This window comes from Mixophyes fleayi, chromosome 4, assembly GCF_038048845.1.
Source record: "Mixophyes fleayi isolate aMixFle1 chromosome 4, aMixFle1.hap1, whole genome shotgun sequence".
In the NCBI taxonomy this organism is placed as follows: domain Eukaryota; kingdom Metazoa; phylum Chordata; class Amphibia; order Anura; family Limnodynastidae; genus Mixophyes; species Mixophyes fleayi.
The window spans coordinates 230,121,545-231,249,044 of record NC_134405.1 but is presented as its reverse complement, the minus strand read 5'-3'; the positions used below and the strand labels follow the sequence as shown (position 1 = coordinate 231,249,044).

Below are 1,127,500 nucleotides of genomic sequence, written 5' to 3'. Positions count from 1 at the left end.
ATATACAGTCAGTTTTATTCTTCGGAATGCTTAACACATGTTATCATTGCATAATCTATATGTTGGAACGAACAGACACTATTGAATTTAAAGTTATGCTTAGCTTGGGAAGTTGTAATACAACAATAAAAAGATATATATATATATATATATATATATATATATATATCTATCTATATATATATCTATATATATATATATATCTATATATCTATCTATCTATATATATATATATATATATATATATATATATATACACACACACATTACATACTGTGGTCGAAGTGGAAATTTTGAAGTGCTGGTATGAAACTTTCACTTTGAAGTGAACGACAAAGGGACTGGGGGGCCCCCAAAGGTTTAGGGGTTTTGATAGAGTAAGATTAATTTTAGATTAGTTTTAACAATATAATATAAAACATATTAAATTATGCAAGGCTATGGACCCAATGTTCCCCACCTTTCCTCTGTGTCCCTCCACCTCTCACTCATGTCTCCTTGGTGTACTTACATTTTCCTTCATAATATTATAATAAAACTTTCCAAAATATCTCATTATATCTTCCATGTTACCCTTTATCTTTCCCTTATCTGTTTCCTTTCTCTGTTCCTATGTGCCTCTATCTTCATTGCAGATATCCTCCCTCCCCAGTACCTTACATTCTCCTTCTCTCACTCCTCCCTTACTCCTTGATCCTCTCTATCTATCCATCCCTGTTTTTGCTCCTATTATTCCATTTCACTAGTGAATTCTAAATGGGGAATGTTTGATACATGTTTTAGTTTTTCCCATATATTTTATATAAGTAACCGTGGGATGTGTGTTGGGAAGGAGGTCGTTTTCCTTTTCTTTTAATCCAAAAGGCATATAATTAAATATAGGGATATGTCACCAGCTGAGACAAAGTTGAATGTTAGGCAACTTAAAGGGGGGAATTCAATTCCCCCCGAAGTATCACCGCATTATAGATATTACCGTTATTACGGTAATATTAACTCGGCTTTTTGCTCACAGCTCAGGGAGCTGCGAGCAAAAAGCCGGCGTCAGAACTACTGTAATAACAGTAATTATGCGCACTATTACCGTAATAACAGTAATAGTTTTAGAGTGGCGGTACTTCAGGGGGAAGCAGTAATAGTGTGAAGAAGGGGGGTTCTTCACACTGTTACCGCTTCATCAAACTGCACCCTCCTTCATCACACTGTACCCTCCATCACATTGCACCCTCCTTCATCACAATGCACCCTCTTTCACACTGTGTCCTCTCCCCTCCTTCATAACACTGTGCCCCCCCTTCATCAAACTATTACCGCTTTTTCACACTGTGCCACCTCCTTCACACTTTTGTCCCTTCATCACATTGTACCCCCTCATTATCACACTGTATACTCCTTCATCACACTGTTTCCACTTTATTACACTGTGCCCCTTTATCATACTGTTGCTTCTTTCTATGAGCTTATTTTCTTCTGTCTTCTTCTCTTCATCTCCTGTCTTTTCTTCAGCGTTCTGGTTCATCTCTGCGCCGCTCCTCACCGACAGTGACATGACATGATGGTGTCACGCCTGACAATCAGCGAGAAGGGAGGAGGGTGCCGGCGCCGGATGTGGCACCAAGTAACTTTTTTACTAGGCCAGTTGACAAGCGGGAAAGGCTGGTGCAGGGGAGCGCCTCTCAGGCATGGTGCTCCTACCTTGCTTACCCCGCTTACTGCATTCCGTTAGCCCTGTCTATTTGTAAGGAAGTGGGGGCATGCACATGCGCGGGTGGCAGCATCGCCGTTATTTATAAATGATTTAGAATAGCCAAATTATAATATGTGATAAGCAGCTGGCCGGCTGCTACGATAATTGAGAGGCTGGTTAAACCTGCCCCCTTAGGTTTAACAAGCCCCATGCTAATAGCACTTGGAATCTTCCCACATCCCTGGGACGGTGGGTGTGGGGTAATAATAATGATTTCAATGATAAATTCCATTTTGGCCATATTGCACTACAGGTCCCAGTGTGCCCATGCTGCCATTAAGTGTTTAGTTATGCTGGTGCTTGTAGTAATAGATTTGGTGATTAGCAAATTAATCTGATTGATCTGAACTTCACAATGAAACACTATTTCTAAAAATCGATTTTTAATAGAATCCTGCTCCTTACAACACTGAGAACAGTAAGGCCTTATTCAGCGTGAGACATATAGCTGTTTGAGTAGCATATCTGCATTTTTTCTCACTGCGCATGCTCATAAAGTGAATGTACGCAACTGCAGCTATTCAAGCATGCAACTTTTTGTACTTACGACTCCACAGGGAGGGAATGGGTGTTCTAATGTAGGCAATGTATGGTAAGGCATGTTCAAGCAACCAAAAGCCTGTCCACATTTTACCTGTCAACATTTTAACTGTGTTGACATTATGAATCTATAGGCATTTTGACTGTCGATGATATGGCATCGGCATTAATGATGTCGACATTCTGATTGTCGACATTTCAACTACATCCCAAATGACTGTGGATATCGCCAAAATTGTATTCACTTTTTTTTTTAGACACTTAAGATTGCTTCAAAACTAGTGAGATGGGGAAAAATAGGACCAGTCCTGTAAAAATGTGCAGATGTTTTCCCATTCATTTCAGTGGGTCCATTCATTTCAATACATTTGCTGTTTTAAAGGTAATAAATAAATAAATAGTCTCCCTCTCCAGATGCTGCCAACACTGGGCAGTGGGGCTGGGGTTATAAACAAGTAAAGTTGCCAGTGATTCCAGGATAATGGATATAAGTCCCTAATACTCCTGCTCATTATATGAAAAGAGTGAAAGTAAACACGCACACACAATTTTAAAATACACTAGAATAAGACGTCCCAATCACTCATTAGCCACAATTTAAATATTAAAAATAACTTTGTTATTTATCCAGCGTAGTTGGGAGCGCTGGCCATTTATTTTTTACCTTAAACAATGCTGCTCTGTAGCCTTTCCCAATCACTTTAATGGGCCCATCCATTTTAATCAGCGTTTTCATGTAGTGTACATACTAGAAACACCATTGAAATGAATGTGCCATTGAAACATATCGGAAGAACTCTGAGATTTTTAAAAGCCGCTTTTCCAATTGGATGGAATTTGCTACAAATTGCATGAATTTGTAGGAAAATTGCTGTTTAGCAGATTAAAGAGTTGAGTAAATTAATTCCTGTGATTATTTTGGGCAATGTATAGCAATTTAAGAAACAGTTTGTGTGGGGGGGGTCTGCCGAAATTAGTTTATGTCTAGTAGAAGGAATTAATTCATATATGCTTACTATAAATACCTCATTTAAAGTACTGTATGTAGTAGGTTACCAAGATAACAATCCATAAATGCTGGCACAAATCAAGAAACGAAAACTGACAAAAAAGATGCATAGAAAAAAAATATTTCACTTTGGAAAATATAGTTGGCACAAATCAACGATTCCCTGGAATTATAGTATGTAGATTGCATTTCAGCTCTGCTGCCTTTCATGAGTCATGTATCCTAGTCTCTTCCTGTGTATTCATTGAGGAAACAGGACACTTTTTATTCATCCACCAGTGAGATCTACATGAGTATCTCACTTTGCACTCCTTAGATAGCTTCTTCAGTTCCAACAGAAACAATTGATTCCTCCTTCTTCAGACTCAGAAACCAATACTAATTTTGGACAATAGATGGCAGTAATAGTACTCTTAAACAAAGAATACAAAATGAGAAGTGTAAAGGGCACTAAAGTTCCCCCAAAAATGAAAAAAACAGAAGAAAAAAGTTCCACAATTCAAAAAACCTGCAAGAGTCCTTGTATTGCAAGTTCTTTGTAGTGTGTCAATGTTCGTTATTTATCTTTCCTTTGATTCAATATTTCTCATAGCAAAAGAAAACCAAAATTAATAACACAGCCAAAATGAAAATGAATAATGTTCACACCCAAGTGAAAAAAACAGGTGACAAAAATCAGCATGCAACTGCAATAGTAACTTACACTGATATATCTTTTTAAGAATACACCAAGTATCACCATCATCATGATCATCAACATTTATTTATATAGCGCCAGCAAATTGTGTGGCGCTTTACAATTGGGAACAAACACAGTATTAAAACAATACTGGAAGAGAAGGCCCTGCTCGCAAGCTTATAAATTATGGGACAATGGAATTTGATGCATGAGGTTAAGTGCTAAATATTGAATATTGATCCAGCCAGAATGCAAAGGTAAAAAGTGCTTAGTGGGCTATATGATCCAGTCACTTAGCAATGTTGATCAAATAGTTTCTGTCTTGTGTGGACTGTGTAAAAAATGGTAATAGGGTAACCTAGGGATTTTAAGCAATTTTATAAACTTGCCTGAAGAGGTGGTGTTTTAGAGTATGCTTGAAGGTTTGAAGACAAGAGGAAAGTCTTATGGTGCGAGGGAAGGCATTCCAGAAAGAAAGAAAGAAAGAAACAAGTCTTGTAACCATGGGGAATGGGAGGATGTAATGTGAGATGCAGATCTTGTGCAGAACAGAGGTATCTAGTTGGTAGATATTTTGAGACAAGTGAGAAGATTTATATTGGTTCAGTTTTGTTGATGGCTTTCGATGTTATTAGAAGTATTTAATATTGGATTCGGTGAAAAACAGGCAACCAATGTAGAGACTGTCAGAGTGGCTCAGCAGAGGAAGAAAGATTTGCAAGGAAATTCAATCTAGCCACTGCGTGCAAAATAGATTGTAGAGGTGATTCAGGGAAGACCATTAATGAGGAAAATGCAATAGTCAATGCGGGAGATGATGAGTGCATGAATTAAAGTTCTTGTAGTGTCTTGTGTGATGTATGTGCGTATTCTGGAAATGTTTTTTAATGTATGTAACACGATTCAGATATCGATGTGGGGAACAACTGATAGTTCTGAATTAATGATCACACCTAGGCAGCACTCCTGGGGGTAAACGTATCAAGCTGAGCAGGTTTAAAAAGTGGAGATGTAGCCTATAGCAACCAATCAGATCATAGCATTAATTTTGTAGAATGTACTAAATAAATGATAGCTAGAATCTGGTTGGTTTTTCAAACCCGCCGGGAAACTCTCAGCTTGATATATTTACCCCCTGGAGTGCAGGTATGGCATTTCCAGGAGGAGGCTGTTTGGCAAGGGCAGCTGGCAGAAACACATTTTATTGGCTGAGGAGCTTGTCCTGGGATGGATAATTCTGTGGTCAAGGGAGAGGAGATTGGAGAATGAAGGTGGTATGCCAACCTTTGTGTCTATGGTGTGTGTAGTGCTGCCACCTGTTGAGAATCACTGTTATGGAAAAACTCCTTTACAAAACTTAACTTTTTCATACCTGCAGGTGTTTTGTCCTTTCAAATTCAAGCCATTTTTCACAGGAATGACTTGCTTCAATTACACAGGAAAAACTATGCTATTAGTCTACTCAAGTTAATTTTATATTGTTTTTCAAGACATGTAGTTCTTTCTTTTGATAGCAGATTGGAATAAATGAATATGTTTTATATTTGGCCGCTTATATAGGTGAATAAACTAGTAGAATTGGGAAAAAACTGAACTTGGCAATTATTATATCCTTTAATACAGATGTGATCCACGTATGTGGGCTTAAGTAATAGTATGTGTGTGTGTGTATATATATATATATATATATATATAAAATGTGTGTGTGTGTTGCCACCCATGTGTTTTTTTTGTTTTCTTCATATCTGAATCATTTTATCGAGATTTTATAACACAAAACAAAATACAGTGGTTTACAACAATAACGGTATTATCAATAGCTTTTAAAAACCATAATACAATACAAAATATTATACCTACATTAACCAGAAAGCGATAGAGAAAGAAAAAGAGGGGAAAATTGAGTGGGAAGAAAGGGGAGGGATAGGGAAGAATGGAGCAGGAGGAAACAACTTCAGTAGTCAAGTATTTAGACAGAGGCTGAAACTCAGAGCTACGTTTCTATTGGACCTTAGGAGCAGACAGCTGAATCCATTGAATCTGGTGGAGTCCGGTGGTTCATCTATTACTCGTACCAGAGGGACCATTTAATCAAGGGGGAGGATGCTAAGGCAGAGTATTTGGAACCTATGGTCTCCATCACATAGCTGCGTTGGAGTTTAGCAACAATTTTATGGAGAAGTGGAACATCAGGGCACTTACACTGCTGAGCAATCGCTGCCCTAGTGCAATAAGTATGTACCCAGTAACATAGCGGTTTTGGTGTTGAAGTTGGGAAGCAAGAATGGAAGATAAAGATGGGGTTGGAGTATAGAAAAGAAGAACAGGGGGAAATACCAAAATAGTACACATTAGGGAACTAACACTTATGCCGCTATAGGAGAAAAATAAAGCAGCAGAATATAGTAATTATGTGGGGGCGAGAGCCCAGGCCTAGGACACTCAGACCTATCTGAACAGAAACATAACGTTCGAGGAGATGTAAAAAGTATGAATACCTCACATGAAGTTATACAGACAAAGTACATGTCCTACTATACTTACATAATAGAACCACATGTGAGTAAAACAATTGCAAACATTGGTAAATCTTCACATGCCAAAACCTAAACAAATGGAAAACAGCAATAATCAAAACCGTAGCAGTCACTATATATTGATGCAACCACAGAAGGGAGGGATGGGGTATTCGAGGGCAGGAGAATGTCTTACCAGCCGATAGTCACGAGAGCCAAAGCAAATCAAGAACCTATGAATTAGGTCGCAAAACCATCAGCAGACAGGTATCTCATTGGTGACAACAGAGTATCAGCGGGAGAGGGAAAGGCTCAGGTGGGAGCCACTGACCATTCCTTTGTAATACGGTTAGCCTTTGAAGAAGAGGGCTATTCCACTACCTTGAGATCCCAATCCTTCAGCAGCTCCAAACCTTTGGTTTGAGTTGGTATGACAATCAAGGCACCCTTCCTATGAATGAGAAATTCGTTGGGAAGCCCCATTTATATTGAATGTTAGCTGAGCATAGGGCAGCAGTGACTTGCTGGAACAATCTACGTTTGGCCAAGGTAGCAGCGGATATGTCCGAGTAGAGTTGTAGATCCCCCAGAGCCTCTCTTGTGGGGGAATAAGGCAATTATGCTCCCAGGATCTGTTCCTTAATTCGAAAGAAATGCACCCTAAGCAGAGTGTCTTTCGATGCAGAGTCAAGGGCATTTCTGGACTTGGGCAGGCGGTGTACTCTGTCCATAAGAAGGTGATTGGACGAGGCCGATGGCAGCAATTTGTGAAAAAGATCAGTAACGTCAGGTCAGGGATATCCCGTATTTTAATGTTATTGCGCCGTGACCTGTGTTGAAGATCGATGAGTTTGTTATTGATCCCAGAGACTCAGTCACGCAATAAATCATGAACAGAGATCAGGTCATTTTGGGAAGAAACAAGCTCTTCTGTCTTATTCTCAAGATGATCTGTTCGCCCGCCCTGAATTTAGAAGTGATGTCCGCTTTAAGGACTGTTAATAGGGAGTGAATAGACCATAGAGTGATAGGGCCATCTATTTCAAGAGTCTGGGAGTCCTCTGGAGAGTCGGTGAGCTCCTGTTGTGACCTGGGAGGAGAGGCCTGTGATGGTTGCCTTACTGTCTTTGCTGTCTGATGGGATTGGGGTATAGTGGAAGAGGTAAAGGTGGAGCTTGCACCAAAAAAGTTTACTGGAGGAGCTGATTTATTCAGCTTAACTTTTTTAGTTGACATGTTCTCAACAGGAGATGGGGGAGCCAGACTGGATACTGAGATCACTAGAGATATAGACAGTCCTGAGAACAGATGCCCAGATAGGCTATGGCATGTGGGCATGCAAGGTCATAGTGTAGGCCCAGAGAGGGTAGTTATTCATACATCCTTTATAGTGGATCCTTCCCAAAGAAGAACCAGCCCCAGTTAAGGATGCCAGTGGACCGACAGGGAGCCATGGAGACAGACACCAGACCACCGGAGCTGCCCAAGTGGCACACCATTTGTAATGTAGTAGCGAAGATTGCGCTAGAGGTAATTATTTGCTTGTCAGGTGGTATAGGTAGGAGCGGTATAGCAGAGCGGGTATATTTATGCAGGTCTGTCACAGATCTAAGGTAGGAAAGCTCCACTACCAAGGCAACCCGTATTACATCTAGTACAAAGGGATGGTGTAGAGATTGCTCTAGTAAAGTCAGTGTGAGCTCATTAAGCACAGGATGTAATAAATAGAGAATATAATAATCACCTGGTGGCAGCAGTGATCCTCAACTGAAGCAAGGTCTGGTGTGAGCATGCCCAGTAACGACCAGAAGAGTAGTTGAGTTTAGTTGCTCAGCCACTTCAACAATGTTAGGAGAAGGAGTGGCACTGTAGAGCTTCTCCAGCTGCAGCACCACTAGTAACAGGAGGAATATGGAGAACTGTAGAGCGGCGTGTCAAGATTTCCATTTAGGCCAGAGGGCCGGAAGTGAAGCCAGTTATGGCGTCGGGTACTTCTGGTCACACGTTGCGGCTTTGCTGCAGGCCAAATAGAAGAGCCGTCTGGAGGGAGATCGGGTGACCGTGAAGGCTGGCAACTGGAGCACACACTCACTGGGGTCGCCGCCACTCGGGGAACACCAACGGGTCTCCGGTCACAATGCCGCACAGCCACCAGCAGAGATGCCATGAGATGTAGGGAAGATCCACCGGCAATAAGAGGCACGCCGCCAGTGAGCTGCAGGGAGGCAATTGGGTACTGTACCTCAGAGGGAGCCGTTCCAAGGATGCTGGTATGATGAGGGTTATCCATGCAGGGTTCACAGGTAGTTAGGTCCTAGATCTGCAGCGTCCCACACCAAAGGCAATATTGAGGCAGCCAGGCAGGTGGATAGTGGTCCCCTTTACAAGATCTGCAAATATGAGCTCTCATGTAACTTAATAACTGCTCTACAGAAATGCGTCCGACCTTGATGGCTGTTAGGCCACGCCCCCCCCGGATGTGGTTTTTTTTTACAATTACTTGTTTCATCTATTTTGTTGAGTTTTGTTTTTTGTTGGGGAGTCATTTTTGCCCCTAGGAGGGCCAGAACTTGTTTATTTTTTAATATTATTAATATGCGTTAAAACATGCATAAATTATGTCAGTGACATCTAAGCTAGTTTTAGAGTATGTTAACGAATAACAGGAACTGGCTAGGCAGGGGGCATTGGGCTGCTGATTCAAGACTAAAATCTAAAGTCAATGCTAAAATTTGCCAGCCAGCCCCTGACTAATACTAACAATAGGGTTTTGTGTGGAGAGGCAGTTAGATCTTACTAGACCCAGGGTCTTTCTCTCCTATATCTAAAGATTTCACCATGATATCCATATAGTGCGGATGTTCTTACCTCACACATTCTTTATGGAGCATTACACTGCTTGGGACCTCTTCATATGGTCACTGGCCATTGCACAGGATAGGGGGCTGTCACTCCCACCCATGTTCCCGTGATGAGATCACCGTACTCAACACCCAGAGAGACTGAACATATACATGTGTTCTGTGTATGCTAATGGTTTGCTCAATAGAACATATATATATACATATGTGTGGAGGTTAACAATGCACTAAAAATTAAAATTAGCCTTATTCTGGACAAAAAGTACTCCAATATTGTTCAACTAGGTTGTGATTTACTAAATAATGATTTGTGTACACATAGGTTTTTTTGTTTAGTGGTACTTTTATTAAAAATACTAAATATATGTAATACATTTATATGTCAGTTTTCTCAGTAGTTTTTATGATTAGAATTTAGAGTTCCAGAATCTAGTGTTGTCCTAAAATCAATTACTATGGGGACTTCTGTGTTCAGTAAGATTTTAATACTGCCTCAATTTCAGAAAACATATTTATTGCCATGGATTGACAATGTAAAATGTAAATTACTGTCTAACATCAATACTACTAAATGCAAAACTGTATTGTTGATAAACTAATTTTAATGTCAATTCTGTTAAATTTTTTAGCTCTTTTGCTCCATCTAATGGACTTTTTTCTCGCTCTATGTTTATATTTCAGTGTCTTATTTTTTTGTTTGTTAAGTTTACAATTAGAAAATAATATTTATAAATAATGCATTGTACTTATAATTTGACCATTAATGTAACCATGTGGATTGGATAATTTCTGACCTGACTGTAATTATTCCTTTGGCATTATTCCTGTTGAAAGTTGTATTACTCTGTCCATTCACCATCACCCTTAATGTTGTACAGTCTGTCTGTCTAATACTCAATATAGCAATCATGTCAGCTAATGTGAAAAAATATCACATTATGATCAAAATTACACTTTAGGAAAGACATATTTTGCATCGAAGGGCTGTGGCAACACAGTGAACTAGGAAACAACTGCATAAAAAAATACCCTCTCTTTGAATGGAGAATGCTGCTCCCCTGCTACATAAGGGGCTTTCATTGTGCCTCAACTGAAACCAATGGTGGCCACAAAGCACCCACATGCTTCATGGGAAAAGTGTTTTCCACTAAGAGTAAGGAGTGAATATGGTCCACTTTTTGATACATTTAGAGTGCTGTGGTTTCCTAACGAAGCCATGCGGACCTTTAAAGTGCATGCGTGTGGCTTTAAATGTACACATAATTAAGCTTCAATATTAATTAAATCAAAAGTAATGTTTCTATATATTGCATAAAGTTTTTAAACCCAAAAGTTTTAATTTTAAAATAAGCATCTCTTTATTTATAACAATTGGTTAGTAGTGCTGCCTCATTGTGTTGTGTGTATTTGTGTGTGTGTGTGTGTGTGCGTGTAAGCTCCAGTAAAGCATGAGTATTTAAGGAAATATTGCACCTTTATATCTTTGGCTAAAATCTTTAGAGGAAATGCTCAATAGTCACAACAAAATACTTCAACTCTACATTTCTTCTCCCGATCTCTCCCCCTCCTGTCTCTCTCGTGTATCTGACTGCCTTTTTCGCCATATCCTCTTGGATGTTTTCACGTTTTCTCAAAATCAACATTGCCAAAATTGAATTCATCGTCTTCCCTCCTTCTAGAGCTTCATCCCATCTCAATCTCTCTATCACTGTCAACAACACCACCAACTCATCTATTTCCCAACTCCGGTGCCTGGACATAACCCTCGACTCCTCCCTCGCTTTTACCCCCCACATACAATCTCACCCAATTCTTTCGCTTTCAACTTCGTACTATCGCCTGCATCTGACACTTGCTTTCCCAGGATGCCACCAAAACCATCATCCATGCTCCCATCATCTCCCGTATTGACTACTGTAACCTTATCACTGGCTTTCCCCTCTCCCATCTTGCCCCCCTCAGGTCTATACTCAGCGTGGCTGCGAGACTCATCTTTCTCTCCCGCCACTCTTCTGCCTCCCCTCTCTGCCTCGCCCTTCACTGGCTTCCCTTCCCCTACAGAATAATTTTCAAACTCCTCACACTCACCTACAAGGCCCTCTCCCACTCCACTGCTCCTTACATTTCTAACCTCCATTCACACTCTATCCCGTTCCCTATGGTCAGCCAATGACCTTCGTCTCTCCTCCACCCTGATGACCTCATCCCACTTGTCACGAACAGCACTCACCTGAGTCTGCGTGACGCTTACGTGACACAGGGTCAACCACAAAGACAACCACCTGGTCTGTCTAAAATGATTAAATCCTTCCCTATCTATGCCACACACTAGCTTTGCGATACTAATTACCACCACCAAGGTTGTTTCGGATAAGAGCTGACACTCTTATTTAGGAAGCCTTCGGTTCTCCCTAGCATTAATCCAACACAATTTACTTTAATCAGAGTTCACTTAAACCACAAGGTTTGCACCGTTTCAATTAGGTAGCGTCTGGACCAAACTGTCGCGTGAATTCATAAGAACACAGAGACTAGAACTTATTAAGTGTAATTTAATATGGAAAATACATCCACAATGCTTAAGATAAAAAGATAATAAAATGACATACAAATAGAGTGCAATTGTTTCTTATAAAATAAAAAGGATAAAACACAGAATTGATACCTCACTTAGAATCAAGTTTGTGGTGCCGGGAGGAGCAGGGAAAAATGGAACCTCTTCAATTAAACTCCCTCAGAAGAAGAACCCAGGGTTACATTTCCAATACAGTTTTAAAGTCAAGCTACAGGGCCCCCCAGCCCCCTTCCCTGTGAGGTCAGAACCAACAGGAGGGGAGAATGCAAATTAGGGTCTTATGACTTTGCTGTTTGAATACCTCTAAGTCAAGTTTTCTTTACACCGTCCTAACTTTTCAACAGTATGGTTTACGAACATGATTTTACCTTCACACAACAGGTCCTAAGTTTCCCTTCATCTGCATACCACACATGCCTCTGGTATGTATGATATTGGAGAAAATGATATGATCTTTTCCTGTGCCCTTATTCAGCTTGAATCTGTCATTAACATACAACCCAGTCTCTGCAGTCGGCCTGTCTGGGGCCTCCCAAACATGTGTGAGATTTCATTGTCTTGCAAGAGATCTCCTCAAAGGCATTCACATTTGCCATCCTGCCATAAATGGTATAAGGTGCTATCCTTATCTACCAGCCCCCCTGGGTGGTTTAACATCCACAAAACCCATTGATCTAACAGCTTCTAAGAGCACCAGGTCACACTATTTCTAGGAAGTAATACACAAACATATATTTGCAGATTTATGCCTAAACATTAGCTTGCACATGACACCTTCCCTTTTTAAGAGATGGCATGGGAATTGACTGACAGGTCATAGCCCAAGCCATCTCCCACAGATCCCACCTGGTTCAAATGGAATAGCTGTTAGCCGGGTCTCAATAGGTTCTCTGGGGAGAAGGGTTAAAAAGGGGTTACATATCTCAGACTGCTGGGAATTCTGGTCTGGCAATATCTGTGGGCTAACCTCTGTATTCTTAAAGGGTCCTATCCCTTGCGCTGCAGCTACTAGATCCAATGGCAAGTCCTTCTTCCCCTCATCTGGCAATCTACAGACTGTCAGGGCACACGCATCATTGTCATTAGGAGCCTTCAACAGATTATCATGAAAATTTCTCTCTATCATCCTGGCAGGGGGATCATACCACTGCTTCTGGCTTGTCTGGGCCTGCGTCATGTTCTCATGTACCAACCCTGTTGCAGTGTGCACTTTGTCTCTAATTCTCATGTCCTCTAAGTTAAAGCCTGAGGGAACAATGGCCTGGGATTCCTGACACTGCACTTCTAGGTGGGGACACACTATGCAATTCTTATCTTGGGGGCTACGGAACAGGATGCTCCCCTCCCTCTTGGACTCATCTATCTGGGGGTGTAGAGTAACAGGGAGTTTGGGCCCCTCATCTACCTCCTCTAAGCTGTTAGACGGCTGGCTAAGTGAGAGTGGGCTAGCCACTGACCCCCCTGTCTCTATAGAAAACTCAGATGAATGGTCAGAACTCAGATGTAGATCTGAGTGGTGAACATTCGAACTACAGGTCCCAGCAGCAAGGTAAGGATTGCTGTCACTCGCTATTTCCCGTTGGTCAGGACTAGGTGTCTCCCCCCCATGCTCACCAGCTCTGTGTGCAGCTGGTTTAGGCACAGAATATACATCTTCACTCTGCCCGCCCTCCCAGTTACCTTGTACAGCATCTTCTGGGCATATTACCTGGGTAGAAACATTGTCTTTCTCTAGCACAACAGAAGTAATCACATGGGCATCTGACCCATTTCTAGTAAGCATAATATTTACACCAGTATTAATGCCAATTTCTGCAATAACAATGTCCGCTGTCCCTATCCCATGACAAGATGTCAGTGTGAAGACAGGTTTGGATTCTAACACAATACTGTTATTGGCATTATCCTCATTATTCGCATTAGGTACAATAATACATTCTCTTTCCTTGTCACCTCCTGGTGCCTGGGAAAAAACATGGTTACTCTCAGCAGGTTCTGGTACTGTAACATGGGCGGCATTAAAATCATTACACACTTCAGGTATAATATGGCATTTCCGTTCCCTGTCACACCCTGCTGCCTGGGAACAAACGTTGGTATTCTTAGCTGATTCTAACACAGTGACATTAGCATCATTACCTACATAAGGTATAATAAGACATTCCCTGTCCCTGTCACATCCTGGTTTACACCTTTCAGGTGCAATTGAACAGACCTTTTCCTTGTCACCTCCTGCTACCTGGGAACAAACTTTGGTACTTTCAGTTGATTCTGACACAGTAACAGGGGTGGCATTGACATCGTCATTACAGACATACTGAGACAACATTCTTCCTAAATCTGTCCCCAGTAACACATCTATAGGCATATTATCCGAGACCCCGACATCCCTTATACCTCTTCCAGCACCCCAATCAAGGTAGACTTTGGCTACAGGTACAGTTAGGTGAATTCCTCCAGCCCCTTTCACAGAAATACATTTTCCTGGAATGAAGTCCTCTAACCCTATCAGTTCTGAATGAACTAATGTAACATCCGCACCAGTGTCTCTTAACCCCACAGTTACCTTGTCACCCACAGTGACTGTTTGTAGGTTGTCCTTCCGGCCCCCTTCTGGTCCCGCAACACACAGGACAGCTGGTGAAGATTGCAGGGAAGGTACCCCCCCAGCGGAGGGTGAACTGGTCTTCTTCTCTGGACAAGCGGTACTAATGTGCCCCACCTGGTTGCACACAAAACACCTGCGGGTGTCTCCCACAGCAGGCTTTACCCCAACCCTCCCAAAAGATGAAGAAACAGTGGGTGATGGCGTTGAGGGGGGTGGCGTTGATCCTCCTGGCCGGCCCCCTTTCCAGGCCGACTGCCCTGGCACAAAAGTTCCTCTTTTAGCTGCAGGTGCCCGGGTGACAGTGTACTTGTCAGCCAGTCTAGCTGCTTCCGCAGATGATGTAGGGTCACGATCCACTACCCATTCCTTCACATCAGCTGGGCACAAAGTCAGAAACTGCTCCTGGATCATCAAATCTTGCAGAGCATCAAATGTGGTGATCTGTAGTCCTCCAACCCACTGTTTGAAGGAAGCACCCAGCTGGGCCACAAGTCCTGAATATGTGTCAGAGGCACTGCGTTTTAAATCTCTGAATTTCTGCCTATGCGCCTCTGGGGTGATGTTAAAACGTTGCAACAGGGCACTTTTGATTGCCTCATAATTTCCGTCCATCTCAGGTGGAAGATCTGCAAAGGCCTCTAATGCTTTACCTCGCAAACCAGGGGTTAAATATTGTGCCCACTGATCTTTGGCCAGTCCATACTGTCGGCAAGTCTTTTCAAATCCTCGCAAAAAGCATCTACATCCCCGTCTTTTTCCAATACAGGGAAATTCTCAGGACGGGGTCTGCTAATACCAGTGTCTTTCGCTTCTGACTGGCGTTTGAGCTTGGCAAGCTCCAGCTCATATCTCCTATCTGCCTCTCGCTCGGCAGATTCTCTTTCTGCTTGGCGCTCCGCTGCCTCCATAGCAGCGCGCCTCTCTGCTGCCTCCATAGCAGCGTGCCTCTCTGCTGCCTCCATAGCAGCGTGTCTCTCTCTCTCCTGACGGTCAGCAGCTTCCTTCTCCTGGAACTGCTGTATGAGTTGCATTTTAGTTGTAATGTCCGCTGGGCCCAAATATTTCAGGGCGGTTTGCATATAAACGTCCATAGCAGTGTCCACACATGCACCATTAGAATCATCCGAAATTAACCGTCCCTGGTTTTGAGGAATATCCACAGTCAGGTCCGCTCCTGAGTCCTGGCTATGCTCTTCCTCCGACACAACTGTGAGTTGATGTTCATCCCTCTGTACAAGAGCTTCAATCAATTGCTCCTTACTTTTGCCACTGGTGGGAATTCCTGCATCCTCACAATCTGAAATCAGCGCCTCCTTTGTCAAACGTTTATATGCAGCAGCCATTTCCTCAGTTTAATGCCAAATAAAAAAAGATAAGAAAAAAAAGAGAAGGGGAGGGAAAGAAACAATTGCTGTATGTCTTATAAATGTTTTAAGCATTGAGTTCAGTCTCTGGTGAATTAGTCTGTATTTCCTCTCTCAGGGATCACACAACCCTAATTCACTTAAGTTCTTAAAAAAAAAAATTAAAAATATATCCCACAAGCTTGCCACCAATTTGTCACGAACAGCACTCACCTGAGTCTGCGTGACGCTTACGTGACACAGGGTCAACCACAAAGACAACCACCTGGTCTGTCTAAAATGATTAAATCCTTCCCTATCTATGCCACACACTAGCTTTGCGATACTAATTACCACCACCAAGGTTGTTTCGGATAAGAGCTGACACTCTTATTTAGGAAGCCTTCGGTTCTCCCTAGCATTAATCCAACACAATTTACTTTAATCAGAGTTCACTTAAACCACAAGGTTTGCACCGTTTCAATTAGGTAGCGTCTGGACCAAACTGTCGCGTGAATTCATAAGAACACAGAGACTAGAACTTATTAAGTGTAATTTAATATGGAAAATACATCCACAATGCTTAAGATAAAAAGATAATAAAATGACATACAAATAGAGTGCAATTGTTTCTTATAAAATAAAAAGGATAAAACACAGAATTGATACCTCACTTAGAATCAAGTTTGTGGTGCCGGGAGGAGCAGGAAAAAATGGAACCTCTTCAATTAAACTCCCTCAGAAGAAGAACCCAGGGTTACATTTCCAATACAGTTTTAAAGTCAAGCTACAGGGCCCCCCAGCCCCCTTCCCTGTGAGGTCAGAACCAACAGGAGGGGAGAATGCAAATTAGGGTCTTATGACTTTGCTGTTTGAATACCTCTAAGTCAAGTTTTCTTTACACCGTCCTAACTTTTCAACAGTATGGTTTACGAACATGATTTTACCTTCACACAACAGGTCCTAAGTTTCCCTTCATCTGCATACCACACATGCCTCTGGTATGTATGATATTGGAGAAAATGATATGATCTTTTCCTGTGCCCTTATTCAGCTTGAATCTGTCATTAACATACAACCCAGTCTCTGCAGTCGGCCTGTCTGGGGCCTCCCAAACATGTGTGAGATTTCATTGTCTTGCAAGAGATCTCCTCAAAGGCATTCACATTTGCCATCCTGCCATAAATGGTATAAGGTGCTATCCTTATCTACCAGCCCCCCTGGGTGGTTTAACATCCACAAAACCCATTGATCTAACAGCTTCTAAGAGCACCAGGTCACACTATTTCTAGGAAGTAATACACAAACATATATTTGCAGATTTATGCCTAAACATTAGCTTGCACATGACACCACTCCAGAATCCAAAACTTCTAACGGGCTGGCCCTCTTCATTGGAACGACCTCCCTCGCTCCATCCGACTGTCCCCTAATTTGGGCTCCTTCAAACGGGCACTCAAAACTAATCTTTTCCTCAAAGCCTAACAGCCATCCGTCTAATCTTCTAACCATACTTAATTACCTTACCCTCTCTCTCCGCCCTCGTTTGCGCTTGATCCCCTTCTCTAACTCCCTTTGTGCCTCCTGTCTGTTTACCCTCCCTCTAGGATGTAAGCTCTTATGAGCAGGGCTCTCTTCCCTCTTGCTTCTCTACCTTCTGCTCCTACTTACTATGCAAGCTATGTTTGGAGTGTTTGAAGTCCTGGTACTGTTTGTTTAATGTTCGGTACTGTATCTACCCGTTATGGTCTTATGTCTGTCTCTGCACGGCACAACGGAAATTTTGTGGCGCCCTATAAATAAAGGCTAATAATAATAATAATACTGTTGTAAGTAAATCAACCTTCATTTAGCTTGCCCACATCATTGCATTTAACATTAACAATTCTTTTTTTATCTTATTTTTATTTTTTGTGTAGGTTGGCCTTCATTTTATGATGTTGTCAATCCAGAAGCATTAACACTTATTGACGACTTCTCATATGGGATGCACAGAGTGGAAACAAGCTGCAGTCAGGTCAGTAAGTTTCCATGGCTCAGTTTAGGTTGTAGTAAATTAGGGTGGCACTGATCATTAGGGATGTAGACATCCTCCACTCTGTAAGTCTCCTAGTGTTATAACTGTCCAGTCTCCTCCCAAAGACTGACAGATCGTTCAGGGTGCAGCTTCCTGGATCCCCACCATACTATGGTGTCTGCTTCGTGATAAAGATGCAATAGTCTTGTATTGCTTATATTGTAACAAAGGGAGGCATTTAGCTGGCAATATGCAGAGAAAGCATGGAAGTAGAGTAAAACATTTGTGCAGTGATTCACCTAGATTGATAACTTATGTGTAACAAACAATAGTTTAAGTTTGGTTAACTTACATGATTTCCTCTCAGCAAACAGACAGGGTGGGTCTGTTAGTGCAAACAGAACCAGTGATGGGCGTTTCCTTTAAAGAGAAGGTGGGTGTGTCATCTACCCATCAAGCTAGGGCTGGGGAGGAGTATCATGCATAAAAGCTTGTTTGTGTCATTTGTGCAGGGAGACCAACGCTGGGGAAGCTGGCTGGTCTTGAGAGAGCTGAGCTATGTCTAGCTAGCGTTTAGGGTCTCCAAGAATTGCTGTGAAATCTGTACGGTGTCAAAACATTTACCATCCTGACAATAAAACTACATAAAAAGGAAGAAGTTGTTTGCATGTGCTTCTGCAGTAGCGGGCTCTTGCCACAATATATATATATAAATAACAATATATATATTAAAAACCAAAGGGAAAAAAATGTGCATGTTTGTTAGTGTGGAAACACTATCCACCAAATGGACCATCATGTATACTGGCACATATTATTTTGACATGCAACGTTTGAAAGTTTTGGGAGTTGCTATTCTTTTTTAATTAGAATACTTATAGTGAATTAATCAAAATGTCACTTATTAAGACCCAGAAACAGCATTATGTTTTATTCTTTGATACAAACCTTGTTTAAATAAGATTTCTTCGTATTCTAGGTTGACCATTATTGCTGGAAACCAGAATACTAGTGTTAAATACTGCTACAGGAATGAAGGCAGTAAGAGAAGTGGCGGTATGGCATACCACGGTGTCCTGGCCCACTTTGACCATTGATAATTAGAATATGTGTGTATGTACCGTAAAACACATCTATAGGGATTAAGTTGCTGCTAATGAACTAGCCAAATTTCTTTCATTTTTTTTATTTATCAACATTTATATAGAACCTACCTTGGAGTGTGGGAGGACACCGGAGCACCCAGCGGGAACCCATGCAAACACAGGGAAAATATACAATTTACACGCAGATTAATTCTTTGCTCGGAATTGAACCCATGAGAGCTATGCCATTAAATTTCACTACTTTATGAGCATGAATAAACCCTATGGAGGTCATGTATGGTGTTAATGACTGCTATTATATCTACCTTCATAAGTAAACTTGTAATATACTAACTGGTATACTGGAGCTGTTAAATCACAGTCATTTTCCTCCCCCTTGAAGTAATGGGCAGCTTCACAAGGAGTACCAAACACTGTGGAATATTCTCACACAAAAAATGGAGCTTCGAGGAATCAATGATATTCAAACTCTATTTTTTCTAGTGAACATCGGATTGCTAGTGGGTGGTGACAGTCTCCAAAAGAACATGCTGACATGAAAACATTTTATGAAACATAATTTTGATTAATGTGGCACAGAGTTCTAAGCACAGGGTCATGTGATCAGCAGAACCGATTGTCAATGTCCCTCGTGCTTAGCCTGTCAGATTTTCTGGAAGACTGAAGATGGTAATCGATCTAGAACAGATATAAGATGCAGTTAAGCGGATACAGAAATTTGATTTCTGTGAATGTTAAATCACACAAATTGCTTCCACGGGGAAAGGTAGCACACTTAATAACAACATTAACAGTACTTTCTGCAGTGAGTGCTAACAATGTAAGGAAGAACATTGTAATGGTATGTTAACTTATGGAACTAGGAAGCAAACTGGTAACTGCGTATAAGTTCAAAGGAGCACCTGGCAAGGGGAGTAATGAAATGATGACAACTGGATAAAGCCAATTAAGTCAGGAGCTTCATATTAAGTCAGGAGCTTCAACCTGAGGGTGCCAGTTCCAGCTGATTATAGCACTTATCCTTTTGCAAGGTCGGACTTGACTTTGTGGAGAACCTTGAAGAGGTGGTACAGAAGAGGAAATGCATAAGGAAGAGAAAAGCCCATCTATGGGAATGACAATGGTTTCATCCCCCATGCTCTTTGGGATCACATTATAAACAAGAAATTTGGTGCTTGAGCATTTTAGGTGAATTTTCATGGACCTGCACAATTTTCTGGAAGATCTTGACAGTGAGAGAGGCAAAACTCAGAAATAGTCTCTGGGACAAGGAATCCGCTAACTTGTTCTGCTCTCGTAATAAGTATTTGATTATTTTAATTGGATGTCTTGGCAATGCTCATTTCCAGATCTTTTAAACTGCAAAGGGTTCTGGACTTACGTTTATGTAAGACAAAGCTATATTGTTGTCTAATTGAAATAGGGCTGAGACTTCCCAAAGCTGAGTAGGGACTGAAGCATGGAGAGCCAACCTGGCAGCTCTTAGTTCTAATTCATTTATATGGTGAAGGGAAAGCGGCCCCTTAGTAATGGAAGGGGAAGGGTAAAGGTCAGCCAACTGCTGAGTTCCTCCCTTATCTGTTAAAGTTATATGTGCTGACCAAGGACATTTCAGCCTGAAAAGGCTTCCTTACATTCCCTTGTAGTAAATTGGTACAAGAAGGAAGCGTGTGGACAAGGCTAGGTACTTCCCCATTGTCTTAGCCAGACTTGGAAGTATGACCTGAGAACTTTGAAGAAAGCATTTGACCACCAATCTGACACTCTCCAGCTTTCTATGGGGAACAGATAGAGGGAGGTAGCGTCCAGGATGAACCCTAGGAATATAAGGAACAGGAGTTTACTTTTCCCTGTTTATGTGAGCCCTAGGTTTTGTAGTAGGGACATAGAACCTGTGAGTACTGAGGCACTGATGGTCTGGCCAGACTAATAGGATACCCTCTCTATTGTAGGTAAGTGATGATAACCTTCATTACTCTTGTGCACATGCAAGGGTCGATTGACAAACCAAAAGTCTTTGCCCATTGATATGTCTGGTCCTGCCATCTGAATTTTAGGAACAGTCTGTGGTTTGGGTAAATGGAAATGGTGTGAAAGACACCTTTCAGGTCTATGTAAGAATAATCTCTAAGAGGTTGTCTGATAGATTCTTCGTACATAAACATCTGTGGAAAAAATAATTAGTTAGCTTTTTTATATTGAGAATTGATCACATAGAGCCATATGGATTTTTATGTGAAAGATATAATTAAGCCAACCCTTGACTGAGGAATCTGGCAACTCTATCATCCCTTGGAGGAGTGCTGATTCCCTTGAAGGCATGCTGATTCCAATGCCTCGTTTAGGAAGGGACTGACACTTATGACAGTGCGGCCTGGGCTACACCTGTCCAAAACTGCAAAAATCTCATTAGTGTATAATAAATTAATGCGCTCAAATTGCCTAGAACATACCTATAATATAAATGGAAACTATTTGTAGAATTAGATAGTTAACATGAAATAGTGCAGAATGGTAAAAACAGTGAATTTAATTAGCATAAATAAACAATTCCAGAAAAAAAGGGGGAATGAATATTTCCAACGATAATTGGATTTTGATACATGAGTACATACATAAAATGAAAATAGAAATAACAATAAGATTAAAATAAAATAAAAATTAAAAATTAAAAAATATATAAAAAAATAAAATAAAATAAAATAAAATTAAAATAAAAGTGAAAAAATCCGGAAGATGCAAAACTACCACATCCCCTGAAGAAATCTGCTCCTGCAGATGAAACGCGTTGGGACACGCCCACTTTCGTGACGTCACAGGATATCCGGTCCATGCGTTCCACTGTGGAACGCACGCCAGGCTCTCCATCATCATACTGCAGCATCGCTAGGGACACAGTCAATATCGGTTCCCGTGAGCTCCACCGCTAGCCTTCCTGTTTTCATCCTGTCTACCATAGTGATATTTGCCGGATGACCGCAGCACACATCAGGTATCTGGACAGTTTTTGTATCCCCATTTGGGATTATTGCTGTTTGCTTTATTAGGTCATTTTTTTAGTCATTTTTCACCAGGACTTTCATGAGTGCTTCTATTTGGACTGCATTTTTGCATTTTCCGGATTTTTTCACTTTTATTTTAATTTTATTTTATTTTATTTTATTTTATTTTTTTATATATTTTTTCATTTTTTATTTTTAATTTTTATTTTATTTTAATCTTATTGTTATTTCTATTTTCATTTTATGTATGTACTCATGTATCAAAATCCAATTATCGTTGGAAATATTCATTCCCCCTTTTTTTCTGGAATTGTTTATTTATGCTAATTAAATTCACTGTTTTTACCATTCTGCACTATTTCATGTTAACTATCTAATTCTACAAATAGTTTCCATTTATATTATAGGTATGTTCTAGGCAATTTGAGCGCATTAATTTATTATACATTGCTTGGTACACAGGAAGGGATTCCTGAATTATTGCTGCTCTTGCCGTTTGGAGTTGAGCGCAGGTCCTTTTTTGATTTGAAAAATCTCATTAGTACCCACTTTTTTGAAGTTATTGATTTCCAGACTGCTAAACAGGTCTCCTTTGTGTGAGGAGATATGTTATACTTACCGTGATATTGACCTCTCTTCCCAGAGCTTATTATTGGTACCACCTCCTGTACTGGTGGTGGAAGCTGTGTATACAGCTTCTCCACACCTGGAATCAAAAGAACCTCTGGAGTCTAAAATTGCACCACTGGTTCTGGGAACAACCCTCCTTTATGAAAGGGCTACCTTGGGTGAGAAGTGCATTTAGATCTGCAAATTATTTTCTATGCTTGTGTATAATTTGATATCATCTGCAAAATCTGGACCAAAAACTTCATCGACATCTCTTAACATTAGATATCTCTTTAAAGGATTTGACAATTAAAAGCATTGCCCTGCTTATGGACTTGATATATGCCATTTTTGAAGCCATTAGCCTTTCCCTAGAGACATTAGCCTGTACCCCCCTGTTGCGCCTTGTCGAGCATTAGGAATAAGGGAATGGCCGCAATCTGGAACTGGATCTTCCTGAATGACTTATCAAAAAAAAAGAATCTGTAGACACTGGCTCTATAATGAAAATGAAAGCAGGGTCAAGGTCTATGGCTACTAAGGCTGGGTTATCTTTAAGGATGCTGATGATTCCTGAGGACTAGTACATCCTACTTTGTAAGGATGCCGATGATCCGGCCACCATTTCTGACTTCCAGTCCACCAACTGACTAGGTTTAACATCTTCCTCCTGAGAGGAGCACCTATCATTTCTTTCTTGGCTGACGCCCAACAGAGAGAAAATGATACTAGAAGAGGAGGACTGGTCCTTTTCCTCTGCTACAACTGGGTAGATGTATCAAGCTCCCTGAGGGCAAACTCAGCATGTTTGTTATGAGCCATGTCAGGGAATAGTAATTAGTTTGAACATGTTTTTTTTCTTTCTTTTTTTTGACACACACCATTACTTACTGGAACCTGCTGTGGGTACCTTTTAAATTTATCTTTTATTAAATTTAATAGAGCTGAGGTACTATGGTATTTCTTGATTTCTTGAGTCAGATGAAAGTGAGAACTCTTATGGTAATGTGTGCCTTACATTTTTACATAGAAGTGGGAAGAGGAGATAAAATGCTATTAGATTAGTAGCAGCTACTGACGTAGCGTCCTCCATCTTTCCGGCTGACAGAAAATCTGAAAGGCTAAGCACAAGAGATCTTGGCAGTTGGTTCGGCTGATTACATGACCCTGTGCTTAGAACCTTTTATTTTTCAAATAATTTTTTATGTCAGATTATTCATTTGGAGGCTGTCACCACCCACTAGCTGTTGCTAGCTGGCAAGCTAGAATTATGGACCATCTACTATCAAGGCACTGTCTGTTCCTCGTATGGCAACACCAAATTGTGATTGGAGAATGTTGCAAAGGGTATTGAAGTCTACTGGATAACTTCACTCTTGGATTATGAATGGGTGTTGAAAAGATGCAAAGTTGAGGTTACCATGGAGAGGAATATAAGAAGCTATATTTTGCTACATATATGTGATAGTGCACCCCTACTGTAAATGATAAGGATATTATATGTTCTGTTCCCTTATAAAGGCCTGATACAGGTTAGGGATTTCCAAAATTAATTCTGATATCCATAATAATGTGGGTTGTGTTATTCATTTACAACACACATGGTTTCCTAATGAATGCAAAAGACATCAGAACTTACCATTTATACAAATAATATTTACAAGGAGTTTAGATATATAGTACAATTGCTTGTGGATTATAGAATTTTACAGTATATTAGACCGCAGATAGCATATCTAGTCTGTTAATTGCTATATGTGCTATAAGTGAAGTTAAATGACAAGAAAATAACAAATTTACAACTTGTTCTATTGTAGTGTGGCGCACATCTTGGTCACGTCTTTGATGATGGTCCGCGTCCAACTGGTAAAAGATACTGTATAAACTCTGCATCATTGAACTTCATACCAGAGGAGACAGGTGGTGCTGAAGAAAGAAGTACTTCAGACCCACCCGGAAAGACTGAATTGTAATAATACAGTAAAGTGTTCTTATCATCAAAATCTACAGTTTAATAGCCATTCTCTGGACTGTGCGCTCTTGCTAACTAAAATAATACTTATAATACATTTTCCGTACAACATAGACTATTTTTCTGCTTTTGCATATAATGTTCAATTAAAGGACAACTCCACCTTTAGTAGAATTGTTGATATATGCCTCCCCCATGTATACAAAATAAGGGGTCCACCCTCTTAGCAGCCCACCTGTACCTGAAGCCGATAGCCAGATTGCCCAAATGTTGCTTGTTTTCCCTGCAGCAAGACTGCAAAGCTGTCCATAGTTCTTTATAGAGCTCTATTGAACAGCATGCATGTGGAGCTTTGGGAGATGCTGAGGACATATTTAATTAGAGTCAGCTCCACTAAAGCTTGAATTCTCCTTTAACAGTTACTTGTTTTCAGCGCTGTCATTGATATTTACAAAAAATGCAGGTAACTTAGTGTGTAAATTATATCAAAAATGTATAATTTGTTATTATTATTCAATGAAATGCAGTGGGCCAAAGTTTGTTCTTGCTAAGAAAAATAAACTACTTATTCTGTTAGATCGTCACCTAAAAAAACAACAAACATGTATTGTTTTTGCACTGTCTTTAACTTTCTTTCCTGAGTGATAGCGATAACGCACAATGACATGCTGTGTTGCACGATATTACTCCTGTGGGTACATTAGTATCCTTATATTCAAAATACTCAAAGAAAAGACCAAAGAAACAGTGGTAGGAAGTAAAGCAAAGCAATTGTACTGGCAAAGCTAAGTCCACACAATACATTCATGGGGTTTACAAGGAAAAAATAGTAATCTACAAAATGTAAAAGTTTAATAAATGGGTGGGTAACAAGATATGATCTTATATATAACACTGTTAAAGAGCACTATTCTGCGCTAACAATAATAAATTCATGAAATGTGCTGAACACTTTTGATGCTATATAATAAACAAAGCTTATTTGTTCAAATATTTGTTTTCTGTAAATTCTAGAATATATTATATTACAGTAAACTTGATCTCAGAACCCTTTCAAAAATCAAAAAGTGTTATTTAGCAGATGTTCTGGTGCTATATATATGCGTGATGAATTTGTGGATGGGCTAATGCACATATGTAAATCGGTATGTGTCTTTATTAAATCCGTCATAGCAAATGCCGAAATCCTACTTTTATCAGGACACAACTTGAAAAGCTAAGGTTTTTTTTGCTAATTCTTATCATTTACAATGCACATATTTAAAATACAAACTGTTATGCATTTGTGAAAGGACTCTCAGAGTAGTCATCAGGACTGGGGGTATATTTACTAAACTGCGGGTTTGAAAAAGTGGAGATGTTGCCTATAGCAACCAATCAGATTCTAGTTATCATTAATTTTGTACATTCTACAAAATGACAGCTAGAATCTGGTTGTTATAGGCAACATCTACACTTTTTCAAACCTGCAGTTTACTAAATATACCCCCTACGACTTTAAACAGGAACACCAGAATTAGTCAGATATACTATGAGCATTTTATGTATTTATATATTGCTTTTAAGGTTTCTTCTCTGAACACTGATGGATACAATTACTGCATGTGGACAATACTTTTTGCTGAGCATTTTCTTGAAAACTTTGATAACTTTTAACAGTCTTTCAGTGTACAGTGACAACTAGCACAGTATGACTTGATACAAATAGATATGGTAATGACAACCTTTTTCTTTTCTTAATTAAAAATTAAGTTTGTACTCCCGTCATCTGCAGTGTATGTTTATGTGCAGAATAAAAAGTTAATACCTGCATAGTCATTACACTTACTGGCATGTGTAAAAACACTTCTGGTGATCTGATATTGAGATAATGTGTGGACTGTTATAGTTATTGGATTTGCACTCTCTTCTAACTGGTAATTAACCATATTTTCTGCAAATAATAGGAGAGGAAAAGAGAACACTAACTAGGAAATATAATAACATTATATTAGGTTTATTTTGAAGATCTATACACAATCATAAGCCATGTAAAACAATGTGGCTCCATTGGTATCTCCGCCATCTCCTCAGCCTCCATACTTCTGCTGGGGATTTTATTGTACGCATTCTAGATATCTGGTAATTGCCCCTGAGAGGCTGATAGAAAACATATTTGAGCGCTCTGCTAGTAAGGCTACTAAGGAATTTAATTTCATGGGTTATAAAATAAAGTATTATTTATAATTAGGGTTTCCAGTGTTTATTTTTTTCACATGTAAAATCTGTGTTTTTCAGTGTTGATAAAATACATGTACTAAATAAACCAAAATAATTTAGTGTTTAACCTGTTTGTACTTTAAGCAAGTCTTGTTACAATCAAATAAGAGACTAACCTAATTTCTCATCAGAGGAGAGGGTCCTAGGAGAGAGGAGTGGGTGCCAAGAAACAGGATCCCAGTTGAAGGGAACAGGGTCACTGGACAGATCCCAGGTGAAGGAGATAGAGAAAATAGGAGATGAAACCTGGGACTGGGTGCTAGAGGAAACAGTGTTAGGGGAGAAGGTAAAATAAATTTAGGATCAATGAATCTGTACCATTGTAATATCTTTCCTTATTTTCTCCCTAGTTTTCTTACTCTATCTGTCTGTCTCACTCATTCATCAGGTGGGTGGACAAAGAGATGTACCTTCTTACAGTCACTATGTAAATAAATATATTCAGTTAACACTTGTATATTAAATGTCATCAGATAACCGACATACATAGCCTTATGTTTCAGCTTCCTGGGAGAATCCTATACTGTTATACATACTCCCAGCGTTAAGAGGGCTGTCTTTCTTATGAGGAAATGAATTAAACTGTGCCTGATCTAAAGTAACATTCAAAGGTAAAGCTGTGTGTACAGCCACATGGAAGGTAGCCTTATCTTGGGAGAATACCCGACAACAATAGGCTGTGATATCTGGGAGGTGTGAAAAAGGGAGCACAGGGATTTGAAGGGACTAATGGGGGTAAATGTATCAAGCTGAGAGTTTTCCGGCGGGTTTGAAAAACCAATCAAATTCTAGCTATCATTTATTTAGTACATTCTACAAAATGATAGCTAGAATCTGATTGGTTGCCATAGGCAACATCTCCGCTTTTCAAACCCGCCGGCAAACTCTCAGCTTGATACATTTACCCCATGGTCTTTTTTATAAAAGCAGAGCAAGTATAGGACATTTGACATCTAGGGGTCCTGGGGGTATAGCACTAGGAACAAAAGTAGCATATTAAGGCACTTGGGGTGCATTGATCTATGCATCTCTAGCAGCATCCAGGGCTCCAAATCTAAAAACAAAAAGATCTTTATCAGAGGTGAAACATCTTTATCATCAGTTATTTTATATAGCGCCACTAATTTTCTTGCACTGATGTATAATCAGTAATGAAATATGTATTAACCTCCATGTAGCCAAAGTTAATTGGCATAAGTATGCAAAAACATTTGATAGAATCATCTAATAGTTCAATTAATCTATTTGTCTTGGCAAAATTATGAATGTGAAGGTGTCCAGGATGACTCATGGAAACAGGACCTGTACAAGCCCTAGGTGGTATCCCCCCGATCCCCCGCCTCTTACCTTCTCCGACTGGGAATTTGGAGCTCCTCAGACTAGGAGTGGGACACTGATGTTGGGAAGCAGCAGCCGACAGTTTCACATGTAAGAAGCTGCTTTACAGCACTGTGGGTGCCACAGTGGATTGTCTTTATTTTATTACATTGGTATTTGTGCAGTATACATATGCTTTCCCATATAAATATTCCATCTTATAACCAAATTTCTAATTTGTTGCATTTGGCACAGTGCAATGAGCATTACTGCAGTTATCCCACATTCAGCAAGGAATGCCCTAATGTTTTGATCTCCCAACAGCAGCACAGTGACAGAAACACCACAATGGTAGGGGGAGCAGCAGATGCTAGAGTGGCATCGCTGGCCTCATACACAAATTTTGCTATTGTGTGCCCAGCTGTGCACTCTTCTGCCAGTGCAGCAGAAGGTGCAAAATTTAGTATGCCCCACGGTCACTGCCATCTTGATGTACTAAGTATTTTGCTCATTCGTACATGGGCACAATGGCACAGAAACAGGAACATGTAATAAAAAGGGAAGAAACCACATTGGTGCTGGGCAATTTTTCAGAAATGTAAAAAATACTTTTTTGAGTTCCATTGAAGAAAAATGCTACTGAAGTATTATTCCACATTCCAAAGTATTACTTACTATATACATAGACCAGGGATATGACAGCACGACTCTAAATTATTAAAAGACATTTCAGTAAAAGATACAGTGTATGATACCATGTCAGCAAATACAGATATTTGCTTTTGCAATACATTTTAAAGCCTTTTGTTCCTAAATAAAACTGAATAAAATCAAGTGTACACATGGGGTGTTTTGATGATATTTCCTGCATATGGCAAATTATACACAAGTTCTGTGTTTTTATTATTTTTAGTGAGCACAAATAAAAATGTGAACTACTAAATTAGAATAGATGTACGTTGTACCATTACAAACAGGCTACTGATTTCCACAGCTAGCACATGTCACTACACAGACAACTTCCTCTACCTGTTGTGTTGGTGTTATTTTTCCAGGTTTTCAAACTCTTCTGAAGGTCAGAAGCACTGTAACCATTGTAAATTCCTCATATGTGCCATTTCCTGAGACAGCCTATTTGCTATGAAATTGAAGGCATCTTATTTGAAAATTTTGGCCTGGGATTTTAACTGTTTTTATTGCATGTAATATAGAACATAAAGGCATAAAACAATTCATAAAGCTTATATACAGTGTCTTGTGAGTATTTATCTTTGGTGTTCCCTCTTTCCTCTACTGTAACATAATATAGTATAATTAGGACATTTTGTGAAGGAGCCAGGTATAATTAACAAGCTTGACTAAAGAGCTTACATATAGAATTAATAAAAATAAAATAAGTAAGAAGTAAAATAAATACAAACAGAAACTAAACTACTTTGGCCACTTTGAATCAGGACTATCCAATGATGAAAAATTGGACTCCAGTGGAATTTTGATGAAGCTGGTTGAAAAATCTGGTTGGCAATGACTACATACACATGTTTCTCTGCAGTCAGCACCCAACTACACTGCATGGGGCCCAACTTTAATCTTGTCAGGTGCTGGACAGGTTGTGTTTGTTGTTATCAAGTATAGAATGACCATATCTATCTTTTTGTGCCCTGCAAAACTCAATCTGCAATTAAACCCTTGTCTTCAACAATACTTAAAAACTAACTAACAATATCAATTTTACTTCTCTCCCATGACTTGTTCCTTATTTAGCAGAACCCACATCCACCAAGACTCCATCGTATCCACTGAAAACCATCTGTGTGTCTATCACAGTACTATTTGCATTTAATGTCACCCAGGTTGTCGTTGTCAGTAAAAGCATTGTTGTATGTAGCACTGTAGGCTATCTAGCATAGGACCAAACAGATTTGCTAGTTTGGAAAAAAACAGGCATGTTTATTAAATAATTTTAGGTTAAAATTATTGTTTAAATAGTAGATGAAGAAACACCAGACAATGATGAGTTACACAACACTAGTAGGGTGTATTATGCTTACCAACTGACCTAACAAATTTACTCTTACCTCAGTCAGCAGGCACAATGAATGAACAAACCAGTGCTACTGTCATAAAAACCCTGCACATAATCCGTGATTACTAATAGTTAGAGTGAGTCCCATCCTGTTTTGAGAACTGAAATCTCACAACAGATTATGAGACAGGAGACCAGCTCAACCAACTCTCTTGCCGTGAGAGTGCAGAGAATCAAGAAAATGTTCCAGATAAAAAACACAGCAGTGTAAAATAAAGGTGTGATCTATTGAGTTACTCATAGTCCAGTTTGGCCACTCACATGTTTGGATAAAACATCTGAAACTCTTCTAGCTTTCACTGCAGCATCACACTTGTTTTAGAGAAAGTCTGATTTGTTGTTGACTTTCAGCTCAAGTCTGGACTCCTGGAAAGGCCATCTAAGCCTTTGTCTGGGGTCACACAGTTTCAGGGGCACTAGGGTACACACTATTTTTCTTATTTTCTGACTTCTGTTGGGGCTGGGAAGAGGTTGTGTTAAGGTAGACATACCTACCATTTATATAGCTAGCATGTTGTGGCTCTTGGTGCTATAGGGGGGACATTGCAAACATGACTTATAGGTGGCAAACAATGCTAATATGCACCTGTCTGATCTGCATTGAAAACAGATCCAAACGTAATGTATTCTATATTATCTAATGCAAACCAGAGATGGATTAGAATTGTATGCTGAAAATACCATTTGTTAAGCACTATGTATCATATTTCCGAGTACAACTTGTCCATGTTTGCATTATTTACCTGCTGTACAGTGTAATAAAAGTTCTATTCAGTCCAAACAACATGCCCTGGCTCCTCCCAAAGCAAGAAGAGTTTTGTGAAAAAAGATGTTCTCCATGTGTGATCGTAAATAGTTTGGATAAAATGTGCCACTTACACCATCATATTAGAGTGCAGCTGTTGCACAGGAAATTCTGAATATAATAGTAAAGAACCATATTTGTTTCTAACTACATATTTTAGCAGCTGCACAATGGCATAACAGGAAAGCTGTTTCCAGTCATTGCATAGGTTACTCGTCTGCTCATTCACAAAGGCTGACTGGGTTTGCACCCTGGATGTAGAGACGCTTTTGCGAGGAAGCTGAAGTGGCATTAATTCTTATTCATATATTGGCTTTGGTTCGGTACTTTACACACACACCTGCTGGCTCCAGCTCAGCTGTGGACTTTAATTCCTGTTGAATCACCAAATAAGCCCTGAGAAAATGCAACATCTGTTTTTCTTAGTATCACACATCTTGAATTTTTTTGCCATAAATTATTATAGCCTGTGAGAGAAAAGCACATATTACAAATGAGTAAAAATGAATTCTAGGGAATACAGTGAACGGCCATGCTGACAAAATTCTGATTCCCATTGTTTGGTGTGAATGGTTGAAATATAGATATAATAAATGTCTTCTAGTTTTAAGTTCTTGGTGGTGCCATTGTGAGTTCCATAATCATCTTCATGCCCTACTTAGTACATGCTAGCTTTGTAAAACAAATATTTTGTTAGTTTTCATAGTATTTAAATAAACATTATACTGAAACATAACTTATTTTTAAATAAATATAGATTGCGGGACAAGTATCTGTAAAAAAAAAGTATCAATTACATTTTATCATTTCTCTAGTGATTGGCTCTCACTAACTCAGTGGGCGAAGTCCATCCATGGTATTCACCAGGGCCTCTGATAAGAAACTTGGGGCTAGATTTACTAAGCTGCGGGTTTGAAAAAGTGGGGATGTTGCCTATAGCAACCAATCAGATTCTAGCTTTCATTTATTTAGTACCTTCTACAAAATGACAGCTAGAATCTGATTGGTTGCTATAGGCAACATCTCCGCTTTTTCAAACCCACAGCTTAGTAAATTTAGCCCCTGGACTTGCTGCAAATGCCTACAGTTTGTGGGCCACAGACTAACACCATGAAATAATGTCAACGCAAGGTCAAGAAAAGACAATAGCCAGGGAAGATGACTCTTACATAATTAGAAAAAAATTTGTCATGTTAACTAGAGTTGACTAATAGTCAAGAGAATAGCTGGTCAAGTAAAGTACTAAACAAAAATGTAAGATTATGTAGCCAATGCTGATAATATCACTGAGGATGGACCAAAGCAAGTGCTGATACAAAGGTTAACAAGCTTATTAAGGACTACTATGACAAACACACACTTGCATCACCGCAGATAGGAACTCACCATATCAGTGGGCCCAAGAGGTGAGGAAAGCATTAAAATTAAGAGATTTAAGTAAATGTCTGTTTGGTTACTATTTGTTAAAGTATTCTATTTGCACAGATGTGCGCCACTTCTAATAAATGTCTACCATTTTATATTTTACTTAGTAATTATAACATGGATTCTTCCATATCTGGAAAAATGTTTTGAACAAATATTCTGAAGTTTGCTTTGGTTTGGTAAAGCCCAACAAGTATTACACCATATGGCATGGCAATCTGGTCACTAGGAGCATTATTGTGCAAATGTGTTATTACATTTTACAATTTCACATCTCTCTCTAATGTTAGTAGGTGCAAGTATGCAGACAAACGAGATTATCTTATGTAAATAACTTGTGTCAATCGCTTTGCTGAACATCTTTTTAGAAAAATGAAGTGAAAATAAACCCTGCCTAGGTATATAAGCAAAGCTAATAGTAGGTATTGAATACCCCTAAAATTGGTGCTTAGTGGAGTAAAAACTTTTAAATGGGTATATATCTTTATCTATATATATATATATATATATATATATATATAATTTGCTAGCTGAAGTACCTGGCGTTGCCTGGGTTTAAATTTTTTAAGTTATTAAGTTATCAATGAGTTGGATGTAACTGTCAGCCTTTTAAAATTAATTACCAGCGAAGCAGCTCTTCCAATGCACCCATGAGGTGGAGTTTTTGATTTTATACTAAATGTCATCCAAATCCATCCAGTGGAAGATCTAAAACAGGCTCCCTGGGTCAAAGTTCTGCCCAGCATACACCAATGGCAGGTCCAACTGGGACCTGAACCTGCTAGTATGTCTTCTGGGATCCAATGTTACCAGTCTGTGAAGTTTTCATCCAAATCCATCCAGAAGAAGGATCAGAACAGGCTCCCCTGGTCAAAGTTCTTCCCAGCATACAACACCAGCGGGAGTCCAACCAGGACCCTAACCCCTCCCCTTAAACTTGTCCAGCATCCAACTGGACCACCTTGCGTTGGTTTCATCCCAATCGTTGCAGGGGTGTCCGAATGCAGGCTCAGAACATTCTCCCGGGTCAAGGTTCTGCCCAACATACACCAACGGGAGATCCGACGGGACAGGCTAAGAACTTTTGTTTATATTTTGATTGTTTTGAACATGGTGAATAAAACTAGCTGTGACTAGTTAAACTAATAAAACAATTGACAGATGTGATATCCCTGCTGATCTGTCTGAAATGCAGCTGTCTACCCCCAGAAGACAGTAACCTTAATATGATCTTATGGAAATATATTTATATATCCAATATACATATTGGTTTCTGGTGATATGCTAAACATTAGAGAACATACAGTCATGGGCAAAAATAATTGGGATATACTAGACATTAGTAGACATAAAGTCATTGCCATAAATATTGGCATCCTTGCAGTTTTTTCTAATAATGTCAGAAAACTGTTGAGATTAAAAATATTTTGGTGTCCACGTATGTATTTCTTTAATTATCATTGGAATGAAACATAGACAGCAGAAACATTTACTAAGTCGTAACTTATTCCAATCAGAAATGCCTAAGTGGGCCTGACAAAATTATTGGCACCTTTTAGAAGTAGTTAGAAATAATTTCAATCAGATTATACTTCTACACCTACGGTGAGTAGCAGGTGCCTGAAATCTAAAAAATCACTCATTAAATGAGCTCGAATATCGAAAAGGACTCATTATTCTGTTTTATGTCACAAAGTGTACAAGGAGCATGGAGAAAAGAAAGAAAAGCAGAGAATTGTCTGACACAAGATTGTAACCAAGCGTGGTCAATATCAAAGCTACAAATCCATAGCCAGAGACATTCAAGTCAAACCTCCATGGACATGGCTGCAAAAAAAACTTGATTGAAGATTGTAACGCATTATTGTTGAAATGGAGTGGAGAAAGTACTGTTAACTGTTGATTGAAGCTAACCTTCAGACACAAAATATGACAGTATTCACCTGACATCATCTGTTGCCAAATCAATGTAATGGGGTTATATTATAGAAGGCCCAGAGGGAGAGAGATAAGAAAGCCGACTGGAGTTTGGCACAACACACCTGAATAGGCCAAATTCATTTTGATAGAATGTCCTATGAGATGAGACATAATTAGAGCTTTTTGGTAAAGCACATGATCCCTATGTTTACAGAAAGAAAAATGGAGTTTTAAAAGAACAAAACACCTTCTCTACACTTAAACATGGATGAGGTTTAGTGAGACTTTGGGGTCGCTGTGCTGCATATGGTACTGACTGCCTTGAACATGTGCATGGCTACATGAAATCTGGAGATTACCGGGCAATTTTGAAGCACAATGTTAAACCCAGTGTCAGAAAATGGGTTTCGTTCAAAGGTGATGAGTCACTTCAAAAAGCAATTGGCTAGCAATGAGAGCAAGGGGTAAATGTATTAAACTGTGGGCTTTGCAAGTCGTTGATTTTCTGCGACTTTGCAGAGGAAATTTAAAATAGCATTGTTAAGTTTTGCCTTTAAAGATATTGCCATTTTAAATTCTCCCTGCAAAGTCGCATTTACCCCCAGATCTAAATCCCATAGAACACCTGTGGAGACATCTGAAAACAGCAGCTGGGAGAAGGCACCCTTAAAATCCACTGGAGCAATTTGCATATTAAGAGTGGGCCGAACTGCAAGTACAGAGATGAATGAAGCTCATCTATGCTTTTATGACATACCAGTAGTTAATGGTCATACATAGTTATATACCCACACATATTGGTTTCAGTACTCACCTGAGCCTGCATGATGTGTGTGTGATAAAGGGTTAACCAAAAGTTACCACCTGGGGTATATTTACTGAACTGCAAGTTTTAAAAAGTGGAGATGTTGCCTATAGCAACCAATCAGGTTCTAGCTGTCATTTATTTAGTACATTATACAAAATGATAGCTAGAATCTGATTAGTTGCTGTAGGCAACATCTCCACTTTTTCAAACCCACAGTTTAGTAAATATATCCCCTGGTTTGTTTAAAAAATATTAAAACTCTTGTTGTCTGTCCTACACACTGATCTTGCATTACCGATTTAGCCACCACAAAGGTTTTTTTGTGAAGAGCTGACACCCTTACTCAGGAAGCCTTCGGTTCTTCTTTTAATCTAATCTATCACAATTTACTTTCATCACAGTTATCATAAAGCAAATGATCTCCGTTGACCCAGAGTTATAATAATTCAAATGATCTCCTCTGTTTCAACTATATAGCATTCTAATACTAAGCCTGACACATAGATTTATAAGAACAAAGACACATGAACTTATCAAGTGCAAAACAAAATTCACAATGCTTAACATGAAAAGCAATTAACAAATTGACAAACAGAGATATAATACAATAGTTTCTGGTAATATTAAAAGGAATAAACAACGGAAATCTTAAACTCAAGAGTGATCTGTTTTCGCTTTCTGGGAGAATCAGGAATAAAGGACTATTTTTCAATGTGAATTTGACTCCCAAAAGTGAACAAAACTGCTAGATTTACAGGGCATATTAACCATGCTGCAGATACCCCTTTGTGGTGTCAGGACTAGTAAGTCTGTGTAAATGCAAATTAGTTGTTTATGACATCTCTTTTCAAGTCAGGGTTAAGTTACACTGATCTAACTTCCTACAAGAATGTCCTACAAACACGATGCCTCCATACACCAGGTCATAAGTTTCCCTTCATTTACATACTAGACATGACTCCTGAGATATCATAGAATCAACCAGAGTGTGAAGGATCTGTTTGTTGGATATATTGATATAGCCTTAATGAGAACTTTTAAGAGCTTTTAGGACCTGCATCATAAATTGATATTGGGCACTCATCTGTAACCTACGCGTCTGGAACTCTATCCATAACTACCTCCTGGGTAGAACAGAAAAGTTTAGCACAATCAAAGAGATACATTCATTTAGTCTTCCCTGTTTAGGTTTTAACCCATGGCAGGACTCAGAGTTCATCTGAGCCACATCAAGCTAATACTATGAATTTATTCACAAACACTTATTTGCAGTTTTACATGCCTAGTAATTAGCTTGTATATAACAGTGATATACCAGAAGTTAGTGGGCATGTACACTCAGTGGCTACTTTATTATGTACACCTGTATGCCTGCTCAATAATATAAATATTTAGTCAGCCAATCATGTTGCAGCAACTCAATGTATTAAAATACGCTGACATGGTTAAGAGGTTCAGTTGTTGTTCAGCCCAAAAACCAGAATGGGAAAGAAATGTGACTTAGACTGTGAAAGGACTGTGGAATGATTGTTGGTGCAAGGCAAGGTGGTTTATATTCCCCAGAAACTGCTGATCTTCTGTGATTTTCATGCAGTTTATAGAGTTTATGGAGAATGCTGCGCACACCAAACAATATCCACTGAGCGGCAGTTCTGTGGGCAAAAACTCTTTGTTAATGAAAGGAGTCAGAGAAGATCAAACTAGTTCATGCTGACAGGGATGTGACAGTAACTCTAATAACCATGCGTTACAACAGTGGTATATACAGAAGAGCACCACTGAATGCCAAGCATGTTAAACCTTGAATTGTGTGGGCTATAGCAGCAGAAGACCACAGGGGTTTCACTCCTGCCAATTAAGAACAAGCAACCTAGGCTACAGTAAGTACAGGATTACCAAAACTGCACAGTTGAAGATGTGAAAAATGTTGCCTGATGAATCTCAATTTCTGCTGCAAAATGCAGCTGGCCCCTTAATACTAATTGAGCAGCCAGAGGATATACACATTTATACACCCACACATATTAAGCATTATTGAAATGTCGTAGCTTACCTGAGTACTGTTGCTCACCATGTGCTTACATGGGACCTAATAGTGAGAAAATTATTGTGCATACTGGCCAATAGAATTAATCTTCCAACTACATTTTTCAACAGGTCCAATAATGATCAATTTCAATCGATTTGTCATTGGATCGTTTTTGGGCAACTCTATAATTTGGTGCTTGGGTTGTGTGTCTGCATCACTTCTGGACCACATGCAGGGCCGTCTTTCCCATTGGGCACAATGGGCAGGTGCCCAGGGGCCCTGCAGCCCAGGGGGGCCCGTCGGAGGCAGCAAAAAAAAAAAAAAAATGAAAAAAAAGAAGAAAATACTTACCTTGCAGTCAGCTGGCGATCCGGCTCCCTCCATGGTCTCCTCTTCCTTGCGGCTCTCGCAGTGCATGTCGGGCGTGACGTCATCACGCCCGCCCGACATCCATTGCAGAGCGCGACGGAGGCAGAGTCCATGGAGGGAGCCGGATCGTCAGCTGACCGCAAGGTAAGTATTTTCTTCTTTTTTTTCAGGTTTTTTTTATTTTTGCTGCCACCGACGGGCCCCCCTGGGCTGCAGGGCCCATATATATAATCATTTATTTTTTTTGCATATATAGGGGCCCCGGTGCACTGCTGTGCCCGGGGGCCCAAGATGTTCTTAAGAGGGCCCTGACCACATGGGGACTTTATGGCCACAGTATAATGGCTACTTTGAGTAGCATAATGTACAATGTCAAAAAGCCCCTTTCATCTGAAACTGGTTCCACGAAAACAAAGAGGTTAGTGTGCTCCAATAGCCTTCACAGTCATCAGATCTCAATCAAATAGAGCACCTATGGGGTTAGGTGGAATGGGAGATTTGCAGCATGAATGTGCAGCCAGAAATCTGCAGCAACTTTTTCATGCTGAATACATGAGCTCAAGTTAAGGGCAAAAGTTACATTTTACACTTGTTTGTTAAAAATTATTAAACAAAATTGGCTGTTATTAGACAACTGGTCAGCTTTTTTTGCAATAATTCCAAATTCTAATAGTTCAGCACATTGAGGACCTGTCTGTATAAAAACGAAACTCAACTCACTAATTAGTCCATTGGTTTAGCTAATGAAAGTAATATATTTTAATTGAAAAATTACTTTCAATTACTGAATACCAGCATTAATTAATTGACTATGATATTTTTACTTTTAAGGATAAGTACTAATTAGTTTTCAATTTTTTTTTTAAGTTTTTCAGTTAAGCATTGATCCGTGCCTCCAAATAAACAAAAACTAAAAGTCTGAAACAGAACTTAATCTGTCCTAGTTGAATTTGAACTATGCCCGTGTATAAAATACATTGAAGTAGATTACCATTGTATTTGTCTTGGTTCTGTCAGAATACATTGTGTTTAAATAGCCCATGCAATGTTGTAGCTGGGATAGAAACATGCCTTTAATAGAATATGCCTTTTATAGAATTTCTCCTGACATTTGAATATTTCTGATGTGTGGAGACAAGATAGGTTAGAACAGTTTGTTGTTTCAGCCAGGACCAGACCACTAAAGAATTTTCTAGCCCCTACATACATCATACCATCAAAGGATTGTGTTTTCAGGGACATTGTGAGTGTGGGGCTGTGAGGACTGAAACCCACCCATGTTAAGATGAAGTGAAATGTGTCTTTAGGAGCATTCTTTAGATTCTTTAGGGGCATGTATAAGCAATCTTTTTTAGGCATGGATTGTGTAAATCCTAAGTAAATCTTCTCTCCTATAACTGAAGTATTTAAGAATTAGGAATGTGTCTTTGTTATTTTTAGCTATATCAGTCTGTGTGAACTAATTCATTCCAAATGTTTAGAGTTTACCTGATATACTCCTGTGTTATTATTAAATAGTAGCAATAGAGAAAATGAACACTTAAACTGTGCCTAGCTATACATCACCTATAAAAAAAAGATATCTTTAGTCTAAATTTATATAACTCTATAGAGATTTATATATATACACCCATGTACAGGTGACAAATTTGGGAAAACTTTGCAAAAATTGGAAGAATGGAGACATATTTTGTAAGGGCCCCTTCACCCGATCCCTATGTATAGGGATTATAATAGCTTCCAATATCTTCAGTTTGCACAGAGATTAAACCCTCAGATGAGTGTTACGAGGTTAAACCAAGCAGATGGGCGGTTTTCTTTTCTCAATGTTCTATATTAAGCCTAACGTATTACAGAGGATACAAATGAAAATGTGAAATCTGATGATCTCCCACAAACTTTTCATTCACTGGACACAAAATATCCACTGGAATTTTACTTTTCATTTATTCTTACCACATTTTTGCTGTTAGCTCCATCAATACTAATAAAACATTTGTTGCCACTGATTGTCGCACCAATCTCTTATCTTAGGCTCAAAACTCCATATTTTCAGGTCACACCAGCATTAAAAAGACCATGGAATTAATCACCAGGACCTAGTTGTGGACCAGTATGAAGAAGGAGGTGGCAGATTTGGTTTCAGGTTGCTGTGGACCAGTATGAAGAAGGAAGTGGTAGATTTAGTTTCAGGTTTCTGTAGACCAGTGTGAAGAAGGAAATGGTAGATTTAGGTTCGGTTGCTGTGGACCAGTATCATTATCATCATCATCATTTATTTATATAGCACCACTAATTCCGCAGCGCTGTACAGAGAACTCACTCACATCAGTCCCTGCCCCATTGGGGATTACAGTCTAAATTCCCTAACATACACACACACACACACACACACACACACACACTAGGGTCAATTTGTTTAGCAGCCAATTAACCTACCAGTATGTTTTTTGTATGAAGAAGGAAGTGGCAGATTTAGTTTCAGGCTGCTGTAGACCAGTGTGAAGAAGGAAATGGTAGATTTAGGTTCAGTTTGCTGTGGACCAATATAAAGAAGGAAGTGGTAGATTTAGTTTCAGGTTGCTGTGGACCAGTATGAAGAAGGAAGTGGTAATTTTAGTTTCAGGTTGCTCATTGCTGTAGACCAGTGTGAAGAAGGAAATGGTAGATTTATTTATTTAGATCTGCTCTACCAGTGACCGCCGCCTCACTACTTCACTGATCACCTCTTCCCACTCCTACCTCCAGGCAGAGCCGGATTTAGACCTCATGGTGCCCTAGGCAAGATATTGGTTTGCGCCCCCCCCTCCCAGCTCCCCCTACGCCCTCCAGCCCCCCTATGTCCCCCACACCCCCCCGCCTCCCTGAAACAATCCATAGCATTATATTTTTTTTTAGCATAGCATATACTCCTATAGTAAGAAGAAGGGTAAACTATGTGCCGCCGCACATCACGCTGCTCCTCCTGCATCACCATGCGGCCCCTCATTATTCTCCCTCTCATCACACTGTGCTCTCCTTTATCATTACACTGCATCACACTGTGGTCCCAGCAGTTAAAGAATAATGTCCATGGACCACATATTTTGGAAGTTTAGAAGTGGCGGTATGAAAAATGTAATGAGAATGTAAACAAGTGAATGGAATTTTATTATTTTACAATGAAGGCAGTACGAGAAGCAGCGGTATGGCCTACTACCATATACACCCCACTTCCACCACAGCTTACCTTTCAATTCACACAAATTGTACTTTATCTTTAACTAAACTTAGGTATTAATCATAATTAACATGTCAAGAAACTGCAGTTGATGGTTAGCAAGCCCAGTAATAAAAAAACAGCAGTCTCCTATCACTACCACGTCACAGACCGTCCGCCACTACAGTTACTGACTGCAGCCCTCTACCTACAGAAACATGAAAAAGCGCTGGAATGCAATAATCATGTTAATATGTCAGTCTTCTGCATGAATCCCATAGTGCAACATTTAAACAAGTCAGACCTCCTCATAATATAAATACCACCAGATTCAGGATAGTTGCAGACTGCCCTGCTCTCTCCTACCTGTTCTCGTCACTTTTACGGTTTGTGGCTGCTGGTGTCTTTAGATCAGCTGCTGCTTGTTTGGATCCTGGAATGTTGGAGGCCCTATTTGGAAAAAAAATGGGTACAAGAAATTTAGTAAACTACAACCAGCCCCAGTGTTAAATCAATATAGCACCTACATTTTATAAGTAGACCTCCGTCCAACCACAACATTAAATTAATAGCATACACATTTAATAAATAGACCTATGTCCCTCCAACCAGCTCCAACATTAAATTAATAGTGTTACCATTTAAAAAATAAACCTATTTCCCTCCCACAAACAGCCCCTTATACACACACATAATATAAATACACTGGCTCCTCACACACACATATTATATTAATATAAAGGGTGCCTCTTTTCATTTTGAGGTAAGAGGTGTCAGGATTGAGGCAGCGGGCCATGTGAGGGAATAGATAATGAGCACGTGTCATGGGGAATATCAAAGAAAAGATAGTGAGTGTTGAAAGGGTATTGGCTGAGGAGGGGCCGTGTGGGAAACAGACTTCTAACTCACATGCCCCCCCTCTGTCCAGCAACTTCACACATGCCCCCTCTGCCCAGCACCTTTAGCCACACATGCCCCCCCTATGCCCTGCAGCTTCCATCACACATGCCCCCTGTGCCAGAGCAGCTTCCATCACACATGCCCCTTGTGCCAGCGCAGCTTCCATCACACATGCCCCCTGTGCCAGAGCAGCTTCCATCACACATGCCCCCTGTGCCAGCACTGCTTCCATCACACATGCCCCCTGTGCCAGAGCAGCTTCCATCACACATGCACCCTGTGCCAGCACTGCTTCCATCACACATGCCCCCTGTGCCAACACTGCTTCCTTCACACATGCCCCCTGTGCCAACACTGCTTCCTTCACACATGTCCCCTGTGCATCACACATGTCCCCTGTGCATCACACATGCCCCCTGTGCCAACGCTGCTTGCTTCACACATGTCCCCTGTGCATCACACATGCCCCCTGTGCCAACGCTGCTTCCTTCACACATGTGCCCTGTGCATCACACATGCCCCCTGTGCATCGCACATGCCCCCTGTGCCAGCGCTGCTTCCTTCACACATGTCCCCTGTGCCAGCGCTAATTCCATCACACACACTCCCATTTTTCCTAACTTTTTCTACACAAATGCAGCCAGGAACTGAAAGAAATCATGGAGCTCCAGAACCGACTACCATAGACTTTCAGCAGCCCACCTAACATTATGTACCATGTGACCACTGCGATCACATGACCCTGTGATGTCATATTGATGTGCCAGGGTACCTACGCTGAAGGAGATCTAGCCACTACCCAGCCTCTACCACTGTGCCCCTCACCCGATTCGCAGAAAACCCCCCCACCCCGCGAGCCGCTAGGCCCTAGGTTGCTTAGCGGTAAATCCGGCCCTGCCTCCAGAACTTTGCCCAGGCTGCTCCCCAGATGTGGAATGATCTATCACATTTCATCAGGTTATCCTCTACTGTCAAAGGCTTTAAGCATGCCATTAAGAAACATTTCTTTATTCAAGTCTATCAGCCCTCCTCCTAACTCCCTTGTTCCAGCTTTCACTCCCAGTTAGTACCACCCTACTTGTGTCTCGCCCTTACCTTTAGGATGTAAGCTATCAGGAGCAGGGTCCTCTTTCCTTGTGTTCTCCTTCTACTATTCCATCACACTCTGTACCTCTTGGTCTGCTTTCCTAGCCCCGTTTTCTTAAGATTAGGCCTACTTTTTGCTGATTGCTTCCATCACTCTCACTCACTGTCTCACAAATAATTTGATCTGCATTACCATGTTACCTGTATTTTTCAATTTTTTTTAGTTTTTCTTCATTCAGTACATCTGGTCTTTGTATTTTGTTCTTCATGTATCATGTTGTGTCATGGATCACTTTTCTGTATATGTCATGTACGGCGCTGTGGACCCTTTGTGGTGCCTTATAAATAAAATATAATAATAATAATGTTTCACAAAGAGAGATGCCTTGGCAAGGCACATTTCCATAATTGACCGTTAAGAAATATGGTGATAACTGCAGCACATTGAATCAGTTGCCTAGCAGCTGTAGCCAGTGTCCTTTCTCTGTCAAGCAACAGAGAATTGCATCCTGATGTACAAAGTGTATGGTGATCACCACCACATTCCAGATCTGTTACTAGTGTCCTTTCCCTGTCAGGTGACAGTGGATTGTGCTCTCAGGTGTTTAGGATTTGATGATCACCGCTACATGTGAGATCTATATCTGGAATCTTTTCCCTGCAAGCTAGCAGTATATTGTGCCCTGATGTGTCTGAGCATCGCAATGTTACTTGTTTTTCTGCTGTATATTTTGCACCAGCTATAGGGCTAGTTTAAGTCCTGAGTCCTAGTGATGTCAGTATCGTATGCATGCTATGTGTCTGCAATCAGGAGCAACTGTAAAAATGTCAGTTATGTACTGTCGAAGTCGTATAATTGGATGAACGAAAGTATATTGGTTAATATTGTTTTGCCGTGCGATTGCGATCCGTACACCACGTAACACGTGGCATGGTGCGATCGCACGGTAAAATACGCACGCACACACTCGCATTACAACATTTAGTTATTTATATAATTCATAGTCATATTGGTTCCGTTACACTGTAATTTATGAGCAGATAGTATTTGGTTTATTATTAGTCTATATATATATATATATATATATATATATATATATATATATATATATAAAATGATTATATGTACATTTTAGTGTTATTAAAGGTTAAGGTTATAGGAAAGGTGTCATGTCTGATATCATATTGATCCCCTATTCATCAGCAGCTGTCCGGTGCAGTCGGCGAGGTGATCACACATTGCATACTTTAGTTATTGATATTAGGGAATAAACCTTTGTATGATGCTATGACCTGTTTACCCTGGAGCCACCCTTTGTCTGGACCTATAGAAACAATCTACGTCATCTCTATTGTTCTCTGTAATACTGAATGTGAATATATGATCATAGTCGGGCACCCAGTCTGCAGTCAACTCTGACACAGTATTCTAAGCAGATATACTGTCCATTGGGTCCCGTGGATGCACAGCGAATGCATGCAATAAGAGCACGGTATGTATGTATCTTTTGGTATTGGCTGTGCTGTACTGTACTGTATCATAATATAATAATGTATTGAATTGTTGACTATTTACATCTGCTAAAATAAATCACTTTGTGCGTTAGAAACACAATACAATTGTCTATGTAATGCTTATTTGAAAACGATAGAATTACTTTAATAGTACAGTAGACGTTAAGGACAGCCTAATACATATCTTTCCTAGGTAAAAAAAAATATATTAAAAGAAACACTTTTTTAAAAAAAACAAAAAAAAGACAGGTTACATTAGTTGCTTATTTTTTTTTTCTGTGCTTTCTTTTGAAATTGTATATTCCACATAGGTATCTTCCACATACATATCCTGCAGTGTCTGGTCTAGTAGAGCAGAATAAAACTACACCTGTAGTCAACACCACACGTATCTTTAAATCCTTTTCTTGTTGACTATGGGAGAATGCCGATTTATGTGCAGTTAATAGCAAACGCACAATGCGCTCAGCATGCATGCCTTAATGACAGGCCCTCTAGGTCTAACTGATTCTTCTGCCTGCCAGGTATCTTCTAGCTATCTTGTACCCATATGTTTTATTTACAGTTATTTGAGTTCAATTCCCCACCATGGCCTTATCTGTTTGGAGTTTGTATGTTCTCCTCGTGTTTGCGTGGGTTTCCTCTGGGTGCTCCGGTTTCCTTTCACACTCCAAAAATATACTAGTAGGTTAATTGGGTGCTATCAAAATTGACCCTAGTCTCTCTCTCTCTTTCTCTGTCTGTCTGTGTGTGTGTGTGTGTGTTAGGGAATTTAGACTGTAAGCTCCAATAGGGCAGGGACTGATGTGAGTGTGTTTTCTGTACAGCGCTGCGGAATCAGTGGCACTGTATAAATAAATGGTGATGATGATGATGTAAGAAATATCTTGTCATTCCTCTGCAACAACCTGCTCTTTTTTCCTCTTTATCATTTACACATGTACTCTATGTACCAGCCAGAACCATCTTATAACACATTCAACTTAATCATACAGTTGACTGGGCACTTACCACCTAGTGTTATAGCCAGGCTTATATGGAAATGTATGGGTACATAGTTTATTAATGTTTTAATTATTAATATTCACCCCCTTTTTTATCACACCAAACTATTACATTTCAATATACCTAGATGGGATCTGCTTGTAAATAAATGTTTTTTTAAAAAATAATGAATACAATAAAGATTTGCTCATTTTATTTTCTGTTTACATTAGTGGATTGTAGTCCCTTTGTCTCTAAATATTTCCGATCTTTTAGTTGTGAATTGGCCTAGAGCTAATATTTAAGATCACCCTCTCTTGTAACCAATAAATACTAGAATAGTACATGGATGGTAACATGCATAACTAAATGGTGGATTATTGATTATAGAGGTTAGTCCATTTCTAATACAGATAAATCGAATACCATATCAAAATCTGCTTAATGGTTGTCAGACAACGTAGCAAACCAATGGGGAAGGCCTGTTGGACAATGCGTTGAATAGGAAGATGAATGAATAATAGAGAGCTGGTGATGTCATTGGTGAGATCACTTCCAGAAACCTATGTAAATAAATTAGAGATTGTGCAAAGAAGGGATACTAAACTGGTACATAGTCTACATCAGAAAACTTACTAGGGAGGCCACAGGGTCTCAATATATATTTTTGGATCAGAGAAGGATGAGAGGGGAAATGATAGAAGCTTTCAGATATATCGAAGGTTTAACAAGGCACTGGATGAAAGCAGTCTTCAGAGGGATAGAAGTATTAGAACAAGATGACACTAAAAATGGAGGGTAACAGGTTTAGTAGAAATTTGAGGAAGTACTTTACCAAAAGGGCAGTAGAGGTGGCAGAGACTAATATAGTAGGGACATTTAAACATGTTTAAAATAGACATAAGGCAATCCTAAATTGGAAATCATATATTATATACGATCTGATGATTTTACAAATAAAATGGACATACTAGATGGGCCATGTGGTTTTATCTGCCATCAAATTCTATGGGCCTGAGTCATTGAGGAGAGCAAAGAATAAAATAGAAGTAACTTTGCACCTGGGCAAAACCATGTTGCATTGGAGAGGGGGTTACATTTAAAATGTGGGGACAGACTTATAGTTGGGTTAGGGCATGTCCAAGATCAGCTTTAAATTTCAGTGTAAAAATAAAGCTATCAAGAATTTGTGTGCTACATGAACAAAACTGCCTGTGTTTGACTTAAAATAATAATACATTAATTTGCACCCCTTGCATTGTAACATGGTTTGTCCTGGCGAACACTTACTCCTTTTTTTCCCTTACTTTCCTTAATGACTTTGGCCCCATAGGTTCCAACTCTATTATACAAAGCTAATAGCATATTTCAGTTAGTGCTTTTTATGTCAGTTAGTGCTTTTTTAAACAGTATTATTTTACAAATTTTACTGTCCACTACAAAGTTGTCTCATTCGTTATTTCAAGTCGACCACTACCTATAGTTCTGCCATTATTGGTTGGACATGATTTACAGTTACAACTAATAAAAAAAAATACATGAAAAATACATTTAAAGTTATAGGAAATAATATTAAGTTAACATGTCTGCAGTTCTCATGATGCAATCTACCTTACGAAGACACTGCTGTCTCACACAGTATGACACTACAGGCATTTAAAAATAGCAATAAAGCTATTACTGCCATTTTATTAAGCTTTGCACTTATGCATATTATTATGAAGAAATAAAATTACATGTTTGCAGATGAGTAAAAAATCAACCAACACAGTTTACGTATAGATAAACAACACGACAAGCTTCAAATTCAAAAATGTTAAATAAGTTTCCCTTTGGGTCACAAGTGTGCCATACAAGAATATTTAATATTAGTCAGCCCACTTTTCGAATGCCTTCAGGTAACAGTTTGACATTTTTTTAGAATAACTTTTTACATGCGTCTAACATTACATTTCATTCATAACACTGTTGCAGTAGTATGCAATTTTCATGAAACATTTCTGTGAGTTTGTAATCATGAATGAAGACTATTGTTAACGATCTGCAGGAATGTTTGAAATTCAGTGAAATGGAAAGAAAATCCTTCCAACTGGACTTTTAACCACCAAGGAATAACAATAATATCTTTGAAGTTTATGTAAACATTTCTGGGAAAATACTATTGCAATAAAAAGGCTGTAGTGTGGATTTGTGCTGTATGTAATCTGACCTCGGGTTTGAGGTCTTGGTACAATTACACACTAGTACTATGGAATTCTTGTGTATGTAGTTATTTTAGAAGAGTAATAGTTTTAAAATCGTGTTTTTGCTTATCCTTAGTTTCTGACAGGTGCAATATAGGCTTCAAGGAATCCTAAAGCTATTGTACATTACAAAATTATTATGACTACTGCTAATGTATATTATTATTATTGTTAAATTGTATTTATAAAATGGCAGCATATTCTAAAGATGCTCTGGTTTCCTCCCATAGTCCAAAAACATACTTGTAGTTTAATTGACTTCTGACAAAATCGACCCTAGTATTTATGTATGTATGTGTATGTTTATGTGTCTGTGATATGGAATTTAGATTGTAAGCTCCAATTGGTCAGGGACTGATGCAAATAACTACATATTCTCTGTACAGCATGGCACTATATGATTGGCGCTTTATAAATAAATTATAATAATTATAATAAGGTGAGGAGTTGGACTAGAGTTGGGCAGGCGGGCCTCTTTTGGTGTGGGCTAGCATCTGGCGGGCCATGAGGCTGACCTGGTAGTATTAATTGCGGCCTATATGGCCACGTCATTCACCCCCAAAGCACCCCAGGTACCTACTAGTGTACTAGGCTTCCTCCACCAAGAGGCCACTTCAAACAGAAAGAAAAGTAGGAGAGTGTGTTTCACTGCACCCAATCTCCATTCCACGGTGGCCATCTTGGATTCAAAATCACAATACAGCAGACAGCATACAAACGGTGCATACCTCTGCACAGAAACAATCTGCTTTTCTTAGAGCAATCTAAACTGCATACAGTGTGCTCTTACAGGGCTTTGAGCCACAACATTCTTGAGCTTAAACATGTGAACATATACTTATTGCATTAACAACCCTAAGCAATCAGGTTTGTCCACAGATCTATACTACCAGACCTATATATGTGCTCCTTTCTTTCCAAACTATCTACCTTCTATAGCCATAAACATTCCTAACCTCTCTCTCTCTCTGTACTCTGTCACACTGAGCTATTAACCTACCAGAACTATAAACACACCAGAGCTATACCAAACCTCACCCCAAGGATTACCCTCTTGCCCTTCCCCTACACCCTTTTCCTTCTCTCCCGACCCCTCCCCCCTTTTTTTTTAAAAAAAGACACATATTTGAAGACTGGGTGAACCACAATGACAACAGGTACACACTGCGTGGGTAATGGACACATTGCTACAAGGAAAATTGATGCACCCATCGTATGTAACCCACACCATGTACCCGCACTCTCACCCAGACCAAACCTGGGTGGTTTGCTACACACAGGTAAGATTCCCCCTCCTCCTCCCCAATAACACCCTTCTTCTTACTGTATACAAACACTGCCAACAAGAACACAGCCCTGCGCCATGGAACCCCTGAGCACGTCATTCACTGTTACAACATTGGTCATACATGAGTCCCATAAGTCAAATGTTGCTATGGTGAATTATGTGGTCCCATAGGCTGTGATCACTATTACCTGCCCAGTTGCATGGAAGCTTTTTTCAGTAGCAGTGAAAACTAGCCCTTTCGCCAGCAATAAGCACACTTTTTCTTCAATATAAATTATACCTAAAACTATTTTGGTAATGGGCCGCAGCTGTGTGATGCACTTGTTCCCCCCCCCCCCCCCCACCACCACCACCACAGGCTAAAAGATGCTGGCCAGCCTATGATGTCCGGCCTTGCCAACCGGGACTTACAACTGAAGACATTTATAGAGCACTAGCTGAAGTACCCGGTGTTGCCCAAATTTCAATATTCTACTTATTAATTTACCAATGAGTTGGATGTAATGGTCAACCTTTTAAAAATAGCAGCTTAGCTGCTCTTCCAATACACCCATGAGGTGGCTGCCCAGTGTTGTTTTTGTTTTTATATTAAATGTCATCCAAATCCTTCCCGTGGAAGGCCCAGGACAGGCTCACCGGGTCAAAGATCTGCCCAGCATCCATTAATGTAATGTCCGACCGGGACCTCAACCTGGGATCCGATGTTACCAGTCTGTGAAGTTTTCATCCAAATTCATTAAGTGGAAGGCTCAGAACAGGCTCCCCGGGTCAAAGTTCTGCCCACCGTTCACCAATGGGAGGTCCTACCAGGAACCTAACCCTCCTTAAACCAGGCCAGGATCTAACTGGACCACCTCTCTTTGGTTTCATCTCAATTGGTGCAGGGGTGTCCGAATGCATAACCAAACAGACAGACAAACAGACCAAGTATTTTTTATATATAAGATAGTATGAATAGGGCTTTCATAGTATGTCTGGAGTTCTTAGGTCAGTTCAAAAATACTTAGTTTAAAATAAATCCCATTTCTAACGAACCCTATGGAAACATGCTGCTTTAACTGTTTAGCCTATTTAGGATCTAAATGTATTCTGGGTATCCCAGTATTTAATTTCAAAATTATAGCAGTACAGAGTATTAAATAAAAAATAATATTGGAGTAAACAAGAAGTAATATTGTTGTGTAGTGTAACATTGCTAATTTTGACACTGACATACTCATGGATGAAGATAAGATGCTGTTCTACTTACTTTAATTAAATATATAGTGTTGCACAATCTAGAACCTCATATGTTTTGTTTGACATGTCTAAATACAGTAAAGTATACAGGTGTAGTCTATCAATTTCTCTAGTGATTTGCAAAACATTGTTTTAGCCACAACCACTGTCAGTTAAAAATATGAGTATATCATACACAGAAATCAGGAAAACCTCCCAAAACGTACTGTTGAAATAGAGTATGTGTACTTCTTGATGGCCTATTGTAATTTAGATACTACAGAGGAGCTACACTAAAAAGCATAGCCTCTGAGTTTGAAAAGGCTACATGGACGTCTTTTGGCAATGTGTTGCAAATTGGGAACTTCTGCAAATCTCCAGTCTCCTGGTAGTTTCAAAGGTCTTCCTCCAGCAGTCTCCTTCCATGCACCATGGGATGAAACACATGTGCAAATGATGGATCATTTCTGCTGTAAACTAGGTTTGTTTTGTACAGGGATTGACCTGAAATGTCCCATATGTCAGACCTACAATCTTAGTAAGTCTCAAAAGACACTGGGACACATTTGTAAATCTGTAAATTCATTGTATATATGAAAAAATGTTGTACCTTTGATAATGTTTGGCAATTGTTTGTATTTAATATACATATTCAGGCTGGGTCGAGTCCTACATATACCAAAGCAGACACTACCACAGTCAGCAAAAAGATACTCAGAGCTTATACCTATGTTTGGGATACCATTAGGGATAAATTCATATAGGATGCACATTTCAAATGACGGGTAACATGTGAAATATATAAAGCTGTAGGAATGAAACAGAAATTTCACCGTCCATACTACTGTAAAGCTTTGGCAAAAGTATAAAGACAAACTGGTGATTAAAAAGAAATTAGCTGGTTTAAAATGAATTGCCTAATACATTGCCTGTAACCTTAATGTGCATATTAATCACTAACCAAAATACTGGGGTAATCTCTCATTACATTTTGATGAGACCTATGAGATCTCCTCTGCTTGTATCTTTGTGTGTTCCTGGCTGATTAACTTATTCTGACCTCTGTAATGCACTATTAACATGCTAGTTTGTTTACTAGAGTTTGACTTCTGCTCAGGGGTCTAGATTCACAAGAATATTTAATAAAGTTCCATTCTACCTCCACCAGTCCCTGTGATCCCAGAGATAAGGCAATTACAGAGTTAACCATGTGGAAGTATCAGAAGTAGCATGTAGAAGGATTTTCACATATAAAGTATATTATGTCAACACCCATATGCTCATGTGCTAGGAAAATAATGCAGCATTAAACATAACAGTCTGACAATTTTACACTATATTGTTCTATTATAATCATGTTTGATTATACTCTCTATTGCAATAAAACCAGCACTAACAATGTCTGAATACTGGTAAGAGGATGTTCTTATAATTTCCTTAGCACAAAGAACCAGGAAACGTGGAAAGGATTACCATGTATGTTTGCACTCTTATGGTAAAATCATCAGGTAATACTTATACTCTAAATTGTTTTATGACCACTATATTTCAATATACAAAATACTTATTCCAGACTAGTTGTTAGATTCACATGTACCTTAACAAGAGGTGTGGAAAAGAAAGTTTGGATAAATGCAAAAGACTTTAACAAAGCAAGATATCTTCACCTGGCTCAGGTGGTTCCATCATCAGTCTTCAAGACCCCTTAACAGTTCAGGTTTCAGGGATATCCATGATTGAGCAGAGGTGTTTGAATCAAGCCCAGATATCCTTAAAACCTGGACTGTTAGAGGGGCTTGAAAAGTGGACTTGGAAACATAATGGCTAGTATTGCTGCCTCACAGCACTGGGGTCATGAGTTCAATTCCAACCAGAGCCCTATTTGCTTGAAGTTTGTATGTTCTCCCCATGTTTCTGTAGGTTTTGTCCTGGAACTCTGATTTCCTACTGAACTCCAAAGACATACTGGTAGGTTAACTGGCATCTGAAGAAATTAACCATAGTGAGTCTGTGTGGTGAGGAATATAGCCACTGCTGATCCAATCAGCAGTGGCATTTGTGCTAAGGTTGCTGGAGTTGGCTCTATGTGTTTAATAGAGGTTTCCCCTATATGTATCACATTGTACATTTTTTGTTCTATTTGTTAAAGTGATAATGGTCTTTTTATGGTAATTGATAAAAATAAAGTAGCCATACATTATGTATCATCAGTGTGGAGCAGTACCTGGTAGTCACTGGGGATATACTGGTCATAATGGAGTAAATAAACAGAGTAAATCCTGGTATTTTGATAAAAGTAATGTAACACACTCATTGAAATGTTCTGCAGGAACTAATCTGAATGATACACTTTACAATAAAACAATATAAATAAAAAAGCAGTAGCACATGGGGTAAGCACTTACTAAGGGTATTATTTTATTTGTGGAGAAAGGCATATTGATCCATAGACAAGCCAGGGAGCTTTTATTTTGAATAAATCCTTCCTGCCATCAGACTCGAACCTTTATCTTTGGGAAATAACCTACTGGGAAATAGGCTTGTCTTCTCTATATCCAGTTTATCTTTAATTGCATGATTTGGAACATTAGGTTCACAAATATTATATGGTATTATGATGTTTGTATGTGTTACTGTGTCACAAAACTCAAAGGAACAATTTGGATTCCTGCAGTCTGTGTAGTTTGACTCCACCCACCTTGGAGGTGCAGAGTCTAACAAGATGAAGGTGGATCAGACGAGACCGACAAGAGACCGACAAGAGAGGATGTATTGGCAACAAGAAGAGTTCAGGATATAAAGGAGTCCAGAATACAAGGGTCTGCTGGATGTTAGGCTAACTTGCAGAACAAATGACAGAGGTCTTCACCTATAGCAGCCGCCTTTCCCATAGAGCTTTATGTGCTCACAGGTACTCGGATGCTCCCAGGACTTAACTCTTAGCGTAGTGCAAGTTCGTTATTCAATATCACAGCGGCAGGCCCCAGAAGGTTGAGTGGATGGTAACGTATGGTCAAACGTAGGCTGAGGTCAGGGTTAACATGCAAGGTAGAATGGTCAGATAACACGCCAAGGGTCAGGGTCACAGGCAAAACAGCGGAGTTCAAGATACAGGCCAAAGGGTCAGGGTCACAGGCAAAAGGGCAAAGTCCAAGGCACAGTAACTGGGACAAGCAGGAACAGGACAAGAGCAGGTCAACAACAGGGTAATTCCACGCTATAACCGGCAGGGTGTCATGGGCACTAGGAGTCTTTACCCAGGGATCACCAGATGGTAGGCTTACCAGAGCAATGTAGATGGTAATAGGGTACTCTGGTAGCTGGGTGATCACGGAACATGAAATGATGGCCGATGAGATGCTCAGGAAAGTCTATGACTAGCAACACTGGTAATAATGAGGTAATGATACACAAGGAACTGTATGGACAAGGACACGTGAAGGTAGTCAGTGGTCTGCGATAGCAAGTTGTACCACTGCTATAGTGAGGTGGAATGTCCAACAGAAACAAGGAGGTGATGAAAGTCAGCGGTCTGCGGGTAGCAAGTTGTACCGCTGTCTGAGTGAAGGAATGGAATCCAAGTGGAGGTATCCAGGTAGTCAGTGGTCTGCGGTAGCAAGTTGTACCACTGCTCTGTGAGAGGATAATGGAACAGGTGATACCGGAAACAGGGATCAGTGGTCTGACATCAGCAAGTTGTACCACTGCATATATATGAGAGGAGGTGCACGGGGGAAGACTGCAACACAGGATCTACACAGGCACCTTATACACGATCCACTGAAATATGCACAATATAGATATACATATAGATATAAATGACTGAGCAGGTCTGCAATCTAGAAAGTCTCTTGAAGTAGTCCAGCACAATAATAACACAGTCAATGATGGCAATAGACTCAGCGGATAGCAGACTCCAGAGAGAACCAAACACAGTCCAGCAAGATATGCAATACACAGCACAGTCAATGAGAAGTATGCATACCGTGGTTCAGCAGTAGCAGTCAGATGGGATTGCAGCGGTACCTGAGCGGCTGGAGACCGACTGGATAGGAAGTCCCTGGATAGGAGAAGCAGCGGTCTAGCAGGTGCAGCGCACAGGTGAGTAGACCGACAGGGACACGAATCCACAGGAGTCAGCAACACGTGGAACTGGACTCATAGGAAACCCAGGAGAATGGAGATGATCCAGCAGAGGGTAGTAGAAGAGATACAAATCCAATGCTGACAGGAGGGTAGAGGCCAGTGGAACACGTGAAGGCGTGGAGAGTGGATCAGCAGGAGATGGACGATAGCGCTGACCACAGCGGCAGGACTCAGCGGCACACGGAGGTAACCAGTAGCAACCACAGGAACCAACAGCGATGGGAAACAGGAGTGCAGCGCAGGGCCGGAGCTGTAGATCACGAAGTGTAGCAGATGGTAATGAAAAGCGGCAGTCTCGAGGAAGTCACAGCAAAGATGAGATGAGAGTGTAGTGCACGGAGGCAGCGGATAGTAATCAGCTGGCAGTCACGATGTTGAACACAGGCGAGTTGCAAGCAGGAGACTGTAGTGCACAGAGGCAGCGGATAGTAGTCAGCTGGCAGTCACGATGTTAAACACAGGCGAGTTGCAAGCAGGAGACTGTAGTGCACAGAGGCAGCGGATAGTAGTCAGCTGGCAGTCACGATGTTGAACACAGGCGAGTTGCAAGCAGGAGACTGTAGTGCACAGAGGCAGCGGATAGAAATCAGCAAACAGACTTGATGAGAAGCAGGTGAGTGAGGTAAAAGCTGGAGTGCACGGAGGCAGCGGATAGCAATGAGCAAACAGTCACATTGATATAAAATAACGTTGAAGTGGTGTAGAAGACTGTAGTGCACGGAGGCAGCGGATAGGAATCAGCAAACAGTCATGATGATAAAGTTGATGGTAGAAGTGGTATGAAACCACAGTAGTAGAAGTGGTTTGGAAACCACAGGAATCAGCAGCACTGAATACACAAGTAATACAGGAACACCTTCAGAGACTCATGAGGAATGAGACTCCAAGATCAGGCAACGTGGTAGTGACCACAGGTGCTTAATATAGGGAGGTTGCCTGATCTGCCAATTAAGTTAAAGGGGTATACACTGAAGTATAGAAAAGGGCTGCGCATGCGCAGACCCTCAGGATGGTGGACGGCCACGGTTCCTAAATGTCCGGGAAGAGGCACTCACGGTCCGGTGAGTGACAGTACCCCCCCTTTTAAAGGTGGGCACAGAACGCCTGGAACCGGGCTTGTCCGGATTTTTGGAGTAAAACTTCTTCAAAAGGGCAGGAGCATTAAGATCTTCAGCTTTGATCCAAGAGCGCTCCTCAGGACCAAAGCCCTTCCAATGAACGAGGAAGTGGAGGACTCCTCGCGAAATTTTTGCATCTAGTACCTCGGTAATCTCAAAATCCTCCTCCTGATGGACTTGAACTGGCTGCGGAGCTGAGGGAGGAGTTGAAAAACGGTTGATAATAAGAGGTTTGAGCAAAGATACATGGAAGGCATTAGAAATCCGAAGACTCTTAGGAAGAAGGAGTTTCACACATACTGGATTGATAACTTGAATGATCCTATATGGACCAATAAAACGAGGGGCGAATTTCATGGATGGAACCTTCAAACGAATATTTTTTGTGGATAACCAGACACGATCTCCAATTTTTAGTGGTGGAATAGCCCGCCTCTTCTTATCAGCGAAAGATTTATATTTGACAGATGTCTTCTTCAAACAGGTTCTAACCTGAGACCAGATATTTTTAAAGGTCTGACAAACAGTCTCCACCGCAGGAACTTGGGTGGGCGGGAGGGCAGGAAATTCCGGAAAAGACGGATGGTGACCATAGACCACAAAGAATGGAGTTTTGGATGATGACTCATGGTACATGTTGTTATGGGCGAACTCAGCCCAAGGGAGTAACTCTACCCAGTTGTCTTGATTGGCTGATGAAAATATCCTTATAAAAGTCTCAAGATCTTGATTGACACGTTCGGTTTGTCCATTGGATTGTGGATGGTAAGAAGATGAGAGTGCTAATCGTATGCCCAAGGTTTTACAAAGGGCTCGCCAGAATCTGGACACGAATTGTACTCCTCTATCAGACACAATCTCAGATGGACATCCATGGATACGGAAGATCTCTTTAATGAAATGTTCAGCCAGGATAGACGAGGAAGGCAAACCAGACAGAGGGATGAAATGAGCCATCTTCGAAAATCTGTCCACTACGACCCAAATAGTGTTATGGTTCTTACTAGGTGGTAAGTCAGTAACGAAATCCATACTAATATGGGTCCATGGTTTGGACGGAATGGGTAGTGGTCGCAGCAACCCTGCTGGGGTTCTGCGGGAGGATTTGAATTGCGAACATAATTCACAGGAAGCAATGAACTCTTTGACGTCTCTCCTCATTGAAGGCCACCAGTAACTTCGAGAGAGGATCTCAAAAGTCTTGTGTTCACCGGCGTGTCCAGAAAAACGAGAGGCATGGAACCACGAAAGGATTTTCCTCCTTAGAGTAGGAGGCACGAGGGTCTTCCCAAATGGTAGCGTTTTGGTGGATGAAGCAGCCAGTGAGATACATTTGGGGTCTAGAATGGTATGGTTGGAAACCTCTTCTATATCAGAGGACGTAGCAAAGGCTCTAGATAAGGCATCAGCTTTTTTGTTCTTGGCAGCTGGTTTGAAGGTAATTATTAATTCAAAACGGGAAAAGAAAAGAGACCATCTTGCTTGACGAGGGTTCAAGCATTGGGCAGACTGGAGATATGACAAGTTCTTATGATCCGTGAAGATCGTCACCGGATGGCGAGCTCCCTCCAACAAGTATCTCCATTCCTCTAATGCGGCTTTGATAGCCAGTAATTCCTTGTCTCCGATGGTATAATTCTTCTCTGCGGGTAGGAGACCCCGAGAATAGAAGGCACAAGGGTGGAATTTTTGCTGTTCCGAGCGTTGGGAGAGAATAGCTCCTAAGCCCACATTAGAGGCATCTACTTCTAGGAAAAAAGGGAGTGTCACATCAGGCTGACGAAGGATTGGAGCCGAAGAGAAGGACTCTTTTAATGTTTGAAAGGCTTGAATAGCCTCAGTAGACCATTGCTTAGGATTAGCCCCTTTACGAGTCAGGGCCACAATAGGAGATGCAATGGAAGAAAAGTCTTGAATGAAGCGTCTATAGTAATTGGCAAAACCTAAAAAACGCTGGATGGCACGAAGAGTAGTTGGCTGGGGCCAATGTAGTACAGCATTTACTTTGTCAGGATCCATCTTCAGACCAACTCCGGAAACAATATACCCCAAGAATGGAATCTGGGGTAATTCGAATGAACATTTTTCTAATTTACAGAACAATGAATTTTTCCGTAGCCTGGAGAGGACTTCTGCCACATGTTGGTGGTGAGAAGGCAGGTCCTGTGAAAAAATCAATATGTCGTCCAGGTAGACGACGACACATACATATAATAAGTCCCGAAAAATCTCATTGATGAAGCCCTGAAAAACAGCGGGGGCATTACATAGCCCGAAAGGCATTACCAGATATTCGTAATGCCCGTCTCTGGTGTTAAACGCCGTCTTCCATTCGTCACCGGAACGGATTCTGATTAAATTGTAAGCACCACGAAGATCCAACTTAGTAAAAATACGGGCTCCCTTAATGCGGTCAAATAGCTCAGTGATCAACGGAATGGGATACCGGTTCTTGATAGTAATGGCATTGAGTCCACGAAAATCTATACAAGGGCGTAATGATCCATCCTTCTTTTTGACAAAGAAGAACCCAGCTCCAGCGGGCGAGGTGGAAGGTCGAATGAACCCACGCTGGAGGTTCTCCCGTATATATTCAGATGTAGCTTGAGTTTCAGGTAACGAGAGTGGATAGACCCGGCCTCTGGGAGGAGTCTTGCCAGGAAGAAGATCAATCGGACAATCCCAAGAACGATGAGGAGGAAGACGTTCAGACTGAGCTTTATCAAAAACATCGGTAAATGAAGCATATTGAGGAGGGAGTCCCGGTGAAATAGCTGAAATGGAAGCTTGCTGTACCTTGAGAGGAATGACTTGGGAAAGGCAATGATGGTGACATTCAGGCCCCCAAGACGTGACTTGAGGGGTGCGCCAGTCAATCTGGGGAGAATGACACTGAAGCCATGGAAGGCCTAGGACAATCGGACTTGTCGTAACAGGAAGAATTAAAAACGATATCTCTTCATGATGCAGAGCACCAATCTGAAGGGTTACTGGAGACGTACTCTGGGTGATGAGACCGTTGATGAGACGTGATCCATCGATAGCCGTCACAGTAATGGGAGTTTTTAAGGTAATCATTGGTAGAGACCATTGATTAACTAACGATTTGGAAATAAAATTTCCTGCTGCTCCGGAATCAATCAATGCCTGTGACTCAAAGGTCTTGGTAGCAAAGGAAATAGTCACATCAAAAGCGCAGACTTTAGATTTCATAGACGATGGAGAGGACTCCAGGGACCCTAACTTCACCTCTCCAGAACTAGTTAGGGCCTGGCATTTCCCGATCTCTTAGGGCAGGAGCTGAGGACATGAGTGGAATCAGCACAATAGATACAGAGTCTATTCTTGACTCTTCGTTTCCTCTCCTCAGAAGATAACTTGGAACGTCCAATCTCCATGGGAATCACAGCGGGTGACACTGGACGAAATTGAGGGTTAGAGCGAAAAGGTGCTTTAGCAGAAGTCGTTTTCTCAGCCTCTCTTTCACGAAATCTCATATCAACACGATGGCATAGAGAGATCAAATCTTCAAGTGACGAAGGAAGCTCTTGGGTAGTCAGTGCATCTTTAATTTTATCGGAAAGCCCCTGCCAGAAGGCGGCAACTAGGGCTTCAGTGTTCCACTGAAGTTCAGAGGCTAAGATCCTAAATTGAATGACGTACTGGCCTACAGTATGAGATCCTTGTCGCAGACGGAGGATGCTGGAAGCAGCGGAGGTCACACGACCTGGTTCATCGAACACACTTCGGAATGTAGAAATGAATTTGGCACTATCTTGTAATATTGGATCGTTCCTCTCCCACAGAGGGGAGGCCCAAGCCAGGGCTTGTCCTGAAAACAAAGAGATAAGATAGGCCACTCTGGAACGATGGGTAGAAAAATTTTGAGGTTGGAGCTCAAAATGGACTGAACATTGGTTAAGGAAACCCCTACAAGTTTTGGGGTCTCCATCGTACTTTGACGGAGTAGGCAGGTGAAGCGTGGAAGCTATAGACACCTGGGATGGCAATGGGGAAACGGAGGAAAGCACAGGAGCTTCAGTAGTAGCTGTCACAGTCTGTCCAGATGTACCTTGGGAGGTTAATGACTGATAACACTGAAGTAACAGCTGTTGGCGGGCATCCTGTTGCTCCACACGGCTAACCAGATGTTGCAGCATCTCTTTGGCGGTAGGTTCCACATCTGGGTCTGTCATGGCCTGATCTTACTGTCATGGGCACTAGGAGTCTTTACCCAGGGATCACCAGATGGTAGGCTTACCAGAGCAATGTAGATGGTAATAGGGTACTCTGGTAGCTGGGTGATCACGGAACATGAAATGATGGCCGATGAGATGCTCAGGAAAGTCTATGACTAGCAACACTGGTAATAATGAGGTAATGATACACAAGGAACTGTATGGACAAGGACACGTGAAGGTAGTCAGTGGTCTGCGATAGCAAGTTGTACCACTGCTATAGTGAGGTGGAATGTCCAACAGAAACAAGGAGGTGATGAAAGTCAGCGGTCTGCGGGTAGCAAGTTGTACCGCTGTCTGAGTGAAGGAATGGAATCCAAGTGGAGGTATCCAGGTAGTCAGTGGTCTGCGGTAGCAAGTTGTACCACTGCTCTGTGAGAGGATAATGGAACAGGTGATACCGGAAACAGGGATCAGTGGTCTGACATCAGCAAGTTGTACCACTGCATATATATGAGAGGAGGTGCACGGGGGAAGACTGCAACACAGGATCTACACAGGCACCTTATACACGATCCACTGAAATATGCACAATATAGATATACATATAGATATAAATGACTGAGCAGGTCTGCAATCTAGAAAGTCTCTTGAAGTAGTCCAGCACAATAATAACACAGTCAATGATGGCAATAGACTCAGCGGATAGCAGACTCCAGAGAGAACCAAACACAGTCCAGCAAGATATGCAATACACAGCACAGTCAATGAGAAGTATGCATACCGTGGTTCAGCAGTAGCAGTCAGATGGGATTGCAGCGGTACCTGAGCGGCTGGAGACCGACTGGATAGGAAGTCCCTGGATAGGAGAAGCAGCGGTCTAGCAGGTGCAGCGCACAGGTGAGTAGACCGACAGGGACACGAATCCACAGGAGTCAGCAACACGTGGAACTGGACTCATAGGAAACCCAGGAGAATGGAGATGATCCAGCAGAGGGTAGTAGAAGAGATACAAATCCAATGCTGACAGGAGGGTAGAGGCCAGTGGAACACGTGAAGGCGTGGAGAGTGGATCAGCAGGAGATGGACGATAGCGCTGACCACAGCGGCAGGACTCAGCGGCACACGGAGGTAACCAGTAGCAACCACAGGAACCAACAGCGATGGGAAACAGGAGTGCAGCGCAGGGCCGGAGCTGTAGATCACGAAGTGTAGCAGATGGTAATGAAAAGCGGCAGTCTCGAGGAAGTCACAGCAAAGATGAGATGAGAGTGTAGTGCACGGAGGCAGCGGATAGTAATCAGCTGGCAGTCACGATGTTGAACACAGGCGAGTTGCAAGCAGGAGACTGTAGTGCACAGAGGCAGCGGATAGTAGTCAGCTGGCAGTCACGATGTTAAACACAGGCGAGTTGCAAGCAGGAGACTGTAGTGCACAGAGGCAGCGGATAGTAGTCAGCTGGCAGTCACGATGTTGAACACAGGCGAGTTGCAAGCAGGAGACTGTAGTGCACAGAGGCAGCGGATAGAAATCAGCAAACAGACTTGATGAGAAGCAGGTGAGTGAGGTAAAAGCTGGAGTGCACGGAGGCAGCGGATAGCAATGAGCAAACAGTCACATTGATATAAAATAACGTTGAAGTGGTGTAGAAGACTGTAGTGCACGGAGGCAGCGGATAGGAATCAGCAAACAGTCATGATGATAAAGTTGATGGTAGAAGTGGTATGAAACCACAGTAGTAGAAGTGGTTTGGAAACCACAGGAATCAGCAGCACTGAATACACAAGTAATACAGGAACACCTTCAGAGACTCATGAGGAATGAGACTCCAAGATCAGGCAACGTGGTAGTGACCACAGGTGCTTAATATAGGGAGGTTGCCTGATCTGCCAATTAAGTTAAAGGGGTATACACTGAAGTATAGAAAAGGGCTGCGCATGCGCAGACCCTCAGGATGGTGGACGGCCACGGTTCCTAAATGTCCGGGAAGAGGCACTCACGGTCCGGTGAGTGACACAGGGAGGCTAAGCACTCTCCCTGTTTTTGCATGGGTTTGCCCTGGGTGCTTCCTTTTCCTCCCACACTCCTAACACTGGATAGAAGAGATTACTCGATACCAGGGTACAGGATTAGCTGAGAAGCAAATGGAGCTGGATACCCCTTCTGGAAAAATATGAAGGTGATCCCAAGAAATGATGCAGCTTCTTGAACCAATGTGCCATTCAGTTCAAATTGGCTTCAGAAACCTTCTTGTCTGAGAGGTCCAAGGTGGCATATATTTATTCACTTCTTACCAGACAGGGTCTTGCCTGAGCATCACCCCTTTTTGAATGCAACAACTTAATCCTGCCAAATTCTGCTTTACCAAAACCTTCCAGAAGGTTTTTGATGAGCCAGGACTTGTATACTCTGCTGCTTCCAGTATGCTGATATTACGTCAATGGTCTTTCACCGTATGTCAGTATGTGGACCAATTTCGAACTCTGGTGTCTGAGCTTAATTGTAATAATGACTCTCTAGTGCCCATCTTTTGGAAAGGTTTCACTGACTGCATAATGAATGAATTAGCCTCTCGAGAACTTCAAATTTGAACGATCTAATTTCTCACTGCATCAAGGTGGATATTTATTTTCAGGAATGTACACAAGAGAGGGAATAGTCCCAGTGCTTTACACGACGCCTTGCACCTTGCTTTCAGAATTCCGCTGTGACACCTTATGCAGATTGGCCGCTCCCACCTTACACAGGAGGAATGTGAGCAAAGGTTCAAGAATAATGTCTGCTTATATGGTGGGGACGCAGCCCATCTGTTATCCACTGACCCCAACGAACTGAGAAACACCCTATCCTAGGTGGTCCAAAGGAGGACAGCTTAGGATTTACAGTACCCACACATAGGCAAACGAGGGGGGTTCCTAGTGCCTGGAAACCCCCCTCCAGGCCTGGGGCACTGTATAATTGAGGTGGCTGGACCCTGCCCCGCTTCACATGGCTCTGCTTGAAAAGGGAGAGCTGTGTGCACCTAACAGTAGTGCATGCAGCATTGCCCATGTATGTATATTATAGGGATAGGAAGAGTTGGAGAGCAGCCAAGCACTGTTTAATATTATAGCCATGCCCCCATGCATGCTTGTCACGCCCACTGGTGGCGTGGTGTGGAAACCCCCCTCTACAAATCCTGCGTTTACCCCTGCCACTCCCTGTTCTCAGAAAAACCCAGACTTCCTTATGTCATTCCCCTTGAAATCTCAGCCTCTGTGGATTCTGGGTCTCCTGTAAATTTCTTCTCTTCTATTTTAGCTCCACCCACCTGTGCAGTCCTTGCCGCCGCCATTGTCGTTAACTGCAATGGCAATCGTGTCAACAATAGTTCCATCACAAGCATTACCATCCCAGTCCGGCTGCTGATAGGAGTTCTTCCCTCTGAGTGGATCAGGTTTCTTTTTTTTTTTTTCCTCTTTAAATAAGTTTTTATTGAGATTTAAGAACATAAAGAGGTTATACAAGTATTTCCAACATTATTTGTTTTGGTTGGGAAGTGATAAAGAAAGTACAACATCATTGCACCAGACTAAAGAAGAATAGATGTATCAAAAAGAACAAACATTCCCAATTACATATGATAGCTGTTGATAACCTAGTACATAAAACACAAAGACAGATACGGAGGGGGGAAAGGGTAAAGACATAAGGAAAAGTATGGAGCCTAGTCCAGTCCATCAACCATATGGGTCTAGTATATTCATGCACTTACATGTATATAGTTCATGTGGGATTGTCTAAGGTCGCAAACTCTGGAGAATCAATAAAGTCTAACCAAGGGCTCCAAATAGTATATCCAAATAGTATAATATGTTTCAAGAGAGTCCGTAGCTGACAGATGTAGCTCCTCCATAGACCTATAACATTCTAATCTATTAACCCAGTCTCTAATCTTTGGTGGTGTGGTTGTTCTCCATTTCACAGGTATAACTGTCTTGGCAGCCGATATCACAAATTTTAACAAGGATTTTTTAAAGCAGGATATAGGCATATCTATTTTATTGAGGAGCCAAAACACTGGGGTATCGGGAATAGTTTGGCCAAGCAACTTACATGTGTTGTCCATAACCTGCGAACAAAAAGGTTGTAATATAGGGCAGTCCCACCAGATGTGTAGTAGAGAACCTGGTCCTAGAGTGCATCTCCAGAAGGTACTAGACAGCTCGCTAAAATTTTTCGCAAGATGTGTCGGGCATCTATGCCACTTGGTAAGAACCTTAAAATTAGTCTCTAATATTGAGACATTAGGTGAGCAAGCATGGATTGCTTGAAAGATTTTAGACCAATCAGCTTCTTGTAATTCTATTCCCAAATCCTTTTCCCATTCTAAAATACATTTCGGAGGAAGCCTAAAGAGATACTGAACTAAAAGCTTATAGATAGTCGATAAAGAATGTGAAGGGTAGTGTGAACTACTGCAAAGGGACTCAAAAACCGTTAAATTTCTAATTATGTCTTGTTTTGGGAGACCTAACGAGAGGAAGTGTTTAAGCTAGAGGTATCACCAGATCTCTATATCAGGTAATTTCTATTTAGATTGTATCTCTGTAAATGAGAGAACTCCGGTAACTCCCACCAACAGGCCGACACAATGAATTCCCGCCCGCGACCATAGTCTAAATGCTGATGGAGTGGTTCCTGGAAGAAACATTGGGTTATTGAACAATGGGGTTAATGGGGATATTAATGAGGATATGTCAGAAATATATTCGTCCAGAGCAGCTGTCAAATGGTCTTTACAATATGTGTTTTGGAGAAGTAGTTCATTGAGACACCAAATGCATTTTCTAGTCATTAAATGAGAAATTTGAAAAGTCAATGATATGGGGGCATAATCTGACCATGTTATTTGACTAATTGAAGTTGTTAAAATTTTAGGAAGAAACCTATGTGAAAGGAATAGATAATCAATTTGTCAATATACACCATGAGGGTGAGAGAAAAAGGAGTAATTTCTCTCCCCTGGATGTTGCAGGCGCCATGTGTCGACCAGTTGGTGTTCATGGAGAGGACCTCCCAGTGTTGTGATCTGTGTATATTCGTCCGACCGCTGGAAGTGTCCAATTCTGGTTTCTGATACTACCACAGACCATCAACCCCATCATTCTGGAGCTAACTTATTTGAGAACTCATTCCCTCCAGTTTGACTGGCAGCTCACACAAGTAACTTTCTGGGGGAATCTCTGCAGCAAGCAATACCTATCTCCGGTATGCCCGTCCTAGCCTCAGATATCGTGTCATACACTCTCATTGAAGCCTGTCCTTCACTTGCCCTGCTCTTCCTTTTGAGATGTGTTCAGCAAGTCCACCTCTGACAGGTTACCCCCTCATCATCCATGGGACTGCCCTATCAACCTCATTCCAGGTAAGACCATTGATAGAGGAAGAATGTATCCATTATCGTTGTCTGAATCTCAAGCCACGTTGGAATGTATCACTAAAAAAACCTTCAACAAGGTGTTTTTTGAGAATCTTCCTCACTTGTTGGAGAAGGGTTCTTGTTTGTAAAGAATAAAGATGGTTCCTTGAGGTCTTGCATTGAATACCAATAACTGAAGGCTATTAAGGTCAAGGACCGATACCGTTACCCCTCATCTTAGAGCTGTTCAATCGGATCAAAGGGACCAAGATCATCATCCAAACTCGACTGCCAGGGTGATGAGTGGAAAACTGACTTTAATACCCAAGATAGGCATTATGAGTACTTGGTGATGCCCTTCAGTTTGTGTAATGCCCCAGCAGTCTTTAAAGGCTTCATCCATGAAATCTTTTGAGATTTACTCTACCACTATGTAGTAGTATACCTTGATGAAATCTTAATCTTTTCTTGAGATATACCTTCTCATCAGACAAATGTGAAGAAGGTGCTCACCCGCTTACATCAGAACCATTTCAACTGCAAGCTGGAGTAATGCCTCTTTGAACGTCCCAAGGTGCCTCTTCTGGGGTACTTGAAATTGGGCTTCGCCAGCTATTATCACCAGTTTGTTAAAGGTATCTCCACCTTCAAAGCACCTATCACTTCCCTGACACAAAAAGGAGCTCAGTCAAATTCTTGATCCCCAGTGGCAATAACTGCTTATAGCGCTCTAGAAAAAGCTTTCTTCTCGGCTTCAGTACTTATATAACCTGATCAGCTCAAGCCATTCTTTCTGGAGGTTGATGTCTCCTTGGTGAGAAAAGGAGCGGTCTTATCTCAAAAGTCTTTCTCCGGAACTTTCCTCCCGTGTGGCTTCTTCTCTAAAAAGTTTTCCCCAAGCGAGAGGATTTATGGCATCGGGGACAAGGAGCATCTTGAGTGAAGACAGCCCTGGAGGAGTGGCATCACCTGCTGCAGGGAGATAAACATCTAGTCATGGTTTTCACTGATCACAAGACTCCTATTTACCACCAAACAGCTCAGTGTCTCAATCCACAACGCCTTAAGTTGATCTGGACCTTCCGACCAGGAACCAGGAACTTCAGGGCTGATGCCCTTTCTCGGTCATTTGATAACTCAGACCTCTTGTCCTCTCCTGAGCACAAACTTATAATCAATCCCATACAAAAGTGGAAGCTGCTCAAATCAATTTATAGGCCATAACAGGTGCTGAAAGGGTGGGGTTATCCTGCAAGGAACATACACACAACATTTTTTCCCCCAGCACACTGCTATAGCCAGCAACAGATCTGCCATTTCTACTGTAGATAAAAATGCAAAAGTCTTTGTTGCACACATTTGCAAATGTATGTTTAAGCCATCCGCCACGCCAAGGCGCTTTTGCTAATAGGATGGTCCTACTCTAAACAATGAGAGTCCCTATATTTGGGCCATACATATGTGTTTTTAAATTGAGAGCTAACTTACCAAAGAGGTACCCCAGAAGCCTCCAAATAGCAATCCAATGTCAGCACTCCCCCTCAGCTACTGACACCAACATGCCTCTCAGACAAATACAAAAGTGGAAGCTGCTCAAATCAATTTATAGGCCATAACAGGTGCTGAAAGGGTGGGGTTATCCTGCAAGGAACATACACACAACATTTTTTCCCCCAGCACACTGCTATAGCCAGCAACAGATCTGCCATTTCTACTGTAGATAAAAATGCAAAAGTCTTTGTTGCACACATTTGCAAATGTATGTTTAAGCCATCCGCCACGCCAAGGCGCTTTTGCTAATAGGATGGTCCTACTCTAAACAATGAGAGTCCCTATATTTGGGCCATACATATGTGTTTTTAAATTGAGAGCTAACTTACCAAAGAGGTACCCCAGAAGCCTCCAAATAGCAATCCAATGTCAGCACTCCCCCTCAGCTACTGACACCAACATGCCTCTATAATCAATCCCACCAATATAGTGGCTTTGGCTGGAGCATCAGTGAAGATGCCTCCTCCTCATCACTCTTTTGTGGTCTCTCATTTTTGCAGTAAAGTGCACTCATAATTCCAAATTTGCAGGCCATGTTGGGATCAAAAAGACAGTCACATTTCTATTCTGGTGGCCCACTTTCCGCTCAAATGTATTGAAATATATCCAAGCCTGTGACATCTGCGCCCATCGCAAGTTACCATAAAAATCATTTTCGGATTTGCTTCTTCCTCTACCCATTCATAGTGGCTTAATGTTTAGCACTTCTCCCTCATAGCACTGGGGTCATGAGTTTGATTTCTGACCATGAGGCTATCTGTATTGAGTTTATATGCTCTCCCTGTCTTTGCATGGGTTTCCTTTGGGTGCTTCCGTTTCCTCCCACACTCCAAAAACATACTAGTAGGTTAATTGGCTGCCATCAAATTGACCTTAGTCTCTCTCGGTCTGTGTGTGTATGTGTATGTTAGGGATTTTAGACTGCAAGCTCCAATGGGGCAGGGGCTGATGTGAGCAAGTTCTCTGTACAACACTGCAGAATTAGTGGCAATATATAAATAGCTGATTATGATAAATAGCTAATGATGCTTCTCCCTGGTCCAGTATCTCAATGGGCTTTATTTCTGAACTGCCGATGAGTCATGGTTTCAACACAATTGGGGTCATGGTAGACCGGTTCTCAATGATGGCTCACTTTGTGCCCCTAAAAGGATTACCACCCACCTCCTAACTTGCCTCCCTTTTCATTAAAGATATCTTCTATTTTCACGGGTGTCCTTGGGAGATCATCGCCTATCGGGGAGCTCAGTTGACCTCCAAGTTCTGGAGGGCTTTCTGTAAGACCCTAGGGATCAATCTAAAGTTCTACTTGGGAAACCATCCCCAAACCAATGGCCAAACCAAGCGAGTCAACCAAGACCTGGAACTGTTCATACGATGTTACTCCTCAGTGAACCAGACCTCTTGGAGCGACCTTCTTCCGTGGGCAGAATCCCCCCATATCAATCATCTCCATATGTCCACCGGAACCACACCATTCTTTACTACCTATGGAATGTATTTTTTTTTGCCTGACTTCACCTTGATCCATTGATCCTTGATCCACTCGTAACATTCGGTCACTTGCGATTTTTCCCATATTTTCACAGACCAAAATCAAGCTTACTGAAACCTCACTGCAGTAGAAGCAATCTACAGATCAGTGGAGAAGAGACATTCTACTACCCATAACTTGAAACTCTGAGCACTCTCTATGAAATTCACTCCCCACTTTATCGGTCCCTTACGCATTTCCCGGTCATCAACCCTGTCTCTTGAAACCTTAATTTGCCCACATCTCTCAAAATCCATAAATCTTTCCATCTCTCTCTTTTGAAACTTCTGGTCCTCAACAGGTTCTTCTAAAAAACCCTTCCTTTCTTTCTCCTTGTAGGATGGATACTGGACACGAGTACGAGGTTGAGCAAATTCTGAACTTTCAAATCCTTCAGAGCAAACCTCAATATTTGGTCCACTGGAGAGGGTATTGTCCTGAGGAGAGATCCTGCGTTGATGTGGAAGACCTTCATGCTCCTTGTCTGCTGACCAGGTTTAAGACAAAATTCCCTTCAGAGGAGGGGGAAGGAGAGGAGTACTGTAAGGCACCTTCCTGGCAGAGCAGGAACGGATGCTTCTCCCTGTTGGACAGGCATTCCCGGCACCTTTGCACATGTGCGGCCCATTGTCTTGATGTGCAGAAGATGAATGAGATATGTAAAAGGGAAGCAATTGAATTAATAAATGTAGAGTGTAACTGAATATAGTGCTATAAAAAGTACAATAGGAAGAATTGTGAGTGTTAATGTGAACAAAGACTCTTTTCTTCTTAGGGTAGAATAAAAAGAGATTGTGAAGATATGTAACAAAGATAGCATTATACTTGGTTTTCAATCAACATTTGTGTTATCTATGCTAAAAAATAACACATTTGTCCTCTATATGTCTATTTTTTCTATAACAAAATTCAAGAATGAAAAATGAAGATCACATGCACAATATATACCGTCTTTATAGTGAAGTGTTAATATTCCATTCTTTCCATGGGGATCAATGCTCCTCTTGCAGTTGCTGTGGTGGTGACCATATTTTGGATAGTGCTACAGTTTCAAGAGTAACAGTTTCTGTTGTGAAGTATGAAATAGCAAGGAAAGACTAAAGTAAAATAATGACTACACACTCCGATGACTACACCTCAATGGTGTGTAGTTATTATTATATAAATGGTTTAAGGTAAACTCATTGTACACCAGTGCCCTCAGTGGGTAGCTAGGAAACATATCCATGAAAGGCCTTGAATATAAATATTTGGAGACATTTGGTGTCACATATAGTGTCTGTGTCTTGTCCCATAGTGGAGTAAGGGTATTTCATATAAATGGGACCTGATTCACTAAGGAACGTAAATGCCGATACGTGCCATATTTCGCACAAAAATGGTTTGGGCATGGCCAGAACTGGACCGTACTCCAGTGAACGCAACAATGTCCGATTCATCTTCAAACGCAAAGTACCCTTACTACAGCCTACACTTTAATGGGTAGAATGGGAAGGGAAATAGGCATATATCTTGTAGTCAATGTCCAGTAAGGGAGAGAGCATGCAGCAGTGTTCGATTTAAGCTTTGGGCATCTCAAAGCTACGTGTTTTTTGTCGTATCACATGCAACAGCTACAGGTTGGTGTAAGTGCCGATTACTATTGATGATGGTCACGTAAGCATGCTAGAACATGTGTTTGCAATCAGGAACAACTGTAAAAATATATTATGTACAGTAGACATTCATAACATCCTAATAAATGTATTGTATAGAAAAACAAAATAAAAAACCCTCTCCTCCTTTTTTTTTTTAATGATTTGTTATTAATGACTATATTAATAACAGGTGACATTACTAGAATATATTTTTTTCCGTGCATTCTTTTGGAACTTTATATTTGACATATGCATTGGACATATCCTGCAGTGTATTTTCTGTTAAAACAGAGCGCACCTAGACCTATATACAACAAGAGACGTTTTTTTACATCTACTCCTTGTTGAATATGGAAGCACGTATGCCTGTTTTACATGCATTTTAAAAACATGCACAATGCATTAGTTTTGCTCGCCTTAATGAATCAGGCCCGGCATGTCCAGATAAGGGACATAGGCATCACCAAATGGGTGCTTCAAACAGGACAATAGCTGTGATCACTCCAAGTCAAGTACTCATTAACCACATAGGAACTGTATACATCAAAGGAATATTGATCATAGTTCAAAATTACATTGGATTCTGTATACATTTAGACACAGTACAAATAGGCATATAATATGTTCCAACTTAAGAGATCAGCTTAATAGCAAATGTATAGGAATTAAGTTTTGCTTCAAATTATTAAAATGTCATATTCATATTGGGTATGTATTTTTGTGTAAATTTATGCTTTGTTAGTTGAAGGTGATGTTTCTGTGATGCTCTGAAGAAGAGATATTTAAATTCTAAAAAGTTCCTGACTATAGTGTATAGAACAAAAAAGGCACCCCGGGGTCATACACTAATTCAGCCTTCCATATCACCCCTTCCAGGGAGGTCACAAAGAAAGGGGTAATAATTTTTAGACAGATCAGGTGGTATTATGGTGATTAACTTATTGTCACATACATGTAGCGCAGACTCAGGTGAGTGCTGGTTTATGACAGTTGTTTCAAATAATAGAGAGGTCACTATTAGTGTTACATCCCCCAATGAATGGTCTGAAAATGCCTGTGTATTAAAAACTAGTGGTATTCCCATTACTGGTAATGTTATGTATAGTACTTTCAAAACTTTAATAAAAATCTTTGAAACAAACAAAAATATCTAATTAGAAAGTTGGAACGTCATTGTGACAAAGTTTAACTCTATGGGCTAGATTTACTAACAGGCGTGTTTGTAAACCCGCCGACTTTCGGCGGGTTTGCCGGCGGTCTAGCCATCGCCGGATTTACTAACGCTAAACCCGCCATCCAAACGGCCAGAAATGATGTTTCCAAACCCGCCTCTGTATAAAGCGCCATGACGGTTTCAACAATGTTCAACATACAAACAGCCGGATTTATTATTAGGGGGTTTATAAAGCCGCCGGAAAACCGCCATTCAATAGACCAAAATGAAAGCGCTGCTTGTGAGCGGCGAGATTGTTCAAACAGTGTGTTGTTTCAGGTATTTGGTCAATCAGAACAGAAGGGAAAGGGCCATTTCATGTACAAAGTTTTTTCCTTTGGGATTGTATATGTTAAAAGGCCAGTGTCTTGTAATTGCAGTGTTGTTTTGGTTTCTTTTTCTCTTGTGTCTTCCCACCATGCAATTTATTTACTGATTTACACATTTGTTTTTTTTTTTTTAATATTGCAACAAAACCCTTAACAGAGTGTAAAAGCAATTCTAATGTACTCAATAAAGAATGGGTTTCTGGCTGATGACTCCTCTGCTGCGTCCTCACACATCTGCACAGCACAAATTCAATGAGGCACATACCCACTAGTAGAGGTGTGTTATAGTGTACCTTTGTACTTTGGTAAACTAGGTTCAGGTTACTAGAATAATCTGGTTGGGTGGCTATGTATGCACCTGAAAAGGGGTCTGATATTATCCTGGCTGGCTGTTTGATACATAATCTAGCAATACATCAACTTACCCCACCGATTATTGCAGTAGACAGTGAAGAAGAAGGGGTCCATGTCACATCTGGTGATGTGCAGAGCACAGAGGGCGGAAGGGAATTGCAAACTACTTTACGTGTAAGTACATAGTATGAAAAACATTTTTTGCTCAAAAATGTGTTTTATGTGAGTGCAATTTTTTTTTTTTTTTAAATGTTTTGTAAATTGGAACCTTTAAAAACAGGATAGTGTGTACTCCTCATGTGGTAAATATGAACATCCCTGGAATGTGACAGTCAGAGGTCAATGTTTAAGTGAAATTAGTGCATAGTTTTTAAAACATCAGTATACTCTTGTTTAATTAGCAGAGAAGAAACACTGACACCATAGAAATTTAACAGCATTTATTGCAGAACACAATAAATAATAACGTATAATGCTTACGCAAACTTGTGAAAACATTAAGCAATAATAATTATTGCACTAGCGACGCCTTTTTGCAGGCATATCACAATGCTTGGTGCCACTCTCTCCCCTCCCTCGCCCACCCCTGGTGCGAGCACCTCTCCTTGGAGGAGTACTCTGTACAGATGTGCTAGGCGTACTAGTGGTACTGGTGGTGGCTGAAGACATAGGTGCCGGTAAACGGGCTACAATTTCTGAATGTAGTTGCCCTGCCAGCCGGGTCACATTGGCATTCCCCTCACGTACTGTGGAATGTAAGGCCTCCACAGCCCCAGTCATTTGGGCCAGCTGCACATTGGTCTGTTCTAAAGCTGTTGCCAGATGGTTGATTCCAGCAGGGAGTTGACTATTGGAGCGGTGTATCCGCCTCAACTGGGCCGCAATTTGGGACATGTGGCGAGTTTGCCTGTCCATGAACATTGTTTGCTGCTGCTGGAATGCGCCAATAGACAGCGCCATTTCTCTGGCTGGGTCCATACTTTCAGGTGCAGGTTGGTGGTGTGATGGTTCAGCAGGGCCAGGTGAAACTTCCTGGAGGCCAGACACAGGGGCATCCACTGTTACCAGGGTGATGGTCGTTTGATCCTCTGGCTCAGGGGACATTTCCAGGGACTCCGCCCTAGGTGCCTGGTATGAAGAGGGCCCTGTGTATGAAAAATGACAGTAAGTATATAGTATATAATATGTTTGTATATTGCATTCTGAACACTGGATAGGAAAGAATATTCTTTAGCAACTACAGATTCTTTCACAATGTTTGCATTCCTGATTTCTTGTCCTATGCTACCTGCTTAAGGATGCACTTATTATCCTTTTAATACCCATTATCATTTGGACTATGTATGGCTGAGGGGGATAAAAAAGCAAAGTCTTTTTAACCTACAAATATAAGCATTTAGTCAGCCAAATGCTGCTAGACTGTGCTTTGGGGTAAACTACTACTATTTTAGTACTCCCTCTGTGTAGTACATGCTGGGTTATTTTGACGAAACTGCATGCTATAAAAAGTGGAGATGTTGCCTATAGCAACCAATCAGATTTTAGCTGTCATTTTGTTGAATGCAATAAATAAAGTAAAGGTATATTCTGATGGGTTTCTATAGGCAACATATCAGTTTAGTAAAATGTAGCCCTAAGTTCTCATTGCAAACAATTAAAATAAAATAAAAAAAACATTGACAGCAACATTTGCACAGAAAATCAATTAACTCCATTATTTCTCTCCTAAACAGAAATCACGCACCTGCTTGCTCGTCTGTGCCCGAATCTCTCGCTGAAGGTGGAGGTGTAGGTCTAGGACTGGGACTGAACTGCGGTCCTGGCGATTCTGGATGTATTAGAAAAAGCATACAATGTATTTCCAGAAAAAAAACCATTTCCAAATATACTGTTTATTGCACAAATGTGCACAAAAAAACCCTTTACAAACTATTAGAGTCAAAAATACACTTTGAAAAACAAAAAAAAATGCCAAACAAATAAAAAGAAAAAGTTTGCAAAGAAAAAAGCAGTTTTAAAAAGAGAAAAGCAGTTTTAAAAAGAGAAAAGCAGCTTAAAAAAACTTTTAGGGTAAAAAAACCAAATAACTCACCAACTACTTGGCCAAAAGAGGGCGAATCTGTGTCCTGCACATTTATGCCCTCTACAATTTCAGCCGGCATTATCTGGCGCAGCTCCTCCTCATACGTGGTGTACTCCATACGAAGTGGGGGGCCACCACCCGTGCGCCTTGTAGACCTCCTTTCCTGGGTCATCTTCTCTTTAAGCCTCCTCTTAATATCAGAGAAGCGCTTGCGGCAGTGCGCCACTGTCCGCTTCAGTGGGCCCACCGCGTTCACGGCCTCACAGACTCTCCCCCACAGTTGGTGACGCCGCCTTAGAGGAGTCCGGGCTGCCAGGTTCCCTAGGATGACCTCGTAGCAGGGAATGATGTTGTGCACCAACACACAATTCTCATCATGTGAGAAGCGCACATTCCTCCCTGTCTTGGTCTTCCTGCCCTGTCCTGTCTCCTCAACCTCTCCCTCTCCCTCCTCTGACCCCTCAACCTCCATCTCCCTCTCCTCAGCCTGTTCTCCCCTCCTATCTCTGGACATTTTTACCCAGAAGACAGAAAAACACAAAACACTGAAGGACTTACAAACACAAAGAACAAACTACACTAACTACAGACACACTCTCCACACAGTCACACACAGGTAACACAGACAAAGGACAAGTCAAATACAAAAAATACAAGACAGAAAATAAATGAGAAAATAAATGTACAAAACAGGAAAAAACCACAGGACTACCCACACTTCAATCAGATATCCCTCTACCAATCCACCAAACTCCAACTCTCACCAACTCTCAGCAAACCACTATCCTCCAAACTCCTCTCACAAAACTCCTCTAAACCCTATCAGAGAAAAAAGTGTCAGGCCAGTGGTTTATATAGGGCTTGTGATGTCAAATCTCCTGAGTTTGAAAATAGCCAATAGTAACAGGCCAGGAGACAGGTGTAATTTTCAAAATAATCGCCTTTACACAAAAGCGCCGTCATTTAAATCAAAAGCGCCATGTTCTATTCAAAGCCTCCGGCGGCTTTGAGCATTACATCCCGCCGTTACATCGCCGGCGGCTTCAAATTGAAGCTGAAATGCGCCCATTAGTAAATCCGGCTGTTTGCAATGCAAACCCGCCGGAAAACCGCCGCGATGCATGGCGGCTTGAAGCCGCCATGCATCACGCCTGATCGTAAATCTAGCCCTATGTCTCTAAATGTCTGACCCAATATTTGCTATGTGATTGTGATTTTGCTGTGACCCCATAACAAAAATAAGCTCCTGCCTTCAGACGTTACGCAATTGTTTGACCACTGATTTTGGCCTGTCAGATTCTGAAGAAACAAGGATCACTACAGTTGTGTAAAGGTACAAGCTGAAGTCAAAATGGCCCAGTCAGTAGGTAAATGGTGCAAAACCTTTTTTAGGTATATAAGTGAAAGGAGAAAAACAAAAGGAGGAATAATAAGACTAAAGACAGAGACTGAGGGGTATATTTACTAAACTGCGGGTTTGAAAAAGTGGAGATGTTGCCTATAGCAACCAATCAGATTCTAGCTGTCATTTATTTAGTGCATTCTACAAAATGACAGCTAGAATCTGATTGGTTGCTATAGGCAACATCTCCACTTCTTCAAACCCGCAGTTCAGTAAATCTAGCCCTGAGAGTCTTGTTGAGGTAGACAAGGTATCATCTTAATAATTATTTTCCCCCACCGCTCATAACAGAAAGAGAGGGGAAGGGGCCAAAGTTAAGTTGAAAGCATATTCATAAAAATAAGGCAGATAAAGTATATAAATGTAGAAGAAGGTCCTAGCAGAAATCTCAAAACTGAAAGTGGATAAATCAGTAGTTCAGATGATTCTATAAGAACTTAAAAGGTGCTGGTAACATCATTAACAGAATTATTCAGCCAGTCACTAGCTACAGGGGTAATTCCAGAGGACTGGAAAAGAGCAAATGTAATCCCACTGCACAAAAGTGTAAGCAAGGAAGAGGCGATCAACTACAGACCAGTGAGCCTTACATCATTAGTAGGGAAATTGATGAAGACCCTCTTAAATGAGATTGTAGTATATCTCTAATCTAGTAACTTGCAGGATCTCAAACAGCATAGATTTACTGGAGGAAGATCATGTCAAACAAATCTTATTGACCTTTTTGACTAGGGGACTAAAGTAATCGATCAAGGGGGGGGGCATAGATGTACCTTATCTAGACTTAAGTAAGAATTTTGACACTGTCCCACATTACAGACTGTTAAATAGCAAAGTTTGGGATTGGATTCTATGATGGTTGAATGGATAAGATCTTGGTTGCAGGATAGAGAACAGAGAGTCATAGTAAATGGAGTGCATTCACAGGAGGGAAAGGCTACCAGTGAAGTACACCAAGCATCTGTACTTGGACCAGTGCTTTTTAGTATCTTTATTGGTGATATTGCGAATGCTAATGGAGGGACAGTATGCCTTTTTGCAGAAGTTATGCAACAGGGTAGACACACCAGGAGGGGTAAAACAAATGACTGATGATCTAGGTAGACTAGAGGAATGGTCATGAGAGTGGCAACTACAGTTTAATGCCAAAAAATGCAAATTCATGCACTTGGGTCTCAAAAACCCAACGGCTAAATGTAGTGTTAATGGCGCTATAATGGAAACTACTGAGCAGTAAATGGATCTAGGAGTCACTATTTCAGGTGACTTACAGGCAGGTAAGCAATGTAGAAAATCATTGAGAAAGGTAAGATAGATGCTTGGGTGCCTAGTGAGAGGAATCAGTAGCAGAAAGAAAAAGTAATAATGCCACTGTATAGGTCATTAGTACGGCCTCATCTAGAATATGTGTTCAGTTCTAGAGGCCATATCTCCAGAAGGATATAAATACATTAGAGACTGTAAAAAAGGACAACTAAAATGGTGCATGGCGTACAGCACAAAACTTACCAAGAAAGACTAAAAGATCTTAATACAGTATGTATAGTTTGAAGGAACTTTCAAATATATCAAGGGTTTTAACAAGGTACAGGAGGGAAACATTCTTTAAAGGAAGAGAAATATTAGAACTCAACGACATGTACTGGAGGGAAGTAGGTTAAGAGGAAATTTGAGGAAAAATTACTTAACAGAAAGGGTAGTGGATGAGTGGAATAGACTCCACTCAGAGATGGTAGAGGCTAATACAGTACAGCAATTTAAACATGCTTAGGATATACTTAAGGGTATTTTTACAAATAATAAATGATCAAATAGGGTTTAAAGTTACCATAGATTAAAAAATGTGCAGACTTGATGGTGGTTCATATCTGCTGTCAAATTCTAAGTTTCTATGTTTCTATGTATTGATATGGTTGAAAGAGGTGCCCGGCAGACATATCATTTAAGATAAATTACAAACAAGGACAAAAATGATTGAATCTTGCTCTTGGGAAACAAAAACTGCTGTGTTTCATCTGGTTCCCAAGAGCAAGATTCAATCATCTTTGCAAAGTTTTATTGACTGCCTTATCTTACCAGAAGGATCCGTATAGTCTGGTGGCCACAGTGGAGTTATATAATCATCTGTATTGCAGTGTATGGTTTCACCCAGCATTAATTTATAATCAGTGAATGTTCCTTTGGAACTTAGTCGAGTCGTTTACAGATGCCTTATCGAGTGCCTGGGAGAGCAAGTATTGGTACATTTGCCAAGGAATCAATAGATATGTAGCACTGCTATATTGAATTGATTTCCATGCTTAGGGTTATTCATATTATCAAAAACAAAACCCTGGTTCATATTATATTGAATAAGGCAGTTCATAGACATCTTCTAGCATTTTGAATTACACTCCTTAATAATAATAACTGAATCCCATTCATTGACTTTGCTCTATTGAGTTTGATTTACATTGAGTGTGGTTTTTTGTGATCGCATGTAGGTATTTTAAATAGTATTTTTGTTTTAGCTGGCTCTTATTACTTGTTTTCTGCCCTGCAAGAAACTGTTTAAAAAAAATTCAATCAATTATACACTAGTTAGCGCTGTTCACTATTTATCTTTTACTTTTTGTTCATGGGATTTGGCATTGCCCTTATTTTACATAGATTTTAATAGGTGAAGCTCAGCGCCAGAATTGGAACATGGAAGAGATAATTTTCAGCTTTTTGTTTCATTATAATAGATATGAAAATAAAATGCGGTAATAGAAAACAGCATACTTCAAATTCACACAAAAATAAATATCTAAAACCTCTTTAAATGTTCAAGACATGAGTGAATCACTAGGATGATAAAATAGGAAGTTAAATTCTACTGACATTATTTTACTCACTTTTATTTTTGCTTTTAACTCTAAGCATGATTTGTTAAAACTGGCATATAAGGTATTTGTATTGAAAGTGGTGGCATTCAGTATGTTTCATTTATGAATGGATTCCTATGTCAGCTCTATAGACAGTGGGTCCCAGTGCAGCTGGTAGCTGCTGTAGAATGGCTTTCCTAAAACCTGCTTTCCCACCAGCTAATGTACTGTATGGGAAAAGATTTCCAGCTAATATACTAGGTTTCAAAGCTTTTTGATGTATAAATTGTATTTCACAGTTGTACTGAGTCAAAACACAATATCTACATGGATTTCTGATGCCCCAGCTTGTAAGCCAACATTTTTGTGACTTTGTAAAAACAATTTGAAACTTTTTAAAAAGTGTAATAATCTTTGATACTCTTATTTATGCAAAATTATGTTTGCTCACTATGGGCCTGATTCATGTTCAGACGTAAGTCCATTTGCGTAGTTTATCTTGCATGAAATAGCTCTGCTGAGAAACAGACTTTACTCCAATGAATTCAATTGCATGCAATTCATGTCCCAATGCCAAATGCCACTTACGACTGCCTACATCTTGAAAGGTGGAATGAAGGAGGGAAGGGGCAGACTAATGCAGACTATGTACAGTAAGGGCATGCCGACGGCGTTCCAATACAAATGCAGCCTATTCAAGTCCTGGATTTCCAGTAAGTATACTTGGTTTTAGCCGAATCATTTGCACCAGCTCAAGGGCAGGTGCAAGTGCCAAATGATAGTGATAGCTGACACAGCATAGTCTTTGTTTTAAAAACTATGAGCCTGCTTCATCAAGGCACGCATAATGACTGCAACATGTGTTTGTTTTAATAACCACGCAAATAGGCTCTGCTTACTCCTTAATTCAACAAAGAATGGATCTATATTTTTTTTCCATTAAATAAATTTATTAGGATGATCTTAATGTCTGCTGGACAACAATACATTTTTACAGTTGCTCCTGATTGCAAACACGTGTTATAGCATTTATACAAGACTGTTATCAATAGTACTCAGGACTTAGACTAGCCCATTAGCTGGAGCAAGAGACACAGCAGAAAATCAAGTACCTTTGCAATGCCCAATGCTAGATTCTAACTTGGCTGTGTGCCCCTTCCCCGTCCTGTAGGGTGTAGTAAGTGTCCTTTGCGCTCAAAGACAGAGCGGACAGGGCTGCGCTTACTGGTGTATGGTCCTGTTCTGTCATGAACAGAGTGACTTTGTGTACAATACGCTCAAAATTAGCAGATATGTGCCTTGATGAATCAGACCCATTGTGTTTATGCTTTGTTTACAATACAGCAGTCCCAACATGGCATTAATATTAGTGTGCAGTCTACATGCTTTGTTTAAGTTTTGTGCAGTAATTGTAATTGTACGTCTATTCATCTTTTACTTGTACATTGTACAGCACTACGCAATATGTTGCCGCTTTATACATGTTATATAATAATAACAGCAACATCAATAATAACATATATTCATGTTTGTGTTAAAGATAACATGGTCTGTAACATTATTTTAATAACAACCAGTTTTAATAATACTTATTCTAAACAATTTTGGTGACTATTGACTATTGAGATAAGTGTTCTGCAGATATTTTTGTGTTGACTGACAAAACTTATTCACACTTTTAATTTTTACACTATTTACAATAGAGAATTACTTTGTCATACAGGTCAAATTTCCTTTGGTTTTATGTGGACTTTACATATCCCAAACCTAACCATGTTTACCGAGTGAGTTACTGTCTAGCCAGGAGGCATCCAATAAATTATTATAGAACTAAACACTGTGTAGAAGTAGAAGCTACTTAAAGTGGCCTGTTCTCTTTCTGTTTTATAGATATGTGACTGATGCACATGTAAACAATTCACGTAAACAATACAAAGCAGTAAATTATCACTGCGTTACGTTCACACTTTAGAGAAATGTACTTATAGAGATGTATATCAGAGTCAGAATAATTTACTGTAGGACATAAGTGACCCTTATTGATTGGCTATTCTTGAATTTTATGTTGGTGTGTTCCTTTAGATTGAAATCTCTCGTGAGCAGGGCCCTCCTTCCCCTTTTTTTCTATTTGCTTCTTACCTTCCCTTTTCACCTTCGGTTACTCTTGCCATTGTAATTACCTGAGCATTGCTATTTGTAATATGACCTGATGTATTTTAACCTTCTTGTATTTGTTACCCACGCTTCTCAGTTCTACTTATGCTATGTACATTTTTGTGCACTTTTATTTGTTTATGTGAACTATGTCTACCTTATTTGTACTACTGCCATGTACAGCGCTGCAGAACTTTCTGGTTCCTTATAAAGAAAAGCTAATAATAATTATTATGCGAATGATCAGAGCTGGATGGAGATCCCATTGGTCCATAGGTATAGTAGCACTTCTGGCACTTTAAACATATAGGATCTGATTCATTAAGGAAAGCAAAGCAGAAAAATGAGTAACTTTCCACCTGAGAAAAACCATGTGGTATTAGAGGGTGAGGTAAATTTAAAATGTGGGGACAGATTAATAGTTGAGGTAGGTCATGTCCTAGATCAAATTTAAATTTCAGTGTACAAATGAAGCTATCAAGTATTTGTGTGCTACATGACAAAACAGCCAGTGTGTAACTTATGTGTAAAATAATAAACTATTTTGCACCCCTTGCATTGTAACATGGTTTTGTCCAGGAGAAAGCTTACTCAATTTTTTTCCCTTACTTTCCTTAATGAATCAGGCCCATAATTTCCCACAAGGATCCTCATCGTAAGTGTATGATGAATATAATGTTGCATAGATTAAATTAATATAAAAGGCAGGAGAGCAACTAAAGTTCATATTTGGCTTCTTTCTTTCTAAAAATAGAAAACAGCATATCCTTAGATGCTTTACAATCTGAAACTTTCTATTGCAATATAATGTCAACCTTTGCAAAAAGAATTCTGCTTTACTTGAACCTGCCGTAGTAAAATAAGCATGGTGGCTATGTGGTTAGCACTTCTGCCTCACAGCGGTCATGAGTTCAATTCCCGACCATGGCCTTGTCTGCGTGGAGTTTGTATGTTCTCCCCGTGTTTGCGTGGGTTTCCTCCGGGTGCTCCGGTTTCCTCCCACACTCCAAAAACATAATAGTAGGTTAATTGGCTGCTATCAAAATTGACCCTAGTCTCTCTCTCTCTCTTTCTGTGTGTGTGTGTTAGGGAATTTAGACTGTAAGCTCCAATGGGCAGGGACTGATGTGAGTGAGTTCTCTGTACAGCGCTGTGGAATTAGTGGCGCTATATAAATAAATGGTGATGATGATGATGATGATGATTCATTAATTACGTTTGTAGACAATGGCATACATGTAATAGCAGAAGCTAAAGACAGTAAAAACACAGAGCACTGTGCAATAAGCTCAGAGATTGTGCTATTTTGTCTACCTTATATTTCAATGCCAGACCCTGATAATTTCCAGATAAGACAACGCACCGACATTAAAATATGCCAATTATTGACTTCCTTATTAGCCCAGTTATTATAAATCTACACTGTGAATCAGTGCAGTATCAAAAAGATTGCAGTGATAAAAGTGAGCCCATTAACAACAAAGGCAAGACAGCTGCACCTTATCACCATAAAAGTTATAGGCTCTATCCAGTTTCCTAGTTTGCTTTCTGAGTAATCTAGTCTCCAGGATCATGTGTCTAGATATAATTAGAAAGCAAGTAAAATGTGTCTGTGGTTGCTTAAAAGGTAGTCAGGAAGTTTACATGATAAATAACAATACAAAACATCCATGTTGGTGCCATGTCTCCAATATATATATATATATATATATATATATATATATATTCATAATGTTTGTACAGTGTACAAAAGTTAGGTCATTATAACAGCTGGAATTTCTAGCAGACACCATAATACATTTTTTTCCTAATTTCCCATGAAAAAAACCCATAATTGTACATATGATGTAATATATTTAAGTAACGACAGAAAATGTATCACTACTTGACTTTAATGGGTACATTGTAAATTGTTATTGGTGGTCCGTCTCCAAATTCTAATGCAGTCTTACTGCCATTTCATATTGTGGTAACAACATCCCCTCCTTCCTTTAAATCAGCTTTTATTGCCCCTATAAGATGACATGAATAATGTATCTCCTTCGCATACATTGGATCACAGAGCATGGGAATAGTACATAAAAACACAGAATAGAGATTTGCTGACAAGGTCATATAAAAGGCAGTGGATTAGATGAGCAGGAATGCCTGTTCACCTCCATTCCACACTTAAATGTTATCCTCAGTCTGACAGATCTCATCCACATTTATCCTACACACCACTCGCTGGCTCCCATATTCTCTCAGCACCTACAGATTTCATGAACTGACAACATCAGTTGATCTTAGAGTGGGAACCATGGCTTTTACACTTTGATGAATTTTAGTATCTGGGGGGCGGGAGATAGAGATGCCATTCTACTACACAGAGACCAAATTGAAAGGGAGAGGGCTATTACCGGGTGAGTTCGAGAAAGGGCTGGTCGCTGTGTGGCTGAAAGCCAGAGGATAGAACAAATCGGTGGGCCTATATCAACCCAGACCCTGGTCCCAGGCGGGGAGTGCCATTGGACACATTGAGCTAAGCGTGCCGCATAGTAATAATTGCGAAGATTGGGTATGCTGAGGCCGACTGCTATGGGAGAGCATTGTAGAATACGAGCAGAGATCCTGGATTTTTTATTTGACCAAATTAAGCACTTTGATGAATTTTAAACTTATTTTAGGTAATATATTTGATCAAATATGCAGTATTGTATTTACTGGAGGATCCATTTTATTGTGGGGGGGGGGGGTTCACATTAAATAAGAGCTCACATTGTAAATGGAAATTGTCACAAAACAGTGTAAATATTTAAAATGCATTGTTATGATATGCATGTACTGTACTAAACATATTTTAAGATGATTATTATTATATCCAGCATACACTGCAGGAGAAGTTGAACTGTACAGCTATCCATACTGTTTACCGAGAAAATAACAACTCAGATACTAAGAATTGCACACAAGAAATGTCACATTTCAAATGCCCACACACACAGAATAAAAAGATACTGAGAATTGCAGAATTGGTACTTTGCATTTGTCCATACACGCAGATTAAGGGCAAATAAGGAAATAGAATTACATCAACATACAGAACAAGAGAAGTGACATTCTGCAGGGTAAGATGATATAGGGAGAATTATATCCAGCCATCAGAACCACAGAAATGGTACTGTGCATTTATGGATACTGAGAATTACACCATGGGATATATTTACTATGCGGCAGTTCTGTAGAACCGTCGATTCCCGGTGCTTTGAAATTATTTTTTAAAACGACAATTTTATTAAAGACAATGCCCATCTTTGCCCTTAATAAAATTGGCGTTTGAAGAAAATAACTTCAAAGCTCAAAGAATCAGCGCTTATATGGAACCGTGTAAAAATACAGTGTACAGAACAAGAAATGTGCAGTTGCCTATACTTACAGAATAAGGAAAGATGCTAGGAATTACACATGGCATACAAAACAAGTGGCATACAGCTCCCTTGTTGGCTAAGTGTGGAGGAAGTAATAGTGCATAGCGCTCTCTGAAGCTCTACTCAGAAGACAGGTTGGGAACTTGGCATACAGAGCATGTTAAATCACAGACTCTCATGGTGTTCTATTTAAACAGCAGATATCCAATGCATAAAGCACTATATATAAAATGTGTCAATCTCTTAACCCGGTAAAAGATTATTTTTAACATGGAACATTAAAAACTAATATTCAGGCTCAACATTTAAAAAATTGCATAAGTAATATAAGCCCCCTAATAATTGCAACAAACAAATGTTACTCACACTAAATACAGGTGATGCTCACATCCAATCCTGGGGTGCCCTCTTATAACAGGTACTCTCTGCAGCTTGCAGAACCCTAGAGCAATCATGCTAAATATTGTGATGCAAGTGAGAGTTCCAATCCCCTGTAAAATAATATGAGCAGGGATAAGTGGGTGCACAAAAACATTCTTGTTCTAGGATCTAGTATAACTAGTTTTAATGATGGCGCTATAGTCTGTTTGTAGAGGTCTTCACTTAGTACACTTACACTGCTTTGTTTTCACTTTCTTATAATACCTTTTCTCCTCTCATAAACCAATGTATTTTAAAAAAAGGAAACTAAAATATTTGACATTTAAATCAACAGGCCCAACGATTCTTAATTATACAGAATTATTTAACAGTTTAATGATGGTCAAATGAACAGTTTATTTGTAGAGAAATGGAAATGTGTTAATTAATGAGGGAGCTGATCAAATGCAACTGTAGTTTTTGAGTATTGGTAACATTTTCACTGAGCAGCAGATGTCCCAGATGAGTTGCTCAATCAAGCAGAAGCCTAGATTTCAGCACTGGAGTTCTTCCTAGGATAAAAGCAAAATGATCAACCCTCTCCACTGACTCTGACTCTATCCTCTATACCAGTGTTTTCCAAACCCAGTCCTCAGGGACAGTGTCGTACTGGGGCATGAAGGGCCCACCAGGGAACTGCAAAGCTAGGGGTCCACCAGAAGGGGTGTGGCCAGCCATCATAGAGGCGGGACCAGACGCTAGAGGGGGAGTGGTCAGCCTACGAAGGACAGCTAGCACCATAGTGTAGTATGTAAAAAATGCAGTGTCTATATAAAGAGTACACAGTCTTGACCTGCCCCTTAGATTGGGCAGAATAGTCACCAAAAATCGGGATTGTCCCACTAGGCTCAAAACATTTGACAGACTGTCCTACCTGTTCTTGTCACCACCTGTGGCTGCTGGTTTTGAGGACCCTATTTGGAAAAATGAATCATTACATTTAGAAAATTCCAACCAGCCCCGGCATTAAATCAATAGGACCCACAATTAATACTTAGGCCTTCCTGCAGCCCCAACATTAAATTAATAGTATTCCTATTTAATAAACCTATTTCCCTCCCTCCAGACAGCCCCTGCAATAAATGAATCGCATTTACATATAATAAATATACCTATTTCCCGCAACCGCCACTGCCATTAAATAATTCATATTCAAAATTAATAAATAGACCTCATGCTCCTCAAACTCAGCCCCACATTCAATGAATAGCCCCCAAACCACCCCATCTACAATGAATAGTCCCCACTATAAAATTAAATTGTCCTACCTTCACCCTACAAACAAAATAGCACCCATTATTTAGCCACCACCTACCACACACACATTACATTACCACAAGCCCGTTGTGCCATCACACACACATTACTGTGCCTCCTTATGATCACACTGAGCCCTCCATGCTGCTTTTGCCCCCCCCCCCTTCTCCTGGCCCCCTTTTATCACCCTGTGCCATGCTGCTTTGGCCTCCCTTCACACACTGCCATGCTGCTTTGGCCTCCCTTTACACACTGCCATGCTGCCTTGGCACCCCTTTACTCTCTGTCATGCTGCTTTGGCCCCCCTTCACACACTGCCATGCTGCTTTGGCTCCCCCTTCACTCTCTGCCATGCTGCTTTGGCTCCCCCTTCACTCTCTGTCATGCTGCTTTGGCCCCTCTTCACACTGCCATGCTGCTTTGACCCCCCTTCACTTTCTGCCATGCTGCCTTGGACCCTTCTCAATCTTTGCCATGCTGCCTTTACTCCCCCTTGCCTCATGCCTCTCCCCATTTCATCCCTCATTTTTCCATAATTTCCCCTTCACTCTTCTCTGCTCATTGATCTGTCTGTAAATAAAAAAAAATGACAGGCTGGCTTGGGAGCGCACTTACTTACCTGTGCAAAGCTCCGGCCGGTGTCCTTTCTTCATGCTCCTCTGGCGGACAAGAACTCCTCCTCCCCTGCTCACAGTGAAAAACACTCTACTGCGCCTGCGCGGTAGTGTGGTTACCTGAAGTGCTGGAGCAATAAATGGGCAAGTTGCTAAACTGGTAAAGTAAAACTGCAATGTTAACTGAACTATAAGATGCTTTGTCTTATGCAGTTTTGAGGAGAGCCCCTGCTGAAAAACAAACTTCCCCTTTTTCTCGCTCAGTATATTGATGGCAGATTTTAGCTGCATCCTCCAGTAGGGATTTTTCAGAGGTAGTACCAGTGCTTTTTTTGTAAAAAAAAAAAAGTGGTGGAACTCTCATCTTACTAATATTTTATGGAAAAAAACTATATAATTAGGTCTTGACATACCTTTAATGTATTGTATTTCCTCCCCCTATAGTATTCATCCTGTGCCAGTGCCCTTAATTTCCCCCCCCCACCCCCCTCATGCTGGCATTTTTCTTTTTCTTTTTTTGTGCACCATTTATTTTTTTGGCCATTTTATTTAAAACGGCGCCCCTTTCTTAGTTTTTCACTAACTTACCTTGCTTTCTTCTCTTCACTCTTATTATCCAGGGTCCGGTCGGCGGTGTTCCTCTTAAAATGCTGACTGCTCCTCACTGCTCCGTCTGTAATGAATGGCGGGCGCAAAGTCCGTGATGACGTCACGCCCAACAGTCATTGCAAGTGGAGAAGGGAGGAGGGCGCAGCCGCGCCGGACAGAGGGTATTTGTTAACTTTTTTATCTTTTGTTAAAGCCCGGCGGAGAAGTCGCCGCAAACCAGCGTACTATGGGAAAAAAAAGCACTGGGTAGTACCATGGTCAATTGGCTTTGGAGTTAGCCCATCAAGGTGTCCGTTCACAACGGTGAACACTATGAAGTGGAAATGTTCCTCATCGTTTACCCGATTGGGTTAAAGTCTGAAGTCTAAGTCTGGACGATTAGTGTAATTGGGAATGTCTCTGGGAACTTCTGTCAGCTGGGCATTGCTGCAGCGCAGAGTCTTGTAACAATTCTCCTGAAAGGAATGACAGCCTATTGAAAAACTAGTTGCCGACTGGAAACAGAGGGACATGGGGACCAAGCTGTGTAAAAGCAGCCATGTTCTGTAAACCCCGCCCTAACAAAGGAGGGGGCAGAGCTTCAACCCGGCGGGGCCTACCGGTGATTAGCCCGGCTGCCCGGCAGGCCAGTCTGAGGCTGCTCAGGGACCCCTAACAGTTCATCTTTTACACATCTCCTTGCAGGAGCACAGGTGTAATCATTACTGACTGACACATTGTAACAGATCCACAGGTGGTGCTAATTATTTCACTTATCACACAGGAAACTAGGGGGTAAATGTATGATGCTGCGATTTTTTTCAACTCGCTGGAAATCGGCGAATTTAAAGCGGCGATGGCTTGTAAAGGCAAGTTTGCCTTTACAAGCCATCGCCACTTTAAATTTTCAATGCAAAGTCGCCGATTTCCGGCGAGTTGAAAAAATCGCAGCATCATACATTTACCCCCTGCACTGTTAGGGGTCTGTGAGGACTGGGTTTGGGAAACACTGCTCTATACCCTGTATTTTTCCCATGCTCCTCGGCCAGGGGTGGCCTTAGACAGTGGGATCCTCAAAAGTGAATGTTACTTGTCTCATCCCAATACATCCCTTGGTACCCTGCTGGACTTATACCAAGATGCCTGTATAGAGACAAAGAGGGTATAGTCAGGTTAAATAACGATCAAGGTCAAGATGATTTAACAACATTCCCAGTATCACATGCTTTTTCAGCCAGAACTAGCTCTCAGCTAACCAGGACTTCCTGTAGAGAAAGTGGGCAAGTTAATAAATGCAGCTACCTGTATCCTGGAATTGGACCTCACCTGATCCTTACCCATAACCCACCTGGCTTCAATTTAAGAACAATGTATAACTGTATAACTGCACTGATTTTGGTATTAAATAAATCAAATTATTTTTGGTAATTTGGTATTTGGTGGCGGATATCTACTTTTGGATCCAAGAGGTATGGTCTACAGGCTCTGGGGTTACCAGTAAAACCTGTACATCTTTCATGGTGAACAATAGACAGCTTTATAAAGAGGCCACTCTTCTAAAACAAACATTCAATTAATATTTGCAGGGCACTTATTCCTGTTTTTCCTCTTCCAGATTTTTCTTTGTAACAAATCTCAAACTGAATATAAAAAAGGAATGGATATCAATATTTTTAATGTTAAACAAACTGTCTACTGTAAGAAGCAGAGCATGCAGGGATAAATAATGTCTGCTCTGATTTCAAGAAATATCACTGTCACACGCCGCTCACCCACGGCTGCCACCCGGTAACCTGAGCATCATTCATTCCTCATTCCCTGCTTCTTCCCCGGCTGTCAGGCCGGCAATCGACTCTGCACATGCGCAGGTAATCATCTCACCTGTGTTCACCTGTCCCGTTCATCCATTGGTTACCTCTCGTTTAGTGCTGGTTCTTCTTGTTGCCTCCTTGCCTGGCAGCAGCTCATGCACTCTGCTGCTGCGTATCACCTATTACCTGCTCCACTCATTAGTGGTAATCCCTGCAGATCATCGCTATCATCTCTCTAAGTGTATTGCTGCAACTGACTTATTACCTGCTCCACTCGTTAGTGGTAGCTACTGCAGATCATCGCTACCCTTTCTCCAAGTGTGCTGCTGCAAATCACCTACTATCTCTCTGTGGACTATCACTGAGCATCACTCAGTACTCCTACTCATTTGTGGCTATCTAGTGCTTACATTTTTCTCCGTACTCGGTTCTCTATCACTGCTCACTGGGAACTCCCCTAGAGGGCCACGACCTGCAGGGTGGAAGCTGCCAAGCCCAAATTCCCTGCGCGGGAACCTCTGGTGTAAACCTTCCACTTCGTTAGATTCCGCGCCTCTGGGTTTCAAGGACAAGATTAGCAAAATACAATATATATTAGCAATATACAATATATATTACAAAATACAATCTTCTTCTTCTTCTTCTTCTTCTTCTTCTTATTATTATTATTATTATTATTAATAATAATAATAATAATAATAATAAAATCATTATTATTATCGTAGATTTGTAAGGCACCACAGTGCTCTGCAACACTGTACAATAGGGAAAACAGGACATACATAAAATCTCTTCTTCTGTTATCTTTCTATTACCTGTGCGCTTGATCCTATCCCCTCACAAATCAGTCAGGTGCTATCACCTTTGGTTATCCTAGCCTTAGCTAACATCTGTAATCGCCCTCTTTAGCCGCAGAATTTAGCACAGATTATGGAGTCGAAAGATGGGTGAAGGGAAGTCAAGATAATCGAAGGTTGCAATAGTGAAGGCAAGAGATAATGAGAGGAACTATGATGGTTTTGGTAATGTCCTGAGTGAGAAAGGAGAATTTTATTGCAATGTTTTGCAGGTGGAGCTGACAAGACAGCAGGAGGGACTGGATGTGTGAGGAGAAGCTTCAGGCAGAGGGTTTGGGGAACAGGGGAGATAGTGGTATTGTCAACTGTGCAAAACTAGACGCATATTATACATGGCAGCACATATGGCTCAACTTTTATACCTGGCAGCAGATGTGTGCTTGTTACCAGTTATGATCTAGCTTTGCATACTTGACAGAAGATATGGCTTAACATATTACACTTAGCAACAGATATGCCTCAGTATACAAAAGCTCATAAATTTTGGAACTGGCTCTTACAGTTTGGACATACCTTTATAGCCACTTCACAGTGTAAGTACTTCTGGAGCCTGCCCTGCTATTTGATTTACTGAGCCAGAGCAGAACCAAGAAGCTGTTGCATAGTCAGGTTAGGGTCAGTAAACATATAGCAAGGCAAGTTCTGTGAGGTACTGAGGGAAACGTGCAGGTATGAGCAGCAGCAGGATCTTTTTTGTACATTCAGCAACTCACCTCCTTTCCAGCTGAATTTGAAGAGGAGGCTTAATGGACAAAATATATAGTAAAAAAAAAAAACTGAAAAAAACTATATAAATAAGGGGCATCTTTGAAATGTATTTTTATGCTATGGGGTCTGTATAATGTAACTAGAAATGTGGTATGTGCCATGAGGTGAATACTGGGCTGTGCAATTTGGCTGTCAACAAAAAGCATGTGAAATTGCACTGGTCCATGGTCTATATAATGAGTCCATCTTTTTTTCTGATAAGTGTTCCATTTGGTCTAAAACCGGCCATGTATTAAGTAATTCAGATAGAAGTCACACATTTTCTGATTGAATGTCCGCATTAAAGTATATCCACACGCCACATTACAGGCTACTTGCAATAATAGTAAAAACAGATAGACATAGTTCCAAGTCTTCAATAATATGGTCCCATATTTAAATTTTTTATATATGTGGAGAAAGTAGAGGGGTCATGGTCTGTTGCACATAACGGGAAGTATTAACTCCACACTTAGTTCTTCCTTCTATAGCTGAGCCCATTTGGTGGAGATTATACCTATGCTGTATCCCCTGCCCTCCTGATATGTGTCTCACTGGATATTCCTAGGTATAGATCAAGGAAGGTGCCATTTTGAGCCTGAAGAATTGTATCTTGGTTCCATAAATGGTGACCCTCTCATTCATAATAATGTAATGTGCGCTGTAAAACACAAATACTGTCATCATCATAAGATGAAGCAAGATGTTAAAAATCACAAACATGCATTATGAAATGTAAGATTTTTAAATTAAGTCCATGCATTTTGCTCCCTCAAAGCCTGCTGCCTGACATCTGGCAGGCATGTATGTATGTATTTTATGTACCGTATGTGCAGTCTCTATTATACCCTTTGCTCTTTGGGATCAGTAAGTATCTCTGTTCTGTCATCGCTCAATTTTAAGATACTGATACTGAATACCGCTGGAGTACTGTTCTACATATTTCACATGAACCATATGTCTTTTAATGATACAGCGTTCTTCATTTTCTAGGATATTTCCCAATATCTTTACGCATTTACTCACTGTGTTTTTATCTACAATAAATACCAGAATAATTTATGATAACGCTGCACAAATCAAAGCTTAAATTTGCACTATTTGCTATAAACTGTCATCACAAGAAAGTACTGTTGTGGCATATACGTGTTTTGCTGGTCATTAAGAAAGAATACCTGACACTGTAAAGGTTTTATTCAAGGTTTGAAACATAAAACAACCCAACTACTGTACATAACTTTTCTTGTGCGTTGTGGCAGTACCTATTTATAACAGCACCACCATTGCTATCTGATATGTGTCTGTTCACTGACAATTTGTCTTCTTCATCGTCATTCTGGTGCACTTCTCTTTCTATGGTATTTTTACCTTCTCGTCTCCTCCATTATCTAGTACTCATTGGCAGTCCTGCTTTTCCTTTTCTCCCCACTACTGATTAAGAGCTCCAGCAGAAAAAAATATTTTCTGAAGAAAATGTACAAGCCTAATAGATCCTGACATATGTAACACCCACTTCAACACAACTCCAAGTTCTCACCTTCCTCAACTCAGTCTAATACCATCTCTTTCCTTCTCCCTTTGCACACATTAGGGTATATTTACTAAACTGTGGGTTTGAAAAATGTGGAGATGTTGCCTATAGCAACCAATCAGATTCTAGCTGTCATTTTGTAGAATGTACTAAATATATGCTAACTAGAATCTGATTGGTTGCTATACACAACATCTCCACTTTTTCAAACCCGCAGTTTAGTAAATATATCCCCTTTGCTTTCCCTTATTCCAAAGATAACCACAATAGACTGGGGCAGGTTATTCATTATATAGATAACTGCCCAATCTGCAGTAACTGCAAAACTTAAGGCTTTAATTTCAGAGCCTGCTTTAGATGTGCTCTGCAACATGGTTGACAAATATTGTTTGATGACACAAATTGTTTGTTCTTCCATTTTCCACTAATTATCGTTATAAGTGACATGTTGCCAAATCCTCTCAGTTGCCAATGAGGGACAGATCCATGCAAGGATGGTAATAAGAAAAATACATTTTTGGAGCATAATTTGGTTTACTTTTAGGTCAAGTTGGTATCCTTGCAAACCATGTTCAATTTACAACTTTCAATGTTTATGTACACTGTAACATTTACCAATTAATTACATTGGTTTGTCTTGTCTTTTACTCTCTAAAATGAATCTACAAGGCTGAGACTATTGATGATTAATAGCTTTGCTAAGCTGTGTGAGTTTAATCCTTTGCTTGATAGTAGTGTGTCAGACTGTTTAATACAATGTGATAAATTAGAAGAGAAGGCAACATGGGGATTGCCTCACATTGTAATGCTTTTTTTAATAGGCCAAATTCATAGGAATAATGGTCACGTCTGAGGTTGCCTGAGTGGCAACAAGCTGTTATGGTTATTATATTGGCTCCAGATATTATTTAAGAATATGTGTTGAGACCTGAGCAAACAATGGTCATCTAGTACTATTCTGAACTCTTCAGCTGTGGGTTCTTTGTACATAAGAGAAAGCAATGCATACAGAGGATGGAGTAGTGTGCCTATGAGTGTAGAGCAGTGTTGTGCAACAGGTGGTCTAAGGTCAGGAAGTCCTCCCCTCAACTCATCTCCTGATTCTCTATACATTACCCACTTATACTGACCAAGACAGTAAGTGTTGACCTTTATTTTAACACTCACATTTTCAAAAAGGCAATTAGATGGACATTCTTTTGCTTTTTTTATTTAATTCACTATATTTAATTTATATATATTCACATATTTTTACAGATAAGATTATAATTGTGTCCATTTTATTTGCATGCCTCTTACGCATTTAGATTTTTATTTAATTTTCGTGAATGGATTGATACTCTTTTAAAAAAAAAATTGTAAAAGTTCACATCTGATGAGATCTTTGTATGAACAATTTTAAGTATTTTAATACATTTAAATTGACTACAGTTTCTATCTCATTCTTTTAATTTTTTTCTCAGTCTAAAGCTTAAAAAAATAACAAAACTTTCTAATAAATATGTTGGATTTCTGATCAATTTGACAAAATACAAACTTTTTTGCATTGTTTATTTTCATAATTTAATTTAACATCATTTATAATAATACAATAGTGCTTTTTTTATTTTGATAAATATTCATGTTACTTAAACCCACCTTTAAAAGTTGGACCACTGCCTATTGGACAGTGGTGTGTGCTTGCTATTCAGGCTTAAATTTCCTAGTCAGCCCCTATACATAATTTTATAGGATTAGGCGTTGTTAGAAAAAGATAAGGCTTAACTCTCCATTTCATAGTTCACACATGTTCAGCAATTTCATAAAACGTTGTTCATGAAATAAATTAAAAGAAAATATAAAAAGTAAACTAAACTGTACTGTATAACAAAACTTAGCAGGAAAGCTTAAACAACTTATCATGTACAATTTAAAAGTGTGACAGATCAGTCATATTTTCTATTATGGAATCTTTAGAAGGATCATTAAATAATAGATACACTAAAATAATAGAACATAATGTAAGAAATAACATTATATACCATAAGGATGAAGAGAAAAGATGTACAATAAAGACCATAAGCATACATGGACTGATACTATAAGCCCTATAAGAAACTAAACAGTTGCAGCCACGATACCCCTTTAAGCAGTGCCGTAATTAGACATTTTAGAGCCCTGGGCGAGACAGGGCACCGGCGCCCCCCCATCTAAGTGGGAGTGTCAATCGTCGAAGGGGTCGTGGTCAACCTACTGTGGGGGCGTGGCTAGCGAGCGCTTTACAAGTTCTAGACCACACTGAAACCCCCTCCCTCCGCATTCCTCACGGTCTGGCTTTGTAAGGATCTTTATGTAATACGCCTCCATAGAATCAAAGTACTTTAAATGCAGCTATCACATGCTAGTTGTATAAAAAATTAATTGGTTATTGAAATAAAACTCACTGAAACAAATTAAAACATAATTGTAACGGTACCATCTGTATCACATTGCCCCTTCATCACACTGTGCCAACCATCACAGTTTCTCCTTTACCACACCGTGCCATGGAGCCATCTTTATCACATTGTGTCCCCTTATCACCCTCACACTAACTGAATATATATACACAGACACACGCGCACACACACACACACACACACACACAATATAAAGAGCCTCCTAGATTGTAAGCTTGTGAGCAGGGCCTTCTCACCTCTTTGTCTGTTTTACCCAGTTTGTTTATTAGTTTATTATGTCTGTCCCCAATTGTAAAGCGCTGCGGAATATGTTGGCGCTATATAAATAAATGATGATCATCATCATTCCTGTGACCTTTATACTATACAGAGAGCATTCCTGTGACCGCCATCAATACAGAGAGCATTCTTATGACCACCATACTATACAGAAAGCATTCCTATGACCGCCATACTATACAGAGAGCATTCCTGTGACCGCCATACAATACAGAGAGCATTCCTGTGACCGCCATACAATACAGAGAGCATTCCTATGACCACCATACAATACAGAGAGCATTTTTGTGACTGCAATACAGATACCATCCTAGTGACCCCATATAATACAAAGAGCATTTTTGTGACTGCCTCACAATACCAACCCCTAATCATGAATGAACCCCTCTTCAAAACTCCAGGATCATCATAAAACCCCTATCAACATTAACTCCCTCATCCAGTTTAATCATTAATCCCCACGTCATAAATTAATTTAATTCATATTCATTAAACCCCCTCATTATCTATTTCAGTCTCATCAAAAGACTGTAAATGTGTGTGCCCAGAGTGTCTGTCCCTGTATGTGTGCCCAGTGTATGTACCAGTGCATGTATGCCCAGTATCTGTACCCGTGTGTGCGTGCTCAGTGTGTGTAACTGTAGTTTCTGAAAAATTACTCACCAAATGATGTCCAGGGACAGCACAACATGGCCTCAGTGCAGAGGAAGTATCTGGATCCTGGAATGTTGGGGGCCCTAGTTTGAAAAAAATAATTGGTGCATGAAATTTAGAAAACTAACAATTAGCCCCAACATTAAAATAATAGTGTTCCTATTTAATAAATAAACATATTTCCCTCCCTCCAAGCCCTAGCAATAAATTAAATAGTATTTACATTTAATAAATATAACCATTTCCCACAACCATCCCCAGAATTAAATAATTTATATTCACATTTAATAAATAGCTCTCCTCACCAAACTCAGACCCACAGTTAATTAATAGCCCCAAACCACCCCAGTGTTAAATTAAAGGTCCGGTCACCTCACCTTAAATTAATAGACCCCACCATTAAATTAAAAAGCCCCATCAATAAATTAAATTGACCCACCAGCACACCACAAATAAAATAGTACCCATTAATTAGCCCCCACCTAAATGTCATCATTAAATTAATAGCCTACCTCCCACCCATGTACTAAGACACCCAACCTAACCTCCCTACCCTCATATCACACATTATATTAATACATCCCCCCTTCCCTCACACATTATGACAGCATACCCCCCCTTCCCTAATAAAGCATAGCAGCATGCAACACACATCCCCCCTCCATAATAGCAAGATGCAGCACACATCCCCCTCTATAATAGCAGCACACACCCCTCCCTCCATAATAGAAGCTCACATGCCCTCCTCCCCTCCCTCCAAAATAGCAGCTCACATGCCCCCCTCCCTCCATAATAGCAGCCCACATGCCCCCCTCCCCTCCCTCCATAATAGCAACTTACATCCCCTCCCTCCATAATTGCAGCTTACATTCCCTCCCCTCCCTCCATAATAGGAGCATACATCCCCCCTCCCCTCCCTCCATAATAGCAGCTTACATCCCCTTCCCTCCCTCCATAATAGCAGCTTACATCCCCCTCCCCTCCCTCTATAATAGCAGCTTACATACCCTCCCCTCCCTCCATAATAGCAGCATACATCCCCCTCCCCTCCCTCCATAATAGCAGCTTACATCCCCTTCCCTCCCTCCATAATAGCAGCTTACATTCCCCCTCCCCTCCCTCCATAATAGCAGCTTACATCCCACCTCCCCTCCCTCCATAATAGCAGTTTACATCCCCCTCCCCTCCCTCCATAATAGCAGCTTACATCCCCTTCCCTCCCTCCATAATATCAGCTTACATTCCCCCTCCCCTCCCTCCATAATAGCAGCTTACATCCCACCTCCCCTCCCTCCATAATAGCAGTTTACATCCCCCCTCCTCTCCCTCCATTATAAGCAGCTTACAATTCCCCCTCCCCTCCCTCCATAATATCAGCTTACATCCCCTCACCTCCCCTCCCTCCATAATAGCAGCTCACATCCTCCCCTCCCCTCCCTCCATAATAGCAGCTCACATGCCCCCCCTCCCCTCCCTCCATAATAGCAACACACATCCCCCTTCCCCTGTTTTGAATCTTACCTTTTATGTATTTCATCCTGTCCAGCCATCGCTGCCTGGCTCCTCTCTGCTTCTCTGCTCCTCTGCTGCCTAGCAACGTCATGTCATCAGACGCTGAGGGGCAGAGGGCAGAGTTCAGAAGGGGGTGGAGCCGGGTGCCGCCCGCCAATTTGGATGCGCCGGGCGGCCGGCAGTCTGTTTCTGAGGTCTGTAATTTTTTTTTTTTTTTTTTTAGTCTCCTCACAGAGGCAGGTGCGGGCGGCCACTGAGCCCCCTTGGGACTGCGCCCTGGACGAAGGCAACCGCCCGCACCTGCCTCGTTACGGCTCTGCCTTTAAGGACTGTCAAATCTGCCTCCAAAGCTAAGCCTTGGTTATTATTATTATTATTATTATTATTATTTATTTATAGGGTGCCACTAGGTATCCATGGCGCCGTACAGGGACAGACAGAAATACAGTACAGGGTGAGACATCACAGAACAGTTAACAAAAATCACAGTAACTCAGAAGCTCAAAGTACAGCTAGATGACAGGCGAGAGCCCCAGCAGGGTAGCTAGAGGGGTAGAAGGGCCTCACAGAAGAGACAAGGAGCTGGAGAGCAGAGTTAAGGTGGTGGAGAACAGGAGGAGAGGAGGCCCTGCTCAAAGGAGCGTACAATCTAAGGGGAGGGTAGGACGGACAGAGACGCAAGGGTAGGAGGAGGAGAGGGGGAGAGTGGAGGCAAAGACGGAGGGGAGGGGGGAGAGGAGAGCGACGAGGAGGAAGGTAGGTGGGAGACAGGAAGGAGGGCAGTTAAGTGGGGGACTGGAAGGCTATAAGGAAGAGGTGGGTTTTTAAGGCCCATTTGAAGCTGGACAAGTTGGGTGAAGTTCTGATGGAGCGGGGGAGCTGGTTCCAGTGGAGTGGGGCAGCACGGGAGAAGTCTTGGATGCGAGCATGGGAGGAGGTGACCAGGGGGGAAGAGAGGCGACGGTCATTGGCCGAACGCAGAGGGCGGGATGGAGCATGGATGGAGATGAGGCTGGAGATGTAGGGAGCGGTGGAGTTGGAGAGGGCCTTGAAGGTAAGTGTAAGGAGCTTGAACACGATTCTGTAGGGGAAGGGGAGCCAGTGAAGGGATTGGTAGAGGGGGGAGACAGAGGAGGAGCGGTGAGAAAGGAAAATAAGCCGAGCGGCAGCATTGAGAACGGAGCGAAGGGGGGCGAGATGAGAGCGGGGGATGCCAGTAAGGAGGAGGTTGCAGTAGTCTAAGCGGGAGATGATAAGAGAGTGGACAAGAGCTTTAGTGGCATCTTGGGAAAGGAAGGGCCGAATGCTCGCGATGTTGCGCAGCTGGAAGCGGCAAGATTTTGCAAGTGAGAGAATGTGAGGGGCAAAGGAGAGAGAGGAGTCGAGGATGACACCGAGGCAGCGAATTTGAGGAACAGGGGAAAGAGAGGAGTTGAGTACAGTGATAGAGAGGTCGGAAGGGCAGGGGGAATGAGCGGGAGGAAAGACAATTAGTTCGGTTTTCGTAAGATTAAGTTTGAGAAATTTAGAGGACATCCAGGAGGAGATGGCAGAGAGGCAGTCGGACACCCTGGAGAGGAGGGAGGGAGAGAGATCAGGAGAGGAAATGTAGAGTTGGGTGTCATCCGCATAAAGGTGGTACTTGAGACCAAAGGAGCTGATGAGTTTGCCCAGGGAAGAGGTGTAAAGAGAGAACAGTAGGGGTCCGAGAACAGAGCCTTGGGGGACCCCTACTGGAAGGGAGGAGGGGGGGGAGAGAGATCCAGAGGTGGTGACTGAGAAGGAACGGTCAGCAAGGTAAGAGGTGAACCAGGACAGGACAGAGCCAGAGAGGCCAAAGGATTGAAGGGTGTGGAGCAGGAGTGGATGGTCAACGGTGTCAAAGGCCGCTGAGAGATCCAAGAGAATGAGAAGGGAGAAGTGGCCCCTGGCCTTAGCAGAAAGGAGATCATTGGAGACTGTGGCCAGGGCAGTTTTGGTGGAGTGGAGAGGGCGGAAGCCAGATTGGAGAGGGTCAAGGAGGGAGTGCTCAGAGAGGAAGGTGGAGAGGCGGCTGCAGACGAGTCTCTCAAGTATTTTGGAGGCAAAGGGGAGAAGAGAGATGAGGCGATAGTTGGAGAGAGAGGTGGGGTCAAGATTAGGTTTCTTGAGAATGGGGGAAACAAGAGCATGTTTAAAGGAGGAGGGGAAGATACCGGTGGAGAGGGACAGATTAAAGAGGTGGGCGAGGTGGGAGCAGGTGGTGGGGGAGAGGGACGGAGGAGGTGGGAGGGGATGGGGTCAAGGGGAACTGGTTACCAGTTACTTCTCTCAAGGACCTTGGACAATGGCCTTAGAAGAGTGGACAGTAAGGCATCAGCAGGATAAGGAGTAACATAAACACCGAGATCTTTAGTTGCTGAGTGGATTGATTATTAATGCCAATCAGTTAGCCAGGCCAGCCAAGCAGAACTGTGAGCATGGTCTATATAAGAGAACACAGCACTGTGGCTTAGTGGTTAGCACTTCTGCCTCACAACACTGGGGTCATGAGTTCAATTCCCGACCATGGCCTTATCTGTGTGGAGGTTTGTATGTTCTCCCTGTGTTTGTTTCCTCCAGGTGCTCTGGTTGCCTTGGTCTGTTTGTGTGTCTGTTAGGTAATTTAGACTGTAAGCTCAAATAGGGCAGGGATTGATGTGAGTTCTCTGTATAGCGCAGCAAAATTAGTGGCACTATATAAATAGCTGATGATGACGTGTTGAATTCTGGTCATTGTGCAGTGTGGCTGAGAAGAAAGAAAGACTGGAGGAGAGGAAATAAAGAACATTCAAAGGATATATACTGTATGTATATATATATATATATATATATATGTTCTTATACTAAAGCAGGGTAACAATTTCAGAGGCAGGATACTTGTGTAAATCTAGATTGGCGCTGGCGACCAAGGGTCCGGAGTCTAACGGATTCCCAGGTTTTCACCTAGAACCGCCGCAAGGAGGGGTGGACTTAGCTGCCAAGAACCTAGAGGTCGCGGTCCTCTGACCTGCCACTAGGTGTACCATACGATACTGAACACAGTAGTAGAGGAAGAAACGGAATCTGAATAGGTACACGAATGGTTAATAATAGGTTCTGCTGTCAGGTGGAGTGTCAAAACAAGCTGTGGTCCGGTACACAGGCAGACAATGAGGTACAGAGTCAGGAGGCAGATGGATAGTCAGAATGGAGCAGGAGTCTGGTACAAATGGTCAAAAAACAGGATAGCAACTCGGGGAGCGAGAGCACAGGAACCAAACATGGACCAGGAGTCAGACAAGCTGAGACACTTGTTGCTCTGACACTGCTATAGTCTCAGAGTGAGGTTTATATACTCTGCAGAAAGACTATGCCGCCTCCCAGTCACGATCACGTTACTGCCCGAACCAGCAAGTGCTGAGTTCTACACAGAGGGAGAGGAAATCAGCAACACAGAAATGTGGAACAGGTAAGCTGTGACAAGCAGTGATGGGCAATAGGCCAGCTGATGGGCATCTGTCCTGCCAAACCTTCACCTATGGCACCTAGCTCCTTTCTGCATGTTGTTCTTTTTTTATACTTTATATTCCTCTAAGTTTCACCCATGGACCCATCTCTTAATGACGAGAAGTTAAAGCTCGACAGGTCATTCAGCTGAGAAAATAAGCCAAAACTTTATTGTGAGTCTTGTTTATTTCATCTAAGTAAGCTAAGGAAATTTTAGGTAGTTGTCTATTTTTGGTTCCACTTATCATGGACAATAAAAAAACACTAATTCACAGCACTTAATGGTCAATACATTACCCTCAATAAAAGTACATCTGTGAAAATTTCATAACTAAAAAGACACTTTATTATAAAATTTATAAATACCAAACATTAATCTACTGCTAATTAATCTGGTAAATTAACTAAACAAGACAAGCCTCCTAAGATAAATAAACTGGTACCAATTCCCTCTATGTTTCAAGATATATTCATAAAACCCGGTAGTATTATTCCAATGTATGGAGTACTTGTACTGCACAGGTAAAAGTCTCTCACATTTTGTTTGTTATGCCCAAAAAGAAAAATATAATATTTATACGTCACATGTAATATATCCTTCACGGTCTAGGCGACATTCAAAGAAACACGCACGCCGTCTGAACAATTTGGCAGCAGATATCAAATAGCGAAGATAAAATACAACTGGGATTCAGCAGTCACCACCAAGACATATAATCCACGTTTTAAAATAAGATTAAGAATAGACACTCGAGGCCTGATTCATCTTCAGATGTAAGTCTTTTTGTTTGGTATTTCTTGCATGAAAAAACATGCATACACATCATATCGGGACTTATGCCAGTAAACGCAATTGCATGCAATTCATGTTTGGCACTTTATGTTGCACATATGCATGTGCGTATCCTGCACTTTGTTCTTTATGTCTACATAAAACAAGTAACATATAGTTAGAACATTCTTGCACCAAGATTCAAATGGAAACGTATCTTGAGATCCAGTTGTATTTGAATACTAGCGTACGTGTGTAAATTATACATATTTTTTTTAAGTTGCACTCACATTGCCTTTGAAGGTGAGGCCCTCATCCTATCCAAAAATGTATCCTGCGCTTATTAAGTGATATTGCTGCTGTGATTCACTAGTTACCTGTATCAGTCACCATTTAAACATTTAAACATAAAGTCCAGTTTCAAGGATAAGATGAAAGACAGGCACAAATTAGCAGATTTGCACTTAGATTGAGTGTCCTTCTGCTTCTCTCAATTGGACTCTGGGTCGGGGACCAGCCTTTCAAAAGCCCTGTGACAGACTTCTCCAGGTGCCGTATATATAATAGTCATTCATCATCATCATCATCATTTATTTATTTATATAGCGCCAGCAAATTCCGTAGCGCTTTGCAATTGGAAAAGTCATTCCCAAAGATCCAATCCTGCTTCCTGGAATCCAGTTTATGAGGAAACAACTAATCACATAAATAATAGAATAGATCACTGCCTCTTCTTGTGTGTCAATCAAACCAGTCATAAAACTTCCTAATGCTTTTCATCATATTCAACATGATTTCTTCAGTGGGAAAATAGATAAAGTACAGTGTTCATATTTAATTTTCTATCATGGGGCACATAAAAAACAACATGCACAACAGTTTGACTGATGGCAACCTCTCTGCAGAATTGTTTTGTGTTGTTTCAGTCTCACACCTAATTTTCAAAAGCTCCAAGAGCTTAAAAATGTGGTTGCCTAGAAGTCACATTGAATTGTTTGTTTAGCATAGTAACACTTTTTTTTATTGTACAATGCTTACTTAAATTATATTAAAGACAAGTTAACCCGTGCATGATACTCATGCATTCTAGTCAAATCAAGCTACTTAAGGTGTTAAAAAGGTTCTTGTCATGCATTTGGGCCATAGCCCAGGCCTCAACCACCAACCACTCCCCACTGTCACCCCCGGCAACCACCAACCACTCCCAACTGTCACTTCTCCTTCAAGAAATATATATATATTTTTTTTAAATCTTTATAAACACTTTTAACAATTAACAAATTAAATTAACAACTTGAAAACATCTTAGTATACCAAATTTCAGCCCTTTCTGAATTTTTTCCCCACACACACTAAGAATTTAGTAGGTCAGTGTATAACTCCGCCCAGCAGGTGGCGCTGCAGCTTGGTTTTATTTTTTCCACACACACACAGACAGACTAACACACGCCACTAGACATTTATATTATAGATAAGTTAACCCGTGCATGATACTCATGCATTCTAGTCAAATCAAGCTACTTAAGGTTCTTGTCATGCATTTGGACCTAGCCCAGGCCTCCTCAGGGGAAGAGCGTTACTTCCCGACGCAAGCGGCCTTTTTAATGTGTGTTCATGAGGTAAAATTACCTCACGAAAATGAGTTTGACCCCTCAACTCGTAAATTTAGCCTTTACTACCCCTCTAACGGGGGGAAGGGGGGATGATGGAAGTTAACTGACTTGACTATTCTAATTTTTTGGTCAAATAATGGCAGTATACCAAATTTCAGGTCAATTGGATGAGCCCTTTCTGAGAAAATAGTTTTTTCCACACACACACACTAACGCACGCCTCTACACATGTGTGTTCATGAGGTAAAATTACCTCACGAAAATGAGTTTGAGCCCTACCAAATTTCAGCCCTTTTTGAAAAAATTTTCCCACACACACTAAGAATTTAGTAGGTCAGTGTATAACTCTGCCCAGCAGGTGGCGCTGCAACTTGGTTTTTTTTTTCCACACACACACAGACAGACAGACGCCACTAAGCATTTATATATTAGATTGCTATCTCTTACTTTCATTAAATGTACTTTGAACTTGTGTATGTATGTATATTAGGGAATTTAGACTGTAAGCTCCAATGGGGCAGGACTGATGTGAATGAGTTCTCTGTACAGTGAATCAGTGGCGCTATATAAATAAATGGTGATGATGATGATAAACTTAGTACTGAGTTTAACATGCAGCACTTTTGAAGGTTAGAAGGCCTGATGTACAACCCTTTAATTTGTCAGGTTGCCCATCACTGTATGTATACACAATTTCAAGATGTATTTCTCAACAGCAGTTACAAAAGACATAATTTCTCCAAATAATTGGATAAAGCTAGGCAGGCCGAGTATGAGGGAGACTCAGGGGCGGATCTAGGCAACTGCTCTACCCGGGGCGATTTTAGGGGGGGGCATTTAGGCCCCACCCCCTTTCTAATTTCTAAGGCTGCTGACGGCTGCACAGTATGTGCAGGTCTGTTCAGCATTGGCAGTGTGCTGTCCCGCTGCTCTGATTGTGTTTAAAACACATTCAGAGCAGCCGGGCAGCACACTGACAATGCTGAACGGACCTGCACAGTGTGCAGCCGTCAGCAGCAAGCCCCTGCTAGGGGGGGGATCCGCCACTGGGGAGACTACTAAGAGAAAGGAGTGTAGTATGTAAATTCACCTTTGGCTTTCAGGATAAATAGTGTTTATAATTTATAAAACCGCTTCACTCCCATCCTTCACTGTTTGGTGTTCAATGCTGCTGTTGAACTTTATATCTGTATCTAGGGCCCAGACGCTCCACATAATGGTGTAAGAAGTAGGATTGAGTCCTAACCCGTAGAGTTCAAGAGTTCATCATAGAGGCCCTAGTTTAACAGTTCATTTTGCTTCTGTATGAGTACTACTATCCAGGAAAGTGGTCACTAACATTAATTATCAGTTGTTAATAGATAACGCCTGACACTTTGTGAATAAGGGACAGTTTGTGATTAAACCAAACCAGCCTGTTACTATGCAAATAGACATATCTACAGAATACAAGAGCCATACTGGCCAAGGCAAATCATGTAAACAAAGATCCAAGCGCCTTGCAAGGTTTTTCATTCCCTGGTATTCAGAATTCAGGTCTCAACTGCCCCTCAAAAGGTTCCCCCCAGATGGATTGTTCCTGGTTGTCATTACTATTGTCTCCTATTATTCAGGGGAAAGTGTTAAGACATGTGGCAGACTGTGGTGAAATTAATATCCTGATTTTGGAGGGTTTGCTACCTTCCACGGAAGTTTCGCATAAACGTCTCACATGTATTGATCACAGAGGAACAGTGGTTCGCATTGCTGCCACAAAGCACTGGGGTTATGGGTTTGATTCTAACCAGGCCCTATCTGTGCGTCATTTGTATGTTCTCCCTGTGTTCATGTGGGCTTCCTAAGGGTACTCTGGTTTCTTCCCAGAGACCAAAGTATACTGGTAGGTTATTTGGCTTCTGATAAAAATGAACCCTAGTGTGCCTATGTGTGGTAGAGAATTTAGAATTTTAAGCTCCAATGGGGCAGATACTGAAGTGAATGATTAAACATTCTCAGTAAAGTGCTGCTTAATATGATTGGTACTATATAAATAAAAATACTAATAATAATTGTTGTACTTAAAATATTGTAAGAGATTACACTTTAATTATCTATAATATCATAAATTGCAGCTCTGAGGCGGATCACACAGATAATTTAGCAGACATTACAAACTACATTATAGTCAAGGCAGTAGGAAATTAAAAGTCATTATTTATCTATAATAAGCTTTTCTTTTTTACATTTCCCCAGTTGATAAATAGGACTATAAGAAAAAAAATGCCAGTTATATATTTTTTACATTTTAGTTTTGATAGATCATATATACCAGACTAGTATACTTAGCAAATATATTTAGTTGAAATATTAAAAATCGATTGGAAATATCCTGTAATGTTACTGAAAAAGGCTTATTGCATGACATTCTGAAAATAAAATTATTCATGTCCCTAACTGAAAAAAAATAAACCATATTTTCTTCATGTTCCGAAGGTGAATCCCATGCAAACATATAATGATATTTATTCAAAAATAAATGCCATGAATGTATTAATATATGGGAGGATGAGAAAGTCTATAACTAACATCAGCACTTTGAAATATATGTTCTACAGGACTATGCTTCAAATTTCCACAGGATTATCATAAATAATTCACATAAAAGCTTTTATCTGAACTGTGATGTCTGGTTACAATCTCTTCTTCAGAAATACTGGGGAAAATATTGTGTGGTTGGCCATCATGAGGACTCAGTAAATCTGGATACAAATATCCTGAATGAGGTAGATAACGTTCAGTCGGTGGTTTGATAATTCTGCTTTGATATATGATGAAGAGCTTGTTTTCAGTATGTATATGGCCAGGGCTGGCTGTCGGTGTGCCTGGGGGGCGAGCACACATCACTGGACCATAGTGCATGAGCAGCGTCCCATCTCTTAAGGCACTGTTTCCCAACCCTAGTCCTCAAGACCCCAAAGGTGCTTGTTTTCCACATCTCTTTGCTGGAGCACAGGTGTATTCATTACTAATTGACACATTTTGAAAGATCCACAGGTGGTTTAATTATGTCACTTGTTACCTTGAAAACCTGCACTGTTAGGAGTATTTGAGGACTAGGGTTGGGAAACACTGTCTTAAGGTAACTTTTAGGTACCATAAATATGATAACAGTTTCACTTTAAGGGCCTGATTAAGAGTGACACTTATGTACTCTTGAGCAGCATATATTTGCATTTTTCGCACTCCACATGCTCAGAAAGTGAATGTATGCAACTGTGGCTATTCAGACCTGCCACTTTTTGACACTTATAACTCCTTATGCCTGAAGAGGTGTGGCCAGGGAGTGAAAGGGTGTGCTAATGTAGAGTAAAGGCGTGTTTGAACATATTCGTACAGATTCAGACTGGTATTTATTCGCAGATACAGCCAATAAAACAGTTATTTGAGGGTGGTCAGGGGCAGGTGTAAGTAGAAGATGATGATGATGATGACGTACACTCGGACTAGCAAATCATTTGAAATGAGAGGTTTGCAAATAATTTTCAGATGCTTATTAAGACTTCAGTAGTCGCTTCACCATAGATTAGGATTTGCTGAGCGTGTTGCAGAAAAGGTAACAAAAGAATTTACATTATGTATGTCCGGGAGATGTTCCTGCTGCACTAGCCAAGCTATTCAAGTTTAAATGATGCTTTATGCCAACTGCGTTCATAACAAATAAAATAAAAGGTTTTTGTACATGTTGTACAAGTTGGATGTAAGTATCTGAGGGGGGTCTCCTATGTCAAGTGGGCGCATCTGATACTCATTCAGACCTGGACGCATTTTCAACTCAAGTTATAGCTCTCCAACTATTTTGGAACAACAGGTTTCAGTATGCACTCTGCAGGACATGCTGTGCTTTGTAGTTCCACAACACTGAAGACTCAAAGACGCTAATAAAAGTAGCTTTGATTGAAGACCCACCTACATTACAGCTTGTATTCTGGCTTATCTGCCAGATCTATGTAGCAGTGCAGGATAGCGAGGCCCTATTAATCATGAAAAGCCTCTTCATAGCAATATATAAGACTTTTTTCATTGCAATAGAAAAAAATATCTTATCACTGCAGTTTATTAGTGATACACAGCTGCCCTGGCAGTAAAAGCTGGGAGCAGTTAGGATTAATGTACCATTTCGTCAGACCAGACGTTGCAGGTGTGCACATACATGAGCCAGCTTTTCAGGTTTGTGCTTTCGGTTATATTACAGTGGAAAAAAATTTGAGTAAAAGTCTAAAAATAGATAAAATGTATTTGAAGAAATTCAAAATTATTTATAAACTTTTATATATTAAAATTGCTTTGTTCAGATAAAATTATTTTATCTGTTATCTCAATCCTGAGAAGGCAATATCAGAACCGTATTGCGATAGTTCACATGAGAAAGCTTTACTGCCATTAGGGTTATTATTGTAACGGATTTACTGGATTCACTACTAACCTTGATTAACGCTGGCTTACCTGAGGTGCGGAGTCTAACGATCTCCCCGGTATTCACCAAGAACCGCCGCAAGGCGAGATGGGCTTTCCTGCCAGGAGTCGCAGGTCGCGGTCCTCAGGTTTGCCCCAAGGTGTAGTACAGCAGAGTGGAGCGGAGGTTGCGGAGTCAGACAAGCCGGAGCAGGAGCGAGATGAGAGTAGTCGGACAGGCCGGGTCGGTACACAGGCAGGCAATGCAGACATAATCAGGAGGCGTCTCGGAGTCAATCAAACCGGGTCGGTACACGGGTCACAAGAACAGAAGCGAAGTCAGCTAGCCGGGTCGGTACACAGAGGACAACGGAATCCAGAAGAGTGAACAAGCCGGGTCGGTACACTGGGAGTCAATACAGATGAAGCAGGAACAAGGAAGGACACAGGAATCAGGAGCCAGGAACTGGTAAGTTGCTCTGACACTCACCAAGTGTCAGAGCTATGTTTTTATAGTGTGTCCCATTTGAATTCCCCGCCCTGGGATAGTAATCACGTGACCGCCGAACCGGGATGTGCGGCTTCCGGGTCCGACGGAGCGGCGGGGGAACGAGGAGAGGTGAGTATTCGTGACAATTATTAATGATAGCAGGGTTCTTGTTGTTGGTAAATTTTTTATATATAGTGGAAAACATAAAAAAGCCTTATTGCGAATGAAAACCCCCTTTTTTGCAGGTAATAAGGCTATTTGTCTTTTGGCAAATCTGCCTTTTAGTAAATGCATCTTCAATGAGGAATCCATGACATGATTCTGAGCTTCAATAGGACCCAAAATGTATTAAAAGTTTAATATTCAGTAACACAGCAAAAAATATACAAATTTAGAAGATTAAGGACCTGTGGGTGGCAGATGCTTACCTGACACCCATAGGTCCAGTTATGTGGTGTTGCACATGTTTTTGCCTATGTTCATACATGTCACTTCTTATTGGCAGCCAATAAGAAGTGACATGTATGAACATAGGCAAAAACATGTAGAAAAGGGGTGATGAGGTGAGAAGTGGAAAAGGGCAAGAGAGAAAGTAGGTTATGAGAGGTACAGGGGATAAGTGGAGACCGAGAGACTGCCTCTATAAGTAGTATGTGGCCAATTGCACAGAGGAATGGAGGCGGTGCTGCTGGCGTCCCCAGCATGCTGGCACCATGGAGTGCACCGTTCCAGAGTACACAAATGATGAGTTCATACAGGTAGTCCACTGACGCGGCGCTATATAGGAACGGTGTCACAAATTCCGAGGATGATCTAAGGATCCCCTGAATCTGCCAGGTTTGACACGGCTTACTCAAGGGTGCGGAGTCTAACAGGTAGGTGGTATTTACCAGGAATCCCCGCAAGGAGGTATGGTCTTAGCAGCCCCTATCCCGCAGGTCACGGTCCCCTGAGAGAGTACTGGGCAGAGTGGTAGGAGGAGCCAGAAGCAGAGGAAACAGGCAAGAGCTGGACACAAGGAGGTAAGTCAGGATAGTAGCAATAGAGCCACTGGAACAGCGGTAGTTCAATGTAGGCAGCGAAGTGGAGATGTAGAACTATAGCTGACACAATGATGGTAACTCAGGATAGTAGCAATGGAGTCACTGGAACAGTGGTAGTTCAATATAGGCTGTGGCGTGGAGATGTAGAACTGTAGCTGACAGGATGATGGTAACTCAGGATAGTAGCAATGAAGTCACAGGAACAGTCGAGGTTCAATATAGGCAGCGGAGAGCCAGGTCCTTACTGCTGCAGGAGTGAGCACGAAGAACAGGCATCTGACAGGAGAAACCAGGTGGTTTAAATACCCCTCCATGATTCTGTGGTCAATGAGGAGTAAGTGGGAGGTCTGAAGAAGGAAGAACTGTTTGCACCTTAACTGAAAAAACAAAACAGTATTCCATTCAATTTAAATGCATTTTAAGAAGTGGAGCTAGAGGAAACTTGTAGGCAATTCCTGATTTGTGAGGCATCGAAGAGAATATGAAAAATGCCTAGATTTTACTGCTCCCTTGGAAGTAACAGTATTCACATAAGTTAAGGTATATAGTTATGCACACCAAAACCAAAGTAATTGAAAACATAAAGCAATAAATATAGCACAAAAGGGCAGCCATCATGGCACCTCTCCGCTTATTGATTTGAACTTTAGCAGATTTTTTTCTCCAATGTACTATTCATTAAACGGTTGAATAAATAATTATAGTAGATGAACATCATGTTTATCTACTATAATTATTTATTCAACCGAAAAGCTATCTGACACTCTGTCCCACTAATCCACATCATAATGACACAAATAATAATTGACAAAAATCCAATTAGTGGAAAGAACACTTTTCTTCATAACCTTAATGGGGTAGGGGGGCATACCAGGAAATTAAGTGCCCCGAAGTGCTTGATAACCTAACAGCAACGGTCATGTATGCCGTGCCCATCCAACAATGGTGGCGTAGCTTAGATGGTTAAAGTTCCTGTATAGTAGACCAGACAATCTGAGTGTGAATCTCAGTAGTGCCTTTGTTTGACTCATTATGGAGCTTTCTGTAGTATAGTGATTAACATGTTTGTCTAACACATGAAAGATCCCCAAATTGACTTTCGCAGAAATATGGTTTAAGTAGGCTTTTATTCGGCTACACTGCAATGTAGTGCACATGAATGTGATAGATTTTACTCATTTATATGTATGCCAATATAGAAGCAATAACATGTCAATCTAATCCGCCACCTGACCGTCTGTGTCAGTGACGACCATAAATCCTGGGTGTAATAGCCCAATCCATGAGCCGAAAACTCTTCAGGAATGCACCCCAGCCAAGTTCTTGAGTTACAATTGTACAATCCTGCCTTTCTTGAGGGACAACCAACACCCCTCCCCTATATCCCATATTATTGAACTTTAAAATTGAAACAGTTGTCTTCGAGTTAGAACTATATTATGTTATAAAGTCTGTATAGAAGTAATACAAGTACAAAGTCAAAAGGTGGCAGTTTCTCATGTGTCTACCCACAATTCTCTGATGCAGATTTTTAATCCTGTGTCTGCTAGTTTTGTGTGGAAATGCTGGCTTTTTCCACACTGGAAACATTTGAATACTGTCATGAAATAATAATCTTTCTACTGATTTTTAAAAACATTTTTAAAAAGGCCAGTTTTTCAGAAGTCAATAAATTTAGTGATGATTAAGAACAGCCAATAAAATGACAATTTAAATGTTATCAGTTCAGGAGTGGTCTCTGATTTTATTTAAAGACATTCTCATCTGAGCTTTTAGTTTTATGGTTGGTTAACACACCAAGGGGTCTATTTACTAAACTGCGAGTTTGAAAAACTGGAGATGTTGCCTATAGCAACCAATCAGATTCCAGCTGTCAATTTGTAGAATGTACTAAATAAATGATAACTAGAATCTGATTGGTTGCTACAGGCAGCATCTCCACTTTTTTAAACCGGCAATATATACTAAATATACCCCAAGTCTCTTACTGCCCATCAGTAACCTTTTCCAAGGACTTACTTTCCCGACTAGTCAGGAATTTAATATATGATCAGAGTTCAATGGTAAAGCTGTCTTGTTGGAAGCAAGCCCAGTTCATTCACAAAATGAATTCCTTTAAAATAATAACTGAGAGGCAGGGAGAGTAAAAGAATGTGAGCACACACACTTATGCTAAGATGCAGCAAAACCATAGGATTTAACATTTCAAATTGCCGGTTATCTCTCGCGATTTGCCTTGATTTTAAATTGCCCAAAAAATGCAGCTTGATATATTTATCCCTAGAAGTGGGGTGGCAGGATATAGCAGGTTGAAGATTTTTTTTTGGTTGTTCTCAGATGTTGTTCCCTGTTTGTTCAAATATGTTGTTTAACTATAATTTTCCTGCACTTTGTGAGAAAATCAACAAAACATCTGCCCCACCTCAAACACATCTGCCCCCTCAAACCCACCCCCCAACACATCTGCCCCCTAGACCAACTGTTAAGATTTAGTAAGGTTAATATAAACACAAGCTACCTGTGAGCTAATTGGTCAGCTGATCAATGGGATGCAGCTGCTGGCTGAAAAGAATTCTAGGTAGTATAGTGTCATAAAATTTGCATCTCTGGTCAACAGTTTAACACAATTGCTGACAAATTGCAGATACAGGCATAGAAAAATCCAAACACTGCTGTTAGGTGATGTTCAGATGTAAAGGAAAAAAGAGAAACAGAATATTGCTAGTAGGAGGAACTCAAAATCCACATATTATTAAGTGTAGGCTAGTATGTGTGAAGATTGAAATTAGTGCTTAAAGTAAAATAAATGAGGGTTCCTTATACTCTAGTTAGAGAAAGTGTTGGCTGTTAGTATCTGTTAGTAGTTCAATAATTATTTTATGAGTATCTAAATATACAGATTGATTCTCGTATCAACAATAATATCTTTTAAATTTCCTATATAGGTCACATTCTTAGCAAGATCATTCAATTAGCTCCTTGTGTAGTAGTATCGAGAGTTAATACTTGCCTTTTATAATTTGATTTATATATCAACAATATTAGTTATCAGTATATAAGTTATAGTTATACAGCTATATCAGTTAACAGTATACAATATCAGTATATCACTTTGTCTACAATTCTCCAGAAAAGTGTAACTACTAAAAGACTATTTTCCCTGCTTTGTTTTATACATTCACATCATCCTGTATTGAGACATGGAATCTTGTCTTAATCCACAGGGTATGGTTTCATGTGTTATAACTAATATTTTTGTTATTATATATCTATCAATATAGAACTACTTTTCTCTTTAGTGTGTCCTCTTATACAGTATTTCTATTAGTGATTATGTATCATACACATATACTACTTTTATTGTGACTGCAAATCATTCTCCATTCTATTTTCTGTTGGATTACATCAAAATTCCAAAGCCGCAGTGATACTGTTTTATTTTAATGTGTCAAGAAAGCACGGTAGCCTCTTCATCATAGTATGACAGTCTTCACAGGTATAAATAATTCCTGTGACGTATCTTAATCACATACTAATCATACCGTGCTGCTCATTAATGTTAGATCTTCCTAAACATTTACATATCAATTGCCTACTTTAATCTAAATAGCACAATGTAGTGTATTTGTATCATTATAATTAGTCATTCATTTCTATATGTGAATTAAACATAAAGTTTTTGCAGTGTCTTGTGTGAGATATATGCATATTCTGGAAATATAGATTGTAAGCTTGTGAGCAAGGACCTCTTACCTCTCTGTATGTATTTCCCAGTATTGTTTTATTCCTTAGTTTGTTTCCAATTGTAAAGTGCTACGGAAGGGTGTGGTATGAATTAACGGGTGTGAGAAAGCTGACACACTTAACAGCTACAAATTAACCCTGAAAGCAATAATAGCGATAGTATGAAAATATGCACTCACCATATAGAAGGCACACATTCTGTCCGGTGCCTCTAATGATCTACAGATGTAAAATGCGAATGTCAGAAATATCTACATAAAGAAATTACGTCATTTTTATTGGACACAGTGCAAATGCCGCTTTAAAACCGGCAATGGGTGCCTGTTCTGGGCCTGCATTCGAACACTCCTGCATTGATTGGGATGAAACCAATGTAAGGTTGTTCAGTTTGATCCTTTCCAGGTTTTAGGGGGTTTAGGGTCCCAGTCAGACGTCCCGTTGGTGTACACTGAGCAGAATTTGACCCGGGGAGCCTGTTCTGCGCCTGCATTTGGATACCCCTGCACCGATTGAGATGAAACCAACGCGAGGTGGTCCAGTTAGATCCTGTCCAGGTTTTAGAGGGTTAGGGTCCCAGCCAGACCTCCTGTTGGTGTACGCTGGCCAGAACTTTGACCTTGGGAGTTTGTTCTGAATCTTCCACTGAATGGATTTGGACGAAAACTTTACAGACTTGTAACATTGGATCCCAAAAGACTTACTAGGGTTTGAGGTCCTGTTGGACCTCCTGTTGGAGTACGCTGGGCAGAACTTTGACCCAGAGAGACTGTTCTGGGGCTTCCACTTGATGGATTTGAATGATATTTAATATAAAGACACACTGGGCAGCCACCTCATGGGTGTGTTGAAAAACTGCTAAGCTGCTAATTATTTTTAAAAGGTTGAAAGTTGCATCCAAATCATTGATAACTTAATAACTTGAAGATTTAAACCCGGGTGACGCCGGGTGCTACAGCTAGTAGAATATAAAGCCAATATATGTCCACTATACAGAGTAGAGAGAGTCCTTTGATGAACTCTATGCAATGCAGAGCCCAATGGTATTCAATATTCAATGCAGAGCCAAATTGTAATCATTAAAACGCATTGCTGACCAATAAACAATGTGAATGTCTTCTCCATCATTATCATCAACATTTATTTACATAGCGCCAGCATATTCCGAAGAGTTTTACAATTGGGAACAAACATAGTAATAAAACAATACTGGGTAATACAGATAGCAGAGAGGGAAGAGAGCCCTGCTCACAAGCTTACAATCTAAAGGACAATTCTCCACTACTGAAGACGGTATTGCTCCTCCTCTGCTCCTCCATCTTGCTGGTTTCCATATGCCCCACAAGGGAGTGATAATTTCTGTAGCACTGCACCAATAGTGGGGAAGCACAGAACAATGAAAAGTTTAGTGGCTCTTCTACCTATTTGGTTGTTTTTTTTAAAGGGTTTCCCACCTTTGGTATATTGGTGGGAGATACTCCTCTATACCCAACAGTTTACTCAAGCAGTATTTTTGTATTTACTGTGACTAGGGACCTCTGTGGACAGCTTCTGATGTGTAACAGCTGCAGGATGGAGAGATACAACACATAAGTAGAAATGTGCCTTCTGATTGGATGAGAATCATAGCAATCCAATCAGGAACCAACCAGCATTTTACCCATGTGTAAAATCCTTAGGATCTCCTAAACCATTAGTGACAGAGTCCAGTGTTTCAATAGATAAATGGTAGTGATACTAGAGGCTGAATCCCAGAGATGTACTAGTATGGAGGACTGTGGATTGTGTAAACAGTGTTATTAGGATATCTGTCTTTATATTAAGCAAGGGCATAACTACCAGAGGTGTATAGAGTGCAGCTATTATGGGGCCTACAGCTGTTTCAAGTAACATGTGTATATGTGTATTTTTCACCATCGGGTGGTACATGCAGGCCCTTACAAAAGTTTACTATGGGGCCCACAAATATCTGGTCTAAAGTAAGTAAGGCCCTATATATATATATATATATATATATATATATATATATATATATATATCAGCATTAGTTCTTTTTCAGTATTCTGTACAAGCTGATGTGTCCTGAAAGTATTTAAATTGATAAATGCATAGACGCACCTGCCAGAATGATAATCATCCCCCAAATGTCCTTATAAAATATTTTTAAATGTGAGCAACTCCATTTTAAAACATTTTTTATAATAAAATAAAATGTTAAAAATACATAAATGCCTGCCTTTGCTTAGCAGAATTACATTAAGACATTTGGAAAACATTTCACCATGTGTGCATTTGCAAGCACTTTTTATGTTAAATATTAATTTTATTTGCAGAGGTTAATCTCAGAGCTACGTAATTTTAAATGTGCTTGGCTTTAAAGCAGGAACAAGTTGCTTTCCTATGTTTTCTATCTTAATCAGAAACAAGTTTTAAAAAAGATACATTACTCTTATATTCTGGGTTATCATAATAAAAATAACACAGCATGTGCACTAGTTAACATTTATAACTGGAATTCTTTATGCCCCAGTTTTGAAATATATGGTGCTCAAGAGGCTTAAACTGCACCAGCAGCCTTACTTAGAACAAACAATGGCTGGGTGGCTTTATGAGCTGTTGGTTAATAGAAATGTCTGCAGGAGAATTATGTAGTTCACCCATGTGTGGCATTGTGCAATCTTGAACCAATATAGCCTGTACATGCGGGTAATGGAAGTGGCCTTCGTCAATTTATTTTCTAGGATGACACATAATGTAAGGAGCACCTGTTGCTTAACCTTGAAGGAAGAGCATGACTGCCTGTTACATTGTCAATGAGCAGCAGTCAGGGGCCCCGAGAGGTGGGGGGGGGGGTACTGATTACTGGGGCCCATGTATGCCAGGGGGCCTGGAACCACACTGCAGACCACCAACATTTACCACCAACATTTATTTTGTTGTTTGTTAGTTTTTGCTTCTTTAATCTGTTTTGATGCTTTTTATTTTTTTTTTAGCTTTTCCCGGGAAGGGGTGGGAGGGTTCGGGCAGGCAGCCTATACAGTATGCAGTTTGTGCATAGGCTGTCACATCACATACTACTAAATGTGGCTGTGTCGTTCATTCATAGAATATTGTTCTACATATTGTAGTACAATATTCTATGAATGAATGATACGCCCGCAGCGAGAACTATGCAATGTGACAGCCTATGCATGGACCACATAAGCTGCTAAGTAGTAGCTAGGTCTCGTCAGAGTCACTGTGACATCACCAGGTCATGTGGCCGCAGCAGTCACATGGTACACAGTGCTGGAGGCTGCTGCTGGAAATCCTCCTGTCCCTGTGCTGTCACTGATGGAGAAAAAGGAAGAAGAAGAAAGGGTAATGTGACGGGGAGGGGTCATGTGTGTGTAAAGCTGCTGGGCAGAGTGGATATACTGTATGTGTGTAAAGCATGTGGGCAGAAGGGGTATGTATATGTAAAGCTTGTGGGCAGAGGGCGGCCATGTGTGAGTAGCTTGCGAGCAGGGCCCTCTTATCTCTCTGCATGTATGTATTAGCCAGTATTGTTCTATTACTGATTGTTCCCAATTGTAAAGCGCTACGGAATCTGCTGGCACTATATAAATAAATGATGATGAGTAAAACATGTGGGAGAGGAAGCATGTGGGAGTAAAACATGTGGGTATTTCTGTAATGACAGTGCTACCGGGCTCCAGATTGTATCCTCTAATGAGGATATATTAAATTATTCCTTGCCTTGCACTTTTCACCTCCTAAGCAAACCCCCAATGATGCACAGCCACGCCCATAATTGTATGGCCACACCCCTTTGACAGGGCGCCACCGCTACGCATCGGCAGATGTTTCTCTTATAGTCGACTATAGGGGGCCCCATGAAGTTGCTGTACCGGAGCCCAAAATTTCTCTTGGCGGCCCTGGCAGCAGTTGTCTCCGGCCATTGCCTCCTGTTCCGAGGTGCCAGTCTCTGCCTTCAGTCCTGAGTCCGCAGTGTCCAGTCCTGAGTCCGCTGTGTCCGGTCCTGAGTCCGCTGTGTCCGGTCCTGAGTCCGCTGTATCCGGTCCTGAGTCCGCTGTGTCCGGTCCTGAGTCCGCTGCCTCTACTCCCGGGTCTTCAGCCACTGCCTCTACTCCCGGGTCTTCACCCGCTGCCTCTACTCCCGAGTCTTCAGCTCCAGAGGGGGCGCTGCCTTTACAGTCTGCTCCAGAGGGGCCGCTGCCCTTACAGTCTGCTCCAGAGGGGGCACTGCCCTTACAGTCTGCTCCAGAGGGGGCGCTGCCCTTACAATCTGCTCCAGAGATGGTGCTGCCCTTACAGTCTGCTCCAAAGAGGGCCCTGTCCCTCCAGCCCGTTCCAGAGAGGGCCCTGTCCCTCCAGCCCGTTCCAGAGAGGGTCCTGTCCCTCCAGCCCGTTCCAGAGAGGACCCTGTCCCTCCAGCCCGTTCCAGAGAGGGCCCTGTCCCTCCAGCCCGTTCCAGAGAGGGCCCTGTCCCTCCAGCCCATTCCAGAGAGGGCCCTGTCCCTCCAGTCCCCTACCGAGTTGCCTGTCCTTGCGGTTCAGCCCGAGTTGCCTGTCCATGCGGTCCAGCCCAAGTTGCCTGTCCATGCAGTCCAGCCTGAGTTGCCTGTCCATGCGGTCCAGCCCGAGTTGCCTGTCCATGCGGTGCAGCCCGAGTTGCCTGTCCATGCGGTGCAGCCCGAGTTGCCTGTCCATGCGGTGCAGCCCGAGTTGCCTGTCCATGCGGTGCAGCCCGAGTTGCCTGTCCCTGCGGTCCAGCCCGAGTTGCCTGTCCATGCGGTCCAGCCCGAGTTGCCTGTCCATGCGGTCCAGCCCGAGTTGCCTGTCCATGCGGTTCAGCCCGAGTTACCACTTGGTACTGTCTGCATTGAGGCATCTCACAGTGCTGTCTGCTCTGAGGCATCTCACAGTGCTGTCTGCTCTGAGGCATCTCACAGTGCTGTCTGCTCTGAGGCATCTCACAGTGCTGTCTGCTCTGAGGCATCTCACAGTGCTGTCTGCTCTGAGGCATCTCACAGTGCTGTCTGCTCTGAGGCATCTCACAGTGCCGTCTGCTCTGAGGCATCTCACAGTGCAATCCAGTCTGAGTGCTGTGCCCAGTACGGGCTTCCCGTCAAGTGTGCCCAACTTGCCATCCCAGTCGGGGACTCCTGCTCTGCCGTTCCAGTTGAGGACTCTCCAGAGACTGCTGCACAAGCTGGGTACTCTCCAGAGACTGCTATTGAACCTGAATGCCCAAAAGCCTCTTCCGAGTCATCAGATCCTCCTCCAGTCTTCTTTGATGGAGACATCAAACAGTTTGTTACGGTACTCGAACTTTCCATGAAACAGTTTCAAGAATGCCCGGATTATTTTGTTGACCAATTTAACCAAGTGGGTTCAATTATTATGTGTTTTAGAGGGGAGCCACAAACCTGGGCCTTCTCATTACTAAATTCCGATGACCCCATTATTCATAATACCATGGACTTTGTTAATGCTGTTTGTCAGAAGTACACTCCATCCACAGTCAAGTCATCTGATCACGATTTTTCTGTGCCTGTTCCAGCCTGTGCGTCAGTTCCTGCACTTGTCCATAAGACCTCTGTGAATGTGTCTTCCATCAGACAGTCTAGGTCACCTAGGGAGAAGGTTAAAAAGAATGGAAAAACCTTTGCTTTGCCACTTCAGTCACAACAAACACCAACCTTGGTGACTGGCTTTTTGGGCATATCATCATCTGGTGATAAAATAAAAGGTCCTATCCCGACTCTAGGCTGGGACTCAGACTCTGAAAGTGAATTTGTGGAGGATACTAGAGAGTTAGTGGACGAACTTTACAATTCTTCTGCTTTTGAAGAAATGGGTCTTCTCTGTACTCCATTAGAGAAGAGCCCAATTGTGTCTCCAGGGAGATCTTATAAAAAGAAAAAGAAGAGGAGAAAAACCTGAAGGGAGCATGTATGGAGCGTCTGGAATCCGTTTCTTAAAGGGGGGGGCTATGTTATGACTGCCTTTGTTTTGTATCTGGCAGCAGTACCTATAATCCATCAGAGGTGCTGCTGCTGTCCTGCTCCTGAACTCTGCAACATGCCTGAAGGAGTTAATCTCCTTGTCTGATGCTAATTAGAACTGCACCTGTTGCACTGCTTTAAGTACCTGCCTCTAGCTGTGCTCTGAGCAGTTCATTCATTTGTTCCTGGCTGTTGCTAACCTGCTCCTGTGCTATTTGGTATTTACCTGCTGGACTGAACTTCTGTGTATGACCCCTACCTGTACCTTGGACCTTGCCTGCTTGCCTGAGACCCCGAATCATTTGCCTATACCTTGGACCACGCTGTTTTGCCTGTTGCCCTGACCTTTTGGACAGACTTCTGGACCTCGCCTATTTGCTTGATCTCTGCCTGGCTATTTGGATTTATTTGTCTGGTCTCTATTTGACCCTGGACTCTGTCTGCTTTCCTCGACATTTTTGTGCCTTCTGGAATGGGGTAAACTTATTATACTTGTTCCTGCCATTTTACTATACAGTCTCTTTTGGAACCTGTTATCCGTGGATTTGAGTTATCTTTGTTAATATATTTACCTGAATAAAGACACTTTGCCTTACACTTCCGTTGCACTTTGTGAATGCACTGGGATTCATAACATCCTGCTGACACCAGCATTGCAAGGTGCAATGGAACTTCTTATAGAGAAGCGTGAAGAATGTGGAGTGGCTACCTAAAATGTATATTTGTTTGCCAGACCAGCTGCCTTGTCATATTTCAGAGGCTCCGATTGCATATGCCTGGATTTTTAGCCCCACGCAGGGGGCTAAAAATCCCTAAACACTCTCTTCCATGAAGCTTCGAAAGCATGTTGACACTCTTTTATAGGTCCTTAACCTTAATGACACAGAGATGGATCAATTGGCAGACTTCCCTGGGCACAACATCAGGGTGCACCGGCAGTATTACCACCTCCAACTTGCTAAGATCTGCAAACTATTAATGGCTGTCGAGAGTGGTAGACTGGCTGAATACAAAGGCAAGAATTTGGAAGAGATGGGCATTGATCCAGACGGTAAGTTGTAAATCTTGTATCTGATGTATGGCTTTTACTTTTACCTCAGTCATTTGCATATCTGTTTCTTTTTAGAACTGGTCCAGCTACTCAGTGAAAGTTTGGATGATGATCAATGCCCTGTAACAGTGAGACAAGTAGTCAAGCATTCAGCTGACACTTCCCCATCAGAAAGGAAACGGTATAGGGACCCGGCAACAAAGGATCAGTGCCCAGCCAAGGCTTCCAAAGTTCGGAGCAGCACACAGTTTTGTTATGCAAAAGCATATTGCCTTCTCTGTTTTTTTGCAGATTCGTAATAGACCACACTGCGTCCTTTCAGGTTGTAAAGAAGTCCAGAGAAAAAACTGGGACAGAAATGAGATCCAAGCTGTGGAGAGTCACATGATCAAGTTTATCCAAACCTGCTGGGTGCCAGAAAAACATGCATCATGATTGAAACCTCAGCACTGAAAGATCAGAACTAGTTAATTGTAAAGTTCTACGTAAAGAACCTTATAGCAGCTACAAAGAGAAATAATATTTGTTGAAATTATCCGCAGTGGTTGACCATGACTGTAACCTCTATGGCTAGGTGTTAGTATATGTAGGTGTCTGGATATCTTCAGATGGAGGAAATACAAAAAACTTTCCCTGCAATGCAGTCAGTGTTTATACTTTGGTCAAAGTCAAACCGAAAATCTCAAGTGGTAACTCACTACATATACCCATATGATTGTCCTGTCAACAGGGCATTAGGAAAAGGGTTTCCCTTTGTGTCATGTTCCAGACATGGGTCCTCACGATGCAATACAAACGTGTGTGTGTGTTAGGAGCTGTGGCGGCCACGGGCATCGCCACGACTCAACTATTGCCCCGCTGAGCGTCCCGGCCGTCTCCTTAGTGACGGGACATCACTTCTGCTAGCTGGTCCGACCGTTGCCAGGACAACGGCCGGATGCCGATTCCCTGCACAGCGTGCCCCAGGAAAAAAGGACAGCCAGGCGCAGGTGCTGAAATTTCTCCAGCATGTGGGCTGATTAGTGTGGCTTTGATTAAATTAATCCAGGCATGTGTATTGTTACAGGGCTTAGCCCTGATTGTTTGCTCTATGTATTTAAGGCAGTGAGGACTGAGCCTCACTGCCGCTTATAGAGTTTCTGACCATGTCTTGCTAACCTGCACCTGTTTGCTGTACCCTGTCCTGTGGATACTCTGTTGGATTTCCTGTGTATGATCCCTGCCTGGACTTTGGACTCTGTCTGTTTGCTCGTGAGCCTGACTGTCACGGTTACATACAGGAGTACAGCTAGGAGCCACAAATATGGTGAAAACACTCTGTTTATTTGCAGAGAAGTATAAATAGCAGGTAATCAAGAGTAGTAATAAATACCAGGTGCAAGCTGATGCAGGAAGTAATATGAATGTCCAGAAGCCAGCAGGTACACAGCTAATGCAGGGAAGCAGGAGGTATGAACAGATTCTAAGCAGCATGTAACCAGAGGAGCAAGGCAGAAGGAAGAATCCACAGGGTGCAACAACAGGAAATTACATCAATAACCAGCAATGTGTGCTGGGAGTGACAGGTATAAATAAGGAAAAAGAAACCCCACCCAGGTGCATGGGATAATTAGTGAACAGAAAGGTTAACCCCTAAAGCACAAGAAATGCACAATAGCAGCACCTCTGGACATCAGAGGTACTGCTGCAAACACATAAAAAGAACAAATACAAATAATAAAGTCCAAAAGGTAGGAGCTGCCAGGCGGATCGTGACAGTACCCCCTCCCTTAAGGGCGGATTCCAGACGCCCAAATTACCACCAATGTCTGAATTCATCAAAATCATAGTCCACAATAGGGGCCCTGGCAGAAAAGTCCTCGTCCATGGGTGGAAAGGCAAAGGGGACCATGCCAGCTGCCAGTTCAAGCACTGCAGAACCACTTCTCTTCTTACGTCCTCCTCTCTTACGGGACTTCCTTGAAGTTGGGATCTGCGCCAACAGGGAGGAGCACAAAGGTATCACTTGGCCAGGTGAGATGGGTGGTACTGCTGATAATGTAGAGGCCCCGCAAGATGGCCTAGCGGGAGGTGTTGGTGAAAACTTGTTGATCACAGCCTCAACAAATAGTTGTAAGTCAGACAGGATGGGGTGATCAGACTCAATCAAAGGGTTTACCCATTCCAAAGCTTCTCCTCTAAAATGTGAAATAAGGAACAGTACCTGTCTCTTAGGGCTGTTAACAAGCTCTGGTATAAAGGGAACATAAGAAACAGCAAATCTCAGAAGGGCACTAAGTTGGGAAATGTGCCCCTCAAATAAAGGCAACGGGTCAGACTTGGTACCCTCAGCACAGGATGACTCGGACTTGGCAGCAGACCCGGACTGGGCAGCAGACTTGGCAGCAGGCTCGGACTGGGCAGCAGACTTGGCAGCAGGCCCGGACTGGGCAGAAGACTTGGCAGCAGGCCCGGACTGGGCAGAAAGCTTGGCAGCAGGCCCAGACTGGGCGGCAGGCTTGGCAGCAGGCACGGACTGGGCGGCAGGCTTGGCAGCAGGCCCAAACTGGGCGGCAGGCTTGACAGCAGGCCCGGACTGGACGGCAGGCTTGACAGCAGGCCCGGACTGGGCGGAAGGCTTGGCAGCAGGCCCGGACTGGGCGGCAGGTTTGGCAGCAGGCCCGGACTGGGCGGCAGGCTTGGCAGGGACAGCACTGTGAGAAGCCTTGGGGCAGACAGCACTGTGAGAAGCCTCGGGGCAGACAGCACTGTGAGAAGCCGCGGGGTAGACAGCACTGTGAGAAGCCGCGGGGCAGACAGCACTGTGAGAAGCCGCGGGGCAGACAGCACTGTGAGAAGCCGCGGGGCAGACAGCACTGTGAGAAGCTGCGGGGCAGACAGCACTGTGAGAAGCCTCAGAGCAGACAGCACCAAGTGGTAACTCGGGCTGAACCGCATAGAGTGGCAACTCGGGCTGAACCACATGGACAGGCAACTCGGGCTGAACCGCATGGACAGGCAACTCGGGCTGAACCACATGGACAGGCAACTCGGGCTGAACCGCATGAACAGGCAACTCGGGCTGAACCGCATGGACAGGCAACTCGGGCTGAGCCGCATGGACAGGCAACTCGGGCTGAACCGCATGGACAGGCAACTCGGGCAGAACCGCATGGACAGGTAACTCGGGCTGAACCACATGGACAGGCAACTCGGGCTGAACCATATGGACAGGCAACTCGGGCTGAACCGCATGGACAGGCAACTCGGGCTGAACCGCATGGACAGGCAACTCTTCTGGAGCACACTGGAGGGACAGGACCCCCTCTGGAGCAGACTGTAAGGGCAGCGTCCCCTCTGGAGCAGACTGTAAGGGCAGCTCCCCCTCTGGAGAAGACTGTAAGGGCAGCGCCCCCTCTGGAGAAGACTGTAAGGGCAGCGCCCCCTCTGGAGCAGACTGTAAGGGCAGCGCCCCCTCTGGAGCAGACTTTAAGGGCAGCGTCCCCTCTGGAGCAGACTTTAAGGGCAGCGCCCCCTCTGGAGCAGACTTTAAGGGCAGCGCCCCCTCTGGAGCAGGCTTTAAGGGCAGCACCCCCTCTGGAGCAGGCTGTAGCTCAGGAAGAGAGACAGCGGCAGGAGACTCAGGACTGGACACCGTGGCAGGAGACTCAGGACCGGACAACGTGGCGGAGAGACTCAGGACCGGACACCGTGGCAGGAGACTCAGGACCGGACACCGTGGCAGGAGACTCAGGACCGGACACCGTGGCAGGAGACTCAGGACCGGACACCGTGGCAGGAGACTCAGGACCGGACACAGTGGCAGGAGACTCAGGACCGGACACAGTGGCAGGAGACTCAGGACCGGACACAGTGGCAGGAGACTCAGGACTGGACACAGTGGCAGGAGACTCAGGACCGGACACAGTGGCAGGAGACTCAGGACCGGACAAAGTGGCAGAAGACTCAGGACCGGACACAGTGGCAGAAGACTGAGGACCGGACACAGTGGCAGGAGACTCAGGACCGGACACAGTGGCAGGAGACTCTGAGCAAGAGGCAGATGATGGCACCTTGGAGCAAGAGGCAGATGATGGCACCTCGGCACAGAAGACAGGCTGGCACCTCGCAACAGGAGACAGAGGCTGGCACCTCGCAACAGGAGACAGAGGCTGGCACCTCGCAACAGGAGACAGAGGCTGGCACCTCGCAACTGGAGACAGAGGCTGGTACCTCGCAACAGGAGACAGATGCTGGTACCTCGCAACAGGAGACAGATGCTGGGACCTCGCAACAGGAGACGGAGGGAGTTGGCGCCTCAGGACAGGCGGCTGGAGCTGGCACCTCAGGACAGGAGGCTGGAGCTGGTGCCTCAGGACAGGCGGCTGGAGCTGGTGCCTCAGGACAGGCGGCTGGAGCTGGCGCCTCAGGACAGGCGGCTGGAGCTGGCAGATTGGATCTCTTCCCAGAGAACAGGAATGGTGGAGCATAAACAGATTTGGAATGCAGAGAGAAAACAACAGGAGATGGTTCAGTAAGCTGACGTGGTCTACAGATAGGACAGTCCTGCAAGAAATGTGCTTTGCTGGCACAGTAGAGACACAACTTGTTTGTTATTCTGCGTTGTCGCTCCTCTTCGGTCAGTTGGGGGCGTGGACCACCTGTGAACTGGGAATTAGTTACCCCATAGTTCTTAGAAAACAGCAAATGTGTAGAAGCACTTTTAAGAGGTGCTATTTGCACAGGTTCATCAGCAGAGAAGGTGGATTGAGACAGATCAGCAGCTTCTGAATTAGGAGAGACAGAATCTGACAGTCTCCTGAGTGGGTTCGTAAGCAAAGTGGAAAATTTAGCCAGCTGGGAAACAGGATTATGTCCATTTGTAAAGTCTGTAGCTGTGGCAATTCAAAAGCTGGTAAAGCAGACATGTTCCAAAAGTAAACGAAAAATGAATTGCAGAACAAAAAGGTCCCAGAATAAAAAACTTTCACCTGACTCCTAAGCTGTTTTTTGGGCTGGTTATACTGTCACGGTTACATACAGGAGTACAGCTAGGAGCCACAAATATGGTGAAAACACTCTGTTTATTTGCAGAGAAGTATAAATAGCAGGTAATCAAGAGTAGTAATAAATACCAGGTGCAAGCTGATGCAGGAAGTAATGTGAATGTCCAGAAACCAGCAGGTACACAGCTAATGCAGGGAAGCAGGAGGTATGAACAGATTCCAAGCAGCATGTAACCAGAGGAGCAAGGCAGGAGGAAGAATCCACAGGGTGCAACAACAGGAAATTACATCAATAACCAGCAATGTGTGCTGGGAGTGAGAGGTATAAATAAGGAAAAAGAGACCACACCTAGGTGCATGGGATAATTAGTGAACAGAAAGGTTAACCCCTAAAGCACAAGAAATGCACAATAGCAGCACCTCTGGACATCAGAGGTACTGCTGCAAACACATAAAAAGAACAAATACAAATAATAAAGTCCAAAAGGTAGGAGCTGCCAGGCGGATCGTGACACTGACCCTTTTGGCCTGTACCTTGGACTCCGCTACCTTGCCTGTGACCCCGACCTTTGGCATGTTTATTGACTACCCTGCTTGCATGTGACCCTTGACCTTGACTATCGTTTGACTATCCGCTGCTTTCTACCCAGTCTCCTGGCCTGCCATTGTTGTCTGCATTACCAACCCACACTACATCTGGAGCTAAGTCCTGGGGGCATCTGAGTACCGGTGAACACAACTAGCTTTAAGGGAAAGGCGGCTGCTATAGGTGAAAACCTCCATCATCTAGTTTTGTGGGTTGGTGATCAGACCAGCAGCCTAACAGTGTGTTTATGTGTATGTATGACCCTTTGTGTTTGTCTTTTTCCCCTTGTGTTTGTGTGTGTCTGTCTCGTTGCTCCAATCACCCTCTCCTCATATCAGCAACTTTGCAGGTGCAGCGTAAATTATATATCCCTAATGATATTAATTTGTTACCACCATTCTGAGATAACGGTAACAGAACAATAATTTTTAAATAGGCTTCCCAATGCAATCATTTGGAACCCTGTCCCCTCTAGAAATCCTGCTTTTGCCCCTGATATAGGTACATACTTTTAGGTACCTGTAACAGATTCTGGATACTTCAACTACTAATCTTGATTAGCGCTGGCTTACCTGAGGTGCGGAGTCTAACGATCTCCCCGGTGTTCACCAAGAACCGCCGCAAGGCGGGGTGGGCTTCGCTGCCAGGAGTCGCAGGTCGAGGTCCTCAGGTTCGCTCCAAGATGTAGTACAGCGGAGTGGGGCGGAGGTTGCGGAGTCAACAAGCCAGGTTCGGTACACGGGTCACAAGAACAGAGGAATGGTCAGCAAGCCGGGTCGGTACACAGGGATAGGAGAGCCAGAGTAGTCAAACAGGCAGAGATCAGCATACAGGAAGACACAGGAGACTGGAAGACACAGCAATCCACGAAGCACAGGAGCCAGGAACAGGTAAGTGTTGCTCTGACACTCAGTGAGGTTTTTATCCTGACAGGGATTCAAAATCCCCGCCTCTAGGTTGCGGTCATGTGACCACCTCCGGGTGCGGTCACGTGGTGTTGGATGCGGAAGTGCGGCTTCCGGGACGGCGGAGAAGGTAAGTCCGTTACAGTACCTACCTCTGGAGATCCTCATATGGCTTAACTTAGTGCTCTATTTCCAATGTACAGTGGGAAGTTACACAGACAGCTGCCACTGCTAATGCAGGGTTAGTAACAGGAAAATTAGGTGTGAAGCTAACACAGACATGGTAATACGGTACTTTATTAAAGGGTATTCATCCTTTTAACCATTGTACGTTCTTATCAAGATACTCACAGTCCTACACTCTTGGCTCTCTGACAAGTAAGTGTGACAACAGCTGGCTTGGCAGTAACATCTGTTCTCTCATTGCTGTTCTCAGCAGTTTCACTAGCTTCTCTCTATCTGCCACTTCCTTTATTCCAGAGCCTCCTGTTTCTATCATTGGCACACCATGACATTACTGGATGCATTAAAGTCTGCACTATCTCTCTCGGAACTTGAGGCTTATTCTCATAACTCTGCAGCTGTCACTATCTTTAACCTCAATATCTGTCAACTATCTTTAGGTTTTGAGTTTAAAACCAAGAGTTATGCTAAGGGTAAAGCTTAGGGTTTAGGTCTGAAGGTGTAATGCCTGTTGAGATGAGGTGAGGTAGGAGGTAAACTTGAATTATTTCCCTGAGTATTAATGGCTTTATCTGTCAGAATTGACAGGAGCCTAAATTGGAGTTCTAAGCGGGCCTTGAAATCTACAGAGGTCCATCTCATTTCTGGCAAAAAATGCATTATGTGAAGTTCTCCTTGGGTTGTCCTTAGTTGTAAGCACCTCTTAGTGATACCTGCAGGCAAGGCAGGATTCCAGGGTGTTGAACAAGTAGGAAAAGGGAGGAGGTAATAAAGACTTGTGGGGCACTGTTCTGCATCATAGTCACTCTAGGGCCTCATGCCAGATTTTGGCATAATAAGACCTTCTTCCTATGTAAACAACACTCAGCTTTGTTTCATCTAGAATATCCTATTAATCATGGTGGTTAGTAGATTGGAACTACAATAAAGGTGGATATTGGATAGCCTTTCTGCTAAGGGGCAAATCCACTTGAGTCCTACCCATTTAAGAAGTATCTGGTCAGTATATCAAATAAGGCCTGATTGATGGAGGCATTCAAGGCCTCTGGTTTGTTTGAATTAATTTTGAAATGTGAAAGGGAAACATTTGACTTACATTCTTGCATAAGTCTTTTAGAGACGTGCATGGGGAAAAAATAAAGAAAAAGAGATTTTATGATAATGTGACTACTTTGTACTTGGCAGTGTCATACTGGGGCATAAAGAGCCCACCGAGGTACTGCAACATTAGGGGCCCACCAGCAGCGGTGTGGCCAGCCAACATTGAGGTATAACCAAACACTAGAGGGAATGTCGTCAGCCCATGAAGGACATGGCTAGCGGCATAGTGTAGCATGTAAAGTATGCAGTGTATATGTTACGGTGAAACACCGAAATTGGAGAATGTCGACTTTCACCAGTGAATGTCAACATTCACATAGTCGCTTGGTGTATGTCCGAAATATTTGTTAAATATCCTTATTTCTGACTTACACCGGTGAATGTCGACATTCACCATGCACTAATGGTGAATGTTGAACATGTTCGAGATTCATATTTCTTTCTCCGTAGTTCAGTCGCGATAAATTTTCGCCTCTCTTTTTGAGAGGAATGATTAGGAACTTTAATTCACAGTACATTTAAAATAAGATACGAAAATAATAGAAGGTAAAAACTTACTCAATTATACAGTACATTCAAAATGTTCAGAAAGTATTTTCGAGTACTTTTCTTCAGAAAAATAAAAACAATTGTCTTCTCGTTTACTCGCAATTAATGCATTTAACTTTTCAAGAAAAAGATCACAATCCACTCCAGTATCCATTCTGTATAAATTAGGGTATCGGAAAAAATGAAGAAAACGATGCTCTCCCCAATAAATCTTGCATAAGACTGACGAAGCTCACTCATTCCACCAGAACACGGGATTTGACAGGAAACAACCTGTCGCCTATATGTCGGCTCCTCCCTTTTCGTCCTTCACCAGAGCATGTCTGTGATTGTCGACATACACCAGTGAGGGTCCGAATGTACAAGAATGTAATGAAATATTCGATCTTTCACCGACGTATTTGGTGTTTGTTGACATTCACTGGTGAAAGTCGACATTCTCCAATTTCGGTCTTTCACGGTAACATATATAAAGAGTGCAAAGTATTGGCCCCACCCCTAGAATCAGAACAGTTGGCAGACTGTTCTGCTCTCCTGTCTGTTGCTGCTGATGTCTTAAGCACAGTTGCAGTCTGGATCCTGGAATATTGGGATCCTGTTTGGAAAAAGGGATAGGTACATTAAATATGGAAAGCCTAGCAATGAGAGCACACTATAGCCATCTTCACCAATTAGTTCCAATGTTAAATCAATAGCACCCACATTTAATATTTAGGTCTCCCTCCCTGCAACCAGCCCTGACAATAAATTACTAGTATTCACGTTTACTTAATAAACATATTCCCTCCAGACATTTAATTAATAGTATTTACAATTAATAAATACACATATTTTCCCCCCAAGCAATCCAGACATAAAATGATTAGTATTTGTATATAATAAACCTATTACCCTCCCTAAAAAGTTCAGTTTAAAATTTCTCATTTAGAGAATTCTTGAGTTGAAGATATAAAGAAAACTGAATTCACTAGATTGGCCCTGGTGAAATCTTGGAAAAAGTTATTAACTTCATATGTTTATTATTGCATTTTAGCAGGAATGCTTAAAATATCAAATTACACTAGGAATACTTTGAATATTTACATCTATTATATGAAATGATTGAATGGTGCTGAAAAATTGGTGCACAATACCTTAAGGTACTGCAGCCAACAATAACCAATCAGATTATGTAATTTGTCTAATTGTGTCTTGAAAAATACAGGAAATGTTTGTTTATTACCTATACAACAATTGTGATAAATGCTTCCATTGTATATAGAATAATTTCCCATTTCATGGACTCAGTGGTGAACATTTATGATGTCAGGAAAAAAAAGTGCTGTAGGAGATTGCTTTGCTGTACAGTTACTTATGCAATCATTTTAAGCATGGTGCTACATGAAATATAAGCAAGCTAAGCAGGAATGGAAGTGCAGGAATGTTCCACATATTCTCAGCTTCTGAGCACAGTTATTTTTTTTCACAGAGCTTGCAAATTTGGCTGAACCCAGTAGTTTCCTCATTTCTCCAAGTGACTTTTGATGACTTGCTGATTTTTGTTTTGTCTTTCATCACTTACATTGAACAAGATGTAAACACAAGATACACTAGCTGTAAAAGAAGAGATGTGATAAATATTATGTGTCATAACAGTTTTAGAGTCGAGGAATTTGAAATGAAAAATTTATATTTTTATATGGAACATTAGGACACATAAAAGTTGGCAGCTTATTTTGTTACTCGTTTACATGCGTTGTAATGGATATGTGGTCCATTTAGGTTCAGTAGTATCCTTAAAACTAAATCACAAAGGGGCATATATACTATATACCACTGTTTTGCCAAGATCATTTTCATTGCTAATTGCAATGATAAGGAATGAAATATTGTGAGCATTTACTAAAAGTGTTCAGCCCAGACAGCAGTCATTAAAAAACGTCTGTCCCAGCAAACACACATTTTAGATATTTCCTATCGCTTTCTATGGTGACCACTTTGCGATAGTGAGCGGAGGAGTGAGCAGGTAAGATGTGGTGAGGGATCCGAAGAATCGTCTACGGCAATGCTCTCCCCATAGGATTCAATGGCTAACTGTCACGCCTGAGGATCTGTCTGTACCCAGATTGGGTTGTGTCTCTAGAACTAAGCTGTGGCTATGTACACAAAGCTGGGTGGCCTCATTATGTTCCTTTGCATGTAAGTGAAAGGACTGGTACAGATGGTTATTAGACTAGCAAAGGAATCCAGCTAGGAAGTGGATTTCTGGACCGGACTGGAACCGAAACAGAATGAGAGTGGAATGCTGGAACTGGAATGCAAACTGCACTGTCTGAACAGGAATAAATCAGAAGACTGTTGAGAACCAGGTTGGCATCTGGAGAATCAACATTGCACTGACAACAGGTTAGGGCCTCAGGAAGTCCTTTTATACTAATTGTTATTACATGATTGGAGACTGCGGTCAGCTGGGCTGAAGCAGCACTCTGACTGGCTGAGATGGATCAGGTGACTAGATTCAAAATGGTAGTGCCTAGGAACTGGTTTTGGAGGGAACCCTGGAGTGAAGACTGCTATCCCCTGATTGGAAGCCGCAGTCAGCTGGGCTGAAACAGTACTTTGATTTACTGAGGAAGAGCAGGTGACTGAATCCAAGATGGCAACACCCATGTACTGATTTTGGAGGGATCTATGGAGTGGAGACAGACTGGGTAACATCCTGCAGAGAGATCTGAGACCAGTAGTGCCTGTGGACCCCACAGATAGCTTAGAAAGACAGTGAAGGGGGTACGTAACAGGACCTGAGAGCCTGGTGTGTGTCACTAAAGCCATCTTCATGTGTTGAATATTTTTATATTAAATATAAAATTTAATAAGTTCTGTCCGTAAACTTTTTTATGAAGAGAAATATTGCTTGTCCATGTTAATGCTGGTGTGTGAATTGTTCATCTTTTTGACTACCAAGGAGCATACTGTGTTCCATCAGGTACATTTGTGTGACAGAATGTGATGTTCTATTGCTCTAATACAGTAGATGGTGGCAGAGGTTAGGGGGTACATTTACTAAACTGCGGGTTTGAAAAAGTGGAGATGTTGCCTATAGCAACCAATCAGATTCTAGCTCTCATTTTGAAGAATGTACTAAATAATTAACTAGAATCTGATTGGTTGCTATAGGCAACATCTCCACTTTTTCAAACCTGCAGTCTAGTAAATCTAACCCCTTGTGTTATTTTCCATGTTGATTATGATGACAGTTTCTTCTTTGTAATGGACATATCTGTACCCTAGGTAAGTTGCACATATCTTTAGATAAGTGTAAGCTAAAATACAGCTATAGAGACATAAATTTACAGTTGCATTTTTGCGTGTATGTAACAGTCTCATTTTCAAAATCAGCACCCTAGTTGGAAATAACCAAACTGGACAATCTTTAACATTTATGGCCCCACAAACTGATCAAATAAATTCACATCTGATAAGATTTGGATAATGACCTAAATAACTGCACATGGAAAGTGTTAGGAAACTTCCCCACAGGGGGGCATGGTATTTAGGATAAAAGGCCGGTGAAGGTGATTTGCTAATATTTTATGTGTGCAGCTTCTGAACCATTTTGTTAGTATATTCAAACTGAGGTTTTGGAGAACAGCTTAGTTCATGGCTAGCTTCAGTTTAATATAGTGTTGGAGTGTTAGATGTTTCTGTCTATTCCAGCTGTCTAAAAGAGCAGCATTGTTCCAAAGAGATAGACTCACTTGTCAATGGACTAATGTCAGTAACACCAGTTCAAAGAGAAAGACAAATAAAATAGTTTAACCTGATAGTTTTGCTTCTAATTCTGACATATCTTTGACATCACCAAAAGTCCTAACTCTGAACTTACTGCAAATTTACATCATGTACATAATATTAAGCTAAGTTCTAGTTCAGTTTGTGTGTGCTCTGCGCACCCTAAAATATCGTAATCTGGTACTAGCAGGGGATAACACAAAATTACTCTAGCATCATTTGTGGGAAAGGGTGTGGTGATATGTGCCCATTCCCTCTGCAGGCCCAGCTCTGGTCTTCTGAGTATGGACCGATACCAGCACATGCACAATGAAGTCACTTTTGGGCTTTCAGTTCCAGAAGGTAGAGTTTGTAGGTAGGTAGGTAGCTAGACATCACTTTGACCGCTAGCACTTTTGCAGCTCGCGGTCAAAGTAGTGATGATGTAGTGTATATAGTCTTCAACTGTCACACAGGAGCGATTACACTCATAAAGGGTTGCATGCAGCACAATTATTCTATCTTCACTTCCACCTGTCACCATGGGAGCGATTACGCAATGTGAACGGGAAAAGTGCTAGAAATCAAAATGCCCTTATAAGACCCCTTACTTGGCTCTTAGCCATTAGCAAAAGAACCATTAGATGTTTATATAACAGTTGAAAAAGAGACATTATTCTTCACAAATTTCCCACAAAACTTACAGTAACTCCATTGACAATGCAATGTGTGAATCCACCAGAGCATTTCTGCTTACTAGATGAAAAAATGATGGCTTAAAAGTTCACTTACTGAATGTGAAAGTGCAATACACATAGGTCCACAATGATACCACTATTTTGATAGAACCCCAGAAACAATTAACATGTCATGTTTACATTGCCCCCCAAATTATCCTGTGTAACTATGCACTCTTTGAACATCTATTAAATTATTGAGCACTTATTTATTTGTGAAACATATTTTTATTTACAAAAGTTAGATATACTCCAATGTTCAGCTATCTGTCTGCTTCCAGCAGTTTAAATTCCATAGGTCAGGAGCAGCTTGGCACAATTCACAGCAACTCTTAGATGTGCTTTTTATCCCGGGCCTTAGGGGCAAACGGCAGTACAAATGAGCTTTTCCAGATGGGCCTAAAGGTCTTTCTTTCAGTAAGTTGAACTTTCTCCAACATAGCTCATTTAACCTATAATTAGATCCAGAAAGTAAGGACGCTATAGGTTTTAGTGAATTCAGGTGACATTTTTAAAGGATCTGAAATCTTTTTTGTAGAAAATATAAAAATGCTCCTGAAAAAAAGTAGAAATGCCAGAGCTATTGCGCTTACATAACTTCTTTTGTATTAATAATGTTATAAATGAAATAATACATTTCAGGTCTGGAGTATGGCTATACATACGTAATACATGCATGAATCATGTTGCTATGGCAAGAATTTGGAAAGAATTTCATAGGATGTCCTTTGCCCTAACTGACATTTATTAGAAAAAAAAGTTAAATTGGTCTATAAACATCTTCAAGCTATCTACTGTTTGGAAGGGCGTTTTATAAGGAATTTCCATCTATTGGATATGTATGATATCTTTTTTTAATAAAGTGATTTTGGTGCAAGCCTGAAGAAATTAGGAGTAAATGTTTGTCACTATTAGGAATGTATGTGTGTCTAATGGCGATTTTGGCTCCCCCGCAAAACCACCATTGCTAAAAGCCACTGTCATAAATCTCGACCAAAAAAGCTATCATTAAAAGTGTATTGGCCAGTTCAATAACATAACACATTTTATAAAGGAAAAGCTACTCTTAATTAAAATAAAATCTGATGAGGGCATACTAGACTAATGCCTCCCATTGGTTATATAATCTCTTTCTGATGACTTTATGAATTGGAAAGTGAAGGAACATATACACAAGGGACAGCATTGTGGCTTAGTGCTTAGCACTTCTGCTTCTCAACACTGGGGTCATGAGTTTGATTCCAGACTTTATCTGTGTGGAGTTTCTATGCTGTCCCCGTGTGGGTTTCCTCCGGGTGCTCCAGTTTCCTCCCAAACTCCAGAAACATACTAGTAGGTTAATTGTCTGCTATTAAAAATTGACCTTAGTCTCTCTCTGTCTGTGTGTATGTGTGTTAGGGAATTTAGACTGTAAGCTCCAATGGGGCAAGGACTGATGTGAGTGAGTTCTTTGTACAGTGCTGCGGAATTAGTGGTCGCTATATAAATAGCTGATGATGATGAGGCACATTAACTTAGTGGTCTACCTACTTATGAAGAGTTCCACATTTATTTCACTTTGCAGACAATCAGGAAAGTATAATAATTTTCCTTGCTCTTCAAAATACTAAGAAACAATCCACTTCACTTCATCATTGTTTGAAAACAGTACAAATATTTCTCTTGGTTTCAGAAGAGAAAGTAATTGGTGGCCAGGAATGAACCATAGGAGGGGTTGTTTAAATTTTCAAAGCCGCAGTCCCTCAATGAAAGTGATATTTTGCACTTTTCAGCAGTCATGAAGGAAGTTGTTAAATTGCCATATGATCTATTGTTTATTGCATCCTTTAAATGTGTCTATTATTACTAGTGTGTAACTTTTTTAACATTGCCACTGCATTACAAGCTGGTAATGGACTGTAGTCCTCCTCCATACACAACATACAGAGACATATCAGACCTTAACACACCATATAGTCGAGGCCAAAAATATTGGTACACCTGCACCTTTTTCAAACAACTCACAATTTCCTGGAAACATAAGTTGAAATTATCAACAGTATTTGGTCTCAACAAGTCTTTCTCTGTCAATATACCTGAATTTAATACTGTATATCCTTTAAATCAGAAAATAAAAAGAAATGGCATTGATACTCTTATAAACACTCTTGAGTTAATATTTGATAGCACAGCCTTTGGTCAAAATAATTGCAATCATCCACTTCCAATAGCCATGGATGAACATCTTCACCTTTCTATTGGTTTGGTCCACTCTTCTTGTGCTGGGAGAACTGCTCCATTTCTCCCAGATTTGACTCCTCCCAACTGCTGTTTTCAAATCTCTCCATGTGTTCTATAGATCTTGACTCACTTGGTCACTTCTGAACAGTACAACATCTTGTCTTGAACCATTCTTATGGTTGAAGAGTGTTTGGGGTCATTGTCCTGCTGGAAAACCCATGACCTTCTGCGGACTCAGCTTTTTGACACTGGGTTCAACATTGTGCTCCAAAATGGCCTGGTAATCTCCAGATTTCATGATGCCATGCACACGTTGAAGACCCGTAAACCTCACTGACCCTCCTCTATGATTGATTGTAGGGAAGGTGTTCTTTTAATTTTTCTTTCTTTAAACATAGAGATGATGTACTTTACCAAAAAGTTCTAATTTGGTCTCATCTGTCCACAGGAAATTCATTAAGATATACTCAATGTAGTACACATAGTGGCACAAAACAGGAGAATGAGTCCTTTTCTCTAGTGAAGCTCATTTAATGAGTGGATTTTATATTACAGGCATCTGCTATTCACCACAGGTGCATTCAGTTCCAAAGTGAAGGACAATCACCCACTTGAAATTTAATTATTTAAAACTACTTCTACTGCCAATAATTTTGTCCAGCTGATTTAAGGATTTCTGTGTGGGATAATCTACAACCTATTACATTTGTCTGCTTTTTGTGTTTTATGCCAATGAAAAACAAAGAAATAAATATGAGCATACCAAAATATTTTTTAATTTCAACAATTTTCTGGAACAAATTGTGCTTTATTATTAAAAACTGCAAGGGTGACAATATTTTTGGCCACGACTTTATATCATTCTATATAGACAATAACAACCGACATAGGCACATTACTTATCTAGTGCACTCTATACCTGTATCAAATTCAAACTATTTATTGTGAGATCCTTTCCTAAGCCTCAACATGTTATTTCAAATAATGATCTATTGTGTATTGCAGAAGAAGCGTTTACATCCCTCCATTACCAAGGTATAAATAGCTGCCAGTATTGCAGTGTGAAGAAATGGTACCCAAGAGAGATGTCAGGCACCGGACCCGCTGCCACTCGGTCGGGGTCTGGTGCTCCCACCTACCTCTTGCAGTTGCTCTCCTTTCCTCATCAGGCCCTTGCGGCTTGCACTGACGGGTGCCATCTTGTCAGTTTGAACTGAGCATGCACACACCTGGTCTTTTCAAAACTCTCATTCACTTGATTGGCTGATTGCCTGTCAGCCCTGTCTATTTAAAGCACCTGCCTCCTTTCCTGGATGCCAGATCTTCAGGTCTCCTCACCTGTCTAGACATGTTCTAGTCTGGCTCCAGTTCTCTTGCTGCTGCAGAGTGTTACTACCAGTCTCTGCTTCCTGTTCTCTGGTGCTGCAATTCATTATCCTGCTGCAGAGTGTTACTACCAGTCTCTGCTCAATGGTACTACAGTTCACTATCCTGCTGCAGAGGGTTGCTACCTGTGTCACACCAACCAGCAGATTATCGCACCTCATTGTGATCCTGACTCTAGGGGCTTGTATTGTCAATTCCACAGGAAACTGTTACTACCACCCATGAATATGTATACTCCACTCTGGCTTTGAAAGTCTGGAATTGCTGCAGGAGATCGGAGGTAGCTAGGACCACTTGGGTTTGGCTCATTGTGGCATAAAAACAACAGAGCTGCTGTTGCTATGTCACCCTAAAAGCCTACACTCACACATTCTGGTCATTTAGGCTCAATTAAAAATGAGAGTACTTGTTTACACCAACTGCTACAAGTCATTGTGATAGTTGGTGTAAAAAACAAAAATCTCTTGGATTCTACAGTTAAAGTGCTCTCTTGGACATCATCCATATTACAAATTCCAGGAGATCCCCAACTATTATGCTCTCTCTGGATGCTGAAAAAGCATTTGACAGGATCTCTTTATGAAAGCAGCTCTTGAGTCGTTCGGCTTCGCTGGCGACTTCCTCACTGGCGTCCTAGCATTATACACCACCCCTACTGCTAAAGTCCTGGTTAATGGCACTCCCTCAGAATCATTCTCCATTCGAAATGGAACACGACAGGGTTGCCCCCTTTCCCCTCTGATATTTGCTCTGATAATTGAACCTCTGGCTTCCCAAATTAGGTCTAATCCTAGCATACAGGGGGTCAAGGTGGGTAATACGAACTCCAAGATCTCACTCTTTGCAGACGATATCCTCCTATCACTTACCCAACCGGGGATCTCCTTGCCCAACCTATATGCCATCCTTCAGAACTACAGCGATGTTTCGGGCTATAAGATAAACTACACCAAGTCAGAGGCCATGCTGCTTCACGTTTCTCCTCGGGATACCGAGCTCCTCCGGGCTAACTTTAATTTCAAATGGCAGAACAGGAAGATCAAATACCTGGGGGTTTTCCTCACTTCTCGCTATGACCTCCTCTTTCGTGAGAATTTCCTACCCCTTTTCTCCAAGACGCAATCAGACCTGACCTCCTGGAACCGCCTTATTATTTCGTGGCTGGGCAGGATCATAGCTGTCAAAATGAACATACTCCCCAAATGGCTGTACCTCTTCCAAACCCTTCCGGTAGCTGTCCCTGCCTCTTTCCTTGCCAACATCCAGAAGGCCCTCACCTGCTTTATTTGGAACCATAGACCTCCTAGAGTCTCATCCAATATCTTAAAACGACCAATCCCTGGAGGAGGAAGAGGCCTTCCCGACATCAAATTATACTACTTGGCATCCCACCTTTCGCAAATCGTTGCCTCCTACACTCCCTCTGGCTCCACTGCATGGCTTGATATAGAATCGGCCCATCTAACCTTGCCCGATCTCTCCTCTCTCTGGGGCGTATCTCCCGCCCGTCGCCCCCCTGCTGTTAGAGCACTGCCTTCTATCAAATTTGATGCTATGCTCTGGGACTCCAACTCCTTCAAACTAAAACTTTCAACTGCAATATCTCCTTTAACCCCCATCTGGCATAACCCGGTGTTCCCTTCCGGATCTGCCTCTACAACCCACCGTAACTGGTCTCGTGCATGGCTTAAATTTCCAGTAGATTTTTCCAAACAGGGCCGCTGGCTTTCGCTAGCGGATCTCCAACCCCAATCCCCGTCCCAAATCCTCAGCCCCTTTGAATTCTTCCAAATTAATCATTTCTTGCGATCCCTGCCACCAACCTATGTTCTTAGGGACCTTACTCCATTTGAATCTCTTTGTAGAAAACATCCCTTGAACAAGGGCATGATTTCTCAAATATATAGCATTCTTCTCACTTCTGCCCTTCCCTCTCCAAACCCTCATGAAGACGAGTGGGAAAAGGACCTTGGTCCTCCCCCGGATGAAGAGGCTTGGGAGGACATGAGACTGGGGATAGCTAAATGCTCTATATCAACTAAACTCAAGGAAACCTCTTACAAAATTTATTACCGTTGGTATTACACTCCCACAAGACTCCATAGAATGTTTCCCTCTTCCTCGCCCTGCTGTTGGCGGGACTGTGGCCAAAGGGGTACGATGTTTCATATTTGGTGGTCTTGCCCGATTATCACCACCTTCTGGGATTCAGTCCATAGTTTCCTAAATACCCTTTTTGAAGCTCCTATCCCGAAAGATCCCTGGATATTTCTTTTATGTTACCCTCCCCAAGACCTGGACAAATTCTCCAAGAAATTAACTGCCCACATCCTGACAGCAGCCAAATCACTCATAGCCCTTAATTGGAAAAAGACCTCACCTCCATCCCTTTTGGCTCTCAAGAAGCAGATTTGGCACGTGGCCACTATGGAGGAGATTACGTACTACCTCCACGATAGAGGCCACGTCTTCAGTCAAGTCTGGGCTCCATGGCTAGCCGTGGAACACACCTTCCCCCCTCAACGCTCCACGTCCTCCGACCTGACCCATGTGCGATGACCCTAACTCTTCCCGACACATATCTCCCCCTCTGCTATAGGCTCAACACACCCTAGTTATCCTCTAAATACTTACAGTGCTTATCTTTGTGGTTCTACCCCCCTCACCCCTCCCCCACAATCCATTTTGTTCCTACACCCATTTTATATTACTCTTTAAAAATGTAAAAACCGTTCATTTTTGTCTAAAGGTTTCCTAATATGCGATACACCACAATAACTGTTGTGATTTTACTGTGCATGCTACACAGTGTTATCGTTTTGCTGTCTGTATTTTCTTGATTGACCACTGAAAATAAAAAAATTATAAAGTGCTCTCTTGTGACAGGTAAACAGTTTCCCATTGAATCCTATGTGTCAGTTCTTAGGCTTCAGAATACCACGCTCTTCTGTCTGCAAAAAATTCAAGTTTATTACTGCTCGCTTGACATCACCAAAGAATCCACTGTATATAGGTCAAGTATTTCCAATTTTTGCACTGGGTGTATTATGTCCCTCCACCATTTAAAATTACAGACAACTTTCTTACTTCTACTCAATTACTTCCTACCAACAATGTACTCTATATTATATCAGTGTTGCGTTAGAATTTACATTACATATGAATATATTATGTGTCAAATACATGATTTGTATATTATGTTCCTTTCTTGTCTACAATTAATACTTCCTGCATTAATATTATTATTATACTGTATGTTTTTATGTAATATTCAGTTTTTGGTATATAATCTGTTTTTGCTTCTGGAAGATTAATTATGTCCCCAAAGGAATAATCATACCAACTTCTTCCAAAGTCACTTGCATTGTTAGCTATTCACACTAATAAACTGTACACTAATTTTTTTAGTTTTGTTTCACATCTAAATATCTGACATGTAATTTCGGTTGGAATGTCCTTATCACCATATTTCCTTAAGCATGCTCTCTGCAGACAGTGATAAAAAGAAAAACTACAGGATGGAATATACAAAAGTTTAAGAGTAAATTAAAAGGTGATTTTTCATAAAGGACATTCATCTGTTTAATTGAATTATCATAAAGTTAGTTCGTTAAGCTGGAGGAATGGTGGTAAATTGATAATGAGAACACATACTGACCTCCATAACATGTTACCTTTTTAGCGAACATGTAATCCAGGAATGCTTAGAATTGTGTCTATTACAAACTGATAGTAAAACATTTTCAAATGTCACAAGTGCATGTTTATTTCCCAAGAATGTTACTGATAACATGATTTCTATATTTTAAATAGTAATTCATTTTTGCATGGCTTTCTTTACTTTCACAAAAAAGCTGCCTCGATAATAAGCTAGCATTATCATTGGTTATAAAGCACTAACAAATTCCTGGAAAGCAGGGTAGAAAAGTTATATTAAACTAATATGCAATCCAAAGATCAGAGACCATAACCAGATGGTATGATAGTTTTGCTCATATGAAGTTACCTGCTGTTTTTTATCATCAGTATTCACCAACAATTTTGTTAAATTGTTGGTGAATACCCCCCCATTTGTATTGTTGACTTTGCATATATGTACTCGGAGCCCTACACTGCTTCCACTTTTTTATGTGATTTTTTTTTCTCTTTCAAATGAGATGAGTACATTGTAAAGACTGCATAGACACACAAACAACAACATAGTGGAAAGGCATGCCATTTAGAAAACTAGACTGTTTACTGCATCAAATAAGGGGTCAAATATATTTCTAACCCAACTGTGGAATGCATATTGGTTTTCAGAAAGTGGCACAATACAGGACAACCTTTCACATTTTTTTATTTATTTTAAAGTTGGGCAAACAGTTGAAAAAGGAGGATTGTCATACCACTCTGAACAGCTTCTGGTCCCCTGATGTGGATGTGGCCATATTTCCGACAATGGAAATGTTGGCAGACTAAATGCAGACACTTCCAATCAAGTCACAGCTTCAAATTGTCGACATTCACAACGCCAACATTAAAAGAGCAATGACAGCTATACAGCCGCCAGACCCCCAATCAGCACAAGTTTCGATGTTTTTTGGGAGGGAGGGGGTGGGGGGGGTAGCTTTAAACTTTATACGTTTTTTTTCCCTTAAATGACTGTTTTGTGCTGGCAGGTGAGTGCCCTGTGTATTTCACAAATGGAGGTAGAAAATATTGTTTCTAAAAGGACCATTCTCTTATACTTACATAGAGTTTGTTTTTTTTCTTGTGTTTTGTGATCCCAATTGATCGCCCGACAAGGAATACAAAGGGGCACCTTAATTTGAATGAGATGGCTTCTTTCTTTCAAATAAAATGTACCAGCTCTAAAAGGGCCCCTCTCCCACTAATTAAAATGTTTTTTATTAGTTTAAAAAAATGTTTATTAAAACCAAAAAGAGAATGACACCCCTCTTTAAAATGGATGTACCCATTTATTTTAGAGCTATAATGGTGAGATCTGACTTCTTTTTAAGCCCTTTCCAATCTATTTTGATATTATTTATTTTCTGTTCATCAAAAATGATCAGCAGGTAATTATTAAACAGGGCTTACCTGGTTTAAAAAGGGTCTCCTCCTACCTTTGGTATTTTTACTGCTTGTTGTCTAGGGGACCCATGCACACGCACATTGTGGCCTGCTTGTTTGCATTGACATGTTTGTTCCAGTGTTCCACCAATTTGTTCCTTTTTCTTGCATCTCTTCAGATTCCTGAACCTGGTGGCCCACTATTTAACTGGATTATTTCATTGCACCTTCAAGCTTTCCACCTTTTAAGTCTGCCACTCCATATTATTATTTTAAGTTGAATTTACATGTACTTTAGTGGCTTTTGCTTCTATGTTATTGTGGCTGTTATTATTTGCTGTGCAATATGATTTGTTAATCTCCAGTATAAGGCCACTGCTATATTGCTAATACAGGTGAAAATCTTAATAAATCCTAATAAACTTTACTAATATTTCACCTAAGTTTGACTCTTGCTTCAACTGCTTCAGTAAAAAACACTGTGATTCATAACAAAAAGGATTTAGAAATATTTACAGGTCGTTTCAAGGTACACAATTATATCAAAAGTAAAATATTTTCAGGGCCAGGGTTGCTTATGTGTCTTTTTTAAGACTCTATTCAACTTAGTTTGTCACACCATTATTTTAATTTTGATTCAAAATGTTATTTACAGACACATGGCACTGCCATGGGAACTATGTTCGCCCTGAGGTTTGCTAATCTATACATGGGCCAATTTGAGAAGAGTTACTTTTGAAATGACTCATTCATGGTGAATCTGGTGCTCTATGGTATGTGTATAGGCAATTTGTTTTTTATATAAGGTGGGGACTGTAACACCATTTAGGATTTTATTGCACATATTACTAACAACATTTTTGGGTTGAAATTCACAAACACTTTTAGCATATCATAGATAAGTTTTCTGGATATCACCCTGTCTGTTGAGGGGAATATTGTTATTACTGAAATCTTTCAATAAAATATTGATTGCAATAATTACTTGAATTATTGGAGCAGTCATTGTAAAATCTGGAAAAAACAATAAAGGACAGTTTCTAAGCTTAAGGAGACACTGTTCTAAAGAAGGTGTTTCTTTTTAGACAGGCAGAAGGGTAAATGCAATCATTTAAGGATCAAGGTTACCAAAAAGCCCTCTTAAGAAAGGTTTTATAGATACATAACCAGTGAATAGAAAGACCATATTACAGCGTAAAGATGAATTTAACAATATCAAAAAGAAGAAAGAATGACAAATTTTTAGCTTTCATTATGTAAAATAGCTCATATTTGGACCACATAAAAATAAAAATTGTGAATTCTGAAATTAGACAAAATCTTAAAATCTGAAATGTCAGATGTTATATTTTGCATATCAGATAATTTAAAGAGTAAAATAGCTCCAAGTTAAAAATAAAATACAGAAGAAGATAAACTCTTCTTTGGATTCTAAAATAGATATGAAAGTGAAGTGGTGGTTTGATATTCCTAAAGGATGTGTCTGCTGTGAGAAGGATAAATGTATAACATGTTAATTTATTACACTTAGAAGTATGGTCTTTTGCTCATTAATTATCAAACAAAAATACTGTATTGAAAGTGTTATGAACCCCATAATCAGTGACTTATAACCCCTATACAGAACCTATGGAGCAGGATGTTTTCCACCATTAGCAGCTACCGAGAACCACACTATTCACTAGTACTCTGATGCCCCCTGGACTTGATCCCAGTAGTGTATAGTTACTAACAGTTGTGAGTGAGGTAGAATCAGGAAAACTTTCTGCTATGGAGCCACAAATAGACAGAACACTATAGAGAATAGCCAACTGGCAGGCTGGGTCAGAGGGCAGGAAAAGTACCTAAGGTCAATAAACAGGCAGAGAGTTCAAGGGCAGGAAGAGACGCAACAGCATGGTCCAGTAAAAATATCCAAGGTCAAATACACTGAATCCAGCAGCAGAAGATATACACCTAACACCAGCAAGGCAATAATGACTATAAGTGTATGCATGTAGGCCCTGGCCAATCATAGTGGGTAGAAATCATGTGAGCAGAAGTCTGGCTGATCAGTTGCTGGGTAGAAATCATGTGAGAGGAACTGTGACTGATAAGCTGCTGGGTAGAAATGATGTAAGCAGAGAGTGCTGACCTATTCAGCTGCTGGTTAAAAATCATGTGAGCAGAGAAAGTCTTGCAAGCGCTGATAAATTGGCTGCAATGTGAAATCCCTGTTCGCATCTCAGAAAGCAAGGTGAGTATGGTTGCTTAGCAACCTTCAGTACACAGAGACACAACTCTGACATACAGCAGAACCTGAAATAGATTCTGAGACAACAGAGCAGCAAAAACATAACATGAAGAGGGTAATCACTCATAGCCTTTCACAACGTGCGTCATGCTGTTATAAAGGGGATGTGAATGTACTTACGATTCAGGGTATAGACCAAATCTAACCTGCCCACAGAGGAGGAGACAGGTTTGTCCTATAATGTAAAAAAGAGGAATTTTGGATCCTTTCTTCAAGATCACTGTTTTTTTAGGGTTTAAAAGATGTAAACTTAACAAGGTATGACTATTATGATTATTAAAATAAAACTTTAAATAAAATCAAATATAATATTAAATGTAATACTTGGGTATTCTTTGGGTTAAATTTGAGGTCATTTTATATTAGAATTCTGAATAATTAAAAAAGTATTGATTTGTCTGTTAATCAGTTTGGCTTATCAGAGTAGCGATGAAGAGATGATATAAATTTCTCCTTCTTTTTTCTGTATATTTTGGAGGTGGTTAATATTTGCTAAAATTAACAAAATTGATTTTGTGTTAATAGTAATATTAAAATAAAATTAATCTGGAGATGTGAGAGAGTGGCTTGATTGAGGTGGTGGCTCTTAACATACGACCTACTTCCACTTGATATTTTTAAGGTTTCCACCATATACATTTTCCAGAGCATTCACCAGCCTGCCAAACTAGGCAGGGAATGCACTTACAGGTGGTGTTTCCATGAACCAAGAAGCGGCTAACATTATTACTGGAATATTTTTTTTTAGTAGGTGTGACGATTATGTAGTATATCTGATGACTAATTGTTATTTTCTGTTGAATTCATGTACAACAATGTATATTGTATGTAACTTTGTAATGTAATCTCAATGTGTGCTTTGCTAGATGACATGAGTCTGAACTGCAAGTGTCAATAATCTGTTGAATATAGCCAGACCAGGGAGAGATAGGCATCTCTGAGGAGTTTGAAGCCCCAAAGTTGTAAATTATCTAGCCAAGCAGAATGAGCAGAGGTGGGAACTCAATGCCCTGTGAACATTCCCGATCTCAGGACATCCCTAGCTCACTTTGAAAGCCCTGTGACATTTGGGAGATCAATCTGTCCTTATTGAGAGCTAAACTCCAAAGGTGGGGGGTGAGAGCTATTTGGCAAAAAGGTTTAAAATCTTCTGACTTAGACAATAACGTGTGCATTTTCATGAGGGGGTCTATCAAGACTGATATGTCACATATTTTTTCAATTGTGTTCCCTTACACACCAGGTCTTAACTAGTAAATAGTGACTTTTATTTCCAAGTTCTGTAACTTGGGATGCGTGGCATGGCTGCTTAAGATGGCGGACAAATATTGCAAATGCTCCATTTTGCAGTCACAGTAGTTAGCCTACATCGGAGCCCCAGCACTCTAAAAACCCTGTAAACACCATGCTGAACTACAATTTATTGACTGGGCTCTCTGGAAAGCCCTCTTACCTGACACCGGACACAGTATCTCCTCTCCAGAGGCCATCATTGCCTCCACTGTTTTCGGAGATTATTGAGCGATGTACTGCAGATTGTGGGATCCCTGCTGGGACTGGCTGGAGGACCATTTTACTTAAGAGTGCACACCCTTCAGCTCTCCTAGTGGCTCAGAGACAGTGCAGTTACCTATCACCTGCTTCTGCCTGTGTACAATGTGACTGAATAACATATTTCTTACACCAAGACTCTGTGGCACGCCTGTATATTGTTTTTTTTCCTTGCTGTGGACACAATCTTACTCAAAAACTGTGCTTTATTTGCTTAGCCAAATGTAAGCTTCTCACTGGCCCCGGGTCCTGAAGGGCTTGATTAGCTATTTGGAGTTTATTGTTTTTCATGCCTCACATTCCAATACATTTTTTTTCTTTCTGTCAAAAAAATAAAAGCCACAACGGGCCGAACAGCCCCTATATTTGCTGCTCAAAAAAGAAGGCAGCCTCTTCACAATTTTATGATCAAGCTCGCTCTTCTAGGTGGGTTTCACTATCTGCAGCTGAAATTGATTCTGCTGTTCAAGCAGCTATCACAAATCTAGGAAACGATATCAAACTCACCTTTCAAAATGAGCTTAAAAAAGCTATTGTCAAATTCAAATTAGAAGTAGCGGCTCTTGGCTCTAGGACTGATACTCTTGAATCCACAACTTATGATCTGTGTCATGCTCAAGTGTCTTGTCAAAGAGAGTAAGCAAGGTTCTGCTCCAAAATGGAATCCATCAAAGAGAGACAAGAGGTCTAAGAGAATAGGTTACGTTGGAACAAGCTATGGATTTCTCATGTTCCACAATCAATGATGAATTCTCTCTACCCAATTTCCTTAATGGCCACTTCAAACACCTACTCCTGGAACTCACTGCAGTTCTGATGGATCGAGCACACAGAGCGCTAAGAGCTTAACTGTCCCTTGATCAGAGACCAAGAGACATCATAGTCTGTCATCAATATTATCAGACAAAGCAAAAGCTGCTAAATGCTATCAGATCCATTGATATAATTGACTTTCAGGATATGCAACTTCCACCATCCAAAAGCGCAGAGACCTTCAACATAGATGCTTCGCCAGCATAATAACAGATACCGCTGGGAAGTACCCTTTAAATTACAAGTGTTTTCAGGGAACTCTGTTCTCCTGGCTAAATCCTTGGACCAGGGACAAGACATTCTCTCCAAGCTTGATATCCTACTGGAACACAACTTACCATCCACCTATCGTGGTTCTGCAAAACCACCTAGAGATAAACCGACTTCCCCAGAATGGACCTCAGTGAGATGTCGTTCTGCAAGGGACTCTACCGTTCCTGGATGATGTACATCTAACTGTCTGATATAGGTTTGTTCATCCCTGTCAGGTTCTCTATTCCCGTCACACTTGTGTCACTTTGTGCACATAACCAGAGTCAGAGCTCCTTTTTATTCAGAGGTGTTCAGCCGCTTTAAAACCGAAAATATCGCAGTTGCGTTTAAGTTATGTAAATTTCAACTTTCGTGCTTTTCTGTTGTTGCAGTTTATTGAAAGCCCGTTGGAAATGGTGTGTGTGTGTGTGTGTGTGTGTGTGTGTGTGTAATGGTAAGTCTGAATTTCTGCCATGTCTCACTATTAGGTTTCGGAATTTTTGTCGCACTAAACAGTGTCGGACATATCAATATAGGCTTAGTGAGTACCATTTGTATCCCACTCTCTCACATTGAAGGTTACGGAGGCCGGGATTTCTGGACTCATGTGGACAGATCATGCAGACGTTTATCTAATTTTCGACCTGATTAAATTAACCCCTCAGTCTTGTTGGTGGTGTCTTGACGACTTTCTGTTGTTGTCTTGGATGACGTACCATGAGATCAACGATGCAATCACAGAATATTTAGAACTCAATGCTTCACATGAAATCTCACCATGTGTCCTTTGGGAAGCCCATAAGGCTACTATTAGAGGCAGGCTGATAAGTAAAGCCTCAGCTGCCAGAAAGCTTGCTTTTCAGGATATTGTCTCCTTCTGCTTTCCCAACACAACCAAAATCCCTCTTTGGATCTCCTTGCTCAGATCAATACCCTTAAAGGCCAACTTAATACAAACCTTTCCTGTAGAGCAAAGACATATAGTGGACAGCCACTTTATGACCCTGTGCAGATCGCTCAAGAATTCCACGACTTTTATAAAGACCTATATAATCTGCCTGCTGCTTCACCCTCTGCCGACTCTCTGGAGGATGAGACCGACTCTTTTCTGTCCTCACTCTCATTACCGAGTCTTTCTGACACTGATCGCAATTTCCTGAATGCTGACATTACACAGGAAGAGACATTATCAAATCACTGAAATCGCCTTCAGCTCCGGGTCCTAATGGTCCTAACTCCTCAATATTACAAAAAAATGGCAATATTGTCAACCTGACTATGACAAACTTTTTTAAATAAAATTTAAACTGGAGTTTCTTTCGACGCTATGATGACCTTAACCAATATCGTTGTCATACCCAATCCAGACAGAGATCCCACTTCCTGCTCCAATTATAGGCCAATATCATTATTAAATGTAGACCTTAACATGTATGTAATACTATTAGCAAATAGACTAAATTCCATCCGTCCCTCCTTGATCCACCCGGATTAGGTTGGATTTATCCCTGGTCCTCAGGCGGGTCATTGACCTGGTCCACTCTATTCATGTGCTTAAACAACCCTTTTTGATTATCGCACTTGCTGATGAAAAAGCTTTTGATTCTATGTCATATACATTATGTCTAGGGTTTTGAGGCCAGTGGGTTTTGCTGGTAAATTCCTTGACTGGTTGTTCGCTTTATACCAATCCCCGAGGACAATGGTATTGGCCAATGGAGTCTCTTCCTCTTCTTTCTAATTTCCAATGGCACATGGCAAAGCTGTCCCCTCCTCTCACCCTTGATTTTTGCACTATTGAGCCCTTAGCTGCAAAAATATGCTCCCATAGAGCTATTTCAGGTATTAAAGTGGGGAAAATGGACCACAAAATCTCTTTGCATGTAGATGACATTCTCCTGACACTATTGAATTACTCACCATGACATTTACAGCCCTCTTTCAGGGTACAAAATTAATCCCCAAAAGACAGAAATACTTGACTTTTATCTCACGGGCCCCATTAGAACAAATCTAGCCCAACAATTCCCCTTCAAATGGCACCAAAAGAAAATTAAATGCTTAGGCATCCACATTACTACATTACTACACAATATAGCCAGCTCGTTCAAGCTAATTATCCTTATCTGTTATCCCACGTCAAAACCAATCTAGAGAACTGGAATCAACACCTTATTTCTTGGATAGGGCGTATAAACTCTGTTAAAAGTAATGTTTTACCAATTTGAATCCTGCATACATAATTAAGTTTTAACAACATTGCAATTCATATGGGGCAAGAGTTAAGCTTTGCATTCTGCAGGGAAGGGTACAGAGTGCGAGCCTGGGAGTCCCTAATTTCAAACACTATTATTTAGCAACACAACTCGCCCAATCTGTACTATGGAACACTCCTGGTTCCACTAGAGTCTGGACTTTGATTGAGGCAGAGAGTTTTGAAATTTCCTCCGTCTCCTCTATTCTGTGGCTATGTCGACTTGGCCGTCCACAGTCGGAATTTTATCATCCAGGTATTGCTCCCATATTGACACTGGACAGAACAAACACAACTTTTAAATTGGCTCTAACTCCTAGCGGCAAATGTATCAAGCTGAGAGTTTTCCGGCAGGTTTAAAAAATCAGATTCTAGCAATCATTTATTTAGTACATTCTACAAAATGATAGCTTGAATGTGATTGGTTGCTATAGGCAACATCTCTACTTTTCAAACCCACCGGAAAACTCTCATCTTGATACATTTACCCCCTAGTCTGGTTATTCCACTTTTTGCTAATCCCATATTTCCACCCGGCTGTATTTTAACATAATTTGAACCATGGAAGAAGATTGGCATTCAATACCTAAATTATATCACTAAGGACCTCTCTGTCCTCTCATTTGATGACCTAAAACTAGATTCAGTACCTCTAACAAATCTATATATCTCTAACAAATATTTATTTCAATACTTACAGCTGTGGAGTTTTCATTCCACCACCAAATCTTGCTTATCTTGCTTATGTGCCAGACCATTGACCATTTTTGAATCACTTTCCCTTAGACAATTCTCAGGTAATGGTCTCATTTTCCTTTTGTGTTGGAAACTTAAAAACTCAGATGTGACACACATGAACTGGTGTATAAGGCGGACCTGGGTGAGACTTCAGATGGTGAAAATTTGGAGGAACTCATCCAACAGATGCTAGAGGTGTTGCCCAACTGACGGTTCCTTCCTCCACATATGGTGGCAATGCCCCAAAGTAACGGCATTTTGGCTAGAGCTTAGAAACTTTGCGTCTCACTTATTGCATCTCAATGTCCCTATCTCCCCCAGATTCTTCCCCCTACCACTTGGGATCCCGTCTGCTACTTCTCACCAGAATAATATGTTCAGACACATTGTCACGGCTCTCTTGTGCCAAATATCCACTGATTGAAAACATCATAATGCTGTTTTCCACTCAGAAACACTACAGAGATCATTGGTAGAATTTGGTATACGTATAAAATGGAACACATGACTAGCATTCTTCACAATAATTTTAAATTGTTCACCAGAGTATGGGAATCATGGGCTTCCTACTGCCATATTCAAATGCCCTTCTCAATATAATTTTCCAATCCACATGGTTCTTACCCCACTTCACACCTCCTATTCCCCTCTCCTGTTCTCTTCCCCCTCCCCCTCTTCACCCACACTCTCTCTCTTCTCTTCCCCATCCTTTCATTCTTCCTTTACGACGGCAAGGCACACCACCTTCCTACTAAAATATTTTTTCTGAAAAATTGATTCAGTATTTATTATTTTCATCCTCTTAGGTGGGTGTCAGATGATATTTTTGTGTTCCTGCACTCTTATTTGTGCCAAATGCTGTTTTATATTTTTTTTCTTTGAGTGTTTACATGCTTAATGTTTTCTATGGCACTATCATCTGTTGTGTCATGCTGAACTTTGAATAAATAATGTTAAAAGAAAAATTATGTCACTTGGCCATCAAAATTCACAAACTTAATTGATACATAACCCTAAGGCCATTTGCTTAGAATTTCAAAAATGTTATACTAATCTGTATAGCCTTTTCAATCAACTTCCCCCTCCACATGCTCTACACAAATTCTAATAAACACATTTTTACAAGATGTTCACTTACCTAAACAATCTGTGCATTAAATAGAACAGTAGAGCAACGAGAATACTTTGGAGGAGATTGGTAGTCAGTAGTACTGGATGAGTTCTCTGCTGGGTACTAAGAAACTTTCAGCTTTACTATCCCCCACACCTGTATGGCTCTACTGAAATGCTGGAGGCAAGAATTGTTGTGATCCAAAAGGAGAGTAAGGACCCACTTAGCTATGCCTACTCTAAGCTTATATGTTAGTAAGATTTGTGCTAGGCATATTGCACTAGTGTTTGCACTTGCCAAAGCATGTGCTCTCCATACCTTCATTGGAAATCCCATTTTAAAACCACACACAGAATTAAGGCTAGCCCTAGATAATGGAAAACCCTTCTATGCTTTTAGAACAAGTTGATGGTTCATGACAGTTATAAGAGTGTGGATTTGTAACAGATTTGTTAATTTAGCTTTGCTGACATATCAACTGACCATTTGCCAAAGCCTGCTCCCCTCATGTTGGTTATGTTCTGGTTCATAGCAGGAGGACTAGTTAGTGGATTGAGTGTCTCTTCAGAACAGTTATCAGCTCACATGTCAGATAGAAATTTATGATTGTCCATAATGAATTCAGAGTACATGGTCAGATCTATAATTTCAAAAAAGAAATGCCCACATCAAAGCAATATCTTTCATCATTCCTATTTCCCTGTGAATATTCATACTCAGGAGAATGAACACCGCCAAATATGTCAAACAGAAAGGTCTCAATAGAATGTAGTAATTTCCAAGTAATCAATATGTTATAGTTTCATGTCTACACATGCATACATTGTTGATTACATGTATTATTATGATTCTGTGATGTTTGAGAGGAAACTGATGGTCTAAGAACTTCTCTCTACTCCTGAATGGTTCACACATAGGTGTGAGGTTCCCTCCTATTAGCATATATTCTGCCGTTCTGGGTGACTTCAGAGGGAGGTTGTGCTTAGGAGGGGAGCTGATCTGTTTAGTCCAACATGATGGCAGACCATCTTTGTTTATTTTACCTTGAAGACCAATTCTGATTGGGGTTACCATCCATATTTCTGCATTCTCCTGCAACAAAGATAAGAAATTAAGTTTTTCTAAGTCTGTATTTTCTTTATTTTATGAATCTGTTTTGCATAATATTGCTTGTACTTATGTAATTTTGTAATCTTATTTTATAGACCTTTAGCATTGTGGTTATTTTGTCATATTACTGTGCATTTAATAATGTTCTGTCTCTGTGTTCTGAACAAATTCATATGCTAATTAAGATTGGTCATATATAGCGCTACCTAAATTAATTACAGGGTATTATATGGTTAATGATAACTCTGAATTTAAGTTTTGGATTGTAGTTTGATATAGGGCAGGGAGTACGGTTCTTGAAACAAACCTAGTGATGGTAGAATTTTTAGAATTTATAGTGTGTGCTATAAAAAGGGGATTTTAATCATTGATAGAAAGACCAGGTGTCTTTGCTGTGATTAAACCTTTCTCACAATCACATCACGGAGGCTCATATGAGTGTGGTTCAAGAGAGGTGACATCACTATTTTTAATATGGCATACATTAGAAGTATGGTTGGAGGAAGTCCTCAAAGAATGAAGTATGAGTTCATCCTACATATATTGCAGTATTCTTAGGTTAAAATAATATTATTTTACTTCAACGTAAACAAATGAAAACTACTGTATAGAATATTTCATTATCTGCACCCATTTGCTCCTGCACCTTTTTCCAGAAACCTAATGCATCCCGTACTATTAAAAATTGTGTCATTATAATTTGTTAAAATAAAAGGGTAAACATCAGCAACAGAGAAATTCTCTCATTTATTAAAAGTTTTCTAAAATGAATGACAAGTATTTTTTTAAATTATGACAGATTAGTAAAATGAGCAATGCCAATATCAACAATTGAATTCTTTGTAATTAGGGAGTAAAATAATTCATAATTAAAATTAAAGCAATTATTAAGTTATCTCAAATGCATTTTAAGAATCTAACTACCAATTAACTACAGGTTAATGCCCTTATTATGAAATCATTATTTTTAACTATACAAATAGAAAATGAACCTATTTTACGAAGTTTCCGACAAAACCCACATTTATCAGAATTGTACCTTTAAAAGGAAAACAGACTCCTTTTAGTTAGTGAAAAAGTCTATAATTGTGTTTTATTTACATGGCTAAAACATTTTGGCTTTGATTTTTAAAAGTAGACCAGTAGTAGTAGTAGTAGTAGTAGTAGTAGTAGTAGTAGTAGTAGTAGTAGTAGTAGTAGTAGTAGTTGTAGTAGTAGTAGTAGTAGTAGTAGTAGTAGTAGTTGTTGTTAACAAACAATGACATATAACAATATGTTGTAATGAAAAGAATGTTATTTTGTTGAATTCTTCACGTTGAAATACAAATTAATTGTTTGGAAGACATTTTTTAAATTACTAAATAACTAATAGTTGTGTAGATATGACATTTTATTCATTAAAACAATGTTGTTTAATGTTTTAAAACAATAAAACCTTACACTTAATATTACACTAACTAGTCCATTGAGGACAGCGCCCTAAAATGCTTATCTAGATTAATAGTATCTGAATACAAATATTTGGCAGCACTGCGTTCTCCCACAACCAAAATCGGGAAATCTCTGTGTAAATATTAATTTTCCAACACCAAAGACACCCTTTAAATGCATGGTCAGAGGGGGAGAGAAAGACACCCTGCAAACTTTTGCAGAGAAAATAAAATATGTAATTAAAATGCAGATCTGCACTACGTTAATATTTGCTGATGCACCTGAAAATGTGTCTGGTGGAAAGTGTAAAAATTGTTTTAAAGTCCAAACTGCTACCATCTCCTCCTAAAACCAGATTGCTTCGGCTTCATTTATGTCTTTGACTTGACATCTTGGGGGGAATTCAATTGGCCGCGTTACTGTAAAGTAACACGGCCTCCGCACTATTACCATTATTACTGTAATAGTGTGCTTAAATACCGGCTTTTTGCTCGCAGCTCCCTGAGCCGCAATCAGAAAGCCGGGTTGATTTTACCGTAATAACGGTAATAGAGTTATCATAGAGGTAATCTGGGGGGAATTGAATTCACCCCCTTGTCACCTATGACAATGAAACATGACATCATGAATGTATTTATGCATGTGTCACTATTATACATTTGAATTGCATATTTTTTTTTTTGCCATGGATCAAGTAGACCTGAAAATACATGTTCATATATAAAGGAAGCTTGGAAAGTACATGTATGATGAGGCTTGATCTCTGCTATCCCAAAGGACATGGAAAAATCAAGTACATTTTTGTGGGGGAACCGAGAAGACCCCCTACAAGCCATGCCAATTTAATTTATCAAAAGCCATCTAGGCAAACTAGTATTAAAAGCATATAGGGACCCAATAATTTATCATTTTGGAGCAGATGTCAGAGGCCTGTCTGATCCACTCTTAAATAGCGACAATTAGCAAACAGTTTTACACATTGGTTTACATTATTTTAAAAGTAGTAAAATATTTCAATATTAAGTGTAATTACAGTGATAAAAAAAAACCAGTTAATTAGAGACTTTCAAATCTCTATTCATATGGGGGTAAATGTATCAAGCTGAGTGTTTTCCAGTGCCTATAGCAACCAATTAGAGTCTAGCTATCATTTTGTAGAATATACTAAATAAATGATAGCTAGAATCTGATTGGTTGTTTAAACCCGCCAGAAAACTCTTAGCTTGATACATTTACCCCATGATGTGTATTCTTATTCAAAATTGGAAAACTGTAAAGTGATTTATAAGTGGATTTGCTTTTGAGAGATTCCATGGATTAGGAAATCGATCTGTAAATCACTAAAACAAAATACAGATTTTAACACTATTTATTCTAAATGGCATTTAGTGGATTCTGTCCAAAGTAATCAGCTCAGTTTATAGGACTAACGTAACATAACTGCCAATTTAATTAAACTGAGCTGATTGAAATACAGTTATGGGATCTATTATCTGGAAACCCATTATTCAGATAGTTATGAAAAACAGAAAGAAAATAAGTAAATAATTTCTGCAGACCAGTAATATGTCATATACACAGACTGCCAGGGCAGTTTGGGAAAGACGAATCATTTTTAAATGAAATTTAGTATAGTTTAATAATTTGGTGCTCCAAATTAAATAAACCCCATTCTGTGGAAACCCCTAAGTACTAAGCATTTTGCATAATTAATCCAATACCTGAAATTGACCTGGAATCTATTAAAGGCAACATGTAGTAGTTTGTATCTTAATAACCAGAACAATTTCTGCATCTTTTTGCTCTGTTGGCTGCACCAGAACTAACTTATTAGATCCAACTAAGCAAATTTTAGATTTTCTTATTCAGAAAGTGAGCTTTCATTTGTTAGTATATTGGATTAAATATATTTTTATTTTATGGGGGTAAAATGGACAAAAATCCCAAAAAACACTTTTCCAGAATTCCAACCATAGTTGTTTTTATGCACATAGCTCAACCCCAGAAAATTCCTACAAAATTCTAATGCCTAATTCTCCTGAGTATGGGGATATCAGATATATCAGTACTTTGCTCAAGATTTGAAGTAGTTAAAATGTTAGAATAGTATACATTTGTTTTATATTTTTTACTTTTTCCTTGCCTCTTCTTTCCTTTTATTTTGATTTGGTTTTTACCATCGGAGACCTGTAGGAGAAATTGGACTTAAATGGGATTTAATATTAACTAGAAAGAAATTGCTATTAGGACCATTTAAAATAAATCTATTAGTAATGCTTTACATCGGAAGCCTGAATCAGTCATTCTACCCTATATGAAAATCCCTGTGATATCTCATGTTGACATCAAGGGGATTTCATTTTGCAAATAAGGAACTGTAGAGAATTGAAATATTTAAAACATTATGTTCACAGTGAGCACCATGTGTAATGTGGGACCAACCACTCTGTATTTTTCTTGGTCCCCTTCCAGGGGCAAACTCAGGGTGGGGTTTCTGGTTCTCCAGAAACTCCTCCCCACCGTGAAGAATGGGGGCTAAACAGTGCCCCTACATAGCGGCACTGTACTGTACAGCAGCCGCGGTGCTGTCAAAGAAGCGTCCGCAGCGGTGCAATACAGTACAATACAGCACCGCTGCGGATGCTTCTTTGACAGCGCCGCGGCTGCTGTACAATACAGTGCCCCCCTTAATGTGTGCGCCCCTGCCTTCACCAGACTTGTCATTGACTGTGGGGGGCTAGACTCACAGACAGTTGTGGCAGCTCCTATAGACATTTTGATGTGCTGCTTTTATAAAGAACCACAGAATCAGGCCCATGTCTGCCTACAAAACATACAGCAGGCAGACGCGAATGGATGAAAAAACACCTTTACCCTAATTGCTCAATCAGTCCATGTTTGTTAAATTAGTAATGTTGGCAGAATGTGTATATGTCATGAAGTAAACAGATTTAGTAGGCTTTAACATTAAACAGAAAGGTGGCTTATTCCACTGCATGACAAGTCCACTTAAAATCACTTATTCCCCGCATTAATTTTTCATGAAATCTACCATTGACATATCTCCCACCATTGTAAACTGGCAAAAAGGTCATTTGATTTTAAGCAGTATGCACTTTTGTATTTATTTCACAGAAATATGCTTATAGACTACAACAGTTTCTGATCCAAATGTTGATGGTGTTACAAAATTTAAGCCAACGGCTTAAAGGGTGAGCTACTAAAAGTTAATTAGAAATTAACAAACTGGAAAATGAATTCACAATTTCTATCTCTATAATTTGTAAAACAGCTATTTTCATTCAAAATCATGACATGTCTAGTGATTTCATTTGCTTCTCAGTGTTTTCAAAACATATGATTTTTATTTAAAGTATTTTTTATGCTAAATTCCAAGGAATTCCACTTCATGTCAAGTTGTGAGAGGAATTGCATTATAGGTAAGAAGAGCCAAATTTGCAATCAATCAATTTTTTATTTCTGCCTAATAACAAAAATGTATTTTGCAAACAAAACAAAAAGTTATAAACATGGGAGCAGTGCCGTAACTAGACATTTTGGTGCCCTGGGCGAGACTGGGCATCGGCGCCCCCCATCTAAGTGGGAGTGGCATTTGACAAGTGGGTGTGGCCAACCTAATGTGGGTGTGGCTAGCACTTTACTGAAAGAATTTGTATATTATAATATATATATATATATATATATATATATATATATGGTAATAATTGGTAGATGTTTTTCTATAAATAACGTGGTTTACTAGAGTCCCACTTTCCAACTGGGCGGGGGTGATGGAGGCCAGGTGGCTGCCATTGGGAGCTGTCTGTCACTGGCTCTTGTAATGGGACGGGGGTTGGGGGTGCAGCTATGAGACCCCCTCATACAATAACTCTGGACAGCTGTGAGGGGCAGCTAGGATTCTTCTCATACCGGCCAGCCAGCTCCTGTGACAGCTCAGCAACACCTGGGGACAGCCAGTAACAGCCCTGTAGGGCTAGAGGGGGACACTATCTCACTTCAAGGATTAGCCCAAGGGGGCATAGCGCTTGTATTAGACCAATTGACTAATATCTCTGACGGTATTGACATGTGTTTGCCTCTGGCTGTTTGTCTGGAGTCTGCTCTATATTATATCTTCCATAATGTCCCAATTATCAGTCACACCAGGGTTCTCTTACATGTTTAAAACTTATGTCCTGATTACAGTATTCTGCAATTAGAAAGTGAGTAGGAAGAAGGGGACAGATCTTTATGTTCAGGGTGAAATAGGTAATTTTTATAGATTGTAACTACACAGGACAAACACTATGACCAGGGTCCCTCCAAATACTACATACTTAACAAAGCAAAATGTACACTAAAATGTAATAAACCTAACTCTTGTTTTCAGCCCTGTAGGGCTAGAGGGGGACACTATCTCACTTCAAGGATTAGCCCAAGGAGGCGCAGCCGCCCGATACGTGCCTTCATGCCCAGAGGAATCGCCGCTCTAATTCAGCTTTCCTACAAGCAACAATCCATTCCCGGCAATGCAGTGGAACGCATGTGCGTTCCAACAACAGGAAGTTCGGCATTTGGAACGCAAATGCGTTCCAAATGCCGAACTTCCTGCTTTCACATGCGTTCCACTGCATTGCCGGGAATGGATTGATGCTTGTAGGAAAGCTGAATTAGAGCGGCGATTCCTCTGGGCATGAAGGCACGTATCGGGCGGCTGCGCCTCCTTGGGCTTGCGCCCGGGGCGGTCGCACCGCCCGCACCGCCGTCGTTACGGCTCTGCATGGGAGGAAGTGTATGTGCCATATGCCTAGCATAAACCGTGCACATATGCCACTTGTGCAGACACATTTTGCATATATCTCGCCGGTTTTGCATTTGCTCACCAGGGGCAGGCTGGGCTGGGGGGGCATCTGCTCCCCAGGCTGGTCCCATAGTGGGCTATCTAGGGCTGGGTAACTGGCCCACCTGCGTTTTTTTCTCCTTTAAAATAGGCTGCTGAATCGAATTTTGCCCCCCTGGATAAAATTTGCCAGCCGTCCCCTGTTGCCCACAAATGCACCTTTTTTAGTGAACACAAACTACAGCTGCGTTTTGGAGTGTTCAATTAGGTGTGTGATCAATGGAACTGAAAGTACAGATCTGTGCTTTCAGTATCTCCCATTAATGTAAAAAATATATATATAAAATAAACATGCATGCATATGCATACACCTTTATATAATATCATGTTTATATTATGTAAGGCTGCACTGTCCTTTTAATAAAATACAATGTTAATACAAGTTAATATAACACATTAGGTGATAACATGTATGCCCATATATAAATCCCATGAAATAAACTTTTCACTCACTGCAGTCTATCTGCCTGTATCACTCTCTGTCAGGTTTACTGTCTCTGCTCTGTTTAAAGGTGGAATTACTGAAACCGCCACCAGGACTGCTTCTAAATCAACCAGCACCAAGCTGCTGGAGTACTATTTTTTTAAACTCTGGAAACAGAGTTATACAAAATAGTGTATGGCTACGCAAACAGTAGCAAGTACAAACACAAAATTGCACCCTTCCCATCACATTATACCAGTAGGTGAAAAGTAATCTTGAACTGGCTGTGCCAACCATATTACACCACCTGTGAGCAATATCCCATTATACAAGCTTATGACCACTACCACATTACACTAGCCTGTATCCATCACCAAATTATATCAACTTCTGTGCTCTCATCACATTGCATCAGCCGGTGTTCAAAATGTAACATTAAACAAGACTTTTATGCCTCATTAAAACATTCTAGCAGCTTGTACCAATCTGGACTGACCCACCAAACTTGGGACAGTTGAAAGAACTATCAATACTTTCTCCTGCTTGTTCTTGTAGCTTTGACTACCTGATGCTGCTGCTGGATTCTTAAGCTCAGTGTTTCTTTGCTGGATCCTGGAATGCAGGGGGCCTGTATTGAGACCACCCTTCCCCTAACCAACCCTGACAAATCCAAAGGGTTTTAATGGATCTCCATCTTCCAATAGAATAGCAGTTTTGACGAAAAGCAGACTACTACAGTATCAACTTTAGGTACTGAGTCCCACTTAGTGGTTTCAGTCTCTTAAAAGGGATATATACTCCAATCTTTGAAAGTTGGATTGTCTCTTTTCCAATTGATCCCATTCTTTATCCAGCAGTTTTGTAATCACTAAGAATACTCTACATTTGTGATGCTTATCTCCAAAAAAAAGGCATCCTGTAAGATAGATGAAACTGGCATATCCTGTATTCCATAGTCGTATTCATATGTTTAATCAGTACATCCACTACCTCGGGGTTAAATGACCTGGGTTCCCTCTTCTTCTATGTCTGGTGAGCCTTCTATAGATCCACATGAAGAAATTTCTTGTATACAGTCCAAGACTATACAGATCTCAGATCTGGTCCTTTTAACCCCTTTGCATGTTTATAGCTATTCTTCAGATGCCAAATTTTTCATCTTCCATCTAATTAACTCTTTACATTGTCCTGGGGATTGTATTGGGTTTTGTATATGAGGAATACAGTCCACACATAAACCTCATTATAATCACTAGACAAATCCTTATCACATGCTCCACAGATGGGACCATGAATCTTGTTAGTCTTCTTTCCTGCAACAGGCTCTGAGAGAGGTGAAATAAGAAACTAACTAATTTAATATGCATGAAAAAACATTCCTAGCTAGGGGCTTACCTGGATTGGGTGAAATAATCTCTAATAGAATTTGGCTAATAATCTTAAAGTGTGTGTTTTTACCTGCTGAAGACTTTTTAAATTTCTCTGTCCGTGAACATAGAATTCTCCTGTCCGCATTTACTATTTAGATGTTGTAAAGAACGTCTCAGGGAGCCACCTCTATCCCGAGATTAATACATTAAGGTGAAATAAAGCAGCTTTACATGACATACATAATAAATATGTACCAATAACTAACATCACTAACACAATGTAACAGATTCTGGATACTTCAACTACTAATCTTGATTAGCGCTGGCTTACCTGAGGTGCGGAGTCTAACGATCTCCCCGGTGTTCACCAAGAACCGCTGCAAGGCGGGGTGGGCTTCGCTGCCAGGAGTCGCAGGTCGCGGTCTTCAGGTTCGCCCCAAGATGTAGTACAGCAGAGTGGAGCGGAGGTTGCGGAGTCAGACAAGCCGGTTCGGTACACAGGAATGCAGTCAGGCAGAATCAGAAGGCAACTCGGAGTCAACAAGCCAGGTTCGGTACACGGGTCACAAGAACAGAGGAATGGTCAGCAAGCCGGGTCGGTACACAGGGATAGGAGAGCCAGAGTAGTCAAACAGGCAGAGATCAGCACACAGGAAGACACAGGAGACTGGAAGACACAGCAATCCACGAAGCACAGGAGCCAGGAACAGGTAAGTGTTGCTCTGACACTCAGTGAGGTCTTTATCCTGACAGGGATTCAAAATCCCCGCCTCTAGGTTGCGGTCATGTGACCACCTCCGGGTGCGGTCACGTGGTGTTGGATGCGGAAGTGCGGCTTCCGGGACGGCGGAGAAGGTAAGTCCGTTACACACAACATGTTACAGTAAGCAGACCTGCTAGAATAATGAGACGCGCTGCTTATACCAGAGGCTTAAGCATTAATAAAGGGAGGAAAAAGTAACACTTGTATTATATACATTTTGACTAGATTGGCAGATTAATTTCAGTGTTAGGCGCTATTGAACATCGCCTTGATGTTCAGATGCGCATATTGCCCTACGGTAAGAAATATCTGCTCATTTTTCTGCGCTCCTCTATGGGACACAAGGAAAAATGAGTGGACATTTCTGTAAAAACTCTGATGCAATATGTCCTTGTGGATTGTTCTGGAGACATATCGCATCTGAATCCGCCCCATAATGTTTATAGATATTTATAATAAGTTCTAAATTATTTGTAATTACCAGCTTATTTCCATAAAAGTATGTTTGCATTTTAACAACTGAATAGTTATTCATATGCTACAGTACAACTTAGATAGCTTATAGACTTTTCACATGAAAAATTACTTCCAACTAGTTCAGTCGTGATATTTCTGATATTCTTGCTTTCTGTTGGCTTGATTACTATTATGTCGGTATCTTTCTCATTGATAGTGATGTCTTGTGTCAGGCCATATCCTATATTGTACAGTATATAGCATGCCAATATGATGTTGGACACCTTTCCAGCGCTATAGAAAAGAACACCTCCAGAATGATCCAGGCACCTGAATCGACTTTTGAGCAAGCTGCAGGTCCTCTCAATTACAAACAGGCTGTGGATGTGTGCTTTATTATACCCTTAGCCACATCTAATACAAGGATTGAAAAGAGGTGTCAAAAAACACAGTTGACATACATACCCTTCATCACCTAAAGAAAGTGGATGGACAAGCTGTCTACTAGTGATGACAGGAAACAAATCATCTGATCATCTGTCTTATTACTTTTGTAACAATGGACATGAATGCACATTTATATATTGTCCCTTGGGGATTACAAGATAACTATAGGATAAAGTAAAAGATTTTCAAAGTATAATTATATAATTTTCCATTCATTTCAATACTTATTAATGAACATTTTATTTTTTTATGCCTTCTATTATATTGCACAAAACCTGTCATATCCATCCTGGATAAGGACACCTGCCTGCTCGATTTCATCTTTTTTTTAATCTAGCTAGTTTTGAAGCAATCTTGCGTGTCTGAAGACAGTGAAAACATTTTTAGTGATTTCCATAGCGATTTACTAAAATTGATCTTTCATAAATTCTCCTGTTCTATACTCACCACTGAAAAAAGTCTAGTTTTTTGACTATTGTAACATCTTCCAATTTTTTCGGAAGTTTGAAAAACTGGCATTTTATAGGTTGCTTCACCTTTTACAGTTTCAACTGTTAAGACCTGTAAATGAGTTAAAAAAAAAAAAGCAATTTTTATCACTATTTCTGCAAATTGACCTTTAGAGGATGATGCTGTAATGGATAATACAGGAACATTCAAAAAGTAATGCAGATAAAAAAAAACAAAACAAAACAAAACAAAACAGCACAAAAGTGAAACCATTTACTTTTGTTTGGAAACCGTCATAGCTGATGTGCAGCAAAATCATATAAATGAATGCGGATGTCATCCAGACAGGATTCTACTAGCTTTCCTGTCACCTGACCACATTGCTTACAGCCTGTCTGCATACAACATTTTTTTTGACTGTATCTGTATCATTTATATTGACTAAAAATCACCTTGATTAATAATAGTTTTAAAATTGTAGACTTGATTCTGTATGATATATTAAGGTATCAATCATAAAAATATGCCCACAACTATAGGTTTTGAACTGTACTTATGGCCTCTTTGTGACCATAGTTGTATTAAATGACCATTTTTATGTTTGCTCCCTTCGAACTAGTAACTGATATTTGCCCAGTACTAAAGTTCAGGGTTGGATTAACAAGGGGCCTGGCAGATGTTGGTTTTATGGATCTGTGAGGTTTTTTTTTTTGTTCTCTATGTTCTTGACAAGACGACTTAACCAGAAGGAGACATCTGTTGAAGCAAAACAAGGTGGCCCACTTCCTAGAGAAAATAATATATCAATTGTTGAAAAGGGAAATTACTGCATGAGTTGCTTGAGATGGAAATGATATCAGCAATTTAGTAACATAGGAGAGTTTAATAATATTCAGCTCATTCATAAATGGGCCATAAAAATTTTCAAAAGGGTTAGCTTTACTAAAGGTTGGTTTTAAACCACTGCACATCCCCCGTGGTTTTAGTGCTCTATATCGCTGCATTTACTATACTGACCACTGGTGCAAGTGGGTCTGGGGTCATTCGAACCAATAGTTTCCATCCCCATACCCTTTTATATACTTTTACTAGTGTTAAAGAATGAGAAAAGAATTGTATAAGATTGCTAGTTAAGCAATTTTTAATGTCAGTGGGTAACTAAACTCAATAAGACAACATGTAGCACATTTATGCATTAAATTCTACCAACATATATATATGAAAACACTTGTCAACTGACATTGAGAAGACTAAGATGTTGGGATTCTCAGAGATGTCCGACTTTTTTGTAAATAAGCAAATTTCCGTCTTGATAACCATTTTCAGTGGCCCCTAGAAGAGGCTGCTGCTTGTCTAAATTTTACTCAGATCTTCTCCCCCTACTTTTTTTGTGACTTCTTGTTAGATAAAAATATATCTAAAACACTCACTTGTTTGCAATAGGTTATCACATTTGGTAATCTCTGCTCTGAAAGAAAGTTGTTCCCTGGTATAAACAGAGTTTGCATGTTATATGTGGCAATGTTTATCCTTGCCTGCAAATTCCAAGATAGCTCTGATACCTTGAGGTTAATCTCTGCATGCTTTGTTTCTCTGATTACTTAGAAACTGCATCAGGTCATCCAGACTCTTTGAAGAATGAAGGGTCTCATTCCAAGGGGAGGCCCACTGAATTTGTGAATGAATGCAAAGGTAATTGAGAAAAAGTAGAGCACTTTTGCTGATAATAAGAACAAGACTGGAAGGAAATCATAAGCATCTTATCACAAAGACACAAAAAGCTCTACAAGGAAATGTTCCTGTTTGAAGATATTTCTAATAAAATCCCTAACAACGTGTAATTGTACTATCTGTATTTTGTTGTGTATACTAATATGTTTGACAATTTATTGCTGTATATTTGTCAGTGGTGAAAACATTTTATGAATTGTGTAAAGGTTTCTCCAATATTTTATATTCTAAAATCACAAGTATGCAAAACTGCTAATCCTATATGAAATTGGCATTCTCTAAGTTATAAAATAGATATGCTGTGATTTTTTTTTTAATATTATTTGTATAATACAGTAAGTCAGTCCCTCTTATATAACTGCAAAATATAGTCTAAATAATGACGAACACATCTACTGGTAACCATAGTAATTCCAAAAAGGCCATTAATACGTTAAATAATACTGCATAAAATGCGTTTGTAAATACAATCCCTTTATTTATCCCTATATTTATTTATATTATCCTATTTTTCATATGTGGAATGTTTTCTCCCCATCATGAGCAAACCAATTTATACATTTTGGTGATCTGCCAGTTTCACCAGGAATACCTAATTAAAGGAAATTGTTAAATACTATTTTTAATCCTTAACAAACAAAAGTACATTTTATATTGTTTTTTTTGTGTGTTTTCTTTGCAGGACGTATATAGATTCCCTTGTTAGCATAGAATATATATTGTTCCATTTTATTGCAGCTTAATGAGGACAGCACGGTGGCTCAGCGGTTAGCACTTGTCCTTCACAGCACTGGGGTCATGAGTTCAATTCCCGACCATGGCCTTATCTGTGTCGAGTTTGTGTGTTTGCGTGGGTTTCCTCCTGGTGCTCTGGTTTCCTCCCACACTCCAAAAACATACTGGTCGGTTATTTGGCTGCTATCAAAAATTGACCCTAGTCTCTACCTGTATGTATATGTCTATGTGTGTGAGTGTGTGTCTATATTAGGGAATTGAGACTGTAAGCTCCAATGGGGCAGGGACTGATGTGAATGAGTTCTTTGTACAGTGCTGCAGAATTAGTGGCGCTATATAAATAAATGATGATGATGAATGCAAAAAAAATAAAAATATAGACTATGGCTCTTCCCAGTTACTTTTGTCCAATCAGTGCAATCACAAATATTTACACCAAAATGTAATCACCTAGTTCTCACAAGTATATCCATGCCAAATAATAGTACATAAAGGGCCATATTCAATTGTCCGTGTTACTTGAAAAAGTAACACAGCATTAAAACTATTACCGTTATTACGGTAATTCTAAGCCGGTGTTAAAGGTACCGTAATAACGGTAATAACACGCACTAATACCGTTATAACGCTAATAGTGCGCACACTGCGTTACTTTTCCGAGTAACACGGACAATTGAATATGCCCCAAAGTGTCATAGTAAAACTTGTGAACAAACTTGTTTTAAAATTCTATATTTAAGATGTATTTCTGACATTTGACATTTAAGATCATGTAAGCACATTTAATAATTAAAAATATTGTACCAAATGAGACCGTGTGTATTTGCGTTTGTATGTTTTATTTGCATTGTGCTATAGTGCTTTGTGTATCATTTCAGTGAATCTGACAGTCATCAACACAGTTGAAAACTTGCATTAATCTCATTGTAAATCCAATGAGCTGTTATTAAGATGTGTTTACAGATGCTTTTCCATGTGCTTTTGGCTTGAAGCAAGATAACAACGCATGTTTAAATGCATATAAACCAAAGGTTCTAAACTCTAGTCCTCAAGTACCCCCAACAGGTCATGTTTTCATAATTTCTGCCTGTGGAAACAGGTGGGACAATTACTGATCGAGCAAAATATATTAACTCACATGTGCATAATAATTAAAGAAACCCTGAAACTCTAACCTGGTGGTACTTGAGGATTTAAGTTGAGAACCCCTGATCTAATCGCATTTACAATGCATATTCAACACATTTATAAATCTACGTGGTTTACTTGCTTTTTAACATGAATAAAAAACGCATTGCAAACAGCAGTGTGCACATAGCTTTTTAAGGTCCAGGAAAAAGGTGGGCAATTGTAAAGCGCTAAGGACTTAGGCTGGGTACATACTACAGTGTTTTCAGCTTGCATAAAACTCTGCAGTGTCATTTTTCAAGAGGTGCAAACATTTAGGCTGGGTACACACTTTACAAAATTTGTACCGATGCGATATCCTTAACAATTTTACAAACGACTGGAAAAAAAAAAAAGACCCGATTCTTGTGAACACACTAAACACATTTTACATGATTTACCTTTAGATCTGTGCTCTTCATCTGTTATAACCATCAGCTGAAAAGATGGTGACTCTGCACACTCCACAGAGATATTTGGACACTGCTGGTCGTAAGTGCATACACACTGCAGAATTGGAACGACATTGTTCCACCGTTGAACGAGATTTTTAGTTCACTTTAAAAAATCAAATGAAATGATATGATGTGCTTTGGAACGATAATAGTTCATTGTTGGAGCATACAGACTAATGCAATATCGGACCGAATGGTTGTTTGTCATATAATTGGCCCAGTAATTAACTGAAAACCCTGTAGAGTGTACCCAGACTTAGAAATCTTCCATTAGGTAGGTGACATAATAGAAACTGAAAAACAAATGTAGAAAATTATTCCTCTGGATTGGGTAATCCTGATAGTTTAGCAATTAGCTGTATGCTAGGAAAGATCTAAAAACCCAGTTGCTCAGGAATCATTCACACATATGCAATGGGAAAATGGGTAAAAGCGTAAGAGAACAAAAATTTGGTTTAGTGATATGCTTCACATGTGTTGCACTTCTACCAATATATTTTTCACTAGTAGAGAGCATTAGCGCATGCAAAATAGGTTATGCTGCTTTCTAAAATTGTAAACATATAATTTCAACTTTAGAACGCAATGTTGGGAACAGCGGCATTTACTCTTAGCTATTCGACTTTAAATGCACTTTTCAAGCATATATTAATGTTTTTTTAAAATTCAATAAAGCTGGCACGTATGAACAACCCTCAGAGTCAGAGGAACCAATTCAGTTAGCCATGAAGTGCTGTACTAGCATTGTGCACTGTGTTTATGCACATAAAATGGTAAATAGAGGTGCAAACAAAAATTAAGCAATGCTTATTTACAGCTTACATTACCAAACATCACATGGAAACACACCAGCTACTGCTGCACTCTGTTAACTGAATTGGCCCCAGTCTCAGAGCTCTCAAGTATGAACTTTGTTCAGCCATGCACATGTGATATATGTTGCAATGTCTCAACAGAAAACAAGTTACTGAATCATAAAATTCACATGTGTGGACAAAATTAGAGGACTGCTTTTTAGGCACACAGGACCTGAACCATTAAGGAACATAAATGCTGAAACAAACCGCATTTTGTGTAAAATCCATCTGTGGATGCCCAGAACCGGACCATACGTGAATGTAGCAACATCCAATTCATCTCAGAGCGCAAAGGACCCTTATTATAGCCTAGGATGTCATGGGCGGAACAGGGAGGGGAAGGGGCGCATGTACATAGTCAGTGTCCACTAACAGTGTGACAAGTTCAAGCGCACGCAGCAGAGTCTGATTCAAGCCTTGAGCATCTCAAAAGTACGTGTTTTTCTGTCATATCAATTACGCCAGCTACAGGTCTGGTGTAAGTGCCTATTACTTGTGATGACGGTCGCATATACAAGCTAGAACATGTGTTTGCAATCAGAATACATTTTATGTACAGTAGACATTAACAACATTCTAATAAATGTAATTCATGTGGGGGGGGGGATTTTTTGTTATTTTTTAATGTTTTGTCATTAATGACTATATTATTAACAGGTGACATTAATTGAATCATTTTTTTTTCTGTGTGTTCCTTTGTGACTTGATATTCCACATATATATTGGATGTATCCTGCAGTGTATTGTCTGTTAGAGCAGAGCAGACCTAAACCCGTATTCATCATCAGATGAATACGGGTTACATCTCCTCCTTGTTTAATACAAACATGCGTCTGCTTGACTTAAGTACAATACATTCATTTTGCGTTCCTTGATGAATCAGGCACACAATATCTAGACAAAAAGAGCAAAAATAAACCAAATGATATTCCACAATAGAGCCTATGGGTGTTCAAGGACTATAAGTAAATAAACACAAGATGGCGCCAAAATATACATATACTGATGGACACAGCTTTAATATTGAAGGATCATTCAGGCAAGCAGTTAATGAGCATTTTGCAAGAATTTGTTCACGCGATGATCCACAAATAAATATAAGGTTGGTGAAACACAAAGTACAGCTGACCAACTGGATAACCAAGTTAATGCCAACTGCAGAACATTGCAAATAAGCACAGTGACACAAGTATGCAAAGGGAAGCTTCAAAAAAAAGACAATGTGTTTTCTGGAAATATTTTATGCGCTATCAGTGTAATTATTGATTTCCCAATCTATACAAAAGTATATATGTCTGTAGGTTTATGTGTATTATTTAATATCAAACAAAAGCATGGCATTTTGTATCGACTGTGCCGACTACCCAGTGCGGGATTTAACGTAGAACAGTGTTTGTGGGGTATAAGTGAAAACCAGAATTGCTGCAACACCTGAACGCCAAAATGATTTGACTCCATGCAGCGCCCTCTGCTGCTTGGTGTCTTGAGTGAAGCTTGCTGTATTTTCTTTCGATGTATAGTGCATTCTGTTCTGCTAACAGAAATGTTCTCTCTAATATGTGGAACAAAAATTCCACACACATATATATATATATATATACAAGTTAACCCGTGCATGATACTCATGCATTCTAGTCAAATCAAGCTACTTAAGGTGTTAAAAAGGTTCTTGTCATGCATTTGGGCCTAGCCCAGGCCTCCTCAGGGGAAGAGCGTTACTTCCCGACACAAGCACCCTTTTTTAACGTGGTTTTGTCCACATGTCACCACCTCATCATTTTTCTCCATCACCTCATCCTTCATCTTCATCGCCACATCCTTCATCAAGCTACTTAAGGTGTTAAAAACTCCCCACTGTCACCCCCGGCAACCACCAACCACTCCCAACTGTAACTTCTCCTTCAAGAAATATATAGGTCAGTGTATAACTCTGCCCAGCAGGTGGCGCTGCAGCTTGTTTTTGTTTTTTTTCACACACGCCACACAGGCATTTATATAGTAGATATATATATATATATATATATATATATATATATATATATATATATATATATATCAGCTATATAGTCTATACATTCTGCCTGCCTGAATGTATGTCTGAGTACTGTAACCTACCATCCATTCTGGGTTCCGGAATGGAGCGCTGAGTACTGTAGCTATTCCGGAATAGGTCTGCAAGTACCTTAGCCATACATTCTGGCTGCTGGAATGGGTCTGCGAATACCGTAGCTATCCATTCCGGGTACCAGAACAGGTATGCAAGTAACATAGCCATACATTCTGACTGCCAGAATGGGTCTGCGATTCACGTAGCTATCCTTTCTGGATACCGGAATGGGTCTGCAAGTACCGTAGCCATACATTCTGACTGCTGGAATGGGTCTGCGAGTACCGTTGCTATCCATTCTGGCTGCTGAAATGGAGCTCTGACCACCTTAACTAACCATTCTGGGTGCCGGATTGGGGCTTTGAGCACCTTAGTCATCCATCCTGGTGCCGGAATGGGTGACTAAGGTCCTCGCAGACCAATTGGGCACCCGGAATGGATGGTTAAGGCACTCAGAATGGATGGCTAAGGTTCTCAGAGCCTAGCAGCTGGAATGGATGTCTAAGGTTCTCGCAGATCCATACAGACAGCTGGAATAGAGGGATAATGTAGTAAGCGCACCATTCCAGCAGCTGGAATGGATGGCTAAGGTGCTCACAAACCAATTCTGGCAGCCGGAATGGATGGCTAAGGTACTCAGTGCTCTATTCCAGTAGTCAGAATGGATGGCTAAGGTGCTCGTAGACCCATTCCAGCAGCCGTTATCTCCACAGATAGTAATCTGTGACTAGCTCTTGTACCACTGCCATTGCACGGAGCTACGGACCCCTTGTGGTACTTTATAATTAAAGGATAATAATCATGGTACCCCATAGAATTTTAATAGTATTATAAATAAGTATAATAAATGTCATTTCCTCTCATAATTTACCATATTTTCGTTCACATTATATAAACAGAGCATGTGAACGCTTAGAAGTCTAATGTATTAAAGTAAGGATGGTTTGGAGTATGCAACACGTAAAAGGAAAATCATTGGAATTACTTATAAAACTGAGGTGTAATTTTAATAATCATCACTCTTAATTGTAGCAGAGGACTGTTCTGTCCTAGAGGCAGGGGACGCTGCAGGAAGGTGACTTATTACAGCATTCCGGCAGTTCCAGCTTGTACCTAATCCCGTGTTGTGGCCGAGGAGGGCTGCGGGCGGGATTTCTAGTGTCAGAGGAATCGATCCTGCCTTTGGTCCTGTTGCTCTGCTAACACTTCCTGCAGTCATCTGTGCCTATTGATTGCGTCCATCTCTTTTTCGTTCACAGCCCCTGACGCCGCTCAGTCTGGCAGGGTGGAGTCTAGCCATGAAAGGGATACTGGGGTGGGGGGATGTTAATAAACAAAACGCTGAGAAAGAGGGAAAGTTGAAGAAAAAAAAGAGGAGGAGGAGGGGGAATCCCCCCCGGGCAGCCACCTTCTTTGGGGGTCTAGGTGCTATTTTTTTATGAATGGACTGCATGCCAGTGACAAATTATTAAACGTTGTTAGTGTTGTGGGCAGTGGGGAGGGGGAGACTAAAAGCCGTTTGAGGTAAAATGCCTTTTTTTTTTAATTTAAAACACAGGATACACTTAGCTGTACTTATATGCACAAAGGTAAAAGTGTAAGAGAATGTAATGTAAACTTAGTTGCAGAGTGCTATCTATGGAGCAGTCTCCAGCGGCGCCATGCACAGCCCCCTCCTTCCCCAACACTGAGAGAGGTTAAATTAGGTAATGCAATTATATCCGCCTTCCTTTCACTCTTCGACCCCTCTCTGCTTCCCGACATGCAAGAGGCCAGGCCAGGCGTCTATGGCACAGATTGACTCCAGAATGTATAGGAAACATGTGCAACGTATACAGCTATGCACGTATTCTGTCTTAATGCAGAACCGTGTTTACATAACATACTGCTACTATTATTTCTCCTCACATATTGTGCACAGCCACAGAAGATGTACTGAGCAGGACTTTTGGAGAGTAATGGTTGTCTTTGATAAATGTAAAATGATCGGTACTAAAGCTATATAACTTTGCTTTAAAGAAACATTCATGGCAGCTATTAGTAGCATGTTTATCCTCAGAATGACCTCTTCCTCGCATACGGTGACAGCACCACCTCCTTTTCCCCATTTGTGTCTTTGTTTTTTCCCCCTGGTGTTTTTATTTAGTCACATTCCCTGTGCTGCCCCCCCTTGGTGTTTAGCTGTCAGGGAAGGAAGGTGAGAGGAATGTGGCTGTGTCTACTCTGGTGTGTTACTGGTGCTGAGCTGACTGCCCTGATCGTGGGAAAGTGCCTTCACGTAAAGCACCATTTCTTTGTCCCTGTTGTTCTTCTGTAATCGATCTCACTTCAAGTCGTAGGGCGGAAAACTTCAAAGGGAAGTCAGGCTGTTGGAGGTCGGAGCAGAAGCACAATCGGCTCACAAATGCACCCACTTTACCACCCCCCATATCCCCTCTTCTCCAGAGGAAGAAAATAAAGAGCCTTACACAACCTCTCTTTTTAAAAAAAAAAAAAAAAGCACACACACCCAATCAATAAATAAAATGCAGACTTTGTGGAGGAGAGCGGGGGTTGAAGCCAGTACAAAGGTAATCAAGCACACACAGGAAAAGGCAGGTTACAAACAAACTACAGAGCTTTTTCCTCTACTATGCTGGTGTGAAAATTGTTGTAACCAAACAGTATCCAAAAATGTAAAGAGACTTATTTATTTAAATAGCATCAGCATACTTTTTTTTTTTTTCCTAAAAAGGATGATCTATTTCTACAATATATACATATTAAGGACACATATGAAATTAAGATAAGACTTAAGTGGCACTTTCCCCAGAATGAACTGATCCAATTTAATTTACTATATTTTTATTGTTTGTTTATCCGCTATTTATAAGTATTACAGACTTATTTATTAAGGTCCCTGTAGCCTTAAATCTCCCCCGGAAGCTGCAGTTTTGGGGGGATAACTGCATTTTTAAGTATGGTAATTATTTATAACTATAGGATCGCATATCTGCTGCAGTCCCACTATTATTGTACGCAAAAGAAGTCCCCATGAACTGTTATTTTGTATAATTTAACAGGTTGTCTGCAATCACTAACTCCACCATTGAAGCCTATGGGGAGAGCATAGAAGTAGTGGGCTCTTCGTACCCCTCACCACAGCTTACCTGCTCTCCTCTCTGGCAAGTATGTCTCTGAGCATGCTGGTGTTACAGTGTGGGTTTCCTCCCACACTCCAAAAACATACTGATAGGTTAATTGGCTGCTATAAAATTGCCCTTAGTCTCTCTCAGTCTATGTGTGTGTGTGTATGTATGTATGTTAGGGAATTTAGATTGTAAGCTCCAATGGGGCAGGGACTGATGTGAATGAGTTTTCTGTACAGCGCTGCGGAATTAGTGGCGCTATATAAACAAATAGATGATGATGATGTTAGTTGTCATTTCTTATTGCATTGATAAGAAATTATTTAACGTGTCTATTTATTAACATTGTTCAGCTGGGACAGCGAATGGCGAATAGTTTATAGTAAAGTTTAAACTGCAGTTTTTGGGGTATTGTAGATTGACAAGAGGAACTTGTGTCTTAACATTTTGCATTAATATCCTTTTACTTTAAAAAAAAAATATGTTGCATTTGTGAAAATACTGTGAAGAAAATATTTTGCAATAACAGTGTCTAGTAGAGTGCGATGCCTATGACGCTGAGTACTAAAAACAGTAATTACATGCGCCATCAGTGACATGGTGCAGAATGGGGTAAGGGCTAATTAACAAGATCTATGCCACAACTAGTACAAAAGACAAGTAGTGCTTGAAGCGAAAAAAACCCCCCCACAAAATAAATACATTAATAAGTTACTTTAACTATTTCAAAACGGAGCTTTGGTGCTGTTCAAGGAACAAGTATAAAAACCATCAAGCCCAAGTCTACCCCATCCATTTTACAGAATTCATGAAGAGGTGCAGGTGTTGCATTTAGAGTAAAAATATATATTTTTTTCTTTAATAGATACATTTAGCATTATGCAATTGCATATTCACTTGAAGCTTGAGAGAAGCCATTGCCAAGCTTACAAAATGATATAATGCACTTATAAAGCTGCATATTGTTAAGGGCAGAGTAGCATGGAATCCTCAACTGCTAGAACCTATTCACGAGACGTTCAACCTTTAGCAGCCCCCTTTCTGAGGAACTTGTTAAGTTCCACAGTACTCATTTGCCCCCAGGTGTAATGCTTGGGTAGTAGCAGTTGTTGATCTAGCACCTGCCAGGTGAAGTGGACAGAACACATTAGGAGTTAAGGTAATGAGCAACCAGGATATATTATCAGAACTCTGAGACAGACAGGCAAGGGTTAATGTGGAGTAGTTTTACACTTGTTTTATGAATTGGACAGCACAAGCCAGCAAGTAGTGGGCAAGCCGACTGTAAATAGGAGAACTCTAAGCCAGACAGGCAAGGGTTAATGTGGAGTAGTCTGGCTTTTATCTAACGAAGTGGACAGCACATGGCAGCAGGTAGTGAACAACCAGAATGTATTTGGCAGAATTCAGAATCAGGCAGGGATCAGGAATAGAGAAGACCGCAGAATCTTTTAAACAAGCCACAGCAGGTAGAGATATGATAGCAAATCCGTTTAACAAAGCCAAGAGTCAGGAGTGGAGAAGACAGCAATTCCTTTAAACAATTCAGGTCAAACACTGATCGCACAACAGGTCAAGATGCAAGACACACTAGGTGAAACAGGAACTATCACCAGCATTGGTATGCTGCCAGGAAGTGGCTTATGAAGGCAGCAGCACCAATCAGAACTGAAGGATGATTAGCTGCATGAGTGTGGTAGGCGATTGCACACCTGAGGCTGCCAGACTGAGAGCTGAATGAAGTTTGTAACTGTTTACCTAGCAACCAGCTAAATCACTGAACTGCAGGAATGATCCTACACATAGTAGTAGCAGTAATTGCCCAGATGATAGATCAAACAAACAGGAGAGCTCCTATTTATTAACACATAAAGAGCCTGATTCATCAAGGCACGTATTTTGACCGCAACCCGTGCTCAGGATTATGTGCACCTATCTAGGGTTTGCATGCACCCAAATTCATCAACCCACAAATCTCAAGATCCTTGCACTGTTGAATTTGGGTGCAGGGCTGCTGTTCTCTACTATACAGGATGCTACAGGTACATATGTTACTGTCAGCGCCGGCGGATTGGGTGGCAATAGATCTTTCTGACCCGCCAGCTTTAGTACAGTGTAAATAAAAATAAAAATGTGTGAGGTCTCCCCCTGCCAGCCTAGTGCTGGTTGCTGCAAAATCGGGAAAAAAAGCACGGGGGCCCCCCATTTCAGGAAAACCAGCACTAGGCAATCTAGTTGGGGTTGGTGGCACTGTAGCAGGGGAACACACAGCAGGGGGTTCCCCTGCGATAATGGCAAACCAACCCCAGGCTGTTCAGCATGGGACTGAATTCCCTCGGGAGTGGAGTTTGCAAAAACAAAATGTGTGGGCCTCCTCTCTAGGGACCCCCAGTCCTGTGCTGAAAGCACTAGGGTGTGGGGTAATAAAATGATTCATGTAATCAACATTTTATTTTCTGGAGCCACAATTCCCAGCCAGCCCGGGCTGCCATTTACAGTATAGGCCTACTGTTGCATGTAGAACTACAAGTACCAGCATACCCAGGGCATGCTGGCACTTTGAGAGCCAGCATGCACTGACACCCAGGGCCAGCAGAGCCATGTAGTTCCACAAAGTAAAATTTAAATAAACCACAAACTTCGTTACAACCACATTAGTCTAATAAAAATAATAAAATAAAATAAAAAAAACAGTCACATCGTTAAAATCACATATATTTATTAAAATAATAAATCCCCATATGCTTACCGGGTGTAGTACCTATTAACGGTACTGACTACCCCGACACTGAAGAAGACGACATGAGGATTTCAATTCCATACTACAGCGACCTGAAAAAAAACCCCACTTACCAGGATGCAGATGACTTGTTCGGACGATTCGCTCTGTTGCCGACTCTACAAAATGACGTCATCAGAAACTGCGACTTGTGTTAAAGCGGCGAGCAACGGACCGCCTGTCATTAATGTCATGTAAGTATTATTGCCTAATATTCTCTCCCTGTTTAATGTCATCTTAAATGGCAAGATATTTGAAAGAGACACTACCAGAGCAGATATCATTGTCATTCACATAGACTGTACCTAGTCTCTGTGATAGATATCTCGACCTATATCACTTTTGAATGTTGTTTTCAAACTGTTTGCTAAGCTGTTGGCAAATAGACTGGCCACTCTAATCCCCACCAGGTCCACCTTGAGTGGGCTTTATCCTAGGTTACCAAGCCATGGACAGCACAAGGCGGCTGATAGATTTGATCTCTACAGCTAACAAACATCATCATGCTGGTGCTGTCTCTGAATGCTGAAAAGTCCTTTGGTAGGGTCTCCTGTCCCTTTATGAGAAGTACTCTCAAAGAAATAGGCTTTCAAGGTCGATTAATATGTGGAGTTGCTATATTATATTATAATCCTTCTGCCACTGTCCTTGCTAACAGTGCAACCTCGGTTACTTTGCGTATTGAGAATAGCACCAGACAAGGCAGCCCATTGTTCTTTTTTTCTCTCTTGATGGAGCTACTGCCATCCCAATCCACAATAACCCCAATATGGAGATGTAATCCTCTCGCTCCACTATCCTCCCTCCATCTGGAACTCCAAGCCTATGGAGATCTGTCTAATTTTATAATAAACACTCACAAGTCAGAATTTCTCCCGCTTAACTTATCATTTCAGCTCTTGCAATCAAACAACAACATGGTTTCAGGTGGAAGTCTGACAAAATTAAATACCTGGGGGTTTACTTGACCAGATATAATAATCTGCTCTATGATGTCAACTTCACCAGCTTGCCGAATTCCCTTAAACAAAATCTGATTGACCGGGATAAGCACTACATTTCCTAGTTGGGGAGGATTGCGGCTGTTAAAATGAACATCTTGCCTAGGTTCCTCTATTTGTTTCAAACTCTTTCCATACCTGGTTCTGAAGACACTGCAGAGGCAAATTGTCTGGTTAGATAAACGCTCCAGAGTGCGTGTCTGCACCCATTACTGACATGCCTTGGAGGGTGGATCAGGCCTTCTAAACTTTCAAAAATATTAAAGGATAGTGGGTATCTGCGCTAGGGTAAAAGTGTAAAAATACAAACGCAAAGTATATACAAAAAAATGCAAACAATATACAAAAACAGATGGAATAAAGTAGAACAGAAAAATAGAGAATTAAGAGAATCCCTTTAAACTTAGGAATTTGTCTAATGACCAAATCAATACACATAACAGATTTGGAAACTCGACCAAGAAGACCTTTTTTAAAGGAAAATACGATTAATTAATCAAAAAGCAAATAGAAGAAAAAGGGGTAAAAGAGTGGGATACAAAATTCACATTAAACAGAAAAAAAAAGAAGCTACAAAAAAATCAAACACTTATAACAGAAAAAGAGACTAAAGAACAAGAAAATAAAGATAAAGTGAAAGTTTTTAATGTGAGTCAACATGTATTAACTAAGAAGGAGAGGACAGTATTAGAAAGAGGTTTGAAGTTTGCTAATTCTTAGATCTACAAATATTTGTACACAAAATTACTTTACATTTTTTTTAAAAAGCAGAAGTCCAACGAGGTAGATTCACAGGAGTGTTCAGATAATAATATTATAGGAGATCCATTTAAAAGAGATCCAATTTTTTCCCTACACATTTTAAAGGTCCTATCATTGAGGCACGTGAAAAATTAGTTAAGGAAGATATACAGAAATAAAATTACAATAATAAAAGATACAATCTAAACAGATTAGAAAAAGAAGCTATTAAGTCATTAAAACGAAAAAAAAAAAAAGATAGTTATAAATCTGGCCAATAAAGGAGGGGGCGTGGTTATATTAGATTTTGGAACGTACCACCAAGAGGTTTTACGTCATTTGAGTGACAAAAATACATATAAAAAACTTAGGGGGAATCCTGTAGAAATTATTTTGAAAAATATATTAAAATTTTTAGCTAAATCAGAGAAAAAAGGTGCTATTTCGATTGATCAAAAGGAACACATGAAAATCCCTAATCCTTCCACGCCTGCTTTTTATATATTACCCAAAATTTGGAAAGACCATTTATGTCCCCCGGGTAGACCCATTGTAGCAGGGACCGAATCGCTGACCTCAAATCTCCCACATTTTATAGATTTTTACTTACAACCATTTATGAAAGAGATAAAAGCTTATTTAAGAGATACTATGCATATATTAAATATTTTACAAACATTTGATTGGAAAGAAGATTATTTTTTGGTCACAGTGGACAAAAGGAATTCTAAAGAGGTAGACATACATAAAGAACAGATTATCACCATGAAGAACCAGTTTTTGTCAAAAGGATACAAGGAAATAGATCTAGATAAGATCATCAGTAAAGTAGAAAGTATAGATAGAAGTTCCTTGTTGATTCCAAAATAAAAAAATAATACCAATCTGAATCTTATTCAAAATGTTCCTTGTATTGCACAATTTAACTCTGAATATAAGAAAATTGAAAGAGTTTAAAAAAAAATATTGGTCAGTCCTCACTAGACATCATCATTTAGACGGAATCATCACCAAACGGCCCAGATTCATATATAGGAAGGCACCTAATTTAATAAATCATAGTCCGAAGCTACATATCCAGACCAGTAGCAAATAGTGTTTCCTCAAAAGGTTTTTATAGATGGTACTATGTGTAAAAATGTTAAAAATAACCTAATGAAGATACAAGAAATTAAGGCTACAGTTACCGATTTTATATTGAAAATTAAAGATTTAATTACATACAATTCTAAACGCTGCATTTATGTCATCAAGTGTAGCTGTAAGAATCAGTACATAGAAAGGACTTTAAGAAAACTAAAAAAAAGGTGGGCAGAGCATGTAAGAAATAATAATAAAAGGTTACGCCCTGCATTCCCTATCGCTGCATTGTAAAGAAGAACACAAAATGCAATAAGGACTCTATCACTTCGTTTTGCAGTATTAAAAAAGTTGTTGGCGAATGGAGAAAAAAAGACACCAGTATCCCATTAGCACAGGAAGAAAGGCAATTAATTTATTCATTTGGTTCCTTATAGCCAAACGGTTTAAACAAAGATTTTGAGTTAAAGTGATTCATCTGAAAAGTCGGTTGAATTATGTTCAACTTAGACAAAGGGGTTCTCAGAGGGTCTATAGCTCATCTAGTTAACGGATGTTGGGAGTACGTGTATGGTCTGGTCCATATGTAATCTAAATATAAGCTTGTTATATGGTAGCTCCATTTATACTGTATGTGTTTTAGTTAGATTGTATTGTAGATTACTCATATGAGTCCAGGAGGTAAACGTATCAAGCTGAGAGTTTTCCGTCAGGTTTAGAAAGTGGAGATGTTGCCTATAGCAACCAATCAGATTCTAGCTATCATTTTGTAGAATGTACTAAATAAATGATAGCTAGGATCTGATTGGTTTATCAAACCCGCCATCAAACTCTCAGCTTGATACATTTATCCCCAGGTCTTTTTATGATTATACTAGAGACCACTTTTATAAGGCTTTTTACATGATGAAGTTTTATACATGATTTTTTTATATTAATTGTCCCATATGTAAGAAGATATAATAGAAACACTTCTGGGTTTGTTCAATTATTCATGCAATCAGATGCAATTTTACTTTCAGGATGCTTAGATATCACATTAAGTCCTAATAGAGTTTGTGGCTCTACATGTTGGTCTAAGGTTAGCATATGTAAATGACTGAGTTCAAATCCTAAGAGATCCAGAAAAATAATTTTCATTTGAATTTATTTAATTTTAAAAAATTATTTATTAGCATATAAATTATAAATGTGATGTTTACATAAATCAATATTTCTATTTTTTATCTACAATAGCCCAAGATAAATATACTTACTGTTATAACTCTGTGTGTAAGATATATGAAGTTTCGTTTTTCAGCTGCTAATCAGCATACAACCAACAGCTGAAGTAATGTTTAACTAGTCAACAGCTAAAGTAATGTTTAACTAGTTTTGTTTTTCTAGATGTTTTTTGGTATATTATGTATATTTAGACAGTGATTGTTCGGTGCTAAAGTATTAGATATAAATATGAATATATTTTAACTACAAAATGTATGCAAATTTGATGGGTTCTGGGGTATTTAAAACCGAACCCACACCTTGACAAAGAATTAAATTTGAAACGCGTTGGTGGAAGTGGGGATCCGTGTCCAGTTGCGCTGCCTATAACGGGTCTGGAAAAAGCTGTGGTTACCGGTCGTTTAACACCTCATCTGTACAGTTCAGTCAGTTATTATACATGCCCTTGTGTCATCTACTGTACTTGTGGTAAGCATACATCATCATTTATTTATATAGCGCCACTAATTCCGCATTGCTGTACAGAGAATGCACACACATAAATCCCTGCCCCAGTAGCGCTTACAGTCTAAATTCCATAACACGCAGAGCAAGAGAGACTAGGGTCAATTTGATAACAGCCAATTATCCTACTAGTTTGTTTTTAGAGTATGAGAGGAAACTGGAGTGCCTGTAGGAAACCCACGCAAACACAGGGAGAACATACAAACTCCACACAGATAAGGCCACGGTCAGGAATCGACCTCATGAGTTCCATTCCAGTGCTGTGAGGCAAAAGTGCTAACCACTAAGCCACCTTGCTGCCCCACTAAAACTGGACTTTACAAGGAACAATTTGTTTGTTATGTTTTTATCTTAATAGGAACATGTTCCAACATGTGTCTGGTAATAACAATGAATATTTTTTCATGTAAATGAGCTATTGATATTTATAAGACTCTTCTATTTTCCTGTTGGGGAGTAATTCAGAGTGAAAAACAACTATCCATAATATAAATATAAAACACAAAAAAATTGTGTTTGTTTATACATTGTTTTATATTATACACGCAGTTGGATGTAATTTCACCTTAAGTATGTCCAGATATCATATTAAGTATTAACAGAGCTTGTGGCTCAAAATGTTGGTCTAAGGTTAGCATATGTGAAGGACTGAGTTTGAACCCTAAGAGATCTAGAAAATACCTACTTGTTTTTATTTTATTTATTCTCTAATGTATTTATTACTAGTAGGATATCCACATATATCCTATTTTCTGTTCTACCATAATAGCTTCTTAGATGCATGCTTATTGTTATGATTGTGGTTGTATTCTATTTAAGGACTATTCTTATGGGCTTTGTGGGTTTTTTTTCTTACTCTTTTTGTATATTGTTTGTATTTTTTTGTATGTACTTTGCATGTTTTGTATTTTTACACTAGCGCATATATTCACTATCCTTTGGCTTCTATTATATGTCTTTGGTAAATGTGTTGGAGTGACATTTAGATAGTGAGGTCTGCTGCAGATGGAAGGGGCGTGGTTTTATTGAACATTCCATTTGTCTTGTTTCAAAAATATTATATCACCACCCAGCTGATTTAAACGTTCCTTTTTCATTCTCTCAGCCACACGAGACTCTGGGTAGACATTAAAGCTAATCTTTTAAATATGCTTTTTCCATACACTCTTCTGTGGATCTCTATTAAACATAGACTGCCTGCCCCATCCCTATCCCCCACTACATGCTTCCCACTCAGCATTTGAGACTACGGCACGCGTAACTACCAGCTTCTCTGCAATCTGCCAGTCAGAAGTCACAGCTTATGTCACGGGCATTAGGAGTTTTACCCAGAATTCACCAGGTGTAGCTACACTTACCAGAAGTGCGGACCTCTGGGTAGTGTGGTGAATCAGTGGAACCATACAGTAGAATAGAGGAAAGGAATGTCAATAGTATAAATGCTGAGTCTTGGCACCGTGGAACTGTGATGGTACAACAGTTTAGTAAACAGGATAAAATGAGGAAAGAGTCCAAGTGCCTTAGCACGCAGGTAGCATATAGCAGGCCAGTACTTGATAACTGGATAACGTTAGGCAAAGACCAATCAACAATATAGTAGAAGAGTCAGCAACTTGCAGCTACAATACAGAGGCACTTGTAGACTTTAGTCCAGCTAGTAGGTACCATACAGAGTAGTAGCTATATCACAAGGAAACATGAATGGTCTACAGCTGGTAAGTTTCACCATGGATATGTAGAGAAGACTTGTCCAGCGCAGATGTGTAACAGAATAGCGTGAGTGGTCTGCAATTGGCAAGTTGTACCACTGATGTGAAGGGAAGACTTGTCCAGGTGCAGGCGTGGAATGGAGTAACGTGAGTGGTCTGCAATAGGCAAGTTGTACCACTGATGTGAAGGGAAGACTTGTCCAGGTGCAGGCGTGGAACGGAGTAACGTGAGTGGTCTGCAATAGGCAAATTGTACCACTGATGTGAAGGGAAGACTTGTCCAGGTGCAGGCATGTAACGGAGCAACGTGAGTGGTCTGCAATAGGCAAGTTGTACCACTGATGTATAGAGGAGACTTGTCCAGAAGCAGGCAGGTAACGGAAGTAGTGAGAGTAGTCTGCAGCGGGTAAGTTCTACTACCGATGTGGAGAGAAGACTTGTCCAGAAGCAAGCAGGTAACGGAGGTAGCGAGAGTAGTCTACAGCGGGTAAGTTCTACTACCGATGTGGATAGAAGACTTGTCCAGAAGCAAGCATCTAACGGAGGTAGCGAGAGTAGTCTGCAGCGGGTAAGTTCTACTACCGATGTGGAGAGGAGACTTGTCCAGAGCAAACGGATAACACGAGCAGAAACAAGAAACACCTCAGAGTCTCAAGGAATGAGAACCAAGAACAGGCAAAGGTAATAGGGCAACAGGTGCCTTAAGTACTGAGAGGTGATTAATTAACCAATGAGACTAGAGGCGAGGTATTAACAGTTCAGGGTTTCTGCACATGCGCAATCTTAGTCAAGATGGCGGACGGCCGCGGCTCAGGAGAGGCGCCGGCAGGAGCGAGAGAGACCCATGTCCCAACCTAGAGGCACTAACAGTCCGATGAGTGACAGTACCCCCCTTTTAAAGGTGGGCACAGAACACTTGGAACCAGGTTTGCCCGGATATTTGGAATAAAACTTTTTCAGAAGAGCTGGAGCATTAAGATCAAAACCTTTACAATGCACTAGGAAGCGAATGACTCCCCTAGAGATTTTAGCATCAAGTATATGAGTAATCTCAAACTCCTCCTCTTGTTGAGCTTGAACTGGGCGAGATACTGAAGAAGGAACAGAAAATCGGTTGATGATGAGAGGTTTGAGTAATGAAACGTGGAAGGAATTGGAGATACGAAGGTTCTTCGGTAAAGACAGCTTAAAACAAACAGGATTTATCACTTGAACGATTTTATAAGGACCAATAAAACGTGGAGCAAACTTCATGGAAGGAACCTTCAGGCGAATATTCTTGGTAGAAAGCCATACACGATCTCCAATTTTAAGTGCTGGAATTGCTCGCCTCTTTTTATCAGCAAAAAATTTATATCTTGAAGATGCCTTTTTCAAAGAGAATTTAACCTGAGCCCAAATGGATTTAAACTTTTGACATAAACCCTCCACAGCAGGAACTTGGGTGGGAGGGAGGGCAGGAAATTCTGGGAGAGACGGATGGTGACCGTATACAACAAAAAATGGTGTTTTAGAAGATGACTCATGATACATATTATTATGGGCGAATTCGGCCCATGGAAGCAAATCTACCCAATTGTCCTGGTTGGCTGAAGAAAAAATTCTTATGAAAGTCTCTAGATCTTGATTGACTCTCTCGGTTTGTCCATTTGATTGAGGATGGTATGACGATGATAGTGACAGTTGGATACCCAAGGTTTTGCAAAGGGCTCGCCAAAATCTGGAGACAAACTGCACTCCTCTGTCCGAAACGATTTCAGATGGACATCCATGAATTCGAAATATTTCCTTGATGAAATGATCAGCCAATGTAGAAGAAGAAGGTAATCCTATCAAAGGGACGAAATGAGCCATCTTAGAGAATCTATCTACCACTACCCAAATGGTATTGCATTTCTTGCTGAGAGGAAGATCAGTTACAAAATCCTACTTATATGGGTCCATGGTTTAGAAGGAATGGGTAGTGGTTGAAGTAGACCCGCCGGTGTTCTACGGGAAACTTTAATTTGGGAACAAACATCACAAGCAGCCACTAACTCCTTGACATCTTTCCTAATAGAGGGCCACCAGTAACTTCGAGACAGAATCTATAATGTTTTTCGTTCTCCAGAATGCCCAGCAAAATGAGAGGAATGATACCATGACAAAATCTTTTTACGAAGAAGTGGTGGAACAAAGGTTTTCCCAAACGGTAGAACATTGGTGGAAGAAGCAGCTAAACTGACTCATTTAGGATCCAGTATGGGAGGATCAAAACAATCTTCAATATCAGAGGAAGAGGCCACCGCCCGAGACAATGCATCCGCTTTTTTATTCTTAGAAGCCGGTTTGAAGGTTATAATTAAGTCAAAGCGAGAGAAAAAAAGTGACCATCTTGCTTGTCGGGGGTTCATACATTGAGCTGACTGTAGATAGAAAAGATTTTTATGGTCAGTAAAAATAGTCACGGGGTGACGAGCACCCTCTAGTAGGTATCTCCACTCCTCCAAAGCCACCTTTATGGCTAATAGCTCCTTATCTCAGATAGTATAATTCTTCTCAGCAGGTAATAAACTTCGTGAGTAGAAAGCACAAGGATGGAATTTCTTTTGTTCAGATTTCTGAGATAGAATGGCTCCTAGTCCAACATTAGAGGCATCTACCTCAAGGAAAAAAGGAAGGGTAACATCAGGTTGTCAAAGAATAGGAGCAGTTGAAAACGCCCTCTTGAGGAACTGAAATGCTTGAAGAGCCTCAGGAGACCATTGCTTGGTATTAGCACCCTTACGGGTAAGCGCCACAATAGAAGAGACAATGGAGGAGAAACCTTGAATAAAACGTCGATAATAGTTTGCAAATCCTAAAAAGCGTTGAATAGCTCTGAGAGTTGTTGGCTGGGGCCAATGTAACACTGCATTCACTTTCTCCGCATCCATCTCCAGACCTACTCCAGACACAAAATATCCCAGGAAGGGAATCTGAGATAATTCAAAGGAACATTTCTCCAGTTTACAGAATAATGAATTTTCCCGGTGTCTAGAAAGGACCTCTGCCACATGTAATCGATGGGATGAAAGATGTTGAGAAAATATCAATATGTCGTCTAGATAGACAACGACACAAACATACAACAAGTCCCGGAAAATCTCATTCACAAACCCCTGGAAGACAGCTGGGGCATTACACAACCCAAAGGGCATGACAAGATATTCATAATGTCCATCCCTGGTGTTAAAAGCTGTCTTCCATTCGTCTCCGGCCTTGATCCGAATTAAATTATAAGCACCACGAAGATCCAGTTTAGTGAATATCCAAGCTCCCTTAATGCGATTAAAAAGTTCAGTAATTAACGGAATGGGGTAACGATTTTTGATGGTTATGGCATTAAGACCTCGATAATCTATACACGGTCTCAAAGACCCGTCCTTCTTCTTAACAAAAAAGAAACCCACTCCAGCGGGAGAAATGGACGGTCGAATAAACCCACGATGGAGATTTTCCTTGACATAGTCAGACATCGCCTGGGTCTCTGGTAACGCAAGGGGGTAAACACGACCCCTAGGAGGATTTTTGCCAGGTTGTAAATCTATTGGACAATCCCAAGCCTGATGAGGCGGAAGACATTCTGACTGGGCTTTATCAAATACATCAGCAAAGGAGTTGTACTGTGGAGGAAGACCAGGTGGACAAGGTGTTATAGATGATTTATTTATTTTCACTGGAACCACTTGAGTCAAACATCTGTGATGACAATCTGAACCCGAGGAAATAACTTGCGGAACATTCCAGTCAATCTGTGGAGAATGGAGTTGAAGCCATGGAAAGCCAAGTACAATAGGACTAGTAGTAACCGGAAGAACTAAAAACGAAATTTGCTCTTGATGTAAAGCCCCGATTTGAAGGTTTACAGGAATGGTACGTTGAGTAATAGTTCCATTGATAATTTGTGAACCATCTATGGCCGTAACAGCAATAGCTGTTTTTAAAGGAGTCACAGGTAAAGACCACTGACATACTAAGGAACTTGAAATAAAACTCCCAGCAGCTTCAGAGTCCAGAAGTGCTTGCGATGTAAAAGACTTAGTAGAAGTGGAAACAGTAACAGCAAACGAGCAAACTTTAAAAATTCAAAAGGTGTGGAGAGGATTCCAGGGACCCCAACCTTACCTCTCCAGAACAGGTTAGGGCCTCGCGTTTCCCGACTTTCTAGGGCATGAGTTCAGCAAGTGATTAGGATCAGCACAATAAATACAGAGCTTATTCTTCAACCGTTGTTCCCTCTCTTCTGAAGTCAATCTAGAATGTCCTACCTCCATGGGTTCCACTGAAGGTGAGGGATGACGGAATCGAGAAGGCAGGCGACCCGATACTTTAGGTGAAGACTCCTTTTCGGAATTTCTTTCTCGGAATCTCATGTCCACTCTGTTGCACAAAGATATCAAAGCATCCAAAGAAGATGGTAACTCTTGGGAAGCCAGCACATCTTTAATCTTGTCAGCAAGACCTTGCCAGAAGGCAACTATCAATGCCTCACTATTCCATTGGAGTTCAGAGGCAAGTGTGCGAAATTGAATTACATACTGTGCTACTGAACGGGATCCTTGGTGTAATCAAAGAATACTAGAGGCAGCAGAAATAACACGACCAGGTTCATCAAAAATTCTTCGGAAAGTTGAAATGAACATGGCACTATCCTCCAGCAGGGGGTCATTTCTTTCCCACAAAGGAGAGGCCCATGCCAGAGCCTGTCCAGAAAACAGAGAGATTAAATAGGCCACTTTAGAGCGATAAGTAGGGAAATTTTGAGGTTGGAGCTCAAAATGAATAGAGTACTGATTGAGAAAGCCCCTACAAGCTTTTGGATCTCCATCAAATTTTGAGGGGATGGCACTGGAAGAGAAGAAGACTCCGGGGGATTATTAGTAGAAGATCCATTTTGCACAGGATCTCCCCGAGAGACTAGAGACTGCAAACATTGAAATAATTGTTGCTGACGAGCATCTTGTTGTTCAACCCGAGTAACCAGGTACTGCAACATATCTTAAGCTGTTGGTTCCGATCCTGGGTCTGTCATGGCCTGTTCTTACTGTTACGGGCACTAGGAGTTTTACCCAGAATTCACCAGGTGTAGCTACATTTACCAGAAGTGCGGACCTCTGGGTAGTGTGATGAATCAGTGGAACCATACAGTAGAATAGAGGAAAGGAATGTCAATAGTATAAATGCTGAGTCTTGGCACCGTAAAACTGTGATGGTACAGCAGTTTAGTAAACAGGATAAAATGAGGAAAGAGTCCAAGTGCCTTAGCACGCAGGTAGCATATAGCAGGCCAGTACTTGATAACTGGATAACGTTAGGCAAAGACCAATCAACAATATAGTAGAAGAGTCAGCAACTTGCAGCTACAATACAGAGGCACTTGTAGACTTTAGTCCAGCTAGTAGGTACCATACAGAGTAGTAGCTATATCACAAGGAAACATGAATGGTCTACAGCTGGTAAGTTTCACCACGGATATGTAGAGAAGACTTGTCCAGCGCAGGTGTGTAACAGAATAGCGTGAGTGGTCTGCAATTGGCAAGTTGTACCACTGATGTGAAGGGAAGACTTGTCCAGGTGCAGGCATGGAACGGAGTAACGTGAGTGGTCTGCAATAGGCAAGTTTTACCACTGATGTGTAGAGAAGACTTGTCCAGGTGCAGGCGTGGAATGGAGTAATGTGAGTGGTCTGCAATAGGCAATTTGTACCACTGATGTGAAGGGAAGACTTGTCCAGGTGCAGGCGTGGAACGGAGTAACGTGAGTGGTCTGCAATAGGCAAGTTGTACCACTGATGTATAGAGGAGACTTGTCCAGAAGCAGGCAGGTAACGGAGGTAGCGAGAGTAGTCTGCAGCGCGTAAGTTCTACTACCGATGTGGAGAGAAGACTTGTCCAGAAGCAGGCAGGTAACGGAGGTAGCGAGAGTAGTCTGCAGCGGGTAAGTTCTACTACCGATGTGGAGAGGAGACTTGTCCAGAGCAAACGGATAACACGAGCAGAAACAGGAAACACCTCAGAGTCTCAAGGAATTGAAACCAAGAACAGGCAAAGGTAATAGGGCAACAGGTGCCTTAAGTACTGAGAGGTGATTAATTAACCAATGAGACTAGAGGCGAGGTATTAACAGTTCAGGGTTTCTGCACATGCGCAATCTTAGTCAAGATGGCGGACGGCCGCGGCTCAGGAGAGGCGCCGGCAGCAGCGAGAGAGACCCATGTCCCAACCTAGAGGCACTAACAGTCCGGTGAGTGACAGCTTATTTGCGGTTCAGTCTCAACACAATAGAAAATTCCTGCCTGGTATTGCCCCTTTATGGTTCTTCCGTGAGTTCGTGGACATTCAGTGTCAGTTCCATATCTCTGGCAACTGCTTTTTCCAATTTTCCGCAAATTAGACATCTTGTACCATGCTATCTTGGAGCTCAAATCACTCCCTTGGAGACATTCTGTAAATGTAAATCACACCCCAGTGGTCTTATCTCTAGCATATAATGACTCCTTATAGCTCACCACGAACCACAACGGGAGGAGAACATGGGTGGATATTCTCGAGGTAGAGGAATGGTCCAAAATTAGGGAATGAATTCCCAAGAGTTCTAATTGTGTTTGTACTAAAGAAAACGCTTATAAACTGCTTTATTGATGGTTAAACTTCAATAAATGATATATATATATTTTTTTAAAAAAATAGTAGCAGAAGATTGATAAAATAAAAAATATTGAAAATGTCAAGAAACCCGTTAAGCAGAGTTTATTTGGGCAACCCATGTAATAAACCCAGAGGTGTTGTGTAACGCAATAATTTTCTTATAGTACTTCATTGGTGATGTTTTGTATCTTAATGACCAAAGCAATTTTTTAATTTTTTGTTGAGTTCCCCAGGAATATTGTTTCAATCATCATCATCCTCTATTTATTTATCTAGCGCCACTAATTCCGCAGCACTGTACAGAGAACTCATTCACTTCAGTCCAAGCCCCATTGGAGCTTACAATCTAAATTCCCTAACATACACACACACTCACAGAGAGAGACTAAGGGCAATTTGATAGCAGCCAATTAACCTACTAGTATATTTTTGGAGTGTGGGAGGAAAGTTTCCTCAGGAAACCAACTCAGACACGGGGAGAACATAAAATCTCCACACAGATAAGGCCATGGTCGGGAATCAAACTCATGACCCCAGTGCTGTGAGGCAGAAGTGCTAACCATTAAGTCACTGTGTTTCAATCTCCTCCCATTATATTTTATATATTTTATTTTAAAAGAGATAATCTCTACTTTTGGTAACATATTGGAATAAATATCTTTATCTTCTAGATACAGGAAAAACAGGCAAATCGGGTAGGTAAACATTTTATTATGATGCCATTTTGTCAGCACATTGTTATATTGTACTAACAGTATAATAGTAGTAGTGCAAACAAGCATTAAATACTTGATCCAGATATATTTTGCACGTCAATTACATCTATTAACTATAGCAAATTAATATTTATTATTTGTAAAAATACCATAGTAATTCATAATACTGTACATACATGTCTGGAAAAATTAAAATATGTTCTTGTTTCAGATTTGTGTATTGCCAGGTGTAATAAATGAAAGCAATTGATATTACAAGTTATATTGGATATAGATTCATGTGATAATTCCTATCTTATAGTGATACCTTGTCTGTCTGAATTTCCCTATTTTGTTCTTTTCTCTATACTATGTATATAAACCAAGCACAGCTGTAATGTCTTTCCCACACACCAAGAACAGAACCAGTATGGTATATGTCTCAAAACACACCTGTTCATGAATATATTATGATTAGATGCACTAATTCTCTGTCATTTAGATCACAGAATATGGGAGATGACCTGCAGACATTTTGCTTACCAATACTCATTTTTTCCCTGCTCCCTGAATGCTTAATTTTCAAATTCAAATCACTTTTCTGTAAATATTATTGTGTCATTATTACTTAATATTCTGCAATGCCAACACTGCCACATACTGCTCTGTATATTTTGTAGAGATCTGCGTTCTTGTTTTGGCTTTGCTACCAGTTTTGCAAAATAAAGTGAAAGGTTTTGGTTTTGGATCTGTATTTAATTAAAAATAGGGGAAAATAGGTAAAATAATGTAATTTTGAGCTGTTTTTGCTCCAATACTACTATTTATAGCATGAACATTCATTTCCAGTCGTTTCCAGTCCATTTCCTAATGATCCCTTCACAACTGTCCCAATTTTGGCCAAAGCCTGCAGCAAACTGTCTTAATGAAGGATTTTGTCACTTTTTTTGTGCCATCTTTGCATTTGCTTTCTCGGATTCAGTTACAAAAATAACAAACTGCATAGTGTTGATATCTCCCTTTCATTGCACCCAAACCTCCTTTGCATGTTCAGACTTACTATTAACTGTAATTGAATAAATAAATAACCACACGGACACCAATGTAAATTTGGCAAATGGTCACAGTTTTTATTTAAAGGAAAAAGGTGGTGGAGAGAGCAATGCGAGTCAGATAACAACTAATACTAAAACCAAATAGTGGAAGGTCAAATTTCCATTACATCACTGGTCCCAGGATATAATCCTTGATGTTACGGGTTCCTAGTAACTTTCATAAGCTTTTAGAACTAACAGAAGTCTTCATCTATAGCCATCGCTTTTCCTGTAGAGTTGGACGCACTCACAGGTACTCGGATGTCCCCAAGACTTAACGCAACATAGTAAAAGCTTATGAGCAGGTGCCGGTAGCATGGAGAGAGGAGAAATTGGACTAAGAGTGTGCCCCCCATGTCCACTCAGGGCGCAGCAATAATTTAATTACAGCCATGCACCCCGGCTGCCTGTCACTAGCCAAGACGCAGCGGCAGTGTGAGGTGTCGCAGTTGCCCTGGCATCAGAGTGAGTACACACCCTCTTGGAGACCGTCTCTGCTGCAAGTCTTAGACAGTCCCCTTTACCCCGGGGTTGGACCAAGCTTACCCAAGAGGAATGATTTTTCAGCCCTCCCTCTTGATAAATATATACGAGTCCCCTGGTTTGGTTCAGAAGGGCAGCATTAAGGCACAGAGCATATAAGTAAAACAAGGTAAGGAAGGCCCTGCTCTTGGAAACCGATGAATACTCTGGCAATGTATGGTGTGCCTATTCTTTGAATTTTTGTAGTATGGGTGCAGGCCACCTTCATCTCGGCATCTACATTTATTTATATAGCAGCAAGATAAGGAAAACCCTGCTCCTGGCTACCAAATAATTCTCTGGCAATGTATTGGGTGCCTAATCTTTGAATTTTTGTAGTATGGGTGCAGGCCACCTTCATCTCTCAGCATCTTCATGTATTTATATAGTGACAGCAAATTGGGTATCTACATGTCTAAACATCTACTAATGCCTCTGTCCATCTAATGACACCTGATTGTTACTGTGTCTTCACTCTCCATGATGCATGCTGTGTAAAGTTCCAAATTTAGTGTAATTTTCCAAATCTTTTTCTTGCACCTTATACAAATTTTGTTTTGCTGTTTAATATATCTAATTGGCTTGCTTCAGTTAGTGGCATGGCAGATCTGAATCTCACACGCAAACACTCAGTTTTTTCAAAATTTTTTCAATTGTCACTGCCCACACAAGATTACTTTCACTAGAAAAACTATCAAATTTAAAATAAAGAAATCTGTTTGTTTTTTGGATTCTGCTGCTAATATTCAAACAGCAAAAGCACATTGTATTTCTCCAAAAAATAAATATATTAGTCAGTTCAGAATGTTTTCTATCTAACTCATTCTGTATATACTGTCTAGTATTATTATATATATATATGCAATGCATTAACAACAACAAATAGTCACTAGTCTGCGTAAAGTGTATTTAAGATTGAAATTAAAAGCAATTGATCAGTACACTATTCTAGCTGATTAATCTCTACAGAACTGCTTTCCAATAATGGCAAGATTCTGTTGCTTTCCTATGTCCCTCATTCACCCTGAACACTATTTTCTGAGCAGAGCACTGCAGGTAACCTCCCCTCTACACGCTGTCTGTTCTAAAATGGCACTTGAGAAAATGAGGGAGGACTATATATACAAAAGATGGCAATCCAAAACCTGAGAGTGTTTTGCAAAAAAATTCCCAATAATGTTGTTCTGCTTCTCTTTGAGATCCAACTTTGGCGTTTCACGCGAATCCCCAACTTCGGATTTCCCATAATCCGAACATCTCATCTCTAATATTTTGTGACATGAATTCCCTGCCCACAGTGAAATGTACTAATCTGTAGGTTCTAACTCACCATTACAATTGCCAGAGGATCCTCTAAATGGTCCCAAGCATAAGTAGGCTCCTATGCCATGTTTGATGCAAGGAACATTTCAAAAGGTCTTTATTACCCTCTGATATAACAGAATCATTTGGCAAATATGTCCATGATGTTCTACAGCTTTGACATATGTCCATGATATTCTACAGCTTTGGCAGAAGCACTGGGGGGCCCTAGGTGGTGCCACTCCCTTGCAATGCGGTCTCCTCCTTGGAGTTGGTGCCTAACCCCCCCCCATGCTTCTTTCCTTAGCAGACAGGAAGGAGAGGCAGTGACATCTCCTTCACCCTTTGGTCTGGGAGTGTCGCACTTGCCAGTGACATCATAGCCCAGTGTCACACTCCCATTTCCACACTAATATTGAGGAGTAGCAGTTGACAGCTTCTGTGGGGACATTAAAAACACTAGATGAGTGATAGTATTTTAGGCACCCTCTACCCTCTGGCACCCTAGATAACCATGTGTTCACCTAATGGTAGTACCGGCCCTGGTATATTAGATAATATATGATAATATATGTTAACAGAGAAATAGTATTACTAGGCGCAAATAAATCAAACACTTTTTGATTGAAAATAAATCAGAAACTGGCAGAAGTATAAATTTCCAAAATAGTCCATAAATATCACTCCAATTCACTATATAGGGTGGCAGCCATTCAAAATATCTATTGCTAATGGGGTGAAATTCAGTGTGATAAATAGAGAGAAACCTGGAGGTGCCCTATGGTGAAGTTGAAACAAAATATAGAAATACTACATACCAGAAAAGTGCTTATCAAATGCCCTGCTGTAGATAGGTATGTCTTACCAAATCTCTGGGCGAAAGTTGTAGCAGCCAGTTTCCAAACCACTTCTGTAATTGCACCCGGGTGCTAATGGAGGACTCTCACTATTTTTCAATTCCCAAAATTTGACATGTAGATTAGCACAAATTATCCCCAGATATATAAAATAGCACATGATAGCATAGTAATTTTGAATAAAAATAAGGTTTATTGAATACAGTATGAAAATGCATATGTAAAATACAAAAAAGCAAAGGCTTATCTTGCTACTTAACATCCTTCATAATAACCTACAAACACACAAGATTACTATATCTCTATTAATATTAAATATACTTCCTCCCTTTTTCCTCCCCCCCTTCTCCCCTCATTCAATTTTCATGTATCTTTATATTTCTGCATCCAATATGGAGGGCATGGTCTTTAATAGTGTAGTAAACAATAGTAATAGGCAATCAATGATTCCATCCATGTGGAAACAATTCAAATACATTCATTTATGTATTTTAATTGTTTACATATATGTTTGTACTCACTTGTTTATTTCCTATTGTCATTGTTTACTATACTATGATAGACCATTTAGTTGTGATAGAAGCACATACCCTGATGAAGTCTCAGGACGAAAGGGAGGTGTGCTACTTTCTCTCATCTGTGTTCACTAGTGGTCTAAGGCTGTTTAAAGCTGTTTTGGGGCATGAAAACTGTCACCCTTTAAGAGTATCTAAACTTGGACCTTGGAAGTGGTTTGAGAATTGCTACACCTTCCATAGTTTGGGAAGGTATTAGCCATTATCAAGTACTTTATCTGGTACATAGTTTGGCTATGTCTTGTTTCAACATCAGTAAAGGTCATCTCCAGGTCTCTCTACTTATCACATTTGTTTTCAAATCTACAGGGGTTCAATGTAGCTAACAGAATAATCATTGAGAATCAGTAGATTATTAGGAGGAACTGGGATGGACCTAGTTGGAAGTAGATAGAAGGTCCACAAAAATAATTTTATGGAATTAAGCTGTAAACTTAAAGCAAGGAACCCAAGGGAGATTTTTTAAAAAATTATTATCTATAACAGATTTTTTGATTGAAAAAGTAGCTTTATTTTGTATAAAGTACAAAAAACACAGTTCATACATTTCATTCAAGTGTACGCAGTACACTGTAAGACATGATCATGCATACGTTTTAGTACAATACAGGGCATAAAGTACAAGACATGACATCCTACACTATATACATCAAGTACTGCACTAACCATTCAAACTTTACAGTGTATTACAGTGCAATAAAATAACATTGGGTGTGGGGGGGAGGTAGGTGAGAGGGGTAGGGTGATGGAGTCACGAGCAAAAAGTTTTTATTGAGGACAGACACAAAGGGAAGGGTGCATAAATAGACATGACATTCAATAATACTTCATGCTGTGAAGGGGAATGGGTTGGAGGGGGAAAGGGAGGGGAGCACAAACCAAAGTTTTTTATTGAAAATAGACACAATGGGGAGGAGGAGAAGAGGAGACAACAATCAATCAATTACAATCAATCGTCGTCTTCATCTTCCTCAGGACTGTCAAGGGTGTTATAGTCTCTTAACAGGCTATGGATAAGCCTGCGACAGTCCTGGATGGTCATCTTCTCCCGCTTCAAGATGAGGCGGTTCCTGGCAAGCCACATAGCGTCCTTAAAACAGTTCATAAGGCGCCAGGCCTCCTGGATTGCCTCAACGGTGTGAGTCCCAGGAAATAATCCATAAAATACCGAATGGTATGAAAGGCAAGTCCTGGGCACACTGTCCTTAAGTTCATGTTCCAGGGCATCCAACAATGCCTGTGCAGTGGGACAGTCCCAAAAGATATGTTGAGCAGTCTCCCTCTTGGTAATACAAAAGGGGCAGTGAACATATCTGCACAGGTTCCGGGAGTGCATAAATGTCCTGAGAGGCAAACCCCCCTGAATGGCTATCCATGCAATGTCTTTATGTCCATTAGTCAGTCTCTTAGAGGCTACATTCTCCCAAACATGTTTGGCCGTGGCCACAGGGAGCCCTGGAACAGACTCCATAATGTCCTTAGCTCTGATGAGCTTGTGGATAGTTTTAGGTTTCCACAAGTCTGGTTTAAGTCCCTCCAGATGGTGCTCCCTCACAAATTGTCCAACATCCAGGTAAAACCAAGGTGTAGTCCAGTTGTAAGGGAAGGAGCTGTCCCACTTGTCCCAACCAAGTTTCCTCCAAAGAGGAAGAAGGAAAAAGCGTGACATGGACTTCCCAGCAGAGCAAACGTTCTTTTCAAGGAGTGTCCTGCGGATACAGTTGCAAACAAAGAAGGCACGCAGCATGGTGGGGATATCCGGGATCCCTTTCCCACCTTTGTGGGGCTCCTTGTACATAACTGACCGCTTCACTCTGTCCATTTTGGAGCCCCAGATGAAGTGAAAGACTGTCCTCGTGATGGTCTTACAGACGGCAGCAAGAGGTGGCCAGGCTTGGGCCGTGTACTGAAGAACGGGAAGAATCTCGTTGCGCAGTACCAGTGCTTTCCCTTCGATGGTAAGAAGTCTGAGGCTCCACAGTCCAATCTTTTGCCGGACTGTTGCCAGTCTCTCTTCCCAGCACTTCAGGGCCGCCTCCTCTCCACCGAACCAAACTCCAAGAATTTTGATGAAGTCCGGCTTGATTGTGAAGGGGAATGCAGCGGGGGATGACAGGTGCCACTGACCAAACAGCATTGCCTCTGACTTCCCGCAGTTGACTTTTGCCCCTGAAGCTTGGCCGAAGTTGTTGCAGGTCTGGACGAGTGCTGCCACCGAACGCTGATCAGCGCAGAAGACAGTGACGTCGTCCATGTAGAGCGAACACTTGGCCTCTAGTCGGTCTGGACCCGGTGCGGTGATCCCTCTGATCTCTGGGTTTCGCCTGATGGACATCGCAAAGAGCTCTATACAACAGACAAAAAGGAGAGGTGAAAGAGGGCAGCCTTGTCTGACCCCAGACAGTACAGAGAAGGGGTCAGTCTTCCAGCCGTTCACCAACACCGAGCTGTAGATATCAAGGTACATCAGGTTAACATAAGAACAAAACATATCACCCAATCCAAACCTGCACAGAACCTTACGCATAAAACCATGAGAGACACGATCAAAGGCCTTCTCCTGATCAAGACTGACCAGGGCCACATGTGCATGGCGGTCTTTGATATAATGAACCGTGTCCCTCAGCAGCGCAAGGCTGTCTGCAATCCTTCTACCAGGAATGCCACAAGTCTGATTAGGATGAACAATTCGCCCAATGACAACCTTTAGCCTGTTGGCTAGTACCTTGGCCAAAATCTTGTAGTCCATGTTCAGGAGGGAGATGGGCCTCCAATTTTTGAGGTCACATCTCTCTCCCTTGCGCTTGTACAAAATCGTGATCAAGCCCTCTCTCAGAGTAGGAGGCATCCTGCCCTCCACCACCATCTCCTCATACAGCTCTAGCAGGTCCGGGCCAATGAGGTCCCACAGCGCTACATAGAGCTCGGCTGGGAGGCCATCACTGCCCGGGGTCCTGCCCGGCCTAAAGGATTTAGCGGCAGAGTGCAGCTCCCCCAAGGTGAGGGGGGCATCCATAGCTGCCCTACCTGTAGGATCAATAGGGTTAGTGATACCTGACAGGAAAGATTCAGCTGCGTCGTCGTCTGTAGTCTTAGGGGAGTAGAGTTTGCCGTAGTAGTCTGAGACGACTCCCATGACGCCCTCCTTCCCCCTCCTGGGGGTGCCAGACTCGTCCCGCAGCTCAGTCAGGGGCGTGTGGCCGGAGTGGAGTTTTCTGAAAAAGAAAGAATTACATTTCTCACCCTTCTCCAGATTCTCCACCTTGGAACGGAAGATGATGCGATTGGCCTCTTCCTCGAAGTGCCTTTTCAGGCCCCCTTTGGCCTCAGCCAGATCATCCTTCACATCCCAGCCGCAGAGTTGGAGATCCAGCAGGGACTGCAGCTGACGCTGAAGTCTCCTGAAGTTTCTCTTCCTCTCGCACGCCTGTTGGCGGCCTTTAGCCTGAAAGAAACTGCGAAACTTGCCCTTGACATACTCCCACCAGTTAGACATACAGTCAAAATACATTTTGTCATTTTTCCACATTACATAGGCATCCCTCAGCTCAACCATCACCTCTTCCTTTCCCAGCAGAGCGCAGTTCAGCTTCCAAGAGCCAGGGCCGGGAGGGAACCCGTGACCCAGAACACCTTCAAAGAGAATGGCCCTATGATCAGAGAAAAAGCAGGGAACCATGACATGCCTGTTTTGTCTTACCGCTCTCGATGTAAACACAAAGTCAATCCGGGAACGCACTGAGCCATCGGGGCGGCTCCAAGTATAATTCACAGAGCCGGCCCCCATAGATCCCACTGCATCCCGCAAGGATGCTTCGGCTACCATCTCCTGCAACAACCTGGAAGAAACATCAAGTTTAGCATTAGTACAAGAACTCCTACCATCTTCCTCTATAGGACAGTTAAAGTCCCCAGCCATCACTACCGCCCTGGTGGTTGCGAGCTGGGCCCGCAGGGTCTGGAAAAGCTCCAAACGCTCATTCTTACCCGGGGATGCATACACACAGATAAGCCTGATAGGCTCACCCGCCCAGGAGCCATCTACGATAAGCAATCTGCCGCAGACAAACTCCTGAACGGAATCTAGTGTGAAGAGGCTTCCCCTGATAAGAATGGCGACCCCTGCAGACTTACAGTCACTCCCCCCAGACCAATAGGAGGGCCCGTGAGACCACTGCCTCCCCAGATGCCTGTAGGAACTAGAGAAAGGGAGAGAACATTCCTGCAACATGTAAACATCACATTTCTGACTGTCAAGAAAGGTAAACACAGACTGACGTCTAATCTTATCCTTCACACTCCTCACATTAATGGTAAAAAGAGAAAAGTTAGCCATTAGTTGGGAGAAAAAAGAGAGTTAGCACAGTCAATACATCAGTTACCCTCCTTGTCCGGTGGGACTTGGTCCGGTCTGCCCGTGTCCCCTTCGGGTGGGAGCAGACCTTTCTCCTCTAGCTGGTCGAATAGGCAGATTTGGGGCAGTTGCAGGAATTCTTCCTCCTCCTGCTCAGAATCCAGCAACTCATCCACCATCTCTACCAGGGCCCCCTCTGACGGGAGAGGGTCCTCTTCCAGTTCGATTGCCTTTTTCTTGGAAGGGTCAGAGTCGCCAGCTGGGCTGTCCAGCTCTTTCCGCTTCCTCCTTTGTTTGTTCTCATCACCTGCAGACACAAGAGGGAGGAGGGGGGGGGGGAAATCCTCCAGGGAAAGGGAGGGGGCTGCAGTAGCGGTGGAGGGGGTTAGTGCTACTGCAGGGGGGGGGTGTTGTGACAGCGGGGAGGGAGGGGGGTGCTGTCACAACAGGGGTGGGAGATATCTTACCAGCTCTTGGCTGCGGTGTGGGCTTCTGTTGCTTCCTCTAGGCTGGCTTGGGCTGCAGGGCAGGGGCAGGTCCGATCCCGGCAGCTGCAGCGTAGGATCTGGCCCTCTGGGGGCAGTCCCTGTAGATGTGGCTGGCCAGGCCGCAGAGGTTGCAGGACAATTTTCTTAGGCAATCCTTGGACTCGTGCCCCGCCACCTTGCAGTTCCTGCAGGCTGAGACCTTGCAGCTTCTCGCCATGTGGTCAGCTTCCCCGCATTTTCTGCAGTTCCTCGGCTGATCGGCATAGTGGAGGAGGCCGGCAGAGCCGCCCAGGGCAAAGCTTGATGGCAGGTGTTGGAGTCCGTCAGTTGCCGTGCTGTCTTTCCTCAGTCTGATGATAATGGACCACTTGCCTGTCCAGAAGCCGTTGACATCCAGGATCTTGGAGGGGTCCTTGACCACGGAGCAGAAGCGGCTCAGGAAGGTAGCGATGTCCTTACCAGGGGTGTGAGGATTTCTCATGGAGACCGTGACTCTTCTCTCCTCTCTCTGGATGGGGCAGTTCCCCACGAAGCGGGAGAAGGGAGACTCCGGTCTCGCAGTCTTCACTGCCTCCCAGTACCTCTTGCAGATGGCAGTGGAGGCGAAGGTGATGTACCAGATCCCTTTCAGGTAGTTCTGCACGCTGAGGGTTTCAGCCTTGGAGAAGCCCTGGTCCAGGATCATCTTCTTGCCGAAGGTCTCGGCCGTCATGTCTGGGACCCTTCCTTCCACTTCCTTCAGCTTCAGGACCACGGTCTGCCTCATCCAGGGTTCCAGAGTGGGGGTCTTCTGGGGGTTGTCCTGGCTGGGCTGGCCTTGTCCGGTAGCAGGAGGGGCAGTGGAGGCAGAGGTTCCGGCCACGGGGGGAGGCTTCGGGGCGGTCATCTTTCCTCCCTTCTTCCCAGGGGCAGGAGCAGGGGTGGAGGCAGGAGCTGGGGTAGCTGAGGCCATCGTCCTGGCTCTTCCTGGGGCAGAGAGGCTGTTCTTCCGGGGTGGAGGGAGCAGTGCAGATATCCTCCCGCTGGGTAGAGAGGAGCAGGGGCTTCCGCTGAAGAGGAGGCGCTTCTTCCGGTGGGGCAGGGCCCGAGGAGAGGAGGGCTTCTTCAGCCGGAGGTGCTCCCGGCGTCTTCTTCCCGGCAGGCAGGGGGGGTCGGCAGCGCTTCTTCCCCGGGGTCGGTCTTCTTGCTCCTGGCCGGCTTTGATCGGGTAACACAAGTCTCAAACAGTTCCTCACCAGGGTTAGAGTGTGCTATCGGATGAGCCACACTCAGGTATGTCCTCTGGGTTTTGGGCAGGAGAGAGACAAGTGCACCATGCAGCAGAGTCTACATCAGCCCCTCACCAATGTTAGAGTGCGCTATCGGATGAGCCACACTCAGCATAACCTCCACCGGGTAGTTGGTAAGCTGATAAGAACAGATACTACACTTGATCTTAGCCAAAAGGCCGAGAAGCGATCTATCTATAACAGATGCTACACCTGAAAGAGCAGCTTAGAGGTGTAAACAAGTAGCTGAGAATTTGGTGTGGGAAAGAAAGTTTTGGGTTTTTTTGAGAACTGGGGACATTTTTTCTCTCGGCTACAGGCTCTACACTACAGATAGGCTGTACCTCAATGTTGAGAGGGCAATGCTATGCTGGGTGAGAATATGGTTAGATGGCTGCAGGAGATGTGGAACTAGGAACTGAGGGTAGAGTGAAGATAGAAGCAGTGTGGAAGATAGCACTGACAAATAGCAGGGCTTAGTCAAGTAAAATCAGGGAGGAGTGGGGGCATGATTTGGAAGAGGTGATAAGCAGGTGCATAAAATAGAAATGGTGGTAACAATCTCAAATGTATGGTAAAAATTGCTAGGAGTCTTCCAAAAATATTAGGTGAACTAGAATGATGTTGAAAAAAATAATGACATATTGGGTATAAACGAGACTCTGGTGGATAAAAGTCATGGCATGAAAGTGAGCATATGAAAGGGGAGTAGTTTGCGTACATGTAAAAACATGTAAAATACCAGTAGGTGCAGTTACGCCTCAACACTACCATTACAAACTAAATTCAATAAATCATATACCGTTTTCTTAAACAGTATTGATATGCTCCCTTATAAATGTGTCAGTGGCTAAGGGTGATGGAAAGCAAATATTACAATAATATGACAATATAATTAACCACTGAATTCCAATAGCAGAAGTATATATAATTGAACAATAATTGAATCAACACACTTCTTTCCACCCATCTGCTCTATTAATGACCCTGCATCACTGCCACACTGAATACCTCATCTCTCTCCCACTTCCAGGACTTTGCCTGGGCTGATCCTAACCTCTATAAACAGGAGTAGATTCCAGTATTGATGTGGTATCAGACAAAAGAATAGTAGAATCATAAGCCAATGCCAGGGTGAAACACAAGTAATTAGTCCAACAGAGATATATAGGAATGCTATTTTAGAGAAACAAACACATTGGAAACTGCCAGCACCTTCTATAGATAGAGGTCTGGTCACTTGTTACTGATATATACAATTATTTCCCTGCCGGAAACATTGCATTCAGGGCAGTACAAACACTTACTTTGCGTGGAAAACATCACTGATATACAGATGTGAAAAGGTTGTTTCTGATGGTGTTAGTGGAAAGATTGCACAGGAAAACATTGCATCTATGGTCACTTGGAGAACTACTGGGAGTGGGGGATTCGGCCTACCCATGCATACCTATAAGACTCTTGGGGACAATGTTAAAGCAGGTAAGGACTTTGGAGAGGCATTAGTCAGAGATGGTCTTAGCAAAGATCCTGACATCAAATAGCAATCTCCTTGAACTTGTGTGTGCCTAGCTGTCTCCTAGGAAGAATACAATGAAAAATGTAACCTTTGTGGAATAAAATGGTGATGAGAGCCACAATCGAAGTAACATTTTGGATGAAGTTGCAGAAATAATTGGTGAAGCCAATAAAGCAGTTTGTATGTTCTCCCAATGGGGCAGGGACTGATGTGAGTGAGTTCTCTGTACAGCGCTGCGGAATTAGTAGCGCATTATAAATAGCTGATGATGATGATGATAAAGCATTCAAACCTTTTTACTTCTTTTGGAGTAGGCCATTCGTCAATAACTTTAGTCTTGGCAATATCCATTTGTAACCATTGAGGGTAAATGATATGACCAAGGAACTCCAACAACTCCTTCATAAGTACATTTTTCCAATTAAGCAAAGAGATTAGGGGGTAAGTGTATCATACTCCAGTTTCTTCAACTCGCGGGAGTTCGGCGAGATGACAGCTAAAATTTAAAACGTCGCTGCCTTGTAAAGGGAAACTTGCCTTTACAAGGCAGCGCCGCTTTAAATTTTAGCTGTCATCTCGCCGAACTCCCGGGAGTTGAAGAAACCGGAGTATGATACATTTACCCCTAGGTTGGCACAGGTATGCCATGACAATTTGGAAATGTTTTCTGTGTTCTGTGAATACACCAGCATGTCATCCAGGTAAATGTTAACAATTGGTCAAGTCAATCCCTGAACACATTATTATTGAAGTGCTGGAATATACCAGTGCATTACAGAAGCCAAAAGACATGACAATGTATTTGTAATGGTTTTATCTATTGCTAAATTATGTTTTCCATTTGTAACCTGGTCTGTCCCGAACAATATTTTAGCTCCTCTAAAGTTCAACTTCTTAAAACATTTGTAGTTGTTCCAATGGTTCAGGAGTTAATAATGTTGCTGTATTGTGATCAAATGTAAGGCATGGTAGTCAATGTAGGGATATAAAGACCCACCTCTTTTTTTCAACAAAAAAAATGGGATCCATCGCAATGGGAGTGGAATAACGCATGAAATTCCATTTAGGGTTATCATCTACAAAGTTCATATAAAGAATAACTCCAACCAAATTGAATTTGGGTCCCAGGTATGAGTTTAATGGGACAGTCATATGGCCTGTGAGTGGTAACTGTTCTGTCTGACATTTATTGAAAACATCTACAAAGTCATGGTAAATGGTCAGAAGCTCAAGGGAGCAGAGGTAATGTCAGCAGGAATAGAAGCAGTTAGGATGTCAGGAAATAGAGAAGCTTGCATTGAGTGCTTTGAAGTAAAAGCTATTGGCCTCCATAATGCCGGTGTTTTGAAGGGAATGTTGAGAACAATAGGAAAGTGTTTTAGAGCAATAACAACTCATAGTTGTCAGGTCTCCATAATGACTGGTCCAAAAGTGATTGGGAACCCATCAATAGTCTGTAGAGTAATTAGGGGAGTCCTTCCAGATGATAGGAATCCTGTGTCGGGTGGGGGGAAAAAACTTCATCCATGAAGTTGCCCACAAAGTCAATGAAGTTGGTATTGTCATTATATTGTTCCGAACTTTGACTTGGAGAAACACTCCATTTCAGAATGATAGATGGAGATAGTAGGCTAAACATGGTTAAAACAGATGATTTGACAGTGTCTAAGCCAGTGCATTTTCCCCTCAACAAATTTGGATATGAAAAAAATGCACTGCACTGCAGAGATTCTTACTCTGACACCGGCCCCATTCTTTTTTTTTGTTCTTTTGGATTATAGATTTTGGATTGCGCTAATCGGCATGAGTTATGATTAGTAAACTGATTGTGTCTAGCCACAATGAACTAGTGTGTGTGTCATCTATCCATCTTTAGAATTCCATTGTATAATGTATTATCGATCTGGAACTTTGTAGTAACTGACTTAAAGTGGCTTCAGCTGTAGCACAAGAGTGGAAATCATCAAAATCTGTGGGAAAGGCCTGTAGAAAATGTGGCAAACAATTAAGAATTGTATCTTCTTGTTCCAAATGTGTGGTTGCCCAAGCCATGGTATCTATTTCAGCAGTTTGAGCATCATGCCCACCTTCAGAGGATCCATGGAATAGAATATGGATTCATTATAATGAGACAGTGAAACAGTTGCAGTGGTATACTGCAATTTTTATATCACTTATTTTACGTAATGTCTAGCACTACACACACCACTTTTGCTTTTAACATTTAGCTACTTTCTGTCAAACTAGGTTGTAATTGTTTTTAATGTATACTAATAAAATTTGGTAATTTTATAATTTCAACACATCCCGGAGTGCCTTACACTTCTTTTTTCTGATCCTCTTGTAACTCAATATGAGTTCAGGTGCACCCTTTAGTTAATAAACAATACTAATTCCTTGAATATATTTGAACAATAATGTTCTAATAAGGGGATGTATCTAACTATCACCTAGTGCGGTTATATTTCTCTCTCTTGATGATCTCGGGACAGGCGACTGGAGCTGACACCTCGAGACAGGCGACTGGAAGTAGCGGATTCGACCTCATCTCAGGCAGCAGAACAGATTGAAATGTAGAAAGAGGAAGCAATGAGCAAACAAATCTGTAATGAGGAGGGGAGCAAACTGAAGACAGTCCTGCAGTCTGTCATTGTCTGCAGAGTGGACAGTCTTGTGAGAAATGTATATTACTGGCACAGTAGAGACATAATTTATTGGTATTTCTGCACCATTGCTCCTCTTCAGTCAGGTGGGGGCGTGGACCACCTACAAATCTGGAGTTTGTTACACAGTAGTTCTCAGTTAACTGCAATGTTGTAGAGGGATTATTAAGAGGTGCTGCTTGCACTGATTCAGAAGGTGACAAAGTTGAATGAGGTGAATCAACAGCGTTTGAACAAAGAGAACTGGGAGAAACAAAATCTGACAGTTTCTTGAGTGGACCCATAAGTAATGCAGTAAAACTGAGCCAGCTGTGAGGGTAACAAAATTATGTCTGCTTGTACGGTCTATAGCAAAGAGAGTTCAGCAATTTGTAAGGCAGACATATTGCAGGGAGAAAGCAAATGGAAACAACTGGCAGTTTGAGTCCCAGGAAATAATATCTAAAGCAGAAATCTTCAAAAGGCTCTAATGCTGTTTTTTGGGCTGGTCATACTGTCACACTTCTCTGCTAAAAGCTGGAAAAGACCGCTATCGAGCCCAAAGTATGGTGAAATTATAACAATTTATTGAGTAAACATAGTCCAGAAGAGAGCAGGAAAAGGTACAAACCAGATATTGCTGAAAATAAACAATGGATCTCTGAGTGTGGCTGAAAACAGGTAAATTAACAGAGAATACGGCTGGTAGAGGTGAACTGGTTGCGTGAAAGGAAACCAGGATGAGTTAGCAGATTGCAGTTGTCCAAGGGAACAAGAGCAGTAGTAGCGGCACCAACACAACAACAACAATGGCCAGCCAGGGTTAACTGTGGAAAGCAGACCTAAATAGGCAGATAACAGGTGCAGCTATTAACAGGAGCAGCGTGTTAACACCAGTTAGTGGGGAAAGAGGCAAGGGTACAGTAGCCGCACCTCTGGTGAATCAGAGGTACTGCAAGGCAAATAAAAATAATAGTAAGCCCAATATAGTCCAGGAGACAGGAGCTGCTGAGACAAAGCAGCATCCTAGGGTGATGCTGCAGTACAGGCGAGGCAGATCGTGACACAGGGTCATTCACAATTCTATGGACTCCACATATAGTTTCAAACAGCTGGAGATGTGTGTCAATGTCCATGGTAGCTTCATTGATACTGTGGATATCAGTTTCCATCATACACACTATCTCAGTTTAAGAACCATAGTGAACCTGCACCACCAGATGCTCCAAAAAGAGTGCAGCTGATTCACTTGAAGTGCTACTTCTTTGGTTCCCTCTTTCAGGCCCTAGATGACTGTATTTGCTCTTCATTCACATCAGATATATCTCCCACAACCTTTCTAGGGTGAGCTCATTCCCAACTAGCTAGCAGCTTGGTCAGAGTGTCTTTAGAATTCACTGGCTGTAATTCTATATCTCATAGTTGACACAACTGTCTGGATCTAGTACCGCTACGTGGGTAATTATTTCTGGCCCAGGTACATATCTGAAAAATGGTTCACCAGCAGAGCTATAACTCTAATATGAACAATTACACATACAAAGTTTATCATTTTAACAATCATTGTTAGTTTTAGCCAACCATGGTATCCTCCCTGAATTAACCCTTTGTTGTTGATCTTAAGCTTTATTATCAATGCCCGGTACCCAACTATCGCCACATGTACCGCTCACTCCAAAAAGTTGGTTTCTTACATCTTGCCTGTGACCAAATGTTGGATTGTTAGAAGTTGAAAGCAACCAGAACTCCTTTCCATGCCGTCTCTTAAAATATAATTTGGCACATCACATGCTTGAGGAAAATAACATACTTCCTTCATGATATGGAACACAAATTGAACTTAATTTGGACATCCTGGTTTTGAAATGAAAAGTGGTTTAAACCTTCAATATATAGGTAAATCTACCTTAAAAAGCTTGTATGATTTTGATATAAATCATTCTCAATCCCCTTTATCACAGATTCAGTTCCGATTTTGTAGCTAATACTTGATGTATTAGCTATGTTGAAATATAGCACATTAATACTATAATGTATCTAACACTGTTACTTGTAATATCCCCTCTAACCTCCTCCCTTGTCTTCTGTAACTTACCCCTTTATTATAACATGTTTAAATTTGCCAAATTTAATGTGATTGTAATAGAATAATGTTAAAGGGCCTGATTCATTAAGTAAAGTTAAGCAAAAATGAGTAAGTTTTCTTACTCAAGTTTTTTGGACAAAACCATGTTGCAATGCAAGGGGTGCAAATTAATTTAAAATACTGTCTGTTTTTCATGTAGCAAACAAATACTTGATATCTTATTTGTTCACTGAAATTTGATCTAGGACATGCCCATGCATTATGGTTTTGCCTTACTTGCTTACTTTTGCTTAACTTTCCTTAATGAATCAGCCCCAAAGTGAGTAGAGCACTCATTTGGTGTTGGTTCCCAAGCCAGAGAGTTAAACCAGAATCTGTTTTCATTTTAGAAAATTTCTTTTGCAATTTCTAAATTTAATGCCAAAGATATAATATTTTCTGGAGAGACTAGTAAAGGTAAATTACTTAAGTACATTGTTTAACAAAAGATTATTGGTGTAATGTTTTCAACCCAGTGAAAACAAAAATAGATGTATGTAGTGCAAGATTTTGCTCTTTATCCTTTTAGGATACTTTGGGGAGTATTTAATTGACGGCGGGATTGCCGAAAATCCCTCGTTCAAAGAATATTACCATTAATACGGTAATCCTGCGCGTAAATACCGTTAATACGGTAATTTACTCGCTGGATTTCAGCTCGTAGCTCAGGGAGCTGCGAGCTGAAATCCACGAGTAATTACTGTATTAACGGTAATATTCTTTGAGCGCGGGATTTTCGGCGATCCCGCCATCAATTGAATACCCCCGTTTGTGTCAAATCCCTAAAATGAAAACAAAATTTAGAACCTTCTTGGGTATTACAGCATACTGCATGAAATTCATTCCTTGGTTTCTATGATGGCATCTTCTTAAACAGACATGACTTGGAAACAACATTAGTTCAAGTTTGATGGACAAAGCAAAGTGAGATTTCTTTTTTAAATATTACAAAATGTAATACTTTTGATGTGGTTATATTAACAAAGCTGTCACAAGAGCCTCAGGGAATAGAGCATCCTTTCTTTTACACACAGTAATATCTTTATTCACCAACTGAGACAATTTTGGTGTAAAATAAACAATAGGCTCATTGAGTTATTTACACTAATAACTGAACATGCTCCCTTAAATGCATGCCATGGAAGAGAAAAGTACTCAATTAAAAAATAGTTTTTCTTTTTTTTTTTTTTAATATCTTTTTATTAAACAAAAATGTAAAAAAAATGTACAAGGTACAAAAGTAAATAAAAAGAAAAGCATACAGCTCGCATAAATGTACCATAATAATGTCATTGTACAAATAAATAAGTTATTGATTCTCAACTTGTATCTGTATGTTATTTTCAATTATACCTGCAGATATCTCAGTAAAATCTGCAAAGCAGTAAGTGTACAATAAGAGAGTAGCTCTGTAAACAAATCCTATATTATAAGATAAATAAAATAGAACATCAAACAATAGTCAAGGTACTGTCGAAGTCAGCAAATTGGATAAAGTCATTTCAATTAAAGTCGAGCAAACTTGGTTGTCTTTGTCTGAAAAGATGCGTACGGTACGCTACGACGTACAAGGGCACGCTACGGCGTGAAAGGGCGTACGCATCCACTACACGTGGCAGCAACAGTAACTGGTCTTTTACCATACATTCGCACAAACACGCATACTTATAAAATAGTACACATTAATGGTAGTTGCAACACATTGTCAGTTATGTCGAAATATAGTAGTATTTATATGTTATATTAGAGTTACATGCATATTAGTGAAATACACGGAACAGGTTGAAGGAATCACATCATGAGTGGTATCATAATGAACCTCGTTACATATCCTACTGTTTGGTTCACTCTGCGAGGGAATCGCAGAGTGCATACACAAGTTATGAATGATAAGGAATTATGAACTACTTAAGAGTAAGGAATCTTGGCGGGAAGAGCCGAGCATACCCCCTGGAAAGGTGACCCCCTCCTTTGGATGAACTAGCCAATGATTGACAACCCCTTGGACCTTCCTGAGACCTTGACCAATAGATGCAAGTTATACCATCTTCATTGTATTACTGTATTTCATTGTGTATATAAGCAGCAGCTTCTCATCCAGTGTTCAGACATCTTGTCCCCAGACTTCAGGATTGAATGACTGCACTGGATCCAGAGCGCCTGCGATAAGTAACGGCTGTATTTATTATTACTTCGCTTGAGCATATTATTCTACTTATTGCGAATAAATCTTTGTGCGTTGGAAACACAAATCGAGGTTCGACAATCGTTATTGGTTAGCGACAATACGCACATAACAATTTGGGGGCCCGTGAGCTTTGGAGGTTTCATTGCCGATGATACGCAAGACCAACGGATTTCGGTTCCGCAACAAAGGGTGGAGACGCGTCATATACGGGTAAGAACGCATTGTGTTCAAAACCTGAATTTTACTCTGTGTTGTGAAACCGAATGTCCGTTTTGCATTATCTAGGTCACGCTAACTAGAACCTAGAGACAAAAGAGAAAACTGTTTCTTTTTTTTCTGTCATTGTGCATTTTAACTGTATTGCATTGCTTAGCGTATGTGTATTTCCTGCTGTGCGTACGCGAACTTCCGGTAGATTTGCCACGTGGCTAAACAATCGATTTGATAGTTATATATGCATAGTAAAAAATCACTTGTGAAAGTCTCTGAAACATTATCACTATTGTTGGGAACATTGTTGATTTTCTGCGCAAAAAACTAAGGTGTATGTGTTTGGTGATTATATGATTTTGAAGTGAAAGTTGATTTACTGTCAAAAAGACAGGGATATCGGTTGCCGTTTGACGAGGCGGGCTTGCAACCGAGGTAGTATACAAGGCAGGTATACTGGCAACAAAAGCCCTGTTTGAAAAGAGAACAGTTAAAAAGCTTTTGGAAACTTTCTCCCCAAGGGCAATCGCAAGGTTTAGCGATAGTTAGTATTGCTAAGCGGTGCAATCGGACCGCATGGTTTTACAACCGTGCTTGTGACTTGGGTTGAACGGCTGGAGGAATTACGCTGGTACAAACAGGTAAACTCCTGTACTACCAGTTCAGTAATACTCAACAGAATTTTGTGGAGAGCCAGGATATCGAGGAGCTGATATTTCTGTTGTCCATAGTGATATTTCTGTGTTAGGAGGTGTGTGGGCGTAGCCTGTGAAACCGTCCACGGATAAAAAAAAATCTCTAGTAAGTTCTGTTTGAAAGGAGAACAGGTAAAAAGTCTTTTTGCGTAGCGTTGAGAAATAGGTTGTTTTCACAATGGGTGCGAAGCAAACGCTAGAGATGGTTGATGTTGTGCTGCTTAAGGAAGGACCGCTGGGGTCAGCTAGGTGCCTTATGTTTAAGAAATATGGTGCATACGCAACTACGTATTGCGACACGTGGGTCAAGATGAGCAAAGATTGTGATAGGCCTTTCCCAACAATAGGAAGTTTTTATTCAGAGGTACTAAATAATGTAAAAGATAAAGTATGGTTGATTAAATCAACAAAAGTGAGAAATAGACATAATGATTGTTTAAAATTGTGGCAAATGGAAGGTAACACGTGGCAGAGCAGTGAATGCACAGCGGAAGTAGGCGTGGCGAAAAGCGCGCGCACGGCGGAAGTAGCCGCTGAGAAGCGTGGCGAACTCAGCGCAAGCGCGCCCCCGCCACCTTATGTGGCGGGAGCGGTAAGTACAGCTGTTATTAAAACTGAAAAAAGGAAAATTGCTAAGTTGTATCCTGTTTTAAGCCAGTTTAAAACAAGTGTATCAGAAGATGAAGATGAACCCACTGTGATTTCGGCCCTTGCCCATGCTGTTAGTGTGCTAGAAGCTCAGCGCAAGTATGAGAAAATGGCTGAGATAGGTGAGAGTAGCGTGATCACTAGGAGTGAAAGCGTTCTAAATCTTGAACCAGCAAATCCTGTAGTGTCCCCTGAAGTCAGTGAACCAGAGGGTGCGTACCCAGTCCGCACAATATCAGTTCCCAATGGGAAACCGGATAAGGATGGTGTAGTTCCTTTAAGAAATGTTACAATGCATTGTCCCTGGACTAGATCAGAATTACATACCATTATGACTGAATTCCCAGATCCTAGAAAGGAGTTAGCTAAATGTCAGAAATTTGTTAAAGACTTAGGAAATGCCCACGAACCAACCAATAAGGATTGGCGTGTAGTGTTGAGGGCGTGTCTTCCTCCCAATACTAACATACAAAAATTTATTAAAGATTGTTTGTTGGAGGAAGATGACACCTTGACGGTTGAGATTAACCAAAAAAATATAGCACAAATTGTCAAACACTTAGCCATCTATTTTCCAGTAGTGGTAAATTGGAGTAAGATTTTCACCATTAAGCAAAAAGATAGTGAAACAGCAGCAGACTATTTTTCTAGGGCACTAGCATCAATAACACACTTTACCGGAGTAACTGACATAAGAGAGGATCCACATCACAGGGAAGTAGCTGTAGGAGTGTTAATGGATGGTCTTAGGGAAAATTTAAAAACCAGAGTACAAACCTCATTACCTAATTGGAGAGGTATCACAGTAGACTCTCTTAGGGAGTCTGCTGTGGAACATGACAAAAATATCTTTAGAAAGAAAGAAGAGAAAGGTGATAGGTTGATGACGGTGAGTATTCAGGCTTTAGAAGGAATACACACACAACCACAAACATACCAAGCATACAACTCAAGTAAAAAGGTAATGGTATGTTTTCGCTGTAAGGAAGAGGGACACATAAGGAGATTCTGTCCAGAAGGAAGGAAAGAAACATCAAGGGGGGAATCATATAGGTATCCTCCACGGAGAAACACACATAGGCAAGAGAACACACAGCTACCCGCGCATATTATAGCAGCAAATGCTGCGCGAGAAAATGATAGTCAGCGCTAGGGGTCAGGTCATACCTGTAGTCTACAGCCAGTGAGGTTAACTGAGAGTCAGAGTGAAGAACCAAAAATGATAGTTGACATAGCTGGTAGGAAACAAACTTTTCTTGTAGATACAGGGGCGGCCCGATCTGTGATAACCTCTCCTTTCAATCTACAGGTGACCAGTAAAACTATTCCAGCTATGGGGGTAACGGGAAAAGTGTTACATTATCCTCTAACTAAACCTGCTGAAGTTACTATCGGGCCTCTGCATACTAAGCATTCGTTTCTCTTGGCTGCAGCTGCTCCTACTAACTTGCTAGGGAGAGACTTGCTATGTAAAATGGGATGTGTCATATACTGTACTTCAGATGGTGTGTTCCTAGATATACCCGAGAAGGTTGCACATGAGGTACAGGATATATTGGACACCCTTCAAAGGTTAATGTTACACTCTACTGTTATAGAACAAAGTCCATCTCAAGTAAAGGGGATGTTGCTGGAAATACCAAGTTCCCTATGGACCAGAGATGGACAGGACACTGGACTGATGGCAAACGTAGCCCCTGTCATGGTCAATCTAAAAAGTGGTAGGATAGCTCCAAAAATCCCACAGTATCCATTAAAACCCGAGGTGGAACTAGGGGTATATCCTGTTATTGAGAGGCTGTTACAACAAGGGATTTTAATTCGTACAGCCAGTACAGCAAATAGTCCCATTTTCCCTGTGAAGAAGAATGGGGGGAGGGGCTATAGATTAGTCCAGGACTTAAGGGGAATTAATAAAGTTGTTGAGAGCCAATTCCCCGTAGTGCCGAATCCAGCTGTCATCCTCATGCAGATTCCACCGTCTGCCAGTCATTTTACTGTCATTGATCTATGTTCTGCTTTCTTCTCAGTCCCTCTTCACCCTGACTGCCGATACCTTTTTGCATTCTCCTACAGGGAAGTGCAATACACATGGACCAGACTACCCCAGGGGTTCATTGACAGCCCCAGTATTTTCTCCCAAGCCTTACATGACTGTTTGCAATCCTTTCAACCCCACAATGGGTCTGTTCTAATTCAATATGTGGACGATTTGTTGTTGTGCTCTGATTCTTTTATGTCATGTTTACCAGATACTAAATTGTTGTTGCTTCATCTTTCACAAACAGGGCACAAGGTGGCAAAGGATAAATTACAGCCATGTCAGACTAAGGTCAAATACTTAGGACACTGCCTCACTAAGGGGCTAAGACACCTGACAACCGACAGAATTGAGGCCATACAACACATGACTCTGCCGCAGAGCCAGAAACAGATTCGTACTTTCTTGGGGATGTGTGGTTACTGTAGATCCTGGATCCCAGGTTTTTCTATTCTGGCATTACTATTGCAGGAGCTAGTCTCTTCCTCAAAACCAGAACGTGTTGTACACACAGAAGAGTCAGAGCAAGCATTCTTTAATCTTAAAGATAGTCTGACTAGAGCACCTGCATTGGGAATACCTGATTATGAAAAGCCTTTTGAGCTATTTTGTACAGAAGCTGATGGTTGTGCAGCAGGTGTCCTTGAACAGAAACATGGTGACGCTAGCAGACCGGTAGCATACTACAGTGCACAATTAGACAATGTGGCAAGATCACTCCCAACATGTCTCAGAAGTGTAGCAGCAACGGCTCTTCTGGTAAGTAAGAGCGAGGACGTAGTATTAGGACATAATTCAACTATCTATACACCCCATGCTGTATCAGCTCTGTTAAATTCAGCCCAAACCAGACATGTTTCTTCAGCTAGATTCACAAAATGGGAACTAGCCCTGATGGCACCCTCAAACATCACCATCAAACGATGTAGCACCTTAAATCCAGCTCCATACCTTCCGTATGTGTCTCTAGAGACACAAAGGGTGGGAGTTGAGGAGACCCTGGTTGATGATGAGTTAGGCACGCATGACTGTATGGAACACCTGAATCAGACCTTTACTGCAAGGCCCGACATACGTGACACCCCCTTAGAAAATGTAGATTTTACGTTTTATACAGATGGAAGTTGCCATAGACAGACAGAGACAGGAGAGCTATGTACTGGTTACGCTGTTGTAGACGATCAGGATGTGGTAGAAGCTGAACCCCTTGGCCCACCTCACTCAGCCCAGGTGGCGGAACTAGTAGCACTAAGGAGAGCGTGTGAATTGGCAGAGGGTAAATCAGCCAATATATATACTGACTCTAGGTACGCCTTCAGGGTAGTGCACGATTTTGGGGCCCTTTGGCATCTTACAAACTTTACGACAGCAGCAGGTACACCAGTGGCACACTCACAACACATAAAAGGACTTCTGACAGCGATACAGTTACCCAGAACAGTAGCCGTCATAAAGTGCAAAGCCCATACCTTTGAAGAAGACCCAGTGTCATTGGGCAACAACAGGGCAGACGAAGCTGCTAAATGGGCAGCAGGGCAACCTATGACTGTATTGACCGAGACTATGATGGTTTTTCAGACATTAGACATGCAGAAATTAATTAAAATGCAAGATTTGTGTTCCCTGCAGGAAAAGGCGGTCTGGAAGGCGAAGGGATGTTGCCAATAGTCCTCAGGACTCTGGAGGGATGGACAAGGTAAGCCTGTAGCTCCCCGAACATACTATCCAAGCCTGGCTGAAGCAGCACACGGTCTGACTCACCTGGGTAAAGAAGGTATGTGCAAACTGGTGAGGGCATACTGGTGTGCTCCCGGATTTTCCTCTCAGGCTGGTAAGAAAGTAATGTCATGTCTTACTTGTTTGAGGAAAAATGTTGGTAAAACTATTCCAACTGAGCCATCCCACATCCCTCCTACAGACGGACCTTTTCAGGTAATACAAATTGACTATATCAAATTACCACCGTGCAGGAATTTAAAGTATGTGTTAGTGTGTATTGATGGGTTTTCCGGTTGGGTAGAAGCATATCCGGCAGCCACTAATACTGCTGTGTTCACTGCAAAGAAAATTGTACAAGACTTTGTGTGTAGGTTCGGTATCCCTAGAATCATTGAAAGTGATAGGGGTAGCCATTTTACTGGTGATATCTTCCAAAACATTTGCAAACTCATGGGAATCGGTAGCAGACTTCACACCCCTTACCGACCACAAGCCAGTGGTAAGGTGGAGAGAGTAAACGGTACTATAAAGAACAAGCTTGGTAAGATAATGGCTGAAACTGGGTTGGCATGGCCTGAGGCTTTGCCATTGGTCCTCCATAGCATTCAGACCACTCCTAGACCTCCTCTTAATCTGTCCTCCTTTGAGATACTGTTCGGACGACAACCTCATTTGATCGTGAGTCCACAAGACGACTTGAAGTGTAATAATGAAGTGACTGTACAATATCTTATAAGAATGAGTAGACAGCTAAAACAACAACAAAAACTAAAAATGCTGTCACCTGGTATGCCAGAAACGAACTGTCATGATGTTGGACCTGGAGACTATGTTATGATCCGCAATTTCTTACGTTCAGGTTGTTTAACAGACCGTTGGGAAGGCCCGTACCAAGTGCTGCTGACCAGTACTACATCACTGAATGTTGCAGAGAGAGACACATAGGTCCATTCCACCCACTGCAGGAGAGTCCATAATCCGGAGAAAGTGCAAGATAAAGCTAAGACCAACGACATAGATTTGTCACTCGTGAGTCTGTTCCGGGAGACCTAAAGCCTGCAGTCGAGACACCTGAACCAAAGACGTTGCCCCAGAACTATCTTTCCAGCGATGGAGTGGCGGTTTTTGTTTTTCTTTTGTTCCAGGATTTTCCTTGTTTTTATTTTTTTTAGGACATTCTATTTTTGTGAAGGAGGATGGAGGACGGAGGAAGGTTCTGGGAGTGATACGGATGAGATGGAGGCAGAAGAAAAGTTATTAGGATACTCAGAGCAGCCCATTATCAAACTTGGTCCGGGGGTTATGAAAAGGTCTGCTAGCTCAGGAACTCGGAGGCAGTGTGAGGGGCTATTGTCTGATGAGTATTGTATCTGCAAGTTCTGCGACTCCCTAGTTGAAGAGAGATGCATCCAATGATGCCAGTCCCCCAGTACTCTGAATATAGGCGGGCATCCTTTGGAGGATTATCACTCCCTGGTGGGTAAGGTACTAAACCAAACCGAGTGTTGGGTGTGCTCTCACGTGCCGCAAGGGCAGCATAATATAGGACTAGTGCCATTCCCTCTAAACATATCGGAAATACTCGAATTGAGGGGTGGGAGGACCATAGACGGGAGGTACAATAACACTAGGTCCCCCAGTCTGGTGCTTCGACAATACTCCATAGGCAGATCTTTGCTGTGCCTAAATATTTCTCATGCATAGCGCCTGGAGAATTGGGAGGCTGACCTATCAGATCAGACAATGGCTCGCCACACTCATTTTAGAGGGAGACTCACAAGGTCACTACTAGGCAGGAATTTTGATGGAAGTCACAAATTAGGGCGTATAACCAAACATAAGAAGGTATCCATTGGAAAAGTCTCTACAGATAAATGTAAAAATGTCATTAATGCCGACACGTGTCTAGAGCAAATGGAGACACTAGGCATGGGTAGTTTTATCAAAACTCTGTGTGATATAATTCATGGGCATACTGTTCCTTATGTTCTCCCTGATGATGTGTATTTTGTTTGTGGAAGGAAAGCTTATTCCTGGGTGACCCCGAGTTCCAAGGGCTTGTGTTTCTTAGCTAAACTGGTTCCTGAAATCATGACTATTACTCATGAAGAAATGGTTGGTATTCACAAGACTACATCACCACCATACATACACACACAGTATGAACACCGTGGCAAGAGAAATATGATTCCTGGTGAGGAACCCATAGCTACAAAATTGATTAGTGAAACTGCTGGTTTCCAAGCTATGGTTGCTCTAGATTTCACCAGGACCGCTCGGGGAACATTAAACTTTAAATATATCCAAGACCTAGCTAAATTATTAGATAATATCACCGAGATGTATGATGACACTTTCAGGTATACTGGAAGGAAGCTACAAGCGTACAAGAAGGAGTTGGTGCAATATAGACTGGTACTAAATTATCTCACCTCTATTACTGGTGGGTACTGCGTGACACTGGCCACCCAGTTCGGTGTCAAATGTTGCACGTACATTACTAATAATACGGATGACCCTAAAGAGGTTATAGACCGGAAGATGGATGAAATTTTGCAACTGAAATGGGAATTTCAAAAGAGCCATAATTCTTCGTTATATGAGGTCGGGGAAAAGGTGGCGGGTTGGTTCTCGTGGTTGAACCCTGTGAAATGGTTCTCCGGTCTGGGGGAGTGGGTACAGGAAATGGTTGCTAGTGTAGGTAAGCTCCTTCTCCTTATACTGGGTGTCATCTTAGCAATTGGTTTAGTTGTCAAATGTGTTCCTACTGTGTTGAAGTGTGGAAAACGGTCTCATAGGAGTAACACTGAGAAAGAGACTGAAAGGGTGGTACCAGATACCGAGATCATGGTCTGTGAAGAAGTATTGTATAATCCTGAACTTGAAACGGTGATTGGGTGATAGTTTAGTACACTATCAAAGGGTGGAGCTGTCGAAGTCAGCAAATTGGATAAAGTAATTTTAATTAAAGTCGAGCAAACTTGGTTGTCTTTGTCTGAAAAGATGAGTACGGTACGCTACGACGTACAAGGGCACGCTACGGCGTGAAAGGGCGTACGCATCCACTACACGTGGCAGCAACAGTAACTGGTCTTTTACCATACATTCGCACAATCACGCATACTTATAAAATAGTACACATTAATGGTAGTTGCAACACATAGTCAGTTATGTCGAAATATAGTAGTATTTATATGTTATATTAGAGTTACATGCATATTAGTGAAATACACGGAACAGGTTGAAGGAATCACATCATGAGTGGTATCATAATGAACCTCGTTACATATCCTACTGTTTGGTTCACTCTGCGAGGGAATCGCAGAGTGCATACACAAGTTATGAATGATAAGGAATTATGAACTACTTAAGAGTAAGGAATCTTGGCGGGAAGAGCCGAGCATACCCCCTGGAGAGGTGACCCCCTCCTTTGGATTCCTTGGGATAAACTAGCCAATGATTGACAACCCCTTGGACCTTCCTGAGACCTTGACCAATAGATGCAAGCTATACCATCTTCATTGTATTACTGTATTTCATTGTGTATATAAGCAGCAGCTTCTCATCCAGTGTTCAGACATCTTGTCCCCAGACTTCAGGATTGAATGACTGCACTGGATCCAGAGCGCCTGCGATAAGTAACGGCTGTATTTATTATTACTTCGCTTGAGCATATTATTCTACTTATTGCGAATAAATCTTTGTGCGTTGGAAACACAAATCGAGGTTCGACAATCGTTATTGGTTAGCGACAATACGCACATAACAGTACACCTCAGCTTCCAATCCTGAGAGCCATAATACTAAGCAAAAAAAAATCCAAGGTCAAATATTGCTGCCACCATCCATGCCCCTCTGTGCAACATTTCAGATCACAACCCAAAGTCGTGATAAGCACAATCACATATATCCCCATCCATATGGTGTACTAGCATCAGTCACACCATGTCAAAGAGTGAGCCATCATCTCACAGGAGTTACTAAGTTGTCTGTATAGAAACCAATCTGTAGATTCAAACAGTTTTAATATATGCCTTTGGATAGAGATAGACAGTTGTTCATTAAAGAGACACAATTTTTTTTATAATGCTGTTGAACCCCCTTCTCAATATCAGGCTGAGTTGCCCGTCTATCAACTTTTAAGTATTGCAATAATATATTTTTAACTGTTCCCAGGAATGATGAGGTAGATGTCATCCAATTGGTCAGGATAACTTTTTTGGCTACTGTGGTAATGACATTGAGTAACGGTATAATGGCTCTTCCTTGTTGGCCTAGTTATCAAAATTAGAGCATGCAGCATGGCGGAATATAGGGCTTTTATAGTACCTTCATAGTACCTAAGTAGGGTTTTAGAGAAATCAACTTCAGGTATGTCCATCTGCCAACTATTAATACATCTATGCTATATCTTATCTAAACCAGATTGCTGTAGATCTGTGTATACAAATCTAGTTCTATGTTGGTTAGTCATCCAAAAAATTAAGTAAGCTAGTCAATGCATCTGGATAAGTTGTTGTGTGCATAGCACCAGGAATAGAACGGGCTAGAGGGCCTACCTATAAATATATATATATAACAAAAATGAAGAGTATTGAAATGCTGTCCTAATTCTCTGATCCCTGTGTTCTGTGAATTGCTATCTAGAATGACATTGCTCCGCTAAGCCTAGCGGCTAGATGGAGTCTGTCTGACTGAACAAGACTGGTATTCTCTCTCAGTTAGAACCGCAAGTCCGGATATTCTGGAAGTATGACAGTGACACAGAAACATTTATTAGTCAGATAATTCTATATAAATAGACATTTCCAGATGTGACCTAATAAGGTAATAGTTATTTTTCAGTATTAACCTGAAATTCCATGGCAGCTCAGTTAGAAAGTATTGCCTTCCCACTCTACAGACAGCTGAAACTCCTCTCACAGTTACAAGCGTCATTTTCAACATTTTGGGGCTGATTCAATTCTGCCGCGAATAGCGCAGCGTTAACAGGTTTACCGTTAATACGGTAAAACTGCGCATAATTACCCTTAATACGGTAATTTCAACGGTGGATTTTTACTCACGGCTCCCTCAGCTGCGAGATGAAATCCAGGCTAAAATTACCATATTAACGTTAATACTGCTATTCGCAGCAGAATTGAATCGGCCCCTTTGTGTCAGTGTTAAAGTTGAGCACGAGTATTTCACACATTAATCAAATCAAGAATATAATAGTAACATAGTTGATGAGGTTGAAAAAAGACACCAGTCCATCAAGTTCAACCTATTTTGGATCTCCTGCGATCCCTCACTTATATTTGAAATTAATCCAGAGTAAGCAACCGCCAGTCTGTTTCAATTGTGAAAATCCCCCCAGACTCAATATTGCAGTCCTATTTTAACCCTATATCCACTACTATCCTTAATTTTAAATTAAAGGTCGTATCCCTGGATACACCTTTCCGCTAAAAAATTGTCTAACCCTTTCTTAAACATATCTATTGAATCTGCCATCACAACCTTCCCTGGCAATGAATTCCATATCTTGACTGCCCTTACTGTAAAGAATCCCTTCCTTTGCTGGTTGAGAAATTTCCTCTCCTCTAACCTTAGGGGATGACCACGTGTCCTGTGTATGGTCCTTGGGGTAAAAAGTTCCCATGAAAGCTCTCTATATTGACCCCTAATGTATTTGTACATAGTAATCATATCTCCCCTTAGACGCCTCTTTTCTAAAGTAAACATGCCTAAACTGGCTAACCTTTCCTCATAACTTAATGACTCCATATCCTTTATCAATTTTGTCGCCCTTCTCTGAACCCTTTCTAGTTCCAAATTATCTTTTTTATAGAGTGGTGCCCAGAACTGTACTGCATATTCAAGATGAGGTCTTACCAACGATTTATACAGTGGCAAAATTACACTGTCTTCCCTTGCATCTATGCCCCTTTTTATGCATGCCAATACTTTGTTTGCCCTTGCAGCTGCTGCTTGACATTGAGCACTATTGCTAAGTCTACTGTCTACGAGCACTCCCAAATCCTTTTCCATTATAGATTCTCCTAAATTAATTCCATTTAATGTATATATTGCGTTCTTGTTTTTGATCCCTGAATGCATAACCTTACATTTATCTGTGTTAAACCTCATATTCCATTTGGCCGCCCAATCCTCCAGTTTATTTAATTTTACTTTGATTATTATTTTAGACAAACATTTAGGACAAGTTGGAAGATACTGAAATCTGAAGTACAGTTAACTAAGCAAAAAAGTGGCGTGACCCATAACAACCAGCATGGGTGGATCCATATACTCTATAGCAGGGGTGCACCATATACTGCTCTCAGGGAGTAGGTTAACACTATATTGGTGGCTCACTGCTCATTTCTCTGTTCTAATTAGCTAGCACTGGTGCCCAGGGATTAAAGCTTGTTTTCAACCAAAACAGTTAAAAAATCATGGGCCAAAAAAAGGGGGTTTTGTTTTAAATTTACAAGAAAGAAAAAAAAAATCACACATTTTTAAAATAATTTAAAATACAAACTACTCTCTGAATACAAATAATTTTCAATGCATCCTTCACAGTTTCTCCATTGACTGTAATTACATTTATTTCCTCCTATCCTTCAATGATAACAGTTTCACCATAAAAAGTAATAAAAAGTAATGGATAACACCAGGGGGTAAATGTATCAAGCTGAGAGTTTTCCGGTGGGTTTGAAAAGTGGAGATGTTGCCTATAGAAACCAATCATATTCTAGCTTTCATTTTGTAGAATGTACTAAATAAATGATAGCTGGAATGTGATTGGTTTTTCAAACCCACCGGAAAACTCTCAGCTTGATACACTTACCCCCAGGACTAAGAAGGCAAAGTTTTTTGGTGGAAAAAAAAATGGTCAAAAAGTGTTAAAAATAACAGCAATGTTTTATAAGAAGGGCAAAATTGTCAAAGTATATCTGAGAATCTTTTCACATGTGCATAAAACCTTGTATTTTGTAAATATTCATTTCAAACCATGCTCATTCCCATGTTAGGTTTTATGGGAATCCGTCAATGCAATGTAACATAAAATGGGGGTTCTTTAGGACGTGTCCTTGTAAAAGCAGAATTTTTGATGCACTTGTGAAAGGGCTCTGAGTGATTGACTGTAATGCTGCATTTATGCAACATATTTTTACATAGGCAAATGATAGTGACATACTTTTTCCAGGCTGAGGTATAATAATAACACTTTGATCATTTAGAAAACTGTTATATGTCAAACAAATTACATGTATTGAGAGGTACACCATATGTATTAAAACACAAAGACACCATGGGGTAAATGTATCAAAGTGAGATTCTGTGAAATCTACGATTTTCTGCAATATTGCCAGTGTGGGGTTCCCCTGCCATAGTGACAACCAGCCCTAGGCAGGTCAGCGCAGGGCTGGATTCCCTAGGGTAATCAGGCCCACACAAAAACATGCGGCTAACCCCCAGGATTAACTAGTCCCATGCTGAATTTCTCTAGGGCTATTCCCACACTACTGGCTGGTGGGTGTGGGCTAATTAAGTCAAAAATAGATGAAAATAAACAGTCTGTCCATGGTGCACTACAGGCACCACCATGCCCAGGCTGCCATTAAGTGATTGAGCGTGCTGATGCTTGTAGCGCTTGTGTTCTGTCTGTTAGGTGCGTCAAAAAGTTCCCCCTGGATTGTAATAATACTTCATTTTAAATATTATTATTTTTATTATTTTAAACTCCAGAGCAAACTTTCATCAAGCATGTATTAATAATTTCCTAGGTACCATTAACCCTTCTATTTCCTTAGCATAAAAAATAAGCATAGAGTCCACTTGGATTAAAGCTATTTCTATTTGATAGGAAGACAGCTTGAATACATTTTCATATATTTGGAATGGAAAATGTAATACCAAATGAAATTGTAAAATTTTTTAAGATGTATTTCATGTAATATTCATCTGCACAAAAAGCCTTCTCAAAGTAAAATACAATATAATACATTTTTTAAAGGCATAGTCCCATCTTCGTCCTATCTTGGGCCAACGTAAGAAGAAGGTAATACTTATGGGAGAGGAACCCGATGAGTTAATCTCCAGAGAGTTACTAGCCAGACAATGTGGTCTCTTAAACGCTCATACATGGGATAGACCAAGACCAGCCACTGTATGTGGCAGCGGATTATCCTGATCCATTCTTTCCTTCCTTTCCTCTCTAAGTGCGCCCACCCCTTTCTTCCCTCATTGCCAGATGGAAAACTGTAGATGGTTAGGATGGAGGGTGCTCTTAATATAATGTGAGTGGGAACATGAGATACTAATTTAATGATAAGATTAGGGAGGGAGTTAATAATTTAAATGTGGCTAGGAGCTATTCTTTTATCAATGGAGGGTGTGTAATATAATCAGGGGCAGATTGGCCATTGAACCTACCGAGACTTTTCCCAATATGCCAATGACCTCACAAGGCCACCAAATGTACTCTTGGAGGTTTTTTTAAAAAAATAAATAAAATAAAACTTATTTATGTGTAGCAACCCCCCTCCTTCCGGGTCCAGCCACCTTCCTTAATGTGGTCGCGGGTCTAATGATCCCTCCCTCCCTCCTCCCCCTATCTGTGGCTGCCTGCAGTCTCCTTACAGGGAGTGGTCACATGGGACATGTACTACATGACAGGTGCCATCCAATGAGTTCAGAGAGAGGAGTCTGCAGCAGGAGTAACAAGGTAAGGGTGAGGGGACGGGGGTTGCTAAAGTGTGTGAAGGATAGGAGGGGGGCTGCTAAAGTGTGTGAAGGATAGGAGGGGGGCTGCTAAAGTGTGTGAAGGATAGGAGGGGGGATGTTAAAGTGTGTGGAGGATGGGAGAGGGGCTGCTAAAGTGTATGAGGGATAGGAAGGGGGGCTGCTAAAGTGTATGAGGGAAAGGAGTGAGCGACTGCTAAAATGTGTGAGGGAAAGGAGGGGGATGCTAAAAAGTGTGAGGGAAAGGAGGGGGGCTGCTAGAATGTGTGAGGGAAAGGAGGGGGGCTCTGCTAGAATGTATAAGGGGAGAGCGGCTGCTAAAATGTGTGAGGAAGTTGGGTGTAGGCTGCTAAAATGTGTGAGGAAAAAGGGGGTGTAGGCTGCTATAATATGTGAAGAAAGGGGGTGTATGCTGCTATAATGTGTGAGGGAATGGGTGGAATGTATGCTGCTATAATGTCTGAGGGAAGAGGGGCATGTTGCTATATTGTGTGAGGGAAAGAGGGGTCTCAATATATTGTGTAATATGAGGGAAGGGGGGGGTGCTGTCTTAATAGTACATGAGTGGGAGGTGGGCTATTCATTTAATGGTGGAGTAGGCTGATTATTAAATGGGTGCTATTTTATTTGTGGGGTGATGGTCTGTTAATGTATTGGTGGGACTATTTAATATAATACTGGGGCCTACTAAGATGGTTTGACAGGACCTTTAATTTAATTCTGGGTTGGTTTGGGGCTATTAATTGAATATGGGGCTATTAAATGTAAATATTAATTATTTAATGCCAGGAATGGTTGTGGGAAATGGTTATATTATATGTCAATGCTATTAATTTGTTTCTGGTACTGTTTTAGAGGGAGGGGAATAGGTTTATTTATTAAATGGACACCCAATAATTTGATATTGGTATTGATTGGAGGGAAGTAGGTATATTTATTAAATGTGATTACTATTATGTTAATGTTTGGGCTGGAGGGAGGCCTAATTATTATACAGTCAGGTCCATAAATATTAGGACATCAACACAATTCTCATATTTTGGGCTCTATACACCACCACAATGGATTTGAAATGAAACTATCAAGATCTGCTTTAACTGCAGACTTTCAGCTTTAATTTGAGGGTATTTACATCCAAATCAGGTGAACGGTGTAGGAATTACAACGGTTTCTATATGTGCCTCCCACTTTTTAAGGGACCAAAAGTAATGGGACAATCGACTCCAAAGCTATTTCATGGACATTTGTGGGCTATTCCCTCGTTATTTCATCATCAATTAAGCAGGTAAAAGGTCTGGAGTTGATTCTAGGTGTGACATTTGCATTTGGAATCTGTTGCTGTCGACTCTCAATATGAGATCCAAAGAGCTGTCACTATCAGTGAAGCAAGCCATCATTTGGCTGAAAAATCAAAACAAACCCATCAGAGAGATAGCAAAAACATTAGGTGTGGCCAAATCAACTGTTTGGAACATTCTTAAAAAGAAAGAACGTGCCGGAGAGCTCAGCAACACCAAAAGACCCGGTAGACCATGGAAAACAACTGTGGTGGATGGCAGAAGAATTTTTTCCCTGGTGAAGAAAAACCCCTTCACAACAGTTGGGAAAATCAAGAACACTCTCCAGGAGGTAGGTGTATATGTGTCAAAGTCAACAATCAAGAGAAGACTTCACAAGAGTGAATATAGAGGGTTCACCACAAGATGTAAACCATTTGTGAGCCACAAAAACAGGAAGGACAGATTGAGTTTGGCAAACAACATCTAAAAAAGCCATTACAGTTCTGGAGGAACATCGTATGGACAGATGAGACAAATATCAACTTGTACCAGAGTGATGGCAAGAGAAGAGTATGGAGAAGGAAAGGAACTGCTCATGATCCAAAACATACCACCTCATCAGTGAAGCATGGTGGTGGTAGTGTCATGGTGTGGGCATGTATGGCTGCCAATGGAAAGTGGTTCCCTTGTATTTATTGATGATGTGACTGCTGACAAAAGCAGCAGGATGAATTCTGAAGGGTTTTGGGCAATATTATCTGCTCATATTCAGTCAAATGCTTCAGAACTCATTGGACGGCGCTTCACAGTGCAGATGGACAATGACCTGAAGCATACTGCAGAAGCAACCAAAGAGTTTTTTAAGAATAGCAAGTGGAATGTAATGCAATGGCCAAGTCAATCACTTGACCTGAATCCGATTGAGCATGCATTTCACTTGATGAAGACAAAACTTAAGGGAAAATGCCCCAAGAACAAGCAGGAACTGAAGACATTTGCTGTAGAGGCCTGGCAGAGCATCACCAGGGATGAAACCCAGCATCTGGTGATGTCTATGCGTTCCAGACTTCAGGCTGTAATTGACTGAAAAAGATTTGCAACAAAGTATTAAAACATGAAAGTTTGATGTAGGATTGTTTAGTTTGTCCCATTACTTTTGGTCTCTTAAAAAGTGGGAGGCACATATAGAAACCATTGTAATTCCTACACCATTCACCTGATTTGGATGTAAACTCCCTCAAATTAAAGCTGAAAGTCTGCAGTTAAAGCACATCTTGTTTATTCCATTTCAAATCCATTGTGGTTGTGTATAGAGCCCAAAATATGAGAATTGTGTAGATGTCCCAATATTTATGGACCTGACTGTATATGGGTGCTATTTATTTAATGTTAGGAATGGTTGGAGTTTTCTAAATGTCATGCCTCTATTTTTTTTTCCAAATAGGTGCTCCAACATTCCAGGATCCAGACAAGAAGCAACTCATCAAAGAAACCAGCAGTGACAGGTGGTGAAAGTGACAAGAACAGGTAGGAGAGAGCATGACAGTCTGCCAACTGTCCTGAATCTGGTGGGGCAATCTCAAATTTGGGTGACAGTCTCGCTTGGATCTGACTGCATGGACAGTTGGAAGGTATGTCTTGCTTCACACTGTACTGCTTGTGAAGGCAGAGCTACATGCACCTAACAGTAGTGCACATAGTTTTGCCTGTGTATTTGTCTAAAATTGATCTAAAATGATACACCCCCTGTCTTAAGAACCCCAGGGTCCCCTGAGCCGTATTCCAGCTCTGGTGATACTTTAGTGGTTTTTGCATTGATTCCATTGGCTGCCTTCTACCTTGCACTGGTCCCATGCTCAGATCACTTTGTTGAACATATGGCCAGCCCCATTCCAATGACAATATAATTATTATTTTCTCCTATTCACTTACTATATCACCAGCAAACCCTTGGAATAGCTCTGCCCTTCACTTATGCCATTGCTTGCCAACCCTCCCTGCACTGTTATTATTTCAAACAACCACCAATCACTGGGCACAATTAGGGGTCATACACAGTTGTTACAAAATAAGTGTTTTCTTGTAGATGCTATTCACCTTTGTGGTGAATACACTGGATTGCCATTTATTATAAGGATTGTTTTTAATGATTTTTTTGAAACACACAGTACACATGATTAAATATTAAAGAGAAAGATTTGGCTGGTAGTTTGCATCTTATGACCTCAGGGGAAGATGCAACAGTGCTGTGAGGTGCTCATATGCTGCTCTGGCAGACTGATCAAATACGATTGTGCCAATATCATTCATGATAGTTAAAGTCAGATATGTTTCTATGAAGGGAATATTGGAAGGATGTGTTAGGCAACTAAACAAGTTTGAGCACAGAGACAAAAAACAGTTGCAGGATTCATGTATTTTTATAACACAGGACTTGCAGCTTTTTCCCTGCATTGCTTTAGAAATGACCTATGTATTAAGTCATCACATCTAGGTTTTCCTAAATTTTACTACATCCGAATTCCAGTAGTTCTAAATTCCGCCTACTTTTGTTTTGGCCCACCTACAGCTGATTTGGTCCCGCCCACATGAATTCACTTTAAGAGTTTTTTTCCAGGGCCACTGTAATTTCCCAATCCATCCCTAAATTTAATATTGGCATCATGGTGGTGCCTATTAATTTAAAGTGGGGAGATGGGACTATTCATTTTTTTGCTGGGGTGGTTTGGGGCCTATTAATTGAATTGAGTTTGCAAAGAAGTAGAGCTATTTATTAAATATGAATACTAGTTATCCAATGTTGAGGCTGTTGGGGGGGGGGGGGTAGGCTTATTTATTAGATGTGAATACTATTAATTTAATGTCAAGGAAGTTGGGGGAGGCCTATTTATTAAAAGTGAATACTATTAATGTCATGGCTAGTTGTGGGGGTGGGAATTTGCTTACTTATTAATTATTAATAGTATTAATTTAATATAAGGGCTGTTTTTGGGGGTAGGCGTATTTATTAAAAGTGAATGCTATTAATGTCAGGGCTGGTAGGGAGGAAATAGATCTATTAAGTTAATGTGAATACTATTAATTTAATGTCAGGGCTGGTTGGGGGTGATGATTATTTATTAAATGTAAATACTATCAATTTATTGTATGGGCTGTTGGAGGGGTAGGCCCATTTATTAAAAGTGAATGCTATTAATTTAATGTCACAGTTGGTTGTTGGGAAAAAGGTCTAATTATTAAATGTGAAAACTATTCATTTAGGGCTTCATTTAGAGTCGGACGCAATGTGCGTCTAAGACATACATGAGAGAGTAGAAGTGGGAGTGTGCCGCAGCTTGGTAGGGTATTACGAGTGGCATGCAACCCCTGTTGCGTCCCACTCATAATACCCTACCAAGCTGCAACCAGTTCCTGCAGCTAGCTAACTACTTGCGCCACCTAATTCCTGCCGCACTTTTTCAGTCTTGTTTGCCATGTGTTCTGTCTGTGTCTTGGGTAGTTTTTGCGGGTAGACGACCATAGTATCTGAATTATTCACAGTCACACCTATATAACTCCGTTTTCCACCCTATCCCTCGTACTGAGACGCAAGCTGTCGCAGTGTACACTTGCATCTGAAAACCAGACGGAACTGCAGAGAACTGTTGCTTACTGCTCATGCCCCATCAGTGGAAATGTGCAGGATGCGCCTGAAATGGACTTTGCGTCCGACTATAAATGAGGCTGGTTAGGAAAAGGTAGGTCTATTTGTTAAATGTGAGTACTATAAAGTTAATGTAATGACTCTTTGGAGAAAATAGGTTTATTTATTAAATTTGGGCAGCACGGTGGCTCAGTGGTTAGCACTTCTGCCTCACAGCGCTGGGGTCATGAGTTAAATTCCCGACCATGGCCTTATCTGTGTGGAGTTTGTATGTTCTCCCTGTGTTTGCGTGGGTTTCCCCCGAGTGCTCCGGTTTCCTCCCACACTCCAAAAACATACTGGTAGGTTAATTGGTTGCTATCAAAATTGACCCTAGTCTCTCTGTCTGTGTGTGCGTGTATGTTACCGAATTTAAACTGTAAGCTCCAATGGGGCAGGGACTGATGTGAATGAGTTCTCTGTACAGCGCTGCAGAATCAATGGCGCTATATAAATAAATGGTGATGATGATGATGATAAATTTGTATGCTATTAATTTAATTTTGGGCATGGTTATCGTGAGTCGTGGGCTGGTTAGTGAGAGGGAGGACTACAGTGTTCACTTATTGCTAGGCTTTCTATACTTCTTGTACTTATCCTATTAGGTTTTGTGTATACAGATTTCTGACTGGAACCCAAGATCTTTCATCATGACCATAAACTTTCTATACTATAATCTTTACTATAATCTCTGGTTGACCATTCGCCAGAATTGGAGAACACTTGGCTGAGTCTAGAACATCCTTGCCCGGTGCACCGTTTTGAATACTGAACAATGGAAGGTTATAGGAATCTTTAATGATTGAGGAAGATCCAGTTGGTAGCAGACATGGTTAATTTATCTGATAATTTTAAAAGATCCAGTAAATTTAGGTCCAAACTTAACAAAAGGTTGCAATACCTTCTTACCAACCTTGACATTCACCACCCTACAATGTCTATAAAAAAAGAGACAGGGGCTTAGATTTTCTTCCAAATAATGCTTAGACATGCCTTCTTATCCTTTGTGGTGTTTGTTTGATTGGATATCAAAGAACAGGCATTTGGATGTTGACCATATGTAAAAAAAGACAGAGGAACTCCAGATGATGTGTGAGGAGTATTGTTAGTTGGAGTAAGGAAATGACTCTGCCCAATTAATGTGAAGATGGGAGCTGTAACAAAATTTGATTAACTCTTTCCATTTGTCTGTTTGTTTGAGGGTGGTAGGCAGAGGATAAACTTAGACTGATCCCAAGCATCAAACAAAATGATCAACAAAACACACCACAAATCCACAAATTGCAAACCCCTGAGACAAAATTGGAAAGAATTCCATGTATTTCAAAAATATTCTAAGCAAACAAAGAAGCCAGGGCTTTGGAGGGTAGAAGACTGGAAAGAGGCATAAAATGTGCCATCGTCCTCCCCCGGAGGAGGATTGCTGGGAGACCATCAGATTGAGTGTGGCCTCAAGCTCTATATCTACACTAATTAAAAAGAATGCATACAAGCTCTACTATCGATGGTATCTTACACCCGATAGACTTGCACGGATGTATTCGTCTGCCTCCCCTACTTGCTGGAGGGATTGTGGCCATAGAGGAACTCTATTTCATATCTGGTGGTCGTTCCCGGTCATCTCCTCCTTCTGGGATAGGGTTGCTGGTATCCTTTCCTCTCTTCTCCATTGCTCTGTGCAAAAGAAATTATGATCTTTTTAATTAAGCAACATATAGCTTTCATAGAAATAGTTAATGTAGCCAATTAGTTAAAAATGATTAACTACAGAACTCATAGCTAAAGGAATTCCAATTAGATTAACTACTTCTGTTTTAAGGATGAGCGGGTTTTGCTTCAAAAACGTAGATATAACTCACTTTCAGTAAAGATAAGCAAGATAAGCTGTCTGTCCTGCTCTAAGTAAGAAAGATTTACAAATGTCTTTGTACAATTGATTGAAGTTCATAACTACAATGTAAAGGATTGTGTTAATTATAACACTATGTAACCACAGGGAATGCCATGTTTTTCTGTATAAATATTAGTTTCAGTAAAACAGAACTAATTATCCCAGATAACTGTGTGTGTCTCAGATCAATTCTCCAGTGTGAAATGTAAACCTGAATTAGAAGGGATTTTACAGGTGTCAAAAGGTCTACACCTGTTAGGAAAGATCTGTGGTCCTTCCTCCTTTGTTACCCTATACCAGACCTGGCGGCTGCTAGGTGTCTGATAGCTAGGTCATGGAAACGTAGAGAACCTCCCTGCATCTTTCTCTTAAGTCCTATAACTGGTGTCACGGAATTGCAGAGATGGCCGCTAACCGGTATTGGCGCAACTGAACAGGGAGGCGCGGAGTCTAACGTACCCCCGGTATTCACCAGGACCCCCGCAAGGGAGTTTGGGCTGCAGAGGGTGCGCAGGTCACGGTTCTCCAAGACAGTCACCAGTGTAGCGACAGTAGTAGACAGGCGTAGTCAGGCAATCCAGGTCAGAGCCAAACGAGCGGTACAGTACACAGGGAGGATTCAGAGAGAAGTCAGGTCAATCCAAATAGTCAAACCAGCCAGGCAGCGAGGTACCAAAACAAGACACAGGAGAATAGTAACAGGAAGCCAAGTCAGAACCTGAAGAACACTGGATCAGAAGTTCAGGAAGCGCCGGAGCAGGAGTGAACCAATACTCCGGCACTAGACATGTGTCAGAGGGTGCTTTATATACCATAAGGTGCATCCTGATTGGATTAGGTAGATTTTGGCGGTCAGACATGCTGACTGCTTTAAGGTGAGCGGAGATAGCGTCCCGCTGCTAGGCAACGGGAAGCGGCTGCTGAGAAGGTGCAGGCGTCTGTCTCCTGCACCAAGTGTCAGTGCCAAGACGGCGCATGACAACTGGTTTATTGCCAATATGGAGAAAATTAGCTCCCACATGCGAGATAAGGAAGCCAAGTTCCACTGAGTCTGGGCTCCCTGGCTATATTTCTAGTCCCCCCGCTCACTTCCTTTCGAGTAGCCTCTCCCCATGTGATTATGGGCCTACCAGTTATCCCACATTTCGTGACATAGCTCTGTCAGCTTCCCCTCCTGTGGGGTTCCTTCTTTCCCTGGCATGCAATAACTGACGACCAATCCCCCATCACCTCCCCTCCCACCTCTGCCTCCCTTAATTTACATTGCTATATTTTGATTTAGTTCCCTGGTATTATCGTTTACATGTTTTAATACAAATACCACTCTTACTGTGAAATGTGACACTGGTTGCTCTCTTTGTTATTACTATATCCTTTATGCTTGTTGTCACTTGTGTTTATGTAATAACATTTTCGAGTTAAAAAAATGTGCCACCTTACTGTACCACCCATATAGTGTCAAACTCTTTGGGTGGAAGAAGGTCAACAATAAAATCCATTGAGATGGACAACCATGGGTTGTTACTAGTAAGAAGGGACAGTTTTCCTCTGGATGACTTGCAACTGACACATGATTGACAAGCTTTTACAAAGTCTCTGATATCTTCTTTAAGAGATGGCCACCAGAGTGAATGTGATAATAAATTAATGGTCTTGGAAATGCCAGCATGACCTGCTTTCATGAGACCCTACAAGAACTATGAGAAGAGATTTGTCTGAACCCCCTAGGTACCAGTAGCAAATTATAAGTTCATCAACTGGAGCTTCACTTTGGGTTGCCTGAAGCTGTGATGGCATTTTCTTGTTAAGGACTGCCACAATATTGACAAAAGGAATTATGGGAGTGAGAGACTTCAATTTTGGATCTTGTCAAAAATTTTGGAGAGGGCATCTGCTTTAAAGTAGTGATGGGAAATCTAGTTCATTTTGAAGATTAGTTTATTCTGATCTAGTTCACACAAAAGATTAGTTCAAAAGATTAGTTCATTTCACTCAGTAGTTCATTTCACTCAGTAGTTCATTTAGTTCATTTAGCTCAGTTAGTTCAGTTAGATCACTGGCTCTGGAACACTGCTGAGAGAAGTGATTGGAGACATAGAATTAGTCTATTACACATACTGTAGATGAGTTATAGTCCTGTTAAAATGATCAGATAAGTTTAATATGTCAGATCATTTTTAATATTTTAAAAAGGGCAATCACTTATACAAAAACTAGTAGTGACACGTTGAGCTCTGCAAAGTTAATTACATTTTCATTATTATTTTTTATTTCCATATCATGCAAATAAGAAAGACCCAAATTCAAAGTATTATAAAGTGTCACTTTTTTGCTTTTAAAATTGAGATCAGTGCAATCAGGATATAGGGGAGATGTATCAAACCTTAGGGGGGAATTTTTACAGCTGTAAAAAGACCCAAAATAGGCATTACGTCACTGGGGGCGAGGCCAAAATGGCGCAATTCCTGAAGCCCCGCCCCCTATGCCCATACCCCGCTCCAGGAACTCCCAGACGTAACCAACATAATGTTGGCAATTATGACTAATCAGCTTCTGTCATTTATCTAGCAGAGTCTATAAAATGGCAGAAACTGATTAGTTGCTATGGGCAACGTTTCCACTTTATCTCTCTTGAAGGTTTAATACATCTCCCCTGTATATATGGTGCAGTAAACAGAACTACTACAGTATATAGCATGTAGCACTCAGCAGTGCAGTGTGTCTTGAGCTGACAGGGAAGGGAATGTAGCCTGTGACTCATGAGCTAAATGAATTATATGATTGAAATGATTTGAGGAGTGAAAAGGTTTAAAGAGTGAAATGACTTGAAGAGTGGAATGATTTGAAGAGTGGAAGGATTTGAAGAGTGGAATGATTTGAAGAGTGGAATGATTTGAAGAGTGAAAAGATTCAAAGAGTGAAATGATTTGAAGAGTGAAAAGATTCAGAGACTCGTATGAGTCAGTGTGAGTGAAATGAACTAGATGAACTAATGAACTCCAGCCAGGAGAATGACTCATTACTCATATTCAGTGATCAGCTCCAGAGTCTCACACAATGTCTGAGCACAGCAGTGCCACCTTTGGTAGTTTAGAGGTACTGACTCATGAGTATTAAATGAGAGAGCTGAATAGAAACAAAAGAGCCAGTGTGAATGAGACAGTGAGTGAGGCTGCTGGAGCTGCTCTGCTTTATCTCGAACTCCTCCCACGTGTTTTAGTTCCTGGTGAACTAATCTTTGCCAGAGCTGTGAACTAAATGATTTAGTTCACTTTGAAGATTTGTTCATTTGAACTAATCATTCGTGAACTATCCATCACTACTTTAAAGTTATTTGAGCCTGATCTGTAGGTGATTGTAAAAATTAATTGGGAGAATAACATTGCCCAACGATCTTGCCATGGATTCAACCTTTAAGCAGTTTCATATATTTTCCTCAAATGTCAATTTAACCACCAGAACTCCCCTAGTGCCTACATCATCATTTATTTCTGTACAGAATTTCCTGGAAAAGAATGAAGTATTGCAGTTTTTATCCTCTGGGCTAACTTATAACAAAATGGTTCCAACTTCCACATCAGAAATATCAACTTCTACTAGAAAGGGCAACTTAAAATTGGGATGGAAAAGGCGCATTACAAAAAACTACTGAAAAAGCTTCTATGGCATCAGTAGAGCAGTTTCCTGATTCAGGCAGAGATGACCGGAAAAGAGCAGATAAATCTGCAATAATAATAATGGTGCAGGACTAATGGAAGGAGGAGGGAAATCACCTTGTCTGCTCAACTCAATGTAGTTACAAGTGTTGGGTATGTAGTGAGTGAAGGACCATATAGTTATGGGGGATTATTAGTGGTGGATTTTTCACTGCAAATGGATCAGTGTGGGTGATCAACAGGAGAAGGTGGGTTGAAAACTGGTCTCAGCGATCAGCCTTGGAGCCCGTACCTGATTAAACACATGGAGGTAATAACTTATTTTCTCCATGCCGTAAATGACAAATTAGTTTGTATAGCACAAAAAAAGGACAATGGAAGCAAGGTTTTCAAATTTATGGCTGTTAGACATTTAGCTGCTGCTAAAATATGTGCAGCTAGTTTTCTAGAAAATTTGTTTAGATCTTTGGCAGGGTAACATAACATGAAAATCTAGAGGTCCTTTGTTACCGCAAAGAGGTTGTTGAGAAGTCTATGTACTTTTTCCAAAGAGGGAGTTATTACAAATCATGACCACCAAATATGAAGTATGGAGCCCCTTTGGCCACAATTTCTCCAACAGTCAAGTAGAGTGGATGGAAACATCTGGTTAAGCCTTGTTGGGGTATAATATTATTGGTAGCAAACTTTATAAGAAGTTTTCTTGATTTTAGTGGAGATAGAGCTTTTAGCGATTCCCTGTGTCATGTTTCCCGGGTATCCTTGTCCAATACGTCTCTCATTCAGCTTGCTGGTAGTTCTGTGGAGGTAAGGCAGCCTCAAGAACAATACATTTGGAAAATGAAACTTCTGCTTGTTGGGTGATGTCTGCAGATATTTTCAAATGGGGCCAGATCACAAAGAGTGTCTGCTGGGAATAAAGAGTGCAGGAAAGGGCAAAATTGGAAAAATTCAAATGAACTCAGATCTAGGTGGGTGAATCTGTTGAAGTTGTTCTTTGGATAGCCAACAATCATGCCCATAGAAATTAGTTGGAAATTCCAAAACTGATTCTTTATAACTGGATAATTCCATTTGAACCTCCTCTTAAGAGAACAATGCATAGATAATTCTTGCACCACTTTAGGACAGGGTTTGCTACTGAGACACCAAAACCTGCACTGGACTGGGTGATACTCATGGAGGTTGGGTCCAAGATTTATTTTGGGCTGGTGATAATATTATAATAACAATGGTGGTGATACTAGCCATCAGATAATTAGATAGCAGCCCCCTTTTCTGTAGAATGCTACATATTTGCAAATACTCAGTTGCCTTCAGGACTTATCAGTTAATAGTAGCATTTTAGTAGTAGCGTGTGTGGGGGGAAGGGGTTACATTTCTTTAACCCATATACACAAATAAAACTTAAGGCCTCACGATCAATCTGGGCATAATTACATTATACAACAGTCAAGGACCTTGAAGCAAATGAAGCACTCTCCTGTAGTAGCATGTTTAATGGATACAACACAGTCGACAAGTTGGGTAGAAATTTGTTATAATAATTCACCAGCTGTTATGGCAACCAGTGTGGCATAAACTTGTAGAACTTAGAACTTAGAACTTGTAGAACTTAGGTCCCGCTGTTCCTCCTCTGTCTGCTGTCTCACGGTCCCACTGCTCCGGCCTGCTGTCTGCTGCTCCGGTCTGACTGCTCCAGCCTGCTGTCTCCTGCTGCTACAGCCCCGAAGCCATCTCCGGTCTCCATGCGGTCTCCAGCCTCCACGCTGCCATCGCTCATCGCACGTGTCCTCCTGCTCCTGATAATGTCTCCAACCTTCATGCAGCCTTCCCTCACTGCCGGTGGCCTGCTCCTCCAGACGCCGTCTCCTGCTGTCTCCTGCTGTCTCCTGCTGCCCCATGGAAGCCGCTCTCCTCGCTACTCCGCTCCTGTCCTAAGGCCATCTCCAGCCACGGATCGGATGCCATCACGTTGCCTTCTCTCCGCTGGTTAGTCGGTAGTTAGTCGCCTCTGAGCCTTTCTCCCGCTGGGTCTCCTCTGCTCATTGCCCCACCATTAGCCCTCATAGCCTCCCTGGTTTCCTCTGTGCACTTCCCCCTCTCCCCCCCCTGACCTTGGTCCACTCACAGTCACTACCGCTGCCACTACCCTACCCTACCTTGTCCAATCGGCCCACCTGCTCTCTGGACCCACCTAGTCCCTTGGCCCACCTGAACTCTGGACCCTCCTAGTCCTTTTTGGCCCTCCTACACTCTAGACCCACCTAGTCCTTTTGGCCCACCTGTACTCTGGACCCACCTAGTCCTTTTGGCCCACCTGTACTCTGGACCCATCTAGTCCTTTTGGCCCACCTGTACTCTGGACCCACCTAGTCCTTTTGGCCCACCTGAACTCTAGACCCTCCTTGTCCTGTTGGCCCTCCTGATCTCTGGACCAACCTAGTCCGTCTCGCACTCCAGAACTGTTGACCCGCCTTTGTCCTTTTGGCTCTCCCGAACTCTGGACCACCTAGTCCTTTTGACTCTCCTAAAACCTGGACCCACCTAGCCCTTCTGGCCCTCCTGGACTTTGGCCCTCCTGAACCTTTGGTCTCCTGGACTCGGGACCTACATTTTCTCCGGATCTAACGTCTCGCCAGAACTCCTAATAACTTATTCTACTGTATTGCATTTTATCCTATTATATTTAATTTTACTTCATTTATATCTGAATGTCAACTTCACTCCATACTGTCTCTGCCACTGCCTTTCTGTTCTAATCGGTTCTATAGCCCCTACCGTCCTACTCACTGTTTACTCTGTTCGTTAGGGCTCTGTTCCACTTTGAACTCTCTATTGCTGCCCTCCCCTCTGCGCTTCTCCCTCACACCCCCCCTGCTTCCTCTGGCTGTTCTCTTGTTCCCCTGTCTCTCATCATGCCGCCTCGCTCCTTTCCTATACCCATCCTCTCCCCTAGCCCCCGTCAAGGGCCCAAATCTCTCTGTCCCATCTCTCATCCACCCCCTCGCTCCATCAACCCTGACAATCTCCTCCATATCTCCCATTCTCCATCCCTCCCTTTTTCGTGTGCCCTCTGGAACTCCAGGTCCGTCCGTAACAAACTGCCCTCCATCCACGACCTGTTCATCTCTAACTCTCTTAATCTTCTTGCCATAACTGAAACCTGGCTCACTTCCTCTGACACTGCCTCCCCTGCCGCTCTCTCCTATGGGGGCCTCTCTTTCACCCACTCCACCAGACCAGATGAGCGTCCAGGTGGGGGAGTGGGCCTCCTCCTATCCCTTAACTGCACTTTTTGGGTCATACCCACTTTACCTTCCCTCTCCTTCTCCTCCTTTGAAGTCCACTCCATTCGGCTCTTCTCCCCCATCCACCTCTGTGTCTCCGTCATCTATCGTCTCCCTGGCCCTACCTCTCTTTTTCTCGACAACTTCGCCGCCTGGCACCCCCACTATCTTTCCTCTGACCTGCCCTCCATTATACTGGGTGACTTTAACATCCCCATTGACAACTGTTCTGACCCTGCCACCATCAAACTTCTCACCCTTTCCTCCTCCCTTGGCCTCACTCAGTGGACCTCCTCCCCTACCCACTGTCTTGGTCACTCCCTCGACCTTGTCATCTCTCACCTCTGTGATCTTTCTGAGTTCTCTAACTCTCCCTTCCCTCTCTCTGACCACCATCTCCTCTCCTTTACTCTGTCCTCCTTCCCTGCTCCCACCTCGCCTAAAGCCACTCTGACTAGGCGTAACCTTGATGCTATTGACCCCATCTCCTTCTCCTCCTCTCTTGATACTCTCCTATCACCCCTTCCCTCTCTGGCCTGCCCTGATCAGGCGTCCTCTCTCTACAACCAATCCCTCACTACTGCCCTGGACACCGTTGCCCCAGCCTCTTCCATCCGCCGTCATCGCCTTATTCCCCAACCCTGGCACTCCAAACACACTCGCTCCCTCCAAATTGCTCTCGCACAGCCAAACGCCTCTGGAGGAAATCTCGTTCCCTGGCTGACTTCCTTCACTTCAAATTCATCCTCTCCGCTTTCTGCTCTGCCCTGTTTCTCGCTAAACAATCCTGTTTTAAGTCACTCATTTCCTCTCAGTCCTCCAATCCCCGCTGCCTCTTTGCCACTTTCAACTCCCTCCTCTCCCCCCCCTCCCAATGTCCCGCTTTCCCTCTCTGCTTCTGCCTTCGCCTCCTTTTTCTCTTCCAAAATTGAAGCCATCAGAAGCCATCAAACATCTCCTCCACCCACCCCTCTCCAGCCACCCTCATCGCTTCACCTCCCGCCATCAACCAGCTGTGGTGCTCCTTCATCCCCACATCAGGTGAAGAAGTTCGCTCCCTTATTCTTTCCTCTCCATCCTCTACCTGTCCTCTCGATCCCATCCCCTCCCACCTCCTTCGCTCTCTCTCTCCTACTGCCTGCTCTTACCTCGCACACCTCTTCAACCTATCACTCTCCTCTGGTGTTGTCCCATCCTCATTCAAACACGCTTTTATCTCCCCTATCCTCAAGAAACCCAATCTTGACCCCACCTCTCTTGCTAACTACCGCCCTATCTCTCTTCTCCCATATGCCTCCAAATTACTTGAGCGGATTGTCTGCAGCCGCCTCACCAGACACCTCTCTGACAACTCCCTCCTTGACCCTCTACAATCCGGCTACCGCCCCCTCCACTCCACCGAAACAGCCCTGGCAAAAGTTACTAATGATCTCCTATTAGCCAAATCCAAGGGTCACTACTCCATACTCATCCTCCTTGACCTCTCTGCGGCCTTCGACACTGTCGACCACCCCCTCCTGCTGCAAACTCTTCTCTTTCTTGGCCTCTCTGGCTCTGTCCATGCCGGGTTCACCTCATACCTTGCCAACCGCTACTTCTCTGTATCCACGTCTGGTTCTTCCTCCACCCCTTCCCCTCTCCCTGTTGGAGTCCCTCAGGGCTCTGTTCTTGGCTCTCTACTCTTTTTGCTTTATACTTCCTCCCTTGGAGCTCTCATCTCCTCGTTCGGTCTTCAGTATCACCTTTATGCTGATGATATTCAACTCTACATCTCTTCTCATGACCTTTCCTCCTCCCTCCTCTCTCGTGTAACTGACTGCCTCTCAGCCATCTCCTCCTGGATGTCCTCACGCTTTCTTAAAATGAACATCTCCAAAACTGAACTCATTGTCTTTCCCCCACCCAGACACTCTTCCCACCATAACCTCTCTATCGTTGTTAACAACTCCACTATCTCCTCTGTCACCCAACTCCGCTGCCTGGGAGTCACTCTCGACTCCTCTCTCTCTTTTGCCCCCACATTCAATCCCTTGCCCAAGCCTGTCGCTTCCAACTCCGTAACATTGCCCGCATCCGTCCCTTCCTCTCTCAAGATGCCACCAAAACTATCATCCATGCTCTCATCATCTCCCGCCTCGACTACTGCAACCTCCTCCTTACTGGCCTCCCCTGCTCCCACCTCTCCCCCCTACGCTCTATACTCAATGCAGCTGCGAGACTCATCTTCCTCTCACGCCGCTCCTCCTCTGCCTCCCCTCTCTGTCTTGCCTTACACTGGCTCCCCTTCCCCTTCAGAATCCTTTTCAAACTCCTTACCACCACCTACAAGGCTCTCTCCCAGTCTACTGCCCCTTACATCTCTAACCTTCTCTCCATTCACACTCCCGCCTGCTCCCTGCGCTCGGCCAATGATCGCCGCCTCTCCTCCACTCTGATCACCTCTTCCCACTCCAGAATCCAAGATTTCTCCCGCGCTGCCCCCCTTCACTGGAATGACCTCCCTCGCTCCATCTGTCTCTCACCCAATCTCTGCTCCTTCAAGCGGGCACTTAAAACTCACCTGTTCCTCAAGGCCTACCACCCATCCACTTAGCCTCTCATCTCCTGTTTCTCCCCTGGCCCCCTTTTTTTCTCCCGCCTTTGCTTCACTGGCTCCCTTCTGTGCCTGATTTGTTTACCCTCCCTTAGGATGTAAGCTTGTATGAGCAGGGCCCCCCCTTCCTTTCTGTCTCCATACCTGTTCTTCCGCTCCGTCTCTACTGTATTTGCTTGCCTGGAGTTTCTGGAGAACTGGTACTTTGTGTTTATTGTTCTGTACTGTTTTACCCTGTATAGTCTACTGTTCGTACTGTGTACGGCGCTGCGGAAACCTTGTGGCGCCTTACAAATAAACGATAATAATAATAATAATTAGCAGAAGAGATCTTCACCTATAGCAGCTGCTTTTCCCATAGAGACTGGTTATTCTCACAGGTACTTGGATGCCTCCAGGACTAATATTCAGTGTAGTACAAGTTTAGGGTCATATGATAGCGCTCAGGTACAGGAGGTAATACACGGAGTAGGGATAGGCCAGAGGTCTTCGGACTGGACAGAGATGATGTGTCTGACTGGCCTGACAGAGCACAGGTGGAGACATCTGGTACAAGCTGGGTCAGGGCCACAGGCAAGGTTCAGAGTCCGAGTACAGGCAAAAGGTCAGGGTCACAGGCACAGCTTCAGAGTCCGGGTACAGGCAGGAGGTCAGGGTCACAGGCAAAGGTTCAGAGTCCAAGGACAGGCAGAAGGACAGGGTCACAGGCAAAGGTTCAGAGTCCAGGGACAGGCAAACGCCATACACGGGAAAGCAATCCAAGGTTAAATACCAACACAGCATAGAAGCAGGTAGCAAACTGGAGCAGAACGCTATAACCGGCAGTGCCTTAAATAGTACCAAGAGCCAATCAGGGCAAAGCCCTGCAAGCATCCCCAGGAGTAGCCTAATATATTAGTAGTGCTGGTGGCCAATGAGGATACAAGGCACCCAGCAAATAATAATCAGCCAGGTGGCTACAATAACATGGGGAATTAATCAACCCTAGGAGGCTGATACTAAACAGCCCTGTGCACGCGCACCCTGCTGTTTAACAGCTGGGCGGGTGCGGCGGCAGGGAGTAGCAGGCGTCTCGGTTGTTGCCTAGGAAGTGGAGGCCGGAGGTGACATCCCAGTCATCATGGAGACAGCCAGGACGCCAGAGACATGGGTCAGTGAGTCGCGGAGGTGCCTGCGGCCGCGGTGGCTCCTGACATCAGCCATAGGTAGGATCTCAACTAGAACACCGACAGGGGCTGCAGTACTTGTAGCACTCTCTCAATTTTGTCTTCAGACTTGTGCATCACATGACCACAATAAGAAGTGTCACTGAAATCCTGTTAGGGTGCAGGTAACAATTCCGGACTAGGCTGAAGAGCTCTGCGAGGTATGGTTAGGCAAGAAGAAGAACACTCTGGACTCCAACTGACGATCTCCCCTTTTTCCAATCAATAAGGGGATTATGGCTTTGAAGCCGAGGATACCCCAGAATCAACGGAACAGAGGGACAGGTGATCAGGATGAGAGCTCCTCCGCATGGAGGGCTCCTACAGATAAGTGAACCAATCGAGTCTTAGCGAGTATTCTACCCCCAACCAAGGGGTTACCATCCAAGCCGCAGGCGGTAATGCTCGATCCCAACTTGATATCAGGAATACCAAGCGTCTGAGCCAAGTGGATACCCAGAAAGTTACCTGCTGCACCAATATCGAGGAAGGCCGACACATCTGTAGAATGATCTCTGAAGATTAAGCGTGCAGGGACTAACAAGGAGTTTTCTGAAGAGATTATTTGGAAACCTAAGCGCACCTCTTCACCAGCGCTTAGGTTTAGGCATTTCCTGACTTGATAGGGCAGGTACAAACTAGGTTGCCCGATTGACCACTATACATGCAGAGACGCAGGGATCGCCGTCTGGAGCGTTCTTCAGGAGTAGGATGGTAAGCGCCCAACTGCATGGGCTCAGAGTGTCCAGAAAGGTGGAACAAGACTTAGGTGGTGACTCTCTCTCAATTTTCCTTTCCTTGATTCGGCGATCAATTTTAATAGTTGCATCAAACTTTCAAGTGTGGTTGGCGTAGGCTACTGTACTAAGGAGTCCTTGATTTGTTCCGCAAGGCCTAAGCGGAACTGACTCCGAAGCACCGGATCGGTTGAACACCGTCTGAATTATGCACAATACTTTTCAGCAAAGCGACGTCCTTGCCTCAACGCCCGAAGATAGAAGAGGTCTTTCTTTGTCTCCTGTCTGTCAATGGAGTTCAACTCATTTCAGTCACCTTGTGTACATGGGGTGTTTTACGTTGGTCACAATGATTCGTTTACTTGCTATGGTCGTGAGTTTTGCTCGATCTGCAACCTCTCTATGTGATCTCTTCTGTGACATTTTCTACATTCCTTGTATTTGATCATGAGAGGACTGCACACAGTGAAAACAAGAGGATTTCTGTTTAAAAGACATTACATGTGTCGCGCATTAATGCAGTTTTTGATGCAACATCCCTCTTGCTATTTCCATGGAAATTGCAAAGTCCCTTAAGGCATCTGAGCACTCCAAACTGGCAATGTTTTGAGTGCTGCCTCATTTTAGCAATTTATTCTGAACTGCTTTCACCTTTGGACTGATTCCTTTTGTGAAACTTGAATTTTTCCACTTTTACCAATGGTTTTAGACTTAAATGATTTTGCAGAATATCAAAAATGTCTTTAAATGAATTGTCCACAGGTTCTTCTGCTGTTAGCAGGTTGTGTAATAAACTGTATGATTTTGCTCCCATTATACTACGCAGGACTCATACTCTCCTTTATCCACATTGTTTACATCACAGTATAGCTCCACTCTCTCAATATAGGTGGCCCAAGCTTCTACTGAGCTATCAAAAACTGCTATTGTGCTAAAATACAGTATATCCTGACATTTTCACTGTTTGAAGCACTCTCCCAACTTTTCTGAATAGTTCTAGTATCATTCACATGCTCTGAGTCTGCTTCCCACATTGCAGTTGTCAGCCATCATGTGCTTTCTGCATACAGTATGTCACATATCTGGGATTCCCTAATGTTAATTGTGTTGCCTTTGATCCTAGTCACCAGTTGTGGTGTCCAGGGACAGGAACAAAACACGTTACAATATGGTATGAGAGAGACAGCAGCCACTGCATGAACCTTTACTGAATCATCATCATCATCATCATCATCATTTATTTATATAGCGTCACTAATTCCGCAGTGCTGTACAGAGAACTCATTCACATCAGTCCCTGCCCCACTGGAGCTTACAGTCTATAAATTCCCTAATATAGACACACATTCACACACAGACAAACAGACAGAGAGGGAGACAAACAGACAGAGAGGGAGAGACTATTGTCAATTTTGATAGCAGCCAATTAACCTACTTGTATGTTTTTGGAGTGTGGGAGGAAACCAGAGCACCCGGAGGAAATCCACGCAAACACAGGGAGAACATACAAACTCCACACAGATAAGGCCATGGTCGGGAATTGAACTCATGACCCCAGTGCTGGGAGGCAGAGGTGCTAACTGTGCTGCAAAAAAGGAAACACATTACACAGCAAGATACCAATGTGCCTGCATACAAAGTATAGCTCAGGAACTCTACATTTACTGGGGTAGTATCTCGAGCAGTACCTCAAATACACTACACTAATTATAATCTAGGGCCTGTTTCATTAAGAATCTTAACTTGAGAAACTTCTTATTTCAGTCTCCTGGACAAAACCATGTTACAATGCAAGGGGTGCAAATTAGTATTTTGTTTTGCACATAAGTTAAATACTGACTGTTTTTTCATGTAGCACACAAATATCAACTTTAAATTTCAGTGTACAAATAAGCTATCAAATATTTGTGTGCTACATGAAAAAACAGTCAGTATTTAACTTATGTGCAAAACAAAATACTAATTTGCACCCCTTGCATTCATCCTTAATGAATCAGGCCCATAGTTCTTTAATGCTTGAGGAGTTTTTGTCTTGTGTCGTCTTGCATTGTAACAAAATAAATTGTTGATGAATACTTCCAAATACTAATTATATTAGGATGCTAGTATGCTTGAAAAGTATAGCAGAGACACAGCTAGGACACATAAAGAAAGAATTTCTTTGTGTTCCAAACCCTGCATCCTATAACTGTTTTTGTTGCTATTTATGTGGCAAACCTCAGTGAGTGATGTGAGCCAACTGCTGTAATGTGATTTCATCCCAAGTCTTAAAAGAGCACTTGCACTAGCAGCAGCTATACATTACACTTGTATCTAAACATAGGGGGCACTTGAGGCCATAACATTTTATGCCAAGGAACTACATACTGACTTGAGTGTACAATTTTATAGACTTTTTAATGTTTCCTAGAGGATTTAAGATGTATTTATGCTAAACTAGCAGAGCATATCAAGTAAGGGACTGGAGAAAATCCCTTTATGTGCAGCCATACAGTCATGCAGGGTTTCTGCTGGTTCAGAGATTTGACATGAATTAATACTGTAAAGCCCATGAGACTCACACTGACAACTGATCCATAAGGTTATATAAGCAGAAAATACCAGTCATGAGATTTCCCATTTAATGGAGACCACCAAAGTACAGTTTAGATCATTCATACTGAATAAATCAATTTACTTTTTTTTTAGTAATCTGTCTGCTTTTGCATCATTTCATACCTTTGAAATCAAGTTATTATAAGATTCATCAGCAGACGAATACAGGACAAAACAGAGTAGCTGACAACTTTTATGGAATTACAAAAAGAAGGGACAACGCTTGTTGGTTTGTTGTATAAAATAGTAACCAAGACTTAACAAAATAATTAATGTTAATTTTATACAACCCCTTGTCACTGTGTGTGTGGTTCTGGGGTGCATAGGTGGGTGATGCACCTCCTCACCTGTGCTTTCTTCTCTGCCATGGCTAGCTTAGTCATGGGCATAAGTGACCAGAGGGTCCCTGCACATGTGAGTTTTACAGCAATGTCTATACAGTGTAGACAGACGTGTTGTTGCGGGGTGGTGCAGAGCTCATACTGTGTGTGTTCCTATAAATGTTATATACTGAATATGGATGTAGAAAGCTGTAGTTAATTATTAACTTTCTGTAACAACTATGTTTTAATGCAAATCTTTTCTCATTCCAATTGTATCTCAGTCAGATATATTACCACTGAACTGTACTCTCCTCTCTATCATACAGCCACATTCTGAGTTATTTCAGTACATTTTCCCCTGACTAAGCTCACCTCTCTATTAAACAGTTGTACTCTGAGGTAATTCAGTATACCACCACCTCACTGAGCTCACCTCTGTATTATACAATTATATTCTGAGGTAATTTCTCCCTCACTCCTTTGTCAGTGTCCCTTATACCTGTGTCTAATACCCCATTCATACTACACCAAAAACCCGGGTTTTTGCCGAGGCAAGCCCAGATGACCCGGGTCGAGACACAGTATGAATCGTGTCAGGTCTATTGACCCAGGAATTAGATCCGGGACTTTTGGGGAGGTAATTCCAGGGTTGCCTGCGCTATGAATGGTGAGACCCGGGTTTTTCAACCTGGGTGGGTCTCACCAAACACAATTATAAAGTTGAAAAAAAAGCATATCACAAGAGGAGCCAATCACAACTCCTCTTGTGATGTTGCCATGCCTGTATGAACAGGGTCTACCCGGGAATTTCTCTCCATGGGAGCCTCTGTCCCCCGGCAATATCCCTGGTTCATATACCCGGGATATTGCCGGGGCGGCAGTATGAAAGCGATATAACTGACTCCTGGAGGTAAATGTATTAAGCTGCAAGTTTCTGGTAGGTTTGAAAAGTAGAGATGTTGCCTATAGCAACCAATCATATTCTAGTTATCATTTATTTAGTACATTCTACAAAATGATAGCTATAATGTGATTGGTTGCTATAGGCAACATCTCCACTATTCAAACCCGCCAGAAACTCGCAGCTTGATACATTTATTCCCTGCTTTCTATTCTGTCTCATTTCACTCATAGTTTCTCTGTCAAAATGTACTTTGGCCCTCGTGGCAAAAGGTCATTTTAAGCGGTGCTGAGGCACCACTTAAAATGTGACTGTCCTATTATGATAATCATGTCACACCTTTAGGTACTGTGCAGGAGGAGAAGGAGAAACATATTGTGTAAGTGATAGGTGTCAACCACATAAGAACTGTGCAGGAGCAGGCAGGCGATGTATATAGTAACCTATCTGCAGCCCAAGTATGCTGCTGGAGGAGGGGTGTAAATAAAGAGTTTATATTTAGCAATATAGAAATGGTCTGGTGCCCAGCTTACTGTAAATCTATTGCACAGCACCACCCCCCAACAATACCTGTGTCCACACCTAACAGACATTGCTGTGCGGGATCCTCTGGTCACTTATGCCCACAGCAAAGAGCTAGCCAGGGTAGAGAAGAGAGCAAGTGAGGAGGTGCATTACCCATTTATGCACCCCAGGACCACACACAGTGACAGGAGGTTACATAACCATGTATTATATAATAATTAGTAAACATAGAAATGTCTCACATTCAGATAATAATAAAACAATGTATCTTTATTTAACTAAAAATAAAGAAAAGAGATAAAGGCTATATCATTGGAAGATATCAACATGAGAGTAGCAGAGAGAAGTCTTGAAACAAATAAACCAGTAGTGTTATGTGCGTATTGTCGCTAACCAATAACGATTGTCGAACCTCGATTTGTGTTTCCAACGCACAAAGATTTATTCGCAATAAGTAGAATAATATGCTCAAGCGAAGTAATAGTAAATACAGCCGTTACTTATCGCAGGCGCTCTGGATCCAGTGCAGTCATTCAATCCTGAAGTCTGGGGACAAGATGTCTGCACTCTGGATCACAAGCTGCTGCTTATACACACAATCAAATACAGTAATACAATGAAGTTGGTATAGCTTGCATCTATTGGTCCAGATCTCAGGAATGTCCAAGGGGTTGTCAATCATTGGCTGGTTCATCCTAAGGAATCCAAAGGAGGGGGTCATCTCTGCAGGGGGTATGCTCTGCTCTTCCCACCAAGATTCCTTAGTCTTAAGTAGTTCATAATTCCCTATCATTCATAACTTGTGTATGCACTCTGCGATTCCCTCGCAGAGTGAACCAAACAGTAGGATATGTAACAAGGTTCATTATGATACCACTCATGATGTGATTCCTTCAACCCGTTCCGTGTATTTCACTAATATGCATGTAACTCTGATATAACATATAAATACTACTATATCCGACATAACTGACTATGTGTTGCAATTACCATTAATGTGTACTATTTTATAAGTATGCGTGTTTCTGCGAATGTATGGTAAAAGACCAATTACTGTTGCTGCCACGTGTAGTGGATGCGTACGCCCTTTCACGCCGTAGCATGCCCTTGTACGTAGATGCGTACCGTACGCATCTTTTCAGACAACGACAACCAAGTTTGCTAGACTTTAATTGAAATGACTTTATCCAATAAGCTGACTTCGACAGCTCCACCCTTTCATAGTGTACTAAACTATCACCCAATCACCGTTTCACGTTCAGGTTTATACAATACTTCTTCACAGACCAGGATCTCGGTATCTGGTACCACCCTTTCAGTCTCTTTCTCAGTGTTACTCCTATGAGACCGCTTCCCACACTTCAACACAGTAGGAACACATTTGACAACTAAACCAATTGCTAAGATGACACCCAGTATAAGGAGAAGGAGCTTACCTACGCTAGCAACCATTTTCTGTACCCCAGACCGGAGAACCATTTCACAGGGTTCAACCACGAGAACCAACCCGCCACCTTTTCCCCGACCTCATATAACAAAGAATTGTGGCTCTTTTGGAATTCCCATTTCAGCTGCAAAATTTCATCCATCTTCCGGTCTATAACCTCTTTAGGGTCATCCGTATTATTAGTAATGTACGTGCAGCATTTGACACCGAACTGGGTGGCCAGTGTCACACAGTACCCACCAGTAATAGAGGTGAGATAATTTAGTACCAGTCTATGTTGCACCAACTCCTTCTTGAACGCTTGTAGCTCCCTTCCAGTATACCTGAAAGTGTCATCATACATCTCGGTGATATTATCTATTAATTTAGCTAGGTCTTGGATATATTTAAAGTTTAATGTTCCCCGAGCGGTCCTGGTGAGTTCTAGAGCAACCATAACTTGGAAACCAGCAGTTTCACTAATCAATTTTGTAGCTATGGGTTCCTCACCAGGAATCATATTTCTCTTGCCACGGTGTTCATACTGTGTGTGTATGTATGGTGGTGATGTAGTCTTGTGAATATCAACCATTTCTTCATGAGTAATAGTCATGATTTCAGGAACCAGTTTAGCTAAGAAACACAAGCCCTTGGAACTCGGAGTCACCCAGGAATAAGCTTTCCTCCCACAAACAAAATACACATCATCAGGGAGAACATAAGGAGCAGTATGCCCATGAAATATATCACACAGAGTTTTGATAAAACTACCCATGCCCAGTGTCTCCATTTGTTCTAGACACGTGTCGGCATTAATGACATTTTTACATTTATCTGTAGAGACTTTTTCAATGGATACCTTCTTATGTTTGGTTATACGCCCTAATTTGTGACTTCCATCAACATTCCTGCCTAGTAGTGACCTTGTGAGTCTCCCTCTAAAATAAGTGTGATGAGCCATTGTCTGATCTGATAGGTCAGCCTCCCAATTCTCCAGGCGCTTTGCATGAGATATATTTAGGCACAGCAAAGATCTGCCTATGGAGTATTGTCGAAGCGTCAGACTAGGGGACCTAGTGTTATTGTACCTCCCGTCTATGGGCCTCCCACCCCTCAATTCGAGTACTTCAGATATGTTTAGAGGGAATGGCACTAGTCCTATATTATGCTGCCCTTGAGGCACGTGAGAGCACACCCAACACTCGGTTTGGTTTAGCACCTTACCCACCAGGGAGTGATAATCCTCCAAAGGATGCCCGCCTATATTCAGAGTACTGGGGGACTGGCATCGTTGGATGCATCTCTCTTCAACTAGGGAGTCGCAGAACTTGCAGATACAATACTCATCAGACAATAGCCCCTCACACTGCCTCCGAGTTCCTGAGCTAGCAGACCTTTTCATAACCCCTGGACCAAGTTTGATAATGGGCTGCTCTGAGTATCCTATTAACTTTTCTTCGGCCTCCATTTCATCCGTATCACTCCCAGAACTCTCCTCCGTCCTCCATCCTCCTTCACAAAAATAGAATGTCCAAGAAAGAGTAAAAACAAGGAAAATCCTGGAACAAAAGAAAAACAAAAACCGCCACTCCATTGCTGGAAAGATAATTCTGATGCAACGTCTCTGGTTCAGGTGTCTCGACTGCAGGCTTTAGGTCTCCCGGAACAGGCTTACAAGTGACAGCTCTGTGTCGTCGGTCTTAGTTTTATCTTGCACTTTCTCCGGATTATGGACTCTCCTGCAGTGGGTGGAATGGACCCAAGTGTCTCTCTCTCTGCAACCTTCAGTGATGTAGTACTGGTCAGCAGCACTTGGTACGGGCCTTCCCAACGGTCTGTTAAACAACCTGAACGTAAGAAATTGCGGATCATAACATAGTCTCCAGGTTCAACATCATGACAGTTCGTTTCTGGCATACCAGGTGACAGCATTTTTAGTTTTTGTTGTTGTTGTTTTCGCTGTCTACTCATTCTAATAAAATATTGTACATTCACTTCATTATTACACTTCAAGTTGTCTTGTGGACTCACGATCAAATGAGGTTGTCGTCCGAACAGTATCTCAAAGGGGGACAGATTAGGTGGAGGTCTAGGAGTGGTTCGAATGCTATGGAGGACCAATGGCAAAGCCTCATGCCATGCCAACCCAGTTTCAGCCATTATCTTACCCAGCTAGTTCTTTATAGTACCGTTTACTCTCTCCACCTTACCACTGGCTTGTGGTCGGTAAGGGGTGTGAAGTCTGCTACTGATTCCCATGAGTTTACACATATTTTGGAAGATATCACCAGTAAAATGGGTACCCCTATCACTTTCAATGATTCTAGGGATACCGAACCTACACACAAAGTCTTGTACAATTTTCTTTGCAGTGAACACAGCAGTATTAGTGGCTGCCGGATATGCTTCTACCCAACCGGAAAACACATCAATACACACTAACACAAACTTTAAATTCCTGCACGGTGGTAATTGGATATAGTCAATTTGTATTACCTGGAAAGGTCTGTCTGTAGGAGGGATGTGGCATGGCTCAGTTGGAATAGTTTTCCCAACATTTTTCCTCAAACAAGTAAGACATGACATTGCTTTCTTACCAGCCTGAGAGGAAAATCCGGGAGCACACCAGTATGCTCTCACCAGTTTGCACATACCTTCTTTACCCAGGTGAGTCAGACCGTGTGCTGCTTCAGCCAGGCTTGGATAGTATGTTCGGGGAGCTACAGGCTTACCTTGTCCATCCCTCCAGAGTCCTGAGGACTCTTGACCACATCCCTTCGCCTTCCAGACCGCCTTTTCCTGCAGGGAACACAAATCTTGCATTTCAATTAATTTCTGCATGTCTAATGTCTGAAAAACCATTATAGTCTCGGTCGATACAGTCATAGGTTGCCCTGCTGCCCATTTAGCAGCTTCGTCTGCCCTGTTGTTGCCCAATGACACTGGGTCTTCTTCAAAGCTTTGGGCTTTGCACTTTATGACGGCTACTGTTCTGGGTAACTGTATCGCTGTCAGAAGTCCTTTTATGTGTTGTGAGTGTGCCACTGGTGTACCTGCTGCTGTCGTAAAATTTCTAAGACGCCAAAGGGCTACCGGTCTGCTAGTGTCACCATGTTTCTGTGCGAGGACACCTGCTGCACAACCATCAGCTTCTGTACAAGATAGCTCAAAAGGCTTTTCATAATCAGGTATTCCCAATGCAGGTGCTCTAGTCAGACTATCTTTAAGATTAAAGAACGCTTGCTCTGACTCTTCTGTGTGTACAACACGTTCTGGTTTTGAGGAAGAGACTAGCTCCTGCAATGGTAATGCCAGAATAGAAAAACCTGGGATCCAGGATCTACAGTATCCACACATCCCTAAGAAAGTATGAATCTGCTTCTGGCTCTGCGGCAGAGTCATGTGTTGTATGGCCTCAATTCTGTCGGTTGTCAGGTGTCTTAGCCCCTATGATGAGGCAGTGTCTTCCACCCGGCCTTCACCTCAAAGTGAAATCGTAAGAAATAAATTCTTACCAGAAGATGTTTTTTGATGAGCATGTAGCGGGTTCTTTTATCACTCTTCTCCGTTTGATCCGATATCCAGCTAGTTCATATTAACCTCCGATCATTTTTCTTAAACATAAAAGTCAGAGGAATAGAAAAAATACACATCTAGCGTGATATTGTTTCAAACGGAGCAGTGTTTAATATTGTCCCATTAGACATATAGCCAACAGAAGCACATAAAATCCAGCAATGAATAAAAATTCTCAAACGCAGTAGGTATGTAAAAATACTCCTACCCTATAGCCAATATTTTGATGCAATTCATATATCCACTGGATACAATCTCACTTCCAATTATTGACAAAATGTTGAGATTCTTTTAAAATCAGTCTAAACTTCAACGCGTTTCAACCGTTAATACGGTCTTTGTCAAGAAGGTTTGACTGATCAACTAACAGGAACCCATTTATACCGGAAATAGCCAATCAGAAAATTTGGCAAAAATGGTTCATAAAGCAAAGGATAATACATATAATTAGTGCAACTTAGTATAATTTTGTGCCGCAGAAAAGATAATATAGCATACATAGTAAAATAACAATCTCCAGCGAAATTTCATTCGGACGTAATATATCACTATCAATAACAACCGAAACTAAGACACCGGATACGATGTCAGTCCTTCCTGGTTGCTAAGATACCAGGAATATCCGGAAATCATAAATCCTTACTAAAAACCTTTCACAATATATTCATATACATCTCTTTTGCATCATAAACAGATCTATTGATATATCTATCACCAAGTTATTAGAGGCTTAGCTATCAATCTCGAGCATAACATATCACTGTGAATCGCAATTCTATATAGCGTATATGACGTCTCGTTGTAATGTTGCTAGGATACCAAAGTATCACTCAAAAATATCGTCATTGTTTCAATTTATTATAATATCTCGATGTAATATATCCCTATCATTCTGCAGCATTTCTGAGTATGTATAGAGATTACATCAATCTCCACATTGACATAGTGTCGATCCTTCCTAGTTACTAAGATACCAGAAATGTCCGGAAATTATGGATCATTAATAGAAACCTTTTACAATACATTCATATATAACTCTTTCGCATTATGAACAAAACAAATCTGTTTATATATCTATCGCCAGGTTATTGGATGCATAGCTATCATAGCATATCGCTTGAATCACGATTCTATATGGCGGATATGACGTCTCGTTATAACGTTGCTGGGATACCAAAGTATCACTCGAAAATCCAGGTATAGCATGTCTAGATTTAATATATCTCTAGTCTTATGCAGCATTTCTAAGTATATATAGAGTACATTAATCTCCACCTTGAAAGAGGTCTTGGATGATGGTTTTTTCGATATGACAAAATTAATGTCAGCAAACAAGTGGTCACATAAATTAAATGTATTAAGCTTATATTATATATCATTATGGACATCTCTCTCAGATAAAAATATAAATATATATATATATATATATATATATATATATATATATATATATATCGATAGGGCAAGAATATTAAAGGAAACATTTGATCTCAAAATCTTTGTTTAAACCTTTAGGAATTAAACAATCCAAGGAATAAATCCATCTCATTTCCATTTGTGATAGCCTTTTATCGATATTTCCATATTTCCATGTTGGTTTAATGGAATCCATACCCAAGAAATTAACAATATCTTTCTCATTACATGAATGGTGTAATTTAAAATGGGCTGATACCGAATGTGTTTCCAAGCCTCTTTTAATGTTCCCTAGATGTTCACTTAGTCTTTTCTTTAACGCTCTGGTGGTTTTACCTACATAATATAACCCACATTTACATACTAACAAATAGACAACATTCGTAGAATTACAGGTAATAAAACTATTGATGGTATATTTTTGTCCATTCACTATAAATTCTGTAATCCTATTTTTGGGGTTATTTTTAGCAGTATTTTTACATGCCGAACAGGCACCACATCTGAAAAAACCTTTATTCTTATTGCCATTTACTTGTTGTTCCGGAAAGACTCCCTTGACAAGATGATCTTTCAAGTTAGATGATTTTTTATATATAAAACTAGGTTTATCAGGCAAAATTTCAGCCAAAATATGATCTTTCAGTAAAATACCCCAATGTTTATGAAACACTTTCTCAATTTGTTTATGATTGTGATTATACTTTGTAATAAAAGATATATTGTTTCGTTTATTCTGTATTTTCTTCTTATTGTCAGAGTATATTAAATCTTCTCTAGTAATTTTTGATACTCTTTCTTGGGCATTATTTAAGGTATTAATATCATATCCTCTATCTACAAAGTTGTGTTTCATATTCTCCAGTTGTTCCAAGAATACTTTTTGTTCAGTACAATTTCTCCTCAATCTCAGAAATTGACTGTATGGTATACTTTCCAACCACCTATTATGATGTTGGCTATCTCTAAAGATATAGGAATTTATATCCGTAGGTTTTCTAAAGCATTTGGTGTTGATCTTATTTTGATGTATATAGATTTCTAAATCCAAAAAATGGACTATAGAAGTGCTAACCTCAAAAGTATATTTGATATTCCAATCATTCCTATTTAATTCAGAGCAAAAAAGATTTAATGAATCTGGGTCTCCCTTCCATATAAAAAGGACGTCATCTATATATCTCTGCCAGGATACCAGGTCCGCCCCCAAGTCAATGTGATGGTGTTCCCAATAAGCCATAAATAAATTGGCATAAATTGGGGCAAACCTGGTAAGTGAGATTGTATCCAGTGGATATATGAATTACATCAAAATATTGGCTATAGGGTAGGAGTATTTTTACATACCTACTGCTTTTGAGAATTTTTATTCATTGCTGGATTTTATGTGCTTCTGTTGGCTATATGTCTAATGGGACAATATTAAACACTGCTCCGTTTGAAACAATATCACGCTAGATGTGTATTTTTTCTATTCCTCTGACTTTTATGTTTGAGAAAAATGATCGGAGGTTAATATGAACTAGCTGGATATCGGATCATTCAAGATCAAATGGAGAAGAGTGATAAAAGAACCCGCTACATGCTCATCAAAAAACATCTTCTGGTAAGAATTTATTTCTTACGATTTCACTTTGAGGTGACGGCCGGGTGGAAGTAGCAAGTACTATTCTTGCCCCATGAATGAACTATTTCTGCACATCCAGCACTGAAGCAATTGTATATGAAAAGTTGCAACTTGTGTATTTTGATTGAAACATTTACTATTTTTGTTATTTGTTATTTTATATTTGTTTTTTTACGTCTTTAAGAGATATTAGTGTACACTTGAGCAATCCACATCCTGTTGCCTAGCAGCAGAACTCTATCTCTACTCACCTGTCTGCAGCCAGCATGTCTAAACCGCCTAAATCTCCCTAACCCAATCAGGAGGCACCTAAGAGTACTTAAAGCAGCCTCTGACACCTGTCTAGTGCCAGAGTATTGGTTCTACCCTGCTCCAGCATTTAGTTTGCATTCCTGTTCCTGAACTCCTGTGTATAGACTCCTTGGCTTGTTTGACCTCTCTTCCGGATTTCCCTTGTACTACGCTGCCCGCACTGGTATTGACCTTTGGACCGTTCCTGACTACTCTTGCCTACTCTCCGTGGTACCTCGCTTCCTTGGTTTCAACTCGGCCTGTCTGACTACCCTATTCGCTGCACTGGTGACTTCCTGGGAGAACCGCGACCTGCACATCGCACGCAGCCAAGCCCAAACCTCCTTGCGGGGGTCCCTGGTGAACACCAGTGGTGTGTTAGACTCCGCACCTCTCAGGTTAGTAGCGCTAATACCAGTCGGTGATATTCTCTGTGTAAAAGTGTGACAGAATCCTTTCTGAAAATTCCTTTGAATGTAGTCATCAACATAATCATTTATATATCTAGCGCCAGCAAATTCTGTAGAGCTTTATAATTGGGAACAAACCCAGTAATAAAATAATACTGAGTGCTAATGGTGGAATAATGATTAGTCCTGCCTCACAGCACTTGGATCATGAGCTTGAGTCCCAAACAGGGCTTTATCTGTTTTTAGTTTATATGTTCTCTCTAAGTTTACGTGGGTTTCCTTCGGGTGCTCTGGTTTCCTCCCACGCTCCAAAAACATACTAGTAGGTTAATTGTCTGCTAACAAAATTAATCTTAGTCTGTGTATGCATTAATTTAGACTGTAATCTCCAATGGGCCAGGAACTGATGTGCATGACAAATATTCTCTGTACATCACTGATGAATTGGTGGCGCTATATAAATAAATGGTGATGATGATGATAATGATGATGAATACTGGGTCATACAGACAGACAGGGAGGTAAGAAGGCCCTGTCCACAAATTTACAATCTATGGGAGTCTGCCATAGCTTGAGTTTCAGATTTCAAGGAATAAATTTATCAAGCTGCGGATTTGAAAAAGTGGAGATGCTTCCTATAGCGACCAATCAGATTCTAGCGGTCATTTATTTAGTACATTCTACAAAATGATGGCTAGTATCATCTGATTGGTTGCTATAGGCAACATATCCACTTTTTCAAACCCTCAGCTTGATAAATTTACCCCCAAGAGTGGATAAACCCGGCCAAAGGGAGGCAGTTCCACAGGGAGCAAATCTGGGGGAAGTTCTTCAGACTGTTTTTTAGTAAAAACATCCCAAAAAACTGCATACTGAGAGGGGATAGCAGGAGAATCAGAAAGAGAAATGATTGAGGAAGAACTTTCGTCAGACATGTGTCCCATCAATCAGGACCCCAGGCTAAGACCTGTGTGGTTTATCAATCCAGAGTAGGTAAATGAAACTGAAGCCAAGCTAACCCCAAGATGACAGAATAAAAGGCATGTGGAATGACTAGGAAGGAAATAGTCTACACGTGTAAAGCCCCTACTTGTACAGTCAGAGGAGTCATTTAAAACTGAATCGTGGCACCAGGGATAAAAAATGGAGGGTTGATTTGAATCATTGGAAGTGCTAATTTGGAAACAAATCTTGAACAATAAAGTTCCCACCATCACCTAAATCCAGGAATGCAGGTAAAGATATTGAGCCAGAAGAATTTATAATAGATATTGGAATAGAAAAATCAGTCACGTTAGCTGCAGTAGAGAGTTTCATAACTCCTAACCTGGTTTCTTCCTCACCAGTTAGGATTTGGAGTTTCTCAGTTACTTGGGATATTTAGCTATAATTTGACAGGTTAATCACAATGGGCCTGATTCATTAAGGCACTTAGGCAAGTAATTGAGTATGTTTTCTTGCTTAAGTTTTCTGGACAAAAGCATTGCAAGGGGTATAAATTAGTTTATTATTTTGCACATAAGTTAAATACTGGATGTTTTTCCATGTAGCACACAAATATTCAATAGCTTAATTGTACACTGAAATGTAAAGTTAATATATGTGTGCTACTTAAAAAAACAGTCAGAATTTAACTTATGTGCAAAATAATAAACTAATTTACACCCCTTGCATTGCAACATGGTTTTGTCCAGAAAACTTAAGTAAGAAAACTTCAAATTGTTGCCTGAGTTCCTTAATGAATCAGGCCCAATGTAAGCACAATTGTGAAGTGAAGAAGGTAATTCACAAGAGGCAAGTTCATCTTTATTTCTGTTGAAAAGACCTTGTCAAAGGGTATTCACAGATTAAATGGCAACTAACACTTAAAATGCCAGCAGCTGCAGAAGATGCCCATCCGGGCTTATTGTTAATCTTCCAAAAACAAAGTGCTGTTGTGGAGCAGAGAATTACTGCGCTCCCGGAAGGCATAAGTAGTATAGGCCGACCAACCAGCATCCCCATACAATGCACTAATAAAGATTCTGAGACAAGTAATTGACAAAAATATTTGGCACAGCATTATTAAACACTTTCAAACTTGTATTTGGCAGGCAAGCGGTGTGCAAGGCTAATAAAATTTACCACATTTTTTCCAGTTCTATTTAGAAAAATAGGGCATGTTCCACCTACCATGTAGACCCCGCAACAACGTCCTCTTGAGATCAGCCCCTTGACATAAATCACCTTCCCCTTGCTGAAAACCTGGTGTGCCGCCCGTATTGTCCCAACCGTTGAAGCTGGAGCCAGGCGTGCAGCCGTCTAGCCAGGGTAATACTGCCTGGCGTTCTATCTAGAAAACAGGGCATGTTCTGCATACCATATAGGCACTGCAACAATGTCCTCTAAAGACCAGTCTTCTTTGCATCAATCACCCTTCAAATGCTGAAGCCTGGTATGCCACCCTTATTGGCTCAACCATTGAAGTTGGAACCAGGCATGCGGCCGTCTACAAACCTGGCATGCTCCGGGTATTGGCCCAACTGTTGAAGCTGGAACCAGGCATGTGGCTGAAAAAATATGCTTAATAAACTTCCTTCCCCCTTTAACTACTGTAACCTTGTTCTGCCTTCTGTCTCGCCCCCTCCATTCCCCGAGGTACTACTTGCACTGCTCAGGTGTAACAAAATAGGACGGACTTCATTGTCTAGCCCCATTTCATTATGCCACTTGCATCGGGCCGCCTAGCAACTATCCTCCCTTATCCCTCTTCATCGCCATTGCTGCGCTTGTGATTCCTTAAATCTCAGGCTATTTCTTATCCAGAGAGAAGTGAAATAATGTAAGTCACTTTAGTTTTCTCCAAAGAGAAATTAGTTGGAAACAATTCAAATTGAATAGCGCATTAATTTAAGAAACCACAACACAACTCAGAATCACAATCGAATTTGGCTGGTGTTGGAATCCCTAGTTGAGAGGATCCCACTGATGATGCTGGAGCTTGACATGCAGGAGTTAGGGAAGAAAAAGAAGCTGCTGGAAGCAGAGTGGTTAGTGTATTTTGTAATGAATCTAAATATGTAGACAAACCCTGCAGACATTGCAACAACTGATTCTAAAGAGACTCTTGATACTTAATCCATTTGAACAAATGCTGGCAGAGGTCTCAAGGAGTCAGATACTCTGCTACCCTCTACAGTTCCCTTTCCTCTGGTTCTCTCTCTTCTGCCCCTTTCTGTGGTTCTTTCTTCTCTGTCCTTCTCTTTGTTTATTTATTCTCTCTTGCTCTCTCTGGTGTCCTCTCCTATCTCCCTCTCTCTGCTTCTTTCTCCTTTCCATTCCTCTCACTAGCTCTCTAACCCAAAGACCTCAACCCCACAGACACACAATGCGCAAATTTTCTGGTTATTTCTCCTTTTTTTCCCAATTCACTTTCTAGTTCCATTTCCTCTGCCCATCCTCTCCTGTTCTCTATCCTGCTTTTCTTCAATTGTCGTGCCCGATGCAATGATGATGGTGTCATCCCTCAAATGCCGAGCCAGCAGAACCATCTTAGATATATGTAGGCACAGTAATACCTTATATCTGAAAAGACAGTAAAATAAGTGTTTATTATGATTAAAATTTCCAACCTTTTCATGTGGTGTAATATGCTGACCGCAGTCACAGTGTAAAACTGTCGCCAGTCTTTCTTCCCAACATTTCACGGCCATCTACTCTCCATCAAACCAAAAAACCCAGAATCTTGATGAAGTGTGAATTGATTGTGAAGGGGAATGCAGCAGGGGATGACAGATGGCACTGCCCGAAGAGCATCGCCTCTGACTTCCAGCAGTTGACTTTTGCTCCTTAAGCTCTGCTGAAGTTCTCGCAGGTCTGGATGAATACTGTCACTGAACACTGGTCAGCACAAAAGACAGTGATGTCATCTATGTAGAGTGAGCACATGTCTATCTGGACCTAGTGAGGTGATGCCTCTTATCGCTGGATTCTCTCTGATGCACCTCATGAAGAGCTCTTTAAAACAAACAAAAACAAGAGGTGTGTCACGGCTCTGAGGGTTTTTTGCAGATCCCTCGTCTCTACTATAGAGGATGGTGGAGGCAGAACACAATGATATTCTCAGGACAATTTCACGGTTTACAAGCATCAATAATAACACAGGAGAAAGTAGTAGTTCTGTAACATAGTGTATTGAATGTTGGTACAACAGGAATGGAAGGAATTAGATATATATATTGGCAGAGATGGATACACGGCAATTCATTGTAATGCAGACACAAATCACATATGCTACTTCATAGTCGGTAACCCTTGCCAACAGCATGAGATGAGATGATATACAGTTCAACGCAGTGATGATAAACAAGAACAGTAGGATCCAATAGAGAACCACACAGCAGATGAATGTGAATCACTGGTACAGCTTACAGTCCAAACAGAGTAGTATATAGAACTAGCTGATCAGAGAGTAGAGATGACTCAACATAGCAGGTGGTACTGGAATCACAGTGATTCTTATTAAGTAGAACAGCATGCGTTAAACATCACCCAAGGACTTGGATGAACACTGACACGTGCAGTAGAATGTTGCCTAGAAGTAGCAGAGACGTGAGTAGTATCTGAACCATGCGTGGAACTACAGGTAGCAGGATTCGTTGTAACTGCAATGGTAAGTTCGCTGTAGTATGAAGCAACTGAACAGAGACACGTAACTTGAGCCCAAGTACTAGCCACCGGCACAACAAGTAGTTCACAATAACAGTCCAGTAAACAGGTAACAGCAGAGTAAGGATAACCCGTGTCAGACGTGGAACTACAGGTGACAGGTAACTTGATAGTAGCCCTAACAGCGAGATGCAGCGATCTTAGCCAGCCAGATGTAAAGGTAAACCAATAGATAAGGCACAGGTTTAGCAAGAACTCACGATACTCGTTCAGCGTGCAGATGAATAGCGGAGAGGAGTTCCGGCTTGCAGGTGAACAGCGGTAAGGAGTTACAACTTGCAGGTGAACAGCGGTGAGGAGTTTGTAGCTTGCAGGTGAACAGCGGTAATGAGTTTGCAGCTTGCAGGTGAACAGCGGTAAGGAGTTTAGTCCAGCGAGCAGGTAACGGACACACGGAAGGAAAAGGTACACAGCCAGATCCAAATGCAACCAGAGTAACACGAAGAACAGGCAATGAGCCCATAACCATGGGAGGTTAATAAAGTGCTCCAGGACCAATGAGGTTCGGGAGGAGGTCCAGATCACAGTAGCCAGGAACACCTGTGAAAGTAATGTCTCTGAGGCAGAAGCAAGCAGACTCATGGTTCTTAAAGGGAAAGTCACAGCGCCGGCACCTAACTATGGGACCGGCGTGTGACAAGGTGAAAGAGGGCAGCCTTGTCTGACCCCAGGAATAACAGGAAAAGAGTCAGTCTTCCTGCCGTTCACCAACACTGAGCTGTAAATGTCAAGGTACATCAGGTTAACATATGAACAAAACATTTTTCCCAAACCAAATCTGCGCAAAGCCCTACACATAAACTCATGAGAAACACGATCAAAGACCTTCTGACCAAGACTGACAAGGGCCACATGTGTATGGCGATCTTTGATGTAATGGACCATGTCCCTCAGCAACGCAATGCTATCTGTAATCCTGCGACCAGTCTGATTTAGATGTACTATCTTCCCAATGACATCCATTAGCCTGTTGACTAGTACCTTGGCAAGGATCTTGTAGTCTGCATTCAGGAGAGAGATGGGCCTCCAATTTTTAAGGTCACACCACTCCCCCTTGTGTTTGTACAGTATTGAAATCATACACTCCTTCAGAGTAGGAGGCATTCTGCCCTCCAGCACCGTCTTCTCATACAGCTCTAGCAGGTCCAAACCAATGAGGTCCCACAGTGCTACATAGAGCTCCACTGGGAGACCCGGCTCTACCCAGCCTAAAGGATCTAGGGGTAGAGAGCAGTTCCTCCAGCGCCAGGGAGGACGTTCCTGGCTTCTTTACCTGCAGACTCAACAGTGTTAGTGATACCAGACAGGAATGAATCAGTTACTACTATGTCAGTAGTCTTAGGGGAGCATCATCATCATCATCATCATCATCATCAGAGGTTTCTGTAGTAGTCTGTGATGAAATGAACGGAATCTAGTGTGAAGAGGTTTCACACGAAAGGCAAAGAACATTCATTCAGCATGTAAACATCACAGTTTTGGCTGTCAAGAAAAGTAAACACAGATTGACAACTAAACTTATCCTTAATACTCCTCACATTAATGGTAATAAGGGAAATTAACCATTAGTTTGGTAAAAAGAGATAGTTATCCCATAAAGTACATTAGCTGCCAACCTTGTCAGCTGGGTCTGCCCGTGTCTCCATGTTGAGATGGAAGCAGACCTTTCTCGTTTATGTGGTCAAAACGGCAGATGTTTTGCCAGCTGCAGGAATTCTTCCACCTCCAATTACTCTGTCTGAAAATCCCACACTGTCGGGAGGTCATTTACTATCTCTGCCAGGGCCCCCTCCTGCGAAATTGAGTTCTTGGTGAGCTCAACCACTAGCTTCTTGGTTGATTCAGAGCCGACAGCTGGGCTGTTGAGTTTTTTTTTACTTTTTTTCCTCTTCCTCTTCTGTATTTTCCTTACCTGCATGGGGCACAAGAGGGGGAAAAATTTCCAGGGAAAGGGAGGGTGCTGCAGTAGCTTTGGAGATGGTTAGTGCTACTTCAGGGGGGTTCTTACCCACTTCTAGCTGCAGTTGAGTTTTCTGCTGCTTCCTCTAGACTGGTTTGGGATGCAGGACAGAAGCAGGTCCACTTTCCAGCTGCTGCAGCTTAGGTTTTTGCCCATCCTTGTGGTAGTCCCTGTAGATGTTGCTGGCCAGGTCACAAAGGTTGCAGGATGTCTTACTTGGGCAGTCTTTAGTCTTGTGACCTCCCACTCTGCAATTCCTGCAAGCTGAGACTTTGCAGCTTCTCCACATGTTTTCAGCTTCCCCACAGTTCCTACAGTTCCTTGGCTGATCGGCATAATGAAGTCCTGCAGAACCATCCAGGTTAATGCTCTGTAGCAGATGCTGGAGACCATATGTAGCTTTGTCTTGTTTCCTCAACCTGACAGTGATAGACCATTTGCCTGTGCAGAAGCCATTATCATCCAGGATCTTGGAGGGGTCTTTTACTATGGTGCAGAAGCGACTCATGAAAGTAACCAGGTGTATGAGGATTCCTCATGGAGATCATCACCCATCTTTCCTCACTCTGAATGGGACAGTTACCCACAAAGCAAGCAAATGGGGATTCTGGTCTTGCTGACTTCAACACCTCCCATTATCTCTTGCAGATCTCTATTGAGGCAAAAGTGAAAATACCCTTGATGTAGCTCTGGATGCTGAGAGTTTCAGCCTTCAAGAAGCCCTGTTCAAGGACTATTTTCCTGCTAAATGTCTCAGCCATCATGCCTGAGACTCTTCCAGGGTTCCTGGTTGGTTGTTCTCGGAGGGATCCTGATGGGGCTTTCCTTGTCCTTGATCTTAGCCAAAAGGCAGAGAAGCGATCAGGTAAGTATGCACACTTATTGCACCTGGTGTACACCTGGAGCGAATGCTAGTGATGTACAGTTTTTGAGATGCACATGTGACTGAACTTATTCCCGTAAATGCAATTTTTTTATATGTGTGCACCTTTTCTTGCTTATATTCAGGCAAAAATGCTTCCAACTTTGTATGAGCTATGATGCAGGGAAACTTCAAGGTACAGTTCTAACCCTCTGTCAATGCAAGGACAGAATGCAAGATTTTGCTTTTTATCTAGCACTCAAATGTAGCACATGAAGTCAGTCACATATAATTACTGTACCCACTCTTATGATTGTTAGCATTAAAAATACTCAAAGTTTCTTATAGATATAAGTTCCATAACTGCCATAATGTATGAATAATGTAAAATGGTTCATCACATAGCTTTGTAACATGTAAAAGTAAGTAACTATTTAATCACATATAGTTGCTATCAAAGTTTGCATAACATTAACACCTCTTAATATTACATTACTGTGAAGGCAACCCTGGCAAAGGTGACTACATGTTTGGAGAAAGAAGGTTTTGTTTAAGGTTTCATAATATCACACTTATTGAGTCTGTCTACTAGGTTACAACCTCTGTTGCTGGAGAAGAGTGTTCATTAAATCATTTCCGGTATGTTGTGTTTGACTGAATAATGGTTTGGTGTTTTTCAATAATCCTTTTAATCTGGACTGAGTTGCCACTAGGTATACTAACACAATGCATACTAGGTGATAAATCACCAGTGCTGCTTGGCATACTGACAAATAATTTCACTCATGGTAGCAAAAAACTGGACCTATCATTCCCTCATAAAACCACATTGACATCTTTACACATCATATAAAATAATAATAAAAGTACACTGATAAACTGAGAATTTCAACAAATGGCACACACAACATATAGTTACTCTCTGCATTTCTCTGTGCACATAAGAACATTTTGTTTCATGGTGAGAGGTATACTTTGAAGTTGATGCGCACCCTGGACAGATTTTGACAAAACCACCCTCCTTCCCATTTAGACATAGATGGGTGGTGTCCACCTACATAGGAATCATAACCGTTTGCTGAACCCTCCTAGCACCCATCTGTACCTAATTAATAATTCTTCAGATACACAGAAAGGTAGTACTTGATTGGATGAACCATTGCAGCGGCGCACGGAGGATTGTCGACCCAAAAAAAACAAAACAAGGAGAGAGCTGCTGCGCATGCGCAGCAGCTCCGTTTCGCCAGCGCTGTCCTATACAGCAGCCGCGGCGCTGTCTAAGAAGCGTCTGCGGCGGTGCTGTATACAATACAGCACCGCCGCGGACGCTTCTTTGACAGGGCTGCGGCTACTGTATAGGACAGTGGCCACTTAGTTAGCGCAGAGGGGGGGGGGGGTTTCTAGAGACTCAGAAACCCCCCCTGCGTGCGCCACTGCATTGTAATCATCCATTCAGGTGTTACCTTTTTTTCAAAATAAGATACAATTCATTAACATGGGTGTCTCTTTGAAACAAAAAACATCCTGTAAATGTTAGGAAACATGCTACACACACACAGGCACACACACACACTTTTAATAAGCCACAAAGTGTGGGTCATTTAAAAATGTCACATGATGCAGCTAGACGTTGTTTGAGAACCTTTTGCACCTATTTTTGCACCATTGCACCTATTTGCATTGCAAGTGAATGACTTAACAAGTCAATATGGAAGAGACTGCAGGGAGGCAACATTATGCTCCTTCTAGAAGCTCAGGGGAGCTGGAAGAACCTGAGCTTTCCTTACTGAATACAGGCAAGGTGCAGGACATTACATTAATCTGAGCTCACATGCCAAAACGTGACTTTGTGTTGCGAAAAGAGATGTTTAAATTAGCTCATGTTGTGGGTATTGCACATTGATGATGGTGTTCCCAGTCAGTGGATGTAGATCCTTTTATAACTTACAAAAAACCATTATGCTTTTTACATGTCTTCAGTGGGGGTATAGATAGAACTTTGCACCAACTAGGTGCATTTATGTAAGACAGATCATTTTTATGCACAAATGCCTATATATTAAAAACATAAAAATGTACAAAGTGACACACAATATATTTAGGATAAAAATGGAGCTGAAATGAAGGAAGCTGTCCAACAGTGATAGACTTTGAAGTGATGTTTTTTAATTTTTTGCCAATGTGTGTATTCCCATCTCAGCCTTGGAAGGCAGAGACACTCCTCAACAGTGTAATGAAGGCCAGCACCTAGATAAGCACTAGTGGGGAAACCCTTTCTGCATACAGAAAGGCATTATCGTAGCCTCCACCACATTCTCCTTTTTTGATTTTTACATGTGCCACAATATGCCATCTCTTTTTAAGCAGGAATCCCATGAAATAATGAAGTGTGTTTTTATTTTTACATAAATCACTGTGGCAGGCTATAAGTAGAATCCTGGTAATTACCAGTATTGCTTTGTTTCTTCAGGCTGCTATTATTTATTTATAATTCTGCAGGGCACAGTGTCATGTGACTAACATGGGAGCCACCATCCATGGCGCATGATGTAGTGTGCAGATTAGGATTTGGAACAACCCTGTGAGCTCAATCTGCTCTGTGCATTCTAAAATCCTCTCCCTCCTGCTAACCCTCTGCCGTCACATGTTAAGGGGTATATTTACTAAACTTCGGGTTTGAAAAAGTAGACATGTTGCTTATAGCAACCAATCAGATTAGGGTTATTTAGTACATTCTACAAAATGACAGTTGGAATCTGATTCTGCAGTTTTGTTGAGTCTGTGTGTGTGTGTGACAAACAGCCCTACTTGTCTGCCCTCCAGAGAAACTTTGAAAAGGAGTTATTTTCAATGTAAATTGGCCTGAATAAATTAATTGGGCAAAAGGAGGTCAATTTAAGAAAAATATGCATTTATTTTGCTGGCTTTTGACATAAATAGGTAAAACAAAAAATATTTCTTCCACCTCATGTTCAGGGATTTAAAAAAAACTAAAGGAATAATACTAACATGACCAGTACATTTAAACTAGAGTAGGAAATGTCCACTTTTTATCTCTCAGTTAGACATATTAGAGAATTTCCCACATATATCAGACATGTATGAATCAATTGTTTTCTTCATCACTGTATGACTCCCCCATGCAAGAGGACTTAATTAATTCCAGGCTTTGGCTGCTTCCTTAGACTATAAATCCATTTCTAAAGCTTGGGTCCAACTACGGTCCTCATTTAGAATTGTCTGTATGCGTCTTTTTCTTGTGTAAAATATGAATTTCCGGACCGCATATTCCAAAATGATTTTTGCTTCCATTTGTCGGTCGCATCTTACACTGGTGACTCCTTAAATTTAGAAGCAAACTGGGGAGGAAAGAGGTGTGCACAACTAGGGTGTATTCTTCTTCTTCTTCTTCTTCTTCTCCTTCTTCTCCTTCTTCTTCTTCTCCTTCCTCCTTCCTCCTCCTTTCTTCCTTCTTCTTCCTTCTTCTTTCTTCTTCTTCTTCCTTCTTCTTCCTTCTTCTTCTTCTTTTTATCACCAGTAATAGTATCCTTGTAAATGCAACTTGGACACAGACCCATATATGCCTGTCAGACGGTATCTCTCTTGTGGGTGCCCGACCCCTAGTGCAAAATATGCACCGACGATGATAATCAGCAGCATTTGCAAGAAGCTTTTCATTGGCTGCCTGCTGATTGCGGATTACCTTCTCCAATTGATTGTGCTTAATTCATTAATTCATGGCTATATTTACGACTGTTCACATTTCTTACATTTAAGCCTTACAACCATTGTGCCAAGAAGCAGAATTCCATTGCACTCAGACATGAAATGACAGCTGGTGAGGTGATTTTAATTAATTACTATATGATTGCTTGAATATAATTAGTAACACCGCAAGCACACACAATAAGAAAAATGCATTGGTCCTGGTTCATTAAGGAAAGTAAGCAAAAAGTTTTCTCCTGGACCAAACAATGTTACAGGGCAAGGGGTGCAAATGAGTTAATTATCATCAACATCAACAACATTTATTTATATAGTGCCAGCAAATTCCATAGCACTTTACAATTTGGAACAAACATTAATAAAACAATATTGGGTAATACAGACAGACAGGTAAGCACATAAGGAAAATACTGGCTATTTTTTCATGTAGCACACAAATACTTGATAGCTTTAATTTTACACTGACATTAAAAGTCGATCTAGGGAATGCCTTACCCCAACTATAAATCTGTCCCCACATTTTGAATTTAGCTCCCCCTCCAATGTAACATGGTTTTGCCAAGCTCTAAAGTTACTCTTTTTTTTGCTTTACTTTCCTTAATGAATCAGGCCCCTTATCTTAAAGATATACTTCACAAATTACCACACGGAGACCACCATTGTGGATTTTAGGGTACTGCAATATTCTAAACATTTTATTACTAACACTTCAAGCATACACTATAAGAAAAACCTGGCGTATATTAGACCATTGCAGACCTGCACGCATCTTGAGATACATCAGACAACATGTACACCTAATTGTGTCTTTGTTCGGGAGCATTTACATCTGTGGCTTTTACGTAAAATGCGTCCAACTCTACGTCAGTACCCGGGTCTTTGTTTTCTGAATTTATTTTATTTATTCTATGCATAGATTGGCAATTATCAGATTGTAGCGATCATTTTTTCTAGTACATTCTACAAAATGATAGCTACAATCTAATTGGTTGCTATGGGCAACAACTTCACCTTTCCTTTTAGAAGGTTTAGTAAATCTATGTCTTGTCTAAGTCTTATTCTTTCTAATGCTAAACTTCTCCATCTGCATTGCATATGATTTGATTTGAAATGTCCTTTTGCATCCTATTGCTTTTTGACCTTGGAGTGAGTTATGAATCAATGTCCACATTTGCTGCCATTTCCCGTTCCTTGGCTTCCTCCTTTGGCAGCTGGCTGATCTTTTACTAAGAAATAGATTCCAATATTTCTTCTGTGTACGCCTTGTATGAGAGACTGCTGGCTGATATCCCTTTTGTGATCTGGTTTGACCTTAGCTGTTTAGTTTTCTTTCTGATTCTAGTTGTTGAGGAGGGGGGGGCAGTTAAGATCACATGGTTAATAGATGAATCTCTTTACTGCTTATTGTTCTGCTCCTCGTGTCACAAATACTGGAAGTGTCTCTTCAGAGGTTGTTATTGTCATCGTTTTTGGTGAGGAAAACTAATCAAAACACATTTTGAAGGTTTTTGGATAAAAATTGGATAAAAATTTCTGCCGGTTTTGCATTTTCACTGTGTCCTGCCAAAATACCTTCCAATTTGTAGCGCTTTTAATTTAGGATGTGAATAGGCCTTGCAGCCAAATATACTTATTGGATTTCTTACCATTCCACAGCTCATAAGTTTTAGTTGTCATTGATTTTATAGGTAGGTTTTACTGCCACTACGACACCAGTTTCTTCCAATGTAATATGCGTTTATTCAATATTCTGTTCTTTAAAATAAGTTAGAGCTTTTCTGCTGTCTTTCATTATCAGTTTGTAGTATTGCAGGCTTAAGCTGGAATTAAATTATTGTGCTATATCCTCCCTGACTTGCTTTAGGTTACAGCACCCTTATAGTCATTGCTTTAATACAGGAGATGCAATTTATATGTGCATTTATTGCAACTGAATACCTGTCTCCTAGGTGCCTATGCTATGTGTGAACGCACTTCTGATAAGGGGACTGTGGGGCGACTTAAGCTTAACTGTTTCCACATTTTAATTTGTGCAGGTCATGTTCTGTTGTTCTCCATTCATTAAGTGTTTCATAGATGGTAGCTCCCTTCAGGAGCATATAGTACCTCTTTTCCAAGAATTTAGCATTTTTTTTCTCCAGTTATTGTGACACAGCTCAGGGAGCACTAACCGGTTTCTTTCACAGCAACAATTTCCCAAATCGGGGGAACAATGTTTTATTTATTTATTACTTAAGAGACATTTTACCAGTATTTATTATTTCCCTGGTACCCACTGTTCACACATACAAATGTATTTTCACCAAATTGCATAGGTGTATGGTGCAAGAAAGTGGCATTTGGGGAAGAGCATAAGTTTGAACCAATGGAAATGGAGAAGGTACGTCGGTGCACCTGGTTTTCCAGGGCAGTAAAAATTTAGATTTAATTTTTTGGATCAAATTATTGAAATTAGGCAAAGATTAAGAGCAACAGAGGGTAGGAGTGCACGAGCGGACCATCTAGGCGCATTGATGCAAATTCAAAGTGTTTTGCGTTGTGCATAAAGCGCATGCTGTAAAGTAGGCTCTAAGGGTCATATTCAATTACGTTTCCGGTACGCGGGATTGCGCCGGAAAGTTAATCCACTGTACTGCAATAACGTGGATTTTCGTTCGCACCCCATAGGGTTGCGTACGAAAATCCGTGTTATTGTGGTACCGTATTACTGGCAATACTACACACTTTCCGCGGTAATGCGCGTTACCGGGGACCGGAATCCTAATTGAATATGCCTGTATATGTTTTGACTGCTTGTGTAGTGTGTTTTTATTTTCATGGAGGTTTTAAAGCTTGAGCCAGTGGAGACCTTAGTGCATAACGGGTCTGAATCTTGATCCAAACCACTTATTTCACTGCAAGCAAATGACTGAAACATAGTGGTCCATTACTTGACCTCACAGCAAAGGGTTTGTACCCTGAACCATTTACATCTAATGATATGCTGTCCTTTACAGTATAGAATGTGTAAATTGTGGGGTTTATAGCTTGCCTTCTTTAATAAATGTTTCTAATCAGTCACCATGGTATTGTGCTCATTCTCTTTATTCAATAAATAACAATACTCTTACATTGTTATTAATCATGCAGTCATAAACATTTGACATTTTTATTATATGTTTGGGCTTTTACTTTCTGCATCTATTTTTTATACAATGACACAAAATGTGAGCAGAGCTTGTTCTTCCTCTGGCAAAGTTCCTAGAAAACAAATTGGCAGAGGATCCGTATTGTAAATCAGAACAGAAAATGTGCACTGGATACTAGTGTCATACATGTTTATTATGGTACTATTATTATTATTATTATTATTATTATTATTATTATTATTAGCAGCAGCCCATATTTATACAGCAATAACAATGTAAGCATATTATTTACTATTATAGATGCACATTTATTTGCAAAGTATATCAAATAAACATTAAATAATAGACTAAGCTGGCTAAGTGCTACCACATCATCTTACAGTAAGAATGCAAGCTGTGTATTTTATATATACATATTCTCTTTGAATTTATGTTTTTTAAATTGTTCTGGCCAGAACATGTGCATAGCACATCATTGAATAAAACAATTGTTCTTGATATTTACCCATCCATATGCGCCCAGGTACCTATTATACTTTTGTATTTATTATCATTATTCCCTCGGAGGGTGGGAACTCCCCCCGAACTTTAGGTCCAACTGTGGCAGCACCCACAAATACCAGGAAGCGCGGCCTCACTCACCTTCTTTAGTCTCATTGTATATTACAATAAGAATGCTTTTATTTTAGGCAAAGTTGGTAATATATTTTAAAAATATATTGCACAATGAAAAAAAAATGTATTTTCTTTATCTGTAATTGATTTGTTGAGCATGTGTAGTCTGTTTGCCCTACATTTTAGCAACCTTACATAAATGTAAAGCAACACAAATAATAAAATATGTAAACCAAAACAGAACTGTGACTAAGATCCCCTGATTAATAATAAAGGATATATCCTTGTCTCCTTTACCTGCAGTTCCTTGAAAATTTGTGTAAGCCCCAGCTGGTTTAAGCTCTGACACTATACTTAGTTTATAGTGTGGCAAGTGTAAGGGTAAGTGTTTGGTCACCTGTTTTATTTCTCTAGGGTGGAGACTAAATTGTCCAAGGAGTGCCGCTGGAACGGTGGCGGGGACACTCTGCGGCGATAACTCCATAATGGTGCACAGGAAAATCTGATATTAGGGTACCACAGTACCCGGAAATGTGGGCAATTGAATACCCCCTTAACTCTGATAATGTCCACAGTTATGCTCAACCATTTTGATGCCCATGGCTTCCTATCACTGTTAATGCCAAAACTAAATGTCATGTATAACACATATATTTTGTCCAGAGTCATATGAAAAAGGAGTAACTTAGTGACTAAGGGGCTGAATGTGTAATAATGACACTGAGAGACCACCAAAAACTAGTTGGGCAGGGTATAGTATCTGAAAAGAATACCATTACTTTGTAACCGTAATCCTGAGAAAGATAAAAATAAAGGCTGTGGACAGCCAGATTTTCTGTCTGTTTACTAACTAGACAGCATGTTTTTATTCCAAGAGTTATGAACCATCAGTCACGAGTGGCAAAAACATGACTCAGGGATTTAGTCATCCAAAACAAACAAAACAAAAACATGTGTATTTTTAAAGCGAAAACTTGCTTTATTCCCATGTGGAAATAGTACAGGAAGACATTTCAGGGCAATATAAAATCAGTTACAGTATATGATCAATTTAAAATAAGATTAAATATAGCCTCTTAGCTCGTTATAAAATGTAAACATTTTTTAATCTTACATAAAACAATGCAGATAACTAAAATGTTGTTTTCATTTTACAAGCAAATATATTCTTTGTTCTGAATCATTAGTTTTTATTTATTTCTGATAACCACCTATAAAGATTTATTACCCATTATGAATTTAAATATTTAAGCATATAAGATGGAACTACCTAGAGATTCACATTTACTAATATTTTTGGACCCATAGTGGCTGATTTCCTAAGCACTGTAAGGTTATAAATGTGAAGTAATTTTTGGCATCTATCAACCACCATATTTCCTGAAAAGCAATTGTTTATGAGTAAATCTTCCATTGCAGAATTTAGCTATTCACAAATTATTTGCACAGATTTGGCAAAGGATGACCAGGTTCCTTTTAATGTCCAAGTTCCAATTTTTGTCATCATCCAGTTTCTTTCTCCCTTATAAGTGGTGGATTACATACTCTTTATGTAAAAACATTGTTCTGCTCTATTCACATTTTCATTACAGTTATGTTTGCATAAATTAATTTAATGTAATTAATATAATTACATGTTAATATTATTATAATTAAGCATTCTTAACTTGCATTACATTTTTATGATAAATAAAATATTTTTAAATAAGGCATCTCTGTGAAATGTTCTCCGTGTAAATAGTGATCAATTTGGTTATTACTTGTGTTTACTTAGGTGGAAAAAAATATTAAACAAATAGTGATGAATAGGGACATTTGGGCAGTAGCCCTCAGCCAAGTGCAGTAATGGGGCCCAGAATATCCCCAGTGAATTTCAGCACTGCAAGTATCAATTTAAGGATATGCTGCAGTTGTTGATTTTTTGCAATATATATATATATATATATATATATATATTGGGGACAGGATCTTGCTGTATATTTTATTTAAATTTAAACTCACCAGTGTCATGTATGGGATAAAATAATTTGGTTGTTTCAGTGGATGATTAGACAAAAAAAGTACATGGAACGGAGGCGCTTGCATGAGCTACTACCATTATCAATGGGAATTTAAATCTGGTACTGAAAAATGTTTTAAATAATGATTTATTCACAAGTGTAGCCCCATGTTTGCCTTTTGGCTGGTGTAGGTGCATTTCTCAATAGATGCACCTTAGGGATCTCATTTGTTGCTTCTGTATGTGTAAATACTTGACTTCAGGAGCCATGTTTTCTAATGAAGGTCTATTTATATTTTTAAAGTTTTTTTTGTTGTAAGTGGAGGTTAAAAATAAATATAGAAGCCGGCAGTGGCTGGGACTACATATCCCAGAGTCCCTGGCGGCTAGAAAGATATTAAGCAATTGCACCAGAACTGACTAACACGTGTGTCAGTTACAGTGGAGAGAGGTGGATAGATTGATCTATTACAATTTGTAAATGTAAATGTAGGCTGTATTTGTGGAGATCAGCATTTATCAGAAAAAGCATCTGATAATAGAAATGTATGTAAAGAGAATTATTTATGAAGACAAAAGGTCTGTGAGGAGAAACAGTATTGGGGAAAGTAAACTCTCTGGGAGCAGAAAAAGATTCTTGTACCCTATTATTGTGAGTAAACCTGAGAAAATATAATATCTTTATATAACATAAACCTGAAGTGAAAGTGAAACAACTGTGCCAGGACATTTCAGAGACTGTGATATAAATCCATTCAATATATCATCTATTTCAGTATAAATACTTATTTTAGAGATTGTGTTATAAATCCATTAAATATATAATCTACAGTATAAATACTTATTTTAGAGATTGTTTTATAAACCCATTAAATATATAATCTACATCAGTATAAATACTTATTTCAGAGATTGTGATATAGATCCATTCTATATATCATCTGAGACATTATAAATATGTATTTCAGAGACTAATTAATCAGCTAATTAAATCATCTGCATCATTAGTGATAAGGCATTCAGATACACAACTGGAGAAAATAAAATCTACATACAGCTAAAGCTGGGTACACACTACAGAATTTTCCGAGCAATGTGTTATGTACAAAAATGTTACTGACGACTGGAAAAAAAGTCCCGATCAGCATGCAGATGCATGCATACACACTATACATGTTTTAAAGATTTACCCTCAGATCCCTGCTCTTCAACTATCGTAACCATTGGCTGAAAGACCATGACTCTGTAAACTGTATGGCGATCCTGGTCGTGTTACACATTACAGGATTGGAATTACATTGGAAGGAGATTTTTAGTTCTGCTGACCAATTAAATGAAACGACGATTGGTACTTTGGAATGACTGTCGTTCATCGTTTAAGTATACACACTAAAGCAATATTGGCTTGAATGGTTGTTTATTACTTGATTGACCCAGTAGTCATCTGAAAAGTCTGTAGTGTGTACCCAGCCTAAGTGAGAAGTAGCTACCAACGATATTATAAGTGCGCTAATGACAGCATGGCCTGGCTGGAAGTGGGGGATTTTGCAAGAATTCATACCGTGAACTGTTAATTGTTTAGTGCAGTGGATTCCAAACTTTTTCAGTTCAAGGCACCCTTAGGGCCTTCCTAATTTTTTCAAGGCACCCCTAAGCCAAAATAATTACCAAGTAGTCCCCCGCCTTGCTTACCACTTGCCCTGGCCGAGGCATCACTGTGAGATCGCCGAGGCACCCCAGGGAGCCTAGGCACACAGTTTGGGAACCACTGGTTTAGTGTATTATATTATCAGTTAGTATTTAATTGAGGAGAGTAATTTAGTATTACTTACAGTCTATTATAAAGTAATTTAGTGTGACATGATCTATATATAGGTGTTAGACGTGACATTTAATAGTAAGTTAGGATTAGTTTATAAACAGAATTTTGTAGTTTATTAAAAGTAGTTAGTATAAATATTATCTAGATGCTATCCAAATTTAATAATACATTTATAGTAAGTCTAGTACTCAAACTCATTAAAGGGTTTGTGATTTTAATTATTACTTATTCCTTAATTGTATATCTATTTAAAATACATATATTTTCAAAGTAAATATTTTTCTATAAATAAACAATATAATCAGGTGTCAGAGTTGTGTGAAGTGTGTTTTGTTACAGGGGGTCCCCAAGTTGCCCCTGGTGGTGATAACATCCACGTCCATACATAAGCAGACAAAGCAGACATGGTGGAGTCACTGCGCAAGAATAAGTAAGTAATACACACACAAAGAGTTTATATGTACACCCGTTAGCTGGAGTAAGGGGGTTTTACATGTATAAATAAAATGAAAGTCTTTGTCTAGTATTTTGATTCTCATAATGAGAAACATCCGGTTCTAGCTCAGTCTTTATTACCTCTGGTCCTTGTGGGTGAATTGGCAAATAGTAGCCCCTGCACAATCAGATTTAATAGTATTACAATATATCGATAGCAGATACAGCAGCAAGGTTAATGTACAACAAGTGCCAGTTGATGTCTGGGCGCCAAACCATGTCTCTCTTTTGATGGAAATAACTACATCACAGTTCTTTTGACACTTTGCATTAGAAAGCACCATATACTCCTGGATACAGGAGCTGGCATTCTCATTATATGTCTGCCATCCTGTCTCTTGCCATTGCCTTTTTTTTTTTCATGATTGTGGTCAAACCTTTTTTCTGGATCCTCCCTTTCAGACACTCTTAGTTACATAGCGACTGGGTTGTTCAATAACAGCAAGAGTCAGGAGGGTTAATATTTCAGACTGACCAGGTACTCATCCCAAAAGATCAGGTCTAATTCTTGGTATGTAAAATTAAGCCAAAGCTCTCCCAAAGTTGTGAGAGAGCACTTGAAATAATCAAGTTTGGGGGTAAGTAAAGAACAGAGATATGATTTAATTATTAAGATTAATAATAAGAATAATACTGGATTTTTTAAAAAAAAAAAACGTATAAAATTGAAAGCTTCATTAAATCTGTATGGATAAATCTGCATAAAGTATGTATCCAATATTTTTCCCTATCTAAAATGTTTGATTGTTTGTCAACCCTGCAAATGTTAGGTGCAGTCAATTCAATGCCAATACATTTCAGCTATGACGGATCACTATTGTGAAATGTTTCATAATGAACAAATAAATAAGTAAAGGCTTTGTTGGCCATTTTGGTTTTATAAATATTTTTAATAATACTTATCTGCTTTAACAGATGAACTTTCAATTTAAATCTGTTTTTCTACGTATTACAAACCACAATAACACATCAAGATACAAATAACATATTCACTTTGACAATTATTGTATAAATTGATATATAAGTGAGATTTTGCATGAGATTTTTTTTTCATTTTTGTCAATGAAGGTAAAGGCCTTGCAATGTATACAACTATAATTTCCCGTAGCATAATTAGATTTGTCAGTAATATCTGGTAGTATACTGGGAGAAAGGATCTGTTTTAGGGTAGAAGCCCTTTTTGTAGATGACCCTGGGATTGAATTGCAAAAGAGATTGCAAAATAGGCTCATGTAAAATAATTTTCCAAATATATTGAGATTTTTGTCAATACATGTTTTTGTGGATTATATTGGGAAATAAATAATCATATTTTTTTTTCACTATGAGCTGTCAATATTTTTGTTTTTCTTAATTACATCTAATTATTACTGGCTCTGAACGACCCTTACTGTGAAATGTGTTGGAAGCAGGAAAAATGGGCAAGTGTAAGGATCTGAGTGACCTTGACAAGTGCCAAATTGTGATGGCTATCAGGCGCTGTCCCCACACTTCCCTTGTGTATTGGGGATGACCACCAGCTTCTTCCGCCAGGTACGTCCCGTTTCCTAGCTCTCCTTCTCTCCCTGGTGAGACACCTTGCGGGTGCATGTGCAGAAATGTGATTTCTCTGGTTTTCACTCCTCGCTACCCTGACCATTCTCTGGACATCCCTTATAACTCACTGCCTGGCTGGTTCTGGCCCAGATTGTTTGATTAATTTAATGTTGCCTACCACTACGCTGGTGACTGTCTCGGAGAACCATGACCTGTGCATCCCTTGCAGCCAAGTCCATACTCCCTTGTGGGGGTCCCTCGTGAATACAAGGAGTGCGTTAGACTCTGCACCTCCTTGTTCAGTTGCACTAATAGTAGCAAATGGCCCCATCCGATTCTTCATTAGTGACACTATACTTTGCCACTATGGATGGAGGACAAGGTGAACCCTCTGCTCGTGATCTTCTGCTTCATTTGGCTCAATGTGTAGACCAGCAGGAGTCCAATCAGGCGCAATTTTTAAGTGTATTTAAACCAGTGTGCAATTCAAATTGAAAGTGCTTCAGAGAACTTTGTGAGTGAGAGGCCCAAAGTGGCTTATATCATCTCCCTTCTCACCGGCGAAGCCCTTGCCTGGGTCTCACCTCTGTGGGAACGAGATGATGCAGTTATTCAGAATTCCACAGTTTTCATCGAAGATTTTCAGAAGGTTTATGATGAACCTGGCCACATCTCTTCTGCTGCTTCCAATCTTCTGGCTATCCTCCAAGGGTCTCTCACAGCAGGGCAATACGAAGTTCATTCCGGACCTTGGCTTCTGAACTTAAATGGAACAATGAGGCTTTGGTAGCCACCTTCTGGCAGGGTCTATCCGACCGCATTAAGGACGATCTGGCTTCACTGAATCTGCCTGCCAGCCTTGATGTTTTGGTTTCCCTCTACATTAAGGTGGATATCCGCCATAGGGTATGCAATCAAGAGTGGGATTAGGTCCGTTGTCCCCCTCCTCGCTTGGCTGCACGCTTTCACTTTCCGACCTCTACTACTAAAGAACCAATGCAGATAGGCCACTCTTGTCTTACTCAAGAAGACCAGGATTGGTGCATTAAGAAACTTCTGTGCCTCTACTGCTGGGATTCTGGTCATCTGCTATCTTCATGCCCTTAGGAGGCCGGGAAATGCCCACACCCCCTAGGCGATTACATGTGGGGTCCTCCTAGGATCTAAGTCCCTTACTCCCTGTTTCTTGAAAGAATCAGACTTCCTCATGCTAGTCACCCTCTTTTCTCTGGATGGCCCTCTTCAGTTGGCAAAGCCATGAAACCTGAAACCAAAGCCATGTCAGAATACATTTCTGAAAACCTTTGTCAGTGCTTTATCCGAAAATACTTGTCCCCTGTTGATGCTAATTTATTCTTTGTTAAAAAGACAGATGGTACCTTAAAATCTTGCATAGATATATAAAGGTAGCCTGCAACACTGCGGTTGAGAATTAATAGAAAGCGATTTGGCACAACAGCGCAGCCTTGGGATTTGTAAGCCAAACCACTCCACTGCGACAATGGCTAAAATGGACAAAAAATGCTCGAAAAACCAATTCATCTCAGATCTCTAGGATGAATTCTTCACCGCCCCTTGTCTCTCAATCTTCCCCGCCTCCTGCGGAAGTGGAACCTGCAATGCAGACTGATCCCTCATCCATTCAACGGGTCCTATTGGCCATCACATCCTCAGAGAAGAGGATTATGGACAAGATTGGTGAGGTGCAGGCCGACCTCTCGTTAATACGTTATGACCTTCAAAAGATACGGGAGAGGGTGGAAGAGGTGGAACATAGACTCTCTAATCTTGAGTATTCTGCTGTCCCCCTTTGTGGTGAGATTTCTAATCTGACTGCCCAGATTGGCCAATGCAGAATTAAGTTGACAGATTGCCGGCTTTGTCGCAACAATCTTCGATTTGTTGAGCTGCCAGAAAGGGTGGAAGGCGCCAATCCTGAATTATTTCTAGAAAACTGGCTCAGAAAATAATTTGGCAGGGAGGCGTTCTCCCCACTCTTCGCTATGGAAAGGGCTCATAGGCTGCCACCTCAGCCTCCACAGCCAGGTGCCCCAGCTTGCACCTTCATTGCCAAGCTGATGCACTTTAAAGACCGAGATGTAATCCTTCAGATGACCAGACAGCAAGGTCCCCTACGGCTTGGAAATCAAACGATAATGGTGTTTACAGAGGTGGAGGTTCAAAAAGCTTGCTCACAGTTCACCTCAATCAAGAAAAAGCTGCGGGAACACCAGCTCTCTTATGCTATGCTATTTCCCTCCAGGCTCAGGATCACAGCGAGTTCCATTTATTTTCTACTCCGCAAGAAGCAGAGGACTGACTTGAAAGACGTTTACCTGCCAGGCAAAAAGATCATTGAATTGTACCCAGTGATGGGTTTGTATGTATATGGGATATTTCTATATTTTGCTACTGAAGTGGGAGAAAATTTACTAGCGGAGTTAGACTCTGTCTGTTATTTAAATAGTAGGGGTCTAGGTTTTCCTTGCTAAGATTTAGGGATATATTGATAGGATGTTTTGTTTTTTGAGGGGTTTAGAGGGATCTAGGTATGCCTTAGTTAGAATGGGTATACAGGGTGGGAAGGGAAAAGTTGTCATGTTATTTGCTGTTCACTATATCATGTTTTCTCATCTACTTAATCAAGTTGAACTGTCTTTTTAAACATACTCCAGAATAATATGCTGCTGCTGTACTATACTGGTTGCTGCACAGGGCTGCTTGAAGGTGAATATCCCTCGTCCAGACTTTCCAGGGTGGTCCCACCATGCATTTCATCCAGAAGATAGACTACTATGGCCACCCTAACTGTGACTAAACCTGCCCAGGGAGGACTCCATCTGCTTGCTTGGAATGATAGGGGATTAAATGATAAAATTAAGCATTCATTGGTGCTGCGTCAGGTTAGGAAATCCAATCCTGATGTGGTGTGTCTCCAGAAAACCCACAGTGACACCACACCTGGGGCACACCGAAGAGGTGCGCAGTCCCATCGCGTGCATCTTGGTTGGAGTTAAGTATTACTCTGTGTACAATGTAAAAATGGATCTGCTGAAACCTAAGACAAGATGTGGCATGTCTAGTACTTCCCAACACCATATTCCACTCATCAGAAAGAACCCCTAGATCGGTTTCCCATTTTATTCTGAACAGATCTAATCCTCTCGGGGACACCTGAGGTAAGAATAAGGCATAGAGCAGAGAAATAGTTTTATATGACACTACAGATCGTAATATATTTTTAATCGGAGAATCTGACATATGAAGCAAACCTTCAGGAAATTAGGCATTCAGTGCATGTCTCAGCTGTAAATACCAGAAGAATTGGTTGTTGGGTAATGGGAAGGTCACTCTCAATTGTTTATATGTAGCTTATATGTATAGAATATCTATATATATTTGACCAATGGTGTGAATTACCACATCCTTCCACATTATTGAACCCTCCAACTCCACCAACTTCCTGAAAACAGTATTGAACCACAAGGGAGTGTCCGGGTCTAACCCTTCACCACCCATAAGAGCATGTGATATTGCCCAAATCATTGATTCCTGTCGTATTATAGGAGCCACTTCACTAGGTCTGTGCTTAGATAACAAAACCTGCAAAGCTCCTAGGAAGGGGTCCATCTGCTCGCCCCAGAGTGTGCAGGGGGGCCAAAGCGGCATGGCAGAGTGTGAAGGGGACCAAAGCGGCATGGCAGAGGGTGAAGGGGGGCCAAAGCGGCATGGCAGAGAGTGAAGGGGGGGGCCAAAGCAGCGTAGCAGAGTGTGAAGGGGGGCCAAAGCAGCATGGCACAGGGTGATGAAGGGGTGCCTGGAGAAGGGGGGGAGCAAAAGCAGCATGGCACAGTGTGATAAACGAGGGGACAGGAGAAGGGGGGAGCAAAAGCAGCATGGAGGGCGCAGTGTGATCATAAGGAGGCACAGCATGGTGATGAAGCGGCACAGTAATGGGTAACACATTTTCAGACACAACAGGGGTGAATAACCGGCCTTTTCTGCAATTCTGTGCTGACTCATACACAGTCTCAGGTGCCAGTAGCTCTGGCAGACTATCAAAAGATGCTACATGGTACTGGTACTTACATGGTAGTTCTGTTCCACCCAAGTCACCAAATAGGAGGATCTCTGCTAGTACTTTCTGAGTACTCAGAGGTACAACATCCTCACCAAACAATTCTTCTCCAGCCTCCCCCAAGATAGTTGCTTGGGCAGCTGTGTATAAACCAGTGGGTTTGACCTCCCTCTGTTGGTTATGGTGGTCAGCGGGAGCAGAAGAGCAGTTGTAGGTTATGATACTCTTCCTTAAACAGGAGGGCAAAAACATTTCTCGATAAGTGCTTGTCCCAAGGGTGCTGTCTTGGGAGTACCCTTGATCACGCAGCATAAAATCACTGTCCTCCAAATCAGCAAAAGGAAACAGGTAGCACAAATTCTCGTGTGGCTTTGGACTAATGCCCCTCAATGTTTCTGTTCTTTGGTTGGCTTCCCCCTGATTACCAGATTGAGAAACCCTTTTTTTAGTATGTGACAAAATAGATTGTAATTGGCATTTCTCAGTATTTATTCGATAACACTGATCCTGCCACATTTCAGTGTCAGTGAGTCCTTGTAGCCATACCTGGTCCTCTGCTTCTTCAAAACTCTGTTGCAGACATTGCATTTGTCCCCAGAGAGGTATGTGGGGACCTAAAGTGAGCATCCATTTCCTATAGACACTAAAGGCATTGATGGGATTCTCCTGATCCTTTAAAAGACGTTGGAGGATATCCTTATGCGTGCAGTACAGGTACGGTACACCTCTAATCTGACATTCTACAATCAATTCCTCCATGCTCATTGTTTCCAGTGGGTCTGTGGAATCCTCTAATGGTGATGATTCAAGGATTAAATTTGTGGGGGGCTCCTCAAGCATCTGCCTAGGTTCCAGCAGCCTATTTTGGTCCTTGCTTCCATCTATCTTGGTTGCCAAGCACATATCATACAGGTACTGCTGATTATGGTTGTAACTAGATTTTCCCCTAGCCAGATCCTGCATAGTACAAATAACTTCATTTGTAAAATCATCCCATCCTGGTTCATCCCAAAATTTCCAAGCACTCGCTTCCTCTTTCAACATTAGGAACACATCCAACAGGTTCTCCAATTTCTCCTGTAGACTGGCTCCTTTCCACGTAATAATCTTTGGGCACTCCTCATCCCAATAATCCAAAATGTGCTGCATTGTAGTGGGGTGGTGCAACACATCCATATCTCCATCCTTCAGACACTCCCACAGTCCTTCATCCCAGTACTTTCTCCTGGTTGTACTGGACTGTATCATCCCTTCCTTTGGGAACTTTTTCAACAATGGGCTGTGATCTGCTCTCCTCTTCCCAGGGCTCACACCCATTTTACTTCCAGGGGTCACCTCACTGTGATTTCCCCTTCTTGAGACACGGTTCCATCTTCCGTTCTCCACTGGCTGGGTTTGCCTACCCTTATCAAATTGGCACTTAGGCAGCATCTTCCCTTGCCTCTTGCTTTTGGTACTTGCAACTGTATTTGGCAAGCTGGACATTATAGCAACTGGTTAACTACTGAGTTTTATATTGAAGGTGGTGTTGGTAAGCTATTGCACCTTTACTTTGCAAAGCCTTGGGTGTATCACGATACAACCCCCTGCACTCTACCTGAACATCAGGACTGTGTGATCCCACTGCTGCCACCAATTGTGATGATACCAGGATGTTAGGGTAGGAACCCAGAAGAAAGTCCTGGTATCAAGGGGTTCAGGATCACACAGGCAAAGAAAAGGTGTGGATACAACGGTATCTTTATTACAGCTAACTGCAAACAATAGCTTATATATATCAAACCATAATTCAAACAACACCCAGTATTCACCAAACTTCAACCATCACCCAGTAACACCCCAGTGTTCAATAACCCCAAATTGTTTATAACGAAAATAGGTTTTCTTTACCAGTCCAAGTTATAGGGGAAGGATGATGTCCGTGATTAATAGAATAAGCCAGGCAGAGCAAACAAGTCTGCAAGTCCAGGAAAAGCTTGTAATCCAATAGCCACAATACTCCCAGGTAAAATCCTCAGCACACGGGCAGCAGCCGAAACTCCAACGCCAGTAGCTTCTAGAAGCAAAAATCCCACACAGCCAGAAGTCTCTCCTGCAGGTCTTCTTAAAGGGACAACATTTCCCATGTGTGGAATCCCTCCCTGCAGGGTTATCCACAGGTCACAGATGCTGGGATTGGCTGGGAGGTATGAGTGGGATGGAGATGGGAGTGGAGAGCTGTCCTTCCCTCATGGCTTTCCCTTCTGCTGTTTTGGAGACTAGGAGTCTGACACAGTTCCAGGGGGAACAATAGCTGCTCCAACCAGTTGCTGATTGACTTATTCCTGGTTAAGTAAGAGAGCCTCCCTGTTTTAACCCCTTCCAGTCATTTGTGATGTCAGAGGGGCTCCAGCTACTCTCAGCTTCCTGTCTGTAAGAGGGAGGTGATGCCTTGGTCAGGAAACAGTACATCCACCATGTTGTAATCCGATATAATGTTCAGATGAATACATGTAACCCACCTGGCTTTATTTAAGAATAATGGGCCTGATTCATTAAGGTTCTTAAATGAAGAGGATTCTCATTTCAGTCTCCTGGACAAAACCATGTTACAATGGAAGGGGTGTAAATAAGTGTTCTGTTTTACACATAAGTTAAATACTGACTGTTTTTTCATGTAACACACAAATATCAACTTTAAATTTCAGTGTACAAATAAGCTATCAAATATTTGTGTGTTACATGAAAAAACAGGCAGTATTTAACTTATGTGTAAAACAGAACACTTATTTGCACCCCTTCCATTGTAACATGGTTTTGTCCAGGAGACTGAAATGAGTATCCTCTTCATTTGAGATCCTTAATGAATCGGGCCGAATATGTTTAACTTAAGTCCATCTCATAGGTTTTTATACACACTTAGATTATGTAACAAATGAGGTTTATAAATTAAAGCAACCCAATGTTCAACTAAGCACAAGCAACTTTCATTCTAAGTGTTTTAAATGACAGATGGGGAAAATGATGGCTGTCAGACCCACCGCGTCACAAATGGGAATACTATTACTTTAATGTTGGGACGGGAGGAAGGCCTAAGTATTAATTATGGGTCCTATTGATTTAACATCGGGGCTGGTTGGAATTTTCTAAATGTACCCATTTTTTTTTCCAAATAGGGCCCCCAACATTCCAGGATCCAGACAAGTTGCAACTAAAGAAATAAGCAGCCACATGTGGTGAAAGTGACCAGAACAGGTAGGACAGTCTATCAAATGTTCTGAGTGTAGTGTAACAATCCCGATTTTTGGTGACTGTTCTGCCCAATCTAAGGGGCAGGTCAAGACTGTGTATTCTTTATATACACAATGCATTCTTTATATACTACACTATGGTGCTAGCTGTCCTTCGTAGGCTGACCACTCCTCCTCTAGTGTCTGGTCTCGCCTCTTGATGGCTGGCCACACTCCCTCTGGTGGGCCCCTAGCATTGCAGTCTCCCGGTGGGCCCTTCATGCCCCAGTCCGACACTGGCCATGGGAGGTTAAGGTGTTTAATTGATACATTTTGAAACTTTGTAGCTATGAAAGCTTCTTCTGGATATTCCCACCCCTAGGGCCTAATTTCACCCTTTCAGTAGCTTTAAAAGTGATATATTATGTTTCATAAAAAATTGTTTAGACACTGAGGGCCTGATTCATCAAGACACGTATCTGCCAATTTTTTGCGTATTGTACGCAAAATCACTCTGCACATATCCATAACCGGGACATAAACCAGTGAAAACAGCAATGTTCACTGCAGTTACATTTACAGAGGACATTTATTACAGTCAGGGAAGGTGCGTTCGCCCATAGTCAATGTAAAGTAAGCGCATACTAAACTTGAGCACATGCAGCCATGTCCGAATGATGCTTTGGCCATCTCAAAGTTACTTGTTTTTTGCCGTATCTCTTGCTCCAGCTACAGGGCTAGTCTAAGTTCCCGAGTACTAGTGATGACATTCTCGTATGCATGCCAATGCCATAACATGTGTTTGCAATCAGCAGCAACTGTAAAAATGTACTTTATGTTCAGTAGACATCTTAACAAATGTATTTAATGGGGGTGAAGAATAGAAAAAAAAATTGTTTTTGTGTTTGACTCTATTGTCATTAATGCTTTTATTATTAACAGGTAACAGTAAGTCAATAATTTTTTTTTCTGTGTGTTCTTTTGCGAATGTGTATTCCACATAGGCATTAGATGTATCCTGCAGTTTTTTGTGTAGTAGAGCTCACCTATACATATAATTCATCAGTGCACATATCTTCAGATCCGTTCCTTGTTGAATTCAGGAATACACAGAGACAATTTATGTGTGTTTTTAGACAAATGCATGTTGTGCTCAGAATGCATGCCTTGATGAATCAGACCCTGAATGACTTTCAACCTTATTTTTAATATTATTTTAATGTTATATTATTTTAATATTGAAAAACTGTATGCCATTGATTGAAAGATTGCGAGCAGGGCTAACCTACCTCTCTGTCTATCTGTAGTACCCAGTATTGTTTTAGTACTGTGTTTGTTCTTAATTGTTAATCGCTAAGGAATTTTGTGGCGCTATATAAATAAATGTTCATGATTGTGAACCATTGGGTGGTGTCACCGTTCCAACGAGGGACAACTGGATCCTGGTGGTTCACTGGAATTGACGTGACTTCAGCTAGGGGCGCGGAGTCTAACAGGTGAAATGGTGTTCACCAGTAATTCCCGCAAGGGAATATGGACTTCGCGGCTTCCACTTGCAGGTCACGGCCCCCTATGAAGTTCCCAGCGCACCACGAGAGAGAGAGAGCGTAGACTGATGTAGGTAGTATGCGTTGCTACTGGCAACTGACGAGAAGATGAGCCAAGGGATGTTGCTAGGAGCGAATCTACCGGATAGCCTGCTGCGTTGCCACTGGAGATGGTAGCGATAATGACTCCAGGAGGGAATAGCGGAATATACTGTGGCGTAGGAGCCCGGAGGTGCAGGAACTTGGAAAGGCTGAGTAGGAATCCCCGGAAACTTGAGACGACACAGGAGCTGTATTCAGTACGGGTGTCAGAGACTGACTGAAAGAACCAGTACAGATTCCAGGTCAGGAAGGCATTAAATAGTGTAGTTCCAATTAGGCAGCCAATAGAGGGCAGTAGAAGCAGAGAAAAGGGTTAGGACGTTCTGCGCATGCGCAGAACAGTGAATGCCGATCCAGGAAGCAGAGAGACAGCGCTGGAACTAGGTAAGTGAAGCAGGGAATAGGAGTCAGGCAGGGGGAGCAGCGGAGACCAGGTTACACACGCCGGCTCCCGCGCTGGACAGCGGGAGTGCGATGTGTGACAGGTGGGTGAGAATTCCTACAATTTTTAATTCTGTTGGCGTCAGTCTTTTTTTATCCCTTATGAATGTCTTCTCTTTTTTTGTTTTGTTTCTGATAACGTCTGTTTCTGCTCTATCATGCTTTTTATGCATCAATCACAATTCCGACATTAAAAGACCAATGCCGACGGTTAGCCACCGGACCCAGCGGCATTGGTCTTTTAATGTCAGCATTGTGATTGTCAAAATTGTGAATGTCGACAATCACACTGTCAACATTTTCAAGCTGTACCCAAAACGGAAGTGTTGGCAATTAGTCTGCCAGCATTTTCATGTCAACACGTTAACTGCCGACATTTCCACTGTCAGAATTTAGCACCCTAACGCACTAAGGATATGATCAGATAAGCTATCAATTACATTTTCTTTTTGGTACACATTCACTATTTTTTACAACTAAGTGTTATATAATTGACAAAATTACTAGACTAAATCTGGTTCTTTTTTTCTTTCTCTTGCTGATAAATTTAAGGTATTGGGTAATTGAAACAGCTCTGACCTTGGACTAAGCACAAATAGATGTGCTTTGATACTTCATGGTATATATATTATATATTTGGTATAAATATAATAGAACACTGTAGCACGGCGCTTCCCAAAGTGTGCGCCGCGGAACCCCTGTGAGCCGCAGCTGGGGGAAGAGGAAAAAAACAAAAACACAAACTTACCAATCCGGTGGCGAGGAAGAAGAAAAAAAACCAACAAAAAAACTTACAAATCCGGCGGCGTCTGGGACCCATAAATGTCTGGGACCCTGAATGTCGGGCTGTGACATCATCACGCCCCACATTCAGTGACAAGCGGCAGGAGAGAGGAGGATGCTGGGTTCCGGACGCCGCCGGATTGGTAAGTTTTTTTGCTGTTTTTTTTTTTCTTCTTCCTGGTCAGCGGAGATGCAGAGGGGGCATAGTCAGCAGAGATGGAGAGGGGGCACAGTCAGCGGAGATGCAGAGGGGGCACAGAGTGAGGGGAGATGCAGAGGGGGCACAGAGTGAGGGGAGATGCAGAGGGGACACAGTCAGCGGAGATGCAGAGGGGGCACAGAGTGAGGGGAGATGCAGAGGGGGCACAGAGTGAGGGGAGATGCAGAGGGGGCACAGAGTGAGGGGAGATGCAGAGGGGGCACAATGTGAGAGGAGATGCAGAGGGGGCACAATGTGAGAGGAGATGCAGAGGGGGCACAATGTGAGCGGAGATGCAGAGGGGGCACAGTGTGAGTTAGCTGTAAATTATTCTTTGACAGAAATATAATTGAAAAAAATATATAAAAATATTATTTTTTCATATAACTAAATAAGTATTTCTGTCCTGAACTAAATACGTATCACGTTTTTTTGCCCCAACTGCTTATAAAATGGGACTGCTCAGTTATTATTTTGGAGGGGTGCCTTGAAAAAATTATGGAGACTCTAATGGGTGCAGCAAACTGCAAAAGTTTGTGAACCACTGCTGTAGCATATATTGTGCTCTGTTCACAAACTACTACACTATTAGATGCCTTGTTCTTTATTTTTATTTATAGATGTAACGTTTTCTAAGTGATGTACCTTCGGGCACCAAAGTACAGCACCCGCCTGTTATGCTCACCCACATGAAAAGGTTGGGTTGAGCACCATTTCTACTTGATTGTCTGTGTCCAATTTATTTATTTAATTATTGAGTTATTTGATTTTCTTTAACTGCACTGGCCAAGAACAAGCTATTTTCTATGCCTTCTTGTTCTTTGGGAAGGGTTGCCACCTACCAGTGGTTGATGGGTAGATGAGCAAGCCTCCCCAGAGAAGCGCTCCTCAGATTTTTCTTCAGGGCTGGGATGGAGGACACAATGGTGCTGATGCAGAGTAAGTACTATGCCAATGTATATGTGAATTGATGTAGAAATAGCTTTCTGCAGAAAATGGTCACATGCATATACGCTTAACTGTGTGCATGTTTAAACAAAACTTTTTTTTGTACATGAGATGGAGAGTTGTTTTTGCTTTATTATAGAGGGTTTTTTTTAAATTTTAGTGATGCTTTGTTGCACATGAAACTAACGGATAAAAACATGCCCATAAGTGTCTTGTATAAACTGGGTGCATACGCTACTGGTGCCAAACTGCAAGGATCTTAAGAAAGTTTAGCATATGGGCGTCAATATGTTATTTTCCTATCCTGCTTTTTTTGAGTGTAAATTATTCCCAATTTGCGACCAACTCTGCATCATGCCGCAGGTGTTTCATTTTTATTGAAGAATTAAAAGTCAGAATAAACCTGCCACTTCCTCTAAGTACTGTGATGCTTCAAGCACAGTTTCCTCATTCCCTCAACTCCTCGTAGCTGACATGATGAAGGTGGCCATACTTGGCACAAATGCCCTACCCATAACAGGCAAATCCAAGTTACTTATTGCAGGAAAATCTGATATGCAAATTGCAGGCAATATCTGCCTGTTGTACACTAATTGTAGTTATTCACCCTCTGATAGGGAACCACTAGAGGACTATGACACCTCACCTCCCCAGACATGGGCTGGGAATCCCTTTACAAGGTCTTCTGCTTCCACCAGCAGTGGAAAGAAGAGTGACCTGAAATATACCAGGGTGAGGGTCACGTGCACTAGGATTTGTTGTACCCTCGTGGACTGCTAGAGAGACTGGAATTGGTGGTGATCCACCAACATGAGAAGGGAATGCTGAACAGCTAGGAAGCTGCCGGGTACAAGATAGAGATAACCTGCGGCTCCTGTAATAACCATGGTGAGTAGCTGGTCAACTGCTGGATACAAAAGAGCGATAGTCTGCTGCAGCAGTAATAACCACTGTGACTAACAGGACAGCTCGGAGACTGCTGGGTACAAGGAGCAATAGTCTGCAGCATTAGTAGTAACCACTGTGAATGACTGTGGAGCTGTTGGATATAATGGAGCGATAATTTGTGGCAGCAGTAGTGGTTACTACTTTGAATGGCTGTGAAGCTGTTAGATTCAATGGAGCAATAGTCTGTGGCAGCAGTAGTAACCACTGCGAATAACTGTGAAGCTGTAGGACACAAGGGAGTGATAGTCTGCGGTCTGCAGTAGTAGAGAAGCACAAGGAGCCATGTCTGAGTAATTGAACAGGGTAACTGACTCAAAGAACAGGCACCATAAGGTTGAAGTATATATATCCTGCAGTAATGAATGGGCTTCCAATAGCTGGGAGGAGGTGATGCAAGCTCGGATCTGCACAGTGTAGACCTGGAATTCTGAATGGCGGCGCCAAAGAAGACCCACGGGTTCGGTGACACCGAACCCGTGAACAATTAATCCTAAAGCAGGAGTCTGGGATTTTTCTAAACTAGCCTTCCACTTCACCCTGATAAAGGAAGATGACCTAATATTAAGAAATCATACTAGTATCTCTGACATTCTTGCAATATTTTTCCTAGCTATTGATCCAGCCTTAAACTCTGTGCTTCTAACATTGATCATGCTGACAAATTGTTAAAAACGATTCAGTCCAAAGTGGCAGATGATGCTTGTCCTTTGTTTCTGTGGTTGGACAAGGCCAAAAGAGAAAGCCATAAGTTGTGGTACCCGTATCATAGGGCAAACCTCGGAGCTTAACACAAAACATAATTTAATTTAATTTACAGTATAGGAACACAAGATCTCCTTTCTTAACGAGAGCCAATCCTACTGCATAGGAGGGCCATCCTGAGATCCCTGCGATCAAGCCCAGTGTAAAAGAGCCAACCCCTCAAGGGTCTTTAACAAGAATAAGGGCGCCACTACTGGTCATTGCAGCTCCTGTAAAAGAAGAGTATATTCCAGTCATGTCTCCCTACACATACAAACTCTCACCCTAAGGGAAAAAGTCCAGTACTGGGAAAAGATCGCATTAGACCAGTGTTAAAAATGGTTCACTCTGATTTACACCTATTGTTAATATGTTTTCCCCACCACACATCACCTCATCAAAGAGATGCAACCCCCATTTAGACAGTGTCTTTTGCCTAGCACTAGAACAGGGAAAGATAGTGAGCAGATCCATCCACTGCGGGCTGGACCAGCCTTTTTTTTGTCCCATACATATTACTTCTACATAAAATTAGGCTAAAAGAATGCCTTCAAGTCTATTTTAACATGCCCCAATCACAGAGGGCTTTTACGTTTCCAATGGACTGTCATGATATTCAGTTTCTTCAATGCCCTCTGTACATTTTCAAGGGTAAGGAAGATGGTTGTCAGTCATCTGGGGGTAAATGTATCAAGCTGAGAGTTTTCCGGCGGGTTTGTAAAGTGGAGATGTTGCCTATAGCAACCAATCAGATTCTAGCTATCATTTTGTAGAATATACTAAATAAATGATAGCTAGAATCTGATTGGTTTTTCAAACCCGCTGGAAAACTCTCAGCTTGATACATTTCCCCCCCCTGGTGTTTAATGTTTTATATATTTGGACAATGCATGCAAAATAATCTCTACTTTTGGAACTTCACAGACCTCAGGTTTCTATTAAGTACAGTGAACTCTCTCGTACCCCCTTTCAGTCCCTTTCAGTTCTAGGGTTCATTCTAGAACCCTACTTTATCACTGGGAATTCTCACAGACAAAAATGACAAATGTACCACAAGTTATTCTTTAGCCTCTTTTTTTCTACCAAATATCTATGTCAGGAGATTAGCTCAAATAATAGGAAAACTGATAGCTTGATCCCTCCACACATGATTAAAGATATATGTCTACAGAGAGATATTTGTTTCAATCTCATGTTTAATCATACATTTCTACTGAAGAAGCACCATGGTTTTAGATTTTCGCGGTGTCATGTAATACAGATATATAGATACAATACAGATATATATATATTAATAAAGTAATTGGTTTACACCGCACCAGGTTGACCATTAATACTCCTATATATCATATAGTAGGTAATATTTCATATTGCTTATGATGGAGGGTGCACTCACACACAATATTGAAATCAATATTTATTAGGAAGAAGAAAGAAGAAGTGTGTCCTAACAAAGAGGCACTCTAATGGTCAAAAAGTTAAAACTTACATTGTATTAGTTTATTTTAATACAAATCCTCAATATTTTGGGTTCCATGAGGGCCCATAGCGAAATGTTTAAAATGTGAAAATTGGATGAGTGTCAAGAAAGTAATATTCTGTTAAGATAGGTAGTAACACGAGACTACCAAGCCGCCCCGCTGCTCAATTATTTCTATATATTGGTTCAATCATATGATAATTAATATTGTTGTATATCAGTCTGACCATTCAAAATTCATATGGATCAGCAAAGAGGTCTCCCAATACACATAGTGAGAAGAGATCCTTTATAAGTATATAGATTTTATATTTCCTATATGAGTCCTTGTTTCCCACTGTATTAAAGTAATGTTTATCATCTATCAAGGGAAAGTAAGCTGGCTCATAATTCAGTTAGTAAAACACACAGGTAGCAAGATTGTCTTATCAGAGTCCCACTGATATTTATTATATAGCTCCTATTTCACACTATGATATTATCACAGTAGTCATATATTAAGGTGAAATATACTGGCTTATGATTAGATCATTTATATATAAACAGAAAACACTTGCAACAAGATCATGTAGCCTGAACCATATAGATATCGTGGTGAGTGTGTGTGTAGTTAGATTAATTCATATTCTCTACCACTCATATTTATATAAAACTGGTTAAATATACCTAAAATCACAAGCAGTGGGCTCTGGAATTGGTATAGCAACAAGAGATATGCTGTTTTTTAATCCAATCATTCACATTAGAATTAAAATGTCTGCAGCAAAATCGTGTTGTCAGGGTCACGCTGATATCATCCTGTATATGAGCATGGTTTAATAAACTAATAACCTCTTCCACTTGTGTATATATGAAACTGATGTAGTGTGGCTAGGGTTGTTAGCAGCTGACTCTGTGACTAATTGTTTTTATATTTAATATGAGGATAGGGTATACATCCTAAGTTTCCTGCTATACATGGTGTTTAATATTGATATGACAGGGTCTCGCTATGCTCTGAGTATGAGCTGCAGGTGGTTTCTGATATTGAAGAGATTGCCAGATCCCGGCAGGTTTAAGTATAAACTGTCTGCCTAGGTTAGTAGTAATCTTTTTGACCATTAGAGTGCCTCTTTGTTAGGACACACTTCTTCTTTCTTCTTCCTAATAAATATTGATTGAGATATATATATATATATATATATATATATATATATATATAAAAACACACACAAACTATATGTGCGTGTGTGTGTGTAACAAAAAATAAGCCACGGGTGCTTAGTGACAATAAAGATAGAAATATGATACTTAATTCCCTCTAGTAATAGGCAGCTTCTTTATCATATGATACCTATCTGCAAGTATCCAACCTAAGATCAAAAACAAAAACAGAAAGAAGTGCCAAACATAGCATAATTCTTCTTTAGAACCAAGTTAAAAGTGAAGGAGTGTCAATTAAGACCCATTCCAAATGGTAAATAATAAATAGCTCATCTGGTCAATGTTGAGACCTACTTCTCCTCATCAGGGAGCGAATCCAGGTATACACTGAAACTCAGAAGGGTAGCCACAATAGTACAGTATGTCCTTATCATAAATTGACACAAATCTACAAGTGGTTCTCAAGCTCATAAATTTCTAAAAGATTTTAATACATAAGTTTAAAACATCAATAAGAGCAATATTATGCTCATACATTAAATATAAAAACATTCGCTTATCTGTACCGCTTCTAACCCTGGAGGCAGTTCAATCACACAGTCCCCGATGCGTTTCGTCTTCACAAAGACTTTTTCAAGGGGTCAAGTGTGTGTGTGTGTGTGTGCGTGTGTGCGTGTATATATATATTTTTATATATATATATATATATATATATATATATATATATATATATATATATATATATATAATGTAAAGCTGGCATACTTATTTTTCTTTAGATTTTAGCTGACAAAATAATAGAAGAAATTTGCCGACCCCTGCTCTATATCTACATCACAGTGATAAAAGCTTTACAGACTTTATTACTATTTTCAAAGATAAATACAAACATAGCACTAACACTAGTAGTTACAATTAATTACAAATACTGTTTTTTTTCTATTTATTTTCAAAAATGTGTATGAACCTATATAGAGTGACAAGATGAATATCCATTGCAAGTGCAGATGACAAGCTCTAATTCTTTGACACTAGCTCACAATTTAAGTAGCAAAGTATTTTTTCTTTAATTTTGTTAATTTAATATTTTTTTTAAAAAAAAATTTAATACATTTGAATGTTCAACGTTTATGTTCTTTAAAAAAAAATCTTATTATCTAACTATTGCATTATAATTATCCCCTTAAAAATTGAGCAAGATGGTTCAAGGGTTAAATAGCAGATATCTTTTTCCTATATAGTAAAACTAAGTATTTTTTAGTTTTACTAGTTCCTTTTTTTAAACTGTAAAAGATGCTTTTCAGTCGTAAAGTGTGCATTTTTCTTTTACTTTCCAAGACATGTAGTAAAATAGCAACAAAGACACTGCTAAAAAGATAAAGATCGCCAGTGTTCACAAGAGTCCTATAAAACACAGCTTTTAGTAAAGAGGGAAAAAAACACACATTAAAAAGTAGTTACATAACGGAAACAAAAATGTATCTCAACAAAAATAGAGGATATTCTGAGAAACATCTGCGAGGGTATCACCAGCTCTTCCTCATTATAGTAGGGGACCTCAACTCCGTTTGATCTGCCTGCAATCTTTGTAACATATACCATATATTTGCTCTGTATCCATCACTTTTAAAATAGTTTATTGGGAAATTAAGAAATTATTTTATATTATTTATTAAAAGCTGTACGCAAAGTTCTTTAGTTGAATACTTCTATATAGTCTGCTTCCACGCATTTATATTTATTTTTGTGTCGATTATTATTTAATATAACTTTCAAAAAATTTCTTAAGCAGTTTCACTCTTTTACTGGTGGAACCACCACTTATTATCTACATAAAGTCAGTACATAAAGTGGTGTCAATTTAATGTTTAACTTGTTTTGTTTAATAATCCAACACAAAAGGGATCAGGTTATATTAAGTCCCACAAAATGTTTAACTAGTTACCGTCCTTCCACACTATTGTGAACAATGGGAATAATTCCTTTAACATAGATTTAACTCATGCAAAAAAATTATAGATATGCACAAATCTCCCAATTCTTCCCAAATCAGACCCCTCATCATCATTTATTTATATGGCGCCAGCAGATTCCGTAGCGCTTTACAATCTGACATTTTTACATTTGACCAATATTTTACTGAAAGCTCAATTCATTCATGCATTCACAAGAGTACGGCAAGTAGTTAAAACAAATAGTAATAAATACACGCAATTAACTTTGTGACCTCATCTATCCTAGTGAGTTGTGGGGCCAAGTAGATCTTGTGTGCGGTTCGGTTTGTAACAATAAAATAACCCCAGACTAGCAGTAGCACTCTAACCAAGAGACGTGGTAAGGGAATGGGGTATAATACCATGTCTCACTAATTTCTGTAAAACTACAATAAAGGCAATAATTTGGAGGCAAGTGGCAATTTGGGATAAGATGATCATTGTAATATGGCTCTTGATGTAGTCATATTTACACTAATTTACCTCTGTCACGTCTCCTTAAATTTCTACGCTCCCATCAGTAGGTTATTATATCTTAATAAATACTTCAGACTCTACTGATATAAGCGTACAAATGCAGGGGCAAACGCAGGATTTTTAAGGGAGGGTTTCCTCCTATCCCCCCAAAAAAATATAGAGAGAGAGCGAGTACAAGTCTGTAAATACGCAGTATCCCACAGCAATCAATCAGACCTTTGCTTTCATTGACTAACTTCAGCTTGATCAATGAAAGCAAACTGCTGATTGGTTGCTAGGAGCTTTTGAATATTTCACAAAACAAACCTCTCCAAATGTTTGTATTAGAACAAAAATGTGTAATTATCTTTTTGCAGACATATACCAAGTGTCTGGTGACAATTCTTCAACTGATTAAAGGACCAGTAAAAATAAAGTTGATGCATTCTTATTTTACCCCGTACTAAATAGATACCATGGTCCATTTTCCCCATTCCCCCACTGTGCAGGGCTTCTCTGATGCATTAAGATACTCACATAATCCCTGTCCCCATCTTCAGCTGATCAGCCATGCAAGTGGTCCATGAATGGATGTCAGGGTGATTTGCCTGCCCCTCTTCTTGCTGTGGGACTGCAATGCTTCTGGACTCTGCTAATCAACTTCTGCAGAAGTACATTTCTTTTTCTGTACTTTTGTACAATGGTAAATCATTAGAAATTCATTACAAAATGTACTTATTTTTAGGTTTTTTTAACGTACAAGTATTACTGTTGTTCTTATTGTTGATAATTGTGACTTACAGTTATACATAAATAACAAGCAAAAAAGGACATGCATCAGAACAAAACACAAAATATTATACTATTTTCTACTAAAATAAATATGCAAAATTCATTTGTATCTAATTGTATGTAACATTTAGAAATATGAATTCTGATGATAGTATTCCTCCATGTAATTTCCATTTTGTACACTTCAGACATTGTTTTTACAATACACAAATTAAAAGAAGTAAGTAAATAAATACATACATACATACAAACTATTATTAAAATGAAGATAATCATTTTTATTTATAACATAAAATAATGAAAAGAGCATCATTTGTATTTGATGAGTAAAATAATCCACAATAAATAAAGCCAGACAGAAAATATGAAGGGGTTAATGTGACAAACATAGATTAATGTTTGTATAGACAGCCCCTGTAACTGCACACACCCGTGTTATGGCATCCTTTCCGTTGTCCTATTAAAGATATCAATCAAAGAAGTAAACATACAATTGGTTATGAATCACTCTTACTCACCAGCAGTTGTACAGAACAAAATCGTGAGTCACTGCTTACTCACTTATACATTACACAAAACACCAGCATACATAAAGAGTGAAATCCATCATCTATGAAGTGTGACTTGCTGGCATTGGATTCTTTAGTATCCGCTTCTCTACTACTATATAAATTTGTGTGTGTGTGTGTGTGTATATATATATATATATATATATATATATATATATATATATATATATTAGCAACAACATTAAAACCACTGCCTAATATTGTAATATTGTGCAGGTACCCCCTGTGCCACTAACACTAAGACAGCTCTGATCTGTCAAGGCATGGACTCCGCAAGAAGGTGTCCTGTGGTATCTGGCACCAAGATGTTAGTAGCGGATCCTTTAAGTCCTGTAAGTTGAATAGCATTGCCATGAAAGGGTGTACTTGGTCTGCAACAATGTTTAGGTAGATGGTATGTGTAAAAGTAACATTCATATGAATGCCAGGACCCAAGGTTTCCCAACAGAACATTGCTCAGAACATGCCATCCCTTCCCTAAGTAAACAACGCACACACCCGGCCGTCCACATGATATTAAAGAAAATGTGATTCATCAGACCAGGCCACCTTCTTTCATTTCTCCATGGTACAGTTCTGGTGCTTACGACGGTACACACCGGTCAGCATGGTTACTCTGACAGGTGTGCAGATAGGCAGCAAGCTGCGATGCACTGTGTGTGCTGACACCTTTCTATCATAGCCAACATTAACTTTTTCAGCAATTTGTGCTACAGTAGCCCTTTTGTGGGATTGGACTAGACGGACTAGCCTTCACTCACCACGTGCCTCAGTGATCCTTGGGCGCCCATGAACCTGTCGCCGGTTGTCCTTCTTTGCACCACTTTTAGTAGGTATTAACCACTGCATACCAGGAACACCCCACAAGACCTGCCGTTTTGGAGATGTTCTGACCTAGTCATGTAGCCATCACAATTTGGTAAAAGTTGCTCAGATACTTAAGCTTGCCCATTTTTCCTGCTTCCAACTCGTCGACTTCAAGAACTGACTGTTCACTTGCTGCCTGATATATCCCACCCTTGACAGGTGCCAGAAGAACTAGATAATCAATGTTATTCACTTCACTTATCAGTGGTTTTAATGTTGTGGCTGATCGGTGTAATATATATCATAGGAAGTGTCTCATAACATTATTTCTCCATACACATACAGTATTTCTATATACACATAATCAGCAGCAAAATATGGATGTGAGTCAGATGGTTTGGCAAGATGTACAAAGCAACTTGCCAGGTCACAATTCAAATCTTATGTTTTAAAAGCACAAATTTAAACAATAGAATCAAGTGTAAAATGGCAAAAATCCATTGAAATAAAATGCTTAAGAGCAAACTACTTAAAGTTTATGTGTAGGATACATTTTTTATACATTTTGCATATGATTTGCCCACATATCAGAGGAGGCTTAGTTTATGTTTCAGCTTTATTTTATTTCTAGTTTATATTTGTATTTTACAATGTATATGTGTTACAGACAGACACAGACATTTTAACCATTTTTTCACAGGGTGGCCTTCTGCAACCCATATCTTCTGACTGTACTTGTGCTGTCTTTTTTTTCTTCCCCCCTTCGCCCCTACTATTATTACTAATATGTTTCAGGTCTCGGTGTTAAAAGCAGCCTAAGTACCAACTGGCTATAGTGCTACAAGTTTTTCTCCTCCTGTGTATTATACTTAATTGCTGGAGTTCACAGAAAGATAGGTACCTTTAGTACTATAACCATTAAAGAATCCAGGGATGGCACAAGGTGAATTGATGAATGGACAATGACAGCAGGAGGTGAATGGACAGTGTCAGAGTCGGTGGAGGGCTCAGCACTCTGCACTGTACTATATATACCTGACAATGTGGGGCAATATATTGGTGAGCTGTAAAATATATATCAGACAATGAAGTTGAGGCAGCACGGTGACTAAGTGGTTAGCGCTTCAGTCTCTGAGCACTGGGGTCATGAGTTCAATTCCTAAGTATGGCCTTATCTGTGTGGAGTTTGTATGTTCTCCCTGTGTTTGCGTGGGTTTCCTCTGGGTGCTCCGGTTTCCTCCCACACTCCAAAAACATTCTGATAGGTTAATTGGCTGCTATCAAAATTGACCCTAGTCTTTTCCTCTGTGTGTGTGTATACGTTAGATAATTTAGACTGTAAGCTCCACGAAGCAGGGACTGATGTGAGTGAGTTCTCTGTAGAGCGCTGCGTAATTAGTGGCTCTATATAAATAAATGATGATGATGTACTGTAGCGTTAAGGGCTGATGCTAGCATTTGGCAACTTAAGGCGGTCATAGAGGCTGCTAAGGTTTAGGGGTTGTCTAAAGCAATGAATCAATGATACAATATCCCTCACTCAGTGTCTGGATTTTCAGTGTAGCGCCCCACAATGGTCCTCAGCTGCTATCATGGAGGTGGAGGAGTGTATCGCTGTGTTATGGTGTCACACTACCAGTCTGACACAGAGGAGCAGAAGGTGCCATACACACCCTGCTTGCTCCACACAAGGTAAGAAGTGTGCAGGGGATTTAGTGGTGCAGGACCTGAGGAAGGATGCCTAGGGTGCCCAGAACACTACTATTGGGCCTGGTAGAGTTATACTCTGTGATAATGGCTGTAGTGGACAGTGGTATTTACGGGACAACTGTATTATACACTAGACCAGTGAGTTCTATATAATAGAAGATTGTCCTGGATGTACTGGACAATGGTGTCTTCATTGTATGGTGGTCACTTGGTTTGTATAGTAAACAATATTGTTCGCCAGGGAGCATCTACCTACACACTGTTCCTGGTCCCATTATGACAGAGGGCACACAATTAGACTTCCATGTAATGGCAAATGGATAATAACAATTTATCCCCAGCAATGACTCTTGTGAATCCATTGTATTGTAAATTATATTGTAACAGTTTGTACCTGTTCTTGAAGGAAAAACACTATTTCAGTGTCTAGAAATGCAGAAATTTATATAGAAGATTAGGGTAGGGTAGGTACATTGGGAGCATTACTGAACCAGTATTTTGGATTAAAAAATGCTCCACATAATTACTGACACATGTAAATTATGAAAGTTCTGTAGCTAATTAAATCCAGGTCAAATGCTGACGTAAGAGAACAAAAAGGCAACACACAATTCATGTTTAGTTCATATAAATGTAATGTATTAATACATAAAGTTACAAAAATGCATAGAGAGATGGATATAAATGTTCCTGAGCGCACTCTCCATGACAAACCCCCAAAAAAGTGAACTCTTATATACTCTGAGATAGAAACACTGTTTTTGTGATTAGCATAATTAACAATCAGGTATGTTCACATTAAGTGGTCTATACCTATCAAACGTATACAGCAACAGAGTTCAGTTGTCATTGAACACACAAATTATCCAAGTAAAACTCGCTCTAGATAGAAAACTTGGAGGGGTTGGGTTCCTAAATGTCGAAGCTTTTTCAAGATCAGCTCTGTTCAGATATGTCTTGAACTGACTTCTAGATCGAGATTTATATACAAATAAAAGTCTAGAGGAGGAGGTTTGGCACCTTACTTGAGCGCTGCCTTGCTACACCTGCCGAAGACGTTGATCCCCCCTAATATACCAAGTAACATATTATTTACTAATACTTATAAAGCATAGTCTGCAATTACCAAATCCTACTGGCGCAATACGGTCTATACTAAATATATCACATTTTGGTGCAATCCAGATTTTCATCCTGGCCTAGATAATGCTACATTCCTTGCGTGGATAATGAAAGGAATTACATCTAGTAATGATATATTCGACCCTGGAGGCACCCTATATACAGTCCAGCAGCTTAAAGGAAAAAAATTGGGCAAACACCCGATTTTACATGTACTTACAGGCTAGATATTATGCTATGACCATCACCCAACACAAACCCCACCTTCCATCATCTGAAGAGTTTAAATCTCTCTTGCATTTCCTAACTAATAATAAATATAGAATTCAATATATCTACAAGGATTTAATAGCGGTTGATTCGAATGTTTTATGGTCAAAGATGTTGACGTCTTGGCAAAAAGATCTACCTGAGTTGTCTGAAACAGGATCCCTACTAAAACATCCAGGTCGCTTAATGAAGACACTGACTTCAGCAGACTTGCAGGAGGTATACTATAAAATTCTTAACAGGGCGTATATATCGCAACAACAGAGAAAACATATGGTACCGAATGAGACATGCAGGTGTCCCAAGTGTAGATGTGATGAAGTTACCCTGATACACAACCTATGGCATAGCAGAAAGATAACAAGGTTCTGGGATAAGGTCCTGATGTTTATAAATTCTAGTTTCCACACTACATTGAAAAAAGACTTTTAAGCTTTACTATTTGCTAATTTTCGTGAATGGCTACCAGATCTCCCAAAGACTAACATTAAACCTGTTTTGACAGTTCCGTGACTGTAGTGAAAAAAACTCATTCTAAGGAACTGGATTTCAGCTTCCTCACCCCTGCTTAGTGATGTGAAGTCAGGGTTGTTAGAGATTCTCTTTTTTGATAGGAGGGCAACTATTTCAGATAATGAAGACGGAGTAGAACGCTTTTATTTTAAATGGGGGCCATATATTGAATCCTTGTTAGGGGAAACGCAAAACACCATCATGAAGATATTTGACTCAACCTCATGGTCATTACTACGTTGTTTATAAGAAGTGTTGGTAGGGTCACTATGCTATATATATGCTGCAAGATAGTATGTTTAATAGGATGGAGCATTACTTAACCGGGTAACACCCCCCCCCCCCTCCTCTTTTCTTTCTCCCTACTCTCAATACCATAGCCTTTGTCAGTACCTTAACTATTAGGTTCAGTCTCCCCCCTTAAAGGGGACATATTTAGTAAAGTTCTCAATTACTTAATTTTTAAAATTTGCTGAGTGTACACAATAACTGATAACATTTGAGAATGATTACAAAAATATATCATTTCAATTTCATAAAACAAAATGTATTGTATGTCATCAATATTCTGTACTGAACAAACTTGTTTTGTACAATGATATTTGTATTTGTATCTGTGTTGTACCAATAAAAAAGAATTTAAAAAAAACCAAAAAACCCACAAATTATAATATGGTAATTTGCCTAACCATAAAGATAATAATTTCACAGCTGCAAATAGCAGTAACTCATATATAACAGAGGCTTCAGGAATGTATAGATGTCATTAGCCCTGTGTATGGTTACGCAATACAGGATAATTTAATTGTGGACCACTTATGCTCTTTCAGCCCATGAGTGTTTTTGTACTGTACAACTGTCCATTTGACCTGTGATATTTATGCACTATGACCTTTCAATGTTTGTAACTGCTATGAGTGGCTGAATCTATCTATGGATTTTGCATTGCATATATTTTGACTCTATCGCCCCATATAGGCTTATGTATTGTTTGTAAATGCTTGATTCAGAGCAAAGCAAAATAAAACACTTGCCAAAATAATAATAATGCTGAGACAGGTGAGCGCTAATGTGCCGTCTCCAATCTCTAAGTGCCTTACTTGCGGTGAGGTCCGGCTCTGTCAAGTGCCTACTGAGCATGCACAGAGGCTGTTGCAGGTTGTGTATGTGATATAGTAGTACTGCACGGACATACAGCATATAAACTCCTTGTGACACATATCCTGATTCCACAAGACTGTTTATTACACCTATTTACCTGTATCTTATGTTTAATAAACCCAACGTTCTGGTTAGGATTACAATGTGTGGGTTAACATCCTTACTCTCATCTGCTACCTATTACAGTCCAATAGGCATCTGCCAATAAATAAAATTAGAAAAATACAATGTACATAAATGTAATAACATATATTAAATATAAAAAAGAATGAGGCTTAAAGTAAGTGGTACATTTAAAATCCCACATTAATTTAAAATTCCTTTAAATAATTAATCTTGACCATTTTACTAAATTAATATACCTTGCAAATGAATACAACTCTACATAATTAATACTAATATCACCTCACATATAAATAATATAACGAAATAACAATTATGATGATAAATTAGTGTTACAGCTACTCAACAAGTGCATCACATCCCTTTTAGCAGTCAAGAAACTGCAGAAGAGCACAGGTAGCTTACTTTTACTGCATTTTCTTTTTTCCTAAAGTCATGGAAACACTAGAGCCAAAACACAAGTAAAAACCTTAACAGTGGCCATTTTGTTGAAGCCAAGTTTCATTAAAACATAAGCAGATTCCAGCAAACATGAGTCTTAGACTGTAGAGTGGCACAGATTTTTAACACATGCACGAACTAGGAGGTTCCAAGAAGCTGTTTCCTCCTGCTAAACCACAGAACTGTAGGGATTCAAGTGTGAAGGTTTCTGGGCAGCCTCCATTGACAACCTTATGCTGTACAAATCGCATTCAAATTTCACCTGAGGTGCCAAGACAAAATGAGAAGATGTCCAGAAATGGGACTTGTTTGGTTGTACTTGTTGGAGGAGGTGTTAAAAAGGTACAGGAGACTGAAATTGTTATTTAACATACAACAGCCATGAAAGTCTGGTCAACATTTTAATTTCTATAATTGCAAGTCAGGTGCTGTCTGCAAAAGCCAACCATATTTGAGACAAGATGAGTATCTCCAAGTAGGGGCAAGATTGATGGATTTTTTTGACTGTATCTGCTGACATCACATAGGACAGATATGCTCTAGAAACAGTTTAAAAAGGCTACTGTCTGGCATCCAAGCCTCTACCAAAAGTGAAAGTGTAAACCTAGGTAAATAAGGGTGGTGCAATTGTACGTTCCATCCCCATACATTGCGTTCATATCTTGACCCTTCTCTGTGTGGCTTTTGCAGCCACAACTAAGAATATGTAGTATATCATTACATTTCCCAAGGTATAAATCTGTAAGATAAATATTTGTAATGTTTTTCTAATGTGTTAAGCAAAGAATACCATTTAAAGAAAATGCAACTGGTAAACTGTTTCGCTAAACACATAAAGATTTTAAAAATATTAATAAGTTATTATTTGTAATAATGTAGGTATGGCTGTCTCTCTAGCTTATTGTTCTAAGTAGATTTTATTTTGGAACCTAAAGAAGCTTCTTGGTAATTTCTTGAAAATAATGTTATTAATACATGGTGTAATGGTTACCAGTAGGTTAGTCTTTATAGCCTGGCTAATCATAGGCTTTGTCTTTAACAGCACATTTCCTAGGTACTTAGTTGCCCCTAGGTCTCCTACAGGTAGCAATAGTCAATGACCAATGTGGCTACAACTATTGACCAACAAAAGAGCAAGAAAGGTCAAGTAAGCCAAATCATACACCAATGAACAGAAGTATTACAAAATCAGAGCCAAAAAAGGTCGGTAAGCAAAACCTACAATGGCGTCTAATTGATGCCAGCCTTGGAATTCTATAGGCTTTGTCATTTAGGTGTGTGCATGCACAAGGGCAAACACAGACAAAGCACAGAATAGTTTATAGGCACTGCTAAGAAGTCACTAGATAGGTGAGAATTTCACACCTCCTTCTCTCTCCTCCAGTCCTGCCCTTATCTTTAGCTTTTTAGGTATATTTTATATTTTAATGGAAATTTAGGGCATATAACAAGAGAATGTGTAACATTAATTGTTACATCAAGAATATTGTATGAACCAATGAATTTAGGACCTAACTTAGCTGAGGAGGAAAAGTTGAATGTTTTTTGTGAACAACCAAACTTTATCACCTATTTTAAATTTAGGTTCTTATCTCCAATGACTATCCGAAAAACTGTTTTTGTTTGGAAGAGTCATGGATAAAATTTCCTTGGACCTATTTCCAGATTTATGAGATGTACTCAACTAGAAAACTGGGCTCTGGTACTTCGAAAAAGAGATGGGAAAATAAACAAGATTTAGGATGTTTACCATACAAAACCAAAAATAGCAAAGTTTCAGTAGGAATGGGATGAATTACTTGATCCTCAAATATCATGGGCAGTTGTTTGGCAGAAGGTAAATGGATGGATGGGATATATTTTGCTGAAGTGGTTGAGACCATCTAATTGGTGGTGGGAAAAGGTAAATTGACAGTGGAATTTTTGGATATATCAATCCTTGATTCTTTAGTGATGGGCAAAGTTTGAAGCAGACAAAATTGTGCACAGCAAGTAGACTTCTTTCTAGTGCACATCAGACTATATACGCCTTAATAACTACCCTATAACTAGCCCATCAAACTATTCTAGAAAGTAACCAAACAGTCATATATTTCTCTTTGGATGAACAGACGTAGTTTGGATGAAACTTGGAATAATTTGGTTTCCACTTAGGTTGAACTTATGAAGTTTTTTAGATGGAATCTCTGTCTGTGCTTGATGAATTTGTAGGGATAGATCTGGGTTCACAGCAACAATTGTTTGATCAGTTGGAGGAATGAGAAGGATTTCAGATTAGCCTGTATGCATGCAAAAACTACAATACAGAGAATCATGATAATTTGTGTTCCTGGTCTACAGGTGATGTTAAAGTTATATTGTGAAAAAAAACAAGGACCATCTGGAATTCAATATTTTAGCTTATCCAAAATATACTAGATTTTCACTCTTTTAGCTGAATCCAATACATTCTAGGTTTTTATGATTAGTATATACCATGACAGGATGCAGAGCACCTTCTCAACATTTTATATTGGAAATTTTTTTAGAAAAGGAAAATGTTCTGAAGAAGAAAGCACAGGTCTCAAGATTCTAAGGAATCCAGAATACTGAGAGAGAACCAGCACCAACATCAGAGTCAACAACCTACACAATTAAAGGTTGCAAAGTGGCATGGTGACAGAGTGTGAGGAATCAGAATCAATCCATGGTCCCAACCCAAGCCAAAGTTAGTACATTTGTAATCAAACGGAGACATAGTCAAGGACAAGCCACATTGGTACACAAGTAACAGTAGTAGGAGTAGTAAGGCATACAAACCAAAATAATTGGTAAAGTGCTTCCTTTGCTTAGCAACTGATTAGGAACAGCTCATTGGGCAATTACAAATCTGTGTGCAATTGCGCAAATACAAATCTTCAACAACTAAAGTTCAAAGAATAACTGCCTCAGCAAAGTAATCTAACAACAGCATTAAATAAGATGCCCCATCATGGTCAGTTCCTGTCATTATCCCCACTTCTTGATGGATTTTCCCTGGAAGACGTTTTTCTAAGTTTGTTTGGGTTTAACATAGATGGAATTCTCAAGCTAATCATGAAGAATTGGATGAAACATGAGTTCTACAGGCTCCCAAGTTCTCTCTTCTGGGTTGAAACCCACTTATTTAGAAACAATCTTGAACCAACAGTTTCTTACACCATATACTCATCTCCCTTTTCAACTCTTACTGGATCAGGGGCAGAATATTTGGACCCAGGAAATGTATTTTCCCAGAAGGTTTTAAATGGAGCTGAGTGCAAAACTGTATGTACCTTTATGGAATCAGGGAGTTTTACACTATCAGAAAATGTTAATTTACTAATTTCAAAGGGACCAACAAACTTTAGACCCAATTTTGAAAATATTCACTGTGGACAGCCAAACGGTATCTCCCACATAGTAACCAGAGAAATGTTTGTGCTGTCTGTCAGCCGTCTTTTTATAGCAGGCCTGAGCTTTTTTCAACCAATTTGAATATCTCAATCAGAAACATCTCAACCTCAGAGACGAAACACTTATTGGATCACCAAATTATCTGTTTATTCAGCAGTAGGGAGACGGTTAGAGAGAATGAAATGAACCATTTTAGTGAGGTGATCTATAACCACTTGAATAGTGATATTTCCTGTGGAATTTGGAAGTTCAACAATAAAAGGAAGATAGACCCCCAACATTGTGATATAAGGGGCTGAAGCAGACTCATCAGAGAAGCAGAAAGAGCATGACCCAGGGGTTTACACAGTTGAGCATATCCTGTTGTAATTTAGCCACCAATAGCAACAGGATAGCAGTTTAGTCTTATGAATTCCAATAAGACTGAAAGTAGCCTGCAGATTTAGAATAATAAAGCACAGTAGCTATAATCTCACAGGTTCTGTGATGAAAATCCATTTTAATAGGTCTATTTACTATTATGATTGGTTAGGTGAATGTTTTTATTAGGAGGCTTTAGCAGTGAGTCATTTTCCCACAGCCTCTTTTAATACAAGAAAGGAAATTGGAAGGGTAAGTCAGTCCTAAAAAGTTATTTACTGGAAAAATAGTAGTAACAGACTGAGGAGCTTATGTAGAGTTGGAAGCATTTCCTCCCCAAATGTTAGCAGGTAAAGATGCATGCATAAAAAGGAGCATTTCATCATCATCATTTATTCATATAGCACCACTAATTCCGCAGCGCTGTACAGAGAACTCACTCACATCAGTCCCTGCCCCATTGGGGCTTACAGTCTAAATTCCATAACACAGACAGACAGACACACAATAGGATTAATTTGTTAGCAGCCAATTAACCTACCAGTATGTTTTTGGAGTGTAGGAGGAAACCAGAGCACCCAGAGGAAACCCACGCAAACATGGAGAGAACATACAAACTCCTCACAGATAAGGCCATGGGCGGGAATTGAACTCATGACCCCAGTGCTGTAAGGCAGAAGTGCTAACCACTTAGCCACCGTGAGCATTTACCTGCATATGGTCAGTTGGATGCATCTCACGATACGTTCAGCTCTACAACACTAGTATATGTGCCAGTTTGCATGAGGAGTATCAAGTGCAGCATAGATAAATATTTCTAATATAATAATGTAAAGACGTGTCATGCACACAATAATGAGAAAGCCCCGAAAAATATAATTAAATACTAACACAACCAGAAAATACAAATACAAAAATGAATAAATGAAATTAAGTGAAATAAAATTAAATACAAGCATCTAATATTTTCCCCATTAAAAACCGTTCCTGCCACAGGCCAGCTGGAAATATCAATTAAGTAAAATGAATAGAAGGCCGCAATTTTACACAATATAGCAGCAACACTAAATTAATTAAGTGCTATCTGGAGAGGTGAATCCAAAAACACCTAATCAGAGGAGACTAGTTAGTTCTGCCTATTGTCATTATCACCATTGTGTCTCATTGCACCAGAAGTCCAGCACCTGCAACATATACACCTTCTGGGATAGCCATAACATGGCATCAGCTTTTCCATTACTGGACCTAAGTCGATAAGAAAATAAGATTGTGGGGAAAAAAAGTTTGTACTGAAGTCTCCTGGCTGATCTCACAAACTCTAAGTTCCTCTGAACCTTAAGACATGTTACTGGAAGAAGTTCTCTTTCAAGAAGATGCTTCAATTCAGAGAATGCATATTTTATGGCGAATAATTATTGGTTTCCTATAACATAATTTATTTCTGCTTATGAAATGTCTTGGGAATAGTAGACACAAGGATGTAACTTCATTTTTGACCCAGTCCTGTGGGAAAGGACCGTTCATATACCAGAATCAGAGGCATTCAATTGATCACAAATGGCAATTCTACATTCTAATGGGCGAGAATAGATGCAGTGGTAAAAAGTTTTTTCAAATGCACAAATGTAGCTTCCAGTTATAAGAGACATCCAAGTAGGTCAGTTGACAGGGGCAATAATGCTACAGATGTTTTTAGTAAATCATCTGTAGAAGTTTGCAAACCCTACACACTTCTTTCTCATTTTGCAGAAATGACATTCCAGTAAATATTTAATTTTCTAGGATACTTACACCTTCTGGAGAGAAGAAATAGCCGTAAAATTGGATTTGTATCTTCTCAAATTCACACTGACCGAATTTAAGACATACTTGATATTAGTGGAGATGCTCTAAAAAATGTTTTTCTTGCTACTGGTGTTCTTGAAGATTGTCAGAAAATATCAGGATATTGTCAAGATAGACCACCAAAAACTGGTCCAAGAAATCCCAGACGACATTTTTAATAAAGTGTTGGAATGTTTTAGGGGTGTTACAGAGGCCAAAGAGCATCATTAGATATTCATAATCATCATCATCATTTATTTATATAGCGCCAACATATTCCGTAGCGCTTTACAATTCATAATGCCCATAATGGGTCCAGAAAAGGAATCCACTGGTGTAATGTGGATCAACTTGTAGCCCACTACCCCATTAAGATCCAGTTTTGTAAAGATATTTGCAGATCAACCTTTCTAGTAACTCAGGGTTCAGTGCGACAGGATAACATTTTCTAAGTTATTTTATTACATTCACTGTAGTTAACAGAGGAAAAATATCCTGTATTTTTTCTACAAACAATAGGTCACTCCAGCCAGATAGTTTCAAAGGTAGACATACCCCTTATTCAGGCATTACTTGAGAACAATTTAGCTTTCGTTCAGAGAGAGAATAAATACAACGAAAGGTGTCCCAGCTCCTGGCAGATGTTCAATGGATCTATCATAAGATTGATTGGGAGACAGTTTATCAGCATTTTTGTCATCACACACTATTAGTAGTAGTAGTATTATTATCATTTATTTATAGGGCTCCAAAAGATTTCCGCAGCGCCATACAGAGTATAAACAGTGGACCATACAGGGTAAAACAGTACAGAACAATAAACAAATAATACCAGGGGGTAAATGTATTAAACTTCGATCTCTGCAAATTGCCGATATTCGCCCGCTTTGACAGCTAAATTTAAAACGGCAGTTTAATACATTTACCCCCAGGACATCAAAACTCCAAACATAGCTAGTATAGTGAAGTTGGAGAAGAATAATATGTATAGAGACAGGAGGGAAGAGGGCCCTGCTTGTAAGAGCTTACATCCTAAGGGGGAGGGCAAACAGACAGCAGTCACAATAGAGAGTAGGTGAAGGGGATATAGCGCAAGAGGAGCGATTATCGGGCAGGGGAAGAGAGGTTAAGAGATCAAGCAGAGAGAGATGGTTAGGTGGATGGCTTTGGCTTTGAAGAACATTGTATGTATTATTATTATTATTATCTTTTATTTGTTAGGCGCCACAAGGTTTCCGCAGCGCCGCACATAGTACAAACAGTAGACTATACAGGGTATAACAGTACAGAACAATAAACAAAAAGTACCAATACTTCAGAAACTCCAGGCAGGCAGATGCAACAGACACGGAGCAGAAGAACGGGTAAGGAGACAGGAGGGAAGAGGGCCCTGCTCATACGAGCTTACATCCTAAGGGAGGGTAAAACAGACCAGGCACAAGAGGAGCCAGTTGAGGGAATGGGAGAGAGGGGAGAATGAGCGGAGGAGATGGGGGTTAAGTGGATGGTTGGTAGGCTTTGAGAAAGGTGAGTTTTGAGTGCACGTTTGAAGGAGCACAGAGTAGGAGAGAGGCGGATATTTATGTATGATATAAATATATGCATGTTCTTTTTAAAAATATATATAAACATGGAACGCATGTATATATATATATATATATATATATATCATCAACACTTATTTATATAGCGCCAGCAGATTACGTAGCGCTTTACAATGGGGAATAAACAGTAATAAAACAATACTGGGTAAAACATACATACGTAGAGGAAAATATATATATATATATATATATATATATATATATATATATATATATATATATATATTTAGTGGCTGAAGTGGACATTTAGAAATGGCGGTATGCAAAATGTTAGTGATTGGAATTTTGGAAGCATAATCTTCGTGCTGATTGCTGCATTGTGAGGGTGGAAGTGAGCACCTTGGTAGCCCCTCCCAAGTCCTGTAGCCCTATGCTTTAGGCTGTCTAATGGTAGAGCATGACCTGACTGAGGGGTTTATTTATTAAAAGTGGTGATAGGGCAGGTTTTCTATTGCGCTTTATTGCAACACGGGAAAGATTACACCGGAGAAACCTGGCAAATCTTTTTGACGACAGGGTCTACCACCAGCAATAGCACAGAAGTAGCTTTGGATAAACCTGGCAAAAACGCCCGGAGATATGGCTTTTTCCTGTTTAAAAGAGACCTGATTCATTCTGTATAAAGTAGGCAGTTTTCTACTTATATACAAATTAGTGCCTAAGATTTAGTACACTATTTTGCACACTTTCTGGGCCTGATTCATCAAGGCATGCATACTGAGCGCAACATGCTTTTGTTTCAGAACGCATATAATTCAGGTCTGCGCACGCCCGAAATTCAACAAGGAACGGATCTGAAGATAAGCTGATGAATACAGATGTAGGTCTGCTCTGCTCTACTAAACAGGACACTGCAGGATACGTCCAATACCTATGTGGAATCTAAATTCTCAAAAGAATGTACAAAAAAAATAAAATAATGTCACCTGGTAATAATTTAGGCATTAATGACAAAACTTTAAAAATAGTTTGTTTTTTAAATGTTTTTTTCCATGAAATACATTTATTAGGATGTTATTAATGTCTACTGTACATAAAATACATTTTTACAGTGGCTACTGATTGCATACACCTGTTATAGCATGCATACGGTGCTGTCATCATTAGTACGGGGCACTTAGACTAGCCCTGTAGCTGGAGATAGGGTTGAAAAAACAAGTACTTTTGAAATGTCCAAAGCTTGGCACACCTTTACTATATATTGACTATGGCCAAATTCCCCTTCCCTCCCTGCAATCGTAGGTTGTAGTGTCATTTGTGCTGGAGAATAAATAGAACATGGCTGCATCCTTTGTCAAAAGAGCTGGTTCTGGACATGCGCAGAGTGATTTTGCGGACTGTACGCACACAATCGCAGTTTACGCTTCTTGATGAATCAGGCCGTCTGCCTTTATCTCTCTCTCTCTACTAATATAAATATTGTAATAGTCTAACATTAAACTCCTACCTAAGGTTTTCTGAAATATTCAGATGCAAATTTTTACCAAATATGTCCCCAATATTTCAGAAGTGTATATTGATTTATAAACACATTAAAATACATTTTGGATAATCTATAGTATTAAATATTTCAGGAAAAAAATATGCAGCATTAGTGCTTCATTTATTTTTTTGTCATATTATGTTTTCAGCCATGCACAACAATGATCACACACCAATGATAGCATTGTTGATGTTCTACTAAGTTTGCAAAAAAAAACAAAAAACTACTAAGATTTGTTTCTGTGTCGGAAATATTTGTTAAAATGTTAATTACGAACAATTACCAGTAGATATATGTGTTTGCCTGTGTAGTTTTGCAAGCCTAGGCAGTGCATTGATGCAATGTTTCGCCTTAACCTCAGGGAATCCCTAGACTGTCCCTTTAAACTTGCTTGGAGCAGGGCCACTGTACTTTAACTCTTGTAGCCACGTGAGTTTGTCTCCGTGTATTCTCTCCCCAGTGCTGCTGTATTTCTGTTATATCTGGCTGTGCTCCAGCCTCTGGTCGCTGCCTCCTTCGCCCTGCCTCCTCCTATTTTTTCCACCCACGGGTAAAGGTGTTTTTTTTTACCCATCCCACTTTAATCCGTGGGCTGGATTTATATCACATGCCCTACTCACAAAAACACAAGACCTCCCTTACCCCCCAAATCACACACACGTGTGGGCATACAGCAATACTTATATGTGCTAACCTCTCGTAACTCTGAATCCCAGACCCATGTAGGAAAGTTGTGTCTCTAGTTACCTCTGGTGCCCTGTGACCTAAATTGTCCTAAGCAGATAACATACATTCTATTGATCCTCTATCAGTTCTTGCACATTTGGATCCCAGCAGCCGGGCTCCTCTCGCATTGCACTAATAGCGCACTAGTGTCTATTGTGGAAGCCCCCTCTTGAGTTGCTGGTCAGTACATTAGAGGAGATCCCCTCGCTCTCCTCCTCTTTCTCTTCTCTCGCTTTGGCAGCAGCAGGACGTCCGGTGCGGCGGCTCCTCGTGTGGATCCCTCAAGGTGCAGCAGATCGCTTGGGGTTGTGCAGTCACCATGAGCTCAAGGGAAAGTGCCCGCCAATCCACATCAGTGGAGCATCCTGCATCCCCCTCAGAATCGCCGAAGAGGGCACGAGGGAGACCCCGGAAACCGCAAAAAGTCAGTACCGCATCTTCCCTCACACCGCACTAACGCGCACACTTTACATCCCAGCGCGCTTACCGCACACAATGGATCGCGCACAGCGACTTTTGACTGTGTGATCCACGCATACACTGGCTCATGCACACGGCTACCGTGCACCGTGTGCACTCTCATTCATAAAAACACACACATCCAGTTCAGTGTGTGTCCACCTTCTCCATCGCGCTGTGGGAGTCAGTGCATGCAGGGGGTCTCCCAGTCCAGACCTCTACACAAACCTGGGGGGAGAAGGGGGATCGAGCAGCCAGACCTGATGTGTCCTTTACAACAGCTCCGGGGGCTTCTCACACCCGGTGTGAGGTCGCACTCTCTGGAAGGTCTTTCTCTTTCTAAAATATTTACCTTCCCTTATAATTCCCCTCTCCCACCAATGCTGTTACTTTAATATTACACCAGGCACAGCGCATCTCAAACAATGGGAATTCCCTTCTTTGTAACCGATTTCTTTTCGGGCAAAATCCTAATTCTTTTTGCAGTTCTCAATCTATAGTATTATCACACACATATACAACATGCTTTAATTCTTTGTTCTGCACGAATAAAAATAACTTTTTCAGTACATCTTCGCGTTAAACAGTAGCATAATTCTTTTTATGTGTGTAAAATGTGGAAACTCCGATTAATTGTGTTTATCAGCCCCGGGATGAACTGTGTGTGTGTGTGTGTGTGTGTGTGTGTGTGTGTGTGTGTTTTGCCTGCGGATGCAAATCATTATTTGGAACTGCTTTCATTCATGAGATATTTTTAGATCCAACTGCGTGTTTCAATATTGCTAATATGTGGTTTTACTAGGAGGAAAAACAGGTTTACACACTGGTGGTGTTTTCTGTAAGGCACATAAGAATACTTCTCTGGGCTTTGTTGACTGTTTATTTAAGATGCAAGTTCTATGCATGGAAGCAAAAGAGATAACTTTTTACATTTGTTTCTATAGAAAGGTTCATAAATATATGCTACAACCAAACCTACAGTATTCATCTTGATACTCATATTAGGCTGTAATCAAGTCACATGATGGAATATATGCAGACTTATTAGACAAAACAAAACAGAAACGTTCTGACTTGTCTCAAATAAGGATTATTTGTTTTGTTAAATATCACTCAGTTGTTTGATTTTTGTTCTATAATGCCAAGATCATCATGAAGTAATGCATAGTATTTTGAAAAACTTTCTGAAACAACTCCAGTTATTTAACTGGTGTCAGTCAGTCACAGAGTCCATAAATTGTTTATAGTTGTTTTGTCCCTTATTTTGTCCCTTTATTGGAAACTCTGTGTGTTTTGAGATTAAGCTGGACCACACATGTGTGTTTGGAAATGCTGCCCAGGATTACACTGAATAAAATGCAATTTATACATGTAATCCTAAATACATTAGGTCATGTTCTTTGTTTTTATACTTTAGAATATAAATTGTAATGAGCTGTATGTCATTGGTTCAAGAAAGTTACAGTCCTAAGTGCACAACTTAAAATTTTTATTACCTATCTCAGTGTGTAAATGTTTTTCTTTCCTGCAAATCACTGGATTTGTACGTTCGTTACATGTGTTTCCCTGTAAGGTTTTAATAGTACACTATATCATGGTAGAAAAAGGTCTAGCTGCATTTGGAGAGTGGAATATTTTCCCATGTTAAATTCTTTCCACTATATCAAGTTTATTTCTTTACTTAGGAACCAGCAGCTGGAGAACCCTCTCCTAAAAGACCCAGAGGAAGACCTAAGGGAAGCAAAAATAAAAGTCCTTCAAAATCAGCACAAAAGGTGAGCTTAGCAGCACATGCTTGCTCAGAAACCATTCATAATGTGTGGGCAGGGTTTGTTTTCTGTAACGTTTAGCCAGAGCTCTTCCATTTTTAATAATCAGTGTACCCTCATATACACAGCACATGCTAAGAATTAAGTTCTTTAAAACAGAAGAAAACAAATAGCCTTCTTGCCTTTAATCATTTTCTATTTCATCAGTGTCTCTCTAATATAACATATTTGGTTGCTGGACTTATATTGTACAGTAATATTCATTTTGATGAAATAAGATTTTTGTTAAAAGGTCTCATATCTTTTCATTAACTTAGTGTACTATTAGTGTTACCTATGTGATTGTTCATTAGCTGCCCCCCCTTAAATGGTCAATTGATCTGTTGCTGAAATAAGCCAAACTAAAGTCCTTTCGACTAAATCTATTTATCACCTTGAGAAGTGATCACCACGTCCTCATCTTTATTTAGCAACCTATTTGGTACAAAATAAGAAGTTCCAGTTGGCAAAGATTGTTTGATCTCTTCTACACTCTTGCAATTCCTAGTAGCAGAAAAATACACCATTTTACACCCTTGGGAAATAATGCATAGGTGTTGTTACAGACAACAGCCCTTCAGTTGTAACTTTTATTGTTTTGTCATATAGTCTGAATAATACACTATGTTCCAAAAAATGCATACTATAGCCAACCCTGTTAACAGGTCACTTGTTGCTAATTTGTCTTTCGATATTTGCATATATGTTGCTGGACTATGTTTATGACTAGTTAGATTGTTAACTATTGTAGAAATTAGATGATTCTCAATTGAAGCCTTGATAAACAGCAGAAGTGTGTTACTGGTATTTAAATTGTAATGTATATTATCTATATATTGTATGTAGAGTTAGGTGCAAGGAAAACTGTCAAAATAAAAGTTTAAATACGTTGCAATGTTTTCTGACTGTACAGAATTGTGTCTTTTGGGTGACGATTAGCAAGCATTGAGTGCTCATCAGTTTCTTAGCCTTCAAAGGGCATCTAAGGTTTCTCCAGCACTTTATAGTTAGTCATAGGATCTTTATTAGAATCTTAAGTCTCTTAATCTACTGTACTGGCAATTAGAGAATATCAAACCCCTAAAAGTATTTAAATGTGTTTCCAAATTAATTTTGTTTTGAATTAATTGGATGGTAGTTACTGTATTTTGAATGGCAAAGGAAATGGCACTTTTGCATGTACAATTGTTTTGTTGTATGATGCTCCTATCATCATCATCATTTTTATATGATTTACACTTTCCTTAAAAAGTTGAATTATAACCGTTTACTTGACAAAGTTTAAATAGATAGAACTGTAAAGAATGGTGTGCAGCATATGTCCATAAAGGAACTCCTTAGAATTTACTATTGTGTTCCCAACATGGAAGCTAAACATACAACCAAGCCAGCAGACACAAGAAGGCAACCATGATTAATTAATTGGGTGTTCTCTTGTGAACCATTACACGCAACAATTAAAAATGTATTACATGACCTGCTAGAATGCTAAAAATACTCAGGCAATCAATAAGATTATGTTTTGCTGAAACTTACACCAGTCTTCCCTAAATCACTTGTAAAATGACCAGAAAAGATGTGTAACAGCAATATTCCATGTGTAGTTATTTGTTGGATGTTTTCCTACTTCATTTTCACAACTCCTGTAATTGTCCTTGGGCCATTTCATAACAATTGTGTATGATTCCAGGTGCTATGTGAAAAAAGAGCGGTCATGTCATTGAAATTAGCTGCTAATTACAGTTTTAATGAAAGGCTAGAACACAGGTGATACATTTATATGATATGCAGTTATGAAACATCTAGCTTAGTTATCTTGAAGTAAAATTGATTGAATGTAACACTGTTATTGTGTCTCTCGCCTATGAGATTCCTATGCACTTAATGACCTTTAGATCATTGTATTGTTTGTAAACACTCTACATTTTCTTATGTAATTGGGTAGCTATTTCTGTAGTGATGGTATTCTACTGGAAACAAATATAAGACATCCAAATATTTTACTACTATTTGTAGTATGCCGGCTTATTCTTCCTTGTTTCACAAGTATAAATGTCATCTAAAACCAAGATTCCAAGATCCCCACTTCTTTCATATCTAAAGAAACTGTTTGGTGCCCTAATATTCAACTAAAAAAAGTTCATCTCTGTGTAAAAATATTTGTAAAAAAAAATATATTTCAGCTGTTCTAAAGGCAAAGGCACTCTCTTCATATATTACCTGATGTTTCCATAATTTGAACAATTTGGTGCATTTGGAAATGCCAAATGGTAACTCTTTACTGGGGTAACCAAAAGACCATTTGGCAGCACTAATATCTGGTTATGTTGTAATGATTGTTAGGTGCTCATGTTGAAATAGGTGCAGTTCCCCAGCTCAGGCAGTTTAAAATTTTATCCAGTCACTAACTGGAGACTCATCAGCTCAACCATCTTGTCCCCCCTCTGTGTCACTATTGCAGAAACTTTTGCCAGTTCTATCAATGCTTCTGCTACTTGGAAGATTCCCCAAACACACCTCAATCCGAATGTGTCAAACAATGTTGTGACTTATGCTCCCTGTCATTTCAGCATGTCTACATAATTTATCAAGTGCTTTATCCACTGAAGAAACAAGTAGATAACATATATTGATGAGATAATTAGTAATTGAATAAGGATAGCAAATATAGATCATGATGGCAAATAAATTTAGACCTTTTGGAATACCTTATAAGATAAAATGTCAATTCTAAATATAGTTTTCTAGTGGGTTGTTATATTTATAGACCAATATGCTAAGAGGTAGATGGATAAATAGATAGATCAATAGATAGTGTGGACGGTTCAGTGTTACTTGGATTTCTTTAGCCTTGGCATAGAATGTTTGTCGCTATGTGGATGCCATGTAGTACAGATGGTCAATGTGTGCACTGTTGGGACCGATCAAGATGCTGGAACTTCCTTTCAAGACAAGCAGAGTAGAAGCTGGTTCATTGGAGTAAACTAGAAGTTGGAAGTGTCAAAGTACAAGATCAAGAATTTGGGTTAAACCTGCTGGTGGTGAAAAAAATGGTGCTAACAGAAATATATAGAAATGGAATAAAAATGGATATGATAACAAATAATAAAAAAAACAAAAATGTCATAGGTTCATTTTCTGTTTTCGGAGTAAAAATAAACTTCGCTGCAACTGCTCAGATGTTTCTCCTGCGATAACAATTCAGCAGTAATGAAGATGATATACACTGTTGGTGAATGTGTGGGAGAGCGAACTCTATGACCCAAAAACAAATACGCCATGCATATCTATTGGCAGTGGTACCTTCTAGAAAGTACTTCAAAAGTCTAGTTTATTTTACTGTACCTTGAAGTTAGGAGTTCCTAAACTTTTTCTCAGCTGGGCACCAAGTTATGTCCATACATTTTGCGGAAACCAAGGTTACATTTTTAATTAAAGAAACGGGGGCCTCCACAATTTTCAGTGCTTAATTTTGCCTAGTGCAGGGAATTTTACCTGCTAGATGCCAAGCAGATAGATAAAATGTGTATGTGTAGTCTTCACAATATAGCAAAAAAAGGTCTATAAAGTTATTTACAATATGGAGCAGTGAGACATTAGCTGCAGCACCAAGCTGAATAGATCTAAGTATGAAGTCCATTTTAAGTGTGGAGGAATTGCAGATGCACAGTATGGGGGGTGCTGGATAAGGGGACAGGTGCCAAACGGTCAAGTGCTTATAGTTAATCATGGATAAATAGAAATAAAACAAATGCATAGCTGGACCTTTTGGTGTCTTTTCTTTTGCCATCCACTTCCCTCCATATTGTGTGCCTGCAGACATATTTTTCTGGTAACTTTCTGTGCAGGCTATGGGTTGTCTGTTCCTAGCCTGTACCTAGCTATGCTGTCTATGACATCATATCCCCAATGACATAACACTTGCCACTACCTGGAAATCAATTGTTGTTATGAAAAGATTATCATACTGCAACAATGCCAACAGGAGAGCTCTGACAACAGATAAAGAGATTACAAGGAAGCAAAACAATGGCATCTTTACTGGATGGTGAGCTCTGCAAACAATTTTACTTGCACCATAATAGAAACGAGGTAATGTAGTCTAAAAATAATATTTTATGCATTCATCTCTTAAACACTTAAACCTTTATTTCTTTCTTTTTCATTTGCATATGTCTAAAGTCCCTTTTAAATAGTGATCATCCCTTTTTTTACTTAGTCCACAAATGAAGGGGCATATTTATCAAGCTTTGAAATTAGCATTAGTTTCTTTACATGTAAAATACTTGCTTTAGTGAATAACTATTTTGTGTAAATAAGGTCAAATGTAAAAAGTGGCACAAAAACATCTACAATTTGGTGTAGATGCAAAATTCAGCATTATATCTGGGGACATTTAAAACGGGAATTGAAGCACAAGTGGTGTAATGGATCAGTTGAAACAATGCAAGCTCCAATGAAGGTCATGGTTTATGCCTGGTCTGAAAAGGCGTCACTTTTAAGCATAATTTTCAGTGAAATGGAAACTTCACACCATTATAAATATATGTAATATATCTTTTGCAGTAAATGCAATGTATTTTCCCATTGAAAATGAATAGGATGTGAAACATTACATGAATAGGCATATTAGTCAAAAATATAATATTGGTTTAAAAAACATCAGAAAACCACTTTATAGCTTATTGCCGTACGGATATGCATTTTAAAATATAATGAGTAGGAAATTGGTGGAAACAAATGTTTGTATATTTTTTATTTAATTATTTTTTCCCCATTATCAGGCCATTATTCACAGTATTGGAACACACTTCCCAACATATATTGTTTATTGCAGTAAAATTCTGGGTGATTCGATTTTATGGAAAAGGATGAAGATAATTGCAGTACTACCTAGTCAACAAGACATCCATAAGTTTATCCATGATGCGCTCATAAATTTTCTGTTAACTTAACGTTACTCTTCCATCAACCAGTGTTTCTCAAAGTAGTTGTTTAAGATGCTGCTATTGGTCAGTGTCACTGCCAGTTTGGTCAGAATGGCCTTAGCTGAAGCAACAGCCTGTTTTGACTGTGTCACTCACTGAGAAAATACATTAGAAGGTGCAGCATTAGTGAGTATGTGAGTCCTAGCACTCAAGAATTTTTTCTTTCATCTTTTCACCAAGTGATTCAATACATCATTTATCCAGAACCTCAGAATGCCTAAATGTGCCAGGCCAACAGTAGTTGTTGTTTTTAAATCAGCAAAATGAACACACACATTATATATTGTACTCAATATTGTTGGTAATATTTACATCATGATCTAAGTTAAGTCTAAAACATTATTTATAAAGAGATGTTGAATTGTAACATTTGAAAGTAGAGCATTATTTTATAATTGAGTAAAACAGTCACATTTTGTGCGCTCTGTGCAATGTTTTACATAGATGCAGAACATGTTGGACTTCTTTAAATTAATGATTTTCTAATGATACCATAGTTAAAATGTGTTGTTTGGGTAAAGCCAAGTAAGCGCCATTTGATGTTCAGGACACTTTGGCCACTTGGGTGTCTGTTTCAGTGGGGTCTGTTGAGTAACTTTCATTTGCCCTCTGAATGGCAGCACCCGCTCATTGATTAATACAAATATTCTGGTAAATTGTGAGTAATGGAACATTTATAGAAAATACAATTATATAATAGTAAAGCATTTTAAGTGTCTTTGTAAACTAAACCAGTTTGATAATATAACTTATATTTGCATGTGCCTTTGTTACCTAACTGAGAGCAAGCAACATTATTATTCTATATTGTAATTGTTGGAAACTAGCTCACACTGTTATGTCCTACAAAAGCATTACAGAATAATACATGTAATGTGTATAGAAAAATGCCCATGGCTCGCTTTATTTTTTTCAGAGACAGTTGCATATATACATGCAAATGAGAGTAGGCTGTACTTTAAAATAAGCGGTGTCTCAAACCAGTAGCCCAAAGCATGTGGTACCTTTCACCTTGACATCTTCCTATATCATCTTGCATGGTAGGTAAACCTTAGATTATATTGCATGGGGGTTCATGTTAACAATAGCAGGATGCATGACATGTATTATTTAAACTCCTGTCTGATTAATTGCTTTCAACTGTACAGGTTTAGTTTTGATCCCTTGGTAAAATCCCATGTGTAAGGGCAAAATAACATTACTCTGATCACAGTAGCTATAAAAGGTTATAGAACTATCATCCATTTCCTTGGTTCCTGAAAATATCCATTTAGTTGTGGATAATGTTCAGCATCGCACTGGGGCATGAATGGCCTATGAAACACTGCTGGAGGTGTGTGGCCAGCCACTAAGGGCACGTGGTCAGCCCATGGAATAAAGTTTATTTTTTTCCTTTGGCATTTAATTATATGTACAACACTTAACGATGTGCCGCTTCTTCGAGTTGAACCATGTTTTTCAAATCCCCCGCTGCTGGCCGTCGGTGAGTAAGTCAGCGAATAACTCGTCACAACAGCCAGGCGGCGGTTGATTTCAAAACAGCAAAATAAGTGGAAGTAGAAGCGCACGACCAAAAGACAAAAATTAATTAAATAGGTTTAAATAAAAAAAAAAACAACAACATTTTATATAATATAAGATTATCTATAGTTTTAAATATTTTGCACCTAAATGGCGATTTATTTATTTTTAAAACCTAAAAGATAAAAATATAATATATTAATTATAATAGTAATATATACTGTACTCGTTTACCCTCTCGCGCGCGCTCTGTTCTGTCACGTTCTCTCTGGCTTGTGCTCGCGTTCTCGCTCTCTGGCTTGCACTCACGTTCTCGCTCTCTGGCTTGCACTCACGTTCTCGCTCTCTGGCTTGCGTTTGTGCTCTCTGGCGTGCGCTTGCGTTTGTGCTCTCTGGCGTGCGCTCACGTTTGCGCTCTCTGCTCTCTTGCTCGCGCTCTCTCACTCTCTTCTCACTCTCTCGCTCTGCTCTCGGTTCTCGCTCTCTTTTCACTCTCTTGCTCTGTTCTCACTCTCTTGTCATCCTCTCACGCGCGCACTGTTCTCATGCGCGCTCTGTTTTCTCACGTTCCCTCTGTGCTTTCTGGCTTGCGCTCGCTTTCTCGCTTGCGCTCGCGTTACCGCTCTCTGGCTTGCGCTCACATTCGCGCTCTCGCTCACATTTGCGCTCTCTCGCTCTCTTCTCACTCTCGCTCTGCTTTCTTTTTACTCTGTTCTCGCTCTCTTCTCACTCTCTCTCTGTGCTCTCTGTATCTCGCTCTCTTCTCACTCTCTCGCTCTGCTCTCTTCTCACTCTCTCGTTCTGCTCTGTTTTCGTTCTCTGCTCTCACTCTCTGCTTTCGGGTCCTCGCTCGCGTCTCTATGGCTCGCGTCCTCGCTCTCTGCTCTCTCGCACGCTTCCTCACTCGCGTCGTCGCTCTCTCGCTCGCGTCCTCGCTCTCTGGCTCGCGTCCTCGCTCTCTGCTCTCTGGCTCGCGTCCTCACTCTCTGCTCTCTGGCTCGCGTCCTTGCTCTCTGGCTCGCGTCCTTGCTCTCTGGCTCGCGTCCTTGCTCTCTGGCTCGCGTCCTTGCTCTCTCGCTCGCGTCCTTGCTCTCTGCTCTTTTGCTCGCGTCCTTGCTCTCTGCTCTCTCGCGTCCTTGCTCTCTGCTCTCTCGCTCGCGTCCTTGCTCTCTGCTCTCTCGCTCGCGTCCTTGCTCTCTGCTCTCTCGCTCGCGTCCTTGCTCTCTGCTCTCTCGCTCGCGTCCTTGCTCTCTGCTCTCTCACTCGCGTCCTTGCTCTCTGCCCTCTCGCTCGCTCTCTGCTCTCTGTTGTCGCGCTCTGACCTCGCTCTCTGCTCTTTCTGTGCATTTGCTCTTCTCTCTCTCGTTGCGTTTGCTCTTGCTTCTCTCTCTTTTGATGACTCAAATGCAGCTAGGAAAGCAAAGCAAGGAGACAAGCCTAGAGTCTGGTAGGGGAATGGTGGCAGGCAATGTCTGGCAGAAAGGAGAAGAACTGTGTTCATGTGTGGTGACTGGAAGCGGTGGAGGCCAATGTTACAATACAAAGCAAAGAGCATCCAAGTGATGGTCATATAATGCAGGGATCAGTGCACAGTCACGTATGTAGCCTCTGCTCAGGCTGCACTTTTACATAGGGTTCATCCACCCACTCCAGGACACACCAAATACACACGAGAGGTCTACATATCCACACAACTACTTGCCTGCACCTCCTTCTTTATCCTGCTGCTTCATAATGATCCTTCATACTAATCCTTCTTTACCCTCTCCTCCTTCCAATACCTTCATTCTTCTTCTATCCTCCTCCTTCATCTTCCTTCCTCGTCGTCATACTCTTCATCCTCCTTCATTCTCTTCCTCCTTTCTTAGCCTCCACCTTCTTTCTCTGCCCTCTTCCTTCATGCCAATTAGCAGTGCAGTTGAGTGTCAGAAAAATTTGTGCTGATCTTAGATTGGAGTAGCTCAGCACATGTTGTTACCAGGGGAGGGCTGGCAATTTTTGGCCTGGGGGGCAAGACTCAACTCAGCAGCCAATTTTAAAGGAAAAAAAAATGCAGGTGACCCAGCCCAAGGTGGCCCACTATGGGACCGGCCCGGGGGAACAAATGCCCCCCAGCCCAGCTTGCTCCTGGTTGTTGCTGAGTGCCAGGGAGGTGCAGTGTATTTAAAGTCCCAGCTGCATTATGAAGGCATCAGTGGCAGGGGTGATTGTGACCCGCCCTCTATAGTAAGGGTAAATGGTAATATATAATGCCAACTAGGAATACCCAAAGGTTTGTAGTGTAAAGCTGGGTACACACCTATGTCATCATACTTCAGATGCAATTTCTCTAACGATTGAAAGTCCCGATGAGCATGCCAATTCATGTGTACACACCTACACAATTACCTTCAGATCTGTGGTCTTAATTTTTCATAACCAGCATTAATATGATGTCGTTCCATTGTTGACTGTGATTTTTAGGAAATTTATAAAACCAAAAGAATAGATGCAATGTGTATTGGTACACTAAAACATGATTGTGGGAGCTTACACACTCTTGCTATATCTGTCCACATGGTTGGGAATCGCGTGATCTGCATGGTAATTGCATAGGTGTGTCCCACCTTTACTGTCCCTCAGTACTTACTTTCAAATAGTTTGCATTTTTCTTCTGTATATTAAGGCCCACACTACTTGTCATGTTTTTGTTTTTTGTTTTTTTCGTGTTTTTTTTTTTTTTTTTTACAATTACATTCACTTGAATATTTAGTTGTTTCCTTTAAACTTTAAAAAAATAACCAATGTAACGTATTGCCTGTGGCACAGCATAGTGTTAGCCACACGCTTGGAAAGCAGGGACATTCTATGTCAAATGCCGGAAGAATTTCGACATATCACGTCACCACATGTTCATGTTTGTGCAAAGAACACTCCCAACTATCCCATACACATATCGTGAAACTACCAAGACATGACTGGTCTACAATCTATGACCGCTAATATATTATACATTCTTTCTAAAATTTTGAATAAGGTGACTGGAGATCAATTAATCCTTATGTCCTAGACTATGGAGATAGCAAAACAAATTATGTAACTGTGTTAGATGCTTTACTGTGTAATGTTACTATCCCATATACACTTGCAGACCATATGCTAGATTAGTACTTTTTGCTTTATACTTTGGATAATTGTTGTCTTTATCAGAAGTTGACCTGTAAGGGATATTAAATCTGCTGAAAGCAGGGAGTGCTAGCTTGAGGTTTTGTTCTCTTCCTGTTACATTTGGTGTTAAAGCAGAGTTATAGAGCATGTTATTGTAGGCTTAGTTCTTAAGACCATTAAGCGCTAATTCTGCCAGAGCCCAGGTGTTACATTATTTATTTATTATCATTTATTTGTATAGCGCCACCTTGTTACTCAGAGCTTTCCAGAGAATATTGAATCATTTACATCAGTCCTAACACACACACTTTGGTTGTCAGAAGCCAATCAACATACCAGTATGTGTTTGGACTGTGGGAAGAAACTGGAGCAAACTGAGGAAACCCATGCAACCATGGGGAGAACATACAAACGCCACACAAGTGGTGCAATGGTGTGAGGCTGCAATGCTAACCACTATGCTGTCATGACTATAATATGAAATTATATACTTGTAAATAGCTGAAGTGCTTTTCCAAAGTTCGAATTTCCTGATTTCTGGATTATGCTTTGTTAATCATTTAATATAACTAAATCTGAGACTGTGATGTTAAGGACTGTCATCATTTTGAAATTAAAATGCAGGACACCCATGTGACCTGACATTAGCTATGATGCTTTATAAATAATAATGATGATAGCAAATTTTGAGGGACAGTCTGGCCATGCTGCTCCAGGTTTCCTCTCTACTCTCAGAAGAATAGAGCTGGGGCTTAACTGCCAGTCCAGCACGTGTTCAGAAGAGACCTGCATTCTGCAAGGGCCTTGGGAGGGTGATCACCACTGTTTGTGGAAATAGGTGTCTATTTTTCTTGCTAAAAATGTAAACTACTTCAGTATGCCGTTTTTATTTAACGCTTCTACATAGCAAATTTCTGCTCTAGAACTGACGCAATTCTAGTTTGTTGAATCTTCTTTTATCTAGATAGTTTAGTTGTGTGTGTTTTTTCATTTTGCAGCTGGTTTGTTATTTTATAGTCCTGTTAAATTTTCAATTGTACAGCATTTATCCCCATGAGCGGTTGTGATTCATTAACACAGACCCAATATTATAAATTAATAGTAGTCTGTGCTTATGAGCTGTTCACATGGGTATTACACTATATCTCTCAACTAACACCCAGTTAGTTGCTGGAAAAACAAAACAATTAAGGCTACAATACCTTGTTTCCATTTAAAAGAGAGAGATCTTCGTTGCATCATTACTACAATAATTACCACTTACAAAATGGTAAGATGGTCCCAATGCAAGGGCCTGCAGTCGACCTCCTTTTCTTTTCAATTTGGTTTGCCTTTATACAAATGGAGAGATGAACACCATTCTCCAAAAACTAATTAGAGGTAGTATATGTTATAAAATATAATGTGCACGTATGAATGAGGCGATAAAGACAAAAACTCTTCCATCGATTGCCGGAGATCTTGCGGACCAAGGTACTCTCCTCTCGTATGAAAATATTCACTTCAAACACTCTGACCTCAGCCCAAAATTTTGTTTAATATTTGCAGCTCAGACACTGTATAAAAGTCTCTCTTCTGGAGGACCTACTTACCCAACAACCCCATATGATAAAATATGTCACTCTTCCCCTCTATGTAGATACATGATTTCCTCACTCTATAATATTCTCCTTGGCAGCATGCCAGTTCTTGGGAACAGGCACAAGTGGGAGAGACTACTTTAGATGGTTTCTCACTCCCGACAAATTTGCTCAAATATACCCTGCTTCCTCCTCTGCCTGCAGACGGGGTTGCAGTCAAACAGGAACATTCATATACATCTGGTGGTGCTACCCAAAGGTGTCTTCCTTCAGGGACAAAGCCAGGACTCTCCTACCTCTGCTCTGCTAGGAGGGACCTATGGTCCTTTCTCCTCTGCTACCATCTTGAAGATATGGACAATTACCTGGCAAAGCTGGCTTCTCATATCTTCACTGCTGCCCGATGCCTAATTGAAAAACCATGGAAACCTGACGATTCTACCCGCGTCTCTTCACTAAAATCCTACCTTTGGTTTATTGTTCATATTGCTTACTATCGGAATGATAAAGAAGATAAATTACACCATATCTGCCCCCCTGGCTATATATGTAGCGTACTCCCCTTCATCCACCACACCTGACTCTTGAGCAATATCCCCATCCTTCTCACCATCCAAGCATACCCCTGAGTTCTTTAGTAAGCATTACTCCCTATGCATGAAGACCACCCCTTCACTCCCAGGCCCCCAACCCACACACTTTTTTTAACATATAAAACCTGTATCATTACATGACTCAGTTTATCTGTATTAATGTTATATTTATCTGGTTTTCAATGTGAAACTTGTATTCACTCATGTAAACCATTTTAAAGAAAGTTTAAAAGTTTTTTTTAAAAAAAGCTCTTCCGTCGCCTCTTACTTAGTATGCCACACTTTCATATTACTACATTTGATTATTATGCAATGCAGAACCTATTTAACAAGTTAACTACTCATTTAACTAGAATATAATATGGCACTCATTTTTATCAGTAACCATCACCCATATTAGTAACAAGCAGAAATTTGGTCAATTATTTGTCCAGCACCAAGATGCTCCTGATTAATTTAACCTGTTGCCAGTTCAAGATACAACCCTCTCCTGAATCCACAAAACATTTGAAATTCAAGGAGTGCACACAGGTAGTGTCATCAACATGATTCTCTAAGGAGGGTTCTGTATTCAGGAAAGTGGGACAGTATGACATTTCACGCCCCTGACGCTGTCCCACTTTCCTGGATAAAGAACGCTCCTTAGAGAGTCCTGTTGATGACACTACCTGTGAGCACTCTTTGAATTTTCTTTTGAAACTACAGCGAGGTAACATAAAAAGATACATAGAATGTGTTACTTTTGTGCTAGGCACAATTAAGGAAACAGTTTGTATTAGATTAGAAAGCCCTGGGGACTCTTATTTCTTACATAACTAGTGAAGTAAAAATAACAAACCTTTTAAAATTGCATAACAATAACAGAGAAAGATTAGCTCACAAATATAACATTAGATTATAATTGTTTTGTATTAGACCTACTGTTATTGCCCATTGTTATATCACACATAATATAGAATAGTGAACTTTATAGAAACTTATTGCATGTTCTACACTGGGGACAGTTTAAGGTATACCTTCACTTTTCAATCTCTGGCAGTTTAGTATATACAGACAATGCTATTTGAAGCAGCTAGACAGGTACCAAGAGTTCTTGTGTGGGAAATCCAGTGAAAGAATAAGCAAGACAAAAATGTCAGACTTTAAACATGGCATTTGTAATGGCCACCAGGTGTGCTGCCATGTGTTTATCAAGAACAGCAATACTGTGTGCGTATTGAGAATGTATCATCTCCCAATTAGCATACAGCCATTGTTGCTTGAAAAAATAGTTGAAATCACTGGCGCTGAGTAGCGGCTGAGTACAACAATGCAAAAGACAAATAGCAGAATGCTTCCTACTTTGTCACAGAGGCCAGATGGGAGCCAGTGACTAAACAGAGTTCAGTTCTGGTCAGCAGATAACAAGGGGTGGATGCAGTGGGCTGAGAAACACAGCATTGGGCATTGAAGGATCAAATCACCTGGTCTGGTGGATTGTGGTTCTTGCTGTATCACACTGATGAAAGGACAGAGCAATTAACAGTAGCCAGGGCCGTCTTAACAACATTATGGGCCCGCGGGCAATGCAGTGCAGTGGGGCCCTATATATATATATATATATATATATATGTGTGTATATATATATATATATATATATATATATATATATATATATATCTATCACTTTATTTTTTTTCAAATCCCCCTTATCTTACCTTTCAATCGCCCTGTTCTCAGAGTCCGATCCCCTTTTCTTAGTTGCTGCTCCTCCATGCTGCGCTCGCGGTGAATGTCAGATTGACCGCAAAAGGAAAGTTATTTTTTGACAGGAGTCCTGCCTTGGGCCTCCTTGTCTGCTGGGCCCCCGGGCACCTGCCCATCGTGCCCAGTCGGACAGTGGGAAAGACGGCCCTGACAGTAGCATGAGCCCATAGATGAACAATGCTGGGTGCTGGTGGCTAAGTAAGCCTCCGTGTGCCACACTTTCAACATCTTGTTGAATGCTTTTAGTATTTTAGGTTGTTTTGCAGAAATTGTGGTTGTAACCTGCTATAATGTAGATGACTGATGTGAATGAGTTCTCTGTACAACGCTGCGGAATCAATGGCGCTATATAAATAATTGGTGATGATGATGATGATGTATACAATACACTAATACCAGTCCTGGAATAGACAACAACACATGCTTTCCAGCAAAGATGCACCATTTGTAACCATCCACTTGCTTCAAGTAACAGATACCTGAAAACACTACTAAATATAAACACAGATTTGCTGTGAACTGGCTTACTGATATAGTTGTAGCGGAAACCTCAAGAGACTGATATGTATTTTTCAGCCAGGTTAGTGTGTTGTGTAGCTTTTTATACACCTGTTCAACAATATTTAGTTCAACAGAGGACAAGCGTACATGGATAATTATTGCATTCCCTATTTTCCAGTCGTAAAATGTATTGTGACTGGCTGCTGTGTTTTCCAAACTGCAACAACGTTTGTTAAAATTATATTTAACTTTCAGTATTTTGTCATTTATATCTTATTTTAGGATAAGTATAAATAAATGCATGCTGTTTTTCTACTTTAACCAACCTAACCATGCAAATCCTGAACATAAACATGTATTTTGAATTATCCTGTGAAATTGTATTGAATATTATATTAACGGAGACTTATAAAACACTGATGCAGATTAATGTTTGGATGATAAGTCTACTTCAACAAGTTTGTTTTTCAAATAATATGATTTATTTTCACTAGTTTGCATGTCAGCTGTCTCTGGAGTGATCTCTTTACATGTATGTCACCATGATTTATAGTTTCCTCACTTGCAGGCCGCATACATGAGGCAGAGCAGGTTACAGTGTACATAGTTTTGCCGTGCTGAACATACACAAATATTAAATGAGTTGGTTAACGATATAAGTGTTACTTAGATTTATTTTGGAAATTCTCCTTGTTGCAAGGTAGCTATTTGTTAACAGATAACATTTTAAATTAACTGTCAGTGTTAACAACATAGTCCAAAAATATTTTGTTGTACAGAGTAAAATAAAATCACCTCTGTCAACACTTTCCGAGCAATATATTATTGAAAACCTTGAAAAATGATGTTACAAATTTAGTGACTGATACACCCATATGTGAAAAGTATATTTGTATTTTTTTTTATTTTAATCTCAGATATAATCTAAATGTATGGTCACTTGGTGCCCTCACTGTTGTTAAATACTGGAGTCTCAAACAAATAATTCTGGTGAATTTGATACATTTTTTTTGTTATAATTAAAAAAAATATTGTTTTGCAACCAGTGGTCGAAGTGGACATTTAGAAGTGGCAGTATGGTAAATGTGAGTGAATGGAATTGAATAGGTTTACCATAAAGGCGGTAGGAGAAGTGGCGGTATGGCACACCACCGTATTCTATACAGTTGGTTCTGTATTTGCAGTTCATTATAGCGAAATCTGTGATTATTTGTGCTTTACAGCAATAACAATGTTAAATGCACAGTAAAATTACAATGTAAGTTTTGTTGGACAGATTTATAAAATGCTGTATAATTCCTGATATATAATCATCTCAGTTTGGAATAGCTACTCTACTTTTCCGTAGTTGGAGATCTCAGTTACAAAGACCATTTATTCCCATGGGCCATTAGAAGGATATATCATTGCAAACACAATATATAATCATTTATAGAATCTTGTTTGTGTATTCATGTAATATAACAAATTTTAGAATCTTTACTGAAATATTCTGTAAGAAAAAAAAAATTTGGTAATTGAACACTATTATTTTTTTATCTTTCAGAAAGAAGAGGGCAGTGGCGAAAAACGTCCGAGGGGGCGTCCCAGAAAATGGGTAAGAGTTTGACAGTGTGGCTTTCTATTGCTATTTGGCTTTTAATTTGAAGGAAATCTGTTCCATTAAAAACCTTAAATTCTCTCTATTGATTAATCATGGACATATTGCTCTCTATGCAAGTGTATATTATGGTTTATTTAGTTTTTCCAGTAGTCGTACTAGAATGGGCAGCATTGATTACACTTATTTTCTACATAGATTTTTTAATTGTGTTTTGAGTATAAATTTACAACCAATAACGCAGTTGTCTGGGGCTTCAGCTAAGACGACTGTTCACTTACAGAAGTTACTTTGTAGTCATGATGGAAATAAAGTAGATTCTCATAGCTAGGCCTCCTACGTTTTCAAAGTCCTATATTGTGCTGAAATAAAGCTATTAATTAAGCTATCACTCTACTAAAAAAGTTTCATAAGGTACAAGAGGGGATAATTTAGTATTTGGCCAACAAAAGTGGGGTGGGTGGCAGTTATCCACTACTGCCAGAATGTTTCCGAATAGTAAGTTGGTATTATGCCCCTGGTGCCACAGTTTACAAAAAGTGATAATAGAATAATAATAGTATATTTATATAATGTATAACACGGTTTGGTATTATGATAAAATGTGTGCCTTAAATCAACCTTGTCAGTGTTGTTGGCTACATAATTAACATTTGTAATAAGTTGAATTTTATTTAATATTTTACAACAGTGCTATCTGGAATTAAATTTGTTACAAATGTTTATTATGTTGCCTTTAATAAAATTGCTGTTTTAAAATCAGCTGCCAAAATTTCCGAAATAAGCGATTTTACAAAACATCATAATATATTTGCCATTTCGCCTTTGTGTTCTTTCATTTCTAACGCTATGTTTCGGAATAAGGTGATTTGTAATCAATTGTAGGTAGAGTGCTTCTTAAAAGAAGCATACTTCTATCTAAAACTAAAATTGTAGTATAACTCTCCCTACTCCCAACTAGCAGAACTGTCAGATGACAAATTGTGAGATATGTACATTACCTCCCAGCACCTGATCAATAGCTGAACCACTTACTAGAGGAGGATGGAAAAGTTTGAAATTCATGTGCTCTGACATATTTTGTGTTGAGAGCGCTGATTGGACTGCTACCCAGCCCTCTTCTGAGCACCGTGGACACAAGAAAGCGCTGTTGAAGCACTCTCAAACTTCTCTTATCTCCTCTAACGGGAGAACTGATCATTGGCGGATTGGGAACTTAAACCTTAGAAAAGACATTAGGCGGCTTCCTGAGGCCACCGGCCTACCGGGAAAAGTCCCGGTAGGTTATATGGCCAATCCGCCCCTGGATATCTGTGACGTTTGTCAGCATCAAAACCATCCAGATGTACAGTATGTATAAAATCATTAATAAAATTGGTATTTAGTACAATCTAATTACATCATAGCAAGTCATCAAGCAAAGCATGGAATATTCATTCAATTGCATGGTTTCAAATGTAATGATATACTTTATCATGCATGTGCATCCATAATGAAAACTGGATGTAATCAATTTTACTGACTATTGAGAAATGTCAATTTCTACGGAAAAAGCATGTTCACTTTCTCAAAGATGCTGATAATTTTCATTGTGAGATGAATTATAGGTCAGTGAGATGAAAAGCTTAATCTTTTCTATGGTTATTTTGAAAACAAACTCCAAAGTAGACATTAGCAGAGAAACACCTACTGGTTAGCGCTATCAATACCAACTACTTGGCTTCCTTCTTGACTATAACATTTGTAAAATGTACTTTATAATGTACTGACATGTTTAATCTAATCTGTAGCACTCCTTCCCTAACCCATTCTTTAAAGGAAAACATGTTGAAACCTGGCAAAAAGCTTGTATTAAACAGAAACGAAATGGGAATAATGCATCGGTAGATGGTTGGACCCAATCATAATTCCAAATATGCATTTTAGGACAGTAGGTTGCGAGTGATAGATGACCCTATGTAAACCCCATGGTAAACATGCAGGGTGACTGGTGGCCATTCACACTCTGTCTGTATCCATTGTTTAGAATGTGGATAGACTCTCTAATCTATAGCTTGGTTTAAATGTGAAGTCTAATAATATATTAAAATATGGACGGCCTGGAATTCCACTCTCATTTACAAATTGAAATAGTGGCATATTTTAGTCTCAGTTTATAACCCGCCCAAATGTAATTTGTAATAATACTTGATTGCCAACACCTCGGTTGGCAGTTGAGTGAAAGTATTGGCACCATCCTAAGGAGGTAAACAGTCTTATATATTCATCTTTACTGCACTGAATATAACATTGAAAACATCTTGTCCAGGAAATATTAAGGCCTTTGCAGCCCTTCAAGTCCTGTTTGAGAATGTAAAATAATGGAGAGATTTAGCTCTTTCAAAACACCACCAACTGATGGACCCAAAATATCGGGACATGTAGGTATAGTCCGTGCCCACATCTCAATACAATGAGTTAGCAGAAGTGTAGACAAAGTGTACTCCTGTCAGGTGCTGTTAGTGATGGGAAAGACCTTCAATGAGCATGGTAAGGAGACATTACCCTAAAATTATTTTTTTTGCCACACCTAATTCATAAGGACAGCAGACAAAAGGGTCCAGTTAATCCAGTCAAACGCATCTAGCAATAAAAAACATTATCTCTTCTCCTCCTGATGTATCGCATTAGTCAACCTCATGGTGTTTAAAACAGAAACAAGATTCCCTAGAGAATCGCCCACGTCGCAGGCAGTCCAATACAATAATCTAGAAAAAATGGAGTATCAAACAAATAAAACCCTGCACCTCTGACAGCCATTCATCAAATCGCACAACAAATACAACAAGCAGGGGGTGTCGAGCGCTGGGAAAGACCTGTGATATTCACACCATCCAATTGGGAAGAGCAGATAAGGTCAAGCCAAGTGGATATATATCAATATTTAATATATTAAAAACAGAGTAAATTTTTGCAGATCCAATAATAAAAATAATGATATCATAAAATCAAGGATTACACAATATCCAACAACACACAATAATCTCATGGTGTTGTCTTTCCTCTCCTTCCTAGGGACAAATCCCACTTTTTCTGGATTGATCAGTTCTGGCAATAGTGGTTTTAATCAACATTTTAACATACAATTTGGTGGATAATTGACACTCTGTGATACTCTTCACACACTCTCTGGTTTATGTGCAGAGCATGTATGAAGAAATGGGTAGGAATTGTCCTTGGCAGAATTATTCATGTTAACAAAAGGTAGAGGCAGCATATCTTTAAATTCCTTAAAAAAGGCAACTGTGTACCCACCAAGACAAGGGCCATAAGGCTTTGCTTTAGGGCTTCTAGCCATTCCTTCTAATTTCTCTTTTAGCCTCTAGTAAAGTATATTCAATTTGAACAAGTAATTGGTAACAGCACACTTATGCTGAGGGTGGAAAAATTGCTGGTTATACTATAAAGACTTTGACAGTATTTCTGAAATACCTTAGCTATAACATGCCCTAAAGTGTGAGTGTGCCATTGCGATCTTTTCTAATCATTGAGTGACAAGAGAACTATTAAACTTTAAGGCCCATTCACTATTAACAGTTGTCTAAGACGTACTGTAAGTAACACCAGGGCATGGCCAGACCAATAAAGACTTCCAATACTAAATGTAACTGGTAATGCTCCAAAATACTAGCCAGTGATATTTCTGGCACAATTGCAACAAATGAGACCTGAGGCGTATGCTGCAGAGGAGTTCAATTCAAGTTCCAATATTAAATTAAAATCATCACCACAAATAAAAGTACCTTTCTGAAGTCCTTTCATTCTATTCTAAAGTTTGCACAAATACTGCGTTTGGAAATTCTTAAAGCATAGATGCTTATAAAGCTGAATGGAACATTTATAAGTAACCCCTCTAAGAAACAAATATCCTCCACCTTCATCTCTAGATATGTCTAAGAGCCTGACTGTGATAAGCTGTGCAAAAGTGATAATAATCCCAGGGGGATATAATTAGCTGTATGAAGTGGAAAATCAAATGTTTTCCAATTTTTAAAAAGGGATTCCTGTAAAAAGCAACATCCACCTGTGATTTATGTAAAAATGGGAAAGGATTTTTGGTTGACCAGCTTTCTAAATAGTTATCTATGTCCCATCCATTCCCCAGTATTCCGAATCGGAACATTGAAAGGGCCACATGCACGGCAAAAGAGGAAGGACGGAATAAGAATTTGTGACATACAGCTTAAACCCAGATAAATAAAGGGTATCCCATATCTAACACCCACATTTCAGGGTGGATACAGGAAAGACTGTGTCGGGGGAACTGCGTATCATAATTATAAACTGCCCTATTCTTATTACATTCCTCCTTTGCCATCTTAGCATGTTATCCCATGCCATGTAGAATATTATATATGACCCATCATTTCACATCAATAAATCAGAGGAAAAAGGGACAAAAAAATCCAAAACCTATTTGGAGAAATGCCTCACTTGTAATTCAGACTCTTTTTCAGGAGAGTGCCAGCGAATTATTTGTGACAGAAGAGGATATTGATACAGTTAAATTATGTTAAGTTGGGTACACACATATGCAAATATCATGTAAATCACACAATAAACAACGTTTGGTCAGATATTGCAAGAGTGTGTACACTCCCACAATCATGTTTTATCGTACCAAAGCACATCCCATCATTTGATTTAGTTTTATAAACTTCCTAAAAATCACGTTCAACGATGGCACAATGTCGTGCAAATTTGGAAGTGTGTACTCACAAAAGTCTGTCCAACAATTCTACAGATAGTTCCTCGATGTTTTTGTGGGCGTACATATTTAAATTGTAATGATGTCTCCTATGTGCTCTGCTGTGTAAACATAAAACGTAAGCACATGGAAACAGTAACATTTTCATAGCGAATCAATAGTAAACATTATTTTACTGTATGTCAACTATCTGTTCCTGCATGCAAGTCTATACAACATTAATTGCAAACACATGTGCAAATATATATCTACAATAAAGTCTCATGTACTTACTAACGTAAATAATATATATATATATATATATATATATATACATTTCCACTCTAAAACTAAATTATATCACCTGTTATGGCCAGTATTAAACCTATGGACAAATCCATAGGTTCAGTACACCTGTTTAGACCCTGCATCAGCACCACATCACATGTCAACTGTGTAGGCGTTTATTTCAGACTTATCAAGGCGTGCCATCAAATAAACCAGAGTGTTTTTGCATTGTCTTTGAAACTTTTTCTCAATGTAGCATGTAACAATATATACACATATGAACCTTTTAAAATGAAGAACCCAGTAATCAAAGCTATACAGCATCCAGATATAGTTATTTGTCATCTCAATATAATCATTTAACAAAAGACATACATATATGACCATTTCAAGTGCACATGCTGTACACAGGGTACAACATGTATTCTCTACTGTGGTCCTATAAGTATGCCTTAAATATATGTTTTGTTTTTTTTACATTATATTATATACATATAACCATACATATATGTTGAATAGCCATGAGTGATGTAGTGAGGTCATTAACAAATTACACACTCTTCAAACAGAGAAGAATCTATAAATCCACATGTTTGAACTGTATGATTTGACTATGATTGAATGCTATATACAATTTGACTATGATTGAGAATTTAACATTTGAGCTAGATAGTCTTCCAGCAGTATTTTCTCATCATACATGTTATATAAAGATATTTTTTGTTCAAATTGAACAAATTTTTTCCCCCCACATCATTAATGTTTCCCCTCAATGCGTTGAGATATTCTTGCAGCTTTGACATCTTTTCGGCTACACCGATTGCATCACCGGAAACCTGAGAACTTTTGATGTTTGACCCCTCCTTTTCTCCTTCTGAACGTTCGCCTGAAATGATGATGGTATCTATGTGAAGAATGGAGCCAAAAAGTAGTTAAGTTTCACAATTAAACGGGACACAACATTTATTTTTAACACTCAATGGACTACTGCTCACCTTGAACACTACTTGAAATCACTTTGTGCTGATGTCCCTCTTGGGTTTGTGGTGGTATGCTGTCGTGATTAGCCACACATAGTCTAATACTTTATATCCTAAAAGTGCCAAACATTCTAATGTATCTCTTGAAGGGCATTGTCTTGGCCTTCTCTTTAACTTCTGTCAAAGTTCTGCCAGGGAAAAGGCCAATGCGGAGGATTCAGTTCTGTTAGTGACCATTCAGGTAGTTTATTTATAGGTAAATAGAATATTGAAATAACCCAGGCTTGGTAGTCCAGGATGCCATCAGGAAGAAGTCCTAGCGCTAAGTTGTGTCTCTTTCTTAAAAGGGTGGTAAGGGGACACAAAGCCCTTGGTTATATATATCTATAATATAAATGTCTAGTGGCGTGTGTTAGTCTGTCTCTGTGTGGGAAAAAATAAAAGCAAGCTGTAGCGCCACCTGCTGGGTGGAGTTATACACTGACCTACTAAATTCTTAGTGTGTGTGCAAAAAAAATTCAGAAAGGGCTGAAATTTGGTATACTAAGATGTTTTTAATTTGTTAATTTAATTTGTTAATTGTTAAAAGTGTTTATAAAGATTTAAAATATATATATATATATATATTTCTTGAAGGAGAAGTGACAGTGGGGAGTGGTTGGTGGTTGAGGCCTGGGCTATGGCCCAAATGCATGACAAGAACCTTTTTAACACCTTAAGTAGCTTGATTTGACTAGAATGCATGAGTATCATGCACGGGTTAACTTGTGTGTGTGTGTATATATATATATATATATATATATATATATATATATATTATTGATCTTGATCTCTTCAGGGATCCTCCATTGTTCAGCTTCCTCCAGATCTAAGTCCTACTTTGTATGTAGCGAAATGGGGGTTTGGGCCTGCGTGTCCATTTTTGCAGGGCTAGGCCCTGGTAAGTGAGCATCTCCAGCATGTAAATACTTTGCTAAAGCATCTGAATATTTAGGTTTATCCATTTTAAGGAGTCTTTCCCTGTCCCTGGGACTCTCTTTGTCCATGGGTCTCTCTTTGTCCATGGTTCGGTTGTTTTGGGAGATTTTCTGGTGTAACTGATTGGGATTACAAGCACATAATTTATGCAGTCATACAGGAAACCTTTGGTGTCACAAAAAGCAGCTCTGTCAAAAAGGAAATTAAGATTGTGTCTAACACCATGTGCTTAAGAATAATAACTTATTGAATAGATATACTTCAATTATAGCCAAAATTTAGGAGCAAATCAACTATAAATGTTATTTACTAATAACACACAAGTGTGTCTCTATTATATATCATCTGTATTTGTTCTAGTTTGAAAACATATTAGATTTTTCTTCCAAAGATTCAAGTAAACTTTTAAAAATGCAGTCCTAATAGATCTGTCTATAGATATCAGATATCCATGGTAAAGTAAACACTGTTAGCAAAAAGGACTTGGTGCTGTCAAGTGGAATGTAGATATTTATAGTGAGTTTTGTTCAAATATAGAAGAAAAAATTACCAAGATTCACACACTTGCAAAGTCCAAGCCCTTGATCTTGGTGTTTACCTCTATTTTGTTGGACAAATGTTACAAATGTACAGGAGTTCCTATTTTACTGGAACGCCATATAGTACATACCTTAGATAAAAATCTCTGAACAAAATGTGTTTTATCATTAAAACTTCAAAGCATTCCTGTTGTCTACTGCAAGGTCAGGTCACCTAACATCCACTGTTGTGCTGCCATTAAACTCCAACTCAAATATTGTTGGTTTGGGTTTTTTTCGGTTTTTTTCGTTTCTTTTTTCTTTCTTCAATTTAGAATCAAAATGACCACAATGTACACAGTCTAGGAGGTGTATAATTCACAAATAGTTACTCTTCATCGTGGGGGTCATGTAGGATATATCAGTAAACCATAAATATCTATGCAGAGCTAGTACAGTCAGACAATTTACCATCTTTATGTTCTATTTAATTATTTTCCTGTCCCCAGACAAATAATTAAACGTGGGATCAGCCATCGATATAGAGATAGATAGATATATATATATATATATATATATATATATATATATATATATATATATATATATATATATATATATATATAATGTGTGTGTGTGTTTAAAAGAGCCATGAGTGACATTGACAAATATATATGAAGATATCAAGAACCACCAGAACTGTAGATATTGAGGATAAACTGATCATGTGGGTATTTTTTCCCCACTAGAGATACTTTCTTTAAACTACCTCTGTGCTTAATTAAGCCTTGCACATGGGAATGTATGTGCTAGACATAGTGTTATGTTATCCCTCTGTGAAATCAATGAGCAAATCATGCTAATTGGGCCTTATGTGAGGACCGTGTGTATGTGTGACCAAACAGAATGAACACAGATCTGGCCAAGTGACCCCATATGCCTGTGTATGAGCAGCTTTAGCCTGACATGCTCCTCAAAAAGGGGGATGTTCAGCCTGTGAGCATATAGTTCTACAATCTCAATGCATGGGCAGAAATTTGTGGTGCTCTTAAATATTGAGTCCTAAAACATTTGTTAACATCAGTAAATGCCCAGATGCTGCATAGGCATGAATCAATTTTATTCCTGAATGCAGTGACTATAAATAGGGCAGAATTTCATGTTGCCCAGAAATAAGTCTTAAATATTTATCTCTTAGGCATAATTCAGTCAATATGTCAGAATCAAACCCATGCCCCCAGTGCTGTGAGGAAACAATTACTTTAACCACACTTCCATTGTATTCCCCTAGGAAAAAATAAAGAGGAACAGATGTAACAAAGTATATCAGACAGGTAGGAATATAACCATAATGGGGAAGAGAAAGGTCCCATCACACAAGCCACTACTGGAGAGCCAAGTTCACAATCTCAACATAGTCATAGACTTATAGAAGCCAAACCTCCTCTGTCCCCCTTCCTCTACCCTACTCTATCACCTCCCTTGATAAATGTTTCTTTAAGCCAGGCCCTCTTTCCCCTCCATGCACCCTCTCTAAGTGCCCTATTTTGAGCTCATTCCTTCCCACCACAGCAGCTGAAGTCTATGACCCCACCCCTCCGTACCTGCCCCCTCTATCATATCCCCTCACCTTCTATACTCCATTTCTCCTAACATCTGTTCACAGCTTTCTCCATTCCATCAGCATCTTACACTTTTTCATCAATCACGGCCTCGTCTCTCCCATTCTCAAAAAACCCACACTTGGCCCCACCTCATTGTCAAACTACTGTACAATATCTCTCTGCCCCTTCACCTCAAAAATACTTGAAATGCTCATCTACTCCAGCTTTCCCACCTTCCTATCTGACAACTCCCTCGACCCTCTCCAATCTGGCTCCGTAGTTATCCTTCTGGACCACCCTGCAGCTTTGCCAAAAGGAATGGAGTACTGGCCAGCCTCGTGTCTCCAGATTGCCCGCACAGAGCCTGGTACGCCAATGTTGTAAGGATGGTGACCTCTGCGAAAAGATCTTCTGTTGCAAGGTACATTTCTCAACCAGGACCTTCATCATCTGGCTTTAACGACATGGCTGTTGATGCCAGGATCTTGAAACCAAAGGTTTGCCAGAGGGAGTCATTCAAACTAGGCTTAAAGCCATACAGCCAGTGTCTGCACGTAACTATCATAGGGTTTGGAAAACTTATGTGGTTTGGTATGAATGCAAATGTTCCACACTTGTTCCTTTATGCTTTCGCAACTTCTTTCTATTCACCAGGATGGTTTGGATGTCGGACTTAAATTTAGTTCCTTTTAGGTTCTTGTCCCAGCCTTGTTGGTGTATTTCAAGAGAAATTTGTCTCTGATCCCATAGGTACAGACTTTCTTACAAGTGGTTTTACATGTCCCTTCTACAGTTCAGTGGGATCTTAATTTGGTTCTTTTGGCTCTTCAGCTTCCTCTGTTTGAACCTTTGGGGTTAAATGTATCAAGCTGAGAGTTTTCCGTTGGGGTTGAAAAGTGGAGATGTTGCCTATAGCAACCAATTAGATTCTAGCTATCATTTTGTAGAATGTACTAAATAAATGAGCGCTAGAATCTGATTGGTCTTTTAAACTCGCCGGACAACTCTCAGCTTGATACATTTACATCTTGGAGTCTATTGACTTGAGGAACTTGACTTGATTTTTCATGAGTCAGGCAGTCTTGCGTACATCTGTTGTTCCATCCTATCATATATCGTCTTGATTACTGTAATCTTCTCCTCATCAGGATCCCCTGTTCCCACCTTGCCCCTCTTCATTCTATACTCAACGCGGCTGCCAGACTTATCTTTCTCTCACGCCGCTCTTCTTCTGCCTCCCCTCTCTGCCTTACCTTACACTGGCTCCCCTACCCCACAGAATTATTTTCAAAATCCTCGCCCTCACCTACACTCCTCTGCACCATTTATTTCTAACCTCCTCTCCATTCACACTCCCTCCCGTTCCCTGCGATCGGCCAATGACTGTCGCCTCTCCAGTCTGATCACCTCATCCGACTCCAGAAGCCAAGATTTCTGCCGGACTCCACTGGAACAACCTCCCACGCTCTATCAGACTGTCCACTAATCTGTGCACCTTCAAACAGGCACTTAAATCTCATCTGTTCCTCAAAGCCTACCAGCCATCTACTTAACCATCTTGTTCTCCTCACCTCCCCTGCTACCCAGTTACTCTCTGCTCTTGCACTTGATCCCCTCCACTGATTCCCCATTGTGCCTGCTGTTTGTTTGCTCTCCCTTTAGGATGTAAGTTCTTACGAGCAGGGCCCTCTTCCCTCCTGTCTATATAACTATTCTTTTTCTCCAACTTCACTGTATTACCTATGTTTGGAGCTTTTGGAGTGCTGGTATTTTTCATTTATTGTCCCGTACTGTTTTACCCAGTATGGTCTACTGTTTGTATTATGTACGGCGCTGCGGAAATCTTGTGGTGCCTTACAAATAAAGGATAATTCTAATAATAATTAGTATCTTGTTTAGTTTTAGAGGGCATTTATGGAAGTTGACGAGAAGTGTATTGTAGTATTTTATACTGTGTCCACACGTCATACTTGTCTTGTGAAAAATGTCAATCTTTTCAAGTTATTTTACAAGAAATGAAGAATGAAGTCACTGGAAACTATTCATTTAACTACAGGTAGAGCAAGATATATGAATGAACAACATTTTGTGTTACAAAGGTCTGTCTTTGTTTGATAGCATATCTGTTCTTAAAAGAACAAAACCTTTACATGGCCATATCCAAAATTTCTTCACATACACGTACAATACTTTTAGACACATTCAAATATTGTTTGTTTGTTGTTGGTTTTTTTTTTTGCTGGGCTTTGGCTGAATGCAAAGTAATTTATATAAATCCTAACCATATAAAAGCAAGCAAAGAAGAAGTACCATCATTTGTAGTCTGATTACTATAACATCCATTTATAAAACCACTGATTCTATATTATATTGCAAACATTGAGTATAATGTCACCTGACAGAGATCACCTGGCCTATTGTGCTGGGCATTTATCTAAAGTCTCCATATGAAAATAATTATGGTGAGAATTTCAGTTGCCAGCAGAACGTACATTATGTGTATATGAAACGCAAGTTATTGCCATGTAATACTGGTTTGTTTGATTTATTTGAGCTGTAGCCTATAGGCCATACATCACCTTCCTGGTTGGCTTTGTTGGCACCTTGTCACATTCTTGTGGACTAGAGGAATTCATTGTTCTTGTTTGAACTGATAAGAACAAAAAAGGGTTTTCTGCCTGAGACCTTGGGAAAGGCAGAGGGGGTGGAGTATTGACATGGAGCAGCAGGGCTTCACTTTCCCAAGCTTTGCACACTACATTCTTCTATAGCAGGGAGCAGCACTGACCTTAGGTGTACAGATCACAGCTTTATGCTGTCCAGAAGGAAGCCTGAAGAAAATCCTAGCTAGTCTGGTTATGGGGAAGTGATCTCAATCTTATCCGTTCCTTTGCATACATACAAGCTTTACCGTTGCTACTTGCAGCATTCTGTAAAGCCTCATTTTATCTGCCTGCCTTATCTAGCCGTCTTTTTGTGCTGTTATGGCTGAGCACTTACAGGGTTGGTATATTAAAAATATTGCTCCGCTTGGTTACTCAGTTAGTGTCGCACATGCTGATACCATATATTTAAATCTAAACACATTTTGAATGGTAAGCTCTAGAGAGCAGTCTTCTCTTGTATTCTGTATCATTGTATATTGCTGTGTTATAAATGTATGTTCATTTATTGTAAATAGCTGTGAATATGTTTGTAAATAAAGGATATTAATGATACCGAGTCAAAACAAGAGGTTGGACTAGTAACTCAATGTTTCTTTTCAGTTGTGTCATATGAACTTCGATAGCTTTGTATCATAAACACCTTGAATATCATTTACAGTCATACCTGTGCAAGACAAACATGCCTGAGAAATTTAACCATTTTGACCTTTTTTACATTCATGGAATCAAAATGCTTTTTTTATGTGTGTGAACTGATCAACAGAAATACTATATAAACAATTCTAAAGCTTTATTTAAGTACAAATAAAAACAAACAATAATGACATTAAGTATTCACTTACCTTGTTTTATTACTTGATAGAAGCACCTTTAACTTCACTTACAGCTGTGACACTGTTTGGGTAAGGCTGGGTACACACTACAGAAAATTTCTCCCAATGCTGTATCGTTAACAATTCTACCGACTGGAAAAAAAAAAGTCTCAATCAGCGCGCCGATTCATGTGTACACTTTAAACATGTTTTACAAGATTTACCTTCAGATCTGTGCTCTTCATCTGTCATAACCATCGGCTGAAACGATTTATACTCTGCACACTCTATAGAGATCTCTGGACCCTGCCGGTTCCGAGTGCATACAGACTGCAGATTGATACGATATGCTTTGGATCGATAATCGTTCATCGTTAATGCGATATCAGATTGAACGGTTGTTTATCATGTGATTGGCCCGATAATTGGCTGTAAAACCTGTAGTGTGTACCCAGCCTACGTCTCTACCAGGTTTGCATATCTGGGCACTGAAGTTTTTGGTCTATTCTTATTTGCAATATTGCCGGAGCTCCTCCAGGTCTGATGGGGAACAACCATTTTTAAATGATTATACAGATTTTCAATTTGATTGAGAGCTGGACTTTGACTGGGCCACTCAAGGGCATATCAGTTGATGGGAAGAGTACTTGGTATTATTATTTCCACAGAGCTGTACACTATTTGTCTACTTAACTCTGTAGTGGTCTCAAATGTTCCAGAAAGAAAAATTACCATGGAAAACTGTCAGAGTTGCAGTAGTCCTCTTGTTCACCTACCAAGTGCCCTTCTCACATAGATGCTCAGGTTTGGAGGACGGCCTGTTGTAGAGAAATTCAGTTGTGCCATAGTCTCTCCGTTTGTTTGAACTTGACCGTGATCTAGGAGATCCGAAACGTAAATCAAATCTTCTTATTTTCTTCTCCTGGTTAGCGTTTTACAATCTGTTTCTCATTGATATTCCTGATAAAGTTTTGTTTATAAATACATTAACCAATTTATGGACTTCTTACAGACATTTTTCAAATAAATTCAATGGGCGAAATGGGCCAGTATATGTTGATATGCTATGCCACTTCTACTGCTTTGATTGTAAAACTTTCATTTTTCATACAGCCACTTCTAAATTTCCATTTCGACAACTGAATAAATTTAAACACTTCACTTATATAGGTGGGTTCCAATCAATTATGTGGCCTCTAAAGTCTACTTTAGAACTTCAGCAAAGGGGGTGAATCTTTATGCAATCTTAAGTATTGCCTGTTATATATTTGTTCTTCAGAAAAAGCTTTCAGATTTTATTTGACATTCGTGTATTTGTAATACACAAAATGGTACGTACACTGGCGCTCCCGTCCTTGAAACACAGAGAACTTCTAAATCAGAGCGATACCTTCCCTCAATCCTCTCATCATGTGAGGTACATAATAAAAAAGAAAGAAAACCAACATGGCATAATAACGTAAAACATCAAGTATAATCCACCACCACTATGGGCATGTGTAGAGTGTTTTAAACTTGGTGATGATAATGAGTTTCAATACAGCACCCGTGATCCTTCCTCCAATTTCCTCCCCCTCAGGGTATGAGCTTACATTCAGGAAGTCAAATATAGGCCTGTAGAATAATTCTCCGTTTCCTTAAAGATGTCCCAGCACGTGTGTTGTCACACTTCACTCCAAACGTATTTGTGTATTTGTGTTGATCATTAGTAAGAATTCCTAAATAAATCCATTCATGATATAAAAAATGCAAATATGAAAAGCCAAAGGGAGAGAAATATTTTTATAAACATTATATTTCCTTCTCGACCAAAACAATGGCATCCATATAGCCAACTTAGTCATTCTCCAAGATGTTTTTATTTTATAATTATAATTTAAATGCCTTTTTTTTTTCTAGATGGTGCATTTTATATAATGTAGGAAGCCCAATGAAGCTATTACTGATGAAAAAAAACTCACCATATGCTCACCATTGATGCACACAAATCATTTTTTTTAAACGTTAATATGGAGCTTTCAGTTGCTGTTATGTAATTTAATAAAAATCATGATTAGACAAGCCTGCATTTCTCAAGGATGAATCGTCTAATTACCCGGAAGCTATTTTGGATATATATTAAGATTACAGGCTCCCAAATAATTTCATGTATGACTAACAACAGCAAAATGCTTAAAATGTACAAGAATAAAATGCTCATGATATTAATGTCTTAAATCTCATTACACAGGTCAGTGTTGCATTTCCTGTCTAAAATGCCTAAAAAACATTGCACAAATGTCTAATCACTCATCCCATTTTAGTCTATGGACGCATGTCATTGCTTGAAGTCAATGGACTCGTTTAAATTAGGGCAATCGGAAGCAATGATTGCTCTACAACGCTATTACATATCACCTCCTGCAAAATGTTCTACCTCTGGTAAACAGCTGTGATTGAGTAACTGGTAGAATCTCTCATGTGGTTTAGCCCTAATATTGTCCATTGACAATAAGTCTTGACTGGATAATTCTTATCATTATCATAACAAAATGCATTGTGGGTATTTCTGTTGTGTTAATCTTCATTTTTAGACAGGTTTGTTTTGCTTTGAATTGAAAGATCTAGGTAACACCTATAAAAAGTTCAAACGTGTTTTTAAAAGAAAAACTAGCATTCATTTGCTGACACAGATCATCATTAACACGTATAGCGTCAGCAAATTCAATAGCGCTTTATAGCTGGGAACCCACCCTGTAATAGAACAATACTGGGTTATACAGACAGTGAGGTAAGAAGGCCCCGCTCGCAAGCTTACACACTATGGGATGATTCGTGAAATCTCAGTATCTTCCTATTACTTAACACTATACTAATGTACTTACACAAATAGCCTTTTCTGGAAACCAGAGAGGTTTCTTGCACAGTTTATAAAACTTGACAAACAAACATTTTCCAAAAACATACAACAAATACTGTATCCAGGAATATTCTGGTGAATATTTCTAAATTGGGTATAGAGCAATGGAAAAAAAAAAGAAAAATCCTTTGCATGTTGGTGCAAATGCAGTGTTTTCAATTAAATTGTGATCTATTGGGTCCATATATGATGATGCAATGAGCCCAAAATGCTTATCACAGCTCTTCTCTCAATTCATCAAGGGGTTAAAGCAGGATAAATCAGATTTCTATTGTGCTGGTCACTGCAGTGCCCATAAACCTTCTTTTTTCTTAAAGTAATGAGTCTGTTTTACACTTACAACTGCCTACATGTCTTGAATTGTTGGTTGAGTACACTCTCTGGTACCCGATACTGATGAAAACCACCAGTCTTTCCTGTTAACGGATCAGTCATACAATGCAGATATGCATACATGCCCCACCTCTATGTCAAGTGGCCACCGGCAACGTTTTTAGAGTCATATTATGTAAATTGCTTTTTAGACCAGAGTTTTACATGGATTGATTTTAAAACTGTAAAGTTTAACATTTTTTGTAAATGTCCCCAATGGTGTATAAGGCTGGTGTAGGTTGTCAGAATGTGTTATCTTGGTTTCTTGTTTAGATATTCTTAGATATTTCAGTGGGTAAAAGATTGTGACATTAACACTCTGACTACCGCAGGGTTATGTAAAATGTAGTGGTCAGCTGAGGCTTAATAGTTTTTCCATGCAAGTCTGTTGAATGACGGTCATCATGCTGCATTGTAAAACACTAGACATTTATTTCCTCAGTCTTGGTGCCTAACAGTTTAGAATCAAGTGCTCACTGCATCTGTTTTCTCTCTCACTACATATACACACAATATGTATAGTTTTCAGGGTTTTAGGACGACTTTTTTGTATAACATCTGTTGCTGTAATACCAGCTGACGCTTACCGTATCACATCCCTAAGCCACACAGATCATTGGGGATGGGGGGGGGGGGGTGTCCCATGCTTGAATAAAGCCTTTGTTTCTCCTGTACAGCACACAGGCAGTGTTTCACTGCTCTCTGCTGGAGAAGCTATGAGGTAGTTCAGCAATTAGGACCTGGGTCCTCTAGCAGCTGCCAAAAGCACAGGTGTAGCTCCTGCACTGACCAGCTGAAGGCCCTTCTAAGAATAAGTCAGCATGAAGACTTGTAAACATTCGCTGCAGAAACAACCTTTTTCTTATTCAGCAAAAAAAACAATTACAGTTTAATTTAAACCATCTGCAGCCACAGTGAATGACTGTCTGGATATGAAAGGGTAAATTGAGTCTCATGGTACATCGTTATCTGTTCGGAAGGATAGGTTCCCCAGCACGGCCAATCAAATTATTGTAAAGCAAAATTCCATTCCTCTAGGCACATTCTACATGCACATGACACTCGGTTTGCACCTGAAAGGAAGAGCCTGTCCCTACTTATGACATTTTTAAATACCAATGAGTAGCCGCTAAAGACTATCTGATATTCTGAGTTACTTTTTGTGTATTATTGATAAAAGTGGGTTACTCCATTGTCATTTTGTTCTGATCAAAATCTGTTTTCTATATATATATATATATATATATATATTTTAAATATTAAACTATTTTCCACGTCCTCCTGTGTTTTTTGTTTGTGAATAAACACGTATCTACGTTCAGCTGTATTCACAGCAGCCTGAGGCTATGATCCTGACCGATTTTACAATATGTATTTCAGGTTCTGACATCTTTCTTTTGAATAACAACTTGATAGGTATAAGTCATGGGAAAGGTAGCCCTAGAACAACATGAAATTGCTATTATACCACACGCCTTTTTAAATGAGTTATTGCTCAGCTTTGGGAAAGTGTGTTTATTTTACAGTGGTTTACCAAAAGTATGCTAGTGGTTACAAAAATGTAGACTGCTAACGATGGGAGGTGCAACTTGTACATTTTGAAATTCATTCACAAATGTTGGACAGAGGTCTTTAGATCACTAGGAAGCAGTTATATAAAAAGAAAGGAAACATTTCAATGACTCCATTCAACACTTATTTCTCTTTATTCCACCTACACATATACTGGTTGTAAAATAATATAGCTTGTGATTGATTTGTACATTACGGGACAAATTGCTGTGATTCAAAGTACACGGGTCACTTTTTCCTATGAACTGCTGCGGGAAATGTGACAGAATTCCAAAAGACACCAAAATTCCAATGTGATACCTTTTATGGAGTAATTAACAGGTCTGTTAAATGTCGTTTGACCAGATCATATAGCAACATTGTAATGAAGGCTATGGAGTGTATCTGGAGGCTAAGAACATCCAAATGTATATGAAGGTCACAAAGAGGTCCGCATACAACTTGCATACTATGGGGTGAACACCTATAATACACATGTTATTGTTTAATATATATTTTAATTCTAGATGTGATTCCTGATAACATTGCCTTATTTTACTACACATGCATGCAGTATACTGAGGCAGTGATATGGCAGTTTCTTTGAATGCCAGAGAGAACCATGCCTAGATAAATACCGGAGATGATGCTAGAACAAGCAGCAGCAAGGCATGTATTGTTCCTTTCAGCTGCCTCTGCCAGTTGGCATTAGTCCATTGTTTGTATCTGCACAGCCAAGAACATTGTAAAGGTAGTGCCAGGTGAATCGCAGAGGATAGATGAAGTACACACTGGTCCATGTGCAAACTGGCCAGGACTGTATGAAGTGTGATGTATTTATTTGTATTATTTTTTCAATGGAAAACACAGAGACCAGTAAGATACGAGGTTTGATCAGTCCAAAATGATCTTTTCCTGTGCAGAATGCAAAGAACAGCTTTAACATATTTTATCTACTAATTTAGTTTATCTAGGTGTATTCAGAGTCTGGGGAAAAAAATAAAATGAAAGGCTTCCAGTACCATAATAACTGGCTCGGAGTCCTTATAATTTGTATTTATTGTTTATTTATATAGTGCCACCATATTAAGCTGCACTGGAAAGATAATATAGAGTATTTAATCAGCCACAATAGTCCCTGCCCCATTAGAGCATTGGCAACATACTGTAGCTGTATGATAAAACCTGATATGCAGCCAGCATGCCTCTGTTCTGGTCTATTGTCTGAACGTGTGCTGCTGGTGAAATTGTAACATGGAAGGGTAATGGCCATTTTCTACTGGGGATAAATGGCTCATATTGTAAGTCACGATGATGTAACACATTTAGGGGTATTTATCATTGGTGGTTAGTGGGCTGCGGTAACATCATTCTGTATCGCTGTATATTGCAGCTAAACAAAATGTAGAACCGCCGCTTTTAACTAACATGCCAGGGCTCATTGGCAAACCCTGGTGAAAGCTCCCCTCCTGTGCGATAGGACGCAGCCAGAACGCAGTCCCAATATAGGTAGGGGTGTGTGTGTGTGTGTGTATGTGTGTATATATCTCTCTATGTCTATATATGTTATACACACACAGTGGTAACCAGTATAAATAGGTTAAGGTGGGAGAATGACACCGCAATGGATAACCTCTAAATTCATGCCCAACATTCATAAGAACAATAAGTGTGCAAAGTACAACTTGTACTGTATTATGATAGGTTAGAATTACACTGATTTGGATTAAAGAGATATTCAGCAACCAGTAGAAACTAGTTTCCATAAGTTCTTACCCAACAAATACAAATTGTTTACAGGAATTGTTTAGTTTCTCAGAAGCACTCTTGAGATATGTTAACTTGAACCACAAGGAGCCCATTTATGATGTTCAGAGTTGCAGATCAAAATTGTCTTTTGTGAGATCACATGCTTCCATTTCCACAGGTACACCTAGTTTTCTGCCAACAGGCATGGTTTTACAGGGGAGGAACAAGCTGAGCAGAGCTACAACCTTTCTTGCTGAGTGTATGGACTACTGTACATGCATGCATAGGTGCTCCTTGTTTTGAGAGCTGCACCTTGTTTTGAGAGCTAATATAAATAATGGTTTCTTATTGCGGACTGAGACTGGCGGTGAAGTGATGTGACCACATTTTTAGGGGCGTTGCTTGCATTGTGGAAGCGCGCACACCATTTCCACGGCACAAAAACACTTGAAGTTTTAAAAAAAAAATTTGCAGCCATATTTGCCCACATTTTTGTAATTTCATATATCTACTGGATAAATTTAGATTTAGACTGTGTACCTCCAAAAAACAGGCAACTCTGATAATTGTGCTCTATCTATCCAACAAACTTGTATGCAAAAAAATATAAAGAAAAAGCAACACACCAGGGTATGTGTGTATGTGTGTGTGTGTGTGTGTGTGTGTGTATATATATATATATATATATATATATATATATATATATATATATATATATATATATATATATGTATATATGTATATATATAATATATATATATAATATATATATATATATATATATATACCAAGTCTCATGTAGCTAATGCTCTGTGACCATTATGAGGTAAGTGGCTAGTCCATCCCCCATTTTACATCAGTGCAGTGGTTTGATTTGATATATCACCAATGTCTACCCTTTCTCACTCAATGCCCAGGCACTCTAAATTATTTAAGCAGGATGCATGACCATCAGAGCACTGTGGAGGCTGTTAGAGACCTGGGGCTAGATTTACTAAGCTGCGGGTTTGAAAAAGTGGGGATGTTGCCTATAGCAACCAATCAGATCTCAGCTTTCATTTATTTAGTACTATCTACAAAATGACAGCTAGAATCTGGTTGGTTGCTATAGGCAACATCCCCACTTTTTCAAACCCGCAGCTTAGTAAATCTAGCCCCTGGGCTTCGGAAAATGGGGAGGGGGGGGGTAATTTGTGGAAATTACACACCCAAGTCCCAAGCAGTTGAGCAGTGGGTAAGGAGAAAGGTGTAGTTGTTATTGTGATGGCTGGATATGACATGTTCTTGTTCCTCTATCATTTAGTGACCTTCAATAAAGCTGTAAGTGTGTGTATTGTTCAAATACTGCTCCTGAGGTAGACCACCACAAGGCAGCAAGACATATTCTCTGTATTGTGTCAAATCTCATCTCACTTTACCTCAGACAACTGAAATTATCTGCACATATACACCATTATCTATAAAGGAATGATGGTTAAAGATGCTCAAACTATTTGAGCCAGTATTGAAATAATTTTTTGGTTTGACCACCATGGTGTATATTTTATAAACGCTAAGCTTTTAACTCATATTTGAAGTTCAAACTCAGTTAAACATTAAAATAAATTATAAAATCTTATTTAAGCTTTGTTTAAGAGGTTTTTTTTTTAATGTGAACATCATTATGTTTGTCTTTCAAATGCATTGTTTGCTTGGAAAAAATGTTACAAATACAATACAAAGTAGCCATTGCAGCGCAAACATGTTCAAACCAGCTCGAACATGTTTGTCTTGCTTGAACTAAACTCAGTTTTCTAGTCTATCTAAAGTTCAAGAATGTATTGTGAATTTTTAAACTTTAAAATTATAAAATCCACCTATGCCTTTTTTTTTTTTTATTAGAGACATGTCCACATTGTGCTCTTGGCAAAGTTGCACTGGGTAGTAGTAATGTGTATGCCATGTATATATGTTTATTGTGCTTGACCATTTAGTGTACCATTTTGTTTGCCTGTTAAAGCATATTCAGGCATGTTTCCTTATTTTAGCAATGTATGTGTCTACTGTAGAGTCACTGTAAGTTACTGCTGGGTATATAATTGTTTTCATGTTATTTTCAGTGTCTCTGCCGTACATACAATAATGTTTTTTTTATATTTTATTTTTATTGTTTTTCCTATACTACAGTGCTTATGTAATTTGAAATGTCATTTTCAACTCTTCAGTGTGAACGAAGTCTTATGGATGTGTTGCACTTAGCTGTAGCTTTTACTAAAACCTTAATGTGCAATGACCTTATAATACCTTTTCATGGTATTTTCTGTATTCATTCCTCAAATTCCACAACATTTTTTGTGCCACATAAAATATAAGACTGAGCTGCACATACATGCAGTTTGTACTGTCTAGTATTTGTTTGTAATGTGGTTTGAAACTGAAGTAAAACTAAACATGCCTTGCTATATCTTCATGGAACCGAGCCAAGATACATTTTCATTCAGACTTTAGGGATTTTTGTCCTCTGGATTTCTGTGTGCTACCCTGCTAATTTGTGATGTCAGCCTATACAGTGCTAGACACAACTTTTCTTGTATAAAATGCTAGGTTCTTTCAAGTGGTACAACTTAAGATTTTCTTTAATGAAACCCAACCAATTGTTTTTTTAAACTCAGGGTATATATACACAGGCATTGAAAAACTATACCTCTTAAAATTGTAGACAAAAGCTTGTACCTCGGCCTCGATAATTACCGAGGCCAAAGTTTTGTTTAAGGTTTAAAGGTATTTACATATTTTGTATTTTGTATATATTTTTTTAAAAACGTGTTTTTTGTTGATAAAACTTGAGCATGAGTGAGCTGACTTGCAGAATCACGCACAGGGCCGTAACCAGGGCTGTGCGATATGGGCAACCGCCCAGGACGCAATGCTGAAGGGGGGAGCAGTTTATAAATATTTTAGGTTCATTTGGTTAAATTGAGGGCTGGGGGGCGGCATATGTCTTTGTCACCCCAGGCGCTAGAATTCTAAGTTACGGCTCTGTTCACACATGCACATATCTATAGAGACTGGCCACCTGCAGCAGTACCTCAACATTTACTATTATGGGCCAGTATCACCACAGTTGCCTACTTTCCCTGAATATCTGTGAGGCTCCCGAATTTATGGGAGTTCTCCCGGACTCCCGGGAGAGCAGGGCAACCTCCGGGGTCTAGCTGTCTTTGTTGGTGAAGTGGGTGGGGATGGGGCTAAACGCATCATTTTGGTCGTGTTCCGTGCTTTGATAGGCTGAAATTGTCAAGGATTAGCAGGGGGCATGGTCTAGTGATGCGATTCACGTGCCCGCGCCCCTATGACGGAGCCCCCTCCCGGGCAGCTTGCTGCAGAAGTTGTCAGGTATGAGTATCTCTCTAAGTGGCATTTTAGAAACCCCAGCACTAAGGGATTTTTGCCCCAATAAAAAAAAAAATCATCCTTATCACCAAAGAAATGGTCTCATTGATAAATAGGCTGCTAAGTTAATCTTGCCACACAAATGCTGCAAGGACACATGATAATGATATAGCCCCCTATGGAGATTGTTCTTAGTTCAAATGGAGTATGATTTCCTGTGCATGGAATAACAAGTACGCTAAAAGTGGTTAAATGTGTCATACATTTTCAAACCTATGCCTTCACTTTCTGCATTTTATATGGTTTTCTTCCTGAATACAAAGGTACTTATATGAGAGTAGTGTTTAAACACGCTGCCTAAAAAAAAGAGAAAAAATTGCCTCCATCTCTGGCACTGAGCCAGTGGTCTTGGCAACCTAGAAGTGCTGTTGGCAGAGTTCAGAGAGACACTCATAGTGGTAGCAGCAAAGAGGAATTTGGCAGGGATCTCAGCCGCATGATTATGATTCATTTTGTACTCTTGAAACAAGGAAAGCTCGGAAAGGATTTCTCTGCCAGAGCACTGCTCAGACTCCTACTCAGACATCACATGCTTTTTATAGTACAGGCATGCCTCACATGCAAAATATTGAACTTCACCTTCCAGCCTTCTACAACTCAGCCCACCTCTGATCTCCCTGTGTGAGTCACCCACTTAATCAGTGGCCGGCTGCTTGTAGGAAACATTCTATTAAGCATTCTGAGACAATTTGTTCTACATTTACTGTCTTCTTTTTTGTATCTGCCTGGAAAAAAAGCTATGAAAGGGTTAATAAGCACAGCTTTGGGGAAAAAAATGTTGCAAATGTTTTGATTTTTTTTTCCCTTTGTGCTTTTGGTAGACTTGAATCCATCATTGGGATTTAGGTGACCTACTATACATTTCACCTTAAAGTGACGAAGTTCCCAATTCTGGCACACAGTCATGTCATTTAGGGAACTTCAAACATCTGCAAAGCAAGCTGTACTTATTAAGTCATAAATGCGGAAATGCTGGATGTGCCTCAGCCAAAGAATTTCTCGTAGGATAACAGGACAAAAGGAGTAAACAAGTTTAATTTCAATAAAAGTTGTAATTATAGTACAATGGTATAACAATGTCATATTCAATATTAGCATTATTAGATCTGTCAAAAGAGGTAACTTAATTGTGTAATTTAAGATATGTTGCTACCTTGAGATGAAATTATAATGGACCAATCATATTTCCTGTGTACCTGATGGCTATAATGTACCATCATCACCATGTGTTGTATTGGAAATAAGTTACCATATATTATAGTACATTGTAGCTGTCTACAAAACATTAACATTTCAGAAATTACTCTGGGGCTTGAAAAATAAATATGTGGAGATGTATATATCATACTTACCAACTTTTCATAATTGGCCTCTGTAGATCCCGGAGGGGAGGTGGGGTGTGATGATGGAGAGATGCAGGGTGCAGTGACTCATATCATTGTGGCCCCACCCCATGCAACGCAATGGCGGAAAGCGTCATTTTGCCATGGGGGTGGATCCAAAATGAAGCATTCCACCGCAGATCGCCCCCTCTATCACACCCCACCTCCCTTCCAGGGTCTCCAAGAGGCCAATTATGAAAAGGCTTCCATCATGCCCACTTCACTAGGAAGTGGGCAGGATGGCATGGGCAGATATTTATTTTCCTGCCCATGGAAAATGGGATTGTACAGAATAATTGAAGTATGTGATTTCTCTTATTTGTTTTTTATTTTATTATCTTTTTTCTAAACAAATTCACAAGCATTTTTTAAGAGAATAACTACTAACAATTTGACTGTAGGGGCGCAATGTGATTACCGATTCACTGCTGGGTAGTAGTGTACTAGTAATACGTGAGTGCTAAATTTCCTGGGGAGTCTTTTCAGATGCCCACTTTTTAGGTGGTGCATCATAAATTAGGGTATGTGCACTATTTTAGAGGGCCAGTTTACTTAATTGTGTAACCTGTGTAAAAAAGTGAATGGGCGATTAAGTGATGGTAAAACATTAACCCCTTGTAGCCACATTTAAGTCACACGTATAGAGTTTATATGTTCCTGCCAAACATTTGAATATTTTTAAAACTGCTCACTGTAAGTACTCGGTTGCATGGCACATAATTAGATGGGACTCTACTTGTCTCTCTTAGCTGGTTGGTTTTGAACAGTATTTTTATGTTTAATTTGGTGAGGTAGTGAATCATTTCTACAGCTGGTGTACACCTGTAGATATAATATGATGCATCTGTGTGAGTATACCTGGATAAAGCATATAGCTAGGTCTTTCACATGGCCAAGTTTTATCTGACAGTCCCACTTTCTGGATTGACACTGGTAGTGAGAATACATTCCTATAAATGTTTTGTTTCTTACGATACCCAAAAGTAGACATAAAGGAGTGACCTATCAATCATGGCATATAAGTGCCCAGACTGTGAGCCTCAATATTATAGGAAACCTATAAGGTCATTGCTCCAAATAGTTTGAATGTCTATCTTTGTTAGCCGGCATGAAATTTGACAACTTACATGTAAAATGTTTGTTATCTCTCCAGAACAATACCATACAATGATCCCTAACTTTAGACAGGGACACTGCTTACCCCTCTGTCTCGCAATCATAGAATAATCATTCATTTAATAATTTACATGACACCAAGTATTATTATTATTATTATTATCCTTTATTTGTTAGGTGCCACAAGAGTTCCGCAGCGCCGTACACAGCACAAACAGTAGACTATAGAAGTAGTGGATGGAATATGGCCACAGCCTTTTATTTAAAGTATTCCATCTTTATCTTAAGGGGAAGGATGTACCAGGACACCACTTACCCCCATGGGCCACAAATACCGTGTCCAATAACCAAAATCCAAGGTTCATGATCACAGTGCCCACTCCGTCTTGGTGGCAGTCAAGTGTAATCCCCAAAAAGTTGGATGAAAACCCCTCAATGACTTCCCCTCAAATATTACCATACCGAACCACCAGAGAAAAGTCATAAGCTCCCTCCCCTTAACCACAATATAGACTATGACAAACATCAAGAGCAATAATTTCCATCTTAATCATTTCCATGTATTCCTTTTTATTAAAAAAAAATGTATTAACATTTTGTTTTCTTTATTCCTTAGTTTTCTTGCTTGTTTATTAAATAATAAAAAAAAGGTTGTGTTTTTTTGTTTTTGTTTTGTTTTTTGAGAATTATAACATCATCAACACACAATATCCAAAGAAGCATAAAGATGAAGTGGGGGAAAATCCCACCTTTAAACCCCTTTCTAAGCCTAAAATTGGTGGGCTGGATGGGGTTATGAACAATACAACCTTTTCTACTTATTTTTTTTTTTCACTTTTATGTTGTTTCTTATCTGTATAAGTGGCTTTCTTTATAGCCAGCAAGAAGTAGATGAGTTCCCTCAAGTCCTACAGCTTCTGGTCTGGTAAGCAAACCAGCTGTTGTACTGCGTCAATCTCCATGCTCAAAAAAGTCAACACCGTCGTTGGGCCTACTCTGTCCTACTCTTCTTACAACATCTATTGGAAACCATCATAGGCCAAGCATTTGTGCCTATTATGGCTCTCTGTCGCTCTCTTACACTGGTCCTCAGTAAACTCCCAGCGGACACATTTTCCCATTGCCAGGTGGCTAGAAAGCCAATGGCTGATGCCTGAAAGGTATATGATGGCATACCCTACATCAGACAGCCATTGACCTGCTACACCTTGTTATTCCACTACAATATCATTCCTTATTCCTCACAGGCCTTTGTGTGCCTTCCTTATGAGTCTAGGCCCTCTGTGCCAATCCAGGCAGTGCATTCACAGTTACCTTTAGAAGGCTCCTTGGCTAAATGCACCAGGTTTTTCAGCAAAAGACCCACAATCATTTCCCCTTGAATGTCTGCTGAATTTCCAGCCCCAGCATAAGGTTAAATAACTGCAGATGAATGCACCTCCCTTTGTTGTCTTCATTCACTTTACACCCTGTGCTGCGTCAGCAATCCAAACAATACATCTAATAATGTGTCAGTACTGCTACCTGATGTGGGCCACCATCTTTCACCTGCACCGTGTGCTCCACGAGCTGAACGGACTATAAGTCAGCTGTTACTTTGAGCCCTCACTGTCCTATCTCCACTTCCTCTGTCTCCCAGCAAGCTCACTTCATTTCCTGCATTAATTAAAGTGGGCACTTTTGTTTGAAATACAGCTGGAGATGTCCTTGCTTGTAAACAGAAAAGAATACAGCCAACAACAACATGCCCACGGAGCAATTTTACTCTCTTCTCTTAACAATGCAAAACACACTTATTACCCATGATCTCTCTTATCTGTGAAACACAAAACACACTTATTACCCACAATCTCTTTTGCAACCTTGAAGGCTGCCTTTTGATAACTGTAGAAGAATTCCCTCAAGGCTCCAACGTGCTGGTGGCCTATCTGCTCTCTTCTGCTGGTTTCATAAACTGCCTCTGTGCCCTAGCCCCAAGACCTAATTTACCTTCATCTTCACTCCAGGCCTGCTATTTACCCTCCTTCTATATGGCGGAAACTGTCTGATGGCCTTCTGCCTCTTTACGATATCTGAGCCTCCAGGTGCCTCACTTGAGCCACACCCTTCACTTGGCGGCCACAGCCCTCTTCCACGGGCATCCTCCATCCTGTCACCCCAGAACTAGTTCAGAGGCGTTTTACACATGGCCCCAGCACTCAACTCATCAAGCAGCCATAATTTTTATGCTGGATTCCCAGCCACGATACCAGCCACTCCGGACCCTTGTCCTGTAATCCAACTGTCACTACCTCCATCGCTGTCTCACAAATCTCCTGTGCTCTTGCAGATGTTCCACTTTCTATTGAATATTGAATATACCGTTCACGCTGCTGCTCTCCTACTCACTCCGGCCGTGCCTAATCTCACAATTTTACTTATACTTTGCTCAAGAGAAATCCCACTGTTCCATGCTAGCCCAGCAAGATTTACCCTGGTCTCATAGCAGCAGTGGGACCCGTGGCAGGCTCCATGCTGTCTGCCAGCTGATTCTGTTTGCCACAAATGGAACCCATGGAAACATGACCTGTTAGCGGTAGTTGAGGACCAGAGTTGAAAAGCTCTGTTCTGTACCTTTATTCAATTGTATAGGCAAGATAAATTTAGTTAACAAGCAATGAAATATGCTCCATTAGCTGATTATGTCTGTAATGCTTTATTGAGAAAAATGAAAACTGCATAGTGAAAGAAGCCCCCTAAAAAGTGACATCGGATTCACTACAGACGTTTAAAAGCAAGTGTTTTGGTAGAAATGAAATAAGATATATATTTTGCTGCTTTAATCATACTCATTCATTGGTAACTTTTTACTGCTCGGTGGATCTGTGCTTGCCTCAATCCTATCCCATTAGGTTTGGGGGTAAAAAGAGAAAAAAAAAACTTTTTTTTTTTTTTTCCCTCACACCTCATCAGACAGAATTACTGTAAACGCAGATCTGGCAAACGCTCAAAAGCAGAGGTATTTTATTAAATTGCCCAGTGGTGGATTATAATACAAGTGTTTAGAGCGTGAGCCCGAGGTCCAGACTTTCCCTATTCAAACACTGAGGCGTGCTGTGTAGTCCAAAAACTTGGGGATATGTTTTTGCTGTTTATTGTAAAACAATTGCAGTATGAGGCTTGCATTGTACTGAAGTAAAAATACTTTTATGCCATTTTTTTTTTTAAAGACTTTTACTTTTGAGATTGCTTTGATGGTGATTTAATTCTAAAAGATCTAAACCTGTGCCTGCACAAAATCAAGAAAGTTTCAGTCTTGTGTCGCGCAGATGTTCCTCTTCCTTATTACTTGTGTCTTTGACAGATTTATATTGATGACTATGTTGCACTATAGTCACAGACTTCTATTATATTCTGGCTTCACTAAGCCAGCCCCTGCTTCCTGTTTAAGGTGAGAGAAGGTCTTGTATGAATGAGGGGTGAAATTACAGCTGAACTTTCTAATTGCTGTTAGTACAGGAGAACCTTTAGCAAATACAGTATAGCAACACTTGTGTCTTGATTTTCTCTGTTGAGCCTGCATATTTCAGAGTATGGTTTTTCAGTGTAGTGACGACCAGTTTACATATTTTTCATGCCAGTTTTATTTTTAGATGGTAAGGTAACCTGAGACGTAAATAAAAATCCACAAAGAGGTAACAATGAACAGTTGTTGAAGACATTTGTTTCCTCTTTAATGTTTTAAACATACTATTAGCAATTCTTTTTTTTATTCTTCTGTGTTCTATTTACTTAAAGCTCAAGCATATATTGGCGTCTGATTTAAGTTCTATGGTACAGCTCTGAAATGTAAATCTTTTGTACACAGAGGTTTGGGAATAGTACCTGTCCCCTTCTGGCCATATTCACATCTAGATCAGCGTTCTAAAAATTCAAAGCGTGATTAAAATATTTCCTTGAACAGTTCCAGCTGCTCCCTCCTTACCCACTGATTTGAAACTAGAGTAATGAATAGAATTAAACATGTTTTTAATACCTCATTTATTGAGAAAATAAAGATTAAAAGCTAGATTTTCATTAATATTTAGTTTTGATAAAAAGTCATAAAAATTGACTTTACACAGTTTGCACTGGAAAAATAGTGTAAATATGTATTAAAGCTAATGTGCTTTAGACACTATTTAGTTTTGAGTTTTAAATGCATGTTTCTTACATCGTGCTTTTATCAGTACAGTCTGTTGTTATTGGTAGCACACATTAATGCATGAGAAGTAAGTCATGCCGTGTTGTATATTTAAATTCAACATGCAAATTTTAAAATGCAATTCTGGCAATGGCCCCAATGGACTATTTTGTGTTTTCCCCATATTTATCAGTGTTTGAAAACGGCAAAAACAAAAGTGGATAGATTAATATCTGCCCACTATTTTTATACTTTTCAAGCCATCACAATTGAGAGGTTGCTGCACTTGCTAAAAATATTATTTAATTATAGATTTGTATTTTGTATAGAGCATTTACTCATACAAGTGAAGCCAACATTGTTGACATAGCAGCACAATATTATATTTATATGGGGAAATGTTTCCTGTTTTTTTTAATCATCTTCAAGTTCTTATTCATGAATTATGGGTAAAGATTTTTTTAATGCATTTTACTGACTGGACTTGGTACTTTTTCCGATGGAGAGGTGATAGTCCAGCATCTGTTAACCTGCTAGGGTGGGTATATAAAGGATATTGCTTAACATTTAAGAAAAACCTTTTACCATTTCCTTTAAAGAGGTACAGTAACTTTTTGACACCCATAACAACCACTCAACCAAAGGACTTAGGGTTAGATTTATGAAACCTTCTAAAAGGAAAAGTGTTGCTCATAATAAGCAATAAGATTCTAGATCTCATTTTTTATAATGTACTAGATAAATGATGGCTAGAATCTGATTGGTTGCTATAGGCCACACCCCCACTTTTCCTTTGAGAAGGTTTGATAAATCTCACCCCTTAGTCTTCCATAACACAAAATGTAGCTGGCACTGTGGGAAAACTTATTTATTTGAACCATTTATACAACTACCAAATTAAAAAACACCACCTTGCTACAGCAAAAAAAGGATGTGTTTTCTTCCAACTTCCCATTTGTGACACTCTAACATAGACCAAACTAAGGGGGGTATGAGGGGGAGTTCAGTTGCTGTGCCACTCAAAATGGCCGACCTAAGTAACTGCTAAAGGCACCCCACCCCTTTACACCACCCCAAGTTTGAAACTCCCTAAGATCCTATGTTTTTTTCCTTCTTACTGACTTCGCCCTGCCCTTGTTGTGTCCATCCTCCTTTCACCTGTCTCTGGGCATATAACAATTGCATAAGTATTGCATTAAAATTGTATTCTCCATTCACTTTTGGAAATACAGAACCCACAAGGCGTAAACATAAACAAATGCTGGATTTGTAGCATGTTTTACATTCACCAGTGATAGCAAATCCTGTTTTACCACAGCCTTAATCATAAGCTGAGGCTGCTATATCACTTGACTCTTCAGTAGTAAGCATGCATATCCTGCAGAAGCCCCAATCGGTGCTCATTTTTAAACAGAATAAAATTTGTGTTTATATTGTCTTAAACCATCCTTTTCTACCATATTCCTGTCCTAACTCCCTATAACTCTGATCCCTAACCCCTTTTTTAGTCAATGTTATTACCTGTTAAAATTACTTACATTCATTTCTACTCTTTTGTCAAAATTGTAATTTTGTATAAATTTATACATATTCTATGTTTTGTCACATATTTCCATGTTTATCAATATAAAAAGTTATTTCAAAAAATATTTTCTGCAAATGCGCCTGTATTTATATAGTTGCCCAAAAAAAATTATGTCATTAGCTGAGCATCTAAGTTTTGGTTCAGTAAGATGGGAGGACCTTGACTATATTATATTATATTATATTATATTATTTTATATTATTTCATATAGAACTGGGTGTTTTATAAGGAATGCACCAAATACACAGCAATGCACCTGTTTTTACACATAAATGCAAAAGCTAAATTTCATTTTATGTCACAAGGTATTTCGAAGAGCTTCATTTCATGATCACTGCACAAATTAGTCTATAGAGACTCTTTAGCTTGACATATGGACAGATTTTTGCACTATTTCAAACAGGCCTGATTTTGCCCCCATAATAATCAGATTGAAATCCATCAGATCATTTTTTTGTGTGTTAGTAAATGTGGTTGGACAATGACCATAGATCACAACTATCAGCCTATCCATTCATTTAACATACATCTATATGGATCCATATTACATATACATGATATCATTATGGACCAGCACATGCCTGTCCAAAAGTACATATGGCTTTTTACAGACTGTAAGTTAAAATTTTAGTACACTCCATAACTATTATGCAGAGTTCAGCGGTAGGTTTGTTCTGACTAGAAGGCGTTAGCTATCATTGTGCGGTTAAGTAAGCTCTTGGTGGTTTAAATAAACAAATGGGTCTAAAAAATCCTGTACACTTGTAATACTCATAGAACGTAATAAAATAAGGGGACAGTACTTTGCAAGCAGCACATAATGGTAATAGACAGAAAAATGGAAACACCAGTAAAAAGTCTCTGAATAAGGTATTGGGCCACCACAGTATATGATGTGATATTGAGTCTACCAATGTCTGGAATTGTAAAGGTAGGATGCAATACTTCTTCAACAAGAAAGTCACTCAAACGACATGTTGTAGAAAATTACATATAGCACAGTAAAAGGGAAAAATGAGTTATAAAACTAGCAATCACTGTTATGAGATGATTAATCTCTTGACGCTACTAAAAATCGCCCATCTAATCTATCCATTAGATATGCTTATGATGTATACAATTGATGAAACAAATTCAGACTCTTAACTTAAGATTAAATAAATAAAAATAATGTGCTCGCAATGTAAACAATACTATAATATAATACTGTGCACTTTAAAGCTGCACTATGACCTACACAGTATATTTTTTTTTATTAAACTACTCCCTCTCCTAAGTTGCAGCCATTTATCCCAGGGCTCAGCAGGTTTTATAATTCAGAAATTGCACACCGGTTCCATTTGCCACTTTAATATTTTTGTTGGAGGGGAGCGGTGACTGGAAGGACCAATCAAAAGGCAATATATCTTAATTGCAGCTTGTTACTGGTCCTCCCACTCACATGCCCCTGGTTGTCAATGGGTATGAGAGAAGAGATGGAGGAACCACGGATAAAAGGGCTGCACAGACCAGCTACTGGGGCTCAGGCTAGGGAAGGGAGGGAGTTGATAAAATGAAACAGAATATGCAGACAATGCTGAAGTGAAAGTTCTCATAGGACTTAAAAGGATTGTTTATTTTTGAGCAAACTTTCCAATATAAATTGCCTTCTGTGAGGCAAATAGGGGTGGTCCCCCAGGGATCCTTTACAAGAACCTGAAGCTAGTAGCCATTCAAGCTTGTGCTGCAGCTCACAACTCATTGTTCCAGTCCATCCAGTCTTCTATAATAGAGCTCTATTTCAAAGAGAACTGCATGGGTTGAGTCCTCCAGCACTGTGATCTGCAGTACTGCCCTCTACGTATTATACAGTGGAGGGAGGGGAACTGGTTATACTAAAAGGTTTATACAAAAGTGAATAACCCCCTTTAAGTGTGTTAAGTGTAGGTGACAGGCTATCTCTAATCAGAACATAGATCACATCAGCCCACAGGACAGCCCCTATGAAAGACTGATTTGCATTATGCGTAAGGCAAAACAGCCTCCCCATGTCATATAAGACATGGGGAGGCAGTTTTGCATATGTTTTTTCTGAAGCATAGTCTGTGTGTTGTCGATAGGTGTTATTTAAGTTATAGTGTTAATGAAGGTTTTTAAAACAGTACAATGTGTTCAAATTAAAGTTTACCCAATTACTAAAGTCGTTGCTATTCCTACATTAAGCCACATTTTTGTCTAAGAAAGTGTTTTAAAAACTGAAAATAACTTTGGTAATTACCTTTTTTATTTGTTCTACTAAAGTATAAGTCTTTTCTTTTTTAATTACTATTAGTTGTCCTCTGATAAATTGTTGCTCAGCACATTTTGAACTAAAGCACAAATATATATTGGTCTGTTCAATATAAAGGTAAAATATAAATGCCACAGGTGAGCTTAAAATGTGCCATCATTTCTAAAACAAAATATTAATAATAATCATTCACATTTCTGCAGTTATACAGTAAAATACAACATACGTTAATGTTTTGTTTTGGTTTTTTTGTTTTGTTTTTTAAGTCTAAAGGAGACAAAACGACATTAAACTGGCTTTCACATTATGTAACTCAAGAAATGATAGTTATACTGCCTGTATATTATCTAAACAGATTGATTCGGTTAAAAAAGCAAGGAATGTTTAAATGAAGCCTTTGAACATGTTTTTTCCAAATACTTATTGCCTCTCAGATCCCTTTTTGTGCCTTTATTTGCTCCAGAATACCACTAGACTTCCAACAAAGGAGGACCTGTGCTCCCAGGAATTCGCTGCATTCCAGTCTGGAGTAGGCATTTTTCTGAGCTACAAAGGGCCTTTGGCAAATTCTCTCTAATCACTGGATTTATTCTACACTGTGATAGGTGCCATTCATGGACATAGTCTGCTATGTGATGGGGCACAGGCATTAATGGGATCTTTTCATGGTACAAAAAACTGTGTAACATTACTGGAGGAATCACAAAGCTGCAATTGCATGGAAGGGAATTGCTTCCCCACCCATTTTCTTTCCCTTGCTTGTTCTCTGCCATCCCCCAGCATGCTTATTCCTTAGTCTCTTTCTGAACACTTTTTTTTCTTCCATCACTTGTAGATGTGGACCATGTGACCTGCTTTCAATCCAGCAAGTCAGTGGACCAGTTCAAAGCAGATTTCTAGATACTGGAAGAATCTATGAATTAATGGGCGGACATGCATAACCCACAGAAAGGTCCATGTTGGTCCTATTATGTTTATTACATTCAAAAATTAAATGAAAAAAATCAATACAGTTTGATGCAGTTTGGGTTATTAGTGTACTAATCCAGACTGACGCTGAATGTGGGGTTGTTTTTTGTTTTTTTTTCCGGATGGCTGGATTCTGGTTTGGAGAAATTACAGTGAGAACAGAGAACACATTCCTCATAGTGATTGATAGATCACAATTTCTTGGTCCACTTACACTGTATTCTCCTGGCTGAAGCATTGCATGCCAATGCACCATAGGCCAATGTCCAGCCGCCTGTGCCATGCATTGTGGTTTAAACATTACACTTCACATTTGTATATGTACAACACCTAAATAAGCTGGCAAAAGATAACAAGGCTTAAGGAGGCCCATGGGGTTTTTCGGACTTCAGTGTAATAAAATTACCTGTAATGGGGAGAAGTAACACATCCTGGTCTTTCTCTCCAGTGGAGGGCAGCTACACGTATAAGGTGCTATTTTGTGGCAAGGAATATTTAGAAAATGTTATAATATTTGAAACCACATACCATTCTTTATTATATTTTTATATGTGTAGCTCTCTGCAGCAGTGACCTTCGTGTATTGCTGTAGTGTATGTTCTAAAGTCACAAACTGGTTGATATTGACATTTTCCAGTATAATTTTAAACCTATATGAATTTTGTAAAATCACACAAAACATTAATTAGGACATTGATCATTTAAAACAGTGGGCCTGATTCATTAAGGATCTTAAATGAAGAAGTTTCTTATTTAAGTCTCCTGGACAAAACCATATTACAATGCAAGGGGTGCAAATGAGTTTTCTGTTTTGCACATAAGTTAAATACTGCCTGTTTTTTCATGTAACACACAAATACTTGATAGCTTATTTGTACACTGAAATTTAAAGTTGATATTTGTGTGCTACATGAAAAACAGTCAGTATTTAACTTATGTGCAAAACAGAAAACTCATTTGCACCCCTTGCATTGTAACATGGTTTTGTCCAGGAGAATTAAATAAGAAGTTTCTCAAGTTAAGATCCTTAATGAATCAGGCCCAGTATCTTTTAGATGTGATCTTAAATACATACAAATTTATTTAGACAAATGTTTCCCTTATATCAACCTTTTTTTTTTTCTTAAAAAGGATAATACAAACGTGAGCATCTTGTTTTTGATGTGTCCCCTTTTTTACCCAGCAAATCTGCACATTGTCAGTAAATATCATGTTGTCACTACAGAATAACTCATGTTGTGTTCTAAATACTATATGATATGTACAAATACCTAAAGACACAATGTACAAAAACCATATTGGTTACATTAGCGTAGTTGTTTTCGTAAAGCAGTCGTCTTCTCAAATTACTAGACATTGTTCGGGTTTTTCAGTCATCCTTAGTGAAGCAGATCCTAGTGTTTCTGCAAACTTATCATGTGACTCTCCTCTGGAGGGAAGTAATCAGGGATTATTATATACCTAACCAGTTAAGACTTGTCTTATCCAAAATAAAATCTATTACCTATGGAATGTAGGAGATTGTAAGGTGCTGCACACCCTCCAGGCAGGAAGCTGAAGCCATTGCTTGCCTTTTATATAACAAAATGTTATATCAGGATAAGTATGTGAAAGGAAGCCAAGTACAGCACTCTAATTACACTGTTAGCAGCTGGCCCAATCAATCCTGGAAAGGATGGGCAATTAAAATCTGTGATGGATGACATGAAACCCTGTATGTTGCACAGGTCTTCTGTATTTCTAATAGATAACCTGTTGGTACAGTCATTTCATGGTATGGATATGATTATACTCTTGGAATTAAGTTTTGTGTTTTTGTTTTTTAGAATCGACTATATCTTACATAAATATTCCTCAATTTAAGGTTAGGTAAACTCTTTTTCTCTGAGTATCCCAAACAAACCTAGTAGCAAGTATTAAATATGTTCTTAAAATAATACCATTTTATTGGTTCCAACATTAACCAGCTGTCTGTATATCTAACATCTGACATTTTTTGATCTAAATGAGGAAGACCTTTGGGAACTTTTTGTTTTATCTTCCTCTGTACTCCCTAACCAATAGTAAACAGCCACAATGTACTCCAGAACATACTCTGTGGGTTTCCACTGTTGAGTTATCACTCAAGGGACTGTACGTTAAGGCGATATTAAGCTGTTGTGAAGAGATAGAGGAGGAACAGCAGAATCAATTGACTGTGTAATGCAGAAAAAGAATACTGAGCATATCTAAGTGTATTGGTAAAAACACACGCACACCGAGCATATCTAAGTATGGTTTTAAACATACATACTGAGTTTATCTGATGTAAACCCATTATTTAATCAGTGCTGCAAACATAAGAACATGTTTACAGTCCTAATGAAAGAATATAGTTCCACTCTGAAATGTTGGTAATCTCTTTACTATTGCAAATGATTTAAATACAGCACTTTATATTCCATTATTTATGTTTTGTATGCTCAATTTATACAGGAAGGCACCAGGGTACTTATGTTATAAGTACTGTGAGGGCCAGTCCACCAGTAAATGTATGTGTGTGTGTGTGTGTGTACGTCCAAGTTTATTAATATGTTCTGCGTATGTTGGTTACACATGGTATTACATGCACTTACTATAGATCATTATAACTTACAGCAGTTACTAAAACAACTTCCCAGATAAACAATTAATCTATATAGTGTTCGATTCATTATTACTATAAAAGAGCAACCTAAAGTGAAAATACTATCATCTATGGCATATTTTCTATATATATATATATATATATATATATATGGGAATATTTTTGTGTTCTCTATCCTACTATCCTACAAGATTTTAAGCTTCTCTAGAAAACTTACATGTTTAATGTTGTCTTGCTTATTTGCCACCCATAAAATAATTGAGTAATGTTGTTTTGGTTTAAAACTGTTCTGTTGTTCTACTTCTGTCCACTAGGCGGTGTAAATATGAACATACTGTTCATATTCTCATTTGTTTAATATACAATAAATAACTATACATTAGCATATTTTAGTTTATGTTTAAATATGTGGGCTTGCGTCATAACGACAATTGCATGTATTCAATTTCAACATCTAGCTTTATATCCATAAAGACCAGTGAGCAATGCTACTACAAAGGTAACACTTGTATGGCTGCTAAACAGACTACTGCGAGGTAAATGGATTAATGCTGACTACAAATACTGCAATATCTGCTGTGATATTGGGTAACTTGCCTCATATTGCAGCATGTGTGGTTCCAAAATTACCATTATGCCTAATAATTCTTTTTAAATTGATCATTATTGGACATGTTGGTAAATGCTGTCAGAAGATGACCACAGGTTGGCCTGTGTGTGCTAACATCTTCCGCCCAAACGAATAGTCCCTACAGATGCCAGAAGCGATGCTGCTGCTGAGCGCCAAGGGGACGGATCTCATTCATTTTGGCCACTAAACTGTAGCAGCAGCATATACACTTATACTATAAAGCTGAGGTGAACAACACATGTACATCTCGTTGTGCATTAATTGTGTATGCGTAGGAAAATACTTTTTTTTTCATATATTGCTTGTCTCAGATCCCACCTGATTTAGAAGAGTTGTTTTGTTTTTCTTTTGTCTCAACAACAAAAAGCTGGTGGGGTTTCAAATCTCAAAGGCATTTTTTTGAATTGGTATTCCTATTCTTGATAGCTCCACAATTGTACCATGTCATACATTTCATGTCAAGGTATGGCAACTTTTACATGGACAATGTAGGAGCAAATGAAGCAAGTATCTCAATCTACCCCTCTGTCTCTTACACTGGGAGTGGTGGGTCCTAAGTTGATTGGTTGTCAGAAGCTTGACAACCCCTTAAACAGATCCTCCTTTTTTAATTAAAGTAATCACTATGGTAGCAAGCTACTCTGTTGAGTCTATTGAGAGATTTGGTTTGCTGAGCTGTTAACACTTTTATGCCACTGGGTTTTATATTTATATTTTAAGTGACCACTAAATCCCCAAATTTGTATTTTCAGATATGAACTACGAAAGTAAAATACATTGTTCAGTGCTAATATGACATTCCACTACATCCTTATTAAAAGGTAGAGTATTACCTCCCCACTCCATTAGACAGGGAAGTTCCTCCTACATCTTTAGGATAGTGTACTAGTGGAATATGATTCCATTAGACGATGAGACGACTGGATCTGCCCCATGTATGAATTCACATTGCATTTCTGCAGAGAAGGTCTGCAAGCCTATTAGTCAGTGCTCGAGAAGCACCTCCCCCCGCCTAACATGGGTATCTGTTGCATTATATATATATATATATATATATATATATATATATATATATATATATATATAATGTGTGTGTATTATATAATTATATACACACATTATATAATTATGTAATGTGTGTATATGTATGTATAGTCAGTGATGGCAAAAAAGCCTTTGATATTTTCCTGTGTGAAATAGTGGTTTTATTGTTCTTTAATTCCTATATTAACTGTTCTTACTTCTTTCAAACTTCCTATAACATAATATTCACCTACATGCCAATTGTCCCTATTTTGGATATACATTCATCCCTCTATTCATCTTTCCTCCTTAATTTGCCGGTTTGTGTTGGGCAGTATATTTTTTTTAGTTCCAGAAGGTATATCTGGCTCATAAATTTGATATTAGACAAATAAATGCACTATAAGTTTAAGTGTTATGGGTTTATTTTTTTTATTGGTATATTAAAAGCTACATACCTGCCAGTGTGTATGTGGCTGCTTACAAGCAAACATGTATGTTTATATTAAATGTAGGTATCTAGTATTTGGCCTTTTGAAATATCAATGACATGTGGAGGGCATACTAACTTATTGAGAACTAGAAAAACGAATGTATACATGGAAAAAAGGGCTTTTCTCAAGATCAAGCAACACCTGTACACAGTAGAAGATATAATATGCGTTGGATGATACCTGTGCACTGAGCAATTTAAATCACCCTTTAGGGCTTTCTACATGGAGGGCTCTGTGTCCTTGATGCACACGGAGTGTCCTATTTATTAGGCACATCTACTTAATAGCATGTTGCTCCCACATTTGCTCTCAGAACAGCATGCATTTGTCAGGGCATTGGCTTTACAAAAGTGCAGCACATGTTGGTCTATGACAATATCTCTCACAGTTGTTGCAAATGAGCAGGTGGTTGATCTCTACCATGAATACCTTGTTGCTATTCGTTGGCTGGCATACCCAATCCTTAATTGTTTGCTCTGATGTGCATCTTTCATCACCACTGTGCTAAGCGTTTGGCTGATGGACAGTCACTCATCTCTGCCTCTGTTGACCCATTTTATTAATGATGTGTTTCAGGTTACAGTAACTGTGGCTCGTTCTCTATATACTTGTGACACTGTGTGAAAACTCATCCTGTATCCTTAATACACTCATTCTATTGTGTTTGCACACTAAAATATTTTGTTTTCCCCTCTCTCTCTGAATTGTGCACACACATGAATGCTACTTAAGCTGGTAGCGTTGGTACCAACTTACTTAGCATTTTATGGACCCATGATGCAGTCACAAACTGAATAGTCATTACATGTAAAGGGCAGAGGTATCTAATGAACTCCCCACTCATTATATAACAACACTGGGCACGCATGTTGCAAATTAACTATATGTAATTTTCTGTCTAGTCAGACACAAAAGTAATATTACTTTATGCATTCAGGATAAAATCTTTTTGTGTTTGTTATAGAAGTTATTTGGTTTGTTTTGTTTTTCACCATCGGGGTGGAAAAACAAGCAACAAACGGGGAACATTGTAAACACTGCCCGTCTATGGTTTATGGCAAATCTCCCATGTTGGTTTAAACTTTGACAAACTGTTATAAAGGATTCCCAAGTATCACACTAATTTCACTGCGCTGCTTTCAAAGAAGGGTTTCTGATTATTTTGTTTTATGAAAGGATTTTGTTTTAAAAGAAAAGTCAATGTGTTGGAAAATTGTCCTAAAATGTGTCCTACATGTTGTAGACAGATAACAAAATATTTGTCTCCTTACAGTTAAACTAAGGTTCAGTTGTAGAGTGTGTTCAATGAGCTATACGTTCAGGAGCGTACCATTCATAAATCTAAGGACACATGAAAAAAAACCTCCATCTAGTGCATGTAGACAGTGGGTGCCACAAGCTGGAAAAACACATACACGGTTATAACCCTGACAAGCACTGAAACCTTTCAAGGGTCTGTTTGTATGGTGGTCTGAGAAATATGAAGTTCATTTTTTAGAAGGGCAGCTTTCAGAATGACTGTGACACATACTAGGCAGGATGCCAGAGCTGGCCTGGATTCAGACATTGTCTTTCCCCTCATTGAAGTGTCAGAAAGTAATTCATGGAACATTTGGTTGAGCAGGCAGCTTTTTCATTGACTTTCAGTGTGGCAAAGTCACATGAGTTCAGGACCTGAAGCCAAGCGATGCTCAGAGAATTGCTAAGGAGCAGGAATCAGTCGGCTAGAAGAATGTCTGTGTTTGATGTGGTTTTAACATCATTTCAGGTGTGATTAATATCCCAGTAATGCAAAGGGAAAATTGCATTACACTTTTTAATATTGTAGTTCCAAAAAGTATTTAAAGGGAAAATAGCCTGTTATTTATACTGATGATTTTTTTTTCCAGCCTGTATTATTATGAGCTAGTACAAAGTAACTTTGCCTCTTAGGCTAGTTCTACACCAGTGATATTTAGTTGTGCATATAATCACGTGCGACAAACCGCATGACCTGTAAATCAGGGGTGCATTGAGCTTTTTGAGGAACAAGCCAATTGAGAGAGATTCAACTTTCTGGCAATACAAACTTCCAGTTCCGCTTTGTTTTGCCATTCCGTAGAATGCTCTTTTGCACTGTAATTGTACATCTGCATTTTGCAAAATTTATAGTAAATGAATTGGGAGTTGGGAAAGCAACAGTTATTTAATTTATTGTGAATTGGATAAGACTGGGAACACTTATTACTAAATTCCAGTGAAATATGCAAAATTTTCACAACCAAATATAGAATGAGATGAATATTTTATTATATCATCTCTGTTTATAACCAATAGTACCAGCTATACCTGTGACTTTTAGACTGCGTAGCTGGTGCTATAAGGATCCATTAGTTACAGATTGAGATTTGTCTCATGTAACATAGCACACAATTGTGCAACTAAAAAAATCATTGTAGCCCTAACCAAACTCTTTCTTATTTGTCAGTACTACTCTGTTTACTCAGAGGAAAGTGCTAAATTGTCACTGTATGTTGCTTTGTCTCTAACAAAGTCCATAAGTTGGATTGATGTAAACTGCCTTGTTAGGCCCCCTAGTGCTCGCTATCACAGATTTTACCAATACGTATTTTGTATTTTAATATCTGAATATAGCAAATTATTTCTATTGCCACCAAAACCTATGTGTCTTTAGCTTGTACAGAGTACACAACTTCAGCATGGCCGTTTCCTGGGAAAATATACAAAGGTCTGGCTTCTTGCTCTATAAGGGGATTGTGGCTTGGGCCATGGGCCCAGCAGCACATGTGATTGCTGCAAGCTTTCTAGCTATGCTGGTGTACTTGAAATTCCATTTTAAAAATGGGAAACCGTTTTATTGTGATTTGTTTTGCTATATCAGTACGATTCGGAAAATAGTTGCATCACTGGAACAAATACTTCTGTGCTCCTGTTATCTGCAGACATAGTGTTTTATTCTAGTGCAACGATTCCCAACCTGTGTGACAGGATACTGGTTGGTTTAAGACCATTCTATTCTAAGGCCTAAATGTCTCAAGCTGCGAGTTTGCAGCAGATTTGAAAAGTGTAGATGTTGCTTATAGCAACCAATCAGATTCTAGTTATCATTTATTAGTATATTCTCGAATATGACAGCTAGAAGCTGATTGGTTCTTATAAGCAACATCTCCACTTTTCAAGCCCGTTGGAAACTCGCAGCTTGATACATTTACACCTAAGGGTCTTACCAATTACATACTTAAATTTTCATTCCATTTAATTTCTTTAGTTAGTGACGTATAATGAGTGTTGTGTTGAAATTATTTGTATTTCCAAAGTTATGTTTCTGATTTGCAGTAATAAATGTATGTTTCTCTTTTTCTTTGCAGCCGCAGCAAGAGAAGAAGTCTGGTCAGGTAAACCTTATTTCCATTGTTTATTACTTTTCTATACCATGCATAAATATGGCTGTGTTGTTATTATGCTTTCACTGACCAAACTTAGGGGTATATTTACTAAACTGCGGGTTTGAAAAAGTGGAGATGTTGCCTATAGCAACCAATCAGATTCTAGCTGTCATTTTGTAGAATGCACTAAATAAATGAAAGCTAGAATCTGATTGGTTGCTATAGGCAACATCTCCACTTTTTCAAACCCACAGTTTAGTAAATCTAGCCCTTAGTCTGTAAATGTAACACTCATATGATGATATTCACTGTTTTGTTTTGTGTTTGTTTTGTAAAAGGTATAGGTTACATTTTTTTTATTATTGGCTATTGTATAATAATTCAATTGGGTTGGGTTTATAATGCACCTTCCCTTATTTTGATATCTTTAGAGAGCTTCTAGTCATTAAAGGCACATTACCCATGTCTTCATTTTCCGTTTGCATTTGTGTACTGTAAATATTAAGAGAATAAGATATTGTAATCATACTATCGAAATTGTGTATATATCAGGCACATTACATACTAACCTTAGGGATAAGGCAACCATATAAAAAGATCAAACATACTTATATATAAATCAAATAAACAATTTTTCGTGTTCTCGAGTCTTTATATTGGAGAGTCTGTATTGAGGTTTCTTATTTCAATTCCTTAATCATTCAAAAGGTCTCCAAACCATCATAGACATATAGGAAAAGGAAAGATCTTTCTTTTAGTTATTAAGTCTGCTGGATTATACTCTAGAAATATTTAACAGTTCTTTGCGAAAAATGAAAGCGAAACTTTTTTTTTTTTTGTCCAGTTGCAGTTTAAGATTTACTTTGCTTGACGTCACAAATAGTTGTTGTTAAAAGGATGTCAGACTCCCATTGAAAGGTTCAGAGGCCGTGAACAGCCATTCTGTCAATCTGCCTCACAGTTATCCTTTGTGTTCAAATGAGTTTCCCTTTAAAGGAGAGGAGTTCAGGCTAAGAATTAACAGCAAGGACATGAGCTCATGCTGGCTTCCTAATCTGAATGGTGTAAGGAAATAGTGATAAATTATATAAACATGGGGACTACATGGAAGTTCATGGAGTATAATGTAAATCTTAAACTATATTCACAGGAATCTCTTCCTTTTCCATCTGTTTCCTTGAGAATATCCCCATTGATGTCTTTTCCATGTGGCAGTGTGAATTTAGTTTGAAGTTTATCCTTTCTCTAACAATGCTGCTTCCAGACTTTACACTCACACCGTTGTTTAGCAAGGGATATACAATCATAATTTAATTGGGGATTACTGGCCACAGTTCTTAAAATTATTTTTATAGGAGGTGCCACATGAGTTTAAGCAAAGCTTAAGCATTATGGTTGTAGTTGTTTTTCTTGTGTGTTTATATCTAGTATTTTTTGTTTACAATATAATTTGTGACAACAGTAGCTCTATACAGGAATTATTATTATTACCGCTCACTTGTATAGCGCCATCCTACCACGCAGTGCTTTCCAGGAACATAAACATCAGTCCCTGAGAACTTTTTGCAGTGATGCTGTTTTTTAACTACACCTCTGATTATACAAGAAGTAGCAGAAATGATTAATTTATTTTAATAATTATCAGAATGCATATTGCCATTGTATCCAAAATAAGCACAGTAATAAAAATCGATGTCCATATACAAGGCTTAGGAATTTGAATTTTCTTGGACCATAGGATCAAAGATTGTATTCTCTCATGAGTAGGGCTCTCTCTACCCTTTGCCTCATGTCCGCCCCTTCTCCATCAACCTTGTGTGCTCCAGTTCTATTTCTATGATTTAGTTTTTTGTATGATTTGTATGTTGAGTTTTGTGGCATCTTGATAAAATTAGGTTCCAGCATCCTGCAGTAGGCTGGGTGTTTTTACGATGTTGGGAATTTCAATTACAATGACTTAAAAGAGGCAGCACCAAACAATAATTCAGAAAATTGCTGACAACAGTAGGACAATGCATAAAAATAGTAAGATGATGCAGCAAAATAACTGCAAAACAATTTGTCTTAGAATTGCTAAGAAGAAAGCGTATATGTTAAATTTAAGGTGGACATCTCTTTCATCTGAATTGGCACATTTGTTTATATAAATAATATGGTCGTCTTGTTGTTCACAGACACCCAACCCATTTTTAGATGTATAAGGGCGCTGCTCCCGGTATGGTTACAGGACTGTTCCCCATGTGATATATAGGTAGCGCAGTTCCAATGATGGGCTATTGCTGGTCACCACTGCTTTGGAAAGGGGGAAGAGGTTGCTGAATCTCCAGTGGTTGTTAGTTCTACACCCAATCAAATTAATTTCAGGAGTGGAATAATCGATTTCATTTTATGTAGCACATGTCTTTTTATTGTCTGCGATATGATCATTAAGCATTACTGAGTGATACTTTACTCTGATTTTGCAACAAAGCGATGTTGGAATGATGCAAAGTGGGTGTTCTTGCTGTAGATTTGGAAAATACCAGAGCACAAAGGGTCCTTAAGAAGAACTTTTACCTTTCCCTATTCCCCTCACCCTCACAATTCCCCCACCTAAAGAATGTTCCTTGCAATGCAGCAGTGTTCATTTTCTTTGTGAAGTGGTTGTGGAAGTGACTGTGTGAGCTGTTCAGTGTTCAGCAGCCCTCATGCCTGGTGCTCATAAAAACGTCACTGTGCACTTCCACTTTGAAAGGCCCTTTTATGTTACTTTCCTGAAGTCCCTTTCCAATGGCTAAGTAGCTTGACCTGGAAGCTGCAGCTTGGCCTTACCACATAGCTAGGCCTTAATGAGGTGTGTATGTGTGTCTCTTGGCTACAGATTTTCACCCTCCATTATTTCTTCAGTACTCCCTTCTTTTAAGGTCTAAAATGTGGTTCATTTGACAAATACATCAGAGTAATAATGAAGTAATGTGTTTTAAACAATGTTACAAAGTATTATTTTTAAAGCAGTCTACATACAATGAACTACAGTAAAAGAAATCTCAGCCAGAGGACTCATACACAAAGGCAGTGAAAAACAACACTAGTTAAGCCAAGGAGAAAGCCTTGTTATCAGTCCTCACTGTTAACAGATGCGAGTTTATGAATGCATCTCAAAGCTTGACTTCAGCGTAATATACTATGCACTGAGTATTTCCAGAGAACTCCTTTGTGTTTCACAGAGCGTCAACGCTTCCAACCACTACAGGCAGCATCATAGTTTACACAAAAAGAACGGTTGTCAGAAAGTTTGTGTGTAAACTATGATGTCCAATCACTTATATTCACTAACATTATTGTTGTGCTATAACCATCAAAGCACGTTTAATAGGCTTTGAAAATGTGTCTGTTAAACTCTGTATTTATTTGAGTATTATAGTTTTATGTAACTCTAAAATAAACTTGTAAACAATAAACTAATTTTAAAAAATCAAGAATAATCAACTAGATAGTGTGGTGATCCTAATAATGTTGTCCAATTACACGTTATTATTTTTTTTTAATAAAGCATTAGGATAAAGGAAAGATATTTTTATGATTTATGATACAAGGCAAATAAAGCATAATTTCCTAGCTCAGAGCTTCAAGATATCCCTGCTGAAATACAGTTGACACAATAGCAAAGGCTGAGTGTGAATCGCTGACCAAGCAGAGACAGGCTGAATAGTTCTGGTCTGTTATTAATTCCATGACAATGGTTGCAAGAACCATTGTGCTACATTATTCACTGGTTATTACCCTCTTCCTGTTACTGAGATGCAATATTTACATTACATTCTAAACACATCTCCAAATATTTGTGCGGCCATGTGGCATATATAAGACGCACCACATAATATGAAAGATAGTTTTCAATCCTCATCGCATAGATAAGGATTGAACTATCTTTCATATTTATTAAAAAACCTTCACATGAACAGTAGTTCTGAAAAACTGCTGTTCCTGTGAAGTGCAGAACTCACCTTTCACTTGCCTCTTCTCTTTTTCCTCTTAATGTTCGCGTACATTGACATGGAAAAAATAATCATTTCGGCTATTGTTAAATAGCGTTACTGAGCAGTCCCCATACACTTTTATGGGCACTGCTTAGTAAAACGAAGGCTGATGCAAAGCAGCAGATATCTGATATCTGCTGCGATGCAGTGATCATAAATCACAATTTTGCAGTTAATCGTTTTCATGGATTTTACAAAGGATTTATGTTTCATAAATAGGCCCCCATATCTTATAGAACTATTTGGTCAGTGATTGAATCTCTTCATAGACAGCAAGGGCAACAGTGACTTCAGCAGATAAGTGTACTGTGGAATATACCAAATAGGAGAACAGTATCTCAGCAAACATATAATTCAACCATGTTTGCCAGAATGTATCATTAGTCAAGATATATTTGTCAAAATATTGTGACAAATACTAAAAAATGATTAGATAAGACTTAAAATATGCCATTATAAACAATATAAAACTAGTAAAGTGGTGTTCGCTTAATGCCATAAAAAGGTGTACCACACATTATCTTGTCAAAATAAATTCTATCTATCAATCATTGCACTGATCCAGGAAACAAACTTTTCCAGGCTTTGTTCAGTGGAGAAGGAATATCATATTTTGTCCCAGCACGGTGGCTAAGTGGTTAGCACTTCTGCCTCACAGTGCTGGGGTCATGAGTTCAATTCCCGACCATGGCCTTATCTGTGTGGAGTTTGTATGTTCTCCCCGTGTTTGCGTGGGTTTCCTCCGGGTGCTCCAGTTTCCTCCCATACTCCAAAAACATACTAGTAGGTTAATTGGCTGCTATCAAGTTGACCCTAGTCTCTCTGTCTGTGTGTATGATTACTTTTAATAACACATAAAACATTATTTAGCACATTATTAACACAATGATATATAAAAAAATGATTGGCTTTTTTGTTCCTGTTTTGCTTTGTGAAGAATTTCAGTTGTGAGACGTCCACCATTTCAATTCTTTAAATCTCTCATTTTACTCTTAAATTAGTGAATCAAGAACACCTACATATCCCTTTATATCCCTATTTTGTATATAATGTGTATTGTATTCCTTTAAAACATCTCAGGAACTCAGGAAAACACCCGAATTAACCAGGCTCCTTAGCTGCTCAGAGTGCTTTCCGATTGGTGCTCCATCAAATTCTTAAAGGGCCGGCAGCAGGAAACTGGTTAGTATAGGTCCCTCCTGCAGAACACTGACACGGAGTGCTACCTTCTTGGAACAGTAATGCAGCACTCTGTGAAGAGCAGTTTTTTGCTGTACACAGATTACGCAGCTGATCTAGGTGTTTACAAAAGGACTAAAACCTGTCACCAGTAATAGGAAGAAAGTGGAGTTCCCAACTTCCTGCCACTATGCAGAGCAGAATTTTAATACCAAGTTCTTTTAATGCACAAAAACAGTTTCTATGGCTGAATTATTTGTGTGGGGGTCATTTTTAAGTCAAATAAATTCATTTTTATAATTTTTTTGTTTTGGTTTGCTGTTATTTGGGGTCATGTGCAGGTAAGAACTAATATTTAGCATATACATTCACTAGGACCTAATTTCTAGTCAATTGATAGGATGCATTCTAATGAAAATTGGTTAATACCATAAATGGCATTTCTTTCTGGGGTGAAAGAAAAAAGGGGTGTCATTTCACATTATTGCACAAAACTTAAATTATGGACATCTATGGTTTGATTTCTTTGCATGTGTGGATTGCAAGGGTTGTTGCTGACATTTGGTGCAAAATTGCATTACAATAGCCACATGAAATATATATTTACTGTGAAAAATGTTGAAGTGTTCAATACTTATTTCTCCCACTGTATATGCCCTGCCGGCCAGCAAATAAATGCTTTTGTGAAAAGCTATCATGGTAATTTTTGCAATGAAAGACACAGTACTGCTATGAGTGTCATGGTAATTTAGGATGTTGGGCCCCTGATCTGCCAATTTACTAATACTCTTACCAGAGGCGCAGAGTCTAACGCAGCGGCTGGTCTTCACCAGGAACCTCCGCAAGGAGGTATGGATTTAGCGGCTGCCACTACACAGGTCGCGGCCCTCAGGAGAGTGTGACGAGTTCAGCGTTATCATAGATTGGGTCACGGGGAAAGGAGCGAAGATCAGCGGTAGCAGGGTTACCACTAAGTTAGTGAATTGAAGGTCAGTGGACAGCTGGTATTGCCACTAAGATAGGAGGTGTGATGATCTGCGGACTGCAGGTGTTACCGCTGGGATAGCGGATAGGTGAGAACTATGGATAGCAGGTATGCCACAAGGATTGCGGAGATGATCTGCAGGTGTAGCACAGGTAAGGCGGAGAGAGGCGTCCAAGAGCTTGTTCAAGCAGAGTGAACCCAAGAACAGTCCCAGAAGGGGCGAGGAGGCTGCTTTAAATAGAAGAGAGGCAGCCCAGCAGCCAATAGGAGAGCAGTTTTTAAAAGGAAATCGGGTGTGGGCATGCGCAGACCTGAAACCAAGATGGCGACCGGCCGCGGACACGGGAGGACGCCAGCGAGCAGGTGAGGGAGCCAAGTCTCGGTCTAGAGGTGCCGAAGACCCGACGTATGACAATGAGGGATGGCCAAATTACCACAAAATGTTCTGATGATTTGGTTTCTGTATGGGTGTCCGCATACCTTTGGGTGCTGGATTTCAGCATCGGAAGGGCTTCTTTTTACCTCATGTTTTTCGTATTTCGCACATTGCTTTGGACAGACTAGACGGAACTAGAGTGAAATCCCACGGCTTTGTGCTGCTGTGGTAATATCTTTAAGTTGTCATCCATTCATTTGCACTCATGTTTATTCTGTGGATTTACAGCATTTTGTAGTTGGTTTGTTTTTCCATCTTTTGACAAAGCTGTGAGGATGTTTGAAGCGTCTTGCACAGGGTTTGCAGTAAGCGTTATGCCATAATTAATGGCTGTTGCTTTTTTTTAATTTCTTCCTTGAGCAGGGTGCTCCCATGCAGCAGTGTCACACGTGGTAGCATTTAGGAGCCTCTTCACAGCTGAAGTGTTTCAAACACTAACGAATGAAAGCTTGCTCATGTAACGCAGACAAACTTTAAGACATACTTTGCTGAATGGTGCACTGTATTGGCCTGGGAAAGGAAGAGGGTTATAAATTCTGTCAGCTAGCCACCCAGACAAAATGAAGCCATGTGGAAAAATAAATCTATTAAAGTACGAAGACTTTTCTAATCTGGTTTAGCTAGTTGTTCTTAAGAAGTTTAATATTTTTCTACTGCAGAAAATGGCTTTTCACCTAGATTTCTTCCTGCAGTGTTTTGATGAGAAGAAAATTCTGAATGCATGATTACTATATATATATATATATATATACATGCATCATAATAATAATACTAATAGAGAAAGGGCACTCACTCATACAATAGAAAGACTGTGTGCTGAAACCCAAAAATTGTTTGAGTGCAATTGACACTATGATTATCATTTTGGTAAATGTCCCGATGAATGAACATTTTAAACTACAATGAGCTTATTGCACCTTTACACAAGTCCTGCATAGTCCCATTAGTATTTGTTGGAGAAACAGAGAGCATTTTGTAATTTACATAATAGGGACAGCTTAATTTTGGTGTATGTCCTAAGGATTTGGGGTCGAAGGGGTGGTTTAAAATATATATTATTAAAATATAATCAAACACCTTGAGCTTTTTTGTAAGTAAATGAAACCCCATGTCACCTAGGAGACAGATCTTCACTTAGATGTCTTGGCAATTTGGTCCATCCTAAAGTAGATCATCTGCAGTTGTAACCTTACTGTTTGGTCACGAGTATAAATCATACTTGCCAACTTAATAAAGTTGGCGTCCTGGAACTGCCAGGGGGAGGTGGGCATGCAGGTGTCTGGGCTCGGCGAATCACATCATTTGCCCCCGCAACATAATGACACAAATACGTTATTTTACAGCTGGGGGCAAGGCCAAAATGCTGCCATTCCCTCGTGTCATTTTGGCTCTAAATCTGCCCACTTCACTTGGAAGTGGGCAGATGCGAAAGACTGCCCTACTCTCCCAGAAGTCCGGGAGACCTACCCAGAGTTTGCGAATCTCCCAGACATTCCAGTAGAGTTGGCAAGTATGGTAAAAATACAAAATACAAATTAGCTTATATAAAAGAGCTACTAATAACATCACCACACAATATGTAAGTTTAATAAGTATCAAGATTGAAGATATTTCAACAGGGGAGATAGTTTCCTACACACTGCAAACTCCCTGTCAGTAATCACATTATGACCATTGCAGCAAACATTTTTAGCCACCTTTTCCAGAAACAGAGAACAAAACGTTGTAAACTGCTAGACAGCAAATATAAATACAATTTAATGTCAAATTTTGTCAAGGTAGTGTAACTTTTACACATATACTTGTGACTGTATTAGTAGTTTTTTGTTTTTTTACATATGTCAAAATGCATTTTAGATTTAGTAGAAGTTTAAGGGCTCATGGTAATAGTTTGAACAGCGAACTGATGCAAATATCATTACACTTGCAATTCTCATGTTTGACACTACACATATGTAATACAGAAAGAAAGGAAAGTAAGGTCCTGTACACCTCACTTGTAACTGGAAAATATGGATCTTGTACTAATTTAAGTAATTTAAGCTTGGAACAAAATTATCTTGAAAAAATACTCAATCACATGAGCACTGCTGGAGTCCCCTAGACTGGTTGGATGTGGATAAAGTGGCACTAACTCAATTAAATGGGTTATGGATAAGACTGTTGTATATTATTAAACTATATTGCTGTTTTACATACTCTATAGCCACATTGACCACAAATGGTTATACTGCTCATTATTGTCTTACTGAGCCACCTGCAAGCTAAGGAAGGAAGAAATGGATTACAAAAGACTTGTTTTTGAAAAAAAAAATATTAGAAATGAAATCGGAAAAGGATATAAAAGATATGTGTTTTGATTTTGACGGCAGAGCTGGGTTTTCATGCCAGCCTTGCATGTGCTACATTTCCTCTCTGGTTTCCTGTTTGGTGTCCAGAACAAGCATCCATTGTTACTTAGCTGACAGATCTATGAAGATTACAACTTATCAACATTTACTTTTATTGCCAACAAGAACAGCCTACTCAGTCTTCTTATCTGTCCTTTCTTTTTTGCTTTGAGACATCAGATGCAGGATCAGTGTGTGTCATTAATCTATGTTATAGTATTCTGTCAGCAAAGAAGTGACTTTTTATTTTTGTTGCTTCCATTTGGAGGCAATCTCCATGTTTTCTCTTTCATTTCTTCACACATGTATAAAAATACACACAAATGTGGAAAAATACTACATTTTCAAGTCTCAGGACACCTTGACTTAGAGCTTTACAGCTTCTACACACGTGTGATAGAACAGTATTAGTGGAAAGCAGAGACTAAACCTAGTACCTAATATAGCATTAGTATTCTGTTCTCAAAGTGCCTCTGCAGCGTAGTGTACTGTGTAACTCGGTGGATCCCAAACTTTCTCAGTTTGAGGCACCCCTAGGGTCTCAATAATTTTCAAGTAGTCCCCTGCCTTGCTTACCACCGGCACTGGCCAGGGGCACCCCTGTAAAAACGCTGTGGTGCTTCAGGGAGCCGTGGCACATAGTTTGGAAACCACTGATGTAACTAATGCGTTTTCCTATGTAATTCCATGCAGACGGATAACTTCTGGTGTCATCAGGGCTTGTTGGTTCTATGAGAAAATGACCACATTCACAGCCTGATAGGGGCCATCTTTTGAACATATTTGTGAATGTCTCATGTTTGCTTTTGGGCCACCAGAAACATACTGGTAGGTTAATTGGTTGCTGACTAAAATGGCCCTTAGTATATGTTTGCTTGTGTTAGGGAATTTAGACTGCAAGCTCTAGTGAGGCAGGGACTGATGTGAGTGAGAAATACTCTCTGCATAATATGGTGGCACTATATAAATAAACGATGATGATGATAATCATTTTTTTGTGTATCAGCAAAGAGCTTAAAAAAACTGCATGTTTACAAAAGTGTGACATAGGTGATGCAGTTTATCCTGTCTTCCTGTATGAGAGATTGTCTGAGGTTTAAATTTCGCCATTTTTTGTCACTTTCAGGGTGAAACAGAAGAGGCCTCCTCGCACGAATCTGAAGAGGACTAGACAACAGCCAACATGAATTTCTACCTCAAACAGCAGTTGGTTTTCTTAGATTCAGATTCAGTCCGCTTCAGTTTATCTGGATCTCAGAAATGAGAAGAAGCTGCCTTGACCACTTAATTTGTACAACCACCATCTCTCCACTTCTTGTCTATGGGGCAGGGAACAAAATCACACAACCTCTCTGAGAACTTTTTCATTGCTCTCCTTGTAAATCCTTTCACTGTCCCAGGTTTAGTGCTGAGAAAAAAAAACTGCTGTAAGACAGGGGATACAGATAAATGGTAACTCTTTAAATGCTGTTATTCGTAACCCACTAATCATTAATGCTGTTAAGAAAAGATGTGTGGGTCAAACATTCTTGAATCAGGTTTAGCCGCTGTCACTTACTGCACTGCATACACATAAGGACACTTGCAACATGTGGTATGTTAAAATGGGCATTTAAATTGTAAAGACTTTGGGGTATATTTGCTATGCGGCCGTTCTGTAGAACCGCTGATTCCCGCTGCTTTGAAGTCCTTTACTTTAAACGGCAATTTTATTAAAGACAAAACTCGATGGGCTCTGACTTTAATAAAAGTGCTGTTTTAAAACACGACTTCAAAGTTCCAATAATAGGCGGTTCTACAGAACCACCACACAGGAAATATACCCCTTGGTATCACTGTGTAGATCATACCAACTAACATCCTAACTTGATAAACTCCCCTTAGAACTCCAAAGCTCCTTGTAGATATTTTTGTTTTTGATTTTGAGATTGCTGCCTTCATATTTTTCTGCAACTGAGGAAAACAACATACTTCAAATCTTCAGTATATCTAAGCAACAACAAAAAAATTTTCTCCATTGTCTATGACAAAATCATTGGCCATTACAAAAATGTATTCTATACCCCTCGTAAAAAAAAAATGTAGGATTCAGTGTACATATACTTAAACTATGCCACAATCTATATTTTTTTTTTGGTACCCCAGATACTCAAGGTTTGCTCTCTTGTGAAAAAAGAATCGGATAAATTCTGTAATCGTATGTCCTTTTTGTAAAAGATGAGCCCCAGAGAGGTTCTTGATTTACTTTGCTAGAATTTTGAATATAATGTAAGGTCTCCACTTTGTTTTTCATTAGAAGGGGCACATATATATATTAAATATATTCACGTGGTGTGTCTTTAAAGAAAAGGAAAAGGTTTGAGTTGGAAACCATAAAATGACGTCGGAGGGCTTTTTGTGTAGGGAGCCTTTATTTGAGTTTCTTTTTTCCTTATTGTTTTTGCAGTGTTTCCATGTTTATGTACATTTTTTTATATTTACAAAGCTAGATTGCCGACTAAAATGTAAATGCATGTTTCCACCCCTCTTCAGAAACACTGATACTTGTTGCCAAGTAAAAGCACCTGGGAATGCATATAAACAGGATGTTGGGAACTCTTCTCAAAACTCATGTGCAGGTTAGTGCCCTCAGCTTGCACTGAATAGTAAGTGTATTTTGAAGCTGTTGGTTCCTGAAGAGATGTTAAATCTAAAAATATCAGTTATGTAAAGTAACTACTATTAACTTTCACATACATATATATGTAAAAGGTTCTGAAATAGAGATCGTAGCATTCTGCATAGCAAATGTTTTGTCAGTAAGGATGGACACACATGGGCCGAGTGAGACAGTCCATTGCCATCACATGGGAACCTGTTTGTGCATTAGTCACATGACTGTCCACAGAAGACAACTGCAGTGCAGTCATCTACTGGCTAGATGTGCAAGAATGCCTGAAAATAATCTGATCAAAGTTAATTCTCCGGAATGGGGTTTTATTTTGGAGGAGAACTACAGTGGGCACAGGGGGGTACAGCGGCAATGCCACCGGAGGTTGGTGTGGCTTGGCAATGCCGGGTTGCTCTCCCTTCAAGCTCCCACTCTGCTCTTTTAAGAGGAGAGCAGAAGGCAAGAACGGCATCACTAGGCCCCTATACACATTTTGCTATCGGGTCCTGCAAGGAACTGTTCTGCCCCTGCTTTGTCGACAGACATGGCCGTATTGGGCCAATTTGACAATATAGCTGTGTGTTAGGCTAGCATAATGTGTTTATAGACACTGCAGTCACCCTCTTTTTATCTGAAATGGTTAATAAATTAAACAGTAGCTTGAACCCAAATGCATAACAATCATCAACAACATCAACATTTATTTATATAGCGCCAGCAAATTCCGTAGCGCTTTACAATTGGGTTAACAATAAATGTTAACCCAAAGTCAAGCATCTTAACTTCTGACACGTTATAAGAAATTTTACATATATATTTGTGAATGATATTCGTAGCTGTTTTATATAATGCAATTTGTATTTTAAGTTTTGCATCCCTTTTAGTTATTTCAACAATAGATCTTCTTTAAGGGCTCATTTACATCTATGCATGTGGTTTTTTTCAAGCAAATACATCAAAAAAGTATGGGTATTTTCCATGCTTTTTGACTTATTGAACAAGATTGTTATACTTTTAAATGGATAGAGAAACACAGTAACAGACGAGATAGGGCATGCTGTGTTGGGAAAAGAGCGATACAAAGCATTTTGCTGTGCACACGAAGATGTGAACAGTGCCATAAGAATCAGTGTTCTATATTTCAGGAGGTTTTCGTCCAATTCTCATGCATCCAAAACACATGATAAAAAGCACATAGATATGAGCGAGCCCTAAAAATGAAAATGAAAGGGTGAGTGAATATGTTCGAGAATAAATAATAAGAGCAGAACTCTATAAGAGCAATCTGGTAATATATATATTTTCTGTGTGGCTGCATATGCTTGAACAATGTCTACTAGAGGAAGCGTTTTACAGTCCTCTGCAATTCTGTACATAAATTATTACCAAGTTCTGTACCTCAGCAAAAACAGAACTCAAGCTTTACATTACATAGCCATTTAGTTTCTTCACCTGGAGTGTTTTTGGTTAAACACATCTTAATTCTTGTTCTACAGACCACACAATGCCTCAGTATTTTTGCAGTATACTGCTTATACACAGATACATTTCATTTTGCTTTTCAAATTTAGCAAGAAATGCATGTATGACAGTGATTTGTGTAAGTTGCAGTTTAGATGCAGACTGCATTGTTTGTCATTTCATATTTTGCAAATGTTCTGCTTCCTTCTCTAGCATAATCTAGATCAGGGACAGGCAACCAGTGAGGCTACTGCTTTTGTGGATCTACAAGTCCCAGCATGGCCAGCCAGCCAGAACAAACACATACTTAGATGATAAATCCAGGATGGCAGAAGTAAAACCTATACAGCAATTCTTTTGTACATCGTTTTTATGTACCTGATAAAGTCCAATTGAAATCGTAATGTTTAACAAATCAGGGTCATATGTTAAAAAAAAAAAGATGTGTCTGTCACAAGAGCCCTTGCTTAGCAATAGACCTTTTACCCCCCTCACTACTCATAACTACCTCTGATTTTCACAGATCCCTACAGCCTAATAATTTAATGCTGCTATACTTAGTACATTGCAGAATTGCAGTAGAGCAGTCACTTATCCCTACTTGCATTTTGTCTACACAAACACCTTAACACAGTTAAGCGATATCTTCGTTTCAGCAAGAACATTTTGTTCCTTAGATTTCAACTTTGTATTAGATTTCGATTTCTGTATAATGAACTGTTAACTTGAATATATTTTTGTACTGAATTCTTCTAGGTTTTTAAGGATAATCTTTCTGATATTACACAATACAGAACATATTTAGCCTCGTGTTTAATATTACTGTCCATATTTGTACCTCAGATATGTGTCGCTAAAGGAAAATTGACTAATTGATTGACAAAAAAACAGCCGTACCTCCAAACAGAAAGAAAGTTACCATTAGAAAAAAAATCAAAAACATTTAGGACTGCAATTAATCCCTAACCAAAGTATTTTTTTGTAGGACATCATACTAAGTAAACACATATAGGCCCGTGTTTATGGATCGCCTTCAGTTAATATTCTTCAGCTGAATGCAGTGTAATGTTATAGCACTCATTGTAAAATGGACCCCAATGCCTTCTAGTGAACACCTTCAAAGAAACTTGAAGCTTTGTAGGGGAAAAATGCAAGCTCGGCTTTTGCATAATGCAATCATAAATATGTGTTTAATGTAGTGGGTTGAAATGTATTTTCATGTATTTTACACAAATGTGATTTTTATATTGAGTTTCATTAAGATGTATTTTAAATTCTCAAGTAGAGTTTTTATTCTGTTTGTTTAGCCAGTATTTACACGTTCTTAACATTGTATTAATAACTGGGCCAGAGAGCGTTCCTCAGGAGTGCCTATGTCAGTTCGGTTTGTTTAGCATGGAGACAAATGTAACTAATCGTAAATGATGGAGTTGCTAAATTTTTGACAGTTTGTTAGTCTGTTTGCCACAAAACAGCTGCAAGAAAGCTTTGTTCTAAAACTCCATTTATTTTGCAATTTTGAGTAGAAAGAAACAATGCATTTGATGGCATGGTCATATAACTGCATCCAAATTAGCCATATTCTCGCCTCAAATAGTGTAATCCAATTGGATTATTGGAGATTAGACCAGAAATGATGCAAAAATCCACCAACCTTTATTTTAGGTAACTCTGTGGCTCCATTCTGCATAGTTGTTTATATATTAACATAATCAGCCTTTTTATAAAAGTGTGAAGTGCCAACACTAAACAAGTTCTGTTCACTACAATGGCTAAAATCTATGAACACTGTGTCGTATTCTATTTGCACAACTGAAAATGCAATATTACCTCAGTGGGCACCGGGAACAAATAGTGATCAGTGATCCTTATGGCAGAGTAAATGCATTCACAAGGTGTGCCGTGTAGCACATCTATTCCTTTGCTGCGTGAAAGCCCAATACTTTTGTTATAAGGATGAATGACCTGTGCCCTGTCTATATGTTGTGTGCACATTGTTGTGTGAACAGAGTATGACAGAGAGCATCGATACCTGCATGAATGAAGCCTATACATTTTCTTGAAAATGGTTTACAACAGAGTGGCCTATGTTTTTATTTAGCAAAGAAATCCTTTTGTTGAATTTGTGACTTGTCTAGGAATCAATATATAAGTGGAAGAGAAAACCGTGCATATCTGATTCGTTTTTCTGTTCTGAATGAATTGTCTTCCTGGTCCACAGCAAAACTTGAAAACTACAGATTCTATTTATCTTTTTAGTAGAACATGCTGCAAGAGAGATTTAGGAAATCCTGTTGCGGAATGCCAACCGTTTATTTGGCAGTAGCCCTGCATCTAGAGGATAGAAATCTCTCTTTTTATGGCCAACCTTTCCTCCTATATCCAAGTTATGTCTGGTTTCATATGCTAATTTGGCGGTAGTTTTGATGACCATTGACCTGTAAGCGTTGTGCATACCGCTCAGACACCATGCCCTGAGAAGCTCAACATTCTGCCGCCCCTAACCATGTGTGTTTTCTATGTTTTAGTACAATCAGAAAAAGACATTACTACCTCTTAGGGCTTACTATACCTCATTTTTTCAGACTGAACAAAAGCAGCTGGTGGCCACTCAAACAGAAAGGACATTATAAATTTTTATACATATAGTTTATTTTTGTGGGAGATAAATTTTATAAAACTGTTCTTTGCTGTTCCTGGTCACCTGTAAACAAGACTGGACATTTTACTTTTCCGTTCCTCCTTCACCGTGATTGGGGAAAAGAAAGTATCAAAATGCTTCATTGACTTTTGCTTTTAATCTTATTCTCTGAGTATCTTCTAACCTTTGCCTTGCTCTTTGCATAGACTTCATGTCTGTGATTGTACTTTTAATTTGCTTGCTTATTGAACATATTTCTTAAATGGATTATCACAGTCTGTTTAGCACAATAAACATAATAGCCTCTGTTATTCCCACGTTGTCTGTATTACTTTGTAATATTTTATGCCTGTAGTTATACCAAGAAATAATGTCATGGTTACATAACACAGTTTCTATAATTAAAACACTATATACTACTTAATCAGACGTGGAAAGGAAGAATAAGGTCTTCTACAATGGGCAAGCATACATAAGATTTTTGCACTGCTGGAATCCCAAAACATGAGCACCTAAAGCGAACCACAATCATAAATTACATGGCAGCAGCCAAATAGCAAATTGCTATCTTAGTGTAGTGCAATAAAAGATAATTTAACAAAGCTAAAAATGAGTACACCTGAAAGAGAACGAGCATCAAAAGTGATTTAAGTGGAGCAGTCATTTAGCAAATCGCAACATTGAATTGAGCAGAGCAGCCTGGGGAATCGCTATTGGTTGATCCTGCACCTGGAATTATTATATTTTTGTATCCCAATTAGCACATCTTTGTTTGCATTCCTTTACAGCGCTAATACCTGCCTACATGAGGGTGCTGTCTTTTATGACATTTAAATTTGATTTCGAAACTGAAGGATGGAAGTCAAATTATTATTATTATAAGTGGGGGACAATGCCTACTTATAATTTGTGCACATTCGGTATACAGTATCAGATATTTAATAGACATTATTAGGGCTACTACAGGACTCCTTCTTTCACTTGATTGTGGTTCACCCTGGCATTTAATAGACAGTATCATCATCATCATCACCATTTATTTATATAGTGCCACTGATTCCGTTATTATATAGGGTGTAGCGCTATGGTTTTTTTTTTCTTATATCAATGTAATTTGGAGTTAGCACACCTCCATACTGAAGCCACTCTCCATATACAATAGAAATCAGATACCAGCTATTCCTCGGGTGCAGGGTACCCTCCATTGTATTACATAGTATTAGAAAAATGCCTGGATTACTAGAATAGCATGGCTCAATAATTGCAAAGTTTCTGTTTTGATTTAGGGGTAAATTTATCAAACTGCGGTGTTGAAAAAGTGGAGATGTTGCCTATAGCAACTAACCAGATTCTAATTACCGTATATACTCGAGTATAAGTCGACCCGAATATAAGCCGAGGCACCTAATTTTACCACATAAAACTGGGAAAACTTATTGACTCGAGTATAAGCCTAGGGGGTAAAAGAGCACAAATTTAAAAGCCTCAATGGAACAGCAACACATAGTAGGGTGAGAAATCTAACAATATGAAACCATAACATTAAAAGTAACAATATAAAAGTTATTAGCTTTACACCCTTTAGGACAGCTGTTCCGTTACTACCAGTGAGGCTGTAGAGATACTTAAACAGATATAAAAAAGTATTTTACTCGTGTGTAGCATAGCTATCATAGCTGTCTCTGTAGGACCCTCCTGAGCGATCACTATAACCTCCTTGACTCCTGCCACTTCCATAATAATCCCTTGAGCCACCACTGCCACCATATCCTCCACTCCTGCTCTCAAACCTGCTGCTTCCATAGCCCCTGTCACCGCCACCACGTCCTCTGCCACCACGGAAGAATCCTCTTCCTCCAGATGAGCCTCCTCTGTAACCTCCTCTCCTGTCACCGGAGGACTTGCCAGCCTGATCCACACGAATCTGATGTCCATCCACAGACTTTCCATTCATTGCCTGCAAGGCATCTTTGGCATCCTCTGGGTTCTCATACGTAACAAAGCCAAATCCCCTGGATCTCTTAGTTTCCCGATCCTTTACCACAACCACCTCTGTGATCAGACCATATTTGCAGAACACCTCTTCCAGATTCCCCTCGTTGGTGTCAAAGCTCAGACCGCCGATAAAAAGTTTGGATTGTCTGGACAGAACAAACGAAAGGCGAGGACGCAGAGAGAGAGAGATTTTTTTACTTACCCCGCATGCGTTCCAACAACAGGAAGTTCGGCATTTAGAATGCAAGTATGCGTTCCAAATGCCGAACTTCCTGTTGTTGGAACGCATATGCAGAAGTTAACAGCCGGGGGACCGGACACCAGGTAAGTTCACCCGTGTATAATCCGAGTGGCCTTTTTCAGCATACAAAAATGGGCTGAAAAACTCGGCTTATACACGAGTATATACGGTAACAATTATTTAGTACATGCTACAAAATGATAGCTAGAATCTGATTGGTTGCTATAGGCAACATCTCCACTTTTGCAAGCCCGCAGCTTGATAAATTTACTCCTTAGATTTCATATCCTGAACATGGGTTATTACTGTAAGCTGATCACTCGCAATCATTGTAACCATACTAAACTGCCTCTGAAATCACACTCTTACATTGAGTGGATGGAAGCTATTGCAATATCAAAAGTGTATTTTTAGAAGTACTTTTTGTATATCAATCCAGGATGCCTTGGTTATCTCTGAAAATGACCCAAGTAATTATGACAATTCAACAATGAGAGGCACACAAGTCGTCCGACTAAAGGCAGTACATAGATGTGAGTTAGGTAACGGGTATTCACTGTGATTACACATTGTGGCAAGGATTCCCAAAGTTTAGGCCCACTGGTCTGCGGCTGGAACCTATGTATGCTGCTGAGTATTAATGTCTAAGGAACAATTAATAGACAATATGCATTGCGATGCTCTGTCTCCTCCAGAAGTCCAGCACTCTCCTAGCCACCGAGTTTCCTGTAAGATAATATTCATTGATGAGGTACAAGTTACCAGACTGGTGCTTGTGTGGCTAATACATCAAAGAAATATGTATGTATCCCCTGATGGCAGGGGTCACTTTCAGCAGGATAATGCACCCTGCCACACTGCAAAAATTGTTCAGGAATGGTTTGAGGAACATGACAAAGAATTCAAGGTGTTGACTTGGCCTTCAAATTCCCCAGATCTCACTATGATCAAGCATCTGTGGGATGTGCTGGAATGACAAGTCAGAGCCATGGAGGCCCCACCTCGCAACTTACAGGACTTAAAGGATCATCATTTATTTATACAGTGCCATTAATTCCGCAGCGCTGTACACTCACATCAGTCCATGCCGCATTGGAGCTTACAGTCTAAATTCCCTAACACAAACAGGGTCAATTTGTTAGCAGCCAATGAACCTACCAGTATGTTTTTGGAGTGTGGGAGGAAACTGAAGCACCCATAGGAAACCCACGCAAACACAGGAAGAACAAACAAACTCCTCACAGATAAGGCCATGGTCGGGAATTGAACTCATGATCCCAGTGCTGTAAGACAGAAGTGCTAACCACTAAGCCACCGTGCTGCTGCTAACGTGTTGATGCCCGATACCACAGGACACCTTCATGGGTCACAGATAAGGAATGAAACGTGCCAAAAACACATTTAGTGGTAAATATGCCCCTATGTATGTATGTATGTTAACTAATTAGTTACAATCAACATACATTTTATATGTGTAACAGCAGGCACAATGAAGAAAGTGATGGCTATAGGTGTTTATTACCGTACACAATATAAGTGAACATCAAAGAGAATGACAGACCCTAGGGATGACTCAGAAAAGTTTAGTAATTTGTACGTATAGCATCAATGTTTACCTGCATCTAACCAGAGATTTTTATTTTAGCTACCTATGAAGAGCTTGGATGGATGGCCAGTTTTATTTCTGTTTCTGGGTTGTTCCTGGGTGACCATGTTTCTTTTTTAGGTTATAGTGATTAAATGCACTTCCCAATTGGTTACTGATGGAAGGTTATATTTCATTTATGATTGCTTAGTTGCAACACGAGGTTCAGCTTTATTCTCTGCATTATATGAAACCAGAGAAAAAGTCAGAGTGAGGAGAACAGAGCTGGGAGCTGCAGACAAAGTCACACTGGGAAACTGGTGTCCACCAATGGTCTAGAATTACCAAAATGTTACCATAATAAAGATGGAAAAACTCTTGTGAGTGCCATTCATATATGTATGTAAAAAAGGAGTGGGGATTGGAAGTGTTAAAAATTTCCAGCCTGATTCATGTTCGGATGTAAGTCCCTTTGCATGCCATATCTTGCGTGAAATAGCTGTGCATGCTTAGAAGTGGACCTTACACCAATGAACGCAATTGCATGCAATTTATGTCTGAATGCAAATTTCACTTATGACTGCCTATGACTTGAAGGACAGAAAGGGGGTTGACAGATGCAGGCAATGTACAGTAAGGGCGTGCTTAGGGAGTTTCCAACGCAGATATGGCCGATTCAATCTCTGGGTCGCTCTAAAGTACGGGGTTTTAGCCATATCATCATCAACATTTATTTATATAGCGCCAGCAGATTCCGTAGCGCTTTACAATTGGGAACAAACAGTAATTGAACAATACTGGGTAATACATACAGAGAGATAAGAGGGCCCTGCTCACAAGCTTACAATCTATGGATTCAAAACTACATGTACGCATGCCACTAGATAGCAAAGAACATTAGTATAGAAGTAAGAAATAATATAAAAACGCATTGTATGCACAGTACACATTAAGAGCATCTTAATTTATGTTGTTAATGTATAATAAATAAGGAAAATAATATTGTTTTAAAAAACATATTTTATTAATGATTATAGTATTATGAGTTGTTATAGATTTTTTTTTGCATGCATTCTGATGTGCCTTTATATTGCAGACATGTGCATATCATACACTGTAATCTGTCTGTTAGCAGACAATGTATAACATTTAGGCAGAGCGTACTTACACCATAGTTCAAATTGAAACGTATCTTGAATACGGTTGGAACTGCGCTCAAGTTCTGTGCTAATTTTTTAAATGCAAGTTGCGTGCAGGTTACGTCCGAACATGAATAAGGCCCTTCGTCTTTATTCCATTAAAGGAGGCTCTACTTATTACTGGAACTGACAGCAAGGGGAAATAACAGTTATCAGCAACTCAGGTTTATCACTACAGTGTATATTTTTTCTGTTTTATTTCTTGGTTTCTTTATATTTTCACATTTAAATATGTACAATAAAGATTATTTCCATTGGTGGAGTGGGATTTTTTTCACTTTTAATTATGTTTTCCTTAGTTTTTTGGCCCCCATTTCTAATGAAATCAATTATAGTGTTCCCATTCCTAATAAAAGAAATCGTAATGCCCATGTTCCCAATTAAATTAATTATAGTGCCGCCAGTAGTATTAAAATCAGTAGGAGTTCCCCCTTGTGTAAATAAATAAATTAATATTGACACCTTAAAATAGAAATTAACATGGCCCCAACAATTTATAATTAAATGTTGGCTCTGCAATAAATACCTAAAAATATTCTTCTTGTCTTGTTTAAAAAAAAAAACCCTATGGACGGAATAGGCCACTCCCAAAATGAGTTAATCTCCAGTGACCCCAGCTACTTTATATCCAGGCAGCCAATCAGGAGCGGTCTCTTATCAGTGATTGGATGAACGGTGTATAAGATCACTGCTGATTGACAATGGTTTGGCCAAAACTGCATGTAGTTTAAGTGTTTGCAAACTGCAACTACATCGGATGTGGTTTTAGTTTTCAGCTTCCAACCGTGGAATACCAAATCATGCAGTTCAGCTCTGATGTTTGGAGGTTTGTAAACCACATACTAAACTGCAGTTTAGTAAATCTCCCACTATTGTAAGAAATTGGAATTTACTGAGAGGGAGTTGGGCTATAGCAAAAATTTTCTATACATGGTCCCACACTGTTAGGGGCATAGTCTCCGCATTTATGGTTGTCCATATCTTAGAATATCAAGGTGTGTTCCATTGAAGACACTGTAATAGTCGTGCTACCGAGTAGTCATTTTTGACGTTTAAGACAGGCCATGTGGCTGAAGGCTTTTTCTGCATATACGGCAGTCACTAGGGCAGGGGTCAATGTTTTGTTTACAGTGTGTATTAAGTTTATAGCCTTTCTTGTATTGTCTGACACTTGGCGGCCTAGTATATAGTTTTAAGTCCACATTTATAAGGGAAATGGGTCTGTAGCTTAGGCATATTTAGAGATCTTCTTTGGATATGACAACTATGTCCATCCCAATGGTGGCTGTAAAGCCATCAGAGCCTGGCAAAGAATGTTTTGATTGTTTGCGCTAGCTCTCCAATGGTAATCTCATTATTGAGCAAAAATGCTTGAGCTAGGTAGATGTGGGAGATGACATGATTTTTAGAAGTCTTTCACGTTATCATGTTCTGATAGAGGAACCCCAGATTGCAGTTTATATAATTTAGAATAATACTCATGGATATGGTTAACAATTTTTTTATAGGAGACGTTTCGAGGCAACTATCTTTGACATAATTCTAATTTGAGATGGATGCCTTCCTTCTTTCCTTATTGCCGGCAGTGCTCGCCTGTTGCCAAGCAACAGGGTGTGTCTTCCGGGTGCCCAGTCGGACGTGCTGTGCATGCACGCCTTTTGCTAAGCAATGGGATGCGACTTTTGGGTTGCCTATCGGTAGGCGGCTGTCAGGTGACATCACTGAACACAGGAATGCTTATTGGACTGCCTATATAAGGCAGACTCTAGCACTACTCAAGTGCCAGAATATTGGGTCTCAAACCTTCAGTCTGGTGGTCCCGGTTCCTGTGTGATATAGTTCTAGCTCCCTCCTGGTTCCATTTATTCTTAATATCTTAGTTCTGACTTCTGCATATTTCTGCTTCACAAACTGGTTTTGTTGGATCTCGTGTTTGTGACCTTAGCTATCCAGACTACTCTCTACTTGTGTTCCAGCCACCTCATTAGTGATTGGCAAAGAGGGGCGCTGCATATACGTTCCAAGCAGCGAAAAGTAAGCTTCCTTGCGGGGTTCCCTGGTGAACACCAGGGAAATGTTAGACTCCACGCCTCTTTGCTCAGTAGCACCAACTTCTGGCAGGTATATGTCCATTATTTTCCTAGTAACTTAATATAGATGCAGTCACATGACCATCCAGACCTCCTTCCTGCCTCCTGTGCATTCTGGCTCAGTATTTAAACTCACTCTGTGCACCTAGTCTCTGCAGTTCCTGGTCTATTACTTTTGGCTTCCCTGCGCTGTATTGTCTCTTACATATGCACTGTTCCTGCTTCCTGCCTGGGTTCATTCTCACTGAATATTTCACATCCAGTCCTTGCTACTCTTTTTGTTGTTCATACAAGACTTCCACCCCATATAAGAACTATGTTAAATACCCACCTCCAGGGCCGCAAGCTGCGTGATGCACATAGTAAAGCCCATAACGCCTTGCGGGAGTCCCTGGTAAATACCAGCGTGGATAACACCAACTTAGGCTAGTTCAGGATCTCTCTCTCTGTGTACTTCTGAGAGAGGATAGGTGTTCCAGCGAGGTCTTGGCAATGGGGAGAGTTGAGATCTTGGCAAGCAGTACTCCACTCTGGGCTGAACTTTATGGCTCGTCCTGGGGGTGTGTTGGGAGAAGTGGCTAACCACTAATGGAGTAACAAAGTGTGAGTACAGGGATTAGTGAAGCAAATCTAAGTCTCTGGCGCAGGGTATGTTGCACAACTTTGTCCAGGATAACCAGAAAAGGCTGGCTCATGCAAAGGGTCAGCGTACTAGAGTCATTTGTTAACATCCTAAAAAGATTGGAGCACAAACATCACTTAACTTGTTACTAAAAAAATTATAACAAAGATAGAAACTAATTGACCTAAGATCCTATAAAGAAGTGCGAGGCCTAATCATACAAGTGTGAACAAATAGGACAACTATATAAATGAAGTCAGTAATTTGTGTATGTGGTGGGTGGTTTTCTGTGTTGTTTTTTAGACTCCTGATCCAGTGCTGTAATACCTGTGGTTAAGATTATTCAGGTTTCAGACTTGCCATGGAGAAGGCGGCCCACCCTGTGGGTGCAATTGTATAAAATATAGCTTGGGGTTCGTTGATATAGAAAGATGATTAAAAGCAGTATGGTCCCAGGCAAGCATCAATAATATGGCAGTCACTTTGCTTGCAAAATCCAAGCTTCTCTTCCACCATGCTTAAACTTTGGTCCAGTTTGGAGACAATCTTTCCATCTAAAAGTGTCTGAAGACTGAGATGCATCATGAGGGACCAATGGAAACCCCAGATTTTTAAGAAGGGACAGGCCCTAATTGGAGCTCCGCTACCAGTCCCTCTTGTAGGTATTTCAGGAACAGACCCTCTAAATACTATAGGAGAGCATCCACCTAGACTATTTCTAGGAATATTTTTAATCAAATATTGTTCCTGCAAGAAAGATTCTTGTAGTGCTCTAATTGTTCTTTTATTGTTTATATTTCTGATCATACATTAGTCGAGTCTTGCTCGACTGCTTCTTGGTAACTACAGACAACATCAACCTTCTGTTCCAGCAAGTCTGTGTGTTACCTCGGGGCTATTATTTCTGGCTTAAACTCATGGATAATTGCTCCAATTTCTGCTTGTGTTGTGGTCAGAATCAATTTAATCAGATCCAATGTTAAAAAGCCAATGTGAGTATTTTCCTTTGTTTTCTGAGTCAAGGATTGGAGAGGTGTGTATGCAGAGTTGGTCTGGCTTTCTCTTGCAGAAGGTTGACATGTCTGCATGCACGAAATCCTCCAGTCACTGTGACATGATGAATCCGTTGCAGAGAAAAGTTTTATTTTGAAACATGCATTAGACTCTGGGGAGAGGTACCAGGGACCAAGCTTGATATGTCATCCTGCTGGCAATTTCTCTGAATGTTTAAGATGTTGCAATGGCATCTAATAATATTTGTTTTGCTGACTAGCTTGGGACTTGACCATTGAATGTGTAGTGCTTTTGTGCTGAGAATGGGGCACAATGTACTGAACTGTGTGACATGTCTATACCCTGCTATATAATTAGCAGATATAATTAGCAGATTTGCTAGCCTTGTTATAATGACAATCCATGGAGCATGCAGGATCCATCACAGTCTGTATAGGGCCCATTGTGTGTTAGCATTGTCTCTCTAGAGGATTTACCCTCACAAGATGTGGTGTTGGACACTGGAGGAGAGGGAGCCCAGTTCAGAATGTGGAGATGCAGGCTGGTTGTGGAGAACTTGAAAGTCTCAGGGATTTTTGAGTGTGCATCCCATGTACCTCACCTTTTGCTATTTTGTCTATGAGGGCCGCCTGTTCCTTGAGTTGCAGCTATGTAAGTGGGCATTTGAGCAAAGATTTCAAGCCTTGGATCTGCACTGCCAAGATCAGGGTCCTCCCATCTATCACAGATATGCAAGTTGTTCTCTAGGTGGCTGTCTGTAAGGTTTTCCTGGCTAAGCAGGAGTGGCCCAGGACTCTTTCAAGCATGCGGTGCGAAGGTGGGACATTAAGCCATTTGTTTTGAATCAGAACAACTAGGCCTTATTCTGGTGGATTTTAGCCTCAAACACTCTCTGGGGTGTCTGCAGGTGAGTATCTCAACTAAGGTGATGTTAGAGAGGGCACACTCTTGGCTTCACTAGGATGCAGATAATATATCTACGGAGTTCTCTCTGAGCACATCAACTTCAAATGGCTTTCAGGCCTCCCCCACTTTGTCTTCTTTTATTTTTAGTCACCGAACAATTTGACAACCAATCTCCTTCTTCAGGGCATCCAAACTCAAATCCATGTGACTCCTACCATAGTGTACAAAGAATAGGAAATATGTGGTTGGTCCTGTGGTGGAATGTATGTTGTTGTTATATATGCACACAAGTTTGCTCATATGCTTAGTCCATTTTTCTTTTTTCTTTCATTCAGAATTCTTAACACACGTCCAGTCCACTTGTAGATAATATAAGGTGGTTCTTGACTTTCTGATTTCTTACAAACTACATGCTTAATAATATTTCCCACATAAAACAGCCTCATTGAGCAGGGTAGGTTTGGATTTATTTTTTTCCAAATAGCTTTGGCCGCATGTCTTCGGCAAGAAGACAGAAGAAGAGAAGAAAGAAGAAGATAGAAGCTGGTAGAAAAGGTAAGTGAATCAACGGAAGCAAGGGAGAGCAAAGGCAGCATGGCAGAGAGTGAAGGGGGGCCAAAGTAGCATGGCAGAGTGTGAAAGGGGGCCAAAAGAAGCATGGCAAAATGTGAAGGTGGGCCAAAGCAGGATGGCAGAGTGTGAAGGGGGGCAAAAGCAGCATGGCACAGGGTGAAGAGGGGCAAAAGCAACAAGGTGATAAAGGGGGGCCAGGAGAAGGGGAAGCAAAAGCAGCATGGAGGGCGCAGTGTGATCATAAGGGGGCACAGCATGATGATGAAGGGGCACAGTAATGTGTGTGTGATGGCACAGCGGGCTTGTGGCAATGTAATGTGTGTGTGTGTGGTAGGTGGTGGCTAACTAATGGGTGCTCTTTTGTTTGTGGGGTGATGGTGGGGCAATTTAATTTTATAGTGGGGGCTATTAATTTAAGATGCGGTGGTTTGGGGGCTATTAATTGAATGTGGGGCTGAGTTTGAGGAGCATGAGGTCTATTTATTAAATGTGAATATGAATTATTTAATGGCAGTGACGGTTGCGGGAAATAGGTATATTTATTATACGTAAATGCTATTAATTTATTGCTGGGGCTGTTTGGAGGGAGGGAAATAAGTTTATTTATTAAATGGGAATACTATTACTTTAATGTTGGGGCTGGAGGAAGGCCTAAGTATTAATCGTGAATCTTATTGATTTAATGCCGGGGCTAGTTAGAATTTTCTAAATGTACCCATTTTTTTCCAAATAGGGCCCCCAACATTCCAGAATCCAGACAAGCCGCAACTAAAGAAATTAGCAGCCACAGGTGGTGAAAGTGACAAGAACAGGTAGGACAGTCTATCAAATGTTCTGATTCTAGTGGGACAATCCCAATTTTTGGTGACTGTTCTGCCCAATCTAAAGGGCAGGTCAAGACTGTGTACTCTTTATATACACACTGCATTCTTTATATACTACACTATGGTGCTAGTTGTCCTTCGTCGGCTGACCACTCCCCCTCTAGTATCTGGTCTCGCCTCTATGATGGCTGGCCACACCCCCTCTGGTGGGCCCCTAGCATTGCAGTCCCCCGGTGGGCCCTTCATGCCCATGTCCGACACTGGCTGGATGTAACTGTCAACATAAGCCTTGTTCATATGAAGTTGTTTTGGTGAACTTGGCCATTTTCTGTACCTTTCTTCTCTTCATCCCCCTGGTCATCATCACACTCACCTCAGCCCTTCTTAAAGCTGTGGCTTGTTCAATAATGGTAAATGAACCAATGACTTCTAGCGTGCTCAAGCTTCTACTGTATAAACACAATATAGAGTTGGGCATTTGTTTCCCGAACATACACAGAAAAATGGCATGCATCAAAAAGTTATTTTTATTTGCATATGCTTAGTTGGATGCATCTCAAGATGTGTCCATCTCTACACCACTGGTATAAGTGGCAGGTGTACATAAAGAGTAACAAGTGTGTAAAGTTACAATAGCATAGAGAAAATGTTGAGATAGCTTAGAGATGTGCCTTGAAAAAATTCACATTTCCCTACTTGTACCCAAAACAATACTGTAATGAGCTGTCATATACATAAGAGAGACTAGTGTGTGGAAAGTGTTATTAATACATATGAAAGCCGTATTTACCATATGAAATATAATTACATACAGACACAAATACAAATACAAATTAAATTCAATGAAATTCAAAACTGCTTTTCTCTTTAAAGGGTCTATTTATGACCATTCGTTTTTTTCAGATGATACTTTTCAATCCTTATCTCCTTGATAAGGATTGAAAAGTAACGACAATGTATTAAAAAACATCTCAGGGACAGCAGTGCCGATCACCTGATCATCGCAGTCTCTTCTCAATTTTGAAGGCTGCGGTGATCTTCTCTTTTTTTTTTTCTCTCTTCTTTTTGTTAGTGCGCATGCGCGGACCGAAAACTTGGTGCATGGCCACTAACATCCTGGAAGGCAAACTGTACGATAAGTGACAGGGAGGAATCACATGATCCCTCCACACATGCGCTGTCCAGCTCTGCTCTTCAGAGCAGAGCTGACAGCTGCAAAACTTTTCAGATATGTTAATGTACACCAGCTTCAGATGGCGTACATTAACATGTAGAAAATGAGAAACTTTTCAATGGCCACACTTTCATACATAGCGATACTGAGAGTTTCCATACACTGTTATGGGGAGTGCTCAGAAAAACGCTATTAGGTGCAAAGCTCTCCTATATCTGCTGTGATGCTGGAATAATATATAAGGATTTTACTGGTAAACCCCCGAAAACATCTTTCTTGCTGCAGTCCGAATGGAAACATCGAATAAGTAATACAAATAAACTACTAGAACCTCATATAATATACCAGGACAGCTGGATTATGGATTGAAGCAGTGTGTGTGTGTGTGTGGGGGGGGGGTTAATATGCAATCAGCCAATCAGAAGCAAGTAGCTGAGTCTATGTACACACTGGATCTTTTTCGTTCAATCACTGTGCAAAAAAGCCGACATACGACTGTTCATTTGGATGTCGGCTCAGTGTGAATAATTACACAATGGTCGACAGTCTCCCCAAAGTGCTAACATAATTTAGGTATTATTTTGTAGCTACATTATTATTAACCTCAGTAACACTAATTTCCAGTCATTTTTTATTCAATTTTGACCACCTCCTATGTCACAATATGATACACTTGAAAAGAAAAATTGCTGCAGTTCTTGCCAGTGATAACAAAAAGGCCATTGTCATGCCTGGGCATAAGACCAAAAATCCACCTCTTAAGTGTGGAATTATTTTTACACAAATCCTGGCAAGAGTTGTCTATCCATTTGTAGCATTTTTAAAGCCACACTCAGTAGAGGTAGGGACCTTAACCATCTGGGATCCTCATCCATGTTTCGTCATTTTTCAGCGAGTTCTTGAAAAACTGTTGGGAAAATCAGAAAGTTAGGTTAAAAAAAAAAACAACAAGCAGTCCAGCATAATCTACCTCCCTTCTCTCATCTACATCCCAGCACCTGCAATCTTCCCCCCCAACACCTTCATAATCAATATCCCCTGAACCAACAATTGGCAGTTAAACAATCCTTTGCAAGAGGAAGCAAGAATGAAACCAGTCGCAAAGCGGATCACAGACGCCCTGGGTACTATGCTAGTGTTAGATCTGCGTCCAATGTCCACTATTAATACAGTTGGTTTAAGACATTTAATTGAGGTGTTCTGTCCCTGTTAGCAAATGTCATCACTATACCATTTTACTAGAAAAGTTAATTCTCTCCTGTACCAGAAAGTTCCTAAAAATTTAATTATTGGGCGACAAAATGGCATTCTACCCACTGTACACTTAACCACAGATATGTGTACAATCGGAACTGGGCAAACTAAAGATTATATGACTGTGAAAGCCCACTGGGTTGGTCATTCGCCTTCCCCAGCATGGACAGCAGCAGCATGTACCCAGGTACGTCACATTTTTGAGAAGTAGGTTACTCTGTGTATCAGCGGCTTCAGTAAGAGGCATACAGCTGACAAACTGTTCCAAAAACTAAGGGATGTCATTGAAAGATGGCTAATCCTGCTTGGACTCTCCTGAGGGTATGTCATTTCTGATTACGACCCCAATATTGGTCAAGCATTACAGCGGGGTTGAATTCCATCACATTTCCTGTTTTGCACACACTATCAACTTGGTGTTACAGAACTTTTTAAAAATGACATGCAGGAGATGCTGTTTGTGTCCAGAAACATTTAGGGTCAATATCTGGTTTCTGCAACAGCATGTAGGAGAATGCAGCATCTGCAAGAAGACTAGCATTTGAGGGGAATATACTTTAGTCCAGCGAAGTAGTTACCTGTGAAGAAAGTGCAGACACGGTTAGCTTGAGTCAAGTGATTGCCTTAATAATACATTTTGAAAAGGTGCTACAGAAAATTATAGTGTGAAATAAAACAAAGTAAATGTGCTAACTATATTTTAATTGTAGATTAAATACTTAATTCTCTTTGCAAGGATCCTAGACTTATCAACATCTTGTTTGGATGTCTTCTCCTTCAGTTTCTCTGGCAACTGCTTGTTGTAAAAAAAATTGCTTTCCCAAGACACCCAGTGGTGATGCAGATGAGTCCGCACAACATTTTGATATTTGCCCTGCTGTAAAAGAATTGGCCAAAAATTGTGACAGCTCTGCCCTAAAATCAACTAGTCATTCCCTTTGGAAGGCCATTATCGGCAATTACATCATACTACACAGACTTCTATGATGGTGGGATGAATTAGTATTGTTTGAGGAAGATTATCACTAAACCCTGCCACCTCTCCTGTTTCGGAGTGAGCTATAAAATGTAACTGCAGATTTAGTCCAAGACTGTCAGCCCTATTATTTCTATTTCAGCAATTACAATTAGCAATGGAGCAATGGAGCTCTTCTCTTTGGGTGTTACCTATATAACGCAGCACAAATTGCCTGCAAATTCTACAGACAAGCCTGCTTGTCTTCCTCTTCATCAATGACTCTTAGCAATTGAGCACTCGTGTTTGGGTGTATATTACACCCAAACATTATTAGTGAAAATTAGGAAAAATACAGTTTAATCCCTGATAGGCGCTCCACCATCCTTTGCATGTTAATAGTAGGATTGGTTGGAGTTATGGTCAAGGTCACACATTTTTTTGACAAATCCTTCAAACCAGCCCAGATGTCAAACTGTTGTGGTCTGCCACCTGCGTCATCCCTGCTTGTGTTTGGAAAGTGCAAATTGGTGCCAGAACCTCACGTGCCAGAACTGCTGCCACTGGTGCCACACTGCTGCCTCTGGTGCAGGACTTACACAATCAACCGCATCATCATCAGCGCCCTCGTCAGATACCCAAATCTCCCCAACATCCTCTTCTAAAGACAAAGTGTCATCATCACTTGGTGTATCATCGGCTACACTCAGGCTGTTCAGGCACACATCAGCAGAACTGCTGAAAGGGCCCCTCTTTATGGGTACACTAACAGAATGCTCACGATTAGACATCCCTCTGTTGGATGGACTCTCCACAGGGATTGGTGTCATTTCTGATTCAGAGCAAACATTATCCTCTAATGCCTTACTGTTTTCTTGCAGCTCGGCTTTGACGCATAACAGTAGTTGTGCACCAATTGTAGGCTCGGTAACTTTTTTGGATCTGCCACTAATAGAGAAAGGTGAAGGCCTCATTCTCTCTTTGCCACTGCGTGTGTAGAATGGCATGTTGGCAATTTTTTTTGTCGGCACTTAACTTTTCCTCAGTTACACTTCTTTTTCGCTTCAACACAGTAAAAAATTTTTGGGTGTGTGTTTTGGACTGATTTCGAAACACTGTGTAGTTTGTCATCGCCTGCCCAGATAACGTACTGGGAACACTACCATCAGGACTGGTGACAGAACCTGGTTGCTCATTCTGCTCATATGTGGACTGCTTTGAATCCATTCTGAGCCCAAAGCACTTGTAGTGCTACAAATTGTTTTAGATACTGCTGACAAATATGACTTTTGACAGCCAGAAATATTTATGCACAATTATGGGGGACACCCAAAAGCACTGGGGGGGGGGTGCTAAAAATTATTTTGTAAATCTGCTGACAGATAGTAATTTTGACAGCCAGAAATATTTAGGCAAAATAATGGGGGACACCCAAAAAGCACTTTGAGTGCCAAATAATGAAAAAAAAAAAGACTCCTCTATCCTCCTCTCTTCTCTATCGATTGTTGTTAGCACAATTGGAATCAGAATACTGTATTGTCTGTCCCTGCTCTAATCAACCTGTGACTACACCCTGCTCTCTCCCTCTGTCAAATGGCGATGGATTGCTGTGGAGGCGTGTATTTATAATCTTCAAGTATCGCGAGAACCGAGCCCCGAGATCCGACGATGTCACAATGACGTTCGGCCTCGATTTGGATTCCGAGTGGGCGGGAGAGTACCGAGTCCACTCGGCTCGGTACTCGGATAGCCAAAGTTCGGGTGGGTTCGGTTTAATGCAAAAAGGGTGAACGAATACCGCTACACAGTGCCCAACGATCGTATCAGGATTCCTAACTTTCTTCAGGGCGGGTTAGGTACTGAAACTATCGTTGGCCATTATTGTTTTCACCCTTTTTGCATTAAATGTTTATGTATTACACTTCCGCTGGTCTGTTCATTTCTTTGAACATGGAAGATTTATTATTATTTTTATGGACCCTGCAGTTATTTTGAGTGTTCTTTTTTGTATAAAGTGCATCATATATATATAAGTCTTGATAAAGACTTCTTTTTTCTATGGAATAAAGACTTTATAACTCAGAAAAGTCCTGAGAGTGCTTCCTAATTATATTATTTCATACTTCCATGTTATTGGAGTTCCTGCAGCCAGGCTTGAGAAATATCTACAATCGTGAGTGCCTTGTGCCTTTCCTGTGATGTGTATATATCTATATATCTATATCTATATCTATATATATCTAATATATAAATGCTTAGTGGCGTCTGTGTGTGAAAAAAAAAAACCAAGTTGCAGCGCCACCTGCTGGTCAGAGTTCTACACTGACCTACTAAATTCTTAGTGTGTGTGGGGAAAAAATTCAAAAAGGGCTGAAATTTGGTAGGGCTCAAACTCATTTTCGTGAGGTAATTTTACCTCATGAACACACATGTGTAGAGGCGTGCGTTAGTGTGTGTGTGTGTGGAAAAAACTATTTTCTCAGAAAGGGCTCATCCAATTGACCTGAAATTTGGTATACTGACATTATTTGACAAAAAAATTAGAATAGTCAAGTCAGTTAACTTCCATCATCCCCCATTCCCCCCGTGGGAGGGGTAGTAAAGGCTAAATTTACGAGTTGAGGGGTCAAACTCATTTTCGTGAGGTAATTTTACCTCATGAACACACATTAAAAAGGCCGCTTGCGTCGGGAAGTAACGCTCTTCCCCTGAGGAGGCCTGGGCTAGGCCCAAATGCATGACAAGAACCTTTTTAAGACCTTAAGTAGCTTGATTTGACTAGAATGCATGAGTATCATGCATGGGGTAACTTGTATATATATATATATATATATATATATATATGCACATATATATATAAGACTAAACTAAAGTAAAATGCACATGTAGACCATAGCAGATGATGATCCTGTGCAATATTGTGATGTATTGAATCCACAGCCCAAATGTCCTGGAACACAGTGAAAAACATATTTCTATTATTAAACTTTGAGCTTTTTCTTTTCTTTTTTTCTGTTGTGTGGTTCTGCATCACCAGGAGAAAAGTAAATATTGGAAAGCTATCCCGCAAAATGATTACACACATTACAATTGCATAGACTGCTCAAGCACCATGGCAAAGTGCACGTTTAGGTTCCTCTTCCCCTCCTATGTTGGAAAGGAATGGAATGTATAGAAGAGCTATGTGTTCATCCTCACCCCATTATTTAGGATTTTAGTGAGTGGAAGATAATGATCACCCCTTGCACACAAGTAATTCTGTCATGAGCATAACCATGGTAAGTGTTCCCTTGTAGAGCATCTTTATGTTTTCAGCCAAATATTGTGTCTTGAAAAGTATTTTGTACTGTAAAATATTGTACAGTATCATTCACACATCATTATTTCTAAATCGTTTGACATGAAAAGATGTGAACATATCATTTTTCTGAAGTTTGCTTCAACTTTCCCAAAACCATAATCCCCCATATAAAACCAAGAGTCATCATTCATAGTAATATCCTGTGTATTTTTTACTAATGTTCCTATGGGATGTAACATTTTAAAAGTAATATTCATTGTAAAACAAGAAACATACAAATACATTTGTAAATATGCCAAATAAAGAGACCGGGTAATCTTATGCACTTAGTGTCAGGAAGTTATCTGTTCTGTCACTTAAGTCCTGATAGCAGACACCAGGGAGGTGATCTAACCATGCTGGGCCTGATTCATTAATGCACACAAAACAAACGTAAATTGAGGTTTTTTTTAAAGCGCACATAATTTGGTCATACACACATCCTAATTAAACTATAAGTGGATCTGAAGAGACGTCTTTTTTTGAATACAGGTGTGCTCTAATTTTACAGACACAATACAGTGCAGGATACGTCCAATACTTATGTGTAATATAAAGTCCCAAAAGAATGCAGAGGATAAAAAGGTATTCAATTATCATCACCTGTTAATAATAAAGTCATTAAAAAAAGTATTTTTTCCCTCACATAAAATACATTTATCAGTGTGTTATTAATGTCTACTGTACATAGAATACATTTTTACAGTTGCTCCTGATTGCAAACACATCCGTCATCACTATCAACAGACACTTGCTCAGTAGCTGGTGGAATTGATGCAACAGAAAAACCTGTACCTTTGAGATCCCCAAAGCTTGAATCGATGTTGTTGCGTGTGACTGAGCTTGACACTCCGTTACTGTACATTGACTACTTGCATACGCTAATTCCGCTCCCCGTTCCGCCCATGAAATCGTAGGCTGTCATAAGGGACCTGTCACGCACTAGATCCACAGATCACTCGGTCAAGGTTCGGCGTACTTATCTGTGTGCCCCCACCGTGCTACTTCTCTCCGACACTGAGCGTATCTTGATGATGGCAGCTGCCATATTGGATTCAGGTCTGCTCATGCGTCTTTTATTAATTCTGCCCTCCAGCCATTGGATAATTAATTAAATCTTCAAAACTGCTTAAGGTACTTGTACCCCCTCCAATGGTCCAGATCTTCAAGTACCTCTGCCTAGTCAGATGTGGCTCCTTGTGGCTCCCTATATCTTGTGCCTGCAGACTATCACTACACCTGGTATCCAGCTCCAAGCTTCCCAGCTTACCTAGACCTCTGTGCTACCTGTGCCCAGGGCCTGATAAACCACTAGGCTGATAAGGCTGCAGCCCGGGGCGTTAAGTCCTGGGGGGGGGGCGCAGCTCGGCACACTAGCAAGCTGTTATTTATTTATTTTTATTTTCTTTAAATGCCAGCAATCAGCTTCTTCTTCCTCTAATGGGGCCGCCCTTGGCCTCAAGGGGGCGATCTCGCATGTCCCTGTACCCAATCACGCAGCTAACAGGACATCCAATGCTGTTAGCTGCTCTGTCAGTGTGGCTGCGGTGTATTGCTTAGTGTTGTCACGTGAGATATCACATCTCACGTGACCACACTAATCACACAGAGGGCACCCACAGTGACAGTGCAGCTAACAGTGTCGGATGCTGCTAGTTGCATGTGAAGAAGTCAGAAGCGCCGGTGTCTGGATAAAGGAGGAACAGAAGACAGCAGGGTAAGTGCAGTTTGTTAAATTTCAGGGAGGGCGGTGTGATACATCAGATGTGGAGAGGGAGAGATGACTGGGGGGGGGGATTAATGAACTGGCTAGATGGAGGGGCTTATGGATTGAATATGGGGGGGGTTAATGAACTGGCTAGAGGGGAACTTATGATTTGGATATGGGGGGATTAATGAACTGGCTAGATGGGGGGGCTTATGAATTGGATGGAGGGGATTAATGAAATGGCTAGAGGGGGGGAGGGAATTAATGAAGTTAAAATGGGGAGTTAATGAACTGGCCAGAGGGGGGGTTAATGAATTGCATAGGGGTGGATTAATGAAATGGCAATGGGGAGGTAATTAACTGGCTACAGGAGGGGTTAATGAATTGGATGTGGGGGGGGGGGGTCATAAACTGTCTGGTACGGGTTCATAAAAATGACAGGGGAGATGAATTGGCTGGTGGGGGGGCAGGATCTCTATTGTCTGGCGGTGATGTGGATGCTCACTGTGGTTTCAGCGGTCACTAGAATACTAAATACTAGATAGACAGGGCTGGTAGATGTTAGTATATGATTATAAATAATTTTCATATATTTTATCGTCTATGTCCGTACTAGTGGGTTGTTTTTATATGGTCATAATGGAATGTTGTGTTTGAATCATTCAGGGTTTGTTCAAATTTTGCACTATCAGGGGCACACGCAGGGGGGTTTCCTAGTCTCTGGTAACCACCCGGAGTGGGGGGAGGGGCGAGCGTGCGGGTGGTGGGGGGGCTGCGTGCGTGGGTGTTGTGAGCGGGGGGCGACTATTAAATCATTGGTGGTCAGTGCCAACAACAGGCAGCCAATCGTGAGGCTGCCTGTTGTTGATTGGCCTCAGACAGGAAGTGCTCACTTCACTTCCTGTCTGAGCAGTGAGAAACGATGCAGCAGAGGTGCACTTAAAGGTAAGTGAGAGGTGCTGATGTCAGAGTGTGTGTGTGTGTGTGTGTGTGTGTGTGCTAGCAAGGGGGTGTGTGGCAATGTAGTGTGTCTGTGTGATGGCACGGGCTTGTGGCAATGTAATGTGTTTGTGATGGCACAGGGGAATGTAGTGTGTGTGATGGCAGGGGGCTTGTGGAAAGGTAGTGTGTGTGTGATGGCACAGGAGGCTTTTGGCAATGTAGTGTGTGTGATGGCACAGGGGGCTTGTGGCAATGTATGGTGTGAGGTAGGGGGTGTCTAATTAATGGGTGTTATTTTGTTTGTGGGGTTATGGTGGGGCAATTTAATTTAATAGTAGGGTTGGTGCAGACTTATTAATGTAGGGTGGGATGATTCATTTAATGTTGGGGTGGTGTGGGCACTATTAATTAAATGTGTGGCAGAGTTTTGGAAAAAGGATTGCTATTTCTTAAAAGTGAATGCAAGTTATTTAATGTATGGTAGGAAATAGGTTTATTTAATAAATGTGATTACAATTAATGTTTGGGTTGTTTGGGGGAAATAGGTATTTTTATTAAAGGTGAGTAAAATTATTTTACAGTCTGGCTGGTTACAAGAAAGGGGCACTAATAATAAAACATGAGTTGTTTTGATTTAATGTCGGACTGCATAGAGGCAGGGAGGCCTACTGTGTTCACTCATTGCTGATATTTCTATATGTCATGTACCTATTCTATTTCCAAACAGGGAACCAACATTCCAGGATTCAGACAAGCACAACTGAGCTTAGGACCCAAGCGCCAGCAAAAAGTATTGAAAGCAGTAAGAACAGGTAGGAGAGAGCAGGACAGTCTGCCAACTGTCCTGATTCTGGTGGGGCAGTCCTGAGTTTGGGGACTGACCCACTCAGTCAGGACTTTGTCCCAACTACAGGGACAGTTGGGAGGTATGTTCCACTTCACACTGCTCTGCTCATGAAGGGGAAGCTGCATGCACCTAACAGTAGTGCACACAGCATTGCTTGTGTATTTAAAGGGGGATTGGAAGATTTGGAGAGCTACCTAGCACTGACTGAAATTATCGCCACGCCCCATGCATTCTGGTCACGTCCACTGGTGGTGTGCCGTGAAAACCCCCCTCCTCAAATCCTGCATTTGCCCCTGACCATAATACAATTTTTGCACATTTTAAATACAGGCTTCCTAGTTTCCAGAAGCCAGCCAACGGACAACGCTTCAAGAACAAGCAAAAGGGAACATCAGGCAGTCCACGCTGCAAGATCAGGTAAGAGAGGGAGTGCATAATGAAGTGTGTTTTATGTGTTAGTGTTTTACAATTTTGTTTACACATATATATATATATATATATATATATATATATTTTTTTTTATATATATATATATATATATATATATATATATATATCAGGCGCGGGCTGGGAGAGGGAAGCCCGGGGGGCAGACAGGCGGCCCCATCACATGACAGGGGATGCGGCCCCCTGCCCCCCGGGCCAGCCCGCCCCTGATATATATATATATATAATATACACACACACATTGATGAGGGGGGGCAGCTGTACATCATTGATCCCTGGTCAGGGATCCATGTTTCAGATAGTGATAAGAAATTAAGGAATAATGGAAGAACTAACTCTATTACAAAATATGTGATGTTGAGTGTTCCCCCGATACATGTATCTATAACTATGGCGTTGATTGTTCCTCAGAGAACAACAAATAATTTATTTTATACTATCTTTCCAATATATGTACCTTGAATTATGGTGTTGATTGTCCGCTAGAGGAAAACGAATAACTAATTTTATACTGTTTATGCTGCGTTGAATTATATTCGAATCTGATGTACTCAAAAGTACGATTAAATATATATTTATTTTATGAATGAATTTGTCTGGTTTTAAATTATATGGAGGAATATCGGCAGAGCCGAAAAAGCCTCTTTCCATATTGATATACATGATGCCCGATGAATCCAAGCTGTTCTTAATGATATTTGATTAATGAGTTTTTTAAAATGTTTTAAAATGTATTCTCTATTTTAGTATTGTTTATATATTTTTATATACAATGTTGCTTTGCTTAAGAAAGATGTAACAGACTATGAAAAGAGAAACCTGTATTAACGATGTAACGGAAGTTAATGAAATAAAACTGCTACAAACTGCCCTTTAAAAGGGAACTAATCGTAGGTAAGACCGACCCCTCCTGACGAAGTTGTTTGAAGCGAAACGCGTAGAGAAATTCAGATGCAGTTACTTTGAGGACTGTCTTTTATTGTCTACAAGTATTATCTTGCTGAAATACATGCTTTTATCTGAAGACTTTCTGGTACGTGCAATACTATTGTGTGTCTTTTAAATAATAAATGATGATAATGCACTAGGGAAGCACCCGCATCTATTTGATTTTTTAGATAACCGTTACACCCGTGGAGCATAAAGAGGGGAAGACGAGCAGTCTACATACCCTGGTGCTACAAAGAACTTGTTTTTGAAAAAAAACTTTTAAAGGACACAGACTTATTATTATATCATTTTATAAAAAAAAGATTATGTATATTATCTTGAGGCGCACTGTATAATCCTGTTATTAAATATATACATATATATATATATAAATTTGGGCACCGAGGTGGCAACATCTTCTATCCCCCACCAAATATCTCGACTATGTTTTCTCCTTATCTGTTTATTGACCCCTTGTTGATTATTTTATTGTGGTTGTACTGTGTTTTGGAATCCTACTACATAAACAAATAATTATTAAAAGTAAATTGTAATTTTTTTTTAAGTGAAAACTGATTGTACTGTACACTAGTCTATGGTATATAGTGTAGTAGACAATATTTTGTTGTTACTGACAAATGAGATTTTGTTACTATACTCATATTCAGATTATCTTCAAATTGTTATCACTGTACTGTCAGGTGCCGTCCCCGCAGTTTCACTGCTGCCAGCGATGGTCGCCCGACTCCTTCTGGCTGCAAGCGTCCCGTTGCCTAGGAAGCAGTCTTCCTTTTCCCACAGTTCTGTTCCCTTGCTTAGCAGCGGGGACTCTTCTTTTCTATATCGATGGTCAATGCTCTCACTGCCCACCCGAATTAGCCTATGGGAGCTGCTTTCTTTGGTGCTCCAATCAGAAGCTCTCTGCATGTATATAAACCAGCCTCTGGCACCATTTTTGTGCCAGAGTATTAAGCTCACTCCTGATCCCCAGCATTCCTGTTCCTGCAATCTGTTCCTGCTATCCTATTGACTCTGCTTGTTTCTGGACTACTCTTTTTGACCATGATTTGGCACTGTTCTGCTATTCTGGCTATATACCTTGGCTTCCCTGAGTTTGCTTCTGGCTCCTGATTTGGTAGTGTTTGTCCTCCTGGTAACAATGTTGCCCTGCCTGACTATCCACTGTTCACCTCTATCTCGCTTGTGTTTGTCTTGGAGAATCATGACCTGCACACCCCCTGCATGTCCATCCCTCCTTGTGGTGGTCCCTGGTGAATACCAGCGGTGTGTTTAGACAGCCCGCCTACCTGTACAGTAGCGTCAACACCAGCAGATTGCCTTCATCATACTCCCATTGTGACACTCTTTAATGTATCCCCACCCTTTGACAATTGACATTGTAACGAGATGATCAATGTTATTCACCTTACTTGTCAGTAGTTTTAATGTTGTGGTTGTAATGTACTTCATGTGCATTTTCAGTGCAGATTTCAGATGTTTATAGAAGACCATGGGTAAGTTGGAGTCACTTCAACAAACTCAGATTTCTGTGAAAGCGCACGTACTGAAATGAACTGAAATTGAAAAACAATGTGGAACTTAGTCCCATATTGCATTGAACCCAACCCTTAACATGCACCCCTCTGGAAGTTTCTCTCTAGGAAAATGCATTCTTTTCCCACTAGTCATTATCCAGCTAATAACACGATTATCAATCTTACTGACAATAACTTTGATACACATATCTTCAGAACATTTACACTTTAACATCTACATCTTCAATATTTTCACAATATTGTTATCCCTTGGTTACTGAAAAACAAAGTTAAGACACGATTATTAATTATAATAGATACCGGAGTTTGGATGGTTATATACCAAATACATTTTCGAGTGTTGGAATGCTGTTTGGGTCTTTTATAACATTAATAAAAGTGAGGCTTCTCTTCTAAGAGACCACAAAATAACACATACAGTTGTGGAAGGCTTTTCCTTTTAAGAGTAGCTCTGCACCTAGATGTCCTAGGCGTGGCTACGTGGCAGCCCTAGTCAGTTATGTTATATTCTGTATATATATATATATATGTATGAGTTCAGTTTGTCTCAATTATGCTCTGGGAGTTGGGGTTGTACCTAAAGGGGAGAGTATCATGTTTTTAGAACTCCAATAGCACTGTAGAGTATTGAGCCACTTTGGCTATAGGCACTTGGCACGTGAATGGAGATAGTACTGCTTGCCTAACCTATACAGTGTTAGTGGTATATAGAATGGTAAAATAAATGTGTCAGACTGGTATAGTAAAAGGACCTAGCGTACGTAACATTAATATAAATAAGAGAAAATGTAATTTAGCTCTCCAGATGCAAAATATGATTTCAAGTAGGGTGTTCTCTTAAATTGAAGGTACCAGCACTCCACGTAGTTATTCCAATACTTACGACTATATTTACTATTCCGTAGAACCGCCGATTCCTGGCGCTTTCAAACCATGTTTTAAAACAGCACTTTTATTAAAGACAAAACCCATCGCGTTTTAAATTGCCATTTAAAGAAAATGGCTTCAAAGCGCCGGGAATCGGTGTTTCGACGGATCTGCTGCATAGTAAATATAGTCTTATTCTGGTTGAATCCTGATGGCCTATCCTTATGACTTATACTATTCCATAATATCAACTAACTAGTTATTAAATACTTCTCAGTCCCTGGATAGTCCCTTATTACTTCCAGCTACCATAAAGATCTCCACAGAAAGCTACATTAAGACCAAGAGCTAGTTCTGGGGAGAAGGTTAACACTATTATTATGTTTCATTATTATTTTTATGTCAAGACATTTTTCATAATTATCTTGCAGACCCCAAAAATTACGGAAACACTATACTGTTTTTGAAAAGAACATTTGAAATTGTGTTTGATATGCATGCTTTGATAAGGAGTCCAGGAACCTAGAGATGAGTTTGAATGTTTTCCAGGAAGAACTATATGAGACACTAACTTCCCTGTTCTGTAATCAGCGAGATGCTTATCTCTGCAGTGATGCTTGTCCAGTGGCTGTAAATCATCTAAAATATGAATCTGTAATAAAACATGAAACACAGTCAGTAAGGATGTCTGGGAAACATGGACTTTGGTTTGATCTTCCGGTCGAATCCTCCTCTAATTATTTTCTGCAATTTGCCTTGCACTTTTCTGGATATTTAGTGAGCATCGTTTACTAGATGAACATACTGATTTGAAAAAATGTTATAATATTTGGCAATGCCTTTATTACTGTTTGGTTTTCTATTTAATTTTATTGCAAATTATTAAGTAGATTTGAATATTATTCTTCTGTGTGAGTGCGAGGAAGGAGCAGTGTGCTGTAGTAGGATATAAGTCCTACTACTATAGCATTTGGTTTGATAAAAATTGTGCCTGAGTGGAGATGTCACTACTCTCAAGCCACATATGGTATGTCAAAGTCATGAGCTAATATGATGCGAATCAGCACGTATTCTCTATGCTGTCAAGTGTCTGATCACATACGGGAGACAACAGTGGCGGAACTGCTCCCCAGCAATTGTTGCTGTTGCCATGGAGCTAGGAGGTGAGGTGGGCTTGGCAATACTTGGTCACCATCCCAAGGCTCCTGCTCTGCTCTCAGAACAGAAGGGACCTCTTCTAAGCATGCATTGGTCCTGCACATGTGCAGTGAAGCCTATTCTGAAAGCAGAGCCAGGACCTGAGACTGTGAACCAATGTCACCTGGCCCTAGAGCCATCTGTTCAATTCATACCAGGGCATTAACTTGTAAGGATTTTTTGTGTTCTCCCCATGTTTGCGTGGTTTTTCTCCCACAGTCCAAAAACATATTGGCAGGTATATTACCTGAATGAGTGTGAGCGTGTGGGCCCAAATGCGTGCGAGAGTTTGTGTGCTAGAGAATTTAGACTGTAAGCTCCAAAAGAGGCTGATGTGAATGATTCATTATTGTCTATAATATGGCAACGCTATGCAAATAACAATAATAAATAAATAGCCTTTCTACATCTTTGACACAACCTGCCATATTTTAATAAAAACAATGGGCCTGTCTCATCTTCGACACAATGTGCATGCAACTTGCGTTTAAAAAATGAGTAAAGAACTAGAGCGCATTTCCGACTGTATTCTAAACCAAGCGGATCTCATGATATATTTCCACTTCACTCTGGGTATGAGTACGATCTGCCTAAATGTTACTTGCCGTATGCAGACTGATCACACTGCAGAATAAGCACAAGCATATGTGCAATAGTCCCATCAGAACACATGCAAAAATAAATATTTTATATATAGGGGGAAATTCAATTACTGTACTAACAGTAATAGTGCGTGTGACGAACACGCTCCCAGCTGCCGTGACGTTGGGGTGTTTGCTGTATGAGGTCACACACGATTTCAGCCCGCAGTCTCTCTCACCTATCACACAGGTTCTAGACCTACGGAATCGCCCCCAAACACAGCGCTCTCACACCCCCCAGACACTTCAAGGTACAGCCACCACCTATTGGGTATGGGCAATAGGACCCCAATATACTGTCCCACACTGGCACACAGGCTTCTAGTTCCACGAACTAGCAAGACTCACACCAGCACACACAGGGTTAACTCTTCACACCTCCAGACTGTTACACAAATGTACATACAAGCACACACAGCTTGTTAATCAAATGTATCAACAAATCACACACTGGCATTCCAATGATTAACCTGGTTGAGCGATCTCTTCTAAAAAGGCTATGGATTCTTTAGAGTATCAAGGACGCAACTTATTAAATTTTAGATTTAATATACAAAAGGTACAGGGCATACAGATAACAAAAATAATGAATAAAGATTTGACATACAAATAAAAAATTGCAAACAGTTATAAAACAAATGGGATGAAAGTACAGAGCATTACTTACAAATAATAATCTGTATGCCTGGGGCAGGCAGGAAAGATGGACAGTCCTTCAATTAGATTGATTCCCCAAGAAGCTGACAGTTTTTCCCCTCAGAACACAGATTTTTAAGCAAACTCAAATGGGACGGCATTCACAGGGGCAGTGTGAATGCTAATGTGGGGGCGGAAATGTCCCCTGGGTGTTACCTCAGGTTTGGTCAAACTATTCCTAAGTTTTGACCTGTTGGTAATTCTTCACAGATATATCTCAGAGAAATAACACCCCCCTTAATAAACCGGTCATATTCTCCCGCACATTTAAATACCAAACATATTGGAATTACAACAATATCCAATCTCATCCTGAAATACATGTGCCTATGGCTGTTCCCTGTGTAGTTGGTATCTATGTTTCAAGACCCTTGTGTGGTTTTTGCCCCTCAGTACGGAGGGGCATCCAGATTTCCCAAAATGTGAATGATGTAGACATTTTCCTTTGAAACCCATATTTCCATATATCTTTATAGGCAGACTTCAAACGCTATATTTGTCTACAAGGCTCTCACCTAGGCATATGGTTCTCCAATTTACACCCAGGAGTTAGTTTGTGTTTACACTACCTATTGAAAGGAAGTCAATTAGCTAGGAAAATACATGATCAAATACAATGGATGTCTGTGATCTGCATATCTTAAGCTGGTCTCTGCACAAAGGGTTTACCTAATTCAATTACCTCCTCCTGGGCTCATTTGGTCACACATTTATCTGAATTGAAGATCAGATTAATTTAGGTATTCATGCAAAGATTTATTTTGGGTCCTGACATCCAATATTCTATTTCAGCATATCAGATTTATGCTCTCACCCTGACAGTGCGCTCTCACGAATAACACGGCCTGTGCACTATTACCTGTAAGTCAGTAATTTTAACATTCATTTTTGCTCGCGGGTCACTGAGCTGCAAGCAAAAATCAGCATTGAAATGTACATGCTACGGCGGTGCCCCTAGCCACCGCGACTCACTCTGCCCGATTAGTGCGTCCCAGCCGTCTGCAGGACAACTGGGACGTCACTTCAAGGTTTTCGCTCTGGTCGTTGCTAAGGCAAATGTCAGGACGCTTATATGTTTTTCGCCATGTCCCGGCATTAGAAATAGTTGGTCACGGGTGAAAGTTATTACCAGCTGCCTGGGGCTTATTACTGCGTTGGGTTTTTTTGTGATTGGCTGATCCATCTATTTAAGGCAAGGAGGGAGGGCTTAGAATCCGTGTTGCTTATAGTGTCAGTTCCTGGCTGCTTTCCTGCTCCTCTCTTGTTGTGCTTATTTCTGGATTGTTTTCTATGTATGACCTTTGGCTTGTTCCTGGACTTCTGATTATGTGCTCGTGACCATGACCTTTGCTTGTGACTTGGATACTCCTGTTGCTGGCCCTGATCTTGTGCCTGAACCCGACTTTGCTGATTTCTCCTGCCCTTGGATCCTGGCTTGTTCCTGACCACGTTGCCTACTGTCATCTCCTCCTATTTCCACCCTGCGACATTACTCATAAGCTTGCACTACGTTGAGTTTAAGACCTGGGGGTATCTGAGTACCTCTGAACATATCCAGCTCTATGGGAAAGGCGGCTGCTATAGGTGAAGACCTCTGCTGCTAGTTTTGCAAGCTTATGAAAATAGCTGGTAGCCGTAACATGAAATTACCATACTAACAGTTTCCCCCCCCCCCCACACGAAAAAAAATATAGAGAGAGCTGCTGCACATGCTCAGCAGCTCCATTTCGGCAGCACTGTATTTTACAGCAGATGCGGCGCTGTCAGCGTCCGCGGCGGTGCTGTATTGTACTACAGTACAGCACTGCTGTGTACGCTTCTTTGACAGCGCCGCAGCTGCTGTACAGTACAGTGCCGCTATGTAGGGGCACTGTTTAGCCCCCATTCTTCGCGGAGGGGTGGGGTTTCTGGAGAACCAGAAACGCCCCCTGCGTGCGCCCCTGTCCAACCCATTAACTTCAGCTTAGTGCCTCACAACCTGTCCTCTCAGGACTTAGTGGCTTAGCCATATGTTGTTGTCTCTGATATCTACCCCTGCCCAGTGAATCTCTACTGGGAACCACCAGCACCATGACAATCAATATATGGCTCTGTTACGACAATATTTGACTTTTTGTACCTTGCAGAATGAGATTTCTGGAGAGGACAACATTATCCTATAAACAATAGAACAAGTATTTAAACATCAAAGCAAATTCAACTTTAATAATAAAGTAGTTTCCTCAAAATCCCTGGCCTCAAAGCAATATTTATCAGAAAAGAAAATGTCTAGGCTAAACTGATTGACTGTTAATAAAACAAATTGTAAAGTTGGATGTTAAACAATAGAATATTGTCATAAATTGAACAATGTTTTGCTCTTATAGCAACAGTTAGAGAAAACATATGAAGACAATAAAATGAATTTCCACAATGCCTTTCACCACTCATTGCATGTGGAAATGATAAGCAGAGCTATGAACTACATTTAAGTAAATAAATAGAATAAAATATTTCCTGCAAACACTGTGTATGTACAACAAGGAATTTCACTATGCAATCTGCCTATGATCATTGTTGCTCCGGCTTTGTTGTGTGCTCCACCTGGCAGTAATGTGCACAGTCTCCTTTGGTTCAAGCTTTGTTTTGTGTTCCAGTTGGCAGAGATGAGTAAGAGTGTTCCATGGTGGCTAACTGGTTATCACTTCTGCCTCACAGCACTGGGGTCATGAGTTCAATTCCAGACCATGGCCTTATCTGTGTGGAGTTTGTATGTTCTCCCTGTGTTTGCATGGGTTTCCTCCGGGTGCTCCGGTTTTCTCCCACACTTCAAAAACATACTGGCAGGTTAATTGGCTGCTATCATTTGACCCTGATGGGGCAGGGACTGATGTGAGTGAGTTCTCTGTACAGCGCTGCAGAATTAGTGGCGCTATATAAAAAAAATGGTGATGATGATGATGATATATGGACAACCTCACTGTGCAGTGTTTAATGTGGTGCATCAATATACAACCAAACCAAAACAATGTTTTGTTACCCTAAATTAAACTCACAGGGGGGAAAGCCCTCGCTAAACCAATTTATACACTTAAAAAACTTTTTGAGATTAGATTTTATTCAGATCTTAAGGTCACCATGTCTCAGACCTTCCCCTTGTTGCATATTTTGCTGCATTCTTTGTTGTTCTTTCTAATTTTTTGTTTTAAATTTTTTTTTATTTGCTTTTATTTTTTAATGGATAACTAAAATAAATATAAAATGTTATATTATTATAAATGGTGGACTATACTGCCATTTAGAACTATTTTTATCTCAGTTAGTTACTAATTCTATAAAAAATGTCTTAGAGCTGTCTTAGAGGTTTTTCCGTGATTTTTTTTTCTTCTTGTTGGAGGGAAGTGGCAATATCTCTCATTGGACAGCTCCCTTCTATGTACTGTTTTCAGAGTAGCTTTTTTATTTTTACTAGTCGCCTGATCTCCATTTTTTACTTACAATCAGACACATGAATGTGGCCAATTAGGTAGTGTAGCTTCTGATTCTTTCACCATAGTGTGGTCACTGATTTAGGTACAATTACATTGTCAGTCCCAGCTCCCAGGACTCATACTTGTCTCCTGGTGTTCCTCTCCTCAGTTTGGATGGACACCAGAGTTTGAGAACCTACTGGGCACTTAGTGCACATGCATATATCCAGTAGTCTATGTTCTGGTTCATTATGGTTGATTTTTTTGACATCTGGGGGCGATGGGCGGATTAGTTACTGCTGGAGCTGTGCCCAATCCCTAATATTATTGGGGTTGTCTCTGCGGTAGTTCCTCACCTGTCCAGTTTCATATTGTTGGTGATAGTGTTTACACACTAGCTTCCTGTTCCTGTACCTTACACTCCAGTTGGCTCCTGGCTCATGATTCCTGGCTCTGCATTACGGTGATCGGGGTAAGTATTGTATAGATATGCTGGAAATAGACACTGCTTGTGTCTTATATGACTGAGCACATACAATGAGGCCCTGCTGATATTTAGCCTCTTCTCAATGAAAATCTACTGTAGTATTGTGAAAGTGGATTAAGTTGCAACACACTGACAAGGAAGCATGGTGATAGTAGTCTATGTTGCATGATTATTATTTGATCTCTCTAAGCTGGTAAGTGAATATTTGACTTTTTAGGATCATATCATTTGGGATTGATATTGCTAAATAGGAGACACTGTCGGTTCGGATTCATTATCACTGTTTAGCTTGTGTCCCTAGTTTGACATCTCTACACCTTGTACTGCTGTTGTTATTGATGTGTGCCATATAAGAACTATTGAAACTCCTAAACTGGCCAGTGACACATCTGGAAGTTCTGATTGTAGAAGAATTATATTTCTGAGACTAACATTTGCCTCAATGGATGGACTTTCTTGTTCCGGGTACAGATTTGGCAAGCAGGGGTGCTGAGAGGGAGGTACAAAGTATTGGGGGTCCTGGCCTGCCTGGGTAGTTGGAGGAGCCACCAACCTGGTGAGGTCAAACAAGAAGTTCTGGGGCCAGAATTTCCTCTTGGCGGCCCTGGTGGCAGGTCCCTAATAATAGATATCTGCATAGTCCTAGTTACTCATCAGGCGCGGGCTGGGAGAGGGAAGCCCGGGGGGGCACACAGGCAGTCGCATCCCATGAAACGGGATGCGGTCGCGTCATTGATGACACGGCCGCATCGCCTGTCATGTGATGCGCCCGCCTGTGCCCTGACGCGGCCGCATCTCATGTCATCAGATGTGGCCGAAAGTGAAAAGGTGGTACATTGCATCCGGGGGGCGGCCAGACGGCCTACCCCCCGGCCCTAATAGCCCCCCTGCCCCCCGGGCCAGCCCGCCCCTGTTACTCATGCAAATATTTTTATAAAGAGATGAATACAAATCAGTGTCCAGCTCAAGATCGTACCAATGAATGTTGATGTGCATTGTATATTAGTCATTTTATATCAAATAAATGTGTATGTATTTTATAGATATTTGTGGTAGAGTCAATGAATTCACATCCTTAACAATCCTTATAGTTTGTTATATTTTGATCCAGGGTACACCCGTGCAAAAATAAGGCATTTAGCACTGCACACCTAGGGGTATATTTACTAAACTGCGGATTTGAAAAAGTGGAGATGTTGCCTATAGCAACCTATCAGATTCTAGCTCAGATTTATTTAGCATATACTACAAAATGACAGTTAGAATCTGATTGGTTGCTATAGGCAACATCTCCACTTTTTCAAACCCGCTGTTTAGTAAATATACCCCCTAGTGCGCTTCATAAATTAGATTCAGTAAAACAGTTTTGTTTAGTGAAATGCTTTCAAGTGGCTGATATGTGTCATTTTCTGTGAGTGCCAATACTAAAATACAGTGTTATAAGCAGACTGCTACTATACCAAAGCCAATATAAAGTAGAGTGTGTCATGATTATCTTGTAGTGGCAGCTTAAAAGAATCACAGAATATGCAAGTTAAATAAGAATTAACATGTAGTCAAATTACATTTGTTTTTGTCAGAGTGCTTACTTAAAAAAATCAAACAGGTACACGTTATGCATAGTTGCCTACTCTCCTGGGAGACTCCCGAATTTCTGGGAGTCCTCACAGACTTCCGGGAGACCAGGGCAACCTTCTGGTTCAATAGTTAAGTGGTGGGGGCGAGGCTTAGTGATGTGATTAGCGCGTCATTGTAATGCAATGGTGGGATTTGCCGAGCCCGCACCCATACGCCATACCCCCCCCCCCCCCCCATCCGATCTCCCGGAGCAGAACTTGCCAAAGTTGACAAGTTTGACGTTATGAAAGGCAAAACTTCCATCTGATAGTGTTTTTTTCCATTCCATTAAAATACATATGAAATAGGCTATGTTGTACTTACAAATGTCTTGTGCAGATAAGCATTGAAACAATTGCAGCTGACCCCCAGCACTCCTAAAGTTATACAAGGTTAACCTGGTAAAGAAACCCTCCTACAGTAGAGGGTACTCTGAAAGGGCTTACTGAAACATGGATAGGGAGAGTTCACAAAGGTTTTGCGCAACTTCCTTAATAATGATCAATAAATGCCTTTTGATTGGAATGAACATGAGACAGATATCAGTAAACACATGATCAAACTGACATTGTATCTAAGGAAAATGCTATATTATGGGAACTTGTTTTGAAAGAGATTCTTTTTTCTTATTATTATAATGCTGCGCATTTCAGCACAGGTCATCATAGTCTACCTTTTTTACAATGAAGAGTGTAATATATGGAAATGGACTGAGAGGAGTGAGACTGAAATAAAGCAGGATTGTCTCTCACAGGTGCTCTGAACAGTAATGTGATCAAAGGAGCGGCCACAATCAGGGGATAACGGCTGACAGTTATATAAAGTGAGAGGGAAAGCGGAAGTAGGGCCTGTACGGTTGTGTAGGCTTATTTCATTGTACATATAATATCATAATCCGATGCCTCCAAGTAATATATAAAATAATAACAATAATGTACAGTCATTGAACTATCTCTGGAATATAAGCTCTCACGGGCAACTCATTGCATTAGTGCGTACGCTCCCTCGATCATGTTTTATCGTTCCAAAGTACATTGTATTGTTTCATTTGATGTTATAAATGGACTAAAAATATCTACAAACTACGGAACATGTCGGGCAAGTTCTGACGTGTGTATGCACTCACGACCAGCAGTGTAGGCAGATCTCCATACAGTTTATAGGGTCACAATCTTTTCAGCCGATGGTTACGACAGGTGAAGAGAACAAATCTGAAGGTAAATCTTGTAGAACGTGTATAGTGTGTACACATGGATCATCATGCTGATCGGAACTTTTAGTCGTTGGTAAAATCTTTAACAATATCGCATCGGGAGAAATTTTCTGTAGTGTATCCTTCCTAACCCTGATATCATGTCTTCAGCTGAATCTCCTGCTGGTTCACTCACATGCATGGAATTTGTACATATAGACATTCTTGCTAATTGTTAGCTCATGACTATCCATATACGTGTTATTATGCTTAGTCGTATTTGTTGGTGTGTAGCAGCGCTTTCACTCCATCTCCCGTGGTTTCTATGGCAATGCTAGTTTCCTAGTGGTCTAGTAGGAAACAGGAAGTGGGGCAGGACTCCAATGTCCGATTTGCACTGCTGCGCATGCCCAGACCTCCGGAACCGGAAGTTCAGCTTTTCGCACCACACACACACTTCAAACAGAGACGGGACAAGTCGCAGCTTAATTAGCTGCGTGACGCAAACAATATAAGTCCCCCAAAAGCCCTCATATAGTGAACAGAGGCTCCCTACTGTCCCTAGAGATATGTTAGCGGAGTCTGCCACAACATAAACTGCATGGCTGTGCAGTACAGCAAACCTGCCTGCATCTGTATATCTGCATAAGAGTCAGGGGCAGGCTGGCCCAGGGGGCAGGGCCGCTCAGTCTTACCGCTATTAGGGCCGGGGGTTGGCAGGCCGGCCGCACCCCGGATGCAATATAGCCTGTTTTCACCGGCCGCCGCATCACATGACACGCGATGCGGCCACGTCATCAATGACATCTCCCAGCCCGTGCCTGATAAGAGTGCATCTCAACCAGCATATATATACAAGTGTGTACTGCATATAATCCATATTGCCTGATTGCTGCAACTGTTGTTACTGCTGAATACTGCTGTACTACAAGCAACTGTGAGTAACTGCATTCATCTGTTGTTATCATCTTTAAATAAACAGCAACCTGTCTAAATTACAAAAGCGTTGTGGCTTAGCATCCACATTAACACCGCTAAGCACCTTTAGTAACATCAGAAGGTATAACCAACAGTATTCATGTATGTTAGTATTTTATTAGAATCATGTCATATCTGTACAATGTATGTTGTAAGATGATTGTCCATAGCTTAGGAATCTGTGGCTCCCTATAAATAAGCGATGATGATGATCATGATGATTAAAACAAAATATATAGCACAGTGCCAAATTTTAGACTATTTCCGAAAAAAAGGTTCACTGATATATGAAAGTATCATTAACCAGAACTATAGTAATGAGAGTCTGTACATTATTTATGTTTATAATTTTATATATATATATATATATATATATATATATATATATATATATATATATGTATAATTATTATTTAAAGAACATCTCAAAAGTTTAAAATGAAGTGAGGAGAATTACAATGGATTACATTGCTGTATTTCCTATTATAGGATAATTGATTTGATGGCAAATGATTGATGGTATACTATTGTGTACCAGTCTCAGTTTAGGTCTGACATATTTTATAACCACATTAAATGCATATACGTATGTCCGGGGAATGATTTATGTGTCTCATAAAGATACATATAGGGACGTTCTGGTTGGGTGACAGATAAAATGAATTAATAAAGACTATTCCAGTTACTGGTGCTTGTTAAATAGATCTGTCAATTCCTTGAAAAATGCTTCCGCATTATAAATCACAAACACTCCACTTATAGCTGCACATTTTAAGGCCTTGAATCTATTAATAATACTATAAATGAAAATCGTATTTCATGCTGAGCCTTTTGTAGTTATTAGAAATATATGGTCTTTTCCGTGTACTTGATTTTCCTACACTTTTTTCTTAATATATTTACTGTAAGTACTGCTGACCATAACAGAACATGTTGAGTTTTATACAGTTGCAGTATGGTATCCACATATATTCTGTGCCACTGAGGGTAACTACTAAGATTAGGAGTAAGCAAAGTATGTATTATGGAAAGTATGTGGTATCTCTGAATGCCTGGGAAAGATACAGCATCTTAATAAACAGTTTAACAATTCAGAGAAATGGTACAACCTTAACAAAATACTGGGTATACCAATTTTTAGGAAAAAGTAAAAAAAAAAGTGGACAAATTATATTTGTGCAACTATGTGTAGCCACCAACTACAAAAAAAATTGCATTTCTGTTATAACAACTTGACAAGACAAGTATTGTGTGAGCAGGAGAAGCAGGCAAATACCTTTGTTCATATTTCTGAGAACTTAGAATATGCATAGAATTCTTAGGTGTTTTTAAAAGGTATAGTGCAACAGCACTTATTAGAAGGTATAGTGCAATAGCAGCAGCGCCGGTGCTAGGGTTCACGGCGCCCTAGGCAAAATTTTGCCGCCCCCGCCCCCCCCCCCCCCGCGCGAACACACTAAAAAAAAGGAGAGTTTACTTACCTTTTCTCTAGCTGATCCGCGCCTTCTTCACGCAGAGGCGGAGTGATGCATTCTGGGAGGGGAGGGGGGCGCCGGGAAAGAACTTTATTCACACTGTCTATCTGACAGACAGTGTGATACTTCACAGATGCCCCGCGGACACTGAAAAACAGCGGCGGCACCCCGCCGCCGCTGCAACCCTCTCCTGAGCCGCTGACTAGATTAGAAAATCTAGTCAGTGGCGCCCTGCAGGTCCGGGTGCCCTAGGCAACTGCCTAAGGTTGCCTAATGGGAGCGCCGGGCCTGAATAGCAGAAATTTGACTGTGCTATAACATTATATCACAATATCCTCAAAAGATGTATGATGCTATTTCTATGTGTATAATATATTAAGACAATAAATAAAATGTATTTGTAAAACTACATTTCAATTAATACAAATATATATATAGAACCCTGCATATTGATACACTGTTAAAATTAAGAAATGCAGAAATGTAAAGAACTCTACATTATAGAGTAACTGTGCCCGCCGTTCCTGGCAATTACAAAGTAAATTGCAAAGTATGGCTTATGTGTCATATTAAATTTTGCACATTTTAGGACTTGGTGAGGACTACATAATTGTTAATTATGTCCTGATATGTGGAAAAAAAAGATTTGAAAGGGATGTTACTTTAAATATTACATGTCATAAGCCAATGTAAAAATTAGTGTAAATACATTGTGACCCCAAAAATATACAATATAACATATATTGTAAATTGGAGAGTGGGTTTTTATATTGGGCACTGGCATAATGTGTTAGGATATTTACATACAGCACTGACACTGCTGTGAGTGTTATTGTGAGCAATATTGTCAATATTATTTAATGTTTTGTAAGCAAGAGTGACATCACTCCATATAACATACACCCATACATACCATTGCACTGACACTGCTGTGAGTATTATTATGAGCGATGTTGTCAATATTATTTAATATTTTATAAGCAAGAGGGACAGCACTCCATTAAACATACCATAGTACAATCACCCATGACTGCAGTCTGCATTTACATGTTTTAGTACCTAAGGTTTGTGAGCACAGTAGCACATGTAACTGATGTTGCCTGATGTTTTCTTTGTGACTGCTGGTCTCTTTTGCTTTCCTACTGATTTTGTTTGTACTGTATACCCAATGACCTTCCAGCAGTATGTGCCAATTTACAACAGTGACTTCTGCGACCTCTATTCCTACGCTACTAACAGTCCATAGATTAAGTAAGGAAGAACTTGATCCATGGAGTCATACGTATTTTTCCTGATCATCAAGGTCATCCAGACCTCAGTAGCTATTGTTCAGCATCTCACACATCCTGTAGCTTTTCTCCCCTTCATGTGGTATAAATTAAAGGATAGACATCTATCTTACACTAATGGGCCTCAGGGCCGGATTAACCCTAGGGCTAACTGGGCTACAGCCCAGGGACCCCGGGCATCCAGGGGGCCCTTGAAGGTGCTCAGCAGCAGTATTGATTGGTCGGGGGCGCCCGCGCCGCGATCAGTTCTGCTGAGCACTTTAAATGCACTTTAAATTTTAAAGATCTCGTGAGTCTCACTCTCACGAGATCTCCTCAGTAAAGAGCGTACAGTGCGCCGGGAAAGGACTGCAATGCCAGGAGAAGGAGGTAAGTGCCTTGGGGGCGGCTCAGCTCACCGGGGGGGAGGCTCAGATAACGGGGAGGGGGGCCATCACGGGGGAATGGAGGTCCCCTTAGCCCAGGGGCCTCCATTCCCTTAATCCGGCCCTGATGGGCCTGAGTCATTAAGGAGAGCAAAGCAAAAAAAAAATATATTAAACTTTGCACATCGGTAAAGTCATTCTGCATTGGAGGGGTGGTAAATTTAAAATGTAGGGACAGGTTTATAGTTAGGGTAGTTAGTGCATGTCCTAGATCAACTTTCAATTGCAGTGTAAGAATAAAATGATCAAGTATTTTTGTGCAACATGACAAAATAGCCAGTATTTTCTTTATGTGCAAAATAATAAACTAATTAGCACCCCTTGCATTGTAACAATGTTTTGTCCAGGATCAAATTTACTCATTTTTTTGCCTTGCTTTCCTTAATGACTCAGATCCAATGCGTGTAATATATTTTATTAATATGCCTCGGCTTAACGCCTCCAGTTCTGTAAATCGTGGTATAACAATAGTACTCCTGCATTCTATCACATCTCTCACATAACATTATGACCTTGTAAAATAATACATCTTTTATTCATAATCAATCAGTAACATTTACAATAAATACACAAAGCCAAGTACTAATAAATTATCACTTTGTATACTTGTTTATTTTTCCCACTGATAAATATTTAGGGGCATATTCAATTAGGGTTCCGGTCCGCAGTAACGCGCGTTACCGCAGAAAGTGCGCGTTATTGCCGCTATTACGGTACCGCAATAACGCAGATGGGCTGCGAACGAAAATCCACGTTATTGCGGTAACGTGGATTAAGTTTCGCGGCTGTTCCGGCACGATCCCGCGGACCGGAAAGCTAATTGAATATGCCCCTTAAAGTGCATTTGTGTAAACAACTAAGACAATCCAGGCATCAACCTGATGATAAAGTTCTTATAAATTTTAAATTACATTAAAAACAGTAGGATATTTGTTTTTTGTTACATATTGTCATTATGACAGGCAGGGCATGCTGTGACATGTAGTTCTACCACAGCTGGAAATCTCCAAAATTATTCCAATAACGCCCTCCTCTCTGGTTCATAGTTCTGTGTGAGACCACCACCCCTTTTGCCATATAAGTGCCTTATTATCTTCAAATAAGTAGCATATCCAGCAAAATCAGAACATAATACAAACTTGTAGTACTGTAACAAGGTTCCCATCAAGCAGTCATAAACACTAGTTGCTAAACACCTCAGTCCAATAATTCTTAATTTCTAAGACTGGATTTTATAGCATAAAGAGTGGGGATTTGCTACTTTATAGTGCAGATTTAAATATCTAATAGCCATATATATCAGATTGTTGTTTATCCGTTTTTTAACAAAAATGTATCTATGAAAGATCTATGAAAAATTCTAAACATTTATAATGTATTCTAACTACTCCAGCTGAGTAATTCTACCACAGCTTCCTTTCTCCTGTGTCACTCATAGCTTCCTCTGACATTTCATACTCTTGTCTAAACACCTAAGTTCAGAATAAATAAAGGGAAAGTTTCTTCCTGATTTCTGACTCATTCATTCACTTCAGTCTTCAGGATGCCAAACCCTAGTTTCAGACAACTAAAGAAAATATGTGAACCATTCGGTACTTTCTATGGTGTGTAAGGCTAGGACAGAAGAGAAAGCTGCTCTCAATGTCTTATTTATACTCAAAAACATATTTTTGTTTATGATTCACATGTTCCATGTGAATGACTGTGATAGCTATTTAGAGTTTCAGGGAGGTAGACTTATACTGCTAAAACATTTTAATAATTGTAATTTCCTTTTAGATCATTTGATTCAATAATGTTATTGACTCTTGAGATGTTTGACTTTGTAATTACATTTGGGCATAGGTGGTAGCTCTGTGGGAGCTGTGGGTGCTTGTACACCACTAATATCTGTGCTGCTGCTGCTGCCACTAACTTGCCATTACTCAGTCTTTTGGGAGGGGGTGGTAACGTTAGCCTACCCAATAATTTTAAAAAGTCGGCTCATATGCATGTAGGTACACCCAGCACCTATGACCTGGCGGTCATGGGTATGCTGGTGTAGCACTACAAGCCGCTCCTCCTCTGCTTCCCCTCTCTGCCTTGCCCTATACTGGCTCCCCATCCCCTACAGAATCCTCTTCAAACTCCTTATCACCACTTACAAAGCTCTCTCCCAGTGTACTTCCCCCTACATCTCCGACCTCCTCACCATTCACACTCCTGCCCGATCCCTGCGCTCTGCCACTGACCGTCGCCTCTCTTCCACTCTCATTACCACTTCCCACTCCAGAATCCAAGACTTCTCCCGAGCTGCCCCCCTACACTGGAATGACCTCCCTCGCTCCATCCGTCTCGCTCCCATGCTGTGCTCCTTCAAACGAGCACTTAAAACTCACCTGTTCCTTAAAGCCTACCAATCATCCACCTAACCTCTCACCTACTCTGCTCGCTCTTCCCTCTCTCCACTGGCATCACCGCTCCCTCTCGTGTCTGTTTCGTCCACCCTCCCTTAGGATGTAAGCTCGTTTGAGCAGGGCACTTCTTCCCTCGTGTCTCCACACCTGTTCTTCTGCTCCGTCCTTACTCTATTTGTCTGTCCCGGAGTTTCTGAAGCACTGGTACTTTGTGTTTACTGTTCTGTACTGTTTAACCCTGTATGGTTTACTGTTTGTACTATGTACGCCGCTGCGGACACCTTGTGGCGCCTAACAAATGATAATAATAATAATAATAATAATAATAATAATATGCCCAAACACTTAATGGCAGCCTGCGCATGCTGGAACCTGTAGTGTAGGGACAAAATGCATTTATACACTTAATCAATTAATATTACCCCACACCCACCGCTCCAGGGGTGTGGGAAGAGCCCTAGTTTATCAGCACGGGGCTGGTTAAACCTAGTGGGTGAGAGTCCACGGACCCGATCTCCCTAGGGAATCCAGTCCCATGCTGACTGGCCTGGGACTGGTTTGGCATTATGGCAGGGTGAGCCCACGCTGCGTGTTTCCCTGCTATAGTGCTATTAGCTAGTGCTGGTAATAGTAAAATCAAGGGGATCTCATGCTTTTTGTCCTCCTGATTTTGCTAGTACCAGCCTAGACTGGCAGCATTAGGGTTGGTCATATTGTGTGGGGCATGCCTTTTTTTTTTTTTTTACATTTACGGTCATTTTTTTAAATGCATTGCTATTTTCTTATTGTTTACATCTTGTGACAGAAGCAATGGGCAAGTTGTTAATGGCAGTTATATATGTCCCAGTTTTCTGTCTTATGTGCTTGGGAAAGAACTTCCCAAAGATTGTTTTCGACAGCAGGAAGAGCCGGTGTGAGGGTCCCTGGGGTTATGAATGGGGAGAGAAGGGCGGCTCCATTCATTGGGACCATTCCAGAGGCTATTCCCTCAGTCTCTATTTACTTGGGTGTCACAAAACTTACCTGGTCCACATTCCTGTGCTGCTGATTTCATCTGTCTCTGTGTAGAGGTCAGCACTTCCTGGTACGGGCTGTTACATGATTGTGGCTGGGAGGCAGCATATTCAAATCTGCAGAGTATATAAAGCTCATTCTGACACTGCAGCAGTCTCAGAGCAATGGGTTTTCCTGTCGTTTTGACTCCCTGTTTGCTGCAATAGCTGAGCTTACCAGAGCTTCTTCCTTGGCTTGTCTCTTTGCCTGTTATTCCCTCATGTACCAGTCCTTGCTTATTTAGACCACTCTCACTTAAATCCTGATTTTGTACTGCATTACTGCCTGTGTACCACTTCCTAGTTTGTTACTGGACTTTCCTTCTGCATTCTGATTTTGTACCTCATTACCACCAGTGTACCAGTCCTCAGCTAGCTGTTTTCAGATTTCCCTTTCTCTCTGCTGTGTTATGCCTAGTGGCTGATCGGAGGGCTGCGACCTGCATGTTTCCGGCCACAAAAGTCCATCTGCCTTGTGGGAACTCTTTGTGAAAACTGGGGACCTATTAGACTCCGCGCTTTTGTTTGGCCACTGTTAAACCAGGCTAACATGTGTATCCATCATCCCAGGGATCTCCTCCTGAGACAATCATTACACCGGGGAACTGGTCAGAGGCTTGCTGACAAACACTGCCATTGTTACCAGTAAGTTCTGTTATTTTGCGTGTGTGAGACATTAGGTCCTTCCACTTTAGAGAGGGATTTCCTTATTTTAGTAGTTAGAGCCAGACAGGCTAGGACTTTTGTTTATGTTTTATTTACTTTTGAGCTGCTAAATAAAACTAGCTACTGGCTACCTCTCTGTCTCTGGGGAGTTGCAAAATGCATATTTTGATTTAAGTCTTACTGATGCCAAGGACTGTGATAAACTAAAAGCTGAGATCCTGACTTATTTGGGTGTCACAATGTCTGTCCGAGCACAATGAGATCATTGTTAGAGATAACAGGTGGGCAAACCTCCCTACTCTCAAATGCATGACCTCATCCATCTCAAGAAGAAGTGGCTAGAACCCAACACTTTGACTGAGCCACAGATTGTGGAAAGAGTTTTTAATGGATCGATCTCTACAGTCCCTGCGTAAGTAGCTAAGTCACGGGGACCCTCAAACAGCAGACCAGCTTGTGGAGATGGTGGAGAGGTAAGTGGCAGCCAAGGAACTGATGAGTGCACCCCACTGGCCCCTAGTTTAGCAAGGGTGATCTCCAGTGGGTGCTAGGCAGTGGAATGAACTGAAACATTCTGAGTCTGTAGGCTTTGAACCTGGATATTGGCCACATGTGCCAAGAAGGTGTCAGTCTCGTATAAGACTTGATAAAAATGTGTTCAGATGTTGCTGCTAATTATCCACTTACCTTTGAACCTATGCAATGCGATAATGCTTATGTAAAACGCAGAGTATCTTTCACTGCCCAGCTAGCCTGCATGCAGACTGACAGGCTGAGCCAGACAAATAAATATGTGTAATTACCGCAGAAGGCAAACAGGTAAAGGCTCTGCTAGATTCTGGTAGTATGGTTACTCTTGTAAGAGCCGAGTTGGTGTGCCCCTTAAAAGCGTCAAGGGAAAACTATACTAATCTGTATACATGGGAATACTCGGCATTATGTTACTGCTGAAGTGAACATAGAAACACTGTGTGGTCCCTTGGTAGTCAGTATGGGATTAGTTCCTTGTTTCATGTTTGATGCTATATTGTGGAGAGATTATTCCCACTTCTGGAAGCTGTGGGAAACCTAGCTGATTACAAAAGTGAGTAACCAAGCTCATGTGATAATGTTGCTGATACAATGGCAGTGGGAGTGTTCCCCAAATCTGAAGTGTTCTCTTTTTCATGGATAATTGGGGAGTCAGAAAATGAAGGAGCAGCAGTGCAGTGCAGGATAGTTTACCTCCTACTGAAACAGAAAATGTTGTTGAACCTGTTGACTGTATGCCTGATCTTGAAGTGAGAGAAGATACTTTTGCCTCAGAACAGTAAATAGACCGCACTCTGGTAAAGGCTAGAGAGAATAAAAAAGAGGTGATAGAAACTCAATAGAACCTGATAGTAGGTTGTTACACCCTCACATGGCAATGAGTCAAGAGTTGTATCAAATGTCAAGAAAAAGAGAAGCTATTGTGGAACAGACATAAGGAAGAATGGTGTTAGACTTGGCTCATGGTCACACAACTGCAGGGCATCTAGGGCTAGAAAAAATTTCAGAGAGAACTTTGCAGTAATCTTTCTAGCCAGGGGTCCATAAAGATGTGTCTGACTACTATGCACCCTCACCTGAGTGTCAGTACCATGTTTCCAGGCCACTGTTAGTGGTCGCGGCGGCTCCGGGCACCGCCGCGACTCTCCTGCTGCTCCTAGTGAAGTCCCGGCCGTTGCTACGGCAACCAGGGCGTCACTTACGGTTTCTGTGTCCCGGTTGCCTGGGCAACAACCGGGACGCCTTGGTCCCACTGACTCCGCGCCCGGCCAGCTGTCAAACAGCCGGGCGCGTGCACATAAGTGTAGGTAGGGCCAGCCCTGTATGTCTCTCAAGTTCAGCCAATCAAGGCTGATTTTGGCTTCATTATTGCTGGCACTCTTTAGACATGATTGGCTGCAGGCTCTGCATATCCATTATACTGCAGCTGAGGACACATTCTGAACTGGGTTCTGATTGGCCATCTGTACTATTTAAGGCAGTGAGGTCTGCAGCCTCACTGCCGGTTATTGCGTTCTGTCCTCAGTCCTGCTGCCTGCTTGTACTATCCGTTTAGGTTGCTGCTACCTTAGATTTGACCACCCGTGTTTGACCCCTGCTTGTTATTGGACCTGTGACCCTTCTCTTCTGACCTTGACCTTTTGCCTGGAATTCGGATTTTGCTTCTCTGCCTGTGAGTTTGACCCTTCACTTGCCCTTGGATATTGCATCTGTGCCTGTGACCTTTGGACCTTGGATTTCTCTTATACTACAGTCCACCAATCACTCCACTTCTGGGAAACTCCTTTAAGTCAGTATACGCTACTCGACCCTCGGTCGGCCCGCAGCCCAGTCTGTCCCCACCACTAGGGGCTCCAGCGAACACCTGGCCTTCTGAGTAGTTCCCGAGTTTCACTGTACTGACTTGGGAGTTCCTAACATTATAACCGGCCAGGAAGATTGGTATCATACGGCCATGGACGGAGAGGAGTCGAATCTGTCCCCAGCCCAGATTCTGGCCAACCAGATACAGGCGGTTTCTCAAGTGGTGCAGACTTTATCCCAGCGCCTGGCAGTCCAAGAAGAGGCTTCCAGAGGCCAGCAGCTTCAGCAAGTTCCCGCTGGTGACACACCGGAGCCTAAGATGAATTTGCCTGACCGATTCTCTGGAAGCAGGCCAGCCTTCCGTAATTTCAAAGAGAGCTGCAAGTTGTACTTTCGTCTGAAACCACGTTCCTCTGGTTCCGAACAACAGAGGGTAGGGATTATCATCATCTCATTACTCCAGGGCGACCTTCAGTCTTGGGCCTTCTCCTTGCCTTCCACAAGTCCAGCCTTACAGTCTGTGGATGCCTTTTTTCAAACTCTAGGGTTATTGTATGATGACCCAGACAGGGTAGCCTCAGCTGAGGCTCATCTCCGTACGCTAAGGCAAGTCGCTCAGCGGAAGAGTATTGTGCGGAATTTCGGCGATGGTCCACTGCGCCTGGAACGACCCAGCATTGCGAAGTCAATTTTGCTTAGGACTTACCGAGCAGATTAAGGATTCTTTAGTCTAGTATCCGATATCCGACACGCTGGAGAACTTGATGCAACTTGTCATAAAAATTGATCGTCGGATCAGAGAGAGGAAGGCTGAACGGGAGTCCTCTGTTCCGATGGACGTTTTCACTAGCTCCGATAACACTTTGCCTGATTCCTCTGAACCCATGCAATTGGGCGCCTACCGCTTGCCTCCGGAGGAGAGCTCCAGAAGACGCTCACTAGGCCTGTGTATGTATTGTGGTCAACCAGGCCACTTAGTTCGCTCATGTCCCAATAAGCCGGGAAACTCCAAAGCCTAAGTGCAGGTGAAGAGGTGCGCTTGGGTCTTCAGATTACCTCTTCAGAAAACTCTTTATTAGTCCCGGGACGTCTAACTTTCCGTGGGAGATCCATGGACCTGAAAGCTTTTCTTGACAGTGGTGCGGCTGGTAATTTCCTGGATATACATTTGGCTCAGACGCTTGATATTCCGCATATCAAGTTAGGATCAAGCATCACCACGTGTGGTTTGGATGGTAACCCCTTACCTGGGGAAAGGATTCTTGCTAGGACTCCAATGGTTCGGTTGTCTGTAGGAGTTCTCCATACAGAGGAGCTCTCCTTCTATCTTATTAGTTGTCCCTCTGCTCCTTTGATATTGGGGTATCCCTGGCTTCGCAGTCATAATCCCCTTATCAACTGGATAAGTGGAGAGATTACTCGTTGGAGTCCCGACTGTTCCACATCTTGCTGGACCCTGCTGCTTAGAATCTTACAGCCTAGTCCAGACTTGTTGCCGGTACCCTACCAGGAATTCTCTGATGTGTTCTGCAAAAGAAAAGCTGATTCTATTCCACCACATCGAGAGTATGACTGCGCCATTGATTTAGTCCCGGGTTCCAAGTTGCCCAAAGGGCGGTTATATTCCTTGTCCATTCCAGAGACTCAGGCCATGGAGCTATACGTGGAGGAAAACCTGAAAAAAGGATTCATACGTCCTTCTAAATCTCCCGTAGGCACAGGTTGTTTTTTCGTGTCAAAAAAAGATGACAGTCTTAGACCATGCATTGATTTCCGTGGACTGAATAACATCACTATTAAGAATATGTACCCGTTACCATTGATTTCGGTGTTGTTTGATCAATTAAAATCTGCCACTATATTTTCGAAGATTGACCTCAGAGGGGCGTACAATCTTATTCGAATCAAGAAAGGGGATGAATGGAAGACTGCCTTCAATACCCAGTCGGGACATTATGAATATCTCGTGACGCCATTCGGGTTATACAACGCTCCGGCGGTTTTCCAGGACCTGATCAACGACGTTTTACGAGAGTTCCTGGGTAAAACAGTAGTTGTGTATCTGGATGATATTTTAATTTACTCTGAGTCTTTACTTCAGCACCGTCAGCATGTTCGCCAAGTTCTGCTGAAATTACGGGAACATCACCTGTATGCAAAAAGGGAGAAATGTGAATTTGAGGTGGGCACCGTGTCATTCCTGGGATATATCATCTCCTCATCAGGCTTCGCAATGGACCCTGCCAAAGTTCGAGCAATCAAGGATTGGATCCTCCCTACTAATCTGAAGGCGATCCAGAGATTCCTCGGATTCGCAAATTATTACCGTAGGTTTATTGACTCTTTTTCCTCATTAGTGGCTCCTATCACTGCTCTCACTCGAAAGGGAGCTAACCCAGCGAAGTGGCCTTCGGAGGCATTGGCGAGTTTCTCGGCACTCAAAGCCGCTTTCACTTCTGCTCCAGTGCTGAGACATCCTGATCCGGAACTTCCGTTCATTGTAGAGGTGGACGCTTCTGATATCGGTGCTGGCGCTATCCTTTCTCAAAAAGACCCAAGGAGCAAAAAATTACATCCTTGTGCATTCTTTTCTAAAATAAATTTAGCTGCCGAATGTATTTATGATGTCGGCAATCGTGAATTGTTGGCCATTAAGTTGGCACTGGAGGAATGGCGACATTGGTTAGAGGGAGCTACCCATACCATCACCATCTTCACGGACCATAAAAACCTCCAATACCTTCAGACCGCTAAAACTCTGAATCCTAGGCAGGCCCGCTGGGCCTTATTTTTCACCAGATTTAACTTCATTATTACATTCCGTCCAGGTTCTAAAAATACTAAGGCCGATTCCTTGTCCCGAAGTTTTTTGGCCCATCATCCTCAGTCTCCGGACCCGTTGTCTATTGTTCCTACAACTGCTGTTCATCTTGGTCTCACCCAGGATCTAGGAGCAACTATCCGGCGCTTCCAGAGAATCGCTCCAGTTCAGACACCGGTCAACAAATTATTTGTCCCCATCCATTTAAGGAAATCTGTTCTCATTGAAGGCCACAACAACTGCTCTGCCGGCCATCCAGGAATCCGTAGGACTATTCAGGTTCTTTCTCGTTGGTTGTGGTGGCCCACTTTGTCAGACGATGTGGAGAAATATGTTCGGGCTTGTCCTGAGTGTGCTAAAAACAAGACCGATAGGAACCGTCCTTCTGGGCTATTGTTACCCTTGCCGGCGCCGAGCAGGCCTTGGACCCATCTGTCGATGGATTTCATTGTTGACCTACCAGTATCCGTAGGACATAACACCATCCTGGTAGTTGTCGATCGGTTCAGTAAGATGGCACATTTTATATCTTTGCCCAAGCTACTGGATGCCAGGACCCTGGCCACCTTGTTTTTGATGCATATTTTTCGTCTTCATGGGACTCCTGAAGATATAGTATCAGATCGAGGATCCTAGTTTATTGCCCGGTTTTGGAAAGCCTTTTGTAAGTCCATCGGGATCTCTATCAGTCTGTCTTCAGCATATCATCCTCAGTCGAATGGACAGACAGAGAGGACGAACCAAGCTCTGGAACAGTTTTTGCGCATTTATGTGTCTAAATTTCACGATAATTGGTCCTCTCTTTTGCCCTGGGCAGAATTCGCGTACAATAATTCTTGCCATTCCACTATTAACACGTCCCCGTTTTTCTGCAACTTCAGGTTTCACCCAAAATCCAATTCATTCCCTGTGGGGATTCCGGAACGCCCGCTTTTACGGCCAGGCTAAGGTCCGTCTGGAAAAAGGTGCACGCTGCACTAGGTCAAGCTTCCCGAAAATCCAAGATTTTCGCTGACCGTCACCGTAGACCCTGTTCATTGAAAGTGGGGGATCACGTTTGGTTATCCACATGGAACATCAAGTTGCGGCAACCTTGTAGGAAGCTGGGGCCCCGATACATCGGACCGTTTCCAATTGAGAGGAAAATTAATACAGTGGCATTTAGATTGAAACTACCCACTTCCTTAAAAATACCTGCGACCTTTCATTGTTCACTTCTGAAGAAAGTCGCTGCTCCCAGCAAGTTTAATCGGTCTCTCTCTAACAGGCCCAGGCCTCTGATGGTGAACGGAGACCACGAATATGCTATTGAAAAAGTCCTTGATTCTAGGAGGGTTCAAGGTCAAGTCCAATTCCTCATTCATTGGAAGGGTTATGGCCCTGAGGAGTGATGTTGGATACCGCAGAGGCGTCTCCACGCTGGAAGAATTTTTTAAGAAGTTCCCCACGAAGCCTGGATGTCGGGGTTCCTTGACCCCTCCTCAAGGGGGGGGTACTGTTAGTGGTCGCGGTGGCTCCGGGCACCGCCGCGACTCTCCTGCTGCTCCTAGTGACGTCCCGGCCGTTGCTACGGCAACCAGGGCGTCACTTACGGTTTCTGTGTCCCGGTTTCCTGGGCAACAACCGGGACGCCTTGGTCTCACTGACTCCGCGCCCGGCCAGCTGTCAAACAGCCGGGCGCGTGCACATAAGTGTAGGTAGGGCCAGCCCTGTATGTCTCTCAAGTTCAGCCAATCAAGGCTGATTTTGGCTTCATTATTGCTGGCACTCTTTAGACATGATTGGCTGCAGGCTCTGCATATCCATTATACTGCAGCTGAGGACACATTCTGAACTGGGTTCTGATTGGCCATCTGTACTATTTAAGGCAGTGAGGTCTGCAGCCTCACTGCCGGTTATAGCGTTCTGTCCTCAGTCCTGCTGCCTGCTTGTACTATCCGTTTAGGTTGCTGCTGCCTTAGATTTGACCACCCGTGTTTGACCCCTGCTTGTTATTGGACCTGTGACCCTTCTCTTCTGACCTTGACCTTTTGCCTGGAATTCGGATTTTGCTTCTCTGCTCCTGGGCAGAATGCTTATTTTGGTACCCGCGGTATAAAGTAGATTTTTGGCCAAATGTCAAGGACCATTTGAAATCATGGAAAAAGTGGGTGAAGTTAATTATAAGTTATACCAGGCAGGGAAAAGAAAGCCAGAACAGATCTACCATGTAAATCTTATAAACCCATGGAAAAGGTGGGGTACGGAATAATGATGCTGATTATTCCGACAAAACTTTCCCCAACGTCTTCAATTCGAAGGGCTCCTTCCCGACGAGGCTCCAGGACGACTGATGTGCCAAGCGACTGGAGGCAATAGCGATGAATGAAGAAGCCGCCACAATTTCATGACGTCACTGCCAATTTCAACGCTGTTATCGGTGCTGTTAAGGGGGTAATGTAATTATGCAGCCATGGACAATGTATTTCACAAATTATTGTACATTGTCCATGGCCGCATACTTACATTACCCCCTTAACAGCACCGCTAACAGCGTCACGGTTGTCAGTGACGTCATCAAGTCGCGGCGGCTTCTTCATTCATCGCGATTGCCTCCAGTCGCTTGGCACATCAGTCGTCCTTGAGCCTTGTCGGGAAGGAGCCCTTCGATGTAAAGAAATCCGCGTAAGTTGTTGGGGTAGTAAGCATCGATATGCTAACTACCACCACATGGAAAGGTAGAGTAGATGTGTCAACTACCCGGTCCCTCCGGTAACCGCTATACCAAAATTCTCTTAACTTTAATCAGCATGAGGCTAAAGTTTCAAATTAGAAATAGAGACCTGTTTTTGGACATACCAGGTAAAACATCAGTCATTAAACATGACATAGTCACTGAACCAGGGGTTAAGATTAATCTAAATAAATACTAAACGCTGCAAGTGAGAGGAGCCGCGATCAAGCAGAGAATCGAGAAAAGAAGCATAGAAGCTAAGGACAGACTACAGAAAGCGGGAGGAGGAGGCGCAGAAAGAGGGCTACAGAAAAATGATGGGGCAGAAAGAGAGGGCTACAGAAAAACAAGGGGGGCAGAGAGGGCTACAGAAAAATGGTGGGGTAGAAAGAGAGAAAAAAACTGTACTCCTCTTTATCAAAAGAGACAACTTCTGTTTCTACAGATGATTTATTGGAATTGACATTCTATTGGTTTTCTCCACGGCTGCTTAGGATCTTCTAAGGGTTACTAGCACCTGCAAATGTTATTGATTCAGCTGTTGGATACCCTTATCTAACTGGATACTGTCTAATAAGGGTTAATTATATATTGATAGCAATGTTTTTCTCTTTTGAAAGCCATGTAATATGATTGTTTTATGTCTTGCTTTTTATAAGCATAATTTTTATCTATATCTTTATATATTCTATATGCTATTACTGTTATAAGATCACTATTTAATGATCTATGAAAGCTTTACATTGGTTGCTCTCACATGATCTGATTTAATAAATGTTTTATCAGGCAATTCCTGCGCAACTCTCTGTTTGTTGGGGTAGAAAGAGAGAGCTACAGAAAAATGAGGGGGGCAACCACATCTGCCTACGCCCCAGCCACCTCTTTCTCCCAAGCACCTTCTGCACCTGGGCGAGACAAGGCACCGGCGCCCCCCATTTCCGTGGGAGTGACATTTGCCAAGTGGGTGTGACCAACCCAATGTGGGGGTGTGGCTAGCACTTTACTGAAAGAATTCTGTTACACATATTTGCAAACGCTTTATATATACCGGTATAATATATATTTTTAATGGAATAAATACTATAATAATCTGGAAAAGTCCTGTGAGTGCCTCCTAATTATACTATTATTTACTACTATTTTTTACTATATATATATATATATATATATATATATATATATACATACATACACAGTGGTGGGATTCAAATAAATTAACAATCGGTTCTCTGCCCTAATACATTTGTTTTACCACACTTTAAATGGTTTCCAGTTGAGGCAACATCAACTGCTGGAAAAGTATTTGTAACTAATAGGTTGTATCTAATAAATAATGTGTGATAACCAAGTCATGATTTAATATAAATTGCCATCTAATCTTTTTATATATTTTTTTCAGTTGAGTTATACTTTAACATGGTAGCATAGACTTATGACTAAAAGACTAAAAAGACAATATGGCTAACATTTTGGGATGTCGTAGGACTTTTAATGTGCAAAGATTGTAATGTTCACTGACTTTCTGTCAAATTTTAGCACCTTTATATAAGTAATAGACTTATGACATGAAATAAACTTCATAGCAGAATAAAAAGATAAAAACAAAAAAATGTGTTCAAAGGTTTGCCAGAATGTTACTGTAGTCCAGACACAGTGCTTATTAGACTACCTTTTTACACTTTTTTTGCTCTTTGGCTCTAACCAGATACTCACGGTTCTGTTGCTACTCCATTTATAGCTTCCACAAAGAGAGATTATTCACCCCTTCAGTTCCGCAGTGGAACGCATGTGCGTTCCACCAGAGCCGTAACTTAGAATTCTAGTGCCCTGGGTGAGAAAGACAAATGCCGCCCCCCTAGCCCTCAATTTTAACCAAATTTACCTAAAATATTCCTAAATTGCGCCCCCTTCAGCGTTGCGTCCTGGGTGGTCGCCCCTGTCGCACAGCCCTAGTTACGGCCCTGCGTTCCACTGACATGCGTTCCACTGTGGAAATGAAGGGGTGAAGGTATAGAGGCAGGTAGCGGGCGGCTACTGCGCCCATTTGGCCTTGCACCCCGGGCGACGGCACCGACCGCACCTGCCTCGTTACGGCTCTGCATGTAGCCCAATGTGAAAAAAGGGGCAAGAAGTACACATTAATTTGTTATGTTCAGTTTGCTTCACATGTGTTTTGTGTGGATTTATTAATACACTTTTTTCCGAAATTCAAAACTCAAGTTTCTGATGTTTATGCTCAGTTACTTTAAACTTTATATTTATACAAAATTTCAAAATTTACTTACAGGAAAAATATGGGGAAAGCTCATATTCTTTATATTAAAGGCACTGGTGATAGAACAGTAAAAAAAATTATTGAAAAAAAGTGTTTTTTTATCTATATTTTTTTCCCATAAAAACATTTCTTAGGATGTTCTTAATGTCTACTGAACATAAAATAAATTTTTGCAATTGCTTGTGGTTGCAGACATAATACTGACATCAGTAGGACTCAGTACTGAGACTAGCCCTATAACTGGTGCCAGACATAAAGGCAAGTGACTTGGACCTGGCGATGTGTGCATGAGTTATGCACACCGACACTGTACTACGGCTATGGCAAAACACCCCTTCACCACCCCGTTTACTCAAATCGTAGGCTGCAGTGAGTGTCCTTTGCATTCAAAGACACAACGGACAGGGCTCCGTTCACGGCCTTATCTGACGGTTCTGGGAATGTTCAGGGTGATTTTGCATACGATACGCTCAAAATCGTCAGTTACGTGTCTTGATGAATCAGGCTCTAGATGTTTATATTTAATTTAATTTGTTTTGTATCTGTGTTTGCATTTAATTACTTTCTATCTAGTATAGTGCGACTTTCGCAATTATTAATAACTGTCAAGACATTATTCCTGTTTGTGTACATGACATTGCAATACATTGACTTATACTGTCAATCTATATCGTGCAAATGCTAGTGATGTACAGCTTGAGATCCACCTGCTTTTTTCTCATGCTTGCGTCTATTCCTGCGTATGCTTGGGGCGCAAATGCCTCCGACTTGACATGAGCCCCATAATTGTTAACCAATTCTCAAACTTTGGTCTCTGTCATGTTGCCGTCATGTATTTTGCAAATACAATCCTAAGTACTGTGTACCAATATGATCAAAGCCGTACAAAGGGTTAATTCACTTTTTTTCCTATGAAGTGTGTTGCATTGCAATTTCCTACAACATATTGTAATGCTGATGTTAATTATTTTGTAACTAAATATAGTTTAATTCCTCTCAGATAATAGCAGTAAGTTCCCATACATCTCATTAGACTGCCGTTGCAGAGACGGCAGCCAGATGCTGGAAAGCCTTACAGCATAGTTTTGTTGTGGGAGGCAGCAACCCACAGTCCTACTCCTCCCTGTGTACCTCTGGATGTTACTCACCAACTGGGTGTACCCAGTCTCTTCCTACACCAAAACAAGTGGGAGTGGTATCACTGTGTGGGCAATGTAGTGAGTAGCTGGGTTACTAATGTTTACTTTATAGTGGTTATTCTACAGCTGAATCACCGGTTGTAAGTTATTTAAGCGCTTCGGAGGTTACAGTGACTCACACTAGAGTCATTTGCCCAGGGATTATTTGTGAATGAAATAGTATGCAAACAGTGGACATTATAAGGCATGATATGAATGTCTGCTTCTGTTTACAGAAAGAGTGTTCCAGGTACTTTTATATTAGTAATGGAATGAAAAATCATTATATGAGATCTAAAAGACAGCAAAGGAAGTAGAAAAACTCCCTATGCCATTTTCCAAATGTTATTCCTTTTACTAAGCATCAGCGACGCATACACTGACACCATCTATCCTGTTTTTATAACTTGCACGTGTCAATGAGCACACACACTTTCATTTTTACACATTGAAGGAAAACAAATCACTGTGCGATTCTATGGTAGTACCTTATGTATTAAGCAAAGTAACTTATATGTGTGATGTATCAAGATATGAAGAGCAGATAATAATAGGAAATGTGAGAACCATGGAAGCTGTGGGTAGGCATGGAACAGGCTGGGCACAGCTGGCAGAAAAATTATATATCCCAAGACAAGCAAGATCAAGTACTTATTCCTGAGCATTCTCAGTGTAACATATATGTTTGCAAACAGCAATATATATCAAACATTGCAAAGATAGAGAATATACCAAATAACTATAAAGAACAAAACTGTAAAAAATCATTGTGCATTAAACTGTGAAAAATGTGGGAAAGTATAAATCTAAGGGGCATATTCAATTGTTAGCGAGACGGGTGAAAATCGTGCGCTCGAAAAAAAAAAAATCCCGCACTCGTTTTTTCCTGTTTGAGCGCTCGCTTTAAAAAAAAACCCCGCTCAATTCAATTGTTATATTGCATCCACCCCCTCGCGCTCTATTATTGGTCCTAGCGAGTTTGAAATGAGGAGTGGTTAAGGCAGTCATTTTAGTATAAAAAAATTAATGCAAATTAATTCAATCAAGAATGGCCCCAGCACTGCACAAGAGAATGGGCCCCCACACTGCAATCAAGAAGGGCCCCAGCACTGCACAAGAGAATGGGCCCCCACACTGCAATCAAGAAGGGCCCCAGCACTGCACAAGAGAATGGGCCCCCACACTGCAATCAAGAAGGGCCCCAGCACTGCACAAGAGAATGGGCCCCCACACTGCAATCAAGAAGGGCCCCAGCACTGCAAGCAACAATGCCCCCCCTGGACAGCAGATTAAAAGATTTTACAAGGAGGTAATTTTTTTGCCATTTACAAACATTTCTTGAACACTGGCCAAGCATGGACATTTGTTAGGTACAAATATTTGTGGCACAGTGGGCAAGCCGGACATTTCTTCGAAGGTACAAATAATTTTTGGGACTTTGCGTAAATGAGTGTGTGTAGGTAAAGCATCATAAAACTGAGGATTTCGTCAATGGTGAGTATTTTGTTTTGGGTTTTTTTCAATAAAAACCTATGGTGTACATGAGGGTGTTTACTGTATTTCTTGGGGTTTTATTATTTGTAATAAAGATTTGTGGTTGGAATGAGGGTGTTGTGCTTTTATTTAACATTTTACTTTATGGAACTACAGATCACAGACAGCCGTGGGTGTACGAGCATGTTGGCACTTGTGGTTCTACAAGTGCAAACATGCCCTGGGTGCCATGGGTACGCTGGTGCTTGTAGTTAGACAAGTAGCAGCATGCCCACACTATTTAGGCCAACATGGCTGGCTGGGACATGTAGTTCCACAAATCAAAAAAAATATTTTTTGGGTTTTTTTTCATACAAAATCCCCATTTATTACCCTACTACCCACAGCCCAGGGGTAGTAGGAAGAGCCCTAGTGCTATCGGCACTGGGCTGGGTGTCCCTAGGGGGGTGGCCCGCTTACATTTTTCAGCGGACCACACTCCTTAGGGAATCCAGGCCAGCGCTGAACAGTCTGTGGGTGTTTAGTCATTATGGCCGTGGGACCCAAACTGCGTCCCCCCCCCCCCCCCCGCTATAGTGCCTATCACCCTGGCTGGTTTGCCTAGTGCTGGTTCAATTAAAATAGGGGGAACCCTACGCCAAATTTTTCAAAGATTTTAACTCACACATCAATAGCCTGCCAGCACTAGGGCTCAGACTAAATAGAGTGGGGAGCAAACGATTTTGGTTTTAAAGAAAAAAAAACAAAAAAAACATGCTACTTTTCACCGAGAGCTGACTGATGTTTTTTTCTAAAGGGGGAACTTTCCAAAAATTATTAATTATTATTACACTTTTTTAAGTACTCCTCAGTTTTTAGGTTATTTTTATGAACTTTTACACCTATTTTTTCAGTTTACTGTATATTTTTCTTAACTTAATAAAAAAAAAATTCTTTGAGCAGACCAAGGAGGTGCGAAATGAAACAGCAGATTTGCCTGTTTCACACTCAGCGTTAAAAAACAATTGAATAGCTTTTTCCGCTGAGGGTTCGCATCTAGCCTATACTTTAACATTGACAAACGGTTGGAGCGCGATAATACCGTTTCGGTAAAAATAAAAAAAAGATTAGAATTGCGGGAGAAGTTTCCGCGCTCGAAAATAAGGAAAAATAGCCAAAAAATGACTTAACGCGCTCGAACTTCGAAACTCGCTAACAATTGAATATGCCCCTAAGACTGTCTGAGTTGGATTTGTTATGGCGTTAAAGTCTACTAACACATTTATTTCTCAATCCTAAGGCCACACAAGCAAATCCTGCTCTGTCCAATTTGTCCGTTGGGTGCTCAGGCTGAACGTCAGCAAACATTAGTGACAGCGGGATAGGAAGATGACTGCGCGCGCACACACACACATACACACACACACACACACACACACATACATACATACATACATACATACATACACACACACACACACACACACACACACACACACACATACATACATACATACATACACACACACACACACACACACACACACACACACACACACATACATACATACATACATACATACACACACACACACACCAACAGCAGGAAGATTGTGACTAAATGTGACTACATTTCCTGACATGCATGACAATAATACTATCAGTTTTACTGACTAATTAGTAGGCAGCACGGTTGTTTTGGAGGCCTCACATGTGACAATCCCATGGTAATTGTCCAACATCGCTTGTAACACATGGGACCCCCAAAAAAAATCACAATTCCTGATAATGATCCAGTAAAGTCAGAAGAGTTGATATACCTCCCTAGTTTATTTCTGTTCTCATTGGATGCAGGTCTTCTCAAGATAGCATTACTAAAACAAAATTATTTTAGAATAAAGCATTTAAATATAGTACAGTTTATGGTATATGCTTTTAATTATTAAAATAATTAAAGACTGGCCCAGCAAGCAGTAAGTGAGCTATTATCATTCCGTGCCAGTATCGCTGGGCAGCTAGGTAATACTCATCACAATATCTCTTTAATAATTGCAGATAATATGTCATTTTTTTATTGTTGTGACTACATTTTTAACGAATTGCCCCTTTGTTCCTCTCTATCCACATGTATCCAGAACAGAGACTTACTCCATACATCTTAGCCCCCTATAGCAAAGGACACTGTGCAGTCTGACTGACTCTGAAGCTATGTTGAACCATTAACATGCTGGGCATTATATATTACTGCAGTAAAGGCCATTTACAAAAATTAAAAATATGTGGGCACCTAGAACTGCCTAATAGTCCTAACGCATCCATAGGTGCATGCTCACATCCCAGTTTTGTAATTGGAAACTTTGGGGTATATTTACTAAACTGTGGGTTTGAAAAAGTGGAGATGTTGCCTATAGCAACCAATCAAATTCTAGTTATCATTTATTTAATGCATTGTACAAAATGACAGCTAGAATCTGATTGGTTCGGTGCTACACCGACAAGACTTACCACGACATCTTGAGTCCGGACGGCTTTTTCCCAACAAGTATCCATCACGACTCTTCTGTGAAGCGACTTGAAGCAATCCCGAAGAAAGAAGACGCCGGCGGGACTTGATGACGTCACTGACATAGGCGACGCTGTTAACGCTGCTCTTAAAGGGGGACCTGTAACTATGCGGCCATGTACAAAGTATTTTACAAAGGGTTGTACATAATCTGATTCTGCAAAGTGAATTCTCATTTCTGCATCTGGGTGCATAAAAAGGCATATTCATGCATCTAGCCTGCACTCAGCATGGACCATCACTGATTGCCCAACTCCTTCCATCAGAAGAGACTAAATTGTCCTAGCGGCACCTTTCGCTTATGTTCCTGGATGCAACCTACTATATGCGGAGGCTCCTGGGTCCCTTTAGCATCACAGCGTCATTGTCACATCCGCAACGCTTTTACGGAGCCTCTGGATATAGAGGCTGATGTTTGGGAAGAAAGGTAGATGTTGCCACTGGGACAATTAAATGTAGGGCTCCAATATCAATGCAAAGGTGAGTGTGACGAAATGAGTGGGATAACCCTGTGAGCATTCAGTGTCTCATTTCTCAAATAATGTGGATTATAGTACTTTTTATAGCCCATGCTTTGTTCCCTAGCTCACCAGACTACAACTGCATTGTCCAATAACATGTGGCTAAGGGGACATTGTAGTTCAGTGTACATATGTGTATTGTATATTGATGACTTGCAGTAAGGTTGCTATTCATTGTCTTTAAAGTGAAGCCAGGGGGATTGTGGGTAGGGATCAGGTTGCCATGTGCTGGAGTAGGAAAACTAATTAGTGTCCATTGTTCTCACCAGGCAAGTCCAGACAGGCCATCTAACAGGGGAGGTTCTCTGGAAGGACAGCTCATCTTCACTGCCCTCTCCAACCCCCCTAGTCCAGCACTGACCAATGGTTAAGTAGAATAGACCCAGGGGTTTGCCCAGGGAGGGGAAAGACTGTGGAAATTAGACCTGGGATATAAGGAAAAACTCCAAGGGGGAAGGGTGTTCATGCTGGGATTTCATTTATGAAGGTGCATCTAGTTTTGAATTATCATTTTCTAACTAGTCTCTATATATGCAGCTGAGAGGGATCCATGGGTCATGAAGTCTGGACAGCAGGTGACTATATCTCCTTAAGTTATTGGGGTAAGGGACAGATAATGTGGTAAACCTGCCTGGCATTTATTTACTATGTGTACATAAGATTCTAGTATTGTTTGTATGACAATAAATATACTGTTGTATGTTTATAACTGCATTTTGCCTGAGTGACCATACGAATCCTAGAAGGTGCTGGGTAGACTTCCCTGGCATAGGAAGGCACCCGTGGGTGGCCAGCCAGCGTGAAGTGGGTAGCATTGGGCCAGATAAACCCAGTATCTTCACAGTGAGGAAAAGAATAGAGGAGCTGAGAAGGTTTTGGGACCAGGGCAGGGGGATTGTGGGTGCAGGGTAGTTTGTGTAAGAAAGGCAGATTTGATTGAGGGGCAGCATAAGATAAGTAAAGTTTTGCAGGGTCAAAGGGGTAGCCAGAGTTGGAGAGAACAGAGGTGTGGTGGTAATGTAAAGGCATAAAAGCCATTAGTTATATAGATGCAGTTCTCTTGGCATGGGTAGGGAACGGCTGAGAATCAGAAGTGCAGCTTAGTACTGAAAATAGCAACACAAAGGAAGAAATATTTAGAGATGAGTGCATTATGAAGAAGTCAGGTAACTGAGATTATTAATTAATGTTCTGAGCTGTAGTGAAAGCTGAGCATCATGTAAAGGAGATGCAACTGGATAATGCTGTAAATGTAACCTTTGGGCATTCAAACAGCTCAATACAAAATTCAGCGTTCCTGAAGAGCAAATATATAGCAAGTTCATAGACCCTGACTATAAACCTGACAACAAGCACTGAGCTCCCATAAGCAGGGGCGCACGCAGGGGGATTTTCTGGGTCTCCATAAACCCCTCCCCTCTGCTAACGAAGTCCCCCACATAGCGGCACTGTACTATACAGAATCCGTGGCGCTTTCAAAGAAACGTCCGTGGCGGTGCTGTATTGTATACAGCACCGCCGCGGACGCATGTGCAGCAGCTCTCTCGCGTGTTTGGTTTTTTTGGGGGGTGGGGGGGGAAACCTCCCCCTAACAATCCTGCATGCGCCCCTGATAAGGGTGACACACAGAAATTCTGCAGAATGTTGCAAAATAGTATATAACTAGGTGAATTACTGCTTTCTGTTTGGAATTGTAAGGAAGTAGATTTTGATTAATTTTGTTTTATTTACTTTGATTTTTTTTTACACAGTGGAAATTTAGAAACTTAGAACTGGTGAAAATATAATGGTGATGTAGGTAGATGGAATTTGGTAGTTTTACAATCAAAGCATTAGAATAGGTCCACTACTCCTGACAGATTTGCGGCACAGAATTTCAGTTCTGAGTGAGGTTGAGAAGCTAACAAGCTTGAAAGCGTGTCAAAGTGTGTCATCTTCTCCAACGTTTCCATTCCTGTTATTAGTTACGAAAAATCTGTTCTTCGGGATCTGATGAGTATTTTGACCTGATACAGCATATTTTGGATATCCATACAGATAAACCTTAAAGACCTTATTTTTGGTACAAGTTCACACACACAAGAGTGGATGGTGTTTCACCTGTTCTGAATAGATGAACTATTGCACAGTGTTTCTGGTTTATTCACTTTGTACCTCTTTTTGGTGATGAGGATTGGGTGTATTTATAGACCACTCTGGTTTAATGTACACCTTTGATATATATACTACACTATTGTGCGCCTTGTCCTCTTTGCTTTTATATATATATATATATATATATATATATATATACACAAGTTAACCCGTGCATGATACTCATGCATGCTAGTCAAATCAAGCTACTTAAGGTCTTAAAAAGGTTCTTGTCATTCATTTGGGCCTAGCCCAGGCCTCCTCAGGGGAAGAGCGTTACTTCCCGACGCAAGCGCCCTTTTTAATGTGTGTTCATGAGGTAAAATTACCTCACGAAAATGAGTTTAAACCCTCAACTCGTAAATTTAGCCTTTACTACCCCTCCCACGGGGGGAAGGGGGGATGATGGAAGTTAACTGACTTCACTATTCTAATTTTTTTTGTCAAATAATGTCAGTATACCAAATTTCAGGTCAATTGGATGAGCCCTTTCTGAGAAAATAGTTTTTTTCCACACATACACACACACACTAACACACACCGCTATGCTTTTACTTTTATAATATTAGATAATGCTAAGAATTTAGTAGGTCAGTGTATAACTCCGCCCAGCAGGTGGCGCTGCAGCTTGTTTTTTTTTTCACACGCACAGACTAACACACGCCACTAGGCTATATATATTATATATATATATATATATATATATATATATATATATATATATATATAATATTTTTTTATTTTTTTCCTTTTATCTTTTTAAACAGTGGAAATTTAGAAACCTACAACTGGTGGAAAATATAATGGTGATGTAGGTGGATGGAATTTGATAGTTTTACAATCAAAGCAATCAAAGCATTAGAATAAGTGGAAGTATGGCTTACCACTTAATACCAGCCCACTTCGATCCTTCAACCACTATATATGTATATATATATATATATATATATATATATATATATATATATATTGTAACAAAAGGAGGCATTTAGCTGGCAATATGCAGAGAAAGCAGGGAAGTAGAGTAAAACATTGCCACAGTTATGTACCTAGGTGGAGATTAAACCAGGTAAAAACATATGTGTAGTTTAAAATTGGTTTACTTACATGATTTAAAAGCTGCTTCCTCTCAGCAAACAGACAGGGTGGGTCTGATAGTCTAAACAGAGCCAGGGATGGGCGTTTCCTTTTAAAGAGAAGGTGGGTGTGTCACCTGTCCATCAAGCTAGGCCTGTGGGAGGAGTGTCAGGTATAAAACCCTGCTTGTTTCATTGTTCAGAGAGATCATCGCTGGGCTAGCTGGCTGATCTGGACAGAGAGCTGGACTATGTATAGTAAGCGTTGAGGGTCTCCATAATTGCTGTGCAAGTATACGGTGTCAAAACATTATTACCATCCTGACAATAAAGAACCATAAAAAGGAAGAAGTTGTACGCGTGTGCTTCTGCAGTAGCGGGCTCTTGCCACAAGTGGTGTCAGGAGTGGGATGCTCCGGGAAGCAAGTTTCTGCTACCCAACCCGCGCAGACGTCAACATGGAGGAAGTACTGAGAACCCTCGTGAATGTGGCCGCTTCGCAGCAACAGCAGCAAGCTCAGATGCTACAAGTCGCCGAGGCACAGGTGGAAAACACAAGGCTCTTAAGAGAAGAGTTAAGCCAGGTGAGGCATGACAGAAATGAACCACCTGGTCCTGTTCTCCAGAAAATGTCACCAGCTGATGACGTAAAAGCATATCTGGTGTCTTTCGAGAGACTTGCAAAAAGGGCAAAATGGCCTTCTAAAGATTGGGCTGAGAGGCTGGCGCCATATCTGACTGGTGAAGCTCAGCGAGCTTATATGGATCTAGATGAGGAACGGGCCTCTGACTATCTGTGCCTAAAGTCTGAGATATTGGCTCGCATTGGAGTTTCCGGGTCAGGCCGAGCCCAGCGCTATCACCAATGGCGCTATGATAAATAAAAAACGATCAGAGCGCAAGTGGCTGAGCTTTCTAAAATCTAAAAGAAATGGCTGCAGCCTGAGGAGAATTCGCCTTCTCGAATTATTGAAGTTCTGGCAATAGATCACTGCATCTGGGGGCTGAACCGCGATTTGCAAAGGTGGGTTCTGCAATCAGACCCACAAACGTATGAAGAGCTTTCCATCGTGGTAGAAAGGTTTTGTGCGCTACAGCAAATAACTAAAGAACCTGCATTTGTGCCAAAGCCGCTGCCATGCCAAAAGCCAGGTTTGACAATCCTTGCCACAGGGCCCAATGGCAAAACTGCTACGGACAGAGGGCCAGGTGCAAAGCTGTCTAATCTGAAGTGTTTTGAATGGGGTGAGCCAGGCCACTTTAAGGCAGAGTGTCCTAAACTACAGGAACCCATGGACTGTTCTGTAGCACATATTGGACCTGCATTTCCAAGCAGGGCCGGACTGGGACTAACAATCAGCCCTGGCATTTAAAGCACACAGGCCCACGTGTTGTGGGCCCCATGCACTATATTGTTGCACACTGATGCTGGCGCAGTGCATGTTGCTGGTGCAGTACAACATGATGTAGTATGAGTGTGTGTGTGTGGGGGGTATTTATTTCTCCTAATGACCCTCAACATTACATTGTTAGCACCCCAATTACATCAATAAATACCATGACAATACATTATTAGTACAGCAACTACATTTACAGCAATAAATAACCCCCCACACACACTCATACTACATCAATCACCCCCACATTACAGCAACCGGCATCACCCCCCACATTACAGCGTCCAGCGTCACCTCCCACATTACAGCAATACCCTATCATATTTATTAGCAATACTAAGCCACAAACACACTACAACATTGCCACCACCACGCCACCCCATACTACAGCAATACCACCAATTATACAGACGCCACTGTAGGAAACAATGTTTTGCTTTTTTCAAATCTCCCACAAAATAGCAACAACGAACAGAGTACTCACACACATATAGGTAACAGGTACCCTTTTCCCTCAATTAAATAGTAACGGCAGAATTTTCATGAATCATTCCACATGAAATAAAATTAACATATATCTAAAAAAAAAATCCTGTTGAGTGATCAGTTGAACCCATACGGCCGTATTAAAAGTATTTCCATCTACAGCAAAATGTCAGAGAAAAATATTTTTGTTTTACTACAGTAATTGGATATGCGTCTTTTCTATTCATTTTAAATAACATGGCTCTCACCCCCTTTTCCAGCACCCCATGTCTCTCACACCCTCTCCCAGCACCCCCTGGCTATCTCACCCCCTCTCCCAGCACCCCTGGCTCTCACCCCCTCTCTTAGCACCACATGACTCTCACCCCCTTTCCCAGCACCCCATGGCTCTCACCCCCTCTCCCAGCACCCCCTGGCTATCTCACCCCCTCTCCTAGCACCCCTGGCTCTCACCCCCTTTCCCAGCACCACATGGCTCTCACCCCCTCTCCCAGCACCCCCTGGCTATCTCACCCCCTCTGCCAGCACCCCCTGGCTCTCACCCCCTTTCACAGCACCCCCTGGCTCTCACCCCCTCTCCCAGCACCCCCTGGCTCTCACCCCCTTTCCCAGCACCCCATGGCTCTCATCCCCTCTGCCAGCACCCCTTGGCTCTCACCCCCTTTCACAGCACCCCCTGGCTCTCACCCCCTCTCCCAGCACCCCCTGGCTCTCACCCCCTTTCCCAGCACCCCATGGCTCTCACCCCCTCTCCCAGCACCCCTTAGCTCTCACCCCCTTTCCTAGCACCCCATGGCTCTCACCCCCTCTCCCAGCACCCCCTGGCTCTCACCCCCTCTCCCAGCACCCCCTGGCTATCTCACCCCCTTTCCCAGCACCTCATGGCTCTTCCACACTCTTGACCCCCCCGCGCGAGAATGAGGGCACCCACGCGACCCCCCCCGCGACCCCCCCGAAAATCGCATCACCCCCGTGACCCCCCTGAAACTCGCGACCCCCCCGAAAATCGCGGCACCCCCGCGACCCCCCCGAAAATCGCGACCCCCCCCGAAAATCACGGCACCCCCGCGACACCCCCGAAAATCACGGCACCCCCGCGACCCCCCCGAAAATCGCAGCACCCCCCCCCCTTCCTCTTCAGTAAAAAAAAAACAGGAAACTCACCAGTGTAACAATGCACCAGTGCACAGCATAACGGGGGAGGGACCTGAGGAGCGCGCAGCAGAGGTGGCTGGTTCCTGGGGAGGAACCAGCCACCAAGAAGACGGGAGGAGTCGGCCCGGCCCATCCAGCCATCGGCCCTTCTGGCATTTGCCAGAAGTGCCAGATGGCCAGTCCGGCCCTGTTTCCAAGCTGTTTTACCATGAGTCCCACATCAGGAAGTCCTTGTTTGTTCCGGGTGACTCTGCTAATCAACCAAAACCTTGTTCTGGCCTTGGTTGACTCGGGGAGTGAACTCTCATTGGTTTCCAGCTCTGCTTTACCCGAAACCATAACTTCTCGGTTGCCCAAAGTGAAAGTTCTTTGCGTACATGGCACAACAGAGGAGTATGAAAGAACAATACTACCAGTCACACTCAAAGACAAAACTGTTATGGTGGTAGCTGCCATAGCACCTAAACTCCCATATCCACTCATTTTGGGGCGAGACTTCCCACTGTTTAATGATGTCCTCGGTGAGCGGATCCGGCCGGACATGCCGGCAACTGATGCAACGGTCGGAAGCCCGGTCTTAAAGGAACCGCCTAAGAATCCAGAACATCTGGACATCGATCTTTGGGAACCGCCAAACCAGAATGCCATCCTGTGAGTCACAGCAGGAGTTCCACAAAAGCATCCAACTGTGGGGAAACATGGACAGTCCAAACTAGCATTGGTCGGTGATGTCGCAGATGAGCCCACCCCGCCTGTCAGTGAGAATACGGACTGGTCCGCAATACCAATTTTGTTTCCTTTGCAGGACTTTGCTCGAGACCAACTTAATGATGCCACTTTGGAACATGCCTTTAAAAGTGTGACTGAGGTAAATGGGGTAGCGAATGCTGCCCAGCCTGTAGAAGGTACACCATATTTTATTGTTAAAAATATTTTCCTGTATAGAGTTGCTAATGTACAGAGGGAAAAAGTAGAACAATTAATGGTTCCTCAGGTCCATGTACCCCTAGTGTTAAAAGCAGCACATACACATGTCTGTGGGGGACACCTAGGGGAGGATAAAACAGGGGAACGAGTTCTGCTTAGGTTTTACTGGCCCGGTGTACACATGGCAGTGAAAAAGTATTGCCGTTCCTGTCCCATTTGTCAGAGCACCTGTCCCAAACCCATGTACAGGGCACCTCTCATTCCAATACCAATAGTACAAGTTCCCTTTGAACGGATAGCTATGGACCTTGTAGGGCCCCTGGAAAAATCCGCACTTGGGCACCAATATATACTAGTGGTGCTTGACTATGCAACCAGGTATCCAGAGGCAATTCCCCTACGAAACATAAAGTCCAGCACCATAGCTAAAGAACTTGTATTGATGTTTACACTGTGATGTTATTGCATTAGATATGCTTAATGTTTGTAGACACTCCCTTATATGTTTAAGCTTGAATCTTTAGTGATGGTCCCTAAGACCATGGGGAATGCTGGGAAGTGGGTGTGGCCAGTGTGCAATGTACCCAGAGTCTGCAAATGGCTGAATAAAGAGCTCAGCAGTGCCCACCCATGCTTCAGTGTCCTGATGAACTGATTTACAAGTATATTAACAAAACATGGTGTCAGAAGAAGTTTTAACTGGACTGCTAGAGCTCAGAGTGTGAAAGGATCCTGCAGAAGTCTGTAAAGCTGTGACACGCAGTGTCTGAATATCTGTCTTGTGCTCTGGTCACATCAAACAGTGAGTAACTATGGATAGGCTGTCTCCTCCAGCAGGCATGCTCATGTCTGGCAACTTGTCTGAAAACTGGAAAAGATTTAAACAAAGGTTTAATATATATCTTGCTGCATGTGGAGCTGATGCAATGGAGGATAAAACAAAGTCATCCATCTTCCTCCATGTGATAGGAGAGGATGTGCTGGACATTTATAACAGTTTTCAGTTTGCTGAAGGGCAGAATATGGTGCTATCTTCTATAATGCAAAAGTTTGAAGATTACTTTGTGCCAAGGAAAAATGTGACATATGAAAGATATAAGTTTTTCACCTGTGATCAGAAGTCTGGAGAAGGATTTGATCAGTATGTTACAGAACTGCAATCACTCAGCAAAACCTGTGAGTTTGGTGATTTAAAGGACTCACTGATTAGAGATCGTATTGTCTGTGGAATACCTGATAATGGACTCAGAGAAAGATTGCTGAGAGAGCAAGACCTAGAACTTGACAAGGCAATGACTATGTGCAGATCTACAGAAATGACCAGACTGCAAGCCAAACAGTTACACAAGGAATCTGATACTACTGTACATGTGGTGAAGAAAACAGAGCCAAGCAAACCACCATTCTTTAAAATGAAGCAGTCTAAAATGCAATCTAATAGGAAAATCTGCAGTAGATGTGGAAATACTCACAATCCTAAAATGTGCCCTGCTTATGGTAAAACCTGCATGAAATGTGGTGGACTTAATCACTTTGCCAAATGCTGTAGAACCAATAGTGAAACAAACAAAGTGCATGCCGTTGAACAAGCTACGTCTGAAGATTTTTTTGTGAATTGTATTGAACTTTGCAGTACAGACAAGAAAGAATGGATTGTTCCTTTAACAGTGAACGAGATTGTCATTCCCTTTAAGCTTGATACTGGTGCGCAGGTGAATTTGATATCGTTTCAAGACTATAAGACTTTTAGAGTAAAACCTAAAATTCATCCAGCCAATGTGAAAGTTACAGGCTACACTGGGGAGGAAATTCCTGTGAAAGGTACATGCCTAGTGACCCTGAGCTACAAAGGACAAAAGTTCAAAACATCGCTACTGATTGTGGATAAAGATGTACAACCGATTCTAGGATTAAGTTCATGTCAGAAGCTTAACTTGATAAAGAAAGTTTTCATGGTGACATCACAAGTAGAAGATGAATGCAAATCAGTGTTTACAGAATACAGAGACATGTTTGAAGGTTTAGGTTGTCTGCCTGGCGAGCATAAGATAAATCTAGACACGCAAGTTCCTCCAGTGATACACCCCTGTAGAAAAGTGCCATTTGCGCTGAGAGAAAAACTAAAACAGGAGTTAAACCGCATGGAAGCTTTGGGTGTGATACAGAAAGTTGATGAGCCTACTGAATGGGTGAGCTCCTTAGTAATTGTTGAAAAGAAAAATGGACAACTCAGAATATGTCTGGATCCAAGAGATTTAAATAAGGCTATTAAAAGAGAACATTTCAAACTACCAACCAGAGATGAAATCATGTCACAGTTTGCGGGAGCAAAATGGTTCAGTAAATTGGATGCATCTTCAGGATTCTGGCAAATGAAGCTAGATGAAGCCAGCTCAATGCTGTGTACATTTAATACCCCAGAAGGTCGATACAGATTCCTTCGACTACCATATGGGATATTGTCTGCTCCAGAAGTATATCACAAAAGGATACACATGATTTTTGAACACATTCCAGGTGTTGAAACAATGATGGATGACATTATTGTCTGGGGATCTACAAAAGAAGAACATGATTCTAGACTGAGACAAGTAATGGAACTTATCAAGAAGGTGAATCTAAAGCTGAACAAGGACAAATGTGAATTTGGTGTGAAAACACTTACCTTTATGGGTGACGTGGTCTCGGAGGAAGGTGTGAAGCCTGACCCGAGGAAAATATCAGCCATAATAAACATGGAACGTCCTAACAACAAAGACGACGTGAGAAGATTCCTAGGAATGATTACTTACTTAGGAAAGTTTATTTCTCAACTCTCCGAACAAACAGCACCTCTAAGATGGTTGTTGGACAAAAATAATGAGTGGATGTGGTCACATGAACAAGAAGAAAGTTGGCAAAACTTGAAATGGACCATCACAGAGCAACCGGTACTAAGATTCTTTGATCCTACAAAAAGTATAAGAATTTCAGCAGATGCCTCGCAATTTGGCCTAGGCTCAGTGTTGTTACAAGAACATAAGGATACATGGCAACCGGTAATCTATGCATCAAGAGCATTGACAAGTGCTGAAACAAGATATGCTCAGATAGAAAAAGAACTTCTAGCAATCACATATGCATGTGAGCGATTTCATCAATTTGTGTATGGTCAAGCGTTTACAGTGGAAACTGACCACAAGCCATTGGTAGCTATCATGGCTAAATCGTTACATGACTGTCCCATGAGAATTCAAAGAATGCTTATAAGACTACAGAAATATGATGTCCAATTGCTGTACTGTCCTGGTAAATACATGTACATTGCTGACACACTTTCCCGTGCTGTGAACAAAAGTGAAGGTTCTGAAAGTCTGATGGATAAAGAGATAGACGCATATGTTAATTTGATTGTAGCTTCTCTACCTGTGTCTCTTGCAAGACAAGAACAGATAAGAAAAGAAACAGAGACAGACATCACAATGAAAGTGTTACAAGACATCATTCTGAAAGGATGGCCAGCAGAAAAAAATGCGTGCCCACTGTCTATTCATGATTATTGGATGTACCGCACTGACCTTACGGTTGTCAATGGTATTATTTACAAAGGCAATAGAATTATTATACCTGCACGACTAAGAAAAATTATGCTGTGCAAGATACATGAAGGCCACTTAGGAGAAGAGAAATGTAAACGGAGGGCGCGTGAAGTGATGTATTGGCCAAGAATGAACCAGGACATAGCACAGACAACAGCTACATGTGAACTGTGTCTTACGTACAGACCAAAGCAACAAGTCGAGCCGCTGAGTCCTCATGCAGTGCCAGAGAGACCATACCAGAAGGTAGGCGCAGATTTGTTTGATTGTATTGGAAAAACACACATTGTCGTGACTGATTATTATTCTAATTACCCTGAGGTGCAGACTCTACCTACAACTACTAGTAAAGCCGTAATCAGTTGCATGAAGTCAATCTTTGCAAGGCATGGTGTTCCTATGGAAGTGTTCACTGACAATGGACCTCAGTTTTCCAGCGCTGAATTTAGACAGTTTGCTGAAGAGTGGGAATTTGTCCATGCAACATCGAGTCCCCACTATCCACAGTCAAATGGGTTGGTGGAAAGTTCAGTAAAAACTGTAAAGAGTCTAATGAAAAAAGCACAAGACGGCAAAGAAGATTTCTACAAAAGTCTTTTAATCTACCGCAGTACACCTTTACAGAATGGACTCTCTCCTGCACAAATGCTGATGGGAAGGAGGATTAGAGCAAATCTTCCGATAAGTGACGAACTGCTTAATACGCATAACTCAGCATTGGTGAGACTGAGTAAGGTACGTCAACAGGAGAAACAGAAACTGTACCATGATAGGCGAGCAAAAAGCTTATCTGATCTAAGATCAGGTGACCAAGTCCGTCTCCGAGATCATGAGAAAGGCATTTGGATGCAGAAAGGTATTGTGCAAGCACAAGTAGCACCAAGATCTTATATTGTACGTACAGATCGTGGAACAGAAGTAAGAAGAAATCGGGTCGATTTAAGATCTCAACCCAACCATAGTGATGGCAACACGACTGAAGAATACCCTTCATCTGACATGTATGATGGACTTGATAATGGTGAACAAACCATGATGGAAGAAAGGTCCAACATGGTTGACGATACACAGACTTTGTGTGAAAGACCCATAAGAGAAATACGCAGACCTGAGAGACTCATTGAAACGTGTTAGATGATGTTCTTAATGTTATATTGTTAAGTTGTTATACTGAAGGATACAGGGCTTATCTTTAAAGAAAAGAAGATGTGATGTTATTGCATTAGATATGCTTAATGTTTGTAGACACTCCCTTATATGTTTAAGCTTGAATCTTTAGTGATGGTCCCTAAGACCATGGGGAATGCTGGGAAGTGGGTGTGGCCAGTGTGCAATGTACCCAGAGTCTGCAAATGGCTGAATAAAGAGCTCAGCAGTGCCCACCCATGCTTCAGTGTCCTGATGAACTGATTTACAAGTATATTAACAAAACATACACGCTTGGGAATACCCAAAGAAATTCTCACAGACCAGGGTACTCCATTCATGTCTAAACTGATGAAGGACATGTGCCAGTTGCTAGGAGTTACGGCGCTTCACACCTCTGTATACCATCCACAAACAGATGGCTTGGTGGAATGCTTTAACCGCACATTAAAGCACATGCTCAGGAAAGCAGTGGCTCAAGAGAAAAAAGATTGGGACACTCTTATTCCCTATTTGATGTTTGCCATCTGTGAGGTACCTCAAGCTTCAACAGGGTTTAGTCCCTCTGAGTTATTGTTTGGGAGACAGCCCAGGGGTATCTTGGATATGTTAAAAGAAGGGTGGGAGCAGCAAGGTCCCAGGGAGCCAAATCTGGTACAATTTGTGTACCAAATGTATGAGAGGCTAGGAAAGATAGGGCGCATTGTGCAGCAACATGTAAAAGAGGCTCAGGAACGACAGAAGAAAAGTTATGACAAAAGTGCTGTTTTTCGATCTTTCAAGCCTGGGGACAAGGTCCTAGTCCAGGAAAGCAAACTTTTCGCCCATTGGCAGGGTCCATATGAAGTTCTAGAGGCTGTCGGTCCTGTCAATTACAGCGTCCACCAGTTAGGTAGGAGAAGGGAGGGGCAAATATATCATGTGAACCTCCTTAAACCCTGGCATGATGAGGAAACCTCTCCTCAGGTAGTGAGTACTGCCATTGAAAAGTCTGAAGTGCCCATAGAGCCAGCCTTGTCCATTCAGCAAAGACAACAGACTGAAGAAATGATTCGCCGGAACAGGGATGTCTTCTCTTCCATTCCTGGGCGCACTACCTTAATCGAACACGACATTGTCACTGCGCCAGGAGTCATTGTCAAGCAGAAGCCATATCGTATTCCAGAAGCCAGACGGGTGGACGTGAGAAAGGAGGTCGAGAAGATACTCCAGTTAGATGTAATTGAAGAGTCCACTAGTGAATGGAATAGTCCCATTGTGCTTGTCCCGAAACCCAATGGGACAATTAGGTTCTGCAATGACTTTAGGCGCCTAAACAGTATGTCGCAGTTTGATGCCTATCCGATGCCACGTGTGGATGAACTAGTGGAAAATCTTGCTGGTAGCAATTATTTAACAACCCTTGATCTAACAAAGGGTTATTGGCAAGTTCCCCTGACTTCCACGGCCAAGCCAAAGACTGCATTTTCCACCCCTGATGGTCTCTATCAATATAAAGTCCTACCCTTTGGGTTGCATGGGGCACCTGCCACCTTCCAAAAGGCTATGAATAAATTGCTATGACCTCACACAGCTTATGCAGCTGCTTACTTGGACGATATAGTGATTTATACCCCAGACTGGGGATCACATTTAGCCAAAGTTGAGGTGGTCTTAGCTTCATTACAGTCCACAGGGTTAACAGCTAACCCAGAAAAATGTGCCATAGCCATGAGAGAAGCCAAATATTTGGGGTACATTGTTGGTCGAGGACATGTAAAACCCCAGCTAGACAAAGTGGAGGCATTAAAAAATTGGACAAGACCAGAGAAAAAGTCACAGTTAAGAACCTTTTTAGGCTTAGTAGGTTACTACAGGCGGTTTGTAAGCCACTTTGCCACTAGAGCTGCTCCACTTACGGACATGTTAAAAAAAAGTTGTCCAGATAGATTAACCTGGTCTGACTCTGCAGAAACCGCCTGGTCTGATCTTTGGTTAGCTCTTTGTTCCTCTCCAGTTCTACAAGCACCAGATTTTACCCGGAGGTTCTTCCTCCAAACTGAGGCTTCTGGTGTTGGCTTAGGTGCAGTCTTGTCACAGGAGAAGAATGGAGTAGAAAATCCTGTCCTGTACCTAAGTCGTAAGTTGCTTCCAAGGGAACAAAAATATGCCACTGTGGAAAAAGAATGTCTTGCCATAAAATGGGCTACAGAAGCTCTGCGCTATTATCTCCTAGGCAGAGAGTTCACCCTAATAACAGACCATGCACCATTAAGATGGATGCAGAGCAACCAGGAGGTAAATGCCAAGGTAACCCGCTGGTTCTTGGCACTACAACCTTTCAAGCTCTCAGTAGAACACAGGCCTGGGATTCTACACAAAAATGCAGATGCGTTGTCAAGAAAATATGCGCTCCTCGCGAAGTCCGCGTCCCCCTACTTGGAGACGCTAGGGGGAGGGATATGTAACAAAAGGAGGCATTTAGCTGGCAATATGCAGAGAAAACAGGGAAGTAGAGTAAAACATTGCCACAGTTATGTACCTAGGTGGAGATTAAACCAGGTAAAAACATATGTGTAGTTTAAAATTGGTTTACTTACATGATTTAAAAGCTGCTTCCTCTCAGCAAACAGACAGGGTGGGTCTGATAGTCTAAACAGAGCCAGGGATGGGCGTTTCCTTTTAAAGAGAAGGTGGGTGTGTCACCTGTCCATCAAGCTAGGCCTGTGGGAGGAGTGTCAAGTATAAAACCTTGCTTGTTTCATTGTTCAGGGAGATCAACGCTGGGCTAGCTGGCTGATCTGGACAGAGAGCTGGACTATGTATAGTAAGCGTTGAGGGTCTCCATAATTGCTGTGCAAGTATACGGTGTCAAAACATTATTACCATCCTGACAATAAAGAACCATAAAAAGGAAGAAGTTGTACGCGTGTGCTTCTGCAGTAGCGGGCTCTTGCCACAATATATATATATATATATATATATATATATATATATATATATACTGATAAAACATACTGATGGTGTAATATGTAGGTTGGCTAGGTTAGCGGAAAATTATTAATAGCGCCACAATGTGACATGCAGTTTATATCATATTTTGCTTTAACATTTTAAGAGGATAAGAGAAAAAAAACATAGTTTATTCCCCTGCTGTAAAATAATACTGCAGATGTCAGTGATCTGTTTTGCAGAACACACAAATATCAGATTTATGGTTCAGATTATATCAACCAGATTAGAGAAAAACTTGTTAAAGCTTTTTATGTGATTGATTAGTAGAAAGTGTATACATAAGTGTCACATTTTGACATTTGCCATGCATCATCACATCTGGTGCTTTAAAAACTATTGTGTAAGAAAAACTGTATTTATTATTGGACCAAAAATATGTAGTCCTTTGAATGTTTTTTTTATATATGTTTTAGTCTTAACATGTAATCATTGCTTGCTCTCATTTAGTAAGTAAAGTTTAGTGTTGGAATCAGAAACATTTACCATTGCCTTTGGGTAGAGTAACATTATGGGTTCAGAGAGGTGTGCTTCTGTCAAGTACAATTAAGTGGTCCTGCTAACATTTTTTTTCTGGTAATGAGATTCCCAGAAATGTCTGGGGTTAACTACAACATTACGTTTAAGTAAAAAAAAAAAAAACAACTTCCTTTTACGATTTGTGCCTCAAGTTCACCCATTTGGGCCATGGCTAAGGAGATATTATTGTAAACACAAAGTAGCCATATTTCCACACTGCGGTCCATATGATTTCTGCTTTACAACACAACGGGTAGTGAAAAAAGATATTTAGCTAAAATACTGTATATTAGAGCTAAAATTGATACATTTTGGCAGTTTTTAATTGCAAATTGTGAACAGCGAACCTCTAATATGAACAGTGAACCAAGAACTCAGTATTGTTCTAAGTTTGATTTAAAAACAAAATGTAAAATACTTTTTATTAATATAAAATTAACAAAACTTTTTAACGCAAATCATTAAGATCATCTCTTAAACTAAAATGTTGTAAGACTGATGAGGAAAAGTGTTTTATATTAATAACATTAGATTTACAATATATCTGTTTATTATCCTAGTCAGTCCAATTGTGACCTATTTTCAGTAGCCCTGTCTGTAGAAAAGCATCATGAAACAAATTCCATATGTGGTACAAATATTGGTTTATAACCTTCTTATACTTTCATAGATATATATCATAATTGTGCATATGTTTACTAATAGAGCAGTGTTCAAAACATTTGAGAGGGGGTTATCGGGGCAAATATAAACCTCTGGTTTCCCTACAACATCTGTGTATATATACACTGAGTGGCCATTTAGTAGGTACACCTTTCTAGGAATGGGTATCACCTCGCCTTGTGCCCAGAACAGCCTCAATTCTTTGTGTCATGGATTCAACAAGGTGCCGGAAACATTCCTTTGAGATTCTGGTCCACGTTGACATGACCGCATCACACAGTAGCTGCAGATTTTTCAGCTGCACATTCATGTTGCCAATCTCCCATTCCACTACATCCTAAAGGTGCTCTACTGGATTGAGATTCGGTTACTCTGGAGGCCATTGGGTTACATTAAACTCATTGTCATGTTCATGAAACAAGCTTGAGATGACGTTTGCTTTATCCTGATGGAACTAGTCATTAGAAGATGAGTAGATTGTGGCCATAAAGGGATACACATAGGGAACAGTCCACACACCTTACACCACCACCAGCAACCAGCAATGTTGAGAGAAGGCAGGTTGGGCCCATGAATTCATGTTGTTTGCGCCAAATTCTGGCACTACCTCTGTATGTCGCAGCATAAATCTAAACTCCTCAAACCAGACAATGCTTTTCCTGTCTTTAACTGTCCAGTTTTGGTGAGGTTGTGCCCTCTGTAGCCTCAGTTACCTGTTTTTAGCTGACAGTAGTGGAACCTGGTGTGGTCTTCTGCTGCTGTAGCCCATCCACTTAAAGGTTCGATATGCTGTGCATTGAGAGATGCTCTTCTGCATACAACTGTTGTAACACATGGTTATTTCTCTTACTGCCACCTTCCTGCCAACTTCAACCAGTCTGGCTGTTCTGATCTGACCTCTCTCACTAACACAGCATTTTCACCCACAGAACTGCTTCTCACTGGGTGTTTTTTGTTTTGTGCACCATTCTCTGTAAACTCTAATAATTCCATGGTCAAAGTCAGTTAGATCACATATGTTCTCCCTTTAGGTTTTTCGTCTGAACAACTGGTCCTCTTGACCATGTCTGCATGTTTTTATGCATTGAGTTGTTACCAAATGATTGTCTAATTAAATATTTGCATTTGCAATAAGCAGGTGTACATATGTACTTAATAAAGGCCACTGAGTGTATTTGTATATTGTAAATGTATCAACCATTTACTATTATTATCATTATTATTATTATTTATTTGTTAGGCGCCACAAGGTTTTCGCAGCGCCGTACTTAATACAAACAGGAGACCATACAGGGTGACATAGTACAGAGCAAAAAACACAAAGTACCAATACTTCAGAACTCCGGGCAGACATATGAGCGAAGAGGGAGCAGAAGAACAGGTATGGAGACAGGAGGGGAAAGGGGCCCTGCTCGTACGAGCTCACATCCAGAGGGAGGGTGGACAAACAGGCACAAGAGGGAGCCATTAAAGTAAGGGAGAGAAAGGCGGGGCTGGTGGAGAGAGGGGAGATCGAGAGAAGGAGGTTAGCGAAGGAGCAACAAGGTAAGGGTTAAGTGGATGGTTGGTAGGCTTTGAGGAACAGGTGAGTTTTAAGTGCCCGTTTGAAGGAGCACAGACTGGGTGAGAGACGGATGGAGCGGGGGAGGTTGTTCCAGTGGAGAGGAGCAGCACGGGAGAAGTCTTGGATTCTGGAGTGGGAAACTATTGACTGTTTATATGTTTCTTTACACTTACTTTTAAATTTAACATATTCAGTTATCCATCATATACTACATTCAAACCAGAATGTTATTCCTAGGAATTCACAGAAACACCAGTGAGAATGTGTGGGCATGCTCCCTACTTCACAGGAACTCTTTGTGAGAGAGAATGATGAACATATGATCAATCTGATTTTATAATTGGAGTGTATTATGATATTTTATTAAATAGGCCATTGTGATGATTGCAAAATGGAGACATTAAGTTAAAAGGTCTGATGTTAATATGAAATATACCAAGAAAGTCCAAAGTAATGCATATAGAACTGCAATGCATAGCCTATCAGAGGAAAACTGGAAAAAAGTTTAAACAATGGAGTAAATTTCAGACAAAATATTTTTTTTAATTCAAAATTAAATTTAATAGACTTACAAATAGATAAGGAAAGTTGTTTGTTCAATTAGACTAAAATCTGGTTATAATTTAATTTATTAGATTAGTATTAATAATAGAAAAATTGTGATGGTTAAAGGTGACTTGAATGAAGTAATAATGAAGGAAACAGGTATTACCCATAATCTGATTAAATATGTTAATATTAAATATTATATTATTATAATATATTAAATATATGATTATGAGTAAATATATTATAATAAGTTTAACTGAATTCAATCTCTACAAGAATCTATTAGCTCAGGGGTTCTCCAATCTGAAATACATTTCACACTTAGCTTAAATCTTGGAGTTCATTATCCCTGAGTATTAAAGGAATAGATAACTTAAAACAATGGTGTATCCATTTCTGATATATTCAATAGACACACTGGATCTGATTCAAATCAGAACACAACTTGCATGCAACTTACTATTAAAAGGGCTTGAACATGAGCATAGTTCCAAACGTATTCGAATTAAAGTTAATTTTCAAGATATGTCCATTTTAGCTGGGTGGAAGTACGCTCTTGCCATATGTAGAGAGGCAGAAAAGACTGCAGTATATGCACATGCATATATGTGCATTAAAAGGTCACATCAGAATGCATGCAAACAAATTGTATTATAAAGTAAATGAACAACTCTAAACAGCTTAATCATTAATAAAATATGGATTGTTAAAAAAATAATGAAAACAATTTTATAATTTAGAGCTATTTCTGTAAGATTTGGCATGCAAACAGACTTGCATCCAAATATGAATCAGGCCCATTATCTTTACTGATACAATTTAAAGGTATCAAATTTTCAACGCCTAGCTGAATATATTAAAGCTCCACACCCAACACAGTTTTTTCAAAATGGAGATAAATTTACAGATAACTGGGTTAGCGGAAAAGCTGGTCATCTGGCAAAGGTTCAGCAGCTTTTTATTTGTGAGCATATTATATGTTAATGGGGTCTGTTTCTGATACTACAGAATTTGTTTAATGTATTTACATCGCTTTAATTGTTTTGTATTAGCATGCCCTTAATAAATACTGTGTTGTGGGCCATTAGAGCTCCTATTTAGCTATTGATTCCCGGAAATTCAGGCAACAATATAAAGCATTCCACCAGCATTTGCTTCAACATGATCTTGTTGGACCCCAAATGCATTAAGATCCCATTAAAGTCGAATTAGTTTCACAACTATAAGGAAAAACACACACACAATTGACATCAAGCGCCAAATAAGAGTAAATTACCCTGATAATGTCAATAGTACAATCTTAGCCAGAGATGAGGCTTCTTTTCACAGGAATAAATGTCGATTTTTACAATTCTTAATGTAGCTCATGATGTCTTTTAAACGGACTAAACTTTACCTGCCTTATTCTTGTGTAAAAAACACTCAATTTGAAATTTAATGTGATGTATATATAATGTAACACAACTTAGTACACAGATCAGTACTTAACATTCCACTGACTATAGTATAGACATTTATTTTAAAATGTAAGTTGCCAGCTGGGATTATCCCATGTGCTGTATCTGATCATGCTATTTTAAGACAATTTATTCAGTATCCTTGAAATCTTGTAAGTGTTCACAGATGTTACAGGAAGTCACTTCAGGTTGACTAAAAGTATTCTTAGTTCTTCAAGACGTTAGCAAACAGTGCTAATAGAATTGCAAAGGAGCTTTTTATTATATGGTGGAAGTAAATGTTTCTAACTTAAGGCAAGGTGAATTTCAATTGTAACCATTTAAAAGCAGCAAATGTTCAGAAAACAGCTAATTGAATTAATGTTTTTGCATTATTTATGTGATAAGACTTCCATATTAACACAATCAGACAAAATGCAATCGTTTTTATACATTTATACATATTTTGTATGGAATAGTTATTAAACGTTTGGAGTAGGATACATAAAAACATCCTCTGCACATAATAGTAAAATAAAATCATAACCACAATAATATTAGTACATAAATGCTAATATAAATATATTTGTTTAAAGGTTATGTAAAATATAATTATTGTATTTCAGTGTATCCCAACACTGACAGGTTGGTAATTACAGACATCAGTAAACTGTAAGACAGGAATCAGCTATAAACAAGGGATTATTGGCATCCTACCCACTACTTGGAGGTAGGTTTTGCTAAGTGCCCAAGTTGTGAGTTTGCCAATGATCTCCTGGGTAAACCAGTTGCTCCAGGATTCCCAGTGGCTCCTGTAAGATGCTTGATGAATTTTGTATGAAAAATGTAAGTAACAGTGATTGACAGAGGGAATGAAGTATTTGGAAGTTGGGGTGAAGGAGCCACAGGGGCACTTTCTTCAAGTACTGTGATATCTTTTGATTACTAACAAATGCTGGTGATCATTATTTTTAAACTTATCCTTTCCAATCCCTGTTGCTAAAATGGATATGCAGGATATTTATGGGTGTACTTATAATGCAGCAACCTGAGGATCGCTTAGGCAACAAGTCTTAGGGAACAACAAAATAAAGGTAATTTATTTAAATCATACCAATTTTCTTAATTCCAAAGTATCAATTAGTGGTATTGCCCTTTCTGGTAGATATAATATCGCTTGTTGACTTTTCCTTAAGGGGCACACAACTTGTGTAGAAATGTTCGTGATGTTTTGTATAAGGAACGAGAAGAACTCCATTTCAATTGCAACGTCAGTCAGAAAAATGGCAAGGTACACCACTTAGAACATTTGTAAAAATAAATCAAATAAACAATACAAATAAAAACAAAATATCTTGAGCAATGGAACACGCTGGAGGTATTCATAGATTTAGCAGCAACAGAGCTCCAAGCATAAAATATAAAGCAGTCACAGACTGGTGTAAAAGTCATCTGAGCTACTTTTAAGTTTGAACTTTATTTTTACATAGGAGTAGATATACTATAAATTGCGATTGGTGGCAATTTTATCTATTTTCCCCTTTTTAGTTCCGTTGTTTACTTTAATTTTCCCTCAATCTTTCCCTCCCAGAATGTGCATCAAATTTACCAAGCTACTCTAATGCTCCACCATCTCTTTGTAGGTCAATTTGCAGACTACCCCATAGAACTGGTTAGATCAGGGTTTCCCAAACCCAGTCCTCAGGGCTCCCTAACAGTGCAGGTTTTCCATATCTCCTTGCTGGAGCACAGGTGTATTCATTACTGACTGACACATTGTAACAGATCCACAGGTGGTCCTAATTATGTCACATGTGATCTGGAAAACCTGCACTGTTGGGGAGCCCTGAGGACTGGGTTTGGGAAACCCTGGGTTAGATGGTTTCTTGAAACTTTTCTCTTCCATCTGAGTTACTGTGGCAAGTAATGGAGAAATATTAAAGTTTTTATATATAAATGCTAATGACCTCAATGCCCCAGAAAAATGGTCACACGTCCTTTGCTCTTTCTCCTCTGATATAATTTATATAGGTTTTATTCAGGAGACTAATTTGTAAGCAAAAAGCCAAGCGAAATTTAAACCGTTATTATTACTCACATGTGCATGCCAGTAATAACTCAGAGGGGAAGTCCAAAGGTGTTGCCATGGATCTATCTGCTTATTACAGAAATGAGGTCTCATATCATAGAAGATGATAGATGTCTTTAAGTGACAGGAAAAATACAGAGACAATTATTTACACTGATAAATGTTTGCGCTCTAATCAAGGGCCAGTCAGCTTTAATGACGTAAATACTACAGTGAATACTAGAGCGAATAGAGGATCTACAACAAGATATGATCATAGTAGGAGGGGATCTAAATTGGATTCTGGGTCCGATGCTAGACTCTGTTTCATCTTGTTTAGAGATCTACAAAAAAGCAATAATAGACTATTTATTTTTTCTCCATAGACACTTAAACCCACTGGACAATGTACCTGGTAATTAAGCAAGCGAATATTGCAAAACTCAGTATAAACTTCAAATCCACGTTTGAAGATTATTTGGCTACAAACGACTTAACAGATACTTCCAGGACTACCTTGTGGGAAGCCCATAAAGACAGAAGCTTATATCATAGGCTATGAATCAAAATGAGACACATAAAGAGGCACTTCTACTTAAAATGTATAAACAATATATAACACAATCCCAATAACATATATGTGGAACTAAAGGAAACAAGGGCAATATTGAATAAACTTCTAAACGATAAAATTAAATTAGCAACTTGCAACTGCTGTTATGGCTAACGGCTATTATCATAAGCTTGTAGAACAGGTGGTAGAGGTCTTCACCTATAACAGCTGCCTTTCCTGCAGAGCTTGTCGTGCTCACAGGTACTCAAATGCCCCCAGGTCTTAAACTCAGAGTAGTACAAGCTTATGGATATAACCGAGCAAGAGGATGATGGCAGGAGATAAGCATAATCAAGAACAGGCCGAGGTCACAGGGTAAAAGCAGGCAGCAAGGCGAGGTCCAGGCAAAGGGTCAGGGCTGGCAGGAAGACAGGATATCCGAGTCACATGCAGAGGTCAGGGTCACCAGCAATAAATCACGGTCCAAGAAACAAGCCAGAGGTTATACACAGAAGGATCAATCCACAAGTACAGGAACAGAGTACAGGAGCAGGTCAGCAGCCAGGATACTGAACGCTATAACTGGCAGTGAGGCTCAGTCCTCCCTGCTTTAAATACTTAGAGCAGCCAATCAAAACTATGAAGGCACAACCTTATGTCACGAGCTGCGGTGGTACGGCACATCCTGGCGTGATCTAGCAGCCGGGCGCGTGCTCTATTTCTATGCTCTGGTTTTATTCTTTGGGATTATCCTTGTTGCATAGATGCAGGAGGGTGTAGTGACATCCTCCAACACCAGGGGGAGCTCCTATATGATTTAAACTGGTTCACTTTTATTTTTATACATGCTTCCTGGTTATCTTATTACCTATGCTAGTTCCCAGCTAGTAATTAATTACCAGCCTCCTAAGGCTTATTGTCAGCCCTGTCCTCCTCCTTTCTGATTTGTCCATCATAGTATTTAAGGCAGTGGGGACTGGGCCTCACTGCTGGTTATAGTGCCTGCTCTGTGCATACTTTCATGCTCCCTGCTCAGTTCCCCTTCTCTGCCTTTGGATTGATCTTGCTGTGTATGACCTTGGACCGTGTACTGGACTCTGCTGTATTGCCTGTGACCTCGATCTCTGCCTGTTTCCTGGATTTGTTGTTTGCCGCCAGCCCTGACCTTTTTGCCTGGACTTCACCACCGCTGTATGCTATATCACAATATCCCTGGGTTCTCCCCAGTCAGTACATATCTCACGACCCTCTGTCTGTCTGCAGCCAAGTCTGTCCCCACCACTAGGGGCTCCAGTGAACACCAGACTTTTGGAGCAGATTCCGGGTTTTGTTGTACTGGCAGGAGGGGTTCCTGACATTATAACCAGCTGACATACTTGGGATTTACTCCCATGGATCCTACTCCTCCTTCCCTTGCTCAAGTGCTGGCTAATCAACTGCAGGCTCAATTTCAGATTGTTCAAGACATTTCTACCAGATTGTCCATACAGGAACAAGCCTCCAGGATTACCTCTTCTCAGGAGGTTAAAGTTCAAGAACCCAAGCTTCATCTGCCAGACAGATTTTCTGGCAACCGAAGGGATTTCCACAACTTCAGGGAAAGTTGCAAATTATATTTCAAGCTACATCCACTGTCTTCTGGTTCGGAACAGCAGCGAGTGGGTTTTGTTATATCACTGTTGCAAGGAGATCCACAAACCTGGGCATTTGGATTGTGCCCTGACAGTCTGGAATTGTTTTCTGTAGATTCCTTTTTCCAAGCCTTGGGTCTCCTGTATGACGATCTTGACAAAGTCGCTACTGCTGAGTCTAAACTTAGATCTTTGAAACAGGGGCGTAGTTCTGCTGAAGAATATTGTACTGAATTTCACAGGTGGGCCTCAGATTGCGAATGGAATAATCCAGCTCTCTGCAGTCAGTTTCGGTTGGGCCTTACAGAACTAATAAAGGACATATTGGTGCAATATCCAGCTCCTGATTCTCTGGAGTCCTTTATGTGTTTGGCAATTCGCATTGATCGGCGAATAAATGTAAGAAGACTGGAAAAGGAATTTCATCCACAGAACTTTTTCCCTATCTCCAACTCAGTTAATACCGGGGATACTAGAAAAGTTCATTTAGGCGTTTACCTTGTACAGAATAAAAATTCGCTCCAGTTACCTGCCCAGATTCCCCTGGTTTCTGGGAGTGTTGATGTCCTAGCTTTCGTGGACAGTGGAGCAGCTGGAAATTTTCTGGATATTTCTCTGGCTCAGCGGTTTGCCGTTCCTACCCAACCATTAAAAGTCCCAGTATCTATTTGTGGTTTGGATGGCCACCTAATTAAGGGTGGAAGCGTGCTAGAGAGTACCAGCTCTCTTACCCTGACAGTGGGAGCACTCCATAAGGAAATGCTGTCATTCTACCTTATCCATTCGCCCACATACCCTGTGGTTCTGGGGTACCCTTGGCTTAGCAAGCACAACCCAGTCCTTGATTGGTCCACAGGAGAACTGGTGGCATGGGGGAAAAACTGCCAAGGGACATGCCTAGCAACACCTGTTAAGGTTGCTACTGCTTCAGTCGAACCAGGTCTCACACTCCCGCTGCAATATCAAGATTTTGCTGATGTTTTCTCCAAGCAAGCTGCAGATACATTACCACCACATCGCCCGTACGATTGCACTATTGATATTCAGCCTGGGAGTAAATTTCCTAAGACTCGTTTATATTCTCTTTCCGTGGAAGAGACCAAAGCCATGGAAGAGACCGTGGAAGAGACCAAAGCCATGCCACACCGCCTCAGCGTGGCTCTTGTCCTCACCGTGACTCTCTGGTCTCCCTGGACTTTCCTGCCTTGGACCCTGTACCTCCCTGGACTCACGGTCTCCCTGGACTTTCCTGCCCTGGACCCGGTACCGGCTCTCTGCAGCCCTACATCATTTTTGCCACCTTGTTTTCATTTCTAACTTACCTTAAGCTTATTTTATCCTTAGTTTAACCTTATTTTACTGCTATTTAATTTTTGTGTTTTCATTTCTATTTAATTAATTTTTTGTGTTTTCATTTCTAACTTACCGTTAGCTCATTTTAACCTTAGTTTAACCTTATTTTACTGCAATTTATTTTATTGTATTGTACTGTATTTTATATTAATTATTCTATCTTAATTATTGTACTTTATCTTAATTATTGTATTTTATTTGCATTTTTATCTTTCTCCATTTTATTTTAATTCTTTACGGCACTTTATATTGCTTCTGCGACCGCCTTTTGTTCTTGCTCCATTCCTTTGTCTCTTACAGTCTTATCTTTGTCTTTGTTTTACTTTGTTCTGTCAATCCTTAATCTAACTAAGCCTTTTATCTGCTCTGGTCCATTTCTGTCTCCCTTTGCTGCCCTCACCTCTGTGTCTAATTTAGCTTAATCTACCTAGTTTAATCTTACTAAGTCTTTGTTTTACTTTACTCCGTCTATCCTTAATCTAACTAAGCCTCTTATCTGCTCTGGTTCATTTCTGTCTCCCTTTGCTGCCCTCACCTCTGTGTTAATTACCCTTGCCCCTACTGTTATTCCCCGTCCATCCCTGTTCCTCACCATGCCACCACGCTCCTTTCCTATACCCATCCTCTCCCCCAGCCCCCTTCTCTCGCCTATCTCTCGCTGTCCCACCCCTCACCCTCCCCCTAGCTCTATCAACCCTGACAATCTCATCCGCATCTCCCCTCTTCCCTCCCTCCCCTTCTCATGTGCCCTCTGGAACTCCAAGTCCATCCGTAACAAACTGGCCTCCATCCATGACCTCTTCATCTCCAACTCTCTAAATCTTCTTGCCATCACTGAAACCTGGCTTACTTCTTCTGACACTGCCTCACCTGCCACCCTCTCCTATGGGGGCCTCTCCTTCACCCACTCCACCAGACCGGATGAGCGTCCAGGAGGTGGAGTGGGTCTCCTCCTTTCCCCCATCTGCACTTTTCGGGTCATTCCCACTTTACCTTCCCTCTCCTTCTCTTCCTTTGAAGTACACTCCATCCGGCTCTTCTCCCCCATCCACCTCCGTGTCTCCATCATCTACCGTCCCCCAGACCCCCCCTCCCTTTTCCTTGACAACTTCGCTTCATGGCTCCCCCACTACCTTTCCTCTGACCTTCCCTCCATTATACTTGGTGACTTTAATATTCCTATTGACAACTGTTCTGACCCCGCCACCATCAAACTTCTCACCCTCTCCTCCTCCCTAGGCCTCACTCAGTGGACCTCTTCCCCCATCCACTGTCTTGGTCACTCCCTTGACCTTGTCTTCTTTCACCTCTGTGATCTCTCTGACTTCTCCAACTCTCCCTTCCCACTCTCTGACCACCATCTCCTCTCCTTCACTCTGTCCTCCTCCCCTGCTCCTGCCTCGCCCAAAGCCACCCACACCAGGCGCAACCTTGACGCTATTGACCATACCTCCTTGTCCTCCTCTCTTGAAACTCTCCTATTACCCCTTCCCTCCCTGGTCTGTCCTGACCAGGCATCCTCCCTCTACAATCTCTCCCTCTCTACTGCCCTGGACGCTGTCGCCCCGGCCTCTACTGTCAGCAGACGCCGCATTATTCCCCAGCCCTGGCACTCAAAACTCACCGCGTTCCTCCAAAAGTGCTCTCGCACTGCTGAACGCCTCTGGAGGAAATCTCGTTCCCTGGCCGACTTCCTTCACTTTAAATTCATCCTCTCTTCTTTCTGCTCCGCCCTCTCCCTCGCCAAACAATCCTTCTTTAAGTCCCTCATTTCTTCTTATTCCTCCAATCCCCGCCGCCTCTTTGCCACCTTCAACTCCCTACTCTCCCCCCCACCCCCTTCTGTCCCGTCTTCCCTGTCCGCTTCTGACTTTGCCACCTTTTTCTCTTCCAAAATTGAGGCCATCAGACTGAACATCTCCTCCTCCCCTTCTCCCGCCTCCCTCTTCACTTCACCTCCCACCAACACCCAACTCTGGTGCTCCTTCGGCCCTACAACAGGTGAAGAAGTTCGCTCTCTCATTCTTTCCCCTCTCCACCCTCTACCTGCCCTCTCGATCCCATCCCCTCTCACCTCCTTCGCTCTCTTTCTCCCACTGCCTGCTCTTACCTCGCACACCTTTTCAACCTATCACTCTCCTCTGGTGTAGTACCCCTCTCATTTAAACATTCTCGTATCCTCAAGAAACCCAATCTCGACCCCACATCTCTTGCCAACTATCGCCCTATCTCTCTTCTCCCCTATGCCTCTAAATTACTTCAGGCGAATTGTCTGCAGCCGCCTAACCAGGCACCTCTCGGACAATTCCCTCCTTGACCCTCTCCTAGCCGGCTACCGCCTCCTCCACTCTACCGAAACTGCCCTAGCCAAGGTTACTAATGATCTCCTATCGGCCAAATCCAAGGGTCATTTCTCCCTACTCATCCTCCTTGACCTTTCCGCAGCCTTTGACACCGTGGATCACCCCCTCCTGCTGCAAACTCTTCTCTCTCTTGGCCTCCCTGGTTCTGCCCACGCCTGGTTCACCTCATACCTCGCTAACCGCTCCTTCTCTGTATCCATGTCTGGTTCTTCCTCCTCCCCCTACCCTCTCGCTGTAGGAGTCCCACAGGGCTCCGTTCTCAGCCCTCTACTCTTTTCGCTCTATACTTCCTCCCTTGGTGCTCTCATCTCCTCCTTTGGCCTTCAGTATCACCTTTATGCTGATGACATTCAACTTTACATCTCTTCACCTGATCTTTCCTCCACCCTCCTTGCTCAGGTATCTGACTGCCTCTCCGCCATCTCCTCCTGGATGTCGGAGCACTTTCTCAAAATCAACATTTCCAAAACTGAACTCATTGTCTTTCCTCCTCCCAGCCTCCCATCCCACCATGACCTCTCCATTGTCGTTAACAACACCACCATCTCCTCTGTCACCCAACTCCGCTGCTTGGGTGTCACCCTTGACTCCTCTCTCTCTTTTGCCCCCCACATTCATTCTCTTGCCAAAGCCTGTCGCTTCCAACTACGCAACATCGCCCGCATCCGTCCCTTTCTCTCTCAGGAGGCCACCAAAACCATCATACACGCACTCATCATCTACCGCCTGGATTACTGCAACCTCCTCCTCACCGGCCTCCCCCACTCCCGACTCTCCCCCCTCCGCCCTATACTCAATGCGGCCGCAAGACTCATCTACCTCTCACGCCGCTCCTCCTCTGCCTCCCCTCTCTGCCTTGCCCTACACTGGCTCCCCTTCCCCTACAGAATTCTTTTCAAACTCCTCACCACCCCTTACAAGGCTCTCTCCCACTCTACTGCCCCTTATATCTCTAACCTCCTCTCCATTCACACTCCCACCCGCTCCCTGCGCTCGGCCAATGACCGCCGCCTCTCCTCCACTCTGATCACCTCTTCCCATTCCAGAATCCAGGACTTTTCCCGTGCAGCCCTCCTTCACTGGAATGACCTCCCTCGCTCCATCCGCCTCTCTCCTACTCTGTGCTCCTTCAAACGTGCACTCAAAACTTACCTCTTTCTCAAAGCCTACCAACCATCCACTTAACCCCCATCTCCTCCACTCATTCTCCCCTCTCTCCCATTCCCTCAACTGGCTCCGCTTGTGCCTGGTCTGTTTAACCCTCCCTTAGGATGTAAGCTCGCTTGAGCAGGGCCCTTTACCCTCCTGTCTCCTTACCCGTTCTTCTGCTCCGTGTCTATTGCATCTGCCTGCCTGGAGTTTCTGAAGTATTGGTACTTTTGTTTATTGTACTGTACTGTTATACCCTGTATAGTCTATTGTTTGTACTATGTGCGGCGCTGCGGAAGCCTTGTGGCGCCTAACAAATAAATGATAATAATAATAATAATAATAATAATGGAGAACTATATTTCTGAGGACCTGAAAAAAGTGTTCATTAGACCTTCTCGTTCACCCCTGGGTGCCGGATTTTTCTTTGTAAAAAAGAAAGACGGAGATTTACGACCATGCATTGATTACAGAGGTCTGAATCAGATCACCATTAAAAACAAATATCCTCTGCCACTGATTTCTCAATTGTTCTACCAGTTAAGAGGTGCTTCGGTATTTTCTAAAATTGATTTACGTGGAGTGTACAATTTGATACGCATACGGAAGGGCGATGAATGGAAGATCGCTTTTAACACTCATTCTGGACATTACGAGTATTGTGTTATGCCGTTTGGTCTTTCTAATGCACCAGCTGTGTTCCAGGATTTGATCAATGATGTACTTATGATGTACTACGGGATTATCTGGGTAAATTTGTCATTGTGTATCTGGATGACATCTTGATCTATTCCTCGTCCTTGCCCCAACACCAGGAACAAGTCCGTTTGGTACTGCAGAAACTTAGAGACAATCATCTATTTGCCAAATTAGGGAAATGCGAGTTTGAAGTCTCCATTGTGGCATTCTTGGGGTATTTCATTTCTGCCAACGGATTTACGATGGATCCAACCAAAGTCCGAGCCATCACTGATTCGAGCCTTCCCAGTAACCTAAAAGCCATCCAAAGGTTTCTTGGGTTTGCTAATTACTACAGAAGATTCATTCGTAATTTCTCGGTAATTGTGGCACCTATCACTCAATTAACTAAGAAAGGAGCTGATCCAGCGGTATGGCCGCCAGAAGCTGTCAAAGCATTTGATACCCTAAAAAAGGCCTTTGTTTCTGCTCCTATCCTCAAACATCCTGATACAGAGCTACCTTTCGTTGTTGAAGTGGATGCTTCTGAGGTTGGGGTGGGGCAGTTCTGTCACAAGTGTCCAGTTCTGATGAAAAGTTACACCCCTGCGCATTCTTTTCTAAGCAATTCTCAGCAGCAGAGATAAATTATGATGTGGGAAATCGGGAGTTACTGGCCATTAAATGGGCATTCGAAGAATGGAGACATTGGCTGGAGGGCGCTAAGCATAACACCACGGTGTACACGGATCACAAGAATCTCCAATACATTGAGACTGCTCAGAGGTTGAATCCCAGACAGGCACGCTGGGCTCTTTTCTTCTCTCGATTTTATTTTGTGATCACATATCGCCATGGTTCTAAGAATTTGAAGGCGGATGCCTTATCCAGAAGTTTTTTACAGAAACATGAGGATCCCCTTTATAACACTCCTATCATACCTTCTCAAACCATTGTTTCAGGGCTAACTCAAGGTTTGGCAACCCAGTTACAGGCAGTTCAGGATCAGGCACCAGCTTCCATGTCTCCCAATTTGTTGTTTGTGCCAGCTGGTCTGAGACAGTCTGTCTTGTCTGAGGTCCATGACAGCAAAATATCTGGAAATCCAGATATCACCAAGACTATCAAATTACTCTCTCGTTCTGTTTGGTGGCTTTCTATGAAGAAAGATGTTAGTGACTTTGTACAGTCCTGCGATATTTGTTCCAGGGTGAAGACACCCAGAGATTTGCCCATGGGACAGATGATGCCTTTACCCGTGCCCAGTGTTCCATGGACCCACATCTCCATGGATTTTATTACGGATTTGCCTTTGTCTAAAGGGTGTAATTGCATTTGGGTGATAGTCGATCGCTTTAGTAAGATGGCTCATTTTGTTCCTTTACCTAAGCTACCATCTGCTAAGTCTTTGGCTCCTCTGTTTATTCAAAATGTTTTCAGACTACATGGAATACCCACTAATATTGTATCAGATAGAGGTACTCAATTTGTGGCCCAGTTCTGGAAATCATTTTGTGCCTTGCTTGACATTCAACTAAGTTTTTCATCAGCCTATCGCCCCCAAACTAATGGACAGATGGAAAGGGTAAACCAGTCTTTGGAACAGTATTTAAGATGCTACATTTCTGAATTACATGACAACTGGGTAGAATACCTGCCATGGGCCGAATTTGCCTACAATAATTCACCACACTCTTCCTTTGGTTATGCCCCATTTTTCTGCATTTATGGGAGACATCCCAAGTCTGTTTTATTTTCTGACATCATAAGAGATCCACCCACCCTGAGATCAGACACATTGCTCATTCTCTGAAGAGAATTTGGAAAAAGATAAACTTATCTTTGAAGCAAGCTGCGTCTCGAGCCAAGTTATTTAAGGATCGCTTCAGACGTCCTTGTAAGTTCAAGGAGGGGGATAGAGTATGGCTCTCCACTAAGAACATCAAGCTCCGCCAGCCTTCCTTTAAGTTTGGACCAAGATACATTGGTCCATTTAAGATAATCAGGAAGATTAACCCTATGGCTTTTCAGTTGGAACTGCCCAACTCTTTAAGGATACCCCGTACGTTCCATGCATCCTTATTGAAGCCAGCTCTTACTTCCCGGAGGTTTCCCAGGAAACAGCCAAGCAAACCTGCCCCAGTGATAGTGGATGGTCACACGGAATTTGTGATCGAAAAGATTCTTGATTCCAAATGGGTACAACGCCAACTCCACTATCTGGTTCACTGGAAGGACTATGGCCCTGAGGAAAGATCATGGATACCTGCCAGGAACGTGCATGCCAATGAGTTAAGAAGAGCTTTTCATCAGAAGTTTCCAGATTAGCCTAGTTTAAGGGGTTCCTTAACCCCTCCTCCGGGGGGGGGTACTGTCACGAGCCGCGGTGGTACGCCACATCCTGGCGTGATCTAGCAGCCGGGCGCGTGCTCTATTTCTATGCTCTGGTTTTATTCTTTGGGATTATCCTTGTTGCATAGATGCAGGAGGGTGTAGTGACATCCTCCAACACCAGGGGGAGCTCCTATATGATTTAAACTGGTTCACTTTTATTTTTATACATGCTTCCTGGTTATCTTATTACCTATGCTAGTTCCCAGCTAGTAATTAATTACCAACCTCCTGAGGCTTATTGTCAGCCCTGTCCTCCTCCTTTCTGATTTGTCCATCATAGTATTTAAGGCAGTGAGGACAGGGCCTCACTGCTGGTTATAGTTCCTGCTCTGTGCATACTTACCTGCTCCCTGCTCAGTTCTCCTTCTCTGCCTTTGGATTGATCTTGCTGTGTATGACCTTGGACCGTGTACTGGACTCTGCTGTATTGCCTGTGACCTCGATCTCTGTCTGTTTCCTGGATTTGTTGTTTGCTGCCAGCCCTGACCTTTTTGACTGTACTTCACCACCGCTGTATGCTATTTCACAATATCCCTGGGTTCTCCCCAGTCAGTACACATCTCACGACCCTCTGTCTGTCTGCAGCCAAGTCTGTCCCCACCACTAGGGGCTCCAGTGAACACCAGACTTTCGGAGCAGATTCCGGGTTTTGTTGTACTGGCTGGAGGGGTTCCTGACACCTAACAAAATTATCCCCAGAAGGCTGATAATAGATTTCACCCTACTGCATGCACGGCAAACTGACATCTCGGCGCCCCGGCCGTTGCCCTAGCAATAATCAGGCCGGAAGCAGGAAGTGACATCCTGGTCGTCAAGGAGACGGCTGGGACACAGGGAGCACAGGAGAGCAAGTTATGGCGGCTATGGGCACCACTACGGCTTGTAACAACTGCATACATAAATACCTCCAATGGGTAATAAACCTGGTAGACTGTTGGCCTTGCGCACACAACGCATGCTAACTTTTATTTCTAAGCTGAAACACAACCAAGGGACAATTCTTCATGTTACTGAAGAGATAGTGGACGCAATGCATAAATGCTGCACCAAATTATACAACTGAACAGATCCCATATTTAAAATGAATGTCCAATCTAAAATATTATACTTTATTTACATTCCTTAAAAATAGAAATTAACTTTCCTCATCCCACATGGTTCTTCAAAGCAATACAGAAGGTCACCAGTGATTTTGTCTGGGGTAGAAGAAAGCTTCCATTTAAACATGACATAGTTTTTAAATATAAAGATTGGTTTACCAGTATATCAACTATATGTCTATGAAACACATTACTTTATCAGCACTAGACTTGAATGCAGTGTTTACATCTACCTGGATCTGTTGGTTAGAGTTCAAAGATTGTGATACATATAAGAAATATACTAATCTACCATTCCTCCATATTTCCAGGTTCCCCATCCTAAATCCCTTCCTTTTACTCCCCCCCCCCCCCTTTCCATTAGATCTTTTTATTTGTTATAAAGGAAATACCAAGCATGTAGAAATAGTTTATTATGAGAATGTAATATAACAATACTTGATTCATAGATTAATAAAGATTCCGCAAAGTAAAGCCCTCTTTTGACATTGGTATTTAGCATAGGGTGTGTATTAATGACCTTAATAGTATACATGAAAAAATTAGAATATTTATATTAAATTAAAGTCCATCATGTTCTCTTTCATCACTGTGCAGCAGGTTGCATGTTAGGAGAGAAGTAATTCTCTAATAGAGCAGGCACACAAAGGCTGTCAGCTTTTCAGAAATTCACAGTGTGGATTGGTTGATTCATACACATGGGCAGAGACAGGAATGTTACAGAAACTCAGCCTCAGCTTTTTGACCTGTATTACATCCTATCAGGACACAAAGATGTGGGAGTGGTTGGAGCTGTCTGTATTAGAGTGGGAAGGTAACAGTATACTTTGTAATGAAGGTGCAGACCAATAGTAGGTTAACACTGAAAAAGGTATTTAACCTTTATTGTACACGGTAAAATATAATTTTTTGGTCTTGTTGTAGACAAAGTCATCCTGTAAGTAAGGGTATTATTCACAGAGGCTAATGAATTAACTGACTGTTCTCTATATGCTCAACAAGCAACTGTCACTTTGTGTACATGACGGTGCAGAGTGTCACCTTATATGGACATTAAAGTTTATGTTTAATATACACTCATATATAAAAAGAGACAATTTCCCGTTTCTTTAGAAGACTTGTGTACTGTTCTTGTCTCTTCCTTTGCTATATTGCAATAAAAAGCTTGTTATATTCAACTCACCAGCATTCTTTATCATAACACAGAAGTACCCTATGACCTTAAGAGAGGACCAGGTTATTTCATTTAATTTACGGCGCTCGGCCCTTTCTGATGGGTGGGATAACTGAGGATAATTTTCTGAATTGTCATTTCTTACAATTTATGTTAGTGACAAACATAATAAAGAGAGATATCACTAAGATAAAACATGTGCAGGGCTATTCATGATCTCACGGCATATAAACACACAAGTTACAATCATATTGTTATTAATCTCGTTTTAATCAGATTGCAAATCAAAAAACAAATTGATTGCATAACATTATATTGACAGAGCAAAAAGTAATTTTCAGGGGATGTGCAATACCGGGTCTTTGGACTAAAGTTGTACGATACAAAAACCAATTACTTAAATCAGCTTCAGTGCGAATGTTTGGGACGAAAATTGCCTAATGAATTTGGTAGTATTATAAAACGATTTGACCATCTACGTTTACTTGTATTTAATCTATCCTCATCCACACACTTGTTGATTATTTAACAGTTTGATAAGAAACAATCAGGTTGAATGAATGTAATGTGAAGGGAATTTGATAATTTTACAATGAAGGCAGTAGGAGAAGTGGCAGTATGGCATACCACCGTACATACCCCCACTTCCACCAATGAAGGCAGTAGGAGAAGTGGCGGTATGGCATACCACCGTACATACCCCCACTTCCACCAATGAAGGCAGTAGGAGAAGTGGCGGTATGGCATACCACCATACATACCCCCACTTCTACCAATGAAGGCAGTAGGAGAAGTGGCAGTATGGCATACCACCGTACATACCCCTACTTCCACCAATGAAGGCAGTAGGAGAAGTGGCAGTATGGCATACCACCATACATACCCCCACTTCCACCAATGAAGGCAGTAGGAGAAGTGGCGGTATGGCATACCACCATACATACCCCCACTTCCACCAATGAAGGCAGTAGGAGAAGTGGCGGTATGGCATACCACCGTATATACCCCCACTTCCACCACTGTATACAACTATGAGTTTTAAATTCTGTATCTTAGTGAAATGCATTTTATTGTGGACTGTAAAATATTACAAGATTAATCTACAAAGACACAACTAAATGCGGTACCTAATAAATGCATTGAAATTCTACCAAACGCATTTACACATAATATGGGCTAAGGTTCCTGAATAGAGTTCTCTGATTGAACAGCGCTGTTTAATATGTTGCCTTTATATAAATACAGGGGGAAAAATAATTACTTTTTTTTTTTTACAAGTTTTTATGTGTGTATTGTGTGAACTGCAAAGAAATCACCGTTTTTTTTATTGCAATAAATATATTGCAAAATATTGCAAAAAAATATTGCAATACTCCTTATGTGACATCTTTATTTATATGCATTTCCTTAGTCTGTATACACCAATGAAGTGGCACATTGCTCCACAGCATTGGGAATAGGACATCCTCAGTATGTATTATAATCCTTATCAATTGTGGGGACTTTTCTTTTTACAGATTAGACCTTAGTATCTCAGCACTTGATATACTATATACATTTTATATATATATATATATATATATATATATATATATATATATATATATATATATATATATATATATATATAAATATATATATACACATACATACATACATACATATATGCACACACACACATTCATACAAACATATTGTAACATATTTTGCAACAATATATATATATATATATATATATATATATAATGGCATATTACTCCGTTGAGGTTTTGTTTTCAAACTTTTTTCTCATATTGATGTCTGCAGATGTTCAGATGTGCATTATTACATTTCAGGAAATGCAGGAATAAGAACATAAGCAGCAATAAAATCAGTGTTAACAGAAAAATAAATAGAGCACTTTTGTCTGGGTTAAATGTCAGATGTAAGGAAGTGCAGAGCATCCTTATTTCCTATAGAATCGCTCATCCTTCCTCTGCAAAAGCTGCTTTAAAAATACTTTGTATCCAGTCTGGGAAAGCATGTGGCAGCAGTTGATGATAACCACATTGCTGCTGGCTGGCTGGCCTGCTCCACAAGCCTCACTGGGGTAGAACCACACTATATTTGATGGCAGCTTAACCACATATGGGACATATAGGCTCTTATCTACCAGTCATGATGATATATCAGCATAAATGTGGAAGAAAATTGATGCACATTTTGCCACCTTTTATCTTTGCTCCAAGTATCTATGGAAGTATGAGATAGTAATCACCAGTGGGAGGCATTCCATGAGAGAATATATCATAATGTATCATTATATTATTTTCTGTGTTGATAAAAAAAAATATGTCTGAAGTGACGTATACTCCTCTGGCTATTATTGCCCATAAGGAATATCTGAGAGAATTATGTCTGGCCAGAGCCAAATATCTCAGGGTCAGTACCAGGAATACTGTGGCTTGGTCCACTCTCCTACAATATGTCCTAGGTTTTTCAGTGTTCAGTGTAACACTTTTTCATTTCTGTTACTCCACTCCTTCCAACAAACCCCTGGGGTAATTACCAATGCCATACCACATTGCTGGGCATTATTTGAGACATTTTAGACCTCAGGTATTTATATCACAACTGGCATATTAAATATTGCTGGTATACCAGATATTGTTGGGTATTATCACTATACCAGATATTGTTGGGTATTATCACTGGCATATTAGATGCTGATTTGTAATTATCACTAGTATACTCTTACTTGATCACTGGTATATTATTAATAGAAAGAAATGATGCTTATTATTCGTTCTGTCCGGGCTCCATAGACTGCCTGAGTCCCTTAGTGTGACCAATCGGACCCCTTTTCCTCCGCAATGCTGCTGCTCCCAGGCTCTGATAGGCTAGGAGCGCGGTGCGGTGACGTCATCAATGCGCGATGCCCTCCCAGCCTGTCAGTGACCTGGAGCAGCTGCATTGCGCAGGAGAAGGGGTCCGGTGGGTCACAATAAGGGACCCAAACAATCTAGGGGACCCTGTGATTGGAGGGGGGAGATAGGAGAGGGGGGCATTTACTGTGATTGGAGGGGGAAGATAGGAGAGTGGAACTTTTACTGTGATTGGAAGGGAAAAAGGGAGAGGGGAACATTTACTGTGATGGGGGAGGAAGGGGGATGTATACTGTGATTGAGGAGGGGGGCGCATGTATGGTGAAGAGGGAGGAGGGATGTATGGCGGGCCCTGCCAGATTAATTAGTACTGGGCCTCAGAGTTTCTGATCGCAGCCCTGCTGCTGAGATATTAGATTTTTCTTACACCATGTAAGGTTATGTTTTATGAATATTTTTGTTGTTTACCTGTGGTAGCTCCCCTTGGGCAGAGTCATCAAGCCATAGCATTGGCCATTCAGATCTGTGCTCTAAATTAAAGGTACAGATTTATGATTTTAATACTTGCTACAATTGCCTGGTTAGTCAAATGTAAGTTTTCTTCTGTGCTGTCCCATCCAACAATAAGCATAATCAAACATCCTCAAACTTACCTTGCACCCTCCACATTGAGACTCTCTCCCATGCCTAACCACTGCTTTGACTTAACACCCTAGAAGTGTCCCTGGAATATGGCATACTTGCCAACTTATGGCATTCGGCGTCCAGAAGCTGCCGAAGGGATTTGGTCGTGCAGGAGGCAGGGCTCAGAAAATTGCGTCATTTTGCCCCCGCCCCATGACATAATAACGCGTCATTTTACAGTGGGGGATGGGGCCAAATGGATTTTGTATTTAATTCTACCCACTTCACTAGGAAGTGGGCAGGTGCGGGAGGCTTCCATACTCTCCCAGGAGTCCGGGAGACCCATCCGGAATCCGGGAGTCTTCCGGACATTCTGGGAGAGTTGGCAAGTATGGAATATGTGCAAGTATACTGATTGTCTTCTTACATTAGAGGAAACCATTTTGGTGGCCACTATTTTTTTTTTTTAATGCTGTCTTTATTTAGAGCATCAAACTGACAACTGAATCATTTTTGTTTCCACATCACAAGTGGTTGCAAATAACAGAGACATAGCAAAACATATTTGTATTTGTGTCCAGTACTCTGCATCTTTACTTTAAGCTAAATATATTTCACTTTACTGAGCTTGTTTTTCTTTCGTTTTAAATTAACATTTCACACATTATGTGAATACTTGCACTACATATGTTATTAAGTAAATACGTTTTTACAGGATCACACAAATATTTTGAAGGCAATGCAATATTGTTTACATGACGGTGAAAAGTTATGTGACCACACCACTATTAGAAGCATCTCTTTGGAAGCGTTATACTGTTAGTTGGGAAATACTTTAAATGTAAAAATGTGCAGCATTGTCATTTAATATCCACTGCCCTGAAAATTGTTTACAGAAGTAAGGAAATATATTCTCAGATAAGCCCAAAAACCCTCATTTATGAAGTATCCATGGAGGTATATTTGCTAAACTGTGGGTTTGAAAAAGTGGAGATATTGCCTATAGCAACCAATCAGATTATAGCTGTCATTGTGTACAATGTACTAAATAAATGATAACTAGAATCTGATTGGTTGCTGTAGGCAACATCTCCACTTTTTCAAACCTAGAGTTTAGTAAATATACCCCATGGAGTTGAAACCCATGTAGGCAATGTACCATTAGTCAGGTATTACATATGTAATGAACATAAGGCAATACCCGACCAGCCACAAGTCTACGCTTCCTCTTTATAAAAGGACATATCTTACCATTGATTGTCTATATAGATTTTGCAATATATGGATTACATGGCAACATTCACCAGATACTGATGTTTCAGATACATTGTGAACGAGTGATTTATGTCAAATTTATCCTACTGCCTTTATAGTGCCAACTCAAGGCGCTACGGAATTTGTTTGCTAAACCTGTGCCTTATCTATTGGTTCACCTTTACGTCTGGCTGGCTAAGATCGCTGTAAGAGCTACTATCAAGTTACTTGTCACCTGTAGTTCCACGTCTGACACGGGTTATACTTACTCTGCTGTTACCTGTTTACTGGACTGTTATTGTGAACTACTTGTTGTGCCGGTGGCTAGTACTTAGGCTCAAGTTACGTGCCTCCGCTCATTTGCTTCATACTACAGCGAACTTACCATTGCAGTTATAACGAATCCTGCTACCTGTAGTTCCACACATGGTTCAGATACTACTCACGTCTCTGCTACTTCTAGGCAACATTCTACTGCACGTGTCAGTGTTCATCCAAGTCCTTGGGTGATGTTTAACGCTTGCTGTTCTACTTAATAAGAATCACTGTGATTCCAGTACCACCTGCTATGTTGAGTCATCTCTACTCTCGGATCAGCTAGTTCTATATACTACTCTGTTTGGACTGTAAGCTGTACCAGTGATTCACATTCATCTGCTGTGTGGTTCTCTATTGGATCCTAGTGTTCTTGTTTATCATCACTGCGTTGAACTGTATATCATCTCATCTCATGCTGTTGCCAAGGGTTACCGACTATGAAGTAGCATATGTGATTAATGTCTGCATTACAACGAATTGCCGTGTATTCATCTTTGCCAATATATATATCTAATTCCTTCCATTCCTGTTGTACCAACATTCAATATAATACGTTGCAGCACTACTACTTTCTCCTGTGTTATTATTGATGCTTCTAAGCCGTGAATTTATCCTAAAGATATTATTGTGTTCTGCCTCCACCATCCTCTATAGTAGAGGCAAGGGATCTGCAAAACACCCCCAGAGCCGTGACACAGCCCCAGCATTAAATTAATAGCATTTACATATAATAAATATACCTATTTTTTCCGCAACCGTCACTGCCATTAAATATTTCAATTTCACATTTAATAAATAGACCTCATGCTCCTCAAACTTAGCCCCACATTCAATTAATAGCCCCCAAACCACCCCATCTTAAAATAATAGGACTTTATTCATTAAGGATCTTAACTTGAGAAACTTATTATTCCAGTCTCCTGGACAAACCATGTTACAATGCAAGGGGTGCAAATTAGCATTCTGTTTTGCACATAAGTTAAATACTGACTGTTTTTTTATTTAGCACACAAATATCAACTTTAAATGTCAGTGTACAAATAAACTATCAAGTATTTGTGTGCTACATGAAAAAACAGTCAGTATTTAACTTATGCTTTTGCTCCCCCCTCCTCCTGGCTCCTCTTCATCACCCTGTGCCATGCTGTTTTGGCCCCCCTTCACACTCTGCCATGCTGCTTTGGCCCCAGAGCGAGCGGAGCAGAGAGGAGGGAGGAGGGGCACCACAATCACGTTAGTATTTTTTTTTAAGGCACCCGCTCCCCCCACCAACAAAAAGGAGAGCCATCAGGGTCAGGGCCTACCGGGGGATACCCCGGCTCCCTAGCAGGCCAGTCCGACCCTGCAGGTGTGCATGACACTAGCTAACACAGAATATGACTATGCAAAGAAGTTCGGCTATAAACATGCATTGAATGCATTGTATGTACAGTAGTTATTAAGAACATCCTGATTTATGTAGTTACTGTTACAAAAGAAAAAATTAAAATGAGTATTTTACAAATATTTTTATCAATGATTATAGTATTAAGAGTTGTTCATTTGGTTTTTTTTTTAAATATTTCGTTTTGCATGCGTTCTGATGTGCCTTATATTGCACATGCGCATGTGCGTATCATGCTATCTATTCTGTCTGTCTACATATGGCAAGCAAAGTTTAGCCAGAGTGTACTTATACTCTGATTGAAATGGAAACTTGTATTGAGATCTGCTTGTATTTGAATATGGTAGGAAATAAACCATACTTGCCAACTCTCCCAGAAAGTCCGAGAGACTCCCGAAATTCGGGTCAGTCTCCCGGGCTCCCGGGGGAGCTGGCATTTCTCCCGGATCCAAGATTTCACAGAGAATCGCGTCGTACAGCACGTTTTCGCGCCCCTCTCCCGGAAGCAAGTTTCCGGGAGTTGGCAAGTATGAAATAAACTCAATTTCTTTGCTCGTTTTTTAAACGTAAATTGCGTGCAGGATGCGTCCGAATATAAATCATGCCCTCTGTGTATAACTTAATAAACACAAAAATATTAAGAAATCTGCTTCCATCAGAGTAAATCAGGAAATCTATTTTACCTTACAGAATGCGATGGAGTCAAGAAAGCCAGCACTATTAGGTAAGCTTATAACACAGTGTAGGGTGAATGGGTATTCCATCATGTATCCGGTATAATATTTACTGACACATGTCCTTTATTATTTTGGTACGCCAGACAAGCTCTATTGCTTCTTCCACTATGATTTGTATCATTCTCATGCAGACTGGTAAATCTTTAAACACCCCCTTCACACAAAATAAAACTCCCAGTCTGTCAAAACTAGAAATTTATGCAGAGCGATTTTCAGAGTCTGATGGTGGTTTCCCCCTGCAATATCAACCAGCCTTACGTAAATTTTCTGCATAGTGTTTGAGTTAAATTGGTAAAATATTTGCAGAGGTTTGCTATAGCATGGTGCTCCTATCAAAATGAAATGACTCATAAGAATCATAAATGCAATCCAGATGGGTACAAACATTAAGGAAAGAGGGGAAAAAATTAGATTTTCAGAGGTCAGTGTGGGTCTTTATTAAATTGAAGACCTTCTCTGAGTTACTAAAGACTGGATTGCTGAGCTTAGAAAGAAAATGGATGAAACTATTAGGAATCATGTTAAAAAATATATCCTAGATGTTGGTATTAAGTATTTACTATAGCTACCTTTAAAAAAGCATATAAAATACCTCCAATTAGTGTAAAAATATTACTGAATATGAAGTAATTTTTTTGACATTTCCTTCTTACTTCTTCTTCATTTTACCCTAGTATACCATGACCTCCATCCCCAGCATTTTACATGTCCATGTGTTGTTTTCTGGCTGACAATATACTGGCAGCAGTTTATAAACAATTTGGATGTATGGCAAAGTCATAACTAGATTGTTCATTGACTGCTCTGCTTTCCAGGAGGTGAATAATAATATTATTTTCCAAACAAGACCCCAACATTCCAGGATCAAGCCAAGCAGCAAGTGAGCTATAGACACCAGCTGCAGCGCCAGGTAGTCTAACAACAGGACCAGGTAGGAGATAGCAGGACCGGGTTGGAGAATGGTCTTCAACACTGGCTAGGGACACCCCCACTGTAGGATGGCTATGCCTCCCTGACAGCATCTACTTCCACCAAGATCCATGCTGGGGGGGAGGATTGTTCCAGTATTCTCTCTTGCCCAGCACTCTAAAATATCTAGGCTTCACTCCACCAAAACTAGCTGGACATTAACTCTTGTAGCTTTTTCTGATTAATAAACAGGCCTACTTCCATCCAATCAGCCCCAGAATTTAATTAATAGTGTTTACATTTAACAAGTATGCCTATTCCCCCTCCTCCACACAGCCCCAACATTAATTTAATAGCACCCATGTTTGATAATTAGGCCTCCTTTTCCCTAACCAGTCAAATATTAAATTAATAGTGTTTACATTTAATAGATACAACTCCTTCCTCCACACTAGCCTCAACAATAAATTAATAACAGAATGAACTCCAAGATGCTAAGGGGGATATGTAGAAATTGTGTGTATTCTGTCAACTGTGTGCACAGCTAGTAGTGTGTTGAGCGCAATGTAGGGGACTAATGCATCTACAGCGGGCTATGCAATGTAGGCAATGCTGATAATATGATGAGTGACTTGGCAAACCCCCTATAAAAGCTGCAAACAAAATGATCCGGCTGGAACAGTACAATACAAATAAACAGTTTTTGGCAAGATATGAAACACACTAAATAGTGAAAATAAGCTTGTCATAATAGAGTAAAATAAACTGTGAAACATAATATATTAAATTAGTAGCATTCCCATTTATTATGTAGCTCTGTTCCCACCCACCCCTGACATTAAATTAAAAACATTCCCATTTAATAAAAATGCCTATTTCCCCACCAGTCCCCAAATCAAATTAATAGCCTACACTTCCCCCACTGTTGTTCTCTCCAGCAACCCCTCTGTTTTCTCCAGCCCCTTCTCCCCCTCTTCTCTACAGCCCCCATCCCCCCACACTGTTCTCTTCAGCCACTGCTCCCCTCTACTGTTCTCTCCATTCCCCTTGCTCCCCCCTGTTTTCTCCAGCCCCCTCTACCACCCTGTTCTCTCCAGTTCCCTTTCTAACACCTGTTTTATCCAGCCCCTTCTACCCCTCTGTTTTCACCAGCTCCTTCTCTTCCTCTTCCCTCAAGCTCCCTCCCACACACACTGTTCTCTCCAGTAACTTCTCCCCCACTGTTTTCTCCAGCCCCCTCTAACCCCTGTTTTCTCCAGCCCACTCCCCTCTGTTCTATGAGCCCCCCCATTTCCTCCAGCCCATGTCCCCCGCCTTGTTTTCTGCAGCCTCTTCTGCTCCCCTATTCTCTCCAGCCCTTTTTCCTTCTCTGTTCTCTGCAGAGACTCTCCCTTCCTGCTCTCTCCAGCCACTTCCCCGGCCCTCCATTCTTTGCAACCCCTTCCCCTTACAATTTCTGTACACCCCCTCTCAATCTGTTTTCTATGAAGCATTCTAATTCCATTTTCTTCTTCTTTTCTCTTCTTTATCGCTTCTTCTTTCTTCTTTGTAATTTCCCTAATTTCCTGGCTCGGCTCGGCTTCTCTGATGTCACAACGCTGCCAGTAGCCAGTCATATGCTGAAATGCGGAACTGCGCTTTGCCAGATAGATTAGATAGACCTGAGGCAAATAGCAGATGGGGCTTGGGCTCTGGGCGATCACATCGCCCTTGTTACAGCCCTGCATACAGAGGTGCATTTAACACGCTAATCTTCTTGCATCAATTTGACAGAAGTTTGAGAACACTGCTCTGTTCTCCTGGGGAAACAAGCTCTTTCCATTATCACTGGTTCTGTGTACTCCTATTTGCTTCGATCCCCATCTTCACATCCAGACACTGCCCCTGTCCTCAATTACATAACCCCTTGAGTGGACAGGTTGTTGCTGCCCAAAAGTTTAGCGCACATAGCTAGTGCTGTTGTAAACATTCTGATGATCTGAATTGCAGTAGATTGTTTTTCCCTGCCCATTTCAATAAGCAGTACATACAAATGAACAGGAGTGGATTGATAACAAAAGAGTGCTCAAACTCATTTCTATGTCACAAAAAGAAGCAGGGTGATTGGATAAGTTATAACAGGAAGGACATTCAGTGATTGAGATGCCAACATAGATTGGCTGACACAGCTCAGCCTATAATAATGTCCCTTTATATCATGGGGAAAGGTGCAAATGATGATGTCATCACCCAAATCCTTGAATGGGCGGAGTAATTAAAGAATAGTAAAAAAGGAATAAAAAAAATATATATATCTCAAGAATACAGTGGCATCAAAGGAAGTACAAATTAAAAGGTACACAGCAAAATCATGATTTAAGCATATATCTGATCATATACACATATGCACTTAAACATGTATCAGTATGCTCATAAAAGGACTAGGAAAAAGTAACATCCAAGGATAACAAGAATCAATATACATTTATATCATCATCATCATCATTTATTTATATGGTGCCAACATATTCCGTAGCGATTTACAATTGGGGACAAACATAGTAAACTAATAGACAAACTGGGTAAAACAGACAAAGAGGTGAGAAAGCCCTGCTCGTAAGCTTACAATCTATTTGACAATGGGAGTTTGACACATGAGGTTAAGTCTACATTTGCAGTCTGGCTGGGCCGACTGCAAATGTAAAAGTGACTCATAAGCTAAATGATCCTGTCACACAACAATGTTGGTGTTACGAGTCGCGGCGGTACTCACAGCCACCCCGCGGCTCGCTTCTGGAGCCCTCTGGCGTCCCGGCCGTCGCCTTGACGACCGGGACATCATTTCCGCCGAGGTCTCGACCATTGCCAAGGCAACGGTCAGACGCTTCCCTCTGTAGCGCCACGTCCCGGCAACTGAGGACAGCCGGGCGTGTGCGCAAATGCAGGTAATAACCTGCAGGGTATTAAGGCTTTATGTATTAATTAGTGAGCTCCTGTAGGTGTTTTCAGAGCTAGGCTCTAATTGGTGGCCACCAGTATTTAAGGCAGTGAGGTCTGCAGCCTCACTGCTGGTTATAGCTTATCTGTTACAGTATGCTGACCTGCTCCTGCTTCCTAGTCCCTGTCCTGTGGATACTCTGTTTGATTCCCTGTGTATGACCCTCTGCTTGGATTATTGGACTCTGCCTGTTTTGCTCGTGACCCTGACCTTACTTGCCTGTACCTTGGACCTTGCTACCGTGCCTGTGACCCCGACCTTTGGCCTGTTTATCAATTACCCTGAAAAAAGTCCTGTAACCGGGAATGGGAGGATGTAATGAGGGTGGATGAGAGACGCAGATCTTGTGTAGAACGGAGTTGCCGAGTTGGGAGATATTTTGAGATAAGAGAGGTGGGATTTATGGTCATGTTATCAACAGAGATAGAAATGTCAGGTATGCTCTTGTTGGTGGGTGGGAATATTATTAACTCTGTTTTAGAAAGATTAAGTTTGAGTTGGTGAGAGGACATCCAAGATAAAATGGCAGAAAGACAGTCAGTTACACGGGACAACACAGATGTCGAGAGATCAAGAGAGGATAGATAAATTTGGGTATCATCCACATAGAGATGATACTGAAATCCAAAGGAACTTATTAGATTTCCAAGAGAAGCCGTATAGATAGAGAACAGCAGAGGACCTAGTACTGAGCCTTGCGGTACTCCAACTGATAAAGGAAGCGGAGCAGAGGTGGCCCCAGAGATATTAACAGTGAAAGAGCGATTAGAAAGGTAGGATGAGAACCAGGATAGAACAGTGTCTTGAAGACCTAGGGATTGCCGCGTTTGTATGAGAAGAGAGTGGTCAATGGTGTCAAATGCAGCCGAGAGATCCAGGAGAATTAGGAGAGAGTAATGGCGTTAAGTTTTAGCAGTGATCAGATCATTGACAACCTTAGTCAACGCAGTCTCTGTGGAGTGTTGAGAACGAAAGCCAGACTGAAGAGGATCCAACAGGTTGTTTGCGGAAAGGAAGCGTGTGAGGCGAGTGTAGGCAAGTCTCTCTAGAAGCTTGGAGGGGCACGGCAGCTGAGAGATGGGACGGTAGTTTGAGAGAGAGTTTGGGTCGGAATCTTGTTTTTTTAGAATAGGAGTAATCACTGCATGCTTGTATAGTGATGGAAAGATGCCAGTAAAGAGCGAGAGATTACAGATTTTAGTTAGAGGTGAAATGAGCACAGGAGACAGGGATCTACCAATTTGCGATGGAATAGGATCAAGAGGACAGGAGGTAGAGTAGGAGGATAAGAAGAGAGTAGAAATTTCCTCTTCATTTGTGGGGTCAAATGAAGAGAGGGTGTCAGAGGTTGGTGGGAAGGAATTGAGCTGATTGCTTGTCGAGGAAGAGGATACCATTTCTAGTCTGATCTTATCAATCTTGTCCTTGAAATAGGAAGCAAGATCCTGGGCACTGATAGTAGATTGAGGGTTTGGGGTGGGAGGATTGAGAAGAGTTTTAAATGTGTTAAAAAGTTGTTTGTTGTTAGAAGCCTGAGCATAGATACGAGATTGGAAGTATGTTTGTTTTGCAGTGTCCAGAGCATTTCGATAGGAGTGGTAGATAGAAGTATATGTGAAGAAGTAATTAGAGGTGCAAGATTTACGCCAGTGACGTTCTGGCATAACTGGCGTAAATCTTGCACCAGTTACTCCAGAACGTCACTGGCATAAATCTTGCACCTCTAATTACGCCAGTGACGTTCTGCTTTACGCCAGGGACGTTATGCTTTACGGGAAAGTTTTTGAAGATTTCAAGTTGCTGTAGTGTGCCACGGCTGACATCGAAGTCGACGTGTAGTATGTAGTGTCGTTGGAGCCACTTGATCAATGGCTGTTGCTACGGTTTGGTGAAAATGAGGTACTGCCATCTCAGGGGAGGAGAATGTAGAAGATTAATAGAGTTAAGATTTCTGCGGGTATGAGGAGGCTTGGTAGAGTTAGACAGTAGAGAGGTTAGAGCAGTGGGGGTGAGCGTGTAGCTGATAAGGGGATGATCCAAGAGGGGGAAGGGTGTGTTAAGAAAGTTAGAAAGTGAGCATAGTCTAGTGAAAACAAGATCAAGGCAATGGCCATCCTGATGAGTAGATGATTCAATCCACTGGGAGATGTCAAGTGAGGAGGTTAGAGAGAGTAGTTTGGAAGCAGCTTTGGAAGGTGGGTTATCAATGCGGATGTTGAAATCACCCAGGATGTGGGTGGGGATGTCTGAAGATAAGAAGCGAGGGAGCCATGCAGAAAAATCGTCAATAAATTGTTGGTGTGCTCCAGGGGGACGATAGATCACCGCAACACGTAGAGAGAATGGATTAAAAATGTGAATAGCATGTACTTCAAAAGATGTGAACGTGATATATGCACCTAAATAAATCCCCTCCCACTTGCCTTCCACGCCAGGCTAATACATAGTAGGTAAACACAAACTTGTCCTTAATTTAAAATCCGGCCTCCTTCATTTTCATTAAAATCAGAACAGAGGCATGAATGAGGACTACTGAGGGTGAAGATGTGAAGGTGAAGGGTCCGGTCACACCTACACCTGTCGCCATCCTTGTCTCTCCTACTGGCTTATACTTAAATACCTGCCCAAGGATGACTCATTGTCTTCAACCTTTACTATGGAAATATGTCAAGATTAAAACCTTACTACATTACTCATTCCTTCATGTTTTCATGTTTTATTATCATTTTGGAGAACAACTATTCTCTCATGTTTTAAATTTGAGAGAGTTTATACCTCTCCCTGTCATAATTTTGCACCCCAAATATTGTGCACACCCTAGGCTGCAGACTAATCAGCCTATTTGGATTGACTGAAGCCCCATTGATAGCTATACATTAAAGTAATATCCTATTGCTTACCATATATTGCCAGATGTTGAAATATAAGAAGAAAGTTTAGGTTAGCAACAAAGGTAGCTCTAGCTACTATAGCAGTGATGGGTAATTTGATATTACCCATCACTGGGTAAAGGACTTAAAGGGCATCCAAATTTTCAAACGGCCGCACATTACCACCGAAAAATTACCTCAGAACACCCACATTACGCCCCCAAAATTGTCCACACATGCCCCTCACTAGCTCCAAAATTACACTATATGCCACTCAGACCTCTCACTTGCTCAACACAAAATGCACCCATATGCACTCAGACCTCACAAGCACTCAGATTCAAAATGTTTTTCCTGACATGCCACTCAGACCCCCCAGATGTCCCCAACATGCCACTCAGACCTTCTTACATACCCCCACATTCCCCTCAAATCTCTCAACAAGCCCATTAAGACCTCTGTTTTACTGTGTGACCTCCCTGCATGGTGTAAAGGGGGTCACATGATGCAGAAGTCAGCTGCTCTTGTTCAGTCTTATTTTTGATTTATAAGAAAGCAGGTAATAAGTCAGGTCAGGAGCAGTCAGCTGGGGGCTGCAGGTGAAGACTTGACAGGCTGTTGCCCACCTCTGCTAAATACTTTCTGGTGAAAACTGTGACAAACAAGCGTAGTTCATAGTAAACTGAATTATTGCAAAAATGGAAGCAGGAGAGGCAAAACAAAATGTTGCGTTTTGTAGAACACACTTATCACTGCAGGCTCCAGTTGAATTTAGACATCGAAAAGCTAGACAGAAATCTGAAAGAGTACATTTTTTTTTCTCTGGTGATCGTTTTTTGCTTTTCATCTGTTTAAAAAAGGACTAGAACCACTCACTTGTGTAGTCTGTGTAGGCCTCCCAAGAACATAAATCTAATTTGGAGTTAATTTCTGAAGGAATTATTTACCTTTTGGCGTAACTGGTAATTTATACTTAACATGTAGTCGTTAAATAAAAACTATGGGAGAGTTTTCTTAAGATAAAATCCTAAAAACTTCAGCACATAGATGAAAAGAGGTGCTTGTTGTCCTTTGGTAAGGAAAACGTTCATTTATAATAATACATTGAAAGGATGCATTAGTTTGACTTGGTATGTTGTAAAGGAATTGCATAATACCACGTCTTCCCACACAGAAATAACCTTGTTTATGAATTTATATGGTATAGCTATCTTTAACCACAATTTCAAGGCATATTGCCAGCCTTTAGCCCAACTTTCAAGCAGACCACAGAAGAAAACTCTCGTTGAAGCTCGTATGCCAGAAAGGTCATACCACCCAATATTTTTTCTGCTTTCCTGCCTCAAATTGAGGATTAGAATATTTTCTTGAAGATTTTTTTAGCATTATATATCGCTGTCAATGTTTTACCAATTTGAAACCTCCCAGCTTTACACAAAGGGAAATATAATGTAGGACTCGGGTCTGAACAATAATATTGTTTTTGCTTCTAATGAAATTCCAATTATGTTTTACTTGGACTACACTTAGTGAACATTGTACGAAGCGGGAACAAAAAGCAATCTTCTCACTGCCAAAATGTATAGAGGATTTCATGGCTGACATACTGCACATACCGAATAACGTAGATGTGCTGAATACTTTTGCTATATAGTTCTGCAAGAACACAGCTTGATATAAACGATGTTGCTCTGCTTTAAAGGATACCAATCACCATTGCTTTGTATAATTTTATATCTGTTTAAAAGGAACCTTAGTTTTATGGTTCAGACCAATAAAACTATATTGTTTTATTCTTGGGAAAAAAAGTGTTCCATGTGTTTGAGCTTAGCCATTCTTGTTGTTTCTGAGAAACAGAAATGCTGTTTTTTGGCTGTTGCGTCTGTTTTATCAGGCACACTCATGAATTAGCTTGATAATGTCTGATTGCAGAAGAAAAAGTTTGATTCTTGTAAAGGAAGGATAGGGGGTTCCATGCGGAATGCAGGCTACGCACACAAACGTGTGCTTGATGGTGTGCTTCTAGAGCTGGTCACTTCCTGATACTTGGAGGCATTCCCAATTTTGTTGAAGTCAACAGAGCTTTTTTAGTTTTGATAAATGACTGCATTTTTACACCGCCAAGGAGGTGTTTGTAATGGGGTCTCAACCCCATTTCTATAGACAAAATTAATAATGACTTCTTGAAATAGGAACAACTGTCTCCAGTTGTTCACAGAAAATATTGATTAATTTAGTAGGCTTAAAAGGAAATTAATCAGATGTATTCTGGAAATGTTCTTGTACAGGATTTCCTCCAAAGGTTTTATTGAACAGTACTTTTGATATTATTAGAGTATCCTTCTCTGTGAACCTTTTAATATAGTTAAATTTAACTTTTTAAAACTCACAATAGGTGATCAGTGTTCTTGAAGCATGTTTTTTGTTGTAAAGTAATTGCAAAGTTAAACAAATACCTCAATTAGTTGCTATAATTATAATTAAAATTGATTTTTAGTTTGAATGAACTGTGCCCTCATAAGGAGATGCCATATCCAAAATAGTAATAAAATAAATACCCACAAATAAACCACACAAGTCCTGTTGGCTGAAATATACTACATCAAACCGAGAACCAATAGCAAAATAATATCTAATAGAAGATAATAAAGTAGAATAATCAAAGAAAACAAAAAGTAAATATCTACACAACATAGATGTTACCTACAGAGGGCAAGGTTTGATGCACCATAGAAAGTCCAGGACATTAATGTTCAAAATGAAATAAAAAGTGTTATTTCCTTTGTATTTAGCTCTGTTAACATTGTCATTATTGTATTGCAATCAGGCTGATGTATAAAGTGTGTAGAAGTACACTTGGGCTTTTATCCCATCCCTGAAGCAGGTTAGAAAAAACATCTTTAAAAGTACTGTTTGTACAGGTGCATTCAGCAGACAAAAAGATACATCACTGTGGCAAAAAGCTTACAACTTTAGTAAATCAAAGTGATAATCAGAAGGGTTGTTCATTAGCTGTTACTTCTCAAATAAATAAGGTTTATTTAAAATACATGTCATGCCCATCCACTCCCAATCACCCAAAATAAATCTTAAAGACCACTGAACTTTTTTTGTTTGTGTAACTGTGCTTTGCACATGTGTATACATGTGCTAAGTTTACTTTTTCATGTATATAGACATATCTACAAGGATGGAACAGACAGAACAAAATCACATTACAAACATTGAAATCCACACAATACCTCGGCAGACATGCAGCATAGAAGTATAGATGGGTATGGGTAGATCACCCAGCAAGGAATGGTGAAAGCTGTTTTGCATTATGTGGATTTTATTGTTTGTACTGAGATTGTGCTCGGGTGAATAAAGACTGAAATTTTAACAGTGATCCATCTGCTCCCTCTTTGTGGAAATGTCTGTGGCTTTTCTGCAAATCCACATGTAGTATTGGGAACACCGGACCCAGTGTTGGGAAAAGAATCCACTTGCACCAAGCTTGGCTCACATACGCAAAAGGGGTCATTTCACTGGAATTGAATCCACTTCCTAAATATCTACAGTTTTTGCCTATATTGTGTGTATAGATTTCTGGACAGCGGGAAATGAAACTTTGGGGTATATTTACTAAACTGCAGGTTTGAAAAAGTGGAGTCGTTGCCTATAGCAACCAATCAGATTCTAGTCATCCTTAATTTAGTAAATACTACAAAATGATAACTAGAATCTGAATGGTTGCTATAGGCCACCTTTTTAATCAGATTCTAGTTATCATTTAGTTAGTACATTCTACAAAATGACAGATAGAATCTGCTTGGTTGCTATAGACAATAGCTCCACTTTTTCAAAATCACAGTTTAGTAATAAACCCCTTTATCTGTCTTTGCTTGTGCTCACATATATATTTTGGCTCTAAGCCTCCACCAGACCTGAACAATGTTGGGTAGAGTGAGCTTTTCATTGTGAAAAGGAGGAAATTCTATCAGAAAGAGAAAAAGGAACAATGAAATAGTAAAACAAAGGCTTTAGTATTCCGTGTCTGAACTCCAGTTGCCACAAGAGATGGTCCATGAATTGGGTGTCGAGCCCTGAGCTAATTCACTTTTCACCTGATTTAAACTATTTTATTTATTATAGCAAACTTGTGGATGATAAAATATATTACATCAATTAGAAGTTGTGTAACTTTAAAAAGAAGTGAACAGTTCCATAACAATTTTATAATTATAAATGAATCTGCATACCTCAATATACCTGAGAAAAGCAATATGGATGGTTTTTCTCTCTTTAGTCTAGATTGTTAGATAACACAGTCATTTAAATAATGACCAGCAACCCCTGTGTAATATGGCCATGTAAGGGATGTCTCACAGTTACACAGCAGCTCTCTCTTCATTAATGATAAGGAGAAGGGTGCCTCAGTTTGCTACTTCCCAACAACTTATATACACCCTTTCCCAGGACAGTGCCGCAGCTTTATACTTCCAACATTAATTTCTGCAGCTCACCACCAGGACAGTCTAAAAGCAGTTCCTACAGTAGATGTGTGTGTGTGGCCAAGCCACAATAAAGAGAAAGATGTTCTACAAGACTGCATGCACATGCAGCCAAATGAAGGAACATTATTTGTCACACCTCTGGTCCACTGGTGGGAGCGGATCCTGCTATTCTGTCTGGGTTCTCTGCATTATTTTTAACATCAAATCTTAAAATAACTGTGGGGGGCTAAACTGGACAATATCCAATCATTTGGTTGGGACCTGGTAGTGGTTTCAGAAGGTGATCACACGTGCAGGCCAATTACAATTATCATCCAACTAGATTTACCAACATGTTCAATAATGATCCGATTGATTTTGATCAGATTATTCTCAGGATTATTTTGGGATCATATTAGCTGTGATAGTGCACAAACTGCCAAATGTGTCAGCAGCTTTGGCCAACATTAGTCTTAGAACATATGGTAGACCTCGTAATCTCAATTCCCAGGTGGTTGAGGGGTTGAAAGTCAGTTTTCCATTTAATTGGCACTTGTCCTACCTCAAGTACCTGGGAGTCCTGTTCACCGGATATCTCTCATAGCCACTCCAATTTCTGCCCATTTTGCCTGCCCCAAATGCGAACTTTAACAAATGGTACTCCAAACGGTTGTCGCGGATTGGAAGAGTTAATGTGGTCAAAAAGAACACATTACCTAAAATTCTTTATTTAATGCAGATCATACTGATACTCATCACTCCAAGATGCCTTTAGGATGTCCAGAGTGTGATTAAACACTTTACCTGGAGTAAAAAACCCCTCTCCCTCTAAAACAAGATATACTATATATAGGTGTAAACATTTGGGGGATCTCCTACTCCCACATATAACTAGCTATTATCAGGCTATAATGTTGTACAGAATACTGGAGTGGATGAAAGTCAAAGACAGTAAACAATGGGTCTCTATTGAGGAACACTTTCTTCAAATCTCATCTGAGATTGCCACCTGTTTGCCAAACCTATCTCCACTTTTCTACCCGACTAGCTCGCCCACCCTAGGTTGTTGGAAAAGGTGGAAACTGTTGTCCTACATATCTTCCAAGGCCTTTCCCCTCACTTCTTTTTCAGCAAATCCGGATATTTTGCCGGGTACGCATCTCCCGATCTGTCAGGCCTGGTCACAAACAGAGGTCTTCCAGTTGGGCCAGCTAGTGGATTCAAGGATGTTTGGCCATTTGCTGACGTTCAGTCAAAGTGGGATTTATCCCATACAGAGTTTCTCCTTTCTCCTTTCCACTACAGGTACACAGAGATCTTACTTTTGAAGGTGTTTGTGTGTCTGTTTTGATTCCCTCCGCAAAATATCTGCTATATATAAACTTAATGTAGAGAATTCTTTTAATAATTTGCCACAGTTTACCAGATATTGGGAGAGAAATTTGAAAGGCGATATCTCTTCTGTAGTGGAAACACAGTATAAAATCTTAACCTGCTGGTACAGACATCCAAACTTACTCCAGAAGATATATTGAGATACATCTGGTACCTGTTGGAGATGCTCTGAGGCCCCAAGGAGCTACATGCATATTTGGTGGGATTGTCCCCAGATATAAGAGTTTTGGAAAGAGTTTATCTTGAACTTGAACTCAAATTGTGAGGTTCCCTTAGACCTGCCTTTTTGGCTCCTTTATCTATCTAATCCCATTAACAAGTATAAAAACCATTATTAAGCCACCTGAGTAACGTCGCAAAGGCGTTCATACCTGTTCAGTGGAAATGTACTTGTCCCCCATTGCTGAAAGATTAGTACACCTGATAGATTGTTACATGTCAATGGATGACCTGATTTCATCTGCCAACGATAAATACTCAGAATTTGTATCCACATGGTTTCAATGGTTGGACTTCAAAGACATTATTGATGCAAAGAATATATGATTAGGGTAGAGATAGATCAATATCGGAAGTCACTTGTGACACCATTGTTTATCCCACCAGCCCCTCTTGTTTTTTCTTTGATCTAGTGGAAGCAACTTACTTTTTGGCTATGACTGGTCTACCCAACACCACGATCCCCCTTCCTTCCCTCATTTCTTCATTCTCCCTCTCCCATTTTATTTTTGTTACTCTTATTACCTTTTCTATGTCTCTTTTGTGTCTCACTGTTGTCTATATTTATGATATATATTTCCATTGTTGTCTGTTTTGATAAAATTTGAAAGTCTCAAGATGCATGATACTGCATCGCAGTCTGCGTTTCTCTGGGTCACGGCTAACGGCTATTGTCATAAGCTTGTAGAACAAGGTGGTAGAGGACTTCACCTAAAGCAGCCTCCTTTCCCGTAGAGTTTGTCGCACTGACAGGTACTCAGATGCCTCCAGGTCTTAAACTCAGAGCAGTACAAACTTATGGATATAACCGTAGCGCGGGCAAGGGGGTGCTGGCAGGAGATAAGCGTAGTCAGGAACAGGCCGAGGTCACAGGGTATAAACAGGCAGAAAGGTGAGCTTCAGGCAAAGGATCAGGTCGGCAATTATAATTAATATATTCATGTGCTAATTGGTCTGACATAATTGCAAAGAATAGTTTTTTTTACCATTACCAAATTTTAACTTTTTGCATTATTTTTTGTAGCGTGCCATTATTTTTTCTAATAGGTCAACACTTTGCTGTATTTATTGCTGTGCTTGGACCCTATTCAGCATTCTGGAAAATTACTTTTTGCATGCTTACTATAAGCTGTGCTAGGAAGCTAAATAATACTGGACTCCTCCAACATGCAAAAAGACCAATGACATTGAGCAAGGCAATGCACAGCCATTACCGTTTCTCATATACCCTATCCTCTTTTCTCATATACAACTAACTTTATTCCATGATAATACCATTGCCCTTGTACTTCTCATATTACATTTTTCAGCTTTTACCACCCTTATCTTTCTCTATCCATCTATCAACAATGACTAGAAATCAGAGTTTATCACTCACTTAAATTCTCAGGACAACCTACCAGACCGGCAACAGGCAACAAAGACCCACTTGGTGGATAATGTTAGGAAAAAAACATATATAAATCATATTTAATAAAAAGTTCTACAAAAAATATATATTAAAAAATGTAAAAAATTGATTATAAGGGTTTTCTAGATATTATTTGAGCTGTCTGCTATATAGAGTGTTCGAATTGATTACAATCGTGACAAGATTAATAATATAATATAATATAGTTTACAAAATAATTAATAATAAGGGATGAATTCTTACCACAATATCTGATGTTGTAATGAAACAACATAAGTATACATATATGAACAAATTTGATAAATAATGAATGAAAATCCAATTTTTCAATAAGAAAATCTTTTATTGATGTATTTACAAACAAAATGATGCTTTTATCCAATAGTTCACAAATACATTGGTGGAAATATAAAAATTTCATCAGATCAATATTATATGTACATATGTATTATACTTACCCTTTCCTGATAAGTTAATAGGGATCTCTTACAAATTATAAAGACTGAATGGATCATTTATGATATGTTTTCACTTTGGATAATGTAATTGGTTCCTTTACCTGTCTGTCATTGAACTTGAATAATTGATAGGCAAGACCTCACTTAAAAGAGACCCGATGCTTACATTAGGGTTACTTTCTTGACAAAGCCAATTGGCGAAATGTACGTCAGGTGGACGTAACTTCCATTGACGTCCCAAACCTGGAAGTGGGGTCCGGCAGCGATTGCATGCCGCATTTGCTGGTTACTAACTCTGCAAAAGACTATCTTATGGATCTATAATTTATATTAGACAGACTATTAGTAGAACTCCTTCATCACTATTTCCTAGCAAGGGACTATTAATAGCTAGGAGGACATTTATCCTCAGCGATATTAATATGCCTAGATATGAATTTATGGCATAAATCCATAGGAGGCTTGGCAGATAATTAGGGGAATTTTTGTTCCCAGGGATACCACTTTGCCCAGATATGAGTCTATGGTAGCCAAAAGTTTGCATGCAAAAAGGATACCGGATACTTAAATATCCATTATATGGGAGCCCTATATAGACTCTGACCTCTATAATATAGACATTTTTTCTGGGTAATATTTGTATGTAGACACACATTTCTAGGGAGATTTCTCTTTCTCCTAAAATATGTGTTTAAGTTCTTTGTTAGCCCATTACCACATATAGTGGATTTGTATTGCAGACTTAGGGCTAGATTTACTAAGCTGCGGGTTTGAAAAGTGGGGATGTTGCCTATAGCAACCAATCAGATTCTAGCTTTCATTTATTTAGTACCTTCTACAAAATGACAGCTAGAATCTGATTGGTTGCTATAGGCAACATCCCCACTTTTTCAAACCCGCAGCTTAGTAAATCTAGCCCTTAATGTGATATGAGATGTGAGGTAAGATCAGTGCTTAGTATTGTGAGAAACTAATAAAGATCGACTATTGTGGAATTAATACACTGATATTCATTGAAACACATCTATGTTCCCCACTTAAGGGTTTGATCTTTTTAATTTTGCACTATATTTTCTTTCCGTGATACTTCTTTTATATGTTTTTTAATATTTTGCCTATAGACATCTAACATACAATAACATATTAAAGAAAAATTTGGGTGTTTATAGGACAAATTGTAAACTAGTGGACCGGAGTGTTTTTTTTGTTCTTTTCCAACTCTAGGGCCTGATTCATTAAGGATCTTAACTTAAGAAACTTCTTATTTCAGTCTCCTGGACAAAGCCATGTTACAATGCAAGGGGTGCAAATTAATATTCTGTTTTGTACATAAGTTAAATACTGACTGTTTTTTTCATGTAGCACACAAATACCTGATAGCTTATTTGTACACTGAAATTTAAAGTTGATATTTTTGTGCTACATGAAAAAACAGTCAGTATTTAACCTATGTGCAAAACAAAATACTAATTTGCACCCCTTGCATTGTAATATGGTTTTGTCCAGGAGACTGAAATAAGAAGTTTCTTAAGTTAAGATCCTTAATGAATCAGGCCCTTAGTCTTTAAGTTGTATATGTGATATGATGAGAAGAATTTGTCTGTTTTTCTCATCATATCTACATTTTGTTATGAAATAAGGGTTATCTCAATGCGTCTATATAAGAGCGCCTGATGTACATATGTGTATATTTTATATATTATTTCAAAATCTTTTAGAGGTATAGTGGTACTTTTGTACGTATTCGGCTGCACTATAAGTGGAGCGCCATACTGATTTCTTTCATTTTATTTACATTGTCTTTAAGGAATATCTGTCTTTTTAAGGAACACAGTAAAGAGGAAGTTCCTAAACTACATAAATTTCTTTAAACAAAGAACCACACCCAGCAAACTCGCAAACCACCCTCATTCAATCCAGCTTTTCATAACAACAACAAGCTAAGTATTATAATGGCGGTTAACTTGCTGGGTTAATTGAGCCCATGAGAAGTAATATTATAAGTTTATTAAATTCATAATTTAATTGTAATTGAGGTAAGCTTGTAGATTCCAAATGTATCCACATAGATGAACTTTTTACTTTCGCATTATTTCCAATTAAGGATTGACTGAAATGGTTATAAATCTCCTTGCTGCTCACAGTTTTCCACATAATGTAATACAAACACATTAATAGATATCGTTTGGATTATGTTGTTATTACTAGTTCAATTGGGTGTAGTATAAATAGAATTTATACTTTTAGCAAGTAATGAACTAATGTAAGTAATGAACCTGTATCAATTACAGAGTGTTGCAAGTATTTTCCTTGGAAGAGAGTGGTCGATTTGTTGTGAATTCACCTGTTTCTTAGCATTTTAGTGCAACTTGGGGAAAACACTTGTGGCTGAGTTAACTGAATGGCTGCAGTTTTTTGTTTTAAATTAAACATGGGATACATTTATTCCCCCTGAATTAATAACTAGCAATGGATAAAACTTCTTCTGTACATGATTTCATAGTTATTAATTACTGAGCAGAAACAATTATTACATCAACAGAAATGTGATAATAATAACCACTTTATTTACATAGCACACTTCTCCCAGTAGGAGTCAAAACACTTTAAATTGCAGAATAAAAACATAAATAAATAAAATAATGTATCAATAAAAATCTTGATACAGATTTTTTTCTGATATGATTTTTTAGGGATTTACAGGATTAGTTAAGCTAATTTTATAGTTTTTGAACTTTAGATATCAAGGTTGAAGATATGTCTAACTTGTGCTTTATAAGATGCACTAATAAATCATATTTGTCTTTTTATAATGTATTTTATATTACAACAGTTGACTACTGCTATAAACTGGACTGTGCTCTTGCAATCTACTGAGATACTTTCAGACTTAACAATGTTTTAAACGACTTGCTGTGTGATGATTAGATACTGTAAATACTGTAGTGTCAATCAATTAGTCACTTCTTCCAGCTACAGCACAATAACAACACACTATGGAACCAGTACTATAGTGTCTCATATAGATCAAACCGTTACAGCATTCTATACATTGTGTTTTTTCGTTTCTTGAGGGGTTGCACCTCTGCTCTGGAAATTAGATATGGAGAATATACATAGATGCATACATCATATCAGAGCAGTCTCACTTTATCTACATTAATATTTGTTAACTATTCTGTGCTGAAGTTCAAAAAAGTCCTTTATTAAGCATTCTATACAATCAAAAGACTATTACAGATAATTAAAATCACACACACACATACACACACGCATTAGCTCATGGCCCACCCACTGTGTACTTTATGTACACATGGCTGATGGAAGGTTATGTTAAATCCATCTAAATTTTCAAAGATGAATCGCCCTCCATGGTGCAAGCAGTCTACACTTTGCAGTCCAATTTAGCGTAAAGCCGTTTTAATATTATTATTATTATTATTATTATTCCTAATGGTATTGAGTAAGTGTACACATGCACAAAGTCTTGTAGAGCAAAGAAAAAAAAAGATTTAATTTTGTGGAACCAAATCATTGAAATTATATAAAATTTGAGAGGGGCGTTCTTTGCTTTGTGGAAGGGCAGATAGCCATTTCCAGTCTACAAAAGCACTTGAATTTTGCTCCAACTCTAAGCTGGTAGAGGTAGTGTCTTCTGTTATACTTTTAATGGGACTCATTATTCCTCTTTCTGTTGCAGTTAGTGAAAGAAACTCATTTCTATATGCACTTTACCCAATGTAAACAAACATTCAAATAAGTCCCAATATCCCCTCATTCTCTCTTTTTTTTTTATAAATAAAATCTTATTGAATTTTCACTGAAATCAAGGATGTGAGGGAGGGGTACAAAAAAAGAAAAGGGGGGGGGTATTGAGTTTGGAATGTTAACATACATATCAGAACAAGTGCAAATTCACAATACAATTTTTATTAAGAGACTGAAAGTATGAGAGTATATCAGTGTGAGATTGCAGATATATGAATCAAAATAGTACAGACAGATGTATAGATCGTAAGAGATGAAAGAGAACAAGGGGAGGAAGGGGGGGGCATGAAATGTTAGTAGGGAGAGAAAGAGGTAGGTAAAAGCATATGGGGGGTGAGAGAAGGGAAATATATGAAAAAATGTATAAAGAACTCTCGTCTCCTTTGTGGGAAAAAAAACCCCAAATAATCGGAGAGGACCTTAGGTATCAAAATACTCTGTCCATGTATGCCAGGTTGATAAAAACAGGTTGGGATTGTCGTGAAGTAAGCTAGTGATGTGTTCCATTTGCCAGATATTGGCAATTGGGGCAGTACCTTTGTGGGGTTTAGGGTTTTTCAATTTTATTGCAATTAAACATCTGGCTGCAGTTAGAATATGACCAGGAAGTTTCCTTACCAGCCTGTGGATTCCTCGTGAAAGACCAGGCAGAAGGCAGAAGGCAGAAGGAGAGATGAAAAGGAACTGACAAGTGTGTGATCTTATTAATAAGTTCTAATACTTCTCACCAAAAGGGTGGAAGTTTTTTTTGTTGGTGGAGTTGCCCTAAAATGGAACCCTTTTGGTGAGAAGTATTGGAACTTATTAATATCCCCTCACTCTCATAATTAATTAAAATTAATTGATGAAAGCAATGCTTCCAATATAGAAAGAGGTTGGACTTTTGAAGATATATTACATTTTAGTTTAAATTAGTGCAAGTATACTCATAACTCCAAAACATATTTGCCAACTCTCCCGGAATGGGCAGAAGACTCCGGACTTCCGGAAGAGTAGGGCAATCTCCCGCATTTGCCCATTTCCTAGTGAAGTGGGCAAGATTAGAACCACTATGACCTAATTTTCAGGGAATCGTCATTTTGGCCTTGCTCCCACTGTAAAATGACGCATAAGAATTATTAAGTCACAGTGGCAGGGCCAAAAACAGATGTGACTGGCCAAGTCCTACACCCTCCGCCCATAGCCTCCTGGAGTGGAACATCAAAAAGGTGGCAAGTATGTTCGAAGGCCTTCACAAACCTTATCTCATCATTTTATGTATCTACACAATACGTTCTATTGTTTGTAAAGTGATCTGCAATGAACAGGATTAAGATAAAAATAACATAAGTAATATTCTGTGTAACATACATGTCAAGAGGCAAAAGCTTAACAAGTCTACAGGAAATGTAAAGGTTAAGACTGGGAAACAGGGAAAGGGAAATGTATTATGGCAAGTGACACATGACGTTTCCTGAGTCTATGCTACGAGTGACATAGGGACATGGAGACTAGGAAGCACAATAATATGTCTGGAAACTCTAAGCAACAATTTTACTGACAGTGTCTTGTTTAGTTTTTTTACATTTCTATCAGTAAAATAATACAGGATTAAAGTGAAGTCCTATAAAGGTTTATAACATACAATAAAGAAAAGGCATGACAGGATGAATAAAATAGGAATATATTTGTAGACAAGAAAAGAAAGAAATAAGAGAACATACATGGATTCCAGACTAATGTGACCTACCTATATAGTCATAAATGATTAGAGGAAGAATGCACTTGAATATATTAAAAAAAGCTATCCCATTTTACGTAAAGGATTTTTTCATTGACACCCCCAGAGCACCTGTGGGAAAAAAAATCTGTTTTACAGGTATAAAGATACTCTGCAGCCACCTGCTAATTAGGAAACAATAATGTACACTCTACTCTACACCCTTTAAAGTGCATTTAAATATCTTATCACACATACCAGAATCTTGTCTTTTCCTGCACTTAGCTAGGTTAACTCCAATCATATCATGTAAGACTTTGGCCAGTTTTATCAAAACGGGGTAAAAACCTATTGATGTCATAACAGCAGAGGAGGATTGCCATAGGCTTTAGCAGGAAATTTCTTGATAGGCCGGTGGCTTAATGTTGGGTTCTTCTGTTTTTCAGTTTTGCTTTCTCATCACCCAGCATTGGTGGTGGGGGGTTGTTCTGGGAGAACAGTCATTTTGCTGCTTTTAAGGGGGCGATGTCAGGACATGGCAACATGATAAACTGTTACTACAAAAGGTAAAATAGCAAGCTATGGGGTCTGTTTTATAAACACTATTAACTTTAGTGCTGCCAAACTTAATATTGTTAATAAACAGACCCCTAAGCTTTCTATTTTATCTTTTGTAGTGATAGTTCTACTTTATCCTGCTGCCGGATCCTGACATCGCCCCCTTAAGAGCAGCAAACTGACTGCCAGGAACTTAGCTGTGTGCAGAATGACAGTGCTAGGATTCAGTGTTCTCCCAATTGTTTCCTGTCAATTTTTAAGTCTACATTTATTAGATGTCACTATCATAGGCATCGCGTTTCTCCTGTCTGCCTCACTCCTGTCGGAATTCTCATCCTCGAGAATTATTACTCCACCCCTTGCATGAGATCAATAGTATAGTAATTGGGGCTCTCTCCCTGCCACCAGCCCTGACATTAAATTAATAGCATTCACATTTAATAAATAGACCTATTTCCCCCAAACCAGCCCCAACTGTTAATGAATAGTATTCACATTTAATAAATAGTTCTCCGTCTTCTCAAATTCAGACTCATATTCAATTGATAGCACCCAAACCACCCTAGTATCAGTCCCATCACTTCACCTTAAATTAATAGTCCCTACCAAGACCCTATTATTCAATTAACTAACCTCCATCATCAAATGAAAAGCCTCCACCATCACTCCAGCAATAAATTAATCACCCCCAAGCTCACTATATCATTAAAATAATAGCCTACGCCCCCACCCACATTACATTAAGAGCCCTCCTCACCCCACATTTACCTTCTTCCATCCAGTGCTGTATGTTGCAGTGTTAGATTCTTTTGTCTGCCTCCATTGCAGCTTGTACATGTGCATGTCAGTTGGCGCCCCACATGTTGCTTACTCTCATGGGGGGAAGGCGGGCACACACAGAGGTGAAGAAAGGGGAGGAACGTGTAGGAAAGTATCGTCAAGAGAAGTGTGAATTCTGCACTTAGACACTACTAGGGCTGTCTGGATTATCTGCTTTGCCTACAAATTTAGAACACAGAAAATATAATTATAATTCAGCTCATATAGCAATGCTATGCAGTGAGCGTTCCATTACAGCATGTGTGAGTGTAGAGGTTAGATGCTTGGGCACTGTTCGGCATCTTTGCCTTGAGTGTAAAAAACATCTTGTAATGTTAACTTGTCGTGCCACTGGCACACAGGAGAACAAATCAGTTGAGGACCTAAAAAAGTAGACATTAAGAAACCTAAATGAAAAAGGAGCATTATGTATTAAGTAATATAATTGTCTCCCCTGGAACCCATACACCTGAAAAGTGCATTTTATTTGGTGTACTATAAACTCTTTCTTGGGTGTCTCCCTCCATCCCACACAACAGTAGATCTGTGACATGTCAAGGAAGCTGACTTGGTAGCGAGCATTTTTGTGTCTGACAACTAGAGTTGGAAGCTAAATCGGATTGTCAGATTAGAGTGCTCACTCCTGGGCCAGTTTCTTCTACACATTATAGCTCTGTTCTACAGGGGTCCATGCACAAGTCACTGTGTAGTAAAGCAAAACAAAATAATTGTGTAAGAACTGGTGATAGGTTTGCTTTAATATAATTAACGCTCAGCTTAATAAAATATAATTAATGCTTAATACAGCTTAGCAAATGGTTTTAGAGATAATTATTTGTAAAAGCTTCAGTAAATTAATTTGGGATAACTGAGGAATCATCTGTAATTGAATATATTAATTAAAATAACTATTACATTGGACTGAAAATAATCTGTTTTTCTATTTTTGTATAACTGATTGAAAAGTTAAAAGATGGAAAGCAGTCCAATGTACTGTGTTAGATGCTTAGGGTGGAATTGAACAAAGTTCACATGTTTGCAATTGACAGTAATTTGCGGCGATGTACGGGCGAATTGTGGCAATTACATGACTGAACAGTGAAACCTGTTGGCAACTTTAATCGCAGGATTATAGCCTCACCTGCACTATACAAGCCTGCTTAATGCCTATGCTTAGTTGGTTGGAGTTGCAGGAGTTAGGCTACGTACACACTGACGAATTTTCTGACCGACGTGTTATCTACAACGACTTTCCCTTCGGCCGAAGGTCCAATCACTCGGACAATTAATACGTACACACTAGTCACGTTTTAGACGTTTACCGAAAGACTGACCGTTCAGGCAGCGACTTTTCACAGCCAAATTGTCATGAGCAAAGATTAGAATTTTGTACAGACTGAAACGACTTATGAAGTCCACGTAACGATATCTCCAAGAAATTTAAATAAACGGCAGAGCATGTTCAATAGTACCCACCCCAAACCTCATAAAAAAGTGAGGGTAACATGGTGCCATTGATGGGAATCATGTCCGAATTATGCCTCCATCCAAAAGTGGATCTTTTTATTATAATTACAAAGGATTTTTCAGCATCATTCTACTGGCCATAGTGGATGCGAACTATGAATTGTTATTTGTTGACATTGGGAAAAATGGAAAAGTGTCTGATGGCGATGCATTGGGGTAGACTCCCTTTCATGCAAAACTAAAAAACTATGAACTTAATATTCCAACTGGAAGTAATGCAAAATATGGACTAAATTTTGTGTTTGTAACTGATGAAGCATTTGCATTGCCCAACAATATATTGAAACCGTACCCGCAACGCAATCTGTCTACAGAAAGGCAGATATATAATTATAGACGGTCACGAGCTAGGCGTGTTGTAGACACGCCTAGCTCGTTTGGAATTCTCAGTAACAGATTCAGAGTTTTTCATTTCATTTTTCAATCTACGTTTGGACAAGATAAACAAAGTGGTGATGGCCTGTTGTGTTCTGCATAACTTTAAAGACGTAAAACCCCTTGTGTATGTGGTTCCCATGAGGACAACAATGTAGATGAAACAGAGGTAATTGGCTTGACACCCAGGGCCAATGGCTAGATGGGTCGGTCCGTATTCCCGCCCGAGCAGCAACCCGAGCAGCACCTGCACGTAATCACATGGGACGGCACCTGTCACGTGAAGTGAAGCAGACTGTGCGCGTGCGGATGTAACAAGGTGTGTGTGTGTCCATGTTAATATAGTGTGCGTGTGTCGCCATGTTAATATAGCGTGTGCATGGGTGCAGTATTTTAATATAGCGTGTGTGTGTGGATGCATTATTTTAATATAATATGTGAGTGAAGGGAGAATTACAAGAAGGAGTATCACAAGATTTGGTAATCTCGTGAGACAAAGAGCTTCGTTGCTCAGTCTACAGGAAGTTCCCACCCTTATGCATGTCAGCACCATAAGAAGCATAGATAAGTACAGTGGGCTGGGGGTGTCATAATGTGGCTGGAAGGGCGTGATAAATGTAATGTTTTATTACAATATATGTATCAATGCCCCATGTTGACCACATCCACAGCACAATGTGGTCACGTCCTTTCGGCATTACCGCTGCACGGTGGCACACAGTTTATTTGCTACTCGTCTATGGAGGGGGCCTCAAAAGTTCAATGTACCTGAGCCTCAAATGTCTCTTGCTGGTCCTGTACATACCATTATCTGATACTGGTAAGCCCTATGCTGCAAATAGAGAGTCAAGCTGCTCGTTATATATTTGTATCTCACGGGACACCGTACAACCTTTGCAAAAAGTACTGTAATATTATTATTATCTGGAACAGAGGTGGGCCTGTGTGGTTTAAATGCCAGGCAGGCCCGGCGCTCCCATTAGGCAAGGTTAGGCAATTGCCTAGGGCGCCGGGACCTGCAGGGCGCCTCAAAATTAAAAAAAACGGAAATCCACGGGGAGGAGAGGAGGAAAGGGGCTATTGAATCTTACCTGCATGAAGCTGCTCCTCTCTGCTCTGTCTTCTCCCCTCCGCTCACTGACAGTGACAGGCCGTGATGATGTCATCATCACGGCCCGACAGTGTCTGTGAATGGAGGGGAGAAGACAGAGCAGAGCAGAGAGGAGCAGCTTCATGCAGGTAAGTTAAAGAAAGACATGGGGAGGGGTGGGGAGGGAAGCGCAGCGGCAATTTTTAAAGGGGGGGCGGCGATTTTTAAAGGGGGGCGTGATTTTTAAAGGGGGGGCGGCGATTTTCACACGGGGGAGGCGGCGATTTTCACACTGTGCCTAGGGCGCCAAGGACCCTAGCATCGGCGTTGATGCCAGGGCTGATTTTTAGTCCCAGCCGGCCCTGTTGACACCTTTAGAGTCGGCCTACCTTAGAAATGCAATTGCCAGTGCAAAATTAAACAGGGAGGCATACCTTCAATATTTTAAAGGAGAGAGGGTGCAGTGCCAAGGCAGAATTAGTTTGTGTAACAATTGTTCATAAGCATGTTATGTGTGCAAACTTTATTGTTGTATTTCTAATTTAATAAACATGTTACACAGTAACAGCAAAATATACTTCACTTACACTCCCACTAGGAAATATGTCATCTGCTTGCACCACATCAGCAGGAGAACTACTGTCCGTATCCAGGCTGCAGGTGGACTGCTGTGTAAGTTCATTTTCACGGATGAAGTGCAGCAGGTCTAAGTACCACAGCATTGGCACATAAACATCATCTGCACCTGCCCCAGATTTTTTAGAGGCCTCAACCTTATTTAGTTCTTTCTTGTATACAGTCCGAAGGTTCTGTATTTTGCTCTTTGCCCATTCCAAATTTGCTCCAGGGTAATGTGGCAGGGATGCTTTCACAAGTTCTTGCATAGCCACATTACGTAACATTCGGTTACAATATTCCTTTGATTTTATCTTCCACAAACAGGGGTACGCCCTAGAAGCAGGGCCGTCTCTTCCATTGGGCACGATGGGCAGGTGCCCGAGGGCCCTGCAGGCAAGGGGGGCCCGTCCGAATCCTAAAAATAAAATAAAAAAATACTTACCTTGTGGTCACATCAGCGGTGATCCGGCTCCCTCCCTGGTCCCCTCTTCCGTGCTGTGCTCGCAGTGAATGCTGGGCGTGATGTCACGCCCAGCATTCACTGCAACCACAGCACGGAAGAGGGCAGAAGAGACTCAGCGGCGCGGAAAAAAGAAGAGGATCGGACTTAAGGTAAGTTAAGGGGGCCCCTATATATATATATATATATATATATATATATATATATATATATATATGTAAAAAAAAAGTGATTATATATATAATCACGTTTTTTTTTTACATACGTATATATTTTTTTTACACACACTATGTATATATATATATATATATTATTTATTTTTTAAGGGGGCCCGGTACACTGCATTGCCCGGGGGCCCATAAAGTTGTTAAGGTGGCCCTGCCTAGAAGTCTCAATGAAATCCTTCATGAGCTCCACATTACAGTCATATGACATTTTTAGGTTCTCTTTAAAAATAAAAATAGTCATGTTAATCTTTTGTCCACTGATAATATCAAAGAAACTGTACTATATATTGTAATATTTTTAGCAAATATTTTCAGTACCATTTTAGCCAAATTGTGTATCATAAATATTACTAATAAGTATAACAAAATTATTTTGAATATACACATATTAACATTCACAAAATATATATTTATGCAGTTGTTACAATAAGCACAATGGTACAAAAAAACATGCATAATCCTTCCATAAACAACTTACCTTGTATGCAATGGATGTAAGGTGTAAAACACTTGTAGTATCCGTTCGCATTTCTCGGACCACTAGGGGTTAAATATATTGATATATTTGCCAAACACAAGGTTATTATACACGAATGGCCTTCACCCACAATGCTCCATTTGGTACAGGTACCACCACTAATTGGTCCACAACTGAAACGAACGCACATGTCTGAGTGTATAAAATTACAGAGGACCTTGTCTGGTTCCAAGGGACATTAGAAGATGGCAGATGAGGAGCAGACATAGGTGGGGGTGCGAGGAGAAGAGAAAAAAATTGAAGAAATAGTAGTGGGGGATGAAGAAGAAGAAGAAATACAATTACCGGGCGTGAAAAGAGCAAAGGCAATGAGACAGCAAAGTACTGGACCAATACGACTATGACTGCCAAAAGAGAAAATACCAAAGAGTTAATACCAGAAAGGAACTAATAATGCAGAACTTACTAAAACTTGGAAAGAAAAGAAATTCATTTCAAGTACAGAAGCGTTGGTCAGACGTAAAAAAGAAAGAACAACGGAGACTGATGCGAATCCGTAGAAACATAATAAAAAAGTGGGTTTGACATGTTCTACAACTGTTTAAAGGGCTTGTTAGTGAATTTGTAGATTAACGACTGACAATTTATATAATATATTAAAAATGTTGTATTATTTCCAGAAAGAAGAATGCACGATGACATGTGCTGCGTAGGTACCGAAAATTTTAAAGCTGAACACATACTTGTTAAAGCAGAAAAAATAGATACTGAAGAAAAAAAAGATGTATTAAAAGAAGGTGTTTGAAGTCACATGTGGAAACTGTAAAATGTTTTGGGGAGAAACGTATATCGTTATAATAACTAAAATGGCGCCTGTTTTACAGAACCTATGAAGGTAAAGTGCACCTTTGCAGAGATGCAACAAAGGGGCCACAACATAAAGTTATTACAAGCAGTGTAGAAGGTGAGCACATTGGGACTTTACTTGGTGTTGTAAAAGAACTAAACTTTATTACAGATATAGAACTTAAATGCTAAACATATTTTTTTCCGTTTCTTGTAGATACCATATCGGACGAAAGTTCTGAGGGAGAAAAGAATGCTGGTAGTCCTTTGCAGGGTGTGGTAGAGAAGATGGGAAAACTTGACGAATATTTTAAAGAATTAGGGGCAATCATCAGTGATGCCCAAAAAATAGAAAAAAACTGCAAAAAAACTTTGTGGAGATAATTCAGTTTTTTTCAGACGGTTATACCACAATGCACTAGCCAGTTTAACCATTAAAAAGTCCAATGTTATAATGCTAATATAAATATGTTGAAACTTTATATTTTTCAACTGTTCATTTTTTCTACAGAATTCAACAATAAATCTGTCGGATTTACAATGTGTGGTTTGTTCTGTTTATTTTATAAATATATGCATTTACAAGTAAACAAAGGTTCGATTATAAAACATGTTGGATGTATGTTGAATGTACATGTAAAGGGTTACAGAACACATGTGCAAGATGCAGTACCGTTTACAGAGGTGTACTAATATGCAACCAGACATATATAAAATACACATCTATACACATCTATAGGAAACACAAAAACGTGTTATATACAAAAATTTATATAATTATGCAGGCAAACAAATGTAACACACATATTTTGCATTTTTATTAAATGTGTATTGAGTGTACAATAAAGTGACAAATAGCTATGATTAAGGAGGCAGACATAAGCAATACACATAAATGAAACATTGTGTTTTTATAACACTACATTCACAAAGGTTTATAATTAAACTGGCAGACACATGCTGTATGCATTAATGCAATAGACACCTGCTATTGCTTTACCACTAGAAGCACCCAATTACCAAATGAGTGATGTGCAGACACCACACCACGTGGGACTGGTACAGGCATCAGAAATTAACATACACACGCCCCCAAAGGAGTCACAGCTCGAGGAACTATTGGCAGTTGCTCGTGGATTGTTCGGAAACTTATACACACTGCATGATCGTTAGGTGAATTGGTCGGAAAATATTAAACAGTACAACCAACCAAATAAGCCGACATTCGACACTTTGGAACGACTTTCGACCATTGTGTCACTATACACACTCACCCGACTTCAGACCGAACGGTCGTATGTCAGTTGATTTGCCAGATTATTGGACGAAAATGCTCCAGTGTTTACCCAGCCTTAGAGGCAGTAGAAAGTTGGTTATTGTTGGATTGGTGATTTGGTGAGTTTACATTGATTTCTGAGTGCTTGTGGCTTTGTACTTTTTTGTGGTTTTTTTTGTCTGAAACTTATTTGTCCTTGTCTTTTTTTCTTTTTGTTATTAAGTGTTTTATTTGTATTAGAGTGTTGTGTACTTGTGTCTATTTTGCTCTGTGTTTTATTTGAGTATGGTGAGCGGGAGGAGCACAGGGAGAGTGAAGAGGAGCAGGAGGTAGAGATAGAGGTAATCACTGCAGGCAGAGGTGGTGGGTGGTGAAGTCCTAAGGTTAGGACACTGTCCCCTTTGGCATAATAACTTTGGGCCGCAATGTCAGATTTACTTATGATTGTGCCCTTATCAAATGTATAGTGCCTTTCTAAGCTAGAATTCTGGGCAACCAGGCAGCAATAACCACAAAGCCCATGTGGGCTGAAGTAAAATGCAGTGGGATCTGTCTGGCGCAGTGTGAAGAATTGCGAGAAGCAAGTCTCTGACATCAAGGACAGAGTAAAGGACAAGATGGTGGAGGAGCGCAAAGCAGCTGTAACAGTAGGTGGACCACCCCTGTGAGGAGGAATCAACAGGTTTATCAGGAAGGCAGCTTCTGACTCCAACACTATCTGTGGCTCACGTGGATGATGGAGAAGTAGCAGGTTAGTCTATTTAAAACAAAAAAAAAATCAGTCCAACTATCTTACATTCAGTACATGTGAAACATAGGGCAAATTAATAACAGAAAGTAAACAATAAATACATAACTAATAGCCAGTCCTCAGGCATTTCCCCATTGATAAACTTCTGGAAGAGGGCTGACTGGCACATGATATAAGCATCATGGCACGAACCAGGAAAGTCTGACACAACATAATTTTCATGCTTGTATCCCAGACCACCAGCAGATTGAGGGTAGTGGTAATGATGTCTGTTGACAGAAAACTCTGCCTTCAAGTGAGTTGCTCTCAATCCAATGTGAGTGCAATCAATGGCTCCCAGGACATTAGGTAGCCTTGAGACCCTAAAACAAGCTAACTTCTTCTCATGCCACTCCGGCGGGGGAAGCAGATATATGTATGCCAACGTTTTTTAGGGCACTTCACACTTGTCTTAAGTGTCTGGAAAATGTTGGCTGCATAATCCTTAATACTTTTGAACTCACAGACTGGAAAGAGTCTGTAGCCATAAAGTGTACGGCATACATTCATTTGTGCAGCCAAGACACTGCATATGTCCTTGATGTAAATGCATCTAAATCAGTTCTTACCATCTCATAACGATTAAGGAGGTTATTGCAATTCAGGATGAACATCAGCATGACCTCCTGTTCAGAGAGGGAGTCCAGGGCCAAGTGACCTCTAAATAATCACGCAATGCGGGACCTGTGCGGACCCTGCATCTGTTGCTGAAGCTCCGTTCCCATCCTGCACCTCTCCTCCTCAGTTAGGCGGAGGACCTCAGTAATGGATTTTTCAAATACATCCCCAAAATCCACCATCTCCCCAGCAAGAATTGGTTAGGTATTTATAGCACATGTAACTGTTAGGGAAATAAGTAAAAAGTACAGGCCAATGTGCACTGAGTGAGTCAATATTAAAAGATATTAGTTATGTAGACTATGCAAATAATGCAATCAAGATCTGCTTTCTCACACATTTTTAATGAGCTTGAGGAAATACTTACAATCTCTGTGATTATCCCTCATACACTTAATTCAAATGCTTTGTGAGCAAATTTTGAATACTTGAAGAACATATGTGTTCATTTATTTGTAGACAATTAGGCGTTGGATACTTAACAATATAACTTAATTTTAGTAGAGAAATGATAAAGAGATGCAAATTACCCGCAACAGTCCCTTAGACAAAGCAAATTCCTTACTTCCTTTATACAAATAATAGCTAGTTTTCGTTTATTTCACTGTTTTTTCTGTTAATGAACTCTTATGCCTCCCAGGAAGAGTAAAAACAAATCAGTGGAAAACACATGTGCAATCTTAGTTTAGTAATATAAAATAATCCATCTTCTTATGGAACATATAAAAATATTTGAAACATGTAATATGGGAACGTTGCATTTATTTGGCTTTAAATTACATTCCCAAACTAAGTTAGGTTTCCACCCATTAAACAAAGTTTTATAGAAATGACATTAAATATTTTATCATCTGGTAAACCATAAAATAACCTTTGACAGACAACATAGGATACAGATGTTACTTTGTATACCTATTAATGCTGACGTTTTTGTCAAGTCTTCTTCACAGCGATCACTGGTGCTGTTTTCATCCTTTAAAGTCTGAGTTCAAACAACTTGAGGATATTGCAGGGTTTATTCACATATGATCATTTCTAGATAAATAATGTAATATATTTTTATATAAGTTTAGTACATTGCAAAGTCAATTGGAAAATTAACATACGGGTTCTGGAAATGTTACATGCTATTTTCTTGCTTTGACATCCCACAAATTGTGATGTGATCACCCACTATGGCACACACATGTGCCTATCTCACCATGATAGCCCATAGGCAGATGCCTGCAATCCTCTTCCTGTTTTATAGATGCTTTTGTTTCGGCAAATGCCAATGACATACGTAAGCACTTTGGCATGTCCTCAGTGAGGTCAAAGGTGTTCACTATCTAAAAAGGTACTTTCCACCTCATCCTTGCCTTCGCAACAGGTGTACTTCTGTTAGCAAACCGACTGTCTTATTGGTTATGACCCATCTTTCCCCTTGTTACGATCCAACACTCACCTGAGCCTATGTGACGTATGTTAAACAAAAACTACAACTTGGTCTGTTTCAAAATGATTAAAATTTTCCCTGTCTATGCCACACACTAACTTTGCCTTAACAATTACACCACCACTAAGGTTTTTTGTGAAGAGCAGACACTCATACTCAGGAAGCCTTCAGTTCTCCCTTTAAATTCCCTATTACAATTTATTGTCATCAGAGTTATCATAATCCAAATGATCTCCTCTGTTTCAACAATGTTGTATTCTAATACCAAGCTGTCAGACATGTGAATTCATAAGAACATAGAGACATGGGGCTAGATTTACTAAACTGCGGGTTTGGAAAAGTGGAGATGTTGCCTATAGCAACCAATCAGATTCTAGCTGTCATTTTGTAGAATGCACTAAATAAATAAAAGCTAGAATCTGATTGGTTGCTATAGGCAACATCTCCACTTTTCCAAACCCGCAGTTTAGTAAATATACCCCATGAACTTATTTAGTAAGTAATTTAATTTGGAAAATAAATCCACAATGCTTAAGATGAAAAACAATTAACAAAATGACATACAAAGATATAGTAGAATAGTTTATTGTAAAAAAAAAAGGAAGAAAACAAAAGAAATTATACACTTACAATTGATCGGTTTCGTTTTGCTGGGAGAAGGAGTAAAGAGGACATTTCTCAATGTGAAATTGATTCCCTAAAGTGAACAAAACTGTTAGATTTACAGGACATTTTAAACATTCTGCAGGTACCCACAACCCCCCTTTCACTGTGATGTCAGGACCAGAAAGTCTGTGTAAATGCAAATTAGTTGTTTATGACTTCCCTTCAAGCACCTTTCAAGTCAGGGTTTAATTACACTGGCCTAACTTCATACCAGAATGTCCTGCAAATTTGGTATTACCTCCACTCACTAGGTCATAAATGTTCCTTTATTTATATACTAGACATGACTCCTGTAAGTATAATATCTAAGAAAATATGACATTTTCATGTGTCCTTATTTCCCTTCATTCACAGTTATCCCAGCTGCTCTGCCCCCTCCCTCTGTTGAGATGTCCTGAGATATCACAGATGTCACCAAGAATTTGAGGGATCTGTTTGTTGGATCTCTGATGTTATTGATTTAACCATAAAGAGAGATTTTAAGACCTTTATCTTTTATGACCTGTGACATATATTGGTATTGGGCACTCATCTGTAACTAGATGTCTGGAACTCTCTATCCATAAATACTTTATGAGGATAACAGAGGAATTTAGTACAATCAAAGAGGTACATTAATTTAGTCTCCCCCCTATCATATTTTATTTCACGACTGGACACAGTGTTTATCTGAGTCACACCAAGCTAGTACTATGAATTAATTCACACACATATATTTGCAGTTTTATATGACTAGTAATTAGCTTGCATATTACAGCCCTCTTTTAAAAATTTGTATCTCCTACCTTGACTGTGTCTATGCAATTGCCCTGATAGACAGCTGCTGCCTAGTAGAACTAATATGGAGCTGCGGTACTGGTATTTAAACCATGGGTGCAGGGTGTGCCATGCAAGGATTTAAGGAGGCCAAACACCATCTTTTTGACATAAAAGTGATACTTTCCAGCATCATCACAACTTTGACAGAATGCCACTGTTCTGCAGCCTGTTGCTACTCCTTTAGTAACCACAAGCTCACTTGCAATGTCCTCTAAATACCGGTGTAATGGAAAAATGGGTTTACAGCAGCCTCGCCGCTATAGTAATTTTGCATTATTATAATTTTTTATTATCTTTCATTTATAAGGCGCCACAAAGGGTTCGCAGCGCCGTACATGACATATACAGAAAACAGTGATCCGTAACACATAAAATGATACATGAAGAACAAAATACAAAAAACAGACATACTGAATGAATAAAAATACAGGTAACATGGTAATGCAGATAAAATTATTTGCGAGAAAGTGATGGTAGTAACCAGCGATAAGTAGGTCTAAGCTTAAGAAAACAGGGCTAGGGATGCAGACCAAGAGGTACAGAGGGTGATGGAATATTAGAAGGAGCACACAAAGAAAGAGGGAAGACACAAATAAATGGGTACCGAATGAAGAGTGGGGATAAAAGCTAAGACTAGGGAGTTAGGAGGAAGGCTGAATAAAGAAATGAGTCTTAAGGGCACATTTGAAGCCTTTGAGAGTAGAGGTTAACCTGATGTAGCGTGGGAGATCATTCCACAGATGGGGAGCAGCCCAAGCAAAGTCCTGCAGGCGGGAGTGGGAAGAGGTAATCAGGGAAGCAGTGAGGCGGTGCATATTGGCAGAGCGGAGGGGGTGGCGAGAAGTATAGGTAAAGAAAGATGAAGTTGGAGATGTAGGGAGGTTGATTGAGAGCTTTGAAAGTGAAAGTGAGGAGTTTAAACTTAATTCTGTAGGCCATGGAGAGTCAATATAGGGATTGGTGGAGGGGGACAGCAGAGATAGAGCGGCGAGAGAGAAAAATGAGGAGGGCAGCAGCATTGAGGATAAATGTAAGAGGGGCAAGGTGAGATGCAGGTAGGCCAGACAGAAGGAGGTTACAGTAGTCAAAGCGCGAGATTACAAGAGAGTGAATAAGAGTTTTGGTGGCTTCCATGGTGAGAATGGGCTGTATCTTGGATATATTCCAGAAGTAGAAGGATTTTCAAAGGGACAGAATGTGAAATTTGAAGGAGAGGGAGCAGTCGAGGATGACCACAAGGCATCGGACTTGAGGGACAAAAAGGAGGGTAGTATTATTAACAGAAATAGAGAGGGGAGGAGGTGGGAGAGCCCTGGAAGGGAGAAAAATGATAAGTTCAGTCTTGGAAATATTGAGTTTAAAAAAGTGCTGGGACATCCAAGATGAGATGGCCAAGATACAATAGGAGACACAAGACATAAGGGAAGGGGAGAGGTCAGGGGATTAAAGATAGATGTGGGTATCATCAGTATAGAATTGGTACTGAAGGCCAAAGGGGCAGATGAGGACACCAATGAAGTATATGTAGAGGGAGAAGTGCAGGTGGCCAAGCATGGATTCTTGGGGAACTCCGACAGGTAAGGGAAGAGGGAAGGATCTGGAGTCATGTGTAGAGACTGAAAAGGAGCGGTTAGTGAGGAAAGAGGAAAACCAGGAGAGGACAGTGTTACAGTGGCCTGTAGATTCAAGAGTTTGCAAAAGGAGGGAATGATCAATGGTATTGAAGGCAGCAGAGAGATCGAGAAAGATAAGAAGGGAGAAGAGTCCTTTAGATTTAGTGAAATACAGATAGAGTACAATTTATTGCATCTGTAGGCATGTTATGACATTACACTAAAAGTAAAATGGATATCAAGGTAGACAGTGAGTTCATATGCACAAATTGGAAGTGGTTGGCATTATACTGTACAGACTTGTCAAAGTAATGTACTTGTCTGGACGAAACCATGTGCATTAAAATAAACACTGAATACCTATAATTTTAATTAATAAAAAATACTTGGAAAACTATATAACAAATCCTTTATTCATTTTAAAAGACAGTTTGAAGCCACAATTAAAGGAATAAAAACATGCTGGTTTAAAATATAAAAAATAAACGGAAAAGTGTTTCTAAAGCACTATACATAAACCCTATTAAAATATGCATTTATTCACTCATGCTATATTTATTTGAAATTTAAAAAAAAACAGTTTTACAAACGAATAAGGGAAAAATGAAAGGAAAGCAAAATGTTTGTGTATAAGACCAACACACTCCATGCACATCTGACACAACAATCACCAGAATTCTATTGTCAAGGGATTAACGATCACCTACTTATGGTACCATCATAGAAGAGACAATGGTCCTAGGAGCTCGCTGACACCACAATTTCACCATGGCAGTGACCTCTAAGGGTCATATTTATTAGCAGAAGTAATAAGAAGTAGATAATATTTGTTTTCACATAGTTTCACATAAAGTGATACATATAGCAAGAGGAGCAAAATATGTTCAGGTTAATTTCTCAATTAAGGAAATAATCTTAATTATGAAAGACAAAATAGGTATTTTTGTAAAAAGGTGCTAGTTTTTCAACCTTGTGTAATTTTCACCATCCTACCAGGACCCCATTACACCCCAAAAAAACACTTTTCAAGCTCTTTCTCTTATTGATATGTATTGTGATATTTGTGGCTTTTCTAATAACCAGTTTGAACCCTGTTATCAACCAATTACCTGCTCCTGTCTAACACTGTATTTATCATATATGCAAACTAGGTTGGTGCTGATGACGGCACAGTTTAGGGGACAGAACAGAAATGGGTTATGTTCATTTCATCAATTTATCCACCCTTTTAAAGTCTGTCTCACTACTTGGTCTTTACCGACTTTGTATAAATGATAGAAGAAGTGATGTTGGCTACTGAGCCATAAGGCTGTAGGGTGGGTGGACAATTACTTATTTAGGGGGTATGCACTCACAAGACATAGAGTAGCACCAAATAGAGCCCTCATTCTGTCTTATTCCCACTTTTCCATCTGTCATGTATTCATACAAAACTATTTTGTGCTGCCCCTTAGCACTGGAATTTCATACCTCATTTTACATCACTCTCTCCTAACTACCAAACCGTATGCTTTTATTTCTCTGCTTGTTTCAATATTTTCTGGCTTAATGATTCTTATAAAGGTTTCTACATTGGGTTCAAATGCAGTGATTAACCGATTGATGAAGTGAAGACTCTGCTTCTGTCTGATGATCGTATTAGAACACTAAACTAATTATATTTGTAAATGTTACTCCACATGTCTATTAGTATTGATCTCACAGAAACTGTAAAAAACTGTAGAATTTTTATGTAGGAAAAGTGAAAATACCCACAAAACCATTGCATTCCACAGGTACTTGTATGTCTCAGGTGCAAATGCTACATTTCTCTCTTTTTTTGATACTGCTGAAAATGGGCATAAAATACAAAATACAAATTTGCTTCATTATCGAGCATGTACATAAAAGGGCATTAGGATGTTATAGTTGAACTACATCTAAGATACAGTTAAATGCAAAGAGTCTTTGTCAAGATTCAGATTTATTGAATCCTTATGAATTGGATAACCAAATTCAAACTGATAAAATTGCAGTTTACTAAAGTACACTGTTATCATAAGGCGATTCAATACCTATTAAGATACAGTTACACAATGTTATAATTTTAAGGTTTGTTTGATGTGTGTTTCTTTTTGGGGCAGTTTAGCTATGGGTTATGTTGGTTTTGTGTTGTATGTATTAAAACGTTTCAATAAAAACACTTGATTACAAAAAAAAAGTGTTATCACTTCCAGGATCGCAGCAATGCCCATACTTATTGCACCAGAAAGGTTCCTTTTATAACTATATTAGCAGTGTACCTCATATGATTATACAAACAATGTGGCCCCCAAGATTATACCAGCAGTGTGTAACACCATGATTATTCAAGCAGTGCACCATAATTATACAAGCATTACCTCCCCTGAATATTCTAGCATTGTGCCCCAAAATGATTATGTCACTGTCTACCAAGTTTTTAAGTTAGGATTAGTGTATACTATGATATTGCCCCATGTGATTATAGTAGCACTGCCCTTCATGATTATGCCAGTGTTGTGTCCCAACTATACAGCATAACCACCACTGAATATGCTAGAACTATGCCCCCAAATGATTAAGCCAGCACCTGCAAACCAAGATTATGTTAGTACTGTGCACGTCATGATTATGCTATCTTAGCTTGACATAATTATGCAGGCACTGTGCCACCATCCATGATTATGCCAGTATTGTGCCCCCACAATAATAAAACACTGATGTATGTGTTCTGGATCCACAGACTCCACTGGTGGCTAGGATTTGAAATGTAGATAAACCAGTTTTATGCATGATATTTTGGAAAAAGTTTGCAATATTATATGGATTTAGTCAATGGTTGAACTGAAAATTTAGAATAGGTGGTATGGAAATGTAAGTGAATGGAATTTGATAGTTTCACAATCAAAGCAGTAGGAGAAGTGGGGATATCACATATTGATTGAGATGGGATTGCAACCCTGAACGACTTGCTTTGTGCCACCATGGAAGTATATAGCATTGTATAAGTACTGCCTACCTGTGCTAGTATAGCCCTTCATATATGTCCCAGTAATCAATCTTTAACATTGAGTTCCTCCAGTGATTGGGTGGACATGCCAGAGGAAGCAATCCATGACTCCCCTGCCACAGCAGCAATAGGTCACTTATTATATTAAAAAATGGCGTGGGATATAGTGCAGCTCGATGTGTGTGTGAACAAGAGAGAATGCACACAATGTTCCCAAACGCTTCTAATCTTTGTTGGAGACCTTGTGGAGGGAAGGACACCCTGTCTCACACTTGGTGATACTGACTGAGGCTCACCCCAATGTGGAGTGAGGTCATCATAGACCTTCTTGCTCACAAGTCATCAATTACGTGTAATTAGACTGAATTCCAGGTGTACATGCATAGGAGATAATGCACATATTTAAAGTCATATGCCCATCTTTTTATTTATTCTGGATGGGCAAGTACCAAAACTTACTTTTGTGAGGGTGTCTGTCAGGGACTGTGCTACCACTAAGTAGCTTGGTACTCGTCTCCTGGGCACCCTGTTCTGCTATCAATAGAGCTCTGGGCGCACTTTGACCAATGTGATAAAAAGCTTCAAATACAGAAAAGTGACACAGCCCACATGTCTCTTCATTCATAATTAATTTAAGACATAAATGAGGCTATGCCAATGTTATGAGCCTCCGCGTTAATCACAACGGCTCACAATGCCTATTTTTCCCGCCAGCTGTCGCTAAGCAGCCGGGACGCTGTCCTTCTTTCCTATCCACCACTTGGATTGCTCTGTTTTGTGATTGCAGTCACGTGACTGCAATCACCAATTACTGTGGGTGGGCTTGCCTCCTATGAAACACACTGATTGTCCTTCAATAGTAGGGAGGGCTTAGCCCCCCTGCAGGTTATAGCATGTTTGCAGTACTTGATTCATTAAGCCTGCTGTGTTGCTAAACTTAAGATTCTGATTAACTGCCTGCTGCCTGACCCTGCTTGTTCTTGGATTCTCCTTGTCTGCCGCCCATCTCAACCCTTGGCTTTGTTTTTGGACTCTTCATGCTCAATACCCACCCTGACCTTCCGGCTTGACCTTGGCATTTCTGTTTGCTGCCTGCCCTCAACCATTTGCATCGATACTGGTTATTCTGTGTATACTGTCTGGTGTACTACTACTCCCAGCCTCCATATTTCCTTGCTTCGCTACCTGGTTTCTAAGATACACTCCTACTACTCTGAGTGTAAGACCTTGGGCATCTGAGTACCTGTGAGAATATCTCTCTCTATGGGAAAGGCGGCTTGCTATAGGTGAAGACCTCTCATTGCCTTGTTCTAGGCGTTTATCTAGTTTCTAGTAGGCGCCGTAACAACCGAGCAGTACTTTAGGAGAAAAATGTAATAGTCCAAGGTGGTGCCGGGGTGGTATTAGGTTGTACTTTAATGAGATGTTTTCCTTTTGCTGTTTCTACCATGTGCAGACCAATGTTACAAGGTGGATTCCAAAAACAGTGAAGTGAGCGTGTAAAGTGAAAAGTGCTAGTTGGACAAGTAGACTTGTGCACATAAAGAAGTATTGTAGGTACAAGCCATTTGTATTTCAAAACATGACCTTTAGAGATGAGGACAAAGAAGGTGGGTCTCATTCTGGTATTAGGTTTGTAAATTGAATCTTTTACTATTAGTGATTTCTTTGCTCCTAGGTATGCTTCTGAAGACATGATCTGAGTTTACAGCATGAAGTATTAATAGAAAACATGTAAATGATAAAACAAGGTTTTTTAATCGTATCCATGTATTTAAAAGCAAAGCAAAACACTGCAACAACAAAACTGCAATAGCCACAGTAATAGTATACTAATAAATAGGTTCACTAACACTACATCCCTCTGGAGAGTTAATGCTGAAAATGACACTGGTCTAGTGTTAACTTCTATCTCAAGGCACTTTCTCTTTGGGTTTGTATCTTTCTTTTTTTCCACATTTCCTGATGAGAACATCAGTGTCTGTTTACAAGTAGTGTCTGCACATTCTGAATAGGCGCTGTCCTCAGAATGAACTCTATCAAAGCAGCCTCCTTCCTTCACCCTAATGATCACCTTTTGTTTCAGCTCCCTAAAACTATTTTTCACCGCCTTTTAAATGTGCCATATGTACTGATCTTGCAACTTACATTTCACCAATGGAGACATATGTTCCATTAAAGCTTTGATCACAAATGAAGTGAGCTAACAACTGTAATTAAACATGTGAATAGAGTTGGGTGGTCTGCCCCAGCTCTTCTCCCATGGGCTCTTTCCCACATTTCTCAGATACATTAATGCGTAATTGTCTTTGTGTGTTACGCCTTTGACGACCACAAAAGTGTATTGGCTTTTTCTTCCCCTCTCAAGAAAATAGCTCATGAGACAACTGAAAACAACAGAAACCAGACAAGCTATTTTATTGTTATTTAGATATTAAAACGTCAGGATTTGGTTTCTCCAAATCCATTGTACCACATCAAATGTGGCTGGTTCCTGTTTCTGCTCCTATTGCAATCCCATCATGTTGGAAAAAGTCAAAAAAATATTGGGGGATTGTTTGTTAATTTATCTATATATTTTGATTTGTGAGTATTTGTTTGCCACAACATAAATCTACATTAATTATTTGTCATCATTGAAATTGATATATGATGCTTGTGCAGAAAATTAACAATTCAATTATAAATGCTAATAACATAACTATAAATGTCCATATGGGAAAATAGAATAACAGCTATGAAACTAGATACATTTACATACACACTATAGACTTCAGACAGCAGCATAGAAGCATAGTTATCCTATTTATTATACCAACCTTTATTTACTTTATGTGGATAAAAGTAATGTACAATAAATCATATAGTATTGCTTAGCCTAAAATACTTTGGAATATTAAATACAAAATAAAAAGTTATTACTCAATTGGTAGTTCTATGTTTATATGTCTCTGTAGCGCACACTGGCTATTCAGGCTTGCCCTTAGGGTATGTTTCTTGAAAACGTGCATATATATTAAGTCAAGGCTGCCATCTTCTGGTACAAAATGGAAAATTACAAAACTGAAGAAAAATGTAGTGTTTCTCTGGCAGAACATAGTCCCTTTGGCACTCCCAGAATTGTAGGATTCCTTCCCTATACTAGACTCCACATAACTTAATTTTATGAGAATGAGATCCATCATCACAGGTGCAGCCCTACCATATAAGCAAGATAAAAGGTGCCTGGGGGCCCAAGTTACTGTGCTCCCCAAGGAGGAGGGCAAAGCTGAGGAAGAAAAAATAGAGAGACTGGTAGGTGAGGGGCAGTGGGAAGAAGAGAAGGGCAACACCTGACTTGGAAGAGGAAATGGGAGTTTTTACCAGTCTATCATCTGCAAACTCTATTTGTTCTAGGGAGTAAGGGATTGCCCGCTAGCAACAGCTAGTGATTGGTGACAGCCTTCTGAAAGAAGACTCTCTGCACCAGTGGTTGAAGTGGAAATTTAGAAGTGGGGGGTATAAAAAATGTAAATGAATGTAAGTTGATAGTTTTACACTGAAGGCACTAGGAGAGGTGGCGGTATGGCATACCACCATATACACCACCACCACCACCATTTATTTATATAGTGCCATCACTTCCGCAGTGCTGTACAGAAAGTATTTGTCATTTACATCAGTCCTTGCCCCATTGGATCTTACAGTACAAATTCCCTAACATACACACACACACACTAGAGTTAATTTTTGTCAGCAGCCATTTAGCATAACAGTATGTTTTTGCAGTGTGGAAGAAAACTGGAGCATCCGGAGGAAACCCACACAAACATGGGGAGAACATACAAACTCCTCACAGATAAGGCCTTGGTCAGTAATCAAACTCATGACCCCAGTGCTGTAAGACAGAAGTACTAAACACTAAGCCACCACACCGACCCACACTCCCACTTCAACCACTGCTCTGCACAAAATGAAATTCTTTATTTTTTCTGTGTGTGTGGGGATCACATGAACAGCCGATCTAACAGCTAAGACCACCATGGGCTGAGCCCACCAGATTTTCTGAAAGACTGCAGACGACAATGAATCTAGAATAGACACAAGAAATAAATGGTAGAACATGAGAGTCAACGTATAACGGCAGGTCACTAGAACTGTGTTTTTTTTATAGAACAAGAAAGCAATCTAAACAAGAAACAGACATCATTTTGTGTAACAAAAATACTACTGGATGGATTGCAGGAGTCAGATGGCAACTTAGCAGAGTAAAGATAGTCTGCCTGGAAATGCAGCCAGAAGGTGTAAAGAAGCATCCAAATACTAAGGAGTTGGCTAAATACAGATCTGTTTCAAATACTTCTTTCTGCAAGATCTCTGTGTCTCTCTTCTGATTATTTGGAAAGCCTGATTAAAAAAGGAGGACTCTAGTAATATCTAACAAAAGGAAGACCAATGAGCTGCGTACATTATGTCTGGTAACAGAATCTCCTTTCCTGCATCTTTCCATCACTATACAAGCATGCAGTGAATACTCCTATTCTAAAAAAACAAAACTCCGACCCAAACTCTCTCTCAAATTACCGTCCCATCTCTCAGCTCCCTTGCCCCTCCAAGCTTCTAGAGAGACTTGCCTACACTCGCCTCACACTCTTTCTTTCCGCTAACAACCTGTTGGATCCTCTTCAGTCTGGCTTTCGTTCTCAACACTCCACAGAGACTGCGTTGACCAAGGTTGTCAATGATCTGATCACTGCTAAAACTGAACGCCATTACTCTCTCCTAATTCTCCTGGATCTCTCGGCTGCATTTGACACCGTTGACCACTCTCTTCTCATACAAACACTGCAATCCCTAGGTCTTCAAGACACTGTTCTATCCTTGTTCTCATCCTACCTCTCTAATCGCTCTTTCACTGTTAATTTCTCTGGAGCGACCTCTGCTCCGCTTTCCCTATCAGTTGGAGTACCACAAGGCTCAGTGCTAGGTCCTCTGCTGTTCTCTATCTATAACGCTTCTCTTGGAAATCTAATAAGTTCCTTTGGCTTTCAGTATCATCAATATGCAGATGATACCCAAATCTATCTATCCTCTCCTGATCTCTCGACATCTGTGTTGTCACGTGTAACTGACTGTCTTTCTGCCATATCATCTTGGATGTCCTCTCGCCAACTCAAACTTAGCCTTTCTAAAACAGAGTTAATAATATTCCCACCCACCAACAAGAGCATACCTGACATTTCTATCTCTGTTGATAACATGACCATAAATCCCACCCTACAAGCTCGCTGCCTAGGTGTAATCCTTGACTCACACCTATCCTTTGTTCCCCACATTGACTCTATATCTAAATCATGCTACATACATCTAAAGAACATTTCCAGAATTCGCACATATCTCACGCAAGACACTGCAAAAACCTTAATTCATGCACTTATCATCTCCCATATTGACTATTGCAATTCCCTCCTTACTGGTCTTCCCAAAAACAGACTCGAACCCCTACAATCTATTTTGCACGCTGCGGCAAAACTGATTTTCCTTGCAAATCGTTATTCCTCTGTTGAATCACTCTGTATGTCTCTACACTGGCTGCCTGTCTTCTACCACATCCAATATAAAATACTTTTATTAACCTATAAAGCCATCAACAAAGCCGCACCAACATACATCTTCTCTCTTGTCTCAAAATATCTCCCAACTCAGCAACTCCGTTCTACACAAGATCTGCGTCTCTCATCCACCCTCATTACATCCTCCCATTCCCGGTTACAGGACTTTTTTCGGGCTGCACCCACTCTATGGAATTCTCTCCCTCGCACAATAAGACTCTCCTGTGGTCTACAAACTTTCAAGCGTTCTCTGAAAACCTACCTATTCAGACAAGCTTATAATATTCCTCAACCACCCTCTTAACCTCACCGCCTTTAGCCTGTTACCGCCTGTTACACAATTTCACACAAGACAACCACCCCATGACCAACATTGTTGTGTGACAGGATCATTTAGCTTATGAGTCACTTTTACCTTTGCAGTCTGGCTGGGCCAAAATGCAAAATGTAGACTTAACCTCATGTGTCAATCTCCCATTGTCCCATAGATTGTAAGCTTGCGAGCAGGGCCTTCTCACCTCTTTGTCTGTTTTACCCAGTTTGTTTATTAGTTTATTATGTTTGTCCCCAATTGTAAAGCGCTACGGAATATGTTGGCGCTATATAAATAAATGATGATGATGGTAATGGAATCTCCTTTCCTGCTGTTTTTGTAGTAGTAGAACCTTGCATGCAGTGAACCTTACATTGGGAATTATCAATCCGAGAATTTGACATAGCAGACAAGAGGCATCTCTTTATGATATCAGGTCTAGAAGCCCTGAGATGCCCTCTGCTAGTAATTGTGAAACTCTTGCCTGTATGTAGCTGTAGGTAGTCAAACATGCAATTAAGCATAACTTTACATTGACGTAATCTGCGACTAGGTAACATTCAATAATTGATTGGTTCAGATTACATGACTTAGTTTTCCCTTTCAGGACTATATTATTATTATTTTTTTATAGAGTGTCAAAGAATAGTGCTGAACAATTATATAAATACAAATAGGACATAACCATTGCAGTGAGCAAAATCACAAATACATGGAAACAGTTACACCCAAGAAGCATAAATGAGTATGAGTTAAAAATCTGAAGGGACTCATACAGAATGTAGCAAAAGATGTGACAAGAACATATGAGAAAGACGGACAGTATACAAACATGAAACAATAGGTAGAAAGGACCCTGCCTGTAAGTGCTTACATTCTAGAGGAAGCAATGGTGAGAGACAGTAGGAGCAACTGGGATAAAATAGAGAATGTGAGCAAAGAAGGAGAAGGTGGTGAAAAAGATGGTCAAAAGGAAGTTTGATAGGCGAACATGAAGAGGTGAGTTTTGAGGTAGCGTTTGAGGGGTTGTAGCTTGGGAGAGAGTCGGATGAGGTGGGGTAAGGAGTTCTAATGGTGGGGGGCAGCACATGAGAAGTCTTGTTGGCGGGATTGGGAGAAGATAATGAGAAGTGAGGAGAGGCGTAGGTCAGAAGCAGAGAGGAGTGACGGGGTTGGGGTGTACCTTGAGACAAGGTCAGAGATGTATGGGGGGAATATGTTAGCAAGTGCTTTGTAAGTGAGAATGAGGAGTTTGAACTGAATTCTGGAAAGAATAGGGAGCCAGTGAAGAGATTTACGGAGAGAAAAAGGTGAGTCAGGAAAGCCAGTGAGAAGGAGCTTGCAGTAGTAAAGATGAGATATGATGAGTGAATGGACCATGATTTTAGTTACCTGACAGTGGAAGTGTGAATGTTAGTAATGTTATTGAGGAGGAGGAGGAAGCAGTACTTAGAGAAAGAGAACAGTTAAAGAGGTGAGCAAGGTGAGGACAGGCATTGGGGAACAGGGAATGGAGACGCTTGGTCACATGAATAGTACCAAAATAATAAGAACAACTCAGCCAAGTTTAAAATTAGATTTAAAATATAACACTACACACAATGGAGATCACTTCCAAAGTACAACGCAAAACAACTTGGTTTTGCAAAGGTGCACATGGAAGGTCTTCCCAGTGCACTTCAAAGACTACTCTTCTCTCTTAGAAAATGACTCTGCAACCTAAACATTTGGAGAGTTAAAATATTATGAACAGGTCCTCTGTGCAAAATCTGAAACATCTCATCAAAGTCCAACCCCTCCCTCTCTAATGCCACCCTTTTCATTAAAATAAATTCTTGAATGAGATCATCTAGTCTTAAAGTTTGGGTAACGCTTTGTATAGAAAAACTGAGAAAGCTTTTTTGTTGAACGCAATGAACAAGGAGGCCTTTTTATAGAACCGTATTGAGACTGTTATACAATTTCCATAGAGGTAGATGTACATATTCTTTCTTCTGTTACCAGATAATATTTATCTTGATCTCAGGACTCTAAGGAAATGCCTCCAAGCAGCACAAACTAGATCTAGGTACTTCATGTTATTGTGATACTTGGAAACGTATCTATTTTATTGCTGTGATTCCACATTATTATTTTTATCAATCTGAATTATTTTCATTGTGGAGCCTACCCATTTCACGCTATTTTGTTTTTTTGGGTGTCCAATATCACCACTCATAATTATAACTGCTTATTTTAAGGGTTGATAAAATCCCTGGGCCAAATGGTAAAGAGCAGCAATGACTGCTAAGTTTAACCCCTGCAACAAACAGCATCTTGTCTCTGATATAGACTGCCTTCTGAGATCTGATTGAGGGTTTCAATCTTGTAGATATTTTTCTCACCCTTTCTTGTGTATCTGAGTAGTGGACTTTACATTTTTCCAACCAAGCTCTGACTGAGTGGAGGGAGTCTCTTTGGAAGCTGTTGGATCAGTGCAGCATACATTCAATTGCACTACAAGCAGTGGTTGAAGTGGTCTGGTATACATGGTATGTCATACCGCCACTACTCCTACTGCTGACATTGTAAAACTATCAAATTCTATTAACTTAATATTTTCCATACCGCCACTTCTAAATCTCCATACCGCCACTACTAACTTTCCACTTTGACCATGGACTACACACTGGGAATAAAATATTAAATCATAATACTAAATAGTTAAACATTAAATTACATAGCTGCAAGAAATTCTACTATTTGTGAAGAGAGTCCTATTGTAAAAGTTAGATAAGTGTTAAGCATTTGATTTCAGCATGTGAGTGAGGTTCAGAAACACCTTTAAGACACTATCAGGCCTAGTTATTAAGGTAAGAAAAGCCCTATCTCAAACAAAGCGAGTGTTCACCAGAGATAGGGCCCTTACGTCATGTTATCGCCAGCATTAGCTACTGCCGGTGAAGAGATTTACATATTTAGCATTGTTAAAGGCTATTTAACAATGACAACAGCGGTACATGTACTTGTACATGTACCGCTGGAATCCTTCTTTCCTTATCACCCTTGCAGGAAGTCGATAGCAAAAGATATACAAAGAAAGGGTACTTTATTTAAATTTAGCATGCTTTTCAAATAGGAATAATGGAAAAATAACTGTAGCCAGGCTGTATTGTGCTGTACACCCAGGACAGCAGTTTGCCATGGAAACGTGGGGTGAAGCAAAGGTCAGCCCCTGCAGCAAATCAGAGCTGGGAGAAGAGACAGGAAGAAAGGATAAAATAGGCAGTGAGGGGTGCTGGCCGACTGACAGAGTTTGCCAGCAAACAGAGAGACATCAGAGCTATCAAAAGAGATGCTCTGTGTAGTGTTGCAGAGGAATATCTTGTCGCTGGATCCCTGCAGAGAATCAGCTATCAATCAGTCTGAGGGAGATTACACAGCAAAGTGAGCCTATGTGCTGAGAGGGAGACTTCTGGTATTAGCGAATTAGCAGAGAGGGAAAGCTAGCAAGATCAGGCTTGCTGGTAGTTCACGAGCCAACAGTGGCTAAGATCGACAGCATCATCAGAGGGAGAGAAATAAGTAATAATACACCAAACACTGTGACACCATTATTGCTGCATTAGGAAAAGAACACTATACCTCTACTTTCACAAGTTAGGCATCCTAACTTTAATATGTACACATATCAGAGTGTTACCTGTCAGAGATACAGAGACATTACAAGTATCAGAGATCTAATGCAAGATACATCTAAAGCTGATTTATATTATTCACACATCGTGTGAGTTGTGGGAGAGTTTTGGCGCCAATGAATGCAAGTGTGTCGGCCATCTTGTTTGTTTGTCACTGTACATCAGTATGTACACAATACTGTTGCCTGATTTTTACCTTCCCTTTGTCCTACTTGCCCAGTCCAGAATCTCTCCCTTTTTTAAATCTGCCTTACCCATTTACCTCCCCCAAAATAAACACCCAGTTGATTGTTCGTAACCACAGTGTGTGGCCCATTATTATTCAGAGGGTTAGTGTGGTCGGCTACAGGGGGTTTCTCAAGTCAACTCCTGGTGGATTCAGTCACAGTCCACATCTCACCATACAATGTAAAATAGGCAATGAAGATTAGAAAGAGACAACATTTCACCACTCCTTTCAGAGTGCTAGGGAAAATCTATTTATGTTTAACAAGTCAGAGTTTTCGGTTCCACTACACATGTGTGAACCGGCAAACTGGGTCACTCTTGTGTAGATGCATCAACACTGTCCCGGAGTAGCAATATGACTTTTTTTTATCACTGCCAGCCAGTATAAATCACCTGCTCCGACAATGTTTTATTATCAAATTGAGGTGATAAATATTTTCTATCTCTGCAATAAGTGGCGATAGAACATCTGTGTTATCGCGGCATAATAAATAAATAGTAGACTTTGCATGGTACCCCTGAGGGTCGTTATGGGTGGAACCTCTGTCTTACCTGATTGAATACCTAGATGGGTATCTGGTTTAGTGTTCATGTACTTAACTTTCGAGAATATTAATCAGATCTGTTGTGTACATGGGGTACATGGCGTATTGTGTGTCTGGATAAGGTATATCAAACCTTGATATCTTAGTTACTAAAATACAGGTAAGCAAAAATAGCATAGCATCTACAATCTATAGGCCACTAAGAGAGAGACAAATTGACAATAATCCTACCACAGAATGGGACAACATATACCATACTTGCCAACTCTCCCGGAATGTCCTGGAGACTCCCGAAATTTGGGTAGGTTTCCCGGAAGAGCAGGTAAATATCCTGCAAACAGCATCTTGCTGTCAAAATGACGCGATTTACGGTGAATCGCAGGGCCGAAATGACGCAATTCCCACCCCCCAACCACGCCCCCCTGCCTTGGATCTCCCGGAAAGAAGTTTAAAAAGGTTGGAAAGTATGACATATACTGAGTAGTATGCATTATATCCTATAAATGAAATATGACTTATGTTTATTAAGAAGAAAACTAATCCGTTGGGATCATTAAGTAATAAGTGAGAAGTCATTACATCTGTTCAAAACAGCTTTTTTGGTTTATCATAATTTGTAATTTGTAGATTTTATTACATCTTATTATGCTGAAATGTATCAGGCATATAATTATGCTCTAAACAGTGCTGCATTTTTCTGAGCCATTATAAAAGGTCTAGCTGGTCAGAGCACATCAAGGAGCTCAAACTAAAGAGAAAGATCTTGACTGAAAGCATCCTGCATGAATTAAATGTAAAATACAAAGCATCTGGAACCCCAGCAAATAAACATTAAGGAACACACTATCTCTAGAAAAGATCAATAAAGTGTAATAACCATGCTGAGAAAAGTAATGAAAATTCAAGACAGTGAAACCAAAACATCTCAAGTGCATTAACATATTTTGTTATTTGTTCTACTTCAATACAAGTGAGCAGACCACATGTAACAAGAGAGATGGTCTTTTACCGTTGTTTTCAATTAAGGAATCTGGAATGTCAAAAACCTGTTTTTTTCTGTGATTTCATTAAATGACGAGCAGTAAAGTATTACATTCCTGCACGTCAAAGGTCCAGTGCTTTGCTCCAGCTACTTGTAAAAATAAGAAAATAACAACAAATCCCTTCACCTCTGGAGCTGGATTTTCTGGCTGGAGGATATAAAATGCTGAGATATTTTTTTCTCATGCCAGATCACAGTGTGTTAAGCGTCACCAGCCTGGACTTCTGACAACTCTTTTGGTACACAGTGTTCACCCAGTCGTTTGTAAATAAGTCTGCGAGCTGGAACATCACCACAAACTGCTATAGCACCACCTACTGTACACTGTCACAACAACATGCCGTAATTTGTCAACATATTCAACACTGGTTTTTTTTCTTCAATTAGGCACCCCTCACCAACGAAAGCACCTAAATTCTAAGACACAAAGCTCTGTGAGGCAGATATATACAAATAAGTGAAAACATATGGGCATATATCTCACGATTTTGAGCATATTGCACGCAAAATCACTCTGTGCATGCCCAGAACGGGTCCATATGCCAGTAAACGCATGCCTTGTCTGCTCCGTCTTCGAGCACAAAGGTCCTGAATACTAGTGATAATAGTCACGTATGCATGCTATAACATGTGTTTGCAAACAGAAGCAACTGTAAAAATTTATTTTATGCGCAGACATTTATGTATGTATTTATGTTAGACATTAAGAACCTCTTAATAAATGTATGTCCTTTTTACTGTTTTAACATTAATGCCTTTATTATTAACTGGTGACATTAATTCTATAATATTTTTTCTGTGCATTATGTTGCAAATTTATAATCCACATAGGCTTTGGACGTCTCCTGCAGTATAGTAGAGAACAGACCTACACCCAAATTCATCAGTGCATGTATCTTGAGATCCGTTCCTTGATGAATTTGGGAGTGCGCAGATTTACATGCCTTTTAAAACAAACGCACGTTATGCTCAGTAGCGTGCCTTGATGAATCAGGCCCAATATGTTCTCTCTCATAAAGCTCCCCATAAGTACATATATAATAAATATACAATGTTCTTTAAGAGAAACAGGGCTGATTATTGTACTTCAAAGTAATCATATGTTTCACATTAGAAACTGGGAAAATGTAATTAAAGTGACGCTAAACCAGAAAAAATATTTGATATATTGTATTTTATTCATGCTTGCCAACTCTCCCGGAATGTCCGGGAGACTCCCGCATTTTGAGAGAGTCTCCCAGACTCCCGGGTGAGTGTGGCAATCTCCCGAATTCTGCCCACTTCACTAGGAAGTGCCCCACTTCCTAGTGAAGTGGGCAGAATTAGGTCGCAAACGCCGCGATTCCCAATGAATCGCGGCGTTTTGGGGCCAAAATTACGCGATTTTGGCCGCCCCGCCCCCTCACGCCCACCTCCACTGCCAGCTGGAAGAGAGCTGAAGAAGGTTGGTAAGTATGATTTTATTATCATTATTAACATTTATTTATATAGCACCAGCATAGTCTACAGCAATTTATAACTGGGGACAAATACAGTCATAAAACAAGACTGGTTATAAACAGATGGCCCTGCAATATAATGCTGGTCATATTTACCAACTGTGGAAATCTCGCCTCCGGGAGGGGAGATCTCCCTGCTGTGTCTTGGGGGCGTGAGCATGCAAATCGCGTCATTAAGCCCCCCTCTGCCAAACTGAACCAAATTCAGCCTATTACAGCAGGGACCGGGGCCAAGATGCCACGATTGGCCCTGCCCCACCCACTTCACCAACAAAGTGGGCAGTATGGGGGAGGTTGCCCTGCTCTCCCGGGAGAGTAGGCAACTATGTTTAGGGCTGGTTTAACCCGAGGTCTAACTGGGCTACCGCCCAGGGGCCTTGGGTATCGAGGGGGCCCTTGACAGAGCTCAGCAGCATTATTGATCACTGCTGCTGAGCCTGTCACTGTTGTCCTTCCGCTGCGCTCAGTAATCTCCATACTGAGGAGATCTTGTGAGAGTGTCACGAGATCTGCTCAGTAAGGAGCTTACAGCGCATCGCGGATTGACAACAGTGACAGGAGAAGGTAAGCGCTTGTGGGGGTGGCTCACGGGGAGGGGGCCTCACGGGGGAATGGGGGCCCCCATAGCCCAGAGGCCTCCATTCCCTTAATCCGGCCCTGACTATGATGTAGGTACAATGCAGTCTTGCCTCCTTGAATGTTATGCTAAAGTAAGGTCTTTACTCAGAAAATTACCAGAAGTTACTCACTAAATGCTGCCACACATTGGTCACAAAACCCAAGTCTCTGGCTCTATAGACCTCATTTATACATCACACACATTACACTTAATGAAAAATAGATATTTAACAAAAAGCATTTTGTTAGCATTGAATTGTATTTGCTCTCATTATGTACAGCATATTACAACACATTCTCTGACTCGTTATCATGGCAGCATACATTCAGCAAAAGTTGATAATGGAGAACTGATATCAGTATGTAAAACCCACATATCACTTTCTTTGGTATGAAATATACAGAATTAATGGAAGACAAAATTACAAAATAATTGTTTACCATTTTGGGATCTAGTTCAACTTTGAAACAGTTACTATTTAATTTTTAGCATTCATTTATATTGGGTCTGCATAATCCACAGCTCTTCAGAATCGGGAACAAACAGTTCAGAGAAAGAGGTAAGAGGGCTCTGCTCACAAGCTTAACATCTGTAGGAAAATAGCAGTTTGATACATGATCATTATCATCATTAAGTGATTGAAATTGGAAAAGTTTCTAGTGTGGCTATAAGATCCTGTCACCCACCAATATTGGTTTGAGGTCAGGGGGTTCAGTATAGAAAGAGAATAAATGTATGTTTTGTGTGAATGTGTGAAGCGAGTAAAATAGGCTAAGGAGGTTAAGCATGTGGTTCACGAACGTGATACACTTGCCTGGAGTAAGTTTTAAGTGAACACAAGGCTAGAGGAAAGTCTTGTTGTATGAGTGAGATGATTCTACAGAATGGATGCATCCCCAAAAAATAAATTCCTATAGCTGGAAATATGTAACGAGAGTGGAAGGCATAGAGCAGAGGGATCAGGTTGAGCTTATTATGACACAAGTGAAGAGATGTATGTTGGTGCAGTTTGTTAATGGCTTTGTGCTTAGTAGAATTATTTCACATTCAATTTGGTAAAGTACAGGCAATCAATGAAGGGGCTGACAGAGCGGAGCAGCAGTGAGGCAAAATAGTGTAGCTGCTGCAATCAAAGTAAATTGTCTTGAGTAAGATACATGCTTATTCTGGAGATGTCTATTAAATGTATGAAACATGATTGATATGCAGATTGAATGTGCTTAACAAAATACAGTTATGAGTCAAGAATGACACCTAGGCAGTGGGCTTGTGGGGTATGGCTTATTGTAATGTTGTAAACAGAAATAGAGAAGTTAGGTAAGTAGCTTCTGTTGACTAGTGCAAAAATGATTAGCTCAGATTTTGAAAGATTGAGTTTGAGGTGACAAGAGTACAGGATGAAATGGCAGAAATGCCATTCAGTAATGTGGGCCAACACAGATAGTAAAATCATATTGAAATCCAAAGCAGCTTATTAGTTCTCAAGGGAAGTGATGTCAATCAAGAAGAGCAGAAGAATCTTGTGGTACATCAACTGACAAAAAAAGTGGAGAGTAGGGGAATGCTGAGAAGGGAGCACTGAAAGAATGGTTTGAAATGCAAGATGAGAATCAGGATTAGGCAGTGACATGAAGAGCTAAGGAATGCAGCATTTGCAATATAATTGAGTGGTTGACCGTATCAAATGCAGCAGAGATTTCATGAAGAATTAGAAGTGAGTAGATACAGCAGTGATCAAGTAATTGACCACATTATTTTCTGCAGTCTCCGAGTGTTGGAAATGAAAGTCTTACTGAAGAGGGTCCAAAGGAAGCATGTGAACAAAGTGTAAGCAAGCCTCTCATGAAGCTTGGAGGAGTCTGGGAGTTGAGAGATGCAACAGTAATCTGAGAGAATTTGGGTCAGAATTTGTTTTTTCCTCCCCAGAATAACTACATGATTGAATTATAAGATACCAGTGAAGAAGGGGAAATTACAGAGTCAGTTAAGGCTAAGATGAGCCCAATCAACTAATGTGGTGAGTAAACAACAATCAACTAATGTGGTGAAATGATTGGGTCAGTAGGCTGTATAGTCTGAGAAACTAACTTAATTTGTGGAATTAAATGAAGAGGTGCAAATCTGTGCAAGAAAGGAGTTTAGCAGGTTGCAGCTTCGGGAAAAGGATACCAGTTCATATCAGATCTTGTCAATCTTTTCTCTACTAGTAAACAAGATCTTGGTAGTGAAAGGGTTTGGCATGGGTGGGTTGAGAAGAGATTTAAGTTTATTAAAGAGGCTTTATGGTTTAGAAGCCTGAGTGGAGAAGAGAGAATGGAAATATATCTGGTAGTGTCCAGAGCATTTCAGTATGAGTGATATATGACACTATATTTAAGGAACTCATGATGTCCTACTTTATATTTGAATAAGCCAATGATGTCCAATTTTGCTGGAGGTTCTCAAGGGCGAAGTTTAATTTGTGTGTCACAACTAAGGGCATGGTTGACAGTCCGAAAATAAGAGTAACTGGAGCTACTTTGTCTGGGAAAGTAGGCAATATTAAAAGCAGCACATTACTTTGTCCAGGACAGCGAGATGATGAATGCAGATTCTCAATATACTAGAGGAAGGCTGTTGCTTGTGCTCCTCATATTTTGCTTGTTCAACATGCTTATGATTTCCAATCACTGTATAAGAATAATCACTAAGGAAAAAAAACCAAAAATATATCTACCCCAGGCACATGCATTCCACAGACTTTTCCTTCAAAATTTGGAGAAATGTTATAACTTGTCTAATGAGGTTGGAAATGCACTCCAAAATATATAGATGTCATGGAGGGCTTATATTAAAATGAAACCTTTGTAAAACGCAAACATTTTGTTAATTCAAAGGTTCAGTACCAAAGGACATCATCACCTTTCCTTCCATACGGAAACATTGAATAAAGTATTACAATTCTATTTTGTAGATCTGTAATAAATATTATCATACAAAACAAATTGTTTCACATTAGATACAAGTATCTAGAGTACAGTAGTTTGGTATATGCAGTGCTCTGTTTGCAAAATGTTGCCCTATGATCAACGCACACAGTTCACAGTAAGTCACTTGTGTGGCATCTGTACTGCCTCGAACTGCTCGTACTGTGAGCAATACAAAAAAAACATCAAACTGGTCCTATAGCATATGCATAAAAGTATCATATGGTTTAAACAAAATGTAAAGGGTTGCAGGTGCTGCTGCACATGTGGATACTATTTTGAATGATGAAAGTCTTAACTGTGTAAGCAACATACTGCAAACCACTTCAGCAAGGCAGCATATAAAGAAATCAAACAGATGAAAGATACAGATCATAAAAGTGTTACAAGTAGGTGGTTAGTACTAAATATTAAGAACCGAAAAACAATTCTTTATTTTATATGGAAAATATTGATTTCCTATAACATGTCTTTGGATACATAGTAAATGTTTTGCTTTCCATACTGCATCTTAAACATAGTGCTAATGTCTATAGATTTGTTAAAACAACCTTGAAAAGCATCTGTGTCCTATTAACATTATGCAGATTTTTTTATATGAATACCCTGGAAATTCCAAAAGCCAGAAAGATAATAAAATAAATAAATGCTGTTGTTTGGTGCGAATATCATACACAGGAAAGTGATCATCAAGTGCCTCCTCTTGCAGGGAAAACAGGAAAACAAGAGGCAGTGGCAGCAGGGTATACAGATATGAGTTAGTATATTTTATGCTCAGTGTTCCATACTGCAGAAGAATGTCTTTAATGTGCATATATATATATATATATATATATATATATATATATATATATATATATATATATATCAATCGAAGTGGGCAGTGTGCTGTTTTGGATGACCAAGAAACAACGTACACAGACAGACTGTCTTTTAATATCTGCATTGGATTGGTCAAGATGAGTTGATGCTGTTTATACGGAGTTATAGCACAAATTAGCTGCATTTTAATTTTCCTTCTGGCACGCTGATACACGGTGTTCTATATAGATTTATCACTGGTGTCATAAATATACTACACTATTCTTTGGTCTTTTCCCTCTATGTTCGCATATGGTTGGAGATGATGGAAGCTATGTAGCATTGATACACCCAGCATTGTGTGATAAGCCTTCAAACTTCTTACATCTGGTACGCATATTTCACATATTGATGATTTGGGGAACACTTCCCAGAGGATACTGCACTATTTGGCGCCCTTTTTCCTTCTGCTTGCTATTTTACAGATTGGTTATATCTGGGGATACCGTCCGGAATTTTGAAGGAAGGCTGCCACCTCTTATGGAGGTAATGTTTATGGACATTGTTTTGGACATTTGATTATTGACTCACAATTCTGATTTGAGTGCCAGTGTTATATTCCAGCTTCTTCTACTATATATATATATATATATATATATATATATATATATATATATATATATATATATATATATATGGAACACCCTGAATGTAAATTTGTATCACTAGCTTAGGGACTTACCTACAGGAGATGCCTTGACGTCCGGCAGTCTGCTGTTGTAGACGAAACGCGTTGAGAGTACTTGCTGTGCTATTGCTGTTCTTACTTATTGAAAGGTGGTGCTGTCCAGAGAGGCTTATTACCTGCTATTAGACATGTAAGTGGCTATCTTTTTTAATAAAGTGTTTTTTGAGATATTACATCGCTGGTCCTTTGTCTATCTTTGTCATTTGAGGACTTCTTTGCCTTATGATTGGGCACTAAAGAGAATGTGACCTGATCGTGCGGTCTATGGAACATCATTTTAGATAAGCGGAAAAGTTTTTATTTCTGGTACGCATGCATATACCCATATACATGTGGATTTGGACCCTTAATTTATGCTGAGGGACTTGTTATTGAATATACACTGGTCCTATGCTGTGGAATCTCCATGTTTGATACATATACACCCCTATTACTTGCACGTGGGTGGTATATATATATTTTGGTCTCTGGTTTCCTCATCACTGGTGCTCAAGTCCCACTGTGGATTCGTGTATGACTCCATTTGCATTATTGTACTACACTATTGTGAGCCTCCTCCTCCATCTTTTTTCTAGATATATATATATATATACATACATATATATATATTGGGTGGCTCTGTGTTCGGCACCAATACTCCAAGTGCCAGATTTTTGCAGGAGATTGTATCTCCAAACAGATGCCTCTGGAGTAGGTTTGGGTGCACTGCTGTCGCAGAGATTTGGTGGGACAGAGAAACCCATCCTTTATCTGAACCGCAAACTTCTACCCGGAGAGAATAAATACTCCATGGTGGAACAGGAGTGCCTAGCCATCAAATGGGCCACCGAGGCTCTCAGGTACTACCAACTGGGTAGGGAATTCACCTTGGCCACTGACCATGCACCACTGAAGTGGATGCACAGGAACAAGGAGGTGAATACCCGGGTAACTAGGTGGTTCCTGGAGCTGCAGCCCTACCACTTCACAGTGGAGCATAAGCCAAGGACTCTGCATACAAATGCAGACACCCTTTCCCGCCAGGATGCGCACTCCGCAGTGTCCGCGTCACCAAGGTTGGCGATGCTAAGGGGAGGGGTATGTGGCAAATATGCCTCTTTGCCACAGTTCCCCTTCAAATTATAAAAAGACAGCTAGTCTGCAGCAGCAGGCTGCAGACAGGGTTAAAGGTTCCCTGGGATCCTCTTTTAGCGCACACACACACACGTGTTCCATATGGGTGTGATTGGTTTGCAGTGATTTGTTGCAGTGTTTGGGGTGGAGGATAAAGACACTGTCTGTATGTGTAGGTGGGACCACCGATGCCAGTAAGTGGCCGGCTTGCAGAGAGGGAAGTAATGTCTAGCTAGATGAAGTTGGTGGGGATTTTTTTGTGTACTGTTTCTGACATGATTGCTGAACCAGCGTTGGAACTGTTTTACCATCCTGACAACTGCCAATAAACAGTTAAATGGTTCAGCATACCTGTGTCGGATTCCTGTGAATGCTGTACTTTCTCACATGTGGTGGCATCGTGGGATCTGTAGGACAGCTAAAACACAGGCATCCTCCCAGCCTCCAGATGCAAGGGTGGTGAGTGGAGTCTGTTAAAAACCACTATAATACATCAAACTGTTGTAATGCTTTGTTTCAAATGTATTGCTGTGAAGAGACAAACCTTTGTACTGGGAACTGATTAGCAGCTGTTTTGGTTGCAAAAGAAAGCAGAAGTTAAACACTGCTGGTCATTGTAGTGCCACACTTATCAAACTGTGAGTTGGGTGTGGTCCAAAAAAACAAACAATTTTTTTTCTGGTTTGTCTGCTATTTACCAGTGAAGGTTTTAAAGCACATGTCAGTTAGGAAAAAAAGGGGTTTAACAACAAACAAAAGCAAATTTAGTTTTCTGGAAATTGTAGTACCACACCTTGTGGGTCACTCAGTTGTGAATTGGGTGTGGTCCAGAAACTTTTTACCTGAATGCGGAGAGAATATAGGTTCCATTTCCCAGCACAAACTCCACTGGGAATGGAAAATATTTTAAGAACCAGGGGCGGGCTGTTCGGGCCGGCCGCCTCGGCCCCCTCCCCCGTCCCGTCCCCCCGTCATTATGATGCAGCCGCATCACGTGTCATGTGATGCGGCCGCCTGTGTGCCCCCCGGGCTGAAACCTCCCAGCCAGTGCCTGTTAATAACCCTAGTGAATGTGGCAGCAGTGCAGGAGGAATATACCCAACTGCTCAGGGGAGACAGGATAGAGAGGCTCCTGTCACCACTATGCTACAGAAATGAACTTCTGATGATGACGTGGAGGCATATCTAATAGCCTGTGAGCGTGCCACCACCCGAGCCAAGTGGCCACCTGGGTCTTGGTCCGAATACATGGCTTCCTATCTTTCAGGAGAAGCACAGCAAACCTATATAGACCTAGATGAGGACAAGGCTGGCGATTATCAGCGGCTGAAAACCGCCATCTTAGCGAGGGTTGGAGTCACCAGAGCAGGGGAGGCCCAACAATATCATGACTGGAGACTATCCAAAGATTTATCAGTTTGGGCCCAGCTTGCTGAACTTGGTAGAACACTAAAGAAGTAGTTAAAGCCAGAAAAGAACACTGCGGGCAGAATGATCAAAATTCTGGCTATTGACCATTGTATCCAGGGTATGGACGAGGGCTCCAAAGGTGGGCACTGCAGGTGGATTCTCAATCATCTGAGGAATTGGCTGCTGTAGTAGAGAGATACAGCGCCTTGCAGCATATGACCAAACCTCCGTTGCCCGCTCCCAAGTTTGTGCCTTGGTCAAAATCTGGCATATGGAACAGTGGACCGGATGTTGGTGAGGAGAGATTGCTTGATAAAAAAAGGTGGCCAAACCTGCATTAAGTCCAATCAGCTTCAAGTGCAAAGAGCCTGGACATTTGAGGGCTCAGTGCCCAACGTTAGTAGAGCCTATGGATTGTTCACTAGTGCACACACAACCAAGCTATCCAAGCTGCTGTACAATGAGTCCGGTTACCGGAAAGTACTGCTTGTTCCGCATGACTGTGTTTGTGAATCACAATCTGGTGCTGGCTCTGGTGGATTCAGGTAGTGAACTGTTCTTGGTTTCCTGCTCCATATTACCAGAGAAACTGATGTATAATCTGCCCAAAGTGTAGGGTACTCTGTGTCCATGGGACTGCCGAGGAATATGACAGGACTCTTTTGCCTATTACTGTGATTGGACAGACAGTAACAATAGCTACGGCCATTGCACCCAAAACTGCCATACCCTTTAATCCTGGGCAGAGACTTTCCACCGTTCAAGCAGATCCTCCAGGAGCGAATCCAGCTGGACACATCGGCAATTGAAGCCCCGTCCGAAAGTCCAGGCTTGATGGAGGAGCTTGAGGGAACAGAAAATGGAAAGCGCCAGGGTCTACTACGAAACTTGAACCAGACAATTCAGGAAAATACAGCTCCTAAGAGGGGGGAGCATAGACAAAGGAGAGCTGCACAACTACCAACGCAGAACCAGATTCTGGCATTGTTCGTTGGTGAGACCTTAGGTGAAGGGGCTACGCCTCCCAATGAGGACTCAGACTGTGCAGTGTTGTCTAACTTGTTTCCACTAAGAGGCAAATATGCCTCTTTGCCAGTTCCCCTATAAGGGAACTGAAAAAAAGACAGCTAGTCTGCAGCAGCAGGTTCCCTGGGATCCTCTTTTAGCACACACACAGGTATTCCACATGGGTGTAATTGGTCTGCTGTGATTTGTTGTACTGCTTGGGGTGGAGGATAAAGACACTGTATGTGTGGGAGGGACTACCAATGTCAGTAAGTGGACGGCTTGCAGACAGGGAAGTAATGTCTAGCCAGATGTAGGTGGTGGGGATGTTTTGTGTACTGTTTACAATATGATTGCTGAACCAGCGGTGGAACTGTTTTACCATCCTGACAACTGCCAGTAAACAGTTAAATGGTTCAGCATGCCTGTGTCGGATTCATGTGAATGCTGTCCTTTCTCACTATATATATATAAATATAAAATATCGCAGTTGTTTTCATTAGAACTATGTTTAAACTCATATGATCATATGGGTTGGGTGCTGATGAAAACGCCGACATCTGTATCCCCGAAATGAAATGATCAGACCGGACCTATAATTCCCGACACAGCTCTAATAGCGACAACTTGGAAAAAAGTTGTGGAACAATTCTAAGGACTGAAGATCCCGGCAGGCTGTTAAGGTGGTAATTTAAGGAGGTGGCTGTACAATTTCTAAACCACATTGTCCAGCCGGCGCCTCCTTAAATTACCACCTTAACAGCACGAATCACTGTGTGGCCCTTCAAAGTGACGTCTTTGCAGCCTGCAGGGCTCTTCATTGCTCGGAATTGTTTCACGTCTTTCTTCAACTGTCTCTATTAGTGCTGTGTCGGTACATACAGCTTCAATCTCATCATGTCAGGGATACCGATGTCTGCGTTTCCATCATCGATATCATGACTACCACCGGATCATTTTTGATTTTGTCTTTCATTAGAGTCAGTCAGATGGCTCAGTGGTTAGCACTTCTGCCTCACAGCACTGGGGTCATGAGTTTGATTCCCAACCATGGCCTTATCTGTGTGGAGTTTGTATGTTCTCCACATGTTTGCGTGGGTTTCCTCCGGGTGCTCCAGTTTCCTCCCACATTCCAAAAACATACTAGTAGGTTGACTGCTATCAAAATTGACCCGTCTCTCTCTCTCTCTCTGTGTGTGAATTTGATTTGAATTCTCGTTATTGATATAGTATTGTAACAAAATATCCAATCCATTTATTTCTGGTTTTCCTTGCATACCTGTATCAATTTTGTACTGTAAGTGCACTGATGTGTAGCTTGGACTGTTCCATCCCTATACTATTTTTATGATATACTTTATGTGCACTATATTATTAAAAAGCCTGACGTTTTTCACTGCTTATCTTGGTTACAATGTCCTAAAATTGAACAAACAGGTTGAGATATTTGGTAATTTTCTATATTGGAAATGATTGCTGGTACATTTACAGGGCATGCTTAAAATATAATAATAATAATCCGCTGATGACTATCAATCTATATGTCTGAGATCACTTGCAGACCTCAAAAAATGGGACTCATGTGATGAGTGCTTGGCTCATAAACCATGTGAGTTAAACTGTATTTGAAACCTTATAATATAGCTCAAAACAACACCAGGTGATCAAAATTGCAAAGGGGGTGAAAAAATGACTGTACATCTCCCCCTGCACTGGACCGATAAATTTAAGTACTTGGGTATCTGGATCTCAAACAATACGTCCTGATATTTTGAATATAATATTGAGCCTCAAATTGACTCTTTAAAAGATAGGATGCAAGCTTGGAAGAAGTTGCCAATCAGGGTCACAGGGCGTATCAATCTCATTAAAATGATTCTACAGCTGAAATTTTTATATGTCCTGCAGCAATAACCTGTTTATGTCCATAAAGCTGCTTTCCAGAAGATAGATCATTATATAGTGTCCTTGGTATGGGCAGGCAAGAGGGCATGTGTTAAGCTCACCACTGTATGCCAATCTAGAAGAATGGGTTCGTTATACTATTATGCCTCACAATTGGCACACATTAGACAATGGGTTACATTTAGATCTCACAATGACCTACATGATTACTTACTTGCTGAAGAAGGCTTCTCTTATGTATGGATCCATTTCCTTATGACAAATAGACACCATAGGCGATGTTCCCCTTTGCTGTCTCAGGCAATGAAAATATGGCACCTTTCATCCAGGCTCATTGATCGTTCCGGATATGATGCAGAAACCCCCCTTTGATTCAATACTAACCTTGATGAGCTTTTAGTAGATACCAAGCTTGCCTGGCACAGGTTTGGGATCTACTGTCTGGGTCAACTCTATGAGGGAGGGTCTCTGATCATTTGACCAACTTAAATTGGCGCATTGGCATTCCTAGGACCTACTTTTACAGATATCTACAAATTCGACGTGCACTTTTGAATTTAGAGATTCTGTCTCACAGCTGTTGAGCGATCCAATCCGACTCTATTAATGCGCCTCGGACCTTGTCATTATATTTCCTTAGTTTATTCATATCTACTAGATGAGCTGAATATTGATGGCCACCCTCAACTACAAACTGACTGGGAGACAGATCTAGGATTATTAGATGATAGGGACTGGAGTAGAGCAACTGAGTGTGCTTATAAAGTCACTGCATCAAGCAAAATTTAGGAAAATACTTTTTTTTTTTTTTGTAATGCATAGGACTTACCTTACTCCTGCTCATCTCTTTAAATTTAGCAGAAGTGGTAACCTGTCTTAAATGTGGCAGCTTCTGGCATATGCTGTGGGATTGCTCTCATGTAGGTACATTCACAGGCGAAGTCATGAATTGTATAATGAAACGTAATTTTGAATTTTCATCTACTAGTCCAAATTTTTGCTTATGTCTAACCGAAAAGATAAACTAATTTGACATCTATTGTCAACTCTCTTTATGTTGGATAAAATTATTATTGTCAAAAAAATGGATGGCACCAGAGCGTCCGTTCCTCAGTGATTGGATTAATCTGATCAATGATATAGTTGATCACCAAAGATACATGTATACGAGTCAGAAAAAATTAGAAAAATATGAGAAAATCTGGTATCGTTGGCAGAAATCACCATTTGTTATTGAAAAACTAAAAGTTGGACTGTTCCTGATAGAATGTGTTAGCTGGAGAGGCTCCCAATCATTATAGTTTCTCAAAAATAATAAACACATTGTTTGCTTTAAAAAAAAAAAAAAAAAAACATTACTTACACTGCAATTGTTTTTGCTGTCTCCTTGCAGCTTTTCCCCTCCACCAACTAACACAATTTCATACAGGTAAGAATGGGCTAATGTATTTGCAAACTGATCACCAGGTACTGGTTCAAAAAATATTTATTACCATAATATACAACCAACTAATCATCATCATCAAATATGAGGTGATATCTCAGGTCTTGATAGGTCCAATACATCCAGGTGCTTAATAAGCTAGTCATGCTTAGATCGTGTCATATGGCGATCGTTGAACACTTGGAGGACTCGGCTCGTATAAACAGTGGTAGCTGTGCTTTAAAACATGTGAAGAAGCCACATCTGTCCCTATTTTATACAACAGTGGGGAGCTCAGATCAAGCGAGTGTCTCTTCAAGGAGCAATTGTGAAATAAATCTGCTTGCATAACAAATCTCCTCAAAGTTCATTCATCAATATCCCTATTGCTAGGACTATAAAACATTATAAAGTTCTTAGTGGTAGGTCGAATGGGAGAGATAGGGATATAGGATTAGTATGATATTGTTCAATTAAATTAATATAAAATAATCAAACTAAATATGAGATGTAGGAACCCACATGGAGGGATATTAGGTTTTGGTGAATCAATGGCTTTAAATGTTCAAGGGGATTAGTCTTATGAAAGACTTTTAAGAATAAATTAACACTGATGTGGGAGTGGCTACGCTGAACATAAAGAGATTGTGTGGCACAATTGCGAAGTTTGAAGATGGTTTATAGTTCTAGATCCATCTTCAGTCCTTTAGGATTTTGCAAAAATGATCTGATATATTGTGTGCATCCACAGCCTTCTTTATATTCCTTAAATTTAATTTAAATGGATCCAATGGTTTACTCTATGTACAGGAGTCCACAGGGACATTCAACTGGATGCGACAATAGCAGGGGCATCTGTCAAGAAATCTGATGTTTGACATTCTATTTGGTTTAAGCTGAACAGCTTGGAAAGTTTCATGCTACTATAACCAAGTAAGTTCCAGTTTGAACATCTCCCACAATGAGAGATGTGCTCTGATGTGGCTTTCAACCCATTGTTTTGTTTTTTAAATCAGGTGCTTTTTTGTACATTATTTTTATGTGAGGGGGGATAGTGTTTCAACAAGGTCTTCATCCTTCAAAAGTATTGCCTAGCGGTTTTTTTTTTGGGTTTTTTTTAAGATGCGCTTAGCGTGCCATATAGAGCTGCTATGTTGTGTAATAAAGTAGACCTTTTTGCTCTGTGTGCTGTTCTGTCTTTTTGTTTTATAGGCTAGTAAGGAGTTTGTGCATTTTGCTTGTTCCACTAGTCTCTAGTCATATTTCTTACCTATGAATTCTTGTTTAAGCATTCAGCCTCTGAACAGTTACACCTCAATCTTTTAAATTACCCAGCTTGTATGTTGTTCAACTAATTTGAGTGATGACCACTGGCTGCTAAAGATGGATCTGTTCTCAGCAACCTTTTTTTAAACTGTTTTTGTCTCCAATTTGTTACCTATAAAAATGTAAAGGTCAAAAAATTCCACTTTACTATGTTGTGTTCTTATTCAAGTATTCAACGAGCTCCTGGAGTGATTCTTCACTTCCTCACCAAAAGAAAAGTATATCATCTATATAACATCGCCACAGGGATATATTCAATCTGTATCCATGGTCTCTCCAGCTGTAATCCTCCTCCCATTTACTCATCCAGAGGTTGGCATAACTCAGAGCAAACCTTGTCCCCATAGCTGTACCTTCCACCTGGAAGTGAAATTTCCCCTCAAACTATAAATAATTATGAATCAAGATAAAACTAATCCTTTTCAATAAGAAATCTGTCTAGATCGTGTTTTATACACTCTATCCATTTCTCGTGAACAATAAGTCTATAAGGATGTTACATTGCTCATAACAAACCAACGGTCTTGGGTCTATTCTACCACTTTCAGTAATCTTAAAACCTTGTGTGGTGCTCTGCATATATAACCTCTGTTTTCACATGGCTCTGAAGAAAATGATCTATATATTGCAAGAGATTCGATGTTAACACATTGATTCAAGCAATAATTGGTCTTCCCGGGCAAGTAAAGCCTTTATGTATGTTTGGTAGGTGATAAAATACAGGATGCATTGTGTTTAGGAAGTCAAACTCTGCCTTCAGCAAAATACCTTCCTCTAAACCCTTCGCAAAAAGTAGACATGATTCTTTTCAGAAGCTTTTAGGTGGGGCCTGCCTTCAATTTTATTTCCGTTTCTGAATCTACATCATAAAGGCAAACAACATTCTTGCAATCTACTACGTTAAGAACCACGATCAATGTCGCCCTTACCGCAACTGGTGTGATTATTATATTGCCATTCTTTCTCAGGTCTTTTAAACCTTCCAATTCCCATTTATTCACAGGGCTGTTGTAAATCTGCTACATCCACATCTTAAATGGTGCAACCCCTATTTCAACAAATCAGAATGTGTCATCTGGTTCCTTTTTGCATCCTCTCTTACAAAACATTTAAATAAAATAAGCAATGTTACAAGCAGCAGAGCATGGTTTAGAAGGTACTGGGTATAAGGTGCTATTGACAGAACACACTTAACATAGTATAACTCTATAAAAGGTTGTGGATGCAAGCAGATAAAACTATTTGCAAACTTCTTTTGTTCAGAAAGAAGAAAAGTGAATGGAAACAGAACCTTTACTTAAAAAGAAATACATATAAACGCCCATGAAGAATTTACACTTCTCTCCACTCCAGCCACATGCTGCACAGTATTAGCCTGCTCCCCTGTTGTAGATACCACATATCTGTAATTGAGATCTAACAGGAATTATGTAGGAAAGAAGCTCTACATATATAGTGTACACATACATTCTACCATGCCATTCCTTTTGGAGGTTTGGATTTGCCTTTTTTTGCACGCTGGGTTCTCAGCTTCTTTCTCTGCCTTGGATTCATCCATACAGGGTACTGACCATGCTGATCTAAAAGGCTTTTCTTGTTCCGTTTTAAATCCGTGTCCATCTTCATGGCATCACCTAAGGTGGCAGGGATGAGAGAGAAAAAAAAAAAAAAAGCACAATTTTTAAATTTTGATAGAGAAGGGATCTCATATTTCTGAGTAATTCATTCTAAAGTTATGCTAGAGCGAAATTGGCAGGACCCTAGATGAGAGAGAATGTAGAGAACATATGTTACATTAATGATCGACTAGAAGTAAGTACTTTCTACAAGTTTTAATGTATCTAAGCAATACATGTCATTTGACTATACAAAAAAGTTTAAGAGTTTTCCTCTCTACACGTTCGGCACAAATGAACTTGTCCTTAATTTAAAATCCAGCTTTTTTTTTCACCCCTTCCACCAACCACCACCAATGTTTAGGGTCTCATGTTTTCGAAACTCTGCTTTTTAAAAGGGTCACAGAAATCTTTGTCACTCATTTTATTTTCATTAAAATTAGAACTGTATTGTAGAACGGAGGCATGAACGAGCGCTACTGAGGGTGAAAGGGGCCACCACGCCTACGTTAGATGCTATCCTTGTCTCTACTGCTCACTTATCCTAGAGTGCTCGCCCAAGGATGACTTATTGTCTTAAGATTTTACGCTTAATGTAATGCCATGGTAAAAGCTGAACACATTTTTCTTTATACCTTGGAGAACATCTATTCTTATATACCTCTCCCTACCATAATTTTGCACCCCCTAAAAAGCTTGCAGCCAATTCAGCCTATTGCATAGCCAGGCCCTGACCATACATGCTGCAACACTGCAGTGGATATAGAGCAGTGTTGTATACAAGGCATGTATATATTGCTTTTGATAATACATCTTTTAGAATCTATAGGATTGTTACCATTCAGGAATACAAAATCAAGTCAAAAATATGGAGACGAATGCATACTGTACTTATAACTAAAACTTCCTCATAGGGGAGATTCAATTAGCCACGACGTTACTACAGTAAAAATATCTGCTCATTTTCCCTCGCACCTCGAAGGGGTGTAAGGAAAACGGATATTTTGTTAAAAATATCCGCCGCAAAATGTCTCTGGAATGCCCGTGAGACATTTTGCGGCTAATTGAATCTACCCCGTATAGTCTGTCACAGAGGAATCTGCACTAGCATACTGAAGCAACGTCTACAGCTTGCCCGGTAGTAGGTCTTCTGTTACAGGTGCATTTCTTTGGAATACAGAGATATAAATGCTAGGTCAGGAATCTGTTGGAGTCTTGAACTACTTTCTTTAAATTAGTCATTGTGTTATAGGCCCATAGGACTACGGTATCATTTTGCAGAGGCCACATACTTTAGAATCTGAAGCAGGGAACTTTACATAAAAAATAACTACCAGTATTTGTTGGGAGAAGGACACTATTTGTATACACGGATTGTTGAAATTATGTTCTAATGTATACTTATCCCATTTGAACTTATAAATTGCTTTTAAATGATTTAACACTAAATATTCTCCAGGCATATTTGGGTTCTGACAACAGAAAATAAGGGTTGCGATGTTTTATTCTTATCCTAAAGTAGACAACCCCTTTAAAAGGCAATGTTATATAAATAGATGCGATACACAAAAAAAAAAAAAAATTGGTAAATTAACATGACTGAGATCTTGGTAAGCTCAAAGTTATAAATGCTGTGGGCCTTTAAATAAATAAAAATTGGCAATGTAAAGCTTAATGAATCAAAAATGTTGTGTTCCTTTGTAAGAGATTGTGCCTATTTCTTTATAGCATAAAACAAATCCAACTGATCAGCATTCAGTGGAATAATTCTATGGTACATCACTAATAGAAAGTACAAAACAAAACATGCTATAATTTCTTTTTGCAATTTGTAACACTGCAGAATGCCCAAAAAATGTCAGATTAAATTCTACAGAGGGCAGTGAAATAAATACAAAACATAGCATATTCAGGACACACACAGAAAAACAAATGTCTTCTGCGGAGATGGAGACCAATAGCATATTAAAACACACAAAATTTATAGATAGACACAAAGTGGGTTCAGGGAGAATTCAGTCCACTGCGAGGCCCCATGCCGGATGTTCGGTAACTAAAACACTGCAAGCAAAAATCAGCCGTTTTTGGTACCGTAAAGCCAGACCTCGCATTGAAATGAATGTGTGTGAATTTCAAGTTGACCGTTTTTGGGTTTTTTTGCTTTGTGTTAGTTCTCCCCTTCCACCGATTAGCATGGTAACAGATTTCCCAGCACGATAGCCTGGAGAACTGTGTTATCATTGGTGACCATCAGAGTTTGGGAGGTCTTACTAAAAAGGTATGATGATCGTTCAAGAGTTAATAAGCTAGTTCTGTCCACAAACATGGATGGTAATACTTTCTATTTAAGTGTATGGGGTATATGTATATATGAACTTGCACAATACAATTTGACGTCTTATATTAAAGGACAATAATTACCAACAATGTTTGTTTATTGAAAGCATTTACCCACTCCTGGAAGTCCTTGAAATTTCACACATTCGTCGCTTTTAGGCCACAATGGAAAGGAAAAATCTAAAGACACCTTGATTGGATACTAGGTTTGAGTCTACAAAGCATTCACGATTTCCCTGTAAGGAAGCACATGAATCCTTACATTCAGTGGTGAAATACAGGCAGATTGAGATGTAACAGCTGACTAGGCTGATCATGTGACTGACTTACATCATAAAAAGACTTTGTGATGCAACTTTGCTTTGGGATAAAAATGCACTGCTTGGCATACAACAGTCATCATCAGCCGAGTCTGAGCTGTATATCATACACTTAGAGGTTGGGGGGGATTCAATTAACTGCAAAGTGTCTCCGGAACTTCTCCAAGACACTTCGCAGCAGAGATTTGACAGAAGTCTCCACTTAGTTTTCCTCGCACTTCGAAAATGAGGGGAGATTTCTGCCATAATTGCCAGCAATGTGCGCGGCACGATGTCTGCGCACCATCTTAGTCACTGCAATAAACATGTGTGCTTGTGTCTGGCGATAGGACATCTCACAGATTAAGGCAAGTTTATATATCTCTAGTTGTTATATGAAAATAACGTCAAAGTAACATCAGTCACACATTTGTGATATGTATGAAAAAATTGTCTAACATCATCATCTGTGTGTATGTTAGGGAATTTAGACTGTGAGCTCTAATGGGGCAGAGACTGATGTAAGCGAGTTCTCTGTACAGCAATGCGGAATTAGTGGCGCTAAATAAATGGTGGTGATGATGATCATCCTAAAAGGAAAACTCACAAACGATTAAGCTGCCTAAAATGGTCCATTAATTATTGTGAACACCAAAGACACCACTACAACTGCCAATGAGTCCCCACTACCAGATGCATGTACAGGCATCCGACGCCTTGCAGTACCTTGGCACACTGTACAGACATGGCCAAAAGTTTTGAGAATGACACAAATATTATTTTTCATTTTTAAGTCTGCTGTCTCAGTTTTTATGATGGCAATTTGCATATACTCCAGAATGTCATGAAGAGTGATCAGATGAATTGCAATTCATTTCAAAGTCCCTCTTTGCCATGACAATGAACTTTATCCCAAAAACATTTTGACTGCATTTCAGCCCTACCACAAAAGGACCACTTGATATCAGGTCAGCGATTCTCTCGTTAATACAGGCGAGAGTGTTGACAAGGACAAGGCTGGAGATCACTCTGTCATGGTGACCGAGTTAGAATAACAGACTGGAATCTTTAAAAAGAGGGTGGTGCTTGAAATCATTGTTCTTCCTCTGTTAACCATGTTATCTGCAAGGAAACACCTGCAGTCATCATTGCTTTGGAAAAAAAGGGCTTCACAAGCAAAGATATTGCTGCTAGTAAGATTGCACCTAAATCAACCATTTATCGGATCATCAAGAACTTCAAGGAGTGAGGTTCAATAGTTGTGAAGAAGGCTTCAGGGCGATCAAGAACGTCCAGCAAGCGCCAGGGCCGTCTCCTAAAGTTGATTCAGCTGTGGGAGCGGGGCACTACCAGTGCAGAGCTTGCTCAGGAATTGCAACAGGCAAGTGTGAGTGCAACTGCACGCACAGTGAGGCAAAGACTTTTGGAGGATGGCTTGGTGTCAAGAAGGCCAGCAAAGAAGCCACTTCTCTCCAGGAAAAACATCAGGGACAGACTGATATTCTGTGAAAAAGGTACAGGGACTGGACTGCTGAGGGCTGGAGTAAAGTCATTTTCTCTGATGAATCCCCTTTCATATTGTTTGGGGCATCTGGAAAAACGCTTGTCCGGAAAAGGAAAGGCGAGTGCTACCATCAGTCCTGTATCATACCAACAGTAAAGCATCCGGAGACCATTCATATGTGGGGTTGCTTCTCAGCCAAGGGATGGGCTCATTCACAATTTTGCCTAAGCACACAGCCATGAATAAAGAATGGTACCAAAACATCCTCCAAGAGCAAATTCTCCCAACCATCCAAGAACAGTTTGGTGACGAACAATGCCTTTTCCAGCATAATGGAGCACCTTGCTATAAGGCAAAAGTGATAACTAAGTGGCTCAGAGATCAAACATTTTGGGTCCATGGCCAGGAAACTCCCCAGACTTTAATCCCATTGAGTACTTGTGGTCAATCCTCAAGAGGTGGGTTGACAAACAAAAACCTACAAATTCTGACAAACTCCAAGCATTGATTAGGCAAGAATGGGCGACATCAGTCAGTATGTGACCCAGAAGTTGATTGACAGCATGCCAGGGCAAATTACAGAGGTCTTCAAAAAGAAGGGTCAACACTGCAAATATTGACTCTTCGCATAAACTTAATGTAATTGTCAATAAAAGCCTTTGACACTTATGAAATGCTTGTAATTTTACTTCAGTATACCATAGCAACATCTGACAAAAAGGTCTAAAAACATTGAAGCAGCAAACTTTGTGAAAAACAATACTTATGTCATTCTCAAAACTTTTGGCCATGACTGTATGCAAAAGATTGATCATCTGCCCTGCTGAGCCTTTACCTGTAGTCCACAGCTCTATGTCCCCACTCTGATTTCTTATTTTCAGCTATGAGTAAGAAGGGAATAAGAGTGGCTGTGATGGGAACAGCTGCCTGCCAAAGCACATGACCTGCTCTGCAAAACGCTGGAAAGTCACATAGCACATCTCATTGAAGAAGGAGTGGAGTCTGCACCATCCTCCATCCTCTGAGTGACAAGGTCAGTTGAAGGTCTGATTGTCATATGGGGGCATTTTGTGGCAAGTGGTGGCCTGAGGGCATGTAGAAGGTATGAGGGGCATGGCTTTTTTTTTTTTTGTAATACCGAGATAAAGGTTGGAGGGCCACAAATGCGGCCCTTAAAGTGTATCACATTGTAAATTGGAGATGGGCAAACAATTTACCAGTTAACTGTTTACTGCAATCTGCAACAACATTCTCTATTGGTTTATGAGGATCTACTGCAGCATGAATGACAGATGCCCTTTACCCATGTAATATATATTAATTTGGTGAGTGAACTTGAGTGTGTATATTGATAATGTGTATATTTATAAGATAGATGTATAATTACAACACTGACCCGCTTGTATGTTGAGTTTTGAAAATCATAAGCCATTTTACCATTATGCCGAATTACCAATTTGGTTCAGTACTCTTAAGATACAAATACTACTTAAACATGTATAGAGGAGCAATTATACACCACAGTAAAAAAAATAATACAACACAGACACTGTCTGCTATGCAATTTTCCTAGTGAGAACACATACGAGTTAGTGGACAGTGCAATGAATAATTTAAATATAATTTATAATTTTGTATTTAAATATGATCAAAATGTGTCAGTCAAACATAAGAAATGTCTTAAGTTTTGGTTTGTGCTTGTGAATGTGGCCCAGTGTATGGAAACAAAACCATACTTTAGCTCAGAGACACTCACCTTCTGTTGCTTGAACTTCCATTTCATTTTTCTCTTTCACTTTCTCAGCAGTCACAACAGTTGCAATATCTTTCACATCGTTCATCAGTACATCTGTATTTGCTTTTGATAATACATTTTTTAAGCGGACAAGTTCTTTTGGGGCATTTTTCTTCCTCTTCTCAGCCCGCATCTTTCTCTTCCATTTACTTCTTAGACTTTTAGCCATTTTTCCTATGTGGATAATAAAATGCTTTGTTAGTGCAAATAAGAGCTGCACAACACCAGACTAGCAATAATCAAACTGATTGTTATCCAATTATAAAACAACAATTATTTTATATAGGAGAACCCCTGTATTTTATAGGTTATGTATATTTATCTGATAACCATATAACTACATTCTTTGTATGCCTTTAACGTTTATATTTCATATCAAATATGTTCATAATTATGTTATGAGAGAATTCATAATTCATTGCATACTAGAATGGTTATATATTAACACTTCTGCCTTACAACATCTGACATATGAAGAGGGGTCTCCTCTAATCAAAGTATTTTACTTGAAACCACAGCTCTAGGAATAAACTCCAAAAGGAAGGCTTCACCTCACTTTGCTGTGTTGCAGTTTGGGGTTTTTTTGCTTTTTAATTTTAAAGCATGGTTGACTGCCAAACGACCTTGAAAAAGAAGCAATTCGAAACACGTTGGTGTGAGTGGCGAATTTACAGCAGCTGTGTGATCCATACCTAGGAGCTGGAGGAACCGCTATGCTCGGTCGAATAACATCATTGTCTGCAGACACTTGCTAGTTTCTATATGCTTGTATTCCATCAATACAGGGTAAGTAGATACCCTTAGAGGACTTCTGGATATCGCATTTGGAGGCTGCTGTCTTTTAAAGATTTGTGATATGTTTAAAGCCACATATATCAAAACTGAAGATTAAATATGATCAGCGCTCCTAAGATCTGCTTCCCAATATGTACACACTAGAAGAGGGTTCACACTCTTCCCATTCAAACAAAATATAAAAACACATCAATGGTGTACATACATTAAGCGACAATCTTAAACACATCAGAGTTTGAGGCACTTTTCTTCAATATAGCGAACACCAGCAATCTAATTTTTTTCTTACTGTTTAAAGCCAGTCAAAATCTGGTAATAAAGATTAAGTTTTTATTAAATCACATCCTTGATGATTTTTATGCTATATGTTTTATTTTATTAAGTTTGAGTTTTGGGAAAAAAAGGCTATTGTCCTCAAATGCTCTAAGCCAGTTTAAATCTGGCAGTAAAGATTATAGATCTTTTATGGATTGATTTCTCTGGTTATAACAGATATAGAAGATAATAGTTTCTGAATTATCTGCCATTATTATAAGATATGCTTTCTTGTAATAGAGGGAAAAAAAATCCATTCTCTTGGATGTTATTCTGTATGCAGTGTGTATATAAGTTACACTATATTTTTTTCTGTTTTTACTTTTTTTTTTATGTCAACATGGGAAAGATAAAAGAACAATACATATTATACCAAGAAAGAACATTTTTATTTAAAGAGACACTTATTATAGACACTTTTATATTATTTTTTGATATTATTACTTGTGAGCACGTATATTTTTATATATTCCTTTTTTTTTATTTTTCACTGATTTTCACCAGCACAATTGTGGCACTAGAATTTTGTTTTACTTTTGGCAAGCACTTAACTGATAACCTAAAGAAGAAGAAAATATTGGCCAACATCCTTCTGAAATAAAGCATAAGGTCACATGTATAACACACCACATTACCCTAAAGGCACTTCAGCTTTGAGATTGATGCATACATTAAAAAGCTGTATTAGGATAGGTTAACTGGGTTTATTATTTGTTATTTAAGTTTTTCCTGAAGATCTTTTCTGGATGGAAAACCACAGCATTCGGAAACACTAATGTGACACCAACGTAAAGCATACTTTCTAAGGCTTAGCCAAGTGTAAAATGAAAATGAGGACCACAAGAGACAAAGATAAAACAAAGTATCCATAGCTTTCAACATTTCACTAGAATATCCAGGATTACTTTTCATATCACAGACAACGCAGTCCAAGTGGACCTCCGAGAATTACAATCCCCACCATTACATAATTTTAGTAAGTAACCACAATAACGCCCATAGGAGACGTGGCTACACCTTGCATACTTAGTAAGTAAATGTGTTATGTGCAGTTTATCAGTGTTGAAATATATTGGCAGATACATTTTCAATTTACTAAACCTGGATAGGCCCATGGAAATTATAGAGTTTGTCATGTATAAGTATTATACACGGATTACCCCAGGTGTGTTGCTGTATATCTGTTACGCACATAAATACAACTTAGATGGGTAAGACGAAAAAACACAATTACTACACACATGTACAGCAGAATTCCTCACCTTCCCGTGGAGCCTTAGTACACCACGCTGCACACACTTCCCCGGATATGCTCTGACCAGCACAGCGAACACTAGAGACAAACGAAGAGTCTCCACGACAGAGCTGTAGGACGCAGACATTTTCCCTGTGAGACACGAAATCTCACAACCCTTTGTGTTTACAAACTTCTGCTCTGTTGCACGACCGCATCGTGCCCTGGATGGCAGTTCCACAGACCTTGAGAAATAGAAGCCCAAAAGAGGTTATTTAAATATCTATATGACAAGCGGAATTGTGCTTGAGAAATTTATGCATGTATCCATTAATCTTTGTCTCCGGAAAAATGGCCACTTCCGTATGTTTCTATGCAACGTATTGGAGACCTATCTACCAGTTTAATACGCGTTCATCATGTGATAGGTAGATCATAGTAGGTAGATGACGTGCGTTTATGACGCTGAGGTACGCAGTTAGTGACACTATACAGATTGTTGCTACATTACAGAGCAGTCTGTTTAATGGTGTGAGTGCGGCTGGTATCTGTGGACATGGCGGCTGCGGATCGGTACCCCAGATCTTCAATCGAGGATGACTTCAACTACGGAACTAATGTGGCTTCGGCCAGTATCCAGATTCGTATGGGTGAGTGTTGTTACTTTATCTTACGGTGAAGCTCCAGACCAAGCCTATCGACCATTGCTTCCTATAAAGGTGTTTCATTATCCCATGTTACATTACATGTTATTGTATGGCGCATCTAGGTTTTATCAGCAGTAGTGTGTCCATGTGGGTTACCACAGCATTTTATGTAAAACGTTTTTTTGTCTTTACACTTCCCTGTAGGCTTGCTTTTGGGTAAAAAAAAATATATATTTTGTTCAAATTTACTATGACAACAGGCATTGGAAGGTTTAGGCTACAGTTAATGGATTTTTTGTAAATATAAATGTAACACACTATTACTAGGGCTTGTTTAATAACATGGACTGGGGGCAGCACAGTGACTAAGTGGTTAGCACTTCTGCCTCACAGTGCTGGGGTCATGAGTTTAATTCCCTACCATGGCCTTATCTGTGTGGAGTTAGTATGTTCTCTCCATGTTTGCATGGGTTTCCTCCGGGTGCTCCGGTTTCCTCCCACACTCCAAAAACATACTGATAGGTTAATTGGCTGCTAACAAATTGACGCTAGTCTGTGTGTGTGTGTGTTTGTGTTAGGGAATTTAGACTGTAAGCCCCAATGGGGCAGGGACTGATGTGAGTGAATTCTCTGTACAGTGCTGCGAATCAGTGGTGCTATATAAATGGTGATGATGATGAATGTCCAACAACTAATCCATTTATAGTTGTCATTTTGTTAGCACAGTTTAAAACATTTTAGCACACTTGTGCACACTGCATAATGTTATTAAATAATCCCCATAAAGTTGAATGATTGCAAATCCCATATTCAACTCCATTTGGGGGAAAAGTAACCACTGTACTTGTGCTACTGGAACGTTTGTTTTAATTACAAACGGGTAGTTAATCTCGCAACTGAACTTTATGCTCTCACAGCAAATGAGCTGATATTGAATATGTGGGGCATGTGCATACCATTTGCCATGGTTGCTGCTTAATTTAAAATCTACACAACTTTTTCAGTATTGTTTATTTATATAGCACCACCATATTACGCAGCACTGCACAGAGCATATGTGATTGTCCACATCAGTCCCTACCTCATTGGAGCTTAGGGGTCTAATTACAAAGGAGCGCATAATATGAAAGATAACTTTCAGTCCTCATGAAAAGTATCTCATATATACTAAAAAACAACAACACAGGAACAGCCGTTTCGAAAAACCAACTTCCTGTGAAGTGTACCACTTATCTGACACTTCTTTTTCTCCTGTGGTCCTTCAGTGATGTTATTCGTCATCTTTTTAATCATTCTGCACATGCGCCGACCACAAAACTCGCACAGGCACACGGAGCAGCCCAGTGCATAGCAAAGAAAGAAAAATGAGCATGTCACAGGGAGGGATCACATGATCCCTCCATTCATGCGCTGTGCAGCTCTGCTCTTCAGAGCTGTCGGCAGTGAAATTTTTTAATTATGTTAATGTACGCCAGCGTGGGCTGGTGTACAATAACATGATTGAAAAGTTAATTTCGTTCATTGTTAAATAGCGTTACTGAGCACTTCCCATACACTGCTATGGGGAGTGCTCAGAAAAACGATAAGAGATTCAAAGCAGCAGATATCTATGATATCTGCTGCAATGCAGTGATAGTAAATAAGATATTTGTGGTTAATCCCCCAAAACGTCAGTTTTCGGGGATTAAACACACTATTTTGTTTCATAAATAGGCCTTTAATGCCTAAATTCTCTCATATCTAGCGTTCATTTTTGTTAGCAGCCCTTAAAGCTACAAGTATGTTTTTGGACGGTGGTTGAAAACCGGAGCACCCAGAGGAAACTCACAAAACCCCTGGGAGAACATGCAAACTTCATACAGATAGGGACCAGGTCGGATTTGAACTCATGACCCCAGCTCTGTGAGGCAGCAATAATAATTATGACTATGCCACCATGCTTCCCCCACATTGCTGTTAAAGCCCTCAAATACTTGTGAGGCAAGCTACTTAAGAGAGAGCTTCTTTTTTTGCCTTATGGAAAGTGACATTTCTACATAATTTCCATGTATACCTCTATCTGAATGTGTCTTATTCCTATACATGACTCTTTTAAAGCTGCACTAACACTTATTTTTTATTTATTTTTTCTTGTATCAACGTGCACATCCTCTTAGCCAAAGTACCTGGGACTGCTGCATACAGCTGTTTTACCCAGGGGTCCTCCGTTCCTCCTTGGCCCAGCCCAAAAACTGAAGTTCGCGTAAGCAGTAGGACCAATCACAAGCTTCAATCAAGAGATTATGGCTTGTGGTTGGTTCTCCTGCTCAAACAAACTACCCTCTGCTGTGGTAAATGCCGGTGTATTTGCAGAGGTGTCAGTTGTTTAGTACATGCAGCATAATATATATTTCCAGCATGCACATCTAATTCTGTTAATTTATAGTTTCATGAAAACTTGAAATTGAATTGGTTGGAAAAGGAGAATAAAATAATATGATTTTGCATTGTAGCATAAAAAGCACACCCTTAATTTGTTGGTTTGACAAATCTAAAAATATTCCTATTTTTCAAATGTTGTCATGGTCATTGTTTTAAAGGAGACTAATAGATCAAAAGATATCCCTATGATGTAAGACAGTTAAACTATATCCTCCTAGTTTATACACTTTCTCTAAGACAGGATAGAACATTTTGCCATTCTAAAGAGATTCAGTTAAATATAAATGCATGCTCTATTTCAGGTATATAATTTAGTTCTATAAATGTAGTAATTGTTATAAATTAATGTCCAAAATGTGCAATTGTGAAACATTAGCCACAGAACAACTGTAGGCATAAATAATTCACCACTGTTTATTAGCTGATAGAAAAACTATATGAATGACAAATATAAAAAGGCATACTTTGACAAATCACGTATGTGATGTTGAATACTATATAAAATGTCAAAGCATATAGAAAAGTAACATGGAAAAATTGTGCTAGAACTGGACTCGCTGATCCATATAATTTTTTATTTACTTGTTTGTTTGGAGGTGGCAGACCTATTGCAATTTGTGAACGGGGTCCATAGCCATATCCCTAAAGTATCTATTTTTTCTATATATATAAAAGTCTAAAAGTAGTATTTTACTTTGTCTTTCATACTACAATAGATAAGCAATGCAATTTGACAATGAATAGCATATGCTTAATAATAAATAAACCTAATTACTAAGACCGCTTTTTAGCCAGGGTCTTAGAAGGGTGGGGAAAATAATTACGTAATGAAAAGATACATCCTCAGATATTCGTTGGGCAAATGTTATTGTTGGGGAACTAGCATTTTAAAATACATATTAAAAGTAGCAAACATAGTTAATATAGATTTGAAAAGATCATCTTTTAAAATACAATTTACCAATTTCAAAAGTTCAGCCTAAAAGAAATCCTTTTAGCCTTCTAAGGCCCTGGGCTTAATTTTGGAGAGTAATAATATCCACTAAAGTGACAAAAAGAGAGTGAATTATTTTGATGATCGCTATATCAGAGGGTAACCTAATAAGCAGCAGGTATCTTATTTATCAATTACATTAAAGATAATATGTTGTTAAAGGTATACAAAATCTACATTGCATTGTGGAGCAAATCCAGCAGTGCTAGGCAGGGATAGAGTTCCTGTAAGAAATCTTTATCAGGAGCCAATTCCCTTTTTAAATTGCACACAAAAAAATTTATAATAAATTAGAGCAGACCATAGTCTTTTTCGTCTTAAGATGTGAAGCACTATATCTATATTCTGAACTTAACAAGTTCATTATAACACATATAATTACAAGCGCAAGTCTACTTTATATGTGACTTTCTTTATAGTTTATATGTGACTTTCTTTATACTTTAAAACATTGTGCCAAAAAGAGAGAAACTCCTACTAAAAAGTGAATATAATAAAATATAAACTTTGAAATTTCACATGTTCTCTGAAATGCTGCATTAAAGCCAAATATGTATCTAAAGTGCATTGTAACAGATTATTATGAAATACTATATTGAATTTCAAGGGGAATTGCTGTATAAAATTTAAGGGTATATTAATGACTATTGTTGATTTCCTTCAGATCAGATATCCATATTGTTTCCAAGACTGGAACTATGGAAATAAGAACTGCATTAACTGGACATTGTTAAATGGTCCTTGTTTGTGATTTAAAAGTAATGTTCTCCCTTTGTATCGGGACATAAACAGTGTGTCTTTAAGATATATCCTTAGCAAGGTTAAGTGCAAAGCATTTAGAGGAAGTTATTTGAAATTAAAAAAGAGAAGGGGGAAAGAAACCTCATACTTAATAAGTATCCTTTAGTTTTAGACTATTTTACATATAGGGGGGTATTCAATTGTCGTCGGGATTGGTGAAAATCCCGCGGACCACACATGATTACCTATATTACGGTAATCGTGCGCGGAAAAAACGTTAATACGGTAATTTACATAACATGGTGCAGTAATATTAACATATTGCGACCAAAACCTTTTTTAAGGAAGTTGATTCAAACTCCTTCATCCCCTTCAATAGTAATCACCATAACAACTGGATACGCAATATTCCAAAGGGGCAATTTACTAGAGTTCGGAGAAATTGCTCTAAACCAGAACAATTTGCTTTACAGGCTGATGTTCTCAAAGATCGGTTTCTTGAGAGACAATACAAACCTCAATTAGTTCAACAAGCCTATGAATCCATTAAACATACTGATAGGGAACATCTCCTCACTGCCAATGAAAAAGAACCTGAACCTCTGTCCATACCTTTCATCACCAAGTTTAGCTCTGACTCCAAAAAGATTGAACAGATTGTAAAAAAAACACTGGAAAGTACTTCGGGGGGATACAGTATTAAAAGAAATCCTTCCAGAAGCCCCTAAATTTATCCATACAAAAGCTAACAATCTAAAAAGACAACTTGTCAGCAGCACTATTTCCCCCAAGAAAGCCCCCCCTGGAGGGACATGGTTAAAGGAAACAGAGAAGGGCTTCTACCACTGTCATCAGTGTTTGGCATGTAGGACCAGCTGTGTCTCTAGTACCAAACCCATTGTAGCATTCCAGTCAAATGTTTCTAGATGCCACCAAATGCCTTATCCACTCTCTGATCATCTCCCGCCTGGACTACTGCAACCTCCTCCTACCTGGCCTCCCCCACTCTCATCTCGATCCCCTTCGATCCGTCCTTAACGCTGCAGCTAGGCTTATTTTCCTCTCTCGCCGCTCCTCTTTTGTCTCCCCCCTCTACCTAGCCCTTCACTGGCTCCCATTCCCCTTCAGAATCCTCTTTAAGCTCCTCACACTCACCTACAAGGCCCTCGCCAACTCCACTGCGCCCTACATCTCCACCCTCCTCTCTATTCATGCTCCATCCCGCCCTCTCCGTTCTGCCTCTGACCGTCGCCTCTCTTCCCCCCTTATAACCTCCTCCCACGCGCGTATCCAAAACTTCGCCCGCGCTGCCCCCCTCCACTGGAACAAGCTCCCTCCCTCCATCAGAACTTCCCCTAATCTGTCCAGCTTCAAACGGGCCCTAAAAACCCACCTTTTTCTTAAAGCCTTTCTGTCTCCCACTTAACTTCCTACCTTATCTTCTGCCTCTGTCCCCCTACTCTCCCTCTCTCCCCTGCGTCTCTCTGTCTGTCCACCCCTCCCCTTAGATTGTACGCTCCTCTGAGCAGGGCCATCTCTCCTCCTGTTTCCACCACTTCTAACTCTGCTCTCCAGCTACTTAGCCCTCCTCCTCGAGGGTCCTCCACCCCACGTCCACTCTCGCTCCCTCCTCCCCCCTGGGGGTCTCCCTGTCTTCCGCGCCCTCCTTCTTGGGCCCCGTCGTTTGCGGATCTTCCCTCCCCCTTCCCCGCCCTCTCTAGCTGTGCATTGAGCGAACTGAGTTGCTGTGTTTACTGTACTGTGCTGTCTCCCATTGTATTGTGATTTTGTTTGTCTCTGTACGGCGCTGCGGATGCCTTGTGGCGCCTTATAAATAAATATCAACAATAATCAATAATAGAGAACAATTCAAATTTGACAGCAGACTTACCAGTGACACCACAGGGGTGATCTATCTCCTGGAATGCCCCTGTGGTCTACAATATATATCGGAAGAATGATTAGGAAGCTTAGCGTCAGGATTTCGGAAAACCACAGGAACATTAAAAAGGGTCTAGAAACCCACAGTGTATCAGCACACTTCGCTACACAGCATTCCAAAGATCCTTCCCTGTTGCAATTTATGGGAATCAGGAAAATTGTCAAATCATGGAGGGGTGGGGATTTTATCAAGAAAATTTCTCAGAAGGAGTCAGAATGGATATATTGTATGAGATCCCTAACACCCCAGGGCTTAAATATTGACTTCGAGCTAGGTCAGTTTCTCTGACCAGTTATGTAATATAGAGAAGCTATCTCATACTCGCCTTTATTGATTTATCATCTATATTAGCGGCACTCTGTTCCCTTACCTTAAAATGTGCTCACTCCTCATTGTCCTTTTGCTCTGGACAAATATAAGAATATATACACCACCATGAATCTTACTACCCCCCAGGGAGTTTCGTGATGTAGCTGGAGAGGATGACCCTTTTTTGTGGTCTATCTCCCATATATAGGCATATCTACACCACTATTTACATACTTTGTGATCCCCCCGTGAGGGAGATTTATTTTATTATATTTTAATATATACAATTGAAAAGGATGACACATTATTGTGGCTACCTGTTGTCACAAATATCGGACATTTAATTTCTATTTGATGGACATTAGAAGCTCCTTCTCATGCTATTACGTATGTTGTGGATTTATATATTCATTTGACATCCACTATATGATTTGCCACTATAAATGCCAATCACATCAATGTACCTATTGAAGACTTCTATCCCGCCTACTAAGACACTTGCCCAGACTATTGGATGACCAATCATGTCCACATCGATGTGAACCAATAGGGAATAGAACAAGTCAGCCTATCACAGAGGAGGGCGCCCCTTATAAAACCCATCAGGATATTATGGACATGTAACACTATCCCTGAAGAAGCCTATTTGGTGAAACGCGTTGGTTTGAATACTGGTCCGTATATTCCTACTGGTTCTGGACAATAGAACTTATTAAGGACCGTTTCCAGATACATCGCCGCATGCGCAGAACATACCCAGCCGCGACTGTGGGACACACTAAAGAATCCTACCATAGCCGGAGACAACAATTGAAAGGAGACTACCAACCCTGGACAGGGTAAGTGTAAGCGCACTTCGTCCGGACCCACTGGCTGGATCTTTGGACTTTTTTTTTCACTTATACTTACAGTGGATTCACCGGCTACCCGCAGATACCACGGGACCGTGGCCCCACTGCTCGTGTGAGCTCCCAGTCTCTGAAACTATTTTACATATGGTTTGGACTTGATCTTTCTGGACTACAACACCACTCTGAGACTTGATTGGTACTGTTCATTATCCATATAGCACTGGATTGATTATAGACTATGTCTGGAGCTACATTGCTTTGTCCTTAGTGCCAGCTATTGCTCTTGATTTGTATGGTGCATAGGAGTCTTGTACCCTCACCAACAATACCTCTACGGATCTCTGATTTGCATCTATGTATTTACAAGATTTAAGCTGAATCCTATGAGACCTGTATTTTGATATATTCCTATGTACATATCACTGTCAGTGTTTATGGTTTTAAAAGGTTGTAACCTTCTCTATTAATATTTTATATGCATACCCACTGAGGAAATAAAGACACTTATTGTGTATCAAGGGGTTAACACATTGGCTTATTGTATTGCATCTTTAGGTTTGACACCCTCAATCCGCCAGGTTGCCTACCTACCCCTCATTAGGGAGTGGTCACCATACTTCTCCCGATTATCTGCGCCATAGGGGACTTTTCTATCTGTTTATCTAGTCTATGTTAGGGTTGGGACTATCCTTATTTGTCCTCCAGGCAGCAACTGATTTATACCTTCAAGGGAGTGCGGTAGCCCATCCCTCCTACTTTCTACCGTATTTATTGCTATAATTGTGTCAGAGCTCCCACACATAATTTTCATCATTATCAGCTATTTATATAGCGCCACTAATTCCGCAGCACTGTACAGAGAACTCGCTCGCATCAGTCTCTGCCCCATTGGAGCTTACAGTCTAAATTCCCTGACACACAGACACCTTGCTAGGAAAACTGATCACTTTTACTGTCAAAGCAGGTAAATCTGTTAACAGGGGGGAAATTAGGGCAGTATCGGAGAAAACCCATGGAGAATTGCTCTTACTTAGTTTCTTTGTTGCAGAATGGTCCGAAAACATCCAACCTTCTGACTGTTATGGAAACATATCACTAGTCGCTGTAAAGGATACACTCTATCTACTTTCCATATTTGTTAAATATTGGTTTTATTTCTCTTATTGTTATGGAATTCTTTATATTGTAAAGTTACAAGAAGTTGTAAACAATAATAATTATACAAATTGAGGCATTGCAGCTCTTTCTATCAAGCACATTGCAGTGTCTTGCAAAAATGTAAGTGATCAATCATGAAGGAATGTTATGTGTGTCCTGTTATTTCATTTTAATGCCCTATATTCCTCCTCTTGTTGGAATCCTATGCGCATTACACTAAAATGTGTTATTTGTTTACTACATAGATTTTCTGCGAAAGGTCTACAGCATTTTGTCTGTACAAGTTCTTTTGACCACAGTGACTGCTGCAGTATTCCTTTACTTTGAGTCTGTCCGGACATTTGTTCATGAAAGGTAGGTTAGCAATGTGTTTTTTGCACTTTATATTTTTTTTTATTTAGCAGTGGCCTAGAGGTTGCCACCGAACATATGTAAAATGCATATGAGTAGATATGTGTTTCAAAGTAATTGTGTGGATGCTAGATGGGCTGAATGATTAGATTTAAGGTTACAGTCATTTTCCTTGTCTTGCTGCACCTAGAAGATTTTTATTATGACACTTGATGACTGCTAGTCATGGCCAGTGCTAGGGCACTAAGCACCCCTGCACCCTCCACATCACACCCCCAGAGGGGACATGGCCATGACATGGAATGGTGGTCCACCATCCCACTCTCGTCCCATCTGTTTAGCCTAGAATTTTCGCAGTATTAAGGGTGTGGCTCCCTCTTCATATTGCTTTGACTGTCAGTTGACACATTTCAGTATAGCCAAGTACAATCATTTGTACTTGCCAAGAAATGAGAAAATTATTTCCCTGCACCTCCTTAAATTAGCATAGCCTTCTGGAAGTTCATGTCTATTTAGAAAATGGTCTATACTGACACACTATGGGGGGAATTCAATTGGCGACGTTACTGTCAAAAGTAATGCGGCTTACGCACTATTACCGTTATTACGGTAATAGTGCGTGTAATTACCGTTATTACGGTAGTTTTGAACGCCGGCTTTTTGCTTGCAGCTCTCTGAGCTGTGAGCAGAAAGCCGGGTTAATATTACCGTAATAACAGTAATATCTTTAGTGCGGCGGGACTTCAGGGGGAATTTAATCCCCCCCCTATAATGCTTAGACAAATACAACCTTAAGGTATTCACATGTGTTACAATTTAGTTATAAAATTGTGTTGATTGTAATTCAATTGTAAATAAATCTTACAAAGTGTGGATGATATCCAATCAAAAAGATAAAATCAATTTGAATAGAATTTAGGTTTGGTAAATTGAAATATTTTATCTTCATTTAATTAAATTGTTTAGGGTGTGCTGTAATTGTTCGCTACAATTGTTTGCTACAGTGTGTATGCCTAGGTAAACGCGAAACTCTTCATGTACAGTATAGTCATTGTTGCACCCTAATTCATTTCTGACTTGGATCAATAATTCTGGGGAATTAACATATAATGTCACCTAGGACCCCCATCTGGCTGCTCCTGATCTTATCAGAACAGGGGCAGCCAACTTCTGTGTCATGTCACCTCCTTTCTGCAGTGCGGGGAGGTCAGCGGAAGAGGAGGTAGTGCACTGTGCTCTCCCTCTCTCCTGTGTGTGGTCCCTCAAGGCTGCACATGCAGTCCTCCACCTCTTTAACATTGCCCACCACTGTATTATATAGTGACTACTATAGAAACACAAGGGTAACTATCCCAGACCATATTATTTTGATTTGCTTAAAGGATTTTTTTTTTTTTTTTTAGACCACTCTATTTACTATAGATCCAGCCTTATTTGTTTACGGTCACAAATGCATAAATTAATTATGATTGCCTGTTAATGAGCTCATGGGCTTTGTTTTTTGTTGAGAAATATAGTCAAATCAGAGCATTGCTGTCATATACTTTTCTTTGCTCTCAGCATACACTGTATAACAGTATTAGACTTCTACACACAGACATATGATGGCTATCTTAACTCTGCTGCGGTCACCTGGTGGTGGACGCCTCACAAGAGTATAATATATTGTAATTTTGTAATTTAACAAAATTTTATTTTTGTGTTTAAATCCACTTTGGTTTTAAACTGTACATGAAGGCGTTAATTCCAGGAAATAAATAATGGAAAAAAATTTGAATCTTATGTAGGTTCTAAACGCTTTTTATTTCCCTTTTTCCTCCTGTTTTCTAGCCCTGCTTTGCTTTTGTTCTCTGCCATTGGCTCCTTGGGTACAATTATCGCCCTGACAATCTATAGGCATCAGCATCCAGCGAATCTGTACCTGCTGTTTGGATTTGTAAGCAATTTTATATTCTATATACGAGTCTAATATATGAATATAGAAATATTTATTATAGCTGTTTCGTAATCGCATGGATCAACGTGGCATTTATAATAGCATTGTCTGACAGATTATATGGAACCACAAACTAAATAAAGGTCAAGTACACAAATGGGAATTGTAATGTCAAGCCCAAATAAGCAAATACGACCTATTAATGTGTGCCAGATCCTGCATAATAGAAGTGAACACACACCTCAAAGTCCTGTGATGACTGATTATTCTCATTAGTATCTGTGAACTGATAGCATTGGCTGTGTTACTGACTGAGAAACCCAAAACCTGAATTATTGTCTGTTGAAATTCACCTTTGTAGAGGTTCATATTTACTTTGAATTACTGAATTGATTCTAAACATCAAGAAATTGTGGAGAAGAAAGATATGTAATATGTTACACTACTATACAGGGAAGGGGCTTTTTTTTTTTTTATTGTATGTTTTAATCAATTAGCCATATGCACCTATGTTTTAGGGTTGTACTATCCTATATTGTGTCATTTACAAGATAATTATCAATCTAGGCAATAATACAGTGCTTTGAAATCCATTAAACCCAAAGGTTGACTTATACACATACATATACACAAAGGAAAGTGTAGCTCCACTGTGTGTGTGTGTGTGTATGTATATATATATATATATATATATATATATATATATATATATATATATATATATATATATATATATATATATATATATATATATATATAATCTCTATTATATATAAGACTAGCTGCGTGTGTGTGTGTGGAAAAAACTATTTTCTCAGAAAGGGCTCATCCTATTGACCTGAAATTTGGTATACTGACATTATTTGACAAAAAAATTATAGTAGTGAAGTCAGTTAACTTCCCTCATCCCCCCTTCCCCCCGTGGGAGGGGTATAAGAAATTATAACAATTCTTTTGCTTTTGCATCAATGGGAGCTGCTATAACTACACCATCCGAAACAGGACTGCCGTTTAAGCTAATACGGCGGCAGTTCCCTTTGAAGGCGGCATTTGCTATGACCATGAACAAGTCACAGGATCAAACACTTGACCGTGTGGGTATTTATTTACCGGAGCCTGTGTTTGGTCATGGACAATTGTATGTCGCATTTTCACGAGTACGGAGAAGCAGTGATGTGAAGGTGCAGGTTATGAATACTGCCCTTCAAGGAAGACTGATTGAGCACAGCGATAAGGTGTTTAGCAGAAACGTTGTGTATCGAGAGGTTTTAGAACAGTAAGACGATGGAGATGAAGGATGTGGCGATGAAGATGAAGTGATGGAGAAGAATGGTGAGGTGGTGACATGTGGACAAAACCACGTTAAAAAAGGGCACTTGCATCGGGAAGTAACGCTCTTCCCCTGAGGAGGCCTGGATATATATATATATATATATATATATATATATATATATATATATATATATAATTTTGTGTGTATATGTTCCCATACTTTGACAGACCTTGACTCTTGTAAGCTATTTTCTTCAAGACTCAATTACTACAGTGACCTCCACTCAGATTGTTTATTATTATTAATATTGTTTGTTTATATAGTGCTACCATATTACGCAGCACTGTACAGAGAATATTTAATTATTCACATCAAGCCCTACCCTATTGGGGCTTACAGTCTATATTCCATACTACACGCAAGTTTTAGATTTAGTGGTACTTTTGAAAATGTACATTTTTCTTTGCATTCCATCTTGGGACATGGTCAACATGAGTCATTTGACACCCATAGGACAGACTGCTGAGTACTTAATTTTAACAATAATTGGTTATTATTTATTTTTATTTTCTGTACAATTTATAGTAATGCTTAAGCAAGTGACACAAATCAAAAAATATTTGTTGCGTAAAGTAGTTGATTGACATGTCATGTGTTTTATTTACAGACTCTTTTGGAAGCCGTTACTGTTGGTATTGCAGGTAACTCAATTTTGCTGCTCTTAGTAACCTTGTAAACAACCCTATTGCTAATATACTTATTGTAGATTATTGGTGTAATGACCATTATTTTAAGTGAATTATAGCTTCTGTATGTTTATATTTCTTTTCAGTGACCTACTATGAGGTGGCTGTGGTTGTACAGGCCTTTATCCTGACAACTGCTGTGTTCCTTGGCCTTACTGCATTCACGTTCCAGTCCAAGAGAGACTTCAGCAAGCTTGGAGCTGGGTATGCTTGCTTTCAATCTTTTATGAAAGAATCTCTATTAACACATTATGGGTGTGTGTATACACACACACGCACGCACGCACGCACGCACGCACGCACCTAGTCTTCTGTTATGTCTGGGAGACTGAAGGATTTGTGGACACCCGGGAGTAGACAGATGTCTATTAAACAAGCAACAGATTAATCTTCTCGCTAGTAACCTTTTCATTCTCAAAACTGTTGCAAAACTCAAGAGCAGAATTGCAGCAACATGGCTTGCCTTCTGAGCAAGCACCCACTGGATTTTCGCTACAGAAACCCAATGTCTGTTCTATTTTGTGGTACCATAGCTTTCAACATGTTTATATAAACGGCTTTTATAACCAAGGTTCTGATACAATAAATAATAGATGAAGCAAACTAAATATATATTTAATGTAATAAAGCATATTAAAAGAAATGATGACGAAATCCTCAACTTAAAACCAAACATAAGGCAAACTAGTATGAAAGGGAAATAAATAACCACTATAATTTGTCATTTTCTGTTACAGGCTTTTTGCTGGCTTGTGGATTTTGATCCTCGCTGGATTTCTCAGGGTAAGTTAATTGTATTAACTGGTTCAGGATATATTTGTTTTGTAGAAAACACATATTCGTTAAGGTTGCATTATGTTTAATAAGCGGATATAAATAATTGTTTAAAATGATTAAGGCTAGTTCTGCAATTAGAAATGTGGCTGCTATGTAATATAGCAATAAAACAAGTGACATTTTCACTGTTGCACGTTTCAAATTGTCTTCTGATTATTGACCGCAAGTTTGTTGTGCAAATAGTGATTTCATGAGAAAATAGTGGCCACAGAGCAAACCAGTATGTCAAGCTTTTCAAAGACTTCACTGCTTTACATTCAGGCATCTCTTTATTTAAAAGCTGAAATGTTTCCTTTTTACCCACAAGTAAGGTATATGGTTATCACCATGATATACACATATAACCTCTTTGATAGCTACACACACAAGTAAAAAAAAAAAAAAAAATCCACTTAATTCAACTGTATAAAGACAAAAAGCCTAATTTTCATGGTACATATTTGTGTATAATTTATCATTGTGTAGTGATGTCAGAACTTATCTAATTTTTGCTAAAAAAAAAACTGTCAGCTTTTTAGTAATGAACTTTCTATTTTCGAAGAATAAAACACGAAAAATGTAAGCGATTGTCATTGCAGATCTCTAGCGTAAACACCATTTTAATGGGATGTATCAATTTTAAATCATTGTTTTCCTAGAATATGCAACTCAAATTCTGCAAGTAGAGGTTATTATGGTATGGGTTATTTATGATTATAAAGAATGAAGATGTGCAGCAGTTGCTGCCACCTTATCATGTAAGCCATGCCTTTAACCAAAAACAATTACAAAAATAGCTGCATGACATCCCAAAAGAAACGTTATGTTTGCAGTTTACATCTGCATTTTAGCAGGTTTTTAAATTGCTCCGTGTGTATTTTGGTGGAAGTCGGGCAACAAAATAAAGACTGCCAACATTTTTTATGAAAGATTAGCCCTCCCCCTATATATCCCATGCAGTTCCAGAGAGTCACCTCTGCCAGTGCTGGTATGAACCACTGCTGCCAGGATGCTTTATAGTCACATTCGTACTGAGCGGTAATATGCAATCATATTTCTCTCCAGTGACTGCCAACTGGGAGGAAGTTTAGAATAGTTTAATCATTTCTAATTTTAACACATTACATAGTGGTAATTTTTGAGCCCTGTATGAGGTGTACACAGCTGATACTTCCTCATATGGACTGCAGGTCAGTGCTGTTCCTCTCTGTCAAGGAATAGCTAACCTTCAGTCTCCTTAAGTTTAATATGAGGACTGAGAATAACGCTCAATGTTTTATTATTTCCCAATCACTAATTTATAGTTAGAAATATTTCCTGGTACTGCAGACACATGCAGAACGCTAATAACACATCTCTATATTCTCTTTTTGCAGCTATTCTTTTACAGCGAAACTGTTGAACTGGCCATTGCTGCTGGTGGAGCCTTGCTGTTCTGTGGGTTCATTATCTATGATACACATGTCCTGATGCACAAACTGTCCCCAGAGGAGCACATATTAGCTGCAATCAACCTCTATCTTGATATTATCAATCTTTTCTTGCATCTCCTTCGCTTACTAGAAGCAATAAACAAGAAATAATACACAGTATTCTTTTACTCAGAGGTGTAACTTCAAATAAAGCAATTCACAGCCAGCTAAGAAGTGTGAATTTTACAGGTATCTTTATTATTTTGGACAACATTCATTACCTCTACCAAGTTGTCAACACCTCTTCCAAATTGGGATATTTTGACCAATATTCACAAAGGATTGTTACATTATATGATTTACATACTAAATACTTAACATAATCTGAGAAAAAAGGAGCCAACACATTAGTTGCTTTTCTTCTTATTATTTTTTCTTTCTTTAAATTTCTGTAATATTTCAGCAATCATGAATATTGGTGACAGTTTACGTGAGGATTTACCATTCCTAACTTCCAGAAAGATACTAATGTATAAGCCAACACATTATACCATATGCAGTACTGACATAAATTTTCTTTCTACCATTTAAGACTTTATTGAACATGTATTGGGAAAATCATATTTTTTTCATCAAATGTTGTAGTATAAAAACAATCGTAATATATTTTTACAGGATTTTGCATATGCACAATTTTTAACAGACCTTATTAATGTATTGTTACACTGTCTCCAGCTAGAAAAGTGCAGCATTCATAAGAGCTAGGTCACTGCTGTTGTGACATCGGACATGGCTCCTAGCTGTGTGTGTGTAACACGTTCAGAGCTGAAGCACTGTCATGTGATGCGGGGAGCGTCTCTAATCTACTAATGATTTAGCAAGTACTATGATATTAGACACTTACAAATGCTATGATTTTCTACCTGGAGAAGCTGTGTACAAATGTTGCTGTTTGATAATACCTTTAATCAGTCATAAGACCACGTTATATATCATCCCTTATCTCAATGATGACATTTTGCACCATTTATTAAAAATAATTCCAGGACAGCGCATCAGATAGGAGGCAATGACTTTCCTTACCTTTCACTCCGCAAGTCTGTACTGCACATGCGTAACCTTAGATCACACATGTGCAAAGCCATTTTCCAATAGTTACCGGAGGGGGTTAGAGCAGGGAAGGCTACTGTGAGGGATCCAAAGATCCCTCTACTGAAACGTTCTTCCCATAGGGTAGAATGGCTAACGCCATCTTCACATGGTGTTGGCCAATGAGTTCAAGCTCTGAAAAGCTAGACATTTCGGACCTTGTTAAATTGCCCCAGGCCACAGTCTCCATTAAAAATTATGGGGACTGTGGTTTAATGCAAAACTTAGCCTAATGCAGGAGATATCTATGATATCTCCTGCGTTAGGTTTTTGTTAAATACCTAAGTAACTTAAAAATGCCTAAACCATGTAGAAAAAAAATGTTTCTGCATGGTTTATGGCTTAATAAATAGCAGCTCCGTTAATGAGAGGATAAACTGACTTGCCATTGCTTTTTTCCTGTAAACTTTACATTTACAGCAATACATGTTACTGATACAGACCAGTAACCAGTAAGTACCAGTCAGGGACCAGCAGGCTAGTGTAGTCAAACATTTGAGAATGCATGTCTTGTTTGTGGCTATTGCTTACATTACAGTGTTCTTTAACAACTCCCCTATTTTTCACTAGTATTTCTTATGGATTTGCAGGTGGACACTGCATCTTTACAGTCATCACCTTAGAGTAGACATTCTTGTATTGGCTGCTTTAATTTGATGCTTGTTAGGGCAATGTGTATACTAGCCGGCAGGGCAAGTTTAGAATGGGGTTTCATGCTAAAATATTCATATTCTGTGTATTTTAGATACCCTATCAATTCTACATACAGGGCATGATTTAGAGTTCTATTTAATCTAAAGCAGGCCTGTCCAACCTGCGGCCCTCCAGGTGTTGTGAAACTACAAGCCCCAGCATGCTTTGCCAGTAGACAACCTGTTGATAGCTGGAAGGGCATGCTGGGACTTGTAAGTTTCACAACACCTGGAGGGCCGCAGGTTGGACAGGCCTGCTCTAAAGGGTACATTTGTACCTGGATAATACAAAGCAAGTATTTTCTTTCAGTGCAGGGAAATACTGCCTGCTTTTACACGTAGCACACAAATATTGTGCCACATTATTCTTACACTGTAGGGTCGCGCTAGGATGGCCCCCCTGTCTGCACATTTTAAATGTCCCCCGTCCCCCCCCCCGCCTCTGTGACAACATGGTTTTGTCAAGGTGCACAATTAAACCTTCTAGTTGGATTTACTCCTAGGCCCACAGTGAGTATTGTATATGCATCCTGTTGTGAAGAAGTCTTGTGCAGAAATAAAAGGGTTGTCATGCAGATTATCCTTGTATTGTCAACAGTATTCATGGTCTAATTAGGTTTGCAGTCAACTAATTTCTTCTCCAGTAAAATTTAACAGTATAAGGGGTAATACATGCAAAAGTATAAGGGAAATCAACCCACTTGAATCATGTTAATTTAATTGTTTTGTTTGTAAAGTAGGTTGTATAGCTTTTCACTTAAAAAATGGCTATTATTAAATCATTTTTAGTTTACTGATCAAAATTATTTGCATATTATATTAATAAAACATGTCTTAATTTAAATTGTTTTAAAGTTTTGTTTTTTCTTTTCATCTCTATCGTGTCCTGTTTCATTTAACATGTTTGTGGCCAATAAATCCGTAATTGCATGCTCTTGAAGCTATGCACACTGCATATTTGAAATAATAATAATAAAAGAAAATCGCTAGATTTATTTTTTCTGGGTATTTTGTAGTAAATCTATTGATATTGAATCAGCATTCACTGTTCTAAGCTGTGCAAATGATAAACAAATGGTCTTTCACCAAGTGTTGCTCACTGTGTAGAAATGGGTGATAAAGAGACTAAGGCACATTTCTGCATTAAGATAATTCTAACAGTAACAAAAAAAAAAAACCTAAACATTCTCAACCCAACAGCCATCAGAGTAACATATGCATTATGTGCATTTGTTGGAATACAAAATTAAACAGTACTTGTTATGTCTTACTAGGCAACATAGAAATTACATTAATTAATGAACAGAAAGGGCTACAAACAAATAAATAAATTAGAAATTAAAGTGACCATGTTGGACAGATATGCAACATGCCCAATTTGAGACCACACACATGGTGATTTGCCAATTTGTGAATATAACCAGCACTTTTATGCAGCATACCTGGCTAGCTTTGTCCTTTATTGGCACCACAAATGGAGGAAAAACTCTCAACCCCTCAAAAGATTGAGCCAATCACAATCAGGCAAAACCTTTAAGACATCTTGCTCATCTGGAATCTGTAGTTCTATAATAAAGAAAGCATGAAGTGGGGTGCGTGACTTGGTAGCTAGTTAAAAGCATGCAGTCGAAATTTTACTCTCTCTGTCCTTGTTTTATTATAGGCTTCATACTCATCTGGGTAGTACTTTAACTGTCTTCACCAGTGGATGTATTGGGCGAGTCATCTGCTGTGTCCCAGGATGGATAATGCGGTACTGGCTGATTTCCCCTGGTGAAGTGTGGCAGAATTTGTGGAAGAGTGTAACCCCTGCTCTTCCTGTCTCTGGGAAGAGTGCAATCTGTATAACTAAAATGGGGAAATAGTGCTTAGAGCCTTTACACGTGGCACCGTGTCATCTTCATCTTTTTGGAGTGGAGTATAGCAGAGGTTCTCTCCTATTACCGCATCATGATTGAAGACAGTGGCAGAGCTGAAAATAAATATACCCTGCTGCACTCGGATTTCAGAAAGAACCTCTCTTTTACGTACAATATATTCCAGGCTTTCAACAACAAAACAAGAAACCATGAGTACCAACTGGAATAACTAATCTGAGTTAATACTCAGCCTCAAGTTACCTTTTGTTTCAGATTAATTTGCTCCAGCATAGTCTTCGTTGTGTGTGTTGAGTCTAAATAAGTTTTAACAAAACCATTTTCCAGTTGCCTCTCTGTCATCTTCTCCTGGAAGTCCTTGCGCTTTCTCAAATTTAACATGGCCAAAACTGAACTCATTGTCTACCCTTCATCAAAAGTCTCCCCTCTTCCCACCCTCTCTATCTCTGTTGACAACACCACTATCTTCTTTGTATCCCAATTCCAATGCCTAGGTGTCATTCTTGACTCCTCCCTCTCCTTCGCCCCTCACATTCAATCTCTTGCCCAATTCTGTCTCTTCCAGCTTTGCCCGTATAAGACCCTTCCTCTTACAGGATGCCACCAAAACTTATCCACTTGCTGATCATTTCTCGTCTCTACTACTGCAACCCTATCCTTAGTGGCCTCCCCCAATCCCATCTTGCTCTTCTCGATCTATACTTCATACTCAGCTAGACTTATCTTGCTCTCTTCCCGCTCCACATCTGCTTCCCCTCTCTGCCATGCCTTACATAGGCTGCCCTTCCCCTACAGAATCATCTTCAAACTCCTAACCCTCATGTACAAGGCCCTCTCCAACGCCACTGCTCCCTATTATTATTATTATTATTAATTTTTATTTATAGGGCGCCACTAGGTGTCTGTAGCGCCGTACAGGGACAAACAATTACAATACAAGGTGTGATGGCACGGTACAGTAAACAATAAGCACAGTAACTCAGTAAGCTCAAGCACAGCTAGAGAAAGGGGGGAGGAAAGACCCGCAGGCACCGGAGCCCAAGAGGAAGGGCGCGGATGACGGGGAGACCCCCAGAGGGGTGGGGGAAAGGTAGCTGTAGAGCAGAGTTAGAAGTGTAGGAAACATGAGGAGAGATGGCCCTGCTCAAGGGAGCGTACAATCTAAGGGAATCCCTACATCTCCAACCTTATCTCCATACATACTCCCTCCTGCTCTCTCCAGTCGGTCAATGAATGTTGCCTGTCCTCATCTCTGACAACCACATCTCCCTTATCCAAGATTTCTGCCGTGCTGCCCCCCACCACAGGAATGATCTTCCTCGTTCTATCAGACTAGCCCCTAGGTTCCCAAACTGTGCGCGGCTCCCAGGGGTGCCGTGGACTGGAAGAGGAAAAAAAAAAAAAAACTTGCCAATCTGGCGGCGCCTGGGACCCAGTATCCTCCTCCCCCCTCGTTTCTCACTAAATGTCGGGTGTGAAGTCATAACGGCCGACATATTCAGTGAGAAGCGGCAGGAGAGAGGATGCTGGGTCCCTGGCACCGCCGGATTGGTAAGTTTTGTTTTTTGTTTGTTTGTTTTTTTGTTCTTCCTTGGCATGGCGGATGCAGAGGGGGCAGAGCAAAGATTCAGAGTGGGCGGAGCGAAGATGCAGAGTGGGCACAGTGCGGGGGCAGAGCGAGGATGCTGATGGGACAGCACGGATGCAGAGGGGGCAGAGTGTGTGGATGCAGGGGGCACAGGAAATGTGGATGCAAGGGGCACAGTGTGTGTTAGCTGTAAATTGTTCTTTGACAGAAATATAATTGAAAAAAATATATAAAAATTTTCTTTTCCCTTGGATTTATGTGTATTATTTTTGCATGCAACTAAACAGATATTTCTGTCCTGACCTAAATACTTATTACATTTTTTTGACTACTTATAAAACGGGACTGCTCTGTAATTATTTTGGAGGGGTGCCTTGAAAAAATTATGGAGACTCTAAGGGTGCCGCGAACTGCAAAAGTTTGGGAACCACTGCCCTAGCATGTACAACTTCAAACAGTCATTGAAAACCCACCTGTTTAGAAAAGCCTACCAGTCCTCCACTTCACCATTTCACCATGTAGTATACCTCACCCTCTTTCATCCTCCCTTGCTCTCTTTTTTGCTTCTTGTCTCAGATCCCCTTACATTGACTCACCCCATGTGTCTGCACTTTCACTTTAGATTGTAAGCTTTAGTGAGCAGGATCCTCTTCCCTCCTGTTCCCATTACCTTTCTTGTTTTTCCAGGCTCTCAGTAGCTGTGTTGTGAGTTTGTGTTATTTGTTTACTGTATTGTACTATTATACCATGTACAGTCTTGCTGTTTGCCCTATGTAGGGCACTGCGAACCTCATGTGGTGCTCTATAAATAAAGATTAATAATAATTTTCAGGGAGATTGTGGTTACTTAATGGTATGATGACTGCATAATACAAAATCTCTCCATGCCTGGTATAAGTAACAGAAGATGTATTTGTGTGGCTTCATAGATAAAAGATAAAGAGGTCTGTGTAATGCTCAAAATGCCACCTAAGCTCCAATAGATGCAGAGTAAAGAGCTTCAGGCGCAGACAGAACAGCTCACCGAGTCAGACCAGATAGAAATGATTTCAGCTTGCTTTTTTGATATCTTTTAGGAAGTCTGACTCAGATAAATTAGACTACCTAACATGCTTACAGGGCCGGATTTACCACTAGGCAACCTAGGCAATTGCCTAGGGCCCAGTGGTCCCCAAAGGGCCCTTCCAGGGCCAGTGGTGAGACCACCCTTTAAAAATGGGCCGCTACTAATGGGCCAGTGCTATATGCTTGCCCCCCGGGCTAAAGTCTGCTAGCCAGCCCCTGAAAATATATATATGTATATGTATATGTTATGCTAAAAAACTATAGTGCTATGGATTTTTTCAGGGAGGGGGCCCCAAACCATTATCTTGCCTAGGGCTCCATGAGTTCTAAATCCGGCTCTGCATGCTTATTCCAATTTTTAGCACTAAGTATTGAAGACCTCAATCTATCAAGAAACAGAACTCCTAGTCTGGGAAACAAGATATTTCAGAGCTCCAGAGATGTTCTGATAACTTTGTTCTGTACATAAAAAAGCATGAACTCTGCTACTTGCAAAACTGCCCCTGTCTCATTTGAAGTGTTGAAACTAATAAATGATCTTGCATGCATTACTTTACAGAGGTAAAGGGAGCTAAAGCCAATTACAACTATTCTGAGAAATTAAAAGATCAACTACAATTTGGGATTTCCATTCAGACTCACAACTTCCAGAAATGGAAGATGTGAGGCTGAACAATCTCTGAACAAATCTCCAGAACAAGCCCCAAAGGGGGTGGAGCACAGTAGACCATCCAGACATGAGGAGACTTTTATCTCTGGACACAACATACCTACTTAATGAGCATGTTACATTTACTTTACCTATCTTTACCTCTACCACTTTGATTTCTACAAAGCTGTTTCAACATAAAGATGTATTCCTCACATTTATCTGTTTCCCCATATAAATGTATGCTCTTTTTTACTATTTTATACACAATGTTGAATATCTATCACTAGTTTTAATGTATTACACTACTGTGTTTTGTTTCATTATTTACAAATATATATTCAATATGTTTCCCTTTTCTGGGATGTTTGTTAGAATACTAATACTGGTGACAAAATGTTACTTTCCAAATGTTAAATTGATAGTGTGTTTCTATAGTATTTTTTGCACTTATTTCAAATCTATTTGCCAAATTTATGTGGAGGACTGGGTTTTTTTTCAGTAACATGCTTTTTAAAAATAATTTACATTTTAATTTTCCTTTTAATATTTACAATATAATACATATGCAGTTACGAAATTAACCTTTAGTGTTTTTTCTGCTGTGTTTAGCTTAAAGCACCTTTTTAGTTTCCAGCAGTAATCTGCAAGCATATTTGGATTCAATTTTCCTTGGTAGAAAGTTTCCATCATTGGGAAAAGTCCAAATGCAAATCCTAAAAATGTATTTTCAAAGACATATTGCATCCCAGGGCTCTGTAGTAAAGTTCATTAACTAGTTCTTTGTAGTTCTCCGCCTTCTTATTTCCCAGGAAGTTTTTCACAATTTTTTTAATTATCCCCAATGCAGCTGCCTCAGACTCGTTCAAGCTTCTCTCAAAATCTTCATCCTTCTTGAGCTCTTGTATTTGTGGTCCAACTAATTTCCCCTCTTTGATTTTTTTTCTTCACTTATTCTAGGAAACTCTGCATCACCAGCATCTTAAGAATCTAAGCTCCACCCTTGGAAAAATTTGATAAAAATATTGATGCAAAAAAAAAAAAAAAAAGAATCTAAGCTCCATGCTTCTGGTTCCAATGGAATTGGTAGCTCTGCACTGTGAGGAACAGGCCTGATGGCTGAAGGAATATCAGGATATTTAACTGAATTCTTAAACTTACTTCTGATACAAAAAGAACAATCTGTCAAATGGTCCTTTGGTTCTCTCTATACCATTGGAACTGCAAATGGCATGTGACGAGATTTACCATTCAGCCTATTAAGCAAAGTTACACATGAAGCACAACAGATATGAGGGGCCCAAGCTTTGTCCTGATCTTCAATTTTACACCCAAAGTAGAGCTCATATGATTTGCTTACCGAAGGAGTAATGTTTCTTCTTTAAGAATTGAAAGTTAATTCACCACACATGTAACAAAAATAGTTTGGATGATTTATACAACAGGCATTTTTTTATTCACACAGTATACTTTGAAACTGAAAATGGAGGAGTGACCCATACAGTTTTATCATATACACAGCAGATTTATCTACTTTTTTTTTTTGCATATACATAAATAAATGATTCATAGGGAATGGGTAATACATGATTGTTTGTTCATAATGAAACGGAAAATAAATCATTTTAAAAAATGAAAAAAATACTGGGTTGTTTTGAGCAAAATGTATGATTTTAAAAAAACAAATATGTTGGTTAAAATAAAATGGAGCCCTCAGCACAAATTCTGACCTCATTTTTGGAATCTGCACCAGAAAATACATACAGATCAGTCAAAATTATCCATTTAGCAAAACCATTGTTGACCAGTGTAAATTAAACTAGTTTTGCAAACATTCCTGGAGTTTACTGGTTTGGCTGGTTCTTTGATATGATCTGGTGGTTCACAACTTTTATTGTTCTATGTTGCCATATCTTGATCATTTTGAGATAGGTCTGTTTACATATTTACTGTTCATGTTGCTTGTTACTATCTGATGTTTCTAGGGCTTGCTGGCTTAAATGAACCCCACAGTAGTTTGTACTCCACTGGGCTGCCTACGGCCATCTCACAGTCTTTTTTTTTTGCTTCTCTGCTGAACTTATACCTTGTCTCCAAAACCCATGACTGCAGGTTATATTCCTGTAGAACTCTTGTACTTAACAGAGGAACTATGCAAGTTACTTTTATCTTTCTCTTTTTGTGTCCCTACACTATATTAAACTACTTTACATTACCACCTTAGATCTCTGAACATCTTATTTCCCCTACATAACTTAGCATCTTCCAGCTTGACTCATGGGGGTAAATGTATCAATCTGCGGGTTCTTCAACACCCGCGTGTTCAGCCTCTTCCGCGATTAAATTTCAAGCGGTGCTGCATTGTAAAGGGAAGTTAACCCTTTACAATGCAGCGCCGCTTGAAATTTAATCGCGGAAGAGGCTGAACACGCGGGTGTTGAAGAACCCGCAGATTGATACATTTACCCCATGGTGCTTAAAAGTATTTCTCAAACTGTCCTATCCCATTACAATCTTAAATTCCAACAAAACAGAAAATGAGCATGGGATAAACTGATTAAACTGAAGAGTAACATCATTTTTATTCAAGAAACCCACTTTTAATCAAAGAATCCTACTTTACATAAACTTTATCCACACTATTTCCTTGTATCCGTACATGCCATGGAAAGTGGTGTTGATATCTTAATAAACAACAATGTCCCCTTCTAGTGTCAGTACGTTTATAACGACATACATGGATGTTTCATCATTATAACAGGACTCATTGGAGGTATTCCATTCACATTAGCTTCCACATATGCTCCAAACGCTTCCCTCATTTCAACAGGATTCTTCCTTAGACAGGTCTTTCACTGTGTCCTCTTCCACCTTTTCTAGGTCACATACTAAACACTTTAGAAGCCATAATAAAGTGCACTCCCTAATTAACATTTGGCAACACCAAAATCTCTGTTAAAAGACCACACATTTTATTCACACCCTCATCTATCATTTTTATTAATCGACTACTTCCTAATAGACCACACAGTAGACAATAATATCTCCCAGACAAATGCTCTAAAATCTTCTAACATGGTCAGATCACCAATCACTTGATAAAAGTCACTATTTGTGGAGACTTAACAGTTACGTTTTACAGATCACTGAAATTGTCACAGACCTATGTTCTGCACTTAAAGAATAACCGTCACCTGCAATTTCCCTTTTATCATCATCATCATCATCATTTATATAGCGTCACTGTGCTGGATCACATATAAATAACTTATTTGTGGCTGAATCACGTAGAAATAACTTATTGAAGATATTAATTTTAATTAGGAATGCAATATACCTTTGTATATCATTACATATGTACTTATCCTATATTGGTATGCGTTTTGTATGAAAATGTATGGACTTTTGAGACAGTCTGTCGTATTTGGGTTTTGCAACTGTCTAGAGACAGAAAATCTCATATTAATTTTCATTGCTCAGTGACCAAAACATCTGTTGAGACAAAGACAGGAGAAGGTAATTATACTTGCTGGTAGACTCCCTATGCTAGTGATCACAGATGAATGTGAATTTTGCAAGTAAAATTGCGTTCAAAGCAACATTATAGAAATGTTATGATGATGGTAAACATTCAATAGAAAACCTCAGACGTAGTGGCAATGTAAAAAGGTGTTAAACCCCTCCAGGCTGATTTATGTGCATGCTGCATGAATCAGTCTGGATTGGTTAAAGGGGCAGGAGGCCGGATTACCTCCTGCCAAGCTAGTGTCCAAAATGATATTTAAAGAGCCCATGTTTTAGAATGAAATGTATCATGCCATCTGTAACTTTTGAAAGATCGCTAGTACCACAAACTAGCGTTTAACTGTATTTTGTGCAAATAAACATCAACTGCTTAAGGAACCTGCTTTGACGCCTATTTACCCTGCTGTAATTCCCCACAGATTAGACCAATCTAATCCGTTATCCAGTTCTGAGGTTGGGACCAGCAATCCAGTACCAACGCTTTGCCTGCTACCTGCAGTTCTTGCCAGTATGATAGGCCAGGGGGAGCAATCCACAGCAACCCTGATCTGAAGGCAAGAGGTCAGGGGTATCAGTCTAGGTGTACCAGCAAGGGGGTACACTAGCAGCGAGAATTACCCAGAAGGACGCAGTTCTGGATGCCCCAAACGAGTCCAGTGGTGGCAGTAGCAAAAGCTCCTCCTAGTGCGGTAAAAGGGCGCATTTGGGATAAAGAAAAGGGGACGGTGACAAGGCAAGCCCAACTGGTCCCCAGCAACACTACAGACAGGGTGGCATAGGCGGTCCATCCTGTCACATCCACCAATTCTACAGTGCTGTACAGAGAATATTTTTTAATTCACACAGTCCCTGCCCCATTACAGCTTACAGTCTAAATTCCCTAATACACACACACATAAACTAAGGTTAATTTTGTCAGCAGCGAATTAACCTACTAGTATATTTTTGGAATGTGGGAGTAAACCGAAGCACTTGGAGGAAACCCACGAAAACACGAGGAGAACATACAAACTCCACACAGATAAGGTCCTCAAACTCATGACCCCAGCACTGTGAGATAGCAGTGCTGACCACTGAGCCACTAATTTGGGAAGCTCGTAAAACTGTTATTCATGGCATACTATTCATATTAATATCCGTAGCCTCATTGTGAAAGAGGAAACAAGTCAGTATACAGTAATATTACTGCCCACTCACAGTACACAGCCTCTATAAATTAAGAGGCAAAGTTGAACAGATTCAGGAGTCCTTGAAATTGACTAAAATATTGACTATTATGAAAAACTAACTTTGCCAACAGGCTCCTAGACACCAATCATACCAGTAAAGTAGAATGATTTCTATAAAACCAACAAAGCATGTCTTGGATATGACACTATCAAGGAAACCTTCACAAATTATTAAAATTACAAGTTAACCCGTGCATGATACTCATGCATTCTAGTCAAATCAAGCTACTTAAGGTGTTAAAAAGGTTCTTGTCATGCATTTGGGCCTAGCCCAGGCCTCCTCAGGGGAAGAGCGTTACTTCCCGACGCAAGCGCCCTTTTTTAACGTGGTTTTGTCCACATGTCACCACCTCATCATTTTTCTCCATCACCTCATCCTTCATCTTCATCGCCACATCCTTCATCAAGCTACTTAAGGTGTTAAAAACTCCCCACTGTCACCCCCGGCAACCACCAACCACTCCCAACTGTCACTTCTCCTTCAAGAAATATATAGGTCAGTGTATAACTCTGCCCAGCAGGTGGCACTGCAGCTTGGTTTTGGGTTTTTTTTCCACTCACGCCACTAGGCATTTATATAGTAGATTAGTTATTCTTCTACCAAATGCACATCCTCCTGCTCCCTACTTAAATTCTCCAACCCCCAACTTAATGGCCTTAAGGCCTACATCTTTGTAAAGGATGTCTTCACAATCATCAAATCACTATGAAAAAAATCTTGGATCCAGACGGACTTACAAATCAATATTGTAAGAAATTTGGAAACACTCTAATTCCTTATCTGATTTACCTTTTTATTTCATTGTTAAAAGAATCCCTAAATATCTTTAATGCTGGCTGGCAAGATCTCTCAGAAACATTACTATTTCAGAATTTTAGCTTCAAATGGTCCATAGAGGGGGAGGGATATCTAGATACTCTCAAATCTAATACATAGTAACTGTTTAATTAATTGAAAAATACTGTCACTCACCGGACCGTGAGTGCCTCTACGCTGGTGCGTGGCTCCCTAGCCTTCCTGCCGGCACCTATCTTGAACCGCGGCCGTCCGCCATCCTGATGGACTGCGCATGCGCAGCACCCAAGAACTCTTGTGACTGTTGCTTTTAATCCAATTGGTTGATCAGGCAACTCTCCCTATTTAAGGCACCTGTGCTCATTACCTCATTGCCTGATCTTGAGTCTCATTCCCTGTGAGTCTCTGAAGGTGTCTCCTGTGTTCTACTAGTGTCTTCAGTTTCCTGCTGATTCCTGTTCTACTCATCGCTGGTCTCCATACCCGCTACTGTCTCCTGTGTTCTACTAGTGTCTTCAGTTTCCTGCTGATTCCTGTTCTACTCATCGCTGGTCTCCATACCCGCTACTGTCTCCTGTGTACTACTAGTGTCTTCAGTTCCTGTGGATTCCCTGTGCTACTCATCGCTGGTTTCCATACCTGCTACAGTCTCCTGTTTCCTGCCTGTGTCCTCAGCTGGACTCTGATTACCGGATCTACTCACCTGTGGTTCCTACACTCGTCTCTGTTGTTCAGCGTCTCTGCAGTCCCTGCATCTTCCTGTGGACAGACTGTTCTACTGAATAGCGGTATGCCTATCTGTTATTGACTTTCTACGTTTACTCTGCATATCCGCTAGGACAAGTTTCCACTCTCAGCAGCGGTATCCATACCCGCTATAGACTGTTATTGTTACGCTGCATATCTGTTTGGAATTAACCGTACTAATTAGCTGCGGGAGGCACGCAGGTTGCGATTCTCAAGGAGGGATATGAGCAAGGTAGATGAGAGTAGTCAAATAGTCAGGAGAGCCAAGGTCAAGCCGTGCGGTCAGCGCAGTACCAGGGAGATCCAGGAGAATAGTCAGACAGGCCGGAGTCAAAACACAGGAGCAGGTTACCAAGCCAAAGGGAGAATTCAAAGGGAGAGTCAAGGAAAGCCGAGTCCAAAACCAGGAAGATAGAGAAAGATGCTTGAAGCACATAAACGCCTGAAGTGAGGAGACCTGATACTCTGGCACCCTAATAGTGCCAGAGCCTCCCTTATATAGAAACTAAGGAAATTGTAAGCGCCGGCGGTGGTGATTTCAGCTGCCGCCGCCGGCTGTCAGGCGGGACGCGCATGTGCAGATGCGGCCGCTGGGCGGCTGGGTCTGATACATCTGGTTGCTAAGCAACCAGACGCGACTTCCTTCAGAGCGGACGGCCGTCCCTGTGCGGACAGAAGAGCACAGGGACGGCGCCTGACAGTACCCCGATCTTTCCTCCAGAATTGAGAAGAAGTCCTGAGAAATCTCTTCAATAGATCTCTCCTCAGGACCGTATCCTTTCCAATGAACCAGAAATTGTTTCTTTCCTCGAGAGATACGGAAATCCAGGATATGGCTGATGTCAAATTCTTCACCCAAAGTAGAGAGAATCAGAGAAGGACGAGGAGGCCGATGAACAAATTCATTGAGGATTACTGGCTTCAGAAGCAAAACCTGGAAGGTGTTGTGGATCCTGAGTGAGGCAGGTACCCACGGTTTGACAGTTACAGGATTAATAACATGGGTGATGGAAAAGAGACCGAGGTGTTAATTTCATAGAGGGAATTTGTAATCTTAGGTTCCGAGTGGATAATCTTATCGCCAGGATGAAGAGCAGGGAGGAGCCTCGGATGCCGATCACTGAACTGTTTATAATGCAGAGGTGAACTCAGCAAATTTTCTTTGGTGGTCGACCAAATGCGCGAAAAATCTCGACAAAGAGAATTAGCGGCCGTGGTGGCAGGAGTAGAGTTGGAAGAAAAAACAGGTAAGATGGGGTGGGTCCCAAAAACCACAAAGTAGGGGGATGAACCAGAAGACTAATGGATGTGGTTATTATGGGAAAACTCGGACCAGGGGAGAAGATCACTTCAATTGTCTTGATTCTCTTTGGAAAAGCACTATACAAAACTTTCCAAATCCTGGTTCACCCGTTCCGTTTGGCCATTGGTTTGTGGGTGATAACCAGAAGAGAATTTTAGGTTTATGCCCATATTCCTACAAAAGGCTTTCCAAAAGTGTGACACAAACTGGACACCATGGTCAGAAATTATCTCTTGAGGACAACCGTGAAGTCTAAAAATTTATTTTATGAAGACGAGAGCCAATTGAGAAGCGGAGGGCAACCCGGTTAGAGGAACAAAATGCGCCATCTTAGAAAATCTGTCTATGACTACCCAATTAGAGTTATAACCCGCACTGGGATGGAGTTCCTTGATGAAGTCCATTGATACACTAGACCAAGAGCAGATGAAGAAGACCCTGGGGCGATCATCTAGGAACCTTATGTTGGGTGTAAATGTCACAAGCGGCCTCAAATTTGCATACATCAAGGCGAATGGAGGGCCACCAATAATGTCGTAAAAGGAGGGCACTGGTCCTCTTGACTCCTGCATGGCCAGCAAACTTAGACGCGTTAGCCCACCGAAGAATTTTGTGTCGTAGATGAGCTTCCACAAAAGAACACCCTGGGAGAAGAGTTCTAAAGAAGTTTTCGTTAGGGCTACAATCCTGGCCGAATTGAGGATGGGTAGAGGCTGAGGAGGAGGAAGAGTACCGGAGTCGTCAAAAGAACGTGATAGGGCATTAGCAAATATGGTACAATATGCAATAGTCCAATTAAAGGGCACCAAGGGGTGTGTGCCAAAGGGTGTGGTTGGTTTTCTTGTCTCTTTAAAAGCCAACACAGCTAACACCAACGTTAAAATAGCAAACCCTATAACAGTGACAACCAAAAAATGTATACTTACCATCTAACAGACTGGCACTATTTTTAGCAGACTTAGTGAGCGCCACATAAAAGGCGACTTTGATAAATCTCTCTATCCAAAAATTATGTCACTTATAATGACCACACTAAAAATACCAGTTTTAAATCGGCAATAGGCAGAACCATCGCCTGGATTACATTATCATGATATAGGTGAAACTAATTGAACATAAGGACTGCATCTTGGACTCTGCTTGCTGATACAAGAAACAATTTAACAAGGAACAGTCTAGGAATAATATTAAAAGCGTATTTTTATTTATTTTTTGTAAGTGCAATACAGATTGGTTAAGGGAAAATCACTTTAGAAAATTGTTCACTGTAAAGTCATATGAAAGCACTTTATTTACTCCACTTATATGAAATTGGTGATTTATTTTTGAATATATTAACTTTTTTTTAAAATACTACACTATGTTATGTATTTTTTCTGATTATAGATAATGAGAACAGGAGGAAAGAGGGCTCTGCACACTAGAGCTTTCAATTTCAACGGAAAGGGGTAGACAAACAGTTGACACATGGGTTAAGTCAATGTAAGGGCATCTGAGGCAAAGAAGCAAGAGTGGGAGAGATGGACTATGAAAGAGTGTGAGGTATACTACATGGTGGAATGGTTAAGTGGAGGTCTGGTAGGCTTTTCTAAACAGGTGGGTTCTCAAAGACTGTTTGAAGCTATACAGGATGGGGGATAGTCTGATAGAAAGAGGCAGATTGTTCCAGTGGTGGGGGGTAGCACAGGAGAAATCTTGGACAGCGAGATGTTGTTACCAAAGGGGAGGAAAGGTGACAGTCATGCCGACCAGAGGTGGCAGGAGGGAGTATGTATGGAGATGAGGTTGGAGTTCTAGGAAGCAGTAGAGTTAAAGAGGGCCTTGTACATGAGTGTGAGGAGTTTGAAGAGGATTCTCTAGGGGAAGGGGAGCCAGTGTAAGGTTTGGCAGAGAGGGAAGCAGATATGGAGTGGCAAGAGAGGAAGATAAGTCTAGCTGCAGCATTAGGTATAGATCGAAGAGGAGCAAGATGGGATCGAGGGAGGTCAGTAAGGATAAGGTTGCAGTAGTTGAGACAAGAATGTCACGAGCAGCGGCGGTACTCTCAGCTGCCGCAGCTCGCTTCCTGCCTGCCCCGTCACCATGACGACCGGGACGTCACTTCCCTTCAACTCCCGACCGTTGCCGAGGCAACGGCCAGACGCTCAGCAGTGTAGCGCCGCGTCCCGGCAACAGGGGACAGCCGGGCGCGTGCGCAGAAGGACCTAATAGCCTGCTGGCTATTAGGCTGTAATTATTTTATTAGTCAGCTCCTGGGAGTAGTTGCAGAGCTAGGCTCTGATTGGCTCACCTGTATATTTAAGGCAATGAGGTCTGCTATCTCATTGCCGGTTATAGCGTTCTGTCCTCAGTCCTGCTGCCTGCTTGTGCTATCCGTTTGGTTCTTGCTACCTTGGATTTGACTACCCGTGTTTTGACCCCTGCTTGTTCTTGGACCTGTGACCTTCTCTTCTGACCTCGACCTTTTGCCTGGATTTCGGATTTTTGCTTCTCTGCCTGTGTGTCTGACCCTTCGCTTGTCTCTGGATTTTGCATCTGTGCCTGTGACCCTTTGACCTAGGATTCTGCTTAACTGCAGCCCGCCAATCACTCCACTCCTGGGTACTCCTTTAAGCCAGTATACGTTACTCGACCCTCGGTCGGCCCGCAGCCCAGTCTGTCCCCACCACTAGGGGCTCCAGCGAACACCGGGCCTTCAGAGTAGTCCCCGAGTTTCACTGTACTGGCTTGGGAGTTCCTAACATTATAACCGGCCATAACAGAAATTCCGGAGACCAACTCTAATGGAGGAAAGCGGAATCAAATCGTCTCCATTTCAAGTGCTGGCTGGCCATGTTGACACCGTGTATAAAATGATCCAGGGATTGGCCCAGCGTTTGTCAGCGCAAGAAGAGGCTTCCAGAGACCTGCAACCTCAGCAAGCGGCCTCTGGCGTACCTCCAGAGCCAAAGTTGAATTTGCCTGATTGATTCTCAGGAAGCAGGTCTGTTTTCCGCAACTTCAAGGAGAGTTGCAGGTTATACTTTCGCCTGAGGCCACGCTCCTCTGGTTCCGAACAGCAACAAGTAGGGATTGTTATCTCCCTACTCCAGGGCGATCCTCAGTCTTGGGCCTTCTCCCTTTCACCAACAAGTCCAGCCTTACAAACCGTGGATGCCTTCTTCCAGGCTTTGGGGTTGCTATACGATGACCCAGACAGAGTGGCCTCAGCTGAGTCTCACCTCCGGGCATTAAGGCAAGGATGTCGTTCCGCTGAGGAATATTGTGGGGAATTTCGGCGTTGGTCTACTGATTGTGCCTGGAATGATCCGGCACTGCGGAGTCAATTGCGTTTGGGCCTTACCGAGCAAATTAAGGACTTTCTAGTTCAGTATCCTGTACCCGCCTCACTTGAAGATTTGATGCAGCTTGTCATTAATATTGACCGTCGAATTAGAGAGCGGAAAACTGAACGTGAGTCATCAATACCTCCTGGCTCATCACCGAGTTCCGATTTTTCTTTGCTGGATACCCCTGAATCCATGCGGCTGTGTGTTTATCGCCTGCCTCCAGAGGAATGCTCCAGAAGATGCTCACTAGGTCTTTGTTTGTATTGTGGCCAATCAGGCCACCTAGTACGTTCCTGTCCCAGTAAGGCGGGAAAACGCCTAGACTCAAGTGCTGGAGAAGTGGTGCGTTTAGGTCTCCAAATAACCTCTTCGGAAAACTCTCTGTTAGTCCCTGCACGCTTAGCCTTCAGACATCGTTCCACTGACTTGTCGGCCTTCCTTGATAGCGGTGCAGCAGGTAACTTTCTGGACATTCTGTTGGCTCAAACCCTTGGAATTCCCGAAGTCAAACTGGATTCGAGCATTACTGCCTTTAAGGAAGGGTCGAGGCACCCCGACATACAGGTTTCCCAGGAACCTTTCTAAAGAACTCCTTGAGGAGCTTGCCAGCGTCTCTGTGGAACCCAAGAAAATTCTTCCAGCACATAGCCTTTCCAGTGTACAAGGAAATTAATCTGCCCCTGAACTTTTTTGGAATCCAAAATCTTCTCCACAATGAACTCGTAACATGAGGGAAGTGAGTGGGGAGTTTTAATTTGGGTGGGAGGTTAGTTAATTAATTTAATGGCGGACTGTGGGTCAGAGCTAATTATTTCATGGTGTGTACTATTAATTTATTTGCGGGGTGATGGTGGGGCTATTTAATTTAAAAATATTGAGGCCTATTAATTTAAGGTGAGGCGATGGGACTTTTAATTTAATGCTGGGGTGGTTTGGGGCTATTAATTGAACATGGGGCTGAGTTTGGGGAGGGCTATTTATTAAATGTGAGTATAAATTATTTAATGGTTGTGGGAAATGGTTATGTTTATTAAACATAAATGCTATTTAATTTATCGCTGGCGCTGTTTGGAAGAAGGAAACTATGTTTATTTATTATTTTGGAATATTATTAATTGAATGTTGGGGCTGGTTGGAGGGAAATAGGTCTATTTATTAAATGTGTATGCTATTAATTTAATGTCAGGGCTGGTTGGAGGGAAATAGATCTATTTGTCAAATGTGAATACTACTATTTTAATGTTGGAGCTGGGGGGAGTTTTCTACATATTATGTACCCATTATTTCTCCAGATAGCCCTCCAACATTCCAGGATCCAGACAAGCAGCAATTAATCTAAAGACACCAACAACCAAGAAAGTGGCAAGAACAGGTAGGAGAAAGGTAGGAGAAAGCCGGACAGTCTGCCAACTGTCCTGATTCTGGTGGGGCAGTCCCGAATTTGGTTTTGGTCTGGCTGTAAGGACAATTGGAAAGTATGTCCCGCTTCACACTGTGCTGCTTGTGAAGGCAGAGCTGCGTGCACCTAACTGTAGTGCACACAGTTTTGCCTGTGCATTTGTCTAAAATGATAACCATGTTACATTATAGGGTGTCAAAGTCGTATAATTGGTTACAAAGTATTTAGTGGGCTGTATGTTCAGTCATACAACAATTGGATGAACGAAAGTATATTGGTTAATATTGTTTTATTGTGCGATTGCATACACGTGGCATACTGCGATCGCACGGTAAAATACGCACGCACACACTCGCATTACAACATTTAGTTATTTATATAATTCATATTCATATTGGTTCCGTTATACAGTGATTTATGAGCAGATAGTATTTAGTTTATTATTAGTTTATATAACATGATTATATATATATATACACCTTAGTGTTATTTAAGTTTCAGGTTATAGGAAAGGTGTCATGTCTGATATCATTTTAATCCCCTATATATCAGCAGCTGTCCGGTTCATTCGCTGAAGAGATCGCATATTGCATACTCTAGTTATTGATGTTAGGGAATAAATAGTCAGAGTGATACCAAACTGTAAAATGCTAATGGACTAGTTGTAACTGGTTTCTGGGCGGGAGAATCATCTGGAATGTTGACCCTCAGCCTTTGAGGGGGTTGTTTGAACTAGCCTATGACCTGTTTACACTGGACCCGCCTGAAGTCTGGACCTGTAGAAGCAAGCCACGTCATCTGCATTGTTCTCTCTGTAACACTGAATGTATATAATCATAGCTGTGCTCCCACTAGCTTCAGTCTACTCTGACCACAGTATTCTAGAGTGATATACTGTTCGCTGGTACCTGTGGGAGCGCAGCGAGCGCACGCGAGCGCGGTATGTATTTATCTCTTTTTGGTATTGGCTGTACTGTATTATATTATAATCATGTATTGAACTGTTAAACTTTGCATCTGCTAAAAGAAATTACTTTGTGCGTTGGAAACACAATACAATCGCCTATGCAATGCTTATTTGAAAACGATAGAATTACTTTAATAATTTGGGGGCTCGAAGGTAAGGTTACGTTATCGGCAGGTATGCAACACTTACGGTTTTCAGTTCCTCAACAAAGGGTGGATTGACGTGTCACATACGGGAAAGAACGTAATGTGTTCAAAACCTGCTGTTCCCTCTGTGTTTTGCGAAACCGAATGTCCGTTTTTGCATAATCTGAAGGAACGCTAACTTGACAAGAAAAATGTTTCTTTTTATTGTAGTTTTACGTTTTAAAGTGTATTGCATTGCATAGGGTATGTGTACTTCCGGTAATATTGCCACGAGGTTAAACAATCGTTATGATAGTTGTCATACATGCATAGTATGATCACTTGTTAAGGCCTCTGAAGCGTTATTACTTTTGTTGGGAAGTTTGATTTTCTGCGCAGAAAAGGTGTATATTGTGTGATTTTGTGACGTAGATACACTGTTTTATTGTTGATTGTGCTCAGTTGCTGTCTGACGAGGCAGGCTGCCCAACTGAAGGACGGTATACGGGGCAGGTATACCGAAGGCGAAAACGAAGGAGGTTTTCGCCAAGCGCCCCCAATAGATTGCAAGGTTTACTGCTAATTAGTATCAGTAAGCGGTGCGATCTAACCACACGGTAAGGACAACCGTGATTGTGAATTGAGAGAGCAGCTTGGAGGAATTATATTGGAAAGGCTGATTGATTGTATCGGTTTTGTGCTACCAGTTATAATAAACTTAACAGATTTTGTGGTAGAGCCAGGGTATCGAGGAGCTGATAGCCATGGGGCCCACAGTGATATTTCTGTGTTAGGGGTCCTCGTTTGGTGCGAGAAGTGAGTGGACGCGGCTATAAGAAATACGTCCACGGCCATTAGAGATCTCTAGCGGTAGATTGTTTATAGCAAGGGGTTGAAATTGTTTGCTGGAAGGGACAGAGCACTACGGTGTTATCTGTGGTCCGCATAAAGAGTATTGTTCAAAATAAGTGATAAACATACTCTAGAGATGGCCAATGTACTGCCTAAGGAAGGCCTTATTGATCCAGCAAGATTTCTCATGTGTAAGAAATATGATGCATACGCAGCGGCGTATTGCGACACGTGGGTCAAGATGACCAAAGATTGTGCTAGGCCTTTCCCAACAATAGGGAGTTTTGATTCAGAGGTACTGAATAATGTTAAAGAAAAGGTATGGTTGATTAAATTAATAAAAACGAGAATTGAAAATGATGACTGTTTAAAATTGTGGCAACAAGAAGGGTACATGTGGCAAGGGAGCGCGTGCTCAGCGGAAGTAGGCGTGGCGCAAATCGCGCGCACAACGGAAGTGAGCGCTGCAAAGCATGGAGAACTGAGCGCATGCGCGCCCTCGCCGCCAAATGCGGTTGGGGTGGTAGGTACAGCCAATACCAAAACTGTAAAAACTGTAACCAGTAACTTGTATGTTGTATTAAGTCGTGTTAAGAGCAATGTTTCAGAAGAAAGAAATGTACCCACCGTCATTTCGGCCATTGCTCATGCTGGTAATGTGAAAGGGGCACCACACGGACAAGGAAAAGGAACAATCCCACCAGCAGGGGCAGCGGCTGAAATCGGTGAGAATAATATGGAAATTAATAGAAAGGGGGACATTCATTGTACTGCAACAGCAATTCCAGCAACTAGTTCAGGATTTAGTGATTTAGTTGGTCTGCATCCTGTCCGCACAACAGCAGTTCCCAATGGGAAAGCGGACAGAGATGGTGAAATTCCCTTAAAACATGTAGCAAAGCATGATCCATGGACTAGGTCTGAAATGTTTTCAATTTTGTCTGATTTCCCTGATCCCATAAAAGATTTGGCCAAATGTCAGAAGTTTATTAGAGTTTATGGTAATGTGTACAAGCCAACTAATAATGATTGGTGAGTAATGTTGAAGGCCTGTCTTCCTCTCAATACTGATATACAAAAGTTTATTAAGGATTGTATGTTGGAGGAGGATAGATCCTCAACAGAGGGCGATAACCTTGAAAATATTAATTTCTCAATTGGCTTTATACTTTCCTGTGGTAGTGAATTGGAGTAAAATTTTCACTATTAAACAAGAGGATAGTAAGAAGGTAACAGATTATTTTGACAGAGCTCTGATAGCGATGGCCAAATACACTGGGGTATCAGACATAAAAGATAATGTACACTACAGGGAGGTTGCTGTTTCAGTTCTAATGGATGGCCTCAGGGAAAACTTGAAAACAAGGGTGAAAACTTCATTACCACACTGGAGAGGAATCACTGTAAGTGTTCTCAGGGAGTCAGCTATAGTACATGATAGAAGTATAAATAAACAAAAGAGACACTAAGTGATAGGGTAATGATGGTAAGTATCCCAGCACCAGAGGGACTGCACACACGACCACAATATAACACTTGGTTTAAGGAACAGAAACAACATGAGTTGAGGAAATGTTTTAGATGCACTAAAACGGGACACCAAGCAAAGGACTGTACAATGACAAGAGCGGAAGCAAAGAGACTTGGGCCATCTAAGGGGGAATCACACAGACACCCACAGAGACGGCGCACACAAGTCTCAGGGGCTTCTCAACAGTTGCCTGCGCACCTCATAGCAGCCAATGCCTTGGGGGAGAACTATAGCCAACCCTAGAGGTTAGGTCAGACCTGTAGTCCTACGACCAGGTGGGGTAAATGTTAATCTGTGGTAAGTATCAGTGTGCAGGTTTAGAAAAAGTGATTTAAAAAGTATACTTTGTTTATTTTGCTTGTTTGTTTTATGTTATCACGTTTGCTTTCCTGATCGCTGGCCGATGGTAAAGAATGAAAATGTTTGTTTTGGTTTCCTGTTTTAAGATAACTATCTTGTTTTTTCTTCTCACAGATAAGGGTACACAAAAGGAATATAGACTTAGTGCTTAAGGGGGTGGGATAGAGAAATAGAAAAATTACTCTTAAAAGACAAATTAACAATGGATCATTGGAACACTCTTTGTTTTAGGCTGCGGTGACTCATGATAATTTGTTTGGCTGAGAATCATTATCCAAAAATGAAGTATGTACATACTTTGCTCCAAAATATCGTTTTATGTATCTCAGATGAGTCACCAAGAGTTAATTTTTTTCCATTTCTCTGTTATAAGTCAGGAAGTCTGTTGCAAAGGTATGTAGTTATGGTGATACCGAGTTCTTAATGAACAAATGACGGACGACACTGGATTGCACGGTTGATGTAAGACCCTCTAGTCAAGTATGGGGAGGAGTCATAGTTTGGTGAATAGCTAAGGGGATTAGTGAAATGAATACAGCCATTGTCCCATAGTGTCCAATCCAGCTGTCATGTTTACTGTAAAAATCTAGTTTTTTGCATGTCTATTTGTTTTCAAACCCTTGTATTCAAATCTTTGTATTCTTATTACTCATTGCTTTCTTATTTCTCATTATTTACATCTATGCTAGTATCTCTCTATCTTTCTCTCTGTCTCTCTCTCTTCTCTTTATAGAGATATGAAAAGACAAAGACACAGTCTCATTAATGGGACTAAGACATTTTTTTTACATAAGACAAACTCAGGGATATACACACTAGATTGACATGAGTTACAGAAACAGTTAGGGGTTTGGTGTTATGTGTATAGAAGCTGCTAATGTTAAGCAGAAAGTTTTTTTTGTGTGGAAATACGATTCATGTTTTATAGATTGCATATCTATTTTGTTTTTTTTGCTTTTTTGTGTTTCGTGCCTCCTGTACAAAAATGTGCCTTTATATGTATGCACAAAGGGTGTGGACAGGAGATTGCTGGAGGTTAGACATACAGATATGCATCTCTGTGTAGAACATTGGAGTAGGATTTTTGCCACAAGATACGACATAATGTGAAACCCTAGAAAATGAAGAATTTTCGTGTTTTATATTTTTTCACTGTTAGACAGACATGTACTGGGTACTGTTATATTTGAGGAAAGTGTTTGTCACGGGCACTAGGAGTCTTTACCCAGGGATCACCAGGTGATGGGCTTACCAGAGCAGTATAGATGGTAATATGGTACTCTGGTAGCGGGGTGATCACGGAACAGGAGACAGCAGATGATAGAGATGCTCGTGAAAGTCTATGACTAGCAGCACTGGTAATATATATGTAGTAGTACACGAGGAACTGAATGGACAAAGGAAACGTGAGGGTAGTCAGTGGTCTGCGGTAGCAAGTTGTACCACTGCTATAGTGAAGAGGAATGTCCAACAGCAACGAGGAGGTGATGAGAGTCAGCGGTCTGCGTTTAGCAAGTTGTACCGCTGTCTAGGTGAAGGAATGGAATCCAGGTGGAGGTATCCGGGGAGTCAGTGGTCTGCGTTAGCAAGTTGTACCACTGCTATGTGAGAGGACACTGGAACAGGTGACACAGGAAACAGGGATCAGTGGTCTGCCTCTAGCAAGTTGTACCACTGAATATATATGTGAGGAGGAGCACGGGGAGAGACTGCAATACAGAGGATACACGGGCACCCTGAACTTGATCCACGATGACATGCACAATATAGTAATGACTGAACAGCACTGCACAATAATACAAAGTCACAGGAACTATCCGGGCAAAAGATAACACAGTCAATGATGGCAATAGTCTCAGCGGATAGTAAGCTCCAGAGGAGAACAACTCAGTCCAGCAAGATATGCAATACACCAGCACAGTCAATGAGAAGTATGCATACCGTGGTTCAGGAGCAGGCTGTCAGACAGGAGTGCAGAGATACCTGAACGGCTGGAGGCCGGCAGGATGCGAAGTCCCTGGAGGGTGAAGCGGTAATCAAGTAGGTGCAGCGCACAGGTAGGTAGACCAGCAGGGATAGCAACAAATACTCAGGAAGCAGTAGTATGTAGAACTGGACTCCTGGAGAACCCTGAAGAGTAGCGATGGTCTAGACGAGATGAAAGCAGCGAGGCGTAGATCCGATGCAGACTGGCGAGTAGACACCGCCAGGAACACGGAGAAGCACGGAGAGCGGATCAGCTGTTGCAGACACGAGTAGAACTGATGAGTAGCAGCCAGCAGGACTCTGCAGGTACACGGAGGTAGCGGATAGAAATCAGCAGGTGCAGTCACGATGAAACACGGGAGAGTAGAGCTGAGCTGGAACTGTTGAGCACGGAGATCAGCAGATAGGAATCAGCTGGTGCAGTCTCGATGAAACACAGGAGAGTTGAGGTGAGCTGAAGACTGTAGTGCACGGAGGCAGCGGATAGGAATCAGCTAATACAGTCACGATGAAACACAGGAGAGTTGAAGTGAGCTGAAGACTGTAGTGCACGGAGGCAGCGGATAGGAATCAGCTAATACAGTCACGATGAAACATAGAAGAGTTGAAGTGAGTTGACGACTGTAGTGCACGGAGGCAGCGGATAGGAATCAGCTAATACAGTCACGATGAAACACAGGAGAGTTGAAGTGAGCTGAAGACTGTAGTGCACGGAGGCAGCGGATAGGAATCAGCTAATACAGTCACGATGAAACACAGGAGAGTTGAAGTGAGTTGACGACTGTAGTGCACAGAGGCAGCGGATAGGAATCAGCTAATACAGTCACGATGAAACACAGGACAGTTGAAGTGAGCTGAAGACTGTAGTGCACGGAGGCAGCGGATAGGAATCAGCTAATACAGTCACGATGAAACACAGGAGAGTTGAAGTGGTCTGGAAACCACAGGAGAGTTGAAGTGGTCTGGAAACCACAGGAATCAGCAGCGCTGAATACACGAGGAAACACAGGAACACCTTCAGAGGCTCATGGGGAATGAGACTCCAAGATCAGGCAACGAGGAATGGAACTCAGGTGCTTTAAATAGGGAGTGTTGCCTGATCAGCCAATTAACTAAAGGGACAGGTACTGAAGGTTTGAAAGGGCTGCGCATGCGCAGACCCTCAGGATGGTGGACGGCCACGGTTCCTAAATACACGGGAAGAAGCACTCACAGTCTGGTGAGTGACAGTGTTATAGAGATAGACTCCTTTTCCTTTCTCACTTAGTCAAGTAGCTGAATGTGGGGTACTGAAAATAGCATGTGAGTTGGCAGAGGGAAAATCGATTGATATACATTGGTCTACAGCATTTTTCTAGTCTAGGGAGCGACGTTGAGTTGACTGAAAAATCTTTTATAGCAATACCAGCACATGAGTAGGACACTACATAGAGGACTTTACACAGTGACACAGTTACCAACTGAAGTAGCTGCTAGTAAAATCCACACTTACACACACACGACTATACATGGCTGTCACACCAGGGCGAACATAGCTGTCAAATAGACAGCAGGGTTTTATGTGACAGCTGACAAATCTATGTTTTGTTTTGTTTTTCGTTGTATTGTTTTTGTTTTAAAATGTGAACACACACACACATGCACGCATACACATATTGGTTAATATATGAAGATTTGGGTTACCTGAAGAATTTCTCCAGGTGAAACAAATCCACGTCATCCAATTACCACCTCGCAGGATTCTCAAGTATACACTGGTGTACCGATGAAATATGTCTGGGTAAAGGTGTATTGAAATGTGTCTAATGTATTACTATGTCATACTCAAAGCTTTTGTTATTCAATGTGATAGCCCTAGAGTTATAATAGGTGATAGGGGTATTCATGTTATTGATAATAAATGTATAATGTATGAGTAGAAGTAACAAATTCCATACTTTTGATTAGCTACAAACCAGTGTGAACATAAAGTAACGGTATTAGTTAGAACGAATTGAATAGAATGAGGATTGAAATTTGATTGAAGGGGCTGATAGCTTTGGCCACTAGTCCTTCCCCACTATCAAGATCACTCCTGGGCTGCCTCTTAACCTGTTGACTTTTGAAATGTTCTTGACCCCTCTTGGGATGAGTTTGTAACTAAGAGACTAGTTTAGACCTCGAAAGGGAAGGTAAACAGTGAGACAGCAACATAGAATGTTCAAAACACTGTTTCCTGAAAACTTACACTAACTGTCAGGATGTTGGACTGGGAGAGTAATTTGTGGAACAGTAATTTCCTAGGCTCAGGTTATTTGACAAACAGGTACCAGGTGTAGGCTACCAGCATCATGACTTCAAGGGTATCAGAGACACACTGGTGCCCATTTCACCCACTGCAGAGGGGCCAACACTCAGAGAAGGGTCCAAGTGCACTCATGAATCTGTTCTGGGAGGCCTCGAATGCAGTTAGTAGCACCTGAGCCAAAGGCTAAGACAGTTGTCCAGCATGAAGTTGTATGTTTCCTGTTCTGTGTTTCTCTCATCACATTCTCTTTTCAGGACGGTCAATTCTTTTAATTATTGACAGGTGACAGACGCTGGTTCAGGTAATGATATTGGGGATGAAGGAGAAGTTAGTAGCACAATCGGTCCAGCCAATTATTCTATTCAATTCAGGGGTAAAGGAAAATTTGGAAAGCTTGGAGAAAGTGTGAGGGGCTATTGTCTGAGTAGCATTACGTCTGTAAGTACGTTGACCCCATAGTTAAAGAGAGGTACACCCAGCGATGCCAGTCCAGTAATATTCGGACTTGAGCAGGCATCCTTGAGAATGATTATCATACTTGGGTGGGTAAGGTTGTAGACCAACAAGTGCTGGGGGTGCTCTCATGTACCTCAGTGATTATACCAAGTAGGACTAGTTCTCTTTCCACTAAATATTCCTGAGGTACTCGAATTATGGGTGGGAGGTCACTAGGGGAAAAGTACGACACCTAGGTCCCTTAATCTGGAGTCTCCCAATGTTTGGCAAGCCAACCGCTATTTCACGTACAAAGAAACCTGAGTATTGGGAGACTGGGAAGAACGAACAGACAATAGCCCGGCCCACAAGTGTTGATGAAAAGAACTGATGACATTATTAGAAGTGTGTTTATTAATGCAAGCTGAAGGAGATTGTATATGACATTATTGATAGACATAGGATGATGTTATTGATGAACATGAAGTGTTTAAATGTATTCTGAGCTTAAAGACATGCGTTGGACAGATGAACCTGTTAAACTTGAAGAACAGTAGTAGAGAATTCTGTATAGCTGATACATGTTCTACTGTACCTTGCACCTTTCCAAATAATGTATTAAGTGTTTTATTGCACCCTTGAAGGGCATACAAAAGGTTATCTCCAAGCTCCAGAAGTATACGGTCTATAGTAAAAGAAGAAATCGTTTTGAGGATTAAGACTCTCTCTTATGATAACTTGTTTAGATCTACAGACAGCATGGTCATACACCAAGGGGGACTTGCATTACATAGCAATGAAACGTGGTACTGGGATCCTGCATATAAAATCTTTAAGGTGATAGTTTATTATACTATCAAAGGGTGGAACTGTCGAAGTCGTATAATTGGATGAACGGAAGTATATTGGTTAATATTGTTTTATTGTGCAATTGCATTCAGTATGCCATGCTACACGTGGAATACTGCGATCGCACGGTAAAATACGCACGCACACACTCGCATTACAACATTTAGTTATTTATATAATTCATATTCATATTGGTTCCGTTATACAGTGATTTATGAGCAGATAGTATTTAGTTTATTATTAGTTTATATAACATGATTATATGTACACTTCAGTGTTATTTAAGGTTCAGGTTATAGGAAATGTGTCATGTCTGATATCATTTTAATCCCCTATTCATCAGCAGCTGTCCGGTTCATTCGCCAAAGAGATCGCATATTGCATACTCTAGTTATTGATGTCAGGGAATAAATAGTCAGAGTGATACCAAACTGTAAAATGCTAATGGACTAGTTGTAACTGGTTTCTGGGTGGGAGAATCATCTGGAATGTTGACCCTCAGCCTTTGAGGGGGTTGTTTGAACTAGCCTATGACCTGTTTACACTGGACCCGCCTGAAGTCTGGACCTGTAGAAGCAAGCCACGTCATCTGCATTGTTCTCTCTGTAACACTGAATGTATATAATCAAAGCTGTGCTCCCACTAGCTTCAGTCTACTCTGACCACAGTATTCTAGAGTGATATACTGTTCACTGGTACCTGTGGGTGCGCGGTATGTATTTATCTCTTTTTGGTATTGGTTGTACTGTATTATATTATAATCATGTATTGAACTGTTAAACTTTGCATCTGCTAAAAGAAATTACTTTGTGCGTTGGAAACACAATACAATCGCCTATGCAATGCTTATTTGAAAACGATAGAATTACTTTAATAAGGGGCACTCCTGTCTTAATCCAGCTTTGGGCCAGGGTGTCAGATCAAACAAATGACTGATCATCTAGGTAGACTAGATGAATGGTCAAAAGTGTGGCAACTACAACTTAATGCCAAGAAATGCAAAATCATGCACTTGGGTGTCAAAAACCCAAAGGCTAAATTGTATTAATGACACTTTAATGGAAATTAATGAGGAGGAAAGAGATCTAGGAGTTACTATTTCAGGTCATTTAAAGGTAGATAAGCAATGTAACAAAGCAATGAGAAAGGCAAGTCAGATACTTGGTTGCATAGGGAGAGGAATCAGTAACAGAAATAAAGATGTAACAGTGCAACTGTTGAAAAAACATACCGTGTTCAGTTCTGGAGGCCATATCTCCAGAACATACCTCCTACATTTCCCGATACCAGCCGGTCAGTCTCTATTTCAGGTGGACTGTCCCGCTGGAATCCGGACAGTTGGGAGTTATGCTATACTGGTGTAATAAACAATAAAATCTATTTTAGTCGTTTCAGGGACTTATCGATGTGCTCGGCAATCCGCTTTTCTTTTTCACATGGTAATCGACTCCTTCGGTCTGACTAGTCGTGAGGGGAGGGAGGGGGAGAGCGCTGATTGGTGGTTGCTGCTGAGCGCACTGTATCTTGGGAAGATGGAGGACAGTGTGGGGAGACTGGAGGGAGAAGCTCTGAAGAGAAAGGAAAGACTCCGGGAGCTGAGGAAGAAGAGGGTGAGAGCACTGGGGTGTGTGAGAGAGAGGTGTCTACCTGTGTGTGACTGGCTCTACTGGGTCACTTCTCCCTATGCATGTTATTACAGATACAAGATGCGTTCTGGTTTTGATGCCCACCTGTCCCAGGTTCAGGTAAGCGTATTCATACCTCCCAATGGTCCCGATTTTGGAGGGACATTCCCATTTGCGTGCACAAAAGGGGCAGGGCTTAACAAGAAAGTGGGTGGCATTTTTAAATGGGTCATTTGTGGGAGGAGATTGGGCTGAATAGGGACATGGTTTATTTTGTCCCGCTTTCGGGACTCTAAATGTTGGGAAATATGGAAGCATTTAAATACATTAGAGACTGTACAAAGAAGGGCAACTAAAATGGTGCATGGCCTACAGCACAAAACTTACCCGGAAATACTAAAAGATCTTAATATGTATAGTTTGGAGCAGAGAAGGGACAGGGGGACATGAGAGAACTTTCAAATATATCAATGGTTTTAACAAGATACAGTAGGGAAACATTCTTCAAAGTTAGATAAATATTAGAATACGAGGACATGCACTGACACTGGAGGGATGTAGGTTTAGAGGAAATTTGGGGGAAAATTACTGCACAGAAAGAGTAATAGATAAGTGGAATAGCCTCCATCAGAGGTGGTAGAGTCTAATACAGTAGAGCAATGTAAACATGCTTGGGATAGACAAAACGATAGCCTTAAAAAAAATATGGATTAAATAGGGTTAGAAGTTACCATGGGTTACAAAATGGGCAGACTAGATGAGCCAAGTGGTTCTTATCTGCTGTCAAATTATATGTTTCTATGATACCCAGGGCTCTGCTCAAATCCTTTTGCTGGCAAAAACATCAGTTTTGTAAAGCAAAATAGAGTTTTATATGTTTATAAATCAGCCCCTGTAAAGTAATAGAACAATATTATATAATATATTGCCATGATATTAATATATACCCCCTTATAATCATCCAGTTATGTAAAGAAAGCGGCGTTATAGGTGGAAGAAACATATAAAATGCAATATAAAGTGAGGTTTGGTTTTTGTTGCATAATTTTTTTTCATTAAGATTTATCATTTATTATAATAAAGTACCACTGGGTTAAGCAACACTAGCCTAGTTTTTTTATATTGACAAATATATATTTTAATATATATTATATAAAACTACCGTTTAAGGATGGGCACTACTTATAGGCCAGTGCTGTTTGCTTGCCCCCCAGGCTAAACCCTGAAAATAATCGATTTGTCTGGTTTGACATTAGACTGCTGCCTCCACGAATAGAAGAGAGCACAAACCGAGAGTAGCCACTAGATGGCAGCACAGGTCCCATGTTTCACGCCATCTCTTGCAACAGCCACTAACTGTAGACAAGGCGCGCGTCTGTGCGTCAGGACGGCACGCCCCGTGCAGGCCGGCGGGACGTGTTATTGGAGTTAGAGGCGGCTCTATACCTGCCGGGAGCTCTGACCAACCGACGCTGTGACATCACACGAGGCGGAGAGGTGGAGCCGCCGCATGGAGCAGTGACCGGCGGGGAAGGTGAGACCAGGCTGTGCTCTATGTATGCGCCATGTGGTCCCCTGCCAGCACACTCACATCCCGGTGGCGGCACATGGATGGGTCTGGCCTCCAGCATCCGCTAACACACCCTGCCCCGGTCAGCAACGTGTCATATACAGCGCTGTTACCAACGTGACACGTCCCGCACATAGGCTGTCATCACACGCACATGTATGACCCACTTATACACACGTGTCCTTTGTTTGCACATACAGATAGGACTTTGGTTGCCCCGTGGTCACTGGATGTGCAGTATCAGCATGCTGATCTCACTAACTGCAGATCATGCATCCTCGGTTAGTCATCACAAAGTTGTCGGTGTACAGTCCACTTCACACTATTGCATCATGTGCTACAAGTTAGCACAGTGTTCATTACCCTTTGACAGATTGTGGGGTGCTGTATTTTGTTTAATTTGGCTTTCATCCTCATCTGGCAACTCTGGTCCCCATTTGTCTTAGCACTTACATGGTCTTTAATTTTGCAATAGTAGCTTTTAAGAATTCTTTTTTTATTATTGATTTTTGTTAGCTACAGTTCAACAGCTTTTAAGCCGTCAATTTCTAGGGGCATATTCAATTGCGATTTCTCGGCCGTGATAACGCGTGGCCGCATGGGTCCCAGTACCTCAACATCATGGATTTCTGTGCGCACCCCAAATAATGTACATAAATCCATGGAAAATTGTTAAAAAAACCCCAATTATATTTATTTCAAAAGAACATTTTACAGCACTCATTAACAGGAAAATGATCAAACAAAATAAAACGTACAAAAATGTGCTTGGTTATTAAATAATGTTTTAAAAATACCAAACTTATTATTATTTATTAATGGGATGTGTGTCCTGTGCACTGCACAACTTTTCAAACCTTGGAATCCGCTTGGACACTGCCACTCTTATTTCCTTTTCCACATCATTTTTTGAACAGTACTTGCTTTTTTTACAGCAACAGCCGAAAAACTCAGCTTCACACAGATATGTTGTTGCAAATGGAACGACATTTGTTGTGCTTTAGTACTTTGCATTGGATATTCATCTTTAAATGGATATCCAAAACTCCAATGCTGCTGAATTTTACTTTTAAGGGCTTGACAAAGGAGAGCTCAATGAGTTTTTCAGATGGGGCATTAGTACTGAATGTGTCTTTGCTCCATACAAATTTCTTCATATTCTCTGGAAAATATTTTTAAACCAGTCACTGAGTGTTAGGTGCTGCTCAAAAACTGATTTAAGTTCATGTGTCAAATAAACATTATTGGAAGTGACACTGATGCAACAGAGGGAAACCGATACTTTCTCTGAAAGTTTAAGAATGTGTGTTCCTTCCCTGTAGTTAGACATTCAATGCATTCAATTTGAGATTACACAGTTATGCTAATTTGGACAAAAAATTAGTAATTAATCCAAGTAATTATTGGCACACTCATGTACTTCTTCTTGATAGGAATAAAGTTTCTGCTGTAATAAAAAGACACAGGAAAGTACATTGCCACGGGAGAGCCATTGTGAGCTACAGTAATACAACAGATGTGTGCTCAGAGCCCATATCCTTATACATTTTTTTTTTAAAAAAAAACAAAAAACCTTGCCTTCTGCTTTTATGAAGTTCACCACTTTCAACACACTTTCCATGACTGCATTCAGTGGAGGACTCAGTTGCTTTGATGCAAGGGCTTCCCTGTGGATAATGCAACGAGTCCACAGTGCATCAGGAGCTTTACTTATGAGTGCTCGCAGTCCTCCATAACAGCCAGACATAGTGACCACCATCAGTACAGACACCAAAGCACTTTGTCCAGTCTAAGTTGTTTTCACTCATAAAAGGGGGGGAAGGGGTGACAGAGGGGAAAGCCCTTAGTGCCCACACCCCGCTCACTGCTGGCCCTGGGCACAGCACCCCTGTGACCTTTCCGCAGCGCACAGTTTGGGAAACGCTGGTCGAGGAGTTTCCTAAATGCTAAGCTCAGAGGTGCATCAGCTGTGGCTTGTTACTCCTGGTTATTGGTGCTCTCCTGATTGTCATACAATTGTTTTTTTTGGGTCGGGGGCAATGGTACTATGACACTTTGGGCCCTAGAACACTGGCAGACAGAAACTTGTACTCCTTTTACACAGAGGCATCGACCCGGGAATAACCCAGGTTGTGTGAATGGGGCGACTTGGGTCCACGACCCTAGTCGCAACTAGGGTTATTCCCGAGTTGGAACCGGATACGCTGCTGTCTGGATGGTGTTCCTGGGTTATTCGACTCGGGTTCAGTTAAAGCAGCTCATTGGAGGGGCTCAACTTGTAACAGCAGGACAGACACAGGTCCAGTGTGAAAGGCGGCGACCCGGGACCAAAGTGCAGTGTGTGGTTGAAACCGTGTTCATTATTTCATTTTGGTGAGAAAGGGTTATCACCACAGGTTTGACATATGCAAAAGGTAATTTTTTTATTTTTTTTTTAGTCTGTGGCTTTTCCAGTTGTGGGAACACTTTCAGTTCTGTAAAGCAAACCATATTATGTTACTGCATTCCACTATGAAATACTGTGGGGCCGATTGAATTCAGCCACATTATTCTAGGAATAAGGCGGTGCTAAAAGTATTCCCGTAACGGTAATTTTAACCCGGATTTTCTGAGGGCTGCGAGCAAAAATCAATGTTAAAATTACCATAATAACGGTAATAGTGCGTAGGCCACGTTATGCCTAGAATAAAGGAATTGAATCAGCCCTTGTAAGTGAATAGTTGCATATTGGTAGACCTAAACTGGAAAAAGAAATGAATCGTTATAAGAGACATCTACTCACACACACAATTCAGCATTTTTTCACGTGTGTGTGTATAGATATAGATAGATAGATATCCGTGTCCTTAATAGGGTACTAGCGCCGATTTGATCCACAGCAGTTTAGCTCAGCATGTAATATTCTACTGACAAACAATTTATTCCGCAGTGATCTGTATGCGCTTTGTTCCCCACGTCAGATCTCTGAATTACAAGTAAAATGCACAGTATTTAGAGAAGTTATTTGCGACAGTGGATAATTGCTGTGAAAATATTGCCAATGCATTCCATTTGAGATCACACAGGTATGCTAACAGACTTTCACAGAAATATTGTAGCAGAAAGGAAGCAATGTTGGAGCCATTGTGACTTCAGACATATTACCTTTCTGTTCAGCCTTTTACAAATATTTCCGTGGTATGTAGATTCACTTGAAGATTTTAATTTTGATTGCTTTCATTGGCTTATTTAGACTGAAGTCTAGCTATAAATATGTTACTGCAATGCTATCTGTTATGTGTTGTGCTGTATAAACTTTTCAAACCCCATGCACAGAAATGTGTATGTAAACTTTATATACTTACACTATACATGATGTTTCAAGCCTTGTGTTTTTTTTCTTCTAAAGGGTTTTGCTGAGACAAGCAGCACTATTGTGTTTGCAAATACCATGTTTCTCCTAACTTTGCTTTTTCATTCTTTGGCAGATGTTGGTTGCTTCTGCTGTGCCAGAAAGGGGCAAACCTATTGTGAGAAATAGGAAGCTTGACGTATAGCGACAGATATGGATGAACAAGCCCTGCTTGGACTTAACCCAAATGCCAATGCTGACTACAGAGAGCGAGTATGTCTTGTCAGTGTAGTAAACGCTTGTACACACAGCTTTAATAGCGCTTGTTAAATATTATTTATGTTTTATGTCTCCCTGTCTGTGCTGTCCCAAGTCTTGCTCAGTTGCAATGTTTTCTGTTGTAAGAGAACAATATACTGTCGGGCAACTTTTCATGTCACTGTACTATTTTATTGTCCTTTTCTCTTGTTTTGTCTATGTAGAGCTTTTCTTTTACAATCTAGCTTTGTTATCTTTATGTATATAATCTATTTGATTTTGTTTCAGGCATTGGCTTATTTTGAGCAATTAAAAGTTTCACGTGATGCATGGCAGGTCTGTGCTGAAGCCCTAGCCCAACGTATATATAGGTGAGGATGCCTTCTCTGATTGCATGTTAACATATAGAGGGGGTTTAATGGTAAACAATATTTATATTATGCTCTAATGTGTTATCCTGCAGCTAGACAAGTGTCCCAAGTTTTTTGCAAATAAACGTCAGATGTATGGTCTGGCATTGATACAAAAACCTACAACAGCCGATAGGATCCTGCTACAAGGTGGCTGAATAGTGTAAATTGAATATTTCCACACTGGGATATCCGTGTCGCTAGTAAACTTCACACAAACTGTTGTACGGTCATCCCAAACATACATGAGAATGACAGGAGTGGGATGATTGTTCTTATGGATTTAGGTCTTTAGATTTATCTTGGGTGCATTAAATGACAAATTCAGATTCTTAACAAATAGTCACATGTAATTGTAGTCTTTGAGTTGTACAGTGTAAAATGTAATGAATTTATGGTATAGGGGTGTGTACCTCTTTGTTTTAATTGAAGCCTAAAATTGTTGGTTGGTTTTGATGTTTTTTTATTTTATTTTTTGCTTTAAAGCAGGCCTGTCCAACCTGCGGCCCTCCAGATGTTCTGAAACTACAAGCCCCAGCATGCTTTGCCAGTAAACAACCAGTTGATAGCTGGAAGGGCATGCTGGGACTTGTAGTTTCACAACACCTGGAGGGCCGCAGGTTGGACAGGCCTGCTTTAAAGGAATGTCTGTTAAGCTGCAATTTTCTAAATTCTAGCTAACCGTCCCCTCTCTGCCATCTCCTTGGTGCTCTTGGATAAAACCCATTGTATTTTAAGCAACAGCAGGATGTATCAAAATTAGGCGAAAGTTGCAAAAAATACAATTTGAATCGTATGAATGTTCATCATCGGGTGATCATTGTTCATGAATATTCACAATTGTCAAGTTGTACTTGTAATCTGCTGAAGACTATGTAAAATGTCTCATAAGTACAAGCACATTGGCTCAGTGCTGTGCAGATCCTAGATAGGCAGTCATTTATCCAGTTGCATTGGCTAACTACAGGAGTCATAGCTATTGATGTTGTTGGATTCATGTTTGCTCCTTAAATTTTCTGCTAACTCATAGATTTGACTGACTGGCTCCTCAGCTGTACATTATTTTCTCAGGCCTTGTATTTGCTGTCTAAGATGAATACTGAGACAACCAATTGCAAGTCAGAAAGGGTGTAGTGATATAGCTGCTCTGTCACCTACACACAATGCAGTCTTCTATTTTCTGGGCTGGGCCACATATTGGCCTATAAAATTTCTAGAAATTTGTGGTATCTCGCAGGCGCTTTATAAGGGTACTGGTTACTAGGGAATTTATAAGCAGCATTTTTTTGAATATTTGTACAACCTACAAAACGAATGCCTCCATTGTGTGTTGTTGATAGGGCCACTATAACAGTGATGGTAACTGAAACTTACTGCACTCCACTTTCCAAGCATGATGTCTTCTTCATACCCTCCAAAATATTCAGTAAGAAAACATCAATGCTAGGTTCCTGGAATGTTATGTTTTCTTTAGAGGTTGCTTGTTTAGTTGATAACGCTAGCGTTTATGTATTAGTGGCACACCTGCTGTTAGTGCCTTATGACTGAACCATTTATAGCTTCTTTTTTTTTTTCTCCTCAAGGAAAACACTAAAATCCAAGTGGTTTCCATTACTACTTACATTACTGTCAGTCAATATACATATTATTTTATTCCTCCTTTCATTCTATGTACATGTATTTTGCATAAATAAGGAAATTAAACATATTCGGTCATTTAACTTTTGTCCCCAGATAGCGTTTTGGCAGAATGTCAGGAGAGGAATTGTACAAATACTAGGGGGTAAATGTATCAACCTCCGGTTTCTTCAACTCCCGCGAGTTGCCTTGTAAAGTTTCCCTTTACAAGGCAGCGCCGCTTTCAATTTAAGCTGCGAAGACGCCGAACTCGCGGGAGTTGAAGAAGCCGGAGGTTGATACATTTACCCCATGGACTTTACTTGATTTTCTTTCTCTGCAGCAACAACACTACTGTTTAGTGTGAGGATTATCATGGAATGGGTGTTTATATTCATGATGGCAGTGGCCTACTGTAGTGTTACATTATTTTATTCTATGATTTGTTTTCATTGGTTTGTAAGCAAGTTTACTAAATGTTGCAAATATCTGTTTTCTTTTGATTTAGTGATGATCATGTCAAGTTTTTCTGCTTACAAGTTCTAGAACACCAAATAAAATTCAAGTATGTATTTTGTTTGTATAATGCTATAGTGTTAAAAATATCAGCATGTTTATTTTATAACTGCAGTTGGCTTGATGTGGATTTTGTTTTTCTGTTTTTTGTTTTATTTTTTTTTAATTTTTTTAAAGGAACACCAACCCCCTCCCCACCATCAATAAAATATTAAGCATAAAGGCAAAATGCATAGTTTAGCATATTGTAAAAATTACATTTTTGCGCCTAAGCGGTCAGCATGCATAAATTGTAGGTCACTAGTATTCATGAGCAAGGACATTAACATAAGTGAGCTGGGAGGAGCCTGACTAATATACAGAATGCAAAAAGGTGTCTCCCTGGCCACTTCCTGACTGAAACACTGGTGATGTCATCACAGCGCTCCTAGTGTTGGCGCATGTGTTGCCATTTTGTTAAAGCATTTGGGTAGCTGATATGAAATAATAAAAACAACAAAAAAAACAACAACATTGCTGATAGAAAAAAATCAAAGTATATACTTTTTATAATGACCACAGATATAATACCAACCTATTAAAGTTGTAGAAGAAAACTTGGGGTGTAACCTAAAATATAGTTACTCAGCTATGGTACCAAAATAATCTTTTATCTGTCACAAAAAGCATGTTAAAGTTCAATTTGATGGAGAAAAAAAATGTAGAGTGGTATAGCACTAAATAATGAAAATTGTACTGAAATGTTAAGAGTGCATCAATTCAGAATGCTGCTGTGTGGCAGGATCGACCACCTATGCCACCCTGTCTGTTGTTGCTGAGAACCGGCTGGGCTTGCTTTGCCACCGTTCCCTTTCATTATCCCAAATGCGCCCTCTAACCACAGTAGGAGGGGCTTACAAATGCTGACACCACTGGACTCCTCACCGGCATCCAGTATCGAGTTTCTTCTGATTAACTGACGCTGCTAGTGTACCCCGTTACTGATGTCCCTGGACTGGTATCCCTGACCTTATCCTATGGATCAGGGTTGCTGTGGATGGATCCCCGCTGGCCTATCACACTGGTCAGAGCTGCTGGGTAACGGGCAGAGCAGTGGTGCCTGGGTCCAAATCTCAGAACAGCCAGGAACGGATTAAAAAAGTTTCCAATCAGGTCTTTGAAGCAAGTGATGTATGTTTGCTCCCACTAGTTGAAGGTACCAGTGAGCAGGTCAGATGAAACAAGAACAATTTTTAATACAAAACAGTGCCTTTTATAAGTTTTGGACACCGCTTCACAGCACAAGCCAGCCCCCGAGGTCTGAGCTATTTTTAGAATCAGGATGCAATTTGTTTACCCTAATATGGATACACATTCCAAAGAAAAGTTACAAAACCCCAAACAAGTAATTTCTCTACACCAAAATACACAAGACTTCCTCAACAAAGGCTTATTGCATCAGGTATATACCTCAGAAATAATGCATTTCCTCTAGCAAAGTTAAAACAAAAAATGAATTTCCTTCCCAGAACTAAAGATATTTCCTTTGTCAAAATCCACACAATATCAAAAATAAGTACATTTGCAATTATATAAATAAACGCCATGCGCTATTTCCTTTAAATAAATTTATACCATAAGTTATTTATAAGTGATCCAGTCACATGACTGTAAGGGCTAAAGTAAAAACATCCACTCTATTGGCCAGCTCAAACCCCTCCCACATCATGGGAGTGTTCTTATGGGTTTAAAATGTTACTCTAGTCATTTTTACATGCTTTGATATCACTGGTCCCACCCCTGTCTATGAATCAAGCAGCAAGTATGAAAATCTGAGTCATTCAGTGTCTGCTCTCTTGTTGAAGCACCTCCTTCCCTGCATGGCAACCTGCTGCAGAGAGGTGTAAAAGCATGATGGACATGTTTTACATATAAGCACTCAAATTATTTAATGTATATTATTTAGCTCTGTAATACACAGTATTTTAATATATAGTCATTTCAAATACCTTATTTACTCTTAAATATCAGAAAATTACGGGCCTGAGTCATTAAGGAGAGCAAAGCATAAAAAAGTAGTAAATGTTCTCCGGGACAATCCATGTTACAATGCAAGGGGTGCAAATTAGTTTATTATTTTGCACATAAGTTAAATACTGGCTGTTTTTTAATGTAGCACACAAATACTTGATAGATTTATTTTTGCACTGAAATTTAAAGTTGGTCTAGGACATACCCTATCCCAACTACAAGTCTGTCGCCACATTTTAAATTTACCTCCCCTCCAATTCAACATGGTTTTGCCCAGGTGCAGAGTTACTACTTTTATATGCTTTGCTCTCCTTATTGACTCAGGCCCTACATATTTCCAAATTAATATTATCACTGACTGGTTTATTGCTTTTAAATCATGTTTGACACTCAAGTGTAGATTTTGTCTAGTTAAACCACTTGGCCCACATTCCATGTGTATATATTTGTAGGAACAGATCACCAGTTATGTAAATGTTTGATTCATAGAATACTTTCAAAAACAATATCCATTGCAGAAAAATCAAAATGCACATTTTATTGTAAACAATTAGCTGTGAATTGGAACAAATCCTCTATTGTATACTATACCCTTCACTTTGTAGAATTGCTGTTGATTAATCAGACTATGCCCAACAAAATGTAGGAGGTATTGCTAATTCTAGACTTTTTTTTTTCAGAGCAGGGCAAATCCCACCAGCCAGGTATTTAAAAAGACTGCTGGTACCTAGCTTTTGGGAGTAATTCCTATAGATCTCAATAGATGTTCATCTTCCCTTAAGTCTTCTGAGAAATACCTTATTTTGTCCATCCCTGCAATTCCACATAGTGTTCACTTTTTTCGAAATGTAGCTTAAATACAGGGCTAAACTGACTACATAGTGGCTTTGACATAAAACAGAATCAATATTTTATTGCACTTTTAATTTATGAAAATATACATTGTTGTAAGAAGGGTACATGTTAAAGGGCAGTGTAATAAATTGGGAGCACCATATTTTGGATTTTAGGTTTAGTAAGCTTTGCTGTTCCTACCGAAGTAAAGGTAAAACATATATTTACATTTACAGTATGTCACGGACTACAAAGCCACTTATGAACCAATACAGGATTTTAAACAAGTTATTGTGATGGTCATTACTAATGCACTAATATATGCTTGTAAAGCTGGGTACACACCTATGCAGTCATATTCCAGATGCAGTTTTTGTAACGTTGGCACCTAAGATTGAAAGTCCAGATGAGCATGCTGATTCATATGTGCACACCTACACAATTCACCTTCAGATTTTCATCTCTCAAAACCATCTGCTGAAAATATTGTTCCATCATCATTGATCGTGATTTAGGAAGTTTATAAAGACAAATTGACAGATGCGATGAGTTTTGGCACAATAAAACAGGATTGTGGGAGTAGACGCTCTTTCTATATCTGAACAAACTGTCGCAAATCGTGTGATCTGCATGTTAATTGCATAGGTGTGTACCCAGCTGAACGCTTTATAGAATGCACTTACCTTTATGTTTTTTACTTTTATACTATATTAGGAAATCTATTGTATAAGCAGCGGTTTTTGTATTTTGCTACAGGTATCCTGAATTGACAGCGCTTCAACAGCAACTAATAAGGGAAACTCTAATCACATGGCTTCAAACTCAGGTAAATAATGGAAATTGATCCTCTGCACTCTGCTTTGGCATTATATTAAATGATAGGACATTTTGATGTTTTATAGCTACTAAAATGCATTATTTAAAAAAATAATATTCATTGTTTTGTTTAATATATTGCAATGCATGTTTAAATGGCTAACTCATACCAAGCTCTTGTCACCCCCCACCCTCCCTTGTTTATGGGTGGACTTTCCCTTTAATAGGCACTTGTGTGAAAGAATTGTTTACGTTAATTTAAAAAAAATATCTCTCGCAAGCACTTTTATTTGTTTTTTAAAAAAAAAAAAAAAAAAAATCCCCTCTCCCTAACAATTTAATAGGCGGCGACATGTAAGCAAATTATCACAAACATGACATATTCTTACTTAAACCATAAATGTGTATAGGGCCTGTTTTGATTAGGACAACAATTTTGTTTTTAATAACATTGTTACATTTTTATAACAGACTTCCTGTGGCTTATGTCTGGAATGTTGGAATTTATTTCCAATTCACAATTTTATTTCTTCTACAGATGCTTAATGCACAGCCAGAGAAAACGTTTATCCGCAACAAAGCTGCACAGGTATTTGCTCTGGTGTTTGTTACAGAGTACCTCACAACGTGGCATAAATTCTTCTTTGATATTTTGTCTGTCGTGGGACTTAACCCCCGAGGAGTTGACCTGTACCTCCGAGTCCTAATGGCCATTGATGCAGAGGTAGTTGATCGGGATGTAATTCATACTCCAGAGGTAAGCAATATGCATTTAGAGCACACTTCTCTTGAAGTTTTAACATTTTTATTTAACCTTAGAGCTTTTGGTTAATTGGTAGCTTTTGTCCTGTAAAATAAGGCTATTTTCTATAATAAAGATATTCTTTAAAAGTGGAGGAATCTGGAAATTATCTTAAAAATGTCTTGACTGAACAACTATAAAAGTATAAACCATCTGTTTTGAGACTTTAGGATGTAAAAAAAAAAATATTTTCTTATGTCTTTTTAAAGTGTTGTGTTTTTTTGGGTTTTTTTTTCCCCTGTGACGTTTTTGCAATCATTCTCTTGAGGCTGGTTTCTTTCTTTCAGTGTGCTGTATCTATCCACTTTGGGTGTATTTTATAACAGTAACTTTGTATTGTGGTGGTTAAATAAACTGCACCCAATTTTTACTTGGCATAAGAACAAACAGAAAAATGACGATATAACAATATAGAATATACAATCAAACAAGGATAATTCTAAATACAGGGTGGTCTAATAAGTGTGGAAACACCCTTTTAAAACTGAAATGAGTAAGAAAATATTAATGCAGTGTCTACACATATGATCTGGGTTGGTGGAAAACTTTTATGGTATAGTGGCCATCTTGGATGCAACTCTAATTTTTTTTAAATAGGAAGGTAGTCATGTGATCTATCAAACAGATGGCGAATTTCATAAGAAAAACAATGTTTGTTTAATGTAACTTTATTCATTCTTGAGTTTCAACTGAATTTTCTTTTGCAGGAACATATCCACTTCTTCTCTTTTATAGTATTTTCCCCCAAATAGTCTGCAATATTTTGTTGGCATTAAGAAAACTCAATTTTTTTTTAATTTAATTTTTAGTTTTTAAAGCAGTGTGACCAATTGTATATAAAAATGGGTTTATTTATGACTGTAATGATGGGTTGCTTGGTATACAATTGAGGTGGTTAGCTACAGTTTTCGAAATTGAAATGCTCTACTCAGTCTGAACTTGTCTGCAATAGTTTTCGTGCGCTGATCTCTACTTGGTGTGTGATGCTTTAGGAATGTTCTTTCTGCACTTAGACAGATCATTTTCTTATTGAAAATTTAGTAAATGGCAGTTATCTATTTATGGGTCATTGTCTGTGTCCATATTTAGAAGTATGTTATAATTGCTACAACTTAATTTTCCAGGAAGCGCGTAGGAATACATTACTGAAGGATTCAATGCGGGAACAGTGTATCCCAAACCTGGTGGAATCGTGGTTCCAAATTTTACAGACTTATCAACACTCTAACTCTGAACTGACATGCCAGTGCCTTGAAGTGATCGGAGCATATGTCTCTTGGATAGATCTAACATTGATTGCTAACGACAGGTATGAGTTCTGTTTTGATCTTATCCGTAAGTGACACATTAACTGTGTAAGGTAGAGCTTTCTATCTGGAACAGTAAAGGGAGGCATGACAGGTTGTAGTGTGGGAGGGTAGGGTTCAGGTATAAGAGGTATGCAGCAGGTATGACTTTTTGTTTTGAAATAAAGAGCACACATCTTAACGAAAGTTAAATGGAAATGTGATTTTAGGTAACATGTTCTAAATATTCAATATTTTCCCTGATTTTGCAAATGTATGGATTGAAAACAGATTAAAAATAAAATATTACTTTTCTCCTTCACCCACTCTGGGGGACACAGCTACCATGGGGTTGTATGAGAGCGCATTGAGTTGGAACTAAAATAGTTTAGTTTAAATAGATTTCTGTTGAGGGAGAAAATCTGAAAGTTGTCTAAATTTAAAATATTGAAATCTGCAAGGGTGGTGAGGTGTGATTGTGTACCTACTGCAGAGTGGAATTGTGTTCATTCATAACTCTAGAAAATCTCAGTATTTGTTTTTATTTTTTTAAAAACATTATGCCTATGCTATAGTTTGACACGCATACTAATTCTTGTGCTCCATGTCCTACTTGTAGAAAGCAAAATAGTGCCGTTCATTGCTCTAAATTTGTTTTAATGTGCATGAATTGTGACACTATTGTTTCCAGTTTGCACACTGGCAGCCCCATCAGCTATGCGCGGAAGTGCAATCCTAGGGCGCAAATCTGAAAGGCTGGTTAATACTCATCTGTTACAATGGTCTTTTTTGGTTGTTAATGTAACATTGCCTGCCCTTTTCAGTTGTGCATTTCCTATACACTGTCTAATGCATTTATGTATGCTTATCCACATGTTGGGCTCCATGCTTTAATTGCCTAACATCCTCCTGTACTGATCTTTCAGATTCATTAATATGCTGCTTGGTCACATGTCGGTGGAAGTTCTCCGAGAGGAAGCATGTGACTGCTTGTATGAAATTGTAAATAAGGGAATGGATCCAATTGATAAAACCAAATTGGTGGAATCTTTGTGTCAAGTATTACAGTCTGCAGGATTCTTCAGCATTGATCAGGTTTGTGACACTGTTTGACTTGCTGTCTAGGTATTGGTTCATTATGTGTATTTTTTTCATAATGTTTTTGTAAAACCAAATACTGGTGGACTTGTGCTACAGTTTATGAATTAAAGTGTGCAATGCATGTTGTGTTTACTTGGGGAGTAAAGTATTTTGAAAGATTATTTTTGTGCAATCAACCTTACAGTGAGGTGAATCTTTGAAGGAAAAAATCAATTAAAGAGAAAAAAAATGGTTTGGACCATTTTAACTATCTGGTGTGTCCAAGTTAGATCACAGCATTATAGAAGCTTTTCACCCTTTGGCAAACTTTTTTATTCTTTTTACCACACTAACCTGAGGTACATTAGTAACATTTGTATTACAGGTGTTTTAGTAACAATTCACTAACGGCATTGATTAAAGCAGGGTTGTCCAACACATGGCCCGCGGGCCGCATGCGGCCCAGCCCGTCTGTAAATGTGGCCCAGCGGTTGTGGCAAGGGGGCAGCGCTGTTAATAAAAAAAATATCCTGCAAAAAAAGAAAATACTTACCTTGCGGTCACGTCAGCTGGCGCTCCGGCTCCCTCCCTGGTCTCCTCCTCCGTGCGGTGCTCGCAGTGAATGTCGGGGGTGACGTCATCACACCCAACATCCATTGCGTAGCGCAGCACAGAGGGGTCACCCGCGCGAACTATCAGCAGCAGTGAAAGATTATCCAGTATCTTATTGTTGTTACTCTGAATTTGGACTTTCTGCACCATGCAATTATGAACTAGTTGTGTTCTCTGTATGTATCTAATATAAATATTAAGAGATAATTGTATTTTTAATATTTTAAACCATTTTAAATGTGCAGTGCTGAGTAGGGTGAAAATATCACCCACTGTTACCCTCATCAGAGGCTGCTCCATGAGCCATTTTTCCCACTACCCTATCTTTAAATCTCTGTAGATTTCTATTAGTCCTCCTGATGCTACCTATATCGGTGACCATTTCAAACTGGTCAATAAAAAAAATGATTCATGGGTGCAGAAAGAGAGGAAAAAAAAGTTTTTGGCATTTAATTCCCCGAACCCCACTAAGGGGCAGATGCAGGTAAGTTAAATTGTAGCTGGTAATGGGACTACTGCTTTAATCATAATTCTGCAACAGGTTTCCTAACTCTTACTAACTTCATTTCCAAGTAAGTTTAATATGTTAACTATGTTTCTTTGGATGATCAGCTATCGTTAGTGTTCGTGTATTTTATGTGCGGCCCAAACACACTCGTCGTCTTCCAATGTGGCCCAGGGAAGCTAAAAGGTTGGACACCCCTGGATTAAAGCATAAATGTAACCATCAGTACAAGAGACCGGGAATTCTCCATGGAATTAGGTTAATTTGCATAAATTTCACAAGTCTGAACACACTATCCTTATTTGTATTACAGGTTTATAAATTTTAGATAACATATTATTGTAATTCTACCAGGTTCATTGGATAATATGAACTTGAATGTGTAAAATGACAAGTGCCAAAAGGAACCCAACCTATTCCCATGTTTAGGGCAGTTAGAATTATTGCTGCTTTCTATTCTTCTTGATGTGATAAGTGTGATACACTGTCACCTTTTTACATCTTTAGTGTATTTTCATGTACATGCCCTCCAGCAACTTGTACTAAATATTTACTAACTTGCATTCTTTGTGATGTCATCTAGCCAGAGTTGTTTTTGGAAGGTTAATGGATGCATTTTTCACTTTAAATTGCATCTCTAACTTCAGTAAAGTCTTAATTCTGTTTGTAAAATGCATTTGTCCGTCGCCATCATCAATATCTTGGGGATGATTAGTTCTTATGGCAACTGCTTTTACCCACTTAGCTTGCATTAAAGGCCAATAATCTGAAATGTTTCTCTCTCTCATCCAATTGGGGATTGGAGGCACTGGGGAGACCTTGGGAGGTATAGAGGCGCAGCGAGAAGTTCAGGCACTTAAAATTTCTATGTTAAGTCTGTAAATCCTTCCCCTATGCCAGCAGAATGTCAGTTCTTTTATGCGCCCACTGGCGATGGTAGCTCTTTTTTTTTTTTTTTTTTTTTTTATGGTTCTATGGCCGCATTTTTTTTTGCATTTTCATCCTTTTATTTTTCAATTTTGAACAGTTTGTGGTGGGTTCAGCTGCATCTGTACAGCTCAGTACAGTCTGTTGATATCAGTGCAGGTGCTCTTCAAGGTCTCCTTGAACTTTTGGAGTCCAGCGCCCCAGATACATCTCGCAAGAGTACTGCGTTGCTTCAATCCTGTGGTGCATCAGACATTGAATGTTCCTCCCAGGAGGATGGTGATGTGGCAGAGAAATCTGCATTTGAGTTCTCCTCTTGTGTTGAGGAAGATTCCTCTAGTAGGCAGGAAGTTGATCATTTAGTATGGGCAATGTACCAGATACCAACCATTCAGGACACAGAAGTTCCTGAAAATTTGTTTCAGTGGAAGACAAAATGACTGATGTTCTTACTTTCATCCCTTCAATTGAAAGATTTACTTTGTGAAGAGTGGACTAATATAAATTTCAGGTTTCACACAGGTTGCATGCTCTCTATCCTCCTCATAGTGAGCTATGGTTAAATGGGAGTCTCTTCCCACGGTGGATGCTCTCATGGTTATTCAGGACAGACATTGCAGCTCTTAAGGATGACATGGTTCAGAGAGTTAAGGCCATCCTTAAGTTCATTTACATGGTGGATGGGGTCTGTTATACCTATCTTAGTCTCTAATTGGTTTTACAATGCGAGAGAGAGAGGTAGTCATAACTGCTCAGGGAGGGCTTGCTGTTTGGCAGACCTAGGTCAGGATTTCTGACTTTGGTGGGGGACCTATGTGAGGCATCAGTATCTGGAGGAAGGGGCTCTGGATGTCAAAAACTCGTAGGGGAGAGGATTTGTGCTGGACCACTCTAGTTTGATGTCTTGGAAGCAGATGTGGAGTCTAAGAAGACTGTGTGGTGTGTCTGCCATTCTCAGATAATGTCTTAGGGGGGCCTTGACCTGAATAGGGCCGAAAATTTTATTTTCTGACTGCTAATACTCAGACATAAGGGCCCTTAGGTTTTGCGCCTTTGTTTTTTCAGGAAAATCAAGGAATCAAGATTCCAGAGGACAACCTTCTGCTCCTCGCAGAAGAAGAGAGGGATACAGTCTTGGGCAACGAAGTGTCCAGCTTAGAAGGCTAGATTATTTCTTTACAGGGACTAGTAAAGTCTATTGGCTCACACAGATGTCTGTTCACTTGTGCCTGTCTTAAGGAAGATGGTCTCAACCTTCAAGTTATTACAGTTTGATATATGCTCTTTTCAGAGGAAGAGCCTTAAAGATCCAGTGAGACAATGCCATGGCAGTGGTATATCTTAACCATCAGTGCTGGCACCAAGCAAAACAATGCCATGGGTTGAAGGGAATGTTTGGCTGTAGCAGCAGAGGCAGATTCTCAGCAGGCATAATATTCTTAATATTCACCCTAGAAAATGGTCCCATGGCCCAGAAGTCTTTCAACAATTGTGGAGGGATTGGGTCAGCTGGGTGTCGACCTGATGGTATATCTGTTGAATCATAAGGTGGAGAGCTTTTTCTCCAGAACAAGGTATTCAAAAGCATTGTTATATGCCATGTAGGTCACCTCATTTAGCTGTCTGTAATAAAATATTTTACTTTCGTTTTTTATTAACACCTATGAGCAGTACGGTAGTGGCTTTGGCTCTCCAGTGGCCCCCATTTCGATGATGGCAGTATTTTTATATTTATCGTTAAAAATACTTTTCTCTGAGTCCCTTGGGGGACACTATGTGCCCACCCATTTACACTATAGTTTTCCTTTTATCTTATAATACTCTTAAATAGGAAGATGTTTTCCTCCCCTTTGTTCTTTCCCTTCTGCAGAGTGCTATGGAGGGGAGGAGTTACATGCAGTGTAGAAATTTAAAGTGCCCGCACTCCTGGCCTCTAAACCTTCAGGGTCTCCAGAGTCCACCTATTTTTAAACAAATTAAGTACGAATTAACCAGATCAGTATTAAGGCGCTTTGGACAATGGACTCAGAGGTCAGTGCTCCAATGTAAACCAACCCTTAAAATGCTCTTTCACTAAATTCTATTTCTGTGTGGTATTCACTTAAAATCTCTTGTTGTGTAACTTAAGTGTTTATTGTAGTTTTCACTTCTGAATATAAGCACATTTGAAATCACATTATCTTCTATTTACTACACAACACACTTTAACCAAATATAGTGAAAATGTTGTCTTGTATCTATTACCTGTTCGTCCTCAAGTAAATGATTTGCTGAATTACTTGCACTAGGAGGAAGATGTGGATTTCCTGGCTAGATTCTCAAAACTTGTGAATGGAATGGGACAGTCTCTGATCATTAGCTGGACTAAATTGGTGAAATCTTGTGACATGAAGAGTGCCCAAGATACTCTGCTGTCTATTGAATCCAAAGTGCCTCTGATGTTGCAGTTGCTAGTCCATGAAGATGACGATATCTCTTCTAATATTATTGGATTTTGTTATGAGTATTTGCACATCCTAAAACAGGTAGGTAACAAAAGAGCGTTATCACCATATTTGCAGGAGCATTAATAAACAAGCTCCTTTATCTTCTTAGTTATAGTTTATTAGCAATAGAATTAATTTCTTGTGTTTAAAACACATAGGACTTTCTTATGGTAGCAAAACAGTTTGTATTGTTATAATTGCTGTAATATAGGGGAAAAGTTTGCTAAAATACGAAACCAAATAAACTTGAAAACAACCACAGATATTGATATAATATAATCAACATGTTTTGGTTGTAACACCAGCTAAGATAGATATTTTAAATCCAGTATTATTTGCATATAATTGTAGCTTATACATAAGCTACTATTGGATACAGGTTTCTCTGCATCTGGCAGTATTCGTGAACAGGGAAGTCCAATCGGAACCTCACAATCACTCTTATAGGTCACCCACAACTAAGAATATCCCAGAAGATGTCAGCAGATCGCCAGTCAATGCAAGACACTGAATGCTGACCATTTTTACATTCAGTGCATAGCATTCGCTTTGAACGTTGTGCACTGGTGATAGGTGGGGCAGGAACTGAATTGATTGGTTTTGAACCCTTCAAGGGATAATTGAGCTGTCGATGACTGCCATTACCATTCAACAAAACCTTCAGGTTAGGTAGAGTCTCTAGCTTGACATAACTCTATTGTGGCCGTTTTGTAACTAGTTGCATTTTTCATTTAATAGAAACTGTTACAGAAAATAACACTTTTACATTCTCTAAGTGCTTGCATACTTGTTTGTTTTTAATTTAGTGTATGTGATACTTGCGGCGCAGCACAGAACAATTTGTTGTGTCTATGTAGCTAATGCAAATCATGGCCACTCTTGTGGTATCATGTCAGAGCCAAGTTTTGCAAGAAAGTGTAGTATAGATTGTGGAAGGATGTAATTAAATTTCATTATCTAGGCCCTGAGTTAGCATTGGTGTAATAATGTGATACGTTTGTCATTTTACAGTTAGTATTGCTATCGGAGCAACAGAAGAATAATGTGGAGGTAAGTAGTCCTCCTGCATGAAAAAGTTTGTCCTACATATTTTCACTGGAAGTTGCTTTGTCAAACAAGTCTTCAGTACTCCTGATCTTATATTGTTTACTCAATTCATATGTCCACACCACGCGATACTGGCTCTTTAGTACTGGAACTGTAGCTTGATTCAAGAATGTGCTTCTATGTATCCCTATTATTTGTATTGTGTGAGAGATGAAAGTACGGAATCATTGAAATGACTCATTTTTATTATAGAATAAAATGGTATAGAATTCTAAAAGTTTTAGGCCAGAGATTAGATTGCAGTAGTTTTTCAAAGACACACAAAAAACCCAAACACCTAAAGTTTACTTTTTATTTGAGGTGAAAATGATCGAATGGATCCATAAACTTCACCTCTGTCTCTTATTTTTTGACAACAGTGGAAGTGGTTATGCTAATTTTAGAATAGAATGTCCGTTTTCTAGAATACACTTTCTCTCTCACATTTTCCCCACTGACTTCTCACACTGTTGTAGTTGGAAAGTATTGTCTCTCTGAAGAAGTGACCTTCAGAGAATATGGTGTATAAATTTAAGTATATTTTCAGTTCCCCACATCCCTTACAGAAAAGTGTGCACCCACTGTTGCCCATAATGCTCAGTCTCTCTTGTGTTCCCTCTGTTGTAGGCAATAATGCTGGCAGTTATGAAGAAGTTAACCTATGATGAAGAATACAATTTTGAAAATGAGGCAAGTTTATTGACTCTTTGAAAACCAACATTTTTCGTTCATATGAAAGTGAAACTTTCAATAAATAGTTTGGTGCAATCACTTTATTTAACAAACATACTTTCTTGAAAGTAACATATGATACTGCTTAAATCTGCAATGTAGAGCTTAAGATGTATATACTGCCATATATGAATGTTACTTTTGTGTATCTGTCCCTGTTTTAAAAATGATTGTCTTGGTTACAGGAGCTGATGGTACTTCCGCATTGTAATGTTTACTGTGTGTCAATCAACACCTAAAACCTCCTTCTGTTATGTTTCCACGATACCCTTTACTAGTTTTAGTCATGTTGTACCTAAAGGACTGGAAACAAAAATATCTGTAATATATCTCCTGAGGGGGGCACTGTCCGAGCAATGCTAGATTGGACACTGTCCGAGCAATGCTAGATTGGGCCCAATTTTCTAGCACACTCTATGTACTAGATTTCTCACCTACCTATCCTGGCAGGAGACTTGGGGGATGGACCAAGTGTATCTTGTCCCTAGAAGATAATGATTAAATCCACAGACACTGGTATGTGAACTTTCTAGGTTCAAAGACAGTATGGCTTTACTTACTTTTCTTGTGCGTACAGGTCATTCTTATGTTGTTAGACCCCAATCTAATGTTATTGATGATTTTCTGGAATTTCAGCGCTACAGTCCATTTAATTTGGTAACCCAAGTTTCCAGACAGGTCTTGAGGCATGTTCTTATAAACCAATAAAATTTTTTGCTTACGTAATTACAAACCATGTTTGCAACACATGAAAACATAACAATTGTTTCAAAATAACAGGGTGAAGATGAAGCAATGTTTGTGGAATACAGAAAGCAGCTGAAATTGTTACTGGACCGTCTTGCACAAGTATCGCCGGAGTTATTACTGGCTTCTGTTCGCAGAGTTTTTAATAGTACACTACAGTAAGTTACTGTGCCAACGTTTACTGCCCGGTTACAAGTTTGACATAGATTACAGAAAGTCAGCTCTGTGTTGCTGGTTTGTTTTTTGCTTATAATTCAAAGAAACCTCTTGGAGGTGCCGGACACCTCCATAGAGGAGGTGTGTGTATCCTATACAAGTCCAGCTTGTGTGTGCAGCCTTGCCAATCAGGTTATGAACATTTTCCGCTGATACTGTTTGGGGTTGTCTTTTGAAAAGCCTATATACAAGGTTATGTCTGTTTTGTGTAACACTGAGGTTAGCAGAGTCCAAACCATTGAGGTTCTTGCTCATCTGATTTAACTGCAATTTAGTGCCATACAGATACAGAATTTAACAGATCCAGCTGTTCAGGACTTGGGCCAAGTTGACAGATAAAATGCAACATAATTATTGTGGTCAGATGATGGCAGCATATACACTGTTTCATTTCTTGGTCCAGATCTGATTCCTGTCGGAGGTTTAGTTGTGTTAGGACTGTACCCTTGGCTGCCAGTTAGGTTAAAATGGTTTGCAGACTATTGGTATTGTGGTTTATATGAACATCTTTATTCTTTGAATGGCTACATCAAGAAGTTGAATCCCCATGCTTTCAGTGTGGATAAATTGATTGTTGGATGATAAATTCGTCAAGAGTATTCAAAAGTTTTGGGGGTTTTTCAAGAAATGTGTGGCATATAGTATTGTAAAGATGCATTGGTGGCTGCTGGATCATTTTTATAGTCAACATTGGGGATCTGACAAACAGGTGCCCAGCTCTTTACCTGCATAAATAGTGTGCTGCAGTTATAACCACTTCTCATTTCTTGACTGCAATAGTCAAGTAATTACAAATGTAACTTACTACTAAAGTTAGCTAATGCCAGCATTGGTATATTATTTATCTAACACTAACTAGAATGGTTGTCCAATCTTACCTTGTGTGACTTATGGTTGTGTGGCCTTCAGACAGTAAATTTATACTGAACATAGAAACTGTGTGTACAATAAATTGTATATTTAAGAATACAAATTCTGCAAATATAACTTAGGATTTTTTTTTCATGTATTGATGTGGCCCTATTGTATTGTTGTGGCCCTATTGTATTGTTAACTGCCAATTAATCTTTTTGCTGGTGGCTGATTCTTGCTGACTGCTAATTCTGAATTAGAAATGCAGGGTAGCAGACAGAGCAGTTATTCTAGGTTCTGGGTTCAACATAGGACAGCCAGAGGAAGGATTAGAGGGTTAGATCTTATCTGTGGGTCACAGGAATAGAGCAGATAATGCATATAGCTCAGGATTTTTAGAAAGAGTAGGATTTATTGCTCAATAATAGCTCTCGAAAGATCTGTTATCTGACACTCAGATGGAGTGACAAATGTTTTTTAAATGTCTGTCCTTTTTATAAAGTTTTGTTTACTCAGACTGACGGATATATGCAGTTCCAAGGTGCTCAGATGTAAATGTAGGGAAGGTGTGTGTATAAATACAGGTGCTATGAATACACAGAAATAATATAAAATCAACATTTAACCCTCAAATACCAATAACTGGCAAGTGACAAACTTTCTGGCCAGAAAAGTAAATCAGTGTGGTGTGATGATATATACAATAATAAATTAGATAAAAAAAAAAAAAAAAAAAAGGTCTCTGTATTTACATCACCTAATACTATTTACACCTGAGCACCTTGGAACTAATAAAAAAAATATATACACACACACACACACACACACACACACACACACACACACACACATTATATAAAAACATACACACTCTTTAGAGGACCAGGGGTCCCCTCTGTTTCTATTTGACAGCCTATTCCTCTTATTTTCACCTGTAGGGAGCGCAGATAAACACTTGTTTGTGTTATATTTTCTCAGTACACATAGACTGTCAGGGGGTAATCCAGCTCCCTGTTTTACTGGCCCAGGCTAATTCACTAATCGTGCACATGAATCAGATCGGACCTCTGCACATTTTTTAACATTGTACTTGGTGGTGGGACTATTACTCCTCTGTGTGTGTACACTGCATGGGTGATCCCTGGTGCCATTTAGTTTGGGCTAGGAAAGTTACTCTTTCTCTTTCATCCAGTCTGGGGGACACTGCTTACCATGGGTTGTGGAGGGGAGCTCGGGAATTGGCACCTAGCTAGTTAACTTTAGCACTGCTGACAGACCCCTCCCCTCTACAATCCCCCTGCCTCTTCCTGTTCAGTTTTTTTTTTTAGGTGCCCATGGAGTTGGGCAGTGTTTTAGTTACTGCATGTATTTTTTTTTTTCAACTTTAATTTTATTTTATTCGTAAACTTTTTATAGGTGGCAGACCTGGGAGTGTGTTCTACTATAGAGAACACACTCACAGCAGAGCAGCGCAGGCACTACCCTGTCAGATGAGAGCCAGAGGCTCTCACTGCCAGGGACAGAATGGGGTGCCTGAATTGTGAGTGACAAGCGGTCTCACGGACCGCTGTCACTCCTGGAGCCTCCCCGATAACCGGCGCTGCCACTGCAGGCATAGAGCGCCGGTTATCGGAGATTACAAATGGCGGCGGCCATCTTGGATCCGCGGAGGAGCGAGAATAAACTGCAGGGGGCCATACCAGGATCCCCCCTCATACATAGGAGGGGGCATCGGGTACTAAACGCTGCGGAGACCTCAACTTTTGAGGTCTCCACTACTCTGCCACATATCTATTTTATTTTTTAATACGGGCAAAGAAACAGCTGCAGAGACAGCATTATCAGAAAGGGGGGAGCTAAGACAGAGCTCCCCTGCCTTCCAGAGAGACATGGTTTAACCCGGTCTACTGGCGCCAAGGAGAAGCCCGGGAAGAGAACACAGATCTGAGGGAGCAGGCACCATAACACTGCTGTTGGACTTCTCCCCTGTTTGGCCTATGGGCTTAAGTATCTGACTTATTTAAACACATATTCTGTATTGCTGTTTACAAAGTGGGCTAGTAGGGGTTATATTGTAGTTCTCCTACTTGCCTAAGTATTATATTGTGTTTTAAAATAATTACAAGTACAACTTTTATGACAAGATTAGTTGATTACTTGTTTTTTTCACACTCACTCACTCACTCTGTCTCTCTCTGTCTCTCTCCTCAGCTAAATTTAACTATTAAGTCTGTGTGTTTTGTGTGCCTTCCTTTATAAAAATGACAGATAAGGGAAAGGGCCCTATGGCAAAATATTTCACATGTTCAAAATGTAATGTAAAATTACCATGTGGGCAGAAGGACCCGTTGGCACTCTGCTCTGTTTGCGAAGCAAACCCAGCATATTTCAGCCTCACTGACGGAGGAACCGGCCTGGGTGGCCTCCCTGACACAGTCGGTTTCCTCTTTAGCACAGATGGTTTTTCAATCCAATCAATTGCTATCTACTGTGGCAGCTTCGGTGGCTAATACTAGTACACCTTTGGCCCTCCCTGCTACCACAGGTTCTATTGGAACGTCTATACCAGGACCTTCCTGTTCCCACAGAATCGGCATGGTCCGCAGCATTTATAAAGGGTTTGGATAAACTGAACCAGTTACTTGAATCCCCAAACATCCCGCCTGCTAAAAGAAAGCGGCCTAGATCTGATAATACCCTTATGGTCCTTTCAGACTCTGAGGAGTTTTCAGAGGAGGAGGGGGAAATTAATTCTGATCCTGACCAGGATCAACCTTTGGGACAGGAAGAAAACTCTAAAAGCCAATTTATTAATGATTTGGTTTTAGCGGTGAGACAAGCGTTGGACCTCCCAGAACCGGAGGATCCTACTCCCAGCGACAGAAGTTTCTTTAAGAAGGCCAAAGGAAGACTTCCCGGTTTCCCCCTTCGGTAGAACTCTGAGATATTGCAGAGGGAGCCTGGAAACAGCCTGATAAAAGGTTCTCTGTTCCCAAAAGATTCTCTTCCCTGTATCCATTGCAGGAGGAAGACGTGGCTCGCTGGGAGAGTATCCCTAAGGTGGATATTCCAGTAGCCCGTTTGGCCAGACACACTTTACTTCCAGTCCCAGGTTCAGCATCTCTGCAAGATGCCAATGATCGCAGAGTAGAATCCCAGCTGAAATCTATATTTGTGGCTGCGGGTTCTTCTTTTAGACCCACATTTGCTTCAGCTTGGGTTGCTAGAGCCATGGAAGCATGGGTAGAACAATTGGCTGAGGCCTTACAGGACTATGATTTACTTCCCCTGGCCTTGCATTTGAAAGAAGCATCAGGGTACATTTATGAGGCGGCCCAGAACACAGCGTCTGTCCTCCTCTATTCATGCTGCATCTATTTCAGCAAGAAGAAATCCTGGGAAGGAGATGCGGAATCAATAAAGTCCATTGAAACCATTCCCTTTTCAGCTGCAGGTTTGTTCGACCCGGGACTGGATACTATGATTTCACAGGCAACAGGGGGCAAAAGCACTTCTTTGCCAGTATTTTCAGGTAGGGGCCGGACTTCTCGTGTCAGTTCCTTTCGTCAGCCCTTTTAGGGGCACCTCCTTGCCTATAGGACAGTCCTGTAGAGGTAGACAACCAAATGCTCGAGGCTCCTCTGTCAGGGGTAGATCCTCGTTTGCAGCTAGGCGCCAGGCCTCCAAGACCTAGGAGAAGCCTGCGTCCTGACGGCCACTCTACTCTTCCAGAGGTAGCGCCAGTGGGGGGACGTCTGTCTTTGTTTCGGGAACAATGGGCAGCATCTTCCCAAGACCCGTGGATTCGGGGCATTATATCAAGGGGGTACATGATAGACCTGCTGGGCCCTGTACCACATCGTTTCTTTGTAACCCCTCTACCCCGAGATCCAACAAGAAGACAGGCAATACAGGCTTGTGTCGCCTCTCTTCTTTCGCAAAGGGTCCTCTGCAGGGTCCCAGACAACCAGAAGGGACAGGGGTTTTATTCAAATCTGTTTCTGGTCAAGAAGCCGGACGGGTCCTTTCGGCCCATTTTAAACCTAAAGAGCCTCAATGTGCACTTACGAGTGGACAGATTTCGGATGGAATCCCTGAGGTCTGTAATAAACGGCTTAGTGAAGGATCAGTTTATGGCCTCCATAGACATAAAGGACGCATACGTCCACGTTTCCATTTGGAGCGACCATCAGTCTCTCCTAAGATTCACAGTGGGGTCCTCCCACTATCAGTTTTGGGCCCTTCCCTTCGGCCTCTCCACAGCTCCGAGGGTCTTCACGAAGATCATGTTGGTCAAGGCGGCGTCTCTTCACTTAGAGGGAGTTCAGGTCATGCCTTATTTGGACGATCTGCTCATCAAATCCTCCTCAGAGATTTGCTTACGCCAGCACTTATCCCTCACCTTGGCAGTTCTCGAGAGCCATGGATGGCTGATAAACTTAAAGAAATCCCAGATGGTTCCGGTTCAACGCATGGTCTTCCTGGGGCTTATCATGGATACCAGTCGCCAGAAGGTGTTTCTGCCTACGGAGAAAATCGGCTCAATCCGGACTATAACAACTCAGGTCTTGTCCTCTCCCAATCCCTTAATTCATTTGTGCATGCGGCTGCTTTGGAAGATGGTGGCCTCCTTCGAGACTATCCCCTTAGGCCGGGCTCATTCTCGATGCTTCCAGTGGGCTCTGTTACGAAAATGGTCAGGATCCCACATAGACTTGGATCTCCAGAAGATTTTGCTGTCTCCGGGGGCAAGAGAGTCGCTCCAGTGGTGGCTGAATCAGGATCACCTGTCGGTGGGCAGGTCCTTCGCTCCATGGTCATGGATCATAGCCACGACAGACGCTAGCCTGAAAGGTTGGGGGGCGGTAATCCTGCACCTCCGGCTCCAGGGACTTTGGTCAGTTCAGGAATCAGCCTTATCTATAAACGTGCTGGAATTGAAGGCAATCCTTTTAGCTCTCAGGGAGGCCCAGACTCTTCTTCAGGGCCACCCAGTCAGAGTTCAGTCCGACAATGCCACGGCTGTGGCCTATGTCAACATTCAAGGAGGAACCAGGAGTGCAGCTGCAATGAAAATTGCAGCTCAGATTTTGGTTTGGGCAGAACAATATGTTCCAGCAATATCGTCAGTATTCATTCCAGGAAAAAAAAAATTGGGAGGCCGACTACCTAAGTCGAAATCAGATGATGCCGGGGGAGTGGTCAATCCATCCTGAAGTTTTTCAGTCTCTGGTTCAGAGATGGGGTCTTCCGGATATAGATCTCATGGCCTCCAGACACAACAGAAAGGTTCACAAGTTTTGCGCAAGGGCAAGAGACCCCTTAGCGGTGGCAGTGGACGTAATGACGATGTCATGGGAGTTCAGGTTGGGATACCTGTTTCCTTCGATTCCCATGCTTCCTTGCGTGCTCAGACGAGTAAGGCAAGGCGGTCTGCCAGTAATTCTAATAGCTCCCTCATGGCCGCGCCGAATCTGGTACGCGGACATAATCTCTATGGCGGAAGGACAAGGATTTCGTCTTCCGTCACGAGACGACCTTGCAAGGTCCCTTCCGTCACCAGAATTTACCTCCGCTCAGTTTAACGGCATGGATGTTGAAGCCAGCCTCCGGAGGGCTAGGGGTTTTCCTCCAGTGTAGTGAACACTATGATGCGGGCCAGAAAGCCAGTTTCAGCTCGCATCTATCACCGGATTTGGCAAGCCTATATCAGATGGTGGTGCGAAAATAGGACCTGTCACACGTCCTCCTTTCGTCTCCCTCGCTTTATTGGCTTTCCTTCAGGATGGCCTGGATGCAGGGCTTCGGTTAGGTTCCCTAAAGGTTCAGGTATCGGCACTTTGTCTTTTTTTTTCACCTGAAATTAGCGGATTTGCCAGATATTAGGACTTTCCTTCAGGGAGTCTTGCATATTCAGCCTCCCTATGTTCCGCCTATAGCACCATGGGATCTTAACCTAGTACTGGATATGCTTAAAGGACCTCCTTTAGAGCCATTACTTGTGGCAGATTTTAAGTGGTTGACCTGGAAGGTCCTCTTTCTTTTGGCTATTGCATCTGCACGTAGGGTTTCAGAATTAGGAGCTCTGTCTTGCCGGGAACCATATCTGGTTTTCCACAAGGACAGAGCGGTGTTAAGAACCCTCCCTTCCTTCGTTCCAAAAGTAGTTTCGGCTTTCCATCTGAACCAGGAAATTGTAGTTCCGGTCTTTTCATCTACTTCCCATTCGGATCAACAGTCTATGGAAAAGTTAGATGTGGGCTCTCCGCATTTATGTCAAAAGAACTTCTCAGATTAGACGTACTGATTCTCTGTTTGTTCTTTATGATGCTAATAAGAGAGGCTGGCCAGCCTCAAAACAGTCCATTGCAAGATGGGTTACCGCAACCATTAAGCAAGCTTACATAAAGGCTAACCGTCCTGTGCCAGAGAGACTTACGGCCCATTCCACCAGATCGGTAGGGGCCTCATGGGCAGCGAGAAATGTGGCTTCTGCAGACCAGCTTTGCAGGGCAGCCATCTGGTCCTCTGTCCACACCTTTACAAAATTTTACCAGTTTAATGTATTTGCATCCGCGGATGCAAATTTCGCTCGTAGTGCTTTACGAGCGGGGCTTTCAGAGTAGTCCCACCCTTAGGGGGCTGCTTTAGAACATCCCCATGGTAAGCAGTGTCCCCCAGACTGGATGAAAGAGAAAAGAGGATTTATGTACTTATGTTAAATCCGTTTCTCTGATTCCGTCTGGGGGACACTGCGATCCCTTCCTTCTGCCTTTCTTCTGTATGCTCTTGGTTGATTGACCTTTCTCCTTGGGGCTTTTTAAATTAACTTAACAGGAAGAGGCAGGGGGATTGTAGAGGGGAGGGGTCTGTCAGCAGTGCTAAAGTTAATTAGCTAGGTGCCAACTCCCGAGCTCCCCTCCACAACCCATGGTAAGCAGTGTCCCCCAGAATCAGAGAAACGGATTTAACATAAATACATAAATCCTCTTTTTACATCTCCTGCCTAAGTTACTTCCAGGAGACCTGTTCAAGGGGGGTCCTTTCCCCTACAAGCCACTATTGGCTTCAGAGTTTGCATAGCCAGATCCCATTAGGCTCCAGGCTCCTGTGTGGTGCTTTGCATCCTGGGAGTCCCATTTGAGTCCAGCAGGTGCCATCATAACACCCTCCAGCTGCATATGTAGTACGGAGATATATGTATGGATAACCTTACGGGTGAGGCATTCATGTATATGAAGAAAGCACTAGTCATATTGAATTCTAGAAATACATTTTAGACCTGATCTATGCCTAGCTGACCCCTTTGCCACAAATGGAAAGATGAGCTTTATTTTAACTTGAAAGGAAACAATCACCCTTGCAACGTCTTTGTTCTTCTCATGCTGTTTCCTCTTCAAATAAAGCGTTCAATCAGCACAATAAACAAATATATATAAATATACAAGGTGTTTCCTCATATTTTTGATGTTTTATAAAAGGGGTGGGAGAGAGAAGGAGGAGGGGGGGGGGGGGGGTGGGAAAGAGACAAAACATGTGGAGCCTATCGTCAGACGGAGGATCAGGAGACAGCCCACAGTCTAAGGCCTTGCAATGGGGGACAGAGTAGGGGTGGATGTGCAGCTATGACTCTCTCAAAGATACCATGGGGCCCATATCTTGTCAAAAATATGCGATTTGTGCCCCATGCAACTTCCATTTAGAGTTTTCTTGTTTATCGATGTGATAATACATTTGTTTTGTTTGTAGAAGTCTTTCTCTAAAATAGTGTTTTTGTATTTGTAATGCCTATTCATGTTTTGTCCTTCCTGAAGAAACTGGCAGACTGCTCCCTTTATGGAAGTAGAAGTTGCCATCAGATTACTGTACATGTTGGGCGAGGCCATCCCAGCATCTCATGGAGCTCACTTCTGTGGCGATGCTGCTAAAGCAAGTGCTCTGCAGGACATGATGAGAACGGTAAATATTCCAGTTCTATGGGAAAGCTGGCATAGTTCTATGTTCCTAAAAAAAAGTCTTATGTACTCTTTCCACTTAGATTATACCAAATCAGATGAAAGTAAATTAATTTTGATGCACCTAATAATCTGTCAAGATTATCAATGTAATCATGTACAATGCCTTTAGTTACATAATTTAGACAGTGATAAAAAAAACATCAAAAACAAAGGTTGTGGTAAAGATATAACACTTGTAATATTGTACACAATGACGTACATGTTTGTTTCAAACCATTTCAGATGTTTTATGTATAAATATTGCGGTGGTAATCATATTTACAGTCCTTAACAGACCAACACTTTAACAACCAAAAATGACCGAAGGTGACTTGGGCGACATTTAAAAAAAGCAGACTGACCTGAATAATGACAACTGAACTCTCCGACAGTGTTAGGCAAAATCCCGAGCACAAGTAATGACGGCACGGATTTTAATGTCATATAAAATGGCGATGGCCACTTTTAGAGCGCAGTGATCTAAGGTAAGTGTTACAGTGGTAGGGTTAGTGATCACAATCCCTAACGCGATAACTAACTAAACCTACCACCGTAACACTTACCTTAGATCACTGCGCTCTAAAAGTGGCCATCGCCATTTTATATGACGTTAAAACTGTGCAGTCATTACTTGTGCTCGGGATTTTGCAGAATACTCTCGGATAGTTAAGTTGTTGTCCAGGTCAGTCTGCTTTTTTTAAATGTCGCCCAAGTCACCTTCGGTCATTTTTTGTCATTAAAGTAAGTGTTGGTCTGTTAAGGACTGTAAATTCATACCCAACCCAAATCTTGGTATACAAATGATCGTTGGAATGTATATGAACACGGTACAATTTTCCCTTTCAGCTTGTGAGCTCTGGTGTGAGTGCCTACAATCATACATCCGTTACATTAGAATTTTTTGAAACTACGGTTAGATATGAAAAGTACTTCACAGTGGAACCTGTGCACATTCCCAATGTTCTGGTAAGCATTCTGCTTGTTTTATTTACTTGTATATTTTGTATACTTGTGGGTTTCTTTTGTTATATGGATCATGTTAAATGAAAGTACAAAATATATTTCCAAAAATTACTAAAAATGAGAAATAGAATTTAGTACGTTTAAAAATAATTCACATTCCTTCTAATTGCAGACTCAGATTTGCACAGGTGCAATATGTTTACCTTGAGTCACAATTTGTTGGTAAAGAAAGCAATGAATCGCCTATTGTCAGTTACCTCTCCCGATATAGAAGCACAGAGGGCAGGGGGTACAAGATGCTCATGTATTAGAAGGTCCCTCAGAGTAGTAATGTACAATGTTGTATATAATATTGTGTGGTCTGACCAATGAAGTAGCTGTGGATCAAAAGCGTCACATGTCAGATATGGATGGTACATGTACTAATGGATCTGGAAATGTGAGTGTCAACTTTGTGACAGAATATCAGAGGCACCGTCTGATTTTGGAATGATTTCAGTAAATGCGGATCTAAACCCTAATATTACAAAATCCAAATATAAATGTCCTATTTTTGTGCATTTATCGAATTTGAGCTATCTAATCGCATCAGTGTACAACTAATATTGTTATAACATTCACCATATGTATATGTTCACATAAGACACATTATGCAGTGAACCACCGCGAATCAATGATTGGTTCGGTCTTGTTTGTACAGTCTATGTTGGAAAAAATGTCTTAATGGTAGCATCAGAGCATAAGTGGTTTGCCTCAGAATGGTGGAAGCGAGTGATTGATCCAGAATTCCTTAAACGACCATGGTCACGCTGTGACCTTGGTCGGTAAGGCACTTAATGGAGATACATGGTCATGCATCTCCATTAAGTGCCTCTCAGCACAGGAAGGTGTTATGTGGAAAAAGTGGATAGTTTCTGAGGTTTTATTTGATTATGTTCACTATATTTTTTTGTATTGTGTTGCTCTCTTTAAAGTAATAATTCCCATTGACATGGATGGTAACAACAAAGTACAATCTAATAAAACAATTCACTTACACTGTTTGTCAGTGAGGCGATCATGGTCCTTAGTCTTGGCAAATGGATATTATCCTTACCTCCAAAATGTTTCTACATTGTCTTTGGCAGCCAGCATTTTTGGTTCATATCCTACATAGTAGAATCGATGCTCATGGTGGTTTTAGTCTACAAGTTTCACCTTCGCAGCCTATTATGTTCAGCCAGTATTGAGTACGCCCTGGAGAGGAGATGCTGTGTACAAATGAGTAATTGCTGTAAACTATGTGTAATGTAACGAGATCTCCAAAATGTTTTGTCATGCAGACAGATGTACCCTCCTCTTCATTGTCTTAAATACCAGAGGATGGGTGATATGAAGTCAGTTAATAAATCCAGATCTGGTGTGAGAATGCTAATGTATTTGAATAGCCTCCTAGTGTGGTAAAAGGACACAATTCCAATATTTTTAAGCTCCAACATATTTTGACAACAGGAACAGCATGGTCATCCATGGGATAAAAACATTGTAACCCAGTACCAGATATTTTGATTAAACATTGGTACATTGCTGTTTTGGTCCAGATAATATCTTGTGACAGCTGTTAGAGCAGACTATGGACAGAAGTACTTGGCCAAACTAAGTACTTCAGTCAGACCTGTGGCCAGAGGTGTATAAAATCAAGCACCTAGCCATGCAGTCTCTCATTTTCAAACATTTGTGATACAAAATGGGTCATTCTGAAGAGCTCAGTGACTTCAAGAGTGGTACTATGATAGGATGACCCCTTTGCAATAAGATGTTTCATGAAATTCCTGCTGGATATTCCATGGTCAACTGGTAAGTGATATTATTAGAAAGTGGAAGCATTTAGGAACAGCAACTCGGTCACAAAGTGGAAGACTATGTAAAATCACAGAGCGGGGTCAATGACTTCTAAGGTGCAGGGTGAGTAAGTCGCCAACCCTCTGCTGATTCCATAGCTGAAGAGTTCCTAACTTCCACTGGCATTATGTAAGCACAAAAACTGTGCAGTGGGAGCTTAATGGAATGGGTTTCCATGGCCGAGCAGCTGCATGCAAGCCTCACATCACCAAGACCAATGCCAAGTGTCGCATGAAGTAGTGTAAAGCACACACACTGGACTGTGGAGCAGTGGAAATGTGTTCTGTAGAGTGACAAATCACGCTTCTCTGTTTGGCAGTCAGATGGGCGAGTCTGGGTTTGGTGGATGCCGGGAGAATGTTACATGCCTGACTGCATTATGCCAACTGAAGTTTGGTGTCGGAGGGATAATGGTATGGGGCGGCTGTTCAGGATTTGGGCGAGACCCCTTCTTTCCAGTGAAGGGCAATCTTAATGTTTCTGCATACCAAGTCATTATGGACAATGCTATGCTTCCAACTTTGTGGCAACAGTTTGGGGAAGGCCCTTTTCTATTCCAACATGACTGTGCCCCAGTGCACAAAGCAAAGACTACAAAGACATGGTTTAAGGCAGGCTTGTCCAACCTGCGGCCCTTCAGATGTTGTGAAACTACAAGTCCCAGCATGCTTTGCCAGTAGACAACCAGTTGATAGCTGGAAGGGCATGCTGGGACTTGTAGTTTCACAACATCTGGAGGGCCGCAGGTTGGACAGGCCTGGTTTAAGGAGTTTGGTGTGGAAGAGCTTGACTGGCCCAAACAGAGTCCTGACCTCAACCCCATTGAACACCTTTGGGATGAACTGGAACAGAGATTGTGAGCCAGACCTTCTCATCCAACATCAGTACCTGACCTCATACATGCACTACAGAATGAATGGGCACAAATTCCCACAGAAACACTCCAACATCTTGTGGAAGCCTTCCCGGAAGAGTGGAAGCTGTTATCGCTGCAAAAGGGGGACCAACTGGATAATAAAGTATATGTATTTGAATACAGTGTCATTACACTCCCTGTTGGTGTAATGGTCAAGTGTCCGAATACTTTTGTCCGCATAGTGTACATTAGTCTAAAACTATTAATGGTTTGCACATGTTAGCCAGCCAGTTACACTGAATGTGAATAAGAGGTGAGTATTGCCTAACAATGTGCATGTTTTCATGTTTCATGTTTTCATATTAAGATCCATTCTTAATAATGTGCAATCTATGTAGATGATTGATATGCTGGTAAACAGATTGTATAATTTTATAATACTGTCTAGTCTGACCCTCAAAGTAGGGTTATGGTCTGCCTAAGGTGTCATGAGTTGGTAAATTTTCAGATCACAGCTGATGCACAATATATACTCTTGGTGGTCTCCTGTGATGTCTACTAAAAATGTCTACTGGTGATGTAATAAAACAGGAAGTCATGGCCCTCAATTGTTATTATGGATACATGCAAAATGGGAGACCCAGTTTATTAAACTTTCAGATGAAGGGTAATGCTATGAATAAATGTGCATGCATAATTGTTTGTATGCACATTCCTATTAACTTTTGCAATGGGCATAAATTTCAGACCTGCTGTGTCACTGTTTGTGGTTTTGAAAGATCTTGTAATTCAAATCTTGCATATATTCCTAACATGTTCCCCTATCTGCGTATTGCGTTTATTTCTTCTACCACGTATTGTTTGTCGCAGGAGCTTTTTTGACTAGATTATCTGATTTACATGTGAGGAATTATTTTTCAGTTGTACAGTGTTTGTCACTAATTTGATTTCTGTAATAGACCATGTACTGGTCTCAGATATTTACTGCTTTATCTCACACATGGATAGACTCCTGATGTTGTTGTTGTTGTTGTTTCTTACAGCCATCTAGTTTTCTTGGTCATTTGTCTCATATTTTATGTAATCATCTTAATGTCTTGTGCTTTCCTGTATAACATCAGTGGCTGTTCAAGTAGTGCTTAGCTGGAGGATGTGCCAGTGTGTCTTTGTAAGATGTGTATATCATGAGAGGCATTACAGTATTGAGTAATGGAATATAGTTTGTCCTGTTTCTGTTCTCCCCATTTTTATAGGCAAGTAAAGATTCAGTCTACAATGTTTTGAAAGACTTTTTCTACCCAAAAATTCCTTTTTAGGTCTTCTCCGTTGCATGTAATCTCCCAAATAATAACAATTCAACCTCAGTATCTAGAATGAGGCAGCTGATTGGGGTAATATGTCAGTCGGAATGTATTAATTATGCCAGTCGTCAATGACATTTCTATATCCAGGAAGTACATTTTTGTTTTGCGCGCACACACACACTCTCACTCTACACAGGATATTGCCAGTATAACTCGCCAAAACAGTAGGAGTACTAGATAGATGCCCAGGAGACTTTTTAATCGTGTTATAAGTTAACTGAATTACTCTAATCACCCTGCTAATGTTTTGTATGAACATTTATTTATTTCAGATGGCATTCTTGGACCACAGAGGCCTGCGCCACTCTAGTCCTAAAGTTCGTAGCAGAGCAGCTTACCTTTTCTCTAGATTCGTGAAGTCTCTTCAGTAAGTGCAGCTAAAATTCTTTGATTAGTTCACATGTCCCTTTGTTTATTACCTATATTTTATCTGCTGCCTGAAAACTCAATGTGACATAATTTATCTACTGTAGAATACCTATTTCCTCATCTTGAGAATTAGAATGCTTCCATAGTATGAGAAGCATTTTTATTTATTTATTTTTTTGTTAGAAGAAACAAAATAAAATCCCGTGTAGAATTAACAAATCAGTGTTTTGTTGCACATTTTATACGTTTTTTTTTTCATTTTATGTCCTGATCTTTGAGTCCAAGGGAAAAATAGGAATGTCATTTCCTTTCCCAACTCCATGGCAGCCCTTACAATGGGTTAATACTCTGATCAGCTTAGTGACGAGAAGAAATTTGGCCCACCTGGATCTCATATAAGACGGCTCCTCCTCTTCCTCAGTGTCTTTTCTTCCGGTCTCCACAGGTGTATGACAGGCTAGTGCAGTGTAGCATTTTTTTGTTTTGTTTTATTTGAGGGGGCTTACCAGAGGTTTGTGGCTTTCCTCATGTGCTGGCTGTATGTGCAGTCTGGAGGGGCCATGGGCTGTGACTGTATCGTTTTCTCTGCTGGGCTGTTTTGAAGTCTGGATGCTGCCTAGGTCTTCCAAATCGGGCATGCACACAGGAACACAGTGCGCTGCCGGGTTGCCGTGCAGCGCTACTCAGCATTCATTCAAGCTAAAGGACACTCCAAGGTAAGCCCTTAGAAGTGGGTGGGTGGGTGCTTTAGGATAGCTTGCTTAGCACCTTTTGTTGTATTGTTTACAGTACCTCTGTGGAGCTTGTACAGGGAAAAAGAAAATGTAAAGTTAAGAATTGAGCGTGTGCAGCCTGTGATAACCGATTGCTGAAAGATTGCATTGATCCATTATGTGTCATGTACCCCTGAAACGATAGATGAACCTGGCCCCCCAGAACAATTCAAGCAGGTCTTTTCATGGATGGTGAAGGCCATGCAGGATTTTCAGGCCCCACATCAGGGGGCAAAGAGGGACAGGACTCCAAAAGCAGAGGAGATGGAGGATGTAAGGCAAGGGCCATCCTCTGAAACATTCAGGAGTGGCAAGTCTTAGACAAAAGTCATCCTAACATGGGGAGACTGAACCGCATGTACCCTTTCCAGGGTGAGGATATGCTAAAATGGTGTTCAACCATAGTTTGCTTATCCTCAAGGACCACTCTCCCGTGGGATGATGGGGGACCATTGAAAGATGCCATGGATAGGAGAATGGAGACTTCCTTCAGGAAATTACACATCTCGGGCATAACGCTAAAGTCTGGGATAGCCATGGCTTCGGTAGCTAGAGCCCTTAGGTTGTGAGCCAGCACATTACATGCAGATATTGACGATAGAATAGATTGTACCTTCTAAAGTCCTTAGAGGTTATGCAGAAGAGCATTGATTTCTTGTGTGAAGCTTCATTGGATGCGGTTGTTTTCTCTTCCAAAAGCATGGCCTCGGCGGTTGTTGCAAGAAGAGCGATTTGCTTATGTCCATGGGCGGCAGATCATCAATCCGAAAGCCGTCTGACAATGCTTCCATATGAAGGTAATTTCTACTGGATAATCTGATGCAGAGGCTAGCAAGTGGTAGTGCTAATCGTTTACCACAGGACAGAAAGGGGAGACGTTTCCTCGCTTACTCTCCAAGCCAACAGTTTAACGAGGCCTGTGTCTATAGGCCTGGCAGACAATTTTCCAAACATCAAGCCAGTTTGACAACAGTCCTTTCGGCCCTTCAGACCAAAAAGGGGGAAACAAGGACAGCAAAGAACCCAATAACTATCTGCAGATCTAGTCTCCATTGACCCCAGTCGGCAGCAGGATATCACGCTTTGCAAAAGTTTGGAGTCGGACCACACAAGACAGGTGGGTCCAGGAGATAAGTCACCAGAGGATATGCCATAGAATTCCATACATGGCCAAAAAGAAACAGATTTGTCCAGTCAAGAAGTCCCACATCCTTCTTAGAACAGCAAGCATTGGAGGAAGACCTAGAAGGCCTGGTGAGAACAAAAGCTATTGTGCCAGTGCCGACAAATCAAGAAAACAAGGGGTTCAATTCCAGACTGTTCCTCGTCCAGAAAGAGTCAGGTGCCTTCAGAACAGTACTAGATTTACGAGCTCTGAATTGCTATGTGCAAGCAAAACACTTTCGGATGGAATCTTGTCAACTCAATCCTCAAAGCAGTAGAAACAGGAGATTTTCTGACTGCGATAGAATTAAAGGATGCATATTTTCATATCCCGGTCACGATTCAAGACCAGCAATTCCTGAGGTTTTGCATTCAAGTATGTCCCTTCCAGTTTACTTCTGTTTGGCCTTTCCACATCTCCAAGAACATTTACCAAAGTCCTTATAGTCTTCGTAGCGGCACTCAGGGAGAGAGTAGTAGCTCTGTGGCCGTATCTGGATGATATCCTGATTGAGGCAAAGTCAGAAGTAGTGGTTAATCAGTGTATTAAAAAGCCACCTGACACTGTCGCAACAGCTTGTGTTCCTAGGAGTACAAATAAATACAAGGTCTGTCTCTCTCAAGAAAGAGTGGACAAAATCCAGTCCTTAGCTTATCAGATTCAGGTTCAACCTCGAGTTTCGGCACTGACGTGTCTTCATCTCCTAGGGATGTTTTCCTCAACAATAGGAATCTTCCATGGGCAAGATGGCATATGAGATCTTCAATCAAACCTCTTTTCAGAATGGGATCATACAGTGGAGTCGCTAGATTCCAAAATCAATCTCTCAAGGTCAGCAAGACAGTCCCTGGACTAGTGGCAACTACAAGGCTTGAGGAAGCAAGGTCTGACTCTCTCGTTATCGGACTGGTGTGTTCTTGCTACAGACGCCAGTTCAGTAGGTTGGGGTGCTCACATGCAGGCGATGGTCACACAGGGCACCTGGCGAGACGAAGAGAGACTTCTCCAGGTGAACATCTTGGAGATGGGAGCAGTCTGGCGTGCAGTCCAGTTCTCCCAGTCCTATTTACAAGCCAAACATCTGCGAGTATTCTCCGACAACAGGACTGGAGTAGCATTTATAAACAAGCAGGTTGGCACCAGGAGCAGAGAAATGCTGACCGAAATAACCACGCTGATGGCATGGGCAGAGACAACTTTGAGATCTCTATCAGCCCTTCATGTGGCAGGCAAATACAACATGGTGGCGGACTATTTGTGCAACTTCCATTCTCCAGGGTGGACTTGGTGTCTGCTTAAAGGTGTTTCAACTCATACGACACAGGTTTGGAGCACCAGAAATAGACCTGATGGCCACAGGAAGCAATGCCAAGGTACCCCTTTTCTATTCCCATCACAGAGACAACAGGACCATGGGAATAGATTCTCTGTCGATACAGTGGAATTTCAAGCTGGGGTATGTGTTTCCTCCCTTTCCAGTCATCCTTCAGGTACTCAGGAAGATAAGGAAGGAAAGGGTAGAGGTGATAACAGTCCTCCCGGCATGGCCACATCGCCATTGGTTCACTAGCACGGAAGATGCTACTGGAACGTCCATGGCTGTTGCCGGTCAGGTCAGACCTCATACATTAGGGGCCGATTCTGCATCCAAATCCGGGCTTCCTTGGTTTGATAGCATGGAGACTATTGAAATCCAAAGGTGTTTCAGACGAGGTAATACATTCTAATTCAGGCAAGGAAAAAAAATTCCTCTATAATTTATTAGAGTTTGGAAAAAATTAATTTAATGGGCGAAAAACATGGCGAGGGATCCCATGTACGCCAGATGTTAGAGTTCCTTAAAGATGGTTTAGTGAAAGGATTTGCACAGTCTACATTGAAGGTGCAAATAGCTCTTAACATCCTTCTTTATACTAAGCTGTCATCTCAGGATCTCGTCTTCCAATTCATTCAGGCGCTGAAGAGGTTACGACCAAGAGTGAAACCATTCGTAGCCCATTGGGACCTTAATATTGTCCTGGATGTCTTAACCACTGAACCCTTCGAACCATTGCAGGATATCTCTCTCAAATGGCTCACTCAGAAAGTGCTCTTTCTAGTGGCAATCACTTTAGCTCGTCGGATGGGGACATACGCAAGTTATGGTGTGAAGAACCCTTCCTGAAAGTTTTATGAAGATAAAGTGATTTTGAGGACGAACCCGGAGTATCTACCCAAGGTTGTCTCTTCCTTCCACATCAATTAATAGTTGGTACTACAGTCTCTCTACCCTCATCCCACAAATAGTGAGAAGAGACAACTCCTTACTCTAGATGTGGTGAGAGCCATATCTACCTATATTGTCAAGACGGAAAAGCTTAGGAAGACAAAGCAACTATTGTACTTCCTGAAGGTCCTCGCCAAGGGTCTTGCCCCATCCAAACCCACATTGGCGAAGTGGATTAGAGAAGTGATTGCACAGGCCTACAGGGAGAAAGGGTGTGAGGTACCCAAGATACTGAAGGCACATTCAACTAGAACGGTAGCGACCTCCTGGGCGCATAGAACCCAGGCATCAGCAACCGACAACTGTAAGGCAGCCAGATGGTCGTCGATGCACACTTTTTCTAAGCATCTGCTTGATGGTTCGGCATCTATGGAGACAGTTTGGGAGAGAGATTCTCCAGCAAACGGTGTAAATAAATTTTTGTTTGACTGTATTAAGTTGTTGGTTTTTATTGCCTTCCCAACTATTGTACTGCTTTGGTATATCCCATTGTAAGGGCTGCCATAGAGTTGGGAAAGGAAAATTGAGAAATCCATTCAGTGGAAGGCCCAGAACAGGCTCCCCGGGTCAAAGTTCTGGCTAGCGTACACCAACTGGAAGTCCGACTGCGACCTCAACAACCTAGTATGTTTTCTGGGGTCCAATATTGACACTCTGACCCGGGAAGCGTGTTATTCCACTGGATGGATTTGAACAAAAACTTCAAAGTTCTGTCCAATCTATAGCAATGGGAGGTCTGACCGGAACCCTAATCCCCCCCTAAAACCTGGCCAGTATCCAACTGGACGACCTTGCGTTGGTTTCATCCCAATTAGTGTAGGGGTGTCCAAATGCATAACCAGACAGAAAAACAAACACGTTTAATATTAATGGCATGAAATGACTTACATGTGTTGGTGCTAAGTCTTACCCTGCTTTTTTTGTTTGTTTTTTTACATTTTCTCACTGTACCTAGTAAACACATGAATGCCTTTGTAGAAGACATTCTGAGAAGGATTCAAGATCTTCTCGAGCTCTCTCCACCTGTAAGTCAATCTCCTTATTTTTTTTATTTTTTTTAATTTGGGAATTTTAACTAAAAATGCACTGTGAACTGTTATCACAGCAAGGAACTAATTGATATAGGTGAAGTGAAAAGTGCAACGGGGAACATTTTGGTACATTTATCTTTTAATCTGTATACTATTACATTGTATTTAACATGTCCTTAGCTGTAGATTTGTATGATATGGAATTTCTCAAAATCTAACTGAAGAACAATGAGGGAAGACCTAACATTCACATTTTTTAAAAAAAATAAAAATGACGATTTTACCTTAACTTGTTCTACGAGGTTGTGTAAACCACCTTTAAAGAGCAAGTGAAGTCAGTATTTTACACACTCGTATTATAAAGGCTGCATAACTGAGTTGAATAATTTTACATTAAGTAACTGGAGTGTTTATATGTGACTGAATATGCCCCCCATACTTTCACCACTTTACATCAGTTAAGGTGTAGTTGCTGAAGCTTTTTCAGCTGAGAGAATGCATTACATTAGAGAAGAGGCACTATGCGAATGATTGACTGCTCTGTAGACTTCTTGGAAATGCACATTGGGATTCCAGTTTTCATACACATAGGGAGGGGCAGTCCTTTTTGCCTGTGCCTGTCCCATCATGTCCTAAAGATGTGGAAGGAGTTTCAGCTGCCTGTAGTGAAGCGGTGCCCTCAGCTTGAACATCCCAAAGGGGTAGCTTCTGATCTCCAATCTGCCTTCAGTTTTCTCCTGGAACCCTGGTTCTTATATTGTCCTCCAATATTTAAAGTTACTTCGTCCTAATCACATGTCTCTTACGCAAGCTCCGGAAAGAACTAAAGCAGTGGACAAATCCGTAAATTCTTCTGTAAGAGTGAATATAATATAAATGAATATTCTCCCCAGGATTGAGAGTCATACATGCGGTCCCAGTTAAGGTTCTCCCAAAATTTTAAATTGATTTATAAAACATGGTATGTGACTTTTTCTGTGAAGGTAAGAGACCCAGGTGTAGGAGTGATTTATTATATAGATGCAAAGATAAAGGAGGCTTACAGCTGCCTCTGTTCCCTTGCTTCCACAAGACAATAATGCTCAGGAAAGTTTTGAATTGGACTCACTCAATCAAAGAATATACAAAACTCATATTCTCAAACAGTCTTTCATATACTGCTTTAACTTTCTAAACTAAAAATCTCGCACCCTGCAATTGGGCCAACTCTAGAGTGTTGGAGACCGCTCCACATTCTCAAGAATTGCTTCTCCACTGTCCCCTCTCACCCCATCATACAAAATCCAGACTTCCCTCCCTGTTTCATGTCATTTTATCTAAAGTGTTTGTATCATGATCCCCTTAATGTTCACAGCTATTTTTTTAATGGGTAAATTGATGATTATCATATGGGGGTTTTTTTTGTCTTTTGGTAACCACTCACACACTAGAATCTCTGCATGCTGTGTTACTATAGTGCTCTTGTGTGACCTTTATTCCCACTGAGACATTGTAAACAAGCTTATGCATGCTGTGTTTCATTGACCGGAAAACAGGTCAGTAAGCGATGCTAAAAAGACAAATAACAGCACTGGAAAACAAAACCAACTCACCACCCAATAAAAAATTCTGTGAGATAATCATAAAAAATGTTTATTCAGTAAACTAAATCACATGGATAATAATCAAATAAATATACAGCAATAATAATCCAACATAAATAGCTGAAGGCAATGTTGGATACCCAATACTGCACAAATGAAGGTAATCTATATATTGAAATACACAGACCAACAAATAAATATATATAAAAAAGGAGTCTAAGACTAAAAAAACATCATATGATCCAGATGATATAGATAAAACAAAAGCAATATAAGCACTATTGAAATAGTGCTACACGTATTCCAGTCAGCAATGCTTGTTTGACCCTAACCCTATATTGTGCGTTGACTTTCCTACTTTGCAAAACAACGTGACCGTTGCATTATGAACACTGTAGCAAAGGATTTTTTTTTTTTTATGCTGCCATTAGCACTTTATAAAAAGTTACGATAACCAAATAAGTTGGCTATTTCATTCTTCTTTTCAGGAAAATGGTTTTCAAATGTTGCTCAGCAGCGATGATCAGCTCTTCATATATGAGACTGCAGGTGTACTTATAGTGAATAGTGACTATTCTGCTGAGAGGAAAAGTATTCTAATGAGGAATCTGCTAAATCCCTTGATGGAAAAGTTCAAAATTGTGCTGGAAAAGCTAGTAGTAGAGCAAGATGAAGAGAGGCAGACTGTTTTAGCAGATTGTCTTAATCATGCTGTTGGATTTGCCAGGTGTGTTACATCTTACAATTGTTTATAGCATACACATTTCACTCTCAAAAGATGTAATCTTAGGTGCATCTAGATCATGGACAGTTCTTCATGTTAACTGATTTAACTCCATATGCTAACTAAATGTTTGTTTAACTGATAGGTCCCTATTTAAAGATATGCCCAGGTTACTAAATTACTAAATGACTAAAGATAACTGCATTCATTTGGGGGTGGATAATATCAATTTGTATAAGCCTAATAAAGATTTCAACAGCCTATGCATTTCTAACTAATATGCAACAATAAAAATTGTTCCGAGACAGTAACATGCTAGTACGTTGAGCTACAACATAAGGCATTTCTATTAATATTGGCTTTACTGTCTTTTGTTTTGGTTTTTGTCTTCCTTCGATAGCCGTACTAGTAAAGCGTTCAGCAACAAGCAGACAGTGAAGCAGTGTGGCTGCTCAGGAGTCTATTTGGACTGTTTACAAAGTTTTCTACCTGCCCTGAGTTGTCCTGTTCAAAAGGAAATTCTCAGAGGAGGTGTTCGCACTTTCCTGCACCGTATGATCATTTGCTTGGAGGAGGAAGTGCTTCCCTTTATCCCTACTGCTTCAGAGCACATGTTGAAAGACTGTGAGGCAAAGGACCTGCAAGAATTCATTCCTTTGATTAACCAGATTACTGCCAAGTTCAAGGTATGCGTAGGAATTGCACAGGATTTGATCCTATGCTACAGTCAATGGCTGTGCTTCAGTCTTGAGTGTGGATATCTCCTTCAAGTTTTATACATGCCAATTAATTTGCCCCATCCAATGTCATGGGCAAGTTAGTCCTTTTGTTAAAAAGAAGTTCTTGCACCATATCAACTGCCTACTAAAATGTTCTCATTGGTAGTGGAACTAATTTAAGCAGAAGAATAGAACACTGTTCTGTGTATATTTACATAGAATACCATTGATTACAAATATATCTCTGGTGGGGATTTTGTTACATACACCAAATTCTTGGTGACCCATTTGTTGTCTTTGAAAAGTTGCTTTAGCACCTTGGGGGCAATTATGGTGGTGTTGCAGATCAAGTGTTGTGATGTAGAAAGTCAATAATGAATAAAGCATTGCGATTTTAATGTAAACTTAGAATGTGTGACATAAAATGTGGCCATGTTTGACTGATACTTCAGCATTGGTTACTATGCTACTACATCCCTCTCATGCTACTGTAGCTTACATTATGAATGTACACACATCTAGTATGCATTGTTTAACCTAATGAGGCACAAAAAAAGTAGAGATCAGTTAGTTTGTTGTCTGCTGCAATTTGTCCTGTACATGAATTCAGTAAGGTCAAATGGTAAGACATGCAGTGTGTGTGTATGTATATATATATATATATATATATATATATATTTGTACCATATGTTATACGCTTTTAGCCTCTTGTGTTAATCAGCAGTGATATATTCTGCTTGTCGTTTTTAGAGCTATGAATATCACTGTTTTGCTACAAAATTCTGTTGATTCTAATTGTTTTTCTACATTTACTTGGATAGCCTCTCACCGCTGATGCTAAATTTCCATTTCATAAACGCACCATGTTTCTACACAATTGAGGGGTTGTACCATTACTTCTTTTTGTTTTTTTTCCATTTAGGTCTGTTTAATAGGCAGATCTATGAGCGAAGTAAGAACGTCAAATGATATATATCTGAAACCTTTCTTTCCCCAAATGCTCTTTATAGGCACAAGTATCACCTTTTCTGCAACAAGTCTTCATGCCACTACTTCATGCCATATTTGAGGTGCTAGTCCGCCCATCTGAAGAAAATGACCAGTCTGCTGCTTTAGATAAGCAAATGTTACGTAGAAGCTATTTTGCCTTTCTCCAAACAGTCACTGGAAGTGGGATGAATGAGGTTGTAGCCAATCAGGGTAAGTACTACCTGCAAGGCTGTAAATAATGAAAAGTACCATCTGGTGTGTGTGTTTTTTTGTTTTTTTTTTTGTTGTTTTTTTTTTTTTTTTCTTTAATTTATGGTAAATTGATCATCATTGTTTGTAAGGCGCAGAAGATTCCATAGAGCTGGACAATCTTGCAGATATGATATACATGAATGCAATAATCATGAATACAATAAATATAACACATGCATGTGTAGTCATGAGCTAGCAATAACTGCAAGTATGAGTTACATGGTATGAGTGATTAAACAGCAGAAGATTCAGTATTAGACATGAGGTTGTGGTTTTGCAAGGTAGACAGACATTCGACATTGGGTAGAGAGCACCCTTCCTTTTGAGAGCTTAATATAATAATGTGTGACACATTTTGTGGTATTTTTATTGATTAGAGTAGGGCCACCATGTTAGGGAATCGAAAATGGTGTATGGCTTATGCGTATATTTGCAGCTGTATGTATGTCTCCTTTTATTTGTCAGGTTTTAAAATTGAGTTGGTTTTTTTTTTATTGCTGACTGGGTGCTGAGTGCACTGTGGTCTCACTTTTTGGCATTAATTAGATTTCTAACCCATTTGTGCATAAAAGTCCCTTTTTCTGCTCTTTACGTATGTTCTATTCGTTATACTACTGATCCATAGTTGCATCTCGCCAAAGAGCCAGGGTGGCGCAATTGTCGCCTCTAACCACTACAGAGAGAGACAAACTAGACTAATACATGGCTGCTCTGAGGAAGATTCCAATTCATGATTTCATCAACAGTGTATTGTCAAATACTATTAATAGCCCTGGGACATTTCTGCCAAGAGAACGAATGATTTAAATGGATGTGGTCTTCTTTAAAATCATTTCATGTAAATGGATTAACCACTTATTTGTTTACAGGTGCTGAGAACGTGGAGCGTGTATTATTCACTGTCATTCAAGGTGCTGTAGAATACCCAGATCCAATTGCTCAAAAAACCTGTTTCATCATCCTCTCAAAACTAGTAGAACTTTGGGGTAAGAGACCAATCTTCGTATATGTTTTGTTTGCTTTTATATCCCTTTTTTTGTTTTAAGACACTGTCTTCCACAGGTGGCAAAGATGGACTAGTTGGTTTTGCAGATTTTGTCTACAAACACATTGTCCCTGCATGCTTTCTAGCGCCTCTGAAACCAACATTTGACCTGGCAGATGCTCAAACAATCTTGGTGAGTTGATTCCTAACACACGTGACATAGCAATTGTTCTATAAAGGGTGCAAGAACTTAAATGCACTCTGATCCTATTTTTATGTATTCAGTTTGTATTTTTATTGTAGGATTATATTTTATTGCATCACTGTATCCAGCCTAACTCTGGGCACTTTTAAACTCTGCTGGAAGAAAGTCATTTGGGTGGTTCGATTAAATAGTCATGAATAAAACTAACCATACCATTGCTTGGGTATTGGTGTGGTGAGAGGAGTGCCTCACTAGAGCAATAAGTGTAGTGAGACTCACTGGGAAAATATTCAAGTGCGTCCCTCCAAAATAACTAGCTATGCTTGGTGTGGTGCGTTGTTTACACATTATAAATGCTTGAGGTTCAGCATAAGGCTTTTAAGAGAAGCCAAGACACATTTATCTGTGGGCACATTGGCAAATCATGCATTGGTGTTCTGAAGTATCGGCTTTGTGTTTTAAGTGTATTCCTTTATATATATTCTGTTTTTGTGTTCTGTATCTAGCTACATGGCTGCAAACCATACTCTGTGTATTCAGTTGTTCATGTGCCTGGTCACATGAATTGGCAGTAATGCCTCACTTAAAGGTTTAAACACAATATTTGAATATGTTCTATGATTGTACTTCAATAAGTGTTGCTAAATAAAAGAAAATCTTATGCCCACAGGCTTTGTCAGAATGTGCTGTGACTTTGAAAACTATATATTTAAAAAGGGTAAGTGACCCCATTATTACATTTGCTTTCTCTGTTTGAATTACGTTTGCACAAAAGAGCAGAACACTGGAAGTATCTTTAAAAACAGTGTATTTTGTTAAGACGTACCTGCTTATAAATAATTTGGGATGTCCTGCTGCACAAATATATGCTGATGTAATACAAAATCCCTAAATGGAAAAACTAGTATGTCAGTTACAGTTTGAACACAAGCCGAAACTGACACTTTATTTAAACTAGTATTAAAAGGGGGATAATACATGGTTCCATTGGTTATGCAATAGTGGATATAGTGTCCTAGCTGAACCCAGCCATTCATTCATTGTTTCAGCTTCTATACCAAGACAAACCCAAGCTGTTGTGCATGTGCAAAATCTGTGCACATGCACAACATACGTGTCATCACTGCAGTAGGTCTACAGCAAGGAGGCACTGAAATCGGACACATCACAGTATTATGGGAGCACAGACATTTGTCATTTGTTCTGTCAGTAGTGGGACAGAACCAATCCTGAAAGATAGTGAAAACACAAGTGCAGAGAGGACGACTGTTAGTGATAGAACAGGTGCAGAGGAGGCCTGCACAGCACCAAAGGCTGTATGAAAGTGTCTGGTCCAGCTAGATACAGTGAATAGGAGGGTCCCAAGGGTGGAGAAACTACCAAAATATTATTGCTGGTAGAGGAAGTTATATGGTAAAATGATGTTGTATCTGTCTGTCTCTCCCTCTCTGTGTGTTTGTGTGTGTCTATATTAGGGAATTTAGACTGTAAGCTCCAATGGGGCAGAGACTGATGTGAGTGAGTTCTCTGTACAGCGCTGCGGATTTAGTGGCGCTATATAAATGATGATGAGGATTTGTAAAACATCAATTATATGGGGAAAGGAATATCAAGGCATGTTTTACTATATTGTAACTGTGTGTGTATATGGTGGGTTTACTTGGCTGTTGATCAGGAATTATAGATTCTGCAATGTAGCTGTATTGTGTTTTTAGTTTTAACTGAATATTTATTTTATACTTTAGGGACCGGAATGCATACAGTATCTACAGCAAGAATATCTGCCTTCTTTGCAGGTAGCACCAGAAATTATCCAGGTAACTGGTGGACGAGGTGCACGTGTAGTTTATAGTTCATGCCAAAAGAAAGCCTTGCATGTCATGAAATGCCCACATTTTCTAAGTGTTATTACACAAGCTTGTGGTGACAATGTAAGTTGGTGCCATGATATCTGGCCTCTCTCCACAACCACTTTCTCTCGACTAGGCCATCATATAATTGTTTTTCTCAGTTATTTGTTGTATCACTTTACAAGTCCAGCAAGGGGAAAAAAATAAATGTAGGGACCCTTTAGACCCTCAAATGCAAATCTAATATTACGTTATGATTGTCTAAAATAAGTAAAATACAAGTGTTTTTAACAAGTAGTTTTCCCTTTAACCAACATGTTGAGACCATACCTTTTGATCTCTATTTTGCACCATTATTGAATTTGGGTCACATGTAAATATACTATAGAAGCATTTTCAGGGGCCCTTTTGGCTTCTTTTTGGATATCTAAATACCACTATAGGGAATGAGTCCATTCAATCCTGTAAATGTTTTATTACATTTTAATTTAATGCACTTTGCCAAGAGGTAGTCTTTAAATTACATTCCTGTTCTTGCTGCCTTTGGACCCCAGCTGACAATGACAGCCAAGGTACTAGGAGGGAAGCCCCCAATTGCCTGGTGGTAATAGGTGTGAAATCCCTCAGATCATTTTTGAGATAAGTACATTAGACAGGCATTGTAATAGTTGGAAAGTATTTATGAGCAGCTGGCCAGTTTCGTTATTTTCATGATATTTCCTTGCTCCGATTTTCTGTTTCCTTAGTGTTCCTTAGTGTTAATAAACCATTTATGATCCCACTGCTAGTTTTGCAGCTTCCCTCCTGTCAGTGGTGTTCAGCTCCATCTTGATGAGACAGCTGCTAACTACATGAATATTCAATATGCATCCTGTGTTTGCATTATCCACATAACTCATGCATGTTGCTGTTGATGACAAATGATATAGTGCAAACTTATCGTGAAAGTTCTGTTAAATCTTTTTTTTTTTTTTTTTTTTATTTAATTTGCAGGAGTTTTGTCAAGCTCTTCAGCAACCTGATGCAAAAGTGTTTAAGAATTACTTAAAGGTATGCTATTAAACATATTAAATGGTTTGAGCAATCCGTTCATATAGAAATGTCATTGTTTTACACTGTTTTTTTTTCTTTTTTTTCTTTTTTTTTTTTTAAATACAGATTTTCTTTCAAAGAGCAAAGCCCTGAGGAACGTACTGGAATTTTCCCGCACCCGATATCCATACTCAGGAACTCCAGTTATTAATTTATGTAGATTGCTTATTTTGTACATGCCTTTAAACTGGTGTTCTATACAGAATCCGCTTCCTGCCATGCAAAAGTGAATTAATTCAAGGTCTTAGGAGCTGCAGACCCATTCTGTGCATCATACATAGTGGAAAATTGCTGCAAGGAGAATTGACTTTAACATTTTCTGCCATGTGATTCAAGCTTACGTTCTGTACCAAGTACTCCAATTTAAATAGTATATTCCATTTTTATATTGGAATTTGAAAACAAACCTGTAACAATCAATTCCCAGTCAGGGGGTATCTATATGTAAATTTTTTCTTTTTAATTTTCTTCAATTGCAGGTATGTATCTTCTAAATTTAGACCTCCTGAAATATATTGTGGACTAATAAAGAAAACTACAGTCAGAGTTGTAGATAGTCATGGCACTTTGTTAGAACTGGATTGATAAGGAATCCCATTTATCTTTAGTGACAATGCATTTGCTGACACAATCCAGTCACAAATTATTTTGTGGCGTTATGAAGTGGACCCAAAGTGAATTAAAGACTGCATTAAATCAAACAGTATTTATAAAGGTGGATGACAGAGATGGAGAAGGTTCAGTACAGAACACACTGCTTCTTGGAATGTCAGAATTTATTGGAGCTGGTTCTACAAACTTTTTATAAAAGGAAAATAATAAATTTTATGTAGACAAATTTTAAAAAAGTTTCTAAAGTTCTTCACCGTTTTACAAATACATTTTATCTTAAACTAGATTTTGCTGTTACCATCACTAAACCATGGGATAACTGAAGTATACATGTCTGTTTTTATATAAATGTTTACTTTAGCAAGGATGTAACTTTTGTAATAGAAACCAATCCAACTGATATAGGACTCTACTGTAAACATGAGTCCTATTATTATTCAATAATCACATTTGATGGCATCAGTAGATAAAAGTAATGTGAAATATGCATTGTCCAAGCAGTTGGGTTAGAATGGTGAATAGTGTGAAGTATTATGTTCATGTCTCGGTAGGTGTCTGTAAATGTTTAGTGATGAAGTTTACATGAGTAGTCTCCTTTTTACATTCTTCTAGTGATGACCTGAAAGATCTAGTTCTACCTCTGTTCTTTAGAAAAGTATGTGCTGTAAAAGTTAAACCAAACTAAAGATGATCATAGTATGAATGTTAATCTATGTGGCACTGTTGCACTTGCAACCTTTTTAGTTATAAGGATAGAAAATGGTTCAAAACTTCAACACGCGCAAAGAAAATAAATGTTCACAAGCCTTGTGTGACAATGAATGATCTCTATTCAGGAGTATGAAAGGCCAGCTCTAAAGCCCCAGGAGCTACTGCATGATTGCAAATCACATTTCACAAGTATAAATATGGCAAGGTTCATAAAAAATTGCACATCTAGTGCTTATTTTCTTTGTCACATTAGGTGACAAATATAAAACATCCATTTTCTTTACCAGCTTCCTTTTGAAATCTCCACTCCAGTAGGTAATACTCAATTATTTTGGGGTGTTCTCAGGGACTGTGTAAAAACAGAATTTATATACTTGCATAACATCTTTTTTTATGAATTCATTGGGGGGGGAGATGCTGAAACCATGCGATAGCGGAGACTGGCATTTGAAAAAAAAAATCTTTTATAGCTTTTTTGCTCCTTCCTTCTCTTTATATCCAGCCTGTAGAAAACTCTGTTATATTACTAAACAAGCCCCACACAATAGAACTAGACGGAAACAAACCAAGGGAAATAACCCTCCCTAAAACGTTTAGGGAGTAGAAATAGAATGTGAAAGGGTTTGGGCACTCAGTGGATTCAGAAAAAAGGATTTTATGTACACCCCCCCAACATCACCACCACCACCTTTGCTGCCTCCACCTTTCTAGATTTTAGAATATACTTGTGTGGAGTCTCATCCGTTCAGCCATGAGTGTTAGTGAGGTTGGGTGAATATCCTGACTCTGTTAGTATTCCAACTCATCCCAAAGGTGTTTGGCCTGCATAGAGACCTGACTGCCACTCCATCAGTCAAATTCTTTCACGGCAAACCTTGGAAACCATAATTTTTCTTTTTTAAGTGGACATGGGGGAAACAAAACCAACATAATGTAACGTGAATGTACCAGGTAGGTGCTTCCTCTCATTTTTTATTTTTAAAATAAAAGGATGGGGAATAGGAGGTGAGAGGACAAAGAAGGTTCTCCTGGATCTCTCTGCTGCATTTGACACTGTTGACCACTCTCCTCATACAAACGCTGCAATCCCTAGGTCTTGAAGGCACTGTCCTATCCTGGTTCTCATCCTACCTATCTAATAGCTCTTTTAGTGTTAATTTCTCTGGATCCACCTCTGCTTCCTTTATCAGTTGGAGTACTGCAATGCTCAGTCCTAGGTCCTCTGCTATTCTCTATCTACACCACTTCTCTTGGGAAAACTAATAAGCTCCTTTGGATTTCAGTATAATATCTATGCGGATGATACACAAATCTATCTATCCTCTCCTAATCTTTCACCATCTGTGTTGTCTTGCGTTACTGACTGTCTCTCTGCCATTTCATCTTGGATGTTGTCTCGCCAACTCAAACTCAATCTTTCAAAAACTGAATTAATAATCCAACCAAAAAACAGAAGTTTCCTGCCTGACCTTTCTATTTCTGTTGATAACATGACCATAAATCCCACCCCGCAAGCTCGTTGTCTAGGTGTAATACTTGACTCACAACTGTTGTGTATTCCCCACATCAACTCTATATCTAAATCATGTTCCATAAACCTAAAGAATATTTCCAGAATACGCACATATCTGACACAAGAAACCGCAAAACCATTAATTCATGCACTCATCTCCTGCATCGACTATTGCAATTCCCTCCTTACTGGTCTTCCCAAAGTCAGACTTGAACCCCTACAATCTATTTTGCATGCTGCGGCTAGATTGATTTTCCTTGCAAACCGTTATTCCCATGCTGAGCCACTCTCAGTCTCTACATTGGCAGCCTGTATTTCTTGGAATCCAATATAAAATTCTTCTACTAACATACAAGGCCATCAACAAAATTGCACCGACATACATTTCCTCACTTGTCTCAAAATATCTCCCTACTCGACACATCCATTCTGCACAAGATCTACGTCTCTCTTCCACTCTCGTCACATCCTCCCATTCTCGGTTGCAGGATTTTTTCCGGGCTGCACCCATTTTGTGGAATTCCCTCCCTCGCACAGTAAGACTTTCCTCTAGTCTTCAAACCTTCAAGCGTTCACTGAAAACCCACCTCTTCAGACAAGGTTATGATATTCCTCAACCACCATCTTAATTCCCTAGATTACCCTATTACCATCCTCTACACAGCTAACGCAATACAACAACCCTCTGACCAACATTGCCACACACACACAGCCCACTCAATACTTTTACCTTTGCATTCTAGCTGGTCCATTGTGCAATATGATGTAGCACATGCCCTTTTGTTTCAAACTCCCATTGTCCTATAGATTGTAAGCTTGCGAGCAGGGTTCTCTTACCTCTCTGTATGTATTACCCAGTATTGTCTTATTAATGTTTGTTCCCAATTGTAAAGCGCTATGGAATCTGCTGGCGCTATATAAATAAATTGATGAAGAAGATAGAAGAATGCGGGGGAGGGGGAATAGACGCTGAGAGTGCAGAAACTAGTTCCACTGGGAATCAAACAATAAGTCTATATAAAAAGAGAGGCGTTTCTCCCCGCTATTGGAATCAGACATCTACACACATAACTTACCCAAGGAGCAGCTCACCCAGCTTGGTGGATTCACAGTCTAAGTCTACATCAAGGGCCTGGATTGAGGTGGAAATTCAGCTATGGCTTTCTCAGATACCATGGGGCCAATATCTGGTCAAATTTATGAGATTTATCATTTAGATAGTAGCTAATATTTCTCACATCCTTGGGGGACACCGGGAACATTGGGGTATAAATTAGGGACAGGCAAACAGGCACTTTAACTTTAGTTAACTAAGCGCTAGCTCCTCCCTCTATACCCCACCTCCTGAAAGAGCCCAGTGCACGGCAAGCAGGCTGTGCATGGGGCTGCTTAGCAGCCGTTTTTGCTTTTATTTCTATTTATTTTTCTTTATGGTTATATCGGAGACTAATGTCTCCGGGCTCTGAGCCGCGTAGTCGGCTGTCAGTCAGAGCTCCCGGCTGCTGGGGGAGGCTTCGGAGTGGTCTGACCTCTCCTTCCTTCCTGCGGTCTTTACTACAGCTCTCCTGCGGCTGGCGGGGAGAGTGAGATGCAGCGATGGGGGATGATGCCTCTGTGAAGCGCACAGCACGGACGGCTGTGCTCTGCCTGCGCTCTTTTCCGATGTTTGAGCCCTCCTAGGAGCCGGGCACAGTCGCCGCAGGCTGTGTCCGCCGTCCTTTGCGGATAGCAAGGCTTTCTGCACTCACTGCGTTGGCAGCAGGTAAGTGAAACCCTCTCAGCATAGTGCAGAGAGAGGGGGGGTAGAAATCGTAGTGGTTCCCTGTGGTGGCTGCTTTTTACTAAAAGCAGTCATTTTGTTTTTAAGTATCAATTTTTTTGCTCCGGGAACAGGGTCAGGCTATGGTCACTAACTCAGTGAGCCCTACTAGGCTCTGGATTGGGTGAGAAGATTGTCTGATTCAGACGATAGCCAATCCAGTGCTGGGCCCTGGAATTGATTTCCTCTTGTGCACTTCCCCTGTGGTGGTCTCTCACTCCTCGTGTGCAGACACCAGAATAGACAGCCATTTTAAAAGCTCCAGTTTCTCCTTTTTTCTATCATGTGTCCTGTAAGGTAAAGGGCTGGGGGTGGTTGTTTGAAAAAGATTTGTCTTTTACATTTGGGAGTTTTGGCTGTATCACAGGCTCACTTTCTTGTGTAGTTTGTGTGCTGCTTGTTATCTGTATTGTGTGTATTACACTGTGCTGTTTTTCATCCCATCTGTTAACATATCGGAGAAATCTATGCGTGGTAGGGCTGGTGTTACTTCTATGCGAAGTTTCACTTGTGCTGTCTGTCACGCTAAATTACCATCTGGTCAGTCAGGTGCGCAGGCTCTGCGTAACCTGTCAGCCCACGGAGAGCACTGCGGGTGAAACAGCAGCTGCTTGTGGCGATTTCTTCCTCCTTAGGAAGATTAAATCGGCCGCACCGTCTTTCTCATGTAAGCATAAGAGTGGCGGCACCTCTTCAGGGGAATTAGTCTGATTCTGATGCTGGGTCCCAGGAAGAGGGTGAGTTACCGCTGGATTCTGACATAAATGCTCTTTCCATGGTGGAGGAGGTTCATACTGATCCTCAGAGTGTGGAGGAGTTAATTCAGGCTGTGCGTCAGGTACTTGATGTTCCTGAGGAAGAGGCCCCTGAGGCTGCTGAATCTTCCCAATTGGAAGATTTGTTGGCAGAAACTTGGGCTTCCCCAGACAGGAAGTTCCAGGTGTCTCGGCAACTGCAGTCGTGTTGGCCCTTTCCCCCTGAAGTTCTCGCTAAATGGGAGACGCTTCCTCGGGTGGATGCAACTGTAGCAAGGTTAGCAAATGTAACTACTATTCCTCTTCCTAACCAGGCCACTCTTAAGGATGGTACAGACCGTAAGGTCGAGGCCGTTCTTAAGTCCATTTTTGTGGCAGCAGGTGCTTCTTTGAGGCCTGCGTTGGCATCAGCGTGGGTTAACAAAACTGTTGAACGCTGGTCAGAACAGCTGTCTGAAGGTTTGTTGGCAGGCAGACCGTCCTCTGAATCTGCTCCACTAATGGAAGCAGTTCAGAGAGCAACAGATTATTTAGGAGAGGCTGCTATGGACGCGAGACTGATTGGAGCACGCATTTCCGCCTCTGCAGTCTCAGCTCGTCGTACTTTCTGGCTTAAGTCCTGGGAGGCTGATGTAAAGTCTAAAAAGGCTCTTGAGTTCATTCCTTTTTCTAGAGGTGTTTTGTTCGGACCGCAGCTTGACTCCATTATCAGTCAAGCAACAGGGGGTAAGAGCACTTTTCTTCCTGTCAATGCTCCCAAGCAGAGGATGTCCAGATTTCGGGCCTTTCGTTCCGCAGGAAGATTTCGGGGACAATATTCCTCAGGCCAATCTTCTTGAGGTCAGTCATCCTCCCCTAGAGGTGGTTTGCATCGGGGGCGTCAGGCCTGGTCTGCTCGACGTCCAGCAGTGAAGCCTGCAGACAAGCAGTTTGCATGACGGGCATTTTGCTTCTACGCTGTCGCCAGTGGTGGGAGAGCCCGTCTTCTGCTGTTCAGGGATCGGTGGTGTCAGTCCACTACCGATGTCTAGATTCGGGGAGTGGTGAACCAGGATTACAAGATCGATATGCTCGGTCTTCCTCCCAGACGGTTCTTTTCCACAGGGCTTCCGTCTTGCCCAAGAAAGCGATTGGCGTAAAAGAAGCGATTCACTCTCTTCTTTCGTTCGGGGTGATTATTCCAGTCCCTCACTCTCAAAAAGGTTAGTGGTTTTATTCCAATCTTTTTCTTGTGACAAAACCAGACGGCTCCTTCAGACCAATTCTCAATCTAAAGGATTTGAACACACAGGTTAGAGTGCCCAGCTTCAAGATAATCTTTACGCTCGGTCATTCTCGCCATAGAACAGGGAGAGTTTATGGTGGCTCTAGACATCAAGGATGCATATCTTCATGTGCCATTATTGGAAGGGTCATCAGCCCCTTTTGAGGTTTGCAGTCCGATCAGAGCACTTCCAATTTCAGGCTTGTCCGTTCGGTCTCGCCACAGCTCCACGTATCTTCACCAAGATCATGGCGGTTATGGCTGTTCTGCAAAGAGCCAAGGAAATTACAATCATTCCTTACCTGGACGATCTTCTTTTAAAGGCAGATTCTTCAGAAAAGCTTCTGTTGCATATTCAGGTAGTAATCCAGACCCTGGAGTCGCACAGTTGGATAATCAACTTCAAAAAATCCAAGTTGATACCATCACAGCGGATGGTGTTTCTGGGTGTCTTATTCGACACCTGTCTGCAACGGGTGTTCTTTCCTCAGGACAAGATCCTAGCCCTGCAGAGGATGGTGAAATCCCTGTTGGTGGCGAGGAGACCTTCCATTCATTTAGCAATGAGACTTCTGGGCAAGATGGTATTGTCAATCGAGGCAATCCAGTTTGCTCAGTTCCATGCACGACCGTTCCAGTAGGAAACTCCTGTCACAATGGAACAAATCCCATTGAAATCTGGAAAGTCAGATTTTCTTCCTGTGTCTGCAGACGCGTCAGTCGCTCCTTTGTTGGTTACACAAATAGAACCTCACCAGGGGACGCAAATTCTCAATTTGGAATTGGACTCTAATAACAACGGATGCCAGCCTTCGAGGTTGGGGGCTGTCTGTCTTCAGGCTCGGTTTCAGGGGCTTTGATCCAGTCAGACAACGGCACAGCAGTGGCATATCTCAACCATTAGGGCGGCACCGAGTCCCTTGGCCATGTGAGAAACTCACAGGATTTTTCAGTGGGCCAAAGCTCACGTTTCCGCGCTCATGGCCATTTTTATTCCCGCAGTAGAAAATTGGGAAGCAGACTTCCTAAGCAGGCAGACTCTGCACCCAGAAGAGTGGTCCCTCCATCCGGAGGTGTTTCATCTGTTAGTGGAGAGATGGGGTCAGTCGGATGTAAACATAATGGCATATTTGTTGAATCACAAGGTTCCCCGCTACTGTTCCCGCGCAAAAGATCCCGGGACAGTCGTGGTAAATGCGATGTCCATTCCTTGGAGGTATTGCTTAGTGTACCTTTTTCCTCCGATAGCAATGCTTCCACGAGTACTGAAAAAGGTGGAGAGAGGGTGTTCCAGTGCTTCTAGTTGCGTCGGATTGGACGCGCAGGGCCTGGTACACCGACGTGCTCTTCATCACAGGAGGTCGGTCGTGTTGGTTGCGATCCGCCCAGACCTGTTGACTCGGGGTCCCTTTTGTCATCTAGGTTTGCAACACCTGGCTTTAACGGCGTGGCTGTTGAGGCCTGGGTCCTAAGAGCTAAGGGGTTTTCGAGTAGGGTGGTGCAGACCATGCTCCGTGCTCGAAAACCTGCTTCGGCAAAAATATACCATCGTGTCTGGAGGACATATATTGGTTGGTGTGAAAAGAAGGGATATCCTACCTCTTCTTTTCGTTTAGTGAGGTTACTTAGATTCTTGTAGGACGGCTTGGATGCAGGTTTGTGACTTAACTGTCTTAAGGGTCAGGTATCGGCTCTTTCGGTTTTCTTTCAGAGAAAACTTGCTGTCATTCCTGATGTGCAACCTTTCATTCAAGGTGTTCTCCATGTACAACCTCCTTATGTTCCTCCGGTTCCGCCATTGGGATTTGAATTTGGTGTTGAGGGCTTTACAGCATTTACCGTTTGAACCCTTGAATACGGTGGATTTCTAACTTTGAAAACGTTTTTTTCTTTTGGCCATTTCTACGGCGCGCAGAGTTTCAGAGCTTGCGGCTTTGTCTTGAATGCCTCCTCTACTGGTTTTTCATGAGGATAGGGCAGTTCTTCGAACCAAGGCCTCCTTCCTCCCTAAAGTTGTATCTAGATTTCATTTGAATCAGGACATTGTCATTCCGGCTCTAACTGATTCCTCGTCTTCTGATAACGGTGAATCTATTTGTTATCTTGATGTTGTTCGAGTTTATGTTAAAAGATCACAGAAACTGCACAAAACTGAGGGTCTTTTGATTCTTTATGCTCACAAAAGAGGCTGGACAGCTTCTAAGGTGACCATTGCTAGGTGAATTACGGCTGTTATCCGTCAGGCTTACAGTGGGACTGGGGAGCCGGTCCCAGATAATTTCCGGGCGCATTCTACAAGATCTGTTAGTGCTTCCTGGGCGGCTCGTCATGGTGCCTCCAGTGAACAGTTGTGTAAAGCCGCCACGTGGTCGTCTGTAAAAACTTTGTTAAAGTGTGTACAGATTTAATGTGTCTGTTTCTAGGGATGCAAGTTTTGGGAGAAAGGTGCCTAGGGCCGTTTCTTCTGAGCGTTCCCTCCCGTGAGACAGCTTTGGGATGTCCCCAATGTTCCCGGTGTCCCCCAAGGATGTGAGAGAAAATGGGATTTTTATACTTAGGTAAAATCCGTTTCTCTTAATCCATTTTGGGAGACTGGGCACCCACCCTTAACACTCTGGTTTCTCCTTGTTTGACATGTCTGATTGTTAAGAGAATGATGTGTTAAGTTTATTCTCTTTTCTTTGTTTTCTCTATCTCCCTTTTTGTGGGCTTGGTTAAACATAGACTGGGCTCTTTCAGGAGGTGGGGTGTAGAGGGGGAGGAGCTAGGGCTTAGTTAACTAAAGTTAAAGTGCCAGTACGCCTGTCCCTACTCTATACCCAAATGTTCCTGGTGTTCTCCAATGGATTAAGAGAAATGGAATTTTCGTAAATCTAAAAATCCCATTTTTTCCCATGCTTGCAATATGCAAGCATAGAACATAATTCTGCAGGGCCTGCATGGAAGGAGGATTAGGATTCTTACAGTGATTAGCTATCTGGGATTTAGCAGCTGCTAGTGTATGGCAGATTAGGTGATTGGAGAGTGTGCTCTCATCAGGTAAGAGGCAAGAGAGAGCCGGAATGATCAGGGGTCCTTACTCGCCAGTTCTAAGACAGTTTATAAGTAAGGAACCATGGCCCAGAAGGAGGTTATTTGTAGACAGGGCCACCGAATGTGGAGCATCGTAACTCTCTGACCACATTCTTGCCAGCAAAATGTCTCCCAACTCAACAACTCCATTCTGTGTGTCTCATCCACACTCATTACATCCATACCCGTTTACAAGACTTCTTTCGAGCTGCACCCACTCTATGGAATTTCCTCCCTACAATAAGACTTTCTTCTGGTCTAAAACCTTCTCTGACCACTCACTGCTTTAGGCAAGCTTATAATATTCCTCAACCACCTTTTTAACCTCACTAGATCACCTTTTATACAATTCACCCAAGACTACAACCCTCTGACAAACATTGCTATGTGACTAGATCATATAGCACAATAACCTGTTTTGTGGGGTGGGGTGTTTATCCAATCTGGTTGGACCGAAATGCAATATATTATATTCAGTCAGTTACACACATCTGTGGGCAGCACAGTGGCTTAGTGGTTAGCACTTCTGCATAGCACTGGGGTCATGAGTTTGATTCCCGACCATGGCCTTATCTGTGTGGAGTTTGTATGTTCTCCCTGTGTTTGCGTGGGTTTCCTCTAGAGATAGGTGGGCTCAGTTCCCCGAGATCCGAATTTAGCCTATCCGAGTACCGAGCCGAACACACTCGGTACTCTCCCGCCCATTCGGATTCGAAATCGAGGCAAAACGTCATCGTGATGTATTCGTATTTCTGAGCTTGGTTCTTGCGAGATTTGAAAAGCATAAATACCAGCCTCCACAGCAATCCATCGCCATTTGATAGAGGGAGAGAGCAGGGTTAGGCCACACTGGCTATAGCAGCGCAGGGACAGAGCAGTAATTGGACACATTATTGTTTTTATTCAATACCATTGTAATCTTAATACCAGTTATTACAGCAGTAAGAGGATAGAGGAGGGTTTTTGTTACGTTTCTGGCACTCCAAGTGCTTTTGGGGTGTTCCCCATTCTTTTGCATTAATTTTTCTGGCTGTCAAAAGTCCTATTTGGCAGCAGTATCTAAAACAATTTGTAGCACTACAAGTGCTTTGGGCTCAAAATGGATTCAAAGCAGTCCACATATGAGCAGAATGAGCAACCAGGTTCTGTCACCAGTTCCGATGGTAGTGTTCCCAGTACGTCATCTGGGAAAGGCGATGTCAAACTACACAGTCTTTTGTTATTTTTTTTTTTTTTAACCTAAGTGTCTGATTTTCCCAACAGCTTTCCAAGAACTCGCTGAAAAATGACGTAACATGGATGAGGATCCCAGATGGTTAAGTCCCTACCTCTACTGAGTGTGGCTTTAAAAACGTTACAAATGGCTAGACAACTGTTGTCAGGATTTCTGTAAAAATAATTCCACACATAAGAGGTGGATTTTTGGTCTTATGCCCAGGCATGATCATTGCCTTTTTCTTATCACTGGCAAGAAATGCAGCAATTTTTCTTTGAAAGTGTATGAAAATAATATTGTGACCTAGGAGGTGGGCAAAATTGAATGGAAATTAGTGTTAGTGAGGTTAATAATAATGTAGGTACAAAATAATACCTAAATTCTGTTATTTTAGGCCAAAAAAAAGTAATTTTGTTAACAAATAGCAAAACAAAACCAAAATGAAAACATGCAAAGGCGGTTTGGCAAAACCAAAACACGATGGTAACCCAGATCCAAAACCAAAACACGGGGGTCAGTGAGCATCTCTAGTTTCCTCCCACACTCCAAAAACATACTTGCTAGGTTAATTGACTGCTATTAAATTGCCCTTAGTCTCTGTCTGTGTGTGTGTGTATATGTTAGGAATTTAGACTGTGAGCTTCAATGGGGCAGGGACTGATGTGAATGAGTTCTCTGTACAGCGCTGCAGAATTCGTGGCAATATATAAATAAATAAATGATATGTAGATAACCTTATGTATCCAACTCTCATTGTCCCATAGATTGTTAGTTCACCTTTTTCTGTTTATTACTGTGTTTGTCCCCAATTGTAAAGCATTACGCAATTTGCTGGCACTATATAAATAAACGATGATGATGATGAAGATGACGAGAGAGGAGCGCGCCAGAGAGTAAGATTGCATTATATCCCAATAATTAATGATTAGTTATTAACAAGATCAAAGGAATTATATCATTATTATGGCAGAACACACAGGATCCTATAAGTTGTGATGTCAGATCAGGATGCGAAATGGAAAGCACCATCGGTATCGGATGTTGTTTCTGAGTAGGGACATGATTGGTTTCAACTCTCGTCTCTTGAGTAGGGTGAACGGGGAAATGTGCTGATGTGCAGGGAGGTACCGGCAGATGGGATTGAATCAGACTTGCGAGATTCCCGGAGGCCCGCTTCCTTGGTGCTATGGTAATGACAGCAGAGGATGACATCACATCACAAGGTTGGGAAGCTTCCTGAGAACGTGGATGGAGGGCTCTGTCTAAGAGGAGTCTTCTGGAGTAGCAGGAGCCAGTTGGCTAAAGAGTTTTTCAGGTTATGGTTGAGGAAAGATTGATCTATCTCCTCTTGTATGCCTCTGACGTGTAAGTCATTAAGTCGGACCCTGTTCTGCTGATGATCTTGCTGTTCCTGCAGGTGAAGCACAACCTGTTGTAAGCGCTGGATTTCAGTTGCTGCGTCCCGATGGGAGGAAACATCCATTTTAGATTTGAGGTGATAAGTCTGGTCCCCAAGATCATGTAATTCAGCCATTAGAAAGCCAATAGCCTTGTGCACTTCGGTCCTTGGACCGCCTGTCTCTTTAACCCAATGGTCACGGAGGTGCAGAGAGGAGGCTATCGGGGTCTTTGGTTCTGTGTAGGCAAATTTCTTAAGGCTCTGAGGAAGATCTGAGCCGCTCGTCTTCTTGTCTCTTTTAAGCATAATCACAAAAAGAAGCAGGGTGTATAGTTGTGGATGTCTGTGTTTAAGTTAGAAAAAGGAGCGTCATGATATTCCAGGGCATTGGGGGGAAGGGGGGGTCACAGGTAAGTCCATATTAAGGCTCACAAGAAGCCAAAGCTGTGTCAAGTAGAGTAGAGATTCAAGCCCCTCCATCTGGAGTGTGGGGGGAGGCTTCTAGTTGGTATTGCGCCCTCATGGTTGGACTTGAATAAACCCTGAGTGGGAAGGGGGAGACAGTACATTCAAATTATTGCATACCCTGTATGGCAAAGCAGGTGGACAGTTTGGTATGACTAAACCTAGCAGAGTGTTCAGCCAGTCAGGTGGGGGCCAGAGAGCTGCTGTTGCTATCATGGCAATGGGGCTGGGGGTAGCGGACCCCAGGGTCACCCTGTCATTGGGGATGAGGTGAGCCTACCTCCAGTCTGTGATGTGCTGCCTCGCTCAAGCTCTGCAGTTAGTGAGAGGTCTACTATATGAGGATGGCCGTGGGCTGATGAGGAGAGCTGCCTTCCAATCTGGAAGATGGCAGCGTCATGTGGGTGGCTTCAGATGCAAGTGGGCCATGCCAGCTTCCAGTAAGCTTGCCTGGAGGCTGCTGAGAAACTTGAAGTGAAGCAGTTGGTCTCCGGTTCTATGGCCAGCCAGGGTCAGATGCCTACGGTTAAAGCAGAAAGTCTTCAGCAGGTGAAATAATAAGATTTTTACTCACAGTAAAATCCATTTCTCTGACTCCATTGGGGGACACTGCGAGACATAGTAGTGGGTCCAGGAGTCTCTGTCACTTTATCAACTTGCTTGATCTTTTACTCTCCTCCCCTACTATGCCCCTCCTCTCCTGTGGTTTCCTCAGTTTTGACTAAACAAGCGTGAGAGGAAAGGGTGAAAAAACAACAACATTCCCTTAAGACTGTACAGTTAATAAATAACTTTTTACACACAGAACTAGAAACCGAGCAAGGGAGGGTGTGCAGTGTTCCCCAATGGAGAGAAATGGATTTTACGGTGAGTAAAAATCTTATTTTCTCTTTCCTGCCATTGGGGGACACTGCGAGACATTGGGGATATACCAAAGCTACCTCATGGGAGGGATTGCTCTGGACCAGCTGCGCGTAAAATTCTGCCGCCAAAGCTTGCATCGGCCGATGTGAAGCCCTGTAATCTGTAGAACCTTGTGAAAGTGTGGACAGATGACCATGTCGCTGCCTTACACAACTGCTCTACCGACGCCCTGTGTCAAGCTGCCCATGAAGTGCCTACTACCCTGGTAGAGTGAGTCTTTAATTTTGGCGGGACGGCCTGCCCGGCCTGTAAATAGGCTTCCCGGATGGTGGATGTAATCCAGCGTGCAATAGACTGTTTTAACGCTGGCCACCCTCGTTTCTGTGCCTCATAGAGGACAAAAAGATCTCTAGTCTTTCTAATGGGGGCTGTGCAGTCTATATAATACCGTAACGCTCGAACTACATCCAGTAATTGTACTCCCTGTTCCTGGGAATCTTGGGAGGAGCAGAAGACTGGTACGACAATCTCTGATTGAAGTGGAATCTGGATACTACTTTCGGGCTGAAAGAGGGTTTTGTGCGAAGTACCGCCCTGTCCGCATGGAAGATGAGGAAGGGGGGGTCACAGTGAAGCGCCCATAGTTTCAACACTCTACGAGCTGAAGCTAGGGCCAAAAGAAATGAAGTCTTCCAAGTCAAGTGTCTCAAGGCTACAGAGTCTAAAGGTTCAAACGGTGGTCTGGTGAGAGCCAGTAGAACTAGGTTGAGGTCCCAGGGCTCTACTGGATGACAGAATGGGGGTTGTATATGTAGGACCCCCTGTAGAAACGTTTTAATTATTATTATTATCATTTATTTGTTAGGCGCTACAAGATTTATGCAGCGCCGTACACAGTACAAACAGTAGACTATACAGGGTGAAACAGTACAGAACAAGAAACAAAAATACCAATACTTCAGAAACTCCAGGCAGGCTGCTGCAATAAGCATGGAGCAGAAGAACAGGTGAGGAGACAGGAGGGAAGAGGGCCCTGCTCATTCGAGCTTACATCCTAAGGGAGGGTTGACAGACCAGGCACAAGAGGAGCTGGTTGAGGCAATGGGAGAGAGGAGAGAATGAGCGGAGGAAATAGGGGTTAAGTGGATGGGTGGTAGGCTTTGAGAAAGAGGTGAGTTTTGAGTGCACGCTTGAAGGAGCACAGAGTGGGAGAGAGGTGGAAGGAGCGAGGGGGGTCATTCCAGTGAAGGGGGGGCTGCACGGGAAAAGTCCTGGATTCTGGAATGGGAAGAGGTGATCAGAGTGGAGGAGAGGCGACGGTCATTGGCCGAGCGCAGGGAGCGGGCGGGAGTGTGAATGGAGAGGAGGTTGGAGATATAAGGGGCAGTAGAGTGGGAGAGCGCCTTGTAAGTGGTGGTGAGGAGTTTGAAAAGAATTCTGTAGGGGAAGGGGAGCCAGTGAAGGGCAAGGCAGAGAGGGGAGGCAGAGGATGAGCGGCGTGAGAGGTAGATGAGTCTTGCAGCCGCGTTGAGAATAGAGCGGAGGGGGGAGAGACGAGAGTGGGGGAGGCCGGTGAGGAGGAGGTTGCAGTAATCCAGGCGGGAGATGATGAGTGCGTGTATAATGGTTTTGGTGGCCTCCTGAGAGAGAAAGGGACGGATGCGGGCGATGTTGCGTAGTTGGAAGCGACAGGCTTGGGCAAGGGAATGAATGTGGGGGGCAAAAGAGAGAGAGGAGTCAAGGGTGACACCCAAGCAGCGGAGTTGGATGACAGAGGAGATGGTAGTGTTGTTAACGACAATGGAGAGGTCATGGTGGGATGGGTGGTTGGGAGGAGGAAAGACAATGAGTTCAGTTTTGGAAATGTTGATTTTGAGAAAGCGCTCCGACATCCAGGAGGAGATGGCGGAGAGCCAATCAGATACCTGAGCGAGGAGGGTGGGGGAAAGATCAGGTGAAGAGATGTAGAGTTGGATGTCGTCAGCATAGAGGTGATACTGAAGACCAAAGGAGGAGATGAGAGCGCCAAGTGAGGAAGTATAGAGCGAGAAGAGTAAAGGACCGAGAACAGAGCCCTGCGGGACTCCAACAGGGAGAGGGTGGGGGAGGAGGAGGAGCCAGATGTTGATACAGAGAAGGAGCGGTTAGCAAGGTATGAGGTGAACCAGGCAAGGACAGATCCAGAGAGGCCAAGAGAGAGAAGGGTTTGCAGCAGGAGGGGGTGGTCCACTGTGTCAAAGGCTGCGGAGAGGTCGAGGAGAATAAGTATAGAGAAGTGACCCTTGGACTTGGCCGTTAGGAGATCATTAGTAACCTTGGCCAGGGCAGTTTCGGTGGAGTGGAGGGGACGGTAGCCGGATTGTAGAGGGTCAAGGAGGGAATAGTCAGAGAGATGTTTGGCGAGGCGGCTGCAGACAATCCGCTCGAGAAGTTTGGAGGCGAAGGGGAGTAGTGAGACAGGGCGATAGCAAGAGAGGTGGGGTCGAGATTGGGTTTTTTGAGGATAGGGGAGATAAGAGCGTGTTTAAAAGAGGAGGGGACTATACCAGAGGAGAGTGATAAGTTGAAGAGGTGAGCGAGGTAAGAACAGGCAGTGGGAGAGAGAGAGCGAAGGAGGTGAGAGGGGATGGGGTCGAGAGGACAGGTAGAGGGTGGGGAGCAGACTTCTTCACCTGTAGTGGGGCAAAAGGAGCACCAGAGTTGGTTGTTGGGGGGAGGTGAAGCAATGAGGGTGGCGGGGGAAGGGGAGAAGGAGGTGTTCAGTCTGATGGCCTCAATTTTGGACGAGAAAAAGGTGGCGAAGTCAGAAGCGGAGAGGGAGGGCGGGACAGAGGGGGGGGAGAGAGTAGGGAGTTAAAGGTGGCAAAGAGGCGGCGGGGATTGGAGGACTGAGAAGAAATGAGGGACTTAAAGAAGGTTTGTTTAGCGAGGGAGAGGGCAGAGCAGAAAGAGAAGAGGATGAATTTGAAGTGAAGGAAGTCAGCCAGGGAACGAGATTTTCTCCAGAGGCGTTCGGCAGTGCGAGAGCACTTTTGGAGGAAGCGGGTGAGTTTGGAGTGCCATGGTTGGGGGATAAGGCGGCGGCGGCAGATAGAGGAGGCCGGGGCGACCGCGTCAAGGGCAGTAGTGAGGGAGAGGTTATAGAGAGAGGACGCCTGGTCAGGACAGGCCAGAGAGGGAAGGGGTGATAGGAGAGTTTCAATGGAGGAGGAGAAAGAGGTAGGGTCGATAGCGTCCAGGTTGCGCCTAGTGAGGGTGGCCTTAGGCGGGGTGGGAAAAGGGGAGGAGGAGAGAGTGAAGGAGAGGAGATGGTGGTCAAAGAGTGGGAAGGGAGAGTTGGAAAAGTCAGAGAGATCACAGAGGTGAGAGAAGACAAGGTCGAGGGAGTGACCAAGACAGTGGGTGGGGGAGGAGGTCCACTGAGTAAGGCCAAGAGAGGAGGAAAGAGCGAGAAGTTTGATGGTGGCGGGGTCAGAACAGTTGTCGATGGGGATATTAAAGTCGCCAAGTATGATGGAGGGGAGGTCAGAGGAAAGGTAGTGGGGGAGCCAGGCGGCGAAGTTGTCGAGGAAAAGGGAGGTGGGGCTAGGGGGACGGTAGATGACGGAGACACGGAGGTGAATAGGGGAGAAGAGACGGATGGAGTGAACTTCAAAGGAGGAGAAGGAGAGGGAAGGTAAGGTGGGAAGGACCCAAAAAGTGCAGTTAGGAGACAGGAGGAGGCCCACTCCACCTCCTGGACGCTCATCCGGTCTGGTGGAGTGGGTGAAGGAGAGGCCCCCATAGGAGAGAGCTGCAGGTGAGGCAGTGTCAGAAGATGTAAGCCAGGTTTCGGTGATGGCAAGAAGATTAAGAGAGTTGGAGATGAAGAGGTCGTGGATGGAGGATAGTTTGTTTCGGATGGACCTGGAGTTCCAGAGGGCACATGAAAAAGGGAGGGGGAGAGCTGGGAGATGTGGATGAGATTATCTTTGTTGATGGAGCGAGGGGGAGGGTGAGAGTTGGGCCAGAGAAGGGTGCTAGGGGAGAGGACAGGTATAGGAAAGGAGCGAGGCGGCATGGTACAGAGCAGGAACAAAGGCTGTGGCAAAACCAATATGAACAATATGAGATGCAGCCAAATTAGAAACGTAGTAATTAAATTAAAATACAGTGCGGATAAAAGGCTGTGGCAAAAACAATATGAGATGCAGCCAAATTAGAAACGCAGTAATTAAATTAAATTAAAATGCAGTGCGGATAAAATGAATTAAATGAAAAGCAGATAAAATTAAGACGAAATGCAAGTGAAAATAACCAAAACTACAAACAATAGGATAAAATAGAGTACAAAACAACAGGATAAAATTAAGTTGAGGTAGAGTGAGCTAACTGGAGGTAAATGTGAAATGAAAATGCAATATGAGACACAAAAGTCTGTACTGGGTGTGGAGGAGGGGAACCGGAGAGTCCAGGCTGTCTAGGGCAGGCTGAAGAGACCCGGGTAGAAGAGTCCAAGGCAGGAGTCCGGCTGGAGAGACCAGGGAGCCCAGAGTAGCAGAGTGTGCACGAGGCCGCAGAGAGGAGGGCAGCAGTGTGGCGTTGGTGTCTGGCGTTGGAGTTCTGGAGCCGGAAAGTAGATTGCAGTCCCCGAGTAGCTCCCAGAGGCCGGGGAATGGATGTGAAGTAGGCGGCAGGATCAGGCTGTAAATAGTACATCCAACTGAGGACCCGGCAGCAGGAGATGTGGCAGACCAGGCAGCGGGGCCAGGCAGCGGGAGGTGAGACGGGAGGCCAGAGTACGTGGCAGGCACAGTAGGAGACCAGGCATCGGAGCGGAGGCCAGCTGGAGCGGCGGGCAGGCAGTAGTAGCGGAGGTCAGTCGGATGGAAGGCAGTAGGAGCGGAGGCCAGTTGGAGGGCGGAGCAGGCAGAAGACCAACTACCGCTGACGGCATCCGATCCGGGGATAGCAGGAGACGGCAGGCAGGCAGGTGCAACGGGACTAGAGCAGCAGACGGCGGAGGATCAGCAGTGCACAGACCCGAGAGGAGACCAAACGTGGCGGCATTGAGACGGCATCAGCGTCCGGACATGGACCGGAGCAGCACGTGGGAGCCGCGGCGTGTATGATGGCGGGAACGGAGGCGGCACAACGGCAGGCGATCCAGGTAAGAATCACCGGGATTAGGCACGTGTAATGGTAGTAGAGGTAGTAGAGAGCAGTCCAGGTGGTTTTGCAGGCTAGCAATGGTAGTGGTCCTGGTGGTTCAGAGTGCTAGCAGCGGGAGGTAGGGCCCACGCCGTGGCATAGAGTGGAGGTGGCAGCCGGGGAGCGGGCACGTGAGAGGTGACCGACATCTTGGGCTGCAGTAAGCCAGTAGCAGCAGGCAACGTTAGAGAGGCATCTCGGTGAAGTGAAGTTAATAGCGGGCCCAGAGAAGGATCAAGCTGGGCTCAACGGAGAGCAGCAGGACACGTCTGTCCTGTTCGGAGGTCAGGACAGGATGTCTTTGTGATCTGCTATCTTTCGCTGGAAGTACACGGAAAGAGCAGATACCTGTACTCTGAGTGATCCTAGGCGGAGGCCCTTTTGTAGACCTTCCTGTAGGAAGTCCAGCAACTGGGGAAGTGTACATTTTGAGGTGTGGAGTCCTTTAGACTCGCACCACAGAATATACGCTTTCCAAACTCTGTAGTATATGGAAGACAATGCCTTTCTGACTTTGATCATGGTAGAAATTACTTGCTGTGAGAACCCCCTAGCTTTGAGTATTAGGGTCTCAACAGCCACGCCGTTTGGATCGACAGCCACAGCTAGTCGATCCAAACCTTGGTAGAGAAAAGGACCTTGGAAGTAGAAGGTCTGTTCTCATGGGAAGGCAGAATGGAGGGGCTGCTGCCAGCCCTAGTAGGTCTGAGAACCACGCTCTGCGTGGCCAATACAGAGGTATTAGTATCGTACAAACTTTTTCTCTTTTTAACTTCTTTAGGATTCGAGCCACCATGGGAATTGGAGGGAATATGTACACCATACAAAATCACAATGGGACCGTCATGGCGTCTGTGAGCTCCACTTGTGGGTCTCTTGTTTTTGACCAGTATCTGGTGATCTGATGGTTTAGTTTGGACAACATCAGGTCGATGTCCGGCTTGCCCCAGCGATCCACCAGAAGGGAAAACACCTGCTTGTTTAGGGCCCATTCTCCTGGGTGGAGAGTTTGCCTTGCTTCCCAATTATGCACCCCTGGGATGTAAATGGCTGAAATCTTGGGAACATGATGCTCTGCCCATGTCATTATACGTCCGGCCTCTTGCATGGCCGCTGTGCTGCGAGTGCCGCCTTAGTGATTTATGTATGCCACCGTAGTGGCGTTGTCCAATTGTATTTGAAGGGGTTTTCCTGTTAGGAACTCCTGAGCTCTTGTGTCATGTATACTGCTCTGAGCTCCAGAATATTTATCGGCAGTGAGGTTTCCTGGGGGGACCAGAGGCCCTGAAGCCTCAGGTATCCTGTTATGCCCTCCCACCCCGACAGACTCGCGTCTATTGTGACAAGAGTCCAAGACCAGGGGGTAAATGTATGAACCTCTGGATTCTTCAACTCCGGCGAGTTCAGCGTCTTCAGCGCTTAAATTTAAAGCGGCGCTGCCTTGTAAAGGGAAACTTCCCTTTAAATTTAAGCGCTGAAGACACTGAACTCGCCGAAGTTGAAGAATCCGGAGGTTCATACATTTACCCCCAGGTCTGTAGAGACTGGCCCTTTTCCAGGTTGGCTTTCGATGTCCACCAAGCAACGGATACCCTTGTGTCCGTGGACAGCCAAATTATTTGCCTGTCTAAACGATTCTGAGATCCTGACTATTTGTGTAGGATCTTTGTTTGAGGTGGACATGAGTGGAACTGTGCAAATGGAACTGCCTCGAATACCGAGACCATTGTCCCCATGAGCTTCATGCAACTGAGGATAGAGACCCTCTTCTTTGCTAGAAGGGCCTTGGTCTTTCTGTGCAGTGCTAGGGCCTTGTCCTGTGGAAGATATATTCTTTGGGTCTGGGTATCGAATATCAGGCCCAGGAAACGCATTTGTTGCGTTGGGACCAGCGACGACGTTGATATGTTCAACACCCAGCCATGCGTTTGAAGGAATTGCATTGTTAACTTTATCTGGTGAGATAGGAGAGCTGCTGATGGGGCCTTCAAGAGAAGGTCGTCAAAATAGGGAACTATGGTTATTCCCCTCTGACGCAAGAGGCCTGCCATGACTGCCATAATCTTGGTGAATACCCTCGGTGCAGTTGCTAGGCCGAAGGGTAGGGCCTTAAACGGAAAATGTGCTTTTCCTACTGCAAAGCGTAGTAGACACTGGTGTCATTTCCATATTGGGACATGTAGATAGGCATCCTTGATATCTATGGAGGCTAGGTATTCCCCTTGTTCTATACCTGCTATTAATGAATGAAGGGACTCCATACAAAACTTTTGAATCTTTAGTTGTTTGTTTAGCAACTGAAGATTTAGAATGGGCCGGAAGGTGTTGTCTGGTTTTGGTACGAGGAAGATGTTGGAGTAAAATTCTCGTCCCCTTTCCAGGAGAGGTACCTGTACTATTACTTGTGCTGCCAGTAGTTTTTGAATGGCCTTCTGAAGCGCTTCACACTTTATTGGGCACAGGGGAAGGGGAGTGACGAAGAACCTCTGTTTTGGGGACTGGGCTAGGTCTATGATGTAGCCTCGGGACGCTATTCCTCGAATCCAAAGATCCGTGGTGGAGGCCCACCATTGATCTTGGAATTGAAGAAGTCGTGCTCCCACCTGTGTCTCCCCTAGAAAGGTCTTGTCAATCTGAGTTTTTGTCCGTTGGGCGCGAGGCTCCTTGCTTAGCTGCGCCTCTGTTTCCTCTGCCCCTGTTAAATGCTCCTCTGGGAGCCGTGTATTGACCTCTTGGCGGGGCCCCCTGCCTCGGGTAAAACTCAGAAAGGACTGATATCTACCCTGCCGGGGTCTATTGTTTACGGTGGGGAGAGATGTGCTCTTTCCCCCGGTAGTCTCTTGAATAACCCTCTCTATCTCAGAACTGAAAAGGGTCACGCCGTCAAAGGGTAAATTTTCTAATGCTCTCTTAGAATCGGCATCTACCGACCATGACCGTAACCATAGGCTAAGGCGAGCGGCCACAATAAGTGCCGTGGCTTTAGCTTTAATGGACACAGCATCCATGGCTGCATTCGCTACCTATTCTGACGTCTCTAGTACATGCTCTGCTAGTGTGAAGAGCTCTGTACGAGGTGTGTTATCTTTTAGGCCCTTAACCAATCCTTCAGTCCATAACTGAACGGCCTTGTTTGCCCAAGCTACGGCCATGTTTGGTCTAAACAAACTGCCAATCACAGTATATGCTGAGCGGAGTGCTGCGTCGTACTTTTTATCTGTGTGTTCTTTAAGGGCTATCCGCTCTTGAATGAGGATGGCAGAGGATGATGCCAATCGAGCTACTGGGGTGTCTTTTCTAGGTAAGGACTCCCATTTTACAGTGTCCTCTGGTGGTAGAGGGTAAAGGGACATGAATCTGCCTGGCATCATAAACTGCTTATTGGGTTTTTGCCAAGCTTCAGCTATAATTTCCAGCATTTCCAGAGAATGTGGGAAGGCTGCTAATTGTGCCTTGGTTCTTTTGAAAAGGGAAACCCCTACAGGTGCCGAGGGTTCCGGTTCAGCAAAACTCAATGTGTGCCTGATGCCTAGAATGAGACTATTGACACTATGTGTCGAGGCCGCATCAGTGTCATGACGGCCTTCCTCCTCTGGGTCTAACTCTAAGTCCCCTTCCTCTGCTGAGGAGAGATCTGACTCCTGATCTCAGTCTAAAACCATATCAGAGATAATTCTTTTGCCCCTGTGAGTAATAGATAACGATCTATCCTCCCTGTGGGTTGCGTCAGCCTGGGAGACTGTGGCTTCATCAGCCTGACTGTGTATGAGGGTGAGTGGAGTAGTGTTATCACGTACCTGTTACCCGTAGCATCACGTTAGTCAGTCTTTCCACGGCTGTTGAGAAGGATTGGAGCCAAAGCGCTACCTCCATAGCTGTAGACACCTCCTGAGTTGAACTGTTTTGCACCTGGGCATCAGTGATACAGGCTGCACAGAGAGCGTCTCGGTTTGTCTGTCCAACAGAAAATTTTGTCTTACACTTGGCACAGGTGTAAAACAACACAGTAGCTAGTGTCCCCTTGCTTTTAGCTGTCCCCTTCTCAGTCATTGCCCTTCTTTAAGTAACAGATCACACAAACTGTATTAAAGAATTAAAGCAAAAACTGCTGAGATAGGAGTCCTACTGAGTCACTATACTAGGTAGTCCTATAATTTTAAAGCACACTTCCCTTAACAATAGATTCTTACAGTGCTGTATGTGAAAAGATAATAATGTAAAGAATTACAATTTCAGAAAATCACAACTCTCTGCCTGAAACACTTAATTGGCACAAGCCTGTAACGATACCAGACAGCTTTGCACTGCAGTTGAGGAGAGGCAGAGTGGGAGAGTCGAGCAGCGATATTCCACGATGTTGTCCTGTGTCTCCACGTGAGGAGTCTGTTCTGTTCGCGGCAGGAAATGCATGAATGGGAGGAAGGAAGTTAGATGTTTACTCCTCCTCCCCCTTCCTGGCTGCCCTGACTTCCTGTATGTGCCCCAATATGGCCACCATGAGTCTGGTTGGCGCACGCTGCAATTTACAGTGCCCAGGTGCGTGCACCGATATTACAGTCGCCTCACCTCCTAAGGAGTACGAGCGCTGCTTTTAGCCCCTCTTGTTGCTCGTTGTCTAGGGGGACGTGAGCGGAGCGTGCTTGCCAGCATTAATAATGGACGGGGAGGAGAGGCTGCTGCGGCTTCACTCCCCTGTTCGTTAACAAAGGCTGAGGCTGCGGTCCTGTAACTTAATGAATGGGGCTTTCTTTCCCCGTGATCGCTGTGCCCCTTGATTCAAAAGTACCCCTTGTAAGCTCTTTTCTAGTGGAATGCCAGCAGAGGTGCTAGGTAAGAGAGGACCGTCTCTTCTTACCTTGCGTGGGACCCGGAGTGAGTAGAGCCAAGCATCTTAGTCACTCACCTGGGTCTTGAGTTCGAGCCCCGCGATGCACCTATATTGAGAAATAAAATAAAAACATGAAAATGTTAAAACTAACTTGGCAGAGGCAGAAGCCTATACCCCATTGACCTTTGCTCCTAATCACTTTAAAGAAACTGAGGAAACCACAGGAGAGGGGAATAGTAGGGGAGGAGAGTAAAAGATCAAGCAAGTTGATAAAGTGACAAAAACTCCTGGACCCACTACTATACCCCAATGTCTCGCAGTGTCCCCCAATGGCAGGAAAGAGAAATATTAATATGTGACCAATACAGCGCTTGTGTTGCCTGCTAGTATTGTGTCATAGCCACGCCCCCCTGGAAACCATTTTATAATGGACACAAAGTCCAAAGTTGGAAGTACACTATTTTCTAGAATGCCATTATATGCTGTAAAATTACATTTTCCCTCCACTGGAACTAAGACCATTATTCCTCCCATCAAATTTTTTAATTGATAGTACAAATTTGGGTGGGAAGCGTTCTCCTGGCATCTGCCACACCCAGATTAGTTTCTCAGACTGCTAGATTGTGAAGCATGACTTCAGAGAATAGGTTTCCACTGCTCCAGAGTCCAATGGTGGTGTGCTTTTCAACACTCCAGTCAATGTGTGGTATTGTGTATGGTAATCTGAGGCTCAAGTGTTGCTACTCAGCCGTGGAATTCCAATCCATAAATCTTACGACTAACCTTTTGCTGACATTGAGTCCACAGGCAGTTTGAGTGTAGCAACAGAGGACAGACTATGTTTTGCAATACATACTTCAGCACTAGATGGTCCTGTTATGTGCGCTTGTGTGGACTAATGCTTCACTGTTGAACTGTTGTTCCTCCTAAATGTTTCCACTTCACAAAGAAGAGCTCCCTGCCCTGTATGCATTCAAACCTAAAAGAGAATGTGTTGCATACAGGATGGGGAATAGAGAAGATAGAAGCAAAAGCTAGGACATTTTTTTTTTTTTTTAAAGTGTCCTAATTGGATGATCGAGAAATAAACAGTGAACTACAGTTTTGTGCAATGAATTTATTTCATTAGAACAATTGCGTTTTTCAACGAGAATACGCTTCATCAACATAACCTTAAAGCAAGTGAAGAGTGCTGCTTTTCTGTAACAGCAGATTCCACTGGCAAAACACTGAAAGCAGTAGTACAGTAATAGCCAAAATATTTCATTGTTTAATACCAAGATTTTATAACTTTTTTTCCCTGCCTTGTGGATGTACACTCTAGAAACCTTTTCATGCATCTCCTCTAAGGTAACTTTGACCAGAATCTGCAGAGACAGATGATGAACTGCACCTCGCATGGCCAGAAGAGCAGACTTGTGAGACCTAACAAGAAAACGTTTGGCTAAATCTTGTCTGCCACAGAACACAAAATAAGTTTTTATTTTCACACTGACCTCTCTATAGTCCCACAAGTTCTCGAATGTTGGGTTTGTGATTTCAGTGTGAAACAGCTGCTGGTGTTTTCAAAGGTGAAAACACCTTTGCTTTCACAGCTTCTGCTCCCAACCAGCAAGGTAATCTCATAACTGCTATTGTGCAGAGAATTACCATTAGACAGGGATGTGGTGGACTGTAATGGGTATGAGGTTATGCTTGTTGTGATGGGTACAGGGCAGAGTATGGCAGACACCAGGCTGTTATACTTTGCACCGGACAATATGGTGAGCAGAGGTTTATGATGGATATGAGGCTGTGATGCTGGGTACAGTCAGTATATCTTGGGTTTAAGTCTGGTGGACATAATTGACCCCTCCTGTGCAGTGTGTTGATGTTCTGGTACTTTCTGTAGCTGCAATCTGAATACTTGCCTGGGAATACAGCGCAACACCCATCCTCAACTGGACATTAGGAAACTGTTCTGTGTGGAACATTACAGCTCTCTGTGGCAGATACAAGGTTACAGGTAAGCCCCAAGAGACAAAAAGACAGTCATAGCTAGGGCCTCTATCAACCTATGGCTAGACAGGAAAGAAATACACCTGAGGAGGGCAGAACTGGCCTTATATGTTTCTAGATAAAACTTTCTAGCCTGACTAGCCTTCTGCAAGCATGGGAATTAAACCTTTAGTATGTGCTGACATGTAGGGAGACATGAAGCAACATACACAGTACAGATATACTACAATAGTGCTACAAATAAAACAACAAAGGTCAATGTAGCGAAAAAGTGCAACATTAAATATAGATACAGAAATAGATGATAAAAATAAGAACCAGAATTAGGGTGACCAGATGTACTTTTTTTTTTTTTAAAGAACTGAAAGGCCTCTGTGGGAACTGCTTTCCAAGGATCTATTTTTTTGGGATACAACAATAATGTAAAACACTTGTAATCAATAAACACTACATTCTGGGTTTAAAAATATCTATTTCAAAGTCATGATCTGGGGGTAAATGTATGAACCTTTGGATTCTTCAACTCCGGCAAGTTCAGCGTCTTTAGCACTTAAATTTAAAGCGGCGCTGCCTTGTAAAGGAAAACTTCCCTTTACAAGGCAGCGCCGCTTTAAATTTAAGCGCTGAAGACGCTGAACTCGCCGGAGTTGAAGAATCCGGAGGTTCATACATTTACCCCCTGGAGTTGCAAAATCAGCAGATGAAATGATAATCTGGCTGACTTGGAGATAAACTTATATTTCAAATCACATTCATGCAATATCAAAATGTATATTATTATTGTCACAAAAATAATTATTTTTTAATTTCAAGAATACAGCCAATTCATCTGTGACACTTCTGCTCATTATAAATCATAGTAATATTTATGGGTTAAAAGGTTGTTACCACAGAAAGAGAGCAATGAATGATCCTTTTCATGAGCGTAATGTCAAAATCCCATTCCATGACCAGTAGTTCTGTATCCATCACTTATAGATATTTCATGTGCTGAACCTAATAAAATGCAGAGCAAAGCAGCTAGTCTATTCAACAGGAGCACATGGGATCACAAAGTGACATCACTTGTTCTCCACAAATGTATAAGCTATATTTCTCATGACCATTGGCTCAGCTGTAAAATATCTGCCTCTAGTGTGTATGTTATTGTACTTTAAAGTTATATTAAACATATTTAACTAGTTTATATCTTCCTCATTGAGGATACTCAGTAGCTAACAATAAAAAAATGCAGTTAGTCAACAAATTTCCAAAATTTTAAAATGGTCAGATGTTCTCTTCCTGCTTGTCTAGAAAGCACTTTGGAACCTTCTAATCCATAGGACTTTGTTTTCTCCAAAATCTCATCTGAAAATGGAAAAAAAAAATGGAAAATCAGCCTTTAAAAACTAAACAGATAACACATCAGCTTAAGATCATTCAATGGGTTTTCCATTTTTAATTAGTTTTAGCAAATCATATCCTGTGGTGGAATGACTTCTCTGGCACTCCCACTACTTGTTTAGCAAGGGCCAGGACCTCAGATGATCATCATTTGCTAATTGGAGCACTAGCTCCTCTAATCTTGTCAAAGAAATGGTCTATTTGAACTGGCTAGGAAAATGAGAAGCTACTTGAAGCCATGTAGATCCAAGGCCACAAGCCCTGCACATTCAGGGGAAACACTAATTAGTAAGCCTCAAGCAAATATGAGAATTCAGCTATATGCCTCATAAAAGTAATATACAAGATGTATTTCTACCAATGGGTGGGACAGGGGAAAACACCAGCATAATTGGGAGACTAGCTATAACTAGCAGTTTTTTTTTAACTATTCTTTCCAGGGTGGGCCTCTTCCCGCTCCATGTCAGCTGAAAAAGCAGTTTCCGCCCATTAACAAGGTAAAATATATAGAAGCAATATTTTCTGTGTACAATGCCCTTACAACAACATGCACATATTGTAGATGACAGTTTCTTTAATCACAGCAGTTTATGCAAGTCTTTATGTAACTGAACAGATTATCTTAAAAGAGTATACATCCTATAAATTATTCCTGAGCAGTGCAGAGTGCCTTTCCAACTATTCAGGCATTTTAATTAGGTATTCACATACCTAACTAAAATCCTTAAATATGGCTGTTTTCCAATGCGAATTTTGTATTTAAACCTATTGTGCAAAAGAATATAAATGTACATCCTGCTATGCCATGTCTTCATACACAGATGTTGAATGTTAGGTAGCGAATATAGCCACTGACCAGTGGCGGATCCAGGGGGGGAGGGGGGGGGGGCGAGCGGCGCATTCGCCCCCCCTAGCAGGAGAAAGCTGACCTTTAAAATAGGTCTCAGCCGCCGATCAAAACGGGAGGGGGCAGGGCCATTCGTGAGTGGAAGGAGGAGCTAAACACGGGCCAGTCAATCAGAGTAAAGGAGGGGCGTGATTATGCAAAAAGTCTAGGTCCGCCCCTGCCACTGACAGGCTCTTGTCCCTATGTAACGGCTGGGAACTATAAACGAGTGGTTACCAACTGTTGTATTGCTCCTACAAAGCTTTTAATAAAGAATACTGCATGGGAAGCAATTTCCACCCTTCTACCTCTACAACACATAAAATCTCAGTAATCATGGGGGTTCCATAGTGAAAGTAGAGCCCCTCGTCTAGTTAGACTGAAAGAACCTTTCTACATCCCTTACTCTTAGAGCAGTGTTTCTCAAACTTGATTACTCTGAACCCCAATGTTCTTCTAAATGGTGTCAAGGGTTCTGCTAGATCCTAAATTTATATGTATGAATTCAAATTTGTGTGGTGACATTCAAACCATTCTGCCATTGATAGCGCAGAGACAATCCACCACTGCCTCATTCCAGATGACTCTTAGTACCACCCCTGATGACTCATCACCAAATGCAGAGCAGAATGTTCTGCCTCCCTGCGCTAAGCTTCAATTTCTTCACATTTACACATAAGCAAATGACAACTCCTCAAAACCAACATAAAAGACAAATTAATGCTGATATTTTATTTTTACTTACTTTTATTATCTACTAGTGTCAAATATATATATATATATTTAGTTAAGGTACCAGAAACTTGTAACACAGCATTGGATGGGAATGGGATATGGACAGGAAGGGGTTTCTCAGTTAGTACTGTAGCTTTTTTTATGGTTCCATGTGCTAAAATAGACTGGAGACCACTGTCTTAGAGTGAAGTTAATGTTTTATATTCAAAAGTTTATAAAGAAAAAACATCCTCAGTGGAGGAAAAAACCCCACCACATTGCCATTTATGCATAACATTTATTGGGGCATATTCAATTGACGGCGGGAGCTCAGGGAGCTGCGAGCTGAAATCCAGCGAGATATTACCGTATTAACGGTAATATTTTTGGAGCGCGGGATTTTCGGCGATCCCGCCGTCAATTGAATATGCCCCATTATGTCCGTGTGATCTGCAATAAACCACACAGATTTTTATTTGTTTATTTTTTAAATGTTACAAGTTGTAGAATAAATATATCAATATATTTGTGTATCTACACTAACAGCATGGAAATAACAAGGGGAAAAGTCATGACTAAGTGCATTTTCCTTATGTTTCCCTGTAAAATTCAAGTAAAAAAAATATATCGATATCAATATGCTACTAAAAGGAAGTACAACATGTAAGAGAAAAAACAACAATCTAAAGTTTACTTGGACAGAATACAAAATAACCAGAATTTATTTCCGGTAAAAGTAACCTAAAGAGAAAATGGACCAAAACACGTATTCTGAAGAGATTAAATAATACAGATGGAAACAGTCCTACAGTATATATTGTAAAGCAAAATATCTAACCTGGGTTGTTCTCTTTTAGTACAAGTAAGTAGAACAAGCCTTTTGGAGAAAGAAGTTTGGGAGCCAAAGGAAAAAATCTGTCCATAACTTCACGACCATTTTTACCTCCAGCCCAGGCGGCTTCTATTCCATTACTGCCTACCTAGAAAAATACAGGAGAGCAAAGATTTATGTTTTTCACTTTGTTCTTAATTACAGCGGCATCTAAGGGTATATAGTATTTCCTATGAGTAAAATACTGTTTAGTTTGGTTCATGAGACACTAGGGAACTGCGGAATACAGTTTTAGAGAAAAGGAAAGTACTCTGTGCTATCACTTCTAGAAAGCAAACCTCCAGAGAAGAGAAGAGTGGAAGTAATTACTCAACATTTATCATATAACAGAATTACACTGTTATGTAATATTGAGTTGTTAGTATATGTAACTTGTTTCATCATCATAAATATAATGTCTACATCTCTTTTCTAGCTGTTGGCACACCATAATAACGTATTGCTTACGTTGCCACTAAAAAATAAATATGTATCTGGCTTTAAAATCCACAATACCTTACCTCTTCGGAAGGGGTCACCACATAAGGAGGGTTAAACAGAAGAAGATCTATTTGCCCCTGCAATCTTGGTAATAATCCATTGGCCTGCATACAGAACAAATAGCAATATATTCATAATTGATGTAGAGGAAACACAATCCCACATCACCAAACACATGCACAGATGTTGTGTACATTCACAACTAAACAAGACATCAATGTGGAATCTGTGGACTATATCTGGATTGGATTGTGTTTTGTATAACTATTCTTGCTAAACAAGGGCACTCATGTCTTTATTCAAATGTTATTGCATGGTAAAGCATCTTTCATTTTCCATGACAATTTGACCATTAGGGGCATTATACAAGTGGAGTCTGCAGCTGATATTTCATATAATTGTATCTTGGTCAAGCAAGCGGTAATACAGCTCTTTACTAGAGAAATGTCAATTATTTTTTCACATGAACACTTACCACTATATTAACAAATAAAATTTTATTTTATTTGTTTTTTATAGTATGTAAGCCTTATTTATCTCAATGAAATGCCTGTACCAAAACATGTTTGATGGACAATGTTTTTTACAGTCATTCTATTCTAATGGATGTGATCTTCAAGAGTTGTTGTTAGAGGCTTGTTAGGCTATTTTATTATGCTAATATTACAATTTGTTTTGCTAATAGTGTGATGTGTTCTGTGCAAACAATACCTTAATTTGTAGAGTAAAGTTTCAGACTTAACTATAGTAACCAGAGAAAAAAATATTTTATGTAATAAATGCAAAGACTTGTGGTGTTTTTTGTTTTTGACTGTTCAATAGCGGTGATAATCGTTTTTACGATTACCACCATTCCAACACCTGTCATGCCTCCAAAATAAACCCGAAAGAATAGAAAATCGACTTGAAAATAATTAGACTTACCTTCAAGACGACGCTGGAGATCACCGAAGACAGCAGCATAATGACAGAGAGGCTTTCCGATTGGAGAACTGACCGCCTCTGCTGCCTGACGTCATCGCGACGTGTGTCAAGGAAAATTTAAAGCGGCAATGTTCGGTTAAGTGTTTAACCACTTAACCTTAGGGGAACCCACATTGCTGCTTTAAATTTTCCTTGACACACGTCGCGATGACGTCAGGCAGCAGAGGCGGACAGTTCTCCAATCGGAAAGCCTCCCTGTCATTATGCTGCTGTCTTCGGTGATCTCCAGCGTCGTCTTGAAGGTAAGTCTAATTATTTTCAAGCCGATTTTCTATTCTTTCGGGATTTTTTTTTGAAGGCATGACAGGTGTCGGAATTACCAGAATAGTTTTATCGCACCCCACCCATTAAATAGTGATATTTACATACTTACCAAGTCAGTAATAATTGGTTCAATTTGTAGTTTGTTGGTCTGTGCTGTCTGCAGTGTGCATGAAGCTGCTGATGGATTGATATCAGTACATCTGAAACAAAAGCAAGTCAATTTAAGCTCCAGAATCGTAGTAACCATATATTCAGGAGCTCTGCAGCAGCAACGACTGGAATAGTCAGGGATAAGATTGGAATATTTACTTCAGAGTTCCATGAATTATTAAAAATAACTTGACTAGTGACTTTGTGCTTTTATATTGTCACAGAGGTGTTCAGTGACTTTTAATATCCTCATATTTTACAGTACGTGGTACATCATTCCTATTATATATATGCTAGTTAGTATTTCTGTTTTGGCTCTACATAAGTTCAAAATCAAAAAGGGCCACATCATAACAAAGCCTCCACTTCAGCCACCACCAAAGTCCAAACTCAAACACTTGTACAAGCGGCAGATCTCACTTGACAAAAGTCACTACAAATATGCTTACTTCATTTTTCATATAAAACAACAGGAAATAAAGCACTTATGTAGAAGTATCCCCCCCCCCCCCCACATGCTGCGGGACCTAGTTCAATGTAACTGTCCTACAATGCTGGCCTTAAGGGTTAAAACATGTGAAATGTGCAGTGCGCCTATGTATATAAATGCCATGGGCATAGGGGTGCCTCCTCTTCCATCGCCTGCCATCTCCATTTTCTCCAAGTTGGTCCTACTATCTCTCACCACCCCTCCCTCTAGAAGGTAAGCTCTTGTGGGCAGTGTCTACCTATTGTCCTATGTCTGTCTACTGTCTGACTCCTTGTACATCCTGTCATGTCTTTTGCTGCACACTGTGTGGGTCCCTGTAGCAATACTCACTCTCATCTGTGAATTACCTCATCTACTTGCTTCTGTATCCGGCGCTACAGAATCTGTGGCTTAATTAATAATAACCTTGTGTTGCTGCCCCAGAGGGTCCCCCTTCCCTGATGGTCCAGTGTAGATCAGGCAAGCCCCAGCAGTGCTCGGCTCCCATCCCTGCTCAATAGTGCAGGGAATAGGTGAGGGCAGTGCTGGGAGACCTGGCGGTAGCTCGTTGCAGGATTCGCTTGAACCCTCCAGGAACGACTGGAAGAGAAGGGGCCATCGGTATTTGGGCTGCTGCAACCCAGTTTCTCACGTGAGGACCGGAGTGCAGGAGCGCTGGCATGGCTACCATCCCCACTGCATCCGTTTTACCCTGCAGTCATGAGTCACAGTCAGCAGGCGGAACCACCCATAGTCAACAGCAAAGAGGTACTGTAGCGGCTACACAAACATCTGTTCCAGATGTTGGTGAAGGAGCCTTGTAGTGACAATGACTATTCTCATTCTACGGATACCACAGTGGTGCACAGCTGACAAATTACAGTCAGTGAGTATCTGGTGGCTGAATAGCACTAGTCAGTAATAAAAAAACCCCCTTCCCCTGATAGGGTGGCAAGAACAAACCATCATCTCACAAACTGATATAACACCAACTATATTCACTATCATCATCATCATCATCATTTATTTATATAGCGCCAACATATTCCGTAGCGCTTTACAATTGGGGACATTATAGTTAATTGGGCACTATTATAGTTAATTCCTAACAACTAATAGATGTTCTGTTCAAAGTTTAGATTGTTATTAAGGAATATTTAACGTGCACACTACAATAAAAAAACCGAAACAATTTATAGGATGATGAAAAATGTTCCGCTTTGAATTTGCAAGAAATAATATGGAACAGGTAAAGAGTCTGCTGTATCATAATAGATGCTGATAATTTACTTTGCCCACTTCAATAAGTTGAGATGTGGGCCAAAATGTCTCAGAAATATACCAAGGTCTAAGGCACAACTAATACATTATTCCACAAGGTAAAAAAAAACAAAGTTAGAGACCATGCACTTTACTCTACTACAGCCTATGAAGAATTTTTTTGTTTTGGTGGGAGTGGGTTACGATTAATGTCACTTTACACATCTCTTGACTTACATATAGTAATATTAGATACAAGCGTAGGAGTTTTCGAAGTCACTTACAGATACCAAGCTTTTGATCCAATAACAGATGCTACAAACGCTGATACAACACCAGACCCACAGCCTATTTCAAGACAGATCTCAACTCTGTAAAAGAAAATGGAATTACATGTTTGAGCGCACTAGCTGTGTCAAAATGATGAGTTAATACTTTTTTTTTTAATTACCTAGATTTCAGCTCATCAACCTCCATTTCCAAAGCATCAATTAAAAGAAATGTGTCCTCAGCTGGGTCATATACATCTTTAAACACCCCATGGCCAACATGTGAATATATAGGTGTAGGGAACATACTTTTTACTGAAAGACAAAAACACATTTCCATGTTTATTTCAAGGTTGTCATCTTGATTTTGTTAAATGCTGAGCAATTCCAGTTAGTATTATTCCAAGCATTAAGTTAGGCATGAGCAGTCAAGCTGTTGTGTTACTACAAATCATGGCATGATAGGTCTTTCAAAAGAGCTAAAAGCCTCCATCTTGCCTATAGCCTTCCTAGGCACGAATATTCGGCTCTGTTACACAAACAACGTAAAGTGCTGCACACAGAGAATGGATGTGAAAACTACCATTAGTATGAAGACCTATTCATCACTAGTATACTGCGACACATAACCAGAGACAACGACGCGGCTCCTGATATTCTCTATAATTAACGAGTAATGTGAGGACTATTAAACTAGACAATACACGTGGGTACTGCGCTTCCCCTCTTACAGTCGCAGACTGATGTGTCAAATATGAGATTATAGTGCTGAGTGACCGTGCTGTTACTGTACGTTGTAACCGATGCCAGCAGATCAGAATACTCCAAGACTAGAGGGACAGAATATGACAGACAGGCTGTTCACCCAATGAAAAGCCGAGATACTCTCACTGCCGTCCAATAGGCACACAGTAGCAGAGTGACGAACCGCGGCGCAGGCCCCAGCACTTCCTTTCGCTCGGCGGCAGGGATCGAGGCAGCATGAAGGCGTCCGGCGTTGTAAGGATCTGCCGAGAAACCGGCTACACGGGGGCACTGGTGGGAGGGAAATCACTCTGTGCCGGCCTAGGGGGTCTCCCACTGAGACACCATGTGTGCCGGCTCCGGGTGGGGGGCGTCTGTGTTAGATTTAGGGCATTGAACTAGGTCCCCTCGCTTGCGGCCTACATCATGGCGGCTGTAGCTCAGCCATGTGGGCCCGGCAGAAGGCTGGATGGGAGATGTGCTCACTTGGGACGACACTGATATCGGCTTAATGTAAATGCTAGTTATGAGGGCGCAGCGTGTACTGTGTTGGAGACCGGAGCCCAGCATTGGAGCAGCCGGAGGTAGTGGGAGCATTCATGGGCTCTATATGTATACAGGATTCTAGGTTATACTTTATACATACAGGTGATTGGCACATTGTAGCGATTACCGGCCCGTGTGCCTTCACACACCGATTATTATGACATTACAGCTGTCCTGTCCCCTTCTTAGGCTTGTGGTCCGCTGCCATTGCTCCTCGTTACACGTCCCATCATGTCTGATGTTGGGTTCACTTTATGTAATGGCACACGAGGGTACAGACTAATTGGCCACTGCAATATGAGCATATAACTAATGCTTTTTAAACAATGTTTTTGTCAGATCAGTTATATGGTATTAATCTACAATTTTTAATTGAGTAGAAAGTTGGTTGAGAACTATTAAATATGCATCTGTGCATGTTATGTTAAATCCTTTGAAATGTATAGGTTAATTTAGATCATTCTGCACATAAACCCAAAGTTCATTGTGATACTTCCATGAACTTGTCTGTTGTGCAAATATAAACTGTATCTTGTCGCCTTTCTTGAGCTGATGTGCTCATGACAGTGAAATAGAAGATACAACAGTTAATGAGATTGGTTCAATATCAATGAAGATCTTCTGAGTACAGTTATAATTAAAATTGTAGCAGATTATGTAACTTTGGTTTAGGACCACATGGAGGTTGGTAATATAATGCAACCTTTTCAGCTAAGCTATATTGTTTAAACTGGTTTTAGGTTATCCTTTGTGTTTTAACATATTTTTTTTTTTTCGCTTTATAGCTAAGAGAGTATAAAGTCATTGGGCGCAGTCTGCCTACAGCTAAGACTCCTTCACCACCTCTCTATCGTATGCGAATTTTCGCACCCAACCATGTTGTTGCAAAGTCTCGGTTCTGGTACTTTGTTTCTCAATTGAAGAAAATGAAGAAGGCTTCTGGGGAGATCGTTTACTGTGGACAAGTAAGTGTTACTAGTATGAATTCAAATGTATGTGTAGATAACTTGGGCATATTGACCATTTGCTCTCCCAAATATGGGTGGGGCACTAAGATTTTGTCACTATATCAAGATTACAAATGAGCGCTTTTCCTTGTTTTTGCATGCTATTTATTACCTTGATACACTGTTTTCCTTTTGCATTCTGACATTTTAAGCCAGTCTCCTATTTGGCATTATGAAACTGCCAAGATGCACACAAAACCCAAAGATTATTAATTTTCTGTGTAATAATCTTGTCTGGTGTGCGTAAATTATATTTGTACCTTGTCGCCTTTCGAGAGCTGATGTGCCTATGAAAGTGAAACTGAAGGTCCTACAGATGTCAATTTAATACTTTATGATCATGACCTTTGTCTGGATTCATAACTGGTAACACTAACATTCTACTAAATGGGTTTCAGTGGTTCATTATTTGTAACTATTTGGTGACAGATGAAATGGGAAGCTTCATGTGTGGATCATGTAGAAGGGGTTAGTCACTAATGTGCACATGTTTGATCTAGGCAAACATGTGCCATTGAGTGCATCCTTGCAGGTGGTAATTTCTGCCTTAAGTCTTCCAATTTAACAATGGCACATTTTAACAATTGAATGATTCAATGATGAACTCCTAGGTTGTTGCTATTTGTTTCTCCAACTAAATAGTTTTTGTGAACAGGGTACTGTTGCCTGTTTAAAAAGCAACATACTTGAGGTTTGCAAAACAGTGCTGCAGCAGCATCTTTCACTTAGAATAGTAGCATAGTTTAATCACTAGTGCTGACAGACGCTTCAATGCTGTACATGTTCCTTCATTAGTGTAACTTTGCTAAAATGTGAAATAACCATATTTTTGTAGCCTAAGCAAATACATAGTAAGTAACAACAAATATAAAAAATGTAAGCGCTAACAATTAACATGGATTTTGCTAGCTCCTTACCTTTATGTGGAGCAGCCCAGAAAAGTACAGGAGTTTCTTGTCTTTATTACTGTTGCTCACAAAGCTTATTCTTGCAGGTTTTTGAGAAAACTCCACTGAAGGTGAAGAACTTTGGCATCTGGCTGCGTTATGACTCTCGCAGTGGAACGCACAACATGTACAGAGAGTATAGAGACTTGACTACGGCTGGTGCTGTGACACAGTGCTGTAAGTAAACTTCTGTTTAGGCAGGCCAGTATAACCACCCAAAAACATGGATTAGCTGTGGCAAAATAAAATTGTAACCCTTATTTGCCTGTGCCCCATGGATCTTGTAGGTAACTTTGTTTCTAACAGACTGGTCAAAAGATATTTCCTCCTGCTTTAGCGGGGCTTGTTTGTAGTTGTCAAACCTTCCCCTGCCCCTCTAGCTGTGCCTTGAGCTCACTGAGTTACTGTGATTATTGTTTACTGTTCTGTGCCGTCTCCTCGTATTGTTATTTTGTTTGTCCCTGTACGGCGCCGCGGACACCTAGTGGCGCCTTATAAATAAAAATTAATAATAATAAAAATCTGCTCTCCAGTGACCCTCTCTTTTGCATGAATTTGTAGGTCATGGAAGAGGGGACCTAACAACCTGAACAAGGCCTGCCCAAGCAGGACATAATCTTGCTTGGGCAGTTGGCATTGGGGAGCTTCTTATTCCCTGGAGCACTATTTATATTTTTTAGTGGTCTCATTGCAACCTGAATTCTCACTTCCCTATTGCTTAATTGTCAGAATGTTCACATGATTAAGCATATACTTAATACTTTCACTCTGTTGCAGACCGTGACATGGGTGCACGCCATCGTGCTCGTGCCCATGCCATTCAGATAATGAAAGTTGAGGTGATTCCTGCCAGCAAATGTCGCAGACCTGCCATCAAGCAATTCCATGTAAGTAATAGCCACTCGTACATGTACTGTAATTTTTTATTCAAGTTAGTAACTGTTTTATGTGTCTCCACTTTTTGACATGGCAATTCATGCAAGCGAAGGGTGGAAAGTTCTGTAGATGTATTACTAATGTAATGATGCCTTCCACTAACATTTGGGACAGGAATTATCTAGAACAGTGTTGGCTAACCTGTGACAGTCCAGGTGTTGACACTAGCTAACAACTTATGCTAGTCTTTCATTTGTTCATGTAGTTGACATGAGAAACGCTCGATTCAGATTTTCAATTGCTGCCTCCACCTGCATGTCTTTTAAATATATTGTAGATCAAGCAAGACTGATTGCAATTATAACAATGTGATTACATTTTTAATTTTAGGACTCAAAGATCAAGTTCCCTCTGCCACACAGGGTTCTGCGTCGCCAGCACAAGCCCCGCTTCACCACCAAGAGACCAAACACCTTCTTTTAATCAAGGCAAAAACTCTTGTTCTATGGTCAAATAAAATTCTTATTTGGAAATGTTGTCTGTAATGAAGTGGGGGCCAGGAATTGAGAAAATGTTTAAAGTTTTCATTTCACACTGAAGTCTAAATTGGCCTTCCTGAAAGAGATTGCTGACTTTATTTTTGAGGGGAAACTTCTTGTATTTATCTAATGCATAACGTTAATAGTGTTATGTATTTGTTTAAAAACAAGCTTGTTTAGCAGATATGGTGATGAGCCCATCTGTATACAGATAGCTAAAGCATGGTGTCCAATTGGGCACGACCCCAAAAAAGGAGCATTTTAAGGCTTTTTCATTCATGTTCAGATGTGTTCAATGTTAGTTAGAGAATCATCAGACTGGTCAGCTTTGCTTGTCCACTTGATTATACGTACTACTAGCTACACTGCAATTCATGTATCAAATGTTGCTGTGCTTCACCCCCCCCCCCCCTTTGCAATTTTTAAAATGCTTGGGAATATATTTTTCCTTACCCTTACTAATGTCTATCAATGCACACGCTGGCATGGAGCAGACTTTGGGGCTCCAGGTGGTGGATTAGCCAAGCTTCAAACATTGTGTTGTAGTGTACCTATAAAAAAAAAAAAAATGCTTCCAATCAATGTACATTAAATTACATGAGTAATTTCCATCTTCTGATTTGGATTACAATATGTCTTGGTTGCTCATGTTTTCACAACTCTTGTTAAAGTGGATGGATAGTTTTGCATTTTTGAGCTGTTATTATTATCCTTTATTTGTTAGGCGCCACAAGAGTTCTGCAGCACCGTACAATGCTCGAACAATAGACAGTACAGGGTAAAACATTACTGAGGAGTAAACAAATATACCAACACTTCAGAAACTCCAAGCAGGCTAATGCAGTAAAGACGGAGCAGAAGAGTCGGTAAGGACACAGGCGGGAAGAGGGCCCTGCTCAAATGAGCTTACATCCTAAGGGAGGGTGAACAAAACTCGGGTACAGATGGGGGCCAGTTGATGTAAAGGAGAGAAGAGGGGACGGGAGGAGGGAGGGGAGAGCGGGTTAGGTGGAAGGATGGTAGGCTTTGAGGAACAGGTGCGTTTTTAGTGCCCGTTTGAAGGAGCTTAGAGTGGGAGGGAGACGGACGGAGCGAGGGAGGTCATTCCAGTGAAGGGGGGCTGCCCGGGAGAAGTCTTGAATTCTTGATCTGTTCTAGGAAACCCAACCCCTCCAAATATGCTTGATTTAAAAAAAATATCTTGAATATCTAAAATGAAATTGCTCACTGATAGGTCCCTTATTCTAGAAAATATCAGAGATTAACCTCTGTTAACAATAATTGGCTCATTGTAAGAAGCCCTACGGAATTTGTTGGCCCTTTTTAATTAAATGATCATATTCCAGTGATCCCAAACTGATGACCAAATTGTATTTATATTATTGGTCATTGTGTGGGCTAAACAAATTGGTCATGAATTCACATATGGGTCAGTGCAGTTAAGTTACAGGATCTACTCCTATTCTGATAAAATGGCCTTAAGGTGGGAGTGGTGTTAATATACAGCAGTATGGTTGCTCACTGAGTTCTAACTTCCTGGCTCTGCAAAAAGCAGTCTTAATTGCTAAAGAGCAGGACTAAGATCTCACAGCCCTTCTTGAACACAAGGCTGAAAATAATGTTGAAACTCGCCTCACTGATTATTGGCCTCCAAGAAGTGACCACTGGAGAAGCTTCGAGGCCTCCATAATGGCACTTTTACCTGATACAAATGCAGAACATAACAGTTGGTTTGTATTGCTGCTTAGCTAAAAAAAATGTCACGAGTCTACTAAAATGCGGCGGTTCACAGCATATTTAGACATCTGTCGCACATTTCTAGTTAATGAATGTTTGCACTTTGTTTATAGAGCACTTACCACAGAGGGCAGTTAAACTTCTAGCCTCCAAGCTGAAAGATCCCTGTTAAATTTGCAGTATACATTTAAGATAGTACCTCCATGTGCTCCCTCAGACGAAAGTGTGATGTTGTTCCTTTAGACCAGTGTTTCACAAATCCAGGCCTCATGGACCCTAGCTGTGTATGTTATCAATATCTCCTTGCTGGAGCACAGGTCTATTCATTACTGGCTGATCCAAGGGTGCTCCTAATTTTATCAGTTGTGATCTGGAATACCTGTAATGTTAGGACCCCATGATGACTGGATTTGGGAGACCATGAAATAGCTCTTGTATTGCTTCAATCATTGGCCTTGGGTGATATGATACAGTTGTTGTGATGAAATCTGGAAAAGCTGTTGTCTAGTTGCTTGAAAGACTGGCACACAACAACATACATCTCTCATTTAATTGACAAATGGCTGGAGGATGCAGCTACAGCCTTTCAATCATATTATTTTGACTTGTACTACAACAGCTGATCCAGAACCTACCACAGGACCAATCTCTACACAATAGTATAGAAACCATTACTAAAAAGTTCCCACTACCAAAATTGTGGACATTAAATACACCCCCATGAGGAAAAAGCCTGGGATCTGATGGTTTTACAGTAGAATGCTATAAAGTGCTCAGGCTAATATTTAAGTGTCTAGAGAGAGCTTGTTCTCTCTGTGTCTCTCTCAGGAGGGGCTTACAATGCTGCCACCACTGAGCTCCTTACTGGCATCCAGAACCGGGTTTCTTCTGGTTAACTGATGTAACAGGTGTACTCGGGCTGGTATCCCTGATCTCTTCCTATGGATCAGGGTTGCTGTGGATGGATTCCACCTGGCCTATCACACTGGCCAGAATTGCTGGGTAGCGGCAGATCGGTGATGCTGGGTCCAAACCTCAGAACAGCCAGGAACGGATTAGAGCTATTGTTGGTCATAGGATTCAGCATATAGAAGTTTTCAAACAGGTCTTTGAAGCAATTGATGTTTGTTTGTTCTTCACTGGTTAAATGTACCAGTGATTAGGTCAGATGAGACAAGAAGAACCACTTTTAATACAAAAAGAGCCTTTTTATATACTCTCCCCCCGCCCTGTCCATGAGCTGCCAGGGAGAGGGGGGGCTCTGCCTACTTTTCTCCCCTGGTGCCTCTCTGCCTGGGGCGAGAAATTTATCTTTTTAAATCTCCAGCCCAAAGTTACTTCCAGGGACCCTGGATGAAAATAGTACCAGGAGCGAGCAGCCAGATCCCGGGCAAGCAGTCCCTGCTCTGTCGCTAGTTAAAGCACTTTGAGCTACAACTAGGGACTTGGCTTCCTGCTGCCTTTGCAGACCCAGTATAGGGTGAGTACTCTACATTTATTTTACACATATACATTTTACATCTTACACTTTAAAATACACATTTATACATTTAATACACCTAGTTACACTCCTGGTGCCTAGCTTAGAATGGCTGAATAGCTAGTCTGCATAGTTCTAAGTGTATAGTTACAAGTGTAAAAAAATTTAAATCTCATAATTCGGAGTTATACCGGACTTAAACATTAGCAAATGAGAAGAACATTCTGCCTATTACCACAGCTACACAAGGACAACAGTCCATATTCACATGAAACTCCATAATCTACCCCTGATGGTTCCATCTCTCCCTGGCTACAGGCTTCACACAGCATGAAGACTGTTTTGGACTCTGCTCTTATTTTCTTCTCACCTCATGGAAGTTTGTTTTATCTGTCAGTTTATTTTCCCTGCAACATCCCCTCTGTTTAATCAGCCTGATGTACTACTTGCTCATCCACTCCCTACCCATGGTACAGCTAAGTCCTCTTAACTCATCAGTACACTTTCAATTCTATTCAAGGCTTTCTCTGCCATCACAAGTATGAAAAGATAAAACTGAGTTTGAACCACTCTCCTCTCTCATGACTCTGCAAGAACTCAGCTACTACATCGCCTGTACCTTTTTACTCTCCATTCACCACTTCCACCCACTCCCCCACATGGCTTCCCAGATCATTACTCCAAGTTATCCAGACATCCTGGAATAAACTACATCTACTGCAGTCTCACTCTGCACTACTTCTCTGATTGCACAGGCTATTGCAACTAGGTGATTCTTTTAATTCCTTAATTTTTTTTGCTATTTTACTCAAATCCCGATGTTTGCCAAATAATTTTTCTTCCTCTCCATTCATGACATTATATTTAGGACTATATCACCCATCCTGCAACACAAACATTTGTCCACATTTCCCATTCATTACGTCACTCACCTCTAGTTAACACTCATGAACTGTTGTCCTATTTAAATTCAATAGTTATAACAGCCTTACCCCATCGCCAAAACTAAAAGGACACACATCTTACCATCATCTTTCCTATCTTTCTTCCTCCCTGCTTCTATTAGCTAGTGATATCACTAAATCCAGGTCCCCCTCACTTCTCCCACACACACATATCTGAACGCTACAGAAATCCAGCAAACCTCAAACGCATCACCTGTCTCCCCTCTCTTCCAAAGTCCTTTTAAATGTGCCCTTTAAATGCACGCTGTGTTTGTAACCTTACCTCCATACATGATCTCTTCCTCTCGGACAACCTCAACCTTATTTCAATAACAGAAACATGGCACACGCAATCAGACACTGCCTCACCTGCAGCCCTTTGACATGGTGGTCTCCAGTAAACCCACCACCCCAGACCTGGAGGCAGACCAGGAGGTGGGGTTGGACTACTTCTCTCCCCACAGTGCACGTTTACAGTTCTACCAAATGTCCCATGCCCCCACTTTCACATGTTTTGAAGTTTATACTGTTAAGATTTTTAATCCATTCTCTGAGTGTTGCTGTCATCTATCGGGCCCCCTGGACCACAGCAACAATTTCTTGAACACTTCTCTGCATGGCTCCCTCACTTATTTTCCGCTGACATCCCCACCATCATCATGGGTGATTTCAACATCCCTATCGCTAATCCACGCTCCATTGCTGCTTCCAAACTACTCTCTCTAACATCCTAACTTGGCCTCTCTCAGTGGATTGAATCCGCTACTCATCAGAATAGCCACTATCTTGATCATGTTTTCTCTAGACTATGCTCAGTTTCTCATTTCCTTAACACTCCTTTCCAGCTCTCGGATCATCAGCTTATTAGCTACTCGCTGACCCCTAGTTCTTTACTCTCCCCAGTGTCAAACTCTTCCAAGCCTCCTCACACCTGCAGGAATATTAACTCTACTGATTTTCAACAGTTTTCCACCTCTATGCAACACCTTTTCTCACCAATTTCTACATTCTCCTTCCCTGATAGGGCAGTACCTCATTTTCACCAGACCCTAGCAACTGCCCTTTATCAAGGGGCTCCAGCGACTCTTTATACTCTGCGTAGACTTCGTTGCCAGCCGTGGCATACTAAAGTAACACGAACTCTACAAAAACGTTCTCCTTTCTCGGAAAGCAGAACGTCACTGGTGTAAATCTTGTATCTCTAATGATTTCATAACATATACTGTTATATACCACTCTTATTGAAATTCTCTGGACACTGCAAAACAAACATACGTCCAATCTCTCTTCTATGCTCAGGCTTCTAACCCCAAATGTGTTTTTAACACATTTAAATCCACCACCCCAAATCCTCAACTACCATCAGTGGCCAGGACCTTTCTTCCTATTTCAAGGACAAAATAGATAAGATCAGACTGGAAATGGTATCATCTCCCTCGACAAGCAGACAGCTCAATTCTTTTGTAGCACCCATGCAGTGATTGCTCCTATTTTGAAAAAAAACAAAATTCTGACCCAAACTCTCAAATTACTGCCCCCCCCCATCTCTCAGCTCCCATGCCCCTTCAAGCTTCTCGAGAGAAAAGCCTACATTTGCCTCACACGCTTTCTTACAGCAAACAACCTACTGGATTCCCTTCAGTCAGGCTTTCGCACTCAACACCACACAGACACTGCACTGACCAAGGTTGTCAATGATTTGATCACAGCAAAAACTGAAGGTCATTACTCTCTTCTAATTCTCCTGGATCTCTTTGCTGCATTTGACACTGTTGACCACTCTCCTCATACAAACGCTACAATCCCTAGGTCTTGAAGGCACTGTCCTATTCTGGTTCTCATCCTACCTATCTAATTGCTCTTTCAGTGTTAATTTCTCTGGATCCACCTCTGCTCCGCTTCCTTTATCAGTTGGAGTACCACAAGGCTCAGTCCTAGGTCCTCTGCTATTCTCTATCTACACCACTTCTCTTGGAAAACTAATGAGCTCCTTTGGATTTCAATATCTTATCTATGCGGATGATACACAAATCTATCTATCCTCTCCTGATCTCTCACCATCTGTGTTGTCTCGCGTTACTGACTGTCTCTCCCATTTCATCTTGGATGTCTTCTCGCTAACTCAAACTCAATCTTTCAAAAACTGAATTAATAATATTCCCACCCAAAAACAGAAGCGTCCTGCCTGACTTAAATTTATATTTCTGTTGATAACATGACCATAAATCCCACCCCGCAAGCTCGCTCCCTAGGTGTAATCCTTGACTCACAACTATCCTTTGTTCCCCACATCCACTCTATATCTAAATCATATTACATACATCTAGAAAAAAAAATCCAGAATCCACATCTCAGAAGACAATGCAAAAACCTTAATTCATGCACTCATCATCTCTCGCATCGACTATTGCAATTCCCCCCTTACTGGTCTTCCCAAAATCAGACTTGAACCCCTAAAATCTATTTTGCACGCAGCAGCTATATTGATTTTCCTTGCAAACTGTTCTTCCTCTGCTGAGCCACTCTGTCAGTCTCTACATTAGTTGCCTGTTTTTCAACTAATCCAATATAAAATTCTTTTACTAACATAAAAGGCCGTCAACCAAATTGCACCAACATACATTATTATTACCATTTATTTATATAGCGCCACTAATTCCGCAGCGCCGCACAGAGAACTCATTCACATCAGTCCCTGCCTCATTGGGGCTTACAGTCTAAATACACACACACCCACCCGACAATTTTGTTAGCAGCCAATTAACCTACTAGTATGTTTTTGGAGTGTGGGAGGAAACTGGAGCACCCGGAGGAAACCCACGCAATCACGGGGAGAACATACAAACTCCTCATAGATAAGGCCATGGTCGAGAATTGAACTCATGACCCCAGTGCTGTGAGGCAGAAGTGCTAAAACTGAGTCACCGTGGATCTCCTCACTTGTCTCAAACTATTTCTCAACTCGACACCTCTGCTCTGCACAAGATCTGCGTCTCTCTTCCACTCTCATCACATCCTCCCATTCCTGGTTACAGGCCTTTTTTCGGGCTGCTCCCACTTTGTGGAATTTGCTCCCTCGCACAATAAAACTTTTCTCTAGTCTTCAAACCTTCAAGTGTTCTCTGGAAACCCACTTCTTCATACAAGCTTGTGATATTCCTCAACCAGCATCTTAAGCTCCCTAGGTGTTAGTGGTCGCGGCGGCCCCGGGCACCGCCGCGACTCTCTTGGTTCTCCTAGTGACGTCCCGGCCGTTGCTACGGCAACCAGGGCGTCACTGCCGGTTTCTGTCCCGGTTGCCTGGGCAACAACTGGGGCGCCTTGGTCTCTCTGACTCCGCGCCCGGCCAGCTGTCAAACAGCCGGGCGCGTGCCCACAAGTTTAGGTAGGGCCAGCCATGCATATCTCTCAGGTTCAGCCAATCAAGGCTGAGTTAAGCTTTATTACTGCTGGCATTCTGTAGAACTGATTGGCTGCAGGCTCTGCATATCCATTATACTGCAGCTGAGGACACATTCTGAACTGTGTCCTGATTAGCCATCTGTACTATTTAAGGCAGTGAGGACTGAGCCTCACTGCCGTTTATAGCGTCCTCTTCACAGTTCTGCTGCTTGCTTGTGCTCTCTCTGCTTGGTGTTAAAACCTGTAAATGACTTCCCGTGTATGACCCTCGCTTGTTCCTGGACCTTGAACCTACGCTTCTGACCCTGACCATTTGCCTGAAAACCGGGTTCTGCTCCTCCGCAAGTGCCCCTGACCTTTCGCTTGTCTCTGGATTCCGTACCTGTGCTTGTGACCTCTGACCTTGGTTTACTCTGCCTGAACCCCACGCTGCTGTCCGCCAATCACTCCACTCCTGGGTTCTCCTTAGCCGGTATACGATTCTCGACCCTCTGTCAGCCTGCAGCCAAGTCTGTCCCCACCACTAGGGGCTCCAGCGAACACCAGGCTTTCGGAGTAGACTCCGAGTTTTATTGTGCTGGCTAGGGAGTTCCTTACACTAGATTACCCTATTATCACCCTCTACACAGCTAACACAAGACAACAACCTTCTGACCAACATTGCTGTGTGACTGATCACACAACTCAATTAATACTTTTCACCTTTGCATTCTAACTGGTGCAATGTGCAATATGATGTAGCATGTTCCCTTGTGTTTCAAACTCCTATTGTCCCATAGATTGTAAGCTTGTGAGCAGGACCCTCTTACCTCTCTCTCTGTCTGTATGTATTACCCAGTATTGTTTTATTAATGTTTGTTCCCAATTGTAAAGCGCTATGGAATCTACTGGCGCTATATAAATAAATGATAACTACAAACACCAATATTTACATACTTACAGCCCCAAAAATTATATTGTTTTGTAAAGAAAAGGCTAGAACAGAGGGCTCTGCTCATGAGAGCTTACATTCTAGTTACAGACAATGTCACTTTTGAATGTGCACTTGAAGCACAAATTGTCAACTGACCGAAAGCTGGCACTACCTGGTCTCATACATTTAGACAAGGTTGGATTTGTATCTAGATAGCAAGGGAAAATACAATTAAAACAATTTAATTGAATATGACCACAACATTCCCATGATGCTCTTGTGTGAAGCTGAAAAAGCATTTGATAGGATAGAATGATCCTTTATGGAACATAAACTAAAGAGATTCAGGCTTGGAGATACTTCCAGGGTACAACAGCAACTCAGTTGGACTAATTAGCATGCTTCCTAAGATACCTGAACCCTTCCTCGCGCCTCAGTAGACCTATGGCTAGAATGCAGCAACTATGTGTCAGAGATAATTCTAAATTGTATTTCATATTAATGTTATTCTTACCACTGATTGTAAATGAAAATGGCTCGCCTGATTAATTTACCAGATACTGGGAATGTGACATGGGCAGATACCTGTCCTAAGCTAAATAGAACTAAATATTTACGCTAATGCTTCACTTGCTCCAAAATGAAAGAAACCAATTGCAGAATTATGACTAGGTGGTATAGGGGTCCAAATTTAATAGAGCATTCCTTACTATTAGCAACAGATGTAGTCTGGGCAAAGGAACATTTTCTGTCATAAATTTTGGACTTGTCCTGACATCCTCCCCTATTGGGAGAAATTCTCAGATTTGTATAGCTGATTCTGACTTCATCGCCAACTATAAGAAAAGAACCCTTCTACATATCTTAAATTTATTAAGTTATTTATATAACGCATACATTTTATGTAGCACTTTACAGAGACTATATAATTATTCAGTCCCTGCCCCATTGGAGCTTACAATCTATATATGCAACAAATGCTGTAATTCCAAAAAACAGATTCACAAACAATTCTATGAGTATGAAGGAATGGCCTTAAACAGTACTGGAGATTAGGCAAATGGAAAATATCACCCATAAAATCCAACACCGTGACCAAAAATGTAATATGATATGGGAATGATGGGTTGATTTTGTGAAATCTGACATTTGCCATTTTGATTCAACCTAGTCAGCCAAATCAGTAAAAGACTGGCTGTATATATTTCTGTTTGGAAAAAGGTATCACACTGAGCATTCTATAACTTGTTTGCTAACCTGAGCCTTTGTTGGGTCCCAAATGTATTATATCAAATGTCCTGATGCACTATGCACTTCATATCAGATGACTAAACATCATTGTAAATTAAGGTAATCTCACTAATCCTTTCCTGAATTACTCTACCCCCATATACATTTGTTTCTCCCACATCTTTATGTGAACCAGCACAAAAATTATTGACAAATAAATAATTTATTTAAAAAAAATACCTCTGGTCAGAAAAGATTTCTGTCCAGTTTGATCTACACTTATTTTAGAAAAAGAAAAATATAGGAATCACTGGTAATCTTTACCTTTTCAGAGAGGTGAGGGGTAAAGCTCAATTAGCTGTCTTAAAAATAATTATAAAAAAAATATGGAATATGTCAAATGTCATATTTTATCTAGTTTTTGCTTAACATTTAATGTGTATACAGTTGTCTTGGAATCATGTTTCTGGAGCTTAAAATAGTACAAAAAGTTAGTGTGAAAAACTATATGCCATTACATATTTGAATCTTTACTAAGTAATAACCAGATTCAACCCCTTTGAAGAGTTTTTAAACATTAAATATACATGTCTCTAAATCTCATTAGGCCCACACCACCGCTAAATATTGTTGTGTGCTGTGTGATCTACACGATTGAAACTCACGCTGATACAAGCAACAAGATTAGATAGAGGATGTAGATAGCTAGTTATTTGTATGCTTTTTCTTTGTTTTGTATTAAAAATCTCAATAAAAAATACTTTATTGAAGAAAAAAATTATATATATATATATATAGTTGTGTGCAATGAGCACCTACTAAATTTCTGGAGGGGCAGCTATTTTCACATTAAAGTAAAGCCGAACTTTATTTGATCTAACTTCTTTGATGCAAACAATTATCAAGAACTATAACTTTTGGAGTTCAAGTGGGTGCAAATAGACCCCACAAATTAGTTTGTTTTATCAAAACCAGGTAATGTCATATAACAAGGATATTATTAATGCATATCTTTATAATTTATACTACACAAATACAAAGGTAAAATAAAAATATATAGATTCCCTTGCAGTACAGACTTAGGGGTAAATTTATCATGCTGCGAGTTTCTGACAGGTTTGAAAAGTGGAGATGTTTCCTATAGCAAACAATCAGATTCTAGTTATCATTTGTTTAGTACATTCTACAAAATGATAGCTAGAATCTGATTGGTTGCAATAGGCAACATCTCCACATTTAGCACTGTGTAGCTGAAGGAAACAGCAGTGAGTTAGCAACACAGACAAGGTGACAAGTTGCTAACTCTTTGTCTGGACAGACAGTCATGAGTACATACACACTGCAGGATTGGAAGGACGTAGTTCCATAGCTGATCGAGATTTGTAGTTCTGCTGAACAATCACATAAAATGATGATCTGGGCTTTGGAACAATCCTCATTCATCACTGGAGTGTACACACTACTGTGCTATTCCCACATACAGTGTACAAAGGATGTTCCAGAAGAGCCACATGTCAAACAAGGATCAGTGTCAGATAAAGCCATGATTTGCCTACGCTGAGGGGATGGGTAACCATGATAGAAGATATTAAGAAACAGCTCTCTGTACGAACTCACTGTGAGTGTAGAACAAGAGTAAGATAAAGTTTTGAGAAGCTGTTCCAAGGTGACATTCTGGAAAATGTTCAGGCAGTGTAAGATACCCAATTTAACAGTGCTATGGTTAAATGTGGATCAAAGGAGTTTATAGTGTAAGGAAATAGCCCCCACTCATGTAGAGGTTTAGATAATAGTAAAGTTCATTGGCCAAGGCTGTGCGAGAGAATATGAATATTTTAGGTTAATTTAGTTAAAATTAAGGGCTAGGGGGCAGCAGTTTTCTATGTCGCCCCAGGCGCTAAAATTTTAAATTGCATCTCTGTCATTGTCCCAATCACAGGAGGAGAGCGATTTCTATACCAAGAGGTCATAGTTTTTAGCCTGAAGAGATGCAAGTCTATGTGGAATCTGTATGTTTCCATTAGTTGGGCAATGGTCAAAGGCTTGTGCTCTCTCAAATTCACCAGAGCAGAAATTGCATATTCCCATTCTACTCCATGAGAAGAAGGAAACTTTGCCATCTTGCAATGCAGGTTTTTTTTATTAGTGATAAAATCAATGAATGACAACTGCTGAGATTGTATTTTTGCTATATAGCTTTCCATGCCCTCCAGAAGGACATTAACAGTGGATTAGCCATAACATCTTGGGATAACTCAGCCTTGTGTGTGTAGGAGAGAGATGAGATCTAGTTCACTTAGAAAAGAACAGTCCACAAGAGTATTTGAGGAGGACTATGTGGAGTGTAGCGAGTCTCTGATGACTTGTAGAGTACTGGCGTATTTGTATAGTTTAAGATTGGGGAGGTTAACACCCCCATCAGACGGATTCTTCTGAAGTTTGACTAACCTAATGCGCGGGAGTTTACTATGCCAGTTAAACTTGCAGAACTCTCTATTAATAAACACCTTATCAGCAGTTGTTAATGTTATAGATAAAATTTGCAAATGGTATAATAGTTTTGGAAAGCTTATTTTCAGCAGGTTGAGCCAACCCATGTAAGACAGTGGAAGTTTATTCCAACTAGGGATGTGCACCGGCGACTTTTGAGGTCTCGTGTTTTGTGTTTTGGATCCGGATTTTCGTTATTTTTGGGGTTCGGATTTGTCTCGCAAAACACTTGACGAAAGGTCTCAGTTCGGATTTAAGGTTTTGGATTCGGATTTTTTTTGAAAAAAACATAAAAAGTTTAAAAATCAAGTTTTTGGGCTTATTTTCACTCCTAGGCTATTATTAACCTCAATAACATTCAATAACAAGCATTTCCACTAATTTACAGTGTATTCTGAACACCTCACAATATAGTTATTAGTCCAAAACGTTGCAACAAGGTATCTTTCTGGACTGCGTAGAGGAGTGGGTCACCACAATATATATTAAAAACCCTGAACTTTTATGATTCGCACCAATAAATGTACCTGGACTGCGTAGAGGAGTGGGTCACCACAATATATATTAAAAACCCTGAACTTTTATGAATCGCACCAATAAATGTACCTGGACTGCGTAGAGGAGTGGGTCACCACAATATATATTAAAAACCCTGAACTTTTATGAATCGCACCAATAAATGTACCTGGACTGCGTAGAGGAGTGGGTCACCACAATATATATTAAAAACCCTGAACTTTTATGAATCGCACCAATAAATGTACCTGGACTGCGTAGAGGAGTGGGTCACCACAATATATATTAAAAACCCTGAACTTTTATGAATCGCACCAATAAATGTACCTGGACTGCGTAGAGGAGTGGGTCACCACAATATATATTAAAAACCCTGAACTTTTATGAATCGCACCAATAAATGTACCTGGACTGCGTAGAGGAGTGGGTCACCACAATATATATTAAAAACCCTGAACTTTTATGAATCGCACCAATAAATGTACCTGGACTGCGTAGAGGAGTGGGTCACCACAATATATTAAAAACCCTGAACTTTTATGAATCGCACCAATAAATGTACCTGGACTGCGTAGAGGAGTGGGTCACCACAATATATATTAAAAACCCTGAACTTTTATGAATCGCACCAATAAATGTACCTGGACTGCGTAGAGGAGTGGGTCACCACAATATATATTAAAAACCCTGAACTTTTATGAGTCGCACCAATAAATGTACCTGGACTGCGTAGAGGAGTGGGTCACCACAATATATATAATAAGAAAACCATCAACTTGTTTGATTCGCACCAATAAATGTACCTGGACTGCGTAGAGGTGTGGGTCACCACAATATATATTAAAAACCCTGAACTTTTATGAATCGCACCAATAAATGTACCTGGACTGCATAGAGGAGTGGGTCACCACAATATATATAATAAGAAAACCATCAACTTGTTTGATTCGCACCAATAAATGTACCTGGACTGCGTAGAGGAGTGGGTCACCACAATATATTAAAAACCCTGAACTTTTATGAATCGCACCAATAAATGTACCTGGACTGCGTAGAGGAGTGGGTCACCACAATATATATTAAAAACCCTGAACTTTTATGAATCGCACCAATAAATGTACCTGGACTGCGTAGAGGAGTGGGTCACCACAATATATATTAAAAACCCTGAACTTTTATGAATCGCACCAATAAATGTACCTGGACTGCGTAGAGGAGTGGGTCACCACAATATATTAAAAACCCTGAACTTTTATGAATCGCACCAATAAATGTACCTGGACTGCGTAGAGGAGTGGGTCACCACAATATATATTAAAAACCCTGAACTTTTATGAATCGCACCAATAAATGTACCTGGACTGCGTAGAGGAGTGGGTCACCACAATATATATAATAAGAAAACCATCAACTTGTTTGCTTCGCACCAATAAATGTACCTGGACTGCGTAGAGGAGTGGGTCACCACAATATATTAAAAACCCTGAACTTTTATGAATCGCACCAATAAATGTACCTGGACTGCGTAGAGGAGTGGGTCACCACAATATATTAAAAACCCTGAACTTTTATGATTCGCACCAATAAATGTATCTGGACTGCGTAGAGGAGTGGGCACTGGGCACCACAATAAAATATATAAAAAACCTTCAACAGGTCTGCATTACACTACACATACGGCTGCTCCTCCATCCTCTCCATCATATACATGTTGGAGTTTTAGCGTGTGACAACCTCTTGTTTTTGATAATGTCAGTGCATTTTGAATATTTTTCAATTTGCCCCACACCACTGAATGTACTTTATCTATGATACGCATCTATCTATCTTGACTGCGTAGTGTGGTGGCCCCGGTACACAATTTGGTACCGAGGCCACAATATAATTAAAAAACCCTCCACGTGTCAGAATTCCACCAAACAAGTATCTGGACTGCGTAGTGGGGTGGCCCCGGTACCCAATTTGATACCGGGGCCACAATACCTCCTCCAAACATGGTACAGACAATTCGTCATTGAGATCCCATCAAGTATGTTAAAGACAGACAGGGTCCAAGTGTTATTGGTTGACTTTGTAAACCAAAAAACTGTCCCTGTTGCACATAGTCGTGCAATGAAGACTGACTTTTTCATTTAAAGGCACCATCTTTCAAGTGTAGTGTTTGTAAGTCTAAGTCATATTATACTTTTGGTAAAATTGGTTTATTTTGTTCCTCTTTATGGTAATTAGTAATAGAATTAAAGTATTAAATAGAATTAAAGTATGAAATAGAATTAAAGTATTAAATAGAATTAAAGTATGAAATAGAATTAAAGTATTAAATAGAATTAAAGTATGAAATAGAGTGGTATAGAGTTGTAGTGTGGTATAGATAGAGTGGTCCCCACAATATAATAATAAAACCCTCAACTGGTCTGAATTCCACCAAACAAGTATCTGGACTGCGTAGTGTGGTGGCCCCGGTACACAATTTGGTACCGAGGCCACAATATAATTAAAAAATTGGGCATCAACTGTCACCGTTGTTTAATATCTCATACACCTAAATATGGACTGCACAGTGGAGTGGCCCCGGTAGTAAATTTGGTGCCGGGGCCACAATACCTCCTCCAACTTCCAAGTGTAGTGTTTATAAAGACAGACAGCGTCGAAGTGTTATCAGTTGGCTTTCTTAACCCTAAAATTGTCCCTGTTGCAAATATTCGTGCAATGGACAGTTACTTTTTTATTGAAAGACTCAAGCTTTCAAGTGTAGTGTTTATAAAATATAAACAACAATACAGTAGTTTTAGAGCACGTCAAAAACTCTTGTTTTAAATTATGACACGGCATTTTACTTTTGGTTTAATTTCTTGAATTTTTTAAAATTTGGTTTTACTTTTTGAACATGGCAAACGACTGTTGATTGGTCATATAATGCCAAAAAAAAAGTTCCAAGATGGAATTGTCCTTGGGCCCTCACACCCACCCTTATGTTGTTGAAATAGGACATGCACACTTTAACAAACCAATCATTTCAGCGACAGGGCCTACCAAACAACTTTGGCTGAAATGATTGGTTTGTTTGGGCCCCCACACCAAAAAAGCTATTCATCTCTCCCTGTACAGACTAAACAGGCTCTACTGAGGCAAGATGTCGTCCTCATCCTCAACCTCTGATTCCTCTCCCCCTACAGTGTGTACTTCCTCCTCATCACACATTATCAATTCGTCCCCGCTGGACTCCACAACCACAGGTCCCTCTGTAGTATCTGGAGGGCAGTGCTGTACTTCATTGAGGAATTGATTATTCATTTTTATAAACATCATTTTTTCAACGTTGTGAGGAAGCAACCTCCTTCGCCGCTCACTGACCAGGTTCCCCGCTGCACTAAAAACTCTTTCCGAGTACACACTGGAGGGGGGACAACTCAGGTAAAATAGAGCCAGTTTGTACAGGGGCTTCCAAACTGCCTTTTTTTCCTGCCAGTAACAATATGGACTGTCTGACATGTCTACTTGGATGGTGTCAGCAAAGTAATCATCCACAATTTTTTCTATTGTGACAGCATCCAATGCAGCGAGAGTAGACATGTCTGCAATGGTTGGCAGGTCCTTCAGTCCGGACCAGATGTTATCAGCATCCCCGCCAGTGCCTCTTTTGGGAAAACTGAGCTTTTTCCTCGCAGCCATAGATGTGGAAGAAAATGAGGGTGGAGCTGTTGGCATGTCACGGTCCTCTTCAGAGGACAATCTCCTGACCAGCAGGTCTTTGCACCGCTGTAGACTTGTGTCCGCCGGAAACAGAGACACAACATACGCTTTAAACCGAGGATCGAGCACGGTGGCCAGAATGTATTCCTCTGACTTTAAAAGAGTGACCACCCTCGGATCCTGGCAAAGCGTACGAAGGGCTACATCCACAAGAGCTACATGCTTGGTGTAATCGCAATGGCTTACCAGCTCCTCCCTCACTTTCTCCAGCTGCTTCTGCAACAGCCTGATCAGGGGAATGACCTGACTCAAGCTGGCAGTGTCGGAACTGACTTCTCGTGTGGCAAGTTCAAATGGCTGCAGAACCTTGCACAACACGGAAATCAGTCTCCACTGCGCTTGACTGAGGCGCATCCCCACTCCTTTGCCTATGTCGTAGGTGGCTGTGTAGGCCTGAATGGCCTTTTGCTGCTCCTCCATCCTCTGCAGCATATAGAGGGTGGAGTTCCAGCGCGTCACAACCTCTTGTTTGAGGTGATGGCAGGGCAGGTTCATGCTTTTTTGATGTGCCTCTAGTCTGCGGTAGGCACTGGCTGAATGCCGAAAGTGTCCAGCAATTTTGCGCATCTCCTGCACACCCCTGTCACTCTTGAGGTAATGCTACACCACCAAATTAATGGTGTGGGCAAAACATGGGACGTGCTGGAAATTGCCCATATTTAATGCCCGCACAATGTTACTGGCATTGTCTGACACCACAAATCCCCATGAGAGTCTAAGTGGGGTAAGCCACTGGGAGATAATTTCCCTCATTTTCTCTAATATGTTGTCAGCGTTGTGCCTCTTATTAAAGCCTGTAATACACAATGTTGCCTGCCTTTGCATGAGCAGCCATTTTGTAGATGCTGCTACTGATGCAGCTGTTGCTGTTGCTGCGGAAGGGGATGCATCTACCCAGTGGGCTGTCACAGTCATATAGTCCTTCGTTTGCCCAGAACCACTTGTCCACATGTCCGTGGTTAAGTGGACAGTGGGTACAACCGCATTTTTAAGAGCACTGAGGACACTTGATCGTACTTCTCTGTACATTTTTGGTATCGCCTGCCTAGTGAAGTGGAATCTCGAGGGGATTTGGTACCGGGGACACAATACCTCCATCAACCCTCTAAATCCCACTCCACTGATGGCGGACACCGGGCGCACGTCTAACACCAACATTGCAGTTACAGACGCAGTTATACGCTTTGCAATAGGGTGACTACTATCGTATTTTGTGGTCATGGCAAATGACTGTTGGACGGTCAATTGTTTTGTGAAAGACTTAGCGGTCTTACGACTTCCCCTCTGGGAAGATGACCGACTAACAGCAGCAACAGCAGCAGTGGCAGTAGTAGGCGTACCGCTGCAGGATTCCTCGGATGAATCCCGTATTGAGGAGGACTCAGTCTGGCTGCTGACTTGGGCTGCAGGACTGAATCTGATGGAGATTGTGGAGGAAGTTGACGAGGAGGGTGTTGCTGGTGTGTATCCAACTGGACCACGGGATTTAGGTGTCCCTGTACCGATGAGGGTCCTAGCCCCAGTTCCTGAACTAACCACTGAACTATGAAGGTTATTCAGGTGACGTATAAGGGAGGATGTTCCTAGGTGGGCAAGATCCTTACCCCTGCTTATTTGAGCTTTACATAAGCTATATATGGCCATACATTGGTTGTCTGGATTTGGATAAAAATAACTCCAGACCGAAGAGGTGCATTTTTTGGTCTTCTGACCAGGCATGACGATGGGCTTTTTCATCCCATGGACATCAGCTGTTTCCCCCCCTGGTGCCTCATTTACAATAACCACATCACCATCCTCATCATCAAGTTCCTCCACAGTGCCAGCTACATCATCAATAGCCTCCTCCCGAGCCACCTCTTCCCGTACAGTGATGGGAAGGTCAGGCTTGACAACCACCAACATCCTTGGACTCGCCTTGTGGATTTGTGATAATTTCTCTTTAGAAGGCAGAGTTGTTTGCTGTTTTGTTGCTGACAGCATAACTCTCTTCAATTTTTTGTAGGGGGGGGAGGAGGAGGAGGGCTAAGATCCGTGGGTGAAGCTGAACCACTAGTCATGAACACGGGCCAGGGCCTAAGCCGTTCCTTGCCACTCCGTGTCGTAAATGGCATATTGGCAACTTTACGTTTCTCCTCAGATGATTTTAAGTTTCTCTTTTTGCTACTTTTTCTTAACTTGGGCTTTTTGGATTTTACATGCCCGGTACTACGAGATTGGGCATCGGGCTTGGAAGACGACGTTGATGGCATTTCATCGTCTATGTCATGACTAGTGGCAGCAGCTTCAGCATTAGGAGGAAGTGGGTCTTGATCTTTCCCTACTTTATCCTCCAAATTTTTGGTCTCCATTATATGTAGCACAAGATACTGCAGAATGTGTGAACTTGGTAATATTGCAGTACCAATGGACTTATACTGCTGGATTGGTTTTGCAAATTTGGTTATAATTATTATATATTTTTTTTTTTTTAATTTTTTTTTTTTTTTTTACTTTTTTTTTATTTTTAAAAAACTTGGGAATAGTGGGGAAATAACTATGCCCTTAGAAGCACAGAGCACAGGACACAGCACCACTGGACTGAACAGGACACGGCACAGGACCCAGCAGCACTACGGAACTCAGCAGGACAGAGCACAGGACACAGCACCACTGGACTGATACTGCAGAATGTGTGAACTTTGTAATATTGCAGTACCAATGGACTTATACTGCTGGATTGGTTTTGCAAATTTGGTTATAATTATTATATTTATTTATTTATTTTTTACTTTTTTATTTTTTTTTACTTTTTTTTATTTTTTAAAAACTTGGGAATAATGGGGAAATAACTATGCCCTTAGAAGCACAGAGCACAGGACACAGCACCACTGGACTGAACAGGACACGGCACAGGACCCAGCAGCACTACGGACCTCAGCAGGACAGAGCACAGGACACAGCACCACTGGACTGATACTGCAGAATGTGTGAACTTTGTAATATTGCAGTACCAATGGACTTATACTGCTGGATTGGTTTTGCAAATTTGGTTATAATTATTATATATTTTTTATTTTTTTTTAATTTTTTATTTTTTTTTACTTTTTTTTTATCTTTTAAAAACTTGGGAATAATGGGGAAATAACTATGCCCTTAGAAGCACAGAGCACAGGACACAGCACCACTGGACTGAACAGGACACGGCACAGGACCCAGCAGCACTACGGAACTCAGCAGGACAGAGCACAGGACACAGCACCACTGGACTGATACTGCAGAATGTGTAAACTTTGTAATATTGCAGTACCACTGGACTTTTACTGCTGAATGTGTGAACTTGGTAATATTGCAGTACCAATGGGCTTATACTGCAGGATTGGTTGTGCAAATTTTGTGGTAATTAAAAAAAATTAAAGTTGTTTTTGGTATTTTTTAAAAAAACTTTTTTTTATTTTTTTAAACACAGGGGAATATTGGGGAAATAACTATGCCCTTAGAAGCACAGAGCACAGAACACAGCACCACTGGACTGAACAGGACACAGCACAGGACCCAGCAGCACCACTGACCTCAGAAGGACAGAGCACAGCACACAGCACCACTGGACTGATACTGCAGAACACAGCACAGCACAGCACAGCACAGAACTAAACAGCACAGCACGAGATCTACCAGGACAGAGGACCACCTAACACACCCTCCCTCTACCCTGATCAATGCCCGAGTGAAGATGGCGGCGACTAGCGGGGAATTTATAGGATCCGAGTATCGCGAGATCCGACAACGGGATTATGAGTCAGAGCCTCAGTTTCACATTTGAATTTGGCGCCAATACCCGGATCTGTCTCGGATCCGACTCGGATCCGCAACATTCGGGTGGGCTCGGATTTCATAAATCTGAGTGCTCTCATCCCTAATTCCAACTATGCATTTCCTTCATAACACGTTTAATAAGCAACACCATATTAATGGAATATAACTGGTGGATATTTTTAAGAAATTGGACCCCTAAATAACTGTATACTATATGGACAAAAGTATTCGGACGCTTGAGCAATACACCAACAGGGACTGTAATGACATTGTATTCAAATACATATAATTTAATATGGAGTTGGTCCCCCATTTGCAGCTTCCACTCTTCTTGGAAGGCTTTCCACAAGATTTTGGAGTGTTTTTGTGGAAATTTGTGCCCATTCATTATGTAGAGCATTTATGAGGTCAGGCACTGATATTGGACAACAAGGCCTGGCTTGCAATTTCCTTTCCAGTACATACCAAAGATGTTTAATGGGGTTGAGTTCAGGGCTTTATGCGGGCCAGTCAAGTTCTTCCACACTGAAATCCTCAAACCATGTCTTGTGTATCCTCAAACCATGTGAATACTTCCTGCTTCCTGTCTCTGGTATCAGCATGATTAAAAGCAGGGTAAGGAGGGCATTCTTTGTGCAATTTTTGGTACAAAGTAATAAGTAAAGGGGTCATATATATATGGGCATGACATTTCATAAAATTCAGCACTGAATCCATCAGGCCCTGGTGATTTATTATTTTGAAGTGAACAAATAGTAAATCATACTTCCTCCTCTGTTATGTCGGAGTTTAGCAACTGTCTTTGAACTGAGGTAAGTGATGGCATCTTGTAATATTTTAAGGTGTAAAGAAGGAACATCTGGGGTGGCAGTGTAAAGTTGTTCATAATAGGTATGAAATGCAGAGACAATATAATCTATTATGATATATCTAAAACATGTAGTATGTTTTTTTTTATGACCAATATCTGTCGGCGTTGTTTCTGTGTTTTGTTTTTTTTTAACTCAAAAGGTTTTTATTGAATTTTTTAGAAAAGCATATTACAAACATAGCAGTGGTTGCAGAGTACATACAGCAGATCAGTTATATTGAACAATCCACACTGCTTAGATAAACAATCAAACAAGTAAATAAAAATAGGAAAAAACATTGGTACAGACAACAACAGTTGCTTCTGTGTTTTAACCATGTTCGAAAGGAGTTTACCCCATTTATTTCCCCATCTATAAAATTTGTTCTTGGAGTAATTGAGTCTAAGTTGGGCATTTGAAAATAAGTAGCACGGGAATCATTAGTTATCAATCAGGTTATAGTCAATCCTCGAAAAAGTGTGCTGAACATAGAAGTAGAATGTGTACATTTTGTCAGTGGGATTACACAGCCTCCAAGCATCAGCACGGTGGCTTAGTGGTTAGCACTTCTGCCTCGTAGTGCTGGGGTCATGAGTTCAATTCCCGACCATGCCCTTATCTGTGTGGAGTTTGTATGTTCTCCCCGTGTCTGCGTGGGTTTCTTCCGGGTGCTCCGGTTTCCTCCCACACTCCAAAAACATACTAGTAGGTTAATTTGCTGCTATCAAGATTGACCCTAGTCTCTGTCTGTCTCTCTGTCTGTCTGTGTGTGTGTGTGTGTGTGTGTAAGTAAGTTAGGGAATTTAGACTGTAATCCCCAATGGGGCAGGGACTGATGTGAGTGAGTTCTCTGTACAGCGCTGCGGAATCAGTGGTGCTATATAAATAAATGGTGATGATGATGATCAGTGACGGTATGCCTATTTTTTATAAGATGTATATATGCTGCTAGTGGGAATCGGTAAGATGGGGCGATGGGTGTGATTTGTCTTAGTTGGGGTTATCAATAGTGTTGAAATAGCTACATATAATTAAAAATCTAGATTTGGGGAGTTTGGGACATCTATATTCAAAAGAGTAACCTTTTCAGTATTAATCATAACATCTAAAAGGAGAAATCTACCACCAGTTTGTAATGTTATACTGCAGGTTCCTTCGAAAGAGGATGCCACACCTCTTTTTTTTTTCATATAGGGTGCCAAAATGTATTAGTTGATCCAGGAATTTCGCAAAGTAGTTTCTCTATTTTTTTTCTCTGTTTTTGTCTCAAAATATTGTCTTATGTTGTCATAGCAGCTGTCTATCAATCCTATTTAAGGCACATTTGGGTGTGGCTCACAAGCCAGCTGCCCTTGCTAGATGTAAGCCCCTATACCTGGGAGGTGAGTGCATCTGATTTTAACTGCATTTTAATGGTGTTTAAAGCATATAGGTCAGTGTATGACCTGCATATAATAAAGTGCCCTTGATGCTGGTAAGCATGCTTAAATGTTTCGATCAAAATATGAACTAGTACCTCATGTTTTCATTTTGCTAGATACACACATATATGCAGTGTTAAGGGTAAGTGCACAACATCAGTCTTTTTGTTTTGTATATATATACGGGCATTTATATTGCCACGCAGCTAGTAATATATATAATATGGGATATACCTAGCGCAGTCTTATTTATTTTTTTCTCTGATCCTGTAAAGAAGACCAAATGGTTTCTCATATAAAGGCCACATCGGGCTTAAGAGATTTAAGATGTGTACAGATTTTGAGTAGGTGAAACATAGCACCCATGATCACTTTTATATCAACCGATGGGAAGCAGTACATTTACATGAACACACCTGGAATGCTGTAATAAAAAGCACCCAGATACTGTTAGCAGTCGCGGCGGCCGCGGGCACCGCCGTGACTCTAACCTGGTTCCTGTAGACTTCACTTCCTGCCTCCTGCCAGGGCAACGGTCGGGCACTAACTACAGGGGCGCTGCGTCCCGGCAGCCGGGAACAGCCGGGCGCATGCGCAGAAGCGCCCACAAGCCTGTGGGCTGATTAATGTGGTAGGGTTGAGCCTGCCCATGTGATTTCAGAGCTAGGCTCTGATTGGCCACTACTGGTATTTAAGGCAGTGAGGTCTGCAGCCTCACTGCCGGTTATAGCGTTCTGTCCTCAGTCCTGCTGCCTGCTTGTGCTATCCGTTTGGTTCTTGCTACCTTGGATTTGACTACCCGTGTTTTGACCCCTGCTTGTTCTTGGACCTGTGACCCTTCTCTTCTGACCTCGACCTTTTGCCTGGATTTCGGATTTTGCTTCTCTGCCTGTGTGTCTGACCCTTCGCTTGTCTCTGGATTTTGCATCTGTGCTTGTGACCATTTGACCTAGGATTCTTCTTAACTGCAGCCTGCCAATCACTCCACTCCTGGGTACTCCTTTAAGCCATTATACGTTACTCGACCCTCGGTCGGCCCGCAGCCCAGTCTGTCCCCACCACTAGGGGCTCCAGCGAACACCGGGCCTTCAGAGTAGTCCCCAAATTTCACTGTACTGGCTTGGGAGTTCATAACAGATACAATCAGTACAATGTTACTCCAATTATACATTTTCAGATTTCATTCCAAACATTGTAGAAGAGGATTAAAACAGTAAATAAAAGCAACAATAGTGTGACTGGATCACTGATATATAATTTCTGGTATAAATTTATTCAAAGGATATAGCACCGGGCGCTTATTTATATAATTGCACATGCACTTATGTTTGATATTGTGTATATTTTGAGATAGGAAATCGTTGTTTCTGAGACCAGGGTCGAAAATTTGTTTTTCTGTTTTAACCTTTCTAAAGGAAATGCCTTATTTCTGATGTATATATCTGATACAATGAGCCATTTTTGGATGGAGGTCTTTTGTGTACTGGGATGTGTTTTGTATGGAAGTGTCATTGTTTGGGGTTTGTAAGGTTACTAGTGGAAACCTCCAATAGGCATATGGGGAGGGAGTCTGATACCAGGAATTGCTAACTAAGTTCTGTGATGAAGTGTCAAATGCCTTCTCTGGCCAAAGACCAGGCCCGGCGCTCCCATTAGGCAACCTTAGGCAGTTGCCTAGGGCGCTGGGACCTACAGGGCGCCGCTGCCGCTGACTAGATTTGAAAATCTAGTCAGCGGTGAGAAGTGGGAGAGGTGCAGCGGCAGCGGGGTGCCGCCGCTGTTTCTTCACTGTCCGCCGGCACATCGCTCCCACTGTCTATCACACACCTGATCACTGATGTCAGTGGTCAGGTGACACTGGGTCTCTCTACCCGGCGGCCGCGGCGCCTGTGCAGTATGTATATCACACTGTCTGTCAGTGACAGACAGTGTGAATAAAGTTTGCTACCCAGCGCCCCCCTCCTTTCCCAGCATGCACTGGCTGCTCCACCCTCTCCTTCGGTGTAAAGAAGCTGAGGAGCGGTGGGCAGCCATTACAGAAGAGCCTCCCTGCATCTGACCAGCCTTCAGGATTAAAAACAGTAAGTATCTTTCTTTTTTTTTTTTTTTTTTTTTGTATTATTAATTTCATTCTATAAAAAATGGGGTACCCAAAGGGGAAGTGTGGAGGCCCAAAAAAATGTTGGGGGTGGGATATTTTATTATTATGTCACATTTTATGGTCTATATTCAATTTAAAAACTATGGTGGATAAAATAATTATTTTATTGCACCTTATGCTCTATATTTGACTTGCTTAAAGTCAATAATAGAGAATGACGTGCCAATAAAATAATTATTTTATCCACCATAGTTTTCAAATCAAAGATAGAGCATGAAGTGCCAAATAATATTAATTTTTCTCCTACATAGCTTGAAAATTAAATATAGATCATGAGGTGGAAAATAGTATTTTTTCAATGGTATAAAATTGACTATTTTCCACGTCATACTCTATATTTCATTTGCAAACTATGCGGTGGAAAAATTACTATTATTTGGCACTTCATGTTCTATCTTTGATTTAGACACTATGGTGGATAAAATAATTATTTTATTGGCACCTCATGCTCTATTTTGAAATTTTGCCTAGGGCGCTGAGAACCCTAGCACCGGCCCTGCCAAAGACCCAGCAGGGGGTCGTTACTGTGTGGCCTTTTGTCATGGTGTTCAAACCTTTCTGAATATTGTAAACAGCACATGATGCAGGACATCACAGCATCTCTAGAATTTCACAGATAAGTGTAAATATTGTTGACTTTGCAATACATGTAAACACATTGCTTCCTGATTCTAAAAATAACCTGTGTCCAAACTGTATAAAAGGCAGTGGCTTGTATTGAAAAATGTTTTTCTGAATTCATCTGACCTGAGCACTGCTACCTCCTTCCAGTGTGAGAGAAAATAAACACTTGCTCCAAAGACCTGCTTGAAAACATCTTCAATATTGCTGTATTCCTGTGACCTGCAGATTAGACCCTAAATCTAATCCGTTCTCCGGCTGTCTCTGAGGTTAGACCCAGCTTTTTCGGTACCACCGCTCTGCCTGCTACCCTGCAGCCCTGGTCAGTGTGATAGGCCAGGGGGGATCCATCCACAGCACCCCTGATCTGTAGGAAGAGGTCAGGAGTACCAGCCCAGGTACACCAGTAACAGGACATCAGTTACCCAGAAGAAACAGGTTCTGGATGCCGATAAGGAGTCCAGTGGTGGCAGCATTTGTAAGCCCCTCCTACTGCGGAAAGAGGGTGCATTTGGGATAACAAAAGAGAATGGTGGCAAAGTGTTGCTCCCTAACAGAAGGAACGGACTTCACCTCTAAGGTTGGACCCTTACCCCATATCCGATGTAAATCAGCATGTAGATAGGAACATCTCTCACATCATGAGGTAGCCAGCCAGTTCCTTCCACAACTTTTAGGAGATGGGAGAAAGATGCTCCATCTGGTGTGCGTTCCTTTGTGGTGCCTGCCCCTTGCCGACACATTTCCATTAAAACAATCTTTATCAAGGCATCGGGGTTAGAACAAACAGTCGCATAATGTAGATGATAATGTCCAATCACATAGGAGTGCCAATCCAAACAATTAGCATAATGGATAATTGTTGTGTTCGGAATATCGTCAATGGTAACTCAATAACCAGATACATGCAAATACCACAAAACCTCAATTACATAAGTAAAAACATACATTTTGACATTCAATTAAATGTATCCACTTGCGTATACAAAGCCCATAAATACAACTTTGCTGTTACTCCTGCAGGTAATTAGGACATTCTACCTCCACTATCTGAGAGCTTACGATCTCAGAAAGTGGATTTCATACCCACACATACTCAACTAGAGATTTCTGAACAAGGCTGACATCCTCTAACATATTTATATTCATGTACAATTTAAAGGAGAACCACCGAAGTATGTTTTTTTTCTGTTATTAAATAATTTTTGTCACTCACCGGACCGCGAGTGCCTCTGCGCTGGTGCATGGTTCCCTAGCCTTCCTGCCGGCGCCTGTCCTGAGCCGTGGCCGCCCGCCATCTTGATGCACTGCGCATGCGCAGCATCCAAGAACTTATGACCTTTGCTTTTAATCTCATTGGTGGATCAGGCACCTCTCCCTATTTAAGGCACCTGTGCTCATTACCTCGTTGCCTGATCTTAAGTCTCATTCCCTGTGAGTCTCTGAAGGTATCTCCTGTGTCCTGCTAGTGTCTTCAGCTCCCTGCTGATTACTTGTGCTACTCATCGGTGGTTTCCATACCCGCTACTGATTCCTGTATCCTACTCGTGTCCTCATCTGGCTTCTGGATTACCTGCTCTGCTCATCAGCGGTTCTCATACCCGCTACAGACTCCTGTATCCTGCTCGTGTCCTCAGCTGGCTTCTGATTACCTGCTCTGCTCACCTGTGGTTCCCATACCCGCTACAGCCGTTCAGCGTCCCTGCTGTGCCTGCATATTCTCGTGGACAAGCTTCTCTACTCATCAGCGGTATGCTTACTTGTTATTGACTATCAACTGTTACCTTGCATATCCGCTTAGGACAAGCCTCTCTACTCAGCAGCGGTATCCATACCCGCTATAGACTATTTGTTGTTACGCTGCATATCTGTTTGGAACAAGCTTCTCTACTCAGCAGTGATATGCATACTTGTGATTGACTATCAGTTATTATCCCGCATATCCACTCTGTGCAAGCCTCTCTACTCAGCAGCGGTATACATACCATTATAGACTATCAGCTGTAATCGCTGCATATCTGTTTGGAACAAGTTCCTCTGTGCTCTCAGTGTCTTCATACCATCATCGACTCTTTGCATGCCTCCACTCATCTGCACCTGAACTACTCTTCACCATAGCAGTGGTACAACTTGCTGTACGCAGACCACTGACTTCGCCGCTACCTAACTGCACCTGGACAAGTCTTCTCACCATAGCAGTGGTACAACTTGCTGTACGCAGACCACTGACTCTCCTGTTACCTTCCTTCACCTGCTCACGTCCAACCTGGTCTCCGTGGTTCAAACCTGTCTTTCCACTATAGATGCAAGTCACTGACTCATCTACCAATATAGCTGCAAGTCGCTGACTCATTTAGCAGTATAGCTGCAAGTCACTGACTATCATCATTTCCATTGGCATCCTCTCTCCATCTGCTGTTATATACGTTCCACTATTCACCCTGCTGCCAGAGGACTGCTGTGCAAACTCCGCCTCTCTGGTAAGCATAGTCAACTGGTGAAATCCTGGGCAAGACTCCTAGTGCCCGTGACAATTTTTGTGAGTTATTTCAAGTTTTAATGATGTTTATTGTTTCTTTTTGGGTAGCAGCTTATGACGGAGGAACCATTCCTCTTTCTATAATGTTTTGTCAATATGAGCTCTCCATGTAGTGACAGGATGTGTTGTAGCAAAGACATAAATGGAAGTAAAATGCGCATGACCTAGTTATATATAATTTTGCATCTTAAATATAGTATGATAGCTCTTCTTTAAAGCTTCTCTGCATACAGTTTACTAGCAAAATAAGGAAAATATTTAAATAAACAAGGCATACAAAGTAGGTGATTTTGCAACTACATTGATTTTCCACTTTTTGTAGGGTTATTCACCTAGGCCATGGTAATAACAATGGTACTTACACATTAAATGGAATATAATGGCTGGCTAACTCATTGCTAGTATAGCTTGGATATAAACAATTTCCTCTAAGCATAAGTTGAAATTAATAACACTATTTGGTCTCCACAATTCTACAAGATATTTATAATAATATGATGTATCCGTTTATATCAGAAAATGAAAAGAAATGGCATTGACAAAGTTATTGACGTCATAGACTTAATATATGATAGCACAGCTTTTGATGAATTTCTGCACCTCTTTTCACAGTTGGATCCACTTTTCTTGTGCAAACTGCCCCAGTTCTCCCAGATTTGAAGGTTCCTTCTCCCACAGGTGTTATATGGGATTTAGATCTGGACTGTTGTTTGGGGGTCATTATTCTGCTGGAAACCCTTTGATGGAGACCCAGATTTCTGACACTGGGTTCAACATTGTGCTCCAAAATGCCCTGGTAATCCCCAGATTTCATGATGCCATACACGCGTTCTGGCCCCCCAGTGCCAAAAATCTCACTGAACCTCCCCCATAGTTGACTGTAGGGAAGGAGTTCTTTTTTTTTAAAGATTTAATTTGTTTTCTGTAAACATAAGGATGTGCTTTATCAAAAAGCTCTAATTTGGTCTCATCTGTCCACAGGACGTTCTCCCGGAAGGAATCTGCCTTGTTTAGGTGTTTTGGCAAACTAGACCCTGTAGAAACATTTTGAAGGTAAGGATAATATCCATTTGCCAAGACTAAGGACCATGATCGCCCCACTGACAAACCGTGTAAGTGAATTGTTTATTAGATTGCACTTTGTTGTTACCATCCATGTCAATGGCATAATTATCTATGGCAAATTAATGGAGACACCCTACCCAAAACTTTCACTGCTTTTTATGTCAATACACAAAATAATATTAATAATAAAATAGGAAGGAACAACAAAATAGTCTTATAGTTGTCACTATACTATAGATTAACAGGAGCTTTCCTAAAATACCAGCCAAATGCACTGCACCACATTTTATTTAGTTTCAAAAGCATAATCTGCAGGATGATTTATCTTTACTTACATAGCTCTTTACAAGGAAAGTTTACTCATTCACACCAGTCTTTGCCCCAGTGAAAATTAGGAATATAAATTACCTACCTTACAGCCATGATTATGATTATTGGAGACAAGTCAACCCATTAGTAAGGTCATATTGAGGGATAGGATGCCCTGTATACTTAGGGAGCACCCCGCATGGCAAGGTGCATCCATTAGGTGCCTGACAATTGTATTCCACTTTAGGTAGCTACACAATTACTGGCATACATATTTATGCTATATAATATACATAACATAGTATTCCGGTAGGTTTGAAAAGTGGAGATGTTGCCTATAGCAACCAATCAGATTCTAATTATCATTTATTTAGTACATTCTACAAAATGATAGCTACAATCTGGTTGGTTGCTATAGGTACAATCTCCACTTTTCAAACCTGTCGAAAACTCGCAGCTTGATAAATGTACCCCCAAGTTAATGACATCACTGACGGTAAGGAGGAACTGGTGAACACTTAGCGCTGGATCTGATTGGTGGACAGAAATTTTGTATAGTCACCCTGCTTGGGCACAAGTGGGAAGAGTGGGCGATCACTGATTGGCTATCGTGTGGTGATTAATAAATAAAGGTTAGAAACTGCTAAACATCCTAACTTTTTGTGTGCATGCAGTATTTAACTTTTAATCCTTGGATGTGTATTACTCTAAATGAAAGCATAGATGCTAGATTAGATACAAGAATTGAGATGGTCTTAAATAAGTTTTATAGACTGATTAGTACCACCATTTTTACCGTTTGGACCTTACCGATCCAAGATATTTTTTAATCAGACCATTTATTGAATGCAGCCTTAAGTACTCTATACTTTTGTGGATGGTTCCACTTAAAGAGTGAAATCAGTTACTTTGATGTCTCTAAGTATGAGGTGTAGCAATCTTTCAACTGAAATCCAAATCTGAGTATTAATATTTCTTGTTTATTAGTAGGGACTAGAATAGCCCAAATCATTGACTTATGTTTAGCGCCAACACTGAAGCATATTGGGATAGCAAAGATAAAACAGAAGGGATACAAGAAGATATGTAAGGGATAACATTATGTCATCTGTGCAATTGCAGACCCAAAAATGTTTATCTTATATCTGGAGGACAGTAATTTGGGGTTTTCCTGCTGGATCAGTTTTACTAACAATTCAAGAACTCAGCCATGAAGAGCAGGGAATCGGGTGCAGTCTTGTCTTGGTGTCTTTGTAGTAGAGTGTCCCTGGAACTGTGTCCATGAAGAGTGCAAAGAAGCCATGGCTTGAATAGGACAACGCTGGATATTATTGATAGAGTGTGGCAAGTTCAGCGCTTGGAATACAGGACTAGCATCATTAATAGGTCATCTAAATCTTTCACCAAGGTTTGGAACCCATGGCTCTCGTTCTTTCAGGCTTTTTCTCCTTTCACTTGACATTATACCTCCTTCAGTCCGTCCTTCTCCCATTAACCTTTACTTTTCCTGTCTTCCCTTCATGCCTAATCTCCTATGATCTAGTTTCCCTTCTTTACTCCCTGCTTCACTTCTCTCTTTTGTGTCTTTCTTCTCTCTCTCACTTTTTAAAATCCTTGGTCAATCTCAATATATGTAACTTGACACCTCTGCATTGATTAACTATGATAATACGCTGGTCTTATCTCTTGCTCGCTATTCATTTATATGCTTGTTTTCTCTGCATGTTGGTTATAATGTTATCTGACCTTGCAAAAATGTAAAAAAAAACAAAAACGTTACAGTTTTGCTGTGCTTTAATCAAGTTTTGCTAAGGGGACAGGCAATGCACTCTACCACCCCCTGCTGTAGAGTTTGGGTGGACTTCTTCAGGTGGTTGAGAGATAGCATCTTAGTCTCCAGCTAACAGTGGTGCTCTGATAGTTGCGGAAACAGCGTATTTTCAAACAGTGAAAGGGAGTCAGGTTGGCAGGTATGTCATAGAACACAGAATACATACAACTATAAACGGTATACAGAATTAAAATACCAAAAGAGACTGCATAAACCAAGGCATTTGTGATCATACTGAAAAATACAATGACACGTCAGGAGACTTGTATGTATAAATTAACACAAGATAAAGCTTAATGCCAAAGCTAAAAATGGCACATTATAAATTCACACAGCAGTTGCTATGACATTCACTTTATAAACCAAACACGTTTGGGGGTAAATAATGGCTACTTTTCTATGGGTCAATGTATTAAACCCAAAACAGATAAAGTTTGGAAGGAGAGAATTACAGTAGTGGCGGATCCAGGGGTGGGCAATCGGGGCAATCAACCAACCCCCCCCCCCCTCCAGCAGTAGTAGCAGATAGTATACTGATGTTCTCTGTGGCTGACAGAATCCTGCCCGGCCGCTCTGATTGTGTCTTAACAATCAGCGCGGCCGAGCTGCATTATCTGCTTAGCTGACAGCCACCGGGAACATCAGTATAGTGAGCTGCCACTGGAAGCGCCATGCTTCTAATAGGAAAAAAAGGGGCAGGGCAAAAATCCCCTCCACCCCCCAAAAAAATCTAGGTCCGCCCTTGAGTTAAAGGGGGATTAGGGTCAGCCAAATTTTATCCCGGGGGGGGCAATACTCGATTCAGCAACCTATTTTAAAGGTAAAAATGCAGGTGGCCCAGTGACCCAGCCCAAGGTAGCCCATTATGGGACCAGCCCAGGGGGCAGCCCCCCAGCCCTGCCTGCACCTGGTTAGGGTCCAAAAGGACACTTTCTACCCAAGAGATACCATATGGAATGTATGCATGTAACATAATAATCACCATTCTGGAACAGCAAACAATGAGTAAGTTAGTAGATCTTGCAAGAGGAATGCAGCTGAATAATGTTGGAACGGCGATGTCAATAATAAATACTAAATAGCATTAGTGGACCAAAAAAATGTAAAATGTCTCTAAAAGGCAATGTGAGAGATCCAGCAATGTCCTCAATCACAGTCCGAGATAATTAGGGATGTGCACCGGCCACTTTTGGTGTCTCGTGTTTTGTGTTTTGGATTCGGATTTGCTTGAGGTTTTGGGTTCGGATTTATTTCGCAAAACACCTGACGAAAGGTTTTGGTTCGGATTTAAGGTTTTGGATATAGTGCTCGGATCCCGTTCGGATCCGCACTGTTCGGGTGGGCTCGGATTAGCGGAATCCGAGCCCGCTCATCTCTAGAGATAATGCATATTGTACAACCCCAAATAGGGTAGTGACAAACATGTAGTTTGCAAATGGAACCCACAGTAAATGACAACGCAGCAGAGAGGAGAATGTCCACTCCCGTAACCTTTTAACTACTTTCATTCAATAAGCCATAACATGTGCTGCATAGTAATATGCACTATGGTTTTTCTTTAAAAAAAGAAAAGAAATTGGTAGGATGGGGGACATTAATGACACATGTTGCACTGCAAAAATTGTGTTGCTAAATGTTTACTTTCGCTTTCCACGCTGTACTACAAATCTGTTATAAACTGGTTGCTATAGGTTACATGTTTTGCCGTGCGCCAGTTTTCAGGCACGACCCATTGTTATGGACGACGAAGGACATTAAATACTTGGCAGACTGATGATATAACGTATCATTGTACTGTCAGCTTTAACGTCCTTTATGATCCACTTATGTGTTAACTCACTATAGAATTGCAGCAATAACGCTATTAACTATGTCTGTTATCAATAAAGCTATTCAGAAGACAAACAGAAAGTAACGTCAGTAAGGGCCGTCACGTTTCCGGCGTAGTCACGTGTGCCAGGTAAACAGTGCGCTGTCAGAACTGTGTCTCCTGCCCGGCGTGCCCGGTTCTCTCCGCTTCCGCTGCAGCGGGTCCCCTGCATGGTGGTGCCCCAGGAAGCGGGCGATGCTCCGTCTGCCCCGGGGCTGGTGCTGGGGGAGGAGGATGACGAAGACGAGGAGTCGCTGCTGCTGATGACGACCTCGGTGATGATCCCGCTTACGACCCCGGCAGTGACGGCAGAGCAGACCGTGCTGCAGACATTTTTCTCCCACCTCGGCCACTTCTCCTATGACAAAGCCAAGGACCACGTGGAGAGGGAGAAAGAAGCTAACAAGTATGCCGGGGTGTCGTGGTCGTCCATGCTGGCAGCGCTGGCTCACCTGGCTGCTGCGGAGAAAGCTTATCACAGCATGAGCTTCCTTGGACAGAAGCCGGGTAACTCTCTACTGTCACACTGGCTCTTTTAGTAGATCTCTCTAAGTAGCCGACCTAAAGGTTAAATGTTCGCAATTTCGGGTGGCATAGGTGCAAACCGACTATATATATTTTGAAGGTCAGCTAATGTAAAACTGTCAGAAATTTTTACACAGATCGCTAGTATGAACTGTCACTATATCACTCAGCAAAATAGATTATACCATAGAATACTATTCATGCAATTCGGAAAGATTTGGTTTAGTTATTTTTCTTCTTGTGAAAAGTTGACTGTGTGAAGTCATGGATGATGAATAGTGGAGATATATATTCTCTCTCTCTCTCGTTATATATATCGCTGAATGATATCGTCTTCCATTTTATTTACAGAAAGCACCTCACTTGAATCTGTAGTTTCTGTCCTTGTTTGTGTTATTAGTATGGTCAGTACTGTTTACCCTTTTTAGGATGAATTGTAGGTGATGTATTGTTGCTGTGGCTTTGTTATATTTAGTATCTGCACTGCCTTCTTGGACCATGTTTGTAAGCCACTTGCAGTAGTCTGCCTCTGACAAGTGGTCTTACCCTTAAACTCTGTACTAAAAGTGCAGTAATCAAGGTCTGGAAGCAAATGTCCTATTACACAATCCCATGTCCCCTATTACTAGTAGAATTACAAAGTTCCCTTTTCTAAGATCCCATTCAATTTCCAAGGTCCAGCCTACTGAACCTTGTATTCTTATAGAAGAGTTTGAATGGCAACCATTGAATGAATGTCCTAAACATAATTCTCCTGTCGTAATCCCTGAAGAATGTTTAGTATGCCAGATCTCTGTAGTGACGGGAGGATTGAGTACCTGTAGATCTTTAAGTGTTTGCATGGTGTAATACCATTACTATAGTTGCTAGTCATGGAATATTGCATTTTTTTACAAGTCAGTGGATTTATGCTGGTGGTCTCTTTTTGTTTTCAGGTGGACAGTCGTTCTTTAGTAGGAAAGATTCTATCAGGACAAATTATACCTCACTGTACAATGAACTCAAGAAAGTGGTAACTACAGGTAGAAATGCCGTTGGTGGGACAGCTCCTCACTTGGAAGAACTGCTTTCACATCTGTCAGAACAACTGTGTTATTTTGTTCAGGCTCGCATGGAAATTGCAGATTTCTACGAGAAAATGTACACACTGAGCAGTCAAAAATTCATAAACTCCGAGGAGCTAGTTAACATCTTGGAAGCCATTTTAAAAAAGTACAACTCCAGGTGAGGCCCATACCCTTGAAGAAATACTGCAGCTGACAGATTATTAGGTGAAGAATAAAATGCATATGTAATTAGAATTAGGGGACTTTCTGATCTAGATCTATACACTGTACCTCCCCCCCCCCCCCCCCCCCCCCACACTCACTTCCTCACTTCGCGTTAACACGTTCTGAAAGAAGGGATACTGATGGGGAAGCAGTGGCGCACGCAGGGGGCTTTCTGAGTCTCTAGAAACCCCCCCCCTGCGCTAACTAAGTGGCCACTGTCCTATACAGCAGCAGCGGCGCTGTCAAAGAAGCGTCCGCGGCGGTGCTGTATTGTATACAGCACCGCCGCAGACGCTTCTTAGACAGCGCCGCGGCTGCTGTATAGGACAGCGCTGGCGAAACGGAGCTGCTGCGCGGGCGCATGCGCAGCAGCTCTCTCTCTCGTGGTTTTTTTCTTTTTTTTCTTTTTTTCGGTCGGCGGGGAGAAACACCCCCTCCCCCAGACAATCCTCCGTGCACCCCTGGGGAAGTATGTACACGTTATGAATATTAAACTATGGAAACTAACAAAATATATATTTTAACCGTAATAATAGATCTCCCAGATTTTTAACATAAGTTGTTTGTATGGTAGAGTTGCTCATTTATTAATAGCTTCCCACTAATTAGTCCACCTCAATGCTGGCATTCATAGTGCTGATTGGATACCTTCAGTGTGCAGTATCCATATATTTGCAATAATAGCTTGCTCACAAACGTGCTGGAAAAAGTAATTAAAGCAGGCCTGTCCAACCTGCGGCCCTCCAGATGTTGTGAAACTACAAGCCCCAGCATGCTTTGCCAGTAGACAACCTGAGCTGGAAGGGCATGCTGGGACTTGTAGTTTCACAACATCTGGCGGGCCGCAGGTTGGACAGGCCTGCATTAAAGTGTTGTGCTTTCTATTCTCTTGCCATTTTCACAATACACCCTATTGTACTGGTGGTGCACATTCATGGGTGATGGATTAGGTAGTGCTGCATTATAAGGCTTTAGAAGCAATTGTGAGATCAAGCCCATAATAAAAAAAAAATCTTACTATTTTTAATGTATTTTTTCAGATGGTTTCATCTGAAAAGTGCAATATCAGTGGATATCAGTGGATAGATGTAAAGAAATGGTTATTGCTGTATTCACTCAAAGTTCACCAGGGTGTTGAACTTTGTGAGAAATGACGTTTACTGCAGAGGAGGGGTCATTTTCTCCAAAACTACACTACACATGTGACACTGACATAGGGCTATATCTATGCCATCCAAGCCCATGGTGTTGTATATTAATAAATGCAACACGAAAATAAAACTGTGTAAGAAAATGTTTTTTGGGTTTGTTTTTTTTAAAGTTAAAAACAAACAAACCCAGAGACCTTATAAATATATATTGTATTCTGGTCCAAAGCATGGATCAAACTTCCAATGAAGTGTACATATTTGTTATCTCTGTAAAGTCACAGAATAAAATATGGTGTATATATTGTGGATTAAATTAATTCATGGAACATCACAAAACAAACAAGTATTTTTAAAAAATACAGTTTTCTTCATATAATGGACGATTAAATGAAAGAGCACATTTACTTGTCTGCAGTACCAGCACAGCTATCTGTTTCTAAAAAAATATATACTTCTATGTAGGTAGAGTAAAATATACGTTATTTCCATAAAACATGCTTTCTGAAAATGTAAAACATGGTGGTGATTTTAGAGTTGTCATTTCGTCAGGGGCCACTGATAGTAGAAGGGTTAATGCTATAAAAGCTGTATACATAACAATAACTAATAATTTAATGACTGGGGGTTTGTCATAACCAGAGCATTGTCAGACTTCATTTGAGCCTTACAGTAAGTTTATAAAAGTAATTTCAAGATGGTTGGCAGTTTGTTTATCATCATCACCATTATTTATCCATCCTGTCCCCATCCTTCCAGTGCTCTTCACAATAATAGATATCGCCTCAATAACACATTGGGGACTGTGAAGGCCTTTCCTTCGTTTTATTTTTACTTTAAGTACTTTATATTTGTTATATTACAGATGTTTCCAGCCTCTCTTCAGAATTTGTTTATTTTCTCACTGTGCACATTAGCTCCTAGGATGTTGTCTTTTTTAGTTGTATTTTCCCCTCTGTTACACAGCCCCTTTGCATAGTAGATCAACCCCTTGCTTATTGTTTTGAAATCTGTTTTCTTCTTCAGAGTTTAAGTGAATGTTTGTGAATTGTAGGTTTGACCAATTGTTGGTTACTTCTGCCCTACATCATTCCTAGTTTCCCAGCTCTTTCAATAACTACAACAGTTCATGTATCTTAAAAATATTTCTGACAGTAATTATGCCTTAAAATGTCAAGAGATGTTTTACTGTGTACCATGTGTTTGTTTCTTTTCATTAGAAACTACAGTGTGACAAGGGGTGCTTACATTTTAGCAGTATTGGCGCCTAGAATTAGATTGTTACTGAAAAATAAGTTTGACTAATGTACTGTTTAAGACTGAAGAAGTCATACATAGCTGACTATTGTGTTACTATTTTTAGAATATTAAAAAAAAAAACAGACTTCTTACTATAGAAAAAAAAGTCATTAAGAGTGACTCAATGGCTGATGTTTTACCAATACCGTCATGGTTAATTCAGTGTGGCTATACAGAATGGATACGTATGTTTGGTGATATTTATTTAATTATATTTTTGGTGGGGATTTTTATCATTTTGCTTTTTGTTTTGTAGGTTTCACCATCCTATACTGTCTCCTCTAGAGAATGGCTTCCAGCTTGAAGTAGATGTTCTTGCCCATCTTTTAAAGGCCCAGAGCCTGATCTATGAATGGAAGTTCCTCCTTTCCCTAGTAAACTTGCACAACGCCCACACTAAACTACAGACTTGGGGACAGATATTTGAGAAACAAAAAGAGACCAAGAAACACTTATTTGGAGGGCAGTCACAGAAGGCTGTGCAACCTCCACATCTCTTCTTATGGCTCATGAAATGTAAAAATAATTTCCTTGCCAAGTTCAGCTTTTATTTCCATGAAGCTTTAAGTCGGCAGACCTCAGAGATGAAGACCCTCACTGCTAAAACTAATCCAGATTATTTTGGAAAAATCTCCAGCTTCATTAGAAAATATGATGCCATCAATGTGTCTTTAATATTTGATAACCGGGGTTCTGAAAGCTTCCAGGGTCATGGGTACCATCATCCAGATTCTTACAGAGAAGCCCCCAAAGGAGTGGACCAATATCCTGCAATAGTGTCACTACCAAGTGACAGACCTGTTGTGCACTGGTCCAATGTCATTCTGATAATGACGGACAAGAGTGCAGACCTCAACACCTTAGAGAAAGTTGTTCACTTCTACGATGACAAAGTTCAAAGAACATATTTTCTGACCCGTCCTGAGCCACATTTTACTCTTGTGGTGATTTTTGAGTCAAAAAAATCGGAGAAAGATTCCCACTTAATATCCTTTCTCAATGAGCTTTCTCATTCTCTCAAGAGTTCAAGAGTGTTTGCAAGCTTAAAGCCAGGTTCAAAAGGTTAAAAGGGATAAGTTAAGCTAAACCAATGGCCAATTATCCTATTCTTTGTCTATAGAAAAGTAAATTATACCCTAATTAAATAATGGCCATTTACTATTATATAGAATGTGGTAGAACAGCTGTTAAAGGTCATGTCCTCTTCAAAATGCACTGCCCACCTCCTTTACTAATACAGTGAGGGATTATTCACTGGAACTTTATTCTATTGTGAGCTGGGGACCTCTGGAGAAATCTGTTGTATACTGGAGAAGACCTCTTGGGTGAATGACTGATTTCTTCAGGGATTCCACAAGTGCAGAAGGGGGGAGTCCATCGTCATATACACGGAAGGAGGGCACTTTGGAGAGGATATATCTTTTAGATTAGCGATAAGCAATCCATGGATTTCAAAGGGAATGTACCACCTACTGCATGCAGTAAAAAGGGCTGTATATATCTTTTAAGTAGTTGCTCATGTGCAGAATACTATTAAATGTCATACCACAGAGTCTCTTGAGCTTGTCGGGCAAAGTGAGTGTCTCGCACATTCCTTGAAGGGCTGCATCCAGCACACAGACCACTTTTTGGCACACCTGTCATACTGGAATGATTTTTCCCCTAGTTCCCTGTAGCATCAATGTTTGTAATGTAAACATATGGGAAAGAAATATAGAACGGTGGCATGCAGCAGTGTGGTGGTTTTATAGACCCCTCTCTTCTCTCACTCTAAAGCAGTGTTTCTAAACTACAGCCCTCACACACCCCTAACAGCTCTTGTCTTCAGGATTTCTGCCTGGAAAGAGGAAGGATAATTACTCACCCAGCCAAGTCAGCTGTGAATGATTATTTAAATCCTAAAACCATGAGCTGTTGAGGGTGTGAGAAGACTGGGTTAGAAACGCTGCTCTAGACTGTGTTATTGATTACACTACTGTATGGTAAAGTATATGTGCTTCTAAAGTATGCTATTGGATAGATGGGGGAAAGCTTGTCCCTGGACTCTCCCTGATTCCTCCACAGTAGTAAGGGCTAGATTTACTAAGCTGCGGGTTTGAAAAAGTGGGGATGTTGCCTATGGCAACCAATCAGATTCTAGCTGTCATTTTGTAGAAGGTACTAAATAAATGACAGCTAGAATCTGATTGGTTGCTATAGGCAACATCCCCACTTTTTCAAACCCGCAGCTTAGTAAATTCTAGCCTCTAGTCTTTTAGGCTACCATTACATGGGAAATCCCGATACTACGGGGTTCCTACAGGAAAACATTTGCTGAAGGTGGATATTCCCTTTAATAGAAAATATACCATACATAGGGGCGTATTCAATTGTCCGCGTTTCTCGCATTGTTAAAAGTATTACGGTAATTCTAAGCCGATTTTCAGCTCGCAGCTTCCAGAGCTGCGAGCAGAAAGCCGGCGTTAAAGGTACTGTACTAACGGTAATTTTGCGCACCATTACCGTAATAACGGTAATGTTGCGCAAGTCACGTTACTTTTGTGAGTAACGCTGACAATTGAATATGCCCCATAGTGCAGGTTTTCTAGTGAACAGGGCCTGATGCCCTTTGTAAGTGCAATTTTGCCTTTAAACATTATGTTTACTAGTTATTCCTCTCTAATATCACAGATGTGTCCGTTTCATCTAACATAGCTCTGGAGGGACTGCTAGAAGATCGAATTGCACAACTTTCTTCAGCATTAGGGCAAGTTTAACACAATTGCGTTGCGGTTATAGGTGAACTAGATAGGGGTAATTTGCCTTTTGAAATTAGACCAGGTTGCTCATTGACCCTTTAAGCAAGAAAAGGGTTATTGAAGATCTCTACTTTTTGGTAGTAGATTCATAAGCGCTATGAGATGCAATATTTCATCCAAAGAAACCTGTAACAAATTAAATGACTTCTGGAGTGTTAAAATCACATGATATTGAAGTGATTTAATGGTCCATGCGTGTATGATCATCTTGTTTAATGTCTGTATGGGGATGGTTTTGCTAAAACATGAAAGCTCCACATTAATTTGTGTTTGTTGCACGTGACAACATCATTAAACTCACTACTATTGTGGGAAAATCGCAATGACTGTTGCCATGATTTAACCAACTTGTTATCCCTTTCTGAAAGCTGTTTACATCTTATTGTTGCAGCTTTCCAGCAGTCCTTGATGGACGAAGGAGATATTAATGTGACACTAGTGTTGATTTTATAGGACACCGCAAAGTTGTATTGCATTTTGATATTTAAGTTCATTTGCCTTCCCCAAGCCTATTATTACAAGCTGGTATGTGGTATAGATGTCAGACATTCAATACAATCTGTATCCCATCATAACCAGCTTTTTTCTTAGCCTGTAAAAGTTTGTTTTCTGTACTGACTCAGATGCAATGGCACAATAGCAGCTTTAGTTTTTCTAATCTCTACTTGTAACTACATTGTTCGCTGCTATTGTAGTATATGGAACACCTCTTTTTAAACATTGGCTTGCACATGCCAATGGATATTGAATTTGGGCCTTAGAGTGGTTTTTAAATAAAGTGGGAGTTTTTCAACAGATACAAATATATTTTTCCATGCCAGACAATGAAAGCAGTTGTAACATTACAATTCCAGTATTGCCAAAGTATTAAAATCTTTTCAGGATATTGTTGTTTTTTGTTTTTGTTTTATTTATTTTTTATTTTCTCCTTCAGATTAAATTTTGCTCTTGTTAAAAAAAAAAAAAAAAAAAAAGAAAAAAAAAAAAGCATTTTTGCAATATGTTAAACATCCTGTATTAGTAGGACGGGTATGAATAATAACTGCACTAATGGCTGGGTGTTAAAAGTTCAATATGCTGCTGAATTAAAATCAAATTGCAATTCTTTACTCTTGGATTTATTTTTAAGAACACTCCACTTGATATTTGTAGTGACACCTCTGTGTTCACCGCAATAGAAGATAAAGCCTAAATCGCTAGCATTTATCTTGTGTACATACAGGACGTCTGCTTACAAGCATGGACAGCCCATGACTTGTATGTGGCTCGTTTCCAATGGAATAATTTGTGTGCATTGTACTTGCATTTTTTATTTTGGTATAGCGCACGAAAAAGGGTCTGAGAATGACTAGTTTTGTATCCAATTACTTTATAACCATGCTTTGTCACTTGCATTCAGAAACATTGAAGTTTTCCAAACATTGTCTGCTCCATTCACTGACCTATGACTTTCCTAACTCGCGTAAAACACCAGCATGCCCAATTAAGTTTGATTTGCAGTCTGGCTGGCACTTTTACTTGCATTTTTAAATACAAATAAAATACCAGTGGGGTCCTCGCTTTATAACAGAAAATATTCTTTAAAAACGTAGACCTGTTTATATTTACTCCTGCAGAGCCGTAACTTTAGCACATGGGAATAGAAGGAAAACTCACGCCCCTTAGCCCTCAATTTTGGCCAAATGAGCCTAAAATATTCATAAAGTGTGCGCCCCCCCCCCCCCCCCCCCCCTTTCAGCTTTGCTCCCTGATTGGTTGTCCCTCTTGTACAGTCCTAGTTATGGCCGTGCGTTCCTGTATAGACATCTTCCTTTCCTAGGGAGGAGGTGCTTGCAGGCTTACACCTGTTTTAACAGATATGTCCATTGCATTTTTTATTTTTTTATTACTATCTTGCAAATTCATACTTCCCACGATTTTATTACATGCTCATTTTTCCACAGGAATGCTGAAGATATACGTTAATGAGATAATTTACAATTTATGGTCGATATTTGGGAATTAAAAATAATGTGAACTTCCCATTCCATACTGTAGCTTACAAGGTAATAAGATGCATTTTGATTTCAAGTGCACTCTGTTTAAAGTGTGGAATTTTATCCGGTAAGGAGTTTAATCCAGGAAGGGGTTGAATCTTGTAAGGGGTTAGTATTTATGAGTCCACAGTAGGTTCAGTCATAATAAGAGGAGTGCTAGAAGTATCGAAGATCTCACTCAATGCATATCTTGTCATATGTATGCACAATTGGAGCAATTCTTCCAAGGTATATACCTCTGTGAGAAAAGCGAACAATTGGTCTCTTTGGAAGCCCAGGTAAGGGAAGTGTAACCCATATGGAGAACAACAGTCATATCAAAGCAAAAAGAATTACCAAAAGGGGGCAGTAGACTTAAGTGTATGCTTGCAAATGCAATAAGCCTGGCATGTATAATGGGGGAGTTAGAACCAGTAGCAATGAACAAGCAATATGATGGGTATTGCTGAGACATGGTGGGGTGATACACATGACTGGGAGGTTGACTTGGAAGGATATACTCTTCAGGAGGAATATGGTAAATTAGAAAGGTGGAGAAGTATCTCTTTATATTAAGCCAATTTCAATACCAAGAATACAGCAAGTTAATTGATTGCGAGGGTATTGGTGATAATATAGAGGCATTGTGCATGATAATATTCAAGGATGTGGTGCAGTTGTATGAAAAGGGAATAAGATCACAACCGGGAAACTATAGACCGGTAAGCCTGGCATCAATCGTGGGGAGCCTATTTAAAGGTATATTAAGGGATAGTGTTCAGGATTACTTGGTGAATAATAAGATTATTAATGGGAATTATGGATTTGTGAGGGATAGGTCATGTCAATATAGTTAATATAATAGTTTCTACGAGGAAGTTAGTAGGAACTTAGACCATGGTAGTACAGTAGATGTGGTCTACTTAAGATTTTTCAAAGGCCTTTGATACAGTTCCACACAAGAGGTTGGCTTACAAAATAAGGGAACTGGGTCTAGGAAACAACATTTGCACTTGGGTTGATTACTGGTTGGAGAATAGGGAACACATATTGTTCCCTAGAGCTGTGATAAATGGAACCTTTTATAATTAGTCAAAAGTGTTAAGTGGTGGGGGCCACTTCTTTTTGAGATATTTATTAATGACATTAGTGATGGTTTAGAGAGCAAAGTTTCAATTTTTTTAGATGACACTAAACTTTGTAAGGTAATAAAATCAGAGCAAGATGTAGTTTCTCTACAGAGAGACTCGACTAAACATGAGGATTGGGTGGCCAAATGAAAGATGAAATTTAATATTGATAAATGTAAGGTTATGAATTTAAGGGCCAAAAACCAGCACAAAATCTTTAAATTAAATGGGGTAAATTTATGGGAATCTATAATGGAAAATAATGTGGTAGTGCTCATAGACAGTAGACTTAGCAATAGTGCTCAATGTCAAGCAGCAGCTACAAAGGCCAATAAAGTATTAGCATGCATAAAAATGGGAATAGATGCAAGGGAAGAAGGTGTAATTTTGCTACTATGTAAATCGTTGGTAAGACCTCATCTTGAAAATGGAATACAGTTCTGGGCATTACTCTATAAAAAAAGACATTTTGGAGCTAGAAAGGGTTCAGAGAAGGATGACAAAATTGATAAAGGATATGGAGTCATTACGTTATTAGAAAAGGTTGGTCAGCTTTGGCATGTTTTCTTTAGAAAAGAGGGATCCAAGAGGGGATATGATTACTATGTCCAAATACATTAAGGGTCAATACAGAGAACTTTCATGGGAACTTTTTACCTAAAGGACTGTACATAGGACACGCTGTCATCCCCTCAGGTTAGAAGAGAGGAAGTTTCACAACCAACAAAGGAAGAGGTTCTTTACAGTAAGGGCAGTCAAGATATGGAATTCACTGCCAGGGAAGGTTGTGATGGCAGATTCAATTGATATGTTCGAGAAAGGGTTAGACAAATTTTTAGCAGAAAAGAGTATCCAGGGTTAAGACCGTTTATTAAAATGAAGGATAGTAGTGAATCCAGGGATAAATAGGACTGCAATACTGGGTCAGGAGGGATTTTTCCCCAATTGAAATTTATCCGGATGAAGCAACCGCCAAATATAAGATAGAGATTGCAGGAGATTCAAAATAGGTTGAACTTGATGGACTGGTGTCTTTTTTTTTTTTTTTTTTTTTTTTTTCTTTCAATCTATTCAACTAACTTACTTAAGGATTCAGAACTTCATGTAGGCTTTGAGCAAAGCAGTTGATGTTTTTGATCCAATAGCTGTTCGTAAGGACTGAAAAAGACAATGATTCTGATGATTTAAAATTTACAATTTTATTAAAGACAAATCCCAATGGGCTTTGTCTTTAATAAAATTGCCATTTTTGAGAAAATGATGCAAAGAGATGAGAATTGGTGGTTCATCGGAAACCACCACTTAGTAAATATACCCCCAAGCCTCACACATTGATTTCCAGGGCTTTCAGTGAATCCACCTTGCTTTACGTAGTCATGTTCTATATCAAAGCTTAATATACTAAATAATAATTCAAAAATATTTAATTAACACTTACATGTATTTTTATGGCAACACACTAAGGGGGGGTATTCAATTGACGGCGTGAGCGCTCAAAAAATATTACCGTTAATACGGTAATTACTTGCTGAATTTCAGCTCGCAGCTCCTTGAGCTGCGAGCTGAAATCCAGCGAGTAAATTACCGTATTAACGGTAATATTTTTCGAGCGCTCGATTTTCGGCGATCACGCCGTCAATTGAATACCCCCCTTAGACTACAAATAAACTAATGTGGTTAAATAGGAAATTCTTAGAGTATAGCTGGTAAAAATAGATTGTTGTTAGAACTAGAAGGGGCAAAGAAGGCATTATGTAAACATTAGATCCCTGATACCCCTTTCTCACCAAAATCCCAGGTCAGACATGGGATAATGAACACTGTTTCACCTTTGTTGCAACAATTCAAACTGCACTTTGGTCCCGGGTATATCCTGAGTCACTGTCTTTCACACGGAGCCCACGTCTGCCCTGCATTTTCAAGTTGAGCCCCTCAAATGAGCTGCTTTTAACTGAACCCTTGAGCACCTTTCAGACAGCAGTGTATCCAGCTATAACTGTGGAATAACCCTGGTCGTGGACCCAGGTCTCCTCATTCACACAGACACATGACCTGGGTTATTCCCGGGTTCATGCCTCTGTGTATGAGGGGTATTAGGCATCCGGCCCTTTCAGTGATGAGAAATTATTTAACGTGTCCATTTATTAAAATTGATTAGCCGGGATATAGGCTCCAATAGGAGCCTGTCTGAGAATAGACTATAGTAAATCACAATCTCAATCACTTTACTATATTTACCATCAGACAGTGGGAGGGGGCATGAAGCCTGCTAGGGAGGGATCCAAAGATCCCTTTCCTGCAATGCTCTCTTCATAGGATAGAACAACTAATGTCAGACAGAAGTCCACATTAAAAATACTGAGGACTGCTGTGTTTTGCTTAATTGCTTGATTAGTCTAATATTAAATAGCAATTTCATTTTACCTAAACCATGTGGAAGCGGGTGTTTCTGTATGGTTTTAGGCATGATAAATAGACTTCCTAATGCTTAACAGAACAATTGTGTGTACATTTTTGTGAAAATAGCTAAGAAAAGAATCCTAGAAAACTACATATATGTATATTTTTACATTGCCAGTTTTTCCCTATATAATACCCAGGAATTAAAAACATTGTCCCAAAAGTCCTATCTATCCTGAAATGAACCTAGGAAAAAATATATATCCCTATCCATCTTATCAGCTAACATAAACCATAGAAAGGTTATTGGTGAAATTGATGTAGCACAAGAATGTGAAATATTGTAGGACCACCTGCTGTGCAAATACGGCACACACATCAGACTGCAGAAGGGCCAACTCTTTGCTAAATTGTCAATATTTGTTGTATGATATTGATGACCTTGTCATAAAGATCATCACATAAAGAATGTCACTCTCTTCCCTATTCTCATGATAACTTGTAATATAGTTTAAGGTGCTGGGAACACTCTAATCTTAGTTACATTGTGTGTTATTCGTGCTGACGGGTGAGCACACACATAGGACAGCCACATCCATGTTAATGTCCAGATTTGGCTTAATGCCTGGAAAACAAAGGCTTCTGGTGCTTGTCAAATCAGTCGCATCAACAGTGTCCAATGCAGTCTGTGAGCTTGCTAACTGCTTTAGGCTTTTTATTCATAGAGAAGCGCTTGCTGCCGACACAGGCCAGTAGCTCTAAATCCTCAGGGTTTCTGAATATCAAACCAGCAGCTTTACAAGCTGGTGAAGTGTGGGGCTTACTGACAGCATTCTTTTTTTGCTAGGCAATCTTTTACCTATTAGATCTAATGATAATATGAAAGTTGTAATTATCCTTTAACTTACATAGTTGTGCTTACTGAGCTGTCGGTAGATTGGCACGTGGACCTGTCTGCATGTTCGCATTATCATATTGAAGGAATATTCTTGTCATACAGTGTCAGCAACCCAGGAGAGTCAGCTTGCTGTAATAGGCTAAGTTACAGTATGACTATGATCCTACTAGAAAGTAACCCAGCTCCAGGACCGCCTAGAGGACTTTCGGGCCCTAGTACAGCAATTTCATGCTGCAGAAGAGGATGTGGTCACAATAGGTTGATGGCTCCTCCCACTACACAGACAAGCCCAGTACCTTGTACTTGCTCCCAACCCCCTTTAGGCACCCCTGCCTGGCTCTCTCTAACTGCCTCCTGTCTTGTAGTGTGTCTGGAAACTCTTTGATTTTGTTCCCAGTCATGTAATCAGTAAAGAAAATAGCGTTTAGTATGAACTTTATATTCTCTAATGAAGAAGTGGATCTTCAGCAGCAGCAGCTATTTTTATAGCGCCACTAATTCCGTAGTGCTGCACAAAGAACTCAGTCCCTGCCCCATTGGAGCTTACAGTCTATTTTCCCTAACATACACTCACAGATTGGAAGAGACTAAGGTCAATTTGATAGCAGCCAGTTAAGCTACTAGTATGTTTTTGGGTGCTAGGGAAAATCAATACCATCCAAATGATGTCACCAGGGCTGCCTGCAGACAAGGTTAAAGCAGGGAAACACAGGCTAGGTCTCACCCGCAGCATGGCTATGTAAGATAGCTCCTAATAGGGATTTATTGCTTGCTGGCCTCTTCTGCACCTCGAGTAAAAGAAAGACCTGTTACCATGTACTCCCAAAAAAGTGTGAATGTTCCACTGAATGTTGCCCAAACCAAGACAGAATGACAACCCCTCACATTTTGTCTGCCCACCAGCAACCCTATCTCCTCTAAGACCCAACATAAATACTTGCGCACAGGGTCCTTGCACTCATATGTAGCCATACAAAATCATATGTTAAAAACCCCTAATAAAATTTAACTATTTAGCTTTTAATCTGACCGTATAATCATCAGTACACATAATTGGTATCCCTATTATAATGCAAATTACTTTTTTCGCTAAGGAAAACTGTATTTACACACAGCATGTAAAGATTAATATGTTAAAAAAGATGAATATGTTCATATAAATACAGATTATAAAGAAGTATACTAAGATTTTCTCAAATGTCTGGCTCCAAAAACGTTAAGTTCTAGTCTGCGGCAACAGCCAAAGATGACATTTGCAGGTTATGTCTTCAGGCCTGATATTTGTTTGTAAATTCTCCCATGTGTTGACTTCAAGAATATGAGCATGTTTAGATTAAATGGCATATTATAAGACAGGAAACAAAATCTGTTTATAAACATTTGTGCATGCTGCGAAAATTGTTATATACTTATATTGGTATTTTTGCAAATACAGTCAAACCTCAATTTTGTATTCCTGGATATTACACTTTCTTGGAATGTACAGTTTAGTCTCCTTATTCACTTTCATTTGGCCCATTATCAGGATTATACATTCCCTTTTGCGTGTTTGACTAGGGTCTGACCACCTTATTGTATTCAATCTCCTGGTCGTCCATGTGTATCCTGTTTATTAGTCAGATCATCGGAATGTTCACAGCGTAACCAATCGGATGATAGGAATGTTTACAATATAACAAATCATATCAGGATGTGCACAGCAGCAGGAGATGACTGTGCTTATATTGTGTGAGGCAGTGACCTGCCCACTTATGCGATTGTTAGGACAACACTACATGTGACAGTGTCATAATGTGAAGAGGGGGGTAGTGGCAAGCAGGAAGCTCCTATAAAATTGATGCAGTAATATTGTGGTCTCAAATGCAAAGGTCATACATTTGACTTGTTTTTCTACAGGAGATCAGTAGAGTAGTCCATGCAAGTGATACAATGCTTACACAGTATACATGACTATATGTTTGCTACATGAAACATAGATGATGATAAGCTTCACTTTATCTTATTGTAATATTTTATTTGACTGTACGTATGTGATTTTTCACAGAAAGTTCACAATGTATAAAAATGTTGCATTCTGCAACAAGCAGATTAACACAATACACCACAACCGTCATCCGCAAATTGCTTTGGGTGCTTTCCTTATTTTCCTTGAAGATTTGTGTGTTTTAAACTTTCCCTCATTTCCTAGAACCTAGATTATACACATTGACTTTTCCTGGACGCTTGGGAAAAGTCAGATAGGGATTTGAAACTAGTTTTTCTTTAGTAATTATATAAGTAATGGTATATTTATATATATTATAACAAACAGCCAGCAGGTGGAGATAAAGGATAGTACCTTATGCTTTTTTGTTCTCCCAGTGCTCTGAAATGTAAGCTATAGCTAAACATAGTTATATTTCTGTCTGTCGGTGTAAACGCCCACCAGGAATATCACTTCCTAATATTGTGTTCAATGTCTGTAATAACATGTGACTACATACCGATGCTACCCTGTATTTGGTTCTGTTCTTACTGCTTGTCCTACATTTATGACAGATTTCCCATCACATCTGTAGAGCGTCATTTCATGAGATATTTAAAATATATTTTTTTCCTTCAGAAATATCACTCATTTTCCAACACTGAAATTACACCCCTGCAATGTTTCACTGAGTATACCACAGAAAACTGCATTTTAACTTCAGCAATCTTGATCATTAGCATATTACTTGCTGTGTATTGTATTTTGTCCCTAATTGACCATCAGCCCATTATTGCCCTAGCAGTAATGGCATGTCCGCATATTATGTGTAGTCTAGAACTGCACACCGTGGGGGCGCCAGCAGGACAGCACCCATTCCCCTTCACAGCTGGCCACGTACTACTTATACATGTTGCTACCACACAGAGGCAACATGGGGCCACTTTGTTTACGCAGGAGGCATCATCATCATCATCATCATCATCTATTTATATAGCACCAGCAAATTCTGTAGCGCTTTACACATACTTACGAACTTTCTTCAGCTGTCTTCCGGGAGCCTGCCAGTGGAGGTGGGCGTGAGGGGGGCGGGGCGGCCAAAAATCGCGTCATTCATCGGGAATCGCAGCGTTTGAGATCTAATTCTGCCCACTTCACTAGGAAGTGGGGCACTTCCTAGTGAAGTGGGCAGAATTCGGGAGATTGCCACACTCACCCAGGAGTCTGGGAGACTCTCGCAAAATGCGGGAGTCTCCCGGACATTCCGGGAGAGCTGGCAAGTATGGCTTTACAATTGGGAACAAACATTGATAAGACAATACTGGGTAATACATACAGACAGAGAGGTAAGAGAACCCTGCTCGCAAGCTTACAATCTATAGGCACAGCCTGGGTGCACCGTTCCTGAACAGCCCAAGTCCCCCCAAGTCTGCATTTTTTCATCGTTCTGCAGGCTGCACCCGCCATTTTGTATAAAATAATAATATAATTGAAAGTTAACCCTTCCTGCTCTGGGCCAGTACTGTCAGGACAGGTGAGTATCGCTGAGCTGCCAAGTGATATTTTTGATAAATTGTAACAATAAAGGATTTTTTATTGCGTTATAATCGTCAATACAAAATTCTTATATATCACCATGAATGAGCTGTTTGTGAGAAATGGGCTCCTATATAATTGAACTGGATTTCTCCTTTTAATAGAAATAACATTCATCAAGTTCCCTGCCCATTTTGATAACCCTAGATTAGACTAGGGCTACCAAAAGTTTTTTATAAAGACACAATCTTTACTTTTATCAGTGCCTCTGGAACTACAAAGCACAGCATACTCTCCCAGAGAGCAACCTGGAACTTGTAGTTCTAAAAATAGCTAGAGAGCCACATAATACACATAATGTAGAACTGTAATCATATTTATGGCACTTAAAATCATCTTACGACAAGGAACGCAGCTCATGCACTGTGGGTCAGTGCTGTGTGCTGGCCCCCAGGCTAACATTTACCCATTTCATGGACTTTTTAGCGGTATAGGATATAGTTTACAGTCATGTCACATTATTCAATATCCACACACGAGTAGCTACAGGTAACGTAATTCTGTGGCCTATTGTAGACACCCCTTGCCTCATTTAAAATTAGCAGTATCCAGGTAGCACCTGGACAAAAGCAATGGTACATTGCAGAGGGGGTGGTCAAATTAAGATGCACAAATAAAATTTGAGTTGAGAGAGAGTTGCATCCTACCGTACCTCAATTCTATATTGCATTGTAAAGTAAAGCTGTTCAGTATTTGTGTCCTACATGTAAACGCAGGCAGTATTTTCCCTCAAGACAAAAAGAAAATTGCATCTGCAGCGCATGCATAGCAACATAGTTGTCCAGGTGTAAATGTGCACTCTGTAGCTGGATTTGCTCCTAACTCAAATGAGACCTTTATATATGCCCGGTTTTATTCCAGGTATCTGAATTGGAACAGACATGGAGTATGAATGAACAATCTTACAAGTCGCACCTACAGCATACACAACATAACACCTGGAATTGCATAGAGAGAGAGACTTATACTCAGGGGCAGGGGGGCATCTGCCCCCCAGCTCGGTCCCATAGTGGGCTACCTTGGGCTGGGTCACTGGGCCACCTGCATTTTTTTCCATTAAAATAGGCTGCTGAGTTGACTTTTGTACCCCGGGCTAAAATTTGCTAGCCCTTCCCTGCTTATACTATATATATATATATATATATAACACAAGCACAACCCCTTCCAGCTGTCCGTCTCAGACGCAATGAAGGTGTGGTGGTTCCAGCCATCCGATGGTTAAAACACGTAATGAAACTAATGGTCACTGCAAGTGACTACTTAGCAAGCTATATGTGGACTGTGGTTTTCCAGCTATGTAGCGTTGCAAAAGGGCTGCGTTCTAACTTGTGGTATTCTATGGAACTGTCTGTTATGCAATAACCATGATATCTTATAACACCTTATAGTGAGATGTTGATCACATGACATTATGCATTCATTTCTGTGGTCATTTCTGAATACTCATACACTGAAATACTATGAGTTACAATGCAAGAAACAGGATACTGGGGATTAGTATGACTGTCCTTGAGCTATTTCTATGTGAAAGCAGATTTATTGTTTGGCAGCACTAGGTAGTAAACGCTGCACTAAGTCTTCACACTGGGGATTCACAATACATTTTCACCGTCAAAAGCACAATGTACTGCCCATATTGATCTAGTTCGTAAAGAGAAGACAAATGACAGTTGTCAGTAAGTGTTATTTTATCAAATGTAATACTGTTTAATATTGATGAGCCACTGTCAGATGTGATTCTCTTCAGTTACATTGTCAGGATAGTTGAGATCTAAGGTCATATGTTTGATAGATTTATATTATGTAATGAGAAAGCAAAATTGTAAACATTTTGAAATTATTTCATTTTGTTACATGCAAAGATACATAGATGCAGAATTCCTGTGATGTAATGATGTATTTTTCAGGATTTCCTAGTTATCTAAGTTGGTGGAGGTAAGAGGGCAACTACCAGCCACACCCCCTCACAATCAGGATGAGAAGTTCTGCAGAACAATCCACCTTTAGCAGGGCCATCTTAACAACATTACGGGCCCCCGGGCAAAGCAGTGCACCGGGGCCCCTAGATATAGATATAGATATAGATATATAGATGTATACAGATACAGATAAAGATATATAGAGATAGATAGATGTACTTGCTCAGTGACCCTTGTAGGGTTTTTTTGCAGGCTCTTTTCTTTTGCAGGATTATTTATTCTCATTAAGAGCCCTGTCTATAGGGCCCCCTTGCCCATGGGGCCCCCGGGCAGCTGCCCATCGTGCCCAATGGAAAAGATGGCCCTGACCTTTAGGCTGTGACCAATGCCACACTTTAAATACGCTCAAAACACCTATCTGGATTTACCCTTATAACATACTAAAGAAAACCGCTGCAAATAAAGGAGTACAGAAGACATTTCATTGCAATAACCTAACAAGCAGGTCATTTAAAAATCATGTCATGGTTTGGGAATATTTTATATACTAGATGCCATTTCTAATTCCATTTATATACAACTTAAAGTTAGCGTTCTGTGTTTTATAGCATTTCGACTTAAAACACTTCTGTAAAGCTGGGTACACACTACACGGTTTTCATCCAATAATCGGCTCAATCAGCCGACATACGACCGCTTGTTCAAAAGTCGGGTCAGTGTGTAATGACACGATGGTCGAAAGTCTGCCCAAATGGATGATTGTCGCCTCATTTGGTTGGTCGTACCGTTTAATATTTTCGTTCCAATCTCGTTTCCGTTATGTAGTGTGTATAAGTTTCCGACCGATCCACAACAGTGAGTACAAATTACAGTCATTGCTCACGACAACATGGCTGTAAAAAGTCGCTAAACGGACATCCGCTCTTCCCTTTATCGTCCTAAACAAGGCTAGTGTGTATGCAGTCCATGGACCGAGCGATCGGAACATCGATCGCATGTAAAATCGCTCGGCATAGAAGGTTGGTTTAAATTTCTGTAGTGTGTACCTAGCTTAAGTGCATGGTAACAAAATGCACAGTTTAAAAAAAAGCCCAAATCTCTTATAGCAAGTAAATCATACCACCGATTTATCAATCCACATATAGCAATTTAATTAATGTTAAATACATGCAAAAGATATATACACAATAATAAGAAATAATTAAAAATACTAAAAACGAATAAAAAACTAGCAATTCATTCCAATTAGGAACCTGATGTGCTATTCAATAGTATCATTGGATCTACAGTGTACTAGTAGAACATAATCATCTTGTAAGTTGTAACAATCCTTCAAATAAATATTTCATGTTCGGGATTCGAACTTTCAACCTTTCACTAATCCACTACCTTGTTATAAAATCAAATGCTTATCAAAAGGATTAAGAGGAGTATTCCAAACTAACGATGTTAACAATGGGATCCACTTTGTGTTTCCAATTTAAGCGGAAACTAAAGTTAGTAAAGCTGAATTCAGGTGCTCTGTGACTTAGGGAGAGGTATGTATATAGAGCAGTGGTTCCCAAACTTTTGCAGTTCGCGGCACCCTTAGAGTCTCCAAATTTTTTCAAGGCACCCCTCCAAAATAATTACTGAGCAGGCCTGTTTTAGAACTAGTTGGGTCAAAAAATTGTAATAAGTATTTAGGTCACGACAGAAATACTTATTTAGTTGTATGCAAAAATGCCCCTCTGCATCCAGACACTCTGCCCCCTCTGCATCCAGGCCCACTGACCCCTCTGCAACCAGGCACACTGCCCCCTCTGCATCCAGACACACTGTTCCCTCTGCATCCAGACACTCTGCCCCCTCTGCATCCAGGCACACTGCCCCCTCTGCATCCAGGCACACTGCCCCCTCTGCATCCAGGCACACTGCCCTCTCTGCATCCAGACACTCTGGCCCCTCTGCATCCAGGCACACTGCCCCCTCTGCATCCAGGCACACTGCCCTCTCTCACGTTGCCCCCTCTGCCCTCTGTCACGCTGTCCCCCTCCTCTGCCCTCTCTCACGCTGTCACCCTCCTCTGCCCTCTCTCATGCTGTCACCCTTCTCTGCCATCTGCCCCCCTCCTCTGCCATCTGCCCTCCTCCTCTGCCCTCTGTCCCCCTCCTCTGCCATCTGCCCCCCTCCTCTGCCATCTGCCCCCCTCCTCTGCCATCTGCCCCCCTCCTCTGTCCCCCTCCTCTGCCATCTGTCCCCCTCCTCTGCTCTCTCTCCCCCTCCTCTGCCATCTGCCCCCCTCCTCTGCCATCTGTCCCCCTTCTCTGCTCTCTCTCCCCCTCCTCTGTCATCTGCCCCCCTCCTCTGCCATCTGTCCCCCTCCTCTGCCATCTGTCCCCCTCCTCTGCTCTCTCTCCCCCTCCTCTGCCATCTGCCCCCCTCCTCTGCCATCTGTCCCCCTCCTCTGCACCCCTGGGAGCCGCGGCGCACACTTTGGGAACCGCCGATATAGAGCTTAGCACAGCTGTGTCAGCGGTTGTGCTATCAGTCGGCTACAGACACCTCCGTTCACTTTTGATAATTTGCACACAGTCTCCAAAGTACAACAGTATATTTACTCTGTTAAGTGCGTATTGTCGCTAACCAATAACGATTGTCGAATCTCGATTTGTGTTTCCAACGCACAAAGATTTATTCTCAAAAAGTAGCAGTAGATATTCAAGCGAAAATTATAATAAGTACAGCCGTTACTTATCGCAGGCGCTCTGGATCCAGTGTACAGTCATTCAATTCTGAAGTCTGGGGACGAGATATCTGCACACTAGATGAGGAGCTGCTGTTTATATGCACACAGAAATACAGTAAAACAATGCAGAATGGTATAGCTTGCTTCTATTGGTCCAGGTTTCAGGAAGGTCCAAGGGGTTGTCAATCATTGGCTAGTTCAACCTAAAGAATCCAAAAGAGGGGGTCATCTCCTCAGGGGGTATGCTCCGATCTTCCCGCCAAGATTCCTTAGTCTTAAATAGTTCATAATTCCCTATCATTCATAACTTGCGTATGTACTCTGCGATTCCTTCGCAGAGTGGCCCGGACAGTTGCAAATGTTAAGAGGAGTATTATGATACCACACATGATATGATTCCTTCAACCTGTACCATATGTTTTACTGATATGCATATAACTTATGATATTACACATAAATACTACTATATTTCGACATAAATGACTATGTGTTGCAACTACCATTAATGTGTACTATTTTACAAGTGTGCGTGTGTGTGCGAATGTATGTAAAAGACTAAATACTGTTGTTGCCACGTGTTGCAGCTGCGTACGCCCTTTTACGCCGTAGCGTGCCCTTTTACGCCGTAGCGTGCCGTACGCATCTTTTCAAACAGACAACCAAGTTTGCTCGATTTTAATTGAAATGACTTTATCCAATATGCTAACTTCGACAGCTCCACCCTTTGATAGTGTAATAAATTATCACCTAATCACCGTTTCAAGTTCAGGGTTATACAACACTTCTTCACAGACCATGATCTCGGTATCTGGTACCACCCTTTCAGTTTCAATCTCAGTGTTTCTCCTAGGAGACCATTTTCCACACTCCAACACAGTAGGAACACATTTGACACATAAACTTATCGCTAAGATGACACCCAGTATAAGGAGAAGGAGCTTACCAACACTAGCAACAATTTCCTGTACCCACTCCCCCAGACCGGAGAACCATTTCACAGGGTTCAACCACGAGAACCAACCTGCCACCTTTTCCCCGACCTCATATAACGAAGAATTATGGTTCCTTCGAAATTCCCATCTCAGTTGCAGAATTTCATCCATCTTTCGGTCTATAACCTCCTTAGGGTCATCTGTATTATTGGTGATGTACGTGCAACATTTGACACCGAACTGGGTGGCCAGTGTTACACAGTACCCACCAGTAATAGAGGTGAGATAATTTAGTACCAGTCTATGTTGCACCAACTCCTTCTTGCACGCTTGTAGCTCCCTTCCAGTATACCTGAAAGTGTCATCATACATCTCGGTGATATTATCTATTAATTTAGCTAGGTCTTGGATATATTTAAAGTTTAATGTTCCCCGAGCGGTCCTGGTGAGATCTAGAGCAACCATAACTTGAAACCCAGCGGTTTCACTAATCAATTTTGTAGCTATTGGTTCCTCACCAGGAATCATATTTCTCTTGCCACGGTGTTCATACTGTGTGTGTATGTATGGTGGTGATGTAGTCTTGTGAATACCAACCATTTCTTCATGAGTATTAGTCATGATTTCAGGAACCAGTTTAGCTAAGAAACACAAGCCCTTGGAACTCGGAGTCACCCAGGAATAAGCTTTTCTCCCACAAACAAAGTACACATCATCGGGGAGAACATAAGGAACAGTATATCCATTAATTACATCACACAGAGTTTCGATAAAATTACCCATGCCTAGTGTCTCCATTTGCTCAAGACACGTGTCAGCATGGATGACATTTTTACAATTATCTATAGAGACTTTTCCAATGGATACTTTCTTATGTTTGGTTACACGCCCTAATTTGTGACTTCCGTCAACATTCCTGCTTATTGGTGGCCTCAGTCTCCCTCCAAAATGAACGTGGCGAGCCATTGTCTGATCTGATAGGTCAGCTTCCCAATTCTCCAGACGCTTTGCATGAGAGATATTTAGACACAGCAAAGATCTGTCTACAGAGTATTGTCGAAGCGTTAGACTAGGGGACATAGTGTTATTGTACCTCCCCTCTATGGGCCTCCCACCCCTCAATTCGAGTACTTCAGAGATGTTTAATGGGAATGGCACTAGTCCTATGTTATGCTGCCCCTGCGGCACATGAGAGCACACCCAGCACTCGGTTTGGTTTAGCACCTTACCCACCAGGGAGTGATAATCCTCCAAAGGATGCCCGCCCACATTCAGATTACCGGTGGACTGACATCGCTGGATGCATCTCTCTTCAACTAGGGAGTCACAGAACTTGCAGATACAATACTCATCAGACAATAGCCCCTCACACTGCCTCCCAGTTCCCGAGCTAGCAGACCTTTTCATAACCCCTGGACCAAGCTTGATGATGGACTGCTCTGGGTATTCTAATAACTTTTCCTCAACCTCCATTTTTTCCGTATCACTGCCAGAGCCTTCCTCTATCCTCCTTCACAAAAATAGAATGTCCTAGAAAAAGTAAAAACAAGGAAAATCCTGGAACAAAAGAAAAAGAAAAACCGCCACTCCATAGCTGGAAAGATAGTTCTGATGCAACGTCCCTGGCTCAGGTGTCTTGGCTGCAGGCTTTAGGTCTCCCGGAACAGATTTACGAGTGACAGATCTGTGTCGTCGGTCTCAGTTTTATCTCGCACTTTCTCCGGGTTATTGACTCTCCTGCAGTGGGTGGGATAGACCCAAGTGTCTCTCTCTGCAACCTTCAGTGATGTAGTACTGGTCAGCAGCACTTGGTACGGGCCTTCCCTAACGGTCTGTTAAACAACCTGAACGCAAGAAATTGCGGATCATAAAATAGTCCCCAGGTTCAACATCATGACAATTAGTTTCTGGCATACCAGGTGACAGCATTTTGAGTTTTTGTTGTTGTTGTTTCAGCTGTCTGCTCATTTTTATAAGATATTGCACAGTTGTTAGGAACCCCTCCAGCCGGCACAACACAACCCGGAATCTACTCTGCCAGTCAAGTGTTCACTGGAGCCCCTGATGGTGGGGACAGACTGGGCCGCAGACTGACAGAGGGTCGTGAAGTGTGTACCGGCTGGGGAGAACCCAGGCAAGCGGAGTGAGGTCCACGCAGAGGTCAAGGGCCGGCAGCAGACAACAGTATCAGTAAACAAGCTGGGGTCAGGGGTCACAGGCGGATAGCAGAAACGGTAAACAGGCCAGAGATCAGGGTCACAGGATACACAAGCAAAGTCCAATTCAAAGCCAAGGGTCATACACGGGAAGTCAATAGCGGTCTCAGAAGACTAGAACAGAAACAAGCAGGTCAGCAGACTGGAGCACAGAAGCTATAACCGGCAATGAGGCTGCAGACCTCACTGCCTTAAATACTAGTGGCCACCAATCAGAGCCTAGCTCTGAATCACACACAGCCCCCTGCCTGATTAATGTATCAGGCATTAATCAGCCCACAGGCTTGTTAAATCAAGCCACAGGTAGTTTTAACTTCTGCGCATGCGCGCCCGGCTTCCTCTGTTGCCGGGACGCAGCGCAGGGCACAGAGCTTCCAACCGTTGCCTTGGCAACGGTCGGCCAGGATCCGGAAGTGACGCCCCGGACGGCCGGGACGCCAGAGGGGGCCAGAAGCGAGCCACGGCGGCTGTGAGTACCGCCGCGGCTCGTGACAACAGTCACTTCATCATTACACTTCAAGTCGTCTTGCGGACTCACGATCAAATGAGGTTGTCGTCCAAACAGTATCTCGAAGGGGGACAGATTAAGAGGAGGTCTAGGAGTGGTTCGAATGCAATGGAGGACCAATGGCAAAGCCTCAGGCCATGCCAACCCAGTTTCAGCCATTACCTTACCAAGTTTGTTCTTTATAGTACCATTTACTCTCTCCACCTTACCACTGGCTTGTGGTCTGTAAGGGGTGTGAAGTCTGCTACCGATTCCCATGAGTTTACACATATTTTGGAAGATATCACCAGTAAAGTGGGTACCCCTATCACTTTCAATGATTCTAGGGATACCTAACCTACATACAAAATCTTGTACAATTTTCTTTGCAGTGAACACAGCAGTATTAGTGGCTGCCAGATATGCTTCTACCCAACCGGAAAACACATCAATACACACTAACACATACTTTAGATTCCTGCACGGTGGTAATTGGATATAGTCAATTTGTATTACCTGAAAAGGTCCGTCTGTAGGAGGGATGTGGGATGGCTCAGTTGGAATAGTTTTCCCGAAATTTTTCCTCAAACAAGTAAGACATGACATTGCCTTCTTACCAGCCTGAGAGGATAATCCAGGAGCACACCAGTATGCTCTCACCGGTTTGCACATACCTTCTTTACCCAGGTGAGTCAGACCGTGTGCTGCTTCAGCCAGGCTTGGATAGAACGTTCGGGGAGCTACAGGCTTACCTTGTCCATCCCTCCAGAGTCTTGAGGACTCTTGACCACATCCCTTCGCCTTCCAGACCGCCTTTTCCTGCAGGGAACACAAATCTTGCATTTCAATTCATTTCTGCATGTCTAATGTCTGAAAAACCATCATAGTCTCGGTCGATACAGTCATAGGTTGCCCTGCTGCCCATTTAGCAGCTTCGTCCGCCCTGTTATTGCCCAGTGACACTGGGTCTTCTTCAAAGGTATGGGCTTTGCACTTTATGACGGCTACTGCTATGGGTAACTGTATCGCTGTCAGAAGTCCTTTTATGTGTTGTGAGTGTGCCACTGGCGTACCTGCTGCTGTCGTAAAGTTTCTAAGACGCCAAAGGGCCCCAAAATCGTGCACTACCCCGAAGGCGTACCTAGAGTCAGTATATATATCGGCTGATTTAACCTCTGCCAATTCACACGCTCTCCCTAATGCTACTAGTTCCGCCACCTGGGCTGAGTGAGGTGGGCCAAGGGGTTCAGCTTCTACCACATCCTGATCGTCTACAACAGCGTAACCAGTACATAGCTCTCCCGTCTCTGTCTGTCTATGACAACTCCCGTCTGTATTAAACGTAAAATCTACATTTTCTAAGGGGGTGTCACGTATGTCAGGCCTTGCAGTAAAGGTCTGATTCAGGTGTTCCATACAGTCATGCGTGTCAGTACTCTTGCCTAACTTATCATCGACCAGGGTCTCCTCACCTCCCACCCTTTGTGTCTCTAGAGACACATATGGAAGGTATGTAGCTGGATTTAAGGTGCTACATCGTTTGATGGTGATGTTTGAGGGTGCCATCAGGGCTAGTTCCCACTTTGTGAATCTAGCTGAAGAAACATGTCTGGTTTAGGCTGAATTTAACAGAGGTGATACAGCATGGGGTGTATAGACAGTTGAATTATGTCCTAATACTACGTCCTTGCTCTTACTTACCAGAAGAGCAGTTGCTGCTACACTTCTGAGACATGTTGGGAGTGATCTTGCCACATTGTCCAATTGTGCACTGTAGTATGCTACCGGTCTGCTAGCGTCACCATGTTTCTGTGTGAGGACACCTGCTGCACAACCATCAGCTTCCGTACAGTATAGCTCAAAAGGCTTTTTGTAATCAGGTATTCCCAATACAGGTGCTTTAGTCAGACTATATTTAAGGTTAAAGAATGCTTGCTCTGACTCTTCTGTGTGTACAACACGTTCTGGTTTTGACGAAGAGACTAGCTCCTGCAATGGTAATGCCAGAATAGAAAAACCTGGGATCCAGGATCTACAGTATCCACACATCCCCAGGAAGGTACGAATCTGCTTCTGGCTCTGCGGCAGAGTCATGTCTTGTTTAGCCTCAATCCTGTCGGCTGTCAGGTGTCTTAGCCCCTTAGTGAGGCAGTGTCCTAAGTATTTGACCTTAGTCTGACATGGCTGTAATTTGTCCTTTGCCACCTTGTTGTTAGGATTCATCTTAGGTTCACAGGTGGAACTTGGAGTGGGTTGTGAAGTTTTTGCGGTTTCTTCTTGAACAGACAGACGCTCAGCCAATCCTTGAATCATCTGATACAAGGACTCAACATGGGCTGCTAGGGCTTGTGCCGGAGACGGTGTAGATCCACTTGCATCCATTCCAACCTCATCTCCGTGAGTGGGCCAGTTATAATGTTAGGAACCCCTCCAGCCGGCACAACACAACCCGGAATCTACTCTGCCAATCAGGTGTTCACTGGAGCCCCTGATGGTGGGGATAGACTGGGCCGCAGACTGACAGAGGGTCGTGAAGTGTGTACCGGCTGGGGAGAACCCAGGCAAGAGGAGTAAGGTCCACGCAGAGGTCAAGGGCCGGCAGCAGACAACAGTATCGGTGAACAAGCTAAGGTCAGGGGTCACAGGCGGATAGCAGAAACGGTAAACAGGCCAGAGATCAGGGTCACAGGAAACACAAGCGAAGTCCAATTCAAAGCCAAGGGTCATACACGGGAAATCAGTAGTGGTATCAGGATACAGGAACAAGCAGGTCAGCAGACTTGAGCTCAGAAGCTATAACTGGCAGTGAGGCTGCAGACCTCACTGCCTTAAATACCAGTACCAGCCAATCAGAGCCTGACACTAAATCACATGGACAGGGGTACTGACAGTAATAATTACTTAGTAAGCCCACAGGCTTGTTTGTTCTTGCGCACGCGCCCGGCTGTCCCCAGCCACCGGGACGCGGTGCTACTGCTGTTGGCGTCCGACCGTTGCCTTGGTAGATCCCGGAAATGACTTCCCGCTCGTCATAGCGACGGCCGGGACTCCTGCAGGAGCTAACAGTTGTGCCCTGTTTGTGAGAGATGAAGCAACAACAATTTAGTATCATGTAAACATGACATAAAAGAATCGGAGCACAGCAACAAATCGTCCACATATTGAATTAGAACAGACCCATTGTGGGGTTGAAAGGATTGCAAACAGTCATGTAAGGCTTGGGAGAAAATTCTGGGCCTATCAATGAACCCCTGGGGAAGTCTGGTCCATGTGTATTGCACTCCGCGGTAGGAGAATGCAAAAAGGTATTGGCACTCAGGGTGAAGAGGGACTGAGAAGAATGCAGAACATAGATCAATGACAGTAAAGTGACTAGCAGACGGTGTAATCTGCATGAGGATGACAGCTGGATTCGGCACTACGGGGAATTGGCTCTCAACAACTTTATTAATTCCCCTTAAGTCCTGGACTAATCTATAGCCCCTCCCCCCACTCTTATTCACAGGGAAAATGGGACTATTTGCTGTACTGGCTGTACGAATTAAAATCCCTTGTTGTAACAGCCTCTTAATAACAGGATATACCCCTAGTTCCACCTCCGGTTTTAATGGATACTGTGGGATTTTTGGAGCTATCCTACCACTTTTTAGATTGACCATGACAGGGGCTACGTTTGCCATCAGTCCAGTGTCCTGTCCATCTCTGGTCCATAGTGTACCTGGTATTTCCAGCAACATCCCCTTTACTTGAGATGGACTTTGTTCTATAACAGGAGAGTGTAACTTTAACCTTTGAGGGGTGTCTAATATATCCTGTACCTCATGTGCGACTTTCTCCGGTATATCTAAGAACACACCATCTGGAGTACAGTATATGACACATCCCATTTTACATAACAAGTCTCTTCCCAGCAAGTTAGTAGGAGCCGCCGCAGCCAAGAGAAATGAATGCTTGGTATGCAGGGGCCCGATAGTAACTTCAGCAGGTTTAGTTAGTGGATAATGCAACACTCTTCCCATTACCCCCATAGCTGGAACAGTTTTACTGGTCACCTGTAGATTAAAAAGGAGAGGTTATCACAGATCGGGCCGCCCCTGTATCTACAAGAAAAGTTTGCTTCCTACAAGCTATGTCAACTATCATTGTTGGTTCTTCTATCTGACTCTCAGTTAACCTCACTGGCTGTAGACTACAGGTATGACCTGACCCGTAGCGCTGACTATCTTTTTCCCGCGCAGCATTTGCTGCTATAATATGCGCGGGTAGATGTTAGTCTTCTAATCTATGAAAATTCCCCTTTGGAGGATATCTACGTGACCCACCCGTATGTGTATACTGTCTTTTTTTTTTTTACAATCTCTTGCGAAATGGCCTTCTTCGTTACACTTGAAACACCTGATTATTCAATATTTCTTATTATGTGGGTTGTATGCTGGTGGTCGTGTATGCACTCCCTCTAAAGCCTGTAAACTTACCGTCATTAACCTATCACTTTTCTCTTCCTTTTTTCTAAAGAGGTTTTTGTCATGCTCCACAGCAGACTCCCTAAGAGAATCTACTGTGATGCCTCTCCAATTAGGTAATGTGGTCTGTACTCTTGTCTTTAAATTTTCTCTAAGGCCATCCATTAATACTCCTACAGCTACCTCTCTGTGATGTGAGTCCTCACCTATGTTGGATATCCCAGTGAACCGTGTTATCGCTGCTATAGCTCTAGCAAAGTAATCTAAAGCTGTTTCACTATCCTTTTGTTTTATGGTGAAAATCTTACTCCAATTTACCACTACTGCAAAATAGATGGCTAAATGTTTGACAATTTGTTCTATATTCTCTTGGTTAATCTAATCAGTCAAGGTGTCAGATTCATCCAACAAACAATCTTTAATAAATTTTTGTATGTCAGTATTGGGAGGAAGACACGCCCTCAACACTACACGCCAATCCTTATTGGTTGGTTCGTGTGCATTTCCTAAGTCTTTAACAAATTTCTGACACTTTGCCAGCTCTTTTCTAGGATCTGGGAATTCAGTCATAATGGAACGTAATTCTGATCTAGTCCAGGGACAATGCATTGTAACATTCTTTAAAGGAACTACACCATCCTTGTCTGCCTTCCCATTGGGAACTGATATTGTGCGGACTGGATACGCACCCACTGGTTCACTGTCTTCAGAAGACACTACAGGATTTGCTGTATCAATATTTAGACTGCTATCACTCCTAGTGATCACACTACTCTCACCTATCTCAGCCATTGCTCCTTTCCCATACTTACGCTGAATCTGTAGCATATTAACAGCATGAGCAATGGCTGAAATCACAGTGGGTTCATCTTTATCTTCTGATACACTGGTTTTAAACTGGCTTAAGACAGGATATAATTTAGCAATTTCTCTTTTTTCAGTTTTAATAACGGCTGTACTTACCCCTCCCGCCACATAAGGTGGCGGGTGCGCGCTTGCGCTGAGTTCGCCACGTTTCTCAATGGCTACTTCCGCCGTGCGCGCTTTTCGCCACGCCTACTTCCGCTGTGCATTCGCTGCTCTGCCACGTGTTACCTTCCATTTGCCACAATTTTAAACAATCATTATGTTTATTCCTCACTTTTGTTAACCTAATCAACCATACTTTATCTTTTACAGTATTTAGTACCTCTGCATTAAAACTGCCTATTGTTGGGAAAGGCCTTTCACAATCTTTGGTCATCTTGACCCACATGTCACAATACACAGTTGCGTATGCACCATATTTCTTACACATGAGAAACCTCGCTGAACCAATAGGCCCTTCCTTAGGCAGTACACTGGCCATCTCTAGCGTATGCTTAGCACCCATGTTGAACAATGCCCTCTACACGAAACACAGACACACCGCAATGCTCTGTTCTTTCCGACCAACAATACTTTTTTATGTGGAACACAGACACACCGCAATGCTCTGTTCTTTCCACCCAACAATTTCAACCCTGTTGCTACAATCACCGCTAGAGATCTCTAATGCCCCGGTGGACGTATTTCCAAATAGTCGTGTCCACTCGCTTACTCTTGTTCCGAACAAGAATCCCTAACACAGAAATAGTTCCTCGATAGCCCGGCTATCTCAAATTTCTGTTGAGTTTATTATAACTGGTAGCACCAAGTCGATACAATCAACCAGCCTTTCCAATATAATTCCTCCACGCACTTCCAATTTTACCCTCACGGTTGTGTTTACCCTGCGGTTAGATCGCACCGCCTACTAATACTAATTATCAGTAAACCTTGCGATCTATTGGTGGCGATTCGCGAAAACCCGGTTTTCGCACTCGGTATACCTGCCCTGTATACCGGCCTTCAGTTGGGCAACCTGCCTCGTCAGACAGCAACTGAGCACAATCCACAATAAAACAGTGTATCTACGTTACAACATCACACACTATACACCTTTTCTGCGCAGAAAATCAAATGTTCCCAACATTAGTAATAATGTCTCAGAGGCTTTCACAAGTAATTATACTATACACATATAATAACTATCAAAACGATTGTTTAACCACGTGGAAAATCTACCGGAAGTCCGTGTACGCACAGCAGGAAATACACATACGCTAAGCAATGCAATACAGTTAAAACGCACAATGACAATAAAAAGAAACAGTTTTCTCTTTTGTCCCTAGGTTCTAGTTAGCGTGCCCTAGACAATGCAAAACAGACATTCGGTTTCACAACACAGAGTAAAATTCAGGTTTTGAACACATTGCGTTCTTACCCGTATATGACGCGTCTCCACCCTTTGTTGCGAAACCGAAACCGTTGGTCTTGCGTATCGTCCGGCAACGAAACCTCCAAAACTCACGAAATTGCCCCCAAATTGTTAAGTGCATATTGTCGCTAACCAATAACGATTGTTTAATCTCGATTTGTGTTTCCAACGAACAAAGATTTATTCTCAAAAAGTAGCAGTAGATATTTAAGAGAAAATTATAATAAGTACAGCCGTTACTTATCGCAGGCGCTCTGGATCCAGTGTACAGTCATTCAATCCTGAAGTCTGGGGACGAGATGTCTGCACACTAGATGAGGAACTGCTGTTTATATGCACACAGAAATACAGTAAAACAATGCAGAATGTTATAGCTTGCTTCTATTGGTCCAGGTTTCAGGAAGGTCCAAGGGGTTGTCAATCATTGGCTAGTTCAACCTAAAGAATCCAAAGGAGGGGGTCATCTCCTCAGGGGGTATGCTCCGATCTTCCCGCCAAGATTCCTTAGTCTTAAATAGTTCATAATTCCCTATCATTCATAACTTGCGTATGCACTCTGCGATTCCTTCGCAGAGTGGCCCGGACAGTTGCAAATGTTAAGCGGAGTATTATGATACCACACATGATATGATTCCTTCAACCTGTACCATATGTTTTACTGATATGCATATAACATGATATTACACATAAATACTACTATATTTCGACATAAATGACTGTGTTGCAACTACCATTAATGTGTACTATTTTACAAGTGTGCGTGTGTGTGCGAATGTATGTAAAAGACTAAATACTGTTGTTGCCACGTGTTGCAGCTGCGTACGCCCTTTTACGCCGTAGCGTGCCCTTTTTCACCGTAGCGTGCCGTACGCATCTTTTCAGACAAAGACAACCAAGTTTGCTCGATTTTAATTGAAATGACTTTATCCAATATGCTGACTTCGACAACTCACAGTAGATTTCTGTTCCCAAGTGGAAAAAGATAAAGTACAGGATCCACTCCTTCAGTTGTTGGTGTTTCTCCTCATGAAATCCACGCTCTAAAATGCACATTGATCCTAATGGCAGACAATCTTACGCGTTTCTTCACAAACACTGTGATTCATCAAATTTTTTATCCTTTTTGGAATATATTTCTTGGTGTATGGTAACTACAGGAAATTGTTTATTATAAAAAGACAAGTTGATTTCAGCATATGTAAAGTGGTGTGTGCATTATTTTATTTGGATCAGCAAGTATCGAAATCCTCTTTTACAAGGATGTATGTTCAAAATCCTGTATCCATGTCAGATGCACATTTACCCTTTATAACCAATGTATAGCTTATACAAAGCTCATTTTTTCTAAAACACATGTTAATGCACATGTGAAAGTTTCTTTATGTATTTTAACCTTGATTTTGTTGAGGATGGGTTAGCAGGCATAGAGCTCTGTAATTCATTGTACTTTGCTATATGCCGCCCTTCGTTCTATACTCAGTGCGGCTGCAAGACTTATCTTCCTTTCACATCGCTCCTCCTCTGCCTCTCCACGCTGCCTTGCCTTACACTGGCTCCCTTCCCCTACAGAATCCTTTTCAAACTCTTTACACTCACCTACAATGCTCTCTCCCAGTCCACTGCCCCATACATCTCCAACCTCCTCCCCATTCACACTCCTGCCTGTTCCCTGCAATCGGCCAATGACCGTCTTCTCCACTCTGAACACCTCATCCCACGTCAGAATTCAAGATTTCTCCCGGGCTGCCCCCCTCCACTGGAATGACCTCCCATGTTCTATTCGTCTGTCCCCTAATCTGTTCACCTTCAAATGAGCACTTAAGTCATCTTTTCCTCAAAGCCTACCAGCCATCTACCTAACCATCTCTCCATGCCCAATCTCCTCACCTCCCTCTTCCCTGTTTGCGCTCCTCTTGTGCCTGTTCCCTTCTAATGAATCCCTCCTGTGCCTGCAGGCTGCTTACAGTCCCTTTTAGTATATAAGCTCTTATGAGCAGGGCCCTCTTCCCTCCTGTATTTACACCTTTTCTCCTCCTCCAACTTCACTTGCTATACTTGAAGCCCTTTTAGTCTTGGTTTATTTGTTCACTGTTCTGTTCTGTTTAACTCTCTATGGTGAATTGTCTGTATAATGTACGGTGCTGCGGATATCTTGTGGCGCCTTATAAATAAAGGGTGGTAATAATAATAATAATAATAATAATAATATTAATATATTAGGGTGTAATTTAATGCATTGGGTGGGTGGTTCTTTGCAAATTAACTTATTATAAATAGGTTTGACTTAAATTGTTGCAGTGCAAGACACTTCTTTGGTTATTACTGCAACCTGCAATACGAACAGAATATATGAATATAACACTAAAAGGCTTTGACTCTATGTGAACTTCAATTACTTGAGAATTTAGCCCTAGATCTATGCGAATCACTAAAATTCACCTTTGGATTCTTATTCTGCAGTTTACATTGCAGAACATTCCTTTTTTTATACTGAAGAAGAAGTTTAGTGACATCATCATAATTTATTTATAGAATGCCACAGATTCCTCAGCTCTGGCCCATCATTACAGAAATGAGATACATGAATATAATAAGCATGAACAGAAGCCTGAATACAATTACACATGAGAACAACGTCCGGTACAAATAGAGAATGAGCGATACGGATATGGGCATGAATACCGTGCTTGTGAGTAAAATAAAACCACATAGTACTACCACAAAACAAGGATGTACAATGTAGATGGACAAAGATGAGACATAAAATAGAGAGTGTGTGAGAACTTACAGTCTAGATGCTGGGGGTGATGAGAGACAGTGGGAGCAAATAGGCACTTGTGGAACGTGATGGATGGAGGAAGTAGAGTGAGTGGACATGAGGGTATAGGAGGGGCTAGGACAGGCAAGCATGAAGAGGTGGGTTTTGAGGGTGCCTTTGAAGGATGGTAGGTTGGGAAAGAGTCTTCTAAGGTGAGGCAAGGAGTTCCATAGGAGGGGAGCAGTGTCGGAGAATTCTTGGAGTTTGGAGTCAGACGATGGTATGAGAGGCGAAGGTGAAAGGCAGAATGGAGTGGTTGACAGATGAGGGTTTTGTGAGGGTGTGCAGATTGAACTGAATTCTTGAGGGAATGGGGAGCTAGTGAAAACATTTGCAAAGAGAAGCAGCAGATGAGGAGCTAGACTGGATGTGCAGAGTGAAGCTGAGGGTGGATTCAAGGATGAATCCAAGGCAATTAGAGTGGGGAATGGGGGAAGAGAATGATGTTGCAGACAGTGAGGAACATGTGGGGAGAAGTTGTGACAGAACTTAGGGAGGTAGATAATGAGCTCTGATTTGGACACGTTAAGTTTGAGGAAGCATTGGGACATCCAGGTGGATGTCTCTCAGTTTGCTGAGAAGAGGTGCAGTGAGAGAAGAGCTGGGGGGCCAGCAGGGCCTCCTTAACTACTTTATGGGCCCCCGGGCAATGCAGTGTACCGGGCCCCTAGAAAAAGAATAATATTATATATATATATAAATAAAGTGTGTGTGTGTGTAAAAAAATGTATATATATGTAAAAAAAAACGTGATTATATATATAATCACTTTTTATATATATATATATATATATATATATATATATATATAGGGGCCCCCTTAACTTACCTTAAGTCCGATCCTCTTCTTTTTTCCGCGCCGCTGAGTCTCTTCTGCCCTCTTCCGTGCTGTGGTTGCAGTGAATGCTGGGCGTGACATCACGCCCAGCATTCACTGCGAGCACAGCACGGAAGAGGGGACCAGGGAGGGAGCCGGATCACCGCTGATGTGACCGCAAGGTAAATATTTAAAAAAATATTTTTTTTTTTTTTATTTTTTTTTTTTTTAGGATTCGGACGGGCCCCCCTTGCCTGCAGGGCCCCCAGGCACCTGCCCATCGTGCCCAATGGAAGAGACAGCCCTGGGGGCCAGGAATAGATCCTTGTGTTTGTTCATATTGGTAATGGCTAGATATGGTTGTTGACAGGCATACACTATTATTATTTTTTTCTAAATCAATATGTATGTATTTTTAGAGCCAAGTTGTAGTATGCACTCAGAGGGCTTCTAGGATGCTTTAAATACATGTCTGGACTTCCTTTCCAAATATTTTTCTCCAATAAAACACAATGTTATACTTGAAATATAGTACACTCAGTATTTACATATGTCTCCAGTTCAGGATAAACAGGAACTCCAGGAGCAGATTCTTTACTGAATGTTCCAAAAGACCTAGATATATGGAAGCAGAGAACCATTACATGCAGAGAAGATCATAAATATACAAAATAGTCAAGTTCCCAAAACAATATAAAAATTTCCCAGAATTTCTATGGTTTATTTTTATTTTCAAACTGCTGAAGGATCATAGGCAGACTCCATGTACAAACCATGCAACATAAGACAGCATTTGTCCTCACTCTCCTGTCTTTACATTGATATTATCCAGGACAAGTTTCTCTCATCCTCCTTTTATTACACCACTAAATGTAATTCCACAATTCTTTTCTTATGCTGACTTTTTCTCCCTTAATAATTCCTATGGTCTTTTTCTGTTTATACCAGTAGACATAAAGTTGTATTAGAAAAGATTTTAATATATAGAATGTTTGCATTTATATTAAATGCAGTAAATGCTGCAGGCTCACACTTTGGTGGAGAATTGCTATAGAGAGAAAATGTGGGAATCTAATATTAAAGCCTGCTGACCATAATCAATAATCCATCATGGTGTAATCCTATTCACTGGAAAATACAGCATTAACATCCTATCTATAGGTAACTGAAACAATTGATTGACAGCACACCTCAGAATGTAGAGACTCAGCTCAGTACTAAAGAAGAAAGAAAATTAAGTACAAGTATATTGTGCAAAAAATGCCAGGTTACAGCATATCCACAGTCTGTGGAACAATGTAATGGGTGTACATTGAACCTCTCTACCAATTATGTCTTTTGGCTTCATCATGTCTCTGATGTAGGACAGCACGGTGGCTTAGTGGTTAGCATCTCTGCCTCTCAGCACTGGGGTCATGAGTTTGATTCCTGACCATATACTTAACTGTGTGGAGTTTGTATGTTCTCTCCGTGTTTGAGTGAGTTTCCTCCGGGTGCTCCGGTTTCCTCCCACACTAGAAAAACGTACTGTTATGTTAATTGGCTGCTAACAAATGGACCTTAGTCTCTCTCTGTCTGTATGTGTGTTAGGGAATTTAGACTGCAAACTCCACTGGGGCAGGGACTGATGTGAGTGAGTTCTCTGTACAGCGCTGGGGAATTAGTGGCACTATATAAATAGCTGATGATGATGTTGTACACTAAGTAAAAATTGGGATATTTTGGAGAAGAAAAAAACCCTGAACACTCCAAAGGCTGCAAATCCAATTCAAGGTTTCTGAGCTGTGTGGTTTTACATTTTCCAAATTTTGAAAAGTGCATTTGTTCTAATAAGTGTATAGTGTAATGCAATGACCAGTTTGGGTTTTAACTATTTATATTTTGAATATTCAATAGGGTTTCTTTGCATTGTCTGTTTGTAAATAATTGTTGTAGTTGTTGGGGAGAACTTAATGTTAATGGACAGTGTCCATACCAATGGCAAAAAGGAAGATGGACTGTCCTCAAAAATAGCTTCAGGGAATTAGGCTGTAAACTAAGTAAGAACCTTCAAGATAGTATTTTTTAAAATCCTAGCAATGCCATGTGCTACACCAGGATAGACAAAACCCCTTAGGACTTACAGAGGGGAACATGTGGCTGCTGAGAAGTTGGTGTAAGAAGGAGGCTTCTGGGAGAACTTGGCTACCGTCTGTGTAGTAGGGAGAGGCTGTACTTCAATACAGAAGCTGTGCTGGGGACAAGGTGCGAGAACTCTGTGCAAGATATAGTAGATAAGGAACAGGACTTGGCCAAGTAAAAAGTGAGGGATTGGAAATGCGTAAAATTAAAAGTGGCAGTAAAAATTTGTAATATATGGTAAAAGACGCTAGGAGTCCTGTAAGAACACAAGAAAACAAGGTGTTGGAAGAGGATGATAATATAATGGGTATAACAAACTTGGCTGTATGAAATAACATGTTAGGGAGGATATGAAAAGGGGGAGGGGTTTTGGTATATGAAGAAACCTGTTTTAGATTTGCAAGGAACGTATTCTGAGCGCAACCTGCTTTTAGTATTAAACGCACGTATTTAGGCTTTGCAAACTCCCAAATTCATCAAGGCACGGATCTCAAGATACGTGTGCTGTTCAAATTGGGGGTGAGTCTGCTGTGCTCTACTACACAAGACACTGCAGGATACCTCCAATACAAACACACAGAAAACCCCCTAAAAAATATTGAATTAAGGTCACCTGGTAAGAATATAAGCATTAATGATAAAACAGTATTAAACAAACCCCGTAGGCTGTAGTAAGTGTCCTTTGCGTTAGAAGACGCAGCAGACAGCGCTACGTTTATGGACGTGTCTCCCTCTCCCAGTTCTGGGCATGAGCAAAATGATTTTGCATACATTACGCTCAAAATCAGCAGGTACGTGTCTTGATAAATCAGGCCCCTTATGAGTAGATAGATATACATGAGGGAAAGGCAACAGTAAAATATTAGGTGGGGTTTGTTACAAGCCAACTAGCATAAATCACTAATTCAATTATTATTATAAATGAATAAAGAAATATGTGTACTCTTAATGAGAAACTATGACGTTTTAAATAAAAGCATGGAGACCAAATGGGATTTTAAAAAAATATTTGAAATAAATACTGTTGCAAGTACATGCCATATGTTAACAAAATTTCTAGCTATAAACGATAGCCAATTAAAAAGAAAAAGCATTTACATTGCTAAATCTAAGGGATGATTATTGAAATTGCAAAGGATGTAAAAATAAATTAAAGTTGCAAAAATTAAAGCTGATAAACAATTTACGTAAGATAACAAGCCTAATCCCATAACATGTTCAGGGGCATAATCATCAAGAAAAATAAAAATTATAATATTGGGCCACGAAATGATAAACTATGAAAAGTTATAGTAGAAGATAAGGAGAACACTGATCTTTCATATATTTTTCTTGTGCATATTCACAATGCAGGATAAAGGTTCTGGGTATGGGTTGTGTAGCACAAAAGTACCTGGACTCAATGGCATCCACCTGCACAAAGGAGGAAGGAGAGCGTGTGCTGGGAGTGCGGACGCAACGGGGCCCAGAGATAAGTACCCGACAAAGACGAGTTACCTCCACTCATCCAAGGCATCCTGGACCTGCTCTTCCAAAGGTGCAGACCGAGGCTTTTTCTCAGTGACGCATGCCCAGTGGGCACATGGCTGGAACCGCACATGCTCATTATTGGCCCCTGCTCTGCTCTTTTGACAACAGCCCCCACGTGCTAAAGAGAAGATAATTCACTATTTCTTACACCGTACGGTAGCAGTGTCTAAAGATTGTTGGAAAGCACATGTGATTACCATCTTTAATATGGAAACAAAATTGGAACCGGGAAATCCTGGGATGCATAAAAAGGGAGGTAAATGTATGTGATGCAAATAGCATTAAAGCCATTTTTTAAGAAATTGACATTACAGATTACCTTATTGATCCGAGGTAACAATTCCTGTATAATACCATTGTGATCCTTTATCTAATAATGTAGTCAAATAAAATGTGAGACATGAATACATTATTGTGAATACTCAACATTCTCAAAAGTAGAGTACATGTGAATATGGTTTGTTTTTGGATGTACATACCAACATTGACATAAAATTATATAAAATATAGTAAAATGTATAGAATTGTGAAATATCCCTGTTATTAGTTACATGCCGTATCATATTGGGATAATCACAGTGATCAGCACCCTGTATAACAGCCAGCAGATGCTGTTATGACATGTCTATCCTTTCATGTCAACAACAAAGCATAAGTAGAAAGCATTCTCTATGGAGAGCTCCACATTGTTACACAACATATGGCCTGCTGTAGTTTGACACAGGAAACATTTCACCCCTTTGATCCTATCATGTTATGTGTGAAAAGGGTGTGACACGTCAAACTGTTTTATTTGATGACCCAATAAGGTAGGCAGATAACTGAGCAGTTCTCTTTTGGATTCTGGTTTAAACTATGTGATCAGAGACAGCAAGTGTTTGCCATTCATCTTCGAGCGCAAAGGACACTTACGACAGTCTACAGTTTAATGGGCAGAACGTGGAAGGGAATGGGTGGATGCATGTAATCAATGTACAGTAAGGGCGTGCCAAGCTCGAGCGCACACAGAGGCGCCCCCGATTCAAGCTTTTGGACATCTCTGAGGTACTTGTTTTCAGTCATATCACTTGCACCAGCTACAGGTCAGGTGTAAGTACTGAGAGATAGTGATAACAGTCGCGTGTGCATGCAAGAACATGTTTCTGCAATAAACAGCAACTGTTATACTTATCTGCAGTAGACACTGATAACATCCTGATAAATGTATTTCTTGGGGAAATAAATGAAAAAAAAAATCTTTTTTTTGTTGTTATTAAATGTTTAGTTCACAAATGAATATAATTAACTGGAGACAATAATTGAATACTTTTTTTTTCCTGTGGGTTCCGATGGAACTTTTTATTCCACATATGTATTTTTACTTACCCTGATGTATATTGTATCTGTCAGAGCAGAGTGTTGTGCCTACACCCGTATTCAACAAAAGACGTTTCTTCAGATCCGCTTCTAGTTGAATGCAGATGTTCATATGCACAAATTAAATGCGGTTTTTGTTGTCTTTTTTTTTTTAAATTGCACATTATGTTTATTTTGTGTGCCTTAATAAATCAGGCCCACTGTGTTTACATGTTTAAATGAGGAAACCATAATATTTATGGGGGTTGAGTTGCCATTTTTAAAATTGGAACTATTAATAGGATGTATGAAACTTGGTTCATTAAGAGATGTTGTACACACAAATTCTTTAATAATTAAAAAATTATAAGTGAGTACATTTAATAATAATTACATTACCTACATCCAGACCTTAAATTTGATTGGCCAAATGAAAAAAACAAAATGGGCTATTTGTGGTTTATAAAAAGTGGGCACTGGAAGAGGGAGTTTTTTTTGTTTTGTATACATATATGGGCATTTATATTGCCATGCAGCTCGTACCACATACAATATGGGATATACCGAGCGCAGGCTTATTACCAAGCAGCTGGTACCATATATAATGTGGGATATACCGAGCGCGGGCTTGTTTTTTCACTGGAAGAGGGAGCTTTGCTTCTACTTCAATGATATTTGTATATTCAAATTGTTACATATTTATTGATGTTGCACATACTAAATATATAACTTTTTATATACCTTATGCAAATATAAAGACCAGATTATTTCAGAATGCAGCAGAAGTGCTGTGGTTAACTGTCAATTATTATCTGACTGGTAGAATGTCAGTTTACATGGTTGCTTCCACCAAGGAACTAGATCACCCCCAGGGTGGAGTTTAGGGGTCAGTGAGGCCAGGGAGACATGTTTCCTGGCTGGGTTACCCTAATCTGTTCTATATATTTCCTGGTGGCTGGCCTTTGCCCAGAGACCAACCACCTATAAAATGTGCGAAGTTAAGCATTTGATTCCTCCCCTCCTCTCTCCTGTCCTCTCAACCCCTTTCCTCCTACTTCCCCTCCTCTCTGGTCCCTCTCCTACTTCCCCTCCTCTCTGGTCCCTCTCCTACTTCCCCTCCTCTCTCCTGTCCTCTCCATCTACTTCCCCTCCTCTCTCCTGTCCTCTCCCCTCCTCTCTCCTGTCCTCCCCTGTCCCTCTCCTACTTCCCCTCCTCTCTCCTGTCCTCTCCAGCCCTCTCCTCCTACTTCCCCTCCTCTCTCCTGTCCTCTCTGGTCCCTCTCCTCCTACTTCCCCTCCTCTCTCCTGTCCTCTCTGGTCCCTCTCCTCCTACTTCCCCTCCTCTCTCCTGTCCTCTCCACCCCTCTCCTCCTACTTCCCCACCTCTCTCCTGTCCTCTCCACCCCTCTCCTCCTACTTCCCCTCCTCTCTCCTGTCCTCTCTGGTCCCTCTCCTCCTACTTCCCCTCCTCTCTCCTGTCCTCTCCACCCCTCTCCTCCTACTTCCCCACCTCTCTCCTGTCCTCTCCACCCCTCTCCTCCTACTTCCCCACCTCTCTCCTGTCCTCTCTGGTCCCTCTCCTCCCTCTCCAGTCTTCTCCTCCTACCTGCCCTCCTGTCTTCTGTCCTCCCCACCTACTTCCCCTCCTCTCTCCTGTCCTCTCCACCGTTCTCTTCCTACTTCCCCTCCTATTTCCTGTCCTCTCCGGTCCCTCACCTATTTCCTCTCCTGTCCTCTGAACCCCTCTCCTCCTACTTCCCCATCCTCCGAACCCCTCTCCTCCTACTTACCTTTCTGTCCTCCGAACCCCTCTCCTCCTACTTCCCCTCCTGTCCCGTCCTCCGAACCCCTCTCCTCCTACTTCCCCTCCTGTCTCCTGTCCTCCGAACACCTCTCCTCCTACTTCCCCTCCTGTGCTCAGAACTTCTCTCCTCCTACTTCCCCTCCTGTCTCCTGTCCTCCGAACCCCTCTCCTCCTACTTCCCCTCCTGTGCTCAGAACTCCTCTCCTCCTACTTCCCCTTCTGTCTCCTGTCCTCCGAACCCCTCTCCTCCTACTTCCCCTCCTGTCTCCAAACATGGTGTAGGAACGGATACTGGTTGTTAAAAGCACTACATTTCCCAGCATTCAGTGCTATCATAGAAACTAAAAGTAGTGAGTTGAGAAAAACACTGTGCAAGTTAGAGTCACTTTTGCATGAGAGTCTCATACTATCAGAGCCAAACCATCCTTTAGGCAACCTAGGCTCTTACCTAGGGCCCATTGAACACTCAGAGATCCTGATTATCCTAATCAATTTTTACATTGGTTTATTTTGACATACAGAGGAGGTAAAGATGGCCCCAAACCAGTATAGTTCCTAGAGCCCCAAGGGGTCTTAATCAGGTTCTGCATACTATTTAATGCAGCCAAATGTTATCAGCGAGCAGACTTTGTGAACTGTTATAACCCTGGAAGCAAAATGAATCGGGTAAGGAGTCAGACGAACACTAGAAGCAATATCAAAAAGCATTCCACCCTTAAAGAGGTGTTGTTCAAAAATTTTTACTTTACGCTTTTAGCTGCAGTATGCCTGTAAGATACCGGGAATAAATATATCAATAATGCAGCAGCTGCATCAATAATAAAAGAGCAAGGTGAGAATCAAGACATTACACAGTAAACTGATTACACTCCTAAATCATTTACTACTCATTTCTGAGTCTAAATCTTCCAAACTGTCTTCTCAAGCAAATTAATACATTTCTCGAACTTTTTGCACAGTAAATTGGCTAGTTTTTGGCCAGTCCACACATAATTTTTTCATCTAAACAAACTATTGCTAAAAAATAAGTAATGAGAGACTGAATGACAGCATCCAGCTGCAGACTGACACCTGGGGTCGAATTACTAAAGCTTCTGAAAAGTAAAAGTGGAGGTGTCATCCCTAGCAACCAATCAGATTCTAGCTATCATGTTCTTGAATGTACTAGATTAGTGATAGCTAGAATGTGATTGGCTACTATGGGCAACACCTCCATATTTTATTTTTAGAAGCTTTAGTAAATCTATCCCCAGGACTCCCCGTATGGAGAGATTACTGTACTATACATTATTTTATCATGTACTTTCCTGGGAGGTCTTCTATCATGAAATCCAAATGTGCTTGGAAATTCTTACCAGTCGTCAAATTAAAATACTCTGTCATATACAAAACATGTTATTAACTACAAGTAAACAAACAGATACTAATTGATTACATGCATATTCACCCATTTTTCTATGATACAACTGAATCACCCCTGGTGCAATCAGAGGTCATATGGGATTTGATTCCAATGGTGTACAGTTAAAGGTTTTAAATTGATTTAACAATGAATACACCTGTCTGTGAGACGTCCTGCAGTTGGTTAGTACATTATTTAGATCAAAGAACATTCAAAGGAAATTGAGAAACGTTTATTGGAAAGCAGTTGTAATTAGGGGAAAGATATTGCAAAAACTTTAAATATCTTGTAACTGCATCTCTTTAGCTGAAGTTCCATGCGTATTGGAAAGTCCTGGAACATGTAACAATGAATTCAATAATGCATTTTTGGGATAAGATGTAAAAAGTTATTTAACGTAGAGATCTTCCAGCAGCTTATTCACACAAACATCGAGACATTTGTGCTGACATGTGCCAGCCTCAGTTACACCTTTTTGAGTCCGTGCTGTGACAAATTTAAGAAGTTCTGGGGGCATATAGGACACAGTAACTCCATATTAGGAGGTGTATCCAATTAAGTGGCTATTCAGCAAGTAAAGTTAGATTTTTACCAAGGTCTAAATGTAGTTACATGTTTTACATCAACGGTTAATAAGCACATCAAGAAGTGTCTTTGCATATAAGCAGCATTACATTGGCTTACTAGCAAAAGTGACTGAAATCAGCAATTGGTTCCCATTTTTGAAAATGATTGCTAATAATTTCTGTTGGAAGATATCCTGTCTGATGTTGGCACTCAAAACCATTACTGCTAGTATGATTGTTTGGTTGACAGTAGCTATTTGCACTGATGGCTCTAGCTGGAAAAGGGAGCTGGAAGAACAGTGTGTTCTTTTAACACAAAATAAGACTCTCACTCACTGATGATCTATGATCAGTGAAGAAAAAAACTGGCCCAGTGGTATTTCTTCTGATATCTGGATGGCCCATCCCTGTAACTTACACAAATGAAGCTAGATGGAGTTTATTTACACAACAAACTTGAATGGATTGTGAGTTATCTTCCTATCAATCAAACTAGTGTATGCCTAGTAACATCTCCCAACCAGTAGGAGCAATAGGTATTTCCCCTTGAATGTACAGTTTCCTCTGCCAAGAATCAGATGCTAAATATCTCAGCTGGTGCTGAGCTACATTATGTTTGACTCTATGAACAGCTGACGCAGGCTTTGTTCCAACATGAGTCATATGCATTAAAACAGTGAGCGCTATGTCTTTTTATGGAATATGCTTTTAGTGTGCAACTGTATCTTCTATTACCCCCACACATGCAGTAATTTCACATTCATTCTGCTCCCTGAAAGTCAGATGCATATCACACCTACACATCCACTCACGCCAGATATATGACCTCAATATCAAGCGGAAGCCTTTAACTCTTTACCACTCTCCTAGTTAGGACAGGAGTTCTCTGTCTCTTTCAGAGGCTATGTGTTACCAGAATATTCCTCATGCAGTGCAATGAGCCATATGCAGTAATTTTTCAGTAACTGTGGGATTATCACAGGATACAATCATTTTGGAGAAATACTCAAGAATCTACATCACATTGTTTATACATTTTGCACCTTTAGACCCATAATGCGTAATTTTGGGGTACTAGGATCCCCGAGATCTATAGATCTGGAAGGAAAATACCATTAATCTAAATTAATAATGTATTGAATTTGATACCTTTGCATAGAGAAACAAGTACACTTTGCATCTCCATGATATGTGTGGCGTCTCATAAATAAATAATAATATGGGAATGTTTTATTCTTCCAATACATATTAGAAGACAATTCCTTGACTGTTTAAAATGTGCTATCTGGTATTTAGAGAGGCAGCTATCAACCATATTACATTATGAAGACAAAACAAGCTTTGGATGAGTAAAAGTTTCATTGGAAATCACTGCATATATTGACAGCAAATTGGGGCTTGCGTGTCTGTGTTGTTGCCATATGTTCCAAGTTTACAGTGTTATTTTTGTTTTGCATATATAAACAAACTTGATTGGACTAGATCTGGATACATCTTTGTGTTAGCAATATTGTTTCCATCAGGTTATAACTAAATATCGCATCATTTGAGGTGGTTTTAACAGAATAATTTTAGGGATGTTACGCAATGTGTGAGGCAGATATTTGGAAGCTGTATACAAAATAATGATCAAAACAATTTAGTTTAAAAGAGAAAAGATTTTGGGAGCGGACGGCCCACTTTCTAGTCCCCCAATCTTTGATATGCTCATTTTTACTTTGTCATGCTCTGCTTTTGTTCTGTGGCCATTAAACAAGCAACATTTTAATTACAGACAAAACTGATGTGATCTTGGCTGTAGAGAATGTGGGGTGTGTCACTCCTAATACTAATGTGACCTAAATCAAGACTCGTTATCTTGTAGTAAATGTTTCCCCAGTGTTACTGCAGATTGATGCTCTACTATAGTTCCAGAGAAGGTGTATTTACAGACATAAGAGGGGTACGTGCTATACAGGTAAGAGCAGTCCATTGTATCCCAATACAATATGAATGGCAATGGTACTTTAGATAACGCCTGGAATATTAATTGTTGAACATAAACAAAACATTGAACATGTATACTTTGCTGCTGAATTTACAATCTGAATATGAATGTAAATATGCATTTATATATTAACACCAATAGAATTTTATATTTTTCCTGATTTATATATAGATTAACATTCCTGTGTAACTGCTACTCTCTTCAAGGTTAATAACTTTGCTAGTTGTGGTGGATGTAGTGGACATTTATATGCTGCCTCTGAGTACTGAGATCAAGTGCATGGTATTATTTACTCGTAAGGTGCTGCAATATCAGAGTTACAAATCAAACGAAATACATATTGAACAAAAAAATAGAATAAGCACATATGAGGCTAATGAAGGAAGTGCAGACAGTCTAGAGAGAGGGCAATGCTGAGACAATAGGAGCTAGTGGAGTGGAGAAGGGACTGGCAGAGGGAGTAGCGTCAGGTGGAGGAAGGATAGATTATCATGAACTGGGGGCTTTAGAGAGAGCCTTGAAAGATTGAAGGTTGGGGGAGAGTCTGGTCAGGTGGGGTAAGGAGATCCATAATTAGGGAGCAGCATGAGAGAAGTATTGGAGGTAGGAGAGAGAGGTTATCAGGTGAGGCACAGGTCAGAGATGTATGAAGAGGAAGAGTTTGCAAGGACTGTGGAATGTGGATGTGTGGGGTAAAGCTGATGGTCCCATCAAGAATGACATCAAGGTTTTAATATAAACTAAATTAAGAGAGTACTTATCTGCACTTTTATGAAGTTCTGAATTTTACCTGAAACATTCAACATGTAAGATATTATCTTACTCCTGCACGCATTCATATGAGTATTAGGTGCTTCCCAACATTACGCTGTGAGAGCTGGTCCCATACATCACTGCATAAATGGCAAGATCAGTGGTCAAAATGGAAATTTAGAAGTGGCTGTATGGAAAATGTAAGTGAATGGCATTTGATAGTTTTACAAAGAAGGCGGTAGCAGAAGTGGTAGTGGTGGTCCCCTTAGACCACTGGACAGGACTATATATAACACACAATAGGGTAAAACATGGGGATGCAGCAGACACAATTGCAACTTCAGTTCTTATAAACACATGCATTTTTCCAACCATAGAAGTACAGCTATCAGTTGATACACTACCATTAGGAAGAACAATTAAGAGCATTGGGTTGTTCCTGTTAAACTTCTGGCAGTATAGAACTATCCATTTAGATATTCCTGAAAAGGATATGGTGATTATTGCTTGAACCAGAGGTATAGATTTTAATAGACCAAGAGAGCTGTGTATCAGCAGCATTGAGTGTAGACGGTCTTAAGGGTATGGACATGTCCACAACAAACTATGGTTCTGGCAGTGTTTAAACATATTATTAGGTCATCAACAATTGTAATGATCAGTACACCATTTTGTATTTTCAAAATAGCTTTTCCCGATTATTGGGTACTAACACAAAGCAGTAGAGCAAAATGTCAGATGGCTTGGGAACCCTATATTAGATTGTAAGCTTAAGAGCAGGGCCCTCTTACCTATCTGTCTGTCTGTATTACCCAGCATTGTCTTATTACTGTATTCAAATTGTACAGAGCTATGGAATGTTGATGGTAGACCAGGAAGTCACTGCCCTCTTAAAATGAATAGCAAATGATTACGTACGTGTATTTATTGGAGAAAGTCTTTTGGGAAAGAAAAATGAACTCTTCTCATTCATTTGTAGAAATAATGTTCAATGAGAGTAGAGAAACTGAAGACTATTTAAGGCAGACACAGGACCCAGTAAGCTCTTGATCTAGCATGCTTGCTAAACTACTTCTAAATATGATGGTTGCACTAGCTAGGTATAAGCCTGTGTACAGAAGAACAGGAATGCTGTTAACTGTCTTATTACAATATCATTTAAATAATGTATACTTTTTTATTGAGCTTAACACTAAATGATCATATGTTTTAAGTGTGCAAGACAACACAGATATAAAAGACGATGAAAATCAGACACTGACTGACAGAACTAAATTCTTTATTATAAAGAAAAAACTACGGAGGAACAAACCTGGATGGATGTTGAAGCCTGCAATGGTACATGCTAAAATGTACAGTACTATACATAAAAGTGCATCATCACAACAGATTAACAGTACAGATTTTTTTTAATGAAATTTGTACAATTTTTTTTTTTCATTCGTATTTTCTTTTTTTTTAGAATGGAACTGAATGCAATGGAAATGTAATACGCAGAGTAAAAAGTTGAAGTTCCTCTAAAAGTTTAAAGGCACTTTCACATGTACATACTACAGATGTACACCAACACAAATAGTTAACAGTCAACAAAAAAAACCGTTAGAAGTACTTTAATTGAAATTGACAGTAAAAGGACAATATGGACAGCTGGCAGTGCAGGAGTCACCTATGTGCTAGAATGAACTCCTCATAGGCCTCACTAGTAATTGGGCTGTGTACATCTGCTGCTGTACAAGCCTCCGATTGTACACAACCACCTACAGTACTCCAAATACCTAGAACCATCAAACTACACATGTAATTGGCAGCACACTCACCAGATGCACTGCTTCTAATATATTCTAGTACTACACTAATTCTAATAAGCATTATGCAGTCTATAACAATTATTTAAATATACACTTTTTCAATTGTTTCAAAACATGTATTTAACCCTATGATGTCACATAGACCAGAAGAAAAACAGTACCCAGGCTAGTCCTGCGCTTGTACGACAGTAGATAATTCCAGTTTGTTCCTGTGAGGTCCAAGTCTCATCTATGAACGTGCGAGGACACCAGTGTGTAGAGAGGGTCCAGCTCGCTCATAGCGTTCCTGGGCTCAGCTTCAGTTCCAGGCTCGAGGCTGCAGCGGGAGGTATACAACTTGTAGACAAATGACTGACTTCTACATACTGAAAGCTTTCTAGGGCTAGTGGATTTATACCTCTTGGTCCTAAAAATATTATTACAGTAATGTTAATAAAATGCAAGACTAAGGATGAAAGTGAAGCATCACCTCAGTTCTTTTTTCACTTGTCCCACTTACAATATGGGAGTGTTGTTCACATCTTAAAATAATTCTCCCAAATGTAGTCTAAAAAAAAGGGGAAAAAAACAAGTTTCCTTTTGTAGATTGAAAATAAGTGGAGCAGTCTATAGATAGTATCCAAGTATAATCCCAGATGAATTGTCAGAAGGGTCAGCTGCCTCTACTATGCTTATCTGGGCCAATGCATTCGGATTTGTACAACTAAAACTAAAATAATATTTCTACCATGAAAGGATTAACTTATAACCTACAAACAAATAATAAAAAAAATAGCCACATGGGCAATAAGGTGGCTGCAAATTAGTATATACAAAACATATATATATATATACAACTAAATGAATTATTAAAAAATAAAGCAATAAGTACCAGCATATGTCTTTGGCCTAGCATATAACACAAGACAAGTGAGGTTTTTAGGCCTAAGCTACACTGCAATGTTAAATAGATTGTGCAGTTTGTACACAGCAGGGTAAACTATGCTCCATATATGAAGAGAACTATACCCATAAAATAGTAGTATATTAATTAACAGACTTTTACAGGTAGATAATAAACAGAAATAATTGCATCAGTAACAGATGCCAGTGGACTTTATATATGATAAAATTGTTCTGTCTGGGATACCCAGCCCCTGCAATGGCAGAACTGACATTAACACTGTGCTAACATTGTATAAACACCCAATTGTGCCTGCTGTGCTTACTGCTCAGCATACATTTACTTAGTGAAGTGGTTATTATTTCTAGCTTTGGCAAGTGACTGACTGGACCAGGTGTGCCGAGGAGATTGGGATACACCTCCAGGCACTACATTATGGTGGTCAGATGCTATGTTGTCTTATTTCCCAGCTCTGGTTGCAGAGCTGAACGTCTTAATGCCCTGTAGCTACGGAAAACCAAAGCACTTTAAGTATACTATATTATAAGCCACATCTATGGCAGCTCATTAGCTTTCAGCTTAATGGCACCCACATACACATGTCTATATTTAATGCTTTATAATGAGAAATCCAGCAACACACAAAAGTGTTTTTGTATAGCAATACATTGTTCATTTCTCCTATAGTGTGCATGTGCAAAACATATTTTTGTTATATCCATGTCTCCCTATCAAGAACCACATGCAGTGCATACTGTACACAACAATTGATTTTTCTCCCCATTAATTAACATTGAGGAGTTATACAGTCAAAACATGTACTGGTTTTAATCCAAAGGCATATTTGTTGGGGATCTACCACAGGTTTCTTATAGTTTAAAGAGCAAGCAGTAAGGCCCCAAAGGAATGTAATTTAAAAGTTCTATTAAACAAACTACTGCTACCAGGCTATCTTTAGGCTACTCTGCAAACCAAATAGACCTCTGTATCCATATTGATCTTTGACTCACTATGAGTTGTAAAATAAAAGATTTATGGACAATAGATCAGTCTATAATATAAGTGGGAAGCCATTTGTGATCTGTTGCAAACTATACAATTTGTGCAGCATCGAATATTCAAGTAATATCTATGTGTTTCTACTGTTGTAAACACCTCATAATACCGTCCAGTTATTTTGAATACATGTCTTAGTGTAGGTAACAGGTGTTTTATACTAGTTCCTGTAAAACCATGGCATCTCCAGTTACTAAACCACTACATATGTCATGGTAGCAGTTTCTTCACCAAATTATCCAAAGCATGGTCAGAAGCATAACATTACATGGTACACGATTTATCGGCTGCCCCTTGCGAAGACTGTGGTGGTCCTATGCCAGGGTTAGTTTTTGGAAGGACTATAGGTTTTGGCCTTAAAGCTGGAGGCTTCAACTGTACTCCCATTCTAGGCGTCACCATGGGCTTAAATGTACTCATTGTGTCAGTAGAAGTACTAGTACTGCGTCGGATTTGCGGCTCTGTGTTTTTAAACATGATGTTATGCAGAGGACTCAGGGATTCTGTCGATGTTGCTGGGGTAGTAGAGTTCTTGATTTGTTCCAGTGTATCCAGAACTACGTCTGGGGCGTGCTTTGCAGAACTTTGCCGTTCAAGTTCACGCAGCTCATTCAGGGCTGTGTTCATGGTATCCTCTATATCCTGCTTAAGAAACAAAAAATAAGACTAGACCATAGTCCTATACACAACTGTGAACTATAGCTTTCCATGAATCAGGACACTAACGAAAAAGGCAAATACAAATATTACATTTTAAACTTTGAAAATATAAGTAATTTCCCCCCCATAAAATACAATTCTGCCTACTTACTACTGAGAACAGGAGAGTCAATTTTGCTATGTCAGGGATACCTTTAATTTAGATGTTCATCATTAAAACCATACTTTATACCATAGTTTTTGCCCTATAAAATACTCTGGCGCATAAGATGCATTGGAGATCTTTCCACCCCTCCCTATAGTATACAACATTTTTTTAGCAACCAAAGTGTTATCCAATAGGACACTGCCGTCCTGTAGAATACATCCCATCTTCTAGCATTCATACCACACTTCTCTGAAAATGGTCCATTCTATCAATACACACATGGGGGTATATTTACTAAACTGCGGGTTTGAAAAAGTTGTTGTCTATAGCAACCAATCAGATTCTAGCTATCATTTATTTAGTACATTCTACAAAATGATAGCTATAATCTGATTGGTTGCTATAGGCAACATCCCCACTTTTTCAAACCCGCAGTTTAGTAAATCTAACCTATGGTGTCATTTTATTTGGTTGGCAGAGCATGATTTGAGAGAATACATCAGATTCAGGAAAAGGATAAACATGGAGGTATTCTATGGCTGTTAAAAGCTGCAGTATTTTAGGGTCTCATTTGTACCATAGGATATAGGACACCTTTTTTGCCAATTTTATGGGCCAAAACATGTGTGTTATGGTCCCAAAAATATGATAACTTAGGCATTTTGTCTTGCCCAAAATACCTTTATCTCCCTTTACATACCTGAGCAATACTCTCTGGGTCAAGGGGCTTGTGGTCATTAAAATTTGTGTACTGTCCTGATGATGTAGACCTTCGTATAGGAGGGCTATCTATCTTTTTTAGGGAATCATGCCTGCTTATGTTGGTCAGACTTCCATGGCCTGGTTTCCGTCTACGTTCAGGGCTGTCAGTGTTGAGGTTACGATTCTGTAGAAGAGCACGTGGGCTGCAATGACTGGAAATATTAGAAGATCCAATTTCCATGGCTGTGTTGTTGAGAGATTGTGGAGGGTGCACTGGGCAGTGGCTGTCACTTGTCCTACCAGAGCGTCGAGAAGGAGGTGGTGGATCAGCTCGTCGTCTTTGTCTAGAATAGTAATAATAGTGCAAGGCTTTGTTATTTGTTTGTTGTTTGCTACAACCATCAGGGTAAAAGTGCATTTATTATTATTTCAATATTTTATAAACACTTATTTTTTAATTAAAATATTTCAATCAATTGTATGTAGAAGATTGGAGGTGTCATCACTATGTAGATAACGGCCTACCGTCTGAACTTATAGACAAGCTTGGTTTCATCTCATTGTATGGACAGTAAACCATTTAAACAACTGTTCAAAGCAAAAATGTAAAGAAATACTAACAAAGACATTTTCCTATGATTATATGGAGACTTTAATGTCACAAAATGGTTTGTCAGAAAGGTTACATCCATAACTGCTGATATTTGGTACTCACCTGCCCAAATATAAGTCATGGTGCCGCTCGGTTGGCGAGTTTATGTCTTTGAACGACGTCTTGTCTTCAGTCACTGGACCACTGCTGGCTTCACTATCGGCCTTCTGACTCAGGGAATCTGAAAACGCATCGTCCCTAAAAATACAAATAAACAAAAATAATATCTGTTTAATACAGGTATGTGCTCAGATTTGTATTTTTTTTTCCATTATCAAGTTATTTAATACAACTTACATATCCTGTACCACAATGTACTGGTGGGGTACCAGGCCATCAATCCCATTATGTCTTCCTTCCCACCAGTCTTCAGATGCACGGTGATACAAGAGAAGGGAGGCCCCCTTTTTAAAAGACAGCTCTCGGGCAGATCTTCCAACATAGTCAAATTTGGCTATGGCTTCAATTGGTTCACACTCTATAACCAAACACAGAAGAAAATTCAAGATACAAACTACAAAACAGTGTTTAGAATCTGGTGATAAAGAAAGATACGTTTCTGGAATATAAATGATAAACTGTGGCATACCACAAAACCCAGGTTAAGTGTGCACATTGTTTAAAATGTTACGGTCTGCAAATGTTGAAAGCATTAAAAAAAACAAAAAAACACTACGAAAAAAATGGGCATTTTACTGATGCGGTGGTATGTGCTGCAGTTTTACATGCTTAGCTTAACATATCCAGAATTTGTGCCATCAATCATCAAACAGAGGAGAATATCTATGCTAATAATAATAAAATGTACACAAAACTCTTGTTCATATTGTGAACCACTTTCTCCAAAATAAACCGGCTAAACTGTTTAGAGTTGCAGTATATAAATATATACTATGAAAAAACTTCTAACTGACTAAAATATAGGTTGGAGGAGAACACAATCAGTGCTATAAAAAAAGTTGTCCTCTTCATGCCATACAATGTGGCTACCTAGAAACTTGGAATATTCTGTAAACCGGCTTTCATTACAGCATCCCAGTGTTGCTGATGCTGCATTTTCCACCACAACGCACCACTTAGAATGAAAACTCTTTAATGTTGCACTTTCCTTTCTGTGAGTGGGCGGTGAGGTCAAGACATCAAAAAGATCACAAACACTGCTTTGTTTACAGACTAACCAGTATTGTCCATGCACACAGCAAGTACATTCTGAGACTGTGTCAGACTAGTGGACATCATTATAATCTGACAAGTCTTCCAGAGAACAATTATACAGAGGGTTTCCAGTAGAACCTAATGTCTCTTAATTTTATTTTAAATTGCTCAATTTATAGGGTAATTTAAATAGAAGGCCAATAGGAATAATAGCCTACGGCATCTTTACGATATACAAACAAAGATATGACATCGGAATAATATATACACAATATTTAGCTGTGTACCTTTACTGTATTTACTTAGAAATGCTACTCCTTGAAAAGGTGATCATGAAGGTAGTTATTTAACTAAAATCAGAATGAACCTGTTTAGAATGCCATTCTCAATGAGTCATTCAGAAAAACAGTTTAGAGCAGCGGACACAATTAAACATGGTACATATCACTACAGCAACAAAACAGCTCACTGTCTGTTTTATCAGCATTCCAAGTCAAAAGACCAGGCAGTGTTTTCACAAAATGTAAATATTCTTTCTGGAACAGTGCTGTTTTTAGTGTTTTTTATTCTTATTTCATACAGGAAGCATCCAGGACAAGGATCAGCTGAGTTCAGTATTCATGTGACATGGCATGAAGGCACTCTTGGATCTGCACCAACTATGGTACTCTCAGCAATGGGGGAACACAGGGTTTAATTGTCACACCCTTGTTTTTAGTGGCATTTCACAATGTAGCTAAATCGGCCAACCCCATGACATGAAAGTACATCTATGAGATAGATATTAGTTATGACTGCAGAGATCACAACACTATAAATCATATTTCTGTTCCATGCAGTTACACAGTAAATTATTAAGCCGGGTACACAATGCTGTTTGATCAGAGTTTAAAAACACAAGTTCAGACTCCAATGAAACTGCATTTCAAACGCAAACAGAGTGCATTGTACTAGCAAAATAACTGCTAGTATACAGCACGTAGCTGATCCCAATTTGTATGAGACCTAAAGATACATTTTGATTAGTGAAAGGAATGGATTAGATTACATTATCAGCATTGCACCCAGATGAAATAGTATGGATTACAGCAGCCACGGTCTACAGCTAGTTTATAAGGGCAATATTCCTGAGAACCTGTTGAATGAAGTACATGAATCTTGCACAAATCACTATTAAAGGCACATGTCAATATGAAATCCTAAATTTAATCTGTTAAACCTATTTGATTGCAGAAAGCAATAAATCACGGCAAATACCATGTTATTGTGAGATCTATGGCGCTACCAATCGATAAAGCTACTCTGACAAGCTTATGCAGCAGAATGAGACTAATCAATAGCAACAAACACATATTGTGCTGACCCTTGCATCCCCAGATACACAGGATATATATTCTGGGACAGTTTTACACTCGCATGAAAGGTCTTCATTTAGGGAGGATATATAGAAAGGCAAAATGTAATCCAGTAAATGCACCAGGGCAGAACACTTATAGCATACTGAAAAAAACAAAGCTCTGTGGAGTAAGCTCATATATGTATATGTTTTTATGTATAGAATGGTATAGGTCATAAATACAGTAGGCTTTATTTGATAATGAATGAAAAGTCTTTCACAAATCTTGGAGCACTTTGGAAATATTAGGATACTTTGCTTTTCTCAGGATAAAAGAGATGCATATATCACACCATTTTTTAAAAATAACAAAATGGACACTGAATGGACACTATTTTTGTGTTAACAAGCATTATTTGTACTTCTTTACTTTTCTGTTCTTACAGCAATTAAAGTGCTTTACAACCACGTAGACAAATTTGTACACACGTACACTCTGAACCTACAGTAAAATAGCAGACGGTAGAATTTTTCTAGAGGAAAACCAATAAGCGCAGTTAATTATAAGGGCACCGGACTGTTAGAATTTGTATTTTGCACATTTACAAACAGCATAAGTAAATAAGTTTACCTAAATGAAAAACCTGGGGCCTGATACATTAAGGGGCATATTCAATTAGCTTTTGGATTCGCGGTAACACGCCGGAACAGCCGCGAAACGTAATACACGGTACCGCAATAACGTGGATTTTCGTTCGCAGCCCATAGGGTTGCGAACGAAAATCTGCGTTAATGCGGTACCGTAATACCCGCAAGAACGCGCACTTTTCGCGGCAACGCGCGTTACCGCGAATCCAAAAGCTAATTGAATATGCCCCTAAGGATCTTAACTTGAGAAACTTCTTATTTTTGTCTCCTGGACAAAACCATGTTACAATGCAAGGGGTGTAAATTAGTATTCTGTTTTGCACATATGTTAAATACGGACTGTTTTTTTCATGTAGCACACAAATATCAACTTTAAATATCAGTGTACAAATAAGCTATCAAGTATTTGTGTGCTACATGAAAAAACAGTCAGTATTTAACGTATATGCAAAACAGAAAACTAATTTGCACCACTTGTATTGTAATATGGTTTTGTCCAGGAGACTGAAATAAGAAGTTTCTCAAGTTAAGATCCTTAATGAATTAGGCCCCTAGTTTATATGCCTGATACATTTCTTCAAGAGAAGAGAATTAGTAACAGGAGTAAGCACATGACTTTAACAGGAACGATTTCAATTTTATATTCAAACTCTAAATATTCATACACTATGTATATACATAATTTACAAATACTACATATAGTATATATATATATATATATATATATATATATATATATATATATATATATATATATATATATAAAAAACATATATACGTTCCCCTCTTTATAAGTCTACTGTGCTAGTTAAGGTGCTTGTGCAATGCTAGACATTGCAGTGTAAGTTTTCTTCATATTTTAAGCAGTAAGTCTGTTCTAGAGGGGGTTAACATTCACTGTGCTATAAGTACCTGTGCTAAACACCCCAATCTTCTCATATCGGTTTGACAAGAACATCACATCTGTAACATGTGCGTTTGGTAATGCCTCACATCCGCGTGAAACCACTTTTAAGAATACAATAGGTATTATAGTTATTAAATCATCACCAAGGCACATTAAAGTTTGCAAACGGTCTGACAGACTTGGAAATAAAAGCCGGAGACATAAACAAGCCAGATGAAAAATGCCATCCGACAGCAGTTCTCTGAAGAATCTGTGTGCATTCTGTGGAGGGTCACTGAGGTAAAGTAAGTGCTGTGCAGATGCCACATCTGTGTCACATGGTATGGGGCAGATACTGCTGATAAAACACCTGCCGCCACAGCTAAGAGATTAAACTGGGGCCTTTAAGAAATTAGATTAAGATTGGAAACATGTAGACACCCATTTTAGATTCCTATTCTGACCTGGGAGCGACTGTTTATTGGATATATTGTTGCTGACTTTTGCTCTGTTTCCTGGCCACTGAACCTTGACGCTTGTCTTGACCTCTTGCTTGTTTATTGACCTCATCCTCTGCCTGCTGATTTGGTACTGTTTTGACTGATAGTATGTGACCTTCTTGTCTGACTACTTTAGTCCTTTTGTTGCCAGTTAACTAAAGCCAATCTGGTCAGAGACTATTTTTGTGTGTACAAGACCACGAGGACCAGTGAACACATCAAGCTCTAAGGGAAAAGAGATTGCTACAGACTAAGACCATGACTTAGCTGTCTATATCATGTTGAAGTGCTGAAGGACTCCAACACAGTAGTCTCCAGGCCACCAGCTGCATGAGGAAAAGCACAAAGTAAAGTACATGACCGGCAGTCAGCCAAGCAAACTAAAAGCATTCATTCCAGTTCATGTTGATGTCCCCAAGTGGGTGTCATTACACTGTTCACATTTATTTAGAGATAAATTCATTACAGTGTATTTATAGCTGCATTATTCTCATAGACAATAAAGGAAACCCTATACACAAGGTTTAATTTATCCATTTAAGTTGCCCAGGCTGTTGCGGACAGCCGGGAGCAAGCCCTGCAGCCTTTATTTATTGAGGTCTCAACAAAATAGCTCTATTCATTCCAAACCCAGCAGTAGTGATAATGAATGTATACTTTGGGGAGGACTGTTTGTTTCGCACGTAAACAAAGTGGCAAAAATCGTACTGAACTGTTAGTTGAAGATCGTTGTAAAGTGGCCTATACGCAAGCCGATAGGACTCAGTACCAAATACAGGATATGTGCTCAGTTTGGACACATGCAGGTTTCAAATGAAAGAGATCTTTATTTGGCTGAATCACCAGGGGCTGCATGGGTCCAATTTGCAGGCTTCATAAATGTTCCTCACCCTTTCTCTTGACTGGAGATACTGCAATGTAAGTCCTAGATTTCTGGGTTTGCTGTACTCTGTGCACAGGAAGGGTAAAGAAAGTGAAGGCAGCAGTAGATGCAACAAAAATAGGCAAAAGCACAATCGTACCGTCTTCGCTTGTGTGGGTCTCTGTGCCGCCATCATGGTCCACTTCATCTAATGTGCCGTGCTCACTGTAGGGGCTGTCACTGGTGATACAAAGACAAACAGGACCATGTCAATTCACAAAATACAATTAATGTTCAGGTCATTCAAAAAAGCAAATTCAGCCTAAAATCAGTTACCAGAGTTTTAAACCTGACATTTGTACTTCATCTAACACTAATTTAAATATCTCATGAAAAGCAAGCGTGTGGTGTGACATCAAATCAACATTAACTTGGTATATGAATGTCCTCAGCGTACAGCGTATGCAAACACTAGAGGCCAGCTTGTCCACGCTGGTAAAATAGATAAATCCTACAGAAGCTAATTGAAAACCTTCCTTTCACATTTTAATGAAACCCAGGTCTAATTGCCAGTTTATTTAATTATTCCAGTCAGTATAGATGTTGATCTAATGCACACTGTTATGTACAGTGTATGATACCAGTACTATAACAAAAGAAATTGCACACAATAATGATGCTGACTAAATTCTGGAATTCAATGTGAAATAACGGGGCTATTAAAGCCGCAACATATCAGCAGAGCTGTCCCATTCCTGTTACATCGATTACATCAATAAAACAGCTGATCCGCTAAGAAGTTCAAATACAAAAATGATTTCACCGTCATGACCAACATAACCTGCCAGAATGTGCTGGGCCTACTGAACTTGTAATAAGAAATACCTGCAAGCACAGTTCCCTCTCTTACAGATTAAACTTTGCTACATTTATGTTTAAGTATAAAAACAGAAATTGCAATGCTTGCTTTAAGACCAAGCTGTAAGCGCAGTAATATTGAGAAATGCTTGAGATACAAGAAACCATGTTATAAGAGGTTATTAAGTAATATAACAAGCAGAATAATTGGCTATGAGTCACATTATCACATAACAAAGGAGCTCCCTGTAACTGTGAAAGAATCTTTTGAGGACGTTAATGACAAATGTTGTCCATTATTTACTGCAGCTAGAAGTTACTTTATTGACCTACCAGTAGTCATCTCCAGCCATGCATTTCTCATACACTGGACCCTCCAGCTCTTTAGCATCTGGAAAAATGTTCTCATTATGGATGATAATGGTTTTAACAATTTCATTGACGTGTGCCTGACAGGACACCTGGTCTTGTATGTCTGGGACAGGCATTAATGTGGGGCCAAAGCAAATTGCCAAGTTATATGGATCCATCATATTTTCATCACTGTACTGAGAGAGGCTGCATGGAATAAAAAGATGTGTTAACAATTAAAGTACAGACTGATAAATAGAGAGATAAAAAGTTTTTATTACAAGTTTCCCATATTAATACAGACATATGAATCACACATGCTGCATGGCTGCACTGCAATGTGTTGATACATGCTACATATCTGCACATTAAAACTGCAGCCATGCAACATTACTGTGTGTGTCTGGATGTACATGGCTGACTTTATAAACGTGTATACACCCCACAATTTTACTTCACACCCTATCATCTTGAACACATTAATATAAAAATGAACTGACCAGGATAGTGTTGTTATATATTTGAATGTAATTAGTGTCACATTCTTCTTTATAAACCTGACACACATTCTTTGAAGTAAATTGTAGAAAAATGTACTTTAAACCAACGTTTTTAGTAGTAAGACACAGCACTCCTTTAAGGCAAAAGTTATGTGACAGTGTAAAGGCTTGCTATGTGTGGCCTATGATACGTACTATATTTCCATCATTAAGGCCTACCCCAGCTTACAGTGGATGCTCCTTCTACCAGTGACAAGGGCTATAAACAACCTGTTAGAGGATAGAATTACATAGACCATTCAGACTAGTGAGACAGGTGCAGAACAGAAAAGATTTATTATTTACTATGCACTGTCTGATATTATCTTTAACATAGACATTTCATTTGTTTTCTTCTAATTATTATGATTGTTTTACATTTACAGAAGTCAATCAGCTAGACTTGTCCATTCACTTTAACACTTCAGGGTTTTGTATTTGGCTATTTTAGAGAGGGACTATATCCCCACTCCTATATATGTTCTTTAGGTAAACTCTCTCAGCAGATTTTTAAAATGCAGTTGGTATGTGGCCCACACAGATGTGCCAACTTCACGTCATTTAGTATCTTCAGAATGTAGGCAGAAGGTGGGAGGGGGCAATAGCCTTCCTGAAGCCAACCAACCCAGGGCTAAATAGCACTTGGGCTACTACTGGCACCCCTCGGGTGGTGGGTGCCGGAAGCCTTCGCCACTCAGCCAATCACAATCTATCTAATGCTCCAAATTTTGAAAGGGTCCCATTTCATTTTCAGCAGAGGAGAGATACTGTAAGACTGCTAACAAAATAATGAATAAAATTATTAAAAAACAGATAGTATGTAGGGTGAGTAAGTAAAGTGGAGTTCTCTAAAACTACATCACATAGCTTCTACTGGGGTATCTGGCTTGCAGAGGAGAGGTACTCCTGTACAATCACTGCAGAGTGACAATGGAAGGGTTAAAGGGGATGTCCGCTGCTGGCCAATCCCCCATCTAATATACATGAAATCAGTAGTCCCGCTGTGGTGTGAACTCGATGAGGAAGTGGATTTAAGACATCCAGCCTTTCACCTGCATTCGCTGATTGTGTTCTACACTAGAAAAACACTGAGGGGGGGGGGGATTCTATACAATTGGGGGAAGCAGAAAGAGAAAGTAAATTAAATTCAGTCAATTTATGGTTATAAACTGGATTTAAAATTGGTGGTATTTATAGAGAATATGGCGTTCCTTTACCACTATTTTAAACATGGTGTTATCTTCTTCCTCCAACCTCATAGACTCCCATTCCTAATTGACATAAGAAACGTGAGAATATACTTACTGGTTGAGGAATGCAAAGAGGTATCTCATGACTATGAGCACAGTCCTGGGTAACGTCAGCAGGATTTTCCGGATGTGAATGGCCCTCTCATAGAGACTCTCCACTCCTGCCAGAAGACAACACACTTACAACTTTAGTTCAATTTGGGATATTTGTAACAGAGTCATTGTAAGAAGTGTATATACAGACACTGATGGTTTGTGCAATATGAAAGCAGACTATAGAGCAGTAGCATTTTGGAAACCATACTGAGTTTATTCATCATGGTGCAATAAAGGACAATAAAATAAGCAAATACGCTGGAAATAGACCCACAAGATTAATAGAGATTAATGTGTTAAATGTCTGAAACTTCATGGAGAATTTATGAGATGTTGAATACGCTATGGAAGACCAGTAAGTGACTAACCTGTAAAAGAGACAAGTACAACTTGTACAGGGGGTATGTGTGCGCACTGACGGGATGTGTAGTCCCGATGGCCTTAGCAGAAGTAATGAAGTCAGGCACTCAGCATACATTATGTTGTCTGCCACTATAACCTGCAATGCTGCTTTTACATATCAGATAAGAATAGACATAGGCAGGAGCAGCTGGGATATTGGTGTCTAGAATTTCCCTCCACACAAAAAGATACTGAATGCGTTGTGTAATATATATTATAGCTGCTGCAATGTCATCTCTAACACTACAAATGTATTACCATATAATGGATGAGGAGCAACAACATTAGAAAGGGGTTAGTCATGTAAGAGAATACAAAACAAATAAAAAAATTCAACATTATTTCACTTGTGCCAAGTTTACCTATTTACTTCCTTTAAGGTTGTGCTATACTATTCCTTATGAAGATTTTATACACACCATCACCATACAGGTAAAACAGATACGAACAGTACAATGACTTAATTAAAATGTAACACATCAGGCACATAAAACAAACCAAATATTTAAAAGACAAAAAGGCATTACCTACACTATACCGTGTGTAATGTTCTTAGTTCCGATATAATGTAGACAATGAAAATTAATTCGGTTCATTTGTTAATGATCAAGAGTAATCGTTTGATTTGGTAAGCATTGGGATCATCATAGGCCAAGGATCCTCCCCATACAAGTCCAGTGCAAAAGGACTAAAATCAAGCAATTATTGATCTGTAAAGTTTATCCTGAATGCATCTTCTTTTTTCTCTATAGCGGCAATAATAGCTTTAGATGTAATGCAAACAAGTATACTTATAAATTATAATCCCATGTGTAGCGGACCACCAGAGGAGAGAAATACACACCTGTTACTACCACAACTACTTTTCTTTTCAATAAATGTGCACATACAAGCAAACTATGTCTTTCTAGACCAGTGATGGGCAACCTAATACACATCAGGGGCCGCATGGTGCTGCCCCCTAACCTTCACATATTACCCTTCACCTCAGTAATAAGTAAAAACATTACATTTAACCAAGAGACAACTATCTTTAATAACATATCAGCAGATATTTTAAACAAGTGTTACAAGCTATAACAAACAAATCTCACAGTAAAACAGGTGAAGGCTCAGAGCGCCGCCTATATTGCCCATCACTGTGCCTGACATTACCTTGTAGTCTTGGGGCTAGATTTACTAAACTGCGGGTTTGCAAAAGTGGAGATGTTGCCTATAGCAACCAATCAGATTCTAGCTGTCATTTTGTAGAATGTACTAAATAAAGGACAGCTAAAATCTGATTGGTTGCTATAGCATACTTGCCAACTTTTCCTCATTGGCTTCAGGGAAATCCCGGGGGAGGTGGGCGTGCAAGGGCGGGGCTTGATGAATCACATCATTTTGGCACTGCTCCCTAAACGATGGTCACAATTTTGGCCAATTACAGCAGGGGGCAGGGCTAAGATGATGCAATATTTGTGTTATTAAGCCCCGCCCCTACCACTTCTCTATTGCGGGAACGAGAGTCAGGAGGTTGCCCTGCTCTCCCAGGAGGTCTCCCAGAAATGTGGGAGTCTTCTGGACATTCTGGGAGAGTAGGCAACTATGCGTTAAAGAAAAGCAGCTAATGAATCTCTAGAGACTGAAGTGTCTTTTACATTTCTGTCTCCATTACTGAAGTCATGTTGTCTTACCTGTCAGTCTTTGATTAAATTTTGGTCTCCATGAATATAGCCACCTCCATAGGCATCAATTTCTGAACTCTGCCATCATGCCACAGATGGTGAAGCCAACCACATCTTGTACTGGCTCACCTTCAGGGAGAATGCCAGACTCTTCAGGGAGTGAGGGAGATCACCCCTATTTCAGGGAGTCTCCCTGACATTCAGGGAGAGTTGGCAAGTATGTGCTATAGGCAACATCTCCACTTGTCCAAACCCGCAGTTTAGTAAATATACCCCATGGTCACATTTCAGTTAGTCTATTTTAGCCATCTGGATGTTTTATATACCAAGCACAGACTTTGTGCAAAATATTAGAAACAAAAGTTTGTAATATCTAAACTGAATTGTAAGAACCTTTCAGAAAAGTAACACTACTAAAACAGAAAGCAGACATTCAAAGGAAGGCAGGAAACGTTGCTCCAAGGAAGAAGTGTTACAAAGCATTCTGTGAAAATGCCAACACTGAGAAAATAATGTTTTCTAGTTATTTAATCCCCATCATCGGGCAGATGGCAAGTTGCTGCAAATATGGGCTTGCCAACAGCAAGACAGCACATATGTGGTCTAAGATTTCACTTCCCTGCAAAATTAATTATCATTTCTTTTAGATTTGTCAGTGGTGATTAAGTGTTTCTGTTGCATATTGTGCAGTAATTCCTCACCACATTGCCTGTGTTACACACATCCATTTCCATATGTTGCTGACAGAAATAAAAGCTCAGGACACTGTATAAAAATGAGGTGTCATTTCCTGCCTGCAGGCATGAAAAGAAAATCTATACCCTGGAATGTAATGAACAAGGTTTCCCCTGAATCACTGTTTTTTTTTTACATGATCTTTGCTGACATGGATATTCTGTATTAGCATGTGGGAAAATTATTATTACCTAACAACATTTACTGAGCAGCAGTCATACACATTTACTTTTTAACTCTTTTAAATCATACATGTTTATTATTTTTCACTTAACCCTGAAACCTTAACATTAGAGCACTAAGAACTGAGATCTGCATAGAAACAAAGGATAATAAAAGTTTTGCTGTATCTTTAACTGAGTATACTCTGGAGTGTTAACAGTTAACTATTTAGAGATGCCCATCTGGTGTCATAGGGGAGGGGTGTCAGATGATAGAAGTGGGATGGGCGGAGTTGTATTCAGCCATTGCAGATCTGGATGTTGCCAACCCACCCTCCCTGCTTCATGGATTCCTGAGTTTCGTGAGGAATCAACTGGATATCGTTTCTGGATGGGTATCAGCTGGAGGCTGTCCGTGAATATGGATGGAGTTGTGGCCGGAAAACGCAGTTCAGTCGACGGCCAGTGGTTGTTTGGGCGCACATTTACAGTATAGGGCACGTTGAACCCGCTTCTCTTTGAGTGAATTGGCTATTAGTCTCAGTTCAGGTACCGCCCCTGTGGGTTGCCCTGTGGTTGCTTTACGTATAGCCCAGAGGATGGACGGGTTCTGTGGAATCGGGATGTCGTGCCCCGTCCAGGTAGATATGTGCACCTTGGGTGTGATTGGTCCACCATTTGAACCCATGGGAAGTCCTAAGGAGATGCTAGGACAGTTGGGTTTTGCCTGGCGATGTCGGACTGACTGCTTTATTCTCCTCCACCATAGTTAAATAAATCACTTAATTTTTCCACACTCAAGTCTCGTGTCATTACTCTAAGGTTTATAGTGGTATAAGAGTAAGAAAGTAAAGAGGTTACCATATCAGACATAAACCTTTTATGGTATAAAAATAATACAAATCTCAATACTAAATACAGAAATTCAGCTACTATGAAACAGTTTGATGGTAAATAACTAATTATTAGAGCAAAAGACAGTTACATTGTATATTACAGAACAGCATATTTACATTTTTTGAGAACTGTTTATTGGATTCAACAAATGGCCATATTACAGATTCATATCAGCGATCTGCATGTCAGCAGGATTACAGAGGTAATAGCAATGGACACGCGTACAGGGAACTGGGTCCACTTCCACACATGTGCATCATAGAACATCAGAGAGCTGCGAGGGAAGGAATTAGCTGCCATTGATTAGCGGGATGAGAGGAGAAAGAGGGATAAGGAAATGAGTGGTGGGGGCAGGGAGAATGTGGGGATCCACTTGTGTGTGGAAGGAAAAAAGGAGATATAACAAACTGTATTTGATTAAGAAAAGAGGGCAACACTGGGAGGACAATTTCCGAAAGAAAGGAGGGATTGGTTATGAAAGAAAACCCAGGGAGCCCAAGGTGGAAGAGGAATTCTTAAAAAAAAATAGTCATATAATCTGCTTGATATGTTTGCCAAGTACGTGTGATAACCTAGGTTGTGGATTTGGAGATTTACAGAAAGCTGCAATTATTATGATGAGCCTTTATTTAGAAATTGCCTATATATTATGCAGTACTGTACTTTGAGGGGATCATGATACACACAATTTATATACAATGACATGGTACCCAAGGTAACGATGGCTCTGGTTGTAACTTAAGAGGTGTGGGTAACGTTTGATATATAAGGTAACAAGCTGTTGGTTGGGAATGAAACAAGTGGTGGAGCCGCGTATGTCCAACAAGTTTATTCTGGTGTTTAGTTCTCTCTGGGATAGGGTGAAGTAGAGCGGATTTAAGGCTACATTTGATATCACTGTGGTGATGGAAACAATTAGACTTCCAACCTCTGTCCATAGGGATTAAAGGTTGGGGTCAGACAACCAGATAAGCAGGAAGGACCCTCCTCTGGCCACAGACACGCCAACAGAGGGTGGATGCACTTGGGAGCATGTTATGCATTATAACTGAAACATAGTACCAGTGGAAAAGCAATTTGTAAGCATTACCTTTGATACATAAAATAACTGAAGATGTGACAACCCTTTTTCAGATATCTGAACAATCCTTTATCTCTCCCAGATCACTTCACCATTTAATTTCTTGTGGCTGTTTGATGATAATAGATAATGCCATAAGAGCATTATAAAGGCTTGAAGCCAGGATCCGAAAAGAGCCCAGTTTCACAGTCATTTAAATAAGTATTGTTTGCTTTGGATCAGGTCATAGCTACACTCAAGGGGAGACCTGGAGAAAACGCTGGGTTGCCCCCCAGTAGTTCAATGTGGAGGGTACAGGGCCTAAATATCTATATGTTTATAGCATGAGCTTTCATTTGTAATCTTAACACAGAAATGTTCCTGTTTAGTTTCAGTAAGTGAGAAAGCTGAATAAATTCAAGGCTTGAGTGCATAGAAAACCGGTGTGAGAGCAGTAGTATGTAAGAACTGTATTATACACTTCATTATGGAGATTGTTACACTCATTTCTCTTTATTTAGCATGAAATCCTGCACAGTGTATGCTGAACACAAAAGCTACGTCTGCTCTTGAACTATTAGTGGGGTTCATTTAAATGTAATGAGCATTGAAGTGGAGTGTGACTGAATTTTTTTTCAATCAAATACACTGCAGAAAAATTTGTCAGGAAAGTCAAACAAATATCTCAGAGGCCTGGAAGGTTTTTCATTTAAAGACACTTGTAAAATAAAGCAAAAGAAAATATGCAATTTTTCAGATTATTTACGAAATGTGGAAAAATGTGACGACGCAAAACCCATTTCCTTGTGCCCGTTTTTCTACAACAGTGTCATAACCCCATGACGTGTGGATGATTCTTTCTTTCAGGTAATGGGAAGATTTTAATGCACTCCTATAATACACATTTTATGTGCAAATTTCAGAAACTATTTTGTTAGGGCATATCTTACTGATCAAGTAATGTCCAATAATATGTAAGCAGTAGTAGTAATACCTAGGAATAAGCCACCAGTAATACTAATACCCACCAACCAGGACTAATAATAGTAATGACCAGTAACTAGCCCCTATCAATACCAATACCCACCAACTAGACCGAATTATAGTAATTATTAATATTATTATTAATATTTATTTATAAGGCGCCACAAGGCGTCCGCAGCGCAGTAATGACCAGTAACTAGCTACTATTAATACTAATACCCACCAACCAGGCCGAATAATAGTAATGACCATTATCTAGCCACTGCTAATACTAATAGCCACCAACCAGGCCAAATAATAGTAATGACCAGTAGCTAGCCAATATTAATATTAATGCCCAGCAACCAGGACTAATAGTAGTAATGACCAGTAACTAGCCCCTATTAATAGCAATACCCACCAACTAGGCCTAATAATAGTATTGACCAGTAACTAGCTACTATTAATATTAATACCCACCAACCAGGACTAATAATAGTAATGACCAATAACTAGCCACTACTAATACTAATACCCACCAACCAGGACTAATAATAGTAATGACCATTATCTAGCCACTGCTAATACTAATAGCCACCAACCAGGCCAAATAATAGTAATGACCAGTAGCTAGCCAATATTAATATTAATGCCCAGCAACCAGGACTAATAGTAGTAATGACCAGTAACTAGCCCCTATTAATAGCAATACCCACCAACTAGGCCTAATAATAGTATTGACCAGTAACTAGCTACTATTAATATTAATACCCACCAACCAGGACTAATAATAGTAATGACCAATAACTAGCCACTACTAATACTAATACCCACCAACCAGGACTAATAATAGTAATGACCATTATCTAGCCACTGCTAATACTAATAGCCACCAACCAGGCCAAATAATAGTAATGACCAGTAGCTAGCCAATATTAATATTAATGCCCAGCAACCAGGACTAATAGTAGTAATGACCAGTAACTAGCCCCTATTAATAGCAATACCCACCAACTAGGCCTAATAATAGTATTGACCAGTAACTAGCTACTATTAATATTAATACCCACCAACCAGGACTAATAATAGTAATGACCAATAACTAGCCACTACTAATACTAATACCCACCAACCAGGACTAATAATAGTAATGACCATTATCTAGCCACTGCTAATACTAATACCCACCAACCAGGACTAATAGCAGTGGCTAGCTACTGGTCATTACTATTATTATTGCCTGGTTGCTACTATTATTTGGCCTGGTTGGTGGCTATTAGTATTAGCAGTGGCTAGATAATGGTCATTACTATTAATACTAATAGCCACCAACCAGGCCAAATAATAGTAGCAACCAGGCAATAATAATAGTAATGACCAGTAGCTAGCCAATATTAATGCCCAGCAACCAGGACTAATAATAGTAATGACCAGTAACTAGCCCCTATTAATAGCAATACCCACCAACTAGGCCTAATAATAGTATTGACCAGTAACTAGCTACTATTAATATTAATACCCACCAACCAGGACTAATAATAGTAATGACCAATAACTAGCCACTGCTAATACTAATACCCACCAACCAGGACTAATAATAGTAATGACCATTATCTAGCCACTGCTAATACTAATACCCACCAACCAGGACTAATAGCAGTGGCTAGCTACTGGTCATTACTATTATTATTGCCTGGTTGCTACTATTATTTGGCCTGGTTGGTGGCTATTAGTATTAGCAGTGGCTAGATAATGGTCATTACTATTAATACTAATAGCCACCAACCAGGCCAAATAATAGTAGCAACCAGGCAATAATAATAGTAATGACCAGTAGCTAGCCAATATTAATGCCCAGCAACCAGGACTAATAATAGTAATGACCAGTAACTAGCCCCTATTAATAGCAATACCCACCAACTAGGCCTAATAATAGTATTGACCAGTAACTAGCTACTATTAATATTAATACCCACCAACCAGGACTAATAATAGTAATGACCAGTAACTAGCCCCTATTAATAGCAATACCCACCAACTAGGCCTAATAATAGTATTGACCAGTAACTAGCTACTATTAATATTAATACCCACCAACCAGGACTAATAATAGTAATGACCAATAACTAGCCACTACTAATACTAATAGCCACCAACCAGGTCGAATAATAGTAGCAACCTGGCAATAATAATAGTAATGACTAGTAACTAGCCAACATTAATATTAATGCCCACCAACCAGGACTAATGATGGTAACAGCCAGCAATAATGACAAACAGTTTCCTGCCACCAGTAACAGCAATGACTACTAACTAACCACCATTAATAGTAGTGACTATTGACCAGCTAACCATAAGAGTAATTCCAGCGAGAAGCTACCAGTAAGAGTAATGAGGGTGCAATAAAAGAAAACGCAAAACAAGGATTTCTGAATATGTGAATAACATCACAAAGGGACTAACCACACATAGCGGGTCAAATCATTTCCTTTCATCACATGAAAAACCCCAAAAGATATGAAGTTCATCTGTATACAACATGCATAAAAGGAATGGAGTGGAGGTGACAATTTATCTGCAATATCAAGGTTGAAGGCACAGCGGATTTTGAACTTAAAAACATTGACACCAACAAGTCTCAATCTAGATTTTTTGTTTCCATCAATAATTTTTACTGGGAAGGTTTTAAACAGGGGGGTACAGAAAAAAACCCCCAGGGAGCAGGGGAAAGGCAAGGAAAGGGAAAAGCGGAGTGGAAGGGGAGTAAGTGTACCGTTAAACAGTCCAAATGAAATAACAGATACAGAGATACAGAACCATCAATATAAAAATAGTAACAGTAAAATAGGAGCAACAGGCAAAATATAGCACATGGTCACTCAATGTTGAGGTGGTTCGTTCATGCTAAAAGGCCTGGAGTCAGAGTCACTATCGATAGCGATTAGAGTAGCGCCTTCCCAATCACTTACAAAGTAGTGCCATGAAAACTACTTAATTATGGGAAACACAGCCGAGATTGAATACAATACACCCATAGTTTCCATAGGAAAGTTAAATTGGATTTTAGAAATAATTTTGGCCAGGGAGGGAGGAACAGAGTCTCTCCATCTCTGGGTGATACGCGGCATCCAAAATCTGGCGTAAGACATATCTATCAAACTTAGAAACAAGTGTAGGATAGAGATGTAACAGGTAAGATCAAGGTGGAGGACTTCATTGGCTGACTGCAAAACTTCGCACCAAAGGGGCCATATCAATGGGCAATCCCAAAAACCATGGAACTGGTCGCTGACTGCTCCACAGTTACGCCAACTTAGACTGTGTTGGCCATATTTTATGTAATCGATCAGGAGTAAGGTACAATCTATGCAAAGTTTTCACCTGCATGTCAGCATGGTTGAAACATCGATAGTTTGTAGGCGATGGTGTGGACCAGTTCCAACTGCGCCAGCGAGATAGGCGTGTGTAAATCAGTCTCACCGACAAGACTCCTTCACAGACAAAAGCAGCGGATACCAAAAAGTGATCACTGCCAGAGGAAAGTAAAAAAAAAAAAAAATGGTTTCAGGGGTACCAGCATGGGAGCAAACAGAAGCAACAGATTGGAGCATGAGGACCTGCTATTTAACCAGCGACAACACCCAGTGCTGTAGTTGAAAATATTTCTAGAAATCCGTTGGGGACACTAGGAATCATCCCTGGAGGGTAGAAAACGGCAAAAGGGAATCTGCAGCGAAAAGCCTTAATCCCCCTATTGTACCAGGAGACAGAGTTCCAGTCAGGAATCAATTTGGTAAGGGCATGGAGCGAGAGATTGCAGTTTTGAGTGGACAATATATTTGTTCAAGGCTATTACACTATAACATACAGCTAGGGAATCATGGTTAAGTCCAACAGGGGTAGGGCAAAGGGGTGTAAGGATTTAGGAGCCCAAAGGAGATCAGCTAAGGGATATTCTGGGCATAAGACTCATTCCAAATTGGCCCAGGATTTGTGGTGTATCGAAAGGACCCAGCCACGCAACTGAACTAAGATACAGGCTTCCTGATATTTAACCAGTTCTGGGAGTGCCAGTTCTCCTAATCGCCTGGGTAGGGTCACTCTATAATATTTGATCTTTAAAAACAAATTTGGATAAAGTTTTATTTCATAGTATAGCCTGTCAAAGGCTTTCTCTGTATCCAAGTATAGCAAGACAAGTCTGGTCGCTGACTGTGAGACCCCATCCAACACTAAACACTCTGCAGGTGTTGTCAGACATCTGACGACTCATCCCCATACCATCACAAAACCAATCTGGTCCAGGTGGACCAAGCTAGGGAGAAGGGAACCTAGGCAATTAGCTACAATGTTAGCGTAAATTTAAGATCAGTGTTCAAAATAGTATGGGTGCATATTTTATACATAAAGCAGGATCTTTCCCTGGTTTTGGGATGGTAATAATCTGGGCTTCTAACATCTCTCTAGGAAGAGTTGTATAGGATCAGCGGTAGGGGGTAAGTTCCGCACTGAAAGTAGTTGAACTGGTTGAAAAAGCCACCCGGCCCAGAGGACTTGGAACAAATGTTTAATGACAACTCCAATTCCCACAAAGACCATGGGGCATTAAGATTAGCTAAATCTGATTAATCTAATGTAGGAAGTTTAACAGCGTTTAGGAAAGAATGAAAGGTATCACTACTGGGCTGAATAGTATGAACACCTTGCTCCAAATTATAAAGCTGAAAATAATAAATTGCAAACTAAACAGCTTCAATCTAGATTGTAATTTAGGTTCTTTGCTACACGCTGTTAGACTTCCTACATTAGAGTAACTATGAGTAACTTTCCTATTTCCAATATGAGCATAGAGAACCCTAACATATTAAGAGCCTTATTTATACCTTTACAATCTTCAGGTACATAGAAATTACTATTTTTAATCACAACCACCTTTAGTCTCAATTTTCACATTTATATTTTTTTAAACACCCACCCATTTAAAACTGACTCACTTGGCTCATTGTAGGGGTTGCCGAGAACGGGGTTCTTTTACTAATTATCCTGGTCTGGGCATGCCAGGGGGCCCAGTGCCCGCGGTGTAGAGCAGCGATTTTTTTAGTGTTTTGGCTTTTTTTTTCTTACTGTGTTCCGGTGGTGTGGGGGGTGGAGGGGGGCGCCATTTGCCGGCCACAGAAGGGGGGCGATCAGTAAGGGGGCAGTACCTTTCAGCATGTTCCAATTTTGCACTGAGAGACTGAGTGCTCTGGTTGAGTCTGCAGTAAGCTGTGAGTCACAGTCTTTGGCCATGACTTTTAGGAAGGAGGTAATTTGGCCAGTCATATATCAATATGTGTCTGCACACTTTTGCAATGGTATAATGCAGCAATGCAGGGTTATTTCTGTAGGAGGATGGCCTATTGCTTTTCACCTGCTAGACACGCCCCCCAATGATGTACAGCCACGTCCCCAATGGTTTGGCCACACCCCCTTTGGCAGCACGCTGCCTCTCTGCGGCGGCACATAGTCTACTGTTCTAGCCTACCAGAAGGGGAAACCCCATTAAATTGCTGTACCAGGGCTCAGAATTCTTGGCGGCCCTGCTCACTGTAGTAGTAAAGTGAAACAGTTTGCAAACTTAAGTGAACAGTGAGTTTGAAATACAATCTGGTGAGTTAGAATACAGAAACAGGTACACACATATTGACACTACCGTTAACATCTGATACAATGTTTGGACTAGTATAGTGGTTGCAATCATTTTGTTTTGCGGTAGGCATTCTGGAAACTCAGGTACTTTCCAATCTGTTAACAATTTTCCTTGCTGTTGAAGGAGATAGTTAAACTGCAGGCTGAGGTATGTAGGATGTCTGTATCCTTGAGACCAAAAACGAGCCCCCAGAAGACATTCTGCCTGGACTACTGTGAGTTCTGAAAGAGGGAAATATCTAGAGGGACACAGAAACATCCCACAAGCGGGTTTGAGGTTCCCATAGGTTAATGGGCAGACTAAATAGGCCAAGTGGTTCATATCTGCCATCAAATTCTATGTTTCACTGAAGCAACTTGTTCAGTATTTTTAGTATTCACACTGAGTTAATGACTACAACCAGTGCTTTTTTTTGCAAGAAAAAAAGGTGCCAGAACTCACATCAAGTAGTCAATCACTGTACACACACACCCACACACGTCAGTTGTGTAACGAAACATAACGGTCACCGTCCGCAGTAAGCTCTCAGCACGCGACCACACGACCAATCACAAGCTCAGCAGCGCCACAAGCCGAACAGTACCATCATAACCAGCGCGGACGAAGTACGCATGCATCGGACTCAACACACAAGCAGCCTGCATGCACCGTTTTAATGATTACTTTTAAAACTTGGAAAATCCGTTGAAAAAATGTGCTGGAACTCAGTTCTGTGAGTTCTATGACAAAAAAAAAGCACTGACTACAACAGTTCATAGAGAGTTTACTTTTCATAGTACATCAGATTTTATTATTTTAATATTTACTCATTATTTTTGCCATTATATTTCTAACATTGCCTTTATTCAGGCAAATTTGCACGTAAAGATTTTCACTGTTATAATAAAAGTTTTCAACCAGAAGCTGCCAGACAAATACGCCTTTCATCACCTTAAATATCTCTGATAAAGTCCACCAGGACTTTGGAGACGTAATTCCATGCATATTGACCCATGACGGCTTCTTCGAACCGACACTAGATTTTCTACATGTGAGGAGTAAAGTGGAGGATGAATAATCACCGGCACAAGAGATGGGATAATTTAGGGACAGTGTAAAGGGTAAGATTTCCTTTCTATCATGTTCCTCATAAAACCTAGGATTATTATGTCTCTATCAATGCCAATTACCGACAAAAGAGCTGTAAACATGTTAATATTGCCGGTCATGATCAGTTTTCACTGTGTATTTTTATTGATTTTTTAGATATCTATTTTATTCATAATTAACATAAGCCGTCCACTCATTACTTTATACCTATTGTTGTCATACATGCGTAATATTCCTTTTAGTTAACCCACTATTATTATCTATAGAGATTCTAGCAGCATCAGCTATATTAATCTGTATAACCTTTATATTTTATTTTAAACAAATAGCACACTGTTTATTTTGTTTAGAGGTGGTTGTATATACTCTAATTTAATTATTTTACACATCCACTTACCACTATAATATAATTTGCTATTTTACACAATTATGCTGAACACTGTGCATAGATATTTGATGTTGTATGTTTTGAGACTATAGCAGCATATTCAGTTTTAAACAGGCGGGAGGCACATGGGGATCGATCGCAAGAGGAGCTAGAAGGACAGGGGAGGAGAGGTGAGGAGAACAAGCATGGAGAGAAGGTTAGGTGGATGGCTGGTAGACTTTGAGAAACAGATGAGTTTTAAGTGCCAATTTGAAGGTGCACAAATTAGGGGACAGTCGGATGGAGCATAGGAGGTCATTCCAGTAGAGGGGGGCAGCCCGGGAGAAGTCTTGGATTTTTCAGTGGGTTGAGGTAATCAGAGTGGAGGAGAGGCGACGGTCATTGCCCGATCACAGGGAACGGGAGGGAGTGTGAATAGAGAGGAGGTTGTAGATGTATGGGACAGTGGAGTGGGAGAGGGCCTTGTAGGCGAGTGTGAGCAGTTTGAAAAGGGTTCAGTAGGAGAAGGAAAGCCACTGTAACGCAAGGCAGAGAGAGGTGACAGAAGAAGAGCAGCGGGTAAGGAAGAGAAGTCTCGAAACTGCATTGCGTGTAGACCTATGAGGTAGGAGAGAGGGAGACCACTGAGAAGGTTACAGTAATCAAGTCAGGAAATGATGGGTGCATGGATAATGGTTTTAGTGGCATCCTGAGATAGCAGGGTTGGAAGCGACAGGATTGAAGGCGACGCCCAGGCAGCGGAGTTGGGGAACAGAAGAGATGGTGGTGTTGTTAACAGTGATCAAGATCCTATCTTCTTACCCTGCTGTTCCCCTCTCTTCTCAGCTGGACTCTAACAGTAGTGCTGCCATACCAGTGCTTACAGTCCAACATCAACTGACGCAAAGTTTGCATGCTGGCTTCAAATTGGTCATTTAGATGTCTGCACAGTTTGCCCATCATCTGAAAAGGGGTTAGATACGATTTAACAGCTGTCATTATGCCGTCAACGAGTATATCTACAAAATAAATCCGATTTCCACAATGCCTGTAGAAATAAAAAGCAGACTTACCATAATAATGACAATGTACATGGCCGACATCCTTCTGTTATATACCGATTGATGTAATCATGGCACTGTCTATGTAACTTATAAGACCTACAGTGATATTTCAGGATTTCAAGAAACAATGTCAGCTCCTTGTGTAATATAAAAGTGTTGATGGTGTATGTAATTTTAACCCTAACCTTTAAATTAGGCAATAAATTGGTCCTGTCATTGCCGCTTTCAATCCCGAAATATCACTGTAGATCTGATAAGTGATGTAAATAGACAGTGCTGTGATTTCCATCAATCGGTATATAACAGAAGGATGTCGGGCATGTAGATTTTTATGGTAAGTTTGCTTTTTATTTCTACAGGCATTGTGGAAATCTGATTTATTTTGCAGATATACCCGTTGACGGCATAATGACAGCCGTTAATGTGACTACCACCACCGAAAACAAGTGACATGAGACAAACAGTACTTCTTGGGCAATGTAGGCACTCACCCTGCCCTTACACTTCCCCAATCAACCCCTATCTAGCAATCAAGGTGTCAGCAAAAGGATGAAAAAAAAAAAGACTGTAGCTGCCTGATGCTCACATGCCTCGGACACAGGGTGAGTACAGGGGTGCCCCATGCAATTCGGACCTGCCAGCTGGAAACCAAAATTGAGCCTTTGGATGATATAGCGTTGTAGTAACTATTAATAAACACATACATTATATTTTCTATGCAGACTAACTTGTGCTCATGTAATCTGAACATTTGTAGAAAAATAAAGTGAAAGTAAATCATGTTTATAATAGTGTATATTTTCCTTTTAACAATTAGCCATACACGTGTCTGCTTATGTTTCCATCAATTAACAGGTGGCCAACGTCCTACCTACATTTCCCGAGTAACTGTATACTGGCCAAAAATGAGCACACATTCCACATTAATTGTGTTCAGAACACAGACAGAAACTTGATCATTGACATTAAATTAACAGCCACTAGGGCTAAAACAACATTCCTCCAGGCCAGTCATACTGCAGACCAATTTCATTCTATAACGGCATGTTCATGTTATTGTGAACAGCACCTTGGACATATGCTGGTTTGTTTGTGTTTGTTTCTGGACTGTGTAGAGTTATACTTAGACCTACACTTCCTCAGGATTTCCACACTATACTGGAGTGTGTTTAGTCAACCCAATGACTCATGGGCAACTTATAGCATGAAGTTCAATTAAGGGATCAAATTACCTGGTAAACTTGGAGAGAAGCAGAAGGGTTAAAAATCCACTGCAGCCCTAAGAACCTGAAGTAATCATCAAGGATATAATTACATTATTGGCTTATTTTGGCAACAACTTGTATAGTTTTTCCTCTGAGAATCAGATTCCAATTTAGTTTTCGTTTGACAATAAAACATAACACTTTTCAACTGCTTTCCTAATTGTGTGATCTTGTGGAATGTTAACAATCAGACAAATGTGAAATGGCCTTAAAATTATATCATCATATCTCCCTATGTGACCCATAATACCTGGGACATAATGATCTCCTCCTGCTTATGTTTAAATTGAATTTATCTTCTTTCCCAATGGAAATGATGTTCATCTCTCCTTGCCTATGCAACGGAGACAATTTGAGGGCTGATATACTTATGCAGCTTAACAATTGTCTAGGAGACATGCTGCAGTGAGGTCACAAGTTCCTAGTGAATTGCTAGGGTAATGGCACACAAGCAATTAAGGTTACAACTTTTATGGCCAAAGCACAGGTACATAGTTCTGAATGGCTACCTAGAACTAGCATTTATACACTCTACAATCGCTAGCTTAGAGTCTCTATTCAGAGTATTGGCTGTATTTTGATAGCTGATATGACATTATCCTTAGACATCATATTGTTTCAGTCTCCAAAGTGTCTGCCTCCACCCGGGATATGAGACAGATAAGGTACACGTCGAGTCACGCCCACCCCCCCCCCCTCCCCCCCCGGCAGGCTCTCGGAAGCCAACTTCAGCAAGTTGGCAAGTATGGTGTATTTATATGTAGGTAAAATGCTCACTTGTTAACAGGAGAGCACAACACACTAATAAGACACAAACAAACACATATATATATATATATATATATGTGTAAATTGTATGTTGTACCTGTGGCCACCACAAGGATCTGTGATATCAACAATCAGCTTCAAGAATAGTTAAGTGCATCATCGTCATTTATTTATTTATATAGCGCCACTAATTCCGCAGCGCTGTACAGAGAACTCACTCACATCAGTCCCTGCCCCATTGGGGATTACAGTCTAAATTCCTTAACATACACACACACACACACACACACACAGACAGAAACACAGACTAGGGACAATTTGTAACAGCCAATTAACCTACTAGTATATTTTTAGATTGTGGGAGGAAACTGGAGCACCCGGAGGAAACCAATGTAGTAAAAGCATACTATATACACTCACAGTACACTAAATATTACACAGCTTGTTCATGGGAACGAGCTTTAACATGGAACTAGTTTCTAAATGTAACAACATGTATAAATACTAAATATAATAAGACATTTTGAAACCAGAAATGTAACATATTCTAGGTACTGTAACAATAAATAAATACTTTCTGGAAGTTTTATTATCATATTTTGCTTATTTACCGTGATAATATTTCTCAAATAACACCAAACTAATCTGGGCGCTTAGAATAACATGATATCGAAGCCATTTTTCTCTCCATACAGTTCTCTCCTTAGATCTGAAAGCTCAGAGAAGATCAGAGAAAAGTGCACACTCTCTGCCTGTGCTATGCTTCATAGCTGCTGCCTGTCTGAACCTGATCTCTACATGAAAGAAAAGACAATTACTGAAATGTATAAAAGCCTCCATTATGCCTACAGGAATGTTTTCCTGCTGTGTTGGACACAAAGAGTTATACATAATCAGGTTTAAAAAAAAAAAAAAAGGGAGTGGTCCCAGCTGCAAGTATGACTAAACTCTCAGAGAGTGGCACAGATGTGGGATAAATTGTCTTGAAGACGTTTAGCCATTCCTTTCCTCTTCCAGGAAAGAGCTAAGAGGAAGAAGGAGGGTGGAGAGATCCATGAGGCAAGCAAGGAAATGGAGGACTTTTTGAGGACAAAAACGCAGAACAAACGGTGACTTACGGATGCAGGATATCAAATCGTTAAATCTTTCCTTGGGAAACAGTGGGTTTTCTAAGCCACGGAAATACAGCTTCAGGACGCCAGCTACAGAGTTAATGTCGTGATTGTTTTGGTCATCTGTCAAAGGATCCTCACCTATAAAATGTACACAATGAGCAAATTACCAAGGGAACATTGCAGTTCTAAAAAATAGCACTGTACTTCAAAGTCTCTTCATGCATAATTATACGTTATTATGGTACTCTACCCGTAGAAATAGCAACAATAAAAATACTCCATTTTATACAGCAAACATAAAATTAAAGCTAACAATAGCTCCATAAGAATGCAAATTAAATGGCAAAGATGAGGCAAGAAAGACCTCCATGATGGTAACTCGAGCTTTCATGACCACATGGGCAGGTCTGAGTTGAAAAACGCAACATAGCAAACCACATGTAAAACACTGGGCCCAGGAGTTGTGCCATGTTATAGCTTACATAGTTATTTCAACATGATTGCTGCTTGAGAAATGACAAGCATATTCATTATCTAAATATAGTTACACAAATAATTCTAAGAGAAATTGCTAGTCGACCCGGTAAATGTCACTCACAGTATTCAACTGGAATGTCTAACAAGAATCATTATTTTTCACTGTGCAGCCAAACATAAGTAATTTGTAGCCACGCATCATGTCTTCTAGGCAATTGTGTATGACTCAAACAATCATTACACATAGCTTCTGACAAGCCCACTCCCTATGACATTATTATCGCCTGACTCTAAATTCTACAACAAGGCTCATCAATGTAGTGTGTATTGTAACATCTACAAATGTTATATTAACAAATCTACAATAAGTGCTATATGTAATCATAGATCTGGAAGGTGCTACACCGTGTTCTATAGGCAGGGAACGGTCGTTCTAAAGCAGCCATGAGCCCCCCAGGTGCCCCATAGCTGTTAATGCTTGGAAAAGACTTGTAAATGCTGCGTGCTGGCAAGTTTCAGCCCAGATAAAAAATTATTTTAGGACTGGCCAGAAGGGGAAGACTCTGGGGTGAGTTGGTCATATACTGCAATATGTGGAACTATCATTCTCTGTTTTTAATATAGAAAAATAGTTAGAAGAACATTAATTGTGTATTTGGTGACTGCAGGATACATAGATAGATACAGATACAGATACATACACACAGTCATTATCACTGATTATAAGCGTTTCATCTAAATAGGAAACCAGTAGTTCAGGTTCACTGTAAATGTAAAGTTACTCCACTTAATTCCAAAAGAATTCAAGTATTCCACTTGCATCGGCCACTAGGGGCACTGTTCACTGTTGCCCCATTAGAATAAACAATGTGGCAGTTTGCACTTGTATTAAAATGTATATCCCTTATGTTTTTCTGAACACAAATACACACACTAACTTTAATTTACCAGCATTTTTTTTGGACAGTGGGAGGGAATCGTAAACACATGAAGAATATACAAACTCTACACAGGTAAAGCCCTGGTCAGAATGGAATCTGAGGTCCCAGCTAACCACTATGCTACCTCACAATCCAACAATAACAATCATTATGTAAAGTTATAACATGACTCTCTAAATCTCCAGCTCTCTTTATGTTCCTGTACAGCATATCACTGAAACTAGGAAAAAGCAACTATATATAATCTACATCTCAAATAATTCATGATAATATTTAGGACCTGACAATTTCAAAACATTTATTGTCGAACATATAACTTTAAATTAAAGTAAGGACGCTTAACAGCCTTCAGATATTATAGTTGAAATGATGGTAACTGTTTAAAAAAGGAAGAGAAAAATCAATGTCTTACCTCTTTCAAATGCATTTTTAATATCATTGACCTCTACCTGGGAACCAGAAACTCGAAATATACCTTGATGTTGAAGCCCTAAGGAAAAAGCAGAGCAGAAACATATTACTAAACAGAATGCCCTGCATATTTCAACCAATACATTCATTTCAAGCAAATCACGGCCAGTTATGTATCCCACTGACTCAGGAAACGAGCAGAAAGATTTCTTACCGTATAAGTTAATGAATCTGATACAGCTCTCCACAATCAGAGGAATTATTTGTCCCGATTCCTATAGCAATACAGTAGAAAAGTTCATATATGTCTTTATAGAAGGATGAACAATATCTTTTCCCGACCACACTATAACGGACAATTGATCCATTAATGACTATGTACTCCATATACACAAAGTATCATGTGGGTTGCGAGCTTAAATTTTTAATTCAATGGTATGGTCGCCAGCATGGAGACAAAATTGCATAACATGTAACATGCGCAACATAATAATGTAGTTTAATATTTCTTGTCCAATGCTTTAGGGCTTTTACCCACTGTGGTCTAAATGCATGCTTTTATTAGTTTCTTAAAATCATGTAAACTGTTATGAAAATGGTCCCCACCAGCATTTGCGGCTGGGAACATTTGCACTGTGGTGGCGCTTTTCAGAAGCTGCATGCCCCATTTACTTTCACCACAAGTAGATGCATTGGGGTCAATGGAGAGTCCCCACCGCAAGAACTTATAACTACATCATATATATTTTCTCCATATTCTTTAATGTTTGTTATTTGCATTACACTGGTATATGTAAAATGCACAGATTATGTTGTGTATAAGACTGAGATCTGGGGGTAAATGTATCAAGCTGAGAGTTTTTCGGCGAGTTTGAAAAGTGGAGATGTTGCCTATAGCAACCAATCAGATTCTAGCTGTCATTTTGTAGAACGTACTAAATAAATGATAACTAGAATCTGATTGGTTTTTCAAACCCGCCGAAAAACTGTCAGCTTGATACATTTACCCCCAGATGACTTGTCCCTTATGTGCATGCATAGGTATCTATGTCTGTTTTTACTAGAGCCTAATAAAGACAGTAGTTGCAATAAAAACCAAAACAATAAATATATTTTTATGTGGCCTTAACTGTTAGTTTGTTGCACATGCTTACAAGCATATAATTAAATTATTTCAATTAATTGAAAACATATTTAATGGAAAATAAGAATAAAAAAAGATCACAGCAACTCATTTTGTTTAGACATGAAATACATGCTTCAGAAATATCTAACAAGGGAATGTTTGCCCAAAGATGAAAAGGATTTGTACAGGAAACAGATTAAGCCATTTACTGTGGATACATACTACTACTATTTGTATCCGTTATTCTACTCTAAGGCAGGGGTACCTAATCTACTTATCCCAACCATTTACCTGTCACTGATATTTCTACACTCAAATATGCTCATACACTAGTGTGGTTTAGCATGGGATCTGATGGATATAAGTGTCCTGGTTCAACAGCAAATCGTTTTCTTTCTTTATTACAAGTAACTAATTTCCTAAACATTAATTATATTTTAATAATATACTTAAAATAATAGACATTAAGGGGGAAATCAATTCCATACTCTGTTATAAAGATCAAAGCGAGGTGCGCCCAATTACCGTTAGTACGGTTAGTACGGTAATTGCTGCGCATTATCACCACTGCTCCGGTAACTTCAACGTTGATTTTTGCATGAAGCTCCCTGAACCGCGAGCAGAAACTCATGTTGAAATTCGCGTACTAACAGTAATAATGCACACATTGAATTCCCCCCTAATAATCAAATGGTGCAATGGTTTCGATGACCAATTTGATTTAGAATTTGATTGGATCATTATCTGTGTGTGTGGATTCTACTTGCAGGAGAACAATCTGATCTGGCTGTGAAAATGATTCAGGAGTTTGAATGATCAGGTTAAAAAATGTTGGTTAGACCACACGTTTGTGTGATTGCAAAATTAGAACTATTGTATTAAATTGAAACGTGTGCGGGATGATCTGATAGTTTACTATCCATTAATCTGCTGAAGGATCAGATTGTTTGCAATTTAGTTATCATTGATATGGATGCATTTAAAATAAATTCACTGATCTGAATGGCCAAATGGACACTAACAAATTGTTGCAAATGTGATTAGCTTTAATTTAGTTCCCATCTTAAAAAGTCCATTGTAGTCTAGTATTCTTGGCTATAACAGAGTTATCTATTCTGAATAGTATAAGTAAACAAGTTACTTAGCAAGAGCTCTCTAGTTATAAGTGATGAGTATTAAATTACTGTTTCAAATATTACCAACTTCCCTTGTTTTTATATAGAATGGTCATGTCTGGAGGCCATAGTCACCGACCCTCCATGTCAGGGAGGTTCATTGTGCTGTAAATAGCAGTCAGATTCTTGGAGGTGGGGGGCAACTCTAAGGCTAGTATTACATGTAGCTAAATAACCCATGCCAGAGGGACTAGGAAGCTATATGTATTACAGTGGGCAGACAGCTAAAATTAACTACTGCACTTGCAATGTAATCTGTGGCCAGAGAACAATCCATCCCTAGTTTTAGCTTCAGTCCCCAGGAAGTGAAGATCTGAGATCCCAGAACTCTTTGCCCTAGGAGGAAAAGATCTTTATTTTTCACCCCTCAGGGCCTCTTTCATAATCATTCTAGTGGAAACTGTAACAAGATTTTAGAATAAATGGTAGCAATATTACCACCGTAAAAAAATTATATACATACTTTTTATTTAGCGTGGAGTGCAAACATTCCCTAGTTCAGAGGTCAACTATAAAGCAAGGTGCGCATACATGTGAGAGAAGACATTGTTAAGCAAGTGGCAGTCGCCAGTAGGACAATACCTGATGTCTTGTGTGCGAATTCCTTCGTCCCCGACTAGAAGCATTAATAGAAATACAGGACAGAAAAAGAGGTGTAGAATAAATGAACGAAGATCCAAGATGGAATTTAGAAACTTTACCAATTTCATAGTATAACATTTCTTGAGAAACAGAGATGATGGAATAACAACCTTGATCAGTGAAGTATACCAACCCAACTAGATGAATGTTCTACACAAAATGATCTTTCCACTCCAGTGAACTCTATTATAGCAAATACTAGTGTCTGCAGGAAGACCAAAAGGATGTTCATGTTTTTACATTACAGATTATTGGTTGGTCTTAAGACTTTATACTTGTATGTCTGTGTATAGGTAATGACTCCAGCCACTAGGGGGATCACCATTTCCCCACCCTCATGCCTCACATGACTTAGTGCATGTCTTTTCATGCAGAAACACAAAGGTTGCAGGTAGTGGGGCACCCAGTTTGCACCTAATTACACAGACTATGCAGAGGAATGGCAGTGATCCTATGGGTGAGAGTGTTGTATATTACTATCAAAGAGAGTCACCCCTACTAAACTACTATTATACATGAATGCTATATAGTCAAACAGTCTGTCGTTTTCAAGGATTAACTGACCGTATGGACAATGAGAATAGGCTCAGCGTGTTACAAAATAAATGACCCAGCATAAATAGTATGTAAACATCTACTTATGAGCTTGATGCATTAGCCGTGGTACTTTTACTGTCGCTTGTCATGAGACTACAAAATGGACAGTTGCAGGTCAATGAAACCAGAGTCATAGCTGGATATTCCCTAAGAATGAATAACAGGAAGTCTTTTGAGGAAATGTTTCCTGCACTAAATATTTCACTGTAGCAGAGTTCACTGCATAAATGTCACTGTTTGTACTACACAAGAAGAATAATGCACATAGTACTGAGGAAGAGGTTACACTTCCATCTCTCTGTAGACTCAGGAAGGATATTGATCAGAAGGGAAAAAACAGCCCACCACAATGTAGAATGTAATGACGGTCCTCAGTTTCAGAGAGGCCATGTCCATTACATAGGAAGCAAGGTGCAAGTTAGCCACCAGCAGTACAAGTGCCAGTACCTGGATGAAGGACTCCAGATCCCCGTTAAACAACTTAGTAATATACTGAGTTAGGGGTCTGGGTTTCCTTTGTTTCTGGGGTTTAGGGGGTACATTTGGAGGCCTGGGAAAGGGAACATGAGCAATAAGTGACAATCTAAATTCTGAAAAATAATTCAGATATTTCACATGATACACAACAGAGGCATCGTAAAAAGCACAGTGTATTGCATGACTTTCTGTCTTGGAAATGTGACATCACTTTGTGTAATGAACACATAGTCATGTCCAAAATACAGAATTGTTAAAAGAAAGGCAGCATGCTTCAATGTACATTAATAATAAATATGCAACATGGTGGACCCATTCCTAAAGTCTCCCCACAATAATGACAGCAACAAAATAAAACAATGGATAACCAAAAGAAAATTAAGCAAAATCCAGATGCTTATTTTTAGTGAACACAACTATGAAACTAATCTAGCAGATACATATCACTGTTAACATTGTGTCCACTGCTTGATAAAATCATAGTTTAGAACAGAAACAAACAACTATGCTTTGTCAGCCAGAAGAATGGCATTTCCTGCAGCACTGCATTTATTATAAATGTCCCTGGTCTATTAGATATTATTCCATTTATGAACTAATGCATATAGACTTGGGCAATAACAAAATAAATCCCCATTATGACAATATTAAGAAATTTATAGCGATAACTATATCAAATCAAAAGAAATATCCAACTAACCTATATTCATTCAAAAGTGAGATTTTTTTTACACAAAAGTGTCAAGAAGTGACCTTCACTGTGATCCTGAAGAAGGTCACTAGCTGGCAGAAACATTGGTACACGCTGCTCAACACTTATTGCAGAATGAGCCTCACTTTTGATTGAAGACTTGTGAGTGTATTTTTTTTAAACATATTTTTATTTCTCCTCCCTGTAGCTCTTCCTCCTCTTCTTTCAGTCCCCCCCCCTCTCCTCTGCAGGACACCCCTTTCCTCTCTGTAATTTATCTTAATGCTGTATTATTATAATACCAGTATATTGTTCATCGATAGATGGACTTAGATATACGATGCTTTAGTTCAAACATACTCTTGGATGGTAGTAGATGTTCTTGGAAGATAGTAGCTCTATTTAGCATTGTCAAGAAACAACAACCCACTTGCACTCCACCATTGCGTTTTAAGAAATAAAAAAATAGGATAATGTACCCCTTTTGTAAAGGATATTAGAAGTCCTCAAAGCTGTAGGCCTAGTGCTATAAAAAGTTCAAGGAACTTGGATAGGACTTCTATAACTCAAAAAAATTGCAGTGAGAGTAAATTAGTCCCTAATACACACATTTCCCTAAGAAATATGACAATTCACCAATTACACAAATAGTTACAAAAATGTATACATATAGTAACATCACTTACATGTTAAACTTACTCTCAAAAGTAATAAAATGGAAACTTTTATGAAAGCTTAAAATAAAATGACTAAATGACTTAAAAAATAAATAAAAAACAATTGTGAAAGTGAACACAAAATTGTTTGCTTTGCTCCAATGTGCCTGGATGGTTCACTTCAAGGTGTACACCTACTCTGAACAGGCACTGTGCAAAGGTATAACCGTCACATCAAAGTCCAGCATACTCCACCCCTTTCAAAACATTTATGAGTTTTGTCACAAGCCGCGGCTTCACTGTGAGCCGCTGCAGCTCGTTGCTTGCAGGTGCCTCGGCCTCGCGTCCTGGCTGTCGCCATGACGACCGGGACGTCACTACCGTTTTACCCCGACCATCACCATGGCAATGGCATGCATGCTCCTTTCACCAAGCGCCGTGTCCTGGCATGAAAGCATAGCCGGATGCATGCGCAACATTAATTATTTAACAGCCTCCTGGGGCTGATTAGTTCAGGGATCAGCCCTGCTTTAGGATTGGACACTAGTTCTATATAAGGCAGGGAGGGTTTAGCCTCCCTGCCGGTTATAGTGTTCTGCGTGCTACACAGAGGTTATTTTTGCTCTGTTCCTGTAAATAATTTGCTACTTGACCTGATTTTCCGTTGTGACCCTCGGCTTTGTTTCCAGACCCTGCTTGCTCTTTGTTTTCCCTTAACTTTGGCTTTGCTATTGGTAATCCCTGCTCGCTGCCAGCCCTGACCTTTTGGCCTGTCCCTGACTATTCTGCCTGCTTCGGACCCCTGACCCCGGCCTGCTTCTGACCACCTGCTTCAGTCTTGGCCATCGCCTCCTATTCCAGCTACACTACAGCCGCCATAGATAAACTTTTACTACACAGTACCTGCGAGCACATAAAGCAATATGCGAAAGGCAGCTGCTAAAGAGGAAGACCTCTTACCATCAGTTCTAAAGGTTTATCTTGGTAGCCGTAAGCCCTAACAAGTTTCACTTTAAACACTGCACAGTTTAGCATCACTTCTGGCTTCAATGAACCATGAGAATGGAAAGACATGGGCATGCTATACATTTGTGTGTGTGAAGCTTTGTTTTACATGCCCCTAAGTCCTACAAGTGTGCTTTCCTCATCCCTTTATCACACTGCCGTAATCTTGTGGCACAAACTGAAATCTCATTTCTTCCGCTGCTTCGTAAAAGTAGTGACCTATTCCATACTTTGTAAGGAGCGCTCTTACAGTGCCCGTTGCCATCCTGCTCCATAAACATATTCACCTTGGCAGAAAGAGGATATGGCGCTGCGCCTCTGTGTTTTGCAATTCACAAATGAATCCAAACCTCCAAAGAATCCCATTTTCATTTACTATAAAGTAATACTATCAAATATAATTATAAATGTAAACACTGATGTAGTTATTGAGATTATGGTGCTCTTAGAAAACCAGGGACTATGGTTATTGACCAAGAGAAATATTATCCAGGTTTCCTAATTGAAAAAGGGTCTGTTTTTCTCAAGTTTATCCATAAGCTTCAGCACATACAGTCAGCATCACATTGTTGTGAAACCCAAACAAAAAGAGCTTACCTTGTAGTCATGTATTCTGCTCTATGACCTAAAAGGAACCAAGAAAGCAAGTTTATATAAAATGACAATATGTATTATTATCACAAACATTTATTTATATAGTGACAGCAAATTCTGCAGCGCTTTACAATTGGGATGTGTGTATTGTGTCTTATCCAGGTGTAAGATATCCTGTTACGTAAGCAAAGAAACTGTCTTGTAGCAGAGTTCTTCACCTCTTAGACCTCAGGGACTTTTCCTTTGGTACTCAGGCCGCTAGATCTAAAGATCTTGTAAGACAACATGTATGGAGAAAAGTGCCATATTATTTTCCTACCAAAGAATTGCAAATAAGCCCTAATAGCACATTTATTAATGTTGTTTGCGATTTTTCTCTAGTTTGTGCTTTGTGAGGCCAGAAAACAACTTTGTGACTTCATGATGGCAGCAGTAGTGTTTGTATATTGTCTGAAAATGTGCAAGCAACTGTTCTGAAATCATGTCCCATATTTTATCTTTCTATGTTATTTGTTAATTAATTAATAAAGAGTTTATTTTTTGTTGTGTCCGAAAACTAAGCTTTAATTTCACTTTTCTTTTTGAAAGAAACCTTCCCCTTCCTTTAGTTTTTTCACATCTGACAAAACAAAAAAGTGGAAAAATCTTAATGCAACTGCTCATTTCCCCTTTATATACATAAATGTACACCATTGTATCCAGATTGTGCACATCTATTGTAATAAAATATGCCCACCCTGCTTAATGAAAACAGATGGACATTACGGCTTGTATGTGTTTCCTGTGTTGCTCTATGCTACCACTTACATTTCTTGTGTTGCTCTGGGTAGGCGGCTAGGTCTATAAATATACTATTGGGTACATTCTCAATTAGTGACTGTTTATTCCCAACTAGCAGAACAGTGTGGAACAAGACCCCATTCCGGAGAGTCATTTATTCTATTTCACAAGTGATATCATCCAACCAGTCGGGTGAATTTCTCTAAACAATGAATTCTGCAAGCAGAGCTGAGCAGCAATTTTAATGCAGAATGATGAACATTGACAATTTGACAGTATTTTGATAAATATGAATGTAATTGTAAATCTGTTTGTAATGTTAAAACAATACAATCTCTCTCTCATATATATATATATATATATATATATATATATATATATATATATATATATTGTGGCAAGAGCCCGCTACTGCAGAAGCACACACGAACAACAACTACCTTTTTATGGTGCTTTTTTTAGTGTCAGGATGGTAAATGTTTGACACCGTAAACTTGTACAGCAATCATGGAGACCCTAAACACTAGCTATACATAGTCTAGCTCTCTATATATATTCTACTCCTCCTGATGAAGTTCATTGAATGAACGAAACGCATTGAGCCCCTGCACTACACCTCTGGAGAATACTGGTGAACACTGCTGTACCCTGAGATCTACTCTTAGATTATCCTGCACCTAGCTTCTGTGTGGAGCCTGCTGAGGGACATCTATCATAACAAGGGACACAATTGCAGACCAGTTATTTACAGATAAGCTTATACAAAACATACATATTGTGAGTTTGTATTTTAATGTTTTACTTGATTAAAATGTCTACTTAAAATACTACACCATATGGCCTTCTCATATATTTCCTTCCTATGATGAGCGGATGAGATTGGTGTTGCGGTTGTGATATTATTTAGAACATACTTTGTTTCCGTCGCCAAGGAGATTTGGTTACAGACCTAACTTTGGGATGCCTAAGGAGCCATTATACAGATAAGCGGTTTATTTATATATATCTGGTACGCACGCTATTTCTATATACTGCACGACAATACTATATGTCAATATATGAATCAGCTATTCTCATCCTGCGCATCAGCTTCATGAATTATCTACGGTGCATACATATAGACACCGTTTGGCTATACACCCTCTGGACTATTCTGTGATTATTGTATATACATTGGTTACACACCTGAAGGCGCCGTCCTTCTATATCTGTATTGCTATATATATATACACACACAAGTTACCCCATGCATGATACTCATGCATTCTAGTCAAATCAAGCTACTTAAGGTCTTAAAAAGGTTCTTGTCATGCATTTGGGCCTAGCCCAGGCCTTCTCAGGGGAAGAGCGTTAGTTCCCGACGCAAGCGGCCTTTTTAATGTGTGTTCATGAGGTAAAATTACCTCACGAAAATGACTTTGACCCCTCAACTCGTAAATTTAGCCTTTACTACCCCTCCCACGGGAGGAAGGGGGGATGATGGAAGTTAACTGACTTGACTATTCTAATTTTTTTGTCAAATAATGTCAGTATACCAAATTTCAGGTCAATTGGATGAGCCCTTTCTGAGAAAATAGTTTTTTCCACACACACTAACGCACGCCTCTACACATGTGTGTTCATGAGGTAAAATTACCTCATGAAAATGAGTTTGAGCCCTACCAAATTTCAGCCCTTTTTGAAATTTTTTCCCCACACACACTAAGAATTTAGTAGGTCAGTGTATAACTCTGCCCAGCAGGTGGCGCTGCAGCTTGGGTTTTTTTTTCCACACACAGACGCCACTAAGCAATGATATATATATATATATATATATATATATATATATAGAGAGAGAGAGAGAGAGAGAGAGAGAGAGACATATATATGTATATATATATATATATATATATATATATATATATATATAAATGCACACAAACATACATATATGTTATATATACATACACACACACACATATAAACACGCACGCTAGGATTTGACTGGGCACAATAAGATGTGCGACAAGGAAATAGAGTACCGTAGTTAGAATGCAAATTTGAGCAACCCTATCTGTCAAATAAGTGACATCAGACCGTGGCAGTTTTATTCTCCCAATAATAGAACACAATATTCATAAAGGAAAGCTATAGTAATGTAATAAAATAAGCGTTATATATGCACAAACATGTGGGGACCCCAATTTGCTTGCTTTTTCTGTACTAAAGATATATGACAGTTAAAATATGATTAGCTGCTGTGAGTTACAATACATTTCAGCACATTAAAACAGACAAATAAACCCTTTCAAATGTAGCTAAAGTTTACTATTTAATTTGGCTTTTAATAGACCTGCATGTTTTATTCACCAGGAAGCTAAGTGAAGGAGAACAATTTCCTAATCTTTTTTAGCTATTTTTATACAAGACATGAAAAATCTACTCCACTGATACACCTATCTCGGTCTCAGCTGATGTAACCGAACCGGTGACTAATTCATGTGTATATATGCCTTGGACGTTCAGGTAACAAATCTTTACTATAGGTTCAACAGAATACTACAAACACCTCCTCACAGATTAAATCCATAATCCTTGCTGTGGTTCATTGATCTGTAAGTAAGACTTAATAGGAGACATAATATTAATATCTATATTTGTACTGCTTATCTCATATATGTTTTAAAATAGGTTATAAACATAGATTTGGTGTATTAAGTGAGGACAGTGGCAACAAAGAGGCTAAAAAGGACGGGGTATATTTTATTACCTTGTAGGATTGGATTCTTTATTTTAATTGAAAGATTAAATAAGAACTCCCATACACAGATATAGATAGAGAGATATATATATATATGTTTGTTGTTCCGGGGACTAATCAGTTTTGCAGAGGGTTTGGATAGGCTGTCCATGTTTTTCAACATTACATTAAAATATAGATTATCAATTTAGGCTCGCTACAAAAAAAGTGTATAAACAATAATAATATTAATAATAATAATAATAATAAAGCAATGGGTACATTTATGATGCAGCGTTGTTCACTGTCTTTATATTTAGTACAGGAGCTGCTAAATGATATTGTAATTTTAAAGGCTTTTTTTCTACCACTTATATATTCATTTTTCTATATGGAAAAACCAATCATAGAACAACGCTGAGGTAGACGACTTCAAACAGCACTGCTCGTCGGCTTATATGGAACCTTTATTAGTAACATAGAAATATTATTTATATGTATTGCCTATACAATGTAAACTTTCTATGCCTGATCACACTCCCAGCCTTCAAATCTTTGAACACTCCCTGAAAATCTCTTTATTAGAGCCTACTCTACACCCATCTATACTACCCATACCAGTACACCCTCACTATAATCTCAAACTCCACTCTGAGCCACACTCACCCCTCTAGTCTTGGCACTACCATTTTCTCACTAGGTTGTTTTCACATTCACATTTATCTTGTCTACCTTGTATGTCCATGTTTTATATATGTCCTTTACTCCCCACTGTTCCACACTGCGGAGCACTGTGAACTTACAAAGCAATGACAATAGTAACAGTACTACTAGCATTGTGACAGAAGTGGCAGGACCTGCCTTACCTTTGCCTTCCCCAAGAGTCCTCTGAAGCAGGTCATGTTTAGCCTGTAGTTTTGTGATGAGATTGCTTCCTTCCAGATGTTCCCTGAACTTCTGTACAGAGAGGTAATATGAGGTGTCACAGACATCTTACCCAACACACCAGAACAAGGCTACAGAACACTAGGAGAGGTGTGGATTTCTTACCATGAAGTAGAACTGTTCTGTCTCTTGCTGATTTGCTCTCCGTTTTGCAATGCTGGGTTTGCTCAAGTATGTCTCGGACACTGTGGATTTTACCGACTCAGTGGAGCGACTGTGCTGAAAGCATTCAGACACATCGTAGTCCTCTATAGTGACCATGTCTTGGATGGTCTGGAGAGTGGCTTCTGTGGTTTTCTTTATCTACAAAAGAGTTTCTTCCATAATTTATCTGGGAATTCCAATAAATATTACTGGTACCGGAAATGGAATTCATAATATGGAAGAAAACCAGCACCTTTTTATACTACAGATAGTAAATGAAGATAAAGATCACCTCTCTACAGACCAGACTTTACAGTAAAATACATGTTAGATTTTTTACAGTACTTTAATATTGGGAGTGAACTTGTCCTTTACTACCCATTTGTATGATGCACTGATATTTGGAATGGCTGCATCCCCCCATAGGGACTGTACTTGAATATAGACACTATTTGTGTGAATCCTCTATATTGGTACTATTGTGTGCAGACAGCAAACGCAGCTTGACTTGTAAGATGTGTGTTGTTCACTAGGTTTCTGTGTCTCGTGCTGTATATACTAGAAATGTAGGCTTTTCTGAGCCCAAGGACTTGCAGCAACGTTGTGCAATATCATCATTATGTGCTAAGCATTTGTATTAGCTTAGGACAGTGTTTCCTAACTCTAGTCCTCAAGTACCTCTAACAGTGCAGGTTTTCCAGGTCACAAGTGATATAATTATACCACCTGTAGATCTTTCAAAATGTGTCAGTCAGTAATGATTACACCTGTGCTCCAGCAAAGACCTATGGAAAACAAGCACTGTTAGGGGTACTTGAGGGATAGGGTTGGGAAACACTGGCTTAGGACACTCAACCTTGCTGAGGATAGTGTTGTATAAATAACTTAAAAAAACGTTCCCCTGAAAGGATACCTACGTAAAAGTCAATGTTGAATTTTAGAAGACTGTTATATTTATTGTTATGTGCTTATTTCTATAGAGAATACATTATATACTGTTGAGCATTTATCACTAAATAACCAACTATTTGTAAGTAAGGTTTGGATTGAACAATGACCGAGACATAATGCCCATTGTGAGGTGGTATTGAAGCAAATAGTAATGCAGTACTGGCTGTGTGTTATAAAGTAGCATTACTGCTGTATATAATGCAGCCTGTGGGTGTTTCATGAATTGCCGACTACCGATATCTCCTTATAACATTTTATTACCTCTTCATTTTCTATTTTTAGTGTTGCCAGTCGAGACTGAAGTTGCTGATAGCGAAGAATAAGTTCACCCTGTAATGGTTGCTGAGCACTGACCTGGCAAACCTTAGTTGAGAAAGAAAAAAAAACAGTTAATTCTGAAGTCTCATGTGGACAGTGGTATTTGTACAAAATGTTGAGGAATAGTCCCAAAACAATGAAACTGAGTGCTTCATTGTACTAGTTCATCACAGCTATTATACAAACTTCCTCTATGTCCTGAGCCAGCCGGAGCTGCTAAGGATTTTAGCTTAGGGATTTTTTGTCTTGCTTTTTTGGCATGTTTAATGCAAGCTGTGGCTGCCTAATATCACTCTAATCACAGCACATTTTGTGACATACTTTAGTCACTGTACATATAAACTGTAAACTAGAATACCTACAAAAGGCTTTGACGTAATGAAAGGTCCCTGACACACATACAAAATATGTTACACTTCAATTGACCAATTGTAGCAATAAAAGTTAGACATACTTCCAGGATTTAGTTACAGGTTTTGAGTGTTTTAAGAAGTATTTAGCCCATTTTTAGGGTTATGCCAGGTGAATCCTGATATATCTGGTTTTAGTGCAGAAAATACAGACTTTTTATTTATTAGAGCTAAAAATAAATATATGTGATTCGTTATAATAGGTTTTTGGTATATGTACAAGTCATAAAATATGGGTCTATAATAAACATGAAGTTCATATTATACATTCATTATGTCTGATTTCTCTCTTTCTGACCTCATCACCAAGGTGAGATTGAAACTCAAATTTCATTGGTGGGCAGAAAGCAGTGGGATACATCTCCATAAATCTTTGCTTGTCATTCCTGGGCTCCAAGTTATCGACTGCATTCTCTATGATGTCTAAGCCTTCGTGCCGTGAAGTCTCAAGGTTGTATTCAGCAGAGAGATAGGTTCTCATGGCTCTGTTTAGACTTGCATGGTACCCCAGGTCAGAGCACTGCAAACACAAAAGATGCACAATGCTGAAATCTAAATACTTGCCATCAGACATAAATGGTGATGTTCCGAATACCTGGATGATGATGCAATTCATATCATTAACCATCTACTTTAACTGTATCAAGTAGACAGAATTGTCTTACTGGGATAGAATGTATTTTATCTCTATACCAGTTTACAGTAAAAGGTATACTTCTTCAGAGAAAAGACATTACAACTGTTATAAATAAATATATAAGAATAGAACTAAGCCAAAACATTAGTATGTCAAAACCATTTACTGGGAGAACAAAAAAATCATACACAGAGGAAAAGTGCACAACTTTCTAAAGCATACACAAGTATACATTTACCCAAAAATTATTGTACATCATCAAAGGGAAAGGTGTTGTTGTGGGAGTAATGCAGGATGCACTCCAGCTATCGCCATGTCATATGTAGCAAAGAGCACATTAGATATAGCAAATGGTTTATGACTTGGACTCATGGGGTGGCTATAGAGCTGCCTACTGTCTGTGACGCTGTGAATGCAGTATGACTACTTGTCGAAATCGTGATCTACTGATTACTATGACAAGTACGTGTTCTATACTCATATAAATGCTTGACAGATCACAGACAGTGGGAGAGAGAGAACAAGAAATGATGTTTCATGTAAGACTAAATGGCATGAATACAGGTGTATTTACAATAAATGGGGGTAGGTGAATAAGAAAAAAATATAATTGTATCACTGATTTTTGTTTGCTCACATCTTGAATATGAGGTAAAGAAAATATTATGGGGAAGTGGATTCAACAACTCTACTAGCAGTTTGAAAAACAAAATCCCAATCAGGAGAGAGGATCCCTTTTTCTGAACCAATAGAGGTAGCATGGGACCCACTGGACCAGAGAATGAGAGGAGAGGTAAGTGTTTAATGACTGAATTTCCATCTCTACTGGTTTCCACATTTATGCTTCTGGGGCTAATGCAGCAACTGGATCAATAGTCTTGGAAGAAAAGGTTGGTTTTGCAGCTTTACTAAACAAGGCTAATTTAATAACAAATAGCACAACTGAGATGTAATCCATACCAATAAATCACATTTTAGTTTTAATCAATCTAGTGCTAATTATGCTAGTTTTCTATTTGCCGAATAATAAAATCTGTGCTTGCTTTGCATTTTGTGGTCAGGACGGGCAGACAGATAGAAAGTGGTCACATGTACTATAAATGGCAAACAACACTGGATTTGCTAATACAGTCATTGGATGGCCATTTTGTCCATCGGCCGTCACTTTGGTGACAAATAGAGAGCAAGGTTGGGCCAATTTTGTCAAACGTTTGCCTAGCTTTCATCTAATAAACACAGATTTCTGTTATCAAATATGTATTTAGAGGCTGCTTCTTCCAATTTCTGAAAAAGACAGTATAACTGCTGCCAAGATAGAAGCAAACAGATGCCTGTTTGCCAATGTCATTCCTGAATTCAAAGTCTACAGTAGTATGATTTGTTTACTGCTGCCACTGTTCAATAAGCCCAGCTCAATAAGTTTATGGTCATTGGCAAACTCACAGATATAAATAAAGTGCACAAAAGCCTGTAAAAACGCCATCAGTTAATTAATAACACTAGAGCCATTTATAAATGACCACGGAAATATTTAGTGTTATGTGAGACATGCTCAATTGCTCCTGTGCTGACAGTTTAACGTCACACAGAAGTGACTAAGCACCGAAGATGCTGCCTGCAACATTTTCCAAGTGTGAACGCTGTTGTGTGGTAAGACATAGAGGTTGGTGTTCCTTTAACAGCTAAAACAAAACAATAATGCAGAAATCATATGATGCACAAACAAGTGTAAAGGCAGAAGTACGGTTGTTCAATCTGTGATGTCACGTGAAGTCATTTAAAAAGCATAGTTGATGTCCACCTCATAATCACACACCAGCATCTTGTGCTTTGGTGGAAATCTAGGTGCACGTGAGCCCAGAGCTAGATACTCGCTGTCAAAGGTACATTTTGCATCTAGTAACTGGCCTCTGCTGTCAGCTGCACTTGTGGGAGAGGCCAACTGTGCAGCTTCAAATGATATGAGTTACAGCCACAAGAAATGACTGTTTAATCACAGCGGTACAGGATTCTGCCTAACACACACAGATCAAATATGTGTCATGAACATTTTCTTGGTGTATGGGAATAGTTGTGGCTTTATGCACCACTATCATAATTTAGTTTTCCATGTTCCACATTAAAAACCCTTAAAAAGTAAAAGTACAATCTGAAAAAAATGTAGTAAATGCATACAAATAATAATTAAAAAACATAACACTATTAACACATGAGTGTAACAAATGTATATAAATTGTTGTATCAAGGGTTTGTGTGAGGCTATCAGTAATGTGTCTATGATGCATCCAAGTGGGTGGGTGTGAACACACTCAGTGGTTTACCACACTGTCTTTGTAGTGGTGAATTTCTGCACCTATTATCAGTATTTGCTACACACAAAGGAAACAGTTGTTCCAGTGTGAGAATTGGCTGTAAAAAAGTGGTTTACCACAATTTTACATGAAGCCACTGCTGTGATGTGATAAGGAAGAGCAGAATATTGAACAGTAACTACCTTACACAGCTACTGAAAAGAGAATACCCGAGATCCACCCAAATCATGCCCCATCATGATTTTCACCGGGTGAAAATCAGGACAGTTTCAGGAAAATCAGGACTTGCACACAACTTTATCTCATATTTTTAGTTCTGATACTCTCCTGAAACATACATTTGTCAACTTGTATTTGAGGTTAACTTGTCCTTTTGTAGCAGACATAAGTAGATTCCAGCAACAATTAATTTTCCAGTTAGAATACATTAGGTGAATTCTATGGTCTGACTGATAATGCAGCAGAAATGGGAAGGATGAGAGCGAATTCCTAAGATGGGGACATGTATTAAGTCACATAGTTGGATAGGGCCACTCAGAAAAGAAAAATAAGTCTATCCATCTGCATGGCAGTAAACATTGTTCACAGTCAGTATTCTATAGTTACATCCTTTCAGTGATTGGTGTAGGATGAGGATTACTATAAGGTCATCAAACTGATGTACATCATCACTAGTGGCGGACAGGATTAGAGGGCGTCAATATAAGAATTAGGATTGTATATAACATCCCTTAATGATTTGTGGGAAGAAAGCCATAGAGTGTGGCTATAAGTAGATCTGATGATTTAAGGCTTTGGGCCAAGATACAGAAATAATATTGAAGGTTAAAATGAAAAGAAAGACAAATTATATTGGTAATGGACCTCAGTACTGCTAGTTACAAATATATTACTTTATACACAGACACTCTTGCACTTTATATAGGCTTACAATGATTAATTAATATATGCTAATATGTTAACATACAAGGCCGTCAACAAAATTGCACAGACATACATTTCCTCACTTGTCTCAAAATATCTCCCAACTCGACACCTCCGTTCTGCACAAGATCTGTGTCTCTCTTCCACTCTCATCACATCCTCCCATTCTTGGTTACATAACTTTTTTCGTAGTGCACCCACTTTGTGGAATTCCGTCCCTCGGCCAGTAAGACTTTCCTCTAGTCTCCAAACCTTCAAGCGTTCTCTGAAAACCCACCTCTTCAGACAAGCTTATGATATTCCTCAACCACCCTCTTAATCTCCCTAGGTTACCCTATTAACACCCCCTACACAGCTAACACAAGACAACAACCCTCTGACCAACACTGCAACACACACAGCCCACTCAATACTTTTACCTTTGCATTCTAGCTGGTCCAGTGTGCAATATGATGTAGCACATGCCCTTGTGTTTCAAACTCACATTGTCCTATAGATTGTAAGCTTATAAGCAGGGTTCTCTTACCTCTGTCTGTTTGTATTACCCAGTATTGTCTTATTAATGTTTGTTCCCAATTGTAAAGCGCTACGGAATCTGCTGGCGCTATATAAAAACATGTTGATGATGATATTTATAAAGTCCTGCAGATAATATTTCTGTAAAACTTTCAAATATTCCAATTTTTCTAATTGGGACACTTGGAGAAGGGGGCGTAATCATATCACGGAAAGAGCATGGTCCTAGCCCCATCCCAAAAACACCACTACACTGCCACGCACATCTTTGGCAGGAGTGCCAGGCACCCATTCTCCACTTTGCGTTCAGCAAGACGTACCTACCAATACTGCAGCAGTCAAGACAGTCCCCCTAAATCGAGTGGAGCAAGGTTCTGACGTCATCACTTCAGTGATCATTAGTGTGCTTAGTATAAGGAACAATGCATCCCCTGCTTCAAATGATTACATATATTAAGTCACTTCAGAGATCTGTGAACTGTATTAAACCATTCCGGCAAAGGCCATGTGCCTTAACATATTCATGGAACTCCTCAGTGACTTTTAATATTCTTAGAATATACAGTAGGGTGTACACTATGCCATATATAAACCTTTTATTTGGTCAAACAACTCCACTGTGACTAATAACACCCTCATAATTTACAATAGGGGGTATATTGACCAATAAATAAACCACGATCAGTTATTATTATGCAGCTGTAAAACAATTTCAGCATTCGTAAGTAAAATGGATTTAACTACCATATGAAGCAAAAGGTAAAAATGAAGGACTTCCATTGTTGTAATGTGTCCTGTATAACTTATTTTGGCCTAATGCATGCATCCTTTATACATACCAAACATGTAGCATACCCCCCAATGTTCTCTCAATCCAACTAAACCACTCCACAAAACCGTGTGGCCATGCCTCCAACTCGCAAAGCCACGCCACTTTTAAAGCAGGATTTGGTAATGTCCAGGGAAAACCATAACTGTTGCAGGTTATACTATATGGTAATTGATTCATATTGTACAGCAGGAGATACAATATCTCATCAAAGTGCACATGCTTACACAATTTGAAAAACAAATAAAAAAAAAAAAGCAAAAAAAGCCAGAAAACTTACATCAATTAAATCTGAAAGGTCATGGATGTAATATTTGAAAACAGAAGCATTTGTTGCCTCCAGTGTTAATAAATATTCGTTCCGTGCTTTTATGGACTTCAATTTATTCTCCGAGTATTTGGCTTGACGCTGTAGATAAAACAGAGGGATTATTAAGTAAAATGCAGAGAATATGTTTATAATTTTATATAATGCATGATGCTCAGAAAATAATCCACAATACACAAGATGGGCAAATTTCTGTAAAATTAAGAATCTAGCTAGACAACTGGATGAGCCAGCTGGACGAGAAACCAGAAAATAAGTTGGACCCACTGAAAAGCATCGTGGATTATGGAGTTGTCTGGCCAACTTACCTTCTCCTTCATTTTCTCTATTTTTTTGACTGAGCTCCGTCTTTGGTGTTTATCCTCCAGCCGTAAATGGAAGACTGGGTCAGACCTTCCAATTTGTTTCTCCTCTTGTTTTTCAGCTTCCTTCAGCTTAAACTCTGCATTGATACTCTCTGCATGATACATGTGGTATGTTTTCATGACCTGCAGGAGAAATGTGTACATTATATAACCCGCTGATATCAGACATGGATTTCAAAGCAAAACCGTATCTATTTAGAGTTCACATATTTGAAATTGCAGGATCCCATTTCTTTGATAATTATGGTGTAGTTTGGCTCATACTGTAGGTATCCCTCAACGATCTCTTCAATAGAACACAGGGAACAAAACTATTTCAGGAAGCGACCTTACATTTTTACAGCTCTGGGCACTACTGTCTCCATACCCACCATATACTGGAGCCTCTGATGAGCCCTTCTGCACATAATAATCCACCCATGATAACATTTACCTCTAGCACCCTGTTTCATGATTTGCATATACTTTCTGGATTGAAATTCCTGCCTTTCAAGTATGAGGTATCTACATCTGCTCCAGTATCAATGGTCAGTCAAGTCATTTCAGACCTTTCTGGCAGCAAAGAGCAGAGAGTGTATGAACCAAGAAACAACTGCTGATGGTTAAGAAGGTTGGTAAATATAGTTTGACAATGCTGACATCTAATAGTATATTGTCCATCTGTGCTAACAGTGGCACATTACGTCTGGTTGGATCAACCAAAGCATAGAATGACTGAATAATTTAAATATGGGTGAACACGTATGGACAGACCAAATAGTCCTGGGCACTCAGCAGCCAAATAAGACCATGCATGGGTACCTTCAGTTAAACTAAAATGTTTCCCACTTATATAGTTATGTTAGTATTAAATTAATAAAGTGCACGTACTCGCTCAAACTAACAATCTTAAAATATTTATAAAGGAAAAATATATCTGATTTCTAAATAAATGTTGTATAAATATTCAATATAACATATGGGAATATCCTGAACCCAGAACTTTTATTATTTCTGTATATTTGCTTGCATTGAGTGGCAGCTGTTGATTGATAAACCTAAAAGATCTAGGGCTGATTCATTAAGGATCTTAACTTGAGAAACTTCTTATTTCAGTCTCCTGGACAAAACCATGTTACAATGCAAGGGGTGCAAAGTAGTTTTCTGTTTTGCACATAAGTTAAATAAGTTTAATCCATGTGGCACACAAATACTTGATAGCTTATTTGTTCACTGAAATTTAAAGTTGATATTTCTGTGCAACATGAAAAAACAGTCAGCATTTAACTTATATGCAGAACAGAACACTAATTTGCACCCCTTGCATTGTAACATGGTTCTGTCCAGGAGACCGAAATAAGAAGTTTCTTAAGTTAAGATCCTTAATGAATCAGGCCCCAAATTCCCATTGTGAAAAAAATATGTTACAATACAAGGTGTCTTACTAGGAGAGGAATGTACCTGTTTGCAGGTATAAACTATTGTGTTCTTTTTGACATTCTGAGTGTCGGGGCCTGGGAGTGAAGGAAGTGTCTGACACCAGGACCCCCATTTCCTAATGACTGGCCACAGTGGCAACATGACATTTCCCGACCAATCACAGAAGTAGAAGTCAGTAGATTAGGGAGTGCTTGGACAAGACAGGCCATAGAGGGACAACAGAAGTGCTCTCTGCTGCTATTTGAACAACTGTTTGCAGTAAGATACTATCAGAACTATCCTGTATCATGAGTCTGCCTCATGTGACATTTTAAAGGCAGTACTCTGGAACATTAAAGAAAATAATGTTGGTGGTGTCCATTGTATTTATTCAACTGCACTATCCATTATTTGCATTGGAAAAAACAGAACCATCCTCCATTCATTTTGCTATTTGGAGATATCTTCAGAGATGAAAAATGACAGTGCTGAAAAAAGGTCTAGAAACATATCATTTACTTTATTTTACACAGCTGCTGATTCTACACAATGAAGCTCACAGCTGCTGATAACTACAAAAGCATACATGTGTAGCTGCTACAAGTCTAATTCCCCTCACCGAGTAATAACCTTCTCATAATGTAAGAAAATATGAAACAAAACAATAAAGAAAAAAGTAAAAGGCACTTGAACAAGCATTATGCTTTATCAACCACCTTTCAAAAACACAAAGGCAGGGAAAGAAAAGAGTGGATATGAATGCATCCTATTGAGTAGTGACCATTTACATCAAAGTCCAGGGCACACACAGCTCTGGGGTATCCCCATGCAACAAGTCTGAGCTACGCATCTCCAGAAACAGGGATATAACCACGTTTTTACATAACATAAATAAACAAACAAATCATTGTCTCAGTGCAAGTTATTGTTGAGTCTTAGTTCACATTGATATAAAACCTATTTTACTTGTGTGGAATAATACTTATAGGTAAAAATAATATTATATGTTTGCTGGTGATTTTTTTTAAAAGCAACTCATTAAAACTAATAAAAAGAAGTATTTCTTCAGATTATTAAAAAAATGTCCATTTGGAGTAATAAATAATAATATAAACTGTGCACACTCGTGAGTAGTTTGGAGACTTATATGGACATTGCTTTAACAGCTAGTAATAAAGACTTGTGTGATTACATATATGTGAGGCACCACTGTACTTCAGAGAACATCTGTATATTGTGTATGAAAGAAAAAAAAAAAAAAGAGGAGAATTATATTATATTATTGTAAAATAACAGAAGGTTCTTGTATTCATTATGTAATTGCATTTTTCCACAGGGATTTTTTTTTTTTTAAAAAAGTGTGTAAAATGTATAAAGGGTTGGGATCCTTTTAATAAATATGTATTATACTGTATTATTACAGTATTTTAGATGCTGTTCAGTCCTGGCACAACAGATCATATGTTGAAAACAGCTGGCATGGGAGAACACAAGTAAGTGGACCATGGTGCTATGTCACTACTATATGTTTATAACAACAACTTTTTATATAAAAGTATGCTAAGTTGGCAATCCATGATGTGCTACCAGTGGTGTCCTCCTGCATTAAATGAAGACTATAACCTCTATTTCACACAAATTTACTGAAGCCTCCTAAACTACTGTTTCTATGGTTTAGTGATGAACGGATTTCATAAAAATGTAGGTTCACTGCACATTATAGTATGGAGTACACTAATCACAGCACTGAAGGAAGTCCTCCTACCTACCTCTCAGTGCCAGGCCTCATCTGCATTCTACCCTCCAGGCCCATGCCTACGCTACCCTGATACATGCCAAGTTAGACATATTTTGAAGGATAAGCAATATATCCTTCTCCCAGACCTATGAAACAATGATCTTAAGGCTCCATTTTGTTCGGCCTTGTGTGTCTGGTCCCCCCCTAACCAGATAATCTATTTTGGAAGGAGTGAGCTTTTATTTATTCTGGGTGGAGGAGTAGATGGGATCAGAGAGAACAAGATGAACATTTAATAAGTAACTAGTATTCGCTAACAATTGTTATATAATAAGGCAATATGATGAATAACAGTGAGTAAGCTCTCTCGAGCAGTGTCCTCTCTACCTCCGTCTCACATCCCCACCTTCTTCGTTAACCTAGTATGTCCTTGAAGAGTAGGTGAACATTAGGTTCCCTTCATTGATTTATTAGCATTTAACAGAGAAGTGAATGACAATCAATAGCTGTAGACAGTAAATAAATAATGTCTTATGAGGGACACATATTCAAGAAGAGCTCAGGTCAAGGCATTCTTGTAGACTGTAATGGTTATGATCCAGCATATTCTAACAATTTCCTATAATACTGTATAACAATGTAACAAGATCCGTTTGTGCAGGATAATCACAATGCACATAGTGAGTGGTTAGTATGATCCATGACGGTTCACAATCCCAGACATGCATTTTCTGTTTTGGAGGGCACACAGCCATAGGGAAAAAGCTTTCCTTCGTTATTCAGTCATAGGATTGGTTTTAGGCTACAGAGAAATAGTTCTACTGTATATGCACAGAAGACACAAGATGATGTCAGCACTATCATATCAATAAAGTTATTTCAGAAGGTGACCTGTATTTTAAATTAGACATCGAAAAAAATAATATGAAGCCTGAGTACAGACACGTAGCACTGAATGTGAATGAATCGAATAATACTGACCTTCACATATGCTACAAAATGGATAGGCGGCTAGTAAAAATAAATCAATCTGTTCTTGCCCTGATCACTGGCCCTACATTTGTTATTGATGGTGAGTAGGCAGGCGTTTGTTTCATGAACTCATGCATATAAATAAATGGTGATAATTATGATGATGATGATATGGTGCTTTGATTTGAATCAAACCCATGATGCCAGGACTGTGAGACAGCAATGCTAACCATTGTGCCACCATGCCACCCATATGTACAGTTCCTAATGGACCCACAATAGTAGGCACCAAGTGACTATCTGGCAGCAACTCCTAAAACTGTAATGTGGGCATCCACCTATTTATGTTGGAGGTGGATGAATAGGCAAATAAAGTGCAACGCGGAGGCATTTTGCTACATAATTTTTACAACTGTGACATTACTGGTACATTAGTTCAGAACCATGTTCATACATATCACCTTTCTAAATAGCTAAAGATTAGGGTAAACAGATTAAATTTGGCTTGAATTCCAATACACATGAGTGCACTTTTATGTTAATGTGTACGAAAATCAGTGACGCTTAACCTTTTAATAGCTGGGACCCCAAATGTCAGTTGTTATGCTTTCTCTAGTATCACTCTAGGACCCCAAGAGGGAAAGTTCCCCAAAAAAGTATAGCATATGTGACAATTATGGGACACCAACTGTGGTCCCAAGTGATAGGGTGCACACCTCTAGTTTATAACCAACACTTAAGCTGGGTACACACTACAGAAAATTTCTCCCGATGCGATCTCGTTAATGATTATACCAACGACTGAAAGTCCCCATCAGCATGGCGATTCATGTGTACACACTATACACGATTTTACAAGATTTACCTTCAGATCTGAGCTCTTCATCTGCTAGTCTGGATGCATACACACTGTAGAATTGGCATGACATTGTTCCATCATTTAAAAAGATATTTAGTCTGTTTATATAATTAAACGATACAATGTGCTTTGGAATGATAAAACATGATCATTGAAGAGTACACACTAATGTGATATCAGACCTAATGGTGAAAAACCTGTAGTGTATACCCAGTCTTACAAAGACTTAGGCTGGGTACACACTACAAAAACTTTCGACCAATTTGTTATCGCTAACGATTTTACAAACGGCTGAAGCTCCTATCAGTCTGACAATTCATGTATACGCACTATACACAATTTAGCTTCAGATCTGTGCTCTTCATCTGCTCCAAGAGCAGTGTAGTTGGTCATTCGTGTCACATTGATTTACACACAAAATAAACTTTGACTTTGCTACAATGTCATTATAAATTTCATTAGCATCTGTGAGTCTGGGAAAAAAAAAATTCAGTCTCAGAACGAACGGATGAATTATTCCACCTACAGCACTCTCTACATTTAACAACACAGACACAGTGACTGGTTCCTACTCGCTTTTTTGGCCGAGAGTCCTGTGAGTGCATAGAGACTGCAGGATCGGAAAGCAGTTGGAACGGGACTTTTAGTTCGACCGACCAATCAAATTAAACAATGATCAGTACTTTGGAACAACGATTGTTTATTGTGTAAGTATACACACTAATGCGATATCAGGACGAACGATCGTTTATCGGGTGATTGGCCCGTTAACTGGCCGAAAACACTGTAGTGTGTACCCAGCGTAAAACTTGGAAATATACACAGTATATTAGACAAAATATATAGCTGTTAGGCAGACAGTTTCGGGAACAAGATAAATGTACTCAAATATCTATGAGTCAGAGTTAAAAGATGGACAATTTGGAAGAAAGGAGTATAAAGGTGATTTGGAGGTAGAAAAGTCAGATGGAAGCTATGCACTTTTACAGCCATTTAAAAGAGGACCTGCACTTTCACAGTACAGCACAAACAGCCTGTAACAACATAAAACAAAGACAACACAATAGCATGCTAACTGATAACGTGCCAATCCCTTGCTCCCCGCCAGTGAGAAGTGCAGGTATGGGCCAGAGAGCTGCTCTGTATACTATAAATAAATTGAGCACACGTTCTATCTACCAGCTCCAGAGCCCAAGTGAGAAGAGGTGAGGATACATGTTTTTAGTGGTACAGGAATTGAACAGCCTATACAACAAGAGGACGTGTCACAGAAATGACAGGTCATTTAACTATTCCACACAAAATGTGACACACTGTATGATTATGAAACATATTCACAATAAATACTCTCAAAATCAGTCAAGACGGATGTTTTATGTGATGCTACAGAAAATGGAGAAGCCAGTGTGCACATTCTAGACAGCTTAACCTGCTTGTTAAATAAAACCACTTCCATAAAACATGGAACCAAAACTTTCTATAAAATTTACAGATTTTTCCCATATAATCAATTACTATTGCAGACAGTCATGTTTTTTATAAGGCATGCTATTTTGGTGTGTGTTTTGAGAGGCGATAAAATCTGGATTATGCTTGTGTGCCTATACCTCCGAATGTTTAATGGAAGAATATGCTTCTGTCCTCACTATACACATAGAAAACTCTTTACTTAGGACAATATGCAATGCAGATCAAGGGTAGCCAAGACCTGATAATAATATCAATATTTTTAAGGTCAAATTTAAATTAAATTCACATCAACTATAAGGCCAAATCAACATACAAATGTTTTACTGATTGGAGTGCAGAGATTTTCTTTTTCTATTGCACTGCAGAACTAAGTAGTTTTTAGTGTTGATGATATTTGTAGACTTGGCCAGTGTGATTAATAGGATCAGGGAGCTACCACTGTAAGTACACAAATATAAGTACATGATATTACTGTTGAGTAAAACTTGTGATCACTTCTCAGAATAAACAAGCCTGGGAAATGACTGCTGGAATGGTACCAAATGCCTCTTTCTGTTTCATATGACAAACAGTCTGCAGGCAACACAAGGATTTAAAAGGAATGTGATTTACAAATGCAGAGGCACCAGCTGGTGCGCTGTCAGGAATAGCTGCACAAATACATGGATTAAATATATTAGCATGGATGTTTATACTGGAGGCCGACATGCATTTTATACAAACATATATATTAAATAGGTATGTATCAAATCCATATTTAAGGATGTTGTCAAATACCCAATATTTTCACAAAAAGTCTGAGCGAATACCAAAATGATACATTTTATCTGTAATTAAAATATCTAAATATTACTAGAGCCTTAGGGGTTTTTCCCACCTCTCCAATTTTATTGCACTTTTCATATGCTAATAAATGCATGAGCAGCAAATTAAAAATAAGTCAAATGAGTCAATATGCAGATCCGGACAATGTGTTCTAAAAATGTAACGTTGCATTTAAAATTTTATAACGCAGAATGCCCAATATCTCACACATTAACGCACAAACAGTACAAGAGTTTGTATTTGCAAAAGATCAATGCATGAAAAATGCATCTAAAAGCGCCACATTTGTTTTCATGCCTTTGTACCTAGTTTCCGTCAGCCAAATCTTTAACAGACTCTTGGGTTTGTAGTATTCTTAACACTGTTATAGTATGGTGTTTATAAACGTCTGTCTATAGATAGGCGAATCCTGCTTTTCTACAATCACTCTATGTCTGGACCCTGGCTGTCTCTTTTGGTTCTTTTCTGGCAGGTGACCTCTACACACACTGCTCACATATGAACATTGTTTGTAAAATACAGAAATATCAGGCTACTTCTGCCTCTAGAACTCCATGAGACCTGGAGTAAGGTTCATTCAATTAATATCCCTTCTATAATATTAGACATTTTAGGTAATTCTCTAGGATTGCTCCAAGTTTGTATAAAAGGCATAGGAAAATTTATTAAAAAGCAATTTTTGTAATTGTCTTTTGTCTACCCCCAAAAAGGTTACCAAAAGAATCTTCTAAATGTCTCGAGAAAACAAAGCACTATTTTCTACTAGTTATTACTAGTGAAACCAATGCAATGTATAGTCTTTAACCCCTTGAATAACACAGGGCCTGATTTATTAAGGATCTTAAATGAAGAGGTATCTTATTTCAATCTCCTGGACAAAACCATGTTACAATGCAAGGGGTGCAAATTAGTATTCTGTTTTGCACATAAGTTAAATACTGACTGTTTTTTCATGTAGCACACAAATACTTGATAGCTTATTTGTACACTGAAATTTAAAGTTGATATTTGTGTGCTACATGAAAAAACAGTCAGTATTTAACGTATGTGCAAAACATAAAACTAGTTTGCACCCCTTGCATTGTAACATGGTTTTGTCCAGGAGAGTGAAATAAGATACCTCTTCATTTAAGATCCTTAATGAATCAGGTCCACAGTCTTTAAAGGAGTAAACATAAAACCTAGTCTATTTTTACAGATTCCATGATGCCTCAACTAAGCTTTAAATATGATTTTAGTGATGACATATATAACTTAGGACAAGAGAAAACAATAGCTATATTCCTGCCCTAAATATGCGATTGTTTACTGCTTAGGGTTTATGGATGGTTGAGAAACTGGAGCACTATAAGAGGTGACATATCACCTTAAAAATAATGCTAAAAAAAGCTCTTTTTATTTATTTTTTATTTACAGTAAAAAAAGGTGGTTTTTAATGATGTATTGCAGAGAAGGTCTGTAAAGCCTAGCACTACTGACACAAGGTACAGTTGTCTTTCCTTCCTCTGCCTCTCCTTTTGTTTGGAATTTCCACCTTGATGCTTTTGGGGGCTCTACCGCCTATATTGCCTTCCTCTTGTGATTGTTTTATTCTCTGCACTTCCTGATCACACGGTACACCATGCCATGCATCAAGTCATCATACACAGGGGCAGTTCTCGAACTGTAAAAGGTAAATGATAGCTGGGCAAGGGGGTTTATGGTCTAAGATATTAACATTTCTTCACTTCTTACAAAGAAGATATGAATTATACCAGACACACACACTAAAAGAACTGTGCTCTTCTGTGATATTTTATTTGGTTTTGCTGATGCGCATTTCTGTAGCTGTTATTTTTACCCATTTAGAAGTGAGAGATGTTTTATGCTGTAGAAAAGATAATATCCTTGCAGATGTGGTGCTTACCGTATACAGCTCATTAAGGACTTTCATTAGATCCTCGTGGAGCTGAAAGGCAATTTCTTTGCTCTGTAATGACATAAAAGAAAGTGCTGTAAGATACATGCATACAGACTTTTCACATTTTTACATTTTCGTATCCATAAAACAAATATTGAAACTATTAAAACGAAAATGTTACTCAAGCAGTTGACTAAAATTGAGCAGAGAGGGATATAACAAAAAACAACATATCAGTAATATAAAACAATCAATAAAAACAAAATATAAAAACAAACACTGTAACATAACAAACACCAGAAGCATAGTTGAACCGACAGTCAATCAATGATGAATAAGGTTCGTACACACGGGAGTTCACAAACAACACCTCTTGAAAGCACAACCAAAGCCTTGTACACAGTCCTTATATTCATTAGAGCGTGAGAAGCGAAATCCCAGAGTCCCCATTTCTAAGCTTGTGTGCAGGCCCAGATTTGAGGGCATAGAGTGGCACCCTGCTCAGTTTATTCTCTTTGTTTTTTAATGGCCATCCAGGTTTATGTGTGGTGAATGGCGGCAGGGGAAATGGGTAAGAGGGTATTTGCTGATGATGACTGCAGTGATAACATGTGCCACTGTTTATTATTGCTGTGCGATCACTGACAAATCAGAATAGGCAAACCTACACATCATCATCATCATCATTTATTTATATAGCGCCACTAATTCCGCAGCGCTGTACAGAGAACTCATTCACATCAGTCCCTGCCCCATTGGAGCTTACAGTCTAAATTCCCTAATATGGACACACACTCACACAGACAGACAAAGAGGGAGATTGACAGACAGACAGAGACTAGGGTAAATTTTTTGATAGCAGCCAATTAACCTACTAGTATGTTTTTGGAGTGTGGGAGGAAACTGGAGCACCCGGAGGAAACCCACGCAAACACAGGGAGAACATACAAACTACACACAGATAAGGCCATGGTCGGGAATCAAACTCATGACCCCAGTGCTGTGAGGCGGAAGTGCTAACCACTAGGCTACTGTGCTGCCCAACCACATCCACTTGTCCTATTCTCTATTGGCCAGTAAAGGTGTTATAGTGTCTACACTTATAAAATGCAGCTGCCGTCTTAAAGAAGAAATTGCAACACTGTTAATCAGGAAAAAAAATCATGATCTTTAAATAATTATTTATTACACTAACATAATTTAGTTACATGTATTTAAATAATGTTCATTTTATGCATAATGTATTTATTTAGAACATATATAATCAACATTGATTTATTTTAAAAATATCTTTAATAATATGTAATAATTTATTTTAATCACATACAGACTCCAATGACATAAATGCTCTGCTTAAAGTCACAAACACTAATATTCTGCACCAAATCCCAATGTGTGAAATTTCGGCAAGGCAATCTTCAAGCTTTTGTTTCCCATTCTGTGCAGTGCCATTCAGCAGTGTGTATGTAAATTGCAATTTGCTACTTGGTGTAGTTGTGTTAGGGCTGGAAATACTTAAAGACAAATCTGAAAACGAAATGTGTGGCCAGATGAGGAATGTTTTGTTGAACAGTTTTGAACATTTCGCTCACCTCTGTATTGTACCAACCAAGTGTCCTGAGAATGACGATTTGTCCATGATAATGCCGTTCTTGGATTTGCTTATGTTTTAACAACTAAGTCACGTATCGACTTACTTTCCTGGTTTTATATAGTGGATGACATGTCTTAAGGTCATTTATTAAACATAAAATAGGTGAGGTGCAATACATTTCTATTCCTCATAATCCATGTGTGTATAAGGAGTATACCCACATTCTGATGTTTGGACAGTCCGTGTGAATATGCTCTGTGGAACCCTCTGCCAGGTCCAGCCGGAAATGCTTATAGTGTTAAGAGTAAAAATATCATACATCTTACTAACACTTTATACCATCCCTACATTCATTTTAACTTTTTAATTTTTTCCATAACTACTACTCTATTTAGCCTTTATGTCTTAAAATAATTCTGAGAGTGAGGGAATATTAAGGCTGTCACTTTTGTGTGTTTTATTATAATGGTTGAAATGAAACATATAAAGTGCACCTGGAATATAAAAGGGAGAGAAATGCTTTGTACCCCGCTGTTAACCATGGAATGCCTACAGTAAATGCACTTTCTCTAGCTCTTTAATATACTTGAAATAATCTTGTCTCATAAAGGAAATCTAATTTTTGCATCAGTATGTCTAGCCCGATTTCAGCAGGGAACACTGAAACCACTCAGCTCCTCCCTTCCGAAGCTGATACATCCCTGCAGGTAATGCTATCTTTGCCCAAAAATACATGCAATTACCCGCAAAAATAGCTGCAATTGTAGAACCAGGCCGGTGAAGTCACAAAACAGCTTTTGTGATGTTAATGATATATACTATCTGTATGCTAAGGCTTTACACAGCGTATGTGTTAGAAGAAACTGGCAGATGACAGTCTGACAAGAGTTCTTCTACACCTACTAAAATAAACTCCATGACAGAGACAATTTTCTTTACTTATCTACTGACTCAGCAGACACAGCGGCTCCGGCGTGACTACACAGACAGGACATCACCACACAGATGCATTCTGGGTCATTCAGAATAAAAGTAATAATAATATTAATAATAACTTGGTGTATTTATAGTATTAGCTCATACTGATACAAAGCTGTGCTCAGCAGAAATCTCCTAGCTGGACATTTCAGGAGACCAGGTCTGCAGGTCCCCACAACTACAGAGATCATATTCATGTTGTTAGCTTATAAAGAACCACTGAAACTTCAGTATGCAGCCAACAACCTAATCAGTCCAAAACTGCCGGGGAAATAGTTAGGCAAAATAGGGCACATCTGTGCAAACATGTAGTGTTACTCTAACCAACCAGACGCTTGCTTTCATTATCTATTCTGTGCTACAGAAATGACACAATCTAATTAGTTGCTATGGATTGTAAAACATTTATTGCAGTTGCAAAATGTCCCTAATTCCCAGGGACAGTCCCACCCTTTAAGGGCTGTTTCTGGAAATGTCCAAATACAGCAAAAGTAAACTTATTATATATGCTGAAAGCAACTGTCAACTATCTACAGTTATCAATTCTGTAAACTTTGCACTTTAGTAAAGGAGTATTTAAAATGCTAAAAATCACATAACAATGAAGTTCAATAAACATTACATATTGAATTAAGATTGTACCATAGTCTGCTGAGACTGAACTGTGCTTGACGTTCTTATATGCACCTGGCTCAGCAGCAAAAAGTTGCTGCTTATTATTTTAAAATGTTGGCAACTATGTAACTGTGAACCCTAATTTTCAGAAATGTCCCCCAGAGCTTTTCAGGCAAAGGGAGGAAGTCACATGCCCAGAACTATATGATGGATGTAATATAGCTAGTTTATTCTCTTTAGTAAGATATACTGGTTTACTGCGATTAGCAGTCTCCCATTAATATTATATTGTGAACATATTGGTATTTATCAGATTCTGAGATAGTATACACCAGAATGGAGATACAGGTCAACTTTATTATTTCACATTATAGTAATATGGATGATTTTGCAACATCAACACAATCACATAAGTGCAATTCTAGCTTTCTCCACAACTTAATGTACATTTTTTGCTCTGGTATTGTACAACAGGTATTGGCAATGCCCCTTAGCACATGCTTTACACTCCTGAACTTTGACAATATACATTTACAAAGCTGCTAATGCAGAGGTTCTTGATTTTTCCAAACAATAGTTTTCATACCAGCACCAGAACCCATGGTTCAATTTTGAACTTATAATGTATTCACTTCTAATTATGTTACTGTTGGATGCTTAGTACATTCATAAAATAAACAAGTGTTAAAAGCTCCTGTCAAGTATATCCTTATATGTAATGCTTCCTAATGCCATCACTAAAATAGAGCTTGTGCTCACTGATATCATCAACTATCTTTACTGTACAGCTAGGTCCTCATTTATATGTCATGCTTAGTGATGTCATTAGTGATGTCACTAGTGTCACATGATATTTTCAGAGTATTCCATGATGAACTGTATAACATAATTGAAAGCTCACACCTTGAAACTGAGCACATATTTATACTTGTATTATATACAACCTCAAACACCCAAGTTTATCACCAGGTGTATACTCAGAACAAAAGCTCATTAATATGTATGAATTCCATAATATATTACCATCTTCATAACACCCCACTAACTTTAACACTAATGTAAATCTGTGTATTAAGATACTGTTATAAACAGGGAGTAATGAATAAGAAATATGATAGCCCCTACTTTGAAATAGAAAGATATATTACATTTATTTGCAGCAACTGCTGAATTACTAGAAAGAATGACAACTACCCAAAAATTGACGATTTTTGAGCGTATCGTACGCATAATCACTCTGCACATGCCCAGAACAGGACCATACGCAAGTAAACGCAGCCCTGCCCACTCCATCTAGGAGCGCCAAGCACACTTTCCTGTGCATTCTTTTGAGTATTTATATTCCACGCAGGCTTTGGCAGTATCGTGCAGTGTCTTGTGTAGTAGAGTTCAGCAGTCCTACACATGAATACATCAGTGCACGTATCTTGAGACCCGTTCCTTGAGGAGTCTGGAGTGCGCAGAGCTGATTTGCGCTCAGGATGTCTGCCTTGATGAGTCAGGGCCATGATGTTTTAAGCATAAACACGAGTGAGTTCACTAAACATTTTGTAATTTTAAAAGACAAAGAAAATGTAGACATTGCTCTTATTGTGCCCAGACAATGACTACATGAGAATAATATTCACCAATATCCTATTACTGTGAAAGCATCCAGGAAACACATAGTATGTATAGTCTCACCTTTACCCATTTAGATTGTAACATCCCGTTGACACATTTTGTGCACCCTTTTATCAATTTACTTTTTGTAATTCTCGTCATACCTCTAATGTGGTAAGTAAATACATATAATACATACCATATTCTTCTTACACAATTGATGCTATGTATACACCAAGTACAAATGGGTGCTTAAAAAGCCTTTATAAAAGAATAGTTATCATATTCATACTGGATATTACAAATCTGCTAGATGTGAAGAATACAAAACAAGTTTCACATTCTCTGTCAAGATGGAATTCCCTACAGGTGTACCTGTACTAAGCTTATTCCCAGGAGATAAGGTTACAGCAAGTCATCCACAAAACTGACTAATGGGTTCCTCCAGGCTTAACTGCATTCTGGGGGGGGGGGGGGGGGGGGGAACAACCTCTCTAGCATCTCCCACTTCCTCATATGAGCCAAGTTATCAGCCATTGAACATTTCTAAGAGTGTCAACCTGTAAATGAGCACTTTAATTTTCTCCAAATCAGCCATTTCATTCTCCTTCATATACCACAACAAGGAATCTCATATATCATCATCATTTATTTATATAGCGCCACTGATTCCGCAGCGCTGTACAGAGAACTCATTCACATCAGTCCCTGCCGCATTGGAGCTTACAGTCTAAATTCCCTAACATACAGACAGAGACTAGGGTCAATTTTGATAGCAGCCAATTAACCTACTAATATGTTTTTGTAGTGTGGGAGGACATCGGAGCACCCGGAGGAAGCTCACACAAACATGGGGAGAACATACAAACTCCACACAGATAAGGCCATGGTCGGGAATTGAACTCATGATGAGATTAAGTTTAATGTGCTGTCCTTCTGAGGGTTAGAGGGCTGCACAACCTGTGCATCAGGTTGCTTATCACTGACAAAGTCTATAAGGATTCCCCTTAGCTATGCTGGTGAAATTGTAGCATGTAGGCTCCTTTCCGCACATTTGCTGGGATTGGCCCCTTATTACTGAAACCTGGTCTGAGGCACAATCTTTGGCATTGAGGCTGTTCTCAACACAAATACCTCTAATAATGGGCCACTGTCTTCTAAATAGGTTAATCCTCACACTATAGAAGCCTTAGCACAAAATTATTTTGCCGATTTTATCTGCAGTCAGATGACTTATTACATTTCACTGGACATGCCAGGGGGCTTCTAATGTAAACCATGATGAAACTATATAAATGCGCTCTGAGAGGTTGGACAAATTCCATAGGGTCTTGCACCCTTGGTTTAAACTAAATGAGAACTAAGAGGTCTGGCATTAGTACATTATCATTTTTGTGTTTCCTGTTATGTTTATTACAATGATCCACATGTACACCACTTTTGAAGATTGCTATGCTTATTAAACATCAGTTTATAGTTTATGAACATGCGATACATTTTATCTAAGTATACTCTAATAATGTCACTGTTTTCACGATTGTGACGCTCCCTCCCCCTTTTACCCCACTTCTTAATTTTGTCCTTCATCCCTCCTTTGTTTTAATAAGTTTTCTAGTTTTCATATAAAAAGCAAGTTCACAATTAATAATTAAGGTACAAGATAAAAGACCTACCGCAACAGAAATGTGAGGCATGCCATGTAGACAGGCGCTACTGTCCTGCTTTGCACATATCTAACAATAATAAATGCTATACACACTTTGCATTTTGTTACCTTGACCTCCTACATGTGCTTGGGCCACATTAATTTCTCCAAAGTAGCAGCGACCACTACAAGGTTGGAGAAAATTGAAAAGAAGACAGGCTCTGACACAACTATGCTATTTCTTATAAAGCCGAATCATAAATAATTAAGAAAGAAATTTAAAAATATAATAAGAAACAAAGGTGACCCTAATCTAAAATCAAGGTTTTTTTTATCAAACAATAAAGTCTATTTTTTCAAATAAAGTCTTTTTTCAAAAATCCAGGGAGAATATCTTCTTTTTTCTTTATCGATACATGAGTTACCGATTCTTCAATAGATCTATCCTCCCCAAAAGACTATCAGAAAAAAGAATGGCACCAAGTATAGTATTTAAAGTACATGAAATTCTGAGCTTATCACCTAGGTGGTAATCTAAAAACTTTGATGATGACGCTCCTATCACCATCACGCCCTTGTGTACGTACTTACTGGTGGGCAGGTGTAAAGGCACTTTGAATATAATGAAAGACTCCTTTTCCTCCTCTTCATTCTGTACTGTTGTACAAAAGGATGTAGCACTCCAGCAATAATTTCAATCAATGTCCAATCAGATCCAGAGGGTATAACAGTGTGTAGAAGTGCAATTAGTGATGTAGGTGTCCGTGGGATGTACAAAACACTTCTGATCGGATCCGTTAAGTAAAGGCAAACTGCATGTCCCCAACAAATGCTTTTCAACTTTGAAATAGTTTTTCTTAAAACTATGAAAGACTTCTATATGTTGTTATACCAGCTGGATCTGATTGGATCTTGATTGAAATCTTTGCTGGAGTGCTGGATCCTTTTGGGGAGGATAAATCTATTGAAAAATTGGTTGCTCATGTATTGATAAAGAAAAGAGAAAAGATATTCTCCCTGGATTTTTGACAAAAAGACTTTATTGTTGAAAAAAAACCAAAGCCTTGATTTTATGATAAGGATTGCCTTTGTTTCCAATTATATCTTTATAAATGCATATATTGCTCCTTCATTTGATAATGAACTGCTTCTAAACATATTTGCCAAAGTGACAGAGTTTCCAGGTCTCCAGATATTATTCATTGGAAATTTTAACAATGTTCTTGATAAATCTCTTGATAGTTAAAGACCAGATGCTCCCTCTCACCTTGGGCTTATGGTCTTCCTTTCTATTACTGCCTTAATGGAGACATACACATCACTATAGATCTCGTTCTAGAATGGATTATGCCATGTTAATGCACTGTATCTCTGACCACTCCTCATTCACCATTATTAATACCACTGCTCACTGCAGGGGAGAATGGACATAGAGGTTAAATCCTACCTGGCTAACTGTACCAGAGATAGGGAAGATGTTGGGGGTCTATTGACAATTAATTTAACATTAAAGAAAATATGGCTTCCTCACTTAGTCTGGGATGCATATAGAGCATATGACAAGTGTAAATTATTGACCATATAGGGGCCCATTGCAAATCAAATCAGGAACAAGACATGAGGACTCTTCTTGAGAATGGGAGGACATCCTCCTTCTGTCTCCTATACACCCCTTTGACTATTTAAGATGGGCGTAAGATCTACAGTATTATGCAACAAATGTGGGAAAAAGGACGGCACCTATTATACTGGAACTGCCCAGCAATAAAGTTATTTTTAAGTTGGTTCTACATTTTCTGTGCAGCATTTCAGGTATCCCCCATAAGTGACCTAAAGATTTGCTTTTCTTGATCTGCTTGTGGGACTTGCTCTTCTACGTCATCAAACCACATTCATGACATTCATGAATCTCTCTTTTAGACAGGAGATAGCAAGAGACATATAACGATTGCGTTTTAATGTGCATGTGCTGTATTTTTAAAACTAATGAATACAAGGCAACCTTGATAAGGAATTTCTAGAATTACAACAAATATCCACTTTTATTTTTCATAGTGTATGTTAGCTTAGTTTCTCCAATGACTACGGTTTTATATGTCCAGAATAAACACAGCTGGTGCTCGAAGATGAAAGAGTAAGTATGATGGTGAAAGAGAATGAAGTTATGACACTAAAGCAAACATCTGTGATGTATAGAATTTCCACTGTAAGCACTTCACTCAAGCGGCTTTACTTCATATTGCAAATGTATCCTGCTAAGTTCAATTACTTTGCTAAACCCACCAAACTAATCATGCACCTAATAGGCCAGACATTGGCCTATAGGAAGGCAATATTCTGACATGCACGGGCAAAGTCAATTTGTGCTCTGTACAGTGACTAAAATCTATTGTGAAATCACAGGTATAAAATTGTGTTTTATTTTACTGCTTTCTCTACATCTCCACCATTTTCAGAACTCACAGCTGCAACTACCTTTGATTTTAATGGACTTTACTATTAGTTAATCGTGAGCTGAGTAACCTGTCGGTCATTCACCCTGGGTGTTTCTTTTGTGTCCGTGGACAGCAATCTGTTGGCTTCAACTCTCCCATGGCCCTTGCAGAGATAGTCCGTGTGCTGATATGACAATTTTGCAAGAAAAACCACCCATATGTTGAATGAATTGGTTAAATGAAACACCAGGGGACGGCAACAAGCAGAGATGTGCTCTATGCCATCCCAATCAACTGAGAAAATATACTGAGCAGGGAGGATCACTGCTGCAGTTATATACTAAAATGCACGAAAGGGTACAACGTTGTTGCTGCATTTTCATATTCACTAAATTAAGACAATCATTTAAGACATTTTATTATTGAGAGGCTGACGTAGTATGTATGGTCTGTTAATGTAGTATATTCTCTGATTTGAAAACAGCCATGCATGCCCTTCAAGGTTTATAACGCGTACAACTTTACTTTTACACTTTGTTACATTTTTGCTTTGATGACATTGATTTACTGGTTTGTGAACAAAGTGTCAGAGGGGCAGATTACTATGTAGTAGTGACTGTGTGGGAAAGACATCCACAGCGTTTCTCATGTCATGTGATGTGTCCTCCATCCAATCATTGGAGCCGGCATAGTCCAATTATGAAATGGACCGAAACAACTTTTGAAATTGATTAAAAATGTAAAAAAAAATAATTATGGTTTAATACTGCAGTAAACCTGCATTTTTTAAAAAAACTTGTCAGTCTCTTTTTGCTCCTACTGTGTATGTTCCTCTATTTATCATTACCCAACATGCAGCTCAAGAAAATACTGACTCATTTATTACTAAACAATACTAGTCATCCTGTCCTCTCTTCCTTAGTAAAGATTTCAGTTCATGCTAATGCTACCATTACAAAGTAGCAAATAATGAATTATCGTACATAAAGATTCACTTGTTAAATACAGAGACAAAGGCACACTAAAGGAAAAAAGCCTAAGCAGGCATTGCTTAATACAATTAGCAACAGTGCACAGCATGGCTATCGTGAATTCTATTTTTTGGGCACATTCCTGGTGATTTCCGTCGCTCCAGACAAAACTGGGCACAGAAACCTAGGCATTCAGAATGCAAACTGGCTGCAATGGTTCTATTGGAAGGAACTAGAGCACACTGTTCCAATCAACACAGCCTTTCACATCACCAATGGGGGAAAATGCTGGATGGAGGAGAAACAATTCCAAGGAAGCTTCGTCCTTGGAAGCTCCATAATTTGAGCCTTGAGGGTGTATTGTAGTGCTCATCCGAATGCATGCCTAAGCACGTGTGATGATGAAAAGAAACAAACCAATTTACTTGAAAAGAGGTCATTTCAACTGTTAAATTAGAAACATCTAATGCAGTTTAAAAAAATAAACAGGAAGAGGTTCTGTCCAAAGAGAATTGGCAGCACACAAGAATTTTATTTAACCACTTATAACTGCTGCACTAGAATTTGGACCATATTGCTGCTATATACACGTTTGCTGTATAGCACAAAGCAGTGAGGGAAGCACATCAGAATTAAGAAACATGAAAGGCATATTTGCTATGTTAATCTAAAATACACTAATTGTGTTTATTGTTTTAAAGTCATATAGACATTTTGTTCTATTTGGGGATGGGGAGGGGGGGCAGTGGCATACACTATCCATTTGAAATTTGCAGTGGCCATCCAATCAGCTGTAGTATTCCATCCTACATAAGGGTGTTAACCAATGCTGCTCATACTCTAATTATTTTTTTTTTTGGTAGAGAGTAGTTTAGAAAGTCCTTTTGAATACTATGGGTAACACCACCTTTTTTTTCTGCAAACGTTTTCACAAATTACCCAACCTTTTATAGTTGCTCTTTGCAGTTCCAGGTATTGAGACCTAGGGCTAGATTTACTAAGCTGCGGGTTTGAAAAAGTGGGGATGTTGCCTATAGCAACCAATCAGATTCTAGCTTTCATTTATTTAGTACTTTCTACAAAATGACAGCTAGAATCTGATTAGTTGCTATAGGCAACATCCCCACTTTTTCAAACCCGCAGCTTAGTAAATCTAGCCCCTAGAGTCTATTGGGAAACTGGATATCACTGGTAAACGGGTACAAGAATTGAGCCTTAGCAAATTGATAATTATGACTAGAGGTGAGACAGTTGAGTAAACCCCCCCCAGAGTTGACACCCCTTTAACAGATAAATATCAATAAATTTTGCAATTGATCTCACAGTTTACGTTCAGTGAATATGTCTCTTGGTTTCTCTCACAATGTATTAGGCCAAACACTGACAACCAGATGAATGGGATAAGATAACAGAAGAAGCAATGTTATTTAGGTATTCTATGTGAAAAATATTTCAACTATCCTGGTAAAATATGAATTTGTTTTCAATTTTGTGAAATGTGTCCCTAGAGAGCAAAGTTATTGCACAAATTAACTCCCTTGCTTTCAATTTAAACTTGTCCAACTTTTATGACGCAACGGCTTTTCTGTGGTGTCCATTATCTCCAAGGCCTCCGACACCAGCCCTGTTTTGGAGACCTAGCTGAGGTTTATATGATCAATTAAATATGTGTAAATATCCTAGATCCTAGGGTCCTCATGACATGCTCATAACCATAAAGTAAAAGTGATGCTTCTAAAAGGCTTCACAATCAGAAATACATTTTTAAACTTGCAAAGAGAACATTTATTTACAGGTTCTAGGGGACTCCAATACCAAATGTCACTGTGAATGATGGGCATAACATGCTTTACAACTCTGTGTACACAAAGTAAATCAGAGGAGAAAACAAATCTCACAAACAATTAGAAAGGAGGAATACTACTATATTATTTATATTTATATATAATAAATAAATACCTTCTTGAACATCCTTGTTGAATCCTCGCTTATCTGCATGAATCGCATTATAACATTATTTAGATAGATATCACTCAGTGTTGCATGATCTTTGCTTTCTCTTCTCACTTGGTTCAAAAGTAAATACCAGCAATTGACAGGGGACAGCAGATTTTGGTCTTTCCTGTGAAGTAAAAGAGCATAGTGTTAGCACAGATGTGAAAATATTTTTTCATTCATTATAGATTTAACACCAGGTTTGATCTTTGCTGTGATTAATTCCCAAAATGATAACAATCTCAAAGTTATTTCATACTATAAATGGAAGGTAATGGTATATATTGGTGAGTAATGTTATATTACTTTGAGAAGTTTAACTTTGTTCAGGATTACTTTGATCCATAAGGGCAAAACTACATAGCATTAATACCAGATTAACTGTGCCTAACCATCCAGCCCCCAGGCAAGGGCCTGATCAGCTGCAGTCCCCTCTTCTACACTCTTATCCACCTCCCTCCTCACTGTTTGTCAGTCGTGATGTCATCATCACGTTCAGACGGTGTCAGTGAGGAGCTGCAGTCAAAGGAATGGACTGCCGATAGAAGAGAAGAAGACAGAAGCCAAATAAGTAAACATTTGTGTTTATGCAGGGTGTGTGGTGAGGGTAATGTGATGAAGGAGGCAGAATGTGCTGAGGGGCAGAGTGTGCTGAAAGGGGCAGTGTAAGGGGGCAGTGTACTGCAAGGAAGACAGTGTACTGAGGGGCAGAGTGTGATGGAGGGGCCAGTGTGATGAGCGGGCAGAGTGTGATAGAGAGGGGTAGTGTGCTGCAAGGGGGACAGTGTACTGAGGGGCAGAGTGTGATGGAGGGAGACAATGTGATGAGGACGGGGACAGAGTGTGATGGAGGGGAGCAGTGTAAGGAGCGGTCTACTGCAAGAGGGACAGTGTGCCGAGGAACAGAGTGTGATGGAGGGGAGCAGTGTAAGGAGCGGTCTACTGCAAGAGGGACAGTGTGCCGAGGAACAGAGTGTGATGGAGGGGAGCAGTGTAAGGAGCGGTCTACTGCAAGAGGGACAGTGTGCCGAGGGACAGAGTGTGAAGCAAGGAGAGCAGAGTGTGATGCATGGTGTACAGTGTGATAAAGGGCACAGTGATATAATGGCTGGGGGGAAGAGGGTCATGCTTTGGCCACTGGGGGGTAAGAGAAATTTATGCATACATCCTTTTCACTAATGTTATAATTTGGCAAGTGGAAGGTAGGTGGGGGGAGCTAAGGTGGTATTTTGGGGGGGAGAGGGGGGGTAGGTGATGAAATAACTTGGGAAGTGGGTGATGACATTGCCAGGAGTTATGAATTGGCCGCTGGGGTATAATGAAATGGCTGAGGGTTCATGAACTGGCCGCTGGTGGTTGAGGAAATGGTTGGGGGGACATGATCTCTGTATTGTGTAGCAATCATGAGGATGCTCTGTTAAGAGCCTCTGGGTGCTCCAGTTTCCTTCCACAGTCCAAAAAATATTGGTAATTTAATTGGCTTCTGACAAAAAGGATTCTAGTGTGTGTGGGGTGGTGTATTTATATTGGGGCAGGAACAATGGGGCTATATAAATAAACTATAATAATAATAATAATTATACTATACTTTGTATTTATATATCTCGTACTGAAAGTTAGGCTGGATACAAACTGGTGTTCGAATGCTGCATCTTTTTAATGCAAGTGCAATACATGCAAATGCATGTAGAGTAGCAGGTCACCTTGTCCTTGGTAGGCGGGTAATCCACTGGACTACAAGAAAATAATCTCATTCTGGTTTTAATACTGCAAAAAAAATGTATTTGGAATGTGGTGAGCAAAGACATTCTGTATTTCACTGAAGTCTTAAGATAAGGATGGTACACATTAGCAATTTACAAGGATTGATCTAAGAGGCGGGAAGTATCTGCAGCTACATAATAACCAATGACTTTGTGGTATGTGAGCACTTACTGCAGCAATCAGAGCACTCACGCACAAATAACGTCCTAATGAATGCAGACATAGGTACTGTGGAAGATATTTACTCATCTGTGCATGTTGTTACCATCTCTCTATACTGGGATAGACACAACAACATATGGACAGGTGACTGTTTATCCTTTCTCTTCAGATTAGTTTATATTGCTCCAGTCTAACAATGTTATTGCTACGAGACAAGCAGGCAGCTTCTGCTACTTGATGCTTAGGACAATCTATGGGCAGGTGACTGCTAAGTGGGCCGTTTACTCCCTTGCTTTTAATATACTATCCATGGGACTGAAGTTCACTAGCATGAGTGTATGAGCTCTGATGTATAGTGATAATGCTTTCTTAAGAGACTAGTTTCTATATTATATTTTTACCCGTTGTGCCTTTTTCTAACGATATGTATACAGAAATTTGTTTTAGTAATAAAACCACTGAATTTTAAGTCAATTCCATCAATCTGTAAGTTCTGCCATTATAATCGGTTGTACTTAGGATTGGAATATCGATCTATACAGCTGTCATAGTAGTCTGTTTTTCTTGGTGTATTTCATTTAATTAAGCCTTATTTTTAAAATGGGGAGGGCTCCATTATACTGGGACCACAGAGATGGCAAAGTTGCCGCTGTAGGGGCCCCAATACAGTGGTAATCATATTTCCGACAGTGAATATGCCAACACTTATCTTGTTGACACCAAAATGGTGACAGGTTAAATGTTGTGACATCGATACTGTCTGCCCGCTGAAATGTAGACATTGTGTTTGTCACCAGTAGTAAGTGCCGACAGTCAGAATGTCGACATTGAACAAACAAAAACAGTAATAAGCTTAAACCCCTGTCCCTTCATCCCAAAACACGGTGGACCCCATAGCAATACAGCCGCCAGACGCGCAAGCGGTCAGCACAAAAAGGGTTAAAAAGACTCAAGTGCTGCCAGATTAGTGCTGGTACTAGCAAAATCAGAGGGACAAAAAGTGGCTGGTCCCCCCAATTTTACTAGAACCAGCACTAGGCTGTGCTAACCGGGGCTAATGATGCTTTAACAGGGGGAACCCGCAGCGTGGGGTGCCCCTGCCATAATGCCAACCAGCATAAGGGCTGGTCAGCAAGGGCCAGATTCCTTAGTGAGATGTGGTCCACAAAAAACTATGCCCCCACCCGCCACCCAGGGTACCCCGCCCTGTGCTGAAAGCAGGACCTGCTGTGTCCATGTTTTACCACTAATTTCATTAAAAATCAAAAACAACAGTATCACCAACAGCTGTGTTCTTTATCTGTAAACAATCCAAACTTGTAAGCTTCACAAAAAAGTCTGCTGTGGCCGGACGAAACGCGTCAGTCAAATAACAATATATCCATTGGTGATCTGAAAGACCGCTTATTGTTACTCCTATTACAATATCTGCAAGGAACTTGTTTATCTAGGAACCTTTGAGACTCTTCTTTTGTATTGGGATGAAAGTACATCTGGGTGCGCACCTACATCACGTGACCGCCGTTTACTCGGGATATCGTTTGAGATTCATCCAGCGGGGATGGAGTCCGTGAGTTTTTACATACTGTCCAAAAAATTTTGTCTCATTTGGTTTCCTCAATTAACTGCACATATATACCTGGTTTCTGTACATTTGTATGTGGGAATCAGTTCCCTAAGTCCCTAAATATATTGTAGTGTGGTCTGTGGTCTGGATCTATATAGTGCCTATCGGCGTATCTATATTGGACATTTCTTTGACAAAACTTTTTTCTTTACTCCATTGGTACCATATAGATATTTTATGATTGTTTATGGTATATTTATATTGGATTTCTTTAACATTATGGTCTGTATGTTTATGCAAATGTAGGCACATTACATGCTCAAATTTAGTTGCCTATCCATATAATTGCCATATCAGTGTTATATTTCTTATATGTATTAGTGCTGATACATTTGGATTATATTTTAGAGCCTTGCTCTTTTTATAATAAACAAATTTTATTGATTACATACCGGTTTGATTTTCACAGATTATTTCTAATTTTTATTGGTAATTTTTCTGGTGGTATTCTTTGCGCTGGTGTTTTTTTCATTTGTCTTGATAGTTGTGGGTGTGCCATTACCCATATCCAGCTGCAGTTTTGCACTACATTTATTATTCTTGCAAATATATAGCGCCTGATATATTTTACTTTAGCTTTACAAAAATGCCTATTAAAAATAATCCAAGTGTCCATCATTGCCATTTAATTTTTTTTTAAATAAATAGTAAAAAAGTAGTGTTAAAAAAGGGAAAAAAAATCTTCTTCTCTTGCAGCTTGTAAAAACCCAAATAATCCTTCGGTACATGCTTGGCAAAATAAAAAAAACATATTGAAATGACGCAGATTATTTCCTGTATGTAGGAATGCCCGAACATAATGAAGAAATGACAGTCGCTAGGTCTATTTATAACCTGGGACTTTCCCACGCTGTACATACACACACTAGTCGAAGTGGAGTGACGGTATGGCATACCACCGTATATCATCCTACTTTGACCACTGTTTGTATATATGCATGTAGTGTATATATAATATACTGTATATTATATGTAATACTCATAAACATATACATACGTACTGGACTCAACATATATTTTAGAATCTAAGAGCCATCCTAAAGGTTTAGGAGCCAGGCAAATTTTTATATGGTATCCACATAGATCTATCCTCTTTATACACAGCTCATCCCACTTACAGACATTTAATCACGCTTCTCTATAACTACCTTAACCCTCTCCCCATAAGTCCATTCTCTATGCTCCCTCAAGCACATTCACCCTTCTCTTCTGCATCATCACTGCCCACTCAATCCCTTTCTCCAGACCAATGTCCTCCTCATAATCCCTTCATCACTATTCCCATCCTGTCCCCCTTATCCTATTTACTGCTGCTCTGCTTCTCCGCATTTACTCAGAGGGGAACTGGTCATACATCAATTCACCCCTGTGAACATATGTGCCACCATTGGGTCAGCTTGATCAGAGAGGATCTGATCTATGATCAGTTCCCTCTTAAGAATGTCAGAATTTTGAGCTCCATGGCATGGTTTTCTAGATGTCAATTAGATGCTGGTGTTGGCTGTCAGAGCAGAGAGCCCATTATAGCGCTCTCTGTGACGGAGTACCCCAAGTCATCTCTTTCTAGTACATTGTAACACAGCAGTGCACGGACGAGAAGGGCAAATGACCCGATTCATGCAGAGCATGGCTCCCCCCCCAGGAGATAGCGTCAATGATCCGATATTTATACCCTATGGCAACCTGGCAATTGGGATTTGTCGAGCCCTGTGCATATTATTATGAATATGATTAGATAATTAAAAAGTAATAATTGTAACTATAAAATATATATAAACAAAAAAAAAGTTTAAAAATGACAAATCACAAAATGCCCGAGACGCAGCACAAATTCCTCGTTTCTTGTTGACATATGTTTAGGTTACCATAAAAAGTGCACGGGGGAGCATGATGTATTTGTTTTACATGTATTTCCCATGTAAAACAAAGCTTCAAATACACAAAAGTAACCCATGCAATATAAATAGGATTGCCAATTTCTGGCTACAATCTAGAAGCAAGATTATTTCATGATTTAACCACCTGTGAGATTTGTGTTGCATCTGTGTGTACATTACTATGCTAAATTACAAAATATATTGATGCTTTATAAACATGTACACACGGTTAGCTGACAAATTCTAGAGATTTAATAACTTGTCATCGCTGGATCTATCACAAGGTTTAATTACCAGTCAAGATACTTCAGTTAGGCTGTACATTATAACATTTTCATTGCACAAGCCAGCAAGAGTGCTTGGCCATTCAACAAAATAAACTACTTGCATGACATGTCAAGTCTTTCATATACTGCCATTTTTTAAGGACACGGATGTCAATGAAGGGTCAGAGAAGTGCAGTGCAGCTATGATTAGATGGCCATAAAGATAGATAGAATTAAGTAAGAATGAAAGCAATTCAAGCATGGAACTTTTAATTCAGCTGTTGTTTCCCCAAGGATGTATAGTATTTACAAATGTAAGTCATACTTTGGTCAACAGCTGGCCACTGACAATCTGTTGACAAGTACAAAGCCTCAAGCGCTTCAAATAACTTCAGCACAGATCTCATTATCCCCGCACCCTGGAGTTGTCAGCGGTACATGCTGTTATGCTCAGGCAGATCTCGGCACTGCTCTGCAGCCCTCTACATGTCAAAACAGCTGCAGGGTTGGACAAGTATGACTCCACAGGGCCCTAAGCAACTATCAGGACTAGAGCTCAACTATAAATAAATTGTAATAAATATCTGTTATCCTATGCAGTTCACTTGTTTCCACAGCTGGCTAATCAAACAATTACAGCTAATACCCACCTTTATATTATAAACAATAACATACGAAGTGTTGTTGATGATAAATATATGTGGGATTATAACATTCCGTATAAAAGTACAAAGCCTGCAGCCTTGTGTGTTGGATTGGTAACATAAATCCTCAGTAACATGTCCATTTATTTACATTATTCTATACATTTTGTCACATGATCAAGATACATATAAAACAGCTGTAAAGGGTACAACAAAAATAATAACACAAAATAAATAAACTATACGAGTGTGTGAATGGCAAATTGTTACAGCCCCAGATAACATGCAATTACAGACAATTCTCACTTGTACTGCTGGTGATCTTTTGTGCTTCTGGTCTTGGCCATGAACCTCTCCGCTAGTTTTTCCAGATTCCGGGAATACTCGGTCTCGATTTCGGCTTTCTTACGGAAGAAGTCTTGCAGGTCTTGAAGGAGCTGAACTCTCATCTCGGTCTGTTGCTCCAAGCATTTCTGTTGTTCCACCAGTTGAGCTCTAATCTCTGCAAGAGAACACAAAGAAATATAAAGCCTTGCAGAAAATGACAAATTCAATACAATACAGCAAATCAATAAATTAAAGAGCAGTTAACTGGTAACATAAATGATTTTTCAATTCAGATGTAACCTTCACACAATGGGAAAAGTCATTATTAATATACTGTCAATTCATTGGGAACTAATAACATCACTGAGGCACTGGTGTATTGATAGGCTGTTTTCTTATGCATATTAAATCAGTCCACAAAATGCTGCTTCCACTGAGTATAATCAATAGGTCTACTTTAATTCCACCTACAACAGTGGATAATAGGTAATAAGTGCCATCATTGTCTATAGATAGGAAAAGTATACTTTATAGGAAAACAATACCTTACTGGTGACAAGCAATAAGAGCATTAGTGTTACAAGGAGAAGATAATAATTTATGGTAAAGAAATGGCATCCCAAGTGGGTGGCCCCATAACACACCAGTGCCAGCTACATATCTACATTTGACTCTAAGCTTCTCATTTCACTTCTTTGTACTTTAAAGCTTAAACAAGCAGCAAGCATCTGCACACATGCAGACAACTGTGAATAAACTGTAATATAGTTAATATATTTTACCTCCCCGTACAAGAAAGAGCAAGTTTCATCTGTCTGAACATAATAAAGGTGTTTTGAAAAGATCACATCTGATAACCGTGGTGGCTTGGAAAAAACCCAACAACATTCTTTTCACATTCTGCCTTCCATGACTTAACATGCCAATTGGCACAGACAGCGTGGCATGTGGTAATTTTCATGTAGTGCTTGTATTTCTAAATAAGCAGTTCAGTAGCAATATGGAAGCTTAGTCTTCTTTCCAAAAAACAAGTATATCCTAGAAAAGCTCCGAGCTGAGCAGACATTTCATCTTCTAAAGACCACATGCTACATTGTCTCCTGGCCACTCACATGTTTATACACTGCTGACTCACTGTCATGTCTGTCAAGTATACACACAGGAAAAGGAAGCTACAAACTGGATTAGCTGGGGGGTAGGGGCAATATTCTAACTAATAACAATGGGAAATATTTCTTGCACACCAGTTTATATAAAATCGGCCCATACGATGCCAGTGTTTAATGGTGGCAACAATAAAAAATGAGACCTGACTCCTGATAGAAAGCCTGTGCGTTTATTGATGGTGCTTTACTAGGCACCATCAATAAATGAACCTCAAATTTTACACGTTGTACTGCCCAACACTATTTTCTTCTGTAAGGGCCTGATTCATTAAGGATCTTAACTTGAGAAACTTCTTATTTCAGTGTCCTGGACAAAACTATGTTACAATGCAAAGGGTGCAAATTAGTATTCTGTTTTGTACATAAGTTAAATACTGACTGTTTTTTCATGTAGCACACAGATATCAACTTTAAATTTCAGTGTACAAATAAGCTATCAAGTATTTGTGTGCTAGTTGAAAAAACAGTCAGTATTTTACTTATGTGCAGGAGACTGAAATAAGAAGTTTCTCAAGTTAAAAACCTTAATGAATCAGGCTCTAAATTTGCAAATTTTGTTCTGTCCCAGCTGTTCAGTTATTCAATAGAATTTTAAAAGCAATTTTTACGGTGCTCTCTGGAGAGCCCTAGAAGTGGGTATCTTAATGTATTTCACTTATTCTTTTCATACCATTCAAATAATACTGACTTGCATCTATTCATATCTCCCAACAGTTTTAGTGGCAAGGCTGATTTGTTATACAACACTTGTTCATGTTTATTTGTGCATGCACCGTGGTAGAAAGTCTGATTCAGTTCAGAAAGCAGTCAATGGTTCTCATTTATGAACTGTAACAATATTCTCTTACAGATCATTTCTTTATGTAAATATGAATGTATCCATCTGCTTCACATTCCACGTTCAGGTATTGGAATGACCCATATAAAAGCAGATTGTATCTACTTATGAGGGATTGCTGATCAAATAAAAAAATGCATAACATCCTGCATAAACTTTTTTCTCCAAAACTACAGCTTGTTGCAGACTAATTTATGTGTTAAACTAATCATGAGAATTAGGGGACATTGGTTCTGTCTTTAGTACCTGTGCTATTGTGGTACATTTGTATATCTTTATTACACTGGTAGAAATGCAAATTTCTGTGTAAATTGGAAACTGTAAAACTTGTCCCATTGAAAGTATAGGCTGAGACGCGATCAATGCCATCTTTTATAATGAGTAAAATAAAGATAATTTATATTTAGTGTGTGGTGATATCCTCTCATCATCAGAAGTTCAATTTATAGTAGCTTTCATTGTCTAGTACTAGTTATAATATAAATAACATATGCATTATGGAAAACAATATACAGCATGTTCATTTTCCTAAGAATTTAAAGTGATGACTCAATATTGTACATAGATATCAGGAGGCAGTTTTAATAATTGTTATACTGTATTAGTTATTCATTGGACACTAAGGCAGAAATACAATTGGTTAAGCCTTGCTTATTTACAGTGCAAACAAATAATTGTACTCATAGGGGGTATTCAATTGTCCGCGGGTTCGAGCGCGGGAAAAACTAATACCTTTAATACGGTAATCTCTCGCTGGATTTCAGCTCGCAGCTCCCTGAGCTGCGAGCTGAAATCCAACGAGTAAATTACCGTATGAACGGTTTTTCCGCGCACGATTACCGTAATAACGGGAATCCCGCCGACAATTGAATATGCCACATAGTATTACTATAAAGATGTTTTCATTGCTATGTTTTTTTTCTTTTAAAAAAGATACATGTGTAACTCAATTCTATTACAAAATAGAAAGAAACATAATCTTCCATTCCCATACAATAAAATAGGATAGGATGTAGCATAATAGAATGTTGCCAAACAAGGACAGAACTACATGGTAACAGGGGTGCAGCTACTATTGGCGCCCACAGTTAGGGGGCGCCTCCACCGGCAATGCACCATGTGGGGCTGCAGACAGTCTTACCTCCTACAGCTTACTGTAGCTCCCACTAATATACAGGCCATGGCTGCTGTCATTGTAACTAAAAGGCTGTGATTGGTTACCAGTGCAGGCTGCTTAACATTGGTTACTAAAACATCAACCACAAACTGATCAGTAGAGGGAGCTTCAGTAAGCCGGAGATGAGACACTGTCTGCTTTATGTGCACAGAGGCCCTTATAAACTTTTGATATGGAGCCAACAAATGTCTAGTTAAAGCCCGTTGCCAACCGCACACATATAGGGGGCAGTACAGAATGTAAACTTTCCAACAACCTCTGAGTTTGTTTTCTCTTTTGTTGTTATTTCTCAAGCAAGTTCTACTGACTGCATTGTAAATTACAAACTATCATACATATTGTTGCACATACACTTTATCATCATCATCATCATCATTTATTTATATAGCGCCACTAATTCCGCAGCGCTGTACAGAGAACTCACTCACATCAGTCTCTGCCCCATTGGAGCTTACAGTCTAAATTCCCTAACATACACACACACAGACAGACAGAGAGAGGCACACACAGACTAGGGTCAATTTGTTAGCAGCCAATTAACCTACCAGTATGTTTTTTGGAGTGTGGGAGGAAACCGGAGCACCCCGGAGGAAACCCACGCAAACACGGGGAGAACATACAAACTCCTCTCAGATAAGGCCATGGTCGGGAATTGAACCAGTGCTGTGAGGCAGAAGTGCTAACCACTACGCCACCGTGCTCATGACTTAATTTATAAAGAAAAAATAAATCTGCCTACCATGACAACTCTGATTATGCAATTTATATCCTAAATGTCTGATCAGACAACTATTGGTACAATGTTGACTCTTATTTTTCTTACAAATATTATATTATTTGTTATGTACAAATAACAATGAAAAAAGTAACCACGGACGGCATCAGTGAAACAATTGCAAGTAGCCAATTGTCATGAACATACAGAACTTAGTTATTTATAAGGGTTAACCCATCACAATTGTGGGGAATAAGACCTAAATCATAACTGCAGAGTAAACATGGTATATCAAATTAATCCATTGATAAATTGAGCTACTAAAGTGTAAAACGTGAAGTCAGAAAGGCTGTTGTGCGTGTATTCAGTGCACATCCCAGTGTTACAAGATAGCAGTGTCACCTGTAGCAGTTTCAAAGGCCCCTGCTGTGAGCTATATCCTGACGCAAGTTAGTTTTTGGACACCTGAATAGACTTTGTAGGGCCGTTCACAGCTTGCCATCCTTGCAGCCAAAGGCAGAATTTGAAGGCTGCCTATACAGGTATATAGAAATATGAACTTCAAAAGGAAAATGTCTTCATAGTTCATATTCCATACTAAGGAGCATATATCACACCAGGGCTGTGAATGACAGGTACTGGTGGTATTTGGAAACAGCTATAATCACATGTCTTTGGGAAGGGTATGTCACATTGTCATAATCCCATCACGTTTGGTATTTAAATGTGCAGGAGATTATGACCGGTTTATTTAAGGGGGAGTTATGTCTATGGGATATATCTGTGGAGAGTTACCAAAGGTCAAAACCTTTATAATATTTGTGAGCAAACTATAGTGACACCCAGGGGAAATCCCTGCCCCCCTATTAGCATCAACACTGCCACTGTGTAGGCTGTCCCATAAAAAAAAAACTGTTTTGGGAAGTGGCAAATTATCAGTCTTTTGGAAAATCAATCATTATTGATAACCTGTCCATCTTCAAGCCAATTTCCCTTGGCCAGAATATACCACGTATCTGTAAGTTATACTCTGAAATCAATTCCTTTTATTTTAAACTGTTTTGCTTGTGTATGTTATGCCAATTGTTTATTAATTGTTTTTCTTTTTTATATCTGAATGCCCTGTACCTTTGTATATTAAATCTATCATTTAATAAGTGGCATCCTTGATACTCTAAGAATAATATAGCTCGACCAAGTTAACCCTTTGAATGCCGATGTGTGATTTGTTAACACATTTGACTAACAAGCCTTGTGTGTGCTTGCATTTACATTTGTGTAACAGTCTGGAGGTGTGACGAGTTTACCCTTTGATTGCTGGTGTGGGCTCTGCTAACCTGTGGGTAGCCAGAAGCCTTGTGTGTCAGTGCGGGAGAGTATATCTGGTCCTATTGCCCGTATTCAATAGGTGGAGGCAAACCTGAAGTGTGTGTGGGTGTGAGAGCACCGTTGTGGGGCGATTCAGCAGGTCTATAACCTGAGTGATAGCTAAAGAGAGACTTTAGTGCTGAAATCGTGTGTAACCTCATACAGTAAACACCCAAAGTCACGAAGCTGGGAGATTGTTCGTGACAGCAGTCAAAAGCAGTTCACTATAGCTGGCTACCGTCATCATCATTACTCGCTATTTGCGTCTGTCCTTGGCCATCCGCAAATAATAGAGTTTGGAAAGGGGTATATATTTCTGTGTTCCTGTCTGCATCTGTTCACAATTGCGCAAACATGACCTTACTGTACTTGGCCTACGCTAGAATGCCTTTCCCCTCCCCCTTCATGCCTCTCCAGGCACAATCGTCGCAACAGAGAGTATCACAGAAATATGAACAGGAGCACATGTACAGAGACCCTTTTCTGGGATTGTGGCAAGAGATTTCACGCAAGATACGCTACGCAAACTGGCGTAGTGCTCACTCCAATAGAGCACAACTCACATCAACTAAATTGCTAAAGAAAAATAACCATTAATTTAAAGTGTATATTACTGTTATTGTTCCTTTTTACCAAGGTTTCTGACAGTAGTAATTTCCCTAAAGCTTATAAACCAAACACCTTTTTTGTGCAATATTTGATACATAATTTAAAAGAAACAATGGCTGTTTATTAGCTATGATACCTCCAATACCCAGCAGACAGAAGGCAGGGCTCTAGTAAGAACTACCCTTCACATAGATCTGGAAATTACCGTTTCCCTTATAAGACGCAAATGGATGCTTGCTGTGAACTTAATGAACAGCTCAGTAGGATTCTGATGTTTTTCATTGTAATATTTTCTACCATGTTATTGAATGTTCACCTTGTTATATGAATACACAGCAAAATAAATAGAATGTCTGAAAAACATTTCATAAATGGCTTTTAAAGACTTCTTATAACCCTTTCTTTACAGAATAAATTAAATACAACTGTGGTATTGGAGCAGTGTTACATGCTTCAGCTGCTTCTGGTATTGCTGCAATTAGTGCAGTCATGTTTCTGAGGCTTGTTATCTAATGTCACGATACAGCAATTTTCTGTCTGATTCGAGTATAAGCTGTTAAATGTACAACCACAGACTCTGCACCTGCTTTTCACAAATAGCTTAATTAAAGTTATGGCTTTAAAGCAGCAATACCACATTGCATTTTTTTCTATATATAGCAAGTACTTTTTAAGGATGCATCTGGTAATTTTTCTTAATTGTCTTCTTATAAATCATTATCTCCTTTTCAAAATCCCTCTGGAGGGCAGAAAAGTACAGGCCACAGCTCTCGGAATGTCATGTGATGGCAGGGGGGGGGGGGGGGGGGAAGAGGAAAAGGATTTTACAGCACACCAGGCAGATTGAGCTCAGAGAGGTTTTCCAAAGCCTCTCTACTCACTACATCATTTGCCGTGCGACTGTGGTTGCCATGCTACTCACAAGACTTTGTGCAAACCCTGCAAATTATAAATCATTAATAGTAGACTGAAGAAACATGGCAATTACCAAGAGTCCTCTTATAGCCAGCCACAATGATTTATGCTAAAAACACCACCTAATTTTTTTTACAAAATGTAAATGGGAATACTCTTCAATAGTTAGCTAAAGGAATTATTAAAATTAACAATTTCAACGTGTGAAATAAGTTGGATATATGAACTTTATTTCATATAGAGGCACTTTAAAAACATACATCTACACGAAAGGAAGTTAACACAATGAGAGATAGAGGCAAGTCAATAAATGGAGGAGTCCTGCTCAGAATGTCGAAAACATGACACGTAGAATTACATATGCATTCTAGATGTAGTTTTTATGCATTCACAGGGGCTCTAATGAATTACATAAATTGAAAGGGGCCCTGCTCCCTGATAAATTGTATGGTCCTTGAGCAGGCGCATTTACAAAAATACAACAAAATATATTGATATTGCCAAAACAAGAGACATGTAACATGCCTGCAAAAAGGAAAACGAGTCCTAAACCCAATGCACATATGAGACATAAGACATCCCTTCCCTGTAAGCTGTGTACTGGATTCTATCGCAGAGAGAGCAGCTCTGTTTCTTCTCCAAGTGCAACAGATTTTTTTTTTACAACAGACATGGATAAAATAAAACATACAGCTACAAAGAAAAAACAATGGGACATTTATGAAAACAGTTGCACAGGTAACTATAACCCATAATAATCAGATATTTAAATTTCTAAATGAGCGCTGTTCAACTGTTGCCCGCAATGCCACTTTCTGTGGATTGCAGAAATTGAACAGTACTATGGGAGGAAATCAGAGCACCCCCAGGAAATCCACGCAAACACTGGAAGAACATATAAATACATACAGATCGTGCCCTGGTTGGAATCGAACCCATGGCTCCAGAACTATGGGGCATCAATGTTAATCACTGTGCCAACCATCATGAGGCTGTTACAGCGCAGGAAGATTATATTGGGCATAGTACAGTGCTAAGCATGAGGCTGTTTGGCTAAGCACAGTGCATCCTTTCAGACTTTTATTTGGCAATAGTAAATGTTGCACAGGGGCATGCACAAGATAATACATACCTAAATAGTTTTTCTAAATGTACAGATAATACATTGGTGTGTTGAGGTTTTGAAAAGCTGTGTTATGATTGGTGCTTTTGGGAATACTAAAGCAGCCAGGACACAAGAAGCATGAAGAAATTCAAACAAAACACAAAGTGATGAGTAAAACTAGCCAAGTTTAGAATAAGTTCAGTAATTACTTTGGCCCAAAGTCTATGTTAACAAAACGCGGAAAGTCAATGAAAAGCCTGGCCAAGCAATAACTGAATGACTGCACAAACTGCTAAGTTGTCCTGGTAAATGAGTCACAGCCAAATCCACTATTTATTTTCTTTTAAACTCCAGAAAACACTACTAAAAAACTGGAGAAAATCTCTGAACCCATTATCCACTTACAAACAATGCAATGAGCCAAGGCAGTATTATAAAGTCTGAGAACAGCGATTATGAAATGTAAATGTTATAATTAAAAATTGACTACTATGTCCAGGTGATGCAGAAAGATAAAGCAAGTTTGCTGCGCCTGAGTTGCTCTGATGAAGTGAATATTTAAAGATTGTGGAGCCTCTGAGGTGCATGCTCATGGCGGTGTACTAATTTACAATGTACTGGTCATGCGGATAGAAAAATCTTCCAATAACCGTATAATATGAGTAAAACCTAACTGCAGTATATGGGGAAATACACTCTGTAAATGATAAAGATATGAGAAGTTGCCAAGGAATTCTATAAACAGATCATGCACATAGGCCGAGTGCATTTTCATCCCTAGGCCCCGCCCCCATTTTACTCGTGGGGGGGGGGGGGCAAAATGACACAATCCGAGGTACACCGCCCCCTCCCGCCCATTAGTCACGCCCCTCTCCCGGACGTAGGCAAGTATGATTAATATGTGTATTCTACAATTAGTATCATGCACACCTTTCTTAGGAAAATCATGTGCAACCCTCCCTTTCTCTCTTGTTCTGCCTGGTATTTAGTTTTTGGGCATGAAAGAAATTAAATGTTGGAGGGGGATTTCCTGTGGTAAGATGTGGCCATTCAGAGCATTGTTCTAACACCACATTCGCCCCCAATGAAGCTAGGACACCTTGATATATGTACTGGTGGAAATGGTGTAAGCACTGCTGGAAATGGGGTAAGTACTGCTGGAAATGGGGTAAGTACTGCTGGAAATGGAGTAAGTACTGCTGAAAATGGGGTAAGTACTACTCCAGGATACAAAAAAAACTCTACTTACAGTGCTTAGCCAAAAACATTCCCAAACCTCACAGTGATCAGATGAAATAAGATTTAACTAATAATAACCAACCCATTTAATCTCATCTCTTTACATATATAGGGACAGATTTGAAAGGTTACTTAATGGACAATAATAGAAACATAGGAGTCCTGGGATCATGTGCATTCTAAAAAGCACAAAAAGCAATTTTTGCAAATAATATACTCAGGCAAATGACTGTTATAGTGTAGTGCCTCTTGACAGACAGTTACCAACTCACACATGGCATACAATTATTAAATCAGTATTCAGTTTAAAACCTCTTGAACAAAATTGTGTATATGTATTCATTATAATAATGGAGTGAAAAGATGTTTAGATGTAGGAGTTTAAATAGGTGAAAATATTTGTATGTGAACAAGAAATCTTAAGACCAGAAAAACTAAAACATGAGTTATTTAAGTCCCAAGACTTGTTAGACGCTTTATTTAACCAATGTGCCTTTAAAACAACTATAACATTACAAAAGAAAATTAGGAAACTGGAAAGTGAGAAACACTACAATCTATTTTTTCATCCTTACAACAAGTATGACATATCAACTGATGGTATACGTGATCAAGAGAGCGTTGGCAATGTTCATTACCCCATAGCTTCCCTGTAGTCACATGCTAATACATTCACATTACTGTGCTTCACGTTCTACTGTACTTAAATGTGATTTGAACATACAAATTATAAAGAATTCCTAAACTGAACAATATAAAATAACTAAAGTTAAGCTTCTCAAATTTCTACAAGACCACATACCTTTAATACATGTTCTTCTATAATAATGGCTGTGAAAGACAGTTTACTGAAAAAGTCCATCAAAAGTATAAAATATAATTTCATTGGGTAATCCTAACAGTAGTATCACTCTGTAAGAGATGTTATTACAAATTGCGGTATGTGTACATTTGTGAATATATAGCAGAATATGATTTATAAAATTGTATTTGAAACACATCAGCAAGCCAATGAAAATACTGACAATATAGTTGAAGGCCACAAAGGGAGTTTCTATGCTGTTACCATTGGAGTGACATGTAGAAACAGGAGAAACGAATGTCCATTGTAAACTGTATGGAATATTCTGTTAGTGTTGCAGACAGCCGCCATTGACTGGGTTTGGTGGAAATGCATGGTTGATTTTCTCTGCAGCTGGTAGTTGTACAGCTGGAAAGACACATGGCAGGAGCTGTTATAGTATAAATCCCTATACTCAAATAAAGAGACTAAAAACAACTGTATATCCCTATTACTGCTCCACTCACTTTTACATTATCCAGAGAAGGAGGAAGCATTCCCTGCGCCAAGTAAACATAAAGACACAGAAAAAAGTACTTTTCCATGTAAAGTCTACAATACTTTTGAGTAGGAAATGAGAGAAAAAAATCGAAATGCACTGGCCTTGTTTACCAATTGCAAAATGTCAGAGGCACAACACAAGACCCTCTGTGGTTGTGTCTTGCACCTCAATTTGTGTAAGCGTACATAGATTTTATCCAATAAATATGGGGTTGAGGCACAAGATGGCAGTGTTTGCGGAAGTGTACAAGTTTGCAAGTACGGCCCTCAATCAGCCCAATTACTCCTATGTCATACCCTCGATCGCGGTTTAAAGGCCCCTTTTCCGTCCGTGGATAATTTTGTTTGACAGTGCGAAAGTTGTGACATATATCCCGTTCATTACTGCTCTAAACAGCAGAGCAACGGTGAAAGTGTACTAATCGCACAAGCCACTGGTGTGTGCGGAAACAGAAATGGTGTTTTGAAGGTGGCTGCGTCAAGCCAGTGCTCGGAAGCGCTGAACACGCCATTGGTGGGGCATGGCCAATCACCTGTGAGTCAGGGTCACACACCCTTCTCATGCATGTGCACGTTGTCCCGATTCTCTACTTCAAAAGTTGGGCGGTATACCATTGGCTGGTGCAAAGTAGTGTAGAGGCACACAAGAGCAGAACAAAAATGATATAACATTTTGTGGAGTGTGATTACTGAAATAAAGAATTCGATTTTTGCATCAGATCTGAGCTGATCTGATGCAAAAATCCTGTACTTTTAATTGGACACATTTTGCTCCATCCAGTTGCAACACAAATGCCAAGATGCACATTTCTAAATGCACTTTGCCTAAAGTGAAAAAAGCTGCAAAGACATAAAAGTGCCACATATAGTAAAGACGGTCCCAATGTACTCTCATCCTTATAATTAATGTAAGCCATAAATGGGGACAAGCAATATTTTAAGAGAAAAACAAAAACGCCTTATGTAGGAGGTTGAATATTTGGTGTGACGTTTCCACTTTTGCACAGTGCCTTTTCAGATATTTCCACCTCTCCAAACACCTACAGGCACTTCTACTTTGCAAGAATAGGCGTACGCCTTGATGTGAACTGGTGCAAAAGGAAGGTGAATTTTATTGCGCATTCCTAAATGAGATCTAATAAGGTAAACTTAGTTTAGATGGCTTGACTTTAAAGATTATGAACTGTATAAGACATTATATGCACTGAGGCCACCGACAGTGGGTGCCAGTGAACATAGAGGCATGGAGACTCAGGTGGCAGACTTAATCCCCTCTTGCCTGTGCTTTATTGGAACAGATAATCAGCTATTGTGTTCTAGGCCTAAATTTAGGATCTAAATCAAGACAGGCTAAGCCAATCCTTCTACATTTCAAGCTCAAATCCAGGACTCTTCATCCCATTCCCTTTTTCCTCTCAACACATCGCCTCTCCTTGCTTTTCCCTCCCTAACTCCTCATCTCTCAGATTTAGTATTTTATCCCTTTGATTGATGTATGACAATTGTTTATACGTTATAGAAGAGCATTTTGTTGGACATTCCATACATATGGATTTTGTAGGTACCGTAATGTACACTGCAATGTAAGTATGTCTTTCGTGTGAATGTATTGTTGGTAAATTCAATGAAAAAAAAGTTTAAAAAAAAAGAAAATAGGTAATAAGAATTTTCTATATTCAGTTTTGCTTTTCTTGACTAAATTAATGTCAATGCCTTCTTGTATAAATCGGGGACAATGCTAAAACAAGAGTATATATCTAACTATTATTTTGTGTACTCTCAGTGATATTTTTCTTTGAACTTTGGACCCATGCCTACATCCATGATACTGAATCATTTATAGCACCATCAATAAACATACATTTTATTTTGAGAACGCTACAGTAGGTCTTTGTTGTCAAATAAGAATCACAGTAGAGGCGGTCACACGGACATATTGAAACGCTTTTCTAACCAAGAAACTGCAGCTTTCTAAAGCAAGAATATATTGAGATCATTTCACTTAACATAACATGGAAGTCAATGGGGGATGCTTTTGCCCTGTTTTCAAATCACGGCAATTCTGCAATAAAAATGCTGATTTTTTCCTTTTGATTTTTCATACAGGGGTTTTTTTTTTCCGCCTCACATCTCATTGAGGAGCAGAATAAAGTTATTTTCCATTTCCATGCCTGTGCCTGACATTTTGTAAAGAAAATAACTCACAGGCTAAACATTTACACAATTTTATTTTTCAGATCACATTTAAGTGAATAGAGAGATGTTTAGTAGCAATTTACTACAAATATGCCCCAAACAAAAGTCTGCCTTGATGTAGCCTTATTGCACAATTATTTTCTGTTTGAACATGCTATGCTCTATTACCATGGCTTGTAATGACATCATTTCACCTTAATATAACTAAGCCCAGCAGAGGTGCAATCGTAGTACAAGAGGAGGAGATGACAAGCTCTCTAGGAGGTCTATTCCAATCAATGGTTTCATAAAAAAATAGTTATTAGAATTACTTTAATGTACATAGTCAAATAGCCACAGTTTAATCAATGACTGACATCATGGGAGGCAGAGGTGATTTCAGTGGGGCGTAGAGTAGGAACAATACCAATTTACAAAACCCTCCCGTCCACCAAAGCAAAAAATTATAATTAAGTTGTATATGTAATTATTCATGAAATGTTTTTCTTGTCAGATATTTGTTCAATTGTGGTAACATCATCTTGTACACTACACATTTCCTGTTTGTGTCACAGCTGTTTCAGTGAAGAGGCTTGCTCATATTTTTACCCCTCTTGCAACCACTGATTGACTGCTACAGAATATGTAATCAGGGCCGGATTAAGGGAATGGAGGCCCTTGGGCTAAGAGGGCCTCCATTCCCCCGTGAGGCCCCCAATGTGAGCCGCCCCCGTGAGGACCCCCCAAGCGCATGCAGTCCTCCTTCCACGGCGCACTGTAAGCTCCTTACTGAGGAGATCACGCATGAGTCTCACTCTCGCGAGATCTCCTCAGTGAGTGCCAGGGACGGAGGACTGCAGTGACAGTGCTCAGCAGCATTGACCGGGCCAGGGACGCCACCGCCCCCCGGACCGATCAATAATGCTGCTGAGGACTTTGAAGAGCCCCCTGGATGCCCGAGGCCCCTGGGTTGTAGCCCAGTTAGATCTCGGGTTAATCCAGCCCTGTATGTAATATGTAAAATATCTGAGATGTACATTATAAGGATATTAGAAATCACAGAGAGGTTTAGTGACCATACAAAGACAAAAGGCGGCATATACTAGTTGACTGAGCGTTTCTATTACTTTACACAAGTCTCCATTGGCCCAGTTCATCAGTCAGATGATTTTAAGGTGATCGTACATTCCTGCTTGAAAATGCCAACACTGTTGCTATTCCTGATGCACCCATGTTAGTCTCTCAGACTCCCATTACCATGTTTAAAGTCACTTGTATCATGTAAATTGTGTGAGTTGCCCACACAATTTATTAGTTCCTGCCAAACTGCTTTAAATAGCGTTGTCTGCCCACATGATACTGATCTAGTTGCCCAAGATTTACACAAAGTATTTTTCTTTTAAGCCATAACTAACTGTGTAAAGTGTATTTATTATGAAGTGTAATTATTACTACTCAGAGTAAGAATTAAAAAAGTAAATATATTATTTGTTTATGGAGTGGACTTTTTTATCTACTGTCCAAAATTGAAAGTGCTTAGCACATAACCGATAATAGGAAGTATGACAGATTAATAATTGGTCACCAGACAACAAACAACAAATCAGTACAACCAAATACTAAAAACATAACTTATATGTGTAATGTATAATTGGGTTTTGCACAATTGCAAGGTCAATGAGATTTCTTTGCTGTCGTTATGTAAGGTTGTCTACAAAATACTTTGAACGGAATAATATTTTCCTGCAGTGTGTGTGACTGGACGGAGAACTGGTTAACAGTGGTGGAGCAGATTAAAGAGGAATGAAAAAGATTCCAAGCATCTCAGTGGAGTATTCCATTGCTCTTCTCATCATTCCTCAAGAGTAAAGTTGTGCCTTCTGTTTATGAACAGCTACTGCTTTCATTTACATTAAAGGCCATCTTTTACAACCAGCAACGAAGAAGAGTTCAATTTCACCATCCATGACTAAAGAGTAATTCATCTGAAACATGATGTGATCAACTCTGACAGCGACATTATGAACAATTTGATGTGCCACTACCAGCTCTAATCCCTTGATAAGAAAACGCTAAATGTGTCTAATATTATAAGCTTCATTTCCTATCAGATAACCTAATTGCTGGATTAAACAGAAGCATGGAATGAACCTTTGCATATGGAGCAGAAACTTTTACATATTGTAAGAGGCTTGAAGTTGTCAAAATTATAGCTGGTGAAGATACACTGCACACAGACCTAAATGAGCACATATAGTTGCTGAATATAACATTTTATTATCCCTAAAAACCCATTGCAGAGCGTTCAAAATAGACAGAAGAGAAGACAAAATGATAATTGTTTTTACGGATATACATAGATATATTTGCTGTCAACATTTAATAAATTATTATTGTTATTAGTCATTATATGCCATTTGTAGGCCAATGGGAAGTCAGTGATTCCCAACCAATCACAGCACATACTATACCCCATGAAGGGAAGCAAGGTGAAGCATGACACTGAATGGGAACAACATGGATGCTGTCCAATTTTGGAGCCTTACTCCTACTTTGCATTCAGTATAGTGTGATTTTCTGCATGTACTTTACTGGATATACAGTCGTCGTGATAGATGAAATGAAAAATTTGGGAAATAAGGCCACAAAAAAAGACAACAACCTTTAAATCCAGGGGAAATGTAGATTCCTGGAACGTAAAAGTGGGATTACATTTTATATGTTCACTCATTGATCCCTTGAAGGAATACAGCTCAGTTGAAGCGAGATATGTTATACAAAAGCCACATAAATGTCAATATGATGGTAAGCAGGATTTAAGGGAACTGATTCCATACCTATAATGGAAGTGTAACAATTTAAATATTTCTCAAAGTGTCCAAAACTTCAGCATCTGCTGTGGCCCAGAGTACAAGCCAAGATATTCCCATGAAACAGCGTTCCAATTTACCCTGCTCTGTATCAACCCTTTAAATGGTTTTTCAACTTTGGGATAACAAACCCACTTTGGTAAATTTCTACCCACTGCAATATAGTGGTGATGTTCCACTACCTGGGAGTGGTTGCATGGAAAAATAGGTGGGAAAACCTGTAATATAGTCATTAATTATAACATACGGCCTTGAATAGATTCACTGCTTGGTATTTATTCTCTTACTAGGGATATGATACTTCCATTTGTTTCATCAGTGTCTAATGATGCACTAGTGCAGCGGTGGCCACCGGCAGATTGGCCACTTCATCCACTCCCAACTTATTCTCTGCTCTGCTATAAAGCAAAGAATAAGACTACCCGGGAGCAGCCAACTTCTGCATCATGTGGTCTCTGCACAAAGCAGGGAGGTTACGCTGCACAGCACAACCAATCGGAGGTGGAGGAGAGAATGCAGTGTGCTCTCCCTTCTTTCTCTGCATCACAGAGTCTGCAGGATCCAGCAGAGAAGGTAAGTGGGGGAAGCTGTGAGAGGCTTGTTAAGGTTTTCTAATGGGCATGTGGCGAGATCTGATCGAAATGTGAAGAGGTCTGAGGGGCATGGCTCTTTTTGCGGGATCTATAGATATTGTTTGGTTCTTAGTCTCTGACTGTTTGGCCACCCTTAGACTACTGTTTGTGTAATTGTGTCAAAATCACTAAAATAAATACTGTGAATTTCTATGCGTTAATTACTATTTTTTGCATTATTGCAAAACACAAAAACATGAGGGGTTTTTTTTAGCCACACAATTTAAAAATAAAATTAAATACTCTTTATTGGGAACACTGCAAGCAGCAAAAATAAAGATAACAATCAAGGAACAACAGGAAATATACTACCAGGAAAAGTGATAAGATTGTAACCAAAACAACCAGAAGTAATTACAAACAAGAAAGTTCTGCCTCACAGAGCTGGGGTCATGAGTTTGAAGTAGGGAGGATGTTGAAGTAGGCCAAGCGGAAACTGACTTAGGTAAAGGACATTGAAATGCTGTAGAAGTGGAAGTCAAGGCTTAAATTTAGAGATTAAGGAGAATCTGATTGTGGTAGGAGGTCCATGGGGCCCGCACCTTGTGAAAGGAGATTCTCAGGATGTGTAACGACCTGTCTCCTGGACTTTTGGACTTTATTATTTGTATTCCATTTTATATGTTGCAGCAGTACCTCTGATCACCAGAGGTGCTGCTATTGTGCCTTACTTGGTTGTATCAGGGGTTAACCTGCCCTGTAATTATTTCTTGCACCTGGGTGTGTCCCTTCTTAAACCTGTCTCTCCCAGCAGTCTTTGCTGGTTATTGTTGTCCCATCCTGTTGTTCCTTCCCTCTGCTGTGCTTGTGGTTTCATGCTGCCTGGATCTCTCCATATCACTGCTTACCTGCTATCTGGGATCTCTCCATATTACCACTTACCTACATCAGCCATCTACCCGGTATTTATTCCTGCATTCTCCTGTATATTCAGTATTACACCATCAGATTGTTATTCCAGCAATAAACGTTGTGTGTTTTCAACTCATTCTTGGCTCCTGAGCTGCACTTTGTATTTGAACCGTGATAGGATGTTTGTTATATGCTCCATTTGGTATATGTGCCACACACGATTGCCGACAAAAAGGACGACAGGAGAGGAGTGGTACTTAGTCACGGAAGTGTCATGATCACTAGTTGAGTATGCAAAATCAATTCAATCACAGCCAGGAACCGACAAAGGGCGCAATATCTTTTGCGAGTGAGACCGGAGAGATTTACTTTCTGGCAAGAACCTCCCCCCCACCCCACCCATGGAAAAACAAAACTATTAAATGTTAATCATACCGATATTCAAATGTAGAAAATTAAGACATTCAAAATATATTAATATAAGGATAAGTTCACTTTTGTTGAAAAAAATTAATCTAAATTAATAAATAAATATAATATTATTGTTTGGGAAAATGTGCAGCTTTTCACGTGTGAATTGCATTAGCATGGCAAAATTAAAATAAATAGAAATGTGTTTTTAAATACTACAGAAAAACTGATTATGACATGAAATGTAGAGACAGACAAGCAAAACCGAATATAGAAAATCCCCTATAATGAGAGGAGTAGGTCTCACCAGGCAGAGGCTGGTACTAAAATAGCTGGCCTGGAAACTGGTCTCACAATCTAGGAAGCAGATCCAGAAAGAACAATATCTGAACAGTTTAACCAGACTACATATTGCAATCAAACCAACTAACAGTTTACAAAAATGAAGATTAGAATAGCAGCAGGTGTGATACATTCCTTTCCTTTCAAGTATCTGGGTATCTATCACTACATTGCATGTCGGTGTTTTCATGTTTTTCTCTTGGAAGATAAAAGGTAATTTTATTTGTGCTTGTATGTTCAATTGCTTGGAAGCGGTCGGTCTCAGTGCACTGCGCATGTTATATACACATCAGCAGAATGAACACCAGTGTCTGGACTGGAGACAATTTCCTGTCTACATATAAAGTTCATCCTTCAATGTGACTGCCTTGGGCTGACAAGCCACTGAAAATCTCATTACAACAGCACTGAGGCAACCGGGGCTATTACAACAAAGTAGAAGTAAGAGTGAAACACATACTAGATAGAACAAAGGGAATGATATCCTCCAAGAGAGACGGAGGACAAGAGAATGTCAAAAAAACACAATTGATAATGTTTGTAAGCATAGCAATAAGCTATTTATGGAAACAAAACTGGAAACATAGAAATTATGGGGAAAAAAAATTCCACATTTGTACAGTTATAATAATTGGTATTTTACAGGAGTAGGACTCGTGCATACTGCTGCAAATGTATGCATTGCATGTTATATCTCATAAAAATGAGAGGAGAAGAAAGTGATGATCGCTTTTAGAATCAAACCATTTTACTACTTTATTGAATTACTCCTTTAAACTCTAATTTTTTATTTTGCCATTGAAATGGTTTATGTAAAATTGGCCTAATTTCTGGTACCATTGTATCAAATAATATCACAGTAAACATGATACAATTAAACACATTATGCCATTACTTTATATGGCCACAACAGAGATAAGGATATGGTCCCAGTCCATTCTCAGGAGGCTGATTGGGGCTCAGAGGGGGTAATGAGGGCCTCGGTGTGACAGGATGGACCGCCTATGCCACCCTGTCTGTTGCTGCTGGGAAACAGCTGTGCTTACTTTGCCACCGTTCCCTTTCGGTATCCCAAATGCGTCCTATCACCGCAGTAGGAGGGGCTTACAAATGCTGCCAGCACTGGACTCCTTACCGGCAGTCAGTACTGGGTTTCTTCTGGGTAACTGACGCTGCTAGTGTACCCGTTACTGGTGTACCTGGGCTGATACCCCTGACCTCTTTCTATGGATCAGGGTTGCTGTGGATGGATCCCCCCTGGCCTATCACACTGGCCAGAGCTGCTGGGTTACGGACAGAGCGGTGGTAGCGGAAAGCTGGGTCCAAACCTCAGAAGAGCCGGGAACGGATTAGAGTTGGGTCTAATGTGTAGGTCATGGGGACAGAGAAGTTTCCAAGCAGGTCTTTGAAGCAAGTGATGTTTATTTGCTCACACTGGTTGAAGGTACCAGTGAGCAGGTCAGATGAAACAAGAAGAACAATTTCCGATACAAAACAGTGCTTTTTTAAACAGTTTTGGACACAGCCTCACAGGGTAAGCCAGCCCCTGAAGTCTGAGCTATTTTTAGAAGGAGGATGCATTATGTTTAGCCAAACATGGATTTACATGCAATGCAAAGCTAACAATATTTACACTTATCTGTAAAATCCTAAAACTTGCTGTTAGATTTCCTGTATCTAAAACAAGATGCAGGAAATCACAGCAAGTCTAATTAAACCTTCCTGTGCCTTCAGATGCTGGCCCCTCACACATCAAAAGGTCTAAATAACATGAGATTAACATGGGTCCTTTCTTCAGACAGTTGCAGAATACACATTCCCAAAGAAAAGTTACAAAACCCCAAACAAGTAATTTCTCTACACCAAAAAACACAAAAGACTTCCTCAACAAATGCTTATTGTATCAGGTATATACCTCAGAAATAATGCATTTCCTCTAGCAAAGTTAAAACAAAAAATGAATTTCTTCCCCTGGTCTCCGAAATAAAGATATTTCCTTTACCAAAATACACACAATATCAAAAATAAGTACATGTGCAATTATATAAATAAGCACCCTGCGCTATTTCCTTTGAATAAATTTATACCATACGTTATTAATAAGTGATCCAGTCACTTTCGGCCTCTTCAGTACTGTGTAGTGTATCAGCACTGGACACTGAGGTCCTACACTTTATCCAGCTGGTGGTCCATTCCAGAAGATAACCTGGTTCTAAGGAACCACTTACTCCTGTGTAGTGTTGTGTGAGCAGCTGCTGCAGCCCGTCATTGCTGGCGGCTGCAGCTATTCATCCTAACCACAGGGTAGCAGGTAGAGCGTTGACAGGGAGCTGGATCGAACACCAGAAAGCCAGGGAAGGGGTTAGAGAATTGGGCCATAGGAATACAGCAAGTATAGGAGTCTCACAGAAACAGAGGAAAACACAACTGTAAGACGACAAAGTAAGCCCATTCTGTCACAACCTCTTTGAAACTATTCTGCTACGGACACATATAATACCTGTCAGAAGTTTGTTCAGGCTCCAGACCCCTTTCAAAAAAAAATTATCGAGTTGTTGTTTCCTAGGCAGTACTGTTCTTTGACTACTTATTATGTATGTTAATGCTGCCAACAGTAAATGTTTGAACTTTACCCCTGCCAAGCTTGGATTTTGATTGCTACCTCAATTTCCCGTTCTAGGGTTGGACTACACTGCACGTTACCGCAAAAAGCAAGAACACTCTTGCATGCAGGATCCAGTTATCCACACACTCAGCAGTTACATGCAAGGTAGTTTTCAATTTTCTGTTACCTGGCTCCGCAGCGCTATTTTAGGAAAATTGCAACCAAACCACTAGTTGCTGCGACGTGACAATCCAAATCCCCTAAAACAAATTAAGTTTGCATATCAACGATTCCTGCAAACTTCTGTGTTTGGACAGACTATGAAAACAATCCTGCCTACCTATGTAGGTCAGTAATGTTCTCTGAAGTCAGGCAAGGTGAAATTGTCAATAGCACTACTGATATTTACCTATAAATTAATTGGTCTGGTAGAAAAAATTTGATCCAAGTTGTTCCCAACATAGGCCTATGCATTTCCTCCAGACAAGTATGCTCTCTGCATGGTGGCTGCATAATTTATAGAGCACACCATATGTCGTCTCCCTTCAGGCCTGTATCACATTGCAGTAGTCTGCCATCTAATATAGATATATGTGAAGATCTCACAAGACATAGAACTTGTAAACTAGTCATGTTCATATTTGTCTTAGAAAAGCAAAAACGCAGCATCATCAGTAAAATAGTTATTCATAGTTTTATAGGAGAGCGTAAAAGTCACAGATTTAGTGCTGTTGTACATGGTTGACAATCTGAGTTACTGAATGAAATGTTATTAAAATTTAAAAACTAGCACAATTTGAAAGCTTCACTGACCTCAGCCAAAAATGTGAGTGTGTGTCTGGGGTGAGCAGGAGACCCAATTATAAGCAGCAAAGAGGTGGACGGAACTGGGGTCTCGGACTAGCAGCAGGATAAGGTAGTAACATTTATTGAATAGGTTGTTGCTTTAAGAGTCTGCATATGATTCTATCATTCTAAGCATTGCTGAATTTACAAAACACACATACACACCCCCCTAACTCTTCATTATTTGACCTCAGGAAGGACTGTGCTTGTTTGCAGAGTTCCAGCCTTTGTGCTGGCTGAACTGTACAAAGTCACTCGTCTGAAGAGATAAGCTGCAAGCAGACCCACCGTTGTAAATAACAGGATGGGAGAGCACTGATCAGATGAATCATTCCTGGGACATGGGACTCACAACAACAATATGAGAAGAGACAAACCAAGAGTATGATGGAGACAAAAAGGGGAACAGATAACCCTTTACATTCTGAAAGTATTGTTTACCACACAATACGGTCTGCTATGTCAATGACATTCTCTGTTTGAAACAACAAACAAAACAACCACCTCCCTAAAGACTTTATAGCAGGTGTATTATTGTTCATCTATGTCCCAACTTCACTATGCAACAGACATGAAATAGATGAGAGCTACAGCTCATGAGCTAAATCCAGAAACATGATATGGACGTTTGCATAGATTTGTACATGCTATAAAATGTGTTTCATAATAAATAATATTTTAGCAGTAATATTAGAAAAACAATATAAATCATTTATCAGTGTAGTAGAGTTCTGACTCAAAAACGTGTATAAGTCAAGGATCAGTAAGTTTAGGCAAGCCAGCTGAATTACATACCATCTGATGGTCAGCAAGTCATCAAGTAAATTGTGTTTAGGGTAGTGGTGGGCAAGACAGCTGTTCCCTCACATTAATACAGTCTCTGCAACACATGTAGGCCTGTTTACATGTATTTTATTGTGTTTTTAATGTCTGTAAAATGCAAGTAAAAGGGTCTGGCAGTAGAAACCATTGTTTCCTGTGTTACTATACCCATTGGCATTTTTTTTCATATTGCATTCTGGTGTTTTTCAGCTACTTGTTCTATATTTACACATTTCAGATGCATTCTCACTTGCATTGAAAACTGCATGTTAAACACAAATGGGTATGCAGTGAGATGAGATCTGCTCAGCTGGCTGTAAAATGCTAAAGTAAATAATTTTGACCACATTTTCTCTGAGCGGTTGTCCTCTGACAAACTCAGTGGAACTTCAGCTGAATAGGTTTCAACAATTTTCAGCTCTGAACCCAATGCGAAAGTTAAATAGTAAGTATTTTAGCACAATTTATCATTATACAATATTGTGATTTTATGACTAGGAAACCACAATGTTCTATAGAGAGGATACATGTAGATATGCTCCCTCAACTTAACATGGAAGTGAATAGGTAACAAAGGGATTCTGCAGTCGAAGAGCTTTCTACAGCATTTTGTCTGGGTAATTTTTATTGTGCCCTTAGAAAGAATAAAATGTGCAGAACAGTGTACATTCATTTTAATGCAGCTTTTCAACTAATTTTAATCTCTGCCATTCCCTCTCCATTATAACCTATTTAGATCTGCAAAATGGTCACGTGGTGCTGTTACTAGTGATGGGCAACAAACAGCCTGCAGCACCCAACTTTTTGCCTCATGCAGACTTTCTTATAAAGCAGAGGGCGAGATTGAACAGGAGCAGTCGGCTTCCCTCCTCTGCACACTGAACGGAGGTCACACAGTACATCCAATAGGATGAATAGAAGGAATAGCAGTGTATTCCGCATCACGTAATTTCCCTCCTCCTTCTGTGGGCTTCTGACTAAAGGTTACTAGATTAGCTAGTGAGTGGGGGCATGTAGGGAAGTTTGAGTATCGTCTGAGGAGGCTTGGGGGCATGTGGGGAGATCTCAGTGGTATGTTAGTAGCCAGTGGGGGATCTGAGGGACACGTGGGTGTCATGTAGGGAGGTCTGAGTGGTATGAAGAGGTCTAGATGGCATGTGGGAGAGTTTTGGAGTACATGCAGTTCTGAAGGCATGTGGGGGTCATTGTATGGCAAGTGGCAGATCAGAGAGGCATGTGATGGAATATTGAAGCACGTGAAGGGCATGTGGGATCATTTTGGAATGAGTGATGTAGGGATGCTGAAGTCATTTTTGGGCTGTTTTTTAATTCTTGAAATTAAAGGATAATGTGCGGCCCTTTTGAGGCTTGGAGGGCCGGTCATGTATGTCAGGTTACCCATCATTGTGTTATATACTTATGTAATAGAGATCAAGAATCTACATATAATAATAATGTGAGTTGAAACCATAAAAGAGCTACATCAAATATAAAACACTGTATTTCTGTAGCCTTTGGTGACATTAACCTAAGCCAGAACTGGGTGGTAATATTCACCACAGACCAGCAAATTTACGTTAATCTAAGACTTCTGGTGTATAATTATGTCACACTAGTGCTCCAATGCTATAATGTGCAATAGTGGAAACGCTTTGGTTATTGTCATAGACTCCGATGTGTATGCATTTACAGTGCAATCTTTATCAAAACATATGAAGCATATGTTAAGGTGATCCATTTAGCGCAACAGCATCCCTTTCAAATGGAATTAATGAGGCATATAACCACATGTCAAATGCAAACAGGTTTAATATGCGGTTATTGAATTCTGATTTACTCACATTCGAGAGGTCATTGGAGGCTTCCCCAATACATTCACTTGCTGTTAAGCCACACTACTGGAGCAATCAGTGCTCAGAAATCTGCAACACTGCCGCAAAAATACAGAATGCAAATATCATCATGAGTGGGTATGGAATCATTGGAAACAATGTTTTCCATTTTCAGACAGGATTTTGTGCATTGTACCAACATTAAAAAGGCTAGTACAATGCACAAAATGTATGCCACAAGACACAAGGCCTTATACTCCCACAGAAAACTTGTCAAAAATTGTATCAAGAGCATAATTTGATATTTTCTTGGGAAACAATTGACACTGTGGCATGAACGACAATGTCTGATCCTGCATGTCAGTTATGACAATCAAAACCAAAAGATGCAAACAGCATGTCTCTTCATAGCAGTACTGCCTTGCGTGCATCCTGACTACAGTGGGTTATTATTCATATAGCACCACCATATTGTGCAGTGCTGTACATAGAGTATTAGTCATTCACATCATGTTTGAATCACCTTTATTGTTTCTGATATAATGCATGAAACTAGACCTAGCGGTTTTCAAATCTGTCAGGCTGAAACGTAAACTTTATCTATCCCCTTTTGTCTGTTCACATTCACAATGCTAATTATGGGTACCGTAAGGTTTTGTGTTATGTTGGCGGAGAAATGAGCAACCCCAAGTCATGCGAGATCCTCTTGTGAAAGTTCAGGATCCAGTGAGGTTCCAGGATTTCCATGCATATGTAAAGCCAATACACACCACATATAACTATAAAGTTGAGGTTAAGTTTGGAGCAATAGTACAAACCTGTATACAGCTAAACAAAAAAATAAAATACTGAACAAGAGAACTATAGCAATGAGTTGTGATCATAAAGAGGTTGCTAGAATTTTGTATATCAGTTTGAAACAAGAATCTTCTTTCCCTGTTCTGTGTTTGCTTAGCTCCTTTTTTTGCATTGTTCTTGATTGTAGCTGTCTCCTAGGAGATGGTTGCTATGCTCAGCAGTAGTGATAGGCACAGCTATCCTAGGAATCAGCTTCTTTCTCCCCCATCTCTGCAGTGCAGATCATTATACGCTTGCCATTGCAATATCCTTTACCCCATTTCACGTCATTGTCTGATCTATTTTAGTCCTGATCACATGCAGTCTGCCCTCTGTGTGTACTTTACCACCTTTCAAAACTTATTCACACACACACAAAAAAATTAGATGCCAGCCCAACTCAGCTTCTGTATTATTTTTAAATGATATTTTATAAACTTCGCTATAAAGCTGTCATTAGACCTGAAAATCTAGTCCATATCTATCCACAGCAACTTGAGCAAGAAAGCAATTTTTCACTACTACCATAAAGATGTACAACGAGGGAATCGGTGGTGCTATATAAATAAATGGTGATGATGGTGAAGGTGCTCTTGTAGCACTTCGCCCTTCACCCCTGGGTACCAAAAATAAATCCCCATTGCTCATCACACAGTCTATTTAAATCCATTATACTGCATTGTTGATCATTTTAAATATGGGTGGATCTACTTTGCCCAGAAAAATAGCTTTTAATACATCCGGCCTGGACTCACACAACATCTTTCAGACTGACACCTCCACTTGCTTCCAGGAAATGTCTGGAAACACACCAAGGCGAGAACGATCATACATATATAATGAATATGACGTATTGTTAGGAGAATAACAGCTTGTGTGACTGTATGGATCAAAGACTAAACAGCAGAGTGATTTTATTCGATTACATTTTCATTACCTTTTTGAGAACGATCAAGTTCATTTTACGTTACATACAACATACTGTATCAAGCTTTCTCATTGTCTGTATTGCAAGAGGACAAGGTTCGACCACCAAAAAGAAACAAACCTGAAACGAATATGAGGAGGGAAAGGAGGAAGGTAGGGGGTCAGATGCAGAAGCCGCCCTGAAGTGAACTATAGAACAAAGTTACAACAAAAGGTTTTAGTACAGTGATTTCTGAATGTTTAGTGGTTTGTTTTCATCGGCATAGCCTATAAAAATGAACCTGCAAACTATCTCCTATTTTCAAACTATTATCTCACGGATTAACACTGCTATAGAAAAGAGCTTTTGCATTTTTTCTTTATGTTTCTGAAGAAAACCAATTCTGATCTAAATCTCATCTAGATTTCTACAGTGTCTTCTATTCTTCAGGAGTTTCCTGCATCTAATGCATACTTGCCAACTCTCCTGGAATGTCCGAGAGACTCCCGAAATTCGGGTAGGTCTCTCGGGCTCCCGGGAGAGCAGGCAAACATCCCACATATGGCAACATGCTCCCCAAAATGACACGATTCTCGGTGAATTGCGTCATTTTGGCCCCTCGCATTACCGCGCCCCGCCCCTCCTTCCCTCCAACCGCGCCCCTCCCTGCCTGGGATCTCCCAGAATTAGCTTGCCAAAGGTTGGCAAGTATGATCTAATGTTTTCCAATTTCACAATATTATCCAATGATCTCCCAGGTTTTATGAGAACAGGAGACAAGGTAGAAATTTCTCACACCCACCATCTACCACATCAGCTGTGTCTGGAAGCCGTCACACCTAGACAGACACCTCCTCATAGGTTGTAGTGCTGGATCATTCACCAATCAGACTTCTGGGAGAAATCCAATGAGTATGACAGCTTCCTGGAACAGCCAAAGCTTCAAAACAGATACATTGCAAAACTGTACAGTTTAAGAAAGTCCCCTGTAGTTTACAGGTAAGTAAACTACAGGGGACTGCACTGTGTTACCACCAGAGACTGGGAGATTGTCTCGTAAAGCAAACATAGATATGGGGGCCTACTTTGTTAAACATTAGATATTTGGGGTTGTAGAGTGGTCTTCAAGGTCAGCATTGTATATTGGCCACTAGAACGCTCTCTGTATTGTATAGGGCAGTGATTGGCACCAGATAGCCCTAGGGCAGGGGTAGGCAACCTTAAAAATTCAAAGAGCCATTTTGACTTTTTTTTTCTGAGAAAAAAACAAACTTTGGGAGCCACAAAACACTTATTTACTTACCTTCACTCAGGTGGTGTCCCGGTCCTGGGTCTTCTCTGCTCCTCCTCGTCGCGCTGTCAACTGAATGATGCCGACGCGACCTTAGGGTCACGTCAGCGTCATTTAGCCAGCAGGTAGCAGCGGCGGGGGAGGAGCGCTCTCTTCTCTGCCGGCTCCCATTAGTTTTTTTTATTTTTAAATTGCAATTAGTTTAGCAAAGGGGGCGACAGAGAGGCGCTCTGTCACCCCCTTTGCCACTAACACTCGGACTCCGGAGCCGCAGCAGATGGCTGAAAGAGCCGCCTGCGGCTCCGGAGCCGCGGGTTGCCGACCCCTGCCCTAGGACCACACTCGGCCCCCCTAACCTTCACCTGAGGTCCCCAACTGCAGCTTTATTGTCAAATTTGTTTGCTATGACTTGCAACACTTGTTTAAAATGCCTGATCGTATATTATTACATATAGGTGTTTCTTTCTTTGATTAAATGTATTGCATCAGGCTGCCTATCACTGATATAGGGGCGCTAAAATGCTCTCTGAATTGTATAAGGGTCACTAGAATGTTATTTGTATTATATATAGGTGTCACTAAAAAGTTATCTGTGTTGTATATAAAATATGCTTTCCATTAAATAATAGTCAAATGGGACTGGATTGTATTTGATTAGAGTTTTTTTATATACCAGTTTTTATTGATTATGCAAAAACACACCCACATTAGACAAGTTCTTATCTTAACATGACAAGTAAAGGGAGTGGTTAATATTATTCAAACTGTCAGGTAGGATATGGGAAAAACTATAGTAAAAACTATAAATGAGAGTCACAGAACCAAAAGACATAATTGTCAACACTTCATAATAATTTCCAGACATTATGCATATAAAACATACCCAGTTCTGAAATAACCATTGGACCACTATACATTATCATAACACTATTCTAACGCATTAAGTCATTAATTAACCAACAAAATGGGAAATAATGTAGCTCATTTGTATGATTGGGAACCTGTAAATGTGCATGGTGCAGTGTAGAAAAGGGCCCCATACAATGCTTTACGCCATCATTTGCAGGGTTGCTGTTCGAGATGAGAATGCACAGGGTGGAGAAAGTAAAAAGGTCCCTTCAATAGCCTACCTATTATCACTTTTAGACAACCTCATAATTAATTAAAACTTATTTTTTCCTTTAAAACACTGCTTTTTCTGGCCTCAAATACAATATATCTTAAATAATTGATTGGAGTAATGGAACACTAGGGCTATATTTATTTCATTTGTCATATTGATACAGTGTAATTTTTTTTCTCTAACGTGTGCCAAAAGGTGTTGAAAGTATTGGCCAAAGCCAGATCTCTATAAAAGTGTGAAAACCCCTGTAAATGCAGTCTACGCCATGTTAAATCTTTTATCCATGACACAAAATCATCTTTTTTGCATTTGAGCACAATATAAGGTGGATTACTGTGGTAAACCTGTAAATCAGTAAGGAATGCCCAATCCGTCCAGCTCCTCCCTGATTAAAAATAAATATTAAGCATCATGTCAACCTGAGACTAATTCTGGAAGTTAGGGACAGCTGGCAGCTATGTCTAAAATGGGGCTTCATTCTTGGGAGATTTCTTTGGTAACTTCACAAAAACAACAGAGTACAGCTACAGACACCGCTTCAAGAACAGGATGTGGTGCCTGCTGCTTGACTGCCGGAATATATCAAAGCTTTGCATCAATTGCATTGCGTTTCTCAGGAAAATGGGCTTTGCTTGACCACAAAGGGAAGCAACTTGACTTGTTGGAACTCTGCTTCCGTTAAGACAGACACTCAGCATCAAGGAAAAGTACAAATACAGCAGACAATGTAGTATTAATTGTCTACTAAATATATTACCATGACCAAAGTAAGAAGGAAAAGGGGAATTGGAGGATACGTATTGAACGCCAGCAGATTGACAAATATATGATTTCAATGAAATTAAGTGTGACTTTATTTAATTATTATAATAATTATTTATTTATTGACTTAATTTACTGACAAATACAAGCATAATAAACAATATCACAACTGAAATGACCAAAATGTAAAAACATTGGTTTGACAGGTGTAAAAGGGATACATTAAAAATAGTGTGTAGTGATGTATATCAGTGTTACAATTCAAGCTTTTTCTGATGGGAGCTGCCAAGGTGGTAACAGTGCTTTGTATGACAAGAGTTAGCAAAGTTAGGGAAGATAAATAAAAATAAGAAAAACGTACTTAACTTCATTCTAACAAGTCCACCAATAGCTGCAATATTCCCACCAGGAGATCCTCTCTCCTGATGGACGTCTCAAGTTTTCAAATTCCCAGCAGTGTCTAAGTTCTCTCCTCCCTTAGGTTCCCATTTATTCCAAATAAAAAAAAAGCACCCACCTGACTATTCTATACATCAGGAGACCTTGGAATGAAGCACTGGGGAATATGGTAGCAAATTATTATTTTTAAATTTACTAGACAAAGTTTATGCTTATTCAAAATTTATCAATGATGGAAGAAATGTTTTCTTTTTTATTTTTATTTAAATATGTTGTAGCATATATTTTAGCTATCAGAACAGTTTGTTTATTCATCCAAGTATAAGACATGGAATTTGGAACATATTTATATAGAACGTAAGTTTCTGAATAAATAAGACTAGTCTGAATTTTGAGCCAAGACCAGAAACTGGATATTTAGGTATTTCGGTTTCAGTGTGGGTCAAAAGGATCCATACAGCTTCTGTACCAAGGAGAGGTTTGAATAAAAACCCAACTTCTTCTAGGATTGGAACAACTGCCCCTGAGGAGATTAAAGACTAAGGGGTATATTTACTAAACTGTGGGTTTGAAAAAGTGGAGATGTTGCCTATGGCAACCAATCAGATTCTAGCTGTCATTTTGTAGAATGCACTAAATAAATGAAAGCTAGAATCTGATTGGTTGCCATAGGCAACATCTCCACTTTTTCAAACCCGCCGTTTAGTAAATCTAGCCCTAAATGTCTTTCTCTCAAACTTGCTTCTGTGATGGAACAACCAGATGCATAAGAGAAGCAGATGGACTCCCACCACGGAGGATCCTGGGTGGGCGACCTCCACGTCATGCCAACTCTTTCTCTGAAGGCTTGGGAGCTGGACACTGAGCTGACTGTTTTCATCTCTGCTGACATCCATGAAGAGCAGAGGTTTATCCTCTGAAGACCTAACTCCTTCTTAGGAGCCGAGGCAATATTCAGACCAGCAGCGGCTGGTACTGTATAAAGCCACAACCATCTTCTTCCATCTGGCTGCAGCATGTTGACAAGCACCCAAGATGCAGCTTCCTCCATCATAAGGTGACATGATCGCACTTCATTGAGGGTTGTCTAGAGGCTCGTCTTTGAGCTCACTCCTGATTGTCTCTTTGTTCTTTATAGGACAAGGATATGTTTTGCCTCACTGCTGCTGATAGCCTTGTGCTTGCTGCTGATCGTGCCGTTCTTTAGGTTACATTTCCAAAACCTAGGTCCCTTAGGTCTGGGGGCAATAGCAGGTAGAAAGAAACACTTTCTGCCTATGTACAGAGAAATGATATTATCCAGTACAGGGACATCCCCAGAGAAAGGCAGGGCTTCCAGAGTCCTTTTGGAAACTAATTCCACTTCCCAGGCTGTCAGCCAGAAAGTAGAATGTGCAAGGCTGCTAGGGCTGAAATCCTAGCCCCAATAAGCCCTGCATCAATGGTAGCAACTACCAGATATTCAGAGGCCTCACGGCTATACTCCACCAGAGTTAGCAAATCCAATTTGGGCCTAACAGATTGCCATCCCTCTACTAATTGCTCCGTTCACCAGTCTACTGCCTTATTGACCCAAGCTGACGCTAAGAAGGGTCTAAGGGAGACATTTGCCACTTTGTAAACAGACTAAAGAGAGGCTTCAATCTACCTAAGCCTGCTAGCCCTTAAGCAGCGTTTGGAGTTGAGGTGGTCTTAGAAGGAAATCTTGAGGCTGTTCTAATGGTAAACGCTGTTTAAAAGTACTGTTACCTGAAATTCAGAATGGAGCTTATACATAACTAATTGGCATAAACATTCTAGGTTTAAAACCATAACAAATTTCTGTATGTATTTATGAAAATTAAAACAAATATTTAAAATTATCTTGTGCTCGCTCTCTTTTTGTACGTACAGCAAACATAATATGTTAGGGGAATTTCAATATTGTGGTTTTTTTATGGCTTGATATACATTTTCATTCTCTTCTATGAGGGATTTTGAAGGCAGGGAGACATCATAGGAAACCGGATATGCTAGTTCAATTTGTTTACCAGAAAGTCAATGTAATGGAAGAGCTGAAATCCCTTAATAAGAGACCTAAACAAGACCTCTGACAGAGGAGAGTACACAACAATTCATTTCATTTCAAGTGTAGTGTTTTTACATGATTAAACAGATATCATTAAACATTGAAGCAAGCTCCCTGCTACATGCACTAAAGCTGGGTACACACTTCAGGCTCTCCACCAGATTATCGTGGCAATCACACGATAAACATTCATTAGGTCTGATAATGCATTAGTGTGTATGCTCCAATGATCATGTTTTATCGATCCAAAGCACATCGTATAGTTTCATTTGATATAATAACCAGACTAAAAATCTCTATAAACAATGTAACAATGTCAGGCAAATTCTGAAGTGTGTGTGCACCCAGACCAGCAGTGTAAGCAGATCTCTATAGAGTCACAATCTTTTCAGCAGATGGTTATGACATACTTGCCTACTCTCTCGGAATTCCCGAGAGGCTCCCGAATTTTGGGGAGTCCTCCCCGACTCCCAGAAGAGTAGGCTACCCTCTCGGATCCTACAAAATGCCTAAATTCACAGCATTGAATATGGGGGGACGGGACTTAATCGCATCATTAAGCCCCTCCCACCACGCTCTTTATTGCAATGAATTTTTTCATTTTATAGGATCCAGGAGGGTTGCCTACTCTTCTGGGATCCCTGACATTCGAGAGCCTACCAGGAATTCCGGGAGAGTAGGCAAGTATGTCATAACCATCTGCTGAAAAGATTGTGACTCTGCACACTCTGACCTGTCCTCCCGGAGGACAGAGTCACAAAGTCGGCAAGTATAGGTTATGACAGATAAGGGGCACAGATCTGAAGGAAAATCTTGTAAAACTGTGTAAAGCTGGGTACACACTACACTGTTTTATCCAATAATCGGCTCAAACAGCCGACATACGACAGCTCATTCAAAAGTCGGGTCAGTGTGTGCAGTGACACGATGGTCGAAAGTCTGCCCAAATGGACGATTATCGCCTCATTTGGTTGGTCGTACCGTTTAATATTTTCGTTCCAATCTCCTTTCCGCTGTGTAGTGTGTATAAACTTCCAACCGATCCACAACAGTGAGTACGAAATTACAGTCATTGCTCACGACAACATGGCTGTAAAAAGTTGCTAACGAGACGTTCGCTCTTCCCTTTATCATCCTAAACAAGGCTAGTGTGTATGCAGTCCATGGACCGAGCGATCGGAACATCGATCGGATGTAAAATCGCTCGGCATAAAAAGTTGGTTGAAATTTCTGTAGTGTGTACCTAGCTTAAGTGTGTACACATGAATCCGCATGCTGATCAGGACTTTCAGTCGTTGGTAAAATCATTAAAGATATTGCATTGGGAGAACTTTTCTCTACTGTGTATCCAGTTTAAGTTGGTATCAAATCTGTACGATGTGGTGGACTAAAAATCAATGAATGTTTAGGAGTCTACAAAGTAATGTAATTAGTGGTAAACCAAGATGCAGAATTTCAGACTACTGCTTCATACACGTTCCTTTGTTTGATATTCATATATCTTCTATACAAAACACTGTTGTCTTATTAGAAAATAAATCTCATATTTATAAACAACCCACAATCTCAAACTCTCATAGTAACATTATATATTTGTCAAACAATATGTATGTTTACAAAGATATTTTTGTTGCATAAAGGAAGGGCACTCATGTGAAATAAGCTTTGTTTAACACATGAAGAATACTGAAATCAAGATGATTTGGGTAACGAGGGCGCTGCACAAGTGGAGCCAGTGAGCGACTGCCGATTTCCTCTCTGCACAAATCTGTGCTTATTAATCTAATGGTGACTCCCATATCTCTCTCAACATCTTTTTCAGTCTGTTAATTGTATAGAATTGTGAATCCATTCTTAGCTGACTGCAATATTAAATAGTCAAGAGTGCAGGACTTTCCTCTGTCTAACCGTAATAAGACAGATCTGAACGTATTTGTATCCGAAAAATGCTGGCGCAAAAGGTGTTCAATAAAAAAAAACAACTGCGTGCATATGCAAAGTTGAACTAATCGCAAGATGTGCGCAGTTCTGCATCAGTAGCATATGTGCAAGCTTTACGTCAGTCATATATTAAACACATTTACAATAAATTTGTAATTTGCTTTGATAGTGAAATACGCATTGGCTGTTTCAATCTAGTTAAGAAAAAAACCAAAAAAAACAATAACTCTCAAACACATCAGAGAGAATGTCTCCTTCTCCACGCCAAAAATAGAATTACATCTAACAAGTGACCTTACTGTGTAACACAACAAAAACGTATGTATTTAGTGTGGAATAAGAAGTACTTAGTTTGCCTTATATAGAACACAGCATAGTATGATGTAAAAGTGACATAAGAAGCATACACTGTATTAGGAAAACGGTCTCTTATTTAGTGTGTTGTGCTTACAATGGAAAAATAAATAGTTAACGTGTACTGTAGGGCAGAATAGTAAGTAGCGTACATAGAAAATTGCCCAGCATGTTATACACTCTAAACTATTTACCTCAAACTGCCCATGCCCAATACATACATGCCCCACACCCAACATATGTAGCCTTAAATCCCACCACACCTTACGTCATTCTGTGGCACTAGGAGAGCACTATATCTTGTGCAACCCTAAGGCTGTAAACAATAAAACAATGGCTTACCAGAGCTTGATCAGTTTACATTCCTGATGACAGAACTCACCATGTGCTATGTTCCCTCCCTGGGACACTGTTTCCCTTGTGTCACATGATGGGACTATATGACAAGGTCTGTAAGGCAACAGACACAAAGTTTTTCACATAATAATACTGCCTGCCTAATAGGGAACACCCCTGTGTATTAAATACAGTTTTGATAACTAGGCTTAATGTAAAATAACAGTGGCTACAATGTTTAATAAGTTTCCATAGTACAAATTTAAAAGTAGGATATATGCATGTATCCAACCACAAATACGGTGTTGGTTTTCAAGGTTACAACTGCTCCTTCTGTACAGAAATGGCAGCCTTAGTATTAGATGACCCACTCCACCCATGCCATGTCCAACTTGTAGCTGTATCACAACCAATTTTCCAGTAAGCCCACTCATTTTGTCCACCACAAATTAGGAGTGTCCTACAAGAACACAGATTGCTGACAGGTATGTGTGTACATCCTATCATTTCAATGACATCACTGTGACATGTAGGCTGCCCGTACAATGTCTGCCTACACACACTGTGCGTGTGACAGGTAAAAATGAACTGAGCTGTAGGTTCCCTTCCTATGAGTGCTTGAGAGCTATATTCAATGTGTAGTTTATATGTAATATTTAAGTGCAAGAGAGGGAATAAGAGAAAGTGCTTTCATATTGCAGATTTTTTCTTAAAGAAATCAATTTTATAAAACTTATTATATACTAACAATTTAAAATGTTTACCAATAATTTATATTGTAGTAGTATTTATTTAATAAAGTTCTAGCTGTATGCTACCTACATATTCCAAATATTCCTATTCATAGATTACAAAATGTATTGCTATGCTACTGTTATGTGTATAACTGTAGCTCAATACACAAGCAGTGATCTTACAACAGCAGCAAATGAATAGAATGCTTCTTTGAGTAATCAGTATAGAATTCATTTTTACCAGAGGGATTTTGAGGTCAGTAGAAACATATTGTGCATTCAAGGTTGAAATAGTGCCATCAAAGGACTTCTGATTTCATCCACCTAGGTAGACTGTTTAGAGCAATCATTTATAGTTATGAACATGTCCTTTTGTAGTCATCTCTTAGACTCTTTTTCTAGCCAGTTTGCTGATGTAAGGGCCGGCGGGATATTTTCTTCCAACAGATGTTCAGGAGTTCTGGTAAAAGTGCACAGCAACAATTAATAATAGTTATTCAAGCATCGTTCCTTCCTTTACCAGACATGTTTTCCACTCAATTTGTTTATATCAAGGAAGACACATGCTTTCATTTTTCTTGTCTATCTGAGCCATTTGGCTGAGACCCTTTTAACTGTCATTAAATCAGCAGAATATTAGCAAGCATGTGTACCACACATTTAGTGCAGGCGATGAACAATTGAAAGTCATTTGGACACTCTGTAACACACATTCTATAGACAACAAGAATACAGTACAATATTTTTGATACATATGCTTACTAATAAATGCATACATAGGTAGTAATATGGACATGGACTCCTCTGTGTCATTATAATTAACTACAGCCAGGGGCAGGCTGGGCTGGGGGGCGGGCCGGTCCCATAGCGGGCTACCTTGGGCTGGGTCACTGGGCCACGTGCATTTTACTTCCTTTAAAATAGGCTACTGAATCGAGTCTTGCCCCCAGGGCTGAAATTTGCCAGCCCTCCCATGACTACAGCAGACCCATTGTTTTAATAAACACCTTTGTTAAATGAGCACAAAACAGGCTGTGTCTATTTCTGATCAGTGCTGGTTGTTTCTAGCAGAGAAGACAATGCCATTTTAGGTGTACACCATATACTATCCCTGCTGCTCAGAAGACTAAGGGCTAGATTTACTAAGCTGCGGGTTTGAAAAAGTGGGGATGTTGCCTATAGCAACCAATCAGATTCTAGCTTTCATTTATTTAGTACCTTCTACAAAATGACAGCTAGAATCTGATTGGTTGCTATAGGCAACATCCCCACTTTTTCAAACCCGCAGCTTAGTAAATCTAGCCCTAAGAGGCTAGCATTATTAGTTTTCCCTGTGCTTGTGTGGGTTTCCTCGGGGTGCTCCGGTTTCCTCCCCCACTCCATAAACATACTGGTAGGTTAACTGGCAGCTGAGAAAAATTAACCCATGTGTGTGTCTTTGTGTGTTAGGGAATTTGGACTAAGCTCCATTGGGGCAGGGACGGAAGTGAATAGGAAACTATTCTCTGTACAGTGCTGCGTAATCGATGGTGCTATATACAAATTCAATCATTCAAGGGGACCATGTTGTCACATTACCCCCCAATAATGCTAAGCAGCCCTGGCAGGATATCACAAATGTCTGGTTATAGAAAGTGTGGTTGAGTCAAGCTGCCAGAGTGTTTTAAACAATAAAATAGTGCTGATCCACCATAGGTCAGGTTACTAATGTATAGATGCAATAGATTTGTATGTAGCTTCTTGTCATCATGTTTTGTTGCTAATTTGGTTGTCCCTTTCACAGCATCTGCAGTCTGTAAAGTTTGGAATTTGAGCCTTTGCATGTAGTTGCTGTATTACAAAGAAGCACTGATGTAATTCATACAGAATAAAAGTTGTTTAGTGCAGAGAGACAAGCTACAGTTGGTCTGCATTCACAAAAAACAGTACAATACTCCAACATAAAAACCCAAACACAATTAACAAAGTAAAAATAAATAACTTCATTCGAACTGCAATTTAAAAAGATTCTAACCATACAAATATGGTCTTGACAGCAAGTCCCCATGAGCACCCATGACCATCTCCAGCATTATCTCCCAGTCTATTGATGATACAACACACAGGAGATAAGGATTTTTGGCGTACCAGACTTAAGCTGGGTACACACTACACAGTTTTCGTCCAATAATCGGCACAATCAGCCAACCGCTCGTTCAAAAGTCGGGTCAGTGTGTGTAGTGACACGATGGTCGAAAGTCTGCCCAAATGGACGATTATCGCCTCATTTGGTTGGTCGTACCGTTTAATATTTTCGTTCCAATCTCGTTTCCTTGTGTAGTGTGTATAAGTTTCCGACCGATCCACAACAGTGAGTACGAAATTACAGTCATTGCTCACGGCAACATAGCTGTAAAAAGTTGCTAATAGGACAGCTGCTCTTCCCTTTATCGTCTAAAACAAGGCTAGTGTGTATGCAGTCCATGGACCGAGCGATCGGACCATCGATCGCATGTAAAATTGCTCGGCATAAAAAGTTGGTTGAAATTTCTGTAGTGTGTACCTAGCTTTAGGGGCATATTCAATTGTTGGCGAAAATGCCAAAAATCTCACGGCGCGCGCACTATTACCGTTATTATGGTAGTTTTCTCGCTGGAATCCAGCTTAATAGTTTTAACGCTGCAGGGAATTCAAAGAATTGAATATGCCCCTTAATGTTCTGACTGATAACATCCAAGCATTACTTTTGATTATACAGAATGATCATTTGGGGTCCACACATGTTATAATGATTTTATACACCTTCGGCCCCCAAACCGCTGAAAACCATGAAAACATAAAACCACCATATCAAAGGGCCCCATCTACCATCCAGTACAAAGATGACAAGCTGAAGACAATGGATTTTATCTTGAAACCGATTTCATGAGGTAGGATGAAAGCAATGCTCAGAAATCAGTAACTAAATTAATGTTGCCCAACAATATTGTAAATCGCTCCATATAATAAAAGCTATGATATTTATGTGTATTAAACACATTTGCAGCTTAACATTTTTTCACATCAATATCTAAAATGTTTCTTTTTCAGAATATCTCCCCCTTATCAAAAATCTGAGAAAAAAACAACTTGTACATAAATCCAGACTGTATGTGTCCAGATTGCCAGGGGATCAGTAGAAATGGTATGCAAGGTACCATTTAAATACTATATAAACGGTTTTCTGCACCTACATACATTTTTGACTAGGCAAGAATAAATAAAGCCCAGGAGCCATCTGTTAGTTTGGGATTGTCCTGTGACATAATGAATACAATGAGAGGATGCAGAAACAAAACCACAAGCCCTGCTGAGTCTTTCATACAGCGTTGAAAAGTATATGAAAATGGAGACATTCAGGGCTGAGTGAGCAGAGGTCTTGAAGCTTGACCTGACTATAGAACAATAGACCTGTAATACACAGGCATGGCCCTAACAACAAATCACAGACTATAGGGTACTGACAGCTTTTGTCTGTGATGAATGTCACTGGGGGTTTGGAGATCCCTAGTGATTTAGAATAACCAATTCAGTACCTGTGTTGAAATCTCTTTCAATGTCATTAGGACCTCCTCCTTAGTATGCCGCTATGTGGTTGGTTGTGATAAGCTACCTCCTAAATCTTACCAATGTTCTGACCCACAACATAATTTATAGCACATACAGATAATTAAAATAATGCACACGCAACTAGTATACAGAAATATATAGTACACATAGCCTAATTCATATACCATTTGTTATCAAGAATAGTTTTGGCAAACACTGTACTTAAATGTAGGTGAAGCTTTCCCATAGAATTTGTATGTCCTCCTTTGGGATTGTAGAATAGCTCTTAATACTGCTATCAGAACCGGGCATGCATGTGTAAAACCATAATCCCTTATACATGAGAGCAATGTATCCCATCTGTTGGTCTGCTACAGGAAAATTAACCTAATCCTAAATAATGGCAGGTGCCAGAAGACATTACAGATATGCATTTTCTATCAGCCTCTTCAATGTGTCACAACAGATCTGTTCAGTATTCAAACAATTTGAGCAGGGGGTTTGGGCAGCATTGCATTTCCCCATAACATTCACTTTAATTCTTTTGCGGCCAAGTGTTTAAAATGTAGGTTTTATCAATGGTGGTGCAGGAAAAAAAAAATAGCTCACCGTATGCAATAACTTAACAGTTTTACTGCCTTTATAGGACGTTCATTGGCAATAGTTGAGCACACAATAGCTGGAAACATAAGGGGGAGGGGATAATAGGCAAACATCAGAGATATATTCATTAAGGAATGTACATGTTCAGATCCACATTTTTAAATAAGATTATAGTTAAAATATAAAAGATATCACATCTGATCATGTGACTTAACCAATGATAACATAATTGATACCATACTCTGAAAGTTTAATGTACATACACACACACACACATACATATATATATATATATATATATATATATATATATATATATATATATAATATATATATATATATATACATACATACATACTCACACACACGCATACATTATATATATATATATATATATATATATATATATATATATATATACACACACATACATACACTTAATATGTTAAGTCATTTTGCATATGTAACAAAAACAAGAGACATACATTTGTAAATGATGTACAATAGCGCTTTCCTACTGCATAACGTGTACTTTAGCGATCGTTTAAGTTTAATAGCCCTTCATCATGGTATATTGCTTCTGGTGCTCAGTCACAATGGATTTCTGCACTGCCATGGAGTGCTGATGTACACCATTCTATTCTAGCACAGAAACAAAATGCTGTATAAAACTTGTTATAGGGTCATAATAGGAGCGTGATAGAATACTTTAAAAGAAAATAAATGTATTCAGTCACTGCATAACACATAAGAATTGGTGTTTAACTAATGAGACTCTATTGATTACAAAATAAGTGAGGAAGTGGAACAGTAGAAAAGATTCAAAGATTGAAGTATGCAGTCTTTCCTGAATAGGAAATGTAGATATCATTTCGCACTTAAGCTACAAATCTTTATATATAAGTTAATAATAGACAGCAAATTGTTTATTTTCAAGTATGCATTTTACTCATTGCCATGGTGACTTGTTGTCTGGAATCAAATTGTTTGTATGAATTCACATTGAAAATATAATAAACTTCTAGTACACTTGTAAGGGGGTAATTTAATTAACCGCAAAGTGTCTCTGGAATGTTTGTGAGCCACTTTGCGACAGATATTTGACACAAATCTTTTCTTATTTTTCCTCACACTTCTATGTGGTGAGGAAAGATGATCTGTGATTTCTACTGTAATTGCAGGCAACGTGCATGGCGCAATGTCTGCGCGCCACATAGCTGGAAATTGAATTCCTGCCGAAGAGTCATTTATTACATTTTTTTTTTTAAAAAACTATATATAGTTTACTATTCAGCTTTATCTTGGAATCAAAATAAACATTTAATTCAGTACAGTAAATGCTAACATCACTCCTGGACAACAGTGAGCCTGGGGGGAGTCACCATCCCCACTTCCTGTTCCTGGCAGTAAAGTACAATACATTGTGCAAGACAACAGTAAATTAATAGGATCATGTAAAAATAACTATGCTTATAATCACAGAACTGCAAGATATATAGGTGGGAGTTATTTTTGACCTACACACGCATTGTAAAAAACATTTTTAAACACTGAACTCCAGTCATATTCAAGAAAGTTTTTCAAACATGTAAATTTAGCCTGTTAACAAAATACACAATTCAGAGTATATATAGCTTCCCTCAATGTTGTTTGATTTACACAATTTATATAATTTATCATTGTCTTTTCTGGTAATAAATTCAATACATGCAATTTATGAGGCGTATTATGTCTAGTTTTCCAAAACATTTATATTTAGCTCTGTAAAGGCTTCCTGCCACATATGCAGATGAGAGTTTCTTCATGTTTGTGAGCACTGTGTAAGTGCCTAAACCATGGTTGTCCAACCCGCGGCCCGCATGTGGCCCAGCATGCCTGTAAATGTGGCCCAAAAGGAGTTTTGGTTGTGGCAAGGGGGCAGGGCTGAAAAAAAAAATCCTTCAAAAAAAAAAAGAAAATACTTACCTTGTGGTCATGTCAGCTGGCGCTCCGGCTCCCTCCCTGGTCTCCTCCTCCGTGTGGCGCTCGCAGTCAATGTCTGGGGTGACTTCATCACACCCGACATCTATTGCATAGCGCAGCACAGAGGAGTCACCCGCGCGAACTATCAGCAGCAGTGAAAGATTATCCAGTATCTTATTGTTGTTACTCTGAATTTGGACTTTCTGCACCATGCAATTATGAACTAGTTGTGTTCTCTGTATGTATCTAATATAAATATTAGGGATAATTGTATTTTATATATTTTAAACCATTTTAAATGTGCAGTGCTGAGTAGGGTGAAAATATCACCCACTGTTACCCTCATCGGAGGCTGCTCCATGAGCCATTTTTCCCGCCACCCTGTCTTTAAATCTCTGTAGATTTCTATTAGTCCTCCTGATGCTACCTATATCGGTGACCATTTCAAACTGGTCAATAAAAAAAATGATTCATGGGTGCAGAAAGAGAGGAAAAAAACGTTTTTGGCATTTAATTCCTCGAACCCCACTGAGGGACAGATGCAGGTAAGTTAAATTGCAGCTGGTAATGGGACTACTGCTTTAATCATGATTCTGCAACAGGTTTCCTAACTCTTACTAACTTCATTTCCAAGTAAGTTTAATATGTTAACTATGTTTTCTATGGTTTTTTCGATGATCAGCTATCGTTAGTGTTAGTGTATTTTATGTGCGGCCCAAACCAACTCGTCGTCTTCCAATGTGGCCCAGGGAAGCTAAAAGGTTGGACACCCCTGGCCTAAACTATAGCAAGGTACATTACACAGCACTTTTGGTTCATATTATATGTCAATTTCTCAATGTTCCGCTGCCTCCTCAGAGAACATAATAATGCAGGGAATGTGCACTCATGCACATATGTGAGAAAATATTTTTATTTTGTTTCTAGAAGTTAATTACTATTTCAAAACAGAAAATAATACTTTAAAGGTCTTGCTTTGTTTCCTGTAACCCTCATATCCATCAATTTATCCACAGCCATTTGTGTTGGTTTTCATTTATTTTTCTCCCCGCCCCTAAAGCAGTTAAAGATAATATAAAGAAAAAAGGACTTAAATCTGTGTCTGAAGAGAGTAATCCTTCATGAATTGTATGAAGTCACTGGTCAATTTATCTCGAAGAGCAGGGTATTGTGTGCATTGTATTTACACAATGGCAGTAGTAAAAGGTAGTAGAAAGAAGTCAAGATGCGTTGAAATTCTGTGTAATTGACTGAAAACACCTGCCCATTATCCTGCATTAATACTTGCAAAATAAAACGGTTTCTGTGAAAAGCAGTGAGGGGAGACTTTGTGGGCAGCTACACTAGAACATGTCTGTTGTGTTTTTATAGTGCTCATGGCACTTATCTGACCCCTCAATCTGCCATATGTATGAACTACGCTTTGTACACACTCACACGCACTTCCATAAAACACTCAATGGTGAGTAAGAGGCAGGCCTGACTGACTGATGCATATTCAAGACACAGTGAAAGAGTTATCCACCCACAGAGTGGAAGCCATGACACCTGTTCAACCAGGTTATATCCAAACCTCTGATCCAATACATTCAGACAGGTTCCAGAAATTTCTCAGTAATGGCGGTGGCAGTGCCACAGAACTAGGCAATAGAAAAATAGTGAGCATAGCTGGGCATGCTGGGCTTATTACCACATGAGAAACAGGTAACAAATATCTTACACAAAGTGGAAGCTGCCATTAAGAATAAGAATGTAACTTAAAAGTTCCCTAGCAACTGAGTTACACATGCAGATCAACCTATGTCACGTTATCTTGCAGTGTATCAGGAAAGTAACCCCAAATGTAATTGAAAAGCATAAATGTAAACAAGACTTGTTTGAATAAAGAAATAACAAAAATAAATTAAACAGTGCACAAATAAAATACAAGACAAAGGGGTATATTTACTAAACTGTGGGTTTGAAAAAGTGGAGATGTTGCCTATAGCAACCAATCACATTCTAGCTGTCATTTTGTAGAATGAACTAACTAAATGATAACTATAATCTGATTGATTGCTATAGGCAACATCTCCTCTTTTTCAAACCCGCAGTATAGTAAATATACCCCAAAGACATGGTCAAGAACTTCGGACAAGCAATATCACTCAAATAAAAAAAACCAAAAAACAACAACTTGAATATTCATTAGTGGAGGCGCTCGAAATACAAAATGATTTAGAAGTTAAAATTCCATATTACAGTTTGGATTTTAAATGCCTAAGGAACATACTGTTTTTCTTTTGTTTTGATCGGAGCATAGATAATATTTAGGAAGAGCACCCCTTACGCTGTATTTGAATGATATATAGATTGTGATTTTATGCTGTAGGGTATAATCCAACTCCATTGCGGACATTTTATTTTTTGTCTAAGCTACTTCACTCAGACAGATCTTTTTAAATGAACCCTAATGACTTCGTTTTTAGTCTATTTTTAAGACAAAGTGTGTCAGCCAGTATTATTTGCACAGCTCATGTAGACAGCAGTGCAGTGTAACACTGTAGGAAGAATTACATTGGCAATGTAATGTCTCATTATCATATCACTGCACGGGCATCAAACCTTCACAGACAGCCATGATTTAACAATAATAATCAAGCACTTCTTCTATGTTTAATTCATTCTATCAATTGCTCACCAGACTCTGGAACGTCTGTAATATCCAACCATAATTTTATATAAGAATTAACCTATTGCAGCAGTGATAACACAAAGAAAACACAAAGCCTTCCAAAGTAAAATATGGAGAAATAAAGATAACTATGGGCAACAGCAAAAAACGCTAAAATGCTGCAATGCTGTCAATGTTCCCTGATAAAACATCCATTATTCAGTATATGCCTTCCACAAGCAAATTAGAACTAAAATATAAAACATTCTATAGACTAAAGAAATATGTTGAATAAAATATAGCATATATATCTGCTACTTTAGTTAGCAAGCAATAACGCAAAAGGCCTGGAGCCAGTCATTACACATCCCACTAGTAGACATCCATCAGGTATTTGAAAGAAAAAAATAAAACAAACTCCTTTGGCTTTACTGCATGATTTATGGAGACAACTTAAACCAGAAGAAGTACCGTTATGGGTAAGTAAAGAAAACGGCTCTTTATTATTTGTGAATCATGAACATCATGCAGCACACTCTGCAAATGCAGAAATACATATTGTTACAATAAGGATCTATTCACTGCACAATAATATCATTACATTAGTGTAAGCTGAAAAGAACTGAATTAGTTATGAGCTGAGCAATAATTTCCTTGGCAGAAATAGTTATTGCAACAGTAAAATTATTATTTAAAGCGCATTGATTACACATATCCATACAATACATTCATTCTTCTTATGTAGCACTTATCACATCTTGCTGTATATACATGAAAAACATGTCTATGTTGCTCAGTGGTTAGCACTTCTGCCTCACAGCGTTGGGGTCATGAGTTCGAACACCGAATAGGGTCTTATTTCTGAGAAGTTTGTATGTTCTCCCTGTGTGGGTTTCCTCCGGATGCTCCAGTTTCCTCCAAAACATACTGGTAGGTAAATTCATCATCATCATCAGCTATTTATATAGCGCCACTAATTCCGCAGCGCTGTAAATTGGCTGCTGACAAAATTAACTCAGTCTGTGTCTGTGTGTGTATCCTAGGGAAGTTAGACTGTAAGCTCCATTGGGGCAGGGACTGATGTGAATGACAAATATTATCTGTACAGTGCTGCGGAATTGGTGGTGCTATATAAATAATGAGGATGAATTTACTTTAGTGATGGATGGGACATTGTTCTTTAAACATGATGCATTTCTTCTGCATAATTGTCTTTAAGTTATGGCTCTTTAAGTATTAAACGAAAGCAAGTAGCGGAAGATCAGTGACTTTAAAGAACAACTTAAACATGTTTGTGTGTGTTCGCATGCATTTAGATTTGATTGCATTTAAGTTGCACACCATCTCAATTAATTGTGAAGGGGCACAATATTCCATATATTAAACATTCAAAACATACAAACATGTGACCACACAGTGTATATCTTGCCTTTGTCCTCCCTCACTTTCTTTAGCGTGCAAAGTTAAGAAGAGCATTTTAAATATCTCTTTGGACCAATACATCTCTCTTGAAGTACACAATAACCAAGCAAAGAAGCAACATGTGAAATTAAATCTAATTTAGTGAATCAACAAATAAACAAGCTGGTTCTAAATTTGCAAAAGAACACCCATGAAACCCCTTACCAGGCTGTGCCACAATGTAAATGTAAATATCAAACCAAGATTTGCTATGTTTGTTTTTTACCAAACCAATATGGTCTATATTTGTTCCTGTTTTGTATATTGTTGTGTTTTAACACTGCATACAAAGGCTTAGGAACAGCAGGTTTAGGACATTTGTGGCTAAAATTGCCATGAAGTTATTTGACTACGCTCATCTTTTCTTCTGTTTGACAGCACTGGGGAAAAATTGCAAACAGAATTTAAAGGAGCACTACCAGGTAAATATTTAACTGAGCTACTCCTGGAACCAGCGTTGTTATACCACTTACTTTATGTAAAGCCTGTGGGGAGAGCTTCTAGCTTCTTATTGGTCTGCAGCTCACACCCCCATCTGGCAGACATATTCAGCTGGTTAACACTTTTTCCCACTTTTAACCAATTGAATAAGTTTCATTGTACAGAAAAGTTTGCGATATATAAGATAAGCCCTTCCAACTCCACTGTGTTTCAAAAACAAACAGTTATTTGTTATGTTAAACAGTATCTAACATAATAACAAATAAATAAAGCATATATTGTGTGCTTTGTTTTTACTAGTTAAAAAATATTTTCTAATCATTCAATTTATTGGTTTCCCTATATATATATATATATATATATATATATATATATATATCTTACCTTTGGAATTAGTATATATATGAAACCATATGAATTATTAAACTACAGAATATAGCCACAGATTATATTATCTGTATCTTATATGTCTAGCATGCAAACCCAGAGCTTGTGTTATTGGCAACCATGTCCCAAAGATAACATATGCTGCCTACAGGTTGGAGATTGGATGATTCACACACAGGGGCAAGGACGGGGACATTTCCGCAAGTACTACTGATATGCCAGACAATGCATTATAAATTTGTCCTGTATCAGATATCATTACAACAGTGTCTTAAAGATGTGGACTGTGGTTTTAGTTGACTGTAATGGAGGGAGGAGCAATTGCTTACTCTCAGTTTACGTTTCAAAGTAACACCAAACAGTGCATATTATCTTTATCATATTTGAACATTTTTGGATGAGTACTCTTATACATTAGCATAACTTTAAGGTAAGTCCACATAAACCAGCTTTCCTAAACCTACCACAACAAGATGTGTTTTCAGTGTCTCCTGATACAATTGTACCACATACAGGTGAACTATAACAATTGCATACATGAATCAGACCAAACTTTCAAGATGTTAAGCTACATAAGATATAGATTAATGCACCTCCTAGTATAAGGAAATCAGAATTCACCAAGGATCTCTCTCACCACATAAAGATAGAATGCTGTAGGCTAATTGATTTAATATAGGCCACTGAATGCCAAGACGACTTCTAGCAGCTGTAACTTATAGTAAAGGGTGTGTTACTCCTCACAACACAGAGGTTTTCCTAATATATACTAAAATGATGGCACCAGAACTTACGGCTTAAACATACAATAATTACAGGTGTTAATACAAATCATCATCATCTATTTTTATAGCGCCACTAATTCCGCAGTGCTGTACAGAGAACTCACTCACATCAGTCCCTGCCCCATTGGGGAGAGAGACTATGGTCAATTTGATAGCAGCCATTAACAATCTACTAGTATGTTTTTGGAGTGTGGGAGGAAACCGGAGCACCCACGCAAAACACGGAAAGAACCTACAAACTCCACACAAATAAGGCCATGGTCGGGAATCAAACTCATGCTGTGAGGCCAGAAGTGCTAACCACTAAGCCACCATGCTGCCCCAAATATCAGCATAACTTGAGAATGTTATTTTTCTGCATACTTGCATTTAAAAATTGAAGTGGAACCGCCGCACGGACTATCCTGCCAAGGTTAAGCTACATCTTACCTATAATCAAGTGGCCTCTTAACATTACCAAGCAAAACATTTTTAACCACAGTAAGTTTCCCTTAGCAAGGAATGACTCTTTATTTACTTATAGAGAACAACTCTTGATTGTCATGTTTTTAAAATAAGCCATTTTTACTGTATTGTCGCTTCAAGGACAGTCAGTTATTTCCTGCATTGTAAGTCGTCCCTTATGAGTCAAAGACCTGAGCTTCAGCGTAATCTTTTCCTGTATGTATTGGCAAGACGCTTATTTTAGCTACACACGTCTTCAAAGTGATCCCAGCACATGGAAAGAGGCATCACGACTGGAAATACTCCCAAGAGTCATTTATCATCATGGGTGCCATTTTTACAAGCTTATATCACATTGTATTATGACATTTATTTAATCAATAACGTTGGCATCCTCTTCTCAGTCATGTGTGAAAGATACAGTTTCTGCAGATACGTGTGCAACTTCTCCATAGAGCGGTGCTTATAATCACTCTCCTCTCCAAAGAAGACATTTAACTTTAGCTCATCAGAGCAAACTATGCAACGGCTTATATTTAGGTAGCAGATGCCAATGTGTCTAAAACAATGTTCTACACGCAAAATGGCTCACACCTCGTGTGTTGTGGCAGCATTTCCAGAAATATAAAGTAAATAAAGCAAATTTTCATAACAGCAGCCGGAGATCCGCTGCCCAAGTCTCACCCTAATAATTATGCCTGTTTATGTTTCACACGTCTGAATTAAAAGATATCGGCACAGACATACAAATTACTAGCTATTAAGAGCGTCTTACAGTAGCAAAGACAATATCATAGGCATTAGGACTAGATTAGATCAGCTGCAAAAGTAATTATCATGATCATTTGTTTTCCACACAAAAGGAAAAAATAGCCTTACTAATGCTATGACATGCCATTGAGGTCTGATTTTTGAACTGCTGTTGAATAACTAATCTCAAAGCACATAGGGAATATCTGCTAAAAAGGTGTTTTTATTTCCCGCAGACACAGTTCGCCGTGTAGGCCAACCATGTGACATTGTCGCAGAATACACAAATTCTATTGGACGCTGGATGTTGCACTAGCCAATTGTATCTGTACAGATTAGAGTATACTATCAGCTAAACATACAGGGCTAGCACCATCTATTGTTGGTCACATAAATGCAGATTTGCCAACCATCGCCCAGTCTGTGGCCTAAATCTAAACAGCCAAAATACTATTGGGGATTGAATCCAATTAGATTTGATCTAAAACAACATGCATGATGACCTTTAAGTCACATGGAATCATATTTGCTCAATTAATATTGGAACCCAATCAGATTGGATCATTGCAATCTGATCAGCTTTGTACAGTTTGGTACTCTGCATGCTCATAAATTGAAATGAACCAAGCTGATCATACCATAACTTGTGGGTAAGCATTAGAAATTTAACAAAAAAAAAAAACATTACAAGAAAGGTTACCATATATATCTAACTCTAAGACTGCAACTCTTAGAAAATATAACAAAATGGCATGATGCTTTCATTTACAAAATGAATGACCAATACATACAAAAGTTATTTAGTCTGAATTATTTAATACTATTTAAATTGGTAAGCTTTAAACTACAGTTACTAAAATAAAATAAATATTTAAAGACAAAGCATATCTGCATCTCACAATGGAGATCTGCACTAAAGTTCTCATCATCCACCAAATGAGGTTATCACTGTCACTATTCCTGATGGAAGGTTACTAGGAGGCTCACAGACCCATGTGGCAGAATACTAGCCCTATGTCCTGTTGTGTCAGACACTGGACACATGCTGTGTTAAAAAGTACTCCATTTTGTTAAGCCAAATGTTTAACACATTTTAGCTTTGAAGCAGTGTTCCTCACCTGCCATCTGCCAGTTTATGGGTTTATTTTAGCTCTTCTGACATATGACAAAGCAGAACCATGAAGGGGGCAGTCTTAATAAACATGGTCATTTCTTTTAAAACAAACTGGGCACATAGAAAGTAGTTCAACAGAAAATGCTGATTGTCACGATGCTGGGAGTGTTGTGTAATATATGAAAACAGAATTCCAAATATAAAAAGAAGTTATGAATAACAGACTGTTTCCAGCTATGGATGCCACCAAACATGTCTAATTAGAAAAGACTCTGTGTAACTCCCATATCAACATTTAGAAACAGCAAAACTGAATATTCTTGTTGTTATGCTACTACTTATAAAGGTATTTTACATGATATTGGAGACAACATATTTTTATTTTTTGGAGGGGGGGGGGGCATTACCATATAATTGTGGGAGAATATAGAACGTGAAAGATAAAAACAAAATTGCTCTTAATTCTGACACCTTGTACATATTTGTATACAGTTTGGATACAATACCAATGGTCAAAACTACTTTGTCATGGTTTTACATGTGCTGCTTGGCATGAACTGAGCATCTTGTTTTCCTGGCCACCATCCACAAACTTGGGTTATTTACCAATTTTATAAATAAAATGTAAACCTGCTATATTATAAAACCTTATTATTATACATAATATTTATTGTTTATTAATAACTATTGCATTAGAAACTTTGGACTGTGGGTGAAAGCCCTTGCAAACAGAGAGAACATACTAACTCCAAACTGATATACTATATTATCATTAGTCCTCCACTTAAGTCAATATATTGTACAGTAGTTTAGAACAGAAATGCGCAACATATACTTTAGGAACCCAATTAGAGATCTAAAAATGTTTTCAGGGTACCCCGATAGTCATATATGGTTTACATTCTATGGGAAATGCTTTATTTTGGAGTCCTAGAAGAAGGCAATGTTATCCTTGGGGTCGCAGTTATAAATAAAATTTGATCTCCAATGGTCTAGACACAGGACGCGAAGTAAACAGATTCATAACATTACATTAATCATTTTATAATATAGCACTACCAGCATACTTTGCAACACTTTACAATTGGGAACCAACACAGTAGTAAAACAATAAATATACATAGAGGTAAGAGGGCCCTGCTCACAAGCTCACAAACTATAGGTAAATAAGAATTTGATACATGAACTTAAATGACACATATTGTAATAGAAAAAGTGCCTTGTTGGGTTACATGACTCAGTCACACAGCAATGTTGGTTTACAGGTCAGAGGGTTGTTTGAGTATAGAAGAAGAATAAATGTAGGTTTTCAGTGAACTATATAGAAGGGTGGTTATCGAGTAGAATAGCGTAGGGAGCTTAAGAAGATAAATGTGAATATAATATTGCAGGAGTTTTGAAAACCTTGCTTCCAGCACAACACGACATAGAATTTGCCAAGAGCATAGACCAAACACCACATGCAATACAAGGGTGTTGTGTGGAGAGCGCTAACCTGTCAGCACACAAAAGATATCATGAGGAGAGCTCTGACCTATCAGTATACGAAATACAACAAGGATATCATGTGGAGACCAATGACCTATCGGTTCTTGTCACATGACAAGCTGCTATAGTCAAGACAGACTGAATTTCACATTTCTCCTGTTACCAGGCAAGATAATTAAAATAACAAACCTTATCAACTTTTTAAAGAATTGCTAAAAATCTACTATACCAAAGTCTAAGTAATGTTTGTGTATGTACCACAAAATCTTGATTGACTTTTTATCTTATTGATATTATTCTAGCAGTCTACAGAGAATGAAGCTTTAACAAGCAATTATTGCTTTATTCTGATGACAGAATATGATCAGGGACGTAGGAAGTGTGATTTTACAATCAGGGTCCCACAAACCCAGAGACCAATAGTTTGTCTGGATTTGGTCAACTAGCGGACCCCTCTTAACGTGGCTATGTAGAAGGTGGGTCCAAGAACTGCCAGGAGAGGCAAACTTTCGTGTCCTTCTGCAGTGGACTGAATGTCAGATGTTGTGGTGATTAACACTAGCTGATAATACTTTTTATATAGGGCAATAAATATTTACATTTGTTAAAATTTCCCTAATATGTTCTACTGCCATTTCTCAAATGTAACATGCATCCTGTTTATAACAATAATCAACTCCCTGTACTTTCATTTCTTTTTCAATGTACTAATGCTCTTATATTTGCTAAGAAAATTTATTTAGGACTATATCAAAAGCTTTACAAAATAAAAATAAATCTATGCCACTAATTCATACTATTTTAATAAGTTGATGTATTTCTTATTTTAGTTTACCATTGGTATTTATGATGCTTAACACCTGATTTATGCCACTTGACAAAAAAAAAAAAAAAACTATGAAAACGTTGAAATCATAATGACAAAAGACACTCAGCTCCGGTAATTAGTATGTATGATAACACTGGTATACTACAGGTTTCTTTCCATCAAAGGATCTATCCATGCGTTTGTTTCAGTGTGTTGGAAGCATGTCTCCATTACAATCTGACACACATGGCAAATGAAACTATGACCTTTTGTGGGGCCATGCATATGTACAGCAGGTGGCTCTTAGGAGCCCATGACTGGGGGAAGCACACAACATTACCAGGGGCTGGCTCAGCTAGGGGGGCATATGCACCCCCCTGGCCGGATCCATAGTGGGCTACCCTGGGTAAATGGGCTACTTGCATTTTTTCCTAATAGGCTACTGAGCCAAGAACCCCCTCCCCTCCCCCGGCTCAAATTTACCAGCCAGTTCCTGCTATGAGCATGCTAGAAACAGGAGTGCCAGCCAAGTCAGGTAGAGAGGGTAGGCCATGTGTATGTACAGTAGTTGACTAAAAGCATGTCAATAGTTGGCTATGTAAATACAGATAAGCAATATTTTCCTCTGAAACCGAATATTGCAACAAAGCTGTACATGTGAAATGTAGCACCTAGGTTAGCATTAAATTATTATCCCCACAAATAAAGAGATATATATATATATATATATATATATATTTAAGCCTACCAAATTAAATACTTCCTCCTTTAATGATTGCTTTGTAATTGAACAGAGCAAGTTTGATATTTGCTCATTTCTAATTACTGTTAAATTGCAAGATAATTGCTACATTTAATAAGGGCCTTATTATCTGATTTAGAGTAATAATAACTGCCATCATTTTCATTTGTGACAACTTTTCATTGGTATGTAATGTAGGCTAAATCTACGAATGTGAATTGTCCACAGTCACAATGCGTAATCAAAATATGACCTAGCTATTTAAAAAGCCATCAATGGAACAAAATTGAATGAGTAACAAAAACCAGTATGTGCGACAGTTTCATTAATTACTTGTGAGGCTTTAGCCAGCGTGATGAGTCATTAAACTCAATGAAGTGAAATATAAACATATGCATGATGACTGCCAGTTACATGGTTATTCCCGTGAAATCAGCAGACAAGCCACTGGCACAGCAAGCGAAGGATGCAGAACGCAGGGCAACCAGGGCTATAACCAACTTGCACACTACCATCATGTCAGCACTTGCAGATGCTACTAACCTGTGACTGCACCTCACACACCGGCAGCCCTTTGCCACATGACATTTATCATTTTTCAGTTCGCCTTTGTTCACTTCCATTAGTTTTAAAAGCACAAAAATTAAACCGGATGGAGAACCCTTTGCCTTGATGCTTAGTAAATGTATACATGAGGTTGTTGAAACAAAAGTGCATTGCTTACTTTAAAAGAAACTGGTAAAGTGAGCAGATATAGGAACATGAATACTCATATTACAGTAGGATTTACATCTCATTTATACAGCTGTGAGACAAATGTACTAAATCAGTAAACAACATGTAATTAGCAGTACACAGGTGTTTTAAATAAACATTAACCTTTACATGAGCAATAACTATGAACATTCTAAATATTTATTTATATTAACACAAAATGGAAGAGAAAGAAGTGAATCAATTGGTCTTCCTTGATTGAGCCCAGTCGTTGACATAACCTATGCCATAATATGGGTTGTGAGTAATCATACATGCACTGATGACCAATATTTGCATAGATACCCCCACTGCCTGGCACACACCTACTGCCACTAAACCCACAGATAAGCTTACCTTTCACTTGGCTTTCATATTCCGCAATGATTTCTTTGTCCTTCTTGAACCTGTTGGGGGTAGACATTTTCTTGCAATTTTTCAAGCCTCAGACGTATATTGCTTATAGATTTTCTTTTTAAATTTAATCTCACAAGTCTGCTACACTGAGATGTGGTCACTTTGTTGAAGTTTGCTGGAAGACAGGGCTTGAGGTAAAATAAGAAGCCATCTTAGGAGCCCATGAGAGGGGAGGCACACAGCATCAACAGGGGCACAGAAGTGCCAGCCAAGCCAGGTAGAGGGGTATCACAAAAGATTAGGTAGGTTAAAAATATCTAATACAGAGCAAGTAAGATGAGTGAGAAAGGGAATGACAGACCAAATTAAATCATGAAGAAGACTTAGTGGGCAGAGAAGTGAGGGGCAGAAAAGTATTTTGGCTGTAAAATGCACCCAAAAAAACAGTGAAACTCGCCAGTAGATCTGCGCTGGCTTTAGGTACAAGACTTGCCCGGCAGGCGATGGTCAGACATATAGAAGAGAATAAGGAGCGAGCAGATCGGGTTAGAAGAGAGAGGGTCCAGAAGTAGCAGCAGAGGGACAGTAGGCAGCACTGCAGACAATCACTACAATGAGTGTGCAGCCCCCGGATCAGTGTGCAGTGAGATGATGAATAGCAGCCAGTAGCATGGTCCTCCCGGCTGCTGTGCGCCGCTCAGTCCAGCTCCCCAACACAAAGGCACCAGTCTGATCCCGGGTGAGGGTCACAGGACGCCGCCACAGTCAGTGGCCAGAGGGACACATCAGGTACCACTTTCCAGATGGGAAACGAAACAATTGCACTGCAGTTTTACCCCCCTTTCTTTCTTTATTACCCCTTTAGTGGTCGCAATGAAGCACTGAGCTGCCAGACCCTGCGAGACTCGGCTGTGAAGGAGGAGCCAGGGCCTCCCATTACCACCTCCATCACTCCAGCACAGCCCAAGCCTTACAGCCGCTAACTGACAGCTGCTGTCAGCCAACCAGCAACCAGGGTGCGGGGTCCGACCTGGCTGTGGAGCAATCAGAGCCGGGGGGCGGGTGTCTCCCGTGGTAACGGTGACAAGTGGAGGCCCCTGCAGCTGGTTTCTAGCACACAGAGGTGATAGTGCGGCTTGTCCTCCACTGACTGGACGAATCGTGTATTACACTGACACCACAGCAACCCTGTGCTGCTGGCTGACTACTACTGGCCTTGTGTCACCGGCACAGGTACACACCACGTACAATACACATAGGCTCTGCACTGGTAAGGTGTGACCCCAGACCCTGTGAGGCACTGTATGACACGTAATGTCTCATTTTACACATTAAGAAATAACAAAATTAACACCTCGAATGTCCATTGTGTGTGTGTGACCCTGAATCACCCTACACCATTGTTTCTTTCCAGATTACTTTTGTACGTGCATCAGATCAGCAGTTTTAGTTGATTCCTCATGATAGGCAGATTAGATATTCACATTAGTGTATATATATATATAAATTCATATCTTGAGTCTGGAAATCGTGAGCAACAATCTGTTTAAAACTGGGTACACACTACAGAAATTTCGACCAACTTTTTATGCCGAGAGATTTTACATGCGACCGATGGTCCGATCGCTCGGTCCATGGACTGCATACACACTAGCCTTGTTTAGGATGATAAAGAGAAGAGCGGACGTCCCTTTAGCAACTTTTTACAGCTATGTTGTCGTGACAAATGACTGTAATTTTGTACTCACTGGATTGGTCGGAAGTTTATACACACTACACAGCGGAAACAAGATTGGAACGAAAATATTAAACAGTACGACCAACCAAATGAGGCGACTTTTGACCATCGTGTCACTGCACACACTGACCCGACTTTTGAACGAGCGGTCGTATGTCGGCTGATTTAGCTGATTATTGGATGAAAACTGTGTAGTGTGTACCCAGCTTAACAGTGTGTATGTATATACATAAATACTATAATATATACATCATATTTAGAAATCCTGTGTTCTGGCTAAACAGTAATTGGCGTACATAGACACACAGAGACTGCAGTATACACACATGCGTCTGTACAATATAAGGACACATCAGAACAAATACAAAAATTACAACAAAATAAAAGAACAACACTTAACAATATATTCATTTAGTTAAATATTTATTTTAAACATTTTTTATATTATATACATAAAGATGCTTTCAATGTGTATTTCACACAAGATACGCTACACAAATAGATGTAAGGCCAAACATGAATCAGACCCAAAGTGTTTAAAGAATCTTATTTTATTTTTTTCGAGGCCAATATAATTGGTAAACCACCTCTCCCTTAAAAAGAAAGTCTAGATCTGCTCCAGCTATTCCCTTTGATGGCAAGTTGTAGCCTCCAGACCTTTTGATATTGGGCTGTAGAAGTGTGGCATCATCTTACATGATTTTGGATCTGTTTAAAAGTCGTGAGTGCCCTTGATCTACATACATTACTTTGCATTATTTTTAAGCATGGTATCCTTGGGGTATGCCCCAATGTTTATAGACAATTTCACAGCATGCTACATTGTGTGCATGTGATGGACCACATGTCAAAAATGATTAAAATAGTTGTACGCTTGGGACATGAAAGTACACAGTCGCACATTCTTGTTGGATTATTGTGGAGAGTATATAATATAGTACAAGATAAATGTCAAATTAAATGTAACACCATCATCATCACCATTTATTTATATAGCGCCACTAATTCCGCAGCGCTGTACAGAGAACTCACATCAGTCCCTGCCCCATTGGGGCTTACAGTCTAAATTCCCTAACACACACACAGACCGACAGACAGTATAGGGTCAATTTGTTAGCAGCCAATTAACCTACCAGTATGTTTTTGAAGTGTGGGAGGAAACCGGAGCACCCGGAGGTAACCCACGCAAATATGTGGAGAACATACAAACTCCTCACAGATACGGCCATGGTTGGGAACTAAACTCATGACCCCAGTGCTGTAAGGCAGAAGTGCTAACCACTACGCCACTGAGCTGCTGCACAGCATTACACCCTTAATTGATGTTTCTGCGAAAATACATTTTCTCCCTAGAACACATACCTCCCAACTGTCCCAATTACAACGGTCCAGTTGGCCCTTTGTAATTGGGACAGTTGGAGAGAAGTGTATATTGAAGGGAAGTGGTTTGGCGGATGGACACATTACTTGTTTGAAATGGAGTCTTGTCTTGCACGGATCAGGGACAGGATTCATTTTGGCCCAATTTTGCCTGGGTAAATGTTGGGAGGTATGCTAAAAATTGAGAACTGGATATAAAAGTTTGTTTCGCCTAGTAGACATCAGTACCACACCACTTATTTTGTATAGCTTTATGTATGTGCAAAGAGTAATATTAAACTCGTACAGGGTGTAATTCCAGTTCCTTTGTTTTGCAAGCGTGCTTTATATTTGTGCAGTTGTGTTTATAGTCAGCTTCTGGTGGCTTTGAGTAACAGAGATATTCCCTAAAATTAGACATAACCCCAAACAGTATTGCATCTTCTAGTGTTTGTACAGCTGGAAACCTCAGTTGTTTTGAGGCAGCCAAGTAGAGCCTGGAAGTGTTACCATGTGCACGCATACATATTATAGCCTTATTTAGAATACAAATATAATACCCCTAATATCAATAATAATTCAAAACAATACATTTAATCAAAGAAAGCAACACCTGTCTGTAATAACATTTCAGCAGGCATTTAAACAAGAGTTACAAACAAATCTGACAATAAAGCAGGAAGGAGCTGGGGAATGCAGGCGAAAGCTAGGCCTTCACCTGCGTTCGGGCCAAGAGCCGCCTGCGGGCTAAGAGCCGTCTTGCCCATCACTGGTATAGGCCAACTAGACCCAAGCCTATGTCAATTTTATTCTACTTTTACTGTTTTTTGTTTTTTTTAATGCTATTTGGTAATTACAAACTGTCAGGATCTGCCTGCAGCCCTCTGCAGCTCATGCTGCTTATTGGCAGCTCCTGCCTCCAGGACCTTGGATTTGTTTTATTATGTTATCTGGCAGTACCTCTGTTCACCAGAGGTGCTGCTATTGTGCCTTTTCCATTGTGATTACTAGGGCTTAACCTGTCTCGCTAATTATCTCCTGCACCTGGGTGTTCTCTACTTATACCTGCCTCTCTTGCTCTCCTGTTGCTGGTCATTGTTGTTGCTGTTCCCTGCTGTGCTCCTGGTTCACCTGTTCCCTGGGATTTCTTCATACTACCTGAATCAGCCGTGTTCCTGGTATTTGCTTTCTGCATCTCCTTACACCATCCGGTTTGTACCTTCCAGCAATAAACATTGTGTGTTTCACCATATTCTGGGCTCCTTAGCTTTGATTTCTGCTTTGAAGTGTGACACAAACCATTTATTTCAAGTGGAGGAGGGGGTCTAATACTCATAAGAGCTGTAGCTGGTGAATGGACATCACTATATCCTTTCACCTCCAAACCCCATAACCATCTCACCCTGATATATTTCTGCTCCTGGCTCTATACATACATGATCAAATTCATAGTAACCAAATATTTTAAAATGCTTGCCTTTTCTGTAGATGCTTAGCCAGACTCATGTTTGCAGGCTTGTTGGTATGTGCACATATGTTCACATCGCCTCTATCCCACATAGCAGGGTGAATATCACTTTCAGAAATGTCGGGAGATGTTTATAAAACTGTTATGCCCAAAAAATTGTAAAACCAGAGCAACAGAAGACGAATGGATAAGATGAGTCTCATTTATAAATGTTCATTGATTAGCACCATGCACATGTTCACAAAGTCTGATCTGGTGTAGGACAAGTGCCTTGTTTTGAAATTGCAAGTGCTACTTAGCCTTAGTAAATGTAATGCCGTGGATCCACTGATAATCTCCACCCATGTTAATGTGTGCCCTCCACATTTCCACACTGAGGAACAGCTGCTCTATAGTTATGTATTCCAGATTATTTTATTCACACAATACTGGTATATATGCTCATCGTGGTGTTCTTAGCAGTATTAATTGGTCAAATATATTAGCTTCCCTCTGCTATTATACTTTTGTTAACATACATTTTTTGGACACTATGGGGCATATTCAATTGTTTAGTTCTCGCGGCGCGTAAAATCTATTACCGTTAATATGGTAATAGTTAGCTGGATTTCAGCTCGTGGCTCAGGGAGCTGCGAGCTGAAATCCAGCGAGTAAATTACCGTATTAACTGTTCTTCCATGCACGATTACCATAATAACGGTAATCGTGCACGGACCGCGGGATTTTCGGCGTTTCCGACCGACAATTGAATATGCCCCTATATCTATCGTTACATTTGAATTTTGCCCCTAGCCCCACAACATAACATGGCTTGACCAATGTGCAAAATTGCACATTCTAGATGGATTTACTCTTAATTGTAAATGAGGCCCAAAATGTGTAATTGGATAATAATCCATATGTGCTCCTAGTTAATATTGAAATGACAACCACATTAATCAATGGTATTTAGGCAGGTTTGGCAATTTAGAAATTCAAATGTAAGCCACAGTACAGTGAGAGTTCTAAACAAATGCCACAGAAGCAAAGAGTATGGGTCCACGATATTAATTTAAAGTGGGGTGATGGGACTATTTAATGCTGGGTTGGTTTGACTGTGGGGATGATTTTGGGGAGAAGGAACATTATTTTTTGGATGTGAATACTAATTATTTAATGTTGAGACTGTTTAGGGACGGAAGTAGGTGTATTTTATAAAATGTAAATAGTAATAATTTAATATTCTGGCTAGTTGTTGGGTAATAGGTATATTTTTAAATATAAATATAATTTAATGTCTAGTCTGTTTGGGGGGAATTTGGCAAACTCATTAAAGGTAAATACTAATAATTTAATGTTTGAGCTGATTGTGAGGGAGATAAGACTATTTATTAAATGTAAATACTATTAATTTAATGTCAGGGCTGGTTAGTGGGATATAGGTTTATTTATTAAATGTGAATAGTATTACTTTCATATTGGGGCTGGTTGCAGGGAGAAAGGCCAAATTAATAAAATGGGTGCTATTAATTTAGTGTTCTTTCATTTCTAGGCTTGCCATAGTAAATGCACCTATCCTTTTTCCAAGTAGTGCCACAACATTCAAGGACACAGACAAGCAGCTACTGAGCTTAAGACACAAGCAGCATATAGTAAAAACCGCAAGAACAGGTAAAAGAAAGCAGGACAGTCTGCCAATGATTCTGAGGCTGCAGTGCTGATTTTGGGCGACTGTCCCGCTCAGTCAGGGCCCAGTGTATGCACTATTTATATACACTGCATTCTTTATGTACTACATTATGGTGCCAGCCCTCTCTGAAGGCTGGCGACAACCCATCGGGTGGATCCTTGATGACTAGTCTGACTCTGGCTGGACATATTTTATTTGATTTCATATGTACTCAAACTGAAGGTGAATTTGTGTGGAATTGCATATAACTCCCATCTGTTATTAATTAAGCCACACTGCTCTGTATTTATTTAGTCTGTATGGTTTTAAAAGGAGTACCTGTAACCTACACACAACTGCACCTTACATGAATACCAGACACCTAGTTACATATAAGTTACATTTACTGTGAGTTACAGCTTTATAGCTATCTGTCTTGTGAGCAGCTAAGGATATTGATGAGTATTAATGAAGGAGTAAACCTGTACTAGGACAAGCATGCTCAGTGTAGTTAGGAAAAACATCCTATAATGCTGACAGCTTTCACTATGTTGTCTGTAAATGATCACATGTAATTCTTCTCTCACAGCTAATTAAAATAATATCTAAGGCAGTGGTCAGGAAACGGGTAAATTACCCCAAATGGGGTAAAAATGAAACTCCTGGGAGTAATGCTGCCGATTCACATGCTGTCAGTTGGATTGTAGACCCCTATAAATGTGAAATTGCTCTTGTACCAGAAGAGCCTCAAGGGTTGGCAGAGGCGTTTCTTGAGCTTCGATACAATAATGAAGCATGTATTGCATTTGAAAACAAAGCAGATCTGTCATATTTTTGGATGTCAACTGCTGCAAAGGCATTCAAAATTGCACATGAGGAGGCAGTCAAAAAGTTGCTGCCTTTTGCAACAACCTACCTTTGCGAACAAGGATTTTCCACTCTAACGAACATAAAAACCAAAGCAGAGAAATCGATTGGACGCCGAAGACTGTATCCAAATTGCTCTGACATCAAAATGTCCCAATATTGATGCTCTTGTATCAAAAATGAAGCAACATCATTTCTCCAAAACTTGAAGTTTTGAAGTTGAAGTTTTCAAAGAAATTTTGAATAGATTCAATAATTAATATATGATTTCCTTCCTTTCATATCAAGGGGGTAACATTGGCGTATCTAAATATATTTGGGGGTAAAAGGTAAAAAAGTTCTCCGAGCCCTGATGTAAGGCATTTATGATACAGAGAGGAAGTGGCACTGTCCTATAGCTGACCTCTATGTTAGCGAGTTGATAACTTTACATTGCAATTAGTTAATGTTAGTGCATTGATCATACAGTTTTGAAAAATCTGAGTATCTATTACATATGTATTGCAGATTTTTAGCTATCAGGCAGAGAAGTGTGCATAAGATACTGTTTATCAGAGAGTTACAGGTTACATAAAAATGATCTAAAAAAAAAAGCCCCGAGTTACTCTGTGACGTGTTTTAGAAAGACATTTTGTAAGTGGGCAATAAAAACTGAATTTCAGAAAGGCTAAGTTTAGACAGCTAAGACAAGCATATCAAACAAAGGGTCAGAGACCAAATGGGTCATTTAAAAATATATGAAACAAGTACAGTTGCAGGTACATACCGTATGGATCTAAGAATAAAAAAAGAAACCAAACAGTATCAGAACTGATAGCTGGGAAAAAAAGAGCTTTGAAAATTGTTAGAATGAACAAAGGCAAAAATAACTGAACGGCTGTTTGCTAAATAAAATTAGTCTAATCCTAAAAAGTCTTTCAAGTATATATATTGCAAAAAATATTAAACATAGTATTGGGCTTCAAATATAGTCCAGAGATATTGGTAGGAATTTGGGGGAGATAAAAACAAAGCTGACCTCCTAGTCAAGACAAATTGTACAAATTGCAGGATAATGTGTTAAGTTGTATTAACTCATGCCCACTATTAGATATTACTTGTTTATCTCAGGAGGCAATAGATGCTTAAGATTGATATATAACCTGGTCTAGATTAGGGATGTGCACCGGCGACTTTTGAGGTCTCGTGTTTTGTGTTTTGGATCCGGATTTTCGTTATTTTTGAGGTTCGGATTTGTCTCGCAAAACACTTGACGAAAGGTCTCGGTTCGGATTTAAGGTATTGGATTCGGATTTTTTTTGAAAAAAACATAAAAAGTTTAAAAATCAAGTTTTTGGGCTTATTTTCACTCCTAGGCTATTATTAACCTCAATAACATTCAATAACAAGCATTTCCACTAATTTACAGTGTATTCTGAACACCTCACAATATAGTTATTAGTCCAAAACGTTGCAAAAAGGTATCTTTCTGGACTGCGTAGAGGAGTGGGTCACCACAATATCTTAAAAACCCTGAACTTTTATGATTCGCACCAATAATTGTACCTGGACTGCGTAGAGGAGTGGGTCACCACAATATATTAAAAACCCTGAACTTTTATGAATCGCACCAATAAATGTACCTGGACTGCGTAGAGGAGTGGGTCACCACAATATATTAAAAACCCTGAACTTTTATGAATCGCACCAATAAATGTACCTGGACTGCGTAGAGGAGTGGGTCACCACAATATCTTAAAAACCCTGAACTTTTATGAATCGCACCAATAAATGTACCTGGACTGCGTAGAGGAGTGGGTCACCACAATATATTAAAAACCCTGAACTTTTATGAATCGCACCAATAAATGTACCTGGACTGCGTAGAGGAGTGGGTCACCACAATATATTAAAAACCCTGAACTTTTATGAATCGCACCAATAAATGTACCTGGACTGCGTAGAGGAGTGGGTCACCACAATATCTTAAAAACCCTGAACTTTTATGAATCGCACCAATAAATGTACCTGGACTGCGTAGAGGAGTGGGTCACCACAATATATTAAAAACCCTGAACTTTTATGAATCGCACCAATAAATGTACCTGGACTGCGTAGAGGAGTGGGTCACCACAATATATTAAAAACCCTGAACTTTTATGAATCGCACCAATAAATGTACCTGGACTGCGTAGAGGAGTGGGTCACCACAATATCTTAAAAACCCTGAACTTTTATGAATCGCACCAATAAATGTACCTGGACTGCGTAGAGGAGTGGGCACTGGGCACCACAATAAAATATATAAAAAACCTTCAACAGGTCTGCATTACACTACACATACGGCTGCTCCTCCATCCTCTCCATCATATACATGTTGGAGTTTTAGCGTGTGACAACCTCTTGTTTTTGATAATGTCAGTGCATTTTGAATATTTTTCAATTTGCCCCACACCACTGAATGTACTTTATCTATGATACGCATCTATCTATCTTGACTGCGTAGTGTGGTGGCCCCGGTACACAATTTGGTACCGAGGCCACAATATAATTAAAAAACCCTCCACGTGTCAGAATTCCACCAAACAAGTATCTGGACTGCGTAGTGGGGTGGCCCCGGTACCCAACTTGATACCGGGGCCACAATAAAATAAATACACCCTCCATGTGTCAGAATTCCACCAAACAAGTATCTGGACTGCGTAGTGGGGTGGCCCCGGTACCCAACTTGATACCGGGGCCACAATACCTCCTCCAAACATGCTACAGACAATTCGTCATTGAGATCCCATTAAGTATGTTAAAGACAGACAGGGTCCAAGTGTTATTAGTTGACTTTGTAAAGAAAAAAACTGTCCCTGTTGCACATAGTCGTGCAATGAAGACTTACTTTTTCATTTAAAGGCACGATCTTTCAAGTGTAGTGTTTGTAAGTCTAAGTCATATTATACTTTTGGTAAAATTGGTTTTTTTTGTTCCTCTTTATGTTAATTAATTAGTAATAGAATTAAAGTAGGAAATAGAATTAAATAGAATTAAAGTAGGAAATAGAGTGGTATAGAGTTGTAGTGTGGTATAGATAGAGTGGTCCACACAATATAATAATAAAACCCTCAACTGGTCTGAATTCCACCAAACAAGTATCTTGACTGCGTAGTGTGGTGGCCCCGGTACACAATTTGGTACCGAGGCCACAATATAATTAAAAAACCCTCCACGTGTCGGAATTCCACCAAACAAGTATCTGGACTGCATAGTGGGGTGGCCCCGGTACCCAATTTGATACCGGGGCCACAATACCTCCTCAAAACATGCTCCAGACAATTCGTCATTGACAGACCCCAGACAGACAGGGTCGTAGTGTTATTGTTTGACTTTGTAAACCCAAAAAAATGTCCCTGTTGCACTTGCACATAGTCGTGCAATGAAGACTGACTTTTTCATTTAAAGGCACGATCTTTAAAGTGTCAGAAAGAGAGAGAAGACACAGGAGAGGAGAGTTGTAGCTGGGGACCTGGGGTGGAAGCTCCCAGGCTCCCCCAGCATTGCCTGGAAGTCTGAGCGTGGTGACTGAGCCAGGGCAAGGAATGTGTGCCCTGGATGAGGGGGAGAACTCCATGCCACTATAGTGAACCCAAGAGAGAGGGGGACACTGCACATGGAAGAGGCCCTGGAGTGAGGGCTGCTACAAGAGGCATGGTAGCTGTAGTGTCAGATCCTGAGGCTGAGAGTACACAGAGTGACGTGTCAGAGCACAGGAGACATTATCCCCGCAGAGGAGGGATGAGCTGCAGTTGAGAGGTCTGTTGTTGAAATAGGACATGCACACTTTAACAAACCAATCATTTCAGCGACAGGGCCTACCAAACAACTTTGACTGAAATGATTGGTTTGTTTGGGCCCCCACACCAAAAAAGCTATTCATCTCTCCCTGTACAGACTAAACAGGCTCTACTGAGGCAAGATGTCGTCCTCATCCTCAACCTCTGATTCCTCTCCCCCTACAGTGTGTACTTCCTCCTCATCACACATTATCAATTCGTCCCCGCTGGACTCCACAACCACAGGTCCCTCTGTAGTATCTGGAGGGCAGTGCTGTACTTCATTGAGGAATTGATTATTCATTTTTATAAACATCATTTTTTCAACGTTGTGAGGAAGCAACCTCCTTCGCCGCTCACTGACCAGGTTCCCCGCTGCACTAAAAACTCTTTCCGAGTACACACTGGAGGGGGGACAACTCAGGTAAAATAGAGCCAGTTTGTACAGGGGCTTCCAAACTGCCTTTTTTTCCTGCCAGTAACAATATGGACTGTCTGACATGTCTACTTGGATGGTGTCAGCAAAGTAATCATCCACAATTTTTTCTATTGTGACAGCATCCAATGCAGCGAGAGTAGACATGTCTGCAATGGTTGGCAGGTCCTTCAGTCCGGACCAGATGTTATCAGCATCCCCGCCAGTGCCTCTTTTGGGAAAACTGAGCTTTTTCCTCGCAGCCATAGATGTGGAAGAAAATGAGGGTGGAGCTGTTGGCATGTCACGGTCCTCTTCAGAGGACAATCTCCTGACCAGCAGGTCTTTGCACCGCTGTAGATTTGTGTCCGCCGGAAACAGAGACACAACATACGCTTTAAACCGAGGATCGAGCACGGTGGCCAGAATGTATTCCTCTGACTTTAAAAGAGTGACCACCCTCGGATCCTGGCAAAGCGTACGAAGGGCTACATCCACAAGAGCTACATGCTTGCTGTAATCGCAATGGCTTACCAGCTCCTCCCTCACTTTCTCCAGCTGCTTCTGCAACAGCCTGATCAGGGGAATGACCTGACTCAAGCTGGCAGTGTCGGAACTGACTTCTCGTGTGGCAAGTTCAAATGGCTGCAGAACCTTGCACAACACGGAAATCAGTCTCCACTGCGCTTGACTCAGGCGCATCCCCACTCCTTTGCCTATGTCGTAGGTGGCTGTGTAGGCCTGAATGGCCTTTTGCTGCTCCTCCATCCTCTGCAGCATATAGAGGGTGGAGTTCCAGCGCGTCACAACCTCTTGTTTGAGGTGATGGCAGGGCAGGTTCAAGCTTTTTTGATGTGCCTCTAGTCTGCGGTAGGCACTGGCTGAATGCCGAAAGTGTCCAGCAATTTTGCGCGCCACCGCAAGCATCTCCTGCACACCCCTGTCACTCTTCAGGTAATGCTGCACCACCAAATTAATGGTGTGGGCAAAACATGGGACGTGCTGGAAATTGCCCATATTTAATGCCCGCACAATGTTACTGGCATTGTCTGACACCACAAATCCCCATGAGAGTCTAAGTGGGGTAAGCCACTGGGAGATAATTTCCCTCATTTTCTCTAATATGTTGGCAGCGTTGTGCCTCTTATTAAAGCCTGTAATGCACAATGTTGCCTGCCTTTGCATGAGCAGCCATTTTGTAGATGCTGCTACTGATGCAGCTGTTGCTGTTGCTGCGGAAGGGGATGCATCTACCCAGTGGGCTGTCACAGTCATATAGTCCTTCGTTTGCCCAGAACCACTTGTCCACATGTCCGTGGTTAAGTGGACAGTGGGTACAACCGCATTTTTAAGAGCACTGAGGACACTTGATCGTACTTCTCTGTACATTTTTGGTATCGCCTGCCTAGTGAAGTGGAATCTCGAGGGGATTTGGTACCGGGGACACAATACCTCCATCAACCCTCTAAATCCCACTCCACTGATGGCGGACACCGGGCGCACGTCTAACACCAACATTGCAGTTACAGCCGCAGTTATACGCTTTGCAATAGGGTGACTACTATCGTATTTGGTGGTCATGGCAAACGACTGTTGGACGGTCAATTGTTTGGTGAAAGACTTAGCGGTCTTACGACTTCCCCTCTGGGAAGATGACCGACTAACAGCAGCAACAGCAGCAGTGGCAGTAGTAGGCGTACCGCTGCAGGATTCCTCGGATGAATCCCGTATTGAGGAGGACTCAGTCTGGCTGGTGACTTGGGCTGCAGGACTGAATCTGATGGAGATTGTGGAGGAAGTTGACGAGGAGGGTGTTGCTGGTGTGTATCCAACTGGACCACGGGATTTAGGTGTCCCTGTACCGATGAGGGTCCTAGCCCCAGTTCCTGAACTAACCACTGAACTATGAAGGTTATTCAGGTGACGTATAAGGGAGGATGTTCCTAGGTGGGCAAGATCCTTACCCCTGCTTATTTGAGCTTTACATAAGCTACATATTGCCATACATTGGTTGTCTGGATTTGGATAAAAATAACTCCAGACCGAAGAGGTGCATTTTTTGGTCTTCTGACCAGGCATGATGATGGGCTTTTTCATCCCATGGACATCAGCTGTTTCCCCCCCTGGTGCCTCATTTACAATAACCACATCACCATCCTCATCATCAAGTTCCTCCACAGCGCCAGCTACATCATCAATAGCCTCCTCCCGAGCCACCTCTTCCCGTACAGTGATGGGAAGGTCAGGCTTGACAACCACCAACACCCTTGGACTCGCCTTGGGGATTTGTGATAATTTCTCTTTAGAAGGCAGAGTTGTTTGCTGTTTTGTTGCTGACAGCATAACTCTCTTCAATTTTTTGTAGGGGGGGGGAGGAGGAGGAGGGCTAAGATCCGTGGGTGAAGCTGAACCACTAGTCATGAACACGGGCCAGGGCCTAAGCCGTTCCTTGCCACTCCGTGTCGTAAATGGCATATTGGCAACTTTACGTTTCTCCTCAGATGATTTTAAGTTTCTCTTTTTGCTACTTTTTCTTAACTTGGGCTTTTTGGATTTTACATGCCCGGTACTACGAGATTGGGCATCGGGCTTGGAAGACGACGTTGATGGCATTTCATCGTCTATGTCATGACTAGTGGCAGCAGCTTCAGCATTAGGAGGAAGTGGGTCTTGATCTTTCCCTACTTTATCCTCCAAATTTTTGGTCTCCATTATATGTAGCACAAGATACTGCAGAATGTGTGAACTTGGTAATATTGCAGTACCAATAGACTTATAATGCTGGATTGGTTTTGCAAATTTGGTTATAATTATTATATATATTTTTTTTTTTTAATTTTTTTTTTTTTTTTACTTTTTTTGTTTTTTTTACAAACTTGGGAATAATGGGGAAATAACTATGCCCTTAGAAGCACAGAGCACAGGACACAGCACCACTGGACTGAACAGGACACGGCACAGGACCCAGCAGCACTACGGAACTCAGCAGGACAGAGCACAGGACACAGCACCACTGGACTGATACTGCAGAATGTGTAAACTTTGTAATATTGCAGTACCACTGGACTTTTACTGCTGAATGTGTGAACTTGGTAATATTGCAGTACCAATGGACTTATAATGCTGGATTGGTTTTGCAAATTTGGTTATAATTATTATATATATTTTTTTTTTTTAATTTTTTATTTTTTTTTACTTTTTTTTTATTTTTTACAAACTTGGGGGAAATAACTATGCCCTTAGAAGCACAGAGCACAGGACACAGCACCACTGGACTGAACAGGACACGGCACAGGACCCAGCAGCACTACGGAACTCAGCAGGACAGAGCACAGGACACAGCACCACTGGACTGATACTGCAGAATGTGTAAACTTTGTAATATTGCAGTACCACTGGACTTTTACTGCTGAATGTGTGAACTTGGTAATATTGCAGTACCAATGGGCTTATACTGCAGGATTGGTTGTGAAAATTTTGTGGTAATTAAAAAATATTAAAGTAGTTTTTGGTATTTTATAAAAAAAACTTTTTTTTATTTTTTTAAACACAGGGGAATATTGGGGAAATAACTATGCCCTTAGAAGCACAGAGCACAGGACACAGCACCACTGGACTGAACAGGACACAGCACAGGACCCAGCAGCACCACTGACCTCAGAAGGACAGAGCACAGCACACAGCACCACTGGACTGATACTGCAGAACACAGCACAGCACAGCACAGCACAGCACAGCACAGCACAGCACTAAACAGCACAGCACTAAACAGCACAGCACTAAACAGCACAGCACAGCACTAAACAGCACAGAACTAAACAGCACAGAACTAAACAGCACAGAGGACCACCTAACACACCCTCCCTCTACCCTGATCAATGCCCGAGTGAAGATGGCGGCGACTAGCGGGGAATTTATAGGATCCGAGTATCGCGAGATCCGACAACGGGATTATGAGTCAGAGCCTCAGTTTCACGTTTGAATTTGGCGCCAATACCCGGATCTGTCTCGGATCCGACTCGGATCCGCAACGTTCGGGTGGGCTCGGATTTCAGAAATCCGAGCGCGCTCATCCCTAGAAATAACTATGCCCTTAGAAGCACAGAGCACAGGACACAGCACCACTGGACTGAACAGGACACAGCACAGGACCCAGCAGCACCACTGACCTCAGAAGGACAGAGCACAGCACACAGCACCACTGGACTGATACTGCAGAACACAGCACAGCACAGCACAGCACAGCACTAAACAGCACAGCACAGCACAGCACTAAACAGCACAGCACTAAACAGCACAGCACAGCACTAAACAGCACAGAACTAAACAGCACAGAACTAAACAGCACAGAACTAAACAGCACAGAGGACCACCTAACACACCCTCCCTCTACCCTGATCAATGCCCGAGTGAAGATGGCGGCGACTAGCGGGGAATTTATAGGATCCGAGTATCGCGAGATCCGACAACGGGATTATGAGTCAGAGCCTCAGTTTCACTTTTGAATTTGGCGCCAATACCCGGATCTGTCTCGGATCCGACTCGGATCCGCAACGTTCGGGTGGGCTCGGATTTCAGAAATCCGAGCGCGCTCATCCCTAGTCTAGATGCCATATACCTGTATGTTCTACAAATATTAAGTTTGGTAACAGAAAGATCACCATTTTTTATTTTTATGGATTCTCTTATGTCAGGGTCAGTACCACATTGACTGGCATAAAGCAGATGTAGTGACAATATTCAAAAAGGGGTCTAAATCTGACCCAGGATATATATATATATATATATATATATATATATATATATATATATATATGTGTATATTATCAGTGAGCCTGACATCAGTTGTGGGTAAAATAATTGTAAGAGATGCTATTCAGATATAATGTAATAGATAATACATCTATAATACAATGACGGCATATGCTAATAAAAGACTGCCTGTGCCAAGCCTTTCTTCTATTACTCTTTATAAACTGCATCTAGATTTGGAATTTTCAAAAATCATCTTATACTGTTCCAAATAACAGACTGGCAGATTAGATTAGAACAGTAAGACTAGGGTAAGCTATACATGGGTAATTAACTGGTCTAAGGATAAACAGAGTTCTTTTTAAATGGAGCTTATCCAGACTGGGTTCAAATTATTAGTGGAGTACCAGAGGCATCAATTTTGGGTCGTGTTCTTTTTAATATTAGTGACCTGGTAGATAGCCTATCAAGTATGGCATCTATATTGCATATTTTACTAAGCTCTGTAGAGTTATAAACACTTAAAAGGATTGTACATTGCTGCAACAAGATTTAGACAAATTGGGCAGAGAAATGACAGATGAAGTTTCATGTAGATAAATAAATATAAGGTTGGGCACCAAGGCCATAGTAATAGTTATGCAATTTACTAATGAAATTGAATACAATTGGGGAAATCTGAGCTGTAGAAGGATTTAGGAATTTAGTAGATAGAAAGCAAAATAACAACTCTGTCAGCCAGCGGTCACTAAGGCTACTATAAAGGGCATAGGTGCATTGAATACAAACATGTTAACGCTGTATAGATCTCTTGTCAGCCCACAAGAAGGATATAGCAGAACTTGGCTTTAAAGCAGGTAACATTAGCTAAAGGTCTAGCAGCAAATTAACTAGCTAGAACTTTAGGCTTAACATGTATAAGCAATGTCAATTCATTTTCCCAGCATGTAGCAGCTGCTCAGGCCACATTAACCTAGTTATGCGCAGACTGTAGCAGCAATGTAGTCAACAGTGTCCAACATGTATAAGTGATGCCAACACATTTGCCCATCTGCCAACTTCCCACATTCCCCCAGGCATGTGCCAGTACATGAAAGTAGACATCAACTCATTCTGCCCCTGCTCTGCTTGAAGTGCTAGCAACCACTAACTGCAACTGCAGTTTTCACTACAAAGTTCGCCAGTGCTGGCTAGAGCATAGAAAAGCAGAGGGGAGTGGGCTTGGAGATTTAACGTACCCATACACACTACAATCTGGTAGACAATGAGGTCTGCTAAAGAACACCACTCACTTATTCTGATCATCATACAATCAAGATCTCTCAGATGTCAGTCGGGACAGATGGCTATTGCTGTCAGATGATCATCGTCCATCCATGCTAATGGCGCCTTGTCAGATCTAGTCATTGAGATCTTACAGAAAATGTGTATGAATGTCTATGACCAAATCTGAAAGAGATCCAGGTTTTCTGTTAGGTTGAAAAGTGTTTGGCTGATTTATGTGACCAAATAATTTTTTGTAGCTTAAGGATAAAAATTTGCTTTTACCCATTAGAAGTTTACCAACAGAAAACTCACACAAACTGCTGAAAGCAATTGTTTTTTTTGTATCATTAGTACACTTCTTGCATAGTATTTTTAGACTTAAGTACTACCTAGTATTATTTTTATTTATTAAACACATTATGACTGTATGCTTTAATCCCCTCTATGACTGTACCAATTTTCACATTTTGGCAATGTTAGGCCCAGTTTGTTTTTCCAAGGGCCATCAAATGGGAATAGTTTTCAGCAGGCAAACTTATATATAAATATATATATATTTTATCTATTATTTATAAGGTGTGACAAAAAGTCTGCAGCGGCGTACATGACATACAGCAGTACACAGTAAACAGACAACAATGATCCAAAACACATTACATAATACATGGTAAACAAAATAATACAAAGACCAGACATAATGATGAAAAAAAAATAATACACCGATAACGTGGTAATGCAGATCAAATTATTTATGGGTACAAAGAAAAATATACTCAAACCATTTATTAGGGAGGATTTGCAACCTCCCTGTTTCAGCTGCTTGACCGTTCTGTTTTCTAGATATTAAAGCATTCGTTACAATACTCGGGTGCCATTATCAAAGGTTCTTGTTTTCTCTTTTTTTGTGTGCAAATTATTTACGGGACAGGGAGTGAGAGTGAATATGATAAAGGGTTGATGGTACTTTGTATACAATTTTGTAGCACTTAACAGAAACACTGGGGAAATGTTGTTTTCTTGGTGTACTTGTTGTTACAAACGGAAGACCCTTTATAGTGACTGGGTGGTCTGATGAAACTTATTTGTTCAATACTAGCTCTAATATCATCTGGCTCTAATACAGTGGTTCCAAAACTGTGTGCCCTGGCTCCCTTGGGTGCCGTGGAGATCTCACAGGGGTGCCGCGGCCAGGGCCGGTGGTAAGCAAAGTGAGGGACTACTTGGCAATTATTTTGGCTTAGGGGTGCCTTGAAAAAATTATGGAGACCCTAAGGGTGCCTTGAACTGAGAAAGTTTGGGATCCACTGTTCTAATATATAATGTTCAGGCAAGAATCTAGTGCCGTAATTAGACATTTTAGTGCCCTGGGCGAGACAGGGCACCAGCGCCCCCCATCTAAGTGGAGTGGCATTTGACAAGTGGGTGTGGCCAACCTAATGTGTGGGTGTGGCTAGCAGTTTACTGAAAAAAATCTTTATATATATATATATATATATATATATATATATATATATATATATATATACAAGTTAACCCGTGCATGATACTCATGCATTCTAGTCAAATCAAGCTACTTAAGGTGTTAAAAAGGTTCTTGTCATGCATTTGGGCCTAGCCCAGGCCTCCTCAGGGGAAGAGCGTTACTTCCCGACGCAAGCGCCCTTTTTTAACGTGGTTTTGTCCACATGTCACCACCTCATCATTTTTCTCCATCACCTCATCCTTCATCTTCATCGCCACATCCTTCATCAAGCTACTTAAGGTGTTAAAAACTCCCCACTGTCACCCCCGGCAACCACCAACCACTCCCAACTGTCACTTCTCCTTCAAGAAATATATAGGTCAGTGTATAACTGACCTATATATTACCCCCCCTCCTCCCTTCCAGTAGGGGTTCCCCAAGGCTCTGTTCTAGGACCCCTACTGTTCTCCCTTTACACCTCTTCCCTCGGTAAACTCATCAGCTCCTTTGGTCTCAAGTACCACCTCTATGCGGATGACACCCAACTCTACCTTTCCTCTCCCGATCTCTCTCCCTCCCTCCTCTCCAGGGTGTCCGCCTGCCATCTCCTCCTGGATGTCCTCTAGATTCCTCAAACTCAATCTCACAAAAACCGAACTTATTGTCTTTCCCCCCACTCACTCCCCCTGCCCTTCCGACCTTTCTATCACCGCTCTCAATTCCTCTATTTCCCCTGTTTCTCAACTTCGCTGCCTCGGCGTCACCCTGGACTGCTCTCTCTCCTTTGTCCCTCACATCCTCTCTCTCGCCAAATCCTGCCGCTTCCAGCTGCGCAACATCGCACGCATTCGGCCCTTCCTCTCCCAAGATGCCACTAAAGCCCTTGTCCACTCTCTTATTATCTCCCGCTTGGACTACTGTAATCTCCTCCTTACTGGCCTCCCCCGCTCTCATCTCGCTCCCCTTCGCTCCGTACTCAATGCAGCCGCTCTGCTCATTTTCCTTTCTCGCCGCTCCTCCTCTGTCTCCCCCCTCTACCAATCCCTCCACTGGCTCCCCATCCCCTACAGAATCGTGTTCAAGCTCCTCACTCTTACTTTCAAGGCCCTCTCCAACTCCACTGCCCCCTACATCTCCAACCTTATCTCCATTCACGCTCCATCCCGCCCTCTTCGTTCGGCTAATGACCGCCGCCTCTCTTCCCCCCTGGTTACCTCCTCCCATGCTCGCATCCAAGACTTCTCCCGCGCTGCCCCCCTCCACTGGAACCAGCTCCCCCGCTCCATCAGAACTTCCCCCAACTTGTCCAGCTTCAAACGGGCCTTAAAAACCCACCTCTTCCTTAAAGCCATTCTGTCCCCCACCCATTGACCTCCTCCCAGTCTCCCCCTATCCCCCTCCCTCTCCTGTCCCCCTCCTACTTCCCTCCTTTTCATTCTCCTCTCCCCCCCCTCTCCGTCTCTGCCTCCGTTCTCCCCATTCCCTCCTCCTACCATTGTGTCTCTGTCCGTCCTACCCTCCCTATAGATTGTACGCTCCTCCGAGCAGGGCCTCCTCTCCTTCTGTTCTCCACCACCTTAACTCTGTTCTCCAGCTCCTTGTCTCCTCCGTGAGGTCCTCCGGCCCCTGTCTCTACTCCGCTGGGGGCTCTCTCCTCCAATCTAGCTGTTCATTGAGCTTCTGAGTTACTGTGATTTCTGTTAACTGTACTGTGCTGTCTCACCCTGTATCGTGTTTCTGTCTGTCCCTGTACAGCGCTACGGATACCTAGTGGCGCCCTATAAATAAAAATTAATAATAATAATAATATAACTCTGCCCAGCAGGTGGCGCTGCAGCTTGTTGGTTTTTTTTCCACACACGCCACTAAGCATTTATATAGTAGATATATATATACAAGTTAACCCGTGCATGATACTCATGCATTCTAGTCAAATCAAGCTACTTAAGGTCTTAAAAAGGTTCTTGTCATGCATTTGGGGCTAGGCCAGGCCTCCTCAGGGGAAGAGCGTTACTTCCCGACGCAAGCGCCCTTTTTTAACGTGGTTTTGTCCACATGTCACCACCTCATAATTTTTCTCCATCACCTCATCCTTCATCTTTATCGCCACATCTATCCAGATGTCTATCCAGACACAGGGATCTCTTTCAGCGGTCCTGAGTATCACACTCCTCTCGCTCTGTCACCCCCAGCAACCACCAACCACTCCCAACTGTCACTTCTCCTTCAAGAAATATATATATTTTTTAAAAATCTTTATAAACACTTTTAACAATTAACAAATTAAATTAACAAATTAAAAACATCTTAGTATACCAAATTTCAGCCCTTTCTGAGTTTTTTTTCCCCACACACACACACTAAGAATTTAGTAGGTCAGTGTATAACTCCGCCCAGCAGGTGGCGCTGCAGCAAATTTCAGCCCTTTCTGAGTTTTTTTCCCCACACACACTAAGAATTTAGTAGGTCAGTGTATAACTCCGCCCAGCAGGTGGCGCTGCAGCTTGGTTTTTTTTTTCACTCACACACAGACTAACACACGCCACTAGGCTTATATATACATATATATGTATATATATATATATATATATATATATGTATGTATGCATGTATGTATGTATGTATGTATGTATATGTATATATATATATATATATATATATATATATATATATATATATATATATATATATATATATACACACACACACAGTGGTGGGATTGCAATAAATTAACAACCGGCTCTCTGCCCTAATGACCATTTAAAGTATGCAAAAAATATATGGCGATAGGTGCTCTAATATTTTATGCAGTTAATTACATAAACTGTAGTGGGCATGAATTTAAGGGAGGGTTGAAATCCTTTTAATATTATGAATTTACTTCATATAATGAGAGAGAGAGAGAGAGAGACCGAGACGCCAATACATGGCACACACTAAAAACATTCATACATATACAGTTGATGCGTTCCACTACGGAACTTATGGGCAGAAGCATCAGACTCTTGTAAGTTACTATATCTCTCTCTCTCTCTCTTCAGCCCTTAAGCGGAACTTAAGGGCTGAAAGAATGGAGGCAGGTAGCGGGCGGCTGCTGAGCCCCCTTGGTCTTGCGTCATGGGCGACGGCACCGCCCACACCTCCCTCGTTACGGCCCTGCAGGAATCTATAAGATCCCTGCCACACTGGCTCTGATACAATTTGAACCCTCCGCCCACATTCTACGGAATAACAATGCAGTAATAGCAACATCACTGGGTTTCCTAGATTTGAATGCAGTTCCTCACAAGTAGTGCTGTATCCAAGTGATCCGGACCTGTCACTAAGAGCCTTGGTCCATTAATGGCAGCTCACACAGCCACCATTACCTCCCTACTGTTTTTCTACTTCATATCCAGACCACACTGACAAAGGTAGGAAATAGTTATGGGAGTCTTTGATTTCAACTGTCAAATTATTATTTGTTACTTTTTATTATTATTGTGTCATCTTTTTAAAGCTGTACTACTAACTACTACTTTTTTTGTTACTAATGTGTTCCTAGTACCCCCATGCAGCCAATTTTCCTGGGGCTCTTTCATTCCTCTCAGAGACCCGGTTGAAAATCTGAGCTTCCCTAGTCGCCCTTTTAAGGTGGCGAGGGGCATTGATCTACTGGCTTTTTAATACAGAACCAGCAGAGTCCCAGGAAAAATGGCTGGAGCAGCCCCCAGGCTCTATTTAGGATAAAGAGCTCCATTAAAATGTTTACAGTAGATGGGAGTGCAGCTTTAAGAATATGACCACTGCAACACAGATAAAGCTGAAAGAACAAATAAGCATTGTTTGTATTTTACTGTCACTTTAAGTAATTAAATTATTATAGTGATGAAGGAAAAAGTGGTCAATTAGTGAGTCATCATATTACTCATACAATATTCCCCATACAGTCATCTCAGTATTCTTAGTAATCCTAAACTGATATGGTATGAGCAAAATGGAATGCAAAGTTCAGGGATGAACACTGCTACAGTCATCATGTAATAACTTCAGAATTTAGGCATCCACTCCACCACTGTTATTACAGCACACTGTAAAAGATGACAGTCTATAAGCAGCCACTTCATCACTATTTTATGTAACATATTAACTGAGTGCTTTAGAACTCTAAAGAAAGGCACACATAAGGTGATCTCAGAGATGGCAACATTGGAGGATGAAAATTATTGAGACATGTCCTCCATTAAATCACACAGCAGCAATAAGTGGGGGTGGCCAAAATCCTGTGAGCATGACTTGTCTGATGTGGGTGGGGTTTTTCCTAACCAATGAAATGTCTGAAAAATTATTTCAAAGAGCTATAATCCATTACAATGTAGCCCCTCAGGCCAATATTCAATGTGGAGACTTTTCCACTGATCAACATACAATACACAAAGACTTCTAGTGACCCATAAAACAATGGACAGCATTATAGTGCTCAATAAACACAAATTAGTAACCTAGATATAATTAAGTGTATTTTAGTAACTGATTTTTTGATTGAAAAAGCAACTTTATTTGTATAAAGTACAAAAAACACATGTCATACCTTGCATTCAAGTGTACACAATGCACCGTAAAACATAATCATGCATACATTTTAGCACAATACAAGGTATAAAGTACAAGATATAACATCCTACACTATACAACAAGTACTGCGCTAACCATTCAAACTTTAAACAATATACATTGCAATAAAATTACATTGGATGTGAGGTGGAGGTAGGTGAGAGGGGTAGGGTGGGGAAGTCACGAGTAAAAAGTTTTTATTGAGGACAGACACAAAGGGAAGGGTGCATAAATAGATATGACTACCAATAATACTTTAAACTGTGATGGGGGAATGGGTTGGAGGGGGAAGGGAGGGGGAGCACAAACCAAAGTTTTTATTGAGAATACACACAATGGGGAGAAGGAGAAGAGGGAGACAACAATCAATCAATAACAATCAATCGTCGTCTTCTTCTTCCTCAGGACTGTCAAGGGTGTTATAGTCTCTTAGCAGGCTGTGGATCAGCCTGCGACAGTCCTAGATGGTCATCTTCTCCCGCTTCAAGATGAGGCGATTCCTGGCAAGCCACATAGCATCCTTAAAACAGTTCATAAGGCATCAGGCCTCCTGGATTGCCCCAACGGTGTGTGTCCCAGGCAGGGCCGGACTGGCCATCTGGCACTTCTGGCAAATGCCAGAAGGGCCGATGGCCAGATGGGCCGGTCCGCGTGCCCGCCGAGCAGCAACACACTGCGCGCTGCTCGGCGGACGAAGAGTCAGTGACAGCCGCCTATGTGAGTAATCACATGGGACGGCATCACGTGACACGTGCCGTCCCATGTGATTACTGCATAGGCGGCTGTAACTGACTCTCCGCTGACCAGCATGCAGGAAGGGGGCGCTGCTGCTCGGATGTAACAGGTAAGTGTCTGTGTGTGTGTAATAGTGTCTGTGTGGGTATAGGGGGGGGGGCTGAATACGGTGGGATCAAGTCTGTGTGTGATTGGCAGAGGTTTGCTATGCCGATATGTGGCTGTATGTCATGACTATTGGACTTTTTATATGTGATAGACTGAAGGATCATATTGTGACATGGATGTGGTGGTCCTCTGGTGGTCACTGAAGATGATGTTGGATGAAATAACATATGGTGGCAATGGATTCTACATGGTGGGTACTGGGAATTATGCTGGCATGGAACTGTTCTTCATCAAAACTATTGGGCCTTTTGTTGCATGTTGGGGGGGGGGGGGCTGCGCTGTGGAAAGCCTAAGACACCTGTAATTATATCAATTTAATTTGATTATGGTAACAGTGTTTCCTCATTCAGATGTAAGATAATGGAGAAGATCGTTTTATCAAATTAAATTGATCACCTCAGTACTGAAGGTTCTCCCCCCCTTCTCTTTTTATATATACTTGTTATATGTATATATATAATCCAAATAATGGTCTAATTGCCGGCTGGTGATGTTTTTTTATATGTTTGTTTGGATTTTTATGATTGCCTCGTTCTGCAATAAACACTGTACTGTTTGATATCTAAATTTCCAACGATTTCTCCTTTGATTCTTGAGAGAGTCCCCAGTTATTTTGATCTAATTACAGGTGTCTTAGGCTTTCCTGCTTGTTTGATATTGGTGGTCTCTATGCAATAGACCATGGGTTTTTACCCTTATTTAATCCTTGATGTTATATATCATATACAGATACACATCTAGAGATTTGTCCAATCCAAAGTGTGCGCCATTAACCCCTTGTGGGACTGTTTGTGTGGGTATGCAGCACTGGAGGGCTCAACTGACTTTGGCACCTTTTTTGAAACATCTTTGGGACATTTTCTTTCATTTCCACTTTCCCTTTTACCTATTTAGTTCATTTCTAAACCCCTTTGTTTGGTTTCAATATAGAGAGTACAGATTGGTTAAGTCACACATTTATATATTCATTCACGTTTATTGCTATACTTAGCATTTTTATTGTGATGAGCATTGAGATCAGATATTCTTTCCACTTTGTAGCGCTGTGGGTCACTATTGTTTATTGTTAGTGTGTGACTAATAGTACAGTGTGTCTGTGTGGCTAATAGTACAGTGTGTGTGGCTAATAGTACAGTGTGCGTCTGTGTGGTTAATAGAACAGTGTGTGTCTGTGTGGCTAACAGTACAGTGTGTCTGTGTGGCTAATAGTGTGTCTGTGTGGCTAGTGTTTTAAATGTAAATGTAGCATGTGTGTGTGTCCGCGCTGTATTTTAATATAATATGTGAGGGAAGGTAGGATCTTAATATAGTGTGGGAGGTATGCTATTTAATGGTGGAGTGTAGGTGGGGGCTAATTATTTAAGGTGAGGTGAAGGAACATTTAATTTAATGCTGGGGTGGTTTAGGGCTATCAGTGGAATATGGGGCTGATTTTGGGGAGGAGGGCTATTTATTAAATGTGAATATGAACTATTTATTGTCAGGGATGGTTGTGGAAAATGGCTATATTAATTAAACTTTAATGCTATTTAATTTATTGCTGGGACTGTTTGGAGGGAGGGAAATATGTTTTGAGTAAATGGGTATACTGTTAATTTAATGTTGGGGCTGGTTGGAGGGAAATAGGTCTACTTATTAAATGTGAATATTATTATTGTGGGGACTGGAGGGAGGCCTAGATTTAAAACGTGAGTGCTATTGTTTTAACACTGGGGCTGGTTGGAGTTTTATAAATCTCATGTACCCATTTTTTTTTCAAAATAGGGCATTCAATATTCCAGGATCAAGACAAGAATGAACTGAACTAAAGAAACCAGCTGCTACAAGCGGTGAAAGTGACCAAGACAGGTAGGAGAGAGCAGGACAGTCTGCCAACTGTCCTGAATCTGGTGGGGCAGTCCTGAATTTGGGTGACTGTCTCCCTTAAAGCACCTTGGCGTGGTGGGTGGCTTCAACATACATTTGCAAATGTGTGCAACTGAGACTTTTGCATTTTTATCTACAGTAGAAATAGCAGATCTGTTGCTGGCTATAGCAGTGTGCTGGGAGTATTTGTCTGTGTTTGTTCCTTTTAGGATAACCCCACCCTTTCATGCACCTGATATAGCCTATAAATTGATTTGAGCAACTTCCATTTTCTTTATTTGTCTGAGAGGCATGTTGGTGTCAGTAGCTGAGGGGGAGTACTGACATTGGATTGCTATTTGGAGGTCTCTGGGGTACCTCTTTGGTAAGTTAGCTCTCAATTTAAAAATACATATGTATGGCCCAAATATATGGGACTCTCATTGTTTAGAGTAGGACCACCCTATTAGCAAAAGCACCTTGGCATGGTGGGTGGCTTCAACATACATTTGCAAATGTGTGCAACTGAGACTTTTGCATTTTTATCTACAGTAGAAATAGCAGATCTGTTGCTGGCTATAGCAGTGTGCTGGAGGTATTTGTCTGTGTTTGTTCCTTTTAGGATAACCCCACCCTTTCATGCATCTGATATAGCCTATAAATTGATTTGAGCAACTTCCATTTTCTTTATTTGACTGTCTCCCTTAGTCAGGATTTGGTCTGACTGCAAGGACAGTTGGGAGGTATGTCCTGCTTCACAACGTACTGCTTGTGAAGGCAAAGTTGTGTGCTTCTAACAGTAGTACCTGTGTATTTGTCTAAAATAATAAATGTAATGTATAATTATAATGTATGTATCAATGTCCCATGTTGGCCACACCCACAACACAATAAGGTCACGCCCTGTTCGGCGGCACATATTTTTTTCCCTACTGGAACTGAGCTGGGCCTGTGTACCTTAAATGCCAGGGCTGATTTTTAGTCCCAGTCCGGCCCTGGTCCCAGGAAATGATCCATAAAATACTGAATGGTGTGAAAGGCAAGTCCTGGGCACATTGTCCTTAAGTTCATGTTCCAGGGCATCCAACAGTGCCTGTACAGTGGGGCAGTCCCAAAAGATATGCTGAGCAGTCTCCCTTCTGGTGATACAAAAGGGGCAGTGAACATATCTGCACAGGTTCCGGGAGTGCATGAATGTCCTGAGAGGCAGACCCCCCTAGATAGCCATCCATGCAATGTCTTTGTGTCTATTAGTCAGCCTCTTAGAGGCTACATTCTCTGTAGCCACAGGGAGCCCTGGAACAGACTCAATAACATACTTTGCTCTGATGAGCTTGTGGATAGTTTTTGGCTTCCACAAGTCTGGTTTAAGTCCCTCCAGATGGTGCTCCCTCACAAATTGTCCAACATCCAGGTAAAACCAAGGTGTAGTCCAGTTGTAAGGAAAGGAGCTGTCCCACTTGTCCCAGCCAAGGTTCCTCCAAAGAGGCAGAAGGAAAAAGCGAGACATGGACTTCCCAGCAGAGCAAATGTTCTTTTCAAGGAGTGTCCTGCCTAGTAACTGTATTCTAGTAACTGATGCACAATATGAACTGCATTTTAGTGCCCACCAATCTGAAGACCACTCTGCAACGCAGATCTATTTAAGATGACTATACAATTCAAATTCTGGTGACCACTATATTATGCTGATCCAAATATTTGATGGCTACTATGCATTTCGGACTCCAATATCTTTTGGATACATAATTCAGGCCTTCAATCTTCGGTGTGCATACAAAGCAGTAGTAAAATAATAATCTGTATATTCTTAAATCAGAGACACAGACTGATCCTGTCACTTCGCCTGACAGATCAGTGTTCAGTTTCTCCACACAAGTAGGTGGCCAAATGGGATGAGATCTTCCAGTTTAGAGCATGGGTCTTGTCTCTGGGTTCATTAGGGCTTGTTAATGATATGAAAATATGACTGCACACAGTGCTGATAGTGGCCATGTTCTAACCACATTTACCAACATGTATCAATTTTGATTGGGTTATTAACGGACATCAGATTCAAATTAGAGGGACACATGCTACACTTTCTGCGATATCAGGCCAACTGGCTGCTATAAACTAGACCTACTACTCGTCATTTACCTCATTTAGTAATCTATTTTGAAAATTATGGCACAAGGATTTTGGTTTCAGTATCAAAGGAAAATGTTAAAGTGCAAAAACCTATGACTTCAGTACTGATGTATGAACAGGAGTTATATCCCTTTTTGTTGGTAAGCTCAGCATGTAAATGTATTCAGTAGTATGGTTAATTATGGCATATGGTATAGCATATCAATTTGCCCTGATAATCATGGGAGAACAGCATCAATTAAAATATTGCAGAATGCAATAAATGCCATTTGTTGTTGTATTTCTACAGCATTAGTAATTTACTGTATTGTAAATCCAGTAAGTGGTTGAGAAAATAATACATGCTTTCCTATTGAAGTACTTATGCAGCAACAATCACATTGCTATAGGCACTTATGGTGTATAATAAGGAAGGGAAAGGGAATGTGGGACAGTTACCAAGACTAATTTGTTGCATGTAGAGCTGGTTAATGTGGTCTGTTTTGTTTAATTGGATTTGTCTGCACAATTACTTAATACTAGATTGGATGATCAGCTTTACCACTCCTCGCTTAATAAATTACTAGATATTAGCCCTGCAAAACACCATAATTGACAAGGGCATTGAAACACTGGAATTTAATACAAAAAGAAAATGTTAACATTGAACAAGGAAAAACCAGGAAATGCGTATAAGAGATATACAAATTACCACTTATGCATTATAAATGTATTAACTTTTAACTGGAGAATCCTTCTCCTTAATTAGTGCCCCCATATATAATGCAGTGGTATGGATCTCCAAAACTTCTAATAGTGAAATTGGTTCTGATGAGTTATCAAACCCTACAGGCATTCAATACCGAAGAAGGTAGCAGCAATGTGCTCCTTGTCACTGGACATCTGTTACTCCAACTAGAACCAAGAAGCACATTACTTCATTGACAGTGAAACATTTAGCACTCCATTTAGTGGAGTGTTGGATGTTCTATATAGAAATGTCTCCCAACATTAGCAATCACACGTCAGGCCAGTTTAAATAAATGTATTTAATGCATATATTCTTTCTGTGTGTAAGGGCTCCCTCACCTGGACATATATGGTGTTTAACAGTTTTAACATAAAAATCCATAGAGCCACAAAACATTACACAGTTATTGAATGTAGTTTGTGTTAATTTATTTTATGTAAACAAAGACACAATCTAACTACTATACATTTGCTTGGAAATTATGTCCATGTTGTATATATTAACACTGTAATGTATGCAGAATGTAACACAGTAATCCTCCAGGGCCTTTTATGTGACATTTGATGGCAACAATTATTTTATTTGATAATCTCCAGTACCATCCCATTCCATCTATGTGCTCATGACACCCAGATCTAAATCTCCTCCCCTGACCTCCTCAATCACGGCTCCAGCTGTCTTTCTGTTATTTCCTCTTGGATGTTCTAGCACTGCTTAAACTTATTTTGTCTAAAAGTGAACTCATCATCTTTCCACCCTCGTGAGTCTCATCCCTCTACCTATATTCATTGACAACATTACCCTTTCCTTGGTCCTACAAGTTTACTGCCTAGGAGTTATTCTTAGCTCCTCCTCTCTTTCACTCCCCACATTCAATCTTTCTCCTAAGCATGCCCAGGGCCGTAACTAGGGCTGTGCGATAGGGGCGACCACCCAGGGTGCAATGCTGAAGGGGGGCACATTTTAGGAATATTTTAGGTTCATTTGGTTAAAATTGAGGACTAGGGGGGCGGCATTAGTCTTTCTCGCCCCAGGCACTATAATTCTAAGTTACGGCTCTGAGCATGCCACTTCCATATTCTAAATATCTCCAGAATCAGACCCTTTCTCACTCTGGAGGCAAACAAGACCCTCATCCACTCCCTTGTCATATCTCTTCTGGACTACTGTAACCTGCTTCTTTCTGGCCTTCAATCCAACCGTCTCTCCCAGCTCCAATCAATTCTTACCGTTGCTGCTAATCTTTTCTTTCCAGGTGTACTGCCACTACACTGGCTTCCATTCCAATGCAGTCAGGTTCAAACTCACCCTTACCTACAAAGCCCTCACCTAGTCTCCCCCTCCACACACCCTCCTGCCCTCTCCTTTCTGTCAATGGCCTCTGCCTCTCGCTCCCATCACTTCTTCCACGATGACATTCAAGAAAAAAGTCATTGCAAATTAAAAGTTAAAAATTAAAAACATCTGCCTTGCGAGAGGTAAATCTTGCCAAATCCTCTCCAAAAAAATCATGACAATAATAAACATACTCATTCCTCCTAACGCCATAAAAATAATTGTGTAAATAGCCTTAGAGAACCCTTATATATAATAAATTTATGATTCTATCTATATCCAAATCAGGGGCGGGCTGGCCAGGGGGGCAGGGGGGCATCGGCCCCCGGGCCGCTCGGTCAGGCCGCTATTAGGGCCGGGGGGTAGGCCGGCCGGCCGCAAAATACTATGCTTTCCCCCGCGGCCGCATCTGATGACATCAGATGTGGCCGTGTCAGCGCACAGGCGACCGCATCACATGACAGGGGATGCGGCCGCGTCATCAATGACGCGGCCGCATACCTTTTCAAGGGATGCGGCCGCCTGTGTGCCCCCCAGCCACGCCTCTCCCAGCCCGCGCCTGATCCAAATCCTCGTCCAATCCTTCAGGTTGAAGGGAACTGAATTGGTGGATGCAGTAGACCTTTTGCTTGCACAATTTTCTGTATCTGTTCCCATCCCAGTCACTCGATTTTATATGTTCTACTTCACTGATTTTTCATACAGCTTGGAACCCCATCATGGTATAAAGCAAAATGCTGCGACACACTATGGGGTAGAGGTGTTGTCCACAGCAACCAATGACATTATAGTTACCATTTTCTAGAATGTACTAGATAAATGATAGCTAGAATATTGATAAGGGGGCAACACCTCCGCTTTTCTTTATTAAAAGCTTAGATTAATCTACCCTTATGTTTCATTAATCTATTGTGTCATAAATCTGATGGGATATTGTGTCTATGTTCATTGTATCTGTATCTGAGGGGTCTTGTCTTTCTCCGAACATAATAAAGCTTGCAACTGCAACAAAGTAAATAAAGTAAAAACCTTGTGTTGCAAGTGATAAAACCATGTTAATTTGCCCAGTGTTGCCTCAGTCTGGTATTTGCTGTGAGCTACATATCTTATGGTTTTTACGTCTGATCCAAGCTTGAAAAAAACTTGAGGCAGTAGGTAAAGTTTTGGAATTCATGTCTCTTGAAAATGACGGGCGGATTTGATTGTTAAAAAGATTGTTATGTGATATCCTGACATTACCTCTGAGCCTTTCTTAACGTAATACAGTTGATGTAATCTTTGGCCAATTATTCACCCTTCATTGACAAGGGAAACTGAATTTGGTGGCAGGAACCGACCTCTCTCCTGAACAGGATGAACTAGTGCATTATCTAGCTATATATATATATATATATATATATATATATATATACACACACACATACATACACAGATACACACACACACTTTTTTTTATAACTTTTTGAAACATTACATCTTAATCTACCAGATACAACCCTCAATATAGTATAATCACACTGAAACCAATTTGATAGGAAAAAATACACAGAATACCCAGAATTAAATACCATGTCCTAAATAGACTGTTAAAATTACGAGGAATTGGGAGTTCCATTATTTAACAAATATTATAGGACATGTCGCCCAACTTATTTAAATGATGTCCTGGCAACTGCCTCTTTCCATTAAAAAGTGTATTAACAGTGATAACAGGCTAACAAATGAAACACAATAGATTTTCTGTTATGGCTTCCCAGAAAAAAACCAAACCTCAAGATTTGTGTACTGCAATATAGATAGGGAGAAATAATGCACAGAACCACTGTATTTTAAGCAATTAATACACTTTAAACCATCTCCCACTACAAAAGCCCTAAGTGTGCTCTACAGAACCTCTGACAATTTCCATACTAAACAACAGCATGCACATCCTGAAATTAATATTTCATGTAGATTTATCTGACACAAAGGCTCCTATTTGTTTTCATGGGATAGATCCTTTTAATACATCAAAGTAACTTCCTCTATTTGTTTAGTAAAACATTTTTCTTTTTTTTTTTTTAGGCCAAACCACAGCCGAGACACAGCTAATACTGCTGTGTTCAAAGCAGGGATTGAGAGTCCGTGCTAACCACATCCAGTGGACAATCTGTGCCAAGTATTCTATTAGAGGTGATGAAGCAAAAACAGGGGCCATAATAACAGGATTATGTCAAAACATTTCCCCAAGACAATAGCTTTCCTCATTGTGCAAATGTCTAAATTTTCATCAGGGCGTTCTAGACCAAAATTAGTATTGGATATGGACATCATTGTGGAAACACTGATGCCACACAATGGAGGTGTGTAGTGATATTAACTTATTTACATTACCAACAGGAACTGCACTTAGTTTATGCTACGCTATATAGATTATCACTGTTTACTACTTCCATAAAATTATAATGGTAAGCCTTTAGCACGACATGCAAGCATCCACTATTCCATTGATGTCCCCCTAAACAGTGCAAATCTAAGCCTATATGGTAATACAGTGCTGTCTATGTACGCTGAATTGCATTTCCCAAATTTTATAAACATGTAACAATGTTTTCTGTACCATATGTGTTGCTCATTTAAGTTTTTGTTCCCAAGAGATTTTAAGTACTTTGTGAAATCCATTAATAACAGTATTGTCCAAATGTTCATATGAAGAGTGCCCAGGGCCGGATTAAGGGAATGGAGGCCCCTGGGCTAAGGGGGCCTCCATTCCCCCGTGAGGGCCCCACCCCCATGATCCGAGCTGCCCCCAAGGCACTTACCTCCTTCTCCTGGCATTGCGGTCCTTCCCCGGCGCAATGTACGCTCTTTACTGCAATGGTAGCCTCCGACCGATCAATAATGCTGTTGAGCACTTTCAAGGGCCCCCTGGATGCCCGAGGCCCCTGGGCTGTAGACTAGTTAGCCCTATGGTTAATCCGGCCCTGAGAGTGCCACATATATGTTATAACTATGTGCTTGTGGGCTGAATTAGAATACAAAAAGATGCCAGTCTCTAGCGGCTGGATATTAAGGGACATAAAAAAGCCTTGGAGCATCTGTTGGGCAACCCTGTAATACTAAATTGTTCCTGTTGTTGTATAAGAAAAGCACTACACTGTATGACACTTTGCCTTCGGGTATCAATAATACAAAACATGGTTACAAAGACCAGATGAATTAAAAGAAGAGGCAGATAATTCTTGATATAAAATTTATTTAGTGGCAGGATTCAAATATGCTGTAGTACATGCTTCTATTTTGGTTTTCACAGTATTATAATAAAAGCATAGTAACCCAGGATACATGTGGCAGATTAATCTTACTGAAGACACATTGTAATGTTATGTGAAAGGTTTTCTCAATTCTTTCCTAATAAACGTCATATCTGCTCACCCAGTGATGTAGTAAGTCAGCCTGGTAGCAAAATCATTTTAAACATTACATTGTAAACATGTAATTCCTACAGGCCCTGGGTCATAGGGGTCTGATCTCTCAAATGTATGCATGTCTTTTGTATGAATCCACTGCAGATGATTTGAATGGTTTGAGGAATCAGTGGGAAATAGATATTGGTCCTTTATCAGACAAGGAGTGGGGAATGGTTAGACAGTACTAGCGGTTATACTTCGTCATTAAAATTTCAACAAATACAGGTGTTTGTCCTACACAGGGCCTACTTTACCCCTATTAGACTGGCAAAATTTTGTCCGGATACTGCCCCTAATTGCCCGAAATGCAATTCGGTGAATGCTAACTTTTGGCACCTTCTATGGGAGTGTCCATGTATACAAATCTTCTGGCGCAGGGTTAGGCGCTGTATTCAGATGACTGAAATTGAAGTACCCCTTCGTTCACCGGCCACTTGCCTCTTTGGGCTCCGTTTGAAGGGTAAAGTCAATAAGTTGTCAAAAATGTACATTTCAGTTATTGATGGTGGCTAAGGTCTGTATAGCGAGGCTGTGGCTGGCCCCGACGAGTCCGTTAAAAATTGTAAGGCACTGGTTAGTACCACCATAAGGCACAAGAGATTTGTGTACACTAGCAGACAGGCCCTGCAGAAATTTGAGGGTATATGGTACAGATGGTTAGAGTCTTCATTTTATCCTGTGTCATCTACTTCAGATGTTCCGAGTACTTAGTGTCTGGACCCCGCAGTTCTTATTATAATTATTTGAGTCTATATGGTGAACCCTGCATTTGAACCTTACCTATGTATGAGCATTTACGATGTATGATCCTGAATGAGTATAGCACATATACTGTTATAATACTTTAGTCTTGTAAATTGTGTCATTTAATACTGATATGTATGCAATTGTTTTTCTTTTCTTTTTGTTTTGTATGTTTGTACCTTGAAAAATTACAATAAAAAAATACTGGATTTAAAAAAACCATGTAATTCCTTGTTCATTTCTTTTAGTATTAGGCAATACTGTAGTGGACACATGCACACATTAGGCATCACGATGTATGCAGGGCACTATATACTGCATATGCAACCATAGCCTTTCATGTAAGTGTGCTATTTATCTTCTACTAAGCTTAGCAAGAAGCTATGACATGAGCACCAGCAAAACCCAGTCTTGCATTTATATTATTTTCCTTAAAGTAATTTAAGACAGGAGCTTCTTACAGAAACAGTTCAATAGATACCAAATACTACTGCAACAAGGCTGTGTTCCTACTGGGTAAAACAAGGGTGTATTTGACTTCAGGTGAACTGTAAAACTATAGAAATAATTCACCATTTAAACTGCAAAAAATGTACCAGTAATTCTTGTTTGCACAAATGCGCCTAATTGTGCGTGACGCATTTCATGGTGCATGTCCACTTCACTGGCCTTGGAACTGCCCCCAACAATCTGTATCAGAAAATGTGGATGGTACAAGGAGTGTAATGTCACTTCAAAGCTAACAATCTAGAACCTTACCTTTATTATAGCAAATATTCATTTACTTTTCTAAAGTGATATTTAGTTTATCTTTATGTATATTAAATGTTAATCATGAGAATAAGGGACATCAGGACTGACTCTGCAACGTGTCACTTGTCTCTTTGAATGTTTTAACAACATTGCAGGCAGGGTAGTGGCTAGAACTTCTGCGCACAGCATTGGGGTCATGAGTTTGATTGCCGACCATGGCCTTATCTGGGTGGAGTTTGTGTATTCTCCCCGTGTTTGCGTGGGTTTCCTACGGTTTCCTCTCACTCCAGAAACATACTAGTTGGTTAATTGAGTGTATGCTAGGGAATTTAGACTGTAAGCTCAAATGGGTCAGGGACTGATGTATCTAAGTTCTCTGGACAGCGCTGCAGAATTAGTAGCGCTATATAAATAGATGATGATTGTTTGAAGTGCACTTAGAGATGCAGTTTCCTAAAGAAGTGCACTTAAAGAATCAATGCATCTGAATAAAAATATAGGAAGAGATCTGATCTCTGCCACCTCAGAGATTGTGAATAAATCAAGTCCTTTTGTGGGGGAGAGAGGCAGTGTGACCTCCTGCAGAACAGGGCACTCCTTTCTAAATGTGCCCTCTACGCCACCTTGTGGTGTAGAGGGCACAGTGAAATAATACCATTGAAACAAGATAGATTTTGCATGCAATTGCCAATATTAGCCACAGTTATATACCAAATCCATAATCAGCAAGAAATGCCTCTGGTCCGCCAACTGCTCCCATCGGCCATTGCAAAGTTTGCACCCATATTGATGCGGACATCTTAGCCCACAAATCTATGCAATTACTTGTAAAGCAGGATATATATATTGACAAAAGTAAATTTACATTGTCACAAAATTACAATTCAGTACTCTAAAATGTTAATGAGCCTTAGGGGTGGATCCAGCAACCTTTCTAAAAAGGAAAAGTGGAGGTGTTGCCCATAGCAACCAGATTCTAGCTATTATTTATCTAGTACATTCTAGAAAATGATAGCTAGAATTTGATTGGTTGCTCAAAGCAACACCTCCACTTTTCCTTTTTAGGTTTGATAAATCTACCGCTTAAAGTGTATGTGGCTGTAGGCTCTGACACAATTGTGTAATTCCCAGGCCTTGACAAAGGAGTCAAAATGTTTGAGGCATATCAAAAATCTAAACGCTGGAATGTGGATAACGGGGCACACGGAGACTAAAATGGCATGTGTTTTATGCAACTAATGTTCTCAAATAGCTTTTATTTTATAGAGCAATAGAACATTGTCCTATTGCCTCCATTCCTTGCTAGATATGCATTACAATCACCTATAGCAATAAACCAAAACACACTATTCTGACTCATTACTACCTGACAATATAAAGTTCTAAGAGATCAATTACTCAAATACCACACTAGTTTACTTTTCTTTTCTTTTAATGGTTAGGGCAGAGGATCGACTGTGGCGCCTTATAAATAAATAAGTGAAAAAGGACAATGCAGGAAAAAATGCTGTGAGCTGCAGTCCAACCATTTTCTTGTAGGGATAAAATTTCCATCCATACATGAGCAGGATATCCCCCATTTCACATCCCAATTCTGTTATGCTCTGAATAATGTGTACTGTATTTATAGGAAATGCAAAAGTGTTATACATACGTTTATAGCACTGGAAGCGCACCACAGGAGAGACTACACGGAGACACAGTAACACCAATGTTTTACAATTACAACATATGAAAAAAATCTGTTTGCGTATTAATAAGTAGCAGGGACCAATAAAATGTGATACCTATGGAAAGTGTGTGGTCTAATCATTACATTTGTGTGTCACTCACACAATAACATTGCAGAGACTTATAACAGTCCTTAACCTCCTAACAACCCTTCTCAATCTGACCCATTTTGTGTCTACTTCACTGGGAACATCTATCAATTTTTGGGCGAAAAATAGGGCTTTCTTTTGGGATAAAAGTAAAAATATCGGTTAGAAGGTGAACTCACCTTTTTAGGCTATTATATTTACAATAGACCACTGTGACAAACACTGTGAAGTGCACCCTAGACGCACATTGCAGAACGTCATGTTATTGTACCAGCGAGTGTGGATGATGCACCCAGTATACATCAATATGTGCCCCTTACTCTGCTCTATTTTTACTCTGCAAACTTTTCCGCAACACCATCATCTTGCTCCTCATAATAATAAATCTCTGCCAAAATCTAATCACACAGCGATTCCTAAACTACTTTTGCTCTGTGTAGCAGACAGATTGTGCTTTGTAAATGGCTGTCCATGACTACACTCATAGCAGTTTGATCAAAACTGGAGACCGCTCTCTTGCTCTAGAAGCAAGCAGGCTGAGGTTCACTGCTCCTGGCGAGAACCATTTGATTTGGTTCCGATTAATAAAATCTGCAATGCATTATAGTACACTAAGCCAGAAAAATATGGAGCTTTTAAAAAAAATAAATCTGATTTTGTAGCTGACAAGAACACTGAAAGATATCATGATTGGAGTGTGGCAGAGCAGTAGTCTGTATAGTAATGGATCGGGTAAAGCCATAACACAGCAGTCAAAGTGCTGCAGTCATGGAAACAGTAGTCACACACCAGTACCTGCTCAGACACACACTCATACACGCTGCAGCTTAATAATGACATGTGAGGGACTGCAAGGCTACAGTCACACAGATGTGATGGGTGTGCAGGGAGGGGGCTTTAGGCATCTGCATTTTCAATATATACATTGTATTTCTTTTCAGTATGATTTTAACGGATTGCAATACCTTCATTTAACCTTGAGATGTCACTATCATCTACAGAAAGCATGTGGCTGATAATGGTCTTTCCATATAGAACAGTGGCAGTAACTTACAGGCTATAAAATAACATCTGACAAAACTAGGATTACCTTTTGAATAATATAACACATTGATCCTAGTCCTCTGCTTATGTACAATGATTCAAAATAGTGGCACACAGTCTTATTACAAAAAATAGTACATGGTATGTAAACAAGTGTGCATTATTTGAAAGCTTGAATCAGGTTAACAAATCATCATCATTTATTTATATAGCGCCACTGATTTCGCAGCGCTGTACACAGAACTCACTCACATCAGTCCCTGCCCCATTGGAGCTTACAGTCTAAATTCCTTAAGACAGACAGACTGACAGACAGAGAGACTAGGATCAATTTTGATAGCAGCCAATTAACCTACCGGTATGTTTTTGGAGTGTGTGAGGAAACTGGAGCACCAGGAGGAAACCCACGCAAACACAGGGAGAACATACAAACTCCACATAGTTAAGGCCATGGTTGGGAATTGAACTCATGACCTCAGCGCTGTGAGGCAGAAGTGCTAACCACGTAGCCACCATGCTGCCCAAATGAAGAATGCAATATGTAAACTGATGAAGGTACAAGTGCAAAAACAGATCAATTCTTGTTTCCTAAAACATTAAGAATTTGCCAATGTAAATTGATCTGATTTTTGTTTTTGATAAGAGTCATAAATACTTCACAAAACTCCACTTACATTCTATAGGTTACCAGAGAACACATTGTTCTTCGGTGTTTGAGGCTTGTTGCCAACTATATACAGTAATGTGTGTACTTTTTCAAGTGATATTTTCATTAATATCACAACTAGAGGTTGCTAGTGTCAGAAATTAAATTAACAAAAAGGAGAAACAAACTTTGACAACCATGTTAAGACATATCACTTATCGCGCTGTAGAAATGTCTTTTCAAGAGCTTCTATAAACTTCTTTTTGAGCTTCAATCTGAATTGTCTGTACCATTCTAGAATAACTTTCCTCCTTTGGATCTTCTCTTGTAAACTCATGTTCTTTTCCCTATCTATTATAGCAGGAAGTTCTTTCCACGATTTGATGAAAATAAATGGAGCTCCTAAAGACTTCAGTAATTGGAATGGAGCATTACGAGATACAGAAGAGTTTCCACAATTTCCTGGTGTCAACACATCTTCTACTACAGGAACAGACCCATAAGAGCAAGCTTCATAAATTCTGTAGCACTCTGTGTTTACTCCAACTGGGCTTAACGTTAGGTCACTCTGCAGCAGTGCATCATGATAGATCTTATAACTCTCATTTGTCTCCAGAGGCTGCCACCTGTTGGAGGTATAATAATATGTATTTATTGTATCACTACAGATTCATGTGAAAACAACAAGACAACTCTATGCGGCATTTACGTATTTCACCAATGATAGTGCATAACAGTTTGTATTACTTTTAATGCGGACCTTTGTGGTTACATACATTACTAAACACTTACTGATTTCTTGGTGAGATCCAACAGTGCTGATCAAGTCCCTCCTTCCTGATAACCTCCATAAGACTCTCCCTAGATGAATTGCCATACACAGTTCCTAGAAAGTTGCACAGGTATGGCCGGGAATCATGAACCAACGACCAACTTACATCAATGGCTGGAAAGTTCCTATAACTGTGAAATGTTGACAAGAAACATCGTTAGCTGTCCATGTGCTGCCATTGAGGTGTCATGGGCAGAATATTAAGATTTTGCTATGTATGTAAAATAAAATCATTCACATATCAAAATTAGGAACATATGGCCACCACTGTGGACAGTTGCAATATCATGTACACATCTGGGGTAACAACTAATCCTGACTCTGTCCATTTCCTGTATTAGGTCATGTCCACGTGAGCTAGAGAATGCAAAACATGACAAGCATTCCGCATATTCAGAAGCTAAATTGTGGCGATCACACTAATTCGTCTGTGTAACTTATACAGTATATTTGCAGTTTGATTTAAGAAAATGCATGTACAAATGCAGGCTTGGTACTAGAAACTAATGAAGCCTATTGCATAGATATTTACACCAAGCTTAGATAAATCCCATTCCAGATTGCAATATTTCTTAAGGTGTACGATGTCCTCCTTGAATTGCATTGCTTAGGTGGAATTGTGAGCACCATGATACTGCAGGGACTAAGTAGGTATGCTGTTTTGTTAATGCTAGAGAAATGTTCAGGGCTGCAAGGCTGTGTAAACTAATTATTTTTGCAGTTTGTAAGTAATTAAAAAAAAAATTCTGATTGGTAAAAAGTAAAACTTCTTAAGTTACCTTTAAACCTGCAAACCACAAAATAATATTTATGTAACATCTTGTCACACGATGATCTGCAAGTTTAGACTGCATTATAAAGACTTACGTAGCCACCCCTAGGGGCCACTGGTAAACATCTTCTTCATTAATCCAAGTACTATCATAGACAAGAAAAAGAACCTCCAGAAACCCTCCATTCTTCTTCAGATACGGACGGATCCAGTTATTATTGCACTGTTCACTTCCAAGCAGCACTGCAGCAACATGCTGGAGTTTATGGTTGTCAACTAGTGTCTGTGTGTATTGTAGCCACTGAGTGGCAAATGAGATCTTCGTTTCTTCCCTGCCATTGAGAACAAGAACCACAGTCCCAACCTCCACTGAGAAGTACCCAGGAACAACTGCAGGGCCAGTGATAAAGCTAGACAGAAACAAAAGAAAAAAAATAAAATAAATGAATGATACATTAAATAAGGGCATATTCAATTAAGCTGGCACATTGCAGCTAGTGTCAACACGTTGCTGCAACACTGGGGATTTCCAATCACACAACATCGGGTTGCGAAGGGAAATCCGCAATGCTTCGCAACCATATTGACACTTTAAATGCGCAGCCACAATGTGACGGCTTAATTGAATATGCCCCGTATAGCTGTAGGCAATGTCTTTATGGCCTTGATTCCATCAAGAGTTATATAGACTATATCTCTATATAAATCTAGACAACAGTATCATAGAATCAGAGTAGGATTTATTAAAATATATATATATATATATATATATATATATATATATATCTTTATTACACAAAAACACACTATATAAAAGTCCTAATAATAAATCTATCTCAGATTCCACTATCAGATGAAATATTGTATGAATTGTGTTCAGTTACTTATTTGAATGACTGACTGACTATGTGGTTTACACTAAATAGGGAAATCTAAATGCCATTTGTTTAGGAATAATGCGGCTCTAATTGTATTACCTGGATTTTTGTTTGCTGCCTTAAAATCAACGTTAAAATTACTGGCGGTAATACTGCGCACTTTTACTGTAGTAACGGTAATAGTTCGCAGGCCGCATTATTTCTATAGTAAAGCGGCCAAATTGAATTGGCCTCAAAGAAAACAAGAAAAATAACAAAAATTAAGTTGAAACTCTATGGGGCATATTCAATTAAAACAGCAGATCACGGTTACGCGTGGCTGCACACTTCCCATCATCGCAACATCACAAATTTGCCTTCACACCATAAAATATATAAAACAAAAATAGAATATCCCATTATACCCTCTTTGAAGAATGAGAATTTGAGGAGTATACAAGAAAATTACTTCCCTCAAGGTTCTAGTACTTTGGAAAAATGTTGATCAACATTTGGCTCACAGTCACATTTACTCCGTAGTGTCTAATCATGCGTTTGTCATATGTACCTAGACAGTGGCAGTTGAGAATAGTAGATACTAGCAGAATACCCGGCGTTGCCCGGGATTTAAAGAATGTTTATTTACAAAAATCAATCTAAATATTAAACATACATGTAAATATCATGTTAAAATTGGACCAGTAGAAGGTGAAAAGTGAAAATGTCAAACTGTATTCGAACTGTATATGATGGAACGAACCGATAAACAATTACTTCAAAACAGCTTGATAAACTATATTTCTCGTTTCTTCATTTGGGGCAAATACATACAAATTTCTTGGTGATCCAACTCTTGAGCACACAACGTAAAATTGTGCATGAGAAAAGCAAGGTGATTCCAAGTTGACTCCAGCTACATGTAAAGATTGTCCTTGGGCCTTATTGATAGACATGGCAAAAGCTAAACGAACTGGAAATTGTAGACGCTTAAATTGAAATGGCATATCAGATGGAATGAGAGGTATGCGTGGAATGAAAGCATTGTCACCTTTTGCACAGCCTGTCAAAATAGTTGCTTCAATGACATGAGAATGGAGCTTTGGACTACTAATCTTGTACCGTTACAAAGTCTTGGAGGATTTAAATTTCTGAGAAGCATAATGTGTGATCCAATCTTCAGTACCAGGTTATGCGGTGGCATTCCGGGAGGTTGTAAAGAGTTTAAAAATTTAGTAGGATAGTGCACAGCCTCATTTTCTTCAACAACGGTATCTATTGATTTGTATAATATGGCTTCTCCAGGCAACTCTTCTTGAATCTTTAAGTTGATGTTGTTTACACAATTATTTTAGTTACTGGATGAAGCGGCATTAAACCATTCCCAATATTTAACAAATGATCAGCAAACTGACCGTCCATTGTGTTGCCATGCAGAGAAACTCTCATATTTGTGGTTAGTCGCAAAGTGCGAACATGCCTCCAAAGATGTGATGATTTAAGGCATGCATTAATTTCATCCGCCATTGTTCCTTTAGGAATGACCGGCAATGTTTGTCGAAAATCTCCAGCCAATACAACAGTGACTCCACCCATAAGTAAATCATTGCCTCTTAAAAATTGAAGTGTTTGATTGAGGGCCTGTAAAGCATTTTTGTGCAACATGGTGCATTCATCCCATACAATGACCTGACATTCCTGCAGAATCTGAGCTTTTTCTGTTTGTTTAGTGATATTGCAGACGGGAGTTTCACTTCGGGCCAGAATAAGCGGTAACTTGAAAGCTGAATGTGCTGTTCTTCCACCAGGGAGCAAAGTTGCAGCAATTCCAGAAGAGGCCACAGCAATAGCTATCTTGGAATGTACTCGAATTTTAGCAAGTAACAACTTGATGAGAAACGTCTTACCTGTTCTTCCGGGTGCATCCAGAAAAAATATATTTCCCCTTTTTTTTGGAACTTCTTCCAAGACATTGTTCCAGACATTCCAGAGTTATAGTCGTTTTCGATGATTTTTAGGTGTTACCCCCCTCGCCACCCCCACCCTTAGGAGTGCTAGGGGTGTCTTGCCCCCACAATATTTGTTGTCAGACTGTATGTCATATGTGTACCAGGTTTGGTGTAAATTTTTCTAGACATTCCAGAGTTATGGTCGTTTTGGATGATTTTTAGGTGTTACCCACCTCGCCACCCCCACCCTTAGGAGTGCTAGGGGTGTCTTGCCCCCCCAATATTTGTTGTCAGACTGTAAGTCATATGTGTACCAGGTTTGGTGTAAATTGTTCCAGACAATCCAGAGTTATGGTCGTTTTCGATGATTTTTAGGTGTTACCCCCCTTGCCACCCCCACCCCGTAATGAATCTCAATTTTAAATTTTTTTAGTTGCCTCCGTCATGTTTTAATACACTCGTATGCAAAATTTCATGATCTTCGCTTGAAAAATGTGGATTTGTATAGAAAGACAGACAGAAGGGCAGAAGGACAAATTTTCTCTTTTATATATTAGATAATTCATCAGCAGCAGCTATTTATATAGCGCCACTAAACATAATAATGCTGGCCCAGTTGGAATAAAGTCACACACCTGAGTTCGGTTCGTTCTGCTCTGATTTTGCCTCCTCTCCATTGCGCAGTAACATCTATAGGTTCAAGTGGTCCTTCCAAAATATGCTGCCACAAGTATAATCCTGCAGAGAATAAAATTTATAGTAGATTTAAAAGTAAGTGTTCCTGCAAGTAGATTTTGCCAGGCTGGTGACATTAAGTAGTAGCCGGGTGGGGACAGTTATAATACTTTGCAATATTGAAAAATGTTATTGCCCACACCTGCCAGGACTGGTCAGACTGGTGGTCAGTGGTCTAACACACACTGCTGGCTGTAGTGCTCATTTAGTGCCTGTTCTAATAGGAGAAACAATAGTTTATTATATTACAATAGAACTCTGTTGGGCTCCAAGAGCCAGGTGGCAAGTAAAAACAGCTGGGAAATAGGTGCTAGGGAGAACATTGAAAAGAAAAGTATATGCAAAGGGTATGGAGATAAGCATGGGGTATTTATTAAATAAAAATACCATATTCCTACAAGGAACAAATTGCATATTATTTTTTAGCCATTTTAAATGCCAAATTTATTATTTTAGAATGCATGTCCTATTTTTAATGTGTTAACGTGCATTAACAATACACGATACAGCATGAACAGCAAATCTAAATATAGACAATAAGGGAATGTAAGAAGTAAACTACAGCTCAACAAAACAAAAACAAAAAAGTCTACCTTCTTTTTCCTTAAAATTTCTAACATTTATGTGAACATAGCCTGATATTTCTCCATAGACTATAAACAGACCTCAGAATGCTCACTAGATGCTTTTCTGCTTAAATAAACTATGTTTATTTTTATTGAATTATGGGCAGCACGGTGGCATAGTGGTTAGCACTTCTGCCTTACAGCACTGGTGTCATGAGTTCAATTCCCGACCATGGCCGTTTGTATGTTCTCCCCGTGTTTGCGTGGGTTTCCTCCAGGTGCTCTGGTTTCCTCCCACACTCCAAAAACATACTGGTAGGTTAATTGGCTGCTAACAAATTGACCCTAGTCTGTCTATCTCTGTGTGTGTGTGTGTGTGTGTTAGGGAATTTAGACTTTAAGCCCCAATGGGGCAGGGACTGATGTGAGTGAGTTCTCTGTACAGTGCTGTGGAATTAGTGGCGCTCTATAAATAAATGGTGATGATGATGATTGAATTACACATTAAAATGTGAATGCACAAGAGAAATACGTTTGAGACTTCTAAAGTTGTCAGTACAGGCTGGCCTGGGTTTCACTTATTCACCCTCCTCCCCCAACCAAGCCTCTTTTTTGAGCCACCTCACCTGCCACCCATGGCTGCAAGACTCTCCGACCCCAAACGTCCTATACATACTAAAGATATTAAAATGACAGTTCTACTGGTAGGACCTGATCTTTCCTCATATATAGGCCAAAATATAAAATAACTTCTTAATCTACCAAGTATAGTACGTATGGCACTTACCAATAGCAGCCTTGCTCCATATCTGCACCCGCAGTTCTGCTTCTTGTTCAGACTCATGATTTAATACATTTTTCCAGTTATTTTCTATTTTATGCGAACGTGAAACCTTGTGCTTCTTTTCCTCTTCCTCCCAAGGATTCCATAGCTCATTTCCCAGGTTAAGTGACACTTGCAAGCAAGATAAAATTACATTCACATAGGCAGAAAAATATTTGTGTATATCTTGGAATATTTGTTAATAGTGGAAAACAGAACAAAACCATATCCCTCACTAAAATGTAGAGTAAAATAAATTGATAAAAGGGTAAGTAGATGTTTTTCTAAACACTACTCTTCTCAAAGTAAAACAGTGGCAAGAGTCAGCCACTGGAACTTCAAAAAATCTCCAGGTATTGCTACAAGGAGAACTCAAAAAGCTGGATTATATCAGATCACAGCAATCATCATCATCATCATCATTTATTTATATAGCGCCACTGATTCCGCAGCGCTGTACAGAGAACTCATTCACATCAGTCCCTGCCCCATTGGAGCTTACAGTCTAAATTCCCTAACATACACACAGACAGACATAGAGAGACTAGGGTCAATTTTTTATTTTTTTTTATAGTAGCCAATTAACCTACCAGTATGTTTTTGGTGTGTGGGAGGAAACCAGAGCACCCAGAGGAAACCCACACAAACATGGGGAGAACATACAAACTCCACACAGATAAGGCCATGGTCGGGAATTGAACTCATGACCCCAGCACTGTGAGGCAGATGTGCTAACCCCTTCGCCACCATGCTAGATGAGACAAAGATGTCGATGTTATGGCTACATGTTTTAAACTAACTGAGGCATTCCTAAAATATTGGTATATGTTACCTTTTTTCTCTAGCAAAGTCTGTTTACAGGCACACATGAACAAATAGATGAATGTGTTGAAAGTCTACCACTAAATTTTACTCTCGCTGGCCCAGTCTGCATCTGCCCATCTCTCTACGCCCCACCACCCTGACAGCCATGGAGCTTCCAATTAGATTGAAAGCGCTCACGAGAAGGGCCCTCGCTCCTACTGGTCCGCTCCCTCCTGGTCCACCTTGTATTATGCCTCTTGCACGCCGCGGTACGACACTCTATTTTTATGTAATCTGCCTAATACAGCTTATGTATGGTTTCATCTTTTGGTATTACTGCATGTAAGCTTCAATGTTCTGCATTTTGCCTTTGCTTGCTGGACCTTTATGTTTTATGCCCTATTTCCTAAGCATACAGCGCTGCAGAATCTTGTGGACACATTAACTACATTCACAAGAAAAATAAATCAATATATTGACAGGAGTTTTTCCCCTTTGGGGAAACACAATTAAAAAAATAATTAACACAATCTGTGTTGCCCACAGTGTTATATTTGTGTTCAATCCTAACATGCATGATAAGGGTCACAAACATAATAAAGTGAAAAGGGTGCAATTGGAATACAAAGGCCACCATTTCTTATGATAGGTATGTATTACACATACCATATTATACTTTGTTCAGTAAATGCAGATCCAACAACATAAACAAAGCAATGTGCATGGGAATACAGTGCTATGGATTTTAAGTAATACTGTTACAGAGGTTTATAATTAGGCAACATGCACTGTGACATTTATTCCTATAGATGAATGTAAGTGCCATTGTAACCTGCTCCCACTGTATCTATGATGGCAGAGACATACCTCCTTCCCTCCTGCTCACCACCCTGTGCACCCGGGACACCTGGGAGGATTTAAAGAAAACATTATATGCAGCGTAGAAGGAGAAGACGCAGTACAGGAAGACTATGACATAGCAGAATCTCTTTCGGGTGACTCTCATGCTGCCTCAGTGCCACCCATGTCCCCCTCTGTAGCCGCAGCCGCCTCCCTCTCCTCCCATGTAACGGGCGAGCTGATTGGTCAGACGGATGGCTCTAACACTCGCAGCACTTCCTGCAGGAGATTTGTAGTCTGCAGTGATCACAGTGATCCTCGTGTTGGATTATTGCTCTGTCTACTGAAATTATACAATATCAAACCATGCCATAGTCTCTGTTCAGGAAATATAAAGCAGTACAAGCACGATTTAATAAGCAAGACAGTAAAACAGTAAGATAGTGCACGTTTCACTTAACAACTAATTAGCCCCAAGTTGTTGCAATTAGAAAGTAGATGTGATAAACTAAATTGTCTAAAACTAAACTATTTTTGGTAACTGAAACCATTATTATTTTTGGAGTTTGGGCACAGGGGATACAAAATAAAGAGGGGGGGGGGGGGGGGGCACTGGGAAAACCAATGGTAGGGTTCTACATAAGGGGCTGTCTTTTTCTTTTGTATACATATATGGGCATTTATATTGCCTATTTAAGGCACATTTGTGTGTGGCTCACAAGCCAGCCCTTGCTAGATGTAAACCCCTATACTTGTGAGGTGAGTGCATCTGATTTTAACAGCATTTTAATGGTGTTTAAAGCATATAGGTCAGTGTAGGACCTGCATTTAATGAGGTGCCCTTGACGTTGGGATGCAGGCTTAAATCTTTTGATCCAAATATGAACTAATAGCTCATGTTTTCATTTTGTTAGAGACACACAGATATGCAGTGTAAAGGATAAGGGCTGACAACTGTCTTTTGTTTTGTATACATATATGGGCATTTATATTGCCACGCAGCTGGTACCACATATAATATGGGATATACCGGGCGCAGGCTTATTGCCAAGTAGCTGGTACCATATATAATGTGGGATATACTGAGCGCGGGCTTGTTTTTCTCTGGTTTTGTTGCAAAATATTGCCTTTTTGTCATAGCAGCTGTCCATTAAGCCTATTTAAGGCACATTTGTGTGTGGCTCACAAGCCAGCCCTTGCTAGATGTAAACCCCTATACTTGTGAGGTGAGTGCATCTGATTTTAACTGTAATTTAATGGTGTTTAAAGCATATAGATCAGTGTAGGACCTGCATATAATGAGGTGCCCTTGACTTTGGGATGCAGGCTTAAATCTTTTGATCAAAATATGAACTAATACCTCATGTTTTCATTTTGCTAGACACACACAGATATGCAGTGTAAATTATAAGCGCTGACAACTGTCTTTTGTTTTGTTTACATATATGGGCATTTATATTTCCACGCAGCTGGTACCACATATAATATGGGATATACCGAGCGCAGGCTTATTGCCAAGTAGCTGGTACCATATATAATGTGGGATATACTGAGCGCGGGCTTGTTTTTCTCTGGTTTTGTTTCAAAATATTGCCTTTTTGACATAGCAGCTGTCCATTAAGCCTATTTAAGGCACATTTGTGTGTGGCTCACAAGCCAGCCCTTGCTAGATGTAAACCCCTATACTTGTGAGGTGAGTGCATCTGATTTTAACTGTATTTTAATGGTGTTTAAAGCATATAGGTCAGTGTAGGACCCGCATATAATGAGGTGCCCTTGACGTTGGGATGCAGGCTTAAATCTTTTGCTCAAAATATGAACTAATACCTCATGTTTTCATTTTGCTAGACACACACAGATATGCAGTGTAAAGGATAAGCGCTGACAACTGTCTTTTGTTTTGTATACATATATGGGCATTTATATTGCCACGCAGCTGGTACCACATAGAATATGGGATATACCAAGCGCAGGCTTATTGCCAAGTAGCTGGTACCATATAAAATGTGGGATATACTGAGCGCGGGCTTGTTTTTCTCTGGTTTTGTTTCAAAATATTGCCTTTTTGTCATAGCAGCTGTCCATTAAGCCTATTTAAGGCACATTTGTGTGTGGCTCACAAGCCAGTCCTTGCTAGATGTAAACCCCTATGCTTGTGAGGTGAGTGCATCTGATTTTAACTGTATTTTAATGGTGTTTAAAGCATATAGGTCAGTGTAGGACCCGCATATAATGAGGTGCCCTTGACGCTGGGATGCAGGCTTAAATCTTTTGCTCAAAATATGAACTAATACCTCATGTTTTCATTTTGCTAGACACACACAGATATGCAGTGTAAAGGATAAGGGCTGACAACTGTCTTTTGTTTTGTATACATATATGGGCATTTATATTGCCACGCAGCTGGTACCACATAGAATATGGGATATACCAAGCGCAGGCTTATTGCCAAGTAGCTGGTACCATATAAAATGTGGGATATACTGAGCGCGGGCTTGTTTTTCTCTGGTTTTGTTTCAAAATATTGCCTTTTTGTCATAGCAGCTGTCCATTAAGCCTATTTAAGGCACATTTGTGTGTGGCTCACAAGCCAGCCCTTGCTAGATGTAAACCCCTATGCTTGTGAGGTGAGTGCATCTGATTTTAACTGTATTTTAATGGTGTTTAAAGCATATAGGTCAGTGTAGGACCCGCATATAATGAGGTGCCCTTGACGCTGGGATGCAGGCTTAAATCTTTTGCTCAAAATATGAACTAATACCTCATGTTTTCATTTTGCTAGACACACACAGATATGCAGTGTAAAGGATAAGCGCTGACAACTGTCTTTTGTTTTGTATACATATATGGGCATTTATATTGCCACGCAGCTGGTACCACATAGAATATGGGATATACCAAGCGCAGGCTTATTGCCAAGTAGCTGGTACCATATAAAATGTGGGATATACTGAGCGCGGGCTTGTTTTTCTCTGGTTTTGTTTCAAAATATTGCCTTTTTGTCATAGCAGCTGTCCATTAAGCCTATTTAAGGCACATTTGTGTGTGGCTCACAAGCCAGCCCTTGCTAGATGTAAACCCCTATACTTGTGAGGTGAGTGCATCTGATTTTAACTGTATTTTAATGGTGTTTAAAGCATAGAGGTCAGTGTAGGACCCGCATATAATGAGGTGCCCTTGACGTTGGGATGCATGCTTAAATCTTTTGCTCAAAATATGAACTAATACCTCATGTTTACATTTTGCTAGACACACACAGATATGCAGTGTAAAGGATAAGGGCTGACAACTGTCTTTTGTTTTGTATACATATATGGGCATTTATATTGCCACGCAGCTGGTACCACATATAATATGGGATATACCGAGCACGGGCTTATTGCCAAGCAGCTTGTACCATATATAATGTGGGATATACCGAGCGCGGGCTTGTTTTTTTTCCACATAAGGGAGGAATGGTCAGCCTGCGTGGGGGAGTGACTAACATTTGACCAGTTAATGGAATTGTGTTGTACACACATTACTAGCAGCTACACATAAAAGGCATCATTTTGAATTAAGTCAACCCATCTGAACGGTGCAATATGGCACCTTGGCAAAACAATGTTGCATTGTAAGGGGCACAAACAGTTGGGTGGGTGTCCTAATCCAGCTCTAAATTGCAGTTTTAAGATAAAGCTTGCCAGTATTTATGTGCACCATGCAATATCAGATGGTATTTTTACTGCATGCAAAGAAAAATTGCATTTACATTACTTGCACCACAACATAGTTTGTCCAGGTGCATCCTTTGGCTGCATTTGCTCCTGGTTATAACTGTTTAAAGAATATTTTTTTTTATGATTTACATGTACTGGTTATAGAATAGCTGGATGCCTGTTTCCATTATAGTAATTTTATTTCCAGTATACAGTCATGGCCAAAATTTTTGAGAATGACACAAAATAATTTTTCACAAAGTTTGCTGCCTCAGTTTTTATGATGGCAATTTGCATATACTTCAGAATGTCATGAGTGATCAGGCTGGAGATCACTCTGTCATGCTGATTGAGTTAGAACAACAGACTGGAAGCTTTAAAAGGAGGGTGGTGCTTGAAATCATTGTTCTTCCTCTGTTAGCAAAGGTTATCTGCAAGGAAACATGTGCAGTCATCATTGCTTTACACAAAAAGGCTTCACAGGCAAGGATATTGTGGCTAGTAACATTGCACCTAAATCAATTATTTATCGGATCATTAAGAACTTCAAGAAGATAGGTTCAAGAGTTGTGAAGAAGGCTTCAGGACGGCCAAGATCTTCCAGCAAGCGCCAGGACTGAAGTTGATTCAGCTGTGGGATCGGGGCACCACCAGTGCAGAGCTTGCACAGGAAATGCAGTGTGAGTGCATCTGCATGCACAGTGAGGCGAAGACTTTTGGAGTCAAGAAGGCCAGCAAGAAGCTTCTCTCCAGGAATAACATCAGGGACAGACTGATAATCTGCAAAAAGTACAGTGATTGGTCTACTGAGGACTGGGGTAAAGTCATTTTCTCTGATGAATCCCCTTTCAGATTGTTTGGGGCATCTGGAAAAAGGCTTGTCCGAAGAAGGAAAGATTAGTGCTACTATCAGTCCTGTGTCATGCCAATAGTAAAGTATCCTGAGACCATTCATGTGTGGGGTTGCTTCTCAGCCAAGGGAGTGGGCTCACTCACAATTTTGCCCAAGAACACAGCCATGAATAAAGAATGGTACCAAAACATCCTCCAAGAGCAACTTCTTCCAACCGTCCAAGGACAGTTTGGTGCCTTTTCCAGCATGATGGAGCACCTTGCCATAAGGCAAAAGTGATAACTAAGTGGCTCGGGGATCAAAACATCGAAATTTTGGGTCCATGGCCAGGAAACTCCCCAGACCTTAATCCCACTGAGAACTTGTGGTCAATCCTCAAGAAGCAGGTGGACAAACAAAAACCTAATTCTGACAAACTCCAAGCATTGATTAGGCAAGCAAAGGTGGTCATGAGTCAGTATGTGGCTCAGCAGTTGATTGTCAGGATGCCAGAGCAAATTGCAGAGGTCTTAAAAAAAAAAAAAGGGTCAACATTGCAATTATTGACTCTTTGCATAAACTTAATGTAATTGTCAATAAAAGCCTTTGAAACTTATGAAATGCTTGTAATTTTACTTCAGTATACCATAGTAACATCTGACAAAAAGATCTAAAAACACTGAAGCAGCAAACTTTGTGAAGGCCAATACTTGTGTCAGTCTCAAAACTTTTGGACATGACTATGCATAAATCACTGAAAAAAAATTAAATCTAGTAATATGTATACTTTATGATAACTTTTTGTCTCACGTATCCTTGCATACCATGAATGCAACGGACATGGCATGCTTGAATATGTAGTTTCACCACAGTTGGTTTATATATACTGGACATGGAATTACTGTGGACTGTACAGGACTGTATCCACCAAGCACACACAGTAATTCTGTATACACAGGACATATGGGGGCTTTTTTTTTCAAAACTCTACCAATCAAGCTTCGTCATTATGTTGCTATGGTTGTAAAAGTCACATCTCAGCAGGAGCAGAGGCAGCCGTTAGAGCACAATTTCAATTTTGCAGAATTCAAAGAATGAGTGTGGACATTGAGTAAGACATCTGTTCCTCATAATCAACCCGAGAGCACCGTGGTCACTTCAAGAATTTACACCCTGTGGGACCGGGTTTCCATAGTGACGGTTCCGTTATGGGTCATCGAGCGGAACTAGACTCCCCTAAACCTACATGTAAGTAACGGATAGCTTCAGTTTTTGGGTATATCATTCTGGAACAAATGTAAAAGATTCTGAGCGTCTAGCGCTTCACTATGGCTTGCAGCCTCTCGTATGTAAATGGAATACTACCACAAATTCCACATAGATATAACAGACAAATATAGTGTATTACATACATGAAGCGCTTCCTTATTTGGCACTTGATATTATTTCACACAACACGAATGGCATTCAGCTGTAGAAATCTCTATATGAAAGAAATTAACCTCACATAGTGTATTACAGTGTATAACATGTGGGAATTAATATGGGATAGATGTGCAGTAATCTAAGGATCCACCATCCAGACACCGTGTTGACCCCGTAGTATCGACTTGTTAAGTCCGTGAGAGGGGCTCTCGTTGATGATTGTATGCTGTTCTGACACGCTGTTTTGACATCTGTCTTCCGGTACAGTTTCTCTATTTTATTGTTGGTACTGTTTTAAATAAAGGGTAAAACACTAGATTGTTTTTCTTCTCTATATATATTTACATTGGGTGATGAGAGAAGCGGAAGTGGTATCGACGGAATAACATCGAATTCGGTGGGAGAAGGAAGCCATCCTATGAGTACACTTTTTTTGCGTATATTGGAGTTACATCTTGTAAGTTCAAACCCTTGGGGGGAGATACTACGGGGTCAACGCGGTGTCTGGATGGTGGATCCTTAGATTACTGCACATCTATCCCATATTAATTCCCACATGTTATACACTGTAATACACTATGTGAGGTTAATTTCTTTCATATAGAGATTTCTACAGCTGAATGCCATTCGTGTTGTGTGGAATAATATCAAGTGCCAAATAAGGAAGCGCTTCATGTATGTAATACACTATATTTGTCTGTTATATCATTCTGGAAGCTGATGGTGTGTTTTCTTTTGACTTGCATGGAACGGGGACAATATCGGTGAGGTCCAAACACATGAAGTGTACAACAGAAGCCACGGTATATAACGAACTATAACTGAGGATTGCACATGGTTGTACTTTGTACTATGTTGCTGGTTAGATGTGATTATTACAAGTTTGAATAAGGGTTTCTGACGTTATAGGTAGTATATTGAGGTTGGCTGAGCGCTACAGTATATTTTGTGTTATTGAATGCATACACCATAGGAGCGGTGCTGTCACGGTTGAAGAAATGGATCCTTTGGTTTCCCCAGATTTGCACTACTCAAGTAAGGCGCGGAGCCTAATGGGGAGACGGTATTCACCAGGAACCGCCGCAAGGTGGTTTGGCCTTTGCTGCGTCTTTCCCACAGGTCGAGGCTCATACTAAGAGTGCCAGGCGAAGCCCCTTAGGAGAACATGCAAAGATGGTCAGCAATGGCAGACAACACGAGGAGAAGAGGAGTGGGGATCGGCAAGGTACCACTGGAGAGATGATAGCAAATAAACTATGAAGTGTTAGTTCTGCAGTAGACAGGTTACCACTGGAAAGGCGGTGAAGTACTCAGTAGAGTGTCAACTCTGCGGACAACAGGTTACCACTGGGATGGCGGCAAGAACCCTGTGGAGTGTCAGTTCTGGAATCAGCAGGTTACCACTGGAAAGGCGGTGAAATACACAGTAGAATGTCAGCTCTGCGGACTACAGGTTACCACTAGGATAGCGGCAAATACACAGTGGAGTGTCAGTTCTGTAATCAGCAGGGTAACACTGGAATGATAGTGAAGAACTCAGTAGAGTGTCAGCTCTGCGGACAACAGGTTACCACTGAGAAAGCGGCGAGTACACTATGGAGTGTCAGTTCTGTAGTCAGCAGGAGAAGAGGAGCCATGTCTAGCACCTAGGAGGTAACTAAAAGAACAGGAAGCAAAACATCAGTAGGAAGTGCCTTTTAAACTTTGGAGCCAAAACCCTTAGCCAATGGGAATGGAGCAGAAGGAATGACTAGATCAGGTCTGCGCATGCGCAGACCCGAAATGAAGATGGCTGTGGCCAGGACAGAGCGAGCAGTCAGCGGGCCCAGGTAAAAGCGCTGGGGATCGGGTGTGTAGCCCGATTGCCCGGGGTTTGACAGTTATCCCCCCTTTAAAGGTGGGCACTGCACGCCTACTGCTAGACTTCATGGGAAACTTCTTATGAAATCTTTCCAACAATAGGTGCGTGAATGTCGGAGGCACGCACCCAGGAGCGCTCCTCAGGACCAAAATCCTTCCAATCCACCAGATACTTCAAGCCTTCTTTGTAATACTTGGAGTCCAGGATTTACTTGAGTTCGAACTCCTCCTCCTGATGAATTTTTGGAACGGTGAAGGACGATACAGATGAGTAACGATTAATGCTCAGAGGTTTCAACAGGGAGACATCAAAGGAATTAGAAATATGAAATGAGGTGGGTAACCGTAATTTGAAACAAGTAGGATTCATGACCCAAGAAATACTGTAAGGACCAATGAACTGCGAGCCAATTTCATACACGGAACCTTGAGACGTATATTTTTGGTGGATAGCCACACCTTATCTCCGACTCTAAAGATAGGAAATACTCGTTGTTTCTTATCGGCGGATAGTTTGTATCGACTGGAGGATATCCAGATGGAAAGAAAATTCCAGTGTAACGTATCAACAGCAGAAAGACCTGGGTGGGTGGGTGTTAGGGATGAATATTTTGGAAGAGTAGGATGATGTCCATAGACCACAAAAAAGGGAGAAGTGGTAGATTCATGAAAAGCATTATTGTGGGCGAATTCGGCACAGGGTAGGCGATCAACCCAGTTGTCTTGATTGGCAGAAGGGAACATCTTGAGGCAAGTCTCTAAATCCTGGTTCACACATTCGGTCTGCCCATTGGATTGTGGATGGTATGTGGATGATAGATTCAATTTAATTCCCAACAATTTGCAGAGAGACCTCCAGAACTTAGACACAAACTGGACGCCCCTGTCCGAGACTATTTCGGTAGGACAGCCATGCAGACAGAATATTTCTTTAACAAAATGAGATGCCAGCGCCAGAGAGGATGGTAGACCAGGTAGAGGAATAAAATAGGCCATTTTGGAAAACCGATCCACCACAACCCATATGGTGGTACATTCCTTGCTGGGTGGAAAATCATTAATAAAGTCCATACTGATATGGGTCCAAGGTACCTGGGTAATGGAAGTAACTGGCCAGAGGTAGGCTGGTGAGTAGACTTGTGTTGGGCGCAAACATCACAGGAGGAAGCGAAGTGCCTGATATCAGAGTGAAGGCTTGGCCGCCAGTAATTTCTAGACACCAGTTCAAATGGTTTTGCGAACCTCAGTGTGCCTGGACAAATGAGTATTAATTATTATTATTATTATTAATTTTTATTTATAGGGCGCCAAAAAGTATCCTTAGCGCCGTACAAGGACAAACAATGGCACAGTACAAGGTGAAACAGCACAGTACAAGTAACAGTAAGCACTATAACTCTGGGGGCTCAGTCACAGCAAGAAAGAGAGGGAGGGGAAAAGTGAGTACAGGCAGGTAACTATGGCCCAAGAGGGTGGGCACAGATGACAGGTAAAGAGTCACTGAGGGGAGCGGAGAGAAGCGAGTAGAATGGAAATGTTTCAGGAGTCTTTTGCGGAGACCAGAGGAAGCTAAAGTCTTCCCAGGTGGAAGGACAGGAGATTTGAGCACAGTGGAGGAAACAAGACATTTGGGGTCCAGGATGGGACGAGAAGGACTTTCCTCCGAAAAAGTGTCCGAGGGAAATGCATGGGATAGTGCATCAGCTCTCTTGTTTTTGTCCCCAGGCTTGAAGGTTATGCAGAGGTCAAAATGGGAAAAGAAGAGCAACCATCGTGCTTGTCTGGGATTCAGGCATTGCGCTGATTGAAGATACAGAAGGTTCTTATGGTCAGTAAAAGTGGTAACTGGGTGTCGAGCGTCCTCCAAAAGATAACGCCATTCGATGAGAGCTGCCTTGATGGCATGCAATTCCTTGTCCCCATTGGCATAGTTCCTCTCCGCAGGAAGAAATTTCCTAGAAAAGAAGGCACAAGGATGAAACTGCCCTCGAGGTGACTTCTGAGAAAGAGCTGCTCCTATGCCCACGTTGAAGGCATCAATCTCCAGAAAGAACAGAAGGGAGGTGTCTGGTTGTCTGAGAATAGGTGCAGAAGCGAAAGCGTTCTTAAAGAATTCAAAGGCCTCTAAGGCGGCTATGGGCCAAGATTTGGGATTAGAACTTTTCCGGGTAAGAGTCACAATAGGAGCCACAATGGTGGAATAACTTTTGATGAGTCACATGTTATGCATGTTTTGTCGCTATCCAATAACGATTGTCGAACCTCGATTTGTGTTTCCAACGCACAAAGATATTTATTATTCAAAAAAAGCAGAATAATTCAAGCGAAATAAAATAAGTACAGCCGTTACTTATCGCAGGCGCCCTAGATCCAGTGAACAGTCATTCTGTGGTCAAAGAAGACTGCTCACTAGATCAAGAGCCTCTGCTTATATGCAGTCAGAAATACAGTAAAACAATGCAGATGATGTGGCTTGCTTCTATTGGTCCAGGTTTCAGGAAGGTCCAGGATGTTGCAGATCATAGGCCAGTTCAAACCAAAATATCCAAAGGTGGGGGTCATCTCTCCAGGGGATGTGCTCCGACTTTCCCGCCAAGAATACAGTTTCAACTAGTCTATTAGCATTTTATAGTCAGTCTCACGAACCAGTTGCCATGACTTTGGGGTCTCTCTCACCTATCACACAGGTTCTAGACCTACGGAATCGCCCCCAAACACAACGCTCTCACACCCCCAGACACTTCAAGTTCAGCCACCACCTATTGGGTACGGGCAATAGGACCCCAATATACTGTCCCACACTAGCACACAGGCTTCTAGTTCCACAAACTAGCAAGACCCACACCAGCACACACATGGTTACCTCTTCACACCTCCAGACTGTTACACAAATACAAGCACACACAGCTTGTTAATCAAATGTATCAACAAATCACACACTGGCATTCCAAGGGTTAACCTGGACGAGCAATCTCTTCTAAACAGGCTAGGCTAATGAATCCGTTAGAGTATCAAGGACGCAACTTATTAAATTTTAGATTTAATATACGAAAATACAGGGCATTTAGATATAAAGAAAAATAATGAATAAACAATTAATATATTGACATAACAAGCAAACACAGTTTAAAATAAAAAGGATTACATTCAGATTTGCACTTACATGAATTGCATTCTGGCCAATAGGAATTGGCTAGGAAGATGGACAGCTTATCAATGTAACTTGATCTCTCCAAAAGTCTGACCCTTTGTCCCTCCAGACACAGGTTTTTAAGCAAACTCAAATGGGACGGCATTCACAAGGGCAGCGTGAATGCTAACGTGGGGGGCGGAAATGTCCCCTGGGTGTCACCTCAGGTTTGTTCAAACTATTCCTAAGTTTTGACCGGTCTTAGCTTTCCTCAGATACCTCCCAGAGACATAACTTTACCTTCAATAAACCAATCATAATTTTCCGCACATTTAAATACCAAATATGAGATTACAACAATATCCAATCGCATCCTGAAATACATGTGACTATGGCTGTTCCCTGTGTAGTTGGTATCTATGTTTTAAAACCCTGGTGTGGTTTTTGTTTCTCAGTACGGAGTGGCAGAGGGATTTTCCAAAATATGAAAAATGAAGGCATTTCCTTTCAAGTTCATATTTCTATATACCTGCATAAAGGTCATGCAGATTTTTATACAAGAGTCTCCAAGATTCGCACCTAGGCATATGGCTCTCCAATTTACACCCAGGGGTTAGTTTGTGTTTCCAACCCTGTTGAAAGGAAGTCCCTTAGCTAGGGAAATACATGATCAAATACAATGGATGTCTGTGATCTGCATATCTTAAGCTGGTCTCTTCACAAAGGGTTTGCCTAACTCAATTACCTCCTACTGGGCTCATTTGGCAACACATTTATCTGAGTTGAAGATCAAGTTAATTTAGGTTTTTATGCAAGGATTTATTTGGGACCTGACATTCAATATTCTATTTCAGCATATCAGATTTATGCTCTCATCCTGACAGTATCACTTTAAACATTTATTCCCCAATATCGCTAGAGTATGCAATTTGCGATCTTTTCTGCGAAAGAACCGGACAACTGCTGATGAGTAGGGGAGTAAAATGATACCAGATATGACACATTTCCTACAACCTGAACCATATGTTTCACTAACATGCATATAACTTATAATATTAAACATAAATACCACTATATTTTGGCATAAATAACTATGTGTTGCAACTACAATTAATGTCTACTAATTACAAGTGTGTGTGTTTGTGCGAATATGTGTAAAAGTGTAAAAAAAATTATTTCCACATGTTGCGGCTGGATACACCCTTCCACGCCGTAGCGTGCTCTACGCATCTTTTCAGACAAAGACAACCAAGTTTGCTCGATATTAATTGAAATGACTTTATCAATTTGCTGACTTCGACACACTTGTAATAATTGGCAAACCCGAGGAACCGTTGAATGGGCTTGAGGCCTAACGGAAGGGGCCAATCCAGAATTGCATTGACTTTATCAGGGTCCGTTCGTAATCCGGATCCAGATACAATGTAACCTAGGAAAGGCATTTGACGAAGTTCAAAAGAACATTTTTCAAGTTTACATAAAAGTCAGTTTAGACGTAACCTGGAGAGAACTTCTGCCACATGGAGGCGGTGAGAAGAGATATCTTGAAAGAAAATCAAAATGTCGTTAAGATACGAGACCACACATATATAGAGAAGGTCTCTGAATATTTCATTAACAAAACTTTGAAATACAGCGGGTGTATTGCACAGACCGAACGGCATTAAAACGTAATCGTAATGACCGTCACGTGTATTAAACGCAGTTTTGCACTCTTCCCCTGATTTGATCCTAATGAGGTTATAGGCTCCTCGAAGATCTAATTTGGTGAAGAGTTTGGCACCTTTGATATGGTCAAAAAGCTTTGTAATGAGAGGAATGTGGTAACGGTTTTTGATGGTTATGGCGTTGAGTCCCCGGTAGTCAATACACAGCCTCAGGGAGCAATCTTTCTTCTTTAAGAAGAAGAAACCCGCTCCAGCGGGCGAGGAGGAAGGTCTGATGAAGCCCCGTTGAAAATTTTCTTTGATGTATTCAGACATGGACTGTGTCTCAGGTAAAGACAGGGGGTATACACGGCCTCTGGGAGGAATCTTTACAGGCTGAAGCTCAATAGGACGCATGCGCAGACCCAAAATGAAGACGGAGTGAGTGGTCGGCGGGACCAGGTAAGAACAAGAATGTGATGAAAGGGGCAGTTTGATAAAGGCAGCACAGTGTAATAAAGAGGCACAGTGTGATGAAGGAGGGGGTACAGTGTGATGAAGGAGGGACACATTGTGATGGAGGAACAAAAATGTGATGAAGGAGGGACACAGTGTGATGAAGGAGTAAAGTGACAGAGGAGTAAAAGTATGCCGAAGGAAGGATTCAGTGTGATGATGGTGGAACACATTGTGATGGAGGAGCAAAATTTTGATGATGAGGGGGCACAGTATAATGATGGGGTGGCACAGTGTAATGGAGGGGCAAAAAAGTGATGGAGGAGCTATTTTTTTCTCATATTTCTTACCAACTAATTTGCCAAAAATATAAAATTTTATTGCATATTTATTTTTTTGGAGAAGGGCGCCAAACGTGCTAGTTTCGGCCCTGATGGGGTCACATCACGTAAGGAATAAGCCATAATAATGAAATGCAAACTACCTTATGTATAAATTGTTCCCCACACCTCTTGTACTCTTAAAGGGGAATTTAATTCCCTGTGTTGTGCCACAAATTGCTTTCGGAACAGTTGTGAAGACACTCTGCAACAAGGTAAATTACAGATTTTTTTCTTGTATCCTATAGAGCTGCACAGGAAAATCAGTGATGTTCAGGTACCATAGTATCCGATAATGAATGCAGCCAGAAATCACAGTGATGTTTGGCAGCTCATTGTTTCAAATTGAATTCCTCCCTAAGCTTATCATGGTAGGTCCACCTTTTCCTTCTGTTTCATGACATTGTACATAATATTTTATTAAGAACCCCTCACAGTACAGCACTGCATAATATGTAGACGCTTTATAAATAAATGATCATAATAAAATAATTCCCCCGTCTGTAGTGACACATTGCCCCTTCAACTCTGTAATAACTTATTACTTTGCTCCCCCCTCACCTCTGTCCTCGGCAGCTGGACACGGGGCGTGACCACGGCACAATGGAGGTGAAGCCACATCATGACAAGGGTGTGGCCACGCCCCCAAAGGGCTGCTTAGTGCTGTAAAGCGCTAGGCGGCCCATTACATACTTCCATTCCCCCAACATTGCCACCCGCGGGACAAACTTGTCCCTGGGCAGGACAGCGGGACATAGCCCTAAATTTGTTAGGTGTGCCATCACCTCTGTAGTAAACATCCTTCATCATTTCTGTGATACATATCCCCTTATCTCCCAACATTGCCCTTGTGCATAATGTCAGAACATGTGCTTCCAGTTCTAGGCCCACGTCAACAAATCTTCCCTAAAAGGACCCTTGAATGCCATGTGCACCAGTGGCAGGTGTGTGGCTCTCTGCGCCTGAAATCCAGGTTTCTGGGAGGGTAACTTCAAGTTACAAGTACCTGGGACTGCATTGTTTCCTTTTACTATGTTTAAAATAAATAATTGATGCATTTTAACATTATTTAATTTAAAAGCACTAAATACATTTATTGAAAATACATTTGTAGACTATCATCTCATGGGTGGAAATAAAGAGAACACTAAGGACCTCATTTTTTTAGCAAAGCAAAAAAAGGAGAAAAATTGCATCTTAGTTAAACCATTTTTTTTGATTGAAAAAGTAGCTTTATTTTGTATAAAGTACAAAAAACACAGTTCATACATTTCATTCAAGTGTACACAGTACACCGTAAGACATGATCATGCATACGTTTTAGTACAATACAGGGCATAAAGTACAAGACATGACATCCTACACTATATACATCAAGTACTGCACTAACCATTCAAACTTTAAAGCGTATCACAGTGCAATAAAATAACATTGGATGTGAGGGGGAGGTAGGTGAGAGGGGTAGGGTGATGGAGTCACGAGCAAAAAGTTTTTATTGAGAACAGACACAAAAGGAAGGGTGCATAAATAGACATGACATTCAATAATACTTCATGCTGTGAGGGGGAATGGGTTGGAGGGGGGGAGGGAGGGGAGCACAAACCAAAGTTTTTTTATTGGAAATAGACACAATGGGGAGGAGGAGAAGAGGAGACAACAATCAATCAATTGTCGTCTTCATCTTCCTCAGGACTGTCAAGGGTGTTATAGTCTCTTAACAGGCTATGGATAAGCCTGCGAAAGTCCTGGATGGTCATCTTCTCCCGCTTCAAGATGAGGCGGTTCCTGGCAAGCCACATAGCATCCTTAAAACAGTTCATAAGGCGCCAGGCCTCCTGGATTGCCTCAACGGTGTGAGTCCCAGGAAATAATCCATACAATACCGAATGGTATGAAAGGCAAGTCCTGGGCACACTGTCCTTAAGTTCATGTTCCAGGGCATCCAACAATGCCTGTGCAGTGTGACAGTCCCAAAAGATATGTTGAGCAGTCTCCCTCTTGGTAATACAAAAGGGGCAGTGAACATATCTGCACAGGTTCCGGGAGTGCATAAATGTCCTGAGAGGCAAACCCCCCTGAATGGCCATCCATGCAATGTCTTTATGTCCATTAGTCAGTCTCTTAGAGGCCACATTCTCCCAAACATGTTTGGCCGTGGCCACAGGAAGCCCTGGAACAGACTCCATAATGTCCTTAGCTCTGATGAACTTGTGGATAGTTTTAGGTTTCCACAAGTCTGGTTTAAGTCCCTCCAGATGGTGCTCCCTCACAAATTGTCCAACATCCAGGTAAAACCAAGGTGTAGTCCAGTTGTAAGGGAAGGAGCTGTCCCACTTGTCCCAACCAAGTTTCCTCCAAAGAGGAAGAAGGAAAAAGCGGGACATGGACTTCCCAGCAGAGCAAACGTTCTTTTCAAGGAGTGTCCTACGGATACAGTTGCAAACAAAGAAGGCCCGCAGCATGGTGGGGATATCAGGGATCCCTTTCCCACCTTTGTGGGGCTCCTTGTACATAACTGACCGCTTCACTCTGTCCATTTTGGAGCCCCAGATGAAGTGAAAGACTGTCCTCGTGATGGTCTTACAGACGGCAGCAAGAGGTAGCCAAGCTTGGGCCGTGTACTGAAGAACGGGAAGAATCTCGTTGCGCAGCACCAGTGCTCTCCCTTCGATGGTAAGGAGTCTGAGGCTCCACAGTCCAATCTTTTGCCTGACTGTCGCCAGTCTCTCTTCCCAGCACTTCAGGGCCGCCTCCTCTCCACCAAACCAAACTCCAAGGATTTTGATAAAGTCCGGCTTGATTGTGAAGGGGAATGTAGCGGGGATGACAGATGCCACTGACCAAACAGCATCGCCTCTGACTTCCCGCAGTTGACCTTTGTCCCTGAAGCTTGGCCGAAGTTGTTGCAGGTCTGGACGAGTGCTGCCACCGAACGCTGATCAGCGCAGAAGACAGTGACGTCGTCCATGTAGAGCAAACACTTGGCCTCTAGTCGGTCTGGACCCGGTGCGGTGATCCCTCTAATCTCTGGGTTTTGCCTGATGGACATCGCAAAGAGCTCTATACAACAGACAAAAAGGAGAGGTGAAAGAGGGCAGCCTTGTCTGACCCCAGACATGATGGAGAAGGGGTCAGTCTTCCAGCCGTTCACCAACACCGAGCTGTAAATATCAAGGTACATCAGGTTAACATAAGAACAAAACATATCACCCAATCCAAACCTGCACAGAACCTTACGCATAAAACCATGAGAGACACGATCAAAGGCCTTCTCCTGATCAAGACTGACCAGGGCCACATGTGCATGGCGGTCTTTGATATAATGAACCGTGTCCCTCAGCAGCGCAAGGCTGTCTGCAATCCTTCTACCAGGAATGCCACAAGTCTGATCAGGATGAACAATTCGCCCAATGACAACCTTTAGCCTGTTGGCTAGTACCTTGGCCAAAATCTTGTAGTCCACGTTCAGGAGGGAGATGGGCCTCCAATTTTTGAGGTCACATCTCTCTCCCTTGCGCTTATACAAAGTCGTGATCAAGCCCTCTCAGAGTAGGAGGCATCCTGCCCTCCACCACCATCTCCTCATACAGCTCTAGCAGGTCCGGGCCAATGAGGTCCCACAGCGCTACATAGAGCTCGGCTGGGAGGCCATCACTGCCCGGGGTTCTGCCCGGCCTAAAGGATTTAGCGGCAGAGTGCAGCTCCCCCAAGGTGAGGGGGGCATCCATAGCTGCCCTACCTGTAGGATCAATGGGGTTAGTGATACCTGACAGGAAAGATTCAGCCGCGTCGTCTGTAGTCTTAGGAGAGTAGAGTTTGCCGTAGTAGTCTGTGACGACTCCCATGACACCCTCCTTCCCCCTCCTGGGGGTGCCAGACTCGTCCCGCAGTTCAGTCAGGGGCGTGTGGCCGGAGTGAATTTCTCACCCTTCTCCAGATTCTCCACCTTGGAACGGAAGATGATGCGACTGGCCTCTTCCTCGAAGTGCCTTTTCAGGCCCCCCTTGGCCTCAGCCAGATCATCCTTCACATCCCAGCCGCAAAGTTGGAGATCCAGCAGGGACTGCAGCTGACGCTGAAGCCTCCTGAAGTTTCTCTTCCTCTCACACGCCTGTTGGCGGCCTTTAGCCTGAAAGAAACTGCGAAACTTGCCCTTGACATACTCCCACCAGTTAGACATACAGTCAAAATACATTTTGTCATTTTTCCACATTACATAGGCATCCCTCAGCTCAACCATCACCTCTTCCTTTCCCAGCAGAGCGCAGTTCAACTTCCAAGAGCCAGGGCCGGGAGGAAACCCGTGACCAAGAACACCTTCCAAGAGAATGGCCCTATGATCAGAGAAAAAGCAGGGAACCATGACATGCCTGTTTTGTCTTACAGCTCTCGATGTAAACACAAAGTCAATCCGGGAACGCACTGAGCACTCCTCATGGATCCCACTGCATCCCGCAAGGATGCTTTGGCTACCATCTCCTGCAACAACCTGGAAGAAACATCAAGTTTAGCATTAGTACAGGAACTCCTACCATCTTCCTCTATAGGACAGTTAAAGTCCCCAGCCATCACTACCGCCCTGGTGGTTGCGAGCTGGGCCCGCAGGGTCTGGAAAAGCTCCAAACGCTCATTCTTACCCGGGGATGCATACACACAGATAAGCCTGATAGGCTCACCCGCCCAGGAGCCATCTACGATAAGCAATCTGCCGCAGACAAACTCCTGAACGGAATCTAGTGTGAAGAGGCTTCCCCTGATAAGAATGGCGACCCCTGCAGACTTACAGTCACTCCCCCCAGACCAATAGGAGGGCCCGTGAGACCACTGCCTCCCCAGATGCCTGTAGGAACTAGAGAAAGGGAGAGAACATTCCTGCAACATGTAAACATCACATTTCTGACTGTCAAGAAAGGTAAACACAGACTGACGTCTAATCTTATCCTTCACACTCCTCACATTAATGGTAAAAAGAGAAAAGTTAGCCATTAGTTGGGAGGAAAAAGAGAGTTAGCACAGTCAATACATCAGTTACCCTCCTCGTCCGGTGGGACTTGGTCCGGTCTGCCCGTGTCCCCTTCGGGTGGGAGCAGACCTTTCTCCTCTAGCTGGTCGAATAGGCAGATGTGGGGTAAGTGCAGGAATTCTTCCTCCTCCTGCTTGGAATCTAGCAACTCATCCACCATCTCTACCAGGACCCCCTCCGACGGGAGAGGGTCCTCTTCGAGCTCGATTGCCTTTTTCATGGAAGGGTCAGAGTCGCCAGCTGGGCTGTCCAGCTCTTTCCTCTTCCTCCTTTGTTTGTTCTCATCACCTGCAGACACAAGAGGGGGGAGGGGGGGGGGGGAAATCCTCCAGGGAAAGGGAGGGAGCTGCAGTAGCGGTGGAGGGGGTTAGTGCTACTACAGGGGGGGGTGTTGTGACAGCGGGGAGGGAGGGGGGTGCTGTCACAACAGGGGTGGGAGATATCTTACCAGCTCTTGGCTGCGGTGTGGGCTTCTGTTGCTTCCTCTGGGCTGGCTTGGGCTGCAGGGCAGGGGCAGGTCCACTTTCCGGCAGTCCAATCCCGGCAGCTGCAGCGTAGGTTCTGGCCCTGTGGGGGCAGTCCCTGTAGATGTGGCTGGCCAGGCCGCAGAGGTTGCAGGACAATTTTCATGGGCAATCCTTGGTCTCGTGCCCCGCCACCTTGCAGTTCCTGCAGGCTGAGACTTTGCAGCTTCTCGCCATGTGGTCCGCTTCACCGCATTTCCTGCAGTTCCTCGGCTGATCGGCATAGTGAAGAAGGCCGGCAGAGCCGCCCAGGGCAAAGCTTGATGGCAGGTGTTGGAGTCAGTCAGTTGCCGTGCTGTCTTTCCTCAGTCTGATAATGATGGACCACTTGCCTGTCCAGAAGCCGTTGACATCCAGGATCTTGGAGGGGTCCTTGACCACAGAGCAGAAGCGGCTCAGGAAGGTAGCAATGTCCTTACCAGGGGTGTGAGGATTTCTCATGGAGACCGTGACTCTTCTCTCCTCTCTCTGGATGGGGCAGTTCCCCACGAAGCGGGAGAAGGGAGACTCCGGTCTCGCAGTCTTCACTGCCTCCCAGTACCTCTTACAGATGGCAATGGAGGTGAAGGTGATGTACCAGATCCCTTTCAGGTAATTCTGCACGCTGAGGGTTTCAGCCTTGGAGAAGCCCTGGTCCAGGATCATCTTCTTACCGAAAGTCTCAGCCATCATGTCTGGGACACTTCCTTCCACTTCCTTCAGCTTCAGGACCACGGTCTGCCTCATCCAGGGTTCCAGAGTGGGGGTCTTCTGGGGGGTGTCCTTCCTGGGCTGGCCTTGTCCAGCAGTAGCAGGGGCAGTGGAGGCAGAGGTTCCGGCCACAGGGAAAAACTTCGGGGCGGTGGTCTTTCCTCCCTTCTTCCCAGGGGCAGGAGCAGGGGTGGAGGCAGGAGCTGCAGTAGCTGAGGCCATCGTCCTGGCTCTTCCTGGGACAGAGAGGCTGGTCTTCTGGGGTGGAGGGAGCAGTGCAGATATCCTCCCGCTGGGTAGAGAGGAGCAGGGGCTTCCGCTGAAGAGGAGGCGCTTCTTCCACTGGAGCAGGGCCCGAGGAGAGGAGGGCTTCTTCAGCTGGAGGTGCTCCCGGCGTCTTCTTCCCGGCAGGCAGGGGTCGGTCTTCTTGCTCCTGGCCGGCTTCGATCGGGTAACACAAGTCTCAAACAGTTCCTCACCAGGGTTAGAATGTGCTATCGGATGAGCCACACTCAGGTATGTCCTCTGGGTTTTGGGCAGGAGAGAGACAAGTGCACCATGCAGCAGAGTCTACATCAGCCCCTCACCGATGTTAGAGTGCGCTATCGGATGAGCCACACTCAGCATAACCTCCACCGGGTAGTTGGTAAACTGATAAGAACAGATACTACACTTGATCTTAGCCAAAAGGCCGAGAAGTGGAGCATCTTAGTTAAACCATATTGCACTGCATGGGCTTGTCAAAATTAAACTGTACGGCCAGATGTAGATTTGAAGTAGGGCATGTCCTAGCTCAGCTCTAAATTACAGTGTAAAAACAAAGCTGTCCAGTATTTGTGCACTACATACAAAAGCAGCCAGTATTTTCCCTGCAGGCAAAAATATAAAATAAAGCATTTGCACACCTTGCATTGCAACATGATTTGTCCAGGAGCAAGTTTGCTGCTTTTTTGCTTTGCTTCTAACCCTAAATGAGATGCTAAATAACTTGCAGGACACAATTCCCTCTTCTTATCTAGGTGTTGATCCTAATAAGACTTTGATACACAATGACCATTGCTAAACTGTGTTACAACTGGTTCACCTTGGGCACAAACAAAGACTTTGAGCTCCTTTTTGTTTGAGGAGATATATTTGTAAATGGGATGCAAGGTTAGTGTGATCTCATTGTTTAACTGTGTGCTTAAATACAGTATTATTATTATTATTATTATTAGTATTATCATTATCATTATTATTATCATTTATTTGTTAGGCACCACAAGGTATCCGCAGCGCCGCACACAGTACTAACAGTAGACTATACAGGGTGAAACCATACAGAACAATGAACAAAAAGTACCAATACTTCAGAATCTCCGGCTAGTCATATGCAGTAAAGACGGAGCGGAAGAACAGGTATGGAGACAGGAGGGGAGGGGGCCCTGCTCATATGAGCTTACATCCTAAGGGAGGGTAAACAGACCAGGCACAAGAGGAACCAGTTAGGGCAAGAGGAGAGAAGGGAGGACGAGCAAAGGGAGGAGATGGGGGTTAAGTAGATGGTTGGTAGGCTTTGAGTTTTGAGTGCACGTTTGAAAGAACACAGAGTAGGAGAAGGGGGGCTGCACGGGAAAAGTCTTGGATTCTGGAGTGGGAAGAGGTGATAAGGGTGGAGGAGAGGCGGCGGTCTTTGGCCGAGCGCAGGGAGCGGGCAGGAGTGTGAATAGAGAGGAGATTAGAGATATTAGGGGCAGTAGAGTTGGAGAGAGCCTTGTAAGTGGTAGTGAGGAGTTTGAAAAGGATTCTGTAGGGGAAGGGGAGCCAGTGTAAGACAAGGCAGAGTATCCAAGTAAAAGAAAGTCATTGATATTAATGCCCACCTTCTTTATTGTTTCCTCTCTTTAGAAGTTAAAATCAAGTGAGACAAAGATTTACATAAGTAGTAATGCTTTATACAACCACTCATATTAGGCCTGCATTTACTAGCTAATCTGAAAGGGAAGAATGAGAAAATGGCACTATATTGATTATTATCACTGGTTCCACCTTCTAGAGTTTTCATTAGCATGCACAAGAAAGGTATTTGGTGACAAGACATGACCTCTCTACCCCTGGGGGTGTATCAATTGCTACCAATGTGCTGGGTTTGCTCCCACGTCCATGCCCATATGAACACCCTTCTAATGCACAAGAGGCAGGTATGCGGGGCACATGTTCCCCGCTGCTCTGCTATGGCATTAGAGAGATGGAAAAATATCGGCACCCAGGACTAGGCTCTTAGTTTATTTGAGACACATACAGTTTACATATCAAAATTACACTGCCTTCAGCTTTCATCATCATCACCATTTATTTATATAGTGCCACTGATTCCGCAGCACTGTATAGAGAACTCATTCACATCAGTCCCTGCCCCATTGGAGCTTACAGTCTAAATTTCCTAACACAGACAGACAGAGAGAGAGATAGACTAGGGTCAATTTTGATAGCAGCCAATTAACCTACTAGTATGTCAGCTTTGAAACATTTTTCATGGTCAAGGATGTTGTAGGCAAGGTGCACTCATATTTCACATTTTACATCTACATGCAAAAATGAGATTTCACTTTCTGAGATAAGATATTCAAATCTGATTCATGGGGTAGAAAGGACGTATTTACAAGGAACGTTCCCCATTTGCAGTGGCTACAGAACATATTTGATCCATATGTGCACTTTATTTTCACAGGCCCTTAGAGTTTGGGGAGACTAGATCACAGCTTAATACTACCATTGGGGAATCTGTTGCACCTACCAGGTGCATTTTATAAGGATAAGTGCATTTCAACTAATGTAATAGAAACATTGAAATTAACGAAGGGGTGGCCCTAAGGGGTTGTATGCTGGACTTTGTATTGATGCTTTTTCTCTTTCCACGTTCTTAATGCACAATCCCACAAAACTAGGCCCTGACCCATTGGATTATGGGTCAGGGCCTGATTATGCGGGAATGTCGGCATGTGGGCATCCTTGTTATGCATCAGGCTAATTATTGGACACATTTGGGCAATATGAAGTGCTCTGCACATCCGCATATTTTATGGTTTATAACTTACTTTTGTTGCCAATTTGAGGCTCTGGATGTTACATATATGTAGATTACATTAAATAAGTAGATCCATTAAGATTGTATTTTAGATTTAGAGTAAAAGATATAGATCAATGCAAACTACTTGCAGGTTTCAACAAGAATGCAATGCAAAAGGAGAATTTATTCCCCCAGAGCAAAGTCAGGTCAAAGGTGAATATGCCTGTAAGATTACAACAGTTACTTCACTAGGTGAAGCACTACCTGAAGAGAATGATGTTAACATGAAAGTAGATAATATTTAGGTTTTTACACATCTTTTACCATGCAGGTGATTCGTTTCATGACAGTACTACTAAAGATTTATATAATGATGTATCATAGGCTCATTTTGTTGTGGAATTCCCAGTGGTCAGCAGTGGTGAAAGATAAAATATATAGACATAGATTATATTTTTTGGAACATTTCACAAAGAGGATACAGGTTAAAATATTATGAAGCATTATTTAAGTGTCTTCTTGGTTGTTGGGTCACCTAATTTGGTGCTATGTCAATCCTTATTGAGTAATTTTTGCTGGTTGGCCATTTAATGTTAAAAAGATACAATTTTGGCATCATATTTTATTACTAAGGCACCACAGATTCCGCAGCAATGTACAGCAACATACATCAATGTCAAACAAACATATACAGTTAGAATATGTAAATACAAAAATATTACCACACATAAATACAACAAAATACGCAGCTAACATAGTAAATAGAGGAGAACAACCTGTTACCTCCGATCTTCAGATCAGTCAAATGTATCGCCATGCAGGCTAGGTGCAAGGTGCCAAGAGGTGTACAGTGTCATCAGTTTTAGTGCTGGATTGCAGGGGTGTGTGTTTAACTGGCAAATCTAAGTATAATTTTCACAAATTAGGTATTTATTGCCTGGTGTTAGTGATAAGCAGGGGAGAACTGGTACATTTTAGCCCAGGGTGCAATCCTCAACTCAGCAGCCTATTAGGAACATCTTAAAGGGAAAAAAATGCAGGTATTCCAGTTACCCAGCCCAAGGTAGGCCACTACAGGACCGACCCCAGGCGGGGAGGGAGGTGCAGACGCCTTCCGGCAACCCAGCCGGCTCCTGCAGATAAGTGGATTTATGGTGCATTTTTTTAAGTTGCACAAAAACAGAAGTAATCTGATTAGCACTATTATTAAACATGCCCTCCAACAGTCACCTCTTTCTTTGTTAATTACAGGAGTGTTTTTTCAACTTTAACCTTTCTGAAATTGTTTGTTCACTGGGAATTCTTGATAAGAAACATAGACAACAGTGTATAGCTTGGTTTAAACACAGTTTCTGCCAGTGATGAAAAGCCACACTAAAGAACTGTGCCACTATTATGTTTCAGAAGCATATGTTATAAATTGTGTAGTTAAATCCCAGTATATTTTATTGCAGTTTGAGTAATCTTGTATTTTGAGTGTTTTAATAATTATAAACTGTTCTAATACTATATGTTATACAGCTTTACAAACAAACAAAGTAATTATATTTATCACAATGTTTCAGTTTTCTACAAATAACAGCAAAACAATAATGGGGACATTTATTTAAATATTACAGCAATTTTAGCACAAAACAAGGGTAATAATAAACTAGTGTTGTTTGTAGTGTGGCTTTTTTAGGACCTTGAAAATGACAATGTTTTTATACTGCTTAAAAATAGCCATTTAAGAAACTGCTGCTGTGATTTTCATACTGTTGTGCACAGGAATATTTCCTCAAAGAAAGAGTTTGGTTTTCTTGTGTTGTTTTCAAGAGTTGTTAACGAACTGCAAAATGAGTTTTTTTTTTATGTGCACCTATCAGATTCCAAGGTACCGCCCACTTCACAGACTTTGTCTCATGTAAAATCAATGTGCTGCTAGCCTTGCTGGTTTGTGGATGAACCTGGAACTGGTGAACACAGTAAAAATGTCACAACAACATATTTTAATTCATAAATATTGGTATACATCAGTATAGACAAGAGACTGCATATAAAATTGTTATTAGTCAAATTAATGAGGAGTAAATTATGTCAATATAGACAGGAGTGTTCACATTGCATCCTCAAGGAGAAATATAGGGATATATTGAAAGTAAGACAAAGCAGGTATTATACTTTAATGCATAATAATTTCCCCATTAATAATGATAGATATACAATACAAATATCTTCCTAGACTGATATACAATACAGAAAGCATCCTAGTAACTGATATACAATACAGAGAGCCTCCTAGTGACCGATATACAATACAAAGAATATCCTAGTGATCACCATACAATATAGAAAGCATCCTATTGACTGATATACAACGGAGATAGCATCCTAGTGTCTGATATACAATACAAAGAGCATTCTTGTGACCGCCATACAATACAGAAGGCATCCTAGTGACTGATATACAATATATAGACCATCCTAGTCACCATCATACAATACAGAGAGCATCCTAGTGACTGATATACTACACAGAGAGCATCCTAGTAACCAATATACAATACGGAGAGGTTCCTAGTGACCACCATACAAAACAGAGAGCATCTTAGTGACCAATATACAATGTAGAGAGGACACTAGTTACCGCCATACAATACAGAGATCATTCTATCGACTTATATACAATGCAGAGAGCATTCTAGTGACTATCATACATTACAGAGAGCATCCAAGTCACCAAAATACAATGCAAAGGGCATTCAGATAACAGCCATATAAGGCATAAACCAGTGCACAGAAGACAATCACTGAGGCCTAGTTACCTTCCTCCTTTATCCTTCTTCCTCTTCTACCTCCTACTTCATAATCCTCCATCTACTTCATCCTCCCACTTTCTCTTCTTTCATATACCTCCTCCTCCCCCTTCCTCCTCTACCCTTCTCCTTCTTCTTCTTCCTCCTCTATCCACCTATTTCATCACAATGCAGCTGGGGTGGTACATGCAGTGTCTGCTGACGTGGAGCACCCAGGGATTTCCCCGTTACCCTGTTGGGCCAGTCCGACCCTGAGTAGCGAATATTTTGGGGCTGATTGATTCAGGGAAATCATAGAATTGCAATTTTTTAGGTCAGGAAGGAATTCTCTCTCCCTGTGAGATTAAATTGGCAGCGGTAACACTAAGGGTTTGGTTTTTTTCCCTTTGGATTCAAATGTAATTTATGAAAGGTTAAACTTGATGGACCTGTGTTTCTTTTTCAACCTTAGGCCAGTTATCCACTAGTGTTGAAAAGCATACTTTAATTAGCATTTTATCTTCAGTAAAAGCATGCAGAGATTTGGAGGCAGAAGCTACTAGTTATAATTACTCTATAGCCACTTTCAGTTGTGTCTGTGAGTGCCGTTTGGAACCTGCTTGTGCTATTTACTTGTGCTTTCTAAAGGAAATGACATGTATAACACTGGTTACACACTGAGAGCCTGATTCAGAGTGAGACATGCTCAGAAAGGGAACATTTGCAACTGTGGCTATTCATACGACTTATTTGGCACTTATGACTCTGCATGCCTGAAGAATGGTGACAGGGGAGGGAAAGGGTAATCTATCGTCGACAATGTACTGTAAGGGCATGTTCCAGTAATTACATACAGATTCCTCCCCTCCTGTCTCCATACCTGTTTTTCCGCTCCGTCTTTACTGCATATGACTGGCGGGAGTTTCTGAAGTATTGGTACTTTTTGTTCATTGTTCTGTATGGTTTCACCCTGTATAGTCTACTGTTAGTACTGTGTGCGGCGCTGCGGAAACCTTGTGGCGCCTAACAAATAAATGATGATGATGATGATAATAATAATACAGATTCAGACTGGGACATAGTCACAGATGCAGCTGAAAAAGCTTTTTTTTTGTGGGTTGTCAGGGACAGGTGTAGGTAGCAGATGATGATGATAATGCTGAACACCTGAATTAGTAAACTGCTTATAATTAGAGGTTTGAGAATTATTTGCAGATGCTTAGATTGGCCTTTGATTAGGATTTGCCAAGCGTGTTGTAGCACATTTAAAAAAAAAAAAAAAAAAAGTATGCATGTGGGGAAGTTGTTCTTGCTGAATTATTTAGATTATTAAAGTTTAAAAATGCTTCATAGCAATTGCGTTCATAACATATAAAATAAAATGTTTTTGTACATATTCGCAAGTTGGACGTAAGTGTTTGAGGGGTGTGTCTGTTGTCAAGCGGACACATACACTACACATTTAGACCTGGATATCTTTAACTGAATACGGCACATACAATACATGCGTACACTTGCATGCAACATTTTCGATCGCAAGTTGCGCTTATGTTTGCATTTGCATGCGGTGTCACTGATGTTTACTTAATGTCAGTGGGTAACTGGCCTTGCTCAATAATCTAGAGTGTTGTCTCCTGGCAATTTAAAGTGTGCCTACACAGCTGAGGCAGCCAACCAATAAACGTGAGAACACAACCTTATATTTTACATGAACGTCTCACTTTGTTTACTATTTCAGTTCCTTGGGCTGAATTCATTTATTGATGTTATGAGAGATGATTTTTTTTTAACCATCAATTACTAACTGTGTTACTAAATTAAGTGCACAGTACAAGAGCAGAGCATTTTGTACCCCATTTACCCAGGGACACATGTATGACCACATAGGTATTTCTTGCTTACTTTGTGACTGAATTAAAATTTAAACACATTAATTAAGCATTTCATTACAAAGGTAGTAAGACAGTAAGTGGGGGAAAACAGATAAGTCACATTTATGTTACTGGTGTGAAAACCCAGTGAGTGTGCTATCTAACAGTTGCCAGAAACAGACTTATTCTCATTAAATTCGAGTAAAACTGGGCAAGAGTAAGTCATTATCCACATGTTAATGATAACAAAGACTGTCAGTCCTGTCAAGTAGTGATATGGTTAATCTCCATGTGAGGTAACACAGCTGGTGTGTGTTTGCCAATAATCTAGCAAATAACATGTCAGAGAACAGCTCCTTACAACAGCTGTTCCTTCACAACCCATGTTGTGTTTGTTTGTTGTCCTCTAAATTGTATAGACCAAATATTGAAATGACTAGATGTCTTCACTTCCAGGTAGTATAGATTGTTGACCAGTTAATGAAAGAAGAGAGATAAGGAAAGTAAAGTGATAGGACATGTTGGAGAGATGGTAGTCTCATGATTTTATTAATACTGAAGCCTGTTACCCAGAGTGCAATGGGGTCATTTGATGCCAATGGTTTGCTCTGTCTGTATGTATGGTGCTTACAGGTAATTATGGTTTTTATTTTTGAAGGAATTGTTCAGTAAGAAGGGAGTTTCACACTCAAGTGTTTAAACATGGACTTTAATCATTCCTACAAAGAGTTTTAGAATTAGCCACCAAGTACACTTTCCTTTGTGCAGTGTCATAGATTATGTATGCAGAAGTTCTGAAACTCCATTTGTTGCTGTGCTAGTGTAGGACTGATGAAACTTTGTGTTTAAAATGCAAGCACAGGTATTCCCCATTTGACATAACTAGATATATGTATACATATATAATGCGTCTATTCAGAGTCCATGCTTTATTGCAGGCCTGGCCATCCTGTGGCTCTCCAGGTGTTGTGAAACTACAAGTGGCAGCATGCTCTGTCAGCTATTGGCTGGGGCTTATAGTTTCACAATATCTGAAGAGCTACAGGTTGGCCAGGTCTGCTTTATTGTAATAAGTTATTTTAAATCTGTATATGGAAGTATTGCAAATATGACTGTAAATACAACACAAAAAAATATCTGATATATGTACATCTGATTTTTATTTATGTTTTGGATATAGATACTTGAGGATTGGTCATTGTCTGGAAGACTACATGAGCAAATTCTTACTAAACAAGTTTTAACTGCACGTCTGAACAAGCCCAGTTTCCTGGAAAAAAGCCCCTCAAGGTGTTGCATTGTAGCACCTCTTACTACAGAGAAAAGAAGGTATGCCTTAGTGCTCTGTTTGCCATTGGTCAACTTTCCTCAATCATTAACCTTAAAGGCAGACCTGGTAATAGGGGGAAAGCTGGCCATTTCATTATTGACCTGTGTTCCTTTACTGAAGAAATGACCATATAGACAGCAAAACTAATCCTTCTTTTGGAATCGGGTTTAAGAATTGACTATTTTTAGTGAAATATGCCAAGGTACACAGTGCACGTGCGAGGAGAGTGGCTGGCAGTGCCCTGTAAAGATCCTTCTAAGAGCGTTAGATGCCTGGGCAAGGAGGCACTGAGGCGGTACATAAAGAATAAACCCGATAATGGGGGGTTTGATTCTCTGGAGAATGTCAAGTTTTACCTTCGGAGATGTAAAGGTCTCGGTTTACTGGACCTCGATGACAAACTGGAAGATGCATTGGAGGATAATGAGTTTGTTGAAGTTGGTGAGTATAGGAATATCTATTATTAACCATTTTCCTCAGATTGTCTGTGGGTTTTAATCTGTGTCCAGTATATTACCTGTGTCCAGTATATTACCACCTTCAAGGCTAGAAGTCAAGTTCAATAATGTATGTGGATACATATATGTCAAGCATTTTGAAAATATTATTCCATTTCTAAGTGAAATGTGGAGCTAGAATGCAGTTTAGGGCATTTATTAAGTAATGAATAAAAAAAAATTGATAAAATGTATTGAAGCAACGTGTATAAACTATATTATTTGACAGAAGAGGGCATATACTACATTTGCATATCCAATCATACTGTGACACAGCTGTGTAGTGAGGATAGGAGAATGGACATGCAGTACCACACTTCTGCCTAACAAATGGTGATTATAACACAAATGTTTGATATGTCCATTTGGTTTGCAAATCATTACCATGTAAATCTATTCACACATCAATTCCAGTGGCGTTGCTGCAATTAGTGTATTGTAGTGAATTTTCAAGTGTGTAGCTAATCTACAAAAACGATATTTGGTATTGCAACTAAAACATTAATTAAGTGACTTTCTTTGGACTGAAAATGTAAAACATGCCTTTTTCATGTAAATATGACACACTTCCTTGCCAGGGACAGAATACTGCAAAAATCCTTATTTTACTATTACATTTCTGTGTGTTTACTAACATGTCACAGATAGACTTGTTTCTGCCATATAAGACTTTTTTAATGATAAATTTGGCCACTGGACAGCACTGTTTCACTGAAGTCTAGCAACTATACATAATTACACCACAGAGTAAACATCATTTTCACTCCTCCTAAATATACTTCTCTGTACAGAAATACAGATGCATGAATTGATTTACTGAACGTTACTAAATATAAAACCCTGTTTGTGCTGAGGTATCTGGTCCTTGTAATATAGCACAGAGAATAAACACTGATTCAGGAGTTGTCCGTCTATAAAATGTGTCTCTTGTACATATGTTTGTGAAATGCTGCACTATAAAATGTCTCAGTATCTGGCTGAATAATTTTTATTGTTTGTTTGTTTTAAAATCACTTTTGACCCAAGCCCCCATACATATCTGTATAAATGTGAATTTTATGTTGTATTTTCTTTTTCTGCTTCTTTAGTTGTTGAAGGAGATGTGATGTCACCAGATTTTATACCATCTCAACCAGAAGGTGTTCACTTGTATCCTTTATAGAGCAAATTGTAGTAAGAAAAAAACTTCTACTTCTTAATAAAATAGCTCCTTGCCACATTAAGGATGTATTACAAGAGGTCGTCCACAGTGGAAGAATTTCAGATATTTGTACTGCATTGATGAAATACCTTAGGTAACCTATAGAGCATGATGAGACTTGTGGTTCCCCAGCAGATTGATTACCACAGGGTGCCTACCTGTGGCTTAGGGAATAACGGTGTCTCAGCTAATTAACTTTTATGCCAGATGGTGACAATATTACAATGGCCAGCTCTATTATCTGTCTATGCCAATGATCACTTTAATATTGGTGTCTGATAATGCTTCTGCCTTATAGTAGCCACACACAAATCCTGACACCAGCTACCATTTTTAGTCCACCACCGTATATATCATGTGTTCAGAACATCCCTTAGTTGTAAGCTCGCTTAGACAAGCCCATATTACCTTCTATTTTATGCCTTTTGTATGTTTATATTCTGGGGACCATGACAAATACAGTGCTGCGTAATATGTTGGTGCCTTATAAAAAAATCACAATAATAACTCGCAATGATTAGTAAATTCTAAACTGAATGTTATAAGATTACTGTATGTTTTGTATATTATCCAATTAGTCCTTTTTTAAAAATCTTTTCAAGTATGCTACACAATGTTTTTGCTGAGATATTGAATTGTATCATTTTCAGAAGTTGTACTTCTTTAACAAAATCACAGATATAGCAAATATAAAGAGCCAGAACAGGTGACTATAGATTTGTAAAGGAATGTATCATAAACGCATTAAAATGAATCACTTTAATGATAGTGACCAGAACGATAAAATTGTGATCGAATTGGTGGCATTGACCGACCCCGACAGTATATCTTAGTTGTATATTGACTGATGGTAGTATGAATATATAAATATGTATACCCATATCACAACATGATTACAAATATATAGTACAAGTTAACCCGTGCATGATACTCATGCATTCTAGTCAAATCAAGCTACTTAAGGTCTTAAAAAGGTTCTTGTCATGCATTTGGACCTAGCCCAGGCCTGCTCAGGGGAAGAGCGTTAGTTCCCGACGCAAGCGCCCTTTTTAATGTGTGTTCATGAGGTAAAATTACCTCACGAAAATGAGTTTGACCCCTCAACTCGTAAATTTAGCCTTTACTGCCCCTCCCACGGGGGAAAGGGGGGATGATGGAAGTTAACTGACTTGACTATTCTAATTTCTTTGTCAAATAATGTCAATATACCAAATTTCAGGTCAATTGGATGAGCCCTTTCTGAGAAAATAGTTTTTTACACACACACACACTAACGCACACACTAACGCACGCCTCTACTCATGTGTGTTCATGAGGTAAAATTACCTCACAAAAATGAGTTTGAGCCCTACCAAATTTCAGCCCTTTTTGAATTTTTTTTCCCACACACACTAAGAATTTAGTAGGTCAGTGTATAACTCTGCCCAGCAGGTGGCGCTGCAACTTGTTTTTTTTTTTTCCACACACACAGACAGACAGACGCCACTAAGCATTTATATATTAGATGTTTGCAAATTTTCTCACTGTTATGTGAGAAGGGATCCAGTGCATTTGAGGTGAATGATCCTATGACTAATCTGCAGTGCAAGCTGTGAAGTTACCGTGGATGATAATGTGCTTTTCTGCTTACCAGTTGACTAGATTGCCTGAATTCTGTGTCAGCCTATTTTCCCCGATACTTTCTAAGTGGGTATGAAGTCAACTAGGCAATTTGTGGGTAAAATAAAGAACCTTTATTGTAAAACACAACACACAGATATTATAGCAATTTACTTAAATAAATGTCAATGGCTCATCGTACCAATTCTAACACACAACCCTGCCTAGAAGAGGCTATAGTCACCACTTACCTATGGTGCTATGCTATCCCAGTTACTGATTCATGATTTTCTGCTCCTCTACCTGCTCAGTAGGGAACCAATTCAATATCGAATCTCTTTTAGCACAGCATGACTGTGCGTTCTCCGCAGGTCCTATCTACCGACCAGTCCAACAAGAGCTGTAAACAGTTAGAACTGTACAAGCGGGTGACACTGTTGGTGGAGGGATGCTACTTTTTTGTTTACCCCACTTAGTTCCCACGGTGTTGTGGCTTCAAAAGGGCCATTCCAAGATAATTTTTTTGCCTGGGATTGATGTTTATCAGAGGGTCTGCCTCCTGGCCTCCACCGAATTCTCATGTAATGATGAGAACGATGCAGTTAACAGCGCTGGGCAGTCTAGCTGGACATGAAAATGGGCATACAGTATCGGCGCAATCTTCAATGGAAACATATGTTCCATTAACCCACTGGACAGCCCTAGTCTGCCCCTGTTTAAACCTATGTAGTCTTTTTTTAGGGAAAAGGTTCCTGGGTAGTCTGGCACCTCCAGTACAACATGGCCAATCACTAGCCGAGGACGTCCCTCAAAGTTATATGACAGTGATTGTGCAGCTCCAAGGGTGCCTGCGGTTGTCTTGGGCTCTGAAAACCACCAGTAACAATAGCTCCTTTTGGAGACCTGTTAACCTGCCCAATGGCACATGGGTGACCCACCTGGCAACATTTAAGAATTGTGCAAACAGAACACATAAATACACTATAGGTAATGTGGAAACCTGTATAGGCAAGAGGGGGCAATGCAGGGTTATAGTGCCCGACACCATACTCTCACCACACAGACAAGGCCAGTGGAAGGTCTGTGGGTACCCTAGCATGCACTTCCCAACTTTGGCTCTGCATCCCCATTCTCCTACTGTTTCTTAACTTAGCAGATGAATGGTGTCTTCTTTTGTTCCTCACACTGGGAGTGTGACGCAGTTCTGTGATATCATAGCCCAGTACCACACCCCCAGTGTATCACTGTCATGGAGGAACGGCAGCTCACTGGTAAAAGGCTGCTGCTCCTCCGTATCAATGTCCAGCACTCAGTGTGGGACCACTGTATGGGCCGTAAAAACACTGAGTGACATGCCACTCATTCCATGTTTTAGGGGTCCCTTAAATATTGACACCCTAAACAGCTGCCTGAATTTGCATAATGGTAGAGCCAGCCCTGGTTGCAGGTGCTACATAAGAGTAGTTGAAATCTTCATTTAGTTGAGGTAAGAATGCAGGCTATTGGTTCACTAAGAATCAGTGACATCATTAAGGTATTCACCTATATTCATAAGGCACTGGTAGATGATCCTGATCTACAACAATGTCATGTGAATGGACCCAAGAAGGTACTGTAGCTGGTACATTGTATCAAAGGAATCAACAGCTTATCAATTTATTTATTCAGCCAGGAGAGCCCTGCAGTGCAAGTGGTTTTATCAGTAGTGCATACTTGCATTTAACCTATTTGACTGTATCCATTTTACTTTTGTGATACTAATAATCTTTCTATGCAGTATGTTAATATTGACGGGAACAGTTTGACAACAGAAGAATTGATTAACCTAGGAAAAGGACTCTATAAAATAAAGGTAAATACCCTTAAGTATTACCACCTAATAAAATACAAATTAATCTATTATACAATTATTTTTGCACTGAGTTACAAAGATCTGCCCTTGTTAACAAAATATAACTGTGCCATGTGTAATTCTGTGCCTTGGTTGACCAACTAAAATCTGCCATAGTAATTTTATTAGACTGTGAAAGATCATTTAATATGAATAGTTATATTGTGTATCTTCAGCACCGTCATTTAGAACTTGTCTATATTTTCTTTACAAGCTCACTCCAGAGGCTGAACATAGAGTGACACAGTCCAGACTTCTCATAGAAAACATTGTGCAAGAGAAGAAAGGTACATAAGCTTTCCATATGACATGGAAGGAAAGGTTTGTTGCAGTGTACATCCTCTCATCTATGCTATTTCCACTCTATATTGCAGTGGTGTACGGAATCACAACAGGATTTGGGAAGTTTGCTCGTACTGTAATCCCTATCAGTCAGCTCAAGTAAGTAATACATTCTCATCTCTCATTCTCAGCTACCGCCACTTTTAATTGGATGTGACAATAGTTTATTATGAACAGTGTTACAGAGTCATATTTCTTCCAAACCATACAATTATCAGAGGCAAGCATGGTATTGATCATCAGTTTTCTTTATATATTTGGAAATATGATGTTATCCTTCTATTTATAGCAGCACTGAATACAGTACAGGAACTGCAATTTAGAGACATTAAAACATATGCAGGATGCACTTTTTATTTTATAACTTGTTTGGGACTTTATAGCTGTGGGGACAAGAAAGGATATACTGGCCTGCACTTGAACTACTAGTTGAATTGCTTAGCAAGCACTGACTTCTCATTGATGGTACAACTGGAACAGCCTGTCCTTGACTTAATGTGCTACTGTCAATATTGCAGGGTTTTATAATAATAGGTAAATTGCTATATTAGTTTTTCCTTTACTTTGTTGGAGCCATTGTATTGTGACTAGTAACTTGTTCTAGCATCTGTTGATGTACGTATACAGCCGGTACCTGCCATTTCTACAGCTCTATTGCATTTTCATTCTAGTACATTTAGCTTCCTATTGTGTACAGTGTGTTTGTATTTACAGGGGCTTATCCATTAAAGTTACAGTAGGATCATTTGATAGAGCCGTATAGAGTGGTCCAAGAGGGCTGATATACGGGTGTATGCCATATGCCACTTCTCCTGCTGCCTCATTGTAAAACTATAAAATTACTTTCACTTACATTTTACATACTGCCAATTCTAAATTTCCACTTTGACCACTGCTCCTATCCAAATACTGGTGACTCGCAATATGTCTGGACATTTTTTGTAATTGTTGAACAACTGACATTTTGTTAAGTCTGTCTACACACGGACAGCCAAATTAAAGAGATGAATCCATTGACTAGATCCCAAAGCTCTAGTATGGTCAGCCAATCGCTATAAACGTATATTGGTGTAAGTCACTGACAGAATTTTTGGCTGGGATAATTAAAATCTTGAGAGATTTCAATTGTTCTTGGCTATAATTCTTGTGAGAGGGGCTCCATATTGGCTACATGGTTCATGCACCTTTGATCTAAACTGGCATGTGTGACCAACGTAAATGGGCCTATAAACCATGTTTATCTAAAAATAAAATAATTTTTTTTAAATGTACTTATTGCCCTCATATATATTACAGAATTATTAGACATACAGAGGGCTAATAGCATTTACTGGCTGTGTTATTTTATAGCAAAAAATTATTTCTGCCTGGTACTATTGCAGAAAATGGAGAATGTTGTCCATATGTATTCATTTTTGCCTTTCATTTAGGGATCTCCAAGTCAATCTTGTACGGTCTCATTCTGCAGGTAATATTTTATCTGTTCTCTCGTGCCAAATGAATACTGTTCGTATATTTGAAAAAAATAAAATGTGCACATATATATATATATATATATATATATATATATTTTCTATTTTTATAATATCTATCCTTCATAAGTTCATAATGGCTTCCATGCATTAACAGGAGTTGGAAAACCTCTAAGTCCCAACCGTACCCGCATGCTTTTGGCTTTGAGGATTAATGTCTTGGCAAAAGGATACAGTGGAGTTTCACTAGAAACTCTTCAACAAGTTATTGAAGCATTTAATGGTAAGCCTATAAAACAAGCATAACAAATGTAATAGAATATCCATTGTGCATATAAATATAATAAAAAAACTAACTTGAGAGTTTTTGTTATTGAGATGCCTAGTCTTAGTCATGGATATGAAGATGTATATGTGGAAGACAAACTGACACGTAGGGCGAAATTTACTAAAGTGCAGTTTAATATACGTTTTTACAAACCAACAATGTTCAATGTGTGGCGGTTTGCTAATCCCTAAACCACATGGTAAAACAGCCTGACCTATTTACCGTTGGGCCCAGTCTTCAGGCCCCCACGCCTCGAGTGTACTTGCCATATGCTGCCTAGCAATGGTACCTCTGCCCATTGTGTACCAGCGCACAAGTATCAATATATAGTGGACCCCCTTGTGACACTACAAGTGCCAGCGTGCACTGACAGCCCATATGTGTTCTTGAATGTTGGCGATTGTTGATCAATTAGCTGCAGTTCATAGTTAGTCACACTGACTACTGAATTACTTGTTTCTTTTTTTATTTCCTAGCATGTTGTTTGCCCTACATCCCGGAGAAAGGGACAGTTGGAGCTAGTGGAGATCTTGCCCCTCTTGCTCATCTTGCTTTGGGCCTAATAGGAGAAGGCAAGATGTGGTCGCCTAAAAGTGGTTGGGCCGATGCTAAATATGTAAGACAAACTTATACCTTGTATTACAATTTGCTTTCAATTATTTTATAGTTAAACAATAGATCTACTCATGTTAGAAATAACACATTAAGTGGATTGCTGTAGTATTTATAGTGTATACAGATATCTGTTCTTTTTCAAGTTTGTTCTAGTAATTTTTTTTTTTTTTTTTAATAAAAAGGTGTTTAAATTATTATTATTTTTTAATTAAAAATATGCCTAATCTTAGTGCTTAATATATTTTCTGTCACGTTTAGCGACATCTTAGCCTGTTTAGCTCCTATTGTCGTCTGTCCCTTTCTTGTGCCGCTTATTTCACATTCCATCTGTCTTCTGATCCTGTGCTATTTTATTCCTGCTTTTCCTGATCCTATGGCTGGTGTAACAAGGGCGTATAAAGAACTGCTCTTTATCAGACAAAGAACTCCAGCATTCTGAAGGTCCTGGAGAGTGACTGAGTACCCAAGGCTTTATCTAGCTGGTCTCTGGTTGAAGTATATAGTGACTAATGAGTATCTCTCAGGTTCTAAGTGGAGTGCAGTGGCCATTGGCAGCTTGTAAGATGGGTACATACCTACGCCATTATCGTGCAGATCACACGATTAACAAGCATTTGTTCTGATATTGCAAGAGTGTGTATACTCCCATGATCATGTTTTATAGTTCCAAAACACTTTGCATCTGTTGATTTGGTTTTCTAAACTTCCTAAATATAATGATCAACAATGGAACAATGTCGAGCAATTGTGGAAGTCTATGCACTCAGGTCCAGCAGTGAAGGCAGATCTCTATAGTGTAGAGTCACTGTTTTTTCAGCAGATGGTTCTGACAGATGAAGAGCACAGATCTGAAGGTAGACTGTGTAGGTGTGTACACATGAATTGGCATCGGGACTTTGTCATTGGTGAAATCGTTGGAGACTTTGCAGTAGAAGTTCGATTGCATAGATCTGTTGCCTTTAAATTAGCATTCCCAATTCCGTAGTAAATGTTACATCTAGTCATATGAGATATTGTCCATTGTTAGAGTTACTGCAGGTTAAATGTGTCTTCCCCAGTTTGCTAGGAGACCAATTCAGATGCAGATATTATAAAGGTTAGAAAAGATGTGCCTTCCGGTGTATATCTGGAAACTGGAATGTAAGGTTTTGTTTGAAAAGAAAACACAAACTATTGCTTATTTTAGACACATTTTAGGAAATATGATTATGAATTTTAGTCTTTTCATACCTATAAAATTTCTTTGCAGGTTCTTGAGGCTCATGGACTTAAACCAGTGTCTTTGAAGCCAAAAGAGGTAATTTTGCTACCTCTATATGTAGAACTCTTCTAAAATGTATGTCTACAAGTCAGATGATAATCTTAAAAGCTCTTTGGAATAATGATTTTATTGAATTTTGTGCAATATCTCAAATGGTTATACTGTACTAGCTTCTAGAAGTCCTAGTATAGTCTACTTCAGGCAAACAGGATGTTACAGGGACTCCTACTGCATTCGTGTTGAATCTAAACAAAACTATTATAAAAAAATGAGCTATAATCATGGTTTGATATTGAGTTACAAAATGTCTTCTTCATAATTGGTATGTATATATGGTGCATAAACACATAATTATTTTGTTTCAATGTCACCTTCACTATACAGCTTTTTGATTGTCATTATGTCATACTGTCCCACTTTGCTTTTGCTAGATACTAGCTGAAATCTCATTCTACTTTAGCTGAACATAACACTAGTGACTCACAATAAGATGCATACTCTTTTTGCCCTTTGTAGTATTCTACGAATGTGCACCCCCAAGAATAAATACCCACTACAGCATTCCAATTTCATCAAGCATTATTTAGACCCTATCAAAGAGAAGCAGACATAAACCAGTTGGAAGGCCTACTCTCTAAATGAGCAAACATTTTCTTTCCCTACAATGCTCTAACAAAGATAATCACAGAATGACTCCCATACTTCTGAGAGCAATGTACATTTATGGACCAATAAAGCCCTGGACTACAATGGCTATATCAGACTTGCAATGGATCCTTATCTGCTACCACTTGGATCTGAATTCTCAATCGAAGAGGCTTAAAACCATAAGCAATTCCTTCACATACACAAAGTAATTGCACACAAAGCCAGCTTGATTATCAGTAAGGTGGGGGGTTTTAATCTAGGTTGTAGCAAAAGTTTGGATTGACAGAAGAGCTTTGTGGGTTGCAGGTGGTATTCGCTTCCTTGACAACCTGTTGTATTACATAATTATCTAACACTTACTAGTCCCGGGGCAGTTTAAGTCAGTTGGCTAAAGTAAATAAAAAAAGGATACACATATAATCAATGATAAATGTACTTATGAAATTAGCACTGAAGAAAGGATGTGTAGCAGGATATTTTACAAATGTGATGGGCCACAGAAAGCCCTAGGATCGCATGCAGCCTCCGAGCCTTCATCTGCGGCCCCCAGCTCCTTCCTCCTTTATTGTCAGATTTGTTTGTTATAACTTAAAACACTAATGTTATTACAGATAGGTTTCTCTTTTGTTTAAATGTATTGTTTTAACTTATTACTGGGGCTAAGGGTAATGTGCACACCTTTTGAAGGTTGGAGGGCCACCCAAGTGGCCCCTGAATTGTATCAGGTTGCTTATTATTGCTTTGTTTTAACCAAGTTTGTGGATTAAAAAACTGTTTGCAGTCATTAAAATAAAGAATATTTTGTAATGACACATAACTGTTGTTGCTTTGCTGTTTGCACACAGGGTCTAGCTCTTATCAATGGGACCCAGATGATCACTTCTCTTGGATGTGAGGCCGTGGAGAGAGCTGCTGCAATCGCCAAACAAGCTGATATTGTTGCTGCCCTCACACTGGAAGTCCTAAAGGGCACCACTAAAGCCTTCGATTCTGGTTGGTCATTATCTGGTCTGATTTTCATTGTGGATACATTAAAGACCAATAGTAATGAGATGTTATTTTGTTTTCAGATATCCACAAACTTAGGCCTCATCCTGGACAGGTGGAGGTGGCCTTTCGATTTAGGTCACTACTGGATTCTGATCATCACCCTTCAGAAATAGCAGGTAATCAGAATTACCTCTTTACATGTAATATGTAACATGTAGTGCTATTGCTGTAAGCTTTGGATTGATGAACTAGACAGTTAAATCAAGCTTGTCTTATTTATTGTTGTTAAAAAACAAACAAAACAAAAGGTACTTGTTAATGATATGCTCATCACTGTAGCTTCCACTTGAATCACATTTACATCTCTCCCTCTTCGTACCAGCACGCCCTGGCAGCTGGCTCTTGTAGTACTACACCATTTTCTTTTTCCATCTATCATTCAATCATTAACCCATGCTCACTGCTCCAAGGAAGAGCCCTAATGCCTTTCTGCATGGGCTGGATATACCCAGGGAGGTAAGGAGAAGGCTTCTTTCCCTTTTATTTATTCTATTTTTATTTATTTTGTGATTAATTTCCTTAGGTAATCCAGGCCTGTGCTGACCAGCCTAGGGTTGGTTTGGCGTTATGGCAGGGGGACCTGATGCTGCAGGTTTCCCTGCTATAATGCCACCATGGCTGAAAAAAGCCTAGTGCTGGTTCTAATAAATTCGGGGAGGAAGACCCCATGCTTTTTGTGCCCCAGACTTTGCTAGTACCACCTGGCACTACTAAAAGCTGTTTGGGGAGGACACCTTTTTAATCACAAAAAAAGCTCATGCTGATGGTCCTCATGATTTGCACAGACCTCATACCAGGGGGAAAACAGCCACAACAGATACCTCCATAGGTGTGTATCTGTGGGTACTCCCCCCCCCCCCCCCCCCCCCCCCCCTCTTCATACAGTGTAAGAGCATTAACAGCCCTTGCTTTACTATGCTTACTCTTGCCCGCCCACTACTTCCCCTGTGCCATTTCTCTAGTGACGCACAGACTGAGATCCATCTTTGATTACTGTACATACGCAGTTTGAAAAAGAGCTTGTTGCGTTTACAAGTAGGATTTGCGTCCAACTCTACACTATTTTTAAATTATGAGAGCGCTCCAATCAAGTAAGAGAAGTTTGTTTTAATACTCCAATTAAGAGTCAATTGGTATCCAATCACTGCTCATTGGGTGTGTGTCCCTCAGGCAATAAAAAGTATAGTTTATTGAGGATTTCATTATGTATTTGATGGAATAAAATTGGTAATATTACTAACTAAATATATTAAATGGTCTTATCTGAATCGGCTAGGTCAAATGTGGGATACCAGTTGTTAATTAATGATATTGAAAACATATATAAAATGGCAGCTACTTTATTTGTTGCATCTTCAAACGTTTAATATTGTCAGACTTATTAAAAAGGCTGAATATAAGAAAACGGTTGTGATAGCAATTGAGGTGTTTATATATGTTTCCCTTCTGGACACCTATTTCATAGACTTGTTTTAGAAATCACACCTATTTCTTTTTAATTATGTCCTCTCAGCCTCGGACTGGCCTGCCGGGCAGCCGACCTAACCACCGGTAGGCCCGGCGGGGTTGAAGCTCCGCCCGCTCTGCTGTTGGGGCGGAGCTTACAGGGAACATCGGAGTTCAGATTAAGGGGGGGCACATGCCCTCTGCCCCCTCTCTCCGAGGGCCGCCCGCATCAGATCATCTTTTTGATCCAGTCCAGTACCCGTACACAGGATGTAGAGAGCTATGCGTTCCACTGTGGAACGACATTGTGCCCGCGGATCTCCGTCTAGACGTGCCTGAACCATCCCGCCCGTTCTGGACTTACATTTTGAAGATGGACACCCGATCCCGGTTCTTCTCTTTTCAAGCCGCATTCTCACGCTGATAGGATCTCATTCAGCGTGAGTTAATGTTTGGTCAATTACACCCGGGACACGTTTCTTATTCCATTGTTTGTGCATTTGTTTTTATGGTTACAATTGTTTTTATTGCTCTTTCTGGTCTGCACGGCCATTTCTCTGGACCTATTAAATATATATTTTTTGATTAATCACCCCTCTTCCATTTATTTTTGGGATAACCTGTTTATTCCCCATTATATGTCTCTATTCTAGTTGGGTTTGTGTCACATATTCCATTATTGTGTCTTTTCCTTTAGATTTGGTTTTACTGTTTATATATCTGCTGACTGCTATTCCCTTTCCTCCCCCCCCCCTTTTTTTTTGTCTTTCCCCTTTCTTTTTGAGGTCTATTATCCCAAGCATTTGTGGACTATTGAGACATTCTGGATTGATCCTCATTCAACCTGCACACCATCGTTATCAATTAGAGCTCCAACAGCAATAATTGCTTTAATATTGATTATTAAAATAGAGGATCATCTAACATAGTTGCTGCATTATATGAGGGTATACATACATACATACATACATACATACATACATACATACATACATACATACATACATAGCTACACACATACAGACATATATAGTCAAAATTGGTGTTATGTTATCAATGTTTATTTTTTTATGTTAGTTTTAGTGTGCGGTATCATTGCTAGTTTTAGTGTGCGGTATCATTGCTAGTTTTAGTGTGCGGTATCATTGCTGGTTTTAGTGTGTGGTGTCAATGCCCATTTTATTGTGGGGTCTTGATGATTGTTTTAATGTAAAGTATTTTAGTTTGTGGATGTAATGACTTTTCTTGTGCAGACAAGCTAGACGAGCCCTCTGGGAGAGCTGTAAATGTCGTACTAGCGGGTTATAGGTGTCGTAATGCAGGATGTGTCAATGCTTACAGCCTTATACCCAATGAAGACACTTTGCTCTTAATTTTAGATGTTAGGGGCCCCCCCCTGTTTTAATGTAGGGAATGGAAGCTTTTTGTTTGACAGCAAGTTTTACTTGTGTAGCTTAAACACACTAAAGCCTCATAAGATGGATCACAAGTAAAAATAAAGACTTATTTACCAAATAAATATATATATATATCTATATATATATATATATATATATATATATATATATATATATATATATATATATATATATATATATATATATACCAGGTGTCCTTGTTCTTTAAGTTGTAAGTTGCCCTCCATGGGCTGACCACACCCCCTTGACTGGACACACCCACTCTTACAGTTTGCCACACCCCAATGTAGTGGGCCCCTATCACTGCATTCCCCCGGTGGGCCCTTCATGCCCCAGTCCGACACTGTGTCCTCTTACAAGTTTTTAGTTAAATAAAAAGAACCTCATTTCATATAATGTTCAGATATCTATATGCATACCAAATGGCTAAATGAAAAATAATTTAAAATGCATAGCTATTCATTATTATTTGCACATTCGGCTGACAAAAAATATTTATTATACATATACCACTCTGCTTAAATAAGTCCTTAATGGTTCAATTAAAAAAGTGTGTGTATATGTATTAGAGATGCTCAGACTGGGTTCCCAGAGAACCAAACACACCCGAACTTAGCAGATCCGAGCACCAAGCCGGCTCGGCTTGGTACTATCGCGTGCCCTCGGAATTGAAAACGAGGCAAAAAGTCATTGTTACGTCGTCTGATCTCGTAAATTTTGGCTTCTATAAGTACCGCCCTCCACGGTGATCCAGCGCCATTTCAAAGAGAGACACAGAAGGGGGTAGCACAGTTCTTGGCAGTCTTTAATGCAGTTGGGCAGCGTTATATGTAGAATAGAAAGAGGCGGGGTAGCAGTGTTCTTCAAAGTCTCTAGTGACATTCAGGAGAGCTCCATTGTTAATTGTCATGAAATAGAAATAATAGGGCTGCCAGGCTTGATCTACTAAATCTGCAGTAACATTGTACGGTGTTATATAGCTAACACACAAACAGGGGAGGTCCATTGCTCCATTGCCAATTGTCATTGCTGAAATAGAAATAATAGAGCTGGCAATCTTGGTCTAAATCTGCAATCACATTGTACTGTGTTATCAAAATAGATTCACAGCAGTACACAGAAGACCAAAGACAGACACAAATATAGAGAAGGGTGCATAAATTAAGGCAAGATATTCAACAAAACTTCAAACAGTGATGTGGGAATGGGTTGGAGGGGATAAGGGAGGGGGAGACACAAGCCCAAGGTTTTATTGAATAAACCGACACGGTGGAGAAGAAGAGGGAGACAGAAAATTAATCAGCTTCCTCGGGACTGTCAATGGTGTTAGTCTCTTAGCAGCCCGTGGATCAGCCTGTGACAGTCCTGGATGGTTCTCTTCTCCCTTTTCAAGATGAGACGATTCCTGGCAAGCCAAATAGTGTCCTTAAAACAGTTCATAAGGCGCCAGGTCTCCTGGATTGCCCCAATGTTGTGGGTCCCAGGAAATAATCCATAAAATACTGAATGGTATGAAAGGCAGGTTCTGGGCACACTGTCCTTAAGTTCATGTTCCAAGGCATCCAACAGTGCCTGTGCAGTGGGGCACAGGTTCCAAGAGTGCATTAATGTCCTTAGAGGCAGACCCCCCTATATAGCCATCCATACAATGTCTTTGTGTCTATTAGTCAGCCTCTAGGAGGCCACATTCTCCCACACGTGTTGTGTAGTTGCAGCAGGGTGTCCTGGAACAGACTCTATAATGTTTTTTCGCTCTGATGAGCTTGTGGATAGTTTTAGGTTTCCACAAGTCTGGTTTAAGTCTCTCCAGATGGTGCTCCCTCACAAATTGTCCAACATCCTGGTAAAACCAAGGTGTAGTCCAGTTGTAAGGGAAGGAGTTGTCCCACTTGTCCCAACCAAGGGTCCTCCAAAGAGGCAGGAGGAAAAATCGAGACATGGACTTCCCAACAGAGCAAATGTTCTTTTCAATTAGAGTATTGCGGATGCAGTTGCAGACAAAGAAGGCGCGTAGCATGGTGGGGATATTCAGGATCCCTTTCCCACCTATTGAGGGGCTCCTTGTACATGACCGCCTGCTTCACTCTGTCCATGTAGTTGCTGTAGAATTGCCACAGTTATCCAAGGAACGGGTGGAGCGATCAAATGAACTAATTTCATGATTCCTTCTCGGTTTCACTGTACGGGCCATGTGCTTAGTGTGACGACAATCTCCTCATCCTCATCTTCCAAATATTAGTCTGCAGGGGCCAGTGACACGCCCATTTGTTTTCTCAGTTCTCTTAGCTGTTCTTTAAACTTTAAAATGTATTGTCCTGCATCAGGACCTCCTGTATTCTTCTGAAAAGCAGTGTATCTCTCATATACAAGCTCTCTTATTTTCGGGATTTCATCCGGTGGTTCACGTTTTAACTTAAGTACAGCCTCCTCAACTGTGTCTATAGGTTTAGATCTCTGTTCAATGCAGAGTATTCCAACATGACTGATTCCACGCTGCCAACATGTTCCATGTCGTAGTCTGTCTGAAGCAGATCTATTGCCACTCCAGTTGTAATATCCATTCCTGTGTCTACATAAGTTTGGCAGTTCTTCAGGGATGACAGGGAGGTATCCACAGAGGAGAATGATATTAAAGATGCAGCACGATCAGACATGGTTTAATAATGTAGAGTTCATTGACAGCACTGTTAGGCTTAAGGCAGCTAAGCTATTGTTATTTTGTTTTGTGGGGGCCCAAGCAAACCAAGCACTTCAGCCACAAAAGTGGCACTGCTTGTCGCTTGAGTGCTTGATTTGTAAAACTGTACATGTCCTTTTCAATATCTTGCATAAGGGTGGGAGGGCCCAAGGACAATGCCATCTTGCACCAAATTTTTTTCTGCCGCTGCTGTGTGGAAATGTTTCCTAGATGTGCTATGAACTGCCGGGTGTTTGTGCCATTGCCCTATTGCTTACCATCCAGCCAGGTCGCTACAGTCTTTGTCCGAAAGTGTATGAAAATAATAATGTGACCTGTGAGATGGTCAAAATTGACTGCAAATGACTTGAAATTAGTGTTGTTGAGGTTAATAATAATAATAATAATAATAATGTAAAGGGAAAAAAAGAGCAAAATTATGTGATTTTAGCAAAAAAAAAATAGGGATTTTAGAAAAAAATAAGGAACCAAAACATGCAAGGGCGGTTATACCAAAACGGGAAGTTGAACCAGAACACAGGGGTCAGTGAACATCTCTAATATGTGTGTGTGCATATATGTATATGTGTGTGATTATATATATATATATATATATATATATATATTATATCTATCCGTATTTCCCCATGTATAAGACACACCTTTTCCACCAAAATTTTGGGTCTAATAACTGGGTGCTGTCTTATACAGGGGTAGTAGCGCTTACCCCGTCCTCTTCGCGATGACCAGACGAGGTGCGTGAACCGCAGTTGGAACGCACACTTCCGGTTTCTGCATTTGGCGTTTTTCCAATCAGGACCTTATCAAAGTCCTGAAAGGACATCCGGTCATCGCGAAGAGGACGGTAAGCAACTTTCCAGCATCCGGATCAGAATGGACAGAAGAAAGAAGACTTTACTGGACAGAGGAAGCATCTGACAGGGGTAAGGCCGAATTGACAATGGCGTTAGAACTCCGTCTCTCCTCTCTGTACATGCTGCACAATTACTCTGTGAAATAATTGAGGATACCAATCACCAGTCACCAATTACTCTGCAAAAGACTATAAACATTATCCTCAATTTTTTCACATGATTTATACAGGTGCGTCTTATACAGTGGAGCGTCATATACATGGGGAAATACGGTATATAGACAAGTGTGTGTATATATTATATAATAAAAAAAAATTGCAATATAAACAATGCACAACCTGAACTGTGTCTTTCAATGGACTATAAAGCTGCAGCTTTATATTTACAGCTTTAAAAGCAATTTAATATAGGAGGGTTTTTTTTTATAACTTTTTTTTTTTATAGCCCCTTCTGGTAATCTCTTTTTAATCTTAATTCCTCCTCCCAATGGACAAAGTAAAGCATGTGAAAGAGTGTTTGAGATTATTATCTTATTGACAAGTCCATAGAAAACTTAAAGAAGACCCAACACAGCTTTTATATTTAAACTTGAAAGACCTTTTTATATAAGGAAGTGGAAGTAAGATTTTAACAGCACTTGAATACTAACATTTTTATCATCCTAAAATTTATAAGGATTGAATTATTCCTCCCAAATGCATAATTCTTGCTGGTGTTCGTTATATAACAACCAGATTATTATAATTTGTAGCCATTTTCTAAAGACATTCATGTGCTTTCACACAAATATTGCTAATTATTTAAACTTACAGTTGAATGCGAACTACAAGTGATCTACAACAGATGCACAATCTTTGTACAACTTTTTTTCCACGCAAAAGTATATACAATCTGTACAAGTGTATTTGTTTGTTGTTTTGTTTGTTTTTATTCTGCAATAACAAGAGAGGTTTATTTTAGACTACATAAAATGTTTTAAAATCTAATTTCTTTTATTTATTTATTTTTTGAACCTGTACTATATACAAACCTGTTGGACTGCTTTGGGAACTATTTTTGTGACGGCTCTGGCCATTTATTTATCAATAGCTTTAAGAATGATTTTTATTTTTATTTTTTTGTTAAGAAAACTTTTTTAATAAATAATAATCCCTTTTTAGATGTCACATTATACTATACAAAACCAAACATTTGTAGATCATCTACTTTTTAGTGACGAATTGCTCACAACTGGAATTTTATGCATTTTGTAAAAATATAATTTAAAATTGACTTAACCCAGTGTGCTTAGGGGCTCCTCCGTGTTCTTTAACACATCCAATTTAAAATGGTTGATGGTAAGTGTTTGAAGTACTCCATTTGCCCTTTTGAGCAGCTGGAAAAATATCCTGTTTATCCAGTTTACTAGGTTAAAGAGAATTGTTGCTAATGACGAAACCTTTAATGAACAATTTGCTAAATATGTGAACCATGTAACAGAATATGGCTATCCTTTGCAAATTATAAAGTAGTTTAGACAGAGCAAAACATCTTGAAGTGCCTTGTTAACATACAAGTCCTAAAGAGGACGATAAGAATGATAGAAAGATGGCCACATCCATAAAGAGATGCACATGGTCAGCAACAAAACTGGTAGCCTGTGACATTTAAACAATGCTCTATTGGTATTCAGGGGGGCAACTGTGTATTGGCAAGAAAATATTTCCCACACCATTATACAACAAGGCTTACACAAGGCAGTATGGATCCATGGATTCATGTTTACGCCAAATTCTGACCCCCATCATCTGCATGTTGCAGCAGAAATCGAGAGCTGTCAGATCAGACTTTTTTTTTATTAAGTCTCCCAATCTTCAACAATCGAAATTTGCTGAACCTCTGACCACTTTAGCCACAGTTTGTTTGTCTTTTCTGTTCTTAACTAACTGGAGTGAAACCTGATGTGGTCTTGTGTTTCTATATCCCATCCAACTCAAGGTCTGATGCATTCAGAGATGCTCTCCTTTTTATTTGAGTTACTGTCACCTTCGTGTCAGTTTGAACCAGTCTGGCCATTAACAAAGTGTTTTTGCCCAGAGAACTGCCGTTCACTGGATGTTTGTTTTGCGCACCATTCTCTGAAAACTCTTGAACAGTGATTGGCAACCTGGTGTTCTTCTAGGGTCGTAATCTTCAAATGGACTGCACAGAGGTAGGAGGTAGAGCACACTTCGCTTCCTCCTCCTATGTGTCTGGTGTGCACCAGTCTGGGAACTCCTGCAGATGACTGAGAGAGCACTGCACTCCCCCCTCCTCCTCCTTTATGCAGCGTGACTTCTATGCATTGTGCCCTTAGGCCACATGACGCGGAAGCCAGCTGCCCCTGATCTGCCTTAATGTCTGATTTTACAAAGCGGAGGAAAAGCTTGTGAGCAGCCAGCTCCGGGGCCACAGATGAAGGCTAGGCTAGCTGCTGCCAGTCCACTACTGCTCTTGAGATAGAGGATCAGCAGTTTGAGATATTCAAATGACCCTGTCTGGCACTAGCAATCATTCCATGGTATAGTTGGATTTCTTCCCAATTCTGGTCTTTGGTCTGAGCAACAACTGAACCTTTTTACCACGTCAGCATTTTTTTTATCATTCAACAGACAATTCCCTGCTTTCAGTTGCTCATTTAAATATGTAGATGAATGTATTTGTCTATTTTAGAAACCTAGAGGGTTCTTCCATTTAATAGATATTTGAAGCAAGTGCACAATGATATGGTGATGTTTGCTCTATTACTGATTTCCAGTTGTGTATTTTATTGGCAGCATGTTATCCATATATACTGATGAATGAAATGCCATGAACTGAGCCGGCCGGTGCGGGACAGTTCCACCAATACTTGCAAATCAGACATTATCACCAACAGGTTAAGGTTCAATTATCTTCTAGGCCTCCCACTGTGTTTGAGAATCTATGCCTATCAGGACCATCCTCAAAAGGTCTTATTTTCACGCTGTACAATGCCTTGCTCCCCACCTCCACAGAGGTCAAGGACCGATTCCAGGCTCAGTGGGAAGCAGACTTGGGAGCGTCTCTAGACCCAGAAGAATGGTCAGACATATACGAATGGACAGCACACTGTTCCATAAATGTCCATATTAAAGAAAACGCCAATAAATTGCTCCACAGATGGTACTACGTTTCGTCTAGGCTCCACACTATATATCCTCAAACGAGTCCAACGTGCTGGAGAAACTGTGGCACTTTCATGCACATTTGGTGGGACCGCCCCAAACTACGCCCGTTCTGGATGGAGGTTCTCACATTAGCAGCGGCTGTTCTTGACACCCCCGTACCTTCCGATCCTAAGCATGTGTTATTGCCCCTACCTCTTTCCAGACCTCCCAACACATACTCGTAAGCTTCTCCGGCACATAATCAGTGCAGCTACCTGTCAAATAGCTGCCTACTGGAAGAATCCCATACCCCCAACTCTCCAAATGGTCTGTGGTCGGGTCTGGCACACTTATCAGATAGAACATATCACCAGTGTGCTTAGGGGCTCCTCCCTGTCCTTTAACAAAGTCTGGTCTCCCTGGGCTTCATATTGTAATCAACCCCTGCTTCAATTCTAGTTGAACCTGACTCGTTTCTGGAAATACCAGATTGGACTGCTCTCTTCTGCTGAAAGCGTGAATTCCTTCTCCCTTCCACTAGTCCTTCCAACCTGTTCTGACCCCCCCCCTTTTCCCCATCTTACCTTGTACCATTCCCTCCTCCCCCTCTTCTTTTTTTCTTCCCCCTTTGTTTGTACAACCCAAAATAAAATAACATCTACATGGTACCAAATTGACACGAAGTTGAGTTTATATTGTAAAGCACTGTGAGAGAGTGTCATATATATATATTGCTCAATTTATTTGTGCATCGGTAATCTCACTAATGTACCTTACAAGAATTTTGTTATTCTGTAATATTGTTCAAGATAAGATGTTACTAATAAAATGTATTTAAAAAAAAAAAAAAAAAAGAAAAACCATAAACTGCTCTGAATTTTTTTTTACTGATTTTATATCCATATGTCTGTATACTATAAAAAAGGGTGTGTGGTACCTGTGAACTGTTTCTCCCTTTTTGGAAAAACTGTTGCATCTACATAAGCCATTAGGATATATAGTTTTGGATTGTGCAGTTTTTATATTGCAAAAAGATGTTTTTTGTTTTTTTTAATGAAACTATTTGGGAATTTTATCTAAGCCGAATGCTGAATATATAACAAATATTAAGCCCATGTGTTTTTGTGTAAGCCAAAACTGCAAATTACTAAGGAGTGCCTATCTATTTTTAATAATTTCTTAATTGCCTATTTGGCATATAGAGATCTGAACATCATGAGATTTTGTTTATTCATGACCTTGAAATGGATATCTGGATGTTAAACTTACTTTATAAACACCTTGACTAGCATCATGACACGTTTATTGATTTATTAAATTCAAACTCCTTGATACATCTGACAATATTAAGCTTGTTAACACTACAGCACCTGCAGCTGTAGATTTGTTTTCAATATTGTTAATTAACTATCTTTTGTTAATATATATTAAGCTTAATTGGTCACTGTAGTGAATATGAATGGGTATGATGGCAATATAAACCAGTAAGAAAAGTGGGGGACTAGGGGGAGGGGTAATTTTTGGCTTTTTTGTAAGATTGCCCAATTTTCTTATTTATTTTTCCTTCTAGAAAGTCATAGATTTTGTGACAGAGTTCAAGATGCTTACACACTACGTTGCTGCCCACAGGTACAAATGTGAAAACTCAAAATGTGATTCAACATGTGTGAATATTGCTTGAGTAATATTCATTGCACAAAAATGCAACTCCTGTTGCGAGCAGCGAGGCTAATAGTTCAAGTGATTGTATCGTTGTCCAGTGTCAGTGGTAGCAAGTGTTATATCTCAACAAATCATGATGTGCCTACTGGTAATAATCCACTAAAAAGCAGTTATATCAAAATAAGTTTATCTGTGACTAATATATTTTGAAGTGCATAGTTTCTCTTGTAATAGATCAACTAATGTGTGTGTGTGTGTGTGTATTTATATATTATATACTTTAATATATTTGCATCTAATATTGATTGACAAATATATCTCTTTCTAGGTACATGGTGTAGTGAATGATACCATTCATTTTGTGAAGAACATCATTGAGACAGAGCTCAATAGTGCAACAGACAACCCTGTATCTTTTTACATGATGTGACGAAGGTTATATAACCCAATGCTTATGCGCTGTCTAGCATTATTCTTAAGCCACACACACACACAATGGCCAAATAAATGACCGGATTGTTTTCTTATATTGCTATGGATGTTCATGGCCAAAGTAGCCAGGCTGACAAATGGCTCCACAGCAGCACTATATTTCCTGTCGCCCTATGTCACATACATAGGCTGATGAGGACATTGTGACATATATGTCTCCATTCTGCTCAAAATAACCTCTGATCATAGAAGGAGCAATTGTTTTTGGGCCCACAAATGTGGTAATTTGGAGCCATTGGGATCTAAGTTGACAAATTGGCCAGTGAAATTAGTGCCAGCTAGGCTAGGTACACTGGAGCTTTTTCGTGCAATCATCATGCAAAACAGTCGACATACGACTGTTGGTTCAGATGTCTGCTTAATCATACATGCCAACTCTCCTGGAAAGTCCGGGAGACTCCCGAAATTCGGGTCAGTCTCCCGGGCTCCCAGGGGAGCTGGCATTTTTCCCGGATCCAAGATTTCACTTGACGCGATTCTCGGTGAATCACGTCATTTTGGAGGGCGGAAGGGGGCAATCACAATCACGTCATTTTGGCCCCGCCCCCGCGACGTACAGTACTGTTTCACGGGGGTGGGGCCAAAATGACGCAATTGGCATTGCCCCGCCCCCTTCCGCCCTCCTGCCACGCCCCCAACTCCCGGAAGCAAGTTTCCGGGAGTCGGCAAGTATGTGCTTAATGTGTATAACTACATAATGGCCTAAAATTGCCCCAAAGTGACGATTGTCGACCAACTGGCGATAGTTCCTCAAGCTGTGACTCCTTAGGGGGGTGTGTATGTAAATTATTGATGCCTGTACCTCTCCCATGTGGTGTGGTGTTCACATGTTACTCTATTGGTAATTGGGTGCATCTAATGGTAAAGCAATAGTAACTGTCTACTGCATTGATGTGCAATAATAGCATGTCTGTTTAATTATAAACCTTTGTCCGTATAGTCTACATTAAAAGCATGTAGCTTTGTCTTCTATATATGTGTATTGCATATATATGAAATACCAAAGATGTGTATTAGATTTGTCTGCCTGCATAAATATACAACTGTGTACATGTACTATACAAGTAAACCATGTTTCTATGTTTTATATAGTTGTGTATTGTATATTATTTCCCTTTGGGTCTGTACTTGCAGTCTTCTTGCCATAGCGAGTAGCAAAAGAGCGGTTGCTTGTTGTTCAACAGTATCCATAATAGTAAAAGAATTCGTTCCTGTGCAGTAACGTACATACACTGTACACAACTATGTGTTACAGAATGACTGAAGAAAACTTGTTTCCTACTCCTTTTAAGAGTTTTTAGGTGCTTCTTAATGAACATGCTCAGCCCATTATTTAAATTTCTTGGGGATATCACTACAGGGACCACATTTGTCGTTTCCGTGTGTACAAAATCCAAATCTTTTAACACAGTATGGCTGGGAGAAGTCGCTGCCCGGCCGCTCGGTCTTTAATTAATAGTTTAAAACATGTCTATTGTGTACGCATGAATCACGTGAGCGATCGGATGCTCAGTCGATTGTAAAATCGTTGTAGATAACACTTTGGTGGGAAAATTCTTCAGTGTGTATCTAGCTTTGGTCCTATAACTAATTTACGACCATTGTAAATTTCAAGGTTTAAGGATGTTCTAGAGGCTGTCCTCAATCCCAGATTACAGGAATGAAAATGGAGTGCTGGCCTGGGGGCCTCCTTATTGTGTAGCGGTGCTAGTTAGATGGGGTGCAGGCGGACCTGCTCCACATTAAGCTTGTCCTGCTTAATGTGCAGGCATCTCACATTAGTGGGACCAAACTGAAAGTGCTGGAGATGAATGAAGATGTGGACTGGCACATTGCGTTACTCATTGTTTTTAGTAAATCTTGCTCTAAATTTTTGGTTTCTTGCTCTTCAGTTCAGAAAAACAAGCAGTTTTCTTAACCATTCCCTAAAGATGGTTTTTGCAGAGAGAGGAGAGACCATTTCAGGTGGGAATTTTCATGGTGAATATCCTGCAAAGGTAACATCTCCTCACCCTCCTTTCCTTTGGCTATTCTTGAATAAATCCACAGATATTGTACCTTTTAAAGGAATTGGCAACTCTTTGACCTTGTGTGTTTTACAGGCCTTGGATTATCTTGCCATCGGGGTCCATGAACTTGCTGCAATTAGTGAGAGGAGAATTGAAAGACTCTGCAATCCCTCCCTTAGTGAGCTACCAGCGTTCTTAGTTACAGAGGGTGGTCTAAACTCTGGCTTTATGATCGCACATTGCACAGCGGCAGCCCTAGGTAATAAAATGATATAATTCAAGTCTAGTATCGCTTGTGAAGGCTGTATTCCCAAATCTAGGAAAGAGGGGTGAATACTTGTTCTAAAATCATATACTAATGATGTATTTCACATACTCTTAACAGTTACAGAAAATGTACTAAACACCTTCAGGCCCCTTGTATTGTTACAACCCACAAGCTTCAATCAGTATTGGTCCAAGATGCATGTGGTGGCTGTATTTAAAAAAAAAAAAAAAAGTGGTGGGTGAGGGGATTCCTAGTTTCAAATATTGCAATGCTTGTTAAAGTGGCAAACTGCAGCATAGTAAGCTAATTTGGCCATTCCCTATGTAAATTATAACTATTCATAACTCTGCACCCCCACTTAATATACATGTTATAATGATATGTTTCCTATATTTTGTACTAGGACTGCCATTAGACAGTGCTATGCTATTTAAATTCCCTCACCTTTGTAATGAGAGACACAGCCCATTATAAAAAGCTTAGCATTATGTACACTGAATGATTACATTAGGGCCAGATAAGGGAACATTTTTATTGCATTTGGTCACCTTAAAAAAAAATAAATAAAAAAAAAAAAATGCCTCCATAGGCATTTTAATTGTGAAATCTCTAAAGGTTCTTAAAGATGTTGCCTACAATGTGAGTGCTGAGGGTTAATACATGGTATGGTTATGTGTGCTATAAATACTATGCAGATGACCTCACAAAACTCTTCATCATATATGGTCCATGTGAAATCAAGCTGGTTTAGACGAAATGCAGTTAAACGATACTATCCAAACTTATTCACCAGAGGAGTTTCTAAAGAGTGTTTTTATTTTGTTTTCCCTCAAATTATAAATATGTACATTAATAAATACCTAAAAAATATGAGTGTTGAAGACACTAAATAATACAACAAAATATTGTTATATAAGTATCTATAAATATGCACATGCTGCCCTCTGTTATGCATCTGGATAATTATATTTTGATCATAAGCTGAACACATATATGATGATAGAAGATTAACCCATCCATGCACCAAACGCAAACAGGGTAGAGAAAATAGTCTAATGCCAGACTTGTTGTAAATGTAAAATATATATATGTGTGTGTGTGTGTGTGTGTGTGTGTGTGTGTGTGTGTGTGTGTGTGTGTGTGTAATCATTGTAAATCAACTGGCATCAGGCCTACAACTTACCTGCAACTAAACCACAAAAAGTTCCATGTTTTATTAATTTATTCCAGTATTTTGATTGCTGTTTCTAATCTTATTAACAAACAGTAGAAGTTTATTATGCAAATCTCCATTATCTGCATAGGCTTAATCTCTTCTACGTGTAGAGAAGGAAAAGCTATGTGCTATTTTTTTGTACTGACTGTCCAGAAGAGCCGCAGACTGTTTCTGTCAATCATTAGACCACTGTACCAGATTTTTGTGCAGCTGGCTATCAAGGCTAATGGCTTTTCCATGAAAATAATAGACATCTGTTTTACTGTTGGTTTGTTTTTGTCTGTATTTATGAAAATACTCCCTCTGAAAAAGAGACAACAACAATGCCTACAGTGTTCATTTTTGATCGCATAGTCACACATTTCTATATTTAATTTAACTACAGATACAAGATTGCTTTGTAATATTTATGATAGCCAAGTATGAGACACATGGGGGTAACTGCCAGCAGTTTTCTGGTTTAAGAAGTGTAGGGCAATCAGATCTGAAATAGAAGTTTTAAAACTTTTTAATATTCTGCAAATGTTTACATTTCTACCCATTTGGTTAGATCTTGCTAAAAATGGCTAAAGGAAAAAATCTTATTTAAAGTATAATGTACACTTAGGGCCAGGGGCTAGGGGGCATATGCCCCGGGCCAGTCCCATAGTGGCTACCTTGGGCTGAGTCACTGGGCCCACCTGCATTTTACTTCCTTTTAAATAGGCTGCTGAGTCGAGTCTTGCCCCTTGGGCTGAAATTTGGCAGCCCTCCCCTGCTTAGGGCACTAAATGATATCACAATATGTGCTGCTGTTAGCATTTTTTTCATACTAGCATTTGCACTTGCAGCAGGGAACACTTGCCCTGTGTCCTATTTTATCAAAGTTGCCTGCATCATTTAATTGCATTCAATGCAGGGGGTGGGGGGGCAATGAAGTGCCCTCAATTGACCTGCCACCGACCACAAATGCTTGTTACCATCACACGCAAAAGCATCTGACATGCGCTGCCACTGGAGAGATCTGTATATATATCATGAGATAGATATATTTACTGAATAACATTTATTTGTGTAAAGGATGGAGAAAATACTATTTCAGTTGCTATCTCTGACACAGACTGGTTACGCCAACCCTGCAAACAGTCCTTACTCTCTGTGAGCCCTGCTCAGCTCATGTTTGTGCTATTTGTAAAACTCATGATTATGCATTCATGGGTTATGTATATTCGCTGACGTTTTCTACTACACAAAAAGGGACATGACTTGGATACAACTCATTTGAGCACATTGCTCACACAATGTAACCGGCAGATAGAGCTCTGGTGCTTGTAGGATCCCCATTATATACTATTTTGTAAAGCTGTTATTTAGACTTATGTGTTGTATTTTGTGTTAATTTATTCCTGCATATGTGGAACTTGAATCATATCTAACTTTTACACAGCAATGACTGACTAATGTATCACTCTCTCATTATCACCGTGTTTCTTTTTGCTCCAGTTTCTGAAAATAAGGCTTTGTGTCACCCATCTTCCGTGGACTCCCTCTCAACCAGTGCTGCTACAGAAGATCATGTGTCTATGGGCGGCTGGGCAGCAAGGAAAGCCCTAAGAGTCATTGAACATGTAGAACATGGTAGGATTCCATTTATAATGAAACATGTTGCTATATAAAGTATGTCATCGTCTGGGTACAGTTTGGTTGTGCTTGTATTCTAAATATAGTCCGCTTCCCACACAGTTATTGTTTACAGCACTAGACAGTGGAATTAAATATTTCAGAAAGACCATCGTCTCTTCAGCTTGTATTTGCTACTGGGTCTATGGTTTTGGCTACTTCTAACCTTTAATGATAACGAATAATATTAAGATTGCTACGTGGCCAATATCCTAGACTAAGCATTATATTTGTAGGGTTATACTAAATGCATAATAATTAGGGGTGAATATATAAATATTTTTGGGAAGTCTTTGTTCACCTCAATTTTGTACTATTCAAAAAGTATATTTAGCCCAATATGTTACCAATAGGAAGAACAATTGCCCCAAAATCAGTCTAAAAATCAGTCTAAAAGTCAGGTTATATGGCTGATGGGTGTCCTGAAGAGTAATTGTGTTTGGGCTTTACTTAGTTGACAAACATACCTGTAGATAAGAATGGATTTTACATTTTAAAATGGATTTTTTATATATTTTTTTTAATACATTTTGGACTTAAATGGCAGCTTGTATAAAGAATTGTAAGCTGGCACACTGATCTGTAGTCTTAATATTTTTTCTACTGATTCAACTCTAACAAAACCTCTTTTAAGCTGTTTTGGCTTCAATTACTGAAGTGTAAGGAGAACAGACCTTTTGTACATCAAATTGCAATATTAAGGTGCAGTCCAAAATGATTTTATGAAGTGTTTTTTATTGAGCAAAATACATAAAATTAATGTAGACTACCAAAATGTTCTTGTTGTAAGACTAATGTTTGTGACCTTTACAGACCTTTTTATAATTCTATGAAGCACAGTAGCTTTTATAAATGTCCATGACCTGTTAATTGTAAATAAGTTTATTTTTTTCCTCTTTTCAGTGTTGGCTATTGAGTTGCTTGCAGCCTGCCAGGGAATAGAGTTTCTACGCCCTCTTAGAACCACAACTCCATTGGAGAAAGTCTATGACCTTGTACGGTCTGTAGTTAGGTAAAAGCAAACAATATCTGAGTTTGTATGTTGAAGGCCTATATTTTGTAGTAGTTAATGATCACTAAATGTTCCATGTTTTGCCTTTTTTTTTTTCTAGGCCTTGGCTGAAGGACCGTTTCATGTCCCCAGACATCGAGATCATTCACAGATTACTTGTTGACCAAAAGGCAAGAGGATTTATGTTTGAATATTTTGTTACATACTCTCTACAATATATACACACATTGAGTATGGACATTGTTATAAATACACACAGTACAAATCTGCAGGTAACTTTGGGTTGTTCATCAGCATGCCCTGTGGTTGTCCATTAATGATTGCATCTCTGCACTGGTTCTAAAGAAACTAGATATAAGAGCGCTTTTGTCATAAATTCCATATGAAATGGTAGCATTATTAATGCTCCTATGACATACTCGATCCCAAAATCATACTTTTATATGGGAAGTTTAAGAAACTACTTTTTGTTTTGGGGCCCCACAGCCAAATTGGTAGATTGCAATGTGTAGACTAATAATTGTACTGTATTAATTAATTTTCTTGTATGTAAACTGTGCTCTTAAATACCATGAGGCACTAGTAATCCTAATGCATACATCCTGTTTATTGGTCTCTGCGTTGTTTTTTGGTATGGATTTAGAACTTTCAAGATACACTGGCTCTTCCAGATCTAATAAGATGGTTTTACTATGGCACATGACCAACCTTTATTTACCAGCGCATCCCATGTGCCCTCCGTTCTCATCTGAAAGAGAGAAACATGTAAAGTGCTGTAATGTCCGTTAAATAAGTAATTGGTCACTGACTAATTAGTACATTGAAGAACTATGCATAGTTGGGTAATTGGATCATTGTATTTATTTTTAAATTATTAACACAATTTGTGATAAGATTACATTTTTTCTATAACTGTTATTGGTCATACCTGTAGTCCTGATTCTAGTCTTATTTAAGCCCAAATAACTACTAGGCAGGGCCGGATTAAGGGAATGGAGGCCCCTGGGCTAAGAGCGCCTCCATTCCCCCGTGAGGCCCCCAATGTGAGCCACCCGCCGCCCCCCCCCTTCCCCCAGTGAGGGCCTCCCCCCCCAAGCGCTTACCTGTCAGTCCAGTCCTCCGTCCCCGGCGCGCTGTAAGCTCCTTACTGAGGAGATCTCGCGAGAGTTCACTTGCGAGATCTCCTCAGTAAGCAGAGTACTGAGCGCCGGGGACAGAGGACTACAGTGACAGTCCTCAGCAGCATTGATCGGGCTGGGGGCGCCCCCACCCCCGAACCGATCAATAATGCTGCTGCGGACTTTGAAGGGCCCCCTGGATGCCCGAGGCCCCTGGACTATAGCCCAGTTAGACCTCGGGTTAATCCAGCCCTGCTACTAGTTCATATGGTTTTGTGAATAACTCGGGTTTATATAGCGTTAACTGATTCCTCCTTTGAACTAATTGTATTTGTGTTGTGGTCTCCTGGCTTGTGAGACCATGCCTGGCACCTGAGGGGAAAAACAGTTATGAGAAGTAGAGTAAATTATTAATGTACTGTACACACTCTTTAGATGGAAGCAAAGCTAGCATGTAAAACATTGGCAAAGGACTCTGATCCAAGTAACTAAGTACATATTTATTTAACCAAAAAGTGTCACAGCCACAACACTAGCTTCAGCATTTACTTATCTTTCCTTATTGACCCATGATATATGGTAAAATGAGAAGCTGGGAAACATCATCAGTCTGTAAAGAGAGCTGCAATACTCTGTTTGTGTGGTTCCAATAAGTATCTGTATATTAGGAAAAATGGAAGGTGATTATCCAAATATAACTTGACTATTTTGAATCCAACCTTTCCATCCTGGCGGCTTCAGCTGTAACAGAGCAGCTCACATTACATTGTGTAACGGCTAAGGCAGTTCTCAGTGCTCACAGCATTCTTAATGCTGGCAGAAATGGTCATCAGCTACTGTACTTTAGCTAAACACTAGAAATGCCTGAGATTTGGTTGAAGATGCCAAAATTGCTTCCACCCAAGTGAGCTACTGCGGGGAAAAATAGTTTTTATCAGTCCTCTTACACTGAACTAGAAAACTGCTAAATATATTCATCTATCAATACAGTCAGTCAAAGAACACCCTCAATAGCATTAGCGGCTGATTACCAAGCATGTTAATACAAAGGTGCCCCCATCTCCATTACATTGGAGGTGGGGCACAACATTACTAAAAACAAAAAAAACCACACGCTCACTGGTAGGGTAGGGTGGCAGATGAGAAAATATTTCACACTCCCCTGTCTAAAATAAAAGCAAGATCAAAACCAAACTTTACAGGGAGTCATTTAAAGTATATTCTTTTTTTGTTGTTTTTTTTTAATTGATTTAATGCTGTCACTGTGACAACTGTATTTCAATCTGGGACTTCAGTAGTATTCCAATTAGGATTTTGGGTTTTCAACTATTACCTGAATTCTAGATTGGCTCTTCTCCACAGTAAACTGTTTTTTAGCATAGATAATACTTCAACAACATATACGATTTAGTGTGGTATTGAAAATAATGCAGTATGAAAGCTGGTGCTCAGAAAAAAGTGAATGCTCCGGGTAACAGCTTCTGGCTGGTCAGGTTATAGCATCTTTATCTATTTTACCAGTTTTATAAATGCAGCAATTGTCTTTAGCTACAACCAGTATCTGCAGATGTATTACTATATGCAGGAACGGGAGAACTCATTCTTTCTTTGACCTTGTTCCGCTACATGCTCAGTAGTGCCTCATCTAGAATACTGTGTTCAATTCTGGAGGTCATATCTACAGAAGGATATAAATACATTAGAAACTGTACAAAGAAGGGCAACTAAAATGGTGCATGGTCTACAGCACAAAACTTACCCGGAAAGACTCAAAGATCTTAATATGTACAGTTTGGAGCAGAGAAGGGAACATGATGGAAACTTTCAACTATATCAAGGGTTTGAAGAATGTTTCCCTCCTGTACCTTGTCCAAAGGAAGAGAAGCATTAGAAGACGAGGACATGCACTGAACTGGTCGGGAAGTAGGTTCAGAGGAAACTTGAGGAATAACTACTTCACAGAAATGGTAGTGGATACGTGGAATAGTCTCCCATCAGAGGTGAAAGAGGCTAATACAGTAGAGCAATGTAAACATGCTTGGGATAGACATAAGAATATGCTTATAAACAATAAGGGATCAAATAAGGTTTAAGGTTGCCATAGCTTAATAAAACAATGGGCAGACTAGATGGGCCAAGCAGTTCTTATCTGCCAACAAATTCTATGTTTCTAAATAATCTGTTTTTAGTTGTATCCTGAAATATGTGTAAATGATGATTTTTGACTCTTTCTTCATGTTAATAATGGCTAAAATGGCTTTCTCTTGTAGATTTGGCATGTGGCAGAACCATATATTGAGAAATATAGAGTGGAGCACATTCCTGAATCCAGACCAGTGTCTCCTACAGCCTTCTCAGTGGACACCATGACCTTGAATTGTATGCACGACGACCATTGTGACCTAGAGTCCACAGGATAATTATTATATCTGATACTCGCATAGCATGCAAAAAATATACTGTTTTGTGTCAATACACGATCACTGCAGTGGTGCAGTGAAGAGTTTTTGATGATGGTAAAACACAGTGGTTCCAAACTTATGTCAGTGCAACATTTGTAACATAGTAAAAAGGCCTTTACAATAAAAATCTAAACTCAATAATAAATATTGTACTATAAATATGTGGTGCAGTAATTCCTTTTGCCAAATAACAGTGTTAAGTGGGGTTTTTTTGGCATCTGTTTTATTTTCATGGTTTTGTGCTGATAGATAAAAACTACAAAAGCCTTAAAAGTGAGGGGGGGGGGGGGGGAGAAACAAAACGAGGCATTGAAAAATGGTAACGAATAGGGTCTAAATCTAAGGGTGCATACACACTGCAAAACTGGACCGACATTGTTCCATAGCTGAACGAGATTTTTAAACAAGATGACCATCTAGCTCAAACTGTACTTTGGAATGATCATTGTTCCTGGGTACACAATATGGGGCCAATCATTTGTCGTCTGATTGGCCCAATAATCTACTCAAAACATTGTAGTGTGTACCCAGCCTAACAGTAACTTTAGGGAAGATAAGACCAAGGGTACAACAGAAGGAGAATCTCCTTGTATCTACATGACTGCATTAGATTATTTCTTAGGTGTAATCCCTATTTACATAGTGTTCTTGTACTAATGGAGGCCTGACTGTGGAGGAAAAATGCATATTACCATCATACAAAGGGTGGAGAAGGGAGGGGGATAAAAGGGACTTGTTAGTAAGGGAATATTGAGTTGTGATGGAACAAAGAGTGTGGGGTGGTATTTTGGCAGAGACTTAAATATGATTGTAGGTATCAATTGATTTAATGCAGTCAGAGGTCCTCATAGTAATCTGTCTAAGAAGACCATACGCTATGGACACTGATGAAGCAGGTTTTTTATATATTGAAGACTATGAGTTTGCTATATTGTACTAGAGGGTGGAGGCTCGGGTTTCTTCCAGTGTGCTGCATTCAAAATTATTATTATTCATTTATGTAGCACTTCCATATTAATATTCTCTGTACAGAGAATAAATCATTCACATTAGTCCTTGCCCCTTTAGAGCTTAGTCTGAATTGGGGCCGGATTTACCGCTAGGCAACCTAGGCACCTGCCTAGGGCCTAGCGGCTCTCAGGGGGCCCAGATGGGTGGGGGGGACAAGAAGAAGGAAAAAAAATAATTTGCTGCCCCATCCCTGACTCACGGCACCTGAACCCATCCCCCCCCGAGGGGTCATGTGGCAGCGGTCACATGGTACACAGTGATAGGCAGGCTGCGCTGGATCTCTATGGTAGTCAAGTGTGCAGGAGCTGCAGCTGTCCCTGGAGTCACAGATAAAGGTAAGGAGAAGGGGTACTGTGATGGAGTGCTGGTGTGTGTTAGATTGGAGCTGCAGTGTAGGAGGGAGGCATGTATGAAGGTGCTGGGCACAGAAAGGGGGCATGTGTTGAGAGGTACAATAATGAGGGGCCGCATGGTGATGCAGGAGGAGCAGTGTGATGTGTGGCGGCACATAGCTTACCCTTCTACTTAACTATAGGGGTATATGCCATGCTAAAATATAGTGCTATGGATTGTTTCAGGGGGGGGGCCTCCAAACCAATATCTTGCCTAGGGCCCCTTGAGTTTGAAATCCGGCTCTGCCTAGCACATACACACACACCATTGTCCATTTTAGTCAGCATCCTATTCACCTACTACTATGTGTTTGAAGGAAACTGGAGCACCTGGAGGAAACCCACACAAAAACTTTATAAGAACATACAAACTCCACACAGATAAAGGCCCTGGTTGGGAATTGAATTAATGACTACAGCATTGAGTCCGCAATGCTTACCTTTTGTGCCAGCATGTGTCTGATGAATCAAACTTTGCATTAGCTTGGGCACATCTGGGAGGGGTCTTGGAATGAGAGTAAATCACAAGGAAGATGGGATGTAGAGGCCCAAAACTAGTGGGATCTAATAGTATGTATTAACACTTCAAATAGACTATGAATGCCGTGTGTAGCTTGCAAATACATATGTTGTCATTCCCCTACACATGTACAACTATGCATATGTGTATTTTATATTGATGCAGAAATAATATTCTGCTTGCAGGTATTGCATTTCATGTAAAATGGGAAAAATAGGATAAAACAATATGTGATAACAAATTACAATTGAGTTTGTTAAATTAAAGGAAATTATAATTTGTGGAATAAGTAAAAAATTATTATACTCCAACAAATACAGGAGGTACAAAGCTCAAACACTGGTTAAGGTGTAAAAACTACTACTTACAGGCGGAGACGGAAGGAAGATTTGATTACTTTGAATATCTGCCAATTTTCCTCAAATGTTTAATGTCTGCACTTTATTAAAACTCGTTGAGAAGAAATTTAAGACATGGAGGAAACTCCCTCTGTCAGGATCAATGTAATTAAAATATTACTGTCAAATCTACTGTATATTTAACACACTCCATTACTGGTATAAGAAAAAAAAAAAATGGTTCTTTACTGAATTAATTGGCTTACTTTATCTTTCATATCGGGAGCAGGCAGAACTAGACTACAATGGTCTACCCTTTTATGTCCCAAGGACTATGTGGGTCCAGCTGTCCCCGGCTTCAAATTATATGCTTAGCAGGACAGTGGAGGCATCTTTTGGCATAGGTTTATTAGCAACATTTCCCAGCTTCTATCTCAGAACTTTGGAAACTTCAATCAACTTTGGGACGATGTAGTAGCACGTCTTTCTAAATTCTTATCAACTCCAAATTCTGTGGTTCATAAATCGTGTATTTTGGATTAAACCTGCATATCTCTTAAAGAAATCACGACCTACACTGTCCCTGTGAAAATCTTAATTAATACTATGTTACCCTCTCAAAAGTTCTGGTATAAGCATTTTAAATACCCAGACAAATCTAGTAAGATTTGGGAAACATGTTGTAAATACCTATTGATATTATCTAAGGGGGGTTAATTATACGCTTGTATGAAGACATTCTGTAACAAGGATGGTGGACCAGGAGCAGAGCATAACAATAGTGTTTTAATTATGAAAAATGTATTTTTACTATTTTACAAACTGATGTATTTACGTGCATTATTGGAAGACATCAGAAACGGTTTGTTTTCATCTCACTATTCAGCGCTCACAAAAAAGTGTGTAGCCATTCTTTCAAGAGCTATTATTGAGCGATAAACACTATCCTTCAAGACGCTAACACTATAATCCATCACCCAGATGTGTGTTGAACCCATTGCCCGAGACACTATGCCAGCTACCCAGCAGTCCTGATACTGAGTAACTAGTTAGGAAGATCAAACAATAATCAGTACTAAAGAAGTGCTTGCAGCAGCCGCACACACCACCCAGAAGCAAGCTGTTCCAAGGGCCAGTGGAGAAGCCTGATGGTAACAGATTATTCTCCTACAACTGAGGGCAGGGCAGTGCAGCCAAGAGGGAAGGGGGGGGGGGGCGGGTACTAATTACCCAGGCCCAGGCAAGCCAGGGAGCCCGGCCCCTCACTCCCAACAGGCCTTTATTTTTTTTTAAACTCTATTTTTTTAATCTGTCTTTTTTTTTTTACGCGGAGGGGAGGGGAGGGGAGGACACAGGCACCGCGATCAAATACTCATATGACAGCCGGCGTCTTCCCTCCTCCGTTTGCACTGAATGTCAGGCGTGACGTGATGACGTCACGGCCGACATTCAGTGAGGGGCGCCGCACAGAAGAAAACAAAGATGAAAGGAGACAATACAAAAGCAAAGGAACAAAGGGGAGGGAGGGAGAGAGAGAGAGAGATGGCACAGAGTGATGAAAGGGGGGGGGCAGCATGGCAGAGTGAAGGGGGGGCAAAAGCAGCATGGCACAGGGTGATGAAAGGGGGCCAAGTGAAAAAGGGAAAAGCAGCATGGAGAGCACAGTTTGATAAGGGAGCATAGCGTAGTTGTGATGAAGGGGCACAGTGTGATCATAAAGCGGTACAGAGTGGTGATGATGAAGGGGCACAGAAATGTGTGTGTGATTGCACATAGAGCTTTTGGCAATATAGTGGGTGATGTAGGTGGTGGCTAATTAATGGGTGCTATTGTGTTTGTGGAGTGATGGTGGGGACTTAATTTAAGATGGGGTGGTTTGGGAGCTATTGAACGTGGGGGTGATTTTGGGGAGAATGAGGTATTTTTATTAAATGAGTATGAATTATTTAATGGCAGTGATGGTTGCAGGAAATAGTATTTACATTTCAGAAATATACCTATTAATTTATTGCTGGAACTGTTTGTAGGGAGGGAAATAGTGTTCCCATTTAATAAATAAACCTATTTTTTTTTTAATGATGGAGATGGAGGAAAACCAAATTATTTATTGTGGGTGGTACTGATTTAACGCCAAGGCTGTTTGGGGAAAAAAAGAAAAATGGGTACATTTAGAAAATTCCAGATAGGGCCCCCCCAACATTCCAGGATCCAGATAAGACGCAACTAAAGAAACCTGCAGCCACAGATGGGGAAAGTGAAAAGAACAGGTAGGACAGAGCAGGAGGGAGAGTCTGTGAACTGTTGTGATTCCAGTGGGACAATCCCAATTTTTGCTGTGGGTTCTGCCCAATGTAACATGCAGGCAAGACTGAACTCTTTCTGTACACACTGCATTCTTTATATGTTTGTAATGAAAAACAAAAAGTGACAAATATTGCCATGACCCTTTTTAAAGAGACAAGTGGAGAGTTTCAAAACCCAGGAACATAAACATTGGTAGGGTGGGGGTAGTGAAGGTAGCTGGGATTTGCAATTAAGGAATAGTTTGTTTGTACCTACAGCATATTAGCCTGGCATGGAAGGTGAGGAGTGCATATTAGTCTTGGGCGGTCTGAACCCTTAATCAGTACCTGCACAGCGGTGCACGGTTAACACTTAGTCAGTGAATGTGTGGTGACCAAGAAACACAAGTAGTAGCACGATACTGGTCATAAGAACAACCACAAAATGCATCCTTAAACTCTGCTCATTCCCACAACTGGCTAAAGGGAGGATGTGAAGAGACCCTGCCATAGGCTGAAAGCCATATTGATCACCTGGTCATAAGAGGGTAGGCTTATGAATTTGGGGTAGTTATTACATTGAGCATGCCTGTGCAGATCAGGAACAGGACACTTTTTTGTCCTGGAATTCTGGGTGTTAAGATGGCAAGTGATTAAGGTCAATGGAGTTCTAGCCATATGTTAATTGTGACCCTCAAAAGACTGGAAATAGACTATAGACTGAGGTGTGCTCAATTATGGCAGCCATATGCTAAGTTACAAAACAGATTGATACATACATATGGCGCTCCCTGTACGCCCACTGTGTCCTGGAACGGACATGTACACAGGTGCTCTCCAAGCAATTCTCTGCAACATATAATCGTATAACACAGAGACAATAATGGTAAAGTATGTTCAACACATCCGTTGTTCAAAATACACACACTCCCATAGAATTCCCATTCTTGGATATCTGTAATATGCAGCCGTGTCTTCACTCTTTATGTGAACCCCAAAGGGTATGTGCTTACTAGAATGTAGATGATATCACGCCCTAATTGGATCAAGTGGTGTGGATTCAAATTCAGCAATCACATGGGTTCCTCGAGCTCAAAAAAATATAAAAACATTCTAGCGCATTATCATTTATTAAAACGGAGCCAAAAGACAAGAGGACTTGTACCATCTAACAGAGTATATCAGCGTATGGTAAGTATGAAATCTCAGTTTCCTCACCGCGACCTCTCCGTCTGTTCTCATGTACCGTCCTCAGTCCCGGTTCCAAGTGAATATAAAACCAATACATTTAAAACCAACGCGTTTCGACTTGTAGAAAAAGTCTTTATCAAGGTTGTATTTCCCAGTCTGGTGTTCATCTTTTTATAGCCGTTTCCTGATCGTGGTTCAGATCAAAACGAGGCTTGAATCTTTCTCCATATGTAAGCTGTTCCGGTGTTGATTATATAAATATATGTATACTTTGTTGCAACTGCATTTGATGGCATAGATGACGTTATTGGAATGGCAAGTAATAAATTGATCTATATGGATTTCTTTATTATTCAGGACTAGAACTGTTGTTTTATTCTGTTCCATTTGACAGGTTTTGCACGCTGCACATTCTGCACACCTATGAAACCCTTTGGTTCTAATAGAGGTTCTCTTATCTTCCGGCAAATGGCTTCTGATCAATTTATCTTTCAGGCTAGGGGCCTTCCTGTATATGAAAATGGGTTTGTCGGGTATCTTGCTACCTATTGTTGCATCTTGTTTTAATAGATACCAATATCTGTGAAATATCTTCTCTACCTGTTTGTGTTTAGAATTATACCCCAAGATAAAAGCCCATTCATATTTATTGTTAGTCCTTTCTGTGATTCTGGTCTGGGGAACTAAAAGGTCCCCCCTTTTTAAATCCTTTGCCACTTTTTCCGCATCTATCAAAGTTTCTTCCCTATATCCTTTTTGACTAAATTCATGTCTCATCTCTTTTATTTGCTCATAAAAAACTTGATCTTTAGAGCAATTGTGTCTAACTCTCTTCATTTGGCTTAAAGGGATGTTTTTAAGCCAAAAACGATGATGATTACTATTCCTATCAATGTAACTATTGATGTCTGTCGGTTTGTGGTAGGTCTTTGTCTGTATAGTTGTGCCCTCAACATAAATCGTGATATCAAGGAAATTGACACTCATTTTGCTCCACTGAAACGGAAGTTCGATATTACGGTCATTACCATTCAGATGACTACAAAATGCTTGTAAATCTGATTCTGACCCTCTCCATACAAAGAACACATCATCTATGTATCAGCGCCATGTCACCAGGTCTGCCCCAAAGCCATGTCCTGCCCACACATATTCCTCTTCCCACTTGGTCATAAAGATGTTAGCATAGCTTGGGGCGAACCTGGTGCCCATCGCAGTACCACCACACTGCAAATAATAGTCTTCTTGAAATCTAAAATAATTGTGTGAAAGCACAAATTCTATCCCCTCCATAATGAACTCCTTCATTCCTTCTGTAAGTGATGTTAAAGACATAATCCACCTGACTTTCTTCCAGCCCTATATTGTGAGCAATGATGGTGTATAGGGATTTAACGTCGGCTGTTACCAGTATCATATTTTCATCCCAGCTGATGTTTGATAGACAGCTAAGGAAACTGATAGTGTCTTTTAAATATGATTTTGATGTTTGTGCCATGGGTTGCAGATGGTAATCTAGTACTTCAGATAGATTTATGGTGATAGATCCTGACCCTGAAACAATTGGCCTTCCCGGAGGATTCTCCTTATCCTTGTGTATTTTGGGTAGCATATATAATACTGGAGTTCTCGGGTATTGGACCAATATGTATTTGGCGGTATCATCTATGGCTCCCACATTTTTATGTTTGTCTAAGAAGACCATCAATTCCTTAGTGATCCGTTCTAAAGGATCTTTCTTTAGTTTTTTATATGTGTCATTCATATGAAGTTGTTTAGGACTTCTTTTATATACTTCTCTTTGTCCATAAGTACTACCCCCCCGCCTTTGTCGGCGGGTTTGATGACTATCTGATGGTTATCTTTCAAGGTTTTGATGGCTTTTCTTTCTTTGACATTTAAGTTATATGTTCTTTTTTTGGCCATGGATGGTTTCTTCGCTATCTTTTTGATATCCTCTGCAACCAACTGGTTGAAGGATTCAATAAAATTTCCCTTTACAAGTCGAAACGCGTTGGTTTTAAATGTATTGGTTTTATATTCACTTGGAACCGGGACTGAGGACGGTACATGAGAACAGACGGAGAGGTCGCAGTGAGGAAACTGAGATTTCATACTTACCATACGCTGATATACTCTGTTAGATGGTACAAGTCCTCTTGTCTTTTGGCTCCGTTTTAATAAATGATAATGCGCTAGAATGTTTTTATATTTTTTTTGAGCTCGAGGAACCCACGTGATTGCTGAATTTGAATCCGCACCACTTGATCCAATTAGGGCGTGATATCATCTACATTCTAGTAAGCACATACCCTTTGGGGTTCACATAAAGAGTGAAGACACGGGTGCATATTACAGATATCCAAGCACGGGAATTCTATGGGAGTGTGTGTATTTTTAACAACGGATGTGTTGAACATACTTTACCATTATTGTCTCTGTGTTATACGATTATATGTTGCAGAGATTTGCTTGGAGAGCACCTGTGTACATGTCCGTTCCAGGACACAGTGGGCGTACAGGGAGCGCCATATGTATGTATCAATCTGTTTTGTAACATATCAGTATTTTGAAGCATTAGTGGGTCTTTGATACACACTAGGCTGCATACCTATTGAGGCGCTACGTCAGCGGTTTACATTCATATGCTAAGTGTTCGTTGCTACATAATTAAATCATATTATTAAAAAACAAAACAAAAACAAAAACACACAACTCCCCCCTCCCCAACAAGTAGAACTGTGGAGGTCCTATGCCAAACACCACTGTTATTCTCATTTAACATAAGAGACTGGTCAGAGTTATGTTAATGTCCAAATAGAGGTACTAACTGCATAAAGTGGTGCCTCTGTCCAATCAGTGTGTTAGAAACTGATGTACATGGATATTTGAACAATAAATGTTGAGAGATTAAGTATTTTAAATTTGAAATACACAAAGTGAAACGCTTTGAGATATTTGGTTATTTATTTTTTTATTATTGGACTGGAGCAGTCTCCTAGTGCAATTACAATTCACATTCAACCAAATGTCCACAGACTGAACATGGCAGATGGCATATTCAAAACAGCCCAAAGTCTTGTCCTGTTCCAAGATATTTTTTTCTCGACTTCTTAATTGCACTACTAAAAGCACAGTGAGGTCATGGGGCAGACACATTTTATTAAGTAGTACCACTGTTACTTGTGGAATAACTCAGGAAAACCATTAAAACAGGCCTTCTTGATTTCCCAGAGTAATCAGAATTTTTTGGAGTTTGATTCTTAAAGGTTGAGAACTCTTTCATTCTTGTAAACTATTTTGCCTTTGATAGCAACATACTCAATCATCTCCTGATGGCCCCCGAACTGATAAATTACATGTTCCCATCTATAAAAGAAAAAAGCAAAAAGAAAAAAAGTGTTACTCTTAAAAACTAGGTGGCACATGTATACTCTACCAAAAAACACTACAAGAGTGGAGGATCCATATTAAGGATTGTGACAATTTGGCTAACCCCTTAATGACCAGATATTTGCCATGTGCTAGTAAAAAGAAAATACATTTTGTGTGTTAGGGCATCAAAAAAAATGCCACTATATTTTATTTTTCCTAGCTTAGGGAAAGCTATAGGATGGGCTACAGAGACGTACTACATTGGGCCCCACATGGCCACCTTTTTCCACCCACTCCAACTGTACTCACAGCTTTGGCCAGAGGACTGTAACAGTGCAGACAAATCTGAAGCTACTGGTTCACTCAGTTACTTAACTCCACCCACAAGATGTCCAGGGCCCCATCCACCCACCATCACCATCGGGCCCTTAAAACACAGCATTGCAGAGGGGAGGAGGGATCTAAGTACACAGGAGGAGGTCTAGTAGTTTACAGTGAAAAGGTATGTGAAAGTAACAAAAACAAAGCTTGGGACAAAGGTTCCACAATATATACTGAAAATGCAGTGGCCAGTTCACCAAATGATCAACTAATTCCAGTGTTACTGTTGTCATAGTTCATGGTGTAAAGTTAAATTATATACATACATGTGTTGGCGCTCCGAAATAATAGCTTTAATAAAGTGAGCCTACAATCCCATACAGCAAACTTGTTCCACATCTGTAGAATTCTTTTTACCAATTTACTTGAGAAATCTGTTCAATGCCTTAATAAATAAAAACATAAACAAACAGTGTAGTATGTTTCATTTATACTCACATTTCACCTACTGCCACGTAGTAATTATAATATATGATAGTGATACTGATTCTTTTAACTCTTAGATTATATATCCACCACAGGTAAAGTGTAGTTTCCATGACCAACACCCTTAAGTGCCTGCACTTGCTAAATTTCTAACTCTTCCAGTGTTCTCCACAAGTTAACCTTTATATTCCATTCCTTTCTTCTGGATATCTGCGTACACCTCTCACATATCATGGAATCCAATCACATTGGAAAAATAGAGTACAAACACATGGCACATGATCTAATATATGGGGGCGCCAACACATGTTGGTATAGGATTTAGTTTTGTATGTTTAAAGAGTGGGGTGATACTTTGTATCTATGTGGGAGTGGGACAGTGTCTATAGGTTCGCTTGGGAACAATTTATTGTTATTTGATGTCACAGTGTAAAGAGAATGAAGATTGATGCAGTATATACAAACCGTGGGGCATTGATGATCACGACATCTCCTTGCTTTCCAACCTCCAGAGAACCGTGTGTGTGCGATCGTCCCAGAGAGTAGGCTGCATTGATTGTAGCAGCTGCCAGTGCTTCTTTCAGAGACATCTTCATATTGACACAGGCCAGGTGCATTACCATAGGCTGAAAAATGAGGGGGAGTCACTAACCAATACTACTACAGAGAGCATCGCACTTAAAGTGGAGGCTGCAGGCTTAGGAAAAGGATGCAGGATCCATGGACGGTGATAAAAACAAGAGAGGCATGGACTACATCATTTATGCTTACTGAAACATGCCAGCTCACTCAATCTATTGTGCCAAGCAGCAGATGGACAGGAAAATCTCTGGTAAAAGATTTCCCCATCATTCGGAACACACAGGTTGAAGACATAAAACAAATTGCTTTTCCTATAACTATATGCATAACTTTAACAAAACTTCACTCATAGTATTTTATAGTAAACCGCATATGAAGCCACTCAATCAGTTGCCATTACACGTGTCTTAGGGGAATATTCGATTCAAAATGATGTGCAGCCGGACATCAAATCCAGCTGTGTATGTTGCCGCCATAGAAAAATAATCTGCCTGTTTTTCTGTGCACATCTAGGGGGCAAGAGGAAAAGTGAGCAGACTGTCCTAGAGGCACATTGCGTTGAATTGAATCTAACCCTTAGGAAGGCATTCAATTAGCCGTTACTACGGTAACATTTCTGCAAATTTTTCCTCACACCTCTATGGAGCATGAGAAAAAAAAAGTCAGCGGAGATTTCTGTAAAGATCTCTTGGCCACAATGTTCTGAGGAACATTGCAGCCAATTGAATCTGACCCTCAGGGGGGTTATTCAATTGTCCGCGGGATCGAGCGTGGAAAAACCTATTACCGTTAATACGGTAATCTCTCGCTGGATTTCAGTTTAACGTTTTTCCGTGCAGGATTACCGTAATAACGGTAATCCTGCGCGGACCGCAGGATTTTCGGCAATCCCGCGGACAACTGTATATGCCCCTCAGTGTCTAAAGGGCTAAAATAAATTCAAATTCTTCAGCTAGGAGGTGAGGAGAGGGGGTATCCCCTAAATAGCTGGTATCAGACATTTATGTCAAGGTTTATTGAACTGAATTCAGTGTTTATTATGATGAAATTAATGGTTTTCATTATTATACAACCACCATGTGTCATCGCACAGTTAAATGAAGACCACAGAAGGTGCCAAGAAACGGTCACAGGGGAGGAGACAAGTGTAGTACTAATAAATGCCCAATTGTAATTGTTCACTTTGAGGGGGAAAGAAAGGAGAAAATGACAGTCTCTGATCATCTCAGACTCACCCGCTCTGTGCAGAGCGCAGCAGCTTTGTTATCATGCCGCATCTCACACCATATACATATAGCAATGTAAGGTGAAGTTCCTGTGTTGCCCTGCAGCTAGCACTGGATCTTCCTAGCCTCACTGAGGAACCATAAGTCACGGTTTTCTGGGTTCTCATAGAAACACTTACCATAGAGAAGCAGTATGCGTTTGGATTGAAGTCACTGCCCAGAGATACTATTACACCAGCATTGAGCATGTCCCTAGCTCGAGGTTGTTTGAGTCTTAGAGAAAGGGGGGGAAATAAACAGATTAGATTAGGAGACTAGAATAGATTTTGTTATCTATTAGTATTCAAGATGGTGATCAGCTCAATTATTAACATTTGTTTATGTAACACGAGAATACTACACAGTGCTTTACAATCGAGAACAAATAGTAATAAAACAATACTGAGTGTGAAAATGGACAAAGCAGAAGTAGTAGGAGGACCCTGCTCTCAAGCGGCAAATGTTTAATAAAATAAGAGTTTAATACTATAGGGTCAGTGCAACATATGCATATTGGCCCAGCCTGATTGCAATGGAGAAAAAGTCTATGACAATGTTGGTTTGGGGTCAGTGGGATGTTTGAATATAGAAAGATTAAATTAAAACTTTGTGTAAACTGTATAAAGTGCAAATTGGTACGAAAATAGTATGTAACAGGATTTGGAAATTGATTGGCTATGTGGAACAAAGGACAGTTGAGTCAAAGATGACACCTAGGTATCAGGTTTCAGAGACAGGTCTTATTTTCAGGTTGTCAACAGAAAAAGACATTTCAGATGTGAAGTGGCTTCTATTAATTGGGGGGAGGAGGAGGAATATTTATAGGTCAGGTTTTGAAAAGCAAAGTTTGAGGTGGCGAGAGGACATCAAGATGAAACTTCCAAAAGATATTCAGCAACACTAGCCAACACAGGTTAGCAAAAGATCTGGAGAGGATATACACACACACACACACACACACACACACTGATATATCACTCACATAGAAATGATATTGAAAGGGAAGTGGTATAGATAAAGGTCCAAGATGGAATATGGTCATAGTAGAAACGATATAATAAAGGTAGGAGATGCAAAGAATTCAGAAACTGACAAAGGTGAGAAGAAACAAAAGATCAAAGTAGTGGCCATCTCCAAGAGGTTGAGAGAGAAGGTTAGAGAATTGTTTGGAGGTAGAAGGAGGATGTAAATAATTATTTGGGATGTTGAAATCATTCAGTGTAAAAGGTGGGAATGACACAGCATTATATGTGAGGCAGTCAGGTTAAGAATTGCTGTGGTGACCCAGGAGAAAAATATAGTAGATCACCAAATCACATGAATAAAGTTCTCTGAACATACAGGATCCTACTAAATTAATCCCTGATCAATCTATATTTGACTTAGACGACTACCAGCAGTGACACCTTCACATTATAGACAGTATAGTGATCATGTCCTTCTATAACCTAGACAACTGTTTCGGCTCAATAATAAAGAGGAAGTCAAGTCAAATCTACAATGAAAACATAAAAAGCAGTGTGCATTATATGCCTCATTCTGTGTACCTAGACTTGGGATGACATATAAACAGGTCTTGAAGTCTAATATAACGAAAAAACAAGAAATAAAAAAACAACACATTCTATAAGCTTCTATGAGACTATTTGCAGACACTGATGCAACATACTTCCAATGATACAGCCTACAAAATACAGATACTGGGCTACAGTGGAATTAATACACCATGACAAAAAAATAAAAATACAAAAATAGTGGTTTGAGGAATGGAGTGCTGGAGGCAATATATTAGAGTTATCCTTTAAACATCCTTCACCCCAAAATCAAAATAGTGGCGGAAAATGCATTTTTGTTTCCCCTACAGTAAAGCGCATAATATGTGCGCTAGCTATATATAGTTACAGTAAACATTTGTGCACACTAAACCTTGTACGCAGGCTGTGCATGGAGGTTATTCAGTTTGGTAGTTGGTGGCTAAACTACCCGCAATGATGTTTAGCAGCAATGTATCCCATGTAATTATTACAATTAAAATAAGACCAATTCAAAAGATTATGGTTTCCATCTGAGCCCAAGTTGGTACAGAAGTGAATGTACATAACATTACCTCAGGATGTAGGCCGTTGTAGGCAACAAGATGGCAGAACACTTTGCAGCAGCTAATGCAGAGATCCCTTCATCACTTATTTCTTCTAGGTGACTCACAGCATGTGCTCCCAAGTCTGCACCTAACTAACAATACAAATACAATGTGTGTCTACTGCAGGAAACATTACATTTTAATACGATATTCCATTTACCTACAGAGCATACCAAGAAAACCACGGGAAAATGGTAACCGATGAAGTCGAGCGTCGGATAGTTTACAACAGTAGTCACATTTTTTGTGTGTGCACCCACATGATGACACAGTATTTGTGAGCATACATTGTCATTCCCCATTTGCATCAAGTACAGAAACAGAATACCAGTAAGGAGCAGACTCTGTTTATGTGGTAATGCTTTCCCAGAGTGGCACAGTTCTCAGAAGGGACCGATAATGCAGAGACTTTGTTCCATACAGTTACTTTAGTCTGCAAGAGAGTCATCCAAGCAATGTTACTTTTCTAAGTGAATTATCAAGTGTTTGTAAAATGTAGTGCTCAGTACCCTAGAACTTATGAGTAGAGACAGATCGAGAATAAACTGGCAATGTGTGCAATCCAACAGTGCAAAGGATCACTAGGTGGTGGAATACTCACGGAGAACACTTTAAGTCTATACAAGTTAGTATACTTTCAATCACCTAAGATATAAGTGCATGCACCTCAATCATTTATTTCACACCAATTAGGCACAGTTTATTGAACAGACTACAGTGGCCAAGCGGCACTGTAGTCAACGCTGCAAGAACAGGTAAGAAAGAGCAGCACACTGATAACTATCCAAATTCTGCTGGAGCAGTCACGATTTTGAGGAACTCTCCCAAGCTGTGAGGACAGATATGTCACTCTACATGGTAGAGGTATGCTCTACTTATGAAGTCAACAGTGATTATTTAATGGCAAAACAGCCGTTCTACAGTGGATAACTACTGAATAGCAATATGAAATGATTTCCTTACACCTTCATCACACAAATAGTATCAACGGTCTGAAAATAGGCCATGACCCCATATGTCAAGAAAAGAAAAAAATAAAATAAATCTATATATCTGCTGAGCCTTTGTTAAGAACAGAAATAGTAAGGATCATTTTTGAAGGCGTAAAACTGCAAGTCTGCAGTGCCAAAAGTTATTTTGAGTTGTCCATTTGTCCTTTTTCAGTAAAAGTGCTCTATTTTATGTGGCATGCATTAATTCTGCATATAAAAAACCCCAAACCAAACAGTGACTGTAGGTGTGAAGCATTTAGCTTGTTCAGAAGGGAGGAGAAAGGCGATTCAGGCTGTTCACAACTAACACTTGTGCTTTTCAAATTATGCAAAACAAGACAAAAGATATTAAAATGATATTTAATAGGTAGAAGAGAGGGTACCTCAAGAACATTGCTTAAGTTGGGGGGGGGGGGGGGGCGGGCACTGAGCATTTTTATAGTGTGTGAATGATTAGGGAGGGTGTTAGAGGCCAGTCTAGTGCTAGACACGCTCCCTCAGCCTCAGGCAGTGCCACACACTGGGTATGGTTGGACCCACACCCCGGGCTAAATGTTGCCAACTAGCACCTGACCCAGTAACTACAATCTGATGAATATCTGGACCCCATGTTCCTAGGTTGTTTAGCCTGAACACTGTGTGACCAGGTTCAACCCATTTGGTCACATGTGTTTATATAAGCAGCTTAGAGTAGTTGTCTGGTGTACAAGTTCCTTATGCATCAATAGGAGTCCGTTTTACTGTTGCAAATAATATTTCCCATCACTGGATGTCATACAGATGACAAAGCTCTTTACTAACAGCACAGTCCAACGTTAAGGGAAAAAAAAAATCTGATAGACGAATACCTGAGCAGCATTCATGGGGTTAAGTTCATCCCCATGAAAGTTCAGATGTAAACCTATAGCTTTCCCAGCCGTTAGAATCCTTCTTGTGGACTCCAGGTCAAAGACGCCTTTTTCACAGAAGACATCAATATTATCTACATGAATTTCACCATTCAACGCCATTTGTTTCAGAGCAGGGAGATGATGTTCAATGATGTCATCGGTAGCTTCCTCTGCACTCTTTCCTCTGATGAGACAGGAAACAACACATTGATAAATGGGATAATGCCCTCCCGAGCAGCTGCCCACTTGGACATAAGTTGCCTAGAAGGTATTCCAGCCCTGATTTAGTCATGTAGAAGTGGCACATTATATTTCACACCGCAGTTAGCAGATTAGTACATTGTAAGCTTTGTATAAAATATAAGTCCTATTTAGAGTTAATTTTCCAAATTATACAAATTGCACCCAGGTATCTGAAATTCAACCCTTCTTACTTTGGTACAGAATGGGCCCCACAGTATGTAGGAGAGATGCCGATATCCATTTCCCTTTGCGCTCGTTCAATCACTCTCAGCATCTTCAGTTCAGTCTCCAACTTTAAGCCATATCCACTCTTGCATTCAACTAAAGTGGTTCCACATCTCAACATGCGCTCCAGACGCTGTTTAAAGCTGCAGAAAAGTTCTTCCTCTGAAGCAGCTTCTGTATGCTCCACTGTAAAATTGATTCCTCCTCCAGACTGATGAATATCCATATAAGTGGCTCCTGCAAGCTAATGACACGTTTAGAGGGAGAGCTCAGACATAAGCACGCAACATCAGTTTTTATGTACTATTCTGATAGATATACAATAAAAACTACAATTCATAATCATACACATGAATTAGGAACGAGAAAATGGGGCAACAGGAACATACATTTTTAAGATGAAAAATAATGCCAATTTGTTTATACAGCATCAGACATTCAGTAGTTCTATACATTTGGGGAGGGGAGAGGGAGTGAGGGAGAGGGAGCTTGCAATCAAAAAAGCATTAGGCAGTTGATAAGAAACAAGGGCTAGATGAGGGGGATATGGTTTAACATTGGACCTATAAAGATGGAGTAGACGAGGTAGAGAAGTCAGGGACAGAGAATAGGCTGCTGTAAAGAACGTGTTTTCAAGAACAGGATGTGGATAAGCTTTGAATCCGCGTAACCACGAAAAGGCGTTAAACAACAGCATAAACGCAGATTCAGAACGAATTGAATACTCCCCCTATAGAGCTAGGTGCAGCATGGAAGAAGTTTTGGAGGCGTGAAAAAGTTATGGGGAAGTGGAAAGTACAAATCAGGTGTTAATTTAGAGATAAGAATAGTGATGCAACGGAGGAGCAGAATGAAAGGGATTGATGGAAAGGAGTCTGAAAAGGGCCATGACTGCAGCACATCCCATGGTTTGAATGGAGTGATGCACGCCTGGTGGCACTGCAAGGCTTAATCAGTAAAGGCAGGCAGACATGGCAGGTATTGAGATCAGGGGGTGGCAGATGTGACCTTATGAGTGGTGGGAAGCAGGGCAGGGCTGGCAAGTTTCAGCCCAGGAGAAGGGGGGGGGGGTGTAACATTTCAGCAGCCTATTAGGAATATTATAGAGATAAAAAAACAAAAAAACATCCCATAACCAATGCAGGCGGCCCAATGACCCAGCCCAGGGGTAGCCTTCTATGACACAAGCAGATGCCCCCCCTGCCTCCCAGCCCCTGGTGAGAAGTGAGGAGACGAGCAACGGTAGTTAGATATGAGTTTTGCACGCTCACTTTCCCTTTCAGGAACATTCACTCAGGAAGCAATCTCCCCAGCCCACCCAACATAGGTTAAAGCAGAAGGTGGGGGGGGGGAGGGGAAAAGATGGTTGGTTGATTTTTATTGTTCATGTGTTCATTGCAATGTTATCTGCTTACAGAACATTGTCAGGCACACTGTACATATTACATTGCCGTCCATAATGCACACATTCTACAGTCGGATGTCTTTACCATCCACATTGCACAAATCACACTACACATTCCTCATTGTCAGAGACAATCAGATCCCACTGTAAACCACATTGTACAGATCACAATGCTAGGTGTGTGAGGTGGTGTAGCTGCTACATTGAACACACATGCAGACAACAAAACAACTGAAATATATATATATATATATATATATATATTTTGTAATTTTCATATTCGACTGGATATTGCCATGTTGGCTGTGTCTAGCTGAACAAACAAGCCTATTGGCATGAGTGTTATAAATGTTATAATTCCCTGCCTAGCTTTGTCTCCCGATTGGCTCCAGCTTGTTTGGATCAGTCAGTGATCGGTTTGCATTCCACAAATCAGAATTATACTATTGTTTATTTATATAGCACCAATCACAATACGCAGCACTGTACAGAGGATATTTAGGCACTCAAATTCCTACCACATTGGAGCTTATAATCCAAAATGTCTCACACACGCTTGTTTGTCAGAAGGGAATAAACATACCAGTAGGTTTTTGGATCACCCAGAGGAATCCAGACAAACACAGGGAGATCATAAAAGCTCCACAAAGAGAGTCCTGGTCAGGAATTGAACTCATGATGCAATGCTAGCCACTGTGCCACCGAAGGGACAATTTTTTGTGATTTCTGGATTTTTTTAATGACAATACTGTTTCTTTGAAAAACATTTTTAAACATCTTTGAAAACATTAGTGGCTTCAAAGTAGATTAACCCATTTGTAGCATACACATTCAAGTTCAGAAAAATAAACAAAAAACACGGCAAACACCATTACCAACTTACTTTCTTAGCAAACTCATGCACTCTGTCGCCAGCCCACACAGGATGAGTGTGCGCGTCTACAAATCCTGGAAAACAAATGGAGCACAAATTGAGTTCACACAACTACAATAAAATATGCACGGTCAGGTTTTATTCTGCTCTTAGGCTAATACTAGGCAAATTGAAAAAGAAACGTGTGTTAGGAATGCATGGAAGACAATATTTGGCACCTCATCTGTTTCAGCAAGACATTCCTAGTTATGTGTATGATCACTGGGTTAGGACTCCTTTCAGTGAGCCTTCAAGTCAAGAATAAAAAAAAATGTAAAAAGGTCTCATTCTAGATACCCAATGGAAACATTGTGTTGCTGCTTTAGAAACAAGTACAAGTGGTATTGATCACTTACAGCCTGGGGAAAACAATGTATTAAGCTTCGTATGGAGCAGGTGGTAGAGTTGGAAGGGCTGCTCTGTCTGCAACACAAGAGCCAAAGCCTCCCCTAGAAGTAGCAGTGGACACTCGGTTATGATAAATGATGGGCAGGTGCTGGTTGGATTGGGAGGCATTTGCCCTGGGCCGATCCCATAGTGGAGCCCCCCTGGTAGTGGGAGACAGTTGTGGTTGCCAGCGACTCACTGTTTTGGGATTTCTGCAGGGACTGGTGAATGTTTTGGGTCTCTAATTTAAGCTGTCTCTTCTCCTTCACTAGTGGCTGTCTGTTATTCTGCTGCCTTCCGTATCATGTGTCCACCAAACCTCTTCGATTGTAAGTTCATTTGGGCAGTGACATCTTTACTTTCTGTTTCATGTCATTGTATGTCATTTGTTTTTGACATGATCCACTGAAATGTACTAAACTGCAAAATATAGAACACTTTATAAAAATAAATAAAAATGGTATTACATTTTAAAGTAAAAAAAAAAAAAAAAAAAAAAAGCACTACTGTGCTACAAATGAACACGTAGGCCTTTTATGCTTTTAGCTGTGATTCTCTATGTTCCAAACGCTGTGCAGGGAACCATTTATATACTGCCTGATATCACTCAAGATTAGTAATTCTAGCTTCCTCTATAGACACGTGTATTGATCTTTACTGATTCTATAGTTTCTTTTGTAATTTACTTATCTATATATTTTTTGACAATGATGATTTATATAAAAGATTGGAAATTTTCAGCGTTCTCTTTTACCATTTCTAAACTGGGTGGAACCAATAGTTTGGGATGTGGAAAATTGGGTGTGTGCTGGGCAGATCAAGGGCATGCCCACTTTTGGCATGGGTTGTTATTTTGTCCAACTCAAGCTAATATCACAATTGCTAATTTAAATTGTACTTTCCATGTAAGGAGTAATGCCAAGCCTAAATGTGAGGGAGTGTGACGGCCCCCATAGCATGAACATTGGAGGGGTGTAAAGTGCCCACATGGCCAAAACTCTCCCCTGCAGTTGATGCATGTGTATAGCTATAAAATTAGCCCATCTCCCTGCATCAAACCATGGAAAGCAGTGACTTAGGGCCTGATTCACTAGGGACAGTAAAGGCCAAAAAGAAGATCAACATTGCACAGGTACAAAACAATGTTGCATTGCAGGGGGAAGACAAGTGTAAAATGTGATGGCAGATTTATAGTTGGGGTAGGGCATGTCCTAGATTAACTTTAAACTTCAATGTAAAAATAAAGCTCTAAAGCATGTGTGCTACTTGAAAAATCAAATATTGTCCTTCACCCCTTGCATTGTAACATGGTTTGTCCAGGATAAATGTTGCTTTTTTTTTTGCCTTACTTTCCTTAATGACTCAGGCCCTTAGTTGTCAATTTTGATATTGGTATCACCTGGCCAAAACCAAACATTTGCTAGTTAATAACAATAATTATTTTTTACATTTTAAGAGATCTTGAAGAAATATCAATCCAATTATACAGAATAAAATATAGGTTAAGTCTAAACAGTTATAATCACCTACCTGGTAGAACACACTTTCCAGAGCAGTCAATTACAGTCTCAAATAACACATGGGCAAATTGACTTTGGATGGTCTCCGTGGGTCCTACAGCCTTTATGAAGCCATCACTATAAACAACATAGAGAATATGTTATACACTTTCTAGGACTAATAGAATCATTGTTTGTCATCACCCAATACATACACATGTACATGATCAATATGAAATACTTGGGAGCTATTATAAAGTAGTATCAAGAGCCATACTACACCATATGCAATATCTATGCTGTATTTTTAAAAGTAGATGTAGACATCCTACATTGTATCATCTATTGTGGCTCGATTCCCCTGTTTATTATGATACAAGTGTACTTTGCAGATAATCCCTAGTTTACAAAAGGCTAATATTATGGCCTGGCAGAAAACTAGAATCTAGAAACTCCACTGAAAGTATAAAACACTGACTTACTTGCCGACCACCAGGCTGGCGTTCTCCAGCACTGCTAAATGCCGCATGCTTTCCTGGAGCAAAAATTCCTCTTCTTTCCTACATACAACGACCATTTGAGCTGCATTCTCCAACAAAAGCTTAAATTTGCAAGACATTGTGCTAACCACAGCCTTACAAAGCGCTTCCTCCTAGATGTGCGTCTCACAGCCGGCAGAACAGACAGACAATGTTTTACTCCCATACACAGGTCACAGAAACCACAGGAGTAACGAAGGACAGGTGAGATCTGTCACCTCCCATGTATTTATATTGTTCGGATTGAAACGTTTCACAAGTGCCCGTTCAGTGTATGTTTTGTTTTTTGTTTTTTTAATGCACGTCATTTATATTGCGTTCTTCTATAATTAGATAGATGATGTGTAACTTTCAATAAAAATGTTAAACTCGTATTCTCGATGGCCTAAAAAGTTCGCATACTGCGCCCCCTGCCGCCACATTGTTAGAACAGTTTTGCATGCCCAGAAAGCTTCTTTGAGCTCCTGCTAAATTCCTTAGATTATCTCTTTCCATTTAACGCCAGTGTATAGAACCAGGGAAATTACTGCAGATAACCCACATTCAGTATGGCATGACCTGATCCACCAATGTCCACTTAGCTTCTTCCATCAGAAAGTGCCTGCGTCTTGGCTAAAACTAGAGATGTTCACTGACCCCCGGTGTTTTGGTGTTGGTTTTGGATCTGGATTACCGTCGTGTTTTGGTTTTGCCAAACCGCCCATGCGTGGTTTGGTTTTGGTTTTGGTTTTGTTTGGTTTTGTTTTGCAATTTTGCTTAAAAATATATGTTTTGGGGCTTAAAATAACCGAATTTAGTGCTCTACCTGTTTTTTGGATAAGTAATGTAATTGTAAAGCTATATTATTATGAAAAAAAAACAGTTTAATTCCTGGAAGGCCGTCATTAATTCTACACACAAACCAGATTGTCTTTCTCCCCATCTATGCATGTTGGCAATGCAGCCATTATCTTTGGGTGTATATTACATTCTACAATTATAGTTAAATATCTAAAGAAATGGACAAAGGCAATTTGGATTCTGTCTCTCTAGGCCCCCCTCCACTTGTAGAAAATAGTAAAAAATTCAGCCGTTATAGACTGTACAATATGAATTGAAATGGATAAAGGCAGTTTGGTATCTGTCTGCATCAGATCCCCTCTCCACTAGGAGTAAAATAGAAAACTATTCAGCCGTTATAGACTCTAGAATATAAATAGAAATTGAGAAAGGCAATTTGGTATCTGTCTGCATCATAATCATCAACATCATCATTAGCGTCCTCGTCGCTTACACAAATCTCCCTCTCATCTTCTTCTAATTTCAAAGTGGCATCCTCAATTGGTGTATCACCGGCTACACTGGGGCTGTTCAGGCACACATCAGCAGAACTGCTGAAAGGGCACTTCTTTATGGGTACACTAACAGAATGCTCACGATTACACATACCACTGGTGGATGGACTCTCCACAAGGATTGGTGTCATTTCTGATTCAGAGCATACATTATCCTCTAATGCCTTACTGTTTTCTTGCAGCTCGGCTTTGATGCGTAACAGTAGTTGTGCACCACTTGTAGGCTTGGTAACATTTTTGGATCTGCCACTAATAGCCAAAGGTGAAGGCCTCATTCTCTCTTTGCCACTGCGTGTGTAGAATGGCATGTTGGCAATTTTTTTTTTATCGGCACTTAACTTTTCCTCAGTTACATTCTTTTTCGCTTCAACACGGTAAAAAAAAATTTAGTGTGTGTTTTTTCCCCTGATTTAAAAAGACTATGTACTTTTACATAGGCTTTACCAGATGACGTACTGGGAACACTACCATGAAGACTGGTGCCAGCACCTTCTTGCTGATTCTGCTCATATGTGGACTGCTTTGAATCCATTTTAATGAGCCCAAACCACTTGTAGTGCAAAATATTGTATAGATAGATAATGCTGCTAAATATGACTTTTGGCAGCCAGAAAAAAATTTGTTTCACACTGGGGAATATGGGACACCCTAAAGCACTTGTAGTGCAAAAAATTGTATAGATACTGCTGATAAATATGACTTTTGACAGCCAGAAAAAATAGTGTTTTACACTGGGGAATATGGGACACCCCAAAGCACTTGTAGTGCAAAATATTGTATAAATACTGCTGCTAAATACGACTTTTTTTGACAGCCAGAAAATTACTGTTTTACACTGGGGAATATGGGACACCCCAAAGCATTTGCAGTACAAAAAATTGTATAGATACTGCTTGCTAAATATCACTTTTGACAGCCAGAAAAATTAGTGTTTCACACTGGGGAATATGGGACACCCCAAAGCACTTGTAGTGCAAAATATTGAAAGAAAAAGCCTCCGCTATCCTCCTCTCTTCCTGCTCTAAAAATTGCTAATAGAATTGGTAATAATAATTAGAGATGGGCGGGTTCGGTTCCCCGAGAACCGAACCCACCCGAACTTTGGGTATCCGAGTACCGAGCTGAGTAGCTCGGTACTCTCCCGCCCGTTCCAAATCCAAATCGATGCCGAACGTCATTGTGACGTCATCGGATCTCGTGATACTTCAACATTATAAATACATGCCTCCACAGCAATCCATCGCCATTTGACAGAGTGAGAGAGCAGGGTGTAGTCACAGTCTGATTAGAGCAGGGACAGAGAATACAATATTCTTCTTGCAATTGCTCTAACCAAAATCGCTAGAGAAGAGAGGAGGATAGAGGTTTATTATTTTTTGTTAATAGCACTCCCCAGTGCTTTTGGGGTGTCCCCCATAATTGTGCATAAATATTTCTGGCTGTCAAAAGTCATATTTGTCAGCAGTATCTTACCAAATAATTTTTACCACTACAAGTGCTTTGCGCACAGAATGGATTCAAAGCAGTCCACATATGATCAGAATGAGCAACCAGGTTCTGTCACCAGTCCTGATGTTAGTGTTCCCAGTACGTCATCTGGGCAAGGTGATGTCAAACTACAGAGTGTTTCGAAATCAGTCCAAAAAACAAAATACATTATTTTTTTTACTGTGTTGAAGCGAAAAAGAAGTGTTACTGAGCAAAAGTCAAGTGCCGATAAAAAAAAAATTGCCAACATGCCATTCTACACACGCAGTGGCAAAGAGAGAATGAGGACTTCACCTTTGGCTATTAGTGGCAGATCCAAAAATGTTACCGAGCCTACAAGTGGTGCACAACTACTGTTACGCGTCAAAGCCGAGCTGCAAGATAACAGTAAGGCATTGGAGGATAATGTTTGCTCTGAATCAGAAATGACACCGATCCCTGTGGAGAGTCCATCCAACAGTGGTATGTCTAATCGTGAGCATTATGTTAGTGTACCCATAAAGAAGGGCCCTTTCAGCAGTTCTGCTGATGTGTACCTGAACAGCCCGAGTGTAGCCCGTGATACACAAATTGAGGATGCCACTTTGGAAATAGAAGAGGATGAGGGGGGGATTTATGGAGGTGACGAGGGCGCTAATGATGATGTTGATGATTATGATGCAGACAGATACCAAATTGCCTTTCTCAATTTCTATTTCTATTTTAGATTATATAACGGCTGAATAGTTTTCTATTGTATTCCTAGTGGAGAGGGGATCTGATGCAGACAGATACCAAACTGCCTTTGTCCATTTCTTTGTATATTCAAATTTCTAGTTCTACAGTCTATGCAGGCTGCTTTTTCTTATATTCTACTACACGTGGATGGGGGAAGGGGGTCTGATGCAGACAGATACCAAACTGCCCTTGTCCATTTCTTTGTATATTCAAATTTCTAGTTCTACAGTCTATGCTGGCTGCTTTTTTTATATTCAACTACAAGTGGAGGGCGGGGGGCATAGATAGCCACCAAAGTACCGTGGTCCATTTAATTTTACTTTCTAGCTCCACAGTCTGTGCAGGCTGCTTTTTTAATATTCAACTACAAGTGTAGGGTGTAATATACACCCAAAGACGATGGCTACATTGCCAATAATCAAAGATGGAGGAGGTAGACAACCAGGTTTGACTGTATAATTTGCAGACAAGTGTTCGCATTAAGGACGGCCTACCAGGGATTAAACTGTTTTTTCATAATTTATTAGCTTAAGAATTACCTCACTTATCTAAGAAACTGGTGGAGCACTAAATTAGGTTATTTTAGACCAAAAAATTGTATTTTTTTCAAAAATAGCAAAACAAAACCAAACAAAACCAAAACCAAAACACGCAAGGGCAGTTTTGCAAAAACTAAAACCAAAACACGAAGGTAATCCGGATCCAAAACCGAATACAAAACCAAAACACAGGGGTCAGTAACCATCTCTAAAAATAATAGAATTGAATAGATTAGAATTGAAATAATAATACAAAGAATAAGGTGTACAATTATTGCTCTGTCCCTGCTCTAATACAGCCTGTGGCCTAACCCTGCTCTCTCCCTCTGTCAAATGGCAATGGATTGCTGTGTAGGCGGGTATTTATGCTTTTCAAATATCGCGAGAACCGAGCTCTGAGATTCGACTACGTCATGATGACGTTTTGCCTCGATTTTGATTCCGAACGGGCGGGAGGCTCGGTACTTGGATAGGTGAAGTTCGCGTGAGTTCGGATCTCTGGGAACCGTGCCCGCCCATCTCTATTTGTTACAGTTAATCTCTTTAAAAAATAAAATTGTGGTTTATCTTTTCAGCGACTGTTATAACAATAGGAATCTTACTAAAATACCTGTAGCCCTTTGCGGTCTGTTAGACGTGTTTTTTTTACCCAACTTTATTGTGCTAATCAATTGTAACACAAGGGACGTAACATAGCACACGGTGTCTTCTTGGTGTTCAGAAATGCTTGAAATTGTTCCAAAGTTGATGTTTTTTCAAAGTTCGTCAAAAATTCTCGAACTTAAGATAGACTAAAAAATTGTAGCTAAAGATGAGAAAATAAACAGGTTCAAGCTTGTTTGAGTTTAAATAGTTACATTTAAATAGTGTACAATTACGGTATATACTTTCCCTATGTTCACTGTTCCAATTAAACCAGTGAAAATACTATCAGATGAGGCCATGTAAAATGCAGAAAATGTAACATTTTAGTCTTTTTTTAATGTATTTTAACTGTGAGCTGCGAATGCAAACTTAGAATTCAAACGTCAAATTCGAATTTACAGTTTAGCAGTTATAAAATGGACATCACACTGATTGAACCAAAGACAAATGTAAAATTATTGTAAGATTGTTGATGACACACAATATTTCAGGAGTAGGGGGGGCTCCACCCCCCTTCTTCAGATGAAGACACTCAAAGCAAACAGGAGGCAGGTGCATGAAAGTAACCACTGTATATGATGTTGAAATCTCTTTAATTTACACACAGATTGTGTTTACCAATTTTGACCACATATCTCTTAGATATTAGTTCCTATGACTTCTCATAGACTTCAGATGCTTTTTTTCAGTTCATCATTATGCCACCTCATAGCTAGTGCCCATTTTGCTAGGGTGAGACTGTTGCACAAGGGATTTTGTTGACAAACCATGGGACTATTTAAAATATGAAAAAAAGGACATGTCTTCTTGTGGCCGTCCACATCCATCCCATGTTATTTGAAGAAGCAAATGTTCTGCTTTTTCCCATAGAGATCAATGAACCCATGTGGTGGCATCTATCTTCCAGAAGACAGAAAACTGGATATAGCATGGATGGATTAAAATCACATGTGTACACTTACGGGATGTGACTGGATCACTTTTAAATAACTATTGGTAAAAAAATATTTAAAAGGAAATAGCGCAGGGCGCATATTTATATAATTGCATAGGCACTTATTTTTGTTAGTGTAAGATAGGAAGTCATTATCTCTGAGACCAGGGTAGAAAAATTGTTTTTTTCTGTTTAACCTTGCTATAGGAAATGCCTATTTCTGATGTATATATCTGATACAATAAGTCTTTGTTTTGAAAACCTTTTGCATATCTTAGTGAGAGGAAATGCATTCATGTCTAAGGTATATGTTTGAAGTATGATAGCAGAAAGTACTAACGAAGTTGTGATGAAGTGTCATGCCTGCTCAGGCCAAAGGCCCAGCAGGGGGTTGTTACTGTGTGACCTTTTGCCAGAGTGAATTTCATAGATAAGTGTAAATTTTGTTAACCTTGAAATGCATGTAAATTCATGGTTGTGTCAATAGAGTATATCCTGTTTCTAAAAATAGACTATTTCTGAACTGTATAAAAGATGAGCTCTGTGAGCATGTAAGTGTTCTTCTGAATTGTCATCTGACCTGATCACACTGGTACCTTCCACCAGTGTGTGTGAGCAAATAAACCATCTTGCTTCAAAGACCTGCTTGGAATCATCTTCAATATTGCTGTTTTCCTGTGATCTACAGATTAGACCCTAAATCTAATCCGTTCTCTGTCTGTCTCTGCGGTTTGGACCCAAGCTATTCCAGTACCACCGCTCTGCCCGCTACCAAGCAGTCCTGGTCCATGTGATAGGCCATGGGGGAACTATTCACAGCAATCCGGATCCATAGTAAGAGGTCCGGAGTTACCAGCCAGGTACACCAGCAACGAGATACGCTAGCAGCGTCAGTGACCCAGAAGAAACCCGGTTCTGGATGCCGGTATAGGAGTCCAGTGGTGACAGCTCATGTAAGCCCCTCCTACTGCGGCAAGAGGGCGCTTTCTGGATAATGAAAGGGAACGGTGGCAAAGTAAGCCCAGCCGGTTCCCAGCAACAACAGACAGGGTGGCATAGGCGGTCCATCCTGTCACAGGGGTATATTTACTAAACTGTGGTTTTGAAAAAGTGGAGATATTGCCTATAGCAACCAATCAGATTCTATTTATCATTTATTTAGTACAGTATACAAAATGACAGCTAGAATCTGATTGGCTGTTATAAGCAACATCTCCACTTTTTCAAACCAGCACTTTAGTAAATATACCCCTTAGTCTTAGTCTTTCCTTCCTCAACTCTCAGATTGGCCTATGTTAACCTTTATCTTCTTTTTACCTGTGGTTTGTCTTTAATAAACTGAGGTATCATTCTTTCAGCTACCCTTGTTTCGCTCTACATTACCATTTCAGGATATACAAGTAAATATTTCTCTTTCCATTTCAGGAGCATTTATTAAGAAAACAAAGGAAAAACAGTGCAACATATAATCTAAAATAAATTTATTAAGGTTTTTTTTCAAATGAAAACATATATTTGTTATTCTGCATAATACAATAGGAAAATTAGTATTAATTTGTCAAACGTGTTCTATAAGAGAACCAAGATAGTGGATACCCCTGGACTCACGAGGAGTCATCCTTCAGCGCTCAGGAGAGGAAAAACCCCCTGTGGAGGAAACCTCTGGGGAACCATGGCTGCAAGGACTGCCCATCCCTCTGGGCATTAAGGGGCTATGCAGAGACAAATTACTAAACTTTAGTCAAATATATATATATGAAGGTGAAATGTTTGTTGATCATATGAAGATGAAATGTTTGTTGATCATGTGAAGGTATAATATTTATGATGTTGCTGATTAAAGTAGGATTGGCTGAGCTAACTGGTAAGAAGGATGTCCCGATGTTCTCCCACTACCCAATTTGTAATCCTCGCAAAGGTGCAATAGAAGTGGCATCCTCTGCTAGAACTCTTAGAATATCCGAACAAGCTCAGGGTCAAAATTGAGGGTAATCAAGGTTCAAGTCTGCAGGCACATCCGTATGAGGTTGTAAAGGAGTGATCGCTCCTGACCACACCTTCTGATGATGCGGGAATGGCGATGGGAATCCCTGAGGGATTCCCATTAATGTCTGGTGTGTCTTTAGACACACACTGCGCATCCGCCGAGCGGAGTAACGAATTCCATGGGCAGTAATGGCCGCAGCATCCTCAGACGCGGACTGCACATGTGCTGATAGGCGCATGCACAGTACAGGATATGAACCAAATTCCTGTCACGAAAGTGTGGGCTTTGGAGGCTTTAAAAAGCCTTTGAGCCCCGGCAGCACCACACCTCTTTGGACCCCCTATATTGCACTACAAAAAACAACTCTGCATCTTCTAAAGCTATTATTGTACTGTACTTATACTAAACATATCCTCTCTGCAATCTTTACATATCCTATCTATACTACCCTGCAATTACATCTCCACCACCTCTATAAACTATAACACGGTATTCTAAATTGTAGTTTACACCTATCTCTAAACTTCATATATAACACTGAACTATCTATATTGTAGCTTACTCCTTCCTATTCATAAACTATACTGTACTACAATTCCTATCTGTACTGTCCTGCAATCTATCTATACTGTAATTAGCTCATATCTATATAAAATATAACACTAATACTAATCTGCAATCTACATATAGTACCTATACCAGCCTGCAATATATATACTGTAACTAAACTGGAATGCAATGTAGATTATGTACTATAACTCTACTATATACATTATCCTGATCCTTCCATATAGTATCTGCATTCGGTCTACACTATCCTGAAATATATATTCTATTCATACCATCCTACAATCAATATAACACTGTACTATACACTGTAACGTATAACATGCAATCTATTCATACTATCCTACAATCTATATAACACTGTATTAGATACTGTAACTTATATAATATTTATTCATACTATCTTAAAACCTATATAAGACTGTACTATAATCTGTAACATATCATGCATACTATTCATACTATAGTAGAATCTATATAACTCTGCACTATATACTGTAACTTATTTCTTCAATCTATTCATACTATCATACAATCTTTATAACTCTGTACTATATACTGTAATTTATATCATGCAATCTATTTATACTATCATACAATCTATATCACACTGTACTTTATGCTATACCTTATATCATGCAATCTATTCACACTATCCTACAATCTTTATAACTCTGTACTATATACTAATTTATATCATACAATCTATTCATACTATCATATAATCTATATCACACTGTACTATATACTATACCTTATATCATGCAATATATTCACACTATCTTGCAATGTATATAAAACTGTAGTATATACTGTAATGTATATGCTGCAATAAAACATCTATTCACACTATTCTACAATCTGTATAACCTGCACTTTCTGCTATTACTTATATCATGCAATCTATTCATACTATCATACAATCTATATAAGACTATACTATATACTGTAACTTACATTATGCAATCTATTAAAAACTATCCTACAATTTATATAACACTGCACTATATACTGTAATTTATATGCTACAAAATAACATCTATTCATACTATCATACATTCCATATAAGAATAAACTATATACTGTAGTTTATATCATGCAAGTTATTCATACTATCATACATTCTATATAATACTGTACTATATAATGTAACTTATATCATGCAACCTATGCATACTATCATACATTCTATATAAGACTGTACTATATAATGTAACTTATATCATGCAAGTTATTCATATTTTCCTACAATATATATAACACTGTACTATATACTGTAATTTATATCATGAAATCTATTCATGCTATCCTACAATCTGTATAAAACTGTACTATATACTGTAATTTATATTGTACATTATAACATTTATTTATACTCTCCTAAAACCTTTATAAGACTGTACTAAACTCTGTAACTTATATCATGCAATCTGGTCATACTATCCTACAATCTATATAAGATTGTATACTGTAACTTATAGCATGCAATTTATTCATACTATCCTACAATCTATATAATACTGTACAATATACTGTAATTTATATCATGCAATCTAGTCATCCTTTTCTACAATCTATTCTACTATTTACTGTAACTTATTTCATGCAATCTATGCATACTATCATACATTCCATATAAGAATAAACTATATACTGTAGCTTATATCATGCAAGTTATTCATACTATCATACATTCTATATAATACTGTACTATATAATGTAACTTATATCATGCAATCTAGTCATCCTATTCTACAATCTATTCTACTATTTACTGTAACTTATTTCATGCAATCTATTAATACTATCTTTCAATCTATATAAAACTGTACTATATACTGTAATTTATATCATGCAATATAACATCTATTCATACAATCATATATTTCATATAACACTGTACTATATACTGTAAATTATATCCTACAATATAACATTTATTCATACTATCCTACAATCTGTTTTACACTGTACTATATACTGTATCTTATATCATGCAATCTATGCATACTATCATACATTCTATATAATACTGTACTATATAATGTAACTTATATCATGCAAGTTATTCATATTTTCCTACAATATATATAACACTGTACTTTATACTATAATTTATATCCTGCAATACAACATCAATTCATAATGCCATACATTCTTTATAACACTGTACTTTATCCTGTAACTTATATCATGTAGTCTAGTTATACTATCCTACAATCTATATAACACTGTACTATATGTCATTTCTATCCTGCAATATAACATCTATTCATAATACCTAACAATTTATATACTCCTATCTCTAACACTGTACTGTGGAACTATACTATCCCGCAATATAACATATCTATACTGTGCCTAACACTGTACTATATCTATACTGTAATCACTTTATCCTGTATTATACTTCCTACTGTATAACACTACCTCCTGCAAACTATAATACTGTAATTTCACTGTACTCTATTACATGACACGCTCTCCATTATCTAAACTGTCTAAGACTGCAATAATTTATATTATATTGTGCATTAACCTCTCTATAATGTACAATATACTATGCCTGCAATATACACTAAACCAAACTGCTAATCTCTATAATTTAGCCATGGTGTCTTTATCTTTGCCCTCTCTTCCTTGCGGCATGTCCTCCATCTTGTCTTTGTCTTCTCCTCCATGTGGCTTCTTAATCCATCTTATTGTCTTATTAACCTCCTGTGTCACGTGCATGCCCTGCTCTCATGTGCACGTCCTTCTTTGACGTGTACGCCTTTATCTCACGTTCACGCTGCTCTCTCACGCACGCCTTTTTCTTACGTAAACTCAATTAGCATATTAGCACGGTAAGTAGCACCAAAATAGCTACCTTTTTACAGATGTATAGGTTTTTTTTGATGATATACTTACCTAATGCAGGTCTCTTACGTCCAGATGGCTACAGGATTCTGAAGCATATGTCAGAGAGTGGCGAGGTGTAGAGGATGTAATGAGCATGTGCATGAGAGCCTGCGATGTATGCTGGTGCTGTGTCAGTGTCTTGGTTGTGTGTAACAGAGGGTGGACTCTTAAAGCTCTACAGGCAGTTACCATTATGATGTCACATCATGACATCACTCAGTTCCGCTTGTCATAATGAAGAAAATACCACAGGCTTATTAATCACACATCTGTTCATTTAACAAGTCCTCTGTCACCAAGATTTTCTTTTCTGTCACACAACTCCTATCACTTCTGGATTTATCTGCCACTCTTTTCAATTTCTTTCTAGACCTCTAAATTTACTGCTAATTAAGTCCACAATCAGAAGATTGCAGTTATTAAAAGCAAACAAATAAAAGATTTGCCGATTTGATGTTTTTCTACATTACAAAGATACAATGGCTAGGCTTATAGTATTAGGGACTTTTACATTAGTAAAACACATATAAAACACTGTTCCCAAAATACAACATTATCCACATTAAAAGAGTTTCAAATTTATTTCAGAAGTTTAATAAATTACCTCTCTTCAGAATAATAGCACTTTGGTGGGGATCCCTACTTCTTCATATCAGGGGACTTTGAATATGGAGGGTCTAGAGTTTTCAATTAATGATGTTGGGTTAGATCTTTCTTGCTGTGGAGAGACCCCTATTCACAAAAATATATGATGAATGTTGTACAATACAGAACACACTTACACACTAATGCACATTATTATCATATTACGGTACATCTGAAAAGATAACATATAACTAAAAACATGTTGCATTTACTGTGTGTTACAGCTGTATAGATTCTTCTTTATTTGCTTTCTACATGTATGGATAAATTACTGGGCCGGTATATATATCCATGATGAAAGTTTAAGAGAGAGTAAACCCCATATACTGGCATCCCAGTCCAGGGGTGGACCTAGACCTTATTTTTAGAGGGGGCGATTTAGCATAGTCACTCCCCTCCTTCATTCTGATTGGCTGGCCCTGTTTGGCCCCACCCCCAACTGAATCCACGCTCTTCTCCAATTTAATTGGCGTCTTGGCCGCAATTGAAAGGTATAAAGGTATGCTTGTGCTGCCGAAGGGGGGCGATTGCTCTGATCTCCCCTCCCCCCTGAATCTGCCACTGTCCCCCTCAACTATGGGGGATATGTAATTTTGGTGGGTGGGGGCATTACTGGCTTTACACTCTATGTAAGTGTGCTAGATTTCAAGAAAGACATCTGGATACTCACAAGAGAGATTTGCAAGACATAATCCTCAGCTCACACCAACAGCTAATTTCAATATAGAGTATGGTATTATTGCAGGATGGTGAAGACATACAATATAGGGAAGAGCACATATCTGTAACTGCTTTTAATAACAACTACAAATCAATAAGGTTTCTATTCGGGATGCGCTATTAATGTTTGATTTTTAAAAACCGCATGATATGTAAACTTTAAAGTAGTAATTGGGAACAAGAAACCCTCCAAACCCAAACCTGTGCCCCCCTTCCTGCCTTATTGTGCTGTGACTGTTCCAGTCTTACACCTAACTTTCAAAAGCTGGAAGAAAATCTGATTACTCAGAAGTCATTTTAAACTATATCTTGTAACACTTGATTACCTTACATTAAAATACCTGCTGATATCCTAATACAGATTGGTGTCTTTCTTTGATTACATGTATTCTGTTAACGTATTACTGAGATTAGGGGTAATGTGTGCCCCCTTTGAAGGTTAGAGGGGAAGTGTGGTACTGTGAGGCCCTTAAAATGTATCACGTTGCCCATCACTGCTTTAAAGTCATGCTTAAAGGCCAATTCCAGCTTTATTTTTTAGCAATTGAATCCCTATGACTTAAGCAGAAATTTTAGGAAACCAAAGTTCCCTACTCCTCTGAACAGAATTTAATTTTGTAGCTCCAGAATGCTGGCTCACAGCACAGGTGACAGCTACATTGGACCCCAGAGCTTTGGGCCCAGTAGCAGCTTCTGCACCTGCAGACTTATGCAACCAGCTACATTTGCTGCTTACTGTTGTACTCTCCATCACAAGTAGGACAGAGATGTAATATGCTGTAACCAATGAAGAGGATTCATCTCGTCACATCCACTGTCCAAACAATGTGCCAGCCCCCTCTGACATTAACTCTATGGCAGTTAGAGATGGTTACAGTTTAGGTCAACTCTGTGCCCAATCTCCCTCATAGTCATCTTCTCACAAATATACAGCAATTGAAGGTAGTGGGAAATTATAGAGTTGTACTAAGGACTGTCATCAGACCAAGGACATGGTTGTTTCGAAGACATTTTGGAATACCATCCCAGTTCAGCTGCTGCACCCAGTGATTTCAGCTGCCATTGCTTTTGCCATCTAGTTAAGAGTTAGTTTGCCTGGTCATTCTGATGGAAAGTGTGCTCTTTATCTGTGATTCTGACTTGAAAAATAAATGCACAGTTTAAACAGCATGAAGTTGTCCATGTTTAAACTTTACAGGACTTTTGTGAACTGCACCCCCTGTATAGAATTCCCTCCCTCGCACAATAAGACTTTCCTCTAGTCTACAAACCTTCAAGCACTCTCTGAAAACCCACTTCTTTAGGCAAGCTTATAATATTCCTCAACCACCCTCTTAACCTCACTAGGTTACCCTATTACCACACAATTCACACAAGACAACAACCCTCTGACCCCCTGACTAATGTTGCTGGGTGACTGTGTGATATAGCATACTAATCATTCTTTGCCTTTGCAATCTGGCTGGACTTAAATGCAATATGTAGCGTTAACCTCATGTATTCGACTCTCATTGACCTATATATCACTCAGAAGACATATTAAAGTGTCATATTTGTCTGTTACAGTTTGTTATAACTAGAGGTGCTCACTGACCCCCATGTTTTGATTTTGGTTTTGGTTTTGCCAAACCGCCCATGCGTGTTTTGGTTTTGGTTTTGGTTTTGTTTGGTTTTCTTTTGCAATTTTGTTTAAAAATCAATGTTTTTGGGCATAAAATAACCAAATTTAGTGCTCCACCTGTTTCTTGGATAAGTAATGTAATTGTAAAGCTACATTAATATGAAAAAAAACAGTTTAATTCCTGGTAGGTCATCATTAATTCTACACACAAACCAGATTGTCTTCCTCTCCATCTATGCATATTGGCAATGCAGCCATCATCTTTGTGTGTATATTACACCCTATACTTACAGTTAAATATCTAAAGAAATTGACAAAGGCAGTTTGGTTTCTGTCTCTCTAGGCCCCCCTCCACTTGTAGAAAATACTAAAAAATTCAGCCATTATAAACTACAATATAAATTGAAATGGACAAAGGCAGTTTGGTTTCAGTCTCTATAGCCCCCCCCCCCACTTGTAGATAAATAGAAAAAAAGCAGCCTGCATAGACTGCACAATCTAAAAAATAGATGGACCAAGGTAGTTTGGTGGCTGTCTATGACCCCCGCCCTCCACTTGTAGTTGAATAGAAAAAAAGCAGCCTGCATAGACTGTAGAATTAAAATATAAAAAGAAATAAACAAAGGCAGTTTGGTATCTGTCTGCATCATCCTCATCAACATCATCATTAGCGCCCTCGTTGCCTACACAAATCTCCCCCTCATCCTCTTCTAATTCCAAAGTGGCATCCTCAATTGGTGTATCACCGGCTACACTCTGGCTGTTAAGGCACACATCAGCAGAACTGCTGAAATGACCCTTCTTTATGGGTACACTGTCACTAACAGAATGCTCACGATTACACATACCACTGGTGGGTGGACTCTCCGCAGGGATTGGTGTCATTTCTGATTCAGAGCATACATTATCCTGTAATGCCTTACGGTTTTCTTGCAGCTCGCCTTTCACGCTTAACAGTAGTTGTGCACCACTTTTAGACTCCAAATTACTTGGTCTTGCTTGCTCACGAGTGACCTTACAAGAAGAAGGCTCAGTAACATTTTTAGATCTTGCAGTAATAGAGAAAGGCGAAGGGCTCATTCTTTCTTTGCCATTGCGTGTGTAGAATGGCATGTTGGCAATTTTTTTTTTTATTGGCAGTTAACTTTTCCACAGTTACACTTCTTTTTCGCTTCAACCAGTACATTTTTTTTTGCTGTGTGTTTTTTTCCCTGATTTAAAAAGACTATATACTTTTACATCGGCTTTACCAGATGACGTACTGGGAACACTACCATCAGGACTGGTGCCAGCACCTGCTAGCTGATTCTGCTCATATGTGGACTGCTTTGAATCCATTTTAATGAGCCCAAAGCACTTGTAGTGCAAACAAATTGTAGAAATACTGCTGACAAATATGACTTTTAACAGCCAGAAAAATTAGTGTAAAACACTGGGGAATATGGGACACCCCAAAGCACTTGTAGTGCAAAATATTGTATTGGATAGATACTGCTGACAAATATGACTTTTTTTGACAGCCAGAAAAATTAGTGTTTTACACTGGGGAATATGGGACACCCCAAAGCACTTGTAGTGCAAAATATTGGATTAGATAGATACTGCTGACAAATATGACTTTTTGTGACAGCCAGAAAAATTAGTGTTTGGCACTGGGGAATATGGGACACCCCAAAGCACTTGTAGTGCAAAAAATAGAAAAATAAGCCTCCTCTATCCTCCTCTCTTCCTGCTCTAACAATTGCTAATAGAATTTGAATTAATAATAGAATTGAATAGATTAGAAATGAAAGAATAATACAAAGAATAAGATGTACAATTATTGCTCTGTCCCTGCTCTAATACAGCCTGTGACCTAACCCTGCTCTCTCCCTCTGTCAAATGGCGATGGATTGCTGTGGAGGCGGGTATTTATGCTTTTCAAACCTCGCGAGAACCGAGCTCAGAAATACGACTACGTCACAATGACGTTTTGCCTCGATTTCGATACCGAACGGGCGGGAGAGTACCGAGCCTGCTCGGCTCGGTACTCGGATAGGCGAAGTTCGGGTGAGTTCGGATCTCTGGGACCGAACCCGCCCATCTCTAGCTAAAACACACATGTCCAAAAACGTAGGCTCATCATTGATACAAGTTTCTGAGTTAGTACATGACATCTACTGAGTCATTTTCAAAGCAAATCACAATAATATGTAACTTCAAGAGAGCCAGCTATCAGGCAAAATTGGTGTTTTATTATATAGGGCACTAAAAACTATGGGTCTGATTTAGAATTTTACACAAGTGGATTTACATGTTTTAATTGTGCATGTCATGTAAAATTTATCGCACTGGGCTTGTGCACAGCTTGTGCCTGTATTTTGAGCTGCATGTAAATAAGGATGTGCACTCCCTTGTGTTTTCGAGAGGTGGAACAGGGGGAATTTTACATTTAAGTGTAGCATAGTTAGGGGCCTATTTATTATAGTTTTTTTTTCATTTAATTCCCCTGAAATACGTACGTCTAAGTAATATGCATTAACAGTGCATCACAGTGGATATTTCCAAAAAACATAACAGTCCCCACAGATGTCTATGGGGACTAGTATGCAGAGGCGCCGAGAGGGGGGTGGAGCAGGTACAAATTACCAGGGCCCGGCCTGCCTGGGGGGCCTGGCCTCTGCACTTGTAAAGATTTTTTTTTTTTAAATGATTACAAAAATAAAAATAAATATATATATACAATATATATATATATATATATATATATATATATATATATATATATGTATATATATAATCATACTTGCCACCTCTCCCTGAATGTCAGGGAGACTCCCTGAAATAGGGGTGATCTCCCTCCTCTCCCTGATGCTGAGCCATCTGTGGCATGATTACATAGTTCAGAAATTGTGTCCTATGTCCATGTATTGATGCCTATGGAGGGGGCCATTTTCATGGAGACCAAGATTTAATCAAAGACTGACAGGTTAGATAACATGACTTCACTAATGGAGACAGAAATGTAAAAGAGACTTCAGTCTATAGAGATTCATTAGCTGCTTTTCTTTAACGCATAGTTGCCTACTCTCCCTGAATGTCAGTGAGACTCCCGAATTTCTGAGAGACCTCCCGGGCTCCCGGGAGAGCAGGGCAACCTCCCGGTTTTCGCCCCCGCAATAGATAGGTGGTGGGGGCATGGCTTAATGATGCAAATATCGCGTCATCTTTGCCCCGCCCCCTGCTGTAAGTGGCCAAAATTGTGACAATCGTTTAGAGGGCAGGGCCAAAATGATGTGATTCGTCAAGCCCCGCCCCCACACCTCCCTGAAACTAACGGGGAAAAGTTGGCAAGTATGATAGATAGATATATATATATATATATATATATATATATATATATGCTTTACCACAGTTTGCACTCAAACGCCTGCCAATGTGCATTTGGCAAAGTGTCTTTTTATGCCACTTTGCTGATTTGAACTGTTGGGAGTTATCTAGGGCCAATTTCCACATACAGTGTTATTCAGTGGTAAAGTGGGACTCATATCTCACGGGGGAGCCATATTGTGTAATTTTTCCTTATAACCTAATACCCAGTTATCCTATCTGTATTATGTGTGACATAGACGTGACCCGCCCGACAATGTGGTGCCAGTTGCTCAGCAGAATGCTTCAGATATTCAAAATGTAACAGTCACATACATGGAGGGAGCATAGAGCAGGTACAGTGCCAGCTGTAAGGGCTCTGCCCATTCCCTGGACCTGGCTATTTATGTAGTGTCTCTGATTATTATTATTATACTTTATATACAGGAAGATGTTGGTAGCAGCAGACTGACACCAATGGCGTGGAGGACAGCCGCTTGTGCTAAATATGCACATCAGTGACACACAGGGGTACCATCACTTTATTCTTATTTCTGGTTGGCTTACTGTCAGGGATTAGATATTATGTGCTGCTTAGTAATCACCAGAATATGCTATGGATGGGCACAGTGTCATGTCTCCTGGTTTCTCAGTGCAGTGTTTGCCATTAAAATTTAAAAAAAAACTTTTGAGTGCAGGATCCTGTTACTTAGGTACATTACTGGAGACAGACTAATATAACAGTTTTACTCTTTTTGGCATCCAAAAAAAAGACTGGTAACTTATGGACTAGGAAAATGCTATGTAAAAACATATTTTGGTAAACCTTCATGTCCCTTTGCAAGTACAGACATTCCCCTGACCCTTGCTAGGCAATGTTGACAATACTTATAGTTAAATCTAGTTTAATTATTTTTTTTTTTCCTGCTATATGTACAATATATAGATATGCAACATTGAAGTTACAGGGCCTGATTCATTAAGGAACGTAAGTGCCAATATGTGGTGTATTTTGCGTTAAATTGCTCCGCGCATTCCCAGGAAGGAAGTATACACCAGAGATTGCAAATGTATGCATTCATCTCCGAGCGCAAGGGACCCTTACTATACTCTACGATTTAATGGGTAGAGCAGGGAGGGGATTGGGTGTAAGCAGTGTCGGACTGGGGCATGAAGGGCCCACCGGGGGAATTCAGTGATAGGGGCCCACTATATTGGGGTGTGGCCAACTTTAGGAGTGGGTGTGGCCAGTAAAGGGGGTGTGGTCAGGCTATGGAGGACAACTTATAGCACTATTTTAAATGTGCACCTTTTGCATTAGACCCTGCCCATTCTACTGGTAGGGAACTACATGGGACCCATTAATAAAACACTTGTGGTTTGGAAGAAACTCCAGTACCAGCTCCTGTCGTCTCCTAATGCACCAAGACAGTTACTTATGATAAGTGCATCATTTGGTTACCTCCAACCCTCGCCTCATATGTTGTTATTGCCCATCATGTATTGAGCTTATTAAAAGCCATTACAAGGGCTACACAAACCAAATAATAACATCATCAATTAGAAGACATAAACTGCACAATTAATTTTTTAGTACAATGGTTACCAACCTGTTGTTGCTGTGACATGTCCTGGAATAAAAGTCAATTCATAAAAAAACAAGTGATTGTAATTCTCAACTAATCTCAGTGAAATCCATCTAATTTCATTTTAAATACGGTTGATATATGCCTATAATACTTTCACTATATCACCCCTAAATTCTAAACAGGACAACCATCAAAAAGAATGCACAATAGGCAAAAGGAAAAATATATAAATATAATTATGTTCTCCTATGCATGTGCCTTTCTACACTAACATACAATATAGACCAACATATTATACAACCCTGAATGATTATATTTTCAACTGGATGCAATTGGAATACTAGACTACATGAAAAGCACCCTTCATTTGCCAGATCTTGTATACACAGTCTGATTATTAAAATGACTCTTTGTTATAATTATTTTTTAAGGACTCTTACAGAATATGCCACTCGTCAAAGACCATACACACAGCATCAGTGCTACTACGGTTGCGTACTTCACCAATGAATGCTTGTTGAGAAGGGAAATTTTAAAAAACAAAAAAATGAACAGAATACAGCCCATCCAAAGCCTGTCACATTTATTCCATATATGCTGGTATGCTGCCAGTGTTGTATGAAAGAGAATATAAATATCAAAGGACGGGCGCAAATGGGGGAAGGGTAAAGAAACACAAGGATTGGGTCAATGAATAAGTCAAGGGGAAAACGGTCCCAAAGTCATTAAAGGATGTTGGTCTTCTAGTTCCACCTATACCGATGTCCCAGATGGTAAACTTACATCAATGTGACCTTTTCTATTCCATACAGTATTTGAATAATGTGTCCTCTTGCTTCAAAAAGCACCACCACGATGTACTTTTACTCCCCTCTAAACCTGTTTCTTCTCCTCACCAGAGTGCACATATGGGAGACCAGGGAGAGAACAGAGAAAGATCTCATGGTGTTTTACGTTCTCTATTTATTAAGTTAAAACATGGGGTTAAAAACACTCACATTTTGTATGTTAAAAAGGTATCTTTCAGTCCATATGTTTCCTCGATCAAACGGCAGTATCCAGCTTCTGTATCCCAGCCACGATCAAACTGGCTGGGCTTCAGATAACCCGGGGAAACTCTGCAGCGTCAGAGGGGGCGTGGTCTATTGCGTCCAGTGTTGCATGAACCTATGATGACCAAACTGACCTTGGATCAGTATGTTGATATCAGGACGTCCTCCTCCCCTGCTCAAACTGCTGAAAAACACACTACCGCGCCTGGGCTCTCTGCATCTGCGTGGTAGTGTGGTTACAGGAGATGTGACCGCCGCCGCCATCTAAACAAAGTTCAACATCAAGCTCCGCCCTAACAACGGAGGGGGCGGAGCTTCAACCCCGCTGGGCCTACCGGTGGATTGACCGGCTGTCCGGCGGGCCAGTCCGAGGCTGGGTGTAAGCACGTAGTCAATGCACAGTAATGGTGTGCCAAGCTACAGTGCACACAACAGCGTTTGATTAAAGCTTTTGCCATCTCTAAGGTATGTGTTTTCTATTATATCACTTGCACCAGCTACACGGCTGGTGTAAGTGCTAATTGGTAGTAATTACGGTCACTTTTACAAGATAGAACATATGTTTTCAGTCAGGAGCAACTGTAAAAATGCATTTTATGTACAGTAGACATTAAAAACATCCTAATGTATTTCATGAAAAATAAAATAAAAAAACTAATATTTTTTTAATGACTTTTCATTAATGACTATGGGCCAGATTCATTAAGGAAAGTAAAGCAACAAAATGAGTAACGTTGAACCTTGGCAAAACCATGTTGCAATGCAAGGGGTGCAAATTAGTTTATTATTTTGTACATAAGGAAAATACTGGCTGTTTTTCCATGTGAGACGTAAATACTTGATAGCTTTATTTTTACACTGACATTAAAAGTTGATCTATGCACTACCCCAATTATAAATCTGTCCTCACATGTTAAATTTACCTCCCCTTCCAACACAACATGGTTTTGCCAAGGTTCAAAGTTACTAATTTTTTTGCTTTACTTTCCTTAATGAATCAGGCCTGATATTATTAAGTGACTAATAAATGTATACTTTTTTCTGTGCATTCTGATGAAACTTTATATTGCGTATGTATTGTTTGTATCATGCAGTGTGTTGTCTGTCTCAATACTGCAAGTGCCGTATAAGCAGAGTGTACCTTGACCCGTATTCAACAAGAGACATTTCATCATATCCGCTTATAGTTGAATTTGGTCATGCATATGTCCGAATTCCGTGCGCTTTGCGTGCCTTAATGAATCAGGCCCACACTGTTTAGTCAAATAATGTGTATACTACCAGTATTATATCAGTAATATAGATTATGTACCTTCATGTTCTCTTTTGTTTGCAGACTGAAGGATGCCTGTACATGCAACCCGCCTGCCCCCTATTTCTAGAACACACACAGGTATGTTATGAACATGACTTTGGATGTAATGTAGAAATAGAGGTCATTGGAGAGAGTGCATTGAGTAAACATATAATATAGCATAAAACATGTCGTCAAAGCACTAAGACTATACCAACTTGCTTTTAACGATTGTATTTACTTGTCTATAGCACTTTTATACTGCTTATATTGAGGACTTTATGCAACACTATGGGTATATATATTTAAAATATGTCAATCAATATGCATCGCTGTAAATTGCAGGTATGCATAATTAAGCACCACTGAAATGTACCATGCCGGGGCTGCTCTAAGAGCTCCGACGATGTGCCCCCTCCTCCACAAACTGTTGTAACTACGGTAAGGGATTCTGCGAAGCTGGAGAGACTTCAGCAGGATCCCATAGAAAATGACAGGTAACGCCTTCCTGAGATGGCGTTACTTTGCTGCGAAAAGCTAAGGTTTTCAAAGCTTAATACATTGCATAATTTTGCAGTCCCCATATTAATCTATGGGGACTGCACTAAGAAACGTTTGATTTCTCTTGCCATAAGCCCTTCATACATTTTACATTGGCCATTCTAAAGAGAAAACTGCTGTTTTCTCTATTTTAATGGCACAGCGCACTTTAATAAAGAGGCTCTTTTGTGAGTGCGTAGTGCTGTCTTTTCATTTATATTCATTAGAAACAACCCAGTTTAAAAGAAGGCTCCTGATAACCGTTGTTTCACTTACACCTTTTGTGAGGCAGAAGATGTGTAGCTTATAGGTTGCACTCTTTCACGCTGCTGCCACCTTATTACCCTATAAATGTTACTGTTTACAGGACAGCACAAGGTAAGTAGGTGTGCAAGTATGTGGCAAAACTCCTGAAAGGAATTCAGTGTTATTTTTTTTATAAAACTGTTTATTAAAGGCACTATATAAATAAAATACAGTCAATGTACCATTCATCTAGCGCAGATGATAAACAGATTCAGGGAAGGCTTACTTATAATACAATGTTTGGAAATGAGTGAACATTTAACAACATAAAAAAGAGGAAAAGAAAGCATTTCGTGCTTGTTTTTTTGTATGAGAAAGGGGCGAAGGAAAATGGAAGGGGTAGAATAAGGATGGGTACACACTGCACACTACAGTGTTTTAGCAGATTATCAGCCCAATCAGACAATAATCGACTGATTGGCCCCATATCGCAGTAATGTGTACCTTGGAATGATAACACACCATAAGAGACGTTTCAGCGTATCCCTGATACATGTGTGGGCACCCACTCGGGAAATACACTTACATAAAGTAGTTTTCCAGCAGTTGCCCACACATGTATCAGGGATACGCTGAAACGTCTCTTATGGTGTGTTATGTGAGTCCTCTCGGGATATCACCTCATTATAAATGCCAGATAGAAAAAATAAAAGCAATATGGTGCATTATCCCAATATAAATCACGTATTTAATGACAGCCGATAAAACATAAAAACATAAAAGTTGCTTCTCCTTCATATAAAACAAACTGCGGGACACCTCTGTGTGAGGTTGGACTCTTACCCCGTTCAGAATAAAAACAGGCACGTACGGATAGACTTTTACACCCTCTCAAAAACGATCAGGCGCCAGCTGAGAAAATCCACGCAGGACTCACATAACACACCATAAAGACGTTTCAGCATATCCCTGATACATGTGTGGGCAACTGCTGGAAAACTACTTTATGTAAGTGTATTTCCCGAGTGGGTGCCCGTTACTCACGTGGTGACAACATCAACTATAAAAACCACTTACATTGATATTTACCGGTGTATGGAGCTTCTGCATTGTTTTAGATAACACTAAGATGTGCTTTCTCTTATGATCTCTCCTATGTACATGAAAATTTGCGAGAGAAAAACACTTTCCCTCTGAGCTTCTTGGAAGAGGGCAGTGACATATCATTCTATGTACTGTGGAAACCCAGCATTCAACATTGTTTTTCAATCAGTCCTAAGGAAAATATCATCTTTGACTCTTGAAACTTGTGAACTGACATTGTGTATTAAGATCCATTTGTTTTGGCATAGGAATATCTAACTATAATTTGTATAGTCAGCGCCGTACTTATTGTCCAAATTGTATGTAGTTGATGTTTTAACATACATGGATGGAATGTATGTAGGTCAATAAGTGGCTGCAGTCTAATATCAGCGCAGATTTATCCAAATTTTATTTTACAGTTCAATGATTTAGCTGGTTGCTAGGTAAATAGTTACAAGCTTCATTCAGCTTTCAGTCTGGCAGCCTCAGGTGTGCAATCGCCTACCACACTCTTGCAGCTAATCATCCTACAGTTCTGATTGGTGCTGCTGCCTTTATAAACCACTTCCTGGCAGCATACCAATGCTGGTGATAGTTCCTGTTTGACTTAGTGTGCCTTGTATCCTAACCTGTTCTGCTATCAATGTTTAACCTGGATTATGTATAGGACTTGCTGTCCTCTCCACTACTGATTATTGGTTTTGTTAAAAATATTTACTCTCATATCTCTTCTTGCCCTGACCCCTGGCTTATTTAAAGAATTGCCGCTGTCTTCTCTACTCCTGATCCCTGCCTGTCTGACTTTGAATTCTGCCAAATACATTCTGGTTGCTCAATATCTGCTGCCATGTTCTGTCCATTTCATCTAGAGATGGGCGGGTCCGGTTCTCCGAGAACCGAACCCACCCGAACTTTGGGTATCCGAGTACCGAGCTGAGCAGCTCGGTACTCTCCCGCCAATTCCGAATCCAAATCGAGGCCGAACGTCATTGTGACGTCGTCGGATCTCGGGACTCGGTTCTCGCGATACTTCAACTTTATAAATACACGCCTCCACAGCAATCCATCGCCATTTGACAGAGGGAGAGAGCAGGGTGTAGTCATAGGCTAATTAGAGCAGGGACAGAGAAAGAATACAATATTGTTCTTGCAATTGCTCTAACCAAAATCGCTAGTGCAGAGAGGAGGATAGAGGTTTATTATTTTTTCTTCATATTTGGCACTCCCCAGCGCTTTTGGGTTGTCCCCCATAATTGTGCATTAATATTTCTGGCTGTCAAAAGTCATATCTGTCAGCAGTATCTACTCAATAAATGTTAGCACTCCTCAGTGTTTTTGGGGTGTCCTCTCTAATTGTGCATTAATATTTCTGGCTGTCAAAAGTCATATCTGTCAGCAGTATCTACTCAATAATTTTAAGCACTCCTCAGTGTTTTTGGGGTGTCCTCTCTAATTGTGCATTAATATTTCTGGCTGTCAAAAGTCATATCTGTCAGCAGTATCTACTCAATAATTTTAAGCACTCCTCAGTGTTTTTGGGGTGTCCTCTCTAATTGTGCATTAATATTTCTGGCTGTCAAAAGTCATATCTGTCAGCAGTATCTACTCAATAAATTTTAGCACTCCTCTGTGTTTTTGGGGTGTCCTCCCTAATTGTGCATTAATATTTCTGGCTGTCAAAAGTCATATCTGTCAGCAGTATCTACTCAATAAATGTTAGCACTCCTCAGTGTTTTTGGGGTGTCCTCTCTAATTGTGCATTAATATTTCTGGCTGTCAAAAGTCATATCTGTCAGCAGTATCTACTCAATAATTTTAAGCACTCCTCAGTGTTTTTGGGGTGTCCTCTCTAATTGTGCATTAATATTTCTGGCTGTCAAAAGTCATATCTGTCAGCAGTATCTACTCAATAATTTTAAGCACTCCTCAGTGTTTTTGGGGTGTCCTCTCTAATTGTGCATTAATATTTCTGGCTGTCAAAAGTCATATCTGTCAGCAGTATCTACTCAATAAATTTTAGCACTCCTCTGTGTTTTTGGGGTGTCCTCCCTAATTGTGCATTAATATTTCTGGCTGTCAAAAGTCATATCTGTCAGCAGTATCTACTCAATAAATGTTAGCACTCCTCAGTGTTTTTGGGGTGTCCTCTCTAATTGTGCATTAATATTTCTGGCTGTCAAAAGTCATATCTGTCAGCAGTATCTACTCAATAATTTTAAGCACTCCTCAGTGTTTTTGGGGTGTCCTCTCTAATTGTGCATTAATATTTCTGGCTGTCAAAAGTCATATCTGTCAGCAGTATCTACTCAATAATTTTAAGCACTCCTCAGTGTTTTTGGGGTGTCCTCTCTAATTGTGCATTAATATTTCTGGCTGTCAAAAGTCATATCTGTCAGCAGTATCTACTCAATAAATTTTAGCACTCCTCTGTGTTTTTGGGGTGTCCTCCCTAATTGTGCATTAATATTTCTGGCTGTCAAAAGTCATATCTGTCAGCAGTATCTACTCAATAAATGTTAGCACTCCTCAGTGTTTTTGGGGTGTCCTCTCTAATTGTGCATTAATATTTCTGGCTGTCAAAAGTCATATCTGTCAGCAGTATCTACTCAATAATTTTAAGCACTCCTCAGTGTTTTTGGGGTGTCCTCTCTAATTGTGCATTAATATTTCTGGCTGTCAAAAGTCATATCTGTCAGCAGTATCTACTCAATAATTTTAAGCACTCCTCAGTGTTTTTGGGGTGTCCTCTCTAATTGTGCATTAATATTTCTGGCTGTCAAAAGTCATATCTGTCAGCAGTATCTACTCAATAAATTTTAGCACTCCTCTGTGTTTTTGGGGTGTCCTCCCTAATTGTGCATTAATATTTCTGGCTGTCAAAAGTCATATCTGTCAGCAGTATCTACTCAATAAATGTTAGCACTCCTCAGTGTTTTTGGGGTGTCCTCTCTAATTGTGCATTAATATTTCTGGCTGTCAAAAGTCATATCTGTCAGCAGTATCTACTCAATAATTTTAAGCACTCCTCAGTGTTTTTGGGGTGTCCTCTCTAATTGTGCATTAATATTTCTGGCTGTCAAAAGTCATATCTGTCAGCAGTATCTACCAAATAATTTTTAGCACTCCCCAGTGGTTTGCGCTCAGAATGGATTCAAAGCAGTCCACATATGATCTGAATGAGCAACCAGGTTCTGTCACCAGTCCTGATGTTAGTGTTCCCAGTACGTCATCTGGCCAAGGCGATGTCAAACAACAGAGTGTTTTCAAATTAGTGCAAAAAACAAAAACCCCAAAAAAATTTACTGTATTGAAGCGAAAAAGAAGTGTAACTGAGCAAAAGTTAAGTGTCGATAAAAAAAAAATTGCAAGCATGCCATTCTACACACGCAGTGGCAAAGAGAGAATGAGGCCTTCACCTTTGGCTATTAGTGGCAGATCCCAAAAATTTACCCAGCCTACAATTGGTGCACAACTACTGTTACGCGTCAAAGCTGAGCTGCAAGATAACAGTGAGGCATTACAGGAGAATATTTGCTCTGATTCACAAATGACAACAATCCCTGTGGAGAGTCCATCCAACAGTAGGATGTCTAATCGTGAGCATTCTTCTGATGTGTGCCTTAATAGCCCGAGTGTAGCCGGTGATACCCAAATTGAGGATGCCACTTTGGAATTAGAAGAGGATGAGGGGGAGATTTGTGTAGGCGACGAGGGCGCTAATGATGATGTTGATGATTATGATGCAGACAGATACCAAATTGCCTTTCTCAATTTCTATTTATATTCTAGATTATATAACGGCTGAATAGTTTTCTATTTTACTCCTAGTGGAGAGAGGATCTGATGCAGACAGATACCAAACTGCCTTTGTCCATTTCAATTTATATTGTACAGTATATAACGGCTGAATTTATTAGTATTTTATACAAGTGGAGGGGAGCCTAGAGAGACAGAAACCAAACTGGCTTTCTCCATGTCAATTAATATTGTACAGTCTATAATGGCTGAATTTTTGGTTTTTTTAAAAAAGTGGAGGGGGGCCTATAGAGACAGAAAGCAAACTGTCTTTTTCCATTTCTTTACATATTTAACTATAAGTGTAGGGTGTAATATACATCCAAAGACGATGGCTGCATTGCCAATATGCATAGATGGAGAGGAAGACAATCTGTTTTGTGTGTAGAGTAGGCCTACCAACGAAGAATTAAACTGTTTTTTTGGATGATTTATTACCTCAACAATTAGATTACTTGTCTCTAAAACAGTTGGAGCACTAAATTGGGTTAATTTAGGCCCAAAAACATGGATTTTCCCAAATAATAGCAAAACAAAACCAAACAAAACCAAAACCAAAACCAAAACACGCAATGGCGGTTTTGCAAAACCAAAACCAAAACCAAAACACGACGGTAATCCAGATCCAAAACCGAATCCAAAACCAAAACACGGGGGTCAGTGACCATCTCTAATTTCATCAGACAAGTGCCAGACTACTCCACATTAACCATTGCCTGTCTGGCTCAGAGTTCTGCTATTTGCAGTCTGGTTGCTCATCACCTCCTACTGTGTTCTGTCCTCTCCACTGGGCAGGTGCTAAATCAACAAATGCTACTACCCGAGCATTGGGGCAACCGAGTACTGCAAACGTAACAAGTTCCTCAGAAAGTGGGCTGGTAAGGTTAAACGGTTCTAGCAGTTGAGGATTTCACACTAATCTGCCCTTAACATTATCATCAGCCCAAATATAGATTTTGTACACATGGAGGTTTATCAACCATCTCCTGCCCAGATTTAGACCAATCAGCTTTAGGCCTTATCACAGATGGTACAGGTCTTATCTACACGAGTGTCTGCGCAAGAGGATGTAGCTCACACTGTATAGCCACATCTTCAGCGAAGGAGTTGAAGTTGAATTTACCTGACAGATTTTGATGACCAGAAGTAATTTCAGAGAGAGCTGCAAACTTTATTTCAATCTCCAGCCAAACTCTTCGGTTCAGGGGAGCAGCGTGTGCGTATTGTGATATCCCTATTACAAAAAGACACACAAACCTGGGTCGTCGGGCTTGTCGCTAACAGTCCTTCATTATTATCAGTTGTGACTCTTTCAGTGCCCTGGGGCTCCTGAATGATGACCCTGATTAGGGTAGTTACAGCAGAATTCAGTCTTCGTGCCCTTAGACAAGGGCATATGTGAGCAAAGGAATACTGCACAGAATTCCGTTGGTGGCCTCTGGTTGGAACGACTCAGCGCTCCATAACCAACAGTGCTAAACTGCTACTACCTGAGCCTATGTCCTGGGGCAACTGAGTGCTGTGAGCGTAATAAGTTCCTCAGAAAGGGAGCTGCTAAAGGTGAACCTCTCGCAAAGCAGTTCTAGCAGCTGAAGATCTCGTGCTACTCTGCCCTTAATTCAGGAGAGCGATTATTCATTCACTCCCACAGGAAATAGGGTCCTTATTGGATGCTCCACTCAGCTTCCCCAGAGAAGTGGAGCAGTGTAAATGCAGGTTTGGGGGGAGCTTTAATCTGGAAACCCCCACCACTGTTGCGTAGCACGCAATAAGCACATACATGCTTATTTGCTGCCAGGCCACAACTCCAGAATTCAGGGTCAGATCAAATTGTGCCAAACTGATAGGTGGTGAGCTACCTCCTATTTCACCTCTGTTAGCTAGTGGAATCTATGGGCAAGATGTTAGAGATAAGGGTGACAGGAAGAACTCTAAACTGCCCAAAGCTTGAATTACATATGGAAGACCCAATATCTAAGTCTGATTAACATGGCAGCTTTATGGTACAATTCATGGTCCAAAGGACCAGCCCAACCCAACTGCTTGTACTTGACTAAAGTCTCATGAGCCTTAGGTCCCCTCCCCCAATTCTACATCAATATGCTTCTGGCATTTTATATGACAAAAGAACAATTTCTAGATACTGATGAAAATTATCAAAAAAAACATACAGAGACTGGAAGAACATCTATCTTTGTCCAAAGCATGTAATGTCTATACCCCTTTGTCTCTTTATTAATATCCAGTCTTGTTTTATTAATATGTTTGTATAGAATTGTAAAGCTCTGCTGCATATGCTGGCACCACATAAATAAATGTTGGAAAAAAAGTGGGGCTTATGTCACCTGGTTACGTCAGACAGATTTTCTATGAGCTTAACTAAGTTATATACTGTACATTGGAGGGGATATGGAAATATGTATCCACAGGTAATTAATGGAATTGGGGTTGCCAAAGAAATGTGAAGTAATCATGTATATGTTATACATCTCCCTCAATGATTTGTCCAGAACCTGTGACTTCAAACTTATATACCTTTAAGATTACTGAGCTAGTAGAAGCTCAAAAATTCAGCTTGTAGGAAGTGTGACGTGAGAGCAGACCTGTCTAGTGACATATAGCGCTCCAATATTATAAAATCTAAACTTAAAATACTGAAAAAAATATGTTTAATGCCAATTTTATATTTGTTTTCACAGATGAGTTTAAGAAGCACAGTGACCTTTACCCAAACCCCTTTGTCTGCCCAGATAAGGACATATTTACATTGCGGATTAAGCATGTTCAAGATCAAGAAGAGGTCTGTGTAAATAATGTTGTTTGCATCTCCTCTGCTGGTTATACATTATTATACAACGTGACAATTTAATTGTCATTTTGCCATTACTTTAGCTGTAAAATGGAGCTCTCCTTATATCATCTCTTATGTTCACCCCATGCATCACTCCCCATGCTTCATTTTACAGTACAATGAAAACCCTAAAATTTAAAAGAGAACTCTATTCATACATGTTAAACAGTATCAGTTTTCACTGAGAGGGTCCTGCTATGTTGATGTCAAAATGGGCAGTACTGTGTTACATATTATGTGCTGTATGTACTGAGAGTAAAGACAATTATTTAAAGAATAAATCCCTGAAAAGAGGAAATATTCATGCACTGTAAACTACCTACTATGGACCACACTTCCCATCCACCTACACATCTTCCAACCTATCACACTGAAAACATGAAGGTTCAAGTTTGAATTTGTTTTTTCTTTAGCATTCATTGAGGGATATTTGAAACGTGATATATTTTTCAAGGAGCTGGGCGTTTTTTAAGGGGTGCTGTTAGGTTAAATTTAATTTATTTTCTTTTATTATTTTCTTTAATTTATAGTTAGTTGGGTGGGGCTGTCAGACATCCTTTCTGCTTTAATGTCAGAACGAGGGCAGAGGTGCTAAAGGGCATCACTTACTGCCATGGCCGCCATCAGAAATCGTTGGGCCCAGTACAATGAAGCAGGAAGGGTCCCCCGATGACCCCCCCCCAATGAACCGGGGCTGCCTTTCCGACTGGGCACAATGGGCAGGTGCCCAGGGGGAAAGGGGGCCCAAAGCAATGAAAATAAAAATCCTGTAGAAACCCCCCCCAAAAAAAAGCCTACCTTTTGTGGTTATGATCCGGCTCCATCCTTGGTCCCCTCTTCCGTGAAGGGGTTCGGACTTGGGTGATTGAAAGGTAAGTTAAGGGGGCCCCTAATATATAAATATTTTATGTAAAAAAAAAAAGTGATCATATGTGTCACGAACACGCTCCCAGCTGCCGTGACTTTGGGGTGTTTGCTGTCTGAGGTCACACACGATTTCAGCCCGCAATCTCTCTCACCTATCACACAGGTTCTAGACCTATGGAATCGCCCCCAACACAGCACTCTCACACCCCCAGACACCTCAAGGTTCAGCCACCACCTATTGGGTACGGGCAATAGGACCCCAATATACTGTCCCACACTGGCACACAAGCTTCTAGTTCCACAGACTAGCAAGACCCACACCAGCACACACAGGGTTAACTCTTCACACCCCCAGACTGTTACACAAATGTAAATACAAGCACACACAGCTTGTTAATCAAATGTATCAACAAATCACACACTGGCATTCCAAGGGTTAACCTGGTCGAGCAACCTGCCTCTTCTAAACAGGCAATGGATTCTTTAGAGTATCAAGAACGCAACTTATTAAATTATAGATTTAATATACAAAAAGTACAGGGCATACAGATAACAAAAATAATGAATAACAATTAATAAATTTGATATAACAAGCAGAAACAGTTTAAAATAAAAAGGATTACATTCAGATTTGCACTTACATGAATTGCATTCTGGCCAAGGGGAATTGGCTAAGAAGATGGACAGCTTATCAATGTAACTTGATATCCCCAAAAGTCTGACCCTTTGTCCCTCCAGACACAGGTTTTTAAGCAAACTCAAATGTGACGGCATTCACAAGGGCAGTGTGAATGCTAATGTGGGGGCGGAATTGTCCCCTGGGAGTCACCTCAGGTTTGTTCAAACTATTCCTAAGTTTTGACCGGTCTTAGCTTTCCTCAGATACCTCCCAGAGACATAACTTTCCCTTCAATAAACCGATTATAATTTCCCGCACATTTAAATACCAAATATGATGAGATTACAACAATATCCAATCTCATCCTGAAATACCTGTGCCTATGGCTGTTCCCTGTGTAGTTGGTATCTATGTTTCAAGACCCTTGTGTGGTTTTTGCCCCTCAGTATGGAGTGGCATCCAGATTTCCCAAAATGTGAACGCTGCAGATATTTTCCTTTGAAACCCATATTTCCATATATCTTTATAGGCAGTCTTCAAACGCTATCTTTGTCTACAAGGCTCTCACCTAGGCATATGGCTCTCCAATTTACACCCAGGAGTTATTTTGTGTTTACACTACCTATTGAAAGGAAGTCAATTAGCTAGGAAAATACATGATCAAATACAATGGATGTCTGTGATCTGCATATCTTAAGCTGGTCTCTGCACAAAGGGTTTGCCTAACTCAATTACCTCCTCCTCGGCTCATTTGGTCACACATTTTCTGAGTTGAAGATCAGGTTAATTTGTATGTAGCTGTGCAAAGTTTTATTTTGGGCCCTGACATTCAATATTCTATTTCAGCATATCAGATTTATGCTCTCATCCTGACATCTCCCCCCTTCAAGAGATGACATGGGCATTGACTGACAGGTCAGTGCCCAAGATCATCTCATTTAATTTCCCCCTGGGTCCACCGTAATAGCTGCTAGCTGGCTCTCACTAGGGCGGCGGTTCCCAAAGTGTGCGCCGCGGCTCCCAGGGGTGCCGCGGCGCTGTCACTGGTGTGCCGCAAGCCAGCTATAGGAAAAAACAAAGAGCACATAAACTTACCAATCCGCGCGCCGCCGGGACCCAGCAGACTCCTCTCTCCCGCAGCTGTCACTGAATATCGACGTCAGTGACTGCTGCGGGAGAGAGGAGTCTGCTGGGTTGCGGCGCAGCGCGGATTGGTAAGTTTATGTGCTCTTTGTTTTTTCCTATAGCTGGCTCGCGGCAGAGGAGTGAGAGGGAGCGTGACAGCGGGCAGACAGCGGGGCAGACAGCGGGCAGACAGAGGGGCAAAGGAGGGTGACAGCGGGGCAAACAGCGGGGCAAAGGAGGGTGACAGAGGGGCAGACAGAGGGGCAAAGGAGGGTGACAGAGGGGCAGACAGAGGGGCAGACAGAGGGGCAGACAGAGGGGCAGAGGAGTGTGACAGCGGGGCAGACAGAGGGGCAGAGGAGTGTGACAGCGGGGCAGACAGCGGGGCAGTGGAGGGGGACACAGCCTGAGAGGGGCAGTGGAGGGGGACACAGCCTGAGAGGGGCAGTGGAGGGGGACACAGCCTGAGAGGGGCAGTAGTGTAACAGAGTGCAGAGGAGGGGGGGACATCGTGAGAGAGGGCAGAGGAGGGGGGGACATCGTGAGAGAGGGCAGAGGAGGGGGGGGACATCGTGAGAGAGGGCAGAGGAGGGGGGGACATCGTGAGAGAGGGCAGAGGAGGGGGGACATTGTGAGAGAGGGCAGAGAAGGGGGGGGACATCGTGAGAGAGGGCAGAGGAGGGGGGGACATCGTGAGAGAGGGCAGAGGAGGGGGGGACATCGTGAGAGAGAGCAGAGGAGGGGGGACATCATGAGAGAGGGCAGAGGAGGGGGGACAGCGTGACAGAGAGCAGAGGAGGGGGCACAGCGTGACAGAGGGGGCAGTGTGTCTGGATGCAGAGGGAGCAGTGTGTCTGGATGCAGAGGGGGCAGTGTGTCTGGATGCAGAGGGGGCAGTGTGCCTGAGGGCAGAGTGTCTGGATGCAGAGGGGGCAGAGTGCCTGAGGGCAGAGTGTCTGGACACAGAGGGGGCAGTGTGTCTGGATGCAGAGGGGGCAGTGTGTCTGGACGCAGAGGGGGCAGTCTGTCTGGATGCAGAGGGGGCAGAGTGCCTGAGGGCAGAGGGGGCAGCGTGCCTGAGGGCAGAGGGGGCAGAGTGCCTGAGGGCAGAGGGGGCAGAGTGCCTGAGGGCAGAGTGTCTGGATGCAGAGGGGGCAGAGTGTCTGGATGCAGAGGGGGCATTTTTGCATACAACTAAATAAGTATTTCTGTCCTGACCTAAATACTTATTACATTTTTTTGACCCAACTACTTCTAAAACAGGACTGCTCAATAATTATTTTGGAGGGGTGCCTTGAAAAAATTTGGAGACTCTAAGGGTGACGCGAACTGCAAAAGTTTGGGAACCACTGTACTACGGTCTCTGGTGGGATGGGTTAAGAAGGGTTTAATTACCTCATGTGGCTGGGCCTCCTGATACTTACATAGCTGTGGGATAACCTCTGTATTCTTAAGGTGTCCTATCCCTTGCGCTGCAGCTACTAGATCCACTGGCAAGTCCTTCTTTCCCTCATCTGGCAATCTACAGACTGTCAGGGCACACGCATCACTGTCATTATGAGCCTTCAACAGATTATCATGAAAATTTCTCTCTATCATCCTGGCAGGGGGATCATACCACTGCTCCTGGCTTGTCTGGTCCTGCGTCATGCTCTCATGTACCAGCCCTGTTACAGTGTGCACTTTGTCTCTAATCCTCATATCCTCTAAGTTAAAGCCTGAGGGAAAAATGGCCTGGGATTCCTGACACTGCACTTCTAGGTGGGGACATACAGTAGCAGGGTTGCTAGGCCCCTCAGCTACCCTCTCTGTGTTGCTCACTGACTGAGTCTCCTTGTGGGGGCTGCCTGAAAGAACACCTCCCTCCCCTAGAAACACATCTAAGTGGGAACCCCTTAAGTCTGACACAGCAGAATAGCTACTTCCACTCTGCCCTGCTCCCCAGTTACAACATTCCCTGTCAGTGGGACACACTATGCAATTCTTATCTTGGGGGCTACAGAACAGGACACTCCCCTCCCCCTTGGACTCATCTATCTGGGGGTGTAGAGTAACAGGGAGTTGGGCCCCTCATCTATCTCCTCTAAGCTGTTAGACGGTGGGCTAAGTGAGTGTGGGCTAGCCACTGACCCCCCTGTCTCTATAGAAAACTCAGATGAATGGTCAGAACTCAGAGTAAATGGGGCGATTGATGATCCCGCTTGTGAAAGAAGCTGCTGCAGGCGCTGCCTTTCATCAGTCACCCGGCGACACTGATCTTGCCAGAATGGGGTATGAAGCCCACCCCGGAAATATACCTCTTCTTGAGCATATTCAAAACGCTCCTCTAGGCAGTCCAGCTGTTCCACAATACTCATCTTTTAGCCCGGAATAAGAACCATCATGCGATACTCACTGAAAGGATGGATCGGGCTGTCCTGCTTCCAGAGGAGGTGTTCGATGATCTCCCCGCGTGTCTTGTTGTGGCAGGAGAAACCTCGCAGCTGACCTTCTACAATTAGCTCTGCCATACTCATCATGTTAAGTGGATCCTTTGGATCTATTATAATGTACCCACTTGGATCCTCTGGTTCAGTGACAATATCCACACCTTGATCCTCTGGTTCTAACTTGGTCCCCAGCTCAGGTTCCATATCACATTGCTTCTTTGCATCATCCTCCAATAATGCGCAAACCAGCTCCTTTTTAGTTTTATCTGTCCAGTCGAGACCTCGCTGCTCACACAGGGCAATTAAAACTTCTTTTGCTTTTTTCTTGTAAGCAGCTGCCATCCTTGCAGTTACTTTGAAAAATAAAAGATAGAAAAGAAAAACAAGAGAGAAGGGGAGGGAACTGCTTTGCACGTATGTCTTTAAAAATTATAGCCCTGAGTTTTGTAAAACTATTGTATTCCTCGCAAGGTTACAATCAGTTTATAAGTGCAAGGTTTAATTACTTAAACCATGCACTTAATACTCTAAGAAATAAAATCATCCCACCGCTATGCCACCAATTTGCCACGAACACGCTCCCAGCTGCCGTGACTTTGGGGTGTTTGCTGTCTGAGGTCACACACGATTTCAGCCCGCAGTCTCTCGCACCTATCACACAGGTTCTAGACCTACAGAATCGCCCCCAAACACAGCGCTCTCACACCCCCAGACACTTCAAGGTTCAGCCACCACCTATTGGGTACGGGCAATAGGACCCCAATATACTGTCCCTCACTGGCACACAGGCTTCTAGTTCCGCAAACTAGCAAGACCCACACCAGCACACACAGGGTTAACTCTTCACACCTCCAGACTGTTACACAAATGTAAATACAAGCACACACAGCTTGTTAATCAAATGTATCAACAAATCACACACTGGCATTCCAAGGGTTAACCTGGTCGAGCAACCTGCCTCTTCTAAACAGGCAATGAATTCTTTAGAGTATCAAGAACGCAACTTATTAAATTATAGATTTAATATACAAAAAGTACAGGGCATACAGATAACAACAAAAATAATGAATAACAATTAACAATTAATAAATTTGACATAACAAGCAGAAACAGTTTAAAATAAAAAGGATTACATTCAGATTTGCACTTACATGAATTGCATTCTGGCCAAGGGGAATTGGATAAGAAGATGGACAGCTTATCAATGTAACTTGATTTCCCCCAAAAGTCTGACACTTTGTCCCTCCAGACACAGGTTTTTAAGCAAACTCAAATGGGACGACATTCACAAGGGCAGTGTGAATGCTAACGTGGGAGCAGAATTGTCCCCTGCGTGTCACCTCAGGTTTGTTCAAACTATTCCTAAGTTTTGACCGGTCTTAGCTTTCCTCAGATACCTCCCAGAGACATAACTTTCCCTTCAATAAACCGATCATAATTTCCCGCACATTTAAATACCAAATATGATGAGATTACAACAATATCCAATCTCATCCTGAAATACCTGTGCCTATGGCTGTTCCCTGTGTAGTTGGTATCTATGTTTCAAGACCCTTGTGTGGTTTTTGCCCCTCAGTACGGAGTGGCATCCAGATTTCCCAAAATGTGAATGATGTAGACATTTTCCTTTGAAACCCTTATTTCCATATATCTTTATAGGCAGACTTCAAACGCTATCTTTGTCTACAAGGCTCTCACCTAGGCATATGGTTCTCCAATTTACACCCAGGAGTTAGTTTGTGTTTACACTACCTATTGAAAGGAAGTCAATTAGCTAGGAAAATACATGATCAAATACAATGGATGTCTGTGATCTGCATATCTTAAGCTGGTCTCTGCACAAAGGGTTTGCCTAACTCAATTACCTCCTCCTGGGCTCATTTGGTCACACATTTATCTGAGTTGAAGATCAGGTTAATTTAGGTATTCATGCAAAGTTTTATTTTGGGCCCTGACATTCAATATTCTATTTCAGCATATCAGATTTATGCTTTCATCCTGACAATATGTATGTATATGTGTGTGTATGTATGTATATATATATATATATATATATATATATATATATATATATATATATTATAGTATAGACATATACAGAAAAACAAAGGTGATAATAACATTTCTTTAAAATATACTTACCGAGATGTTGCAGCTGCTGCTCCTTCAGCGGCGGCTGAAGACAGCAGCGGAGGCGCCGGGACTGGAGGACAGCGGGCCCCCTGGTGAGCCCGGGCCCGGTACAAGGGTACCCCCTGTACCCCCCTGATGGCAGCACTGCTTACTGCTGCCCTTCCCCCTGTTCTCCTAAGGCTCGAAGTCCGGAAATGGGTAACAGGTCACTATGGTGATGGACTATTCCAGCTGCTGCCTGAATAATCAGCAGCCTCCCTGCACAGATCGCACTCCGGAGTGTACATGTATCAAACTGAGAGTTTCCGGCAGTCTTAAAAGTGGAGATGTTGCCTTTAGCTATCTAGCTATCATTTTGTAAAATGTACTAAACAAATGATACTAGAATCTGATCTCCATTTTTACAAACCTGCCAGAAACTCACAGCTTGATACATTTACCCCCTGGAATTGAGGCTGTATTTAGGCAGACACCACTCCTCCATCAGTGGAGCCTGACAGGAGTATTATCTTGCGGTCTATAACGTGCTGGCTGTGCAAAGCTTCTGATGCTGGTAATAAGGGTCATGTGAGTGGCTGTTCTGTCAGTCCCCTCACTAGGCACTCTTACAAGGTTTTCAAATCAACCATTGTAAACTGGTGAGGGTGAGGAGTGTAAGGTTTGATTTTCCTATCTGGTGGGCTTTTCCTCTCACAGGAATGCCCGCCTAAGGCCTACAAATCGTGGAGAAATAGCAATGTCTCCTCTATATCGCCTTCCAAAGTAACAGAATGTGTTTATTTCTTGTGATTTATTCTATTTCTGTGGTGTTTTGTCATGATTTTACTTCACTCTCATAGTAATTGTGTTCTACAACTGGCCACTTTACTCTCACGTTTTTTGTCATTCACACAAAGGGAGTACTACCAGAGCCTTTTTTTACATGTTCCAAATATCACTCTTGTAAGGATTCACAACACTAGCTCTAGTTGACAGCTGTCAGAAAACAATTACAGTGAGGATTCGCAACACTAGCTCCAGATGACAGCCATCAGAAAACAATTCACAGTGACAGCTACCATCTCTCAATTCCTGTAATCAGCGGTCTGCTAAGAACATCTAGTCACCTCACCTGGATTATTGCATTCCTTACTCTGCAATCAGAACAATATATCCCATCTGTTTGCAGCCTTTATTAAGTCCCTGAGTTCTTCCAAACCTTTGCAGGAACAAAGTTTAGTTTGGGATTTCTCTGCTTGTGTTTTGAAGACTTGTTTTGTTTGACTGTACATCACAATTCTATCTTCTCCAATACTTTGACCTCAGCTTCTTTCATCACTTTTCTACCTTCTATAATCCTGTGACTTCTTCTGGACATGATGTGTCTCTGATAGTTACCACAGCCAAGTGCTTCATTCTTGGAAGTTGCCAGCACATAATAGACAGACTTAATCTATTAATTTTGCCTGGTTTATGAAGCCTTCTCTTAAGGGGTCGGTCGTTAAATTCCATTTCAGACACCTAGGTGAGAGGAATAATAGATCGGGGCTACATAATAGACCTTCTGAAGCTCCCTCCAAGAAGTTTTTTTTTACCACAGGTCATCAATTCTTTAGTCTCCTCAGTCCTGTCCCAGTACAACATAAAAGGTTGGGATTCTATTCAAACATTTTCTTTGCCCAGAAACCAAATGATTCTTTGTGATCAATTTTGAACCTACAAGACCTGAACCTCTGTCTTTGAGATGACAGGTTCAAGATGGAGTCTCTGTGATCAGTGATAAAAAGCCTGAAAGAGAATTACATTTTTTGTTTCCATGGACATCACGGATGCATACTTACATGTCCCAATCTGCGAAGGTCACCAGTGAATGGATAACCTCAGCTGAGGTTGTTGGTCCTGAGCCACCAAAGAAGCTTGTCACAGAGGTGACGTCAGTACCTGCAAGTATTGGCACAACTACACAAGGAGGCGCGGAGTCTAACACGCCGCCGGTATTCACCAGGGACCCCCGCAAGGAAGTTTGGACTTCGCGGCAAGCGACGTGCAGGTCGCGGCCCTCCCAGGTAGCTACTTGCGAGGTAAAAGGCAAATCCGTATTCGTACAAGCAGAGTCAGGAACCAAGCCGGCAGATAAGGTACCGAATCAGGAGGCAGAGAATAGTCAGCAGGCCAAGGTCAAACCGGATTAACAAGTCAGGACACAAGGAGAATCCAAAAGCGAGGTCAGGAAGCCAGGTCGGTAACAGGAAACAAACAGGCAGGATATAATATAGGTATCACAGGAACGCTGGAGGCTAGATAACTAGTTGCTCTGGCATCCTAGTGATGTCAGAGCAGGATATATATAGGAAGTCCTTATTCCTCATTGGTGGGCAGAGATTCGGCGGTCAGACAGGCTGGCCGCCGACAGGAAGCTTCAGCAGCGCGTCCCGTTGTCATGGCGACGGGCGCGCATGCGCACCATGCCGCCGGAAGACGCGTCTCCGTTGCCTAGCAACGGGACGCTCAGAGGAAGACAGACGTCCGTCCCTGCTTAGCGTGGAGGCGCGGGGACGGCGTCTGACAGTACCCCCCTCCTCACAATCGGAAGACACATCTGGTAAAGAGCGCCGTTTAAGAAAGGCGGATAATAATCCTGGGGCATGCAAATCTTCTTTAAATACCCAAGACCTCTCCTCTGGTCCAAAGCCTTTCCAATGTACTAGGTACTGTAGACGTCCTCGAAATTTACGTTCCTCCAGGATTTGACTAACCTCATATTCGTCCCCCATAGTGGTTGGAATAGCATAAGGAACAGGAGTGACATGGGAAAACTTGTTGAGTACCAGAGGTTTAAGGAGGGAGATATGGAAGGTGTTATGGATCTTCAACGCTGGAGGAAGTTGGAGTCTAACTGTAACTGGATTAATGATTTGAGTAACTGAGAAAGGCCCAATGAAGCGGGGTGCCAGTTTCATGGAGTGAACCCGTAGTCTCAGATTCCTAGTGGACAGCCAGACTTTGTCCCCAACCTGGAGGACTGGTACGACTCTTCTATGATTATCAGCGGAAGATTTATAATGACGTCCAGATTTGAGAAGGTTCTGCTTAGTGGAAACCCATAGTTTAGCCATATCTTGAGTCATAGCGTGGGCGCCTGGAACCGTGGGAGGTGGGGAAGAAAACGAGGGAAGAATGGGATGGGTCCCACACACAGTGAAGAAGGGAGAATATCCAGAAGAAGAATGATTATGGTTTTTGTGGGTAAATTCGGCCCAAGGCAGCAGAAGACTCCAATTGGATTGGTTGTGTGAAGAGAAGCAACGAAAAAACAATTCTAAATCTTGATTTACTCGCTCCGTCTGGCCGTTGGTCTGTGGGTGATACCCAGAGGAGAATTTAAGGCTGATACCTAAATCCTTGCAGAAGGCTCTCCAGAAGCGAGAAATAAACTGGACGCCACGGTCAGAGATTATTTCCAGAGGACAACCGTGGAGGCGGAAGATCTCTTTAATAAAGATTTGTGCTAGTTTAGATGCAGTAGGAAGACCCTTTAGTGGAACGAAATGGGCCATCTTAGAAAATCTCAGTGGCGCACGCAGGGGGGGTTTCTGGGTCTCCAGAAACCCCCCCCCCTCCGCTAAAAAGTGCCATACATGTTGGTACTGTAGTATACAGCAGCCGCGGCGCTGTCTAAGAAGCGTCCGCGGCGGTGCTGTATTGTATACAGCACCGCCGCGGACGCTTCTTTGTCAGCGCCGCGGCTGCTGTATACTACAGTACAGCTGAAACGGAGCTGCCGCGCATGCACGGCAGGTCTCTAGGATTTTATTTTTTTTGGGGGGCGGAGGAAACAAATCCTACGTGCGCCCCTGAATCTGTTGCAGCCGTTGCTTGGTGGTAAATCAGTGATGAAATCCATTGATATGCTAGACCAAGGATGATCAGGAATTGGAAGAGGTTGTAACAGTCCTGCGGGAGGTTGCCTAGGTACTTTATTCTGAGCACAAGTAGTGCATGAGGCTACAAACTCCCGGACGTCAGTACGGATAGTGGGCCACCAGTAATGTCGAGAGAGTAGCGAGAGAGTTTTCTCTGATCCGGCATGCCCAGCAAATTAAGAGGTATGTGCCCAACGGAGCGCCTTCAGGCGTAGGTGTGGTTCCAGGAAGGAACAACCGACAGGAGGTGTCCGAGTGATCGCCACAATACATTCAGGGGGTTCAGGCACCGAGCATCCCGAAGGTAGATGAGATTCTTGTGATCGGTAAGGACAGTGACCAGGTGTAGAGCACCCTCCAGAAGATGACGCCATTCTTCGAGTGCAGACCTCACTGCTAATAACTCTTTATCTCCAATGCCGTAGTTAGACTAGAGAAGAAACCGCAGGGTAATAGCTTGCCAGAAATGGATTCTTGCGACAAAACTGCCCCGACACCAACAGAAGAAGCATCAACTTCGACTAGAAATGGTCTCTTCTGATCCGGTTGGGCAAGCACAGAAGCAGAAGAGAAGGCTTTCTTGAGGAGTTCAAAAGCGGCGATAGCTTCCGGAGACCAAACTTGAGGATTAGCTGTCTTTCTGGTCAAATAGGTAATGGGTGCAATGATGGAAGAAAAGTGAGGTATGAACTGTCGATAGTAGTTGGTGAAACCAATAAATCTCTGAATTGCCTTTAGCCCCATAGGTCTAGGCCACTCGAGGATCGCAGGTAACTTCACAGGATCCATCTGCAGACCTACCCCAGACACAATGTAGCCCAGGAAAGGAATCTGTGGTACCTCAAAAACACACTTCTCGAGTTTGCAATACAACTTATTTGCTCGTAAACGGGAAAGGACCTCTCTTACATGACCACGATGGGTGACCAAATCTGAGGAGAAGATTAAAATGTCGTCTAGATAAGCTACTACAGAGACTTAGAGAAGGTCTTGAAAAATCTCGTTAATGAAAGACTGAAACACAGCAGGGGCGTTGCACAATCCAAAGGGCATCGCTAGATATTCAAAGTGACCTTCTTTAGTGCAGAATGCAGTCTTCCACTAGTCTCCAGAGCGTATACGAATGAGGTTATATGCTCCTCGCAGGTCTAGTTTAGTAAAGATCTTTGATCCAGTGATCCTATCAAACAGTTCAGAGATGAGTGGCAACGGGTATCTGTTTTTTTACAGTGATGGCATTCAATTGCCGGTAATCGATACACGGCCGTAATGAGCCGTCTCTTTTTTTAACAAAGAAGAATCCCGCGCCCGTGGGAGAGGTAGACTTCCTGATAAATCCACGCTGGAGATTCTCAGATATATAGGTAGACATAGCAGCATTCTCGGGAAGAGATAATGGATATAATCTGCCTTTTGGAAGTGGTTTATCAGGAAGTAATTCCGGGTCCGATGAGGAGGTAGGGTCTCGGCTGCGGTTTTGCAGAACACATCTTGATAGGAGATATATGAAGATGGTAATTCAGTCTGAGGAGATGTCAGTCAATCGACAAGGAAGAGCGGACTGGCCAGGTTTTAGGCCGGATAGGCAGGACTTGAAACATTGTGGGCCCCAAGAGGTAACCATAGCACGATTCCAATCAAATTGGGTTAAGTGAAGCTTGAGCCAAGGTAATCCTAGAATGACAGTGTTGACAGAACGAGGAAGAACCAAAAACTTGATGAGTTCAGAATGTAGCACCCCTACCGTCAGCCGAATAGGAGAACAGATGTGGGAAACCAACCCGTTGGAGATCCGATTCCCATCCACTGCGGTGAGAAATAACGGCTGAGGCAATTTTAGTGTAGTTAATTGGAGTTGCGATGCCAGAGTGGCAGAGATGAAATTTCTGGCGGAGCCGGAATCCGCAAAGGCTAAGGTCTCAAAGGGGCCGACAGATGTATCCAAGGAGATAGGCATGAGGCAATCAGTGCTAGCAGTAGTGTAGGGAGTAGTAACTCCAACTCCTAAGTCGGTCTCCCTGCCACCGACTAGGAGGGGGCATTTCCAGGTCTTTTAGTACAAGAGGATATGGTATGACCAGGGTCTCCGCAATATAGGCACAGATTTTGTTTGAAGCGTCGCTGACGTTCCTCAGCAGAAAGCCGAGATCGGCCGATCTGCATCGGTTCCTCCTGATGTACCGGATTTTGAAACATGGGAGCAAGGCGGGTAGTGGTCCGTCTGGAGGCGGAACGTTCCTGAGTACGTTCTCGGAAGCGTAGATCAATGCGATTGCAAAGGGAGATTAAGGAATCCAGATCAGTAGGAAGCTCCCGAGAGGTTAACTCATCCTTAACTCGGTCTGACAGCCCTTGCCAGAAGGCCGCTACCAAGGCTTCATTGTTCCAACTGAGTTCAGAGGACAAGGTGCGGAACTGAATTGCGTACTGACCGACTGTCAGGGACTCTTGGCGGAGGTTAAGGAGACTGGAGGCAGCTGAAGATATGCGTCCGGGCTCATCAAAGACCTTACGGAAGGCCTCAATAAAGGTAGAGGCGTTAGAAAGCATTGAGTCATTTCGCTCCCACAAGGGGGAAGCCCAGGCGAGAGCTTGTCCGGACAAGAGAGAGATAATGAAGGCCACTTTGATGTGTTCGGAGGGAAACCAAGCAGGATTATACTCGAAGTGTATAAGACACTGATTCAGAAATCCTCTGCATTTCTTAGGCTCTCCGTCAAATTTATCCGGCGGGGAAAGTCTCAAAACAGCAGTGGATGCCACAGCAGGAGAGGAGGAGGTCGCTGCAGCAGCCGAGGTAGTCATGGGAATATTCTGAGCTGAGGTCACAGAGGTCTGGAGGGTCTCGAGACGTGCGGCGACTCCTTGAATGCAATGAAGCAACTGCGCCTGCTCAGCCTCCTGTTTTTCAACTCTGAGCCAGGTGGAGTAAAAGGTCTCGTGCAGAAGGTTCATTAGACGACTCGGTTGACATGGCCAGAGCAAACTGTCACAGAGGTGACTTCAGTACCTGCAAGTATTGGCACAACTACACAAGGAGGCGCGGAGTCTAACACGCCGCCGGTATTCACCAGGGACCCCCGCAAGGAAGTTTGGACTTCGCGGCAAGCGACGTGCAGGTCGCGGCCCTCCCAGGTAGCTACTTGCGAGGTAAAAGGCAAATCCGTAGTCGTACAAGCAGAGTCAGGAACCAAGCGGGCAGATAAGGTACCGAATCAGGAGGCAGAGAATAGTCAGCAGGCCAAGGTCAAACCGGAGTAACAAGTCAGGACACAAGGAGAATCCAAAAGCGAGGTCAGGAAGCCGGGTTGGTAACAGGAAACAAACAGGCAGGATATAATATAGGTATCACAGGAACGCTGGAGGCTAGATAACTAGTTGCTCTGGCATCCTAGTGATGTCAGAGCAGAATATATATATAGGAAGTCCTTATTCCTCATTGGTGGGCAGAGATTCGGCGGTCAGACAGGCTGGCTGCCGACAGGAAGCTTCAGCAGCGCGTCCTGTTGTCATGGCGACGGGCGCTCATGCGCACCACGCCGCCGGAAGACGTGTCTCCGTTGCCTAGCAATGGGACGCTCAGAGGAAGACAGACGTCCGTCCCTGCTTAGCGTGGAGGCGCGGGGACGGCGTCTGACAAAGCTCTTTGGAACCCCCTCAATTGAAACTGAGCAAATTGAACCAATTCGAAGGTTGACTTCATCTCTCCTAGGACTTTCATGCTAAATCAAGATTCATATGAGAGTCAACAAAAACATTAGTCTCTGTAATGAGAACATTTTGTCTTCAGTTAAGAAAACTTTTGTTTGACTGTTGTCAAAGAGAAGACCTAGTAAGATCATCTGCTGCATGGGATTTTTGATAATTGATGAAGCAATCATGTGACTGTAAAATCTAGGCAGTCCATGGTGTATGGGCCCGAAGAAAAGTCGGAGATCCTGCCTTGATTAACAGGTCTCCCAGATAAGGGATGACTGTGACATCTCTGGCTTTCAAGAGAACCACCATTGTCCCATGATCTTTGTAAAGACACAGTGCCATCGCTAGCCTGAATTGAAGGGGCCGAAATTGATAATGCTGATATCGGAAAGTGAATCTGGCACAATTTGGGTCTCGACAATCTTAAGTATTAAGATTAAAGCAAGTCTTTAGGGCTGAGGCAAGGTGACCCTTCAGTAGCATCTTCAGGAGCTGGTTCCAGACAGAGTCAATGTTACTAATCAATGTTCTGGAGCTAAGAGCGGGCTTAAATGCTCATGTGAAAGTTAAGCCTTTTCCAAGAGGAAAGCTGCTAAACATTCAATCCGACAATGGCACAGTATTGGCATACGTCAACCACCAGAAAGACACAGAGCTCACTACTAACTGACGATGAAGGAAGTCAAAGGGATAATGCACTGGATGTAACTAAACATTCCAGCAATCTCAGCATTATTCAGTCCAGGAGTGTACTGTGAAGCAGATTTTACCAGCAGGAATGCTCTACATCTGGAGGAATGGTTTATCGACAGGTATTTCTAAAAATAGCGAAATGGGGTGAATCAAATGTTAGCATGATTACATCTCGGTTCAACCACACAATAGACAGCTATTGCTCAAGGACAAGAGACTCAAAACTGTTTCTAGTAGATGGAATTTTAAACTTGTTTACCTATTCCCTCTGGCAGCAATGCTAGGAAGTTCTAAAGAATAAAAAAAGGGAAGGTGTTCAGGCTTTTCAAGCTATGATCCTCAAGGCTAAATCTTTCAGATAATGTGGTGCTGAAAGCTAGAAAACCATCTTCAGCCATAGAGTATGGCAAATTTATATTTTGGTGCGAACAGAAGGGATTCTCAACACGTTCTTTTAAAATTTCCAGGTTCATTCAGTTCCCTATAAGTTCAAGTTTCCACTTTATCTATTTTTTTCAGAAACTACATGTTCAGCCCCAAAAAGGGGATACAGAGGTGTAGGAGCCCAGGCTTTATTGGTTCCAGTGTCCCTCAATGCACTTTGAGAAAAGGATTTAATATATGTACAGAAATACCGTTTTTTTTTATCCCTTTCATGTCACATTTTCATTCAACCACTGGAGAATTTACTACCTCGCAGAGAGATTGTTAAGCTGTCTAACTGCATTGCTCTGAGTTAGTGCCCTGTGTGAGTGTAACAAAAATGTTAAATAGTGAAAACTCCAGTAGCAAACTATTGAAATACATGTGTCAGATGAAAAGAAGAAGATATTGTATCAGAATAAGATTACCTGTATCAGGTGTTGCCACATTTATTCCCAGATGTACTCCAACACAAGGAAAATGAGGAGAACATGTCAGCACACATCTATTATTGGATTTGATTTCAATCCCATGAAATTTGTAGTGTATGTTTGCATGTGTTCCCAATGGGTCCCTTGTTCCAAACACATACTGGAAGTTTAATTGCCTTCTAATTAAATTAGCCCTGTTGTTTGTATGTATGTAGTTGGGAAATGAGGTTGCAATATCTGGGGTTTGATGTACATTAATAAACGTATTTGATTGTACAGCACTGTGTAATATATTTGTGATATATAAATGTAGGATAATATTAGAACATGGCAACATTATAATATAATAGCACACAATATGAGACACTTGTAGTACATATAATATGCACAGTACATCTCATGAAGTGCTATGTTCCATTTGGTAACCCTATGACATGGTCCTAATATGTGTATTGAATCGCAACACTGTATCAGCATTAACTGTATTTATTATAATAGAATTATTGTGCTGGGGACACTTTAGAATGCACAGTAAAATGCAAATGCAGTCTTATAACTCTATGGTGAATTATGGTTGTTGAGTGCACTTTCTGCTGCAACTTTACTTTAGGGTTTTAGTGAATGTTTATTTTTTTCTGAAAGTTGATGAGCAGGATTGAGTTGCAATTGCTGCAAATATGTGCTGTGTAAAACATTTACAAATTTGTTATGTAGGATATGTGTATTTTATTTTTATTTTTATTTTCTTCTTGCTAATCTGTCCTTTGTTTCACAATATGGACTCAGGAGAAAAACTTCTACAGAAACCTGAAGGTTTGTGATAAGACTACATTTGCCTCCAGGGCCAGGTCCCTCTCATTTTCCAGAAGAAAAATTGTTCTAAAACGTGACCCCAGGCCAAATGAAGTCAAAGAGAAACATCAGGCAACTGAAAAATATGACCCCGATCGCACTTCTTCTACAGTGAGATGTGAGATATGTTTTCCCTATAATCTGTTTTTCTCTCATGTGTCAGGAGTTACAAAGAATTTCACACTACATTGCATAACTTCCATGTCTGTGGTCTGCACTGTTGATAAAAGCTGCTCTAACCTTGTGTACCTTTAAAATGAAACATTTCAGATAAAGGGGAGTTTAAGCTGTGTGGCTTTAGAACACGTACCCATTGCTGACCTCATTGGTGGCAGATTTAAGTTAAATTGACAGCTCCCACTTGTGTGAAGCACCAATATATCAGAACTGCATTGTTCCAGTTGTTGGTTAAACATGCTATTTCAACATCAACATTTATATAGCGCCAGCAAATTCCGTAGCACTTTACAATTGGGGAATGAGCTTATATCTTGACTTCTTAGTTTTCTGAAGACCAGTCATCCTGAACATGCTTGTACATTACGGTTCCAGACATGGACAGGTCAAAGTTAGGGCAACACCTACACAAGGACTGTCAACCTTGTACGTACACCTAAATAAAAATAAAATAAGTGAAGCTAATGACATTTGTGGCATATGTCATACTGTATGGAAAACTGTGTTGACGTACATCATTATCTTCACAAAGTACAGTTAATAAAGGATTAAATATTTGTTTAGGTTACAGATTTGGAAGGGAGTCTTTAAGAGAATACATGGAACAACAAAGAGACATGTTTCGGGAACAGGTATTTTTTCTTACTAAAGGGTCAAATAACAAACAATGAAAGGAGTTCAAATGAAAATAAATTTAAATATACTGTCCACTCAAATTACATTGTTTCAGAAATTGCAATATCTTTGATATAAATAAACTTGGAAATGCTGTGAGCTCACAACCTTGCTTTTTAAGTTGACTGCTACCATATCTCACATGTAATTAAGCCAATTATTACTACCGATGAACCACTTTAGAAGACACGTTTTTACTGCCAAAATGTTTGCTGGAGGTTTCGATGCACATTTTGCAAAATGCTTTCCTTACTATATATAGTCACAAACCTTAATAATATTTGAATACATTTGAAACCTTTTCATTGTTTGTGTTATTGACGTGTTAAGTACAAAATAATATTTAATAAGTGAATAATTCAGTGTCTGTATATACTGTTTATCTGTAACTTTCCCTGTTTGCACTGGCAATTCCATCTACTAAGTCTTAGAATTTCTCTGTTTGTTAGCTGGTAATCGTGATCTGCTCCCACCCCCTATTCCGCAACATTAATAATATACACATAACTAAACATAATAAAGAAAGAAGGTTAGCACTCAACCAGTTATGCAGCTTGTATGTGTATACATCCTCATAATACTTTACATGCAGTACAATAGTGACTATTACATCTAGGAAATGATCAAAGTCTCCAAACCACACCATTGCCTTTATTTAAGGCTACTGCTGCCACTATGTGACCTAAGATGGTCGCGTAGAGAGGGTATATGGGCGGCTGGGCGCCTAAAACACTGAATGAATAGCACAATGTCAGAACTTTGTCCTGACCGTGGGAACAGATAGAGGGTATGACCAGGGCAGCGTAAAGTAAGAGCTGCACGCACCTAATACTAGGGTGAGCAGAATTTCAAGGCTAGGTGGATGGGGAGGGAATTGGACAGTGTTCCCCTTTCCATGTCAGATCTATGGGTATAAAAGAAGGCGCACTCTGCAAGGAACGGCCCTAATCCTGCTAAACTCCTCCAGTTGGCCAGAGCAAACTTCACATGCACCCCCACATACTTTATAATCATTTTATTCCTAAATCACACATTTCTAATAACTATAATGCACTACTTTCTTTTTAAGAACTTTTTTTATGGTTTCCATCACACAACATACAAAGTCCATATATGAACATTGGAGGGGCCAAAGAGATTGACAGCTTATAATACAAACAAAGAAGATGTAACAACCATTCATAGGACACATATATAATGAAAGTAGATATGTGGGTCTAACATTTATGCATCTGGCCTGGCAACGAACAGGTGGAGCTAAACAAAAGCAGAAGATACAGGGCTGTGATGATTTTTCTATTTATTGGGGGGGGGGGGAGGGGGGCGGTGAATAGGTGGGGGTTAGGGAGGAGGGTAACTGAGGCCTAATACGGGGCCCTTGGCGGCCAGTGGGCACCCATAGGAGGACAAAATGTGGGGTGAGCCAGCAATCCTATGTTTAGAGGAAGAGGGCTGATATGTCTTGAGTACAGTTATTGGGCAAATCGGGAGCAGAGGGACTAAATAAACCATTCACACCAAGTTTGGGAACATTTTTGGGACTTCTTATTTAAGTACGCAGATATTTTTTCCATGGACGCCAAATACCATATTTTGTTAAGGAGTTGTTGCCTAGAGGGAGGATCTGGGTTTTTTCAGTTCTTTGCAACCAAGCATCTGGCTGCATTGAGGATCTGTACGGATAGTTTCTCAGGATATTTGTACAGGATATTTAGTGAGGAACCCAGGAGTAAAGACCAAGGGCATTTGAAGATTGGGACTTTAGTGATATCACTGATCAAGGTGGCCACATCATCCCAAAAAGGAGCAAACTTCGGGCTGGACCACCAGATGTGTAGGAAGGACCATTGCTCCCAACAACCTCACCAAACAAATCAAAAGGTGGTATCTCATATCCTTTTCATCTGGGTAGGAACCAGATACCATTGAAAGTATATTTTATAGGCATTTCCTTTTACAAGGGTTGAAATAGAGGTCTTGGAGAGCCTTTCTCTAATTATTGTCCAGGTGTCCTCATCTGGTGGCCTGCCCAAGTCCGCATCCCATCTGATTTCATGTGGTGGTCTGTTTAGAAGTGGTGAGGAAATAAAATTATACCCCTTTGAAGGGGCGTGTGAAAACATAGAGACTCCAGTGAGGATAAATATTTTCTTATATCAGGCTTAGGAACTGAATCAACATAGTGCCTCACTTGTTGGTAGGCAAACGGGCTACAGCTGGAAAATTAATTTTTTCTTCCAGTGTCGGCAGTTGAATGCATTGGCCCGAAGCCAGAATATATCCAACCATTCTGATTCCCCTCTCCTGCCAGGATACAGAGACATTGCCCAGGGGCAAAGTCAGGGTTGTCCCAGAGAGGCGTTATGGGGAAGAGCCAAAGGCGGTCTCAAAATAAAATTTACAATGGAGGTGAAAGAAGTGATTGGATGTGATCTTCGTAAAGAAGGTCTGTCGCATGCCGAACACTCTGTGCTGATCCCAAAAATGATACTTTGCAACAGGAGGACTCCAGATCTATCCACAGCGGACCTTGACCTCTTGCGAACCATGCTACGGTTTGACTCAGATGTGTAGCCATATAATAGAAGCGAACATCTGGAAAGCATCTGCCACCATTAAATGTCATTCTACGCAGGGTAGTAAAGCTGGTGCGCAGGGGGCTTGCATCACCATACAAATTGGGAGAACCAGCGGTGTACCTGAATTAGGGTAGGCCGGGTACCTTCACAAGAAGGGTCTGAAAATATAGACAAGGCACGGCAGAATATTCATCTTGAGGCTGCCCAACCAAGCAGATCCAGCTTAGTTATTTTAATAATTCAAGGAAAGTTTTTCTACATACAGAGAGTCATTTCCGTTAAAGTTGCTTTTAATGAGTCCTAAGGTTGGGGATGGCAAAAGGGGAGCAATGGATTCAGTTTTTGAAAGATTTATTTTATAACCCAAAATGGATTCATAAGTAGCGAGGCTATTAAACAGGTTTGGAAGAGAGATGTAGGGGGAAGTCAAAGTGAGAAGGATATCAGCCGCGAATCGGTTGAGTGTGTATTCTTCAGAACCAATTATGACACCTTGGAAGATGAGTATTTTGGCCCTGTCAGTTGAGATCTCTGGGCTCCTTCTCACCTCTCTGAGTATTTGTTCTTTCGCCTTTTAATCATTGTGGCAGAGAATAACATCTCTCGGGGTGTTGGTATCCTGCGATTGGGGGTGGTGTGCCCGGTGAGCTCTATCCAGTAGAAACAGGTCATCTGAAATCGAGGAAGTCAGCATACGGAAGAGGTGTAACAGGTAATGCTCAAGTTGGGGACCTTCACTGATTCAGGGATATTATGGATTCTAACATTGTTGCACCTGTCCCTGTTTTCAGCATTCTCCTGTTTGTCAGCAAGCGACAGGAGATGGTTAAGTATGTGGACAAATTCTTGCTCTGAACATTGTTGGAATTGGATGATCTCCTCCTGTGTTCTCCTGATGGAGTCTACATGGTCCGCAACCTCAGAGGAAAGGGTGGACATGGCTTTGGTGACCTCATCCTTGATGGTTTGTTTCATATAATTCATTTCAGAAAGGAGGGCAGCAATGTCTGCTTTGGTAGAGTGGGCAGAAGGGTCATCCACCGTAGGGTCCATATCAGAGTCACTCCCAGAAGGGGAAGGAGGTGATGTCCATCTGAACAGGTGGGTTGGCTTGTAGTAAGATATTTCATGAGAGTCTGACAGCTAGATTTCTTATTTTTTGGGCATTCTTGTACTATGGGGAGAGAGAGTTAGAGTGAAAGATACAAAATCAGTATACAGGTAACGTTCCAATAGCAAATGGTCCACACACAGGTGAGAGGAAAGTTTCCACATCATAGTCAGGCGATTATCTAGAAGCGACCTGAGAGGTTCCACAGAGCCACAGGGCTAAGGGTAGAGTAAACGCCTTTGGTATTAATACACGTTGGAAGGTGATAGTGTACACTGTTCACTTGCAGTTTGGTTTGTAAGTGTTGAAAATACAGATTGTAGCAAGAGCTCTATCTGCTGATAGCACAGCAGAACTGCAGGATTCCTGCTTAGACTGTAGCAGAGATTGCAATGAGTCTCTCTGGCAAGACAGTGGGGATAGCATGCTCAGCTATGCTGATTGAGAAGTACAATAAACTGAGATCAGAGCAGGAGCTTCCCCTGCTGGTGACACAACAGCACACCAGGTCCATGGCTTAATGATAGTCACATAGCCGCCATCAGAGGTTGGAGTTCAGCATTTGGCCTTTAGTTTTGCAGAGGGGCACATAGAGTGCAGGGGTGGGCCCCCTTGAGATGGTAGTAATATAGAAGGTCATGTAGGGAGAGGACACAGAGTCTGGTGTGGTAAAATCAAAATGGCTCACCCGATGCTGGCATGTGTACAGGAGCACTGCACCCTGAGATACCTCGTCATGGAACAGCTACGTGTGGAGCCACCGGGGCAGAGATTGTTGGAGAGTATGGCAGCTGCCGAAGGAGCTTGCAGATAAGGCTCAGGTCCTCCTGACCAGCGCCAGTGTCATAGAGGTCATAGGGAGTCTGGGCAGTAGAGGTTCGCACTCTGATGGTGGTGCAGGCGCTAGAAAGACACAGAGTTCAGGACCAGTGGCAGAGTGTAGATATGGAGGTTGGAGAAGATGACTGCACCAGAACTCCAGGCAGTGCCTGCCCCAACTCCACAGCAGGGTCCAAGTGATCGGGGAGAGGCACAATTTGGGGCCCTGTCCGCATCTGGGGAGTGAAGGGAATGAAGGGCCAGTTTGCCTCACTGTACGCCCGGGACATCTGCAGTGTACCAGCATGATGAAGCCGTGTTGTCAGTCAACGAACCCCATGGCAGGCGTGTGTGGTACGCGTGCAAACCTTGGTGCAGATCGGCAGCAATATTATGCCCATTCGGGGCCAGCCCAATGGCCGTGAGGCCTTAGCTCCAGTGGTGGGAAAACAGAGCCAGCTTCCAATACTTGATTGTAGGTGGTTGACATAAGACAGAAACTCCACCACAGGCTGCTCTGGTGTTGTAGGAGCAGATTGGAGGTGGTTGAGGATAGAAAAGAGGAGAAATATCACAATGGTGAGGGATAGAAGGAATTCCACACAGGGAGCCCTGGTTAGAAACGTCTGACACCAATGGCTGCCAGGCCACGCCCTCACTGATTTGTTTTAAATAATATATCAATAGAGAGACCTCTGATCCCTTTACCCCTCATTCATCTCTCTCTTTTGCACATAACTGTTTTCACCTCAGTCCTGCACTACTGTGACCCTTCAGTGGGCCAAATTGTACCTTTACCTTCACCTTATCTTGCCCTAAACTGTCTAATTGTTGTCTTAAGTTTTCAATAGCTATGAAACAAGAAAAGATAAGAACTATGAAAACAACTGTGTCAGAAGAAGAGAAAAAAATCAGTGATGCTAAGCAAAAACTCAAAAATAAGACTCTGACATTTGAGGCATTGTTGGCGGAAAGTGCTAAAAGATCAGTGGAAGCCTTGAAAATGTAAATATATTTATTATTTTGGTTCTCCAATGACACATTTAGATAACCAGCTTGTCCTAATTCCATGATACTCTTTCAGAGCAGACCAACAAGCAAAAGCCGTGCTGGAAAAGAACACAGAGATCCGGACAGCCTCTGCAGATATTATAGCAATTAAAAGGTAAAGATTAAAAGTACAATATATGAATGGGGATGTCTTTATAAAGTTATGGCCATGAATACTGCCACTCTTGCATCTTATCCAAATAAGTCACAATTTCCTCTAAACATATATTGAGATTTACAACAGTATTTAGTCTCCTCAATTATTTTTTTGTTTACATTATATAGCCTCAGTTTTTTATTCTGAATTGAATACTGTATATCCTTTTTAAATCAGAAAATGAGAAGAAAGGGCATTGACAAAATTGTTGACACAATTGACTTAATATATGGTAGCTACAGCCTTTGGTCAAAATAACTGCAATCATCCGCTTTCTATAGCCATTGGTGAGCTTCCTGCAAACTGCTCCAGTTCTTCACCTTTTCCCACTTGCTGTTTTCACCACAAGGGTTCTATGGCATTTACAACTGGCCTCATTGCTGGTCACTTTATCCAGCATATTGTCTTGAACCATTCCTGAGTGCTTTTTGAAGTGTGTTTGGGGTCATTCCCCATTCTGGAAGACCCATGACCCTCTCACACTGGGTTCAACATTGTGCTCCAAAATGGCCTGTAATCTCCAGACTTAACGATGCCATGCAGACTTTCAAGACAGCCAGTGGCAGATGCAACACAGCAACCCCAAAACATCACTTAACCTCCTCCATGTTTGACTGTAGAGAAGGTGTTCTTCAAATGCATCAAATTTTGCTTTTCAGAACAAACAATTGAATTTCTGCAAAATCACATTAACGTACAGGTTTGGCACATGTTACGATCCAATTGTTTTTAATCAAATCTTTTAAAAAAATAAGTGATTGCTTCGCACACATTACAATATTAAGCAGAAAGTAACTTGCAATCAATGAGCAGTGTTGAAAACTGGAGGATGGTTAGACTTTAAATGTACAATTACAATACACACACTTAGTCAGATCATTTCAGACAAATATTTTCCACTGAAGCCAACATGCCGATTAGTTAACAGTTAAGTAAAGTAGAATCAGATTGCTTTATTTTTTATTTAACAAGTTGCTTTTTAAAAGTCTTTCCCACCAAAAATGCTTTAGACACTGTGGTGTCATGTTTGAAAGTACCTCCATTTGTGTAGCATATCTTGCGTGAAATGCTCAGGCTCAGAAACGGACCTTATGCAAATGAACACAATTGCATGCAATTCATATCTGAACGAAAATGACACGATAGCCTACGACTTGAGGGGCAGAACAAGGGTGGGAAGAGCGGACAAAAGTGAGCCATGTACACTGAGGGCATGCCAAGGGCGTTTAGATGCAGATGCAGCCGATTCAAGTTCTGAGTTTCTCGTAAGTATGCTCGGTTTCAACCGTATCACTTGCACCAGCTGCAGGGCAGGTGTAAGTGTGGAATGATAGCGATGGTCTTTAAAAACTACACGCATGCAGGCCACTAGATAGCACACAACATGTGTATGCAAGGAAGATACACAATAAAAAGCAGTGTATGCACAGTATGCATTAAAAGCATCTTTATTTATGTATTTAATGTTAATATATATATATATATATATATATATATATATATATATATATATATATATATAGTCAAGTCCATAAATATTGGGACATCGACACAATTCTCATATTTTGGGCTCTATACACCACCACAATGGATTTGAAATGAAACTAACAAGATGTGCTTTAACTGCAGACTTTCAGTTTTAATTTAAGGGTATTTACATCCAAATCAGGTGAACAGTGTAGGAATTACAGGGCTGCACAGCCCTGGATCCAGGAACAGTCAGTCAATCCTGATGTCTGTTGCCAAAGAGTGTGCCTGTTCCTGAATCAGAGGCTGCTTTTATGTTGTTAAGTTTAGAAAAAACACTGATGTCACAAAATATACACAGATAACATTAAGAGAGTTCATCATTGGTCCAAGGTTTATGATGCTCTAGTAGACTGCTGGTCATAAGTCAATACATTTGATCTTCTCCCAAAGGAGGGGGCAACTCACTTCAACTGTTGCCTACGTGTCTTCCTGCCGAAGAACCGATTTAAACTGACCCATAAGAAGAGTGCTTTTGTGTATTAATCTCATATTGCTCATAACTAGCGACTGCTAGATGCGATCGCTACTCTGTTGAAACCAGGTTACTGCTGGTGAAATAAGCTTTAATACGAGACCAAACTCTTTACATTTTAGAGGACCTGAACCATAAATACCTTTATTGTAATACTTTAATTCATTTATTAAACAATCGAGTGTGAATTGGAACTTTTAGAAAGTGTGTATTATTTACAAGCGAGAGTGTGAATGTGTGCGTGTGTGTTATTTATCTGTGCCATTGTGTCCTTACACGTGGCGTACTAATCGCAATCGAATGGTAGACAAATATTAATTAATTTACTCGACTTCATCCAATTATTTGACTTCCACAATTTGAATACGGTCTGAACAACGCTCCTGTTTCACTCACCTTTTAAAACGCAACTTACATGCATGCTAGATCCGAACATGAATTGGACCCTTTATATGTAAATAGTAAAAATGTAACATGTTTTGATGTTTTCTTTTGTGTCAATCTAAGTTGTGTCCATTTTACTTCTTTACCATCAAAATTTCAACTTTTAAGTTGTCAAACTGACATACAAATTGTACTGTACCCTAAATTTTTAAGTCCCTTTTATTCCATTTTCCCTTAAGTCTTCTTTTTATAGAGTAACCCCCAAAGTGTAAGAGCACATTCTGATGTAGTGAGTTTACACAAACACCATCATATATGATTGTTATGAAGCCTGCTTTTGTGGATTTGAATGACTGCTCTTTTCCTGCCTCCCAGTGACATTAGAAAGTGTGAAGCAGTACTTAAAGAGTACAAGCTCTATGAAGATTTCCTCAAGACAATATCTCCACAAGAATGGCTGGAGACTCAGATTCAGAAGAAAATGAACAGAGAAGCTGTGAAGAAAAGAGAGAAAGCGAGAGAAAGGAAACTCTCCATGCTTTTTCCACCAATAACAAACAGTATGATTTTGTTTTGTACTCTGTAATAGTCCGTTTCTTAGAACTACTATAAGTTGATCTGACATAGAGACAACTGTAACATCCAGAAAGCAGGGAGCAACAGTATGCAATGGGCATGAGACACAAATTGTAGTCAGAAACAGGTCAAGGTCTTGTGTTCTTGTTCAGCTTCCTGCTCCTCAACTTGTTCAGAGATGACCAGAACAAAGTAAGCAATGGAACATCAGCAGGGTCCATGGCCTGAACAGACTGTCGCAAGTACTAGTAGTGGACTCGCATTTGCTGCTAGTGGTTGGCACTGGCCATTTGAGGTATGGAGTTTAATGGAGGTCCAGGCTTCCCCCACAGGGCAGCAGCTGATGAATGAGAGAGACATACTGCATTGTCGGTGGCATGTAGCACAGATTCGGAGTCCATTCATGACAGTATATAAGGTCATTAGTAAACAAGAATGATCAACAAGAATGATCACAAAACAGGCTGATGTTGACAATGGGTAGAGAAAACTATATACAGTTGATGCACAATGAGTTGTCTAGCTATGGATACTTGTTCAGCCACAGTGGGACTGATTGCCTTTAACAGCCAAAGTGCGTGACATTTGCAAGCTTGTGCTTAATGTCAAGAACTGTGACTATATTGGCACTAGTGTAAAAGATAAAGAGAGCTGGTAATAGACAGGCACCTTAGACACTGCAAGTATAGTAAATTGGAGAGGTATGTGACAACTTGGTTGTTCCCTCCAATTTCTCCGACTGCTATTCTCATTATGCCCTCCTCCATGTATATCTGTATCCAATGTGCTAGTATCCCCTTTGTGTAGCTCATCCACTTTTGCCCGCTGTGTGTCCCTAGTATATATCCCCTCTGTCACTCTCCACAGTTGTATACCTCATTATAAATTGAGTCCACTCTATTGTATATTGTAATCATTACAGTTTATTGAGGACAGAATAGCCCTCTAGACTAAAATGGCTAATAAGGTAACTTTTTCCTTTAATTGGAGAATATACTCTGTATATCAGGGCTGGCCACCTGGGAGGTTTTATACTGGACAGCTATTCTTTGCACAAAAAACAAAATCTAGGAGGGGGGCTAATCTGGCGAGCTGTGCATTGCTGCCCTTCCGAGTGGTTGGCATCCCCCCCCCCCGAGACCAGCCACCTGTGAATCTGCCCACTGATTCGGGTCGGCTACTTCTCCCAAAGTAGACTTTACTGCTGCTTCATCTCTGGCAGGGAGACAGAGGAGTCTGCCTCCCATCAATCTCTGTAGGACTAGTAAGTGTATTGGAAGTGTGTGGGTTGGCGGGTTTAATGTTATAGGGGGGCTGGTGTGTGTATATGTGAGTTTAAAGTTATGTGGGGGTTATGTTGGGAATGGAGTGTGTGGGGGTAAAGTTATGTGGGGACAGCTGTGTGTGAGGATAATGTTATGTTGGTACTGGTGTGTGGTGGGGTTTAATGTTATGTGAGGACTGGTGTGTCTGGGCGGCTTAATGTTATGTGAGGATTGGTGGGTGTTGAGTGGTTAATATTATGTGGGTAATGGTGGGGGTCAGTAGGATGCTCTATGCACTGTAAAGGGTCACTAGGATGCTATCTATGCTGTTTAGGGTTTAATAGAATGATTTCTGCATTGAATACTACTCAGCTGGAGCTAGAAGGTATTATATTTGAATATAGTTCTTCAGCATAACACTTTTTCGTATTGGCAATATAAAGCCGCACCTGCATGGTTTCTTTTGTCACGCCCATTATTCTGTTGTGGTGCACTGATAGAAGACCCAGGCACACCACAGACCAAAACATTTCAGCCCACCCTGCCTCTATTACTTTAAAGACTTACAGTAGGGGTATCTGTTGTACATAAAAAACCTACATCACAATAACTTCATGTCAAATACATTCAGTTACAACAGTCTCCGCTATTTTTTTCTAGTATATTTGTGAGTTTTAGTGGCAGTTTTGTTGATGATTGTATTTGTTGCTGGTATCATTTTCATGACTTGTTTTCTATCTAGAGGCAGAAAGACAACTAATGAGGATATTGTCTAGAACAGAAGCTATGAGAGAGCTAACACCACAGTCCCATTACAAATCATCTGGAAGTAGAATATCATCAACCAGGTACTACAAGACTGCTGTGTAGTGTATATATACAGTTGCTTTTCAACAATGATCATAAACATACCACTATTATCCTTCAAGTCACAAAATAGTTTCTCGTGGATAAGGTAAATAGCATATATTTTCAATATATTTTCTCTGCATACAGAGAATTGACACTGCCCAGTAGAAAATAGAAGATGGAATATATTTTAATATATCATTATGGGCACCATTTATAACATGTGAGTTACTTATACACTTGAGCATATTATGACACTTTCATTGCAATCTGATTCTAGAAGTCCTAGTGAAGCTTCTTTTGATGAGAGAGAAACACTCACAGAAGATTCAGACAGTGATGAGGTGTGTATGTTTTCTCATACTGAGTTACTGATCTTATTAATATCAAACATCATTTGTGGTTATAAAATTAGTGTGAAGTGTAAACAATACCTGTATGTAAGAGATACTACTAATATGAATAACATTAACTTAAAGCAATGTTCTATTTGTGGAACCTGCCAAAAAAAAATATCCTGTGTGCCTAAATGATTCATTGTCATATTATTGAGTCCTGTTTTGTGTTTACTATAAGTAGTACTAATAATCAGTAGTACCTACATTTAAACCATACTGTTTTAAATAGTATTATCCTTTATATTCAAATCACAAAGTAGTGCTTCCCATTTCTGGAACTCCCCACCTTAAAAGACTATCCCCTATGTCTTTAAGTGTATTGAACATGATGTACCTCCCTTCCCCCCCTCCTCTCAGCTCGTTCTTCTGTTTCCTTCCCCCACTCCCATATACTATATACAAAACCTCAATAAAATTTTAAAAAAAAAGACGATCCCCCAACCTTCAATGTTTCAAGTGCTCTCTCAAAACCCACTTCTTCATTTTGGCCTATCCTATCCCCACATAAAAATACTTCCTCTGCACAATCTACCTCCCACGTCCACTCCTTTCCTATTGTCTGGGCTTTGCCCCCTCCTTCTAAACCAGTGTTTCATAACTCCAGACCTCAGGACCCTCTAACAGTGCCGGATTGCCAGGTGACCAGTGAAATAATTATACCACCTGCTACACTGTGTCAGTCAGTAATGAATACACCTGTGCTCCAGCAAGGAGATGGAGTTGAGAAACACTGTTCTAGACTGTAAGCTCTCACAAGCAGGGTCCTTTCTATCTCATGTCTGCAGCTCCTTTGTCTACCTCGTTTGAACCTGTTCTATGTCCAAGTTGTATTTGTATGAGTGTAATGTATTATTACTTTATGTATTTGCTCTACTATTATGCTCATGTTGTTTTTGTATCATTTATAATGCTGTCAGTCTGTAACTGCAGTATCTGTAGTGCCTTACAAAAAACAATGAAGATGAGGATTTCTGGCTCTTCCTCCACCCCCTCCCCTCTCCCGGTAGGAGTCCCCCAGGGTTCTGTTCTCGGCCCCCTTCTATTCTCGCTCTACACTTCCTCCCTCTGGGCTCTCATCTCCTCCTACGGTCTTCAATATCACCTCTATGCTGACGGCATTCAGCTCTACATATCTTCTCCTAATCTCTTTCCCACTCTCCTCTCTCGTGTGTCCGACTGCCTCTCTGCAATCTCCTTCTGGATGTCCTAGCGCTTTCTCAAAATTAATATCTCAAAAACTGAACTCATTGTCTTCCCTCCCCCCAGGCTCCCCTCCCACCACAACCTCTCTATCGTTGTTAATAACATAACCATCTCCTCTGTCACCCAGCTCCATTGCCTGGGTGTCACCTTTGACTCCTCTCTCTCCTTCGCCCCCCATGTCCAATCTCTTGCCCAAACCTGCCGCTTCCAGCTGCGCAACATCGCCCGCATCCGACCCTTCCTCTCACAAGACGCCACCAAAACTATCATCCACGCACTCATCATCTCCCGCCTCGACTACTGTAACCTTCTCCTCACTGGCCTTCCCCCCTTCCACCTCGCCCCCCTTCATTCTGATCTGAACGAGGCTGCCCGACTCATCTTTCTCTCACGCCGCTCCTCCTCTGCCTCCCCTCTCTGCCATGCCTTACACTGGCTCCCCTTCCCCTATAGGATCCCCTATAGGATCCTTTTCAAACTCCTCACGACCACTTACAAAGTTCTCTCCCAGTCTACTGCCCCCTATATCTCTAACCTCCTCACCATTCACACCCCTGCCCGCTCCCTGCGCTCGGCCAATGACCATCGTCTCTCCTCCACTCTGATTACCTCTTCCCACTCCAGAATCCAAGACTTCTCCCGAGCTGCTCCCCTGCACTGGAAGGACCTCCCTCGCTCCATCCGTCTCTCACTCAGTCTGTGCTCCTTCAAACGGGCACTTAAAACTCACCTGTTCCTCAAAGCCTACCAACCATCTACTTAACCCCTAACCTTCTTGCTCCTTCGCTAACCTCCCTCTCTCGTTCTTCCCTCTCTCCCCTAGCCCCGCCTTTCTCTCCCTTACTTCAATGGCTCCCTCTTGTGCCTGCTGGTTCACCCTCCCTTAGGATGTGAGCTTGTATGAGCAGGGCCCCTTCTGTCTCCATACCTGTTCTTCTGCTCCGTCTTTACCCATATGTCTGCCCGGATTTCTGAAGTATTGTGTCACACTTCTGGTATTACAAAGGGAACCCAATAGCCAGGTAGTTCTGTAGTAAACAGAATTTATTTTGATACAGAAATAAATCTTAAATGTCCAGCAAGCAAGTCCAAAGTATCAACAAGATAAATATCTTGTAGAGGTATCAAGTAATTGTATTCCAAATCACAAGGGAGCAAGGTTCTGTGGAAGCATCTGGTTCAGACACAAACACAATACTCGAGCAAAGGCTGCATAACAGGAAGTGCCTTTTCTAAGCCCAAACAGGAAATGAGAGCCAAGATGGAATCTTCCTGAGACAGTTCTGGCCATCTTGGATAAGGGCTATTGTAAGGGCAAGTTCAAATCAGAGATCCAAGATGGAAACTTCATGAGGCAATCACGGCCATCTTGAATGAGGGCAAATCTAAGGGCAAGAACATAACATATTGGTACTTTGTGTTTATTGTTCTGTACTTTGTCACCCTGTATTGTCTACTGTTTGTACTGTGTACGGCGCTGCGGAAACCTTGTGGTGCCTAACAAATAAATGATAATAATAATAATGATGATGATACAGTTGGAAGAAAACCAAGCACACATTAATAGATATACATTAATTTAAAGTGGAAAAGACAACAGCCATCTGAATAGAGCTTACAGTATAAAGCAGAATGGAAATTGATGAAAAAGTCAAGAAATTATACAGTGCTTCAGATGAATGTAACTCATAGAATTATAGCCTGATATTAAGGAGTGCTACAAGAATCACTCGGCTGATATTTATGTGTTTGACATAGGACTACTCAGAATACAATATCCATTTACTCCTTCGTTTATCTTCATACAGGAGCCAGAGCTGTATTTCACTGACCCTCAGCAACTACTTAAAATCTTTGCAGAACTAGAAGAACAAAATGTCCTTTTGATGCAAAACACTCAAGAATTTGATGAAACTATGCAAGAAATCAGAGAGAAAGGGCATGTCATACAGGAAAGAATGTGAGCATCTTTATCGTGTTGTCATTTGGGATAACATTTCACATAATAATTTTTCCTATATGTTGACTTTCTTAAATCACACAGTTTTTTAAGTATTCTTGCACTGATATCAATTTTAAAATTAACTTAAAAGTAGCAACTAGCTTGATTCATTTAGTGCTTGTTTATATGTTAAAATCTGTTTTCCTCTTAATGACCTCAATAAGAGAGCACTGATGATGCACTGCTAGTGGGTAAGGGGTTGTATGGAGGTACACAGATTCTCTAGTTATCGTGATGATTTTTCTCTGGCTAAATGAAATATACATCTTTGTGATTAAGGTAGATAGTGTATCACATGCTAAGACTTTACCATCTAGAAGATACAATCTCGGAGAAAACTTTTATCAAAAATTACAGAATTGAACATATAAGCGTTTCATAATGTTTCTTCTTTTTTTGTATATACATATCAATTAATCCTTAAATTAATAAATTACAAATAAACTGTACAAGTTATCTTTGTGAAACAGATGCCCCAATAATGTACTATATCAGCTCCAAGTGAGCACCCTCTACTTTGTCAGGGAGGACTTGGAAGTGAATAATTTCTTTGTACAATCATTTGTCCCGGCAATATGCATTGTTTTGTACTTTCGTTACCTGTGCTAGAGTTGCTGTAGTGTTTAGTAAAAAAGGACAGGCTATCATCCACTTCATCATCATCATATTTATATAGCGCCACTAATTCCGCAGCGCTGTACAGAGAACTCACATCAGTCTCTGCCCCATTGGGGCTTACAGTCTAAATTCCCTAATGCACACACACACAGAGACAGACAGACACATACTAGGGTTAATTTGTTAGCAGCCAATTAACCTACCAGTATGTTTTTGGAATGTGGGAGGAAACCGGAGCACCCGGAGGAAACCCACGCAAACACAGGGAGAACATACAAACTCCTCACAGATAAGGCCATGGTTGGGAATTGAACTCATGACCCCAGTGCTGTAAAGCAGAAGTACTAATCACTACGCCACTGTGCTGCCCAACCACATCCACTTGTCCAATTTGTAGCAGAATACAGACATACAACCAGTTTAGATGTAGCCTATGTAGCACAGTGTACTGAAGCCATGTATAATCAGACAGGAGGTAATAGCTTGAGGAAAGGGTATCCTAGATGGAAAATGTTTAAGTGTCTGCAAGGAGAATAATGGATATTAAGGGAACTTTTCCGAGATTCTCATATACTAATCTCTTTTTATATCATATCTCTTTATATCTCTGTATTCTCAAACACATGTGGTATCTGTATTTAATGAAAGTCTATTCATCCACTTTGCCGTTGCTCTGTACGTTTGGTTGAAATCCACAGAGAAACTTTGTTTTATGTGACTGGCTTAACTTGACCTTGGCCCAAATCCAACTCTAGCCTCCCAGACAATTTTATGTATAGACAGTAACGTATGATGCTTGCTGCAACAGAACCTGAGAATGATCACAATGGCCTTACTGAATCTGCTGATGTCACCTGAATGGATATCTTTGACATCCTAATAATTCAGTTGCCATATATAAGTATATTAAATATTGCCGTTGGTGGTGTCTAATTACCATAGTGTGATTTACAGGGACCAGAAACTAAAGGATCTCAAAGAACACAAAGAAAAGATTTCTGAGGCCTTGAGCAAAGAAATGGAAAAAGTTGCAGAACTTCAGCAAAAATCAAAGATGTTTTCTTTTGGGGAGTTTAAATCAGAAGATCAGGTAATTTCTGGAGGTCATGCAGAAACATGCAGTCCCTATAGCTTGTAGCATTGCTTAGAGGCTGTGGTAGAAGTCTTGAGCAGTGGTTTTGGGGTAACATTTTCAATGGCTGTTAATGTAACTTGGTGTATTTTGATTCAGAACAATGGTTGGGGATGAATGTTAAAAAAAATAAATGCTGATTGGACAAGTTGCATGCTTATCCAATCAGATTTTCACCTGCCTCAGAGGATGTCCTGAACAAAAACAATTACCATAGGTCTCCTTACATTATATTAGTATTATATTCAAGCTACAGCCTTATTCTTTCCATTCTACAGTATATACACATTACACCAAGATGACCAGACAGTTTAGGGCAGGTTGGGTGCACCCTGCCTTGGGATGGATATTCATTACTATCCAAGCCAAACTGGCATGTATATTTGCGAGGAAGCTTAATGGACTACCTAGTGCGGTTTTCTCTTTTCTTGTAAATAGTTCAGGGCAGGTAGCTGCATGAAAAACATTTTGAAGCTGTACTTGAGACCTGATGATCCTGAGATTAATGATGACCATCCTCACTGCTCAATAAACCGGACCTAGAGAACATTTGTTTTCTCATTTATCAGTAAATTGTTCAGCTAATTAATCGCGCAAAATAAAACAGTTATTTTAAAATCCCATTAAGTACAAATTGCTCAAACATTGTATAGGATGTTTTGTATTATGTATTTTTGAAATAAACAGCTATGTAAGTTTTCATTTAAAATGACAATATAGTATAAGTCTGAATTTTGACATGGTTGTCTCTTACTACAGGATAAAATGTTGTATACACTGAATAAAAAAATGACTGAAGTATACGCATGCTGCATAGAGGAGAGTCCAGCTCCAATCAACACTTTGCAAATGCTAGGAAGCATTGAAAACAGACTTTTAGAATTGCGTGACAAATTAGAGTTAGCCCCAAGGGAAATTGTAGAAGCTGCAGAAAAAGCAAAACAAAAAGAGAGGAGACTAAGGTAAACATAAAGTAACATTGACAACTATAAAATTAAGTCCTTTTATGTATTTAAAATGTTGTGGAGACAAGGTTGTTTATTGATTTATCTATCTTAGTTCTATGACAAGTAGGGTAATAGAATCAGTGGTCAGAAATACATAGGGCCCATACACAACCTGCTCAAACCACTGCAGGTTTTCTGCTTCTACTGGAAAACTCCTGCTGCGTACTGTTCAAACTCCATCAGTGTCCTTTTGTTCCTGGCAGAGGCGGAATAGTCTGTCTTAAAACGAGCAAAAGAACAAGTAGAAATACAAGATGTACAACCTCATAGACTAGTAGTATGGTTAGCTTCCAAAACCACTTTTTGAGATCATCATCATCACCATTTATTTATATAGCGCCACTAATTCCACAACGCTGTACAGAGAACTCACTCACATCAGTCCCTGCCCCATTGGAGCTTACAGTCTAAATTCCCTAACACACAGACTAGGGTCAATTTGTTAGCAGCCAATTTACCTACCAATATGGTGTGGAGTGTGGGAGGAAACCGGAGCACCCGGAGGAAACCCACGCAAACACGGGGAGAACATACAAACTCCACACGAATAAGGCCATAATAAAACGTAATAACTTTTATTTCAATAATTAATACAGTGTGCACGATTCTCTCTTTTGCGAAATATTAAGTGGAGAAGTGGTGCTAATAAGAATTAGAGAAGTGATCATTTAAAACACTGAGTATCAAGACTTGTAGTATCCTTATATGTCCATATATTATGTTGTCAGTGGTCAAGTGTGATATCTATTTGGGGTTTCACTAGAGAATATATGATAAAAAGTCATAGCATTGTGTCATTGCTAATCTAACTTAGACTTATGCCCATCATGGCCCTGACCACTGAGGCTTAAAAATGTCCCTACCTCGGGCAATCTATAAGGGAACGTCTTATATCAAATTGAAGACAGGTAATGTTGGGCGATCTTGATAATGTACCGATGCACGTTCCCTGAAGGCTCGCGGCCAACCCGGGCAACCTAATTTCCAGGGTTGTAAAAAGCAAAATAACCATAGTCAGAGCTTGTCTCTCATTATAGAAATCACCGTCCCTTTCATCTACAAACCAATCAGTACTCTGATAAGGTGTCTTGCTCTTTTATGAGTAGAGATCCACCATCAACTAATATATAATACTTATTGGACATTTCTGAAAATGGATACACAGACAAAGTTGCTGTAACCCAAAGCAACCAGTTTAAAAGTAATGTTTTTAGTACATTTTAGTTAATAAAAGTAAACCATGGTTGGTATGAATCACGTGTGCAGAAACATGTGTAAGTTTTTATAAATGTTCCCTTATGGGGATACATTTTATAGACCCTGCCTTAATTAGCGTTTTGCAAAAGATCCCCGCTATAAATATTATGGGCCTATTCAAGGCGCAAAAAAGACAGCCCAAAATATAAAAATGTAGGCAAGCCTGACTTGGCCTGCAGTACCACCAACATTTACTTTGACGTACTTGACAAATTGTTTATTAGGCTCTTGGGTCCCATGTTTAGCTATAATTTAATCCTTTATTTAAATGTATACTTGAATATTTTATTAAATGTACATTTAAAGTCACACATAGTCATATTGGGTGCAACTGGAAGCCCTCCTTATTACCATGTTACAATTTTGCTAAATATTTACAATTTAAGCAGATATACCCACCCTCTCATTCTTCATAACTGTCCCACTTAACTCATGTCTGTTAATAAGATTTATGCTTTACATATTCATTTTGAGTGTAGCACCAAATTCTCCTACAAGAACATGGAATACAAGGTTAGTATATAACCGCTCTCCCTGTGACAAACCCATCCAAAGCTTGTGTGTTCATTTTTATTAATATATTTTCTTATTATATTGCACATAATATGAAATCAGTAAACTATAGATGTTCAAGTCTCTGTTGTGCTGAACTCCTAGGGCTAGATTTACTAAGCTGTGTGTTTGAAAATGTGGGGATGTTGCCTATAGCAACCAATCAGATTCTAGCTTTCATTTATTTAGTGCTTTCTACAAATAACAGCTAGAATCTGATTGGTTGCTATAGGCAACATCCCCACTTTTTCAAACCTGCAACTTAGTAAATCTAGCCATTAGACTTCAACAAGTTTTAATACAACTAAAACATTGCAAAATTATTGCAGGATGCATGAAGAAAACCTAAAGCGTCAATTGCGAAACCAAGAACTGCGCCTAATCCACGTACTGGAACGAGCCACTGCAGACCCCCACAAAGTTGTAAGTTAATTATTGAAATGCTAATATCTGTATCCACTAGGAGTGTCATATGTAAAACAAGTGTCTGGATTTAGCCAAAGAATTTAAAACAAAAAATCCAAACAGCATCAGAAAGCATTTTGAATACCCTATTAAGGTACACTACATGGGCAAACATATGTGGTCACTCCTTCTAATTAGTGGGGTCTTCATAGTCAAACAATCATACTGAAGAGCTCAGTGACTTTCAACCTGGCATAGAATGCCATTTTTCCATCAAGTCAGTTCATCAAATTTCTGCCCTGCTAGAGCTGTCCCAGTGAACTGTAAGTGTTGTTATTGTGTAGTGTAAAAGTCTAGGAGCAACAATAACTCAGAAATGATACAGTAGGCCACACAAGTTCACAGAACAGGGATTCCAAGTGCTGAAGCGCGTAAAAATCACTCATTACGGGGTTTGAAACTGCCTCTGGAAGCAACGTCAGCTGTTCACCTGGAGCTTCATGGATTGGGTTTCCATGGTTGAGAAGCCTCAGATTACCATGTGCAATGCCATCAACTTGAGTGGTATAAAGTACAGCACCATTGGACCTTAGGGCAGTGGAAAAGCGTTCAAGTGACGAATCACTCTTCACATTCTGATGAACAAATCAGGGTTTAGCAGATGCCAGGAGAACACTAACAGAACAATTTGGTGGATGTAATAATGTGCCTGGGCCCCGTTAATTCCAGTGAAGGGAAATATTAATGGTATAGCATATATACAAGGACATTCTAAAGAATGTACTTCCAAGTTTGTGGCAACAGTTTGGGGAAGGTCATTTTTCTTTTCAGTATAACAATACCCCCTGCACAAAAGCAAAGTCCAAACTCAGAAAACCAAAAATGGTTTCCAGTGTTTGCTGTGAAAAAACTTGAGTGGCCTGCACACAGCCCTGACCTCAACCCCATCAATATGATTTGGAAAACAAACTGCGAGCCACCTTTTGAATGAAGCATCAACAAGCTGGCAATCTGCATTTTTTTTTTTTTTTTTTTTTTTAATATTTTTAAGTAGACTTCCCTTCAATATTCTGAATGTTACCTGAACAAACAGGTGAGGAATTTTGTTCAGGCTGTCAGGCTTGGACTATAGTAGCAATTACATGCAGTTTGTTACATGTAATATTTCGCCACTAAACTTTTCCTTCCCATGTTTTTAATGTCTGAAATGTCATTCGACAACTTCACTCCCACTCATGTGAAGGGACAAGATTTGTTATATGTAACACTGGTGATCACGTCTTCTAATCCGAGACACTCATATGAAAAGCATGGAGCATTTCCGTTATTTAATGCGTCAATACCAGAGTGCACTCTAGTAGACACTGGAAGAATACTGCCGAGAGACACTTCTTTCAGTGATGACCAAATAATCATTTTCTCCACAAACATTTCCCTCTCCAAACAGGAAAGAGGTGGAGGTATTGTTTCATTGGTGCCTGGTCAATTTTGAAAATCCAGTAGAAATCCATTTAGTTTTATATGTACATTTTAAAAAAAAGGGCATTTATCATAAATTGAGTTCAGCAAGACAGGCCTCCAGGGGTTGAGCAAGTCTGGTAAAATTATACCATATTTCTAGAGAGAAATTTAAAGACATTCCAATTGTGTAATGCTTGAAATTAAAGATTTATAAGGTTGTAGCTCACTGCTTCTAATGCAATTGTTTTGTGTGCTCACTGAAGTCCTCTAAGTGAGAACAGCAATATTAAAAATGAATAAATGTCACTCCACTGGGTCACTGAGGGGGAGGAACACCCCTCCACACATTGTTACTCCTCCTTGGCAGGCTTCCTTACAGAAGAAAGACCAACAAGAATGAGTTGGACTTTAGCATAAACACCATGAATCCTTGTATCAACTGTTTTCTTGGCACCTATTAGGACCTTAATACCAATTGAGTATTGGTAAAATGCCACAGCCTACCCAAGTATTGTGCTGACCATGGGCATTCCTCTATGGCCACAGACTGCCCATCTTTGTCATGCTACTTCCTGCAGGATAACACGCCGTCATAAAGCACACATATCAAGCTGGTTCCACTAACATGACAATGAGTTCAGTTTACTCCGATGACCTCACCAGTTACCAGATTGTAATCCAATAGAGCACCTTTGGGATGTGGCGGAACAGGAGATTCGCAGCTGACAAATCTGCATGATGCTATCAAGGCATCATGGACCAGGATCTCCAAGGAATGTTTCCAGCACTTTACTGAATCCATACCACAAAGAATTCATGTTTTGGGGCAAAAGCCAGGTCATACCCAGCACGAGAAAGGTGTACCTAACTTGAAGTAGAGAAATGGACCCTCTGCCTCAAATACATTATTAATGCTATTCTGGCAACTTCAAGCTGTATTATGTGTTAAAACAGAAAATGATAGTTCCACATATGGTCATACATGTTAAACAGACAAACTGAAGCCAAAATTCTCCAATAATGCATTCTGCCTCAAATACGATAAGTATTGCAATATGTGGAATCATTCCAGGATTTAACACAGAATACAGCTTGAAGCAGCATTAAATGTAAAGCACTACAGAATTTGCTGACCCTATATAAATGTTGATGATTTGGTGAAGGCAGAGGATCCGTGTCTTTTTGTTTACACAATGTGGTCACACCCTTCTCACACCCATTTTCATGTAGTTTCATTATATTCCTTAAATACTTGTGGTAGAGCAAAATGTTTTACTCTTATTAAGATATATTTTAGTTATTAAAACAAAGCTTCCTTAACATATGGAGCCAGAATATACAAGATTAGCCAGTATTTTCCATATTATAGCAAAAAAAAAAATGTATCCAATCACTTTCTGTAGGCAGGGAGGAAACTGATGAAACGCTCAGAGCCTACACTCAGGAGCCAGAAGAGAAAGGATGACGAGAAGCAGGCTGCAAAGAAACAAGAGGAGCAGCACCAATTCTTTACCTGATCGTTCTCCAGTCATGTATGTGACCAGGCATTTCTGTATGATGTCCCAATGGTCATATGTGAAAAGGGTACAGTATTTTTATTTATAATGGGGGTTCGTCATCTACAAAGTCTGACAAATGACTTCTGGCTAGAAATATTGCAACATGTTTTATTGTTAACACAAAATAAAGAACATGTTCAACAACGAACTTAAAGTAAAAAAAAAAAGAATAAAAAAAAATAAATGTACAAAAATAATTTGGAAATCCACTTATTCTCTCATTTCGCCATCTTCTTCTTCCTCTTCTACACCACGTATGTATAGCACATTGTTACATCTGCACAAAGATAAAATAATGTTACAATGCAGGCAAATGCAACTCAAGAGACAAATAGGCAAAAACTCATCTTTACAGAAAGTGTGAATGTCCAAGCTGTATTCCATACACTAGTTACTGACAAGCGTATGCTTTCCAGTTTTTCCTGACGATCCTTCTAAGCAGGAGGTGTCAGAAAAGTTTGAAACAAACATGTCCCACTTTTTTTACATGGTAAAATACTGTGAATGATCTTTCTATGTAAACTACAGGAGATTGCTTTTTCTAAACAAAATAAAACACAGGATATTGTACATACAAGCCTCCTCCCACTGACAAGGAGAATGTGCAGCCCAGGTATAATGAAGGTACTCATATAGAACAACTTATGAATTTTAATTGAATTGCTCATTCATACTCACAGAATGATCAAAATAAGATCAACTTAAGTAGCCTAATGTTTACATGCTCAATATATTAGTATTGCTGACTATGGGCAGATTGAACAATATTATTTAAATACCAGCTGATGAAAATGATCCAACCTGGACCATCAGTTTTAGACAGAGTTTTGTTTAGATTGCATTGTGCAAGATCTCCTGTAATAATTATTGAATCTAACTGCAAGTATGCTCAGGCACCTTGAGATGCAATATACGAACGGCTGTCTAGGGAGATGTAGTGCTAAGATTCTGTAGAAGGAAGAAGCCATTTCAGTCCTGAAAGTATTAGGTTATACAATGAATAATTTGGGATAGAGAGATATATATATTTATTTTTTTTCATACTTAAAAATCTCCAATGTTGTCTATGTAAGAAAAATGCACTTAAACTCAAACAATTAAGATACATTCTATAGCGAGCCTAGAACATCTTATTTCAGTAGAACTGAATAAAGATGGTATGTCCATGGAAGTCTTGTGGATAGCCCTCAATGTTTGCTTTTTAAAGAAGGAAATCGGCATACTGCAGAACAGACATTGAAGGGTAATGGTTATACATATGAAGCTATGAAATCACCCAAAATGTAGGAAAACAGACTATTTTAGGCTATGTGACTATAGATGTGTCCAATGGCTGCCAAATACAACCACTGAACATACAATTTAATTATATTACACTGAAATTGCAAATAAAAACTAAAGAGTTACACAGACACTTAGATTGAGACTGAGTATATAACATGTATACAAACATAACCATCCAGATCATATTTAAACCTGTTCTCCCAGAAAGTCGTGGGCTATATAACCAATCATGGCACGAGATGAGATGGGTGCGAGACTCCCACCAGACCAATAAAAAGCTGTCTAGCTTTGGACGGGGCTGCAAAATGAACAATGGAGCCATACCTGGGGCTCCGTTGAGGGGGGCGATGATTTGTGACCTTACCTGAGAATGCAGTTTCATGAACCAACTTAATGTGTAAACACCCCAGAGGTAACCCTAGGATACTAGAGTACAACAGTGGTAGCATATGTATGAGTTTAACCAGAGCACTAGCTTTAATCTAGAAAAGGGAGGGGGGACAAAAAACAAAACAAAAACATACCGTATTAAAACTTCTCCAAGATGTCCAGACAATGCACCATCTACATATTCTTCTGTATTTGCAAGCTGCAAAATAAGATTTCAAAAAAGAATCAGATTTGTGCACTATGAGAAAATAAATAAATAACCTAAACACACAGTAAAGATTTTATTTTAAACCCACATGGCCCTTTTTCCCATAAAATCTAGTGGTTCAATTGTAAAAAAATGTTAATTTATTGTACAAAACCACTGTGTGTGTGTTATTTATTTTATGTAAGGCTTTACTTGCGATTCAACAAATGATAGCTTCAAAAAAAATAAATAAAAATGGACAAACATATTTAGTAAGGAGATGCAAGAATCTTACCCGCGCCTCACTTTTGAGGCTTGGTATTCAGACAAATCTAGAACACAACTGCTCGGGCAACTGAAATCCAACATGGAATCCACTTGACAGATGCACCCAAAAACAGATTACAACACTATCATTTTTTTAGTTTTTCATGCACTCCACTGACTCAATATTAAAAAAGGAAGAAGTCTTTTAAATTTTTTAAAGGACCATCAAACTCGAACACAAGATGCCCACCATAGACTGACAATCAGATGCCTGGCCTGTACAACCAGACCTATGGCTGCCAGATCCTACAGGATCCAATTTGTGCAGGTGTCAATTGCTGGTTGATTTGCACCCACATATGCAGTGATTTATGGCAAATTTTGGTAAAGCATCCAATTAGGTCATATGAATTGCTGCATGTATGGTCAGCTTACCTTAACAAGGCAATGTTTGTTTTTTTTATTTTTTTATTGTAGATTTGTGCAAGCTAGTGTCTCTATCCGCAATTTCAGAATGTAATGTTTGTATGTGTTCCTCCATTTGATACGAGTTGTCTGACTAGTATGACCGTGTGAGAAAATGGGTGACTAGCACAGGGCATGAAGTGTAGCTTAACTAGTGACTCATGGTTTACATTAATAGATCAGAGATAGTGCAGCTCACCTAGTGCCTAGATGGCAGGGAGCAAGGAAGATATTTATGAACAATTTTATACATACAAAAACAAGATGCCAGACTTCTTACCAACACACATTTAATTGGAGGAAAAGGAGAAGAAAAAAAGGCACAAAGTCTTGGTAAACAGTAGCACACAGATTTTTCTTAAAGTAAATATGGAGTAATATAGAATTTTATTTCTCACTTCTGCATGGGCCTTCATATACATCAATCTCTATAATGCACTGCCTCTGGTGTCTGCATGAGCAGGAGTAATTTATTCAGATTGGTGGGCAGTCATATACATCAATCTCTATAATGCACTGCCTCTGGTGTCTGCATGAGCAGGAGTAATTTATTCAGATTGGTGGGCAGTCATAAGAAAACTGTGCCAATAGCATCCTGCAGCATGCTTCATGCCAAGCTGCATTAGAGACCAACTGATCTGTATGCCTCACTATATTTTCCAGCAGTTGAGCATGCAAAAAAAATAAATAAATAAATATATATATATATATATATATACACACACACACACATAAATATATATAATGTGATGTATAGGGAAATAGTCTCACCATGATGGATAGAGTTGAGATGGATGCTAAAAATGACTCAAAATTACTCACTGCGTGCTGTAATATTTCTGCAAGAGTCTAACCAACTAATTGCATCAAATGGTCTTGTTACTGGGAAAAATCCAAACCAGAGCCACATGCCACATTAGACTTCCCAGAGCAATAGCCGCATATTTATCCATATAGTCATCTACAAGTCTTCTGACAACTATGGAAATGTGACCATGGTCGATGCTGCTATTTGCTGAACTAAAAGGGTCCCTGCCTGAGAATTATAGTTCTACTATTAGGGGGAAAGGAAGGGGGCTATTTGGTAGACATAGTTCTAAGGTAGATCATTTTTTTACCTGCTTACATACAACTCTTAACCTGGACCTACCATGTCCATTAATTCAAAAAACACCACCATATGCATAAAGAAAAAAAAACCTGAATTGATAAATCTGTAACTTCTAATGCATTATTAGGTAAAGCTGGTGATGACAGGACCTATTTCAAAGTAAATACAATTGAAAAATCAGATCAAGGCATTTCAATAGTAATACAATTTATTCTTGCTCTCCACACATTTTGTAAAAAGACTATCATGGCAACCACAGTCATCAAGAATAGGTATTGTACACTGATCTAAGGCCAGGACCACATTACAGGTTTTTAGTTGCAGGATTTGGGGAAAATAATATCAAGAAAAAGCAAAAGATCCTTATGGACCAGTTACACACGACTTTGAATTTAGATGTGAAGTTACTAAAGGCTCACCCACTGTCCTATGACAGCTAGTGAGGTTATGGTTATTTGACAGTCCACATCATATACTAGGAAACATCTTACCTGCATGTTCATGTATCCATCCACAGAGACCAGGTAACCCTTATATTCCATACCCCACTTCAGTTTTACCATCACTGGTTTACCAGTGAGGCCATTAAGAAAGGGTTTCGGGTTTAATGGCAAACTCTAGGAAGAAAACATGCCAAAAAAAAAAAAAGACAGATTAATGAAATCATACATTTAAAATAACCCAAATACAAGTATTAGATACATTAAAAGAAGACATCATGTTTGAACTAAAGAATATTTATTATGATTAACAGACAACGCAACCTAGGACCAGGCACGAGTCCGTCTTCACAGCCGATATCCCGCATTTATATACAGATTAAGCAAAGGACTCCTATCTTTAGATTCATTATCAACCAGTTAGAAGCCAATCCAGCTAGTGTGCATAATTGTACCTGAAAAACCTTGTTGTGAAGGAAGTGATGCAAATGTATTTTGTTTTCTGCATGTAGGTACAATACTGGCTACTTTTGCATGTAGCTCTACTACTGGGCAGCATTATTTCCATACCAATTTAGTTGAGGTAGGACAGCTTCCCCTCCCAATCCTAAATCTGTATGTACAATTAAAAATTGGCACCTGCAACAACGCCACATGCTTTTGTAAAGATGCAAAATTGCACCCATTTAGCTAGATTTATTCCTAACTGTACATGAGTCTACATGTGTGACATTCATAGTCTGAACCAGTGTTAGGCAAACTGAAGCACTACAGGGGCGCATGCATGGCCCTCTTACCGTCAAAATGGCTTCAAGGAATAAATTAAAACAATAAATTTAACCAAAGAAAGCAACTTATCTGTAATAACATAACAGCTGGTATTTCAATCAAGCGTTACAAACTAGAACACGTAAGTCTGACAATAATATAGTGAGGTTGGGAGGGCCGCACGCTGCCCATCACTGGGCTACACAATGCGGTGTAAACATGCTGCAGCACCAGCTGGAGGGAAACTATATAAACACACGTACATCGGAAGCAGTATCCGAAGACTAATCAATACGTCTACAACGATGCACGCACAGGCCTGTGCGCTCAGTAAGTAAACACTGCACCAATTACGTTAAATTTCCCTCCATGTCTGTGAATGGGTCCGTGCACACGTGCAGCACGCCGCCTGTCCCCTGGCCGTGCATGTAGATAGACCCTCCCCACTACATGCACACTGACACTCACCATGATGCCGGTGACGACGCCGCCGATCTACAGACCAACCGCGCACAAAGTCCCAAAAAAATTACTCCCCGGAGCGCTCTGCTGAACACACCGCCGGAGCCAGCAGGAAATGGCTGCCAGGGGAAGAGCGGCCGGGAGGGAAGAGGAGATTGGGTGAAGATGAACGCGGGGAAACTGCGCCATCTGCTGGTAGGAGGTATGAAAGCAAGGAAGCACACTAAGGCTGCACACAGCGCACCCTGCTGCTGATTTCAATATGTACTACTATAGCATGACAACATAGAGATCATACGCTGGATAATGCCTTCTTTGGTGCATTGAAAGTGAAACTGTTAATCATTTTTATATCTTGGATAAAATTAATCTACGCTTGGAAAATCGTATTTTTACAGACGACAGTAATTCAATATTTGCGCTGAAAGCTTAAATTCACTCACTTTGATAATACATATTTTGATGTAATGACGTGCTCTGTGGTTTTCATGTGTTTTATTCCAACAATGAGCATATACTCATTGTGTTCACTTTTTATTCCACTGTGCCACACTGTCTACTATATTCTCAAGATGGAAACCTTTTGTTGGTTGTATAGATCCCACAGTTGTTTTTTTTTCTGAAAGGAGCCCAGAGCCAGTCAATGAAATAAGTCACAACTGTTCTGATGTCAGTGGAACAGTCCTGAATTGGGGGGACTGGCCCAACTTCTCACTGGAGCTAGGTCACGCCTCAGGTTCACACATACTTGCCAACTCTCCCTGAATGTCAGGGAGACTCCTTGAAATAGGGGTGATCTGCCTCACTCCCTGAAGAGTCTGGCATTCTCCCTGAAGGTGAGCCAGTACAAGATGTGGTTGGCTTCGCCATCTGTGGCATGATGACAGTTCAGAAATTGTGTTCTATTTTTGATTGAAAAAGTAACTTTATTTGTATAAAGTACAAAAAACACAAGCAATCCATTACATTCAAGTGTACACAGTACACCGTAAAACATAATCATGCATACATTTTAGTACAATACAAGGTATAAGTACAAGATATAACATCCTACACTATACAACAAGTACTGCACTAACCATTCAAACTTTAAACAATATACATTGCAATAAAATTACATTGGATGTGAGGTGGAGGTAGGTGAGAGGGGTAGGGCGGGGAAGTCAAGAGTAAAAAGTTTTTATTGAGGACAGACACAAAGGGAAGGGTGCATAAATAGACATGACATTCAATAATACTTTAAACTGTAATGGGGGAATAGGTTGGAGGGGGTAAGGGAGAGGAAGCATAAACCAAAGTTTTTATTGAAAATAGACACAATGGGGAGAAGGAGAAGAGGAAGACAACAATCAATAACAATCAATCGTCGTCTTCTTCCTCCTCAGGATTGTCAAGGGTGTTATAGTCTCTTAGCAGGCTGTGGATCAGCCTGCGACAGTCCTGGATGGTCATCTTCTCCCGCTTCAAGATGAGGCAATTTCTGGCAAGCCACATAGCGTCCTTAAAACAGTTCATAAGGCGCCAGGCCTCCTGAATTGCCCCAACGGTGTGGGTCCCAGGAAATAATCCATAAAATACCGAATGGTATGAAAGGCAAGTCCTGGGCACACTGTTCTTAAGTTCATGTTCCAGGGCATAAAACAGTGCCTGTGCAGTGGGGCAGTCCCAAAAGATATGCTGAGCAGTCTCCCTTCTGGTGATACAAAAGGGGCAGTGAACATATCTGCACAGGTTCCGGGAGTGCATGAATGTCCTGAGAGGCAGACCCCCCTGGATAGCCATCCATGCAATGTCCTTGTGTCCATTAGTCAGCCTCTTAGAGGCCACATTCTCCCAGATGTGTTTGGCCGTAGCCACAGGGAGCCCTGGAACAGACTCTATAACGTCCTTTGCTCTGATGATCTTGTGAATAGTTTTAGGCTTCCACAAGTCTGGTTTAAGTCCCTCCAGATGGTGCTCCTTCACAAATTGTCCAACATCCAGGTAAAACCAAGGTGTAGTACAGTTGTAAGGGAAGGAGCTGTCCCACTTGTCCCAACCAAGGTTCCTCCAAAGAGGCAGAAGGAAGAAGCGAGACATGGACTTCCCAGCAGAGCAAATGTTCTTTTCAAGGAGTGTCCTGCGGATGCAGTTGCAAACAAAGAAGGCCCGCAGCATGGTGGGGATGTCTCTTATCCCTTTCCCACCTTTGAGGGGCTCCTTGTACATAACTGACCTCTTCACTCTGTCCATCTTGGAGCCCCAGATGAAGTGAAAGACTGTCCTCGTGATGGTCTTACAGACGGCAGCAAGAGGTGGCCAAGCTTGGGCAGTGTACTGCAGAACGGGAAGAATCTCGTTGTGCAGCACCAGTGTCTTCCCTTCGATGGTAAGATCTCTGAGGCTCCACAGTCCAATCTTTTGTCTGACTGTCGCCAGTCTCTCTTTCCAACACTTCAGGGCCGCCTCCTCTATACCAAACCAAACTCCAAGGATTTTGATGAAGTCCTGCTTGATTGTGAAGTGGAATGCAGCGGGGGATGACAGGTGCCACTGACCAAACAGCATCGCCTCTGACTTCCCGCAGTTGACCTTTGCCACTGCAGCTCGGCCGAAGTTCTCGCAGGTCTGGACGAGTGCTGCCACCGAACGCTGATCAGCGCAGAAGATAGTGACGTCGTCCATGTAGAGCGAAATTGTGTCCTATGTCCACGTATTGATGCCTATGGAGGTGGCCATTTTCATGGAGACCAAGATTTAATCAAAGACTGACAGGTAAGACAGTATGACTTCAGTAATGGAGACAGAAATGTAAAAGAGACTTCAGTCTCTAGAGCTTCATTAGCTGCTTTTCTTTAGCGCATAGTTGCCTACTCTCCCGGAATGTTTGGGAGACTCCCGCATTTCTGGGAGACCTCCCCGGAGAGGAGGGCAACCTCCCGGTTTTCACCCCCGCAATAGATAAGTGGAGGGGGGGTGGGGCTTAATGACACAAATATCTCATCATCTTAGCCCCAAACATTTAGGGGCGGGGCCAGAATGGTGCAATTCGTCTAGAGCCGCCCCCGCACCCCCTCCTCCCCCGGGATCTCCCTGAAGCCAACGAGGAAAAGTTGGCAAGTGTGGGTGCACACACCAATTTAAGGATGTTCTTAAAGGACAGGAGTTTCGTTGTGCTGTTGGCTTATTGCCTCAGAGCAGGACCAGACTGGGACTAAAAATAAGCCCTGGCATGTAAAGAACACAGGCCCGGTGGGCTCCAAGCACAATATTGTTTCACACTGATGTGGCAATGCTGGTGCAGTGCAACCTGAAGCATCAGCACAAACTTATCTATCATGCTTGGTTTTCTGCCGACCCTGATAATTTCCTTTTTGTGCAAAGCACCTGGAGCACCAGGAAAATGCATGAAACTATAGAGTTTTGTAAAAATATTTTTTAATGTTGCTTAACCAAGCGGTACTTTATTGTTATAAATTATAAATCATAAATAATGAAAATAAATTATGCAACAAAAAACAAAGCTCACTTTATATTGCATGTTTTATATGTTCCTTCCCCCTAACGCACCTTTTTCTTTACTTACCTGGCTGATTATAATGGGGTATATATTTATAACATATTATAGCAATAGATTATATAATATTGTTCTATTACAGTACTGAACACGGGCTGATTTATAAAAATGCAAAAAGCCCTTTTGCTTTAAAATAACCTGACGTAAGAGCTTGATTAGAGCATTGGATGTCAATCTGACACCCTGGCCCAGAGCTATATTAAGGCTCTGAGGGGCTGGGGCACTCAAGAAAGAGGTGCCCCTATGATGTAACATGGATATCATTTACCATATCATACACATATATCATATATATATTTTCCCCAGCAGGTGGCGTGCATGCATGAACCTGCAATTTTTTTAAGGGGAGTAAGAGAGTGGACAGCTGTCAGCAGCTACCAGTCTACCGACAGTGTGTGACATCACACACTGTCCAAGCAGCCTGGAGAGCAAGGAGGAGGAGCTTAAGCTCTGCCTGCACACTGAGTTCCAGCTCAGCTTAGGTAAGTATGCTAGTCTGGGGGTGGGTCATGATCATACTTGCCAACTCTACCTGAGACTCCCTGAAATAGGAGTGATCCCCCTCAGAGGCAGGGGGGTGCAGATGCAGGAAACCAGTCAGTGTCAGGGCCAGCCACTACTAGGCTACGGCCGGCCTGATTAGCTGTCAGGTAATATGTAATGGCCAGTTCGCAGTGGCCTATCTAGCCATCGGATGGCCAGTCTGCCCCTGGCCCTAAGTACATATACTGCACCTGCTGAATTGTGTCTTATTACTTCTCCACCATCAGTAACATTGATGCCAATAAAAATAAACTTTCACCGTAAAGCATAGATAGAGTAACACATCAGAGGGCTTTAAATAAAAATCCCATTATTGTGTCCAAATACTCATATGCAAAACACAAGGCATAATGTATTCCAATATTTTTTTCCTATAAAACACATGCACATACTAGTAAATACATAAACTTACATTGCTTCAGAATAGAGTTTAGTTTAAACACATAGGGGTCTATGCATCAAGCTTTTTTGAGTCTCAAGGATGCGGATACTACTGTTTCCGCATCTTTTAAGTATGTTTGTCATATATTAACTGCCTATCTGTAAAAATGTCCTTAGTTTAGGCAAATATCATGCAGCATCACAGACCCCATAGATTATTATGGGGACTGCAATGTTTTGCAATGCATTAAGCTTTGATAATCTTCGCACTGCGCAGACATCTCAGGATGGTGTTACCTGTCATTTCCTATGGGATTCTGCTGAAGCCTCTCTTGCTTTGCAGAATCCGGTACAGTGGAAGTGCTGTGTGCACTTCCTCCTATCAACGGCAGCGCTAAGAAGAAAAAGATCACAGCATAGGGGTCACTCCGCCCGGGCTCCTAGAGAAGGCCCCGCATGTTGCATCATAGCAGCGCATAAATATGCATCGCAGCAATACTTATTGATGCATAGACCCCTTTTTGAAAAAAGTGTTTGTATCAGTTTAAATATTACAGATATCACTTTGATCATAAATAGCTATTGTGCCATCACACAGCTTATTATAGAATTAACTGCCGGGCAGCCTGGAATCAGTGTCTAGATTCTCAGACTCATTGCAACAGAGTATCTGTGCTCATTCTACCTTTTTGCTTATTTTGTGAGTAAACCCAGACAGCTCAAGGGTCCCGGGAGAGCGAGTAGTGAGAAAGCGGTCCAGGACTTGTACCTGCAATATCCTTCAGCCTCCTTGTGGAGCTAGCCTTAGAAATGGGAGGAACCTACAATGAGGATTATGGGGATCTAGAAAAAGAATGAATCTGTGCACAAATTGTTTTGCGGATTTCCAGAAGAAGCAGTCAGAGGATGACTCCGCCCCCAGCATGCAACTGCCAATGCTCGCAGAGCAGTAGCCCCAGACAACAAATATTGGCAGACCTGACTGTAACTTTAGCTCATGTTGTCCTAACCACAGGCAGAACTAGTGAGCTGTGGGCCCTGGTGCAGGGAAGCAGGGAAGATGGAACCGGTGGCCCACAGCTCACTAGTTCCCCCGTGCAGTGGGCCCCATTATCTCCATGGGCTCCGGTGTACCGCACTTGCTGCACCAATAGTAGTTCCGCCACTGGTCCTAACCACACTATTAAACGTCCTCTTCTACTAGACAGTGGGAAAGGGCCCGACAGTAGCTGATCTAAGCAGAAGACCCATCGCAGGTGCTCCCTCTGCCAAATAACACTGAAGTTGGCACAAGAAGAGTTGGGTTCCTGTTGCTGGGGGGGCCAACAACGTGAAGAGTCCATTATGAAAATTGTGAAGCTTGATAGGAAAGTGGGCAGGTCCATTCAACGCATTGGCTAGCAGTGTTTCCATTTTTTAAATTCCAGATTTCCTGGTCTTGACTTGTGTTTTCCTGGTCAGATTTTTGACTTAAAACTCCATGGTACATGCATAAAATGATACATTTAACATGAATGATAACAAAACTTATTTCCCTGTGTTATTTCCTTTGTTCTTTCAGTCTACAAATAAGGTATAGTGAGATTGCTGCATGTGTTGTCCGAGTCCTCTCTCCATCCCCTCTCCTTACTCATTCCCTGGCCTTACTGTGGATAATATCAGAGCCAACCACATCTTGTGTATCACGCCTCTCACCGGTTTAGTTCCCTTCTGATCCTTATGTACATTGGTTTCCCTTGGTTACTGCTATCTGTTGTACAGCCTGACATTCCTCTATCATCGGACGCCATCTTGCCAAGTTTTCTGCACATGCGCAACCCGGGAATCTTTAAAACTTCTGCTTCACGATAATTGGATGATCACCAGCCAGTTTCCTTTATAAGGGTCCTCCTCCTTTCCATGAGTGTCAGATCATCAGGTCTCCCTACCAGATAGGAAGCATCACCTCTGCCTACTGTTCGTGCTTATACTTACCACTATTCCTGACTTAGTGGATTAGGCCGTTCATTCATTGGTTTCAGCTTCACTCGTTATCGGTTCTGTTCCAGAATTATAACACCTGTGTGGATCTCAGTGCTTCAGCTCTCTGCAGGTCATCGCTTCACTGCATTACCTGTTCAGCTTATTCAACAGTCAAGACCTGTGGCCTCACTGCAGAGCTTTGCTCATCATTGGTCCTGTACCAGAGTTATAACACCTGTGTGGATCTCAGTGCTTCTGCTCTCTGCAGTTCATCGCATCACAGCATCACCTGTTCAGCTTATTTCACAGTCAAGACCTGTAGCCGCACTGCAGTGCATTGCTCATCATCGGTCCTGTACCAGAGTTATAACACCTGTGTGGATCTCAGTGCTTCTACTCTCCACAGCTCACCACTTCACAGCTACGCCTTTTTAGCCTGTTCAGCCTGTTCAGCCTAACCCGTTGCTAAGACCTGTGACTATTGGGCTACGCTCAGCTTGTGTCCTGTTCCTGAATTACTACACTAGCGTATACCTCAGTTGTTCTGAGTCCGGCAGCTCATTGCTTTTCAGTACTACCTGCTAAGCCTAGGACCGCGACCTGCGGTTTAGAGCAGCTAAGACCATATTCCCTTGCGGAAATCTCTGGTGAATACCTCTCCTCTGTTAGGCTCTGCACCTCTCTGGGGGTAATCTGTCACTCAAGCAGAGATCAAGACCATTCCCACTATACTAGGGTCAATTTGATCAAGCCAATAACCTACTAGTATGTATTGGGAGGAAACCGAAGTACCGGGAGGAAACCCACGCAAATACGGGGAGAATTCGTTCAAAGATCCTGTTGGTGGCCTACTATCAAGAGAGACATCTAAGAATTCATAGCTTCCTGTTCCAAGTGTGCCCAGCATAAAATATCTCGTCAGATACCTGCTGGTCAACTTCAACCATTATCTATTCCCCACCAACTCTGGACTCATCTGTCTATGGACTTCACTACAGATCAACCAGTTTCTAATGGATGAAGTTGACAGATTCTCCAAGATGGCTCATTTAGTAGTCTTCAATGGACTACCCTCTGCTCCAAAACTGGCTCAATTATTTATTCAGGAGATTTTCAGACTCCATGGCTTGCCTTCAGAAATAATCTCCGATCGTGGGTTCCAGTTTGTGGCCAAGCTCTGGCAGTCTTTGTGTTCAGCTCTCCAGGTAAAGCTTAAGTAAGTGGAAGGCAGTTCAGAATTGGTGGAGTTGGATGAGACTGCCTCCTCTAGCAACCAGGGGAATGGTCTCTCCAGCATAGAGGGGACCAAAGTTACTCAGGGACCCAGGCAGATTGTGGTGGTAGGGGATTCAATTATTAGGAAGGTAGATAAGGCAATCTGTTACCGGGACCGTGCATGCCGAACAGTGTGTTGTCTCCCGGGTGCTCGGCATATTGCGGATCGGGTGGACAGATTGTTGGGAGGGGCTGGCAATGACCCAGCGGTTTTGGTGCATGTTGGCACCAATGACCGAGTTAGAGGAAGAAGGGGTGTCCTAAAGAATGATTTCAGGGACATAGGTCGCAAACTTAAGGCAAGGACATCCAAGGTAGTATTTTCAGAAATACTACATGTGCCACGCGCTAGTCCAGGGAGGCAGCTGGAGATTAGGGAGGTTAATGCGTGGCTAAAAGATTGGTGTAGGAAGGAGGGTTTTGGATTCTTAGAGCACTGGGCTGATTCCTCGGTCAGTTGCCATCTTTATTGTCGTGATGGATTGCACCTGAATGAGGAGGGGGCTGCAGTGCTAGGGGAGAGGATGGTTAGAAGGTTGGAGGAGATTTTAAACTAGGGTCCGGGGGGGAGGGGCAAGCAAGTATTTATGGGATAGACATTGAGAGTAGTAAGGAGAAATTTAACAAGAGTCAAGGGGGTGGAGAGGGGGGAAAGGGAAGCATAGCCGATAAGGAGAGGCCCTTTTTAAAGCAAAAAGAAATACCTAAGGGAGGCAATAGACTTAAGTGTATGCTTGCAAATGCAAGAAGCCTGACAGGTAAAATGGGGGAGTTAGAGCTAGTAGCAATGAATGAGCAGTATGATATTATAGGTATTACGGAGACGTGGTGGGATGATACACATGACTGGGCAGTCAACTTGGAAGGCTATTCTCTCTTCAGGAGGGATAGGGTAAATAAAAGGGGAGGAGGAGTATGTCTTTATATTAAGCCAGAATTAAAACCAAGTATTCAGGAAGTTATATATGAGAATATTGGTGATAATATAGAGGCATTGTGGGTGGAAATATCCAGCAAAGGAAGAAGTTCAGAGAAGTTGCTGATATGGATATGCTATAAACCGCCAGATATAAGTACAATTGAGGAAGCCCAACTTCTACAGCAAATTCAAAAGGCTACACAACTAGGTCAAGTTTTAATTATGGGGGATTTTAATTATCCGGACATTGATTGGAGTACTGAGACCTGCGGTACATCTAGGGGAAATAGGTTTCTGAGCACGCTAAAAGACCATTACATGTCCCAATTAGTACAGGAACCAACTAGGAACCGGACTATACTGGACCTAGTAATAACAAACAATGTAGACGTAATATCAAATATTCAAGTAAAGGAGCACTTGGGAAACAGTGATCATAATATGGTCTCTTTTGAAATTAGTTTCCAGAAGCAACGGTATAAGGGATCAACTAGGACTTTAAACTTTAGAAAGGCAAATTTTAATATGCTAAAGGAGTCTATAAAGAGCATAGACTGGGACAAAGCCTTTGAAGGAAAAAATACGGAAGAAATGTGGGCTGTCTTTAAAATGTTGTTGGAAACATACACGTATAAGTTCATTCCTATGGGAAATAAATGTAAAAGAATTAAGTCTAAACCAATGTAGCTAAATAAAAAGGTAAGGGAAGAAATGCAAAGGAAGAAGCGTGCATTTAAATTGTTTAAGTCTGAAGGGTCAGAGGAGTCCTTCCGTAGGTACAAGGAATGTAATAAAACATGCAAAAAGGAAATTAGATTGGCTAAATTAGAAAATGAAAGGCACGTTGCAAAAGAAAGTAAGACAAACCCCAAAAAGTTTTTTAAGTATATAAATGGCAAAAGGATTAAAAAAGATAATATAGGACCCCTAAAAAGGGAGATGGGTGAATTGATAAATGATACTAAGGAAAAAGCAGAGGTATTAAACACTTTCTTTTCTTCAGTATTTACTAGAGAGGAACAAATGGTAGAAGTAATACATAAAAATGGAAATGAAACCATGCCATTAATTAATACTTGGTTGTCAGAGGAAGAAGTCCAAAGGTGACTGAAGAATATTAAGATAAATAAAGCTCCAGGACCAGATGGCATGTACCCAAGGGTCCTTATGGAGTTAAATTCGGAAATAGCTAGACCGCTATTCTTAATTTTCAGAGATTCAATCTCATCAGGCTCAGTACCAAGGGATTGGCGAATAGCAGATGTGGTGCCGTTGTTTAAAAGGGGGACGAGATCACAACCAGGGAATTATAGACCTGTAAGCCTGACATCAATAGTGGGGAAACTACTGGAAGGTATTTTAAGGGATAGTATTCAGGATTACTTGGTACGCCATAAAATTATCAGTGGGAATCAACATAGATTTGTGAGGGATAGGTCATGTCAAACTAATTTAATTAGTTTCTACGAGGAAGTTAGTGGAAACTTAGACCAGGGTAGCACAGTAGATGTGGTCTACTTAGATTTTGCAAAGGCCTTTGATACAGTGCCACACAAGAGGTTGGTTTACAAAATAAGGGAACTGGGTCTAGGAATCAACATTTGTACTTGGATCAAAAACTGGTTAGAGAATAGGGAACAGAGAGTTGTGATAAATGGAACATTCTCTAATTGGTCAAAAGTCTTAAGTGGAGTACCTCAAGGTTCCGTGCTGGGGCCTCTCCTTTTTAATATATTCATTAATGACCTTGGTGATGGTTTAGAGAGTAAAGTTTCTATTTTTGCAGATGACACTAAACTCTGTAAGGTAATAAAATCAGAGCAAGATGTAGCTTCTCTACAGAGGGACTTAAATAAACTGGAGGATTGGGCGGCCCAATGGAATATGAGGTTCAACGCAGATAAATGTAAGGTTATGCATTCAGGGATCAAAAACAAGAACGCAATCTATAAATTAAATGGAATTAATTTAGGAGAATCTATAATGGAAAAGGATTTGGGAGTGCTCATAGACAGTAGACTTAGCAATAGTGCTCAATGTCAAGCAGCAGCTGCAAGGGCAAACAAAGTATTGCCATGCATAAAAAGGGGGCATAGATGCAAGGAAAGACAGTGTAATTTTGCCACTGTATAAATCGTTGGTAAGACCTCATCTTGAATATGCAGTACAGTTCTGGGACCACTCTATAAAAAAGATAATTTGGAACTAGAAAGGGTTCAGAGAAGGGCGACAAAATTGATAAAGGGTATGAAGTCATTAAGTTATGAGGAAAGGTTAGCCAGTTTAGGTATAATTACTTTAGAAAAGAGGCGTCTAAGGGGAGATATGATTACTATGTGCAAATACATTAGGGGTCAATACAGAGAACTTTCATGGGAACTTTTTACCCCAAGGACTATACAAATGACAGGTGGTCATCCCCTAAGGTTAGAGGAGAGGAAATTTCACAACCAGCAAAGGAAGGGGTTCTTTACAGTAAGGGCAGTCAAGATATGGAATTCATTGCCAGGGAAGGTTGTGATGGCAGATTCAATAGATATGTTTAAGAAAGGGTTAGACAAATTTTTAGCGGAAAGGTATATCCAGGGATACGACCATTAATTAAAATGTAGGATAGTAGTGGAAATAGGGTAAAAATAGGACTGCAATATTGAGTCTGGGGGGATTTTCACAATTGAAACAGATTGGCGGTTGCTTACTCTGGATCGATTTCAAATATAAGTGCAGGATCGCAGGAGATCCAAAATAGGTTGAACTTGATAGACTGGTATCTTTTTTCAACCTCATCAACTATATTACTATGTTACTATGTAAGTTCTCATATGCCTATCACCCCCCAAACAAATGGTCAAACTGAAAGGGTGAATCAGGACTTAGAAACTTTTCTTTGCTTGTTTGTCTCATCGTCACAAGACAACTGGAAGAGCTTTTACCCTGGGCAGAATTCTCCCACAATGATCAGTACCACTCCTCCACTGGGTCTACACCCTTTTTCACAGGCTATGGTCTTCATCCTAGAATACCTGAGTTCCAGCCTCTTCTTTCTGCCATTGTACCTGCTGCTGATAGTAGTTTACGTCAGTTCACTAAAATATGGAAGGATGTTCATTCTTTCCTGTTAAAGGCTTCCTCTAATTGCAAGAAATTTGCTGAGTGCAAATGTCGAGCAATACCCAGTCTCAAACCAGGATATCGAGCCTGGCTTTCCACTCGCAACCTGAGGCTTAAGGTACCTTCCATGAAGTTTAACCCTCTCTACATTGGTCCATTTCCCATAGAGTGAGTCATCAACCCAGTAGCTCACAAACTCAAACTTCCTCCATTCATATGAATCCCAAACTCCTTCCACATATCCTTGTTGAAGCCTTTGGTCTTGAATAGGTTTCATTTTGCACTCCCTAAGACTCCTAAAATCCAAACACAGCGAGGAGTTGAGTATGAACTGGAAAGGATACTCCATTCACGGATTCGTCATGGTCTTCTTCAGTATCTTATCGATTGGAGAGGTTACGGCCCAGAAGAATGAATATGGTTTAAAACCACTGATGTACATACTCCACGCTTGGTCCATATATTTCATGCAAAATTTCCTTTGAAGCCCAAGAGGTGTGCAGGGTCCACCCTCAAATGGGTCTCACAGCAGACTCTCAGGTGACTTACCTCTCCGCTGTCTTTCCAAACTGTCCCTGCAGACCTCAGGCTCTGCTGGTTTGAGATCGCTCTGCAAGATGCTGCCAAGTCTGTCTCCACTCCAGAGAGCCCTCCAGAATCAGGGTATGGGTGCAGCCATCTTGGATTTAGTCACATGATTCCTCTCAGCCAATCAGGGGATAGCAGCCTCCTCTCCAAGTTTCCCTCCAAAATCAGTTCCTGGGAGTTGCCATCTTGGATATAGTCACCTGATCCATCTCAGCAACTCAGAGTGCTGCTTCTGGCCCGGTGACCGCAATCTCCAATCAAAATCAACAACTACTATAAAAGGACTTCCTGGAGCCCTTACTTTTTGCCAGTGCAACGTTGTATTTCCAAACGCCAACCTGGTTCCTAGCAATCTGCAGTCTTTCAGTCCTTACAGCTCAGACAGTGCAGACATTCCGGTTTCCAGCATTCCGATACTATTCTGGTTCCAGCATCCAGCATGCCAGTTCCTTTCCAGGTCCAGCATTACGGTTTTGTTCCACTTCCAGCATCCCGGTTCCAGCAATTCGGTTCCAGCATTCTGGTTCCATTCCAGGCACAGCAATTCAGTTCCTACCTGGTCTTCTCTGCTAGTTTATTACCACCTATTCCTGTATTTTCACCTACATGAAAAGGAACATAATCAGGCCACCCAGCTTTGTGTACATAGTCACCAACCTAACTGCAGAGACACAACCCAGTCTGGGTACGGACAGATTCTCAGGCTTGACACACTGCTCCTATAACTTGAATAGAATATTTTTATGTCATTGCATGGAGTGAGGACTACAATATATAATACACACAATAGCTGGTACACTGAAAGCACCTTCTTGTGATAGTTGCAGGTGTTGTTGGGTTTTTTTTTTTGGGGGGGGGGGGGGGATCAAAGGCCTTTTTCACCCTGGGTTCCATTTGGTCTAGAACCTGCCCTGGGTGCAAACAAAGCTAAATCAAATTTGTGAATACAATGTTAAGTGGACCAGTCTAAATAATTTTAAAATTACCAAATAATTATCAGCAACTTTTTAAAAGTAGTTCACAGAGTTTGTGTATTTACTGTTTAATTAGAAATTTAGACCAGTTGTTTCTGAAATAATTTTTGTCTAGTGAGACCACAGGTGTAGCCTGGACTATCAGAATGTTATAGGTGTGTGTAGTAAGAAAAAACAAAGATCACAAGGCACTGAAACTGAGGAAAGATATTATACTGGAATAAATGATCTGATTGTTATTGCAATTGTCCTATTTTGCCATATAATTATTTTTATTAGTTTCAGGTAATAAGTAACTAGTCTCAGTCGGCTACTTTGAATCAATAACCTTTAGGGCTTGTTCACACATATCTGCTGTTAATGCTGTTTTCAGCTGCTTACTAACTCCTGAAACGCTGATTAAAAATTAGATGAATGATTCTTATGAACTTGTTCCCGCCATAGTGTTCTAAAATTTTGAACTCGACATTTATAATTTTAAAATACGGCATATGCTGTTTCTCATGCTACCAGTACAATAGATTATATTGCTAATAATGTTATGCATTACCTACTGCTTACCATCCAAGGAACATGCTATACTATAAGTTTCCCCTAGATATCACTTTATTTGAATTTTTATATTTTTACAGAAATAAACTAGTTCTTGAACTAGTAATAGCTGATTTTTAAATAAGATGCTCAATGTTTTTCAAGCCAAAATGTGAACGGTGTCTAGGTACACTTTGCTGGTAGACAGGTGCATCTAGTCAAGACATGTACAGACTACATTATAAAGAAGTATAATAGAGGATTACACTGCCAACAAAACATGGCCGCTCAACGTCTATAAAAAAATAATTCTGTACATTATCCAGAAAATTGCTTTCAACATACAGAATAAAAGTAATTTATTGAGCAGTACAAAATGTTTTAGTTTTGCATCTATTTACCTACACAATATGCACAGTGCATATCAAGGTGCATGCCTACTGTCCATTCTAGGGAGAAGCTTTCACATACTAGAGGGGTGGAAATATCTAAACAGGCATAGTGTGCAAAAGTGTAAATGACATATCAAATTAATAATGAGGAGACGCATTGGAACTACCTTTACTACATATGGTGATTATGTTTGTCTGAAACTTTTTATTACATTTCTCGAATGTGCCTGTAAATGGGCTTCTCTACCAAAGTGCAGCATGGAGGAGCAAACCTCCATTAAAATTTAGGACAAGACCCCATAAATGTTAAACGAAATATACTGGGACATGATAATATGCCCCTCTGCACAATAATAAATGTCATTAAGGTGCTCATTTAATCTCAGTTCTAAAATTAAAATCCATTTTTTTGTACTACTTCCCAAAACTAGGCACACTCCTTACTTCACAAGGAATGTCCTCACTCCGTCCAACTCTTACCATTAGCTGATGTCAACTTCTGCACCCCTGCAAGTGCCTTCATCTTGCTCTATAAACTTATTCAGGTGCACATCATTACCAAAGAGGATTTTGTGTTGCACCTCGTCTATTTTTTGCTTAGTAAATGATCTCCATAGAAATTGCCTGGGCAAAAAATCAAACCAGATTCAGATATTCTAGAACTGGGACTGACTCAGGCACAATTAACAAAGATCATTAAATTATAATGTAATTCAAACATTACTTATAGATCTATTTATAGTAGGGTGAAAAGCCCTATCTCTGGCGAAAATGGGTGCTTTCTCTGTAAACAGGGCTTTGCTCTATACATCAGAGTCACAGCCAGCGGTTACAGTGCTAACTGGGGAAGCCACAATTCTCCTTGTGTGTGTATGTTAGGGAATTTAGACTGTAAGCTCCAATGAGGCAGGGACTGATGTGAGTGAGTTCTCTATACAGCGCTGCGGAATTAGTTGCGCTATATAAATAGCTGATTATGATGATGATTAGTGGAATTGAAAGTCCAAGACTGGGCTTTCAGTTCCACTGTACATGCTTCCTATCACCATATATTAATAGTATATAGACATTTTAGTCTGTAATAGGTGTAAAAAATAATAGAAATAAAAAGTAATCATTACTTGTAGCAGATATCTGTTACAACAACATATGCTACTTGGATTGCTTTTGGTGTTGAGATAAGCCTTATGGATAAAACTAGTAAACATCTCATACCGAGGTTAGAGCCCCACTTGATGAAAGAGGTTGGGTGTCAGAGAACACTAGCGCGTATTGATGCTGCACAATCCCTGATGGGGACCCTAGCACTTGTTAAATAGGAAATTGTAATTGCCAGACCAAAGTTTCTCCTCCAGGAAAGCATCCAGAAAGGGTCCTTAAGGAAGCATCCAGATGGCAGCAACCCCTACAGCATAGAGCTGTCAGCTAAATGTAGAACAGAATGAGAGCATTTCTCCAATTATAAATTATTGAACTGTTTTCTGGTGTGTCAATCATGCAGAAATGAATTAATTCTGGAGTTGTGAGTTTAGTAATATTTTAGTGATTTTACTTGGTTTATTGTGCAGCCGCTGCTAGAAGCTATAAAAGTTCTATTGGAAATTTTTAGTGGCCTAAGCATAGTTATTTTTACAAGAAAATAGTTTCCTTTTAATTATCATGCAGTGTTGCTATTAGCTCTCATACCAGACACGAAAGAGAAACCAACACTAACTAGATTATCTCAGTGATTACGCAACACTTTACACTAGCAATTATCATAAAACCATGGTATGTAAACACGATGCTGAAATAACCAAACTCTTGGTGAAAAATTGAAAACAAAACAAGTACTTTCTCAGTAAAAGGAGTGCAAGACTAGCCAGTTAGTTGATCTTTGAAAATAATGACCAGCAAGTACATGTATGGGATTTTTATCTGGAAATTCATGATCAAAGGACAAAAAAACAACAAACAATTCTTGCTGCTGCTTGATGATAATGTTATACACATAGGGGCTGGTTCAATTCTCTGCAATGTGTCGCTGGGCATGACAGTGATGTCTGGCTGCGCTCATTTCCAGATACTATGGATTTCCTGCACACCTCTATGGAGAAAGGGGAGAAGACAGCGAGAATACATTGCCACACAGAGCCTTCATGACAGTTACCAAGGCACTCTGCGACACATCACCGAGAATTGAATTATCCCCAAAATTCCCCATAGACATGATCACTGAGTGCTCCCACTGCCAACACTCACTGGGAGGAGCACTACTAAACAGATTTATAAGGCATACAATGCCATATACATTTTAGTATAAGAAATGAGTATTTTTTAAATGTAATTTTGTATTTTTAGGCTTAGTGCACCAGATTACAGAAAAGCCCTATCAGAGAAAGTCCGAAGCATTTCAGATAAGCAAGAGAAGTACTGAGTATTCCAACAGGGGTAGGAAATCTGCTACTCAACAATGACATTTTTCTTAAGAATTTAAAAGAGAAGATCATAAAAAGCCAAATAATGCTGTTTTTTTTATACCCAGCAAAGAAGATGGGTTTCAAAACTTCTCATTGAAGGAAATTTATAAACATATAAAAAAACATAACAGCAGAAAATGAATGGAGGGGGGAGGGGGGGAATGCAGCACTGTTGCTAGTGCTGCCACTGATTAGGTCTGCTCTTTTGGCTACATTATACACATTCTTCACACTTCAACTAAAATCCAAATTTGACAACTATTGCCAACTAAGGGTTTCTTGTAACCTCTATGTCATTCACTTGGTTCAGAATAAAAACTCTTAGAGGAGAATCAGTTATATTGACTCACCTTCAAAATTGACTCTTTTTGAACAGTTCTTCAAATTAGATATACACTATATGGACAAAAGTATTTGGCCACATATGTTAATTATTGAATTGAGGTGTTTCAATCAGACCCATTGCCAGAGGTGTATAAAATCAAGCACCTAGCCATGCAGTCTCCATTTGCAAACATTTGTGATATAAAATGGGTCATTCTGAAGAGCTCAGTGATTTCAAGCGTGGTACTATGATAGGATGACACCTTTGCAATAAGATGGTTCATGAAATTTCATCCCTGGTGGATATTTCACAGTCAAATGTAAGTGATATTATTAGAAAGTGGAAGCGTTTAGGAACAACAGCAACTCAGCCATGGAGCGGAAGACCACGTAAAATCACAGCGGGGTCAGTGACTGCTCAGGTGCTTGGTGAAGAGTTCCGAACTACCACTGGCATTAATGTAAGTATAATAACTGTGCATTGAGAGCTTAATGTAATGGGTTTCCATGGCTGAGCAGCTGCATGCAAACCTCACATCATCAAGACCAATGCCAAGCGTCAGATGGAGTGGTGTTAAAGCACACCGACACTGGAATGTGAAGCAGTGGAACCGTGTTCTGTGGCATGACGAATCATGCTTATTTGTTTGGCAGTCAAATGGGTCTGGGTTTGGTAGATACCAGAGAACGTTACCTGCATGACTGCATTATGCCAACTGTGAAGTTTGGTGGAGGAGGCATAAGCTGGAAGCTATGCTTTCAGCTTTGTGGCAACAGTTTGGGGAGGCCCTTTTCTATTCCAACATGACTGTGTCCCAGTGCACAAAGCAAGAACTACAAAGACATGGTTTGATAAGCGTGAAAGAAATTGACTGGCCTGCACAGAGCCCTGACCTCAACCCCATCGAACACCTTCGGGATGAACTGGAACATAGATTGTGAGCCAAGCCTTCTCGTCTATCATCAGTGCCTGACCTCATAAATGCACTACAGATAGAATGGTTACAAATTCCCTCAGAAACACCCCTACATCTTGTGGAAATCCTTCCAAAAAAATGGAAGCTGTTATCACTGCAAAAGGAGGACCAGCTCCATATTAAAGTATATGTATTTGAATACAGTGTCATTACAGTTCCTGTTGGTGTAATGGTCAGGCATCCAAATACTTTTGTCCATATAGTGTATATGAAATGGCGGGAACATTTTATTTTTACTGTGCCCATGCCTCTGCAATGTATATGATTGGTTCAACATTTCAACCAGTCAGATACATGGGGTTAGATTAACATTTTTTGCTGCCTTTCCTATATTTCTGTATTAAGACCAACACAGCATTAGATTCACCCAGTACAATTTTTCAATTGCAGCTATGCTAGCTATTCTATCTCTATACCAACACATTTATGAAATGGACCAACTTAATTAAGTAAACAAAATGCCATTAGACTGCAGATTGAAGTTGTGTTATTTTTACGGCTACAAACCCCAAGTACACCTTAAGGCCGGGGTAAACGTATACTAAAAATAAAGACACAACACCAAAATTGTTGGCAAATTAAAAGGTCACAGTTTATTATAGATAAATGGTGGTGGTGGTCGCTGGCTCACAACGCCTTCTTGCCAAACTGTGCCTGCTCTGTTCGAATGGGAAAAGCATTTCTATGCACACATTATAATAAAAGGAGTTATATGAAGTCTCTGAAAAAACTCCCATGGAATTCCTATTGGCTGGGATCTGCAGTGGACTTAACCCCCAATGGGTAAGCACCAGATGATAACCTTGTCACCCGCATTTACTGAAGTTTGGCTTATGGCCCAACTTGTCAAAAACACATACTATTTTGACTACTTCACTAGTTAACTCCACTCCCTCACGCCCCCTTTTTAATGTACCCCATTGTGTTTTATAATGGGATGCCAATGACTGGATAGTGTGGTGGAGCCGAATTGTTATTCTGCCAAATGGTCTCCAAGGAGCTGACAGCCAGGATATAAAGTAATGATAGAAACTGGAAATAATGAAAGTATTATTAAAAAAACAAGGAAGGAAT

The 1,127,500-nt window shown here is 40.5% G+C and overlaps 15 protein-coding genes, 1 long non-coding RNA gene, 2 other non-coding genes and 3 pseudogenes across 26 annotated transcripts in view; 10 read left to right on the top strand and 11 right to left on the bottom strand.

Annotated features, from left to right (window-relative positions):
- Positions 1-26,394, top strand: part of MSRB3 (methionine sulfoxide reductase B3) — a 197,263-nt gene extending 170,869 nt beyond the window's left edge. For both annotated transcript variants that reach the window (XM_075209448.1, XM_075209447.1), the window contains 2 exons: positions 17,798-17,895; positions 24,430-26,394. In XM_075209448.1, the coding sequence (XP_075065549.1) occupies positions 17,798-17,895; positions 24,430-24,585 (254 nt within the window). In that variant the 3' untranslated portion in view covers positions 24,586-26,394. The remainder of the gene's footprint in view (positions 1-17,797; positions 17,896-24,429) is intronic.
- A 171,256-nt stretch (positions 26,395-197,650) lies between these two features.
- Positions 197,651-197,807, bottom strand: LOC142155731 (U2 spliceosomal RNA; annotated as a pseudogene).
- Positions 197,808-258,312: 60,505 nt separating this feature from the next.
- Positions 258,313-970,345, bottom strand: LOC142150801 (uncharacterized; annotated as a pseudogene).
- HMGA2 (high mobility group AT-hook 2) lies at positions 307,228-383,629 on the top strand. Its single transcript, XM_075209446.1, has 6 exons — positions 307,228-307,822; positions 309,543-309,632; positions 325,288-325,338; positions 367,542-367,568; positions 377,695-379,186; positions 380,893-383,629. Exons 1-5 carry the CDS (start codon positions 307,718-307,720, stop codon positions 377,737-377,739), a joined length of 318 nt encoding a protein of 105 aa, XP_075065547.1. The 5' UTR covers positions 307,228-307,717; the 3' UTR covers positions 377,740-379,186; positions 380,893-383,629.
- Positions 384,954-508,543, bottom strand: LOC142149574 (cold-inducible RNA-binding protein B-like). The gene is made up of 2 exons (XM_075204899.1): positions 508,200-508,543; positions 384,954-385,512 (listed from the first exon to the last, which is right to left on the bottom strand). The coding sequence occupies exons 1-2, from the start codon at positions 508,541-508,543 to the stop codon at positions 384,969-384,971; spliced, it is 888 nt and encodes a 295-aa protein (XP_075061000.1). The 3' UTR covers positions 384,954-384,968.
- Positions 510,997-515,102, bottom strand: LOC142152632 (uncharacterized). Its single transcript, XR_012691368.1, has 3 exons — positions 515,020-515,102; positions 513,867-513,989; positions 510,997-512,303 (listed from the first exon to the last, which is right to left on the bottom strand). It is a non-coding gene; the product is annotated as an uncharacterized LOC142152632 (long non-coding RNA).
- LLPH (LLP homolog, long-term synaptic facilitation factor) lies at positions 547,984-556,746 on the bottom strand. 2 transcript variants are annotated; one of them, XM_075209445.1, is made up of 3 exons: positions 556,611-556,746; positions 554,221-554,433; positions 547,984-548,342 (listed from the first exon to the last, which is right to left on the bottom strand). In XM_075209445.1, exons 2-3 carry the CDS (start codon positions 554,426-554,428, stop codon positions 548,179-548,181), a joined length of 372 nt encoding a protein of 123 aa, XP_075065546.1. In that variant the 5' UTR covers positions 554,429-554,433; positions 556,611-556,746; the 3' UTR covers positions 547,984-548,178. The 2 variants fall into 2 exon arrangements, with proteins under 2 accessions (XP_075065546.1, XP_075065545.1); XM_075209444.1 differs by having other exon boundaries at positions 556,632-556,738.
- TMBIM4 (transmembrane BAX inhibitor motif containing 4) lies at positions 557,052-574,885 on the top strand. Its single transcript, XM_075209438.1, has 7 exons — positions 557,052-557,253; positions 565,912-566,020; positions 567,848-567,953; positions 569,894-569,927; positions 570,059-570,176; positions 570,710-570,755; positions 572,165-574,885. Exons 1-7 carry the CDS (start codon positions 557,160-557,162, stop codon positions 572,369-572,371), a joined length of 714 nt encoding a protein of 237 aa, XP_075065539.1. The 5' UTR covers positions 557,052-557,159; the 3' UTR covers positions 572,372-574,885.
- XPOT (exportin for tRNA) lies at positions 603,943-653,516 on the top strand. Its single transcript, XM_075209434.1, has 25 exons — positions 603,943-604,099; positions 607,603-607,739; positions 608,013-608,095; positions 610,260-610,316; positions 613,868-613,937; positions 614,466-614,684; positions 615,854-616,038; positions 616,942-617,110; positions 621,428-621,664; positions 622,637-622,675; positions 623,339-623,401; positions 624,224-624,348; positions 633,073-633,217; positions 634,102-634,221; positions 638,592-638,686; positions 643,848-643,917; positions 645,995-646,233; positions 646,631-646,916; positions 647,960-648,149; positions 649,061-649,177; positions 649,254-649,369; positions 650,052-650,099; positions 651,127-651,198; positions 652,225-652,281; positions 652,390-653,516. The coding sequence occupies exons 2-25, from the start codon at positions 607,680-607,682 to the stop codon at positions 652,414-652,416; spliced, it is 2,889 nt and encodes a 962-aa protein (XP_075065535.1). The 5' UTR covers positions 603,943-604,099; positions 607,603-607,679; the 3' UTR covers positions 652,417-653,516.
- Positions 677,148-686,623, bottom strand: HEMK2 (HemK methyltransferase 2, ETF1 glutamine and histone H4 lysine). 3 transcript variants are annotated; one of them, XM_075209441.1, is made up of 7 exons: positions 686,574-686,623; positions 685,963-686,095; positions 685,796-685,882; positions 683,742-683,832; positions 682,405-682,488; positions 681,851-681,992; positions 677,148-679,376 (listed from the first exon to the last, which is right to left on the bottom strand). In XM_075209441.1, the coding sequence occupies exons 2-7, from the start codon at positions 686,085-686,087 to the stop codon at positions 679,264-679,266; spliced, it is 642 nt and encodes a 213-aa protein (XP_075065542.1). In that variant the 5' UTR covers positions 686,088-686,095; positions 686,574-686,623; the 3' UTR covers positions 677,148-679,263. The 3 variants fall into 3 exon arrangements, with proteins under 3 accessions (XP_075065542.1, XP_075065540.1, XP_075065541.1); XM_075209439.1 differs by having other exon boundaries at positions 686,364-686,622; XM_075209440.1 differs by having other exon boundaries at positions 686,512-686,622.
- Positions 686,672-690,433, top strand: RPL18A (ribosomal protein L18a). The gene is made up of 5 exons (XM_075209442.1): positions 686,672-686,779; positions 687,856-688,035; positions 689,072-689,201; positions 689,802-689,911; positions 690,291-690,433. Exons 1-5 carry the CDS (start codon positions 686,762-686,764, stop codon positions 690,381-690,383), a joined length of 531 nt encoding a protein of 176 aa, XP_075065543.1. The 5' UTR covers positions 686,672-686,761; the 3' UTR covers positions 690,384-690,433.
- LOC142156259 (small nucleolar RNA SNORA68) lies at positions 687,532-687,659 on the top strand. Its single transcript, XR_012692325.1, has one exon. It is a non-coding gene; the product is annotated as a small nucleolar RNA SNORA68 (small nucleolar RNA).
- Positions 688,263-688,395, top strand: LOC142156260 (small nucleolar RNA SNORA68). The gene has a single exon (XR_012692326.1). It is a non-coding gene; the product is annotated as a small nucleolar RNA SNORA68 (small nucleolar RNA).
- KICS2 (KICSTOR subunit 2) lies at positions 723,427-731,292 on the top strand. The gene is made up of 3 exons (XM_075209436.1): positions 723,427-723,874; positions 724,828-725,116; positions 727,867-731,292. The coding sequence occupies exons 1-3, from the start codon at positions 723,538-723,540 to the stop codon at positions 728,675-728,677; spliced, it is 1,437 nt and encodes a 478-aa protein (XP_075065537.1). The 5' UTR covers positions 723,427-723,537; the 3' UTR covers positions 728,678-731,292.
- Positions 771,829-904,728, bottom strand: SRGAP1 (SLIT-ROBO Rho GTPase activating protein 1). 5 transcript variants are annotated; one of them, XM_075209429.1, is made up of 22 exons: positions 903,761-904,725; positions 850,812-851,007; positions 844,130-844,292; positions 832,337-832,399; positions 823,112-823,291; positions 822,756-822,884; positions 817,556-817,777; positions 816,791-816,892; positions 815,540-815,737; positions 815,356-815,446; positions 810,994-811,021; positions 808,015-808,117; positions 804,242-804,302; positions 804,029-804,106; positions 802,202-802,336; positions 784,916-785,021; positions 783,054-783,278; positions 782,023-782,102; positions 776,773-776,953; positions 776,539-776,673; positions 775,822-776,167; positions 771,829-774,958 (listed from the first exon to the last, which is right to left on the bottom strand). In XM_075209429.1, exons 1-22 carry the CDS (start codon positions 903,825-903,827, stop codon positions 774,578-774,580), a joined length of 3,270 nt encoding a protein of 1,089 aa, XP_075065530.1. In that variant the 5' UTR covers positions 903,828-904,725; the 3' UTR covers positions 771,829-774,577. The 5 variants fall into 5 exon arrangements, with proteins under 5 accessions (XP_075065530.1, XP_075065531.1, XP_075065532.1 ...); XM_075209430.1 differs by having other exon boundaries at positions 771,829-774,955; XM_075209431.1 differs by lacking the exon at positions 808,015-808,117 and adding an exon at positions 806,911-806,944 and having other exon boundaries at positions 903,761-904,724.
- On the bottom strand, positions 942,064-950,915 carry RXYLT1 (ribitol xylosyltransferase 1). The gene is made up of 6 exons (XM_075209437.1): positions 950,730-950,915; positions 949,023-949,190; positions 947,570-947,672; positions 944,227-944,541; positions 943,320-943,490; positions 942,064-943,153 (listed from the first exon to the last, which is right to left on the bottom strand). The coding sequence occupies exons 1-6, from the start codon at positions 950,866-950,868 to the stop codon at positions 942,739-942,741; spliced, it is 1,311 nt and encodes a 436-aa protein (XP_075065538.1). The 5' UTR covers positions 950,869-950,915; the 3' UTR covers positions 942,064-942,738.
- A 613-nt stretch (positions 970,346-970,958) lies between the features above and the next one.
- Positions 970,959-971,069, bottom strand: LOC142155734 (U2 spliceosomal RNA; annotated as a pseudogene).
- Positions 971,070-979,281: 8,212 nt separating this feature from the next.
- HAL (histidine ammonia-lyase) lies at positions 979,282-1,011,913 on the top strand. The gene is made up of 20 exons (XM_075209428.1): positions 979,282-979,831; positions 980,976-981,036; positions 981,767-981,794; positions 984,465-984,539; positions 984,793-984,865; positions 984,953-985,019; positions 986,351-986,388; positions 986,550-986,675; positions 987,197-987,336; positions 988,585-988,632; positions 990,090-990,237; positions 990,315-990,410; positions 1,001,427-1,001,485; positions 1,001,847-1,001,927; positions 1,003,942-1,004,007; positions 1,004,113-1,004,278; positions 1,006,986-1,007,120; positions 1,008,066-1,008,174; positions 1,008,275-1,008,344; positions 1,011,563-1,011,913. The coding sequence occupies exons 1-20, from the start codon at positions 979,585-979,587 to the stop codon at positions 1,011,710-1,011,712; spliced, it is 1,983 nt and encodes a 660-aa protein (XP_075065529.1). The 5' UTR covers positions 979,282-979,584; the 3' UTR covers positions 1,011,713-1,011,913.
- Positions 1,011,914-1,020,445: 8,532 nt separating this feature from the next.
- AMDHD1 (amidohydrolase domain containing 1) lies at positions 1,020,446-1,032,970 on the bottom strand. Its single transcript, XM_075209427.1, has 9 exons — positions 1,032,694-1,032,970; positions 1,032,243-1,032,349; positions 1,030,296-1,030,360; positions 1,027,974-1,028,251; positions 1,027,498-1,027,723; positions 1,025,625-1,025,749; positions 1,023,658-1,023,751; positions 1,022,136-1,022,296; positions 1,020,446-1,020,857 (listed from the first exon to the last, which is right to left on the bottom strand). The coding sequence occupies exons 1-9, from the start codon at positions 1,032,828-1,032,830 to the stop codon at positions 1,020,752-1,020,754; spliced, it is 1,299 nt and encodes a 432-aa protein (XP_075065528.1). The 5' UTR covers positions 1,032,831-1,032,970; the 3' UTR covers positions 1,020,446-1,020,751.
- Positions 1,032,971-1,050,523: 17,553 nt separating this feature from the next.
- On the top strand, positions 1,050,524-1,103,244 carry CCDC38 (coiled-coil domain containing 38). Its single transcript, XM_075209424.1, has 16 exons — positions 1,050,524-1,050,552; positions 1,050,644-1,050,727; positions 1,054,174-1,054,230; positions 1,062,498-1,062,598; positions 1,079,757-1,079,940; positions 1,080,564-1,080,631; positions 1,086,025-1,086,188; positions 1,086,268-1,086,348; positions 1,089,152-1,089,336; positions 1,091,360-1,091,465; positions 1,091,747-1,091,810; positions 1,094,876-1,095,027; positions 1,096,642-1,096,777; positions 1,097,579-1,097,781; positions 1,099,965-1,100,058; positions 1,102,905-1,103,244. The coding sequence occupies exons 3-16, from the start codon at positions 1,054,182-1,054,184 to the stop codon at positions 1,103,016-1,103,018; spliced, it is 1,701 nt and encodes a 566-aa protein (XP_075065525.1). The 5' UTR covers positions 1,050,524-1,050,552; positions 1,050,644-1,050,727; positions 1,054,174-1,054,181; the 3' UTR covers positions 1,103,019-1,103,244.
- On the bottom strand, positions 1,103,149-1,108,578 carry SNRPF (small nuclear ribonucleoprotein polypeptide F). The gene is made up of 4 exons (XM_075209425.1): positions 1,108,441-1,108,578; positions 1,107,256-1,107,381; positions 1,104,869-1,104,933; positions 1,103,149-1,103,337 (listed from the first exon to the last, which is right to left on the bottom strand). The coding sequence occupies exons 1-4, from the start codon at positions 1,108,441-1,108,443 to the stop codon at positions 1,103,271-1,103,273; spliced, it is 261 nt and encodes an 86-aa protein (XP_075065526.1). The 5' UTR covers positions 1,108,444-1,108,578; the 3' UTR covers positions 1,103,149-1,103,270.
- Between the last annotated feature and the right edge of the window lie 18,922 nt (positions 1,108,579-1,127,500).

Excerpts from the sequence above, each read along its gene's own strand:
- SNRPF (XM_075209425.1), bottom strand. Across the intron at positions 1,104,934-1,107,255 it reads ATGGATACATGAACATGCAG|CTTGCAAATACAGAAGAATA; the intron begins GTAAGATGTTTC and ends CTTATTTTGCAG. Across the intron at positions 1,103,338-1,104,868 it reads CTTGGAGAAGTTTTAATACG|ATGTAACAATGTGCTATACA; the intron begins GTATGTTTTTGT and ends ATCTTTGTGCAG.
- TMBIM4 (XM_075209438.1), top strand. The coding sequence starts at position 557,160 with ATGGCGGCTGCGGATCGGTACCCCAGATCTTCAATCGAGGATGACTTC. Across the intron at positions 569,928-570,058 it reads CGTTACTGTTGGTATTGCAG|TGACCTACTATGAGGTGGCT; the intron begins GTAACTCAATTT and ends ATTTCTTTTCAG. Across the intron at positions 570,756-572,164 it reads TCCTCGCTGGATTTCTCAGG|CTATTCTTTTACAGCGAAAC; the intron begins GTAAGTTAATTG and ends CTCTTTTTGCAG.
- HMGA2 (XM_075209446.1), top strand. The coding sequence starts at position 307,718 with ATGAGCTCAAGGGAAAGTGCCCGCCAATCCACATCAGTGGAGCATCCT. Across the intron at positions 325,339-367,541 it reads GGGGGCGTCCCAGAAAATGG|CCGCAGCAAGAGAAGAAGTC; the intron begins GTAAGAGTTTGA and ends TTTTCTTTGCAG. Across the intron at positions 367,569-377,694 it reads AAGAGAAGAAGTCTGGTCAG|GGTGAAACAGAAGAGGCCTC; the intron begins GTAAACCTTATT and ends TGTCACTTTCAG.
- CCDC38 (XM_075209424.1), top strand. The coding sequence starts at position 1,054,182 with ATGCCTGTACATGCAACCCGCCTGCCCCCTATTTCTAGAACACACACA. Across the intron at positions 1,097,782-1,099,964 it reads CAAAAAGAGAGGAGACTAAG|GATGCATGAAGAAAACCTAA; the intron begins GTAAACATAAAG and ends AAATTATTGCAG. Across the intron at positions 1,100,059-1,102,904 it reads CTGCAGACCCCCACAAAGTT|GCAGGGAGGAAACTGATGAA; the intron begins GTAAGTTAATTA and ends CACTTTCTGTAG.
- HEMK2 (XM_075209441.1), bottom strand. The coding sequence starts at position 686,087 with ATGTTCCCTACACCTATATATTCACATGTTGGCCATGGGGTGTTTAAA. Across the intron at positions 685,883-685,962 it reads GTTGATGAGCTGAAATCTAG|AGTTGAGATCTGTCTTGAAA; the intron begins GTAATTAAAAAA and ends TTTCTTTTACAG. Across the intron at positions 682,489-683,741 it reads AACCAATTATTACTGACTTG|GCCAATGGATTATTACCAAG; the intron begins GTAAGTATGTAA and ends TTCTGTATGCAG.
- RXYLT1 (XM_075209437.1), bottom strand. The coding sequence starts at position 950,868 with ATGAGAGTCACCCGAAAGAGATTCTGCTATGTCATAGTCTTCCTGTAC. Across the intron at positions 947,673-949,022 it reads ATGGAGCAAGGCTGCTATTG|GATTATACTTGTGGCAGCAT; the intron begins GTAAGTGCCATA and ends TATTCTCTGCAG. Across the intron at positions 943,491-944,226 it reads TGGCCCCTAGGGGTGGCTAC|TTATAGGAACTTTCCAGCCA; the intron begins GTAAGTCTTTAT and ends AACATTTCACAG.
- SRGAP1 (XM_075209429.1), bottom strand. The coding sequence starts at position 903,827 with ATGTCTACCCCCAACAGGTTCAAGAAGGACAAAGAAATCATTGCGGAA. Across the intron at positions 817,778-822,755 it reads ACCTTTCAGATTTAATTGAT|TGCTCTGACCTGGGGTACCA; the intron begins GTAAGTTTTCTG and ends TTGTGTTTGCAG. Across the intron at positions 815,447-815,539 it reads CAGAACAGTTCTACTTCATG|AAGTTCAGGGAACATCTGGA; the intron begins GTAAGAAATCCA and ends CTCTCTGTACAG.
- RPL18A (XM_075209442.1), top strand. Across the intron at positions 688,036-689,071 it reads AGATCGTTTACTGTGGACAA|GTTTTTGAGAAAACTCCACT; the intron begins GTAAGTGTTACT and ends TTATTCTTGCAG. Across the intron at positions 689,912-690,290 it reads CTGCCATCAAGCAATTCCAT|GACTCAAAGATCAAGTTCCC; the intron begins GTAAGTAATAGC and ends TTTTAATTTTAG.
- LOC142149574 (XM_075204899.1), bottom strand. The coding sequence starts at position 508,543 with ATGTTACGTAATGTGGCTATGCAAGAACTTGTGAAAGCATCCCTGCCA. Across the intron at positions 385,513-508,199 it reads GTATATTTTGCTGTTACTGT|TAAAAAAATCTCTCTCTCTC; the intron begins GTAACATGTTTA and ends ATGCGGGGTAAG.
- LLPH (XM_075209445.1), bottom strand. The coding sequence starts at position 554,428 with ATGGCTAAAAGTCTAAGAAGTAAATGGAAGAGAAAGATGCGGGCTGAG. Across the intron at positions 548,343-554,220 it reads GGAAGTTCAAGCAACAGAAG|GTGATGCCATGAAGATGGAC; the intron begins GTGAGTGTCTCT and ends CTGCCACCTTAG.
- AMDHD1 (XM_075209427.1), bottom strand. The coding sequence starts at position 1,032,830 with ATGTCTTGCAAATTTAAGCTTTTGTTGGAGAATGCAGCTCAAATGGTC. Across the intron at positions 1,028,252-1,030,295 it reads TGCATGAGTTTGCTAAGAAA|CTTGCAGGAGCCACTTATAT; the intron begins GTAAGTTGGTAA and ends ACGTGTCATTAG. Across the intron at positions 1,025,750-1,027,497 it reads ACCCCATGAATGCTGCTCAG|TTAGGTGCAGACTTGGGAGC; the intron begins GTATTCGTCTAT and ends TTGTATTGTTAG.
- XPOT (XM_075209434.1), top strand. The coding sequence starts at position 607,680 with ATGGATGAACAAGCCCTGCTTGGACTTAACCCAAATGCCAATGCTGAC. Across the intron at positions 608,096-610,259 it reads CTAGCCCAACGTATATATAG|TGATGATCATGTCAAGTTTT; the intron begins GTGAGGATGCCT and ends CTTTTGATTTAG. Across the intron at positions 624,349-633,072 it reads GTTTTTAATAGTACACTACA|AAACTGGCAGACTGCTCCCT; the intron begins GTAAGTTACTGT and ends TCCTTCCTGAAG.
- HAL (XM_075209428.1), top strand. The coding sequence starts at position 979,585 with ATGCCAAGGTACACAGTGCACGTGCGAGGAGAGTGGCTGGCAGTGCCC. Across the intron at positions 981,037-981,766 it reads CAACCAGAAGGTGTTCACTT|ATATAGCAAATATAAAGAGC; the intron begins GTATCCTTTATA and ends ACAAAATCACAG. Across the intron at positions 981,795-984,464 it reads AATATAAAGAGCCAGAACAG|TATGTTAATATTGACGGGAA; the intron begins GTGACTATAGAT and ends CTTTCTATGCAG.
- KICS2 (XM_075209436.1), top strand. The coding sequence starts at position 723,538 with ATGGTGGTGCCCCAGGAAGCGGGCGATGCTCCGTCTGCCCCGGGGCTG. Across the intron at positions 723,875-724,827 it reads CTTCCTTGGACAGAAGCCGG|GTGGACAGTCGTTCTTTAGT; the intron begins GTAACTCTCTAC and ends TTTTGTTTTCAG. Across the intron at positions 725,117-727,866 it reads TTAAAAAAGTACAACTCCAG|GTTTCACCATCCTATACTGT; the intron begins GTGAGGCCCATA and ends TTTGTTTTGTAG.